General features: G+C 42.9%; 5 protein-coding genes across 9 annotated transcripts; 3 read left to right on the top strand and 2 right to left on the bottom strand.

Moving 5' to 3' along the window:
- The first annotated feature begins 57369 nt into the window (after positions 1-57369).
- Positions 57370-768132, top strand: EPHA6 (EPH receptor A6). Its single transcript, XM_084843399.1, has 18 exons — positions 57370-57475; positions 96834-96898; positions 241315-241978; positions 424200-424355; positions 431880-432215; positions 545760-545884; positions 566968-567130; positions 585831-585939; positions 590548-590618; positions 592673-592798; positions 599512-599697; positions 639626-639751; positions 653563-653624; positions 681486-681695; positions 762145-762294; positions 763183-763376; positions 764725-764874; positions 767570-768132. The coding sequence occupies exons 1-18, from the start codon at positions 57370-57372 to the stop codon at positions 767682-767684; spliced, it is 3114 nt and encodes a 1037-aa protein (XP_084699525.1). The 3' UTR covers positions 767685-768132.
- Positions 768133-780757: 12625 nt separating this feature from the next.
- Positions 780758-823661, top strand: ARL6 (ARF like GTPase 6). Of its 4 annotated transcripts, none has more exons than XM_084843403.1 (8): positions 780758-780853; positions 784873-785023; positions 793351-793412; positions 807196-807264; positions 810973-811067; positions 812713-812842; positions 817431-817486; positions 822710-823661. In XM_084843403.1, the coding sequence occupies exons 2-8, from the start codon at positions 784901-784903 to the stop codon at positions 822733-822735; spliced, it is 561 nt and encodes a 186-aa protein (XP_084699529.1). In that variant the 5' UTR covers positions 780758-780853; positions 784873-784900; the 3' UTR covers positions 822736-823661. The 4 variants fall into 4 exon arrangements, with proteins under 4 accessions (XP_084699529.1, XP_084699528.1, XP_084699527.1 ...); XM_084843402.1 differs by lacking the exon at positions 780758-780853 and adding an exon at positions 780878-781222; XM_084843401.1 differs by lacking the exon at positions 780758-780853 and adding an exon at positions 780878-781012.
- A 9750-nt stretch (positions 823662-833411) lies between these two features.
- On the top strand, positions 833412-928690 carry CRYBG3 (crystallin beta-gamma domain containing 3). The gene is made up of 22 exons (XM_084843406.1): positions 833412-833759; positions 852270-852348; positions 857612-858051; positions 875173-880129; positions 881801-881848; positions 882390-882505; positions 884913-885057; positions 890560-890693; positions 891246-891360; positions 895065-895100; positions 896019-896152; positions 898797-898923; positions 907010-907152; positions 908522-908648; positions 910106-910138; positions 912863-912972; positions 914899-915025; positions 919787-919926; positions 923577-923700; positions 923928-924086; positions 925909-926068; positions 927560-928690. Exons 1-22 carry the CDS (start codon positions 833626-833628, stop codon positions 927646-927648), a joined length of 7677 nt encoding a protein of 2558 aa, XP_084699532.1. The 5' UTR covers positions 833412-833625; the 3' UTR covers positions 927649-928690.
- A 1165-nt stretch (positions 928691-929855) lies between these two features.
- On the bottom strand, positions 929856-949467 carry RIOX2 (ribosomal oxygenase 2). Of its 2 annotated transcripts, none has more exons than XM_084843407.1 (10): positions 949421-949467; positions 945366-945798; positions 943033-943152; positions 942621-942749; positions 941403-941506; positions 939073-939175; positions 936784-936949; positions 936251-936339; positions 935688-935792; positions 929856-933337 (listed from the first exon to the last, which is right to left on the bottom strand). In XM_084843407.1, the coding sequence occupies exons 2-10, from the start codon at positions 945792-945794 to the stop codon at positions 933179-933181; spliced, it is 1404 nt and encodes a 467-aa protein (XP_084699533.1). In that variant the 5' UTR covers positions 945795-945798; positions 949421-949467; the 3' UTR covers positions 929856-933178. The 2 variants fall into 2 exon arrangements, with proteins under 2 accessions (XP_084699533.1, XP_084699534.1); XM_084843408.1 differs by lacking the exon at positions 949421-949467 and adding an exon at positions 948655-949110 and having other exon boundaries at positions 931464-933337.
- An 8471-nt stretch (positions 949468-957938) lies between these two features.
- On the bottom strand, positions 957939-1005420 carry GABRR3 (gamma-aminobutyric acid type A receptor subunit rho3). The gene is made up of 9 exons (XM_084841693.1): positions 1005290-1005420; positions 992994-993106; positions 977170-977237; positions 975834-976057; positions 974405-974487; positions 972312-972452; positions 964552-964704; positions 958943-959139; positions 957939-958241 (listed from the first exon to the last, which is right to left on the bottom strand). Exons 1-9 carry the CDS (start codon positions 1005418-1005420, stop codon positions 957939-957941), a joined length of 1413 nt encoding a protein of 470 aa, XP_084697819.1.
- Between the last annotated feature and the right edge of the window lie 13138 nt (positions 1005421-1018558).

Here is a 1018558-nt window from a genome sequence, read left to right on the forward strand (position 1 = left end):
AATACCAGCACTTTTGAGTCGGGCGCAGAAATGGACTGGCAGCCAGTGCAGCTGGAAAAGTACAGGCATAATATGAGCTCGTTGGCCAGTCCCTGTTAACAATCTTGCTGCCCTATTTTGGACCAGCTGAAGTTTCTGGACTGTTTTCAAAGGCAGCCCCACGTATAACGCATTGCAGTAATCCAGACGAGAAGTTATCAGAGCATGGATAACTGTAGCTAGGCTATCTCTGTCCAGATAAGGGCGTAGTTGGTATAGCAGCCTAAGCTGATAAAAAGTGCTCCATGCCACTGAGTTCACCTGTGCCTCAAGTGACAGTTCTGGATCCAAGAGCACCCCCAAACTACGAACCTGATCGTTTAGGGGGAGTGCAACCCCCTCCAGAACAGGTTGAATATCACCTAGCCGGGCAGACAAACCACCCACTAACAGTTGTTGTTGTTCAGTCGTGTCCGACTCTTCGTGACCCCATGGACCTCTCCTTTATTCTGCTTATAATCAAATCAATAGCCCCATTTATTCATTATACATGGGGAGGGGATTTCAGACATAAAAGGGGCAATGGGGCCATGCCATTGGCCCTGCTCACAATGTATCAGGGCAGGGAGCTTCATGTATCAAGGGCAGGACCAGTTCTGGTTCCACAGCTCCTACTATGTGTATCTAAAGCAAATGCAACTTGTAGTGAAGTGGCTTCTAAAAAGAGAACGTATACTAAGATGCTGTGTTCACCTTTGTAAATGAGCTTTAATGCATGAGGCAACCCATATTAAACAATATACGTTATTGTTGTTGTTGTTGTTGTTGTTGTTGTTATTATTATTATTATTATTAACCTTGAGCAACAGCTAGACAAACTTAAGGAGTCTCAATCCAGAGAAGTGCTCATAGAGAGCCCACCCTGTGTGAGCTATGATTGACTCTGTCAGCGGCCAACAGCATGGAACATTGGTGATACATGTATGGCACAGTGGCACACTGCAATTTTACTACAGCTGCTGGGTGCAGCTCAGTCACACACACACACCACAGCAGTCCCTAAGATGCCAGGTAGTATTGACTTGCATAGGAAGTCTGCTTTCCACAGGCAGATGGTCCTGATGAGATAAAGACAAATATGCATGTCCCCTGAAATCAAGAGAACATCAGTCACTTAATTGTGTGTAGAATGCATCCTTCATCTGTAGCCACTTTTTGTTCCATGAAAGGTGCTTAAATGTATTATTTTATTTACAGTTTGCAACGCATTTCAGCAATATGTACCATTTGTTCTATACCCCAAAGAAATTATTAGGCTTACATTTCTTCTAAAATTGCTCAAATCGTCAAGCTCATTTCCTTTGTCGGCTTTAAAAATTTCCCATGTGATGTATGGCTTGATAAGGGCAGTGTACAAGGACTTGTAGCATGCAAGCAATCCACCATCATATTTAGCTTCTATATTAAATAATGGAGTGCTGATTGGTCCCTGGAGTAATTTACACCCATGGATTAAGTGTCAAGATTGAAAAATTGCACTTTAAATCATCTCATAGCTATAGTGAGAAGGTTTAAGCTATAGCTCAGTCATTGCTCTCTTGAACACTATATTTAGTCACCTTGCATGGATTCAATAAACTCAGCCTGGGAACTGATATGTAAATGATCTTTTTTCTCTCATGGGATGGGACTCATAACAAAATGTAGCAACTTTAATATAAAACAGAACTCTGAAACCTGTTCCTTAAGACATTTGAGCACTTCCTCACCTTATTAGCATCTACTCAACAGAATAGTATATGGGCTTTTCTGATGAAAACCAATATAATAAGGATATTATTTGTAACAAATTGCTTTACTGGGCAAAGAAACAAATTGTCTAATAGAGTATCTTTGTCCCGGTCACCTGGCTGAAGTTATTCCTAGCCTAGAATTAACGCCACCATCTAGTATTGGAGAATCATTAGTGCTGTGCTGAAATTTTCTCTGACATTTTTTGTGACCATTCTCATTCAATTTGATAGAAAAGAAATTACTTGTGAAAAGAAATTCAAAGGAGACGAAATTTTGAAGAAATTCTCATGGGTTAGGTTTGGGGTTCTTGTGCTTACTTTACTTATGAAGTGGCCATGGAGCATAATTTACTTATGAGGTGATCAAGGAGTGTACAGAGATTCGTACAATAATCTCTGTGGCAGCCTGTAGCCTACTCAGCATCCTGCACTTCAATTAAAGCCATCATGGGGATCATCATAATTCCTCCCATGGGGCTTTTTCAGTTCAGGAACACCAGGTGGACTGGGAAGCTGCTGAGCAATAGAAAGAGTGTAATAGAGAGAGAAAACACACACAGCACCCTTGGCCACTTCTTAGTCATTAGGTAAAGTCAAAAACCAGAAGAAATTCAAAATTCTGCCTCAGAAAAGTGGAAGCCTCAATATAGTTGATGCTGTTGCCACTTGCAGAAGCAGTGCAATAAACCAAAAGATCCTTCGGAAGAAAGAAAGAACCTGTGCTACAACCCCTGCCAATAGTGAGCTCTATCTGTGAGAAACTGTTGGAGAATTTCTCCTCCCCTAGGAGAAATTTGGCGAAATCATCCCACTGATTTCTCTGCCCACAAATAGGCTGGAGAATCTTGAGAGGCCATTTGCTCACAGCTCTAAGAATCATTCATTTATTGGATGTCTAGGCTCTCCCATTCTTAGTGGTCAAAGTAGTTTAATAGACCTTCATAAAACAGAATTGTATGCTAACATACTCCATCCATTAAAATGTTTATTCTGATCATGAGAAGTTAGTACTCTTCCTAAATGACAAACAGAAAACACATACACACACAACTACAGAGCATCAAAAAGGTAAAATTTAACTTGCGAGTAAGCTATACATTTGTCCTTTTGGTGCTCCATAGCAGCTATAGAAGTCATTTTTTCAAATGTATATATATGGTCGCCTTGTGTGGACTGCAGCCATGGGGGGGGGGGGTTCCAGGGCCCGGGATGAAAATGGCCCCTGGACCTCCTCAAGTTGCCCCATGACTTAGAGGGTATCCAACATGTAATTCTTCTATGGCCTATTCTTCCTTACAAAAAAGTATACATATACATACTTGGATAATAATGTACGTACAAGTTACTGCAGAAGACTTGCAAATATTTATCTCCCTCTGCTAAGATTTCCCTAATAATTAATTTTCCTAATGTTTATTAACAATTTATTTAATTGTCTCATTCAACAGAGTGCAAGCAAGTTTGTTTAATATACTGGATGATGAAACTAAAGTACAAGGTCAGAATCCATTTATTAGAGCTGAAGGATAACTATCTCTTTTATATCATAACAAACAAGCAAACAATGATCATGCAAACCCACTCTGACAGTGCAATCCTAAATAAACTTACTCAGAAGAAAGGCCTTCGGATTTTAATGGGATTGTAAGTGTAGGGTAAGTTAAGTGTGTATAGGATTTCAGTCTAAGTCTAAGATGCTCATGTACCTCAAGGGTTCCACACTATTGCTTTCCTAAATTGAAGGAAATTGAAAGAGCTTCTCCATTCATTGGAGAGGTCCTGATGTGATAGAGGGGAAAACATGGCTATATGTAAGGCCACCTCTGACAGTTCGGCTGGGGGAAGAATTTCTCTACTCCTTTTTTGTAAGGGTTCCTCCCCAAACAAAGAATTCTGATAGGCTGCCATCCTAGTCTAATCCTAGTCTAAATACTAGCCTGTCCATTACTTGGGGACTGCCAAGGACCCTTCCCTTCAGTTCAGCTCTAGAAATATGATGGAACAGGGTAGAACTTAGAATGAACTTTCCCAAAGCTCAGAAGACACAGAACTTGACAAAATCTTGTGAAATATCCTAAGGAAATATCCCGAATACCAATGCAGTCTTAGAATATGGGAACATTTTAGTGAGTAATTCTAGAGATATGCCCTTTCAAAGCAATGCAACCTAATGTAAATATGTAAAAAGAAGCATATTTGAGGAAGAGGAGAGAGGAAGAAAAAAAGAGAGAAAGGAAGGCACCAGATCATACACACAGTATTGCATAGAAAATCAATAAAGTCAATCTCACAAATTGCCTGCTTGAGCAGACTCAGGGGTTACAGAGAATATGAGTTCCTTGCAGGAAAGAGGATCTGAAAGAGAGTATCTTTGGATTCTGGGTTGGATGGTTCCAAGAGATAAAACTGGGGGCAAAGCTTCACATTTTTATTGGAATCTGAAAACACTAAAAGCTGGCGCTTTGACAGAGATAGACTTTGTTTTGTTGAATAGTGAGAGCAGCCCCATCTCTGTTGCCAGTGGCCTAGTTGGCCAATCAAACATCTGCTAAGAAGTTGCTTCTACCTCCCTAACAACTCTTGACTGACATTAAGAAGTGGCCAGTTTTGAGTAGTGGGCAGCAGGGGGAGGGCATAGTTTTATATTGTTTTTATCTTGCCAGTTCTACCCTTAAAGGCAGCCTAAAAATCATTTGTTATATTGTGGTTTTAATGTTCTATATATTTTAAATTGTTTTATTGTGTGTTGTTTGGTTTTAGTTTTTGTGAACCGCCCAGAGAGCTTCGGCTATTGGGCGGTATAGAAATGAAATAAATAAATAAATAAATAAAATTTTAAATAAATAAATATAGGGTTTGTCACACCAGCCCATTCTTAGTGCATAGATATGTAAGGTCCAAATCTGTGGGCATTGTCAATGTCCTGCATGGCAATGATTCACAAATGGTGGGCAGAAATCCTTTGGTTTGTCTCCAGATTGAGATGATGGGGGAAATAAAGTGAAATGTGAGCATTACATGCAGGATATCTGAACAAACAAATAAAAAAGAATTCCTAAACACAAAAACATAGATCCTTTTAGTAAACATTTGCAACCAATAACTGCAGTAACTTCTGTGACACTGAGCTGCCTCTTGATGTCCCCTTCCCTATAGCTGTAGGCATTCTTGGTCAAGGCAACTGTCTGTTTCTCATCAGGCTTTTTGAAGGGTGCATGCATTTTGGGGGCTTCCAACCCCTTACAATGGGAAGCCTTTTGATGTATCCACCTTGTTAGAGCAGATTAAAGCAATTCACCTTTAAGTGGCATTTTTCCAGATTCCTAAAAGGCAATAACTAATATTTTCTTCCATATGCACTTCGCACCTGATTACAGAATTAAGTGGGCAGTTACGCCTACCCCTGCTTTGACCAAGATGAATAAATGTGGAACAGGATCTTTTGTCTGAGATGCACAGAACTTACGCTGCCTCTCCTAACTAACTCCAGATGTTGTGTGTTCCTTGCATGTGGGAGTAATTTATTACAAAGAGTTTAGCATAGGTCAGCAAGCTTTTTTACTTTGTTTTCTTTAGGGCCTACTTTGTTTTCCTTTCTTGTTTCTCCTTGTATTCTTGTAATAAACTTAGTATCTTAATTTTGAAACTGGAGGTGGATTTCTGACCAAACTCAAGGGAGGGGTTGTTTTTCTCTCTTCCTACGTGGCCTAAATGGTTTGGTTACACGCTACCAACTCAAATCAGGAGGAAGAGAGACTAGGACAGGCCAAGGGCACTGTCTAAAGGGAACTCTAGGCTTTTATAGGAGGAAGAGAGACTAGGACAGGCCAAGGGCACTATCTAAAGGGAACTATGGCTTTTATAGCTGAAATATTCAATTTCTCACCCAGTGTTCCCATCTAACATCCCAACACAATGGTGATGATGCTGTATAAGTTCAAAATAACAATATACCTGCTTTGTCATATTACTTTAGCTCAGCCGTCTCTAAACATGGGTCCCCAGATAGTTTTGGTCTGTGGGCCTGAGGGAGATAGGCCTATGGACAGGGTGGGGGCATGGAGGGCACCTTGCCAAGAGCCTCCCCAAACCCTTGCTAGCATAGTCTTTTGGAGCTGGTCTTGCTAGACTAGTCCTCTGGATCTCACTGTTGGTGCTTTAGTTTTAGTTTTAATTGTGAAAACTAAAACTAAAGCACTTTGCAAACTTTGCACTGTGTGGAAGACAATTCCCATTGACCTCCCAAAACATTACTCATCCATCCATACTTTCTTGATACTACCCTATCCCTTCATTAAAAAAAACAATCCTTCTGAAATTTCAGAACCTTACACACTATTTCAACGATGTGTAGTATGTCCTTCCTTTGTCCTCATTAACAGACTCTGTCTCTTTTATTGTTATAAAACCTATAAAGCACTTACATTCACAACAAATATACAACACATGATTCTCAGTGAGAGAAACTATTGAGGCAGAGAGAAGGGCTAGCTACAATGGATCCCCTTGAAAGTAATTGTTCCCATCTGCCTTTCCAACATATGTTCTTGTCAAATTTCAGGTACTGCAATGAAGTAATAACGCTGCGATAACACGAATTCTAAAGAAGACTAGAGAGCTTGTGATATCTTTGTCCAAAAATGGATCTATCAAAATAATCACCTAAAGTATTGCTTTGCCTTTTGCATGAATGCAGATAAGAAAAGAAGAAAAGTAGAGCCATGCTGGATCAGACCAAAGGCCTGTCTAGTCCAGCATTCTCTTCATGCAGCTGCCCGCAGGAAGCCCACAAGTAGCACATGAGTGCACTAGCACCCTCCCATTCATGTTCCCCAGCAACTGGTACACAAAGGCATACTGCCTTTTAAGCTGGACATAATGTATAGCCACATATTCATAGAAATGAAATGAGAGTACATATCCTTAGCTTCACAGGGCATTCTGCATTGAACAAATGATACCTGGGAACTATGTAGTCAAGGCTTTTGGCTAAAGGGTGACATCACTAAGGGCAGATAAAGCCATTTCAGAGTGAAGGCCATGTTTCTTAACTTCTTTTGAGCCATTTCTCAGCAATCCCTGGGGGAAAAAATGGGGGGGGGGGCATGCAGAGGATACTTTTTACCCACTTCAGCTCAGTCCTACTTAACAGCAAATTTTATCTTCATCTCCCAGGATATATGGAAAATAAGCATGAATTTTTTAAAAGATGCATGACCATCCAACTTGTTTAAGGCTTATTGCTTCTGTAGATATTTAATATAATTATGTGTGTCACTGTATTTAGTTCCCATACTTCCTCACAGCTAGATACTTTACCTGAGCATCATATTTCAAGACTGCATTATCTCCTTTGGAAACCATCTCACACAGATAGTTATTGTTTTGTGAATGGAGACATAATATATTCAAATTGCAAATGGTAAGAACAATCACACTAAGGCTCCCATATTAAATGGAATAGAAGTGCTCTTTTCTCTCCAGAATTTGTGAACAATTCTTTCCCTGAAGTATGCAATTCCACATCTTTGTCTTCAGTTAAGCCAGGATACAAATTATGCTCCGTGTTAGTCAAATTCTGTTTCGTATTTAGCTATAATCCCAGCTGAGGGAGAACAGTCATTTAGTTATAATAATGACAGAATATTCATAGTATCAGAAATTAGAAGATATTCAAGAGAAGATATTTGTCTTAATTTAGCAAATATTTGAAAGACACATTAAGGAATTCAAAATATTGCACATTCTCCAAAATGTGCTAAGAGCTAAGAAAGCTAAGAGTTGGTTTACATGTCCACTTTCTCACTTCAAGCTAAGTGTTTATCATCCATTCTGTGGTGAACATTCACTTGCAATTGAAACCCTATATTTGAACAGATTCTGTAATATTTCTCCTTGCCCAGTACTTGCCCCTAAGTTCTAGGGATAGAGCAATTAGTCAGGCTTCCATGTCTGAATAGGTTCTGCTCTCAGATCAGCACTGAGGAGAGACAGGAATAGCTTCTTTTTTTATTAGGAACAATCCATGGAAACATAGCCTTCCAAACTTTTGCCAGCTTCTACACACTCCATCATACAGAGAGAGAGAGAGAGAGAGAGAGAGAGAGGTGGAACAAATGAGCACCACACTCAGTGGGAGTAAACCACACCAGCGAAGTATCAGAGGGGAAATTGGACTGTTCCTTTGTTGTTGTTGTTTATTTGTTCAGTCGCTTCCGACTCTTCATGACTTCATGGACCAGCCCACGTCAGAGCTTCCTATCGGCCGTCACCATCCCCAGCTCCCCCAAGGTCGAGTCTGTCAAATAAGTTGATTTTTTCCAATCTGGTGGCCATTCTTGTGTTTTCCAAATTTGCTGGCATATGGCATGCATCACCTTGACAGTATCATCTTGCAAGATTTTAAACAGTTCAGCTGGGATACCATCGTCTCCTGCTGCCTTGTTATTAGCAATGCTTCTTAAGGCCCATTCAACCTCACTCTTCAGGATGTCTGGCTCTAACTCACTGACCACACCATCAAATCTATCCCCGATATTATTATCCTTCCTATACAGATCTTCCATATATTCTTGCCACCTTTTCTTGATCTCTTCTGCTTCTGTTAGGTCCTTGCCATCTTTGTTTTTGATCATACCCATTTTTGCCTGGAATTTACCTCTGATGTTTCTAATTTTCTGGAAGAGGTCTCTTGTCCTTCCTATTCTGTTATCTTCTTCCACTTCCATGCATTGCTTGTTTAAAAATAATTCCTTATCTCTCCTGGTTAACCTCTGGAATTTTGCATTTAATTGGGCATATCTCCCCCTATCACTGTTGCCTTTTGCTTTCCTTCTTTCTTGGGCTACTTCCAGTGTCTCAGAAGACAGCCATCTCGCCTTCTTGGTTTTCTTTTTGTTTGGGATGTTTTTTGTTGCCGTCTCCTGAACAGTGTTGCAAACTTCTGTCCATAGTTCTTCTGGGACCCTATCAACTAAATCTAGTCCCTTAAATCTATTCTTCACATCCACTGCATATTCATTAGGAATATTAGTGAGCTCATATCTCACTGATCTGGGTCTTCCCTATTCTCTTTAGTCTGATTCTAAATTGTGCAATAAGAAGTTCATGATCTGAACTACAGTCAGCTCCAGGTCTTGTTTTTATCGACTGTATAGATGTCCACCACCTTTGGCTACAAAGGATGTAGTCAATCTGATTTCAGTGTTGACCATCTGGTGAAGTCCATGTATAAAATCATCTTTTAGGTTGATGGAAGAGAGTGTTTGTTATGCACAGTGAGTTGTCTTGACAAAATTCTATCAGCCTATGTCCTGCTTCATTTTGTTCTCCCAGCCCATACTTGCCTGTAATTCCAGGTGTCGTTTGACTACCCACCTTAGCATTCGAATCTCCTGTAATGAAAATAACATCTTTTTTTTGGTGTATTATCCAGTAGGTGCTGCAGATAGAACTGATCTACTTCTCCTTCTTCAGCATCTGTGGTTGGGGTGTATATCTGGATCACTGTGATATTAAATGGCTTACCCTGAATTTGAATTGAGATCATTGTATCATTTTTTGGATTGTATCCAAGCACTGCTTTAGCCACTTTATTATTAATTATGAAGGCTACTCCATTTCTTCTGTGGTCCTCTTGTCCACAGTAGTAGATCTGGTGGTTATCCGATGTGAAGTGGCCCATTCCAGTCCATTTCAGTTCACTGACACCCAAAATGTCTATATTTAATCTTGACATCTCCCCAATAACCACATCCAATTTGCCCTGGCTCATAGATCTTACATTCCAGGTTCCTATGGTGTGTTGATCTTTAGAACATCAGATTCGTTGTTCTCCACCAGCACCATCAGCCGCTATCCATCCTTTCGGCTTTGAGCTCGCTGCGTCATCACATCTGGGGCTAGTTGAACTTATCCTCTGTTCCTTCCCAGTAGCATTTTGACCATCTTCCGACCTGGGAGTCCCATCTTCCAATGGTATACCGATATAGCTCCGGTTGTACTGATCCATTTAGTTTTCATGGCAAGAATACTGGGGTGGGTTGCCATTACCTTCCCCAGGGTTCATATTTAGTCTGACCTCTCTGCCATGACCTTCCTATCTTGGGTGTCCTTTCACAGTTTAGCTCATGGGCATGGCATGGCGTCATTGAGGTGCTCAAGCTCCAGCACCATGACAAGATAACGATCTCCTTTGCTGAAGGAGTTCCATTACTGTTCCATTACAGACCCCTTAAAAAATACATTTAAAGGGGCTGTCATGGAAGCACAGATCTTTCTAAACCTCAGTGTTCAGAGGCAGTAAGCATCTAACTGTTCAAAACTGGATGCTGGACAAGATGGACATTTGGTCTGATACTGCAGGTCCCTTTTCATGTTCTTATATTACTTGAGTGTTGGCTTCACCCAGAATAAGTATATATGCTACCCAACATTTGGTGAGACATGCAGATTGTGTGGTTGGAGAGGGAAACCACACTTACATGCCCTCCCTAGCAATGCAAATTTCCCTGTCTGTGACTTAATTTGTATATGGAGGAAATGCTATTTAAGAAGTTACTCTAGGAAAAGTTCAAACTACATGTGTTTGATTCACTCCATGTTATGATTGTCAGGGGAAAGCTTACAGAGTGCTTTTATGAACGAAACCTGGGCACAAGAAGTGGCGTTACTGTCTACAACTTCAATATGCTTTATATTGAGGAGCAGTGCTGACTCCTGGTTTTTGAGCGCCCTTGGGCAAGGTGCTTCAGTGGGCCCACTCCCTCAGTGAATCTACCTTCTCACCACCATTGTCACTAGCTGCTACTCATCCTCTCCCTCATCATTGCTCATCTACTTGCTTGACAGGAAGACAGCTAATGAACAAGCAAACAGGGCATCTACTGCTGCTCCTCTCTTCACACCATCACAGATGTCTGAGGCCAGAGTAACAGGAGGGTGAACATGCAGGTTGCAATAATGAAGGGGAGGAGAAGTCCCAGGGGACTCTTTTCAATAGACCCCCTACTGGGGTGTAGGCCCTTGGCAGATGCCTGACCATACCAACCCTCAATGGCCCTGTTGAGAAGAATTAACAATTCTATGAGTAAATAGCTTGGACTGCACCTATGTTGATAATACATACTATTGTAAGCTTGGAATACAGAGCTGATGCTCTTTTAGATAACCATATCTGGATGTATCCCCTTCATGGATCACTGCCTTGTTGTGGCGAAGGGGCTTGCGTAACTCAGTGAAGCCATAAGCTATGCTGCGCAGGGCCACCCAAGACGGACAGGTCATGGCGGAGAGTTCTGACAAAATGTGGTCCACTGGAGAAGGAAATGGCAACCCACTCCAGTATTCTTGCCAAGAAAACCCCATGGAGCGTATCACAAGGCTAAAAGATATGACACCGGAAGATGAGCCCCTCAGGTCAGAAGGTGTCCAATATACTACTGGGGAAGAGCAGAGGGAATTTCCAAGTAGTGCCAGAAAGAGTGAAGTGGCTGGGCCAAACCCAAAAGGACACTCAGCTGTGGATGTGTCTGGTGGTGAAAAGAAAGTCCGATGCTGTAAAGAACAATATTGTTTAGGAACCTGGAATGTCAGATCAATGAATCAAGGTAAGCTGGAGGTGGTCAAACATGAGATGGCAAGATTGAACATCGACATCTTGGGAATCAGCGAACTAAAATGGACAAGCATGGGCGAATTTAATTCAGGTGACCATCATATCTACTATTGTGGGCAAGAAGAAATCTAGTAGCACTCATAGTCAACAAAAGGGTGGGAAAAGCAGTACTGGGTTACAATCTCAAAAATGATAGAATGATCTCAGTACAAATCCAAGGAAAACCATTCAACATCACAGTAATTCAAGTCTATGCCCCAACCATTGATGCCGAAGAAGCTGAGGTTGATTGGTTCTATGAAGACCTACAACACCTTCTAGAACTAACACCAAAAAAAGATGTCCTCTTCATCAGAGGGGATTGGAATGCTAAAGTAGGAAGTCAAGAAATCACCAGGATAACAGGCAAGCATGGCCTTGGTGTACAAAATGAAGCAGGACAAAGGCTAATAGAGTTTTGCCAAGAGAACATGCTGATCATAGCAAACACTCTTTTCCAACAGCACAAGAGACGACTCTACACATGGACATCACCAGATGGTCAATATTGAAATCAGATTGATTATGTCCTTTGCAGCCAAAGATGGAGAAGCTCTATAGAGTCAGTAAAAACAAGACCTGGAGCTGACTGTGGCTCAGATCATGAGCTGCTTCTTGCAAAATTTCAGCTTAAATGGAAGAACATAGGGAAAACCACTAAACCATTCAGGTATGACCTCAATCATATCCCTTATGAATATACAGTGGAGGTGACGAATGGATTTCAGGGATTAGACCTGATAGACAGAGTGCCTGAGGAACTATGGACGGAGGTCAGTAACATTTTTCAGGAGACAGCAACTAAATCCATCCCAAAGAAAAAGAAATGCAAGAAAGCAGAGTGGCTGTCTGAGGAGGCTTTACAAGTAGCTGAGGAAAGAAGGGAAGTGAAAAGCAAGGGAGAAAGGGGAAGATATATCCAACTGAATGCAGATTTCCAGAGAACAGCAAGGAGAGAAAAGATTAAGAAGTCCTTCTTAAATGAACAATGCAAAGAAATCGAGAAAAACAACAGAATGGGAAAGACTAGAGATCGCTTCAAGAAAATCAGAGATCCCAAGGGAACGTTTTGTGCAAAGACGGGCATGATAAAGTACAAAGAAGGCAGGGACCTAACAGAAGCAGATGAGATTAAGAAGAGGTGGAAATAATACACAGAAGAACTATACAGGAAAGATCTGAATGTCCCTGATAGCCATGATAGTACGGTCACTGAACTTGAGCTGGACATCCTCAAGAGTGAAGTCAAGTGGGCCTTAGGAAGCATTACTAACAACAAAGCTAGTGGAGATGACAGTATTCCAGCTGAGCTATTTAAGATCCTAAAAGATGATGCTGTTAAAGTGCTGCACTCAATATGCCGACAAATTTGGAACACTCAACAGTGGCCGCAAGACTGGAAAAGGTCAGTTTACATTCCATTTCCAAAGAAGGGCAATGCCAAGGGTGTTCAAACTACCGTACAATTGCGCTCATTTCACATGCCAGCAAGGTGATGCTCAAAATCCTACAAGCTAGGCTACAGCAGCATGTGAACCGAGAACTACCGGAAGTACAAGCGGGGTTTCGAAGAGGCAGAGGCACTAGAGATCAAATCACCAACATTCACTGGATCATGGAGAAAGCAAGAGAATTCCAGAAAAACGTCTATTTCTGCTTCATTAACTACACTAAAGCCTTTGATTGTGTGGATCACAACAAACGCTGGCAAATTCTGAAAGAGATGGGAGTACCAGACCACCTTACCTGTCTCCTGAGAAACCTGTATGAGGGTCAAGAAGCAACAGTAAGAACCAGACATGGAACTACCGATTGGTTCAAAATTGGGAAAGGAGTACGACAAGGCTGCATATTGTCACCCTGCTTATTTAACTTATATGCAGAGTACATCATGAGAAACCCTGGGTTGGATGAATCACAGGTCGGAATTAAGATTGCCAGGAGAATTATCAACAACCTCAGATACGCAGACAATACCACCCTAATGGCAGAAAGCGAAGAGGATCTCAAGAGCCTCTTGTTGAGGGTGAAAGTGGAGAGTGCAAAAGCTGGTTTGAAACTCAACATTAAAAAAACGAAGATCATGGCATCTGGCCCCATCACTTCCTGGCATATAGAAGGGGAAGAAATGGAAGCAGTGACAGATTTTATTTTCTGGGGCTCCAAGATCACCACAGATGGTGACTGTAGCCATGAAATTAAAAGACGCTTGCTCCTTTGGAGGAAAGCTATGGCAAACCTAGACAGCATAGTAAGAAGCAGAGACATCACCTTGCTGACAAAGGTTTGTATAATCAAACCTATGATTTTCCCCGTAGCAACGTATGGCTGTGAGAGCTGGACTATAAGGAAGGCTGAGCACCGAAGAATTGATGCCTTCAAACTGTGGTGCTGGAGAAGATTCTTACGAGTCCCCTGGACTGCAAGGAGGTCAAATCAGTCCATCCTAAAGGAAATCAACCCTGAGTGCTCATTGGAAGGACAGATACTGAAGCTGAAGCGCAAATATTTTTGCCACCTAATGCAAAGGGAAAACTCTCTGGAAAAGACCCTGATGCTGGGAAAGATTGACGGCAAAAGGAGAAGGGGACAGCAGAGGATGAGATGAGATCATGGATATGAACTTGAGCACACTCCGGGAAAGAGCGGAGGACAGGAAGGCCTGGCATGCTATGATTCATGGGGTCACGAGGAGTCGGACATGACTTAACGACTGAACAACAATCTGGATGTATGAATAGGGAGGAGTATGCTTGATTTTAATTAAGGGATGATGACTATGTGAAGGATACTTATCCAAGCATTTTCATCTCATGCTACCTTTCTAACAGTAATGCTCTATGTAACAACATTTACTCCAGTCCAGCTAAGGAGATCTATCTATGCACCTATCACTTATCTAGCAGGATAAGACACTGCATCTGTAAATTAAAGTATACATCCCCATCTATGTTCTGGTGCAACAAATCACACCTAAATACCTTTTTAAAGTGTGGCTAGAGATGGATCAGGCAAGCCTCTTTCAATGCTGATACATTTGTATGACACACACCAAAAATCAAATACATATCAAAGTGCACATCCCCAACTATTTCCTGGTACTATTAGCCAGTAGCTGAAATCAAGTATCTTCAAATGCTGATAAATGTCTATAACCTCCTCCCCCCTCCCCCAAAAGCAAATATATATAATATCCAAGGATGACTATTAATATTTATTTCAATAAGTTATTAACCCAAAATCAAATAAAACCATGCATGAAGATGCAAGTACTGATTCATTTGACAATCTCAGTAGAGCAAAGACAAGCTCTTGGAACCAAATCCCTACTTAATGTAAAGTACAAATATAAATATGAGACTAAATTTGAAAGGTGACTCCTGCTTCATAAGTGCTTCCCCTGTAGCAGCACGAAAGATTAAACTGATCTTACCAAAATGGGCACAGCATTATTTTGTTTGTGCCATTTATTTTCTGTTCCAGGGACTGATTAATACAAAAGGCCATACAGTGCCTGCAGGCGAGTTTTCTTATTAGTGACCATCCATTTCATAATAAGTGAATGAGGGGGTTCTTTGAATGATGGGCAGCAACAGGTATTGTCTGCATCCCAAGGATAAACAGCTGTGCATAGCGGACATCTCTAAGTCAACTTAGGGCTAATTCAAACCAATATTCTTTCCATTATGAAGTAACATTCAGACAGTTGTAACATAGCAGAGATGTGTGTGGATGTGGAACCTTTCTTGTGAGTGTGTTCACCATGTGTCCATTTGCTTTATCATTATGTACAAGGCAAAATGGACTTGGGCAGGGAAAGAGCACATGATGAACAAGAATGGTGACCATGCTGATCCATGACACAAGGATGGATCACCCACCATATTCATGATGGAAGAATGGCAGTGTGAGATGGCCTTCACACTCATGCCTGTTTCAGATATTTATCAGGCCATTAAAAGTTTGCATATGGAGATAAAATAAGGATCTGTGAATTAGCATTTACACTAAAAGGCTCACTCTTGAATCCAGCTCTGCTCCTAAATGGTCAGGTGGCAGTGGTGTCCAGGGGTGCCTTTGACCAGCTTCAGCAGGTGTACCTTCCTGGGGAAGGCAGATCTGGCCACAGTGATGCATGCTTTAATCACCTCATGTTTAGATTGCTGTAACATGCTCTACATGGGGCTGCCCTTGAAAAATTTCAGTTAGTGCAAAATTCAGCAGCCAGATAATTACCCAGCATGCATTGTACAGACCATATAATGCCACTCTTGAAACAGCTGCACTGGCTTCCAGTTTGTTTCTGAGCTCAATTCAAGGTGCTGGTTCTTACCTATAAGGCCCTAAATGGCTTGTGACCAGGCCATCTAAAATACTACCTCCTATCATATGAGCCTGCCTGAAATTTGCATTCATCATCTGAGATCTTTTACATGGCCAGCCTCCCAGAGACATAAGGTTGCTAGGTACTTCAGACAGGGCGTTTTCTGTAGCAGCACCCTTGTTGTATAACAGCACCCCTCCCCAGAGAAGTTAGGCTAGCCTCCTCTTTATTGGCTTTCAGATGGCTGATGAAAACAACCTTGTCCTGCTGAGCTTTTAATAGTTAAGGTCACTCTCTGGTGCTGTCTTCACAAGCGATTTAGTGTAAAGTTAGAGCAATTTGAGGTCCTTCACAAAAGATGATATTGTCACCAATCTGCTGCCAACCAGCCACTTTCCTCTTGAGAAGCCACATTTTCTGAAACTCTTTTTACTCTGACTTTTTTTACTGAAAGCGGCTCCCTGGTGATTTTACCACAATATCCCCCCACACACACATTTACACACACATTAAATCATGGGTGTGCCTCTGTGACCTGGAAGTGATGTGGTCAAGGGGATGGGATGCCCCATTCCCTCTTCTTTCCCCAGTGGAAGTAGTTTTTCCCATTGAGAAAATCCCCAGCAGTGGAGCACGGCAGCGACCCCCTACATTACCACAGTAGTGGGGACACTCATTCACCTTAGCTAGCATGCTTTTAATCTTTAACATATCCCCCATTTCTGTGCATGTTTATTCAGAAGTAAGAAATAAATCTCACTCTCCTGCAGTGAAAGGGTTAAAGCCTAACTTTAGTAACTCACCCTAATATGATCTTTCATTTTGCCAATGCTCTCTTAAATCACTATTGGGATGTTGTGCTTCTTTGATGTTCTGTAGTTTCTCTGTTGTTAAGTAAAGTCCCTTTTCCACTTTATCACAGTAATGATCTTGCAGGTTTACAGGAGCTTGTCATTGTGAGCAGAGAGAAGGAGAAAGGAGGGTTCGGGGGGGGGGTTCGAAGCAATAGGCAAAAATGCACACATGGGGGAAAATGGGGTGGGAGCAATAACTCCGCAGAAGATTCCTGGGATGCAGTGAAATCGGGGCTGGTGGGGGGAGCTCTCAGGAGCCTTCAGATGTTGCAGAACTGGGGATTTTGGTTTCTTCAGGGAAATCTTAACACATGGGGAAATTAGATTCTCTCCATTCATAATGTAGTAGCAGCAGGAAGCCTGGACAGGGGTGGGAAACAAGCCTCTCTCATTGGTTGAGCAGCCCTGGCCAGTTTGATGATGTTCAGTTCTACTCCCTGCTGCACCCCACCCAGAAGTCTGTTCCTTTCAAGTGCTGAAAACCAGTTTTTAAAGGTACACTACACTCAGCTTATCTTATCTTGCTTCATGGACCTGATGGACCAAACCCGATTCCATGAAAATCTGGGTAATACTCCAACCTGCTTCTCATTCCGTTGTCATGAAGATCCACCCCAGATTGTCTTGTTCAGCTTTCTGTAGTTTATGTATTTTATTGTTTTATTTGTGCATCACCCTGAGTGCTCATTGAGCAGAAGGGCGAATCCAAAAATACACTATATGAATAAATCAAATCAAGCCTTGTTTAGAAATATACCAGGTTGGCAAAAGTCCTTGTGTGGTGGAGCAGTAGGCATCTGTGTGTCCAATTTGTGCAGTTTCTTTCCCTCAAAAAGATTGTGTGTGTGAATCATGCATTCCACATCACACATGATGTTGTCTGCATGCAGGATGAGTTCCTACCAGCCTAAACCAGGTTTATAGTATGTTGACAGTACTTCTGTCCTATTGAATGCTGGCATTCTCATTAGGGCAGTCTTTCAGTAAGCTATCTGTATCATTAAATTCCAATGTGAAAAGTACCTGTCAGCACTTCATGTTATTAAATCAGTGGAGCTGAACCTCTTTCAGCGAAATTCAAATTCAGAGAAGTTCTCGGGGCCGCATTCCAGTAGTGGGCAGAACTGAAGGTGAAAGGGGTGGAGCCAAAGACAAAAAATGCAGGCATAGTTTAGCTTAAAGCTCTTACTGTCAGTAACTAAACCTTAGGAGAGACATTTTAGAATGGGGAAAAACAAAACAAGGAAAGCTGGGAAACCACCAAATTATTGGTGATCAGGGGAAAGAAGGTGGGGCCAGGGGAAGGTGGCATAGCCATCTGGGAAATCCCAGGGGGCCTGATTTGAACCCAAGTTGGGCCAGATTTGCTCTGCAGGCCTGAAGTTCAACAACCCTGTATTAAAGTATCAAGTTAGTTTATGTTAACCAGTGGAAGGACTGAGTGTGAAACTCTGGGGTTGTGGACATGGTCTATACCCTCCAGATGTTTTGGACTACAACTCGCATAACCCCTTACCATTGGCCATGCTGGCTAAGGCTGATGGGGGTTGTAGTCCAAAACATCTGGAGGGTGCCAGGTTGCCTACCCCTGGTATAGAGCATGACCTCAGCACCTCCAGTCCAGATAAGTAAAAAGTGGGATTTCTACCCCTTAACACCTGTTTAAACTTTAACCAAAGCCTGTAAGTTCCCTCTTATTTACTAGCTTTGTTCTATTGCATGGAAATATTCCTGTGCTGCAAAATTTATTTGTTCCCTGTTGATTTTTTTTAATAAATTCATATCCACCTCTGGGTATAATATTAAAAAGTCATGAGAAGGGAGTTTCAACTATTTATAGTTGAAGGCAAAAGTACGTAGCATGGGTGTCAGAGTCTGGTGCTCTCGTTCAATGTTTCACCTACCAAGCAAGATGGAATTAAAGTGATCAAGCTCCAAAGGAGTTATTAAGGATGCTGAAATTCACTGTTCCAAAGGCTGCTTTTCATTTCACTTACATTTCCCATAATATGAATTCACTTAAGACTGAGCTGCAAACATATGAACCCTACGCAAGTGTACACTTGCGCTTTCTTACAGTGGTTGATCTGCGACAGTGGAGAAGCTCAAGGGTAATCTCAAAAGTGGGATCTGCCCTTGTTCATATCTTTGCTCTGGGATAACACTGCAATAGCATTTTTGAGAAGCTGCAGAAGCCCATTTTGTCCCTGGCAGAGATAGCCAGCAGCTTAAACCAGGCTTGCCAAATAAATGCCAGCTGCATGGAGGCTCATGATCTTCTCCCACTTTTTGGAGGGGGAAGCTTAATGCAAACCAGGCCTGTGTATGATGGGCTATCAACATGGTGGGCATTGCTCACACTGCAAAATATATCCATGGCAGAGAAGAGGGGCTCACCCTACTCCTCCATCACTGTATTGAACCACCACCACAGTGTAAATCTAGTAACCAGGACTTTGTTATCTGCCCTTTCACATTTTTTATTCCATCCCTATCCTGAAATTTTAGGGCAGTTGATAGTAGATTATCTGTCTGTCTGTCTGTCTGTCTAAACCAGGGATGGGGAGTGTGTAGGCCTCAGTGTTTTTGGACTGTGTTTACCATCATCTGTCACCATGGGCTATGCTGGCTAGGGCTGATGGGAGTAGCAGTCCAACAATATCTGGAGGGCCAGACATTCCCCATGCCTGATCTAAGCTGTTTACTGAGGAAAAACAGCTAGATTAGGGGTAGTCAAAGTCTGAGGCCCGTGGGCACATGTGGAAATTTGAGAAACTATCCTGGGTACAATCCTAAAATGTCTGCCATGGATGGGCATGGCTAGTCACAAAGGACAAGTAGCCTGGCCAGAGGCATTCATGGCAAATTAACATGGCAGTGGCTAGAGGCTTCCATTCCACTTTGAAGCAATCCCAGATGCAGTAAGATAATATACTAAATATAATTAAAATAAAAATATTTTATGTATATTATTATTATAACATGTATATCCCACTGTGTTTTTTTTTTCTGCTTACAAGGAACCAAAGGTGGGTCACATGTTCTTCCTCTCCATTTTATCCTCACAAAAGCCCTGAGGTAGGTTAGGCTGAGAGTCAGAGACTGACTGGCCCAAAGTCAACCAATCAACTTTATGGCTGACTGGGGACTAGAACCTGGATCTCCCAAGTCCCAGTCCAACCCTCTAACCACTACACTACACTGGCTGTACAACTAGGAGGAGAGGGGTGTCTCGGTGGACACCAAGGAAGGTGTCTGTGCACATTGGTACCTCCGGGCACCATATTGCCTACCCATGAGCTAGATGGTCATAATGATACAATTATACTCCTTGGTTTAAGGGGCTGCCTCTTTCTTTCTTTCATTGCAGAATGTAAGGATGTACTTATATGGCAATTTTATGTGCTGTAAATGTGCCCTAATGCTAATCAAAAGTAAGCATCCAGTAAATATATCTCACTAAAATTACATTTTCTGCTACTTGGAAATGGGAAATTAGGAAGTTCCACAGCATCAACATGATCTCCATCAATGGTGCAGACTACTGAAACAGGAGTGGAGCCAGGATATTACCCACAGACCCATGCATGTAGGAGCATCTTCTCTACACCAGTCTAAAATCTTGCATTTAAAATAGGGCTTTCTGCTTCTGTTTTAAATGCAGGATCACAATGGACTCCCTTTACATGTGCATCCTTTCCCCCCTCCCCCTCCCTTTTCCCCATCCTCCACCCCCATCAGAGTCTTCCATATCTTTAACTAATCTAGACTAGCTCCTCTTCTTGCTGCTTTTCCTTTTTCACAACTCAAGCGGAACTCAAGCAGAACTCAAGCATGGTAGTTTGATACCTCATTATCTCCAATCTATTTAACAATGGAATAAAGGTCGTTTAGCGAAAGAGATGCCCTGGAGGTTAATGACATCATCTAAAGGGGCCACAAACTTCCGTGAGTGAGCAATCTCAATAGCAGGATAAAAGCTCGGGGGGGGGGGGGAGCTCTGTGTGAAGAAGTCCTAGATGCATGCAACTCAGAAATATATTTCAAATGCATTCCTGAATTCTTTCAAGGCACCTGAGTGGACAGTACTATAGTATGCAATATAAAAGCACACACAGGAGTCTATGCCCTGGATGCTTGGGCTTCCTTACCCCTTATGGAGCTTTCTTCCTTTGTAGAACCATCCACGTCTGTGTCTTGGAATCTTCTGAAAACCCTGTAAGTGTTTGTTGGGAACTTGTTCTAACAACACTGGAGCTAAAGGGCCAGTGTATTTCTGCATGTATTTCTTCATGGAAAAATTGAGTGTTCAGCACAGGAAATCTTAGGTTGAAGACTCTAGATCCCCAATGCCTGTTTTGCTTGAAGCTCTACTGCAGGGATGGGGAATGTGTGGCCTTCCGGATGTTGTTGGACTACAACTCCCATCATCCCTCACCATTGGCTATGTTGGCTAGTGCTCATGGGAGTTGCAGTCCATCAACATCTGGAGGGCCACATATTCCGCATCCCTGCTCTACAGTTTCAAAGTATTTTCCCCAAGCAGATCTATCCGTATGCCGAAGAGGAATAACGTCATTTAATGTGGATAATAAGAGTAGCATGAATGTGATGTGGTAGAGATAAATGTAAAATAGTGATGAATTCAAATATAGTTCCTCAGCTAATGCTCTGAAATGAACATCACTGCTATTATGGATGTGTGTGTGTGAAAGGCAACAGACTTCGAGATGCAAGAATTTGGTGGTGTAGCTTAAGCCCAAGAATCTAATGCCTGGGATGATGGGGCTGTGCGCATGGAACAGCATTTGCTTTGGGGATGCAAACGCCCATTGCACCAGTCTCTACTTGCTCAGGCCAAGTTCTCCATGCATGGTGCTTCTACTATACCCTGCAAGCATCCCAGGTCCTTAAGAAAGTGGTTGCAGTGACACATGAAGCCTTAATGATGAAGGTCTAGATGCCCCTTATTGGCCCACCACCAAATTCCCTGAGCTGCCACAATTTTAAATATAGTGCACATGGGTCAAGTGATTTATTTCATGACATCTATGTTGGCGTAGTTAAGGGTATATCACCATGTTTATACTGCATGCAAAATATTTGAATTGGTGGTGGCATGAGAAGATGGAGGTGGCAATATGGTGAGGCCCTAGTGGGCATATTAGTAAGGAGCAGTAACTGAGGTGGAAAGGGGACACAGTGGCGCAGCAGCTTAATGACGCTGGAGTCTGCCGGCCAGAAATGGTCGACACTGCAGCGGTTCGAGCCCAGCCCCACGTGACGGAAGTGAGCTCCCATCGTTTCATCCCTAGCTCCTGCCCACCTAGCAGTTCAAAAGCATACCATCTGTGAGTAGATAAATAGGTACCCCCATTACGGTGGGGGGAAACGCTGGCAGCACTCTATGTGGGGAGCAGGAACCGGTGCTGGATCTGCCTGGACACGATCGGCGGATGAGCTGTGGAGAAAAAGCCCGGATGAGCCAACTTCCCTAAGAACGCTGCTTAGGATGGCAGAGAATTCCGCCACGGATCTTGGTGAGGCCGAATGCCACCCCCGAAATCTGTGGCGGAACAGCCTGCCACCCCCCCGCCACCCCCCGCAGATCCCCCCCGGGACGAGACTTACCTGGGGCGGATCTTCCGGGCAGCGGCGGCTCCGGCGGCTCCGGCAGCAAAGACCATTTGCAGTCTTGTCAGGGGTTTTGTTTGTTTTTTTTACAAGATGTGATAGGCTACGTAAAGACTTACGTAGCCTATCACATCTGGCTTTAAAAAAAAAATGCATGCGCAAATGGTGGCAGCTATGGCCGCTGCCATTTGCGTTCCTTATTTTTGGCCATCTTAGTCTACGTAAATATTTACGTAGACTAAGACGGCAAAAATAAGGGGAACGCAAATAGCGTAGCGGACGCTATTTGCTTCCCCCTTATTTTCGCCATCTTAGTCTGCGTAAATATTTACGTAGACTAAGACGGCCAAAAATAAGGAACGCAAATGGCGGCGGCCGTAGCTGCCGCCATTTGCATATGCGCGTGTTTTTGTTTTTGTTTTAAGCCAGACGTGATAGGCTACGTAAGTCTTTATGTAGCCTATCACGGCTGACTACAGGGACGCAAACGGCGATGGCTACGGCTGCCACCATTTGCGTCCCTGCTAGCCAGCGGCCGGATGCCCGGCTGCTGGCGGAGCCAGCCGGCAGCTCCGCGGAATCCCCGCGGAGTGGAGCCGGCTGGCCAGGATTCTGGGGGGAGGGACGGAGCACCTCCCCCCCCCCCAGCGGAACCCGGAGGAGCCAAGTAAGGGGAGTTTCGTGCATCCTGCTGCTAGCCAGCTGATGCAAAGCTAGCTCACCCTCTTGTGGTCCATCAGTGCAACAAAGACTAGCAACTACCTGCACCAGAACATCTACGGTGTAAAAAAAAATGTAGACTCCCTGGCAATGTGTGCCATACGCTAAATAAATAAATACTGAGGTGGAATCTAATAATCCAAGTTTGCTTTTTGAGCAGATTCAGAAGTATTATCTCATTGTATTTAGTGATTGATTTCATTTGATTTTCATTTGATTTGTACACTGCCTGTCTATGGATAAAATAGTAGTCACAGTGGCTTTCATATTCAAAGGACCATGCCGCAGCCCTGCCAGTTTATTGTGTATGAAGGAAGGGTTTAGGCTGTAGTTAGACTGTTTCATTCCATTCCCAGCATATTGAGTTTTGCTATATGCGTAAACTCAGTACAACTTGTACAAGCAATTTTTCCAGCACATGTCCCCTGATATTAATGAAGATCAGAGATTATTTTAAATGTCCCTAATTAACTAGATTTTAAAAATTACATCTGCCAAAGGCAAAAAACTAAAATAAAAAAGTGCTGTCATTGGAGCATCCCTTGTTACATATGCTGGCTACATTTCTCCATAGATCAATAACATGGGGGCAACCTGGAATTTTGATGAAGAACTGAGAACAGAAGAGAAATAAATAGTTACAATATCTGCACTCATCAGATATTTAAAGATGCATACAATTTAAATGTAGATGTGTGAAATGTCACATAATAGTACACCCACCATTTTTCCAAATACTTGTCATATATATATTCTCAGTCCAAGTACAATATATATATATATATTCTCAGTCCAAGTACAAAATATATGTGTTCACACATATGTAAAACACTTTTTGACACATTTCTGACAAACATATTGAGGATAGTATCTTCTTATATAGAATTGGAAACTGAACCGCACACAGGGTTTCAACATGGTCAACGGTTCTTATGATATTAAAAGAGCTGTTGAAAGCATGCATCTTCTTCAATCTCAGTTTGTTGCACACAGAACTAGGACACAAATTCATAATAATACCCTGGTAAAAGGGTTAATTGTCTCTAGGGCCAGTTCATCTTGATGTTGCAGAATCTGGGTTGCAATCCATTCAAGAAGACTTGGGTGTAGGATGTCACTCGTCCAAAGAATGCCAAACTGCATGAGGAATACTCAAAAGGTGGTTTATGTTATTAAAGTCCTGCTAGCATCTAGGCATGCAGGTGAATCTTGCATATGGTTTATTAGCTACATGCAGAAGTCAACTTCATTCCAAGTTAGCTTCCACCCTGCAATAGGTGGCACTATTTTTAAAATTGTCTAATATTCAGTTCTAGGGCTTTTGAGGAACTGGACTGCTATCTGACCTGGATTCACTGTCATATGACATTACCTGGGGTTTTCATAAGAGACATTCTGCTGCTTCTCTCTGACCCATTTGACTGCAAACTCCAATGATCTCTGCCTCCATCCCAGTGTCAGCAACCATGAAAAATAAATAAAAAGAGGGAATTGATGGGCCTTGTTAGATGGTTTCATTGTTAAGAGAAAGAAGATAGAGGTGCAATTTGAGTTGCACCTCTATCTTCTTTCTCTTAACAATGAAACCATCTAAGAAGGCCCAACAATTCCCTCTTTTTATTTATTTTTGGCACATGTGTAGCATTTACAGTACGAAACACATTATAATTCTTCTCTATGAAAATTGTTTAAATGTCTATTTATTAGTTCTGAAACCCACACAAGAGCAATCTGAATATTATCTATCTATATATTTTTAAACACATGTGCACACACACACACACAAATGGACACAAAGATTGGATTCACACAACAAGACAACCCACCATGGTCAGCCAGCCACAGTGGGTTGTCGTGTCATCCGAACCTGGTGCATTCTCTGCAGGGTGGCTTAATTTTCACAAACAAGCCATCCTGAGAACCCATGGCTTGTTATAGGGTTATTCATACCCATGGTGGACTGATATATCATCTGAATGCAGGAGAGCAATTTTATCATGGGTGCTGGGATCGGCTACAGAGCTGCTTGGCTCTGCAGCCAAGAATGGCAAAGAAGCCTGTGCCACTTTTCATAATCTTGCCAGTGCCGCCTCCAGCCTCCTTTGCCAGTGACTGCCCCTCCACCAGTCCCCAAATGGCACTTTGGACTTGAAGTGACCATCACTTGTTTGCCATCTTTAAAAAGAAAAGAAAAAAACAGAACTTTAGGAATATGCAAATAGCACCATTTATTATTTAAAAAAAAAAAAAAATCTGTTCCTTTGCCATTGCATTCCCTGATATGTGTAGTTTTCCCTGGTCAATTTCCTTGTATGTTTCAGCTGTCAAAGGGAGCACCAAAGTGAGAAATGTTGGAGGGGGGGACAATTTCTCACTTGGCAATGTAATCCTCTCACGTTGAAGTCTTGAACTGACACTTCAACATTTCCCCGAGTCTCTAGAAAGTCCAGAAAGGGAAGATATTGTCTCCCCCCACTTTTTGTGGGCCCATTTTGAAGCAGTTACCACAGTAAATGCAACAGTAACTGCTCCAAAAAGTGGCCATGAAAAGGGGGGGGGCACCTGGGATACATGCCAGAGCTGGCTGGAGGACTAAGGGGGAAAACATGGTAAGCCATGGGAGTATTGTGGGTTGTTCTGCAAACAAACAACCCACCAGCTTAGCGTGATGTGCAAACCCATCCATACAGACCTTACCTGCAATGCAGTCTGTGGCATTTCTCAGGGGAAAAAATGCAGTAGATAAGCATCTGATGGCAAAAGTGACTGCAAAACCACATAAGTAACCATATTGCAAAGTAATGCAATATTTTGATCATCACATATATTGTGTCAAGGCCCCTTTCTTTTCAGTGCCCATTTCAATTGTAAACTATCACCATCAACATGTAGGATATGACAAAATCTCTTGGGTATTCATTCTGCCTAGCACCAGAATCTCCCAGATTAAAAAATATACGGCTCATTAAACAGGTGGGGAGGAGTATATTGCCTTAGAAATATTGCAGTCTGTCAGGACTGCCTCATCCCAGAGCAGAAACTTATCTGTAAAACCTGCACACAATTACATTTTAATGATTTTTATCGTGGCTCATTAGGAGAGCAGTCACCACTGAGACTTTAAGAATAATCATGCAGATGGACTGATGATACAGCTACAGCAGATCTTTTGAGAAGATAAGCATTTATTGGCTGGAATAGAACTACAAACCTAGAACTGTTCAATGCAACAAGAAAGAAGAGACACGTTCCTGTGCCAGGGCGTCAGGGTGGGCAGTCTGTAGCAGCCCAACCTGCACTGCACAATAAGTTGAGTCAGACAGAGGAGCCAGGCTAATCAGTAGTTAAGTAGGGTCAGATAAGATCTTATTAGATTCTTGGATCCTGCTGGCCTGAGGGGTGCAATGCACTCGTTGGCCATCATAAGGATGGCACATTGGCACTGCAAAGGAGTAGAAATCAGGACAGCAGTTCCAACTGTCTCCCAGCTGGCCCAGTAAGCTGCCTGAGTTCAGCTGCCAGTCCCCCTAGCTTAAGGCCCCCACCACCTTATAGTTTACAACAGGGGTGTAGAACCTGTTTCAGCTAAAGTGCCCAATTCCATTCCGGAGCTTTGTGGAGGGCACATTCCAGTGTCAGGCAGGGCCAAATACTAAAAACACCAGTATGTCCTTGTAGGTTATAGCCAGGATTTGATTAGAAGTATCCTGGAAGGGCTTGGGCCTATTCAGCCTCTGGAATGTCAGAGTCTGTGTGAGCTTATCTCTGTCAGTGTTCTCAGAGCAGAGCCAGGGGGAGTCACCCAACTCCCTGTCCACTGGCTGATCTGGCCTTGGCAGGCAGGGAGGCTGGAAGCTGTCTGGAAGAACCTGACAGAGGTGGGTGGGGTTTGCAGAAGGGTCACCCAGGTTGAAGCATCACTGCTGAGTGATGAGAGATGCCCTGTTTAGACAGGGGCCTTGCTGAAAGGCTAAAGACCCTTTTCTGTCAAGGGATCCAGAGGGGATGTCTTACAGTCAAGCCCTCTCTTTTAAGCTGATGCAAAACATCTCATCTTCATTGCCCAAAGCCTTCTCTGTTTGGATCCATCATCATCTGGGCTTTGGAGGCACTCTGTACATGGACTGGAACTTTGGATTGTTAAGGACTTGCCATGAAAAGTACTGTGAGGCTTTTCATAGACTTGTTGTGGATTGTGTGTCTGTGTTTGTAGTCAGCTCAGTGTATGGCAGGCTGGGTTTGATCAATGCCTTTTGGACTTCCCTCTGCTAGAACTCATGCAGCGTGGAGTTGCCAATGCGAAAGCGGTGGCTTGGAACTCCTTGTGTGTGTGCGGGTATGCCCTTCCCTTGATCTTGATGAGCCTCGACCATGCAGCCTGTTATCAACGAAAGATTTCAAGTTGATCTAACTCTCAATGGGTGTGGTTTTGTTTGGGCCTTTTCAAGAAGTTATCCCTTGACTGAGAGATTGGTTCATTCAAGGAATCATTCTCTTTCCATGGCTGGGATTGAAACCCTGTGAAAGGATTGCTTGGGTTAGGTACTCAGGAATCCAGAGTCTCTTCCCTTGTGTTCAGAACTCTGGAGAACTGAGAATGACAACGGGGAAACCACATTGATGAGGATCTCAGTCAGGGTAGTAGTGTTAGCTTTGGACTGTTCTGGAATTACATAGACCCTATAGCTACTGAGCATCAGCTATATGATTTCTGAAGAGTGTAACCATTCTGCTTTTGCCGTGGGATTCCCTACAATAAGGAAATCTCACTGATTTAGGTGTCTGGTGTCAGCTTGCCTGAGTGTGTGCGCTGAGGGGATCGGGAGGTCTGACATAGCATATTTTAGCTTAAAGCTCTTACTGCCAGTAACCAAGCTTTAAGAATGGGGAGGGGGGCTGGAAAAAAAAGCTGGGAAGTTGGGAGAAGGCAGTGGGGCCAGGGGAAGGGGATGGGGTCAACTGAGGAATCCTGGAGGGCTGGATTGGGAGACCAGGAAGGCCCGATTTGGCCCCCAAGCCTGAGGTTCTGCATGATATGCTAGTGTGTGTGTGTGTGTGTGTGTGTGTACACCAGTGTAGCTTGGTAGTGAGAGTGACAGACTGGGAGCTGGGAGATCCGGGTTCTAGTCCCCACTTGGCCATGGAAGCTCAGCTCACTGGGTGACTTTGGGCCAGTCACAGACCCTCAGCCCAACCTACCTTACAGGGTTGTTGTTGTGAGGATAAAACAGAAAGGAGGAGGAGGAGGATAATGTAAGCCGCCTTGGGTTCCTTGCAAAAGGAAAAAAGGCCGGATATAAATGCAACAAATAAATAAATAAATAAATAACGCGCGCGCGCATATAAATATGTGTGTATGTTTAGAAAATTTTTGGATTTGCTTGGCAAACACCTTTTAAAGCAATACAGGTATTTCTATTTGCAGTTGCACATTTGATATCAAATGCTCTAACAATAGTTGACAGCTAAATGTGAACTAACTTAACTAAGAAATCTTCTTTATAGCTACTATACTCAGCAGACGAAGTTAAACACTGTAAATCAGTGAAACTGCCAATAAATCCTATGAGCAGATCAGTGAAATTGTATAGGACAGCCTCATTTTAATGGCCTAAAGGAAAGCAAAATATTTAGATAATCCACAGCTGAGATAAAGCGTTTCTTTGAAGATCCATCCATCCATCCAGTCCGCCACAGCAGCAGCAGTTAGGGATGTACGAATCCCTTACCTGGTTCCGGTCGGGGCATCCGCTGGGGGGGAGGTGATCCGTTCCTCCCCCCAGAATTGTCGATGGGGGGGAGGCAATCTGGTCCTCCCCCCCGGAATCCTGCCCGGCCGGCTTCGCTCCACGGCCATGCCGCAGAGCTGCTGGCCAGGCTGATCTGCAGTGAGGCCTCCATCCGCTGCCAGGCTGGTGTGGACTCAAATGGTATCCTGAGTAGGGGACGCCATTTGCGTCCCTACGGTAGCCCGTGATAGGCAACATAAATATTTACGTAGCCTATCACGGCTAAAGCAGGGATGCAAATGGTGGCCACTATGCCATTTGTGCCCCTGCTCTTTGCCGTGATAGGCTATGTAAGTATTTACGTAGCCTATCACAGTAAAGGCAGCCACGCAAATGGAGTCCGTGGCAGAATTCTCTGACATCCCTAGCAGCAGTACATGGATGGACCTTCACAGAGCATCACAGAGCACTCTTACCCCTACTCCCTGTGCTTCTGAACACAGGCACTCAGTACAGTAGCACATCACAGGAAATGGGAGGTTTTAGACCCATCTCCAAATGTAATATCAAAAAGCATGTGGACAGGCATTGAACCTGGGACCTTCTGCATGCACTCTACAGCTGGGTTGTGTCCCTTCCCTTTGTTTAATAATTATAAAATGAAATGATGGAAACTTTTTGATACATACACACACTCACACACACTATATCCTTTCTCTAAGCAGATTTTAACATTTGAATGCATGGTCAGTGTATGAACAAAATTTTAAAAACGTAGTGGGTTGGATCCAGACTTAAACATATTTAGAGTAGACCCATTGAAATTGGTGGGACTAAGTTAGTCATGACTGAACTTGTCTCACTGATTTCAATAGACAGAATCCAACATTGCATGAGTGGACTCACACAACAGGTCTTCTTCATCCCTCTCTCTTCCCTGCTGCAGCCAGGCTCTGCTCCCTGCAGTCTGCTCTAGAGGGTCTTCCAGATCAGATTTTGAGGGGACACAGGGAGTTACAGGGGAAAGGAGGAATTCTGCTGATGGAGGTAGTTATGTCAATGGAAAAACTGCATTGGATTTCACCCATTTGGTCTAATTTCAGCCGGTCTAAGCCTGGACCAAACCCACTGTTTGCCAATTTATTTATTTATTCATGGCATTTATATCCTGTCTTTCATAATATATATCCCAGCATAGTTTTAAAGTATGAACATTTGGCTGAATCTAGACTTAGTCATAATGACAGTAGGGCCATTAAAATCTATTGGACTCATTAACCGTTACCAATTTCATTGGTCTTCTCTAAGTAAAACTACATCTGGATTCAACCCATTGTCAAACATGAACATATTTTATCTACATGAAAGGGAGGGAGAAATCAGTTTACTTAAGAGGACATTTTCATTTTAATATGAAGGGAGCTTTACTCCATATATGCCCCTTTTAGAAAATTAAAATTTGTTTTATATTTCCATGGCACCGTGACTATAATATCAATATTCATCAGGAAGAATCTGCAGCACATTTGGTACATCTGTATCCCCCCACAAAAAGGTCTTTAAACATCCAAGCATTCACTCTTTTCAGCATGACACAGGCACATGTAGCCTACTCTGGATTATGACCAATATATCTGATTACTTACACCAGCTTGCATGGAATTTGTCAGTACATTATAATTTACAATTTCAGAAGTAAATAAATTATTAATGGCATAATGTTCAACTGCTGTAAATAATTTACAACCTGGAAATGGCGCAATAGGCATGCTCTTAGTGGAAAACATAAACTACCGCAGTGTATTTTGAATACTTAATCAGAGTGTACTTAACAAATCAAAGTCCATTATTAAACTGTGCTTATGCATGTTATCCTTCAGCAATTGTGTTTTGGTTTGTAAAGGAAACTGTAGCTTGACACATCAAACGCTTGTTCTTCATTTTGGAAATGCTTATTTTGCACAAACCTAGAATCCATATTCATTTCTTGCATAATGAAAACGATCCTTTTGTAGCTCATTTTAGGCAGTTGAGGTGTTGCAGCACGACAGTTCAAACACCAAGTATGGTTAAGTAAGCTATGATACTCAGACCACTGGTGCATTCAGTCCAGTTCTGTCTTAAATTACTGTAATGACTGGCAATGACTCTCCAAGATTTTTCCCAGTCCTGATATCTTTTTCATTCATTCATTCATTCATTCATTCATTCATTCATTACATTTCTATACCATCCAACAGCCAAAGCTCTCTGAGCAGTTGGCAACATGATAAAATATAATACAAATCCTTTAACACACACAAAAATTAAACAGTTTGAAACAGTTAAAAACAATTAAACATAAAACTACCAAGACTCAATAAAAAACTATTTTTTAAACCTTCATATGCCATCAAATGCCTGGAAGTAGATAGTCTTAAAATGGCAACCAAAAGATAACAATGTTGGCACCAGGTGGACTTCATTGTCTTTTCCTTCTTGTTGCCATCCTCTGAATTTCCCTTGGAGGACGTACTTGAAGGAGTGCCTCAGAAGTTGAATGTATTGTAGAGTACAGGTAGGTTCATACTTTTTAACTAGAGTTACTGGGAACTTACATGCAAAGCCTGTACTCAGCCACTAAACCAGTCTTCCCCAACTTGGTGCTCTCCAGATGTTTTGGATTACAACACCCAGGATCCCTGACCATTGGCCAAGCTGGCTGGAGCTGATGGGAGCTGAAGTCCTGAACATCTGGAGGGCAGCAGGTTGGGGAAGGTAATATTAAGCTTTGTAACTTCCCTTGGCCAGCACTACGCATATAAACAGGTGTGTCACAAGGAGTAAGATAGCAATGTTTACCTGAAATTTTTCATCTTGTTTTCAGGTAAGAAGACTGAAGCCTTTAACATTGCCATTCCTCCCATTATTGAATTTTGAGTTACAATAACAACAACGTAGTGATGTTCTATTTAACTGGAAAAAGTTCAGAGGAGGACAACAAAGATGATCAGGGGACTGGAAACAAAGGCCTACGAGGAGAGACGGAAAGAACTGGGCATGTTTAGCCTTGAGAAGAGAAGACTGAGGGGACATATGATAGCGCTCTTCAAGTACTTGAAAGGTTGTCACAGAGAAGAAGGCCAGGATCTCTTCTTGATCATCCCAGAGTGCAGGACGTGGAATAATGGGCTCAAGTGACAGGAAGCCAGATTCCAGCTGAACATCAGGAAAAACTTCCTGACTGTTAGAGCAATACGACAATGGAACCAATTCCCTAGGGAGGTGGTGGGCTCTCCCACACTGGAGGCATTGAAGATGAAGCTGGACAGCCACTTGGGATGCTTGGACTTGGATTCCTGCATTGAGCAGGGGTTTGGACTAGATGGTCTTATAGGCCCCTTCCAACCGTACTAGTCTATGATTCTATGATTAACAAATGCTAAGTTAACAATACTTTAGTTAAGAGAACAATACTCTACATGACTAGTCAAAAATATCTAAGGCTGCAATCCTATACCCATTTACACAGGAATAATCTCCATTGAATTAAATGGGATTTACTTCTGAGTAGACATGTATAGAATTGCACTGTTAAGTTAGCTACGTTAAGTTATATTGTGAAAATCACCCATTTTATTAGGGAAAAAGCAACCAAAGGTGGGTAATGTCTTTAGTAACCTTACATTCTCAAGAGAGTAACTTCCAAAGCTGGGAAATGGAATTCTGCATGAAGGCATTCTGTGTATGTCTTCTGTAACAAGCTGAAGCCATTCTGAGAACAGTGATTATGATTTCTGCCCACAGGCAGAGATCTTTGAAGTGTGAAGGTGAAGCAAATAAAGAAAGAGTGCAACAATCTAGAAGTCCAAGATTCCATGAACAATTGTACTCTTTGTCCAGTGATTAAAATGTAAGGAGTTCCATACAATTGGTTGGATTTACTGGCTGACAGTGAAATGAAGCTCTGTACATGGTGTTGCAATTTAAAGGGGGACAGATGAAGAGCTTCTTCATTGAAGTCAGGATTTAGCCTTGGTTATGATGAGGTATCCACAGAGATATACATAAGAATTTAATAAATCCAGCCTGAGAAACTAGTATAGCCAGGAGTGGGGGAGAATCATGAATTTGCAGCAACAAAGGGACAAACAAATCACTCTGAGCATTCTGGTGGACTGGGAAAGATTGAAGGCAAAAGGAGAAGGGGGCGGCAGAGGATGAGATGGCTAGATAGCATCACTGATGAAATGAATATGAACTTGAGCACGCTCTGGGAGAGAGCGGAGGACAGGAAGGCCTGGCGTACTATGGTCCATGGGGTCACGAACAGTCGGACACGACTTAACGATGAACAAAAAAATACTGGTGGAGCAGTAGGATATAAGTGATTATATTAAAAATATCAAAATAGAATTTTTTTTACTCAGTTTGGTAGACAGTGGGACTAAATATTTCATGGCAAAATGAAATACCCTGTGAAGAATTTGTACAATGACCATATTCATTAGTGCTATCCCTAACTTAAACTGAATGTATAGCTGGTTTCTTGTTAGCCATTTCTAAAAGTGGCTCTTTATATTTTAATGTGTATATTATAGAACTTAGACCCCACCCTTCACACTGCTACCAACCTGCCAACTCTGCTAGAAAGCAAATAGGGTTCATTGCACTGCTTCATGTTCTTTTTCCATGAAATTTTATTTTATTTTGAAATCAAGTTCTAAAAAAAAAAAAATGAAGGCAACAAAAAATATACATAATATAACAAGATTGCCAAAGAAACAAAGACATTCACTAATTATAATTCTTAGTCTATCACAATATGCTTGTGGAACATCTTCAGTAAAAACACCCTAAGTAGGAGCTAACTAATGAAAGAATGAAAATGCAAGTTATACAGAATACATAAGGGGTGCGTATGTGTGTGTGACTTAGTCAGAAAAAATATAGGCAACTGTATTTGGTTGGAATTTGATCAAAGGTTTCATAGAATTAGAGTTGGAAGGGGCCATTTAGGCCATCGAGGGCTTCAGCATAGGAAATAAATGGAAACCATGGTACCATAATATCTTTCTTAAAATTAGGAATCCTTGGTTGCTGCATTTGCTGAGCAAGTTTAGTCATAGTTTCCCAAATGTTATCAAGTCACTGCTGTTTAGTTGGTTGCTTTGGGGACTTCCAGTTATGTGCTATACATAACTTCGCAACTGTAAACAATTGCTTAAGAAGATCTTTATACCGGAATCCAGGGTCAAATTAAAGGCAAAACTAAGCATTGTGAAAGATGTTCTCAACCCCATGTTTGTGTATGTGCATGTGTGAGACCCTTCAGCAGTTATTAGCAAAAGCTGGAAATGATTGGGGGTGGGAGAAATATCTTTCTAGAACTGGGGCTCATATCACTCCATATGAGCCCCTTTCCTGTGAACTCCCAAACTGCCCTGTGCATCCAACCCTCTCCTGAGCTTCCAAATCACCCCTATATGGCAACCGTGGGCACTGAACTCATGCAGTAGGTGGTGGTAGCTGTTCTACTGGTACACTCTCTGCCTCCCCCCCACACTTCATCCTTCTCTTTTCCCTCCCCGCTCCATTCCTTTGGAGGGTGCTTCCCAGGCTCCCCGTGAACACTGTCCTAGTAGCATTTCATGTGCCGGGGAAGAAGGAGAAAGACTGAGTGAGGGTGGACCTATCCTGCACAACCACAGCAGCAAGGACTATACTGGATGGAAGTGGGAGGAATCAGGCAGGACTGGGAGGCAGGAGTGAGTGAGCTCCTTGAGTTCTACCATTTTCCAGAGGAGCCAGGAAGGTGTGGTCTCCTTTACCATCTTAAAACCTGCTAAAGAGTAATAATATTAACTCATGTTCATTAATGTACAGTAACTGTATTTTTATCACTTTGAGAGCTTATTTGGATGAAAAGTCTATTTAAATAAAAAGCATCTAATACAGGTATTTACATACATATATAATTTGTCAGAGACCTGTTCCTTGGATTTTTAACCAGTGAATCGACCTTCAATGCAGGGCACCAAAATGTGCAGTTCTTGTCACACATATACACACAGTTCCTTCCTACTGGACTGAGGAAGCAAAGCAGTGTATGAGAGGAGGAATTGTGAAGATGCCCCAAAGGCCTCTCACATCCTCAAGAGCAGCCTGGCAAGTGCTCCTCCCTTGCTCGCCCAACATGATCCCTATTATATAAACTGTGATAAATAACATGGCTGCCCCAGAGAAACTCTGTGTGTGTGTGTGTGTGTGTGTGTGTGTGTGTGTGTGTGTGTGTGAGAGAGAGAGAGAGAGAGAGAGAATAATATAGCAAGGCCTCCTCAATCAATCTGGTTGGGGGCCAATTGCCATTTGACTCCCCCTTTCCCAGAATTGTCCCCAGCAGAGGCTTTCCACCTGTAAAAGTGTACCTGGATGTCCTTAATTCTTTTTCCCTCTCCATCCCTTTTTCATGTGGTATTCTGTTTATTAGAGATTGCAAACCATCATTTTAAATTTGAAACCACATTTAAGTTAATTGGCCAAAAAATGGTATATGCATGTAATTCATACAATAACAGTAAAATAAAACAATTGAACAATTAGATCAGAAATGACAGTTTTAAATGGGGAAAATGGTAAATTATACAAGGTAGTCCTTTAAAACCAGGTATGTTAATGCACATACTTTTGCTCTGGGGCATTTGCTTCCCTTGGACATGGTATAGCAAAAACATAAAAGAGTATGTGAAATATGTTATTAACAGCCTTTATGATGCTCATGGTGTTATCCTTTGATTTTATTCTTTGATTATCCTATTGTTATGTGTTTATTTTATGACATTTTGTTATAATCTTTTATCTTTGTTGCCTAATAAACTTATCCTTTCATTTGTTATCCATGCAAATTATTTTTCCTCTCCTTTGTCATTCACAGGTTCTTTAATATATTTTCATTATTAGAGATCTTCCTACTAATTTTAGCAATGTAGCCAAGATGTTTGACATAGTTCTACAATATTAAAAAATACAAAATAATCACAAAGCTGAACTGTATAAATATGCAAATACACATTCAGTATAATAACATAAGTGATCTTACAGCAGCATACAGTTAAATAGGTACATACATTAAAGAGTACTCAACTGTCCTTTAAAGTTCTTTTTTTCTATGAAATTTACAAGCCTAGATATAGAAATGAACCATTTGTCTATTGTCTCTTGATAATAATGTCTTTGCTGCATGTGTCTTTCTGAGGCCCATGTAAGAAACTCTTACAAGTCCCTCTAGTGGAATCCTGTATGAAACTGGTGTAGTTCTGTTTCACACTCTCGAGTTCCAGATTGCTAAAATGTATTCGTCACAGCACTGGCAAAAATATACATATTCATATTACAAGAAAACCTCACTAATTTTTGATACCAAATGTTACAACATAGATAGCTCTTGTCTGCCGACAACGGCGTACATTCAGAACAACAAGACAGACAGGGTGATAAATTTTCTGTTAGAATGTATGTTGTAGAAATCTGCTACTTATAGAGCAAAACAGTTCATAATTTGTATTAAATGTGTGCATTTGTAACCAATTTTAATCTCTCAATACATTCAACAAATGGAGTTCCTAAATTAAAAGTGGGTTAAAACACTTTTGAATAATTATTAAGTTGTATTATTAAGTTGTTTCTATCCTAATATTTAATGAATTTCATACGCTTGGAGATGTACATATTCAAAACCAAACACGTTACAAGTATCTGATTTGCAAAAGTGGGAAATTTATATGCAGAAAAATGTGTATTTTCATCATACCTGGAACTGCACACCTAAAAACAAAGAACAGTTAAATACTACAATTTGTTGTTGTTGGTGGTATTATTATTATTATTATTATTATTATTATTATTATTATTATTATTACATTGTAGCCAATGATGACTTTGCATTAACAGAAAGTGATTTTGCTCATGCAATGTAGGGTACCCAATTTTAGTTTATCCCTCCTACTTATGTATGTGGCACTTTCTCTGCTCCAAGGGGCTTGCAATGTAAAAATGGACACACAGAAACAACTGAGAAAGGGGGAAGAAATGGAGGCAGAGATAAACAGGGGGGAAATTACACATCCTTAGGCATAGTTACAGTAAAGTATTGGGAATTAGGGGCTTGTTCAAAAGGCTCCACAGAAAAGGTAACTTTTGAGGAGATATTTGAAGGGAGGTGGTCTCATAGCATCTTTGAAATGGGAAAAAAATCATTTCCCATTAATCAACTGTGATAAAGATTCCTGTGTACACACATACCATTAACTGGTATGAGAAACAGTGTGTCATAAACATATGGAGCACTTCCCTCAACATTGCTGAGTGTGGCAGAACCCCACAAGCATGCATGGGAGAGACTGCACTGCAGCTACCTAAATGGCTGAATGATATTAAAAGTTGTGAATGATGTGGATTTAAGTAGCCAGTTCCAGTGTATTCCAAATGTATTCCAGGTTTTGTGGCCATTTAAGGATAATGGCTACAAAACCTAGGTTGGGCTCCACTCTGTTGTCCTTCAGCCCGCAGGCAAAGACATTTTTTATTCAGGCAGGCCTTTGGCATATAAGCTGGTCAGTTGATCAAGTGGATTTTAACTGGTTGCTTGCTGTTTATTTATTTTATGTTTTGTATTTTATTGCTAGCCACTTTGAGTGCCATTTTTTGGCAGAAAGGCAGAATAGTAAATAAATAATAAATAAAACCCATATGATACTCTCTTCAAATATCACACTTCCATGTGGACTCTGGCATATTTAGAATCCTTCAAGTTGAATGGTAGGGTAGAATTTTAAAATAAAATAGCATGACTGCAGAAAACAAAGCAAAGCCCTAACACATTAAATATGGAATGGTTACCTAAATGTACAAGAACTCTGACACACATTTTATTGTACCCCTTACCTTGACTCATTATTTTTCTTGCTGTATTTTAAGTCACTGGAGGTCAGAATAATTTCCTAACCTTTGTTGTAAGAGTACTCTACATCCCTAAGGACAGTGATCCTGTGAATATGTTTTAGGCTGATAAAAGTGCCAATATGAAATGCAGTCATAAAGCTGAACATCTGGATAGAATGAAATATACCACACAAATATCAATGGCATTCTTATTTCCATGAAAGACAAATGTAACTGCCTGCAGTGAGGGTATTATTGCAATATTTTGATAAGTTTAGAATAATAGCTAATTTACTTCCAACATGCTTAACCTTTCTGTACAAAAATCACACACATACACACACACACACAATCCACATTTGTTTCATAGGTAGATTTGTAAGCAAGTTTGTGAATGCTACAGATCACACTGTTCTACCTAAGAGAACCAAAAGGGAACAATATTTCCTTCCCAATAAGGCGTCTTATTAGGCTGAAATGTAGCACTTACATGAGATGACTCACTGCTATCTTCAAGATGAGTTCATCAAACATTTGCACGGGAGAACCAAACATTTTTAGCAGAAGGCAAATGAAAGGATGTATTTTCTCATGGGGTTTAGCTGTGGTTATGCTACAAAATTCAATCCATTCAGGGGAAACTGCTGAATCTATATTGCTATGTTGGTCGACTATTGGAAATTGAAAGGATTAACATTTATTTTTAGCCAAATCTATCCCTATGGCTCAGGGCATGTAACAATGCTTCCCTTATCTTATTCCTTCTCAGACCTGTAAAGTAAGTTATTAATTGTGTTTTAGAGGCGAAGAGTTGACACTTAGAGTGAGCATCATGCCGGGGTTATCCAATGAACACTGAGTAGCTTGGAATTGAATCCTAGTCCATAGTAGTACAACCAGCTCTGCCTTCTGGACCACATTAGTGCACTATGGCACAGGAGTATGAATGGTCAGTATTGTTTGCTTGCCCCATTTAGGTAGATAATGTCCTTGTATGACTTTCCAAAGCCTTCTGCACAATCAACATTATTAATAATATACTTTTGACGTTTTCTTCCCCATGTCTGTAATAATAATAATAATAAATTTACTGTAGCTCTAAAAACTATATAACGTTTTTGGAATATTTTTGCATCATCTTCATGTTATAACAAGGCCAAATACTCTCCTCCTCAATTATCTTCTCCATGCTGCCTTGAGATGCTGCTAGCCTAGCCTGTCCCTGGCAGATATTACTATTATGCCTGAAAGAAGTCATAGAATCATAGAATAGTAGGGTTGGAAGGGGCCTACAAGGCCATCGAGTCCAACCCCCTGCTCAATGCAGGAATCCAAGTCAGAGCAACCCTGACAGATGGCTGTCCAGCCTCGTCTTGAACGCCTCCAGTGTGGGAGAGCCCACCACCTCCCTACGTAATTGGTTCCATTCTCGTATTGCTCTCACAGTCAGGAAGTTTTTCCTGATGTTCAGCTGGAATCTGGCTTCCTGTCACTTGAGCCCATTATTCCGTGTCCTGCACTCTGAGATGATCAAGAAGAGATCCTGGCCTTCCTCTCTGTGGCAACCTTGCAAGTACTTGAAGAGCGCGATCATATGTCCCCTCAGTCTTCTCTTCTCAAGGCTAAACATGCCCAGTTCTTTCAGTCTCTCTTCAGCGGGCTTTGTTTCCAGTCCCCTGATCATCTTTGTTGCCCTCCTCTGAACCCTCTCCAGTTTGTCTGCATTCTTCTTAAAGTATGGTGCCCAGAACTGGACACAGTACTCCAGATGAGGCCTAACCAGTGCTGAGTAGAGGGGAACTAGTACTTCATGGGATTTGGAAGCTATGCTTCTATTAATGCAGCCCAAAAGAGCATTTGCCTTTTTTGCAGCCACATCACATGGTTGGCTCATATTCAGTTTGTGATCGACAACAATTCCAAGATCCTTCTCGCTTGAAGTGATGTTGAGCCACGTATCCCCCATCTTGGCTTTAAGTGCATTCCACTATTATTACCATCAACTGGAGTTGAACTACAATTTCTCAGAAGGTATTTTTTTCTGAGAAAAGTTCTGTGATTTAACATTTTCTCACCCCTCCCCCTAGGAAAAAAAGGTCACTTTGCCTCATGTTCTCAGAAAGTTCTCCACCATTTTTTGGTGGTGGTCACCTTCTCTTCCCCACTATGCCCTGGAGTGATACTGGATCTGTAGTATTGTGGAGGGTACAAAATGGTGGCCAGGCTATCAACATAATAAATAGTCTAGATTAACAGATAAGGGGGGAAAACTAATTAGAAGCTAGAATCAGTTGAAATCTCCTCTAACATGACCAATATTTGTTTTATTTATGCCTTTCCCCTTGTCAGTAGACTTTTTAAGGATTGAGAAGCTGGAAAAAATTAATAAATAGCACCCTTGGGTTAAAACTTGTACAATACAGAAGCCAATTTATACCAGTGATTTACAATGCTATCCCATGCATGCATACTTAGTAGTAAGACCCATTGTGTTCAATAGGCCTTACTCCCAGGTAAGTGTGTGTACTTCCTTATCTTGAGTATTGTTATAAGTCAGAGCAACTGTATGGGTTAGGATAATGAAGAGATCAAGATAGGAATGAAGCTTAGTATGCGGTAAGCAAGTCCTCCTGATACCAAAACGCTTGGATGGCTCTTGCCACATGGGTGAAGAAAAGCCAGAAATAATATGTTACTTGAGCAAAAGGTTGTACCCTTTCAATGACTGGCATTCAGAGACACTTATAGAAGCTAATTAAGTCTGGATATCTCATCTGCATGGATTTTAAGGAATTTAAATTTAATATGGATGGCAGAAAACTTTTCAGCTGGGTAAACCACAGTATGTATACATTTGCAGATGTTGTGGTCAGTCATAGCTAGGGGTGTCAGAGAAATCTGCAATAGATTCAAATGAGTTCACATTTCTATGAATCTGACCTGCACAAATTTTTCCAAGTCATGCAGATTCTGTGGACTTGTGTATCAGTTCTTTACTTGCAGGATGGGGGGGGGGAGGCAAATTTTCACTTACACTTATGTGAATTAGCACAACTGTACATTAGTGCTAATGAGCACTAGTGGAAGTGGAACAAAATTCTTGTACATCCCTAGAAAATATTCTGTCAATGAGCAGACAACAGAACAAAAGACACCTAACAATCTGTGAGACACAGACGAAATGAATTTAACAAATTCTGTCCATCCCTAGTCATAGCTTTCACATGAGATTAAATTAGGCAGATATACTAGCATTTAATTCCAGTTCTTTCAGATAAAACATTTAATAATGAATTTTGAATTTTAAAGGGTTTGTTTGAATTGTTTATGCACAACAGAGTTAGGAAAGTCAATTGACAGAAAACATATAGACAGAAAAATGTATTACTTAGGCAGGCAATCCTAAAGGTACTTATTAGGGAGTGCACCCCATTGAACACAATGGGGTTTACATCTAGGTATAAATCTCAGGATTGCAATGTCAATCAAGCATTTTTCACTGTTATTCTTTTCTTTCACTAAAGCAAGCACTTTTAATATCAAATCACACATTTCTTAGACAAAGACAGTGAATTCAAATCTAACTACACAGGATTTTTAATTATTTAATTATCTGCTACTGGGTGATGAACAATTAGAAATGAAAAGTCCTGGAAAACCCATTTGATAAGAAGAGCACAGGTAATTGATTAATAATGTTCAATAGTCTAGTTCAACATAAAATAATGTCCGAGGATAACATAAGGAATGACATAGGCCAACATTTTAAATTCATTTTTATTGTGAAATTTTGACAAAGACGTATGTAATTTGTTTTACATAGGCCAACATAATACAAACTTTATTCTCAGACATTATTTGTGGGGGTTACTTGTGATAAAGCATGGTTAAGATTGCTCTGGCAGAGACTGTCTCCAATCCAAAGTTCAGCTGGTGGATCTTTCATGCACGCACTGTACACTCCACAATCAAAGGCTCCCCTGTTATGTGGGTACCTAAGATATGCAGTAAGATGTGTCAGAATAATTAAGATAAGAATGGTAAAGCAAGATGCCATTAATCTGAGTGACAGCCCTGAATGTCAAAGCCAGAGACTTTGAAGTCAAAGCCAGAGACTGAGGTTCTAGAGGCTCTTCAGTTTCTGTAGTTTTTCAGCTGTGTTAAATAGTACAATTGAGCCTCGTGTGGTGCAGAGTGGTAGGCGGCAGTATTGCAACCAAAACTCTCCCCACGACCTGAGTTCGATCCCAGCAGAAGCTGGGTCTCGGGTAGCTGGCTCAGGTCAACTCAGCCTTCCATCCTTCCAAGGTCAGTAAAATGAGTACCCAGCTTGATAGGGGAAAGGTAGTCACGACTGGGGAAGGCAATGGCAAACCACCCCGCTATAGTCTGCCATGAAAACGCCAGTGAAAGCGGCATCCCTCTAGGGGTCAGCAATGACCCAGTGCATGCACAGGAGGAACCTTTCCTTTCCTATATAGTACATGATCCATGCTAAATGCTAGTGAATGGGATCAGCCATGCATTTAGCAAGTTGCTAGTTTAAATCCTTCTCCACATTGTTCAGATGCTCTACAAACATGGCAGGGATTAGACAGAGAGGCTACCAACTTATATAGAGACTGCAAAGAATCTGTAAGCAAGCCCTCACCCTGGTAACTGCCCAACCTATGATTTGAGACAAACACTGATAAACTCATTAAGCAAAGAAGCATCAAACTCCCTGACAACTGCAACAGAATTTGAAGGTCCCCAAATGAACCATGATTTTATTTCTTTGGTGTCAGAGACATGGTCCACATCAAGAGCTGATGTGGACTTTTCACACATCCTCTGCATTTATATTTTAAAATTGCATGTGTGAGCCCTGAAGGGAGAAGTTTTCTGTTGAGCTACAGGGTGATCCCCCTGCATGGAGAACAGGGGTCATGCTCAGATCTACTACTTAAACTTCTTAGGAATCATGCCCTAAGTAGTAGTAGTTTCTTTCTATGTTTGTTTGTTTATTGATATATCACTGATCATATTAAAAATATATCTGAGCACTTCACAAGGAGCTTAAAATAATTAAAGACATTAAAATACATTGTGGCACACATTTAAATACATAACAATTGCTAAAACCTTTATATAAACCTTATAAAAACATTAAAACCAATACTCACAACACCATAATTAGGAAGGGCCATACTCAATGATAGAGCACACTTTGCACACTTTGCAAGCAAAAGTCTCATGTTCAATCCCAAGCATCTCCACTAGGGCTTAGAAAGACACCTCACCTGAAAATCTGGAGAGCTGTTAACAATTGGTTAGGCAATACTGAGCTAGACTGACAAATAGCTTTGATATATGGTACTGTTCTCCACTATGCTGTAGGCACATACTGAGTCAGAACACTCCTCCATCTAGCCCAGTATTGGCAACACTGACTGACAGCAGCTCTCCAGGGTTTCAGACACTCGTTTCTCCAGCCCTACCTAGAGATGCTGAAGATGAACCTAGGAACATCTGCATGCAAAGCATGTGCTTTACCACTGAGCTATGGTCCTTCTTCCAAGCAGCTTACAGTATGTAAAAAGTTAAGAGCTGTAAGGTTTAATTAAGTGGTGATGTTAATTAATTCAAATTTAATCATGGACTTCTTTTTTTTGAAAAAGCATAGCAGTTAATTAATTCAGAGTTATCAGCTTTGCAGAAAAGTCTCGTTTCATGTTCTAAAAGAACTCCCTGTTGAAAAAAAAGGAACATGAAATTCAAAGGAAGGAAACTCTGTGCATCCCCCTAGACTATCAATGACACTGTAAAGGCACAATCCTATGCATGTTTAGACAGGGAGTGCTGGGAATTGCATGACTTTTTTTCTGTCTAAACTTGTGTAGAATTTACACCGTAAACAAACTAAGCCTCTCTGGGCTCTGCCCATATTAGCAAGCTGATGTGTTTTAAAATCTTGACAAATGTTGTTTTAAGGTTTTAATGTGGTTTTATTCTTGAGCTGTATGTATTTAATGCCTTTATTGTTGTTTTATTTGATTTGTTGTACACCACCTTGGTGATTCTTGTAGAAAGCTGGTATCAAAATTTTAAAATAATGGTAAATTATTGTAAACATGAGAACTGTAAATATTACAAGTATTTGCAATAAATTGCAAATAAAGGAACATTGCCTTCATGCTTGGGCTGAAAATCTTTTTGAAGACTCAGACATCCCAGAAATAGGAGAAGACAAATGGAGGTGTGTCAAGGCATAGACTGCGGCTTTGTTAAGGTTTGGCAATATATACATTTTATTACCTAAATAATTAGTTATTTGATAAAAGCCCAGATGATTAGGGTGCAATCCTATACATGCTTAGACAGGAAAAAAAAGTCTGTCTAAACATGCATAGGATTGAGCCCTTAACTGACTAAGGGCAATCTTGCACATATCTACAGAAAAGTAAGTCTCATTGTTTTCAACACAGTGGGATTTACTTCTGAGAAAACAGGTATAGTATTGCACTGTAAAATACCTTCGGTAAACTGATAGCCCATTAAAAATGGATAAATATTGACCTAACCCTTAATTATCCTCTGCCATCTAATACAAAATACGATGCAGCGGCATGTGGAATATGGTCCATCTCCATCTAGAAAGAGGAACCAAAATGGTCAAGGAATTAGAGCAAATTCCCAAGAAAGAAAGGCTAAAGCATTCAGGGACTTTTTGGTTAGAAGAAGAGAAAAACGTGAACTAACAGGACATTATGACTCATAATTCAGGGCTCATAATGCTCACCTCAAAAAGAGGAAAGCGCTAGGAGCCTCCATATTCTTCCCCAGACTGGATTAAAATCCAAGCCAAAAAAGAAGTCCCCAATACCCCTGTGAGGGGGCTTTTCTGAGCTGTGGGGAACTGGCTGCCATTTGCAGCTTGAGGTCGTCAGAGCTTGCAGACACCCATTTTTACCCGCTGCAAATGTAAGTTCCATAAATCAAATGCCCCAATCTCAGGCTGCAACTAGCAGCCACTTCCCTGTAGCGGGTTGTAGGGAGGTTCTTTGCAGCCTAAAATCATGGGCAGTTGCTCACAGTTGGCTCATAGTTTGAGTCAGCAAAAGGCAGCCCACCCAGCACACCTCAGGGGACTTCTGCAATCCCTGCCTGCAAATAATCACTTTGGGACTGGTGGGAGGGCTGATTACAGGTACTCATATTGGCTCAGAACTAAGCTAAACTATTTCCCTTTGGGGCTTATTTCTTGGATTATTTCAAAGCCAGGCCATTTTGGTGCTAGACCATGTATGTGTGGCGCATTACTAGTCAAGAATATCTAAAGACATGTCTCCTCCCACATGTATCTGCTCGGACCCTTAGGTCATCTTCAAAGGCCCTCCAGGTGCCCCTGCCAAAGGAAGCTAGGTGGGTGACTACAAGAGGGAGAGATGGTGGCACCCCACTTATGGAAGAAACTCCCCAAAGAGGTTCGCCTCGCACCCATGTTATCTTTGTGATCTTATCAGTTCCAGGCAAAGACCTTTCTTTTATCCTAGGCATTTTAGAGACCTAGTTCTAGGTTATTATCACTGTTTTATCGATTCCTGTGCTGTTGATTGTTTTGCATTATATTGTTTTTTTATTCTTATTAATGTTTGTGTTGTATTTTATATTTTTAACTGTGTTTTAAAATGGCATTTTAGTTTTTTGCCTGCTTGTGAGCCACCAGAGATCTTCAGCTATTGGGCAGTCTAAAAATGTAATACATACATACATACATGGCACTGAAACAGCTTCACATGATTCTGGAGAAACATTTTGGAATATGAATCCTGTTAATATAACCTAACTTTTCTCATTGCTTTTTCAATGTAGATGAAAACTGAATAAACTGTCCCCTTACCTGTAGACTTTTCTTGTCCTGTTTATTTCTTTGAGTAGAGTCTTTGCTACTTTTTGCAGATTTCTTGATAAATTCATCCTTGCTAAAGATAAATTATGCATTCAAATTGCAGACAAATGTTAGAGAAGCTTTTTAATGCATCTACTCATACATATTTTTAAAAGCTATTTTAAAAAATATGCTATTTGCAAATTTTATATCTGGATGTAACTATTCCAGTGGGTATATATTCTTAAAAGAATAATTCCCTTGTAAAATCAGGAAATTACTCATGTAACTAACAATGTACATAAGATACAACACTGCCAAGATACATTAAGTGTTTGTTTGTTTGTTTGTTTGTTTGTTTGTTTGTTATAAATCACCATATATAACCCTAGTCTTTTTTCCATCCATGCCTGCTCTCTGGACTGAATATTCATATGGTGAACCTGGTGGAATCCAACAATTTCATTGTGACCACAGATTCTGAGCAAGCAACCTACAATTACAAGTATCCTTCTGACACACCAGACATCACTGATCATTCCTAAGGAGGCACATGATGTGAGTGTTTGGAAACTGTGACCACACAGATACTTCCTTTCCCTCTCCCTCTCCCTCTCCCATCTGTGTAAAATTTCATTTCCCAGGGAGTCCAACAAAATCATTAGTCAGGTTGTGGAAGGCTGCTTTACAAAATAGATATCTGGTTATCTTAATATGGACCGCTGGTTAACTTCTGTGGGTTTTCCCACTGTCTGAAATGCAGTGGGTGGTTACTCCTAAGGTCTACATACCTTTCAACACTAGGTGAAGACTTTAGAATGTTTATTTTCCAAGCCTTTTAATCTGTTTGATCTTTATAAAGTTTTTACACTGCTCTTTATATTTCAGATCCTGCAGCTTTTAGTCTGTTTTAATGCTTTTTTTATTGCAGCTTTTATTTTGTACTGTTAGTCACCCTGGGAATTTCTTTGAAGGGCAGAATGCAAATTACCGTAATGAATGAATGAATGAATATATATATATATATATATATATATATATATATATAATATTGCACCGCACAGAGTTTTGCCAGTGCTGTAGGGTGAGCTTGGTTACTGAGGGCCTGGCTTTTGTGTGCTGTGGTCACAGATTCTTACACAGGATTGTGTATAGTCATAGCAAAAACAATTTTCAGCCTAGATCAGGCATGTACTCTGTGGGGATTGCAGTCGTGCCTTATATTACCCTTGTGTCCTGTGGGAAGAATTGCTTCCTTTTATTGCAAACGATCTCAGCATAGTGCATAGAATCACATGTGTTACATCATGCCGAACAGTAAGATAATTCAGGTACAACAAAAGGGAGAGTCATTGTTCAATTGGAACATTCATTTGTGGCAACAATAACCATGTCTGCTCCTGGGCTTGAAACACCTCCTTCATTATGGTTTAGTTGGATAAGAGCAAAGATATATGTCTTGGTAATAAGTCTGTTTGTTTGCATTTCTTGTTATTTGTACTGTGCTGTGGTTTACAACCTCTGTGTTTTCTCATTTTCATCTGCAAAACGCCTGTACTGAAAGGTGGGAGGTGGGGAAACAATCAGGAAGATTAAAATCCTCTAGTGGGTTCCATATTAGCTCATGACAAACAGTCGGTAGCCAAATGCTTTGATTTGAAAAGCAAAATATATCACACAAACCATTACATTCCCCATTATTTCCTAAAGTGAAGGTATTGTGAAATTCAAGTAGAATATATAGTAACAGTTTCAATTCTTCCTAAATTTTACAGTGCTATCAAGAGAAGGATTGGGGATTTAAAATGAGTTTTTACAGATCATGCATATCTTGCAGCCCCATTCTATGCCTGCTTACTCAATAGTCCTACTGTGTTCAGTGGAGCTAACTCCCAGGTAAGTGTTTATAGCAAAGGGACAAGGGAGGCAGATTTCAGGCTTGCAGGGTCTATTCCTTTTTTTTTTTTTTACTAGAATACTAAGGCCTACCAACCAAAGGCAGAGACAAAATAGTGGCCCCAGGGGTGGAGTCAGCTACATACTGCACCTCATATACTGGGATATGTACATATACATGTGAGTTACCAAAGATCCTAAAACAACATTGTAAAACTAGCCAGCGGAGCTGAATAAAGACCTGGTGCTTCCAGACAAGGCTTTATTTTATTGTGCAATCACAATAATTGTGTTTTTAGATATATGTTGTCTTTGTGAGTACTGTCTAGCTTGCCAAGTTTAAAAACCATTATGTAAATGGGTTTTAAACTTTGTATACTGTATTTTTAATGGTTTTTAATCTTTGTAAACCACCCAGATACCTTCAGCTATGGGGTAGTATAGAAATTAATAAATAAATAAATAATCGCATTGCCTTGTTCATGGAATTTTACAGGGAAACCAGATTATGTTGTCTTCAGTCTGCAAGCCTTCCAGTTTTTCCACCTTTTCCTTATTTTTTCTTATCAGAAAAAAATCCAATCTGTAAAGACAGAATAGTTGCACAATGCCATTTGATCATTAGTGCAAGGAGCCCTCCCTCTGGAAAAACCCCTAGTCAAAAGCAACCAATTAGTATTCTTTTTTCTTTCCTTTTTTACAGATGAGGAACACTAAAGCTGAAATGTAAGCAATTAGCACAAGGACAGTCATTGCAGATTTTTTTTTCCTTGCAATTTTACTTCATTAAGTATTGGGAGTCAGAAATTCTTGGAGATCTACTGAGAATCACCCAGAGATCTACCATAGATCCTGATCTACCTTCTGCCTGCCCCTTTCATTTGTTTAAAGCATTTCTTGGGGTGTTGAAAATGTTATGGTGATCTAAGTTATGGGGTTGTGTATGTGTGTCTTTGTATAGAAGCCTTAATGCAACATCAAATTACATCTGTAAATACCTACGATTGATGTCTTGAAACTAATGTTTCTGCTTACTAAAATCAGATTAATCCAGAATGGGCCCAAATGACAAACTGACTGCAAGCTCCATTAGATACTAGGACTGCAATCCTGTGCCACTCTACCTAAGAGTAATCCCACTGATCTCAATGGAACTTACTTCTAAGTAGGACTGCACTGTAAAGAGACTTATCAGCTTTACAAATCTGACACCATATTTAGACTGTAAGCTCACTGGAGCAGGAATTTGTCTTTTTTCTTATAATTTCTTTTTGGCTTTTGTTACTCTCTATAATGCCATGTACATGAATTGTTGTCATTGTCATCATCAACATATCCTTCAACTTATATGAAGATGAATTAGAGAATGGTATGAGCAGGTGTAAAAGCTGAGTTATGATACTATCATATATTGCAGGTGCCTACTGAAATTAGAAACAATATTTTAAAAAGTCAGATTGTTAGGCTCAAAATGGTGACAATTCACCATTGGAATGCCACTTGAGGTTCATTAACAGAGAATGTATATACACATTTGGCAGGGGAGATAGCTGGTAGTGGGAGACAGTTCCACTTCTGTGGCACTGATTACCCCAAAGCAAAAATACTGGGTTGGATCCCAAGAAGCACGTATTGAAGGAAAAGAACAGCTATTGTAGTTTCACAAATACTTGTGCAAAAGCTTGCAGAAGGGTTTTCACAGTGTAGGTGAGGCATTCAGCAGGGTTCTGTTTGTGCAAAAGGTTGTGCAAATTCTTACACAAGCTATTGCATGGTGGAAAAAGATCTTAGTATTTAGTTTCATTTTTTTTCTGTACAGTGTTGTAGCATGAGGTATAAAAGAGCCATTCCATGAAATTAAAATTCATTCTACATTTGGAAAGGCATGCACCTTGAGATCCAACCAGTTGTGTCCAGTTTTGACTATATGATTAAAATAATAATTTTTAAAGGACAGGACTTAGAGGGAGAGAAGTACAGTAGATGTGGCAGGTATGGTGCAAGAAGCAAAGGAATTAAGACCATGTAATATGCAGAAAGTTAGATGAAGAGGAAAATATTCCTCTGAAAGGAATGTTACAGTGAAGAGAGAAACAACTGGCTGATGAGGGACAAAAACAATGACTTAAAGTTGCAGCTGTGTAAAAAAAATATTCTAACTTTATACACAGTTTGGAAATGAAAGAAGTTACCAGAAAAGCAGTGAAGTTTGCTCTGGCTGTTTTAAAGTCAAAGTTATTAGAATAAAGTATTTTCGCATGGTGCTCAAAAATGTCACAATAGTTAGAAATACAGTATAAAGACCAAATTACTAACTACAGTTATGTTATCTGGTGTGTCAGGAAATATGTGTTCTGGTAACCATCTCATCCATAGCACAGTAGAAGTCAATGAGACTAGATGCAATCTTAGCGTACATACTAGAAAGGAATTGCACTGAATGTGAGTAAAGTTCAGAGTAAATATGCTTAGCATCAGACTGAATAATCTTAGATCTCAAAACCTTAGTTTGACTACATTGTAGATTGACCTGTAAATGTATATATTTTTTCTATAAAGTAGTTCATTGATAACGTATGGTATTCTATATACATTGGGTATTGGGCTGAATGAAGAAATTTCAGTAGAATTAAATATCTATTAATTTATGCTTATAAGTGCGGTTTTTTTAAGAGGGAAGTCTCCACAGCAGACAATAGAGATTTGCAATCTCAGTTCCACCACCAATACTTCGAATGAACAAGAATATATTTTATCAACAATCATAGCAGAAATCTATGTTTATAATCTTATATTTAATATTTAAAGTATTCTCTTTCATTTTGTACTGCTGTGTGTTTTGTTTCACATAACACAAACAAGATATATGACCTTTCTGCCAAATGCTTTTCCCATCCCCAGTGACATATTATTCCTAAAACATGATATTTGTAAATTACTAATATTTTGAACCCTTAACGAAGTAGTAGTAGATACAGTGTTATCGTTAACAAAAATCAAATGGGTAGTAGACTACCCAGTGGGCTTTATTTCTATTTTATGAATGTGAAGGTCTTAGCTAAAGAATCCGCATTCTTCTCTTCTGCAACAATTTTGTAAAGAATCTATTAGATATCATTCACTTTGTATATGAAAAACTGAATGGCACCATTGTCTCAAAATACCTGTGCAAGACCATTTGAAGTGACTTAGGGCACAATCATATTCAGATAGGCGGCCGCCTCCGAACTCAGAGGCAACCGCCTATCCAATGCAGGGCAGGAGAAGCACAGAGGGGATCGTTCTCTCCATGCTCCTCCTGCCCTGCATTTTCAGCTAGACCTCCAATTGCGGCTGTCTAGCCATGGGAGGGCAGAGTGGGGGATGAGGCTGCTGTACAACACATTGGATGTGTCGTACAAGCATTTCCACCCTCCCCGCCCCGGAATGCCCCCTGGAATGCCCATTTTCAGCCGTTCCATGCTCCTTTTGCGAGTGAGGAGCACGGGGCTCTTCCGCACTGCCTTGGAGGCAGCACAGAAGTGGGAGGAGATCAGTTCTCCAAGAACCAACCTTGGAGCATGGGGTCTGAGTTTGGTTCCTGGAAAACCAGATAACCTATCACTGTCTAGCCACTGTCTAGCAGCCAGCCATAGAATTGTTCCCTAATTACTGGAGTAACTTGGAAGCTGGACTAAGATACAGTAGAAACTGGGGAAACTTAATGGGCCTATGAAATGAACAATAGACCTAATTTCTTAATAAACCTACTGCTCTGAATCTTAAAAGTTATCACTGCATTAGATTTAAATAATTTCCTAAACCTAAGGCTACAATTCTAAATCCCATTTAACATAGGATAACATTTTTAACTAACCATGTTAAGGAACAAAACAAAACATTACTACTAAAACTGTTGTTGTTGTTGTTCAGTCGTTCAGTCGTGTCCGACTCTTCGTGACCCCATGGACCATAGCATGCCAGGCCTTCCTGTCCTGCACTCTCTCCTGGAGCGTTGCTCAAGTCCATACTAAAACTGTAATGGTGGCTTAAAATGTCAACCTTACTCCCTTATAAGATTATTATTTTATCCTTGCTCAGTTATTAGATTTTTTGAACTGTTACACACCACTAGCAACTCTTTGACACATTTTTGTTTTTGTTTTTCTAATGTGGAACACACTACTGCTGTGGGTTTCGTGTTTGTTTTTAACAATACACAAATTTTAAACGGGGTTTGGATCACAGTGTCTGTTAATACCAGGGATAGTGTCAAACATTCAAGTAAATGCACTGTGCATTACATCCTGAAAAATGACTTGCAAGAAAACCATACAGAATTTTGATCTGTACAGTATGTTAAAGAATAAAAATAACATGAGTGTGCTCCTTTCCAGATCTAGACAAGATGCTGACAGAAGACTGCAGACAAAGCATGCTTCGCAGATGCCTCCTCTGTAGTTTCTTCACTAATAAATGGTCTATAAGCAGGGCATCATTGTGTGCCAGTCGGCAAATTTTGCTTTATCTGAATTTCTATATATTTAAAAAAGCAGGGGAGAATAGAATAGTTTGATAGTTCCTCTCAGCTCTGACAACAGTTAATTAACATCAAAAGAAAGTTTTTTAAAAAAACTTTTGTATGTGACTGCCAAGAGCAGGTCTGTGTGATTAAAGCTTTCCCTTTGATTGTGCCCTAATGAAATGAAATATTTTGCAGCATGCATTTTAGTTTCCTATAGAACACAACATTCAAATAATATTTAAACTGTTCAGTGACATTTGTTGTTATTGTTGATAACACAGTGTTATGAAGTCTATCCTGATTCTGGAGGTCTCTTCCTTTAAAAAAAAATGTATATAATCCAAAGTAATTCCAAAATTACATTTGGAACTTTCCTACCTGATTTTACATTTTTAACAAAAAGCTGTGCATTCCAATTTTTCTAGTCACTAAAAATACTACATGTGAAATATGGTAGTATAGCTTCCCCACCACCCCCCTATGAAATTCTGAAGATTTTTCAGAATGCTTATGACTTTATAAGATTCATATAATGATTATATTTAACTATAAGACACAAAATAGATTCATATTAATAAAGTAACAGTACAATAGTATTATTGTCAAGAATCACCTTTTTAAAGTTGTGGTCAAAGACAGTTCATCATAAATTAACCAATAAAGCAATATGCATCTAAGTTTCACTGCTAGGTCTTTTCACTGTTCTGTTACATGATTGTTTCCTGTATCTTAGAGAGTTCAAGGTTATTTGGAGTTCAGCCTTTATTCTGCTTGGTAGTGGAAGCATTTTTTTTTTCTGTGATGTTTTCAGTCAGTCATTTCCTCTGTAGCCTATGGCATGGCATGGGAACATAAATATAGAAATAGATAAAAGGTGTCAGCTACAGTTTGGGTTGTTGTTGTTATTAATCCTTCTAAAGGTGTTCTTTTAAAATGTTTGGCTCAGTACACCTAATAATATTCTCAACTTTCTTGATGGGATCCATGTGTCCACTTTGTGGAAGATATACTAGTTATTCTAAATTTTTAATTAGGACTGGTCAAAACATGAAGATAGTAGCAATGAATTTGCAGAACAGGACCCCGAGTCTTTAATTTCAATGCTGGTACGTTTTCCAAGATGTAAGGGGAATGGTCATAAGTCAGTGGTCAAGCACATGCAGCTTTGAATGCAGAAGGTTCCACCCATGTTTGATCCCTGGCATTTGCAATTAAGGTGATCTCAAGTAGCTGGGCTGGGAAAGACTCTGTCAGAGACATTGGGGAGCTTCTGCAATCCAGAGCAAACAACAATACTCTACATGACAAGTGACCTCTTGTTTTGGTTATGGATAAAGAGAAACTCTCTACAGGCATGCCACTGTCCTTGACTTGGTTGGAATACCATCTGCTATCCCGATCTAGACACAGACATTCCATTTCCATTCTCATTTAATTGTATCATTCTCCTCTGAGCTTTCCTTTTCCCTCATTCTCACTGTAATCTATGATGCCCTATTCATTTTACCATTATCCCCTTGTAATTATTAGTTTCCCACTTCATTATATTCATTTCAGATCTCTTCTTGGTTTTAAGCCTTCCTGCCACCAGTGTATAGTTTTTATATAGCACTTATATATGCTCCAAGTGCTTCACCCACATTACCTAAGGAACCTGTACAACAGTATGCCTATATACACCCGTTGCTCAGGAACATAGGCGGGAGAGTGCTGTTGCACTCATGTCCTGCTTGTGAGTTCCCAGTCAACAGCTGGTTGACCACTGTGTGAACAGAATGCTGGACTAGATGGATACTTTGTCTGATCCAGCATGGCTCTTCTTATGTGCTTAACAACCCTGTAAAATGTGCATGCAATATTATCCCCCATATTACAGATTGGGAATAGGTGGGGCTGATGCCACACAAAAAGTTCATGACTGAAATGAAATTTAAACAGAGGCTTCTAGCTCCCAGGCCAAGCTCATATCCACAATATTACACCACTTCATTGGTGACGTACTCCTTACCTGCCTCCCCTTTCGTCTGTAGCAGCAGTGCCAAGTCATCCTAAAGGCCCAGGATACTTGTCATTTGGCTTGAACAGCAATGGGGGTTTAGAAGTCCTTGTTACTTTCGGTGACCATTTAGTTATCTCTAATTTACAGCACAATCTCATACATGTCTACTCAGAACTGAGTTCAGCTGGGCTTACTCCCAAGTAAATTGGCGTAGGATTGCAGCCTTAGTATTTTCTCTGAATGGGTTATATTAGATCTAATTTATAAGGAAGATAAATAGAGCAGCGGGAAAGGATTTCGGTACGGCCTCAAAGGATTTAAAAGGGAAGTGTTTAGACATCAAATACACATCCAGTTATTTATATCTGAAAAGTATTTCTGCTGCTTGAACTTTTAAAAATGATTTTTAAAGCCAAAATAATGCAACCTTCTATATTAGCAGAGTTACAGTTCCATAGGTTAGGTGAGATGTGAAAGCAAATGCTTTTCCTATTCCCCACCCCAACTTTATCCATTTGAAAGAGAAAGAAAGGATTCTGAGGTCAAAATCCCAACTCCAAAACCCCCATCACCTTCTACGAGGCCTTAACCTTGAACATTTTGAGGGCCTAACTAAATGTGATATGCACCACATATTTGAAAAAGGGCACTTAATACTGCTGCTTTAATTCTGAAGGAGAAGAAGCTGATTTGGCAAGAAGAAGAAATCATTCAGTAAATAGCCATTTATCCTCCCCCCTCTTTTTTTTTTCAACAGAAGCTGGAAAAGGACAGGGAGGAGGGCTATCCAGACAGGGAGCCCTCACACACACATGCCCTCCCCGCCCCCGCTGCCCATGGCAGCATTTCTTTGAGCTGTGCCACTTCTAGGGGTGGGCAAGGAAGCATGCAAGAAAGAGAAGGAGGCAACTGCTCCTATTTCCTCCCCCTTGTTCGCCCACTCTGGTCACCACAGCAGGAGGAATTGTGCCAACAGTGCTGCCTAGAGAGAAAGCACTAGTATGCTAAGCAGATACCTCTGCCTGCTCACTTGCACATTCTCTCCCTCCAGGCAGTGCAACATAGAGGGCTGTTCAAAGAAGGAGCAGCCACCTCATCCTCCCACCCATTCACCTGCACGCTGTGCTGAGTGGCAAGGCGCTGGGTATTGGGCCCAACCAGCCCGTCCTCCACAACACCCAGTGAGAAAGGGTGAGTGAGCAGGCAAAAGTGGTGGCTGCGCTTCCTCTAAGGAGCAGCCATCTTTTTCTTGCCAGCTCCTACTGAGTGGCTAAGTCCAATCCCCACCCCACCAAAATTGCAACATTGCCCAAAGAGATGAGATGCACAGGCAGGTAGAGCGTTCCAGAGGGAGAAGGCAAGTGGGCGATTGGATGGAGCTGCTTCCATCACTTGCTCAGCCCTTCCTGTGGAGAGAAGGAAAAGCTGAGCGATTGTGCAAAGGCAGAGGGGGCTCCTGCAAGAAGCTCCTGCTGCCTCCCCTCTCTGGCTCGCCCTTTCTCTGCACTGCAGCAGGGGGGCTTGGGCCCATCATAGCACTGCCTATACAGAGAGCATCAGCAGCTGCCTCTGCCTAATCACTCCTCTTCCCCCCTCCCCCCACGGTGCAGCACCCAGGGCTGGTCAAGGAAGGAGCAGTCACCTCATCTTGCTCACCTGAATCTTCCCTCTGGGCAGCACTGTAGTAGGGACTCTGCCCAGGGAAGCAAATCCTCCCTGTTGTGCCACCCAGAGAGAGGGCGAGCGCGAGGAAGCAGCAGCCTTCGCTTGCCCTCTGCCTCTGCCCACTCGCTCACCCTCTCTTCCTGTGTCAGGTGGAGGGGAGTGAATGAGCAAAAGGTGGCTGCTCCTAGGAAGAGGAGGAACCTCCACCCTTGCCTGCTCTCTCAGTGGGTGCTGTGGACAACTGGACTAGCTGGGCCCACCACCTTGCCACTCAGAGGCAGAGCACAGGGGAGCAAGTGAAAGGATGAGGTGGCTGAGTGGTAGGGGGAAGCATTATTCCACGGGGAAGGAAGCAGCTTGTTTGGGGGAGGGGCGAAAATGCTACAGAGAACAAATTGCCAGCTATGCTGGAAAGGACTGCCAATTTGCCAGTGTCCTTCTAATCTGATGCAATTTCAAAGTTTAGCACAACCAAAGGAGAGGAGAGGGATCTCTCTTTCGGGTGCCTTTTTTTTTTTTTTTGCCTTGTCCACTAACCCCCTCTAGTGCTGAACAGGCTGCATTTGACCTGCAGGCGGCTTGCAGTTTCCAAGCCAGGCGAGCGCCTTCTTCTGCACACGCATCCATTCCATACCTACCGGTCTGTCTCACCTCTTCTCAAGAGAACTGAAGGGGTGACAAGAGTACACACTCTCTCTTTGCTTGCTCGCTTCTCTTCCTTAAGGAAGAGGATTTAAGGATCCAGTATTACTGTGATCCCCCCCCTTTTGGGGGGGGGCGGAGGAACGAAAGAGGAAAGAGGGATTTCTGCAGCAAGCGGTGGCCGCTGCCTGGAATGTTTGCCTGCCCAGAAAAACCTCAGCAGCCCTCCTGCCGGGTCGGACGCCAGGTAGCATCGATCCCTCTTATCTCCACTGCTGAGGGCTGATTTGCTTCAAAAACAACCCTTCTTTGGAAAAGCAAGCGGGAAGGGCGAGAGAGAGAGAGAGAGAGAGAGAGAAGGGAAATCGGCCAGCCCCAAACCGAAGCCGATGGGAAGGCACGGGCGGCGATGTCGCTAGGCTCAAGGAAGAGGACCAGCCCCGCGAAGTCCGATTGGCGACTGCTCGGCGTCGGGGAGCCGCTGTCCCAGGCCAGGGGAGTCCGTCGCCACGGCCGGGAAATCCTCCTCGGCAAGTTTTCTTGACGGCTCGGGGAAGCCGGGGAGCTGTCCAGCATTTCAGCACCTTCCAGCCGCCCGCCGGAGAGGCTGCTTCGGGAGCGAGCTGCCCACGCCGGGGCGGGAGGTCTTCTCTCTGCCGGGCGCTGTCCCCCATGGTCAGACGCGGGGACAGGCAGGCTGCGAGGGGGCGGAGATGCTGCTCCCCCGGCGGCGGCTGCAGTTGTGGGGGGGGCTGCCACCGAACGGACTGCTGATGAAAGGCTGAGAAAGAAGAGAGGCGGACGAAGGCAGCCTGGTGGGCGCCACCAGCCTGGGCAGCCCCCACTCCCCGGACACACACACACACACACACACACACACACAGTGCGCCCGAGCCAGGGAAAGTTTGCCTGCTGAGCTCTTTGCCCTGCTCGCGAGCCTTCCGCCTTCCAGACTCAGCCTTGCTCCTTGGCGTCTGTCGCTGCTGGGGGGAATCTTGCTCTTCTCAGGACGCCCCCCCCCCCGCCCGTGGTGGATGCGATTTCTCCCGCTTTGGCAGCATCTGGCAGCGTGGACCCTCCTTCCCCAGGGGCCTCAGGCACTGCCCATTAGCCTGGAGGAGGAAGAGAAGCTGAAGCCCCCAGCCCCTCCCAGGGGCCAGGACAAGGGGCTCAGGCACCACCAACCATGGGCAGCTGTGAAATGAGGGGCATCCTTTGGAAATTTAGCCTGGTCTTCCCTTTGCTGACTGCAGGCCCTGGGGGCTGCAGCAGTCACGTCTCCAGCAACCAAGGTAAAGGGAAGCTGTTGGGTGGGAAGGGAAAGGGGTGGGCTGTGGGAGAGCATTATTGAATGTGCTGTCAACCTGTCTAGGGCTACAGGGTGGCTGCTGCTGGGAAGGGCAACCCCCATAGGCATGGAATGATCATAGGCATCTTCCTGATGGGCTAACAGAAGCTTTGCTTCTTCTCATCTAGGAGTGTCGATTGACTTGCCCCACTTAGGTGACTGATGGAGGAGAAACATTCTCAGGCATGGAGCAAAGGAAGTCAGGTTCAGGTGGTAATTGCAGGATTCCCCACAGTGGTGGGTCAATTAGTCTAAGGCTAAAGGGTGATTGGAAGCTGCGCTACTGATTAGAAGCCTCAGTGAAACTTTAGAGGCACTCAGCTCTCAATTTACATGAATATCACCATTCTTGTTTTGCTCAGGTGAGAACGGCAAAACAGACCTTGAAAATAGACCGTGAGCTCACAATACTTCTTGATCAAAAGCATTTATTCTTTTTTCTACAGTCTCTCATAGATGGGTGGATGGACTGATTTCTTTAAACTGATTTAAAACATGCACACGTACACACACACACCAAAAGGTACTTAAACCTGAATGGCAGCCTGAAGGCCACTTCCTCTATATTTATGCTCCTTTTTTGTCTTCTTTCTTGCTCATGACCTTACCAAGGAAATGCCCCCTCTGTCACCTTCCTAGCAACAAACTTGGTTTTCACTGCTCTCTTGGTAGTCATGGGGTAGTATTCAAAGGACATGAGCATTGCTTCCCAAGATGCCCAGGGGCATCAGTGGGACTTTTGAGGCCCATCTTGACACTGAAGTTTCTCAGTAAAACAGGCACCCAAAAAGCCACTTAAGAAAACCAGGTGATGCTGTAAAGCAGCCTGTGGTGCTGCATGAAGAGGTGCAGTTGCAAGCAAGACCTCAAACAGCCCCAGTGCATGCACAAAAGATTAGGGTAGGCAAATAGGGGTATTTGGATCCTGGTTTTAGCTTTCTGTGACAAAGGTATCTGTTACAGATGTGGTCATTTGAAAATTAGTATCTTGTTTGCATGCATGTGTGCTTTCACTATTATCATCCTCACCAGCATTATCATTTTATATGACACTTTTACTGTGCAAGGTACATTTACATTCTTTATCTTGCTTGTCCTCACATCAGCACTGCATATAGGTCACCAGTTTTCCCATTTTACAAAAGGGAAAACACTCTGGGTTTCCAAAATAGTTTAGATGGTAGTGTAAAGGTCCAGCTCTGTTGGCTGAGTACTGTAGAAAAGCTTTCAAGTGGATCTTATTCTTCTCAGGAGATGTCTGGGTGAGTCAAAAGCATTATATTCTGCCCTAACAGCATAATTGCTCTAAGAAAAGGTATCATCGGAGCCATTCTGGATCCCACTTTTCTTTCTTTTGGGAGTCTCATGACAAGACAACCAGTCTTGTTACTACTTAGTGATCTGTGGACATTCATACTGACAGGAAAAGCCACAGAATGCCAACAGATGAACTCCTATTGATTTCTGTGAGTACAGAATTCTACCCCTGCAGGAGACGCTGGGCAAAAAAAATAAAAATATTTTGATCCTCAAAGCAAGGTTATATTGGTAAAACCTTCTTACTGGGCGATGTGTGAGACTCCCATAAAGAGACATATATTGTAGGAATCAATCTATACTGCTGTAAGTAAGGCTGAAAGCAGCCTTTTTCTTTTAAGGACTGTTTCCACAGATTTGGAACTGGATAACGCATGTTGCTCTGGACTGAAAAATAGACAACCAAGCTGCAGAAATGTAACATAGTTTTGGATTCAGATATCAATTCTGGCCTTGGATTTTGCTCATATCTATTTCAGTTTTCACACTGAGGATCCAATTTTATAGGCTATTGCAACCCAACATGGAGTGACTGGTGCCACCATTAACAAATAGAATAAGGCTCTTCATGTTTTCATATATGTAGTGAATGTTAAGGCTCATCAGTGTTGCAATGTTAAAATACCATTTCTAAATGCCTCAGTTTATCAAAGTGCTTTTAGAATTGGGACCTTATGCATGATCATTTATGCATGATGAAATTTAGCTGGGTTTTACTAACTATGCTATATTTTAGCTCTCTGTCATCCTCTGTACAGTTAATTCACACCAAAATGTACTGCTATGCCTAGCTTTATTATACAGAAGCACAATGATTGAGGAAATACTACCTAATACTACCTCAAACCTAATTTGAGGGCTCCCACTTTGAGCCCCATGGCACCTAACAATCTAATTACTGTTAGCCTTTCATGCAAAGACTGTCTTACTTCTGTGATTTGTGTGTGCATATATATATATATATATATAGAGAGAGAGAGAGAGAGAGAGAGAAGCAAATTGATGGGGAAACCTATGTGCCATTCAGCATCATGCTAGAGAGAGAGAGACAAAACGTTCCTTATATGCACTATGTATATGGACGGGGGGGGGGGGCGGTGTTCACTATTACAGGGTATATAAAATATATTTAAATTTAAATATATTTAAACTCATGTTGAGATGTCCTTACCACTTTGGACTTTAGCATGACCTCCTTTTAATGCACTTCAAGAACCAAACTGCATGATTTGACCTCTTCCTTATTTGTATTCACCAACATCTTCCTTCCCTCAACCCCCCCCCCAAAAAAACCCTTCTATTTTGACTGAACTATTTTACTTATCTTTGCAATAGGCATGATCTTCTGTTTAAAGTACAATAATAATTCAACATTTAGTACAGAATATATTAGGTAGAACTTTGTATAAGTCAGGTGTCATGTCCCTACTCCTCCTTTTGCTTCACTGCATAAATCAGCATTTATAACATTTTTAACAGAAATAACATTTTCAGAAGATAGAGAAATGTAGTTGAAAAACTAATATCAAGCAGCTTTTGATGAATGCTAGTATCTGCAACTACCTCTAGTTCTTAAATAGCTAGTAGATAGCATTTTATTTTTTTAGCTGACTAAAATTGCAGTTAAAATATAACAACCTCATCTGCTCTTAACTAATGCATGCTATATTGCAAAATGCTCTATAAGGTTAATCATAATCCATCATCTATACAGTGTTTTTTCCCCTAAGAGCTCAAAGCACTTCACATACTTAATCTCCTGGCCTGGTAATATGTTACCAGAGTGGTGTGGTTGCCATTTCTCTTTGACTCAATTCCACATTGCTCTGCTAATATTTGTATACAGGAAAACACATGGGACAGGCTGATGGTGGAGTTGTCCCATATACTAGCACCATTCACTCTAGGTAACGACAATAGTGATGTAGCCAGTATTCATGTCATTGGCCTATCCCAGCAAATTTATTGCATACAGAGCTTAACCAGATTGTTGACTTATGGGATGGAAACACAGAGAAGGAGTAACCAAGTAATCTATGCAACAACCCTGTAATATATGGCAGCAAGCATGTCTGCTTCCATACTATCAAGAATGGGGGAGGCTGTGGGTGAGAGATGGTGCTTTGCCTAAAAAGCCTCCCAGTGAATTCATAGATGAGCTGATATTTGATGTACAGACTTACCAGATCATAGCTCATGCACTTAACCACTGAACTACTTCAACTATTATTAAGATATCTCTTTCTTCATGTATTATGAAGAGAAAGGACTCTAAAGTTCAAAGTAAGTGTGATGCATATCCATCATCATCATCATCATCATCATCATCATTAATGCTTCTTTAAGTCCTGGAAGGCACTTTTCTCTCTTAAGACACCTAAAGTGGTATACAACAGCTAAAAACATATATATATATATATATATATATATATATATATAATAGGTATATATAATTGTGATATAATAACAGCAGCCTTTAAAAAGAAATGATAATTCTCATATGTTATTATATAAAAAGATGTTAAAACACAAAATTATTCAAAGACAAGATACATGGCTTTTTGTGAGGACTATAAAACAAACTTTCGGGGTGAAATGCTTAGAGTGCATACATAGCCCCACAGGTTTTCCAGACTCATTGGCCCAAATTATTGCCTTCTGACATTGTATTCACAATCATTAAAGAAGATTATCATTCCTGCTACACCAGTAATCACACACTAACATGTGTGCATGTATGAGGGAAATCCAATATTTTATCACTCGCTAGTTGCTACCCACATGGACTAAGGCTGAAATCCTAAACATATTTACTAGGGAGTATGCCGCATTAAACACAATGGAGCTTACTTCTGAGAAAACATGCACTGGATTACATTGTAATAGCACAATCCTATATGTGTCTTGTCTACTCAGAATTAAGTGACATTGAGTTCAATTAGGCTTACTCTGAGGTAAGCATGAATAGGATTGCAGCCTAAGAGTCCAAAGGAGCTAGTTTTAGTGGCTGAGGCTGCAATTCTATACTTATCTTGGAATAAGTCTCATTGAATTCAATGAGACTTATCATTAGATATGCAAATAATTGTGATATTAGTCTGAAACTAAATTTAATCATGCTACATGATTTGCAGAATGTCTTCCTGAAGACTGGGACTTGTAATTTTTCTTTCTTTGCTTTGTACAATCCCATCTAGATTGGTGGTACTACATAAAATAATTAAATATTAAATAAATAAATAATTGAAAGTTCTACAATGCCGATGGAAATAAGACAATTTTATGCCGTGTCTTATTTTAGAATTGTTGTCTCCTTTTACACCTTTTTCCCCCACAAACCTTTCAGCACTCTGTGGAATACCAGTCTTGAGCAACAAGGCCATACTTCCATCATCACTATTTAAAAATCTACTCAAACTAGTATTGATCACTAGTATCAAATGGATTAATTCACAACAAAAAATCCCACAGCTCCTACTTTACGAAACAGAAATTTTGCTTTAATAGAATACATCTCTTTCCAAGTAAGTTGAAAAGTAAAACAGGCACGCATAGTCCTGAGGTGGAATAATTGAAATGGGAGTACTGCAAGTGTAAAACCATTGACTGCATAAATACACCTGAATAAGCACCAATTAATTATTTTGAATTGACAGAGGATGAAAAACCAGGTTTTTGTCATCTGTTTCCTCTATAGTCAGCAAAAATATGTCATGGGGACATTTCATAACATTAATTTCACAAATAGATTTGCTTAAGACAGTAAGCAATGGGCTGAATAATTTCCATTTGCTATAATGAAAGTTTGAACTTGGCTTTGCTCTGAATATCCAGTGTCTTTGGCCTCTTTTCTTTCACAGTATTTTGCAAACAGTAATGATTTAATACAGTAATAAAGTAAAAGTTGCACAGGTAAGATCTCTGGCGAAATAAAAATATTGGGTGTGATCCAGAGAAAGAAAAGACTTACATATAGCTCTCGCTTTATCACGCTGAAATCAATGGGACTTTTCCCCCCAAGTAATTTGTGTACTAGCAGAGTGTTAAACTTCTTTAGTTTCAAAGGCATTTAGGCATTCCTGGGTTGTTAATAATATCATTATTGACATCATCATCATATTAATGTGTCTTGATACTGTACAAGTTTATCCTGGATTATACTCATGAAATACGAATAACTCACTCACTGGCATGTAGAAATATGGGGACAAACATAGCTCAGTGGTAGAGTACATGTCTGCATGTAGAACGTCCTAGGTTCAATCCCTGGAATTTTTCTTTTAAAAAGAAACAGGGTTTGGTAGCAGGTGATGGGAAAGATCTCATCCTAAAGAGATTTCATCCTATGATCCCAGAGAACCTCTGCCAGCTAAAGCAGGCAATACTGGGCTAAAAAGACAAATAGTCTGACCTGGTGTAAGACAGCTTCATATGTCAGAAGAAGTTGCATCTATACTTCTTCCTTCTCAAAAAACATAATCCCCCAAAATGTCAAGTAGAATTCTAATGGACTGAATAAAACAAAACAAAACAAAAAAGAGGTTTGTTTGTTTATTTATTTATTTATTTATTTATTTCATTTTAAAACATTTGTATTCATGAGGTAATAGCTCTGTCTTTTCTGCAGTCCTAATAGAACGGAAACTTTAATTCTTTAAATTTACTTCCCGAACTCTTCAATGGGTTTCCCTGCCTTGTAAATCAATGGATGGTGCCTTGTTCCATCTGTGGCAAGGCAAACTGAAACAATAGTATTGACAAAGGAGTGAACTTCTTCATTCATCTTAATTGAGTGGTGACTTCAAAAATAAATTGTGACTGAGGTAAGGGCTGGTCTCCCCTATTGAAAAGATCTGTGGACAGCCCAGATAATTGCTTACAGAGTACTGTGCACGAGCACTGCATCAAAAATCAACTTGAAATCAAGGCCTTCTGGCTGTGTGAGCTCTGCTTGTAAACAGTTTTTTTCCCCAGTTTTGTATTAGTTCTCCACCATTAGTATTGAGCCAATAGCCAAGCCACTGGTGGGGTTAGGTTTTGTTGTTGTTCTTGTTGTTGTAACCAGTGGGTTTTGTTGTTGGCTGCCAAGCTCATAGCAGATCGTTTTTTTCCCTTCTCTATCTCAAGGGAAAGGGCTCAGGTTTCTGCATTCAGACAATCCCAAATGTCACAACTAGAAAACACAAATGGGCATATTAACAGAGCAAACCTATGGCTCCTGGGAGAGCATCCCTAGGACTATAGGATATTGTGCATCCCCCTCCCAAGGCTATAGATACTGATACAGAAGGGGGAATCTGAAATTAGATTGTTCCCCCTCCCCCTTGCCCTGCCCCTCGCAGCCACCATGGAAAGCACCACAGCGGCTGCTCTTCCAAGATCACACAGCATTGGCCTCAGAAGAGCTCAGGGAGAAGGAAAAGGGAGCTGGAGGACAGGGGCAGGACAGGAGTGGACAGGATCTGCAGAGTCAGTCATACAGCCTCTCCATTGCCTGTCCTGCCCACAAAAGGTAGGTCAGCTAGATGAGCTGAGAGGCTCATCTAACTATACACGGAAAGAAAGGGAGGAACTGGAGGCATTTTTGCCTCCATTCTCCTCCCACCCTGCTTGGCTCCTGCTGGTAGGACATAGGATAGGAGCCATCTATTGAGCAGCAATCCCTTAGGATTGCACTCTTAAGAAAATATAAAATATCAAGTTCACTTGCATGCCTTGTCTTCATTATATGTAATTTGTTTATAGGTGGATTTGGGAGTTTCATTTCAGATTTAGAACAGTCTGAGGGAGGAGGGGTGTGATTAGTTTGTTTGTTTTTTAAATGAGGGTAATTAGGGTGGCTGCTTATGAAAGAAGAGGAAATGCATCACTAAAAAAGAGGACAAAAGATGGTATTGATTTTATATATATATATATATATATATATATATATATATATATATTGCATATGCTAATTTATATGTAGAGATGTAAACTTAGAAATAATTACTATAATTTAAACAGAAATTCAATACATCTCACCATACATGGCCACCCTAATGGTACATGAATAGGAGCAGAATGGCAGATGTTGAGGACAAGGCACACTGGGATTGAAACCTCTGCTTATAAAGAAGTCCCAGGGAAAGGATTAGGGAAAAGGAAGGGAAGGGAAGGAAAAGGAGGGAATGGATAAAATTAAGATTTAAATTGGTGTCCTACAGCAGCAGGAAACATAATCACTACCAGGGTATATGGGCAAACTGTTCATGGCTCTCCCCCCCCCCCATATGAATATATCCTCCCCAAGGTGGACCCTGTTTGCAGCCTGAGAAATAGTTGGCAAGCTGGGGGCAGTTTGGCTCAGCTATAAATATTTAAATTAAATCCAAAGATACTGTACTAAATAGATATAAGTACTGGGAAAGTATAAGGGAACAATGGTACCCAATCAGGACCTGTAACTGGGTATTGAAACACACATGGCCATTAGTCATCTGAATCTTAGTTTTGGTTGCTACACAGAGCAAACTCAAATTATTGTCGCTCCTATTGACCCTGGGGTTAAGTACAACAATTTGTTTTCTACCTATCAATGGCATACAAGCTAGGGATTTATGGATAATTGGACCTTTCCCTGAATCTTCCTGTCTTAATTGGTTAGGCTGCTTACTTCTAATCTCACTGCGACTAACAGCTCAGTTTAACAATGCCTAGGTGCAATTGCATTATACCAAATTCAAGATGCTTGTGCTAAAAAATATCAACAAAGTTTAACTTGGCTGTTATTTTTAGTTTCAGCGAATGTCTCTCTATATTCAAATGTTGCCCTATTCAAACTGTTCCTAAATAATTTTTGTTTCAAAAGAGTACCCTGGAGTCTTTGGCAATATTTTCAGTCCCCAATGCATTAATTTTCTCTGTAAACGTCTATCAAAGCCTGTATGGCATAATGCAGAGCTGCAGAGCCTCAGGCCTAGGAGCCAAATTCAGCTTGCCTGGGTTCCCAATATTGCTCTCTGGGGTTCTCCAAATGGTTGCTTCCCCTTCCCATGGCTCTGCCCCCTTTCCCTTGACCACCTATTGCTGATGATTTTCCAGCTTATGTGCAGTTGTTTCCCCATTCTAAAAGTTTGAAATGCCTCTCCTAAGGCTTAGTTATTGGCAGTAAGAGCTTTAAGCTAAAATATGCTGGTATTCTTGGTCCTACCCCTTTTGCCTTCAGCCCAACCCACCACTGGAATGTGCCCCCTGAGCTCTTCTCTGAAATAGAATTCAGCCCTCTGGCTGAAAGACGTCCAGCTAGGGATGGCGGAGAATTCTGCCACAGATTTCAGTGAGGCTGAATGCACTGGCATTTGGCCCCCCGAAACCCATGTCAGAATGGCCTTCCACCCCCCGCCCCCCCCACAGAATCCCCCCCGGGATGAAGCTTACCTAGGGCAGATGTTCCAGTAGTAGCAGCTCCAGTGGTGGCGGCGGCAGCTGGTCTCTTGGCCGGCTGCTGCGGACTCAAATGGCGACCACCATGCCACTTGCGTAGCTGCCTTTGTATTTACATACAATGATAGGCTAAGTATTTACGTAGCCTATCATGGCAAGCAAAAAAACCAAAAAAACTGCGTACGCAAATGGCGGCGGCTACAGTGGCCAACATTTGCATTCCCTTTTTTTCGCTGTTTTAGCCTACGTAAATATTTATGTAAGCTATTACGGCGAAAAAAAGGGGAACGCAAATAGCGTAGTGGGTGCTATTTGCATTCCTTTCCCCCCCCCGTAATAGCTTACATAAATATTTACATAGGCTAAAATGGCGGGGGGGGGAAGGAATGTAAATGGCACCCACTACGCTATTTGCGTTCCCCTTTTTTTCACCGTAATAGCTTACGTAAATATTTACATAGGCTAAAGCAGTGAAAAAAAGGGAACGCAAATGGTGGCCGCCGTAGCCACCGCCATTTGCGTACGCCGTTTTTTTTTTCCCCGGAAGGCTGCCCAGCGGATGTCCAGCTGTGGATGGCCCTGGCCAGTAGCTCTGCGGAGCCGCCACAGAGCGGAGCCGGCCAGGGAGGATTCCGCGGGGAGGGATGGAGCGCCTCCCCCCCACCACGGAAGCCCCACAATGGAACAAGGTAAGGTATTCGTACATCCCTAAGTCCAGCACTCCTAGCACAGTGGATAAAGTGTTGGGCTTGAAGTGCTGGACTTGGTCACAGGTGACCTGGGCTTGAATCTCCCCTTCGGATGTGACATTCACTGGATGGCCTAGGGCCAGTCACCTTCTTTCAGCCTAACCTACTGCACAGAATTGTCGTGAGGATAAAGAGAGTAGCTCCATACATAAGCACCACTCTGAGCCCCATTGAGAAGGGTGGGGTATACACATGAGGAATACTAATGATGTGTTCAGAGCTGTTCCATCGATAAAATTTTGGTAAAATAATGCTCCATTTTATGAAAGCACTGTGGTGTGAGATATTTTTAAGGCAGTGTTTTGACTTGCATGCATGATCTGATTTTTTTTTCTCATGAGCAATAGCATTTGAGAGAGAATCATTATGACTTGATCATGCAGTGTTTCACGTTTAGAACTTTAAAGAAACCATAGATTTGTGCCAGAACATCATGTTTATTGTTCATCAGCATGACGAATCTTGAGTCTATCTCATTTTATGCTTTAAGGGATATTCCCTCTGCACTATAATGGCCTAGGTAGCAAACTTCTGCTGTTAGGGTTACCAACTCCTGCCCCAAAGATGTCTCCTGTTCCATTAACATATGCATGAAGGCAGAATCCTGACAGTTGTTGCATCTTCTGAAGCATTGCTCCATCTGCTTTCCTCCCCACAGGGATTCTGCCACACTGTAATGGGAGAAACCATACCTGCCAACTTCTCTCTCCATGCAGATGTTCCAGGAACAGTGGTTCCCTTAGGTCAGAAGTTTGCAGCCCAAGGCACCCTTAGAGTTCTTACAATGCAGCCATTGTACATTTTATGCCCCAGATAGAAGAATCAGGCAAACTAGCTCTATCAATGAATCTCATATTTAAAATGTGAGTAGTAATGAAAGAGAGATCAGCCACTTCCACCTGCAGCTTGATTCATGCCATATTTCCTGAGATGAAGAAGAGAGAGGCAGAAATTTAAGTTACACTGACTGCATTTGCAGTGCATCTCACCTCCTTTTTCTTTCAACTGAAGCTCTGTTCAGGGATCGTTAGAAAAGGGATTGAAAATAAAACTGTCAATATCATAATGCCTCTATACAAATACCAGAGTTGGCATGACAAAAAGGATATTTCCACCTTTTAAAACTTTTTTTAAAAAATTTCAAAGGAAGCCATGGAGCACATGCAAGTGGGACTGTGGTATGGGGACAGGAGGGTTAATCCCTCCCATGCCATTTATTCAACAAAGGTCCTCCTCTCTGAAGCTGCTAGTTTCCTACCAAGGCAACTAGCAGCTTCAAGGATAGGAAACAGTTTTCCTATGAAGGACCACTGATCCACAGGAAAAGTCAGTCAGGGGGGTTGCAGCCAATGGTAGACGGAGCCAGAGCCAAAACTGGATGGAGTCTGCAGGATTGTAGAGCTCTCTCTGTGTGTACAGCCCCAACCCTCTCTCCTCTCTACCAGTCCATCTCTGTCGGTTGTAGTATAAAATGGGCTGTGTGAAATTAGATGACAGGCTGCAGGTTCCCCACTCTAGTCTAGTTGTTAATTGGGATTATTTAGTAATGGTGCCTCCTCCTGTTAGAAAGGCAATTAGCAGAGAGAAAAAAACAAAAGGTAAAATAGAATGAGCATTTACCAGTCCCACATGCACACAGGGCTATCTTAGGATAAAAAAAGAGACCATACCCTTCTTTAGTGAAGAAAAGGTAAAATGGTTTTACTCACAAAACATTCTTGCATAAAATGCAGGTACAGTGTAGAGCTTCAAAAAAGAGTGTGTTTAGTCCATTTTGTGTTCCATTACACCAGCAGGAGCAAGAGAGCAAACACGTGCTCCCAGCAATGGCAGAAGTCAGAGGGGGCAGGGAGAGGAAGGGGGGAGCGAAAGGAAGAAATCACAGGAAACAGCGCTGTAGGCTATAGAGATCTTAAGGCTGTGACCTAAATTCCTGTGACCTAAGTGCAGCACTGCCCCCTTCCAGTAATTTGCAGATGAGGTTGCAATATTCCCAACAGATGTAGTCTAGATTTTCATTTCATACTTCTGTTGCTTGTGAAAATACTTCCGTAAACCTAGCTCCTGTTGATGATTGCTGTGCTGTATACATAATCTTGTTCCCTCCCGCTTCCTTTTATATATCTGAAAATCTTAAGCAAAGCCATTTAGAGTGCAATCCTATGCAGCTGGGGAATGCTGGGAGTTGTAGGACTTTTTTCTGTCAAAACATGCATAACATTGCACCCTTGATATTTTTGTATCAGAATATTGTTCTTAAATATGCATTTAAATGTATAATTGTGTAGCTTTTATAATGGATTTTACTGTTTCTTTTTAATGTTGTGTACAGTGTACACTGCCCTGGGATGCCTTGTGGATGGATACTGGTATATACCTTTTAGAAATAAAGTAATAAGGACTGAGGAATAGTAAGCAATTTAAAATTATGTACTAAAGAATATGTAACCTGAATCAATGGCTGGATTAATGGCCTCACTACACCTTTGCTGTCCAATTGGGCACTTTAGCACTATGTGTGAAACATCTCATATTAAAGTAGCTACTTTTTGTCTTGCCCTGGGTATCTGTCTTTGTCTCAGGGAGGCTTAGGATGAATCGGTAGAGACTGGCAAAGTGCCTGGTTGCTCTGACTGAACTGAAAAGTCACAGCAGAGAGATAAAATTCATTTTCCATAAGGAATATGCTCCTTTAAAGTAAAATGAAATGAACTACAGCACTCAGACACCACCCCATGCTGATGAGCTTCTTGACAACATACCAATCATGCTTGAAATCAAAGCTTTGAGAAGTGCTTCAAGACAATGTCCACATGCACTGGAAGCAGAGTCTTTCCACAGTATAGCTCTTATGTTATTGTCTGATGGCAATTAATAGTCCAAAACAGCCTAGAGTGAGTAGAGTTTTCATTTCGAAATATAGCTGTAAGATCTGACCATGGCACAGGAAATCTCAGGTGAAACAGACATTAACATAAATTTTCCCCTGCCTGAAACTGACTTTAAGGTGACAGAAAGGTTGTAAAGAAAATTGTCTAGAACACTCCATTAAATTTTACTTAAGAAGTTATTATACACATAAATTCTTCAGAGACAGAGAGGCATGATCCACCATTTTTAATACTCCCGGCCCTCTACAGAAGAATGTCTACAAGTCTGTAAAAATCAATATCATTAAGAAAAAAAGAACTTCCCTCTCAATTAAACCTCTAACCCAATTATTACTCTTGAATTACCTGCAGTAAATTACATTGAATACTTATATATATATAAAAAAAGGACTGTTCCTACTTTGTGAGGAGTTATTCTGATTTTTTTAAATTACGGATCCAGAGTTTTTCCAGGTGACTTTATTTCCCATTTTAATTCAGGTTTGAATTTGCTTTAATTGGGGAAATATACACACCACTGTTTTATTACTACTATGGCCCTTAGGATTCTGTCTTATACCAAGTCAGACTATTTATCAATCTAGCTAGTACTGCCTACTCTGTCTGGCGGTGGCTTTAAGGTAGACGTTTTTCACATTAACTGCTGTGTGATCCTTTTAACAGAGATGCCAGGGACTGAACCTGGAACTTCTGCATGCAAAGCATGTGCATTAAGCCATGGTCTCTCCCCCTTTTAGGGCATAATCTTATGCATGTTTAGACAGAAAAATGCCCTACAACTCCCAGCACTGAGAGAGTACCACTGCTCTTTTGGGGTTGGGGTCAGGCCTGAATGCTGGGAGGACTTGGCTTGTTCCCTCTGCATTGGGGTTTCATTCATTAACCAAACCTATGGGTTGATGCCCTCATAGGACATGAGCATCAATAGCTTATTCAGAGCATCACAGAAGCCTATGTGTTACAAAGAGGGAGGATTCTGGTTTCCTATAATTCCTCCTTTTCATATTGTTGTGACTACTTTAACATACACATTTTTGAAGGTGTCGGGGGGGGGGGGTGGGGGAAAGAAGCCTATTGTCATCACTTTGTGGGAGAAATGAAAAGAGGCCACACTGCATTATCTGCAGCAAAACACAATGTGAAGGTACCACAGGCATATACAAAATATGGGGCATGGTAAAAGGTATACTTACCAAGTACCCTTCAGTCTCAATTCATTTTATGGTTTCTGCACCTAGAAGGGGGGAAGACACGAATAGTAAACAGTACCAGCAGTTCATGCAGTAAGTGATTTGCTGATGCCCTCTGGTTAGAAAGAACCTGTGGCCATCATTTATATCTTCTCACTCTGTGCTGCTACTTCCTTGCTACTCTAGTTGCAGCTTCCTAAATACATATGCTCCAGCTGTCCCTATTTATCGAGGGCAGTTCTTATTTTCTGGTACCTGTCTCTAGCAAAATATTGTTTCTATTTTGCTTTATTTTTCTTTTACAGCTCAGTTTTAGTTGTAAGCAGGCAAATTTAAATGTGCATATATTTTTGAGCTGATTGGCATAGATAATTGAGCAGTGGCCTTTCTTTCTCTCTCTATTTTTTTTTTTTTCCAACTCTGGAAGAGATGACAAACAAACATCATTTGCCCACATTGGGCAGCTGTAGTCATATTCTCTGTTGCAGAAGAAAATAATATATTGGTAGAGCTTAAAGAGGAGAATGACCCTGACATGTTGTGTATGTGTTAGTAGAGGAGGGAGTAAAAGGCCTCCATGTCCATTAAATCAATTTCCTTTGAGAATGTACTCCTTTTCCAAATCTTGCCTCAGTTAGGTTCAAACTGAGGGTCCTTCATCTCAAGCTCCTAGTAGTGAAAATGGTCAGTTAAGTGCCTATAAAGCATAATAATGCTTCAAAGTTGAGAATAATTTTTACATGTATTAGGAAGCCCCCAGCAGTCTCATTAACTGTATTTCAAAATTATTAGAAATGCTCCGTAGGGAGTGGGACTGGCTTTCTGCCATAATTCCCTTGGATAGTACCATTCATACTTGTAATATCTGGTAATGATCTTTGTATCTCATAGTTTAACACTTGCACTGCTATTCTGATTGAAAAGAACCAGGGAGGGAGAGAAAAATTAGATAAATGGACTAATTAATTAATTGATTGATTGTTTTAACACATTTATATACTGCCTTTCTGTAACCAACCAAGGCAGTTTAAAAGAATTCAGACAAGAATAATAGACTAACATAATAAACCATTAAAATAATGTTTAAAACATAGAAATTTAAAAAGCCAAAATAAAAAAGATGCATCGACCCCCTTCGTAAATGCAGAGTTGGACCAGGAACTCCAAAGGAACTGTGTTCCAGAGATTAGGATCAACACAGGAAAATACCTTTTACCTCATACCCAACAACTGGACCTAAGTGAAGGTGTCTTCAAAAGTGCCTCTCCTGGGTCCCACCTAAATGAGGGATTTATTCTGGTTCTACTGCATCTCACAAGCATTTGTAGCACATGACGTTCCCTCCTCTCCGCATCAACGGTGGGGTTTCTTTGCATAAAAACTGCATTTTTGCAAAGTCCTTTTGTGATAGATTTTCTGCTTACTGTGACTTGCCTGCATTTTGGGACTCAATGTGTTGTAAGTTTGCAGTGCTATTCTGGAGGGAGTAGGAGTGGCTTCAGCGCTGTGCAGACTTCAGCTAAGGGTGGGCCAGGCAGGAATGGAAGGAGTTAACCTTTCCTATCAGCTTCACCCTCTGCTGACCACTGGGTTTTTTTGGGGGGGCGGGGGTTAATTTGTACCTGGCAGGATCCTCCCTTTGAATAAGCTTAATGACTGAGACACATTCTTTGTCGTTTTTCTTTGCCCCAAGGAACAGCTAGGTGGCAAGGATAACTGCTCAAAGATAAATCACATTCTCTACAATGAGGCTTACTCCTGAGAAAGTCAGCATGTTGCTTTTGGGATGCCTTAAAAAAAATCCCCATGCACCATCACATAAACTGTGAAGGTTTAATGAATATATATATAAAAAAGGTTGTCCCCAGCTGGAGAGATGTTATTCCTACAATGCTGCTTCTCCCCGTCCCTCCCCCTGCCTTCCTGATTCTCTCCGTTGTCCTCTGTATTTCTCTGCCTCAAGGAAAAACTACCTGAAAATGTGCATATAAACAGCACAGCTCTCTGTGCTGATCTCGGCTATTTTGCGACTGGTGGGGAGGCAGTTGAGGGTGGGGGAGATAGAAGATCTCTTTGCCTTTTCCTGCAGTCTCCTCATTCTCCCCCACCTGCCCCCCCCCATACACACACACACACACACTCACACTGCTCCAAGAGTTTTGGCTGGATGACATTGGCAGCGGCAGCCACTTCCCAGTGCAGGGCTGATCTCTTGGTGATCTCTAGGCTGAGTGGCAGAGGTCAGTAGCAGCAGCAATGTTTTTTAAATAAATCTCCCCAATGTTTGGGGTGACATGTTTTTAAAATCTTGCTCATTCGCTGCTTTGCACTTATGGAGTTCTGAATAACACACACACCACCTCACATGGCTCTGCTCAGCAGAACACACTGAAAATGCCAGATAAAACTGTCTGCTTGAAAGTAAATCACATCGACTTCAGTTGCAGTTATTCAGCACAGGAGGGGAGAGAGGTGTGGGGAACTCGGGATCACTTTGCCTTTTGTTTTCAATCTCCGCTTATCCGCTGCAGCAGACATGTGCTTAAGTTTACTGACTTGTTGATGTTGCAAGACTCCACCCACATATACCGGAACTAATGCTGTTTCTATAGTCTGCCACACAAAAACTGTTCTTTTTCTTTCATATACGCCACTTTAATTGGCTTCATGTGCCCCTGAAAGAACAAACCCGATTTGCTGAAAATGCAGTTTTAAACAGAATCACGTTGGAAAGCATCTCCGTGTAGATGGGACCCTGCTGATCTTAGTAACTGAGCAGATTCATACCGAGATTGGCCAGATAAACTCAGATAGCCAGGTCTCAGGTCACTTAGGGCTTTAAATATTAAAACAACTGCTGCAAAAAAAATATATATATATTTTGAGGCTTTCTTTTTTGGCAGTTCATGGAGGCTGGGGACAAGAATACTCCAATGAAAGAGGCTTGGGAGGGGGAAAATTTTGACAAAATTTCTCATTGGGGAAGATGGACAGGGGTTACGTTTACCTTGAAAGTGTAGAAGGTGACCAAGGGTCTTCCTTCTGTTTTTTTACTCTCAAAATGCCCTGTGCAGGGAGGGAAGCATTTTGTGAAAGTAGGGAGCAGGGGACAGTACAGCACTAGTTAAAACCAACACCTTGAACTGAGCCAGGAAAATCATTGGCAGTCATAACAGATCTTTCAGTATTGGAGTGATGTGAACCTGATACCATGCACGAGTTCACCTAGATACCGCATTTTGACCCAAATGAAGTGTCTGGATGTTCTTTAGGAATAGCCCCATGTAAAGCTCATTGCAATAGTCTAGCCGTAATGTAACCAAGGAATAGATAACTCAACTGTTGCCAGCTCAGATTGGTTCAGGAATGGCTGCATCTGGCACACTAGACATAGTTGTGCAAATGTGTCCTTTGCCACTGATACCACCTGGAGGCCCAGAAAAAGCCAGGATCCAGGATCCCAAGCTACAAACCTGAGCTTTCACAGGGAGGGTAACCCCATCCAAAATAGGTTGAATTGCACTTCCCAAATCAGGCTTTCTACCAACCAATAGCACCTCTGTTTTTCCTAATATTCAGTCTAATTTTATTCACCTTCATCCAGCCCATTATCAAACTTAGACAATGTTCAAGGGTGTTGACTGCTTCCTTAGAGTCAAGTAACAATGACCAATAGAACTGAATGTCATATTGATGGCATCTCACTCTAAAACTCCTGACATCTCCCAGTGGTCATATGTAGATGTAAAATAATAATATAGGGAACAAGACAGAGTCATGTGGGACACTATAGATCAATGGCTGTGGTACCCAACACCACCTTCTGGACGTGACACAACAGGAATTTCCCAAACCTGTTAGGTCAAGAAAAGGTGTCTTTAACAGAAGAATATACATAGAAAGATTTGTCATTAGTATTTGATTCAAAAATTATGATTCTATATTCTATATTTTCATGAGACCATGGTAAGCAACTACCAGTCAGAGTAGAAGACAATGCTAAGCTAGATGGGCAAATAGTCTGACCTGGTATAGGCAGCTTCCTATGTCACCCTTATGTTATTTTGTCATATTTTGACCCCACACACAATCCTTTTTCACAATGCCAGAAACAATTGGTCCAATCCAGAAGTTCAGAGTTTTGCAAGCAGAAGGACTTTCCCATTTACTTCAGTGCTAACGTTAGCTCAGCACCCACATCCTCTTTATGCAGGCCAAGCTGTGGACTTTTAAGTACAGCATTTTCAGATCCAGATGTCACTAAGAATTGTGGCTGTACAACCTTCATTCAGTGAATTTTCATTTAAACTGGCCTCAGCACTCTAAACCATTATCCCATAATCCTAGATCAGCTGTAGAACACTGAGAACTCTTACTTTAGATCCCGAGACAAGCCCTTTTGGGAATGGGAATATGAATGATTACCCAGGTGAGGGGGGGGGGCATTTAGCACAAATGTGCTAGGGGAACCATTCCTTACAACCTTGGCTCTGTACTGCCAGAAGACAGGCTGCTGTCTGGTAGAGCTGGCCCACACTAGCACATTTTAAGAAAAGCACAAGAACATAGTAAGAGTAACTTTAGATTGTTTAAGTCTAGGTAGTGGGGTGCCTTCATATGGTACTCAGAAGCAACAGATATGAGATCAAAACTTTTTCCAGAATTGGAGTGTTATTGAAAAGAACAACAACATGGCAATTTAATAATTAATTGTGAAGGCTGTCACAAAGATGGAAAGGAGAGAGCAGGAAGAGAGAAGTGATGCTGCCACTAACCACAGAAGCTACCTGGTGATTACTTTGGTTTTTGAGAAGGCAGAGGGGATGAGGGAATAGAAGCAAGAATTGAAAAGCTGGAGTCAGAGAAGGGGAAAGAGGGATAAAAAAAATTGTACCTTTCCTTCCTGGTCTGTCTAAAACTCTGGAAGGGGTACAGGGATTGTTAGCATCAGAGTAAATCTGAAATTGCGAACAGAAAAGTAACTGGAAATGACCCTGATGCTGGGAAAGATTGAAGGCAAAAGGAGAAGGGGACAGCAGAGGATGAGATGGCTAGATAGCATCACCGATGCAATGAATATGAACCTGAGCACACTCCAGGAGAGAGCGGAGGACAGGAAGGCCTGGCGTGCTATTGTCCATGGCATGGGGTCACAAAGAGTCAGACATGACTTAATGACTGAACAACAACAACAAAATCTGAAATAAGTAAAAAGAAGAGAATTTCCTTGGTTGCAGCAAGGCTTTACTGGAAGGAACCCACTGAAAAGGGGAGTGCTGAAAAAGAGCACTCAAACCTAGTAGTCCAGGATCAGTCAGGCTGAGTTTGCTCCAAGAAAACTTCTCCTGGAATCATCTGACATTCAAGGTTAGAGAGGTGCAAGAATGGGCACTAAGCTGGGAGTTCCGAAGGCTACTCAAGTATCTGCCAGTGTGACTACTTCTGAAATGGCACTGCTTCTGTGTCCTGGTAGGGTCTCTCCAGGAATGTCCCTGGAATCTAGGGATATAAGGTCAATTGATAAATGAGTAGGATGTTCCTCAAAAGACAATTTCCAGGTGCACAAAAGAAGAAAAATTGTCTTGTTCCTTCTTAACAAAAGAAGGGTGTGTGGGCTTTACATGGAGTTTAAAGGACTTCGAGTAAAATCTCATGGTTCTCTATAGCCATTTGATAGGTGATACAATGTTGCTTTGATAAGACTAACTGGATGAAGATTGAGCATTTAATGATTCAAGAGATCTCAGAATAGTGTACAGAGGGTGCAGAACTCCCTTGTCCATTTCAATAGAGGGTTTTGGCAGTAAATGTTTAAGTGCACTTTGTCCTATTTGCTAGTTTCTTAGTAGTTCACCTTCCCAAACAAAATGTAGTCTTTTCAGCCAAAGTGCACACGAGGGGATCCACAAAATGATGGTAGAATAATGCTCTCTTCAACAAAATGTTTTCCAATCCAAAAGATGAAAGAGGGGCAAATGGATGCAGTATATTGTCAAAATTCTGTAATATTTAACTAATGCATTTATGTATTACTTACTTTCATTTATCACTTTGATGGGTCATGTATCTTACTTGGAAGATGTGCCTCCAGAAAAATAAGCTTATTGAAACTAGTGACACAGATGGATATTTTGCAAGCAAGAAGACAGAATCAATAATAGACTAGCTTTGATTACATGTTGACATTTAGTACGCCATATCCAAGATGTTAAAATTTATTGACAAAAAGAATATCTCCTCCTTAACTACAAAGCTATTTTTATCCTTGGTTCAAATATAGAACATGATTTGTAAAGGTTAAGGTATATGTGATGACAAAACTAGCAAAAAAAGTTAATTTAATTCAGGATGCAACCTGCTGTGGTGATTATATTATAACATGGCATGTCTGATGTGCAACCTTTTGGATACATTTGGGGATGTAACTGAAAATATTGGGTCTGATTCTTCTGTCACAATACTTCTCTGCAGTTCATTTTATTTCAGCAGTATTATTACTAATTGGCACCCATTTTAACCAAATGGAAGAAGCAGCAATCACTTTTCTGTAAATGTTACTATATATTTATATATTTGTGCTAACAAATATATAAATAAATAATAGAACATAGAATCATAGAACAGTAGGGTTGGAAGGGGACTATAAGATCATCGAATCCAACAATACAGTAATTCATAATATTAGTGCTCTTAATTCTAAAAATAGAGCCTCTGTGGCCTAGATCTGCTCAACAGTTGTATCCAATCTATTTTTCATGTTTGCATAGTTCATTTGGCATTTCTTTTGACTGCTTATGGTTAATTCACAAGACTAATTTTTGCACTGACTTTTTGGAATAGCTCAGGTGAAGTCAAGATCCACATGAGTTACTGTGTGGTGATCCTCAGTACCCATTTTAACACGGGCCAACACACATTCAGAAAACATCAATATTCATTATATAAAACTCTTGCTGGCCTATTATTTAAATGTAGGCTGAATGACTCCCAAGACCAGGGTCCCCATCAATCTTTGCTATGAGATGACTATAAAAAGATCCCTTGGTTCCATACTCACAATTACAAACATAGATTATCCCTATTATATATAGGCATCCATCCCTGTGCAACTCTTTAACAGCACAATCATATATTTGTATGTATGTATGTATGTATGTGTGTGTGTGTGGTTTTCCAGCCACGGAGGGCTCTGGGTAAAAAAAAAAAAAAAGAATGCGTACGCAAATGGCGGCGGCTACGTAAATAGCGTAGTGGGCTCTATTTGCGTTCTTTTCTTCATCTTAGTCTATGTAAATATTGACGTAGACTAAGATGAAGAAAAATAAGGAATGCAAATGGTGGCAGCTGTAGCCGCCGCCATTTGCGTACGCATTTTTTTTTTTTTTACCCAGACGTGATAGGCTACGTAAGTCTTTACATAGCCTATCACGTCTATGGGGGAGGGACACAGACTGCAAATGGTGGTGGCGGCGGCTGGTTGGAAGACCAGCCGCCGCCACCGCCGCTGCCGCTGGAGCCGCCGCCGTCCGGAACATCCGACCCAGGTAAGTCTCGTCCCGGGGGGGATCCGCGGGGGGCGGGGGGTGGCAGGCCATTCCGTGATGGATTTCAGGGGGCCGAATGCACTGGCATTCGGCCTCACCGAGATCCGTCATGGAATTCTCTGACATCCCTACATTGGAAGGACAGATACTGAAGCTGAAGCTCAAATATTTTGGCCACCTAATGCGAAGAGAAAACTCCCTAGAAAAGACCCTGATGCTGGGAAAGATCGAAGGCAAAAGGAGAAGGGGACGGCAGAGGATGAGATGGCTAGATAGCATCACCGATGCAATGAATATGAATTTGAGCACACTCCAGGAGAGAGCGGAGGACAGGAAGGCCTGGCGTGCTATGGTCCATGGGGTCACGAAAAGTCGGATGCGACTTAATGACTGAACAACAACAACAACAAAATGTGTTGTCCAAACAATTTTTCAGAAGGAAAAATGACAAATTTTGCATACCAATAATTTTTTTAAGGGTTGCAGTGCTACATAGAGATGCGATATTTCAGACAGTTCATTTATGATGTCAGCTGCTTAGTGCAGCTGAGAACAAGAATGTGGTTGACTTTGCGTGAAGCAGCCGTTGTTGCAGAATCCAGCCAGAATGAAAAGAAAACTAACATTTCAGCATTTTGTTTAATTCTAACAATGACTCATAATTCAATAAGAGTCTAAAAATTTTTGACCCCTACCTTTCAGAGAGGTTATAAAAATGTTTATGAGAAAACAAACATCCATATCGCTTTTAACTCTCTGCTTCGCCCTCCCTCCTGTTCTAAGATTACATCTGCCAAATATTTTAGGACATTTAACATTTTTTTCACCTGAAGAGAATTTGTTTACCAAAATGATTGCCTTTCTTTGTCTCTGTAATTCCTATGAAAAACACATTTTGCTGAAACAGAAATGCTGCAAATACAGAATTTCTAAAGCTCTCCCATCTGTGTTGTTGATGTTGCACGCAGCATATATATTTGGATTTGCCTTCACAGCTCTGCAGCCACACTCCAGAGATTCTTAGTGACATTCCCCTTGCCTCACTGGGTTACATAAGAGGCACTTAAGGCTGAAGTGGCCTTTTGGAGAATTACTTTGAACTAAGTCACTCAAAGTGACATTACTTCTTTTTCAAGAGTAGCGATGCAACACTTCTGCTGCACTCTACCTGCCTAATCATCCTTCCCCCAGACATATTCATTACAGGCCACTGGAAGTCTCAGAAGAACTGCTTTCCTAGGACATATTTGTCACAAAACATTTTCTCACAGAGCATTAGATTTTTGATCAGTCTGTATGAAGCTAATATATGTAAATGCTGAAATATTAGTAATATTATGTTGCTAATAGTAATGTTAACTGATTTGACCCATTTAATGTATAACTAAGGTTTATTTTTTTTTTACTTAGAGCAGAATGCTTCCTTCCCACTGGGGAGAAAGTAGATAGATACCCTGAGGTACTGAGATTAGAGAAGTCACTAAAGATGACCATATAGTCCATCATGGAGTAGACTGCCTGGCTCCTTGAGATCTAAGTGTGATGGTCAATTCAGGTCTGGACAACTTCACTGGATGGGACATACCTTGGAGTCCCCAACAGGATATATCTAGTAAGCTGGAAACAGTGTTTACACTTTGTCTTCTCTGAAAGGTTCTGGATTCACTTAGTTGAACAGATGGACTGTTATTCAGCTGATTAAAGAAACTTAGATGAGGGCCCACACTGTAGTGCACAGCTAAGTTAATTCATTCTTTGTTTGGCTTGTTGTGTTTGACGTCATAGATATGAGTTCATATTGTAATCTACCAATAAGCTCTCCACTGAACTTCAGTAAAGGTTATATTTTTAGACTTCATATATATTATAATTGGTTTTTGTTATATAACATACTGTTTTCTGCCTCAAATCTTTAGGAAGACATTTGATAAATAAAGTGTATGCTTTTACTTTCTAGGAGCTGGCTTCAGGACTCTTTAGTGTTGCTAAATAGTTTGAAAAAACGTTTAAGATTGATTTGAGCTATAGCTACTACCACAACAGTACTGCCCTAATCAGAGTATGCCTTAAGGACTAATTACAGCATCCAGGTCTGCACTACCTATATGAAGTGGTACCAAAAACCAGCACACAGAGCAGTGGAGGGGGCTATTAGCATTGCCAAAGCAGGCTATGAAAGGTAGCTAGATGGATTTAGATGAAAAGCTGATATATTGAAGCAACCAAGAATGATTTTAATTGATTAATTAATTTTTCTTTGGTGAATGGTCAGTTAAATGTTCTGCTGAGTGGAGAGATATTTGGTAGATTAAAATATGAACTCATACCTATGACATCATGATGAAGATGATTATATAGCACCATCAATATGCATGGTCCTTTACACAGTAACAGCAAGAAAACAGATCCCTGCCGCCATTAGAGTTTACAATCTAAAATTCAACACATTGGGGTCAATAGAGGAGGGGAAAGTAAACAGGAAGAATATATGTTCACAGATAATAGCTTTGGAATATACAGTGGAGGTGAGGAATAGATTTCAGGGATTAGACCTGATAGACAGAGTGCCTGAGGAACTATGGACGGAGGTCCGTAACATTGTTCAGGAGGCAGCAACGAAATCCATCCCAAAGAAAAAGAAATGCAAGAAAGCCAAGTGGCTGTCTGATGAGGCTTTACAAGTAGCTCATGAAAGAAGGGAAGCGAAAAGCAAGGGAGAAAGGGGAAGATATACCCAACTGAATGCAGAGTTCCAGAGAATAGCAAGGAGAGACAAGAAGGCCTTCTTAAATGAACAATGCAAAGAAATCGAGGAAAACAACAGAATGGGAAAGACTAGAGATTTCTTCAAGAAAATTGGAGATCTCAAGGGAACGTTTTGTGCAAAGACGAGCATGATAAAGGACAAAGAAGGCAGGGACCTAACAGAAGCAGATGAGATTAAGAAGAGGTGGCAAGAATACACAGAAGAACTATACAGGAAAGATCTGAATGTCCCTGATAGCCATGATAGTGCGGTCACTGAACTTGAGCCGGACATCCTAGACAGTGAAGTCAAGTGGGCCTTAGGAAGCATTAGTAACAACAAAGCTAGCGGAGATGACAGTATTCCAGCCAAGCTAGTTAAAATCCTAAAAGATGATGCTGTTAAAGTGCTGCATTCAATATGCCAACAAATCTGGAACACTCAACAGTGGCCACAAGACTGGAAAAGGTCAGTTTACATTCCAATTCCAAAGAAGGGCAATGCCAAAGAGTGTTCAAACTACAGCACAATTGTGCTCATTTCACATGCCAGCAAGGTGATGCTCAAAATCCTACAAGCTAGGCTTCAGCAGTATGCGAACCGAGAACTACCGGAAGTACAAGCTGGGTTTCGAAGAGGCAGAGGAACTAGAGATCAAATCGCCAACATTCGCTGCATCATGGAGAAAGCAAGAGAATTCCAGAAAATCGTCTATTTCTGCTTCATTGACTACGCTAAAGCCTTTGATTGTGTGGATCACAACAAATGCTGGCAAATTCTTAAAGTGATGGGAGTACCAGACCACCTTACCTGTCTCCTGAGAAACCTGTACGAGGGTCAAGAAGCAACAGTAAGAACCAGAGATGGAACAACCGATTGGTTCAAAATTGGGAAAGGAGTACGACAAGGCTGCATATTGTCACCCTGCTTATTTAACTTATATGCAGAGTACATCATGAGAAATGCCGGGTTGGATGAATCAGAGGTCGGAATTAAGATTGCCGGGAGAATTATCAACAACCTCCGATATGCAGACGATACCACCCTAATGGCAGAAAGCGAAAAGGATCTCAAGAGCCTCTTGTTGAGGGTGAAAGAGGAGAGTGCAAAAGCTGGTTTGAAACTCAACATTAAAAAAAGTAAGATCATGGCATCTGGCCCTATCACTTCCTGGCATATAGAAGGGGAAGAAATGGAAGCAGTGACAGATTTTACTTTCTTGGGCTCCAAGATCACCGCAGACGGTGACTGTAGCCATGAAATTAAAAGACGCTTGCTCCTTGGGAGGAAAGCTATGGCAAACCTAGACAGCATAGTAAGAAGCAGAGACATCACCTTGCCGACAAAGGTCCGTCTAATCAAAGCTATGGTTTTCCCAGTAGTAATGTATGGCTGTGAGAGCTGGACTATAAGGAAGGCTGAGCGCCGAAGAATTGATGCTTTCGAACTGTGGTGCTGGAGAAGACTCTTACGAGTCCCCTGGACTGCAAGGAGGTCCAATCAGTCCATCCTAAAGGAAATAAACCCTGACTGCTCATTGGAAGAACAGATAATGAAGCTGGAGCTCCAATATTTTGGCCACCTAATGCGAAGAGAAAACTCCCTGGAAAAGACCCTGATGCTGGGAAAGACTGAAGGCAAAAGGAGAAGGGGACGGCAGAGGATGAGATGGCTAGATAGCATCACGGATGCAATGAATATGAACTTGAGCATGCTCTGGGAGAGAGCGCAGGACAGGAAGGCCTGGCGTGCTATGGTCCATGGGGTCACGAAGAGTCAGACACGACTGAACGACTGAACAACAACAACCAATACCACTGAGAGCTGGAACAGCATAAGTACTCTGAAGTAGGGGTGAACGAAAGTCACTTACCTTTTCTCGCAGCTTTTTCGCGGTGGGGGGGAACGCTTCGCTGCTCCCCCCGCGAAGTTCAGGCCGGGGGGGGAGGCTTCCCGCCTCGCCCGGCCGAAATTCAGGCCGGGGGGGGAGGCTTCCCACCTCGCCCGGCTGAAATTCAGGCCGGGAAGGAGGCTTCCCGCCTCGCCCGGCCGCGAACACGAAAGTAAAAAAAAAAAAACAAAAAACGTCCCCTGATAGGCTACGTGACGATTCACGTAGCCTATCACGGCTAGATCTGGAAAGTCAGCCGTGATAGGCTACGTGAATCGTCACGTAGCCTATCACGGGTGACTTTAAAAAAAAAAAAAGCGCGTACGCGAATGGCGGCCCCCATAGGGAGCCGCCATTCACGTTCCTTATTTAGTTGCTGTAGTCTACGTCAATGTTTATGTAGACTATGGCGAAAATAAGGGCAACGCAAATAGCGTTGCCCTTATTTTCGCCGTAGTTTATGTAAACATTGACGTAGACTACAGCGACCAAATAAGGAAGGGGAATGGCGGCTTCCTATGGGGGCCGCCATTATCCGTACACACTTTTTTTTTTTTAAGTCACCCGTGATAGGCTATGTGACGATTCACGTAGCCTATCACGGCTGACTTTGCAAATCTTGCCGTGATAGGCGACGTGAATCGTCACGTAGCCTATCAGGGGACTTTTTTTTTTTTTCTTTCATTGCAATGGCGGGGGCGGCAGCCGGTCGAAAGACCGGCTGCCGCTCCCGCCCCACTCGAACACCGGACGAACCGCCAGCCGGACCCGCCACCGGGAGGGACATTCAGGGAAGGTAAGTCCCGTCCCGGGGGGGGCGGGGGGCGGGGGGGCGGAGGATTTCTCCCCAAAACTTGTTCGGGGGGCCGAACACGTTGGCGCTCGGCCCCCCGAAGTTTCGGGGAGAAATTCTCCGCCATCCCTACTCTGAAGTCCCTGGTTTAAAGCTCACTTCATTCATGATTCTACTACCCTCTGCAATGTGACAGCCTTACAGGGTTCCTGTAAAGGTTACAAGATATGTAGTGTCTTAACACTTGAAATATGTTATACAAATATTAAGTATCAATTCTGGTTTCAATGCAGAAACAAGCAATGTAGACCATTTTCTTCTCTTGCAAAATAATGTACCAACTAGCACACAGAGGTTATGTAGATATAAACAGCACAAATGGTCTTTAGTATTGTGCAAACTGTCTATTTAGAAAAGACACATTCCTTTGTTAGTAGAGGAGCATATATTAGAGGTGAAGGCTGATTGCCTTTTTTAACAACAATATGATATCAGTCTGTGCACCAAAGAGAATGAGATTTTCAAGGTTCCCTGTTACTAGTATGTACTTCAGTTTGGCAGCTTGGCCTGGCACCTGTAAAATGCACATGCTGTTAAAGCTTGGCACTTAACATTATAAATTATAAATGAATAGTGAGTGCAGAAAGTGACAGACTGGATCAGCTAAGAGATTATTACAAAACAAAAAAACATCAAATTGCCGGGCTATGCAGGCATTTAATAAAAGGAAATAAGAATCATAAGTAAACCAAGCTATTTCTATGCACCTATTTGTTATTATTGGATTGACAAGGGTAGTTATGATCGTTGACTTTTTATAATATCTTGCAGTAAAAATAGACTAACAATATACACAATTACCTGGGGGTAAATCCCACTGAATTCAATGGGGCTTACCTGTATCATGTAGGATTTCACTGTAAGGCTGTGATCCTTCAATGGAACTTAGGGTGTCTCTGCAATAACCCAAACCCCCACATCCTTACTGTGACTTTCTGCTTTCAGTTTCTTTGTGGGATTAGGATGGGCTCCTTTACACGGCAGACACATGGTTTCAATTGAGGGAGCAACTCCCTCCCTCCCTGGAATGTGTACAAAGGAGTGGGGGTAGGGGGAGTCTTGTTTTCACCGCTTAACTTTGTGCTGTACTGTTTCTTCGCAGCCCCCGGGAAAGCTACAACTTTTTTCTGAGTAGACATAAGATTGTGCTGAAAGTCTGCAATCCTGGGCACACTTACTTGTGGGTAAGCCCCATTGAACTCAATGGGATTTACTTCTGAGTAGAAATAAATTTGTGCTGTAAGTCTGCAACCCTCAGCACACTTACTTGGGAGTAAACCCCACTGAACTTAATGGGATGCTCTGAATCAACAGAGGATCATGATTCTGAGCTTGGTGGGGTGGGGGATCAGATCTTTCTCCCTTCTTTGAAGGGAGGCATTTTGCTCACGCATTTACATGGCAGACACATGGTTTGAATCAAGGAAAGTTGTTCTTCCTTAGTAAGTTCATAGCGCTACACCAGCTTTACCACTGCTGATATGGTGACATTAACTTCTATTACTAGCTTATCTCTGATCTTTTTGAAAGTGGGATAAAGGGGGTAATGTGCAGGAGATGTCCTGGAGGTTGACAACATCATGTAAAGGACCCACAAACTTCCGTGAGGGACCAATTACGAAGGTGCAATAAATCACTCATGGAGACACCCTTAGCCCACATTGAACTAAGTGACTTTCTTTTGAGTAAGCATTCAATGTGCTGGGAATATATATCACTAACCCATTTTTCTTAATTCTGTTATTGGATATATTGAGGAAAATGATATCTTCCTTCATGGAAGTTATTGTGGAATTGTGGAATTCCTTTCGAAGTTTACAGAATGAGGATATTTTCCAGGGGGCGGGGGATTGTATTTTACATCAGTGTTAAGTGACATCCTGCTGACTTAGATTTGACCTCATCTCTCTGCCTGCCTTGCTATCAGTGGCCAGTATATTGCTTCTCTCTGTCATGAACACATTGCTTGTATTAATAGATGAGACAAAGGATTTATACGCTGCATAAACTATTCATTTTAGCTGGTTATATTTGTATTTGGTTCTGAGGTCCTGATCTGGTAGCTTGAATCTCTCCCTCTCTAGGCTGTCACCTCCAGAAGACATTTTCCTTACTACTACTCCTAAGATAAAAGGCCAATCTGCATATAATGATGACAGCCCTGAATCTTTAAACATGGGTCTGCCACAGTCATGTAAAGTGGGAATGAGGGATGTGATTTAAGGTGCAAAATGGACACACGAGCAAAGGGAGCTGAACTGTCTCTGTCCATTTGGTGTTTCCTCTCCTCCAGTAGCTTCTTCCCTGACTCTGAGTCACTTTTCTCCTAGGTGGCATTCCTTCCAGTATCAAAGCCCCACCAGGGAAAAGGTTACCTCAGAGGATGGGCTGCAGTGGTAAAAGTGGCAGGCAAAGGGACTGCTCAGTGCCTCCTGCACACGCATTCTTTCTTGATTTAAAAGGGGGGGCCTTTTAAAGGATCTGCTAGTAACATATAGTTTGGCCCACAGACTATATATGTATCACTATAATCAGATTTAAACAGTTTAAAGTAGGTGTAACGTAGTTCTGTGAGAGACTATACATCTCTAATAGAATTCCAAACACCCCGGACAATTCTCTTCAGTTCAAGGTTCATGAATCTCTAGTAGCAGGCTGATCCATCACCAGGATCAAGGATCAAAAGATGAAATAGGGATGACCAAAGCCTTTGAATGAACAGAGGAAGTAGGTTAGGGCTCCCATGGCTTGACTCTCCAAGATGCTTGGCTTTCCAGGGTTTCCCTCCCCCTGCTTTTTTTTTTTTACCCTGTGTACAGATCAGCAGGGTAGGAAAAAAAGGAGGAATCCAGCAAGCAGGGATCCATGAAAGCATCTCCCCTTTCTTTCAGAGATCAAGGAAAACAGAGCTGCCAATTACCTGGGATTTAGAAGGAGGAGGTAGTGGGTCGCTAGGGTGTGGGGTAGTTATTTTGTTTTTGCTGTCCTCCGGAGCCCCAGACTCTTTTGTGGATGATTGATTGGCATCCATTCAGCTCATTTGTAAATAATGAGCCATTCGTTAAATGGTTTCCTGAGAGACATATGTCATTCTGGTCAGATTTACTTATACTATAGCATCTTTTGTTAGTACTGTCAGACTGAATTCTAAATTAAGTCCCACAGTAGTAATATATCGACTCAATATCTTTCTAATCATGCCTCAGTTATATTTGTGTGTGTCCATTTCTTTTTCAAAAAAAAATGCAAATATATTTTTCCAGGGAGCTCAAAGCATTGTGCATGGTTATTTTCTCCCTTTTCCCCCTCACAACAACCCTGTGAAGTAGGTTACGCTGAAATATATTGATCAATAGGTTACCCAATTAGCTGCTGAATAGGAGTTTGAAAGCAGAACTCCCCAGTCAACGTTCAACATTCTACCAACTATAGCCTCAGTAGGCAACATGGTTCCCACAAGTTGTTTAGAGCTACAAATCCCACAATCCCTGACCATTAGCCATACTGACTGGGGCTGATGGGAGTTATAGTCCAGAACATTTGGAGAGCACCAAATTGCCTACTCCTGCATGTTTACATTGACATTCTTATAACTACTTCTCTATAAAGAGTCACAATAATGTACCTAATAATAATCGGCAGAAGGATGAAATCTGTAGCATTTTCTATGCAAGAAACCTCATAGGCAGACCTGCCCAGAGGGTTTAGACCTGGGGCAGGTGTGCTGTTGGGGGCTCTGTTGCTGCCCCCTACAGGGACCAATATGTATGTAGGGGTCTAGTGAGCAATGTGGCAGAAGTGGAGCAGAGCAGGGGCCAATAGTATGCACAGAAATTGAGGCATCACGCCTTGCTTTGCGGACACCTAGGGGAAATTGCCCCAGTTGTATCCCCCCCAGAAGCCATGCTTATAGGCCCTGTATCATGTTACCTACCCCATAGTGTCTGTGCTTTCAAAAAATACATCACAGGCAGGAATGTAACAGCCATAGCTTTTCCCAGCATAAAATGATAGGAAGACATCGGTGCCAGTCACAAAGGTTTTTATGGCACAGGAGCGCTGGGGGAGGGGGAGTGGCAAAGTATGAAGACTGTCTATAGTTCCATCTTTTGTTGATCAGCCCTGGCCCAATATAGCCTCCGTGCTCCTTAAACTAGAAGAAACTTTGCTGCAGGCCTGTTTTGTTTTTTGTTTGTTTTTTTACAAGCCTATCAAGAAGCTGTATAGAAATTGTCAATAAACCAGTTAAGCTACAAACACTTGTGTAGAACCCTGAATTCCATGCTCAAGGTTCAGCAAGCCACAAACCACATGCCTTTTTCTTGCCTCATCTTCCCAGTGGGAGGAATGCTTTTTTGCTGCAAGCTTGCCTCAAGCGCATGAGGTTATTTAAATGGCAGGCTGGGACCATTTACAGCATAGTGCATCTATTTGTAAGTATACCAGCCTGCCATTTATGGCTTTCTGACTCTGAATATGACTAAATTAAGTGGAGTATGGTAGGGGTGCTCTGGACTTATAGGGGGCACCAGAGATCAGGCCCCAAAGTCTTATGTTTGGTCCTGACCTGGCCAGCACTGTTTTCTTCAGCCTCTGCTACCCAGTGGCTTTGATCCTCCCTTTTTATCTCACTTTCTGCCAACAGTTTGCCGTTTCTGCTCTTCAGGCCATGTGTTAGCATTTTTTACATGGGTTTAGTGCCCCTGCCCCTTTCCTCAATTTTCAGTCAGTTTTCTGTCAGGCCTCCTACTTTTACCTCAGGTTTACAATATCTCTGGTTCGCCTCCTCCCCTCCCCCCTCCCCACATTTTCCTGTATTTACTTTATCAATGAAAATTCTAGAAATAGTGTATAAAGACATAACACAAATAATTAAAAATGTAGTAACAAAATGGCTTTTAAAAGGTCCCTCTTGTCCTCTTCTCATACCTTGCTAGAGCTGTTATAAGATTTTAGCTCTAGCCCAATACCCTCCAACATATTTTTTTTCAGGATACTTTTACCTTGCCTTCCCACTCCAGCAGACCTGCTCAAGGTGTCTTGCAATGTTTAAAGCAATAAAACTGCAATGCAGAAGAATTCTACCAATATAGGATAAACCAAGCCAGAGAAGAACAAAATCACCAACAAATTCCCAAACATATACCATGGTGTCTTAAAAAAGAAATATCAAACAGAAGGCAAGCTTGACTGAGAAAAAAATTATTCATCAACAGTGAAAGACCATATGAGGGAGCAAGGAGCATCTCTTAGGACAGGGAGTTCTGTAGAGAAGTGAATGTCCCTGGTATTTATCAGGGACATTGGAAGGGGTTAAGCTGATTCCTGTCTGAGCACTACTCTGAAAGAACTTCTAGTGGTCCTTAGATAAAAGACCAAGGTGGCCACATGTTATTGGCCAAAGGCTGTGGTAAGCAGATTTTAAGAGGCCTGATGCAGTAGTAGAGATTAGCCTGGAACAACAAGATGACAAAGGCTAAAGGAAGAAGGAAGAACAGCCAGAAGAAGAGAACAAGACTGGCCTTGAGCGGAAGAGAGGCTAGAAGGGGAAGGGCTGGGAGGCAAAAGCTGATGACCAGAAGAGGTGTGCTTAACAAAACAGAGAAGCTTCAGTAAGCAGACAGATGAAAATCTGAATAGCCAGAGTCTTCAGTGTGGTGAAACATCTCTTCAGAAAGACATCTTCATGGAGGCTGAACATCCATCAGGTCAGAGAAGATGAGTGAGGGCTGGACCTGAGAGAAGATTTTAGTCCAGAAAATAATCCTGTTCTGTGAGTGCTAGTTGGGGTCAAGAGAAAGAGAGAGAACATAGGCTCTTGATTTAAATATGTGTCCCCTATATTCATTATACCCTGTGTAAATAAAGAAGAGAATCTGAAGTTATAATATTTATCTGACAACAATATACATCCTGCTATCTTTAGATTAATCCCATGTGTACATATATTAATCTCTATCATAAATATATGGTTTGGGGGGGGTTGTTTAAGCTCTGTCTCAATCAATCTCCTACTACTACAAAACAATTTGAAATCAAAGGAGCATTTATTTTAGGAATGGAGGAAACTGCCTTATACTGAGCCAGATCATTAGTCTATCTAGTCCAGTATAGTTGACAGTGATTGGCAATGGCTCTCCAGGGTTTCAGGTAGGTACTTTTCCTGCCTACCAGGAGATGCCGGGGATCAAACCTGAATCTTCTGCATGCAAAGCCTGTGCTTCTACCACTGAGCTACAGCCCCTTTTAGTACGTGTTGGCACTGGGAGCTTATTAGCAATGTTAAGTTAAAGAAATATATAGTTTTTTGCCACAGTGTAGGTTGGATTAAAGGAAACCCAATCCCAATCCTTCCAGAGCTAAAATCCCAAGAAGCCAACTCCAATGCATGTGTGCACACTACAGTCAGGTCCAGAAATATTGGAACAAGGATAACAGTTTTGGCAGTTGGCCTCTGTACACCACCACATTGAAGTTGAAAGGAAACACACCCAGATGGGAGCGAAGTCAGGACTTTCAGCTGTAATGCAAGGGATTGGACAAAAGTGGGGCACTAACCATTCAGGAAGTACAGCTAGTGGCATACACAAACACCCATCGTTGGTGGCTCATAAGTAATGGAACAAATGGCTGACAAGCAGCTGCATGGCCAGGTGTGACCTGTTTCCTGGGTACCCCATGACCAATCAAGCAGATAACAGGCCTGGAGGTGGTTCTGAGTGTTACATTTGCATTTGGTAGCTGTTCACTGGAACTCCCAACATGAGGTCCAAAGAGGTGTCCATGCGAGTGAAGGAGGCTGTCATTAGGCTGAGGAAACAAAATAAACCCATCAGAGAGATAGCAAAAACATTGGGAGTGGCCAGTACAACAGTTTGGAACATCCTGAAAAAGAAGGAATTAACTGGCAAGCTCAGCAACAGCAAAAGGCCTGGAAGACCATGGAAGATAACTAAAGAGGATGACCGCAGAATTCTGCTCATGGTGAAGAGGAACCCTTTCACAACATCTAGCCAGGTCAAGAACACTCTTGAGGAGGTAGGCATGTCATTGTCAACATCTACAGTCAAGAGACGGCTTTATGAATGTAAATACAGAGGCTTCACAACAAGGTGCAAACCACTGGTAACACTCAAGAACCCAAAGGCCAGATTAGCCTTTGCCAGCAAACACCTATAAAAGCCTGCCCAGTTCTGGAATAAGATTATTTGGACTGATGAAACCAAGATTAGCTTGTACCAGAATGATGGGAAGAGAAAAGTATGGAGAAGGAAAGGAGCAGCTCATGATCCAAAGCATCTGTCAAACATGGTGGAGGCAGTGTTATGGCATGGGCATGTATGGCTGCCGATGGAACCGGGTCACTGGTGTTTATTGATGACCTGACTGCTGATAAAAGCAGCAGGATGAATTCTGAAGTGTAGAGGACGATACTTTCTGCTCAGATTCAGCCGAATGCTGCCAAACTGATAGGACGCCGCTTCATATTGCAGATGGGTAATGACCCCAAACATACAGCAAAAGCTACCCAAGAGTTTCTCCAGGCAAAGAAGTGGGATGTTCTTCAATGGCCAAGTCAGTCACCTGATCTCCACCCAATAGACCATGCTTTTCACTTACTGAAGACAAGACTGAAGGCAGGAAGACCCACAAACAAACAGCAGCTGAAGGCAGCTGCAGTAAATACCTGGCAAAGCACCTCGAGGGAGGAAACTCAGCATTGGGTCATGTGCATGGGTTCCAGACTTCAGGCAGTCATTGACTGCAAAGGATTTTCATCCAGGTATTAAAGGCGATCCTTAAGTTTGAAATGATGTTGGTTTGTTCCATTACTTATGAGCCACCAACGATGGGTGTGTGTGTATGCCACTGGCTGTACTTCCTGAATGGTTAGTGGCCCACTTTTGTCCAATCCCTTGAATTACAGCTGAAAGTCCTGACTTCGCTCCCATCTGGGTGTGTTTCCTTTCAACTTCAATGTGGTGGTGTACAGAGGTCAACTGCCAAAACAGTTATCCTTGTTCCAATATTTCTGGCCCTGACTGTATAAGCAAAATTGTAAAAGGTTCTAGAAAATAGGGACTTCCCATAGTAAATAGGGGGTAGTACTTTCAAACATTAATTTTCACAGAGGAGTTCACTTGTGAACAGTTTGTGTTCCTGTTCTTTATGTCAATATATACATAGAATGTTTGTGAACATTCTAAGCCATTACCTTAGGTAAGTTAGGTTATGCTATTACCACTAATAGGATGCAGAGTCAGCAGTGCCACCACCACCAACACCAAAAAAAACTAGTGCATTACAACATAGTGTGTATAGGCCAGAAGTAAACTTGAAGACCTGTTCTTCCCAGTTGACATCTAGTATAATAACTAATGACGTGTATCCAGACTAAATTACTCATTCTTTACTCCCTTTGAAATCATTGGCTCATCTTAGTCCTAACTAGCTTAGTTTGGGTCCAAGGCATTGTTTGTCTAGAATTCTCTTTTTCTAATTCTCTATAACTAATAATTTTAGTTCTTAGGGCGCAATCCTATGGCCGCTAGTCAGCGGCTAGACGGCCATAGGATAGGTCGGTTCCCAGAGAACCCACCCGCTCCCGTGCCACCTCGTAGGTAGCGCAGATCAGCCCCATGCTCCGTGCTCATAACAGCAGTGTGGAGCAGCGAAAACGTGGTGTTCTCGGGGGCAGGGAAGTCAGAAATGCCGGTACATCAGAAACCACTAGTTCACAGTAAATAGAAGGATCAGGAGTTGACTTTTAATAATTCACAAACTCAGGTACACATGGTCACCTCTGTGGATACGTCTCAAGAAGGTAGCCTAAGGAAAAAAAATAAAAAAATAACCTGCTAAATCCAACACAACATCTTTCTCCTTTGCCTCCTATTCCCTTTTTTTACTATATACAAAATAGGAAGTTTATATCTGCATTTTCAAACCTAAAAGAGGCCAACTCTTCCTCACTCAGTGTTAATGTAAATTTTTAAATCCCATTTATACTTTTTGTTATGCTTATGGATTAGGCTCTTTTGGAAAACAGGCAGCTATTTGGGGCTCCTGAATATATTCTGAATGTACTATTTTCTTCAAGCAGAACAATTTGCACAGCAGTAAAAATTATAGTTAAAAATACTAACCCTGAGTAGGCATCTATTATACCCATTATCCTAAAGATTTCTATGCAAATATTGTCAAAGATTTCTGCATAGCAGGAACATTTTTAAGCCCTTAGAGTTGTTTTAGCCCCTAAGAATGTATAAAAGTGACTATCAAAATGCTATTTAGTGAAAAATGAAATAAAAACGCTGCATTGTTAGGAAGTCCATATTTTCCCCATTTTAATTGCCTAATACAACATGGCAATCAGGCGATAATTTTATTTAGTTGTGCACCTTACTTTATAAAGCTGCATCTTTATTTATAATCAACTATTCTTCAATTGCTGAAGAATAAATTGACACTAAAGAATAAAATGTACATGCAAATTTGGTGAATCACACTTGGCTTCTGCCCAAGCACCTTAGCATCAAAAAGCTGGTCTAGGGGCAAGGACTAGTTTATACACACTGTTTATCACAGCCTGTATATCATTGTGGGTCTGCATTACTTGGAATTAAACTGACATTTTCAGCAACCCTGTTGGTTGTGGTATATACAAACCAGATAATCTTCTCAAGTCTTCTGTGTTTCGAGTGAAACAAAACAAGCATAATTTTCAGCAAGGGTTTACTTGGAGTAATATTTAGCAACTTGCAGGGGGGGGAGGTATATTTCAAGCCATTCCATGTGGTGCATTGCTCATTACTCTTTGTTTCTTAGGATAAGGAATAGGATAGAAGATTAATCACACCAAACCAGTAGTCTAGGATATTCTGTGTGCAAACGGCATCTAGAACTCTATGCTTGGTCCTAACCTACCTACCTACTCTACCCATTCTAAATCCTATTCCCCAAATCCCAGTCACTAGATGTAGCTAGGGATGGGAGAGAATTCTGCCATGGACCCCCATTGGGGCTCATGGTGGAACCAAGCACTCACCTCAGCCTCCCCCGGAATCCATCTGGGTCGGCTCCCTCTGTGGGTTGATCCTGTGGAGACGGCCTCCTGCTCCGCATCGCTGGCAATACGTCCAGCAGCCATTGCCGTGCCATATCGCTGTGCTAAGTCTCTGGATGCAAATGGCATAATGGGCGCCATTTGCAGCTGTAAAGCTGTTAGGTTAGCCTAAATGCAGCCACAAATGGCACCCACTATGCCATTTGCATCCAGAGACAGCACAGCGATATGGCGCGGCAATGGCTGCCGGATGTATTGGCAGCGATGCAGGATCAACGTGGAGCGGAGTCAGCCCGGATGGATTCCAGGGGAGGGACGGATTGCCTCCCCCTGCCTGCGGACCCCCCCCAGCCAGAACGGGGTAAGTGATCCACCCATCCCTAGATGTACCTTCCTCACTCCCTAAGGCCCTATCTGTCAGTTCATTCTTTTTATAACCTCAGAATCTCTCTCTCTCTCACACACACACACACACACACACCCTCCCACCTTTCACCCACTCTCTAACACTCTATTAACCCTATCTTATCTGGGTCACATTTAACACTGCAAACACATATATTAATATGACAGGCATATGTTACACCCACCCATGAGAGTTTCTCGAAAATATTCTTCTTTGAACATTTTTTTCAAAAATAATTTATTTTCTATCAAATTAAATGAGAAATGAGAATGGTTGAAAAAAACGTGGAAGAGATTTTTGGCACAGCTCTAGTCCAGGATGTGTTTTGCCCTCTTACTTGTGGAAGTTAGCTACATCTAGATCATTTGTGTGTTCATAACTCCTTCAAATCCAGTTGTCTTGCCTTACATTTTCCAATCTGAGCTGATACCTTTGTGATTTAGTTCTCTAATTATGGCACTTTTTATTATTCAAACAAATTTTCCCTGAAGAACAAGCAAATCAGAAACTTTCTACAGAAAGTAGACTTTAAGGTCATCTATGCTAATATAAAATTATCATTTCTACTTATAAAAATATTAGGCACATAATACATTATCTACAGAGGCTTAGAGTTTAAAATAAATTGCGGAAGACAAAACTCACTATCCTTGGGTCTTCCAAGATGAAACTTTATTTTTCTCTATAGAGCAATTATTACATACTTTTTCAAAGTACTGTGAAATACAAAAAATGAAATTAATTGCCTTTGCAGTTCAATCCAGTTTGTGCCCCTCTTCATAGTTCATACACATCCATCCATGTGATATTTTAAAAATTCAGTAGAGTTGTCATATGGGTGGGAAACTTTGTGTCTATCAGGTGCAGAACAGATAGGCTACAGTCCTGTATGCACTTACCTGAGAATATGTCCCATTGAATTCAGTGGGGTTGAGTAGACATGAATAGGATTGTGCTGCATGTGAAGTTTTCCCCATTATGCTTCAAAGTTAAGCACCTTTATGTCCTGTTAATTTCAATGGCGGGGTTGAGCTTGTGTTGAATTCTCCTCATCAGTGAGAATTAGCACTGCTTAACCTTGATTTTTTTCTGGGGGATTTATTATAATTAAAGCTGATATATACAACCAGTGTGATCTACAACTGGAGATTTAGGGTGCTTCCAGAAGGCGGGCTCCTAGTTCTACTAATTAGAAGGCATTGTTCAGCTGTTCCAACTTTTTCTCCTTAATGGCTTTTCTGCTGTAAGAAAAAAGATTGAAGAAGTGGTGAGAAAACATTGGAGGGTTATGAGTGGAAGATGATGACATCTGGACCCCTGTAAAATTCTGTGAATGAGGCAAGGCGATAGTGCAATAAAACCATCATCTGAAGCACCATTTTCTTTTTGTTTTTAAAAAATACGCATAATGTATGAATGGGAAGCATAGTAAGTCATGGTATATAATATAATGACAACGTGAAATAATAGTTTCATTAGAGCGCAATAGCAGAAATGCATATAATTAGTACTTCGCATGATAGTGAAAATGAAGATTAAAAGAAAATCAGTATGGTGTGGGAAGGTGTTTTCTTGCACAATAAAATACATTTGCCAGCCTCTTTCTACTTTTAATTTGGTCCAAAATTGCAATCTTATGCAGTCAGAGCTTAGGTGGTAGATAAGTATGTAAAGAGACATAGATGTTTTAAACATTCTTACTGTAGCCAGTCACCTAGCTGAACAGGCAACAGTTCTAACTGTAAAAATGGTTTTCCTATTCCACTGGGTGAATGGCTGCTGTAGAATCTTCTGTTAAATGTTTTAGTATGTGGAGTTCCTTCCAAGATTGCCGTTAGTGGCATGTGTAAGCCATTACTATTTCCTGTTCAAGTTCACATGGGAAGAGCCTGTGAAATGTCTCCTTCCCACACCATTGTCACTCTTCCTTATGTTTCTTCAACCTTACTTTAATAAAGAAATATCATTTCCCTGTTTTACCCCTTTACGATTTAATTTTGACTACAAAACACAGTTGATACATTTTTATTTACTGCTTATATAAAGAGTATGTTTGCTATAAGTGAGTTTGTATCATAGAGATATGTACGTAACAAAGCCTGCTATTATTTACACACACATTATACAGTTAAGTGTAAGAGGCCTTTTCTCGCATCTGTGTAAACTAGGTTTTTCTTTCAAGTAATTTAACAAAAATATCCTAAATTAACTTTCTTTGTATTTCTAGTTGTATTGCTTGATACAACCACTGCAATTGGAGAGCTAGGATGGAAAACCTATCCTCTAAATGGGGTAAGTCAGTCTATATAGATTTTAATTATTTTGCACCTGACAGTTTTAAATAAACTAGGATAAATGAATGGGCAATATCTCAATTTCTGGTCCAGTAAAATAGGAATCAGTGTCCTCAGTTCACATAGAAACTGGGTTTTAGTAAACGTTTCTCAAAATAGGACTGTGAGTAAAAGAATATGAATACAAAAGAGCATCATGTACTAATCATCGTTCAGGATTTCTGTTCTGAATAAATATTCATCATTGAATCTGGTATGAATATCTTCTTGTATCTGGTATCTGGTATGAATATTAGGTATGAATATTTTCTTGTTTTGGAAAACTTGTGAATTTTGCTTTACTATTTAAAAAGTATGTTAATTAAATTGAATCTTACACTTCAAATTATATTTGGTACAAGGTGGATAAAAATGAAGTGTTTTTTTAAAAAAATAAAATTTAGAAGTGATTTTTATTAAACATTTTATTAATAAATTTTTAATTAAAAACAATAAATAAACTGTGAAATTTCTCTCACTGTAAAAATAACATAGTTACAATTAAATCTAATCACAAACATGGATCCACAGGATCCTATAGCTTGCTCTCTGTTGCTGTCCCTGCCCATCACCCATAAGTCAGCTAGATGGGCTATTGCTTCTTTTCTTTTCTTTTTAGGAGGAACAGAAGACAAAATTGCCTCCATCATTCCTCCTGCTCTGTCTGGCTCTTGCCAACAGGGCTTTGGATAGATGGAGGGCTCTGATCTCAGAACCCCCCATTGATCAGGAGGCTCATAAAAATGGCTCTGTCACATTCACACACAATGAATTACCTTCCAGTTGAACATGGGAATTCATTTCAGTGCTTCTTCATAAAAATGGCTCTGCCCAATCTAACTACCAGCTTTTGCTTTTTTGCAAGTTCTGGGCTTTGCCATAGTTCAGTGTCAACGCACGTGTTTTGCATGCAGAAGGTCCCAGGTTCAATCCCCAGTATCTCCCGGTAGTGCTAGAAACGAATCCTTCCTGAAATGTTGGAGAGCTGGTGCCAGGAAGTGTCGACTGTTCTGGATTATGGACCAGTCAGTTAGTTAGGCCCCTTCATGGATCACTGCCTTGTTGTGGCGAAGGGGCTTGCGTAACTCAGTGAAGCCATAAGCTATGCCGTGCAGGGCCACCCAAGACGGACAGGTCATGGCAGAGAGTTCTGACAAAATGTGGTCCACTGGAGAAGGAAATGGCAACCCACTCCAGTATTCTTGCCAAGAAAACCCCATGGAACGTATCACAAGGCTAAAAGAGATGACGCCGGAAGATGAGCCCCTCAGGTCGGAAGGTGTCCAATATGCTACTGGGGAAGAGCAGAGGGTATTTCCAAGTAGCGCCAGAAAGAGTGAAGCGGCTGGGCCAAACCCGAAAGGACACTCAGCTGTGGATGTGTCTGGTGGTGAAAAGAAAGTCCGATGCTGTAAAGAACAATATTGTTTAGGAACCTGGAATGTCAGATCAATGAATCAAGGTAAGCTGGAGGTGGTCAAACATGAGATGGCAAGATTGAACATCGACATCTTGGGAATCAGCGAACTAAAATGGACAGGCATGGGCGAATTTAATTCAGGTGACCATCATATCTACTATTGTGGGCAAGAATCCCTTAGAAGAAATGGAGTAGCACTCATAGTCAACAAAAGGGTGGGAAAAGCAGTCCTGGGGTACAATCTCAAAAACGACAGAATGATCTCAGTACGAATCCAAGGCAAACCATTCAACATCACAGTAATTCAAGTCTATGCCCCAACCACTGAGGCCGAAGAAGCTGAGGTTGATCGGTTCTATGAAGACCTACAACACCTTCTAGAACTAACACCAAAAAAAGATGTCCTCTTCATCATAGGGGATTGGAATGCTAAAGTAGGAAGTCAAGAAATCACCGGGATAACAGGCAGGCATGGCCCTGGTGTACAAAATGAAGCAGGACAAAAGCTAATAGAGTTTTGCCAAGAGAACACGCTGATCATAGCAAACACTCTTTTCCAACAGCACAAGAGGCGACTCTACACATGGACGTCACCAGATGGTCAATATCGAAATCAGATTGATTATGTCCTTTGCAGCCAAAGATGGAGAAGCTCCATACAGTCAGTAAAAACAAGACCTGGAGCTGACTGTGGCTCAGATCATGAGCTGCTTGTTGCAAAATTTCGGCTTAAATTGAAGAACGTCGGGAAAACCACTAAACCATTCAGGTATGACCTAAATCATATCCCTGATGAATATACAGTGGAGGTGAGGAATAGATTTCAGGGATTAGACCTGATAGACAGAGTGCCTGAGGAACTATGGACGGAGGTCCGTAACATTGTTCAGGAGGCAGCAACGAAATCCGTCCCAAAGAAAAAGAAATGCAAGAAAGCCAAGTGGCTGTCTGATGAGGCTTTACAAGTAGCTCACGAAAGAAGGGAAGCGAAAAGCAAGGGAGAAAGGGGAAGATATACCCAACTGAATGCAGAGTTCCAGAGAATAGCAAGGAGAGACAAGAAGGCCTTCTTAAATGAACAATGCAAAGAAATCGAGGAAAACAACAGAATGGGAAAGACTAGAGATCTCTTCAAGAAAATTGGAGATCTCAAGGGAACGTTTTGTGCAAAGACGGGCATGATAAAGGACAAAGAAGGCAGGGACCTAACAGAAGCAGATGAGATTAAGAAGAGGTGGCAAGAATACACAGAAGAACTATACAGGAAAGATCTGAATGTCCCTGATAGCCATGATAGTACGGTCACTGAACTTGAGCCGGACATCCTCGAGAGTGAAGTCAAGTGGGCCTTAGGAAGCATTAGTAACAACAAAGCTAGCGGAGATGACAGTATTCCAGCCGAGCTATTTAAAATCCTAAAACATGATGCTGTTAAAGTGCTGCATTCAATATGCCAACAAATCTGGAACACTCAACAGTGGCCACAAGACTGGAAAAGGTCAGTTTACATTCCAATTCCAAAGAAGGGCAACGCCAAAGAGTGTTCAAACTACCGCACAATTGCGCTCATTTCACATGCCAGCAAGGTGATGCTCAAAATCCTACAAGCTAGGCTTCAGCAGTATGCGAACCGAGAACTACCGGAAGTACAAGCTGGGTTTAGAAGAGGCAGAGGAACTAGAGATCAAATCGCCAACATTCGCTGCATCATGGAGAAAGCAAGAGAATTCCAGAAAAATGTCTATTTCTGCTTCATTGACTACGCTAAAGCCTTTGATTGTGTGGATCACAACAAACTGTGGCAAATTCTTAAAGTGATGGGAGTACCAGACCACCTTACCTGTCTCCTGAGAAACCTGTACGAGGGTCAAGAAGCAACAGTAAGAACCAGACATGGAACAACCGAGTGGTTCAAAATTGGGAAAGGAGTACGACAAGGCTGCATATTGTCACCCTGCTTATTTAACTTATATGCAGAGTACATCATGAGAAATGCCGGGTTGGATGAATCACAGGTCGGAATTAAGATTGCCGGGAGAATTATCAACAACCTCCGATATGCAGACGATACCACCCTAATGGCAGAAAACGAAGAGGATCTCAAGAGCCTCTTGTTGAGGGTGAAAGAGGAGAGTGCAAAAGCTGGTTTGAAACTCAACATTAAAAAAACTAAGATCATGTCATCTGGCCCTATCACTTCCTGGCATATAGAAGGGGAAGAAATGGAAGCAGTGTCAGATTTTACTTTCTTGGGCTCCAAGATCACCGCAGACGGTGACTGTAGCCATGAAATTAAAAGACGCTTGCTCCTTGGGAGGAAAGCTATGGCCAACCTAGACAGCATAGTAAGAAGCAGAGACATCACCTTGCCGACAAAGGTCCGTCTAATCAAAGCTATGATTTTCCCAGTAGTAATGTATGGCTGTGAGAGCTGGACTATAAGGAAGGCTGAGCGCCGAAGAATTGATGCTTTCGAACTGTGGTGCTGGAGAAGACTCTTACGAGTGCCCTGGACTGCAAGGAGGTCAAATCAGTCCATCCTAAAGGAAATCAACCCTGAGTGCTCATTGGAAGGACAGATACTGAAGCTGAAGCTCCAATATTTTGGCCACCTAATGCGAAGAGAAAACTCCCTGGAAAAGACCCTGATGCTGGGAAAGACTGAAGGCAAAAGGAGAAGGGGACGGCAGAGGATGAGATGGCTAGATAGCATCACGGATGCAATGAATATGAACTTGAGCACGCTCCGGGAGAGAGCGCAGGACAGGAAGGCCTGGCGTGCCATGGTCCATGGGGTCACGAAGAGTCGGACACGACTGAATGACTGAACAACAACAACAGTTAGTTAGGACATATAACTATCTCTCCAAAGTCACTTCTTGGTCAGAAAGCTGATGGTTACCAGATGGTGCTTATGTGCAGCATCCAAAAGGTGACTGGATAGATAGTAGAGTCACAGATGGGAGGATAAACATTGCTAGCCCAATTATCTGCACCTGGGTGGATGTGAATAGACACATTGATTTCCAGCAAGAGGTCAGCAAGGCACCGTTTGGTACATGCGATTTGACATTGAGGAGTCCTGCTTGGAAACTAGTCCATGAAAACTCCACCAAACCAGCGCTGTCTGCAGCAGCTCTGAGCTTCAGGAGGGGTGGGAGCTGAGGAGGCTAGCTGATGTTGCCAGGCAGACTTCAGCATTAATGCTGCTTTGGGAAAAAGGCAAGCAAGAGCACGACAGCCTGTAGAGGATGGTGTGTGTGTGTGTGTTTAAAAAAAAAAAAAACTTCTGTTTTCCACTTCTTTTGCCCGGTGAAACAACCCATAAACAACCCATCATTGCAGGTTCAGATGGCATGACAACCCATGGTTTAAGCAACCCAGAGTGCTTGCCCAACAATAACTGTGGGCCCTCTTTCTGGGTAGTTCATGATTTACAAACCATAGTATGTTAGTGAGGCTGGATCTTCTCATCATGACGACCCAGAATTCAACAACCCATACTATGAGTTGTGATATGCCTATGTGGTCCATATAAAAAAGAACAGTCAGATGCAAAGTGGAAAGGAACAGTGGAGTATACTGGAAAGAAAAGGTAAGACATTATAGTACAGACACAGTTTCCAGTTCCTATATTCCTTACGTTTGCCATGGCAAAATTGTCAAGTCTTCTGGGCATAAGAGAGATCCTATTTAGGAATACGCCTTCCTTGATTTTGTAAAATGCTGTATTCAGTTGTAAATGAACATGTTTTGGTGATCAAATTTGCACCATTGTTTAAGAAATACGTAAAGAACTATCACTGGCAAACTTGATTTAAATCAATCCATCCTGATTTGGCATGGTTTAAAATGCATTGTTGTTGTTCAGTCGTTCAGTCATGTCTGACTCTTCATGACCCCATGGACCATAGCACACCAGGCCTTCCTGTCCTGCACTCTCTCCCGGAGTGTGCTCAAGTTCATATTCATTGCATCCGTGATGCTATCTAGCCATCTCATCCTCTGCCGTCCTCTTCTCCTTTTGCCTTCAGTCTTTCCCAGCATCAGGGTCTTTCCAGAGAGTTTTCTCTTCGCATTAGGTGGCCAAAATATTTGAGCTTCAGCTTCAGCATCTGTCCTTCCAATGAGCACTCAGGGTTGATTTCCTTTAGGATGGACTGATTTGACCTCCTTGCAGTCCAGGGGACTTGTAAGAGTCTTCTCCAGCACCACAGTTCAAAAGCATCAATTCTTCGGCGCTCAGCCTTCCTTATAATCCAGCTCTCACAGCCATACATTACTACTGGGAAAACCATAGCTTTGATTAAACGGACCTTTGTCGGCAAGGTGATGTCTCTGCTTCTTACTATGCTGTCTAGGTTTGCCATAGCTTTCCTCCCAAGGAGCAAGCGTCTTTTAATTTCATGGCTACAGTCACCATTTGCGGTGATCTTGGAGCCCAAGAAAGTAAAATCTGTCACTGCTTCCATTTCTTCCCCTTCTATATGCCAGGAAGTGATGGGGCCAGATGCCATGATCTTACTTTTTTTAATGTTGAGTTTCAAACCAGCTTTTGCACTCTCCACTTTCACCCTCAACAAGAGGCTCTTTAGATCCTCTTCGCTTTCTGCCATTAGGGTGGTATCATCTGCATATCGGAGGTTGTTTATAATTCTCCCGGCAATCTAGTAGATAGTAGTAGATATGATGGTCACCTGAATTAAATTCGCCCATGCCTGTCCATTTTAGTTCGCTGATTCCCAAGATGTCGATGTTCAATCTTGCCATCTCATGTTTGACCACCTCTAGCTTACCTTGATTCATTGATCTGACATTCCAGGTTCCTAAACAATATTGTTCTTTACAGCATCGGATTTTCTTTTCACCACCAGACACATCCACAGCCGAGTGTCCTTTCGGCTTTGGTCCAGCCACTTCACTCTTTCTGGCGCTACTTGGAAATACCCTCTGCTCTTCCCCAGTAGTATATTGGACACCTTCCGACCTGAGGGGCTCATCTTCTGGCGTCATCTCTTTTAGCCTTGTGATACGTTCCATGGGGTTTTCTTGGCAAGAATACTGGAGTGGGTTGCCATTTCCTTCTCCAGTGGACCACATTTTGTCAGAACTCTCTGCCATGACTTGTCCGTCTTGGGTGGCCCTGCACGGCATAGCTTATGGCTTCACTGAGTTACGCAAGCCCCTTCGCCACAACAAGGCAGCGATCCATGAAGGGGCATAGTAGGACTATTTCAAAAGTAAGAATAAGAAGAAATGTGTCTGTCTGGTATTAAGAATATGTTACCTAAAATTTTGTTTGTCAAGTTCAGAGGTTCAATATTGCAAGCATTAACCCCAGCTCAATGAGCCATCTGCAGAACAGTGTCCCAACACTAACTATGGAAATCTTGGATCAGCAAATGCAAGCTGTTTCATAGCAAGGGGATAACCCTGGCTGCATTTTCAGTACTCAGCTGTTGGATTCTGGCCATGATGCTATGCAAATATATAATACTGAATATAAGAATTGTTGTTGGGAGTGTTTTGTAAAGTGCCAGCTTATAGAAACTGCTAGTGATTGAGGGATGCTTGCAACTTTTTGTTGTAAGTCACTGTAGCACTTCTATGACTGAAATGAATTATGTGCATGCAATGAACCCACGGAATCATAATATACACTTGTATCAGGCTTGGGAGGAGATCAGTATATAAACATTATGGTTCCAATCCAGAAATATGCTCAGCAAGATCTTCACCTATCACTAAGCACTGAACTTTCTTTTATCAGCAGCAGCCCCATGTCATAACAAAAGCAGCTTCTGCCACTTAGGGCCCCTTCTGACATTACATTACAGGTTTGTGAGCCAGTGATGCATGTGTACTACTCAACATGCTCAGGGAATGCAGAAGCTCAAATTCATGTGAGAATGATGAGAACATGATATGGCTCCTTCCAATTGCATGAATCTTCATAATGAGCAACTCTGGTGTGGAAAGAAGCCACCAGTCACAAACAACTCTTAAGGCACAATCCTATGCATGTTTAGACCAAAAAAAGTCCTACAAGCCCTAGCATTCCCCAGCCAGCAAGACTGGCTGGAGAATGCTGGGAATTGTAGGACTTCTTTTTCTGTCCAAACTTGCATAAGTTTGCTCCCTCCGGGATAGGTGGCTGCCTCTGAACTCAAGAGGCGGCCGCCTATCCAATGCAGGGTAGGAGAAGCATGGAGGGCACCATCCCCTCCATGCTTCAGCCACCCTGCATGTGCAGCTAGATAGCCAATTTCGGCTGTCCAGCCACAGGAAGGTGGAGCAGGGGAAGCAGCTGCCATATGACACGTTGGATGTGTCGTACCAGCATTTCCACCTTCCCTGCCCAGAACGCCCTCCGGAACACCCTGTTTTCACCGGTCCATGCTCCTCTTCCAAGCGCGGAGCACAGGGCCATTCTGTGCTGCCTGCAAGACAGCACGGGAGGGGGGGAAGGTTGATTCTCAGGGAACTGACCTCGGAGCGCGGGATCCGAGGTTGGTTCCCGGAAACCGACATATCCTATGGCCGTCTAGCCACTGACTAGTGGCTATAGGATTGCTTCCTTAATTAATTAAGATTAATTAATTATTTAAGATCTCAGACTTGTAGCATCACCAGAATGGCAAATGGAGGACACATGTATTAGTAACTGCAGCATTGCTAAGGTAAAAAAACAAACAAACACCTCTTTAGAAAGGTGTTGGAAACAGCTTGTGTGGACAAAGAAATCGCTTTTTGAAAAAAAGAAAATTCATAATCCACTGTGCTTGCCTGTGCATAGGGAGATGACAGCACCTCTGACTTCATAATTCAGGTTAGTGCATGTGAGAAGAGACTGAGAGAGCAAAAAAGTTTTTTTCTGTTTTAAGTGTTTACTTCTCAAGTGGCTACACTTCAAAGATCAGGTTATGCCTTCCATTTGGCCAGTTCACTTAACAGCACATTGGAGGAACTTGTATAGTTCAACTTTTAATTAAGATGCTATATATTTAAGCACTTAATCCATTTTATAGATTAAATTCTTATCCTGAGAGCTCTTTAAATTAAGAAGAGTTCTGTTGCCAGTGTATAATTTATTTTTATGTGTTGGTATTGTCTTTTCAGTGCTAAGTATATATGATAAAGCTTGAGATGTTACAGACAAACAGAGGTATGAAGTACAGTCCACTAGAGCTGTGTTGTTGTGCAACTCTCCTTCAATTTAGCGGGGTTTGCGCAGGGCAGCTTCCTGTTGGATTGCAGCCAATGAGTACCAAAAATGTTCCCTGTTACAAAAAACTTTTTGTTTCATACTTTGGTCTATTTTCTTTTAGTAAGAAAGATATATTATCCTTCCTCAGTACTGTAATATATATTTTAAAAGCCTGCCCCCAGGCACTTTAAGCAATATGACATTTCTTAATCAGCCTGTTTCCAAGCTTATGGATTACATTTTTCAGGGGTTTACAAACCTTTTTATTCTCAGACCATATTTCTGGTTTATTAATAGGTAGCATTTACATTTTCTTTTGCAGTTTCCCTATACCTTAGATTTTTAATTCTGAAATATATTTCCCTTGAAAAATATAGGGAAAACAAAATCTAGGTGAACACTGAGGATAAGATGTACTATATTTATTGATTATATTCATCTGTATAATCCTTTTTAAAATCAATAGACTGGTGGCAGGTGGAAGACTGTATTTTTTTACTAGTACAGGGGAGTACAGCATGGATACATCTGGGATAGAAAGGCCTACCAGATAACTACTTCCTAATCACCAAGACACTGGGGTTGCCCACAGATGGCACAACTTGATTTAGCAAACAGAGCATCTTTTCTATTGTCCTTTTTAAAGGCCAGTGGGTTTCAGTAGCATGCCTAATCCACATATGTGGATTGATACAAGTAGTGTAAACTGTGCCAAAATACTGTCAAGCATTTTGAAGCACGTAGAATCTAGAAAGCAATAAAGAAATGCTGTCTTAGGAAACCAACTGTGTTGACCTCTTGCTCTGGAATTTTTGTAACTGCAATAGAAGAGTGCTTCCAGTCTGCCTTCTGGTAGTTTTTCCATTGATCAGATGCAGTTGGATTTATTATTTATTGTTTAAAACATTTGTATCCTACTCCTCCATCCAATATGGATCCAGAGGGTGTTTACAAGAGAGTTAATAACATTAAACTTAATGAAACCACATAAAAAGCAATACACAAAAAATGGCCAGCACATGTTCCTACCAAATAATCCAACGAAATACACAAAATAAATAGCATCAGTATCTCACAGTCAAATGGCCCTTGAAAAGCACCCCCACCATCCTATTTCTTTATTTACAATATTTGCATACCGCTCCATATCTAAAACAGATTTCAGAGTAGTGAACATAAGAGTAATAGTAAAAGAATAAAAAGATTAAAACACCATATTAAAAGTATGCTTTTTAAAAACAGAATGCCAATATAAACCATGGCTAGTCAGTTAAGGAATGCCTCCTGGAATAGTGCTTTTTTCAGGAGACACCAGAAACAACACAGTGTTGGTGCCTGCCTGATCTCCAGGGGCAGGGAGTTCCAAAGAAAGGGGGCCACCACACTGAAGGCTCTTCTCCTGGTGGACTCCAATTGGGCCATAGGTCCATGTGGAACCACCAGAAGCATGCCCTCCTATGACCTCAGTGACTGGGAAGGCTGGTATGGGAGAAGGCACTCTCTCAGGTATCCTGGTCCCAAGTTGTTTAGGGCTTTGTACACTAGAACTAAAACCTTAAACCTGGCCCAGTAGTGAACAGGCATTATACCCTTATGTTTGATAAAGAATTGCATAGCCTTGGTGTCACTATAGAAAATGCCTATCTCATGTGAGGCCCTTCTGCATTTAAAATGGCAGAATGGCATGTATAGATAATCTAAGCATCTGAGTAGTGTTCCATGCTTGATCGGGATATGTGTCTTAATACATGTCTGAAACCTATTTTTCCATGTTCAGAGAATAAGCTTGTCTGAAAGGCAAATGACTCCCAGATTTGGGAGGGGATTATTCTGATGGGGAACTTTTTCCCTCTATGACCCAGGCTGTATTCTCTTGGAGGACAGGTTGCTGTCGGTTAGGTGCAGCTGACTAGAAACTAGAACATTTTACCAAACACACAGCATGGATAACATTACAAACATTGGTCTGGGTAGCAGAGTGCCCTTGTAAGATTCACAGGGAGAAGTAACAGAGACAATGCCAGAGCTTTTCCAGGAAAAGGAATTTTTATTGATAGTTTTTTTAAAAGCCAAATTTTGGAATAAATTACTGAAAGCTTTTCCCAGGAGCAAGGGTGAGAAAGAGAGAGAGAGAAGGCAGTAAGCCCAGAGTGGCTGTGCAGTGGTACTTCAGTGTACGGGATGGGGGGAAGTGAAGCTGGGGGAGCAGGAAAGCTAGAGAAAAAGACAGAGAGAGAGAGAAAGAGAGAGAGATAAGAAATCAGAAGACTGAAGGAAGAACAAAATATTACAATCTTATACCGATAATTGCTTTATTATCTGTTCAAAACAAGGCAAAGGATGAGAGTAATCAGCATCAGGGTAAATCTGAAGGGAGTAGACATTCCAGACCATGGCATGGCTTTACCAAGAAAGGTCATGGTTGCAAGGGTGTAGAAAGCATGCACTCAAACCACGGCTTCTGGGAGTGTACCACTGTAGCTGCCTGGTGGACCATTTTCCAAATGTGTACAAAAGTCAAAAGGTAGAGATGCTGTGGGCATCTTAGCTTGGACCTTCAAGGTAGATAAATGGCCACAGGCAACATGACTATTTACTTCCTTCCATTGGGAGAATTTACCATTTATTCCTACTGTCTCCTTACTCCCAGTAGGGGTGCATATGGTCTCAGCTATGAATACATGTGAACTAAGAAGAAAATGTATCTGTGATTCTTTTTATAATTTTAAGTGAAAATTGTAACACCACTACTGAGCAATATGGGACATCTCAACTACTAAGAGCCAATCTAAACGGAAACAGTTTGTGAAGCGATTTGGGCAAAATCTGCATTTTCAAACAATCGAATTAGCGCTTTCCACGGTATGCGCAGTGCTGTATTCCTCCACTTTTGTAGTGTATACAGGAATTGAAGCCGCATTAGTTGGGGTGGGGTGGGCAAGTCCTGCCACAAGTAGAAATGAATGTCAGCAACTGCATAGGTGTGGGGCAGCCATAGAGGGGAGGATTGACGTGTTCCCTCCTTCACATGTTCAATAAAGCACAATGGAGGACTTGCTTATGAGTAGACATTCATGACAAACCCCACAGACACCCCCCCCCACACACACACACACACATTTATGAGGCAGCAGGCAAGCAGGCAGCCACCATTGCCTGGAGACTGAGCAGAATGAGCAGGAGTGCAAGAGTGCAAGAGGCACTGCGAGCAGAGAGCGCAGACCAAGCGAGGAGGGAGAGTGACTAGCATGTTGTCTTTGATGTATATTAACTGCCCAATCGACAGGCTTCCCACCCCAAACAAACATGGGCTCAATGAAGTGCATCTGAGTAGATGTTCATGAAAATCATCCACCCTGGCAATCACCCTTTCTTAGCTGCACAGCTTCAAATCAACAGGCATCCACCATTTCTCATCTGTGTTCCTAAGTAGATGCACAGTTTCAAAACAGCAGGGCTGGCTTTCCCACCCCTCCCCTCCTCCCAAGTCCAATGACTAAAGTGAGAGACAGTGATGGAGCCAGCATTTCTCAGCTGTGCTCCTTCGTAGCTGCACAGTTTTAAAACAGGAGGGCTGGCAAAGTGGAACTGAAGGTGATGAGTTACTTCCAGGTAGACATGTTTACCCCTGTCCTCTCCCCATGCCCTCCCTGCTACTTTCCCTTCCACCAATCAGTGCTGCTTCCACCAGCCTGCACTGAAGCCAGCTGAGGTCACATGGACTCCCGAACAGTACTCAAGCTCCTGTGACAGGAAAATCCAACATAAAATGAGTTTGAAAAGAAAGAAAAACAGGATTTAGGGCAAGAAATGCTGGGCTAGCTACGAAGAGCAGCCTTCATCATCTGCCACTATCAATTTGGGGGCAGAGTAGAACTGGAGTAAAAGCCCCATGTAGATGGGGCCTAAGAGATCATGCTTTCATTTGTGTTTGAAATCCACTAATATTAATTAATTACTGTAAGTGAGTATGAAGAACAAAAATAGCTCTGTGTAGGTCTTGATGAATAATTGAGCAAAGCATATTCTGTTTCTTTGTAAAACGATGGGTATACTTTCCCGAGAACTGTCAACTGTAGATTATTTATGTTGATAGATAGCAGCTTCTTAAAATGATCCCCAGATGTTCTTTTTATTATTTCTACCTATCAAAAGAAGCTAACAGAATCTCTAAGTTAAGTGACAAATTACTACATCCTCTGTTCTGAGGTGGGGGAAGAGCAAATTGAAGTAGATCCAACTACTTGTTTCTCCCATCTGCTCCAACAGCCAATTCTCTAACACGCGATTCCACACTACATTCGTTGCCTCTTCCTTCCCAAAATCTCAGTTCCCAGAAAGCTGCCCTATTCCCATTTTATCAATTCTGAATAGGTCAGAGTGATAAAACATGTATCCTGTAGTAGTAGATATGGCTTCAGAATTGCTGAGAAGATCTATAAAGGGTTTGTTTTCTGAGCTGTGCTGCTTTCCTTGATGTTTCAAGCCACCGGTTTTCTCATGTTTCAATCATTTGTCATTTTCTCAATATTGTAATTCTGTAAGTAGGGTCCAGACTCAGTATTTCAGAAGAAGCCTAGCAAAGCTATTTGTCATGGGACATACTAAAATCAGAAGAATGTTTCATGAAATGTGCATGCAGAGTGAGAGTTAATGCTGCCAATAAAAAATGACATCTCAGAGCCTTAGGCTGTTTCTACATGAGGCATTTATCGTACACTCATGATTGGTCACTCACGGAAGTTCATGGGTCCTATACATGATGTCATCATTCTCCAGGGCACCTTGTGCTCTTTGCAAGTTTTATTGCAGCTTTTTTCATGATGATGAAAGTCTAGCATTTTCTCTCCTCCTGCTATGAACCACAGTAAATCTAAGGTGTACTTATGAAATGGCACTTTATCACAGCAATACCACAATGCCATCTAGTGGCTTTATAATGAAACATATAGAACTTGCCCAGAAAGAAAAAAGGGGGAGGGGAAACATGTGGAAAGGAGCCGATTGTAATCCTGCAAGGAATCCGGAACCAGAAGCCCTGCTAAAGTTGCAGGATTTTAGCTTAGCCCTCAATCTAAAATCTTGTCTCAATCTTGTTTGTATCTGAAACAAGAAGGATCAGTTTTTATGTTTGATCAGTGAAATAAGGTGCAGTCCGTCATGGCTACTAGTCTTGATGGCTATGTGCTACCTCCAGTACCAGAGGCAGTGAACCTATGTACGCCAGTTGCTGGGGAATATGGGTGGGAGGGTGCTGGTGTGCTCATGTCCTGCTTGTGGGTTCCTGGTCAACAGCTGACTGTCCACTGTGTGAACAGAATGCTGGAGTAGATGGACCCTGATTCAGCATGGCTCTTCTTATGTTTTTATGTAGCTGCAAATTTATTTATGTAATTTTCGGGGGGGGGGCTGAACTCATGAGTTTGTGAACGTTGGACCTCAAAACTCCACCCAATCCACGGAACTCAATCTGAACATCCCTACTTATGATAGACGGTTTACTGCATATGAGTAATATTAACTTACTCAAAATTTACTCATTAATGTACTTATTGCCCAAAGACTTTGCACAAGGGAAGGTGTTACTGCCCAGTGAAAGGTCATGAGTGAGGGGACAAGACAGACTCTTCTTGGGAGGGAGTCCAGTACCCTGGTGCAGCCACTGGGCCTTCTCACTGTTTCCAATCAAGTGTACTACTGGGGAAGTGCAAGAGAGGTTCTGTTGAAGATCTTAATAAACAGGCAGGTTCATATTAAAGGAATAGGAGCCCTGCCAAGAAAAGACAAGAATTGGCAAACTTATTCTCACTGTGGCTTCATCAAAAGTGATGGCTCTTATCTCAGTGGATCAATTTGTAGTCAACATTTTAAAGGCTATCTTTACAAGGAAAAGGGCAACAAACACGATTAGTTTTTAAATGAATGCTGAGTCTGGAATCCACATGATACTATTGTTAAAAGGCAAGTTTCTCATGAATACTCCAGCTCATCAGTAAGTTCTGTGTGCCTTTTTATATGCACACCTGTGTCTAAAATAGCTAATTAGAACACATCTGCACTGAACAGTCTAGTGTGAGCACCCCAGATTGTTTGGCTACAGCAGGACTCCAGAGAACATGTAATCCCAGTGATTGCAGCTATTGTAAATGCTTCCTTGTCAGTTAGCAAGCTTCTGATGAAATTAACCACAGATGTAATTACTTCACTTCAGAAATGTATTCCACTCCCTAGTGAGCTCTTCTAAGGCTCTGAATAATTTCCAGTTGCTGATTTATTTTAAAAAAAAGTTTGAGGAAAGAGTCTTTGGTTCTAAATTTGTCATACTATGCAAACAGTTGTTTAGTATGGTTGATTTTGAGGATTTGGGGGTTTGTTGTTTGCTCCCAGTTGATGTATGACTTTGCTCTTTCCTTTTATAATGATTCACAGTACATTTTTCACTCAGCACTAGAATATTTGTCTCCTCCTAAACCAATTTGATAATATTGTTAGGCTCTCTCACATCTTTCCCCCCCTTTCATTGTTTATCTCATACCTGTCAGCCCACACTAGCAGTTTGTTAGTTATGGTCATTTGTCTTTTTGTAATACAGGTTTGTGGCTTCTCAAGGCTTTTAGGGCCAAACTAAATGTGACTAAACACATCATTATGAAGATTTTTTTGAAGGGGGTGTTAATATAGCAGGCATGGGCATGCTGTGGTCTAATGAAAATCAGGGGGTGCGAGCTGCACCTGATATATTTGTTGTGTTCAATTTTATTGTGTTGACCGCCAGTCATTTGCAAAACAGTGAACCAGTCCATAAGGCTAAAATATATTTGACTAAAATACAGCCACTGGTTACTTCCAGAAATACAACAATCCATAAAATTGAATATTTAAAACCTAAGGCCAAACCATCTTGGCTTGTCTTACATTGAACTAAACAAAATTTGGGAGTTTATATTCAAAGCCCCTTGTCTCACTTTCAGAGCTGAATTAATATATTTTGCCATTCTAAAAGAAGCATAATAATCAAATCCATTTAATAACATAAGCACCTTATCCCTTGATGTTTCCAACCTCTTTTTCTTTAGGAGTGAAAAAATATATTTGAGGCTCAAATCATTGTATTTAGCACACTCTAGCAGAAAGTGAATTCCATCTTCTACTGTCTTGCAATGAAATGGACATAGCCAACATGGCCTGGGCACATAATGAAATCTTCCCTCGATTCCCTCAAGGGAATACAGTTTAGTCAACATTTAGTCATAAGAACCTGTAATGGATAGGGACTTGGGTGTGCCAGATATTGTGCCACCTGATTAAATGTGGCTGACAACCCAGCATATAATTCATTTGATCTAGAATTAGCCACCTTGGCTATGTCCATTTGCCACAATATATCTGCTATCCTCTGCTTTATGAGCAATTTGGCCACATCATAACCCTTTGATAAAAGAAATTCATATGAGAAACCAATCTGGGTCACATACCGGGTTGTACCTGACCACAACCCAGCCCCATAATTCATCTCTTCAAAAGCAGACTGAAGCAATGGTAAAGTTAGCTAGAAAATCAATCTGAACCAGAGGCGAGCTGCTGCCTTCATTACCAGGCCCAAAATGGGTAAAAAAAAAAATTTCAGTTCTTATTATGGCCCTTGGGTGCTTCTTGCAACATTTAGAGCTGTTGTTAAAAACCCATGTTGTACTGACTCCAGCTCAGCCAGATTTGAATTTGCCCATCAGCCCCGTAAAGCATTTGCGGCAGTAGTTTCAAAGTGATCATCCCGTCTAGATGCACTGATAGGGGATAAACTTTGTGGAGGACTTAGCTTATGATGTTGATTTATTAGCCTCCAGAATTTTGTTCTATCCTTAGACTTTAGGGCTGACCCCAGCTCTACCCACTGGGAAAGGAAGTACTCCCCTTTTTTTCTTTTTAATTAAGTTTTAAACAATCAGCATTGCTCAAGATACCAAACTGGAGGGGGGGTAGTTGCACTTCATTTAATCATATGATGAGCTTTGTTTAGTTCTTTCTTTTGTAGCTTACAATCTGAATCAAACCATGGTTTTGAAGAAGTTTTAGAGCCTAATAAATAACAGTCGTGGGGTATGGAATAACAAGGGTTCCAGCTTTGCAGTCATGTTCAGGAATAGGTTGATTTTAGCTTTCCCAATATGACCATCTATTATTAGATCATACAGGTGTCTCTTTTTGTTTTATTGGAAGCAAGTGTTTGTCCTAATTCCTGCTGATCCACATTTCGCCATTGAATCCTTATTCTGGCACATGTAAGTGGGCCTGTGATTCTAGTCCTGGCTTCCCCTCTCCTCATGGATTTATGAATGTCTATTGCTAATCTCACTGGTTGATGGTCCAGCTGTGGATAAGAACCAGCTGATAAGTGCCTGACCTTGTCTAGGAAACCCCCTGAAATCAGAATGTAATTGATCACACTTGCCCCCCAATGATTAAAGAAGGTGAAGTCACCCCCAAGATCTTTAGAAGATAAACCATTTAACAGGATTAAACCTGTCTCCCTTATCAGCATGCAAAAATAATGACCACGACTATTTACTGAGAGGTCTTTGGACTGTCTTGTGGGTAAATCCCAAGTTGGACTCCACTTGTCCAACACTTCTTCATTATTTTGGACCAGATCCCAAGATAATCCAATGCAGGCCTTGAAGTCACCAGCCAAGATGATCATAGATCTGGGAAACTTCCGTTGGATGGCCCCAATTGATTCACCCAGCAATTGCCACATTTGGGCAGAATAATGAGTCAGTATCAAATGTATGCCTCAAAATTGAAGACTAATGGCTCAAAACCACGGGGGGGGGGATAATCAGCTCATCTGAGTGTACCTGAAGGGATGTTGCAATTCTACAAGCAACACCACCCCATAGATGGCCTTTAGAAGTTGGAGCCTTGGCATTTTTGTTATTATATAAAAAAAAATCTAATAATATTTCTTTCAAAAGCCAGGTCTCTTGAAGCAAAATTATCTTAAATTAAGCAAAATTATCTTAAACCTTTTACCAGCTTTGGCTGGTTCACCAACTATGGCCTCTCTTGGACAGGGATAGGTTGGGCACAGTGGTACAGGCATCAGTAACCTCAAGACTAGATTACTGCAACACAGTCTATGTGGGGCTACCCTTAAGGCTGGTCCAGAAGCTGGAGCTAGTGCAGAATGCAGAAGCTCAGCGGTTGTTGGGAGCTGACCCTTTTTAGCATGTAACTCCTTTGCTGAGGGAAGTGCACTGGCTGTCTATTCGCTACCAGACCAGGTTTACGGTATTAGTACTAGTGTACAAAGCCCTAAACAACTTGGGACCAGGATATCTGAGAGAGCACCTTTTTCTTTACCAACCGGCCTGGTGACTGAGGTCATCGGAGGGCTTGCTTCTGGTGGTTCCACACAGACCTATGGCCTGGTTGGAGTCTACCAGGTAAAGAGCTTTCAGCATGGTGACCCCCTTCCTGTGGAATTTCCTGCCTTTGTTTGGAGGTCAGGTAGGCACCAACAATGTGTTGTTTTCGGTGCCTCCTCAAGACATTGCTATTTCAAGAGGCTTTCTCTGAGTGACCAGCTGTGGTTTATTAAGTTCAGAATCTGTTCTTTTAAAATGTTTTAACTGCTTTAATTATGGGGTTTTATTCTTTTACCTTGTTCACCACTCTGAAATCTTTGATGTGAAGCGGTATATAAATATTGTAAATAAATAAATAAAAATAATAAATAAATGAAGTAATTAGCTTGAAAAAAGAAGCTTGTTTGACCATCCCATTATATTCCAAGAAATTAAAGACAGCACCAACAAAGTTAATGAGGCTCTATTTCCTACTTGTCAAGGGGAGGGAATAGGAGTAATTTTGTTGAGTCTAGCATCACAACAAGTGGCCCCATTCATTGGCTGTGGTGTAGGAATGAGGATTTGTGAAGAGGGGGCTTTTTCTGTGGATGCCAAAAAAATTACTTCTGCTGTTATCTCTCTTAGTTTTGGACATATATGTTCAGCAGGCTGAGCATTGCTCTGTGCAGGATTCTCTTTCAACAGAGAGTCATTAGAAAAGTTTGAAATTATAGGGTCACTATTCGGCACTGCCTTAAGAGAACTAGTGGGTACAGGTTCTTTGGTTGGTGATTTACTTTGTCCTGGATCTAGAGTTAAATCAATCAATGGTGCCCCATTAGATAGATCTTATGTTTTTTGAAGCAAAGGTCTAGCTTGGCCCAAAGATGGAAATAAGAGTTGTACTTCCCTTGTTTGGAATACCCATCTGGCTCTGATGTTAAATTTTTGAAGAATACCCTCTGACGCCATTATTTTGCTCACAATCCAAGATGAAGAAAGGGTCAGCATCAATCTTTTCTGGTATTGTAACGTCGGGAGTATCTGAAAGGATTTTAGATCTCCCATTGTTAGGCCCAGCTTCAGCAAATTATTTAAATTTGACAGAATTCTAGATTTCCCTTGCTACCTAGGAAGGGAGGCATTTTGTAAAGGGAAGACATCAAGGGCCACTTGATGCAAAGAGATTACTAGCTTGTAATCTATCAAATCGGCCCTTGAGGCAGTAACGGGCATCACTAGATCCTGGGATGCAGGTCTTCCTTTGCTTAGGATTTGCTCCTGTTCGTTTATGCTCATACGTAGTTCCACATGATTTGAGATTTGCTCAAGCCTAGCTTTCATTTCTGGAATTAATGCAGTTTTTGCTTTAAGTTGATTGAAAGCCTTGAAGACTGCTGCCAGTGTAGAGGACACCAAAGTGCAATGCTCTGCAACTTGCTTAATAGCAAATATCTTGTTTTGCTATGGTATCAGCTGGGAGGGCGTGACAGTTTGGGCTGCTACTTGACCAACTCTATGACCATTTGGACTATCAGGAGGGTCCTCCTGGGTAAGTTATAGTAATTTTGTAATGGGGCGGAGCATAATAAATTCAGATTTCTATTTATGTACCAGTCAATTTTAGACTGTTTGGCTTTTGGAATTAAGGAGGGGGATGAAGGGCACCTTGTTCTTTTTTTTATTTGACCCCTCCATATAAGGCAGTCTGCCTTTTACTTTTCCCCCTTACCATCCCAGAATTGTGATGTGCAAAAGCCCCGGTGCCGTATAAACCCAGGACTGAATGTATAAACACAACTGTGGATTAGAGTATTTTGTACAGTACAATACTAAGATATAAACAGTTTGCACTTAGCCCTAATCCTGACTGCAGAGCTCCCCCCACCCCGAGGCCCTCACAGCTTCTCCTCAGATGGAATTTGCTTGTACCTTATTAGCCAAGTCAGTTGCACAAACACCCAAGCACTACTACTTGTGCAACTTAAATAATTGTCATAGGCACTTGTTAAATCTCTTAAAATAAAATGTCACTTGTAGAGTTTCTTTAAAACAGAAATGCTGGCAGACCAATGCTGAACTCTCAGCTCCACAAAGCAAAGCTGGCCAAATGTCCAAACAAACACTTCTCCAATATGCTGGGGAACCTGTAACCTTCAGTGGAAATAAGAAGCTGTAGACATGACAGGACACAATGTCCCCCAATTCTGACTGACTTGAACCGGTTGCTTGGGAATGAAGTCTTTGGAAATGGCTAAAGTGTCTTCTCTGGATGATTAAACAATACCAAATACTTCCAGGCCTGTCGACCACCTTTAAATCAGTCTGATATTAACCGTGATGGTTAATTGCCTCAATTGCAAAAGGTCTTATCAGTGGGTAAATTCCAAACAACCCAAATTGGGTAGGAAAAACCACAGAGAGGCAAACTCAGCTTTCTTCAGATATCAAAACGACTCGTCTCCGCTGATCCAAGTATTAAAACCAAATGACAAGATAAGCTATTAGTTTACAAATACTCTATATTTTTGAATGATGAATTTCAACTCAAGTCTAGTTTGGCCCTTAGACTATTGCCATTCTGACATACTTTAGCTCCCAAATCGGTGTTGGTTTTGAATATATATTGAAGGACCACTAAACTTAGGCTGATTTTATGGATCTTTTGTCCATTTGAGAAATGATCAAAAACTGTCATCTAAGGCAGCAATCTTGAAACTGGTTCTCAGTTTTCTGAAATCGAAAGGTGTTCTTTCTGTAAAAAGGTGGCCTGTGATTAAAAATAGCAAAAGTCACCATCAGTATTCTTAGACTGGGTTCGCACACCATGCAAACCAACAATGGTTTTTTTTCTGAAACAAACCATTGTTGATGGTTAGTGTGCATCTCAGCCCAAACCATTCTTATCAGGGTGAGTTGTTTGTCTCAAACAACCCACCCTGAGAACCCACGGTCTGCAGTAGGGGTTGTTTTTAACCATGAAGGGTTGGCACAACTGGCAAACCTGCAGGTAAGTGGGTGATTTTAACCCTTTTTCCCCTTACTCCATAGTTTGCCAGTTGTACCATGGGGGGATTTGGCTCCCCACTGCCCCCTAGCACCCCCTCCTTCCCATAAAACAACACAGGGCACTTTAAATCCCAATGCAAGCCTACTCGATCCAAATCCCGATCCAATGCAAATCTTAAGGCTACCCCCCCACTTCCCCCATCGCCCCCCTTTTTCCCACATGGGCCACTTTAAATCCCAGTGCAACAGGACCCATGGTGAGGGGTTGGATTCCCAGACCCCATCCAATTTTTGGCACAGGGCACCTTTAGATTCCAATGCAATCTAATGGGATTTAAAGGTGCCCATTGGATTGTAGGGATGTACGAAAATCACTTACCTTTTGCGGATTATGCTGATGTGGGGGGGGGAGGCATTCTGTCCCTCCCCCGGAATCCTGGACGGGGGGGAGGCACTCCGTTCCTCGCCCCCAGAATCCTCTGTGGCCAGCTGTGCTCCGCGGCAGCTCCGCGGAGCAGCTGGCCATGCCCAGAGAGGCCAGAGCCGTCTGCAGCCGGATTTCCGGCCACGGAGGGCTCTGAGTAAAAAAAAAAAAAAAAAAAGCACACCCACGTATGCAAATGGTGGCGGCCACGGCCACCACCATTTGTGTTCCTTCTTTTTGGCCGTCTTAATCTACGTAAATATTTACGTAGACTATGATGGCGAAAATAAGGGGAATGCAAATAGCGTAGCTGATGCTATTTGCGTTCCCCTTATTTTCACCGTCTTAGTCTATGTAATTATTTATGTAGACTAAGACGGCCCAAAATAAGGAACGCAAATGGTGGTGGCAATAGCCGCCATTTGCATACGCCCTTTTTTTTTTTTTTTTACCCAGACGTTTTAGGCTACGTAAAAACTTACGTAGCCTATAACGTCTGTGTAAAAAAAAAAAACACCTGCAAATGGCGGTGGCGGCAGCCAGTCGGAAGACCAGCCACCGCCGCCGCAGCCGCCGCCGCGGCCGCCGCTGCTCGGAAGATCCACCCCAGGTAAGTCTCATCCTGGGGGGATCCGTGAGGGGGCGGGGGGGTGGCAGGCCATTCTGCCACAGATTCAGGGGGCCGAATGCACTGGCATTTGGCCTCCCCGAGATCGGTGGTGGAATTCTCTGCCATCCCTATTGGATTGCATTGGGATATTCTGGGCTGAAAATCAGGGGTGGAGGCTGGGGCAAAATCCACCCACCCCCACACCAAGGACTGTGTTGCCCCAATGTTTGGTTGCATGAAGTTTCTTTTTCTGTGGTGTTTTACCAATGCACAAGATCCAACAGCCCTGTGAGAAGGATCCTGATTAGTTTTTGTTTTGATGCTGATTTATTGTGATTTTATTGTTGTACTGTAACTTTAAAAGTAAGCCACCATGGAAATGCTCCTTCCTTGTTCTCCTCGAACTCTCAGCGGCTTTTGATACCATTGACCACGGTATCCTCCTGGACCGCCTGGAGGGGTTGGGCATTGGAGACACCGTATTGCAGTGGTTCTGGTCCTTCCTCTTCGGCAGGTACCAGAGGGTAGCACTGGGAGAGGAGGTTTCGGACCCGTGGCCACTCACTTGTGGGGTGCCACAGGGTTCCATCCTCTCCCCGATGCTTTTTAACATCTATGTGAAGCCGCTGGGGGCTGTCATCAGGAGGTTTGGGGTGCAGTGTCATCAATATGCGGATGACACACAGCTCTACCTCTCGTTCAAATCTTCACCAAGGTTGGCCGTAGAATCCCTGTCCAAATGTCTGGAGATGGTGAGTGGCTGGATGGGGAGGAATAAGCTGAAGCTGAACCCTGACAAGACCGAGGTACTTTTGGTGGGAGACAAGAGGAGGCTGGGGGATGTTGACCTAGTGTTGAATGTGGTATGGCTACCCTTGAAAGACCAGGTCCGCAGCCTGGGGGTCATTTTGGACTCCCAGCTGTCCATGGAGGCTCAAGTGTCAGCTGTGAGCCGGACAATGCTGTATCAACTCCATCTGATATGGAGGCTGCACCCCTTCCTTCCCGACCATCTTCTGCCATCGGTAGCACATGCCCTGGTCTCCTCTCGTTTAGACTACTGTAATGCGCTCTACGTGGGGTTACCCTTGAAGACGGTTCGGAAACTGCAGCTGGTACAGAATGCGGCGGCTCGCCTGATTAAAGGCAGCCGCCGGCGAGATCACATCACTCCAGTGCTGAAGGAGTTGCACTGGTTACCAGTTGTTTTCTGGGCCAAATTCAAGGTGTTGCTTTTGACCTTTAAAACCCTATATGGTTCCGGCCCAGCCTATCTTAAGGAGTGCCTCCAGCAACACCAGACAGGCCACTGAACAAGATCAGCCTCGGATGGCCTTCTCTCTGTCCCATCAGCCAGGACAGCTAGACTGGTGGGGACGAGGGAGAGGGCCTTTTCTGTGGTGGCCCCCACTCTGTGGAACTCCCTCCCTAGGGAACTCCACCATGCCCCCTCTTTAATTAGCTTCCGCTGTGCATTAAAAATGTGGTTGTTCAGGCAGGCATTTGGGGTGGGATAGGGTATTTTAGAAAACATTTTTATTGTAGAATTTTATTGTTTTAAACTGTTTTATTATATGCTGTGCATCGCCCAGAGTGGCTGGGTGACTAGCCAGATGGGTGATTAATAAATTTAATAAATAAATAAATAAATAAATAAATATTTGTATCCTGAAAAATGCAATATAAATGATTATAATTAATTAATAATAGAACAGATGTGGGGAAGATGTTCATTCCTGGCAGCATTCCAGCCTTGGGAATGGTTTTACAATGTTTTCAGATCAAGATTAGGCCTGTATCTGAAAACTTGTTGAACTATTCACAAGATCAGGACACACAAAAGATTACTGAAAGCAGTCATCATACTGGGGGGAAGGGCAGATTTGGTGGTGTGAAACCATCTTAAAAATGTAAATATAAGTACTTTTGCATAGTTTTATTGTAGATTAGGGTTAGCTAAAGTGAGGATTTTGCAAGAAAGTGTAAATACATCGTAATCAGAGGTGTGCAATATACTTATATGCATATGTAAAATCACAGAGCTAGAAGATACACTGTGAATTATGTAGGTCAACCCCTTATCTGAAAGTGTGATGTCCTTTGTCTAAAACAGGGATAGGCAACCTTTTCAGGCCCATGGATGCATTTGTCATTTTTTCCAGTACCCGGAGGCACATTTGCCATTTTTTCCCCCAGGAATCTCTCTTTTCTGACCCCCACCCCCTCCATAGATTATCTTTTCTGCCTTCCAACTACTTCCTGCTTCCTTGCTGTGAAGGTAGGGAGAAGTGAGGTTGAGAGAGTGAAGGGTTGGGGGTGAGGAAGGGGATGGGGAGGAGTTAGGAAGGGATCTTGATGGGTTCTGTCAAGGTTTTTGGCAGGCACTGCTATGCCTGCAGGCTCCATGTTGCCAACCCCTGGTCTAAAACATCCCTTTTCTTGAAAACATTAAGAAAAAAAACCCAAAATAATTAATTAAAGGGCATTCCCACCAAATACGCATAAAATTAGCTTTGTCACTTCCGCATCACCAACACTGGTCTTCACAGTGCCCATAAATATGACTCAATCGAATAGGTGTCGGTTTGATACAGTATTTTATATTGATTCTTTTTTCATATTAATACAGTGTCAGGGTAGAAACTGAGCCAATAGAGCCCCAGAGCAATTATGATTCTGAGGAGGAGCAGCAATCCGTGGGAGAGGAGCTCGCTCATCTCTCACAAGCACAGCAGCTGGCAGAGATTCCTCCTGCCAGCATTCCTGGGATAGATAGTGACTCTGGCAGTGGGAGAGCGCTGGACGGGGGCTTGCTGGATGCTCGGCGCAGATGCAGGGAGCGACGACAGATGGAGGGCACCGAAAGGAGGTGTAGCGCTCATTTGGTGCGCAAACAACGGTCACGTCCCGAGGACCCAAGGGAAAGAGGGAGGATCTCTCCCTAGCCCATAAGTTCAGGGTCTTCCCATGATTCTCCTTCAAATGGGGACCAACTGCCTTAACTGGAGCTTAGGCTACTCAGCTATCTTTCCCCAGTGCTGTTCCTTGCTTTGGCACTAGCAACTAGTATTCTGAAAGAGTCATAAAGTAATAAAGGAATAAAGTCTTGGAAATAATTCCTCGTCATCTGTGTCCTGAGTTAGCTATTGGTGGGGACTGCAAGAGGCAGCTAGGGTGCTCCTGACACACAGGGGGAACAAGCCAGACCTTGTAAAAATATTTTCTTCCACATCTGTGATGTAATTGGATGATCAATCGCTTTTTCCCATCTAGTTTTGAAGCTATTACCCTTATTTTCATCTCTATAAGTCTTTGATAACAAGCGTTTCCACTTCTTTTGTTCATAAATTAATTGCTCAAAAGTAGTTAAATCTGAATTCAACACAGTATTACAAATGTTAGAATTTATTTAAGAAACTATTGTATGTGCAATATCAATAATGTTGATGTTGCTATGCATGTTTCTATATCCTGTGACCCTCTAATGGTCTTGCTCAGTTATGTAGATAAACAGATAGATCCCAAACATAAAGAGATGGTTCAGAAGCTATTGGCTGATCCTAGCATTTTGGTTGCCAGAAGCTGGAGGAGTAACATTATCCCCACGTTGAAAGTATGATCATGTAAAGTTTTGAAGGTTGCAGAGATGACTACACTGAGTATGTCCATTTAAGAGATGGTAGACAAAAGACTGTCTCTTTCTCCAATGTCTGGCACCCTTTTATTGTCTTTATGAGGGCTAGATACAACTTGGATATTGACAGATATGTTTTTCCTTGTTATAATCTGATCAAGAGGTGAAGTTTACCCATTTTTGACAAACCATTTAATTGTTTTGCTTTTTTTTACATGTTTAATAACATACTAGCTACCTTTTAGAATATTTTTCAGGAATGTTTAGATAAAGCAGGTGCTTGTTTTTGTGCGAATGTTATATTGTTTATGGTATGTATTATGTTTCCTTATATATATTATAATTAAAAAGAAAAATGTGGGAAAAAGAAAAGTTTAGAAGTGCCTTAAAAAGTCATTCTACATGTGAACCACTCATATCATTCAAATGTTCTTCCCACTGTTAAACTCTTCCCAGTATTTAAAACTTATTATTTCCACTCTCCAGCCCTGCCACCACCTATGGGAACAGCACCCGCACTGGGCATTCCCACCTATGGGCTTTCTTTTTTATAGCAAATGCTTTTATTTATGGGTCTAAGGAACTCTCTGACATTATAACTCAAGAGTTCCACAAGTTGATCTTTTTCTTCTGGGGGTTGGACTCAATGGTCTTATAGGCTCCTTCCAACCCTGCCCTTCTATGATTCTATAATTCTGCCACCAGTTCTGTTAGAATACTTTAAAAGTTCCCAGTACCTGGTATAAGAGGCTTCAGTGTGAGATGGGCATCAATACTAGATACAAGATGAACTATAAAACCAGTAATTTGTTAAGGGGATATTTTGTACATAAGGGATTACTAACATTTACTTTGGGGTTTTCAAAAGGCTTCTTACTGACAATTCTTAAGGACTCAAGATACACTATTGCTATTACAAGCCTCTAAGAACTTCTTTTACCTCAGGGCAAATTCCCTAAATCTTCACCCCAGCCAAAATCATTTACAGCTAGGCCCAGCTTCTGGGTACAGTCTTCCTCTGACACCAAATCTCCTCCTGTTGTATTTCTGGCTGCTTGGACAGTGCCTTTTGTGTAAAAAAAAAAAAAAAGGCCTCCTTGCAAGGCCAGCCCTACCATTAGGCAGGGCGAAACAATCACCTCAGATGGCAGATGCTAGGAGGTGGCAGCAAGGTGGTGAAGGAGAGAGCTATGTGTCTCACGGCCTGCCCTACGTTCCATAAGGTAGCCTGATGTTTTCAGGTTCAATGGGGAATGCTGTTCCATCACCAGTGTTGAAGAAAAAGTCTTAGTCAGCTTTTGTACATGAAATGGGAGATGGTGCCATCTTGTTCTTTGCCTCAGGCAGCAAAATGTCTTGGGCTGGCCCTGCTTCCTCATGTCTAAAATTTTCACACTTAGTAGCTTTTTAAAAAAAGCTTCTGCAATCAGGCAAATCATACACATGTGGTATTCATCCGTTCATGTTACACCTTTGCAAGAGTCCTTCCTGGCCACAAGCTTGGATCCCTAACATGCTCCTATGGCACTCATGTGGGTTGCTAGCTAGTATGCACCAGCAGATAGGTAACCATATCTTCTTATTTGAAGTTGTCCTGATGAGAGGGGCATTCCCAAGAACATACCACCTACATTGCTCTACACAAGATGACTATTTCCCCAAGTGGCTTTATACAATATGCAATGCCTGTATGACACATGCAAGTATCTATTATGCTAAATGTGAGAGTTACCTCTAGTGAGCTTTTTTTTGTTTTTTACATAGGGAGTCCTCTGAGGGATATTCTGCTTAACCTACTGGCTTTATATCTTTTATATTCCTGTTCTATTAACGTGATGTGATACATTAATGTGTTTTCTACTAATGGACACTGTTTCAGCTTGAAAATTGGGCCAGTTGGTAGTCCAATGCATCTAGAAAGCTAAACAATGTTCCTTGCTAATTTTCCAGCAAGATGACCTCTAACTAAGACTTCACCCTGGGATACTGCTATCTCCTTTCTTCCTCAATGACTGCTGCAAAGCATAACATAAAGTACTCAGAAGGAGGTAAAAAAAATCCATGTAGAATCCACACTGCTCATCCAAGAATGTCAGTTCAGTGGTAATATAGTGTTTTTCTTAATAATTATTTATTTATTTTTCATTTCTATACCACCCAATAGCCGAAGCTCTCTGGGTTTCTTTCTTTTTTAAACATTTACTTTTTCTGCAGCTGAATTTTCTAAGTGTACATGAGGGTCTCCTTCCATATCCTTCAGGAATTCTGAATTAAATAAGATTTGTATTCACATCTAAATTGTATGTGGGTGGCAGCAGATGTGAAACCTTACCACAGTCCAGGGGAGCTATTGCCTATGACACTGATTCTGAGTCAGAGGGGGAAGCTGTAGAGCCAGGCTCAGCCATGGGAAACCAAATGCCTACGAATTAAGTTATACCAGGCCTCCCACAGGCTTATGAACCAGGAGGGGATGAGACTCAGTCAGGACGCTGATATGGCCTGTCTTCCACAGCTGGGAGATCTAACCTTGACAGAGGCTCATACTTCTTGACCAGAGACATCTTCCATAGGAACAGGGCAGCAAGGGGAGGACTGTGCAGGAGATGGGGCTTCTGGGGTGTGTCCTAAAAAGTGTCATCAGCTAAAAAGGGTGGAGCAGAAGCAACCAGCAATGGTCAGCACATGTTTGCAAGCTAAGTCTCCCTACCAAGATCAAATGTCTGACAGTGGTCTTTAGCAGCAACTCCCCTATGTTTAAATTAGAGCAACAAGCAATAGAGGTTGCTAGAAGCAATGTCTTTATAACCTAAAAAGCTTCCTGATTTAAATAAAACTATAAACTTATTTAGATTTATTCTATACACTGATTCCAAAGCTGATTAAGTCTTTGGTTATAATATTCATAAACTGATCCTAGTTAAAAACAACAACTATGTTATAATCTGTTATCTACAAACCTTTATTGAAATTATAAAGCCTTATAGATAATTAATTACAAGAATTACTACAATAAACGTTTCACTGAGACTTGTGCCTCTGTATCAGGAAGTCCAGCTCTGACAGCAGAAGTGGATGTTCAGTATCAAATTTTAAAGAAGTTAAAGTGCCAGGCAAGCATCTTTCAAAAGTATGCCAGGAAATCTCTGTCAATTAATACTGAAATCAGTGGGTAATTTCACCTATATGTTTTACCTGTTTAAAAAAAGTACAAAAATTACATTTAAAAGCAGATTTTCATGTTTTTATTTCTGAATACAAGGAGGTACTTGCAGCTAAAGATTTCTTTGACTAATTCAACCCTACTTGTGAAATTTGACTCCTATCCCATTACCTTTTAAAAACCCTTTTTAATATAGTCATTCAACCTTAACAAGACCCTTGCCTGTCTACTCTATTCATTTGAACAGCACACATCTCTTTCACCTTTATTTTTTATCAGCACTCTGCTTCATCTTTCCCTCAGATCTCTACTTAGGTTTCTGCCCACTTTGCCCCCTTGCTTCTTCTCTCTTCCCATTCAGCTTTCTAATCCTCAGCCCTCTTGCTTTACCAGTACCCCTATTTTTGTCCATCTGGTCATAGCACTCTGATGATCCTCACAGCCAAATGAGCAGTTGTTTCCTCACAGAACCATATTTTAATACACATGACTGCTAGTGAAGCATAAGCAAAACTTGTCCCTTTATTTCCATTGAGTGTTCCACTTTGCTGCCCAACACCCTTGGATATTCTTGGAGTATCTGGAATATCTTTGCTGTTCTAAACAATGTCTATGCATGTGGAGTTTTTGGATTCGCATTCCCCTCCCCACTGCCGCCAATGCAGTTGCAGAAACTGGTGTGCATTATAGTGATGGGCCAGCACATGTATGTTGATATTTTACACATGCAAACAGCATGCCCAGTATTTCTGGATGCATCATAGTTTCCATTCTGTTTTGCTCATGCTCAGTGCCCAGCCTGGACTGTGCCAGCCACAGGCTCAAACTGTTTTTACTATTTATGCTATACATTAGGTTTGGCTACTGTATGCCCCAATCAAGCTGTAGCTGCACAGTGTTAGCCAAAATGTGTTGCAATAGCTGCAGATTGGAATTTGAATCCTATTGGGAGAAATGCTGTGCTGATAGACATCCAATCCTGGATGTACATCCTGATGTGCATTCAGGCTATTTTTCTTCCCTCTGTCTAATTTACACAAGAGCTGTTGCTTCTGCCTATTTCTATCCTATTTACTAAGCAACATTTGGGAACTGTCTGCACTAGTAGAACAAGCTTATCCACATCAGACGTCAAACCAGATGGTAGCCTAAAGAGCTTGGGACCAGGTACAATAAGGATTGTGTTCAAGAAAAGTTGGGATGTAGTATCAAGAGATTTTTTTTTCTCATAGCTAGCAGTATTTAAAAAGGCATTTGTCACCAACATTACTTTAAAATATTTTAAAAATCAAAATATAACATCTAGGTTTTAACAGCATCTGATGATGAAAGTACTCTAACAAATGGATAGACAGACAGACATGTGAATGTGAGGGCCTGTGAGGAATTGCAGACCTGGCAAAGAAATGATTAAGAAAGGCTTTCTCCATATATGAATAGCATGCATTTTGGAGCTACATGAGTAAGTTGCCTGCTCACTTAGCCTTGAACCTTGGGGGAGCTGGGGGTGGTGACAGCCGGCAGAAAGCTCTGGCGTGGGCTGGTCCATGAAGTCATGAAGAGTCGGAAGCGACTGAACAAATAAATAACAACAACAACATTGCAACCAGTCCTGGCTTCTGACTCTATTACTTTTTTCTCATAGGGAATAACCTGCATACTTACCATGTACAGGATATGCCCACTCATTCCTTGGATATGTTGGGAATATTGCAACCTCCTCTGCAAGGTACCGGAAGGGGGCAGTGTTGCAGTTACTTAATTCATGAGAAGTTTGACCACAGCTAGCCTTAGGATCTCTATAGTTTACAATGTGGTTTTCTGTGATTACTTCCTTTTTGCTCCTCCCCTTCCTACCCCCTCCCCCGACCTCCACCATTGCTGGGATCACATATGTTTGCTCTCTTGCGGCTGCTGGTGTAATGGAACACAAAATGGACTGAACAAATTCTTTTGAAACTCTATGTTGTACCTGCGTTGTATATGCAAGAATATTTGTGAGTAAAACTATTTTATTGTCTTCACTAAAGAAGGGTGTGGTCTTTATTGTTCTAAGATAGCCTGTGTGTATGTGGGACTGGTAAACACTCATATTGTTTTGCCTTTTTTTCCTCTGCTGATTGCCTTTCTAACAGGAGGCATCATTACTAAATAATCCCATCAAGATACCTTTTTTAGGCCTGTGAACCCTGAAACGTTCTATTCCTATGGGTTTTTTTAAAAAAATGTTTACATAAATAAATTGATTTTTTTTCTAATATTCATCCAGTCAGAAAAGTATAGCCTCTGTGTTTATTTTCACATATAATAGTGAACAAGACAGGTAGTGTAAAAAATAATAAGTCTACCTGAATATTTCAAATCCCGGAAAAGATGGGAAATGAGTTTGCATACTGAACATAAAGCCTGTGTTTATGGAAATTCAAGATGCATTGCAAGTATTTCTGTATGTGTTCTGATATATATTTTAGAGGCCAAGAAAGTACCACTGACAGTAATTTTATTCAGTATCACCTCTTTGAAGCTATCAAGTTGAATAGTTGCATGTCACTGCCGCAGGAATGTTTCAGAAATTGCCAAGTTTCCATAGATATAGTGATGCTCGGGCAAAGTTCAAGCACTTGTCATTAGAGATTCTATTACTTACAAAAAGATTCAAACCCTCCTCCCAGCCAGGACTCTGGCACCTTAAAGTCATTAAACTTAGTACTATACCACTGCATATAACAGGATAGTCTGAAGAACCATCCAGTGGTGGGCTGGAAAAATAAATGGAGATATCTATGATTTTCATTATTTCATCCTTCCTCACAGATAGGTCACTAAGGGTGCAATCCTATGCATGTTTAGACAGAAAAAGGTCCTACAACTCCCAGCATTCCCTAGCCAGCAGTGCTGGCTGGGACATGCTGGGTGTTGTAGGACTTTTTTTCTGTCTGAACATGCATAGGCTTGCACCTTTAGATTTCCATTTTACAAATGGAAAAGTGAGGCAGAGAAAAACCATAACTTGTCCAGTAAATCAATGGCTATATTGGAATTATTTATGGTCAGCAGCCTATCCCAGGTTTGTGATCAGCAGCTTATCAGTTAGGTAGCACTTAGTGTCTGAGAAGTCGCAGTCAGTTAAAAAAATAAAAAAGTTGACTTGTTAGTGTTAGCAGAAGTAACTGCATAAAGCAGACTGAATCTAGAAATGCCCTAACCCCGGCGCCAGCTTGTCTGGCTAAAAGGGGGGCACATTGCGGGCGGGTGAGGTGAGAGGATGTGGCTGCCAGTCATTGGTGCACCCCCAGTGGCACCATCACGCAAGGAAGGGCTGGCAGAGTTGCCTTAAGCTCTGCCCCCCTCCCGTCCTCAGCTCTCTCGCTCACGCAGCTCCCTCCCACCCTCCCTGAAGCAGTGTGGATTTCTTACCAGTTGCCCCTTTGGGAGCCATGTAGGAATTTTTGGCTCACAGTTCAATTGGCCTTCTACTGTGAGTCTTTTTGCCTACTTCACACTGTTATTGGGGTAGGGTGCGTCCCGTAGGTGAATTAGGTACAATCTCATAGGTCACGTTTTAGTTGGCAGCTAGGACGGGCAAAAGCAGAAAGAGATTAGGGATGGTGTGCATGCAGAGGCACTTTATGGTGACAGGTGATGCCTGAGGCCCCCTCGAATGGGTTGTGTGGCTCTGCGGGGGGATAAGGGTTGCCTGGAAGACCAACCCTCCTCACTCACCCAGGTGTTGTGTGGCACCAGGAGGAGGTGACAGGGGAAGGTATACCTAGGGATGTACGAAAGTCACTTACCTTTTCGAAGGGTGACATTCGCAGTGGGGGGGAGGTGCTCCATCCCTCCCCCCAAAATTCTCCCCAGCCAGCTCCGCTCTGCAGCAACTCCGGGGAGCCGCCGACCGGGGGCTGCCTGCAGCCGGACATCTGGCCGCTGGGCTGCACAGGGATGCAAATGGCGGCCGCCGTAGTCGCCGCCATTTGCGCCCCTGTATTTTGCCGCAATAGGCTACGTAATTATCTACATAGCCTATCACGGCTATAATGAAGAAGCAAATGGCAGACGCAGACGCCATTCACAAAGCAGCATGAATGGCAGCAGGTAAGTTGCTTTCGCACGGTGGGGGGGCTGGGGCTTTGTTCCACCATGGATTTCAGGGGGCCGAATGCACTGGCATTCAGCCTCACCAAGATCCATGGTGGAATTCTCTGACGTCCCTAGGTATACCTCCCCCAGAAGGGGCAGTCCGGAGGGATGGTGAGATCCCCGCCACCCCTCAGGCTGGGTGTGTTCTCGCCCAAGAAGTGCCAGCTAATTGCTGACATAGTCAGGTGCCTGTCCTAGGTACCCCTTTGCAGATATTATCAATAAATGTGGCCCAATTTTCAACCCAAACTTTGTTGTCTGAGTCTTCTTTAACCCATATCCACTCACAAAGTTGAAGGGCTTGGCAAACTTCACTGAGTCCTAAACAGATAGTCCCCTGACTAAGAAGCCAGAAGTATAAAACAGCACAGCAAATCAGCCTAGGCTTCTGACAGAATGAAACTACTATTACTATAACTATTACTACTACAGAACACAATGAACATGCTAGTTTTTTTATACTCAAGAAATTCAGGCTGAAAAGAAAACTTATTTGGCTCCACCTGTCTGCTAGGTAACATTCCCCCCTCCCTTTGTGAACTCTGTTTGCACCCAAGGTTCTCTGATGAGTCCGGAGCTGTTAATTAGCTCTGCAACTCTGAATGACCTCTGTCACTGTACCTGCTTTTAAAATTCCAACAACAAATTAAACCTTAGCCTACACCTTTATGTGGTGTGGTTCCCTGCCATCAGTATTCCAGGAGTTCCAAATTGAATCATATGCAGTTGTTTGCAATACTTGCATGCAATGGGAATTAATTAGCTTGAAATGAAGTACTGAACTACATTAAGAACTGTAAAGTCTTACTTAAAGTATGCTAGCTTCTATGGTTTCTGCTTTGCCCCATATTTAAAAATAAAAATTATGCTATGATTTATACTCTTTAATTTAGAAAGGTTAAATTTTGTCTTACTTTGTTGTTGACATTTATATTATCATTCCGTCAGCCTATTACACCATGACCTATTGTAGAGATCAAATTGTAAAACAAAATAATTATCATTTGGTTTCTGATTTTTTAAAAAACCTCTCTCTTTTTTGTATTTTGGGCACCAGGTACTTACGCTTCCTTTAGGGGGGAAAAAAAGGTATACCAGGCAGGCCTAGATCCAGAGAGTACTCTTGTAACTTTGGCTCAGTTCAGTCATCACTCCAGAGCAATGGTTAAGGTTGGCATAATGATTGAATTGACAAACCATGGTTATAGACTTGGTTGCTCCACCTCTGGAGGCCCCTGCATCACAACAATGGCAGTGCTGTAAGTAAATGGAAAATGAAAGCACACAACTCCCTCTAAACCATGGTTTGCCTGATCCTTTGAAAGCTCAGCACATGGTTTGGGTTCTACACTATTCTTACTGTGTGCCATAGCTGGGTGTGATATCTGAATTGAGCCTAAGTTGCATAGAAGAGAGTATACCACAATATATATATTTTCTCATCATTTGCAGCATAGTGATACAGGAAAGCCACATGTGCCAACACATTCTCTCTTTCTATGCAACTTTTAAAGATGTAGAAATCCTTTCAGAGTCTGGATCTAGCAGCTCCAAATAAATATTACATTTTTTTATATATAGGTGACTGTGAATTTTCTTACAATGTTTGTCTGGTGTGACAATTCAGTAATGCATCCTTAAGTGAGACTGCTATCCTGAAAAGTGTTGAAAAACTTTATTACATTTTTCACAACTGGGGTTAAAGATGATCTTACTGTGTAAAACATTGGACTACCTTTACAGAATAACTGAACCAGACAGAAGTTGTGAAAATAATTTCCTTCATGCTAACTGTTCCATGTCAAAAATGCCACATTAATTCAGTCTCAGCTGTGTCTTTTATCATATGCAAATTAATTCCCATATCTTATTTTTCTCTTGTAACTCACCAAGAATCTTGAATGTGGCACCAGGGCCTAGACACCTTCCTCCCCGCACTCCCTTGGGCAAAGGGAGCTCTTGGCCCGATCTCTGTTGTACTGCAGTGCTATTCATGTACTAAACAGAGATGTTGCTACTGCTCTTCAGCCCAGCTGGCCAGGTGACATGAGGAACAAATACAGCTGTATATAATTGTTGCCCCAGGTTCGGTTTTTCAGTCAAAATAATTCATACCTGAGAGATGTTGCTGAGCAGACTCCTCCCACCTTGTCTCCTTATTTGCCTGCTTCAGAACCTGACCCCTGTCACAACTTTAGCGATGTCATCTGGCCCTCTAGCTGGTCTTGGACCCCATGGCCTATTGCTGACCTTAGCTGAGGACTGACACATTTATAAAGCTACTATCTACCTCCTAGTCTCTTATTAGTCTCTTCTCTTAACCTGCAGTCACACAGTGAAAATCCCTTCTGGCTCATTACCTTTGCATGACAGGTGGTTTATGGGGTAATGAAAAATAGCAGCCCATCTAGAACCCGTTTCTCACTGGTGAAACTATTCCCTGGCTGAGACACATCCATCCCATCTCAAGATTCCAGATGAAGGAATGAGATATATGATCTGAATTAATGAATAGAAAATAATGACGTAATGAATATTAAACATCAACTTCATGAATTTCAACAAGTTAATAACACTGCAAATAACAGATGCTTAAAACATAAATACTCTGTCTTGCATAATCTTTTTGAAGCTGCAAATACAATGCAAATTTTATAATTCTCAAGTGTAAATCCTAAAAAATACTTCAAAAGTATTTGCAGCCTCATAAATATACAAAAATGTTAAAAAGAGCACATTATAATCACATAGAAAAATACTGTAGCTATTAATTACTGGTAGAAACATGGATGTATTAAAACAAATTATGTCAGCCAGCTCTACTACCCCTTTTGGGGATCTTACTGAATCAAGAAATGCACCATACAATCATTTTTATCAAATTCACATTTTGACATGATTCTATATTCTCCCTGTTCTGTTTATAGGAGAAGGGTGATGCAAGTCAGGCTAGAGACACTTTTGCTGATCTGACCATGCACATAATCTTCTAAGAGTACAATCCTTTGCCCCTTAGACAGCACCTGAGGGGCCCATAGGATACAGCAGAGCTCCGCCTCCAAGGCCAGGGACAGAGCTCAGACTTTCCTTCCACTGCCCCAAGCCTCACCAAGCCAACCTCAGGAAGAGAGGAAATGGGGGGAGGACCAGTGGGTACGGGAGGCTGTGGATCCACTGGATCCAATGGTTTCTCAGTCCCTGCCCCCACCCCTGTAGAATGAGAGAGTGAGATGAGCTTAGAAGCCCATCTAGTGAAAAATGCTGTATTGGAGAATGAATGGAGAGGCTATAAAAGCCTCTGTTGCACCTCCCATCCTGCTGTCAAGAGCCCAGCAGGGCACAGAATGGACAGAGGCCTCTGATCTGAGAGGCCTCCATCATTTGGGCATCTAGTCCATAGGAGTGTTCTCTACAGCATTTTAAGTAGGGATGTACGAAACCACTTACCTGTTTCGTAAGTGGCATCCGCGGTGGGGGGGGAGGCACTCTGTCGCTCCCCCCGGAATCCTCCCCGGCTGGGTCCGCTCTGCGACAACTGCACAGAGCTGCCGGCTGGGTGCATCCGCAGCTGGACATCCAGCTGCGGCAGGTTTGCGGACGCAAATGGCAGCCAGCGTAGTGGCCGCCATTTGCGTCCCTTCACTGAGCCATGGTAGGCTACATAAATATTTACGTATAATGGCGTCCACTGTGCCATTTGCATCCCCGCTTTTGCTGTGATAGGCTACGTAAATATTTACATAGATTTTCACGGCTCAGCAAAGGGACGCATATGGCGGCTGGTGTAGCAGCCGCCATGTGCGGCCGCAGCCCGGCAACAGCCAGAGCCACCGCCATATCCGGAGCTGCTGCCGCCCCAGCCAGGTATGCTCCATTTCACGGGGCTTTCACGGGGTGGTGGGGAGGGTTGCTCAGTTCCGCCACAGATTCCAGGGGGCCAAATTCACTGGAATTTGGCCTCCCTGGGGTCTGTGGCGGATTTCTCTGACATCCCTAATTTTAAGTTAGCTCTAGGAAGAATCTCAGGTCATGAGAGCTAGGTTTATGAGCCATTGCCTTTAATAGGTTAGATGTCTGACTCTGTAAAGAGTGGCTGGTTTTAATCTAGAGAAATGTGTGTGCGGCAGTACTGTAAAGTGGGTATACATAGTAATTAATAGCTTTGTCTGTACATAAAATACATTTTATGTCACTGAAAACATTCGGATTAGGAAGGGAGACAGCAGGCTTCCAAAGCAATTGATCAGACCTTGGTCCTACTCTGTCTTGAGTAATTTAAATTAAGAATGGAGTATGCACATATGGGGCATTGCTGGGGTGGGTCCAGGGTAGGGATGTACAAACGGTACTTACCTTTCGCGGATTATGTTTATGGTTGGGGAGGAGGAGTTCTGTCCCCCCCCCCCGGAATCCTGGCCGGCCAGCTGTGCTCCGCAGGGATTCTGCGGAGCCGCCGGCCAGCTCCGCCAGCAGCCGGACATCCGGCCGCAGGCTAGCAGGGATGCAAATGGCGGTGGCTGTAGCCGCCACCGTTTGCGACCCTGCAGTCAGCCGTGATAGGCTACGTAAATGTTTACGTAGCCTATCATGTCTGACTTAAAAAAAAATGCGTGTACGCAAATGGCGGCGGCCATGGCCGCCGCCATTTGTGTTCCTTATTTTGGCACATCTTAGTCTACGTAAACACTTACGTAGACTAAGGCAGCAAAAATAAGGGGAACACAAATAGTGTAGACACTACGCTATTTGCGTTCCCCTTATTTTCGCCGTCTTAGTCTACGTAAATGTTTGTCAGGGTGGACACTGAGCCCATAGAATCCCAGAGTAGTTCTGATTCTGAGGAAGAGCAGTTGCTCCTGGGAGAGGAGTGCGCTTCTCTGGGAGAGGAGATTCCTCCCACCAGCATTCCTAGTTTAGTTAGCAGTCCAAGGAGTGACCAAGCACAGATAGCAGACTTGGTGGATGCGCGACGCAGACACAGAGAGCGGCGCCAGATGGAGGGCGTGGAAAGGAGGCGTAATGCCAGGTTGGCGCTCAAACAACGGCTGCGCCCAGAGGCTCCAAGGGAAAAGGGGAGGGACTCTCCCTAGTCCTTAAATTCAGGGGTCCGCCAGTAATTCCCTTTCAAATGGGGACCAACTGTTCCAACTTAGGGCATAGGTACTGTGCTGCTCAGATCTAGTTGCAATCGGTATAGTTGTTAAGTTGTAAAAAAAGAACAAAGCTTTGAAAGGAATTCCTTTGTCTGTGTCTGGACTTGGCTACTGGATTAGACTGAGAGAGGCTTCCAAGGAGCCCTTGACAATGTTTACGTAAACTAATACGTGCCAAAATAAGGAACGCAAGTGGCGGTGGCCGTGGCCGCCGCCATTTGCGTACGCGCGTTTGTTTGTTTTTTTAAAAAAGTCAGCCGTGATAGGCTACGTAAACATTTACGTAGCCTATCACAGTTTTTTTTTTTTAAAACCTAGCCGTGATTTTTTTTTTTTTAAATGATAGCTGTAGCCTATCACGTTTAAAAAAAAAAAAACTGGAAATGGCGGCGGTGGCAGCCGGTCAGAAGACCGGCCGCCGCCGCAGAACCACCGCCGGAACCGGAGCCGCCGCTGCCAGGAAGATCTGCCCAAGGTAAGTCTCGTCCCAGGGGGGGCGGGGGGGCAGGCCGTTCTGCCACCAATTTTGGGGGGCCGAATGCACTGGCATTCGGCCTCCCCGAGATCCATGGCAGAATTTTTGTACATCCCTAGTCCAGGGGCCCAATGCCCGAGTCTTTTGTAGTATGGCCCAATATGAGGGGCTGAGCAACTTACACTACTGCTGATTAGCTGTGAGCACAAATGTACTTCATGCCACCAATCAGCTCCTCTGTGGCAAGGAGCTTGATGGGATGCTGTGTTTTAAGGCAGAAATCCTCTGACAGAGTCATGAACTTCCAATGGGCACTTCCTACAAGTGTGGCCAGCTGGGATGCTGAATTCGATGTGACTTTGCTTTTATATTGATCTTCCTCAACATATGTGTGTATCCTTCCAAAATGCAGTGACATTGGGACCAAGGCCAAAGTCTGTTTTCTACCACCATATTAGAATGTGCCCTCAGCTGTGACCACCCTTCCACAGCTGAGCTGGCATCAATCAGCTGAAGAGTGAGCCGATCTGGAGAGATGCCTAGTCCCTTGGGGAAGTTTGAAAATGGTTTATTGCCAAGTTGGGTGCCACACCACACCTACGTATTTTGTCCAGGTATTTCACTGTAGGGATGTATGAGAATTTTGTTTCAGTTTGCAAATCGTTTGAACATGCCCCATTTGCAATCCCAAACATAAATGGGAAGTTGCTATTTTTTTAAAGAGCGCAAAATTCCTGAACTTGGGATTGCGCTAGAAAAATGTGAATTTTGAAAAATGTGCACTTTAAAATGTGCACTTTAAAAACCCATTTTCACACTTTAGTCAATGGAGGGAAATGCACACTTTTGAAAAATGCAGTTTTCCAGTTCAAATGAAAACAAAAACAGGCCACAAATGAGAATGGAAGCAAGATGAACCGAACTACAAAATGGAGTTCAGAGAATCTTTGTGAACTAGAGCATGCCTTGTTCTCCCATTCCTATTTTCCATTCCTATGCACCAAGAGCTGCACAGTATCTTGTACAAAGCATTACATGAGCATATTCCCTATAGAGGAAATCATTTCCAAGATTTGCATTAATGGCTGAGGATTTCTCAGTTAATTATAACCTAAAAGCACATATCTAGTTTTATTTATCCATAACTCTCAACTTCATCCCTGTTGTGGTCTGTTTCCAATGCCTTTTTTTAATTACTTTTTGTTTTGTTTTGCACAATATGGTCTTACTGTGATTTATATTGTCAAAAAAGGGTAATAAAAAGGAAATCAATGATAACATAATTTATGAGGACAAACAATTCATCTTATTGCACCAGTAGACATGATTGTTTCCCTAATTGTTGAGGAATGTGTTCATATCCATTGCAAGTCATAATAGCTTAAAGGGTTGATGGAGTTCCTTTTTAACTCCAGCATAGCTAAAGTGATTGCTTGGCTCTCTGTTTCATGTGGGATAGCTAAGGGGATTGACTTTAGCTCCCTGATTCTTGCCATGATGATTAAGGGGATTTGCTTAAATACCCCATTTCATGTGGTATAGCTACTGTAAAAGGATTAGCTTTAGATCTCATTTTCATGTGGGATAGCTAAAAGGATTAGCTTTAGCTCCTCATTTCATGCTACAGTAACTAAGGGCATTTACTGGAGCTGCCCATTTAGTTGCACTAAGAGCTCCTTCCTTTTATAACTGCTTTATCTTTTTCTACTAGTATCAGATAAAAACATTAATCTGGCTGTATGTGTATTTTTATTACAGTTAGCACACACTGCATGACACTTTATCTTGTGTTATTTTTTTTCTTAAAGTGACTAACCTAGCACCCTTTCTGTGTACTAACAACGTGGATTTCAAAAAAAGAAGAAGCTTCTGTATAAGTATAGCTGTCCACTTCTCAGCCCTGATTATGCATCCTCCTTTTATACTCTTCTCAGTCTCTCCGTTCAGCATAAGCTCAACTTTTGTCTACTTCTAATGTCTCTTTCTTCCACTTCTACCTTCATGGTATGTACTGTTGTTGTTGTTGTTCGATCATTACGTCGTGTCCGACTCTTCGTGACCCCATGGACCATAGCACGCCAGGCCTTCTTGTCCTGCTCTCTCCCAGAGCACGCTCCCAGAGCGTGCTCAAGTCCATATTCATTGCATCAGTGATGCTATCTAGCCATCTCATCCTCTGCCGTCCCCTTCTCCTTTTGCCTTCAGTCTTTCCCAGCATCAGGGTCTTTTCCAGAGAGTTTTCACTTTGCATTAGGTGGCCAATATATTTGAGCTTCAGCTTCAGTATCTGTCCTTCGAATGAGCACTCAGGGTTGATTTCCTTCAGGACTGACTGACTTGACCTCCTTGCAGTCCAGGGGACTCGTAAGAGCCTTCTCCAGCACCACAGTTCGAAAGCATCAATTCTTCAGCGCTCAGCCTTCCTTATAGTCCAGCTCTCACAGCCATACGTTACTACTGGGAAAACCATAGCTTTGATTAGACGGACCTTTGTCGGCAAGGTGATGTCTCTGCTTCTTACTATGCTGTCTAGGTTTGCCATAGCTTTCCTCCCAAGGAGCAAGTGTCTTTTAATTTCATGGCTACAGTCACCGTCTGTGGTGATCTTGGAGCCCAAGAAAATAAAATCTGTCACTGGCACTGCTTTGCAACTTCTTATATCACTTTATTTCCCTTGCCTTCAGTGTTTATCCCCTACTTATGATTATGCATTGGTGAGTGAGTGTGGTGTAATGGATGAAGAGGTAGGCTCTGAATGTCGAAAACATCCCTGCTCAGCCATGAAGGTCACTGGGTAGCCTGTGGAAAATCATTATCTCTCAGCCTAAATCATTATCTCTCAACCCCTACCTTGTAGGACTGTTGTGAGAATGAAATGAGAGAATCCTAGATATGCTTCCTGTAGTATGGGTGGAATGCAAACGTTATAAAGTAAATAAACCCCCAACCTATGTAGATTTCATGCTGTCTGTAAAGCAAACATGTAAATTCGATACAATGAAACCGAGGAAGCTGCCTTATACCGAGTCAGACCATTGGTCTATGTATCCCAGTATTGTCAACACTGACTAGCAGCAGCTCTCTGGGGTTTCAGGCAGGATTCTTTCCTAGCCCTACCTCTGGAGATGCTGGTGACTGAACCTGTGACCTGCTGCTGTATGCAAAGCATGTGCTCTACCACTGAGCTACAGTTCCTCCCAAGATACTCCATAGATATACAGCTCCTACATTAGACAAGGGGGCAATATAAAATGCTAAGGGGAAAATGTTTGAGAATAGAGGCCTAGCACAGAAAACTGCTGTGAAGATTCCAGAACCATATTTTCACCCAGGCCAACATCTGTCCCAGAATAGAACTACATTTACCTGACAGCCAGACCCATCCCTGTACAAAACTGGGACTGCATTTTCTATTCAGCATGGCTGGACAGGCCACATCTGTGTTCAGTTCTGGGAGCTACACATTAAGAAGGAGGGTTGTGGAGAGAGGAGGGTGAGCAGGATGATGAGGTGTCTGAAAATAGCTGAAAGAGATGGGTAAGTTTAGCCTGGAGAAGAAAAAATTAAGAGGAGATATGATAGCAGTTTTCAAATATCTGAAGGTTTGTCATGCTGAAGATGGAGCAGACTTGTTCTCTGCTGCTCCAGAAGGCAGGACTAGAACCAGTGGGTAGAAATTGAAGGGAAGCAGATTTTTGGATAAACAGGAGATGCTTCCTAATGGTAAGAGGTGTCTAACAGTGGAACAGACTGTCTCGGGGATGGTGGGCTGTCCTTCTCTGGAAGTATTTAAGCAGTGGCTGGACATCATCTGTCAGGGATGTTGTAGTTGAATTCCCTTCCAGATCTATGATTCTACCAGATAGACAGAAACTGTTTTCTTCGTCCTTTTTGTAAAGAGCCTTTCCATTATCAAGCAGGATTCATTCTTAGAAACATGGTTTCTCTTCATTATATATATTAATGCAGGGTCTTCAGACCAGCATTTACCGACTGCACAATGGAAGTAATAGAACAACAGTTAAAGCAACAGTAGCAAACAAGACACAAAACAAAAATCTTCATACATTTATAAGGAGAGCATATATTTCTCACAAGAAATCCATAGCATAGAAATTAACATGACAACACAACTTTTTAGTTCTAGTATATTACAAAGTTGCATTGTCTCTGTATCCAATCTGTTCCCATTGATAATATCTAATTTCTGCAACCATCTGTAGCCATTGTTTGTTTGTCCCTTAACCAAATGCTACAACACAGAGCTGATTCAGCATTTTGCATGCTATTCTATAGTCTGTAATACAAAATGCACGGATGATCTTATCTAGGCTGAAGGTGCTTAGTTAGTATTGGTGGCTGGTTTATGTTTATGTAGAGAAGTCTGTAAGTCATACCTCCCTTCCTGTATGAATGCTGAAGGAAACAGTTTGGTAGTTTGGGATGCAGCCAGCTAAAGAAAAACACAGTGTTTTGTAGGGATGTCAGTGAATTCCACCACGGATCTCGGTGAGGCCAAATGCCAGTGCATTCGGCCCCCCAAAATCTGTGGCGGAATGGCCTGCCACCCCCTGCCACCGTGTGGATCCCCCCCGGGACAAGACTTACCTGGGGCGGATCTTCCGGGCGGCGGCGGCTCTGGCGGCGGCAGTGGGCAGTCTTCTGACCGGCTGCCGCCACCACCATTTCCAGGCTTGTGAGAAAAAAAAAAAGACATGATAGGCTACGTAAAGATTTACGTAGCCTATCATGGCTAGGTTTAAAAAAAAAGAAAAAAAAAAGACGTGATAGGCTATGTAAATCTTTACGTAGCCTACCATGGTTGGGGGTGGGTTAAAAAAAAATGCATACGCAAATGGCGGCAGCCGTAGCCACTGCCATTTGTGTACGCAGTTGTGTTTTGTTTTTGTTTTTTTACCCAGAGCCCTCCGCGGCCGGAAATCCGGCTGCGGACGGCTATGGCCTGGCCGGGCCGGGTCTGGCCGGCTGCTCTGCAGAGCTGCCGTGGAGCACAGCCGGCCGTTCGAGGATTCCGGGGGGAGGAATGGAGCGCTTCCCCCCCTGGCCAGGATTCCGGGGGGAGGGACGGAACGCCTCCCCTCCCCACCATCAACATAATCCATGAAAGATAAGTCACTTTCATACATCCCTAGTGTTTTGTGTGTGTGTTTTGCAGGTAGCTGGCAAGAAGCAAGGGAGGGGCTACTGTTCCATTTGGAGAACTGATGCTTTCCCAGACTAATACTGCCTTCCTTTCTGTGCTCCACTGGTCAGCATACAAAATCTCCCCATAAGGAGAGCTCACCCTGTAGTAGCTGCTGCTCCTGGGAATTCCTACCACTTGGGGAAGTAGGAGGTTCAAAACAGGAGGGGGGGAGTAGGGAGTTCAAAACCCTTACATACCCATTACGTCTCTTTCCTTTGTTCATACCTTCATCCCAGAATAGTTCTGAATGTCAACACTATTAATTACTATCTTATTTTGCACTGACCCAGTTCACACAACACGACAACCCACTGTGGCTTAATTTAGCTGTGGGGACTGTTGTGTCATGCTGGGTGCCTGCAGCCGGCCTTTTTATATGATATCCATGGGTTCTCCTGCTTGCCGTGGTTTGCCATGTCATGCAAATCTGGCATCATGGGTTGTTTGAGGGGGCAGACAACCCTCAAATAACCCTAAAACAAGCTAGGTGTTATTTGAGGGTTGTCTATCCCCTCAAATAACCCATGATGCCGGGTTCACACAACATGGGTTCATACAAAGATATGAGCATCACTGCCACTTGCAAATTCAAAATGGCAACTGGCGCATTCCACTAAGCCCCGTGAAATTAACCCACGGTGGCGTAGCATTACATGCGAACTGGCCATGTTTATACCTTGCACTATGTTAATATATTGGTGCTCACAATATAAAGGCCAATTTGCAACTTAGGGTTCTGAAGGTGAGATGTACAGCCTTGCCCTAAGCTACTTATTGAGTACCCAGCTGAGATAGAACTTGAACCTAGAACCCCCTGGGTCCAATTACAATGTTCTGTTTAAGGGATCACATTATTTTTCTGTTTCCTATAAAAGCAAAGCCAGAAGAAAATTGAGCATGTAACATAACATTTTCAACCCCTAAAATAAGCTTTGAAATGGAAAATTTAAAGATGTTTTGTAATAGAGGCATTAACTTGAAGATATAATACATCCTGAATATTTTATGTTGTCATACATATAGGAGCAAGAAATATACAACAGAGACATTACTGCAATTTCTACAGGGCCTCATAATGTTATCTCTTTGAGAAGTTTTCTTCAAGGATTGCATTAGACTTCATAACTTTTACACTAATTTTCCTGATTTTTGAACTATACCACATAGTGAACATTGACCTGCCAGCCGCCGCATACTCATATAAAATATACATTTTTTTCAAGCCATCTTACTATATGCACCAGTAAATATTAATGACATCAGTGAGACTTATGTATATGTAATTAGGGGCAGGACTGCAACCTTTATGGATAAAATCTAAAAAGCTAAATATAAATATGCATAGTATTCAAAGCAAGCAACACACTATATAATCAAGATGATATGTGAGTTCATGTTGGGCTCTGTACTGGACACTAAATGGGCATTTACGTTCCTACCAATGGCAGTCCTTTTGATGTACTGCTACTAGATAATGTGCCTGTATTAAAATTCAAACTACATTTTATATCCTACAAGTAGGAATATTTAGGGGAAAAAGATATGGCACTTCAGCAAGAGAGCAATAGCTCACTAGTAGAGCACATGCTTTGCATGTATAAAAATTGCTTGTTCAGTCCCTGGCTTCTCCAATAAAAGGAGGGTTCTCAGGAGGCTGGGCTAGAAAATGGTTCTACTCATGACACTGTAGAGCCACTGCCAGTCAGAGTAGATAATACTAGGCAAGATGGACCAAAGGCATTTGTTTATTCCCAGTGAAAATAAACATATGGCTTGACTTCTATCGCATAGTAGTTGCTTTTTAAAACTAAATTGCTTTAGCAACATTTTGGCACTATTTCTTTAAATAAGTACAACATACAAAGACATACAACATACATAAGTACGACATACACATACTGTGCACAATTCTCTTGCCCTCCCTGCGGCAGGGAGGGAATGAAGCCAAGGAGGCTAGATCTTAAAAGCCCTTCTATCCTCTCACCATGTTAGGGTCCAAATCCTGATCAGGGATCCTCGCCTGTTCTAGAGTAAAAATGAAAAAAGACATAACTGCTAGATACGGATTTAAAGTAATGTTGGCCCTGAGGCAGATTGCGTCTGAGAGATTTAGCATTGGCTGAAGCGTAGTGGGGATTCCCCAAAGTGGTCTGAAGTGGAACGGGCTGCTCAGGAAGGTTCTGACCCACTTCAGAGGAACACAGATCTGCTACACCCTCCCCCCATATCCATTTCTCCATAAAACAAAGGCACCAGTTGGTGGGGGTGAAAGGAGGGTCTGCAATTGTGTGACTGAAAGCTCTACCTTCCAGCCAGGGTATAACTTTACCAGGGCTCTCCTTTCATGTCCAGTCACAGTGCTTTTGAGAGGAATGTAGAAGAAATGTATCAGATGCTAATATTTCAGAATTTTCACTGCATTTTGTGACTGTGTGTCTGTGGCAGCAAAGGCAGCAGCAGTGCTTAGAGCTTCCAAGAATGGTTTGACAGCCAGCACTAACTGGAAGATGCCTGTTGTGTGATCCCAGTCAGTGTGTGTATGTAAAGCTCAGGCATACAATACACACAACAAAGAACACAGCAAATTGCTCACAAAAGCAGGGAAGAGAATCTCTTTTAAAAACACCCCAGACTTTAAAGGCTCCCCTTGCTCTATATGATATAGCGTGCACAAGTTCTGTAGTGTACACTTTGATATATTTTTAAAAAATTAAGTGTCCATCCACTCCATCAAGGATGAAGCACTTATTCTGATTTGGATGCTAACTGAGCAGAAAACAAAAAGAAGTCTCAACTTGTTTTTCATTCATCATTACTTCCTAACCCCTGCAACTATCCTTCTGAAATTTTGCAGGTTACTTGCCTAGGAGCACCTCTATGATGTAAGGCTTTTTCATACAAATAGCCTAAAAAGTCATGGGGTAGGGGGGAGTGAATGCTTTTTTTCTCCCCCCAAACTGTACAGATCTCCATGGAAAGGCCTCACTGCTGCACCTATATTAACTTTAGCAAGCCTCATCCCATCAGAAAGGGTAACCATTTCTGCAAATTTCTTCCAGTTCTGCCAAGAAATAAAGTAGTTACAGTCACTCCCATTAAATTAAAAAAAAAACATTTTAAATCCTCAAAATTTAAAGAAGCCCATGCACCTATTTGCCAAGCCCACACTCCTGTTTGACATTTGTCAGGCTGCATACATTCAAAAGGGGCTACTAAGGGCACAATCCTATCAATTGCACCCTCACTGCTAGGAAGCCCCCAAACTCAGAGGCTTCTGAATTTCCTGTGCCCTGCTGGGCTGAAGCCAGCAGGGGAGGAAGAATGGTGGAGGCAGTCTTCATCTCCCCATCCTCCAATCTCCTGTGGTTTCATTAGATGGGCTTTACAGCCTGCTAAGTGAGGGTGCTTTGGAAGGGAAGGGGAGGGGGCTGGAAGAGGCTCAGGATAACTGGCATCCTGGCCTCTCTGATCTCTGCTTCCTGCCCACCAGAACACCCCCTTTCCTAAGTAGGGATAGCACAGGCACCCAATTCAGTCTGGGAATCCAGCAGATCTGCTCCTGCCCACACCCTCGAGCCCCTGCCCCTGCTTGCCCCCTGTCCACAGTCGGCGAATGGCCTACACACTCACCCCAGCAGCCTTGTCGAGCTTTGCAGGCACCATTTTCTGAGAAATAAAATGGCGATCACGAAAATGCACAAATTTGTGCACACTCAAAAATGTGATTTTTTTGTGACTGTGCATATTCGCATATGCGAAAATGAGCATTTTGAAAATGCACACATTTGCACATGCACGAAAATGCATATTTTGCAAAAAATCCACATTTTCACATGCACACTAATGTGTGCCTTTGCAAAAATGCACATTTCACACATGAGAATATGCGCATTTGCAAAAATGTGCATTTTCACACATACAAAAATACGTACATTTTTGCAATCGCCATTTTATTTTTTTTAGAAATGGTGACCGCAGAGATTGACGAGGCCGCTGGAGTGAGTGCAGGCTGCTTGCCAAGAGTAGGAGGGGCTCAAGCATAGTCCAGGGACCAGCGAGCAGGGGCAGGGGCTGGGGCTGGGCAGGAGTCTGGAGAACCCGGACGGGGGTTAGTTCGCACATCCCTATTCCTAAGGTTCCAAGGTCGCTTTTCTGAGCTCGGTGAGGCAGCTGGTGTGGTTCTCTCTGTGCCAGCTGTGATGGGGAGGAGTCTGTGGTCAGAGCTCTGACTTTGCCCTCAGAGGGGTTTTACGAGCCATCCGATAGTCTCTGGGATGCTCTCCCAGGGACTATAGGATTGCTCGCTCAACCTACAATTTCATCCAATCCATACAAAATCTAAAAAATAAAAAAGTTATAGCCATCTGTTCATTTTTGCATAATAAGGAGAGATATGAAGCTTTGGATTTCTGAAGCAAGACTCCACCGCAAACCCTAGATGAAGTGGGTCATGCCCTAAGTGGTCCAAGGTAAAGTGACACACTACCTGGAGCAGGAACTGAACTGAATCTTGTCTTCTGTGAAAACCCCTACATCTTATTCAGTCATTGAGCTTAATCCTTAGATCTTGTTTGAAGAGATTGTAGGCCAGACCATGGGAATAATGGAAAGGTAACTGTCGCCAATTTAGCAGGCAAGTTGTAAGATTGAAAAATGTATTCCTATTCTCTGTTCTGTCCAGCTTAAACATGCAATACCACATCTTGGCATTATGTGGCTTTCCACAATTTCACTCATTTTCCCTGATTTTTTTTTGTGTGTGTGTGTATCACACTCCTTTGTGAACAAAGGCTTTTCCAAAGGCTTCAGTATATATCCCTGTCTTATTTATTTTATTTTTATTTATTTCATTTCTATACCACCAAATAGCTGAAGCTCTCTGGTCTTTGCAGTTTCAAAACCGTGCCTTGAATTAACTAAGGGAATGGTGAAGCCCTTGCAGAAGGGAAAGCTCCATGTATACAGTGGAACTCTTAGATTTTCAAGGAATCATAAGAACATAAGAAGAACCCTGCTGGATCAGATCAAAGGCTTATATCTAGTAGGGATGGCGGAGAATTTCTCCCCGAAACTTCGGGGGGCCGAGCGCCAATGTGTTCGGCCCCCCGAACAAGTTTCGGGGAGAAATTCTCCGCACCCCCCCACACCCCACACACCCCCCCAGGACGGGACTTACCTTTGCCGAATGTCCCTCCCGGCGGTGGGTCCGGCCGGCGGTTCGGCGGGTGTTCGTGCGGGGCGGGAGCGGAAGCCGGTCTTTCGACCGGCTGCCACCACCGCCATTCCAATAAAAGAAAAAAAAACGCCCCCGTGATAGGCTACATGACGATTAATGTAGCCTATCACGGCTAGATTTGCAAAGTCAGCCATGATAGGCTACGTAAATCGTCACGTAGCCTATCACGGCTGACTTTAAAAAAAAAAAAGCACGTACGGATAATGGCGGTCCCCATAGGGAGCCACCATTCCCGTTCCTTATTTGGTCGCTGTAGTCTACGTAAAGATTTACATAGACTATGGCGAAAATAAGGGCAACTCTATTTGCGTTGCCCTTATTTTCGCCATAGTCTACATAAAGATTTATGTAGACTACAGCGACCAAATAAGGAACGCGAATGGCGGCTCCCTATGGGGGCCACCATTAGCGTACGTGCTTTTTTTTTTTTTAAGTCACCCGTGATAGGCTACGTGACGATTAACGTAGCCTATCATGGCTGACTTTGTAGATCTAGCCATGATAGGCTACGTTAATCGTCACGTAGCCTATCACGGGGGCGTTTTTAAAAAAAAAAAAAAAACTTTGGAGTTCGCGGCCGGGCGAGGCGGGAAGCCTCCTCCCTGGCCTGAATTTCGGCCGGGCGAGGCGGGAAGCCTCCCCCCCAGCCTGAATTTCGGCCGGGCAAGGCGGGAAGCCTCCCCCCTGGCCTGAACTTCGCGGGGGGAGCAGCGAAGCGCCTCCCCCCCACCGCGAACAAGCTTCGAGGACAGGTAAGTGACTTTCGTCCACCCCTAATATCTAGTCCAGTATCCTGTTGCTCACAGTAGCTAAGCAGATGCCCATGGGAAATCCATGGGATACCCAGAAGCAACACACACACACACACACACAGAGTGTTGTTTCCTGTCAACTGGTATTCAGAGGCATACTGCCTCCGATCTTGGTGATACCTAGGGATGTACAAAAGTCACTTACCTGTTCGCGTGTTCTGTCCCTCCCCCCGGAATCCTCGCCGGGCGGGAGGCGCTCCGTTCCTCCCCCCCGGAATCCTCCGCGGCTGGCTGTGCTCCGCGGAAGCTCCGCGGAGCAGCCGGCCAGGCCCAGCCAAGCCAGAGCCGTCTGCAGCCAGATTTCTGGCCGCAAAGGGCTCTGGGTAAAAAAAAAAAAACATGTACGTAAATGGCGGCGGCTACGGCCACTGCCATTTGCATTCCTTATTTTTGCGCTCTTAAACTACGTAAATATTTACGTAGTCTATGACGGTGAAAATAAAGGGGAACGCAAATAGCGTAGCGGGCGCTATTTGCGTCCCTTTTTGATTCCCCGTTTTAGCCTATGTAAATATTTACGTAGGCTAAAACAGGGAATCAAAAAGGGACGCAAATAGCACCCGCTACGCTCTTTGCATTTTTTGCTTTGAGCTGCATGGGTGGTAAACCTGTCCTAAAGTGGCAAGGCTAGTCTACATATTCTTTCTCCATATAGAATGGATGCACTACAAGTAGACAAAGAAAATGTGAAGATAATGCAATCCCTTACTTATATTTCTTAGACACTTTGTGCAGATAGCTTGTTTCTGCATCTCTGGATCAAGGTCACTGTTCATAATCACATTAGTTATCCTTGGAGACTGAAACATTAGCTGGATTAGATGGATATTTTTATTAATATCCTTAGTTTGCTTAAAGTAACATTACTAATATGCTGAGTAACATGATATTGGAGATGGAGACCTTATTGATCTTGATATTTTAAATTTCCTTTTAAAGTTAGAAGTAGTATTTTTATAGAACATTAAATATGAAAGCTGACATAATCATCCTACTCAACTGTTCTTTGGGTTTCTTTGGGTCCCCACCTCTCCATCCATTCTATGTAGAACAAAAATCAATGTTAATCTGGGGCTAAATTCTAGTGCTTATTTGTGAAGAATATATAGTTACCATTACACCACATTTTCTATGGGTTTATAAATATAATGTGGGGTCATTGTTAATACCAAACTACAGCCTGATCCAAGATTCTGAAAAGGTCAAAGATTTCCCTGAGAATGAGGGAGAATGACATGTCTCAATAAACACAGGTTCCCAAAACCTGTATTTACCCATTGTTGTTGTTTATTCGTTCAGTCGCTTCCAACTCTTCGTGACTTCATGGACCAGCCCACGCCAGAGCTTCTTGTTGGCCCTCACCACCCCCAGCTCCCCCAAGGTCAAGTCCGTCACCTCCAGAATATCATCCATCCATCTTGCCCTTGGTCGGCCCCTCTTCCTTTTGCCTTCCACTTTCCCTACCATCAGCATCTTCTCCAGGGTATCTGTCTTCTCATTATGTGGCCAAAGTACTTCAGTTTTGCCTTTAATATCCTTCCCTCAAGTGAGCAGTCTGGCTTGATTTCCTGGAGTGTGGACTGGTTTGATCTTCTTGCAGTCCAAGGCACTCTCAGAATTTTCCTCCAGTACCACAGTTCAAAAGCATCTATCTTCCTTCGCTCAGACTTCCTTATGGTCCAGCTCTCACAGCCATAGGATACTATGGGGAATACCATTGCTTGAACTATGCGGACCTTGGTTGTCAGTGTGATGTCTCTGCTCTTAACTATTTTGTCAAGATTTGTCATTGCTGTCTTCCCAAGAAGTAAACGTCTTCTGATTTCCTGGCTGCAGTCAGCGTCTGCAGTAATCTTTGTGCCTAGAAAGACAAAGTCTGTCACTGCCTCCACGTTTTCTCCCTCTATTTGCCAGTTATCAATCGAGCTGGTTGCCATAATTTTTTTTTTGGGGGGGTAGGTTTAACTGCAACCCAGCTTTTGCACTTTCTTCTTTCACCTTTGTCATGAGGTTCCTCAGCTCCTCCTCGTAGGGTTGGCGGAGAATTTCTCCCCGAAACTTCGGGGGGCCGAGCAACAACATGTTCGGCCCTCCGAAGAAGTTTCGGGGAGAAATTCTCCGCACCCCCCCCCGCACCCCGCACCCCCCGGGACGGGACTTACCTTTCCCGAATGTCCCTCCCGGAGGCGGGTCCTGGCGGCGGTTCGTTGGGTCTTCGTCAGGGGCGGGGGCGGAAGCCGATCTTTCGACCGGCTGCCGCCGCCACCATTCAAATAAAAGTTAAAAAAAAAAAACGCCCCCGCGATAGGCTACGTGACGATTAACGTAGCCTATCATGGCTAGATTTGCAAAGTCAGCCATGATAGGCTACGTAAATCGTCACGTAGCCTATCACGGGTGACTTTAAAAAAAAAAAAGTGCGTACGGCTAATGGCGGCCCCCATAGGGAGCCGCCATTCACGTTCCTTATTTGGTCGCTGTAGTCTATGTAAAGATTACGTAGACTACGGCGAAAATAAGGGCAACGCTATTAAATCGTAAATCTTTACGTAGACTACAGCGACCAAATAAGGAACATGAATGGCAGCTCCCTATGGGGGCCGCCATTTGCGTACGCGCTTTTTTTTTTTTTAAAGTCACCCATGATAGGCTACGTGACGATTTACGTAGCCTATCACGGCTGACTTTGCAGATCTAGCCATGACAGGCTACGTTAATCGTCACGTAGCCTATCACAGGGGCGTGGTTTTTTTTAACTTTTTATTTCGCGGCCGGGCGAGGCGAGGCGCCTCCTCCCCGGCCTGAATTTCGGCCGGGCGAGGCGGGAAGCCTCTCCCCCTGGCCTGAACTTCGGGGGGAGAGCAGCGAAGCGCCTCCCCCCCACCGCGAAAAGCTGCGAGTCCAGGTAAGTGGCTTTCGTGCACCCCTACCTCCTCGCTTTCAGCCATCAATGTGGTATCATCTGCATATCTGAGATTGTTAATGTTTCTTCCAGCGATTTTAACTCCAGCCTTGGCTTCATCAAGCCCAGCATGTCGCATGATGTGTTCTGCGTACAGGTTGAATAGGTAGGGTGAGAGTATACAACTCTGCCATATTCCTTTCCCAATCTTAAACCAGTCCGTTGATCCGTGGTCTGTTCTTACCATTGCTACTTGGTCATTATATAGATTCCTCAGGAGGCAGACAAGATGACTTGATATCCCCATACCACCAAGAACTTGCCACAATTTGTTATGATCCACACATTCAAAGGCTTTAGAATAGTCAATAAAACAGAAATAGATGTTTTTCTGAAACTCCCTGGCTTTCTCCATTATCCAGCAGATATTGGCAATTTGGTCTCTAGTTCCTCTGCCTTTTCTAAACCCAGCTTGTACATCTGGCAATTCTGGTTCCATGAATTGCTGGAGTCTACCTTGCAAGATCTTGAGCATTACCTTACTGGCATGTGAAATAAGTGCCACTGTTCGATAGTTTGATCATTCTTTGGTGCTTCCCTTTTTGGTATAAGTTGATTTTTTCCAATCTGTTGGCCATTCTTGTGTTTTCCAAATTTGCTGGCATATGGCATGCATCACCTTGACAGCATCATCTTACAAGATTTTAAACAGTTCAGCTGGGATACCGTCATCTCCTGCTGCCTTAGCAATGCTTCTTAAGGCCCATTCAACCTCACTCTTCAGGATGTCTGGCTCTAGCTCACTGACCACACCATCAAATCTATCCCAGATATTATTATCCTTCCTATAGAGATCTTCTGTATATTCTTGCCACCTTTTCTTGATCTCTTCTGCTTCTGTTAGATCCTTGCCATCTTTGTTTTTGACCATACCCATTTTTGCCTGGAATTTACCTCCGATGTTTCTAATTTTCTGGAAGAGGTCTCTTGTCCTTCCTATTCTATTATCTTCTTCCGCTTCCGCGCATTGCTTGTTTAAAAAAAATTCCTTATCTCTTCTGGCTAACCTCTGGAATTTTGCATTTAATTGGGCATATCTCCCCCTGTCACTGTTGCCTTTTGCTTTCCTTCTTTCTTGGGCTGCTTCCAGTTTCTCAGCAGACAGCCATCTTGCCTTCTTGGTTTTCTTTTTCTTTGGGACGTTTTTGTTGCCGCCTCCTGAACAATGTTGCGAACTTCTGTCCATAGTTCTTCTGGAACCCTATCTACTAAATCTAGTCCCTTAAATCTATTCTTCACCTCCACTGCATATTCATGAGGAATATTAGTGAGCTCATATCTAACTGATCTGTGAGTCTTCCCTATTCCCTTTAGTCTGATTCTAAATTGTGCAGTAAGAAGTTCGTGATCTGAACTACAATCAGCTCCAGGTCTTGTTCTTACTGACTGCATAGATGTCTGCCACCTTTGGCTACAAAGGATGTAGTCAATCTGATTTCGGTGTCGACCGTCTGGTGAAGTCCATGTATAAAGTCATCTCTTAGGTTGTTGGAAGAGAGTGTTTGTTATGCACAGTGAGTTGTCTTGGCAAAATTCTATCAGCCTATGTCCTGCTTCATTTGTTCTCCCAGACCATGCTTGCCTGTAATTCTAGGTGTCATGTGACTACCCACCTTAGCATTCCAGTCTCCTATAATGAAAATAACATCTTTTTTTGGCGTACTATCCAGTAGGTGCTGCAGATCCTCATAGAACTGATCTACTTCTGCTTTTTCAGCATCTGTGTTTGGGGCATATATTTGGATCGCTGTGATGTTAAATGGCTTACCCTGAATTCGAATTGAGATCATTCTGTCATTTTTTGGATTGTATCCAAGCACTGCTTTAGCCATTTTATTATTAATTATGAAGGCTACTCCATTTCTTCTGTGGTCCTTTTGTCCACAGTAGTAGATCTGGTGGTCATCTGATGTGAAGTGGCCCATTCCAGTCCATTTCAGTTCACTGACACCCAAAATGTCTATATTTAATCTTGACATCTCCCCAATAACCACATCCAATTTGCCCTGGCTCATAGATCTTACATTCCAGGTTCCTATGGTGTGTTGATCTTTAGAACATTGGATCCGTGGTTCACCACCAGCACCATCGGCTGCTAGCCGTCCTTTCAGCTTTGAGCTAGCTGCGTCATCACATCTGGGGCTAGTTGAACTTATCCTCTGTTCCTCCCCAGTAGCATTTTGACCATCTTCTGACCTGGGAGTCCCATCTTCCGATGGTATACCAACATATCTCTGGTTGTACTGATCCATTTCGTTTTCATGGCAAGAATACTGGGATGGGTTGCCGTTTCCTTCCCCAGGGATTGTATTTAGTCTGACCTCTCTGCCATGACCTTCCCATCTTGGGTGTCCCTTCACAGTTTAGCTTATGACGTCATTGAGGTGCTCAAGCTCCAGCACCACGACAAGGTAACGATCTCCTTTGCTGAAGGTATTTACCAATATATTCATTATAAGTTATTATAAATATTTATATCCTGCCTTTCCATAAATCATACCTAAGACAGCTAACAACAATAATATAAATATAAAAAGACAATTAAAATAATTAAAAATAGCAAACTATCAAATTCAAAAATAAAAACCAGTAAGCAAGTACAGTTAAAATGTGACAAAAGAGCAGAAAAAATATTAACCATCAACAGTAGTGAGCATAAAGCAAATAGTAGTGAGCATAAAGCAGTAGTGCGCATAAAGCAAATAATCTTACAGGTGAAAGGCCTGTATAAACAGGAAGGTTTTCATACAGTAATGAAAAGCCATCAGTGATGGGGAAAGTCTCAGTTGGGAGAAAATGCCAAAGTCTGGGGTAAGACATGGAAAAGACATTTCTCTTCTCTGTCAAACACAATTCTGAAATTAGGAAAACACATAAGATAGCCTCTTCAGAAGGTCCTAACAATCTGGCAAGTTCATATGGGAATAAGCAGTCATAACCAGCACTTTAAACTGTACCTGAAAAATAAACTGGAAGGTGGTGTAGCTATTTTAAAAAGGAGTAACATCATCTCATTGACTAATCAGCTGTTGTTAAACAGTCTGGCTGTACCAGCTAGGGATGTACAAAATGTACTTACCTTTCCGCGGATTATGTTTATGGTGGGGGGGAGGTGTTCCGTCCCTGCCCCCGGAATCCTTGACAGGGGGAGGCACTCCGTTCCTCCCCCCCCCCGGAATCCTCGATGGCCGGCTGTGCTCCATGGCGGCTCCGCGGAGCAGCTGGCCAGGCCCAGGCCAGAGCCGTCCGCAGCTGGATTTCCAGCCACGGAGGGCTCTGGGTAAAAAAAAAAACCACGTACGCAAATTTGCGTTCCTTATTTTTGGCCGTCTTAGTCTGTGTAAATATTTACGTAGGCTAAAACGGCGAATCAAAAAGGGACGCAAACAGCACCTGCTACGCTATTTGCATTCCCCTTATTTTCACCGTCTTAGTCTACGTAAATATTTACGTAGACTAAGATACCAAAATAAGGAATGCAAATGGTGGTGGCCATAGCCTCCGCCATTTGTGTACACGGGGTTTTGTTTTGTTTTTTACCCAGCCATGATAGGCTACATAAATCTTTACATAGCCTATCACGTCTTGGGGGGGGGAACACCACAAGTCTGCAAATGGCGGCGGCAGCAGCCAGTCGGAAGATCCACCCCAGGTAAGTCTCGTCCCGGGGGGGATCCGCGGGGGGGCTGGGGGGGCAGGCCGTTCTGCCACAGATTTTGGGGGGCCAAATGCACTGGCATTCAGCCTCACCGAGATCCGTGGTGGAATTCTCTGCCATCCCTAGTACCAGCTGAAGTTTCCAAACACTTTTCAGAGGCATCCCCACATAAACGGATAAACTATATTGCAATTGCCCATTCTGGATATAATTAAGGCATGGGTCATCATAGCCAGATCTGATGTCTCTAGGAAGGGCCATAGCTTGTGTGTAACCTAAGCTGGGCAAAGGCACTCCTGGCCACAACTGACACCTGAGCATCCAGATTCAAGGCCAGGTCAAGAATTACCCCCAGACTACAAACAGTTTTCAAGGGGAGTGAAAACCCATTAAAAACAGGCTGGGTTTCCCCAGGCTTTCTACTGACCAGGAGCACTTCTGTCTTGTCTAGATTAAGCTTTGGTATGTTCGCACTCATCCAGCTCATTACCAGCTCCTAGGGATGTCAGAGAATTCCGCCATGGATCTCAGTGAGGCCGAATGCCAGTGCATTCGGCCCCCCAAAATCCGTGGTGGAACGAAGCCCCCCCGCCCCGCGAAATGGGCCTGGAATGGAGCACCTACCTGCTGCCATCCGCGCTGACTTGCAAATGGCAGCCGCGTCTGCGGCGCCATTCGCATCTTCCATATAGCCGTGATTGGGGGGGAGGGAAACGCAAATGGCGGCCACTACACCATTTGCGTTTCTTTTTTTTTCTTTTTTTTCCCGTAAAACAGCAAAAAAAAGGGGACACAATTGGCGGCCGCCATAGCCGCCACCATTTGCGTTCTCTGTTTTTTGGGTTTTTTGCCGTGATACGCTATATAAATATTTACGTAGCCTATCATGGCAAAATACAGGGACGCAAATGGCGGTGCCTATGGCAGCTGCCATTTGCGTCCCTCAGGCTGCCCAGCGGCCAGATGTCCAGCTGCAGGCAGCCCCGGCTGGTGGCTCTGCGGAATCTCCACGGAGCGGAGCCGGACGGAGAGAATTTCAGGGGGAGGGACTGAGCGCCTCCCCCGCACCGCGAATATCACCCTTCAAAAAGGTAAGTGACTTTCATACATCCCTACGCAGCTCCAGACACTGGTTTAGGACTTCAACAGCTTGGAATTGGAATCGGATAGAAAGGAGAGCACTGGGTGTCATCAGCATATTGATGACACTGCACACCAATTCTTTGAATTACCTCCCCTAGTGTTTTCATGAAGGTGTTAAAAAAAGATAGGGGTCAAACTGGAACCCTACAGGACACCATACTCTGACAGCCATGCTGATGAGCAGCAGTCTCCCAGCACCACCTTGTGGAACCAACCACTAAAGAAAGACCAGAACTGCCATAACATGGTGCCCCCAAATCCTAGCCAGGCAGTCTAGATGGATAACATGGTCAATGGTATTAAAAGCCATTAAGTCATCCAGCAGAACCAACAGGAATGCACTCCCCCTGTCCAGATTCCAGTACAGACCTACTAGGGTAACAAGTGCTGTCTCCATTTAGTAACCAGGCCTAAAGCTGGGTTGAAATTAGCCTAAATATTCTTCCCCTGCAATGGCCAGGGCACATTCCCACACTGTATCTCCCCAGAGGAGGTGGTGGTTTCAGGTGGCCCCCACCCCTGCTTGAAGTTGCTATAGGGGTGGTAAGAGCATGAGTGATGGTACTGTTTGAGAGGGGACATTGAGGACAGCCAATAGAAGGAGCAAGGAGTATGAGTTTTGTAAGGATGGGGTGTGTAGGAAGGGGATGGCTATTCATTATATAACAGGCAGGAGGAAATTGTCCCACAAATTGTCCACTTGGCTCCTGACCATTGTTTTGTTTCCCAACCTTGTCATTGCTTTCTACTTAAATCAGTGATCCTGATTTGAGTTCCCAGAGTTGATGAAGGTTTCTGACATTTAGTTCTCTGCTGCTGAATTCTTGGTAGACTGTAGATTATATGAATTGGCACAATATTAAATTTGTAAATGTTGCTGATAGAGCAATATCTGTCTGGAAGAGCACTGGAATTTTGTTATATGTTTGCCAGTTGTGTTATATCTTTTGCCAGCTGTGGGCTGGCAATGGCATGTAGCTCTATAGTGTCAGTATAACATTGTGAGGAAGTTCGGGGAAATATGGACAACGCTGGCAGCCTTAGCTCTTCGTCTGCTTCCCAATACTCTCAGCTTTACTTGTCTTGCCTGCTTGCTAAGTCAAGGCATCACAGCAATGGTCCAGTTAATTAACCTTCAACTAGATGGGTGTCTGATCATAGGGGCATGGGGATGCAACTGCCCCCCCCCCCGGTACCAGTCATGATATCATTCTGAGAGCGGCAACAGCAGATGCTTGTGCTGCACCTGCCCCATCTCCCTCTGCTTTCAGTTTCCAGCTACGCTGGCAAAGCTCAGGAAACGATAGGAGGTCAGTAAATTAAACACAAGAGGGGGGAATGCCCCTGAGTTCACCAGCGTTGTGGGGGCACCTGCCTTGTAGGGCAAAGAGGCAGTACCAGGCAGCAGCAGTCCAGGCTCCTACACATCAAATCCATTCTGAGAGAGGCAAGAGCGCCTTGTGCTGTGCATGCCTGCCTCATTTATCTCTACTCTCCCCTGCAAGGCCCAGACAGGGGAGGTCAGTAAATCAAACCTGATGATGGAGGGGCGGGTGGGATTCCATCAAGCTCAGCTGAGTTGGGCTGCAATGCAAATAGTAGGACCTGGAAGGGGTGGCAAGACCGACTTTCTATTAGGCCCATCCAGGCAGTGCCATGGCCTGTTAGGTTTGGTAGCCTGTGGCAGCCTGTACCTGCCTTGTAAAGCAAGTGGGAGTAGTATGACAGGCTGCCTCGCTGATTATGACTATGCAAATCACTGGCTTCCCATCCTGTTTCACTTAGCATGAGTCCCTGGCTGAGTTCACTTTAATTTAAAGTGAACCAATGAGTTGTTTTCTAGCCCACAGGCTGGGGGAGAACACAGGAATACCCACCAGTTTCTGCTGCTTCCCTCATCCCAGCTTTGCTCGTTTGCCTGCCCCTCCCTTACTGTGCCTGGTTGAGCTGGTGTGAAGTGAACCAAGGCTTGTCTATAGCAGCAGCAACTTGGTTCTTCTTACATGTGTGCTCCCCCAGGTTGTATATATATGGGATTGTGTAGTGCCCCAATGCTGAACATCAATAATCCGTTTCTATAAGGGACACTTGTGTGCCTGCTGGGGGTGAGTTTTGGAGGGCAGGCAACTGTTGCTTTTTACATTGCTTTCCTTCTGAATTTCTGAATCAGACGTTTGGAAGTTCCTACTCAGGAAAAATATCCAAGGAATCCCAAAAGAAGCTAAAATGAATTTCAGTACAATTAGTAAAAGATTTGTTATGTACATGCATTCATACATGAACCTGAATTCATATTGGAACGTTTCTTTACAATTTATGCTGTATCACAGGGAAGATTGCAGTTGTTTTTGGTATCAAGAAAGTTTTTTTTCATGGAAAGTTATGACTCTTCTGTGTTTATACTTTGCACACTGAATTTATTTCCTTTCACCACCATGACTACATTTTCATCTTTTTTCCCTCTCCTTGAGTTGTCTGATGTACTTTTTATTCTGGACAAGTAATTCCTTTCTAAAATTGGCTTCTCTCTCTTGCCTTTCATCTTTTTCTGAACTTGGCAGCTACACTAAGGAGCTTTGATGTCAATACAATTTATCCTCCTAGGAAAGCATAAACTAATTGTTATTTGGCAACTACATTTTCATTGGTTACCTGTTACCTTTGTACTGTTAAGCGGCTGGTGAATTTCTTTATGGGATTTACTTGTATTGTTACTGTATCATTCATTTTTGCATTGCTTACTGCACTTTCTTCTCGTTTTTAATTTATTTGCATTGCATTTGTTTTATTCAAAATCACCTAGTTTTCACCTCTTCCTTCCAGTTTTATCCACACAAATGCAGATAACTGCAACTGAGAAACACTAATGCTTATGGGCAGGTGAACATACTTTATTAATCCAGACAGCTTGCATACACTTCAGGATGCCTACCATACTTTGTCAACCACAATCCCTTTGTTTCTTTTCTTTGCTGCAATCTTTGAATACTAATTATGCTTTTCTACATCCCTTTGAGCTCAACTAGCACAACTAATTCACCTTCTATCCACTGATTGGTTACTCTTGGCACAGTATTGCCTACTTTTGTCTCTTGGTCTTTTCTAACCTCAGATATGAGATATCTTAAGTTATTAGTATGTAACATGGAGCTTAGGGACCCGAGCAAGCTACTCCAATATATGTCTGTAACAAAAACACAATATTCTAACTATAAAATCATATATTTCTGTCTCAGTATCTAAAAAAGAAAATAAAAAAGATTTCATGCCACAATTAAGAAAGAGCAAATTTATTTCAGCCTATGCTTACAGAGTGACAATACAGTGTTGTTATTACTAGCTTCCTATTACTAGCTACCTGTTACTACTTCCCCCTTTTTTGAAATAGCTTAAATGTCTTTTGCTAATTTATGTTAACTGTCTATAGCATATCCCAGCAGAGAGCAAGTGTATTAAAAATACTTCTTTATTGTCTCTATTACTTTCCAGTAACCTAAGTGTAACCACCACTCCAGATCCGGGAAAGACCACTGGATTCTCCACACTAGATGTGTCAAATCCCCTACAATAATTTAGTTAACTGAGTATTCCCTGACCAAAAAAACAGTAAACTGTTAAGACCCCTGACTGCAGGGAGCCTTTTCCTCTTTCAGAGCCAGAAGATTTTCCTTCTTTACTATACTAGACTACACCATTAGTGTGTGCTGCCCTGTTTTCTGTTTTCTCACCCTTACATGAAGTCACACTGGCCATGTCTGATAGAAAAGGACATACAGAGGGGGTGGGGAAGCAAACAGCAGGTAGCAGTACGAAAGCAACTATTGGAAGAAAGGAAAATTCAGCATAAGCTTTGTTTCTTACAGAGCAAGATGTCTTCACAAATCAACACTGCCCTATATAAACTTGCTTCAGGCTAGATCCATTTCCTTTCCGTCAGCAAGGCTGTTGGTGTAAGACAAAACAAGATGAACACAAGTAATGAAAAAAGGTGAAACAATTCAAAAAGTGAAATAGAATAGGTGCGGATGTCATTAAGAACCAAAGGAAAGGTGAGGTTACCTGAGAATATCCTCATATTAGACACTAAACTGACACATAATAGTAAGAGCTGTTCATTATGAAGAAGCTTTATTAAAATATGATTGCTAGGGAAGATTCAGTCAGTGGAAAAAAAAGAATTTGACATGTTGTTTGTGACAGCTCAGCTTGACATTGTAGGAAGAATCAATAAAGAGGCTAGTAAAGACTTGTGTACTGCAATTTACCAGTGGAGAACTTTTATATAATGTAAAGGAAGGAGAAAGAAGCCTTAACAGGAAAAAAAATACTCTTGCCAAAGCAGCAGCAGATAGGGGAAACAATGAAAGCAATAAGCTTTCAAAAGAAAAGGTGAACATTTAAGGTTTTTATTTCAAGAAATATTTCCACCCTTCCCCAAAGTATTACTTGTGACCTCAAAACTGAAATAGGTGAGTCCTTAGGTATAACTGAAGTAGCTCTTCGGATCCTGTTTCAGCCTTCCAGAAAAAAGTTCACAGGAATTACTAGCCTGCGTACCCTCTGCCACTGATAGATAAGTGAATTTTTTAAACCCTTTTTCAGAAATAAATGTTTAATCATAGAATAGTAGGGTTGGAAGGGGCCTACAAGGCCATCGAGTCCAACCGCCTGCTCAGTGCAGGAATCCAAGTCAGAGCATCCCTGACAGATGGCTGTCCAGACTCGTTTTGAATGCCTCCAGTGTGGGAGAGCCCACCACCTCCCTAGGTCATTGGTTCCATTGTCGTATTGCTCTAACAGTCAGGACGTTTTTCCTGATGTTCAGCCGGAATCTGGCTTCCTGTAACTTGAGCCCATTATTCCATGTCCTGCACTCTGGGATGGAGAAGAGATCCTGGCCTTCCTCTCTCTGACAACCTTTCAAGTACTTGAAGAGCACTATCATATCTCCCCTCAGTTTTCTCTTCTCAAGGATAAACATGCCCAGTTCTTTCAGTCTCTCTTCAGAGGGCTTTGTTTCCAGTCCCCTGATCATCTTTGTTGCCCTCCTCTGAACCCTCTCCAGTTTGTCTGCATGCATCTTTCTGAAAGTGCAGTGCCCAGAACTGGACACAGTACCCCAGATGAGGTCTAACCAGTGCTGAGTAGAGGGGAACTAGTACTTCCCAGGATTTGGAAGCTACGCTTCTATTAATGCAGCCCAAAAGAGCATTTTCCTTTTTTGCAGCCACATCACATTGTTGGCTCATATACAGCTGTGATCTACAACAATTCCAAGATTCTTCTCGCTTGTAGTGTGGTTGAGCCATGTATCCCCCACCTTGTCACTGTGCATTGGGTTTCTTTTTCCTAGGTGCAGAACATGGCATTTATCCCTATTCAATTTCATTCTGAGTTTTTTTCTGCCCAGTGCTCCAGTCTATCAAGATCACTTTGAATTTTGTTTCTGTCTTCCAAGATATTAGCTATCCTGCCCAATTTTGTGTCATCTGCAAATCTGATCAGCATTCCCTGCACCTCCTCCTCCAAGTCATTAATAAAAATGCTGAAGAGTATTGGGCCCAGGACTGAGCCCTGCGGTACCCCACTCATTACCTCTCCCCAGTTTGAGAAGATCCCATTGATAAGCACTCTTCGAGTCTGATTCTGTAGTTTCTAATCTCAGATCATTGAAACCATAGCTTTAACAACTCTGCACTTCTGAACCACAAAGAAAACCTAAAGGGAAAAATATTGAGGGACTATAAAAACTTTATGTAACTTTAAAAGGAATATAAAATAATATTTGGGGGGGGGTTCTGTCTAACTGACCAAAACCAAAAATATTGGCACCTACTAACAGCAAAACTGAGCCAGACTTTGCAGGTAGACATCCCATGTCTCTCCACCACCACTCCTATACTTTGAGCTGTGTAGGTTAAAAGAGAGCCCTAAATTTTATTTTTTCTCCCAGGGCTCAATCCAAGAAAATGTTAAATAATAGATGGTCTCTGACCATTAGTGAAATACCTTTCTTTACTCACTGTTTAGCCATAAGCAATCTTGTATAGGGATTAATAAAAAAAAAACTTCATACAAAATTAGTATTCAAGTTATTTTCTTTAAAGGCAGCAGTTTCTGCAGCAAATGAAAACTGCTAATTAGAGTTCACTTCACACCTTTCCTTATGACTCAACCTTGGGAGAAGGAATGTAAATGGAGGAAGATGGGACTCCAATGTCAAAGACCACATTCACAGAGCACAGAAAATCTGCTGACTCTGAATCATTATCTTAATTTATGGAGTCCTTGATAACTTGAGTGCAAATACTGAGTGCAAAAGGATACCAACAGCAGTGTTCTTTTGTAAAACAAAGCAAGAGGCTTCTGGTGCAAACGTTCTGGCTCAGTAATTAATAAAGAGTTCAATCAGCATGGAACTGAACATGTCCAAAGGAATTATTATTATTATTATTATTATTATTATTATTATTATTATTATTTTATTTTTAAAGGACTAGCTAGGAACATGCTGCAAATTAGACGCTCTGGGTCATCACTAAGGATGTATGAGAAATTCATTTCAGTTTGTTTTTTATCAGGATTTTACCCAGTTTGTACCTTCTGAACCAAACACAGACTCGGGCACAATCTGTGGGCAATGTCTGTACATTTCCAAGCTTGCAATGTGATTCATGCTGCCCCCCCCACCCCCACATTCGACAGAGTGTACATTTCAAGAATGCCCACATTTAGGAAATGCACACAATTGATGTGTACATTTGGAAAAATAGACACAGAAATATGCACAGATTTTCCAGTGAAAAGAAAAAAAAGCAGAGCTCGCAATCTGGTACGGATTCGAGTCAGAGTGAGCTTTGAGATGGAATTCAGAGAACTTTGTTGAGCTTGAGTTTTGTTGATTTGCATATCCTTAGTCATCACTAGGGATGGGTGGAAATTTGCTCCATCAAGTTTTTCCCCCTGGATTTACCTACTTCATACCTCACAAATGCAGACCTGAACTTAATTTGCAATCAGAAATCTTACATTTTTGAGCTTGTGGTGCACTCCACAAACAAACAAAAAGGATTCGTTAACATAGGCACATTTGAAAAATGCACAGTGAGAACTGCATACATTTCTAAAATGTGCCACAAACAAGCTTTAGCCCAGGGATCCCCAACATGGTACCTGTGGGTGCCATGGCACCCATGGGGACTGCCAACAATGCCCATCAAGTTCTCCACTCCCTGTCCCTTCAAATATTATTCTTAATTAAAAAACTGAAAATGTTAGTATGCCAGGTTCTTCCTATTCCTGAACCTGCCACTAATCTAGTGTTCAGCAGGCAGGAAGAGAAGGGAAGAGTTGCTTCCTGGCTCTACCCAGTCTTTTTATGTCCACATAGAACTTTCCTGTTTGCTGTGTGTCTCCCTCTCCACTCCCAGCCTCTCGTCTCCAACCCACCTCACAGGGTTGTTGTTGTGAGGATAAAATGGAGAGGAGGAGGATAATGTAAGCCGCCTTGGGTTCCTTGCAAGAGGAAAAAAGGTGGGGTATAAATGCAATAAATAAATAAATAAATTTATCTCCCTTCCCCATCCTTAACCTTCTTTCTCTCCCTAGCCTCCCACTCACCCCTTTATCTTGCTGTTGCTCTTCACGCCTGGCCTCTAGCCCCACTATTTCTCTCCTCACACCTCTTTACCTCACTGTTTCTCCCCATCTTAGCCTCTAGCCTCACTCTTTCTCTCCCCTCTACCCCTTTGTCTTGCTATTTCCCCTTCCCTCCCAGCCTCTAGCCTTGCTATTTCTCCCACCGCCACCTCTTTTGACTAGCCAGGCCCCCATGGCAGCCATTATATGACTAACCACAACCTTCATTGGAGTAATTTTGTGGTGGTGAGAAACAGCAGTTTTTCAAATTCCCAAATGTGCCCACAGGACCAAATAAGCTGAGGGTGCTTTAGTCAGTCAGGGCATGCATTCAGAAATACATACATTTGAAAAACTTGCACAAAGATATATATGAATTTCTGTGCTGGAAAAAAAAAAAACACGCAGCCTGTACAGATCTGGAATGGAATGAGCTTAGCAGTGGAAAAATGAGAACCATAACAAAATGAAGCTTGATAGATCCATCCATTGCAACTGGTTGCCTTGGAGTAATTTGATGTGGCAAAACTGCTCTGCTGGAAGGTCACTATTGTAAGGGTGATTTCACGCAGTTTAATTACCTTTAGAGTTCAAATAAGGAAACATGAGCAGGCAAATGGTTGAAAATGTGTCTTTCTTTGTAAATTGAATTTATTTGTTCATACTAAAGGAAGAAAATAATTGCATCAGAATATATTCATTACAGGGACATTCAGGAAAATCATAGCTGGTAAAGGTGTCAGTGTGGTTCCTAAGGAAGATCAGAACTCGTTCACCTAACAAACTTCAAGACACTGAACTTTTTTTCAAGTGGGAGAATGGACAAGGTTGAAATAATACCAAAAAATCAGATTATGTAAGGCTTGAAATATATTGCTAGATTTTTGCTAATTGTCCCATTACAAGTGGAAACTGGGGGGGGGGGAGGTATCCCTTTCCCCCCAGTTTTTTAAATGAAAAACAGCGTTGTTGTAACCAAAGCTTTCACATTTATTTGAATTTCAGTGAATCCCCTGTTCTGGCTGGTTGACAAGTACTTGGTGAAAGTGCTCTGAGGCTTGTGTGTGTAAACATTGGCAGGAGCCGAGCCAGTGCTGGAAAGTTGGAATAATAGGCAGCATGAGCATATAGCACAGGACAGAAGCAGAATAATTAGTTCCATCTCGACTTAAAGTGCACTCTGATGGAAAAATAGAATTTTCTTTGTGCAGACTTTCTCACTCACTTCAAAGAAGAGGCCAGTTCCCCATGAGCACTCCTCTGTATGCAAGGAGCTACCCCCTCCACTGAAATGAATGAGTAGGAAGCTTTGCATGTGCATTTGACCAGGACAGTATGCTTTTTTAATTTTAGATCAGATGGCATCCTTTCTAAAAAGGTGCTCAAGTTAAAGATCAAAACTTGGATTAGGCTGAGTTAAACATTTTAAAAAATGTGTTGTAGAAAGAGATCATTAATCCTCTGTTTATCTGTACTAAAATCCTCTTGCCCTAAGCACTGGCAATGCTGTTACATTGTTACACAAAGGTTCAGTATTTCTATTGAAAACTGTTTTCTTCCTCTACCATATGATTATGTATGTAACCTACAGATGACTCAGTAAGACATGCCTTTTGAAGTTGACTAGAGACTGAGCAGTGCTCAGTGTGGTTCTGATTTTTGTAGATTAAAGAAATGCTGCTCTCCAGTGACTTTCCAACATACCAAGTTAGAGCTTTTTACTGAAGGGACAAAAAAGACCAGTCAGCATTTCAAGTCCATGAATTTCTATAACTTTCCCTTTTTGCTATCCATGAAGCCCTGTTGTTGTTGTTCAGTTGTTCAGTCGTGTCCGACTCTTCGTGACCCCATGGACCATAGCACGCCAGGCCTTCCTGTCCTGTGCTCTCTCCCGGAGTGTGCTCAAGTTCATATACATTGCATCGGTGATGCTATCTAGCCAGGGAGTGGCATCTATACATGCTCTATATACCATGCTCTGTGGCTGGCCAGATTTCTCACATTTGCCTGCCTCATGCTCAGCATCTCTTGCCTCTCTTCTTCCTGAGAGAGAGAGAGATGCTGACCAGCTGGCAGGCTGGCAAATGCAGGAAAGTTGACCATGGAGAATCATCAGGTGGGGGTGTGGCCTCAAGTGATCTCTGCAGTCTAGATCCTGAGGCTTTGAGTTCCATATCGAGATCATAGTCCAGAGGTTCCCTACCCTGGACCTAGATGTTCCTGCAAAGGCTCTTAGTTGTCTCAGCTGAAGTAAAAGTGTATCCATATATATGGGAACAAATCCATCTTTTTCTATCTTCTCCTATACTGCTATGTGCCATATATTGCTTTTGGTTATACGGATTTTTCCTTAATATAAAATTGCTGATAGTTATTTGCAAATACCAGTGAAGGAATTCTGTTTCCTAATCCACTGAAAATCTGGCTACCAGTTCACATTTCAGTTGCAATTCAATATTACTTCTTTCTTTCTTTAGGAAATGTACATTTTCACACAGTTCAGCTGTTGTGATTGTACTGCATCATCATACTGACATTTCAGAACAGCATGAACTGTTATGCATTTTGACACATGCATGTTGCCACACTGAAGGGTTATCAGTGATTGAATCAGGTGATTTGATGCAAAAGAATCAGGTGATTTGATGCACAGGATCAGGTGATTTGATGCAAAAGAATCAGGTGATTTGATGCAAAAGGATAAATGTATCCCAATACTTAAAATATTGTGAGAATATATCATTCTTCTTCATGTAAGCTAAAAGCATGAGGTATATTTGGCTGTCAATGTTTGGATCATGAATTTAAAATGTCAGAATTACAATATTTTTGTGAATTATAATTTTTGCAATTTTCAGCAGCTGTTAACCATTGCTGATTTTAAAAAGTGAGCTATCATTCGAGCAGATTAATGACTTAGGCTGCAATCTTATTATTTCATGCCTGTTGCTGTTAAGCCTCCAAACTCAGAGGCTTACAAGCATCCAGTGCAGAGCAGGAGGAGTGGTGCTTCTGCTCTGCATTTTAGCTAGATGGGCTTTTTTGCCCATCTAGCTGGTGGGGCATGTTGGATTGGGAGGGAAGGAGGCTGGAAAGGCCTTGAGACAACTCATATTCTGGACTCTTCAGTCCCCTCCCCATGAACTGGAACCCCCCCCCCACTACCCCATCTATGAGGTTGCTTTTCCAACCTTGGAGAGGCAGTCAGCATGGTTCTCCCTGCACCAGCTGTGAGGGGGAGAGGAGCAGATTCCTGGCTCCAAGATTGGAGCGCTGTCTCTGACCTCAGATCTGGGAGAATTTGAGAGATCCAAATTGAATGATACAATGATTTGGGTATTTCAGGATACTAAAATGGTGATCAGCAAGGAGCAACTACAAAAATCAGCTGTTGCCATGACAGAAAGGTGCTTCCACGTGCACCTGAATGAGTGGTGAATGGGTACAAATGGGCTAACTAAAACACACCATGTATTTTACTCATAGTGTTCGTTTCTCAATGAGGGAAAATTGAATCAAGCCAATTCAGATCAATTTTTCATTTATTATTAAACAAATGCACACACACCCTATGGGAAGTCTCATCATAACTAAATCATTGATCTTTAACAGGAGAGGTACCCAGCTGATCAGGTCCCTCCTCCAGGAGGATTTAACCAAAGTTTGGATAGAAAGCAAGATGTCCAGTGAATTTATGTTTTCGGCAGGGTGATTTATGATAATACAGCAGCATCCAGCATGGTGGTGTGTATTATAATGCTTTTTCTTCTTCTCCCCTAGTACTACATGCTTCCTTTCTATGAAGAACATGTACACTGAATAGCATTGAACTGCTATGTGGCATTGAACTGTTCAAGAATCAAATATGTAGCAGTGCCACCATTATAGTTACACCATAATGCCTCCAATATATATAGTGCCTTAACAAAATTAGACTAGCAGATGTAACATATTGTAAGGAAGTTCCTCATCCAGGATCCAGGAAGAAGAAGGCAGTGTATTTTTCCCCCACTTACCCACTGCCACTCCCAAGTAACCAACCAGAGAACAAGTTGCGATATGACAACAGCACAGGACAGCACAGTTGAAACACAAGTCTTGCTATCAGGTTTATGTTATGTGTTCTTAGTTTAGTATCTAGTGCTGTCTCTAAAAGTTTATGAGTAAAACAAGATAATCCTAAACACACTTATTAGGAAGCAAATCCCAGTGAGCTCAATGGGACTGCATAAGCACATTTGTTTGGAAGCATCTAGCTGCAAATCTGGTAAGGTCCAGTCTTTCTGCAACTCTGATGCAGGATTGGATCTTGAATCAGGAAAGGCCTCTATTATCAAGATCCTAGGCATAGGACTGTAGGGCACTATGTGCATTAGAAGAATTACATAAATAATCAATATTTTCATTTCAAGGAGTCCATGCACTTCAGACGTAACTACCCAAGAGGAATAACATTTATTTGTTGACAGCTTGAAACTCTAAGGGAAAAAATGTAAAGAGTTAGTTTGCGATCTACAGAACCACAGCAAAAGCCATCCTTCTAGTGATCAATAGGATAAAAGAAAAAAAGTGTCCACATTTCAAACAATTGTAGTACTCCACGCTGCGTGCACAGTGCTTCTTGTTGGATCTCAGCCATGTCCACTACTGAACAGATGGTTGGTCCTTTCAGTTCTGATAGCACCAATAATTCAGGGCCTGTCTATATGGGAGGTTTTTTCCAATGCTCCTGTGGCTTAAAGTCATTAGGGACATATGATGTCATAGCCAATCTGCAGCCAACTAGCTGCATCCCTCTTGAAAAGCCGCATTTTCTGAAAGTCCTTTTACTCCATGTTTATTACTTAAAGTGGCTCTCAAGCGGTTCCCCTGCAGTATGCCCAGTCCTTCCACATTAAATCCTGGGTGTGTCTCTGTGACATCGCTGTGACCTGGCAGAGTGAGGTGGTCAAGGGGTGGGGCTGATCCTCCCCCCCCAGTCCCTCTTTTTCCCTATTTGCAGTAGGGCTCTTTCACAATAAGTAGCCTCCTTTTCCCATTCATAATATCAGGAACTCTGTTTCAATCACAATAGTGGAGTAGCCAGTTTATATACGTAGTGCACAATACAGAATACACAGAGCAGAAGGAGAAAGGACAGTCAGCCCTATTCTGCAGTGGTGATATACCTGCAACTTTGCAGTCATACAGTATACCTACAACAAAGGAGAAAGGGCAGCCACACAGCAAGGGAGCATGGACAGCCCTGGGAACAAGCTTCCCCAATCATGGAATCATGCTGAGTCATCCCTTCAGAGTAATGCAGCAGTTTGCTTTTTCCATTCACAAATAGCAGCCGCTGATTCATTCATGTCTCCCCTTCAGAATAGTCCCCTGTGTGTGTGATTTTCTTGCATGTTTGTGGGAAGGGGGAGGAGGCTTAGCTCCAGGCGGGGAAGTGGAGGCAACAGCGGCAGTAGTGGCTACTCCAGAGCACTAGCAGAGGGAGGCAATTCCAGCCCTTTCCCTCCATGCAGGACCTAGGCGCCTCCTATCTGCTTGCCTGTCAGTCTATCCCTGGGCTTCAGTATTGCTGGCTCACAGTCAATGGATGCAAGGGGGAGAGGTATGGAGTAAACTATCTGACATTACTCACCTCTTCCATTAAGCTTCCCGGAGCAGTGGAGCATGGAGAAGGGCGGGGAGCAAGCCTCTCTCACTGGCTGAGCAGCTTCTATGAGGTTGATGGCATTCACTTGTACTAGTGGGACTCTGCCCATCCAACTGCAAAGTAAGGCAGAGTAAAGTGCAGTTTGACCTTTGAAAAGTGGGTTTTAAGATTGTGTTTACTCCACATTTTTTGCTTTGTGCACTCCTGACAGGCCAAAGCCAATTTCATGAAAATCTCAGGGATGTACGAAACTCACTTACCTTTTCGCGGAATCTTTCGCGGTGGGGGGGATGGGGGGGAGGCGATCCGGTCCTCCCCCCCAGAATCCTCGACAGCTGGCTCCGCTCTGCGACCAGGCCATGGAGCAGCCAGCCAGGGCCATCTGCAGCCAGATTTCTGGCCACAGACAGGCTGCTGCGGAAGCAAATGGCGGCCGCTGTAGCGGCCGCCATTTGCATCCAGCCAGACAGCCGTGATAGGCTACGTGAGAATTTACGTAGCCTATCATGGCTAACCCTCCCCAAAAAAAACCAGTGTACACAAATGGCGGCGGCTACAGCAGCCACCATTTGCGTTCCCTATTTTTTGCCAATTTATCTTACGTAAATATTTACGTAGGCTAGAATGGCGAAAAATAAAGGGACGCAAATAGTGCCCACTTCGCTATTTGCGTTCCCCTTTTTTCGCCATTTTATCTTACGTAAATATTTACGTAAGATAAATCAGAGAAAAATAGGGAACGCAAATGGTGGCCGCCATAGCTGCCGCCATTTGCGTATGCTGGGGTTTTTTGGGGGGGTAGCCGTGATAGGCTATGTAAATCCTTACGTAGCCTATCATGGCTGCAAGGACAGCAATGGTGGCGGCAGCAGCCCAGCCGCGGCCAGCCAGGAGACCAGCCGCCGCCGGAACCACCGCCGCTGGAACCACTGCTGCTGCCGCATCCGCCGCATCCACCCCAGGTAAGTGCCATCCCAGGGGGAATCCGTGGGGGTGAGCGGGCTGTTCCGCCACAGATTTCAGGGGGCCAAATGCCAGTGCATTCGGCCTCACTGAAATCCATGGCAGAATTCTCTGCCATCCCTAGAAAATCCACATTAAACATGAAAGCGCTTCACATTCATTGCCGTGTAGATCTGGCCCTGGTTAGGCAGAAAGGATTGAGTGGGGACTGATTCCAAGCAGTCAATGCTAGGGATGGATGAAAGTCCCTTACCTGGTCCCACACCTTTTTTCGGTGGGGGGGAGGCACTCTGTTTCTCCCCCCGAAATTCTTGGCGGGTGGGGAGGCGCCCCGTCCCTCCCCGCCAAAATTCTGGCTGGGGGAGAGGCGCTCCATCCCTCCCCGCCGAAATTCTGGCCAGGGGGGAGCGCCCCGCCTCTCCGGCCGCAAAAGAAAAAAGTAAAGTAAAAAAAAAAAAAGTGATAGGCTACGTAAAGATTTACATAGCCTATCACGGCTAGATTTTCAAAGTCAGCCGTGATAGGCTACGTAAATCTTTACGTAGCCTATAACGGCTAACTTTGGAAAAAAAGCGCGTACGCAAATGGCGGCGCCCATGGGCGCCACCATTTGCATTCCTTATTTGGGCACGGGTAGTCTACGTAAAGATTTATGTAGACTACGGCGAAAATAGGGCAACGCTATTTGCGTTGCCCTTATTTTCGCCATAGTCTACGTAAAGATTTACGTAGACTACCCGTGCCCAAATAAGGAACGCAAATGCATTTAAGGAACCCGTGCCCAAATAAGGAACGCATTTGCGTCTGTGCTTTTTTTTTTTTTTTCAAAGTCAGCTTACGTAGCCTATCACGTTTTGGGGGGTTTTTTTTTTACTTTACTTGGAAATGGCGGCGGCGGCAGCCGGTCAGAAGACCGGCTGCAGCCGCCGCTGCCACTGAACCGCCGCCAAACCGCTGCCGAACCACCGCCGAACTGCCACTGGGACCCACCTCTGCAAGGGACATTTGCACGAGGTAAGTCCCATCCCGGGGGGGGCGGGGGGGCATCGGAGAATTGCCCCACCAATTTCAGGGGGACGAATGCTTGGCATTCGGCCTCCCAGAGATTCGTGGAGAAATTCTCCAACATCCCTAAATGCCCAGTTAGTGACCAGCAGTGTCAAACCTGAGAGTCTGACAGATTTAAACATGTGTAAGTATTGTTGAGTCCTAGGGAAGAGTCAAATAAATTAGTAATTAAATGATCTCCTCTTGAAATAAGCATGGCTTAATAAGGCTTAACTTTGGCTGGATTATTTCCCATTTCTTTGGCTGGGAGATTCAACTGCATTCTCAGTCACAACCAACTCCTGTGCACAAGGATGTCTGAATGAACAGCTATGGTTTTAATACATTACTGTGAATGTATTTTACCTCATAGTCTGAAAACAGACTTCTTATAGAACACTTTTAGAGGTGGTGCATGATCTATTGTAGAACAAATGTATAACGCTTATGTTGGGGGGAATGCGCAACACGTAGCTGACAAGGAAGTAAACACCTCCACCTACTGACTAATTAGTATTATTACCATCTAAGTTCCCAGAGGTATTTGGCTGCCACTGTAGGAAACAGAATGCCACATTATTTAATTTTAAAATTCACTTTTTGTTTTTGCATCTCCTCCTTCATTGCTATGAGCCATTTATCTCTGAGATAGACTGGATCCTTTTGGCAAAAGGAATTTTTCCCCTTAGTATCTTTGCACTTAGGATATATATATAGGAAACTAATTTTTCTTGATGACTTTGAATATTTACATTCCAACTAAGAATAACAGATCAATATGAACCTTGTTTAGGCATTCTTTCTACTCACATAAATCATGTGAGGGGAGAGCAGGGACATGCTAGCTAGCTCCGCCCCCTCTGTCACATCCCTGTTACCCTCCATATGCTGGAGGACAACATCTGCAACAAGGATTCCGTTGTACTTGCAAAGGCTCACTGTGCAGTTTAGAACCCTAATCCTGCAATGTTCTAAATTGCACGGAAACCTACATGAGTAGAGCAGGCTCCCTGCAGCAGGCTTTTACCCAACAATGCATGGAGGGAGGTGGGGCAATGACAGAGGGTGGCACTATCTGGCATGTCCCCGCTACAATCACAATAGGAGAAGAATGCCTTAAGCGGGGTATGGAAAGTGCTTACTCTTGTGACTGAACCATTAGTGATTACTTTCTCCAGTTCAAGTTATTGTTGTGATTGGTAATGGTTGTGTTTCCCAACTGGTAACAATAATGAGGTAGAAGCTGTACTTTGGAGTTTTTTTCTTTTTTTCCCCTAAACAAAGCCAAATAAAGAGACCGATAGAGGTATACATACAGAAAGTAATCCATCTCCCCTGGCCATCGTTTGGGTTGCACCTCTCCCTCATACTGTATTTTTACCAGCATGGCCTTGAACATTATCTAACTGCTCTGAATAAATATAATCTGAAGAAAGCTTTTACCTGCCTCAGATTTCAGTTAATGCTCTCCACAGCATTAGATGGAAGACATCACAGTATTCCTTATAATGTGTGTTATTTTTATCTGTAGAAGTGGGGAAAATGAGGTTTTGCGACATTATTTGTCTTGCTGTCCCACCACGGATAATGTGAAATCGGCTGAAAGATCATAAGCATTGGTCAGACTCACAAAACATGGATTTTCTGCTCAATAACAACAACATGGTCAGCCAAAGAGTAGCCACACCTGCACTAGCTTTAGGGATGGGTGAGAAATTAATTTGGCCCACATTTCAGTACAAACGTACCACATTCATACCTCCTGAGCCTAAACACGGCCCAGAATGCAGTTAGAAGTTGAAATTATACTTTTGCAAAGTTTGCGATGCAGTTCATAAAGAACGAACATAAAAAAAAACACGTCTACAAAATATGCGTACATTTGAAAAAGTGCATGCAAAAATGTGGACATTTGAAACAGTATGCACAAAAATATATATCTTCGGGAAAATGTGCACAAAAATGCTTTTTTATTCAATGGAAAAATCACTTGAAAAGCATCAGTACACGTGAAAAAGTGCACACAGAAGTGTGTGCATTTGAAAAAGTGCACACAGAAGTGCCTACATTTGAAAAAACGCATACAGGAATACATATAATTTGAAAAGGCATATGAAAATACATACAAATGGTTGTGCAGCTTTAAAAAAAAAATCACAATCTGATGCAGAACCGGAGCGAATTTAGCAATTGAAAAATGAGAGTCTGAGCTAAATCAAGCTTGATAGATTTGGCCATCCCCAACTAGCTTTACCCAAAGCAAGATAAAACTTGGTGGATATTCATGTCCTTCACTGTTATTTTGATAAACTGTGACAGACTTGTCTTGTCTAGGGATATTAGGGTATAGGATTTTTGTATTTAGCTGTTCATGGATCAGCAGGTAACATATCCAGTGCCATATTCCTGGTAGGGATGGCGGAGAATTTCTCCACGAATCTCTGGGAGGCCGAATGCCAATGCATTTGGCCCCCCGAAATTGGTGGTGAAATTCTCCGACACCCCCCGCCCCCCCCCGGGATGGGACTTACCTCTGTCGAATGTCCCTCTCGGCGGCGGGTCCCGGCGGCGTTTCAGCGGGGGTGGGGGTGGCGGCTGGTCTTCCGACTGGCTGCCACCGCCACCATTACCCCGTAAAGTAAAAAAAAAACAACGTGATAGGCTACGTAACGATTTACGTAGCCTATCATGGCTAGATTTTCAAAGTCAGCCATGATAGGCTACGTAAAGATTTACGTAGCCTATCATGGCTGACTTTGAAAATCTAGCCGTGATAGGCTACGTAAATCGTTACGTAGCCTATCACGTGTGTTTTTTTCAATTTACTTTTTTATTTTGCGGCCAGGGAGACGGGACACTCCCCCCCCCAGCCTGAATTTCGGCCAGGAGGGGTGGGGCGCCTCCCCCCCCGGCCTGAATTTCGGGGGGAGAAACGGAGCGCCTTCCCCCCCACCGAACACAGCTGCGGGACCAGGTAAGGGACTTTCGTCCATCCTTAATTCCTGGTACAAAGTGTCACCAAAGAATCTGAAAGTCTACAACATTCCTGGAATGAACACAGAGAATTTTTAGATACAGGGTTCTGAGAACAGGCATGTGTTTTCATCTTTTACTTCACGATTTTAAGCAGTGAATTCACATTTAATAAAAGAGCATTGAACAAATACAAAAAATGCTTCATTGTTGCAATCAAAACACGTTATAAACACATTTTTAATTTAGTTCTAGGAGCATTGCCTTTTCCAAGATTAAAGCATCCAATAACATTTCTGAGGTGGGAGTAAAACGGAGTTGAGATGTCAATGAGGAATGGTGCCATTGTCCTCTTGAGGAGAAATGTTGTGTCCTGTGTGAACCGATGTTTGGTTCTGAAGTTCCTGTATTTTGCCTCTCATGTTTAAATGATTGTTGAAGAACCTGCTTACATGATTCCACAGAACAAAATTTCTTTTAACAATTAGCAATTTTCTCCCACCGTTCCCAGCTATGATTTGGGGTGATACATTTAAATTAATATCTTGTCAGCTTTTCTGAGTACATTTTCTTAAGTTCCCTAAACAAGATCACAGATGTTTCTTTTTTATAGGTTTATTTTTTCACTATTTCAAATCTTAAATGTTTCTTAGTTCTGTTTCCTTCCCACGATATTTTATGTTGGCCCCATAGGAGCCATCTTCTGCAGACAATTTTTTTTTTATGATGTTTAAACTCTGAGTGATTCAATATTATACTGAATGTTATAATAATGTAATGGGTTTTTTAATCAAGAAAAACAAAATAAAAAGGACTATTAATAGACTGTATTTGAATGTAACGCATTCAGATCAGTTCTGTTCCGATTTGTTTCAGCCATAACAAATTTATACACAATATCAGTGTAGTCAAAAGTAGGGATGGGGGAGCATTTTGTTCAGTTTGCTTTTTGATACAAACTTCCCAAATTTGCACTTCCCAAATCAATGTGCAAAGCAGAATGCACTTATCCTTTGGTATTGGGCTTCCTTAGAAGGGCTTCCTTAGAAACCGCAGGAGTGGACCAGAGAGGAAACTACCTCTCCGAAGTCTTCTCCCAAAGTTGGGAGAAGTTGGGAGTTGGGGGCACCGATCAGCATTGCGGACAGCTTGCTTTGCCATCCCAGCCTGCTGTGCAGCTGAGTGGCACTTTCACCAGCAGCTGTGCTACACTGAAGAACGGGACCACCTCTGTCCTCCCACACGTTATGCTGTGGCTGCAAAAGCTAACAGTCCAGTTAACAGGGGCCCATGGTTCTCAGAATTTTGTGATGCAATCCTCCAAACACAAAATTATGTACAAAAATGTGTATATTAGGGGAAAGTGCACACAAAATGCACATATTTGTGTTTTTAAAAATATCCCCAAAAATTATACAAAAGAAAATTTGGTAAAAATGTATATTAGGCAAAAAATGCATTAAAATGTATATATTACAAGAAATGCATGCAAAAATGCATACAGTTTTTTGTGCTGAGTTTTTTTAAAACACAAACTGATCTGGAAATGGGACATAGCAAAGTATGGAATGGAAAAATAAGAAACTGAGATGGACAGATTCATCTATCCATAGTGAGAACAATGAGATCATATTTCATTCAGTTCATTTTGTGACAAATATTTGCCCCAGAAGTCTTTGCCTCTTGCAAGACTCCTGCACCAACCTCTGTTTCCTCTACTATGGGTATAATAGACATTGAAGTCAGCATACAAAAGTTTTTGTTTTAAAATGTTTTGGTTGTAAAATGTGTTCACCATTTTTAGCAAGTCATACCATATCAACAGAAGATTCACGTGACACTTTCATGCCCTCCAACATTTCACAGATGAAAGCAAGGACATTAACTAGGTGGGACCAAGAGTGGAGTCTGGCAGTCCAAGGGTGGGTCCAGGTATATGACCTGGTGGACAATGGAGTGTCAGGAGACACACAGTAAAGATACAAGAGACAGGGTGCATGATGAACCACTTTGGCAGAGAGTTTGACTTTATAGAAGATATAGGATCTTATCTATATTAAGAATTCCATATTAAGTAACTCTAGGTATGCAAACTAGGATAGACAGGGCCAACTTCTAATTTATTGTGGTTTTGGCAAGGTGGGCCCTTTCCTATGTCAGTGGGTCCCTGGCCACCATTTTAAATTTCCCACAATGCCCCATAGTACCTGACTTACAGCGAGGGTGGTAGGTCTTGCCGGGGTGCTTGAGCTTGAGTATCTGCCAAAGAATCATGATGCCATACCAGGGGAGGATCTTCACAACAGCAGAATGAGAAGCACACTGGAATATTACCTGGATTTTCATGGAATCGGCTTTGGTCCATCAGGTACCCACGAAGCAAGATAAGAGTGTAGTGTACCTTTAAAATCTGGATTTCAGCACTTGAAAGAAGCATATTTCTGGGGGGGGGGAGTAGAACTGAACATCATCAAACTGGCAGGGGCTGCTCAACCAACGAGAGAGGTTTGTTTCCTGCCCCTGTCTAGGCTCCTCACTGCTACTACATTATGAATGGAGAACAACTAATTTCCCCATGTATGCAGATTTCTCTGAAGAGACCAAAATCCCCAGTTTTCCTGTGCAACATCTGAAAGCTCCTGAGAGCTCCCCACACCCCAATTTTGCCACATCCTAGCAATCTGCTGTGGAGTTATTGCTCCCACCCCATTTTTCCCCATGTGTGCACTTTTGCCTATTGCTTAGAAACCCCCCGCAACCCTCCCTTTCTCCTCCTCCCTGCTTGCAATGAGAAGCTCCCGTAAACCCAAAAGACTGTTACTGTGATAAAGTGGTAAAGGGACTTTACGTAACAACAGAGAAACTACCGAATATCAAAGAAGCACAACATCGTAATAGCAATTTCAGAGAACATCAGAGTGTGAAAGAGCACTTTAGGGCAAGTTACTAAAGTTAGCCTTTAACCCTTTCACTGCAGGACAGTGAGATTTATTTCTTACTTCTGAGTAAACATGCACAATAAGGGGGGATATGTTAAAGATTAAAAGCAGGCTAGCTAAGGCGAATGAGTGTCCCCACTACTATGGTAATGTGCGGGGTCGCTGCTGCACTCCTGGGGATTTTCTCAATGGGAAAAATTACTTCCATTGGGGAAAGAAGAGGGAAAGGGGCATCCCACCCCCTTGACCATGTCACTGCCAAGTCACAGAGCCACACCCAGGATTTAATGCAGTGGGCAGGGACATGGCACAGTGTGGTAAAACCGCCAGGGAGCCGCTTTCAGTAAAAAAGTCAGAGTAAAAGGAATTTCAGAAAATGCGGCTTTTCAAGAGGGAAGTGGTTGGTTGGCAGCAGACTGGTGACAACGTCATCTTTCATGAAGGACCTCAAACTGCTCTAATTTTACACTAAATCACTCATGGAAACAGTCCCCAGATGCAAGACTACACCTCATATTCCAGTTTATTCCAGATATCCGTTTTGCAGGATTATTGGTAATGAGGAGCAATACAAGCATTGTGCATCACTAGATCAGCTTTTACTTCTATTCTTGGACAGTATTCATTTAGAATGAAAGTTGTCCTGTGTACTAAAAGAGATTATTTCCTGTATGGGCCAGGCTAATTAATAGGAGCCTGAAATAATTAAGTGTAATCAGTTTACCAAAAGCAAAGGTCTGATATAGGCCTTCAGAGGTAACCTGATGCCTCAGGAAAAGAGCTAGCTGTGGCACATCTACCTGTGCTCCTAAATTCCAAATCCAAGGCATCACCACAGCAACACTTGTGATACTTCACACTAGTGAGCAAAGAAGACAATTTACAGAGTGGCCGTTGTGACTGTGTGAGCCAGTAGCACTAAGAACTTAAAAGGTAGACAGTCTTAATTCTAAACATCTGTCTAGAGAGCAATTTACAAGTGGAGAAAATTAAAGTTACACAGTCAGTATAAATCTAGCAACTTGAATCTTTGGAGGTCTTATTTAAACTTCCTAGAAAGGGATTTAACAAGACCTGATTTATATCATTCCTAGATGTACTCCCAATTTAAATATTAATTGTTGCCCTATTAAAAATGCTTCACAGACATAAATTCAGTGTTCATTAATTCAACTTCTACAACGTTAGAGACTCAATAAAAAGCAGTTGAGATTCAAGGATGTCTCCTGTAATTCAGCTGGAAGAGACTCTATTTCAGAACTCGGGATAGTTCTCTGTCCCTCTTTCTCACCATTACAAGATGGTCTACCAAAATATCCAGAAAGAAAACAAAAACTCTGAAGCAAGGTCTATACTGTAAAAGATTGAAAATCATGTAATACTTTAATAACACACAATTAAATATTAATGCGTCCAGATAGTACCAGATTTTTTCTATAAAAAGCAACCCTTCACTTACTGGCAGAGCCTCTGCATTGCACACAGATGGTCCCAAGTTCAATCCTTGGTATCTCCAGGGCCCCATCTACATGGCACTGCTTTGCCCCCCCCACCCTGTCACAACTGTGTAGCAATGTGGCTTCAAATCACCATCCCCTGCGATTAGGGATGGCGGAGAAATCCGCCATGGACTCCAATGAGGCCGGATTCTAAAGGACCCCATGGAGTCCATGGCAGAACAGACTGCTCCCCACCACCACCCCGCGAACTAAGGTTGGGATGGACCCTACCTGGCGCCAGCCGGTCCGGGTCCGTCCTCTTTGTTCCGCAGCAGCCGCAAATGGCATCCAGCGTAGCAGACGCCATTTGCATCCCTGCCTTTTGCCGTGATTGGCTACATAAACTTTTACGTAGCCAATCACAAAAACAGCAGGGATGCAAATGGCGTCCACTACACCATTTGTGTCCCTGCTCTTTGCCATGATAGGCTACGTAAATATTTACATAGCCAATCACGGCAAAGGGCAGGGATGCAAATGGTGTCCCCTATGCTGGACGCCATTTGCAGCTGCAGCCCAGCAGCGGATGGAAGTCCAGCTGTGGACAGCCCCAGCCAGCAGCTCCACAGACTCACCGCGGAGCGGAACCGGCGGCCAGGGAGGATTCCAGGAGGGGGGACGGATCGCCTCCCCCCCAGTGGACCCTGGAGCAGACTGGTAAGTGGGGTTCATACACCCGTACCTGTGATACACTCGCGATGTACTGTGCACTTCCCTAAGAGACTTCCCGTGCCCTTTTTTTTGCCATTATATTGAAATGCGCAGCTGTGCAGTCCCATGAGTGTGGGAGGTGCGACATTTTAGTGGCTGTTTTATATTTGAGGGGCTCTGCTATGTCTTTCTTACACTGTTTTAGGTAAAAATTGGGTATTTTGTGCTGTAAAATTGCAGTAAAATGACTCCTTGGAACTCCACTTTTTCCGGGTGAAAACCACGGATGGCTGCGAAGTTGTGACTGCATCATCTATCATGAGGGACCTCAACTTGCACCCACCCCAGAGTAAAAGCCTGGTGTAGATGCGGCCCAGGTAGGGTTGGAAAAATTCATGCCTGAAACCCTGGATTGCCACTACCAGTTAGCGTCGACAATACTGGGCTAGATGGACCGATGCTCTGACTCATTATTAAGCAGCTTCTTATGTTCCTTAGGTTTATATATTTATGCCTTGGAAATATTGTTGGATTATGTAGAATTAATCCTGGCACAGAAGAACATTAGTGAGTTCAGACATCATACCAAAATATGGTTTGCACTAATCGTATTTTAAAAACAAACCATGGGTTGAGATTCTGTGCATAGGCAAACCATTATTTAGCTTGTCATGCAAAGTCATGCCTTTCCTTTATCCTATCCATCAGGTAATCTTCCTTCAACCTGAGCCCCCAGATACTATCCCAAACCACTCTGCCTTGCCTGAATGCTGCAAAGTGATTACATCAAGTGTGCTGTCACATTCCCATTGGCAGCTACTCCTAGAAAGTAGGCTAGTGAAAACGTTTGTCCTTAGCAACCTTTGATCTTGGCTTTGCATATAGCAGAGCACATGCTTAGCTCTTAATATTCCAGTACCCGCACTCTCAAAGGATTTCCTGGGCAGAGGATCTGCTATATTCCAGCAGGTCATCTGCCTCCTCCAGCAATATGTCTCCCATGGCAAGAGTGTTGGACTGGGAGTCGGGAGATCCGGGTTCTAGTCCTCACTCGGCCATGGAAGCTCACTGGGTGACTTTGGGCCAGTCACAGACTCTCAGCCCAACCCACCTCACAGGGTTGTTGTTGTGAAAATAAAATGGAGGAGGACTATGTACACTGCCTTGGGTTCCTTAAGGAGGAAGAAAGGTGGGATATAAATGTAAGGAAGAAAGAAAGAAAGAAAGAAAGAAAGAAAGAAAGAAAGAAAGAAAGAAAGCCAGCCAGCCAGCCTGGCCGATGTTGTGCAAAATGCAGCCTGCAGTCATCATGTCAGTAATAATGTTCTCTTCCATGTACAGGAAAGTGCAAAAAGAACTTATTGCAGCTGTTAATCCTGTTGTGTTGTTATTGTTGTTACTGTTAATTTCTTTATTTCCCTGTTCTTGTGTTAGGTATTATCTAGTTCAGTTTTGCTCCTATTCTTAATTTATCATTATCTCATTGGAACATAGAAGCATAGAAGCATAGAATAGTAGGGTTGGAAGGGGCCTACAAGGCCATGGAGTCCAACCCCCTGCTCAGTGCAGGAATCCAAGTCAGAGCATCCCTGACAGACGGCTGTCCAGCCTCATCTTGAACGTCTCCAGTGTGGGAGAGCCCGCCACCTCCCTAGGGAATTGGTTCCATTGTCGTATTGCTCTAACAGTCAGGAAGTTTTTCCTGATGTTCAGCCAGAATCTGGCTTCCTGTCACTTGAGCTCATTATTCCATGACCTGTACTCTGGGATGATCGAGAAGAGATCCTGGCCTTCCTCTCTGTGACAGCCTTTGAAGTACTTGAAGAGCGCTACCATATCTCCTCTCAGTCTTCTCTTCTCAAGGCTAAACATGCCCAGTTCTTTCAGTCTCTCCTCATAGGGCTTTGTTTCCAGTCCCCTGATCATCTTCATCACCCTCCTCTGAACCTTTTCCAGTTTGTCTGCATCCTTCTTAAAGTGAGATGCCCAGAACTGGACACAGTACTCAAGATAAGGTCTAACCAGTACTGACTAGAGGGGAACTAGTACTTCCCAGGATTTGGAAGCTATACTTCTATTAATGCAGCCCAAAAGAGCATATGCCTTTTTTGCAGCCACATCGCATTGTTGGCTCATATTCAGCTTGTGATCTACAACAATTCCAAGATCCTTCTCTCTTGTATTATTGTTGAGCCAAGTATCCCCTACCTTGTCACTGTGCTTTTGGTTTCTTTTTCCTAGGTGCAGAACTTGGCATTTATCCCTATTAAATGTCATTCTGGTTTTTTTTCTGCCAAGCACGCTAGTCTATCAAGATCACTTTGAATTTTGTTTCTGTCTTCCAAGGTGTAGTAAAAATGTAACCTAAAAGCCATTGTATGTGTCTTAAGCAGCACGTAGTATTGTAAGAGCTGTGCATGCCTGAAATGAGCGGACAGTAACCCTAAGATAAGGTTGCTAGGCAAACCGCTGGCAACCAATCAAAAGTAACACGCTGGCTGAGGAATGCAAGCTAAGTGATAAAACTGTAGCGCAGGGGCTGCCCAGGGTCGACTCTGCTTTTGCACGTGAGCTCTTTTGTCAAACTGTTTGCAAACAATAAAATTGAGTTGGACCCAGCCTGAAGTTGACTCTCCTCTTTGGGGCAAATTGGACTAGCCTCCAGGGGACGAAACTAGCATTTTGTGCAACAAAGGTATTAGTGATCCCACCCAATTTTGTGTCATCTGCAAATTTGATCAGCATTCCCTGCACCTCCTCCTCCAAGTCATTAATAAAAACGTTGAATAGCACTGGGCCCAGGACTCAGCCCTGTGGTACCCCGCTCGTTACCTCTCCCCAGCTTGAGAAGATCCCATTGATAAGCACTCTTTGAGTCAGATTCTATAGCCAATTCTGGATCCACCTGATAGTTATTTCATCTAGCCCACTTTTAGCTAGTTTACTAATCAGAATATCATGGGACACTTTGTCGAAAGCTTTGCTGAAGTCGAGGTATATTATGTCCACAGCATTCCCACAGTCCACAAGCAAGGTTACCTGATCAAAAAATGAGATCAGATTAGTCTGGCAGGATTTGTTCCTGTCAGATTTCCCAATACCCCCAGCGCACACGATCTGGCAATCTGACATTGGACACCCAAATCAGTGAGATTTCTTTATTGCAGGGAATCCTGTAGCAAAAGCTTAATGGTTACACTCTTCACAAATCATATAGCTGATGGTCAGTAGCTATAGGATCTATGTAATCCCAGAACAGTCCAAAGCTAAACACTACTACCGTGATCCTCAACATGGTTTCTCCATTGCCATCTCCACGGTTCTGAACACTAGGGAAGGGACTCTGGAATCCTGGGTACCTAACTCAGACAATCCTTTCATGGGGCTCCAACCCTGGACATAGAAAGGGAATGATTCCTGGAATGAACCCATCTGGCAATCAGGGGATAACTTCTTGAAAGGCCTAAACAACCCACACCCATAGAGAATCCAACTTTGAATCTTCTGTTGATAACTCTAGGCTACGTGGTCAGGCCCATCAAGATCAAGGGAAGGGCTTACCCACACATGCAAGGAGTTCCAGGCCACCGTTTTTGCATTGGCAACTCCACGCTGCATGAGTTCTGGCAGAGGGAAGTCCAAAAGTCGATCAAACCCAGCCTGCCATACACTGAGCTGACTACAGACACAGACACACAATCCACAGCAATGAGAGTTCAAGTCTATGAAAAGCCTCACGGTACTTTTCATGGCAAGTCCTTAAATGTGCAGAGTGCCTCCAAAAGCCTAGACGATGATGGATCCAACAGAGTAGGCTTCGAGCAATGAAGACGAGATGTTCCTAGCAAAGGATCTTCAGCTTAAAAGGGAAGACGTGACTATAAGACACCCCCTCCAGATCCCTTGACAGACAATATCAGGATTCCTTTAGCCCCCACTTTATTTCAACGCCAAAAACAAACACAGATGAGAGACTTCAGTCTACAGCTTTTAATCCATTACTTCACAGAGTCATACAGATGCAAATTCTCAGTGACTCTCAGTCTACAAAGGAATGCCTTCAGGGGATTCAAAAGGAAGTTAAGAGAGTTGCCCCCCATTTGAAGAGGAAGGCGGTCTCACTAGCCTAACTTAAGGGGGGGAGAGGTCCCTCTCTCTCATGAGGCTTCTGAGTACAGCTTCTCATGCAAGGCCAATCAGGTAGAATGTCTAAGTTCTGCCCCAGCCTTCTCTCTCTTTGCTCAGCGCCTGGTGTCTATTAGATCAGACTCCCCAAACCCCACCTCCTTCTGTTCACTGTGTCTCACGGGGGGGGGGGTCTAAATATGAACCCTCATCCTCAGCTAGCTGGGTGTTTGTAACCAAGGGATGTCAGAGAATTCCGCCACGGATTCCAGTGAGGCTGGATTCTTTAGAATTGCCCCCCCCCCAGAATCCATGGCGGAACGGCCTCCTGCCCCCTGCCACCCCGCAGAATCCCCCTGGGACGGAACTTACCTGGGGCGGATGCAGCGGCATCCCTCCCTATGTTTTTTCCCCATTATTGTTGGATATAGATATAGATCTTCTAGCTACTCTATTTGTTGTGCTCTAACTAGTTCTCATTATTATTATTTTTAATCTGACATTGTTCCCTGCTGTTTTTTAGCAACACAACCTGACAGAAATTTTATCTCAAACTTTCTAAAGTCAAGTTAACTGCCTGTTTTTAATTGTGAACTGTTCAGAGGATGGCTGAAACAAAGATCCTTTATTGGTGACAATTTGATCCTCTGCTGTTTCATTGATCCTTTTTCTAAATCAAATATATCTAGGAATGGCAGATATTTCTGCCACAGATCACGGTGAGGCCAAATGCCAGTGCATTCGGCCCCCTGAACTCCGTGGCAGAATGGCCTGCCCCCCTGCTCCCCCCCCCACGGATCCTCCCCGGGACGAGACTGACCTGGAGTGGATCTTCCAGGCTCCGGCGGCTCCGGCGGCTCCAGCAGCAGCTCTGGCGGTGGCTTCGGCAGCAGCAGCGGCCAGTCTTCCGACCGGCTGCCACCGCTGCCATTTCCACTCTGGTAAAAGAAAGAAAGAAAGAAAGAAAGAAAGAAAGAAAGAAAGAAAGAAAGAAAGAAAGACGTGATAGGCTACGTAAAGATTTACATAGCCTATCATGACTAGGTTTTTAAAAAAAAACACGACGTGATAGGCTATGTAAATCTTTACGTAGCCTATCATGGCTGGGTGGGTTAAAAAACAAAAAAAACTGTGTACGCAAATGGTGGCGGCTACGGCCGCCGCCATTTGCGTTCCTTATTTTTGCCCTCTTAATCTACATAAATATTTACGTAGACTATGATGGCGAAAATCAAGGGGAATGCAAATAGCATAGTGGGCGCTATTTGCATCCCTTTTTGATTCCCCGTTTTAGCCTACGTAAATATTTATGTAGGCTAAAACGGGGAATCAAAAAGGGACGCAAATAGCGCCCGCTATGCTATTTGCATTCCCCTTGATTTTCGCCATCATAGTCTACGTAAATATTTACGTAGATTGAGAGGGCAAAAATAAGGAACGCAAATGGCGGCGGCCGTAGCTGCCGCCATTTGCGTACGCGGTTTTTCTTGTTTTTTTTTACCCAGAGCCCTCCGTGGCTGGAAATCCGGCTGCGGACAGCTCTGGCCTGGCCGGGCCTGGCTGGCTGCTCCGCGGAGCTGCAGCGGAGCACAGCTGGCCTCGGAGGATTCGGTGGGGAGGAACGGAGCACCTCCCCCCCAGCAAGGATTCCGGGGGGAGGGACAGAGCACCCCACACACACCATCAACATAATCCACGAACAGGTAAGTGACTTTCATACATCCCTAAATATATCCTTGTGTAGCCACATGTAGCCACATGTCGGAATCTTCAAGTAGTGTACATCATCAAATAGTGCCATTCAAAAGAGAGCTGTGGGGAAAAATATGGTAGTTGCTAATCAGCAGCTACCTTCTTTCTCTATAGTTCCCTCAGAACAATGCGACATGATGATGCAGCATCATCAGATGGGAACTATGAGATGGCAGCCACCAAAATGAGCTGCCGCAGGTAACGTCCTTCTTTTATCTCGCTCCCCTCAAACTGGTCAAAAATGCCTCCCCAACCCCCAAAATTGATGTTGCCTGTGAATCAGTCATTGTTGCTAGATCAAGGGTAAACTTTTTTGCTAAGTTTTTTTGTATAATAACCCTGAGCTAAAACCAGATTTCATATAACCAAACATTGGCTGTGGCCACAAATACCTTTTAGACCTCAGTACAGATGGTTACATGGAACTTCTTCACACAGACATGTCCCTAACTTGATTTCTCTACACTTAAATTACTGGCTGCTATTTGTGCAAAAAAACGAGGAAGGCAGAGGGCAAACGTGATTCAACTGAACAACCTCTGGTAGCTGCCACCACCCTCCTCGGGCACCCACCTGAGTTGGAGAGAATTCTCAGGTCTGATTGCCCCTAGATGTAAGGAAACAGAGGCCTAGCTGGTAACTGAGACTTGGTGGGATGACTCCCATGACTGTAATACAGCAATTGAAGGATATCACTTGCTCAAAAAGAACAGGAGGAACAGAAAGGGAGGTGGAGTTGTACTACATGTTAAAAATACATATCTCTGCACAGAAATTCAGGAGGATGAGCTTGGTAGCCCCATCGAGAGCATCTGGGTTAAAATAAATGGAGCAAAGAATAAAAGGAACATGGTGGTTGGAGTCTACTACCAGCCCCTCAATCAAGGAGAAGACGAGGATGAAACTTTTGAAAAGCAAATTGCCAAGGTTTCAAGGAAGCATGATGTAGTAGTAATGGGAGACTTCAATTTCCCTGATATTTGTGGGGAGACAAATTCTGCTAAACATGGCCCCTCCAAGAGATTCCTGACTTGTGTTGCTGATAATTTCTTCCTACAGAAAGTAGAGGAAGGAACTAGAGGATCGGCTATCCTTGACTTGATCCATCCTAACCAACAGAGATGACTTAGTGGATAAAGTAGCAGTTATGGGAACTCTGGGAGAAAGTGACCACATTATACTTGAGTTCTTGGTTCTAAAGGAAGCAAAAACCTAGTGTAGCCAAACCCGTACCCTGGATTTTAGGAATGCCAATTTTAATAAACTCAGAACAATGATAAGTAAAGTCCCATGGAAAGTGACTCTAATGAGAAAAGGAGTCCAACATGGATGGGAGTTTTTAAAAAAGGAAATTCTCAAGGCACAATTACAAACAATTCCAACAAGAAAAAAAGGTGGAAGACAACAGAAGAAGCCAATGTGGCTTCACAAAAAGCTTAGAGATGACCTGAAAACAAAAAAGGACACATACAGGAAGTAGAAGGAAGGCCAAGCAACAAAGGAAGAGTACAGGCAGGTAGCACAGAATTGCAGGGATGCCATCAGAAAGGCTAAAGCTGAGAACGAGCTGAGGTTAGTGAGGGATGCTAAAAGCAACAAAAAGGCTTTCTTCAGCTATATGCATAGTAAAAGACAGAGGAAAGAAATGGTGGTTCAGCTATTAAATAAGGATTGCAAAATGATAACAGATGACAAAGAAAAGGCAGAAGTGCTCAATTCCTACTTTGGCTCTGTCTTCTCCTAAAAAGGGGGTCTATGAGCCCCCTGGCAGAGGCAAAGTAGAGGCTTGCAGCTTGAGATTGATAGGCATATGGTCAAGGAACACCTAATTACTTTGAATTAGTTCAAATCTACAGGGCCAGATGAACTGGCAGAAGAACTCTCAGAACCACTGTCTCTTATCTTTGAGAAATCATGGAGGATGGGTGAAGTGCCAGATGATTGGAGGAGAGCTAATGTTGTCCCTATCTTCAAAAAGGGCAAAAAGGAGGACCCTGGAAACTACAGACCAGACAGTCTGACATCAATCCCTGGGAAAATTCTGGAGCAGATTATAAAGCAATCCATCTGTATGCACCTTGAAAACAATGCAGTGATTACTCGAAGCCAACATGGATTTGCCAAGAACAAATCCTGCCAGACTAATCTGATCTCATTCTTTGATCAAGTAACCTCCCTTGTGGACTGTGGGAATGCTGTGGACATAATGTGCCACGACTTCAGCAAAGTTTTCGACAAAGTGCCCCATGATATCCTGATTAGCAAACTAGCTAAAAATGGGCTAGATGAAACGACTGTCAGGTGGATCCACAGTTGGCTACAGAATTGGACTCAAAGAGTGCTTATCAATGGGATCTTCTCAAACTGGAGTGAAGTCACAAGCAGGGTACTACAGGGCTCAGTCCTGGGCTCAGTGCTCTTCAACATTTCTATTAATGACTTGGAGGAGGAGGTGCAGGGAATGCTAATCAAATTTGCAGATGACACAAAATTGGGTGGGATAGCTAATACCTTGGAAGACAGAAACAAAATTTAAAGTGACCTTGATAGGCTGGAGTGCTGGGCAGAAAACAACAGAATGAAATGTAATAGGGATAAATGCCAAGTTCTGCACCTAGGAAAAAGAAACCCAATGCACAGTGACAAGATGGGAGATATGTGGCTCAACAACACTACAAGCGAGAAGGATCTTGGAATTGTTGTCGATCACAAGCTGAATATGAGCCAACAATGTGATGTGGCTACAAAAAAAGGCAAATGCTCTTTTGGGCTGCATTACTAGAAGCATAGCTTCCAAATCCCAGGAAGTACTAGTTCCCCTCCACTCAGCACTGGTTAGGCCTCATCTGGAGTATTGTGTCCAGTTCTGGGCACCACACTTTAAGAAGGATGCAGACAAACTGGAGAGGGTTCAGAGGAGGGCAACAAAGATGATCAGGGGACTGGAAACAAAGCCCTATGAAGAGAGACTGAAAGAACTGGGCATGTTTAGCCTTGAGAAGAGAAGACTGAGGGGATATATGATAGTGCTCTTCAAGTACTTGAAAGGTTGTCACAGAGAGGAAGGCCAGGATCTCTTCTCGATCATCCCAGCATGTAGGACACAGAATAATGGGCTCAAGTGACAGGAAGCCAGATTCCAGCTGAACATCAGGAAAAGCTTCCTGAGTGTTAGAGCAATACAGCAATGGAACCAATGACCTAGGGAGGTGGTGGGCTCTCCCACACTGGAGGCATTCAAGACGAGGCTGGACAGCCATCTGTCAGGGATGCTCTGACTTGGATTCCTGCACTGAGCAGGGGGTTGGACTCGATGGCCTTGTAGGCCCCTTCCAACCCTACTATTCTATGATGCTACACTAAAGTTAGTAGCACCAACCGCAAAACTACAGTGGATTCAGCACAAGCCCGGCTGGAAGAACTGACACAGTTTTTAAAGTATATAGCTTATTTACAAGGGAGGGAAAAGGGGGTATTAGAAGATTACAGTAACAAGTAAGATACAAAAAAGATCTAATTGTACTTTAACCATTGGAAGCCCATGTACAGACAAAATAAAAATACGCTAACTGGCCCATGCTACTTACTGGTCATAAGGGTCCTCAGTCATAAGCAACACCAAACCTGGAAACCTTCTCCCAAGACAGAATGAGAATAAAGGACACTGGGCAAAAAAATCCTCCCCAGATTTGTACTGTAGGCCTGACTCTGGTGCTCTTACCCCTCCCTTTTGGAAAGGAGGGTCACAGGAAAAGGTGGCGTATTTCACACCAACCCAGCTGTAGGCACTCTACCCCTTCCTTCAGCACAAAGGGGTTTATGGCCTTGAGGTGAGAGATAACTTGCCTGGAGACAGCAAAGCCATATACTTTGAGATAACTCAGGCTCATGCTAGGGATGGGCAAACCACCTGTGTCTGTCCCCACATGCCACTTACTGGACCCCCACCACTTACTCACCCCTGTTCAGCATAATGGGCTAGTCGCCAGAGGATCTGCAAGTGAGCAGTGCGCAGCGTCCCTCCATCCTGTGAGGTGCCATTTTGCATAAAAGTGGTGGCTTGGCTATTTGCATAAATCATTAGACCATTTACGCCTGTAATTTTGTGTAAATGGGGCTATACGGCCGCAATTTTACACAAAAGGTGATTTACATAAATAGCTGAGCTGCCATTTACACAAAATGGTGGCTCATGGACAAGCGGGGATCCCTGCATTTGTCCAACTTGGCACATGCTGAGTCGGGCAAGCATGGGGATCTACAGGATGGGCATATGGGGGTTGCCATCAAGTAATTGCTGAGTTTTGAGCCTCAACCAGACTCCCATAACATCCCTAGCTTATACTCCCCCCAGGTGTCATAAGGTCTACATGCCATCTTCCTCCCTTCTTGGGGCCTCTCGCAAATCAGCAAGCTCTAAACCACACAATATAAAATGAATCTCACAGTAAAAAAACATGGAGTCACTCTGGTTCTTTACAATATGTATCCATGAATGGCCCATTCACACATGCAATTCCAAACTTTGGGGTGAAATTCCATATACACTTATATGGAAGTAGGTCTTATTGAAATCAAGCGTCCTTACTTCTGAGTAAACATCTTTAGATTTTGTTGCTAACGCTGCAGTCAGCAAGTGATTTTCATGTGTGAGACAGCTCATTGCTGTGCTTTTGTGCATAATAGATCCGATTTTATCACAAACTGAACAAAATCAAGCTCCATGACAAAAAATCCAATGCGAACTATTATTTTCCTTTCCTTCTTCTTCCTGCTATGTTAATCATGGATTTCTGTATTGTGTGTGTGTGCACGCACGTGTGTGTGTAAGTCACTTTAAGAGACTACTTACAGTTGGAAACAACACCTACATTTAATTAATAATGTGCATTAAATTTTCTATGTAACCAATTTTGATCTTTGGTGATTTGGTCATCACTTTGAGTCAGTGTGTCTGTTGAGATTAATAAATTTATACTTTTAAATTTAAAATAGAATATTTTTAATATACTGAAAGCATCTACACTTTCTTTGAAAGCTCAAGCATCATGGTTCCTGTGCTGTTTTATAGATTCAAATTACGTTGAATATGTATTACATACAAACACCGTACTGGTAAGCAGCTGATAGTACAGTGATATTTGTGGATAGTTTACAATTCTGGGCAGTATCTAATACTGTCGTTGCACTCCTGCTTGATCTGTTGCACAAGCTGGACCCACCACTCGCATAACAGAAAATTCAAATAGCAACCCTGGAAACGTTTGTTTCTGGATTGGGACAGTTCCGGAATTGAGCATTTCTGGTTGCTTTTTTTCCTTTTTTGTCTAAATATTATATGCAGCAATGGAAGGCCTCTTGTAATGTATACAAATGATTTCAAAACAGGAAGGAACCATGAGTGGAAGGGTCCCCAATCTTTTTGGTCTCGTGGGGCACATTTGGGAATTTGAGATACTGCTGTGGGCAGCACCACAAAATGCCTATTTATTTATTTATTTATTTATTTCTATACCGCCCAATAGCCGAAGCTCTCTGGGCGGTTCACAAAAAAAAAAGTGGATTGCTGCTTTCGCGTCCACCTTTCACATCTGTGGATCTTAGACTGTGTCTTATTCAGCAAAAACTTTTGCTTTATGTTTATTGGACACCACAACATCTCTTTAATAAGGGATTGTCTAATTCAGCTAATTGCTGGCAGTGCAATACAGTTAATGGCCTTTTAAACATATGTCTTGACAATGTCCAGTAGTTGCTTCTTGTTGTGGGGAGGTTATTACACAGAAAAAAATATTGTACTGGAACAGCCTTCAATATTCACTGATGTACACGTTCTTTTAAATGATTTATCTGCTTTGTGGAAATTAACAAATGCACCCTTTTTGACAGCTAAAAGACTGATATTACAACATTGCAAGGATAGACACTCATCTCCTATAATGCAATGGATTGAGGACCTTACAACACTTTCAGTATTTGAAAGGGTGACATAGATATCACCTTCAGATGGATACTTATTTGGATATTTGGTCCACTTTTGTTGCAGCCCATGTATAAATGCTAGAAAGCTGTATGCATTTCATACAAATCCATGTATGTATATTTTTTTTAAAAATGGAAAAAATAATAAAAATAATAAAAATATATGTTTTTGGGTGCCTGTGGGCACCACCTTGGGGACCCATTTGTGGGCACCATTGGAGGTGCCTGCAAGTGTAATGGCACCTGCGGGCACTGCGTTGGGATCCCTAGAATTAATGGAACAGACACACTTTTTTAGGTATATTACCAAACCACAAACTATGGGTTAGATCCAGACATAATCATATTTAGAGTAGACGCATTTAAATCAATGGATCTTAAGTTAGTCATGACTTACTTAATTGCCATTGTTGTCAGTGGGTCGCTTCTAAGTGTGACTATGTCTGGACCAAACCCTATGAATGCCAGGACAGAAGGGGAGGAGTTCAGGACTGACTGTAGCCAGTAAGTGGTACACAAAGGAAAACAAATTTTATCACATATATATTTAGTAAGAAGATTTTGGAAACCCACCTTTGGAAAGGAGCAACTCCCTATTCTTCATAGCCACATCATACCAATTCAGTGATAACCAAAGTGATTACCAACTTTAGCTTGCAGAGAATCTGTTCTGTTCGGGATCTAAAGAACATAGCAGTATGTAATTTTCAGGATCTGTTATAGGACTTATGTGCTAAAGAAACAATCACAATTTTGTGTCCTTTCCACTGCTTTTTGGTTTTAGTAGAATTTTTATCCACAAATTCTTTGTCAATCCTTTGTAAACTGCCCAGAGAGCTTTGGACATTGGGAAGTATGGAAATGTAATAAATAAAAATAGAATAAAAATAAATAAAAACAAAAATTTTCCCTGCAGAAATGTAAAAGCCTATCCTACTTTTTCCTATTGATCCATATTCAATACATTCTAATGTTCCGAGGAGATGGCTATCTGGTAACATTATTGAATGCTACATCTTGGCAGGTAAAGTATTTGATAATAATACCAAACAAGAGTACTGCCCTTTTATGAGGCAAATTTTGTATTTGCAGGACAATTCTCTTGGAGTTCCCTGCCCATGGTCACTAGTATTCCATCAACTTTATCTCAGAGCTAAGATTTAATTCTGTCAGGGTTATAAAAACCCTCCTTTTAGGCTAGACACACCACTTATTTTGCTCCAGTAGTAATATTTTCCTGCCATATTTCAGCATTATTATTGCTCACAGTGCATTATTTCAAAGAATTCTTCCTTTTTTATACACAATTTGTAATGTTGTGTATTACAAATTGAGCAGGGGGTTGGACTCGATGGTCTTGTAGGCCCCTTCCAACCCTACTATTCTATGATTCTATGATTTAAAGTGGTAAATATGAATGTTCCTCCCAAGGACACTTCCATAATGTTGTAGATGTGGAAATACACTTCCCTATGCCGATTGCCGACAATCTTCAGAAAAGCTGCAAGCACTTATAGCTGTTGTACTTCAAGGCTGAATCCTCTACATACATATGTGGGAGGAAAAACCCTTGAGTCAGAGATGTCTGTCTGTCTGCTTGCCAAAATTTAAACAAAAGTAATAACATGAACTAATTAATTTTATGGATTCTACTTTGCAAAAATATATTTGAGTGTATCCACACTATAATTCATGGCAAACATGCATAGAATGGAGTGGGAAGAAGGTAGGTAGACTGGCTCTCACTGCTGGATCTCTTAGCGATTTGAAATAGATCAGCAAGGATTTCTGACTCCTGATTTTTTAACAAAGGCACCAGCAAAATTACTCTCCCCTCCAATTATACTGTTAAAATGAAGAAAACTAGCTGGGTGGCTTTAACCCAGAGTGTATTTTTGGTTCTGGTAATCCAAACAAATTCCTGGGCTTAGAATTCTTAATTCAACATGTATTATTTTGCACTACTCTCCAGTTGGAGGTTCTAGTAAAAACCCAAGTAGATCCTACAAGCCTGAACTCTGTTCACTCCTATTCTATATAATTCTTCATTGCTTTAGCAAAATATCACCTTGGATGTTTTGCCTCCTGAACTCAGCAAGGCTACATTCCAGGTCTATTTGCCTGAGCTAAACTTGTCTCAGTGTGCATGTGAAATGTCTATATGCCACAATAATTATCACTGGTGGGGAGTTCAAACACATCCCTTTAAGGACTAATCTATATTCCTGAAATGTAAGTGGAGTGTTTTTCTCTGATTTTTTTAAAGTCACTTGACTGTGAGATCAGTTGTTCTCATGTCAGAGAGACCCTACCCCACATTTCATATCATGGCAAAGCTAGGTTGGCCACCACTAGGAGCAGGACTTTCTCTGTTTCAGCCCTGATGCTATGGAACTCCCATCAGGGCAGAGGCTCATACCATTCCCTGCTGGCCTTCTGTAGACAGGTAAACACTGATTTCCATTGTCCTTTGAAAACTGAAGTTGACGTGCATCTCTTGCTTTATATCTGACTTACTGTGTTGTTTTTCTTGTTTTCTTTGTTTGATTTTATTGAATTGTTTAATTTTAAATTTCTAAACCGATGATATATTTCATGAACAGCATTATAAAAACATTTTTAAAATTCTCAGTGAAATGCAACAAAATAATATCCCAAAGCAAACAAGTGAATAGCAATAAGATTCATAACATGTTCTTCCCAATCTGGCGATCTCTTATCACGTGGCGTAGAGGTATTGCGTCAAAGGCACAAATTCACTATGTATATCAAAGAGAGAAGACCGGCTGATCTGATCTTTTGTGTGCACCCTGACAAGTGCAATCTCAACATGTGCAAAAAAAAACCCACCCCTACTATTCCTGTCCCCATATGCACAAATCTGTTGCGCTAGCTTCCATAAGAGCAATGTATGAACATTTGCTCCCACATTCAGTTGAATATTACCATTTACATCTGATCTCTGTGCCTTCCTTCTGTAACGTCTGCTTGTAGAGCTTCTTATGGGCCTGTCTAGTTTATAATTTGCCTATCTGAACCAAAAGGCATTGCAGAAATTGGAAAAAAAAATTGTCCTGAAGACAGCTGCCATTCCCTGTGCAGCCATTGGATAGTGTTGCTCCTGAGTCCCTTCTTCAAGAGGCCCAGTCCTAGAGAAGAAGGAGTTCCTGTCACCCAAATCTGACTCTCTCTCTCTCTCTCTCTCTCTCTCTCTCTCTCTCTCTCTCTGGGATTCGCTTGGGCTGCAGCTGGATGAGTGACAAGGGAGCTCTTCTTGGGCTGAGCCTGCTGGGCTTTAAATGCCCGGCAGCAGGGCAGCAGGCTTTACACATCTCACTCCGCTCACCCTCATCTCAGTGCCTTCAGAAGACAGTGCAATCAGAAGACACCTCCCCATTGCTTTGGTAATACAACACCACTGCCCCTGAGCACCGTGCAAGCAACTTTGTTGCAAAAACAATTGCAAATGAGGTGGTGAAGGTGCTGGACCAAGGTCTGGAGGCTCTAATGGACTGGATGAGGGCCAAGAAACTGAAGCTAAATCCTGACAAGATGGAAGCTCTGTGGATTGGTGGTTCCCAAGTCCAGGAAATGTGTAAGCGACCTGTCCTGGATGGGGTTGCACTCCCCCTGAAGGAGCAGGTGTGTAGCTTGGGAGTACTCCTAGATCCATTCCTGTCACTGGAGCCCCAGGTGGACTCCATGGCTTGGAGTACTTGGGGCCAGCTTCTGCTGAGCTACGGCCTTTCCTGGACAGGGATAACCTAGCCACAGTAGTATATGCGCTGGTAACTTCCTGATTAGACTACGAGGCAATGTACATTACAACTTTAAACTGTTTTCAAACCAGTTTATCTAAAGGGATCCTGCAGTTCATGAGGGTAGTGAGAATTCTTCACTAGAGACCCCTGTCACCTGCCCAAGCAGCCCCTCTTCCTAGAGCTACAATTCCCAGAATTCCTGTATTTGGTAGCCGTAATCGTTAAAAACAGGTTTGAGACCAGTTTAAAGTTGTAATGTAGATTGCCCCACGTACAATGCACTTTAGATGGGACTGCCCTTAAAGATGGCTCAGAAGTTACAGCTAGTGCAAAATGCAGCAGCTAGACTGCTGACCAGAACATCTTGTAAAGATCAGATAACACCAGTTTTAAAGGAATTGCACTGGCTGCCAATTAGGGATGGGGGAGAATTTCTCCCCGAAACTTCGGGGGGCCGAGTGCCAACACATTCGGTCCTCCGAAGGTTGTTCGGAGAGAAATTCTCCGCCCCCCCACCCCCCACCCCCCGGGATGGGACTTACCTTTCACGAATGTCCCTCCCGGCGGCGGGTCCCGGCGGCGGTTCAGCAGGTCTTCATCAGGGGTGGGGGCGGCAGCCGGTCTTTCTGAAAGTGTATAATGTTCCCACTTGACTTCCCTAACACAGTTTAAAGAGACCATTTGAAAGTAAACAGGTGTTCTGTTCACCATTAACATTTTTTTGCAGCCTCTCTTGAACTGGAATTTTGGGATTTCACTTTAATGAGTTTGGACATTTCAGTTTATCATACTGTCACAAAGCTAGTCTATCAGATTGAGTAAAGATTTTATTATTACATAAAATTTTTAAATTAAAGATGGCAGATTTGAACTGCCATTTTATGGATCAACTATTTCAAGCTTATTGAATTTAAGTAATAAAGCATTCATACCTAAATAGATTACCATTTCCTTGCATATAAAGAGTCGTGAAAGATATATCGAACTATCCAGTCTTACTCTGAGTATTTTATTGATTCAAAATGGTGTGGTGTTGTATATCTTACTTTAATTTGCTTCTACCTTGTTTTTCCAAATAGACAATAACAGAATGTAAATAGATTTCAACTGTTGTATAATAGGAAACATTTTTATTACAGATTGCAGTTATTGATCAGATACAGTAAAACAATCTGACATATACCTGACGATTACCACAAAACATACACAACTTTTAAAAAAGGTTGCAGGTCATTTTGGTATGATCTTATTAATTTTGTCAAGTATTGACAATAATCATTTTGGGGACACTATATGTGGGCTGTAATCTTTAAATCCACTTGCTTGCTTAGGGCTTCTCCACATGGGGCTTATATCGTGCAATCAAGATTGGTTACTCACGGAAGTTTGCATATCCTTTACATGACATCATTAACCTCTAGGGCCCCTCCCACAGTTTATAACCTTTATCCTGCCTTTGTAAAGCCAGGAGAAAGTCCAATTTTTTTTTCTATGAAGCACTATGAAATGCTTTACTTGCTGGGTGTACTTTCATAATGGCGCTATAACAGCAGCACCATCTAGTGGCTGTAAAATGAAACATATTGCCAAGAAATAAAAACAGCACATGTCAGCCTGTGTAAAGGATCTGATCTTAATCTCACAAAGAATCCAGAAGCAGAAGCCCTGGTAAGGATGTGGGATTTTAGCCTCACGTGGTGAAGCCCCTAGTCTGCTCTGCTGAAATCAATGGAACTTTAATCTGTTTCATATGTTAATGGGGCAGTCACATTCATGATGCAGTGGCATTCTGTCACTGTTGCAGAAAACACTTTTCCCTTTGTGAATTCCATATTATATTGGTAACAAATGCAGTCCTAGATAATGTGGGATACCCAGAACATGAGAATATTTGCCAGTGCTGTACTTCCATCAGGGCCACTGATGTTGGCCTAAACACAAACACATGTGCCCGGCATCTCATATAATCTCTGCATCCATTGCTTGCTAGTATCGCATGGAATCAAGCAAGGAAATGTGTTTAGGTTCAGTGTGTTAATAGTCTAGGGATGACAATCTAGCCCAGAAACCAGTTTCAGCAAGTGCTCAGGCAAAATCCCCCCACCCCAACTTTTGTAAGCCCATTTGCAGGCTGCTAGAGTGTTCAAACTACTGCACAATTGCGCTCATTTCGCATGCCAGCAAAGTGATGCTCAAAATCCTACAAGCTAGGCTTCAGCAGTATGCGAACCGAGAACTACCGGAAGTACAAGCTGGGTTTCGAAGAGGCAGAGGAACTAGAGATCAAATTGCCAACTTTTGCTGGATCATGGAGAAAGCAAGAGAATTCCAGAAAAACGTCTATTTCTGCTTCATTGACTACGCTAAAGCCTTTGATTGTGTGGATCACAACAAACTGTGGCAAATTCTTAAAGTGATGGGAGTACCAGACCACCTTACCTGTCTCCTGAGAAACCTGTACCAGCGTCAAGAAGCAACAGTAAGAACCAGACATGGAACAACCGATTGGTTCAAAATTAGGAAAGGAGTACGACAAGGCTGCATATTGTCACCCTGCTTATTTAACTTATATGCAGAGTACATCATGAGAAACGCTGGGTTGGATGAATCACAGGTCGGAATTAAGATTGCCGGGAGAATTATCAACAACCTCTGATATGCAGACGATACCACCCTAATGGCAGAAAGCGAAGAGGATCTCAAGAGCCTCTTGTTGAGGGTGAAAGAGGAGAGTGCAAAAGCTGGTTTGAAACTCAGCATTAAAAAAACGAAGATCATGGCATCTGGCCCCATCACTTCCTGGCATATAGAAGGGGAAGAAATGGAAGCTGTGTCAGATTTTACTTTCTTGGGCTCCAAGATCACTGCAGACGGTGACTGTAGCCATGAAATTCAAAGACACTTGCTCCTTGGGAGAAAAGCTATGGCAAACCTAGACAGCATAGTAAGAAGCAGAGACATCACCTTGCTGACAAAGATTCGTATAATCAAAGCTATGGTTTTCCCAGTAGTAATGTATGGCTGTGAGAGCTGGACTATAAGGAAGGCTGAGCGCTGAAGAATTGATGCTTTCGAACTGTGGTGCTGGAGAAGACTCTTACGAGTCCCCTGGACTGCAAGGAGGTCCAATCAGTCAATCCTAAAGGAAATCAACCCTGAGTGCTCGTTGGAAGGACAGATACTGAAGCTAAAGCTCAAATATTTTGGCCACCTAATGCGAAGAGAAAACTCTCTGGAAAAGACCCTGATGCTGGGAAAGACTGAAGGCAAAAGGAGAAGGGGACGGCAGAGGATGAGATGGCTAGATAGCATCACCGATGCAATGAATATGAACTTGAGCACGCTCCGGGAGAGAGCGCAGGACAGGAAGGCCTGGCGTGTTATGGTCCATGGGGTCCCGAAGAGTCGGACACGACTGAACGACTGAACAACAACAACAACAAAAGGGAGATATTTCCATTTTCCAGCTATTTTCTCAGAGGGTAAGTGAACATTGATTAATTTTCAGAGGGAGAGGGTCTTACCATAATAAGAGTGTTCCCACCTGTTTCTTCTTTAACAAACTTTCATAAATCTAATATTGCACACATAGTGGCCATAAAGACCCCATCTACGCAATGTTACAGGCGTAAATGGCCCATTGATGCCTGTAATATTGCATAGATGGGGCCTTTACAGCCACTATGTGATCAATATTAGATTTATAGAAGTTCCCAAGGTGCCTTTTTTTCTTTTTTTTTCAAAATGGCAACTGCGGGAATGATGAGCACTCAATTAAGGATGGCTCATGGTAGGTGACAGAGACTTGGCAAGCCTGGGGGGTTGCAAGCCGGGACAGCACCTTGACAGGCACAGCGCAGAGGTGTGAGTGGGGGGAGGGAGTACGTTGGACTTCCGGACTGAGTCGGGTGCCCACACCATTCTTATCAGTGCTACGTCATGATATAGCATTGTACCCAGGGGCATTGTTGGGTGTAAAAAATTGAGTGCCCCACTGGCCTTCTCTTTTTATCATGGTATGCCCCCAGTCCCAAAAATGAATAAATTTTAATACACAATCCCAAAAAGAATTCCCCGTTTCTCCTTCCTTTTCACCCAACCCCAAAAGTTTGCCAGAAAAGTATCCAACAAAAACTTCAGCTCACCTTGTTTTTCAACTAAATAAGTTCAGGGATGGAAGTCTCACTTGCAAAAAGTTCAGTTAGGTCCAATATGGAATGTGCAAAACCTATTCCTTCATTTTTGTAGATATGCATGACTAAGTGTGGCCAGTTACAAAAGACAACAGGGCTCCTTCAATGAAATGACAGTGATTCTCCTTTCTTAAAGAATAAAGAGGTATCAGTTTCAGACAACAAATCCAACCCTGAGATCTTATTATAATAAGATAAAAGGTAGTGTAGACACCTGTGACTAGATGATCTCCATATACACTTCCAAATACATTCATTTATTTATTAACAAGTTTCGTATGCCACGCCTTAATGGAAAGTTCTCTGAGCAGCTTACCGTAAATATAAAAACAAACAGAGGCTAATGGTGCAGGTTTTGTTTCAAATACAGGGGATATTACCTGTTTAAATGCCTATTTTGTTTGGAAGCTGAACAACCCACGATAGTGTGGACATTCCAAAAGATGTCTAGAAGACCTGGATCTAGAGTTGAGTCTATGAGCATAGCCAGCTTGCCTAGGATGTCAGGATACATTGACAGGATTTGCACCATCAGGGAGGGAAAATAAGCCTTCATGCCTTATCTTCCTGCCCCAGGCATGCCAGTCGCAAGCCACCCAATTTCCATAATTACCCTCGCCAGGCATAGGTCGTCATGATGTCCAAACCCAGCAAGGGTGGGTGCTGGGGGGAGGGGTTACAAACCACCCCAGAACCCAGGGCTTGTTCTAGGATTACAGGGTGATTTGTAAACCACCACCACCCACCCACCCTCACTGGGTTCAGAGGTCACAATAACCAACACCCAGCACAGGTAATTGTGCAAATTAGGCAGCTTGCAACCAGCACGCATGGGGTGGGAAAATAAGCCACCATGGCTTATTTTCTGTTTCCAATAATGCAAACCCACCCACAATCTCAGAGCTGGTACAGCCTGCCACCACTTAGACCAAGAGAAGGAGCAGGCATCATATCTGCAGTTAATGCAATGGCAGAAAATCATAGCAACAATTTGCTTCATGTAACCATTTTGTGCTTCGTGTAACCATCATGCAGTTGTGAAATGTGATTTTGCCTAGGTTGCTCAGGTAATGCTATGGTTGAAAGTCTGAGCTTTGTTGTTATTGCCAGTAATTCACTATTCGTGATTATTGCAACTCATGATTATTATATTTATCCAACTATTTTATTTATTTATTTATTTATTTTTAAAACATTTATATCCTGCCCTATATCATGAAGATCTCAGGGCAGCGTACAGATAGAATCAATTTAAACAGTATAAAACAATAAATAATTTCAACAGTTAAAAACATATTAAACCATTAAACAAGCTAATACCAATTAAAATCTAAAACAATAAAACAGTGTGTTACTTTAGCCCTCAAAGACTTTGGTAAAAAGCCATGTTTTTACTTGGCGCTGAAATGAAACCAATGTATACGCCAATCAGGCCTCTAAGGGGAGGGCATTCCACAACCGGGGTGCCACAGCAGAGAAGGCCGTCTCCCACTTCCCACTATAGTGTATGTCTCACACTGGTGGGGCGCGGAGGAGTGCCCCTCCAACAGATCTCAGTCCTTGGGCAGGCATATATAGGGAGAGGCACTCCCTCAAATATCGAAGTCTCAAGCCTTTTAGGGCTTTAAATGTCATCACCAGAATCTTTAAATCTGACCGGAAATGAATTGGCAGCCAGTGCAATTTCTTTAAAACTAGTATTTATCTGATCTTTACTAGATGTTCTGGTCAGCAGTCTAGCTGCTGCATTTTGCACTAGCTGCAACTTCGGAGTTGTCTAAAAGGGCAGCCCCACGTAAAGTGCATTGCAGTAGTTTAATCAGGAAGTTACCAGCACATGTACTACTGTGGCTAGGTTATCCCTGTCCTGGAAAGGCTGTAGCTGGGGCATCAGCAGAAGCTGGCCCCAAGTACTCCAAGTACTGTTATAACTATATGTATGCTAATGGCACCATGTTTATATTAAAAAGCTCTGCAGTCCCACATAACATTTGTGTAGGTTTTTATACCTTACATTGTGGGATATTATTGACCCCAATGACTTATGCACATTACTTGGGATACATAGACATGTATGAAAGGTTACCTCACATATAACCAGTGTTGACTTGCCTTTTCTCTGTGTCACAGGTTGAATATATTTATACACACACCCACACACAACAAAGAATTTGATATTTTCACCTTCTTCTAACCCAGTGACCATTTTTGGACTGTTTTTTCCTTCCCTCTTCCCATGACAGATGTATGGAGTTGACATGTAGTTGCCATTACTTTGGGACCTTTCAGGTCAAACAACAAATCTATATACACAAACTTAAATAATAAAAACTAAAATGTAAATAATATTTCTGAAATCCAGGATATGTACTGCTACTCAGCCTAAATCAAGAGAGGCGTCATCTCCTAATTTTTAAATGCTCCCAAAATAGACTGAATTCTGGCTTAATTTTCCTGTTCAGTTCTCATTGTCCCCAATAGTTTTTTTCATTGGCCAGTTATGAGTATCCACTTGGAAATCTCTCAGACAGGGAACAATTTTTAGTAATGGTCTTATTACTTCTTTTACTTCTGCATTTTTTTCTGTTTGCTTGCAGTTTCCATCCTATCCATCTGATTTTCTTCTTGGGTGGTATGGACAGAGGATTTCACCATGAGATACACAATATAAGTAGTAAAATGCAGTAACTTTACACTGGCTTCAATCAGGATGAGAAAAAGAATGGACAGAAGAGAAGCAGGGCTATTCCATCAGTTCTGCTGAGAGACCAGCTGCCCCCCCCCCCCACGTGCCAACTGTCACCTAGCATCATTCATTCCACCCCTGCACTGTTTCCGTCCTAGCTGGTCATTATAAGAGCTAACTTTAATAACTGGTGCCTGAGTTGGTTTCCTTCTCTTCTCTTCCCTCCCCATTTCTTTTTGCTTGTGTCATATCTTTTACATTGTAAGCCTGAGATCACGGACTGTCTTACTGCTGATATTTGTAAGCCATTCCAGGAGACGTTTGATCTAAAGAGCAGGGTAAAAATGCTTTAAAGAAATAAATTGCATAAGACTAATACTGTTCTGACTATTATTTCATCTTCAAGGTGAAACAATGCCTTAATGCACCATGTAACATATGTGTGTAACGTATGCATGCTAAAGCATAATTCAGTGCGAAATCCAGCAGTACAATCCCCCACCCCATCCCCAACACACAGAGAAAACCCTCAAATACAGTAAAATATCATAACATCATTTTTTAAAAATACTTCCTATCTATTTCCTTTTATGAAACATACCCCCCTTCCTTTATATTACCCAGAGCGGAGTACCCCAAACGATTTTGCTGTACTGTGAATCAAGAAACACAGACTGCCCTTATTGACCACACACAATTTAAAATTCTTGTCTTCACCTTCAAATTGTTTAAACTGTGACCCAGAAAGCATTCTGAATCTCCATCCTTATTGAATTCCTGCTCCCAATTCTGGCTTCCAATGATATGAAACTCAACACTCAGTTTACTTCATTTTTCTACTTTCGTTTTCATGATTTCTTCTACATGCCCATTTATCTAGTGCAGCAGACCTCACAGTTGCTAAACTTTTCTTGCAGGTGTAGCTCAAAGCTATTTCTCACCCTGCATACTTGCGCTGAAATGCTCCTCAGGGTAGAACTGCACTGCACAAGAAATGCAAGGCTACCACTAAAAACTATGTTGAATTTCCACTTCCCCCTCTGTAGCATGTAGTAAAATATATCCTGTATCCTGTTGTTATCATGCTGGGTATATCCCAACCCTGGCTAGCAACAGCCAAGGATGTGGAGCAGGAATAGCAATGTACACAGAGTGTTGATGTCAGGATATAGGATAGAGTTTATAATATATTATGGAGGGAAAGTGGGGAACTTGATACAGGGCTGCCATTTTGGTTACAATTTAGTGGTTTTTGTAATATGTTGTCTTCTGCTTAGCACTGAAAGGTCATATGGGAAGGGTTAGTGCTACCTACGACTTCTTTTGAGAGAGACACTAACCCTCTTTATGAATTATACAACCAACAGAATCAAGTGGTAAAGTTTTTCTTGGATTGTACCACTTCAGATGGGAGGATGCATGTTTGAATGCTGCCCCCCAAAAATCTTGTACATCAAAGTCTAGCACATGGAGAAGGATTTTGTTTAGCCCTCATCTTAAGCTTTTAATGTGGGGTTGTGCAAATATACCATCCTTCTTTCTACAGCCTGAAGCAGTCCAGTCCAGCATAAGCTTTATCACATGATTCTGCTAATTATATTAATTTGATGTACATATGACACATGCAAGCTACAAATGTTATTCTGCGAATACATTTTAAAATATATATGGACTCACTTTATAATTTGAAAAGCTAAGTTATAATTATGAAAATATTTAACATTAAACATAGCAAAATACATTATGCTTCTTTTGATTGGACCTTTCTGTCTACTGATTTGTCTCAACTATGTCCTTCCATATAGCAACTCTCTACATCAGAATTTAAATTACCTAGAGGCCTGAAAGATTCTCCTCATCATTTTCATTCTAAAGTTAAACATACTGCATTTATACTGATGCATACTCTGGATTTGCATTTTTATAGGCAGACTTCTACTAGAGAGTGGTTCAAGACACTGTGCATATAATCTTGAGTGTAAATGTGTGTGGGGGACACACACACACAGTATTCATGTGAAAATTCCTGAGAAGGGAAGCACTGAACAATAAGCAAGAAAAGGTCTAAAACTGGTTTTATTTTATTGCCACTGAGTTAACCTTCAACATGACCTTCAGAGATGATTCTCATGGAGTTCAAAACAAGACTTTATTACCCATGCCAAATAGACTAAAGGTTGTTTTGAGTGTGTGTGTGTTTCATTTTCATACCATGCTAATGATTTTCACCTCAGTGAATTTTAATTAAGGAAAAATAACTACTTGCTTGATAGCTCATCATACTAATGTGTGACTATGTGAAGTCTACTTGTATAGTGGGGTAGGAATTTGGCTATTGTAGAGAAAGAGAGAAGGCTATTTTTGGATGCAAGAAAAGAGCATAGATCATCCACATTCCTTCAGTTAAAATACCATGCAATATTAATGGCACCAGCAAGAAATGTTAACATAAGTTTAGGGAATTAGTTCAAGCTATTGGTTGCAGAAGAGTGCACATGTGAGGAGCAGGAGCAATAGCAAAAGCTTCTTATAGAGGGTGCACAGGTGTCCTGCTCTAAACTGAGTCCTGTTTCTTTGCTAGCCAGTACAGAGACATAAACAACAGAGTGGTCAATTAGACAGGCAAACAGTCAAACATAAGCAAGTAGTCAAATATACGGGGCCAGGCTAAGGCAGCAGTGATCGAAAGAGCAGGCAGAGGTCAAAATGCAGTAAGGCAGTCAAATACATTGCATAGTCCAGCAGCAGAATCAAGTATCATGGAACATCAATCACAGGGTGAGGTCAAGGAACTGGAGCTGCTAGAATGGTGTTGTTCCAACACTGGCTAGACAGACACTTTAACACCAGAGCCTGCTGCTCTACCCAGTGCTCAGCTGCAGTATGTTAGAGCTGTCTGGTCAGAAACCTACTCATGAGGAGCCCCTTTCCTCCCAAGTAGACCTCTGTTGCAGCCTGGCACTTTGTTGAGGTTCCCTGACTTGGGCCTGCCTCCTCTGGTGCTGGTGCTCCCTGGGACTTGGGGGGTGCTCACTCAACCTCCTCCTCTGAGGCAGAGTTCCCTCTTTCTGAGTGGCTGGGACCTCAGCAGCCTCCTCCATGGACTCCGGTCCCTGTTGAGGTGCAGGCCATAGCTAGGGATGTCACAGAATTCCACCACGGATCTCAGTGAGGCCAAATGCCAGTGCATGAAGCTCCCTGAACTCCGTGGTGGAATGGCCTGCCCCCCCTGCCCCCCCCCCCGCAGATCCCCCCCAGGACGAGACTTACTTGGAGCGGATGTTCCGGGCAGCGGCGGCTCCGGCAGCTGGTCTTCCGACCGGCTGCCGCCGCCGCCATTTGCAGTCTTGTCGTTTTTGGGGTTTTTTTACAAGACGTGATAGGCTACGTAAAGATTTGATTCGCCGTTTTAGCCTACGTAAATATTTACGTAGGCTAAAACGGTGAATAAAAAAGGGACGCAAATAGCGCCCACTACGCTATTTGCATTCCCCTTTATTTTCGCTGTCATAGTCTACGTAAATATTTACGTAGACTAAGACGGCCAAAAATAAGGAACGCAAATGGCGGCGGCCATAGCCACCACCATTTACGTATGCAGGTTTTTTGTTGTTGTTTTTTACCCAGAGCCCTCCGCAGTCAGAAATCCGGCTGTGGGCGGCTCTGGCCTAGGCCTGGCCGACTGCTCCATGGAGCTGCCACAGAGCACAGCTGGCCGTGGAGGATTCCGGGCGGGAGGAACGGATCGCCTCCCTCCCCCATCGAGGATTCCAGGGGGAGTGACTGAATGCCTCCCCCTCCACCGTCAACATAATCCGTGGAAAAGTAAGTGACTTTCATACATCCCTAGCCATAGCAGGAACTGGGCATCATCCTCTGTTTGGGCTGCTAACTGTTCCTTCTCAGGGGAGGATTCCAATAAGGACATGACAACAGGCATGATCTCTATTTGAGAATGTGCAGCTAGGATTTAGCCCACAATTAATGAGAACGGAGAGTAGTTTCTAAAATATTTCATGGCATGCTGTGTGTTGGAATCTGGAAAATATACTGGAAATCTTAGTAGTCCATTGAACATTTTTGACCATTTCACACCAGCAGGTATAAATAAACTACATTTGTTTTTGCAAACATGGAAAGAACTGCTTAAAAATGCAACAAAGTGATTCTTTTAGCATATTCATGCTGGTATACTTTCCTGATGTTATTGCATGAAAATATAGATCATTCCATAAAAATGTGTGTTAAAATACAAAAAATATATGAATGCCTGCAGTTATTGATAAGAGAGAACAAATTGACCTATTTTGCTATTATTTTTATCTAATATCTGCTATAACAGGTCTACCAAATGACTGTATCAGCTTTCATTTCACTGCTTGGGGCTTATTTTCCTTGATATCAAAAGCTATAGAACTAGAAGACAGTACTTTGCAAGTGGAGATGGGTCAAAGAAGACGCAGACAACAAGCTTGGGTTGAAAACTGGGCCACATTTATTGAAATATCTGCAAAGGGGTAACTAGGATGGGCATCTAACTGTGTCAGCAGCTAGCTGACACTTCTTGAGCGAAAACACACCCAGCCTGAGGGGTGGCGGTGATCTCGTCATCCCTCCGGACTGCCCCTTCTGGGGGAGGTAGACCTTCCGGTGTCACCCCCAACCTGGTTCCACACAACACCTGGGTGAGTTAGTAGGGTTGGTCTCCCAGGCAACCCTTATCCCCCCACTGAGCTGCACAACCCATTCGGGGGGCCTCAGGCGTCACCTGTCACCATAAGGTGCCTCTGCATGCACACCATCCCTACTCCCTTTCCTGTTTTGCCCGTCCTAGCCTCCAAGTGGAATGTGACCGATGATATATACCATATTCCCTTACAGGACACACCCAACCCACATAACAGTGTGATGTATGCAAAAAAGACCCACAGTCCTAGGCCAATCGAACTGTGAACCAAAAAATTCCTACATGGCTCCCGAAGGGGCAACCGGCAAGAACCCACACTGCTTAGGGGAGGGTGGGAGGGAGCTGCGTTGAGCCAGAGAGCTGAGATAGGGAGGGGGGTCAAGTTTAAGGCAACTCAGCCTGCCCCTCCCTGACTGGTGGTGTGACTGGGGTGCACCAATCAGAGGCCCCTACGTCTTGTCACCCCACCCGCCCACAATGGACCCCCGCTTTCAGCCAGACAAGCTGGCGCCGGGTTAGGGCATTTGCTACTTGAAATTATGTATCTTGATGCCTACATTGATTATACATATGCATAATCTTTAAGTTTTCATATCCCATTTCTTACCAGTGTTATTTTTAACTAATTGGCAGTATGTGCATTATTGGGAAACATTGGCTTTGGTGCAATGGTGGTGTTCCACCAGCAGAAGGGAAACCGCTGGTAGAACAGATTTCCCGTCCCCCATCAGCCACCAACATGCCTGACAAATCCGCTCCAGAGGGTTGGGGGACTTTCCGGAGCAAATATGGTGGACACATGGGGGCTGCAGGGGGAGGAGAGGATGGGAAAGTCCCGTTGCATGATGGGAAATCCCATTGAGTTGGGCTTCTGCTTGCATGTTGGATCCAAGTCCTTGAGATGTTGCAAGACTAGACTAAACCTCTTTCAAGGCTTTTTGATTAAGCACGTTTTACTCATTCAGATATTTCTAAGCTGTTAAGGGCCAAATGAGACATTTAAAGAGATATGAACTTGCCACCACTCTGTTTCTTCTTCCTCTCTTCCCTGTAATGTCAAACACATGATGTGTCAGAGTCACACTGTGCATCTATCTCTATTTCCCCCAACCAATGATGTGAGGTTGAAGCAGGGAGACACACAGAGCTATTTATTTATGTATCTGTTTATACATAAATAAGTGAGTATATTGAGTATATATAAAACTGAACCACCCAATCATCTAACACAACATAAGAAAATGGCAATCATACAAAGTTAGAAGCGGACAAAGCAGCAGATAAAACTTTTAAAAACACAAACATCAGAAGAGAGTACTGTTCATCTTATTCATGTTGCTAGTACATTATATTAATCATCTGGGTGTGGGGCAAATACTATATCTTTCTTTTAAAATTAAGGAGCAACTGTTTTCCATATCATACCATTATTATTGCTTTATCTTCCAAGAGTTTACTGTTCTGCATTCCAAACTCTTGAGGCCAGGCTTGAAGACAGGATCTAATGGTAGGCATATGGAGAATATATTTCCCCATCATATCTGTGCAGTGTGCCCTGGGTTCTAGTGTAGGATACTTACTTTTCCTTTAGCAGACTAAATCAAAATTCATTAAAGACATGACTGGGTTCACATACTAATGGAATTCTGGAAGGCATCTGAATTCTTAATGAAAAATGAAACCTCTAGTATCATCCCTAAAAGGAAAGTTGTAATAAGGTAGAAAATGCTAGTCCCCTTTCCTAGGGCTAATTGAAACCTCTGTGACTTCTTTAAAAATCCTCCTCATCCTGTCCCCTCCATCAAAGTATTGCTTTTACTGGGAAAACATGAAAGAGGTTTTCACACACCCTTGTTGCTACCAAGACCCAGATGTTAATGGGTATTCTCAGTTTGTGAATGCTTTGTATCCTTGTACATGTAGTTTTATTTAACTTCCTTCCCTCACATCATTTTATTTTCTTATCTGCAAAATTAAAGATTTACAAATGTTGGAAGAAAACATTATTTATTCATTTATTATTAACATATATATACTTGCTAAAAAAGCCACCAAGGCAGTGTGAAACAATGTAAAACAATAAAACCCTGCAACAAGAAAAACAAGAACATTAAAAACAGTAAAAGCATTAAAACATTAAAATATCCATATTTTAAAAGGCTAAATTGAAAAAATTTATACCCTTCCAGAAGGCCAAGATAGTGGGGACTAATCATAATTCTGGAGGGAGTGCATTCCATTGTTTTGGAGCAACAGTAGAAAGTCCTTTCATGCATACACTCAACAAATGGGCCTTTGCGGGTAACAGTGCCCACAAAAGGGCATCTCCTGCAGATCTTAATACTTGGACAGGTTCACAGCGAGGCAGATGGTCCCTTTAGATAGCCAGGTCCTAAGCCATTTAGGGTTTTAAAAGATCAACACCTTGAATTGAGCCTGGAAAGCAACTGGCAACCAGTGCAGGCCTTTCAAGATAGGTGTAATATGATCCCATCCCGATAGCATGCACCAGTTAGCAGCCTAGTTGCCACATTTTGCAGCAACTGAAGTCTAGGTGGGAGGATGCTAAAGGCAAAGATATTGAGGTGGATCCAGAATCTGCCTTCTGTGGATAGAAGGGCTCTGCTCACAGAAGATGCCTCCCCTGGTTTTTGGGAATCCCCCAACTTCCTTGCACCACAGCTCACCCCATTCATCAGAGTGCTCTGCTCTTGTGTGCAGCATTTTCAGGGGGCTAGATGGGAGGTTGGATGAACTGTCTTCTTCTGCCAACCCAGTTGCACAAACCTAAATCTGGATCCAACCCATTCTTTAAATACTCCTTTTGCAGATATCTGAAAATGTGAGTATGAGTTGAGGTGGGATGGGATGGTGACTGAATATAAGCATAGGGCATCTTCTCCCATTCTGCCAGCTAGCAACTTTAACCACAGTGGCCTGGACAGAAAAGAAAATAGTCCCTCTCATCACCCCTCACTCTCACAATAAATATTTCTTGTCTAGGTAGATTACAGTTCATGACATAAAATCCTCCATGTGTGGCATAAAGTTGTGGAAGTATGTAAGAATCAATGTAAAACCTCAAGTAAATGTAACATACATAAGCACAATTCCTGATTTCTCCCCACTGTGAACGTTTCCCTTCCAAAGTCTCAGGTGCTAAATGCAAATTAGATTGTTTTACTATTGGCTAGTTTTCTCTGGTTCTCCCGGTAGCCTAAATTTAGAGAAAAGCCAGCTAAAGCTGTAAGTGTAATTTGCAAGGATGGGGGAAGGAGGCTAGGAAGAGTTTTGATAAGGATGTGCTTAATTGAGCCCTACCTCCTCACACTTAACTTATTGATAATCTGGATCAACCAAAGATAGCTTATAAGAAGAAAGGGGGAGTTGTGGAAAAAAAACTTTTATCTGAAGAGTTGTTGGAAAGATAGTAATGGGGGAATCTAGGAGTTGTTTATTGTGAAGAAGGGAACAATATTTGTTACAATTACAATTTGCTGGCAACACAGGTGGGATCAGTATTCATTTTCTAGAAAGAAACTCTACTTCATTCTAAGTACCGAGCTGAGAAGCTGCAGTTGCTTAGAGGCAAGAGAAGGACACTCTGTGTATCAGATTTAATATATATTTAAGTGGAAAACTGCCAAGGAAGTCCAACATAATCACATTTGATTACAAAAAAGGAAATTTCTCCAAAATGGAACTGGTAAAAAGGAAGTTGAAAGGGGGAGTCAAGAGGGTTAAATCCCTTCCAAATGCTCATAGATTACTCAAAACCACAATAACAGAAGCTCACCTAGAACGTATACCACAGGTTAGGAAAGGTAGCACCAAATTAGGGATGTACGAAAGTCACTTACCGTTTTGTGGATCTGCTTCGTGGTGGAGGAAGAGTTGCTCCATCCCTCCCCCCGGAATCCTTGATGAGGGGGGGAGATGCTCCATTCCTCCCCCTGGAATCCTGCCCAGCCGGCTCTGCTCCACGGGGATTCTGCGGAGCCACCGGCTGGCTCCGCCCACAGCCGGACATCCAGCTGCTGGGCAGCAGGGATGCAAATGGCAGCAGCCGTAGCCACCGGCGTTTGCGTCCCTGTACTTAACCGTGATAGGCTATGTAAATATTTAGGTAAGCTAGAACGGCTAAAAATAGCGAACGCAAATGGCGGCCGCCGTAGCCGCCTCCATTTGTGTACGCTGCACCCAGCCACAGCCAGCCAGGATACCAGTGGCCGCCGCCCCCACCGCCGCTGCCCCCGCCGCCACCGCCCCCGCCGCCACCGCACCCACCGCAACTGCCGCATCCGCCGCCGCACCCGCCGCCGCCGCACCTGCCACCCCGCCACCGCACCTCCCGCCGCCACCGCCGCCGCACCTTCCGCTGCCCCCAAACCTTCTGCCACCGCCGCACCTGCTGCCCCGCTGCCACACCTGCCGCCGCCCCCACCGCTGCTGCCACCACCCCTGCCGCCGCCGCACCTGCCGCACCCGCCACTGCATCTGCTGCCACTGCACCTGCCACCTCCACCGCTGCCGCCCCTTCTGCCACTGCCGCACCTGCCGCCCCCGCCACCACTGCACCTTCTGCCGCTCCTGCCACCGCCCCCGCTGCCACCGCACCTTCGTCCACCCCCGCCACCGCACCTTCCGCTGCCCCCGCCACCGCACCTTCAGCCACCACAGCACCTGCTGCCCCCACCGCCGCTGCACCTGCCGCCGCCCCCGCCGCAACTGCCACACCCGCCGCTGCACCTGGCGCCGCCGCCGCAACTGCCGCAACCGCCGCCGCCACACCTTCCACCCCTGCTGCACCTGCCACCCCCACCGCCGCTGCAACTTCCGCCGCCCCCGCCACCACCGCAACTGCCACCGCCGCATCTTCCACCGCCGCCGCCGTACCGCCACTGCTGCATCCGCCGCATCTGCCCCAGGTAAGTGCCGTCCCAGGGGGTTCCACGAGGTGGGCGGGGGGGGCAGGAGGCCATTCTGCCACGGATTCTGGGGGGCCGAATGCCAGTGCATTTGGCCTCACCGGAATCCGTGGCAGAATTCTCCGCCATCCCTATACCAAATGCAGGACGTCACCAGCATGGTTAACAAGCAGTGTCAAGGAAGCTATTAGAGAAAAGAAAGCTTCCTTCAGTAAATGGAAGTCTTGCCCAAGTGAGGAAAACAAAAGGGAGCAACTGCTTGCACAAAAGAGATTTAAGCAGACAGTAGGAGATGCAAAAAAAGCATTTTGAGGAGCATATCGCTAACAGCATCAAGGCCAACAATAAAGATATTGTTTATATATCAGAAGCAGGAAACCAGCTAGGGAGGCAGTTGGACTATTGGACGATAATGGAGTTGAAGGAGTACTAAAGGAGAATAAGGAGATTGCTTAATGAATGCTGAATGAATTCTTTTCATCTGTCTTTGGTGCAGAAGATATAGGACAGATACCTGTGCCTGAACTGATATTTTCAGGAAGAAAGTTAGAGGAACTGAAGCAAATAGTGGTGGCAAAAGATGAAGTTCTTGACTTTATTGACAAATTGAAAGTTAATAAATCACTGGGCCCAGATGGTATCCATCCTAGAGTTCTTAAGGAACTCAAATATGAAATTGCTGATCTACTAACAAAAATATGTAACATGTCCCTAAGATCAGCCTACGTACCACAGGACTGGAGAACTGCCAATGTAACACCAATTTTTAAAAAGGGATCCAGGGGGGAACTGGGAAATTACAGTCCAGTTAGCTTAATTTCTGTCCCAGGTAAATTGGTTGAAAGCATTATTAAATATAAAAGTAGTAAGCATATAGAAGGACAAGCCCTGCTGAAAAAGAATCAACATGGCTTCTGCAAAAGTACATCCTGTCTCACAAACCTTTTAGAGTTCTTTGGGAGTGTCAATAAACATGTGGACAGGGGTGATTCATTGGACATTGTTTACTTGGACTTCCAAAAGGTTTTTGACAAAGTCCCTCACCAAAGATTCCTGAGCAAAATATTATTAAATTAGCAGTCATGGAATAAGAGGACAGGTCCTCTTGTGGATCAGTAACTGGTTAAAGAACAGAAAGCAGAGAGTAGAAATAAATGGTAAATTCTCTCAATGGAGGGATGTAAATAGTGGGGTCCCAAAGGGATCTGTATTGGGACCAATGCTTGTCAACTTATTCATAAATGATCTGGAATTAGGAATGAGCAGTGAAGCAGCCAAGTTGGCTGACAACACCAAATTATTTAGGGTGCTTAAAACAAAACGAGATTGCGAGGAGCTCTAAAAGGATTTCTCCAAACTGGGAGAATGAATGGGCATCAAAATGGCAAATGCAGTTCAATATAGGCAAGTGTAAAGGATGCAGGTTGTGGCAAAAAATCCCAACTTCAAGTATAAGCTGATGTGATCTGAGCTAGCGATGACTGACCAAAAAAGAGGGCTTGGGGGCAGGGGGGGGACAGCTCAATGAACATGTCAACCCAGTTGTGGCAGCTGTAAAAAAGAAGAAGAAAAAAAGGCAAATTCTATGTTAGGTATAATTAGAAAAGGAATTGTAAATAAAACTGCCAAGATCATACTTCCCATATGGTATGACCACACTTAGAATACCATGTACGGTTCTGGTCACTGCATCTAAAAAAGGATATTGCCCCCTGAGAGAGATCAGTTCCAAGGGAAACAGAAGCAGGCTCGTCTAAGAAATCAATTGCTCCTGGTGAAGAAACCTAGTCTCAAAACACGTTGAGCGTTTTTAAAGATCTGCATAATAAACATTTTTATAGTCCACAAGGATTTTAGGTATCTGCACAATAAATAAATTAGTATTGCAGTCCATACTCAGAGGCGCTTTTGGATTTTTTTTTCTTTTTGATGTTTTGTGTGTACAGCGCCTTCCCTCTCAGTGTTCTACTTATTGTGAAAGCAGCCCTACTGTGAATGGGGAAAAAGAGGGAATGGGGGTGGGGAGGAAGTCACTGCCAGGTCACAGAAATAGGCACGCCCAGGATTTAATGCAGTGGGATGGGCACACTGCAGCAGAACCACTTGGAGCCATGTTTAAGGAAAGACAATGCACTAAGATGACTTTCCGAAAATGAGCCCTTTCCAGAGAGAAGCTGCAGGGTTGCTGCAGATTGGCAACAGCATCATCTGTCACGAACAACCCCAGTGTGCTCTCTCTCCGCAATAAATCAGCCATGTAGATTGGGCCCGGGTCTTGCACCTAGGAACTGGACAGGTGCCTAGACGTAGGGATGCTGGAGAAATTCAAGACAGACTAAAATGAGCTTTGATTTCTAAGAATCTGACTTGCAGAATCAGCTGTGGAGCTACCCCCTCAGGCCGCGCGGAGTCCGTGGACTCTTGGATTTTATTTTATTTTTACTTTCCTGAAATTTGTGCATATTTATTCATAGGAAAATACACAAGTTTCTGCTGAGGAGAAGTTGAATGGAATGGGGGACAATACGCTAAATGTTACGTACTGAGGTAAATTATGTAAATTCTTACGAAACCTCTTACATAATTATTTACATATTTTTCTGCATAATGGGGGAAAAATTTGCATCCATCTCTGAGTGGACAATGAAACAAAAGGCACCTGACAATCCACGAAACACAGTCGGAGCAGATTTTACACAGTCCGTACATGCCCCCCTAGACCTACTGAATTTTCAATCAATATTTTAGGGCAAATCTTTCACTGAGTACATTTTCACATAATGAAAGCTAATATTTGTCATATTCATCCATGCTCTTACTTTCATCTTGCTTCCTGGACATGGTAAACATCAGCTGTCACTATGTGAGGATGCATTCAAATGGAATTCAATATGGGTTGGATCAGATGACAACTGAAGGGCCACTATGGGCCATTGTGTAGATGGATGTTTGAGAAAGCTTGCAGTCCCTGCCTTCACTGTCCCCACCCATGAGGAAGGAACATCTACATTATGGTGCATTGGCCTCAGTCCCACCTTTGATTGTCCATAAAAAGCTAGGTATTGCCCACATCAGAGAGCCAGTGTGGTGTAGTGGCTAGAGTGTTGGACTGGGAGCCGGGAGATCCAGGTTCTAGTCCCCACTCAGCCATGGAAGCGCACTGGGTGACTTTGGGCCAGCCACACACTCTCAGCCCAACCTACCTCACAGGGTTGTTGTTGTGAGGATAAAATGGAGAGGAGGAGGATAATGTAAGCCGCCTTGGGTTCCTTGCAAGACGAAAAAAGGCGGGATATAAATGCAATAAATAAATAAATAAATTTTCAAACAAACATGCAAACAAACCAAAAACTTGAATGTGCAGAATATCCTGAATATTAATGCTGCTTTTCTAGGGAAGCCTGAACTAGCTTTCCAGAGGGAGAGCTTTGGGGGAATGCAAGGGCTGGGAGGGATGGTAGAGGTTGCCTCTCTCTCCTTATGAGACCCCAAGCTTGGAGAATTTTGTCAGCAACGCTATGAGCAATAATATACTTTGTAAGAATATTCTCCTTGTTCAAACATTGTTGAGTGCTATTATTTCCCAATATTTGCTGCTACTTCAGTACTATTTCACCTCCTCATTTTCTGGTTACTTCTTTCATCTTCTGGAAATATTCACATGTGTAAACCCAGTTAACCAGGGATCATATAGTAAACAATCAAGATTGTGTCATCACAATCTATGTAGCCAATCAGATTTCATTGTGTGATGATATTACTGTTGAGATTTTTTGACATACCAGGCTGCTCCCAGTAAATTAGTTTTAGGACTCTTTCAGATTGTTTTATAAAGTCAGTGACAGTTATGAAGTTGTCCAGTTTATATTATTCTAGGCTTTAGGACAATGAATATTTGAGCATGTTGTTTATGGTACATTTTTTCTACCAATCAAAGGAATAAAGAATAGTAAGTCTGTGAGCCTATGCATACTTACCTATAAGTTCCATTTAATTCTGTAAAATTTACTTCTGAGTAACATACCTAGAATAGATTTAAGCAAAATTGTTTAGGAAAAAAATTATAAAGAAACTGAAATAGTTTCCCATCACTCAAGAGCCTGGTGCATTGTAAAGAGAAGGATAATTTTCTCTCATGAGAACAGAGCCCACAATTTTATTTGATGAAACATTTTCAGTCATTTATATTAACACAATGTACTGTTACCAAATGCTTCAATTCTCACATATTGGAAGTGCATAGCATATCCGTTTAGTTACAAACTAGATGATAACAGAGTGTGTCTTTACAAGGACCTTTCAATCAAAGATACAATAAAGCATTTGTAGAAAATCTCCAACTGCAAAGGAGAAAGCAAGCAAAACATAATTGGACTTTCAGAGATGATACTAAGACAAAATTGGTCTTATTACAAACCTATATAAATGAAATAAAAGTAAATCCTTATCAAAATAAAGATGTAAAAAACTGTTCTGATGCCCACAATGTAGAGATTACTATTATTTTGCGATAACCGTTTTGCATAATGCTAAACCACTTTCCAGGCTACATATTTTAAATCCTGCTAGTTATATTTATTAGTCTATTTATAAAATACAATTCTCTAAGTGATGTACAAATAAAACAATAAAAATACAATAATTAGTAACAAAATCCAAGTCCAGTATAAAAGAATAAGACAAATGCCAGAGCCAGTAAAAAATAAGTTGATCACATAGAGGAACTAAAGCCAATCCACTAAGGATAAAAACCAGCCAACAACCATCATCAATAGAGACTATGAATAAAATCCATAATCTATGTGAGGGGAGGAATCCAAAATCCACAAAATCCCCATCTTTTGTGGTGTTTGGATGGGTCCTAGTAAACGTATTGTCTGACTGCAAATTCTGGATAGTGGATGTTTTAGTCATGATCCAACTATCTTTGTTTTTTTATGTGCCTTGAAAAATAGCAAAATTAGCCATTCAGGGCAGAAACTACCACCAGAGGAAGTTGATTTCCTATCATCTCAAAGGGGACTTCACAATCTGAGAGTTCCATACCCTCCAACAATGAAATAATACTACACACTTTGGCTTCAGTTGACTTTTTAACCTCCTAATGTACCACTTAAAATTAATCTCCAACTGTGATGCTCTTTTTATTTCTGCTCTCTACCAACTCAGACTACTCAACCAGGGCGAGAGGCACATCTGACATACAGCTGGTCTTTATCTTTTTAGAAATGGGGGTCAGCCTTTGCTTCTTTGTCCCAAAATGCTCGGTGTTATCTGATACTTGCAACACTTATCAGTGCTCATTCAGGCTGCAGTCACCATTTTATCACCATTTTCGAATGGAGTCTATACTGTAGACCTTATGGCCAAAAGATCTGGCCTAATTTTTGAACTTTTCTGTTACTTCCCTTATTGTTACTGTTGTTCAGTCATTAAGTCGTGTCCGACTCTTCATGACCCCATGGACCATAGCATGCCAGGCCTTCCTGTCCTCCGCTCTCTCCTACAGTGTGCTCAAATTCATATTAATTGCATCGGTGATGCTATCTAGCCATCTCATCCTCTGCCGTCCCCTTCTCCTTTTGCCTTCAATCTAGGGATGGCAGAGAATTCCGCCACGGATCTCGGTGAGGCCGAATGCCAGTGCATTCGGCCCCCCGAACTCCGTGGTGGAACGGCCTGCCACCCCCCCGCCACCCCCATGGATCCCCCCCAGGATGAGACTAACCTGGGGCGGATCTTCTGGGCGGCAGCAGCAGCGGCTCCAGTGACAGCTGCGGCGGCGGCAGCAGCTGGTCTTCTGACCGGCTGCCGCCACCGCCATTTGCAGTGTTGGGGGGAAAAAAAAAAGACGTGATAGGCTACATAAAGATTTATGTAGCCTATCATGGCTAGGTTTTTTAAAAAAAAAACGACGTGATAGGCTACGTAAATCTTTACATAGCCTATCATGTCTGACTTTAAAAAAAAAAAATGCACGTACGCAAATGGCGGCGGCTACAGCTGCCACCATTTGTGTTCCTTATTTTGGGCCATCTTAGTCTACGTAAATATTTACGTAGACTAAGACAGCAAAAATAAGGGGGAACGCAAATAGTGTCCGCTACGCTATTTGCATTCCCCTTATTTTCGCCGTCTTACTCTACGTAAATATTTATGTAGACTAAGATGGCCCAAAATAAGGAACGCAAATGGCGGCTGCCATAGCCGCCACCATTTGCGTACGCGCATTTTGTTTTGTTGTTTTTCTTAAAGTCAGACGTGATAGGCTACATAAAGATTTACTTAGCCTATCATGGCTGACTACAGGGACGCAAACGGCGGTGGCTACGGCCGCCACCATTTGCGTCCCTGCTAGCCAGCAGCCGGTTGTCCGGCTGCTGGCAGAGCCGGCCGGCGGCTCTGCGGAATCCCCGCGGAGCAGAGCCGGCCGGCCAGGATTCCGGGGGGAGGGACGGAGCGCCTCCCCCCCCCAGCAGAACCTGGTGGAGCCAGGTAAGGGCAATTTCTTACACCCCTACTTCAATCTTTCCCAGCATCAGGGTCTTTTCCAGGGAGTTTTCTCTTCGCATTAGGTGGCCAAAATATTTGAGCTTCAGTTTCAGTATCTGTACTTCCAATGAGCAGTCAGAGTTGATTTCCTTTAGGATGGACTGATTTGACCTCCTTGCAGTCCAGGAGACTCGTAACAGTCTTCTCCAGCACCACAGTTCAAAAGCATCAATTCTTTGGCACTCAGCCTTCCTTATAGTCCAGCTCTCACAGCCATACGTCGCTACTGGGAAAACCATAGCTTTGATTTTACGAATCTTTGTCTGCAAGGTGATGTCTCTGCTTCTTACTATGCTGTCTAGGTTTGCCATAGCTTTCCTCCCAAGGAGCAAGCATCTTTTAATTTCATGGTTACAGTCACCGTCTGCGGTGATCTTGGAGCCCAAGAAAGTAAAATCTGTCACTGCTTCCATTTCTTCCCCTTCTATATGCCAGGAAGTGATGGGGCCAGATGCCATGATCTTACTTTTTTTAATGTTGAGTTTAAACCAGCTTTTGCACTCTCCACTTTCACCCTCAACAAGAGGCTCTTTAGATCCTCTTCACTTTCTGCCATTAGGGTGGTATCATCTGCATATCTGAGATGATTCTTCCGGCAATCTTAATTCTGACCTGTGATTCATCCAACCCGGTGTTTCTCATGATGTACGCCTCATATAAGTAAAATAAGCAGGGTGACAATATGCAGACTTGTCGTACTCCTTTCCCAATTTGGAACCAATCAGTTGTTCCATGCCCGGTTCTTACTGTTGCTTCTTGTCCCTCATATGGCTCTCTCAGGACACAGGTAAGGTGGTCTGGTATGTATGTATGTATGTATGTATGTATGTATTTATTTCTATACCGCCCAATAGCCGAAGCTCTCTGGGCGGTTCACAAAAATTAAATCCAAGCAACACACAAGAAAACAATTTAAAATATACAGAACATTAAAACCACAATATAACAATACAACCACAATAAAACCTAGCAGCAGTGCAGGAGTTTAAAATACAGATTTAAAACAGCAAAGATAAAAATTTAGAAAGCTAAAATGCTAAAATGCCTGGGAAAATAAAAAGGTCTTCACCTGGCACTGAAAGGAATACAATGTAGGCACCAGGCGAACCTCACTAGGGAGCTCATTCCATAGCCGGGGTGCCACAACAGAAAAAGCCCTCCTCCTAGTAGCCACCCACCTCACTTCCTTTGGCAGGGGCTCACGGAGAAGGGCCACTGATGATGATCTTAAGGTCTGGGCAGCACATATGGGAGGGGGCGATCCTTCAGGTAACCTGGCCCCAAGCCGTTAAGGGCTTTGAATGTTAACACCAGCACTTTGAATCGGGCCCGGAAATGGACTGGCAGCCAGTGCAGCTGGAAAAGTACTGGCGTAATATGAGCTCGCAGGCCAGTCCCTGTTAACAATCTTGCTGCCCTACTTTGGACCAGCTAAAGTTTCCGGACCATTTTCAAAGGCAGCCCCTACTCCGGTAGTTCTCGGTTCACATGCTGCTGAAGCCTAGCTTGTAGAATTTTGACCATAACCTTGCTGGCATGTGAAATGAACCTAATTGTACGGTAGTTTGAACACTCTTTGGCATTGCCCTTCTTTGGAATTGGAATGTAAACTGACCTTTTCCAGTCTTGTGTTGACTGTTCCAAATTTGTTGGCATATTGAGTGCAGCACTTTAACAGCATCCTCTTTTAGGATTTTAAATAGCTCAGCTGGAATACTGTCATCTCTGCTAGCTTTGTTGTTAGTAATGCTTCCTAAGGCCCACTTGACTTCACTCTCGAGGATGTCCGGCTCAAGTTCAGTGTCCGCACTATCATGGCTATCAGGGACATTCAGATCTTTCCTGTATAGTTCTTCTGTGTATTCTTTCCACCTTTTCTTAATCTCATCTGCTTCTGTTAGGTCCCTGCCTTCTTTGTCCTTTATCATGCCCATCTTTGCACAAAATGTTCCCTTGACATCTCCGATTTTCTTGAAAAGATCTCTCGTCTTTCCCATTCTATTGTTTTCCTCGATTTCTTTGTATTGTTCATTTAGGAAGGCCTTCTTGTCTCTCCTTGCTATTCTCTGGAACTCTGCATTCAGTTGGATATATCTTCCCCTTTCTCCCTTGCTTTTCACTTCCCTTGTTTCCTCAGCTACTTGTAAAGCCTCATCGGACAGCCACTTTGCTTTCTTGCAATTCTTTTTCTTTGGGATGGATTTCGTTGCTACCTCCTGAACAATCTTACAGACCTCCGTCCATAGTTCCTCAGGCACTCTGTCTATCAGGTCTAATCCCTGAAATATTCCTCACCTCCACTGTATATTCATAAGGGATATGATTTAGGTCATACCTGAATACTTTAGTGGTTTTCCCTACGTTCTTCAATTTAAGCCAAAATTTTGGAAGAAGCAGCTCATGATCTGAGCCACAGTCAGCTCCAGGTCTTGTTTTTACTGACTGTATGGAGCTTCTCCATCTTTGGCTGCAAAGGACATAATCAATCTGATTTCGATATTGACCATCTGGTGATGTCCATGTGTAGAGTCGCCTCTTGTACTGTTGGAAAAGAGTGTTTGCTATGATCAGCATGTTCTCTTGGCAAAACTCTATTAGCCTTTGTCCTGCTTCATTTTGTACACCAAGGCCATGCTTGCCTGTTATCCCGGTGATTTCTTGACTTCCTACTTTAGCATTCCAATCCCCTATGATGAAGAGGACATCTTTTTTTGGTGTTAGTTCTAGAAGGTGTTGTGGGTCTTCACAGGGATGTACGAAAGTCACTTGCCTTTTCGAAGGGTGACATTCATGGTGGGGGGGCACTCCGTCCCTCCCCCCGAAATTCTCTCCGGCAGGCTCCGCTCCACGGAGATTCCGCAGAGCCGTCGGCCGGGGCCGCCCGCAGCCAGACATCCGGCCACTGGGCAGCCTGCAGAGACGCATCCCTGTATTTTGCTGAGATAGGCTACATAAATATTTACGTAGCCTATCACGGGGGGGGGGACAGTGGACGCAAATGGCGGCTATGGTGGTTCCCTTTTTTGCGTTCCCTTTTTTGCATTCTTTTTTTTTTTTGGCTGTAATAGCCTGCGTAAATATTTTCATAGGCTAAAATGGCAAAAAAAAGGGGGGGGGAATGCAAATGGCTGCCACCATAGCCACCGCCATTTGCATCCGCTGTTGTTGGGTTTTTTTGCCATGATAGGCTATGTAAATATGTAGCCTATCATGGCCTCCGCAGGGACGCAAATGCGTTAGCCGTGATAGGCTACGTAATTATTTACATAGCCTATCATGGCTATAATGAAGAAGCAAATGGTGGCCGCAGATGCGGCTGCCTTTCACAATTCAGTGCGGCCGGCAGCAGGTAAGTGCTCTGTTTCACGCACCTTTCATGGGGGGGGGCGGGGGACTTCGTTCTGCCACAGATTTCAGAGGGCCAAATGCACTGGCATTTGTCCTCCACAGAGATCCATGGCGGAATTCTCTGACATCCCTAGGTCTTTGTAGAACTGATCAACCTCAGCTTCTTCGGCCTCAGTTGTTGGGGCATAGACTTGAATTACTGTGATGTTGAATGGTTTGCCTTGGATTTGTACTAAGATCATTCTATCATTTTTTCGATTGTACCCCAGTACTGCTTTTCCCACCCTTTTGTTGACTACGAGTGCTACTCCATTTCTTCTAAGGGATTCTTGCCCACAATAGTAGATATAATGGTCACCTGAATTAAATTCACCCATGCCTGTCCATATTAGTTCGCTGATTCCCAAGATGTCGATGTTCAATCTTGCCATCTCATGTTTGACCACCTCCAGCTTACCTTGATTCATTGATCTGACATTCCAGGTTCCTAAACAATATTGTTCTTTACAGCATCGGACTTTCTTTTCACCTTCAGACACATCCACAGCTGAGTGTCCTTTCGGCTTTGGCCCAGCCGCTTCACTCTTTCTAGCACTACTTTGACATTCCCTCTGCTCTTCTTCCCCAGTAGTATATCGGACACCTTCCGACCTGAGGGGCTCATCTTCTGGCGTCATATCTTTTTGCCTTGTAATATGTTCCATGGGGTTTTCTTGACAGGAATACTGGAGTGGGTTGCCATTTCCTTCTCCAGTGGTCCACATTTTGTCAGAACTCTTCACCATGACCTGTCCGTCTTGGCTGGCCCTGCACGGCATAGCTTATGGCTTCACTGAGTTACGCAAGCCCCTTCGCCACAACAAAGCAGTGATCCATGAAGGGGTACTTCCCTTAAACCCTGCCTCTTATATCACCTGGCCTGATTAAGAGTTTTGGAGAATTCAAAAGCTTGCCAGTCTTTTGTGGCATTTTGCTACATCCTAATAAAGGAATTGTGTGACTGGATTTTTGATGTTTTCCCTGAATTTTTGATGTTTTACTAATGGACCAGCATGGCTGTTTTTGTTTTTTAATAACAAAATGATATTAACATGATGTTTAAAAAGCCAGGAAGAATAAAAAGTCTTAGCCTGGTGCCAAAAAGACATAAGAGTGGATGCCACGTGACTTTCTTTTGGGAGAGCATTTCATAGATGCAGTTATACTTTTTTTCTTAAAACTTAATAGATTGTATAAGCCCTTTCTCTGCCTTATGTCCCTCCACTTTTATGTCCCTTATGTCCTTATGTTATTGGATTTACATGAGAGTTAGTGTAGTGTAGTGGCTAAAAGAGAGAGCTACAAATTAGGAATTCCTGGTTTGAATGTTATGTTTGCCATGAACTCCTTAAGCAAGCCCTTCTCTCTCAGCCTCAACCACCTTCCCCCATCTGCAGTATGGGGATAATAATTCTGACTTACCTTACAGGGTTGTTGTAAGGATTACAACTAAATGATACATGTGAAGTGCTTTGAGCACTTGAAGGCACTATGCAAGTCTTAAGTATAACTATTAAATAAACATTTAATTATTTCCTAGTTGGCACAATTTGTATTAATATTCTTTATCATAATTAGTCCATTTTTTTCCTCTTCTCTTCAGTTCTGACTAGTAGTAAATGTTAAATAAGAATGTAATGCTGAGTATTTTGTGCTATTGTCACTGCCCATGTAATTAGCTGAAAGGTAAATGAATGGTAGAAATGAATGTAGGCATGTTTGTCTGACTGCACAGTAGCAGGCTGCGGGTTGGATGGGATTGGGGTCAGTTGGAATTGTGAGTTAAGACTTCATAGTGGGAGGGAGGCATGGTTTTAGTGTTCATATAGAACTGTGAAGATGCTAAATATGTCATTCAAGGCATAAGTGATGGAAATTTGATATGTCATTGTGCATGCATGTGACCTTATCCAAGCTACACTTTCCTCATCCTCAGAGCCAAAACGCATAGGCTAAAATCCTACACACACAATTAGGTTGCTTAGGTCAATAAGACATAGTTTAAATGATACTACAATTGGCTCATTCGCATGAATAACTCTCTCCACTTGCAAAAGTGTTATGACAACACATGCACATTTGAAAAATGCATAAAGAACAATGTGTACCTTTCCAAAATGCACACAGACATTCTTTAGCCAATGGGTGCATGTGTCAAAAATGTGTTCACTTAAAAATACCACATTAATGGATACATTATGAAAAATATGTATGATTTTCCATACAGATTTTTTGTTTTTTAAGCACATGCTTGTGCACAAGCAGGATGGAATGAGCTGAGCTTGACCTCAAAAACTCATAATCTCAGCAAGACCAGGATGGGCAAATCCACCCAAAAATATTTAGAACTATGCCCTAAAATCCCAAAACCATTCTTACAGCTGAGGCCTGGTCTTCCTTATTTATACCCAAATATTGGATGCTAGCCCAGATCACTTGGGGCATCTGCATCTCTTGACCTAAGACTGAAAACTGCACGTATCTAAAACCTAAAAAAAAAAAAAAAAGCTCGAGAAAACAGAAAGAGATTAATATTGGCCACATATGTTCTCTATTCATGAATTCATACAATAACAAAGGTAAATATTACTGCAATCCCTGGGTCACAGGTAACACTGGAATACAATGACTTTAATAACCCTGTCATGGGGAGTAAGAGTTGAAGGTTTTAAGGCTATGGTGTTCTGTAGGTTTTAAATCTAGTGTCCTCTCTGGCTTATTATACAAAATTGAGCATCTCATTACTGCTCAATTTCAATCTGAGTCACAGATCTTTAACAAGAAGAGGTAAGAATTACATTATAGATGATTTTATCATGCAGACAAACTATTCACAGAGATTAAAAAAGAAATACTAGCAATTCAAAAAGTGCCCTGAGTGTGGAAATGCCTCTTCAAGCACATTTGACTGTATGGCTATAAAATGTCATTGCTAAAGAATGTCACTAACATTCACATAAACTTTTATTTTAAATCTTCAAAATTGGAAAGTGCAAAGTACCGGAAAAGGCTTCAGTTTTATGCAGTTCATCTGTATAAAGGCAGTGAGCCAAATGAATTGTTGTGGTAAATACACTCTTTTCATACTGATTTTAATAAAGATTATGCAGATAGAAATTATTCTAGGACATAAATAATTCGGATTATATTAGGACTAAACAAAATGACTGGGAATAGGGATGTACGAAAGGTATTAATCAGGTATTAAAGGTATTAATCAGAAGATTATGCTGATGCTGGGGGGGAGGTGTTCCGTCCCTCCCCCCGGAATCCTGGCCGGGGGGGGAGGCTCTCCGTTCCTCCCCCCCGGAATCCTGGCCGGCTGGCTCTGCTCCGCAGGGATTCTGCGGAACCACCGGCCGGCTCCGCCAGCAGCCGGACATCTGGCCGCTGGCTAGCAGGGATGCAAATGGCGGCGGCCATAACCGCCGCCGTTTGCGTCCCTGCAGTCAGCCGTGATAGGCTACATAAATGTTTACATAGCCTATCACGGCTGATTTAAAACAAAAACAAAAAACACACGTACGCAAATGGCGGCGCCCATGAGTTGCAACTGGTAACCAGTGCAACTCCTTCAGCACTGGAGTGATGTGATCTCGCCAGCGGCTGCCTTTAATCAGGCGAGCCGCTGTGTTCTGTACCAGCTGCAGCTTCCGAACCATCTTCAAGGGTAACCCCATGTAGAGCGCATTACAGTAGTCTAAATGAGAGGAGACCAGGGCATGTACAGTACCACCGATGGAAGCAGATGGTCGGGAAGGAAGGGGCACAGCCGCCGTATCAGATGGAGTTGATACAGCACTGTCCGGCTCACAGCTGACACCTGAGCCTCCATGGACAGCTGGGTCCAAAATAGCCCCCAGGCTGCGGACCTGTTCTTTCAAGGGTAGCCGTACCGCATTCAATACCAGGTCAACATCCCCCAGCCTCCTCTTGTCTCCCACCAAAAGTACCTCGGTATTGTCAGGGTTCAGCTTCAGCTTATTCCTCCCCATCCAGCCACTCACCATCTCCAGATATTTGGACAGGGATTCTACGGCCAGCCTTGGTGAAGATTTGAACGAGAGGTAGAGCTGCGTGTCATCCGCATATTGATGACACCGCACCCCAAACCTCCTGATGATAGCCCCCAGCAGCTTCACATAGATATTAAATAGCATCGGGGAGAGGATGGAACCCTGTGGCACCCCACAAGTGAGTGGCCATGAGTCCGAAACCTCCTCTCCCAGTGCTACCCTCTGGTACCTGCCGTAGAGGAAGGACTGGAACCACCGTAATACAGTGTCTCCAATGCCCAACCCCTCCAGGCAGTCCAGGAGGATACCGTGATCAACAGTATAAAAAAAAAGCCGCTGAGAGGTTGAGGAGAACAAGGAAGGAGCATTCACCCCTATCCAGAGCCCTCCTCATATCATCTACCAAGGGGACCAAGGCCGTTTCGGTCCGACGATGTCCAACTGGTCTGTAATTCCGGAGATTTTTCTTTTTGCCTTTTTTGAAGATAGGGACAACATTTGCCCTCCTCCAGTCCTCTGGTACTTTAACAGTTATCCAGGATTTCTCAAAGGGAATATATAAAGGTTCTGAGACTCCATCTGCTAGCTCCTTCAACACCCTAGGATGCAATTCTGGACCTTGGGATTTGAACGATCTCTGTCAACTTCAAGCTGCACTCCTACCAGCATGTGTGCCACATATGTCAGATGGGACACAGATCCTCTTTTGGGAGAAGAATCAATGTGTATGATTGGCTTTGAAGATTTGGGTACTTCAGGAAAGTCAACATGCACTATAAAATCAGCTCTACTAGTACTCGTCTGTGTTTTTCCATTCCTTTCCTCCCAGATACAATCTTGCTGTCATTTATGTACTTGTGTAAATTCTCTAAGTTCTGTAAAACTTAAAAATGGATATTTGGGTGCAAAATGTCTACCCTTGATATTGTTGTGGTCACAAAATGACTTCTATACATAGCCATCCTTGAACTGTGGACGCAACTCTTCATCATAGATAACCACTGGCTCATCCATGCTATTTAAGCAATTAAATCACACCAGTTATTTTTTCTCAGGGGGTTGTGTTTACGTGTTTAAAGTTGCCCAAAATATATGAAACGCCACTCATGCAAACAGCTTACCATGTGGAGCTTTAACTATGTAGTTATCTTTGAACAAGTCATCCACAGAGGTGGCAACATATATGAATCAGCACATTAAAATGGGAAGTGGAATAGAGTGGAAAGTGTTTAATTTACTCCTACACCTTCCTTAACAGTCTATGTCCTGCATCTACAATATCCTTTACAAATGCCAGTTCTTTTTTAATCTTTTTAATCTTTAAAGAAAACAAGTTCCACAACCTCTTAAAGTAACTCGTTCCATTGCTGAATCAGTCTTAAGATTCGAAGGATCTTTATGTATTCTTACTGAAACCCAGGGACCTGCGCTAATATAAACATAGAGGAGGTGTTAATAAATGGAGCATTTCTTTCAAAGTGTTCCACCTTGTTGTGAATCTCTCTCTCTCTACCAACACACGTAAATTCATAAAAATTTCATGCTGTTTAAGTTAAGGACAAAAAAATAGTGCTGACTTCAGCTAAATTTATATACAAGGTTTCCCATGCAGGCCAATAAATGTCAGTTCTGATGTTTCAGCAGAAGCTTCATATCATGTTTAAATAATAGTTCTGACCCTGCCTTTGGGATGCTGCCCCATGCAAAGGAGTGAAAAAATACACTCAAATTAAAATGGCAAGCATTTGCTTCATCAGAATTCTACATGTGTCAGTAATATCACATAGCATTTCTTATCTTCCAGTCTGAAAGAATGGAAGGTTCAATGCCGAGACTCATATTTGTTTATGCAGAAGTTTCAATATGAGGTACACAGCAGAACCATAGAAGCTCATTGAAGAGTTGCTGTGGGTTTAGAGTCCAACTGAACAATGTATTCAGCAGATGGACAAGTCTTATAATACTGTAAAATGGAAGGTGTAAAATGTAAGGTGATTGGCCTCACAAAATACAAGTATAAGAAATGTATTTTGTTCATTACAAAGGCTATAGAAATAACAAACCCTAATTTAATGTTCCAGAAGTATAACCATGTTAGTCTGTTGCAGCAAAAACAGTAACAACTCTTGTGGGATCTTTAAAAAAGTTTATTCTCATGACATAACTAGAGCCCTGTTTAGGCCCTACCCTGCAACTAGAGATGTTGCAGGAATCCAAGAGGGGGGTGGAGTCCAGTGGACTCCCCCTGGCTCGGGCTTCCAGACTCCCACCTGCAGACCGCCGCCACTTACCCACCATGTTCGGCTCCCTGGTAGAGCCAGCAGGTGTAAAAATGGTGGCTTGTTGTTTTACATAAAAGATGTTTTACATAAATAGTGGCTGTAAAGCGTCCATTTACACAAAATTATAGGCATGAATAGACCATTCACGCCTGTAGTCTTGCATAAATGGCTGCTCTATGGCTGCCATTTACGTAAAATGTCTTTTAGTCAAAACAATGAGCCACCTTTTTATGCAAATGGTGACTCACTGAGGAGTTGGGTGGCTGCATGCCACATGCTGGGCAGCCACGTACCAAGTGCCGGGTGCCCACAGATCACACGCCTGCTTGACCAAGGAGCCAAACAGGTGAGTAAGTGGCAAGCGTCCAGTGAGTGGCACGCAGGGGGCAGGCGCAGGCTGGTTCACCCATCCCTACCTGCAACATGTGTATGGCTAAAATGGGGACAGGATGTGTGTGAGCATGCACACCATACCACCAAGCATCCCCATACCCCTGGCCACTTCATAGACCGGGGCACAGAACCTCAGACTTCTAGACCAAAACTAGCTCTTTGGGGTCCCCAGAACATCATGCTACCCTCCCCCAGTCGCACCTCATACCCCTAAACTATCATTTGGTGGTTTCCTGGCTTTTGTACCGTTTTCCCCATTTTAAAAGGCTGAACTGTCTCTCCTAATGCTTGGTTACTTGCAGTAAGAGCTTTAAGCTAAAATGCTGGTATTCTTTGTGTTTGGGCTCTACCTCTTTGCCTTTGGCCACACACCTTTTTGCTTTCAGCCCTGCACACCACTGGAATGTGTCAGAATGTGCCCTGAGAGCTTCTCTGATATAGAAATCTGCCATTAGGCTGAAAGAGTTTCTGTACCCAGGTTATAGACCTTGGAGCATTAAGTGTGAAGATGTGTATAGGGGCTTGTAATGCATTTGGCTGAACAAGTTTACACAGGGTCTGTGATCAGGAACCCTGCCAGGCTCAGGAGCTGTGTATGTACATTCACTCAAACACACTTATAATTTATAAGCCCCTGCATAGATCTTCATGGTTAACAACATACAAAGATAGCCAGGGATGCAGGGGCACTTTGGAGTGGGGTGTACATGCTTGTTCACTCCCTATCCCCACTTCTGATCTATATGTGGTGTAGGCAAACAGCTGCATAGAACTTAGGTTCTGTGGAATATAAGGGGACAGAGGAAAACCTCATTCAGCCATGAAGCTCCTATCTCTCAGGGTAACTACCCCACAGGATAAAATGGGGTGGGGGTGGGGAGAGGGAATTATGTTGCCTTGAACACCTTAGATGAAAGGTAATATCTATAAACAAGCAAAGATTTGTTGTTCATAATGTGATGTTTTAACTGAAAAGCAAAACGAGCACTGAGTATGATATGATATGATATGATATGATATGATATGAGACCTTTCAGAAGTACCATGAATTTGTAACAGGTTGAAGATTACTACCCCAAGGTTTTGAACCAGTCCTTAGGATGCTAAACATTTTCCAATTCCTGTGACAGTGTTGTAATTTTAGTGGATTTCAAGTCACAAATATTGACCTAATGAGTTTCACATTGGTGTAGTATTATGTTTCAGGGCATTCTGGTAAAACTAATTATTCCTTACTGTAACCTTCCTCTCATTAATCCTAATTTTGCTTCTTCAGTTTATACCTTGGTTAGGATTAGCATTTGAAAGGCACCCTGAATTAAAAAAACTACATGTAATGGTCTTGTTTTGTTATTTCTGTCCACAAACTTACTTGTAATATCCCTCTCAAAATAAAAGCATGTATTGTATTGACTTCCAGCTAGACACCACAAATGAAATTCTACAATAAAATTACATGTAGTTCAAAATAAAGGAACTAGGAACTCAGGATCAAAAATTATGTGTTCTCATTCCAAGCGAATGGGACTTGCCAGAGGGACATGCTGCATGGTTTAATCAAGCCACACTAACAGCTAAGGGTAAAATCCTATGGGTTATGTCTTGGGTACTCATAAGTCCCCAAACTCAGAGGCTTACAAGTATCCTGTGTACAGGAGGTGCCTTGTGCCACCCTCTCTGCATTTTAGCTAGACAGGAGATTTTGCACATCTAGCGGAAGCTTCACGGGGCGGGAGGGAATAGGGATGGATGGACTCACTTCCATCCATGCCCCAAGCTGAACCCCCGCCAGCTGCCCACCCGTTTGCTATGTCGTATGAGCCAAGCCACTGGTTTGCAAAAAAAAAATGGCAGCTTGGTTTTTTTTCATAAATGTAACGTTGCATAAATGATGGCCTGTAATATTTCATCAATGCCCCCTTTATAGCCACCATTTATGAAACATTACATTTATGAAAAAACCCAAGCCACCAGTTTTTGGAAAATGGCAGCTTGGCGAATCAGTAGGGACTGCCACACTTGCCTGACTAGGTGGTCCACAGAATGGAGTCCGGGAGGCTGAGTGGTGGGGGGAGTCCACCGGACTCCACCTCCTTACCGCACTTCTGTGACATCTGCAGGAGGGAAGGAGGCTGGGATCGCGATAGCAAAAGGCATTCACCAGCCACCCCAGCCTTCTCCCCTCCCCACCCCCAGGAATTCCCCCTTTCCCCCACCTCCGCACTCCGTTTACCAAGTGCAGAGAGGCAGCCAGCACAGTTCTCTCCACGTCGGCTACAAGGGGGAGGGGGAGGGGAGTCTGATTTCCTGGCTCCAAGTTTGAAGCTCTGTCTTTGAACCCAGAGCCAAGAAACTGAAAAATCTTATGTCTCCCAGATGCTGTCTGGGGGACATAGGATTGTTCCCTCCATGTATTATTCTACAACACTGGAAAGCAAATAAAACCACAAATATACACAATTGGGTTCAGGATATATTGACCTTAGCTACCTATGAAAAGGTATATTTAACCATGTTATTGGAATAAAATACATTTTAGTTAATATGGGGAAGTTTTCTTGAACTATATACAGAATAGTGTGATCCACTGAAAAACCAGTGGAGGCTCTATTGCAGTCAAAAGAAATCAAAGAAGAGGAAAAATAGCTAGTACTGGTGTTTAGAAGCAGATGCACTGGGAAAACTAATAGATGATTTCCGTATATGGTTGTCATGAGCGCCCAATGTAGTCCAGAAGGCCGGCGAAATCCCCCACCCCCAGCCCCCATTTGCCAAACTCGAGGGCACTGATGAGCACTGATGGGCCCAGCTGACAAGTGCCCTGGAGCTCGGCAAGCGGCTGGGAACAGCTTGGACTTGGCTGCCCGGTTGGCTGTCCTTGACAGCCAACCAGGCAGGAGAAAGAGGAGATGATGCCCCATCCACTAGCTGTCCCCTGCTCACAAGCAAGAGATGGCTAGCAGCTGGGATGTGCCCCACCACCACCGCCTCCTGCTGCTGCCCGGTCGGCTGTCCTTGACAGCCGATCAGGCAGGAGGAAGAGGAGGCAGCGCCTCATTGCAGGCACCCTCCCGGACACTCCTCACACTCGCCCAGGCCCCATCCAGCGAGGACCAGCCATCTTGCTGACTTGTTTTTTTATGAAAAAGGAAGCTAAAAGAAACTGTGCATATTTAAGTGCACATTTTTAAAGCTCCTTTTTTTGTTTTTTAAAAAAAGGCATCAAAATGGCGGGCACTCCCCAGACGGGCCCAGGGGAGTGTGGATGGCTTGCAGAGCTCCTGGGGGCTCAAGCACAGGTCAGGGTGGACAAGCAGGGGCAGTGCTTCAGCGGGTGCCCAGAGAACCCGGGAGGGGGTGGGTTCGCACATCCCTACTTCCTTATCTTAATGCATGGGAAAGACAAAATAAAAATCATTTGTAGTGATATATCTGATCATTGCATGCTCTGAATTCCTTGGAAATGTTTTGCTTCAATTGGCCTAAAAAATGGAGGAAAATGTAAAATGTGTTTAGCTGAGGCCTAATTCACATTAGCTTACTGTGTAAGTAGATGCTACGCTATTTGCGTTCCCCTTATTTTCGCCGTCTTAGTCTATGTAAATGTTTATGTAGACTAAGACGTGCCAGAATAAGGAATGCAAATGCCGGCACCCATGGGCAGCGCCATTTGCGTACGTGTGTGGTTTTTTTGTTTTTTTTAATCAGCCATGATAGGTTACGTAAACATTTACGTAGCCTATCACGGCTGACTGCAGGGACGCAAACGGCAGTGGCTACGGCCGCCACCATTTGCATCCCTGCTAGCCAGCGGCTGGATGTCCGGCTGCTGGCGGAGCCGGCCGGCGGCTCCACAGAATCGCTGTGGAGGACAGCCGGACAGCCAGGATTCTGGGGGGGGGGAGGTGCGGAGCGCCTCCCCCCCTGGCAAGGATTCTGGGAGGAGGGACGGAACGCCTCCCCCCAAACCATCAGCATAATCTCCTATTTGATTTGGTGTCAGGACTTCTGGAGATGTTCTCACACTTCCCTTCCGAAGTGGGAGCAATGCATAAAAACCAGGCCTCTGCATTTAATAGGGAACTATGCACTATAATACTATGATCTGAAATAACATATACAACAATTTGTGACATCCTACTGTTGCAAATCTTGCATATCTGTATTGCGCATGAGTGTCAGGAACAGGTAAGCATCACTTTTTGGCAAGGCAGGAATACGAATAGAAACAGGTGAGGAAGCTTTGCACTTCCGTATGCTGGGGCCCGTGTTTTGTGTTATGCCATCTGTGGTACTGCAAATCTCAGTATTATTGTGGTTGAAATTAACTTCATTTCCTGTTTCCTTTGTCTTTCTGGTATGAAAACAGTGGCAGGATATTGATATACATTAAAAAAAATAGGTATCTATCATTTTATAGATATCTTTTGGATTTTAATTCCTGCCTTGAATACAATAGAAATACCACCCCCACAATAGCCATCATTTAAATGCAGAATTCTTACTTTCCTCCTAAAGAAAGGAGATTTACACTATTAACTAAATGGCTAGGAGCACGATTCAGAGTAGGGATGTCAGAGAATTCCGCCATGGACTCCAGTTCTAAAGAATCCGGCCCCCCAGAATCCGTGGCAGAACGACCTCCCCGCCACCCCGCAGAATCCCCCTGGGACGGAGCTTACCTGGGGGGATGCGGCAGCTGTGGCAGCTCTGGCAGCGGCAGCTCTGGCTGGTCTCCCAGCTGGCCACTGCCAGGCTGCTGCGGCTGCAAATGGCGGCTGTCATAGTGGCCGCCATTTGCATGCTAGCAGGCAGCCGTGATTGGCTACGTAAATACTTACGTAGCCTATCACGGGCTACCGTAGAGACACAAATGGCATCCCCTACGCAGGATGCCATTTGCGTCTGCACCAGCCCGGCAGCAGCTGGAGGCCCTGCTATGGATCAGCCCGGCCGGCAGCTCCGCAGCATGGCCGTGGAGCTGACCTGGCCAGGCAGGATTCCAGTGGGGAGGACCAGATCACCTCCCCTCTGGCAAGGATTCCAGGGGGAGGAACAGATCACCTCCCCCCACCCAGCAGATGCCCCGACCGGAACCAGGTAAGGGATTCGTACATCCCTAATTCAGAGCTCTAATTTTTGAAGTTCCAATCAGGATATTGATTCAAAGTGAATATTTAAATAGTTTCATGGAAACTATCATATTAGAAGGATGATAGTTTAACCATTTTTCTTTTTTGAGGAAAAAGAAGCACCTTGTATCTTTTGGTTTTAAAAAGTAATTCACTGCAGCAAGACAATATACTGTGGTTAAACTGCTCAAATCTAAATTATTACTGTCATTGTGTTCTCCTCTACTCTTTGACAAAGTGGGGGGGAAGCCTTTTTAATCAAACGTTTTGTATTAACCACATTTCTGTCACAGATTTTCATCACAATGTGGCTACAATCCTAAGCATAATTTCTTGGTATTCTACTGAACACAGTGGGACTTAATTCCAAATAAGCTTATTTGGGAATGCAGTGGAAGTCCATCCACAACCTGATTAATACCAGAGCATTTCCATTTGTCTTTAAAATGGCCAGAATAAACAGACTGGAAATTGTAGCCTTGGGTAGTATCCAGTTGTGTCCTAAGACTAACACCAATGATGTTGTGCTAGTGTAAACAAATGCTTGCACACGTAACTACTGTTTGCTAGGGCAATGGGAAAAAAGTGGTGATTTGCCACCTAATTTCAGTGGCAACCCACCACTTTTTCCCACTCACCCAGCAAGTGCTAGTTACATTGCACAAGTGTGGGTTTGCACTAGCGAAACATCATTACTGCTATCTCTGGAACACAGTTGAATACTACCCCTTATTCTGAAGAAAAGGTTTCACAGGAATTGTTGCATAGATTCATAGGTTCATGAATTGCCATTGTGCTTTCTGTACCATTTTTAGCAGCTGATTACTTCATATCGGATACACAGGCTTTTGGTGGCTGTAATACATATAATAGGATAACTCTAGGATTCTTCCCACCTCACACATACTCAGCCTTCTATCTGTTTTTTCTGATGGATAGTGGGTTTATATGATAGAGCAAGTACACATCTATTCGCACACCAGCCATGGTGATGCACCCTGCTGTGCCAGTACCATGTCACAGGTTGTTTTGTAATGTCATCATAATACAAGGGAACACCTTTATGGTGGTTAATGAGCCCCTTTCTGAATAGCCCTCTCTCAGAATGGTCCCAGTTTACACAGAAGATTGAACTTTCAAAACAAACCAAAACCACCCTTGAATAAAACTTTTACATCTATTATAATCACAAAGAAATTCATAGGGCTTTTCTTAAAAGGAGCTAATGGCTGTTTAGTCTTCACTAGAGTCTTTTCCATGGTAACCTTCAACAGGCTTCCAATCTCTAATAGAAAATATATAAACAATTACTTAGAATCAAAGAGCTTGAAGGAATGTCAGGGGTCGTCTAGGCAACCACCAGCACTGAAACAGGATTCAGTGTAACTAAACCATCCCTGTGAGAACACTTCCAAGCCTGTCTTTAAAAATCTTTCATATTGGAGATTATATGTTGGCCACATCTGCATATACTCACTGTTTCAAAATACAGGCAAACTGCTAACTTGATCCTTGCCCATCTTGGCTAGGGCTGTACGAATTACTCACCTGTTCTGATGGGGCCATCTGCTGGGGGAGGAAGGCGATCCGTCCCTCCCCCCCGGAATCCTCCCCAGCCAGCTCCGCTCTGCAGCGAGCCCACAGACCCGCCGGCCGGGCCCGCCTGCAGCCGGACTTCTGTCCGCTGCCGGGCTGCAGCCGCAAATGGTGGCCAGCCGTAGCAGCCTCCATTTGCATCCCTGCATTAGCCATGATAGGCTACGTATATATTTACGTAGCCTATCACAGCAAAGAGCAGGGATACAAATGGCGCCCACTATGCCATTTGCATCCCTGCTGTTTTCGTGATAGGCTACGTAAATATATACATAGCCTATCATGGCTAACGCAGGGATGCAAATGGCGTAGCGGCCGCTATTTGCGTCCCTGCTCTTTGCCGTGATAGGCTACATAAATACTTACATAGCCTATCATGGCTAAAGTAGGGAAGCAAATGGCTGCCGCAGACTGGTGCAGCCATTCGCGGCCGCAGACCAGACCAGCAGACAGAGCAGATGGCCGACAAAAGGTAGGGTCTGTCCCGGAGAAATTTCTCGGGGTGCAGGGGGGATTGCTTCATTCTGCCACAGACTCCGTGGGGCCAGATTCTAAAGAATCCAGCCTCATTGGAGTCCATGGCAGAATTAGGGATAGGGGAGAATTTCTCCCCGAAACTTCAGGGGGCCGAGTGCCAACGCATTCGGTCCTCCGAAGGTTCGGGGAGAAATTCTCCCCCCCTGCCCCCCCGCCCCCCCCGGGATGGGACTTACCTTTTACGAATGTCGCTCCCGGCGGCGGGTCCCAGCGGCGGTTCAGCAGGTCTTCGTCAGGGGTGGGGGCGGCAGCCGGTCTTTCGACCGGCTGCCACCGCTGCCATTACAAGAAAAGTAAAAAAAAAAAATGCCCCTGTGATAGGCTACGTAACGATTAACATAGCCTATCATGGCTAGATTTGCAAAGTCAGCCGTGATAGGCTACGTTAATCGTCACATAGCCTATTATGGGGCTTTCTTTTTTCTTTTTTACTTTTCTTTTGAAGTTTGTGGCCAGGGAGACGGGGCGCTTCTCCCCGGCCTGAATTTCGGCTGGGAGAGGCGGGAAGCCTCCCCCCCGGCCTGAATTTTGGCCGGGCGAGGCAGGAAGACACCCCCCCTTGCATGAACTTCGGGGGGAGAAGCAAAGCGCCTCCCCCCCACCGCGAAAAAAGCTGCAGGACAAGGTAAGTCCCTTTCGTACATCCCTAGGCAGCATTCTCTAACATCCCTAATCTTGGCTCATTATGAGCTGCAGGGAGAGACTTAGGGAGGGGATCAAGGTGGTGGTGAATGCCTCCCTCAAGGATGGAGTGATGCCATCAGCCCTCAAGGAGGTGGTCAGAAGACCACTGTTAAAGAAGCCCTCCTTGGATCCCCAAGACTTGAACAACTTCCATCCAGTCTCAAATCTGCCATTTTGGGGCAAGGTGACTGAGCGGGTGGTAGCATTGCAGTTGCAGGCACACATGGAAGAAGCCAGTTATCTGGATCCATTTCAATCAGGCTTCAGGCCTAAGCATGGGACAGAAACGGTCTTGGTCGCCTTGGTGGCTGATATGAGGAGGGTTCTGGATAGGGGCAAATGCTCCTTCCTTGTTCTCTTCAATCTCTCAGCGGCTTTTGATACCATCAACCACATTATCCTCCTGGACCTCCTGGAGGTGTTGGGCATAGGGGACACCATGTTACGGTGGTTCCATTCCTTCCTCTCTGGCAGGTATCAGAGCGTAGCTCTGGGGGAAGTGACTTCAGACCCTTTCCTTTTCATTTGAGGGGTGGCACAGGGTTCTATTCTCTCCGCAATGTTATTTAACATCTATGTGAAGCCACTGGGGGCCATCATCAGGAGGTTTGGGGTGCAGTGTCACCAATATGCAGCTGACCATGCAACTCTACCTCTCATTTAAATCCTCACCAAGGTTGGCTGTAGAAACCCTGTCCAAGTGTCTGGAGTCAGTGAGCGGATGGATGGGAAGGAATAAGCTGAAACTGAACCTCAACAAAACTGAAATACTTTTGGTGGGAGACAAGGGGAGGTTGGGGGAGGTTGACCTGGCGTTGAATGGAGTGCAGCTACCCCTGAAGGACCAGGTCTGCAGCCTGGGGGTCATTTTAGACTCCCAGCTGTCCATGGAGGCTCAGGTGTCAGCCGTGAGCCATGTGGCGCTGTACCAACTCCAGCTGATATGGCGGCAGCACCCCTACCTCCCTAACCATCTGCTTCCATCAGTAGGAGTGCACGAAAGCCATTTACCTGGTCTCGCAGCTTTTCACGGTGGGGGGGAGGCGCTTCGCTGCTCTCCCCCCGAAGTTCAGGCCGGGGGGGGAGGCTTCCCGCCTCACCTGGCCGAAATTCAGGCCGGGGAGGAGGCGCCTCGCCTCGCCCGGCCACGAAAGAAAAAGTTAAAAAAAAAACGCCCCCGTGATAGGCTACGTGACGATTAACGTAGCCTATCACGGCTAGATCTGCAACGTCAGCCGTGATAGGCTACGTAAATTGTCACGTAGCCTATCACGGGTGACTTTGAAAAAAAAAAGCGCGTACGCAAATGGTGGCCCCCATAGGGAGCCGCCATTCACGTTCCTTATTTGGTTGCTGTAGTCTACGTAATCTTTACGTAGACTACAGCGACCAAATAAGGAACGCGAATGGCGGCTCCCTATGGGGGCCGCCATTAGCCGTACGCGCTTTTTTTTTTCGAAGTCACCCGTGATAGGCTACGTGACAATTTACGTAGCCTATCACGGCTGACTTTGCAAATCTAGCCATGATAGGCTACATTAATCGTCACGTACCCTATCACGGGGGCGTTTTGTTTTTTTTTTACTTTTATTGGAATGGCGGCGGCGGCAGCCGGTTAAAAGATCAGCTGCCGCCCCCGCCCCTGACGAAGACCCGATGAACCGCCGCCGGGACCCGCCGCCGGGAGGGACATTCGGGAAAGGTAAGTCCCGTCCTGGGGGGGGGAGGGGGGGAAGAATTTCTCCCCGAAACTTCTTTGGGGGGCCGAACGCATTGGCGCTCGGCCCCCCGAAGTTTCGGGGAGAAATTCTCCGCCAACCCTACCCATCAGTAGTTCATGCCATGGTTTCCTCTCACCTACACTATTGTAATGCACTCTATGTGGGCTTATTCTTGAAGACAGTTTGGAAGTTGCAGCTGGTGCAGAACACAGTGGCCTGCCTGATTAAAGGCAGCCATCAGCGAGACCACATCACCCCAGTGCTGAAGGAGTTGCACTGGTTACCAGTTGTTTTCCGGACCCAGTTCAAGGTTTTGCTATTGACCTTTAAAACCCTATATGGTTCCAGCCCAGTCTATCTTAAGGAGCACCTCCAGTAACACCAGGGATGCTGCTCAATGAGATCAGCCTTGGAAGGCCTTCTGTCTAGGGATGTACAAAATACTCACCTGCCTCCACGCCAGGGCATCTGCGGTGAGAGGGAGGTGCTCCGTCCCTCCCCCTGGAATCCTCCCCAGATGGCTCCGCGGAGCCACCGGGCTGCTGCGGCTGCAAATGGCCGCCGTCATAGCGGCCGCCATTTGCGTCCTTGCAAGCAGCCATGATAGGCTACGTAAGTATTTATGTAGCCTATCACAGCATAGAGAAGGGACGCAAATGGTGGCCACTACGCCATTTGCGCCCCTGTTCTTTGCCGTGATAGGCTATGTAAGTATTTACAAAGCCTATCACAGTAAAGGCAGCAACGCAAATGGCGTAGCGGCCGCCATTTGCTTGGCTGCCTTTACCATGATAGGCTATGTAAATACTTACATAACCTATCTTGGCAAAGAGCAAGAGGGCAAATGGCATAGCGGCTGCCATTTGTGTCCCTGCTCTTTGCCGTGATAGGCTACATAAATGCTTACATAGCCTATCACAGCTGCAAGAATGCAAATGGCGGCTGCAGCAGCCCAGCCGTAGCCGGCTGGGAGACCAGCCGGAGCTGCCGCCGCTACATCTGCCCCAGGTAAGTTCCGTCCCAGGGGGATTCCACGGGGGGCGGGAGGCCATTCTGCCATGGATTCCAGAAGGGCAGATTCTAAAGAATCCGGCCTCACTGGAATCTGTGGCGGAATTCTCTGACATCCCTACTTCTGTCTGTCCCTTCAGCCAGGACAGCTAGGCTGGTGAAGATTAGGGAGAGGGCCTTTTCTGTGGTGGCCCCCACTCTTCAGAATCCCCTCCCTAGTGACTTCCGCCATGCCCCCTCTTTAATGAGCTTCTGGCAGGCTTTGAAAATCTTGCTGTTCAGGTGGGCAATTGTGGTGGGTTAGGGTTTTTTAGAGCAATGTTGTTTTGTTGAGTTGATTATGTAAATTTGTTGTATTTTATGCTGTTATTTGTATTGTATGCTGCCTAGAGAGTCTGGGTAGCCGGCCAGACAGGCAGCAAATAAATCAAATAAATAAAGTGTAAATTCTAAGCTGCTTTATCTCAGTGCTTATAGAAGCAAAACTTGTGTGGGGGTACTTTTGCCTTCAAGCTATGTGTAGACATAGGGTTGGATTCAGACTTAGGGATGGATGGACTCACCCCAGTCTGCCTTGTGCACTGCTTGCCAGGCCCCTGCCGGCCGCCCGGCCACCCCTGTTCACTGTGCCACAAGAGCCACTGGACAGTCCGCAAGTGCCCGGCGAGTGGTGCCCAGCTGCCCATTCGCTCAGCGAGCCACCATTTTGTGTAAAAATGGTGGTTCATTCTTTTACATAAAGGGTCTTTTATGCAAATGGCAGCTGTAAAGCATCCATTTAAGCAAGATTGCAGGAGTAAATGGTCCATTTACTCCTGTAATCTTGTGTAAAAGGCTGCTTTACAGCTGCCATTTGCATAAAAGGCCCATTACATAAAAGAACAAGCCACCATTTTTACACAAAACAGCAGCTCGGAACAGCGGAGACAGCCATGCTTGCCCAACTCGGCGTTCATTGCGTCTGGCAAACATGGTGGTCTGCAGACTGGAGTCTGGGAAGCCAAGGACAGGGGGGAGTCTGCTGGACTCCACCCCCCTCTCAGACTCCTGCAACATTCCTATTCCCACTTAGCCTTACTGACCATCTCTCTGTGAACTTCGAGCTACACTCCTACCTCTTCAGCCTGTTCGTCACATATGCCACAGACAGATCCTCTTTTGGGAGAAGGCTGAACCAAACTAGGAGTTGAGCAGTTTCACGTTTTCTTTGTCACTTGTCAGCATTTTGCCATTTGAACAGCTGGTCTGCCATTACGTCTGTCCTTCTTTTGCTTGGAATATATCTAAAGAAGGTCTTTTTCTTATTCGTAGCATCCCTCACCAATCTCAGCTCATTCTGAGCTTTAGCCTTCCTGACACCATCTCTGCAATTCCAGGCTATCTGCTTGCACATTTTCTTAGTTACCTGTCCCTCCTAGGGATGTTGTGGGAGTCCAAGAAGGGGGTGGAGTCCGACAGACTCCCTCCCGCTTGGCTCCCGGATCCTGTTCGCCAAGCCACCACCATTTGCCAGACCTACTTGCCAAGCACCAACACAGTCTCCATAAGTGCCTGGCAGCCACTCGTCCCTTTAGCAAGCTGCCATCTTGCTTAAAAATGGCAGTTCAGGGTTTTCTGGTGATGTAATGTTATGTAAATGGCAGCTGTAAAGAGGCCATTTATGCAACATTACAGGTGTGAATGGTCCATTTATGCCTCAATGTTGTGTAAATGGCTGCCATTTTCATAACATTACATATCTGGAAAACCCTGTGCTGTCATTTTACACAAAATTGTGGCTCACTATGAGGATGGACGGCCCCACAGAGCTTGCAGGGCACTCCAGCAGCTTGTGTAGTGTGGCAAGCAGGGGTGAGTGGCAGCAGCAGCTCAGCAAGCACCCAGCGGAACCAGATAGAGGTGAGTCTATCTATCCCTAATCCATCCTTCCTCCTCCTATATGTGGCCTTTTTGATTTTCAGATGATCACTAACCCTTTTGTGTAACCACATTGGCTTCTTCAATAGCCTTCAGTTTTTTTCCTCATTGGGATTGTTTTTGATTGCACCTTTCATATGTCCTTTTTTAGGAATTCCAACCCCCTAAACTCCTCTTCCTGTTAGGTTTTCCTACACATTTGACTACTCTCAGCTTTAGTTTTCCTTAAAATCAAGAACTCGAGCATTACATGGTCACTTTCCTCCAATGTTCCTGCTGCTACTTTCACCCCATGAACTAACTCTTCCCTGTTGGTCAGAATTAAGTCAAAGTTGGTTGATCCCCTCGTTCCTTTATCCACCCTCTGAAGGAGAAACTTCTAAACAAGGCAAGTCAGGAAATAAATATTGGTCCTCAAAGATCAAGTATAGGAGTCAAAAGAGACTTTGTAGGGATCATAAAACAAAGTACATGTTCTCTGAACCTGCTCATAATCTTTGTCAACCAAATGATGCATTTTGGTAGCTAATATTAGGCAGACATATTATGAGAATTTCATTAAGCTTTTGTGAAATAGATTCTCTGTTTCATAGAAATATGAATAAATAGCTGCACTTCTAATGACTGTAAACTCCTACTAGCAAAAAGTATTCATTGAATATAACTTGAATAAATTTGGAATACATGAACATATAATTCAAAGAGAGACTAATTTTGAGTATGTTAGCAAAGGGGAAAGCTACATGGAACCCCTATACTAGTTACTTTTAAAGCTTTATTTTGATGTCTGTAGAGTATGCAAATTTGCATGCAAACAACTTTTATTCCATTTTCCTCAGACTGATTCCACGGCAAATATGAAAAGCTGTAAAAGTTAATAATAGATATTATGGAGTTTTATAACAGTAGAGAGAAGAAGTCTGGTAGTTTAAGTGGTATTTATGAACAGATGTTCAGCTTTGTGGTATATCAATCAATATACAGACAGAATGCCACACATCTATTGCCTGTCTCAAAGGCCACATAAAACCGTAATGCCTTTTAGATTACATGCAAAGTGTTAGTGGTTTTCTCCCTATGGTTCAACAACATGTACACATTTGAAGACTTTGTTTTCATACAAGTGGTTAGAGTAAACATAATATGTTCAAGTTTACTGCATCTGTTGTCATCGTCAGTGAATATGTATATAGTAGGTTGTCCCCATTTCCACAAGGGCTAGCATGTAGGCCACCAGCTTTTAAGTAAGAAGAACTAGAAAGGGGTGGGGCTCGGATTAATGGGCCTTTTCATGATCAAGGACTAACGGGATGGTGCTGTGCCCTCCCATATTTAAGTATTGCAGCTTCATAGCTTCAGCACAATTTGCAAAAAACACGGCCATCCTTCTAGGTGGCAGGCCAGTCTGGGCTGAAGCTGATTGCTTAAGTGGGAACTTTTTCCTTCCATCATGATTGGCACTTGGTATGGAAGTTGTACCACACCAATTTCACATGAAAAGCCATTTGCACGAATTGCCCCGATATGAAAAGCATGATCCTGGAAATTAGTATGACAGAGAAAACATAAAAACTAGTAATTTCCCTGGTGTCTTAAATTCTTCAGTATTCACATGAAGGCTATTTCAGACAAATGCCTACCCATGTGAAGCTGAGGTGGTACACAGCTCATATGTGAGGATTGTGCTATCTTATTTCCACAAACATGAATTGACCCCTGCTTACAAATATATGTGTTGAGGTACACTGTGTTAAGATTTGGACTGAAATGGGTTATGAAGACAAGTGAATATTAATACACGTAATCATGTCTGACTCAAAGGCACCCTGAGGAAACACTTCCTTAAAATAAAGTAACAATCATAAGAATGATAGTAGCCTGACTCTTAATTTCTCCCACTGTCTCAAGTCTTGATATTTCTGTTGGTTACCATGCAATTCTAAGATTTTAGATTGATTGATTTATATCAGCCTTCTACAGTGGCAACACTTTCAAGCTATTTTTAATTATAATGTGTACTTATAATCTGTATAAGGATGATATTTTTTCATGAAATGCTTTTTCTTTTCAGTGGGATGCCATAACAGAAATGGATGAATATAATCGCCCCATCCACACTTACCAGGTATGTAATGTTATGGAACCCAACCAAAACAACTGGCTTCGTACAAATTGGATATCCCGTGATGCAGCCCAGAAAATTTATGTGGAAATGAAGTTTACACTGAGGGACTGCAACAGCATTCCATGGGTACTGGGGACATGCAAAGAAACGTTTAACCTCTACTACCTGGAATCAGATGAATCCCATGGAATTAAATTCAAGCCAAACCAGTACAGTAAAATTGATACTATTGCAGCTGATGAGAGTTTTACTCAAATGGATTTGGGTGATCGCATCCTTAAACTGAACACAGAAGTTCGTGAGGTGGGACCAATAAACAGGAAAGGATTTTTTCTTGCTTTTCAAGACATTGGCGCATGCATTGCTTTGGTCTCTGTCCGGGTTTACTACAAAAAGTGTCCTTTCACTGTTCGAAACTTGGCTATGTTTCCTGATACTATTCCAAGGGTTGATTCTTCCTCTTTAGTGGAAGTACGAGGTTCCTGTGTGAAGAGTGCTGAGGAGCGGGACACTCCAAAATTATATTGTGGAGCAGATGGGGATTGGCTTGTGCCTCTAGGACGATGCATCTGCAGTGTTGGATATGAAGAAGTGGAAGGTTCCTGCCATGGTAAGAGAGTTGTTCTTAATTGTTGAGCCTCCATTCAAAAACTTTTTGACTTTTTCAACTTTTGTTTGCTTTTTGTTTAAATGCATGGACTGTAGTCCAGCTTTCATGGAATTTAAGGGCAAAATGTTAATCAATTTTAATAGGAGATGGATTAAGCTCATGGTTTATTGTTGGATGGTTTAAAATCTGGTTTATCGTTGAATATTGCTTAGAATATATTGAAACCATGGCTGTAACTGACAAAGAATGCAGAACACATAAGTTTGGAGGGAAGGGCAGGGAATTTTTTACTTAAAAGTAAATCGTGGATAAAGCAGAATAGTTACTGTCAGTCATGGGGGGGGGGGGAGTTGCTGCAGCAGTACCAAGTAATCAGGAGTGCAATATATGCTGAGTTCAATGGCTGTATGCTTAAAGAATTTGTAATGAATGCATAAGGGAGAAACAATATCATATGAAGGCAATACTTATTCCTTAAAATGATGGATGTTGTGTAAATTGGGAGAAACAGTTGTTGGGCGGGGCAGGAATACCAGTAATTTCACTTGAAAAACTAGCAAATGAATAGATGGTATATCCCAGGTATTTACTAGAAGAAATCCAGTGCAGTATATTTTGTTGATGTGCAGTTTCTCTGGTTCTAGTGGTTGCTGTGACCTCTCACACATAAATGCTCATTGTAAAACCTTACAAAACGATCACTCACTTTGCAAGTTTATGTAGAAAAGATGGAGAATTATATATTAGTGCATTGATGGCATTAATGATGCCTTTGGGTAATGGAGTAAAAGGAAATTTTACTCTACAGGTTAGAGTGGTGAAAGCAAGCAGAGCAAAGGATTTGCATCAGTTTGTATCAAGTTACTCCTCTTTTTGAATGGAGGCTCATTATTGAATGTTGAGGATGAGAGTACCTTTTGTATTTTGTTCACTGAAAATTTGTATTAGTGGATTTTTTTTCAATCATCCAGTGAAGAAGTCAAGTGGAATTACACTGCCTGAAAAGCTACAACATGTGGTAGACCCTGCTACTACCATAGTTTAAGTAAGCCAAGTTATTGTATCTTGTCCTAATGAGTAGTAAGTGTGGAATCCATTGCACAATAGTCCCATTCAGACATTTAGTACCATTTGATTCCCACTGCTTATAGGATAAGAAAAGGGCTTTCTGATAGTTGGCATCTAAACAAATAGATACTCAAGTTTTTAATTCTTATTTATTCTTAATAAATTAGTATGCCACCCTTCAGGATAAATATTGTCAGGGCAGTTTACATCCATAAAACAGAATAAAAACATACAAACAGATGAACTCCCTGACATATCCTCATTAAACTTGGCCTCAAATAGAAGCAAGGTTGGAGAGGCACATAGTCTATATGGCCTCCATCTTTTTAGCCCAATCAGCCACCATCTTTTGACCCAGTATTCAAAAAATAAATAGTAGCAGGAAACAGCTTACGTGGCTTTCACCTACTTAGCAAGGCAACAATGAAGTTATAGAATTCTGGGATTAAAGTAATCATATGAGAAAAATAACGTTCTGTTCTGTTATTAGATTAATATTTTAATCTGGAAATGCAAAAATGTGATTACAGTATTACTTGCTTTTGGCTGAGGAGTTAGCCTATGAATTATGGCCAAAATATATTAATCCTTTCTCATATAGAAAAGGTAGAATTCTAGTGTAATCTTATATATGTCTACTCAGAAGTAAGCCCCATTGAGTTCAATGCAATTTACTCCTAGGTAAGTGTGTATATGACTGCAGCCTTGGCGTTAAACATTCTAAACTTATTTATTAGCTTACTCTCTCTCTCTCTCTCTCTCTCTCTCTCTCGTACTTTTTGACTGTGTGAGTTCAATAAGTGGATCAGGTCTACTGCTGAACAAGCATGTTTATTAAAATATTTTTTATTTAATTGCTTAAGGAGTGGAAAACTAGTGTTTAAACAGATCATTGTTATAAGATTAATGTTTTATTATGTCCCCTGTTTGACCTGCTGTAGGAATAAGTGGTTTTCTAAATTTCATACTTCTGTACATCTTTGAATTACTATTTTAGGACTGTACTGCACTTGCTATGTTTTTAAATTCTGAACAATACATTTGTGTCCATCCATGCATGTATGAATGATTCTAAGGGAAGCTGCAGGATTAAGAGCTCTAAAAACCATGTTCTGTCCACAAACTATTTTATACACTGAACAGTAACAATGAGCAGCTCAAATCTTCTGGTTCAATTGTCACTCTGTATAAATAATCAATTTCTATGCTATACTGCAGTCTGGAAACGCAGTCTAGGAAGGTACGAAAAATATGCTCAGCAGCAGAAGGGCGTAGAATCAGTTACTATATGAGCAATGGTGCAAGAGTGATTAGTTCTTAGGTTAACTGTGGGTTGTTTAACCCAGGATTAACCCATAGTGTCTGGGTTTGCATGTCACGTCATGAATCAACCTCCTCCTATTGGGCCAATTGGAAATTGATTATGCAAAGTGGAGGTATGATTATGCAAAGTGGAAGTGGAATGCACCATGGCAAATTGTGCATTAATTAACATGCAAACCAGCCCAATATTGGTAGGAGCACCTTCTTGATGTTATTGAGAGGTACAGGAAAGAATTCTGCGGCTCTCACACCACTGAAGGGAAAGTTGTCAGGGACCGTAAGACAAATAAGCCCTATTCAGTTGTTCACCCTCCTCCCCATGTGATTACCATCATGGGAGGGGGAGAGTAGAAATGAGCACATGCACCCTTAGTTGACTAGGTTTCCTATGTGATTTACATCCCTGATCTTCCAGAGTTATAAATCACATGTGGAGCCTACTGAAAGAGAAAAGTCTCACCACTGCAGAAGTTCAGCCCCCAACATGCGGAAGACTGCAGGAATGGCAACAGGTACGTGTGGGAGGGGGGGTATCAATGGACTCCTCCCTGCTCTCTCCCTTGCTTGGCAGTAATCATGTGGGGATGGGGGAGAATGCCTGAATATAGATATTGTATCATCAAATATTAAACAAATAATGTTTAATATATACAAATAATGTTTATATAAAACAAATATAAAAAGGGATGGCCATACATTGCGACAAAACTAAGAACAGACCTTGTGAAGATAAGAGCATAAGAAGAGCCATGCTGGATCAGACCAAGGGTCCAGCTGTCAACCAGGAATTCACAAGCAGGGCATGAGCACAACAGCACCCTCTCACCCATGTTCCTCAGCAACTGGTGTACATAGGCTCACTGCCTCTGGTACTGGAGGTAGCACATAGCCATCAAGACTAGTATCCTTTTCTATATAAATAAAATCTCTCCTGAAGTAGTTGGCTTTCTGGTTGTCATGCTTGTTATGATATGGCTGAGCGAAAGAAAGAGGGAATCACTCTTGTCAATATCGCATTATTAGTCCTTACAATCCTGAATGTCACCTGGAAACTACCAAGTATCATACACATTTTATGGTACCATTTCAAAAAGTTTATAGCAGCTGGATAACAAAAACTGAAATCGGACACATCCAGTTGATATATAAATATGTTCGTGTTGGGGGACACTTGCACTGATTTGTTCATCCTATGTGACAGGGTTGCAGAACCACTTTCAGCTAGGGATGTACGAAACACCTACCTGGCTCCGCGCCGGGCAATCCACGGTGGGGGGGAGGCGCTCCGTCCCTCTCCCCGGAATCCTCAATGGGGGGGGAGGCGATCCGGTCCTCCCCCCCCTAGAAGCCTGCCCAGCCGGCTCTGCTCCGCGGCCAAGCCGCAGAGCCGCTGGCCAGCTCCGGCCACCCACAGCCAGACATCCAGCCGCTGGGCAGCTCTGCAGGGGCACAAATGGCGGCTGTCGTAGCCACCGCCATTTGCGTCCCTGTGGAGGCCATGATGGGCTACGTAAGTATTTACTTAGCCTATCACAGTGGGGGGGGAACCCAGCATACGCAAATGGCGGCGGCTACCGCCATTTGCATACGCTGGGTTTTTTTCCCCCTGCTGTGATAGGCTACGTAAATACTTACGTAGCCTATCACGGCCTCCGCAGGGACACAAATGGTGTCCCTGTGTTAGCCGTGATAGGCTACATAAGTATTTACGTAGCCTATCATGGCTATGAAGAGGAGGAAGCAAATGGCGGTTGCAGGACGGCCACCATTCGCAAAGCAGCGTGGACGGGAGCAGGTAAGTGCTCCATTTTGCGTGCCTTTTGTAGGTTGGGGGTGTCAGGGACTTCATCCTGTGCGCCTTTCGTGGGTTGGGGGGGCGGGGGCTTCGTTCCATGATGGATTTCGGGGGGCTGAATGCACTGGCATTCGGCCTCACCGAGATCCGTCACGGCATTCTCTGACATCCCTACTTTCAGCCTAAGGGCTGAATTCCATTTTGGAGAAGTTCTCAGGGGCCACATTCCAGGGGTGGGTGGGGCTGAAAGCAAAATGGGTGAGGCAAAAAATAGCATAGTATTTTAGCTTAAAGATCTTATTGTCAGTAACTAATACTTAGCAGAGGCATCTCAACCTTTTAGAATGGAGAAAAACTGCACATAAACCAGGAGACCACCAACCAATTAGGGGTTGGGGAAAATGTTCTGAAGCCAGGAGAAGGGGATGTGGTCTTGTGGGAAACACCAGAGGGTCGGATGGGACCCCGGGCTGACCAGATTAGGATCCCAGGCCTGAGGTTCTGCACTTCTGCTGTATGAGCATGTCAATATTCTCAAGCCACTTTTTTCTTTTGCACCATTCATGCCAAAATTCTGCTGGAAAAGTGCAATTTTTTCCAGTGAGAGCTTGGTTTTGACAAGGAAGTTGCACACTGTTTTTAAAAGGCTAATGTTGTTAAAATTGTTCCTTACATTTATACTGGGATATACATATCTACTGAGATTTAATATTTTAGATTCTTGTGCTACTACTTACTGCTAGGAATGGGCAAACATCCATTTTTGAGCACGCATTCTCTGAATCCTTCCTTGAAGCTCATTTTGCCTCGTTTGCATTCCTGGACATTTCTTTTTTTGATTGGGGGGAAAATGAGGCTTTGGGGGGGATTTGTGAAAATGCATACTTTCAAAAATGCGCACACATGGACTTTTGAACATGAACACAAGTTCAGAAATTGCAAATCACATTCGGGGTTGAGAGCAGGACATGTTTACATAATTTGCAAACAAGAATGAAATTCTCGTACATTCCCACTTGCTGCACAATATTCATTTTAAAGAATGTAGCATAAGGGATATGCTGAGACAGATATCGTTAACTATGTTGTACTCAGGCTGCTGTGGGATTATAGCCAAAAACAGGGAGACACCAAAAGTAGCTGGAAAGCAACTAAAGTCATAGAAGATCGCACAGATGTCATTTTATTTTGTGCAAATTGCCCAATGTTTCAGAGACTACCTCCTTCTTCAGGGGTTCCCTCCACTAAACAAAACTCCTTATCACAGCACATTCACAAAATGTATCTTGTATCACTTTATTGTTTTTTGGCTGCTGTGGGATTATGTCAGGATAGCTGCAAATACTGGCCAAAATATGTAAATATTTCTGTCTACTATTTCTCCCTAAAAATGATCCAAGATGGACCACACAGTTCAGATAATTGAAAGTGCAAAAATCTCTTCACCTAATATCCCTGCAACACTGGATTCATGATTTTAACTCAGCCTCTAAGTATTCTTGATTTGAACTCAGCCCCTAAGAAACAAAATGATTGATTTAAGGCCCATTTTCTTTGACATAGAAATGACATAGGTGTAATCTCTTAAGTCACTCCATTCCTGTGTCTAAAAGGACACATAGCAACCGGATTCCTAGGAATAGCTCATAGTTGTTCTATCTTTTTGGAAATAGTGATGTAATATTTTCCCCTTTAACATTTTGGACCTCTCAATGAGTTAAAAGAACATTCCTATTTGGCACAATTTGATGCAGGAATTAAGTGATCACTTTTGGAAATCCGTATTACCTATTAAGTCATAGTATCATTTTGAATCAATCTTCTCTAAGTACTTTTTGTGACTAATTGGGTTACTGGTAGCTCAAGGCTGTTATTATGCTTCAATGATAAAATAAATGAATATTAGTGTTAAGCAATTGTTTATGAAGTGCAATCCTGTTCTGCAAATCACTTGTTTTTATGGCAGTTGGAACATATATTTTATTTCATGGGGCTTCTCCACACAGGGCTTTTATCCTGCTATTGAGATTGGTTACTCACAGAAGTTTGCACGTCCTTTACATGACATCATCAACCTGCAGGCCGTCTCCTGCACTAAATGACCTTTATCTCATTTTTAAAAACATCAGAGATAATGAGCTATCAAATTACAGGGCATTGAGTTCCCTCATGAAAAGAGGAAATCCCACATAAGAGGATCCAGACCATACCACCATCTAGTGGCTGTATAATAAAACATGTAAAACAACACAGATAAGGAGGGGAGGGAAGCATGTGTAAAGGGGGTCTGTTGCGATCCTGCATTTAAAACAGAAGCACAAAGCCTTGGTAAAGTTGTGGAATTTTAGCCTGGTGTAGAAATGCTCATGGTCTCAAAAAACTGTGTGCAAATTGCTAAATCAACAAGAGTATTCCTGTGGTAATATACAATGGAAGTTCAAATCCTCTGAATTGGGTTTGGCCATTACATATCATTAGCCATGTTCTACCAAGTAGAATATGCAAAAACAACACAGAGTATTTTAGCACCTTAAAGACAAACACATTTATTATGGTGTTAAAGGGGCATTTTAGTAAAAGTCAGTTTCCAAAAAAAAAAAAAAGGTTCTGCCAGTATAAGCCTCAATAAAAATGCTTATAAAAATGAGACCTGTTGCACTAATATCTTGAACCTTGGCATCCATGATCTACCTGATGAAGTCTACAATTGTGCAAAATTTCAAACCAATCTGATACAAACTGATACAGGTACAGCAAGTTAAAAAATGTTGAAAATTGACACAGTTGTTCAGGACAAAATGGGGCATCTTTGCTGGTCCCAGGCACTCCAGCCTTCCCACCTGGGTTTGGGCCTGAAAGACCAAGAAAATGTGTGGGGTGCATGGAGGAAAAGTTGTAAGCTAAGCAAGCACAATTTGTGAAATTGCACAATGTGATCACTGATCACGGGCACGTCAGTTAAGGCATCGCTCTTAGTTTCTAATTTCCTGGCTTTATGAAACTTGAGCCAACATGAAATAGCCTTAACTCTGGTCCTAAACTGGCAGGGGGGGGGGTGTTAATCATTGAATACACTCTTCCTTCTCAGATGTATAATGTGACAATTATTGATTTACCAATCAGTATCCAAACAGAACTTATCAACAGGATTGCAGGGGCTGGGCAAGGGGCACCATTCCCAGTATGCTTCAGTAAATGTCTTGGATGTTGATAAGAAATTTGGCTCTGGTTTTGGTCCAAAGCACTACTTATATGTTGCAGTTCTTGAGGGTTATTGTATATGTTGCCATTTTCCAAGATTTCCTACTGTTCCCCCAAAATGTACAGAATTTTCAGTGAAGGTTAACATAACCAAGTTTCTGACATTTACTATAACCCATAGTCTTTCCTTACCATAATTTTTCAGGACTGAATTTTAGCCTGTAGTCACAAATGCCATCAGTATAATTACATGCTCTTAGGCAGCAAACCTTAAATGACTTCAGCAAAAGTAGTCCCAGTGAAGTCATATCTCAAAAACTACTCTGTTGGAAATAATGTAATGTGCCATGACTTTATAGGTAATATGGTATAAAGTATTTGAGGGTTTTGGAAGAAAGTTCTTCTCAATAATTAAGCCTCATGACCCTCTTTTTTGGAAATTAAGTCTCAAAGATGCACATTTGATCAGGAGACCCTATTTGTATGGAGATAGATATTGCCTTTCAGTAGGACTGCACATTTTAATCAATAGATTAAGCTTTGGGGGATTAAGCTTTGGAGATGCACGCTTTGGGAGACAGTTTTAATTGGCAAGAGCAAATTTTAATCAGTGGCACTGAGTGTTAAGCCATACTCATTTTTAAAAAAACATGTTTCTGTTCTTGTGTGTTGTTATAATACAGAATGAAAAAGAAAATATTTAAGAAGGCATCTTCCTGTAGTAATGAGTGCTAACTTACGGTTAATAAATAAAAAGCTGTGTAGTACTTCTTTCGGGGAGTTTTTAAAAATATGTCTATATTGAGGTTTGTGTAATATGCAGATATTATGGCCAGATAGTCTCTTCTGGAGGAATTGCCTCTGCTGGGTAAGCTGTAGCTCCTAGGGAGGGTAGGAGAGAGTCTCCTGTCCTCAAGAATAAGGAGGGTTTGTTTCTCTTTTGCTCAGTCACTGCCCCAGCATGTAATATGCTCATTCATTTGTATTTAATCAATCAGTTCTGAAAAGAGAAGTAGTTACTTGAAGATTCTTTAATAGCTGACAACCCCACTTTTCAAAGTGGAAAATACACTCTGAAGATCCTCAGGTGCACTCTTTTATTCCTATGCTTCAGCCGTTAGACAAGCTGAAGATAACATGCAGATTGGCACAATTCATTACCTAAACCTCATACATGCTTTGCCTAATATTTGTGAAATATTTGACTAAATAAAGACATTAAGATTTGTTGTTGTTCAGTCATTAAGACATGTCCCACTCTTTGTGACCCCATGGACCATAGCACGCCAGGCCTTCCTGTCCTCCACTCTCTCCCGGAGTGTGCTCAAGATCATATTCATTGCATCGGTGATGCTATCTAGCCATCTCATCCTCTGCTGTCCCCTTCTCCTTTTGCCTTCAATCTTTCCCAGCATCAGGGTCTTTTCCAGTGACTTTTCTCTTCGCATTAGGTTAGGGATGTCAGAGAATTCCGCAACGTATCTCGGTGAGGCCGATTGCCAGTGCATTCAGCCCCCGAAATCCATCGCAGAACAAAGCCCCCGCCCCCCCAACCCACGAAAGGCATGCGGGATGAGGTCCCTGCCGCCCCCTCCCCACGAAAGGCACGCAAAACGGAGCACTTACCTGCTCCCATCTGCACTGCTTTGTGAATGGTGGCCGTCCTGCGGCCGCCATTCACTTCCTCCTCTTCATAGCCGTGATAGGCTACATAAATACTTACGTAGCCTATCACGGCTAATGCAGAGATGCCATTTGCATCCCTATGGAGGCCGTGATAGACTACGTAAGTATTTATGTAGCCTATTACGGCGGGGGGGGGGGGAACCCAGTGTACGCAAATGGCGGCAGCTACCGCCATTTGCGTACGCTGGGGTTTTTTTCCCCCTGCCATGATAGGCTAGGTAAATATGTACGTAGCCTATCATGGCTCAATACAGGGACGCAAATGGCAGCAGCTACGACATCCCAAATGGAGGGATGGAGCGCCTCCCCCCCACCGCGGATTGCCTGGCGCGGAGCCAGGTAGGTGTTTTGTACATCCCTACATTAGGTGGCCAAAATATTTGAGCTTCAGCTTCAGTATCTGTCCTTCCAATGAGCACTCAGGGTTGATTTCCTTTAGTATTCACTGATTTGACCTCTTTGCAGTCCAGGGGACTCGTAAGAGACTTCTCCAGCACCATAGTTCGAAAGCATCAATTCTTCGGCACTCAGCCTTCCTTATAGTCCAGCTCTCACAGCCATACGTTGCTACTGGGAAAACCATAGCTTTGATTATATGAACCTTTGTCAGCAAGGTGATCTCTCTGCTTCTTACTATGCTGTCTAGGTTTGCCATAGCTTTCCTCCCAAGGAGCAAGCGTCTTTTAATTTCATGGCTACAGACACCGTCTGCAGTGATCTTGGAGCCCAAGAAAATAAAATCTGTCACTGCTTCCATTTCTTCCCCTTCTATATGCCAGGAAGTGATGGGGCCAGATGCCATGATCTTCGTTTTGTTAATGTTGAGTTTCAAACCAGCTTTTGCACTCTCCACTTTCACCCTCAACAAGAGGCTCTTTAGATCCTCTTCGCTTTCTGCCATTAGGGTGGTATCATCTGCATATCTGAGGTTGTTGATAATTCTCCCGGCAATCTTAATTCCGACCTGTGATTCATCCAACCCGGCGTTTCTCATGATGTACTCTGCATATAAGTTAAATAAGCAGAGCGATAATATGCAGCCTTGTCGTACTCCTTTCCCAATTTGGAACCAATTGGTTGTTCCACATCCGGTTCTTACTGTTGCTTCTTGACCCTGGTACAGGTTTCTCAGGAGACAGGTAAGGTGGTCTGGTACTCCCATCTCTTTAAGAATTTGCCACAGTTTGTTGTGATCCGCACAATCAAAGGCTTTAGTGTAGTTAATGAAGCAGAAATACACATTTTTCTGGAATTCTCTTGCTTTCTCCATGATCCAGTGAATGCTGGTGATTTGATCTCTAGTTCCTCTGCCTCTTCGAAACCCAGCTTGTACTTCTGTAGTTCTCAATTAACATACTGCTGAAGCCTAGCTTGTAGGATTTTGAGCATAACCTTGCTGGCATGTGAAATGAGCGCAATTGTATGGTAGTTTGAACACTCTTTGGCATTGCCCTTCTTCAGAATTGGAATGTAAACTGACCTTTTCCAGTCTTATGGCCACTGTTGAGTGTTCCAAATTTGTTGGCATATTGAGTGCAGCACTTTAACATCATCCTCTTTTAGGATTTTAAATAGCTCAGCTGGAAGACTGTCATCTCCGCTAGCTTTGTTGTTAATAATGCTTCCTAAGGCCCACTTGAGGATGTCCGGCTCAAGTTCAGTGTCCGCACTATCATGGCTATCAGGGACATTCAGATCTTTCCTGTATAGTTCTTCTGTGTATTCTTGCCACCTCTTCTTAATCTCATCTGCTTCTGTTAGGTCCCTGTCTTCTTTGCCCTTTATGCCCATCTTTGCACAAAACGTTCCCTTGATATCTCTAATTTTCTTGAAAAGATCTCTAGTCTTTCCCATTCTATTGTTTTCCTCAATTTCTTTGCATTGTTCATTTAAGAAGGCCTTCTTGTTTCTCCTTGCTATTCTCTGGAACTCTGCATTCAGTTGGATATATCTTCCCCTTTCTCCCTTGCTTTTCGCTTCCCTTCTTTCGTCAGCTACTTGTAAAGCCTCATCAGACAGCCACTTTGCTTCCTTGCATTTCTTTTTCTTTGGGATGGATTGAGTTGCTGCCTCCTGAACAATGTTACCGACCTCTGTCCATAGTTCCTCAGGCACTCTGTCTATCAGGTCTAATCCCTGAAATCTATTCCTCACCTCCACTGTATATTCATTAATAATATGATTTAGGTCATACCTGAATGGTTTAGTGGTTTTCCCTACATTCGTCAATTTAAGCCGAAATTTTGCAACAAGAAGCTCATGATCTGAGCCACAGTCAGCGCCAGGTTTTTTTTTTTCCTGACTTTATAGAGCTTCTCCATCTCAGGCTGCAAAGCACATAATCAATCTGATTTCGATATTGACCATCTGGTGATGTCCATGTGTAGAGTTGCCTCTTGTGCTGTTGGAAAAGAGTGTTTGCTATGATCAGCATGTTTTCTTGGCAAAATTCTATTAACCTTTGGCCTGCTTCATTTTGTACACCAAGGCCATGCTTTCCTGTTATCCCGGTGATTTCTTGACTTCCTACTTTAGCATTCCAATCCCATATGATGAAAAGGACATCTTTTTTTGGTGTTAGTTCTAGAAGGTGTTGGAGGTCTTCATAGAACCAATCAACCTCAGCTTCTTCGGCCTCTGTGGTTGGGGCATAGACTTGAATTACTGTGATGTTGAATGGTTTGCCTTGGATTCGTACTGAGATCATTCTATCGTTTTTGAGATTGTACCCCAGTACTGCTTTTCCCACCCTTTTATTGACTATGAGTGCTACTCCATTTCTTCTAAGGGATTCTTGCCCATAGTAGTAGATATGATGGTCACCTGAATTAAATTTGCCCATGCTTGTCCATTTTAGTTCGCTGATTCCCAAGATGTCGATGTTCAGTCTTGCTATCTCATGTTTGACCACCTCCAGCTTACCTTGATTCATTGATCTGACATTCCAGGTTCCTAAACAATATTGTTCTTTACAGCATCGGACTTTCTTTTCACCACCAGACACATCCACAGCTGAGTGTCCTTTCGGCTTTGGCCCAGCCGCTTCACTCTTTCTGGTGCTACTTGGAAATTCCCTCTGCTCTTCCCCAGGAGTATATCAGACACCTTCTGACCTGAGGGGCTCATCTTCCAGCGTCATATCTTTTAGCCTTGTGATACGTTCCATGGGGTTTTCTTGGCAGGAATACTGGAGTGGGTTGCCATTTCCTTCTCCAGTGGACCACATTTTGTCAGAACTCTCCGCCATTACCTGTCTGTCTTGGGTGGCCCTACACGGCATAGCTTATGGCTTCACTGAGTTATGCAAGCCCCTTTGCCACAACAAGGCAGTGATCCTTGAAGGGGCATTAAACTTTATCTAGTCCTAAATGAAATGGAAGCAGCATATTGTAATGATTTTTAGAAATCCATATCTGTATTTGTAAATCTCTGTACAGTAGGAAGCTGTGGTTATTTACTCAGAGGCTTGCATTCTTTACCCCATGATAAAAAGTGTGTTTTCTTCCTGATGTACATGCAACAGGGAGCCACAGCCCATCTTAGTTCCTTGGCAAATGTACTCTGCTGCATTCTTCCAGGAATCATACATTTGCCATGAGGACATACTACAGAATTAGTAATCCATGAAAATGTTCTTTGTCATGTGTATGAAGCATCACTAAGAAGAAACATGATGTACAGAAACACAATAAAATAGAAAAATAGTGAGAGAATGTAATGCATAAATAATGATTTATTTCTGGAAGCAGCTTTAAATTATTTAAAAACGAGCACATCTGCTCCTAAATTCAAGGACGTATGACTATAATAAGACAATTTATAAAGTATCATTAATGCCATAGAAGGATAGTATCTCTATAAAATCCCATAAAATGAAACTCAGACATCTAACTTAATCATCTGTACTTTCCTTGAAGTAGATTATTAGTATATGGCATAGAAAAAGGTCTATTTTCCCTTGGGGTTAATGTTCGAGTATTAAAGCATTATGCAGAGAACTGTGATTTCAAAATTAAATGAAATTTCCTCTTGAGCATAAGTACATAAGAATATCCATGCTGGATCAGATGAAAGGGCCATCTAGTCCAGCATTCTGTTCACACAGTGGCCAGCCAGCTCCCTATGGGAAACCCATAAGCAGGACATGAGTGCAACAGCACCCTCCCACCCAAGTTCCACAAAAGCTGGTGTACGTAGGCACACTGCCTCTGATACTGGAGGTGGCACATAGCCATCAGGACTAGTAGTCACTGATAGCCTTCTCCCCCATGAATTTGTCCAATCCCCTTTTAAAGCCATCCAGATTGGTGGCCATCTTGTGCAAGTGAATTCCATAGTTTTAACTATGTACTGTGTGAAGAAGTACTTTCTTTTATCTGTCCTGAATCTCCCACCAATCAGCTTCATGGAATGACCCCGGGTTCTAGTATTGTGAGAGAGGGAGAAAAATGTCTCCCTATCCACTTTCTCCACACCATGCATTTTGTACACCTCTGTCATGTCTCCTCTTACTTGCTTTTTTCTAAGCTAAACAATCCCAGCTGTTGCATAGCATATCTTAGGAAATGCTTGGGAAAGTGTGATTAAAGCATTTTCAAATGTGCTTCTGGAAAAGTTCATATGATACTTAATATGAGTTAAGTCTCAAGAAGAAGGTATAGTTTACCAAATCCAGTTAATGAATCCTATAACTGTGCCATGATCAATTTTGACATAATTTTTTAAAAAAACAACTTTAACAGGGCACTCCTATGCATGTCTACTCAGAGGTAAGTTCCAGTGAGTTCAAAGTGGGTTACTCCCAGGTAACTGTATAGGATTGCAGTCTAACTGAAATCCTATACATATGTACTCAAAAATAAGACCTATTTATAGCAGTTTATTTACACATGATCATGACATTCCTTATTTTCCTGAACCAATTCTCGGTTGATAGTTTTAGAAGACTTTTCCTGTTTTTTACCATAGTAATTTCTGCACATGCCAAAATATTCACCACCAGCACCTTATTTTCATTCCTTGAATATGTTCTCAAATCATGTAAAATTGCTATCTTTGGTGTATATATGATTACATCTCCTATAATGTTTTGAATTATTTACACAACCCAAACACTTTGTATCATTTTGTAACTTTGTATAAATTCTTGCATCAGCAGACCAAGTACCCAAAGCCAGCTGCTGTGTAGGCACACATGCAAGGGGTGTGTAATAAGAAACCCCTTACTTTTGCTGAAATTTTGGCTGATTGCTATTACACTAGGAACTGTGAAGTCAGCTCCTTTTCTGGCATGTACATAGAATATAGTTAAAGTTTTACCCTTTCTCTTGCTGACATTCTTGTTGATTGCTCTAAATTTTGTAGCAAGTGATTGTGAGCATATCACTCCTCACCACATATTACACTTCCCTTTCATTCAGGCCAGTCTATTCAGCCATTTCAGAATTACACATTAATCGTGAGCTATAGATTTGCAGATTCTCCTGGAGAGAATTTGTAGACCTGTATAAGGTTTCCCACCAAATTCAAAGGGCATCTTGAATCATTCTTCATCTTGTAATAGAAATATAGACTTCATCTCTTCCTTGTAGCCCTAAATAAGCCCAAGTTTTCTGCAGGAGTGATGGTGTTTGTAGAACAATAGACTTTTTGTGCTCTTACATCCAAGTAAATGTTTTCCAGCTACCATGTAAAATTCAAACAATGCAAAATTGAAATTAATGGGACTGACTTCTCAATAATCCCATTTAGGATTAGGCCTGTTGTGCAGCCCCCATGACCCCCTCCCTGTTGCCACCACCACTGAATCCTCCCCCCAGTGATCAGGGTTGCTGCTTTAGCCTCTATTTATGCCTGTAATGTTGCATAAATGGCCCCTTTACAGCTGCCATTTATGCAACATTACTTTTATGGAGAAACCCAACCCACCATTTTTACTCAAAATGGCAAATTGCTAAGGGGACAGCACTCACTGGGTGCTTGCCGAGCCGTCCAGGGGCTCATGCAGTGAGTGGGTGAGGGCAGCAGCAGCAGCAGCTCAGTGAGCTCCCAGCAACCATGGATGAAGGTGAGTCCATCCATCCCTAATTGAAAGCCCTTGGCTAACAGACCACACCATGGTCCCCAGATGAGGGTAAAGATGCTTTAATGAAGTAATTCTCATTTGATACATATTAATCTTTCAGAGCTGAGAACATTGTCTTTAAGGTACCTTCCAACTCTAAAATTGTATGATGTGGAGAGTGTGGGTTGCATACAATGGTGCCCATCTGCCAACAGAACAGCATCTTTCAGTGGAATAAATGTCCCCTCCATCTGCAGCCCCTGCCCCCTCCCCAAATCTGGTCTGGAAGATTATCCCTCTGGAGCAGATTACAGAGGGATACAGGGGCTGCAGGAGGGAAAGGGAAAGTTCTGTTGCACAAGCAGAAGTCTGCTTGCACAACAGATGTCACCCTTTATATTTTAACAGTGGAATACATTAGAAATCCAAAACCATGTTGCAAGAAGCCTTATTCTTTAAATCTCTTACAAGCTTGTCATAACACTGGAGGACATAGTAACAGGGCCAAACTTGTGTTGATGGGACTATGATAACCTAATGAGGCTGATCTTTCAAACTCTAATTTGAAATTGACGTAACCCACAAAGTAAACGTTCCTAGGAGATAAAGGTGGGTATCTGAAACTTAACTTTTGCAGTTTGCGTTCATCAGGATATGCTTTCTAACTGCAGAATAAATTATGTAAAATAAGTCTTCTACCTACCAGTAAAACATCTAACAGAGTTGAAGACTGCACTCGAAATGTCTGTCTTTAAAGAAGTGCTACTTCAAAGGGATAATGATCAAAGTGTGCATAAATTCCCAAAGGACATGAGAATATATGCATAGAAGGATTTACTCCAAATGCCAAGAATGAATGCTTCGTTATTTGGAATCTACTTATTATATAATAGTTGCTGTCTATGTAAAATGTCTTAATTTTGCTTTGACAGCTTGACTGTATTCATACATGTTAAGTATTTCCAAACTGATTTTACATGTATTCATGGACAAGATGAAAGTGTTAATTCTAATTAAAATGATGCACAATCCAATAGCAGTCTTAATAATCTTCAGTTAAAAAAACTTAACCGAAATATTATGATGACCTCTCATGTGGGTCAAAATGTTACGCCCCAATTTTTTTCCATAAGCTACTGTGTTTCTGGGACAATATAATATTTAACAAAAGCTGCTGGATTCTTGAATACATTTTAAGGAGTTGTACCTCAGAAGACATTTGTATTTAGTGCAAAAACATATTGAATATTCAGAATCTTATTCGGGGGTTTAATCCATTCATTTGTGTTTCAGTCTGGCTGGGTGGGTTTACTGGACTAAGTTCTGCACAGGCATTGGGGGCATTTTCTGCACAACATAAACATATAGATTTGTGGTGGCATTGAGAAAATGTCCTGATATGTCCATCAAACAGAACTTCTTTGCCTAACATCTTTGCCCAGGGATGTGAAAATCCCTCCCTAAGACTTTGTGGGTCATGGTTTGTCGTAACTGTATCTTTTGGTTTGATGTTTTTAAAAGTCAAAGTATAGTTATCTAATTGCCTTGAACATCTTTGAATGAGCACATCAGGTGATGTTAACCAGTGGCAGAATGGTAGCATTGGCATCTGTAAGTGCAACATACATGACTAAAGTTGTGATCTGAATTCCCAAGCAATTCTTTAACCATATCCTACACACTTATGCAAAGCAATATATTGAACTAGACCCATAAGTATTTTTAAATAATTAGCAAAATGTCATGTTGTGATAGAAGTATTAGGGAGTGATGTTTTAAAACATAAATTAGTGGATAATCTCTATTGTGTTTATGCAAAACTATATGAAATAAATTATAAAATGTATGTGCACATGATTCAGCAATGTCTCTTGTCACCAAATGTAAAACTATTAGAATGTGTCTTTGGGACTGAATTACGATGTGGGAGGCACTAAGAAAGGATCAGCAGGCAATGTGACCTTGACAATTTCCCATTAGTGTGAGCTGTTGATTTTATACATATGTAGTAGCTATTATACTTGAGCTTTCTGTGCATAAGAATGTGTTCAGTTTAAATAGCCAGTGCATGAAGCAAACCTGTCACAAGGCTTTATAGATGTGTTTTAAACATCAGTTTTATCAGCCATCTGACATTTGCATGTAAATGTATTGCACTGACATTTTAAAATAACTACTTACTTTGCAAGGTGCCTAAATTCCAAAAACCCTTAGCTCAAGTTAGAGTTGAAATACATTCTTTATATACGATTGTTTAAAGTTGTGTGGTATAGCTGAAAGCAGAATAAACTTTAAATCCAGATTTGCTTTTCATATTCTTCAGTATAATAATACATAAAGTCAGTGCAATTTTACTAGATCAGGGAATAATTGCAGAAATGCATGTGCATTTAAATATGAATGTATTTTATTATATACCGGTTATATATACTAGAGGCAACGTGGTGTAATTCTTAGAGTGCAGGACTGGGATTGGGGAGACCCAAGTTCATGTCCCTGCTTGGCAATGAAGCTCACTGGATGACGTTGGGCCAGCCACTGACTCTCAGCCTAACCTACCTCACAGGGTTGTTGTGAGGATAGAGTGGAGAGGAGGAGGCTCGTGTACACCACCTTGGGCTCCTAGGAGGAAAAGTCAGGATATAAATGTAAGTAAGTAAGTAATAAATAAGTAAAATTATGTTAAATATATAATATATTAACCTAGCTTTTCAGTTCTGGCCAGTAAATTAACAGGGAAAACAATCTCTGTGATGGTAAGAGACTGGATTCAAAGGTGCCCTTTCATATGAGGAAAGTAAGTATCTTCCATTCACAGAAGGCTATTTTACCCTTCATGTGCTGCATGAGAAAAGAAAGACTAAATTCTAGGGATGGCAGAGAATTTCTCCCCGAAACTTCGGGGGGCCGACCGCCAACGTGTTCGGCCCCCCAAACAAGTTTCGGGGAGAAATCCTCTGAACCCCCCCCGCACCCCGCACCCCCCCCGGGACGGGACTTACCTTCGCCGAATGTCCCTCCCAGCGGCGGGTCCAGCCGGCGGTTCGGCGGGTGTTCGAGCGGTCTTTTGACCGGCTGCCGCCGCCGCCATTGCAATAAAAGAAAAAAAAAACGCCCCCGTTAGGCTACGTGACGATTCACGTAGCCTATCACGGCTAGATCTGCAAAGTCAGCCATGATAGGCTACGTCAATTGTCACGTAGCCTATCACGGGTGACTTTAAAAAAAAAAAAGCGCGTATGGATAATGGCGGCCCCCATAGGGAGCCGCCATTCCCGTTCCTTATTTGGTCGCTGTAGTCTACGTAAATCTTTACGTAGACTACGGCGAAAATAAGGGCAACGCTATTTGCGTTCCCTTATTTTCGCCGTAGTCTACGTAAACATTTACGTAGACTACAGTGACCAAATAAGGAACGCGAATGGCGGCTCCCCTATGGGGGCCGCCATTTGCGTACGCGCTTTTTTTTTTTTTTTAAGTCACCCATGATAGGCTACGTGATGATTGACGTAGCCTATCACGGCTGACTTTGCAGATCTAGCCGTGATAGGCTACATTAATCATCACGTAGCCTATCAGGGGGCTTTTTTTTTTTTTTAACTTTCGAGTTCGCAGCCGGGCGAGGCGGGAAGCCTCCCCCCCGGCCTGAATTCCGGCCGGGGCGAGGCGGGAAGCCTCCCCCCCCGGCCTGAACTTCGCAGGGGGAGCAGCGAAGCGCCTCCCCCCCACCACGAACATCCTTCGAGGACAGGTAAGGGACTTTCGTCCACCCCTACTAAATTCAAAGAATATTCTTCAGGTTGCTCAAGAGCTTGTGGAACCACTTGCACAACTGGAAGCATAAGAACTGCAATAGAAACTACTGGTATTTGCAGATTAGCCCTAGCAGCTATTTTCTTTCTGCTCAGTTGTTTGGAGCAAAAGCATAGATGAGGCTTCCATTATCAAGCACTCTTGCCCTGCCTGAAGAAGTACAGCAGATAAAGTCTGCAAGAATCATTTTAGAAATGTTTACCCACTTGTCCCTTACACTTCAGTGGTGTGGGTGCTTTGTTTTTTTACAGACATCTTCTTGGTTTATGTGTGCTTGCAGAGTTTGGAGAACTAGCAATAAAATCTTACCTTTTCATAATATTGCAGTATATTGTAAAGGGCCCTAGAACAGGATTCTCAGGCCCATTTTAGATTATATAGTTGTGACATGGCAGCTGTTGGTAAATGGAGACACATGGGAAGCTGTTCATGTGAACTGTCTCCCTATGTGGATATGGTGATTTAAACCTTGCTAATAAAACAACCTAAAAATGTAAGGATTAACAGCCATCATTAAAACCACACATCTATGTTGCTTCACATAAATGGCATCTCATGCAGTAGGGAGCTCATGAGGCTCCTTTTTTTGATGATGATGACGGACTGCTACCACACACACATGCAACATCTAAAGCAAGATTAAGAGATTACAACATGACTGAAGGGATGGGGGAGAGAAGACAGCTAAGCGTGTACAGAGAGAAGATATATTTGGGTCTGTTAAGACTGCTTTTCTTTGTATGCAAATGACAGCTGTAAATGATCTATCAGATTCAAATTTTAAGCAATTATTGGATTAAAATGTAATGCTCATTGTCAATATTTTTTAAAAGACGTTCTGAGTATGTATGCTGAGAAACATTATATAATGCCAGAGTAAGGAGAAAATGATTGAAAAATAATATTCTGCAGCCTCTAACCCATTTTCAGAATAGTCTGAGGTGCCACAGAGTGTGCTGCCATATACACCAATCCAAAGTCCATTCCATAAGAAGCATACTCATGGCCCTCAACTTTCTAATTGACCTTGTATACTTGGAATAAGTTTATTTCCTTATTCAATTTATATCCTACCCAGTTCTATGAGACTGGTTTGTGTTGTTTAAATAACAAGTAGAATTAAAAAAAAATAGCAACACCATTGATATACCATTAAGGGAGCAATCCTATGGCCACTAGACACTGTCTAGAGGGCCATAGGATATGCTCTTTTCTGGGAACTGACCTCAGAGCCCGCATTCTGAGGTCAGTTCCTGGAAAACCGACCTCCCCCAGCTCCGCGCTTCCTCTGAGGCAGCGTGGAGAAGCCCCATCCTCCATGCTCAGAAGAGGAGCACGGAGCGACTGAAAAGGGGCGGGGCTGGGGGGTGTTCTGGGGCAGGGAGAGCAGAGCTGCATGTACAACACATCCAGTGTGTCAAACATGCAGCCTCTCTCCTGGTCCCCACCCTCCACAGCTAGACAGCCAAAAATGGCTGTCTGGTGGAAAATAGCAGGGCAGGAGAGGCACGGAGGGAACGATCCCCCCCCCCGTGCCTCTTCTGCCTTGCTTTGGATAGGTAGTCGCCTCCGAGGCCAGAGGCGGCCACCTATCTAGTTAGCATTGTGCCCTAAGATAATGATGTCATCTTTCCAAGCCATAGGCCTGGATGCAAAGAACCTCATTGGTTCTGTGTGCATAATGGATCTTTGTGCTTTTGATTCTCAAACAGTAAGCCCCCCAATGCACAGCCATCCACATTTTAAACTGAGGAGACTTTCAAAATCAGTTTGTCATTTGCCAAGAAGGTGTGTTGTTCAAAGAAAAGAAACCAAATATTCACTGGGCATGCCAAAACCTTTGGGCAACTTCTTAAGGTGATTATTTGGGCCAAACTAGAGCTGACATTAAATGGGTGTTCACATTAATAAGTATGTTTTCTTTTAAGAATTCAAATATAAACTGTTGTGGGATAGGGGGGATGATAATTATCAGCATCACAGCAGGCAGAGAGGGGTAATTTAACCCTTTCCCCTCCAACTATGGTTCTGACAAAGAACACTCCACTAAAGCTTCTATTTGCATTGGTTTGGATCCAGACTTAGTCATGCTTAGAGAAGACCGATTAAAATTAATAGCACTTATGTTTGTCATGACTCACTTGTGCCATTGATTTCAGTGGGGCTGCTCTAAGACTGATTAAGTCTACTCTGGATCCAACCCACTGAGAAGAAAGTCACATTTAATATAACATTTTATTTGCCCTGACAGTATCGTTGCCCTGCCAACATATGAGAAAAGCACAAAGATGGCTTTAATAAATTTCATAAGCATAATTGTCCCAATTCAGCAAGGGCAAACCATGTGAAGGAATGGGATTCTTCAGCCAGATCTTCTTGTAGATCAAGTATTGCACATGAAACGATGCCGCACAAACTCTGGATTGCCACCCTAGGGCTGTGAAAACAGTGATGTATACTAGTTTAAATCCAGTTGCACATGACTTAACTGGTGGTTGGTCCAGTCAGCTTTGACAGTATTGATTGCTTGTTGGGAAGAGTGGTGCCTGAGTCTAGCCCTCCCCTTTTCCTGTTAGCAGATGACCATCCCTAGCAAGGCTGATCTCATTAACCCTCTGGTTGATGAGTATATACATGTATCTTCATATGCAGCAGTGTGCATACTGCGTGTACTAGTGATGAGTGAATTCCCAGTTCTGAATGGAGTCAATAATAATCACAAGCTTCACTTTCAATACATAATACATATGAGCACTGAAAGTGTGGGAGATTTGTATCCCAAATGGAAATTATGAGTTTTGGCAACAGTGCATTCTAGTGAGTGAAAGGCTATGGAGCAAACTTGCTAATTATTATCTTTGTCAGAAGATTACAGAGGCCAGGATCCTATTGTTATGCGTGCCCAGGGGAGGTTTAAGTGTGTGGTTCTCAAACAGCAGCTCCCAATATTCATAAGGTACTTTTGAAACTGAGGGTGGGGGTGGGATTTGAAGCTGTTTTGTGGTATCACATGAGGGTCTACTGTTCAAAGGTAAAAAAAAAAAAACCCTCAAAAATCTCACTGGGCATTCCAAAGCCCTTGGGAAGACCTAAAGTAGCTCTTTGGATCCTAGCTAGTAGATGCCCAAAATAAAATTTGGCAGTATAAAATTAAAATATGAATGTAGGAAATCATTTATCTCTGTTTCTATGAATAACGGCCAAATAACTAATGTGTTGGCTTAAAAAATGAGGCATCTGAAAGATTTTGTTTTGATGATTATCAGAAATACCCTTGGAAGTCTCCCTCTATCTTCTATAACCTATTTTTTCCTTTGTGTTTAAAACAGAAAATATGTTCCACTGAAAACACAACAACTCCCTCAGGAAAACACTCAAGCAGCAGTCAGTATTCTGTTATTCACCATGTGTCTGCTGTGAGAAATGTTTAATTCCTTTCTCCCTTAGGTAGCAATGGCTTTCTCTCTTCCAAAAGAATGTCTACTGGTCAGTGTATTTCTAATTCTCTCAGAACAGTCATTTGCATATCAAAGGCCTGGTATGAGTAAACATACTTCATAGTTCCATCTGTGATTTCATTCCCCATTGAGACCTAAAATAAGAACAGAATACTAGTGAAAAATGTTTGTCCTTCAAGTCCATACTGTTTTCCTTTTGAATTTTTACAATGAGGTATAGTACATTCATTTGTTGCAAAGACTTGGCAACAGCCTCTGCCACTTAAAACATGTTTAACTAAAACAAGGACTATGGAAAGAATATTTCCTAACAAAAATTAAAAACAACCCCATGGGAGAGAGAAAAATGCTCACTTTGTTTTCTGCCATCACAAAATGTTATATTCATTTATTTTACTTGTAACAACAATGTCATTGGTGAAGAAAAAGAAAGATGCAATTTGATTTTTACTAAACAGTAGTAAACATACCTCAGGATTCCTCATTTAATTTACAGAATGATTCAATGCATTGTTCACACGTAATGACAACCCATCAGTTTAAAAATGGATGGGTTGTCATGCATGAGCTGGAGAGTAAGTATGCTGCCTGCAATGCACCCTCCTCTTCCATATTTACCTAACAACCCCAGATTGGCTCCTTTGTAGGTTGCTGAGTATGACATCAGAACCCAGACCACTGGGTTGTTTAGGGGATAAACAACCCAGCCATTAACCCAACAATAAAACATCAGTTTGAGTTTGGACATCACATGCCACAGACAAAGAAAGGAGTTGATCATGGGTCGTGGAGTAAAAGTAGAAGAGGCAGGTACTCTAAAGGCAGTGTGCCCACTTTCTCCTGCTTGTCCCTGACACTCCATTGGTTTTTAAACCAATGGGTTGTTGTTATGTGTGAACCAAGTCTATGCATGGTTATTCAGAAAAAGTTATGAAGATCTGGTTCACACATACTGCTAAACCATGGTTTATTTAAACCAGGGTTGATTTGATTTAAATCAAATTGATTTAAATCATAATTTAAATCATAATTTAAATTGCTTCTCTGAAGGACCCAATTTTAATGATTTAAATCACAGTGTAAATCACTAGTGAGGAAAATTCTATGTAATCATCATTTTTTAGCAGAAGTACATTATTGTTAAATATAACCTTAATACATATTCAGAGATGTAGGTTTCATTAGAAGTTAGGTACACATTGGAGGATACATGCAACAGAAGTTTCCTCAGGAGTAGGAATGGCGCGAGAGTCTGAGGAGTGGGTGGAGTCCAATGGACTCTCCCCCCCCCCGCTGCCTGACCACCTGGACCCCACCCACTGGGCCTCAGGGAGTTCGCTTGCCCACTTGGAGACCGGCGGGAAGTGCTGCAGGGCCAACTGTTGCCTTACCAAGTTGCCATTGTGCGCAGAAATCGCAGCTTGGTTATTTCCACAAATATAAAGTTGTGTCAATGGCTGCCTTAAAGGGGCAATGACCAAACATTACAGGGGTAAAGCGTAGTTGCTGAGCCATCCCGTAGCTCCTGCGGTTTGGCTCGCATGGGAGAGCGGTGACAGCAGCTTGTCAGTCATCTGATGGGACCAGATGGAGATGAATCTATCCATCCCTACTCAGGAGTCAGGACTACATGAATATGTTCTGTTCACTTTTGCTTTCAGTTTCTATTCCCCTCCCCTATCCCTTATATTTACATCCAGACTCTTCTTCCTTGTTCAGATCTACTCCATCTCCCCAAATTCTCTATTCATTGACCTTCTCTATCTTTGCACTTAGAGGCAAAGCCGAGAGAGAGAGAGAGAGAGAGAGAGAACATGTACTTCTGTACACCACCTGCAGTGCAGAATAGGACTGATCAGGTTATCTCCCATCTCCATAAACTGCTGTTAACATATTTATAGAATATAATTAGAAGCTGCATAATTAGTATTTATGATGATATATTTGACCTCGTCTCTTTTTTTACTAATTGTTTTAAGAAAATTTTGAAATCCGATTTAAATTTTTAAAATCTGGTTTTTTATTTAAGAAAAAAATCATTGATTTTTATCAACCCTGATTTAAACCATGGTTTGTTGCTCTACCTAGAATTTGTCTAGCAGATGTTCAAACAAACCATGGTTTGTTTTCTCAGTCACTGGTTGTTTCCCTTCTCCTTTGCCTACTCCCTCCCTCTATCCCAACTGCCTTTGCAGCACTGCAGTTCTGGCATATAAAGAGGGAGTTTTGACCACTCCCTGCTGCCTCTGTAGCCTGTTCATGGTTAACGGCCCATAGTTAAACCATAATGCAGGGTTCACACATAACGACAATCCACAATTCAACAACAACCCACTGACCTGATTTTCATGTAACCTATGATTTGCTGCAGCATGTGCTAGGCACTTTATGTTGCAGAAATCAGAGTCAGAGAGACCAAGGAGTGAAGGAAAAAGAGTTCTTTATTAACACGCGGGCTTTATGGCTGGGATAACTCCCAAAGTGCCAAAAGCCTCAAATTACATCAGCAAATTGTTTTTATAGATATTGTGACACATAGGAAACAGCTCCTCCTCCCCCTCCCATGTGGGGTTGCTGTTCTCAACATTTCCTCTCCTAACACAATTTGTTTATAACACAGGAAGTGGGTTATAGGGCATGATAAGCAGAGAACATGATACATATCACTATGACCTTAGCCTTGCTGACAAGGTAAGAGATTCCTGTGTCTCGTCAGCTTACAACAATATATTCAAGGGAGAAAGAGCTCAGCAAGAACATGAAGCATGAGTCTGCATGAGGCTACTTAGTCTGACCCTCTAGATTGCTACTACATTTCCCCCCTTACATGCATAATTTCATTACAATTATAGCATTTTGATAGGCATATACTTATGATAGTCTGCAAAGCACCATACAAAGCTTTTTGTGATAGGCATAGACATATCACTTAATTTCTTGTTGGGCCATTAGAGCGTAGAGGGCTGCAGTTTTATTTGCTGAAACATAAAACAGATTGGTTAAACAACGCATAAAACAAGGAATGCAGAGGCATAACAGAACTCCTATGAACAACACTGGTAGAATTAGGATGAACAATGCTTTAAGCCAGCTAAGATTTGGTAGCCAAGAGGTTAACCAGTCTAGCTAATTGTTCTGCCTCAATGTTATGTCAGCCACTATATTATGCAGATTATTGATCTGCATATTTACTGCGTTACTATTATCAGTCAAATTAAAACAACAGAGAGTCTGGTGTACTTCACAGCCCAAATGATGGAGAAGAAAAAGATAATCTATACCGGCCCTATTTTCTAGGATGGCACCTCTCAGGTCACGCAACTCCTTATTTAATAGTGACAATGCTCGTGAGGTGGCATTTATGTTTTTGACTAAAGCGCAGGCTAACTTGTTAATTTCCATACTATCAGCCAGAGCTAAACCTGGAACTCCAATTAAAGATATTGCTAAGGCTCATTTTTCTTTATCAGAATATAAATGTAGGCGGCTATCACAAGTCTCAGTTAAGTGGAGCGCCCTAGTGAGCACCGGTGAATTTTCTCTGGCCATGGGGGAAGGACTGGTACTAGGCGACTAAGGCAGCAGGGTTGGTCATCAGACAAATTGGCTGGAATGAATGACCAGGTACGAGAACCACAGGTCCAAAACCATCCATGGGGCAGAAGTATATGTGCATCATAAAAAGATATATTCTGAATTTCATGACAATGGAAAGGGGGGCCAGGTATAGCTTTACATCTTTTTGAAGATTTAGCACAATTAATCATACAGGCACAAGTGGCATTCATTCCAGCAACTATGGGAGTACGCAGAGTGTAAGGGGTAGGGTTTTCGTAACCGTGCCCCAATTAGAGCTTTGAGAATACGTCATGTTGATATCAATATGACTATACATAGTATCGTTTTTAATTCCTTCAGGGTGTTTGCAGACAGGTATCAGGCAAGAACTAATAAGCCTGTTTGCAGGTATATCTCTTGGCAAACAAAAATGTTCCACTCCCGTGATGTTAGCCAAGTGAAGCCAGTAATTATCTGCAAATCGCTGGGACAGATTTCCCCCTCCAGGGGCAGCCCCCCCTTTAGTACCTGTTATTAAGAAAGCATAGTACAATACTACTGCCACTACAACCCGCATGTTAGGTTTTCTTTGGGATCTGACCATACGCCGGGCAGCTATTACCTGGCAAGCTGCAGTAGGGTCTAGTCCCCTTCTTCAGTGTTCTCCAGTTGCAGGTCTGACCGTACGCTGGGTGGGCGATCTCCGGGGGCGCCCACAGTAGGGTCTAGCCTGAGTTTTCTGACTGTTTCTTTAGAATGACTTTTAAAGGATTTTCAGGATTTTTGACTACAGTCTAACCCCCCCTTTTGCTTTCTTGACTTGTATGTATCCAGGGTTTAATTTCAGCTACTTTCATTGCTGTGGGGGTGGAAAGTATGACAGTTTTTGGTCCTCTCCACCTGGGAGTCAAAGGGTCATTTTTCCACTCTTTAACTCATACTTCATCTCCTGGTTGGAAAGGATGAACTTCTGTGATGGGAATTGGGGGCCTATTTTCTAAGACAAAGCACCACTGGGCTTGAAGATCTTTGCCCAGTGCTTGAACTTCTTGTCTAAGGCTAACATTCACTAGCTCTTGTATAACTCCCTTTAATCCAACTAAAATTTGGGAAGGCCTGCCATACATAAGCTCAAACGGGGACAAACCAGTAGTTTTATGTGGAGTACATCGGATTCTAAACAGAGCTAAGGGCAACATTTCTGTCCATTTTTGCTTAGTTTCTTGACACAGCTTGGCCAAATGGGTTTTAATGGTTCGGTTCATTTTTTCTACTTGTCCAGAACTTTGCGGTCGATAGGCACAATGAAGTTTCCACTGAATTCCCAGCAGGTGGTTGACTTCCTGCAATATCTTGTTAATAAAAGCAGGGCCATTATCAGATCCAATAGATAGAGGCAATCCATGTCTCGGGATAATGTCTCTCATTAGGGCTTTTACAACTTCTCTTGCTTTCTCAGTCCGCGTCGGATAGGCCTCTACCTATCCTGTGTAAGAGCACACAAAAACCAGTGAATGACGATAAAGTCCTGCCCTGGGCATATCAGTAAAATCAACTACTAAAGCTTCAAAAGGTAGGCTACCATGTTGCTGAACTCCTGGCAGAGGTCTTTTTCCTTGCTTTGGGTTATTTTTAGAGCATTCCACACACCGTATGGAAGCTAACTTGGCAAGACTGTGTATTCCATTGATATAAACTTGCTTTTGTAATAACGCTGCCAGAGCACTCTTTCCTAGATGGGTGGCCCTATGGGCTGCTTGCACGACACTCCAGGTTAACCGACATGGTACAAAAAATTCGTCCATCAGGCAGTTCCCACCACCTCTGGGCGGTCTTCTTTGCTCTTAAGGACTCAACAGCCATCTGATCTTCTTCTGAAGTATGCTTTGGGTACACATCTATCAAGTCAACCTGGAACAATGGAGTTGCTAAGATTGTCAATTCTTCTTCTGCCCCATCTGGGTTTCTCCTAAGGGCAGCCTGCTTAGCCACTTGGTCTGCCCATTGGTTTCCCTTAGCGATATCGTCAGTCCCTTTCTGATGTCCTCGACAATGCATCGCTGCTACACGTTTTGGATCCCACACAGCATCTAATAAAGCTGAAATTTCTACCACATTTTTGATACCTTGGCCTGCTGAGTTTACTAACCCCTTCTCACGGTATAGTGCTCCATGGGCATGAAGAGTGGTGAACGCATACTTGGAATCTGTGTAAATGTTGACTGTGAGTCCAGCGGCCAGTGTCAGGGCTCGAATAAGGGCGATCAGCTCCGCCTTTTGAGCTGAGGTCCCTACAGACAGAGGGCTTGCTTCAATGATTTTGTCTTTAGTTACCACTGCGTAACCAGCATATCTTTTTCCATCTCTGATAAAACTACTTCCATCTGTGAAGTAGGTGACATCTGGGTGGGGCCACGGACTATCATGCAGGTCTGGCCGACTAGAATAAACTTCATCCATAGTCTCAATGCAATTATGTTTGGGTTGACCCCCTGATTCTACTGGTAGCAAGGTGGCAGGATTTAAATTAGAAGACACTTCTAACTTAATGCATGGATTTTCACAAAGCATAGCTTGATACTTGGTCATGCGCTCATTGGTGAACCAATAATTTCCCTTGTATTCCATCAACAAAAGTACTGCATGTGGGACCTGCACTATTAGTTCTTGCCCCATTGATAACTTGTCTGCCTCCTTAACCAGGAAGGCTGTTGCTGCAATAGCCTTTAAACATGCCAGCCAGCCTCTGGCTACCGGGTCTAGTTGTTTAGACAGGTATGCTACTGGGCGCTGCCACGATCCGAGCTGCTGTGTCAATACTCCGACTGCCACATTGTCTCATTCGTGAACATACAACAAGAAAGGCTTTGTTACATCAGGGAGCCCTAAAGCTGGCGCTTGGAGCAGCGCCTTTTTAATGTCTACAAAGGCTTTTGCCTGTATCTTGCCCCATTGGAAAGGGGCCATTTCTGGGCCTTTAGTAGCTTCATATAAGGGCTTACTCATCACGGCGAAATTGGGGATCCAGATTCTGCAAAACCCCACAGCTCCAAGGAACTCTCGTACTTGCCTCCTGGTGGTCGGTTCAGGTAGAGCACACACCGTCTCTTTGCGTTCAGGACCCAATTCTCGTTGTCTTTGGGACACTATAAACCCCAGGTATCATACTTGGGTTTTACATAACCGCGCCTTTTTCCGGGACACTTTGTATCCACGATCCCACAAGAGCTGCAACAATTCATGGGTGCCTTGCCTACATTCGGATTCTGATGCCGCCGCAAGCAGCAGATCGTCCACATACTGCAGCAAGACTCTTTTCCCGGGTTCTGAGTGAAAGTCTCGCAGGTCTTGACTTAGGGCAGTACCAAATATAGTGGGCGAGTTTTTAAATCCCTGAGGGAGCCTGGACCACGCCATTTGCATTTTTCTTCCCGTTAATTGGTCTTCCCATTGGAAGGCAAAGATGGCCTGGCTCTTAAGCGCCAGTCGAACACAAAAGAAAGTATCTTTTAAATTTAATGTGGTGAAATGAGTTGCTTCAGACGGAATTAAACCTAGCAGTACATACGGGTTAGGGACCACCGGATGAATTGTTACTGTTGCTTGGTTTACCAGCCTCAGGTCTTGCACCGGGCGATATTTGTCTGTACCAGGTTTCCTGACTGGCAAGAGGGGTTTGTTCTACGGTGACTGGCATTTTCGAAGGATACCATATTCTAATAGGCAGTCTAAGTGCTTTTGAATTCCTTGTATGGCTTGTCGTGGCAGCGGGTACTGCAGCAACTGCACTGGCACTACTCCCGGTTTTAATTCAACCACGACAGATGGTACAGATTTGGCCATTCCTGGCGGGTTATCTTCTACCCACACCCCAGGCACATTGAACGCTTGCCAAGGCTCTTCATCTAATACCGGCATGGTCTAGTGCAATCTCCACTCCTCCTCTTGTGGATATTTAAGAGTTAGAAGCTTTATGCCATTCCTGGCTCCCCGAAAAGTAACAGCAGCTGTCCCGTCATCTTCAAAAGATATTTGGGCTCTTAGTTTTGACAACAAGTCACGCCCCAATAATGGTACTGGACAATCAGGTAGATATAAAAATCGATGTTCTACTATATGGGATCCAAGTTGGCAGGTTTGCCAAAGGTCTTTCTTCTACTATCCCGGTCACTCCCACCACCCGTACTTTTTGATGGGTGAGGGGAGCCACCGGGTAGGTAACTACGGATGCTGCTGCTCCTGTGTCAATCATGAAGTCTATGTTACAGCCCCCCACAGTGGCAGTGACCATGGGCTCCCCGGGGTCGAGATTGAGGGGGCCCAGTCTGTCCTATTCGAGACTTTCAGCTTCAGCCACTCCCATAAAGGGGGGCCCTTCATACATTCCTGCAGACCCCTGCATTTGCCAGTTCGGGTGCCAGCTAAGCTGTCCCCTCCCTCGCCCATTTTGGCCTCTCTGGTTTTCCTCTCTGTATGTCTGATTTATTCCATTTGGGCATTCACACCACCAATGTCCATTTTGTCCACACTGGGCACACTGGTTCTTCCCTAAAACTCTTCTTCCTCTGCCAGATCCTCTCTCATTCCCTCATCCATGTCCTTTTAGCCCTCTGCCTCTTCCTCGTCTCCCGCCTCGCTGCTCCACCAACGCCGCAGTGAGCAATTCTGCCTTTTTAACCATTCTCTTCTCCTTCTTCTTCTCTTCTTCCTGATCCCTATTCACATATACCTTCTGAGCTACTTCCAATAATTCCATTAAATTCTTCCCTGCAAAACCGTCGAGCTTCTGTAGCTTTTTTTGAATGTCTGAATAGCTTTGAGCTACAAAGGTCATATTGACCATCTTTATATTATCTGGGGCCTCTGGGTCGAGGGGGGTATACTGGCGATAGGCATCTAAAAGATGCTCTAAATACGCTCCGGGGGCCTCAGTGGCACCTTGCAGCACTTCAGACACTTTAGTCATTTTGATTGACTTTTTTATACCTGCCCTCATGGCTTCTAACAGCAGGGTTTGATACTGGGTGAGGTGCTGTAGCCCCGCTGGGGTGTTTGGATCCCAGCGAGGGTTTTCTAGGGGCACCCGCTCCCTTATCCATTCGTATACATTTATGTAAGTCTGGAGAGCCCTTTCCAGGGCGATCCGCTCTGCCTGCTGAAGGATTCGGCGCCTCTCTTCAGTGGTAAACAAAGTCAACAGCAACTGCTGGCAATCTTGCCAATTTGGGATATGCGAAGCCATAATACTGGAGCACAATTCTACTAGCTCATGGGGCTTCTCGGTATATGAGGCATAATGGGTTTTCCAATTCAGTAAATCAGAGGTAGTAAAAGGTGCATATGTGTAAGCCTGAATAGGTACATATGGTTTTTCCGCAGTTAGATCTGGATTGGCCACCAACTGGGTTATTTGTCTCAAAGGGAGCAATGTTTGGGCCCCACTGTCAGCGCCTCTCAACCGGTGGGCTACAGGTGGATCTAGAACCTCGTCTTTTCGAGGAGGTTGCATCTTTGGAAGGGCCGGCTTTCCCGCTAGACTCTCTGCCCAGCGTCCAGTTTGGTCCATCCATTCGGCCAACGTTTTATCCACATCTCTCAAAAGCACTGATTGGGGTGATAGAGATGATGAACTAGTAGAAGTACAAGTTTGGGCGGGTGAGATTTGAGAATTAATGACTGTGGCCAACCTCGGCGAGGTACTAATAGGAGTCAATACCGGCAGTGATGGCGTAGCCCAAACCGTGCTAGACTGAGTGATGGTGTTTGCAGGGGGTGATGTAGGTGCAGGTTCAGCAGCTGTCGGTGACAATGGTACTGGTCCGTGTGAAGGCCGTATAAAATAAGGGGGCGGAGACGCCGTTAGCTCTGCTAGATCCTCAGTTGGAGCTTCTAACACTGGCTGCAGTTTCCTAGCTAATTTCTCTTTTCTTAGTACCAAAATTTTGGCCTGAGTCTCCAGGCATTTCTTTAGCCATGGGGGAGAGGTTCGGACCACAGAATCCCATGAGTCAATATAGGGAAACTGATCAGGGTGTCCGGGCTCTCCAATCACGACGGAATATACACGGCTAATTTTTCCAGGCTCTAAAGAACCCTCGCTTGGCTATCCTACACCAAAAGAAGGCCATTCTACCTCACACAATGTTCGCAGTTGCTGGGGGTCCATGGGGGTGTCACCATAGTCTCCAGTAAATCCTTTTTTAAAATTTTTCAACATACATCCCAAGGGGGTGCAAGTCTTTCTTCCCCCACCTCCCATGATCTCCCCTATAAAATGAAGACAGACACAAAAAGGGAAGGGGAGTGGTCAGTGAGTAAGGGCTCTCACTGACTGACACAACAGGAATTTTCACACTACGCACTCTGCTACTGGCCTGGGCACCTGGACGATCACGGTATGTGACAGAAACCGCAGTAGCCACTCACACAATCTTTTATCACTTCAGTTACACATTCCTACCGCCCACTATCCTACTTTTCCACTAGAGCGAAGCAGTTTCCTCAGCGCCTTGCTGAGTACTAGGGCTTGCTCGGGGAGTGATCAAGTCCCCCTTCCACCCCAACTGGCTGGGTTCCCCTTGTATATGTATACTTACAGTCGCCTTTCTCCTAAAGGCGGGGCCCAATTCTACACTTGCCTTTCCCCTGAAGGCAGGGCCCTATTTTTTTCCTCACATACTTGCCTATATCCCATAGGCTGCAATGTGGGCTTCAACTCAATTCAAACGTCAATGTGGGCTGGGCTCAAGTTCCTTCCTCCGCTGTCCAAGGTTCTCTTGATGTTCACAGCCGTTCAGGCAGTGCTGGCACAGGTGGTCTCCCGTTCACCCGACAAAAAGGTCGGTGGCGCCAAGAAAGGGAGACGTGCGCCGAGCTCTCCCTCCTGGCGCGGCGATTAAGAGCAGGCAACTGCCACCTCTCTGTCTCAGAGCCTGCCACATCCGAGTCACGGCACCATTTATGTTGCAGAAATCAGAGTCAGAGAGACCACAGAGTGAAGGAAAAAGAGTTCTTCTTTATTAACGCGCGGGCTTTATGGCTGGGATAACTCCCAAAGTGCCAAAAGCCCCGAATTACATCAGCAAATTGTTTTTATAGATATTGTGACACATAGGAAACGGCTCTTCCTCCCCCTCCCATGTGGGGTTGCTGTTCTCAACATTTCCTCTCCTAACACAATTTGTTTATAACACAGGAAGTGGGTTATAGGGCATGATAAGCAGAGAACATGATACATATCACTATGACCTTAGCCTTGCGGACAAGTTAAGAGATTCCTGCATCTCGTCAGCTTACAACAATATATTCAAGGGAGAAAGAGCTCAGCAAGAACATGAAGCATGAGGCTGCATGAGGCTACGTAGTCTGATCCTCTAGATTGCTACTACAATTCTATGGCCATTTTAAATATTCAACCCCCAAATGGGCCTATCAGGGATTGCTAGATGACATCCAAACCCAGACACTATAGCCTAATTGTGGGTTAAACAACCCACAGTTAACTTACAATTAGTAGTTAGGTTAATTAACCCATGATTAGTTAGATTAATTAATGCATGATTTGCCACCATTATGTGCAAACAGCCCCATACTCGAAACCATACACAGCCTGTATTTTGGGTTGTCGTTATATGCGAACCAGATCACTGTGTTCAGTGGGGCTTACTCTATAAGTGTATTAGGGTGTAATGTGTATTATTAAATACACATTAAATTACAGTATTATGTGTAAGTGTATTATTGGGTGTAATGATGTTATATTGGGGCCCACCTTTAGATGGCTTTGTGTATTAACTTCAGTTGTGAAGACTGGCCAAGTCCAATCGACCACTTGTGTGCTTGACTCTTGCCCTTCATGGCTTATTAAATCAAAGGGGATGTCCGGCTGGGTCCAGGAGGTTATAAATTCCTCCTTGAGAGAGGGAGTGGTACCTGCTGCTTTAAAAGAGGTGGTAATTAGACCACTCCTGAAAAAGTCTAAACTGGACCCAGAGGATGTTAACAATTATAGGCCAGTGGCCAACATCCCCTTCCTGGGCAAGGTGCTTGAGCGAGTGGTTGTAGGACAGCTCCAGGCACTGTTGAATGAAACAGATTATCTAGATCCATTTCAATCGGGCTTCAGGCCTGGTTTTCGAATGGAAACTGCCTTGGTTGACCTGTGGGATGACCTCTGCCAAGAGAGGGACAGGGGAAGTGCGACCCTGTTGATTCTTCTGGACCTCTCAGCGGCTTTCGATACCATCGACCATGGTATCCTTCTGGATAGGTTGTCTGGGTTGGGAGTTGGAGGCACTGCATTACAGTGGTTCCACTCCTACTTGGATGGCCGATTCCAGAAGGTGGTGCTGGGGGATTATTGCTCTGTGCCATGGCAATTTTGCCATGGGGTTCCGCAGGGCTCTACTTTATCCCCTATGCTGTTTAACATCTACATGAAACCGCTGGGGGAGGTTATCCGGAGGTGTGGGCTGAGGTGCCATCAATATGCGGATGACACCCAGCTCTACCTCTCTTTCTCATCAAATCCAGGTGAGGCAGTGGCTGTTCTGAATCAGTGCCTGGGCACGGTAATGGACTGTATGAGGGCCAATAAACTGAAACTCAGTCTAGACAAGACAGAGGTACTGTTAGTGGGTGGTTCGTCTGCCCGGCTAGGTGATATTCAACCTGTTCTGGAGGGGGTTGCACTTAGGGATGTATGAAAGTCACTTACCTGGTCTCGCAGCTTGCTTCGCGGTGGGGGGGAGGTGCTTCGCTTCTCCCCCCGAAGTTCAGGCCGGGGGGGGGAGGCTTCCCGCCTCGCCCGGCTGAAATTCAGGCTGGGGAGAAGCGCCCCGTCTCCCTGGCCATGAACTTCAACAGAAAAGTAAAAAAAAAAAAAAAATGCCCCGTGATAGGCTAGGGATGGGGAAGAATTTCTCCCCGAAACTTCGGGGGGCCGAGCACCAACGCATTCGGTCCTCCGAAGGTTGTTCCGGGAGAAATTCTCCCCCCCCGCCCCCTGCCCCCCCCCCGGGATGGGACTTACCTTTCACGAATGTCCCTCCCGGCGGCAGGTCCCGGCGGCGGTTCGGCAGGTCTTCGTCAGGGGTGGAGGCGGCAGCCGGTCTTTCGACCGGCTGCCACCGCTGCTATTACAAGCAAAGTAAAAAAAAAAAACACCCCTGTGATAGGCTACGTAACGATTAACGTAGCCTGTCACGGCTAGATCTGCAAAGTCAGCCGTGATAGGCTACGTTAATCGTCACGTAGCCTATCACGGGTAACTTTAAAAAAAAAAAAAAGCGCCTACGGCTAATGGCGGCCCCCATAGGGAGCCGCCATTCGCGTTCCTTATTTGGTCCCTGTAGTCTACGTAAAGATTTACGTAGACTACAGCGAAAATAAGGACAACGCAAATAGCGTTGCCCTTATTTTCTCCGTAGTCTATGTAAATATTTACGTAGACTACAGGGACCAAATAAGGAACGCGAATGGCGGCTCCCTATGGGGGCCGCCATTTGCGTACGTGCTTTTTTTTTTTTTTTCAAAGTCACCCATGATAGGCTACGTGACGATTTACGTAGCCTGTCACGGCTGACTTTGCAGATCTAGCCGTGATAGGCTACGTTAATCATTACGTAGCCTATCACAGGGGCGTTTTTTTTTTTTCTTTTGAAGTTCGTGGCCGGGGAGACGGGGTGCTTCTCCCCGGCCTGAATTTCGGCCGGGTGAGACGGGAAGCCTCCCCCCCCGGCCTGAATTTCGGCCAGGCGAAGAGGGAAGCCTCCCCCCCCAGCCTGAACTTCGGGGGAAGCAGCTAAGCGCCTCCCCCCCACCGCGAAGCAAGCTGCGAGACCAGGTAAGTGACTTTCGTGCACCCCTATGATAGGCTACGTGACAATTTACGTAGCCTATTACAGCTAGATCTGCAAAGTCAGCCGTGATAGGCTACGTAAATCGTCACATAGCCTATCACGGGTGACTTAAAAAAAAAAAGTGCGTACGCAAATGGCGGCCCCCATAGGGAGCCGCCATTCGCATTCCTTATTTGGTCGCTGTAGTCTACGTAATCTTTACGTAGACTACAGCGACCAAATAACGAACGCGAATGGCAGCTCCCTATGGGGGCCGCCATTAGCCGTACGCGCTTTTTTTTTTTTTAAGTCACCCGTGATAGGCTACGTGACGATTTACGTAGCCTATCACGGCTGACTTTGCAAATCTAGCCGTGATAGGCTACGTTAATCGTCACGTAGCCTATCACGGGGGCGTTTTTTTTTTTTTTACTTTTCTTGGAATGGCAGCGGCAGCAGCCGGTCGAAAGACCAGCTGCCGCCCCGCCCCTGTCGAAGCCCTGCCGAACCGCCGCTGCTACCCACCACCGGGAGCGGCATTCGGGAAAGGTAAGTCCCATCCCGGGGGAGGTGCGGGGTGCGGGGTGTGTGTGGAGTATTTCTCCCGAAACTACTTCGGGGGGCTGAATACGTTGGCACTCAGCCCCCCAAAGTTTCAGCGAGAAATTCTCTGACACCCCTAACGCCAATACTTTTCCAGCTGCACTGGCTGCCAGTCCATTTCCGGGCCCGATTCAAAGTGCTGGTATTAACATTCAAAGCCCTTAACGGCTTGGGGCCAGGTTATCTGAAGGATCGCCTCCTCCCATACGTGCCTGCCCAGACCTTAAGATCATCGTCAGTGGCCCTCCTCCATGAGCCCCTGCCAAAGAAAGTGAGGCGGGTGGCTACCAGGAGGAGGGCTTTTTCTGCTGTGGCACCCCGGCTCTGGAATGAGCTTCCTAGTGAGGTTCGCCTGGCACCTACATTGTATTCCTTTCGGCGCCAGGTGAAGACCTTTTTATTCTCCCAGGCATTTTAGCATTTTAGCTTTCTGAACTTTTAGCTTTGCTGTTTTAAATCTGTATTTTAAACTTCTGCACTGCTGCTAGGTTTTATTGTGGTTGCATTGTTATATTGTGGCTTTAATGTTCTATATATTTTAAATTGTTTTATTGTGTGCTGTTTGGTTTTAATTTTTGTGAACCACCCAGAGAGCTTCGGCTATTGGGCAGTATAGGAATTAAATAAATAAACAAACAAACAAACACACACACACACACACACAAACATAACTAAAATTTCTCTTCTTCACCCTCCACCATTCCATACTTTGTAACTGCTTCTACATTCCTGACAGAGCAAAAAAACAAAACTGTTTGCCACCCCTGGAGCAAGGCCTGCTTGCCATTGCCCTCATCCCCTGCCATTTTGAGGGGTCATTCAGGGTGGCTCTGGGCTTGGATCCCAAAGTTCAGCCCTTGCTGCCCCACTGCTGCTCTCAGTTGTCCACCTCTTTCACGTAGAACCTATTAGTGGGACAGTGAACTGGATCTCAGGAGCTCTTAGTCTCCTGCTGATTTGGACTATCAATAAAACAAATGCTCCCAGGCTTACCTGTCCCTGCTGTCAGTAAGGCCTCAAGTAGGGGAGAGCAGCAGTAACTGGGGAGCTATTCTGCTCCTGTACTTAACTGTCTCCATCAGCTGAAGCTACATAAACCAGGATTGATGCCAGTGGTGGGCAACAGAAACATCCCTAACCTGCTAGATGTCAATGCTGAGACCACAAGGGGGGAAATGAAAGGGGGAACATCCCATCTCAGGTATACCCCAAACACATCTGATCTCAGCAGGATTTGTCTTGAATTTCTTATCTACTAGGTCAACAAAAAAGTTGGAAGCAGATTTCAAGAGCTGCAAAAACAGCAAGGTTCAAACTGATTTTCAAACCATGCAGGCTTCAGCAGTATCCCTACAGTATTTTCCATAGCATGTAAATTAATTTAGCTCCACTGTTTTCATAAATTTATGTTACTTTTAAGCTAGAGGGCAGTTTGCACAGGAGATAAGACTACAGGGGAAAGTAAGAGAGAGAGTCATTATGAATAGACTTGGGATGTGGCCACACTCCAGAGAGGACTTTGGAAGCTACTAAGCTCACAAATCATCAGAATCCATGGGAAAAAGATGTACTGTGTTCCATGACCTCGTTGCCCTTTAGCAACAGTGTTCCAGAAGGAGACCAGCTGTCACTGGCTGGGTTCCCACTAAACTGCTCAGTAGCAGCTGCAGACAGACAACCAAGGCTTAATGGGGCTTAGTATTAATTCCCATTTTGATATTTTCTAGGCTATCTGTTTTTTCCTAGGATACCATGTACAGATATGCTTAGCCTTCTGAAATGTAATTGCATGGAGCCAACTCCATGTGGCAAGCTGTTCTTTTGAAACAGCTTTACACTAGATTTGTCTACTGGTGGGGGTGGGGAGCTCAGCCTGGGATATCTGTTGGCAGACAAGAGGAGTAAAAGCCAGCTCCCCCACACTGGTCTGGATTTTTAAAACATATCTGTAATTTTTAAAAACATTAATTTTGTGCATGCGCTCCGATACAAAATTTGAAGTGGCTATATCCTGCATCTGGTCATTGTCTGAATCTTTGCCAAGGCGTCCACACTGGAATAGCAGTAGAAACAGCAAGGAGGAGTCTAGTTCACACCCTGGATGCTGACTCACTCACTCAGTGTCACCCTTCCTCATTTCCAGGCATAGTGAGTGACAGTGCTGCAAGTGGGTTAAGAGGGAGGAGGATGGGTGGTGAGTGGCGACTTAGAGCCACACTGCTTGGCTGGCAAACAAGCCAGTGTACTCACCTCAAGGAGGTAAGGAGTTGTGAGCAGGAGCCACTGACTTCAGCAGCAAAAGAATTATGGGCAGGCAGGCAGTGAGTGGCAACAAGGAGCTAGCTGCGGGCGTGTTGTGGGGCCTCTGGTCTAGTCTTTGGCCAGGCTGTTCATAGTGCCGCAGGCCAGCAGCAGAGATGGGTGATAGCAGGTTGGTCAAGTTTGGAGAAAGCATGTGGGAATCAGCAAAACTCAAGCTTGTCGTGGTTCTCCGATTTCTGCTTGAAATGCAGAATGCTTTTCAGGACATGTACACCAATTTACAATCTGATGTTTCAATCTTCAAGGGAGATACCACTTTGCATTGTGTTTTACATTGTGAAAATTTCACAATGTAAAACGTGGGGTTCAGGTAGGACTTACACTTTTTGAAGCACAGAATCTTGCCTGGAATGTGCTTAACTTTAATGCTGATTACTTTGTATTTGTAATATTTTTATGTGGGTCCCTTGTGCATCTATTCATGTGATTGCACATCTCCCTGTTGAACATGCACCATAGCAGACTCCTGGAGAACAGTGGAACAGTTGCTTTATTAAACAGGTAACAAACAGGTCTGGCCCTGAGTATCTCACACATTCAGAACTTAGTAGTGGAGGGGAAGAGCACAAAATTTATTGGTGGAGGGGAAGAGTCCCACCCACTGCATCATAGGAGTGGTGGCTGCAGCCAGTCTCCTTTTAACCCTTTACACACCATATACCATAGACTTCAAGAGAGATGTGGCACTGTGTTGTATTTTGTATTTTCCTCTCTTGCTTTGAAAATAGGCGCAGAAGTTGAGATGGTATTCTAATTTGAAATATAGAATTGTGCCCTGAAACTGTGCACCTAATTTCATTCTGATAACTCAAATGTTCAATAAACATTGCACATTTCAAACAAACTGACAAGCAAATGGAATGGCAACTAGGTCAGTATTTAAATCAAAGGCTGCACTTCACGCAATTGTTTTTTTAAACATCATCACCAATCCTGCAGGGCAATAAAGTTAGTTGCCTGGGCAATTTCATAAAATATTTGTCAAACACATGGATCTTAGAACAGCTGTTAAGGACACAGCCCTATGGGTTGTCCTCCCATGAGACAGAAGCCTCTGAGCTCAGAGGCTTTTGAAAATCCAATGCCCTGCCAGGCTGCTGCTGACAGGGCAGGAGGAGGATGGAATAGTTTTCACCTCCTCCTCCTCCTCCTCCTCCTCCTCAAAAAAAAAATGCCCTCAGCTAGATTCATTCATTCATTCATTCATTCACTCATTCCTTCATTTTATTTCTATACCACCCCATAGCTGAAGCTTTCTGGGCAGTTCACAAAGATTGGGCTTCTTGGCCTGTTTAGCTCACTGGCAGTGGGTAGGGATGTGCAGTTGAGAGGCCCCAGCCAGGATAATTCTGTTTTCAACCTTTCCATTCCCTGCCCACTGTCCTGGTCCTTTTTTGCCCTCCCTAAAGCCATCCAAGGTCACTATTTTGCAACCTTGAAAGCAGGCGCTGAGGTTCTTTCCATGAAGCCTGCAAGGGCTGGGGGGAGGGGATCAGATCTCAGACCTGCCCTCCTACTAAGGTTGTAGGAGTGTCTATGGCCTCAGGAAAGAGACTCTGAAATATCCTATGGCCCCTAGGACACTCTCCCATGACCATAAGATTGCTCTCTAAGTGTCCTAAGAGTATATAATTTCTTTGACAGAGAAATATGAAAAGGGTGCTAGAAGAAGGCCTAGATTTTATAGTACAACAATATAATGCTGTTTTGCATCAGTTCTTAATCTTGTACTGTACTGTAGGTGGCAGCAAAACCAAGATGCATTATGAGAGCACTCTATACATGCCAACAAAATTCACATGTTCCATGGTTTCAAAGACAAAAGCAACTGCTTCCACTTTCTCCAAGTGATTTGGTGTTCCATCTCTATGAGAAATGAAAAATCTTAGGATTAAAAACCCCACTCAAAACTGATGTATCATTCATATAAGAGTCAAGCAATGAAATTATTCAAATACACCATACTACCTTAGGTTAAGTTTATTGCTGCCTAAATGGTTCACCTTGAGGTTAACTCTGGAAGACTATTCAATCGTTCTAGGAAGATGAGGTTGTAGAAGGTCAATAGCTTTATAGAACTGGACTTACCAAAAGGGACACCTGGGCTCTTTGAATTTATTTTTCTACTAGTCATGTCAAAACCAGAATGAATTCTACCGAGACTACCCCTGTTTGTGTATTGATTTAACCAGCAGCTGAAGGCAATAAGAACTGAGAGTTTCTAATTTAACAAGAGGTTTGACTGAGTATAAAGACAAATAATACAAACTGACAGTTGCTAGAGAAATTATAGCTTCCGTGGCATGAAAAAGTCATAAGAACCAAAAGGATAAGTCAGAAACACTGTACTACTGTACTTTAAAAACAATCTAGAATTGTTGTCGGGAAAGAAGAGCGGGGCAAATTTAGACTCCATTGAGCCTAAATAGGTGAAAGGAAAACTGGAGCAGCACTACTTTTTTAAAAAGAGCACACTGGAAATCAAAGACAGTACAAGCTTGTACATATTTGACAAACATGCCCCCTTAGCACTTCTCTACTGGTAGCAAATAATGTAAATTATAGGCACAGCTAGGGATGTTAGAGAATTCTGCCACGGATCCCAGGGAGGCCGAATTCCAGTGAATTCGGCCCCCTGGAATCCGTGGCGGAATGGAGCAACCCGCCCCACCATCCCGCAAAAGCCCAGCAAAACAGAGCTTACCGGACTGCGGCTGCGGCAGCGGCTCCAGCGGCAACAGCTCTGGCAGTGGCGGCTCTGGCAGCTCCAGCCGCTGCTGGGCTCGGCCGCAAATGGCGACCGCTGCACCGGCTGCCATTTGCGTCCCTGGAAAGCCGTGATAGGCTACATAAGTATCTACGTACCCTATCATGGCTCAGGGCAGGGATGCAAATGGCGTAGCCACCGCCATTTGCATCCCTGTCTTTAGCCGTGATAGGCTACATATATATTTACATAGCCTATCACGGAAAAAGACGGGTGCAAATGGCGTAGCGGCTGCCATTTGCGCCCCTGTCTTTTGCCGTGATAGGCTACGTAAATATATACGTAGCCTATCATGGCAATAGGAAGGAACGCAAATGGCAGCTGCCGTAGCCGCCAGCATTTGCGTCCATGTCTTTAGCCATGATAGGCTACGTATATATTTACGTAGCCTATCACGGCTAAAGACACAGACACAAATGGCGGCTTCCGCCACCATTTGGTGCCTGTGCAACCCAGCGGCTGGATGTCCAGCTGCAGGCGGCCCTGGCTGGCAACTCCGCAGAATTGCCACGGAGCAGAGCCGGCCGGGGAGGATTCCGGGGGGAGGGACGGAGTGCCTCTCCCCCTCCAGCGGATGCCGCCACCGGAACAAGGAATTCATACATCCCTAGGCACGGCCCACTTGGAATTTCTCTTGCACAAACCCCAGTGAAATGAATAAGAGCTGTACAAGAGCCAAGAGAGGAAAGAGACAGAGGAGGGGAGAGAAAGAACAGAAAGACGAGACACACAGAGATAGGAGGATACAGAGAAAGGAAGAGACAGAGATAAGGGTAAGCCAAAAGAGGTGTGATGAAAAAGGCAAGGAAGGTGGAGATGCCAACAAACAGAGTGGAAATTAGGGATGTCGGAGAATTTCTCCACGAATGTCCGGGAGGCTGAATGCCAACGCATTCGGGCCCCCGAAATTGGTGGAGAAACGATCCGCCACCCCCCCCCCCGGGATGGGACTTACCTCGTACGAATGTCCCTCGCTGCGGCGGCTCCCAGCAGCGGTTTGGCGGCGTGGCGGTGGCCGGTCTTCCGACCGGCTGCCACCACCACCATTTCCAAGTGAAAAGAACAAACAAACAACAAATGTGATAGGCTACGTAAAGATTTACCTAGCCTATCACAGCTAGATTTTCAAAAAACACCATGATAGGCTACATAAAAGTTTACGTAGCCTATGTATCATGGCTGACTTTGAAAAAAAAAAAAGCACGTATGCAAATGGCGGCGCCCATGGGCGCCGCCATTTGCGTATGCGCTTTTTTTCCCCCCAAAGTCAGCTGTGATAGGCTATGTAAGGATTTACGTAGCCTATCACGGCTGACTGCAGGGACACAAACGGCGGCGGCTACGGCCGCCGCCATTTGCGTCCTGGCAGGAGACGAGATTTGCGGCCAGAGGGATGGGGCGCTCCCCCCCCAGCCAGAATTTCGGTGGGGAGGGATGGGGCGCCTCCCCCCCAGCCAGAATTTCAGCGGGGAGGGACGGGGCGCCTCCCCCCCGGCCAGAATTTTGGGCGGAGAAACAGAGCGCCTCCCTCCTACCGCAAAGCAAGCTTCGGGATCAGGTAAGTGACTTTCATCCATCCCTAGTGGAAATACAGAGCAGGAGACCCTGAAGATCAAGACTATGTGAGAAGAGGTGGTGGGTTTGCTCAGCTGGAACTACCACAAAGAGACTAACGCTGAAGAGGATGATATTGGAACAGAGCAACTGGCAGGGTAAAAGAAAGTATGAAGGCTGGTAACTAGGGATAAATGAATCTGTCAGTTTTGCTATTTCCCACATTCAGTTTTTTTAAAAAATACTTTTTATTCTATTTTTAATCTTTATAAATGAAATAAACAATAGCAACAACCCAAACATTATCTACAGTTTCCAACAATACAGTATTCTTAAGAGGACACAGCAATAACAAGAGAAAGAAGGGCAGGGGGACAAAGAAAAAAGGGGGGAAAAGACAAAGGGGGAAGAAAGCCAAGGGGGAAAAGAAAAAATATAAAAAAGTTACTTCAAGGGATTAAATTTAAACTTCATTACACACAGAATTCAAGTATCATTTTATTTTAAAAAAATTATACCCATATCATTGCCATTATTACACTTCAATACAGCATAGATAATCAACCTTAAATTTCAATATCATATCATCAGTCTTATAACACGGAAGGAAGCATACAATTCATTTCCACTAAGCATATATTGCCCTTCAGTTAATATATAATAACAGAGCTTAAAAATTTAGCCAGTTAAAAATATTACTAATCAAGGTCTTATAGTATGAAAATAATAATAGGGAAAAAAGAAAAGAGAAAAAGAAAAGAAAAGGGTAAAAAATAATAACAAATCACTAATATATTATATATATTTTAAATAATATCATTTCTGGAGATATATATATATATATATATATATATATATATATATGAATGTGTACATATCTATACACACCCAAATAAAAATTTTATATGAAGTATATCATATCTAATATAAAAAAGAAGTAAGAAAAAAACAGGAATATATATAAACCATCCTCCTCATTGGCGTCCTGTCCTGCCCAGCCCTTATAGCCTAAACAAATCCAAAGAGGAATCTTGATTGAAGAATTCTCAGCTCATGAAGCTAGAAAAGATGTCTCCTGCATTTTACTTTGTACGCCAGCTAACCAAGCCTCCGCCAATTTATGATTTAATTTTTTTTTTCATCTGGCCTTCAAAAAGAATACAAAATATAGCAGGATATTTGATATTATATTTGTCTTACATGATTTCTCACCTTGGTAAATCGCCTTCTTTTGTCAGCAATTTCTTTGGTGCAATCTGGAAATAGCATAACTTTATCTTGATTTGGCCCTGAAAAAAGTCCTTTCATTTCTCTAGCCAAACGTAGGATATGATTTTTTGTAGAGACGCTTGCAAATTGGACTATGACAGTTGCAGTCCCATTGGTGCCACAAGCTGCACCTGGAACATGGTATGCATGCTCAATATCCAGTAAATAATCAGCTGGCAGAGCAAGTAGCTCATGCAGAAATTTATCCAGGAATTTAGGCAGGCTTATCCCATCAGGCACAACTTTAATACCCAGGATGTGCAGGTTTGCCCTACGTGAGTATGCCTCCAATTGAGAAATTCTAGCAGACATGACATTATGACCGGCTTGCATTGTAGTTTCTTGCACAGAAATCTGTTCTTGGAGGGCATTAACCTTCAGTTCCATTTTCTGCCAAGAGCTATTAATTAAATCCACAGCCCCTTGAGGGATAGTAATGGAATCTTGGACTGTATCCAGCCTCTTAGCCTGTTCTGCTAGTTGAAAAGACAAAGTTTTTATCAAGGCCAGTACCTCCAGTAAATCTGCAGGGTCTTTAGAAGCCTTTAACAAAGGGGGGGTTGGAGGGGTCAACGATGGTCCAACACACAGTTTTCTTCCTTCCCTTTGATGCTGCCATCCCCCTCTTCCAAAGATAAGGCAGGTAGAAATAGTTAGAAACAGTCACATAAACAGTCACGTAAACAAATTTTGCAGGTCCTCAGATGTTGTTGTTATTTTCCTGGAAACACTTTTTATTCTATTTTATAAATGAAATAAACAATACCAACAACCTAATCAATAATTACAATTTCCCAACAATACAGTATTCTTAAGAGGACACAGCAATAACGGAAAAGAAAGAGAAAACAGAAGAAGGAGAAGGAAGGAAGGAAGGAAGGAAGATGAAAGAAAGAAAGAAAGAAAGAAAGAAAACATGAGAAAAAATATAAAGAATTATTTAAAGAAATCACATTTAAACTCCATTACACAGAAACTTCAAATCCCATTCTGCTTAAAAATTATACCTATAACATTGGCAATATTACAATTCAGTACAGCATAAATAATCAACCTAACGTTTCAATATCATATCATCAGTCTTATAGCAAAGAAGCAGGCCTACAATTCATTTCCAGTAACCATATATTGCCCTTCAGCTAACATATAGTAATAAAGCTTAACAATTTAACCAGCCAAAAATCTTACTAACCAGAAATAATGGTAATAATAATTTTAAAAGGAGATTTAAAAAGATACATAATAATAATAACAAATCACTAATAAATTTTATAATGTTATATAATAATAAAGCTTAAAATCAACCTCACAACAATCACTAATATATTTTGTACTAGATATATAAATGAGTGTATATATTGTACAGTATATCATATCCATTTTAAAAAGGAAGGATTTAAAGAAAAGAGAAAAAGAGAGGGAAAATAAGAGAGGGAAAAAAATCTCTGGCCTAGCCTGTATCTTCCAGACTAAACATAGCCAGTTAGCAAACATGTTTGTAGATTCCAGTTCATCGTGCTAGAAATCTCACGCGATTTTCCATTTAGCCACGCCTCCGCCATTTCATGATTTAGAAACTTCTTCATCTGACCTTCAGAAAAAATGCAAAATGTAGCAGGATATTTTAAGTGATATTGTAAGTTCATTTGTTTTCCATATTTTTCGCCTTGGTAAATTGCCTTCTTTTATCAACAATTTCTTTGATGTAATCCGGAAATAGCATAACTTTATCTTGTTTCCAAAAAAGGTTTCCAGCCTCTCTTGCCAAACTCAGGATATAATTTTTTGTGGAGATTCTTGCAAATTGGACTATAATCATATAGCCAGTCCCTTTGGCATTTGACATACGGAATACCTGCTCAATATGAAATGAATAATCAGATGGCACAGGGAGTATCTCATGCAGGAACTTATCTACAAAAGTAGACAGATGTACATCAGTAGGTCAATATTTAATACCAATAATACGTACATTTGCCCTGTGCGCTAACATCTCCAGTTGAAAAATTCTGACAGAAAAATTGTTGAAAAAAGCTTGTAACGTAGTTTCATTCCCTGCCAGCCGATCTTGCAACTCGTTAACCTTTGCCTCCATTTTTTGCCAAGAAATGTTAATTAAATCCACAGCCCTTTGCAGGGCAGTGATGGAATTTTGGATGGTATCCAGCCTCTTAGCCTGTTCTGCAAATTGCAAGGACAAAGTTTTTATCAAAGCAAGTAACTCCTCTGTATCTCCACTTCTCGAAGCCTTTGCCAAGGGAGGTGTGGGGGGTGAGGTGGGCGGAGATCCTTTTTTTGCCTTAGTGTAGTCATCCTTCTCTTCAAACAAATCTTGCAGGTCCTCAAATATTATTGGTATTTCTTAATCCATTCCTCAGATGTTGTTGGCATTTCTTAATCCAAAAACTACAATGGAGCACGTCAGCCCTAGTTTCTCCTAATTAATTGGGAGGTTCAAACAGCTTTGAGCGATGATTAAAGTCTGGCAGACTAGCCCCGAAGTATAGCTCTCCTGCTACCATGCCGAGAGAGCTGTTCTTCCAAAACTTCATCCAGAGCTGCTCCTGCCTCCCCTTTTAATTCCAGGGGAGAGATAAAAATGTTTTTCAACCTTTTAAAAAGTTGTTTGAGATAGGGTCCCACGGAGACCCCACTGGAAGCTGCAAGGGCAACATTGGCTCCGACCAGAAGTCCCAGATGTTGTTGTTATTTTCAATTCAAAATTACTAACTAAAATTGGTGCCCGTCAGCCCTGAAGTCTCCTTACCATGTAGGAGTTTCCAGAACAACTTTGAGTAGATGACGTTCCGGAAAAACTGACCTTAGAATGCAGCCCTTCTGACACTTTGCGAAAGGAGTTGTCCTTCCAAGATCTTATCCAGATGGTGCTCTAGCTTTCCCTTTTAATTTCAGGGAAAGATGAAAAGGTTTTTCAACCTTTTAAAAGCTGTTGAGGGGGTGACCTGCGGAGAGCGACCTTGCCAGAGCGACATGGCGCCAACTGGATGTTCAAACACAAGTTTTGTTTTTAATATCAATTTTTTCCAGTCTTTTTCAAGTTGCTATGATCTTATTTTAGAACATGAACCAAACAAAATTCTCACCGACCTACACCAGCCAAATTCAATAAGTACAGCTATTCCCAACATGGAAAGGACCGTGTTATATTTGCCTGCCATGTAGCTGTTAAAGATGACAGGCCTGTCAGAAAAAAGAGGTGGCAACTCTAATTCATCACCACAAACATGGTTGAATACACAGAGATTCAAACCCAGACTGTTAAAGGCTAAACACTCAAAGTACTCTGCCTGGATTGGCAAATCACTCAGTTTTGCTTTCTCTCACATTCAGATTTGTTTTGATCTCAACGTTCCATCCTGTTTATGAAGGAATATGAAATATTATCAAAAAATGAACTCAACAAAATTTTCACCCGTCCTTACTGGTAACAAGAGCCCATGGTGAGGCTAGGGGGCACAGGCTGGTATCCCAGGAAGTGTGGTGGGCTTCAACACTTGGGCAAAGACTGCTTTGGGGGAAGAAACAAGAGGAAAAGTGTTCCAAGAAACGTGAAGAGTGCAGGAAGACTGGGCAAGGCAGGGGGGGCTTTCCTGTTTGCACCACTAGGAGCTGGACGCAGGCAAGCCATACTTCTCTGGAAGAGTTTCTTACCCAGTGCTCTGATGTGTTTGTGAATAAAAAGGACTTGGAGCTTATCCTATTCAAATAGGACTCATATAAGTTTGCAGTTGGAGGATAGAGGGGGTCTGCTTTGATACCCAGTCTCCATTCTCCCCATATTTAAAATGAGGCATTAACTACCTTTCTTACAAGACTTTTATAAGGGTTAATAAAGACAATGTAGCACTTTATACATTAAAACTGCCATCGAAGTGATGCTAAGAATGTTTTCCTGTGACATTCCAAAAGCGTTGTGTATAATTAAATTATTACATAATTATATTTAACCCTTATGTGAACCCTTTACCAAACTGTTGTTGCTCACATTAATAAAGCATATGCCTGTAATCCCTAATGCCTTCCGTTACCTCTGAAATGTAGTCTGAAATCCAATCTGTTCATTTTGTCATGTGTCCAATAAACTTGTGGAATATCTTAAGCTTCATCAGCCCTCATCATTCAGTTCTTTCCCCAGTCCAATTAATTAAATTATGGGTACATATATTGCATTTCTCTCATAGATTTGAAAACACCATCATGAGTACTTGTCCTAATTTCATTTATCTGCCTTATTGTTCTTGTTTATTAACTACATTGATTAAAAACTATCTCAAATATTTATCTCAGAATTTATACACTGACTAAATACTGCCACTGTAGTTCTTTAGTAAATCTGGTTTTGCTTGAAATTGAAATGCTTCTCAGCAGGTCCTTTTAATAAGAACCTTGGTGCTAGGTAAAATTATTTCCCTCTGGTTCTCTCAATATAATACTGCTTGACCTTTTATTTTTAATGGTAATTTTTCCCAGCTTTGTGCTTCATGCTTTCTTGAATTTGAATTTGATGTATGATGAGTTTCTGTCTACACTATCTACTGTAGTCTAGTGATTGGTTTTGTTGATTGAGAGGTTTACTGTTAGTATAAAGATACTGGGTTGCTAGTTTCTGTGATGGAAGTTTTCTTTCCTTGCCTAAAGCATTAATTTATTGTGATTGCTCTGTACTGTTGTTATATGCAGCACTGAAATCTGTTTATTATATTCTTGGACTGGGTAACCAATAATCTATGGTTTTGTAAGGGACTATTCTAATTCCCACTAAAATGAAATTATGTCTTTCAGCTAATAACAATTGGAATCTGATTTGGTCTTTGTAAGAATAAATGCGAGCTCATTTTAATCTCCCTATTTTTAGTAAGTAGTAACTTCTAAATGATTGTCTCTAAGACATACATTTTAACTACTTAACAGTTGTACACAGCATATCAACCACCATTCCCTTTATCTGTAACAGAACACGCATATAAATTGTCAGTCACTGGCAGATATTAAAGGATGGACAGAGTGCAAAATTGGAGTCTTACAGTCTCATTTCCATGTCTTTGTCCCATGTGTCCTAAACCACATTTATGGCCTTGAAACACTATCATCCATACCTCATTAAATCAGTCCTCTGATTATGTTATAGCAACAAACACAGATCTATGTAGTATGGTAGTGTAAGGCTTATTACTCAAGATCTACCACATTGATTTTCCTCATGATTGTTTTAAACTGGAATTTGAGTACTGTAGATGAGCAGAAAATTTTGAAAGTTCAAAAAAATATTCAAAGCTTGAGCTCTAATAGCAATTAATTTCTTCCATGCCAAACAGGTCAGGCATCCCCTCTGCCACTGGGATGATGGACAGCCCTGCTCAGCCAGTCAGTGTGGTGCAAAGGCAGGCCCTGGGCTCAGCCTTGTGGTTAAGCTGTCACCACCAGCGGAGAGGGGAAAGGGGATGGAAGTGGCCAATCGGGGGGGCACAAGAGAAGGGGTGGGGCTGCACCACATGCAGATTTTGGAGGGGGGTTCACTACGCATGAGCCACATTTGCCTTATTCATGAGCATCTCTGTGGTGAGGAGACTGAGGGACAAAAAAACTGGGAAAGGAGCAGGACTACTAGCACCCTTGGTGACATGGGCTTTATACTAATAGTCAACAGATTGTAGTCTGACTGACTGTGTAGAGCTTCTCCATCTTGGGCTGCAAAGGACATAATCAATCTGATTTCGATATTGACCATCTGGTGATGTCCATGTGTAGAGTCGCCTCTTGTGCTGTTGGAAAAGAGTGTTCGCTATGATCAGCGTGTTCTCTTGACAAAACTCTATTAGCCTTTGTCCTGCTTCATTTTGTACACCAAGGCCATGCTTGCCTGTTATCCCGGTGATTTCTTGACTTCCTACTTTAGCATTCCAATCCCCTATGATGAAAAGGACATCTTTTTTTGATGTCAGTTCTAGAAGGTGTTGTAGGTCTTCATAGAATTGATCAACCTCAGCTTCTTCGGCATCAGTGGTTGGGGCATAGACTTGAATTACTGTGATGTTGAATGGCTTGCCTTGGATTCATACTGAGATCATTCTGTCATTTTTGAGATTGTACCCCAGTACTGCTTTTCCCACCCTTTTATTGACTATGAGTGCTACTCCATTTCTTCTAAGGGATTCTTGCCCACAGTAGATATGATGGTCACCTGAATTGAATTCGCCCATGCCTGTCCATTTTAGTTCACTGATTCCCAAGTTGTCGATGTTCAATCTTGCCATCTCATGTTTGACCACCTCTAGCTTACCTTGATTCATTGATCTTACATTCCAGGTTCCTAAACAATATTGTTCTTTACAGCATCGGATTTTCTTTTCACCACCAGACACATCCACATCCTTTCGGCTTTGGCCCAACCGCTTCACTCTTTCTGGCACTACTTGGAAATTCCCTCTGCTCTTCCCCAGTAGTATATTGGACACCTTCCAACCTGAGGGGCTCAATTTATTTATTTATTTATTTATTTATTTATTTATTTATTAAATGTCTTAATTGCCCATCTGGCCAGTCACCCAGCCACTCTGGGCAATGTACAACAATAAAACAGTTTACACAATAAAATTCAACATTAAAAACATCACATTTCTAAAATTACCCTAGCCACCTGAAATGCCTGCCTGAACAACCATGTTTTTATTGCATGGCGGAAGCTCATTAAAGAGGGGGCATGGCGGAGTGCCCTAGGGAGGGAGTTCCACAGAGTGCAACTCATCTTCCGGCGTCATATCTTTTAGCCTTGTGATACGTTCCATGGGGTTTTCTTGGCAGGAATACTGGAGTGGGTTGCCATTTCCTTCTCCAGTGGACCACATTTTGTCAGAACTCTCCGCCATGACCTGTCCATCTTGGGTGGCCCTGCACGGTGTAGCTTATGGCTTCACTGAGTTACGCAAGCCCCTTCGCCGCAACAAGACAGTGATCCATGGAGGAGTTCCACAACATTAGAGGCCTCTAATGTTGTGGAAATGGTCCTTTACAGCCACTGTTGTGCACAACAGTGAATATAAGAAAATATAGAGCCCCATCTTGCATAAAAGATGGCAGCTCCCAAGGAGGAGCAGGCAACTGTGGCATACTCCCAGATAGCTCTCCGAGGCCTCCAGAGGCTCCTGTGGGCAAGCAACAGTGGTGGCTGCTCAAGTGCCTGCCGAGCACGGACTTGGATGAGTCTGTCCATCCCTAGTTGGACGGTTCCATTTTTTAACTATTTGGCATGCACTGCAAGGCGACAGCACCCAAGCTACTGTCATTGTTCCATATTCCTTCTATACTTCAGACACACTATGCTTACTCTGAAAGTCTGTGTGTCCATTCATTTAAGTAAAATAAAATCCATTCACTTTCATCTGAAAAGCTCCAAAAGAATGAAACCCAAGAAACCTGCTTTTATCTTCTATAGATGTTGTTGTTGTTGTTGTTGAAAGGATGACATGTAGGAACATATTATCAACCATTTGTAAAAGCCAGATGTGCCCTCTTTTTAAAAGAATCATTACATCTAATTGAATTATCTTATCCAAACATATATTGCTTCTACCACATCATATATATATATATATATATATATATATATATACACACACACACACACACACACACACATATATACATATACACACACACACACACACAGCATAAAATCAGCATCTCGAAGCTGAGGGATATGCATATTTGTATGATCCAAGGGACTATCATATCATATTATGAGGAAGAGACTTAGCATGGGGCAAATGGCATTTATGCCCTGAAATCTAACTCTTAAAAAAAAAAGGCAATGATTGCTCCATAGTTGTTGTCACATTGATTTTATTACTATACTAACTAGGAAATTTCTTACAAGTGGGGCAGATATCTCCTCTTGCAAGGAATGTCATCTATCAAAACTATATCTTGATTGATGTGATCACAGGATTTGACTAACAGCTTAGTGATTGAACATTCTGGGTCATAAAACTGGAGTAACACTGGTGCTATAAATATAAAGTGACGCACCATATAGCTAACATGTTCATGCTTCATGTCTTGGTGATTTAATGCTTGCATATGACCTTGCCTTAGATAAGCTGCTTGCTGAATGCTGAAAAGTATTTAGCAATTTTCATGATGTATGACTTGAACTAGATGAACATGACATTAAGTTGTCATCAGCTTAGCCTTAACTTGTGAAATCTTACAGTCTTTTCCCTCTCATTGGTGGTTGGTTTTGTTTTGTTGTTTTGTTTTGTTTATATATATACCATATATGTGTGTATGTATATCTAAGAGTGAATGAGTGAGCATAGGACTCACCACTAAATAGTGGCTACCGCTATCAATTGTTCCATTCTCTGTCCTCCTCTTGCCACTCAACTCCTGCTTTCCCTGTTCCGATTGGTCCCATACTTCCAGAAAACACTGAATTAAAAACAAAACAAAATGTTGGCAGATTGACCAGCAGTTTCATTTGTAGGGCATATAACTATCCCACCCTTACACAAAGAGGTTTTGTGCAGAATCCTACATAGAAGTTCCACACGGAGTCTATCCAGCAACCCTGAGGCATGACTTCCTACTCAGATAATGAATGACTGAATGGGAAGCTGCTGACCTCCACCCCCACCCCCAGAGAATTTAAGTTGCTTCCTTGAGCATCCTATAGGCAAGTTAACATGGCATTTTCCTGGGAGGGAAAGGCTTTAGGAAGCAATTTTGCAGTCTCACTTTCTTTCGCTTCATCACCGCCACTAAAGTTGCTGCCAGCCTGCCACTTCAGTGAAAACTGGCCTGCAGCTGTAACACCACAAGCAGCAACAGCAGTAGTGGACTGAAGAAATCTGACTAGTTCTACCTTCTCCCTACCATTCTACCATCTCCTAACCACACTACTGCTGATGGTGGTGTTACCACTGCAGGCAGATTTCCACTTTGTAGCTCAGTTCATCTCACTCCTGTTCTCATTTACAAACTGTTTTTCTTTTTATTTGAACGAGAAAAGTACACATTTTCATGTACATTTTTCAAAAGTGTGCACTTTCCCCCATTGACTAAAGAATGAATATGTGTATTTTTAAAAAATGCACATTTGAAAGTGCATAATTTTCAAAATATGCATTTTCGATCCCAATTGCTAGTTTGGGAATTTGTGAACTTTTTTGGAAAAAATATGTTCACATTCAGAATTGCAAGAGCAGCAAGTCTGAATGATCTGTGAACTGAAATGAAATTTTTGTACATCCCTAATTCTGGGAGGGGTTCTATGGCCCAAATGACAAAAGACTTCAACTTCAGACTTTGATGGAGAGAATTCCCTGAGTAAGTTATCCATGGTCCTGCAATTCCAGCCTGATGCTACCTGTTATCAGACAGACCAAGCATCCCCCAAGAGTCCATTGTGCCCCATAGGCTCTCACTTGTGGTGAGGCAAGGACAGGCTCGAAAGAGCCTGCTTCAAAGCAGTAGGGATGGCGGAGAATTTCTCGCCGAAACTTCGAGGGGCCGAGCGCCAACGTGTTTGGCCCCCTGAACAAGTTTCGGGGATAAATCCTCCACACACACCGGCCCCCGCACACCCCCCCGGGACGGGACTTACCTTCGCCGAATGTCCCTCCCGGCGGCGGGTCCGGCCGGCGGTTCGGCAGCTGTTCGTGCAGGGCGAGAGCGGCAGCCGGTCTTTCGACCGGCTGCCGCCACCGCCATTCCAACAAAAGAAAAAGAAAAAAACGCCCCCGTGATAGGCTATGTGAGGATTAACGTAGCCTATCACGGCTAGATTTGCAAAGTCAGCTGTGATAGGCTATGTAAATCGTCACGTAGCCTATCATGGGTGACTTAAAAAAAAAAAAAAAGCGCATACGGATAATGGCGGCCCCCATAGGGAGCCGCCATTCCCGTTCCTTATTTGGTCACTGTAGTCTACGTAAACATTTACGTAGACTACAGCGACCAAATAAGGAACACGAATGGCGGCTCCCTATGGGGTCCGCCATTAGTGTACGCGCTTGTTGTTGTTTTTTTTAAAGTCACCCATGATAGGCTACGTGACGATTAACATAGCCTATCACGGCTGACTTTGCAGATCTAGCCGTGATAGGCTACGTTAATCATCACGTAGCCTATCACAGGGGCGTTTGTTTTTTGTTTTTTAAACTTTCGCGTTCGCGGCCGGGTGAGGCGGGAAGCCTCCTCCCCGGCCTGAATTTCGGCCAGGGTGAGGCGGGAAGCCTCCCCTCCCCGGCCTGAACTTCACGGGGGGAGCAGCAAAGTGCCTCCCCCCCACCGCGAACAAGCTTCGGCGAAAGGTAAGGGACTTTCGTCCACCCCTACAAAGCAGAGCCCAACTTTAAAGTCCCACTCAGTCAGAATCAAATCTGACCACGATAAGAATTGCCAGCTTTCCTGGCTGGCAAATGTTTTGCGTGGTCTGATCAAAAAGCCTTTGCCAGCCAGGTATCATGGTAACTTTGGCAGCCAATACTGACTTTGCTTTGGCTGCTACAGTCCCCACGGGCCTCTTAAAATTGGCCCTATACAATATTATTGTACAGTATATAATTATACAGTATCAGAGGCAGTATGCCTATGTACACCAGTTGCTGGGGATCATGGGCAGGAGGGTGCTGTTGTATTCATGTCGTGCTTGTGGGCTTCTTATCAGCAGCTGGTTGGCCACTGTGTGAACAGAATGCTGGACTAGATGGACCCTTGATCTGATCCAGCATGGCTCTGCTTCGGCTCTTATGTTCTTATACTGTAATAGAGCCACGTTCCCCCATTAATTACATAGGGCCAGTTTTAAGAAGCATGGGGTGGAATATGAGGGCAGGGGGAGGTCAGTCCCTGTGGAGAACTCATGGGAGAGGTCTTCTCCCTCACCCATCAATTTCACCATGCAACATTTTTTTCACCCCAATAGGAACGAATGGCTCCATTAGGTGGGGGAAAGACCTTTGAAATCAGAAGGTAGGGGTACAAGGGTGGTGTCCCTTTGGATGACTGTGGATGGAGCAATTAGTTCATATGGGTGCAGGAAAAAGGAAAAGGCTCCTGAGACTGGATTTTCTCAGAAAAATTACCTGAGTTCTTCCAGACTTTGGAGGGGGAAGAAGCCAAGTAATTTCCAAGTTAATTCAAGGGGAGTTTTGGGAAGCTTGCTCACTTCTAGTGTTTTGCCACTCACGTTGCTATAACTTTAAATTATGTCTCTGTCTGTATATTTCTGGATCCAGATTGCTGGGATACCTTTTCCATTTATTTCATTATCTGTCAGGGCACCTAATGCTGAAATTTCAAATCTTGTGAGAGAAACAAAACTCCTTGCAGCTATATTAATTATAGCATTGCATCCATAACCATAGTTAGAGCCAGATTCCTGAAGTATAATTGCAGAATTTCAAAGTATGTACTGTAGGGCTTGAAGAGCTATGAGTATGAGATGCCTCATGCTGCAACTACTATTTAGCTGCATTGCATGTTCCAGTCCATCACTGAGGTATGATTGCAGACTTGTTATGGTTACTGAAAATGCAAAGCTGTGTATGAAAATATTCCAAATTGAAACAGAGAGGCTTTTCTAAACATAGAAAACCTAAATGTTGCATGATCAATTCCAAATGAGAATGCAAAGGAATTAAATTTTACTATATATTAGATCATATAACAGGGCCTACACAACTTGTGACCCACCAATCCAAATGCAGCCCACCACCCATGTATCATGGCCCACCAAAGTGCTTGACTGCTCTCCTATTTTTCAGTCCCAAGCAAGCAGCAAGTGCAGGTGCTGTAAAGCTACCATAATACACTATATATGACTTGCTGGCTGTTTGACAGTGTGAGATCAGAGCAAAGCTGTTGTTGGATAATAGCAACAACTTTGCAAGCTTCCAGACACTAGGGGGCAATAAAGAACACATTGTATCAATAGCTGCTTGTCTTGTTCACACACCTTCCTCTTCCTCTTTGCCTCTGCAACAAGCAACAGGTGCTCTCTCCCTGAGGGAAGCAAGTAACCGTATCTCATGCTTACTTACACTCACACACCCAGCTTTAGGGGGTGCTTGTATTTAAATAATCTTAGATAGCCTTCTTCAGTGATGTGTATAAAAAGCACTAATACAGTAAGCCGAACTTCTAAACTGGGTCTAGCTTGCCTCTAATACTAAGTCCTGTGTTACCATGCTTTCTTTGTATAAAGCAACTCTGCTGTAAATCACACCAGACTTTCCCACAGATGTAAGGCAATTGTTGAGTGAGAGCCAGGAGCTGGCAAGGGTCAAGTCAAGGGTTAGAGCTGGGAGCCGGAGCCAGAGAATAAGTTCAAAATCAGAATCAGAGAACAAGCCAGAACCAGCAGATACTACCATTGCCCAGGCAAGGTCCCAGTCAGCAAAGGAAGCTTTTGTAGCTCTTATTTGTGAGGATATCCTATGCTTAGCCTGGGTGGACAGAGTCACTTTTCTACCCAGGAACTCTTTGTGGGAGAGTGGAAGAGCCCACAACCTCCCTAGGTAATTGGTTCCATTGTTATATTGCTCTAACTGTCAGGACGTTTCTCCTGATGTTCAGCCGGAATCTGGCTTCATGTAATTTGAGCCCATGATTCCATGTCCTGCACTCTGGGATGATGGAGAAGAGATCCTGGCCTTCCTCTCTCTGACAACCTTTCAAGTACTTGAAGAGCACTATCATATCTGTCAAACTGATGCAGTCCCTGAAGTCCAACAGGAAGCCAGTCCCATTTGGGTAGGGGTGGACGAAAGTCACTTACCTGTCCTCGAAGGACCTTCGCGGTGGGGGGGAGGCGCTTCGCTGCTCCCCCCGCGAAGTTCAGGCCGGGGGGGGTGGCTTCCCGCCTCGGCCCGGCCGCGAACGCGAAAGTTAAAAAAAAAAAAAATGCCCCCTGATAGGCTACGTGACGATTCACGTAGCCTATCACGGCTAGATCTGCAAAGTCAGCCGTGATAGGCTACGTCAATCGTCACGTAGCCTATCATGGGTGACTTAAAAAAAAAAAAAGCACGTACGCTAATGGCGGCCCCCATAGGGAGCCGCCATTCGCGTTCCTTATTTAGTCGCTGTAGTCTACGTAAATGTTTACGTAGACTACGGCGAAAATAAGGGCAACGCAAATAGCGTTGCCCTTATTTTCGCCGTAGTCTACGTAAATCTTTACATAGACTACAGCGACCAAATAAGGAACAGGAATGGCGGCTCCCTATGGGGGCCGCCATTATCCGTACACACTTTTTTCTTTTTTTTTTTTAAAGTCACCCGTGATAGGCTACGTGACGATTGACATAGCCTATCACGGCTGACTTTGCAAATCTAGCCGTGATAGGCTACGTGAATCGTCACGTAGCCTATCAGGGGGCGTTTGTTTTTGTTTTTCTTTCATTGCAATGGCGGCAGGGGCAGCCGGTCGAAAGACCGGCTGCCGCTCCCGCCTCGCTCGAACACCCACCGAACCGCCGGCCAGACCAGCCACTGGGAGGGACATTCGGTGAAGGTAAGTCCCGTCCCGGGGGGGGTGCGGGGGGGTTCGGAGGATTTCTCCCCGAAACTTGTTCGGGGGGCCGAACACATTGGCGCTCGGCCCCCCGAAGTTTCGGGGAGAAATTCTCCGCCAACCCTACATTTGGGCATTCCCACTGGTTGTAGAACTAAGAACCAACAGCTCTTTTGCTCAGCTGTTCTGACTCCTCTGATCTAATGCTGCCAACCTCAAGTGTTCCTAATTCAAGGTGCTTTCTTAATATTAGACTCCCTGTCAGGGATGCTTTGACTTGGATTTTGGGAAATGTGAAATTGAAATTGATCTCCATGTTAAAAAAATAACATATAATCTATGGGCTGGATCTAGATTTACATAGGATCAACTGCAGTGGCAGAAGTGGACTTCCCCATCCTTTCCTCACAGCAGCCCCTCCAGGCCCCTGAAAAAGCTACACAGAGAGTCAAGATTCTTTGCTGAATGAGGTGAGCTGTGATGTGCGTGGTGGAGAGGGATCCTCCCAAATGAGGTGGAGGCACCTTATGTGAGCATAGCCCTTTCTCTTGCAGAAGGTCCTTTCCTCTGGATCCAACCCTATGGAAATTAGTGCAATTTGGATCCAACCCTATGAAAATTAGTGTAAATGTGTGTTAGGTCTCAGAATATTCATTAGAATAATTGAATCTGTATTGGCTTCCCAGTGCCTGCATCCAAGTAGAAAGACTAGGGATGTACGAAATTCACTTAGCTTTTCGAAGGGTGACATTCGTGGTGGGGGGGAGGCGCTCCGTCCCTCACCCCCAAAATTCTGGCCGGCCAGCTCCGCTCCGCAGGGATTCTGTGGAGACACCGGCCAGGACGGCCAGCAGCCGGACATCCGGCCGCTGGCTAGCAGGGACGCAAATGGTGGCGGCTGTAGCCACCGCCGTTTGCGTCCCTGCAGTCAGCTGTGATAGGCTACGTAAATGTTTACGTAGCCTATCACGGCTGATTTAAAAGAAAAAAATGCGCGTACGCAAATGGTGGAGCTCATGGGCGCCACCATTTGTGTTCCTTATTTTGGCACATCTTAGTCTATGTAAACATTTACGTAGACTAAGACAGCGAAAATAAGGGGAACACAAATAGCGTAGCATCTACGCTATTTGCGTTCCCCTTATTTTCGCTGTCTTCTACATAAATGTTTACGTAGATGAAGACGTGCCAAAATAAGGAATGCAAGCCGCCATTTGCATACGCACGTGTTTTTGTTTTAAATCAGCCATGATAGGCTACTTAAACAGTTACGTAGCCTATCACGGTGTTTTTTAAAAATCTAGCCGTGATAGGCTACGTAAATCTTTATGTAGCCTATCACTTTGTTTGTTTGTTTGTTTGTTTTTTTAACTGGAAATGGCGGCGGCGCTGCACCACCACCGGAGCCACCACCACCAGGAAGATCCACCCAAGGTAAGTCCCGTCCCGGGGGGGGGGGGGCAGACCATTTCTCCACCAATTTCGGGGGGCCGAATGTGCTGGCATTCGGCCTCCCCGAGATTCGTGACGAAATTCTCTGACATCCCTAAGAAAGACACTAATTTTGTCACTATTAATGTGTTATAAGATTAATTGCCATGGCCTCAATCCAGCCAAAGATAAATGTATCAAAGTCCTGTTGCCATCAGTGAATCCAGCTGTCAGCGTTTCCCTTATGACCTGGACCCCCTGAGCAACTCCTTAAGGATCTCTTGCCTCCTTAAGAGTCCCACCTTCCTTCTTTTGAACTTCCCCTTCCTAATAATGTGGGGTTTAGGCTGTAGATGTGGGTAGGGCTGGCGGAGAATTTCTCCCCGAAACTTCGGGGGGCCGAGCGCCAACGTGTTCGGCCCCCCGAACAAGTTTCGGGGAGAAATCATCCGAACCCCCCCCCCGCACCCCGCACCCCCCCTGGGATGGGACTTACCTTCGCCGAATGTCCCTCCCGGCAGCGGGTCCGGCCGGCAATTCAGCGGGTGTTCGAGCGGGGCGTGAGCGGCAGCCGGTCTTTCGACCGGCTGCCGCCGCCGCCATTGCAATAAAAGAAAAAAAAATGCCCCCTGATAGGCTATGTGATGATTAACGTAGCCTATCACGGCTAGATTTGCAAAGTCAGCCGTGATAGGCTACGTCAATCGTCACGTAGCCTATCACGGGTGACTTTAAAAAAAAAAAGCGCGTACAGATAATGGCGGCCCCCATAGGGAGCCGCCATTCCCGTTCCTTATTTGGTCGCTGTAGTCTACGTAAATCTTTACGTAGACTACAGTGACCAAATAAGGAACGCGAATGGCGGCTCCCTATGGGGGCTGCCATTAGCGTACGCGCTTTTTTTTTTTTTAAAGTCACCCATGATAGGCTATGTGACGATTGACGTAGCCTATTATGGCTGACTTTGCAAATCTAGCCGTGATAGGCTACGTTAATCATCACGTAGCCTATCAGGGGGCGTTTTTTTAAAAAAAAACTTTCGAGTTCGCGGCCGGGCGAGGCGGGAAGCCTCCTCCCCGGCCTGAATTTCGGCCGGGGCGTGGCGGGAAGCCTCCCCCCCGGCCTGAATTTCGGCCGGGGTGAGGCGGGAAGCCTCCCCCCCAGCCTGAACTTCACGGGGGGAGCAGCGAAGCGCCTCCCCCCCACCGCGAACAAGCTTCGGCGAAAGGTAAGGGACTTTCGTCCACCCCTAGATGTGGGATGATTCACACTCCAGAAACCACGAGTTTAACACAACAGTTTACTGGTAAATTTAAAACAAGCAAATCATAACTAAAGGTGTTTATACAACAGAGCTGAGTGATATAAATGGCATTAAAAGAAAATAAATATTGCAAAACCCAAGTTCCTTTACCCTAGCTGTACTTAGACTCCCTAGGCTGCTTCTTCCTGCTCTCTCCTCAGGCTCTGGTCTCCCCCTCTGCTCTACTGCTCTGGTCTTTCTGAATCTCTCTTTATATACCCTCCTCCCTCAAAACCGAAAGTACTGTTTCAACCCTGAAGAAATTAAACTTAACTGGGGAAATGAGACTACTCCTATCAGGAGTATAGGAGTATCCTACCCCTCCCAACAAAAAATCCCAGGCCACTAAGCTTGACCTTCTTCCCTTTGCCTCTGTAGGCCTCAAACCTTCATGCCAGCTTTTTAAATATGCTGTAACATGTGAAACAGATCTTAGGTACAATTACAGGTACCTGTTTTCATAATCAGTAAACATGTTTTTTTCTAAAATATTTGAAAGTCATGTGTGTGTTAAAACACATATGGAAGCTGCATGTTTTCAGGTATGCACATGCTCTTCAGATGATACAAATGTAGTCAACCTGTAATAGAAACATGTCTTTTTCTGTAATGTTTGAAGTAGCAAACAATCCATAAAGTCATGGGGGGGGGGGGTTTCCATCAGTGATTTACTCTGAGCTAGCTGCGTATTGAGGTTGTTAAGGATACATGACGTTGTGGCCATCCAGCAGCCACCCTGGAGCTTATCAGGAAAACCCCGGATTTCCTGAGACTGCTTAAAGTCCGATTCTTTTCCTTAAGTCGGCTTCTCCCCAGTATAGTTGTTGTATGCCCCAACTCCCACATTTAGGTCAGGTATGCTAGCCTTGCCCAGGGGTGTGCCTTTCACCATGACCATAGTCAAGGGGTGTTTCCTCCCATTGTGCCAAATGAGGCTCGCCTTCTGAACACCCACAGAAATTACAGAGAAGCTCCTCAATTGACACGGCACATTTTAAAGCCCAATTCTTTAAGTGCGATTAAGCATGATCTCAAGGCTCCGATTCATTGCCTTAGGAAGTAACTCCTTCACAGCTTCCTTATAGTTATCCTGCGGGTTACAATGGGGGCTGTTTTCTGTCTTTGTATTTTACTGCTCTCTTTCCCATTACTGTCTCCTCAGAAGTAACTCTCATTGTGGTCAATGAGGTCCTGTGGGTTAAAATGGGGGCTGGTTTCTGTCTTTGTGTTCTTCCCCCGCCCCTTTCCCAGCACAAGCATATGTGAGTCTACTCAGAAGTAACTCCCATTGTGCTCAATGAGGCTTGTTCCTGAAATGCAGGTGCATCTGGTCTTTCAGGGGAAAGGAGAAAGGCAGGGGGGGAGAAGGGGGGAAGCCTCTCCTATTGGTTCTGCAGGCCCTGCCAATCAGATGACATTCACTCCATCCCCCACCCCCACCAGGAAGTATGTTCTGTAAAAAGGTTTTTACTGCTGTGGAGAATCTGCTGGTCGAACCCTGCTCACAGCAAAGCCAACTCCTTTTTAAAAAACACAGTACTCCTCCATTAGCTTCTCCTTCCATTGTCATGGACACATAGCCATGGTGATTTCAATTGGACTTAAGAAAATAGAACTGCCCAGCTTAAATCAGACCAAGTATCAATCTTGCCTGCCATCCTTTTCTCACAGTTGCCCAACCTGATGCCTCTGGGAAACCAACGTAGGACTCTTAAATCACAACTGTAAGCTTTATTTCTTCTCTAATGCAGTTGAATAATTCATTGTTATAATAAATGTTGTGATTCTAACTCAGTAAAAAAAAATAGAGGAAGTCCCCAGATTGTATGTAGTAGCCAGGCATTCTGACCAATGACCACGTAACCTACAAGCTGAATAATTCCTGATAATCAGTAATGAAAAGGGGCTTGGTTTAAGATTTTCATTCACCCATTTTCAGGTTTCAGGATCAATGCCAGGCAGCAAATTTGATTCAGTGGTTTGTTAATAATCATAATTGACCGATTTATCATTTTCATATATCACATCCTTTAATGCAGAAAAATCTATTCAAGTGTAGGAGGATAAAAGACAGGTATGTAAATTTATCAAGGAAATAATAACAGCCAGTAACTTGGTTCCTCACCGTATGTAGCAAAAAGTCCAAAATGTATTGTTTTGACATCTATATCATTGCCAATGACTGTCTTATTAAGAAAAAGTATGGTGATAATTTAGCAAAGAACACAGCATACATAAAAAGAAAATATTCAGCACATTTAATGTTTTGAATGGAAAATAGAGTAATAAAAATTAAATTGAAATTTGCCCTGTCTCCGTAATTGCTGTGCATTGCACAATAATTGATAGCTAAAGTGCTAATCATTTTAAATGTAATTACTTTCAATGATTGTAATTGCCACTCGTATCTTCTGTCCTAATAGAGGCCTTATTCACAAAACTGTTATCTTCCTGTCATATAAAAATGTGAATTGGAAATTTACAACAGTTTATTCAAAATGGACTGCTAGTTCTATTTCATAGAAGCTAGAATAATAGCAAGACAATAAGGGTAACATTTTTATATTGTGCCGTGCCTACAGCTTTGTGCATGCATTGGATACTCACAAATGCCAATTGTACATGATAATTTCTTTAGGGTGAAGGGATAGCTCACTCAGTGCTCAATCCGTTGTTGCATGTTCTCAAAAGAGTTGTATTACAGCAAGTGTTGTGCAGTGGTTAGCATGACAGACTTGGGTAGGGAGAGCTGGGTTCAAATCCCAACTCAGCTATGAAGCTCCTTGACAAACTTGGGTTTGTCATTATCTCTTAGTGTCACCTACTTCACAGGGCAGTTGTTCAGATAAAATTAGGGATGTCAGAGAATTTCTCCATGAATCTCCAGGAGGCCGAATGCCAATTTGGCCCCTCCAAAATTGGTGGAGAAACGGTCTGCCACCCCCCCGCCACCCCCCAGAATGGGACTTACCTTTGTCGAATGTCCCCGGCGCTGGTGGCTCCTGGTGGCGGTGCGGCGGCGGTGCGGCGGCGGCCGGTCTTCCGACCGGCTGCCGCCACCGCCATTTCCAAGTTTTAAAAAAAAAAAAACGTGATAGGCTACGTAAAGATTTACGTAGCCTATCATGGCTAGATTTTCAAAAAACACCGTAATTGGCTACATAAATCCTTACGTAGCGTATCATGGCTGACTTTGGGGGGGGGAGTGCATATGCAAATGGCGGCGCCCATGGGTGCTGCCATTTGCATTCCTTATTTGGGCACGTGTAGTCTACGTAGACATTTAAGTAGACTATGGCGAAAATAAGGGCAACGCTATTTGCGTTGCCTTTATTTTCGCCGTAGTCTACGTAAATGTCTACGTAGACTACATGTGCCCAAATAAGAAACGCAAATGGCGGCGCCCATGGGTGCCACCATTTGTGTACTTGCTTTTTTTTTTCCCCCAAAGTCAGCCGTGATAGGCTACGTAAGGATTTACGTAGCCTACCACAGCTGACTGCAGGGACGCAAACGGCAGCGGCTACGGCCGCCGCCATTTGCGTCCCAGCAGATGACGAGGTTTCATGGCCGGAGGGACAGGGCACCTCCCCCCCAGCCAGAATTTCGGCGGGGAGGGATGGGGCGCCTCCCCCCCGCCAAGAATTTCGGGGGGAGGAATGGAGCGCCTCCCCCCCATCGTGAAGCAAGCTGCGGGACCAGGTAAGGGACTTTTGTCCATCCCTAGATAAAATACAGAAGGGAATCTTGAGCTCTTTTGAGGAAGGGAAGGATAAAATGTACAGTAAATAAAACAGTAGTTAGAGGCTTAGGTAAGAGCAGAGACATCACACTGACAACAAAGGTCCACATAGTTAAAGCAATGGTATTCCCTGTGGTAACCTATGGCTGCGAGAGCTGGACAATAAGGAAGGTTGAGTGAAGGAAGATAGATGCTTTTGAACTGTGGTGTTGGAGGAAAATTCTGAGAGTGCCTTGGACTGCAAGAAGATCAAACCAGTCCATACTCCAGGAAATAAAGCCAGACTGCTCACTTGATCTTAAAGGGAATGATCTTAAAGGCAAAACTGAAGTACTTTGGCCACATCATGAGAAGACAGGATACCCTGGAGAAGATGCTGATGCTAGGGAAAGTGGAAGGCAAAAGGAAGAGGGGCCGACCAAGGGCAAGATGGATGGATGGTATTCTGGAGGTGACGGGCTCAACCTTGGGGGAGCTGGGGATGGTGACGGCTGACAGGAAAGTCTGGTGTGGGCTGGTCCATGAAGTCACAAAGAGTCGGAAGCGACTGAATGAATAAACAACAAAAGAGGCTTATGGTTTTAGTCACAGATTTGGTCAAATTATAAATACATATGTATATAGTTATTGGTGTGGCGACCTGATCCATCACACTGTTACAATTTCAGTACTGGCATTTGCTATGTGTGGGCCTTCCACATGAATCATACTAGCACCCATTCACAACTCTAATCCCTCTAGCACCATCACTTGGATTTCAAACTGTTGGCAGGAGGCTCTTTGATGGAGAAAGATGAGGGAGGCCAGCACAAAGGACATTTTTTTCTGCAAATTTACATTCATCAGTTCAGATGTTGGCAAATTATTCCATAGTCCCAGGGGCATAGCTGAATGGTCCCAGTGACACATCTATGTGGAGGAAGTAATATCTGACCTGACATGTCCATGGATATAGCTGCTTCTTCCTAGCAGCAATTTGTGTGAACAGAGCAGCATATTTGTACAGTTGTGGCCACACTCCTATGTACTGCTAAGGACCATGGCTTTTCACATGGACGTACCAGCAGGTTAGGTGTGACTCTGCCCCCAAGTGCAGAGTACTTTGTTTATAGTGATTTACAGACATCTGAATTGACTTTGTAGCTATTTGCACATTTGTTCTGGATGTCTGACACTTTAATCTGAAATTATTACACCACACATGCAAGTTTAAATCCAACAGAGTTCTTGTATTACTATTCAGCACAACTCTTTTTTGGAAGATTTATAATGGTCTGACATAGTGTGAATTAGCCTAGGGATGTCAGAGAAATCCACAATGGAATGAAATAAGTTCGGATTTCTATGAATCCAACCCGCAGATTCCCCAGCACATTGGCTTTTCCTGAGTGGAATGGATTTCACGGATTTGCAGACTGGTTTTTTACTTTCTTGAATTTTATGCAAATTTAGTCATAGAAAAATATGTCCAATAAAAGAAGCACCAGCCAAAAATGCACATTTTCCCCATAGGCTAAGGCATGAAAATGCACATGGGGGGGGGATTTGTACATTGGGGGGATCTGCACATATTCGCAAGTGTTAATTTGTACAAACGCAAATTTGCGCAAATTCAGGAAATGGGGAAAAATCCAATTCCATCAATGGGCAGACGGTGGAACAAAAGGCACCCAATAATCCACTAAACACAGACAAAATGGAGTTTACAAAATCCGTACATCCCTAGTGTGAATACAGACAGCCAACTTGCCAAGTAGTAAATGTGGGGAAGTCTGCCCATTTTTTAAATGTGTGATAAAAGTGTGGTAAAGTGCAGCAGTATGGGCAGCCATGGCTGGCTTTGCAGTATTTTGTGATTTCTGTTGCTCCATCTTTAGTTACTGACTTGTTCTGTTACTGCGGAGTGATTAAAGACCTATACCACCATGCATTCTAGCAACGCTTTGTCACTACTTACTGTTCAGGGGCACAGGTGAATAATATGTCTCACAGTCTTAAAAGCTGCTTCATACTAATAATAGTATTCATGCAATGTCATTTTAAATGAGGGGAATATAATCTCAGGGATCACTGGGGTCAACTCCCAATGGAGGTTGGTGGCTCTGATTTTGGTGGGGCTGTAAATCTACTCTGGGTTTCAGAGTAGCCAGAACTCTAAAGGAGCTATCCAAGATTCTGAACCTATTTGAAGGGTAGGGTTCAGTACCTTGGATAGCTCCTTTAGAGTTCTGGCTGGTTCTGACTACAACCCAGAATGGTTTCACAGCTCTGCTGAAATTGGAGCCACCAGCCTCCACTGGCAACTCTGTATCATAGGGTTCCATGACCTCACCTACAAACAACTGAAGAAACATTGGGCTGCATCAACCTGCCAGCTTTATTGCACCAAGTTACAGTATCAGATACTGTGGTTACTTCACACCATGACCTTTATGGTCTGGAATTCCTCTGCCCCATTAGTCTCTGGGCCACTTTCCACTAGGGATGGACAGACTCACCTGTGCCTGCCAAGTGCAGGCACTCACCAAGTTTCTGCAGCTGACCTCCCCTGCTCACAAGGCCGCGTGAGGCCTGGAGAGCTTGGCGAGCGGTCCAGGAGTACCCCACAGCCACCCACTCCTTGCTGTAAGCTGCCATTTTTATGCAAGATGGGGGGTCTTGCATAAAATATATTATTATATATTATTATTATATTATTATATATTATTATTAAAATATATTATTATAATATTAAATTATTAAATATAATTTAATATTATAATAATATAATATTAAATTATATATTTAATAAAAATATATTACATATTTTTATATATTTAATGTTGCACAAAATGGCAGCCATACAGGGCTATTTCTGCAACATTAGAGGCATAAAGGGCCCCTTTGCACCTCTAATGTTGAGGGGATGGCCCTGTACAGCTGCCATTTTGCACAACATTAAATATACAAAAATTACAGCGCTCCTGTCTTGTGAAAAATGGAGGCTTGCAGCAAGGAGTGGGCAGCTGCAGGGCACTCCCAGACTGTGTGGTGCTCAGTGAGCATGTACACAAGCACCCATGGCTCAGACAGCAGGGAGTCCACTGGGCTCCTGAACCCAGTTGGGAGCTTGCAACATCCCTATTTTTACTTTATTTCCTCTGTCAAAGGGCTTGCTGTCAGTATTTCAAACTCCTGGACTGGAACCAAGGCCTTCTGCTGAGCCTCTCTCTACCTCTCGCTGCCATCAGAGGCCTGGCTAATTTCTGCCTCCACATCCCTTCATAGGTGGTGCCAAGCCCTAGCTGGAGGCCCTCCTCTTTCCTGCTCCCACTCCACTTCTTCATGTCCTCTTCTTTCTTTATCCATTCTGCCACAAAACATTTCTTTCCCTGAGAAAACCCGACCCATTTAACTCATCACCATCAGTACCCTGGCCCCACCCCTCTTAGCCTTTTCCTTGATTTTAACCCTTCAGATTCGCTTCTCTTTCTAGACTTGCTAGCCCACCATAGCCCTTCCTGCTCTTAGGTCTCTTCCTGTGCCATCTTTCTCTCCACATTCTCCTTCTCAGATTTCTCAGAGGGAGCTTTTAAACATGTTACCTTCCACCTGGAGCCTGAGGTGGTATAGTCCCGGAAAGAAATACCTCTTGGTATTTGGTTTTGACAAATGTAAACTGGCCTGTTAAGTTAGGAAAGGAGGCTTAGAAAAGATCAGATATAAGCAAAAGGAAAATAAATAAAAGGATAAAAATGAACTGCTCTGAAGTAGCAGTAACATACTACTAGTGAGGTTCGCCTGGCACCTACATTGTATTCTGTTCGGCACCAGGTGAAGACCTTTTTATTTTCCCAGGCATTTTAGCATTTTAGCTTTCTAGACTTTAGCTTTGCTGTTTTAAATCTGTATTTTAAATTCCTGCACTGCTGCTAGGTTTTACTGTGGTTGTGTTGTTATATTGTGGTTTTAATGTTCTATATATTTTAAATTGTTTTATTGTGTGCCGTTTGGTTTTAATTTTTGTGAACTGCCCAGAGAGCTTTGGCTATTGGGCAGTTTAGAAATGAAATAAATAAATAAAATAAAATAAAATAAATACTAGTCTTGCCTACTCTGGGGAGATCTTCTCATGCTTACCTAGGTTCCTTAGTCATCAACAGTGTAAGAAACAACTGTATCTAGTCTGTTTCTGTTCATTCAGCTGTGCTATGATGACTGATAATGTCTGAAAAAGTGTTTTTCATACATTTGTTGTTCACTTATTATAGGTTACAGTGAGTAGTTCAAAACCTGCAACTTGAGTAATTCTGGGAATGGATCTGAAAGAATGTCCGGTATAGCCTATTTTTTTAAAGCTCCATTCTTGATGGTTCCTCAGCAACAATATTTGGACATTTTTCTTGACAAGAGATAGATAAAGCCTTCATGATATATTTAGAAAGTTTGAAATTATGATGGGGCCCAGAGTGTGACATTTTGCTCTACATCTGTTTGTTATTAATTTAACTTTGTTCAATAATTTTATCTTTAAAAAGACAGACAAAGAAAAATAAGAAAATGTTGTGGACCAAATTTCAAGAGGGGTAGCCATGTTAGTCAATTGCAAAACACAACAAAGAGGGGTTGTTTGCACAACACAACAGCCCATCATGGGTTATTTAACTCACAGTGAGGCTGCGTCACATCCACGGTGCGTGTGGCTACCATTTTGAATGTGCAACTCCCACTCGGGGTTGTCATGTCATGCAACCCCGGTGAACGTGGGTTATGCAGTGGTTAAACACTCGCATAATCCATGGTCTGTTTTAGGGTTATCCAAGGATTGTTTAACCTTTTCATAGCCCACGCTCGCTGGGTTCACATGACACGACAACCCCTGAGTGGGGGTTGGATATGCAGTTTGGTGCCTATGGCTCATTATGGGTTAAATAACCCATGACAAGCTGTGGCATGTCATCTGAACCCAGTCAGAGTCTTGTGGCACCTTAAACGCTACTGTGATGGAGCAGACAGTATTTATAAAAGTTTAGTGCAGAACAAAAAATTGTTAGCAGCAAATGTGTAGTTTTCGGATTAAGTGAGTGGATATCCATTATTTTCAGGACTGGCATTAAACCCACATTTCCTTAATATCCTTTAGTTTGGGAGAAGTGGGTGGACGAGTTTCACACCTCTTCATTCCTAAACAACCTTTTTGCCAGGGAGAGGGGAGGAAAGAGACTGCAGTTGTTAGACTTCTCCCCAGCCATTTCTGAAGAGACGGTCAATTATTGACTTATAAATGGTTGTGGAACACCTAAAAAAGTTGACCAATCAGAGCAGCAGCTTAAAGGCAGTGGTGGACTGACTGGATCTTCATTCCATGTTGTGTTATCCTGGAGAGAGATATCCTGTCTCTTTCATGAGCTAACCAGCACTAATATATTTGTAATATAAAACCTAGATATTTGTGATCATCACACTTGTCATTTCTTATGATAGGATCACTGGGGAATATTTCTGGCTGCCTGTTTGCATTAGCTACATGGAGTGCTATCTGTGTGACTGTCTTATTTAGAATATTCAGTGTTATATTCATTATAATACTGAATATATTATTATTATAATATATTATTATAATATAACATTATAATATGTTAAAATATTCAGCCCATAGCCTGAGTTGATTCACCTAAAGTGTTCTGAAACAACCCTCTGTGTTCAGCCCCAAGCCTCTCTTGAGCAAATACTACCAATCATATTGAATTGTGCAGTAGCTTTCTGATGTGGACAAACATCCCCCAGCGTCAGGGATCAGGGTTAGATAGCCTAATGCATTTTGCTTTCCTTGTCACCATAAGCAAGATTTTGCACACAGGCTGAGTGCTTACACATTAGCCTTCTACACCGAGGCTCAGGCTACACATCTAAAATCTGAAATCTGAAATATTTACTTTAAATCCTCCAATTCATTTATAGCAAGAGAATAAAATAAAAGAACTATTTAAGTTAAATAATATGTATAATGAAACATAGAAGAAGCCACACATACAGTTACAGATGCTTGGTGGTAAATACAGTGCTAAACAAAGACTGGATTAACAATTGTATCATTTTGCTTCCAGCTTTTATGTTGCTTCCAAAAAGTCCCTAAAGCAGCCATTCTTAGGAACAGTCTTTATTTTCTGGCACCAGCCCTTGGCAGATTTATCTCTTTATTTTGTCTCTGTTTAGCCCTTGGGGAATTTGGGGGATGCATCTTTTAAAAAAAATTAGTAGGTGCAAAGTGCATCAGTGTGGCTACTCCTGGAGTTTTGAGTTGTCTCTTCCTAATCACTAGGTATCTCTGCTTTGGATGCATCTTCACTAATGCATAGGTACGTGAAGCCAGTATTGTTCATTTTGAGCTGTAAAGTATGCAACTGTATTATAGGAGAATCATGAGTTTTCCTCAACCAAAGGAAACACCCATTCTGCCTTTAAGTCATGTGATCAGGCCAAAACTGTTAACTTGGCTAATTCTTTTTTGTTTGTCTAAACACAAAATACTAGTACTGCTGCACTGCTTCCCATCTATTAACAGTGTTGCAGATGTATTTTAATTGCGGATATTCTCTAGGTCCTTAATGACCAGATCCTTAATGAGATCAAGCATTTTATTAAACATTCTTAACTTTAAAAAAAGGAAATTTAATTTATAGCCAAATCTGCTTCAAATGCCAATACAATTATGCATCAGGCAAAGTGTACTATAGCAGGCAGAGAAGAGTCTTCAACAATATTCTTCAGTGTTTAATAGTCATTTGGAGCAAGGTGCTCAGGCACATCCTTGGTGTGAAAATAAGTGTTTTATAAGTGCATGCAACTGCAAGAGGATCCCTGTTTTCATCAGTAGTATATTAGAGGATATATGCAGTAATATGAAATACTTAAGTACTCCCTCAGACTGCAAACTGTTTTTATCTGTCTTAGGGATGGGGACTTGTGTTCCTCCAGATGTTGTTGAACAGCAGAAGTGAGTTTGTGTGGTGGCTGGCATTTGGAAAGCAATTCATTTTCTTCAGTTTTGTGGTCACGTTGTATGAGGGGTTTGGGAGCCATGCCTGTGGTACTGGGCATGCTGCTGGACCTGCCCCTGGAAATCCATGCTTTGGTGTGGATGCCTGCACTGAAGAAGCCTGCACGTAGGTGTCTTCAGTGCAGACATTCACATCAATGATATCTGGGGAAGATCCAGCAGTGTGGCTCTGCTCCCTGGTTATCACATGAAGGGGGCTTTACAATATGTTGTAATATTCTAAAAAACAATATTACAAGATTTTCACTCACCATCACTGGACCATATTTATGGGATCACTTGTCCCATAAATAATTGATAGCATCAGAGATAAATTATAAACACCAGTTCTATACTTAAAGGTAAACGTCAGGCCCAGCTCCCTTGAAACGTCAACAGCTTAGCATAGGTTAAAACAGCAACAAACTCTCTTTGGGCGGATCTACATTGCGCCTGCCATCGCAACGAAGTCGGGGTCCTGTCAGGTTAAACGCACTTGCATTAAAATGTGATTATCCACACTCACCCATTTTCCTTGTTGGGGTTCTTGACCGAATGCGCGACCTTGGTTCACACTTGAGAGCTGCGCTGTTTTCCTGCTCTTAAAGATGGCAGCTCTCATTGGAGGAGCAGAAACTCTCCCTGTTTCTGCTGATTCCCCATCCACTGTCCCTCTCTTCCTCTATCCCTGTGTGTGTGTGTGCAGGGATGGTGCGAGCTTCCTGTTGGGGCTCGAAGCCTAGTGAGAGCTTGTCCCCCGCTGCCACTGCTGTAGCAGGTGGGGGTGGAGGGAAGAAGGAGGCACCTATCCTCTTCTCCCCCCCCCACTGGAGGCCAGGCCAAGAGGCTGGGGCGTGTCCAATGCTCTTTTCCCCACACCAGCCCTTTACAGCCAGCGTGAGGAAGAGGGGCAGCGGCAACAGCACCCAGCAGTTGCATTTTGGGGGGCTGCCCGCTTCTTCAAAGCTTTGAAGAAGACTGTGAGATGACATTGCATAGGTTCCTTAGCACAGGAAGTTCTGTCACCAACCTGCAGAGGGCTGGAGGTGCCGGCCCTTGTCTGATCTGGGAAACTAAGCTGGGTCAGCCCTGGTCAGAATTTTGGATGGGGAACCTCAAGGGAATCAGGCTTCCTGCACTGAGCAGGGGGTTGTTCTCTCCCTTCAAATGACGCTAACTTTTACCTCCTTCTATCCCCTGCTTTGCCTTTTTTAAAAACAAAATTAAGGATCACAACTGAATGCCTGTACACACCCTTTTCCCCCATTCTAGCTTAACTGGTGCAGTAATGTTTTCTCGTAGCCCCAATCCTGAGCACTCACTTCCTTGGGGGTAAGCCACATTGAACTCAATAGAACTTACTACTGAGTAGACATAAGATCACCCTGTAGGTCTGCAAGCCTCGAGTAAGCCCCATTGAGCCCCATAGGGAGCTCTGGAACAAAAGAGGACATTGCTTCTGAGCTTGGTGTGGTGGGGGATCAGAGTTGTCTCCCTTCATTGCAGGGAGGCATTTTACTCTCTGCTCCCTCCGACTGAGAAATGCAGAGGCAGGAGACGCTCAGGTTGGGGGGGGGCTGCTTGCATCTTCGAAGACTGCCCAGTGAAGAAATTTATGCTTGTATGCAGGGAAATCAGGCTGGAGAAAGCCTATTCTTCGAAGATGTGAAGATATGAAAATTCGAAGTTAATGCCTTATTTAAAAAAAAAAAAATCACTTACAGGGTGTACTGATGACACTTTGCCCCAAATCTTCTAGTGACCACTCCCAGTGGCTTCATATAGTTGTTAAACAACACTGGGGACAAAATAGTGTCCTGTGGACAAAATATTGTTGAACTGTGGACACAGTTCAACTGCCAAGGGGCTGAGGCACTGTCACTCAAAGTTATTCTCTGTAACTGACCCCATAAGCAAGATCCAAATTACCATAAACAGTGCCCCCTGGAGATGGTCCAGAAACATACTGTGAACAAAAGCCACTGAGAGATCAAGAAGTAACAGGATCATACTCCCCCTGTCCATCTTATGAAGAAGATAATCCATCAGGGTGACCAAGGCCAATTCTCTTCCCAAATTGGGCCTGAACCCAGACTGGAATGGGTCAAGGTAATCAGTTTCATCCAAGAACACCTGCAGCTAAATGCACCACTCAAGCACCTTGCTAAAAATGGGGTAGTTGTGATCAGATCCCTAAATGCAGGGAGGGTTTTATCAGGAGTGGCTGCATCACCACGCCCTTCAAGGTCACAAAGACCTCTCCATCATGCAGTGATGTGTTCACTAGCCCCTTGGTCCATCCAGTCATCCCACCGCATCAACTAGCTCAAAGAAGCCATGATGGGCAAGGGTCACGAGGCATGTGGACACCTCAGCAAACAGTGAATCAATAGTTGTGTTCAAGTCAGCATGATGGTGGGTGATCTTGTCCAGGGGGTTAGCATTCTAGTGAAATGCTCATGCTTTTGTGACCTCTTGTGAATAATTAGAATTGAAAATTGCCTATGAATATTTATGATGCTGTTAATTAAACAGGTTAATAGTTCTTGTCAAATAATATTCTTATTGATGTTTACAAATCCCAGACATTTTTACCTGAAGCTTTGCCTGTCTTAAACAAAACCACAGCAGTGGACTATTCCAAGGCCTTAACTCTGTCCTAGTTCTCTAAAGATACTATTTTATACTGCAGGCATAAAAAATGGAATGGGGGAATATTGAGAGGTTGTTAGGCAACTGATACAAAATTCAGAAAAAAAGCATGATGACACTGAATAAATCCAGCTGTGCCATGACTTGTATGTGTTATAAAATTGTTGTTCAGTCGTTAAGTCATGTCCGACTCTTTGGGACCCCATGGACCACAGCACTCCAGGCCTTCCTGTCCTCCACTCTCTCCCGGAGTGTGCTCAAGTTCATATTCATTGCATCGGTGATTCTATCTAGCCATCTCATCCTCTGCCGTCCCCTTCTCCTTTTGCCTTCAATCCTTCCAAGCATCAGGGTCTTTTACAGGGAGTTTTCTCTTCACATTTGGTGGCCAAAATATTTGAGCTTCAGCTTCAGCATCTGTCCTTCCAATGAGCACTCAGGGTTGATTTCCTTTAGGATGGACTGATTTGACCTCCTTGCAGTCCAGGGGACTCGTAAGAGTCTTCTCCAGCACCATAGTTCGAAAGCATCAGTTCTTCGGTGCTCAGCCTTCCTTATAGTCCAGCTCTCACAGCCATACATTACTACTGGGAAAACCATAGCTCTGATTATGCGGACTTTTGTCGGCAAGGTTATGTCTCTGCTTCTTACTATGCTGTCTAGGTTTGCCATAGCTTTCCTCCCAAGGAGCAAGCGTCTTTTAATTTCATGGCTACAGTCACCATCTGCAGTGATCTTGGAGCCCAAGAAAATAAAATTTGTCACTGCTTCCATTTCTTCCCCTTCTATATGCCAGGAAGTGATGGGGCCAGATGCCATGATCTTAGTTTTTTTAATGTTGAATTTCAAACCAGCTTTTGCACTCTCCACTTTCACCCTCAACAAGAGGCTCTTTAGATCCTCTTCGCGTTCTGCCATTAGGGTGGTATCATCTGCATATCTGAGGTTGTTGATAATTCTCCTGGCAATCTTAATTCCGACCTGTGATTCCTCCAACCCGGTGTTTCTCATGATGTACTCTGCATATAAGTTAAATGAGCAAGGCAACAATATGCACCCTTGTCGTACTCCTCTCCTATCCCAATTTTGAACCAATCGGTTGTTCCATGTCTGGTGCTTACTGTTGCTTCTTGTCCCTCATACAGGTTTCTCAGGAGACAGGTAAGGTGGTCTGGTACTCCCATCACTTTAAGAATTTGCCACAGTTTGTTGTGATCCACACAATCAAAGGCTTTAGCGAAGTCAATGAAGCAGAAATAGACGTTTTTCTGGAATTCTCTTGCTTTCTTCATGATCCAGCGAATATTGGCGATTTGATCTCTAGTTCCTCTGCCTCTTTGGAACCCAGCTTGTACTTCCGGTAGTTCTCAGTTCACATACTGCTGAAGCGGTGAAGCCTAGCTTGTAGGATTTTGAGCATAACCTTGCTGGCATGTGAAATGAGCGCAATTGTACGGTAGTTTGAACACTCTTTGGCATTGCCCTTCTTTGGAATTGGAATGTAAACTGACCTTTTCCAGTCTTGTGGCCACTGTTGACTGTTCCAAATTTGTTGGCATATTGAGTGCAGCACTTTAAAAGCATCCTCTTTTAGGATTTTAAATAGCTCAGCTGGAATACTGTCATCTCTGCTAGCTTTGTTGTTAGTAATGCTTCCTAAGGCCCACTTGACTTCACTCTCTAGGATGTCCGGCTCAAGTTCAGTGACCGCACTATCATGGCTATCAGTGACATTCAGATCTTTCCTGTATAGTTCTTCTGTGTATTCTTTCCACCTCTTCTTAATCTCATCTGCTTCTGTTAGGTCCCTGCTTTCTTGGTCCTTTATCATGCCCATCTTTGCACAAAATGTTCCCTTGAGATCTCCGATTTTCTTGAAAAGATCTCTAGTCTTTCCCATTCTATTGTTTTCCTCAATTTCTTTGCATTGTTCTTTTAGGAAGGCCTTCTTGTCTCTCCTTGCTATTCTCTGGAACTCTGCATTCAGCTGGATATATCTTCCCCTTTCTCCTTTGCTTTTCACTTCCCTTCTTTCCTCAGCTACTTGTAAAGCCACTTTGCTTTCTTTCATTTCTTTTTCTTTGGGATGGATTGAGTTGCTGCCTCCTGAACAATGTTATGGACCTCCTAGTTCCTCAGGCACTCTGTCTATCAGGTCTAATCCCTTAAATCTATTCATCACCTCCACTGTATATTTTGCACCAAGAAGCTCATGATCTGAGCCACAGTCAGCTCCAGGTCTTGTTTTTACTGACTGTATAGAGCTTCTCCATCTTTGGCTGCAAAGGACATAATCAGTCTGATTTCGATATTGACCATCTGGTGATGTCCATGTGTAGAGTCACCTCTTGTGCTGTTGGAAAAGAGTGTTTGCTATGATCAGCGTGTTCTCTTGACAAAACTCTATTAGCCTTTGTCCTGCTTCATTTTGTACACCAAGGCCAAGCTTGCCTGTTATCCCAGTGGTTTCTTGACTGCCTACTTTAGCATTCCAATCCCCTATGATGAAAAGGACATATTTTTTTGGTGTTAGTTCTAGAAGGTGTTGTAGGTCTTCATAGAACTGATCAACCTCAGCTTCTTCGGCCTCAGTGGTTGGGGCATAGACTTGAATTACTGTGATGTTGAATGGTTTGCCTTGGATTTGTACTGAGATCATTCTGTCATTTTTGAGATTGTACCTCAGTACTGCTTTTCCCACCCTTTTATTGACTATGAGTGCAACTCCATTTCTTCTAAGGGATTCTTGCCCACAGTAGTAGATATAATGGTTACCTGAATTAAATTCGCCCATGCTTGTCCATTTTAGTTCACTGATTCCCAAGATGTTGATATTCAATCTTGCCATCTCATGTTTGACCACCTCCAGCTTACCTTGATTTATTGATCTTACATTCCAGGTTCCTAAACAATATTGTTCTTTACAGCATCAGATTTTCTTTTCACCACAAATACAATAAAAAGTATATTCAAGATAAACAATAAACATCATCAAGGATACTGAAGACAGTTTGTATAAAGAAAAAGAATTAACGATTATAACTTTTCAGCTTTTGAAAGACAAGGCTAAGAAGGATATAAGTAGCATTATACAATTTTCTGAAAATAACAACAAACAGTTATTTTTACCCCTTCTCATTACATGATATATTATTATTAAAATAGTGGATTTTTTTTTTAGTAAGCGACATGTGTTTAAAAGCAGAAAATGAAAGATGCGGTGGCTTACCTTAAGGGGAGAAATTTGGGTATTCCCCCCCTCCTCACCGCCAGAAATGCATATACAGTGGGAGGGAGGAAGAGAATTTAGGGTGCATATGGATGTCTTTTTTGTTTATGAGATTTCATAAAGCACCATATACAGTGATGGTGCTGTGTGTGTGTGCCTGTGTGCATGTGTGTGTGTGTGTGTATATACAGGGTGTTTCAAAAAGATGGACCCGATTTGAAATCGCTATATCTCTGCAACCACGAACCGCCCATGAATGAAACTCTTACCACTTGAAAGGATGGGGCATAGAGTTTCAAATGGTTACCGCTAGATGCCTCTCTCAGTGCACAAACAGCCCCTAGCTTCAGTCATTCGCAAGATGGCGACCCCGCAACACAAGGCGTTCTGCAGTTCAGCAAGACTTAATCCACAGTTGCAGTGCAGCGTGCGTTTCAATGGTGTTTTCGCATTGATCCGCCAATGCCAAAAAGCATTTGTCGTTGGTACCGACAATTTGAGGAGAAACAGGCTGTTTATGTAAGGGGAAGAGCACAGGGCAACCACTCCAGAGGAAAATGTGAGAAGAATTCAAGAGAATTTTCAGCGTAGCCCGCGAATTCAACTATCAACTCGATATTGTCTGTACAGCAGGTGGAGGGCACATAGAGCATTTATAAAATGGTTAGTAAATCTTGATAACTCATTAAACCGTTTGTAATTTTTGGTGTAATTGTAACATGTTGCCATCGTTAAATATACTGCTTTGAAATTGGGTCCATCAGTTTTGAAACACCCTGTATAGTATCAAAATTGGGACAGTATTGATGGCTGTGGGACATAGGGATAGATGGACCACTGATCTAATATGTAATTCTAGTCTTTCTATGTATGTATTTTCCACATCTAGGGATGGGTGAATCCATTTCTAGTCTGTATTATTCACATTTTTTACCCATAACTCTTCCATTTCTGCACTGATCTGGATTTTGCTTAAATTATCTCCAAATATATATTTCAGTAAGCATTTTTTCCTCTCAAAACATATTTTGATACATTTAAACTGCCAAGAGCAGCATCACAACATTCAGAGAAGTGTGAAATGCCATAGAAAGCTACACTTCAATCTCGACATTAGTCCTAGAGATGCTGATCAGTTCATTTTGTATGGGAGCTAATGAATTAATCAACTCCCTAGCCAGAATGGTATGCAGCCGCTCCAGACTTTCAACTTGCAGTTTAACCAAATATTTCCTCACATGAAATAGTGGGGTGCTTAGGATTCTAATAACATAATTAATTCTCTTGATAGGTGCAAATAAATGAGATTTGCACACACATCCCACAAAATCTAAATGCAGCATGTTTTGTGAGGAAGTTTATAATCTGAATTGGATAAATAGCACTTAGCATTTTTAGAAATGAACTGCTGCCAACACTGTACTTGCAGTGTAATATTCTTTGAAGGCATATACACACACACACACACACACACACACATACATATATATATATATATTGCCAAACATAAGTGAAGTACCTACAGTCTTGTATTTTAATAATTTTGTACTTCACTGGATTAAAAGAGGTGTGTTATATCAATAATCAGAATTACTGATGTCTGTCTCGGCCAGATTTTGCTACCATTGGACCAGGAGAGAGAAATGGCAAAAAGAAGTACATTCAAACAAGATGTCTGGCCTGCTAGATTTTACTACCCAAATATCTTATCGTTAAAGATATTAACTACTTTGTTCCCAGACTACCTTGATGAATATTTTCTTAAGTTAGAGGTAGCAATATTTTCACAATCATTATATGATAGCTGCAATAATGTTATCAGCTATAGATATATGATATAGTTCTTACACGAACTATACATAAACCGTGTGGGTGGGGAAAAACTATTACATTATCGTGTGCATTATTTTTGTAAAATCCAGATGCTAGAGTAAATGTATCTCTTCTGAAATGTCTTTCCTTGAAAGGAAGTGTTAGTTTTCCCATCAGCCTTGACTCCTCTGAGAAAACAGCTGTGCTGGTTTAAATGATTCAACTGGCAAGCTGGCACAATTCAGGTTTGAGCACCTGATTTTTTTTTTTTTTAGACAATGTGTCACTAGTCTAGATTTTTGCATTGATTTGTATTATGTCACTGTAGGACATCTTTTAAAATATGGAATCAAAGTTGAATCAGGTTTTCAAAGCCTGCAACACTGGTGTCTGCCCCAATAATGTTCAGTATTAAAAGATGGTTTAGATTATATTTGTCTTTAAACCATCCTAATACATGCCTCTAAACAGGCATGGTTTAGGCGTTTTGATTCTTCAGACGACATGTTTAAATTGTGCCAGGCCCGGTCCAAGGTATCTTGCCACCACCTCAAGTGAGGTGGAAGTGCTGTTGCTGCTGCCCACCTGCCCGCTTCTTCTTGCCACAGCCATTGCCACAGCTGCTAGCGCCCGCCCATCCAACCCGTTTGGCTACCTGGCTGACCGGCTGATCGCTCACTCCCTTGCTTGGCCAGACAGCCCAGCTGGCCGCTTGCTCCTGGCCGCCCAGCTGCTGCTCGTACCTTGTGCCCCAGCCACGAGGTTCCTGCAAGACATTGGCCAAACTCCAACAAGAGGTTAGTCAGCCTCTCATGATAGTTTGGCCAGCCTCTCCCAGGAACCCCATGGCTGGGGTGCAAGGCAGCAGCAGCACCCGGGCAGGCAGGAGCAAGTGGCCAGCTGGACTGGCCGGCTGAGCAAGTGAGGGAGTGCCCAGGTGCTCAGCCAAGTGGGTAGGGTGGGTGGGCCATTGCCGCCCACAGTAAAAAGAAGCGGCAGGCCGCCCTCCTGGCAGGGAAGGAGAGCAGCGCAATTCACCACTCTTCCTGCTCTGCCACCTGATGCAAGCGCATCAGCCTGGCTAATGGTAGGGCCAACCAACCCTGAATGGTGCCTCCTCCATTTCTTGAACTTAATCATGTAGCTTCTGAATCTGCTGCTCTATTCCTTAGGGCTACCAGGTTTCAACCTAGAAAACAACTCTTTACATGTAAATGCATTGATCAAGTGGGAGACAAGGTAACCATGGCTTTCTTCTGTATCATACAAAAGACAAGCTCCAATTTGTATGTGTGAAAATTAGGGATGTACGAACCCCCTACCTGCCAGTCTGGGGGGGGTCTGCAGGGGGGGAGGTGTTCCTCCCCCCGGAATCCTCGCCAGCCAGTTCCACTCCACGGCAACTCCGTGAAGCCACTAGCCAGCTCTGTACAGCAAGCGAAACAGCCACCATTGCCATGCCATATCACTGAGCACTCACTGCAGGAAGGGATCCGGATGCAAATGGTGTCTGCTACGCCATTTGCATCCCTGTTTTTTCACGTGATCAGCTATTCATTTGTATTTACGTAGATATTTGTGTAGCCTATTGTGTGAAAAAACAGGGATGCAAATGGTGTAGTGGACACCATTTGCAGCCATAAAGCTGTTAGATTGACCTAAATGCAGCCATTCACGGCTGCATTTAGCTTAATCTAAGACCTTTACGGCTGCAAATGTCATAGCAGATGCCATTTGCGTCCGGATCCCTTCCTATAGTAATAATATTTTTTTAGGTGTAGAGCACACATTTGGTACATTCTGAGATGTTTGCTTTCAAGTGTGTTCATACTATAGCTGGGTCACAACAGCTTCCCCAACATTACCTGTGAACAGCTATAGCAATTTTTCAGGGGCTCTGCAAACAGGGTGAAGTGTTCATCTTGCTTAGCAACAGCACTCACCACAACTGCCACCACTACACCCACAAGATCCCAGAGTGAAGAAAAAGCCTTCACTCTGATTTGTCCTCAAGAGTCTTCAAATCCCATTGATTTCAAGTGAGTTAGTAAGTGCATGCTTAAATCTTCCTCATTAGAATCAATGGGACAGAAAAGTGTTTAGCCTTGGCTAGATCATGCCTGTAGTAGTCATTTGTTATGAATAGAAACTATTTTATGGAAAGTATATACAATTAGAAAGATAGGAAGAGGAGAAAATGTGCATTGGGGCTGTTTAAATAAGCCACCAAAAGAAAACCCTTTGTTATACATAGTCAGTGACCTGAAACATTAGACTGTTGGTTCCTGGCTTGTTGATATGTTAATGTGAAGTAATTATTCCAGTGAATTGAAGCTGAAAGTCAACATGTATATTCATTAATTCAGTATAAGCACTCTCATTGTTAATCACAGTTGGGAGATCTATTTTCAGCAAGCAGATTGAGAACCTACCCATCATGCTTTGCCAACCATAACATTTGATCACTTTAAATGTTATCTTTAAAAGTCCCAAGGAGGAAATATTTGTGATAATGTTTTTAAGTATTCCATATTGCAAAAAAGGATAAAAAATAATTATATCACATATCTCTTGCTTTCAGTCAAGAATGAATGCCATATTGCATTTATTATAAACTGCAGAGTGTAATTTCAAACCACTGTACCATTTGGGGAATTATACTAAACAGCAGAAGAATTCTCAATTTTGTAATCATAAAACATTACTTTAATTAAACCTTTAATGCATTATGAGTATCTCATTTCAATTTTCCATGGGGAAAGGCTATGATTTCATGGTTCATACATAAACAAAAGTTAATGGGTGTGCTCCTCTGGAAGAGAAGTCTGATAGCATGTATGTACACTTCTCCATTGTGCTATAATAATATGGTGGTCTTGCTGACCACACTGATTTTTGCCATTTTTCCTAAACGTATTTCTCCTACCAATAGGGCAAAAAAATGTACAAAGAAAAGCAAACATTCCTTTTTTCTGAACCTGTGTGGACACAGCCATATATATTATTTTCCTAGCTCAGTATTACCTATAATGTATGTTATTATCAAGTCTTTCTCAAAAGATAACATTCATTAGCATATAATGATGGTTGTTTTTCAGTTAAAATTGAATCACTTGATAATCAACAACTATTGCAAAACAGAACTCTTAAGGTAGAGATTTCCAGTTTACTCTGTCCCGTAGTTTCAAGGATTCACATAACCTCACAGACACTAGTGACTACATTAATTTTGAGTGCTTAATGGCAAGCAAGTTCTGCAAAACAGCAACCAGACGTAGAATCAGATCAATTCCACCACAAATGGACATAGGTATATGTTTGTGTCGGCATGCAAAATGGTCCAGTTTTGTACATGCCCATTGCCTCAGGCAAATAGCTAGCCATGCGCTGGGCACCATGCAAGCGAATTTTAAAGTGGCCACTAAATAACCAGGTATTCTTCTGTTTTTTACTATGTGCACCTTGGACGTATGGAACTGGGATACAGTTAGTTCCAGTTAGAAAATGCTCTCAATTAGCCTTACAGCCACTGTGCATAGCAAAAGTGTATGTGCCATGCCTTCACTTTTGAACTATAGTGCAAGTGTTTATTTCATCCTAAAATCGCAGATGAGAAAGCACGGCAACTTTCAAGACAACATTAGTGCTATCCTTTATAAATAATTGAGTACATGGTTTGTGTCAGGGTTTCAGAACACAAATGATTATTCCATGGAAGCTCCTATATTTTCAGTGCTTATGAGATATAAAAAGCTATCACAACAAACATCCTTAAAATACTTCCTTTTAAAACCAGTTTCATCTTGAATATATCCAAAAGTAGGCTTGTGATTAACTTGCTAATTGAAGTCAATGGGAATTTCCAGCCAAATTCATAATAATAATCAATTTATTTGTATACTGCTTTGAGCATTGTGGTAAATGTGCTATACAAATAAATTGACTATGACTATGAATTTGGCTGGTGGGCCATGTGTGAAGCAACTGTACAGTTACACAAAGATCAGCTGTTCATATTTAGGTGTCTGCTGATGAATTTGCATGTTGATGTAGATGCACACATATTTTCATCATTGGAAGTAACACAGTGTAGGAGTTCTTTATTCCTTTCTATGTCACTTGTACAGTGGAAAATCCAAGTCTTTTAAATATAGTCAGTGCCAAGCTTGCTTTTGCAATACCCAGTGTCACAATAAATCTCGCATACTCTAAATACAGCTTAATTTGTTCTTGGACTTTTAATGTGTAAATTATTCTCCTCTGTGTGTCCATTCTCTGAAGTGCACATTGTTTTCCTATAGCAATTATGCAGAAGACTTATTTCAGTGGGGCTTACATTAACGTAGCACTTTGAGGACTGCCCTGCCCATGACAGTATTTGAAGTATTCTTTTTCTAACCCAACCAAGCCTAATACTTTGGCTTTCAATTACTGAGTATGTAGCTTAATGAATCTTATCTTTCAACGCATGTTAAGCCTGTTCCTTTGCCACCTGCTCCCAGCTGTGTTACCAGATTCCTTTGCTCATCACAGGAATGCTAATGAGGGCATGGGCCAGGGCTTTTGTCAGGCCCTGAGTGGTGAATAAGTATGGTCTAGCTGAAGTAGCACTTCGCTTTACGCTCTGCAGAATAGTTTTCTGCAAACAAACACTACTACTACTAACAACAACAACAACAACAACACATTTCCAATAAAATCTATTTCAAATCCATGACTAAAAGAAAATCTTACCTCCTTTAGCAACTTTGTTTTCCTCTAATACTTTGTTTATTCAAATTCAAAAGAATTTCACACTGGTTGGCCACAGTTTGTGTTCACAAATCTCTTGCATTAAGCCAACCACCTGAAACGCAGGTTGCCTCTTTTGTCCCTCTGGCAATCAGGATTAATGTGCATTAGGATTATATTAAGATCAATTTAGCAACAAAATCCAAATTGTTATGAGGAACTCAAGTGGAAGGCCACCGTATAGCCTGGGTGTGACCTCACAATTAGATTTGTATGGTTCTTTACTGTCTTTGAAAATGTCAAGTCGCTTTTGTACAAGCTTCCTCCCCCTTTTTGAAGCAGTCTTAACTCAAGAACAACCCCCCACCAAATTCAGATATTAGCAGAGAGTGTTGTTGTCTAATTCAGTGCAGCACCCACCCATAGTCTATATCAATGATTTTCACTATTTTTCAAGCAGCTGCCAGTCTGGGTCTAGGCACCGTTGCCAAGACCACTTGGAGGCCCTTCCCTAGACCATGGGGGCCTCTCTTCTTCTCCCCGCCCCCAACTTAGTCAAGTGGTGATGCTCTGCACCAGGTTTGACTGGAGGCCTTTGCGGGCCTTTCCTCCCCATCCCCGCCCCACATGTTGTCCAAGCAAGGCCTCATCAGTCAGTAACCAAGTGACCAGGCAGACAAATTCCAACAGACTCGTTCTTGGTCCTTGGATTGGGATGGATCTTGTTCTCATCACTGAGAGCACTCAGCTCTACATGGTGCTGCAAAATATATCCCAGTGCAGATCCACATTCCTCTTTCTCTTGCCTGCTCATTCAGTTCTCCCTCCAGCTCCAGCACCTGTGCAGTACACCATCGCAGCTCACCAATCATGTTGCTTTTTTCCTCTTGTCTTGAGCTCCTCCCCACCACAGTTAATTGGCTCATTGCCCTAGTGTTCTCTCTTCCAGCCACCTTACAGCTGAGAAGGGGCAGGTCTTCTGAGACCCCCCTGGAAGCCTCTTCTGGTAGCCCAGATCACAGTAGCCAGCCCACTGCTAAAGCAAAAAACAAGGCAAACTTGTTTAGAGCTCCTACTGAGCGCAGTAGTAGAGCTCCTACTGAGATAAGCAGCTGCTACAAAGAGTTTGAGAGGGAAAGGGAGAGGTGGAGAACTGTATTTAAGGTGATTGGGAGCTGCCAGTGGTCCTTGGGCCTTGCAATGAAGAACAGTGTTCTATATGGATCTGCAGTAGTCTACATAGCAGTATAAATTGTGGAAACAGTGTAAGTTACATTGTTCATATGGTGAGGATATGCAGAACCTCTTGCAACAGAGGTCCCACCCTCTCCTCAGCAAGCCAATAAGAGTTGTAGGTGTACTCAAGGGTGGGGGGAGACCGGGAGAGAGTCACACTCTAAAGGCAGAGTGTGTAACAATAGGGTGCTGACTGTCCCTAAATTGTCTTCCAACTCAAATAACCTGGATGGCCCTGGCAACAGACTCCCTGGGTTGAAACTGCTGCTGCTGAATGCCAGGTGAGTGAATGGTAAAACAACTGCTATCTAGGACTTGATCCTGGATGAGTGCACTGACCTGGCCTGTATTACAGAGACCTGGTTGGATGAAGCTGGGGGGTTAACCTCTCTCAGCTCTGCCCCCCAGGGTTCTCAGTCCAGCAGCATGCAAGACCTGGGGGCAGGGGGTGAGGTGGAGTGGCAGTAGTCTATCGCGATTTGATCCCCAAGACCAGGTCCCATATCTTACAGTCTGCTAAGTTTGAGTGTGTGTATTTCATAGAATCATAGAATCATAGAATAGTAGGGTTGGAAGGGGCCTACAAGGCCATCAAGTCCAATCCCCTGCTCAATGCAGGAATCCAAGTCAGAGCATCCCTGACAGATGGCTGTCCAGCCTCGTCTGGAATGCCTCCAGTGTGGAAGAGCCCACCACCTCCCTAGGTAATTGGTTCCACTGTCGTATTGCTCTAACAGTCAGGGGTTTTTCCTGATGTGCAGCCGGAATGTGGCTTCCTGTAACTTGATCCCATTATTCCGTGTCCTGCACTTTGGGATGATTGAGAAGAGATCCTGGCCTTCCTCTCTGTGACAGCCTTTCAAGTACTTGAAGAGCGCTATCATATCTCCCCTCAGTCTTCTCTTCTCAAGGCTAAACATGCCCAGTTCTTTCAGTCTCTCCTCATAGGGCTTTGTTTCCAGTCCCATTTGAAGGTGGGTGCCTGGGATAGAATAGGGTGTTTGTGTTCTATTGGTTTATCGTCCACCCCGCTGCTCAATGGTCTCCCTTCCTTAGCTAGCCGGAGTAGTCTTGGGGTTGGGGTTGGAGACCCCTCGGCTTGTGCTGTAAGATTTCAACATCCATGCTGAGCCTGCTCTGTTGGGAGTGGCACAGGACTTCATGTCCACCATGACAACCATGGGTCTGTCCCAAAAGGTATCTGGCCCCACCCATGCTGCTGGGCACACTCTGGACCTTGTTTTCTGTGCTGGATGGGGTGATAGTGATCTGAGACTGGAGGAACTCTCTATAGTTCCATTGTCATGGACAGATCACTACCTGGTGGGGCTTAGCCTTGCTGGCACTCAGAACTTCTGCACGGGTGGAGGGCCGATTAAGATGGTCCACCCCAGGAGGTTGATGGATCCAAATGGTTTCCTGATGGCTCTTGGGGATTTTCCTGTTGCTTCGGCAGGCAATTCTGTTGAAGTCCTGACTGATCTCTGGAATGGAGAAATGACCAGGGCCATGGACACAATTGCTCCTGAGCGTCCTCTCTCATGAAGTGGAGCCGCACCAGCACCCTGGTTTTTGAGGGAGCTGGCAGCAATGAAACGAGGGAGAAGATGACTAGAGTGACATTGGCAGAAAACTCAGAGTGAACCCAATCAAACACAGGCTAGAGCCTATTTAAATGTCTACTCTGAGGCAATATGGGCCCTATGCTATTTAACATATACATGAAACCATTGGGAGAGTTTGTCTGGAGTTTTGGGTAGGGATGTTAGCAAATTCCACCATGGATCCCAGGGGGGCCGAATCCCAGTGAATTCAGCCCCCCAGAATCTGTGGCAGAACTGAGCAACCTGCCCCACCACCCCGCGAAAGCCCCCCGGAATGGAGCCTACCTGGCGGCGGCTCCAGCTGTGGCTGAGGCTCCAGCGGTGGCTCCAGTGGTGGCAGCTCCAGCTGCTGCCGGGCTGCTGCGGACGCAAATGGCGTCCTGAGTAGGGGACGCCATTTGCGTCCTATGGTAGCCCATGATAGGCTATGTAAATATTTACGTAGCCTATCACGGCTAAAGCAGGGATGCAAATGGCGTTTCCTACGCCATTTGCATTCCCGTTTTCTCCGTGATAGGCTATGTAAATATTTATGTAGCCTATGACAGGTAGGGATGGCAGATAATTCCGCCATGGATCTCAGGGAGGCCAAATGCTAGTGCATTCGGCCCCCCGAAATCTGTGGCGGAACGGCCTCCCCCCCCCCCGCAGATCCCCCCGGGACGAGACTTACCTGGGGCAGATCTTCCGGGCGGCGGCGGCTTCGGCGGCAGCTGGTCTTCCGATCGGCTGCCGCCACCGCCATTTGCAGGTTGTTGTTGTTTTTACACCCACGTGATAGGCTGCGTAAGTTTTTACGTAGCCTAAAACATCTGGGTAAAAAAAAAAAAAGCGTACGCAAATGGCGGCAGCTACGGCCGTAAAAACTTACGTAAAAACTTACGTAAAAACTTACGTAGCCTAAAACGACTGGGTTAAAAAAAAAAAAAAGTGTACGCAAATGGCGGCGGCTACGGCTGCCGCCATTTGCATTCCTTATTTTGGGCTGTCTTAGTCTATGTAAATAATTGCGTAGACTAAGACGGCGAAAATAAGGGGAACGCAGATAGCGTCCACTACGCTATGTGTGTTCCCCTTAATTTCTCCATCTTAGTCTACATAAATATTTACGTAGATTAAGATGTCAAAAATAAGGAACGCAAATGGCAGCGGCCATAGCCGCCATTTGCGTACGCGGTTTTATTTTTTTCCCCCAAAGCCCTCTGCGGCCGGAAATCCGGCTGCAGACAGCTCTGGCCTGGCTGGGCCTGGCCGGCTGCTGAGCCAGCCAAGGAGGATTCCGGGAGGGAGGAACGGAGCGCCTCCCCCCCATCCAGAATTCCGGGGGGAGGGGCGGAGCGCCTCCCCCCCATCCAGGATTCTGGGGGGAGGGATGGAGCACCTCCCCCCCCACCATCAGCATAATCCGCGAACAGGTAAGTGATTTTCGTACATCCCTAATGACAGCTAAAGCGGGAATGCAAATGGCATAGGGGACACCATTTGCATCCCCGCTTTAGCTGTGATAGGCTACGTAAATATTTACGTAGCCTATCACGAGCTACCATAGGGACACAAATGGCGTCCCCTACTCAGGATGCCATTTGCGTAAATATTTACGTAGGCTAAAACGGCGAATCAAAAAGGAATGCAAATAGCGCCCACTATGCTATTTGCGTTCCCCTTTATTTTCGCCATAATAGTCTACGTAAATATTTACATAGACTAAGACGGTGAAAAATAAGGAATGCAAATGGCGGCCGCTGTAGCCGCCGCCATTTGCGTACACTTTTTTTTTTTTTTTAACCCAGACGTGATAGGCTACGCAAGTCTTTACGTAGACTATCATGTCTATGTAAAAAAAAAAAAAGATGAGACTGCAAATGGCGGTGGCGGCAGCTGGTCGGAAGACCAGCCGCCACTGCTGCTGCCGCCGCAGCCACCACTGGAGCCGCCGCCGTCCGGAACATCCACCCCAGGGTCTTGTCCCGGGGGGGATCTGCAGGGGGCCGGCGGGGTGGCAGGCCATTCCGCCACAGATTTTGGGGGGCTGAATGCACTGGCATTCGGCCTCACTGAGATCCTTGGTGGAATTCTCTGACATCCCTAAATAATACTCAAGCCTGAGCCAGGCAACTTCTGGGCATGTATGCACTGCCCAATTTCAGGGGAGATGCACCTGAGTGGGTTCATTTGTCCAGCAGACTGCCATGTCAGATCTACTTTTGAAACACTCTGCTCTTATCAGGGCCAGCCCTACCGGTAGAGTGAGGTCGTTGCCTCGGGCTGCTGTTTTTGAATATCATGAAAGAGCAGCAAATCATTCTTTAATTGATTATTGTTGTATTTTTACACCAGGGAGAAGTGCTTACAGGATTTTCTGCCTAAGCCAAGGTGACAAAATAACAGACATGGAAACAATGAATCTTGATTGGTGGGGTGGGGTGCAATTTGTTGCTCCACTTCAGGCAGCAAAATGTATTGGGCCGGGCCTGACTCTTACAGATGGTTTGCTACGAAGTTTGGGGTTCGGAGATGTACCGTTGTTCAAAAAGCACAAGTTGCATATTGAGCTAATTGTATGATGATGAGAAGGGAAGATTCTGTGTGGACAAGCTTTAATGGTCACTGAACACCAATCCAAGCATGGATAGACTTTTCAATACAACACATGCTGTTTCTCATGTTTAGAAAGTAATTCTTAACTCCTGACTTATATACCTGCCCATCAGCCACACCAGCCCTAGAGCTGGAATACGGCAATTCCCTCCCACTGTGATAAACAGGAAGAAATTCAGAGAAACCCTGCTCTGATGTGGGGAAACAGAACCGCCACCACCCCCGACACTCAGCCCTGTTCGGTATGAGCTGGCAGGGCTCTGAAAGAGGTGGTGAATCTGCCTTGTTACTCCCTTCACCCCCACCCCACCCCACCCCACCCATCTCACTTAAGATTGCTCTGCCAGTTGTTTAGGTGAAGGGCCATAACTCAGTGGGTAGAATACATGCTTTATATGTAGAAACTCTCATGTGTATCGCCAGGTATGGCTGGGACTCCTGTCTGAAACTCTGGAGAGTCACTGACAGAGTACACAATACTAAGTTAGATGGACCAGTGATCTGATTTGGTAAAAGGCAGAGTCATGTGTTCCTGTGTCCTAATGAAATTGTGATGATGTCATCGATCGTAAAGATCTCCATGTTTAAAATACTTCCCAACATTCCATCTTGTCTCTGAACATTCTGTCACACTCTAGCATGACCAAGAAATGGAACCAAGAATGAGGCTATGTGAGGAAGAGCAAGTTTGAGTCTTAGGCTGCAATCCTGATCCTGTACACACTTACTTGGGAGTAAGCCCCATTAAATGCACTCTACGTGGGGTTAGCCTTGAAGATGGTTCGGAAACTGCAGCTGGTACAGAACGCGGCAGCTCGCCTGATTAAAGGCAGCCGCCGGCGAGATCACATCACTCCAGTGCTGAAGGAGTTGCACTGGTTACCAGTTGTTTTCCGGGCCAAATTCAAGGTGTTGGTTTTGACCTTTAAAACCCTATATGGTTCCGGCCCAGCCTATCTTAAGGAGCGCCTCCAGCAACACCAGACAGGCCGCTTAACAAGATCAGCCTCGGATGGCCTTCTCTCTGTCCCATCAACCAGGACAGCTAGACTGGTGGGACGAGGGAGAGGGCCTTCTCTGTGGTGGCCCCCACTCTGTGGAACTCCCTCCCTAGGGAACTCCGTCATGCCCCCTCTTTAATGAGCTTCCGTCGTGCATTAAAAACGTGGTTGTTCAGGCAGGCATTTGGGGTGGGTTAGGGTATTTTTTTTAAAAAAAAAAAATTATGGTAAAATTTTATTGTTTTAAATTGTTTATGGTGGGTTGTACATCGCCCAGAGTGGCTGGGTGACCAGTCAGATGGGCGATTAATAAATTTAATAAATTAATAAATAAATTAAATACAATGGGACTTACTTCTGAATATATATGCATGGGATTGTGCAGTTAATGACTATGGGTGGAGATGGATGGACTCACGAGCACCCAGCTTCCTCGGGTGCTTGCTGAGCCACCACCGCCGCCCGCCCCTGACAACGGTGCTGTGTGAGCTTCTAAACAGCCCGGCAAGTGCTTGAAGAAGCCGCCAGGCCAGCCATCCTCGTAGCAAGCCGCCATTGTGCACAACAGTGGCAGCTCCAGAACTTCCATCATTTTAATGTTGCGTAATTGGTGGCTGCAAAGGCACCATTTACCCAACATTAAACATATGGAAGCTCTGGAGCTGCCATTGTTGCACACAGTGGTGGCTACCACAGTCCCTGTCTGGGAGAAGAAGGGGTTAAGGGTGACTCCTGCCTCCGCCACCTCTCAAAGCTTGCCAGACAGCAGGGGCAGGAGTCACGCCAACCGCTCCACCCCTTGCAAGGAGGGGAGAATCTCTGGTCCTTGCAAGGAGGAGAGAACAAGGGGTGAACTGCAACTCCTGCCTCCACCACTTCTCAAGGTTTGCCAGGCGGCATTAACCCCTTATTCTCCACTCTTTGCAAGGAGGGGATTGCAAGGAGGGGAGAACCAGCTGGACCTGCTCACCAGGTGCAAGGCTGCTCAGTGAGTGGGTCTGGATGTGCATGGAAGCTCAGTGACTCGGTCCAGGGTGTGCGAGCGAGGGGGAGTCCACCGGACTCCACCCCCTTCCCAGACTCTTGCAACATCCCTAACTATGGGTAGTAAGGAATGCAACACTACTGCTACCATAAATTATATTGCACTAGCATAAATGATACCTAGCACAGTGCCAATAGTGCTTGCTGGAGTAACCGGTTTTCCAGGGAAACCCATCGCTCCAGCAAGTGCTATTGGAGTTGTGCTAGAGGTCGTTCACACTAGCGCAATGTAGTTGACATTAGTGGTAGTGTTGCATTGGATACTGCCCTATACTTCCTTTTACAAAGCAATTCTGCATATACTCAACACAGGGAAGAGAGATCAGAATCATACACACATAGGCCCTGACTTCTACACATTGATTCGGTCTTCTGAACAGAGCCTTGTTGTTGTTGTTGTTCAGTCGTTAAGTCATGTCCGACTCTTCGCGACCCCATGGACCATAGCAGGCCAGGCCTTCCTGTCCTGTGCTCTCTCCCGGAGTGTGCTCAAGTCCATATTCATTGCATTAGTGATGCTATCTAGCCATCTCATCCTCTGCTGTCCCCTTCTCCTTTTTCCTTCAGTCTTTCCCAGTATCAGGGTCTTTTCCAGAGAGTTTTCTCTTTGCATTAGGTGGCCAAAATATTTGAGCTTCAGCTTCAGTATCTGTCCTTCCAATAAGCACTCAGGGTTGATTTCCTTTAGGATTGACTGATCTGACCTCCTTGCAGTCCAGGGGACTCGTAAGAGTCTTCTCCAGCACCAAGAATGATGACCCTATAAGAATGATGGCTCTGCAAAAATGGTGGCTCTGGGCCATCCATGTTGCTGTGGTCCAGCAACATGGAAGAATGGAAGATGTACAGTATCTGCCCTTTAGTAAATAGTTTCCTCCCTTCACATACTCATAATGACAGGCATTTTGATAAAAACACCCATAAAAACATCCCACCAATGATGAAGTGTCAAGGTTTACCAAAGTGTTTACTTCGGGCTTGCAACTGTCCATTGTTATGCCAAAGCTTAATACATCCTGATTGAAGTCTGGATTCCAGCTTTTGCATGGCATCAGTAATCATTTTCTCCATCCTAATTAAATCCTCCAATTCATTCCAGTCCAATCCGATATTAATATCCCATGTTGGAAATTCCTCATGATATATCATCGGGCGTCTTTCATAGGCTGGAATACTGAAAACTTGATCACACACAGTAACTTCATTACATCTACAACTTTCAGTTGTCTGCAGTGGAAGTTCCCCAATATACTGTTGGGCACATACCACACACGTGCAACCTTGTCCAATATCATACACATGAGTGTCATTACGGGCTAAATTTTGCCATTCACACACTGTAGAACTATGATTTGCATTACAACCTTCTTCAGACCATGTAAATGTTGGACAAACCCACTGATTCCTTTTCTATTGGTCACAGTGTTCTTCTAATCTAACATATTATTTCCAGTAATCCATCCTGCTACAAAGTGGGGTTTCCACATGGAATTACCTACAATTCTGGGAATTGTTACTGCAGGTAAAACCCATTGTTCCTGGAGTGCTGGTTCAACAATCATATGCATTTGCAATGTTCCCACTAAATATTGCTTATTCCAATAAAATGAATCAATTTTATACCACCCAAGCTTTCTTTTGTTCCATAAGTGTGTATTATCCCAGAACTCCTCAGAAAGTAAACCAATCCCCAAAAGACTTACAGCTTGTTCAACCTTTTCAATTGCATATAATTGTACTGTAGCACATGCCAAAGCTATTCCAGTTTCATTCTCCAATCCTAGAATCTGTGACAGTGAAAAAATCATCTGCTGTCCCAGCAATTGCCATACATACCATTGCACCCGAACTGTTTTTTCCATTTCATCCTGCAAGATTCCAAAATTCTGTGTTAAGGGGTCTGATACTTTCCAAGTCTCCCTCCTAATTTTAATAACTTAGCTTTAACTTCAATATCATTTGAATTTAGGATACCTGCCCCAGTTCCCATACTTCCCAGAATAGTGCCTAATAAATAGGGGTGCACGAAAGCCACTTACCTGGTCTCCCAGCTTTTCGCGGTGGGGGGGAGGCGCTTCGCTGCTCTCCCCCCGAAGTTCAGGCTGGGGGGGAGGCTTCCCGCCTCGCCCGGCCGAAATTCAGGCCGGGGGGGAGGCGCCTCGCCTCACCCGGCCGCGAAATAAAAAGTTAAAAAAAAACACCCCCGTGATAGGCTACGTGACGATTAACGTAGCCTATCACGGCTAGATCTGCAAAGTCAGTCGTGATAGGCTACGTAAATCGTCACGTAGCCTATCACGGGTGACTTAAAAAAAAAAAGCGCGTACGCAAATGGCGGCCCCCATAGGGAGCTGCCATTCGCGTTCCTTATTTGGTCGCTGTAGTCTACATAAATCTTTATGTAGACTACAGCAACCAAATAAGGAACGTGAATGGCGGCTCCCTATGGGGGCCGCCATTAGCCGTACGCGCTTTTTTTTTTTAAGTCACCCGTGATAGGCTACGTGACGATTTACGTAGCCTATCACGGCTGACTTTGCAAATCTAGCCGTGATAGGCTACGTTAATCATCACGTAGCCTATCATGGGGGCGTTGGTTTTTTTTTTTACTTTTATTGGAATGGCGGCGGCAGCCAGTCAAAAGATCGGCTGCTGCCCCCGCCCCTGACGAAGACCCGACGAACCGCCGCCGGGACCCGCCGCCGGGAGGGACATTCGGGAAAGGTAAGTCCCGTCCTGGGGGGGTGCGGGGGCAGGGGGGTGTGGAGAATTTCTCCCCGAAACGTCTTCGGGGGGCCGAACACGTTGGCGCTCGGCCCCCCGAAGTTTCGGGGAGAAATTCTCCGCCAACCCTACTAATAAATCTCGCCTCCTTCTGTGGTGGATCTTGCTTGTAGCTTGATTCCACCGTCCTTTAAATACAGGATCAGCTGAATGTTTGCACTGTGAGCGGGTTTTAGTTACATTCACATTATGGAAATACTATAATACAGTGTCCTGGGAAATTCTAGGGGCTTCCAAAATTCTTTGTTGTAACTCTGCTTTATTAATTTGGGCTATATGAGGAACATGTTTAAATATAGGAGACACTGGAGCCTTAAAATAAAAATATGTCCACATATATGGTACACAGATTGAAAGATTTTGGGGGGTCAGATCTTTACCTTCTAATTTTAACCGAAAATTATCTTTCCCATGAGTGATTATTGTCCATATCATGCTATTATTAACCCACTGTTGTTCAATAGGACTTTTACTGATCCACATTTCTAAGGACTTGTTCCACATTTGTACTGTGAAACCTAATTTGGATGGTAAAATTATACTACCTTTATACAGATTAAATTGGAATGTTATATTACTTTTTTCTCCATTTATGATATGTTTACACCATCTTTTGTCCACCATATTGGATCTGATATCTGCATGGACATTATGGGACTTTGGGTTGTATAGTAGCCCTCTTTCCACTTCCAGGTCAAGTCAGTATGCTTCACTAATATTAGGATAAGCCATGTGATCTGCTGCTTACATACATCATCCTTTTGTGGTTCCAGAAATGGGCTTACATCATCATAATCATATTCAGGTTCAAGATCTGCAGGATCAAGAACATTAATCAAAGGAACACAACACATAAACTGCCATACATCGTTTCATGTTGTCTGGAACTCCATGACTAAACACAAGCTCTCGTGAATAAAACTTTGACATCAAGATTTAGATACCTGCAGCAAAAAACAGAAAAGAAGGAAGAGGGGGAAACAACAAAATATAGGTCTTTACAGACCCCAGTTCCCATATTCCCTTTCAATATGTTAGATAGCCCATGGAAAGATGTCACCCTCATTTATTTCCTCATCTTCAGGAGCTATCAGGTCCCAAAGAGGGCGATCAATGTGAGATGCATACAACTAATTTAATGGAAGGGTTTGTCTTGGTCTCTCACCACGCTGCTGCATGACCTCTCCATATCTGCCGGAGGTATCTCTTAAACTGTTACAGTAGTAATAGTATTCATTCTACCCCCATTCACTCAAATAGACTCCCTCAGGATTTCCCCCATATGATTTCAATTATTTTCTAGGAGTTAACTATACTGTTTCATAGAAATGCACTTATGCATCAGATAGACTAAGCTTGCCATGTTCTCCTAGCCATTTGCTAATCAGACTACCTGCATATTCATTTTATACATTTCCTTATTACCCCTACTTGCCTTATAACAATTCAAGTGGTTGACTTCTTCATTCTTCATTGTTTTAACTGTCTGTTGCTATAATCCAAAAAATGCTGATGAGGAATCTGGCTGACCATCAACTTTACTGCTGGGAAAATGCCACACAGCATGAACCATGGGCAAAACAAACAATGAGCCATTGCTCTAAAGTCAACAATATACACACAATTCATTTCAGTTAGGAGAACAGGCCCTTTATTTCTTTCAGGGGTCCTGTCTCCAGTCTCAAAAGAGAAATGGGGTATTCTTCACCACCATTCCAATCCAAAATCTGGTGTTGCATCTAACAACATGGATCCCTCAAATCTCCCTAACCTGACATCTTAACTCACAAGGGTTTTCTCCCTTGGCCTTTCTAGTTGTCCCACTCCTTTTCCCAATACACTAAATCAGTCAAATGCCACCATACATTCTTCAACAATAACACACTCTTAAAATCAACCTAGTGTCTAAAACAGTCTCAGAACAAACAGGAAACTCACATACCAAATGAATCCAATGGGTTTTCAGGTCTGACTGAGTCTACTCTGAAACACTAAGGAAATATAGTAACAAGCAATAGTATAGCAAAGGGAAATCCATGGCTATATAGCTATCAAAATGCACAGGGACAATCTAACTCATTCTATCCTGTCTATCCAGCAGAGGTGGAATTGTCCACAATTCTAGAGTCTGAAAACATCTGGTTTAGAGTGGTGACCAGCATTGTTACCAACTAATCACCCACTTTAATTCTGTAAGGTCCTTGTCTCTGGCCAAGCTTGCTTTCTTCATTTTCTTCCATTGCCTCATTTGCACACTGTTTCTGCACAAACTTTTTTCCCCCTCTCTTCCTTCACTTGCAGTTGAGTAGTTACTGCAATTCCACATTGGACAACCTTTTCAGTTGCTCTGTCTGGAGAACTATTAACACATACTAAAGCATTAGCTTCTATTTGTTCTGTACCCAAAACCCTGTCTGCTATCTTGGCTGCATATCTAATCCTGCATGTCCAGTCACTGGGGTTGGGTCACTTAACATTACATCTACAAGTTGCTTTCTAACTAAAGAACATTCAGCTCCTGAATCCATTAAATTTGGAAGCAGCTTCTTTTTCTCTGATCCCCCCTGTTTAGCATAGACATCAGGTCTGCCAATATGATAAGGCTGTAGGAGAGCTATTACAGTCCATTTATGCTCACAGGGGCTGCAAGGGATCGGACTTCCCTTTTCCTCATCTTCTTCCCCCATACTAGGATTGCAGCCAGGTGTTGAATCTCAGCTCGCACATCAGTATAAGAGAGAGAAGCTGGTCTTTGTCTACTTAACCCTGCAACTTGTGGGGAATTAGAATGAGGTGATGGAGGTGGCCAAGCTTTCTGGCACTCTCCAGATGCCTCTGAGGGCTGAGACATTTTGTTCTTGTCTCTAGTTAAGCTTGCCAGTTTATCAACTAACTGCTGTAATGGGGCTTTATCTAGTGGTCTCATGTCCACACCTGCCTTTACCAAATGTAGCCAGATTTGAGCTCTCAAACTCAGGCTTTGTCCTTCCCTTCTCCCTTCATTATTTCTGGTTTTCCACTGTTGGGGCCTATCTTGACTTCCCTTAACATCCTGCTCAGTTGGTATATTATCTTCATACCCTGCCCGATTTGAATAAGTCACTACAGCAACTTTCTTATCTTTCCTGACCCTATCTTTTATGCCCAACAACCGTTCTGCTTTTTTGCCTCTTTCCACTAGCTGTTCAAGTGGAACTTGCATTGAGTCATCTGTTCCCATCAAACACCTTATGCCATGCTTCAGTCCTTCAAACCATACCTCTTTATACTTACCTGGTAACATATCAGGCTTCCCTTCTTCATTTAGATCTATATGTTCTGAAACTATGCCTACAACTTGGAATCTTAAACTGATTACCAACATAGGTCAGTATGTACTGGAGTCCAACCCATTCCCTATTTTCCCAATTCTTTCTGGTATCCTCCCATTCTGCCTGCATCACTTTTCCTATACCTGCGGCATAAACTGGAATCATATCTACAATATCCTGCCCATCCAATTGTGTCTGAGACCAAACCATAGCAGCCCATTTATATACATTTCCAGCACCTAAGGGACCAAGCACTTTTGCCAAAGCCTGTTTCTCTGTTTACGTAAAACACCTAGACACTGTCTTAGTGACTTTCCTCCTAATGGGGCTGGAGGGACTTGTACCACAATCTGTGGAGTAATGACTTCTTCCTCAACTGCCTTTTCCACCTCAGTGTCTCCCCCGTCTACCATCTCTGAAGGCGCTAAAGTCTTCCTACATTTTATCTGCTTCCTAAAAGGGGTGGCAGGCTGTGTAGTAATGACAGGTTTCTGCGTGGTAGGCTCTTCCTCATACTTAGTCCCACTACGCAGGATGATATTCACATGCTTGGGATTCCTATTCCCTTCCTTTAATGGTAAGGGAGGAGCAGGCAGCACTACTTTCTCCTGATAACAACTACTCTCCCAGTCCCATTCAAAACATTTAAAATCATCTACAGTAGCATCCAAAGCAGGTCCTCCAACTATGGAACAAATTGTCTTTTGTGCCTGTAAAGCTCCCTTCAGCTTATCTGTCAGAGCTATGCATGATTCTCCTCACACTTCTGTTCAGTCTGCTGTTTCTTCAACTGCTGTGTCACAACCGTAATGGCACCTTCTAGGCCTGCATTCCTTGTACTGAATGCTTCTAGTTTCACTTCCAGCTGATACCAGCTAGACCCCAACAGATCTACCTGTTCCCTCAGTCCCTCTTTCTCTGTGACTAAGTTCAAGTTCTGAATTACTGCTTGCTTTAATTCCCTTTCAAAACGTTCACATTTCAACTGTAATTTCTCATAGTCTCCAGCCTTGCTTATCAAACCTAACCTCGCCTGATCCCATTCCTCAGTTGCCTGTGCTAGTCCAATAGTCATGAGCCAAAGACATGCATTCAGTTCCTTCATACTACCTGGCTTCACCTTTTCCTGCTCCACATACTGGTCAAGCAACTTACACTATCCTCTTCAAATGGCACAGGAAGGGGTGCTTTTCCCCAAGGGTTAGATCCTGTGCTTTCACAAATCTGTACCAATTTAGACTTCACTGCTATTGGAAGATTCATTTTACTAATCAAGAAATCATTCAGAGGAGCTTTAGATTCTTTCCCCATATTCTCTACTTTTTTCTTAGCATGAAACAGCTTTCTCAATTAACCTGGCATTATGCCAAAAACAATTTCTGGGTACCCTCTAGACACAGTAAATATTCAACAACTCTGTCTGTGGAGCGGCTTGGCTTTGCCTGGCTCTGCAGCTCTGGCCCTGGGAATGGCTTCCCTGTCCTTGGAAATACTATGGAAACAGCCTGGTTTCCTGGCCAATGCACCAATGTAAATTCGGTCCTGCTTAACCTGAGAACCTGTACTAAATGGGTCCGAAGCACCCCAGTGGGTAACCAAGCTAATCCCAACAGGCAAACAACACTACAGACAAGATTGTAAATTGAAATCTATTTACGGCTTTATTTCAGAAAAATACAAAATATAAAGAAAGTGGCATGGTGGTTATATGAGCATTAGAAACTTTCTCCATAATTACAGGGAAAGAGAATGCAACAAAAATAGAAGATGAATCAACAGAATTGCAATTGCCAAAGCTGGCATTATGAACTTGGCCAATAAGATAATGGCTTGAGCTTCTAACATTGTTATGACTCTTCCTTCCATCTTTTACTACTTGTTCAAAGCTAAACTAAAACAACCTAAACTAAGTGTTAACCCTCCTGCTACTTCTTACTTGAATATAAAAGCTACACTAAAGCATTATTAACTTCCTCTAGGCATGTGAAGAATAGGGGTAGGAACTAGTGAAAGGAAAACCCAAGACCAGGAAATAATTCCCATCCAAATCCCATCCTCAGAAATAACCTCCAAGTCTCAAGTTTAGAAAGCTAAGTCCCACTACTCAGAACTACTTCTAAGTTCTACTTTCAGAAAAAATTGTAAGTTCCAAAGTCTAAGAGTTGAAAGAGATCCATAGTTACCCAAATCCTTGGGTCTGGTGGCGAAGCAACAGCAGCAGAAACAGCAGTAGTAGGAACAAAAGCAACAGGAACAAGAGCAGCAAGGAGCTCCCATTACCTGGGCTTTCATACCCCTGCTCTGGTCAAGGTGGGACCCAAGGAGCAATGAGACAATAATCTTCCAATCAAAATGGGGTGCACATGGTTAGACCATTTGCTCACCAATCAGAAGCAAAGTGACTCATCTATCTCCCAGCAGAATGAAGACGATCAACCCGGACCGACTGCCGCCAGGTAGGGTCCGTCCCAACCAGCCTTCATGGGGTGGCGGGGGGGAGCAGTCCGTTCCACCGTGGACTCCAGGGGGCTGGATTCTTGGAGTCCATGGTGGATTTCTCCATCCCTAGCACACACATGCACACAATACACACAAAAACATAAATAAAACAACCAGTGATAAATGCATCTAGCTAACCTCATTAGATTGTGCCCCTCTTTTATCCATGTCCTTTATCCAAGCAAATTCTTACTATCATTTGTCCAGCTATCTCAATCAGTTCATCTCCAGCTCCAGGGGGTGTGACTCTTTCTTTCATCTAGGACTCTGGGCTTCTTTCTTTTCTTCCTTCTCTCTCAATCCTGCTTCTCTGACCTTTTGCCTTTCTGCCTAAGCTTTTATCTCTTAAAATTATCTTTTTCCTCCCCAACTCCAACCAGTCAGGAGGGTAGTTCCTTGTTCATTTCTGCACACCAAGTTTTTCTGTCCCAAGTTTAAAACTAAACTTTTGGCCTCTAAACCTTTAACCTTTTGGCTGAAACACACACATACACAAAGATTTAACCCCATAATATTCTAAAATCAGCTAAATACAAAAAGGGAAGGTAGTTCAGTTCCTTTACAGGTAGCCTGCTTTTTAAACTGCATAATAGTGTCATGTGGAAGCAAATCCCTGCCCCCACCCCTCTGCACTTCATTTAGCAGCAGGACTCCCACTGCCCTGTGTTGTTGTAACCATATTTTTAAATTTTATGTTTTATTGTTCCTAAAACTTCAAATATTCTATGAAAGAAATGCAGTTGTTGATAAACCATAGGCATGGATTATATTTAAAAGAGCAGTCTCTTTATATAAATTGATGGATTTTATATGTCATGTGCCTGACAGTAAAAATGAAGCAGCAATTATACTTTCCCTATCATATACATTTCCAGCATTTATTATTAATTTTTCAATGTAAGAGGCATCTTGCTGTATTCCCACTTAAGCTGTTGTTTTCAGCTTTCAGCATAATAAGCTGTATGTGCCATCATAGTTTTAATTTTCATGCCAAGCAGAGAGTGACAGCTGGGAAGCAATATACAAGACATTGTACAAGGCATCATCTATGAAACTGCAAGTAGGGGGAAAATGTTCAAGTTCCCTTTGAAATACTTGAAACAATAATTTTTCTCTTACTGATTTTTCCCATATATTATCCACATATAAGTGCAACAGCAATCATCATCACCATCACCATCACAATGTTCAAACATTTTTCCACACCTATGTAGGAAAAGTGGGATCCAGGATGGAGTCCACTTTCATGGCATCTGTTTAACTCATTGTTATAGAAATTTGACATGGTAGTACAATCTAAAATGAATTTCTCTCCTCCTTATTGAATTCCTACAAGGTATAAAAACATAGAGATTAATCACAACAAATGGCCCTGCTGAACAGCATTGGCTAAAAAAGATGGCTCCGTTGTCCTGGTAGAGATCACAGGAGAGTCTTAGTCCTGAGTCTTTATTTACAAGAGGGTGTAATTATCTGCTTTCTCCACCATCATACATCTTTTTCTCATCCAAAGCTTTCCCATCCAAAGGTTCACCAGCATTCACAGAACTTCATAAAATATATATTTCTATCTTTTCTAGAGAGTATTCCTTCCTTAAAGACCACAAACACTCACTCTAATCAGGATATTGTCTCTGATCACCTCTTTCATGCTATATGCCTGCAGTCTTGATAACCTTCTTAAGTTCAGTTGAAACCATTGGGGCTTAACTGCAGCCTTGTGGTCCCTCATTTGAAGTTGAAAAGTATGGGAACCTCCCTTTTCATTGTCAATCCCAAATATATATGATATAGTGTAATGTTTCCAAATGTAACATGATCCCATGAAGCCAGGTTTTTGATGTTGAAATCCAACCGCTACACCACACTGGGTCACATATGACTTCAGGTATCTATTTTTGCACAGCATTTCCTCACTGTTAGGAGAGAAAGCCCTGCCATTTATCCATATTTACTTGATCTTATACATTGGGGTGAAGGGACAGGTACAACTACACATTTTTAGCACTGAAAATTACAGTGGAGGATATCCACTCCAGAAACCTGTCCCATATTTGGGCTATACCTTCCTTTCACCCATGGGAAAGTATTTAGAAGAACAAGGCAGCCAAAGATTTTTCTGACCTCGGGGTAAGAACCCTTTGTTAAAAGAATAAACATATAAGTCCTCCCCTTCCCAAATAATCAAACAAACTTTAACACTATCTCAAAACTCACCTTTTCTAGGAAGCCTCTAGTCCCAATACCATATTGTGATTAAGCCAAAGTATGCATACTGGAAATAAACACATATTCTTCCCCCTGTTTACCCCTGCCTTCATCCCCCTCCTCTGTTTCCCTGTGTCTATTTTAGATTATAAGGCCCTTAGCATAGCAATCTGACAAACTTGTTGTTTGTAAAGCACCTTGTAGATAGATAGATAGATAGATAGATAGATAGATAGATAGATAGATAGATAGATGAAAGATAATACGAAGATTTGTTTTCATTTCTTTGGTTTCTATCCCAGCTTTCAATCCAAGGCAACTTACATAAAATAATACAATACAATTATATTGGGGCATCTTCTATCCTCTTTCTCCCCCAAACTGTAAGACTTTTCAGTGTCCAAATACAAAGAGCGAGGAGCCAGGTCAAGTGCAGCAGTTGGACCTCAGGTGAGCTGCTGAGAGATGGCAGCTGGATCTTCTGATGCTTGGATTTTCTGTTGCCTGGCTGTGTACTTCTTAATAAATTAGCATCTTTCCCAAAGACTAAGGGTGCAATCCCATCCATATTTAGAAAAAAGCCCTACAACTCCCAGAATTTCCCAGCCAGCATGTCTAAACGTGCATAGGATTGCGCACTAAGAAAATGTAAAACTGACTTTTATACAAATTTTAAAGGAATGTTGGTAACCATACCAAATTATTCATAAGGATAGGTTTGTTCTTGCCTTATGTGTTAGAATGGCTTATATTCTAATAAATATTTCATAACCATTTTGTGTTGCAATATAATATGAATATATAGGCACTGTTATTCCAGAAAGCTGAAGCTCCTTATAGATGATTTTGATTATGCAAAAGACGACAACTTTAATCAGGTTAAAAAAGAAATTGAAATGTGATATATTTTTTAAGTAAGTTGTCTTCTGTCCTGACTTAATCAAGATGATTAGTGAGTACTGAACAGTGATATATGGGACTATGCAGACTGTCCTGCCATACAAAAATGACACAATAGATTTGAGATCTTGCCAACAGACATTTACCTGGGAAGTAAAATATGGGCTGTGGACAAATTTAATCTGAAAAGAAAAGGAACATGTCAAATAACATTGTAGTTGAATTACTTGTATTTTCTTGAGAAACTACTCTTGCAAAAGTTCAACCTATATCTCTTGCACAGTGTGATTTGAAAATGGCCTACATGGAAAGAACTGTGGTATGAGTTCTCTAAAACCTGAGAGAAGGTTTTAATTTGTGTTTCTCAAACAGAAGCCATGTCCCACCTCCATGCAACATGAGAAGCATCTTTTGAAACTCAGAGGAGTTTCGTAAGCAGGTTGATTGATATGGCATTGTGTGGGGAAGGGAGACAAAAATTCCACTGGGCACACTCAAGGACATAAGGTATGCCTTAAGTAGCACTCTGGATCTCACTCAATATGTGTGAGTACTTTAGAGCAGCATGACCTGCATAGGGAAGGGGTCCAGTCATTCCTAAATTTCACTTGTCACATATTTTAAAAGATGCCTATCCCCTCCTTCATATCTATTACATCAATAAGAACCATCTAGTCTGGTGAGACAGCATCTGAACTGTATTTAAGCCAGGCTGCCATAGTCCTTGGAGTACAGCAAGACTACTGCTAGCAGTGAGGGTCAGGTTTTTGTGGATTTTTCTGGCCTGTTAATTTTAATTTTGCTCTGTACTCTCTACCCCCTGGCCAGGGCATCCCCAAATTATCACCCAGAGAGCAGCAAGTGATGTGGCAGCAGGAAACAGGTTTAGCATCATTTAGGATGCAGACAAGCTGGAGAGGGTTCAGAGGAGGGCAACAAAGATGATCAGGGGACTGGAAACAAAGCCCTATGAAGAGAGACTGAAAGAACTGGGCATGTTTAGCCTTGAGAAGAGAAGACTGAGGGGAGATACGATAGCGCTGTTCAAGTACTTGAAAGGTTGTCACAGAGAGGAAGGCCAGGATCTCTTCTTGATCATCCCAGAGTGCAGGATACGGAATAATGGGCTCAAGTTACAGGAAGCCAGATTCCGGCTGAACATCAGGAAAAACTTCCTGACTGTTCGAGCAATACGACAATGGAACCAATTACCTAGGGAGGTGGTGGGCTCTCCCACACTGGAGGCATTCAAGATGAGGCTGGACAGCCATCTTTCAGGGATGCTCAGACTTGGATTCCTGCATTGAGCAGGGGGTTGGACTCGATGGTCCTGTAGGCCCTTCCAACCCTATTGGAATCATATTCTATTATTCATTTTAGCATCCTAAAAAAGGATATTGTAGAACTGGAAAAAAATGCAGAAAAGGGCAATGGAGGGTGCAACTCAAAGGTGGCTGACTATCCAATGCAGGGTGGGCAGAGCGTGGAGGATATCTTCTCCTCTGCACTCCACCCACCCTGCATTTGCAGCTAGATGGCCAATTTTGGCTGTTTAACTGGGGTGCTGCGGGGGAGGGAACGGAGCATAGGAAGCATCAAACTGGCACTTTGGTGGTCCCCTCCCCCAAGAACGCCCCCTTTTCAGCCACCCCATGCTGCTCTTTTGCACGCGGAGTCAGGGATGAACCATGCCACCTATGCAGGGGAGGGGAGTCAGATTTCTTGAAACCGAGCTCTGAGCGCCAGCTCTGTGCTCAGTTCCCATAAACCAAAAAATCCTATGGCCATCTAGACACTGTCTAGCATCCATAAGATTACGCCCTAAAATGATTAAGGGGCTGGAGCATCTCCCCTATGAGGGAAGGTTACAACAGCTGAGATTATTTAGCTTAGAGGATAAGGGGAGACAGATAGAGGTGTACAAAAGTATGCATGGTGTGGAGAATGTGAATAGGGAGACTTTTTTCTCCCTCTCACATAATACGAGAACCCAAGGTCATCCCATGAAGGTGATTGGTAGGAGATTCAGGACAGATAAAAGGAAGTACTTCTTCACACAGTGCTAGTTAAACTCTGTAATTTGCTACCACAAGATGTAGTGGTGGCCACCAACTTGGATGCCTTTAAAAGGGGATTAGACAAATTCCTGGAGAAGTCTATCAATGGCTACTAGTGTGGTGTAGTGGCAAGAGTGTTGGACTAGGAGCTGGGAAATCTGGGTTCTAGTCCCCACTCGGCCATGAAAGCTCACTGGGTGACTTTGGGCCAGTCACAGACTCTCAGCCCAACCCACCTCACAGGGTTGTTGTTGTTAGGATAAAATGGAGAGGAGGAGGATAATGTAAGCCGCCTTGAGTTCCTTGCAAGAGGAAGAAAGGTGGGTTATAAATGCAATAAATAGATAGATAGATAGATAGATAGATAGATAGATAGATAGATAATAGATAGATAGATAGGCTTGAGGGCTATATGCTACCTCCAGTACCTGAGGCGATATTCTTATGTACACCAGTTGCTGGGGAACATGGGAGCGTGCTGTTGCTGGCTGGCCACTGTGTGAACAGAATGCTGGACTAGATGGACACTTGGTTTGATCCAGCAGGGCTCTTCTTATGTTTTTATGTTCATCAGCATGCTAGTGGCCCACCAAGGCTAAAGCTACTTGTTGCAGCATCCTTTCTTCTTAGTTTTAAAAATATATTTTATAGTCATAGGGCTGCTGACTGGGTTTGTACATGGTTGTTCAGTCGTTAAGTCGTGTCCGACTCTTCATGACCCCATGGATCATAGCACGCCAGGCCTTCCTGTCCTCCGCTCTCTCCCGGAGAGTGCTCAAGTTCATATTCATTGCATCGGTGATGCTATCTAGCTATCTCATCCTCTGCCGTCCCCTTCTCCTTTTGCCTTCAATCTTTCCCAGCATCAGGGTCTTTTCCAGTGAGTTTTCTCTTCGCATTAGGTGGCCAAAATATTTGAGCTTCAGTTTTAGTATCTGTCCTTCCAATGAGCACTCAGGGTTGATTTCCTTTAGGATGGACTGATTTGACCTCCTTGCAGTCCAGGGGACTCGTAAGAGTCTTCTCCAGCACCACAGTTCGAAACCATCAATTCTTCGGCGCTCAGCCTTCCTTATAGTCCAGCTCTCACAGCCATATGTTGCTACTGGGAAAACCATAGCTTTGATTAGACGGACCTTTGTCGGCAAGGTGAAGTCTCTGCTTCTTACTATGCTGTCTTGGTTTGCCATAGCTTTCCTCCCAAGGAGCAAGAGTCTTTTAATTTCATGTCTACAGTCACCATCTGCGGTGATCTTGGAGCCCAAGAAAATAAAATCTGTCACTGCTTCCATTTCTTCCCCTTCTATATGCCAGGAAGTGATGGGGCCAGATGCCATGATCTTCATTTTTTTAATGTTGAGTTTCAAACCAGCTTTTGCACTCTCCTGTTTCACCCTCAACAAGAGGCTCTTTAGATCCTCTTCACTTTCTGCCATTAGGGTGGTATCGTCTGTGTATCTGAGGTTGTTCATAATTCTCCCGGCAATCTTAATTCCAACCTGTGATTCATCCCACCCGGTGTTTCTCATGATGTACTCTGCATATAAGTTAAATAAGCAGGGCGACCATATGCAGCCTTGTCGTACTCCTTTCCCAATTTTGAACCAATCGGTTGTTCCATGTCTGGTTCTTACTGTTGCTTCTTGACCCTCGTACAGGTTTCTCAGGAGACAGGTAAGGTGGTCTGGTACTCCCATCTCTTTAACTGGAATGTAAACTGACCTTTTCCAGTCTTGTGGCCACTGCTGAGTGTTCCAAATTTGTTGGCATATTGAGTGCAGCACTTTAACAGCATCATCTTTTAGGATTTTAAATAGCTCAGCTGGAATACTGTCATCTCTGCTAGCTTTGTTGTTAGTAATGCTTCCTAAGGCCCACTTGACTTCACTCTCGAGGATGTCCGGCTCAAGTTCAGTGACCGCACTATCATGGCTATCAGGGACATTCAGATCTTTCCTGTATAGTTCTTCTGTGTATTCTTTCCACCTTTTCTTAATCTCATCTGCTTCTGTTAGGTCCCTGCCTTCTTTGTCCTTTATCATGCCCATCTTTGCACAAAATGTTCCCTTGAGATTGCCAATTTACTTGAAAAGATCTCTAGTCTTTCCCATTCTATTGTTTTACTCAATTTCTTTGCATTGTTCATTTAAGAAGGCCTTCTTGTCTCTCCTTGCTATTCTCTGGAACTCTGCATTCAGTTGGATATATCTTCCCCTTTCTCCCTTGCTTTTTGCTTCCCTTCTTTCGTCAGCTACTTGTAAAGCCTCATCAGACAGCCATTTTGCTTTCTTGCATTTCTTTTTCTTTGGGATGGATTTAGTTGCTGCCTCCTGAACAATGTTACAGACCTCCGTCCTTAGTTCCTCAGGCACTCTTGTCTATCAGGTCTAATCCCTGAAATCTATTCCTCACCTCCACTGTATATTCATAAGGGATATGATTTAGGTCATACCTGAATGGTTTAGTGGTTTTCCCTACGTTCTTCAATTTAAGCCAAAATTTTGCAACAAGAAGCTCATGATCTGAGCCACAGTCAGCTCCAGGTCTTTTTTTACTGACTGTATAGAGCTTCTCCATCTTTGGCTGCAAAGGACATAATCAATCTGATTTCAATATTGACCATCTGACCATCTGGTGATGTCCATGTGTAGAGTCACCTCTTGTGCTGTTGGAAAAGAGTGTTTGCTATGATCAGCGTGTTCTCTTGGCAAAACTATATTAGCCTTTGTCCTGCTTCATTTTGTACACCACGGCCATGCTTGCCTGTTATCCCAGTGATTTCTTGACTTCCTACTTTAGCATTCCAATCCCCTAAGATGAAAAGGTCATCTTTTTTTGGTGTTAGTTCTAGAAGGTGTTGTAGGTCTTCATAGAACCGATCAACCTCAGCTTCTTTGGCCTCAGTGGTTGGGGGCTGGGGCATAGACTTGAATTACTGTGATGTTGAATGGTTTGTCTTGGATTCGTACTGAGATCATTCTATCGTTTTTGAGATTGTACCCCAGTACTGCTTTTCCCCACCCTTTTATTGACTATGAGTGCTACTCCATTTCTTCTAAGGGATTCTTGCCCATAGTAGTAGATATGATGGTCACCTGAATTAAATTCACCCATGCTTGTCCATTTTAGTTTGCTGATTCCCAAGATGTCGATGTTCAATCTTGCCATCTCATGTTTGACCACCTCCAGCTTACCTCGATTCTTTGATCTTACATTCCAGGTTCCTAAACAATATTGTTCTTTACAGCATCGGATTTTCTTTTCACCACCAGACACATCCACAGCTGAGTGTCCTTTTGGCTTTGGCCCAGCCGCTTCACTCTTTCTGGTGCTACTTGGAAATACCCTCTGCTCTTCCCCAGGAGTATATTGGACACCTTCCGGCCTGAGGGGCTCATCTTCCGGCGTCATCTCTTTTAGCCTTGTGATACGTTCCATGGGGTTTTCTTGGCAAGAATACTGGAGTGGGTTGCCATTTCCTTCTCCAGTGGACCACATTTTGTCAGAACTCTCTGCCATGACCTGTCTGGCTTTGGTGGCCCTGCACGGCATAGCTTATGGCTTCACTGAGTTACGTAAGCCCCTTCGCCACAACAAGGCAGTGATCCATGAAGGGGTTGTACATGGCTACAGATGCTCATTTTGTTATTTTTAATTTTAAAATATTTATAAGTTCAAATGGACATTTTATTGTTTTTATATTGTATTTATCATGTTTGTAAATGTGTTTTTTGTTGTACACCACTTTGCTTAATTCCTGTAAGTGGTATAAATGTATTAAATAAAATAAATAAAACTACATTATCCTTTTTTTACAACAACATTTTATTTTTCACCACTCAGGAATTTGGTGGATATAGAGTGGTATATAAATCTTGAAAATAAATAAATAAAATGGTACTTATTCCCAATTAAATGTGTTTATCATCAGGGTAACAGAAGCAAATTCCATTTTATGATGTAATTATAATTTAAGTGAGCTTAAAATCCAAAATTGCACATGATCACAATATTTCTTGTTTTTAGCAATGTTGGCAAACAGTTATATTTTGTTTTGTTATTGTTGTTTGCTCTAACATATCAGGAATGTAAAAGTAGTTATAAAAATGGAATGACAGTGGAGGGGGACAGGAAGAAGTAAAATGTTAGTTGTGTGCTTCACAACTGAAGTGATACACATGGCCATCTAAAGGGCAGCCCCCTGTAAGACCAATAAGGCTGCAGTCCTATACTCACTTACTTGGGAGTTAGCCCCACTGAACTCAATGGGACTTATTTCTGGGTAGACATGTGTAGGATTGCACTGTAAGTCTAGGATCCAAGTTACCTAGTTGCCCTACTGTCTGTAATTATTATGTACTGAGTCTAGATTATTTAATTACAATATTGAATTTATTTTATGTTTATTGAATCATTTGCCTTATTTGAATGTTTTTCTATCTTTTAAATGTTTCTTTTAAAATGTTTCAATTGTTTTAATATGGTATATTATTCTTTTATCTTGTTCACTGCTCCAAAATCTTTGCTGTGGAGCACTATATAAATATTGTAAATTTAAAAAAAAATCTTTTTGTAACAAACTGCTTTTCAAATATGTTGTTGTACTTGGTGTTTATTGTTAGCTGCTTTGGGCACAGTCCACTCTGGGAAAGTGGCATATAAATAAACTTAACTCAAACTAAGAACAGTCCTCTGAAGCTCTGGGCAAAGCCAAACACTTCAACTTTCCTCACAACCCAGGTGTTCCGTGTTGTGGAGCTGGCTTGACTGCCCACTAGGTTGAAGAGGCAGGATGTTGTGCTGTGGTCTGAAGCAGGAGCCCACAGGACTCAGGGCAGCAAGGCAAGCAGATGTTGCAACACCTAGGAGAGCTCCTAGTGAGCGTCTTGTTCTGACAGGGTCTGAGACCAGACTGAAGCATCTTGGGCTCAGGGGTCTCTTGTTCTGCAGTGATGTTCAGACCTGGGTTCTGTGTTTGCATTTTGCTGCCACTGCAGCAGCAATTGTGTTGGAACCCTGGCTACCATTTTGCATCCTTCCCACTGCCCAAGACCTAACCTGCAAATTGACCTTCTTTTTCTAGACAGAGGGGTGAGAAAAAGAAAAACATCTCCCAGAAAATTCTCCAAAAAACAATATTCTGAAAAGTTTCAGCTCAGCTCTATATAACACAAACAGAAAAAAATTATCTTCTGATGTATGTATTAAAGATGGCATCCTTTGTTTAACAACTGGGGAGTAATTAATAGTACTGATATGTTCTAGACTAGATGGATGGGTGGATGTTTAGACAGACAGACAGACAGACAGATATCATAAAATATATGCTTATAAATAATATGTCTTCCACCACAAAATTCTCCATGACAAAGCAGAATAAGAGCTGTCTTGGAAACCCATAAAATAACAAATTGATTTAATCCACTTAACCTTTGAAAATCAATTCAAAGAAGACTTAATATGTCTATCACTTTAATTAAAGTTCTTTTTGGCCCATAAATGATCTATTTGGCACTTCAGTGAAGCCAGCAATTGTTAGGACATAAGGAAGGCCAAATTGTCCTCCCAGAAGACTAGGGTTAATATGCTCTGAGGACAAAACATCTACTGTTTCAGTGGGATTGTATCATGAGAATTTATATTACATTGCTTAATGCACTCCTGGGATATCTGAGTTTCTTAAAAGAATATTACATCTTCTTCTAATCATTAGAGTCTAATATTTAGGTACACAGCATTGCTTCATTATGCAGCAGAAAATGCTTTTCAGTGCTTTTCATCTTGTTTATAAATTAGGAATGGACAGGGACGTGGCCAGGTTTGCTGATGACATCAAATTATTTATGGTGGTTGAAACAAAAAGGACTGTGAAAAGCTCCAAAAGGATCTCTCCAAATTGGGAGAATGGACATCAATATGACAAATACAGTTCAATGTAAGCAAGTGTGAATGATGCACTTTGAGCCCAAAAAATCCCATCTTCATGTATATGCTGGTGGGATCTGAGCTAATGGTGACTGACCAAAAACGAAATCTTGGAGTTGTGATGGACAGCTCAATAAACATATTGACCCAGTGTATGGCTTCTTTGAAAAAGGCAAATTCCATGTTAGGTACAATTCCATATAAAAGGGATTGGACAAATTAAATGGAGAAGAAGAGTATCAATGGCTATATGCTACCTCCAGTATCAGAGGCAGTAAGCCCATGTACACCAGTTGCTGGGGAACATGGGGGGAGGGTGCTGTTGCGCTCATGTCTTTCTTGTGGGTTTCCCATGGCAGATGCTTGGCCACTGTGTGAACAGAATGCTGGACTAGATGTACCTTTGCTCTGATCCAGCAGGCTCTTCTTATGTAAATGTAATCACCATGATTTTAAAATATTTACCAAACAAATTAAGTGGCAGTTTTCAATCATTAGATTATATCAATGTTGAAAATAAGCCCATAACCTTTAGTAGCCCACAAAAGGTTTTACTAGTATACCTGCCTGCCAGCATGGCATGTACGTATATTACTTACATACAACTTATACTTTAAATGTTGTTTCCTGTGATTGTGAGTGATGTAATGTCACCTCTACTATGCACTCTGGAGACTAGAGATCTAAGACATTGTTCAAATACATTCTGGGACCTGTACAGTGTATAATTGGAATCTCAATGTCCCTGATGATTGTGTTTATTCCTCCCTCATCCTGTCACACTGGGAGATGAAGCTTCGGGTGTGAAAAGTGATCTTAATCTACTCACCCCCTTTCACTTTCTTCAACTGCTGCCTCCTGTGTTTCATGGGGGGGGGGCAGCGTACGGTTCCTCACAGTAGCCGCTCCTTGCCATCACCATTTTTTCCTCCTTAGGGCAGGGGTGGTGGTGGTTGTGTACTGAAATAACAGCCAAAAGTGGGGGTGGGAGAAACACTCACAGCTAGTTTTCCACTTCATGAGAACAAGTAGCTAACATGCTGATTCAAACTTGTTATTCAAAGTGCTAAGTGTTAAGAGTGTAAAGATCTTATGTGTTAAGATCTTATGCAGCAGTGTGTCAGACATTAGAACTTCTTGTCCCAGAAGTGGCAGAAAGTTGTGCAGTCCCATGTCTACTCTGGCAGTTTTGTTGATTAATGCTCCACCAAGAAAATCCAAGCTCAATACATCATATAAAAATAAGTTATAACAGATTTGAATATCTTCCCTTCCTAACAGATAGCATAGTCTAATGTTTGGGGGAATTTTTTTTCTATACTCAGAACTTTTAAATGACTGGAGTACTTAAACTCAAGGGTGTATGTACAACTGTTTGGATGCACAAAAATATAGATGAGTTACTACTGTAAAGACTAAGTCGAAGTCACAGATGAGAAAACGGATACCTTATCCTGGAAAATCCTGGCTGACACAGTTGCTTAATACTGTGATTGATAAATGCTACATACTAATCAGAAGACTGAAAACACAGCCATAGGAGGGAGTTTGAAGAGGGGCAGGATTCATGACATAAGCTCCAAATTGCTGAAGTGGTGATCTGATTTTGAAACTAGACAGCAGCTTGCCTCTTTGGCAGTGGGAGTTGAATGTCAGAAATGGCTGAGTCATTAAATCTGTTTTCACCATTTTTAGTTGGCATCTAGTGGATGTCATTCCTGTGTGAATGATTGATATTTGGCTTCCTAAAAATCTTAACAATTACCAGCAAACATGTCTCTGATGTTTCTGACATCTACTATAACACATACTACTGAGCAGAATATGTTGGTGAACAACTATGCATTGGATAGTTATAGATTAGTTTAGATTGCAGGTGGTTTTGTTCTTAAGTATATTTTGGAATAGGAAAATAGACTTTCAGTGTCATCATTTTTTGAGCCACCAGTCTCCTATGGCACATTAAGAGGGAGAAAATGCTTGCTTGGGAAATAACCGTGCTCTCATATAAATGTTTGCATATATAATCTCTTTGAAAGGAGACATTTAGTGCCAACTCTTGAAGCCTAGAGAGGCAGTGCTGCTTTTCATACAGCAGAATTCAGCCTTTGGCCATCTATGCATATTTGAATAACTCCACACAGCAATATATATTTGTAAATTGCAGAACACTTCTGCTTTTGGCAAGTATAAAAAGTCAATTTCCTAAAACCAGATATCATTTGTTTTAATGGGAGGGGCAAACATAACTTTCTATCTTCATAGTTTAATACTTTGCCTAAGGGTAAGTGGTAACATAATACGTATTTTTGCCTCCTGCTGATCCAGTAGGAAAACCCAACCCATGTGTATGTTTGTGGCTCTTGCTTTCATTTCTGCTTCCTGCTGTGGCTACTGTATGACAGTCAAGCTACAGCAGGGGGGCACTAAATAAAAGAAAAACATTGTAGAAAGTGGAAACATTACAGGCTACTCTTGTCATTTTGAATTTGACACATTCTGCAACCTCACAGTCGCTGAGGGGGAAATAGCCTTTTTTTCTGAACTTCCTGATTCTAACTGCAGAGACAGAGAGCAGCAGTCACATTTATTGCCAAGAGATGTAACAAAAAATGTGTTTCCCACTCTGAGGAGCTTGGGGATCTTTTTTTATTTTTAAAGATGTCACGTGGAGCCTAGAAGAGTTGTCACTGATATAAGTAAGATGTGGATTTAGAAGGAATGACCTTCTGACTTGCATTCCCTTGTGACTGTCAAGCAGGAGCGAACTTGTACATTTTACTCGCCAAGTGTAACGGGGGTAAGTCATCTGACCTTCACTTATAAAGTTTTTTTGAAAAAGGGGAATGGAACACTTCTTTAACCTGTGTGGAACTGCAACTCTCATCATCATCATCTGAAGGCCACCAGGCTGGGGAAGACTGCAATAGGATAGTGAGTTCAACTTTTCCCTCTAAGAAAAATGACCTCTCACCACATTGCCTCAAGCTCCCTTTATCTCCCATCCCATCTTACATTCATAGCTCCATAATGGAGTTGCCAAACATGGGGTTGGGACGCATAGTACTAGAGGAACATATTGAAGATATTCTGGGCAACAGTTGGACCTAGAACAGGTTTAATTTTAAGGATCTCCTGTTTGGGTCACATCATGCGCTTGAACAGTCTTATTGTTCAGATATCCCCACTTTTATACAGAAACCATATGTGTATCAGGGTCATTACTATGAGAAAGGATGCAGCTGGTTCGCTCTTTTCCTCTGTGGCCTTTTTCTTCATAATGAGCGGAATGTGGCAGAAATCTTCATCTCACCCCTCAATGAAACTTTGAGGCACAGTTCATTTTTTCCCCTCAAAAAGATATATACAGTATATTTATTTATTTATTCTATCTATGCACAAAACATGAGGCAACAACCTCCTTGAAACTGTGGTGTAACCTGGTTTATCTTGTCTCTTGGTATCCCAGCATCTGTCAGGATTCCTTTAGCCTCCACTTTACTTCTAGCTCAAACATACACAGACAAGAGGCTTCAGTCTACAGCTTTTAATCCATTACTTCACAGGGTCATACAGATACAAATTCTCAGTGACTCTCAGTCTACAAAGGAATGCCTTCGGGGATTCAAAAGGAAGTTACAAGAGTTGCCTGCCATTTGAAGAGGGAGGCGGTCTGACTAGCCTAACTTAAGGGGTGGGAGGTCCCGCTCTTTTCATGAGGCCTCTAAGTGCAGCTTTTCACACAAGGCCAATCAGGTAGACCATCTAAGTTCCACCCCTGCCTTCTCTCTCTTTGATTTGCACCTGCCTTTGGCATCTATTAGGTCATACTCCACAGACCCCACCTCCTCTTGTTCGCTGCCTCTCATAGGGGGCAAGGTTTAAGAGGGACCCTCATCCTCAGCCAGCTGGACATTTGTAACCTGGGAAGCCGGCCTACTCATATCTGGACTAGCCTGGGAAAACACCTCCCCCATATCTGGTGGTTGTCCTTCAGAATCTGAACTGCTATCCCACTCCCTGTGCTCAGAGACACCCCTGACCAGCATCCCCTTTGCTGACTCAGTTACAGCCCAGGAATGAAGCCATGTTTGAGAGGCAATGGTGATGCTTCTGGAATTCCCCTATGGCTGTCAACTGTAATGCATGCTTTGGCAGGGAATCCTGCTGTGTCCTTCCACCCGCCCTCAGGATTATGTCACTGCCTCTATTTTGGCAGTGAGGATCAACGCCGCATAGGACCTCCCCACTATGAGGGATATAGAGTGGTGGCTTAATTTTCCAAGGAATGCTTCAGCCTCTACTGTGCATTTGCATGTGCATTAGTGTGCATGTGCATTTGCATACAGAGAGAGAGAGAGATTAAGTTACATTAGGGAAAATAGCCTCCACCTAAGAATCCAGGAGCACTCTCAAATGGTGGACCTGATTTCTCAAGGGAAGTACAACCCCATCCAAAGCAAGCTCAAACTGTTTTGCTGGATCAACGATCCTAGTAAGAGCATTTCTTAGAGAACCCAAGCCAGTTTACATACTTCTCCTCCATTTTATCCTCACAACAACAACAACCCTGTGAGGTGGGTTGGGCTGAGAGTCTGTGACTGGCCCGAAGTCACCCAGTGAGCTTCCATGGCCAAGGGGGGACTAGAACCTGGATCTCCCGACTCCCAGTCCAACACTCTAGCCACTACACCACACTGGATCTCTTGTCTGGATTAAATTTCAATTTGTTAGTCCACTTCCAGCCCATTACTGGCTTCGTAAGTATTGCCCCTGGGGAAGAGCACTCAGGAAGTCATTCTAGGGTGTTAACAGACTTCTATCAATACTGAGCTGTGTCCTGGCACTTTCTTACAGGCTTCAAGTGCTCCATGGCATGCTTGATGACATTCAGTATTATTAATAATAAAAATGTGGGTGACATTCAGCATTATTGGTAATAAAAGGTTCTCAGGGTAGCTTGAGTTGTTTGCCTCAATCTACATCATCATCATCATTGTTATTATTATTACCTCCATTTCCAAACAATACAGCTTCATATCGCCAGTCAGCCTGAAATAAACGTCTTATTATGCTTCCAGTATGGCTACTTAGTCAATTGAGAGCTTCAGCTATTGAGCAATATAGAAATGTCAATGAATGAATGAATGAATGAATGAATGAATGAATGAGGAGGTATCAAGGAAGGGGTAGCAGAAGCCCACTGTCTCTCGCAAACTGTTGATAGATCCATCTGCCTCTTGATTCATATTGTAGGCATGCTAATATTTGTTTAAGCCCATTGAATGTCTATTAGTTTGAGAATCTGATGATTCACTTAGAATGGGAAATGCTAACATATTATAACAGTAACTTCACATACAGAAGAAGCTTGTATGCTAAATCTGAAGCCCAGGTATCTATCAGGTGCTTTACACTGCCCTATTCTATCATTTCCACTTTGATTTCTTTCCTACTGTGTGCTCCTTTGCCTTCTACTCTTCTCCACTTCAGAACTATTTCGTTTTCACATGGCCAGATTACTGGCACGACAGCAGTTAGCTAAACCACATTATGTAGTCTTAAATGTTATTCTGTCTTCTCTGCTAACATTCACAGATAAGAGTCCTACACAAACATGCACACAGAGGCAAGCTCCCTTCTTCCCACCAGTGTCTCAGCAACTCAGTGATCTGTTCTTGTTCTTATGCTGGCACAGCTACAGATATTTTATAATTCTCACACAGATGGAAATGTGAGCACAGTTGGAATTCCCACCATATTATAATATGTAAAGCGTTAGGAAACTCAACAGAGAGTTAATAGGATAAGCGTGTTCAACACAATGGGGATTTCCTAGATTAATCTACCATTGTGTAGGGATGCTCGAAAGGCACTTACCTTTCGCCGATTATGTTGATGGTGGAGGGGGAGTCCCTCCGTCCCTCCCCCTGGAATCCTGGACAGGGGGGGAGGCACTCCATTCCTCCCCCCCCCGGAATCCTGGCCGGCCAGCTGTGCTCCGCAGGGATTCTGCGGAGCCACCGGCCAGCTCCGCCAGCAGCCGGACATCCGGCTGCTGGCTAGCAGGGACGCAAATGGTGGCGGCCGTAGCCGCTGCCGTTTGCATCCCTTCAGTCAGCCACGATAGGCTACGTAAATGTTTACATAGCCTATCACGGCTGACGTAAAAAAAAAAACAACAACAACGCGCGTACGCAAATGGCGGCGGCCACGGCCACCGCCATTTGCGTTCCTTATTTTGGCACATCTTAGCCTACGTCAAGATTTACGTAGACTAAGATGGAGAAAATAAGGGGAATGCAAATAGCGTAGCGGACACTACGCTATTCCCCTTATTTTCACCATCGTAGTCTACGTAAATCTTGACGTAGACTAAGACATGCCAAAATAAGGAACACAAATGGCGGCGGCCGTGGCTGCCGCCATTTGCGTACGCGCGTTGTTGTTGTTTTTTAAGTCAGCCGTGATAGGCTACGTAAACATTTACATAGCCTATCATGTTTTTTTTTTTTTAAGCCTAGCCATGATAGGCTACATAAATCTTTACGTAGCCTATCACGTGTTTTTGGGGTTTTTTTAACTGGAAATGTCGGCGGCGGCCGGTCGGAAGACCAGCCGCCGCAGCCACCGCCGCCAAACCGCCACCAGAGCCGCCGCCGGAGCCACCGCAGCCAGGAAGATCCGCCCCAGGTAAGTCTTGTCCCGGGGGGGTGGGGGGCATACCGTTCCGCCAACGATTTCGGGGGGCCAAATGTGCTGGCATTTGGCCTCCCCAAGATCCGTGGCGGAATTCTCTGACATCCCTACCATTGTGGGATTTTCATCTGCAACCCTATGTTATAATTAGCAGACATACCATGCCCAAACACATTATGAAGTTTGTGTGTTTGTGTGTGTGTGTATCTCAGCTGCATACCTACATGGCTATTCTAGAGATCTCATTTAGTTTTTTCAAAGAACAATTATTAATTTCTTATTGGTTTAGAAGTTTACAACCCACTATAGAAAAGCATGTTAGAAAAATGTTTGTTCATCTAGTTGTCACAGACCAACAAACACCCTCTGATTTCCTTCAGAACCCAACCCATGGGCTGTTGTTGGGTTATTTGAGGGTTGTTTAACCCTCCAACAAGCCATGCCACCCGGGTTCGGATGACACATCAAGCCGTGCTCAGGAGGTGATTATTCAAATCGTGTGTCACACACCATGATTGTGCAAACCACATTTATTTGCTACAATCTTCACTTTTTCAACCTATATTGGGAGTAATTATTCACTGTCATTTGGTACTGAAAGGAAGCATTAGCAAGTCAGGGACCTAATAAAAGAGTGGGGTTTTTTAAAAAAAAATAATCTTGTCATTAGGTAGTGCTAGACTGTTTGGATATTTAAAAAAAAAATCACTTGTCATTAGAAGAGTCTCATTTTGTTTCTCTTGAAGTAGTGATTCAGAAACAGTAATGGGCTTTGCTGTAATCAGTAGCAGTTTCAACATACATTTTTGTTTCATTGCAGTATAGTAGCTAGAAGTTCTAATATGCTGCTTGGCTTTGTATGACTAGAAATGTCTAGCCAAAGCAGATGAGTGGTTTAACTACTAGACATATCATGAGATTGCTGATGGAATATTATAGCTGTTCTGCTGTCCACTCCTCAAGACAGATAAGGACATACTGAGGAAGAAAAATCAAATAGATCCACGAAATTGATAGCAAGTCTTAAACACATTTCTCATAAGTGTCAGAGGGATCTGTCTTTCCTACATATTGACAATGGCTACTCTCCAACAGAGAGATTTGATTTCAGTGGACTTAACCAAGTTTAACATTGAGTTGGAGTGGCCAGTATATTTAAGTGATGGCATAACTCTGAGACTGTACATTTTTCTGTTAAAGACATCCTGATAACAACATTTCTTTCATCTTTCAGGACTCAGTTGCACTAAAAAAAACTAAACTGATCTGACTGTCATGGCTTTCTGCAGTGAATCTTGGGAACTGGGTGCTAAATGTTCTTTGTTTGAGATTGCCAGGAGGCCATCTTCCAATAACTTTTTGTTATTTCAAAGTGGCTTCATACATGTCTGTAAGCGTCTCTTATGCAATAGGCTACTCTGTGCTATGTTTGATCATTGCACATTTATTTATATGATGTGAAGACTCTGATGACCATGTCCTAAATAAAAAGAAATGGCTTATAAAACTAGGAACCATATTCAGCTTTGTGTTATTAATCAGTATAATGACTAGCCTGTTATGAATAGCCTCATCAAATTTGCATCCTTACTGTTCTGAGGAGCTCTTACAGAGTGCAACTAAATATTTTTCATCATTTCAGAGTGGAAGATATTTACATATTTATCAGATGAGCAGCATAGTAGTCATAGGTTTGACTTTGGGGTACTAAAATCTCCAGATCAGCAAAAGATGTATTTAAGTGTCTGGGCCTGTGCTCTTTTATAGCCACCTAACATCCTAGGTGTTGTCATTTTATATTAGCTTTGCATCATGTAAGTCCACAAGCCTATTAAGCTGGCCTAAGATTCTAGTCAATTTAGCATCTCTTTTATCTCTGCTCATGTTTTCAGTAATGAAAAAGCCTATATAGAATATGAAAAGCCCACATTTTTCTACACAAGCCTTAAAACATATCAAGACTTTCATCTTCAAGAATATGTGTTAATCCTTTTCCCTCTTAAGAGACCCCCCCAACCCCATTATATGCATTTCTTTGGTACTGGGAAAATGCATCCCAGTATCCAAGGGCGTCGTTAAGAGAAGTCCACCTAGGCACAGGCCCCGGATCTTTTGAGCTGTCCTAAATGCCATTTTTTTTTACATATTCCCATTGACTCGCATTGGAAAACAAAAATGGCCATCACTTTTCCAGTTTGTAAGATAAATTCATGAAATGTGGAGGCTTGGAAGCCCCCATGGAGCTGATTGAATTTGCCAAATTCCAGGCAGTTAGGTCCAGTGGCTTTTGTGCTTTGTTGTTGTTTATTCGGTCAGTCGCTTCTGACTCTTGGTGACTTCATAGACCAGCCCATGCCAGAGCTTCCTGTCGGCCGTCGCCACCCCCAGCTCCCCCAAGGTCGAGCCCGTCACCTCCAGAATATCATCCATCCATCTTGTCCTTGGTCGGCCCCTCTTCCTTTTGCCTTCCACTTTCCCTAGCATCAGCATCTTCTCCAGGGTATCCTGTCTTCTCATTATGTGGCCAAGTACTTCAGTTTTGCCTTTAATACCATTCCCTCAAGAGAGCAGTCTGGCTTTATTTCCTGGAGTATGGACTGGTTGGATCTTCTTGCAGTCCAAGGCACTCTCAGAATTTTCCTCCAGCACCACAGTTCAAAAGCATCTATCTTCCTTCGCTCAGACTTCCTTATGGTCCAGCTCTCGCAGCCATAGGTTACTACAGGGAATACCATTGCTTTGACTATGCGGACCTCTGTTGTCAGTGTGATGTCTCTGCTCTTAACTATTTTGTCAAGATTTGTCATTGCTGTCCTCCTAAGAAGTAAACGTCTTCTGATTTCCTGGCTGCAGTCAGCGTCTGCAGTAATCTTTGCGCCTAGAAAGACAAAGTCTGTCACTGCCTCCACGTTTTCTCCCTCTATTTGCCAGTTATCCATCAAGCTGGTTGCCATAATTATGCTTTTTTTGAGGTTTAACTGCAACCCAGCTTTTGCACTTTCTTCTTTCACCTTCGTCATAAGGTTCCTCAGCTCCTCCTCGCTTTCAGCCATCAAAGTGGTATCATCTGCATATCTGAGATTGTTAATGTTTCTTCCAGCGATTTTAACTCCAGCCTTGGCTTCATCAAGCCCAGCATGTCGCATGATGTGTTCTGCGTACAGGTTGAATAGGTAGGGTGAGAGTATACAGCCCTGCTATACTCCTTTCCCAATCTTAAACCAGTCCGTTGTTCCGTGGTCTGTTCTTACCATTGCTACTTGGTCGTTATACAGATTCCTCAGGAGGCAGACAAGATGACTTGGTATCCCCATCCCACCAAGAACTTTCCACAATTTGTTATGATCCACACAGTCAAAGGCTTTAGAATAGTCAATAAAACAGAAATAGATATTTTTCTGAAACTCCCTGGCTTTCTCCATTATCCAGCGGATATTGGCAATTTGGTCTCTAGTTCCTCTGCCATTTCTAAACCCAGCTTGTACATCTGGCAATTCTCGTTCCATGAATTGCTGGAGTCTACCTTGCAAGATCTTGAGCATCACCTTACTGGCATGTGAAATAAATGCCACTGTTTGATAGTTTGAACATTCTTTGGTGCTTCCCTTTTTTGGTATGGGGATATAAGTAGATTTTGTCCAATCTTTTGGCCATTCTTGTGTTTTCCAAATTTGCTGGCATATGGCATGCATCACCTTGACAGCACAGGTAAAGTTTGCTATTTTCAAGAAAATGTGTCAAAGCAAAGACCTATTTTTTTTTGTGCTTCCACATACATGCATGGAATTTGGGGACATGTCAGCCCCCATAGAGTTGACTGAGTCCGCCAAATTTCAGGCAGTTAGGTCCAGTGGCTTTTGTGCTAGTCAGAGGTAAAGTTTGCTGTTTTCAAGGAAATGTGTCAAAGCAAAGAGCTATAATTTCTTTGTTCTTCCACATAAGTGTATGGAGCTGGGAAACCTGGCAGCCCCCATGGAGCTTATGGAACTTGCCAAATTTCAGGCAATTATGTCCAGTGACTTTTGTGGTAGTCACAGTTAGGGATATCAGAGAAATCCACCAAGGACCCCAATGAGGCCGGATTCAATAGAATCCAGCCTCCAGAGTCCATGGCAGAATGGCACAACTCACCTCCGCCTCCCTCTGGAACCGTCTGGGGCTGGATCCTCCTTGCAGAGATTCTGCAGAGCTGCCGGCCAGCTCTGTAGTGCCAGCGATACGGCCGCCATTGTTGTGGCTGAGGGCTCACTCTGGATGCAAATGGCATCCGCTATGCCATTTGCGGCCATAAAGCTCTTTGATTAAGCTAAATGCAACCGTAAATGGCCGCATCCGCCATTCTGTGGCGGAATTCTCTGACATCCCTAGGCTTGCCCTCAAAAAAGTGTGTATACGATTCCAGCACAAGTTACTTTTGCAGGGAGGTTTGCACCTTGATGGTCTGCATGTTTACTCAGAAAGAAATCTTGAGGTGTGAACATAGTACTGAAAGCTTAATACAGTGCCTACCCAATTCCATCTAATGAACTGACTACCCTTTCAGCTCAGTCCTATGCATATTTTGTCATTTGTGGGTTGGGGGGGTGTTGCATGAACTCTAGCTTCAGTAGTGAGGGAAAGGCACTTAGTACATGCTCAGAGTTTCTCCATAAGCCCTAATTTTGAAAACAGACTCATTGGCTGAATCCTGGTGAAGTCTTGGCACAAATGAAGTTATGGGGAGGAAGATACAATGAGAGCTTGTGCATAAGAAGGAGGAGGTAGAGAGGAGTTGCACAAAACAAGACATCTGTTTTTCTGAAGAGTTGCTGCAGGATAGTAGGATGAGGAGAGATGGCTGCATGAAGGGGAACAGAATTGGTAGGGGGAGAACGTAAGTGCTCAGTGGTGAAAGAAAAACATTCTGCATATGCTCAGAGGCACTCTATATTTAAGAACATAAGAAGAGTCATGCTGCATCATGCCAAGGTCCATTTAGTCCAGCATTCTGTTTACACAGTGGCCAACCAGATGCCCATAGGAAACCTACAAGCAGGACATGAGTGCAATAGCACCTTCCCACCCATGTTCCCTTGCTGCTAACATTGGTGAAATGTAAATAAATTATAGTAATTCTAAATTAGAATGCATGTATATCCTTCAGAAACTTTGCAGGTTTCTTGCCTGGGGGACATCTCTAATGACCTGTGCAGTTTCATACAAATTTACCCAAAAACTATTGGGGAAGGTGTGAATGGAAGGGAAAGCAAATCACTCCCTCCCCCAAATTGGAGAACTCCCTTTCCACATGAACTGCTGCACCTATCCTTCTGAAACTTTGCTGGTTTCTTACTTAGGGGCAACTGTAGGATGCCTGTAATTTTCAGAACAATGGTCCACGAGGAACATAGGGAGATAAGTATGTCCTCTTTTGGAGACCTCAAAATGTCAAGGGCACCCTTACATAAAACCCCTTGTGGCTAGCATTCTGAAATTTGGCAGACAGGATCTCCTCTGATGGGGCAATGAATCCTGAAATTTTTATCCAATTATTCCAAGGAATTAAAATGTTATTGGCAGTTCCCTTTAAAAGACAATCAAAATATAAACCCTGCACCTGTTTTTCTGACATGTGGCAGGTGTAATCCCCTTCTAGGGCGCTACTGTGCCTGACATTATCATCCAGTTCTTCTGATCAAGAGAAAAAAGTTACAGGTTTTTTTTTCTAACTTCCCATGGTAGTCAACAGGAAGCATAAAGACTCATTTTTCCAAACATTGACTCAGGTTTGGTGCTGAGCTGAAGTGGTCCGACTACAAATTGGCCAGAGCAGAAGCAGGATGTTTTCCAAAATGCTGAATTGGGGTCTGAGTTGAAGTGTGTGGGGGGGGGGGTCAGGGCACACTTCATATGTCTGTCTGTAATCTATACACACACGCAAGCACAGTGCATGTACACACCACACACACATAGATAGATAGATAGATAGATAGATAGATAGATAGATAGATAGATAGATAGATAGATATTAGATGTATGCTTAGACTTGTATATGCAAATTTGTGTTATGGGCCTGTGCCCCGGATCTTTTAAGAACCTAGCAACGCCCCTGCCTGTATCATTTTAAAAACATTGTACCCTAGAGGCTGTTGCTTGATTTCCTGACCAACCAGGAATTGAATTGTAAGTAATAAAAGTCAGGTACAGTATTAGCCAAATCCCAAAGTAGAAGATACAATCATTATTAATATGGATGTCATTATTCAGCTAGTGACAGTCTGGATTTCAAGACTCTGCAATTTCGCTTTCATGCCGGGGTGGGGTGGGGTGTCAGTGCACACTTCTTATGTGTGTATGTATGTAATCTATACACACATGCAAGCACACTGCATGCACCACACACACACACCACACACACACACATGTATTAGACATGCGCTTAGACTTGTGTGTGTGTGTGTGTGTGTGTGTGTATGTATATATATATACACACAGACACACACACACACATGCAAATTTGGTTATGGGCCTGTGCCCTGGACCTAGCAACGTCCCTGACTGCAAGTAAGGTTTGCTCAACTTTATTTCAGCTGTAGGAGGAGATTCTTGTGAAAAGGGCTCAGTATATAAGATCATAGACCTGAAAGTTTGACAAGATTTTAAGTTGCTATTTACAAAAAAAAGGGGAGGGGGAGAGCCAATCTATAAATGCAGTACTTTGGCCTTAGTCACCTCACGTTTTGATTACCGTAACACATTCTACATTGGGCTACCCTCAAATAATACCTGGAAACTTCAGCTAGTGCAAAACGCAGTGGATTGTTATCAAGCATGTGTTTTACAGAAGTAACACAGTTCTTGAAACAGAACAGCTGCATTGGCTTCCAGTTTGTTTCTAAGCTCAGTTGATTGTTTTGGTTTGTACTTTTACAGCCCTAGATGCTTGGGGCCAGGGTGTCTGAAAGACTTTCTCCTCCTGTTTGAGCCTCTCCAAAATTTGCATTTATCATTTGAGGTCCTGTTACATGCCCCACCTCCTAGAGAAGTGATGTTGGTGGGTACTCAGAACAGGGCCTTTTGTGCGGCAGCACCCCAGTTGTGTGGCAGCTCCCTCCTCACTGAGGTTAGGCTAGCCTCAACTTTATTGCCCTTCAGATCGCTGCTGAAGACAATATTGTTTTGCTGAGCTTGTAATAGTTAATAACTCTGTCTGATTGTATTATTAATCCCTATTTTATTGTTCAAAAAGTTGTTCCTATTTTTATGTATTTTATGTATTTTTATTAATTCTTGTTATTTGTACATCACTTCAAGTGCTCATTGAGTAGTGGAGTGATCCAAAAAATTTCAAAATACAAAAATAATAAATAACACTTTGACAAAGAACAAGTGCGTATTCATGATTTTTTGATGTAATAAGTATATACCCCTCCAAAAGAACCTAGGAAAATTGTTGAAGTTCCTCAGATCCTTGTGCCAGAGTGGTGGCATAGGCCTCAGAAACAGGCCTATATCAGCCACTAACATTTGCATAGAAATGCCACAGCAATAATAGTCAGAAAGGAGCTTGCCTTGTTGGATTTCTTGTTTCCAGAGCAAAATTCTACAACTCTGACAGCTGGCTTTATACTCCCTGCCTTGGCTTCCCTTTCACTCAGGCAAGATTCTGTGCTGACCTTACTGGTTTTCAGCATGCTTCTACTGGCCTTTCCCGGTCCTGCTGCCATCCAACTCTCAAGTAGAATGCCCAGTGAACTGGAGTTATTCTAGCAGTCGCCACTCTTGGAAGATTCCTGGGGGCCGTCTACATGGAACATTTTATCCGATGGTGCTGTGGCATAAAGTCGTTAGGGACACATGACATCATGGCCAATGTGCAGCCACTCTGGAGTTTACCTGTGGGAAAGCCACATTTTTTCAGAATACTTTTACTCAATTGTTTTTCTTTAATTTGGCTCCCCCGCAGTTCAGCTGCTATGTGCCCATCCTTCTGCTTTAAATTCTATATGATCAGGGCATTCCTAGGGGTCTGTCTTTCACCTGGCCTTGCCAGGTAACCTAGGTAACTAAAGTAACTTGCCTGCCTTTTGAGCACATCAAAGCCCTAGAGTGATCTTTCAAGCCTCCAGAATCGCCCTGCACTCTCATTTTGCCAGTGGGAGTAATTAGCCTCCATGATTATGCACTTCTCTAATGTTTATGTTACTTAGCTTCTGTGATGTTGTGTGAAGTCGCTTCTCTGATGTCTCATAACTTTGCTTCTCTGTGATACTTGCAGTAAGGGCTTAAGGGCATAAACCCTTATGCAAATAAAGGCTTTATCACTGTAGCAATCTAGTGAGGCCTCAGGAGCACAGTTGCTTAGAAGCCTGTCATTGCGAGCCGAGAGAAGTGCCCAGAAAAGGAGAAAGGGGGGTTGGAAGCTATAACTCCATGACAGTTTGTTGGAATGGATCAAATTGGGGTGGTGGGCTGCTCTCAGGGAGCCTTCAGATGCTGTACTGGATAACTGGGCTGTTCCTTGTTGTCAGAATTGTAAATTAGTTACTCTCCATTCATTATATTGTAGTACCAGGGGGGAGGCTGGACATGGCCCAGGAAACAAGCCTCTCTCATTGACTGAGCAGCCCCTACTCCCCGCACCCAGCCCAGAAGTATGTTACTTTCAAGCGCTGAGTGACCTGTGAAAAGCAGATTTTTAAGGTATAGTACACTCGGCTTTTCTCACGTCATGTGTCCCTGACAGATGAAAGTTGATTCCAGGAAAATCTGGATAATACTCCAACATGCTTCTCATTACGTTATCATGAAGATCCCTCCCAGGAGTGCCGCTGTATCCCATTAAAAATAAGATATAGGGCAGAATCCAATGCTGTCCATCTGCTAGCAGAGCTGGCTGCCGATTCTGGTCCTCTCCACTGAACTTCCCCTGTCCAAATATGAGTGTTTCCATTCATGTCAGGTTGCCCCTGGAAGTGCTAAATCGGCTGTTGCACAAGCAGCGGGGGCACAAAAGAATCAGTGGGGGCATAAGTGCCCTGTTGGATACTGCCCACAGGTTTATTAAAATTAGGGACGGATGAATCTGTCAATTTCATAGGATCATAGAATCATAGGGTTGGAAGGAGCCTACAAGACCATCGAGTCCAACCCTTTCACTTTCTCCTGCAGTTGAATTTTTTAATCTGAAGTTCTTTCCATCCCATATATGAAGAAATGTGCAAATGTTGGTAAATTCTTATCAAAACTGAACAGAAACAAAATTCTCACCCATTGCAGTGGCAAAATTCAATAGCTACAGCTATTCCCAGCATGAGGAGCATGGGGTTGGACTCAGTGTTCTTATAGGCCCCTTCCAACCCTACTATTCTATGATTCTGTGTTGTTCTTGCCTGCCATATAGCTGTCAAAGATGAGGATTCTCCCAGAAATAAGAGGTGGTAACCCTAATCAGCACTAACATGGCTTAATACATAGGGATCCAAATCCAGACTCTTAAGAGCTCAAAGCATTTCTACACAAGGCTTTTATTGCACACCCATGATTGGTCATTCATGGAAGTTTCCGGGCCCTTTACATGACGACGTCAACATCCAGGGCATCTCCCACGGTTTTTTTACCTTTATCCTGCTTTTTTAAAGTTTGGAGATAATGTATTATTTAAATGTAAATCCACTTTAATGGCTGTGTGAAATTGCTCAGTTCCACTATTACCACAGCACCAGGAGGTAAATATATGGTGGCTCCATATGATAAGCTACTCCATCATGGAAGAAGGGAAGATACTCTGGACTAGTCTTCCCCCCACACACACACACACACACACATGTAAACTACCTTGCAGGATTGTTCTGTAATGGAGAACATCTATGTTGCTCTGAGCTCTTTGGAAGAATGGCAGGATAAATGGCAGGATAAACATGTAATATGGATATGTTGTTACATATTCTGGGTGGTCCTCTCTGCCTGGGTAAATCAGGGTGCCCTCTCTGCTACCTCAATGGAGTCAACAGGATGAGGAGGAAAAGAAAAACCATAGCAAATTCTGACAAAGCATCCCACCCTCACCATTCCCCCCCACCCCACCCACTCTCCACAATTCCTAGACCAAGCAGAGAGAGGCAGCAAATTCAGAGGAGGCAAGGAAGAGGGTGCAGAGAATGTGCAGAGAAAGATAGTCCTGAAAAACAGCCCCTTTCAGCCCATGTAAGGAGCCAATTTAATCCCACAAAGAAGCTGGAAGCAGAAGCCCCAGTAAATTGCAGGATAAAAAGCGTGGTGTGGTGAAGCCCTAAGCAGTCATAGCCCAGGGCCTGAAGAGATAAATCTGTCCATTTCAATTTGTCCCACATTCATTTTTTAAAAAAATCTCAAGTTCTTTCTTTCCAGATATGAAGAAATGTGAGAATTTCAGTAAATTGTTATTAAGAATAATCACCTTCATCCATCCCTAATTAAAATACGCACAGAATTTTGTAGGGAAAATCCTGTTTGATGTCCTGATGTGGGGAGTAATCAAAATCCTGGTTTTGTTACTATGTAATGCTAGTTGGCTGTAAACTAATACTACGCAGGTTGTGTTTCATGTTCAACAGCAATAAGGCATAGTTTAATAATACATTATTGGGTTAAATGTTAAAGGAAGCTGGCCCTGTTGCTGTCTTGGATCTTATGTTGCCGCTCTGCTTTTGAAGCAGTTTCTGTCAGGATCTTTCTTGTCAGCAGTGTGAATTTGTTCAGTTTCTAATGCTTCATATTTCATTAAATTAACCAATCGATGGGTAAAAGAATCAATGGGTTCAGCAGCAGCTGGATTAATCACAGAAGGAAAGGAAAGCTGCCAAACTTCATGCTGCCACTTAAATTGATTCTGCCAGACTTCTCTTGATCAAGAATCTTCAGCTGTGGAGCAAGTGTTCTTATTTTGAAACTGTTTCTGAAATTGGTCCTCTCGTATATTTTTTTTATTTCAGACAATTTCAGACAAGTTTTTTTTTAATATCCCAAAGCAGATCACAAAAGAAAATCATGATTAAACACAATAAAACCATTCAGTAAAACAGTAATAAAACAGTACAATATTGCAGTAAAATAACTAAGGGGACCAGGTGATGCTAGCAGTCGGGAAAATACCCACGGAAACAGATACCTTTTTAGTTGTCAACAAAAACACTCTGCAATAGGAGCCCACCTAAACTAAGATAGAGAGATAATTCCACATGGTGGACGCCAGAGTGGAGAAGGCTGTCCTCCACTCTGTGGCCAAGTGAGCATCCGTAACCAAGTGGCTGTGGTACAATAAGCATGGCCTCCCTCTAACAATGTCGAGATCAGGGCAGCCTATACAGGAGAAGGTCTCTGAGATAACCTGGTCCTGAGGTGTTATAAGGGCCTTATAAACAAAGAATAACACCATAGATATGGCTTGGCAGCTAACTGACAGCCAGCACACAGTTTTAAGCACAGAAGTCATATATACATTAAGGATGTACAAAAGTCACTTACTTTCCGCGGATTCTGTTCATGGGGGGGGGAGGCGCTCCATCCCTCCCCCCGGAATCCTCGACGGGGCTGGAGGCAATCCGGTCCTCCCCCAGGAATCTTCAACGGCCGGCTCTGCTCCGCGGCAGCTCCGCGGAGCAGCTGGCCAGTCCAGGGCCGTCTGCAGCCGGATTTCCGGCCGCGGACTAGCTGGTGCGGACGCAAATGGCGGCCGCCATAGTGGCCGCCATTTGCATCCAGCCAGGGAAACGTGATAGGCTACGTAAGTCTTTACATAGCCTATCACGTCTGGATTTAAAAAAAAACAAACGGCGTACACAAATGGCGGCTGCTACGGCGGCCGCCATTTGCCTTCCTTATTTTTTGCCATTTTAGTCTACGTAAATATTTACGTAGACTATTACAGCGAAAAGAAAAGGGGGAACGCAAATAGCATAGTAGGCGCTATTTGCGTTCCTTTTTTATTCGCCATTTTAGCCTACGTAAATATTTACGTAGGCTAAAACGGCGAATAAAAAAGGAACGTAAATAGTGCCTACTATGCTATTTGCATTCCCCTTTTTTTTCACCATAATAGTCTACGTAAATATTTACGTAGGCTAAAATGGCGAATAAAAAAGGACCGCAAATAGCGCCTACTACGCTATTTGTGTTCCCCTTTTTTTTGCCGTAATACTCTACGTAAATATTTACGTAGACTAAAACGGCAAAAAATAAGGAACGCAAATGGCGGCCGCCATAGCCGCTGCCATTTGCGTACACCGTTGTTGTTTTTTTACCCAGACGTGATAGGCTACATAAGTCTTTACGTAGCCTATCACGTCTGGGTAAAAAAAAAAAAAAAAGACCAGACTGGAAATGGCGGCCGCAGCAGCCGGTCGAAAGACCTGCCACCGCCGCCACTGCCGAAGCTGCTGCTGGAGCCGCCAGTGTCCAGAACATCCGCCCCAGGTAAGTCTTGTCCTGGGGGGGATCCGCAGGGGGGCGGGGGGTGGCAGGCCGTTCTGCCACAGATTTCGGTGGCCAAATGCCAGTGCACTGAAAATCCGTGGCGGAATTCTCCGCCATCCCTAATATACATGGTAGGAAACTCCAGTGAGCGGTAGCTACAGCTTCTGAACTAATCTCAAGCACGGCCCCAAATAAAGCATGTTATAATACATGGATGGAGGAGAAATCCCTATTCTTTAGAATTCTTTAGAATCCGGCCCCCTGGAGTCCGTGGCGGAACAGACTGCTCCCCTCCCTCCACCCCATGAAGTCCAGTCGGGACGGACCCTACCTGGCATCGGCTGGTCCGGGTCTGTCGTCTTCTGTCCACAGCCATCCGTTGCCAGGTTGTGGACTCAAATGGCATCCAGAGTAGCTGACGCCATTTGTGTCCCTGCCCTTGGCCATGATAGGCTACATAAATATTTTATACACCCCTATGATAATAACCCAGAGTATATACCTGTCTCTGTAGGGAAGGTGCAACCCCATCCAGGACAGGCAAAGCTAACTCTGGGACCTGGGAATCACCCACCCACAGAACCACTGCCTTACCACAGTCCAATTTCAGTTGGTTGGCCTTCATCCAACCCACCACTGTATCCAGGCACTAGTCCAAGTTATGCACGGCCACACCAGACTCAGATGTAACAGAGAAATAAAGCTGAAGCTAGGGGTGTCAGAGAATTTTGCCACGAATCTCGGGGAGGCCGAATGCCAGCGCATTCGGCCCCCCAAAATTGGTGGCGAAATGGTCTGCCCCCCCCGCCCCCCTCCTGGGACAGGACTTACCTTGGGCGAATCTTCCTGGTGGTGGCGGCTCCAGCTCCGGGGCGGCCGCGGGGTGGCGGTGGCTGCGGCGGCCAGTCTTCCAACCAGCTGCCGCCACCGCCATTTCCAGTTAAAAAAACAAACAAACAAAAAAAGTGATAGGCTACGTAAATCTTTACATAGCCTATCACGGCTGATTTAAAAGAAAAGAAAAAACCGCACATATGCAAATGGCGGCGCCCATGGGCACCGCCATTTGCGTTCCTTATTTTGGCACGTCTTAGTCTATGTAAACATTTATTACATATGATAAGGGGAAAATAAGGGGAACGCAAATAGTGTAACGTTTACACTATTTGCATTCCCCTTATTTTCGCCGTCTTAGTACATTTGCGTACGCGCGGGTTTTTTTTCTTTTAAATCAGCCATGATAGGCTACGTAAACATTTGCAGGGATGCAAACGGCGGCAGCTATGGCTGCCGCCATTTGCAGAGCCAGCTGGCCAGGATTTGGGGGGGGAGGGATGGAGCGCCTCCCCCTTGGCCAGAATTTGGGGGGGGGGACGGAGTGCCCCCCTGGCCAGAATTTGGGGGGGAGGGACAGAGCGCCTCCCCCCCAGCCAGAATTTCACGGGGAGGGACGGAGCGCCTCCCCCCCACTGCGAATGTCACCCTTCGAAAAGGTAAGTGACTTTCATACATCCCTAGCTGAAGCCACATCACACCAAATCCCCTAATGACCACACATAACCACTTCATATAGGTCTTCTTCACATTAATGGAAAATCCTGCTGCCTTTCTGCTCCCGGATTCACTGCAGGATTAGATTGGCTCCATTACATGGGCAGACACGGGTGGACAACCACATGGTTTGAACTGAAACCCTCCATTTTGGCAGTTTTCCAATGTTTTCCTTTAGACAACGCCATCGAAAGGCTGAAATACAGCACTATGGTGGCATTACAAGCTACCAATTCTGTACTTTAAAAAAAAAGACCTGATTTAGTCCAGTGTTTTTTACGGTGGGAAAAACCTGAAAAAACATGGGAGGGCCCCTGGATGTCAATGACATCATCTAACGGACATGAAATTTCCGTAAGTGGCCAATCACGAGCGTGCGATAAATTGCTGGTGTAGAGAAGCCAACAGATATTAAAAAGCATTGGTGACAGGATAGTGCTCTGTGGGACCCCACAACACAATTGCCAAGGGGCCGAGACACAATCCCCCAAGGCTACTCTCTGGAAACAACCCTGCAAGTAAGAGCAGAACAACTGCAGTAGAAAAGAGGTCTAGGAGAATACCATGATGGATGGTATCATAAGAACATAAGAAGAGCCCTGCTGGATCAGACCAAGGGTCCATCTAGTCCAGCATTCTGCTCACACAGTGGCCAACCAGCTGTCCACCAGGAACCCCAAGCAGGGCATGAGCACAACAGCACCCTCCCACCCATGTTCCCCAGCAACTGGTGTACATAAGAATATAGCTTCAGGTACTGGGGGCAGCATATAGACCCCAAGCCTAGTAGCCATTGATAAACTTCTCCAGGAATTTGTCTAATCCCATTTTAAAGCCATCCAAGTTGGTGGCCATCACGACATCCTGTTGTAGTGAAGTTCATAGTTTAACTAGGCACTGTGTCTCCCTTTCCACATTCTCCACAATATACATAGTTTTGTATGCCTCTGTCATGTCTCCCGCCCCCTTACCCTCCATTTTTCCAAGCTTAACAATCCCAGCTGTTGTAACTTTCTCTCATAGGGGAGAAGCTCCAGCCCCCTGATCATATTAGTTGCCCTTTTCTACACTTTTTCCAGCTCTACAATATCTTTTGATTTATTTATTTATTTATTCATTCATTCCATTTCATTTCTATACTGCCCAATAGCCGAAGCTCCCTGGGCAGTTCACAAAAATTAAAACCAAACAGCACACAATAAAACAATTTAAAATATATAGAACTGACTGCAGTTTTATTCTCAGTTTCCTTTTCTAACTTTGTCTAACATGGAGTTTGCCTTTTTACAGCAATCACACACTGGGTTAACATCTTCATTGAGCTGTCCACCGCAACCCCCAGATCTCTTTCTTGATCAGTCACTGCTAGCTCAGACACCATCAGGCTATACTTGAAGTTGGGATTTTTTGCCCCAATGTGCATCACTTTACACTTGCTTATATTGAACCACATTTGCCATTTAGATGTCCATTCTCCCAGTTTGGAGACAGCCTTTTCAAAGCTTTCTCTCTCTCTCTCTTCACAATCCCTTTTTGTTTTAATCAACCTAAATAATTTAGTGTCATTTGCAAACTTGGCCACTTCACTGCTCACTCCTAATTCCAGATCATTTATGAACAGGCTGAAAAGCATTGGTCCTAAGACAGATCCCTGTGGGACCCCACTAATTATTTCCCTCCATTGGGAGAATTTACCAGTTATTCCTACTCTCTGATTTCTGTTCTTTAACCAACAGTTACTGATCTATAAGAGGACCTGCTCTCTTATTCCATGACTGCTAAGTTTGCTCAGGGGTCTTTGGTGAGGGGCTTTGTCAAAAGCCTTTTGGAAGTTCAAGTAAACAATGTCTACCAGATCACCCCTGTCTATATGTTTATTGACACTCTCAAAGAACTCTAAAAGTTTAGTGATACAGGATTTACCTTTGCAGAAGCCGTGTTGATTCTTTTTCAGCATGGCTTTTTCTTCTATATGCTTACGAATTTTATATTTTAAAATGCCTTCAACCAATTTACCTAGAACAGACATTAAGCTAACCAGCCTGTAATTTCCCGGATCCCCCTGAATCCAGTTTTGAAAATTGGTGTTACATTGGCCATCTTCCAGTACTCTGGTATAGAGGGTCATCTTAGGGACATGATGATGCTTATTTTGGTTAGAAGATCAGCAATTTCATATTTGAGGTTTTAAAGACCTCTAGGATGGATACCATCTGGGCCCAGTGATTTATTTGCTGTCAATTTATCAATAACTTGGACAACTTCATCTTTTGTCACCACTACTTGCCTCAGTTCCTCAGACTCCCTTCCTGAAAACATCAGTTCAGGCACAGGTATCCGTCCTTCTGCAGCAAAGAGGAATGAAAATAATTCATTCAGCTTCTCTGCAATCTCCTTGTCCTGCTTCAGTACTCCTTTAACTCCATTGCCATCCAATGGTCCAACTGCCTCCCTAGCTGGGTTTCTGCTTCTGATGTATATAAATAATTATTTATTGTTGGCCTTGATGTTGTTAGCAATAAGCTCTTCAAAATGCTTTTTCGCATCTCCTATTGTCTGCTTGTATCGCCTTTGTGCAAATTTGTGCTCCCTTTTGTTTTCCTCCCTTGGGCAAGACTTCTGTTTTCTGAAAGAAGCTAGGGATGCACAAAAGTCACTTACCTGGTCTCGCAGCTTGCTTGGCGGTGGGGGGGAGGCGCTTCGCTGCTCCCCCCAAAGTTCAGGCCGGGGGGGGAGGCTTCCCTCCTCACCCAGCCAAAATTCAGGCCGGGGAGAAGCGCCCCGTCTCCCCGGCCGCGAACTTCAAAAGAAAAAAAAAACGCCCCTGTGATAGGCTACGTAACGATTAACATAGCCTATCACGGCTAGATCTGCAAAGTCAGCCATGATAGGCTACGTTAATCATCACGTAGCCTATCACGGGTGACTTTGAAAAAAAAAAAGCACGTACGCAAATGGCGGCCCCCATAGGGAGACGCCATTTGCGTTCCTTATTTGGTCCCTGTTGTCTACGTAAAGATTTACATAGACTACGGCGAAAATAAGGGCAACGCGTTGCCCTTATTTTCGCCGTAGTCTATGTAAATCTTTACGTAGACTACAGGGACCAAATAAGGAACGCAAATGGCGGCTCCCTATGGGGGCCGCCATTAGCCGTACGTGCTTTTTTTTTTCTTTTTCAAAGTCACCCGTGATAGGCTACGTGACGATTAACGTAGCCTATCACGGTTGACTTTGCAGATCTAGCCGTGATAGGCTACGTTAATCGTTACGTAGCCTATCACAGGGGCATTTTTTTTTTTTTTTTACTTTTCTTGTAATGGCGGTGGCAGCCGGTCAAAAGACCGGCTGCCGCCCCCGCCCCTGACGAAGACCTGCCGAACCGCCGCCGGGACCCGCCGCCGGGAGGGACATTCGTGAAAGGTAAGTCCCATCCCAGGGGGGGTGGGGGGGCACGGAGAATTTCTCCCCAAACAACCTTCGGAGGACCGAATGCATTGGCACTCGGCCCCCCGAAGTTTCGGGGAGAAATTCTCCCCCATCCCTAAAAGAAGCTCTCTTTTCTCTAATAGCTCCCTTAACACTGCTCATTAAGCATGCCAGCGACCTCTTGGACTTGGTGCTCCCTTTCCTAACCTGTGCTATACATTTTAGCTGGGCTTCTATTATTGTAGTTTTGAGTAACCTCCAAGCATTTTGAAGGGATTCAATCTGTTTGACTCCCCCTTTTAGCTTACATTTCACCAGTTCCCTCATTTTAGAGAAGTTTCCTCTTTAGAAGTCAAATGTGACCGTGTTGGACTTCCTGGGCAGTTATCCACTTAAATATATACTGAATCTGATAGTACTGTGATCACTGTTTTCAGTTGGTTCAACAACATTTACATCTTGTACCAGGTCCTGGGAGACACCACTTAGGATTAAATCCAAGGTCGCCTCTCCTCTGGTCAGTTCCATGACCAATTGTTCTAGGGCACAATCTTTTAGGGTATCTAATTGAAGTAACCCATTATTACAACACTTCCTTGATTAGAGGCCTCTCTGATTTCGTTTTCCATCTCCAGGTCACTCTGAGCTATATGCTATAGCCCCCTCTGGTCTGGGGGACTATAGCATATTCCTAGCACTAGATTAGTTTTGGATCCTGGTATTGTCACCCACAGTGCTGCTGTGGAACAGCCTACCCCTTTTAGGTGTTCTAGTCTGCTCAACACGATGCCCTCTTTGACACAGAGGGCAACACCTCCCCCAGTATGCTTTTCTCTGTCCTTCCTATAGAGTTTATATCTAGAGATGACCATATCCCACTGGTACTCTCCTCTCCACCAGGTTTCTTTAATGCCCACTATATCCAGGCTTTCCTTTAAAATCAAGCACTCCAACTCTCCCATCTTGGCTCAGAGGCTTCTAGCATTTGCATAGAAACACGTATACACAGTATCCTTCCCCAGATGCCTCTGGCGTGTGCATCTTTTGCTATGGGACATTGGCCCTTTTGATGGGCTATTATGTTCTATCATGCTCCTGGCCTATTTCTTCCCCTTCTACATTTGGTCAATCAAAAATATTTTCATCTTCATCCCCTTGGAATGATTTAACCCAAACCAGATGCTTCCCAGCTCCTGTCGGCTTCCCCCCAGGGTTTAGTTTAAAAGCTGCTCTGCCACCCTTTTTATGTTTAGCACCAGCAGTCTGGTTCCATTTTGGAGTCCATCTCTCTTGTACAGGCCCAGCTTGTCCCAAAACATTCCCCAGTGCCTAACAAATCTGAACCCCTCCTCCCTGCACCACCGTCTCATCCACGCATTGAGACTCCTCAGCTTCACCTGTCTAGCTGGAACAGGTAGCATTTCTGAGAAAACCACCTTGGTGATCCTGGATTTCAACCTCCTACCTAGTCTACCTAACCTAAATGTGCCTTCCAGGACCTCACGACTATGTTTTCCTACATCATTGGTACCAACATGGACCACGACCACTGACTCCACCTCAGCACTATCTAGTAGGCTATCTAGATGGTGCGCAATATCTGCAGCCTTCACATCAGGCAAGCAATTCACCATGCGGTCTACATGCCCATCACAAACCCAGCTATGTGTCTAATGATTGAATCCCAGACTACCACAAGCCCCCCTCCCTCTGGAGGCACATCCTTGGTGCGAGAGGATATTTGTTTGTCTTCCGAGGAATGGGTCCCTTCTAAGGGATCATTTCCCTCTTCCTTCTTCCTCAGAATGATGCCTTCCTTCCCTGAGACCTGCATTCTTCGAGATAGCAGAGGAGCTGTCGCCTTGGGAGTGGGTCATCAACCTTGGCCTCAAGGGAATAGGGGTGGATGAAAGTCCCTTACCTTTCCTCGAAGGACGTTCGCGGTGGGGGGGAGGTGCTTCGCTGCTCCCCCTGCGAAGTTCAGGCCGGGGGGGGAGGCTTCCCGCCTCGCCCCGGCCGAAATTCAGGCCGGGGAGGAGGCTTCCCGCCTGGCCGCGAACGCGAAAGTTTTTTTTAAAAAAAAACAACGCCCCCTGATAGGCTACGTGACGATTCACGTAGCCTATCACGGCTAGATCTGCAAAGTCAGCCGTGATAGGCTACGTCAATCGTCACGTAGCCTATCACGGGTGACTTAAAAAAAAAAAAAAAAGCACGTACGCGAATGGCGGCCCCCATAGGGAGCCGCCATTCGCGTTCCTTATTTAGTCGCTGTAGTCTACGTAAATGTTTACGTAGACTACAGCAACCAAATAAGGAATGGGAATGGCGGCTCCCTATGGGGGCCGCCATTATCCGTACACACTTTTTTTTTTTTTTTTAAGTCACCCGTGATAGGCTACGTGACGATTGATGTAGCCTATCACGGCTGACTTTGCAAATCTAGCCGTGATAGGCTACGTGAATCGTCACGTAGCCTATCAGGGGGCGTTTTTTTTTTTCTTTTATTGCAATGGCGGCAGCGGCAGCCGGTCGAAAGACCGGCTGCCTCTCCCGCCCCGCTCGAACACCCGCCGAACCGCCGGCCGGACCCGCTGCCGGGAGGGACATGCGGCGAAGGTAAGTCCCGTCCTGGGGGGGGTGCGGGGGGTGGGGGGGTTCAGAGGATTTCTCCCCGAAACTTGTTCGGGGGGCCAAACACGTTGGCGCTCAGCCCCCCAAAGTTTCGGGGAGAAATTCTCCGCCAACCCTACAAGGGAACAAACTTATTCCCCACGAGTCAGGAGCTCATTACACTGAGTGCACGCCCAAAGAGCCACTGAGTTATCAAGGAGAACCAAAAGGGTCACAGTCCCCCTGTCCTTCTCCCGTCCCAATAAACATCATCTTTTAGGGCAACCAAGGGTGATCCAAGACTGGAATGGGTCCAGATATCATTTATCCTCTACGAGCATCTGCAGCTGTGCCACTGCCATTCTTTCAAGCACCTTGCCCAAAAAGGGGGTATTTGTAACCAGACAGTAGTAGTAGTAAACCTCTGGGTCCAGGGAGGGCTTTTTCAGGAGTGGTCACACAATTGCCTCTTTAAAGATGGCTGGCACCATGCCCTTGTATAAGTACATGTTAACTACTCCCTGAACCCACCCAGCCCAACCTCCCTGGCTAGTCCTAATAAGCCAAAATGGTCAGGGGTCAAGACGGCTTCTGGTTAGCCACATTACTGCAAGTGTCCTGCCCACATCCTCAGGCCACATCAATGGAAACTGATCTCACAAAACTGGATAAGATGGTGCTTTGGACACCTCATTAGGACCTGTCTCAGTCTTGGTGTTCAGAACGCTACAGAAGCAAGCAATTTTTTCCTCAAACTGCCTGGCAAATTAATCACAGCAGGCCTCTGAGGTTACCAGCATACTATTTGATGGGGCAGATTACACTAAAGCTTGTACCACTTGAAAAAGCTCAGATGGATGGCTACTTGAGGATGCAATGGGGTCAGCAACTTCACCACCACACAGTGGGCATGATTATGTGCTCTCATTTATTTATTTATTTATTCATTCATTCATTCATTCATTGCCCATCTGGCTGGTCACTCAGGCACTCTGGGCAATGTACAACAATACAACAATCAAAAACAGTAAAATTAAGCATTAAAATATCATGTTCTAAAAATTCCCTAACCTGCCCCAAATGCCTGCCTGAACAACCAAGTTTTCAATGCAAGGTGGAAGCTCATTAAAGAAGCTCATGGTGGACTTCTCTAGGGAGAGTTCCACAGAGTGGGGGCCACCACAGAGAAGGCTCTCTCCCCCGTCCTCACCGGCCCAGCTGTCCTGGCTGATGGGACAGAGAGAAGGCCAACCGAGGCTGATCTTGTTGAGAGGCCTGTCTGGTATTGCTGGAGGCATTCCTTGAGATAGGCTGGGCCAGAACCATATAGGATTTTAAAGGTCAAAGCCAACACCTTGAATTTGGCCCAGAAAACAACTGGTAGCCAGTGCAACTCCTTCAGCACCGGATGATGTGATCACGCTGGCGGCTGCCTTTAATCAGGCGAGCCACCGCGTTCTGTACCAGCTTCTTCCAAGTGTGCCCTCAACTGCATCGCCACCACCCGCTCAATCATCTTGCCCCAAAATGGCAGATTCGAAACTGTGCGAAAGTTGTTCAAGACTTAGGGATCCAAGGAGGGCTTCTTTAAGAGCAGTCTTATCACTGCCTCCTTGAGGGCTGATGGCATCACTCCATTGTCAAAGGAGGCATTCACCACCACCCTGATCCCCTCACCCAATCTCTCTCTGCAGCTCATAATGAGCCAAGATGGGCAAGGATCAAGTAAGCAGGTGGTTGGCTTTACAGATGAAAGCACCTTGTCCATTTCATCAGAAGGAAGAAGCTGGAACCAATCCCACAAAATGGTCATCCTTGCAATAGTACACCAAAAGTGCTGTAGCCTTCTTCTAGCCTGTTTCATTTTCTCTTCTAATATATTGTTGATGCTGATGAAGAATTAAGACTATTTACATATGGCTAGTAAACACAATTGGAAGAGCTCCTTCCATCCATGGAAGGGAGTCCGACCAAGCAGATACTTCCACTGGAGAAAGAGAAGAGGAAGGTGATTTTCATTAATTTCCCCTCCCCTCTGCAGCCCATTGTGCCACCTCAGACCTGTTCCAGAGGGTCTCCCAATCCTCTGGACCAAATTTTGGGGGGTGTAAGTAGCTTCAGGGGGAGGGAGAATCAGAAAATTGCCTCCCTCCCTCTTCCACTGGCAGGAATGTCCCATGAATGGCAGTCCATTAAGGGGACATTCCTGCTGACAGAGTATTAGTTAGGATCCAGGCCATGGCTTATAGTTCCAAAGGCCACAAACACATGTTTCCCATAGTTGCCTTTGGAGAGTTAAAGCTTTGTGCGCCTTCAGGCCATGTGTGGAATACTTCCCTCCATATATGTGGCTATGGTAAATATATAGTCTTTAGAATTAGGGTTGTTTTCCATATTACATAGGGAGCTTCTCCACAAGGGGCTTATATCATGCAATCAAGATTTGTTGCTCACGGAACTTTGCAGGTCCTTTACACGATGTCATCAACCTCCAGGGCCCCTCCCACAGTTTATGACTTTTATCCCACTTTTTAAAAGATTGGAGATAACGCAATCAGGGATGTCAATCTGATCTATCAGCTGTGTGTAATGACAGGGCTGCACAATAATCACAGTGCCATCTAGTGGCTGTAAAATGGAACATACAGAAACATATAGAACTTGCAGAGAAAGGAAGTCCTTGATTCAAAGCATGTGTCCTCCCATGTAAAGTAACTGATTTTAATAACGCAAAGAATCCAGAAGCAGAACGCCTCGGTAAGGATGTGGGATTTCAGCCTTGTGTAATGAACCCCTGGAACAACCCTAGGTTTACCACCAAGTGTACATTCTACTGGGACATGTAGCCAGTCCTGTCCTCCCAAGTATAGCTGTATAATATACCCTTTTTTCAGCTGTTATGGTGAACTAAATAAATGACATATGAGGAGCAGCAGCTTTATGGCAAGAAGCTCCTTCCCCAACCAATGGACATATTACACTGAAGCATAGGGAGGAGGATGTCAACGGCAGGGAGAAATGAGAGGGATGCTCCTTATGATTTGTACCCCTTCCCAAGTGCTTTAGGTTAGGACATGGCCCATCATAGTGTACAGTCCACCTTTTCTAATAAGGCATATTACACTGCAGGCCACGACCTCATTCATCAATATTCTGATTCCATAAGCTTATATTTTGTATCTCAGAATGTGTTATAACATGACATCAGTGTGTTTTTGTTGTAGCAGAAAGGACCAAGAAAGAGCCTTGGTTACATTAATACATTCATCTGCTGTAGCTGCCTCTCTGTAATGTCCAGAACTGCTATGTGGCTTTTAACTACAGCCAGGGCCAGAAATATTGGAACAAGGATAACAGTTTTGGCAGTTGGCCTCTGTACACCATCACATTGAAGTTGAAAGGAAACACACCCAGATGGGAGCGAAGTCAGGACTTTCAGCTGTAATTCAAGGCATTTGACAAAAGTGGGGCACTAACCATTCAGGAAGCACAGCCAGTGGCATACACACACACCCATCATTGGTGGCTCATAAGTAATGGAATGAATGGCTGACAAGCAGCTGCATGGCCAGGTGTGGCCTGTTTCCTGGGTACCCCATGACCAATCAAGCAGATAAAAGGCCTGGAGGTGGTTCTGAGTGTTACATTTGCATTTGGTAGCTGTTCACTGGAACTCCCAACATGAGGTCCAAAGAGGTGTCCATGTGAGTGAAGGAGACCATCATTAGGCTGAGAAAATAACATAAACCCATCAGAGAGATAGCAAAAACATTGGGAGTGGCCAACACAACAGTTTGGAACATCCTGAAAAAGAAGGACTTAACTGGCAAGCTCAGCAACAGCAAAAGGCCTGGAAGCCCACGGAAGACAACTAAAGTGGATGACCACAGAATTCTGCTCAAGGTGAAGAGCAACCCTTTCACAACATCAGGCCAGGTCAAGAACACTCTTGAGGAGATAGGCATGTCGTTGTCAACATCTACAGTCAAGAGACGGCATTATGAATGTAAATACAGAGGCTTCACAACAAGGTGCAAACCACTGGTAATGCTCAAGAACAGACAGGCCAGATTAGCCTTTGCCAGCAAACACCTAAAAAAGCCTGCCCAGTTCTGGAATAAGATTCTTTGGACTGATGAAGCCAAGATTAACTTGTATGGAACCGGGTCACTGGTGTTTTTTGATGACCTGACTGCTGATAAAAGCAGCAGGATGAATTCTGAAGTGTATAGGGCTATACTTTCTGCTCAGATTCAGCCAAATGCTGCCAAACTGATAGGACGCCGCTTCATATTGCAGATGGGTAATGACTCAAAACATACAGCAAAAGCTACCCAAAAGTTTCTGAAGGCAAAGAAGTGGGATGTTCTTCAATGGCCAAGTCAGTCACCTGATCTCAACCCAATACAGCATGCTTTGCATTTACTGAAGACAAGACTGAAGGCAGAAAGACTCACAAACAAGCAGCAGCTGAAGGCAGCTGCAGTAAAGGCCTGGCAAAGCATCTCAAGGGAGGAAACTCAGCATTGGGTCATGTCCATGGGTTCCAGACTTCATGCAGTCATTGACTGCAAAGGATTTTCATCCAGGTATTAAAGGTGATCCTTAAGTTTGGAATGATGTTGGTTTGTTCCATTACTTATGAACCACTAATGATGGGGGGGGGGTATGCCACTGGCTGTCCTTCCTGAATGGTTTTTGTTGTTGTTCAGTCGTTAAGTTGTGTCCGACTCTTTGTGACCCCATGGACCATAGCACGCCAGGCCTTCCTGTCCTCCGCTCTCTCCCGGAATGTGCTCAAGTTCATATTCATTGCATCGGTGATGCTATCTAGCCATCTCATCCTCTGCCGTCCCCTTCTCCTTTTGCCTTCAATCTTTCCCAGCATCAGGGTCTTTTCCAGTGACTTTTCTCTTCGCATTAGGTGGCCAAAATATTTGAGATTCAGCTTCAGTATCTGTCCTTCCAATGAGCAGTCAGGGTTGATTTCCTTTACGATTGACTGATTTGACCTCCTTGCAGTCCAGGGGACTCCTAAGAGTCTTCTCCAGCACCACAGTTCGAAGGCATCAATTCTTCAGCACTCAGCCTTCCTTATAGTCCAGCTCTCACAGCCATACGTTGCTTGCTACTGGGAAAACCATAGCTTTGATTATACGTGCCCCACTTTTGTCAAACCCCTTGAATTATAGCTGAAAGTCCTGACTTCGCTCCCATCTGGGTGTGTTTCCTTTCAACTTCAATGTGGTGGTGTACAGAGACCAACTGCCAAAACAGTTATCCTTGTTCCAATATTTCTGGCCCTGACTGTATATCTCACTTCGTGAAGGTATTAAATGTATTTATTCATGTATTTTTAAATTCTCATTCTTATAAGTATTGTAGGATCTACTAAAGTTGATTAAATAACATACAAATTTTCAGAGCACTGAGCATGATTAATGCTGATTATTGAAATTTAAAATTTTATGTGAAATCCAAACAAAGCATTACTCCCATAAACATTAGATCTCTCATGTCTCAGGCAATACTATTTTACATTTTTGTCAATTATAAAGCAATATAACAGAGGTTTTTTGCAGTAAAAATACACAGCCACAGAGAATAATTGGCATTCATCATGGGAGGGATCAAGAAGGCAGAACTGTCTGTAGTTCTGCACAAAGGTGGAAAGATTGCTGTTTTGATTTTGCTTTGTTCTTTCTCATTACTGGCAACAATAAGAACCCTTCTGTGTTACATGCCCAATGGCATCTCAGTGGAATAGAAGATGGCAAGTGAAAAATGGGTCCCAATCAAATAAAGCAACTCCAAATGTGCTTAGTATTAAACTGCTGCTCCGGGAATCCTTTGTCCCTCGAGTTGTTTCTAGGCCTGCCAGTCAGCAGGTTGTAGAGCCCTCTTGAGGGCCCGGTGTCTCTGGTCTGGCAGCAGCAAAGTGAAACTGCTGCCAGATATAATGCCTTAGTGAAGCAGAACTAATTTCATAGTTTATCAGTAACAAAATATAAAGCATCAACCATATTAACAAATGGGCACAGAACCATCCATCAAGAAGTCAGTTCAGGTCCTTGCCTGTTGATAAAGAAATACATTTCACTGCATTGGAAAAAAAATGTTTTGTATTTTATTGGCATGATAGGGAGTCATTGTGACTGAGCTGTTGTTGGATGACAAGGTGATTTGCTCTTTCATTTGAATCCATTCTTGTCAAAGCTTGATATACTGTATATGGGCACAATCCTATACATGTTTAGACAGAGAAAAGGCCTACAACTCCCAGCATGCCCCAGCCAGGTTAGATTGGGAAGCACCTAAGAACAATCTTCAACATATCATTGATTCATGCAACAATGCCCAAAATTCCACAAATATCTGAATACAAACAAACTGCCATCTAATCACCTGCTTTGGCATTTTCCTTGTTTTCATTAATAGTGTGAACAGAGATTTGTGGATGCGATACTACTAACAAAGAAGCAGTGATTTAAGTAGTGTATTTAGCCAGTTAATCAATCAAAAACAATGTCTGCTATCAATCACATTCACCATACCCTAAACATTGGATGTTCCCAAGAGTTCACTTGGTTGTCATAGGAATTCTTAGGATTGGTTAATTTTATTCCATTATTTTTAGTATGTAATTGATTACCTTTTCTGTATATGTGAACAGTTAGCATACTGGGAGTATTGTGGTTATGTACTGGTGAGAATTTATGTGAAGATGAACATGAAAGTCTTACTAATCTCAGGCTACAATCCTTTACAAATGTATTTGAGAATAAGCCACCCTGAGGTCATTGGGACTTGTGTCTTAATAAACATGCATAGGATTGGACTTCAAAGTATGAAAAACATTTTGGTCCATGATTTTAGAGGGTTGGGATCTGCCTTCTGCAAGTGAGGAGGACTATGCTCATGGAAGGTCTCTCCACCCAAATTTGGGGATCCCCTCTCCCCATACCACAGCTCACCCCATTCAGCCAAAGTCTCCTGACTTTCTGTACAGCATTTTCAGGGGGCTGGAGAGGCTGCTGTGGGAAAGAGGGGATGGGGTTGCATAATTCTGGGTCCAACCCATAAACTTTAAGAAATTTCAGGAAAAAGATAATCTCCAAATGCTGCCATCCATCCCTTCTGTTTCAGAAATCTTTAGGTCATGATAACAGACAACTGTAGCAGTAGACAACAGTTGCTTTCTGTCCATGGGTTCTGCTCACACCTTTTAGATCAGCATTTTGTAGGGATGTCAGAGAATTCCACGACGGATCTCGGTGAGGCCGAATGCCAGTGCATTCAGCCCCCCGAAATCCATTGTGGAACGAAGCCCCCACCCCCAACCCATGAAAGGCGTGCAGGATGAAGTCCCCACCGCCCCCACCCCACGAAAGGTACACGAAACGGAGCACTTACCTGCTCCCGTCCGTGCTGCTTTGCGAATGGCGGTCCTGCAGCCGCCATTCGCTTCCTCCTCTTCATAGCTGTGATAGGCTACGTAAATACTTAATGTAGCCTATCACGGCTAACGCAAGGATGCCATTTGCGTCCCTGCAGAGGCCGTGATAGGCTACGTAAGTATTTACGTAGCCTATCATGGCAGGGGGGGGGGAAAACCCAGCGTACGCAAATGGCGGCAGCTACCGCCATTTGCATACACTGGGGTTTTTCCCCCTGCCGTGATAGGCTACGTAAATATTTACATAGCCTATCATGGCTCAGTATAGGGACGCAAATGGCAGCGGCTATGACAGGTGCCATTTGTGTCCCTGCAGGGCTGCCCAGCGGCCAGATGTCCGGCTGCAGGCGGCCGGAGCTGGCCAGTGGCTCTGCGGCTTGGCCTCAGAGCAGAGCCAGCTGGGCAGGATTCCGGGGGGAGGGACGGAGTGCCTCCCCCCCATCACGGATTGCCCGGCATGGAGCCAGGTAGGTGTTTCGTACACCCCTAGCATTTTTCAGATGGCTGTGAGGTATTCATCTCCTCCCCATTTTATCAGCCTACCCAATTCCCCTGTCCACATCTTACATCTTGAGGAGGACCAGGATAAGGCATCAACTACTTTTGTTTTTGTTGGAAGTGGGGTGAAGGGGGGAACCCTGCATGCACCATATTGAGACCAGTAATCATCACATGGCCCAAGAAGGGGTATAAGTCATTGCAGATACAGAGCTTTTCTTCATAAGCCTAACATCCCACACCTTTACCAGGGCTTTCTCTTCTGGATTTTTTGTGGGATTAAGATCAGCTCCTGTACATGGGCAGACTGTGCTTTGATTCAGAGACTTCCTTTGTCTGCAAGTTCTATATGTTTCCTTATACATCCACTAGATGGTGCTGTGGTATGGCAGAACTGTGCAATTACACACAGCCAATATAATGGATCAATGTTCCTTGCTACATTATCTCTGATCTTTAAAAAACTAGGAAAAAGCTCAGTTCGCCCAGGAAACGCCCTGGAGGTTGACAACGTCTTATACAGGACCTGTAAACTTCTATGAGTAACCAATTTTGATAAAAGCCCCATGTGGAGAAGGTCACAGGCTCTATGGAGCAGACTGGAAACAATATGAACATAAGGGTCAGGTTCATGAAAGCATGGCTGTATCAAGGCAATTAATCAAGGGGTGATAGAGCTACATAAGGATTTATTTTGAGTTGGCAATTCAACTGGCATGGCAGGACTGGGGCAGATGCAGGAGTAGCTAGGCTTAGGAAGCAGTGGGGGTATGATTTGGAACAGAAAGCTTGGCATAACAGAAATAGGCTTGTGCCACCAGGTAGAACATGGCTAGGAAGCACAGCAAATATACTCAGTCTGTGGGACATTGGGGCTACAGGCAAGAAGAAGGAATTATATAGAGGCAAAGATAAAATATAGTCTGAGCCTTTCTGCTGTGTAGGCAGTCTTACAAGTTCTAAGATGGGATAATAATGTTTAAAGGTACTGAGCACTACAGTACAAAATTATTTGTGACAGTCTAATTAACATTCTGCTTTTATCTGGAGCAATTTTGTTTCTGACTTTCTGTTTAATATGTGAAAAGTGGCCATTGGCATATTCTAATACATCAAGAGCTTTACACGCCATAAAATCACTTGCAAATGAATTGAACTGGATAATTAATAGAAGTTGTATTTAATATATCTCAGAAGGCTCTACCAACCTACCAAGAAATAACACCTAATGATGTGTTATTTATTAAAACTGACATTTGGTTTATTGATATCGACGACTGATGCTGAATTTTGCTCTCTCAGCTTAAGGGTCTGTACATAGATATTTCTGATGTAAGCAACAAATGCAAGACTGCATGAACACAGGGACTGTAGATTAGGTTCAATAATTGGTCACTGTAGCTGTGCATTCATCATTGCTGATATCTGAGGCTGATATTCATTGCTGATCCACATGCTCAAGTGGAAAAAAATTACATTTATGTCACACTTGATACATTATCAAATAGACTTTTTTTTTCCATTGCAAATGTTTAGGTACAACTCTGTGTACACTTTTCTGTGAGTAAGCCCCATTGAACATAGCAGGATTTTCTTCCAAGTGAGCACACATAGGATTGCACTGTTAACATTAAAAATGGTATATGTGAAGTGGTCCATATTGGGAGCTGTTAGAATGCAATCACCAGCATTTAATTCCATTTGTAATTCTTGATAAAAGCTCTGAAAATGTTGTCTTGAAATTGAAAGTGAGAGTAGAAGTTATTTGGGCATCAGGGAAAACAGGATTGTTTTCCCTGATGCCAAATTTTGTTCCCATCTCTTAAAACATGCAGAAAGGGTATTCTGTAGATTTTTGTTCTCAGGATGGCTACTCAATTGAGGACAGAGTCTTCAGAGATGCAGCCAAAGTGTTCAGGCTATCACTGAACCAGTGCAGTGCCAAGAACCTCTCCAGGTTGGTCTTTGACTATATTATCACATACTGCATTTAGGGAGTGGGGGATTGATGCCATTTAATGAAATGTTCTGTGCCTGCAATGTATACCCAAGGTTTCATTTATCATTTAAGAACCTCAATGTTCTTTTAGTGATGAAGTGAAACAGTGGCCTTTTACTCATCTTTCGATCTTTGACAGTTGTTTAATTTGTTTATCAAAATTACCCTGCTGATGAGATGAGCTAGTGCAATTAAACTATAAGTAGATATGGGAATACAGGTCTATTCTGATACTTTGTATCTAATCCCTTCACAACCAATGTGCATATTCACTTTAAAGCAGATGGTATGAAAAAGGATAGCAAATTGTACCTCTGTGTTTCTACCAATGATTGTTCAGCAAAAATCAGGGGACTAAAATCTTAATATTGCTTGTATTTTAAAGAGGATGCTGTGGAACTTAGAATAAAACATTTGAAAATATATGTGGCCTAAACGTTTTCTTTTGGCATTTAGCCTTTTTACAAGATAGCTTGTGATGTACAGTAGCAATTGCAATATAAACCTTTAAAAAAATTCTCAACATCCGTTATTAATCATTTAAATTAATAGGTATAGCTCACTATTACTATGGGTTTATGAGATGTGTGTGTGTGTGTGTGTGTGTGTGTGTAAGTGGAAGCCATTACTGTCACAGGGCTGAGGTTGTACTTAGATTCAGATGCTTTCAGAAGGCTGTCAATTCTAGATATGCAATCTTGAGGAAAAAAAATAGAATTGTATCTCTTATCCCACCTAGTTGGAATGAGTGAAGCACAGTTCAACAGTTATTCAAATCTTGTAACTTCAGAACTGGATAAAAAGGATAAATGGGAGTTATCATCCTAAAGTTTGTCTTGAACATAAAGGTCTTTTGGGTTTTTTTAATGTGTTTTTAAAAAAGAGAGAGATATAAAGCTAGAAACGATGGCAATCTGGAATGGATGCTGTGTAAAAATAAGAACATAAGAAGAGCCCTACTGGATCAGGCCAAGAGTCCATCTAGTCCAGCATTCTGTTCACACAGTGGCCAACCAGCTGTCGACCAGGAACCCACAAGCAGGGCATAAGCATAACAGCACCCGCCCACCCATGTTCCCCAGCAACTGGTGTACATAGGCTCACTTCCTCTGGTACTGGAGGAAGCACATAGCCATCAAGACTAGTAGCCATTGATAGCCTTTTCCTCCAGGAATTTGTCCAATGCCCTGTTAAAGCCATCCAAGTTTAACTATGCACTGTGTGAAAAAGTACTTCCTTTATCTGTCCTGAATCTCCCCCCAGTCAGCTTCATAGGATGACTCAAGGTTCTAGTATTTTGTCTCCCCATCCACATTTTCCATGATATGCATAATTTTGTACACTTCTATCATATCTCCCCTTACCCTCCTTTTTTCCAAGCTATACAATCCCAGCTGATGTAACTTTCTGTCATAGGGGAGATGCTCCAGCCCCTTGATCATTTTAGTTGCCCTTTTCTGAACTTTTTCTAGCTCTGCAATATCTTTTTTTAGGTGTGGTGACCAGAACTGTACACAGTATTCCAAGTGTGGTCGCACCACAGATTTGTATAAAAGCAGTAAGATATTGGCAGGTTCATTCTCAGTTCCTTTTCTATACCTAACATGGAGTTTGCCTTTTCTACAGTGGCCACACACTGGGTTGACATCTTCATTGAGCTGTCCACCACAACACCAAGATCTCTTTCTTGACCAGTCACTGCTAGCTCAGATCCCATCAGGCTACACTTGAAGTTGGGATTTTTTGCCCTAACATGCATCACTTTACACTTGCTTACACTGAATTGCATTTGCCATTTAGATGCCCATTCTCCCAGTTTGGAGAGATCTTTTTGGAGCTCTGCACAATCCCTTTTTGTTTTAACCACCCTAAATAATGTGATGTCATCCACAAACCTGGCCACCCCACTGCTGACTCCTAATTCCAGATCAATTATGAACAGGTTGAAAAGCATTGGTCCTAAGACAGATCCCTGTGGGACCCACTATTTACTTCCCTCCATTGGGAGAATTTACCATTTATTCCTACTCTCTGATTTCTGTCCTTTAACCAGTTACTGATCCATAAGAGGAGCTGTCTTCTTATTCCATGACTGCTAAGTTTGCTCAGGGGTCTTTGGTGAGGGACTTTGTCAAAAGCCTTTTGGAAGTCCAAGTAAACAACGTCTACCGGATCACCCCATCTACATGTTTATTGACATTCTCAAAGAACTCTAAAACGTTAGTGAGACAGGACTTACCTTTGCAGAAGCCATGTTGATTCTTTTTCAGCAGGGCTTGTCCTTCTATATGCTTTCTAATTTTATCTTTAATAATGCTTTCAACCAATTTACCTGGAACAGACGTTAAGCTAATTGGCCTGTAATTTCCCAGATCCCCCTGGATCTCTGTTTAAAAATTGGTGTTACATTCGCCATTTTCCAGTCCTCTGGTACCAAGGTGACATTAGGGACATATTGCATATTTTGGTTAGAAGATCAGCAATTTCATATTTGAGGTTTTAAAGACCTCTAGGATGGATACCATCTGGGACCAGTGATTTATTCACTTTCAATTTGTCAATAAGGTTGAAAAATCTTTTCAAAAGTTGGGGTTCTATAAAGTTTTACAGTATTTGAATTTGCTACCCACAGTGAGCACAGCAGCAGATTTCACAGTTTGGTAGCCTGGGGCAATCAGTTAGGTGCTACTCAGATTACAGAACTAAGATGATGTCACTAGATAATTAATATAATGACACTGTTTAAACTTTGGTTGTTTTTTGTATTTGCAGTGCAAACAACAATTAAACTACTGCTTTAGATTTAGAACAATATTTCTGCTAAACCTGACAAATGTAGAAGATTATTTTTGATTAAGAATTCCAATTGTTGTGATATTAATCAAGTCATATTGTTGACTATTAAAACCAGATTCTTAAAATTGGTGTCCTTTAATTCAGAAGAAATTAGGTTCCTATATTCCTTTTTTATGTTGTGGACAAAAGGAGTAGATTGGTGGGTGCTTCAGCCTCATGTAACAGGGACAAGAAAACTAATTTTGCCATAGCAAAAATATCAGAGCTGAGAAATTAACATTAAAAATCTAATGAATAAATCTAACAGAAGGATAACTAGCACTGAAAGTATTTAGGCCATTTGTAGACCCTACTTACATTTCATGAGCTATCAGATTCTTTGTGAATTTCTTATCCCAGGCCAAACTCTAGGATGATGGATGATAATATAAATTTGTGTTTCCCTTCTCCTCCCTGTCCCATTTAAACAGAATAGTTTAAACCATTACATTATTTATACCAGATCAGGGAGTGTTGCAGGAGAAAGATCAGAATGGGAGAGAAACCAAAATTGATTGCACCAATTCTCCAACCATTTTTAGACTTAAAGTAATGGGAAGGGATTAGCATTACCCACTGCTATCATTACAGCTAGTTCCACCAGGCAGAAGCTTTAGATTATGTAGCAGGGGAAGAGCACCTGGAGAGAAAAGCAGCCATTGCCTAGCATTCATTGTGGTTCCTGTTAATGGATTCCTGTTTTATTTATTTCACTGTGTGTGTGGTTGTTTGTAATTATATTTAGGCTGCCTTTAATGGTAGAACCCTCTGAAGGTGGCATAGCAGATGTCTTCCTGTTGAAAACAGTATTACAAAAGGAGGGGATGAATAGAACTGATGCTTCAGATCCCAAGACAAGACCAGATCCCAAGAATCCAGATCAACATAAAAATGTGCATGACTAGATAAGGGGATTTTATTTGAAAACAATGCATGCTAATCTTGGCATGAGTTCAGTTACCATCTAGAATTGATGCCGCAAATCCATAATGTAATACACAAGATTAAAGCCTTAATAGCAATAGAAGCATCTCTGTTAGGCATGTTTGTACAGACCCTGTTTGCACGTAGCCTGCATAGAAGGGCATTGTGGGTTGAGGCTTTACGGCAGGCTGTGTGTCTGTGTGGATAACATCATCAGACTCTGGCCATGCTCTTACCCAGCTCTTCCTACTTGAGGAGTGGGTTTGTTTCAAGTCAATGATAACATCCTTACCTCTTTGAATCCACAGTTCTCAGCACCAACAGTAACCTATTTCACAGCAATCCCACACTTGCTGGTTAGAAAATGTATTAATTAAAATGTATTAATTTTAAAAAAAGGTAAGGAGGAACATGTTGGTGGGTGCCAAGAAAGGTGTCCAGGGGTGCATTGGTACCTATGGGCACCTCATTGTCAACCCCTGGTTTAGAGGGAGAACTAACAAAAATGTTTAATAGTCTTCTCCCTACCTTACTATAATAAAGAGGTCTATGTTTTGTACTATTGTTGCGAAATGGCTAAAAAGAAAACAAAGTGACTAAACATAAGTAACAAAGTTAACTATAAATTCCTGGAAATACTCCCCTTCTATACTGGGTTTATTGGCTACCCCTCTGGAAATATCCAGCATGCATAGTCTATTCAGAGCTTGATTCCTAAATTCAATATAAGATTCAGTTCTACCAGAATAATTTCTGTTCTTGTTCTGTTTGCCTTTTATGCTCCAGAATTTGCTCATCACTAATGTCCCTTGAACAGCAGGAACTTGTTTGGAACGCATCCTTATATCTTGTACATTACCGTACTAGACAATGAAATATTTAATTTACTCTATCACTTGGTAAGACATGATATAAGAGTAATGGGTACATCTAAGTGGGGGTCACATTATGTGCTAGCAATTTACAAATTTAATCAAGCACTGATTAGTAATCTGGCTATTAATATATCAAGTAAAATGTTTTACTGGTGTTCTTCCTGTGTTCTAGCAAGGATTTATATTAAAATGCCTCCATAGTCACAAATCTCCAGCTTATATCCACCTTGCACAACAAAGTGATATCATGAAAGAAACATAAATCCTGCTTAGATCTTTTTAAAATTAAGTTCTCAAGAGCTTGTTTTTAAGTGAACACACATTCAGGATTTGTTCCTCTGCTACTAATTTTGGTACATTTCAGTGGAACCTTAGGTTATTGAAGGAATATTTTGGTCTTCTGGAAAACTAATGACACATGTTCATCACAAAAAGAATCATTTAAATGTGTTCAGGAAAATTACATGACTGCAGGGGAAAGTGGGATAAATTAAGATAATTGGGCCATGAGTCTTCCATGTTAGCCTGTTATGGGGGATGGAATATCAATGCATATGAGCTGAAACCATGTACTTCTGAGCTGGGAATGATTTTATCCAGACTTAACTCTGTAGTTTTCAAAAGGATCCCAGTTGAGAGCATACTGATACTGAATGGCTTCCATCCAATAAGAACACATGAGATTATTGCCACTCCTAAAATATTTCCTGGTGCATGCACAGTACTTCTCCCAAACATTTTTTTGTTTCATTTGCAATTTGAGTCAATTCCAGATTAGCAAGGAAAAAGCAATTCCTAGCATTGTCATTAAGTGTTATACCAACTAGTCCTCCTTGGACTTTCAGCTTTCTGTTTTGATGCTCAAGTGCTTCATCAGCTCCAAGAGCACAGAATGGCACACTTCTGTTAACTACTCACCACTTCCCTTCCATGAAATGTTCCCAAATGTCTGGATCGGTTAACTTCAGGTTATCCATTTGGGAAAGGTACAAAGTAATCATCCGTGTCTATTAAATACAAAGTATTACTTGTTAAATTCATGAAGGGAGGTCAAGCCTAGCATCCAGTTTGGCCACCCTTCATGGGGGCAAGGGAGGAATTTTTTCCAGGTTACTCAGATTGGCCAAGTGTGACTTGTATTTTTTCCTCCCTTAGGAGGACCAGTCATGGGGTACAGGGTGGCTCTGGTTGTTCCTGCACTGGGCAGGGGGTTGAATTAGAAGGCCTACAAGGTCCCTTCCAACTCTATGTTTCTATGATTCCATATTAATAGTTCACTATATAGTACTGTATGTACTTGCAACAGAAAACAGACATTTAATTTGCGGGTAGAGGGTTACTCCTAGAAAAATATTGGTAATAAGTGTGAATCCTCCACATTGCTGCCTCTCCTGCCCAGCCGCCCTGGAGGCAGACAGACCCAGGAGAACTCACCTGAGGTTGCCTGGGAGGACATGCCAGAGAGGCAGGAAGTGGCAGGGAAGAACCCAGAAGTGGCTGGTAAAGGTTGGAAGACGCAGGACTACTGAGATGGAGGCCAGAGCAGCCAAATGGGGAGTGGATCATAGAGAAACAGGGCAAGGGGGCCGGAATGGGGAAACATATGGAAGGGGATAGATGGCCAGTGAGGACAGATTCCCTGTGCTTATGAGACCAGGAGGTCTGAGTGAGTGAGAACCAGAGGAGGAAGGCAAGGCTGACTGGTAACCCCTGCCCCTCTAGTAATGAGACCATGGGTGGGCCTAGAGCTGAGCGGAGAGCTGACACAAAAGCAGGGGCACCCAGGGTCATCTGAAGATCCAACTTCCAAGCATCCACAATAACAATTTTTGTAGAACATTTTATGAGGAACAATTTTGATAATAGTCCATCTTGTCATAGGAGCAACGATTAACAAGATAAACGGGAAAAACCGTTTTAGGTGGTGGCCATTTTGTTTTCACCCTGTAACTCGTAACTGAAGAGGTTCTGAGTCTATCACCATTCAGAACTTTATTCCCCATGCTCTAATGAGAAGATTGGTACCTCACTCATACTTATATCATCAAGGAACCCACAGATTGACATTTGACAACAGACTAACTCCTTTAACTCCATCATCATCCAGTGGTCCAACTGCCTCCCTAGCTGCTTTCCTGCTTTTGATATATTTAAAGAATTCTTTATTGTTGGCCTTGTTGTTAGTGCTCCTTGCTCCTCAAAATGCTTTTTTGCATCTCTTATCGTTTGCTTGCATCTCCTTTGTGCAAGCTTGTGCTCCCTTTTGTTTTCCTCATTTGGGCAAGATTTCCATTCTCTAAAGGAAACCCTCTTCTCTTTAATAACTTCCTTGACACTGTTTGTTAACCATGTTGGTGAAATCTTGGACCTGGTACTACCTTTCCTAAACTGTGGTATACATTTTAGCTGAGCTTCTATTATTGTGGTTTTGAGTAATCGCCAAACATTTGGAAGGGATTTAACCCTCTTGACTCCCCCTTTCAACTTCCTTTTCACTAGTTCCCTCATTTTGAAGAAGTTTCCTCTTTTGCATCAAATGTGATTGTGTTGGACTTCCTTGGTGATTTTCCACTTAAATATATATTAAATATATATATTAAATATGATAGCACTGTGGTCACTGTTTCCATTTGGTTCAACAACATTTACGTCTCATAGTAGGTCCTGGGCAACACCACTCAGGATTAAATCCAAGGTTGCCTCCACTCTGGTTGGTTCCATGACCCACTGTTCTAGAGCACATTTAGGGCACTGATAAGTTTCACCTCTTTATTGTGACTGGAACATGCATTGATCCAGTCAATCTGGTGGTAGTCACCCATTATGACAATACTCCCTTGTTTGGAGGCCTCCAATTCTTGGGGTTCCCCCAACCTCTGCCACTGAATAATTTCCCCCCAAGAAATATGGTGCTTCCTCCTGAACCCCCTCCCAATCAGTGGTGGAGACAGGGCTCACAGGGACGCAGCCCTGGCACTTTTTCATTAGCAGGGATTCTGATGTCATCTGCCACCCTGCTCAGAATTCCCTGTTCCCTCTGAGCTTAGCTGCGATCCTCACTTTAGCTGTGGGAGGAATGAATTTTCCAAGCAACAATATATTGTTCCATGTTGGAATGCAAAGTATTTGGGATGACTTGGTCTGGAATGGGCAATTAAGACCCATTTGCTTTACCAAACATGTGCTCCTGGTAGAGATGAAAACTCCTAGAACCGTTGATATGGATTGACACAGCTGCCTGAAGTTTTGGGACTGCAGTTGGAGACTGTCACAATGAGCTCCTGCATTTCCAAATGTACCACTACACCACTGTGTGTGTGTGTGTGCACGCGTGTGTGTGTGTGTGTAGTTCAATCCAGCTGGGGGTGTGGGCGTTTCTGTTGGAGGGTGAGGGGGGAAATATAATGAAGGCACTTAGGGAAGGCTAATGGGTAATGTTGGGGTGCTAAGGGAGTGTGCAAGGGGGCTGTTTAAATGAGAAGCGATCTGTCCGTAAGGGCTGAGTTGAGAGGGTGAAGTTTCCAGAGAGTATCATATTTTGAAAACCTAAAATGTTCGTGAGTGAGTGAGTGAGTGAGTGAAAAAGATTTTAACACCCCTGCATTTTTTCTCAGACATCCAGTTGAAATTCCACTGCCTTACTCTCAGCTGCACTGTTTTTTGGATCCCAGTTGAAGGCTGTATATTTTACAAGGTTGTATGATCTTAGAAGGGGGCATGGCTGTGAGGAGCGTGGCTGTCACTTTCTCGAAGGGACCTTGCTCTTCTGAATTTGCCACTACACTAGTGCTCCCAACCCTCTCTGAAAGAGAAGCAAAGTTACTAGAAGCTTGCTGATACTGTTTATAGTAACAAGAAATGATAGAATGGAAGAAAGAAAGGACAAATGAGAAAGTGACATAAGACCCAATCCTAAACATGTTTGTCAATAGTAATTCCTCTAACTCAATTAAATAGAACTTATCCATAGTAAGTATGCACAGGATTGCAACGTTATATGATCCAATTCACCATTTTGTGTCCCACTGAAATCAAGAGAATTCAGCGTGCTTTATGCTGGATTGCACCTCTTCTATCAATTGGCAACTATGTGTATTTCATAAGGGGGGAAAGTTCCACTTTCTTGTATTCCTGAGCAATTTTGAAAGATTACTTTGTCGAATGTAAGGGGCACAAAGTCATGGTGTACAGTAAATAACTAGAATCCAGTTTGGCATTTTCTCTGACCTTTTCTATGACAAATCTGTCCTAGACTCTTTTAAGGAATCTAATTGCATCTCAACCATCTTTTTTTTTTTATCCAGCATACAACGATTGAGCATATCACAGTGACCAAAAATGAAAAATAAATGTACTATTTCTAAAAGATAATTTCATTGTAAGAAGAGAACGATAAGATCCAGGAAACCCAGAAAAGTTGAGATTCAGGGTAGTTTTTTTAATTAAAAAATGGTGTATGGTGTTCAAAACACTTCTAAAAGGATGCAATCTGATCAATTTTCCCTCTTCCCTCCCCATTTTTCTCTCTTACCTTCCCATTCCCTTTTCCTTCTGTGTCGTGTCTTTTTAAATTGTTAACCTGCAGGCAGGGACTGTCTTGTTTAATTGATTATATGTAAGCCACTCTAGGAAACTTTTTGGCTGAGAAGTTGCACAAAAATACTTCAAATAAATATAAATAAACTCTCCAAGCACTTCCCTTATAGGTTCCATTTATTTCAATGAAAGAAATTTGAAGAATCATGCTTAATTCTCATATTGCAATCAGTATGTTTTAACAGTGGCCACCCAGTGCAGTCTATGACATTACCTGGGCAATATAATAAGTTACCTGATGTTGTGGTCATTCTTAAATGACCACAAAATAGTACAAAGATTGTGTAATAGTTTATGTAAATTTGGTGTAAAATGGTCAAAATTGATCATAGATTGAGCTTGCTCATTATGGGAACAAGTATGCAACAATGAGCAGTGAAATCTTACTGACCTTTGAATTGTGGTCCATATAACTAATTAGATGAACAGGCACTCTTCTACTGAATTCCAGGAAAGTAAAACCAAAAGGAAAATGTCCCAAAGCATAAACTGACAAAGGATTTAATGGCCGGGTTGTTTCTTTCCCAGTCTCCTGCTACTTCCCACACTTGGCTAGCTCCCTTGATACGTTACATTTTTTCAGGTGGTGAGACATAATTGATGTTAGGTGATTAGATTAGATTTGATGTTAAAGGGCCAAATATATAAAATACAGCTTCCAGTAAGAGACGTACATAGCTGTGGAAAACTTGATATGATCAGATATAATCTCTTGAGTTATCTCCAATAAACAGCCACCTGAGGGTGGTTCCTGAGTACTTCTGACTAGGGATGGGGGAGAATTTCTCCCCGAAACTTCGGGGGGCCGAGTGCCAACGTATTCGGCCCCCTGAAGTAGTTTCGGGGAGAAATTCTCCGCACTGCCCCGCCCCCCGCACCCCCCCGGGATGGGACTTACCTTTCCCGAATGTCGCTCCCGGTGGCGGGTCGCAGCGGCGGTTCGGCAGGGCTTCGACAGGGGCAGGGGCGGCAGCCGGTCTTTTGACCGGCTGCCGCCACCGCCATTCCAAGAAAAGTAAAAAAAAAAAAAAACGCCCCCGTGATAGGCTACGTGATGATTAACATAGCCTATCACGGCTAGATTTGCAAAGTCAGCCGTGACAGGCTACGTAAATCATCACGTAGCCTATCACGGGTGACTTAAAAAAAAAAAAAGCGCGTACGCTAATGGCGGCCCCCATAGGGAGACGCCATTCGCGTTCCTTATTTGGTCGCTGTAGTCTACGTAAAGATTACGTAGACTACGGCGAAAATAAGGGCAACGCTATTTGCGTACGCGCTTTTTTTTTTTTAAGTCACCCGTGATAGGCTACGTGATGATTTACGTAGCCTATCATGGCTGACTTTGCAGATCTAGCCGTGATAGGCTACGTAAATCGTCACGTAGCCTATCATGGGGGCGTTTTGTTTGTTTTTTTAACTTTTTATTTCGCGGCCGGGTGAGGTGAGGTGCCTCCTCCCCGGCCTGAATTTCGGCCGGGCGAGGCAGGAAGCCTCCCCCCCGGCCTGAATTTCGCCGGGCGAGGAGGGAAGCCTCCCTCCCCCGGCCTGAACTTCGGGGGGAGCAGTGAAGCACCTCCCCCCCACCGTGAAGCAAGCTGCGAGACCAGGTAAGTGACTTTCATGCACCCCTACTTCTGACAAGCAGTAAAATTAAATCACATTTTTCTATATGCATAGGCTAGATCTGATGTCTTAAAAGGGGAGTGGGAGTTTGGGTGATAGGAATTGCTAGGGACTACAGCAAGGGTCCCTAACCTTTTTGGGCTGGCGAGCACATTTGGAATTTTAAATGAATGCTGTGGATGTTTTCACAAAATGGCTGCCATGGGGGGGCTTGCCAATTCACAAAATGGCTGCCATGAAAATCAGGAGGACAAGGAGTCTGGCAGGCACCAAGAGAGGGTTCTCCATACAGGAGACACCAGTAGTACAGAAATAGTTTAGTATAAACTGGTATTAACTACAAATCCCATTCTTGGTAAACCTCCATAAACAAACTGTGTTGGTTACTTTGAATCATACTCTACTGCCAAAGATTATGTAGGCTCTTAATGCTGTGTTAAACAAGGATACAACTTTACTGTAATTAATTCTTAGAGAATGTGGTTCAAAAGCAGTCAGAGGGAGCCTAGATTACTAGGCAGGCCTCCTTTGTCTAGGGATGTACGAAAGTGACTTACATTTCGCGGATTATGTTGATGGTGGGGGGGGCATTCCGTCCCTCCCCCCGGAATCCTCGAACGGCCGGCTGTGCTCCACGGCAGCTCTGCGGAGCAGCCGGCCAGGCCCGGCCAGGCCAGAGCCGTCTGCAGCCGGATTTCCGGCCACGGAGGGCTCTGGGTAAAAAAACAAAACAAAAAACACACACACTCTGAGGTGCCCCAGTTAGACAGCCAAAATCGGCTGTCTAGCCACAAATGCAGGGTGCGTGGAGTGCAGAGGGGAAACAATTAGGGTGCAATCCCACTCGGAGGTGGCCGACTATCCAATGCAGGGCAGGTGGAGCAGAGAAAGGATCATCTGCACTCTGCCCATCCTGCATCCTGTGTGTGCCTCAGGTTTGCAACATGGAAAGTAACCATATCTGCAGCCTGCCTGAGATAGCCTTGGAATCCTATAATGGATACTCAAAGCTAGAAACTGTGCATGATATGAAATGAGCCTGACAGGAGCCTCCACAGGAGATCCACAGCATTGACAGTGAATGGAGTCTTCTTCATTTACCCTCCAGCACCTTCATTTCTACAGACCTAGGTAATGAAGTGTCCCAGTGGCCTGGCAATGTACAGCTGATGAAAATTATATTATCCCATACCTTTATGTGATAAATCTGCTCTGCTAACTTCAGAGTCAGGATTGGCTTTCCCACCCTTTTTGCAGGTGGCTAGGCACTCAGTCCTCTTCAGAGGATTGACTCAGTTGGCTGAAGCTTATAGTTAGCTAGGTGCCAATCTCCAGAAAGAATTGATTGTGTTTTACAGAAGTTATTTTTTTTCCCTTCAATTAAATGCTTTAGTGTAAAAATGGTTATTCATGTATTTATTGTTGGCGGGGGTGGGAGGGGTACCCAGAATTTTTGCCATTACATAATCATCAGTAATAACCATCTCTGTGGCCATGAGGAACATACATGTATTGTTTGGAAAATAAAAGCAGGAATTCTCAGGATTGTAATAAAACTAAGAAAATTCTACAAAATAACCTTGGTGGTATGGGGAACATATGTGGCCCATGCACTGTATATTGCTTATCAAGTTTATAACAAGATTTCTGTTTTCACATGCTTTTACACTTAGGGCCGATCTACATTGTGCCCGCCATCGCAATGAATTCAGTGTCCCATCGGGTTAAATGCTCTCGCATTACAACGTGATTATTCACACTCACCAATTTCCCTGTTGCAGTGCTTCATCGAATGTGCGAGCTCGGTTCACACTCGAGCGCTGTGCTGTTTTCCTACTGTTTTCCTGCACGTGCTTGTCTGATCTCGGATGCTAAGCGGGGTTAGTTGGATGGGCAACCACCTGGGAATCAGGCTTCCTTCACTGAGCAGGGGGTTGTTCTATCCCTTCAAATGAGACTAAGTTTTACCCCCTCCTATCCCCGCTCCTGATGGGGTTTTTTTAATTAAGGCGTTATCCTCGCAGAATTGGGGCTTCTCCGCAATGTTTTTTTTTCCTAATTCAGCCATGATCTTGGAAGCTTCAAAGTTGTGAAGCCTGAATTAGGAAAAAAAAACATCACGGAGAAGCCCCAATTCTGCGACGATAATGCCTTAATGTAAAAAAAAAAAAACATCCGGAGCAGGGGATAGGAAGGGGTAAAACTTAGTCTCATTTGACAGGATAGAACAATGCCCTGCTCAGTGCATCCAACTACTGACCGGGGCCGACCCTGCTTAGCTTCTGAGATCAGACAAGCATGCGCACATCCAGCCCTTTGCTTGTTGCTGAGGAAACAGGGGCTGCTGAGGAAGCTATGCGATCAGTAGCCGGAAGAAGACATGGGGTCATTGAGAGCTGTGATTGGACGGGAGGGAAATACAAAAAGGTTCCTCCTGTGCAAGCACCGTGTCATTACTGACCCCTAGAGGGATGCCGCTTGCACTGGCGTTTTCATGGCAGACTATAGCGGGGTGGTTTGCCATTGCCTTCCCCAGTCGTGACTACCTTTCCCCCAGCAAGCTGGGTACTCATTTTACCAACATTGGAATGATGGAGGGCTGAGACGACCTGAGCCAGCTACCTCTGACACCCAGCTTCTTCTGGGATTGAACTCAGGTCATGGGGAGAGTTTCGGTTGCAATACTGCTGCCCACCACTCTGCGCCACTCGAGGCTCTGGGGAAGTACAAACACTGCCGTATATGGACAGGCAGGGGAGGGGACTACAACCGGATATGGTAGCAAAGGTGGAAAATCAGAGCACATTAAGGGGAAATACCAGGATATTAGGGTATTGAAAGTGGAAGCACGGAAGTGGGAAATTCTGGTTCCAATTCAAGGCGGGTACTACGTAGTGTGTTATTTTCATTACAGGAGACTGGAATCTGGAATGCTAAGGTGGGTAGTCAAACGGCACCTGGAATTACAGGCAAGCATGGTCTGGGAGAACAAAATGAAGCAGGACATAGGCTGATAGAATTTTGCCAAGACAACTCACTGTGCATAACAAACGCTCTCTTCCAACAACCTAAGAGACGACTTTATACATGGACTTCACCAGGCGGTCGACACCGAAATCAGATTGACTACATCCTTTGTAGCCAAAGGTGGTGGACATCGATGCAGTTGGTAAAAACAAGACCTGGAGCTGATTGTAGTTCAGATCACGAACTTCTTATTGCACAATTTCGAATCAGACTAAAGAGAATAGGGAAGACCCACAGATCAGTGAGATATGAGCTCACTAATATTCCTCATGAATATGCAGTGGAGGTGAAGAATAGATTTAAGGGACTAGATTTAGTAGATAGGGTCCCGGAAGAACTGTGGACAGAAGTTCGCAACATTGTTCAGGAGGCAGCAACAAAAAACATCCCAAAGCAAAAGAAAACCAAGAAGGCAAGATGGCTGTCTGCTGAGACACTGGAAGCAGCCCAAGAAAGAAGGAAAGCAAAAGGCAACAGTGATAGGGGGAGATATGCCCAATTAAATGCAAAATTCCAGAGGTTAGCCAGAAGAGATAAGGAATTATTTTTAAACAAGCAATGTGCAGAAGTGGAAGAAGATAATAGAATAGGAAGGACAAGATACCTCTTCCAGAAAATTAGAAACATCGGAGGTAAATTCCAGGCAAAAATGGGTATGATCAAAAACAAAGATGGCAAGGACCTAACAGAAGCAGAAAAGATCAAGAAAAGGTGGCAAGAATATACAGAAGATCTGTATAGGAAGGATAATAATATCGGGGATAGATTTGACAGTGTGGTCAGTGAGCTAGAGCCAGACATCCTGAAGAGTGAGGTTGAATGGGCCTTAAGAAGCATTGCTAATAACAAGGCAGCAGGAGACGACGGTATCCCAGCTGAACTGTTTAAAATCTTGCAAGATGATGCTATCAAGGTGATGCACGCCATATGCCAGCAAATTTGGAAAACACAAGAATGGCCAACAGATTGGAAAAAAACAACTTATATCCCCATACCAAAAAAGGGAGGCACCAAAGAATGATCAAACTATCGAACAGTGGCACTTATTTCACATGCCAGTAAGGTAATGCTCAAGATCTTGCAAGGTAGACTCCAGCAATTCATGGAATGAGAATTGCCAGATGTACAAGCTGGGTTTCGAAAAGGCAGAAGAACTAGAGACCAAATTGCCAATATCCGCTGGATCATGGAGAAAGCCAGGGAGTTTCAGAAAAATATCTATTTCTGTTTTATTGACTATTCTAAAGCCTTTGACTGTGTGGATCATAACAAATTGTGAAAAGTTTTTGGTGGGATGGGGATACCAAGTCATCTTGTCTGCTTCCTGAGGAATCTGTATAACGACCAAGTAGCAACGGTAAGAACAGACCACGGAACAACAGACTGGTTTAAGATTGAGAAAGGAGTACGGCAGGGCTGTATACTCTCACCCTACCTATTCAACCTGTACGCAGAACACATCATGCGATGTGCTGGGCTTGATGAAGCCAAGGCTGGAGTTAAAATCACTGGAAGAAACAATAACAATCTCAGATATGCAGATGATACCACTTTGATGGCTGAAAGCGAGGAGGAGCTGAGGAACCTTATGACGAAGGTGAAAGAAGAAAGTGCAAAAGCTGGGTTGCAGTTAAACCTCAAAAAAAGCATGATTATGGCAACCAGCTTGATTGATAACTGGCAAATAGAGGGAGAAAATGTGGAGGCAGTGACAGACTTTGTCTTTCTAGGCACAAAGATTACTGCAGACACTGACTGCAGCCAGGAAATGAGAAGACGTTTCCTTCTTGGGAGGACAGCAATGACAAATCTTGACAAAATAGTTAAGAGCAGAGACATCACACTGACAACAAAGGTCCGCATAGTTAAAGCAATGGTATTCCCTGTAGTAACCTATGGCTGTGAGAGCTGGACCATAAGGAAGGCTGAGTGAAGAAAGATAGATGCTTTTGAACTGCGGTGCTGGAGGAAAATTCTGAGAGTGCCTTGGACTGCAAGAAGATCCAACCAGTCCATACTCCAGGAAATCAAGCCAGACTGCTCACTTGAGGGAATGATGTTAAAGGCAAAACTGAAGTACTTTGGCCACTTAATGAGAAGACAGGATACCCTGGAGCTGATGCTAGGGAAAGTGGAAGGCAAAAGGAAGAGGATGGATGATATTCTGGAGGTGATGGACTCGACCTTGGGGGAGCTGGGGGTGCCGACGGCCAACAGGAAGCTCTGGTGTGGGCTGGTCCATGAAGTCACGAAGAGTTGGAAGCGACTGACCGAATAAACAACAACAACTACTACGTAGTGTAAAGGGCGGGTGGTTAAACCCCATTAGAAGCGAAAAAAGGCAGTAAGTGTAGATCCAGCCTTAGATATGAAGTAAAGAAATCTGTAAATATTGTCCAAATGCAAACTGATTTGGATGAATGGAAGTGATAATTAAAATCATGAATCCAAAGTTGTTGGTGAAGAGTCTAGGGATGGACGAAAGTCACTTACCTGATCCTGAAGCTTGCTTCGCGGTGGGGGGAAGGCGCCCCATCCCTCCACGCCGAAATTCTGGCCGGGGGGGAGCGCCCCACCTCTCCGGCCGCAAAAGTCCTTCTCCTGCCAGGACGCAAATGGCGGCGGCCATAGCCACCGCCATTTGCGTCTCTGGCCTGCAGTCATCCGTGCTAGGCTACATAAATCTTTACGTAGCCTATCATGGCTGACTTTGAAAAAAAAAGTGTGTAAAGTGTGTAAAAAAAAAATATCATTGCCCTTATTTTCGCCGTAGTCTACGTAAATATTTATGTAGACTACCCATGCCAAAATAAGGAACGCAAATGGCGGCACCCATTGGCGCCACCATTTGCGTACGCGCTTTTTTTTTTTCAAAGTCAGCCGTGATAGGCTACGTAAAGATTTACGTAGCCTATCACGGTGTTTTTTGAAAATCTAGCCGTGATAGGCTACGTAAATCTTTACGTGGCCTATCACGTTTGTTTTTTGTTTTGTTTTTTACTTGGAAATGGTGGCGGCGGCCGCCGGTCGGAAGACCGGCCACCGCCACCAAACTGCCGCTGAACCGCTGCCGGGAGCCGCCGGCAGCCACCGCTGCCAGGGACATTCGCCCAAGGTAAGTCCCATCCCGGGGGGGGGCAGGGGGGGCAGACGGTTTCTCCACCAATTTTGGGGGGCCGAATGCATTGGCATTCGGCCTCCCAGAGATTCATGGAGAAATTCTCCGACATCCCTAAGGAAAGACTGATCCTTTGAAACATAGGACACTCATAATCTTCCCTGATCATCTCCCTTTGTCTCATACATGAGAAAGTTCCATGATTACTCAGTCTGGTGCAATCCCATCAGTTTAAGTTGTACTTTAGTCACATGCTAAATACACATAAACATCCAATACTGTTGTGTGCCATGCCTTTGCCTATGCTCTGGGCACTAATTAATGGGCAATTAGCGCATTTCAACTAGGGGTGCACGAAAGCCACTTACCTGGTCTCGCAGCTTGCTTCGCGGTGGGGGGGAGGCGCTTCACTGCTCCCCCCGAAGTTCAGGCTGGGGGGGGAGGCTTCCCACCTCGCCCGGCCGAAATTCAGGCTGGGGAGGAGGCGTCTCGCCTCGCCCGGCCGCAAAATAAAAAGTTAAAAAAAAAATGCCCCCGTGATAGGCTACATGACGATTAACGTAGCCTATTACGGCTAGATCTGCAAAGTCAGATCTAGTTAATCGTCATGTAGCCTATCACGGGGGCATTTTTTTTTTTTTACTTTTATTGGAATGGTGGCGGCGGCAGCCGGTCGAAAGATCAGCTGCCGCCTCTGCCCCTGTCGAAGACCTGACGAACCACCGCCAGGACCCGCCGCTGGGAGGGACATTCGAAAAAGGTAAGTCCCGTCCCGGGGGGGGGCGGGGGGGCGGAGAATTTCTCCCCGAAACTACTTCGGGGGGCCGTGTGCCAACGTGTTCGGCCCCCCGAAGTAGTTTCGGGGAGAAATTCTCCCCCATCCCTAATTTCAACCAGGAGTTTCTGGTGAGAGATTTGTTGGGGACTTTGTTGGGGGAGCTGGGTTGATGCTGATGCATGTGTAGTTCTGTTTGCCAACATGTTTCCTAATGTTCCCCTATAATACTTTCTCAATCTCTATACTGGTGAGAAACATTTACAGAGGCACCATAAGTCTCTAGTGTTCTGTAGGGATGTCAGAGGATTTCACCACAAATCTTGGGGAGGCCGAATGCCAGCACATTCGGACCACCGAAATCGGTGGCGGAATGGTCTGCCACCCCCCCGCCACCCCCCTGCCCCGGGATGGGACTTACCTTGGGCAAATCTTCCTGGCGGTGGTGGCAGTTCAGTGGCGGCAGCAGTGGCGGCGACCGGTCTTCCAACCAGCTGCTGCCGCCACCGCCATTTCCAGTAAAAAAAAAAAAGTGATAGGCTACGTGAAGATTTACGTAGCCTATCACGGCTAGATTTTTAAAAAACACTGTTCCGTCCCTCCCCCCCCCCGAATCCTGGCCGGCCGGCTCCGCAAATGGCGGCAGCCATAGCCGCCGCCGTTTGCGTCCCTGCAGTCAGCCGTGATAGGCTACGTAAAAGTTTACGTAGCCTATCACGGCTGAGTTAAAAGGAAAAAAAGCGCGTACGCAAATTGTGGCACCCATGGGCACCTCCATTTGCGTTCCTTATTTTGACACATCTAGGTGGCTTAGTGGTTAAGATGCTGAACTGCAGACTGGAAGGTCGGCAGGTCAGCAGTTCGAGACCCGAATGCTGTGTGACAGAGTGAGCTCCCATCTTCAGTCCCAGCTTCTGTCAACCTAGCAGTTCGAAAGCAAGAAATTGCAAGTAGATAAATAGGTACCGCTTTGGTGGGAAAGGTAACAGCGTTCCGTGCACCTTGGTGTTCAGTCATGCCGGCCACATGACCACGGAAGTGTCTTCGGACAGCGCTGGCTCTTCGGCTTAGAAACGGGGATGAGCACCGCACCCTAGAGTCGGACACGACTGGTTGGGGACACCTTTACCTTTACCTTTTTAGTCTACGTAAACATTTACGTAGACTAAGACGGTGAAAATAAGGGGAACGCAAATAGCGTAGACACTATTATTTTCGCTGTCTTAGTCTACGTAGATGTTTACGTAGACTAAGACATGTCAAAATAAGGAACGCAAATGGCGGCACCCATGGGCACCGCCATTTGCATACACGCGTTGTTGTTTTTTCTTTTAAATCAGCTGTGATAGGCTACGTAAACTTTTACATAGCCTATCACGGCTGACTGCAGGGACGCAAATGGCGGCGGCTATGGCTGCCACCATTTGCGGAGCCGGCCGGCCAGGATTCGGGGGGGGAGGGACGGAGCGCCTCCCTCCCGGCCAGAATTTCAGGGGGGAGGGACGGAGTGCCTCCCCCCCGGCCAGAATTTCTGGGGGAGGGACAGAGCACCTCCCCCCCACCGTGAATGTCACCCTTCGAAAAGGTAAGTGACTTTCGTACATCCCTAGTGTTCTGTTTACAAAATGAGACAATGCTTTCGAAGGCTGCAACTTTCCGTTGCTCAGGAAAGGGAGAGCCTGAAAACATATGTTTAATTCTCTTACCACAAAGCCTTAAGATTTCTGTTTCACTTAACATTCACTTTAAACGTAAGGTGGAATACATAAAATGTATTCATTTGAAATATACAATAGGCTGTCTATGATCAGTGATTTTCCACTTTATTGCATAAATTATCTCTCCTTTATTCCCCCTGCTGATGAACGTTTTAAACAAACTTTTAAAAGACTTGGTAGCAATTATGGTCCTGGTAAAATATTGAAGGAAACCCTTACATCTGCATACATTTCATCTGAAGGTGAAATTCTGCTATTAAAAACTGCTACTACACATGGGCACTGAGATGCTTATTTCAGATTCTAATTGCATATTCATTGGCCTGTAAAAAGAACTTGCTTATTTCTTTTCATCTGGAAATCAGCACTCTGCACAGTTCAGTTATTCTGAGCCTATGATTGTTTGGACTTTCTCAGCATGTTATCATATTATATCTATAATAACAAAGCACTGATTTTTATTTTAATGTATCCAGTAACCGTGATGGTCTCATTTTATGTTTGGCCTTGGGCATTTGCAATAGTGTTGTAAAATTAACTATAAAGCTTCTGTACCTTGCATAAGGGCATAACTGGATTATTAGCTATATTTACTCAGAGTGACTTAAGAAGAGTGACTTAAGAAGAGTTGGGAAGAAAAATTATCTTATTCTCAAAAACATGCTATTTACATTATATTTTCCTACCTCGCTGATTATCTGTAAGTTCAGGTCCTGGAATATACAGTATACAACGTATTTGTATATATTCAACACATGAAGCGGGGCATACCCTTGATTTGGTCTTTGCTCTGAGCTGTGAGATGAGTAGTCTGAAAACTGGGAGGGTCAAAGTAACAGTCTATTGCTCTAACAGTCAGGAAGTTTTTCCTGATGTTCAGCCGGAATCTGGCTTCCTGTCACTTGAGCCCATTATTCCGTGTCCTGCACTCTGGGATGATCGAGAAGAGATCCTGGCCTTCCTCTCTGTGACAACATTTTGAGTACTTGAAGAGCTTGAGTACATATCTCCCCTCAGTCTTCTCTTCAGGCTAAACATGTCCAATTCTTTCAGTCTCTCCCCACAGGGCTTTGTTTCCAGTCCCCTGATCATCTTTGTTGCCCTCCTCTGAACCCTCTCCAGCTTGTCTGCATCCTTCTTAAAGTGCAGTTCCCAGAACTAGACACAATATTTCAGATGAGGCCTAACCAGTGTCGAGTAGAGGGGAACTTGTACTTCCCGGGATTTGGAAGCTATGCTTCTATTAATGCAGCCCAAAAGAGCATTTGCCTTTTTTGCAGCCACATCACATTGTTGGCTCATATTCAGCTTGTGATCTACAACAATTCCAAGATCCTTCTCGCTTGTAGTGTTGTTGAGCCAAGTATCCATCTTGTAACTGTGCATTTGGTTTCTTTTTCCTAGGTGCAGAACTTGACATTTATCCCTATTAAATTTCATTCTGTTGTTTTTTGCCCAGTGCTCCAGTCTATCAAGATCACTTTGAATTTTGTTTCTGTCTTCCAGGGTATTAGCTATCCGGCCCAATTTTGTGTCATCTGCAGATCTGATAAGCATTCCCTGCACCTCCTCCTCCAAGTCATTAATAAAAATGTTGAAGAGCACTGGGCCCAGGACTGAGCCCTGCGGTACCCCACTTGTTACCTCTCCCCAGTTTGAGAAGATCCCATTGATAAGTACTGTTTGAGTCCAATTCTGTAGCCAAATGTGGATCCACCTGATTGTTGTTTCTTCTAACCCACTTTGAGCTAGTTTGCTCATCAGGATATCATGGGACACTTTGCTGAAAGTTTTGCTGAAGTCAAAGTTTATTATGTCCACAGCATTCCCACAGTCCACAAGGGAGGTTACTTGATCAAAAAATGAGATCAGATTAGTCTGGCAGGATTTGTTCTTGACAAATTCATGTTGGCGTCAAGTAATCACTGCATTGTTTTCCAGGTGCTTACAGATGGATTGTTTTATCATCTGCTCCAGAATTTTCCCAGGGATTGATGTCAGACTGACTGGTCTGTAGTTCCCAGGGTCCTCCTTTTTACTCTTTTTGAAGAAAGGGACAACATTAGCCCTCCACCAGTCATCTGGCACTTCACCCATCCTCCATAATTGCTCAAAGATAATAGACAGCTGATCTGAGAGCTCTTCTGCCAGTTCCTTTATTACTCTAGGGTGCAGTTTATCTGGCCCTGGAGATTTGAACTCATTCAAAGTAATTAGGTGTTCCTTGACCACATGCCTATTGATCTCAAGCTGCAATCCTGCTCCTTCAGTCTGTACTTTGCCTTTGCCAGGGGGGTCATAGACCCTCTTTTGGGAGAGGACTGAGCCAAAGTAGGAATTGAGCACCTCTGCCTTTTCTTTGTCATCTGTTATCATTTTGCCATCCTTATTTAATAGCTGAACCACCATTTCTTTCCTCTGTCTTTTACTATGCACATAGCTGAAGAAAGCCTTTTTGTTTCTTTTAGCTAGGGATGTACTAAAGTCACTTACCTTTCCGCGGATTATGTTGATGGTGGGGGGGGAGGCGTTCCATCCCTCACCCGGAATCCTCGACGGGCGGGAGGCGATCCGTTCCTCCCACCCAGAATCCTCCACAGCCAGCTGTGCTCCGCGGCAGCTCCGCAGAGCAGCCGGCCAAGCCCAGCCAGGTCAGAGCTGTCCGCAGCCGGATTTCTGGCCGCGGAGGGCTATGGGGGGGGGGAAACCCGCATACGCAAATGCGTTCCTTATTTTTGGCCGTCTTAATCTACATAAATCTTTACGTAGACTATGACGGCGAAAATAAAGGGGAACGCAAATAGCGTAGCGGGCGCTATTTGCATCCCTTTTTGATTCACCATTTTAGCCTATGTAAATATTTACTTAGGCTAAAACGGCGAATCAAAAAGGGATGCAAATAGCGCCCGCTACGCTATTTGCATTCCCCTTTATTTTCGCCTTCATAGTCTACGTAAATATTTACATAGACTAAGACGGCCAAAAATTTTCAAGGGCTCCTTGGAGGGCTCTCAGTCTAATCCAGTAGCCAAGTCCAGACACAGACAAAGAGACTCTTTTCAAAGCTTTATTCTTCTTTTACAACTTAACAGCTCTATAGGTAGCAACTAGATCTGAGCAGCAGCATCCGTATGCCCTAAGTTAGAACAGTTGGTCCCCGTTTGAAAAGCAATTACTGGCAGACCCCTGAATATAAGGACTAGGGAGAATCCCTCCCCTTTTCCCTTGGATCCTCTGGGTGCAACCGTTCTTTGAGTGCCAACTGGGCGCTACGCTTCCTTTCCGCGCTCTCCATTTGGCGCCGCTCTCTGCATCTGCGCCGCGCATCCAACCAGTCTGCTATCGGTGCTGGGTCACTCCCTGGACTGCTTTCTAATCTAGGAATGTGGGTGGGAGGAATCTCCGTCAGCTGCGGGCCCTGGGAAAAAGGGGCGTGCTCCTCTCCCAGGAGCGACTGCTCTTCCTCCGAATCAGAACTACTCTGGGATTCTATGGGTTCAGTGTCCACCCTGACATCATCCCCACTCCCATGAGGCCCCCCCTCCTGCTCCTCCCCTGGGGCCCCAGGCTTGTAGGGGTACAGCTGGTGGAAGCGCCGCAGCAGCAACGGAGCATGCACATTTTCTGCGGGTTCCCAGGATCGCTCATCAGGCCTGTACCCCTTCCAGTCAACCAGATATTGCAAGCGGCCACGAGAAAGGCAGGAGTCCAGAATCTCCGCAATCTCAAACTCCTCCTCCCCCTCCACCAGCACTGGTGGTAGGGGGGAGCCGACTGAGCGATGAGGATCGCCAGAAACCAGGGGGGACAGCAAGGACCGGTGAAAAACAGGATGGATCTTCATGGAGGGGGGAGAGCCAGGCGAAAAGCAACAGGGTTAATCTGGGCCGTAACCTGGAAAGGCCCCATGCGGCGAGGCGTGAGCTTCCGTGCGGGTGAGTGAGAGGGGAGGTATTGGGTGGACAACCAAACCCAGTCCCCCGGTTGCAGAGACGGACCCGGCTGGCGCCGCCGGTCTGCCAAGGCCTTGTAGGCTGTCTTGGCTTGCTCGAGGGAATCCCGTAAGAGGTGGTGTACTGCTCGCAACTCCTCTAAAAAGTCCTGGGCCGCTGGCACCGAAGAGGGAGCTAGGGTGGACAGGAAGGCCTTGGGGTGGTAACCAAAATTGGCAAAAAATGGAGTTTGGTGGGTGGAAGCATGACAGGCATTGTTATAAGCAAATTCTGTGAGAGGCAGCAAGGAAACCCAGTCATCTTGCTGGTAATTGACATAACAGCGCAGATATTGTTCCAGAGTAGCATTGGTGCACTCGGTCTGACCGTCCGTCTGTGGATGGTGGGCGGAGGAAAGACTGAGTGTCACATGGAGCAATGCCAGTAGCTCCCTCCAGAAATGGGCAGTGAATTGGGCCCCCCTATTGGAAACAAGGCCCTCGGGCCATCCGTGGAGGCAGAAAACATGCGTCATGAACAGCTCCGCCATCTCCCTGGCTGTGGGCAACCCCGAGCAGGGGATGAAATGGGCCATCTTAGAAAACAAATCCACCACCACCAGAACAGTGGTCTTACCATGTGAGCAAGGCAAGTCAGTGATGAAGTCAAGGGAGAGCAGCTTCCAAGGTCCTGAGGGGGTAGGTAGGGGGTGAAACAAGCCTGTGGGCTTGCCTGAGGGGGCCTTCGCTCACTGGCAGGTTGGGCAGGAGGCGACATAGGACTTGACATCCTGACACACACGAGGCCACCAAAAATCCCTAGTCACTCCATGCAGGGTCTTGGCGATGCCAAAATGCCCCGCTGTGGGGGAATCGTGGCACTGATGGAGGACCCTCTCGCGGAGGGGTCTAGAAGGCACATAGACCCGGCCGGAATGGTAAAGCAGGCCACCTCGCAAAGAAAAGGGGGTAGAGTGGGGGGGGCAGAGGCTAGCCCCAATTCATGCACCTTTGTGTGAACAAAATCATCCTGAGCCTGTGCAGAGTGAAGGAGCTCTTCCCAAGAGTGAGGCACTGCAGCTGCTGCCAGGCCTTGGGGGGGAAGCCGGTCGGTCTCCTTCTTGTCAAACACATGCCGAAAAGCTGCATACTTCTCTGGAGGATGATGGTAGCTGAAGGACTGCCAGAAGCAGAGAAGGAGGGGGGGAAAGGGTGAAAGCCTGGGCAGGGACTGGTGCCTCCTCCATGAGGCAATGCTCCCGGCAGTAGGGAGATGCAAACTCCATTTCCCGAAACCCCCAAGAAATCTGAGGGTTGTGCTTAGAGAGCCAGGAAAAACCCAGCACAACTGGATATAAGGGAACCTTGGCTAAGTGAAATTGAATCTGCTCAATGTGTGACTGGGCGTGTAGAGTGATTGGAACTGTAATATGGGTCACCTCGCCCGAAGAGAGAGGACGCCCATCAATGGTCTGCACTGCGAAGGGGGCAGGAAGGGGCAGGGTAGGAATCCCATGTAAGAGGGTGAAGGTCTCATCCATGAAACTGGTCGTAGCCCCCGAGTCCACTAAAGCTAGTGCCTCCACCCCACTCCGCTGTGGGGAGAGGAGGTGAACATGCAACCGCAGATGGGAGGGTGGGGGGGTTGGGGAAGGCACCCAGCCAGTGGGGAGCTGACCCCCACACTGGAGGCCCTCAACAAGCTTGGGGGGCAGTCTAGTCAAGCCTGGGGACGAGGAGGAAGAGGAGGAGGAGGAGGCAGCAGAGCCGTGGATTTAACTGGGCAGGTCTTGGCGAAATGTTCCAGACTTCCACATCGAAAACATCGGCGCTCAACTCGCCGGCGCTGAAGCTCCTGTGGTGGCAGTGAGGCTCGGGTAGCCCCCAGCTGCATCGGGGTCTCCTCCACCCCCAGCACCGGAGCAGGGGGTGGGGAAGGAGGCAGGAAACGTGGCGGAATGGGAGGAGGGAAATCCCGGTTCCCGGCGCCCCGCCGGGTCTGGCAGCGCCCCTCCAGTCAACTATCTATCTGAAGGCAGGTCTGGATGAGCTCCTCCAAAGTAGGCGGGCAGGGCGTGCGCACCAACTCATCTAAGATCTCGTCGTTCAAACCATCCAAAAACTGAGCCACTAGCGCGGCATCATTCCATTGTAAATCCTGCATCAGCAAGCGAAATGTTGTCGCGTAGCTGAAAACTGAGTCCTTGCCCTGCCGGAGGCAGCGAATCTCCTGAGAAGCCATCTGCGTGCACAGGGGTCACTGAAAAAACGTGCCATGGCTGTCATGAAACCTTGATAGTCCCCGAGCAGGGTGTCATTAGCGAGAAGAAGTCCCGAAGCCCATTTAGCTGCCATGCCCGACAGCAGGCTAACGACGAAACCCACACGAACCTGTTCCGTCTGGAAATCCTCAGGTCGAAGACGCATGTACAGCTCTGACTGGGCCCTGAAAATCTGAAAAAGTCCTCTCTCACCAGAAAACTTCTCTGGCAACGCCACCGGGCACTTGCGGCGTGGGGGAATCGGAGGTGGGGGGGGGTTGAAACGTTGCCTGTAGATACTGCACGGCAGCCGTCAGTTGAGCCATCTGATCACGGAGCATCTGGTTTTCTTGCACCAGAGCTTGCACCGTTGGGTTCCCAGCACCCTCCATAAGGCAGTAGGAGAAAAGAGGGAGAGAGGAGAGAGAAAAAGAGGAACGGGGAGCAAGCTGTCAAGGGCTCCTTGGAGGGCTCTCAGTCTAATCCAGTAGCCAAGTCCAGACACAGACAAAGAGACTCTTTTCAAAGCTTTATTCTTCTTTTACAACTTAACAGCTGTACAGGTAGCAACTAGATCTGAGCAGCAGCATCCGTATGCCCTAAGTTAGACCAGCTGATCCCCGTTTGAAAAGCAATTACTGGCAGACCCCTGAATATAAGGACTAGGGAGAATCCCTCCCCTTTCCCCTTGGATCCTCTGAGCGCAACCGTTCTTTGAGCGCCAACCGGGCGCTACGCCTCCTTTCCGCGCTCTCCATTTGGCGCCGCTCTCTGCATCTGCGCCGCGCATCCAACCAGTCTGCTATCGGTGCTGGGTCACTCCCTGGACTGCTTTCTAATCTAGGAATGTGGGTGGGAGGAATCTCCGTCAGCTGCGGGCCCTGGGAAAAGGGGCGTGCTCCTCTCCCAGGAGCGACTGCTCTTCATCCGAATCAGAACTACTCTGGGATTCTATGGGCTCAGTGTCCACCCTGACAAAAATAAGGAACGCAAATGGCGGCGGCCATAGCCACCGCCATTTGTGTACGTGGGGTTTGTTTGTTTGTTTAACCCAGCCATGATAGGCTACATAAATATTTACGTAGCCTATCACATCGTTTTTGGGTTGTTGTTTTTAAACCCAGCCATGATAGGCTACGTAAATCTTTACGTAGCCTTTCACGTCATTTTGGGGTTTTTTTTACACAAGACTGAAAATGGCGGCGACGGCAGCCAGTTGGAAGACCAGCTGCCACAGTCGCCACCGCCGAAGCCGCCACTGGAGCCGCCGCCACCCGGAAGATCTGCCCCAGGTAAGTCTCGTCCCGGCGGGGATCCGCGGAGGGGATCTGCGGGGGGCGGGGGGGCAGGCCATTCCACCACGGAGTTCGGGGGGCCGAATGCACTGGCATTCGGCCTCACCGAGATCCATGGCGGAATTCTCTGCCATCCCTACTTTTAGCATCCCTCGCTAACCTCAGCTCGTTCTCAGCTTTAGCCTTCCTGATGCCATCCCTGCAATTCTGTGCTACCTGCCTGTACTCTTCCTTTGTTGCTTGTCCTTCCTTCCACTTCCTATATGTGTCCTTTTTTGTTTTCAGGTTATCTCTAAGCTTTTTGTGAAGCTACATTGGCTTCTTCTGTTGCCTTCCACCTTTTTTTCTTGTTGGAATTGTTTGTAATTGTGTCTTGAGGATTTCCTTTTTTAAAAACTCCCACCCATCTTGGGCTCCTTTTCCCATTAGAGTCACTTGCCATGGGACCTTACTGATCATTGTTCTGGGTTTATGAAAATCCGCTTTCCTAAAATCCAGGGTATGGGATTGGCTAAACTCAGCTTTTGCTTCCTTTAGAACCATGAACTCAAGTATAACATAGTCGCTTTCCCCCAGAGTTCCTGTAACTGCTACTTTAACCACTAAGTCATCTCTGTTGGTTAGGATAGGGATGGCGGAGAATTTGTCCCCGAAACTTCGGGGGGCCGAGCGCCAACGTGTTCGGCCCCCCGAACAAGTTTCGGGGAGAAATTCTCCGCACCCCCCCGCCCCCCGCACCCCCTCCAGGACAGGACTTACCTTTCCCGAATGTCCCTCCCGGCGGCGGGTCTGGCCGGCGGTTCGGCGGGTGTTCGTCCAGGGCGGGAGCGGCAGCCGGTCTTTCGACCGGCTGCCGCCGCCGCCATTCCAATCAAAGAAAAAAAAACAAAAACGCCCCCGTGATAGGCTACGTGACGATTAACGTAGCCTATCACAGCTAGATTTGCAAAGTCAGCCGTGATAGGCTTCGTAAATCGTCACGTAGCCTATCACGGGTGACTTTAAAAAAAAAAAGCGCGTACGCAAATGGCGGCCCCCATAGGGAGCCGCCATTTGCGTTCCTTATTTGGTCGCTGTAGTCTACGTAAAGATTTACGTAGACTACGGCAAAAATAAGGGCAACGCTATTTGCGTTGCCCTTATTTTCGCCATAGTCTACGTAAATCTTTACGTAGACTACAGTGACCAAATAAGGAACGCGAATGGCGGCTCCCTATGGGGGCCGCCATTTGTGTACGCGCTTTTTTTTTTTTAAAGTCACCCGTGATAGGCTACGTGACGATTAACGTAGCCTATCACGGCTGACTTTGCAGATCTAGCCGTGATAGGCTACGTTAATCGTCACGTAGCCTATCACGGGGGCGTTTTTTTAAAAAAAAAAAAACTTTTGAGTTCGCGGCTGGGCGAGGCGGGAAGCCTCCCCCCCCCCGGCCTGAACTTCGCAGGGGGAGCAGCGAAGCGCCTCCCCCCCACCGTGAAAAGCTTCGAGGACAGGTAAGTGACTTTCGTCCACCCCTAGTTTAGGATCAAGTCAAGGATAGCCAATTCTCTAGTTCCTTCCTCTACTTTCTGTAGGAGGAAGTGATCTGCCACACATGTCAGGAATTTCCTGGAGGGGCCATGTTTTGCAGGATTTGTCTCCCAACAAATATCGGGGAAATTGATGTCTCCCATTACTACTACACCATGCTTCCTTGAAACATTGGCTATTTGCTTTTCAAAAGTTTCAACCTCATCTTCTCCTTGATTGGGTGGCCGGTAGTAGGCTCCGACCACCAGGTTCCTTTTATTCTTTGCTCCATTTATTTTAGCCCAGATGCTCTCGATGGGGCTACCAAGCTCCTCCTCCTGTATTTCTGTGCAGAGATATGTATTTTTCACATATAGTGCAACCCCACCTCCCTTTTTGTTCCTCCTGTTCTTTTTGAACAAGTTATATCCTTCAATTGCTATATTCCAGTCATGAGAGTCATCCCACCAAGTCTCAGTTACACCTATCAAGTCATAATTTCCCTCCTGTATTACGAGTTCAAGTTCATTCTGTTTGTTTCCTGTACTCTGGGAATTAATATATAGACATCGAAGACCATGTGCTTCATGGTCTGGCTTTCTTCCTACATGTTTGTGAAGACTATTATTGGGTGCTATTAGAGCTGTTTTCTCTGTTGCAGTGCATGAGCCTTCCTCCATTGTTACCCCCAACTTTACATCTCCCTTCCCCATAGGATTCAGTTTAAAGCCCTCCTGATGAAGTTCTTCATGCTGTAGCCAAACACATTCTTCCCAGCCTTTGTGAGGTGCAACCCGTCCCTTGCCAACAGTCCATCTTCCAGGGTGATCAGCCAGATGGGTGATTAATAAATTTAATAAATAAATAAATAAATAAATATAGCCCATGGTCCCAGAATCCAAATCTCTCTCCTTGGCACCACCTTCGTAGCCAGTCATTCACCCAGAGTATTTTTCTTTCCCTTTCTATCCCTCTTCTAACTACTGGAAGGATGGATGAGAAAACTCTCTAGGCCCCAAAGTTCTTGAGTTTCCTTCCCAAAGCTTCAAAGTCTGACATGATGTCTTTGTAGCTCCGCTTGGCGGTATCATTTGTTCCTTCATGGATGAGAAGAAAGGGATACCTGTCCGTGGGCTTTATGAGTGCAGGCAACCCTTCAGTCATGTCTCTAATCCATCCTCCCAGGAGACAGCATACCTGGCGAGTCCATGGGTCTTCGCGACATACTTGGCTTTCAATCCCACACAGCAAGGAGTCTCTCACTTCTACTACACTTCTCTTCTTGTCGTTGTAGGCCTTGGTTTCATTGCCTTTGCTTGACTGACATTTAGCCTCTCACGCGGGCTCCCCTGTAATTCTTCCTCTGCAGGCTGTCCTCCAGTCTCATCCTCAAGAATCTGAAAATGGTTCCATAGCTCCACTGCCTCCACTGGTGCAGAGTGGCGTCTAGTTCTTCTGCTCCTAACTGTCACCCTTTTCCAAGGAGTATCCTCTACTTCATTTTTCCTCATCTCAGTAGTTTCCCCTTCTGCCTCAGCTTGTTGTTGCTCTTCTAACTCCTGTACTTCACTTTGCTGCTGTAGTTCCACCATTCTGTCCAAGAACTCTTTGTGTTCTCTTATTCCCTGGAGGGTTAACACTCACCGCTCCAGTCCACTTACTTTTTCTTCCAGCAGTGTGATCAACTTGCACTTGTTGCAGGTGTAGGCCATGTTGTTCTCAGGCAAGAAAACAAACATTGCACAGACACTGCAGGTCACCACCACTGGAGAGTCTTGTCCTTCCATAGTCTCTTTTCCCTTTTTGTGTCTAGCTTTCTGGTTGTTCTAGAGTAGCCTGGTCCTCTACTCACTCTTTGCCTTTGTGTCCTTTGTCTCCTCTGCAACTGCAACTCCCCTGGGCAATTCCTGTTTGCTCCCCCTCTTCACTCACTCTGATTGCTTGCTCTCTGGGAGCTTTCTTGCTTCTGTAGTCCCTAGACCAGCTGGGGCAGCTTCCTCTGCTCTGCTCTGCTCTGCTCTGCTCTGCTCTGCTCAGCTGGGAAGTGGGAAACAGACTGAAGCTTCCTGCCCACACAGCTGCAGGGAGTACTCAGGCCACACACACCCCAATTCAGTTGGAGCTCTCAGGAGCACCTGGTGAGCTCACAGCCACTCAGCAGGAAAAGGACAGCCCTCTGGGCTTCCTCCAGCTTCCTCCAGCCCACTTACCTCTTTGCCTTTGTCTCCTCTGCAACTGCAACTCCCCTGGACAACTCCTGTTTGCTCCCCCTGTTAGCTCACTCTGTTGTTACTGCAGCGCCAGTTGAGGTGCCTGATGCCACCATCTGCCTGATTCTGTGGGATCAGTTTCCATTGCTGCAGCCTGAAGACGTGGACAAAGTGTTTGCAGCAGTGCCACTGGCCACATGACCTTTTGATCCTTGCCTTCCTGGCTAATAAGAACTAGCTGAGGATGTATGACTGGGTGGGTCCAGAGAGTGGTAAATGCATCTTCGCATGAAGGGGTTGATCCTGCTGTCCTTAAGGAGGCAGTAGTATCACCACTCCTGAAGAAACTTACTCTGGACCCAATGGTATTTGACAACTACTGCCCAGTCAGAAATATCCCTTTCTTAGGGAAGGTATCTGAGAGGGTCATGGCGGAATAACTGCAGGCACCCATCGAGTATACTGATTATCTATACTCATTCCAGTCTGGGTTTCGACCTGGTTACGAGACCAAATCAGCCTTGGTTGCCCTGCTGGATAACCTTTATTGCGAGAGGGACAGGGGGACTGCAACCCTGTTAATTCTGCTCAATCTCTCATTGGCTTTTGATACCACTGACTGTGCTATCCCCCTGGATCTGTGGGCTAGGCATTGGAGGCACTGTGTTACAGCAGTTTTGGTCTTTCCTGAGGGATCAATTTCTGAGAGTAACATTGGGAGACCATTCCTTGGCTCTTTAGAAATTGAGATATGGGGTTCCACAGGGTACTATTTTGTCCACAGTGTTGTTTAACATCTATATGAAGCCACTGGGAGTGGTCGTTAGGGGATTTGGAGCCAAGTGCTATCAGTATGCTGATGACATGCATCTCTATCTCCCTGTGACATCTGAATCAGGTGAGGCTGTGCAAGTCCTGGCTCAATGCCTAGCCTCAGTGATAGGCTGGATGACAGCTAATGAACTCAGACACCCTGTGGGTGAGTGGTTCCCAAGTCTGGGAGTTTGGCTCATTGCCTCTTCTGGATGGGGTTGCACTCCCTTTGAAAGATCAGGTTCATAGTCTGGGGGTACTCCTAGATCTATTACTGTCACTGGAGGCCCAAGAGTGCCGCTCTTGGCACACGGCAAGCTCTACATGGCAGCTCAGAGTGCCTTTTATTAGCTTCGACTGGTTCGCCAGCTATGGACTCTCCTGGACAGGGATAGCTTGGCCACAGTGGTACAGGCACTAGTAATCTCAAGACTGAATTACTGCAATGCCCTCTATGTGGGCCTGCCCTTAAGGATGGTATGAAAGCTGGAGCTAGTGCAGAATGCAGCAGCTCAGCTGTTGTCAGGAGCTGCAGCATTCCATCATGTAACTCCTTTGCTGAGGGAACTGCACTGGCTGCACATTCGCTTCTTGGTCAGGTTTAAGGTTTTGCTACTAGTGCATAAAGCCCTAAACAACCTGGGACCAGGATACTTGAGAAAGCACCTTCTCCCTCATCCACCCGCCCTGTCACTGAGGTCATCAAATGGGATGCTCCTGGTGGTTCCGCATGGACCTATGGCCCAATTGGAGTCTAGCTAGAGAAGAGCCTTCAGTCTAATTCTCCCTTTCTTTGGAACTTCCTGGCTCTGGAGGTGGCGGGCACCAACACAGTGACGTTTTTCCGTGACTGCTGAAGACATCTTTATTTCAAGAAGCCTTCCTTGATTGACCAGCCATGTTTTTTATTGATATTCTGTTTTTTAAAATGTTATTATTATTTATTACATTTCTATACCTCCCCATGGCTGAAGCTCTTTGGGAGGTTTACAGAAATTAATAAGTTGTTTTATTTGTATATCTTTTAATATGGTGTTTTTATTTTTTATGTTTTATTGTTTGCCACTTCAGAATCTGTTTAGATCATTAGATGTGGAGCAGTATATAAATGATGTAAATAAAATAAATTAATTAATAAACTTGTAACACTTGAATTATAACAATTATTGCCTGATTGCAAATATTCCTTTCTTGGGCAAGGTGCTCAACTGGGTAGTGGCTGTACAATTCCAGTCTCCATTAGATGACATTAATCATTTGAATCTATGTTGATCTGATTTCTGACCTGTTTCCAGCACAGAAGCTGCATTGACCACCCTGAGGGATGACTTGTGCAAGGAGTACAGGAGGAGTGTGACTCTGCTAATACTTTTCAACCTCTTGATGGTTTTCAATACTATTCGATCATAGTATCCTTCTTGATGGGCTGTCTGGGTTAGGGATTGGGGATTACTGTACTTCAGTGGTTCTGCTCTTACTTAGATAAAAAAAAAGGTAAAGGTGTTCCCAACCAGTCGTGTCCGACTCTAGGGTGCGGTGCTCATCCCCGTTTCTAAGCCAAAGAGCCAGCGCTGTCCGAAGACGCTTCCGTGGTCATGTGGCCGGCATGACTGAACACCGAGATGCACGGAACGCTGTTACCTTTCCCGCCAAAGCAGTACCTATTTATCTACTTGCAATTTCTTGCTTTCGAACTGCTAGGTTGGCAGGAGCTGGGACTGAAGACGGGAGCTCACTCGGTCACGCGGCACTCGGGTCTCGAACTGCTGTCCTGCCGACCTTCCGGTCTGCAGTTCATAGCTGCTTCTAAAAGGTGGGGCTGGGGATTTACTGCTTACAGGGATCCCATGGGGTTCCATGTCGTCTCCCATGCTCTTTTACATCTACATGAAACTCTTGAACTAGGTCATCATAAATAGTCTGATGACATCTAGCTCTGTTTATCCTTTTCATCAGATTCAGGTGAGGCAGGGGCAGTACTGAATCAGTGTCTGGAAGTAGTAATGGGCTGAATGGGGGCTAATAAACTGAAGCTCAATCCAGACAAGATGGAGGTCATGTTGGTAGGTGGTTTGTTTGACAAGGGAGTTGGGTTTCAACCTGTTCTACTGGTTACACCCCTGAGTTGTGGGCATTGTACTGCAGTCTTAATGAACTGACCATCCCATTCTGCTCCACTTACTTGGCTATCCTTTTAGCCCAATCCTATTGTTACTTTTTCCCCTTTTTGTATGAACTCTCACTTTAGTGGTGAATGAAATGCACTTGGTATGTGCTCAGAGGTACTTTGTTCATAACTTAGTCCTAGTATTGAAAACAGATTCCTTGGTAGAATCCTGGTGAAGTGTTGGCACAAATTAAGTTATTTAAGGAGTGGGAGACAACAAGAGCTTGCCCATAACTTGGAAGAAGTAGGGTAGAGTTGAAAAGAACACAACATGTGGGTGTGCATGTACAAATTGTTGTCATGGTCCTGTGCCTCGAATCTTTTAAGTACCTAGCAATGCCCCTGCTCTATGGTTCTGTTGCTTTTTGGTTTATTGTCTCTGTTTTTTTAATTGTATGCCATCCTAATAGACCTGTTACTGAAGGGTGGCTTATAATTGATTAAAGAAATGATGCATGCTGAAAATAATGTATACTAAACATAACTGTGGAATACACAATACACAAAGAAGCAAGTATATATTTTGTGCATTACATTTTCATGACTACCTAGAAATGATAATCACTTACAAATGTAATCCCCTGACTCAAAATTGTGACATATATTGTTTCCCATCCCCATCTGTTCACCCATTCCAAGGTCAGTTCTCAGTGGATGAGCAAAGTCTACCTAGCTTCCATTCATTCCTATGGGAAAAAGCAAAGGACATGGACAACGCTCTTGTGAGGCCTGCCTGGTTCCATTCTTGTCAGCTATTGAGAATCAAACCTGCACCTGTCTGTATAAACTCAGTTTGGGTTCTGTTTCTAGGTTACACTAGAGTGTGACAGAGCACTGAAAGAACTGGGCAGAATGTTGGAAACTGGTTTTTACATATAGATAGACAGATAAACTTAATCAACTGTTCTTCTGTTTTTACAGCTTGCAGGTCAGGATTCTATAAAGCATTTGCTGGGAATATAAAGTGTTCCAAGTGCCCTCCACACAGTCAAACCTTTGTGGAAGCAACATCTGTGTGTCAGTGTGAAAAAGGTTACTTTCGAGCTGAGAAGGATCCACCAACTATGGCATGTACCCGTAAGTTTGATTCATACTGGTGTTTGAAATTCTTCCCTTGCCCCTCTCATTATCTAAAAGGATAAAAATAGAACTTCTTTTATATTCCTCTTTCAAAAGCTAAAAGTATGAGAGCATGTTTTTGTTAATCAAGAATGCAAATCAGGTTTTCACTTATTCCCAGTACTCCTTTAAATAAGTGAAAAACGTTCCTCAATCTTTATTTAATTTAATCCACAAAAAGTGCATTAAACAACAACACAGTACTAGAAAGCATTGCAACAACTCTGTTATTAACAGAATGTCCACACATTTCAAATCTTGGTACCAGTATTTATAATATATAGAATATAGTTTGGGACAAGATATGCATTGAGATTACTTGATATGCCAAAACTGATATTTCCCTCCTTTCCTCGGGCTTGAACAGAACATTATAACTATCCAACAAATACCTTCCTCACACACTGGATAAAAAATTAAGTGTCCCAAAGCGGGGGGGTGGGGGGGAGAAGGATATAATCAGTCATTCACAGGCATATTTGAAACCTCTAGCATGTATATCCTAATTGCTTTTTTCCTAGTTATCCAATAAATGGTGGGATGCACAAATTGCAGCCACAAATTTAAAAAAAAAAACCCAATGGATCCACATATTAGCTCAACTCACTACTGAACGAGTCAGCACCAGCTGGGGAAAATGGACAAAATCCTCAAGGCTGAGCTGTAAAACATCTGTCATCCTTCATCCCCACAAACGGAATACTCCGCCATCCCTATGAACTGCATTTGCTCCTCACAATCCGGTTTTGTTTTAATCACCCTAAATAATTTGGTGTCATCAGCCAACTTGGCTACTTCACTGCTGACTCATAATTCAAGATCATTTATGAATAAGTTGAAAAGCATTGGTCCCAATCCAGGTCCCTGTGGGACCCCACTGTTTAGATCCCTCCATTGAGAGAATTTACCACTTATTCCTACTCTCTGCTTTCTGTTCTTTAACCAGTTACTGATCCACAAGAGTACCTGTCCTCTTATTCCGTGACTGCTAAGTTTGCTCAGGAGTCTTTAGTGAGGGACTTTGTCAAAAGCCTTTTTGGAAGTCCAAGTAAACAGTGCCCCCTGGATCACCCCTGTCCATTTGTTTATTGACACTTTCAAGACTTAATACATGACTTGGGAAGTCACTTGAATGCTGCAACCAAAGACTACTTGTCCTGCAGGTTTTGCAACAAGAGCAATTTAGATAGGGATGCTGGAGGAATCCATTTGTGGGGTGGAGCTTGATGAGCTTTTGTTGTCTCGGCCTCCCAGATTTTGGTCCATTTTCTGCTAACTGGCCTGACTCGGTCTGCAGCAAGTCTGGCCAGTTAGCAATTCTCCATGTTTTTTAATTTGTGCAAATTTCAGCCACAATTTGCTGAATCTCTATCTGCACAAACTGCAGCCTGGCAAAAACAAAATACGGAAAAAGTCACCAGAGTTCGGGAGAAAACCACAGTTCAGCTTGCCAAGCAGGCAGCAGAAGTCCATCAAGCCCCCAAAGGGCCAAATTTCCAAGTGATAGACATCCCTAAATTTCGGTGATCTTATACTATGGCTTGGGACTATATCCCCTGCCCACTCTGACCCCAAGCTCCATCTAAGAATATACCCTGTATTTGATAAACAGCATGCCGTCTGTGGTGTTTAGTAGGATATTGAGTGGTTTTCATCAACACGTGGCTGTGGTACTTGCAAGGATGCATAATAGGATTTTCCTCATTCCACTCCATTAGTCTTCCTCTGAAGTGCTTTGTCATTTATTCCATTCTTCCCACTTCTCATTTAACTAATTTTCTTAAATCCTTTCTGAAATTGGACCATGCATTGTTTCTATAGGGCAGAACAGTATTCCCCTTCCCACCTTTGCCAGACCTTGGTCCCCCAGCAGAGGTGGGAGAATTTCTGGCAGGGGGACAGTTCAAAGTTGCATGACTTTCGGGTGGGGGTGGCACCTACAATTCTATGAGGTGGTGAGGGTAGTTTTCTTTCCCCCCTTTTAACTGAAAAAAAAAAAGTTGCTGCTCAAAGTTGTGTCTCAGCAACCCAGCTGCTGAATCCAGCTGCTGTCTGAGAGCTCTGTAAATAGGACCAGAATGCCACTGGGAACAACACTACATGATGACGTAGTGTCATTCCCAGGGGTATTCTGTGGGCAGAAGATGGCATACATGATACTGCAGTGTCATTCCCAGGGGAGTTCTAGCCCCATTTTTAAAGCACTCAGCAGCCAGGCTGCCAAGCCACCATTTGGAGAAGCAGCTTAGCTTTGTTAAAGTTAAAGGGGAGGAAAAGGCAAACAACCCTTGCCACCTCACAGAATTATAAGCTAGTATCCCACCCACCCAAATGTTCATGTCCTCACTCCCCCACCCTCATGAAAGTATGAAAAAGTTGGGCCAAATGTTCAGCCCAGCCCTACCCTTCAGTTCCTTCTACAGTGGCCACATATGAATTGTCAAAAAAGAGGAAATGCATCAGCAAAGAGGCCCAAAGAACATAGCAATTTGCACAAAATGTGCATGTATGTTGTATGTATAGATGCAACTTTAGAAATAATAATTATAATTTCAATAGAAATACACTGTGTGGAATACTATGACCACATGACCTGTGTGCCTGCATGTTCAGTCTTTTGTTCAGGTGCTAGCTGTTGATTGGCAACAATTCTTATGGTTCTGTATCGTTAAACTGGAATTGGTCAGGCCAGCCATTCAAATAGAGGATGCCTTCAGATGGAGGACAGTCCTCTGGCAGCCCTTTAAACAGAGAACTATCCTTGGTAAAAGAGGACACATGGCCATCCTAGTTCCTTCAGTTCATTTACATCTTTTCCCCCTCTGCATTATTGATACATATGTGTATATTGATAAAAACAGTGCAAAGAAGGATATTGATGGGATTGTATATGTTATGGTCAGATCAAGATTGCTTCTTTGTTGCTTCTTTGCAGTGATTTATCACTGCACATCAATGTGTAGACTGGAGAGACATAAATGAAATTAAGAAGTCCTAATAGATTGCTTCCACTTTGAAAACAAGACTAAGTCATTTGGAGCACCAACATCTGGGGACAAATTCAGATGAGGAGAATTTCAGATGTGTCCCCACCTGCAAGACAAAAGTAAAGACATCATTATGTTGCTCCTGGATCCAGGAATGAAAACATAGCTTGGTTTAAATAAGCCCACAACTTTATAAATGTGTTATGTGCAATGAATGCCATATTTACCTTCCCAATCTCTTCCTCTATTTGAGTACACCTTAGGTGAAAGAGAGAGCAGATCTTGTCTCTTTTCAATGGGACACCCCACCCTGGCTAAGATCCTCAAACACTCATACACATTGCCATGTCCAGTCACAATCCATCTCAAGGGATTGCCAAGGAGAGCCTGCCACTGATACAAAGCCCTCCGCACAATCCAATAAGACTTGGGAATCTGGCAGGCCCCGAGGAGATTCCTGCTCAAGTTGTCCTCACAATGGGAAGCCATGTCATGGCTTATCAGCATAAGGGCCCCCTATTCACATGCCTCGGGATATTCATTATGATCCCAGACTTTCTTCCTCAACTCTTCCACATTAGGGGCCAACTATTGTGAGTTAGAATCCCAAGAATATACTGCACTGCAACCTGCAATTAAACTTAGGGGTACCCCAGTCTCACAATACAGAATAGGCAAAATGAAAATAACTCCTCAACCACGTTCAATTCAGGTAAGCTAACAGAAACATCCTGCTCAGCCTCAAAGCAACACGCTAATTTAATAGTGCTATAATCTGAGGAGGATGGGTTGTCATGTTTCCATGAGATGGTGGCCACAGTGACAACATTATTATTTCAGTATTATTGTTATTATTTTTGTTATTGTTGTGCACTTAAAAAAAGACTAAGACTGCAATCCTATGGGATGTGCCCTGGCTACTCAGCCTCTGAGCCTGGCACCTCCTGCTCTGCATTTTAGCTAGATGGGCGATTTTGCCCACCTAGCAGAGGCTTCAGAGAAGGACAGGGAAGAAGGCTGGGGACAGCTGAGGATACCTCATAACCCCATGTCCCCAGTTTCCTCCCCTCCCCATCCCCGGAATGCCTCCTTTTCCCCATCTCCACGCTCCATTTTATGAGCATGGAGAGGTAGCTGCAGTGGTTCTCTCCATGCCAGCTACGGGGGGGGGGGCGCAGTTTCTTGGCTCCCAGCTTGGAGCCCTGTCTACGGCCTCAGAGCCAGCAAACCGAACAATCCTATTTCCCCCCAGACACTGTCTAGGGAACATAGGATGGATTGTTCCCTTACATAGTCAACTACTTTACAAACTGTATCTGAACTGCCTGTTGGGTGTCAGTGCATAATCTCACACCTTTGGAAAGACAACTGCAGAGGTAAGATGTTTGAGGGTTTAAGTAACTTGCCTGTGGACATGAGGTATTGATCAAACTTATGCTTCTCCAGCACTATCCCATCACAGCAAGCCATTTTTTTAAAATTCAAATGAGCTTCAAAAGGAGTGTAAGCTATAGCATGGGAATCTGAGGTTCAGAAATCAACATCATAAATTCCTTGAGTATACCAGGGTCCTTGGATGTGTCCAATATAGCTCTCTGGATCCTGGACAGTACATAATGCTTTTCAATAAAAGAAATTATTCAGGTGTTAGTCTAATTATTAGACCCTTACTGCAGAAAACTGGAATAGTAGTCGAAATGCATTAATCATTTCAAATCATTGCTGTACTTCCTTACCTAAACAAAATATATAGCGTAAGGAAATTCTTGAGTGTATTGCTCACAGATGTCTGCAAAAAGGTTGTGGCTGCTGCCAGGTTTTTTTTTCCAATGTGACATATAATCTATGTATAATTTATATGTGATAACAAAGCAATCAGGCCACATTCATAAAAAATCCCAATGACACATAATTTAGCAGAATCTGAGGATTAGAATTAATTGTCTCTCTTTGTTCCAAGTTCTAAATCTTAGTAAATGATTCACTGCATGTCATTACAGCTTAATATTTGCATGAAATCACAGTTTAGATGGCATAATTTAATGGCAATTAAAAACCTATTTAGTCGTCATGCAAATTGGCATGAGGGCCCTTGAGTACGAAGGGTGTCTATTTCTTCAGTTTCTGCAGGCAGACCTTTATAAACTTTTAAACACCCCTACCACAATTGATAACAATTTTCCTGTTCATAGCATTATGAATGCACAATAAATCATAATTTTGTTATAAATAAAGTCCCAAGTCCTCTGAACATCTCCTTGCTGCAAAGAATATTAACAATCATTAGCAAATTGCAAAAGAAAATAATAACTGGAGCATCATTTTTCTCTTCAGATACCATCTATGTAGGAATATACATCTACAAACTAGGGGTGGACGAAAGTCACTTGCCTGTCGTCGAAGGCCGTTCGCGGTGGGGGGGAGGCACTTTGCTGCTCCCCCTGTGAAGTTCAGGCCGGGGGGGAGGCTTCCCGCCTCGCCCGGCCGAAATTCAGGCCGGGGGGGAGGCTTCCCGCCTCGCCCGGCCGAAATTCGGGCCAGGGAGGAGGCGCCTCACCTTGCCCGGCCACGAACGCGAAAGTAAAAAAAAAAAACGCCCCCTGATAGGCTATGTGACGATTCACGTAGCCTATCACGGCTAGATTTGCAAAGTCAGCCGTGATAGGCTACGTGAATCGTCACATAGCCTATCACGGGTGACTTAAAAAAAAAAAAAGCGCGTACGCGAATGGCGGCCCCCATAGGGAGCCGCCATTCGCGTTCCTTATTTAGTCGCTGTAGTCTACGTAAATGTGTACGTAGACTACGGCGAAAATAAGGGCAACGCTATTTGCGTTGCCCTTGTTTTCGCCGTAGTCTACGTAAACATTTACGTAGACTACAGCGACCAAATAAGGAACGGGAATGGCGGCTCCCTATGGGGGCCGCCATTATCCGTACACTCTTTTTTTTTTTTTTTTAAGTCACCCATGATAGGCTACATGACGATTCACGTAGCCTATCACGGCTGACTTTGCAAATCTAGCCGTGATAGGCTACGTGAATCGTCACGTAGCCTATCAGGGGGCGTGTTTTTTTTTCTTCTTTCATTGCAATGGCGGCGGCGGCAGCCGGTCGAAAGACCGGCTGCCGCTCCCGCCTCGCTCGAACACCCGCCAAACCGCCGGCCGGACCAGCCACCGGGAGGGACATTCGGTGAAGGTAAGTCCCGTCCCGGGGGGGGGCGGGGGGCGGGGGGGTGCGGAGGATTTCTCCCCGAAACTTGTTCGGGGGGCCGAACACGTTGGCGCTCGGCCCCCCGAAGTTTCGGGGAGAAATTCTCCGCCATCTCTACTACAAACTAACTAAATAAATAAGGATAGTATAAAGCCATGTTGTCACTACTTGAAGTTAGTATAATTTTGACCTTCTCACTCAAGTCCTGTAATGCTTTAAAATGAAGGCTGATTCACACAATACATTCTTTATTCATGGAAGCAGTCCTGCCCGTAGCGAGGTACATGTGTACAGTAGCAAAAAATAATTGCACTGATCAGCTAAAGATACTACGTGTGAGGTAACAACCTCCCTTGTATGTATCCCTAGCTTTTGGGGAACTGGTTGTGCAACTAGGATCTGCACATGGTCCCTTCTCCAATCCAAAGCCCTTTTTTAAAAAGCTAAGATCCTGGAGATTGGTTAAGCAGGAGGATCTGGGCTAGATTAAGTTCCCTGATTTCCCTTCCCCTATACAACAGATTGTTTACATTTTTCATTAAAAAATTAAGCTTTAAAAAAAGTTCTCTGTTTACACAGCCACATCTGCTCCATGCTTACTCCATGGAATTAGAAGAAAGTGACAATTGGGCAATCATGGATAAAGTTATGGGTGAGAATTGTATTGTATTGTGTAACTTGGCCTCGAAGGTTTAAAGCCTTCTATCTTTTTGTCACAATCCAGATCCTAAATCCAGTTCTTCTTCTTTAGTGCGTGCAAGTTTTGTACTTTATAGCAGTTACAAATCTCGCTTCATCAGGTATCCAAATCTTTCAAGCCCCATGCTGGTTGATTCTGTCTTGAGTTCTGGTCTTTATCATGAATAAAACCTTCCAACCCTATGGAATTAATCTATGAATTAATCTACCTTTGTTTCCTGGCTTTCTGTCTTTGTGTCTGACTTGTTCTGATCTTGTCCTGAGTTCCTATACAACATTTGACATGAACTATCTTTCTCTCTATATGGTTCCATGTTGGGCAAAAAGGGGAAAGGGGAAATATTTCCCATTGTTCTAAATTGTTTAATTATATTCTAAGTTACATGTCTGGCACATTTACAGTACAATCCTGTGAATGTCTACTCAGAAGTAAGCCCCATTGAGTTAATCAGAACCTATTCCTAGGTGAGTGTGTATAAGCTTGGAGCCTTAATTTGTTTCTATAAATCAAGAAAGAGTGCTTTGTGGATTTTTTAAAATATTATGAGCTAGCTCATAGAAACTATTTTCCTTTTCTTAGGGCCTCCTTCTGCTCCAAGGAATGTTATTTTTAACATAAATGAAACAGCTCTCATGTTGGAATGGAGCCCACCAAGTGACACAGGAGGGAGAAAAGACCTCACCTATAGTGTAATTTGCAAGAAATGTGGTTCTGATGCCACCCAGTGTGAGATATGTGGGGGAGGAATCCGATTCGTTCCAAGACATAGTGGGCTAATCAATTCCTCAGTGACTGTGCTTGATTTTATATCCCATGTGAACTACACTTTTGAAATAGAAGCCATGAATGGAGTCTCCGAATTAAGTTTTTCACCCAAGCAGTTCACAGCTATCACAATTACCACAGACCAAGATGGTAAGTGTGTTATTTATGTATTGATTAAAGCTTAAGCAATCAAATATAATTAATAGTATATTTTGTAAGTTATTGAAAGTAGATATAAGGACATCACTCTTATATAAGCACTATTTGCTCTTCCATGTACTATTTTAAAAAAAAATGATTTCAGGAAAAACTGGCAAGACTTCACAGACAGTGTTTCTTAAAACCAGATAATTCAAGTGCAAAGGTCTTACATTAACTGAAATTAATACAAAGTTGACATATATGCTTAATTTTCTTTAAGTATGCCTGAAGTACTATATATGTTTTCCTATTTTCCCTTGTGGAATTATTACTAAAGAACACAATCCACTGAGGTTTTCTTCTGTGCAAACTCCATTCAATTCAATAGTACTCATGCCAGAGTAGCACTTGGTTTATTTCTCCTTAAGTACGCCACTGCCACCCTGTTGGAGTAAATGGTAACATTTCCATTGATTTCAGTAACTTAAGACAGTGACCAGAGTCTCCATCCTTATGTATATAAGAAATGTACTTCAGATATTTATAACAATAATATATAGATAATTGATACATGTCCTATGAATTTAATTTCACAAAATATACCATTCTAGCTGTTTTGGTAGTTACAAATTTAAGGCCCTCCTTAAGCTGAGCAGATTATAATATTTTTACCAAAGTGTTGATGATATTAGTAATATAATTCTCAGAAGTATTCAAAAGTACATACTAGATGCTGCACCAGTTCCTGTACAGATGGTGTAATATTTTGCACAACTATGTGTGGGTGTAAGTTGTTTCTTGTTATGGTGTTCCTAAAATACTATAGCATTTTCGGTATGAAAAGCCATGTAGAATTTGTGAAATTGTGATTAATCTCTGTGATCATTTTTATGTGAGAACATTGCCAAAACGTTGCCTACATGAATTTAAGAGGCTGTTGACCTAATTGAGCAAGCAAGGTCTGGCACAGAAGCAATTTACTTCATGTGTACTAATATGCCTGTGGATATGCATCCCCACGCACGTGTTTCTCACCTGGGCCCTATTAAACAAAACGGATGCACTTTTAATACAGATGGGGATGTACATCTATATCAGGGTCCACAAGTTAAGTGTGTGACTAGTTCCCTGCAACTAGGGTTGGATCAGAGCTAGGAATGTCAGAGAATTCCGCCTCGGACTGAAATGGGATCGAATTCCCTTCAATCTGTGCAACAGAATCCTCTGCGGAACGGCACAACAAGGTCCTGCGGAGCCAACAGTCATGTGGCGCTTTTTTTGTCATCCGCACAGAGTCGCGAAATTTTCGTAAATAAAAATGCAAGTGGTATATTTCGATAATAAATACGTAAGTTCTTTTAAAAAAAATGAATTGTGCTCACTGCCTTGTTTGCGGGTGTTCTTTTTCAGTTGAAATCCTCTGTCTCCATTTACTTTCAGCCAAAACACTTCCTCCTCCTCAGGCCTTCCCAAAACTAGGGATGTCAGAGAATTTCGCCACGAATCTCGGGGAGGCCGAATGCCAGCACATTCGGCCCCCCGAAATTGGTGGCGAAATGGTCTGCCACCCCCCCACCCCCCCGGGACGGGACTTACCTTGGGCGAATCTTCCTGGCGGCAGTGGCTCTGGTGGTGGTTTGGTGGCGGTGGTGGCGGCGGCCGGTCTTCCAACCGGCTGCCGCCGCCATTTCCAGTAAATAAAAAAAAAACGTGATAGGCTATGTAAAGATTTACATAGCCTATCACAGCTAGATTTTTTAAAAATACCGTGATAGGCTACGTAAATATTTACGTAGCCTATCACGGCTGATTTAAAAGAGGAAAAAAAATGCACGTACACAAATGGCAGCGCCCATGGGCGCCGCCATTTGCGTTCCTTATTTTGGCACGTCTAGTCTACGTAAACATTTACGTAGACGATGGTGAAAATAAGGGGAACACATGTTTTTTGTTTTTGTTTTTTTTTAATCAGCCATGATAGGCTACGTAAACATTTACGTAGCCTATCACGGCTGACTGCAGGGACGCAAACGGCGGCGGCTACAGCTGCCGCCATTTGCGGACCCGGCCGGCCAGGATTTGGGGGGAGAGGGACGGAGCGCCTCCCCCCCAGCCAGAATTTCGGGGGGAGGGACGGAGCGCCTCCCCCACCACCGCGAATCAAATTTCATTCAAGGTAAGTGACTTTCGTACATCCCTACCCAAAACAAGGCTGCCCTAGGTGTGCCTGAGCAATGCACTCTTTGTTTAAAGCAACACTGTTGAAAGAAAGAAAGAAAGAAAGAAAGAAAGAAAGAAAGAAAGAAAGAACCTTTTAAAATGACCTTGCCGGTCTGGAGCCCTGCACAAGTATTATTCCCCCTGCTAGGCTTTCTATTTCCACATCCAGCCTTGTTGGTGACATGGTGATTCTAAAATGGAGAGGAGAACCAACTCTGTGCATGTCTACTCAGAAGTAAGTCTTACTGAGTTCAATGTGACTTCCTCCTACTCATGTCAGCACCCCACTTGCCCCCAGCTCAGCTTTGTATTTCCACATCCAGCTCATTAGCAAACGTCCTGTTAGTTATCTCACTGGGTGACTTTGGGCTGGACTCTAACCACTACCCCACACTTCTGTTATGAAACTCATGAAGAAAAAGAGAAAGTATAATGGAAAGTTCTTTCTGAAGCAGTCACACTTCACTTGTACAAATGCAGCATGAAGAGAAAGATCAGCAACCTTCTCTTTGTTTGAATAAAAAGCACACTCTGCACATGCTCAGGGAATGGACAAAATGAGGAATAAACATACCAGGGAATATGAAGAACTATATTCTTCCATTATGTGTGTGGGGGGGGATCTCCCTCAATCCAGCTATTCCCTGGGGGGGGGGAACCCATTCACCGAAGGGTCTTCTGAGATAACTAACAGGAGGTCTGATAATGAACTGGATGTGGAAATACAAAGCTGAACAGAGAGTAGAACCAACTCTGTGCATGTCTACTCAGAAGTAAGCCTTACTGAGTTCAATGCAAGTTACTCCTACACATGTCAGCACCCCACTTGCCTCCAGCTCAGCTTTGTATTTCCACATCCAGCTCATTATCAAACCTCCTGTTAGTTATCTCAGAAGACCCTTGGGTGAATGGGGGGGGTCCAGGGAACAGCTGGATGGAGGGAGATTTTACACACACACACACACACAAAAGAAGAATTTTGTGCTAAAGCTAAATCTGGATTTTTTATGCCACTGTCTCTGTTTGTCACTAAAATTCAGAAGCAAACCTGCTTTTAATGTCGCTGCCACCGAAATTTGGTGGCACACAGCAGCTGCAGGGGTAAAGCCCCTGGGGGGTTCCAGGGAGTTGAAATTGGCCCATGGAGCCCCCGAAGTTGCCCACCCCTGTTTATAGTATCCTGAGGGAAAGGTGGGAAATTGGGGCCAGAAGCTGTATGTTTCAGGCATGCTCCCCTCAACAGTAAATATCCTCTGCCATCCCAGGATGCTATAATCTCAGTTTCTCACTCTATATATCCAAATTACCAATAATTTGGGAGACAAATCATAACGGTAAGTGAAATTAACAATAGTGCAATCCCACAGGGATCTGTATAGGACCAATGCTGTTCAACCTCTTCATGATCTGGACTTAGGAGTAAGCAGTAAAGTGGCCAAGTTTGCCAATGACATGACATTATCTAGGGTGGTAAACAAAAAGGGATTGTGAAGAGCTCCAAAAGGCTCTCTCCAAACTAGGAGAATGGGCATCTAAATGGCAAATATGGTTCAATGTAAGCAAATGTAAAGTGATGCGCATTGGGGCAAAAAATCCTAGGGATTTATGAAATTGACTCACTGTTTCGTCCAGGGTCATTAGTGGGGGGGAGGCGCTCCGTTCCTCCCCCCGAAATTCTCCCTGGCCGGCTCCACTCCACAGCAACTCCGCGGAGCCACCGGCCGAGGCCGCCTGCAGCTGGACATCTGGCCGCTGGGCTGCGCATGGACACAAATGGCAGCTGCCGTAGCTGCCGCCATTTGTGTCCCTGTCTTTTGCCATGATAGGCTACGTATATATTTACGTAGTCTATCACAGCCTCCACAGTGACGCAAATGGCGGCCGCCATTCGAGGAGCATTGGAACGGCCGACAAGGGTAGGCTCTGTTCCAGGCCCATTTTGCGGGGTGGTCAGGCGGGTGGCTTCATTCTGCCATGGATTCCGGGGGGCCAAATGCGCTGGCATTGGGCCTCCCTGGAATCGGTGGCGAAATTCTCCAACATCCCTAAAAAATCCCAACTTCAAATGTAGCCTGATGGGATCTGAGCTAGCGGTGACTGAGCAGGAAAGAGATATTGGGGTTTCGGTGGACAGCTCAATGAAGATGTCAACCCAGTGTGCAGCTGCTGCAAAAAAGGCAAACTTCATGTTAGGCATAATTAGAAAAGGAACTGAGAATAAAACTGCCGATATCATACTGCCCTTACACAAATCTATGGTGCGACCACACTTGGAATACTGTGTACAGTCATGGTCGCCACATCTAAAAAAAGATATTGTAGAGCTGGAAAAAGTGCAGAAAGGGGCAACTAAAATTATCAAGGGACTGGAGCATCTCCCCTATGAGACAAGGTTACAACAGCTGGGATTGTTTTGCTTTGAAAAAAGGAGGGTAAGGGGATACATGATAGAGGTGTACAAAGTTATGCATGGTATGGAGAATGTGGATAGGGAGACAGTTTTTCTCCCTCTCTCAAAATACTAGAACCTGGGGTCATCCTATGAAGTTGATTGGAGGGAGATTCAAGACAGGAAGGACTTCTTCACACAATGCCTAGTTAAACTATGGAATTCACTACCACAGGATGTAGTGATGGCCACCAGTTTGGATGGCTTTAAAAGGCGGTTAGACAAATTCCTGGAGGAAAAGGCTATCAATGGCTACTAGTTCTGATGGCTATGTGCTACCTTCAGTACCAGAGGCAGTGAGCCTATGTACATCATTTGCTGGGGAACATGGGTGGGAGGATGCTGTTGCAACTCGTGTCCTGCTTGTGGGTTCCTGGTTGACCACTGGGTGAACAGAATGCTGGACTACATGGACCCTTGGTCTGATCCAGCATGGCTCTTCTTATGTGCTTCTGAGTTTACATGAGCCTCCTTCTTTAATATATTTCCCTATTGCCCTGCTATGCCAGCTGCTCTTGGTGGGAAGGGGTTCTATGGTAGGGATGTATGAAAGTCACTTACCTGGTCTCGCAGCTTTTTTCGCAGTGGGGGCGAGGCGCTTCGCTTCTCCCCCCGAAGTTCAGGCCAGGGGGGGGGGAGGCTTCCCGCCTCGCCCGGCCGAAATTCAGGCCGGGGAGAAGCGCCCCGTCTCCCTGTCCGCGAACTTCAAAAGAAAAGTTTTTTTTTAAAAAAAGCCCCGTGATAGGCTACGTAAATTGTTACGTAGCCTATCATGGCTAGATTTGCAAAGTCAGCCATGATAGGCTACGTTAATCGTCACATAGCCTATCACGGGTGACTTTGGGGGGGAAAAAAAGCACGTACACAAATGGTGGCCCCCATAGGGAGCCGCCATTCGCGTTCCTTATTTGGTCCCTGTAGTCTACATGAAGATTTACGTAGACTACGGCGAAAATAAGGGCAACGCTATTTGCTATTTGCGTTGCCCTTATTTTCGCCGTAGTCTACGTAAATCTTTACGTAGACTACAGGAACCAAATAAGGAACGCAAATGGCGGCTCCCTATGGGGGCCGCCATTAGCCGTACACGCTTTTTTTTTTTTTAAGTCACCCGTGATAGGCTACGTGACAATTAATGTAGCCTATCACAGCTGGCTTTGCAAATCTAGCCGTGATAGGCTACGTTAATCGTTACGTAGCCTATCACAGGGGCGTTGTTTTTTTTTTAACTTTTCTTGTAATGGCGGCGGCGGCAGCTGGTCAAAAGACCGGCTGCCACCCCCACCCCTGACGAAGACCTGCCGAACCACCGCCGGGACCCGCCGCCGGGAGGGACATTCGTGAAAGGTAAGTCCCATCCCGGGGGGGGGGGGCGGAGAATTTCTCCCTGAACAACCTTCGGAGGACCAAATGCGTTGGCGCTCGGCCCCCCGAAGTTTCGGGGAGAAATTCTCCCCCATCCCTATTCTATGGACATTTATTTTGTCCTCCAAGCCCTAATTTCAACTGTACTTTAATTTACTCCCACGCCTTGTCCTCTACCTTGTGTTTCTCCAGATTTCCGGGAAAATACCTGTTGTAGCCCACGGTTTTAGATTGTCTCCTGTACTTCCTATATAATTTCTATCAACAGCCCAAAAAATCCATTAATCTTCTCTACCAGGACACTGGCATACTTTTCACTGATCTTTTAACTATATTGTCTTCAGTGGTTCATCTTCTGCAAACTAACAAAAAAGTGTGCTACCTTCACAAATGTGTTTTCTGGAGGCTTGCCATTTCATTTATCACCATATGTTTTTCTGCAAAACTCTCTCTTTATGTCCAAATAAATTGACTGAGACTCTAAAAGTGATCTTTAAGTTCTCTGAAGCTTTTACCAGTAACATTTTAGTAGTCTAAAAATTATTGTGGGGAATGCAACCAATGTACACACTTGAGTTTTGCTGTCAAGCTATCATAGATTACGAAGGTATAGGCCTTTCCCTGCTTGGATAAACTACAGTGAAACTGACATGGTTATACAAAAAAACAGACAGTAGTAAAAGAACACATATAATTTATATATATATAAATATAATCTGCTGACTTTAAAAAAGATACATCTCATGCCATCTCTGACCATGCACATTTACACGAAATTCCTAAGCATTTGTGTCAGCTTTAGGGATGTACGAAAGTCACTTACCTGGTCCCGCAGCTTGCTTCGCGGTGAGGGGAGGCGCTTTGGTTCTCCCCCCGAAGTTCAGGCCGGGGGGGAGGCGCCCCGCCTAGCCCGGCTGAAATTCAGGCCGGGGAGAAGGTGACCTGCCTCGCCCGGCCGAAATTCAGGCCAGGGAGAAGCGCCCCGTCTCCCCGGCCACGAAATAAAAAAGCGAATTAAAAAAAAAACACGTGTGATAGGCTACGTAACGATTTACGTAGCCTATCACGGCTAGATTTCCAAAGTCAGCCGGGATAGGCTACGTAAATCGTTATGTACCCTATCACGGGTGACTTTGAAAAAAAAAAAGCGCGTACGCAAATGGCGGCGCCCATGGGCGCCGCCATTTGCGTTCCTTATTTGGGCCCGGGTAGTCTACGTAAAGATTTACATAGACTACAGCAAAAATAAGGGCAATGCTATTATTGCTATTTGCGTTGCCCTTATTTTCGCTGTAGTCTACGTAAATCTTTACGTAGACTACCCGGGCCCAAATAAGGAACGCAGATGGCGGCGCCCATGGGCGCCACCATTTGCGTACGCGCTTTTTTTTTTTTTCAAAGTCACCCATGATAGGCTCCATAACCATTTACGTAGCCTATCATGGCTGACTTTGGAAATCTAGCCATGATAGGCTACGTAAATAGTTACGTAGCCTATCACGGGTGTGTTGTTGTTTTTTTTAATTCACTTTGTAAAGGTGGCGGTGGCAGCCAGTCGGAAGACTGGCCACCACCACTGCTGCCGCCGAACCGCCGCCGAACCGCCACCGGGACCCGCTGCCGAGAGGGACATTCGAGGGAGGTAAGTCCCATCCCGGGGGGGCGGAGAATTTCACCGCCAATTTCGGGGGGCTGAATGCATTGGCATTCGGCCTCCCCAAGATTCATGGAGAAATTCTCCGCCATCCCTAGTCAGCTTATATTTCGTCGCTGTTGCTATCATAAACTGCGGTAAAGGAATGAAGAGATATTGGTACTTTGGTTAAGTTTAGGGATTTTTGGAACTTTGGTTTGGTCAAGGAACTTTGGAACTATGTCTGTTAATGTGAGTTGATCCTAAAGCAGGGGAGAGGAACCTTTTTCGGCCCGAAGGCTGAATTGGCTCTGAACTAGCATGCCAGGGACCATATGTCAGCAGTGTGCAGGGCCACATCACAAAATGAATGGGGTAACACCATTGCTGCTATATGGGTCCCCAACATGCTTGCCCAGACCCACTCATATTTATTTATTTATTTATTTATTTATTTATTTATTTATTTATTTATTTTTATACCGCCCAATAGCCGAAGCTCTCTCATATACTCACTCTGTTTCCTACCCCTGGCCTACACTCCCTGGCAGTAGCTCTCTGGAATTTCATTCCCAGCTTTGCCAGAAGATGCCTACCCCCACCACAACCCCACTAGAAGATAGTTTGGAATGAGGAAGCCTCCAGGCCTCTTTGTGAAATATTATTGGAAGTGAAACAGGGCTTGAGTTCAGAATGGGACCAAGCTTAAATTAGTAGATTTGAATGACATCCAAATTGATCCAAATTAGCTCAGATGAGATAACTATATTCTGCCTCAAGCCAGACAGAGTTTGACTGTCATTAGAGATAGTAACTTTCAAATTACCATGTTAAGTAACTATGGGCCAATCTACATTGCATCTGCTAGCGCATCGAATTCGGTAGACTGGTGAGGTAAATGCCATCACATTAAAACATGATTATCCACACTCACCCTGTTTCCACGTTGCAGTACTTCATCAAATGCACAAGCATGGTTCACACTTGAGCACTGTGTTGTTTTCTTGCTCTTAAAGATGGCAGCTGTCATTGGAGGAGCAGAAACTCTTCCTGTTTCTGCTGATTCCCCACCCAGGGATTCTGCTGAGTCCCTCTCTTCCTCTATCCCTGTGCGTGTAGGGATTGCATGTGCATCCTGTTGGGGCTCAAAGCCCTGCGAGAATTTACCACCCCACCCCACCCTTGCACACCAGTTCCCTCAGCAAGAAGAGGGGAAGAAGGCAGCACCTTTCATCCTCCCCCCATCATTGCTACAGTGGCAGTGGTGCAGGAGAGGCTGGTTGTTTTCTGCATGTTTTCCTGGCCTTAGGGGAAATGACCAGCTTGTCCCTTGCCACCGCCACTGTAGCAGGTGGGGGTGGAGGGAAGAAGGAGGCACCTATCCTCTTTCCCCCCCCACCTGCTGGAGGCCAGGGTGAGAGCCTGGGTGGTGTCTGCTGATGCTCTTTTCCCCACACCAGCACTTGACAGCTGGCATGAGGAAGAGGGGCAGCAGCATCCAACACTCGCATTGGGGGGGGCTGCTAGCTTCTTTGAAGCTTCACATCTTCGAAGACCGTCCCGTGTTTGTCCCCTGCTCCTGAGATGACATTAAAATTGTCCATGGACATTTTTATCGATGTTAACCCGTGGACACTGAGGGCTGTCTGCCTGGATATGTGTGTGTGTGTTTTTCCGTGCAGTAAGCATGGATGGGACTGTGAAAACATTTACACTTCCTGGGAGAAGCTACAGTTCTTTGAAGATTTGCTTCTTCGAAGATTTGCTTCTTTGAAGATTTGAAGATAACGCCTTAATTTTTTTTTTTAAGCCAAAGCGGGGATACAGGGGGGTAAAACTTAGTCTCATTTGAAGGGATAGAACAACCCCCTGCTCAGTGCAGGAAGCCTGATTCCCAAGCAGTCTCCCATCGAAGTACTGACCAGGACCGACCCTGCTGAGCTTCTGAGATCAGACAAGTGCACACACATCCAGCCCTTTGCTTGTTGCTGAGGAAACATGGAGTTCTGAGGAACCTATGCAAACAGTAGCCAGAAGACGACATGGGGCCATCGAGAGCTGTGACTGGACAAGAGGGAAATACAAACACCGCCGTATATGGACAGGCATGGGAGGGGACTACGACCAGATACAGTAACGAATGCAGAAAATCAGAGCACATTAAGGAGAAATACCAGGATATCAGGGTATTGGAAGTGGTAGCATGGAAGCGGGGAATTCCGGTTCCAATTTGAGGCCAGTGCTGCGTAGTGTGAAAGACAGGCGGTGAAACCTCATTGGAAGCGAAAAAAAGTAAGTGTAGATTGGCCCTATGAAAAATCTAGATATAATTATTTTTTCATTCTGTTCAATATCATGTCCATCTTCTGCCCCTGGGATCGAGTGAGCTGTGTATCTATATAAAATGTAACAATTAATATGTGGAGAATTTATTGAGCATTGTATAGAATTCATATATCTATAAAATGAAAACATAGGTCTGGTTTTCTGGTTTTTGCAATTTGGTCCAGCTTTGTATAGAAATCTTTGTTAAGTTGATACACTGAATCTCATGAAGCTGTTGAAACTGTTCTGCACCTTGAGTGTTTTTCTACCTCAGGAATGACCCACCTTGTGTTATATATTCCCACCATGGCAAACCACCAAATTAAAGTAATCAGGTTCACTTCATTTAGTTGGAATCTTTATAACTGACTGATACAGTTAGAAGAGCCATTACTGAATGATCTAGCCTCAGTTCAGTACAAGATATTCCCAAGAAAAGATTGTGACTTCAATGCTATAATTAGAAACCTTTGCCACAATACTTAATTGACTGTCTGATGAAATTCTTCAGTCACATTAGCAGCCTTCTGTTTTCTGAGTTTACCTAAACATTTCTGAAAGGGATTTCAATTAAAACACGATCTCTGGTGTTCTGACTCATGACAAGTAAACTGAAGGCTTCTTTCCCATTCCTAGCAAGAGGAATTAGTTTGGTCTGAAGCAGTAAAAGAAGACATTAATCATGGCTAGTCAGTCCGGAAAAAAAATTGTGCATGTAGGTATCATGACTTTCACACAAACCTTTAGGGAGCATGTTCAAAGTGAAGGACATGGTAAATTACAAACCAATTCTGCTGACGTTTGCTGTGGGGTCTTTAAAGCAATTATGCCCATAACAGGTTGCTTCAATTCATTTGCTTCTTAAAATGTAGTTCCTTCATTATGCTTCATAACCCCTTCTCCCTCTATGAATATGTGTCCCTTCAATATAGATTTGCCTATAGGCTTTTGGCCCTGTGACCGATTTCATTTATGCACTGTGATGGCATTAAGTTGTGCTTGTTAGAATAGTGTTGAAAACAGATTTAAAATTACCTAAATGTAAAATTTGCAGCCTTTAGAAATCTATTTGTTTTACAGCTGGGCTGCCTTCAAAATAGTACTTCTAATAACATATGCTCACCTACTCCTGACCAGATTTATAATGAAGACTGCTCATCTTCCAGCTCCAGTTTTAGATTACATTTTTTAATATGCTTTCACCCCTAAGTAAAATTCAAGCCTTCCTCCTGGGAAACAATAACAGAAAGAGATGGTTCCTGTGAAAATATTAACTTAATTTGGGAAATATACAGTTAAACGTTCCATTTTGAAAAGTGTACATCATGCTTTTGAGAACGTTAAGCACAAGTATACCTTCATCTTTTCGCCCAGTACAGACAGTATGCCAAACAGTTATGGGATGGTAAACAGTATCAAAATTTCAGAAGGCTTGTCAAACAGGTATTAAAGCATAATTGATTGCTTTGCTTACCTTGGGGTAGTGCTGTTTAATGGTAACTGTTGACTGGGGGATTGTTTATACCAGGAGTAGGCAGAAGGCAGATTGGAATCTACTGGTAGATGTCTGGATGATTTCCGGTAGATTGGCAAGAGTTTCTGATCCTCAGTAGTTTAACAAATAGTGAATAAAATTGAAAGTTTTTTTTTAAAAAAAAAATCTCTGCCATATCTGGCCTTGTGCAAAATGCAGCAGTTTGGTTGCTAACTGGTCCATGGTTTTGGGACTATATTACACATGTCTTGAAAGACCTGCACTTGTTGCCAATTACTTGTTGGGCTCAATTCAGGGTGTTGGTTTTAACATTCTAAGGCCCTAAACAGCTTAGGACCTGGCTATCTAAGGGACTGCTTGTCTTGTTATGAACTTGCTCAGTTATTAAAATCTGCAGGAGAAGCCCTCTTGAGGACACCATTACCTGCAGAGGCCTGTTTGTCAGGCTTTCATGAAAGGGCTTTCTGCTGTGCAGCGCCCAAACTGTGGAATGCACCCTGTCAAGAACTATGATCGACTCCCAGTGTCTTGGCTTTTAGAAAGGGTGTGAAAACACAACTTTTTAATTTAGCCTTTTAAATTATGTAGTTGTTTTAAAAGTTCTAATGTTTTATTGTTTTAATGTCCTTATTTTTTATTGTTTTAAGGTCTTATCATTTTAAATTGCTGTGCACCACCTTGGTGGCTTTTAAACAAATAAGGCAGTGCATAAATGTTGAATGATGATGAGAATTATAACTGTGTGAATCACTTACCTCTTAGCCTCAGGCCTCAGTGTTCCTCACCTGTAAAATGGGAGTATTAATTGGTTGCCTTTGACCAGGTCTTTGTGCAGTTCTACTGGCCTTTTAGTGAATTTTTGTGTTAGAATCCCTGATCTATAGTAACGCAGCTGTGGATTTGTATTTGTACATACAGTATATGGCTCATACAGTGCAGTAGGTAATTGACTTCACTACCCCCCCCCCTTAAAGTTTAAGGGATTAACCTTAAAGTTTTGTCTAACCATTCTCCTTCTTCCTGTCCTCAGAGCAATCTCAATTATACTGTATTTTCATTCCCTTTATATAAGTTGAAAACCACAGCCTTTAAAGATGTATTAATACCATTCAGTTCACTGATTACTGAAATAACAAAAATCCTACTTGCAAAGTTGTATAGTTGATTACCATGGCCTTTGCCAACTATGCAGTCTAACTGTAAAACCATAGGGAAACCATTCTGTATGTACTAGAATACATAAAGAAAGCTATCAGAATTGTTTTTATTATTCCATTTTATTGGCATGTCAATTGTTTTGTTGTATAAAGTAGCACTCCACGAATATACACCTGCTGAGATTCCCGCACATCTCCTCCATTATAGTTTTTTTTAAACTGAGGTTTTCTGGATTATTTATTTAAAGTATCTCTAAACTGCCCTTCCTCCAAATTGATTCCAGCACTGTGTACAAATGGCATAAAAAAATTCTATAGCAAATACAGTACAATAAAAAACAACCTTCACACAAACAATGAATGTAGAGGCAATGAAAATATAAAGCAGACAGAGGCTATATGACCATTTAAAATGCCATCCTCAAATGTAACCTTTTAAGGCACAACTTCTAAACCATGACCCTGATAGACAGATCCTTGCACAGAGCAATGGGCCGCGTGCATACTGCTGTTTAAAAGCACGTTCATGCAAACATGGCTAGGGTTTTCTGCTGTCAATTTTTTTCATGTCCACATATCTAGATAGTGCTTGTTCTCTTTAAAGACAAAATGAATGAAAGTGTGGAGAAGTTGTAATCAAGGTCCAAGGAAACATGAGATTTTGACTAAAATTGGAAACTTAAGGTAAGCACTAGGCTTGAATTCGGGCAGGTGGGTTAACTGAACAGTAGCACGCTGTTGCAAGGTATTATCAAAAGTTCTGCCATTGTGCTTCTGGCTGGCAGGAGGATAGAAAAGAATTAGGATATTATGAGATCTAAAGAAGATCTCATAATTGTACACTTATATGTACAATTAAACTATATTTAATCTCTGGTTCTGCTGAACAAATGGTGACCTGTTATGCAATTGAGGGATCTGAAATGTGATCACATACAGTACTAACAAGCAGTGCTGACAGTTTCTAATTTGAATGTTTACTATTGGAAATAAACTATTTTCTTGTATGTATCCAAGTCAGTCAGGAAAAAGAGTGATCAAGATGACTAGTTCATGTGTATATGCACTCTTCTTTCATTTTTCAAAATCAGATTGATTCACTTATATTAATTAATGCTGACTTTCTGCTAAAGTTGAAGAACAATAAAAAGCTGAATTAATATTCTAAAAAAAGAAAGACAATAGTTGGTCCAGTATTTCAGCATTATATTGACTCATAGAAATAAATCACTGTGTAGAACATTCTTCCTGAATATTTCTTAATACACAGTCCATAGTACTGTTTATGTTTGATTAGTATAAATTAATCTATACTGTCATTGCCATATTTCAGGCTGCTATTTTTATAACATAGTACCCATGCCTTTAATAGCTGCAACATAATATGACATTTAGTACATGTGGCTTGTTCAGTGCTGTGGTGATAGAGATCATATGAAGCAGCTGTATATAACCACATCTCTTCTGAGATGAGGTATTGGCAACTCTGATGGATAACTATGAAAAGGGTGACCCATGTGCAGAAACAGTTCTGTTCGCAGACAATCTTACTGAATGTCATCTACACATGCTATCTGGATATTGCACATATTCCCCTGTTAGAAAAAGTTCTTGCTTCTGGTCAAATGAGAGGCCAGGCAGGCAACAGTGGAGCCAACAAAGTTTTATTGATCATTTTGCAAAACGGGTACAGAGCAGTCTGGACACAGGGCGTGGCATGCCCAACCCTTTTATACCCACCCATAATGGCTCAGTACTTTTCCATCAGCTCTCTACGCATACTCTCGGCTTAAGCTGACTCATTGGTCACGTGGCATGCCTACGTATCCGAGTCACTAGCTACTTATGGCATCCTTTTTATCTAACACTCCCCCCTTTAAGGCTTTACTCATGTTTCACAGTTTGGTTTTGGTGGTCCGAGTGCTTATCTGGTTGTTTCGGCTGTGTCGTATCCCAGCTGCGCACACGAAACAATCAGATTTGTTCAAGGATTTGGCGGTGTACTTTACCCACTCTAACCATACATTGTCAGTATCTCTGGTCATTTGAACCCCAAGCCAGACTTTCCAGGGGCGATCTTCTATCTCTGGGACCTTTATTAGGGGCGGCGGACATGGGGCTTTTGTGGCTAACCTGGCTTGCTGCACAACTTGCTTGATGGTCTGATGGACCCGCGGCGAACTCCACTTATCTAATCCCCACTGCCCTCCCTTGTTGAGGCAAACTTTGGCCCCTAGTGATAATTGGCTTTTCTGACCACCAGTGTAATCGGTGTAGGGTTTGGTCAATTGTACCTCAAAAACCTTTTTTCCTAAGCTTCATGATAGACTTCATGAATTTATAGTATTCTGTCCCTAGAGAAGTTCTGAAGACTATTTTTCCCCCTTCTTGGCAACAAGATTGCTTTGATCCCATTACTTCATTGGTAAGCAATGCTAGGACCCACAGCCGCCCCACAACACCCCCCCCCATGAATCTCAGGCTCAGCTGAGTCAGACCTTGGCTTTCCCCAAGTGTTGGAATTTGTAAATTACAGGTGATTGTGGCTCCTGGGTGGTCTCTTCGCCTGTGTCCCTGGCAGCTTCCAGGTGAGTGCCAGGGAGCAGAGGGCTGTTGTTTCTGCCTGTGTCCCCCTGTTCCTTCCGGGTAACAGGAGGAGACAGGGGCCTCCAGAAAGGTTTTATCTGACTGCAGTGGGTCCACTTACTTGATCCTACAAGTTTTACACATGAGTGACTAGTAGGTCCCACTAAGTAAGACCCTTCCCACCCCTCCTTTAGAGCTTCTTTATTCCACTTTTTCAGCAGCACCTCATCCCCTGGTTGGAATCGGTGGATTGGTGCATTGAACGGTAGCCTCTGGAACAGCACAGAGTAAGCTCGTAGCTGCGAGAGAACAGACTGCAGAGTAGTTAATTGCCCCCTCAACATCTGATCCCCTAGTTCCCATTTAACCTCTTCCCTTCTCCCGCAATGCACCCAGGGGAGAAACCCAAACATTAATTCAAAGGGAGAAAGTTTTATCCCCTTTCTGGGCATTCTTCGAACTTTTGTCAGGGCGACGGGCAGGGCTTCAACCCACGTGAGCTTAACTCCTCTCTGGAGCTTAGTTAAAGTATCTTTGAGGCTATGGTTGGCCCTTTCAACTTGGCCACTCACTTGGGGTCTCCGGGGCAATGGAGATGCCAATCTATCCCCAAGGCTTGGGCCAGTCCTTGGGTAATGGTGGAAGTGAAGTGCGAACCCTGGTCTGACTCAGTAGTTTCGGGCAAAGAAAACCGTGGTATTACCTCCTGCAATAATTTGGAGACTACAGTTTTTGCCTGGCAATTTTTACATGGGAATGCCTCTATCCATCCTGACATTTGACACACAATGACAAGCAGATATATGTAACCCCTGCAAGGTGGCATTTCAGCAAAATCAATCTGGACCCTTTGGAAGGGATAATATGCCCAAGGCCTCCCCGCTTTGGGCGGAGGAGGCGGTTTTGCAGGGTTAGTTTTCTGGCAGATTTTACAAGTTGATGCTAGCCGATGGGCGCGGACTGTCAAACCTGGGGAAACAAACAGTCTTTTACAGTACTCAATCATGGCTGAGGCTCCTGGATGTCCGAGGGAGTGATGCACCTGCTCCAAGACGGCCTTCTGCAGGGTCTGTAGTAGGAGTAACCTTTCATCTGTCATCTGGATCCATCCATCGGCCCGAGGATGTACTCCATGTTCTCACGCCATCTGCAGCTCAGAGGAGGAATATGTAGGTGGGTCCTCCTGCCCCGGTAGGACTAGAAACACCCCTTGAGCTCCCTCTCGGGTTGCTCTCTTCGCCGCCTCATCTGCTTTTTGATTACCCCTCCTCCATTTGTCCTCTTTCTCTTTTCCGTGGGCTCGGATGTGGATGACGGCTACTTGCAGGGGCAGTTGAAGTGCATCAAGGAGATCTACTATTAGGCCCCTGTTGGCCACCAGGGACCCATTGGCCATGAGGAAGCCTCTTTCCTTCCATAACTGCCCATGGACGTGTACAACAGCAAAAGTGTTTTTGCTATCAGTGTAGATATTAACTCGCTTTCCTTTTCCAGCTTGAAGCGCTCTCGTTAGGGCCACCAATTCGGCGGATTGGGCGGAGAAATGTGGCAGTAGCAGTTCTTCATGTATGCTCTTGTCTTGAGTGACGACTGCCGCCCCTGTGTACCACTTTCCGTCTAGCATGTAACTGGACCCGTCAGCAAACAAATCCTCAGCCCCTTCAATTGGCTCTTCCTCTAGGTCAGGTCGGCCTTTTGTATCTAAGTCCAGTATCTCGAGGCAATCATGATTGGGTGGTCCGGGCTTATTTGGGCCCTGGAGTATTGGTAGTAGTGCAGCGATGTTAAAGCTGGAACAAGCCTTAAAAGTGAGGTTCTCACTCAGGAGTAGGCTTATCTCATATCTGGAGTGCCTGGCAGGGTTGAGGAATTTGCTTCCTCCTCTGGATCCCAGGATCTGTGGCACACCGTGGGGGACCCAAATTTCAGTGAGTCCTCCCATCGTCATCTTCTCTGCCTCTGTGTTGATCAAGGCTGTGGCTGCCACAGCTCTAAGGCAGCTTGGCCAGCCCCTTGCTACAACGTCCAGGACCTTGGAATAGTATCCCATGGGCCTCCAGGCCAGCCCTTTCTTCTGTCAGAGAACCCCTGAAGCTATCCCCTTATTTTCATGTACATAGAGACTAAAGGGTCGGTTGGGGTTCAGTATAGCCAGAGCGGGTGGATTTACAAGGGCAGCTTTGAGACTGAGAAAAGCCTTATTCATCTCTTTGGCCCATCTCCACTCCTTTAGTTTGTCTTTTTGCAGCGCCTCATATAATGGTCGTGCTATTTCTCCATACTCTGTGATCCATAATTGACAGAACCCAGTCAGTCCCAAGTAGGCCCATAGTTCACGAGGAGAGGAGGGAACGGGGCAAGTGCAGATAACCTCGACCCTGTCTTGGATCAAGCTTCGTGTTCCCTTCATTAGTTGATATCCGAGAAACTTCACGACTTGCTGGACTAGCTGCGCTTTGTCTCTGGACACCTTGTAGCCCCCTTCGGCCAGATGATTTAGAAGGGAGATCGACCCTTCTAAACATTCATCCTTGGTATGGGATGAAATCAGGAGGTCATCACAATACTGCAAGAGATTTATCTCAGGGTATTGGTGGACCCATGGCCCTGAATCTTTCTGAAGCTGTAGGCCAAAGACGACAGGCGATAGGTTAAGTCCCTGGGGAATCACTGTCCATGTTAATTGAACTTTCGCCTCATCTTTTGGGTCCTCCCACTGGAAGGCAAATAACGGCCTCAAGTCTGGATGTAGTGGGATACTGAAGAAAGCATCCTTCAGGTCTGTGATGGTAAACCACTCATGGCTTTCTGGAATTTTTGTCAAGAGAGTGTGTGGGTTTGGCACCACAGTATAGGGGGCTTCTATCTGCTGGTTAAGGAGGCAGAGGTCTTGCACCAGTCGATATCCTTTCTCTTCCCCTTTGGGTACAGCGAGGATGGGGGTGTTGTAAGGGGACATTATCTCGATTAGGCGTCCCTCTTTTTGCAGTCTTGATATTACTGGCTGTAGTCCCATTTTTCCCTGTTGCGAGAGGGGGTACTGCTTCACATGAACTGGCCTGGCTCCTGGTTTAAGAGGTACTCTGTAGGGTACGGCTGTCTTGGCGCAGGCCACCCCTCCTTTTCCAGCCCAAACCAGGGATTAACTCAGTTTTCTATCTGTTTCCATTCTTCCCTCTCCTCTGCATGGGGTTCTGGCATGGCGTTTAAGAGTGCCATCTGATAATTACTACTTTGCTGTTTGGGGAGCCGCACCTCCATTTTTCCATCTGGGGTAAATGCAATTTCAAGTTGGAGTTTAGCCAATAGGTCCCTCCCTAATAATGCCACCGGACAAGAGGGGGTGCAGATAAACACATGCTCTAAATGGGTGTTTCCAACCTTAGTGAGGAGTGGTCGGGACAAGGGCACCCGGGCGGCTCTCCCTTCAACGCCCATTATGGTGGTAGTCTCTCCTGTTCCTCCTGGTGGCCGAGTAAGAGGAAGGATGGACAGGGCAGCCCCCGTGTCTATGAGGGCATCGTAAGGACAGCCCCCAACCTTAATTTTGACCATGGGGTCCCTTCTAGCCTCTGTTATGGCCAGGAGGGGACCGGGCCCTGGTCCGTCCTAGTCTTCCCTAACATGGAGGACTCCTTGGGCTCCTCCCTCAGCATCATCCCTCTCTTTTCATTTTAACACTTCACATTCACGTTTCCAATGTCCAGTTTTCTTGCAGAAGACACACTGGTCCTTCCCGAGGGGAGGGCCCTTTCTTCTTCCTTTCCCTCTCCTCTCCTCCCCTCCTCTTTCTTCTCTTCTTCCCCTTTAAACACAGCTGCAATAAGCTTTGCCTGCTGCTTTTCGCACACTTTCTCTTCTTCTTCTTCTTCTTCATGTCTCTCATATACCTTTTGGGCCACTTCCACTAACACCCCCAGGTCCGCTGCCAGCCCTCCTTCGACTTTTTGCAATTTCTTTCTAATGTCTTGACAACTATTACCCACAAACTGAGTCGTGAGAATTCTCAAATTATTGGGGTCACTCAGGTCGATGTCTGTATATTTCCCAAAGGCTTCCCTCAATCTCTGAAGGAAGGCTGCAGGCGATTCATTCTTATCTTGTTTTAATGTTAAAACCTTTTGTAAATTGGGGGCCTTTCGCGCAGCCTGTCTCATGCCCGCTAAAATGAGCCGAAAGTACTCGGTGTGCTGGTGCCTTTGTGCAGCGGTGGTTACTCCCCAATCGGGCCGTCCTAGAGGCAACACTGCTACTATTTCATCTTCAGTCGCTTGGGGGCGTTCCTCCCTAAGCTTGGCACGCACCCCGGCAAGAATAGTGGGTTTCTGGCTGAGAAAACAAGTATTCAATAACATTTGAGTATCGTCCCAGGTGGGGTTGTGAGTGAGTCTCACATTTTCCATTAAAGATAGGAGCGGTCCGGGATCCTCATCAAAAGGGGGATTGAATTGTTTCCAGTTGTACAAGTCAGATGTCATAAAAGGGACATATATGAACATAGTCCCTTGGGGATGTTGAGCAGTGGGATCCAGGACCTCTCTTATGGGGAGCGTCCGCTTGGTTGGTGCTTGGGAATCCTTCCACAAATTATAGGTGGAACCTCCCTTTTCCCCTCTACTCTCTGGGCTATCCGCCTTTTGTAAGATGGTTCCCACTTCTTCCCCCACTGTCTTTAGGGCTCTCTCAAGTACCTCCACACACTGTTGGAGGTGATGACGGTCTTCCATCACGAGATCACGGTCTCCTACCTCTTTACTGAGCAAGTTTTCCGCCGAGGGGGGAGGGGGGTCAACCAGGCAGGGTCGCGTGATGCCAGACACGGCTGTTCCATAGGGCGGGGGAACTAATGGATCCTCCGGCGCTGTGGGTAGGGTGGCCGGTGGCTTTTGTTTTCGGATAAGTCTAGTAGTTATTACGGGGAGGACCAGAGATGTGCATTTTATCACCCAAGTCGCCGGTTTTTCTTCTAAGGGCACATTCGTTGCCCAAGAGTCAATGTAGGGGAACTGGTCCCAACTTCCCCTTTGGGTAACTATCACACGCACAGCGGATACAATTTTTGGGTTGAAGGACCCCTCGGGCAGCCACCGCAGTTCCAATACTGGCCACTCCCGGGTTCAAAGAAGGACGAGACCGTCCTTCGTCATTTTTGTTCCATAATCTTGCTTAAACTTATTCCAGTTGCGCAAACAACATCCTAAGGGTGTCTGAGACTTTTCTTCAGGCCTAGAGTGGGATCCGCCCATGACAGCAGTGGTTTCAGCCAACAATTTGTATGCTTCGCCCTCCTCTGACCCAGCCCGTCGCCAGGGTAGGGAAATGCAGATCGGGGCTCCTCACTCACTTCGCCCTGAGATGTCTCACACAAATCTCGACACACACACCACTGTCCCGCAAATTCCCCGAATGTAAGTTGTCACTTACATAGACGCTAAGTAGATGCTACGCTATTTGCATTCCCCTTATTTTCGCCATCTTAGTCTACGTAAATGTTTATGTAGACTAAGACGTGTCAAAATAAGGAACGCAAATGGCGGTGCCCATGGGCGCAGCCATTTGCGTACGTGCGTTTTTTTCTTTTCTTTTAAATCAGCCGTGATAGGCTACGTAAACATTTACGTAGCCTATCACAGCTGACTGCAGGGACGCAAATGGCGGCAGCTATGGCCGCCGCCATTTGCAGACCCAGCCAGCCAGGATTCGGGGGGGAGGGATGGAGCATTCAATTACGAATCAATTTCGTAAAAAGGTAAGTGACTTTCGTACATCCCTACTAGCTACTTATGGCGTCCTTTTTATCTAACACCCCTGATCAAGAGGTCTGAGTTTATTCCCTATGAATAAATGTAATCCAAAATGGATTAATGGGACAGCCATCAAGTTTTAATTATAACATTGGGAGACCATGAGTGCCTGCATTCAGGGACTTTTGGACAACATGGCATTAAATTTTCTCATTTTTAAATTTTGATACTGATTTTGATATTCTAAAAATGTTTTATGTAGAACATACGTTTTATGTTTGATTATATCATGTAGAATCTCTTTAGAAGTTATGTTTTTGTTATTCATCATTTTGATTAAGATGTTTTATATTGTCTCCAAATCTATTGTGATTCGTACTTTTTGCTCCCTAGTTCATTCGTATTGGGGTTGGGGCTGGACCACTTCATACTTCATATACACTGAAATATGCCTATTCCCATTACAGTTAAATTCTTTCTGTTCACCCATAAGTCATCCCCCGCCCAACCTCAAATTACAAATTTATATTATAAATGTTATTGTTCAAACAAGTCATGAAGAATCAGTGCAGTTTTAAGGGATTGATCATAACTTGATTGTTTACATTCAAAAGAAAAATCCAGTACCATCCAGAGTTAGGCATTTGTACTTCATTTGTACTCAGTGATTGAGGAAAATAAACTAACATTGCCCTCTTTAATTGCAGAAGTAGAACAAAAGCATTGTGCCAATATCGCAGAAATTTTCTTTGTTTAGGAAAAAGCTGTGAGAAAATCATTCTGCTTCCCCTATAAATATATTAACTGATACTTAATTTTCTCTTGATATCTTACCATTATTCATATGTTTGATGGCATGATGTTCTTCTGGCAGAACATCAGGTATCTCCAAGGTGGGGTGTGTTTTTTTTAGTGTGTTTCATATTGTGCCAGGCTTTTTTGAAGACTAGCATAAAATTATGACTTCTTAAACAATAGGAATCTGGGTTATAATAATTGTTCACTGATATACTATGACATTTTAAATCATTTTAAGAGGACAGTGTTCATAATTATTTCCCTTAACAAAACAGCATTAAATTTGGTTTCAGAATTGTTTATGCATCCATTTACTTTCAAAAGGGGACAAAAGGGACAAAATGGGATCATGAAGAGAGGCCAAGTTCCCTGCTTACCGGGGGAGCCATGACTTGTGTGGGCACCCAGGCTGGCAGCAAAGGGAGGAAAGGCTGGCGAGGAGTGGCTGCTCAGCTGCAATATCAGCACCTTTCCAGGGAGAGGCCTGCTGAGCCAATCGGTGCTCCGATGGGTTTGATGGGGGTGGGCCAAAGGGGTGGGCCGTCCAGAGTAAGATCTCTGTGAGATCCTTTTTATGTTCAGCATGTGCAGTCCCCCTTCCCTGGCTCTCAGGTCCAAGTAAACTTCCAAAAGCTGCCACACAGGCACTAAAAGGCTCTTAAGAAAGGCCCTCATTTCTTCACAAGGCATGAGCTCCCACTACCCAAGCCCCTCGGATCTGCCCAAAAGGCACCCACTATCCAAGCCCCTTGGATCTGCCATGTGGGGAAAGCAATCCACCTGGGTGCTGCTGCCACTAGACCTGAGACCCAGACCCTTCCTTCCCCCACATGCTCCAAACCACCACTCAGTGATCTAGTGGCTCCTCTTGTTGGTAGCCAGAAAGAAATTATTGCCCGCTGTAGCAAGCAAGCACCCAAGAAAGGAGCCATATAAACTGACATTGCAGTACTCTCAACACCCCTCCATACCCTCTCCTATGAACTCTTACTGGGGGGTGGGAGGGCTGGCTTCATGCATATGCTTAGCAACAAGAAGGCTACTTTCACCTACAGTGCAGGGGTGGGGGTAAGACTGCAGGAAGCACCCAGGCTTTGCCACAATGTGACACAATCCTCCACACACATGTCTGGGGAATATACAAAAACGGGGGCATTCAAAATCAAAGTGGGGGGTGGGGGAGAAGAATAAAGGCAACAGGGTTGATGTGGTAGGTCCCAAGCCCAACCCTGCCCACCCACCCCTCACAAATGTGTAGGTATATGTAAAAATAGGCATAATTAGAAAAGGAAAATTAACCTAGTAATCCTGTAAGCATTTTTACAAGGCTACATTGAAGAGAAAACACATGAGTCACAGAAGTCATTGGATTCCATAGTCAATTATAAAAGTCATTCTTGTTTGGTCACCCTGGGAGTGTCTCCATGAGTGATTTACTCCAAACTGGCTACATTTGGAGGTTGTTAGGGAGACATGACATCCACCCCGGAGCTTATCAGGGGAGAAAAAGATTTCCTGAGACCGCTTAAAGTCCGATTCTTTTCCTTAAGACAGGTTCTACCCGGTATAGTTGCTGTGTGCCCAAACCCCCGCATTTACTTCAGATATGCTAGCCCTGCCCAGGGGTGTGCCTTTCACTGTGACCCCCAGTCAAGGGGTGTTTCCTGTGTGTTTTCCATCCCTGCACAAACCAATTAGTGTCTACTCAGAAGTAACTCCCATTGTGGTCAATGAGGATTCTCCTCTGAATGCCCACATCAGAATTTACAGAAATCCCCTTCAATTGAAATGGCGCAGTTTAAATCCCAAATGCCCTAAGTGCTGTAAAGTGCAATCTCGAGGCTCCAATTCTCCATTGTTCAGTTTATTGCCTTAGGAAGTAACTACTTCACACATTCGTTATAGAGATCCTGGGCAGCATCAAGTTATAAAGGGGGCTGGTTTTCCATCCCTGTGTTCTCCCCACCCCCCATCTTTGCCAGCACAAGCATATGTGCGTCTACTCAGAAGTAACTCCCATTGTGCTCAATGAGGAGCTTCTCCCCTGAATGCCCACATCAGAATTTACAGAGATCCCCCTCAACTGAAATGGCACAGTTTAAAGCCCAATTCCCTAAGTGCTGTAAAGCATGATCGCGAGGCTTGGGTTCTCATTTTTTTGGCTTATTGCCTTAGGAAGTAACTACTTCGACCCTTTGTTATAGAGATCCTGTGCAGCAACAGGTTACAATGGGGGCTGATTTCCTGTCTTTGTGTTTACTGCTCTTTCCCACAACAAACCCATTAGTGTCTCCTCAGAAATAACTCCCATTCTGCTGAATGAGGCTTGCCCTCTGAATGCCCACATCAGAATTTACAGAGATCCCCCTGAATTGAATACAGCATTTAAAGCACTGATTCCCTGAAACCTGTAAAGCGCTGAACTGAACCTGAATTCTCCATGGCTTGATTTATTGCCTTAGGAAGTAACTACTTCACACCTTCGTTACAGAGCTCTTGTGGTTAGAAAGGGAGCCGGTTTCCCATCCCTGTGTCCCCCACCCCTTTCCCAGAACAAGCATGTGTGTGTCTGTTTGTAAATAACTCCCATTGTGCTCAATGAGGCTTGCTCCTGAAATGCAGGTGCATTTGGCGTTTCAGGGGAAAAGAGAAAGGGGGGAAGGGGGAAGCTTCTCTAATTGGTTGAGCAGCTCCTGCCAGTCAGATGACATTCACTCCAAACCCTACCCCCACCAGGAAGTATGTTCTGTGAAGTGATTTTTACTGTTGCAGAGTATTTGCTCATGGAGCCCTGCATGGACCAAAGCGCAACAAAGCTGATTGCTTTTAAAAATCCTGTACTACTCGTTCACTTCTCCTTCTGTTGTCATGGAGACACGGCCTCTGTTTCACAGTCTCAGATTACATTCATGTCTCAGACTCCAGTTTATAACATATTATATACTTTTTGTAATATCTTGCCTGATAAAGAGATCTGGAGATTTCAAAAGCTTGCACATTTTTTGTGATCTCTGAGTTGGCCTAATAGAATTTGGAATTGTTCTTATGGCCAATATGGCTGCCTATTATTATTATTATTATTAAGACCTGATAAATCTGTTGCTCAAATGCATGCAGATTGTGGCTTCTCACAGATTGACTACCTGCCTGCATTCTACTAACATTCTAATCCTATATATTTATACCTGAAGTAAGTCCCACTGTGCTCAATGAGACTTACTCCCTGGTAAGTCTGTTTAGGATTGGAGCCTAAAATGCCTGCCTCTGTGCCTACAAGTGCAACATACAGATGCAACCTACGCAAGCAAACTGCAGCAACTAACAGGTGATTCAAGTAAGTGAACTAAATTATCTATTAATTTTCATACTCCTTTGCTGTTGTTGGGAAATTACATTACTTTCCTTGCTAAATCTTCTTACCCTGCTGCTAGGAATTACTTCTTTAGTTAAATGATCTATTTCATTAACACTCCATACATTCTTTTTGAAAAATCGTGACCTAATAGAAATAAGCTCCTCTGTGGAAGGAAGTCAGTTGGCAGAGTTTTACCATGCATCTCTTTTGATTAACCATAATCTGCCCTAGGCTTCTTGTTTCAATACACACCCAGAGTCTACTTTAATGCCCTATCTAGGCCCACCCTGAAGTGGCTTATTGCTGTAATAAAAATTTGTTTCAGAGGGAAAGAAATTGTTTGGAAAACTAAACTTCAGGCCACTGGGATTTAACTACAGTACATACCATTATAAAACTGTTTTTCATTGTATATTTTCTCTTTGAGTTATTAAAGGATCTATAACTGTCATAGCTTTTAAGGCCTAAAATCATTGGCATGAGAGTGTAAATGACAAGTGATTAATTGAGGCTGCTGCTGGCAACATCAGACAAACACCATGACTATGGTACTAACCATCAGTGCATGCTTTATTTCAAATTAAGTGTGACAAATTAGTTAATTGCTAGCTTGGAATAAATACTGGGCTGCTGATTGGAAAAGGCATCATGAAGCTACTGTTTACTTTTGCACCAACAAAATGCCTGACATATTGGAAAAAATGGAAGATCACTGGTAAAAATGATAGTAATTGATGTGGCAGGCATATGCTAATTGTTCGTGATCATAGATATGCCTGCAAAGGTGACTTCCCTTTAAAAATATAGTTGCCAACCTAAAAAATAAGCAAATTGGAAGAAGCATTAGAGTTCTTATACCTAGGTTGTGCAAGTTATAGAGACAAACAGTACATATCTCTGTCTTTATTACTGACTAAATATTAGTTACTGTCAACTGCTCTTGAGGCAGGAAGTGCCAAGATGAACAATTGTTCTTTAAGGGATTGTGACCTTAAAGACCAAAAGATGTTGTCAATTACATGTCTCCTCAAGTACTTTCTCATTCATTTTACTTTTTATTCACTAGGCTCTTAGGTAAAAGGAAGCTCTATAGCAGGGCTGTCCAACATGTAGCTATGTATTCTCAGTCAGGAATGTTTCATCATTTAATATTCTCTGGGAACACTGTTGGAAATTTTTAACACTTTAACTATGCCATTGTTTAGATATATACCCACTAAAGCTGCAATCCTGTACACAGTTACCTGGGAGTAAGTTTCATTGAACTCAGTGGAGCTAACATCTGAGTATATACACATAGGATTGCACTGAAAAGCATGCATGTAGGTATGAGTATGTAGAGTTCTAACAATACTTTATTATTTAAAAAAAATAGTTTGGATCTGGTCTGGATGCTGTCAGGCTATAGTCAAACAATGAACTCTAAAAAAAAAAAAAAAAAGGAGGAAGGTGAAAAGTCTTTATGACCTATGATGCTGTAAGAATAATTATTTTCCACCCCATCCCCCACGAATGCTAAAGTAGCCATCTGTGTCAGGTCAAAGTCTATACAGGCAAAGATGCTTGACACTGTTATCTTCCCTTCCATCCCTGTATGGAGTTGAAATGGCCAGGTAGAATTCTTTTTATAACAATTACACCAAAGTTCTGCACCCATTCTCCATGGCTCTCCTTTATCCATCTCCAAATGGTTTGTCTAATTAGCTCACAGATCTAATTTTTTGCTGCTATGAGAAGAATGGGTCTGTTGTTGTCCCTGTTAGGGTCATGGGTATAATGCCCATTAACTATAAAGAAAAAGCTTCTGATTCATCTGCATTATGTTTAGTTTCCATTTCATTTTGCTTCATATCTTGCAGTTGCCATGCTTTTCCATAGTGTTCTAATGACAGGGATCGTTGTCCTGGATCAAGAATTATCCTCTCTTGTCTACAGGCCACAGGGTAGGTTATCCTGAGTCCATGACTGCACATGGTAAAGGTAAAATCCTACTGCAGTCCTGGAATTCCAGGAAGTGGGCTAGCAGCCACTACTCTGGACTTCTGTAGGCTTTTACAAGGCCCACTGGATGGTAGCTTGTGTTCAGGAGGTTTGGTGGCAGGTTTTGGCAGTAAACAATGGTGCCCTTGCAGCCAGCAGAAAAGAGATGCAATCTTCCATGGAGGTTCAGAATGACTTTGCTTTTCACTGTTGCAATCCTGCTCTGCCTCAAGTAGTTGACTCTAGCAGGGATTATTAATTCAGAGAAAATAGGGAAGGGATGACAGGACAATCCTGGACATGGCTACTCATAAGTAAGGAGCACTGACTTCAATTAACCATACTCAAAGTAAGCATGTATAGGATTGCAGCCTAAGCGGCTAAGGGACTGAATGTTCACAATGGCCCTTTCTTTACCATTTTTGCCAGGTTTGCATAAGGACTCAGATTAAAATGCTAATGCTCCTCCTTTGTGCTGGGGGAAGAGTGCCCAAGGGTCTGCAGTGTTGTGTCCCTAAGAAAGGGGATGGGGTTGTCCCACAACAATAGCTTTATCTACCCTTAAAATGCAGCTAATATACTTATTTCTAGGGGTTAAACTGTAGGTATTGTTTACTGCCTTCAAACTGCAGGGTGTCTGTTATTCACAGCTCTTTTTGCATTTTGATTGATATTATCAGTAGCTTTACATTTCTATTATATTTGCTCAAAAGATGCTTGCCATTTTTCCAATATATTTGTTTAATATACTGCATATATTTTGAGATTGTCTCTAATTTGGTCATAACCATTTTCTGAAATTACATATTACATGACAGCATTGCTGACCAGAAGCTGATCTTTTTAGGTATACAGATCTTTTTAAAACTGCATTTTTATAACCATGTGCAAAGAGCCATATCAGTTAACAAAATACGTTCTTTGTGCATGAATTACAGCCTTGTCTTTTAACAAAGACGTTGCTTCAGGGTTTTGGTCCATATAGAAAACTGATGAGTATTAGTGTTTTTGAAATAAATAACTTAGAGGTTATGTTTTGCTTTAAAGTTGTGTTCAAAGTGCAACTTGGTGCAAAAATCCAATCCATGCTGAGTTGAGCAGATATTTTCAGCAGCCACACAACCAGCACAGAGTTCAACTGAAGCTAAAAACAACATCATCATCATCAACAACAACAACAACAGTGTGAGTCGTGCAGGCTCAGAGGTTCACGCAGACAGCTGCTAAAACAAGCATTTGAATTTGTGTCTCAGGAAAGATACCGCCTGTTCTCCCCAGATCATTTTGAACAATCTTACACGGTGGGTCCCAGTTCTGGTGAAATTGTTCACCTACATAAATGCTTTTTGCAAGAGCCCCAAGTGATGAGCATTTTTTTAAGTGATAAATCTGAGTTCAGGAAGTATTGCCCAATTAGTCTGTTAAATATTGTTTCTAAATTGAACTCTTGCTTTTTAGTGAACAAGCTAGAAGAATGGGCTAAATATATTATCATGTTGGAGGGACAAGCTGGGTTTAGAAAGAGCAGGAGTACAGCTGACTAGTGCTTTCTACTCAATCATCTGGTTTAGGGGATGTTTCCACCAGCAATTTACTCCGAGCTGGCTGCGTGTTGAGGTTGTTAGGGATACATAACTTATCAGGGAAAAAACGGATTTCCAGAGACTGCTTAAAGTCCAATTCTTTTCCTTAAGTCGGGTTCTCCCCGGTATAGTTGTTGTATGCCCCAACCCCCATATTTAGCTCAGGTATACTAGCCCTAGGTGTGACTTTCACCATGCCCCGGTCAAGGGGTGTTTCCTCCCATTGTTCTGAATGAGGCTTGCCCTCTCAATGACCACAGAAATAACAGAGAAGCCCCTCAATTGACACGGCACATTTTAAAGCCCAGTGCCTTATAAGTGCGATCTCGAGGCTCTGATTAATTGCCTTAGGAAGTAACTACTTCACAGCTTCCTTATAGAGATCCTGTGCATTAAAATGCGGGCTGGTTTCTGTCACTTTCCCACAACAAACCCATTAGTGTCTCTTCAGAAGTAACTCTCATTGCGGTCAATGAGGCTTGCCTTTGAATGCCCCCATCAGAATTTACAGAGATTCCCCCTCAATTGAAATGGCAAATGTTAAAGCCCAAGTCCTTAAATGCAATTAAGCATGATCTCGAGGCTTTGATTCATTGCCTTACGAAGTATGTACATCACAGCTTCATTATAGATATCCTGAGGGTTACAATGAGGGCTAGTTTCTGTCTCTGTATTTACTGCTCTCTTTCCCACAACAAACCCATTACTGTCTCATCAGAAGTAACTCCTATTGTGGTCAATGAGGACCTGTGGGTTAAAATGGGGGCTGGTTTCCATCTTTGTGTTCTCCCCCACCCTTTCCCAGAACAAGCATATGTGTGCCTGCTCAATGAGGCTTGCTTCTGAAATGCAGGTGCATCTGGGCTTTCAGGGGAAAGGAGAAAGGGGAGGAGAGGGGGGAAAGTCTATTTTATTGGTTGAGCAGCCCCTGATAGTCAGATGACGTTCACCCCCACCCCCACCAGGAAGTATGTTCTGTGAAATGATTTTTAGTAGTCTGCTCATGGAACCCAGCTCACAGCAAAGCTGATTCCTTTTTAAAAAATCTGGTACTCCTCCATTAGCTTCTCCTTCCATTACCATGGAAACGCAGCCTTACAAACAAATAGGGATGGCAGAGAATTCCGCCATGGATCACGGTGAGGCTGAATGCCAGTGCATTCGGCCCCCCGAACTCCGTGGCGGAACGGCCTGCCACCCCCCGCCCCCCCGCGGATCCCCCCTGGGACGAGACTCACCTGGGGCAGATCTTCCAGGCGGTGGCGGCTCCAGCAGCAGTGGCGGCAGTGGCCGGTCTTCCAACCGGCTGCTGCCACCAGCATTTCCACTCTTGTGAAAGAAAGAAAGAAAGAAAGAAAGAAAGAAAGAAAGAAAGAAAGAAAGATGTGATAGGCTACGTAAAGATTTACGTAGCCTATCATGACTACGTTTTTAAAAAAAAACACAACGTGATAGGCTACATAAATCTTTATGTAGCCTATCATGGCTGAGCGGGTTAAAAAAAACAAACAAACCGCGTACGCAAATGGCGGCTACAGCCGCCATTTGTGTTCCTTATTTTTGCCCTCTTAATCTACGTAAATATTTACGTAGACTATGACGGCGACAATCAAGGGGAACGTAAATAGCGTAGCAGGCGCTATTTGCGTCCCTTTTTGATTCCCCGTTTTAGCCTACGTAAATATTTATGTAGATTAAGACGGCAAAAATAAGGAACGCAAATGGCGGCAGCCGTAGCCGCTGCCTTTTGTGTACGTGGTTTTTTGAGGGGGGGTTACCCAGAGCCCTCCACGGCCAGAAATCCGGCTGCGGATGGCTCTGGCCTGGCCGGCTGCTCCACGGAGAATTCCGGGGGGGAGGAAAGGAGCACCTCCCCCCCGGCGAGGATTCTGGGGGGAGGGACGGAATGCCCCCCCCCCATCAACATAATCCGCGAACAGGTAAGTGACTTTCGTACATCCCTACACAAATTAAAGGGTTGGAACCAGACTTAGTCATACATAGGCCCATTTTGCATGGCACAATAACCTGGAGGGTTTTTTTTTTTTAACTTCTTGGTTATTGTGATTGCAGCAATGTGCTGATGTACACTGCCTGATCACTTTTCTGACAAGCCAAAGAAATAATCCAACAAAAAACTTGGAGGGAAAAGCCAAAGTTCCTGGTTCGCAATGTCACAGTAAGCAAACCAGAGATCGAAGGTCCATGGTTTGTTTAGCCACTTGCACTTACAGCATGCTGCCACGTTCACAATAACTTGTTAGAATTCCAGTGTCAACACATGTTTGTTTATTCTGAAAAGAAAAGTATATACCGAAACATCTACCAGAATCAGAATTGGCCATAAAATACAACTTTCTGGGATAGTCCCTGTCATGAATGGTGTGGAAAAAAAATTGCCTGCTGACACTATTTCCTTTTAATTTATTAATTATCTGGTGCCATATTTTCAAAAATGGCTAATTTCTCATTTTTAGTTATATCCCACAGGCTGTGCACAAGCAGCATAGTTTTTTATCAGCTTCCCAAGGAGAGTTGAGACAGTTGCTAAGGAATTTCAGGATGGTTTGCAAAATATAGCAGTTCTGGTTAATCATGCTAACATCAATGTGGTTTTCAGTAATCTTTGCACTCTACACAATAACTTTTCAATGGCCAGGTGATTGAATATGTCTGTAATTTCAATTACTTGGGTTACAGTTATCAGGAAAAAAAGGGGAATTGGAATTGTCAGCTTGCTGTACCAAAGTTTAAAAGACTCGAACTCCTCACAGGTAGTCTTGAGCTTCATAAGAAGGAATGGGGGAGGTTTCCCATGTTCGTAGGGTACTTTCAGCAAAGATTCTTCCACAACAAATATATCGGATGGCTAAGAACACATGGAGACAGAGCAACCTGAAGTTCTGCAAAACATGTTTGCCATATATCTGCTTAAGTAGGAGGATTCCAGCAGAATATCAAAGCAGTAGATTTTTATGTCTGTCGAATTGTGTATGTGCTATGGTAAACTTTTCTAAATGGATGAGAATAGACTCCCAAGGAAACGTTTTCTGGCACAAGTTAAAAATGTAGCCAAGATTACCTGGACTTCTGTGAAAACCATGTGTGCAGATTTAATATTAACATGCATATGTTAAACCATTGGAACATGGACCAGATAGAAACGTAAAAGAACAGGCTGAAGGAATTCTTATCTCCATTCCTGTGCTATATGAAAACTTATCTCTTGAAACTATTCAAATGAATTAATGTCAATTCACTTCGGAAGGCTTTTTTATCTTGAGATTGCAAATATGCACTCTCAGCAGTAGGAGGGACATAATCTAACCTGTTAGGCAAAAAACAAAAACCTGTGTATCTGTGGGCTCAGTGGCTTGATATTTGTCACTATCTGTTGTGCCATCTATAATGACCAAGGGGAAAGATACATATTTAGCTGATTTGGCTGTTGTTGATGATCTTTTAAAAATTGTTCATCCGATCACAATAACTTTGATATTTATAGAGTTGTACCATTTTCTGTGATGACTCAGAAATTAAGAATGCATTTTATACCAAATAATGTAGTTAACTGTAATTACCTTTAAGCTTTTCTTATACTGTCAGATCTGGAAGATATAAGTTATAAATAATAATCAGTTCTAATACTCGTCTGGTTTTATTCTAATATATGAATAGAGTTTTGTTCTGACCAAGTTGGTCAAACAATAGACTTTATCACAAGGACATTTTCATACATGTGGCCTGCCATCCATGTATTGAAATTTGCTATGTGCTTGATTAATCCTGTTTTCCTACCTCTTTTAGTTTTATAATTACTCAATTGCTCAATGAAACCTTAACTCTAAATTTATGTCTAAAGATACTGCTCAGATTCTGGATAAATGATGTAAATGAACTGATTCTCAATGAACAGAGCCATTCATTCATAAGAGAATAAATGTTAAAAAATGTGGATTTGAAATTTCAAGCATGTAGCTCAATTGCATATTTTAAATTTATTTTATTACAATTATTTATATTCCCCTTAAAGAATAAAATCCTCCCAAAGTGGCTTACAAGTAAAAGAACAATACAGTAATAAAAACCATTATAAAACAATATTTAAAATAACAACTCATAAGGATTCATTCCAAAGGACAGTTGATGGAAGAAAGCAAAGAAGGCATTTACAAGTGCATTCACATCTTAATGGAAATAGTGTGCTCTATATTCTTTTAGATATCCTTTGCTTTTATATAGGGCCCATTCACACATAATGGTGGGAAATCATGGGTTAATTAACCCATGATTTACCATGGGGCATGCTGGGCACATGCCTTCACCATTTTTGCATATGCAACCTCTGATTGCACCGATTTGAGGTTGCTACTTGACATCCAAACCCAGACACTATAGATTGATCATGGGTTAAGCAACCCATAATTAACCTAACAACTAATTGTAGGCTAACTGTGGATTGTTTAACCTAGGATTAACCTATAGTGTCCAAGTTCGGATGTCATGTAGCAACCTCTGATCAGCCTGATCAGAGGTTGCATATACAAAATGGTGGCGGAACATGCTGGACACATGCAATGGCAAATCATGAGTTAATTAACCCACAATCTTCTGTTATTACATGCAAACTGGGTCAATGTATTGACTCCCCCTAAAATCTGCCCCTGCACTGCAATTGTCAATTGCAATTGGCTCCAATGGGGACTTTTTTACTACTGGAAACTGCCATGCAGGGGTGCAATTTGAGGGAGAAGGGTTTGCAGCTGGGAAGGGAAGACTTAAACCTCTCGTCTCTGTGTCCTGCGGTCCCAGCATAGCTGGGGGACTGACAACATTTTTGAGTAAGAGAAAACTAGAAATCTGCATGGTATATATTGAATGTTATGTGGAGGCTGATCCTTCATTGTATGATTCTGTGTGCTTCACATAAACAGTGTTTGACTGCTGCTGTAATTTTCATTCTGATGTTTTGGGAACAGATCTGTTTCATTTGTTTGTTTGTTTTTTTGTTTGTTATAACATTTCTATACCGCCCAATAGCTGAAACTCTCTAGGTGGTTTATAACTATTAAGGCAGTTCACAACAATTAGTAAAGCAAACCCTTGGATCAAGGAAATGTTGTACAGGGGAAGATGGAAATTCACATGTAAGATCACAGTAGGAAGAATGAGCTAGTAGTGAGGTACATGGGAGACAATTACCTAGCTTCCTGCCATCTTTCATAATGACTGTAAACTAGGGATGTGTTAGAAATTAGTTTCAGTTGATTTCAGACCAGAGTTTATCCAGTTTGCAGCTCCCGAACGCAAACACAATCTGCAGTCAAGGTCTACGTATTTTAAGGATGTAAACCACTTACCTGTTTTGTAAGTGGCATCTGCGGTGGGGGGGGAGGCGCTCCATCCCTCCCCCCGAAATCCTCCCCGGCCGGCTCCGCTCCGCGGCAACTCCACAGAGCCACTGGCTGGGTGCATCTGCAGCAGGGCATCCAGCTGCAGCAGGTTGTTGTTGTTGTTCTGCGGACGCAAATGGTGGCCAGCATAGCAGCTGCCATTTGCATCCCTGTCTTTTGCCGTGATAGGCTACATAAATACTTACGTAGCCTATCACACCATTCAAAGGAAGGCGAATGGCGGCTGCAGACACAGCCACCATTCGCGGAGCACTGGACAACCAACACCAGGTAGGCTCCATTCTGGGCCCATTTCACGGGGTGGCGGGGGGGTTGCTTCATTCCGCCATGGATTCTGGGGGGCCGAATTCACTGGAATTCGGCCTCCCTGGAATCCGTGGCGGAATTCTCTAACATCCCTAATATATTTCCAAGTTTGCAATGCGATTTGCAGACAAAAGAAAAGTGCATTTGAAAAGTATAGAATCATAGAATAGTAGGGTTGGAAGGGGCCTACAAGGCCATCAAGTCCAACCCCCTGCTCAATGCAGGAATCCAAGTCAGAGCATCCCTGACAAATAGCTGTCCAGCCTCGTCTTGAAGGCCTCCAGTGTGGGAGAGCCCACCACCTCCCCAGGTAATTGGTTCCATTGTCGTATTGCTCTAACAGTCAGGAAGTTTTTCCTGATGTTCAGCCGGAATCTGGCTTCCTGTCACTTGAGCCCATTATTCCGTGTCCTGCACTCTGGGATGATCAAGAAGAGATCCTGGCCTTCCTCTCTGCGACAACCTTTCAAGTACTTGAAGAGCGCTATCGTATCTCCCCTCAGTCTTCTCTTCTCAAGGCTAAACATGCCCAGTTCTTTCAGTCTCTCTTCAGAGGGCTTTGTTTCCAGTCCCCTGATCATCTTTGTTGCCCTCCTCTGAACCCTCTCCAGTTTGTCTGCATCCTTCTTAAAGTGTGGTGCCCAGAACTGGACACAGTACTCCAGATAAGGCCTAACCAGTGCTGAGTAGAGGGGAACTAGTACTTCCCTGGATTTGGAAGCTATGCTTCTATTAATGCAGTCCAAAAGAGCATTTGTCTTTTTTGCAGCCACATCACATTGTTGGCTCATATTCAGCTTGTGATCGACAACAATTCCAAGATCCTTCTCGCTTGTAGTGTGGTTGAGCCACGTATCCCCCATCTTGTAACTGTGCATTTGGTTTCTTTTTCCTAGGTGCAGAACTTGGCATTTATCCCTATTCAATGTCATTCTGTTGTTTTCTGCCCAGCGCTCCAGTCTATCCAGATCACTTTGAATTTTGTTTCTGTCTTCCAAAGTATTAGCTATCCCACCCAATTTTGTGTCATCTGCAAATTTGATCAGCATTCCCTGCACCTCCTCCTCCAAGTCATTAATAAAAATGTTGAAGAGCACTGGGCCCAGGACTGAGCCCTGCGGTGCCCACTCGTTACCTCTCCCCAGTTTGAGAAGGTCCCATTGATAAGCACTCTTTGAGTCCAATTCTGTAGCCAACTGTGGATCCACCGGATCGTTGTTTCATCTATCCCACTTTGAGCTAGTTTGCTCATCAGGATATCATGGGGCACTTTGCTGAAAGCTTTGCTGAAGTCAAGGTATATGATGTCTACAGCATTCCCACAGTCTACAAGGGAGGTTACTTGATCAAAAAATGAGATCAGGTTTGTCTGGCAGGACTTGTTTTTGACAACTCCATGTTGGCTTCGAGTAATCACTGCATTGTTGTCAAGGTGCTTCCAGATGGATTCTTTTATCATCTGCTCCAGAAATTTCCCAGGGATTGATGTCAGACTGACTGGTCTGTAGTTCCCAGGTTCCTCCTTTTTACCCCTTTTGAAGATAGGGACAACGTTAGCCCTCCTCCAGTCATCTGGCACTTCCCCCGTCCTCCATGATTTCTCAAAGAGAATAGACAGCGGTTCTGAGAGTTCTTCTGACAGTTCCTTTATGACTCTAGGATAAAGTTCATTTGGTCTGGAGATTTGAACTCATTCAAAGTAATTAGGTGTTCCTTGACCATATGCCTATCGATCTCAAGCTGCAATCCTGCCCCTTCAGCCTGTACTTCGCCTTTGCCAGGGGGGTCATAGACCCTCTTTTGGGAGAAGACTGAGCCAAAGTAGGAATTGAGCACCTCTGCCTTTTCTTTGTCATCTGTTATCGTTTTGCCATCCTTATTTAATAGCTGAACCACCATTTCTTTCCTCTGCCTTTTACTATGCACGTAGCTGAAGAAAGCCTTTTTGTTGTTTTTAGCATCCCTTATTAACCTCAGCTCATTCTCAGCTTTAGCCTTCCTGACGCCATCCCTGCAATTCTGTGCTATCTGCCTGTACTAAAGAACTAAAGTACACAAGAAAAAGTGTATACATTTTGAAAGATGCACAGAACCACGCTTTAATAAATGGGAGAAAAGTGCATACTTTAAAATATGCACACAATTTATACATACATACATTTGGAAAAATGTGCATTGAAAAACACACAAATGTTTGTGTGAACAACAACAAAAACTGATATGGACCTGAGTTGGGATGAGCAGCAAGGTGGAAACTGGAGAACCTTGACAAGATCAAGTTTTACAGATTTTCACATCCCTACTATGACCATGAGCCTTTCAGTGTGTGGTAGGCTGGCTGTCATTCAGAGGATATTATTGTTGTTGTTCAGTCGTTCAGTCATGTCCTACTCTTCGTGACACCATGGACCATAACACGCCAGGCCTTCCTGTCCTGCGCTCTCTCCTGGAGTGTGCTCAAGTTCATATTCATTGCATCGGTGATGCTATCTAACCATCTCATCCTCTGCCGTCCCCTTTTCCTTTTGCCTTCAGTCTTTCCCAACATCAGGGTCTTTTCCAGAGAGTTTTCTCTTTGCATTAGGTGGCCAAAATATTTGAGCTTCAGCTTCAGTATCTGTCTTTCCAATGAGCACTCAGGGTTGATTTCCTTTAGGATTGACTGATTTGACCTCCTTGCTGTCCAGGGGACCTGTAAGAGTCTTATCTAGCACCACAGTTCGAAAGCATTGATTCTTCGGCGCTCAGCCTTCCATATAGTCCAGCTCTCACAGCCATACATTACTACTGGGAAAACCATCGCTTTGATTAGACGGACCTTTGTCGGCAAGGTGATGTCTCTGCTTCTTACTACGCTGTCTAGGTTTGCCATAGTTTTCCTCCCAAGAAGCAAGCATCTTTTAATTTCATGGCTACAGTCACCGTCTGCGGTGATCTTGGAGCCCAAGAAAGTAAAATCTGTCACTGCTTCCATTTCTTCCCCTTCCATATGCCAGGAAGTGATGGGGCCAGATGCCATGATCTTCATTTTTTTAATGTTGAGTCTCAAACCAGCTTTTGCACTCTCCTCTTTCACCCTCAACAAGAGGCTCTTTAGATCCTCTTCGCTTTCTGCCATTAGGGTGGTATCGTCTGCATATCGGAGGTTGCTGATAATTCTCCCGGCAATCTTAATTCCGACCTGTGATTCATCCAACCTGGCGTTTCTCATGATGTACTCTGCATATAAGTTAAATAAGCAGGGTGACAATATGCAGCCTTGTCGTACTCCTTTCCCAATTTTGAACCACTCAGTTGTTCCATGACTGGTTCTTACTGTTGCTTCTTGACCCTCGTACAGGTTTCTCAGGAGACAGATAAGGTGGTCTGGTACTCCCATCACTTTAAGAATTTGCCACAGTTTGTTGTGATCCACACAATCAAAGGCTTTAGCGTAGTCAATGAAGCAGAAATAGACGTTTTTCTGGAATTCTCTTGCTTTCTCCATGATCCAGCGAATGTTGGCAATTTGATCTCTAGTTCCTCTGCCTCTTCGAAACCCAGCTTGTACTTCCGGTAGTTCTTGGTTCGCATACTGCTGAAGCCTAGCTTGTAGGATTTTGAGCATCACCTTGCTGGCATGTGAAATGAGCGCAATTGTGTGGTAGTTTGAACACTCTTTGGCGTTGCCCTTCTTTGGAATTGGAATGTAAACTGAACTTTTCCAGTCTTGCGGCCATTGTTGAGTGTTCCAAATTTGTTGGCATATTGAGTGCAGCACTTTAACAGCATCATCTTTTAGGATCTTAAATAGCTCAGCTGGAATACTGTCATCTCCGCTAGCTTTGTTGTTAGTAATGCTTCCTAAGGCCCACTTGACTTCACTCTCGAGGATGTCCGGCTCAAGTTCAGTGACCACACTATCGTGGCTATCAGGGACATTCAGATCTTTCCTGTATACTTCTTCTGTGTATTCTTTCCACCTCTTCTTAATCTCATCTGCTTCTGTTAGGTCCCTGCCTTCTTGGTCCTTTATCATGCCCGTCTTTGCACAAAACGTTCTGAGATCTCCAATTTTCTTGAAGAGATCTCTAGTCTTTCCCATTCTGTTGTTTTCCTCGATTTCTTTGCATTGTTCATTTAAGAAGGCCTTCTTGTCTCTCCTTGCTATTCTCTGGAACTCTGCATTCAGTTGGGTATATCTTCCCCTTTCTCCCTTGCTTTTCGCTTCCCTTCTTTCCTCAGCTACTTGTAAAGCCTCATCAGACAGCCACTTGGCTTTCTTGCATTTCTTTTTCTTTGGGATGGATTTCGTTGCTGCCTCCTGAACAATGTTATGGACCTCTGTCCATAGTTCCTCAGGCATTCTGTCTATCAGGTCTAATCCCTTAAATCTATTCCTCACCTCCACTGTATATTCATAAGGGATATGATTGAGGTCATACCTGAATGGTTTAGTGGTTTTCCCTATGTTCTTCAATTTAAGCCGAAATTTTGCAACAAGAAGCTCATGATCTGAGCCACAGTCAGCTCCAGGTCTTGTTTTGACTAACTGTATAGAGCTTCTCCATCTTTGGCTGCAAAGGACATAATCAATCTGATTTCAGTATTGACCATCTGGTGATGTCCATGTGTAGAGTCGTCTCATGTGCTGTTGGAAAAGAGTGTTTGCTATGATCAGCATGTTCTCTTGGCAAAACTCTATTAGCTTTTGTCCTGCTTCATTTTGTACACCAAGGCCATGCCTGCCTGTTATCCCGGTGATTTCTTGACTTCCTACTTTAGCATTCCAATCCCCTATGATGAAGAGGACATCTTTTTTTGGTGTTAGTTCTAGAAGGTGTTGTAGGTCTTCATAGAACCGATCAACCTCAGCTTCTTCGGCCTCAGTGGTTGGGGCATAGACTTGAATTACTGTGATGTTGAATGGTTTGCCTTGGATTCGTACTGAGATCATTCTATCGTTTTTGAGATTGTACCCCAGTACTGCTTTTCCCCACCCTTTTGTTGACTATGAGTGCTACTCCATTTCTTCTAAGGGATTCTTGCCCACAGTAGTAGATATGATGGTCACCTGAATTAAATTCGCCCATGCCTGTCCATTTTAGTTCGCTGATTCCCAAGATGTCGATGTTCAATCTTGCCATCTCATGTTTGACCACCTCCAGCTTACCTTGATTCATTGATCTTACATTCCAGGTTCCAGGATACATTCCAGGATATTATATACCCTGTACAAAGAATGGAATAAAAAAATGAACTGTCCACACATGCATACAAATAGGCAGAGCCTGACCAAGTTCTAAAGCAACCCCCTTGGCAGTAATCAGATAAAATAAAAACTATTTTATAGGATGAGAAGTGAGGCATTTATTTACCTGAATTGTAGAAGGTATTGTGGGATCTGTTCAGGGTTTTTTCAGTAAAGCCCTTACTGAGACAATTTAATGACACACTTTCAAGCTAAAATACTTGTCCACATCAATTTTTCATATGCAACTTCATATCTCTGAGCAAAGTGAAATGAAAAACTGCTGATTCTGTTCATTATGTCGCTTTTTATTTAACACATTTTGGAGTGGGTTTATTGTTTGCTTTGAATACATTCACTACATAACTAAACTCTGATCTAAATAATAAAAAGGAAAATGTTACTTAACAAACTTTCCTCTGCTTAATTTATCTTTGTGAAATGTTAATGCTCTTTCAAAGGGACAAATCCTTAATTTAAAATTAACCAATTCAATAACACTTTCAAAGCAATAATAAACAAATAATTTCCCATCTATTAAACTATTTTTCCTCTCTTTTCAAAGTATATTTAGTAGCATTGCTACACATTTGAATATATTCTTAATAGGCAGCTGTGCGATTTCCCAGATCTTGGGTATTGCTTTGAAAACAGGTATCTCCACTATTTCAAGTGAAGATTTAAGATTTATCTTGTCTTCCACAGGATTTGCATTTCCATTAAGGTTTAATGGGTAATTGAGCCCTACTTGGAGAGAAAGAGATATGGGAAGAATGGTATGCAGGACAACAGGCTTGTTGGATGGAGTTCAACCTTCCATACTTTGCTGAGTGTGGTAAATAATTTCAGCCATTCCAGCATCTTCAGATTTTCACAGCTGAACTAGTTAGTGTAGAGGCCTATGGAAGTTGGAGGTGGAAGTGGTCCCCTATGCTGGACAGCCCAAGAACTGAAGGAGAAAAGCACAGCATCACTTTTGCAATGCTGCTTTGAGAGCATTCTGTTCTTGCCTTTTTCTCGTTATCCCTTTTTGTCCACCAGGGCAGCCCTCCCCTGCATTCATAGAAGTTATTTCCTCCTAGATCATGGGGCTGGTCCAAGATAATTTGCCACCTTAGGGAAGTGTCATCACTTTGCATTGCAAAAGCAGCAGCAACTCAATGTGATTGTAATAGGGTTATCAGCACCTACTGTAGGGAGACAAATTTTAACCAAGAAAGAAAAGATTAAGGTATGCAAACAACTAGGAAATGGGCAATAACAACATGCTCCCTACCTCAGAGGATCAGAATGGTCTAGGAAGCAAAAAAAGAGCACCTTTTCCTCAACACAGGTAAATGTTAAGAATTTACAGACAGACTAACGCGCAACTGCAGCAGCAACAATGGCAGCCTCAACAGACAAGCACAGAGAGCTCCACCAACAGCTCTGCTTAGTTGCTGTCTGTGATAGAAGGGAGGGATGTGCAAGCCAGTGAGCTCACTCTGCTCTTCCACTCCCTTTCCCTCCCAGTAGTGCAGTCAGAACAATGACTGACCCTGGAAAGTTGCAGCACTGGTGGCAGCATTGCCAGCTGGTCTGGGCCCTGCTTCAGTCCAACACAGAGAAAGCCAACTGAAGCAGGGCCCAGGCTGGTTCCAGCCACTGCCGCTTTTCAGGCTCCATTGCCATTGCTTCACACACAGCTTTTTTTTTTAGTGGCTGGCTGGCTGGCTGGCAAGGGGCACACTCGCACTCCTGCTCCCTGCAATCTGCCACCTGAGGCGAGTGGTTCACTTTGCTTCAAGGTAAGGTCAGCCCTGCCAGAGGATGTTCTGCGGGGGGGGGGGCACAGTTCTTTTCTGCTTCCAGACCACCTAGAGTTTTTGATGTGCTAACCCTTCACACGATGTGTTAATAAGTATTCTTTCAAGTACTACAAATATTCTTTCTACCTTTCTATTCACATTGCGATGTCAAGTAAGCAAAGTACGTCAGGTGAAAAAGCATCTAAACTACAAATCCAAACTGATTTGACTGTCGCGGCTTTCCTACAAGGAACTGTGGGGACTGTAGTTTTACAAATAGGCTATTGATGTTGGGCAGAGCAATCCTAAAGCAGGTAGGCAAGGAATTAAGTGGTGGATTGTCCATCACTTTTAAAGCCTACTGGCTTGTGCAAACCACAGTGTGGATGGGGTAGGGGAACTTGCCCTTTCTTCCCCTCTGGTTTTTTCCCCTTGGTTGGTTTCAAAAGAGAAAAATTCCTATGCCAGTTGCAGACCACTGGGGAATTAAATGCCCCTTAATTTCCCCCTCCCCTCTGGAATGCCCCTTTTTGAGGCCTACCACCAAGCAGAAGCATCACCAACAGTAGATCTATGACCATGGAATTTTCCTTGGGTGTAATGGGGACCATTAGAGCAGATGTGCCTCTCCATCAGCAGATCTCCTGTCTGCCAGCAGAGACATTTCATTCCCAGCCATAGATCTGGGGGTTATGGTGGCTCTGTTAGGTTGTTTTATACATGAGGCTTAAAAATTGCCTTGGAGCCTGTGACAAACCAATATGTCTGCACTTCCAACCCTGTGAGATAGGACAAGCTGCAAGACACCCTTTTGTCTATATTTCTCAGAGGAAGGCTGCCACCACCAACATATAACTCTTATTGAATGTTAATATTTAATAATTCATAACCTGGATAGGTGGGAATCCAGGCTTATGGCTTTTATATATGAAGAAAAATAGGCTCCTTGTCCAGAGCTTTTTAAAAAGTCCTTAAAACCCAGCTTGCCTTATTTGCCAAGCAGACCAGTGCATGGGTACGACCACCTCCAGGCTAGGCTAAGAATGAAATCAACTCCATGTTCCAATTGAGTATATTTGTTAAAGAACCAAGCAGAGAGGAGTTCAGAAATATTCAGTTGCTTTTTAAAGTAAGAGGAATATATAGACCTGGTTCAGAAGATAGCATACCCCAGGGTCTGTTTTAGGGTTATGCGAGGATTATTTAACCTTCAAATAACCCCTGCCACTCAGATTCAGATGATATGACAAGCCACAGCAACCCCCAGCCAGGGCTTATTCATAATGGCAGCCAGCATGTCCCACAGCTCCTCGTGGATAAATTACCCCATGATGAGCTGTGGTGTTGTGCAAGCTGGCCCATAATTAGCTATATAAAACTTATCAGGATCCTAAGAATAATTTACCACAGCAGCTTACAGCGTAAGGACCTTGGGACTCTGTAGCATGGCTTAAGCCAGTCTTGCCTCTTTGCCAGCCACACGAAGGCAAAGAAAGATCACAAAGGCAAAGGCATTTCAGTGGGGGCTGGGCAGCTCCCACAGAGGGAAATTCAAACTGATAAATTAATAACCTAGGAGGACCTGGTCCTGCATCATCCCAGTGATTTCTGTACAGATAAGTCATACTGTGGGGATATTGTTGTCTCTACATGTCTTGGCATGTCCTTTGTTTAAAGACATTTCTGAAAAGGAGGGGGAAGGTCTGGTTCATCACAGGGATCTGTCTGCACATCAAACTAACTACGGGTCAAACAAACCATAGTTAGCTGTGACTGTGCCAAAGCGAGAGCTCTTCCCGCACTCTGGTCACTTCACCCAGCTTTGTAAATGAGCAAACCTGGAACTGTGGCTTGTTTGTGGTTAAACAACAACTCAGAGTTTTAACCCAACAGTCTGTTACTCACTCTTCCTGCACATTTGCTCCTGCACATCGCTCGCTCGCTCGCTCCCTGGCAATTCACGGGTTGAACAACCCGTAAATTGCCATTACGTGCAAATCACGTTGGAGACTTTCTTGCACTATTTGTGTCAATGCCTCATGTAGAAAACAAAACAGTGGAGAGATATTTGTAATAACAAGTATTCTGCCCAATGTCCACGCTTAAACCCAGCTGAAGCAAGGCATACTTTAAGCTTCAAGTGTGAACTTTTAATTGGAATGTACAGGCAAAGTGAACTGACCCCTCTCCCTTTCTCTGCTTTACATCCCCGCAGTGCATCAGTCCAAGCACTTTTCTCCCAGCTGAGCTCATTTCCAGTTTTGGAGCTAGTCTGGAGAAAAAGCATGGGCAACTGACCTTGTGAAGGGGGACCAGGGATCTCACCCACACACTCCTTTTGACCCCCTAGCTATATACAACAAATATATCTATCATCACATTATATCTAGTTTATGTACCAAACATTATTACTTGTAAATTCAGGTTTTGTAATATAAAACCAGTAGGATCTTTTATAAAGTACTGAATAACAATGTTCAAGTTTTATGCCCTTCCCTCCAGCACTTTCTTCAAATTTGCTATAGTATGTGTGGGTATGTGTTGTGTATTGTTGACAGGCTTGATTCAGTCCCAAGCGTATTAAAATATCGATATCCATTTTTATGAATCTTTCAATGCATTTTAGACAGAAAAACTACAATATTAGGCCTTTGTCTGTTTTACCTTTCTAGGTGTGTTTTATTACATGGTGCACATGCAGCTGAATCTATATTAAAAATCTTATTGACATGGAATTGCTGTGTCAATTATGTTCTGTGCAGGGCGTTCACATGCTTTCCCCTAAATTTAATACCATGTAATATCTTTTCGGATGCCTTTGCTGAGGCTTTGAACGAGATTTGTCAAGGATTTCTTTTACTTTAAATTTTGAAATATCGATAGCATCGGAGGTGCCAATGCATTGTATGGTGAATTGCTAGTGTTTAAAGGAACAGAGCCAAGAGATGGATTTTGACTTTGGCAGCACATGTATAGCACCTTTGAAAGCCAGATGTTAATAGAGGTGTGTGGATTACTCACTGCATCCCGGTCCCGGGCTTTCGCGGTGGGGGGAGGCGATCCGTCCCTCCCCCCGGAATCCTCCCCAGCTGGCTCCACTCTGCGACGAGTCCGTGGAGCCGCCAGCCGGGGCTGCCCGCAGCCGGACCTCCGTCTGCTGCCAGGCCGCGGCCGCAAATGGCGGCCACCATAGCGGCTGCCATTTGTGTCCCTGCATTAGCTGTGATAGGCTACATATATATTACGTAGCCTATCACAGCAAAGAGCAGGGATGCAAATGGCGGCCGCTACTCCATTTGCGTCCCTGCCTTTTGCCGTGATAGGCTACGTAAATATATACGTAGCCTATCACGGCTAACGCAGGGACGCAAATGGCATAGTGTCCCTGCGTTAGCCGTGATAGTAAATACTTACATAGCCTATCTCGGCTAAAGTAGGGAGGGAAATGGCGGCCGCAGACTGGGGCAGCCATTCACGGCCGCATACAAGGGCAGCGGATGGCCGACAAAAGGTAGGGTCCATCCCGGGGAAATTTCACGGGGTGGCAGGGGGGATTGCTCCGTTCCGCCACAGCCTCCGGGAGGGGTGGATTCTAAAGAATTCGGCCTCACTGGAGTCCGTGGTGGAATTCTCTAACATCCCTAGATGCTGATCATGTACAGTATTGTATAGTCAGTAAAACAACTTTGACTTGACCATGTAGGAGTAACTGAAACTCCTATATTCATATATCTGAGGGTACTCAATAGATCTATTCCAACCCCACGCACTATGATCATATATCAATCAGATTAATACCCATTCTTTTGTGTTTCATCATACGCTTCTACACATTGGATCATGGTTGGGAGTATAGGGTAGTTTTCTAATTAAAACCACACTTGTCTCAATGGAAGTCATAAATGGGCTGAAGCTGAATGAAACATGGGGACACTTACAGTAAGTCCAATACTGTCATAAATAAGCATAAGAAAGAACATAAGAAGAGCCATGCTGGATCAGGGCAAGGGTCCATCTAGTCCAGCATTCTGCTCTCACAGTGGCCAACCAGCTGTCAACCAGGAACCCACAAGCAGGGCAAGACCACCACAGCACCCTCCCACTCATGTTCCCCAGCAACTGGTGCATAGGCTCGTTACCTCTGGTACTGGAGGTAGCACATAGCCATCAAGACTAGTAGCCATTGATAGCCTTTTCCTCCAGGAATTTGTCTAACTCTCTTTTAAAGCCATCCAAGATCACTACATCTTGTGGTAGCAAATTCCATAGTTTATGCGCTATGTGAAGAAGTACTTCCTTTTATCTGTCCTGAATCTCCCACCAATCAGCTTCATAGGATGACTCCGGGTTCTAGTATTTTGAGAGAGAGAGAAAAATGTCTCTCCATCCACATTCTCCACACCATGCATACTTTAATACATCTCTATCATGTCTCCCCTTACCCTCCTTTTTTCCAAGCTTAACAATCCCAGCTGTTGTAACCTTGTCTCATAGGGGAGATGCTCCAGTCCCTTGATCATTTTAGTTGCCCCTTTCTGCACCTTTTCCAGCTCCACAATATCTTTTTTTAGGTGTGGTGACCAGAACTGTACGCAGTATTCCAAGTATGGTCATACCATAGATTTGAACAGGGGAAGTATGATGTTGGCAGTTTTATTCTCAATCCTTTTTCTAATTATGCCTAACATGGAGTTTGCCTTTTTTTTTTTTTTTTTACAGAGGCTGCAAACTGGGTTGACATCTTCATTGAGCTGTCCACCACAACCCCAAGTTCTCTTTCTCGGTCAGTCACTGCTAGCTCAGATCCCACCAGGCTATACTCGAAGTTGGGTTTTTTTGCCCCAACGTGCATTACTTTACACTTGCTTACACTGAACTTCATTTGCCATTTAGATGCCCATTCTCCCAGTTTGGAGAGAGCCTTTTGGAGCTCTTCACAATCCCTTTTTGTTTTAACTACCCTAAATAATTTGGTGTCATCTGCAAAGTTGGCCACTTCACTGCTCACTTCTGCTCACCCCACTATTTACTTCCCTCCATTGGGAGAATTTACCACTTATTCCTACTCTCTGCTTTCTGTTCTTTAACCAGTTACTAATCCATAAGAGGACTTGTCTTCTTATTCCATGACTGCTAAGTTTGCTCAGGAGTCTTTGGTGAGGGACTTTGTCAAAAGCCTTTTGAAAGTCCAAGTAAATAATGTCTACCAGATCACCCCTGTCTACATGTTTATTGACACTCTCAAAGAACTCTAAAAGTTTAGTGAGACAGGACTTACCTTTGCAGAAGCTGTGTTGATTCTGTTTAGCAGGGCTTGTCCTTCTATATGCTTTCTAATTTTATCTTTAATAATGCCTTCAACCAATTTACCCGGAACAGACATTAAGCTAACCAGCCTGTAATTTCCTGGATCCTCCCTGGATCCCTTTTGAAAATTGGTGTCACATTGGCCATCTTCCAGTCCTCTGGTGTAGAGGCTGATCTCAGGGATATGTTGCATATTTTGCTTAGAAGATCAGCAATTTCATATTTGAGTTCTTTGAGAACTCTAGGATGCATATCATCTGGGCCCAGTGATTTACTTCCTCTCAATTTGTCAATAAGGTTGAGAACGTCATCTTTTGTCACCACTATTTGCCTCAGTTCCCCAGACTCCCTTCCTGAAAACATCAGTTCAAGCACAGGTATCTGTCCAATATCTTCTGCAGTGAAGATGGATGAAAAGAATTCATTCAGCTTCTCTGCAATCTCCTTGTCCTCCTTCAGAACTCCTTTAACTCCATTGTCATCCAGTGGTCCAACTGCCTCCCTAGCTGGTTTTTTGCTTCTGATGTATTTAAAGAACTCTTTATTGTTGACCTTGATGTTGTTAGCAATATGCTCTTCAAAATGCATTTTTGCATCTCTTATTGTCTGCTTGCATTGTCTTTATGCAAACTTGTGCTCCCTTTTGCTTTCCTCACTTGGGCAAGACTTCCATTTTCTGAAAGAAGCTCTCTTTTCTCTAATAGCTCCTTTAACACTGCTCATTAACCATGCCAGCGACCTCTTGGACTTGGTGCTACCTTTCCTAACCTATGATATACATTTTAGCTGGGCTTCTATTATTGTGGTTTGGAGTAATCCCCAAGCATTTTGAAGGGATTTAATCCTTTTGACTCCCCCTTTTAGCTTCTGTTTCACCAGTTCCCTCATTTTAGAGAAATTTCCTCTTTTGAAGTCAGATGTGACTGTGTTGGACTTCCTGGGCAATGTTTCACTTAAATATATATTAAATCTAATAGCACTGTGATCGCTGTTTCCAAACTGGTTCAACAACACTTACATCTCATACCAGGTGTTTAGACACCACTTAAGATAAAATCCAAGGTCGCCTCCCCTCTGGTCAGTTCCATGACCAACTGTTCTATGCACAGTCATTCAGGGCATTGAAAAATTTAACCTCTTTGTCATGGCTGGAACTTGCATTTTATGTGGGGGTAATTGAAGTTGCCTATTATTACAACACTTGTTTGGAGGCCTCCCTGATTTCGTTTTCCATCTCAAGGTCACTCTGAGCATTCTGGGCTGGGGAACGATAGCATGTTCCTAGCACTAAATTAGTTTTGGAGCCTGGTATTGTCACCCACAGAGCTTCTGTGGAAGAGCCAACCCCTTTTAGGTGTTATAGTCCGCTCAACACTATGCCCTCTTTGACGTACAGGGCAACACATCCCCCAGTACACCCTTCCCTGTCCTTTCTATAGAGTTTATATCCAGAGATGACCTTATCCCACTGGTTCTCTTTGCTCTACCAGGTTTCTGTAATGCCCACTATATCCAGGTTTTCCTTTAAAATCAATTACTCCAACTGTCCCATTTTGGCATGGAGGCTTCTAGTATTTGCAAAGAAACACCTATACATGGTATCCTTCCCCAGATGCCTCTGGCATGTGCATCTTTTGCTATAGGACATTGGCCCCTTTGATTGGCTATTATGTTCTACCATGTACTCCTGGCCTTTTTCCTCCCCTTCTACATTTGAGCAATCAAAAACATTTTCAACTTCATCCCTTTGGGATTATTTAACTCAAACCAGATGCTTTCCAGCTCCTGTCAGCTTTCCCCAGGGATTAGTTTAAAAGCTGCTCTGCCACCTTTTTAATGTTTAGAGCCAGCAGTCTGGTTCCATTTTGGTTCAAGTGGAGTCTGTCCCTCTTGTGCAGGCCTGGCTTGTCTCAAATGTTTTCCAGTGCCTAACAAATCTGAACCCCTTCTCCCTGCACCACCGTCTCATCCACGCATTGAGGCGCCTCAGCTTCACCTGTCTAGCTGGCCCTGCCCTTGGAACAAGTAGCATTTCTGAGAAAACCACCTTGGTGGTCCTGGATTTCAACCTCCTATCTAGCATCCTAAATTTGTTTTCCAGGACCTCACGACTACATTTCCCCACATCGTTGGTACCAATATGGACCACGACCACTGACTCCACCCCAGCACTATCTACTAGGCTATCTAGATGGTGCTAATATCCGCAACCTTCATACCAGGCAGGCAATTCACCATGTGGTCTACATGCCCATCTCAAACCCAGCTGTCTATGTGTCTAATGATCAAATCTCCCACTACCACAAGCCCCCCCTGCCCCTGGAGGTACATCTTCAGTGCAAGAGGATATTTGTTCATCTTCTGAGGAATAAGTCCCTCCCAAGGGGTCATTTCCCTCTTCCTCAGAATGATGCCTTCCTTTCCTGAGATCCGCATTCTCCATGACAGCAGAGGAGCTGTCACCCTGGGAGTGGGACACAGCTAATGGATCCCTGAAGGTCTAATCCACCAACCTCTCTTAGCTTCTCCAGGTCAGCAACCTTGGCCTCAAGGGAATGCACTTGTTCCGTGAAAGCCAGGAGCTTATTACACTGAGCACGCACCCACGACTTCCATCCAGCAGGTAGATAGTCATACATGTGGCACTCAGTGAAATACACTGGATAGCCTCCTCCGCACTGCTGGCTTTCTATCTTCATAACTGTTTTTTGGGGCAGGGGCGGTTCCCTGGAAAACTTAGTTGTCTGCTACAAGAAGGTGGGGAAATTTATCTAGTGAGTACAGAGTAGGAACGGAGAGTTCACTTCTCTGGCTTCTTCACCCTGTTGCTAAACTTGCACAGTTTTTATCTCACTTGTTTGCTGACACTTCATCACTGGGGCTCCTCGTGCTTTTATTTTCAATTCCTTTTCTAATTATACCTAACATGGAATTTGCCTTTTTCACAGCATTTGCACACTAAGTTGACATTTTCATCGAGCTGTCCACCATAACTCAAAGAACTCTTTCTTGGTGAGTCACCAGTAACTCAGATCCCATCAGCATATACGTGAAGTTGGGATTTTTTGCCTGAACATACATCACTTTACACTTGTTTACACTGAGCCCCATTTTCCATTTTGATGCCCATTCTCCTAGTTTGGAGAGAGCCTTTTGGAGCTCTTCACAGTCCTTTTTTGTTTTAACAACCCTAAATAATTTGGTGTCATCAGCCAACTTCACTGCTCGCTCCTAATTCCAGATCATTTATGAACAAGTTGAAAAGCACTGGTCCCAATACAGAACCTTGTGGGACTCCACATCACTCAATTGGGTAATTTACTTTTATTCCTATTCTCTGTTTTCTCTTCTTTAACCAGTTACTGATCCATAAGAGGACCTCTCCTCTTATTCCATGACTGCTTAAGTTTGCTCAGGAGTGTTTCATGAGGGTCTCTATGAAAGGTCCTTTTGGAAGTCCAAGTAAACAGTGAAGTCCAACCATAATGTAGGGAGCTGCCAGAATAATATACTGGGGTGCTTCAATTAATATTATTATTATTATTATTATTATTATTATTATTACATTTTTATACCGCCCCATAGTCGAAGCTCTCTGGGTGGTTTACAAAGGTTAAAAACACTAAAAATACAATATGCAAAATTTAAAAACTTAAGAAACATACAACAGACAGTATACACAAAGACAACATATATCTAAAAACTTTGAGCAATCAGCCAAACCATAAAACTAATCCAGGATGAGGCTTTATCATGCAGTCACCTCACTCACAGAATTTAATGGCAGGTCCAGATGATGTTATCTTCCACTTGTCACCCTCCTATGTTTTCCCATGCTTTTTATCCTCTTTTCTTTCCTCAAAATATCTGTTAAGGAGGAAAAGATGGAATTGCTGCAAAATGTCTAGAAGCTGTCTGCCTTGAAACACCCAGTCTAAGAATGAACACAGACATTTTTGTTGGTTCAGAACTAACTCCAGAGTTTTGAATGGGGCCCTCTTCAGCTTGTAGCTTTGAATAGGCATTTAGGGATGTGCGAACCCACCTCCATCCAGTTCCTCCAGGTGCCCGCCCAGGCCCTGCCCTCACTTGCTGGTCCTCAGACTGCAATTGAGTCCCTCCCATGTTCAGTGAGTGTCCCACACTCACCTGGTGGCCTCATCGAGGCCCATGGTTGTCATTTTTTGAAAAATAATGGTGATCGCAAAAATGCTCATATTTGCATATGTGTGAATATGTGCATTTGCATTTTTAAAAAATGGTGACCAAGGAGCTCAAAGAGGCTGCCAGGGTGAGTGTGGGCTACTTGCCAAGCATGAGTAGGGGGCAAGTGGGGGCTGGGGCTCAGCGAACAGGGCTCAGGTGTGCAGGCAGGTGGGGTTCCCTGGATGGAATCGGGCACCCATGCCATCCCTAGAAGCATTGGGCTTCAGTTCAGATCCAAAGCACAGCCTCGCATCAGATCATTTTCTGAAGCTTTGGATGTTCCCCCCATTGTCTATAAAGGCATGGGTCAACTTTACATGGGTGAATTCACAGGATGATTCCTCTAGCAATATGGCAAGGCTCAACATTTTGCAGCTCTTCAGTCTGTGCTGGCATTCATTTTTAAGCTGAACATTTCATATGAAAATGCAGTACTATTTAGAGGAGATAATATTGGTGACATAGAGTCACATAGATATCTACAAGAGTCTTGTTTCCCAGTATTCCAGCAAGCAATTTCAGTCAACAAACCCTTATGATGACAAATCAGAACATTTAAAATCAGTATGTGTCAAAGAAATTACTCAATAGATTTGCTATTTAAAGAAATTGAAGGCAGTACCAATATTTAGACCCTATTTTTATGGATTTCTAACTGTTGACAAAAATTTCTCATCCTGGCCAAATGAAGGCTTGACATTTTCAACAATTATGTAACCTTTTAGTGTCAATCATTAGCTAAACAAAGGTTGGCACTTAGTGACTGATCTTTTACAGAAGCAAACATCGACTAATGCAAAAACCTAATGTTCATGTTCTTTTTGCTTTATTTGGAAAGCAGAATGGTTTCCTTTAATACAAATAGAATAGAAAATATATAAAGAGAGGCTACTTCTATTGACGAAATTCATCAAATTTTCTACCTCAGGTTACACTTATTTGACTACTTTTATTTAACTTATATTTAACCTTGTCTTCTATAGTTTAAGAAACCCTGGGTATTCTGTGCTGTAGAGTCAATTTAAAAGATAATGACAAGGGATGGGGCCCAGTGACTACTTGTGGTGTGTTATATACAGCCAATACTGGCAGTCAGTCACAGAAGTCACCAAACCGGCCTCTGCTTAACCTCCTTATCCTGTGATAGGATATCACAGAACTGTGATATGACAGAATTCTATATGACAGAATTAATACTGTTTCTCAAAATCCATGGCACATTTTTTTCAGGCTCTTGGAAAGAAGAGGTCATTTGCAACCTCCTTTTGTTGAATTAGCTATCCTTTGCTCATAAACTGGCAAATTCTGAATTCATTCTCCTTCAGCCATGAAAGTGGTAGCACATACAGTTTATTTTCTATGGGTTACTTGTGACAATATGAGGAAGAAATGACAGGGCTTTCCTTTTGAACATGGTAAGAGTGTGGAATGCAGATTTTATAAAACACTATTAAAGACACAGCGAACTCTTTCATTTCAGCAGGACATAAGCACAGGCACCCCCCAAGATGCAGAAATCTTATAGTCCAATGGTTATTCCAAGACACGGTCCCAAACCTTGGGATTCAAGGCATTCATTAGTTCAGTAGGAGCCCAAGTGAAGGAGTGTCTGGTACCAGTGTTGTTCTATCCCAATCCTCTTTTACCTCTACACCTGCTTTTATGTGGGGTGGGGCAACTAAAGTTCTTGTTAATCCAGCCCTATGGGAAATCTTAGAGAACTCCATCTAAGTGGAGTTTTTCCTCTTGCCTCATCCATCTATGTTGTCTAGGTGGTAACCTTGACCCTGCCCCTCCCTGGTCTTCCTCTTGACCACTTATCAAGGAATGTTTCTCAGACTGCGACTACTCAGGCGCTCCTTCCCAAGCTAGTTCTGGCTCTATCGGGAAAGGGATAGCTGCCTCCCCCTGACTGCATTATACTGAGAAACCAGACAGGGACAAATTCCCATCACCCTGACCAGGCCCCAACCCAGATTCTTCTTTCTCTGAATCAGATTCTTCCTCTGAGACTGCAGCATCAGGGGAAGGCATGACATGAGGAAAAGTTGAAGTTGGGTATGTTTAGCTGGTGAAGAGACAACTGAGAGGTAATATGATTGCCACCTTCAAATATCAAGGGTTGTTATATAGACAATGGATCAAAGTTGTTTTCTGTTGCTCCAGAGGGTAGGATCCAAACTAGTAGGTTCAAATCACAATAAGTAAACATCAGGAAGAACTTCCTGATAGTACAAGCTGCTTGGCAATGAAACATACTGCGTCAGGTGGTGGACTTCCTTTTGTTAGAGGCGTTGAAGCAGAGGCTGGACCACCACTTATCAAGAATGATTTTAGTAGTGGATTTCCTGCATCAACAGGAGGTTGGACTAGATTATCTTTGAGGTTCCTTGCAATACGAGATTTTTCCAAGATTTTTTAATCAAATGACAGCTCTTCTGATTTAGTTTTTGCAGTGCAATCCTATACATGTCTATTCAAAAATATGTACCATTGGGTTCAATAGGTCTTGGTCCAGGTAAGTGATATAGACCTTTCGAGGATTATGCTGATGGTGCGGGGGGAGGCATTCCATCCCTCCCCCCCGGAATCCTTGCCGGGGGGGAGGCACTCCGTTCCTCCCTCCCCCGGAATCCTGGCTGGCTGGCTGTGCTCCACAGCGATTCTGCGGAGCCACCGGCCGGCTCTGCCAGCAGCCAGACATCCGACTGCTGGCTAGCAGGGACGCAAATGGCGGCGGCTGTAGCCGCCACCGTTTGCGTCCCTGCAGTCAGCCGTGATAGGCTGTGTAAATGTTTACGTAGCCTATCACGGCTGATTAAAAAAAAAAATGCGCGTATGCAAATAGCGGCGCCCATGGGCGCCGCCATTTGTGTTCCTTATTTTGGCACGTCTTAGTCTACGTAAACATTTACGTAGACTAAGATGGCAAAAATAAGGGGAACACAAATAGCATAGACGCTGCGCTATTTGCGTTGCCCTTATTTTCGCCATAATCTACGTCAATCTTTACGTAGACTACAGGGACCAAATAAGGAATGCAAATGGCGGCTCCCTATGGGGGCCGCCATTTGCGTATGCGCTTTTTTTTTTTCAAAGTCACCCGTGATAGGCTACGTGACGATTAACGTAGCCTATCACGGCTGACTTTGCAAATCTAGCCGTGATAGGCCACATTAATCATTACGTAGCCTATCACGGGGGTGGTTTTTTTTTTTTTTTTCGCGGCCGGGTAGACGGGGCACTTCTACCTGGCCTGACTTTCGCCGGCAAGGGATGGGGCGCCTCCTGCCTGGCCTGAATTTCGGCCGGACGAGGCGGGAAGTCTCCCCCCGCTCGCATGAACTTTGGGGGGAGAAGTGAAGCGCCTCCCCCCCACCGCGAAAAAAGCTGCGGGACAAGGTAAGTTCCTTTCGTACGTCCCTACAATGAAACCTTCTGACATGTAAAATTGATAGCATAACCACTAGGGATAGCGGAGAATTCCGCCACGGATCTCAGTGAGACCGAATGCCAGTGCATTCAGCCCCCTGAAATCCGTGGTGGAACGAAGCCCCCCCCGCCCCATCACCCCGCTAAAGGCACGCGAAACGGAGCACCTACCTGGTGCCATTCACTTCACGATTTTTCCCGTGAAAGGCTACGTAAATACTTATGTAACCTATCACAGCTAACGCAGGGACGCCATTTGCATCCCTGTGGAGGCCATGATAGTCTATGTAAATATTTACGTAGTCTATCACAGAGAAAAAAGGGGACGCAAATGGCGGTGGCTATGGCAGCTGCCATTTGCGTCCCTGCGCAGCCCAGCAGAGGCCGGATGTTGCTGCAGGCGGCCCTGGCCGGCCAGCAGCTCTGCAGAGTCACCGCGGAGCGGAGCTGGCCAGCGAGGATTTCGGGGGGTGGGACAGAGTGCCTCCCCCCCACCGCAGATGTCACGAAACGAAACAGGTGAGTCGTTTCATACATCCCTAATAACCACTTGTCCCAACAAGCAGGATGGTAATATGTTACAATTTCTGTTTTTATATAATAAATATAAGTGGATTAATCCAACAAAAAGCTGCAAGGCTATATCATACTTCAGCAGTTTATTTCTTAGAGGAAATCTAAAAGCTAACAGTGCAGATGATGGAACCTGTTGGACTTATAAGTGTACATACTTTTGCATCTTCTCTTCCATAAAATAGCCTGAAATGCCTTAAAATCTGAGAGTTGTAAAAGCCCCAGCAAAACTGCTGTAATTTACAGTTTCAGGGTGCTTTACAAAAAAATATGTGTGGTTTTTGCAGAAAGATACCACAGAGACATCTTAAACTGTCTTGAGGTTCATTTGCCTGGTAATGTCTTCTGCTCTGAGCTTGATCGAGGATGTAACTTTCTTTGTTAATGACACACTCAGGCCTAGTTCTGAGAATCCTCTTGAGTTCAAGTAATGGCAAATGTATAAGTCACAATTGGCTTTTGTCTCTGGAATTTAGCAAGTTGTTCCTCAAGGCATAATATTGGCAACTTATTTGAATTCTGCTTAGTTCCTGGTAGTAGCAGCTAATGGTGAAACATTGTGTTTTAATCTTGATACAAAATCTGTGTTCTTTAACCTAAGCAATACAGTATACGTTGATTGTAGTCTCCTGTATACTTTCCTAACTCAGTTAATTCTCAATGATCCACTCTTGTAGAAGATTCCATATAATGATAAGAATAATCATGGAGAGTATCCCTATCTGCTTAGGTTGTTGTAGTTGTGGTTATTGATTTGTACACCATACAAAGCTATAGAAGTATTCCATCACCATTTAAATTTCAGAGGTTTGTTCATATTTGTTTGTGCCTTTTACATTTATATCCCACCTTTCCTCTAAGAAGAACCTCATGTGGCGCAGAGTGGTAGGCGGCAGTACTGCAGCTGCAATTTTCCCCACGACCTGAGTTTGATCCCAGGGGAAGCTGGGTCCCAGGTAGCCGGCTCAGGTCGACTCAGCCTTCCATCCTTCCGAGGTCGGTAAAATGAGTACCCAGCTTGCTGGCGGAAAGGTAGTCACGACTGGGGAAGGCAATGGCAAACCACCCCGCTATAGTCTGCCATGAAAACGCCAGCGAAAGCAGCGTCCTTCTAGGGGTCAGTAATGACTCGGTGCTTGCACAGGAGGAACCTTTCCTTTCCTTTTCCTCTAAGAAGGTCAGTGTGCTATATATGGTCCCCCCCCCCTGCATTTTATACTCACAACAACCCTATGAGCTAGGTTAGGCTGCAAATCAGTGACTTGCCCAAGGTCACCCAATTAAGTTCATGGCTAAATGAGAATTGGAATCCAGGTCTCCCCACTCCTAGTCTAATACTTAACTATTACTCCACACTGGCACATATGTATATAAATATTGCAAATTCTATTGTTTCAGTTAAATAATTTTAATTTAGAAGGCTCATAATTCTTTCCTGTTGTTTTATTGCTATTTTATTGTGTTTATGTTTTTATCGCTTTTAATGTTTTATGTATTTTATTCTGTAAGCCACCTTGGCAGGGCTTCTGCCCTGAAAGGTGGCCCAAAAATATTTTAAATAAATAAATAAAATAAAAATGTGTTCAACAGAATTTTGAGTAACATCTAAGCAAAAAAAAAATCTGTGGCTATCTGTAGCTATGTATTGACCCTCTAGTTGTGATATACAACCTCATCTACGAATAACTACATTGGTAGAAGAATTCCCATTTTTATTTGAATGGAAACAAATATGTGTATGTAAGGCCTTTGAATCAGAAGCGTTCAGAAAAGCCAGATACACACCTAGGCCATTTCACTTCAGTTAAACAGTGTTGCAGATACTGGAATATGCACCAAGCTGGGACAGTGAATTCTGGAAATAAATCAAGCTGGGGCAGGGCTGCCTCCAATTGGCCACGCAGACCCTAAGGCTGCAATCCTACAAAAAGTAACCTGGCAGTAAGATTTCATTTGGAATGGAATTAGCACAGAGAAATTGCTTAGATTTGAATGTTTTCAATAGATTAATGAACTAAATATTTTTGCCATATCTGACTTGCTCATTAATTTACAGCATAAAGGGTGACATGGTAAGTAAAATATTGCACACCTGTCTTTTGTTTAGCAGGTTCTGCTTAAAGGATAAAATATCATTTGCATTTTCTCCCCATTAACAAGCCAATTCCTTTGGTGACAAATGAAACCTGCAATACAATAAAATTTACATGAAACAAGCTGTCATGATATGAGGGCTATGTGGTTGGAATGGTGCCAGTCAATAATAGATTGCATACCTTTGGTTAATTTATTAGCCACCTGTTCCTGAATTCCATTACAGCAGCACATTAAGAACCTATCTTGAGAGTAACATTTGGAGTTTTAGACCTTTGGGGTATCTTTTCTTAATAACAATAGCAATCAGAGAGGTGAATTTAAAGAATACCACAGTATACATGGAGGAGCAGGAAAAACAAAATTCCAAGGTTCAACCTTTTTATTTAATATCAAGGAATTCCCTTAATTAATTTGGCTTTCTTTTTCCTTTGAAATTAATAGACTTTCCTGAGGATTATAACATGGTTTTTCATTCGAGTAAAGAGGAAAGTGTTATGAAATAATAATTTGAAACCTATCTACACTAATTGTAATTATTTTTGTGAAGCCAATAAAGAGAATGTGTTGAATTATGAAAATATCGGTTCCTCAAATAACACAAAGGCTTTCCAAAGAATGAAGGCAGTGGACTTTTCTGTGTTGTGCACCTGGATCAGTTTGTTGTTTTTTAAAAAAAAAAAATGTATAGCTTGGTTCCTATAAAGCACCTCACAAAAAATTTTGTACGTGCAAACAATGATAAATCCCAGAAATTAGTGGCACTTTTATATGAAATCCGCAATCATTAAAATTAATGGAAGATTTTGCATTAATTTAAAGAGTAGACAGATTCTACTCAATGAGATTGGGAACATATTTATAAAAGATTTTCCCTGAGTTGAACAGTCAATGTATGCAGTCATTATCGTGTGGCGCAAGCATCTAATTGGGTCCATGCAGTGTATGAAAGGAACAAACCAGACATGCAGACTTAAGTGGGTTATTCAGTTGGCCACAACTTCATTGATTTTTCCTGAATAGGATTGGTTGAGGCATAGGGCATGGTTCTTGTCATCAGACAGCCTGCCTGCTGTCCAGTTCCCCTTCCTGGCCCACCTACCAAAACTAGTGGTGGTGGATGGCAGGATCAGGGACTCACCATGGCGCAGACCACTAACATGAACTGCCCAAATAACCAGAGACTAACTGGCCCCAATAACCAGAGACTAACTTCTGTCCACTGGTGTAGTATAAAGACGGGTGTGGCTGCTAAACCCATTAATAATTACTCTGTTCTGACACTTGCATCTGACCCATTGACAATCAATACATCAAACCAGGGTGTCTCTGCTCTGCCCTCTTGGGCTGATACTGCAAGTTGAAATACACCCCTAAACAATTCTCCTCCCCTCATGCTTGGTTCCCATGAAATATTTCTTAGGTGATAACTCAGAAATCAGCTCAAGACTGAAAATGCAACTGGTTGATAAGGTACTGACTGTTTTGGATTTTACCCCCTCCTTTCACCTGTAATTAGCTGAGAAATTGAAGAGTGATACACTCTCATGGCAGCCACCTTCCCAAAGCTGTGTTGAATTCTACACTATGCTTATTACAAGCTGAAGCAGACTTTGGTTCAGAGGCAAAAAGGCCCACTAGCCAGGGCAAAATTCCGACAATTATATTGGCATTTTCCTTTACTCAATAAAACCAACATTTCTGAGTAAACAAAATGAAAAATTATCTTCCTGCAGAAATGCACAGTGGACCAGTTTTGAACTGCTGTATATCTACAAGTTTGCTACTATTAATTGGGCTACACATATGCAAATGAGATTGTTTCTACTTTTATTTAATACTCTGTTCTCCTTAAGATGAAATATAATAATTAATTGCTTTTAGCCTCAAAATCCTAACTTTGCTATTTCCAATGGGAGATTTTTTCCTAAAACTAATTGCTGCACAGGAGGGGGCAATTTTTATTGAAATTGCAGCTGGGGAGGGAAGGCTTAAACCTCTCCTACCTACATGCAGTGGTGCCAATGACTATCCCCCCTCCACAGCTGGTATTTAATTTTTAAAAAACCAATGACAGCGTACAGCAAACTGTGTAGTTACGCCCCCCCAGTCTATGATCTATGGGGAAAGGCCTACTTATGGTGAAACCATGCTTGAAACCATTTAAAAAGTCCTCAGCCGGTTTTAATCTGTCACTGTTATATGAAGACAAGACCAATTTGAAAAATGAATGTTTTCCTATTTCAAAATGTAAACCAGTTTCTCAGATGTAAACCAACTTCGATATGCTATGCAATATTCTCTCAGGCATTCCATCCCCTTCCTCCTATTCCCTTACAACTGAGCAGTAGGATACCAAAATTACATAATTAGTGTCAAGTTTAATAATAAGGCACTTTTGAAGTCCACAAGGAAGGAACTCTATTAAAAATGGAAATTGACAAATGACATCAGACATGTTTGTTTAAAGGTGTTTTCAGCAACTTGTTTGACTTTCTTTTAATGTAGTCCTGTGAGTTATGGATTAATCTAGTTAATGAAGGGAATTGATCAACTACCAAACAGGAGATGAAAGTTGACTGGTTGCAGCTATTCTCATGCTGCTGAAATATCCATGTTCAAGCATTAAAAAGGGTGTGACTAGCTCAAACACAGCCAAATATTTTAAAGACACTAGTCAAAGAGCTATTAGTAATAGAAAGTGTGTTACCAAACACACTTTCTTTTAATGAGTGATTCATATAGTTCAGACTGCTACAATTGTTTCCATTGTTTAAATGCTGCCTAAACCTTAGACAGAATGTCCCCATGGCATTATATTATATGCAGTTTAGCATACTAAAATGTGCAAATTATTCCAATCATAGAATGTTAGTTTTTAGGTGTAGAATTTGGAGGGGGGTTTTAATGGAACCATTCACCTGAGGTTATATCTGCATTATTATCATAAACCAATTTAAAATAAGGTCACAGCTTTCATCAAATAATTATCTGAATGATAGCTTTCAGTGTGCCAAAAATTCTCAACTTGAGTTCCCCAGAGATGCCCTCAGAAAACAATTCTCAGGCAACAGAGATATGGGAGGAGCATTAAAAAAATATTTAAAATCTTTTGGCTGCCTTTCCAAAAGCGCCCCAAATGGTTTGCAAACAATAAAAAATACAATACAAAAACAGAATATCAACCCAAAATGAGCTCAAACAAGAATGTTTTATAAACACTACAAAATGCAGAGACAAACAGCTCCTTACCTTGATAATAAAGGCATTTCCAAGCCAAGAGCTATAATAGTAATGGCCTTACTCCTAGTTGCTATTCAGTCTCCTCTATTTACATTGTTGTTTGTACAGTGATAACCTATGGTTATAGGCAATAAATTTGATTTGACTTAACTTGCTGTTGCAGTTTTAACAGTCAACAGTACAATCCTATTAATGTCTACTCAGAAATCATTTCTATTGAGTTCAGGGGGCTTTACTCAGTGTACGTGTATATAGAATTACAGTGTAAACCATTCTATTTCTGGTTTAACTCTGTTGTACCAATGAGGCTGGGGCTGGTCTTAGGGGTGGGTTTGTTGGGCAGACACGTGGGGCACCGAGCTGGGGGGGCACTAATTTTTGCTGAGGGGAGTGCCAACCTCAGCTGAGGGGAGCACCAACCTGAGCTCAGTTGCTGTGTTTTTAGTGTACTCTCTGCAGTGAGCTAGGATGGCAAAAAGCAAGTATCTGTAACCTTTCTTTCAAGGTTTTAGAGGTTGTCTGGGTACTAACTACAAAAATTATCTTCCTTCAATTAGCTTTAAAGTATGTTTCTTTTTCAATTTCCTCTTTGATGTAATTTGCGCTAGGTAAAATCAGTGAGCTAGCTTTACTTTGAGGTAACGTTACCAAGCACTTACACTTCAAATACTGTAAACACTATAAGCACTATATAAATAATAATAAAATAAACCCGTAAGCTGTAAGAGGTCAACTGGATACCTTTTTATTTATAACTTTTCTTTATTATTTTTAAAGATAAAAATAATGGATATACTAAAATAAAGAATGCTTACCAAAAGGTAGAAACTGCTGCACAAGAAATATTATAAGTACAACCTGTGATAGTTCTGCTGTGTTGCATAGTGCACTACCTAGGGATGTACGGAAGTCACTTACCTTTTTGCAGATTCTGTTCATGGGGGGGGAGGCGTTCCGTCCCTCCCCCCGGAATCCTCAATGGGAGGGAGGTGATCCGGTCCTCCCCCCCGGAATCCTCAACGGCCGGCTGTGCTCCGCGGCGGCTCTGCAGAGCAGCCAGCCAGGCCCAGGCCAGGGCCGTCCGCAGCCGGATTTCCGGCCGCAGAGGGCTCTGAGTAAAAAAAAAACTGTGTACACAAATGGCGGCAGCTACGGCATTTGCGTTCCTTATTTTTCGCCGTCTTAGTCTACGTAAATATTTATGTAGACTAAGACGAAGAAAAGAAGGAACGCAAATAGCGTAGTGAGTGCTATTTGCGTTCCCCTTTCTTGTCTTCGTTTTAGTCTATGTAAATATTTACATAGACTAAGAGGGTGAAAAGGAACGCAAATGGCAGCGGACGTAGCCGCCACCATTTGCGTACGCGTTTGTTTGTTTTTTACCCAGACGTGATAGGCTACGTAAGTCTTTACGTAGCCTATCACGTCTAGGGGGGGGGGGGACACAGACTGCAAATGGCAGTGGTGGCAGCCAGTCGGAAGACCAGCTGCCGCCGCCACCGAAGCCGCCACTGGAGCCGCCGCCGTCCGAAACTTCCGCCCCAGGTAAGTCTCGTCCCGGGGGGGGGTCCACGGGGGGCAGGGGGGTGGCAGGCCGTTCCGCGATGGATTTGGGGGGGCCGAATGCACTGGCATTTGGTCTCACCGAGATCCGTCGCAGAATTCTCTGACATCCCTAGCGCTGCCACTGTTCAGAATGTGGCTATTCAAACCTTGGATTGTCCAAACTGTAGCGCAGTGGCTGATAGATCAAGGTTTTCAGCAATGTCGTTCTCGGTGGACATCACACATGCACCAGGTCCCATAAATCCTCTTGGTGGCCCTGCAAAACTGACTGGGGGTGGGCATCAAAGGCACTCCTTGCCCAGAGTATTTATCCTAGGGCCGGTCCTGAATGAGGCCTTAGTTTCACTTACTCCTACAGCCAAATCCTGTTTGTTGTGGTTTAAATTCAGATATCTTGGTCCATATATTTGGAGACTACTAATCCAAGAATACTGTGTTTCCTGTCCCTGCACAAACCAATTAGTGTCTCCTCAGAAGTAACTCCTATTGTGCTGAATGAGGCTTGCCCTCTGAATGCCCACAGCTCAACTTACTGAGGTCCCCCTCAATTGACATGACACAGTTTAAAGCCCAATTCCCTAAGTACAAAGTGTGATCTTGAGACTCCAATTCTCCTTTGTTTGGTTTATTGCCTCAGGAAGAAACTACTTCTACCCTTTGTTGTAGAGATCCTGCAGGTTCAAATGGGAGCTGGTTTCCGTCCTTGTGTTTACTGCTCTCTTTCCCACAACAAACCCATTAGTGTCTCCTCAGATGTAGCTCCCCTTGTGGTCAATGAGGCTTGCCCTCTGCCCACATCAGAACTTACAGAGATCCCCTTCAATTGACATGGCACAGTTTAAAGCCCAATTCTCTAAGTGCAGTAAAGTGCAATCTCGAGGCTCCGATTCTCCTTCCTAAGGCAATAAACCTTCATTATAGAGATCCTGCAGGTTCAAATAGGGGCTGGTTTCTCATCTTTGTGTTCTCCCTACTCTCTTTCCCAGCACAAGCATATGTGTGCCTACTTGGAAGTAACTCCCATTGTGCTCAATGAGGCGTGCTCCTGAAATGCAGGTGCATCTGGACTTTCAGGGGAAAGGGGGGGAGGGTAAAGCCTCTCTTATTGTTTGAGCAGCCCCTGCCAGTCAGATGACATTCACTCCAACTCCCAACCCCACCAGGAAGTATGTTCTGTGAAGCGATTTTTACTGTTGCGGAGAACCTGCTTGTGGAGCCCTGCATAGACCAAAGTGCAACAAAGCTGATTCCTTTTTAAAAAATCCAGGTACTCCTCCATTCACTTCTCCTTCCATTGTCGTGGAAACATGGTCCTGCTGATGTGGAGGACTTTCTCTAAATTCTAGAATGTGAGGAAAACTTGCAACCTAAGAACTGATGAAAGCCAAACAGAAGACTGGATCCTTCTGTACTTATAACAGCTTGGGGCCCTATATAAGCCAAGGAGCAACTCCTTTCCTTTATACTGTCACAGCCCTTACAGTCAACTGGGAATGCCTTTTTGTGACCAAACTGTATCTGTGCACCAAAGTCAAACATTGAAAACATGTAGAGGACCATTCCCACTTGCTACCCCACACCTGTGAAACTCTATATTCCTAGAGGTCCATTTAAGCCCGAGTCTGAATCCTTTCTAGAAGAGCATCTTTTGGCCGACATTTTATAGATATCTTCTTTTTATTATCGCGTAGCATTTTTAATTGCATGCTGCCTTGAATATTTTATAGAAAGGTAGGATATAAATGTCCAAAAGAAACAAACAAGACAAGCTAAGCAGGCATAAGTCTTAGGGCTCCGCAAGGGCTTTGCTGAGGTTCCCTTTTTTAGCAGAAATGTTTGCTTCCACCTAACAGTAGCAGAGACAGACTTTTCAGCAGCCTGAAGAGTTTTTTCACCCTTCCAACCCTCTGTATTTTAATCTTTTCACTCTTTGGCATTGATAGCAGATGCTGAGCCCTCATCTCAGTAACTCTCTGGCCACCATTTTGGTTTCCCCACAATGCACCATCCCCCCCTCAATGCACTGGGAATTCCAGATGTTTTAAAAAGAAATATCAGAAGGAAAGAAAGGAGGGCCCAGGGCAGCCATCCGTGGTGGGTTCCAAGGGATGCTGGAGCCCTTAGCACTGACAGTGCTCACAATATGAAATACTTTGGATACTTGGCAAAAAAAATAAATCTGTATAGTCAGGGGATATGTAACAGCTTTGGCTTGTCAGTCTAAGAAGTTCAAAGTTTGCAGCTGTTTATTTTGATATGATGCTAGTCAATACTGCAGTCATAACACTTCATCCTGGAAGTAAGCACATCAATATGTTTCCAAAACCCATTTTCTGTGTGAACACAGCTACAGTGCCATCACCAACGGTTTCCCATTGAATTGGAAGCATCTAAAATGTACTAACCACACTGAAATATGCTACTGATAAGAACAAGGGCTGGGAAGAATGTGTTTGGCCACAGCCTGAAGAACTTCATCAGGAGGGCTTTAAACTGAATCTTATGGGAGGGGAGCCGTAAAGTTGGGGGTAACAATGGCTGAAAGCTCATGCACCACAACGGACACAACAACAGCTCTAATAGCACCCAATAATAGGCTTCAAAAACATGAGGAAGAAAGCCAGACTATAAAGCCCATGGTCTTCAATGTTTATATACTAACACCCAGAGTATGGGAAACAAACAGAACAAACTTGAACTTTTAATACAGGAGGGAAATTATGACTTGATAGGTGTAACTGAAACTTGGTGGGATGACCCCTATGACTGGGATACAGCAATTGAAGGATATAACTTTTTCAGAAAGAACAGAAGGAACAGAAAGGGAGGTGGAGTTGCACTATATGTTAAAAATACATATTTCTTGTTATCTCTTGATATTTGTTGGGAGACAAATTCTGCAAGAAATTCCTGACTTGTGTTGCTGATAACTTCCTCCTACAGAAAGTGGAGGAAGGAACTAGAAGATTGGCTATCCTTGACTTGATCCTAACCAACAGAGATGACTTGGTGGATAAAGTAGCAGTTACAGGAACTCTGGGGGAAAGTGACCATGTTATACTTGAGTTCTTGGTTCTAAAAGAAGCAAAAGCCAAGTGCAGCCAAACGCGTACCCTGGATTTTAGGAAAGCCAATTTTAATCAACACAGAACAATGATAAGTAAGGTCCCATGGCATGAGAAAAGGAGCCCAAGATGGGTGGGAGTTTTTTAAAAAGGAAATTCTCAAGGCACAATTACAAACAATTACAACAAGAAAAAAAGGTGGAATACAACAGAAGAAGCCAATGCGGCTTCACAAAAAGCTTAGAGATGACCTGAAAACAAAAAAGGACACATACAGGAAGTGGAAGGAAGGACAAGCAACAAAGGAAGATTAGCACAGAATTGCAGGGATGGCATCAGGAAGGCTAAAGCTGAGAATGAGCTGAGGTTAGCGAGGGATGCTAAAAGCAACAAAAAGGCTTTCTTCAGCTACGTGCATAGTAAAAGACAGAGGAAAGAAAACGGCAGAGGAAAGAAAAAGTGGTTCAGCTATTAAATAAGGATGACAAAATGATAACAGATGACAAAGAAAAGGCAGAAGTGCTCAATTCCTACTTTGGCTCAGTCTTCTCCCAAAAGAGGGTCTATGACCCCCCTGGCAAAAGCGAAGTACAGGTTGAAGGGGCAGGATTGCAGCTTGAAATTGATAGGCATATGGTCAAGGAACACCTAGTTACTCTGAATGAGTTCAAATCTCCAGGGCCAGATGAACGGCATCCCAGAATAATAAAGGAACTGGCAAAAGAGCTCTCAGAACCACTGTCTATTATCTTTGAGAAACCATGGAGGATGGCTGAAGTAGCAGATGACTGGAGGAGGGCTAATGTTGTCCCTGTCTTCAAAAAGGGCAAAAAGGAGGACCCTGGGAACTACAGACCAGTCAGTCTGACATCAATCCCTAGGAAAATTCTGGAGCAGGTTATAAATCAATCCATCTGTATGCACCTTGAAAACAATGGAGTGATTATTTGAAGCCAACATGGATTTGTCAAGAACAAATGCTGCCAGACTAATCTGACCTCATTCTTTGTGGACTGTGGGAATGCTGTGGTCATAATATATCTCAACTTCAGCAAAGCTTTTGACAAAGTGCCCCATGATATCCTGATTAGCAAACTAGCTAAAGACTTTGTATTTCTAGGTGCAAAGATTACTGCAGATGCTGACTGCAGCCAGGAAATCAGAAGACTTCTTGGGAGGAGAGCAATGACAAATCTTGATAAAATAGTTAAGGGCAGAGACATCACACTGACAACAAAGGTCCGCATAGTTAAAGCTATGGTATTCCCCGTAGTATCCTATGGCTGCTAGAGCTGAACCATAAGGAAGGCTGAGCAAAGGAAGATAGATGCTTTTGAACTGTGGTGTTGGAGGAAAATTCTGAGAGTGCCTTGGACTGCAAGAAGATCAAACCAGTCCATACTCCAGGAAATCAAGCCAGACTGCTCACTTGAGGGAATGATATTAAAGGCAAAACTGAAGTACTTTGGCCACATAATGAGAAGACAGGATACCCTGGAGAAGATGCTGATGCTAGGGAAAGTGGAAAGCAAAAGAAAGGGCAAGATGGATGGATGATATTCTGGAGGTGACGGACTCGACCTTGGGGGAGCTGGGGGTGGCGATGGCCGACAGGAAGCTCTGGTGTGGGCTGGTCCATGAAGTCACGAAGAGTTGGAAGCGACTGAACGAATACACAACAAACAAACTAGCTAAAATGGGCTAGATGAAACAACTATCATGTGGATCCACAGTTGGCTACAGAATCGGACTCAAAGAGTGCTTATCAATGGGATCTTCACAAAATGGGGAGAGGTAATGAGCAGGGTACCACAGGGCTCAGTCCTGGGCCCAGTGCTCTTCAACATTTTTATTAATGACTTGGAGGAGGAGGTGCAGGGAATGCTGATCAAATTTGCAGATGACACAAGATTGGGCAGGATAGCTAATACCTTGGAAGACAGAAACAAAATTCAAAGTGATCTTTATAGACTGGAGTGCTGGGCAGAAAACAACAGAATGACTTTTAATAGGGATAAATGCCAAGTTCTGCACCTAGGAAAAAGAAATCAAATGCACAGTTACAAGATGGATACTTGGCTCAACAACACTACAAGCGAGAAGGATCTCGGAATTGTTGTAGATCACAAGCTGAATATGAGCCAACAATGTGATGTGGCTGCAAAAAAAGTCAAATGCTCTTTTGGGCTGCATTAATAGAAGCATAGCTTCCAAATCCCGAGAAGTACTAGCTCCCCTCTACACAGCACTGGTTAGGCCCCATCTGGAGTACTGTGTCCAGTTCTGGGCACCACACTTTAAGAAGAATGCAGACAAGCTGAAGAGGGTTCAGAGGAGGGCAACAAAGGTGATCAGGGGACTGGAAACAAAGCCCTGTGGGGAGAGACTGAAAGAACTGGGCATGTTTAGCCTTGAGAAAAGAAGACTGAGGGGAGATATGATAGCGCTCTTCAAGTACTTGAAAGGTTGTCACAGAGAGGAAGGCCAGGATCTCTTCTCGATCATCCCAGAGTGCAGGAAACGGAATCATGTGCTCAAGTGACAGGAAGCCAGATTCCAGCTGAACATCAGGAAAAACATCCTGACTGATTGTTAGAGCAATACGACAGTGGAACCAATGACCTAGGGAGATGGTGAGCTCTCCCACACTGGAGGCATTCAAGATGAAGCTGGACAGCCATCTGTCAGGGATGGTTTGACTTAGATTCCTGCATTGGGCAGGGGGTTGGACTGGATGGCCTTCCAACCCCAGTATTCTATGATTCTATGCTTTTGCTCTGAATAAGCCCACTTTGTCTCATTATTCAGGCTTTGTAATGAGGCCGTGAATGGGCCTATTGGACAAGCTATTATCCTATCTAAGGGTGGTGAGATTACTGGTTGAAGAACTGGAACATTTCCAGAAAAATCATTGAACTTGAAAGTTGCTACTGATACAATGAATCAGTACTGTGGGGAAAGATGCTTCTCAGTTTTTGGTTTAATTAAAAGGTCCACACAGGATTTGCATATTTCTTGCTCAGGACCATTGAAATAAATCACAAGTATTTGCTAATCATACATGCTTCATACAAGCTGACATACATAACTTTGATATATAACCTAAGTGTTTAATTTCTGCTGACTGCATCTTATGCTGCTCTTTTAAATTGTGTTTAATGGTTTTTGTTTTATATTTGTGTATACTGTAATTTTAATTCCTTGTAAGCTGCCCTGGAAATATGCTGAAGGGCAACACATAATTATCTAAAATTACTTAAAACATAGTTTGGCCCTTTTTCAGGGATAGGTGTGATGCAAAATCCATTTATGATACATCTCTCTTAACCTTATATGAGGTGCCCAGGAAAGGGGGAACAAAATAATATGTAATGAGTATTCAAATTACATGCCTGGTAGAAGACAATGGCATAGCAATTTTAGGAGAACTCTCACCACATGCCTCCATACAGGGACTGAGGAAAGGCATATCTTGGATTTCCATGAGTCCCAAAGTGGCTTTTTCCTACTTGTTCTAATTTGTGTTTCTACATATTCAGTCTGATGCATAATTTCTTGAAAAAGCGAAAGCTTAGAAGGGAGCCTATGTTTATACAACTGTTTATTCTAGCTTCTGAGTAGATGTATTTATAGACACAGGTTGGGAATGATTTTTTTCAACAAGGAAAACCAATTACCTACATGAAAAATGGAGATTTATCAATGTACTGTTCTCAATTGTTTTTAAAAGAAATAAACATGTTTTCAGTAAATGCATTTTTACATTTTCCAACAAAACCCATTGTTAAATTTTCTCCTGTGGGTCTCTAAAGAGACTGCTGTCATTTTATAAAAGTGAATTCTACTGTACCATCAGAAAGTTCTTCCTAGTCCAGGGATAGGGAACTTTTGGCCTATGGGCCAAATGTGGCCCATGGAGCTTCTCTATCCAGCCCACCAACTCTTTTGACAGGCCCCACCCCTTCCCCCAAAGCCCCACCCACATTGATTTCCCCCCAGGTCAGAGCTGCAGAAAGGCCTTGGTTGGGTCGAAATCCCCTCATAATTTGAACATTTTGGTTTGGGCCCTACCCTCCGGAGCAACAGGAAATGAAATTACTCCATCAACTGTGGTAGCCCTTCAAATATTTGAAGATGGCTGTCTTAATCACTTCTTCTCCAGGCTAAACATCCTAACTATGCTTACTTGGGACATTTAACTCTGATACTGAACTTCTGTGGGACTTACTTCCAAGAAAACACATAGGATCAGCCTATAAGTATGCTTACCTTTATGATCTAGAGAGAAAGCATTAGGGAACCCAGAATATATTGGTATCTTTTTAGTGACCTTTAGTTGGCCACACTCTTGACATCTCTTCTACTGCAAAGCTTTCCATACTGTACTCCATGTCTGTACTTCTGATAGAAGCCTCCATAAAGGCTTACATGTTCCACTGGAATGCCCTATAATAATTATGTTTGGAAGAACAGAGGACAAAATTACTCTTTGCAGTTTTGCCTGTTCTCATTTTCTTGGGTTAAGTGTTGTCCAAAAGCATTTTTGTGGCTTTGCAAACCTTTATGTCTGCCCTGTTCTATGCTAGAAGAATACATCTCTCCCGTGTTCTTATAATTGCCTGAATTCTGATGTTTGTGTAAAGCTGAGAGAAGTGAATGATGCCTGATCACCACAGTGTGTAGTTTTCATAGTTCCTTATATTTGCTTTACACCCCGGAGCCTAATTCCTGCCTTACAATTGTTCTGAGAAAATCAATTTGCATTCACATCTCAGTTTATTTGCTAATGGCATTTTTGAAATTTTTGTCTGTGAATCAATTGCCACAGCAAAAGCTGAAGTATTCTTAAAGAAAGTATTGAACTATGCGCTCTTCGAAGATTATAAATGTTACCTCACTTTGAATTTTATTGACCATGTTCAGCTGAATAAAAATCTCACCAGGTCTGGAAGAGATGCAGTCTATCTGTCATATCGCAAGTACCCTAGTTGGCTCAGGCATTAATGACAGAATTGACACAGACTGGAATGGCTCGACACTATGATTGTGCTGGAGCTGGAGCAGGCGGCTGAATGAAAGACTTCATTTTGAAAGCTGGATGAGTTTCTGCTAGCTGTAAGTAATGCCCCCAAATGAAGACAGCTTCTGGTGTGAAGTTCATCCTATTTTTCACAGTCCCACCACCACTTTCCTGATAAAGGAAACATGTTTTGTAAAAAACAAAAATGGACTTTCAGTACCCACTTCAGGTTTTCTACTCCTAAAATATTTGTGGATACATTATTTTAATTCACCATCTCTTTCGACCTTGCAAAGGAGTGTTTTGTACTCATTGTGAGATTCTTACTAACTTTACAGAATTCCCTAGCATATAAGATGGATAATATTGTAGGCAGGGATGTACGAAAGTCACTTACCTTTTCGCAGATGTGATTTGTGGGGGGGGGGTGCTCTGTCCCTCCCCCCGGAATCCTCCCTGGCCGGCTCCGCTCCGTGGCAGCTCCGTGGAGCCGCCGGCCAGGGCCATCTGCAGCCGGAGTTCTGGCCACGGACGGGCTGCTGCGGATGCAAATGGCGGCCACCGTAGCAGCCGCCATTTGCATCCTGCAAAGCTGCCGTGATAGGCTACGTAAGTATTTATGTAGTCTATCACGGCAAGCCAAAAAAAAACACCAGCATACGCAAATAGTGGTGGCTATGGCGGCCGCAGGGCGGCCGCCATTCTCAAGTCAGCATGGATGGCAGCAGGTAAGTGCTCCATTTCACGCACCTTTCCATTTCGCGCACCTTTTGGGGGGGCAGGGGCTTCGTTCCGCCACGGGTTTCGGGGGGCCTCACCGAGATGGGGGGTGGGATTCTCTGACATCCCCAATTGTGGGTCCATAATTCCGTGCTCTAGTTGTAAAAGTACTGTTCATTCTCTTCCTTGGTACAGTGTATTAATGACAAAATCATTGAGAACAGTAACAGGAGTTGATTGAATCTGTCTTTCTTCACAGTTCACTGAAAATTGACTATTCTAAGTGTCCATCTAAGTGTCTAAGCTAAGTGTCTAAGCATAATTTGCTTATTTCTTCAGCCTTGAAACTCCAGTATGAAAAAGTTGGTGCTACTGGGCTCTATTAAAATTCAGTTGTAACTAAAAATGGGTGAACTCCCCGGCGTCCTCTTGCGAGCCGCTCGCCAGATTCCTGCCTCTTGCCCAACCCTGGCGGGGCAAGCCACCAGATGGTCTGCAGGTTCCCGGTGAGAGCTTGCAGTTTCCTGCTTTTCTGTGAGCCCCCATTTTGCCCAAGATTGCGGGCAAGCTGTTTACAGAAATCGTGATTTTGCACAAAGTGACGGCTGTAAATAGGGCAAGTTGCACAAAATTGCGAGTATAAATGGTCTTATTAGATTTAGATCACAATTAGATCATGATTTCCATAAATAGCTTACCCATGATCTTGCACAAAATGGCAGCTCGTAGAAGAGCAGGAAACCATGAGCTTGCCCAACTGAGTAAGTGCCGAGTTGGGCAAGCTCAGGGATGTATGAGCTGGCATCCAGGAGGCCACGGTGGCGAAAGCTCACTGAGCTCAACCCCCAAAACGGGTTCCTCCAATATCCTGGGTTGTAACATTACATCTACAAAATGGCAATAATAGGTCATGATCTGGCTGTTTATTGTGCACCCCTGCGAGGTATTGATTTCACAGGCGCTTTTTGCAAGCCTGAAGTTCAGAAGTGTTGTTTTTTTTATGGTTAGTAAATCTAAGCTCACCAATTCTGACATGAACTGAGGCCTGGTTGTAGTAATCCTGTATCTTGACTGTACTTCTTCAGACAGACTACAGGTAAGCTCTTGTAGCAGCCATATTAAGGGGGGAATGTAGCAGCCATATCAGGGGTCAGACTAAGTAGCCTCATGCAGTCTCATGCTTCATGTTCTTGCTGAGCTCTTTCTCCCTTGAATATATTGTTGTAAGCTGACAAGACACAGGAATTCCTTATCTTGTCAAAGGTCATACAATTGTATAAAGAACCTCTTTTTCCTTCACTCCGTGGTCTCTCTGACTCTGGGTTCTGCAACACTCTCACATGACAAAACATCTCTGGACATAGAAAATTAGGTGCAAGGAGAAAGATCCTAACCTTCTCCTTGACATGCTACTTTTCTATATTGTTTTGAGAATTATTTTGTAGTGAGAAGCATTTAATTATGTGACCTTCACCCCTTACTGTCTGAAGTGATACAGCTTAGACGCAGTTTTAAATTCCTGAGGGATAGGAAATGCATCCCTGTTGCATAGGCAATTATATCAATGCTCTGTCCTCATTCAGTACAAATGTTCTGTTCAGTACAGACCTGGATCAGGGTGAGGGAGCACTCGCTCATTTCTTTTGGTAGCAGTGATGAATTCCTTCTTCTCCATGGCACTCTTATCTCTGAGAATCATTTTGTTCCCTTTTAGAAATGGGTGCAAAACTTTAATGAAATAGGAGAAATGTTTGGCAGGAATGTTTGGAAAATGCCTCCCCCAAATTTCAGCACATACTATATTGAATGGCAGTCATATACTTTAGCATTCATACTGTACAGTTGTGAAGACCTAGATGTGAAATTGGCAACAGTCAATAAAGTAATTATTTGGAAGCTTTAAAGCTCCATGAAGCTTGCTCCCTCCCCCCATGACAGCTTTGCAGCGCTCCAAAAATACAGCATAATAAATAAATAACATCTGTCAATAGGCTGTTCAATCTAAACAAAATAATATTTGAAGCACATTTTGTATATTACACATTTAAAAACTATTTCCATTTAGAAGACATGGTGCAGAGACTTGTAGCGTGAGATGACCTCACATAGCTTTGTCTCTATACCTATTGATTCCCCCACCCCTTCATTTTGACATTTCACATGATTTAATTTAAGATTTATCAGTTTGGAAATGTCAAGGTTAAGGCTTGGTTCTCATTGTTTGGAAAGAGTAATGTTTGAAATCATTTACTTATCTTTTTGAAACAGTAGGCAGGATGCATTGGTGCTGAACTGAGCCCTGAGTCAATAGACTGTTTTTTTAGGTTCTTTGAATTTTCCAATATGTCATTTTTTAAAAAGAGAAAAGTTAATTGACTCAATTTTGGAGATATCAGGAACATCCCAAATAGATTTTTGCATCTCAGCATATTCAAACAACAAAACAACTTTTTGCAAGGAGCCCTTTATCCTGCATCACGACTGTGAGCAAGCTGGTGGGTGTGAATACATCATATCCAGAAGTCAATGAGAGATATAATGGATTTGAACTCTTATTTTCTCAGCCCAGTTGATAAGCTTCTATTCTCTTCAGGTGGAAAAAAGTGTTACAGGAAGAGCAGATGTTTGGGTTGTTTTTTTTAATACACTAGGCAGTGTACACTAGATAGTGATTTGCCTAAGGCTGCTCAGTGAACTTCATAGCTGAGTGATGATTTGAATCTGGATTTCAGATCTTCAAGATCAATCCTCTAGCCACTGACCCTGAGGTCTGATTTAGATGTGACAAGGCTATATGGAAAACATTTCCCTATGCAGGTGTTCCACATCACTGCCACCTCATTTAAAGGTATTTACTTACTTCATGTGACAGGCAATCAGTAACAAGATATTCAGGGGTAATATAGTTTAGAGGGGAAGAAGAAGGAACACAATTATCCACAGTGTTCAGCAAACATGTTTGTGGGATCCTGGAAAACACAGTGATTGGCTTTGTCTCACATTTTGTACAAAAAGTCTGGAGTGCTAAAAGCACTCCCTCCCCACTATCCCTTTGTGTACCATGAAACAGCAAAGCACTCAATCCACATTCTTTATGTCGCGAATGCCCAACTGGGTCTTGAAGTCCGTCACCTGCCTGCAACCCCCGGACCCTGCCAGCTGAGCCCCTGCCTTCACTCACCCCCACTCACGCCCTCCCAGACTCACCCCGATCCGTCCAGTGAGCACTTGCCATTTTGCTGCCTCTTTTTTTTTTACAGAAAAAAGGAGCTTAAAATGCACATATTTAAATATGCACAGTTTGGGGCAGGGAAAGCTCAATATGCACAATATTAGAGGCATTATGCACACTTTTTAAGCTCCCTTTTTCCGTTTAAAAAAAAAAAGTGGTGGGCGCTCACCGGACAGGTCGGGGTGAATGCGGGCAACTCGCCAAGCTCGCAAATGCATGATAGTGACCTAGTGACATTGAAAAACCCCTTGTAGGTGTGATTTATTTTACTTCTTCCTTTCTGGATGGGTGGTTTCTTTCATGTCTCTATGCCTGTATCACGTATTTGCTCTATCACACTAGTGCTCTATGGCGCAGTAGCGTGATAGACTGATGGAGTACTTGCGTGATGGAGCAAATGCTTGATAGAGGCATAGAGACATGAAAGAAATCACCCATTCAGAAAGGAAGGTTTAAAAATCACACCTACAAAGGGGTTTTTAATACCACTAGGTCACTATCACACATTTGTCTAACAACAGCTATGCCCCCATCTCTCACTATGTCACTATTGCGCATTAGCGCTACTGCACGATAGTGACAAAGTGAGAAGTGGTTTTAGAGGGGGAGAAATAAAAAAAAACAATTCACAGAATCAGGCATAACTTGGGGAAGGGGTCTCTTCAGGAGTAATTCCCATTGTGCTCAATGAGGCTAAGCTTTCATCCATCGCTTTACAGGAGTATCAGGGGAAGGAAAAAGGAGCGCCTGAAAGGGGGGGGGCTTTCTTATTGGTTGAACAAGCCCTACCAGTCTAATTATGTTTACTCCAATCCCCCCACCCCACCTGGAAGTATATTCTGTAAAGTGATTTATACTGGAGTGATGCACTTGGTCATGGAACCCTGCACGGACCAAAGCGCACCAAAGCCAATTCCTTGAAAAAATCCAGGTAAGCCTCCCTTCACTTCTCCTTTTGTTGTCGAGGAGAGAAGGTTCAGGTCTGTATCTCAGATCCAACAGCTTTGTTTTCAAGCTGCGGCACCTAGGGATGTTAGAGAATTCTGCCACGAACTCCAGTGAGGCTGGATTCTTTAGAATCCGGCCCCCTGGGGTTCATGGCAGAAAGGAGCAATCCCCACCACCACCCCAAGGAATCCCCCCAGGACAGAGCCTACCTTTGTCGGCTGTCTGCTGCCCTGCGAATGGCTGCCCTGGTCTGCGGCCGCCATTTCCTCTGTACTTTAGCCGTGATAGGCTACGTAAGTATTTACGTAGCCTGTCACGGCTAACGCAGGGATGCCATTTGCGTCCCTACCTTTTGCCGTGATAGGCTACATAAATATATACATCGCCTATCATGGCTAACGCAGGGACACTACGCCATTTGTGGCCGCAGCGCAGCAGCGGACGGAAGTCTGGCTGCAGGTGGCCCTGGCTGGCGTCTCTGCGGGCTCCCCGCGGAGTGGAGCTGGCCGGGGAGCATTCCGGGGGAGAGGGGCGGATCACTTCTCCCCTCAGCAGACGGCCCCAGCGGAATGGGGTAAGTAATCCGTACGCCCCTAGCTGCGCCCCATGTAATGATTTTCTGACAGGTTAGTCAATCCAAGGGAGGAAAACGTGTGTGGGGGGGAGCTTGATATCACCCATGTATCTTGCATTGCTTACTCCTTTTAAGTCCAAAAGACTCATGTGACTTGAGGAATGGAATTCTGCTGTGGAACCTGTGGGTAGAATTTGGTGGATGTCACTCTAAATGGCAAGCCATATGTGAAAGAGCTCCCTGTGTTCCCAATTGTGACAACTATTGCTATAATTGTAACAATATAAACCACACTACAAAACAGTTCTTTTGGAGGGGTGAGGAGGGGATTGCATCAGTGCATCTGAAGTCACAGCTTCTTTACAGGGATCATTGCCCATGCAATTGTAATTTCAAGTGCATACTTCATGGCAAGTTTCATGTATGAATCAGCTCTGCTTAAAATTAAACCCTGAAGATTTAGTTTTCAGTTGCTATGCAGTTTGCTTCAAACATTCATCATCTACCTGAGATTTTCCATTCTTCCTTCAAATGAATTTCCACAAATCTGGAGTGTGGTGTTTTTCTAATTCTGAAAATGCGTCCTTTCAAATGATAGTGGAAGATGCTGTGTAACTGACTCATAATATCTCATGGTGATATATTTAAATATCGACCTTTGCAAGAATATTTTAACTACTTATTCTACCTCCATTTAGAATATTTTTTGTTGATTTTTTTTTCTCTTAGTAAATCTGCCAAAGGATTTAACAGGACTCTGATTAGGCTAGCCAAGTTTTCCACTTTAAAAGAAAACCCTATAAATATTTACAAATCCTTGAGGGATAGCCATGTTAGTCTGTTGAAGCAAAGCAACAAGAGTCTTGTGGCACCTTAAAGACTAACAGATTTATTATGGCATAAGATTTCATGGATTAGAGCCTACTTCATGCTGTTGACTGAGTGGGCTGTAGTCCACAAAAGCTTATGCCACAATACATCTGTTGTTCTGTTAATGGGTTCTATTAATCATAGAGGACCTGGGCAGTGATAATGTCATTGTTTTACTAAATGGGCCTTTGTGAAAGTCATCTAACTGCACAGTATGTTTTAAGTTTTAAGTTGACTAGCTAGCAGACGTCTGATTATTTCTTATTTATATGTTATTAATACCTTTAATACTTAAAAATGTCAGTGCAAAATGAAGACTGAAGGATAATATGAAAGGTGATCAGTAACTGATGGGAATAAGGTAACCATTCTCTACCTCACTGTTAATCTGTTATGTCGGAATGTTTTATCATTTTAACAATTGTTTTCGAGCATGTAGTGCTTGTGAAAGCTACAGTTTAACAGAAACTGTCATTAATCATAAGACTGTGACACAGCCATCAGCAATCCAGGTAGTTTGCGCAGTGTCTAATCAAGGTGTTTCTGCCCTGAGCTTGGGGAGGGGAATCTCCTCAAGTAGAAAGGAGTTCTTTCACTTCATCCTGTCCACTTCTTACCACTTGATAAGAATATTAAAACACTATTTATAAAGATGTTGGTAACCATAAATGAGGAATGGAAGTGAGACTTCCAATGTATTTCAGTTCTGTGTTCTTTGCTATTTGTTTGATTGTTATTCAGGACCTGATCTTTCCTTGAACTTGATGGGACCAATAATCAACTGATGCTGTGTGCCTGTTTTTGTTCAGTCTCCCACCAACTCTATACCCTAGTTCACCTACACAGAAATACAACTAAGGAGTGGGCCTTTTCAGTGGTGGCACGCTAGCTGTGGAATGCCCTCCCCAGAGAGCCTCACCTGGCACCTACATTGTGGTCTTTTCAGTGCCAGGTGAAGACCTTTTTATTTTCCAGGCTTTTTAGTTCTTCAATTTTAAAAATTATGTTAGTGCATTTTTAGATCGTTGAACTCCTGCTGGCTTTTATCTTGGTCCCATGTGGTTTTTATATTATGTTTATATTATGTTACTGTATTTTATGGTTTAAAGTTTTGTTTTGTGAACCACCCAGAGAACTTGAGCTAATCGGCAGTATAGAAATGTAATAATTAAATAACAAATAATTTAACTTTCTTTCAATACCTGATAATGCTTGTTCACTGAACTACAGCTTCAGCCTTTACTCATCTCACAACACAGATTCATAGAATATATACACACAGTAACAACAGTCCTGTTCAGAGCTTGATTAACTTCAAAACTGAACAGGTTTGGTAGGTGCCATAATACCTTATTTATTTATTTATTTATTTAAATTTATTAGTCACCTCACAACACATTTTTCTCAGTGTGACTTACATAAATACAGATTAAGCACATTAAAATTGAATAAAACCCCGTAGATAAGATCAACATCAAAAGCTGCACAAAAATCCATTTAGAACCAGCAGAGACTAAAACATAACTAGCAGCAACCACTGAAAGATGTAAAAAGTTTCACAGAGATAAAAACATTTTAAGATACAAATTGAGCAAGAAGAATGTACAACAATTTTAAAAGTCTTTGAGAGTGAAAAGGTATTTGCCTGGTGCCCAAAAGACAGGGTAAGGTGTCAGATGGCCCTCTCTGTGGAGGTCACTCTATAACTAGGAACCTACCACTGAAAAGGCCTGTTCACAAGTAGCCCCTCGCTGCACCTCATTATGTGAAGGTATTTGGAGCAGAGCCTCTGATGATCTCAGAGCATGAGTAGCAGTATATGGTAAGAGGCGGTCCTTCACATAGTGTGGCCTCAACTTGTAAAGGCCTTTATTGGTTAAAACCAGCACTTTGAATTGGGCCCAGAAATGAACTGGGAGCCAGATGGTACTATACTGGTGTAAGATTACTGTAATGCCTGGTTCCTGGTTTGCAAAACACCAGTTATTACATCATTTCAAAGAAATACACAGTTCATTTATACCATTGGTGTACTGCTGATAGACAAATATATTTGATGTCGCAACAACTGTTAATCTGGTACTGAAAGGGGTTAACAAAGAGTAAAGATGGCTGATTTAATCTGGGAGAGGCCTACAAGAGCCCCTAGAAGACTCATAACCAGCTTTATATTCCAGACTCTTGACCCCTGGGTGAGAAGACCGTGAAGTTTGATTCTATACTAAATGATGTTATCTCACTAACTGAGACTCTGAGATTTTTCAGGACTGTCTTTGAAGAAGGGGGGGGGAATGCAGCTGTCTTTACAAGCGGCTTCACAGAGCTTGCTCAAGGCCATGACGTCCTGGCAGAGTGTCTAAATGAGATGAACAACAGAACTGAGCATGCTCAGATGTCTACTGAGAGGAGGAAAAGTACTGTTTTGACTTCTCGTGGTGTACACCTGCTGATAACAGAATGTTCCTACTTGATGCTAGTTGGGCGGGGAAGTGTAGCCCTGAGCACGAGCAACAACTAGGAGGAGGTGTTTGGGTGGATATGACCAAAAATGGCCAAAGATGATGAGGAGTTCAAAGAAGATATACCAAAGAGCAATGCATCAATCAAGATAGCATGCCCAGATGGTAGACTTTGGGTCATATGCTGGAACATTTCAAGGTACCCCATTTGTAATGGTGCCAGACACATCCCCCAGACACATGAAATTATGGGAGATAGATGGGACACCTAGTTTCTGATTGGTAAGCAAATGCTCTAACCATGTGCACCCCATTTTCTACTGGAGGCTGATTGTCTCATTGCTCCTTAGTAGGGATGGCGGAGAATTCTGCCACGGATTTCAGTGAGACCGAATGCACTGGCATTCGGCTCCCTGAAACCTGTGGTGGAACGGCCTCCCACCCCCCCCACCACCACCCTGCAGAATCCCCCCGGGACGAAGCTTACCTGGGGCGGCAGCGGCGGCTGGTCTCTCAGCCGGCTGCTGCGGCCACCATTTGCGTCCTGCCAGGCTGCCGTGACAGGCTACGTAAGTATTTACGTAGCCTATCACGGCAAAGAGCAGGGACGCAAACGGCGGCCGCTGCGCCGTTTGCGCTGCTGCTCTTTCCATAATAGGCTATATAAGTATTTATGTAGCCTATCACGGTAAAGGCAGCCACGCAAATGGCGTAGCAGCCATCCTTTGCATCCCTGCTCTTTGCTGTGATAGGTTCTGTAAATACTTACGTAGCCTATCACAGCAGCCTGGCAGGACGCAAATGGCGGCTGCTATGACGGCCGCAGCAGCCCGGCTGCGGACGGAATTCTGGATGCGGCAGCTCCATGGAGCCACCGCAGAGCCACCGTGGAGCGGAGCTGGCCAGGGAGGATTCCAGGGGGAGGGACGGAGCGCCTCCCCCCCACCGCAGATCCCCCACTGCAGAGCCAGGTAAGGGATTCGTACATCCCTACTCCTTAGGCCCCACCTTTGACCAGAGCAGGGGTATAAAAGCCCAGGGAATGGGAGCTCCAGGGTGGTGCTTTTTGTTCCTGCTGCTGCTCCACTTCCCTCTTTCTGCTGTGCCACCAGACCCATGGATTTAGGTAACTATGGACCTCTTTAGACTCTTAGACTTTGGAACTTAGAATGATTTCTGAGTTTGGGACTTGGAGTGTTTTCTGGGTTTGGGACCTGGAGTGTTTTCTGGGTTTGGGACTTGGAGGTTATATCTGAGGAGGGGATTTGGAATCCCATCTTCAGAGGTGACAACTGGAATTATTCCCAAGTCTTGAGTTTTCTATGCACTTCAACTCCTTCCTCTATTCTTCCTATGCCTAGAGGAACTTATTAATGCTTCAGCATAAGTTTTGTATTCAAGTAAGAAGCAGGAAGAGGCCATGGGAGGGTTAACACATAGGTTGAATTGTTTTCGTTTAGCTTTGAACCTCAAGTAGTAAACAGGAATAAGTTGGAAAGAGGAGTCATAACAATGTTAGAAGCTCAAGCCATTATCTTATTGGCCAAGTTCATAGTACCAGCTTTGGCAATTGCAATTCTTTTGATGTATCTTCTGTTTATGTTGCATTCCCTTTCCCTGTAATTGGAGAGACAGTTTCTAACGCTCATATAACTACCATGCCATTTTCGTTGTTTTGTATTTTCCCCTGACTTTTCTGCAATAAAGCCATAAATATGGTTTCAAGTTACAATCTCGTCTGTGGTGATGTTCTGTGGTGATGTTTACCTGTTGTGAATAGCCTGGTTACCCACTGGGGTGCTTCAGACCCATTTGGTGCAGGTTCTGAGGTTAAATGGGACTGAATTTACATTGGTGCATTGGCCGGGAAACCAGGCTGTTCCCATGGTATTTTCAAGGACAGAACTGGCAGAGCCGGGCAAAGCCAAGCCACTCTGCAGACGTAGTTGTTGAATGTTTACCGTGTCTAGAGATTGATCCCACGATTGTCTCCAGAATGCTGGGTTTATTGAAAAGGTTGTTTCATTCTAAGAAATTGACATCAGAGAATATGGGAAAGGACTCCAAAGTCCCTCTGACTGATGTCTTAATTGGTAAAAAGAAGCTTCCAATAGCAGTAAAGTCCAAATTGGTACAGATTTGTGAACATACAGGATCTAACCCTTGGGGAAAAGCACCCCTTCCTGTGCCATTTGAAGAGGATAGTTTGAATAAGTTGCTTGACCAGTATGTGGAGGAGGAAAAGGTGAAGCCAGGTAGTATGAAGGAAGTGAATGCATGTCTTTGGCTTATGACTATTGGATTGGCACAGGCGACTGAGGAACGGGATCAGGCAAGGCTAGCTCCTGCAGTGAGCAGGGGGTTGGACTCGATGGCCTTGTAGGCCCCTTCCAACCCTACTATTCTATGATTCTATGATTCTAGCTTTGATAAGCAAGGCAGGAGACTACGAGAAATTGCAGTTGAAGTGTGAATGTTTTGAGAGGGAATTAAAGTAAGCAGTATTTACAACAGCCTTGTGCATCTGTCACATTTTGACATTAATTGAGCTAATGGTGACATGCTGCAAGTGTAAGAGTGTGTGTGTGTGTGTGTGTGTATGCATGTATGCATGAGTACAATTTAGCAGGTTTCTGATGTTTTAATTACAGGACCATAATTCGGGAATGAAGAAAGTCATAGTAGCAGGCTGTTTTCTGAACTGAAACATTCAGGTTCCTTGATACTGCAAAACTAGTAGACATGAAAACCTAAAAAAGAGTCTCTATCATAAACCATTTCTGACCTCTAAATATATATGTATATTTACATATTATTATTTCTTAGCAGATAAACAGAAAAGCTGTTCTGAATCCATGCAAAAATACTTTATAACCCTTTTGGCAGCCAACTCTGCTGTTAATATGATCTCAATCAGTGTTCATACAATTTGGCTAGCTAAATCCTATTTAAAATGGCAATAGGTTTCTTGTAAATTTAGGCAACCGGTTTTAATTGGGCGATGTTAACCACAAGAAGAGAAAGACAGCCTCTGGGGCAAAATTGAAAGATGAGATGTCAGTGAAAGAGCTCTATCCTGGCATAGACCATAGTTTCTCCTCGAGGGTAGTAATTTGAAGTAATGAGTAGTCCTTGTTGAATGACCTTCTACATCTGTTGCACTGCCTATCCAATCTGTAACTCACTTTCAATCAATTGCATTTTCAGTACAATTAACTGTGCCATCAAAAGACCCTGAAAATGAACAGCACACTTTCTGCATATGTTCATAGCTATTTAGCCCAGGACTGTGAGGATGGCACAAGTCCATTCAAAACCTTCTGCTTTTGCCAAAGTGCAATTTGTTGATTGAAGAATGCACATTGATATAGTTGGAAAAGGATAGCATGGTTTTCTTGGTATTCCACTGTAGTTCACAGAAAATGATTAGAGATTAGAGTCAACTTGCTGCTGGAGTGCCACCTGGACTATGCATGGAGGAGGAACTAAAAGTCTCCTTTGCCACAAGCAATTGTCAGTTCTCGAACATCATGTTAAAGAATAAATCTGCTATCCTGCTGGCTACAAAGAGAGATGACTGCTTTGTTGACCCCAACATTTTATTTTTCATTTTCACTTATTTTGTTTTCATACTTCTTTTGCAGGGGTCCAGGCTTTTCATTTCCTTGTATTTTGTTTTTGAAGCTGGTTATAAAAACGTTGATGTTCCTACTGTAAAATTGTACATCTATTAATCAAAGGTAGTCAATGTGCTTGGATTTGTAGTGAATTTTTAATATGAATCTGAAATCAAAGATTATGGACCTTAGGCTGAAGTAGTAGGTTTGTCAAGCAGCTACAAAAACCAACCACAGGCTTTCCACAATGAAAGCAAGATTATCATGACAGCAGTTAAAGGTCTGTGAAAACATATAGACATGGAGGGAGCAATCCTATGGCCCTTAGACAGCATCTGGGAGGCCATAAGGTTTTTCAGATTCCCAGCACTGAGGTCATAGACAGCTACAGCCTCATTGGTGCTCCCTGCCCCTCCTCCTTGCAGCTGGTGTGGAGAAAACCATGTCATCTGCCTCTACGAGCTTGCAAACGCGAGCTCAGGAGGAGGGAAAGGAGGAGTGCTAGGGGACGGAAAGGGGAGGGGATGGTTTACACTGTTGTCACAGTAACTGACTGTCATACAGTTGGGACAAAAAGCATTCTACACATCCACAAACACTTTCATAATTATTGTTTGACGTGTTTCAGGGGATTGGAAAAAGCTTAAGTGACCCTAGCTTCATTCCAGGAAAGTTTTGGCTCTTTCTTTCCCCAGAGTTCTGTCTTTAATTCACATGAAATTAGGGATGTCAGTGTTGTAAATTACTTGATGTGAACATTAAGCGGCAGCTAGCATTAGTCATTAAATAGTCCAAGGTCAAGAAGCCAAGAGTATCAGTCCAAAGCCAAGGAAAATAAAACCAGATGAAGGAACACACTGAAGAATAGTTGGAGTCATTCTGGGTTCGAGTATACTCAGAGCTAGTAGACATGAAAACCTAAAAAAGAATCTCTGTCATAAACCATTTCTAACCTCTAAATATATATGTATATTTACATATTATTATTTCTTGGCAGATAAACAGAAAAGCTGTTCTGAATACATGCAAAAATACTCTCTCTTTTTTTGGATCCAGGAGCTGGCAGGAATGTTTTCTGCTATGGATGAGCATCAGCAATTGCTTCCAGCACCTGAACTGGGTTTTAGGCTTGTCTTTTATGCAAAGGCTGATTGATAAGTGAGGCCAGCTGAGTCGAGCTGCAGATGCTCTGTTCCATCTTCCACCAGCTGGCCCGACTCTGTGCACAATGAGTCGAGCCAGCTAGAGGAGTTTCCATAATTTGTTTTTGCACAAAAAATTGTGCAAATTACAACTGTAAATTGCACAAATTTGCATAAGTTGTGCAAATTACAGCCACAATTTACACAAAGTATGCAAATTTGCACAATTTACAGCCAAAATTCACACAAATTATGCAAATCTGTGCAATTTGTGGCCATATTGTGCAAATCTCTATTTGCGCAAATTACAGCTGAGACCAAAAAAGGATTAAAAGTCCCCGTAATTTGGGAAACTGCATGGCTCCACTCGCAAAAGCAAGCAAAGTTGGGTGTGTGCCACAGAAGCCCAAAAAGTAAGCCCAAAAAGGGCCGGATTTCCTGGCGACAGACATCCCTACATGAAATAGAAGAGAGAAATGTAAAGTAAAGAAGCTGTTACAGTGGGGCACCAGTCTTTGGCCCTTCCAAAATTTTTCTTTGGGAAAGAAAAGGAAGGGAAGAATATTCATGGGAGGCAAAGGTCTGCAAATGAGAGGAGGAAATATTTTCCCCCAATTAAGAAAACAACTAACATGCATTATGTAGCACATGCAGAGATTTCAGGGACAATGACACCTATTAGAAGACAAAAAAAACTGGATGAAAATGTGAGAATTGAAGTATTTTAAGTTTGGTATAATTTGCATCCTTCTCCCTACCACATTTGGTTTTTGTATTATATTCACATGTATACATTTTTTTCTCTGTGTTTATGTGTGTATATATAAAATAAATCAAAGAAATGGAAGTGAGAAGGAAAAGTGAACCTCAAAACCAAAAAGTGCTTGCTTTGTGGTCAACACAGATGCAAATTTATCATGTTTCTGGTCAGAAAAATTGAGAAAATAGCTAAAGTATAACTGAAGCTTCTATAGATTCAAGACTACAGAAGACATTGTCCCATTCTAGGCAGTGGCCCAGGCCTGTCTAAGGCATGGCCTGTCTGCTGGGCACATAGTTGGGGGGATGCAGGAGTTTTTGGGCCCACCATGGCATAAGCTGCTCTTGTGGACCCTTCCTGTCCCTGGATGTGTGGCCAGCTTGCCTGTCCCAACATGGGCAGGGCCTAGCAGCAACATCCCCCAAGATTAAGGGGATCCCCATGTGGAGAAATAGAGAGCCCACTCCCACTTCCCTTAAAATGAATCCAGCCAAATGCCTCCAGTGCTTACACCCAAAGTTGTGACAACAAACAATATACCTGTCAGAATTGATTCTGGGTGCAGGGAGATAGTTAGCAGCTCAGATTCAGAAGAGGAGCCGCCAGAACTGGGGGAGGCATTTTCACAAGCCAGTTCAGATATGGGTAGGCATGCTACCCGTCAACCAATGACTGACATCTGTCCACAACAAGAACAAATTGCTTCAGGGAGTGATGTGTAGAGGAAGACATCTCCAGCACTGAAGAACTCACAAGCCTGGGCCAGAATTTATAGCCAACTAGTGGACCAGAATGAGAAAGTTCTCACTCCAGTCTTCGCCAAGGCATTCCGATTGGCTCCCTGGGACCACTCCCTGGCTAGCTGCCCCTGCACACTGTGGTGCTACATCGAGCCATCACAGCCACCGCTGCTCCTGCCACCCAGCTTCCCAGTCACCTGTCCCATAAATTCGTGCTCCTGCAAAGCCTGGGAGCCCATGCTTATAGGCAGCAGTAGGATACGTATGTACACATGCTGCTGCGTGTGAAGCTCTCCACCATCATTTTGGATTGTGCTGATCCCCAGTATGAAGCAGGTACCCTTTCAATCAGTCTTCCACTTCCCAAACAAGTAACTGGTATTGTCAAAGTTGAACCAATCTTCTGTCAAGCAATTCATGTGTGGTGTGAAAGCAGACATGCACGCCACCAGGAAGTAGATGTGGCCTTCTCCACACTTGCTAGGTAAGCACCTATTTCTTTTTACACTATTGTCTCTCTCCCTACAGTGCAACAGGACTGTCCAGGAGAGAAAACTACTCCCCCCTCACCAATATGAGACAATTTGAGCCTTTGCATGGTGGGGACCTCAGAAGCATGCACACCTTCCCTACATTCATTCATTCATTCATTCATTCACAAAATTTGTATACCACTCTACATCTAAACAGATTCCGTTGTTCACCAGATTCCGGTGAACAACAGATAAAATGAAAAAAAATATAAAAAGAAGAATGAAACATGATACTAAAATTATTCTTTAAAAAATGGAGTGCCAATAAAACCGAGGCTGGTGAACCAAGGAAGACTTTCTGGAAAACAATGCAGTGTTGGTACCTGCCTGACCTCCAGAGGCAAGGAGTTCCATAGGAAGGGAGCCACCACAGTGAAGGCTCTTCTCTGGGTGGATTCCTGTCAGGGCATTGGTCCATATGGAACCACCAGGAGCATGCCCTCTGATGATCTCAGTGATCAGGCAGATTGATTAGGGAGAAGGCACGCTCTCAGGTGTCCTGAATGGTATGTATGATATCTTGTGTGAATCAGAGTAGCGCACATACAAATATATGCACAATTTACCCAATCTACTCGATCTTTCCACTCCATTTGGGAGGGAGAAGAATCTACACATAATTTCTCTGGCCAAACAAGATGCTATTAATGTGCTGCTTGGCATGCACTCTCCTGAGGCCCAGCCAGCCCTCACCATGCAAATGTTTAAGTGTCAGTAAGAACTTAACACATTTTTGGACCAGATATAGAAGAAAGAAGGGTTCCCTTCCCTGGATGAATTTCTTCTCTCAGTTCATAACCTCATAATCATCCATTCTAAAAAGTAGGGCTGTGCATTTGCTTCAGACAAAGCCCAAACTGAATCTGCCTGTTTTGGAGAGATTCAGATGCAGGAGTTTGGCAATGCTTGTGTTGACCTCAAGCGGTCTGGGATGAGAGGCAGAGGTAACAGTGGGATGATCTGTTCTTCTCACCACAAACAACCTGAACCTATATGCCTGAAACTTGGCAGGCTTCATCCATTCAGAAGGGAGTAATATGCCTGCACATTTCATCCAATTCTGCTCATAAATAAGAGTTAAAGGAGGTTCCCTTTAAAAAAGCCTCAAAGGCTGTCATTGCACAACAACTCATGCACTTATCTACCTGAAATTTAGCTGGCTTCATTCTCTCAGAATGGGCTGCTATGCCTGCAAATTTCATCAAATTCTGCGAGGAAATAAAAGTTACAGGCATTCCCTTTTTAAAAAACTTCAGATTTCATCCAGTTCTGACAATACATAATAAAGCTCTAGCCACTTGTTGATTCCCCCATTATATCAGTGGGGAGACATCCAAGGAGCTTTGCGTTTTCTGAATCTGAGGTGGAACAGGTGTTTCCCAAAGTGGTCTAAGGTGAATTGGACTCTTATCCAAACCATTGAAGCAATATCCTAAGCAAAAAAAATTCTATGCACATACCTACTATTTTTATTTATTTTTTATTATTAAATTTATTAATCGCCCATCTGGCTGGTCACCCAGCCACTCTGGGCGATGTACAACATACAATAAAAACAGTTTAAAACAATAAAATTCTACAGTGAAAACATTTTCTAAAATACCCTTACCCACCCGAAATGCCTGCCTGAACAACAACATTTTTAATGCATGATGGAAGCTCATTAAAGAGGGGGCATGACGGAGTTCCCTAGGGAGGGAGTTCCACAGAGTGGGGGCCACCACAGAAAAGGCCCTCTCCCTCATCCCCACCAGTCTAGCTGTCCTGGCTGATGGGACAGAGAGAAGGCCATCCAAGGCTGATCTTGTTAAGCAGCGTGTCTGGTGCTGCTGGAGGCGCTCCTTAAGATAGGCTGGGCCGGAACCATATAGGGTTTTAAAGGTCAGGATGTACTAACAACCACCCAAGCTTGAGTCTTGTCATGTGTATTGGAGCTCTAATAACTGGTGGAGCCCTGTATACTGTGTATCCTGCTCTTCATAGTCCTAATATCTGTTGGGACAAAAAGAACAACCCAGATCCTTGGAACACCCTGGGATCTAATGACCACTACAGCAAGCTAAACATGGATGGTGCAAACTACTCAAGAAGCCTTTTCAAGCTGCACAGAGTAAAAGTCTTTCATTTTTTCAGAAGCTGTCCAGACAACTAATATTCTTAATAATATAGGAAATACTACATTGTGTTGTACATATCATTTAAATCATGTTTTGGAAGATAGCTTGTTGAGACTTAATAAGAAAAATCTGAAGCTTGAAATCTTGTAGTAGTAGTAGTAGTAGTAAATGCATTTTCAAATCTGGTGTCCAAAATCCACAACAGTAGGTCATAATTTCCATTCTTTTTAATGGAGCTGCTTTTGTTTTAAAGTACCCTTAATGACACTACTTTATTGTGAAAGTGTTGTTGTTTATTTTGAAAAGCATCAATGATTTTGTAATTTTCATATAGTTCAGTGCTTTAGTAAACTTAAAATAATCCTACTGTGTCAATCATTCCCAAATTAGGTAAAATTTTAGTGATATTTAGTTATTTTCTAAAATAATTTTTATCCCTGGAGTGTGTTTGGATAATCCTTGTTTTATGTGGTACAGAATGTAAGTGGTGAATCAAGGTTTCATGATTTACTTGCCACTTCAGTGCAAGATTTATTAAGTAATAAGTCTGTTCATAGGAACAGAATGACTTGCTAGCCATTTTTAATTCAGTAAAATGGTAGCTGTTTTGCTGGTGATGATACTTCAGGTGCCATTGGGTACATTAAAAATAAGTCACCATAAGGCATATAGAACATAATTTTAAAAACAATAGTTCAACCATTCTACAAATTTAGGAGTACATTAATCTCTGAAAGTTAATTTCCGGCATATGCTTTGGGATGTTGTCATATGATAATGTATGTCATTTTTTTCTAGCTATGGACTATAATCAAAATTACATTGAGGGAATATAATTTAAAAAAGGAAGGCCTACAACTGGCTAGAAATACAGGATGATTTAAAATATATGTAATAAAAAGAAGATACTGTACTGTCAGTACTTCAGTTGCCTGTGAAGGGTCTAAGTAGTTTTTTAATGATACTTCGTAAAAAAAAAAAAAAAGGTATTAAGGAAGGAGGTTTTAATGCCTAAGCGATGCCATGCATTATTTGTGATTGCTGTTTCCTCTAACTAAAATCAGTCAGTCAAGTGAGCAACATAACACATTAAGTAGTGATACCTGAGTCTCAGGTCAGCTAAAGCTACATCTATCATCCTTTTGAGTGTGATCTGTGCATTGGGTTCTGTGACCACACCTTCAGAACCTTCTAGAGCAGCGTGTGGGAGATCACTCACCCTGCCTCAGAGCACGTGTGAAGGTCTCCTTCTCCAAGGGATGGAGTGTGAACACTTTCTTTCTATCCTAAACTCTAGAATAGCCTTCTCCAACCTGGCATCCTCCCAATAGTTTGGATGACAGCTCCCAGAATTCCTGACTATTGGCCATGCTAGCTGGGGTTGTTTGGAGGGAGTCCAAAACATGGGGATGATATCAGGTTGGAGAAAGCTGTTCTAGAGTTTAGGCTAGGGAGAAAGTGTTCATACTCCTTCCCTTGGAGAAGGAGACCCTCACACGTGCTCTGAGGCAGGGCAAGTGATTTTGCACACCATTCTGATCACAGAGAAAGCAGCATCTATGAGAACTGTCTTAACCTAGAATGCATTAGAACATCATTTTTCTACCAGTTTTATCTCTCCTTTTCTTATTTTCTATCATTATATCTGTTGTTTTTTAAATAAAGGCTCCCTGTGGCCTAGATGCCTGTGGTGCAGTGAGGTCCCCTTCATAAACTGCCAGCAAAGCCCCCATATTCGATGACTATTAGCTTTGTCTCCTTTGCTTGGGCAAGGGGTGTAATTTTTATTTATTCATTTATTTAAAAGATTTCTGGAATAACCAATTGAGGCAGTTTACACATTTAAAAAAAAATCGCAAACATATAAAAACATAGTAAAATCTGTAAAACCACCTTTAAAACCACAACAATTTAAAAAGCCAAATAAAAAAGATGAGTATTGACCCACTTCAAAAATGCAGAGAGAATGGGGATCCGTCATAACTCCACAGGGAGTGGGTTCCAGAATCTGGGAGCAACACAGGAGAAAGCCCTTTCCCACATGCCTGACAAGTGGGCCTCTGTAAACAAGGATGTCGAGTATTGCACCCACTGCCACAAATGCCCTGATGTAAGTGCTCTACCTGCCTCTGTGCCTTACTGTAGGAACAAATCCTGCAGGCTACTTACCCTATTATGTCTTCTCCTGGGCAACAACCGCAAAGCCTCATGGCTAGCTTCATTGCCATCTGTAACTCCCTTCTTGATGTGAATGCCTGAATGACTTGCAAAGGTTCTGTACTCAGGGAAAGGCCAAGGATCAACTCAACCACCTTATTATGGATTATAACAATGTACATCCAAAAGTACATTGGTGGATACCAAGGCATCACACTTCTGCTTTCCACAACCATTAAACTACAGATTGTTACATCAAAATTGGCTCAGTTTTTTCAAGATTCAGGAAGATACAAGAAGATATTTCCTTCCATTATTGATAATGCAGAAAAGAAGGTTGTTATAATTTTAGTATGCACTTTCCTGTACTATTGCTTTTGACTGTAGTCACAAACACAAAGCAAATAATACATTTAAAAGAAACCCAAAAAAGTTGATTTTGATCTTGAATATGTGATACATGAATTTTCTCTGCCAGACAGTTGATGCGGCAAGGAAAAAGTGCTCAGTAAAAAGGAAACAAACCCAATTAAGAGTTATAGAATAAAGGGCAGGCTACTACACTAAATGATTCCAGAGGGAGTGTAAGTCAGGAAAATGATCATTTGCCTGAAATAAGAGTCTACCTAAAATATTTCCTGCCTTGTTCTGATGGGACCATTTGTAAGCAAGCATTGTTATCTATTTGTTCCTATGATTCTGTGCTAATTATGCCATCAGCAAGATGCTGAGTGTTTCCAAATGTGGCTGTAGCCACTGGTAACTAATAGCCAGGCTCTGATATATTTATTATTTAACATAAGCTAAATATCCAGCATCAAGATGCTAACATATACTAAATCTGTTCATTAAGCATATCCATTAGTTGCAAAGCTATGCCTTCACTGGATACAGGAAACTTATTCTTCTATCTGGTCATTATCAGAGCTATCACTTCAGAAATGCATGTAGTATTTATCCATGTGAAATTCATTAGCATTCATTAGTCACCAGGAGACAAACCTTTGACTAAAATTCTCTAATAGCTATTCAGTTTCTAATCATGAACACTGGGCAAGAAAATGCTTTTCAATTAACAAACCAGCCTTTTCCTAAGTTGTTGCCTGTCTTCATTCCGCCAAATGTATATAACATATGGGAGACTGAGAAAAAGAACTTTAAAATAAATATATGGGGTGGGATAATGTTTGACAAACTTATTTGATCTGATGTGTGCAACTGTATGCATTTATGCATATGAGCAAGCCATTTTAAGTTAATTTGGCATTACCCAATTAATTATTCAGTAGATTTAGGATGCAATCCTATGCATGTTCAGACAGAAAAATATCCTACAACACCCATGCCCCAGCCAGCATAGCTGGCTGGCAGGTTGCTGGGAGTTGTAGGACTTTTTTCTGTCTAAACATGCATAGGATTGTGCCCTTACTTGCTTTTAACATATCAGAATTTTGACTGCTGTAAATGAAACTTAGGGATAAATCTTTTTCTCAGTTACTGTTATTACACTGTAACTAAATCACTGTCTTTCAGTGACTGAATTTACAAAATCACATCCAGAATCTATATCTATAATATGCACTTTGAAAAAATCATAAATATTTATGGATGACGTGATAACAGTCTGAGTGATCTGTGCATAGAACAGGTTTCCAGGTGAATTCAGACTGTTATCATAAAGCATCTGGGTTGTCATGCAATGGATGCCAACCAAATGTACTATACGAGCAGATGGTTGTGGCTGTTCACAAGGACAGCACTGTCAATATGTTGGTCCACTACACCTAACAGTGATCAGAGCTGGCAGTGCAGGTGAGGGAATTTCTGTGTGTGCAGCTTCATCCTGAGTGTGTAATCCCATTAGTGCTTTGGATCCTGTTCTATTGCCCCTGCTACAATGTCAAGTTTCTTAGGCTGGCTTGTTTTCTTCCTCAACTTGTTTCCCAACATGTCCTGATGCAACTGACTGAGATATATAGGAACTGAATTTGATGGTTTCACAAGGGTCAGACCAAACTACACCTTCAAAAATATCACACTGTATAATCCTTCATGAACAACAATATCACTGCAGCCTACTGGTGAAGGATTTCATGGCTGAGCCCAGAGCAACAGAGAAAGACAGCCAGGACATCATACTGGGCAGGTGAGCCAACTTACCATCTCTCAGCCCCTGCCCTAGACAGCTTTCTGGGCTGTTTTTGCTGCTTTCTCCTATGAGGAAAGCAACCATTGCTGGCCAGAGCTGAAGCAAAGAAAAACTCTCACAGGCTGATTGCTAATCTGAGCCAGCTGTGTTTGTCTTCTGGGAAGGCTGTTATCTAACAGGACCTGACATGGGGCTATTTAGCCCAGAGCAATAGGAAAGACAGCTGGGACATCATACCTGCAGGTGACCAAACCTAGGCCCTGCCCTAGATGGCCAGCAGGACAGATTGGGGGTTCTTTTGGTGCACCGCTCAACCCACTGCCCAACGGTCTCCTTACATGAGCTGATGGAGGTGGCCTCAGGTGTGTTCTTGAGGTCCCCTAGACTATTGGTTCTGGAGGATGTCAATTTTCATGGCAAGGACACCTTGTCCAAGGCAGCTCAGGATTTCATGGTCTTCTTGACAACCATGGGATTGTCCCAACATGCCATTGGCCCAACACATGTAGTGGGACACACTCTAGACTTGATTTTTTCAGCTGGACATAGAGATGGTGATCAAAAGGTGGGGGACCTTGAATCTGTCCCTTTGTCTTGGTCAGATCATCACCTGCTGAGGTTTAGACTTAGGACAGTTTTTCCCCTCTGCAAGGGTGGGGTACCTATTAAGATGGTCCACCCCCTAGAGGCTAATGGATCTGAATGGTTTTCAGAGGGCTCTGGGGGTGGGGTGGGGTGGGGTGGGGTGGGGGTCTGGCTGATATGGCTGGCTCTTCTGTCAAAACCCTGTTTGATCTGTGCAATGCAGAAATGAGCCAGTGGTTGATACAATTGTCCTGAGCTCCCTCTCCAGAGTACAGCTTGTATGGCTCCATGGTGTACTCCAGAGCTGAGAGCCATGAAGGAAAATAGTACAATGGCTTGAGTACAGATGGAGAAAAACTCCTAGTGGATGCAATCGAACACTGGTGTGCGCCAATGGTCACATATATTCAGGGGCAGTGAGGGTGGCAAGTGGCTGTCTGATGAGGCTTTACAAGTAGCTCACGAAAGAAGGGAAGCAAAAAGCAAGGGAGAAAGGGGAAGATATACCCAACTGAATGCAGAGTTCCAGAGAATAGCAAGGAGAGACAAGAAGGCCGCCTTAAATGAACAATGCAAAGAAATCGAGGAAAACAACAGAATGGGAAAGACTAGAGATCTCTTCAAGAAAATTGGAGATCTCAAGGGAACGTTTTGTGCAAAGACGGGCATGATAAAGGACAAAGAAGGCAGGGACCTAACAGAAGCAGATGAGATTAAGAAGAGGTGGCAAGAATACACAGAAGAACTATACAGGAAAGATCTGAATGTACCTGATAGCCATGATAGTGCGGTCACTGAACTTGAGCCGGACATCCTCGAGAGTGAAGTCAAGCGGGCCTTAGGAAGCATTAGTAACAACAAAGCTAGTGGAGATGACAGTATTCCAGCCGAGCTATTTAAAATCCTAAAAGATGATGCTGTTAAAGTGCTGCATTCAATATGCCAACAAATCTGGAACACTCAACAGTGGCCACAAGACTGGAAAAGGTCAGTTTACATTCCAATTCCAAAGAAGGGCAACGCCAAAGAGTGTTCAAACTACCGCACCATTGCGCTCATTTCACATGCCAGCAAGGTGATGCTCAAAATCCTACAAGCTAGGCTTCAGCAGTATGCGAACCGAGAACTACCGGAAGTACAAGCTGGGTTTAGAAGAGGCAGAGGAACCAGAGATCAAATCGCCAACATTCGCTGCATCATGGAGAAAGCAAGAGAATTCCAGAAAAACGTCTATTTCTGCTTCATTGACTACGCTAAAGCCTTTGATTGTGTGGATCACTACAAACTGTGGCAAATTCTTAAAGTGATGGGAGTACCAGACCACCTTACCTGTCTCCTGAGAAACCTGTACGAGGGTCAATAAGCAACAGTAAGAACCAGACATGGAACAACCGATTGGTTCAAAATTGGGAAAGGAGTACGACAAGGCTGCATATTGTCACCCTGCTTATTTAACTTATATGCAGAGTACATCATGAGAAATGCCGGGTTGGATGAATCAGAGGTCGGAATTAAGATTGCCGGGAGAATTATCAACAACCTCCGATATGCAGACGATACCACCCTAATGGCAGAAAGCGAAGAGGATCTCAAGAGCCTCTTGTTGAGGGTGAAAGAGGAGAGTGCAAAAGCTGGTTTGAAACTCAACATTAAAAAAACTAAGATCATGTCATCTGGCCCTATCACTTCCTGGCATATAGAAGGGGAAGAAATGGAAGCAGTGACAGATTTTACTTTCTTGGGCTCCAAGATCACCGCAGATGGTGACTGTAGCCATGAAATTAAAAGACGCTTGCTCCTTGGGAGGAAAGCTATGGCCAACCTAGACAGCATAGTAAGAAGCAGAGACATCACCTTGCCGACAAAGGTCCGTCTAATCAAAGCTATGGTTTTCCCAGTAGTAATGTATGGCTGTGAGAGCTGGACTATAAGGAAGGCTGAGCGCCGAAGAATTGATGCTTTCGAACTGTGGTGCTGGAGAAGACTCTTACGAGTCCCCTGGACTGCAAGGAGGTCAAATCAGTCCATCCTAAAGGAAATCAACCCTGAGTGCTCATTGGAAGGACAGATAATGAAGCTGAAGCTCCAATATTTTGGCCACCTAATGCGAAGAGAAAACTCCCTGGAAAAGACCCTGATGCTGGGAAAGACTGAAGGCAAAAGGAGAAGGGGACGGCAGAGGATGAGATGGCTAGATAGCATCACGGATGCAATGAGTATGAACTTGAGCACGCTCCGGGAAAGAGCGCAGGACAGGAAGGCCTGGCGTGCTATGGTCCATGGGGTCACGAAGAGTCGGACACGACTGAACGACTGAACAACAACGAGGGTGGCAAAGAAACAATGTTTTGCTGCCTGTGTGGAATCCTCTGTGTGCCACCTAGCGCAGCTTTTCAGAGTCATCCAGGGCTTATTACATGCTGGCCATAAAGACTCTGTGGATCGATCTGAGGCCCAGTATGATATACTTGCTAGGCATTTACAAGACAAAATCTTTTGCATCCACTGGGACTTAGTGTACAGTGTTACAGCAGGTAAATCAGGTGAGGTATCCACAGCACAGCCATGTCCAGTTTTCTCAGATGTGTTTCAGTTGGTACAGCTTGAGGACGTTTGCAAGGTGCTTGGACAGGTTCATGCACTTCCATATTGGATCCTTTCCCTCTTGGCTTATAATAACTGTTGGGGGAGGGGGACAGCCAGCAGTGCCAGAGGATCAATGCCTCTTTGAAAGAAGAAGTGGTGAGACCACTCCTGAAGAACCCTCCCTGGACCCAGGAAATCTCAATAACTTTGGGCCGGTGGCAAATGTTCCTTTCCTGGGCAAGGTTCTTGAGCAGGTGGTTATCAACCAGTTCCTGATGGTCTTGGATGAGACCAATTACCTGGATCCATTTCAGTCGGGGTTCAGGCCAGGTTTTGGCACAGAAACAGCTTGGTCACCTTGTAAGATGGCCTATCAGGAAAAAGATGGGGGACTTTGTTGATTCTCCTTGATCTCTTTGTGGCTTTCAGTACCATCAACCATAGTATCCTTCTGGGACAATAGTCTGAGCTGGGAGTGTGAGGTACTGCATTGCAGAGGCTTAGCTCCTACTTAGAAGTAGGGATGGCGGAGAATTTTGCCCCGAAACTTCGGGGGGCCGAGCGCCAACGTGTTCGGCCCCCCGAACAAGTTTCGGGGAGAAATCCTCCGAACCCCCCCCCGAACCCGCACCCCCCCCCCGGGACGGGACTTACCTTCACCGAATGTCCCTCCCGGTGGCGGGTCCGGCCGGCGGTTCGGCGGGTGTTCGAGCGGGGCGGGAGCGGCAGCCGGTCTTTCGACCGGCTGCCGCCCCCGCCATTGCAATGAAAGAAAGAAAAAAACGCCCCCTGATAGGCTACGTGACGATTCACGTAGCCTATCACGGCTAGATTTGCAAAGTCACCCGTGATCGGCTACGTCAATCGTCACGTAGCCTATCACAGGTGACTTAAAAAAAAAAAGCGCGTACGGATAATGGCGGCCCCCATAGGGAGCCGCCATTCCTGTTCCTTATTTGGTCGCTGTAGTCTACGTAAATGTTTACGTAGACTACGGCGAAAATAAGGGCAACGCAAATAGCGTTGCCCTTATTTTCGCCGTAGTCTACGTAAACATTTACGTAGACTACGGCGACTAAATAAGGAATGCGAATGGCGGCTCCCTATGGGGGCCGCCATTAGCGTACGCGCTTTTTTTTTTTTTTAAGTCACCCGTGATAGGCTACGTGACGATTGACGTAGCCTATCATGGCTGACTTTGCAGATCTAGCCATGATAGGCTACGTGAATCGTCACGTAGCCTATCAGGGGGCGTGTGTTTTTTTTTGTAAAACTTGCACGTTCGCGGCCGGGCGAGGCGGGAAGCCTCCCCCCCGGCCTGAATTTCGGCCGGGACGAGGCGGGAAGCCTCCCCCCCCGGCCTGAACTTCGCAGGGGGAGCAGCGAAGCGCCTCCCCCCCACCGCGAACGTCCTTCGACGACAGGTAAGGGACTTTCGTCCACCCCTACTTAGAAGGTTGGCTCCAGATGGTGGTGCCCCATGGATTCTCCAGTCTGGGGTTCTGCAGGGGTCAGTTTTAACATCTACATGAAACTGTTGAATGCGGTCATCCAGAGTTTTGAAGTGTGTTGTCATCAAAATGCTGATGACACACAACTCTATTTCTCCTTTTCATCTTCATCAGGTGAGACTGGATCTCCTAGATCCCTGCCTGGCTGCAACAACTGACTGGATGAGGACTAATAGACTGAAGCTCAATCCAGACAAGACCGAGATGCTGTTATTGGTTCTTACCAAATGGAACGTGCTCAACCTATTCTGCACTGGGGTTGCGCTCTTGTGAAGAAGCAGATTCATAGCTTTGGGGTTCTCCTGGAGCCGTCACTTCAGGTTTAGGTGGCCTCACTGGCATGGCCTTCTACCAACTTTGGTTGGTGGCCCAGCTACACCCCTATCTGGACAGGGATAACCTGGCTTCAGTCTTCTATGCTTTGGTAACCTCCATATTAGATTACTGCAATGCACTCTATGTGGGGTTGCCTTTGAATACTGTTTAGAAGCTGCAGCTTGTACAAAATGTGGCAGCCAGATTGATAACAGGGACTAGAAAGTCTGAACATATAACACCTATTCTGGCCTGCTTACACTGGCTGCCTGTATGTTTCTGAGCCCGATTCAAGGTGCTGGTTTTGACCTATAAAGCTTTGCACAGCTTGGGACAGCATTACCTGATGGAGCCCCTCTGCCAGCATGAACCTACCTGTATGCTATGCTCATCATCTAAGACCCTCCTCCAGGTGCCTCCTCCAAGGGATGCTCATGAGGTGGCACCAAGGAAGAGGGCCTTTTCAGTGGTGGCCCCCTGATTATGGAATGATCTGCCCAGTGAGGTCTGCCTGGCGGCAACACAGTCAACTTTTTGATGGCAGGTTAAGAGCTTCCTCTATTCTCAGGCATTTGGCAGCATATGATAAGATTTTAAATTGTGTCCTAAGATTTCTTATTGTTATTAAAATCATTTATATAATCTCTGTGTGTGTGTGTTTGTGTGTGTAGTCTGTTTATATGTCTGTATGTAAATAGCTTTTATATTATGTACAATATTGTCTTTTAAAGATTTTTAATCTTTGTAAACTGCCCGGAGAGCTTTGGCTATTGGACATTATGAATATTCCTTTCAGAGTTGGACAGCAGAAAGCTAAGACAGAGCACAGGAACATACGAAGCTGCCTTATACTGAATAAGATCATTGGTCCATCTAGCCTAGTATCGTTAACACTGATTGGCAGCAGCTCTCCAGGGTTTCGGGAAGGCATTTTTTCAGCCTTACCTGGAGATGCCAGGGATTGAACTTGGGATCTTCTGCATGCAAAGCATGTGCTCTACCATGGAGTCATGGTCCTTCCCCTTTGAGTACTTGCAAGATAAGGAGCCAGTATTGCTAGAGAGCTACATTGATCCAAGGTTTATCTTGAGATATGTGTCTGAAGGGAGCAGGATGTGGGAAGCAGAGAGACAGGCTGGAATCTGATTCAAAGAACTAGTGAGCCAGCTAGCCAATACCTGAAGTATATTGGATAACAGTCCAGTCCTGACTTGGAAGCATCCGTAGCTTATTCTAGTCATGGGGAACCAATGTGGCCATCTAGGGGTGTAACCCTTTTTGCTTTCCATTCTCCATTCTTGTGGCATGTAGACTGGAGTGGAAAGTTCTGAGTTCAACTCTCTGCTGTTTGTGACAGCTGCTCCACATCAAAAACTTCCTGCCTTTGAAAACCTAGCATGTCAGGCCTGGCTTTCACCAGAATGTGCCCTTTTTCTGTGCATACGAAGTTTGGCGAAGCATTAAAACCTGCAGTCTAAAGTAGTATACCCAAGGATGGAAGGGCTGTACTGCATATTTCTGAATGTGTAATTCCACCCTCAAGGGGGAGAATTTCATTGTCCTTTTCTCCAGCTTTTACATTTCCTATCAACAGGATTTTCCTGATGCTAGGAAATTCAAATTTCCAGTGGTAAGAAAGTATACCAAAATGGTATGTCCTCCACATCCAGCATTATACTATGACAAGCCAGGAACACTGTTGCTATGGTATTTTTTAAATAAATAGACATTTTAATTATTTATTCTAGAGTGTGATATGCATCCAATTAAAGTATGAACAATACCATGGATTGTCATCTTTTGGCTTGGTTGAGAAAACTGTGTGTACTCACACAAGTGTAGGGACCATTCATTTTTCTGTGAAATGTGTACAGGGATCAGCTCCTTCGATTGAAATGAACAGGGAAAATATTACAGGCAGAGTGTGCATTGGAGCTCCTGTGCCTTGCAACATGGCATGTGTGTATATATACAACAGTGCCCCAGTATATTGACTTCCCTTGCTAAGAATGTTTGTTGTTGTTGTTGTTGTTGTTGTTTTAAAAAAATCATATTATTTTTCCTTGCAGACTTTTCAAAATAACAAATGAAATAAATAGTTTTGCAGTGGTGCACTGAAATAGCATTTTTCTCAGTTCAAGACTGTGAATTACCTTAGACTCTTATTTATTGCTATATATGAAATAACATTATACTTACTGTCAAACTTCATAGACATTGTAATCCAGTTATAGAAATCAAGGTTAAGGCATTTTGTATAAAAATAATACTATTTTCTGGCAGCAGTGAAAGTACACATTTTTGCTGGTAACCGCACTTCCAAACTTGGTGTGCACAAATATATGGAATGTATAATATATTTTATAATTAATAACATTTGGTAATATGTATTTATGCCAATAATTTACCTTTACTCTTCCATACGTAGTTATAAAGGGAACGAGTTCTCCCTCTCTCTCTTATGAAAAAAACTATTTTAGTGTTATATTTTTAAAAAATGATTGTAGAAATAAATAATCAAGAACTTCCTATCTGTGAATAAAGTAGGGATGTCAGAGAATTTCGCCACGAATCTCGGGGAGGCCGAATGCCAGCGCATTCGGCCCCCCGAAATCGGTGGCAAAACGGTCTGCCCCCCCGCCCCCCCCAGGACGGGACTTAGCTTGGGCGAATCTCCTTGGTGGCGGCGGCAGTGGCGGCGGCAGTGCAGCGGCTGCGGCGGCCGGTCTTCCGACCGGCTACCGCCGCCACCATTTCCAGTAAAAAAAACACAAACAAAAAAAGTGATAGGCTACGTAAAGATTTACGTAGTTTTATGTAAACAACCCGCGCGTACGCAAATGGCGGTTCCCATGGGCACCGCCATTTGCGTTGCTTATTTTGGCACGTCTAGTCTACGTAAACATTTACGTAGACTACGGCAAAAATAAGAGGAATGCAAATAGCGTAGTGTCTACGCTATTTGCGTTCCCCTTATTTTCGCCGTAGTCTACATCAATGTTTACGTAGACTAGACGTGCCAAAATAAGGAACGCAAATGGCGGCGCCCATGGGCGCCGCCATTTGCATATGTGCAGGTTTTTTTGTTTTTTTTACTCAGCCGTGATAGGCTACGTAAACATTTACGTAGCCTATTACGGCTGACTGCAGGGATGCAAACGGCGGCCATTTGCAGACCCGGCCGGCCAGGATTCGCAGCAGGAGGGACGGGGCGCCTCCCGCCCAGCCAGAATTTCGGGGAAGAGGGATGGGGCACCTCCCCCCCCTGGCCAGAATTTTGGGGGGGAGGGACGGGGCACCTCCCCCCCCAGCCAGAATTTCAGGGGGAGGGACGGGGCACCTCCCCCCCACCTCAAATCACATTTCGTCAAAAGTTAAGTGACTTTCGTACATCCCTAGAATAAAGCCATTTTTTTAAAAAAAAAAAATGTTTACTACCCACAAAACACCCAAACCTTTTTTCTCACTGCATGGTGACATCAAAAATCTGGCTTGCCAAAAACCATGTTAGAAAGGTGGACATGGAACTCATAGCACTTCAGAATTGCTTCAGAAAAACCACTTCTACTTCAATCACATCCTGCAACAATTGCAAAAGTATAACTATGGCAGAAACTGCTCCCTCGTCCCATTTTTCTTCTCTTTAAAAAATGTGTTTAGATTTATTTATTTTTTTAGAAATGTTTATATTTCAGGCCCTAAGGAACTCCCTGCCACTATAGTTCCACAAATTGACCCTTTTCTGCTGCCACCAATTTTCTTGGAATACTTTAAAACGTCCTAGTAGCTTGATACAAGAGGCTTAGGTGTGAGATGGGCACTGGAGTAGAGACAATATGAACTATTATACAGCTTTGTTAAGGGATTTATATACACAAGGGGTAGAGTGTTATTCAGATTATAGGATGGTAATGCTGGACGGCACAATCCCACCCCTCCCCGCCCCCAGGAATGCCCCCTTTTGCTCCGCTCTGCACTGCTCTTACAAGCATGGAGCCTGGGGACAATCCGTGCCGCCTATGAGGGGGCAGGGGTGGGGAGGCAGTTCTCCAGGAACTGACCAATCCTATGGCCATCTAGCTGCTATCTAGTGGCCATAGGATTGCACCTATGTACTTAAATTACCTATCTTTGGTTACTGCACCTAATAAGAGAGTCTTCCCTGCTAACAAGCTCAATAGCTTTTCCTCCCACAGATCGAATTTCCCTAACTACCAGTAAATCCAGCCCCCTGTCATCCACTCTCTAACCCTCTCTAACAGATTTCTGCTGTTCGGCAATCATGTCCCCCATTGAACCTCTAACTGCCAGTCATCTTTATTGATCCACCTCACCAATTAAAAAAACACACTACCTTATCCCTCTGATAAGCTGAGAACAAGCTGAGGTTAGCGAGGAATACTAAAAGCAACAAAAAGGCTTTCTTCAGATACATACATAGTAAAAGACAAAGGAAAGAAATGGTTCGCCTGGCACCTACATTGTATTCCTTTCGACGCCAGGTGAAGACCTTTTTATTTTCCCAGACATTTAGCATTTTAGCTTTCTAGACTTTTAGCTTTGCTGTTTAAATCTGTATTTTAAATTCCTGCACTTAGGTTTTATTGTGGTTGTATTGTTATATTGTGGTTTCAATGTTCTATATATTTTAAATTGTTTTATTGTGTGCCATCAGACAGTACTTTCAAATTTTAAAGAAGGGAAGGGGATCAATAATTAAAAGGAGGCTAGTGGTGGCAACCCCACTGCAAATGTTATTGTATTTAAATAATGTTTAAATAAGTCGTGTCACCTTTGTGAGACTATAATGTATCTGAGTAGGCCAGCTTTGTTACTGTGTATGGGTCTTAGTTGTGGTTGCCTTGGTTAGTGGCTCATGAAGGGAGGCTTTAGGCTTGTTAAAATGTCTAGAGTGATTTATTTTATTTATTTATTTCATTTCTATACCACCCAATAGCCGAAGCTCTCTGGGTGGTTCACCAAAATTAAAACCAAAAGGCAAAAAGAACAGAAGGAACAGAAAGGGATGTGGAGTTGCACTATATGTTAAAAATACATATTTCTGCACAGAAATACAGGAGGATGAGCTTGGTAGCCCCATCGAGAGCATCTGGGTTAAAACAAATGGAGCAAAGAATGAAAGGAACATGGTGGTTGAAGTCTACTACCAGCCACACAAGCAAGGAGAAGATGAGGATTAATCTTTTGAAAAGCAAATTGCCAAGGTTTCAAGGAAGCATGATGTAGTAGTAATGGGGGACTTCAATTTCCCCAATATTTGTTGGGAGACAAATTCTGCAAAACATGGCCCCTCCAGGAAATTCCTGACTTGTGTTGCTGATAACTTCCTCCTGCAGAAAGTAGGAGAGGGAACTAGAGGATCGGCTATCCTTGACTTGATCCTAACCAACAGAGATGACTTGGTGCATAAAGTAGCAGTTACAGGAACTCTGGGGGAAAGTGACCATGTTATACTTGAGTTCTTGGTTCTAAAAGAAGCAAAAGCCAAGTGCAGCCAAATGCGTACCCTGGATTTTAGGAAAGCTGATTTTAATAAATGCAGAACAATGATAAATAAGGTCCTATGGCAAGTAACTCTAATGAGAAAAGGAGCCCAAGATGGGTGGGAGGTTTTTAAAAAGGAAATTCTAAAGGCACAACTGCAAACAATTCCAACAAGAAAAAAAAGGTGGAAGACACAGAAGAAACCAATGTGGCTTCACAAAAAGCTTAGAGATGACCTGAAAACAAAAAAGGACACATATAGGAAGTGGAAGGAAGGCCAAGCTGCAAAGGAACAGTACAGGCAGGTAGCACAGAATTGCATGGATGACTTCAGGAAGGCTAAAGCTGAGAACAAGCTGAGGGTAGTGAGGAGTGCTAAAAGCAACAAAAAGGCTTTCTTCAGATACGTGCATAGTAAAAGGCGGAGGAAAAAAATGGTGGTTGAACTATTAAATAAGGATGGCAAAATGATAACAGATGACAAAGAAAAGGCAGAAGTGCTCAATTCCTTCTTCGGCTCAGTCTTTTCCCGAAATAGGGTCTATGACCCCCCCTGGCAAAGGCAAAGTACAGGCTGAAGGGGCAGGATTACAGCTTGAGATTGATAGTCAAGGAACACCTAATTACTTTAAATGAGTTCAAATCATCACCAGGGCCAGATGAACTGCATCCTAGAGTAATAAAGGAACTGGCAGAAGAACTCTCAGAACCACTGTCTATTCTCTTTGAGAAATCATGGAGGACAGATGAAGTGCCAGATGACTGGAGGAGGGCTAATGTTGTCCCTATCTTCAAAAAGGGTAAAAAGGAGGACCCTGGGAACTACAGACCAGTCAGTCTGACATCAATCCCTGGGAAAATTCTGGAGCAGATCATAAAGCAATCCACCTTGAAAACAATGCAGTGATTACTCGAAGCCAACATGGATTTGTCAAGAACAAATCCTGCCAGACTAATCTGATCTCATTCTTTGATCAGGTAACCTTCCTTGTGGACTGTGGGAATGCTGTGGACATAATATACCTCAACTTCAGCAAAGCTTTCGACAAAGTGCTCCATGATATCCTGATTAGCAAACTAGCTAAAAGTGGGCTAGATGAAACAACGATCTGGTGAATCCACAGTTAGCTACAGAATTGGACTCAAAAAGTGCTTATCAATGGGATCTTCTCAAAGTGGGGAGAAGTGACGAGCAGGATACCGCAGGGCACAGTCCTGGGCCCAGTGCTTTTCAACGTTTTTGTTAATGACTTGGAGGAGGAGGTGCAGGGAATGCTGATCAAATTTGCAGATGACACAAAATTGAATGGGATAGCTAATGCCCTGGAAGACAGAAACAAAATTCAAAGTGATCTTGATAATCCAGAGCACTGGGCAGAAAACAAACAGAATGACATTTAATAGGGATAAATGCCAAGTTCTGCACCTAGGAAAAAGAAGCCAAATGCACAGTTACAAGATGGGTGATACTTGGCTCAACAGTACTACAAGCGAGAAGAATCTTGGAATTGTTGCAGATCACAAGCTGAATATGAGCCAACAATGTGATGTGGCTGCAAAAAAGGCAAATGCTCTTTTGGGCTACATTAGTAGAAGTATAGCTTCCAAATCACATGAAATACTAGCTCCCCTCTAATCAGCACTGGTTAGGCCTCATCTGGAGTACTGTGTCCAGTTCTGGGCACCACACTTTAATAAGGAAGCAGAGAAACTGGAGAGGGTTCAGACAAGGGCAACGAAGATGATCAGGGGACTGGAAACAAAGCCCTATGAACAGAGACTGAAAGAACTGGGCATGTTTAGCCTTGAGAAGAGAAGACTGAGGGGAGATATGATAGTGCTCTCCAAGTTCTTGAAAGGTTGTCGCAGAGAGGAAGGCCAGGATCTCTTCTCCATCATCCCAGAGTGCAGGACATGGAATAATGGGCTCAAGTGACAGGAGGCCAGAATCCAGCTGAACATCAGGAGAAACGTCCTGATGGTTAGAGCAATACAACAGTGGAATCAATTACCTAGGGAGGTGGTGGGCTCTCCCACACTGGAGGCATTCAAGATGAAGCTGGACAGCCATCTGTCAGGGATGCTTTGACTTAGATTCCTGCATTGAGCAGGGGGTTGGACTGGATGGCCTTATAGGCCCCTTCCAGCCCCAGTATTCTATGATTCTATGATTTTGCTCTGAATAAGCCCACTTTGCCTTGTTATTCGGGCTTCATAATGAGGCAGTGCACAGCCCTATTAGACAAGCTATTAACCGTACTATTCTATGATTCTATGATTCTGTGGCATGCCATAACAAACATAATTCTCAGCACAAAGCCACATGAGAAAAATTAATTCACTGAACCCACACTTACTCCCCATAACATTGATTATCAACTCATACAATTACTGAGTGATGGTGGGAGTGTTTTTAGTTTTAATTCCAAATTGCCTGTGGCGAATGTATGTCATATGCCATGGCTGTGGTTGGATGACTTTTGAAAGGTTTCTGTTGGCATCACTAATTGTATCTTGGTCTGTGGTGAATCCCATAGACAGTCTGTTCACTGCAAGCAACATTTTCAAAAAAATCCATACCAGAAAAAGTAGTGGACTATATAGTGGGTGCAAGAAATGGGCCCTGAGACTGAATCCATTCATCCTCCCAAAATCTCAATAAGAAATGTTCTGAAAGATAATATAAAAAGCAGTGCAGTATAAAAGCAAGCAAAACTGTCAGTACTGAGGTCATGCAGAAGTTTGAAAACACTCATAAAGTATGATAGAGTTCAAGTCATAGACTCTAAATTTCAGTGGCACTTCACAGGGGAAGCAATTTTGCTGAAGTAGTATATGGAAGGACTTTATTTTCCTTTCCTGGCATTGCCATGGTGGACATACTTCTGCTCAGAAACAGAAGTAAGGCTGATGTGTATGATACTCCAGAAGGCCTAGGAAAGTTCAAGCAATTCTTCAAGCATTTGAAAAACAGCAGCAGTGGAAAGGTATAAGTGAAGTGTCAAAATGGGCCCAGGAATGGGAGGGTGAGCTGTACTAGCTAATTGGGCTGAAGTGGTCTGGATTCTGTAAGGGGTGCTTCTTGAAATATATTTTGTTCTGAGGTACACATGCATAGGAAAATAGGAAGCTGTCTGACACTGAGTCAGGCCATGGATCTAGCTCCCTCAGCATTACTGACTGGCAGAGGTTCTCCAGGATTTTAGAGAGTAATCTTTCCCAGACTTACCTGGAGATGCCAGGGATTGAAGCTGGGACCTTTACTACTACTGAGCTATCCTAGCCGGGACAAGATAAGATAACTGTATGTGACAACAGTGAGTATGAATAATTCTGGCTCCAGGTTTTGGGGGACCCTTCAGCAAGACACCTTCAATGGGCCCCTCCTCAGTGAATCTATCTCCTCACCACCATTGTCATCAGCTGCTATTGCTCTTCCACCTCTTTCTCATCATTGCTACCACTTACTTGCTTGGCAGACAGAGATAGGGATGCTGAAGAAATCTGCTGCGGACTCCAATGAAGCCAAATTTCCAAGAATCCGACCGCAGAGTCCCTTACCCTTACCTGAGCATCCTTGGATTTTGTGCAGGGTGGCTCTCCATCTTTCTAAAAGGTGCAATAGGCTAATGGCAGCTGCTATTAACCTACTGTGGGTAAATTATGGCTGTAATTTGCGTATTTTATGCCATTGGTGGCTGTAAAGCACTTACCTCTACCTAAACTGCGGTGTAAACTGCACCTTTTAGAAAGAAAGCCTCCCCATAAACTCCAGCGAAGGCTCAAAGGATCCAGGGAATCCGTGGCACCCAAGCAACCTGGATTTCCCTGCAGCAGACTCCCTCCCCCTCCCCCGGACCAGATATTGGGAGTTTGCCCATCCCTAAGCAGACAGCCAGTGAGCAAGTAGGCAGTGGCAACTACTGCTCCTCCCTCTCACCACCACCATTGTCTGGGCCAGAGTGAGTCAGGTGAACAAGCAGATTGCAATCGGAAACAGGAGAAAGTCCAGGGCACTCTTGCCCGTAGGCCCCCTGCTGAGATGTGGGCCTTTGGCAGGTGCCTAACCATGCCAGCCCTTGATGCCAGCCCTGCATATGAATCTTTTCTTCTCAGAATGGTCAGTGGCTTATACTTGTCACCTTGCACAAGGTCTTAAGCCACACTGGCTTGTTTACATCGGTGGTGCGTGTTTGAATTGGTGGTGAGTGTTGGGTGCCATTAGCTGAATTACCCAGCTAGGTGCAGCTTGTCATGTCATCTGAACCCAGGTGACATGGCTTGTTTGATGGGGAAACAACCCTCAAATAACCCATTGCCGTCAATTTAAACAAGCCTCTGGTGGCTTGTTTGGATCATGCAAACCACGTCACTGCGTTTTGAATAAATCTCATGCCTTGTAACAAGGTCAAATACGCTTGCTTCCACATTAATCCAGATCAATTATCTTCTCCCAAATTCCATACGCTTAATCACTAATATGAACTTTAATTCTCACTCTACCCATAATAATGTATTTAAAGATATAGAGAAATCCCCATTTACTGTTCTAATAATTCATCTGTGAATGAAAAACTAAATGTGTTAGGGAGTAACTAATGTTAGGTACGTGATCTTGGTTACATAACCTCAATCAGCAAACAGGTCCTGTCTAGTGAACTACACCCTGCAGTGCTGACAGTAATATTTTAAGCAGAGCTACTACAATCATACTGCAGAGATCTAGAGAGATAGGTGAAGCTTGAGACAATGGTACTTTTAAAAAGGGAGACATGGAACACCTGGAAGATCATATGCATATTAATTCCTTTATCCAGCAACTTGCAATGATGTCAGCAAAAACCATGCCAGAGTTCTTCCACCCTGCATCTCCTTAGCTGACCACTTTTCCAGCTGCAGAGATTCCAACACAGTTTCCAGATCCACTGGCGTGCAGTTCTTCTCGACCTCTGGGCATGCTCCCAGTCCACTCAGGACCACCGATTGCTTTGCGACAGGACCCCACAGCTCCAACCATGGACAGCCCAGGAGTCGGTTTTGCATACTGACAACTGCATCCGCCTTCCCTGTGAATCTGAACATATCAGTTCTCTTGGCACCCTGCTCGCTGCGCCAATTGTATGCCCTGGCTGTGGGCTGCTAAGGTTTGGAGGTGCCGAGACAGTGATAAGGCAGATCCAGGTTTGCTTACAAGGAGTCTTTATTGAGTACTTACAGCACACAGGCGTACCCAATGCTTGGATCAGACAGCTTCTCTGAACCCAGAGCCAAGGGGTAAGATGGGTTTTATACCATACATGTTAGCAGTGAGGCAGCATGACAGCAGCAAGCGTTAATTAGCGTTCATCTGCAATTTTCCCAGCATAGGTTAACAGCACTTGTTCAGAGGGAAAGCAATCAGAACTTTCCCAGCACAGCCACCTGTAAACACAGCCTAACACAGCCTCACTTTTCAGGCACTTCCTAGGCCCTGATAAGATAAATGGTAGCTCGTTAGTATGGAATGTGCTGAGGTGGCAATATTGACCTTTGACTCATCTTACCAATCAAGAGGCCTACTAGCAGGAAAACTGCAGCTGATGGACAAAAGTCAGAGAGCATTATGGATCTCTAAGCCCCTCTAAAACTACAGACCCAGGGCCAATACATTCCACCCTCAGATGATCAAAGGATGATTGAGTCTGCGCATCACAATCTCTTCTTACCCAGAGGGCCAGATCTTCTTTGCCCTGTCATTTGATCACCAGGGGATTGATAACTATTTTACGGTGTATTTTAAAATATTACAGCCATATGAGCAAGCACACAAGGCTATAAAACTACCTATGACAGTCACGGTTATGGCAACAACTTACTTCTACCACCCCCCCACCCCGATTTCTTGAAACCAGTCTGAAATCGGTTTGAAGAGTGAATCCTCTTCTAGGTGATGTATTTTCTCACTTTGCACATACAAAACTCTTACACTGTGATTTATCACTCTGCTTGTCAGGAATGCACATGCAGCATTCTTGCTTCAACATGGCACAAATACTGCCTTGGGCCACTGTAATCATACCTTAGGCTAGGCGGTTCTGCAAAACAGCAGCTCTCATGCTTGGCAATTTCTATCCCAATGGCTTCAAGTGCCTCAGCAGTGTTGTTCAATACCGTTTCCATTGCCCTTCCAAAGATATTCACTTTGTACATTATGGTAGCCACCCCACCCCCAGGGAACAAACTTCAAGAATAATCAGCCACACTGAAGATGTCTTATTGCCATCTCACTTTCCAGGCCCCGTAATTCCCTGCTGCAGGGCTCTCTAAGGTATTCACAAATCTGTAGGGACCCCATAACAGTCCCAGGGAGCACCTCCCAATCCACCCTGGGGGCAACCATGGCTATGTTTTTTCTCTACAGATCTAATAACTATCATTAGGGGCAGCCCAGTTAATGCCAGAGCACTCTTTCCAATTTATGCATACCCATCCTTGAGTGTTCTCACTAGGGCATGAATGTATGGTCTGACACCCCCTACTGAACCCTACTTGTCGTTGAAAGTGTGGTGCTACCCTATTGTGTCTCACTTGTTCCCAACACACTAATGGCCATGGTGGGGCATACACCTTTAATGGGGTAAGCCATCCTATCCCATCGGGTAATTGCTCAAACCCCTCTCTGATCCTCATGGATTTGTTTGCCTTCTGCATATTTACTCTGACGGCTTTGCCCAGGGTGGTACAGACATCAAACCATTGGAAACCACACTCAGTATCATTCAGAGTTGTAACTGACATTAAAGACCTTGCAGGTATCACATAGTATTTAAGAAATCATAAAACGCACACAACAAACTTTCATTGAAATCTAACACCATGACTGGAAAACACTTCTTGCATGGTGAGGCAAATCTAGCAATCATACTGCTCCTCCAGGCTATATGGTTAGAGCCCATCAAGATCAAGGGAAGGGCATACTCACACACGCAAGGAGTTCTAGGCCACTGCTTTCATATCAGCAACTCCACAACTTCCAAGTTCTGGCAGAGGGAAGTCCAAAAGTCATAAATCAAACTCAGCCTGCCGTACACTGAGCTGACTACAAACACAGACACACAATCCACAGCAATGAGAGTTCAAGTCTATGAAAAGCCTCACAGTACTTTTCATGGCAAGTCTTTAACAATCCAAAGTTCCAGTCCATGTGCAGAGTGCCTTTCAAAAGCCCAGACAATGATGGATCCAAACAGAGGAGGCTTCGGGCAATGAAGACAGGATGTTCCCAGCAAAGGCTCCCTGCCTCTGCATCAGTTCAAAATGGGAAGGTGTGACCCTTCCAGATCCCCTGACAGACAAGGGCCTTTAGCTGTTCAGCAAGGCTTCTGTCTAAACAGGGTGGCGCTGCTCAGCCCTCTAGCAGTGACACTTCAACCTGGGTGACCCTTCCACAAATCTCACCCTCTGTCAGGCTCTTACAGACATCTTCTAGCCTTCCTGCCCACCAAGGCTAGACTAGCGGTGGACAGGGAGTTGGATTACTCCCCCTGGCTCCGCTCTGAGAACACTGACAGAGATAAGCTCACACAGACTCTGGGCTGATCTACACTTATGGGTTTTTTCGCTTCCAATGGGGTTTCACCGACCATCTTTCACACTATGCAGTACCCGTCTTGAATTGGAACCGGAATTTCCTGCTTCTGTGCTCCCACTTTCAGTACCCTGATATCCCAGTATTTCCCCTTAACGTGCTCTGATTTTCCACCTTTGCTGCCATATCGGGTCGTAGTCCCCTGCCCTGCCTGTCCATATGTGGTGGTGTTTGTATTTCCCTCCTGTCCAATCACAGCTCTCAACGGCCCCATGTCATCTTCCAGCTACTGATTGCATAGCTTCCTCAGCACTCAATGTTTCCTCAGCAACAAGCAAAGGGCTGGATGTGCGCGCGCTTGTCTGATCTTGGAAGCTAAGCAGGGTTGGCCCCAGTCAGTAGTTGGATGGGTGACCACCTGGCAATCAGGTTTCCTGTGTTGAGCAGAGGGTTCTATCCCTTCAAATGAGACTAAGTTTTACCCCCTCCTATTCTCCGCTTTGGATTTAAAAAAAAAAAAAAAAAGGCGTTATCTTCAAAGAATCGTGGCTTCTCCGCAATTTTTTTTCTAATTCAGGCATGATCTTTGAAGATTTGAAGATTTGAAGCTTCAAATCTTCAAGGATTCAAAAATTCAAAGATCATGCCTGAATTAGAAGGGGGGAAATCGCGGAGAAGCCACGATTCTTCAAAGATAATGGCTTAATTTTAAAAAAATGGCCAGGCTGCCTTGCAACATCTCTCTAATTAACATCTTCAGAGCTTGTTCTTTCCCCAGCTTGTCCTTGAGCTTTTCTGCTTTCTCTTTCCATTCCAACTCCTTCTGCCCGACAGCTTGCAACGCTGTCAGCAAAAGCCATGCCACAGTTCTTGCACCCTGTGCCTCCTTAGCTGACCACTTTTCCAGCTGCAGAGATTCCAACGCAGTTTCCAGAGCCACTGGCGTGCAGTCCTTCTCGACCTCTGGGCATGCTCCCAGTCCACTCAGGACTCCCGATTGCTTTGTGACCGGACCCCACAGCTCCAACTGCGGACAGCCCAGGAGTTGGTTTTGCATGCTGACAACCGCATCCGCCTTCCCTGTGAATCTGAACATATCAGTTCTCTTGGCACCCTGCTCGCTGCGACAATTGTATGCCCTGGCTAGCAGAAAAACTGCAGCTGATGGACTAAAGTCAGAGAGCATTATGGATCTCTAAGCCCCTCTAAAACTACAGGCCCAGGGCCAATACACCCTGTGACAGAAAAATAGTGAAATCATCATCTTTATCCTCCTCCTCCTTTATTTATGAAGCATTTAAAGTTACTAAGGCTTCTACCCTAAGTACAATGCCCTAGACTTAGTAGGTTCTAGAGTAAGTTCCATTGAACAAATTGTTCAATTTTAAAAAGTGATAGTTTAGGATTGGAAATCAGGATAGGGGGAAGGAATGGTATGTAGGGGAAGTTTTCAGTTAAGTTGAAAACAACCTAAACCTTTTGTTTATGCACCCATTTAGCAGTGGTGCATGGGGAAACTCTTACAGCATATTACAAGGGGGGATGTCATAAGGGTTCAAGCTTATGAGAGCCAGTGTGGTGTAGTGGCTAGAGTGTTGGACTGGGAGCTGGGAGATCCAGGTTCTAGTCCCTACTCAGCCATGGAAGCTCACTGGGTGACTTTGGGCCAGTCACAGACTCTCAGCCCAACCTACATCACAGGGTTGTTGTTGTGAGGCTAAAATGGAAGGATTATGTAAGCCGCCTTGGGTTCCTGAAAGAGGAAAAAAGGTGGGATAGAAATGTAATAAAATAAATAAATAATGTATGACTGGAAAAAAGAACATCTTTCAATAAATGTAAAAAAATTGAAGAACCCCAGCAGACTTATAATTAAAATATTTTAAGTAGCTAGTTTGGGCATTTGTAGGGAAGAGTGAGGGGATTAAAAGTTTAACTTTGTGGAAATTCTTTTAGATTTTTCTGTACTGGCAGAGGGACTGGTCGTGGAGGTGCCAGGGGAAAAAAAAGTTTCTTGGATAATAGGACTGCTTGTGTTTATGTTTGCTATGTGTGCTGATAAGTGCCTGTCCAACCTATACATTTGTAAAGGATCAGATACTGTAGTTTTCCACTGCTTTTACTCCTTTAAAGATTGCTCTGAACTTCCCACCACTTGGGGAAGGCGGAGCAGGAAAAATCACTCACCATATCTCACTCACTTCCTTGACAGGGTAATTGGTTTGATGGATAAAGGGAATGCAGTGTATATAATGTGACTTTGGCAAGGCCTTTGACAATTCCAGATGGCATTCTCAAAAGTAATTGGAGAATTGTGAGTTGGCAGATGGCTACAGCAAGGTAACAAATTTCAGAGGGGTAGTCGTGTTAGTTTGTTGCAGCCAAAACAGCAAAGAGATTTGTGGCACCTTAAAGACTAAGACATTATTGGGGTATAAGCAAGAGCCCATTTAATCAGACGCACAAAGCATTATCCTCACATGGCTCACATATATATATATATACACACACACACACACACACACACACACGGATTGCAATCATGTATGGTGACAGACATGCAACATAGTTTATAAACAAGCAACTACTTTTTTGTTAAAGATTTGCTAATATGGCACTAAAATTCAATGGCTGATTTATTTATTTATTTATACATTTATATATGTGGAGAGATTTGAACACACTCAACAAGCAGTATATAACTGCAAAGTGGTTTTTGTCATCAATGCCTTTCCACTATGAATAGTTTCTGGGTAAAATAACAATATTACTAAGTAACATTTCAGAAATGGGACACATGAATAAATGCTGAAAGGGTTTCATTAATTGAGTAATATGAAATTTGCATGATGGTTAAGAATCACTTGGTGTTTAACTCATTTAATGTTTAAGGTATAGTTTTTCACGTACAGGATCTCCAATGTACCCGTAGAGCTTCCCTTTCCACTCATTCTAATGGAAGAAAGTGTTCTGTGTGTCCTTTCCTTTATACTTGCTTCCTCAACTGGAATGAATCCATTAGGCAACTTGTAGATACAAGACATCAATATAAGTTTGGATCTCTAGTTCAGGGTGCTTTTCTCTTCATATGAACCTTGGGTCGTTTTCCACATCTCCTATACCAATCCTAGTATTTTTTTAATATGCTGTTGGTGACATTTTAAATGGTTCTAAAGCATGAAGAAATGTAACTTACTCCAGTGTTTGACAAAGTTCCAGAAGGGCTGGAAGGAATCTATTATTTTTCAATGCAATAATTTAACTGCAAAATGAAGTATAATGAGCTTACTTGGGGCACTGAAATAATCAGACACAGTAATGTGTACAGTACACTAACACCTGTTGGGGAGTATGCATTTCTGGAGTTGATCCAATTTTAACAATAAACTTATGAACGTGTAGAACTATCTCCATGTTCTAGTCTCTTCAAACTGCTAATATGATCTATTGATCATGTTCTTCGGACATCATCCTTATTATATTCTAAATATGTTGCATTGTCTTTAACCTGTAGTTATCCTTTTCCTTTTCAGCACCCTCCTTGATAGCTATGGTCAGGAAGGACTGGGCTTCCCAAAACAGCATTGCCCTCTCATGGCAAGAGCCTGATTTTCCTAATGGAGCCATTCTGGACTACGAGATCAAGTACTATGAGAAAGTAGGTCTTGACTAAAATGAAATAAAACCCTCAAAGCATAATATTATAAGATTTCCCCTTTTTTGTACATCAATTTACAGCATACAGCATAGGCATTCATTTCGTATTCCTCCTAAAATAATGGGCCTTTTAATGTGCTAGGGCCCATTTACATGGCCACTCTCCTGACAGTTGGCTTATTATCTTTTCAGCCTGGATTTTGCACATTGTGTACCAATTTGTGTACAAATTGCACTTATATTGTGGTTGGTGATAAAACAGCAGACATTCATCATGGGTAGTGGTCTGTGTCTGCTCAGGTGTGATCTAAATTTTTGGAGAAATCTTCAAATGATTATTTCACCATAGGCCTACCATAGGTAGGATGGGGAGGGGGGATTAGCAGCCTACCAGGGTCTCCTTGGACTGGAATCTGAATATGTTCTGGAGGCTGTGACACACTGAAGAACCATGAGGATTGAGCTTTGTATCACTCTCTCTTAGTTCTAAGGCTGCGGACTGTCAATGGTTTCCCCCTTGAAGATGGTATAACAGAGCCTTGAAGATGGTGCAGTAGACACATTATTGCCTATGATGCATACAATTATCCTACCAGTACCTCTGGTAAAAATATTTTGGATATTTTTGTATCGTTTCAAATATCTGCAAAAACCATTTAACCAGAATCCAATAGTAGGGCAAAGGAAGTATGTGTGTGTACACCAAGAACAATCATACCCCTATTGTGCACACTCCGGGAGAGAGCGGAGGACAGGAAGGCCTGGCGTGCTATGGTCCATGGGGTCATGAAGAGTCGGACACGACTTAACGACTGAACAACTCTTGTGTAAAAAGAAGAGGAAGAAGAATCACAAACAAACAGTTGTACACCAACATACACTGATACAGTGCACAACATTGGCTGATTGATTGATTGATTGATTGATTGATTGATTTCTATACCACCCAATAGCCGAAGCTCTCTTAGATCTTAAGATAGGAAAGAAAAGAGGAGGAAAGTTTCCCATCCCTTTCTTCTCCCTGCAACTGCCTGCAATACCTGATAAGTTGCCCTGGAGGTCAGGTGACCTCCTGAAGAATGTGGTATGGGGGGCTACTGCAGGAGGGCAGAATCGCCTAAAATCATGTTTTGATTCTAAGATGTTAACTTATGGAATGTCACAGAAGGAGGAGTTCTTGTCCCCTCTTCCTCCTAACAAACTGTCAACAGTCCATCCCACATTCTTCAGGAGGGCCCCCATTGTTTCGGTGGTCACATGTGGCTGCAGGGGTAGAAGGGGACAGGAAACTCTCCTTCCATGAACTTCAGATCCAAGCTACTGAGTTTTTTTTTACTCAAAAGCATTGTTGACTCAAAATCATAGTGTATAGAATATCTTTGTTTTTTGTAGGCCTTACTAATGATTTTAAATTGTCCTTTCTCCTTGCTCTTGTCAGAGCGGTTGAGTTAACAGCCTGTTATTATGTATTCCTTACTGAGCTGTTAATAGCTTTATAGTCTTTTGCAGGAATTCACCTGCTGCTCATAAAAACATTTATGTTATAGTAGATATTTGACTCAGTTGATACATCTTGTATTTGCAGTGACCTTGTACAAACTGTACTTGTCTTCATAACAGACCTAGGTTTAAAAGATTTCTAAGTAAAATTACCATGCCTTTTGTCAAAGGCAGGTATGACACCTGTTGAAGCATGTTATATCAAATTAGCAGTAGTGCCCTTATAATTGAGGAGATACTTTCATGTAAATATATGATTCCATAACCATCTGAACATTTATTTGCTACACCACCAAAGTCTGCTGGCTTCTAAAGATGTTACAGGTGCATATACAGGGAGTATTTGGGAGTATTTTCCAGTAATGAGAAATTATTGGAAATATCTACTATTCCCTGACTGTTGTGCTTATATGTGTTATAAGAAGATTAGAAAAATGGAAACAGAGGCTTTAATACAAAGAACCATGTGTGGAACGAGCAAATATATTAATGCTGTTTGATGAACTGTTGTGCAAATGAGATCAAGGCCTCTCTAAGTCAGGGGTTGCATTAGGAAATGACAAACACGGCAAATAAGGAAGATACATGCTATAGCATATACATTTGCATGGGCTATGCAAAGATATTGAGAGAGAAAGAGCTTGTGAAAAGTGTTGTGTAAACAGAACAACTTCTCTGGATTTGGGTTCACTTTCTCACATAGTACTCTTTTACTAGTGGAAGGGCAGGTTTTTTCCCCCATGATGGAGTTGTATTACTGAAAATTTGATCTTGGGATGATTTGGTGGATAGATCTTAAAGTGGTTTCAGACATTACACAAATGTGGAGAGAGCAAGTGTGCATTCCTCTCTCTTTCTCTTTTCAGGCTTTCCTGTAATCTCTAAAGTGGAAACTCATGCATCTCACCTATGGTGAAATGTGGGAACTCCATATGCATATGAAGCTGACACATCCATCTGTGGGAGAGATATACAATGTAATGCAGGAAACACAGAAAGAAAAGAACAGGTCACTCATATTCCCTCCCAGCCCCCTAGTTTTATGTAGGGATGTCAGACAATTCCACCACGGATCTCAGGGAGGCCGAATGCCAGTGCATTCGGCCCCCCGAAATCGGTGGCGGAACAGCCTGCCACCCCCTCGCCCCCCTCCCGGGACGAGACTTACCTGGGGCGGATCTTCCGGGCGGCAGCAGCTCCAGCGGCGGCTCCAGCGGCGGTTCCAGCGGCGGCTCCGGCAGCGGTGGCTCCAGTGGCGGCTCCGGCAGCGGCGGCTGTGGCGGCTGCGGCGGCTGTGGCGGCTGTGGCGGCTGCGGCAGCCGGTCTTCCGACCGGCCGCCGCCTCCGCCATTTCCAGTTAAAAAAAAAAAAGACATGATAGGCTACGTAAAGATTTACGTAGCCTATCATGGCTAGGTTTAAAAAAAAAACGTGATAGGCTACGTAAATGTTTACGTAGCCTATCACGTCTGACTTAAAAAAAAAAACGCATGTACGCAAATGCCGGCAGCTACGGCCGCCACCATTTGCGTTCCTTATTTTGGCATGTCCGCTACGCTATTTGCGTTCCCCTTATTTTCGCCGTCTTAGTCTACATAAATCTTGACGTAGACTAAGACGTGCCAAAATAAGGAACACAAATGGCGGCGGCCGTGGCCGCCGCCATTTGCATACGCGCATTGTTGTTGTTGTTTTTTAAGTCAGACGTGATAGGCTACGTAAACATTTACGTAGACTATCACAGCTGACTGCAGGGATGCAAACAGCGGCCGCTACGGCCGCCATTTGTGTCCCTGCTAGCCAGCGGCCGGATGTCCTGCTGCTGGCAGAGCCGGCTGGTGGCTCCGCAGAATCCCTGTGGAGCAGAGCCAGCCGGCGAGGATTCCGGGGGGAGGGACGGAATGCCTCCCCCCCCCCACCAACATAATCCGCAAACAGGTAAGTGACTTTCATACATCCCTAGTTTTATGTAATGTCTGAAGTTGCTATATTTCAGTTCAAGGATACCACATGCACCCCATTCAAACTTCTAGTGACCTGCTTGTGATTTGACTCTTCACATTTGGTGAACACCTAACTGGTCTTCAGTCAATTTAATAAGAGTAATAGAATTGCTGAGATAAAATTGAAGTGATCAGATGTAAGATGGAAAATAACCTTTTTCATACTAGCTCCAAAGCTATATTAGAAAGAGCTCCCCAGGAGGGTTGGATCAATTCATATCCCTTTAATTTGTTACAGCTGTTGTTGTTTTAAGTGTACGGCCCTCCTTTGGGAGATTAGCTTATTGGAAATTGTTCTGCTTTAATCACATTATCTTGAAACTGTTTTAATTCTTTATTGAATCCCCATGCTTTTAATTGATGTCTTAATGTATATTATTTATAATATAAATTTATGTATATTATTTATACTGTTTTGTAATAACAGAAAAAAACCACAAGCTCTAATTAGTAGATTAATCAATGAGTAAAGCTGTCAGGGTGGAAACTGAACCCATAGAGCCCCAGAGCAGTTCTGATTCTGAGGAAGAACAGCAATCCGTGGGAGAGGAGCTCGCTCATCTCTCACAAGCACAGCAGCTGGCAGAGATTCCTCCTGCCAGCATTTCTGGGAGAGATAGTGACCCTGGCAGTGAGAGAGTGTTGGAGGGGGGCTTGCTGAACGCTCGGTACAGACGCAGGGAGCAATGACAGATGGAGGGCGCCAAAAGGAGGCGCTCCCCTCGTTTGGCGCTAAAACAACGGTCACATCCCGAGGACCCAAGGGAAAGAGAGAGGATCTCTCTATAGCCCATAAGTTCAGAGTCTTCCCACGGTTCTCCTTCAAACAGGGACCAATTGCCTTACCTGGAGCTTAGGCTACTCCGCTATCTTTCCCCAGTGCTGTTCCTTGCTAGTGATTAGTATCTGTAAGAGTCATAAAGTAATAATGGAATAAAGCCTTGGAAAGAATCCTTGTCGTCTGTGTCCTGAGTTGGCTATTGGAGGGGACTGCAAGAGGCAGCTAGGGCGCTCCTGGCAAAAGCAATCCTAATTGGGGCGGCAGTGGGGGGGGGGGTACATGGCAGTTTGTCTGCCACTTTTCAAGCCCTGCTGGCTTGCTGGAGGCAGGTCAGGAGGTGGGGGAGTTTGCAAGTTTTTTAACTGATAGATTTTTAGAATATTTTCCCTCCCACTGAAATCAATAGGAGGAAAATGGACTATGTCAGCTTCAGGCTGATATAACTAAGGGACCCTATAAAGGGAGCAAAGGGGCTTTGGATCTGATGGATCCAAAGCTGCCCCTAACACACCTTTGTACTGCCCTAAATCAGCCCATACTATTAGCTGGAATACCACCAGCAGTACTCCTACACCCATGCAGCTTTTGAGGGGGGCACTTCCAGCTCATCCTGTCCCCCCTCAACTGGCTTTAGGATTGAGGGGGTTAGAATTGCTCCCTAGAGCTTTAGCTGGCTAAGTGGTGGAACTAAATTTTAACTGATGAAGCTAAAATTTAAGGACATATTTGGGCTGGTTGTGGTGTGCAACTGTAAAAGAGAATGGGAAAAATTATGAGAAAGAGCCTTTTCTTCTTTTGAAGGGTAACTTTTGATTATTAAATTGTAAGTAATCTTCCTTCAATATTTCAAAGTTCTATTTATTTATTTTAACCATTTTACCCCACTCTTCAGCTGAAAAGGGCCATTGGATCAGTATACAAAGATCGACAGACCCTGCCTCAGGCTTACAATCTAGAAGACATAACACAAAAGTAAAAAGAATTGAGAGCAAGAAGTTAAAAAGCAAACTCAGGCACTAGTTCTTAGTTATAAAGTTCAATAAATAGTAATCTGCAGGTTATAGAGCTGGATCTATAATGGAATGGCTGTTGTTTCCTCTCACTTGGATTGCATCAATGACGGCAGTTGGAATTAGGAGGAAAGGAGTTCTCAGCTAGAGCTGTATCCAGGCATGATGAAAGGTGCCTGCCATACATGCATTATCTCTCTCTCTCTCTCTCTCTCACACACACACACACACACACACACAGAGAGAGAGAGAGAGAGAGAGAGAGACATTGTTATGCAGTTGGCAGAGTCACAGTGGTATTATATAGCCAATGCTGCAAACATGACTCTGTATGATAAAGATAAAGGCACCGTGGATGCCAAATGATGGATACAATTCATCCCCATGTGGACTCGGCTGCATGATAAAAGAAGAGTCGATATATGGCTAAGTGGAGCCTCCTTCCTTCTCAGCTGGCTCTTTTCTCTTAGGGTTCAAGCAACCTGTGGGCTGGGACACCAGAGGAGTGAGCAGTGGTTGGATGAGTGTAAGGAAATGTACATGGGCCTCCTGTTCTCTGTAATGGACAGTGTGTGCCAATGCATGAAGGCCCAAGCACAGTCTTTGGTCTTACAGAAGTGTAACGCACTTACCATGTAACCATGGTTCAGCATTACAAGCCACCGTGAGCCTGAGGCTCACATCTCTTTCCCCCTTCTCCTTTGGTGCAGTCCTTGAAAAAGATGCATGTTATATGATCTTCTTTTTCTTTTAAATTCAGTGGAGCTTAGTTTACCTCACTTCCTTGTTTTCTGTCTTTTTGTCATCACATTTTCAAACTCATCTTTGCAATTATGGAGCCCTGCTGCTCAATCTGGCTGTACTGAAAAAGTTATAGCAGGTGCAGCATCTTGTATAAGGGAAATGTGGTAGGGATCTCCAGCTGTGCCTAAACTGCTGCTAAAATACAAGAGACTTCTGGTAAAGAATTTCTTGCTGGCACTAAAACAACAAAAAGGGGAAAGACTCTTCACTGTTTTTTCTGCAGCACACTACCATCTGGAAATCTCTGGCACAAGATTGCACTAGCATTAGAAAGCCAGTTTCTCACATGGACTGCTAGCGGCCCCTTCCTACCTGAAAAGTCCTTTGGATGATGCTCCTCTTCTGCATAAGCAAGTCTCCACATTATTAATGTACTTATGCCTGGTGGAGGGATCACACACACGTTTGTGGCACTAGATTCCATACAATTATCCTTGGCAAAACACAGACATGCCTGTACTTTCATGGAAATAAGTTTATGCAAACTAGAGTAAACACATAGAATCATAGGGTTGGAAGGGGCCTACAAGACCATCAAGTCCAACCCCCTGCTCAATGCAGGAAGCCTGATTCCCAGGCAGTCTCCCATCCAAGTACTAACCAGGGCTGGCCGTGGCCCGTGCTTAGCTTCCAAGTTCAGACGAGATTAGGCACATCTAGCCCATGAATACATTGCAGCAGTTTATACATTGTAAACAACTGATGGACCATATCTGCCCACCTCTTTTTTTCCTTCAAGGGAATCCATATAAGTATGTATGTATGTATTTATTTTATATCCCTCCTTTCCACCAAAGAATGGTGCTCAGGGCAGTTATAACCTAAGGTAATACAAAGAGTGCTGTACTGCTACCAAAGGAGACAAAAGTACTACTTATGCAGCCTGCCGAAGAAAGCCTTATGTTGTTCATGGTAGGCTACTTTTTGTGGGCATATTAATTAATTATGCTAATTTAATTTAATTAATTATGCTACATTGTGGTTCTCCCAGCCTAAGATACAGTTCCTGCCATACTGCAAAACCTTTCAATTTTAAAGTCCTTAGAAATTATCTCCAGTCACTTAACTGTGGGGACATTCAGTACATCACTGGTCCTAGATAATTTACTGGGAAAGGTATACCAGCACTGCATTGCAGAAGGGATTTAAAGTACTAGTGTCATATAAATAAAGGTTTGTATATAGGTGGTTCAATTCAGACCACTGGGATTTAAATCCAGTGAAGAAATATGAGCCCAAATTTATAAGATCCCAAAGATTACACTGATAATGAAGGTGAATGCTCTGAAATCAATATTTGTGGTAGTTCAAACATGTTGTAGAATGAGATTATCATTATCTTGAGCATTGCTTTATCTCCTTTTCTTCATTTTAGTTGGGATTAATGGCATGACTTGTATTATTTTGTGCCAGTTTTATAAACATACACAATATAGTATTTGACATATTGATTCTGAATCTTTCATGTAGGAAAACAGGCATTACTGGAGCATTATATGGCATCTGGAAAAGTAGCAATCAATACTTGAGCTATTTCAGTATTTTCAAGCATAGACTTTCCACCTTGACTAACTCCATTTGCAATCTGTTCCAAGGCTGATTTAAGGCATGAGCCTAACTTTTCAGTGTTATTGAACCTTGTAGATTAGATCTACTTTGTCTTTGAGCTTCTGGTTCCACCCCCTCTTAGAAATAATTGGTAAACTTTTAATAATTGTTATCATGGTTATCATATATCACCCATTCAGCTAGACATAATGAAGAGCCCATAAGCACCATCTGCAGTCTCCTGTCGGCAGATTTCTTGGTTTCTGTCTGCTCACCATCTCCATTCATCTCATTTTTGGTTCTTTTTTCTTCTGGTACATAATCCCATTAAAGTGATATTTCATTGGAATTGACCTTGCTCAATTATTTATGTGTATTTTTGTCCCTCATCCTCTAAGCAGTTTTGCTAAGGCACTGGCTGGAAATCAAATTATAAACTTCCATAGGGCAAAATGCATATTGAGTATTTCAAAGTGGTTTCAAATAGCAAAACTTGTTTTCCAGATTAAAGACAAGTGTAAGGGCAAAAAATGTGATAAACACATGATTGCCTAACCCCATCTTTGCTATGGAAAACTATTGCAAGCAATTTCAATTAATGTACTTGATGATCGTATTACCATAGCCATACCGGTCAGATTAGAATGGCTGCCTTGCCTATGAAAGGTAATATTCAGTCAGAGACAAATAACAATTAGCTATTGTTGAATATCCATAAGGTTAAACAATTCCTTGTGGACAGACAACATTGCAACTAATCACATAACCTGAACATGCAAACATCCAGTCATAGATGTGATAACTGTAGTGATTAATGTTTTGTGTCAGGAGCGCCCTAGCTGCCTCTTGCAGTCCCCTCCAATAGCCAACTCAGGACACAGACAACGAGGATTCTTTCCAAGGCTTTATTCCTTTATTACTTTATCACTCTTTCAGATACTAATCACTAGCAACTAAGCAAGGAGCAGCACTGGGGAAAGATAGCAGAGTAGCCTAAGCTCCAAGTAAGGCAATTGGTCCCCGTTTGAAGGGGAACCATGGGAAGACCCTGAACTTATAGGCTAGGGAGAGATCCTCCCTCTTTCTCTTGGGTCCTCGGGATGCGACCATTGTCTGAGCGCCAAACAAGTGGAACGCCTCCTTTCAGCGCCCTCCATCTGGCGCCGCTCCCTGCGTCTGTGCCGAGTGTCCAGCAAGGCCCCCTCCCCCGCTCTCTCACTGCCAGGGTCTCTATCTCTCTCAGGAATGCAGGCAGGAGGAATCTCTCCCTGCCGCTGTGCCTGTGAGCGATGAGCGAGCTCCTCTCCCACAGGTTGTTGCTCTTCCTCAGAATCAGAACTGCTCTGGGGCTCTATGGGCTCAGTTTCCACCCTGACATTTTGCGTTCTTCATTGTGTTATCCTATATGCTAATAGTTAACTCATTTTCCTCATCTTCATGTAACCAAAATGTTACCACCCAAACACTGAAGGGAGATAACAGCAGGCTTGGGAAAGCCCAAGGTTTGCAGAAGTACAAAAAAGCATATGGAAAAAAAATAAAGAGGTAAACCCCCTCAAAAAGCCCAATGAGGACAAGCATGCTCTGTGGTCTCAGAATGCTGACTGACTGTTGAGAGCAGGGTGAGAGGGACACAGAAAACAGGTGGGGTGGGAGTTGAATGGAATATTCTGGAAGAGAGCAAGTCTTGTTTGCTGGAACCCTGAACAGGAGTTATCTGCACTTCAAAATTTTGTTGCAGGTCCCATTTGTTTACAATGTACATCAGTATGAGTTTTTTGCCACTCCAATTCCAATAATGAATAGAAAATGATCTCTACCAAATGGCTTTGTTTGTTTGTTTATTTATTTATTTCCCCTCTCTTCCTCCCCTCCCTCTCTCTCTTCCTTGCATTGAGTAGTTTGCTCCTGTGCCATGTTGCTTGATTTCTCTGTATTCATTCCTTACACTCTTCTTTGTCATTACTGTTCTCATTTTACTTTGATTTTCTCAGATAGTGACGAACAGCAAGAATTGTCAGTTACAGCAGCTAAATGGTCTTTCCCACTATTTATTACATTTTTAAACCACCCAGTAACTAAAGTTCTTTGGGCAGAGTACAAATTTAAAATTTAAAATGTAAAATACAATAAACAATAAATATATAAATAAAGCAACAATAAATAAATAAATAAATGATAATAAAACAAGTCAGATAAAAACAGCCACAGCACATGATAAAACCAAAAATAAAACCAGCAAAGGGTTAGAATAGTTCAAAGGTCTAAAAGCACTAAAAACAGATCTACTTCAAGGTCTCAATGCATCACACATATGGGCTCTACGCCTCCGCAGAGCCTTGATTCAGGTAACTTCTATAGCTGAGGAATTTTGACGGGAATCCTTCCCCCACCATCCCAGTGCACATGTCCCTAGTTCCTGCTTATTCCCTCAGTTCTCTTTCGACCATCATTGTGTGTCCCTTGTTAGGAAGACTTATCTTTCTTTGAGACACCGGGAAGGGTGTTTCTTGCTATTGCTGAGGTTTTATTCTTTTTTCTTTTTCTCTCAGCTTCTTCAGTCTTTTCAGTGTTATCCTTATTATTTTATTTTTGCAGCTATTGCGATCGCCCTCAGGGACATATGGCCCTCCAGGTGCCCTTCCGAAAGTGCACCCACTGCAGGGCAAAGTTGCCTCCCTTGGATGACCACTCTCTCTGCCTCTTTTGCTTAGGAGAAGGGCACATTGTGGAGACTTGTTCTCACAGTAAAACCTTTTTCAAAACAGGTGGAAAAAAATCACTCAGATCGTCTGAAAGACACTCTCTGGAAAAGGGCTTTGGAGTCCATTGAGCAGCCTAAGAAAATGGCGGACACGCTCTCTCACAAGCAGTCTACTACATGTGAGCCTCTTCCAGCACTGAGGCCACCATCGCCTCAACATCATAATCTGCCAAGTTCCCAAGTCCCCCCACCCCGGGCAAGTCTTTTATGTTTATGCTGGAGAACAAACTCACCAAAAAGGCAAACGTTTTTGAACAGACTAGTCTCTCTTCTTCTAATGATCCAAAGAAGAAGAAGAAGAAGAAGAAGAAGAAGAAGAAGAAGAAGAAGAAGAAGAAGAAGAAGAAGAAGAAGAAGCAGCAGCAGCCTCCAAAAAGGCTCATGACTCTTCTTGGGACTGATCATCAAGCATTGCTGCTCCTCCTTTGCCTCATACTGATCCAGTCCAAGAGTCACCATGCCCTTCTGTACTGAAGGTCTCTCAAGATCGACACCAGCCCTCGACACTGGCCTTGTCTTCCTCTCTTCCACAGGTGCATGGAGGATGCCGTATATTCATCCATACCGATGAGGGTGCCTGTTCCTCCACAGCTGCTGGCTTCACACATCCAGATGGTGAATCTTGTCCCTGATACTGGGATTTTGCCAACATCATCTACCTCTGAGGGGGAGATTAGAGATCCACTGGTTTTCCATCTAGACCATTACATCCTTATGATACCGGATATTCGGGACCGAGTTGAGATAGATGCCATTGTTCACCAGAATCCGTCTACCGCCTTGCATCTTCCATGAGAGGTTCTGCTTGTTCGTTTTATGACTGCAGTCATCGCAAGGATTGATCATGGTCTCCTTTTTCTGAAAGGGGTAGACATCCAATCTTGAAACTCAACAGGTCACCTCCACAATCCAAGATCCTGTCTTTGATGCAGTGAATGCAGCATCCTTCAAACCTGTGGCAATTCCTCTATTTCCAGGTTTAGAGGAAACCACCAAACAATCTTGGAAAGCCCCTTCTACAGTGCTATCAATATCAAAGCGCTTAGACGGCATGCACCATCTGCATGACACCAATTCTGAGTACCTATTCAAACATCTGAAGCAGTCTCGTAAGGTGCATTCCTTCCCAACAGATAAGGAAGGTAGACGCTTAGATTTAATTGGCAGGAGAATATATTCCTGCACATCAATGGGCCTGGAGATTGCTAGTGATGTCAGGCTACTAGTTCGTTCTTTGGGACAAAGTTGGGTAACTTCTCAACCTTCTCCCTGATGACAAAAAGGAGCTGGGGTGCCTTTTCAATCTGAGGTTCTCAAGCTGTCCAGGCAGCAGATTAATACATCACATCATCAAGTAGATTGTAATTCGAAGGTTTTAGTGAGTTCAGTCACCTTGCATCGCCACACTTGGTTGAGGTTGGCTAGGCTTCCACAGGAAACTAGAGCCCATATTAACGACCTGCCATTTGACAGGCAAGGTCTGTTTAATGTTAAGATTGATGATGCCTTAGACTCGGTACAGAAGGCCAATATCACTGCACGCTGCATGGGCTTCTTACTGCAGTAGCCATCCTGACAATGCCATTGGTTCCAATCTTCTACCACTCAATATCAGACTTACTGGCCAGCATCAACTCAACAACATCAGCAGCAACAATTTCAAGCAGGTGGGTCTAGGAAGTCTTTCCCATTGCTGAATTTTCGCAATTACTGCAGGAAACCAGACAATAGGAGCAAACAGTGCCTTTGACTTACCTCCTGCCATCCATCGTCATTTATTGACTCAAATGCCCCTTTTTGGGACGTGCCTCTCCACATAACATCCAGCTTGGAGCAATGTCACATTGGATTCCCAGGTCTTCGCCATAGTCCATAGGAGCTACCAGATCGAATTCAATACTCTCCCTCCTCTTGGTACCATGCAGGTGACTGCTCCATCTCCAGTCCTCCATGCCAAGTCCAGAAACTCCTTGAGAAAGGAGCAATCTGACATGTTCCCGTCTTCTGCATGGTTTTTACTTGAGGTATTTCATGGTACCAAAGAAGGATGGAGGGCATTGGCCAGTCATGGACCTTTGACAACTGAACTGGTTCATTTCACCCAGGAAGTGCCGTACGGTGTACCTGGCATCTATTCTCCCTCTCCTCTCATGAGGAGATTGGTTCACGTCTATCGACCTCAAAGAGACCCATCAACACTACCTGTGCTTTGCCATTGGTACTGACACCTTCCAGTTCCAGGTACTGCCCTTCAGTCTTGCCACCACCCCAAGGATATTCACCAAATGCATGGCGGTGGTGTGTTTCCATCTGCGACTGCAAAAAGTCTATCCGTACATTGACAACTGGCTACTGGTAGCATCAACAAGGACTCAAGTCCTTCGTTCGATAGGGGTGACTTGCAATCTCCTGCAAGAGTTGGGACGTTATATCAGTGCTGACAGGTCTCACTTTCTGCCAACACAGAGCATAACGTTCTTAGGGGCACTGTTGGACTCTCAACTTGGCTGGGCTTTCCTACCTGACACCAGGGTGGAAGTGCTGTCATTGTTGGCAGTAGACTTGCTCACAAGCAACTCCACTATGGCGGACAAGATCCAACACCCACTGGGTTTCACGGCGGCAACAATGGTGGTTATACAACATGCTTGATTCTGGATGAGAGGCCTTCAGAACTGGTTCATCCACTGTTTCAGTACAGACCTCAATGCCCAGTGAGTAGGGATGTCAGAGAATTCCGCGACGGATCTCGGTGAGGCCGAATGCCAGTGCATTCAGCCCCCCGAAATCCGTCGCGGAATAAAGCCCCGCCCCCCCAACCCACGAAAGGCACACAGGACCAAGTCCCCTCCGCCCCCACCCCATGAAAGGCGTGCGAAACGGAGCACTTACCTGCTCCCGTCCACGCTGCTTTGCGAATGGCGGCCGTCCTGGCCGCCATTCGCTTCCTCCTCTTCCTAGCCATGATAGGCTATGTAAATACTTACGTAGCCTATCACGGCTAACGCAGGGACGCCATTTACGTCCCTGCGGAGGCCGTGATAGGCTACGTATTTACATAGCCTATCACGGCAGCGGGGGGGAAACCCCAGCGTACGCAAATGGTGGCGGCTACTGCCATTTGCGTACGCTGGGTTTTTTTCCCCCTGCCATGATAGGCTACGTAAGCATTTACGTAGCCTATCACGGCAGGGGGGGGAAACCCCAGCGTACGCAAATGGCGGCGGCTACCGCCATTTGCATACGCTGGGGTTTTTTTTCCCCTGCCATGATAGGCTACGTAAGCATTTATGTAGCCTATCACGGCTCAATACAAGGACGCAAATGGCGGCGGCTATGACAGCCGCCATTTGCGTCCCTGTAGGGCTGCCCAGTGGCCGGATGTCCAGCTGCGGGCGGCCGGAGCCAGCCGGCAGCTCCACGGCTTGGCCGCGGAGCGGAGCCAGCCAGGCAGGATTCCGGGGGCAGGGACGGAGCACTTCACCCCCCCATTGAGGATTCCGGGGGGAGGGATGGAGCACCTCCCCCCTACCGCGGATGCCCCTGCGTGGAGCCAGGTAACAGATTTGTACATCCCTCCCAGTGAGTCAGGCTTGTTTTTTCCTCTAAACAGAAGGACTCTCTTCAATGGTGGCCAGTACCAAATATTCTCATCTGTGGCATGCCATTCCTTCAGCCCTCCCCATCCCTAGTGGTGACTACAGATGCATCACTCTCAGGATGGGGAGCTCGCTGTCAGGGTCTCACAGTGCATGGATCATAGTTGACCAGCGAAGCCATTCACCATATCAATGTCCTGGAACTAAGGGCAGTGGAAAAGGCACTTGGTGCATTCAAACTGGACCTGGTGGGCAGACTGGTCCAGGTGACTTTGGACAACACCACTGTCATTGTGTACTTGAACAAGCAGGGAGGTACCAAGTTGCTTCCACTTTTTGCCCTTACACTCCAGATTTTCAATTGGTGCATACCCCATCAAATCGGGGTATGCACCAATCCACATCACTAGTGTTGACAATGTGCTGGCAGACCAGGTCAGTCAGACAGAGGACAGTCTGACCTCCCATGAATGGGAACTGGACTGTCCTCAACAACCTTTTCCAAAACTAGGGAAGACCAGAGATCAATCTTTTTGCCACACTGGAGAATGCAGTGTGCCCAACTTTCGGCAGCAGAGCAGGCCAAGGCCATGAATTGACAGGCAATGCCTTTGTGTTTCAATGTACAGGGGCACTATTTTACCTTTTTCCTCCCTTTCCATTGATAACCAGAGTCCTGGTGAAGATTGCGGTGGATGGCACTGAGTGTATCCTCATCATGCTATACTGGCCATGCCAGCCTGGCTTCGCCCTGTTACTTCGAATGGCAAAAGGTCAGTATTGATGGCTTCCACAACACCTGCCCCTTCTCACCAGGGGGAGGGGCTGGATCAGACACCTCGATCGATGAACTCTCCGCATGACAGCATGGAGGATCAGGTGACAGACACCACTGTAGTTCCGGCTGGGGTTCAATGGATCTTCGATGCTGCACATAAACCTTCTATGCAGATTTCCTACCCCAGGAAATGGACTGCTTTTTCTGATTTTGCTCGTAAGCAAGGTTTTCACCTGCATCAGTGTTCCTTACACCAAATTCTCCAGTTTCTTTGATCCCTTTTTGAGAAAGGACTCAAATTGTCATCTCTTAGGGTTTACCTTTCCACTGTTTCTGCTTTTCATCCTCCTGTTGAGGGATTTTCATTGTTCTCGCATCCAACAGTGAAAAGGTTTTTAAAAGGGATAAGTAACCTAACACCGCCAGTCTGCTCTACGGTACTGAGCTGGAGCCTTTCTGTGGTGCTTAAGGCATTTTTATTGAAGGCTTTTGAACTGCTGCTGACTACAGACTACTCGTGGGAAGTAGCATTTCTGGTGGCCATTACATCTGCACGCCATGCTAGTGAGCTCTGTGCACTCAGAGTAGACTACTAGCCTCATCTCATCTTTCATGGAGATAAAGTGGTGCTCAGACTAGGGATGTCTGGATTTTGTGAAATCTGTCCCGTGTGTGTTTTGTGGATTGTGCAGTGTCATTTGTTCCACTGTCCATTCACAGACTGATTTTTTTAAAAAAAATTCGTTATGCAGAAGAATAATTCCATAAGAGGGTTCACAACAATTTATGTAATTTATGTTAGCATGTAACGTTTAGTGTATTATCCCCCATTCCATTCAACTTTTTCCCACATATATTTTCCGGTTTCAGCAGAAACTTGCATAAATTTTGGGAAACTAAAAAAAAAAAATACAATCCACAAGTCCACATACTCCACACAGCCGGAGGAGGTCCACAGCAGTTTCTACAGATTGGATTCTTAGAAATCTGAACTCGTTTTAGCCTGTCTCACATTTCTCCACCATCCCTAACTCAGACCTGACCTCGCCTTTTACGTAAAGTTGTGTCTGAGTTTCATTTAAATCAGGACCTGCGTTCTTTGCTTCTCTTTCTACACCTTTGGAATCAACTATGCGTATGCTTAGATGTTTGATACACTTTGGCTTTTTATAAATCGAGGACTGAACAATTTAGACTGTCACCCTGTCTCTTTGTACATTACAGAGGCAAAAGAAAAGGCCAGCCTCTTTCAATTCAGTGCTTCACCTCCTGGGTCATGAAAACTATCAAGCTATTGTATGAGCTGGCTGGACTCAAACTGTTTGCCCCAGACTGAGCTCATTCTACTCATGTGGTAGTGACATCACTTGGGTTCAACAGGGAGGTTGCCAGCCCTGAACTGTGCTATGCTGCAACCTGGTCAACACAGTCTACTTTTGTGAAACACTATAGACTGACTGTCAGGGCTAGAGCTGACTATGCTTTTGGTTGTGCTGTCATCTCATCTGTTTTGTAACTGGACACCAACCCTCCTCCATATAAGTTAGCTTGCTATTTGCCCATATGTGTGATGCATAGAGACCACAAAGAAGAAAGACAGGTTGCTACCTGTAACTATAGTTCTTTGAGTGGTCATCTATGCATTCACACAACCCACCTGCCGTCCACTCTTCAGTGTCATACTCAAGTTTGATGTCATACTGGAGGTATTCATTTGTAAAATTTTCTCTCAGTTACGAGGCCACAATGTCAGTCTCAAGGAACTGAGGGAATAAGTGGGAACCTGCTAGGGACATGCACAGTGGAGGGAGGGTTTCCACCCAAATTCCTCATCTAAGGAATTTCTAAAATTGAGGCTGTGTGCAGGTGGAGAGCCCATATGTGTGAATGCATAGATGACCACTCAAAGAACTACAGTTACAGGTAGCAACCTGTCTTTCCTAAAATGCCTTGCAAACAAGAAGTTCTTCACCTGGTGCCATAAAGACCATAATGTAGGCACCAGGCAAGCCTCTTGGGAAGGGCATTCCATAAACAGGGCACCACCACTAAAAAGGCCCTCTTTCTTGTAGCCACCTGCCTCGCCTCATTGGAGGGGGCACCTGAAGAAGGGCCTCCGATAATGACTTTATGGGTCCAGGTGGGTAAATATGGAAGCAGATGCCATTTAGGGCTTTAAAGGATAAAACCAGCACTTTGAATTGGGCTCAGAAATGGACTGGCAGCCGGTGCGGATGGCAAAGTCCTGGCAAAATGTGACTGAACAATCCCCAATAACAATTTAGTCACCCTGTTTGGGATTAGCTGAAGTTTCTGGACTATTTTCAAAGGCAGCCCCATGTACATGTATTGCAGTAATCCAAATGGGAAGTTGCAAGACTATGACTAATTGTCACAAGGCTACCTCTGTCTGGGTAGGGTCATGGCTGATAGTGATAAAAGGTGCTCCAACCCACCAAGGCCACCTATACCTCTAGTGACACTGATAGACTTGAGTACACCTAAGGTATGTACTTGTTCCTTTAGGGAGACTGAAGCCCAGAACATGGTAAACACCATTCAGACAGACAGACAAACCACCCACAAATGGTATCTTCATCCTGTCTGGATAGTTTTTCGAACCTCATCCAGTCCGTTACCTTGCCCAAGTAAAGGTTCAAAACATTCCGCTGCCTCACCTGCATTAGATGAAAAGGATAGAGCTCAGTGTCCGCATATTGATGACATGTCAGCCCATATCCCTGGATAACCTCCCAAGAGTTTCATGTAGATGTTGGAAAGCATGGGGGATAGAATAGAGCTCTGTAGAACCCTATAGCATGACTGGCAAAGGCAGAGCAATAATCCCCCAGCACCACCTTCTGGAATCAACCATCCAAGTAGGATTGAAACCACTGCAATACAGTGCCTCCACATTCCAACTCAGACAGCCTATCCAGACTCAGACAGCCTATCTATGGTCAATGATATCGAAAGCCACTGAGAGGTCTAAGAGAACCGACTGAGTTGCACTCCCCCTGTCCTTCCTTTGGAAAAAGGAATCTCACAGGGTGACCAAGGACATTTCTGTTCCAAAACCATTCCTGAAGCCAGACCGAAATGGATCCAGAAAATCAGTTTCCAGAAAATGAGTTTCATCCAAGAGTGCCTGGAGTTGATCAATGAGCACTTTCTCGAGCACCTTGCCCAGGACGGGGATGTTGGCAACTGGCCTATAATTGGTATCAAGAGTGGTTTCAGTTGATTAGCTTTCTTCAGGAGTGAACTTGACCAAGCACCTTGTCTGCATCCTCAGGAACCAACAACTGAAATTCATCCAGAATAATTGGACCAGAAGGTAATCTGGACACCTACACTACTGGAATTGCATTAACTATGAAGTCCAAGTCATGACAGATGTGAACAACTTTACCTTCAAAGTGTCTCACAAACTTGTCACAGCATGCCACTGAGATGCAACCAACTCTCTCTCTCTCTTTCTCTCTCTCTCTGGACCAGACTGTAAAAGGCCCCTCACCATCCAGAAAAGCTCCACTGCACAACTCTGTGAAGATGCAATGGAGGTGGGAAACAAATCCCTTCCTCGGTTGTTGTAATTTTTCTGTCTGTTTTTTCCAAGTTATATGGACATACAGTACTTAAATCTTCCAGGCAACCCCTTGTAACTGGACCACAATCGTTGTTATGTCTGAAGCCTTTAAATATTTTGATTTCTCTCTGTTTTCTAAAATCTCAAATATGCTTTCTTTTCTGTCTATGCTGGCTTATTAAAATATATAGTTTATTTTACTTAGCTCTAAATAAGAGTCAGTGGATTGTCCCTAAGACATGGTGACTCTCTGATGCACTTTGCATCACACAAACCTAATCCCAGAGCCCAATTAATTTAAGTCATCCTTGACCACCTGGTGTATTCCAGATGTTTTGGACTACTACTGGGACCCATGCTGGCTGGGGTTGATGGGAATTGAAGTCGAAAACTTCTGGAGGGCAACAGTTTGGGTAAGGTTCATTTTAGTGTTTCTGTTACAGCCAAATTGAGAAAATTACCTTTATTATTAATGAGGAAGGAGAAAGGAATTTATTATCTCTAAATTATAGATTAAAAAAATGAATACATTGTTGTGCTTCTCTTAGAATAGATGCACTGGAAACAAACCGCTTTTTGTCCAATGCATAGTTATGTAGCAGTGATCCATATCTAGCTGCCTTACATCTTGGATCTGAATCCTTAAGTCTGCCTGCAAGATGTTGTAGCAAGCCACAATTAGTACTTAAAATCTAGCAATTTCTTGTAGATTTTTGTTAGTTACATTGTCTTTGAAATTAAATGTTGGAGCTGGTGTCAAGGTGCGAATAGGCATTTTGCTGGGTTTCAGGAGAGGAAATGGTGTTTGAGCCATGGCATCTCCCACTGCGAATATGCATGAATTTTAACAGATTGCCATAATCTTTACAATTGCTGAGTGGGCAAAATTTAATTGGCTTTTAGAGAATATCATCTTATAATATTCTGTTTGTTGTTTGTGTCCTTTGTATACTCCATTTATATATACATAAATATTTTATATTTTCCTTGTTCAGTTTACATGTTGATTACTATTGCAAAATGTAATAATATGCTGGAGACTTCATTAAAAAATAAATAGCAACCTGAAGACACCCCATAGAACAGTTTTGCAAATTGTCTACTCTGTTTTGAATTATGAGCATCACAGATCATTTATTTATTTTTTCCACTAGTGCTTCATTTTCCCTGAACACCACAACTTAATCATATAGCAATTGTTACATTCATTTTATGCTGTTGAGATAGCGCTAATGCGCTGTTCCTCCCAAGCAGTGTTAAAAACTTTGCTGTACCATAAATCACTTCACTTCAGTTGCATTAGATTAGAGAGAGTTGGGCCAACTGTATTTACAATACACTGCTTCATAATAAAGATATACTATCCAAAAGCTTCAATCCTGCTAATGCAATAGAATTCCTTTGTTCTTTTCCCCCCTCTAACATGCCCTCAGTGAATCTTATTTTCTCCAAGTTAGCAGGCTGAGTATACCTTCTGATAACTTAATACACCACATTTTTGAACATTGTTTTATGTTATTATAGATTCATATGGTGCCCTGTGGGTGCCAGTTATATATTGTGCAGATTCTTATGGACAATCCTGTTCTAGCCTGAATTATAGACAAGAGAATTGGTTATCATGTTAAAGGTAATCTTAAGGGAAGGCAGAAAAATATGAAAGAACAATGAGTTTAGAGATGGCAGTTAACTAGTGAACTTAAGAAATATGCTTCTTGTTTGTTATTAAGCATGTGATTCCCCACCCACCCCCGCCCCAACTGGTCATCTCTCAAAGCCTTACCAAAGGCAGTTATTTTATATGAAACAAAGAAGACACTCTGGCCACAATCAACACTGAGTTAGGCACACTTAAGGCTCTCAGTTTCAATGTACTGAAGCATGCCTAACTTGTGTTGCATTGTGGCCTGTGGGTAAAAAAAAAGTATCTGAAGAATAACATGATGATTCTTTTTTTTTCTTTTTACAAAAGATATTATCCTAATAGTGCTGCGCTGCTGAGATCCCTACTGATATTGCTAGCAGTGGAGGATATGGAGTAGCTGTTAGGGCCACTTCATACATGACATTTTCCTAGACAGGTATAGAAGAATGCCCATGTGCACTACAATGGGTGAAGATCATGCACACAGCTGTTTTTTCTCCCAAATTTATTAGTGTAGGACATTTTGTAAAACTGCAATAATAAAAAACAGATATTAAAAATAAATTTCCAAACCAATGAGACAGACTGTTTCAGATTTGACAGTTAATTTTCTTTTTCTTTTACCCACAGGTCTACCCACGGATAGCGCCGGCATTTTGGCACTACCTGCGGGTAGAAGTGAGTAGCAGGCATTTGAATACTCCCACATCTATGCATTATGCTTTCTTAGTACTTATTAAAATCCTAATTTGTCCATTATTCAGAGTATACAGCTGCTATTTTAGCTGCCATTTTCTTTGGATGTAGTGTTGTACTAATTTCATATTATTTTGATTCCAGTGTAATTGCTAACCCAATTCACAAGGACACAGTTCTCATATGAAACATAACAAAACATTTCTTAAACATTATCTAAGTCTAGGTTGTGCCATACATCATGGTGATAACTTTCACCCCTATAATGAACACACTTCAACATTCATAAGAAATTCAGTTTTGAAAGATGGTTATGTAGCATGTACTACTCCACTTGACATCATTTCCCACTTCTTTTGTTCCTCAGGAGCACGAGCAGCTCAGCTATTCTTCCACAAGGTCGAAAGCTCCAAGTGTTATCGTCACAGGCCTCAAACCAGCCACCAAGTACATATTTCATATCAGAGTCAGGACTGCAACAGGATACAGTGGCTATAGCCAGAAGTTTGAATTTGAAACTGGAGATGAAAGTAAGTTTTAATCAAAGACACAAAATGGAGGCATGCATGACTGAAGTAGCATCTCTAGGCCTTACGCATCTAGACACTGGGAATATTAGATCTAAATTCCATTATTTGCACAAACTCTGTATTGAGGTTTTTAATGCACTTTAAGCAATGTAAATTGCTTATAAACAAACCCTGATCTCATAATATCCTTGTACCTTCCTGAGAGTTTTTTGCCTTCAACTTTTATTTTTGGTTCATAAGTTTTAGGAATTGGCCAGTCATGGCAAATTATCTATGCTATTCTCCAAAGGAGTCTAAAGTTTTATACTCTTGTAGGAATGTAGGCACATCCTTTTGCTCATCCAAAAGGGGTCAAGCCTTTGCAAATCAGATCAAATGCTTGTAAAGCTTTTGTGAGGTTTTGAACACTCATGAAAGGCTCGGGGGACATTCACGAAGTGCCTGCTGCTGCCATTGCCTCCCCTTTCCCTTGACCCTGCCCCCATGGACTTACCTTGGAGCAGAGCATGGGAAGGCGGGGGTGGTGGACATCCCCATGCCCTGAAAGATTGTCTTTTCTTGCTGGGGATGGGACTGAGAATACTAGTCCCAGATCACTGGAGAAAGTGATGCTATGCTCACTATTATTCTTCAGGAGCTGCGGCACAGAAAGCACATGCAGTATTAATACAAAACAAACACTATATGTCAGGGATAGGCAGTGAATGGATTAATGCCCACAAGTGCATGTTGTGTGGGCAATCACAACTTGTGAGGCGTTCATGAAATACAATTGCCCACTGTTGCTGCATGTTCTTAGAACATCCTAGAAACTCATAGTATTTCACCTAATAATAATGTGATGGAAACCAATGTGTATGTTTTATAGACTCATATAATATACAGTATGAAAGGACCTAACCAATTACTTATATAAATAAAGTCATGTCCTAAGGCAGACTGCCTTTTACCTGAAGTATACACAACAGGGGCCTAACAAGCCTTTCCTCAAAAATATTTTCTTGAAAGAAGATCCCAGTCGAAAAATGTCTCACATATAAAGGTGGAAAACAGATCTGAGAACAGTTCAATATAAGGACTAGGTTACATATTACAACTCCAACATGTAAGGCATCTTAAATAGCCTACACGTCATAGGTGCTCCACTCAGACGACTTGTGTAGAGACAATCCCTGTCCTGCAGTCAGTTTCCATGCCACCTTCATCAGCCACTAAGAAGATATCAAACTTGACATGGACATTCCACACACCATGGGGGGGCAACCCATGTAACAAGTCATTCCATACATGATGGCAGCTGTATGCAGCAGTCAGCATGGTGATTCACCTAAGAAACTCCAGGTCATGCATCACCACATAATATTTTCAAGGCTGAGTATGTAGATAACTTACACACATGTAAGCAACTGAGATTAGTTTCTTCCTTTTAATGTAAATCACCTTAGAAACATATCTACAACCCATTCATTGGAATTCTGTCAATTTAGTTTGCAAAAATGTTGAAGCAAGCCATATAGAAATTAATGAGATGTACTTCTAAGTATATGTATGTTAAGATTAGGACAACCATTGCCTTGATTCACTGTTAATGGTCCTGCATTCAAAATCAAAATCTTTTTTTTTTTAAGTTAAGTTCAGATGGACACTGATATTATTAAGCTATAAGTAAGAACTTTCTAAGAAGTATAGTTTTCTGCTTGCTTATTTCCTTAAGAGTTATAAGAGATTTTCATATAATGACAAGCTATCCAAAATACAGACCAAAAACAACAACCCTGTGTGATTGAGAAATTTGCTTACAACTCATTTGTATTTGAGATATAAGAGGAGAATTATAGACCTAAAAAGAAAAGATAGCAAAAAAACCCATTAATTAAAAAGTATATAAGGTGCATGTGAGTTTCCTTAATGAATAAAGAACTGATGATGCATTTATCTAAGCCATAAGCTCAATCAAGGGATGTAATTGAATGTGGAGTTTTGGCCTGAAGTGACAATGGAAAGTTTTAGCTTTCCTTTCATTTTGTTCATTAAGCAGTTTTAGTAGAACCATACTGTAGAACAGCCAAAAATAATAGTGTATTTAAACTTTGGGCTTTAAAAACATTGTCAATGCATCTAGGTATTACAGACTCTCAGGGTTTTACTCATATTGGATTGCAAATTGAAACAGAGTGGTTTATAACCATTTAAAGTGGTTATAAGAGCATAAGAATTGCCTTGCTTCATTAGACAACAGCCCAACTAGTCCAGTTGTCTCTCTGCAACAGTGACAACTGGAGGTGCGTTTTATAAGCCATGCCTGAAGGAGACTGACAAATGCTGGGAACAGAAAGCTATCAGATTTATGTGCAGGAAAATTACATGTACACCACATCACTGTAGATGGTTCCTGCAGTAAAAATAATGACTGTCTAGGAATCTGTTATTTCTATAAGGTTTGAATAGTTTTCACATCATTGTAAGTGTGAGACCTGACTCGCTCTATCAACGCAGGGCTCAAACTGTGCTGACCATGCGTGATCAATACTCAGTAGTTCTCTCTGATAGGGAATCTATCAGACCAAGTAGATGAAGAACATAATCTGTGGTAGACGAAGGCCTCCTTCACACTGAGATTTTATCCTGCGATTGAGATTGCTCCTTCACGGAAGTTCGTAGGCTCTTTACATGACGCCGTGACCCTGCCATGACCCTCCAGGGCATCTCCCGTACTAAATGCCCTTTGTTCCATTTTTAAATAGATCGCAGATAACAAGCTATCAAATTACCCCATTGTGTTCTGCTTCAGTTTCCTCCATGAAAAGAGTTAAAGCAGCAAGAAGAGGAGCAAGATCAGTGAAAGAAAATGGAAGACTCAGATACAGGGGGAAGGAGAGGGGGGAAAGAAAGCCAGTTAAGGAAGTCAGTTGTGATCCTGCATTTAAAACAGAAGCTCAGAAAGCCCTATTTTAAATGCAGGATTTTAGGCTGGTGTAGAGATGCCCAGAGAACATAATCTGTAATACACAGTGCAATCCTATGCATGATTACTCAGAAGCACCACTATGTTCAGTAGGGTTTACACCCAGATAAGTAGGGTTGCCACCTGTGCACACTTACAAAAGAGTAAGTCCCACTGAATGCAGTAGGACTTACTCCAAAGTAAACATGAATAGGATTGGATTGTTAGTTACTTGCCTCTCTTGCAAAAGGATCTTTTTTTCTTCCCTGCATCAATGAGAACCAGTAGTTCATAATAATTCTGCAAAAGAGGAGAGCTATGACCACTTACTTCCTAAAGAAAGATTAGTTTTACACTTTATGACTAAAAATCATTAAAACATTAGTATAATCTATACAACAAAGCAGTATACAAAGTAGAATATATTTATTTATGCTCTGGAAAAGGTTCTTTACTATTTTCTAAAGGTTCCTTGCCCTTTAGTGAGTTACTTCTGTGATATGCTTTCCCCATTTTGCTGGATGGAATGCAATCTGTGCTGCTTCAATTATTTAGGATGAAATTAGATACATCGTTACGAGGAGCAGCAGCAGGAATTTTTGGAATGGTTATTAATGGTGGTGCGTGAAGCAGAAAGAGGACTGTCTGACCCTGCAGGAGTAATAAAAAAAGTTAATTAATCAAAGAGGATGTAGTTTTTTAATATTATGTGGCTAGTCAAGAGATGTAGTAGTGCATAAAATATCTTCTGAAAATGCCCCTAAACAATAACTGGTTTACTAGGCTGATAGGATGTGGCCCCCAATAAAGTCTGATTTTACTCAACTTGCGAGATGTCTACCAAATAATGGGAATGTGTATGGAAATGTGGCTTTAACCAGGAGGATAGGAAAGCACCCTAATTGCCCCTCCTAATTAAATTTAGACCATGTTTCTTTCCCATGACTCATTTTTCCTCCCTGTCTCCATTCCTTGGTAGACCTAATTCTACTCCTCTTTCTCCTGCCATTCCATTGTGTTTCCTGACTAACAACACTTCCAAAATTCTCCTAATTTAAATCCCTTCCCAAATTTTGGAATTCCAAATTTTCTGGTCTTGTTTCCAAAGTGGAATGGATGCCTAAGAAATCCTTTTTCTCTGTTTTTAGTTGCTGTAGCTTTCAATCCCTTCAGTTCACCCATGTCTTTTCCCTCTCCTATACTACCAATATGTACATATGCATTGATAAAACACTGGGGGTGCGGGGAAGCAAGCTTGATGTGATTGCAGGTACAGTTGTATCAATATTCTCTTTGAACAAGAGCCCTTCTCTGAGTGCATCAGTGGTGGTCCCCCAGTTGTGGAACAATCCATAGGTAGGCATGCCTGGTGCCTACAGTGACATCTCTTTGGGGCCAGGCAAAGACCTTTTTGTTCACCTGGGCCTTTTAACACCTTCTGACATTTTAAAGTATTTTTAAGATTATGTACCTAAGTTTTATTTTTATAATTGATATTGACTATTACTCACTCAGACAGTGACTGATTATTCGATTTTTACCACCATGGGATTATTATAGCCCTCTTTATATATTTGTATATTTGTGCTGATGTATTTGATTTGATATTTTCATGTATTCTTTTGTTTGCATTTTAAGTCTTGTTGATTAAATTGCACATCTCTTAGGACTAAGTCAACAGGCAACTAATAAATATAAATAATAAATGTGTGCATCAGTAAAACACTGCACAGAGAGAATCTTAATGCATGTATGATTACATCAAGATTGTTTTTTGTGGCGCTTTATCAATGCACACATGTGCATCACTCAAGAGGGAGGGGAAGGCAAATGAATTGAAGGAACTGTAAGCCACATCAAGCTGCACATGCTCCAATCCCTTATTTATTGTAGGAATTGCCCCAGTTAAGCCAGAGAGTGAAAAACAGCACAGAGTAAATTTCGGGAACAATAATGGATCCAAATGGAGGATTCCTGGTAGTAGCTGTGCTGATTTGTTACTCACCACTCTATATGCCTTTATTCATTCTTTGCTTCCAGGCCTGTTAAGCATAGCAGACTTTCCCTATCCCTCAGTGTTTTTGTTGTTAGGCATGAAAATATGCCTGAGATGAGGATGGGGACTTGAGTTGTCACAAAAGCACTGATGAGTAACTAAAACTGTTTGTATGAAATTCCTGAAGATTAAGGAGGTTCTCTTCCAGATGAAAGGTTACAGGTTCCCTGAACACAGTTTATTACCTTTGCCGCCCTCTCCACTTCCTTAGCGTAACTCTCCTGCCATGCCAGGAAAGAGTTTCAAGACAAAAAGGCAGATACACTTTCACAGATTTAGAACACAATAGCTCTCTCATTTGCATGTAGACTTATGAAGGAATAAACCCAACAGACAACAGAAATGAGCCCTTTTCTAGAATCCAGCCAAACCTTACCCGTACAGTCTTCTCTATTCTCATAACTCTTTGTACTCTCCTCTTCTCACACCAACACTTTTCATCAACGTTTTCCCTGTTAATAATAATAATATAGTTCTTGAGATTACCTTGATTGGTTCTCAGAAGACCATAGCAGAGTGTTACACAAAAAAAGATTTTTGAAATCCAGACTTTACCCATGTCTCACTAGGCAGACTGATGTCTGTAATATCCTGTTATAAGTGAAACAATGGAAAAGGGAGTAACCCATTGTGGCCAAATAAATGAATTATATTCATACTCTTAGTGACATGTTGAGTAAAGTGCATAAGGCAATATGAATGTTTATTTGGAAGTCCCACTGAATGTAATGGAATGTACTCCCCAGTAGCTATGCTTAAGACTGCATCTTTAGTGTTCAGTTAGTAACCATATGATACAGTATTGAAATATATTGTATTCAGGTTATTTCATTGCCTTGGAAAAAGAGTTGTAAATAATCTCTACAACGTTTATATCAGCAAAAAATAGAAAAAGCATCACTGAGCACAACTACCAGCAGTAGCATCTTTGGGAGAGAATATATAAGATCTGTGAGAAGAAAGATGGTTATGAATACATAATGTAAAGCTGAAGGTGGCATGATTTTAAATGTCTTCTACTCTACCAGACATCTCACTGAACAACAGCAATGCAGTTTCCATTCAGTTACTTCATGAACTCTTCTCCCTGATTCAGCTAGTGGTGGTCGTACATGTGCAGCAACAGGCTTTTGTTTTCATATCTCTAGCCTGACAGGGAATTTAGCAGACAAACAGATGCTGTGCAGTTCCATTTCCTGTGCCAGCTGCCAAAGCTGTTTGCATGGAGCTCTCTTCAACAAGCAGCAATTGCATATATCATTTGTTTGGCACAAGGAGGGGCTGGATCTATTCCCCCTCCGCTTTCCTTCCCTGTCCAGCTGCTGATCAGTGCAATTGCTGCTAAGAGGCAATTCCTGCCCTCTTCAGCAGATCTGCAGGTGCAAACAGATCACGCTAATGAGATATGCAGCTCTCTGAGGTTATAGTGCCTGACACTAGATTCAAACTCACGGGCCCCAGTCTTATAAAGCCTCCATTGCACTTACTTATTCGGTTGAGCTTTTCCTCTTATTGTTGTATTGTGCAAGTAAGCATCCGCTACGCTATTTGCGTTCCCCTTATTTTCGCCGTCTTAGTCTACGTAAATGTTTACGTAGACTAAGACATGCCAAAATAAGGAACGCAAATGGCGGCGGCCATGGCCGCCACCATTTGCGTACGTGCGTTGTTGTTGTTTTTAAGTCAGCCATGATAAGCTACGTAAACGTTTACATAACCTATCACGGCTGACTGCAGGGACGCAAACGGCAGCGGCTATGGCCGCCGCCATTTGCGTCCCTGCTAGCCAGCGGCCGGATTTCCGGCTGCTGGCAGAGCCGGCCGGCGGCTCCGCAGAATCCCTGCGGAGCACAGCCGGCCGACCAGGATTCCGGGGAGGGAGGAACGGAGCGCCTCCCCTCCCACTGAGGATTCCGGGGGAGGGACGGAACGCCTCCCCCCCACCATAAACATAATCCGCAAAAGGTAAGTGCCTTTCGTACATCCCTACCGAAAGCCCATATACTAGAAAACTACAGTGTTCTCTGATCATGTAGGGCAGCAGTGGGCAACTTTATAGTCTGGGGGGCATTTTTGTCATCCCCTCCCCACATTCCCCCCACAGGCCACACTCCACAGGACACTGCACACTTTGTGGGCTGCCCGCAAATAGAATTGCAGTTTTGCCAATGAAATTTGGCAGAAAACAGCTACAGTGTGCTACCATGACCAAATTTGGCTAGAGCTGAAGCTAAATATGGTACTTTTAGCTCTCTGTAGCATGAAAGCCACCCTTTTCTTTAAAAAAGCAATGTTGTTGCTGCTGCTGCTGATGATGATGATGATGAATTCGGCAGCACAGCAGAGACTACGTATTGCCCACCCAATGTAGGGACATGAAAGCTGTTGGTATGGGGAAAAATGGAATATAGGTAATTGCTATGAGGTATTCATTGCTTACTATACTAGCATTTTGAATCTCTGCTTGCAAATTCTTTTAATGTTTCCCTCTCACGAATTTCCTGTTACATATATTAAAGATTGTCCATATATTCAACAGGATTTTATATCTAAAATGAGAATTAAATGTTACTAAATTAGATCTTTGGCACACACTTTTGAAAACATTTTTGTTTCTGTTGTTTTTAATGTCCTTTGCATCTATCTTTGTTGACAGTTAATTCCTGTCCATTAGAGCTCCAGTCCAGTCCCTACAGTTTGTAGCTATATGTCTTTCAGCTGCTCCCTTTTATCTGTTCAGCTGTCTTTCTGTCACTTTCCTATCTTTCACTCTGCTGGAGGGTCTGCGGGCTGATAGATGTCAAATTGCAATAACTAAATGTAGCTAACAGACAAAATTGAACTGGTAATAGGGTGCCAGCTCACAGATGGCTGAATGTTCACCCTGTTAAAGAAAAATCCTTGCATCCTTTAAATTATGTTCAAGTCACATTTTTTCATGCTGTACAGTGAAAGTAGGAAAAATCCTAAATTCTTGAAAAGGACTGCTGCCTCCTGCTTGCATGTGGACTGATGTGCATGGCAGCTCAGTATCAGTTCTAATGTATATTTTCTCTCGGCTGGAGAGAAAATATACATCATGTACATGATGTCTTCAAAATTTCAGTCTGAGGTTCAATATGAAATGAAGCCTAGTCATTCTGCTGGGTTTACTAGGATAGTGTTACAAGAATATTTTTTGTAGTTTAGATACAGCAAGTGTCCAGCTTGCAGGGAGGGTCTACCACTATAAGGCACTATGAGGTCCAGATTACAGGGTGTTCACTATGGATCTGGTTCACTCCAAGGATTTGGGGCAAGTCAAGTTCAACTGGAATCAATTTTCCCAAAGAGGCAGGAACAGGAATAAAACAGTACTATGGAGAGCTCCAAGTGATGCTGGGTCTGGAAGCCAGACAATCTTGCTTGTTATATTGCTCCAACAAGCAACAGGTTGTGACTAACCCTTAAGTATGGTTTTGGCTTCATTTAGGCTGGTTAGCCTTACCTTCCTGTTGACTGAGGCCTTCTTCCTTAAATGGGGCTAGTCTGTACTCTGTTTCAGCAACCTTGGATGGCAATGACAGAAGTGTCTGTGGCAAAGTCGTGTCTTTGTGGATAGAGTCCTCAGAATCTGAGGATGGTAATGCAACCTCCTCTGGACACAGGGGACCTGGTCCCTTGGGCCTTCATCAAGAACTAGGTCCTAGGGAGATGGAAATCTCATGACACCTTTCTGTCACTGAGCCCTCTCCCTGATCTGTTAACTCAGGAGCCTCATCCTTTGAGGATGAGGGGCCAGGATCCTGGAACCTGACACCAACCCACTAAGCCAAACCAGCTCATCACCCCTGTACTATGTCTGTAAGTTGTCAGGGACTTTCAGTTCTGGGGACTCCAGCAATGGGGACTTTAGCACTTCACTCTCTGCACCACTCTGGCACATTGCAGAACGAACTGCTAGTTTTCTCTCTATTGTGCTGCAGCACCATCACTGTAGAAAGCATTGGGTGGCTCTGCAGTTACCAACTCAGCAGGGTACAGGTGACACAAGGGGCTGGTAGGGTTTAACCTGGTCCTATAAAGCTCTAGACTGTGGCCTGGCTCCTCAGGATAGCTGCTTTTGGACTATCCATCTCCGCTCATCTACGTGACTGGTAGCTTGTCTCCAAACCACCAGCCCTTTCAGTGGTCATGTTTTGCAATCCTGGGCAGGGAGCAAAACCAAAAGTTTTATTGAGGGTGTAATGGGTCACCATACATGATGGCTTGTCTCCATTTGGTTTAGTGGGCCACTGGTTGCTACAGGCCCAGGATAGAGTGCCGATGTCATATTAATTCTACAAAAGAGAAGACTTGGTATAGAGAGATATGGTCTTTATATTATTATATCAATGTGTTAGTCAAAATGTGTGTGGTTTTGTTTTTGTTTTTAAAGGTGAGCTTCCTTCAAGCTCTGCTTGTGGGTCTGCTTCCTGGAGGTATTTGTTTGGCCATTATGGGAAACAGAATGCTGGACTGGGATGGATTTTCGTTCTTATCCAGCAGGGCTCCTCTTATGTTCAGACTCCATACATTTGTTTCTCTATGGATTAGAACAATGGAGAGGAAGCCCCTAGTCCACTCTCACACACACATTTTTCAGAGGACCAGCTTTCGGAGGATGAGCTTTGAATGCTAGTTCTAACCTTTTCATTGTAGTTTTTCTACCTAGGCCAATAAAAGATATCAACACCTACTCTAATTTTTCACAGAGAATAAAGACAAATTTATTATACAAATTCATGATGGCAGTTTACTAGGGGCAAACAGGGACTTAAGTGGTACCCTAAGAACTGCCTTCTGCCACACAAACCTTACAGGACACTAAAAGGCCTTGGAGATCTTTTTCCGAGGTATCCTGCCTTCTGAAGCAAGGCAGGTGATGACTAAGGAAAGCCCTTTTCATTGTTTGGTGACCTGGTTATAAGAGGTTTACCTGGCATCAACCATGCTGTCTTTTTCACATGAGGTGAAGGTCTTTTTTATTTTCCCACACCTCTTAGTGTCATAATTAGGTCTTTTAATCTGGAGCTAGAGATGGATGAGATTTTTGTTTTGTTCATGTTTAGATAAAAACTTACCAGAATTTACAAATTTATTCATAAATGGGATGGGAAAGAACTTGAGATTTTTAAAAAATTGAATGTGGGTGAAAGCTAAACTGACAGATTCATCCATTCCTATCTGGAGCTGTATTTGTTTATATTTTGAGTGTGCTACTGCTGTTTTTTAAAAATTGTGTTTTTCTGCATTATGTTTTTAGATTTGTCTTAATTGTGAGCTGCTTAGAAAGTCTTTGTATGAATAGAGTGGGATATAAATATCTGCAATTAATTAATGTTAGCCCAGACAGAAAATGGAAGTAATGCTGTATATGTCATCCCACATTGGGATTCCTCTCCATCCTGGCCTACTTGTAGTCCCTTCATTCTTGGTATGATTGTAGTTTAGAGTTCAATTCACAGATATATGCATGTGTGTTTTAATTAGAAAAGAAACTCCCATTTCAGTTAAGCTCTAGCAGACTCCTAATGATTGAGATGCGTATGAACTTGCCTGGAAGCTCATGTGGTCCATCTGTCCAGTCTTCAACCTCAGGATGCAGTCCTGTTTAGTCCTTGTGAGAACTCTTTGTACAAGTAGAAAACTAAAAATATTGAAGTCAATATCACAATGTCACAAATTACAAATATTCCTGTCAATGTTACCCTTGACAACCTGCAACAAAATTCTGCTATGCATTTAATTAAATGTATTTATTTATTTGTAAAGTTTTATTTATTTTTAGGCCACCTTTAAGGGTAAAACCCTCTCAATACAAGATAAAAATCATGCAAAACAAATACAATAATATTAAATAACTACATACTAATTAAAAGTTTAATAAAAACAAAGGTTACTGATACAAAAAACACAATAAAATAGAAGTTACCTAGAACCAGCAGCCCAAGAATTTATGGAAAGGCCAGCAAAAACAGGTGGGTTTTCAGAGCTTCCTTGAAGAACTGTAAAGAAGGGGCCAGATGAAGCCCTAATAGAAGCTGGAAAGAGTCCTACCTGAAACACTTGGACAGCCACAGCCAGTCAGTATAGAAAATACTGAGCTAGATGGACTATCTGACTCAGTATAAAGCAGTTTCCTATGTTCCTATGCTCCAAGCAGTTTGTCCAGATCCTCAAGCTGTACAAGCTGAAAGATATCCTTGATAACATGACTAGACCGCTCTCTGGTCACATCCAGCTCTGACTCTGCTAAAACAATGACATCTAAATTGGCATAGGTACAAGTTACTTTATCTGCAAAATAAAATTGATCATAGCAGCCAAGTTGTTGTTTTCCAGGGCCTATTCCAAGAAGGCCCTGCACCACCTAAAAAGCTTTGTTGGGTGACACTGAGTAGATGCAATGGTGGCAGAGAAATACAGTCTTTTTGCTGCCATCACCACCACAGAACAAGATTTAAGATGGGTTCCTAACTCATTATGAGTCTTTCACCATTTCCACACTTTAGTACCGGCCATGTAGCTTCATTGCCTTCAGCAATGAAGCCAAGGTTCATTGTATACCAAGGTCCTGATGTAGCTCTACAACTAGGCTGGGGCCATTTAGGAGATCATATCAAGAGCCTGAGTCATTTCCTCATTCCAAGTGGGGACCAGAGCCTTGGCAGGACCAGAGCCTTGCCAGGAACACTGGTTAAGCTTGCAGGAAAATACCCAAGAGACCTCAGAAAACCATCCAGCCTCCTGGGGTCAACCTTCAGATTCAGTCCATCAACCCAGTGGATAGGCACCTTGAAAGTAAAAACTGATCAGGTAGTGTCTGTGGCGATGGAATAATTAATGTCTCCTCCACCAACAGATTATTATCTCCTAATCCAGTACAGAAAATCGAATCTAAGGTATGTCCTTCCACATGTGTTGGGCCAGATATTAATGGAGACAGGCCATAGTTCTCTGAGCTGCCCCTGTCAAGGCAGCCTCAACATGAATATTAAAGTCCCCCAAGACCACCAACCTTGGGATCCTCAACACCACACTCAAGACCACCTCCATTAGCTCAGGCAGGCAGACTGTCAGCGTGATGATCAGTGCATGAGCAGAATCTCAATCCTATCTTGAGATCCTAATACCAGCCGGCCTCAGTTTGCTCCAAGTCTCTCAGCCATGAAAAGGCCCTGTCACTAGCTGCTTGCCTCTGGCTAGAAACCCCAAGTTGACAGCCCTTGTGTTTTTGCTCTTTTGCTCACTCCTCCAGGGACAGCAAACACATTGTCAAGCACCAGGTGAAAATACTCTCCCCCAATCTGCAGCCCCCCTTCTCAGTCTCCGGCAAGCTGTGAGGCTTAAGTTACCTAGGAGAAGAACTATAAAGCAGTCATCTCTGCAGAAAATAAATGCTCAGGCAGTAAGGTTCTATGTCGTTCACATGATAAGTAGTTTGCATTAAATATTATTAGAAAAAGGTGTCTTGCTTAGGTCATCTTAAGTACCAGAATCACAAACCAGAAATCAACTAAGGACTTGCATGTGCTTTGCAAAAGTTCCAGCTTTTATTTTCATGGAGCACCAGAGCGCCCCCTTCCCCTCCTCATGCCCTGTATAAATGGCTTTTGAAGATGCCCAATGTTTCTTAAACAGGCCAGTCTGCTGGTGGTCTAGTAGGATGCTGTATCAGAAACAGAAGCTGACAGTTCTGCTGGGCACCTGGAGCTAATTGACTTGCATATCATTTTCTTTCTGTACCTGTTGCTCTTCTTGTGCTGAGGGCTGCAGCTTCTACTTTTCTATAGATGGTGGCGATATGGAGTTATCATCATCATCATCTTATTGCTTTAAAACATTTTTTGCTTTACTGACCTCTGAAGCAGCTACTGGTAATTCAAAGATATTTGGACTGCATTCCTGAGAACTTTATTATTACATGCAAAGTTACTTGGGTTGGATCATATTTTACTTTGTTGAATTTTTCCAAGGAATTGGGATACTAAAGAACATGATGTGAACTGTAAAATTCATTGCTTCAATGTAACTAGCTATTTGTTATTTGGGAGATTAGTTATTTAGTATTTGATAACAGGCTTCAGCTCCTCACTTGTTGTGCAGTGCCTCTATCTACATGCTTGACTTGTCTGTGAACAATTTATGATGAAGAACGTAAAATGCACTATTTGTCATTTACTGACATCACATATCAAGAAACTAATGCCAGACCTACAATGATAGTTTGCATTGCAAAGTGGAGATGAATTACTACTGCTTTTATTTGCATTTACAACTCTTTCTAACAAGCCTGTACTCTTCGTTTCTAAAATCATAATTTGATCCTGCTAAATTCAGTGGAAATTTTAAACTGAAGCCACGATTATTGGAACACTTACTCTCTGTAGAGATGGTGTTGCAGTTAGCAATAAGAATGCAACCAAACTACCTCTATTTGTACCAGAACAGCACACACACACACACACACACACACACAAGAGCATCTGATGCCAAATGATTTCCCTCACTTGCTTTGAAAAACTTTTACATATTCCCTTACCACAATTTTTGGCATCATAGATGAGCAGAGTCCCTCCCATAACCCTTAGGACACCATACTAAGGACCATTGCCAATCTGGCTCCCTGCACCACCAAAACATACCCTGCTCAAGGCTCTTCAAAGTGTTTGCATTTTTCTCCTAGCAACAACACAGCAGCTACCTTCTGCTGACTTGAGGCAGGCTGGACCTCCAGTGTTAAAACAAGGGAAGTGGTATATACCAGGGGTAGGCCATGGTATATACCATTTCTGACCATTGGTCATGCTGACAGGGGCTTCTGGGAGTGGAAATCCAAACATCTGGAGATCTACCTTCTGCTCACCCTGGTATACACAATTCTGAGCATTATAGCATTTTTAACATTATATATTTTATAACTTAGTTCTAGGCTATGAGCTTTATTATTCTCTCTTGGGACAGTGTTTCTTATTTTTCTTTCTATCTATCTATGCATTTGGAGCATTTATGCCCCACCTTTCCACCTCAAAAAAATAGAGGCACTAAAGGCAATTTACAATAAATAAACCAATACAATGAATAATATTAAGCAAAAAAATACACACAAATCATAGAGTTGGTAGGCCACCTAGTCCAACCCCCTGCTTGTTGTAGGAAATCCAGAGCTAGAGCATCCCCAATAGACACTGTTCAGCCTCTTCTTGAAGATCTCCAGTGAGGGAGAGCCTGACAACCTCTAGGTAATTGGTTCCATTGTCTTAATTGATCTTACTGTCAAGAAGTTTTTCCTAATATTCTATTTATCCTCTTAATTAGGAGAGCAACTTCCTTATGAGTAAAGATTACAATGTTTGGGACTTTTTAGTTTAGAAAAAAGGTGAGGAGAGGGGGCATAAAAGAGATGTATAAAATAATTCATGGTATGGAGAAATCTGGGGTCAACCAATGAAACTGAATGGTGGAGATTCCAGTCAGATAAAAGGAACTTCTTCACACAACACATACAGTCAGGGCCAGAAATATTGGAACAAGGATAACTGTTTTGGCAGTTGGCCTCTGTACACCACCACACTGAAGTTGAAAGGAAGCACACCCTGATGGGAGTGAAGTCAGGACTTTCAGCTGTAATTCAAGGGGTTTGACAAAAGTGGGGCACTAACCACTCAGGAAGGACAGCCAGTGGCATACACACACACCCATCATTGGTGGCTCATAAGTAATGGAACGAATGGCTGACAAGCAGCTGCATGGCCAGGTGTGGCCTGTTTCCTGGGTACCCCATGACCAATCAAGCAGATAAAAGGCCTGGAGGTGGTTCTGAAGGTTACATTTGCATTTGGTAGCTGTTCACTGGAACTCCCAACATGATGTCCAAAGAGGTGTCCATGCGAGTGAAGGAGGCCATCATTAGGCTGAGGAAACAACATAAACCCATCAGAGGGATAGCAAAAACAGTGGGAGTGGCCAACACAACAGTTTGGAACATCCTGGAAAAGAAGGAATTAACTGGCAAGCTCAGCAACAGCAAAAGGCCTGGAAGACCACGTAACACAACTAAAGTGGATGACTGCAGACTTCTGCTCATGGTGAAGAGGAACCCTTTCACAACACCTAGCCAGGTCACTCTTGCGGAGGTAGGCATGTCGCTGTCAACATGTACAGTCAAGAGACGGCTATATGAATGTAAATACAGAGGCTTCACAACAAGGTGCAAACCACCGGTAACGCTCAAGAACAGACAGGCCAGATTAGCCTTTGCCAGCAAACACCTAAAAAAGCCTGCCCAGTGCTGGAATGAGATTCTTTGGCTGATGAGACCAAGATTAACTTGTACTAGAACGATGGGAAGAGAAAAGTATGGAGAAGGAAAGGAACAGCTCACAATCCAAAGTGTACCACATCATCTGTCAAACATAGTGGAGGCAGTGCTATGGCATGAGCATGTATGGCTGCCAATGGAACTGGGTCACTGGTGTTTATTGATGACCTGACCGCAGGTGTGGGAACCCCCCTTACCTTGGGTTCACGGGGGGAGGCAGTCCGCGGGGGGGAGGCAATCCTCCCCCCTCCCCGGAATCCTGGCTGGCTCCACTCCAAATCCGCGGAGCTGCCAGCCAGCTCCGGCCGCTGGCAGACTTCCGGCCACTGGGATGGAAATGGCATCTGCATGAACGCCATTTGCATCCCTGTTCTTCAAGTAATTGGCTACATACGTACGTAGCCAATTACTTTAAGAACAGGGATGCAAATGGCGTCCGCGCGGACGCCATTTCCGTCCCAGCGGCCGGAAGTCTGCCAGCGGCCGGAGCCATCACGCAGCTCCACAGACTCGGAGCAGAGCCAGCCAGGGCCCGCGAGGATTCCCGGGGGGGGGATCACCTCCCCCCCCAAGGACCCAAGGTAAGGGGGGTTCCCACACCCCTGCTGCAGCCCAGTCCCTAACAGGCCACGGCCCGGTACCAGTCCATGGCCCGGGGGTTGGGGACCCCTGCTTTAGATGATGTCTCCCGCCATTTCCCCCAGCCTATCCTGTGTTTTCCCCAAACACAAAAAAGTAGTATGTTTTCCAGACCACGGAACAGAAGCTCCATGTGAAATTCTCCAATAGCGTGAAGAAACTGCTGTGTCTAGGCAGCTGTGGGCATTTGTTTTCAGTTGTTGGGGGAGCGGTCAGGATGACAAAGGCATTCAGGATGGGCTGTGGCCGTGTCGCACCCAGGAGATCCTGAGCAAGAATCCTCTTGGCAAGGAGGGAAGAACAGGCAGGAGGCACCTGCTGTCAAGACTGCATGGCCTGCATCCTTTCATGAAAGGAGACCAAGCAGATTTGACAGGCACAAGGGCAGGAGTCTCCCACCAACTGCACTCTCCCTTCCTTGCAAGGGTGGGAGGGTGCACAGTTGGAGGGAGAGTTCTGCCTCCAACTGCCTTCAACTGGACTGCCTCCTTCACGGGCTCCTAAGTAAACAGCAGAGACCTTGAGGACATGAAAGGAATCACTGCAAAACCAGTGAGGGGTGGGGGGAAGAAGGGGACTCTCTGTGTGTCACTCACAAACCAACCACCAGTAATGTCTGAGGGGGGAGAACGAGGCAGGAACCAGGGAAGAATTTTCACTATGGCCCCAGTACATGTAATGCATCATAGCAGAAAAGAAGCAGTCTTTCTGAGCAGCTTCCCATCCCCCGTGAAAAGGTAAAACATGGAACACGGCGAAATGGGGACACCTGGATAAAGGAGCACAACCCAATCCCACAATGAAACTGAAAGAGGGAAGCACTGGGATTGTTGCAGATTTCTGCCCCGTGTGATGGAGCCTTTGGTCTGATCTAACATGGCTCTTTTTATTCTTAAACATATTAGATCTAGTTAGCCTGCCCTCTGTGGCAGCAGATGGCAAATCTTTGCCCTCTTCTATGTAACAGCTTTTCAGGTATTTCAAGAGCACAATCATATTCCCACCAGTCTTCTCTTCTCCAGGTTGAACATAACCAGTTCCTTCAACAATTCCTCAAGAGACTTGCTTTCCATACTATTCACCATTTTTTTTATGGTGAACAGTATAGATACTATTCATATCTTTTTAAAAATGCAGTGCCCAGAACTTGATGCAGTACTCCAGACTAAACATAAAAAGTATAACTTCAGCAGATGTAAATGAAATTAAAACTAGAAAGAGCCAAGACTGAGACAAAGAAATCCAAAGCAAGAAATAAATTAAATTATTGCTGGAAAAGAAATGTTTTCAGGCTGGAGCAGAACACCAATAAAGTGTGGGCAAGCTGAATCTCCCAGGCAGGCAGGCAGTTCCACTTTCTGGTTGCCACAGCAAAAAAAAAAAAAACACTCCTCTTTCCCAAACTCCACCAAATTAGCCTTGCATTCTGCTATCATATTTTTGTCATCATTATAAATCAGTAGCACTATGCAGGCATTCAGCCAGCACACATGAAGGCTAAAACAGCTTCCATAAGTGACCAGCCACAGTCTTTATTGGCATTCTGTTTTTAAAAGGAATAATTTTCATATGGTGTTTTATTCTTTTTTTATCTTTGTACTATTTTATCTCTTATTGTTCACCGCTCCAGAATTTGTTTAGATGTGGAGTGGTATATAAATGTTGTAAATAAATAAATAGGTGGTGAGGATGTGCACACAAGTGTGCACATGATCCCCCCCATCCCTGTTCCTGGGCATGCAGGCACCTGTAAATATCTTTATGTATTCACCACTAAGGACTGCAAGGGGTATGTAAACCCATGTAAACCATGCTGAATGCGTGAAGATCTACAGAGGAGCCAGGCATATAGGAATGTTGAGGGTGGGGCTTGTGTCTACGCCCTCACCCCTATCATACTTTTACCCTTGTGTGTGCAGGTTTAACATCTACATAATTGTAGTGAGACAGTAGTTCAAGTGAACAGACTTGAACAAAGCTCATTGAATCATGTGTTCTTTGTGAAATTTGCATTTCTGGATTGTTGTGAGGATAAAAAGTGCACCAAAATGCTGTAGAAGTGATAAATGATATAGATACTGTATAAACCTTATAAGTCAAGGGTGGGCAACATGTGGCCCACGGGCTTTATGCAGGTCCCCCATGGCTGCTTTTGTGGGCCCTGATGTTCCCCTGCTCCTGCCACCACCAAAATCACACCATTGGCAAAAATCAAAGCAATTTTGCAGGGAAACAAGGTGTGCCTTGTTTGCAAGCAGAATCACACCGCTTTTTCAATTTTGCTTGAAAACAAGGTGCATGCTCCCCACGCGCTTTGTTTCCCTATGAAACTGCCTCAACTTTGACTGCTGCTGTAGCAAATTCACCGGAGCCACAGTGCAGCCCCTGGTGGGTTCTGGGGGTGGCAATGCAGCCCTCCAACCCCTGGAAGTTGCACACCCCTGGAGAAAGTGGCACAGTTACATTTATTTGTTCCTATATTGCTGTCAGGAGTCAGACAAAAAACCAAACAACCCACAAGTTTTGTCCTGCCCTCAGCATCATGTCACCACCATTTTACTCCAGAAGCAAATTTTATTTTTCTGTTTTTGCTGAAACACCAATAAAATCAAAGCAAATGTCATTACTAATAACTGATGCATTTGGCTGGTAGAGTAATGTAATTTCTTCTAAATAAAACCATTACTCAGACATTTACTTCTCTGTGTTTCTGTTTCAGCTTCAGATATAGCAGCAGAACAGGGGCAGATTCTGGTCATTGCCACGGCTGCTGTTGGAGGATTTACTCTCCTAGTCATTCTCACTCTGTTCTTCCTCATCACTGGAAGGTAACATTGACATGGTAACTCTTTTTGTGCAGAGCGCTATCCATGTGCAGTTAGGTTATTTTAGATTCTAGACTTAATGGTTTTCAGGGAGGTTCCACTTTAGATGGCAATGTATATTACTTTGCCATTCCTGTACTTGTACATGTATTCATGTACTTCAAAATGTAGTCAACCAGCTGTGTTTGGGGGCCCTCATACACATTCTGGACCTGAACGTCTGCTCCAAAGTCACCACTGTCCCTGTTTGACATTACATGGCAGCAAATCTGGATGGTTTGGAGGGGAGTTATATATGAATGAGATGTAAGTTACTGTTGGCTGCCTCTATACCCCTCCATAACTCGTAAACATTTCCAGACTTTTCCTTAGCTTACCAGTGCTCCAGCACCAGTAGCTTCTGCTCCTGCTCCAAGTTGGCTCTGACTGTGTGGCTGAGCAGAGTTATTAGTATGTCTCGCAATTCTGAATCCATTGGGAGGGATGAACCTCCCCCACCCGCTTCTTTCTAAGAAAAAAAATGTGTAAATTTGGTGGGAAATGCAAATATATACAACACTTGCCTTATCAAACTTAAACTTACTTTATTACTTAAAGAACATGAAATGTATAGTTTATAACAGGAGGGCAACATGCAACCCTTGATGGCTGTTTGTGCGCCACTCTCCCCCGTATTCGTGTTCCTACTGCTGCTGCGATAGCAGCCAAAATATGAAGGATTCTGCTGAGAAACAGGGCAGCAGAAAAACCGGTTTCTCTGCGGAATTGGGCTCTGAACAGCCCACCAAAGAGCTGTTTGTTGGGCTGTCGGGAGCATGGTTGAGCTGGGAAACACGGTGGATACTCCCTGAGTCCCAGAACAATTGCCAATTCTGCAGAAAAAATGGGCAAACAAGGATGGGGGCAGCCCCACACACCATGTTTCTCTGCAGAATCATGGGCTTTCAGGCATGTGATTGTAATGGGAAACAGGGCATGCACGACCCGCACACCGTTACTCGTCATAATTACTGGGATTTTGGTGGTATGTTTGGCAGCAGCAGCAGCAACCTCAGTGGCAGCAGGGTGCAGCCCCAGAAGTGTTCCATGGGGGCAATGCAGCCCCCCCCGGCCCCAACAAGTTGCCTTCCTCTGTTTTATAACTTAGCACTTTAAAATGTTACTGCTTGGTTATATTTATGAAATGTTTAAATAAATGCCTACATATTCAAATATTATAAACATATCCAGTGCAAGAGAAGGTCTACCAGCTGTTGCACTCTAAGGTATATAAGTATGTATATCTTAACTTTAAGTATATCTTAATTTTATTCCAGCTAGGATGGTAGGAAAAGAAATAAAATGACCACTGAAAGTTGAAATTGTAGTAGACAATGTTTTATTATCAGGTCTTAGAAACAACATGTAAGCCTAAGCATTATCAAGCAGAAACAGAAGGAACTTATTATTTTTTCTAGAGAAAGGGGTCAGAAAAGAAACACTTCTATAATGTAATTAAGGAGTGCCAATAACTATGGATATTAGTATATCATCCTGATACTCAAGAAGGCTGCAGTCCTGTGTACATAAACTCAGTGGGATTCACTTGCTTCTTAAGAAACATGCACAGGAGCAGGTCGCAAGAGTCACAGTAACTGTAGAGAAAATTAGCTATCTGGAATCTATATTTATTTATATGATTTATATCCTACTGTATCCTAGTAATACTCAAATGCAATAATCAGTCACAGACCTTTAAAAGAAATGATTTTGTGCAGTAAGAAATGGCATTCTGAATGCCTCTCACTTTGGGGAGAAGAGAGAGAAACAGCTTTGGATTCCGTTTTATTTTCATTAAATGTATTAGGTAACATTATAGCAGCTTTTTCATGTATCCATGCTGAATGGACTCTTTCAATTACATTAGATATAATTTCATTTCCTGAAGTTACTTAAACACCAGGATAAAGAGACAAGGCAAGACAATTCAGAATGAATAGAATACCCAATTTATTATAGGATTTGAAGCAAATTTCAAAATGCAAGATTGCACTGGTATCCTACAGATGTGTTCTGCTTCACTATTTAGAATTAGCAATTTGATGTACTGTTGAATCACAAGAAAGCTGATGAGACTATTCATACTGAAGGGTTGTGAAGAGATAAGCATCTGCGTCTGTACTTCAGTGAATGGTTGTCTGCTAACAGCAAATTCCTGGGCTCAGAATTTTAAAATTTTAAGTGCATTGTTTTTGCACCTGGCTCAGTTGGGTGGATCTCAGGGTTCTAGTAAAAAGCCAAAGTAGACACCGCAAGCCTAAAGACTTCCTAGAAGGCACAATAGCAAAGTGGCAGTGAACCTAGAGGCAAAGGTGGCTGTAAGAAGGGGACTGAGTAGATTCTGTGAGTGAGAATTGGGAACTGGACAAAGGAAAGGTAGAGGTAACCTTGGTGGCAAATGAGAAGAGAAGATGGGAGTAGAGAAAGGAAGTGACCAATAAAAAAGCTCATAGAAGATTAAGAAGAGTCAGTGTGTTGTTGGCTGGAAATTGACACATTAATACTGAGCGAACAGTGGTCAAGGAGGCCAGGGCTGCAATCCTATACACATTCACATGGGAGCAAATTCTACCATACCATACTGTATTCTGAGTAGACATATATAGCATTACATTGTAAAAAAAAAAATGTAATAGAGTGGGTTGAAAAGCAGAGATCTGAGTATTGTTCTCAATGTTGCAACGCACCTTGAGAAACTGAAAAGGCAGAATATAAATGTTATAAATAAATTAATGAAAATCTCATATATGATCTAGGGACAAGAGTGGAGTGAGTGCCATTGGTAGGAATAAAGTGGGCAGATAAAACATTGTAGTTTTGGATGCTCAGAGACTGTGGGCTAGAGATCTAAGATGGCATAAGGTTGCCAAGTCTAGATCTTAGGAGAGCTCTTCTATCTTTAGGAAGATGTCAGCTGTGGCTTTTTGTGTTCTCACCACAGCAGTTTTCTGGGAACCCTAAGGAGCCAATGAGGCAATGGACGGGGTGATCCAAATTTCACATATTGATGTTCTTTGGCAGCAGGCTACTAAACCTAGATCAAAAGATCTGCTTTGGCTCACATATGTAGCTTCTTCCACTAGCCTAATGGATTTTTCTGCCTTATTTCTTTGAACATCACCTCCCCCGCCCTCCAGCCATATCAAAAAGTGCTTTTGTAGCTGCACTCCATTTCAAAAGCAGTTTGACAGGGATGGTATTTGAGATAAGTAATAACACTCTGGGGGTCACGAAACTAGTTTCATGTTTCTTTGGAACCTTGCCTAAGTATTTGTTTGTCCCAAACAAATATATACTAATATGGAGTATGCACATGTTCAGTATGGTCAATAATACAAAGGAAAACACACTAGAGATTGCACATGGCTTGCTCAGAAAAGGGGTATATTCCTGATTTTGAAAGTGCAACAATAGCATGCCTCTTTTTGGGCATATAGGATTTTAAACATCGCTCCTTATTGAATACAAGCAAAATGCCTGTTATAATGATAGGCAAGTTGTGTGGACAGCCAGTGTAGTGCAAGGTCACCTGTGGAGGAGTGCACTGCCTTTATGTGTGCACTGTGCACCATAACGTTTTGTATCCCACTTTAGGATCCCTGTCAGTGGGATTCCTGTCAGTCACAGAGTATCAGGTATTATGGACAGATTTTGTCCTTACGGCATCAATGTCTTCATGTGTAGTTCTTCACTTTTCCCCAAAGGGGAATCCATTCACTTACATGGGAGAAAATAAAGGTGTACTTAGGGATGGGAGAGTGGTGAGGCCAGCCTTGCCCTTGGTGATTCCAGCTTTGTGGAGATTTAGCCCCTCTCACCTGTATCCCATATTGCCACCTAGCCCCATCCTAAGTTCCATTTCTTGGTCATGCTAGAGTATAATACCAGCATGATAAACCCATAGTTCACCAGCTTTTTTATACTGATAGATATTTTCACAACCATGAGGAAAGTGTAGTGTTTCCATTGTAGATGTGATTTAAAAAAAAAAAAAAATTGAGGCGTACTGTATCTGCTTTGATACTCAAGCCCCCTTCAGGTGCTCGATATTGGATGTGTGAAGGGGCTTGCAAAAACATGCTAGCTAGTCTACCCCCAGTCGCCAACACACATGCACTCCCAACAACATGTGACTGGCATCAGTCTAAAGGGGGCCCATACCTGTAGAAGGAGCCCTCTCTGTATACATCCATACTTGTGTAGGTGCCCTTTGGACTGACTCTAATCATGTGGAATTGACTCCAATCATATTGGACTAACTCCAGTCACATTGGGATGTGGCCAAGATGCACATTGATATCTATAGGGCTTAGTTAGCCATCACAGTCTTGGAAGCCGCTTCACACATTCAGTTCCCATCAGTGCCCAATAACTGAAGAGGATTTCAGAGTAGCTCATTTTATTACTGGTCATATCAGCTGCTTTTTAAAATTTGCTGTTTTCTAGCTGCCCTTTTCAATTAAATATAGCTTTTGTAAGTTTAGATCTTGAAACAAAAACAATCAGCATGTACATTCAACATCATTCATTCTGTGGCATTTAAAAAAGTGGAATTGTGTTCATTTCTTAAAGGTGCCAGTGGTATATAAAGGCAAAAATGAAGTCTGAAGAAAAACGAAGAGCTCATTTGCAAAATGGACATTGTAAGCAAAGCTATCTGTGATGTTTCATATTTAAATGAAGACTGACTGCTATATTTTCACCTCTTATATCTAGCTGATAAGCTCCCAGGGCTCATCTTATAAATATATACACCTTGATCCTAATTAATGTGGGACTTTGATGCATGCTTAGAGTTCCACATGAACATGAGCAGTTGCATTCACTTCAAAGTTGAGGGAAGCTCCATGATCTCCACATAACTTTCCACAACATTGAAGTGACTGGTACAACCCCTGCTCAGATAAGGTCTGTATGTATAAGTAAATAAACATGTCAGAGCCTCCAATATGCCCCCAAACCAAAGTGAATCAAAGAGCTAATAGCTTTCATTGGTGGCGGGGAGGGGTGAGAGAGAGGTTTTGCATCTATTCCAAAGAGCTTGTCTTAGGAGGAAAGAGTTCCTGTCAACTTTGTATACTTCAAAATAAATACTTTTCATCAGCATTGAAGATGTTTTTGTGAATTCCCACCTGCTCCTTGTTCTGTGATTTTCTCTGAACTTTCTGCCTGCTGGGAACCATATCACCCTTGTTTTCTAAAAATTAATGTTTATGCTTTTACTTGCAATTTCTTTCTCATTTCCAGCATTTCAGTAGTGGAATTCTTTTCACAAGGAAACAGCAGTCAGTTCTTCCACACATTTAAAACATATCAGTGTAGCCTGGGCTGAGAGTTCAACATATGAGTTAATTTATCATTCTCCCTAATAGCTAGCTTGATGGCCCCATACCAACCAGTAGGACAGTGAGATGTGGCCACTCAGAGACAAGGTAGGAGTTTCTGTATACCCCAGAATGGGTGGTAGAGGGGACTCACCAGGTAAGGAGAACTTTAGTTTATAAAACAAATAAAAGACACACACACACACACACACACACACACAAAAACTATCTCAGCAAGGGCTGCATATGCACAAAGTCCTCTTACATAACATTGGAAACCATTAAAAGTCTTGACAGGCTACAGAAAACCAAGGCTGCTGAAGAACCACCTTGTCCTCAGGGTAGGAGAGAAGACAGAAACAGCTTGGTGATCTGCACACCATCCAGCTCTTGGTGATTTGAGCTGAAGTATACCCACCCCCTCCCAACCTTCCACTACAGGGCCACTTAACAAACATCTTGCCCATCTACCACCACAGGCTATTGACTGAAGAAGTATCTTGCCCCAAGGGATGGAGAGTGAAGACACATAACCTGATAAAAGAGATCAGGTTATGTGATCTCTTTTCATGCTGGCTAAATACTCGCCAGCATTAAAATTGCTGGTGAGTATTAAGCCATCACTTAGCCTGTGACAAGCATGGAAAGCAGCTACAGCAAATACACTTTTAAAGTCCAAGGTGTTTTGTTTTGTTTTTTTTACTGTATATCACTTTAAGACACTTTATAAGTGGATATACAATTTACAAATAAATAAATAAATAAATAAATAATGTTCCACCACTCCCTTCAACAAAGAAAATGAAAAAAGATACTATCTCAGACAGCATGAGGAAGCTGTATGATCTATTGCTTTAGATCAGATATATAGATTTCAGAAGCCAACCCCCTTCCCCACTCTAATGCTCAAGTTGGAGGCTGGTTGCACAGCCTGTTCCAAAACTCATCTCCATGGTTTAGCACTATAGCGCCCAAGTTCACAATTTGCTTTAAACCCTCCCTCCCTATGCTGTACTGCTTGGATTGGAGAAACTCATGCAGTCCTCCTACCACCACCATTTCCCTCCCCCCAACAATTGCTTTGGAGAAGAAGAGAGGCTAACCTCCTTCCACAAGTTCTTACGGAGTCCATTATATATGTTGTCACAATATTTGAAGTAAATTCCTTTTTTGTAAGAAGGCCCATGAACATTAGTTGGACAACGAGTATTCTTAGAATTATATCGGGTGGCAGAATCTGGCAACATATTTCACATTATGATTATGTAGTAGCATTTCTTAATGATCCCATTGATTTGATTTGATTTTTCCAGGGTAGTTGTTGCTTGAATCATTTCTGTCTAATGCAGAAAATTATCTTTCTGTTTTTACAGTGCGATTCCCAGGAACCAAAACATACATTGATCCAGACACGTATGAAGACCCATCACTCGCTGTTCATGAGTTTGCTAAAGAAATAGACCCATCACGAATTCGTATTGAGAGAGTTATTGGGGCAGGTAAAAATTAATCACACTTTCCTTGCAAGTATGACTAATAAGTTCCCTTTAAAAAAAATTTTTAACTGGATTATCGCCATCAAAACCTGTATGGAAGCCTAATGCAGAATATAGCTTTCTAATAGCCGAAAGTACTTCAAAGTATCACTCAGTCAGTCTTCATGCACATGTTGATAGGTACATGGCTTAACTGATGGGTGAATGTCTAAGTGAACAAAATAGGTTCCAGCTCTCATCCAGAACCTGGCCATACCTGAACAGCTTCTGTTGCTAGCTATGGCTGATACTGATAGAGCCCTAAGGAAACACGGAGTATTCCTTCCTTTCCATCATCAGTAAGAGTTGTCCTATGTGTTCATGTGGAATTGTCCCACTTAGATCACTGTTTCTGATGCTATGTAAGCATGGCTGTCCCTACCTGGTTTTCCAAGAGAAATTTTATAGAATGTTGAAGTATTTTTCATTTATTTATAGAAGGATTTATATTCTTCTATAAATAAGAATATAAAGCCCTAAAAAGGCATTAAATGTAATCTTATTCTTATTTGGATTATTTACAAAACACTAATTGATTATAAGAACAGAGCTGGGTCTAGAATAAAACTATACAAGCTTGAAAGAGATAATTTGCCCAGATACAAAATTGGAATAGAATTTATTGAAATGCAAAATTATTCTTACAGAACAATCCTCTATACATGTTTATCAGAAGTAAGTCTCATTATGTTCAATGGGGCTTACTCTCAGGAAAATGGATATAGGATTCCAGCCGTTTTTCTTTCATTCTTTGTTTTATGGTTTGCTAGTACACAGTATATGAATACTGCTGGACAAATTACAAATGTTCTTTTTATTTTATTTTATTTATTTATTTGTTTGTTTATTAAATTTACTAATCGCCCATCTGGCTGGTCACCCAGCCACTCTGGGCGATGTACAAAATGTATAATAAAACAGTTTAAAACAATAAAATTCTACAGTAAAAACACCATATTTCTAAAAATACCCTAACCCACCCCAAATGCCTGCCTGAACAACCACGTTTTTAATGCGTGACGGAAGCTCATTAAAGATGGGGCATGGCGGAGTTCCCTAGGGAGGGAGTTCCACAGAGCAGGGGCCACCGCAGAGAAGGCCCTCTCCCTCATCCCCAGCAGACTAGCTGTCCTGGCTAATGAGACAGAGAGAACATATCTTCTTAAGATGCTTCTGTTATTGTTGTTGTTACTAATAAAAGCTGAGAACCGTGAAATCTTGTGGAATTTGGGGGGAGGGAGACTTCTCCCATAAATTCAAGAACAATATTACTAGTTCACCAGGGAAAAGCTACTGGAGTGGTCCACCCTTCCTCATCTTCTCTTCCCTTTGACTGCCAGGTCAGTCATGCCTCATATATATTCAAATAAAAGTAATTACATCAAGAACAGCATAAATTGATCTCTAGGACATCTAAGGAAGCTACTGCTGAGTTATTAGTCCTGGAATTTTATATGGATCTAGAATGCAATGAAGGTCCAGAATAGAATGCAGAACTATCAGCACGACATGCTATTTCCTGTCACTGGTCTACATTTATTTTCTATGTAAAATAATATAAAACGCAATGGGGGGAAACCCATTTAACTCATAGAAATCATACTAAATCTGTCTTTCTGTTTATATGTTATACTGTTTTACTGAAATGAGTTATTTAATTAGATAACCAAGAACTGGAAAATTAGACCAGTTCTTCATTTCTTTGTATTTGTTAAATTATGCATATTCTGTTAGGATATTTCTTACCTTATACCTTGCGATCATAACAAATTACGTTTTGCACTCTAATGAGTACTCTCTGGACTATAAAAAATGTGTGTAGATAAAAAGTCAAAGCTAAAGTTATGTGGGGGTGTCTCCACAAGTGATTTACTGTGAGTTTGCTGCCTTTGGAGGTCATTCGGGGCACATGACATCGTGGCCATCTTGCAGCTATCCCGGACATTTTCACAGAAGAACCGGTTTTTCTGAGACTACTTTTAGTCCAATTGTTTTCTTTAATTCAGCTTCTCTGCGCTTCTGTTGCAGTGTGTATCAACCCTCTGTATTTACTTCTGCATGATAGCCCTGCCCAGGGGTGTGTCTTTCACCTGGCCATGACCTCACTGAGCCCGGTGAAGGGGTGTTCCGCCAATGTTTCCCCTCCCTGTGTTTCCCCGATGTTTCTTCCATTTTGGAGCTGGCCATTCAGGAGTTCTGAGCTACCTCAGAATGGTATTTACTTCACCTTCCCTACCACTAACCTCTTGCGGCCATCCCCCCGAAAAGTATAGGTGTGCTCTGCTCCGCAGCCTCTACCTTTTAAGAAAATCCCCTTAAAAGCGCAACGTCAAAAAAATAGCGCATTGCCGTTCCATCGTGAACCCAAAGTAAGCACTCCAGTTTAACCAACTGCAGCCGCCTGTGGGGGGAGTGAAGTAATTTACAAGTGGGGTATGGGGTGGGTAGAAATATGGGGTGGGTAGAGTAAAAAAAGGTGGGGAGACCAATGAGTGAGGCTTGTTTCCCACTCATGTCCAGGCTCCTGGCTGCTACTACATTATGAATGGAATGTATGAATGGAACGTTACTGCGATAAAGCGATAAAGAGAAGATGGGATTTTACATAATAGCTGAGAACCTATAGAACATCAAAGAACCCCTCATATTACCACAGTAGTGGAGTCACTCAATCATTTTAAGTTAGCCTGGTTTCAATCTTTAACATTCCCCCCCACACACACACTTCTGTGCATGTTTACACAGAAGTACTGAGCAGGGGGTTGGACTCGATGGCCTTGTAGGCCCCTTCCAACCCTACTATTCTATGATTCTATAAGTAAGAAATAAATCTCACTCCTCTGCAGTGAAAGGGTTAAAGGCTAACTGTAATAACTTGCCCCTGAAGCACTCTTTTGCTTCTCTGATGATCTTTTAGATCACAATTGCAACCTTGTTGCTTCTTTGATGTTCTGCAAACCTAGACAGCATAGTAAGAAGCAGAGACATCACCTTGCCGACAAAGGTTCATATAATCAAAGCTATGGTTTTCCCAGTAGTAATGTATGGCTGCGAGAGCTGGCCTATAAGGAAGGCTGAGCACCGAAGAATTGATGCTTTCCAACTGTGGTGCTGGAGAAGACTCTTACTAGTCCCCTGGACTGCAAGGAGGTCAAATCAGTCAGTCCTAAAGGAAATCAACCCTGACTGCTCACTGGAAGGACAGATACTGAAGCTGAAGCTCAAATATTTTGGCCACCTAATGCAAAGAGAAAACTCCCTGGAAAAGACCCTGATGCTGGGAAAGATTGAAGGCAAAAGGAGAAGGGGATGGCAGAGGATGAGATGGCTAGATAGCATCACCGATGCAATGAATATGGACTTGAGCACACTCTGGGAGACAGCATAGGACAGGAAGACCTGGTCCATGGGGTCACAAAGAGTCGGACACGACTTAACGACTGAACAACAACAAGTTTCTCTGTTATGTAAAATGATCTTGCCTTTTCATTGAGAGCAAGGGGAAGGAGAAAGGGAGAAAGAGGGGTTGGAAGCAGTAGGCAAAAGTGGACGCATGGGGAAATATGGGGTGGGGAGCAGTAACTCCATAGCAGATTTCTGGGATGCTGTGAAATTGGAATGGGGGGAACTAGAAACAGGGAACATTTCAACCCTGTGCATCTATACTCAGAAGTAAGCCCATTGCATTCAATGAGGCTTCCTCCCATGTAAGTGGATTTAGAATTGCAGCCAGCATCTCCCAGAAGAGTTCTGAGAAACAAAAATAGGAACATATGATGGTGCTGGTGGTGGTGGTGGTGGCGGTGGTGGTGATGATGATGATTACCACCATGACCTACCCACATGATGGTGGGTAGGCGGTACTGGGCATTAAACTGATCCAAAAGAAATGGACCATGTAATTATGCAGACAACAGTAAAAAAAAATAAGGCAAGGATCTGTGGTCACTATCTCTACTTTTATATTACCATTTCTAAAAAATGAATACAGTTTGTATAGTACTAAGCAGTTACTTATTATTGCCTGCCTCTAGTAGATTCAAAGAGATTATTCTCAAAGAAGAAACTCTTGCTCAAGGGATCAACAGAGTATTTTATTTTCTGTACCCATTATGTGCCACAAGACACATTCCTATGGTGAAGTTTTATTCATACGTACATTTCTCAGAACAACTTGTTTTTAGCAAAGGGGATTAATAATTACACTTTAGGACAAAATGTCTGCTACCAGAGATGTTATTTACCACAGGAATTAATATAGTGTATTTTATAGCTGCATCAGCTAAATATGCAGCTGATAATGTGAAACCATTTGCTCCTTCTGGACAGGGAAGATTGATTAAAGCAGAGGTAACAGCAGGGAGAAAACTCACAATGAAAAATAAATCTTGATGAGTCACTCTTGAGAAATGTCAGGATTATCTTCTATATTCTACAAGGCACAACAAAATTAGTAGACATTAAAAGGTAGTTAAGCATCAGCAATGGCTGTGGGTGAAATCAGATATATAAGTTGGTGCTTGGGCAGTTTTCTTGTGCCTGTAATACTTGTCCTACATTTAATAACTGTAATGATTCTGAGAGGTTAGATAACAACACATTCCGGACTGCTAAGTTTTTGAAAGCTCTCGTTATGTCTGTCATAGCGCACATGCACCCTGCTTGAGATATTTAATAATTCTTTGCATAGATCAAACATGCATGTCTCCCAATAACCTTGCTGTGATCCTTACATTCTCTCCTCTTCCCAGCCTGTTTGAAGTGCAGAGTCAGAGCCCTGCACTGAATAGGGGAAAGCACATGGAATATTTATGATTTTCTTTTCCACTGTACACAAGAAGTGGGGAACAGAGGAGCAGCCACTGAGCAGTGGAACTTCTCACTTTGTTAAGGCTTGAAGATTACCTGATCTCCAGCAACCCTTACTCAGTTGCTGTGAATATTGGTCCTGTTAAAGATTTCTTTAGCCTTAGATTCAGATGAAGAGTGAGCTCATTGTTATTCTTCCCCCACTCCACACCTCCATAAAGAAATGCCTCAATACAGATTTCCAGCATGGATTTTTGGGATTAGATAGAACTATTTCATTCAACTCTGCAGACTAGAATGCAGTAGTACCACTTTGAAAATTGAAATATGATAAATTCCTGCATCACTTTAGAGTGTTTCTTTGGCTGTTCTTGCATGTTGAGCATGCATAACGAATAAGTTGCCACCGGAGCTCTGCCAGGCTCCATCACTGCAAGCTTTTAAGAAGGCCTTAAAAACATTATTTTACTGTGGCCTTCTCTTGATAAGTTTGCTGTTTTTATTGATGTTTTTGCTGTTTTTACTGTGTTTTATTGCTTTTTAAGACCATATTGGTTTTTATTATGTGTTTTATTATTGTATGCTGCCTTAGGAGCACTTTTGCCCTGAAAGGCGGAGAGGAAACATTTGAAATAACATTACATAAAATGTGAGATCTTTTTGCTGCCAAGAAAGCTAAGTTCTGATGCTCATTAATCAAACTGAAGTGGACATAGGTTGAATGGATCCACCCTAATTTGCACTTGTTGTGAAATATTCTGGTAAATGCATCAATACTCACCCCGATCATTTTTTTAATGGCCAAGACTTACTACAGCCTAGATCCACTCAAATGGTATCTTAAACAAATTTGTTTATTTTATTTATTTGTTTTAGTTAATTAATTTCTTAACCACCTTTCAAGACCATAACCTTCCTAAGGCAGCTTACAGCATAAAAACAATATAAACATATCAATAAAATCACATTAAATATCAACAATTTTAAATAAAATAAGTTTCAATAAAACAAGACAAACATATTAATATAATCATATGAATATGAACAATTTTAAATAAAATAAGTTTCAATAAAACAAGACAAACATATTCACAAATATGAACAATTTTAAATACAGCCAGTTTCAATAAAATACAATTTCTAAATATCCATCAGCAGTGAATAACATAAATGTTTTCAGTTAAAAGCCAGGGAGAATAGATGAGTTAAAAAAAAAAGCCCTTTTAAAAGCAGCCACAAGATGCTGCTTTTGGCCCACAAGATGGGCCAGCCATATCTCCCTTGGGAAGGAATTCCAATATTCCATAGGATAGGAGCCACCACTAAAAAGCCACCCACCAACCTCACTGATCTTGGTGGCATTCATTTCATCGTATCTCTAACAATGGATGCACATATTTATGAATTAGAACAGAGGAAAACATTACTGTATTTGGGTCAGTGCTTGAAGTGGAAAAAGTGAGATAGTTTCATTTCTAGTTAGGCCAGAATCAGTTATGTCCATTAAAAAGACATGAGATGGCTTTAGCTTCTCAGAGGATGTGGGATGTAATTCCTCCTGATACTACTATAGTTTGAGCACTGCTTTTGGTGGTAAATGTGTGACTTGGCCTCTTCCTGTGTTAAACTTTGTAACCAACTCAATTCACTAATCAGGAGTCTTTGTCCATATGTGTCCCGTAATTTATAATTACAGATTTATTTATTTTTTTACACACTTGCACATATTCCATGTGTTAGTGAGATCAAGGACTCCTTTGGCCAGAAATTTGTACCCATTCAGGCATTAAATAATGAAATAACTACAATGAAATCTGCTGTAAAAACTTTAGATTAACAGTCTAACAAGCTGTTTTTTTTAACTTAAGGTGAATTTGGAGAAGTGTGCAGTGGTCGCCTAAAAACGCCTGGGAAAAGGGAGATTCCTGTGGCCATAAAAACTTTGAAAGGAGGATATGTGGACAGACAGAGACGGGATTTCCTACGCGAAGCTAGTATCATGGGACAGTTTGATCACCCAAATATTATCCGCCTTGAAGGAGTTGTTACAAAAAGTAAGTTGCTTAAGACATTTTAATTGTTTGCTATATTGCTGAATTCTTGCTGCACTTATCACAATCCATCAAGGGCAGTCCATGTGCAGGCGCAAGTTTCCACATCTGGATGTGCTGTTTAGTAAGGAACAGAACATACAAAAGTGTGCTTTATGTAGTTCTGGTTACTGCATTGGAACGACATTCACATTGCTAAACATCTATTTGTCAGGTGTGCATTCTCAGATCTCTCACTCACAGCCACTATCTTTCACTCGGTGGAATTATGTTTATTTTGGTTATGATTTCACCTATTCAGCATCTATATCATAGGTAAAAATAATGAGTAGCCAGTGTATTTTTTGCAATATTTTCCATAAGATCTTCAAGTAGAGATAAATACTATTATTTTACATGAATTCAATGGAATTCATGCAGCATCTTCATTTATAATATCTATTCTGTTTAACACAAAAGGCAAAAATTACTAGGGATGAAACAGATATCAGTGATTTTCATTTGGGTGGCAAATTTCATATTCATAGTAATAGAAAAGTGCAATTGACTGCTACAGAATTATGGAACTGGAAAACAAAAGAATCATGAAGCTTGATTTACTCCAGATATTTTGTAATTAAGCCAATTGCACAGAATGAGTAAGGTTGTCCTAGAGTAGAGGTGGGCAACTTCGAGAGGTCCGGGGGCCATTTTCACCCCTCAGACCACCGCCTATGTGGGCTGCACACAGAGCCAAAAGTGGACATTCTTATTCTGTGTCATTCCTATTCTCTCTCGCTCTCTCTGCCATCCCTTTTCTCTTTCTCTCTTTCTGTTACAACCGTTTTCTCTCTCTTTCTTTCTACCACCCCTTTCTCTACCATCCAGTGGGCTGCCAAGGGAGGAACAGTTCACTCTTCCAGAGGTTTCAACTGATCATTTCCAGAAGACTTTTGAAATCAGGCCCTGGGCCACCTGCAATTAGGCTGAGGGCTACACCCTAAGGCTGCTAGTTGCCCACAACTGCCATTTAGCCTGGTGTTCATGAACAGTTTGCAAGCTGGTCAGATCAGATATTTAAATGGATGACAGTATGAACATTAGCTTAGCACCATGGACAACAGGGGTCAACTGGCCTATTGTGCATTAGATATGATCTATATTAATATGCAAAATAATGCAGAAAATCCCGTCCTAGTGAAAATTGCACGTCATCTTTTGCAATGCTCTCTCAGCAAGGTGAAAATATTCACTCAGATAATTGGGAGGTTCTGTATACACCCAAACCTATCTTTCTGCAATTTCTGTTCCTTTTAAACTACTGCCTTTTAGGAGACTTCCCTAGTACTGAAACAAAAAAGCAGACAGCTGTTTAAGCCATATGATAAATTATACACATATGGGGATTGACGACGACTGTTAAATGGTAGTTATTAATGTAATTCTAAATCTTATACAGTGGGCATAATGTTTTCAAGACAAATTCTTGCTATCACCACTTCATCTGGTTTGATTATTTTTAATACTTCTTTATGTTCATTACTATTTTAGAAGTTTTTAGGAATTCTGAAAAGTGTTGACAGTATGAGAAAAGTATGTCCTGATACCATTGCAGTATGATTAAGCTGTTCATTTTTTAACTTTTCTTTTTTATTATTGATCATGAGCTGCTTCTTGCAAAATTTCGGCTTAAATTGAAGAACGTAGGGAAAACCACTAAACCGTTCAGGTATGACCTAAATCATATCCCTGATGAATATACAGTGGAGGTGAGGAACAGATTTCAGGGATTAGACCTGATAGACAGAGTGCCTGAGGAACTATGGACGGAGGTCCGTAACATTGTTCAGGAGGCAGCAACTCAATCCATCCCAAAGAAAAAGAAATGCAAGAAAGCAAAGTGGCTGTCTGATGAGGCTTTACAAGTAGCTCACGAAAGAAGGGCAGCGAAAAGCAAGGGAGAAAGGGGAAGATATACCCAACTGAATGCAGAGTTCCAGAGAATAGCAAGGAGAGACAAGAAGGCCTTCTTAAATGAACAATGCAAAGAAATCGAGGAAAACAACAGAATGGGAAAGACTAGAGATCTCTTCAAGAAAATTGGAGATCTCAAGGGAACGTTTTGTGCAAAGACGGGCATGATAAAGGACAAAGAAGGCAGGGACCTAACAGAAGCAGATGAGATTAAGAAGAGGTGGCAAGAATACACAGAAGAACTATACAGGAAAGATCTGAATGTCCCTGATAGCCATGATAGTGCGGTCACTGAACTTGAGCTGAACATCCTTGAGAGTGAAGTCAAGTGGGCCTTAGGAAGCATTAGTAACAACAAAGCTAGCGGAGATGACAGTCTTCCAGCTGAGCTATTTAAAATCCTAAAAGATGATGCTGTTAAAGTGCTGCATTCAATATGCCAACAAATCTGGAACACTCAACAGTGGCCACAAGACTGGAAAAGGTCAGTTTACATTCCAATTCCAAAGAAGGGCAACGCCAAAGAGTGTTCAAACTACCGCACAATTGCGCTCATTTCACATGCCAGCAAGGTGATGCTCAAAATCCTACAAGCTAGGCTTCAGCAGTATGCGAACCGAGAACTACCGGAAGTACAAGCTGGGTATAGAAGAGGCAGAGGAACTAGAGATCAAATCGCCAACATTCGCTGCATCATGGAGAAAGCAAGAGAATTCCAGAAAAACATCTATTTCTGCTTCATTGACTACGCTAAAGCCTTTGATTGTGTGGATCACAACAAACTGTGGCAAATTCTTAAAGTGATGGGAGTACCAGACCACCTTACCTGTCTCCTGAGAAACCTGTACGAGGGTCAAGAAGCAACAGTAAGAACCAGAGCTGGAACAACCGATTGGTTCAAAATTGGGAAAGGAGTACGACAAGGCTGCATATTGTCACCCTGCTTATTTAACTTATATGCAGAGTACATCATGAGAAACGCCGGGTTGGATGAATCAGAGGTCGGAATTAAGATTGCTGGGAGAATTATCAACAACCTCCGATATGCAGACGATACCACCCTAATGGCAGAAAGCGAAGAGGATCTCAAGAGCCTCTTGTTGAGGGTGAAAGAGGAGAGTGCAAAAGCTGGTTTGAAACTCAACATTAAAAAAACGAAGATCATGGCATCTGGCCCTATCACTTCCTGGCATATAGAAGGGGAAGAAATGGAAGCAGTGACAGATTTTACTTTCTTGGGCTCCAAGATCACCGCAGACGGTGACTGTAGCCATGAAATTAAAAGATGCTTGCTCCTTGGGAGGAAAGCTATGGCCAACCTAGACAGCATAGTAAGAAGCAGAGACATCACCTTGCCGACAAAGGTCCGTCTATTCAAAGCTATGGTTTTCCCAGTAGTAATGTATGGTTGTGAGAGCTGGACTATAAGGAAGGCTGAGCGCCGAAGAATTGATGCTTTCGAACTGTGGTGCTAGAGAAGACTCTTACGAGTCCCCTGGACTGCGAGGAGGTCAAATCAGTCCATCCTAAAGGAAATCAACCCTGACTGCTCATTGGAAGGACAGATACTGAAGCTGAAGCTCCAATATTTTGGCCACCTAATGCGAAGAGAAAACTCCCTGGAAAAGACCCTGATGCTGGGAAAGACTGAAGGCAAAAGGAGAAGGGGACGGCAGAGGATGAGATGGCTAGATAGCATCACGGATGCAATGAATATGAACTTGAGCACGCTCCGGGAGAGAGCGCAGGACAGGAAGGCCTGGCGTGCTATGGTCCATGGGGTCACGAAGAGTCGGACACGACTGAACGGCTGAACAACAACAACATAAAATACAAAGCAATATTACCATAAAACAACATAAGATGACAAAAACAGAAACACAGAAAAACATAGCGTAATGAGAGATAATATATAATAGCATGAATAGTAGTGTGATGGTACTAATAGTAATGTGATGATTTGTAATTACTTGTCTCAGAATATGACCTACTGCTCATAATGCCTACTGGCATTACTAAGTGACTGTATTTTCTCCAGCACAAATCATTATCTGAGCTAGTGTATCCCCTCCCTCCCTCTGTTATGCCTTGATTGCTGCAACAGCAGTGTCTTAGGTGCCAGGCCTTCTGGTATATGTAGTTTTCCCATGGCACCTTGATTTCTTAGTATGGATGTCAGGTACCTGGAAACTACATGTCCCAGAGCTTGTTGCATACTCAGCAGAATCCCTGACTTAAAGCGCATTGGGACATATGATTTCAAGAACGGCTGACAACCACATTAAGGATGTAGACACCCTGGGAAAATTACAGTTTGCAGGGTCCCTGGTGCCTGGGACACTGCCACTGTAGAATTCAATGGAGGCCTCACAGAAAAGCCACTGAGAGCCTGACAGGATACAGATGTCAGAATTGAGCTTGGGGAATAAACAAGCTTTTTCTGATTGTTTGGTAATAGCTTTGATAGCCAAGTCCAATTCCAAATTGAGCCAAAGGGTGTTCAAATTAAGACTTCAACTACTAAATAAATAGAACATGTTAAATTGCAACCCAGTGGAATTGCTCAAAGGGAGATACACTTTTAGTGGTTTTAAAATGACAAATATTGTTATGATGCTTACATACTAATAATCTAGCTAGTAAGCTATCTGAAAACAAGTGACTCAGAATAGTGTTCTGTTGTGACTAGTACACTTCTCTAGACACAGTTGTTACAGCCTATAAGTAAGTGAGTCAGTCTTTCTCACCCTTGTACCAAATATTACAGTGGAAGTAACTGAGGAATGTTGTGTAACATGAACGCATGCTCTTGAGAATCTGAAGGAAGACCAATGCTTTCTTCTTTTAGTAGTCAGAATCTGGTAGTGACTTCAAATACTTTTCAGTTGGCCCTGTTCTGAACAAATATTCTACAACAGCATCTTGAACCACTGCTTGGTCTAGCAATAGACTATTCTGATCAAACTTCCTACACTGTACTAAAATTCAGTGGAGCCTTTTCAGTTTCCTCAGAGGGAAGGAGTGCAGGCATTTTATCATACTATCGTATTTATTTATTTATTTCTGCATTTATATCCCGCCTTTATTCCTCTTGCAAGGAACCCAAGGCGGCTTACATTATCCTCCTCCTCTCCATTGTATCCTCACAACAACAACCCTGTGAGGTAGGTTGGGCTGAGAGTCTGTGAATGGCCCAAAGTCACCCAGTGAGCTTCCATGGCCAAGTGGCGACTAGAACCTGGATCTCCCGGCTCCCAGTCCATCACTCTCACCACTACACTACACTGGTTCTCAACCATCTTGGGAAAATCTGTTTACACATTTACATATTATAAATAGAAAACAGCCATTAGTATGAGCAAGGCTAGTTCCAAGGCAGAATCAGTACAGCCAGTAACCTCAAAGACCCCCTCAGGCTGCTTTTCCCTGGCCTCTGCTTCTATGTCTCAAGAGAGCCAAATTTCATATCCTTCCTCAGGGCTCTCTCTGCAGCTCATGGCTTGTTTGTTTCTTATCCCAATATGTCTAGCCTGCCAAATGAGTTTAACAGTCCATAACATTAATGAAATGTCAATTTAATGCATTTAAATTGCTCCCATTCATAAGTGGAATGTCCAGAAAAAAAGTAATTCTCTATGTCATTATTGTCTTTAGAACATTTGCCTATGGGTAAAAGTGTTTTCTGTGTACCTTTTACATGACCATATTTCAGGAGTAAAGAAATAACAACATGTCTTTGAAAATATTGAGAGAATGGAGGTCTTCTGTCTTGTACCCTAGCTACTGCTACTAGACCATCCTTAGAACATCCTTAATATAGAATATAACCTGATCTCGGAAGCTAAGCAGAGTCAGCTCTTGTTAGTATTTGGATGGGGAACTGCCTGGGAATCAGGCTTCCTGCACTGGGCAGGGGGTTGGACTCAATGGTCTTGTAGGCCCCTTCCAACCCCTATGATTCTATGACATCTATGAAGATATTAATAATAGTGGCTAGAGTGTAATTCTACCTATACATTTTCAGCTTTTCAGAATTGCATAATTAATTGGGTTTCCTGATTTTCAGCTTTTCAGAATTGCATAATTAATTGGCTTTCCTGATTTTTTAAAACATACTTTGCAACCACAGTATTGTATAGAGCATATTGCTTGTTGTAATGCTAATATTTTGCATCTACAAACCATTCTCTTTCTGCTGCTAGCTTGGCTGCATCCTAAAAAGCTATTACATTTTGTAAGGGCAAATTCCATCTGTGTGTGTGTGTGTGTGTGTGTGTAATACTATTTCATTTCCGGCATGTTACCGCAATAGGGAATGAAAAACAAAATATTACATGGCCTTTCCTAAGTGGTAGCTTTTGTTTGGTGTAAGTTATCTCAAAAAGGGACTGTAAGTGAGTTGTTTGTTTTATGGAAATGTGTTTAATTTGAATAGATTAATAAAAAGGCAGATAATTGATGAACAGAAAACTTTTTAATGGTCCCTTGGTCCTAAAATGTAAAGCTTCACTTTGAAAACTGATTAAAGTAGTTCAATTTGGATCTATGGGAATACTGTAGATGAGCAGTTTCTGAGTTACAACACAGCATCCTTTGCTATGGGATAATTATCAGATAGAATCTGACGCTGAACTCACTAAGACATACACCACTATAAGTGGTTAATGAATCACTGTCTGACAATGAAAAACAGAGTTGATCTACAGTGCTTAGGCACACACTTTCCCCTCTGCTAGCCATTAGTTATTAAGCTGTAGCTATTGCCAGTATATATTGTTTCAGTTAGTAGGAAATGTGATCCATCACAATGTTTTTATCTATTGACCTAAAAAAACTCACCAAAATACTTGATTGCAATACATTTTAAAGTTCTATCCAATCAGTAATTATTGGTGAATGAAACAATAAGAGCTTCCATACAGTAGTTTATTTTTGTTTTTCGTAATATCAGAAAAGCAAGCATTAGCACTAATGTACAATTCAATTACGGAACCTAAGATTCTGTAAGTAGAACTCTGTTCACAGATAATCTCACTGGTGGAAGTGGGAGGGACTATTTTCTCCATTATCCCTTTCCTCCTGTGCCCTCCAAATATCAGCTCAAGAGGATGGAGGGACACACTGGAACAGCACTGGAGTTGATACTGGGAGCTGCAGAGAGAATCAACAAAAATAGCTCCCTCCCACCCCCTCACTTGCACCAGCAGTAACTTCTGCTGGATTAGAGTCACACAGCCTATGTGATCTGCTAAGTGAAGGATCCTACATTTCACTGGGCAGTATCCTATACTGCTGCTGCACTCCCACTGCTTCTTTTGCACCAACAAGACCCACCATAAGTGCAACAGGAAGCTAGTGTTTCCTAAAGCAACCCTGGTAATTAGTGGAAATGCTCATTTCTGGAATAGGACAAGTCAGTGGAGCTCCCTTCTGTGACCTCCACTAACCTCCCCTGTTCCAGAAATGAACATTTTGGCTCATTTCTGTTTGCTTAAGGATCCATCAGCTTATTGCTGCACTAGCAATGGGTCCTGCTAGTGTACAAGCAGCGTTGGATAGTAATATTCTCTCGGAATGATTCTTCTAGATTTCACTATTTCTTCTTCTTTGAAAAGAAATATCATAGGTTTGATCTAGAACAACACTTTTCCTGAGATCCATCAGAGACCTCCACTTAAGCAAGGTGGAAGACAATTTTTAATAATTCTCCTGCACTTCTATGACACTTTACCTAACCCTCTAGAGTAGCTTTTCAGGGGGTGCAAGGAGCTGCAGGTGAAGGGGAATTGGCAAAAATGGTCTCCCTCACTTCCAGGAGCATGAGTGTTCCCTACGTAGAACTCTACAAACACATCTCTGGATCTAGCTCCTTGTCATTTCTATTTTCCTATCTTCTTAGAGGAATGGTGGACAACTTCGGGTGGTCCAGAGACCAATTTCCAGCCCCTGGATTCCCCTGGAGAATGCACTCCTGCCACTGCACCACCCATAGTGGCAAAAAACCAGCAGTGCCACTAAAATTTGGTGGCAAACTGCTACAAAGACTCAAAAGGGCCACATTAAGCTTGAAAACAAGCTAAATTTGGCACTTTTGTATATACATAGGACTTCACCATCAAATGTCAGTGGCAAACTGCTGATTTTATTGCCACTGCATCGCCAAATTTCAGCAGTGTGGGGATGGCAGGAGGGGTGGCAGGAGCTGCATCCAAGACCGGGGGCGGGGGGGGGGATGTTGCCCAACCTGTCTTAGAGTATCCTCAGACACGGAGCATTTCAACCATTCTGTTTCACTGCAGAATGCTATGAGTGGTCCTCTCATCTAGCTCAGCTTGTTGTTCTATAATGCTGCAGCTGAAGATTCAGAAGTATTTCCATTTACTTTTGAGTCCAACATCTGCAGAATAATTGCTTCTTGGAATGCAGCTTTAAATTTAGACTTACTTATATGTATGTTGTGGTAACCTTGGTTATGCCATTTACGCAAAGGTTGTGCCCTGCTATTCACACAACAGCTATTCAATAAAAGAACAAAAGCAAGACTTCACTCACACTGGTTTTGCTTTAGAAACAATATTGATTTTGTGTGGTTTAGTTAAAAGAAAAAGATTCATTTGTTTTATTTAAAATCCACTGACTAATATGCATGTTGAAAGTGGTAGAGGTAGGAAACCTGTTTTATTTTTTTGGTTGAGGTCAGTCTGCTTTAGTGATTGCTTTCTTCTTGCATTTTGAAGTGTATCTTCATGTGCCAATTTTGGATTTCATACTAAGCTTGGTTGGGTGAATTTAAAACAATCTGGAATGGCAACCTTTCCAAAATGAATGCGCAAGAATGTGCAATTCGATCAGGTGTTGACAAACCAGCATATGAACTCCTGGGCATCAGGCATTAATTTGACTTCCAAATTGCATGAGATGCTGAAGTTATATGAGCCCTGGAAAATCCTCATTCAATATAATCTTTGCAACTGACTTTCTTTTTGCTCAGGGTGGAGTCTAAATCATTAGGAGGTATTTGCAAAGCAATAGGCTCTTAAAAATCACAGTTTTCAAAATTAAAAAGGTTATTCAGACCTGACTATATGGATTATTTTTTTAAAAAATGATATTCGTTATTACAACAGGATAAGTACCACTCTCCATAAAGATTAATATCTATCAACCCAGGCCAGGTCTTTAGAAGAAAACTCGAGGAATATTACACACATAGTCTTGTATTTCTGGCAGTATGTGATATGCTGTTACAGTAGTGGGTACAAGTTTGTGTGGAACTATGAAGCTGAGAAAGTATCTTTCCTCAGTCAAATGTTGTACTGTTATAATTTTTCAGCTCATTGATAGAAGAATTGTTTTAAATGTTTGACTTAGCCATCTGTAGTACAATGGAATCCTCGGTGTTTTTGAGCACAGATCCTTGTTAAGGTACTTTTTATTCTTTGGGTCTTTAGAAAGTCCATAGGCCAGTACATCTTGCTTGGCATAGGATGAAAGCAAAGCAACAGCACGATAACTGCTGATTTTAACTGCTGATTTTTCCTCATTGCAAATGTGCCAGCCACTGACATCATACTTTTGGAGAGTGTGTGTGTGTTTTAACTTGAGACAGAACATTCTGCTTTAACATTTGAGTTCCTAGGATAATGCATCTTTCCTTCAGCTGGTAAACCAGGTGTGGACTACCTGTGGCCCTCAGCCTAATTGCATATAGCCCTAGGCACAATTTCAAAAGCCCATTGCAAGCCATTAGTTCAGACTTCTGGCATGAGTGATCTGTCTCTCCCCTTGCAGCTTGCTAAAGAGGGAAAGGGGGGAGGAGAGAGATGGAGGTGGCAGAGAGAGAGAGAAAGAGAAATCCTTAGCTTTTGTCCAGCCACTGCTGGATTTGGCTCCGCCCACTGCCAGCACTCAGCCCCCTCCAGATGACCCCTTAGTGAAGGTGGCTTTAGACAGAGAAGTTTCCCCTCCCCTGTTGCAAACAGACTGGGACCATTACTGCAATGCCAGAAAGAACTGGTGGCCATACTAAATGTGACATGGGAGATGTATCATTTCCCCCCCTCCTCTAGTGCTTGTAGTAGTTTTTTTTTGGTGGGGATAGATTGGGGAAAGGGTTCAGCAGCCTTTCTCTTCGCACTGCTGCTCTGATCCAGTTCTGAGCAGGGGCACAGCTGCTTTTAGGTAAAAACAAAAACATTAGTGGATCCGTTCATGGAGCAAAACCAGGCAGAAGCCCCATACCGCACTGGTAGATCATGAAGACGGAAGCTCAATGCCATGGGATGGAAAATCTACTCAGTGGCCATCCTGGCAGTGTGTGTATCTAACTATTAAGCTTGCATGGCTATCAACAATTTGTTCTGGAGAAACTGCCTCTTTCTTTGACCACTTACAAATGCAATATGGCCATGATTTTCCAGGCCAAGGCCCACTGCTTCACTGGACAGCAAATTAACACTGCAAACCATATGGCAGACTGTGATTTTAAAGCTACTGTGGTACAATATCCCTGTCTTGCAACACCTGGCTCTGCTTAGCTGATCTGACACAAGAGGCATGGTCCAGGATTGAGGACCTGCTCTTTGACGGAGAAGCACTCTTTAGCTCTGCAACCCATGACACCCTGAACCATGTCCAGAATATGAAAATCATAGCCTGCAAGATAGGCACTAGTGCTCAGGCCCCTCATTATTCAATGCCCAGTACTTCCACCTCTGGCTGGCAATCCTTGAGACTTGGAGCCCACTTGTCCTGGCCTTCATTTCACACCTCAGTCCTGACCAAGAGGTCCTTTCAGCAGCAAAAGTACCATGCCTCATCCAGACATAAACTGTCCAATCCTTCCAAGCAGTGTCTTTGACTCTCATTGCCGCTATTCCCGTATCCCTAGGGGGGGCCCATTTGGCAACAAACTCCTACCCTTCGCCACCAAATGGGAATACATTATGACAGATACCTGCATCCTCACTATAGTATGATGGGGCTATGCCATAGAACTGCCCAGAAAGCTTCGGCTATTGGGTGGTATAGAAATGAAATGAAATAGAGAGCTCCATCACAAGAGGCAAAAATTGCACCCCCCTACTGAGTTTTCTTCTGGTGGTATCGTTCCAGAATTACAGTCAGGGCCAGAAATATTGGAACAAGGATAACTGTTTTGGCAGTTGGCCTCTGTACACCACCACACTGAAGTTGAAAGGAAACACACCCAGTTGGGAGCGAAGTCGGGACTTTCAGCTGTAATTCAAGGGGTTTGACAAAAGTGGGACACTAACCATTCAGGAAGGACAGCCAGTGGCATACACACACACCCATCATTGGTGGCTCATAAGTAATGGAACGAATGGCTGACAAGCAGCTGCATGGCCAGGTGTGGCCTGTTTCCTGGGTACCCCATGACCAATCAAGCAGATAAAAGGCCTGGAGGTGGTTCTGAAGGTTACATTTGCATTTGGTAGCTGTTCACTGGAACTCCCAACATGCGGTCCAAAGAGGTGTCCATGCGAGTGAAGGAGGCCATCATTAGGCTGAGGAAACAACATAAACCCATCAGAGGGATAGCAAAAACAGTGGGAGTGGCCAACACAACAATTTGGAACATCCTGGAAAAGAAGGAATTAACTGGCAAGCTCAGCAACAGCAAAAGGCCTGGAAGACCACGTAACACAACTAAAGTGGATGACTGCAGACTTCTGCTCATGGTGAAGAGGAACCCTTTCACAACACCTAGCCAGGTCAAGAACACTCTTGCGGAGGTAGGCATGTCATTGTCAACATCTACAGTCAAGAGACGGCTTTATGAATGTAAATACAGAGGCTTCACAACAAGGTGCAAACCACCGGTAACGCTCAAGTACAGACAGGCCAGATTAGCCTTTGCCAGCAAACACCTAAAAAAGCCTGCCCAGTGCTGGAATAAGATTCTTTGGCTGATGAGACCAAGATTAACTTGTACCAGAACGATGGGAAGAGAAAAGTATGGAGAAGGAAAGGAACAGCTCATGATCCAAAGCATACCACAACATCTGTCAAACATGGTGGAGGCAGTGTTATGGCATGGGCATGTATGGCTGCCAATGGAACCGGGTCACTGGTGTTTACTGATGACCTGACTGCTGATAAAAAAAGCAGCAAGATGAATTCTGAAGTGCATAGGGCTATTCTTTCTGCTCAGATTCAGCCGAATGCTGCCAAACTGATAGGACGCCACTTCATATTGCAGATGGATAATGACCCAAAACATACAGTAAAAGCTACCCAAGAGTTTTTCAAGGCAAAGAAGTGGGATGTTCTTCAATGGCCAAGTCAGTCACCTGATCTCAACCCAATAGAGCATGCTTTTCACTTACTGAAGACAAGACTGAAGGCAGAAAGGCCCACAAACAAGCAGCAGCTGAAGGCAGCTGCAGTAAAGGCCTGGCAAAGCATCTCGAGGGAGGAAACTCAGCATTGGGTCATGTGCATGGGTTCCAGACTTCAGGCAGTCATTGACTGCAAAGGATATTCATCCAGGTATTAAAGGCGATCCTTAAGTTTGAAATGATGTTGGTTTGTTCCATTACTTATGAGCCACCAATGACGGGTGTGTGTGTATGCCACTGGCTGTACTTCCTGAATGGTTAGTGCCCCACTTTTGTCAAACCCCTTGAATTACAGCTGAAAGTCCTGACTTCGCTCCCATCTGGGTGTTTCCTTTCAACGTCAGTGTGGTGGTGTACAGAGGCCAACTGCCAAAACAGTTATCCAATATTTCTGGCCCTGACTGTACAACGGGCACAATAATATGCCTCCCCCTTTCCTCTCCCCTTGTTTTTTTTGGCTCTTTCCTTTGTGGGGGGAAGTTCCATATGTTCTATTTACATGGCCAGCAGATGGCAATGCAACATTGCAGCAATATCGTGCTCGTACGCTTCCTTCACATGCTCTATCATAATGGCATATATTTGTTACTACATTTTCAGCAAGTTAAATTATTGTGGAATAAATCCAAAATACAGCAGGAGAGGCAACAGAGGATGACGATGTTATGAAAAGAACCTGCAAACTTCAGTGAGTAACCGAACTTGATTCCAGTACAAATGCTCCATGTGAAGGAAGCCAGAGTTCCAATCCCTTTGTCCTGTGGGAGTTTTTTTGCACCATGTGCCCTCCCACTGTCCTACAGGAGGAAATAACTACCCTTCTGGCAAAAGAGGCTATATTGCCAGTGCAGTCTTTCCAAAGGTATACCGGTTTCTTTTTCTATTATTTTACAGTGCCCAAGAAAGATGACAGACTAAGACCAATCCTCACTCTTGAGGGTGTAAGCAAGTTCATCCATCCAAAGAAGTTTCACATGACCTCACTTTCCTCTGTTCTTCCCCTGCTCCATCAGGGGGATTGGTTTGCCAGCATTGATCTGTGAGAGGTGTACGTCCATATTTCGATCTGCTCTGCCTAATGTTGTTTCCTGCACTTCACTTTGGGCTGAGAGCTGTTCCAGTACTGCATCCTTCACTTTGGGCTCCTTACTGCCCCAAGGGTTTGCAGTAAATGCATGGTGGTGGCGGCAGGACAGCTGACACTGGAAGGCAACACTATTTTTCCATGCATAGACAATTGGCTCCTGGTCGCCCATTCTCATTATGTACTGTGCCACAATGTGCACACCACCCTCACCTTATTAGAGAATTTTGGCCTCTAAGTGAACAAGGGCAAATCACATCTTTGTCCTTCCCAACATCTGTAATGCATTGGTGCCTGTCTGGACTCTATTGCAGGGTTAGCTTGCCTTCCCCCAGACCAGGCAGATGCAATAGCAAGGCTTGCCTACCAGGTTTGGTCTCAGCCCACATCACAGGCCAGGCATCTGCAGAAGGCTCATAGGCCTTACAGCAGTCACCACAATAATCACCCCCTTCTCTTCTCTCAGAATGCATCTGCTCCAAACATGATTCCTCATGGTCTTTTCTCCAGAGTAGGCCACCAATGATCTCCTGCTATGTCCACCTGCCCAGGTCAACCAGTCTGTCCTGTGGCGGTTGTCTGGAGTCAACCTAATGTTTTTTCATCAGCCTCATCCTTCCAGACCAGTTACAATGGATACTGCACTCATGGGATGGGGTGTGCATTGTGGACCTCTCTGTATCCACAATAGTCTAAGGAGGAATGGCAGTTCATATTGATGGGTTGGAGCTTGTGATCACAAATACATTTTGGGCATTTGAGGTTGCTCTACAGGGTTGCATGATTCAGGTAGCTATGGACAATACCACTGTGGTCTGTCTGAACAAGCTGGGGGTGGGTACACATTCCAAAAGCACGCTCCATCTGACCTTGCAACTGTGGGATCGGTGCATAGACCACAACATCTTCCTCACTGCAGTCCACTTGGCAGGCAACCGAAATACAGTTGCAGATGGTCTCAGTCAAACCTCAGGGGCATCTCATGATTGGAGAGTCTCTCTTCTTGTGCTTAGGGATGGCGGAGAATTCCGCCACGGATTCCAGTGAGGCCGGATTCTTTAGAATCAGGTCCCCCGGAATCCATGGCGTAATGGCCTCCTGCCCCCCTGGGAATCCCCCCGGGACGGCACTTACCTGGGGCCAATTCGGCAGCGGCTCCAGCAGTGGCAGCTCTGGCAGCGGCTGGTCTCCTGGCCGGCCACAGCAGGGCTGCTGTCGCCGCCATTGCCGTCTTTGGACCGTGATAGGCTACATAAGAATTTACGTAGCCTATCACGGCTAACCTGGAAAAAAAAAATACACGCAGCATACGCAAATGGCAGCGGCTACGGCGGCCGCCATTTACGTTCCCTATTTTTTGCCGATTTATCTTACGTAAATATTTACGTAAGCTAGAACGGCAAAAAATAAAGGAACGCAAATAGCGTCCACTACGCTATTTGTGTTCCCCTTTTTTTCGCCGTTTTATCTTACGTAAATATTTACATAAGATAAATCGGCAAAAAATAGGGAACGCAAATGGCGGCCGCTGTAGCCGCTGCCATTTGCGTTAGGGATGTACGAAAGGGACTTACCTTGTCCCGCAGCTTTTTTCGCGGTGGGGGGGAGGCGCTTCGCTTCTCCCCCCGAAGTTCATGCGAGGGGGGGGAGGCTTCCCGCCTCGCCCGGCCGAAATTCAGTCCGGGCAGGAGGCGCCCTATCCCTCGCCGGCGAACGTCAGGCCGGGTAGAAGCACCCCATCTACCCGGCCGCGAAAAAACAAAAACAAAAAACCACCCCCGTGATAGGCTACGGGATGATTAACGTAGCCTATCACGGCTGACTTTGCAAATCTAGCCGTGATAGGCCACGTTAATCGTTACGTAGCCTATCACGGGGGTGGTTTTGTTTTTTTTTAACTTTCCTTGTAATGGCGGCGGCAGCAGCCGGTTGAAAGACTGGCTGCCGCCCCGCCCCTGACGAAGACCCGACGAACCGCCGCTGGGACCCGCCGCCGGGAGGGACATTCGTGAAAGGTAAGTCCCATCTCGGGGGGGGCGGGGGGGCGGAGAATTTCACCGCCAATTTCGGGGGGCCAAATGCGTTGGCGCTCGGCCCCCTGAAGTTTCAGGGAGAAATTCTCCCCCATCCCTAATTTGCGTACGCTGCATGGTTGTTGTTGTTTTCCAGGTTAGCCGTGATAGACTTCGTAAATTCTTACGTAGCCTATCACGGTTGTCTGGCTGGACGCAAATGGCCAGCTGGACGCAGAGCGGAGCCGGCTGTTGAGGATTCTGGGGGGGAGGACCGGATCGCCTCCTCCCCCGTTGAGGATTCCGCGAGGAGGGATGGAGCAAAGGTAAGTGAGTTTTGTACATCCCTACTTGTGCTACAAGCCATCGTCAGGGCACCTTGGTTGTCAACATGTTTGCCACAGAGGTAGGGATGTACGAAAGTCACTTACCTTTGACAAATTTGCTTCACGGTGGGGGGGAGGCACACCGTCCCTCCCCCAAAAATTCTGGCCGGGGGGGGAGGCATCCCGTCCCTCCCCCCCAAAATTCTGGCCAGGGGAGAGGCGCCCCGTCCGTCCCGCTGCGAATCCCGGCCGGCCGGTAACGCAATTGGCGGCGGCCGTAGCCGCCGCCGTTTGCGTCCCTGCAGTCAGCCGTGATAGGCTAGGTAAACATTTACGTAGCCTATCACGGCTGAGTGAAAAAAACAACAACAACCGTGCGTACGCAAATGGCGGCGCCCATGGGCGCCGCCATTTGTGTTCCTTATTTTGGCACGTGTAGTCTACGTAAACATTTACGTAGACTACGGCAAAAATAAGGGGAACGCAAATAGCGTAGCGTCTATGCTATTTGCGTTCTTATTTTCACCGTCTTAGTTTATGTAAATGTTTACGTAGACTACATGTGCCAAAATAAGGAACGCAAATGGCGGCGCCCATGGGCGCCACCATTTACGTACGCACGGTTGTTTTGTTTTGTTTTTCACTCAGCCGTGATAGGCTATGTAAACATTTACGTAGCCTATCATAGTATTTTTTGAAAATCTAGCTGTGATAGGCTGCGTAAATCTTTACATAGCCTATCACGTTTTTTTGTTTTTGTTTTTACTGGAAATGGCGGCTGTGGCAGCCAGTCGGAAGACCAGCCGCCGCAGCCACCGCCGCTGAACCACCGCCGCAGCCGCCACCGCCAGGGAGATTCGCCAAAGGTAAGTCCCATCCCGGGGGGGGACAGACCGTTTCGCCACTGATTTCAGGGGGCCGAATGCGCTGGCATTCGGCTTCCCCAAGATTCATGGCGAAATTCTCTGACATCCCTACACAGAGGAGAACACTCAGTGTTCTCAGTTCTGCAGTAGAGGGGGCGCCTCTCCATCCTTGGTGGGCAACATGTTTCTGCACGAGTTGGGTGGCACGCTGCTTTATGCATTCCCTCCATTTCTACTGATTACGAGAGAAATGGCCAAACTGACAATTTGAGGCTGACAGTCCTAATCACCCCATGGTGGCCGTGCTAGCCATGGTTTGCCACCTTATTGGCAATGTCTAGGAGACAGATCCCCAGGCTTCCCTGTTTCGGAGATTCCTAACCCAAATCCGCGGGCGTGGCACCTGGACTGACTGTGTGGTAAATCCTCTGTGTTACTGCATCTTACTGGAGATATGCCAGATTCTAGAAGTGGCTTGCTAGCTAGCCACACAATGTTCATACAAGGCTAAATGGGCCAAGTTTGCCACCTTTCTTGACACTAAAGTGCTCTACTTGTCTGATAGTAATATTGAACATATCCTTGAATTTTTACTTCTGCTGAAGCACCAAGGCCTGGCTCTTTCCTCCCATAAGGTCTTTCTGGTTGCCATATCAGCCTTGCATGATCCTGTGGAGGGGTCATCATTGTTTTCCCACTCAGATGTGAAACAGTTCGTGAAGGGCCTTTGCAACCTGTACCTGCCAGTTTCCCCACCAATTCTAGCTTGAAGCCTTTTGGTGGTAGTGTCTCAACTCATGTCTAAGCCCTTTGAACCTTTAACCACCTGTGACATTCATCCCCTAACCATAAAGACAGCAGTTACATCCACCCAGTGAGCAACTGAGCTTTGTGCTCTTCAGCATGGTACACTCTACATGATATTCCACAAGGACAAGATGGTGATGAGCCAAATGCTGCTTTCCTTCCTAAAGTTGTTTTCTCTTTTCATCTTGGGCAAGATATTATTTTGTCTATGTTTATGCAGGATCCTTCCTCACTGACAGAGGTTGCACTGCATTCTTTGGACATTCATCATGCTTTGGCATTCTACTTGGGCAGGATCACAGTTTTTGTGGCCCTACAGGGCTGGTCATGGCCAACCAGTTTCCCCACCACATTTCAAAAAAATAGGCCTCTTCTACCATAACCCTCATCTATCAGCTCGCACAGCTTCCACTCCCTGCAGGGGTCCACAGCCATTCTACAGGAGCTGTTCTGCCCCAATTGGGTGTTATTTGTTATGTTGCTCCCTAGGGCTTGCAATGATAATTGCTCTGGTTCTCCCTCGATTTATCTATTAGCAACTGATCAGGCCTTGATGCCATGCATTGATTAGTTGCCCCCCCTAGAAAGAAACTCAATCAGATTCCCAGTAGCTCTTGCTCAGTCTGGAAGAAACCACCATGAGACCTAATTCTCTGCTGCTGCCTTGGATAGCAACCTGAAGGCCTGGCCTTGCATTGTCTTTTCATCTCATCAATCCATTTCATCATATCATCCATCATCTTTCTACTGCTAAGTATTGATCTTATAGTTATCAGTTCTTTACTGTTTATGTTGTGTTAATAAAGTTGAAGATTTGAGTTATACAGAAGTGGATTAGATGTGAGTTTAAGTGCCTGGATAGACACACAGCCCAACGTGTGTTGAAGCCAGAATACGAGCCATGGCAACTTCTTCTGCCTTACCTTGAGCTGTAGTTTTGCTGGGTTGTGACATAGTCTCAGCCTTCCATGTTCATCTGACATTATGACAGGCTTGATACCTGAGCATTTTTATACATGGTTATATTACATCTGTAACAGGGGTCCTCTGAATTACTTTTGCTTAAAAAATTTTTAATGTTCTATATATGGTTTTAATGTTCTATATATTTTAAATTGTTTTATTGTGTGTTGTTTGGTTTTAGTTTTTGTGAACCGCCCAGAGAGCTTCGGCTATTGGGCGGTATAGAAATGAAATAAATAAATAAATAAATAATTAATTAAATAGTCTAAAAAGTAAAACATCTTGGATTGAGATATCGATGCAGTTATTAACCTTTTCTTTTCTGGCAAGGTGGCTGACCATTTTATTGCTTTAAGACATCCCAAACACATATCAAAAAGTAGGACTTGCAATCTCTATGAAACTATGTGTGATCTGGGTTGAAAAGAGATATGATGAATTTCCATTTCTCAATTGTTAACATTTCCACTGCAGTGTGCCCTGTCATGGTATACAGCCTGTTTTTCCCATTCATAATAGCGCAGTAGCGCTGTTTTAGGCATTCACAATAGCGAAGTAGCTGCTTTATCCATTCAGTTTGTAGCCTGGTTTTCCCATTCAGTGCAGTATCGGTTAATCTTTCACAATATTCCAATGGTGAATGAGAGGGGAGAGGTGTGGGATAAACTACAGGAGCTTAATTCAGCGCTTCCAGTAAACTTCCCTGAGCAGGGGAGCATGAACAGGATGGGGAACAAGCCTCTGTCATTTGCTGAGCAGAACCTACGGTGTTGGTCTACCCACCCAACCCCGAAGTATGCAATTTCAAGTGCTGTGTGACCCATAAAGCAGGTTTTTAGGTAATGTGTACTTCGCTGTTCTTGTTTTGTGTGCCCCTGATGGACCAAAGAGATTTAATGAAAATCCAGATATAAGCAGAAAGTGCTTCTCATTCCATTTCCATGTAGATGGAGCCCCTGTCACATATCTGTACTGCCCTTTAGTGACAGTGTAGCTAGGATTGCAGTAAATATGTTTCTTTTGGTTTGAGGCTTTATTGTTTATGTTTAACCCTTGTTTTTTTCTATAAATTGTGTTCCTTGGGCTTATGAATAAAGCAAACCCACTGGTTATTTAGTGAAACCCCTGATATCCCTCCTTAATACCTTCCCAACAGTTTTCCTCCATAAGGCAGGGCAGGGCAGGGGGAAGAACAGAGGCATTTTCATCTCCTGTTTCTCCAATAAAGCATTCTGAGCTAGATGGGCCTCTGAGACACCTAACTCACCTACTTGGCTGGGGGAAGGAACAGGAGCCAAGAAGTTTGTGGATCAAGCAGATCCGTGGCCTCTCCTCTCTTGTCACTACACACTGGCCCACCCCTTCCCCCACCCCATCCTCTTCCGAGGTCATGACATGAAAGAAGAGCTTTCTGCGGCAGCTGGGGGAGAAGATTTACAATCAAATCTCTTCCGCAGTTGGAGCTCTGGCTCTAACTGTGGAGGAGGAGATCTGCAGCATCCTATAGACCCTCAGACACTTTTTAGCCGCCATAGTATTACTCTCCAATTTACATTAACACATTTACATTGAAGTCAATACTTACGGGCTACATTATAAAATAAGTTGTTCTTGGATTTCCAGCTTGAATTGTCACTTTCTACAACATGCTTTTTTGAATATACAGATTCAGTGTCAGTGGACTGTACAAATATTTTATCAAAATAATTATTTTTTTCTGCCATTAGCATTTTTACAGTGATAACAACTTATACATAGGGCTTCTCCACACCAGGCTTTTTATTCCGCAACTTTACCAGGGCTTTTTGGTTCTGTATTCTTTGCGGAATTAAGATTGCCCCTTTTCACGCACTTCCATTTTTTCCTGGGGAGTTCCTTTATCTGCAAGCTCTATATGTTTCATTATTCAGCTACTAGATTATGCTGTGTTATAGCACCACCTCCTCTTTTCATGGAGAAAATCAACTCTTGAAATAGCTCATTATCCACAATCTTTAAAAACCCAGGATAAAGGTCAGAAAGCATGGCAGAGTTCCTGGAGCTTGATGTCGTCATGTAAAGGACCCACAAACTTCCAAGAATAACCAATCTCAATCGCAGGATAAAAGCTCTGTATGGAGAAGCCCATAGTGCTTCTTCCTAAACATTTGACCAGCCAGAAATTGTATCTGGCTGCAACACTGGCATAACATAACTGCAATACAAGCATTCAAAATGCTTTGCTTGTGCAGGTGACAGTACAGGTAAGCACTTATTTGCTCAGCAAGCAGATCTTGGGGTTTTGTACTATTGTCAGCATTATGCAAATTTCAGTGGGTTATATTATATTTAGTATTAACTAGGGCAGCTAGAAACTAAAATTCATTCACTTGTATTGTGGGAGACTATTTATGCTTTTTAAAATCTTAATTATATTACAAGTGTTTATTTTATTATGTATGTATTTATTTATTTACAATATTTATATACTGCTCCACATCAAAAATTTTGGAGCAGTGAACAACAAGATAAAAGAATAAAACCCATAATTAAAACAGTTAAGACACTTTAAAAGAACAGATTCTGGACTTAATAAACCACAGCTGGTCACTCAGGGAAGACCTGTCGAAATAGCAATGTCTTCAGGAGGTGCGGAAAACACAACATTGGCACCTGCCTGACCTCCAAAGGCAAGGAATTCCACAGGAAGGGGGCCATCACACTGAAAACTCTTTTCCTGGTGGACTCCAACCAGGCCACAGGTCCATGTGGAACCACCAGGAGCAAGCCCTCCGATGACCTCAGTGACTGGGCAGGTTGGTAAAGAAGAAGGTACTCTCTTACACTAGTACTAATACCTTAAACCTGGCCCAGTAGCAAATAGTGTTTATATTAAACCAAGAAAACAAGAATATAGAAGATTCTAGAATGGACAATGCAAGTTTGGGGCACTGGAACAGCCGGGTGGGAGCTGCATAGTTCCCTGAAACGCAGTTATATATGCATCTGAACACTGTTGTTTGGAGGGCTGGGAATAGCAGCAGCAAGCCTCCAACTTGTGCCCTCCTCCCTTCCCCTGCACGTAACAGGAGATTAGAACCTTCTAGTTCTGATTTGCTGCAAATCATGGTTTGCCATTTCAGCCAAATGTGGCAAGCTTTGATTTGCACAAACCATAGTTTGCCCTCAAGCCAGGATCTCAAACTAGAATCAGACCTCCTAGGACAAAACCATCAAAGCTCAGATATTAAAATTTAATAGTGATCCTGAGCTGACATCACTGTGTGGATTCCTGTCTGATCTACACCTGTTGCATAGTGGCTAGAGTGTTGGACTCAGTCGGGAGGTCCAGGTTCTAGTCCCCACTCAGCCATGGAAGCTCACTGGGTGACTTTGGGCCAGTCACAGACTCTCAGCCCAACCTTCCTCACAAGGTGGTTGTTGTGAGGATAAAATGGAGAGGAGGAGAATAACGTACGCTACCTTGGGTTCCTTAAGGAGGAAAAAAGGTGGGATAGAAATGTAACAAATAAATAAAATAAAATCTACCAGAGATCCTGGTTCCCAAATTAACCAGTTCCTTGTTCCCATGGGATATTTCCTAACACCGAGCATGTGGTAGTAGCATCCTGTTAGCCCACAGCAATTTCAGGGATGGGAAAACAGCATGGGTGAAATGGTTAATCCCTCTTCCCCAGTGTTGTCAGCTCAGATTCCCAACCCCAAATCTCTCCTTGCTGCAGCTACTATTCATCCTTTAAAAACAAATATGGACATCTCATTCTTCAATTTCCAATGTCACATCTAATTGGCCTTGAGTGTTTTGCTATTCATCCTTCAGCTAGCTGGTAAGACCTGTTCCTGATTTTCTTGACATTACAGAGATACTTTCATGGCTGTACATTCACAGCGAAGACATTGAACTATCAAATTCCATTTTAAGATTTCACAAATGTCATTTTGACAAATACCAGTTATTGCAGAGCTTGCAAGGTAAATCACAGAACATGAACTTGCCTGAACACACCAAGTAGAATGGTCTACATTATAGACCATACTTCCTACTGGGTTGGATCCAGACATAGTAATACTTAGCGTAGACCCTTTGAAATGAATGAGACTTAAGTTAGTCATGACATGGACATGACTAATTTAAGACCTAGTGATTTCAGTGAGTCTGCTCTAAATATGACTAGGTCTGGATCCAAACGTATTTCATTGTGTTGGTATTCTTACTAATATGGAGAATGTAAACTTTTTATACAGTAATAAACTCCACATTTTTACAAAATCTAAAAAATGAGATACCACTCTACAGATGCAGCCAGGTGCAATTGTACAGTAATTGTTTTTATACCAGAAAATCATACTTGTAATTTACTCTGAGGAATCCATTAATGAGGTCATTATCAACAATGCACGCTGCTGCCAAAAAAATTGCTTAAATGATAGTCATGAATCTTTTTAACAGCATTACTTGATCCTTAGAATTGAATGTGCCTGACTCCCACTTGCTCTTCTCATTATGGACTGGCAAGGCTGAGCAAGATTTAACTGCAGAACACTGCAATAACATTATCTAGGCTGTATCATTAGATACACCCAAGATAATACATAAACAGTTATTGAGGATGGTTCTACCTCCTTAGAGTAAATTTGTTATATGTGATGCTGAAAAATTGTATTAAATGCTTAATAATAGGAGTGAGCTAGTAGCTACTCACATACACTGTAAAGCTGGTATGCTCAGGTGAATTGCAGTGTTCATACAAAGGATACCATGGACTTAGTACTACGGATTTAGGACAATTTCACACAACATTTCTGCTTGTGATCTTGTGAACCTCAATTGCAGAGTTTAGGCCGGTTACTCTGTCTCTTAGCTATATTAAAGAAAATAAAATTAACACCAGTCTACATATTCCATAGAAAAATCAAATGTGTAATATGTTCATGCAGTGAATGGAAATTAATTCCTCCTTGCCAATCCCCAATTGCTCTGACTGACCAGGTGTCTCAGGATTGGGCCCCAACAGTTCTTGTTCATTATTTGGAGCTTCCCTGCAGACACAGGGTTGGATTCAGACCAAGTTAGTTGCACTTGTCATGACTAACATAAATCCCATTGATTTCAGTGGGATTTATCAGTGGGATTTATTCAGTGTGCTATCTTGGTATAGATTCACTCTACAATTTACGAATGGTGGCCATATTTTATTTCTCACTTTGGATACAATCCTGTGCTTTACTCTCATGGATAGCATTCCAGGGGTGGGGGGGCGCTATTTCAGACATGTATGAGACATGTATGAATCCTGACTTGGATTCCTCAATTGAGCAGGGAGTTGGCCTCGATGGCTTTGTAGGCCCCTTCCAACCCTACTGTTCTATGATTATATGAGCATTCTTCTGGAGCTTTTTTCAGTTGTTGCTTTATATATGGATTTTTTGGATACACAAAGTGACTGGACATTACCCCTCTTTACTGAAATGGCACCGTGCTTACTCTTAAAATGGCACTGGGCTGACTTTTAAGTCCCAAGAAGATTGCTGAGATTTACATGTAACGTATGACAAGATTGTAGCCTTGAGCAATGTAATTCTCTAGTCTATACTCCAGAGAATTTCCAATTCTTGCCAATTTTGTATCATATGACCAATGTATTGTCTGCTGAGTAGAATAAACATTCATGGTGAGTCCTGCCATTCTTTCTCTGTGCGGCAGCTTTTCTGGATGGTTTCCAAGGTTTCTGTTATGCATAAATGCTGCTGCTGCTGCTGCTTCTGCTGCTGTTGTTAACTCAAATATTCATACTCTGCCTTTCCACTTCAGATCAAAGATCTGAAGTTAACAGTTTTAAAAGAAATACAAACAATAGCAAAAAGGAGCACAAAGTAGCAAGTAAAAAATAACAAAGAAAACTTAGCCAAAGACTCAAGAAAAAGAAATATATCAAACATTGCGCAGGCCAAAGACCTGCTAGAACCAGAAGGATTTCAAAAGGCAACAAAATACAATGAAGGAGGGTTCCTGATTGATCTCCTGGGACAGGGAGTTCCATAGCATATGCACAGCAACAGAGAAGGTGCTTTCATATATTCTCAGATGGTGACAGGACCTGCAAGAGCACTTCATCAGCTGATCTGTGTGTGTTCACAGGCAGGCACACGTTGGAGGTGATTGTCATTTAAGTATTTTGGTTTTAAGCCATTTAGGCTTTAAAGGAAATCACCAGCACTTTAAACTGAGCCCAGAAACAAACTAGAAGCCTATGAAACTGACATGAAAGAGGAGTCATGTGCGCCTGGAAAACTGGTTCTGGGTAAAACATCACTCATAGCATTTTGAACCAACTGACATTTCCAAACACTTGTCAAAAGCAGCCCCATGTAGACAGCATTGCAGTAATCCAACATTGATATAAAGAAAGTATCTATGACCATAACAATGTATGACCAGTTTCTGCAGAAATGGTATAATTGCTGTACCAGCATAAATTGAGCAAAAGCACTCCTAGCCACAGCCACCATCTGGGAATCCAGGAACCCTCCCAAACTACAAACCTGATCGTTCAAGAGGAAAGCAAACCCATACATAACAAGCAGGATCCCTTTCCCTAATATTCTATTTTAAAAAAGAAACTACAAAAATAAAAGCCGGATGCCTGTAGGTAATGTTTGGCTAGATCTCCTCTGATACTTCAGGGACCTTTGGAGATTAAAGGTGCAATCCTATGCTGCTGGCTGGGGAATGCTGGGATTAGTAGGCCTTTTCTCTGTCTAAACATGCATAGGATTGCGCTCTTAAAGGATATTCTGAGCTTCTATTATCTGCTCTAGCAAGTTCATTGCTATCAGCTGTCATAAATGACATATATGCATTTCTTATGCCAATGTCAATTCCCAGTCATAAAACTTTGATTGCAGTTGTTTTCTCTGCAGGCAATGAGATCAGGTGCAGCGCTGGACCAGTACTGAAATAGGAAATATACAGCATTTCTAGAGGAAAACCAGGACACTAAAAATAATTATGGGGATGCAAAATTTAAGGGTAGATGCTCACAAAGGCTGTGTGGCAGCTGCTATTGTGCTAATTTCAACCCACCTTGTTGCATGTGGAGGCAGTCATGCGCAGCCCAGTGGTGTGCACAGAGCTCAGCACATTTTTGCATGTCACCCTAAGAACATAAGAGCCATGCTCAAGTCAGAACAAAGGCCTTTCTAGACCATCTCTTACCACAGTGGCCAACCAGATGCCGATGGGAAGCCCACAGCAGGATGAATGCAATAGCACCCTCCCACTTGTGTTCCCCAACACCTGGTATTCAGAGGCGCACTGTCTCTGATACTGGAGATAATATATAGCGATGACTGGAGCTCTTGATAGCCTTCTCCTCCATGAATTTGTCTAACCTCTTTTAAAGCCATCCGAGTTGGTGGCCATCACTACATTTTGTGGTAGTGCCTTCCATAACTAAGTATTTCCTTTTATCTGTCCTGAATCTCCCACCAATCAGCTTCATGGGATGACCTCAGGTTCTAGTGTTTTTAGAGGAAGCAAAGCCTCTCCCTACCAGCTTTCTCCACACCATGGATAATTTTATACACTGCTCTCATGTCCCTCCCCCCTTATCTTTTTTCTAAACCAAATAATCCCAGTTGTTGGAAACCTTCCTCATCGCGGAGTTGCTCCAACACATTGATCGTTTTGGCTGCCCTTTTCTGCACCTTTTCCAGCTCTACAATATCCTTTGTGAGATGCAGTGACTAGAACTAAACATAGTATTCCAAGTGTGGTCACACCATAGATTTGTATAAGGCATTATGACATTGGCAATTTTATTTTCGATTCCTTTCCTAATGATCCCCACATGGAATTTGCCTTTTTCACAGCAGCTGTCTACATTGCATATTCCACCTCTTGGGCAGTGTTTATTCAAACATAAATTTTAAAACATTTAATTGCTGGCATCTGACACTGCTTTGTACAATATATTAGATTAATGTTATGTATTCGTGCTATAACGGAAGGCAGCCCAATCTCAGCAGGGCACCTCAGGGGTGGTTCAAGAGAGCTCTAAGAAAAGGATTTTGGCTTGTCTGTTGGCCTTTTTAGATTTATTTACTTATTTAAGGCATTTATACCCCACATTTCAGTTAAAAAGGCTTACAGAGCAGCTTACAGATTAATAAATACCAAACAGTCCCGGCCCTCAGGCTTACAGTCTAAAAAGGCGTGACACAAAAGGAAAAGGAAAACAAGAAAATGCAGTCACCAATTCCTAATGTTATCAGGTTCTTAAAATGACAACTGTAATGCAGCCAGAGATTACTGGTATTCCTATCATGACCTGGGGCCAATGTACACAGTCGATTTAATGTGGTGGTAGACCACATTGGGGTCTTTTGCGACAGATGATGTTGTCACCAATTCAGCACCATTCCACAGCATCTGTCCCAAAAATGCGCATTTTCGGAAAGCCCAAAATAATTCTGTTGTTTTTCTTAAATACAGCTCCAGAGCGATTCTGCAGCAGTGTGCTCCGTCCCCCCACATTAAATCCTGGGTGTGCCTCTGTGACCTGCAAGCAACATGGTCAAGGGATGAGGCTGGCCTTCCCCCCCTTTCCTCTTTTCCCCCATTTGCAGTAGAGCTGCTTTCAGAATAAGTAGCCTCCTTTTCCCATTCATAATAGCAGCAGCACTGTTTCATTCACAATAGTTCAGTTCAATTTTATTGCATTGACAACAAGTCATTTGCAAAACAGCAAACCAGTCCATAAAACTAAAACATATATGACTAAAACACAACCACTGGTTACACCCAAGAAAACAACAACCCTTAAAATTTAATATTTAAAACTTAAGGCTAAACCATCTTGGCTTTTCTTACATTGAACTAAACAAAATTTGGGGGTTTGAATTCAAAGCCCCTTGACTCACTTGCAAAGGAGAAATAATATATTTCACCATTCTAAAAGCAGCATAATAATCTGATCCATTTCATAACATAAGCACCTTTTCCCTTGATGTTTCCAACTTCTTCAGGAATGGGAAAATATATTTGAGTCTCAACTCAACGTATTTAGCACACTCTAGCAGAAAGTGAATTCGATCTTGTACTGTCTTGTAACCGAACGGACATAGCAAACATGATCTGTGCACATTATGAAATCTTCCCTCTACTTCCCTCAAGGAAATACAGTTCAAATGGCATTTAGTCATAAGAACCCGTAATAGATAGGGACTTGGATATGCCAGATATTGTGCCACCTGATTAAATTTAGCTGGCAACCCAGCATATAATTCATTTGATTCTACAATTAGCCACCTTGGCTGTTTCTGTTTGCCACAGTGTATCTGCTATCCTCTGTTATATGAGCAATTTGGCCAGATCATAACCCTTTGATAAAATAAATTAATACGAGAAAGCAATCTGGGTCACATACTCTATTCACAATAGTGGAGTAGCCTGTTTATATATAGTGCACAACAAAGAATACACAGAGCTGAAGGAGAAAGGGCAGCCAGTAGCAGGAGCCTGCAGCTGTGATATTTCGCAGTCATCTTACTGCGATACACCTACAACTTTGCCGTGGCGCGATACACATACACCTAAGGAATATTCAGAAAGGAAGGAGAAAGGTAGGCCAGTACAGCAAGAGAGCATGGACAAGGATGGGAACAAACCTCCCCTATCAAGGAATCTCACTGGGTCGCCCTTTCAGAGTAACATAGCAGTTTGCTTTTTTCACTCATAGATAGCAGCTGCTGATTCATTCATGTCTCCTCTTCAGAATAGTTCCCTCTGTGTGTGTGTGTGTGTGTGTGTGATTTTGCTGACTCCAGAGCACTAGCAGAGGGAGGCAATTCCAGCCCTTTCCCTCCATGCAGGACCTAGGCATCTCCTGTCTACCTGCCCGTTGGTCTGTCCCTGGGCTTCAATATTGCTGGCTCACAGTCTGTGGTAGGGTAAAATATCCAACATTACTAATCTCATCCATTAAACTTCCCTGAGCAGCAGAGCATGGAGAGGAGCATGAGCAAACCTCTCTCATTGGCTGAGCAGCATCTATGGGATGATGACATTCACTTCTACTAGTGGGACTCTGCCCATCCAACGGCAGAGTAAGGCTATTTGCGTTGCCCTTATTTTCGCCGTAGTCTATGTAAACATTTACGTAGACTACAGCGACCAAATAAGGAACGGGAATGGCGGCTCCCTATGGGGGCCGCCATTATCCGTACGCGCTTTTTTTTTTTTTAAGTCACCCGTGATTCTGCCTGCTTTATGCTTTTCCTAATCTAAATATGAACAGGCTATTGTTAAATTCATTTGTGTGTAATGTGTAGTTTGGGCTTGAGTTTCTTTGAGATATATAATAATAAAGGCCTTGTGTTTGCAAAATCAGATGTTTGTTTCTTCAAAGTATTTATGTATCATACTGAAAGAGATGACTCAAGCATACATTGTGCAAAAGAATGTCGTTTGGGCAAGGAAGATCAGTGATACATCATTTATTTATATCTTTCTATAGGTTTACATAGTCAACCTTAGTTTTTGTTGTGCCTAAGTAAACTTAGAAGGTTATAAATGAACCGTGTTTTATCTGAATTTTCTTCCTGGGATTTTTCTGCATTTCTGTTAATCACTACAAAATTACATCCCATGAAGATTAAGGAACCTGTTTATTTCCGGATTATAATGAGAGGCAGGTGTTGTCTGTCTCGGAGGAGCAAGCACGCAGTTCCTTCTGAAAATAATGGAAGTGTGAGGCAGAATTAGCAAAACGCATTATTAAGCTTCCTAGCAAGGCACTTCTTCATATTTGTAGAGGTTCCCCCTTCCCCCATCCCAATAGGAGCTCAAGTATATGGCAGCTGAAAATATACCTCTGGAACTAGTGCTTCCTAAAGTAATTATGTGCAGTAATTTTAGGTGAATTTCTCAATTTATTTGAAAAAAACATAAGGCTGATACATAGGGTTCCTGCTGATATTTCTAAACACTGAAAGCAGCCACAGAAACTTCAGCCAGAAGCACACTTCAAAGTACAGTAAAATTTGAAATGGATGGTATTCTTTTCATAAAAGTTTGTTTTTATTTCTTCATTGGTGTTCAAAATTCATTCCATCATAGTTCCGACTGAGGGTTCACTTGTGATGTTTTCATAGCTGTGAAAGCCATGTAAAATATCTCTTGACAGATAACATTAATGAAAGGAGAAACAACCCAGTTTGTTATCTCTTAATGTTTAATGGTTTTTACATACACTGATCCATTAACATTATAGATATTTTTATATCCATACACATCCAATGGTACGCACCCTCCTTTCTCAGTCCCTGTTTGCTTTCTCATCAGAACCCTAGGTATGAAAATTAACCGTATGATCCTGTGCATGTTTATTCAGAAATATGTCCCACTGTGTCTAATGGGACTTACTCTTTTGTATTATTAGAGGCACAGTAGTGCCACCAATAGATAAGGTGATCAGTCAGAAAAGGATTCCACCATGTTAAATTAAAATCGGGGGGGGGGTATTCTAACTTTAATAAAATTGAAAGGGTTTCACCAATCTTCCTAAAAATCACACGTGCTGGATAGAAATGTCTATTTTACATAACCAGAAAATTTCAGGAGGATTGGTTAAAGATTGATGGAGATAGGGCAGTTAACAGAAATAAATAAATACATACATACATACATACATACTCGGTCACGTAGTTTTGGCACTGAAAACATGTGTCAGCAACTTCTTGTGCCCATCATTTGCCAAAAGCCTGGAGGCCAAATATCAAAACCATATATGTTTTCCTATTCCGTTTCTACTGTAGTTGGTGGAATTGAATTTCTTTTTAAAAAAATTCAATTTACTTACTTTTTGAATAATTTTTATTGGTAGAATGAATCCCTATGAGATTTCATAAGGCAGCACTCGAAATGTGGGGGGCAGGGGAGATAACTGCTGTGCAGCAGCAACTAATTGAGTGTCTGGGACCTCTGTGTGTCTGTACACAGACAAGCAGTCCCCTCAGCGTGACTGGACCCCCGTTTCTGTTTACTGGTCTGCACTCCCAGCCATTCCCCTTCTTCCTCTGCTCCCCCCTGTCCCCTTAATCGTTTGTGTTACTACTAAGGGCACAATCTTTAGACAGAGAAAAGGCCTACAGCTCCCTGCATTCTCTGTCTAAACATACATAGGATTGTGCTCTAAGTTCCCTTTTTGAATTCAAGTGCTAGGAACAGAGGGCTTAGAAGGAAGCTATGGAATGGAATGGGAGTGAAACTTTGCTTCCTAAGCAGGCCTGGCTTTCCTTGAAGGCAGAAAGTTTTGCTGCCTGGAGTTTGAGACGCAGGCAATCGTGGGGACAAAGCTGTGGTCAAGCCATGGAACAATGGAGCAGTATGAGAAAAGGTTACATTTGTTACTCCCTGCAGCTAGCAGCTCCAGGAGTCCAGAGTGTTCCCATGTACCCTGATCAGGCCTAGAGTAAGATCAGCTGCCTAAAACAATAAGAAACTGTCCTGCAGGTTTCTGCCCCCCCCCCCTCAATGTCATTCAGAAACAATTCAGAACCAAATTTTCAAGTTTGCAACTACAGAAAAGAGCCAATCAAACGGCAGAAAGTTGAGGACTGTCAGGGGTTTAAAGAAAACAGCACCCTGTAAAAAGGCAAGAACCACATTTGTTCCAACCGGGCTTGCTTGATTTTTACCTTTTGCCTAACTCTGAACTTTATTAGCAGATTTTGATTTGTTTTGAGAGCTTTTTTGGTTCTTTACTCCCTTCTGGGAGAAGAGTCCTCTTTTCTCTTTTTCCCCTTTTTTCTCCTTTGGTTTTGAGACTATTTGGGGTTATCTTTCCCCAAACCCATTTCTCTGAGCCAGGCACCTGACGCCTGAGTAGCTTGGTGTAGTTTTTGCCTGCTATTTTATTTCGCTCACTCGTGAAGCATGGGCTTCACAACATTTTTCAATTCAAAATATTGTCTTCACTCTCTACTTGGATTAATTTTCCCTACCTGGACTTTTCTGAGTTCTACATTCTGGATTCTAGGAGAGATGTCTTTCAACCTTCTTGTGGGTCCAAGAAAGCCTGGTCTTCAGATCTCTGCTTGGGATAGGTAGCTATACATTCCTTTTAATTCACCACCACCACCACTCCTCACTCGCTTCCTTTTCTCTAAAAGTTTGGACCATACTGCTATATAGCTGAAAGCTTGACACACTGCATTTAACTAGTTTGGATTGGTGGAAGTTTAAGTACAGCTAATTGAAACGGCTGCTGGGCCTAGTGACATTGTTTGGGGCCTACTAACATTGGGCCTACTAACATCCTTTTTTTCAATAGGCCACAGCAAGAGTTAAACTGTAGTGTATTTTGCATAGTGTACACATGTATTTTCTTTGTAATCATTGCATGTTTCACATTTTACTTCTGTATGTGATGTTCTTCTGCATTTATCGTATTTATGAACAAGTTGAAAAGCATTGGTCCCAATACAGATCCCTACTATCTAAAAAACTATGTAAAAGTTCAATATGTTTGAAAATATACCTTAAAACCTAAGCAGGAAAACAGTGAATACCCTTTTAAGTTGTTAAACAAATGAAATCATGCCATACGAGAAGTGTTAAGATAGGAATGGTTTATAAAGAAAAATGCAGAAGAACATACATACAGAAGTAAAATGTGAAACATGCAATGATTACAAAGAAAATACATATCTACACGATGCACAATACGCTACAGCTTAACTCTTGTTGTGGCCTATTGAAAAGAAAGAATGTTAGTAGGCCCCAAACAATGTCAGTAGGCCCAGCAGCAGTTTCAGTTATACTTAGCCATACTTGCACTTCCACCAATCCAAACTAGTTAAATGCAGTGTTTCAAGCTTTCAGCTATATAGCGGTACAGTCCAAACTTTTAGAGAAAAGGAAGTGAGTGAGGAGTGGTGGTGGTGGTGGTGGATTACACAGGATTCTTTGTACAACAGAATCAGAAGTATATATCATGCACTCAGAAATTTTCATTAATTTTTATAACAGAAGCTTCCATACTGCCCGTCACTTTTTCAAAACCACATTTGAGTGAGAGAGATTGAAATTGTATGCAGGCCTATTTATTTATTTATTTATTTATTGCATTTTATTCTGCCTTTTAGCTCAGAACTCTCTCACAGTGATGTACAAGATAGGAAATAAGGCATCCCCTGTCCACACAGGCTTACATTCTAAAAGATGTGACACAAAAAGAAGGGGATTGGAAGGGAGGAGGAAACATAGAGCCAAGATGGAGAAGCCATGTGGTGTAGCTGTTTCTACATTACACATTGCATGGTGCATACAAGAACACAGTGCAAAAGGAGGATCATCAAATCAAACATTCCATAAAGGCTTTGGACGAGTCAAGTTTACAACCCAACAAATCACATACACGTTGAACCCAAATAAACAGTAAGTGAAGACAATTCCTTCCTGCAGGCTTACAATCTAAAAAAACGAACAAACATGACACATAAGAAAAAAAGAATTGGGAAGGATTAGGGGAAAAAATAGGATGTAATCCTAGGCACGTTCAGGCAGAAATAAGTTATACAACTCCCAGCATTCCTCAGCCAGCCTTTCAGTAGGAATGGTGCTGCTTCTCCCTCTCATCTCCCTCAGAACAACCTCCTGGAATGGAATTTTTAGACCGCCTTTAAGGGTAGAACTTATGAGGGTAGAATTTACAAGATAAACAGCACAAAAGTGTACAAATTGACATTTTTTTAAAAAAATAACCATTTTATTTTTGAAATGGATTATCTTTTTCTATAAGAAAATGGTGCTGATTCTGAAGTAAATGTGTTCAGCATCAGGACAGCAGAAGCAAGCTCCATTTTATTTCTGCAGTCATAGTTGTGATATAATTTAATTGAGCTTAAAGTATAAAACTACACATGCTCAGAGTACTATTATTTTTTAATCAGGGTTGGCAAACAATTCTACACCATGGATTGGTGAGGCAGGGTTGTGAACCTGTTCCTATATTCCAAAGGCTGCTTTTTTGTGTGATTTAGAGAATATAATGTGTTATTTTAATTATCATCATTCATGTTATAGTTTGGGCTGTTTTGTGTATGTGTGTGAAAAGAGCCAGTGTGGTATAGTGGTTTGAGTGCTGGACTGGGACTTGGGAAACCCAGGTTCTAGTCCCCACTCTGCCATGGAAGCTCACTGGGTGACTTTGGGCCATTCACAGACTCTCAGCCCAACCTACCCCACAGGGTTGTTGTGAGGATAAAATGGAGAGGAGGAGAAGGAGGATTATGTATGCTGCTTTGGGTTACTTGGAGGAAAAAAGATGGGATATAAATGCAATACATACATACATACATACATAAAGGGGGGTGCAAAAGGTTCCTGCTGGCTTCCAAGGGATATAATCATCCTTACCATCATTGCATACAAAGGGATGTCTATACTTTCTCCTGAGCAGTCCAGTCCTTACTTCTTACAAGTAAGATATGCATAATCTGGAAGTTTGTACGGTGCTGCTTCTGAGTAGGCCTGCTCTGGTAGATGCTTTGCAATGGATTTTTTGATGCTTTTAGAACGTAAGCATGGACGTTGGGAGGCTTTCAGAACCTATTTCTATGTTCCAAAGGCTGCTTTTCTGTGTGGCTCTGAGAGTATCACATCTTATTTTAATTATTATCATTGTTATTGTGGCTATGTGGATTCTCTGCTCCCATTCATCATCTTAAAGTCACCTGATTCTCTGTGAAATGAAGGTTATTGCTGAAACAGGAGAATGTAGGTGTAAAGGAGTATTTTTATGTGGTTATATGATCCCCCCCCTTTTGCATGTTGTGCGCCTCAGTTTTGTGCCTTATCTGACATGCCCCGTGATCAGTCATGATGTTCTGCAATGTCACAAATTGTGGTTGCTTACATCTTACCCTCCATGCACCCACACTTTTCCTGGGTCTTTCAGTCCCCAATCCAGATTGGGAGGATGGAGTGCCTGGGACCAGCAAAGATGCTCCACATTGTCCTGGTCCTGTATTGCCTTATGAAGCATCTCAGCCTTACTGTATTGCTAGAGGAATCCTACTGTGAGGTGACCCATGCATCACTGAGGTTGCTTACACCAGTAACTTGCAGGATGGGTTGAACAGTGAGAGGGAGCTCTCTTCTTGTACCTCTCACCATCTTTATATTACTTTTGTGTGTCACTACAAGGTAAGCCTGTATTACATTGTAATTCAAGTTTTTATTCGTTTTTTGTATTGCACCAACAGGAATGAGACAAAAAAAATCATTCAACACCACACTGAGATTTCCAGCAGCAGGCATGCTGTAAGATTTTTGGGGTTTCTTTCTAATACAAGATATTTGGTTGTGACAGAATAGGTTTAGAGCTTGAAAAGGAAAATATTCATTCTCTACCATATTGATATTTCCACTAGCATGCATACTGTAGGACCTACCCATAGTTGCTTTGAATCTTGAAATGCTTGGTGAAGATAAAACAATGTGGTGGTATGGTGTTGTAGATTAAAACAAGTGATTAGTGGAAGGCTTAAACACCCTCTTCCAGCACACTACTTTGCTTCAGACAGCATCTTCCCAATATCACTTCACCCCTGAAAAGATGTAGGGGTTCAGGTTTGTGAGTTCAGTTGTCTAACTTCATATTCTATTTAAGTGTCTGTAAGTACCTTTTAGTAGGGAGAAGGCACTGCTCTAACAACATACTTCAATTTAATAAATGTAGCAATCAATTTCTGCTCAAAATCATTATGTTCCCCACCTACACACTACCAAGTTCCACTTTTTCTTGGTGCCTCCTAATGATCTTTGAAACAATTTCCCCTACCCCACACCCCAACCTGCTTTGACATTTCTCACCATTACTGTCAACATCATCAGTCATACTGTTGCTAGGAAATACAGCTACATGTACAACACACCATTATTAGCAGTAATACTGCTCTCAGCCCAGGTATGTTAAAGGAGACACCCATCTCTCACTATAAACTCACCCAGTAAAGACATTGGTCAACTCACAGAATAAAGGTGTGAATCACCTCACAGTAGGTTTCCTCTAGCAAGGAGGATGCTTCATAAGGCAATTTGTGACATTACACAACATCATGACTGATCACGGGGCACGTCAGATAAGGCATCAGCCTTAGCTTCCAATTTCCTGGCTTTGTGGAGTTTGGACCAATATGAGTTAGCCTTATCTTCTGGTCTTTTAAACCAGCAGGTTTTTTGATGATTGAATATATGTTTAGAATTCCAAACTAATAGTCTTGACTAGGGATGTCAGAGAATTCCGCCACGGATCTCGGGAAGGCCGAATGCCAGCGCATTCGGCCCCCCGAAATCGGTGGCGGAACGGTCTGCCCCCCCGCCCCCCCCAGGACGAAACTTACCTGGGGCGGATCTTCCTGGCAGCGGCTCCGGCGGCGGTTTGGCGGCTGTGGCGGCTGGTCTTCCGACTGGCTGCCGCCATCACCATTTCCAGTTAAACAAAAAACAAAAAAAGACATGATAGGCTACGTAAAGATTTACGTAGACTATCACGGCTAAGTTTAAAAAAAAAACGTGATAGGCTACGTAAATGTTTACGTAGCCTATCACAGCTGACTTAAAAAAAAAAAACAACAACACGCGTACGCAAATAATAAAAAAGTATGCAAAATAGCGTCCGCTACGCTATTTGCGTTCCCCTTATTTTCGCCATCTTAGTCTACGTAAATCTTGACGTAGACTAAGATGTGCCAAAATAAGGAACGCAAATGCCAAAATAAGGAACCATTTGCGTACACACGTTTTTGGGTGTCTTTTTTAAGTCAGCCATGATAGGCTACGTAAACATTTACGTAGCCTATCACAGCTGACTGCATGGACGCAAACGGCAGCGGCTACGGCCGCCGCCATGTGCGTCCCTGCTAGCCAGCAGCTGGATGTCCGGCTGCTGGCAGAGCCGGCCAGCGGCTCCACAGAATCCCTGCAGAGCACGGCCGGCCGGCCATGATTCCGGGGGGGGGGAGGAACGGAGCGCCTCCCCCCCCGTCCAGGATTCCGGGGGGAGGGACGGAGCGCCTCCCCCCCCATCAACATAATCCGCGAAAGTAAGTGACTTTCGTACATCCCTGGTCTTGACACAAACTTGCCACTAGTATAGCAATGAAGTTTGAGCAAAACTGGCACCAAATTTCTTCATATGTTTCATTCCTCTCCCATTTATTGTAACCTATATTTCTTTTAGCAGCTTGTTGTGCCAAGTCCCCAAGCACAAATGCCTATGTGAGGATTCTTACATTCCCATGCCTGTAAAATTAGCTGTTTAACAATGAAAAAACCCACACCTTATAACCAAAAGATATTTGTAGCAGATGGTTCCCTGAAACACAGGAAAATGCCTTATACTGAGTTAAATACAATATCATGCTAGTGGAAGTCTATGACTGACTGACTATGACTATGCTTTTCATAATTACCCTCGCTGGCCATGGGTTGTCGTGACATCTAAATACAACAGACTGTGGGTTCTAGGTGGTTTGTTAACCACCCCAGCCACCCACACTCGCCAGGTGCAGATGTCACAACAATCCATGCCTGGCCAGTGTAATTAGGGAAATCAGACGGCACATGAGGGGCAGTTAACAAGCCACCATGGCTTGTTAACAACCCTCGTGTCTGTGAACTGGCAAAGTTAGTGCAGCAGGACTTTCTCCCCCTCTCCTTCCCTCCTATAGCTTGAAAATCTTCTGCAGAGGGTTTCCCAGCTCAGGAGCAAATTTAGATAGCTTATATGGGGCTGCTGGGAGAAGAGCAAACTGCCCCCTGCCAGTTCCACTGATATAAGCAGTTCCATCAGCAGAATGACAGCATTGGATCCAACCCACTAGTCTCATCTAACTCAGTATTGTCTTCACTGACTGGCAGCAGTTCTCTAGGATTACAGTAGGGGGTCTTTTCCAGCCCTACATGGAGATGGCAGGGATGACCTGGGACCTTTCGCATGGAACGCATGTGCTCTAACACTGAGCGACAGCACAGTCACTGCATGGGTAAATGAAAAACCATACATATTATTTCACACTAGGCTTACAATTTTATTTTATGCTAGAGAGTGCTTAAAATATGGAGGGAAGTGGGTGGGGGGAATGAAATTCACAAACCCCTAGCTCCTTCCAATTTTAGCCAAATCGTTACCCTACTTTAATCTCCTAACAATGGTAGCCAAGAGGGCATCACAATGGTAGCGTAAAGGAGACAGCCACCCATAGAATTTGAAGGAACATGTATGATGGCAATGAACTATGTTGCTTCTGGTGATGTGGGAGGGGCAATATGCATTTACACACACACACACACACACACACACACACAGATTAATGCTTTGGCGGGGGGGGGCTCTCCCAAACCTTCCTCTTACTCACCCCATGCCTTCCTGTTTTTACCATAGTTTCCACCTCCTTTGCTAGGAAAATGGAATATTGCAAAAAGTGCCAAATGTCTGTGGGGAAAGGGTGGATTGAGCAAAGAACCAGGGGAAGAAGGAGGATAAAGGTGTGAAGTGAAGAGGGCTGGGTAAGGCTCTCTCTTCACCAATACTCTAATTTGTGAAATTTCACGGACTCACCTAATATTCAACACCATACATCCTCCAGTTGTCAAGCTGGAGAATCTCTTCCTTCCCAGAGCATTGTAGTCCAACCAGGGGTGTTGCTAGGCCAGGCCGATAGGGTCCTGGTCCTGAATCAGGATTTCCCAGCATCCTGAGTGTCCATTGGTGCCGATGGAAGGGTTTTTCATTGCCATGTGGAGAGAGGGGTGTTTGGGACTGGGGGGAAACCACAGCTAAAGAGGAAAGGTTTTACCATCCCCTTCTTACATGCTGCAAACCCCACTTGTATGGCATTAAGCTTAGGACAAAACTTTCAGTTCAGGCCAATGGAAGTTATTTTCTAAACCTTAGTTGCTATACAGTGGTGGTGATTTTCAGGGAAGCAAAGCTGGGGATGGAAGGGCTGCATATGCTGCAATCTCCCTTGAACAGTGTTTGACGATTAAATTGTATGGCAATTAAACCTTGCAGCTATTCTTTTTTGTGCATTTTTCACAGCCATTGCAAATTAATTGTAATTGAAGATTAACTAATTATTTAGGATGATGTATAAGTGGACTGCAAATTAATTGAAGAATTTATTTTATTTGAGCTGATTTGGAAGCAAAATTAATTTGTATATATATTCTAGTAATTATTGCTAAGTTTGTGTATATAGATATGAATTAGCATATGCAAATTTATGGAGATTTGTGTCCTGTGGGCCTGTGCCATGAACCTTTAAAGTGACTAGCAATGGCTCTGAGTCCAGTATACACTGAACTGATTGGGGGGGGGTGTATAAGTTGCTGGAGGTTATCAAGAAGGAGCTCAACACTTCTTTAAACACAGACTGATTATGTTGCTAAACTTTATTTCCATGCCTCCTATTCTATTTTCCCTATTAATAGTCTGTGTTATATTATGCACATTAAGGGCCTCCAGCTGCACATAGAGACAGTTGGTGCTAACTGCTATTTTTAATGTGTTCAGGCATAGAATTCCTGCATTTTGCTAGATTCAACATATTCCTTGTGCTGCAACAGAGGTGGGGTGTGGATCTTAGAGAAGCATGTTCTGATAGTTTTTCATTTTGTGTATTAATAATATTGTTGTCATCATTATTGTGTTCTACGCACTTTGGAAAGATTAAATCTGACACCCACAGGTTTACAATGTAAAAACTAGCATCACTAATCAATCAATGGGTTGAAATTTGATATTTCAGTTTGGTCACCAAAGGCCCTGGAAGAATATTGTTTTAAACAGGAAAATATACTTCCACAGATAGTTGTAATTTCTCATAGATCTTAGGACCTTTACAAAAATCCCAAAAATATAATCAATTTTCTCAAAGTAATGGGGAGGTATTACCTTGTTCAGACAATACAAGATACATATTAAGCAAAGGAGGACATTAATTTTAATAGTGTTTATTCTTCTGTTATAAATACAGAGCCCTGCCATCTAACCACATTTACCACTTCCTTAAGAAGGATCATGCCAATATTTATGTAATAAAAAACTTAGAATTTAGTTTATTTTATACCCCAAGGGTTATTCCCCAAAGTTATCAGTTGGATGTTATTATACATTTTTCAAAATAGGTCATTGCCAAAATAATACTGTTAAGGGAGACTGCTGGCAAGTTTCATGCCATTAACATCTGAACAGGCCTAATATGTTGAGCTGATTAAAAATTTCCAAATCTCACATTTTTCTCACCTGAAATGTTTGCCATTGTGTCATCATAAAACCTAATCCATGGATAACATTTCTATGTTTGGCCTGCATGAGATGACTTTTTGGCTACAAAAGCTTACTAATTTTTTTTTGCCTGACCACAGTTGGTTACAAATTAACATTTAACAATATCTTTGTGGGCTCTCTCTTTGAAACCAACAGCTTCTACTCAGCAACTAAAATAACTGCCTGTTTCATTAATGACAATTTTTATCTTTTATAAGGATCCTTCCCGACCATTGGGGTGCAGTCTCTTTGCCCAAGATTCCTGAGGGAAGGATTTTTAAATAACATTCCAGCCCCACATCCTCTGTCAGGGGGCGGATCTTTACCCCCCAGGATTTGCTCTGGTAGGTATTCCATGTGAAAATTCATAGCACCAGTTGTTAGGAAGTTTTGGTTCTTGGGGCCAAAATAAGGAATACAGTGCATTTCTATATAAATACAGTATATTTATATACACTGCTGCACCAATACTTGCCATGTCACTCTTGTTTCAGATCAGACAAATAGAAATTGAGAACTTTATATTAACGTGAACAAAAGCCTTCATTTATCAGAAATGCAGCAAAACCCAAATCACTTTAACAGAATGAAAGAGAACATTTTTTGGTATTTTTAAAATCAGTGATTCTGATACAGTAAAAAGGGATAGTGGCCAGAAAACTAGATACATGCCTGAATATAATATAGCATTGTGCAGTCATAGGTTATACAGAGTACCTAGGATTTTCACTAGAATGTGAAAAATAGTCATGTAAAAATTTGTTTGGAATCTACTACATTTCATACAGCGAAGAGGTCTGTGCCCAAGTTAAGAAAAATGGGCAGAGCCCTTCAAATAGTACATATTAATTTACATGAGAAAAAGTATAGCTTTACTTTCTAATAGAATGGTATTAAAAGGAAGCCAGATTTCCAAATGCACCTGAGAGCTCATTATTCTTCTGTAATATAAATGGATTATTCTTATACAGTATAAATTGACAATTAAGAATAGATTGAATTAACGAATACTTGCTGGAAAAATATTCAGTGACTACCATAAGGGAGCAATTATTCATTCTGAAATTCAAGAACAATATGCAGCATTCCAATACAAAAATTTTTAGCCTTTTAAAGATTCTTTTAAAATCAAATCTGTTTATCCTCACTTTAAAATACTCTGATATGCATTCTAACTGAAACATCATTCATTCTTTCCCATTGGTCATGTTTACATAATAAAAATTTAGAATACAGCATTGTGTGTTTTATTAATAAATGTGCATTTCCTGGAACATCCAGATGAAATGTTTCTTTTAGTTGCTTCATTTGTAAGCATAAGCTAAACTGTAAGCTAATGAACTATTTTAAATTAGACACCTTCATACTGAATCATCAAGAGCAATCCATGCACACAGCCACAGGGCCACACACGTGTGTTGTTTAACTAAATCTGAGCCTGCATGTGCAAATAAGTGCTGTAAGGGAAAGGAGACTGCCTCACCTGACACCCTTGGCTGCATGGGGTGCTCCTGAACTAGAGCATGCTTCCTGGCAAAGAATAACCAGCACTGTCTGCTCTGATAGTGTTGACAACCTGTTCATCTGACTTAAAGCACTTCCTGCCTTTCTTACCCCTGAAAAGATTGTCACTGTTTACTGAGACAACATCAGTCTGCTCAGATGTCTGCTAATGGTGCCATGCTGGCAGGAAATAACCCTTTCCTGCTTTCCATTTTCCAAGACCATTAGAATGAATAACTGAAGCCATGTTTAGCCAGAGGCTGGAATTACATTATACAGGAATCTCTAGAATGTTATTCTGGTTAAGGAATTCCCCTTTATTTTCCTGCAATAGCATGGAAGCAATTAAGAAAAGAGGTTCAAGTGTGAGACTGGAGCATATATTAAGTTGTATCCAGACTTAGTCATACCTAGAGAAGACCCATTGAAATCAGTGGGCTTGTTCATCATGAGTAACACAAGGGCTACATCCAACATCATGCAAGCAGACCTCCACTTGCACAATGGGACTTACCCTTCCTCTCTAACTCCTGCGCTCCACACACCCTGCCATCTGCTCCGGAGGGTCCTCCAAGCTTCCCGAGCAGATTTGGTAGGTGCGCCCAGGGCCACAGGTAGAGGGGGAATCTATTCTGCCAGCAGTGTCCATTCCACTGGCAGGTGGATACCATTAACTCCGATCCTAAATCCCTAAATAGGTAAGGGTGAAGCAAGATAAGGGCCAATAGGAATGCTTGTATCCTGGAGGCACATCGTCTGTAAGGAAAAGGCAGAGGCCAAGGAAGCCATTTTCCTGCCCATCTCACCAAAAGACATTGCTCTTTCTATGCTCCTCCAAACCAATAAGTAGTGAAAATATAGCTGAGTTTTGAGTGGGAGTGGAAATGACCCCCATCCAGTTTTGAAATAATGAGTTTTTTATGATCAGTGGTTCATAAATAAGTTTGGCCTATTCTGAGCTGTCGTTCCCATTCTCAAGAACTTCTCGTAGCAGCAAAGGAAGCATATCAGGGAGGGCTGCTTCTTGGTCTTCATTGGGTCTGAAAACCTTATGAACAAGAAGTTCCCAGTAGTACAAAGACCTTTGGAAACCATAATTTTTTAGGGCTTTTGGGTTCCTAGTAAATACCTGGAAGCCCCAGCAAACTACATTTGAAATAGAGCAGATTTTTCTAAGATATCAAGGAACCCTTGGAAAAAGTCTGAGTTTTTCTGTTAAGTTTTTGAACAAGCTTGGAAAGAATGAACTCATTCAGAATCAAGATCAGAGGTGTTTGCCTATCTCTAAATAAGCAGCCATACTGCAGAATGTTTGTGTAAACTGCAAACTGGAAGCCCATATAAAATGGAATCGTAATATCACCTAGCCTTTATATAGCACATTTAATGTGTTGCAAGCACATGACATGTATTGTCTAAGGGCAGAACAAAATGGAGTTGGGGGCATTTTGTTGATCTAGGGTGTGAAATTATTTGCCCGTTTCAGGAGAAGCTAATTAGTTAGTGATCTTTCTTTCTGTTTTTGCTGCTGGAACTGGAGTTCCTTTCATAGCGTCCTCGTGACTTGGGGGGGTGGGCAGGGAGATCGCAGACAAAACAAAGCTAAAGAAAAAAAAAGACTGCTACCACTACTACCCATTAAGCCTCCAAAGCGTACTAATAATTGGGGCTCCCCTCAAGTTTCCCTGTACCAGTTCTTCCCCATGAATTTCCTGCTACAGACAATGTTAATAATCCTTGTTCAATAATCCTTAATTTCAACAACTCTGTAGATCAGTATTATTATCTCTGTAGTACATATTGTTGGACAGGGGGCTGAGACCGAGAAATAGTGAATTATCCAAGACCACATATTGAATTATTGGCTAAAGCAAATGTTAAATTGGAGAATAGCTGGCTGGCTCACACTGACTGAATGCAGATGACTTACTACATGGAAAATGTGGGGAAGTTTGCTTATTTCTTTAATGTGTGCTAAAGTTCTATGGTACAAATAACTATGCTTTGTTTTGTACTATTCTGTGGCTGTTGTTTCTCTATCCCTAGTTCCAAGTTTGATTATTTTTATTGACTAATTTCTATACTGCTTCAACAGTTTTTCAGGGCAGTTTACAAATAAAATACAAAAATATAACACTACAGAATAACTATACAGTCTTGTTTGTTCTATTGCTATGGAGTGAATATGTTAGTTTCATGTATCCCTCCATACATTGCTGCAATGTTTTGTCAGTATCTTCTGGTTTTTCATTTATAGAAGGAAGATGGTTTATTCTGTTCTTGCCATGTTAACAGTTAACTCATAGCAGTAATCACATTGTTTGCATTGGTTTCCGAATATATAATGCTTCAATAAAAGATTTCCTTTTTAAACCTTCTCAAACTGGGGAGAGGTAACGAGTGGGCACCGCAGGGCTCAGTCCTGGGCCCAGTGCTCTTCAACATTTTTATTAATGACTTGGAGGAGGAGCTGCCGGGAATGCTGATCAGATTTGCAGATGACACAAAATTGGGAGGGATAGCTAATACTTTGGAAGACAGAAACAAAATTCAAAGTGATCTTGATAGACTGGAGCGCTGGGCAGAAAACAACAGAATGACATTTAATAGGGAGGAATGCCAAGTTCTGCACCTAGGAAAAAGAAACCAAATGCACAGTTACAAGATGGGGGATACGTGGCTCAACAACACTACAAGCGAGAAGGATCTTGGAATTGTTGTCGATCACAAGCTGAATATGAGCCAACAATGTGATGTGGCTGCAAAAAAGGCCAATGCTCTTTTGGGCTGCATTCATAGAAGCATAGCTTCCAAATCCCAGGAAGTACTAGTTCCCCTCTACTCAGCACTGGTTAGGCCTCATCTGGAGTACTGTGACCACTTCTCGGCACCACACTTTAAGAAGGATGCAGACAAACTGGAGAGGGTTCAGAGGAGGGCAACAAAGATGATCAGGGGACTGGAAACAAAGCCCTATGAAGAGAGACTGAAAGAACTGGGCATGTTTAGCCTTGAGGAGAGAAGACTTAGGGGAGATTTGATAGCACTCTTCAAGTACTTGAAAGGTTGTCAGAGAAAGGAAGGCCAGGATCTCTTCAATCATCCCAGAGTGCAGGACACGGAATAATGGGCTCAAGTTAGAGGAAGCCAGATTCCGGCTGAAGATCAGGAGAAACCTCCTGACTGTTAGAGCAATACGACAATGGAACCAATTACCTAGGGAGGTAGTGGGCTCTCCCACATTGGAGGCGTTCAAGACGAGGCTGGACAGCCATCTGTCAGGGATGCTGTGACTTGGATTCCTGCATTGAGCAGGGGGTTGGACTCGATGGCCTTGTAGGCCCCTTCCAACTAGGGATGGACGAAAGTCCCTTACCTGTTCTCGAAGCTTGCTTCACGGTGGGGGGGAGACGCTTCGGTTCTCCCCCCGAAGTTCAGGCGGGGGGGAGGCGCCCCGCCTCGCCCGGCCGAAATTCAGGCCGGGGGGGAGGCGCCCCATCCCTCGCCGGCGAAATTCAGGCCGGGTAGGAGCACCCCGTCTACCCGTCCGCGAAAAAAAAAGTAAAACACACACACACCCGTGATAGGCTACGTAACGATCTACATAGCCTATCACGGCTAGATTTCCAAAGTCAGCCGTGATAGGCTATGTAAATCGTCACGTAGCCTATCACGGGTGACTTTGAAAAAAAAAAAAGCGCATACGCAAATGGCGGCTCCCATGGGGACCGCCATTTACATTCCTTATTTTGACACGTCTAATCTACGTAAAGATTTACATAGGCTACGGCGAAAATAAGGGCAACGCAAATAGCGTTCCCTTATTTTCGCCGTAGTTTATGATTCTAAGGTTTTTTAAACTGGGTCTTTAAATCTTTTGTAATAGTGTTGCCTGTAAAAAAAGGGAGGTTAGATAAATAGATAAATTTTATTATGATCATAACACAAGGTTGAAACAAGATCCCATTGTGCATAGCTGAAATCATCTATGTCTGGCTCTGTACATGTGGGAGGAAGTAGATTTTTCCTTGTTTGTCTCTTTTTAAACAAAAAAAACTTGATAGTTGTAAGAAGATCCCCGCCACATGCTGCCTGCCCTGCATTGAATAGTCAGTGACCTCTGAGTTCGGAGGCGGCTGACTATCCCCATAGGATTGCGCCCTTAAAGATGTAGCGTTGTATTCAATGTTAGCTGTACTTAGAACAGATGCATTGAAATGAATGGGTCTTAAGTTAGCCATGACTTACATAAGTCCCATTCATTTCAATGGGTCTACTCTAAGTAGGACTAACATTGGATACAATTCATAACAAGCACTTGTCATTGGTTATTTTACTCTAATGTAAACCCAGAGGGCTTATCTGGATCGAAATCCTAGCATGGGGAGATGGGGGCTATAACCCTCTTCCCCCCTACCCCACTGTGGGTCTGATCCACATTGGAGACCCCATGCCTTCAATTTATATTGCAAAATAGTGGTCCATATTTTTCAGTAAAAATCTCAGGTGCAGGGCCCCTCAATTTGGATTGAGCTCTTAGTGGATGGAAAGGGTTAAAGCCCCCTACACTCTCTCTCTCTCTCTCTCTCTCTCTCTCTCTCTCTCTCGGGCCCTGGTCTGGATTTATGGCCCCTGCAGTTACATGACAGTAAAATGAACAAAAGACATAACTGCTTGCTGTGCCTTTAACATAATGTCTGCTTTGGCCCTTAGGGCATAAATCAGCAAGAATTAAGACACTTGAGTTAAGTCTCTTTAATTTAAGTGGGAGAGCAAAGCACATGTTTAACTCTCTCCCACTGAAATCAATTTGATTTCTGAATGCTTAATTTTGGCTGGATTATGCTTATGCAGTACAATCCCATGCATGTTTATTCAGAAGGAAGTCCCACTGTACTTGTTCAATGGCGCTCACTCCTTACTAATCATGTTTAAGATTGCAGCCTAAATTTCAAGTGCAAACAAGAATACACATCCAAGCTGAAAACTAAGTGAAGATTGTATTACATGTATAAAGGTTTAAATAACATATAGCTCTGCTATTCAGTTGTTAGCTGTCTAGTCTGAATCACACAATACAAGGAATGTAAACCAGTCTTCTGGTAAGAGAGCCAATAGGTTATATTGTTAACAGTGACATTATTACTAGAAGCAGTCTCATGCTTCTTGATTCTTTTAAGAAAATGAAGAGTATATCCAGGTGCATTATTTACTGGATATTGGATGGGCTACAGCAGGCTGTGTGTCTATAAGGTCCTTGAGGGCAATCATCAGACAGGGTTTATTACCATTATCCTGCCCATTGTTCAGATAGTTATCTGCACTGGCATTGCCCTGCAGTTTACAGCTGTATCCCAGCTCATGTCTTTGGCCAAGTGCAGTTAGAAAGAAATATAAATGAGGCAACAGGAGTACAAACAGGCTAGACAAGAGAAGAAACTGTAACATGCTGAGCTAGAGAGGAAGCACAGAAATAGGACACTATTAAAGGCATCCTGATTGGCTCTGACCTTCATACTGTTAGTCCACATTCCCAGCTTGAAAGGTTGCTACTTAAGACTAATTATTAACTCCCTGTTTTGTTGTGTGAGCTCCTGGTTCATGCAACTTTCATTTGCATCCAATGCTTCCTACAGTCTTGGCTTCTTTCTTCATATGAGTGGATTTTGCAGAAAAAATATAGCCTTATAAAAAGTAGAGATGCTTTCCATCTATGTGAGTTTGGAATTCCTCCCCCTGCCCTTTTTTTTTTTCTCCCTAGTAACCCTAGAATCCTGGAATAGTAGGCTGGAAGGGGCCTATAACTCCATTGAGTGCAACCCCCTGCTCAATGCACGAATCCAAGTCAGAGCATCCCTGACAGATGGCTGTCCAGCCTTGTCTTGAATGCCTCCAGCGTGGGAGAGCCCACTACCTCCCTAGGTAATTGGTTCCATTGTCATATTCCTCTCACAGTGAGGAAGTTTTTCCTGATGTTCAGCCGGAATCTGGCTTCCTCTAACTTGAGCCCGTTATTCCGTGTCCTGCATTCTGGGATGATCGAGAAGAGATCCTCTCTGTGGCAACCTTTCAAGTACTTGAAGAGCACTATCATATCTCCCCTCAGTCTTTTCTTCTCAAGGCTAAACATGCCCAGTTCTTTCAGTCTCTCTTCATAGGGCTTTGTTTTCAGTCCCCTGATCATCTTTGTTGCCCTCCTCTGAACCCTCTCCAGCTTGTCTGCATCCTTCTTAAAGTGTGGTGCCCAAAACTGGACACAGTACTGCAGATGAGGCCTAACCAGTGCTGAGTAGAGGGGAACTAGTACTTCCTGGGATCTGGAAGCTATGCTTCTATGAATGCATCCCAAAATAGCATTTGCCTTTTTTGCAGCCACATCACATTGTTGGCTCATATTCAGCTTGTGATCTACAACAGTTCCCAGATCCTTCTTGCTTGTAGTGTTGTTGAGCCATGTATCCCCCATCTTGTAACTGTGCGCTTGGTTTCTTTTTCCAGCACTGGATTCTTTTTTCTAACCTCCAATGAGCAGAGGACCAGGCACAGGCTACTCTAGAACGATCAGAAAGCTAGACACAAAAAGAGAATAGAGGCTATGGAAGGAAAAGACTCTCCAGCAGTGGTGACCTGCAGGGTGTATACAATGTTTGATTTCTTGCCTGAGAACATCATGGCCTACACATGCAACAAGTACAAGTTGATCACATTGCTGGAAGAAAAAGTAAGAGGACTGGAGCGGCAACTGTCGACCCTCCATGGAATAAGAGAAAACAAAGAGCTCTTGCACAGAATGGTGGAACTACAGCAGCAAAGTGAAGAACAGAAGCTTGAAGAGCAACAGCAAGCTGAGGCAGAAGAGGGAGGGGAGGAAAAATGCAGTAGAGGATAGTCCTTGGAAAATGGTGACAGGACCAGAAGAACTAGACGCCACTCTGCACCAGTGGAAGCAGTGGAGCTATGGAACCATTTCCAGGTACTTGAGGATGAGACTGGAGGACAGCCTGCAGAGGAAGAATTTCAGGGGGATCTGCATGAGAGTGAGCAAGAGGCTGAAGGTCAGTCAAGCAGTGGCAATGAGACCAAGACCTACAACAACAAGAAGAGAAGAGTAGTAGTAGTAGTAGACTCCTTGCTGCGTGGGATCAAAACCCAAGTATGTCGTGAAGACCCAAAGACACCCTCTCAGGATGTCTTCATTCATAAGGCTGCATATCATCTTCACTCACAGGTTTTTTTTATATGCGCTAGGCTCTTTCTGAATCCCTTTGCAATGCTTCAACCTTTCTGTTTTTGTGGTTCTCTGCAAAATATTTTTATCAAGAAAACTAGTGGATCTTACGCGTTTTTAAATAATAGCAAATCCAATACAAAACAAAACACCTTCCATCAAGTAATAACATGGCTTTCTCATATTGATTTTCAAGATAATAATACGATTTCTTCACTCATTCATGGAACAAGCAGAGGGGGAAATGGAATTGTCGCAGCTGTCCCTGCCATCCACTGTGAATAGAGCCTATGCACATACAACTGTGCATGTAATAACTGTCTGCGCAATCAGGAATACTTGATGGGGTGCTGGGGGTCCAGCACCTGCTCAAGGATGCCAATTGCTGACGCTGGCCCTGCTCTACACAAAGCAAGATTGGGTATCTTGTTTGACCACAGTCCCTATGCACTTATTTACCATCCACAGAACTGCAGTCAGAAGAACAGTATGTTCTTTTTTATAACCACTGATGACTAATACACACATTTCGAGCTAACTCTTTGCTTGTTTGTTTCTTTGTATATTTAAAACATTTAATTGAAGGGAGTACTGAAATATTTCTGGGGTAGTTTACAATAGCTCCTAAATCACAATAAAGGCGCAATAATCAATAAAGAGTTGACAACAGTAAAAGGCAGTGCTAGAAATAATCACAAAAAAGCAAATGATACTCCAATGGTAGTTCTTCTGTTGTTATATATGTGAATAAAGCAACCCCATGGCTGCGGCTGATCACCTGGATTTTTCTCACCCAATCCACACTCTCTTGGGAAGGAGGGTGCCAATCAGTTTGGAATAACCCATGTGACTGGCCTGTGTGGCTGCAGTATTCACACACAAAGCTCAGTCACATGGGCTGCCGCCATTAGTACACAACTTCTAAGTGTGTGTGTGTGTGTGTGTGTGTGAAAGAGAGAGAGAGAGAAGGGGGACAACAAGCATCTTGGATGTTTAGCCAAACTGTGGCCAGAGGCATAATGTATGTCATAATTAATGACCTTGGCTTTTTGCAATACTATGGTTACATTTAGCTTCTTCATTATCAGTGAGGTCTTGCTGAAGAATTAGGAAAGTTCATCACATTACTAGTAACTGAAGTGGCAAGCCATCTGTCTAGGTTCCTAGGAACAATTTCATGATACATAAGGTGGCTGAGAGGCACTTCACACACATCTCAAATATACCCACTGCAAAATACCCTTGATTTCATTACGATTAAACCCCTCTCTCCTGAAGAGTGCAGAGCAGTTTACATATACGTAACTCCTGAGCTGTAGCCTATTCAGAATGCTTACAGAGGCAAACCTGTTTAGCTGCAGCCCTAAAACTACATTATGAGCATCTCTACACCAGCTTAAAATCCTGCATTTAAAACAGGGCTTTCGGCTTCCATTTTAAATGCAGGACCATGACTCCCTTTTTCACGTGCTTCCTTTTCCCCCTCCCCTTTCCCCCTCCTTCTTCCCATATCTGAGTCTTCCATACCTTTCATTGATCTTGCTCCTCTTCTTGCTGCTTTTCCTCTTTTCACAGAGGGAACTCAAGCATAACACAACGCGATAATTTGATAGCTCATTATCTGCGATCTATATAAAAATGGAACAAATGTTATTTAGTGACAGAGACGCCTTGGAGGTTCACAGCATCATCTAAAGAGCCGGCAAACTTCCATGATTGAGGTATCTCAGTAGCAGGATAAAAGCTCTGTGTGAAGGAGCCCTATGTGCCTTCGGACCATTCTTAGGGCCATGTGTGAATTTATTACACATGACAGTATATATGCTACGCAGATACAATTTGCTGTATGGAAATGATATTCCTCTATGGAAGTTTAGGGAATTCATCATGTGAGAAGTCCATGAGAAGCAATCTAGAAAAATATTCCCTCCTCCTTCAGTAAATAATCTGGAAAGGAAGAGACAGACGGATTAAAATGAATATATTGTTTTATACCTGTAGCTCAGATAAAATACTAAAATCTTGTTTTGTATTCACTGTGAAGGATTGGAGCCTGGGACTCAGTGAATTACAGGAAACTTCATAGCAGTGGTTCTCAACCTTGCATCCCCAGGTGTTGTCGGAGTACAACTACCATAATCCTAAACCACCACAGCCAGTGATCAGGGATGATGGGAGTTGGGTCTGAACCCCCAAAGTTGGGAATGGACACCCAAGGTTGGGAACCATTGCTATGTACAGTGGGTTGGATCCAGGATCTGTGTTCCATGGGCAGAAGAGTTCTGCTCATGAAAGATGCCTCTGCCTGATTTTCAGGGATTTCCCCCCCCCCCCGTCCACCTGCACCACAGCTCACTTCATTCAGCAGGGTCCCCCAGCTCTCTGTATAGCATTTTCAGGGGGCTGGAGAGACTACTGTGGGGAGGAGGAAGCAGAGAAGTCCACTAGTACCGGCCCAGTTACATGCATTTCAGTCTGGATCCAGTGAGCGCCATTTTGGCCAGAAAGGCAAGATATACACATAATTAATAAATGTAAATAAAATCCATCCCAACAGGCACCAAGAATCCTTTTCATGCTCAGTGAGGAAGGGAGAATTTCAAAAGAGAATCAATGTATTGTAATAGGGTGTCTGACAAAGTCTCTAGAATCATGTGTTTGAATTCCCACCCAACCATGGAACCACAAGACTATTGTGAGGATAAAAGTGGTGGAGGCAATACACCACCCTGAATTTCTTGGAGGAAAAGTGGAATAAAAATGAAAAAAAAATCAACATCATTTATAGGCAAGTAGTAACAGGCATTGTGATTTATTTAGGGGGCCTGGTGGCCCCTAGATAAATCAGTCACCTTGTCCACTGAATCCAGGCTTCTCCTAATACTCCCCAAATTAATCTGCTGCTGATATGCAGAGGACAGAATTCTCCTCTTTATATACTTGACGGTGTACTTCATAGGCAGCTCATGGGGTGAGATCCACCTGGACCAAACTCGGGTAGTTAAGACAGTAAAATATATATGTATGGTAAATAACATTCAGAACAGTATAACAAGTAGTCATCTGATAAATAATAATATTCAAATAACCTAATATTTCCGATCTCACTCTTCTCACCCACTCTCTGTCTCTGATCCTACTCGCTGACTGACTTTCTGAAATGTAACTAATTCCACCCATCATTCCATTCTGATGCCTCCTGTCAATCATTCTGCCACTTATTCTTCTGTTACAGGCCTTACTATATTGGTTAAACAAAGCCTGGCTTTTGGCTCTTGCTTGGGCAGTCATTCAAGAATTTTTGTCTGTCCCCAAACAAAATGGAAGAATGTTTAGCAAAAGGAAATTGATAAAAGTATAATAATGCCATTTTGCAAGGCTCTGACAGAGTCACATCGTGAATATTGTGTGCAATTCCAGTTATGCTGTTTAAATATATGTTGCCAGAAACAATGAAAAACAGTAACAAGCAAAATGTAGACAAGATTGCATTCCCACAAAATGTGTTTGTTGTTTTATTATATTTTTTCCAGTCTTGCATGCAAGATGATTCATTACAGTAGTTCTGTATATATTATTCACTCCTTTGTATTATTAGCATCACCTAAATAACATCTGATGGGATGCCCTGATTAGCATGTAAATTGAACCATTTCTCCTAGGTAGTTTTTCGGAGTGATGGTTTATTCCTGAACACAAACAGGAAAAAGCTTGTCAAGTAAATACAGGAAGTAAAATTAGTACCAGAATAACTTGGATGTATTTGTCACAAACACTGAATGTTTGTTTGTTTTATTTGTATCCTGTCTTTCTACCAAAAAATAGCACTCGGTTATATATCCTATCTAAAAGGAAAGGGTCATTGCTCAGGGGTATACTACATACTTGGCATGCAGAAGTTCTCAGGTTCAATCCCCGACATCTACACATAGGGCTGGAAAAGAATAATCCTTAAAATAGCTGCGGAATTTACTCAGTAGAAACATAAATACTACTTAGGTCTGGTTGACATATGCATGCTCATCATTTGAGGTTTCATCCCTGGAGAGTTGACATGGGGTAATATGGAAGCTCTCTCTGCAGTTATTAATTTGTGATGGCTAATACATCTATACAACTAAGAACTTCATACAACAGCCAATGAGAGATGCATGCGTGTGCGAACTGGTCCTTAGCCAATAAAGAATAAAGATGTTTGCTGAATCTTAAATACAATGCTATTGAATTCAAATTTGACTGTTCTTTGTGTTGAGCAGATGCTGAGCCGAAACGATTTGGGGCCATATTATTCGAAAGACTGCCTTCAAATACAAAACTGCCCATGCTTTAAGATCAGTGTTGGAGGCCCTACTGAGTGTCCTGATTTTAAGATCACTTAGACTGGTGGGCATTAGGGGCACTCCTAAATGATGGAATTGCGTCCCAATGTATGTTGTGTTGGCCTCCTCAGTTGTACCATTTGAAAAAAGCCTTTGAAAACCCACATTTTCAAATGGCTTTTAATTGATGTATTTTATTGGTCATGCTGCTGTTCTGCTGCTGTTTTATTCTGGTGGCTCTGAGAATGTTTTCTATCCTGACTGAATTATATTTTAATGTATTGATGGCTTGTTGTATTTTTAAAATTTTTGAAGTTTTATTATAATATACTGTTGTGTTTTTATACTTGTAGTTTGTTCACAGCCTTAGATGGACTTGATCCAGAAAGGTGGCTTATAAATATTTAAATAAAATTAATGAAAGAAAGAATAAATATGCTGTGCTTTGAATCCAGGCTGCATTTTGTTTAATAACTGAAAGCACTAATATATGGTAGTCATGAAGGTCAACAAATCCTATAAAAAAATAGATTGTGGAATATACCGCAATATGACAAGGGTAGTCCCAATCTAGGGGGCCTTGAGCACCACAATGGGAGGATCTTCCCACTAAAAAGATATTTGTTATTGTTATCGTCACTTCTGGGAAAAGGGCACCTCAAAATAAGTCCTCTCTGGACAAGATATCAGCACTAACAGAGCTGATAGTGCCAACTGTTTGGTCCTCAGTACTGGCATAGTGCAGGCACACTCGTAATCTCATCATGCAACCCTGGGTACACATGTAACATCCCTCCAGCACTCTTTTGAGTATACACACTCTATCCACATAGAATAGTGCGAACTGTAAATATTAATTTACAATGGAAACCATTTAAATAAAAAAGCAAAACAAAGTAATGCCTTCAGTTAATCCACCGACATGACCGAAGAAAATACAGCTTAGAAATAATAGAACAATGAGGAATGTTTTTGCTACAGAGAGGAGGATTGGAAAATGAGCAACATATTTTACTAATGCAAATAATCTTTCCCCAACAGCTGGAAATATAACAATCCCTTAATATGCCTATAATCCTAACACATTCCTTTGCTGTCTTTGCAGGCAGACCAGTAATGATTGTGGTTGAATACATGGAGAATGGATCCCTTGACTCCTTTCTACGGGTGAGGTGTCATTTTCTCAGGACATTTGAATAAGAAAGCATTCTAAGTAAAGATTTGAAATAATTTATCATAAATTAATTTTTACATAATGTTATTCATGGATTTTTATTTGAAGAGAAGCATTTTCCCCAGGGTACATTTCTTAGGTACAGTAATACATTAGAGTGTAGCCTGGGGAAAAAAGAAGATTTAAACTTAAGAATATAATTGATTTCTTCTACAAGTTCAGTTCCCATATTTAGTAAAATATATTTCAAATAGTGTTATTATAAATTGAAATGCAAGTGCCTTGCCATATGGTAGCTGTTCATTTTGCTCAGTCATATAGAAATATTTTCTTTGAGGTTTTTTGCTTAGGGAAGTATGGCACAGGTTCAGTAATTGATTTATGACTACTTGCATTTAAACAAATTGAATTAGAAACTATTGAGGTGGCTTGAGAATAATCTTATTCCACTTAAGGTCCATTGTTCAATCTTTGTAAATGAGCGTAGAAAGTATGGACAGCAAATGTTTATATTAATACCAGATATGCCCCCTTACACTGTAAATAATGAATCCCCCAGTCTTTCAGATGTGCATAGCTAATGCAGAGAGCAGTTTACTGACATAGCTACAGTGGTGTCAAATGGGAGGCAAGCGAGAGGCATTTGTCCTGCCATTGGGCAGCATCCAGTAGGGACTTGTGCGCATAGCTGGCCCCACTGGCATTTTAATACCCATTCCCCAGTGTGGAGACATCCTTTTGGAACCCTTTACTGCCCTTTTAGTTCTAACCATCCTAAATAATTTGGTGTCATCAGTAAATTTGGCCACGTCATTGCTCACCCCTAACTCCTTTTATGAACAAATGAAAAACACCAGACCAAGTCCAGATTCTGAGAAGACCCTGTCTCTTGTGCCCATCAGTCTGATGGACCTTACTAATAGGCCCAAGAGCAGGACCTCTGTGGCCAACCTTAAGGTTTGGAAAGGCCACTTTCAAACCTGGAAAATCAGGCATGAGTAGAAAGGGCTCCTCACTGCAGACATTTACCTCCAACTTGTGGGGAGCAGCCAGAACAATGACAGAAGGGGTGGAGCTAGTGTGCTCTTCCCCTCTCTACCTCATTGTATGAATAATTTGGGTATGGTTTTCGCTTTCATTATATCTGCTTCCAAAATATGGCATTTTATTTGTATAAGCAAAAGAGTAGGGTCATGAGAGTGGTACAATAATACATAATATTTCAGTTATATTCATTATTTCCCTCAGTTATATGCTAATATATACACTACTTTTTCTTGTGTCAGTTATGGTTTATCAGCTCAAATGTCTCTTGATATGGTTTTTAAGATTATATTAGGTATCTGAAAGAAATGTAGACATTTTCATCTCAGTAGAATGAATAATTACCAAAGCAAAAGACTACAAGTGACAGATTTAAAAAGAAATCATTCCTCTTCTTCTTCTTTTTTAAAGTTATTTCCTATAAGTTACTTCAAGAGTAAACTTTGAAATGCCTTTGTGAGAGTACAAAAAAGTACTTTGTGAGTTTATCTGTAAACCATAATAAAATGTTACGTTTAAAAGAGGTTTTATTTAGTGATCTCAAAGGAGTTCACAAAGTCAGCATTTCTTCATATGTAATAATGCCTTTTTATAGCTTTGAGCACTTTTATAGAAATATATAAAAGGTAAAGCCAAAAGATAAAAATCCAAAATGTAAAGAATATATTCTTCAACATTTCAAGCTTCTATGCTATCTTTCCAAAATGTCTAGAAACAAATCAATGGTTTGTTCATCAAAAATTTATGACCCTAATTGGATTACCTGAAAGAAAACATATTTCGAGGTGATTATCCAATAACTTTGGATATGGAAAATGTTACACCTATTCCCATTTAAATCAGAAAGATATCAGATTTTGTTAACTTTTTTCCAGCAGCTACAGCTTGAGGCTTGAAATTTCAGTAAAGATCAAATCCTCATTTCATTTAGAGGTGAAGAAATAATACTGTTATACATTGATCCTAAGATTTGTTGTGCCACACACAAGATAGCCTAAGCAGCAGAAGTATCGCAGAATAGGTATGGAGGTAGGGCGGAAGGGGAAAAGAACATTTTGAAGAGACAACCTGTGTATCACATATTAAATCTTCCCAGACAAAAGTATCCCTATCTTTCACATTTTTGCTCTGATCCTAAATATATTTACTCATAAGTAACATTTACTCAAATATTATTAATTTCAAGAATATTTACTTCCACGTGAGTATGTTTAAGATTGTAACCTTACTTAAAATTCAAACTTAAGAGTCTATTTTTTTAAAAGTTGTAGTCTGTTGTTGTTGTTCAGTCATTCAGTCATGTCCGACTCTTCGTGACCCCATGGACCATAGCATGCCAGGCCTTCCTGTCCTGCGCTCTCTCCCGTAGTGTGCTCAAGTCCATATTCATTGCATCAGTGATGCTATCTTAGGTACTGCTAAAAAGTGTCTTTTTCTGAATAGAGAACAATAATGAGAAAACTGTCTTGCAGAAGTGTGTCTTGTGCAGGTGAAAAGGCTTGCCTTTAGCTACTGGGGATGCAGTTATGGAATGCTTCATATGTTGAATTCCTGATTAGTATATATGCATTTTATATCAGTTGGTTTTTTTAAAAATCCATCATATCTTTAGGGTGCTTATAATTTCTTTATGTATCATGTTAAAAGTTTTCTACCCTTCCTTTCCACCAAATGCTCTCCAAATGTTATCCAAATACAGATTATGTGCAAGTGTGAAAGCAATACAAGAATAACTTACCAAAACCAAATTTAAACAAGGCAAACAAGAATCAAAGAAAAAAAAGTAAGTTAGACAAGAAAGCAGCTAGACAAACAGTAGCTAAAACTGGTAAAACCAGTTCCCTGTTATACCAAATCACAGGTCTCCGTTTGCCACTATCAGTTTACAAACTGTGTCAGAGCCACCCAGGCCTCAGCTAGGGCTGCTTGAGAAAGTCAATTGTTGTGAATTATAATATGAACTGACCTGATCTGCATCTCCCTGACTGATATGCAAATTGCAACTTAGTTATGTTATTCATTTATTTTAAAACTTTTATATACCACCTCATCTCTGTAGAATTCTAGGCATTTCACAAATAAATAAGTTAACAATTAAAAACATCCCAACATAACATAAAACACAAGAAAAGCAGCAGAAAGACAAAGTGCACAGCAGTCAAAAATATTTAGAATATTAAAAAGCAGGGACAGATTAAAAAAGGAAGTTAAAATTACCCCCTTCGCCAACTTCCGGAAGGTTGTTATTGAGGAACTGAGACAGGCATTCATTGAAAGGGAGTTCCAGCCTCCAAAGAGGCCCTTACCCTAATGCCAACTATATAAGAGGACCTCCAAAAATAGTCTCAGTAGGTAGGCAGATTCGTATAGAAGAAGGCAATCCTTCAAATATTCTGGTCCTAAACATTCAGGACTTTAATGGTTATTCACTAGATTTCACACTTCCTGAATGTTCCAATTCCTGAATATTCCAATGTAGTTCTTGGCTCAAATAATATATTAAAATGTGTATTTTGAGAGAAAATACATTTAAGACTATGTATTTTGAGAAAAATGCATTTCAAAATATATTTAAATATGTACAGTCAGGGCCAGAAATATTGGAACAAGGATAACTGTTTTGGCAGTTGGCCTCTGTACACCACCACATTGAAGTTGAAAGGAAACACACCCAGTTGGGAGTGAAGTCAGGACTTTCAGCTATAATTCAAGGGGCTTGACAAAAGTGGGGCACTAACCATTCAGGAAGTACAGCCAGTGGCATACACATACCCATCGTTGGTGGCTCATAAGTAATGGAACGAATGGCTGACAAGCAGCTGCACGGCCAGGTGTGGCCTGTTTCCTGGGTACTCCATGACCAATCAAGCAGATAAAAGGCCTGGAGGTGGTTCTGAAGGTTACATTTGCAGATGGTAGCTGTTCACTGGAACTCCCAACATGATGTCCAAAGAGGTGTCCATGCGAGTGAAGGAGGCCACCATTAGGCTGAGGAAACAAAATAAATATAGCAAAAACAGTGGGAGTGGCCAACACAACAGTTTGGAACATCTTGGAAAAGAAGGAATTAACTGGCAAACTCAGCAACAGCAAAAGTCCTGGAAGACCACGGAAGACAACTAAAGTGGATGACTGCGAATACTGCTCATGGTGAAGAGGAACCCTTTCACAACATCTAGCCAGGTTAAGAACACTCTTGAGGAGGTAGGCATGTCATTGTCAACATCTACAGTCAAGAGACGGCTTTATGAATGTAAATACAGAGGCTTCACAACAAGGTGCAAACCACCGGTAACTAGGGATGTACGAAAGTCACTTACCTTTTCGCAGGGGTGCTTCGCGATGGGGGGGAGGCGCTTCACTTCTCCCCCCGAAGTTCAGGCGAGGGGGGGAGGCATCCCGCCTCGCCCAGCCGAAATTCAGGCCGGGGAGAAGCGCCCCATCTCCCCGGCCGCGAAACAAAAAGTAAAAAAAACAACAACAACGTGATAGGCTATGTAATGATTAACGTAGCCTATCACGGCTAGATTTCCAAAGTCAGCCGTGATAGGCTACATTAATCGTTACGTAGCCTATCACGGGTGACTTTGGGAAAAAAAACACGTACGTAAATGGCGGCGCCCTATGGGCACCGCCATTTGCGTTCCTCATTTGGGCCCGGTAGTCTACGTAAAAATTTACGTAGACTACGGCGTAAGTGTAAAGTGTAAGTTTTTTACACTTTACTTTGTAATGGCAGCGGCGGCAGCCGGTCAGAAGACTGGCTGCCGCCCCTGCCCCCGACAAAAAGGCCGACAAACTGCCGCCGGGACCCGCTGCCGGGAGGGACATTCGCCAAAGGTAAGTCCCATCCCGGGCGGGGGGCGGGGCAGAGGAGAATTTCACCACCAATTTCGGGGGGCCGAATGCGTTGGCGCTCGGCCCCCCGAAGATTCGGGGAGAAATTCTCCGCCATCCCTACCGGTAATGCTCAACAACAGACGGGCCAGATTAGCTTTTGCCAGCAAACACCTAAAAAAGCCTGCCCAGTTCTGGAATAAGATTCTTTAGACTGATGAAACGAAGATTAACTTGTACCAGAATGATGGGAAGGGAAAAGTATGGAGAAGGAAAGGAACAGCTCATGATCCAAAGCATGCCACATCATCTGTCAAACTTGGTGGAGGCAGTGTTATGGCATGGGCATGTATGGCCACCAATGGAACCGGGTCACTGGTGTTTATTGATGACCTGACTGCTGATAAAAGCAGCAGGATGAATTCTGAAGTGTATAGGGCTATACTTTCTGCTCAGATTCAGCCGAATGCTGCCAAACTGATAGGACGCCGCTTCATATTGCAGATGGATAATGACCCAAAACATACAGCAAAAGCTACCCAAGAGTTTCTCCAGGCAAAGAAGTGGGATGTTCTTCAATGGACAAGTCAGTCACCTGATCTCCACCCAATAGAGCATGCTTTTCACTTACTAAAGACAAGACTGAAGGCAGAAAGGCCCACAAACAAGCAGCAGCTGAAGGCAGCTGCAGTAAAGGCCTGGCAAAGCATCTTGAGGGAGGAAACTCAGCATTGGGTCATGTGCATGGGTTCCAGACTTCAGGCAGTCATTGACTGCAAAGGATTTTCATCCAGGTATTAAAGGCGATCCTTAAGTTTGAAATGATATTAGTTTGTTCCATTACTTATGAGCCACCAACGATGGGGGGGGGGGGTTGTATGCCACTAGCTGTACTTCTTGAATGGTTACGCTCCACTTTTGTCAAACCCCTTGAATTACAGCTGAAAGTCCTGACTTTGCTCCCATCTGGATGTGTTTCCTTTCAACTTCGATGTGGCGGTGTACAGAGGCCAACTGCCAAAAAAGTTATCCTTGTTCCAATATTTCTGGCCCTGACTGTACATAAATGTAGGGTTTTGTGCAATTAAAAAAATGAATTTGGGAAACAGGATGGAATGGATTTATTGGTGAATACACTTGAAAGTGATGTAGACTGGAAATAGCCTAATTTATCCATCCCTAGGTACAACCCAAGTCCATTATTTTAATATTGGTCATTGGAGTACATTCATATATCTTCACATTCATTTATAATATATCATATGCAGTAACACATTTAGCAATGTATGTTATTTGTTTTTCCAATTCTGAATCAATTTCCATTTTTCTATAAATTGGTTATTTTTATTTATTTATTTACAGGATATACTGTTCGATATCTGACATGTATCTCCCTTCAGGGAATCAGCCCTTCAGGAACAAAGACAGGGCTTTCTGCTTCCGTTTTAAATCCAGGATCACATCGACTCCCTTTACATGTGCTTCCTTTCTCCCCTCCCCTTTCCCCCTCCCCCATAGCTGAGTCTTCCATTATCTTTCACTGATCTCGCTCCTTGCCGCTTTTCCTCTTTCCACAGAGGGAACTCATGGGGAACACAACGGGGTAATTTGATAGCTCATTATCTGCAATCTATTGAAAAATGGATCAAAGCTCAAAGGTCATTTAGTGCAGGAGACACCCTGGAGGGTCACGGCATGTAAAGAGCCCACAAACTTCTGTAAGGGAGCAATCTCAATCACAGGATAGAAGTTCCATGTGAAGAAAGCCTTAGTCTGAAAGTGCTGGTCCAGAAACCAGCATGATTTCCAAACTAACAGGAGCACAGCACAGCGTGGGTAACATTAGGAGCTTAGTTTGCACAGTGGAACATCTTTGTAGGATTCCCAGGAGGAAAACAGAGCTGATATTTGACAACCCAGAAAAGGAGTATTTATTCAGAGGTAACCTCATGACGAAGGTGAAAGAAGAAAGTGCAAAAGCTGGGTTGCAGTTAAACCTCAAAAAAAACCAAGATTATGGCAACCAGCTTGATGGATAACTGGCAAATAGAGGGAGAAAACATGGAGGCAGTGACAGACTTTGTCTTTCTAGGCGCAAAGATTAATGCAGATGCTGACTGCAGCCAGGAAATCAGAAGATGTTTACTTCTTGGGAAGACAGCAATGACAAATCTTGATAAAATAGTGAAGAGCAGAGACATCACACTGACAACAAAGGTCCGCATAGTTAAAGCAATGGTATTCCCCATAGTAACCTATGGCTGCGAGAGCTGGACCGTAAGGAAGGCTGAGCAAAGGAAGATAGATGCTTTTGAACTGTGGTGCTGGAGGAAAATTCTGAGAGTGCCTTGGACTGCGAGAAGATCAAACCAGTCCATACTCCAGGAAATAAAGCCAGACTGCTCACTTGAGGGAATGATATTAAAGGCAAAACTGAAGTACTTTGGCCACACAGGATATCCTGGAGAAGATGCTGATGCTAGGGAAAGTGGAAGGCAAAAGGAAAAGGGGCCGACCAAGGGCAAGATGGATGGATGATATTCTGGAGGTGACAGATTTGACCTTGGGGGAGCTGGGGGTTGCGACGGCCGACAGGAAGCTCTGGTGTGGGCTGGTCCATGAAGTCACGAAGAGTCAGAAGCGACTGAACGAATAAACAACAACAACATTATTACATTTAAATAAATGAAGCTTCTCCCGGCTGGGAGAGAAGGAGAAACAGGGAAGCTTCAGCGAGCCAGAATCTGTGTGGCAGTATCCAGGCAGAGAGAGAAAGAGAATAGCAGAGTGAGGTGGAGCAGGAAGTGGGGAGAAAGGGAAAGAGTTGAGAGATCAGGCAGGGAGAGGGAAGGAAGAAAGAGCAAGAAATGTTACCTCTCCTTAAATCTGCTGAGACACATGGAAAGAGGGACAGATTCTCAGTGGCAGGACAAATCCAAAAGGAGGGAGAGCAGGTGTTCCCAGGCCATGGCAGAGCTTTTACCAGACAGGGCTGAGGGATGCAGCAGTGCAATAATGGTACTAGACCAGAGAACTCAAGAGAAAGCAGTGGACAATGTGGATCAGTCTCCAAAAAGCAGACTTAGATTGGGCATAAGAAAAGACTGGTTTATAAACTAACGAAGTCTAGAGTGTGTCTTGAAAGTAGGGGTGTACGAAAATCACTTACCTTTTGCGGATTATGCTGATGGTGGGGGGGGAGGCGTTCCATCCCTCCCCCCGGAATCCTGGACGGGGGGGAGGTGCTCCGTTTCTCCCCCCGGAATCCTCCGCGGCCGGCTGTTCTCCGCGGCAGCTCCACGGAGCAGCCGGCCAGGCCCAGCCAGGTCAGAGCCGTCCACAGCTGGATTTCCGGCCGCGGAGGGCTCTGGGTAAAAAAAAACAAAAAAAACCCGCGTACGCAAATGGCAGCAGCTATGGCTACTGCCATTTGCATTCCTTCTTTTTGGCCGTCTTAATCTACATAAATATTTACGTAGACTATGACGGCGAAAACAAGGGGAACGCAAATAGCGTAGCAGACGCTATTTGCGTTCCCCTTATTTTCGCCGTCTTAGTCTACGTAATTATTTACGTAGACTAAGACGGCCCAAAATAAGGAACACAAATGGCGGCGGCCGTAGCCGCCGCCATTTGTGTACGCCTTTTTTTTTTTTTTTACCCAGATGTTTTAGGCTACGTAAAAATTTACGTAGCCTATCACGTCTGTGTAAAAAAAACAAAAAACAAAACTGCAAATGGCGGCGGCCAGTCGGAAGACCAGCCGCTGCAGCAGCCGCCGCCACCCAGAAGATCCGCCCCAGGTAAGTCTCGTCCCGGGGGGATCTGCGGGTGGGGCGGGGGGGCAGGCCGTTCTGCCACAGATTTCGGGGGGCTGAATGCACTGGCATTCGGCCTCCCCGAGATCCGTGGCAGAATTCTCTGCCATCCCTACTTGAAAGGGGCTTTCTGAAGGAACAAGAAAGATGTTCAGACTACTTTCTGAAAAGAGGGACACTAAATGCAAGATGGGTACATTCTGTGCTAGGTGGACTGGAAAGAAAGCAGAGCTCCTAGTATTGTCAGTTTGTGGCCAGTTGTTGTCCTGGTTGCATTACGAGTTTTGGCTTTTGTGAATCCAAGAATTCCATAGCCTGAGCACTAAGGGTTAGGGCACTCTCTTATCCAGGTCAATTGGGGTGGTGACTCATCCTGCAATCACAACCTGTCTTTAGCTGCTAAACCTTAGGCAGTTACAGATAAGATGGAAACTGGAAGACAAAATGGAAGTGTGGGAACAAAATGGAGTCAAGCTGGAAATCTAGTTTATCAAGAACTATGTATTCATGTATTCCATTTTCTCATTCTTCTGTGGCCAGTACATTCTCTGAGACATGGTATTTAGCATAAAGGATATTTGCTATACAGATCATATAAGAAATCAACTCTTGATAATTTGTAGTTAAGTTTTTTGTATGGATTAGTGTTTAACCAATATTTCTGAACTGGACTGATTTTTAAAGGGGCATTGCATTCCTATCTGACATGAGTTATGTTAGCAGGCATTTTATCTCAAGATATCAATCTGAGGAATCTATATTACATGTTTGGGTAAAATAACAGACTGTTGTTGAAAGTACTCCTTTTATTGCAGAGATGTACTCCAAAGCTTAATATTGTTAAGGCACCATTAAGTGTTTTGTTTCATTCCTGTGGTGCGTTAACAACTGCAAAGTCAAAAACCAAAGCTTATTACCAAACTTGAATTCCTAAAGGCAAGTCCAAGACGAGGAAAGGAAGTGAAAACTGTTCTTCTGCAGGGAAGAAATGTCAAGATATATTGCTCTTCGATGAAACAGCCATTATATAATTCCCAGTACAGCCTTGCCATTAACCTCATCCTTCCTGTCAGCTAGAGGTTAGATGCTGTAGTGGAAGCCCCTGTTTAAATAATGTTGGGAAAGGAGAAGAGAGTACCATAAAATGATGCCATAAAGTGTGTGCTATAAATCTATCTACTACATCCTCTCTAGTCAGAGCTCATTTTGGGTGGGGGAGAGCCACATGACACTGCCAAGTTGAATGGCCCCCATCTTTATTTGTCTGCTACAAGAAATGCTAAAAATAAGTGCTTTCTCTCCTTCTCTCTCTCCTCATGCAACATACACATATGCCATGTTTCCTCCCCATGCATTATGAGCAGCCTTTGTAACAAAATAGTAGAATGCTGTCCTCCCCATTTTTATTTACTTCTTTTATTCTGTTCTTAGGTACTTTTGAAAACATTCTCTTTTTAAATTTGAAGAGAACCATCACATAGTTTTCTACTTTGTTTTACAATCTATCCTAAAGATCAAAGTAACAGATAACATTTTCCCATTTCAAATTATAGACAGAGAGCAATATCAAATGTCATTCTGCAAACTCAAATAGCATTAGCGGAGCTCCACTGAATCTTTCTGTTGTGCTACAGGTTGTGCATTTTTCATGATTTTTCTGGTTCAGTCCATGGAGGCAGATGTGCTCAGTGATATGATGGTGTTTTGGAGTATGTTTCTTGTAAAAATCATGAGGATCCCTGGGGATCCTTGCCTTGGATCCCTGCTTTTGCACTGTGGCTGCACCCATGAGTAGTGCATGTGTGATTTTTCTGGTTCAGTCCGTGGAGGCAGAAGTGCTGTGTGATTGGATGGTGGTTTGGGGGGGGGGGGTCTTCCAGCAGCGTGGCACACACACACACACCGCTCACTAGCTGTCTCTTCCTCGCAAGCAGGAGATGGCTAGTGGCGGGGGGCATGCGCTGCACCTCCTACTCCTCCTACCTGGTCGGATGTCAAGGACAGCCAACCATCAGCGCAGAGCACACTCCTGCTACTCGCTAGCTGTCTCCTCCTCATGACTAGGAGATGGCTAGCAGTCCTTGACAGCCGAGCAGGCAGGAGGAGGCGTGGGGCTGAGAGGTATAGCTCTTTGCTTTGAGAGTTTTTGTGGAAAAAATCAAATTTCAGCTGCACCTAGCACAAAACGTACTGGGCCAAACTGTCTGACATATTCCAACATGTAGCAACATGAAGTATATGGTGAGTACATACAGGTGCTTCCATTTTGATCTAATAGCCTGTGATGGTACAAAGCAGTACATGGTGACTTGTGCTGAGTGATGCTATCAAGTATTAACTGTAATTACAGTGTATTCAACAACTGGTTCGCATGATCAAACAACCCACTGTGGCATATTTAAGCCACGGTGGGCTGTGGCATGTGCCAGTGCATGCCAGGCAGGATTTACATATTCAAGCCATGACTTTTCATGTCATGCAAACCCCGGGGGCATAGGTTGTTTAACCATCGCATAACTCACGGCCCCTGGGTTCACACATGACAAATATGAAAATGCAAGTAGCACACAAATGAAAGCTGGTCTAGGTATATTAATGTAATAATGTAACAATATTGAAACACACAATCTTTTATAATTTTTGCTAATTTATCTTTTAGTGAAAATGATTAGTGCTTAAACAGAAATAATATGAATGTGAAAAACAATGTAAATATAATATACATGTAACAGAAAACTTAAACATCTGTATCAAAAAAGTATATTCAAAAAGTCTTTCTGAAAATCTTTTTCCAAAGGTCTTTTCTGAAGGCCTTCTGAAAATCTTTATCCAAGAGTCATTCACTGAACTTTTTACAGGAAGCCGGTGTGATCCTGTTTCACATATATATAGCTTCTTCAGATTGAACAATTGTAAATATCACAAATATCAAGTCTATGAGTGAATTTCTTTACATGAATATACCAACATTCGTTATAAATCACTGTTATAATTACACATATAAAAGAATTGTTTCCAATGAGCACTAAAATTATTTAAGAATTGTTACAATAACATTTGCAAAAAAAATTTGCAAAAACATTTTCAAATGTTTAAGCACTAATCATTTTCACTAAAAGATAAATTAGCAAAAATTATAAATGACTGTGTGTTTCAATACTGTTGCATTATTAGATTAATATACCTAGACCAGTTTTCAGTCGTGTGCTAATTGCATTTTCATATTTGGTTCTCCACAACTGCGGCCCTATTTTTTGTTCTATAGCATTCATCACTTATGACAAGCCACAGCCAGGTGTTGAATATTTAAAATAGCCACCAGCATGCACCACAGCCCATCATGGTTTAAATAAACCATGGTGGGCTGTTCGATCGTGTGAACCGGCCCCTCCTCTGAACTCAATACGAGATTCTCAAGACTCCACAGCAACTTCACATGGTAGTCTCTGGTACAATCAAAACCATGCATTTGTCTGTACTCATTCACCCCTGAGATTATATTGTAACATGGCATAAATTATATACCATGGCACAACTTGTTACCCATCACATCAGATGCAGCCCACCCACCATGTACTATAGTCAGGTGTTTGACAATCACTCCTGTTCTTGCAGTCCCACACGGGAAGCTAAACCAGGAGGCTTTAGGGACTACCATACATGATTGGTGGACTGCATTTTGCTTTGTGGATCACAAGCTGTTCAGGCAGGCCTAATTTAGATGCTCTATAGAGGAGATCTGAATGTTCTGGAAAGAGAACAATCTCTATTGCAGTTGTATTGAACAAAGTATTGATTTATCTTTCCTTTAATGGCCAATCCAGGCTGGAGCCCTGATTGAATCAGTGGAGTCTGGAAATCACACTATTAAGGAAAGGGTATTTGTTAAAAAAGAAAAAAAACCTCACAGAAAAACCTTTATTCCAGTAAAGCATTTCACGGGCTCCTCTTCATCTATTTCAGCATAGGGAGTTTGTCCTACTGTTGTTCCATCAGTCTTTCTTTAATTCCAATCTAACACTTTCCTTATGGATTCTGGGAGTCAAGATGCTGTTGTGAGGGTCAACAACACTTTTCTTTGTTCTTTCTACATAAGTAGCTCTTAACCGTGCTATGTTCTAGTCCAGGGATGGGGAAATTCCAACCTGTGGGCCAAAACCTTTCCTGGCAGCTTTGCTCTGTGCGGTCTTGCCCAGTTAGGGAAAGACCATGCACAGCAAAGCCGGGTCCCTGACTGAAGCACCAGCTGGAGGAGATTCAGCAGTGCTTCAGTCGGTGACTAAATGATGTCAGGGGAATGTCCCAGCCCTTGACACCTTCCAGCCCATGGAGGGCTCAGTGGAGAGGGTATCATCCAGGCTCCCCCAATTACAGTTCCCCACTCATTCTGCGCTTTGATTGGTTTGAAGCGCTGCACAATCCTAAAACCCAACGTGAGGGAAACATGAGTATTTATTTATTTATTTATTGCATTTATATCCCGCCTTTTTTCCTCTTGCAAGGAACCCAAGGCGGCTTACATTCTCCTCCTCCTCTCCGTTTTATCCTTGCAACAACAACCCTGTGAGGTAGGTTGGGCTGAGAGTGTGTGACTGGCCCAAAGTCACCCAGTGAATCTTTACGTAGACTACCCGGGACCAAATAAGGAACGCAAATGGCGGCGCCCATGGGCGCCGCCATTTGTGTACGCACTTTTTTTTTTTTTCAAAGTCACCCGTGATAGGCTACGTAACGATTTACGTAGCCTATCACGGCTGACTTTGGAAATCTAGCCGTGATAGGCTACGTTAATCGTTACGTAGCCTATCACGGGTGTTTGTGTTTTTTTTTACATTTTCTTTTGTATTTCACGGCCGGGGAGACGGGGCGCTTCTCCCCGGCCTGAATTTCGGCCAGGCGAGGCAGGGCGCCTCCCCCCCCGGCCTGAACTTCGGGGGGAGAACCGAAGCGCCTCCCCCCCACCGCAAAGCAAGCTGCGGGACCAGGTAACTGACTTTCGTACATCACTATGTGTAATGATGGCAAAGCACTATTATCACAGTGCCATCTAGTGGCTATAAAATGAAATGTATAGAAACATATAGAACTTGCCGAGGAAGGACGTTCCTCGATTCAAACCATGTGTCCACCAGTGTAAAGGAACCGGTCATAATCCCACAAAGAATCCAGAAGCAGAAGCCCCGGTAACATTGCAGGGGGGAAAGCCCTATGTGGAGAAGCCCGTAGTTTACGCCAGTAAGGTGAAACAATAACTGATTTTATTTCTTGGTTCTTCATACAGAACTCAGTATGGCATCCACCTTAGAACCACACCCAAATGCACATGCTGAGTTCCACCTTCTCTAAAGGCATTATCCTATGCATGTTTTAACAGAAAAATGGCCTGGCTAGGGAATGCTGGTAGTTTTAGGGCTTTTTTTCTGTCTAATTATACATAGGATTGTACCTTAAAGAAAGAAATTTGCCTTTTGGCCACTTGTTGGCAACAACAACATAAACATAACTTGCAGCTCTCACATGGTACAGGTTGTGCAAGAAGTTCCCATACTACTGTTGTACTTTGAAAACCCAGTCTTAGAGCTGTTCTGTACAACATGCAGAATGATGTGATAGAGAATTATGGACTACATCACTTCAATCTGCAGGTGGGACATCACATGTCTGAATGCTCACTCACATAAAAAGCTCTTGTCCCTACACATAGTAAAGTAGCATATTAAGCAGAGAGAACACTAAACCTTTTTCCTTAATGTGCAAGTTTCTGCCTGCAAAGAGGTTTTAATATGGAGGAGCATTTTTTAAGAAGTCCCATCTGCTTCCTGAAGTGGTACAGACCTTAATTCTACCACTTTGTCATGCATAATGTGTAGCATGGCTCTTAGAATAAATGATGCAGTCATAAAAACATGTTAAATTACCATTCCAAATCAAATACATGAAGTCAGCTAGGTATTTTTGTGTTGAAAAACAGGTTGGTGCAGGTATAGTATAATTTGAAGAAAAAAGATTCATATGTTTGTATTATTGTATAAATTGTTAGGCACACACATCCCTATTCCCCATTCGCTTAGTTCTGTCCCCATAGTTAGAGGCACTGCATACATAAAGCAAAGTACAAGTCTGCAGAAACGTGAATGCTATTGACGTCTGATTTTCCATAATTAAAATTTGCAGTGGGACTTGCAGATTTCATTCAGATTCTGTTTCTCTGTGTAAAATAGTTCTTCACTGGAACACGCTGAGAACAACACTATGATGCAGAAGGAAAAGTTTCTACTGGAGAAGCCTGATTTGTTGCCCAAAATAGTTCTGTAACTGGACTGGAATATTTTTTGAGTCAGGTTTTGCAAACGGTATCAGATGTTGAATATAAAACAATTTCTTTCATGCACACTAGATGAGCAGCATAAATGTGCAACCAGCCAGGCATTAGATATACCTGTGGTTGTCAAGGATAGTTTATTTGGCAAAGCTATTAAAGGCTGTTTAGAATTTGATGGAACAGTGCTCTGGATAAATTCACTGTGGTATGAATTGTTGCCAAGGCTGATAAACACCCTCAGCAGCCAACCAGGAATTGTATCAAAAGTGCTTCTCTTGTTAACCCCTGAGAGTCAAAAATGAAGCCCGAGAAAACAACCTCATGTCACTGAAATGCTTGATAAAGACAATTTTGTATCTTTCCTCTTGGGACAAATTAATAACACAAGAAAGGAGAGAAAATTGCCAGAGGACGTCTGTATATCAAAAAGTTTATCCATTCTGAGTTTATTTGCATAGGGATTCAAGTATCTTAACAAAAGCAATAAACCTACCACAAAATGAGCTGTAATAGGATCACAGCTTAAATGAATTGATAAATGAGGGATATCTGGATACAACAGAGCCATCGGGGAATCAAGGCCTGTGGTTGAGGCCTGATAGGTTGTGGCTGCTATATTTTTCAAGCGATTCTTACAGTGCAATCCTTTTTATTTATTTTAGTCACCCAGCCACTCTGGGCAATGTACAATGGTACAATTTAAAACAGTAAAATTATACATTAAAACATTATTTAAAAATACCCTAACCCATGCCAAATGCCTGCCTGAATAGTTTTCAGTGCGTGGCGGAAGCTCATTAAAGAGGGGGCATGGTGGAGTTCCCTAGGGAGGGAGTTCCACAGAGTGGGGGCCACCACAGAGAAGGCCCTCTCCCTCGTCCTCACCGGCCTAACTGTCCCGGCTGATGGGACAGAGAGAAGGCCATCCGAGGCTGATCTTGTTAAGCGGCCTGTCTGGTGTTGCTGGAGGTGCTCCTTGAGATAGGCTGAGCTGGAACCACATAGGGTTTTAATGGTCAAAACCAACACCTTGAATTTGGCCTGGAAAACAACTGGTAACCAGTGCAACTCCATCAGCACCGGAGTGATGTGATCACGCCGGCGGCTGCCTTTAATCAGGCGAGCCGCCGCGTTCTGCACCGGCTGCGGCTTCCGAACCGTCTTCAAGGGTAACCCCATGTAGAGCGCATTACAGTAGTCTAGACGAGAGGAGACCAGGGCATGTACTACCAATGGGAGCAGATGGTTGGGAAGGTAGGGGTGCAGCTGCCATATCAGATGGAGTTGGTACAACGCTGTCCGATTCACGGCTGACACCTGAGCCTCCAAGGATAGCTGGGGGTCTAAAATTACCCCCAGGCTGCAGACCTGGTCTTTCAAGGGTAGCCATACCCCATTCAACACCAGGTCAACATCCCCCAGCCTACTCTTGTCTCCCACCAGAAGTACCTCGGTCCTGTCAGGGTTCAGCTTCAGCTTATTCCTCCCCATCCAGCCACTCCCCATCTTCAGACATTTAGACAGGGATTCCACGGCCAACCCTGGTGAAGATTTGAACAAGAGGTAGAGCTGTATGTCATCCGCATATTGATGACACCGCACCCCAAACCTCCTGATGCTAGCCCCCAGCGGCTTCACATAGATGTTAAATAGCATCAGGGAGAGGATGGAACCCTGTGGCACCCCACAAGTGAGTGGCCACAGGTCTGACACCTCTCCCAGTGCTACCCTCTGGTACCTGCCGGAGAGGAAGGACCAGAACCACCGTAATACGATGTCTCCAATGCCCATCCTCTCCAGGCCAAGAGGATACCGTGGTCAACAGTATCAAAAGCCGCTGAGAGGTCGAGGAGAACAAGGAAGGAGCATTCGCCCCTATCCAGAACCCTCCTCATATCATCCATCAAGGCGACCAAGGCCGTTTCTGTCCCATGCCCAGGCCTCAAGCCCGATTGAAATGGATCTAGATATGCAATCCTGTGCATGTCTGCTCAGAAGTAACTGCAATTAAGTTCAATGGGATTTACTCCCAGGTAAGTGTGTATAAGACTGCAGCCTAAATTGTAGGGATGTCAGAGAATTTCGCCATGAATCTTGGGGAGGCCGAATGCCAGCGCATTCGGCCCCCCGAAATCGGTGGCGAAACGGTCTGCCCCCCCCGCCCCCCTCAGGACGGGACTTACCTTGGGCGAATCTTCCTGGCGGCGGCGGCTGTCGCCACCATTTCCAGTAAAAAAAAACGTGATAGGCTACGTAAAGATTTACGTAGCCTATCACGGCTAGATTTTTAAAAAATACCGTGATAGGCTACGTAAATGTTTACGTAGCCTATCATGGCTGATTTAAAAGGAAAAAAAAATACGCATACGCGAATGGCGGCGCCCATGGGCGCTGCCTTTTGCGTTCCTTATTTTGACACGTCTTAGTCTACAAAAACATTTACGTAGACTAAGACGTGTCAAAATAAGGAATGCAAATGGTGGCGCCCATGGGCGCCGCCATTCGCGTATGTGTATTTTTTTTTCCTTTTAAATCAGCCATGATAGGCTACGTAAACATTTACGTAGCCTATCATGGCTGACTGCAGGGACGCAAACAGCGGCGGCTACGGCCGCCGCCATTTGCGGACCCCGCTGGCCAGGATTCGGGGTGGAGGGACAGAGCGCCTCCCCCCCGGCCACAATTTCGGGGGGGAGGGATGGAGCGCCTCCCCCCCTGGCCAGAATTTCGGGGGGGGGCGGGACGGAGCGCCTCCCTCCCACCTCGAATCAATTTCGTTAAAAGGTAAGGGACTTTCATACATCCCTACTAAATTGTGGAAATCATGGCTGCATGTATGCTATATGCCCAGAAGTGCACATGGTGTGTGAGTGTAGAACAGGCACTGGGTACTGAATCTAGTTTTCTGAAAACCTCCTCTTTCTTTTCTTGCCTGACACCCAGACTGCTATCTTTTTGGTACCAGGCTAAGTCTTTCCTATTCTCTCAGGCCTTTTAAGGGTGCAATCCTACGCATGTTTAGACAGGAAAAGCCCTACAATTCCCAGCATGCCCCAGCCAGCCATGGTGTCTAAACATGCACAGAATTCCACTCTAAATATTTGAAAGTCTTTTAAAATATTTTAGTGTATGTGTGTTTTATTATCCTAGTCCTTGGAATAAGTGGTTTTATCACTTATGCCCGATATTGTATTTTATGCTGTGTTGGCACATTTATTAGTTTAATATGGTTGATTTTACTGTGATTTTATTTGTAGCATTGTTGTTGTTGTTGTTGTAAAATACCTAGAGAAACTTATTTAAGAGAAATTTAATAAATTCAATAAATAAATAACTTCTTTTCTTTAACAAGGTTCTAGCCCTTATGGCTCCAAAGATAATGCTTGAAAGTATGAGGGTAATGCCTGCTCAAATCTTGGAACCCTCAAGCTGAGTAAGCATTCCAGAGTTTGGGGCATCATGGCTTTGTTTCCTGTGTATCTCTTTCTATCTTCACATGATTTGCAAAAGGCAGAATAAATTATGCAAAATGGTAAATGGAAGATGACATATGCCAAATAAGAATAATTTTGAAAATATGTATGATTTTCTTGGTGCTAAATCCTCTCTCTCTCTCTCTCTCTCTCTCACACACACACACACACACACACACACACAGAGAGAGAGAGAGAGATTACATAATATGGTAAAGAGTACACACCGCTATGGCTGCAGTGCAGGCCCAGAATTGCCATGTAGATAATATTGGGAAAGGTGTTAAAATTAATGCTAGAATGGAGCCCTGCTGGAAAACATTGTTCTGTGGCCTTCTGAATTTCCTTTGAATTGTATTTGTAACTGATACACCTTCAGCAATAATTCCACAGCCCAGGTAGTTGTCTTCTTTGCCAATTTGACTAAGAATACAGAACCCTTTCTTTATCTCTTCTGGGTCATCTCTTGATTGCAGTTACTAGAGCTTATTCAAATGTTAACACTAGTTGTTTTTTTTAATTAACTGGGAGGTTCTTTATAGGTACAGCTTAGGACCAAACTATATGTTAAAGGCAAATGCATTTTAACTGTAGCCAATGGCCCTTATTTGAACAAAAGGCCATCTTTGTTTAAGTGAGAGTAGGTGACTGAGGACTCCTTCACATGGAACTTTTATCCTGCTATTGAGATTGCTCACTCACTCACGGAAGTGTGCGGGTCCTTAGAGGACATCGTTAACCTCCAGGGCATCTCCTGTACTAAATGTCCTTTATTCCGTTTTTAAATAGATTGGAGATGGTGAGCTATCAAATTACTCTGCTTGTGTTCCACTTGAGTTCCCTCTGTGAAAAGAGGAAAAGTGGCAAGAAGAGGAGCGAGATCAATGAAACATATGGAAGACTCCAATAAGGGGGAGAAGGAGGGGGAAAGGGGAGGGGGAAAAGGAAGTACATGTAAAGGGAGTCGTTGTGATCCTGCATTTAAAGCGGAAGCAGAAAGCCCCATTTTAAATGCAGGATTTTAGGCTGGTGTAGAGATGCTCTGAGAGTGGAGAGCTGGTGCAGGTGCCTAATCACTTTTATTCCTGTTCCAAATCCCCCCTCCAAGTGACTCTTCTCCCCCTACCCCATTGGTTTCAAATGCAGAAATTAGCAGTGTCTCAGATTTCAGCAAAACTGCTGCCACATTCAAATGATAAAAAGTCAAGAGGCCACATTCATACCTGGTAAAAAGACAAAAGGCCATATTTGTACCTGAGGGCTGGAGTGTTGAACCTCAGGCCTGTGGGCTAAATTCAACGTGACTGAGGTCCCAGCCTGACCCCCTGAGTTCCCAGATGGCCATACCCCTTCTGCTGGCCCCACGCCTTTCCCCCAACCACCAATCATCAGGTGGTTTGCCAGCATTTGTGCAGCTTTTCCCATTCTCTCCTACAGCTTAATTACTGGCAGCAACAGCTTTAAGCTAAAGCACACTGGTATTTTTTATATTTTGGCCCCAGCCCTTTAGCCTTTGGCCCGCTCCCCATGGAATATGATGCCCAAGAGCTTCTCCAAAATTGAATTCAGCCCTCAGGCTGAAAGAGGCTTGACATCCCTGTGGCAGGGACTCAATAGCTGATACTAATTTGATGTATCACTTCAGGAACCTTGGGTGTAAAAATCAGACAAGACAAAACAAATATGGCGCCTGGGAAAACAACACCATTTAAAGATAATGAAGGAATAAAGGTAGCACAAAAATCAGTGTTGAGAACTTTGAGGCATAAGTAATGAACAAGAAATCTGGACAATGAAGGACAAGAAAAGGGAATCAGTTATGATTGTGGGTGTAACACAACATGATGTAGAAAGCCAAGTGTGGGAGGAACAAACACAGCACTTAGAAAATGAACATATGGAGTAAGGACGGTAGGATAAAATTATATACTATATTTATAGGCAAGTGTGAAATGCTGAAGCACTTGAAGATGTAGGAAAGGATTTTTCAAATTTAATGCAATAGTAGTAACAATGACGACAAACGTTTGCCACAAAAAGACCACCTGAAGTGGCAAAAAACAGTTTCTAATAACCTAAAAAGATACATTACTAACTTCTGGATAATTCAGTATTATTAAGAAAACACTGAGGAGCAGTTTACATTTTCTAAAGTAGTAGTGGGACACAGATACTTAGAATCCCTCCCTTTGACCTCTAGAAAGCTACTCTATCCTAAAAATCTTGACCCCTGGATACAGAAATAACTGGGGGGGGGGTCCACCAGTGATTTACTCCAAGCTGGTTGCGTGTTGAGGTCGTTAGGGATAGATGACATTGTGGCCATCCAGCAGCCACCCTGGAGCTTATCAGGGAAAAACCAGATTTCCTGAGACCGCTTAAAGTCCAATTCTTTTGCTCAAGACAGGTTCTCCTGGGTACAATTGCTGTGTCCCCCAACCCCCACATTGACCTTGGGTATGCTAGCCCTGCCTAGGGATGTGCCTTTCACTGTGACCCCGGTCAAGGGCTGTTTCCTCCCATTATGCTGAATGAGGCTTGCCCTCTGAATGCCCACAGAACTTACAGAGAACCCCCTCAATTGATAAGGCACAGCGTGATCTCGAGGCTCCGATTCTCCTTTGTTTGGTTTATCGCCTTAGGAAGAAACTTCGACCCTTCGTTATAGATATCCTATGGGTTAAAATGGGGGCTGGTTTCCATCTTTGTGTTTACTGCACAAGCATATTTGTGTCTCCTCAGAAGTAACTCCCATTGTGGTCAGTGAGGCTTGCTCCTGAAATGCAGGTGCATCTGGACTTTCAGGGGAAGGGAGAAAGGGAGGGAGAGGGGGAAGCCTCTCTTATTGGTTGAGCAGCCCCTGCCAGTCAGATGATGTTCACTCCAAACCCCCCCCCCTCACCAGGAAGTATGTTCTGTGAAGTGATTTTTACTGCTCCCGAGAACCTGCTTGTGGAGTCCTGGTCACAGCAAAGCCGATTCCTTCTAAAAAAATCCAGTACTCCTCCATTAGCTTCTCCTTCCATTGTCAGTGCCCATCTCACACCTAAGCCTCTTATACCAGGGTACTATGAGGTTATAGTGACAGAGAGTTCCTTAGGCTCTCTATATAAGCATTTGCTAAAAATAAGAAACCGCATAGGTGGGATTGCCCAGGGAAGGAGCAGTTTCCCCATAGGAGGTGGCACCGCTGGAGAGAGAATCCCCCATGATGTGTTCTGCAACCCACCACCCTCAAATGCTTGGTTAGTTGGTTGAGTTGTGAAACAGAGCCTTCTATAGCATTGCCCAGGCTGTCAAACTCCCTGCTATACAGCTCTGATGGGCCCCCTACCTTTCAAACTTTTGGCAAACTGTAAAGACCTTGTTATTTTACTTTCTTTTGAATTTTTTGTCTCACATATCAGTCAAGCTATGGATGTTTTATTCCTTTCTGGGTTTGATTTTTTTAAAATGGGTTTTATTTTAAGCTGCTTTGAGGGTTCTACTTAGGCCCAAAAAGCAGCATATTAATGATCTTATTAATTACATAAATAAATTATTAAATAAATAAATAAAGCATTTCACCCAGGTCCTTGACTATTTTCTCATACAGTGCAGCTCACCTAATAAATACTGCAAAAGAAAAAAGATGTACACTCCATTTTTATTGGTCCTATCCACAAATTGGTGTGGATTGGTTTCCTTTTTGCTTGCTGGTAAATATGTCCAGGAACTCTACAGACAGCAGTAAGCTTCCTGCATTAGATATCTTTTAAAATACAATCATATCCATGTTGTATTTTTAACTAACAATGTAAAATTCCAGTACTTGGACTAGGGATGGCGGAGAAATCCGCCACGGACTCCAGTGAGGCCGGATTCTTTAGAATCTGGCCCTCCAGAGTCTGTGGCAGAACAGACTGCTCCCCCCTGCCACCCCGCGAAGCCCGGTCAGGACGGACCCTACCTGGCGCCGGCTGGTCCGGGTCCATCGTCTTCGTTCCGCAGCCATCCGCTGCCGGGCTGCGGATGCAAATGGCGTCCACTGTAGTGGACGCCATTTGCATCCCTGCCCTTGGCCGTGATAGGCTACGTAAATATTTACGTAGCCTATCACGGCCAAGGGCAGGGATGCAAATGGTGCAGTGGACACCATTTGCGTCCCTGCTCTTTTTGTGATTGGCTATGTAAATATTTACGTAGCCTACCACGGCCAAGGGCAGGGATGCAAATGGCGTCCACTATGTCGGATGCCATTTGCATGGCAGCGGACAGAAGTCCGGCTGTGGATGGGCCTGGCCGGCGGCTCCATGGACTCACTGCGGAGCACAGCCAGTTGGGGAGGATTCCGGGGGGAGGGACGGATCGCCTCCCCCCCTGTGGACCCCTTCAGCGGACTGGTAAGTGGGTTTTGTATACCCCTAACTTGGACTTCTTGGAGTTAAGCTCTACTACCTTGTCAGCTTCCTAGCAAAAACAAAAAAAAAAAGGAACGGGAAATCCATTGACTTCTGAATATATTTTGGCCATGAAACGGGGAGAAATTAGGAGAGAAGGGTCAGAAAATATAAATGTACTTGAGTGTTGTATAAAAGCAGTCCTATTGACTGGCTAAATATAAACATAATGCTGTTTTAAACCATGCTAAGTAATTAATTTGAACTGCTTGATATTGACATGTCTGAAACTGTCGTTAGGAAGCCAACAGTAAGATCTGAGGTTTTATTCCTTGTTCCAGCAGAAGAAAAGTACCTACTGTGAAATTGCTGTTTAAACTGTCTGTGTTCATGAACCTTCATACTGTGCACCACTTTAGCTTCACTTGCCAATATATCTTAAGTGGGAAGGGGAAGTGTTCCATCTGCTGTGTATATTACATAAAGCTCGGAAAGTGTATTTCTCTCTTTTCCTTATTGATTTGTGCAGTTATCATCAAAGTATTTATGAATCAACTGTCTTTTCATTAATGACATTATTTTCAAAATATGCGCTTTAACTTGTAGCGCTATCCTAGGAATGTTTACTCAGAAGAAAGTGTCACTGTGTCTCATTTACTCCCTAGCAGGTATGCTTAGGGCAGCACTGTAAGAACTACTTCTCAAAGATAATTGGTTGTATCCAGTTGGTGACCCTTCACCGATGGAAGGCTCTGATCCAGCAGAGGATTCCATTAAGGAACAGGGAGGAAGGAGACTTTGGCCTATCTCCCCTCTCCCCTGCAATGCAGTCCTCTGTACTACCTCCCACACTATTCAGAAGAGTCCCCAACCCTCTGGAGCATGGAGGACTACAGGGAGGAGGGGGAATTGCTGAAGATTGCTTCACTCCCTGTTCCCCAGATGGTAGCCTCCACTGAATCAAAGAGCTTTCTGTCAGGGTGTCTCTGCACCTGCAATTTATCCCACAGTCATGATTGACTAGTCATGGATGTTTGCGGGTCCATTACACAACGCCGTCATCCTCCAGTGATTTTCCCGCCATTGCCCCCAGCCTATTCCGTGTTTTCCCCAAGTGCAAATAACATCGTATTTTTCCAGCCCACAGAACAGGGGTGCCATGACCTCCCCATGAAAGTCTCTAATAGTGTGAAGAAACCACTGTTTCTGGGCAGCTGTGGGCATTTGTTTTTGGTTGTTGGGGACACGGTCAGGATGTTGAAGGCATTGCAGATGGGCTGCAGGGCATGTCGCACCCAGGAAATCCTGAGGAAGGCAGCTTGGGAGGGGCATGGGGCATCTCCAAGGAATCGTTTTCCTGCACAAGATCTAGGAGGAGCTGAACGTCCTCTGAGTGCCAGTAGGCACCGTGCTGCTGTGCCGCCGTCATGGCAGGCACCTGCAAGGAAACAAGAAAGAGGGAGGGACACCCAGACAACCTGACACAACGACACAGGGGAATTTGTAGCACCACCAAATGGAATCAGGTGGAAACGGCAGCATCCCAGCCTGCCGGGTCACCACCATGCTGTGACTGCCTGAGCGCCAAGTAAATGGCAGAGATCTTGAGCACATGAAAGAAATCTAGCAATTCACTGGAAAACCACTGTGGGGTGGTGGTGGAGGGGACTCTCCACATGTCACTCATGAGCCAACCACCAGTAATGTCTGCGTGAAGGGAAAGGAGCAGGAACTAGGGAGGAATTTTCGTTATGGCCTCAGAACATGTAATGAATCATAATGGAAAAAGAATGGTCTTTCTGAGCAGCTTCCCACCCCCATGAAAAGGTAAAACACAAAATGTGGCAAGATGGGGACACCTGTATAAAGGAGCATGACCAATCCCACAATAAAACTGAATAAGGGAAGCCCTGGGATTGTTGTGGATTCCTGCCTCCGTGTGATGGAGCCCTCAGCAGAGAGGCACCAACTGGATACAACCAATTTTGTCCAGTTGGATACAGCCCAACATTTTGGGCTTGCTTAAACATTTTTAAAGTCATGATTTAATTTCAGATACTGTTGAAGGTAGTTCTTGAGCAAATACTCTCTATCCAAAAATGAGTTAGTAATATAAATAGCTAATAACCCTTTTTTTTCTTGTTTGGGTTATCTTTCCAACATTATATCCATGGAGACATCCTGGATAGGTAATCTTGGAGAAGAGTATATCTATTATTTAGGATCTCCCCCTCCCCCTCTAATTTCCTCAGTATTCATCTTTAATTAAAAGATTGTTGTCACAGGTTTGGAGAAGAGATAACTTCCAATTTAGAACACATCATTTTCATTCATGTGTTACCATAGTCTCATTTGACAGACGCAGTATTATTCACAAGAGCTTATTTGTATAACAGAGTTTAAATATCTATAATATTATTGCTTTAGTACTGGTTGCTAGAAATTGAGCTGTAAATATTGTGGATTGATCCACTGTCTGCTCAGAAGTGAGTAGTACATACGCTGGACTATGGCTCGGGGAGAATCACAGCTTGGGACAAGGGTCCTTGAAGACCTGTCTCCATATGTACCTACCCGTATATTCAGCAGAGGGCTTCCTGCAGATGCACCCACCATCTGAGGTGAGGTGGGTGGCTACCAGAGAGAGGGCCTTTTCTATGGTGGCACCTCCATATGTGGGACATTTTTCCCAGAGAGGTTTGGCTGTCACCTGCCTTATTGTCATTTTGCTGCCAGGCAAAGACTTTTTTTTTATTTTCCTGAGCTTTTTAGATGCAATTTTAATCCTGCTGACAGTTTTATACTGTTTTTAAGATTTTGTAGGTTTTTGGTTTTTGGTTTTTGTATTTTAATTGTTCTATTCTATTCTGGGGATATAACTGAAGGGAGAGGCTGTAGCTCAGTGGTAGAGCACATACTTTCCATGCAGGTCCCAGGTTCAATCTCCTGCTTGGGGGGATCTTCAAGAGAATGGAATGAGAAGGCACATTGGAGTATTACCTGGATTTTCATGGAATCGTCTTTGGTCCATCAGGGACACACAAAGCAAGAAAAGCTGAGTGTACAGTACCTTTAAAATCCAGTTTTCAGGGGTCATACAGCGCTTGACAGGAACATACTCCTGGGTGGGGTGGGGGGAGTAGAACTGAACATCATCAGACTGGCAGAGGCTGCTCAATCAATGAGAGAGGCTTGTTTGCCCCCCCCCACCCAGCTCCCCCTTGTTATTCTGAATGGAGAGCAACTAATTCACAATCCTGAAGGCTCCCCCCAGCTACTACCTTATCTCCCTACCCGCTTTTCCCCAAGGTGTGCACTTTTGCCTTTAGAAGCCAAAGTCCCTGATTCTGGAGTACAGAATCTGAAGGCTTCCCATGAAAGCAGCCCAGGCACTCAATTTTGCCCCATTCCAGCACGCTGCCAGGGAATTATTGCTTCCAACCCCCTTTTCTGCCCCCCTTCTCCCTGCTAGCAATGAGATGAGAGAAGCTCCTGTGATCTCAAATGATTGCTACTGTGACTTTACATAACAACAGAGAAACTACAGAACATCAAAGAAGCACAGCATCAAGATACCGATTTCACAGAGAAGCGAAAAAGCACTTTAGGACAAGTTACTGAAGTTAGCCTTTAACCCCTTAACCACTTTAATGCTTTAGCGATTTGCCATGACTCCCTATGCATTGAGATCTGTTAACGATTCACTGCAGGGTAGGGGTGTATGGATTGTACTCACCCTCGTCCGCTGCGGGGTCCACGGGGGTGGGGGAGGCGATCCAGTCCTCCCCCGGAATCCTCCCTGTCCAGCTCCGCTCCATGGCGAGTCCGTGGAGCCACTGTCCGGGCCCGTCCGCAGCCAGACTTCTGGCCGCTGCCACGCAAATGGCATCCAGCATAGCGGACGCCGTTTGCGTCCCTGCTCTTTGCCGTGATAGGCTACGTAAAGATTTATGTAGCCTATCACGGCAAAAGGCAGGGATGCAAATGGCATCCGCTACGCCGGATGCCATTTGCGTCCGAAGACAGGCAGCAGCGGATGGGACAGGCAGCAGCAGACGGCTGGTGGCAGGTAGGATTTGGCTGGCACGGATTCCCCCAGGTGGTGGAGGTGAGTCTCTTGTTCCGCCGCAGACTCTGGGGGGCCGGATTCTTAAAATCCGGCCTCATTGGAGTCCGTGGTGGAATTCTCCGCCAGCCCTACTGCAGGGGAGCAAGATTTCTTTCTTACTTCTGAGTAAACATGCACAGAAGGGGAATCCTTTACAGAGAGTTCCAGCCAGCATTGGACTATGTTAAAGATTCACTATGGGGGAGTGAGATTTATTTCTTACTTACAGGTAACACGCGCAGATTTATTTATTTTTTCTGAGTAAACATGAACAGAAGGGGAGGATATGGTGAAAAAAACTACTTTGGGGAAACAAGAGGGAATGGGGCATCCCACCCCCTTGACCATGTCACTGCCAGGTCACAGAGGCACGCCCAGGATGTAATGGGGGGCGGGGACATGGCCCACTGTGGTAAAACTGCCAGGGAGCCACTTTCACTAAAAAAGTCAAAGAAGTTTAAGAAAATGCAGCTTTTCAAGAGGAAAGCAGCTGGTTGGCAGCAGATTGGTGACAACGTCATCTGTTGCAAATGAGCTCAGACTGCTCTAACTTCGTGGTAAATTGCTGGTGAAGACAGACCCCAGGTCAGGCTAGGAAACAATCCTGCCTGAAACCCTGGAGAGTTGCTGCCCATCAGTGTTGACAACACTGGGCTAGATGGACCAAGACTAGATGAATGTTTTGCTTCTGAGTTAGTGCTCTAAACCTATTCCAAATGTTACCATCTACCACTGGGTTTGTAGAAACCTTGAAGAAGCTAATTTACTTTTGAGGTTATAGTTTTGCAATGTAAATTGAAGAAATTTGAGTTAGATGAGAAAAAATTTGAAGATGAAAATGTTTTTGAAGCTGACACTTTCCCTTCCTTGCAGAAGCACGATGGCCACTTCACAGTCATCCAGCTGGTTGGCATGCTACGTGGAATTGCTTCTGGCATGAAATACCTCTCAGATATGGGCTATGTACATCGAGACTTGGCAGCTCGGAATATTTTGGTCAACAGTAATCTCATGTGCAAAGTCTCTGATTTTGGATTATCGCGGGTATTAGAGGATGACCCTGAAGCAGCTTATACAACAAGTGTAAGTTTCTTTTTTCTAATACAAAAAGATTATTTCTCCTTATTTTCTTTTTACATTAATTTTTGCCTAATTTTCTGCTGTTTGGACTGGATGCTTCTTATATTAGCCATCTTTGTGACTTGGATATCTTGGCTGTTTCAAATGTCATCCCTCTTTATCATGAAGCTCCATTCAAAGAAGCCCTTGTTTTGTTTTATCATCTAGGGAGCTTTTTCACTCTTTTCATTTTCTAGGGCCACAGTTCCCCAGTAACCTGATTTTATTTGTACGCACATGGGAATTTTATTTTTGAACTGAATAAACCTACAGTCTTTAATATCAAGACTATTATTGTTTCATGTCCCACAGTCAGTATAATAACAAAATAGTATTGTATTTCCTTTCTTAGGCATGATTAGTTTTGTTTCAGAGGGATTTTAAATCTGGAAAAAGAGAATTACCTGAGCATGATGTTGCTAACTCAAACTTTTCCTTCAACTCACCTTGATTCTGTTTGAATAACTTAAGTGATAATATTTTATTCATTTCTTATTAGAAGGCACACAGCATTGTAGAAAACTGATCTTGGCCACAGATGCACAAAAATGGAAACTCACTTTAGCATTACCTAAAGCCCTGCAACTAGATTTATAACAAATATTTAATTTCAGAACTACTCTGTATATGGAAATTCCATTTGCATCATTAGAACTGTTGCATAGAGAATAGCAAAGTCTCATAAAGTCTTTAAAAGTATTTCTTTGACTTGGTATTATACATACATAAGCCTTCCTAATTTCATTGAGATAAACAGTTCAGGAGTGCAGATAATTGCCTTAATTCAATGAGTTTGTGTGTACATCTGGGCTTCCTCACAACTCTTCCACCTGCAAGGGCTTTCCTATACATTTCAGTGGCGGAGGCAGATCTGCACGCCTATTCCATTGTGCACTCAGATCTGATTCCTCAGGGCTAAACTACATACTACTTTAAATACATAGCATGCAGTATTCAACCCTCAGCTTTTTTTTTACCCTGATGTAAGCATGTGAGGACCCAATCCAGATTGGGACCATGGCGCGCGGGTAGGGAAGGATTAAACTTCCCCACCCAGCCACTTTCCCACCCTAAATTCACCGCCCATGCAGGTTAAAAAAAAGAAAAAAAAACTCAATTAGTGTCAGTTGAGGTATTTTTTTAGCCAGGGTGTGTGTGTGAATTTAGAGGGGAGACTGGCTGGGTAGGAAGGTGTAAACCTCCCCTCTCTATATGCAGTAATCCCAATCCAGATTGGCCCTCCTTGAGTTTATATTGAGGTAAAAAAAACCTGAGGATCAACTGCATGCTACATATTTAACGTAGTGTATAGTTTAGCCCTCAGTTGAAATGAATGGGAGAAACTATTGCCTAAGAGTTCTGTGTCACACTGGGGCATACATCTCTGGATCAGGATGAAAATGTTTAGTATTTTTAATGATTAAATCATGGTTATGACTCCTAAATATCCAAATACTCTCTTTACATATTAATTTTATCCATTATAGGCTTTCAGGACAACGTTAAAAGGAACTTTATTTTCTGTATTAGCTGTTTTTTGTCATCAGATTGCCTACAAATATGATGATAGACATTCCTGAGACTTAAGTTCAACCTTTTTTTTGTTTTCAGTTTTCACAAAGGTACAGTACACTTTCTATTCAAAGGAGAGGAATGTCTAAAGTGCTTTCACACATTCGAGGAGGCACTGAAACAGGAAGTCCACACTTCCTGTTTTCATGCTTGTATGTTCGAAAAGGTAGTTTGTATATGGAGATGTAAGTAGCTACTCTCTATGGAGAACGCAAACTTCCTCTTCAAATGTAATAGCAGACATGCGATATACAGGCTGTTCACACAACATGCTAACTCACACTCAGTGGTTGAGTGTGGGTTGTTTTGAACTGTGAGGTGTTCGTTGAACTGTGGGTTACCATGTTGTCTGAACGCAGCCAGGGTGGCTTGTTAACCATGAGGTGTGGCTTACTTTCTTGAACAAGCCACCTTGAGAACCCATGGTTTATTGTTCAGGGTGGTTAACAAGCCACACTGCATGGTTAACAAGCCACCCTGGCTTCATTCAGACAATACGATAACTCACCCTGAGGAAAATGTGCTGCGTTCAGACAACATGCTAACCCACAGTTCAGAACAACCCACACTCAACCACTGAGTGTGGGTTAGTGTGTTGTGTGAACAGCCCCATAATGTAACTCATGTTCCCAGTTCCAGAACTTCTTGAAATATGCAAAGTGCTATAAAATTATCAAAATGTATATCTCATCCAAGTTTGCCCAAGCTGTCCAGTTTAGAATTACAAGACTTCTATATTTTATATGAGTGTCACATACATAATAGAAATCATTATGGTCAGGGAGAGATTTCAGAATAAGCAAAGGAATTCTACATAACCCTATTGCTGGAAGGCTTTGCAATTCTGACAGTAACACTTCATCCAGTTTTCAGTTCCCATTTGATCTGGAGTTTGTTGGTAAGAAGGGGGGGGGTCTGCAGTTTTAAACCCCATTAATACCCACAGCAGCAGATAGGATCAGGCATGTAGGATCGAGCATGCGTGACCTAGACCCAGCATAACAGAACTGCGGTCTGTGGTGGGCAGGCTTGACAACAGCAGATTCATACAAGCTGCAAATGGGAGGTATTGAGACAGTGGCAGCAGCCTATGCCTGAGTGTGGGATTGGCAATACAGTTGCATAAAGTAAAACATATGTACATTCCCAAAAGGCATTCTAATTTCAGAATTGCTAAAGTAATTGGATTATAATTTAAGAAATATGCATTGTTACATGTCAAATTATCAATGTGCTAATTTAACAATGTGCTAACTTTGGAAGGGGGTGTATTATGACCTAACATGTGTGTTTTTAAAGTCAAGATTAGCCATTTAGAGAACATTTTTAGTAAATGGCATCTACTTTTCAAAAGTCCAGTAATATGTAATGCCACAAGCTTGAAGGGGGGGGGGGGGAGTTGATCAGCCACATCTGCTCAAAGCTTTTGCAGCAATAAGAAATTCTTCATGGAAAACTATATGAAATACGGTTGACTATTTTGTTTAGGATAAAGCTGGTTATCTTCTTAAGTTCTTCATTCTTAATTCTTTTTCCTTTCATTCTCTTTAATTTCCATCCTTACGGCTTTCAGGAACTGGAGAGCTGCTGCCAGGCAGTGTAGATAGTACTGAGCTAGATGGACCAATGATCTCACTCAGTGGGCCAGTTCTCATGATCGAATAGCCCACCGTGACTTATTTAAGCTATAGTGGGGCTGTGGCATGTGCCGGTGGCCATTTTGAATATTCACCGCCTGGGCACAGCTTGTGTCATGTGAACCTGAATGGTGGGGGTTGTGCGTGGGTTAAACAACTCTTGCATAGCCCATAGCATGTTTAACCCTCGCACAACTCCTGCTGCCCAGGTTCACATGACATGAGAAGCTGCAGCCAGATGGTGAATATTCAATCCCACTCGGCATGCACCAGCACGTATCGCAGCCCACCGTGGCATAAACAAGCCACAGTGGGTTATTTTGATAGCTTCCTAAGTTTCCCATGAAGCTGAAGCTAAGTGGGTGTGGACCTGATCAGTCTCTTGGATAGGAAACCAATAGGAACCCTGTGTAAAAGCAGAATATATATAATAAATACATTTTTTAAAGAACAAGGGAAATATTTGTGAGCTTATGAGATTATTTAGACTACTGTGCTTTGTGGTATATATTTCAGACATTTCTCACTTAATGCTGCTCACATACACATTCTCACAAAGGCAAACATAACCAGCCATAGACGTCATCCACAAAAGCCAATGGAGAATAGAATTAGGGAGGCTATAATATATACTAATATACTTATATATTATATAAGTTATATATTATAGTTAATATAGAACTATATACTAATGCCCAGGGTATGGGAAACAAACAGAACGAACGTGAACTCTTAATACAAGAGGGAAATTATGACCTGATAGGTATAACTGAGACTTGGTGGGATGACTCTCAAGACTGGAATACAGCAATTGAAGGATATAACTTGTTCAAAAAGAACAGGAGGAACAGAAAGGGAGGTGGGGTTGCACTGTATGTGAAAAATACATCTCTGCACAGAAATACAGGAGGAGGAGCTTGGTAGCCCCATCGAGAGCATCTGGGTTGAAATAAATGGAGCAAAGAATAAAAGGAACATGGTGGTCGGAGTCTACTACCGGCCACCCAATCAAGGAGAAGACAAGGATGAAACTTTTGAAAAGCAAATAGCCAATGTTTTAAGGAAGCATGATGTAGTAGTAATGGGGGACTTCAATTTCCCCGATATTTGTTGGGAGACAAATTCTGCAAAACATGGCCCCTCCAGGAAATTCCTGACTTGTGTGGCGGATAACTTCCTCCTACAGAAAGTAGAGGAAGGAACTAGAGGATCGGCTATCCTTGACTTGATCCTAAGCAACAGAGATGACTTAGTGGATAAAGTAGCAGTTACAGGAACTCTGGAGGAAAGCGATTATGTTGTACTTCAGTTCTTGGTTCTAAGGGAAGCAAAAGCCGAGTGTAGTCAAACGCGTACTCTGGATTTTAGGAAAGCTGATTTTAATAAACTCAGAACAATGATCAGTAAGGTCCCATGGCAAGCGATGCAAGCGAGAAAAGGAGTCCAAGATGGGTGGGAGCTTTTAAAAAAGGAAATTCTCAAGGCACAATCACAAGCAATTCCAACAAGAAGAAAAGGTGGAAGACAACAGAAGAAGCCAATGTGGCTTCACAAAAAGCTTAGGGATGACCTGAAAACAAAAAAGGACACATATAGGAAGTGGAATGAAGGCCAAGTAACAAAGGAAGAGTACAGGCAGATAGCACAGAATTGCAGGGATGGCGTCAGGAAGGCTAAAGCTGAGAATGAGCTGAGGTTAGCAAGGGATGTTAAAAACAACAAAAAGGCTTTCTTCAGCTACGTGCATACTAAAAGGCAGAGGAAAGAAATGGTGGTTCAGCTATTAAATAAGGATGGCAAAACGATAACAGATGACAAGAAAAGGCAGAGGTGCTCAATTCCTACTTTGGCTCAGTCTTCTCCCAAAAGAGGGTCTATGATCCCCCTGGCAAAGGCGAAGTACAGGCTGAAGGGGCAGGATTGCAGCTTGAGATCGATAGGCATGTGGTCAAGGAACACCTCATTACTTTGAATGAGTTCAAATCTCTAGGGCCAGATGAACTGCATCCTAGAGTCATAAAGGAACTGGCAGAAGAACTCTCAGAACCGCTGTCTATTCTCTTTGAGAAATCATGGAGGACGGGGGAAGTGCCAGATGACTGGAGGAGGGATAACGTTGTCCCTATCTTCAAAAAGGGTAAAAAGGAGGAACCTGGGAACTACAGACCAGTCAGTCTGACATCAATCCCTGGGAAAATTCTGGAGCAGATGATAAAGCAATCCATCTGGAAGCACCTTGAAAACAATGCCGTGATTACTCGAAGCCAACATGGAGTTGTCAAAAACAAGTCCTGCCAGACAAATCTGATCTCATTTTTTGATCAAGTAACCTCCCTTGTAGACTGTGGGAATGCTGTAGACATCATATACCTCGACTTCAGCAAAGCTTTCGACAAAGTGCCCCATGATATCCTGATGAGCAAACTAGCTCAAAGTGGGCTGGATGAAACAACGATCTGGTGGATCCACAGTTGGCTACAGAATCGGACTCAAAGAGTGCTTATCAATGGGACCTTCTCAAACTGGGGAGAGGTAACGAGTGGGGTACCGCAGGGCTCAGTCCTGGGCCCAGTGCTCTTCAACATTTTTATTAATGACTTGGAGGAGGAGGTGCAGGGAATGCTGATCAAATTTGCAGATGACACAAAATTGGGAGGGATAGCTAATACTTTGGAAGACAGAAACAAAATTCAAAGTGATCTGGATAGACTGGAGCGCTGGGCAGAAAACAACAGAATGACATTTAATAGGGACAAATGCCAAGTTCTGCACCTAGGAAAAAGAAACCAAATGCACAGTTACAAGATGGGGGATACGTGGCTCAACCACACTACAAGCGAGAAGGATCTTGGAATTGTTGTCGATCACAAGCTGAATATGAGCCAACAATGTGATGTGGCTGCAAAAAAGGCAAATGCTCTTTGGGGCTGCATTCATAGATGCATCGCTTCCAAATCCTGGGAAATACTAGTTCCCCTCTACTCAGCACTGGTTAGGCCTCATCTGCAGTACTGTGTCCAGTTCTGGGCACCACACTTTAAGAAGGATGCAGACAAACTGGAGAGGGTTCAGAGGAGGGCAACAAAGATGATCAAGGGACTGGAAACAAAGCCCTATGAAGAGAGACTGAAAGAACTGGGCATGTTTAGCCTTGAGAAGAGAAGACTGAGGGGAGATATGATAGCACTCTTCAAGTACTTGAAAGGTTGTGACAGAGAAGAAGGCCAGGATCTCTTCTTGATCATCCCAGAGTGCAGGACACGGAATAATGGGCTGAAGTTAGAGGAAGCCAGATTCCGGCTGAACATCAGGAAAAACTTCCTGACTGTAAGAGCAATACGACAATGGAACCAATTACCTGGGGAGGTGGTGGACTCTCCCACACTGGAGGCGTTCAAGACGAGGCTGGACAGCCATTTGTCAGGGATGCTCTGACTTGGATTCCTGCATTGAGCAGGGGGTTGGACTCGATGGCCTTGTAGGCCCCTTCCAACCCTACTATTCTATGATTCTATGATTCTAGGCAACCAGGGGAGAAAGTTTTGTAGTAATAGGTGACTTCAATTACGCTCACAAAGATAAATGCATATTTTGGTCATGACAAAAGTCTAGCAGATGTTCAAAATGACTGTCCTGTAGAGCAGTTCTTCATGGAACTGATCAGATGGGAGGCAACCCTGGATTTAATCCTAACTGCAAGACATAGTGCAAGATGTAAATGTTGCTGAACTGATTGGAAACAGTGACCACACTGATAGATTTCTAATAAAATCCCTGCATAGCATCCACAGGTTCTGCATGCTTCATAGAGCCTGTTGATACGCTATAAGAAATACAAATAGGTGCTCACACAAATTGTGTAATCACAATTGAGCAGTGTAACAATAACATTAGAAGCAAATGGCGGCTCCTCCTGTATTAAAAAAAAAAAAGTCCCAAGATCACATAAACTGTAATATATTCTTCTTATCTGGGAATTTAATGTAGCTCCAACTGCCTTTTCACTCCACTGAGTGGACAATTACTTCTTCTAGATTGGGAGCCAAATGATGCAAGGTTTGTCAAGTAGTCTGCCCTTGTGCGGCTGATTTTTGTTCAAGCAAATAGCCGGTGCGGGGGGGGGGGTGAGCTGGATTGGGACTGTGGTGTGTGGGGAGGGGACTTTAACCATTTGCTCTGTTATGATCCCAGTCAGAATCGCTCCCTGCCGTGTTTGCTATACACAATGGGAGTAAAGTTGCCATTGGCCTTTATAAATACTGTTAATAAATAAACAATTACTAAATAAGGGAATATTTTAAATACTTCAAATACTATTGTGTTGTTTTCTGCTGTAGTTTTCATGTTTTATGTTATGTTGTGAACTAGAAGGCTATCTTTAACAGTTAAATTATTGACTTTGTTGTAAACCACCTTGAACCCCTTGGAGATAAGGCAGCATATAAGTGTTTTAAAATAAATAAATAAATAATAAACTTTTCCTTCTGCCTATTTATCCTGTTACTTAAAAACTAGAAAATGTCCCTGTGTCTGAGACTGAGTTCTGTGGAAATAAGAGATAATTCTCTGCCTGATGTCACTGAAGGCAAGACTTGTAGCAACCTATAATTTTAAAACAAAAAAGGAAAGAATTACGAGCTAGTAACATCTTACCTGTGGCATTTGTGTGTCAGTAATGGATAAGGAAACATCCAAGATAACAGGAGGGACTGTTTTTTGCCATCAAAACACTATTTTAGTGTATACTGAGAGTTGCCAGGACAACAGCTACAAACACAATGACATATCTACTTTATGAGCAGGAAGAAGCTGTTATCCATATAAAGAGAGTATAAGCTCTTGAACCCTTCATAGTTTATCAAAATTCCTGCATTCTAAAAAGCAGATTAATTTTCTTTGTCATAGTGTTTGATCCGTCCACAAAGAAGATGATGAATAAGAGCTGATTCACATAGTCACCAAATTTGGTGTTCTCTATGGGCAATGGGATAACAAACATTTGTTTAACTTCTGTTAATTTAATTTATATACCACTTCTTATACAGAAGTGGTATAGAAGCATCTAGGTGTGCCTCCTGCTGAACATATGACATAACATGATTTTATTATTTATTTATTTTGGGGAACAATCCGGAGTAAACCTATCAGTAGCAATGGGTAAATATATCAAGCTCAGTTTCACTCAGATCTTTGTTTTTCCAATGCTACATTTGTTCTATCCCGATTCTCCATTGGATTGTAATCTTTTTTTTTTTTAGTCTGCATGAAAAAAAATCACCCCCCAAAAATACACATTTTGTACACATTTTTTCAATGCGCTTTTTTGTACCAACTTTTTCAAATGTACGCATTTTTTCAAGCATTTTTCCCATTGAATAAAGCAAATTTGTGCACATTTTTTTAAATCTACACTTTTTTGTATGCATTTTTTGGTGGTCAACTGCATACCAACTTTGGAAATCTACAGATTTCAAAGGCAAATTGCATTCTGGTTCATGTTTATGTTTGGGAAGTGCAAATTTGTTAAATTTGCATTGAAATATGAACCAAACTCCCCTTCATGGATCACTGCCTTGTTGTGGCGAAGGGGCTTGCGTAACTCAGTGAAGCCATAAGCTATGCCGTGCAGGGCCACCCAAGACGGACAGGTCATGGCAGAGAGTTCTGACAAAATGTGGTCCACTGGAGAAGGAAATAGCAACCCACTCCAGTATTCTTGCCAAGAAAACCCCATGGAACGTATCACAAGGCTAAAAGAGATGACGCCGGAAGATGAGCCCCTCAGGTCGGAAGGTGTCCAATATGCTACTGGGGAAGAGCAGAGGGTATTTCCAAGTAGCGCCAGAAAGAGTGAAGCGGCTGGGCCAAACCCGAAAGGACACTCAGCTGTGGATGTGTCTGGCGGTGAAAAGAAAATCCGATTCTGTAAAGAACAATACTGTTTAGGAACCTGGAATGTCAGATCAATGAATCAAGGTAAGTTGGAGGTGGTCAAACATGAGATGGCAAGATTGAACATCGACATCTTGGGAATCAGCGAACTAAAATGGACAGGCATGGGCGAATTTAATTCAGGTGACCATCATATCTACTATTGTGGGCAAGAATCCCTTAGAAGAAATGGAGTAGCACTCATAGTCAACAAAAGGGTGGGAAAAGCAGTACTGGGGTACAATCTTAAAAATGATAGAATGATCTCAGTACGAATCCAAGGCAAACCATTCAACATCACAGTAATTCAAGTCTATGCCCCAACCACTGAGGCCGAAGAAGCTGAGGTTGATCGGTTCTATGAAGACCTACAACACCTTCTAGAACTAACACCAAAAAAAGATGTCCTCTTCATCATAGGGGATTGCAATGCTAAAGTAGGAAGTCAAGAAATCACCGGGATAACAGGCAGGCATGGCCTTGGTGTACAAAATGAAGCAGGACAAAAGCTAATAGAGTTTTGCCAAGAGAACATGCTGATCATAGCAAACACTCTTTTCCAATAGCACAAGAGGCGACTCTACACATGGACGTCACCAGATGGTCAATATCGAAATCAGGTTGATTATGTCCTTTGCAGCCAAAGATGGAGAAGCTCCATACAGTCAGTAAAAACAAGACCTGGAGCTGACTGTGGCTCAGATCATGAGCTGCTTCTTGCAAAATTTCGGCTTAAATTGAAGAACGTCGGGAAAACCACTAAACCGTTCAGGTATGACCTAAATCATATCCCTGATGAATATACAGTGGAGGTGAGGAATAGATTTCAGGGATTAGACCTGATAGACAGAGTGCCTGAGGAACTATGGACGGAGGTCCGTAACATTGTTCAGGAGGCAGCAACGAAATCCGTCCCAAAGAAAAAGAAATGCAAGAAAGCCAAGTGGCTGTCTGATGAGGCTTTACAAGTAGCTCACGAAAGAAGGGAAGCAAAAAGCAAGGGAGAAAGGGGAAGATATACCCAACTGAATGCAGAGTTCCAGAGAATACCAAGGAGAGACAAGAAGGCCTTCTTAAATGAACAATGCAAAGAAATCGAGGAAAACAACAGAATGGGAAAGACTAGAGATCTCTTCAAGAAAACTGGAGATCTCAAGGGAACGTTTTGTGCAAAGACGGGCATGATCAAGGACAAAGAAGGCAGGGACCTAACAGAAGCAGATGAGATTAAGAAGAGGTGGAAAGAATACACAGAAGAACTATACAGGAAAGATCTGAATGTCCCTGATAGCCATGATAGTGCGGTCACTGAACTTGAGCCGGACATCCTAGAGAGTGAAGTCAAGTGGGCCTTAGGAAGCATTAGTAACAACAAAGCTAGTGGAGATGACAGTATTCCAGCCGAGCTATTTAAAATCCTAAAAGATGATGCTGTTAAAGTGCTGCATTCAATATGTCAACAAATCTGGAACACTCAACAGTGGCCACAAGACTGGAAAAGGTCAGTTTACATTCCAATTCCAAAGAAGGGCAACGCCAAAGAGTGTTCAGACTACCGCACAATTGCGCTCATTTCACATGCCAGCAAGGTGATGCTCAAAATCCTACAAGCTAGGCTTCAGCAGTATGCGAACCGAGAACTACCAGAAGTACAAGCTGGGTTTCGAAGAGGCAGAGGAACTAGAGATCAAATCGCCAACATTCGCTGCATCATGGAGAAAGCAAGAGAATTCCAGAAAAACGTCTATTTCTGCTTCATTGACTACGCTAAAGCCTTTGATTGTGTGGATCACAACAAACTGTGGCAAATTCTGAAAGTGATGGGAGTACCAGACCACCTTACCTGTCTCCTGAGAAACCTGTACGAGGGTCAAGAAGCAACAGTAAGGACCAGAGATGGAACAACCGATTGGTTCAAAATTGGGAAAGGAGTACAACAAGGCTGCATATTGTCACCCTGCTTATTTAACTTATATGCAGAGTACATCATGAGAAATGCCGGGTTGGATGAATCAGAGGTCGGAATTAAGATTGCCGGGAGAATTATCAACAACCTCCGATATGCAGACGATACCACCCTAATGGCAGAAAGCGAAGAGGATCTCAAGAGCCTCTTGTTGAAGGTGAAAGAGGAGAGCGCAAAAGCTGGTTTGAAACTCAACATTAAAAAAACTAAGATCATGGCATCTGGCCCCATCACTTCATGGCATATAGAAGGGGAAGAAATGGAAGCAGTGACAGATTTTACTTTCTTGGGCTCCAAGATCACCGCAGATGGTGACTGTAGCCATGAAATTAAAAGACGCTTGCTCCTTGGGAGGAAAGCTATGGCCAACCTAGACAGCATAGTAAGAAGCAGAGACATCACCTTGCCGACAAAGGTCCGTCTAATCAAAGCTATGGTTTTCCCAGTAGTAATGTATGGCTGTGAGAGCTGGACTATAAGGAAGGCTGAGCGCTGAAGAATTGATGCTTTCGAACTGTGGTGCTGGAGAAGACTCTTACGAGTCCCCTGGACTGCAAGGAGGTCAAATCAGTCCATCCTAAAGGAAATCAACCCTGACTGCTCATTGGAAGGACAGATACTGAAGCTGAAGCTCCAATATTTTGGCCACCTAATGCAAAGAGAAAACTCCCTGGAAAAGACCCTGATGCTGGGAAAGACTGAAGGCAAAAGGAGAAGGGGACGGCAGAGGATGAGATGGCTAGATAGCATCACTGATGCAATGAATATGAACTTGAGCACGCTCCGGGAAAGAGCGCAGGACAGGAAGGCCTGGCGTGCTATGGTCCATGGGGTCACGAAGAGTCGGACACGACTGAACGACTGAACAACAACAACAATGAACCAAACTAATTTCTCGCCCATCCCTGCTTGTAAGTAAGCCAGCTTGTAAGCTGACTGGGGAATGCTGAGAATTGTAGGCCTTTTCTCTGTCTAAACATGCATAGGATTGCGCCCTAAATTACTAAAGTACCTCCACATGGATATTTACCCAAGTACATCATTATGTGGAGTAAAAATCACTGCTTATGTGAATAAACCAACCCACACCCAACAGTATGTCAAAGAAATACAGAAACCAGTAGGGAAGCATTTTAATTTCTCTAGAGATTGACTGGACTAGGTATATATAGCTTTGTATGACAAATTATGCCAGAATATTTGTGGCGATGCATATCAGAGTGCATATTCAATTGAAACTAAGTTCAATTCAGGCTCCACGTTTGGATGCACATTGTTTCAACCCGTGGTTCCTGATCCAGTAAATGATACCTGAAATTATGATTTGTGGAATAAATGCAAATAAATAATGTGCACAAAATTAAAAAATAGACTAAGCATGGTGGTCACATGGAAATGAAAGTAAATTGGACATCAGAGGAATTTTAACCTTTTATAAACAAAAACAGTAGCAGGGCAATTACTCTTGCTATTCAGATTTATAGAGCAAAACTAGGGTCTATATTTTTTATGGAGCTGAATTATGAGATATGGATATATTAGTGCATAATGTAGAAAAAGTCAATATTGATGTTGTTATCATTGCAAAATTCTGCCCCAAGAGCCAAGATACATGCACAGATACTGCTTACTGAATATTGTCACTAGAGCCCAATTGGGGAAAATTAATAATTGTTTAAAAATTACAACTAACTTAGCAAGCAGCTGGGCAAAGATATGTTTGTTGGATACCAATTAATTGGCCAAAATCTGAATCACTGAATAAAATTGGGCTAAACAAGGTCTTGTGGAGATTATTGAGAGTGACATTACTCCCACACATAGAAATAAATGAAAGGTTTATTGATATTAGTATGCAAAATGATTTATCACTTATAAATGTGTCATTACATCCTTTGTGTTAAAGTAAAATACTTCATTTTTTTTACTCTGCGATGTTACCTCATAGCTGACTTCCATTATAAATTAACAGAAATTATTATTACATTTTTCTGTTGTACCCAGGTGACCATATTATCTGATCATGAAGGCCTTCTCTGCTGTGGCACCCTGGTTGTGGAATGCCCTCCCCTTGGAGGCCCAATTGGTGCAGATGTTGGTTTCATTTCGGCGCCAAGTTAAAGCATGGCTTTTCACCAAAGCCTTTGAGGGCTAATTAAATTCCCTAAAGTTGCACACTGTTTTAACTGTTCTGTTGTTTTAGATTTTTTAATTGGTTTTAGCTTGTTTAATGGTTTAATATGCTTTTAGCTGTGTAAGTTATTTATTGTTTTATACTATTTAAATTTAATTTATCTGTACACCACCCTGAGATCTTAATGATATAGGGTGAGATAGAAATGTTTTAAATAAATAAATAAGTATTAGGAACTCTAAGCAAATCAGAATGCTGTCAGGTGATCTCTCCCTCTCCTCCCTGCAGCCAACTGTGCCCTCCAAAAATCTGCTCCAGAAGATTTGGGAACCATACTGGAGACTGCACGGTGAAGGGGCAATCAAGTACCCCACCCCTTCTGCTAGATCCAAGCCCAACAGCACCTTTGAATCCCACCATTACATATGGAAGTAATGATTACTGCCATACAAAATGCCCTTTTTATATAAGGCACTTAGAAACAATGGCTTGCTCCATTTATTAAACAATTAAATGTGTTCAGAAGAGGAAGAGAATTACATAGATTTACCTGGCTTTCATTTTTGATGATTGATTGATTGATAATATCTGCCTATCTCCAAGGTTGAGTTCCCAACCTTGGAGAGCAGCTGGCGGGGTTCTTTCCACACCAGCTGCAAGGTGGAGGGGGATCAGAGCTCTGATTCCTCCCTCCAAGGTTGGAGCACTGTCTCCGACCTTGAATTGGGGGATCTGAAATATCCTGTGGACCTTAAGATGCTGTCTAGGGCCCATAGGATTGCTCCTTCCATTTAAGGGTGTACAAAACCTGCATCCACAGGGGGTCCGCCGGGGGGGAGGCGATCCATTCCTCCCCCCGGAATCCTCGACGGGGGGGGAGGCAATCCTTTCCTCCCCCCCGGAATCCTCCCCAGCCAGCTCCACTCTGTGGCGAGTCTGCAGAGCCGCCAGCCGGGGCCGCCTGTTGCAGCCTGACTTCTGGCCGCGGCCAGGCTGTGGCCGCAAATGACGTCCCACGTAGGGGACGCCATTTGTGTCCCTGCTTTGCCGTGATAGGCTATGTAAGGATTTACGTAGCCTATCATGGCAAAAAGGGCGGCATGCAAATGGCGTAGCAGATGCCATTTGCATGCCTCCCTTTGGCCGTGATACGCTATGTAAAGATTTACTTGTCATGAAAAGAGTGGCAATGCAAATGGCGTAGCTGATGCCATTTGCATCCCTGCTCTTTGCTGTGATAGGCTACGTAAATCTTTACGTAGCCTATCATGGCCAAAGGGAGGCACGCCAATGGCGTACGCTACGCAGGACGCCATTCGCGGCCGCAACCTGGACGGCAGCCAGCAGCGGCCGGATCTGGACCCGCCGGAGGCAGGTAGGATCCAGTCCGCGCAGACTTCGCGAGGTGGTGGTGGGGATTGCTCCGTTCCACCACGGACTCCGGGGGGCAGGATTCCAAAGAATCCAGCCTCACTGGACTCTGTGGCGGAATTCTCCTCCATCCCTACTTCCATTACTTAGAGTAGAGTCCTTGGAAACAATGGGATTTGCATTAGTCATGACTTAATTAAAGCCCATTTATTTTAATGGGTCTACCCTAAGTATGATGAAGTCTGGATCCAATCCATTGTGTTTTATATGTGCATGTTCTGTGATTGGTATTTGGACAAACCTGTAAAAAGGAAAGAAATAAAGAACATTTTCTACTAATTTGAATGGGAGTTGTCTGAGGTTAGCTGAACTCAGTGTTTTTTCTATTGTTTACTTTTTGAAATGAGATCACAAAAACTAAATTGCTTATTAGCCTTTGCTAGAATTTTCAGGTGCCTCTTAGACTACCCTTTCAAAGAGTGGACTGATTTCAGACCTCTAATTATCATCAAATCACTCTTTGACTAAATACTAGATATAATACCCTCATGACAAATATTAGCACATTTCCAAAGGAGTACAGGATACATTAATCAGTTCATGAAAATGTGCTTAGGTAATTCTAGCACTAGGATTTATATAGTTTGGTTTCCTTATGGCTTTTTCATACCAGTAAATGCAGGAATTAGTAAATGCAGTTTTAGATGCTAAATATAACTAGGGGCAGTATCCGACAATGTCATTCCACAAACTCAAATAGCACTACCAGAGCTCCACCAAAACTTTCCATTGTACAATGTGGAAAGTGCAACAGGTTGCACAACAGGTTGCACAAGAGTAATACACAAACAGTTGCACAACAGGTTGTGTAATCATAATGCCCAATGGGCTGTGCAATGTCTTGCACAACCACGCTTGTGCAAATATAACATTGGTTGGATTCTCCCCTTGAGCATAGTTTAGAACCTAGTTTCCAGTAGTGCAACATAATTTGTGCTAACAGAATGACACAGTCGGATACTGCCCAGAGTTTTCCTTTGCATTGTAATGCAATTGTTAGACAATAGTTTTTTAGCAGATACTTGACGGTAGTGATGTTCAGAATTTTGCCATGGATTTTACTGCAATAATATGATTTGGCACATTTTCTTGCCCAGTGGATTATGGATCCATATATTTACCAAATGGTAACTTATCAGTGTGCATAGAATCACTTGGTAAGCTTGCTGTAGGACAGATACAGATGCCCACTTTCTCCTTAGGAATTGTTATCAAGTTATTGCTACTTAAATTAAACTGTGTGGGAAGAGAGACTGCTGTCCAATCAGGGCTGAGCATTTCCATTTGCTCTGCCCCACCCCTACTACTTTCCTTAGGAGACTTTATCAAAAAGTTGCTTTCTTGAATATGGCTGCCTTTGGGAGGCTGCCAAAGTGACACCATCAAAATTGGTGTAACCCTTTCAGGAGACTTTTCAGTTGGACCTGAGATCTAGAAACGCTGTTCAGAGGAGACAGTTCCCCACTGAGTCATTCTGAGGGGGTTTATTTCAGCTGATTTATAATAATAATTTATAGGCCAGCCTAAACCAATAAGGAGATGTTTGGGTCCTTTGGACTATCCCAAACCAAGAGCTGATAAGGTGGGATCAGACTGTTTTAGTATTTTATATTTTTAGTATAAATGATTTCATCAGTGGAGCCTCTATTTAACTTGATTTGTCATTTGTCCTAAAGGAACAATGGATCTTACTACAGCATTAGCAAAAGATAATAATGCTGAGTTGAACTCTCCATCTGTTTTAGAACATAAATTTTCCTTACCGCTTTGCATGATGTTACAGATCATCAAGCTATCCTGGGTAAGAGAACTCATTCTAGGATAGTATGGTTGTCTTTATGAGCTGATCTGTATTATCCTGCCTGGTAGTGAGAAAAATCAGATATCTAGGGAAGCAGAGAAATGGTAAGGGCTTTCTCACCACTTAGAAGGTCAATCCAGGTCACTAGCTTACCCATGGAGCAAGTTACATGCAGACAATAGTAGGTTACTACCAGTGGTGTAGTGGAGGCAGGGCTTGCAGGGATGCAGCCCTGGCACTTTTTCATTAGCAGGGCCTCTGATGTCATCTAACACCCTGCTCAGAATTCCCTGTTCCCTCTGAGCTTAGCTGCAATCCTCACTTTAGCTGTGGGAGGAATGAATTTTCCAAGCAACAATATATTGTTCCTTGTTGAAATGCAAAGTATTTGGGATTACTTGGTCTGGAATGGGCAATTAAGACATATTCGCTTTACCAAAGACGTGCTCCTGGTGGAGATGAAAACTCCTAGAACTGGTTTGTTGATATGGATCGACAGCTGCCTGAAATGTTTGGATTGCCCTTGGAGACAGTCACAATGAGCTCCTGCATTTCCAAATGTACCACTACACCAGTGTGTGTGTGTGTGTGTGTGTGTGTGTGTAGTTCAATCCAGCTGGGTGTGTAGACGTTTCTGTTGAAGTGGGAGGGGGAAGATATAATGAAGGCGCTTAGGGAAGGCTAATGCATAATGTTGGGGCACTAAGGGAGTGTGCAAGGGGGCTGTTTAAATGAGACGAGATCTGTCCATGAGGGCTGAGTTGAGAGGGTGAAGCTTCCATAGAGTATCGTATTTTGAAAACCTAAGATGTTTGTGTGTGAGTGAGTGAGTGAAAAAGATTTTAACACCCCTGCATTTTTTCTCAGACTTCCAATTGAAATACCACTGCCTTGCTCTCAGCTGCACTGTTTTTGGATCCCAGTTGAAGGCTGTATATCTTACAAGGTTGTATAATCTTAGAAGGGGTGTGGCTGTGAGGGGGCGTGGCTATGACTGTTACAAAGGGACCCTGCACTTCTGAATTTGCCACTTCACTACTGGTTTGTTGTTGTTGTTGTTCAGTCATTCAGTCGTGTCCGACTCTTCGTGACCCCATGGACCATAGCACGCCAGGCCTTCCTGTCCTGCGCTCTCTCCCGGAGCGTGCTCAAGTTCATATTCATTGCATCCGTGATGCTATCTAGCCATCTCATCCTCTGCCGTCCCCTTCTCCTTTTGCCTTCAGTCTTTCCCACCATCAGGGTCTTTTCCAGGGAGTTTTCTCTTCGCATTAGGTGGCCAAAATATTGGAGCTTCAGCTTCATTATCTGTCCTTCCAATGAGCACTCAGGGTTGATTTCCTTTAGGATGGACTGATTTGACCTCCTTGCAGTCCAGGGGACTCGTAAGAGTCTTCTCCAGCACCACAGTTCAAAAGCATCAATTCTTCGGCGCTCAGCCTTCCTTATAGTCCAGCTCTCACAGCCATACATTACTACTGGGAAAACCATAGCTTTGATTAGACGGACCTTTGTCGGCAAGGTGATGTCTCTGCTTCTTACTATGCTGTCTAGGTTGGCCATAGCTTTCCTACCCAGGAGCAAGCGTCTTTTAATTTCATGGCTACAGTCACCGTCTGCGGTGATCTTGGAGCCCAAGAAAGTAAAATCTGTCACTGCTTCCATTTCTTCCCCTTCTATATGCCAGGAAGTAATGGGGCCAGATGCCATGATCTTAGTTTTTTTAATGTTGAGTTTCAAACCAGCTTTTGCGCTCTCCTCTTTCACCCTCAACAAGAGGCTCTTGAGATCCTCTTCGCTTTCTGCCATTAGGGTGGTATCGTCTGCATATCGGAGGTTGTTGATAATTCTCCCAGCAATCTTAATTCCGACCTCTGATTCATCCAACCCGGCATTTCTCATGATGTACTCTGCATATAAGTTAAATAAGCAGGGTGACAATATGCAGCCTTGTCGTACTCCTTTCCCAATTTGGAACCAATCGGTTGTTCCATGTCTGGTTCTTACTGTTGCTTCTTGACCCTTGTACAGGTTTCTCAGGAGACAGGTAAGGTGGTCTGGTACTCCCATCACTTTCAGAATTTGCCACAGTTTGTTGTGATCCACACAATCAAAGGCTTTAGCGTAGTCAATGAAGCAGAAATAGACATTTTTCTGGAATTCTCTTGCTTTCTCCATGATGCAGCGAATGTTGGCGATTTGATCTCTAGTTCCTCTGCCTCTTCTATACCCAGCTTGTACTTCCGGTAGTTCTCGGTTCGCATACTGCTGAAGCCTAGCTTGTAGGATTTTGAGCATCACCTTGCTGGCATGTGAAATGAGCGCAATTGTGCGGTAGTTTGAACACTCTTTGGCGTTGCCCTTCTTTGGAATTGGAATGTAAACTGACCTTTTCCAGTCTTGTGGCCACTGTTGAGTGTTCCAGATTTGTTGACATATTGAATGCAGCACTTTAACAGCATCATCTTTTAGGATTTTAAATAGTTCGGCTGGAATACTGTCATCTCCGCTAGCTTTGTTGTTACTAATGCTTCCTAAGGCCCACTTGACTTCACTCTCTAGGATGTCCGGCTCAAGTTCAGTTCACTACTGGTTACTACATGATAAATGATTGTCTGTATTTGCCAAAATTTTCTTCCATTGTAGAATGTTATGCTATTTGGGGAGGCAAAATTATTTCAATGTATTTAAAGCAAGGGAGGAAGGATGGTATAAAGAGTAGAGCCTGAAACTCACATTCTTACATTTTCTGTGATTTCAGATGAAAATATTAACCATCTCTGGCTTTCATATTTTTCACAAGACTAACTTAGGGTGAAGGCAGATACTGTATTTATTGTTCCAGTCATTGTGGTAATTAGAAGACAGGTATGCATTCTGCCCCCTTCATGGATCACTGCCTTGTTGTGGCGAAGGGGCTTGCGTAACTCAATGAAGCCATAAGCTATGCCGTGCAGGGCCACCCAAGATGGACAGGTCATGGCAGAGAGTTCTGACAAAATGTGGTCCACTGGAGAAGGAAATGGCAACCCACTCCAGTATTCTTGCCAAGAAAACCCCATGGAATGTATCACAAGGCTAAAAGAGATGACGCCGGAAGATGAGCCCCTCAGGTCGGAAGGTGTCCAATATGCTACTGGGGAAGAGCAGAGGGTATTTCCAAGTAGCGCCAGAAAGAGTGAAGCGGCTGGGCCAAACCCGAAAGGACACTCAGCTGTGGATGTGTCTGGTGGTGAAAAGAAAATCCGATGCTATAAAGAACAATATTGTTTAGGAACCTGGAATGTCAGATCAATGAATCAAGGTAAGCTGGAGGTGGTCAAACATGAGATGGCAAGATTGAACATTGACATCTTGGGAATCAGCGAACTAAAATGGACAGGCATGGGCGAATTTAATTCAGGTGACTATCATATCTACTATTGTGGGCAAGAATCCCTTAGAAGAAATGGAGTAGCACTCATAGTCAACAAAAGGGTGGGAAAAGCAGTACTGGGGTACAATCTTAAAAATGATAGAATGATCTCAGTACGAATCCAAGGCAAATCATTCAACATCACAGTAATTCAAGTCTATGCCCCAACCACTGAGGCCGAAGAAGCTGAGGTTGATCGGTTCTATGAAGACCTACAACACCTTCTCGAACTAACACCAAAAAAAGATGTCCTCTTCATCATAGGGGATTGGAATGCTAAAGTAGGAAGTCAAGAAATCACCGGGATAACAGGCAGGCATGGTCTTGGTGTACAAAATGAAGCAGGACAAAAGCTAATAGAGTTTTGCCAAGAGAACATGCTGATCATAGCAAACACTCTTTTCCAACAGCACAAGAGGCGACTCTACACATGGACATCACCAGATGGTCAATATCGAAATCAGATTGATGATGTCCTTTGCAGCCAAAGATGGAGAAGCTCCATACAGTCAGTAAAAACAAGACCTGGAGCTGACTGTGGCTCAGATCATGAGCTGCTTCTTGCAAAATTTTGGCTTAAATTGAAGAACGTCGGGAAAACCACTAAACCGTTCAGGTATGACCTAAATCATATCCCTGATGAATATACAGTGGAGGTGAGGAATAGATTTCAGGGATTAGACCTGATAGACAGAGTGCCTGAGGAACTATGGACGGAGGTCCGTAACATTGTTCAGGAGGCAGCAACGAAATCCATCCCAAAGACAAAGAAATGCAAGAAAGCAAAGTGGCTGTCTGATGAGGCTTTACAAGTAGCTCACGAAAGAAGGGAAGCAAAAAACAAGGGAGAAAGGGGAAGATATACCCAACTGAATGCAGAGTTCCAGAGAATAGCAAGGAGAGACAAGAAGGCCTTCTTAAACGAACAATGCAAAGAAATCGAGGAAAACAACAGAATGGGAAAGACTAGAGATCTCTTCAAGAAAATTGGAGATCTCAAGGGAACGTTTTGTGCAAAGTCGGGCATGATCAAGGACAAAGAAGGTAGGGACCTAACAGAAGCAGATGAGATTAAGAAGAGGTGGCAAGAATACACAGAAGAACTATACAGGAAAGATCTGAATGTCCCTGATAGCCATGATAGTGCGGTCACTGAACTTGAGCCGGACATCCTAGAGAGTGAAGTCAAGTGGGCCTTAGGAAGCATTAGTAACAACAAAGCTAGCGGAGATGACAGTATTCCAGCCGAGCTATTTAAAATCCTAAAAGATGATGCTGTTAAAGTGCTGCATTCAATATGCCAACAAATCTGGAACACTCAACAGTGGCCACAAGACTGGAAAAGGTCAGTTTACATTCCAATTCCAAAGAAGGGCAACGCCAAAGAGTGTTCAAACTACCGCACCATTGCGCTCATTTCACATGCCAGCAAGGTGATGCTCAAAATCCTACAAGCTAGGCTTCAGCAGTATGCGAACCGAGAACTACCGGAAGTACAAGCTGGGTTTCGAAGAGGCAGAGGAACTAGAGATCAAATCGCCAACATTCGCTGCATCATGGAGAAAGCAAGAGAATTCCAGGAAAACGTCTATTTCTGCTTCATTGACTACGCTAAAGCCTTTGATTGTGTGGATCACAACAAACTCTGGCAAATTCTGAAAGTGATGGGAGTACCAGACCACCTTACCTGTCTCCTGAGAAACCTGTACAAGGGTCAAGAAGCAACAGTAAGAACCAGACATGGAACAACCGATTGGTTCAAAATTGGGAAAGGAGTAAGACAAGGCTGCATATTGTCACCCTGCTTATTTAACTTATATGCACAGTACATCATGAGAAATGCCGGGTTGGATGAATCAGAGGTCGGAATTAAGATTGCTGGGAGAATTATCAACAGCCTCCGATATGCAGACGATACCACCCTAATGGCAGAAAGCGAAGAGGATCTCAAGAGCCTCTTGTTGAGGGTGAAAGAGGAGAGTGCAAAAGCTGGTTTGAAACTCAACATTAAAAAAACTGAGATCATGGCATCTGGCCCCATCACTTCCTGGCATATAGAAGGGGAAGAAATGGAAGCAGTGACAGATTTTACTTTCTTGGGCTCCAAGATCACCGCAGACGGTGACTGTAGCCATGAAATTAAAAGACGCTTGCTCCTTGGGAGGAAAGCTATGGCCAACCTAGACAGCATAGTCAGAAGCAGAGACATCACCTTGCCGACAAAGGTCCGTCTAATCAAAGCTATGGTTTTCCCAGTAGTAATGTATGGCTGTGAGAGCTGGACTATAAGGAAGGCTGAGCACCGAAGAATTGATGCTTTCGAACTGTGGTGCTGGAGAAGACTCTTACGAGTCCCCTGGACTGCAAGGAGGTCAAATCAGTCCATCCTAAAGGAAATCAACCCTGAGTGCTCATTGGAAGGACAGATAATGAAGCTGAAGCGCCAATATTTTGGCCACCTAATGCGAAGAGAAAACTCCCTGGAAAAGACCCTGATGCTGGGAAAGACTGAAGGCAAAAGGAGAAGGGGACGGCAGAGGATGAGATGGCTAGATAGCATCACGGATGCAATGAATATGAACTTGAGCACGCTCCGGGAGAGAGCGCAGGACAGGAAGGCCTGGCGTGCTATGGTCCATGGGGTCACAAAGAGTCGGACACGACTGAACAACTGAACAACAACAATGCATTCTGCATGTGGTAGACATGGTTTGAACACACATCCTCTGCCCTGAACACAAATACAGCAAATGTGTATTGAAACCACATCCACTTTAGAAAGAATGTCTTCACACTTGTTAAGGATTTACTCATTTAGCCCTTATTTAAGCAATATTGTCATCTTCCTTTTTTTTTTTGTAGTCAGCATAACCATGTACAACTCACATGCGTGCTTGATCATTTTTGAGATTTTTCTGTCCCTTAAAAGCCTACACATGCCATATTTCCAAACCAACAGGAACTAGTCTGGTAAAAGGTATTCCTTTGTGTATTTTGTACATCTTCCAACAATTGAGAAACAGTAACATTCATTATTTCAGTGAAATGAATTAATTTTGATCATTCAGTTAAACTCTCTAAGGAAGGGGTCCCCAACGTTTTTTGGACCCGTGGGCACATTTGGGAATTTGAGACCATGCTGTGGGCACCACCACAAAATGCCTAATCAGTGGATCGCCACTTTGGCGTCTACCTGTCATATCTATGGAACTTAGGTCGCATCTTATTCAGCAAAAACTTTTGTTTCATGTCTGATGGACACTGCAACGTCTCTTTAATAAGGAATTGTCTAATTTGGTTAATTGTTGGTGGTGCAATATAGCTAATGCTTCTTTTAAACATATGTTTTGGCAATGTCTAGTAGTTGCTTCTTTTTGTGAGGAGGTTATTATACAGATAAATTTTGTACTGGACCTGTCTTTAATATTCACTTATGTATACGCTCTTTTAACTATTTACCTGCTTCATGGAAATTAACAAATGGTCAACATAAATGGATTTTCTGCACCCTCTTGACAGCTAAAAGACTGATATTATAACATTGGAAGGGTAAACACTCACCTCCTATAATGCAATGGATTGAAGACCTTACAACGCTTTCAATATTTGAACAGGTGGCATATAGATGCCACCTTCAAATGAATACTTATTTGAATATTTGGTCCACTTTTGTTGAAACCCATGTATAATTTCTAGAAAGTTGTATGCATTTCACACAAATCCATGTATGCATATTTTTAAAAGGGAGAGGAAATTAAAAAAAAATCTTTTTGAGGTGCCACAGGCACCACATTGGGTACCCATTCACAGGCACCACTGAAGATTGTGGGTGCCGCATTGGGGACCCCTGGTGTAAGTGATCTCTGACTCTTCCATTAAGTCCTGAGATGAAATCGTATTATTATTCATTAAAAATGTAAGGTTATCTATAACACTAAAAGGTGCTTATTGTTGCTCTAATGGCTTTTGGGGGGTGGCGGGGGGTCTGTTAGAGCTTTGAAACACAATGGGTTAGACCTAGGCTAAGTTAGATGCAGTTAGGTCCCATTGAAATTAGTGTGAAAAAGGTGGTGAGGACTAACTTAAGTGCCGTAGATTTTAGCAGGACCTTAGTGTAACTAGCTTATTCCAGATCCAACCCAACAGGTGACTAAAAATATTGTGGCCATAGTCCAATGCAGAATTTAAATCAGTGGGCTTAAGCATTCTTGTCACTGTGTCGAATTGTGGCCTGCAGGTTTAGTTTAATTTGATTCAGATAAATCGGTCCCAAATATCACAGATTTGACTTTGTAGATATTGAAATAACATTTGCACTGGTTCTGCAGAAAACTAAATATTTTGAACTAAATATTTTTGCCACTGAATGTTGTCTCTTTGTATTTTCAATGTACTTAGGATAGGATAGCATAGGAATGGATGTCATTCATTGCCTTTGACTGCCCCACTGTGGCTGCACTGAAATTGTATTAAAACATATAACATTTGGCTGTCTTCTGACATTGTGGAAAACTACAGTGTTCCTAGTCCCTTTTGGAAAATGTAGAACTTGCATCCTACTACGTAGATTAGGTATACAGCTACAGATATATATCAGGGAATACAATACAGTAACAATCAAGCTTAATTGTCTGTTACTGTGCTATGCTGCATTTTAGCTTTCAAAGAAAAATTAAGACAAACTTGCACTTGCACTTTTCAAAATCATCAGTTTCTTCTTTTTTGTTTTATTTTGTTAAACTTGTTCCTTACATATTTGATGAGCTGATTGGCTATTGTATTGGGAGTAATCTTTTTCATACAATTACCTTCTCATTCTCTGGGACACAATTATTATTGAAATCAGCTTAAATTAAAGACAGAATCAGTGGGCTAGTTTGCTAGGCACTACTATTTGTCCAAAATAGCTTTCCTTTCCAGATTGCATTAAATGAGCACCTTTATTTCAAATCAGATAAATAAATGGGTGAACTTTGGAACTTTAAATACCCTCGACTGACCTAGCCTTTAAATTCTTCTGTTAATAGATCTTTCTTTGGAATGAATGTACTTGGAAAATGGCGGGGGGGGGGGGGAGAGAGGACTACTTTTAATTGGAGCATGTTCATACTTCCTGAAGAACTTGTCAAGAGCTCATCTTTTCAGCCTTGTTTTCAGAGCTTTATCATCTATGTATCTGCTATCTGCCGCTTTACACCGGAAGAATGGACACCAAAATGGCAAACACAGTTCAGTGTAAGCAAGTGTAAAGTGATGCACCTTGTGGCAAAAAAAAATCCCAATTACATGCTGATGGGATCTGAGCTAATGGCAGCTGACCAAGAAAGAGATTTTGGGGTAGTGGTGGACTGCTCGATGAAAATGTTGACCCAGTGTGTGGCTGCTGTGCAAAAGGCGAATGCCATGTTAGGTATATTAGAACAGGAACTGAAACTAAGGCTGCCAAGATCATACTTCCCTTGTACATTTATCTATGATGCAACCACACTTAGAATACTGTGTACAGTTCTGGTCACTGTACCTAAAAAAGGATATTGTAGAGTTCAAAAAAGTGCAGAAAAGGGCAACTAAAATGATGAAGGGGCTGGAGCAACTTCCCTATGAGGAAAGGTTACAGCTGCTGGGACTGTTTCACTTTGAAAAGAGGTGAGTGAGAGGAGTCATGATAGAAGTGCACAAAATTAAGCATGGTGTGGGGAAAGTGGTGCACGAAATTGTTATCTCTCATAATATTGGAGCCCAGGGTCATTCCATGAAGCTGATAGCTGATTGTTGGGAGATTCAGGATAGATAAAAGGAAGCACTTCTTCATACAGAGCATTGTTAAACTATGGAATTCACTTCCATAAGATGTAGTGATGGCCACCAATTTGGATGGCTTTAAAAGGGGATTGGGCAAATTCATGTAGTATAAGGCTATCAGTGGCTACTAGTCCTGAAGGCTATATGCTACCTCCAGTATCCAAGGCAGTATGCCTATGTACACCAGTTGCTGTGGAACATGGGTGGGAGGTGTGGCATTCATGTCCTGCTTGTGGGCTTCCCACAGACAGCTGGCTGGCCTCTGTGTGAACAGAATGCTGGACTAGATGGACCTTAGTCTGATCCAGGACAGCTCTTATGTAACATTTATGTATTTTTCCCCATTACTCCTCCTTTTGTGACACAACTGCCTTAGTGTGTTTCTCCTTCAATTACTTATTTTGAACAGATTCCTGTTTGATTTCAATTTACTTGCATTTTTACAGATAAGAGAGGCTCAGAGGAACCGCCTCATGCATTAAAAGAAAACACAAGGGGGTTGTGGAGGGTAGACCCATGCCCTCTGCCAGTCACAAATTTGTCAATCATGAGAAGGGCCCATATGCACATAGAGCTCCTCTATGTGTGTGTGTGTGTCAGGGCGGGGGGATCCCGATTGGCCCAGGATCCTATGGGAGCTCTACATTTGTATGCTGATATGTGTGTAGTCTTTTCATGGTTACCAAACACATGGCCAGCAGGGGCCCATGCACCCCCTTCACATGTGGTTTTAATCTATGACGGGAATTATCTGAACCTCCCTAGAAACACTAAAACAATCATTCAGTCTCCTCCATTGTTACTAAATTGTTGCTAAAGGTGGATTTGGGGGTGGGTTAGGGTATTTTAGAAAATGTTTTTATTGTAGAATTTTATTGTTTTAAACTGTTTTTATTGTATGTTGTACATCGCCCAGAGTGGCTGGGTGACCAGCCAGATGGGCGATTAATAAATTTAATAATAAATAAATAAATAAATAAATAAAGGAAGGCTGGGTATTCTCGAGATCATGTATCATGGCAAAGGGCTGAGTTATTCGGAATGTTGCTCCCTTTCAGTTATGATTCTGTAGTCAAATTGAAACCTTATGGCCCACTCAAAGAGACAACAAAATTTTATGACAGTGAGTCAATTGTAACATTTGTAATCTGTTTACCATGTGCCTTTTTCCTCTCATCAGGTTGCCATCTTTCTCTGAACAGAAGAACATTTATTGCCAGAGAAAGAAATAGGGATACCGGGGGCACTCCACTACTGTATTTGATCTTCTCTCTAGAATACCTACACACACACACACACACACTCACACAGTCACTTCTCCTCCTCCTATCCCTCAAAAGCTTCTTTTTGAATGCTTCAGATCTTCTCCTCAAAGCCACTTCACAGTTTTAAGTGGCAGTCACACTCCAGTAGCATTTTCTCCCCTAAAGGCACAATCCTATGCATGTTTTAGACAGAAAAAAAGCCCTACAATTCCCAGCATTCCCCAGCCAGCAATGCTGGGAGTTGTAGCACTTTCTTTCTGTCTAAACATGCATCACATTGCACCCTAAATGTATCAAAGGGTGAAGAGCTCTATTGCTTTCTGTTTTCAGGGCCAGTCTCTTCACAAAGAGATCTCCCTCTAGTGGCTATCTGTGGTGTTGATAATAGCTTGATAATGTAGGCCCCACCTACATTATCAACATAGCTTGATACATAGCTTGATAATGTAGGCCCCACCTACACGGGGCTTTTACTCCGGTTCTAGTCCACCCCCAAATCGATAGTGTCAGATGATGCATGCTGCTGTCTGTAGCTAGCCTGGCATTTCTTGCCCTAAATCCATTGGGGGGGGGGGGTTAACTCATTTTGTGATGGATTTTCCCATTACAGCAGCTTCAGTGCAGTGTGGGAATCTATGTGACCTCAGCTGGCTTCAGCACAGGCTGGTGGAAGTAGTGCTAATTGGCAGAAGGGAAAGTAGCGCAGGGCGGGGGCGTGGGGAGAGGAGAGGGGTAAACGTGTCTACCTGAAAGTAACTCACTGCCTTCAGTTCCACTTTGCTGAGTACTGGCACAGCCCTGCTGCTTTGAAACTGTGCTGTTGTGAACATGGGCTCAGTCTCTGCCACTCACTTTAAATAGTCACTGAGCTTGGGAGTGGAGACGGGAGCCAGCCATGCTGTTTTGAAACTGTGCAGCTGTGAAGAAGCACAGCTGAGAAACGGTGGATCCCTGTTGATTCAAAGCTGTGCAGCTAAGAAAGGGTGGATGCCAAAGTGGATGATTTTCATGAACATATACTCAGAAGCACTTCATTGATCCCATGTTTGGGGGGGGGGGGAGCCTGTTGATTGGACAGTTAATATACATCAAAAACAACCTGCTAGTCACTCTCCATCCTCACTAGCTCCGTGCTCTCTGCTCTCAGCACCTCTTGCACTTCCACTCTGCTCAGTCTCCGGGCAGTGGCAACTACCTGCTTGCCTGCCCACCTCATAAATGTGTTTGCACATGTGGGATTTGTCATGAACGTCTACTCGTAAGCAAGTCCTCCATTGCACTTCATTGAACACGTGAGGGAGGGGGAGCAAGCCTCTGCTCATTAGCTGCCTTGCAGCTATGCAATTGCTGATGTTCATTTCTACTTGTGGTGGGACTCACCCACATCACCCCAACTAATGCGGTGTCAGTTCCCGTATACACTGCAAAAGCGGAGTAATACAGCGCTGCGTGTACCGTGGAAAGAGCTATTTTGATTCTGTGAAAATGTGGATTTTGCCCAAATTGCTTCACAAAGTGTTTCCATTTAGATTGGCCCCTATATTAAGTAAGAGAGAGAGAGTGGCGGTTTAGATGATACTTGACTGAGCTGATCCAGCCCATTGTGTGGAGCCGAAGTGGAACCATCCCCAACCATGGATGCAGGGACAGTCTATCCAAATATGGCCATACAGCATGTGCGTAGACCAAAATTGTGTGGGTTTGCAGTTGATTCCCAGGTAAAATCTGTGTGAATCTCACCTACATGTAAGATTTTCGGATGGTTGCCTCTTCTTCCAACTTTTTTCCTTCTTTGTTCTTTTCTGTTCCTTTTCTTTTTATGTTGCCTTTAGGCCTAATTTTGTCTTTTGTTTGGTGCCTATTTTTATGTGCCTTATATGTTGTTAAGTCAAATGCTTTCCTTCACCGCCCTATCTGATATACAGCACTCTCTATAAATGAAATGTAAATTTCACTATATATAAATAAAATGTAAAATTAGATTAGATCAGGAAAAAAGTTTGGATGTTTCATTATTCCTAAAATTGTTACAGTTATTAGTGTTGATTTTTGTATAACTCCAGTGTAAGTGATTACCAAAAGCAGGTCTAATAGCTTGATTATTTTGTAGTGTGGAGTGGTAATACTTGAATATAAATTAGCTTTCATTTAAGAAAACATAAACATTCAGTAACATTCAAGCACTGCTGAAAGGAGCTGGAAAATAATGCATTAGCAACATGGGTTCAAAGACAAAGCATGCAATCCTGCATGCAGACTGCTTAAATCACACAGAAATCAATAGGATATAAGCAGCTATCCCAGCCAAAGAAATTAAAATAATGAGTATGAAAATGAATTGCATTTAAAATCTGCCTGCAGATATGCACATTGAATTTGTGCTCTCTTCTAAGGGAACAAGTTCCTTCCTACATACACCAATTTAAGGTATATACATTAGCATCCAGTTATGTTTGCTTCATTTTTATTAGCACTCAGATACTTAGTAGAGATCTGTCGAACACACATTCCCAAGGTAGTTGTTTAACAACAAGTTTCATCTAGGGTTGCCAGTCCTTGAAATGAAAATCCTTATTCCTGGGCAAGGCCTTCTGGAGCAGGGGGCAAAGTCCAGCAATTTTTTTATGGAGAGGGGCACCCCAAAGTTTCCAGTGGATGTCTCTGTGTGGGGCAAGTCTGTATGCAAAGCCCAGCAAAAAAAGCTATGTTACGTGATGTGCTCTAGTTAGACCTATGTACAACCTTGCATATATTCTAATGAGACTCACACACCCGCTTATAAGGAATCTTTAGACATTGGCAATAGAGCTTCAATGGGTAAGAGGGTGATTCCCACCGAAAGAGATTCACGCTCAGACACTGTTGGAGAGTGTGGGGGAAACAAAAGGAGTGAGCATAACACCACCATGGCACATTTATCGGGGTTTACAAAGATTCAAATGCGCAAGCTAGTTTTGGGGGAATTAGCTGAGCAAATGGATTTAACACTTAAGACCAATTGGGGAAGTTCCAGCCTTCACCAAGTTATGCTTTGGTGGGGAAATTAGCTGCATTCTTGGTGAACCTAAGCTCCAGGCCTTAAAGTAGTTTTCAAGACTGTGGGAAGGAGTCTTCCTGAGGCTTGAAGTGCGTGCACACACACATGCACACACGGGGGGGGAGGGGGGAGGCTACAATTTTTAGAAAGAACCGCTAAAAGCAATATACCTTTCCTTGGGCTGAAGCCCTTTCCTGTAGACAGGAACTAGCACACGTTGCCTTTCCTGGTCTCAGGTAGGGATGTTAGAGAATTCCGCCATGGATCCCAGCGGGGCCGAATTCCAGTGAATTCGACCCCCCGGAATCCGTGGTGGAATGGAGCCCCCCACCCCACCACCCTGCGGAAGCTCCACGAAACGGAGCCTCTCTGGTGGCGGCAGCTCCGGCTGCCGCCGGGCTGCTGCGACCGCAAATGGCGGCCATTGTAGCGGCCGCCATTTGCATCCCTGCTTTAGCCATGATAGGCTACGTAAATATTTACGTAGCCTATCACGGGCCGGCGTAGGGACACAAATGGCGTCCCCTACACAGGACGCCATTTGTGTCTGCAGCAGCCCGGCAGCAGCTGGAGGCCCCGCTGCGGGTTGGCCTGGTCGGCAGCTCGGCAGCCTGGCCGCAGAGCAGAGCCAGCCGGCAGGATTCCGGGGGGAGGAACAGATCGCCTCCTCCCACCTGCAGAACCCGGCAGAGCCAGGTAAGCGGGGTTTCGTACACCCCTAGTCTCAGGTGAAGAGGAAGGAAAGCAGAGAGCTTTGACCAGGGGAGGCAAAGCACCCATTGTTGACATCTTGCTCTGGCAAGCAAGGAGCTTAGTGATTTCAGCGATTTACGCATGGAGCCTGTCCTCTGGGAAGAGAGACTCTGAGTGATTTCAGCAGCAGTGTGGCACCATACTCCTGGAGGCGTGAGGCACCTAGTGATTTCAGTAGCATGGCCCCCTACCTCTGGGACGAGGGGGACTCGAGACTGCCCCAACCTGAGGCTTCTTATACAGTTCAGGGAAGGGCAGTGACATCACAACTCTGATGAGCCAGACACTGCTCATAGGCACTGGAAATGGTGCTGCTTGCTATGGGAGAAAGACTGAGTTGGCGTTCCATCCCGTATAACAAAAGAGGGTGCTTGGGGATGATGGGTGTATTTGCCAAAAACAAAAGTCCTACTTACTATCTTTTATTCACTTAACAAAATATGACTTTGCATCTTAATGACTGTCTTAAAGACAGGTGTCAAGGCTGGAGTTCAACAATAGGAGCGTATTGCAGGTGGCTGATTAGGTAACTTACCAGATATCACTCTTGCTATCCAGCACATTCATGTTTTGCTGAATTTTAACCCCCACCTTTGCCTTTGGGGAATGCATTTTAAGCAGTCCATTAGAAACTGAATTGCTTGATCTAGTCTTGCATGTTGCTCTCAGCCTCATTCCTGTACCTTTCTCCCACCATTGCTGAGGCTGCGGATGAGGATGCCTGGCTTTTTGGCTGTGTCTCAAAATGGAGTCAGTACTGCTCATTCAAAAGAGAGCTACTTCGTAACAGCTACCTATTCACAAAAGACATACAACTTAAAAAACAAACAAATAAGGGATGGAAAAAATGTCCCTTGCTTTTCTGGAAACTGAAGCAAAACATGATCATCTTCGTTGTTGTTCAGTCATTCAGTCGTGTCCGACTCTTCGTGACCCCATGGACCATAGCACACCAGGCCTTCCTGTCCTGCACTCTCTCCTGGAGCGTGCTCAAGTTCATATTCATTGCATCGGTGATGCTATCTAGCCATCTCATCCTCTGCCGTCCCCTTCTCCTTTTCCCTTCAGTCTTTCCCAGCATCAGGGTCTTTTCCAGAGAGTTTTCTCTTCGCATTAGGTGGCCAAAATATCTGAGCTTCAGATTCAGTATCTGTCCTTCCAACGAGCACTCAGGGTTGATTTCCTTTAGGATTGACTGATTGGACCTCCTTGCAGTCCAGGGGACTCGTAAGAGTCTTCTCCAGCACCACAGTTCGAAAGCATCAATTCTTCGGCGCTCAGCCTTCCATATAGTCCAGCTCTCACAGCCATACATTACTACTGGGAAAACCATAGCTTTGATTAGACGGACCTTTGTCGGCAAGGTGATGTCTCTGCTTCTTACTATGCTGTCTAGGTTGGCCATAGCTTTCCTCCCAAGCGTCTTTTAATTTCATGGCTACAATCACCATCTGCGGTGATCTTGGAGCCCAAGAAAATAAAATCTGTCACTGCTTCCATTTCTTCCCCTTCTATACGCCAGGAAGTGATGGGGCCAGATGCCATGATCTCAGTTTTTTTAATGTTGAGTTTCAAACCAGCTTTTGCACTCTCCTCTTTCACCCTCAACAAGAGGCTCTTTAGATCCTCTTCGCTTTCTTCCATTAGGGTGGTATCATCTGCATATCGGAGGTTGTTGATAATTCTCCCGGCAATCTTAATTCCGACCTGTGATTCATCCAACCCGGCGTTTCTCATGATGTACTCTGCATAAAAGTTAAATAAGCAGGGTGACAATATGCAGCCTTGTCGTACTCCTTACCCAATTTTGAACCAATCGGTTGTTCCATGTCTGGTTCTTACTGTTGCTTCTTGACCCTCGTACAGGTTTCTCAGGAGACAGGTAAGGTGGTCTGGTACTCCCATCACTTTCAGAATTTGCCACAGTTTGTTGTGATCCACACAATCAAAGGCTTTAGCGTAGTCAATGAAGCAGAAATAGACGTTTTTCTGGAATTCTCTTGCTTTCTCCATGATCCAGCGAATGTTGGCGATTTGATCTCTAGTTCCTCTGCCTCTTCGAAACCCAGCTTGTACTTCCGGTAGTTCTCGGTTCGCATACTGCTGAAGCCTAGCTTGTAGGATTTTGAGCATCACTTTGCTGGCATGTGAAATGAGCGCAATTGTGCGGTAGTTTGAACACTCTTTGGCGTTGCCCTTCTTTGGAATTGGAATGTAAACTGACCTTTTCCAGTCTTGCGGCCACTGTTGAGTGTTCCAAATTTGTTGGCATATTGAGTGCAGCACTTTAACAGCATCATCTTTTAGGATTTTAAATAGCTCAGCTGGAATACTGTCATCTCCACTAGCTTTGTTGTTACTAATGCTTCCTAAGGCCCACTTGACTTCACTCTCTAGGATGTCCGGCTCAAGTTCAGTGACCGCACTATCATGGCTATCAGGGACATTCAGATCTTTCCTGTATAGTTCTTCTGTGTATTCTTTCCACCTCTTCTTAATCTCATCTGCTTCTGTTATGTCCCTGCCTTCTTTGTCCTTTATCATGCCCGGCTTTGCACAAAACGTTCCCTTGAGATCTCCGATTTTCTTGAAGAGATCTCTAGTCTTTCCCATTCTGTTGTTTTCCTCGATTTCTTTGCATTGTTCGTTTAAGAAGGCCTTCTTGTCTCTCCTTGCTATTCTCTGGAACTCTGCATTCGGTTGGATATATCTTCCCCTTTCTCCCTTGCTTTTCGCTTCCCTTCTTTCCTCAGCTACTTGTAAAGCCTCCTCAGACAGCCACTTGGTTTTCTTGCATTTCTTTTTCTTTGGGATGGATTGAGTTGCTGCCTCCTGAACAATGTTACAGACCTCCGTCCATAGTTCCTCAGGCACTCTGTCTATCAGGTCTAATCCCTGAAATCTATTCCTCACCTCCACTGTATATTCATAAGGGAGATGATTTAGGTCATACCTGAATGGTTTAGTGGTTTTCCCTACATTCTTCAATTTCAGCTGAAATTTTGCAATAAGCAGCTCATGATCTGAGCCACAGTCAGCTCCAGGTCTTGTTTTTACTGACTGTATAGAGCTTCTCCATCTTTGGCTGCAAAGGACATCATCAATCTGATTTCGATATTGACCATCTGGTGATGTCCATGTGTAGAGTCGCCTCTTGTGCTGTTGGAAAAGAGTGTTTGCTATGATCAGCGTGTTCTCTTGGCAAAACTCTATTAGCCTTTGTCCTGCTTCATTTTGTACACCAAGGCCATGCTTGCCTGTTATCCCGGTGAATTCTTGACTTCCCACTTTAGCATTCCAATCCCCTATGATGAAAAGGACATCTTTTTTTGGTGTTAGTTCTAGAAGGTGTTGTAGGTCTTCATAGAACCGATCAACCTCAGCTTCTTCGGCCTCAGTGGTTGGGGCATAGACTTGAATTACTGTGATGTTGAATGGTTTGCCTTGGATTTGTACTGAGATCATTCTGTCATTTTTGAGATTGTACCCCAGTACTGCTTTTCCCACCCTTTTGTTGACTATGAGTGCTACTCCATTTCTTCTAAGGGATTCTTGCCCACAGTAATAGATATGATGCTCACCTGAATTAAATTCGCCCATGCCTGTCCATTTTAGTTCACTGATTCCCAAGATGTCGATGTTCAATCTTGCCATCTCATGTTTGACCACCTCCAGCTTACCTTGATTCATTGATCTGACATTCCAGGTTCCTAAACAATATTGTTCTTTACAGCATCGGACTTTCTTTTCACCACCAGACACATCCACAGCTGAGTGTCCTTTCGGCTTTGGCCCAGCCACTTCACTCTTTCTGGCGCTACTTGGAAATACCCTCTGCTCTTCCCCAGTAGTATATTGGACACCTTCCGACCTGAGGGGCTCATCTTCCGGCGTCATCTCTTTTAGCCTTGTGATACGTTCCATGCGGTTTTCTTGGCAAGAATACTGGAGTGGGTTGCCATTTCCTTCTCCAGTGGACCACATTTTGTCAGAACTCTCCGCCATGACCTGTCCGTCTTGGTTAGCCCTGCACGGCATAGCTTATGGCTTCACTGAGTTACGCAAGCCCCTTCGCCACAACAAGGCAGTGATCCATGAAGGGGATGATCATCTTAGGCAGCTGTATTTTTTACTGGTTAATTGAAAACCCTAGTTTGTTCCAGTGGTTTCAACAAGCTTGATTTCTTGCAGTTTCTTTCACACATGGAGGTTGCAGAATCCATCACATATTGGTTGCCTTCAGGCAATTTGGTTCACAAGCGATCTATGGTGACTAGTTGTATGATTCCATCTCATATATACAGAAGACTTCACTGATTATTTTGCTTATTTATTGGAGGGAGACTGAATGTTAACCCTTTTGCAGATGTAAATAGATCAAAGCCTTTGCCCAGTTTAAAACATCACATTAGGATTTTATTAGATTATAATAATCTACTCCAATTTTCTAATACAAGGGATGAAGAATTCATCATGATCAAATTAATGTAATACCTTTCAGACTACTGGGTTGTCTCTAAATAAACTTCCCAAACCATAATATAAGATACTGCCTTCCTCATTTTAATTTGAATCTGTTTTCGCCCCAACCCCACGTGCCGTGTGTGTGTGTGTGTGTGTAACTTTGGCTTTAGCTAATGGATCACACTGTGCCTTGCTTTCATAAAATTGTGTTCTTTCAAAATACATTACTCTTTCTAAGGAAAACATATTTAGTGAGAATAGCACTATGAATGTTGGCTGTAATTATGTATATATCATATATACATTGGTTTTATTTTGTAACTTTTAATTTGTTTTATATTTTATATTATTTTATGTTTATGTATTTTATGGTTTCAAGCTTTGTTCTGTGAACCTCCCAGAGAGCTTCAGCTATTGGGTGGTATAGAAATGCAGTAGCTAAATAAATATTTTATTTACCTACTACCTCTGCTTAATAAGGTGAACTCAGTCTTTAATATCTTCAGATTAAGAATAATGTGCCACCATCATAGTGAATAGGAAAGCAAATTAAATTATGCTTATAATAGGTAAGTAAGGTAAGGTGTCCCCAACCAGTTGTGTCCGACTCTAGGGTGCGATGCTCATCCCCGTTTCTAAGCCGAAGAGCCAGCGCTGTCCGAAGACCCTTCCGTGTCCATGTGGCCGGCATGACTGAACACCGAGGTGCACGGAACGCTGTTACCTTTCCCGCCGAGGCGGTACCTATTTATCTACTTGCAATTTCTTGCTTTCGAACTGCTAGGTTGGCAGAAGCTGGGACTGAAGACGGAAGCTCACTCCGTCACGCAGCACTCGGGTCTCGAACTGCTGACCTGCCGACCTTCCAGTCTGCAGTTCAGCGTCTTAACCACTAAGCCACTGCGGCTTAATAATATAATAGCAGTGGCTAAAACATAGAAAATGCCTCACTGTGTAATACCATTACCAAAAATAGCTAACATAATAGAAAAGAAGAGTGAAATCTTATCCTTGTGTTAATCCTAAATTATTCAATAAAAGTAATGGATGCTGTGCATACAAAGTTCCTTTTTAAAGCCGTTTCTAAATGGGTGCTACCAAAACTATGACTCAAGGAAGAATCCTTCTCATAAAGTATTTAAAAGGCTTGCTGATTGCTCCTTGAAATAAATATTTGGAATCCATTAAGTTAATACATGGGCTTTGTTTTAAAAAAGAAAAAAGAAAAACAGATTACTTTCCTGCTGATTGTACATTTCAGCCACCATTAGAGAGAGAGAAAATTAACATATTTCTCATGCACTAAAAAGAAAATAGGTTGTTTTGCTTGTATTTTGATAAGTAGAATAATTTACTATGTATTTATAATGGTACGATTACATAGTTGTATGTACATCATGGGAAAATAAATCCGGTTTAATATGCATGTCTAAACTTTCAGTAATTTCAGTGAGACCATTAGTGCCTATAATAATAGGATGTTATCCCACACATGCTTGTATGGGGAAAAGTGTTGTTGGTTGAATTATCAATTACTCTGTTGTTAGCATGTGGGGGATTGCAGTCTTAAGATCAAAGGACTTTGAAAGCAACTAATGATTTTTACAAAGTGGCCTAAATTTTTAGAACAAATTCTGAAAAAAGGGGCATATGTCTAAAGCTGAGGCCCAGTCACACAACCCATGGCAGTTTAGCTAGATCATGCTGACCTTTAGTCATTCTGCCATGGGCTGAGGTAGTTGTATTGTGCAACAAATTCCTCAGCTTACTGACAAGCTTCTACAAGTTTCCTCTATAAGGTTGCCCTTGATTGATACCACATAGCTTATGCTGGCACAGCAAATTTAGAAAGTAATCCTGGGCATCTGTTCTGATGTGAACACCTTTAAATTTTACCTTGTCTGTCACTATTTTTTGTACAACATTTTGGGAGGGTATAACCCTAAAAAGCAAATTAAAAATACAATAAATAAACAAAACAGGTGAGCATCTATCTATCTATCTATCTATCTGAGCCTTCCATTGCAGAAGCCATTTTGAAAGAAAATTCCTTGAATGATGCATCACAGTAAACTGCAATCTGATGTACGCTTACATGGGAGTAAGGCCCATTCAGCTCAGTGGGACTTACTTCTGAGTAGACCTACATAGGACTGCTCAGTAAGATGATACACAAAAGTTCTTGTAAATGGAAAAAAAATATTCTTTCCTTAGTAGTTTTACCTTTCCCTGTAAAAACAGGCCACAAAATTATAGAATTGGTATGCTAGCTATCTTGGTATATTCAGCCATAGAATTAGCAGCTATGCTGGTGTCTTTTAGGTGTCAGGCAAAGATCTTTTTTTTCCCCCAGGCTTTTAACTTCTGATGTATATTTCCTCCCTTCCCAACCCTTGCTGTGATAGTTTCACTGTGTTTTGCTGTTATAGTTTTTATTGGTTATTATAAACTGCCCCAGACATTTTGAATTGAAGGGCAGTATAAAAATAAATAACATGTTGGTTGGGGTGGGGGGAGATTCCCTCCCTTTTTATTAGTTGAGGCTTTTGCTTATGTTTCTAGTTGTATAAATATAATGAGATTAAGTTTCTAGAATGGTTTCCACTTCCATGGTTTACATCTGCTAGTGTGCTCCATATTATTGCCTTGTGGATAGGTTTTGAACTTTTGTTAAGGCATTTTATGGTGAATCTTGTCGTGGTCAGCAGCGAGGTTGGAATTTCAAGGACCACATCAACACGGACTGCACTCACAAAGCTTTATTCAAGACAGAGGAAAGAATGCTTCAGTGGGTCACTCAAGCACCGGAGAGACCCAGAGCACAGTTTTCAGCCTTCTCTTATACACAGCAACAAACAACTTATGCAAACCACATTCCTCCATGCTCCCTCCTCCTTTAATTGCTATTCATGATTGTGGTTTCTCATACAGAGCAGGTAACGTGTTACATCTTTTGCTTAAAGCCTGGTGTAGACTGATAAAGGTTACGCCAACTAGCAGAAAGATACTAGCTTACAAGTTGTGCAGGAATCTAACATAAACCACACACCTTATTCTGTTTTTCTAACTTCGCACAACGCTAAGCTTTTTCTAGAGGTATATGTGTTGAGCTTGCTTACTCTGAAATGGCTACACAACATAAAATGATATTAGTTAGGTCATTGGCCCACTAGATTTTCTTTTACAATCTTATAAAGCACAAACGGGCTCCTTGCTTTATATTCTTATATTCTTATTTGACTTCTTTCTCTCTATCACACCATTATCACACTGTGCCCCATATCTTATTTTTGGATTAAACTGTCTTGAGACATGATCTCTGAATTTTTCTTCTAGTTAGACTGTGTAGTTGTTAGCTGTTTAACAATTATAGGGCATTTTCCTTTACTCATTTTGGATAAGAGGGAACCAATTAGTACTACAACTGAGATGAGACAAATCTCAAGGTAAAAATGGTTTATCACCCTTTTATCATTCCATGATTTTGAAATATGGATGTTGCAAGCCATGCTGATGCATGGTTTTTCCTCATTAGATAATTTGCATTGTTCATCTAATACCATGTCAGGTCTGGGGCCTAGCAATGTGACAAGCTGCAGGTGGGATCCGATTCTAACACAAGTAAGAGCATAAGAAGTGCCGTGCTGGATCAGACCAAGATCCATCTAGTCATAAGAACATCATAAGAGCCATGCTGGATCAGACCAAGGGTCCATCTAGTCCAGCATTCTGCTCACACAGTGGCCAACCAGCTGTCAACCAGAAACCCACAAGCAGGACACGACTGCAACAGCACCCTCCCACCAGAGCTGTCACCCTGGGAGTGGGTCCCTGAAGATCTTATCCACCTACCTCTCTGTCTCTCCAGGTCAGCAACCTTGGCCTCAAGGGAACGAACTTGTTCCCTGAGACCCAGGAGCTCATTACACCAAGCACACACCCATGACTTCTGTCCAGCAGGTAGATAGTCATACATGTGGCACTCAGTGCAATACACTGGATAACCCCCACCCCCTGTTAGCTGTCTACCTTCATAACTGCTTTATTTTTTTAATTTGGGTGTGTTTTCCCTGGAAGGCTTAGTTGTTTACTACAAGAAGGTGGGGAAATTATGTATAGTTACAGTCACTTGCTATGAGTAGGGAGAGAAGAGTTCACCGCCCTGGCTTCCTCACCCTATTGCTAAACTCGCACAGTGGCTTAACCCACTTGTTTGGTGATGCTTTGTCCCTGGGGCTGAGATATTTCATCACTGGGATTCCTTGCTCTTGGAGCGGTGGCTCCCTCACAAGTGTGCCTCCTTATATAGATAGGCCCAACTGTTGCTGCAGTGAATCTGATTGGAGGGCCTCATTTGAAAAGCAAGGGAGGCTGTGTGTAAACTCCTGATCAACACTGGCTTTCAGTAGCTGGGAATGTAGGTTAGTTGGCCCCCTCAAGGAACACTGATTCCTATTTAGGAAGGAGGACTATTAACAATAGTGAATGAGAGACCTATTGAGGGGGATCCTCTATTCACTGGGTCATTGGAGGGGAGTGATTTGGGATAGGTGATTTGGGAAGGCCGTGGCTTGCAAAGTCTGGATCCTTTTTCTGTGTGGTTTTTAAAACTTAAATAATATGCTGAACCCTTAAACTTGCTTTCTTTAATGAACTGCTGTTTAAGGCTAAAAGCCTGAGCCTAAACTGAGACCAATCTGAAGCTAGCTTGCACTTTTTCCTGCTTTAAGCAGACTCTTCAACCACTTCGTTTTAAAAACTTAACTGATATGCTGAACTCTTGAATTTGCTTAATTTAATTAACTGCTCTTTAAGGCTAAAGCCTGAGCCTAAACTGACCGCAGTCTGAATCTACCCTGCACTTTTTCCTGCTTTAAGCAGATTCGTATTCTCCCTTCCTAAGTTTGGAGCTAGTTTAAAATATGGAGCTGAGGTTCTTTTCAACTACGCAGGGGTCTTTGTTAATGCAAGGCTGCAAGGCCTGTAAGTTCTTGCTGGATTCTCCCCTGATATTTAACTCTTTCTTGCAAGTTTGTAAGGGGTTATCCCGCTGGGATTTAGCTGTGCCCTTGCCTTGGCATCAGCTGCTGTTTTAAATGATTACCTGAGGTACTTTAAGTAGTTTCACTTACCTTTCCCTTGCACAGTTGCTTAACCCGCTTGTTTGCTCTGACGCTTTGTCCCTGGAGCTCCTCGTTCTCAGGGAGCTGTTCTGTTCAAACAATGTTTAACAGTTTTAGGTGCAATGACCAGAACTGTACTGAGTATTTCAAGTGTGGTCGCATCATAGATTTGTTAAGGGGAGTATGATCTTTGCAGTTTTATTTTTGATTCCTTTGCTAATTATATCTAACATGGAATTTACCTTTTTCACAGCAGCTGCACTCTGAGCTGACATTTTCATCAAGCTGCCATCCACAACCAAAAGATCTTAATTTTATTTATTTATTTCAAGTATTTTTATGCCACATCTTGGCCAAAAAGCCTCCCAATCAGCATACATATAATCAGTTAAACAAGACAGCCTCTGCCCACAGGCTTACAATCTAAAAAGATACTTTTTTTCTGTCACATCATCGTGTATTCTGTGTCCCATGTCTCATTCTTCTATTAAACTATCTTGAGACATGCTCAGACTGAGGAATGAGTTTGGAAGGAAAAATTTGATATGTCCTGGTCTGTTGTCTATCAGTTTAGCTGCTTCCTAATAAGGGAATCTCCATCAATACTTTTATTTATTTATTTATTTTATTACATTTCTATACTGCCCAAAAGCCAAAGCTCTCTGAGCAGTTTACAAAGATTAAAAACATTAAAAAATACAGTATACAGAGATTAAAAGCCATTTGCATAAAAAACACACAACAGACAATATACACAAAAGAACATATATCTAAAACAACTTCAGACAAGTAATCTCAAGCAAACAACATAACCATAAGACAATCCAGGATCGATTAAAACTTATCATATGCTGCCAAATGCCTGGGAGGAGAGAAAGGTCTTAACCTGGAGCCAAAATGATAACAATGTTGGCACCAGGTGGGCCTCATCGGGGAGATCATTCCATAATTGAGGGGCCGCCGCCAAGAAGGCCCTCTCCCTTGTTGCTGTCTTCTGAGCTTCAGTCGGAGTAGGCAGTCAGAGGAGGACCTTAGATGTTGAGCATAGTGTACAGGTAGGTTTGTGTTGGGAGAGGCGCTTTGTCAGGTACTGTGGTCCCAAGCCATGTAAGGCTTTATAGGTTAAAACCAGCACCTTGAATCAGGTTCAGAAACATACAGGCAGCCAGTGCAAGTAGGCTAGAGTCCGTCTTATATGTGCAGACCGTCTTGTCACCGTTATCAATCTGGCCGCCGCATTTTGCATGAGCTGCAGCTCCTGAATCATCATCAAAGGAAGCCCCACATAGAGTGCACTGCAGTAATCTAACTTGGAGATTACCAGAGCATAGACAACTGAAGACAGGTTATCCCTGTCCAGATAGGGGCGTAGGTTCCAGTAACCCTTTCTTGTTCGAGCCCCCAATCCTACAACAAAGTTTCTGTTTATTTTATTTATAAAACATTTCTGTTCTGCCCTTCAGCTCTAGAAAGAGCTCCCAAAGAGGTCTCCAACAATAAAATACCAATACAATTACATTCAAAGCAAAATAAAACAGAAAAAAACATGTCTAGGTAGATGAAGTCACATTAAAAGTCTGGCAGAACAAAAAAGACCTGCCTAGTTGACAACGAAGAAGGGACTGTATATCCTCCCTTATAAGTAATTCCACAATCATGATGCTGCCACCAAAACGTTCCTGTTCTACAGCCCCACCAATCACACATCCTTTGATGGCAGAATGCAGAGAGGGCCTGCAAAGATGAGCACAATTGATGGGCATACATCAAACACACACACACCCAAATACTTAAGGAATAGTACAAAGGTTTTGAGATACCTCTTTACGCACCAGTGGATGCATGTTAACTGTAGGGCTAACCCAAATTACCATCCCCAAATTCATAACACCATTCACAGGGGGTGAATTGTGGAAGGGCATTTTGCAGCTTTTCAGGAGTGGAGGATGAAAATTAACTAAGGGTGCAGTCCTATGGCTGCTAGTCCATGGCTAGACGGCCATAGGATACGTTGGTTTCTGGGAACTGACCTTCCCTCCTCCCACGCTGCCTCGTACCCTGCAGAGAACAGCCCTGCACTCAGAAGAGGAGTGCAGAGTAGCAAAAACGGGGCGTTCCTGGGGGCGTTCCAGGGCGGGAAGGCAGAAATGCCAGTACGACACATCCAACGTGTTGTCTGGCCGCTGCTTCCCCCGCTCTACCTTCCGGCAGCTAGACAGCCAAAATCGTCTGTCTAGCCGTAAATGCTAGCAGCCGATGGTGCTGGTGGTGAACGACGAATCCGATGTTGTAAAGATCAACACACCATAGGAACCTGGAATGTAAGATCTATGAGCCAGGGCAAATTGGATGTGGTTATTGGGGATTAAATATAGATATTTTGGGTGTCAGTGAACTGGAATGGACTGGAATGGGCCACTTCACATCAAATGACCACCAGATCTACTACTGTGGACAAGAGGACCACAGAAGAAATGGAGGAGCCTTCATAATTAATAATAAAGTGGCTAAAGCAGTGCTTGGATACAATCCAAAAAATGACAGAATGATCTCAATTCGAATTTAGGGTAAGCCATTTAACATCACAGTGATCCAAATATACGCCCCAACCACAGATGTGGAAGAAGCAGAAGTAGATCAGTTCTATGAGGATCTGCAGCACCTACTGGATAGTACGCCAAAAAAAGAAGTTATTTTCATTACAGGAGACTGGAATGCTAAGGTGGATAGTCAAACGATACCTGGAATTACAGGCAAGCATGGTCTGGAGAACAAAATGAAGCAGGACATAGGCTGATAGAATTTTGCCAAGACAACTCACTGTGCATAACAAACATTCTCTTCCAACAACCTAAGAGACGATTTTATACATGGACTTCACCAGACGGTCGACACCGAAATCAGATTGACTACATCCTTTGTAGCCAAAGATGGTGGACATCTATGCAGTTGGTAAAAACAAGACCTGGAGCTGATTGTAGTTCAGATCATGAACTTCTTATTGCACAATTTAGAATCAGACTAAAGAGAATAGGGAAGACCCACGGTTCAGTTAGATATGAGCTCACTAATATTCCTCATGAATATGCAGTGGAGGTGAAGAATAGATTTAAGGGACTAGATTTAATAGATAGGGTTCCGGAAGAACTATGGACAGAAGTTCGCAACATTGTTCAGGAGGCGGCAACAAAAAATATCCCAAAGAAAAAGAAAACCAAGAAGGCAAGATGGCTGTCTGCTGAGAAGCAGCCCAAGAAAGAAGGAAAGCAAAAGGCAACAGTGATAGGGGGAGATATGCCCAATTAAATGCAAAATTCCAGAGGTTTAGGGATGTACGAAATGTACTTACCTTTCCGCGGATTATGTTGATGGGGGGGGGAGGTGTTCCATCCCTCCCCCTGGAATCCTCGATGGGGGGGAGGCGCTCCGTTCCACCCCCCCGGAATCTTCGATGGCTGGCTGTGCTCCGCGGCGGCTCCGCAGAGCAGCCAGCCAGGCACAGGCCAGAGCCGTCCGCAGCCGGATTTCCGGCCGCAGAGGGCTCTGGGTAAAAAAAACACAAAACAAAACACGTATGCAAATGGCGGCGGCTACGGCCGCCGCCATTTGCGTTCCTTATTTTTGGCCATCTTAGTCTACGTAAATATTTACATAGACTATGATGGCGAAAATAAAGGGGAACGCCAATAGCGTAGCGGGCACTATTTGCGTCCCTTTTTGATTCGCCGTTTTAGCCTACGTAAATATTTACGTAGGCTAAAACAGCGAATCAAAAAGGGACGCTAATAGCGCCCGCTATGCTATTTGCGTTCCCCTTATTTTCACCATCTTAGTCTACGTAAATATTTATGTAGACTAAGACACCAAAAATAAGGAACGCAAATGGCGGTGGCCATAGCCGCCGCCATTTGCATACATGGGTTTTTTGTTTTGTTTTTTACCCAGCTATGATAGGGTATGATTTTTTTTTTACCCAGCCATCACGTCTTGGGGGAAAAAAAACCCACAAGTCTGCAAATGGCGGCGGCAGCCAGTCGGAAGACCAGCCGCCGGAGCCGCCACCACTGCCCAGAAGATCCGCCCCAGGTAAGTCTCGTCCCGGGGGGGGATCCGCAGGGGGGTGGGGGGTGGCAGGCCGTACAGCCACAGATTTCGGGGGGCCAAATGCACTGGCATTCGGCCTCACTGAGATCCGAGGCAGAATTCTCTGCCATCCCTACAGAGGTTAGCCAGAAGATATAAGGAATTATTTTTAAACAAGCAATGCACAGAAGCAGAAGAAGATAATAGAACAGGAAGGACAAGAGACCTCTTCCAGAAAATTAAAAACATCAGAGGTAAATTCCAGGCAAAAATGGGTATGATCAAAAACAAAGATGGCAAGGACCTAACAGAAGCAGAAGAGATCAAGAAAAGGTGGCAAGAATATACGGAAGATTTGTATAGGAAGGATAATAATATCGGGGATAGATTTGACGGTGTGGTCAGAGCCTAGAGCCAGACACCCTGAAGAGTGAGGTTGAATGGGCCTTAAGAAGCATTGCTAATAACAAGGCAGCAGGAGATAATGATATCCCAGCTGAACTGTTTAAAATCTTGCAAGATGATGCTGTCAAGGTGATGCATGCCATATGACAGCAAATTTGGAAAACACAAGAATGGCCAACAGATTGGAAAAAATCAACTTATATCCCCATACCAAAAAAGGGAAGCACCAAAGAATGTTCAAACTATCGAACAGTGACACTTATTTCACAAGCCAGTAAGGTAATGCTCAAGATCTTGCAAGGTAGACTCCAGATTGAGATAGACTCCAAGGTAGAGACCAAATTGCCAATATCTGCTGGATAATGGAGAAAGCCAGGGAGTTTCAGAAAAACATCTCTTTCTGTTTTATTGACTATTCTAAAGCCTTTGACTGTGTGGATCATAACAAATTGTGGCAAGTTCTTGGTGGTATGGGGATACCAAGTCATCTTGTCTGCCTCCTGAGGAATCTGTATAACGACCAAGTAGCAACAGTAAGAACAGACCACGGATCAACAGACTGGTTTAAGATTGGGAAAGGAGGATGCCAGGGTTGTATACTCTCACCCTACCTATTCAACCTGTACGCAGAACACATCATGCGATGTGCTGGGCTTGTTGAAGTCAAGGCTGGTGTTAAAATCGCTGGAAGAAACATTAACAATCTCATATATGCAGATGATACCACTTTGATGGCTGAAAGCGAGGAGGAGCTGAGGAACCTTATGATGAAGGTGAAAGAAGAAAGTGCAAAAGCTGGGTTGCAGTTAAACCTCAAAAAAACCAAGATTATGGCAACCAGCTTGATGGATAACTGGCAAATAGAGGGAGAAAACATGGAGGCAGTGACAGACTTTGTCTTTCTAGGCGCAAAGATTACTGCAGATGCTGACTGCAGCTAGGAAATCAGAAGACGTTTACTTCTTGGGAGGAGAGCAATGACAAATCTTGATAAAATAGTGAAGAGCAGAGACATCACACTAACAACAAAGGTCCACGTAGTTAAAGCACTGGTATTCCCCGTAGTAACCAAGGCTGCGGGAGCTGGACCATAAGGAAGGCTGAGCGAAGGAAGATAGATGCTTTTGAACTGTGGTGCTGGAGGAAAATTCTGAGAGTGCCTTGCTGCAAGAAGATCCAACCAGCCCATACTCCAGGAAATAAAGCCAGACTGCTCACTTGAGGGAATGATATTAAAGGCAAAACTGAACTACTTTGGCCACATAATGAGAAGACAGGATACCCTGGAGAAGATGCTGATGCTAGGGAAAGTGGAAGGCAAAAGGAAAAGGGGCCGACCAAGGGCAAGATGGATGGATGATATTCTGGAGGTGACAGACTTAACCTTGGGGGAGCTGGGGGTGGTGACGGCCGACAGGAAGCTCTGGCTTGGGCTAGTCCATGAAGTCACGAAGAGTCAGAAGCGACTGACCGAATAAACAACAAGCTGTAAATGCAGAGCAGCCAAAGCGTGGAGGGGACAATCCTGTCCGTGCTTCTCCTGCCCTGCATTGGATAGGCGGTCGCCTCCAAGTTCGGAGGCGGCCGTCTATACTGGTAGGATTGCACCCTAATTGTTTTTTGGGGGGGAGGGAAGGCTGTGCTTGGTGTATTTTTTTAACTTTACATAGCATGGCAAAGTGACACCTTCCTATCCCCCCACTTCTTTGTTCATGAAGGAGAAATTCTGTACGGTTACTATTCTGATGGCTGGTTGGCCAGATGCTCTGGAAGGAAACCAGCAGGCAGGGAATCAGCATGCACTGCTAGCTGGCTAAGTAGCTAACAGTGGGCTTTTCTACACTAGGCATTTACCGTGTGCTCATCATTCTCTACTGACAGTTGTTTATGGGTTCTTTAGAAGATGACGTGACCCTCCAGTTTCGCTTCTGTATCTAAAAGCATTTTTGGCAAGATTTTTTAGAGCAAGAAAAACATGGTATTTAATCGTAAAAGCCAAAGAATCCACTTTTTTCACTTGTGTATTTGTGCTGTTCCACTATACCACAGTGCCACCTAGGGTTATGTAGCAGAAAAGCAGGAAAGGAAACACTCATCATGTAGCACTTGGATCTCAATTCTGTGATGAAACCAAAAGTAGATACAGCAGATTAACAGCCTCATTTAGAAAAGCTCAATATATCACTTGGCCCACCTTCCATGGACAAGGAAGGGGGAGTATGAAGGAGTGGCTTAGCCATATCAAATAAGTTTTTTTAATGGTCTGGCTTTTCGCCCTCCAAATTAATTTCTGCCACCCCAAAAAAATCAGGGACAGATTTGTCATACAGCCTCCTCCATGCCAATAAAATTGCGTAAGAGCCCTAACGTTAGGTAATGAGTACAGAAGTTGACCCCAGTATTTTGTGGCTCTGGGAATTGCTGTTTAAAAACATGAACACCTGAATTATTTTTTTCCTTTTTTTATAATACTTTTGATTCTATTTTTATCTTTATAAATGAAATAAAGAACACCAACAACATAATCATCTTCTACAGTTTTCAGCATTACATTATTCTTAAGAGGACCCATCAGTAATAAAAGAGAGAGGAAAAAAAGAGAGAAGGAAAAGAGAAAATATAAAAAGGAGAGAGAAGGACAAAGGGGAAAGAAAACAAAAACAACAAAAACAAAGAAAAACAAAGCAGAATATAAACAAAAGATTACATAATAAGCTTAAATTTAAACTCCATTACACATAAACTTCAAATATCAGTCTACTTACAAATTATACCTATAATATTACCAATCTTACCAATCAATACAGCATAAGTAATCAATTTCAATATTGTATCTTGTCTTCAGGCTTATAACAAGGAAGCAAGCTTACAATTCATTTCCATTGGCCATATAATGCCCTTTAGGTACTATATAATAATAAAGCTTAAAATCAACCAGCCAGAAATATTACTAATCCTATTATCATAATATTGATAATATTAATATTAATAATAATAATAATTAAAAAGAAAAGAAAGGGGTTATAAAAGATAAAAAATAGAACAATCACTGATGTATTTTGTACTATCTATATTTTAGATAGTATCATTTCTAAATATATAAATGAGTGTGCACATTTCTATACACCCTCACACAGGAGATTTAAATACCGTATATCATATCCATTTTAAGAAAGAAAAAAAATAATGAAAGAAAAAGGATGGATATATATATAAACAGGAATCTCTGGCCTAGCCTGGATCTTACAGACTAAACACAGACAATTGACAAAACATGTTTATAAATTCCAGTTCATGGGGTTGGAACAGAAGTCTCGTGTGTTTTTCCGATTTGCCACGCCTCCGCCATTTCGTGATTTAGAAACATCTTCATCTGACCTTCAGAAAAGCCCCTACAAGGGGCTGTGGACTTAATTAACACTTCTTGGCAAAAGATGGAGGCAAGGGTTAACGAGCTGCAAGATCGAGTGGTAGCGCAGGAGATTGCATTGCAAGCTTTTTACAACAATTTGTGTGTTAGAATCTCCCAACTGGAGGCTTTCACACACAGAGCAAATGTGTGTATTATTGGTATCAAAGATCTACCTACTGATGTAAATTTGTTTACTTTTGTAGATAAGTTCCTGCATGAGATACTTTCTTTGTCATCTGATTATTTACTTGACATTGAACATACATTCCATGTGCCAAATGCTAAAGGAACTAATTATACAATTATAGTTCAATTTGCAAGAATCTCCACAAAAAATCATATCCCGCATTTGGCAAGAGAGGGGGGAAATCTTTTGGGGGGATCAAAAGGAGATAGAGTTATGTTATTTCCGGATTACACCAAAGAAGTTGCTGATAAAAGAAGGCAATTTACCAAGGCAAGAAACCTGGCAAGACAAATGAACTTACAGTATCATTTAAAAACATCTGAATTATTTTAAGTCACTGATTAAAATAACTTCAGCAGATGTTACAGTTGCTTTAAATATCTTATAGACAAGTTTTTAAAAATGTAACTGTATACAGTTTTGTACATCTGATGGAAAATGAGTAGAGTCTGCAGTGCAAAGGCATGACTATACCTGTGACTATCATATTTAAAACTATTCAGACATAATTATTTTCAACTAATACCTTTACCTTATGTGACACAGGAAAATAGGAAGCTGCCTTTATATTGAGTAAGACCATGTGTTCATCTATCTCTTGAAGAAAACTTAAACATGCATTAAATAAGGAAATTACATAATAAAATTATTGTGGTCTGTTTAAAGTACTCTAAGATTCCTGCATTCTATTCTCTGTCTGCCATAGAATGGAAAAGATAACATAGGACAAGAGATTACGCAAAACAATGCAGCCATTTTTCTAGTGCAACCTGCTGTGCAACTGGTTTAACATTACACTTGCACAATCAGTTGTGCAAGGGGTTGTATAACCGATTGCATAATGGGTTGCACAAGTGGAATGTGCAGTTGCTTGTGCAACGAAAAGATTCAGTGGAGCTCTGCTAGTGCTGTTTGAGTTTGCAGAATGGCACCGTTGGATACTGCTTATAATTTTTAACAAGGATTGATACAAAAGATACAGATAAGACATATGTTTATAGAGAAAAGCAGCTGGGCAAGGGGATGGTTTTCAACAGAGAAATTGGTGTGTGTGTGTGTGTGTGTGTGTGTGTGTGAGAGAGAGAGAGAGAGAGAGAGAGAGAGAGAGAGAGAGTATGAGTATTAAGCAGGCCTGTTCCCCACAATCCCCATTTTTCTATTCAGACAGTTTTTGTATATTAAAAAATATTGGAGGCAAAGATATATACAACTGGGTGTCACCTCTAGTTTTGGCTTTAGAACCTGTAATCAGAGGTATTGAGCTATTTTCAGATGGCATTATAAATAACAATTATTTTACTCAATCCCATTTCTCTATGGTATTTTAAAACAATTAATGACTATAATTATTAGGATACCACTTCATTGATCAAAGCAGAAAGGATTGCCTTTAACCTACCCAATACTACTGGCTCTGTGTTGTAGCTCTGTTCCTTGTATGAAAAGAAACCAGACTACAAATCAATGCCTTATATGATGAACTTAGGAACTGCCTAAAGGGATTGTGATGATAATGGTGATTATAATGATTATACACTATGCACTGGAAAGGTTTCTTAATCGTGAGACTGAGTTTGGCTGGGGAGAGCATTTCAGGCATACTGTTTCCAGTTCTGACATTGTTTCACTTGTTTAGCTCCTGTGAGTCATTTAAGAGGGACAGTAGGCATTCAGTACTCCTGAAAGTTATCTGAATGTCAAACACAAACATTTCACTGGCTTGTCAGTATCTGATTTGCCACTATTTTCTCCAAGTTCTTCTTTTTGTGGAATTATTTTTAATAATAACAATATTATTATAATTATTATTATTACCACCAAACATTGATATTGTCACAACACTGTGCTAGGTACATAAAGCAGAACTGAAATTATTCCTGTGCAGTTGGTTTTCAATGTAAGTACTGTCAGAAAATAACAACAGAGAGGCAGAGTCTGATGGAACAGAAAGAATGGCTGCCGTTAGAGAGTTAACTATAGCAGACAGCACCAAACAGGTGAATCTGCGATGATCCAGGAAAGGCTTTGTAGACTTGGGTGTAGGGTTTAAAGAAGGCAAACGGTTTTTCAGGTGTATGTGCTGTCATAGAAGAAGGCATAGTACACATAGACTTCTTCTATGTACTGTCATAGAAGAAGGCTGGTAGCCAGGAAACAAAGGTGAGTAGCAGCAGGTCAGCTCCTTTAGAAGAGGAAGAAAGAAAAGAATAAAGGGAATGTTGTGAACAGCATCCCCCCCCCACACACACACACACACACACAGTCTGCTGCAAATGTTCGCTCAAGGGAGAGGCACTCTTCACAATGCATCTCAGCATCAGTCAGCATTTATCCTGCATGTCCATGTTGTTGTTTTTTCATGCAAAGTTGTCTGTCTCATTAAGGAGGTACAAAAGCCCTTTGCAAGCATTTACATGAGGATCTACTTCCATACAGCCCAAAGAGTGTAGGTCCAAGCTATATGATCTGTGCATCTTATTTTTGTGGAATATATCAGTTGTGTTGAGCTTTACACATGTAGGAACACATGCAAATGTAAAATCCTGTTACCAGTTTTCCTTAGGAACATGTGTGCAAACTACTTCTCTGAATTCAGGGAATAAGCCCTTCTGGAGCAGGAATGCTTGAGGGAATTAGCTTAAATGTGGTGCAAGGGAAACTGCTTCCCAATGCGACGCTGGCTTTATGCTGCCAGAGGACAGTCTGCTGTTGGTCCAGTAGAACAGGCCAAAACTACCACACTAACCGAAATACACAGAGTCAAGCATGGGTAATGTTTTGGTCATTTAGGCTGGGCGATGGAGTGCCCTCATAAGAGAGTCATGGAGACAAAATCAGAACTTTTAAGAAAAGATAACAACATTTTAATTATGTAGTTAACTATGGAAGGCTTCCCAGAAAGAGCAGGGTTATGAGATGAGTGGCATGGCTGGGCAATGTGGCCATGAACTTCTGAGGGGGGGGGGGATGAATTTGCAGTAAGATTCAGAAAAGATAGGAGGACAGAGAGAGAGAGAGAGAGAATATTACCAGTCCTTCTGTCAACCTGAAAAAGGGGTGATGATTCGGTGGGTGCGAGATGGACACCAGCCAAGAGGTCAAACTTTGCCAATAACACTAAGTACACATGTGGGATTTCAAATAGCAGGATAGGCAAAGATCATTTGTCAATACCCTGGAGAACCAGTGCCTGTAATTATAGGAATACTGAACTAGACAGACTAGTCTGACTGTCTGGTTCAGTATAAGGCAGCTCATGCCCTAATTTTGTCTGTGAATTTGTTTAAGTAGAAACTTAACCTAGATGCATCACAATCCACATCCCATCTACTTCATAATCCTATTGCAAGGTTACCCCATTCCTGCCCCTTTCAGCAAACAGAATCAAATGATGGATCCAAATTATCAGGGGTATATGAGTATATAGATGCCATTGCAGAAATTCATTTATTTTTTAAAAAGTCAAAACGCAGTTATACACTTCTGGGCAGAGGAAGCATTTATGTGCAGGAAAAAAAGATTCATTGCCTGGTAGTGAGGAAGAAATGGAATGAAAAGTGACAAGAGGGCAGGTCTAGGTACACTCTAATGACAAATGAATGAAGAGATGTAGAATTTGTGAAGAATATACTAAGAATAGTAAGCTTTATAAAGCACACTGAAGATTAAAAGTGCCAAGGGCTTTAATTGGGGGAAATTAATTCTATACCTTAAGGAGTTTCAATATATTGTTTTTGTAATTAGAGATAGTTATGGAAAATAATATGTAAAATAGTAATGTCACAAATGTTTTTGTTCCTTAGGGGAGAAATCTTTCTGTCAACTTTCTCTGTGAGGTTTCTTTTAATTGCAAGGACATTTTGAGAATAATATAAAAACAGGCTTGTTTTTTTCTGACTCAGGGTTTCTTACAGTACTTTTGGGATGAAAACAATGAATCTCAAGAAGGCAACTTCAGTCTACAGCTCTTTAACAGACTGTTGAGCAAATATCCAGTGTCCTCATTTCTTATGATTATAGTCAGCCAGAGCTCCCTCCTGTTTCAGAGAAGTGCCCAGAAATATCACATACTGTTAAAAGTCTTGAATGATTTATGAGATAAGAGGTCTTCAGAAGTGCAAGACTGCAAGCTTGCAATTGATTTTTCTTTGCAATGCTGTGTTTGTTTACATTGACCCTCATTTAAGATTTGGTAAAATAACTGATATACTGGCCAGAATGTGCTTTTCAATCATTTTTATACTTGACAATGAATTTGCACGTCATGCTAAGCCACCCTGAGAATAAGCCACTGTGGGTTGATTGTTGGCTTGCTAACCTGACAGGTGATTGGGCGCTCTGTGGCTTGCTGTGGCTTATTTCCCTCCTCAGTCCTCCCACCAGCTCCTGGCATGTATCTGAGGCATCTTTGCAGCAGAACTCCTCGTTTCCTCAGTCCTTACATCACCACCCTTTCTGCAATTGGTCCTCTGGGGTTGCCGGCTCCCAAGGGAAACTCCTTCTCACCCCGGCACCAGATCACCAAGTGGAATTAATTTTCTAAGCCCTTATGAATGCAAGAACACATTCGCATTTTTAAAATTTCTTTTCTTGCGGAAGAGGAGCTGTCCCTATTTAGCAAGCATATGAATATCCCTGTCATGTCAATATCCTAGTCAATTTCATCCCCCCCCCCTTCTGCACTTCTCTTGCTAGAAGTCACCTTTTTTATTTAAAAAAAGGGGGGGCTGCTTCACCTACTCCCAAAGTAAGCATTTCTGCCCCCAAAGCAGCTGTGGGCTGCTTTTGTCTCTCCTCCCCCCCACCGTACTTGTCACTTCCCTCCACAGGTGACCATTGTTCGTTGTCAAATATACATGTGGGTTAAAGAGCAGTGAAGTGGATAGGTAAACATATGCAAATTTCAAAGTGAACATATGCAAATGTCAAGGCAGAGAAATAAAGCTGAAGGGGAAATTACACAAAATACATGGCAGAGCACTGAATGGGATCAATAAATATACACAAATTTCATGGCAGAGCAGTAAAGCTGAGGCGGAAATTGCGCAAATTTCATAGTGGCAGACTTTTCCATCTATGCACTTATGCAAGACCAAAAATAAACTGGCAAAACACATTTGGGACACTCCCCAGTGTCCTTTCTTCTTGATTTTTAGGAGCATGGGGCAGAGGGCACTGACAAGGGATGGGGAGAATGGCAGCGGTGGCGCTAGTGAAATTGTGAGGAGCGGCAGGGCAGCTCTCTAGTCATTCCCAGCAACACATGAATGATGAAGTTGCCCTGCTGTGTTCGGATGTCATAAAAAGCTACCCTGAAAACAAGCCACACTGAACAACCCAACAACAACAAGCCATGGATTCTCAGGGCGGCTTGTCGGTGAAAAATAAGCCACCCTGTGGAAACTGCACTGGGTTCAGATGTCACTACAACTCACCATGGGTGATCACCCATGGTGGGTTGTAGTGTCATGCGAATCAGTTCAATATCTGAATACTCAAAGTCAGAGGCATGGTTCAGATACTTCTACATGAACCTGCCTGCCTGCTGCAGTCATTATGAGGTTCAGAGGGTAGAAATATGAGATAAGACTTTTTGTCAGTGACAGACAGATTTAACCATATGATTTCAGTTTTGCATCACATGAACATAAATTCAGGTGGAGAAATTATCCATTTATGCCAACCCCCTATTTCCTCAATTTTTTTCATGGATTTTGAGGGGAGGCATGGAGTCTTCAAACCCGCAGCCCTAAAAGAACATGGTTGAAGAAGAAACTGGCCTACTACAGAAGAGCTTAAGTTGGGAAAGTTTGTCAGCCTCAGTGTAAGAAAATTATTCAGTCCATGAACTAGCCCCCCCAAGCCGATCAAATAGAAATTCTCTGCCTAAATAAGCAAGACCATATGTAAGGTATCCCCTGGCCTGTGCAACAGTGGATGGGGGTGGGGGAGGGACTGTTGACAGCACACAGCTTTCTCTTCAGCCATGTTCTTATATAACTGCCTAGGGGAGTGTACAGCTCTTTAAGCTGTGGTTATATTTACTTGTGTCCTTTTATTTATTTAGAAGATTTATAGCCTGCCTTCTGGGTACCAAGGCGGCTTACATCATAGATTTTTAAAAATTACAGATTACAAAAGAAATCACAATCATGTCACAATAAAATATGAAGGAACCATTTTGTAGTCCCAGGGTGCAAACGTAAAACAATCCAAATGCCTGGCAAAATAAAAATGGCCATTTGCCAAGAGCTTTCCAAGAGTAGACCATTCCACATCGTTGGTCCCCTCAAGCAGTTGTCCCTCTGAAGAAAATTGGCATGACAAGGAGCAAGGACTCTGGTTATGATCATAAAGAGTAGGCAAACTCATGTGAGAGAAGACCGTACTTCCCAAACCATTTCAGATTCTCATGGGGACTTTATCATTCCAAGTACTAAGAAACAGGTCCACATGAAACAGCCTCAGAATTTTCAGGGTATTGTTGTTTACATACGTTGTATATTTCATTAAGGCAGCTTTCAATAAGAAAATCAATGTGCACAAAATGTCAGCTCAGACCTAGTCAAACAGATTTCCCCCCAAAATTGCAATTACTATCAATGTCACCCACATAGATGCACAGATGTGGAAACTATACATGATGTACCTTGTCTAATGTACTACATGCTGTGCTGCTCGGTTCAAAAGCAGTGGTACTGACAAAAGTCATGCAAAGAGAGCCAAGTAGTTCAGTGCCTATTGTTCACTTGTTGCATGAAATCATCAAGCAGCTTTGTGGTTTTAGAGAAGTTTACACCTTGAATATGAAGAAGGATATGGTTCTCTCACAAAAATGCATACTGTGCACACTCTAATTCTAGGCAAATGATCCTCATCCTCACAGAGGGCCTTTATATAATTGATTCCAAGAACAGGAAATATATTACAAAAATCAACAGACGGGCAGAACAATTGATTTGATAAGCTTTAACATATGGTCTGCCTTCTAAACCACGAAGGCAATGTGTGGAAATCCTTGGCTAATTGATGGAAAGAGACCTATTCATACTTATGCAGAGACCTTGGATAGTCCAGGAAAATAAGTGTTGAACTTGAGCCTGAAAAACATGGGTTTAAAATCCTGGTGAGCTATAAATATGGACAAGTGTATCTTCAGCTTCAGGTTCCCCATCTGTAAAATGGGAATATTAAGGTTGTCACAGAGATAATGAGCCTGTTCACATAACATGACAGCCCACCATGGCTTAATTTACCCACAGGGGCTATCATGTCATGCCAGTTTTGAAAAGCGGCATTTTATCAATTGTTGTAATAATATTTCTGGGTCGGGGGGAACAGATTTAGAAACAGGTTTAGCAATCAACTGTAAGAGCAATTAGGCCACATATATAATACAACAACAAAAACCCACATTGTTTAGACTGTTTCCTTAGCAATAAAGTAATTTATGTGAGCTCATCTGAGTCCTCTGGCAATGCAGTTTCCATCCTTCTTACTTTCAGCTCAGCTTCTTTTGTTTCTGGAGTCTGTCTTTGCAACACTATATCCTGGCTTCTTTTTTTCTGATTTCTAGTTCTTGAACTGATTGCCTGATTGCTTGCCAGCTTCATTTATACACACTGTTCAACTCCTCCTCCCAGCAACTTAGCCAATCAGAAGAGTGGTAGATTTTTCTAGTTCCCAAAGTAAGTTGCAACTAAGGAGTGCAATTGCCCTGTTATTTCTGAGGTATGCATCACACACCTTGACTCTAGAATCTCTATTTTGGCTAAGCAAAGGTTGAGGATTAACCAGGGCAAAAGAGCTATTTACACTTGCTGACCTCTAAACTACTTAAATAATCAAAAGCTACCCCTTGGTATGCACGGAATAGGGTCTCTAGAGCTTGTAAATCTCTCTCTGATTGCTGAGTCACTATTCTAATCAAGCTACCCAAAATAAATTCTAAATTGGTTAGTCCAGAGCCCTGGCAGGAAAAATACTTCATTCATGAAGTACCACCCACACAACCACCACCACCACTGATAAACACATTAGAAATCATTAACAGTCATTAAGGATAGGAACCTCCACCCAATGTTTACATACAACACCTATGGTAACCTAGAATCCCTATACCATTTTCCATAAGGAACTCTTTATGCACCAATGGCAAGAGTTCAATATTGTAGATTCCTTTTGATCCCCTTTGTTTTTGGAATAACCCACACACTCTTCAGCTAAGGTTTTAAAACAGATTTTCTTCCCAGAAGGAGAGAGTTGGGATTTGGCAAGCTTCAAACACCCTTCTACCTACAGTTAGCTCTGCTCCGTTTCCCTCTTACCCACTCCCTGCAGTTTCTTTCCTCACATCCATGTTTGTTATTTTATTATAAGTTTAGTCAGGCCTCCTAGGGAACACACAACCTTGTGCTTCCCTTTCAAGCTTTCCAGGGCAAAAAAGGGCCCTTAGGATTTGCAAAAGTCAAAGAGGCCTCCAAAGGCCTCACTAGCCCCAGTTCCCCATGTTGGAGTAAACGTGTGACTGGGGACATGTGGTAACAAACTAGTTTCTCCCCTCCCCCTTTAGATATCAGTTTCCTGGGGTGTTTCCACCAGTGATTTACTCTGAGCTGGCTATGTGTTGAGGGCGTTAGGGATAGATGACGTCGTGGCCATCCAGCAGCCACCCCAGAGCTTATCAGGGAAAAGCCAATTTCCTGAGACTGCTTAAAGTCCAATTATTTTCCTCAAGTCAGCTTCTCCCAGGTATAGTTGCTGTGTCCCGCAACCCCCACATTGACCTCAGGTATGCTAGCCGTGCCCAAGGGTGTGCCTTTCACTGTAACCCCAGTCAAGAGGTGTTTCCTCCCATTGTGCTGAATGAGGCTTGCCCTCTGAATGCCCACAGAACTTACAGAGAACCCCCTCAATTGATAAGGCACAGCATGATCTCGAGGCTCCGATTCTCCTTTGTTTGGTTTATTGCCTTAGGAAGAAACTTCAACCCTTCGTTATAGAGATCCTGCAGATTAAAATGGGGGCTGGTTTCCATCTTTGTGTTTACTGCTCTTTTTCCCAGCACAAGCATGTGTATCTACTCGGAAGTAACTCCTATTGTGGTCAATGAGACTTGCTCCTGAAATGCAGGTGCATCTGGACTTTCAGGGGAAAGGAGAAAGGGGGGAGAGGAGGGGAGGGGAGGGGAGGCCTCTTTTATTGGTTGAGCAGCCCCTGCCAGTCAGATGACGTTCATTCCAGCCCCCACCCCCACCAGGAAGTATGTTCTGTGAAGTGATTTTTACTGCTCCGGAGAACCTGCTCATGGAGCCCTGCATGAACCACATCGCAGCAAAGCTGATTCCTTTTTTTTAAAATCCAGTACTCCACCATTAGCTTCTCCTTCCATTGTCATGGAAACAGGGCCCTGGGCAGACTCATATGTTGTACCTTCAATGATCTTTTGAAACCCCTGGCAAGAACTCCCTTTGAACTCTAAATAACCAAATGTCTATGCAGAAAGCAACCATTTTACATCAAAGAACAAATGCCAAATGGCTGAACAACTTCATTCCTTCACAGCACCTAAAATACTGTTTGGATCCTGGGCTAAAAATGTTCAGGAAGAACAAGCTTTGTATTCCCATGCATCTCACTCAATATTAATCAGTCTTTTCATACTTCATTCTAGAGTTGCCTTTACTAGGCAACAATACTTTATTTTAATTTACTTGAGGTGACATTTCAGCTACAAATCTCCAAGTTTTCTTCTTTGACAGCCAAATCTGAAGTGTGTGAGCTTTCTTGGTTTGTAATGAATGTCTATAAATTCTCTTTGTTTTACATTTTCTCTATTGTCTACACGTGTTTGCATGCCATATGCAGGCATTATAGAAACAGGCTTCTTATTCATCTAGCAAATTACATCCTGGCATCCCAAAAATTCTTTATTCAATGCCTTTTTAATATAGCCAATGCATTGGCGGAGATTACTGAAGTAAGGAGAAATTGAGAACATATGCTTATTTTATAGTACACAGAAGGGGCTCCTCACAGCAATTGTACTTGGACTATTAGGCAGAATGTCCATATAATCCCATCATTGACAATTGCCAGTACCCCAGGACAACAGTCAAACCAATTTGGATATAATTTAGCCAGATGGATGCATTTTATTTATATGAGGCCTGAATGCTAGGAGCAGTGTTCCGTAATAAAATCGATTAGGATAGGTTTCTCCTTGTGAACCTGTACCTAAAATGAAGTGCTTATGTTAATGTAACCGCTGTATTGGTGAGAACATGGGAGGTGGTTTTCTCAGTAATAGCTCCACTCCGCTGGAATGAGCTTCCATCAGGAGTTCATCGGGCCCCTTCTTTGCTGGTATTCAGGAAAGCTCTGAAGTCCTGCCTGTTTTTGTTGCCCTTCTAGAAAAAATTCTGGGCTACTGGTTTTATTATAAGCACCAGTTCTATTGAATTTTATTGTTCTGTATTGTCTGTTTTTATCTAGTATTTCTTTTTAATCTTGTACACCACCTTGGTAGGGGTCCACTCTTAAGGGTGGCCTAAAAATAATTTTAAATAAATTAGAATAAAAAATGTGAGTAAGGTACATTAGCAAAACATTTCTCCATATACCTCCAGTATTTGGAGACCTGCCATCTGCTAATAATCATGATGCCTTAGATCTCTTCTTCCAGTATAAATCTTCTACTGTCACCATTATTGCCATTTGTTGTATCCCTACCATAGCTACTCTGCAGACCTGCCAGCTCCCAAAGTCACCTTCTGTTGACCTGTAATGGCCATTTGAATCACTGAGCATATTCAGTAATATTATCAGATATGCTGGTTGTTGCCGCTGGATAGCTAGCAGGATATCTGTGGTATCAGCTGCAGATATGGGCCCGTGGGCAAAAATCAAACAGGATCAGCCCACATGTTTCTCTTTCACATGTTATAAAGTTTGCAGGTGTCCATCTGTACAGTTAAAACTAAAAATCAAAATGTCACAAATAGTAATTAAATTGTTGATATTATTTGTTATTTATTAAAATAATGGAGGGATCAATCCTATAGCCGCCAGACAGCAGCTAGATGGCCATAGGATATCTGGTGTTCCAGGAACTGACCTCCCCCCACTGCCGTGCTGCCTCGGAGGCAGTGCAGAACAGCCCCGTCCTCCACGCTCTCAAGAGGAGCACAGAGAGGCCAAAAAGGGGTGTTCTGGGGGGGGTTTCCAGGGCGGGGAGGACACATCCAACGTGTCGTACACCAGCCTCCTCCCCTGCTCAGCCCTCCCACGGCTAGACAGCCTCAATCAGCTGTCTAGCTGAAAATGCAGGGCAGAAGAAGCGCAGAGGGAACGATCCCCTCCAAGCTTCTGCCCTGCTTTGGATAGGCGGTCGCCGCCGAGTTCGGAGGCAGCCGCCTATCTGAATAGGGTTGCGCCCTAAAAATCTAAAATATATATTTTTAAAAAATTATAAATCATACATTCTGTCTATTAACTGCCCAAGATGATGTACAAAAAAAAATTGAGTAAAACTTCTCAAAAGCCCAAGACACAGGAGCAAAGAAATAAAATAAGCAACCCCCCCCCCCCGTCTCGGATGCAATAAAATTTGACAGTGACATTAACATTGAAATTAAAGAGTGACAAACTGTTATGTAGTATTAAAAGCCAGACAGAACAGAACAGTCTTTACTGCCTGTCTAACACAAAATAAGAAAGGAGCCAATGTCACCTCTCTCAAGAGGAAGTTCCGACACTTTGTTTCAAGATTTGTATTGAAGAGCACACTATTTGTAAAATTCCTGCTCAAAATAATTCTGTAATAAAACATTTCCACAGCTGGTTGTACACTGAAGCCTCATATAAAATAACTTCGTAAATGCTAGTTGAATCATAACATTTGCATTTTCAGGCATTCTTCACATACAAGAAAATAATGACAAATGAACCAAAAGGAATGTTTGAATCTGAGTATACTGTAGTCTTCTGTTATGACTACAGAAGATCCATGAGCCAAGCATGCTGTTCAAACCATATAATGAATCCCTGCCTCTGTATTCATATTAACACTAGTTAATAGGATAAAATGCACAAGAGTAACTTCAAGGTGAAGACCTCTTACAGGATCACTTTAATTCAGTTGCTTACTAAAGTGTAAACTTTGCTGAAAGAGCTGGTAGACAATTTGAAAGTGATGCTAGAGTAATTCATCTTGGTAGCAAGAGCAGCACTGCATTAGTGTCATTTTTTTAACTACTGTCATGATGTAACACAGTTTCCCAGCTATTACTAATAAAAGAAAAGCATGCTTCTGAAATGTAATTTTCAGGCGATGTCAGGTTTGCCACAACTTCAATTAAATCATCGACAGGAAGATATTAGCCCCTTTCCCCCTTGTTATATTTAATTCTTTAACAGTACAATCCCATACATGTCTACTCAGACGGAAGTCCCATTGGATGCAATTAGATTTATTCCCAGGTGGGTAGTTATAGGATTGTAGCTTCAATGTTTGCATTATCCAGGCTTGCAATTGGGTGAGAGCTCCATTACTGGCAGAGCACATACCCATAAAGCAGTGTGATAGGTAGAGCCAGGACAAGAATGTATTGAAGTTGTTCCAGACTTCAGATAACCCTCGTTATAAGAAAGCAGATTATAAGCAGCTTTCAGTATGCACAAAGTACAAGATTAGGATGGCGCTACCATTAAATAAATGTTTAATAAAATTAGATAAAACAACAAATCTGTAATACAAAGAATAAAAATAGTTATAAGAATTTAATTGTATAACAAACCATATAAAATTGTACCAAAACAAAAAAAAATGACAGTCCAAAACCATATTTAACATTCCTGATTTGAATTAATCATATAGTTATACTAATACACATCAACCTGTCCCAGACACGTTTCAACCCCAAGGGTCCTAGTCAGTGGGATTAAAGGACACTCAGCTGTGGATGTGTCTGGTGGTGAAAAGAAAATCCGATGCTGTAAAGAACAATATTGTTTAGGAACCTGGAATGTCAGATCAATGAATCAAGGTAAGCCGGAGGTGGTCAAACATGAGATGGCAAGATTGAACATCGACATCTTGGGAATCAGCGAACTAAAATGGACAGGCATGGGTGAATTTAATTCAGGTGACCATCATATCTACTACTGTGGGCAAGAATCCCTTAGAAGAAATGGAGTAGCACTCATAGTCAACAAAAGGGTGGGAAAAGCAGTACTGGGGTACAATCTTAAAAACGATAGAATGATCTCAGTACGAATCCAAGGCAAACCATTCAACATCACAGTAATTCAAGTCTATGCCCCAACCACTGAGGCCGAAGAAGCTGAGGTTGATCAGTTCTATGAAGACATACAACACCTTCTCGAACTAACACCAAAAAAAGATGTCCTCTTCATCATAGGGGATTGGAATGCTAAAGTAGGAAGTCAAGAAATCACCGGGATAACAGGCAGGCATGGCCTTGGTGTACAAAATGAAGCAGGACAAAAGCTAATAGAGTTTTGCCAAGAGAACATGCTGATCATAGCAAACACTCTTTTCCAACAGCACAAGAGGCGACTCTACACATGGACGTCACCAGATGGTCAATATCGAAATCAGATTGATTATGTCCTTTGCAGCCAAAGATGGAGAAGCTCCATACAGTCAGTAAAAACAAGACCTGGAGCTGACTGTGGCTCAGATCATGAGCTGCTTCTTGCAAAATTTCGGCTTAAATTGAAGAACGTCGGGAAAACCACTAAACCGTTCAGGTATGACCTAAATCATATCCCTGATGAATATACAGTGGAGGTGAGGAATAGATTTCAGGGATTAGACCTGATAGACAGAGTGCCTGAGGAACTATGGACGGAGGTCCGTAACGTTGTTCAGGAGGCAGCAACGAAATCCATCCCAAAGAAAAAGAAATGCAAGAAAGCAAAGTGGCTGTCTGATGAGGCTTTACAAGTAGCTCACGAAAGAAGGGAAGCGAAAAGCAAGGGAGAAAGGGGAAGATATATCCAACTGAATGCAGAGTTCCAGAGAATAACAAGGAGAGACAAGAAGGCCTTCTTAAATGAACAATGCAAAGAAATCGAGGAAAACAACAGAATGGGAAAGACTAGAGATCTCTTCAAGAAAATTGGAGATCTCAAGGGAACGTTTTGTGCAAAGACGGGCATGATCAAGGACAAAGAAGGCAGGGACCTAACAGAAGCAGATGAGATTAAGAAGAGGTGGCAAGAATACACAGAAGAACTATACAGGAAAGATCTGAATGTCCCTGATAGCCATGATAGTGCGGTCACTGAACTTGAGCCGGACATCCTAGAGAGTGAAGTCAAGTGGGCCTTAGGAAGCATTAGTAACAACAAAGCTAGCGGACATGACAGTATTCCAGCCGAGCTATTTAAAATCCTAAAAGATGATGCTGTTAAAGTGCTGCATTCAATATGCCAACAAATCTGGAACACTCAACAGTGGCCACAAGACTGGAAAAGGTCAGTTTACATTCCAATTCCAAAGAAGGGCAACGCCAAGGAGTGTTCAAACTACCGCACCATTGCGCTCATTTCACATGCCAGCAAGGTGATGCTCAAAATCCTACAAGCTAGGCTTCAGCAGTATGTGAACCGAGAACTACTGGAAGTACAAGCTGGGTTTCGAAGAGGCAGAGGAACTAGAGATCAAATTGTCAACATTCGCTGGATCATGGAGAAAGCAAGAGAATTCCAGAAAAACGTCTATTTCTGCTTCATTGACTACGCTAAAGCCTTTGATTGTGTGGATCACAACAAACTGTGGCAAATTCTGAAAGAGATGAGAGTACCAGACCACCTTACCTGTCTCCTGAGAAACCTGTAAGAGGGTCAAGAAGCAACAGTAAGAACCGGACATGGAACAACCAATTGGTTCAAAATTGGGAAAGGAGTACGACAAGGCTGCATATTGTTGCCCTGCTTATTCAATTTATATGCAGAGTATATCATGAGAAACGCCAGGTTGGATGAATCACAGGTCGGAATTAAGATTGCCAGGAGAATTATCAACAACCTCAGATACGCAGACGATACCACCCTAATGGCAGAAAGCGAAGAGGATCTAAAGAGCCTCTTGTTGAGGGTGAAAGTGGAGAGTGCAAAAGCTGATTTGAAACGCAATATTAAAAAAACTAAGATCATGGCATCTAGCCCCATCACTTCCTGGCATATAGATGGGGAAGAAATGGAAGCAGTGACAGATTTTACTTTCTTGGGCTCCAAGATCACCGCAGATGGTGATTGTAGCCATGAAATTATAAAACACTTGCTCCTTGGGAGGAAAGCTATGGCACACCTAGACAGCATAGTAAGAAGCAGAGACATCACCTTGCCAACAAAGGTTCGTATAATCAAAGCTATGGTTTTTGCCAGTAGCGATGTATGGCTGTGAGAGCTGGACTATAAGGAAGGCTGAGCACCGAAGAACTGATGCTTTCGAACTGTGGTGCTGGAGAAGACTCTTACGAGTCCCCTGGACTGCAAGGAGGTCAAATCAGTCCATCCTAAAGGAAATCAACCCTGACTGCTCATTGGAAGGACAGATACTGAAGCTGAAGCTCAAATATTTTGGCCATCGAATGGGAAGAGAAAAGTCACTGGAAAAGACCCTGATGCTGCCTGGGAAAGATTGAAGGGAAAAGGAGAAGGGGACGGCAGAGGATGAGATGGCTAGATAGCATCACCGATGCAATGAATATGGACTTGAGCACACTCCGGGAGTGAGCGCAGGACAGGAAGACCTGGCGTGCTATGGTCCAGGGGGCCACGAAGAGTCGGACATGACTGAACGACTGATCAACAACTACAAGCCTCCCTTACCTAGACTTCTTTATCTAAAACTACCAATGCACCCCCTTTATCTGCTGACTTAAAGATAACATTTTGGCATTTTTGCAGATTTTTTAATTCCAAATTTCTTCTTTGGTCAGGTTATGCCATGGGAAAACTGGAGTTTTTTCTATTTGTTGTACTTTCTTTAGTACCAAATCCTCAAATACCTGTACCCTTGGATTTTTTAAAACTAGATTGAATGTGGATTTGAATGTAAATGGCAATATAGACTGTCATCATCGTCCCCCCCCCCCCGGTTTCTTTAAATAAATCAGCCAGTCTTACCTTCCTGAATAGTTGCTGAAGTTCTACCATTAAAGTAAGGGAATTGTTTCTAAGAGTTGGGACAAAGGAGAGTCCTTTCTGTAGTACCTTTCATTCAACTGTACTTAAGGGCTTGTTGGATAAATTTACCACTGGTAAGATTTTAGAATGTTCCTTCTGAATGTATGTGTTAAATATGCTCCGTCTGTCTTTTGCGGATTGTCAGGAGCCTTTTGTTCCGTCATCCACTCACAGACAGATGCGAAATATTTTTTTTTTTGTCATGCAGAAAAATACACAAATAATTACGTAAGAGGTTTCATAACAGTTTACATAATTTACCTTAGTATGTAACATTTAGCATATTGTCCACCATTCCACTCAACTTTTCCTCCGTGGAAACTTGCATATGTTCCTATGAATAAATATGCATAAATTTCAGGAAAGTTTTAAAAAAAATCTAAAAGTCCATAGACTCTGCACAGCCTGAGCATGTTACTCTGCAGCTGATTCTGCAGGTCAGATTCTTAGAAATCTGAGCTCATTTTAATCTGTTTCGAATTTCTCCAGTATCCCTAGGCTACACTGATCCTGTTCACAACAAAGAGGCCACTGAGGATGTGTGAGTGATTATGGGATCTTTGTTCCACACTTCCAAGTATCAGGAATTTGCAGTGTTTGGGCCATATCTACATTGCAAGTAGAGGTTCTTTCCCACTTCACTATGCTTATGCTTGTTAGCAAAAATAACAATAAACATTAGAAGTATTAGCTTTGGTTACACTGGCACAGTGCTGTTGGGGCAGAAAGTGCTAGATGACTCTTCTATGTGATTGTAGAGAGCTGGACTCTTAGAATCAGAAAAATGTTGCATTATCTGTGTTTTATTTCCATCACTTCTTTATGACAATGTGCCCTGTGGGTTTTTGTCTTAAAAGTTTCATTTCAATACATGGTCCTGCTGAAACAATATGTCACTCTGCTTGAGTGATCTGGCACACACTTACTCATTAGATAAAGGGTTTGTGGCAGCACACAGTGGCATCTTGTCTCTGAGCTGCAATTCAGAAGGCAGCAGATGAAAACAGGCTACATCATAAGCATTTGAATAGTTCCATTACTGCTGTGGTATAACAGGAAAGCAAAATTAGCATTCCCCCAAGCTCATTATAAATTTAAGAAATGAGGTAAAAATGCAGCATGGTTTCAAATGAGAAAAAAATGCTTGCTCATGTAAAATCTTACTTGATGAGGATGGTGACAGTTTTGATCGATCTGCTATAGGAATTACATATTGATAACAATGGATATTTATTTTAATTTGGTGATGGAGCACATTGTATACAACAGAGTTTAATAAATATTTTTCATTATAACAACATCATCAGAAAGAGATGCCCAGCAGGGCTAGAGGGTTTTTTATTACTTTCATTGAGCACTGGAAATATTATTTTAGCTGTTCAGAAGCAAATGCGTCCTTCTATTATTCATGAATAGATATTGCTTAGTCTCAGCCTTTCACTTAGCTCTGTAGAAAGTGTAAAAAGATTTTTTGCATGAAAATATACTTTACAAAAGTAATTAAGTAATGAAATTTCCCATTCCTGTGCATATAATGGCTTTCACAACAAGAGTATTGCCTATATGAATATTAACAATGCAATTTCCCTTAGCCATTAGGAGCAACATAAGAGATTGTCTTAAGTCACAATGACTGTGCATGCCATCTACAGAAGAGATGTACCTCTATGAATGTTGTTGATTCTGTTTTGCCATTCCCATTTTGTGGGAAATTATTCAGGAACAGTATACTCAATAAGGGGGATAACAATCTAGGCACACGTTCCTTAAAAAATCAAGTAGATCACTTTCTAGGATTCTGAAAAGGAGTTTAAACATGCCCTTAAACAGGGTCAGCAAGGTATATGTAAAGCAGAAACATTGGTGGGTGGGGAAGAATCCATGCATAGGAAAGAAAGAGGATTCTTGAAGAATAGTTGTACATTACATCTTCACTGCCCCTATTATTATTATTTTGTTGGTGACAGTGTTTAGAATGTCAAAAATAACTCTTTCACCCCTTAAGAGACACTCTCTCACTTCAATTTTTTACACTGATCAGTGGGGGTATTAAAGACAGAACTGATCTGAAAACAAGGATACAAGAGTCCCTGAATAATTTAAGAACTCATGACACACACACGTGCTTGGCAAAGACACACATAAGCACACACACACATCATTTCTGGATCATAGAATCATAGAATAGTAGGGTTGGAAGGGGCCTACAAGACCATCGAGTCCAACCCCCTGCTCAATGCAGGAATCCAAGTCAGAGTATACCCGACAGATGGCTATCCAGCCTCATCTTGAATGCCTCCAGTGTGGGAGAGCCCACCACCTCCCTACGTAATTGGTTCTATTGTCGTATTGCTCTTACAGTCAGGAAAGTTTTCCTGATGTTCAGCCAGAATCTAACCCATTATTGAGTTGAACCCATTATTCCATGTCCTGCATTCTGGGATAATCGAGAAGAGATCCTGGCCTTCCTCTCTGTGATAACCTTTCAAGTACTTGAAGAGCGCTATCAGATCTCCCCTCAGTCTTCTCTTCTCAAGGCTAAACATGCCCAGTTCTTTCAGTCTCTCTTCATATGGCTTTGTTTCCAGTCCCCTGATCATCCTTGTTGCCCTCCTGTGAACCCTCTCCAGCTTGTCTGCATCCTTCTTAAAGTGTGGTGCCCAGAACTGGACACAGTACTCCAGATGAGGCCTAACCAGTGCTGAGTAGAGGGGAACTAGTATTTCCCAGGATTTGGAAGCTATGCTTCTATTAATGCAGCCCAAAAGAACATTTGCCTTTTTTGCAGCCACATCACATTGTTGGCTCATATTCAGCTTGTGATCTACAACAGTTCCAAGATCCTTCTCGCTTGTAGTGTTGTTGAGCCACGTATCCCCCATCTTGTCACTGTGCATTAGGTTTCTTTTTCCTAGGTGCAGAACTTGGCATTTATCCCTATTAAATTTCATTCTGTTATTTTCTGCCCAGCACTCCAGTCTATAAAAATCACTTTGAATTTTGTTTCTGTCTTCCAAAGTATTAGCTATCCCACCCAACTTTGTGTCATCTGCAAATCTGATCAGCATTCCCTGTACCTCCTCCTTCAAATTATTAATAAAATTGTTGAAGAGCACTGGACCCAGGACTGAGCCCTGCGGTACCCCACTCATTACCTCTCCCCAGTTTGAGAAGATCCCATTGATAGGCACTCTTTGAGTCCAGTTCTGTAGCCAACTGTGGATCCACCGGATCGTTGTTTCATCTAGCCCACTTTGAGCTAATTTGCTCATCAGGATATCATGGGGCACTTTGTTGAAAGCTTTGCTGAAGTCAAGGTATATGATGTCCACAGCATTCCCACGGTCCGCAAGGGAGGTTACCTGATCAAAAAATAAGATCAGATGCATCTGGCAGGATTTCGTCTTGACAAATCTGTATTGGCTTCAAGTAATCACTGCATTGTTTTCAAGGTGCTTACAGATGGAATGCTTTATCATCTGCTCCAGAATTTTCCCAGGGATTGATGTCAGACTGACTGGTCTGAAGTTCCCCGTCCTCCATGATTTCTCAAAGAGAATAGACAGTGGTTCTGAGAGTTCTTCTGCCAGTTCCTTTATTACTCTAGGATGCAGCTCATCTGGCCTTGGAGATTTGAACTTATTCAAAGTAATTAGGTGTTCCTTGACCATATGCCTATCTATCTCAAGCTGCAATCCTGCTCCTTCAGCCTGAACTTCACCTTTGCCAGGGGGGTCATAGACCCTCTTTTGGTTGGGAGAAGACTGAGCCAATCTAGCAGTTGAGCACTTCTGCCTTTTCTTTGTCATCTGTTATCATTTTGCCATCCTTATTTAATAGCTGAACCACCATTTCTTTCCTCTGTCTTTTACTATGTACGTAGCTGAAGAAAGCCTTTGTGTTGCTTTTAGCATCCCTCGCTAGGGGTGCACGAAAGTCACTTACCTGGCCTCGCAGCTTGCTTCGCGGTGGGGGGGAGGCGCTTCGCTGCTCCCCCCGAAGTTCAGGCCGGGGGGGGAGGCTTCCCTCCTCGCCCGGCCGAAATTCAGGCCGGGGGGGAGGCTTCCTGCCTCACCCGGCCGAAATTCAGGCCGGGGAGGAGGCGCCTCGCCTCGCCCGGCCGCAAAATAAAAAGTTTTTTTAAAAAAACACCCCCATGACAGGCTACGTGACGATTTACGTAGCCTATCACGGCTAGATCTGCAAATTCAGCTGTGATAGGCTATGTTAATCATCATGTAGCCTATCACGGGTGACTTTAAAAAAATTTTTAAAAAGCGCATACACAAATGGTCGCTGTAGTCTACGTAAATCTTTACGTAGACTACAGCGACCAAATAAGGAACGCGAATAGCGTTGCCCTTATTTTCGCCATAGTCTACGTAATCTTTACGTAGACTACAGCGACCAAATAAGGAACGCAAATGGCGGCTCCCTATGGGGGCCGCCATTAGCCGTACACGCTTTTTTTTTTTTTAAGTCACCCGTGATAGGCTACGTGATGATTTACGTAGCCTATCATGGCTGACTTTGCAAATCTAGCCATGATAGGTTACGTTAATCGTCATGTAGCCTATCACGGGGGCTTTTTTTTTTTTACTTTTATTGGAATGGCGGCGGCAGCCGGTCGAAAGACTGGCTGCCGCCCCTGCCCCTGTCGAAGACCTGCCAAACCGCCGCCGGGACCCGCCGCCGGGAGGGACATTCGTGAAAGGTAAGTCCCATCCCGGGGGGGGGGGCGGAGAATTTCTCCCCGAAACTACTTCAGGGGGCCGAATACGTTGGCACTCGGCCCCCCGAAGTTTCGGGGAGAAATTCTCCCCCATCCCTAACCTCAGCTCCTTCTCAGCTTGTACTCTTCCTTTGCTGCTTGGCCTTCCTTCCACTTCCTATATGTGTACCTTTTTTGTTTTCAGGTCATCTCTAAGCTTTTTGTGAAGCCACATTGGCTTCTTCTGTTGTCTTCCACTTTTTCTTCTTGTTGGAATTGTTTGTAATTGTACCTTGAGAATTTCCTTTTTAAAAAACTCCCACCTATCTTGGACTCCTTTTCTTGTTAGAGTAGCTTGCCATGGGACCTTACTTATCATTGTTCTGAGTTTATTAAAATCAGCTTTCCTAAAATCCAGGGTACGGGTTTGGCTACACTCGGTTTTTGCTACCTTAGAACCATGAACTCAAGTATAACATGGTCGCTTTCCCCCAGAGTTCATGTAACTGCTACTTTATCCACCAAGTCATCTCTGTTGGTTAGGATCAAGTCAAGGATAGCCAGTCCTCTAGTTCCTTCCTCTACTTTCTGTAGGAGGAAGTGATCTGCCACACAAGTAAAGAATTTCCTGGAGGGGCCATGTTTTGCAGAATTTGTCTCCCAACAAATATCGGGGAAATTGAAGTCCCCCATTACTACTACATCATGCTTCCTTGAAACATTGGCTATTTGCTTTTCAAAAGTTTCATCCTCGTCTTCTCCTTGATTGGGTGGCCGGTAGTACACTCGGACCACCATGTTCCTTTTATTCTTTGCTCCATTTATTTTAACCCAGATGCTCTCGATGGGGCTACCAAGTTCATCCTCCTGTATTTCTGTGCAGAGATATGCATTTTAACATATAGTGCAACCCCACCTCCCTTTCTGTTCCTCCTGTTCTTTTTGAACAAGTTATATCCTTCAATTGCTGTATTCCAGTCATGAGAGTCATCCCCAAAAGTCTCAGTTATACCTATCAAGTCATAATTTCCCTCCTGTATTAAGAGTTCAAGTTCATTCTGTTTGTTTCCTATTCTCTGGGCATTACTTTATAGACATCGAAGACCATGTTCTTTATGGTCTGGCTTTCTTCCTACATGTGTCTGAAGACTATTATTGGGCGCTATTAGAGCTGTTCTCTCCGTTGCGGTGCCTGAGCCTTCATCCATTGTTACCCCCAACTTTACATCTTCCTTCCCCATAGGATTCAGTTTAAAGCCCTCCTGATGAAGTTCTTCATGCTGTGGCCAAACACATTCTTCCCAGGATTTGTGAGGTGCAACCCGTCCCTTGCCAACAGCCCATCTTCCAGGAAGTATAGCCTGTGGTCCCAGAATCTAGGGGTGGACGAAAGTCACTTACCTTTTCTCGCAGCTTGTTCACGGTGGGGGGGAGCGCTTCGCTGCTCCCCCCGCGAAGTTCAGGCTGGGGGGGGAGGCTTCCTGCCTCGCCCGGCCAAAATTCAGGCCGGGGGGGAGGCTTCCCGCCTCGCCCGGCCAAAATTCAGGCCGGGGAGGAGGCTTCCCGCCTCGCCCGGCCGCGAACACGAAAGTAAAAAAAAAAAAAAAAAAGTCCCCTGATAGGCTACGTGACGATTCACGTAGCCTATCATGGCTAGATCTGGAAAGTGAGCCGTGATAGGCTACGTGAATCGTCACGTAGCCTATCACGGGTGACTTTAAAAAAAAAAAAAGCGTACGCGAATGGCGGCCCCCATAGGGAGCCGCCATTCGCGTTCCTTATTTAGTTGCTGTAGTCAAATAGCGTTGCCCTTATTTTCGCCGTAGTCTACGTAAAGATTTACGTAGACTACAGCGACCAAATAAGGAACGGGAATGGCGGCTCCCTATGGGGGCCGCCATTATCCATACACACTTTTTTTTTTTTTTTTAAGTCACCCGTGATAGGCTACGTGACGATTCACGTAGCCTATCACGGCTCACTTTGCAAATCTAGCCGTGATAGGCTACATGAATCGTCACGTAGCCTATCAGGGGACGTTTTTTTTTTTTTTCTTTGATTGCAATGGCGGGGGCGGCAGCCCGTCGAAAGACCGGCTGCCGCTCCCGCCCCGCTCGAACACCGGACGAACCGCCAGCCGGACCCGCCGCCGGGAGGGACATTCAGGGAAGGTAAGTCCCATCCCGGGGGGGGCAGGGGGCGGGGGGGTGCGGAGGATTTCTCCCCGAAACTTGTTTGGGGGGCCGAACACATTGGCGCTCGGCCCCCCGAAGTTTCAGGGAGAAATTCTCCGCCATCCCTACCAGAATCCAAATCTCTCTCGTCGGCACCACCTTCATAGCTAGTCATTCACTCTGAGTGTTTTTCTTTCCCTTTCTATCCCTCTTCTAACTACTGAAAGGATGGATGAGAAAACTATCTGGGCCCCAAAGTTCCTGAGTTTCCTTCCCAAAGCTTCAAAGTCTGATGTGATTTCTTCGTAGCTCCTCTTGGCTGTATCATTTGTTCCCACATGGATGAGAAGAAAGGGATACCTGTCCGTGGGCTTTATGAGTACAGGCAACCCTTCAGTCACCTCTCTAATCTGTCTTCCCAGGAGACAGCATACCGGGTGAGTCCACGGGTCTTCGCAACATACTTGGCTTTCAATCCCACACAGCAAGGAGTCTCCCACTACTACTGCTCTTCTCTTCTTGCTGTTGTAGGCCTTGGTTTCATTGCCTCTGCTTGACTGACCTTCAGCCTCTTGCTCATTCTCATGCAGGTTCCCCTGAAATTCTTCCTCTGCAGGCTGTCCTCCAGTCTCATCCTCAAGTACCTGGAAACGATTCCCTAGTTCCACTGCCTCCACTGGTGCTGATTGTCTTCTAGTTCTTCTGCTCCTAACTGTCACCCTTTTCCAAGGAGTATCCTCTACTTCATTTTCTTCACCTCAGCAGTTTCCTCTTCTGCCTCAGCTTGCTGTTGCTCTTCTAAGTCCTGTTCTTCACTTTGCTGCTGTAGTTCCACTGTTCTGTCCAAGAACTCTTCGTGTTCTCTTATTCCCTGGAGGGTCGACACTCGCCGCTCCAGTCCTCTTACTTTTTCTTCCAGCAGTGTGATCAACTTGCACTTGTTGCACATGTAGGCCATGTTGTTCTCAGGCAAGAAAACAAACATGGCACACACCTTGCAGGTCACTACCACTGGAAAGACGTCCTTCCATAGTCTCTTTTCCCTTTTTGTGTCTAGATTTCTGGTTGTTCTACAGAAGCCTGTACCTGGTACTCTACTCACTACAGGTTAAAGAAAGAGTCCCACTGGTATGGAAGTGTGTGTAAAAAGACAATTTTTTTTTTAAATGAAAAAAAAGTTTAAATAAATAATGTTAGGGGCCTCCCCCTTGACCTCCCCTGCCGAACCCCCTGGCCAAGTCCTGTTAATTCCCCCTGTTCGCTCGCTCTGATCGCTCGCTCTCTGGGAGCTTGCTTGCTTTTGTAGTCCCTAGACCAGCTGGAGCAGCTTCCTCTGCTCTGCTCTGCTTAGCTGGGAGGCGGGAAACAGACTGAAGCTTCCTGCCCACACAGCTGCTGGGAGTACTCAGGCCACACCCCCCCAATTCAGTTGGAGCTCTCAGGAGCACCTGGTGAGCTCACAGCCACTCAGCAGGAAAAGGTTAGCCCTCTGGGCTTCCTCCAGCTTCCTCCAGCCCTCTTCCCTCTTTGCCTTTGTCTCCTTTGTCTCTTCTGCAACTGCAACTCCCCTGGCCAACTCCTATTTGCTCCCCCTGTTTGCTTGCTCTGATTGCTCGCTCTCTGGGAGCTTGCTTGCTTCTGTAGTCCCTAGACCAGCTGGAGCAGCTTCCTCTGCTCTGCTCAGCTGGGAGGCGGGAAACAGGATGTGACTCCATAAGCAAACAAACATTTGAACTCTATATAGAAGTGTCACAGACTGAATCTCTTGTATTTCATGGTCCTACTATCTACAGAAGCCTTCCCCAACCTGGTGCCCTCCAGATGTGTTGGACTATGACTCCCAGCATCCCCCAGTGAGCCATGCTGGCTGGGGATGCTGGGGGTTGTAGTCCAACACATCTGGAGGGCGCCAGGTTGGGGAAGCCTGGTCTACAGTTTATTTTTTCTCTAGGTATGTGTGTTTGAGAGAGAAAGAGGATAACACTTCATGCATCTGTAGTCCATAACAAATCTCTTAGTCTTTAACATGCCACAAGATGGTTGCTGTGGTGGTGGTGGTTGTATAAACAAAAGTATAAATTGTATCTTGGATATTCAAAGCTGGTAGGAATTCATGATTATAAAAAAACATACAGTAATACAAGACAGAAAACAATAAAGTATGGCTAAAATACCCTTAGATCCAGCCTGCTATGCTAGTACTAGAGACCTTAATGTATGTCATAGGTGGTGTGAGAAGGACTCACCTTGGCATGGGCCCCAGATCTTCTGAACTGTGCCCTGGATCTTTATAGCTGCCCCAGTTGCCATCATCTGCCTTAATACAAGCCTGCTTGTACTGAGCCCTCTACTAGGTTACTAGGAGACCTTTCACTAGGAGTTACTAGGAGACCTTTCACTCCCTTAGCAGAATAATAGGGAGTGTAGCATGAAGGCACCAGCCTTTTAAAGTAGAGGGGAGACTGCCACCTTTCCTTCCACAGTCTGCTCATTATTTTCATTAAGTCCAGAGTTCAAAATTGCCTAACAGTACCACTGTCACCCAGCTTTCTTGGAGTGTGCCTGACTCTGCAGAGACCTGGACAAGAGAAACAGCAGGCAAATTGGCTGCTCACATATGAAATGGAGTGCCAGAGGCCTTCCTCATCTGTTGCTTCCTCCAACCTGTGGTTCTTTCCACACCACCTAAGAGCAGGAGAGGAGTGGAGTACAGATTCCTGGATCCAAGGTTAGAGTGCTGTCTCCGATCTCAGGTCCAGGAATCCAAAGTATCCTATGGCCCTCCAAACACTGTCTAGGGGCTATAAGATTTTTCCCTTAAAGACTCTCAGATTTACTGTGATTACATATAATATGCCTTTCTGGATTAGAGTCTACTGTACAGAATTTTATTTTGAAAAATGTTGCTTTTCATGTAACTGGAGAAAAATGGCACTTGCTGAAATAAAGGGAGCCCTGATGATCTCTGTTGCATCTAATCCCCCTGGACTAGCTGGGGTTTTGCCCATATGTGTTTCCCCTCCTGCTGCCTCCCTTGAATTTTTCTGCCCAAGGTTTTTTTTCTGAAATCAAATGCCCTCCTCCCTCCTGTCTATTTGACAAATAGGGGTGACCTTAGGAGACAGAATCCTTTAAAGACACACACACACACACACATTAGAGCCTGAGGCAAATGCCTCAGGCAGCTGATTTGGGATGTCATGAAAAAGCAGCAAATTATTCATTATTTAATTTATTAATTATTATTGTATTTTCATTGCCAGGGAAAGGTGTGTGTAAGATTTTCTGTCTCAGGGGCCAAAGCAACTTGACTGTCTTTGAGTACTACTATGCACCTTTACTGGGCTGGGCAGGGGGAAGATTTACTGCTCTGCCTCAGGCAGCAAAATGTCTTGAGGACCAGCCCTGGACATAGCTATAGAGACCTGTGAGGTGGGAAAAGTTAGCTGAGATGGTACAGGAAATTATGTGGGGTAGGGAAACAACTAGGGGTACAGAGAGATCTGTGGATGGGGAAGCATGGTTAGGATTGTATCAAAATTAGCTGTGTAATCCTAAACTTTACTCAGAAGTAAGTCATACTGCATTCAATAGGATTTACTCCCAGGTAAGTGACTGTAGGATTGGCGTCTTAGACCTTAGTAAATGTGCTCAGAGCTGCAGCTTGCCTTATCCACCCTGAAGATAGTTCCAATATCTAGATCTAGAGAGAAACCTGGGGATTGATAACTCTGGTAATTTAAAAAACAAAAACCCCAAAACAAAGGTAGCCATGCTGGCCCATGAGAAATAAAAATCCAAAATCCACAGTTGGGCAATACCTTTATTAGGAATTTAGATGGTCCTAATAAAGGTATCCAACTATGCATTTTGGTACTTTAAAAGTTGCATGATGATGAGGTTGCTAGAAACTTAATATTTCAACGTTTGATGTAGATTTTAGGATTTAAAGAAGTTAGAACCCAAGAATTGTTTAAAAAAAAAAAGTGTTCTAGAACCCCAGAAACTACCAGAATAAAGTATTTGAAATAAAATGAGGAGTCATCTTTGGCGGCAGCCCTCTCTGCCTCCTCACCTGGTCCAGGGACAGCAAAGCAACATCCTCCAGTCCTAAGGTCTCTGTCTAGTGCTGTTGTACTTGTTGGTGATGGAGTGGGGGAGAGAGTGAGAACTTACTCAGAAGTAAATCCCATTGTGTTAAATAGGTGAACGTTTGCCTAGGAATTGTGAACATTTGCCGCCTAAGAGCATGGGTCATTATAGTCTACAATACATTCCCTCACTTTCCCTTGCCAGTGTGCCATGTTCAGTTTGCAACTAATCAGTAAATATTTAAGGTGCCCTACAGCTCTTTGCTGGTCCCAGGCACTCCATCCTCCCCATCTGGATTTGGTTTTGAAAGACTAAGGAAGGGTGTGGGTGCATGGAGGGTAAGTTTTAACCCAAGCACAATTTGGGACATTAAAGAGGTCTGTCCTAAAAGAAAGCAAGAGGTTAATTAGCTTGCCTTCTATAAAATTTAAATTATAGTAATTATTTCTAATTATGCACATATATTCACACATGTAAATCAGCATATGCAAATTTATGCATTTTTTTGTCCTATGGACCTGAGCCCCAGAACTTTTAGGTACCTAGCATTGTCCTAAAAGTCTTCCCCTATACTGTGCTCATAGCAATCCTGTTCCTGTACTGAGTAACCACTATTTTCTCTCACCCAAGTTAGAGGGCTTAAACACTGCCATACTCTAGCAAAGGTTTTAATAATATTACATATTACGCCAGTACTTTTCCAGCTGCACTGGAAAAGTCCATTTCCGGGCCCGATTCAAAGTGCTGGTGTTAACATTCAAAGCCCTTAACGGCTTGGGGCCAGGTTACCTGAAGGATCGCCTCCTCCCATATGTGCCTGCCCGGACCTTAAGGTCATCATCAGAGGCCCTTCTCCGTGAGCCCCTGCCAAAGGAAGTGAGGCAGGTGGCTACTAGGAGGAGGGCTTTTTCTGTTGTGGCACCCCGGCTCTGGAATGAGCTCCCTAGTGAGGTTCGCCTGGCGCCTACATTGTACTCCTTTCGGCGCCAGGTGAAGACCTTTTTATTTTCCCAGGCATTTTAGCTTTCTAAATTTTTATCTTTGCTGTTTTAAATCTGTATTTTAAACTCCTGTACTGCTGCTAGGTTTTATTGTGGTTGTATTGTTATATTGTGGTTTTAATGTTCTATATATTTTAAATTGTTTTATTGTGTGTTGTTTGGTTTTAGTTTTTGTGAACCGCCCAGAGAGCTTCGGCTATTGGGCGGTATAGAAATGAAATAAATAAATAAATAATAACATTCTTGTAAGACCATACAGCCAGCCAGATTTTCCTTCCAGTTTTACCAGTGTTGGCAGAATGGTGAAGGATCAATGCGTAAAATATAAATGTTTATGAACATGAGAGTAATTCACAATGTTATTTAAATTAACTTACTTACTTATTTATTTATTGCATTTATACCCCGCCTTTTTTCCTCTTGCAAGGAACCCAAGGCGGCTTACATTATCCTCCTCCTCTCTATTTTATCCTCACAACAACAACCCTGTGAGGTGGGTTGAGCTGAGAGTCTGTGACTGGCCCAAAGTCACCCAATGAGCTTCCATGGCCGTGTGGGGACTAGAACCTGGATCTCCCAACTCCTAGCCCAACACTTCCAAAATCGCAGATCATTGAACACATAAACTGGATTCGGCTGACATGGGTTTGAACGATGGTTTGTTTTTTGGAGTAACCCATGATGGGTTAGCATGTTGTCTGTGAGCTGGTTTTCCCACCCACGGTGGGTTATTTCCCCCAAATAAGCCACCCTGGGAACCCAAAGGTCTGCAGTAAGGGTTATTTTACCCATGATGGGTTGGTGTGTTGTCTGCCAGCCCATTGTGGGTAAAGGGCATCGGGCAGCAAGCCACTTGGTAAAAGCGGCAGAAACCCCTGCCACTCTTTCCCAGTGGCTCGTGATCGCCATTTGCGATGTGGCCAAGCCGCTGCCTATACCCCTTTCTCCTTGTCAGTGACATCCCCTCCAATGGTGCCCAAATAGCACATTGGAGGGACTGTCTTTCACCCCCTCCTATTCCCCCTTCCCTTCTTTGATCACGACTGGGGTCAGATCCCTTTTTTAAAATGTCCTGGTCCGGTTTTAGCTCAAAAATGGGCCGGGAAACATTTCCCGCACTTCCTATAATCGGGAATGTGTGCAAATGGGCGCACTTTTTATTTTTTAGAGGTGCCCCGTGCGGAAAATCGGGGGGGGCGAATCCAAGCCCCTCCAACGACTGTGTTGCCCCCAACAGTCCTTGGGGGTGGCTTGGATTTGGCCGAGCCATCCCCAATATTCCGCACGGCGCACTTTGAAAATCCAATGGAAGCTTATGGAGATCGTTGCCCATAGGCTTCCACTGGATTTTCAAACCGCCCCTCCCGAAAATCGGGTGAGGCGGGGGGAACCCAACTCCCCGCCATGAGTCCTTGGGGAAACAAGGCCTAGTGGGTGGTGAGATTCCCCCTCTTATCCGGTTTTCGAGAGGAGCACTATTCTTTTATTATTTCCCCAGCCCCATTTTGCGCAAAATGGGGCTGCGGAATTTTTTGAAAGGCGAAAATGGAGGGTCAAAGCTCCCCACCAAGGGCTGTGGGGGCAACACCATCCTGGGGGGGCTTAGATTTCTCCCCCTCAACCCCAATTTTCTGCACGGAGCACCTTTAAATCCCCATGCAAGGCAATGGGATTTAAAGCATCCCCTGTGCAAAAGACAAACTTCTTTTAGGCCCGGAGGGGTTGCCGGGGCAGGGAGTAGTGGGCCATGTGGGAGATTCCCCCAAGGCCCCACCCCGACATGACTGGGAAACCCGCAGAGAAGTGGGTGGTTTTAAAGGGGGGGGGACAGCGTTAAAGTTACCTACTTCCCTGCGTGTTTCCCATTCATGCCGGTGTATGGGCCCCGGAGGGGGTCCCCCACGGAGCTCCCGACTCCCCTCAGCACCCCCCTCCTTGCCATAAAAAAGAATTTTTTGTTTTTCACATGGCATGCTTTAAATCCCCATGGAAGCCAATGGAGATCACCTCCATTGACTTACATTGGGATTTAAAGAGACAAATGGGGGCTCTTTTTATTTATGTTTTCGTTCGATTTCCCAGTGCTGCATATGTACACAGCAGCAGAAAACTGAAGGATACCAGCTTGCCCCCCGCCCCCCCGCATCCTTGCACATTGCCCAGACAGTCAGGGGTGCGGGAGGGGAGAGCCGATATGCAGCCCGGTAACCTCTGCCTTTGCTTTGCTGCTGTCAGTTTTGACAGCTGTCAAAACCAAGGCAGAGACAGCCATCCCTATGGGGAGGTGGGAAAGCGCCCTGTTTCTACTGAAGAGGCAGGGGGCCCAGCCCAGGGAAGGGTGGGAGGGGGTGCCTGCACCCCTCCCAGTCCTGGGCACCCCTGCTTCTTCAGAAGAAACGGGGCACTATAACGTGTTGTTTCCCAGGTTGGGGAAGACCCTTCCCCTTTAAAGGTCAAGTCGCGGGAAGATCATTCCCCCATCCTGAGAAACAACCCACAGTTTTATGAGTTGGAGGAGGAAGCGGGGGGGGGGAGTGCCTGCCCAGGTGTAGGACTTCCCTGCCACCTTTAGATTCTAATGCAATCCAATGGGCACCTTTAAATCCCATTGGATTGCATTGGAATCTAAAGGTGCCCCATGCCGAAAATTGGGGGTCAAGGGCAAAACCCACCCCCACCCCCTGCCAAGGACTCTTGTGGGTTCCCCATGTGGACTGAAGAACTGAGGGGGAGGGAGGGGGCCGATCGGGCAAACAAGCCATCCATGGTGGGTTGTTTGCCCAATTGTGTGGTGGGTAAACAACCCACCCTGTTGTAAACAACCCACCCTGCATGGCTAGTGGCTAGTCACCTGCCATGGGTTAATGTGACATGTGAACAGCCCCACAGTGTCCACATTTAACAAAGAGTCCTCTGGCAACTTGACAGGCTAGTAAATTTATGGTGCCATAAGCTTTAATGTGCCAGAGATCACTTTGTCAGTTGTATGGACTCTGTCCCAAGAAATCTTATGCCACAGTAAATCTGTTAATTTTAAAATGCCACAAAACTCTCTTTTTTGTTTCAACAGGGAAATATAGCTACCTCTCTGCAGTGACCAAACTGCTCTTCTGTGATTGTAGCATTTATATATATGTATGTATGTATGTGTATATGTATATGTATATATATATATATGTATGTGTGTGTGTGTGTATGTATGTATCTATATATGTGTGTATGTGTATATGTGTGTATATATATATATATATATGTGTGTGTGTGTGTGTGTGTGTATGTATATACACACACACACACACATATGGGATAGATGTATACTGTACATATTAATTTCAATGGGATTTCCTCTTGTGTGTGCAGAAACACAGCTTGCTTATAACCTATCAAGGAAATATTAAAAATGAATGCTTAATAATGATAGATGTTGAGGTAATAATTTCCACCCCGTTCAATCTGCTTTGTGTGCTTTGTTTAGCACTCTTCTCATTGTGTTTGATGAGCTTTCAGATGTGGCTTGAAAGTTATTAAAGATGTCACAAGAACTGTCTGATTAATTATATGAATGTTAAAGAACAGAAAATGTCTCAAATGTCTAAGATGCTTTGGGTTCTCAATTACTACTATTGTAGCAGTATTAGAAAATACAATTACTGGGGAAAGTTGGTGTTTTTGTTAATGGCTAAATATATTATCCTTTTATGATATATACTCCATTTGTCATGTTTTTATACTATTCAGTGGACAGAAGAATACTAGATTTCAGATCTACATATTGAGGATTTTTCATCATGTTTTCCAGGGTGGAAAAATTCCCATAAGATGGACAGCTCCCGAAGCTATAGCTTACAGGAAGTTCTCTTCAGCAAGTGATGCCTGGAGTTATGGGATTGTCATGTGGGAAGTGATGTCATATGGAGAAAGACCATACTGGGAAATGTCTAACCAGGATGTAAGTATTTCCAGATTACTATTTCCCGGTTGTACTTACTCCATTGCTTATTAAACTGAACACATTCTAGGCAAGGCCTTTAGTGTGCCTAACTTGGAATAACCCTGTTATTGTGAATGGGACTGTCAGTTCCAGTGACAGTTATTGAGCACACTTAACTCTGTGTTGAACTCTGGCCATTATATCTGATTGTGCAAGCAAGCATTTCCAGAACACTCAGAATGGAAAGGTAGCTGATTTGTGTGGGAAAATGGAAAGGCATGCAGCAAAAAGTAAAGCATATTAGAGGCAGATCCCACGTTATCCAATGCCTTGGCCCAGTTTGCACAATGAAACAACCCACGGTTTGTTAACCATGGGTTGTTTTGGAGTGCAGGAGAGTGAGCAAGTTTGCTGGCTGCTGACTGCTTGCCTGCTTCTGGTGCGCTAAACAACCCAGGGATGCTCCGTCCATGGGTTGTTCTTTGTGATGTCCAAACCTGGAACTTTTGTGGGAGAAACAACCCAGAGTTATAACCCAAGAACAACCCATGCTTAGGCTCTGATATTAAGGATGAGTGCTTGGAAATAAGCTCCACTGAAACCAAGCAATCATTTTAGGACTGAGGCATAATTCTTGTTTTTAATGTTGATCTGTATTAGTAATCTATTTTAGTATTATTTAGCATTCAGGACAGCTTGCAGTCATATCATCACCTGTTGAGGTAGCTTGTTTATTGCTTCAACTTTATACATGGAAAACTGTGAAATCAGAACCTATCGTAGACCATTTAGTAAGTCTGTGTTGTGCTCCCATTTTATTTTAGGTTTTAGTCTGGGATATTAGTTTGCATGTGGAAATGTAAAGCAACGTCACCTTGCCTCATTTCGTCTTCCTCTTCTGTTTAGGTCATTCTGTCTATAGAAGAAGGTTACAGGCTTCCAGCTCCTATGGGCTGCCCAGCTTCTCTCCATCAACTAATGCTTCATTGCTGGCAAAAGGAGAGAAACCACCGTCCAAAGTTCACTGACATTGTTAGCTTCCTGGACAAATTGATACGCAACCCCAGCTCTCTTCATACACTAGTGGAGGATGTACTTGTGTAAGATCCACCTCAGTGTGCTCTTTCCCCACTGCATGACAGCCACCAGGCAGCACCATGTTAATTGCTAAATATTACAAAATGAGGTTTTATCTGTATGAAACTGGACAATTTTCCTAGCTTTATTCACCTTCATGCCTGATGTTCTGACTTTCCCTTCTCCATTTTGCCTTGTACCTGATGCATGAAGGCCACTTCAGATGATAAAAAAATACTTTTATGTGATGGGCTTTGATTGTTTCTGGAGACACATTCACATGGAGAACAGTAATCTAGAATGTACTGTCACTATCGATACAGCCGCAACTACCTGAAAGCAATTTCTTCAATTACAGCAACTGGAGAATATGCTACTGTGATTATGGAAGTTGCCATCAGAAATTTCCTCAAGTTAATATAGAGAATTTAGCTAAAACAGATGCAGCAAAGGTTACCTTTTCATTATGTATTTGTTCATTGCTGAAGTATATCTCTTATGTGATGTCTAAAATCTAGTATTGCATCTAGATTCTAGGTGCTCACAGATATATGCGCACAATATTTTGGGGGGAAAGAGACAAAATAGCAAGTCAACAGTATCCAAATGAATCTTCTTTTAGTTACCCTCTAGAAGGGATGGACAAATCAGTCAGTTTCCTGTCCATGTCTCTTTTGCATGTTTCCCCTCCAAGTCTGTTCTATCCCTTTTCCACATTAACCTGAAATGTTTAAAAATCTGCATGAAAATAAGAATTTATATAAACATTTTAAAATGTTTTTTCTCACGTTATACACATTTTTAAACATATTATTTTACATTTTGGAGCGGAAAACTATGTCAGAACATTTGGAAAGTGCAAACGTTGGTGGATAACTAAGTTCTGATCCACACATTAGTCTGGGCTCTGCGGATCAGGTCAGTTAATAGTAAGATTCGCAAATGTCAAATTACTCAAGCATCCTTATGCCCTAATTGCTATTGAAACGGTGTTATTCTTTTTATCCTAAGAAAATTGTAGTGTTCTATAATAGTAGCAAGCATTTGGCCTGTAATAAAGCAGAGTTCTATTGAAGTTACATGCACATAGTTGCGTAGAGAGTTACAAACTGGGAGCAGTCCAGTTCTGAATTAATAACATAGAAAAAGCTTTTGCTTTATTCTAGTACGCTTAACAAAATTAAACGGGGGGGGGGGACTTTAGTTAGAATATGACTGTGTTCTTAGATTAGAAACTGAACTTCACTGCTTCGGTCATCTGATTAGTATAACTTCCAAATAAGGTGTCAGAAAACAAAAATTAATATACTGGAGTAAGTTCTTCTTCTCCCTGTGTTCATGTGATTTTTGTATTCACATTTGTTTCTTTAGAATGCCAGATTCACCTGGTGAAGTTCCAGAATACCCTTTCTTTGTATCAGTCAGTGATTGGCTGGACTCAATAAAAATGGGCCAATACAAAACAAACTTCATGGCAGCAGGGTATACAACTATGGATCTTGTTTCAAGAATGAGTATTGAGTAAGTAGTCTATTTACAATAGGGTCCCCAGTCTTGTTAGTCCAGTGGGCACATTTGGAATTCTGAGAAAATGTCTAGGGTGCCACCACAAAATGGCTGCCCTGGGTGGAGTGCCCATGTCTGCTGTGGTTGGCATGGCCAGTCATAAAATGCTCATTTCACAGAAAGGCAAACTGATGAGGCTAAAAGACAAGTAACTGAATAGAAGGCAAAGGTGAGGTCTGAACCCCAGAACACAAAACCACTCCTTTGAACCCACAGGTCTCTCTGTCTCTTTCACAATCACCCCACAGTCCTACCGGTCAAGATCCACTCATCCCAGTCATTCATTTCTCTCTCTTTTTCAGAATCATGCCACCACTACCCCAGCCCAACACACATACTCTCTCTCTTCTTTCATTCATTCATTCATTCATTTTATTTAATACATTTATATCCTGCCTTTTAAGGTATATTTTATTTATTTATTTATTACATTTATATCCCGCCTTTTTTCCTCTTTCAGGAACCCAAGGCGGCGTACATAATCCTTTCATTTTAGCCTCACAACAACAACCCTGTGAATTAAATAATTCATAACAATTTATAAAAAAATTATTTTAATTTATTAAAATATAATAAGTCAAACTAAAAACACACAATCACAGGAAAATTAAATAGCAGCAGCCACCAATAACATTAAAACAGCACTCAGCATAATAACCAGAGATCAGAAAATACAGCAACGCCTAATAACAGCAGCCCAAATAAAATCTTCAAAGTTATGAAAGTTTTCATTGCCCGCTTAAAGGCCTATAATGACAGTGCTTGTCAAATCCGAATTGGAACAGAGTTCCACAAATGTGGGCCTACTGCTGAAAAAGCCCTCTCCCTTGTACCTGCTAGCATTATTGCTCACGCAGGTAGGCACACAAACCAGCCCTCAGAAGCTAATCTCAATGTGGAGGGAGGATGATATGGGTGAAGGTGGTCTGGTCCCAAACTATTTAGAGATTTAAAAGGCAATATCAGCACTTTAAATTGGGCCTACAGTGTAACTGGTATAATTAAAATCTCTCTCTCATTCACTCTCTCTCTCTCTCTCTCTCTCTCTCACACACACACACACACACACACACCACACACAATCCACCTCCCACTTTCTCCTCCACACTCCCCTGGTTGTGTTACCCTGCTGGCCTCCCCAGCTCTTTTCATTCCTCCTTGCTGCCCCCTCAGCAATCCCCCTGGTCACTCCTGGCTGCCCCACTCCCAGTCCCTCAGGTTACCCTCTGCTGCCCTCCCCAATCCTGTAAGCTTACTGGAAGCAGCCTTTTCCTTTGCTTTCTTTCATTCTTGCACATTAAAGTGAGTTTTGGCCAGTAGCTGTAAAGCAATATAATTTCCCCTAGATCCCCCATTCTATCCCTTTCCTTTCAGAAGAATGGGCCTATGGAGGGCCCAGAAGCATTATGAGGGAGATAAGGAGAGTGGGGTGGCTCCTCTCCTTTGAAATCAGAAACATTTCTTAAGACTTCGGTTCTAAGAAGGCTTCAGGCTCTTGTGGCCAGAAGCAGCAGGCATACACTATTATTTCTCAGCCAATAAAGCTGAGTTGTAGCTGCAGCAGCCACAGTGCTCTTTACTCACCCCAAGCAATGAGGCAAGTGTTTAATTAGATGTATGGTCTAGACTAGCGGTCCCCAACCTTTTTGGCACCAGGGACCAGTTTCGTGGAAGACAATTCTTCCACGGACTTGGGGGGGGATGGTTTTGCTGGTGGACTTCCCGCCGCTGGGATGCAAATGGCGTCCGCATAGCGGACGTCATTTGCGTCCCTGTTCTTTGCAGTAATAGGCTATGTAAAGATTTACATAACCTATTACTTGAAGAACAGGGACGCAAATGGCATCTGCTGTGCAGACGCCATTTGCATCCCAGTGGCCAGAAGTCCGCCAGCGGCCGGAGCCGGCCAGCAGCTCTGCGGACTCACCATGGAGCGGAGCCAGCCGGGGCCGGTGAGGATTCCGGGGGGGAGGGACGGATCGCCTCCCTGCCCCTGCAGACCCCCGCGGACCCAAGGTAAGGGGGTTTTGCACACCCCTACTATGGCCCGGTTCCTAACACGCCACGGACCGGTACTGGTCCGCAGCCTGGGGGTTGGGGACCCCTGGTCTAGACAACTCTTTACACAATCAATGGTTTGTCCAGTTTTTATGCAACTTGGAATTGCAGACACAGTTCATAAATATACACTTTGCAGATCTTAGTCAAATCATGTGACTATTGAGCTGAATTCTCTGTTGTTTTCCTCATTCTTTTCCGTTTCTCAGTTTGAGTTGGATAAAACACTAGATATCCGCTAATGAAATGGGAACCACTAGCGGAACAGATTTCCCTTCCCCTGTACAGTCCCTGTGTGCCCCCCCCCCCAAATCTGCTCTGGAGGGTTGGGGAACCTTCTGGAGCAGATTGGGGGGGGCGAGTCTACACAAGGGAGGAGAGGACAGAGATGTCCCATTGCGCCAACAGATGTCACAACTGTTGGATCCAACCCTTGGAGACACCCCTCCATTCTTAATAATTTCAGGCATCACACAAAATATCTACTGGATTTTAAGGCTAAGGCTGACGAACATTGTGAAACAATTTGAATGCTATTTTTTTTTCTCTACCTGCTTCTGCCACAATTTCTAAACTTGTCTTTGTCTTACAGTGACATTAGAAGAATTGGTGTTGTACTTATTGGACACCAGAGACGAATAGTGAGCAGTTTACAGACTTTGCGATTACATATGATGCACATACAAGAGAAAGGATTTCATGTATGAAAGTTCTAGAAGCGACTGTGTTTTGTGCCTCAGCATTTCTAAAATGGAAGATTCTCTCATTCTTTCTTTCTGGTCTTTCCAGCTTCAAGAACTGCGACTTCCTATTCATACTATAAACACATAATGTTTATGTTAATACTTCCAACTTGGAATTTTTGATCACACTGCATAGTTCCTTCCTCTATTAACTGCCAATAACATCCTGGCCCACTGCAAGACTGTTGCTACACAATGGTGAATAGCTCAGCATGGATGTATAACTTTGTATTACAGTAAAAATATCTGGAAAACTTTCATGGACTTCTTTGAAAGTTAAAGCCTTCACGGCTAGGAGTGGCTACCTTCTTGATGTATTAGAGTTTGATGGTAGATTACAAAAAAAAAAAAGTAATTGACATTTATTTTCATGTTTTGTGACCATTTAGCTTCCAGTATAAAATGTGCAATCAAGAAAAAGAATTTGACATATTTATTTTATTGTTAACTAAATCCCAGATGTATGGGCCGTATTGTTACGTTTCCTTTGTAATGGTTGAATTGCTGGAATGCTTGTATGGAAGTTGTAAGACTTCTTGGCCAAAGTGAGCAATGACAACTTATAGTGAATACTTGTGTGTGTGGATAGGTGGAAGTGGATGACTGGGAAAGATGATAAGTTATCACATTTTTGTGATGCCAAATGTTTTTGTTTGGCGATCAGGTTTCTCTACCGTATAAAGTTTCGAGTAACTTGAACAATTCATTTAATTACTGGCTAGTTTAACTGTTACTAATTTTTTAATCTTCTTTGTATTCCTCAGAACTATCCCCGGAAATATTGTTTTAAGCAACATACAATGCACGATAATTGTCCGCTGTTCTGCACAATGCAGTTACGCAGACTTTATAATTATTCATTTATACTTATACTGGAAAACCATAAGCATTTGCTATGTGTGCATAAGGACAGTCTTCTTTAACTATAGCAGTTTTATTGTGGCGTACTTATCTTCTGTGGGCCAGCCAATTTGTTTTATTTGGGAAAAAATTAAAAAGGCATTTTCCAAATATAATTTCATGGAAAATGTCGGTTTTACTACAATATTTTTCTGTCCTGAGGATATTTTCAGTTTTCCCTGCTTTGTCAAGATTTCTAATCAGTACAAGTAGAAGAGCAATCTGGTGACTGTATTACTTTCAAGTAGGATCATGTTATTATTCATTAATAGCCAATGGCCACAAATTAATCAGTACAACTTGGAAAAATGTGACCCAAGCTAGTGAGAGACAAAATAACAGGGCCAAAAAATGTTGTTCATTTGAGAAGTAAACCAGGTTGATATACAGAAATTGGCAAAATTGATCAGATGATGCTCCTTAACAGCCATCTTAACTGATACATAGATAAGTTAGTCTTTCCAGTTATAACCTTTAATAGCCATATAATATACCTGAAAGAAAATGCTCTACAAAACCGTTGGGCTACATTATCCAAACTCTGCATGGGATATATGATGTTGTGTACCAGAAATGAGCACACCTGCATGCTCTGAAAGCCATGCACAATTACACATATGTCACTTGTAGAGACAGCACAATGCATTTATACAGTTATGTGAAGCAACACTACACTTGAGCATTTCTGATTTACACTTAAATAATAGATACGGCAGCACCTAAGCAAGGGAGATTTAGGATGTATCAACCATGCAAGAGTTTCACAATTGCCACTTACAGTTTAAACTGTAAACTTTAATAGAAAAGGGTAACTTCTGTGTGTGTTTGTGTGTCACACAGACACACAGGAAGATGATCCCAGAAGGCTGGTCCTTTTGCCGAGTAAACAGTTCTACTTGGCTTTCCATGCAATTGCTATTTTTTGTTTGTATAACTGAATTTCAGTGTAACTTGGCTGTAAATCAGACTCCTTTTTTTCTTTAACTCCTTAAGCTCTTTTAGGGGGAAAAACAGGTTTTCTAAAGATATGAAATGGAATCGATGAGAATGTTTTTTACTCCCCATGCATTGAATAGATGCTAATATTTTGAGTATCCTTTTGAAAGTTTGACATTCAATCCAACAGATTTAAGCTAACTTCATGCATGCAAGCACTCCCATGCAGTGTGTCAGGTCTTGTTTGTGGGACTGGAAGAAATCTTATTTGCTTCATGTATTTTAAAATTATTTATGAAACATTTTCATTTTAATATTTGCGGGGTGCTCTTTATCTGTTATGGGAAAGCAGCCATACAAATCGTAAATTTTTTAAAGTTCAGCCTCATGTATACAAGAACTATTTCCTTTTCTGTTTGGCTTTTCTACTTGCCTGCCATCATTTGCCCATCCTTATGCCAGTCTAACAGGTTTGCCAAAAATCTTTTAAAGCTCTGTTGAAAATTGGGACTGCGGATTAGTTCAAACAGACAAGAAGCCATGTGCTGGCCACTTTTAAAGTCAACTATGGAGAGGTGTTTCTTTGACATGTGCTACTAGTGTGCAGCTGCTCACCACACAGATCCACCATGACACAACAACGCTTTTTAAGGTTTGTAATTGTGTGGTGACCTTCCACGGAGGAAGCAGCTGTACATGAGTTACTGGCTAGGTGGAGCAGTCTCCACATGGCTGGTTTTAAAATGGCCATCAAGTGGCTATTTAAGGAAATCTCTTTTTAGATCCTTCTTTAAAAAGTAGATACCTGTAAACATGATGCTCTTAAAATAGGACTTTTTTGCAATGGAAGTCTTGGATATATCTGAAATGGCACCCCTACCAAATACATAGCCATTTCTGTATTTAGCTGGTCGTGCTTGGCATTTAAAGGGAACTTGTACAGATGTGCCACGCAACAACAGCCTCCCCTTTTCCCCTGCACATCAGAAGTAGCACCACCTGAATGCAGACATGGCTGTATATTTAGCTGGGTAGCACATCTTTGGCAACATCTGAAACTGCTGGGCAGAATGTCCTTACTTTCAAGTAAATGTGTTTTAAGACTGAGGTGCATATATATTAATAAGGGACTAGAAACTCATTATTTATCAAATGGCTATCTGCAAATCACTCAGCTTTTATTAAAACTGTATGGACAAGCCCTTCCTTAAATGTACACATCTGTACCTTTCCATTCATATGGCTGAAAAGATGCATGTTGTGTATTCATCAATCCAGTTACAGTATATGAATAATTTATTACCGGATTTATCACTCTATGAAAATATATATTTTCAATAGAAAATGATAGGAAAAAAATCACAGTATAAACATTTATTAAATATATTTTTATAATAATAAGCATCTGAGGAAAGGATTGAATACTTTTAGTAACTTACCTTGGTTAAAAATCTTCTCCTGAATTTTGTTGCTGTCTATGAATGGATTTGTTTTTCCCCTTTGTTTTACATTTCTTAATAATCTTAAAATATGATTCCCAGGTTTTAGAAGCTGCATTTTGGGCGGGTGTTCTGTATATTTGTTTTGTGATGAAAAGACCATTCTATAACTACAAAGTATAAATGCAAATTATGTGCACATTTCCACAAAATTATATATGTGGATCTTAAACATTGTAAAACTGTCTCCCCCTTCCACGCAAACAGGTTCACTGTTTATTCAGCTATAAACTAAGATTTTCCACTTATTTAGTATTAAATAGATATACCAGTGTTTCCTGGAATATATAGATCCAAAAGATTAGTCAATAACTCTTGTTAAAAATACATGGAAAATGGGAATATGACAGATATTTTTAAAAATTGGAATAAATTGTGAGAATAGAACATTGTATTTAATTCCTCATGATGGGCTGGAGCATGATGACTTAAAGTCATGATGCATCAGCCACTAAGCCAGATTCCTTGCCCTAATCAAATCCCTGTGTGTATTCTAATGTGTTCATGGAGCTCCTGCAGGAGCAGGTTTCTATATTACAATCATTTCAATTTATTTTTTGTACACAGAGCCTCCACCCTTGTTGAAGGGAACGGAGAGAATCGTTAGTGGGAGCTGAAGCTAGATGTCTACACCAGTAAGAAATCATTGGGTTAGGGAGACTGCACAAAGGACAAAGTATAAAGCATAGAAATTATTGTATGCTTTATTCTCCTTTAACTGGGAAATGCATAGTTTGTTGTTGTTCAGTCGTTCAGTCGTGTCCGACTCTTCGTGACCCCATGGACCATAGCACGCCAGGCCTTCCTGTCCTGCGCTCTCTCCCGGAGCGTGCTCAAGTTCATGCATAGTTACTCCTGATTTAAAACCCTTTAGTACTATTCTGTGTGTGGGGGGGGGGACTTAATCTGAAGCAAAAATTATCCTTAAAGTCCTTTTTAAACCAACAACCATGGTGTAACATTTTCTCCACTCTCTCTTAGAAGGTTACCAAAATATTTGAAAATATGGGACAAGATCCTTCTCAGTGTGGAGTCACAATAGGGCTTAACAGAGTTCTGGTGCATCCCCACCAAACACACATACAGACAGTATGACAGATACATATACATCTGCAATTTTCTATCCAGTCTTCCCTCTCCACATGATCAAACTTGGGTAACTTCATTTAGCGAGGCTGGCAGCTAATGGGATTAAGAGAGGCATGCAGTTCATTTCCTTTTCTTGACTGCCCTGGTGTACTGTCTACATGCATGCACCCTGGTAGCAGGAGGACATTGGGTCCCTCTAGAGCCCTATCCTTTCATGCATGGTTACTGCACCTACACTGGGAAGGACTGTGTCCATACTTTCCATAGTGGTTGAATATAAAGGCCACAGTTAACGTGTCCTTCAGCCCATTGATTTCACTGGTCTTAAACAGGCTTAAATTTGTTTTAGGAGAGGGATTATTGTTCAGTTGTAAACTTCGTGCATTGCATGGAGATGGTCCCAGCTTCAGTCCCTGGAATCTCCAGTAAAAAGGATCAGCAGATCAGGTGAACAGCTCTGCCTGAGACCCTGGAGAGCCACTGCCAATCAGAATAAACAGTACTGGGGCATAAAGGCCCATTATGGAGAAAGTCAACAGGGAGACATTTTTCTTACTCTCTCATAATACTAGAACCTGGGGTCATCCCATGAAGCTGAGCAGTGGGAGATTCAGGAAAGATAAAAGAAAGTACTTCTTAACAGAGTACTTCCTTTTATCAGTCCTGAATTCTATAAACTGTGGAATTCGCTATCACAAGTTGTAGTGATGGCCACCAACTTAGGGCTGGCTTTAAAAGAGGATCAGACAAATGCATTGAGGATAATGTTATCAATAGCTACTAATCACGATGGCTGTATATTATCTCCAGTGTCAGTATGCCTCTGTATGTCTGTTGCTGGGAAACACAAGTGGGAGGGTGTGACTGCACTTGAGTCTTCTTTGTGGGCATCCTACAGGCATCGGGTTGGCCACTGTGGGAACAGAACGCTGGACTAGATGGACCTTTGGTTTGATTCAGCATGGCTCTTCTTATGTTTAGTACAAATAGTATACAAACTGGTATAAGGCAGCTTCCTAAAGATTGTGGCTCTTCCAAGCAGCGGCAATATGGAGATGTGAACATTTTTTCTTTTGTGACCGAAGTTCTTCCCAGTTCTACCATTTATAGTCCCATCTGGGGTCACATGCCATGTTACGTTTAGCATAAGTACTGAAAGTCATGCCTCATATCCAGTTGCAATAGAAGATGTGTAGAGCACGTATAAGAAGAGCTAGACCCCCACCTCCATAGATACATATACACCATGTAGTCTTTAAAAGTTTCCCGCTGCTATAAAAATGATAAAGTGCTCTCTATTTTGTACACAGGTATATAAATCAAGTTTAGCTGTGGTAACTTAAGTATTGGTTGCATTTTGCTGAAACTCCGCATCTGATTTCTGCAAAGTGTTGTAGAATTGGCAAGCTCTGACTCCCACAAGAGAATTGCACAGCCACCCCACCCCACAAGGAGAAACTCAGTCAAGGTGAATGCAGGCTTCTCTTTTATCATAATGGGGCTGTGTTTTGCTCTGATACCCAGATATATTCTCTCTTCCACCTTCCATTGCACCCTTTTATGCACATGGAATCAGATCAAAATGGATGATTAAAATGTGAAAACCTTGCTGGATCAGGGTGAATGGATTTAGGAGCACGTTCCTACATTGGGTAATTCAAACAATTCTTAAATAGGTGGTTCATGTCTTTAAGGCAGCAATGGGCAATGTCAAAGCATCCAGGAGCCAATTTCCATCCATTGGGGACACACATGCACTCCTGCTGCCGAAATCGCCACTGCTGCACTGGTGAATTGCCACCAGATTTCAGTGGTGCAGTCGCAAAAAGCAACATTTCTGCTTTAAAGCAGAGTGCTCAGTGAATGTGCACCTTGCTTTAAAGGCAAATTGCCATTATAATAAAGCAGATACACACTGCGTGCCTCGTTTCAAAGGGAAAATGTATTTTTTGCTGCCGAAATTTGGCAGCACAGCTGCATGGGGGGGGTGTTGGGGACCACAAAACAGGCCATGGGAGCCACATGCAGCCCATGGGCCACATGTTGCCCACCCCTGGTTTAAGGCAATGATCCGAAATGCTTATTCCACAGCAGCTCTGGAAAATTCCTATGTCTCAATAAAACTTCAGGCTAACTCACATGTGTATCTTCAGGATCACTTATTATTTTGATTAACATTAACAATCTGCCTTGTTATCTTAAAATGCAACCTCAAGATTGTTTTTTTAAAGAAAAAAAGGGAACAAACCTCATGTACTGACCGGCCACCCAATATTGGCTCTCCTCCTTTTTTTCAGTTGCTGAATCATACTAACTACATTAAAAGAACCTTAAAACTGGATACCTTCCACTATAATTTCATTTTGAGCAATATGTGCAAGTGCTACTGAGCTGTTATTGAATCTTGAATAGGTGAGACCCACATGAGAAAGTATCTAAAGAGCAAAACAGGCAATAAGAGCAGCAAAATATAGCAGTTTATTTTATAGTATTCTTAGATGCTGAAAAAGCACAGATCCTTTTTGTTTTGAAACAGACATAGAACAAGATGCATAACTGATATTTCGATGTAACATAATACCCAAATAAAAACCAAAAGCTGATCCCAGTTGAATGTGCAACTCTAATAAATACTGGTGTCAGAAGCAAACACAACACCTCTCAGGATCATTCCTATAAGCCACACAATATTCCAATAAAATAATAAACTCTTATAGATTTGACTCTATAGTGACTAAATTGTAATGACTTTTAGTTTAAAAAACACAAAAACTATTATTAGTCCGATGCTTTGCCTGATTCTCTCTCTCTGACCTGGTTTGACTATCAAATTAAGCTACCATGGCTTACTTAAATCACAGCACGTGGGTAATTGGGGGGATGTTCCCTCCTCCTGTCACTCAGGTTCATCTTATATCAGCGGTCCCCAACCTTTTTTGCACCAGGGACCGGTCTCGTGGAAGACAATTTTTCCATGGACCGGGGGGGGGGGGGGGTCGAAAAAGATTTACGTAGCCTATTACTTGAAGAACAGGGACGCAAATGGCGTCCGCTATGTGGTCGCCATTTGCGTCCCAGTGGCCGGAAGTCCACCAGCAGCCAGAGCCAGACGGCAGCTCCACGGACTCGTCACAGAGCAGAGCTGGCTGGGGCCGGCGAGGATTCCGGGGGGGAGGGAGGGATTGCCTCCCCCCCGCCCCACGGACCCAAGGTAAGGGGGTTTCGCACACCCCTTCGCGGCCCGGTTTCTAACAGGCCACGGACCGGTACCGGTCCGCAGACTGGATGTTGGGGTCCCCTGTCTTATATTACAAGTTGTGCCCAGGTGATTATGGAAATCGCATCCAGCACACACTGTGATTTAAATAGGCCACTTTGGCTTATTTTGATCATATGAACCAGCCTTCTCTCTCTTCCTCACACAAAAAGAAAACAACAACTTTGGGTAGTGCCCATTTTGTTAGTCCTGCATAGAGTAGGCCCATTGAAATGAGTGGGACTAACTGTAGTCACATTCATTTCAATCTGTCTACTCTAGGTAGGGCCAACATTGGATACTACCCTTTCTATTTAGGAAATGCGATTGTCGTTCTCAAAAAAATGATTCCAGTGTTAACACTGCTATAGCTCTCTTTCTAGTTGTATTGGTTTGCTTTCTTGGTTGAGCCTCTGTCAGTAATTGAAACTTTAAAAGCACTGTATGATTTTTGTCTTTACTATGATTACTATGCTAGAACAGTCTGCTTTATGGCACAGCCACAGAATGTGTTGAATAATCTATTTGACTGACACTTTAAACAATAATTAAAACAGCCATGTCCAAACACAAGGCACGTGTCTGTTAAACTGCAGAGCAATCTTGTGGAGGGGGAGGGAGAATCCATGGCACACAATCCACGGCTTCTCTGCCTGCTTGCACCAGCCAGGGCAGAAGGTGGAGGCCCCTGGATTTTCCCGTGTCTTCCCCCACCCCCCATTCTGCCTTTTTAAAATATTCCCTCCCATTGATACTAATGGGAGGGGAAATAAGAATGTCAGCTCCAGGCCTGGCATCCGTTTTTACTCTTGTTAGGTGTGTGACCTGTGGATCCAAGGACTCCCTCTATCAACCCCAACACACCCCTTTCCCACCACCACCACAGCACCAACAGCAGAGAAAAAAATCACAAGCCCCATGGAGGTTTCTGGAGCTGCCTCTGATAGGGTCTGCAATATCCTAAGGGCTCTGGGGCACCCTCCTAGTGTCCAGAGGATTGCAGCTTAAACCTAAAATACAAACTATGTAAGCCATCAGTGGCCTCAGCACATACCTATCCTTCCATATCTAAATCATTTTGAAAACAACCTTTCTTAGCCCCTTTAGCCAACAGCAACTGCTGTTGCTTCCTTTACCTTAAAGGCAGGATATAAATATAAGATACAAATTAATATCTGCATCAATTCACAGTGGCAAAAAAGGAACAGCTTCACCCTGATCTAGCAATTTGCTCTGGGTTGAAGAGCTCTAAGCTCCTCATTTGGAAGAGCTTTACACACATTACAAAAGAGGAAGCCAACCCATGCAGAGCTTCCCAGGACTAATACCTGCTGAATGGAATGTGGATATCTCCCACACGCACACACATCCATCCATGACATGTCCATATGGATCTCTAAACCTAAAGCTATGCCCATCCCTGTTTATGAATATTTATGAATATTTATACATTTGTGTCTTACTACCAACTACAAATTAGAGCTACCATGTTTGAAGAGGCAGGCTTGTTGTCCATTTTTGTATCTTAAGATATTTCTCTAGGGGCTGCCCCATTGATTACAGTTATCTTCTTCTAAGATATATTTTCCATTTACATTTCGTTTGCATTTCCCTTTTTTTATTACATTGTAATAAGGCAGAAATAACTTCTCAAAAGATAGCCTAACTTATTGATCTGCAATCCCAAGGGGAAATACAGTCATTTTCCAACCTTAAATTAGAAATGAAGTAATCCACATTTGAGAGGTGTTATTATTTTCCTCATTTGAAATCTTCTACTATGATAATATGATGCTCCATGTAAATTTTCATGTGCTGGCATGCCTATAAGTTAGTAGTGTAATAAAATGCTCAGCTCTCATAACTAGGGCATTTTAAGGTGAAATGCATTCATATGCCATCTATTTGCAGAAAGAATATGGGGTTTGGCAAAGCTACATGCTGAGCAACATAATAAGATATTTGTACAAAGTACAAGTTACTGATGATTATTGTATTTTATTTTTCTATGATTTCCTAAGAGGCATTATCAGGTCTTACAGATGGAGTAAGCCTGTTTACTAAGATATTTATTAGCAAATAAAAGTACAGTACTGGTGGTTATGTCTGAGTTGACTTTTTTTTTTTTTTTACTGTGTCACCTAAATCTTGCAAAGGATGATATGCATATGGTAAGAAAAGTTTGCATGGGCCATGAAGAAACTAGTTATTTTTATTAAATCACACTTACATTAAGGCCAATAGGAACCAAAATAACCCCAAGCTGCAACTTTTTAGGACCAGATGCCAAAGCAAGTTTTCAGTAACAGTACATGTATCTTTTTTTTCTCTTTAAAACCGGTCATGCTGGATAAAAGGAGAGCCATAGGCCCTCCTCCCCTATGATCCCCTTCTGTCTCACACCACAACAGGTGAGAGAATGTGAACAGTAAGGTCAGTAGTGCTAGCTGCCTGTTGCCCTTGTAGGGCTGGTTTAAAGGAGAATAAGCAGTGTTTCAACTTTTATCTTGTAAAATACAGGCGAGAACCTCCATTTTTCTCTAACTCCTTTTAAGAAAATGGAAGAAAAGTTGTAAATGTAGCAGAGACTAAGGCTGCAATCCTAACCATTCTCATTAGGAAATATGTTACAGTGAAGCTTTGTGAGGCTTCCTTCCAACTAAATCTGTTCCAAATGTAACTTTAAAATTCACATACCGGCTAATTATAATCTTGCTGGATTGACAGAACAGCTGCCATAAGCAAGTTAAAGAGCAACTGTTTTCTGAGCCAGAACCTTAACAGAATCTTAACAGTCTGCTTTAGCATCTTGGGTCCAGGAGTTATTATGAGATTGCACCTGTTTGCTAGTAGCGTTAATTCTGTGCTTCTACTGCCTCTAGAAAAACGGAACTCCAGGTACCATTCAATGTTAGTCCTATGCAGAGCAGACCCATTGAAATGGATGGGACTTAAGTTAGTCAAGACTTACTTGTCCCATTCATTTCAATAGGTCTATTCTACATAGGACTAACACTGGATACTACCCACCCTCCCCATTTCCAAGCCTGAAGATCATTCAAACATGTACTAGAAGACAACATTTCATAGTCTGTCTGGCATTCCCTAATATATTTACATTCCAATATATTTACATTCCAATATATTTACAGTCCTCTATAGATTTAATGTGAGCTCCCTAGAATCAGAGCAGACAGTTCACATTCGTTTTAGTGGAAATACAAAGATGACCACATGGTGGCGTGCTTCCGATCATAGTTGTTTTAAAAACTGCCTATATACAAATGCACACACACGCGCGCACACACACACGCCTTCTGTTGAGACTCCCCCGAGATTTCCTTACAGAGAGCAAGGTCCCCTGGATTCTTGTACAGATAGGCAGCACTAAGAACAGTGTAAAATTAATAAGAAATGTCAAGGGGAACTGTGGAAACAAAAAGAGAACAGGGAAGAAGCCAGGCACTGTTGGACTGGGTGGAGTTTCTATGAATTGTTGAAAAAATATTGAGAGAAATTATATTACAGCAGTACATTACAAAATTGCAAATACACTAGTATTGCAGAGGAGCAGATAGAAAAAGGGATGCAAAATCATACATAAATTCATACACAGGTGTACACATCACTCGTATTTCCTCTGAAGAGTGACTCTTTGATGTTTGTGCTACAACACAATAACGTAGCTGCCCCTCTGGAAACTGGGCTAACGGTGAATGCCATTTTTTGTCTCCCCAGGGCTGAAGTGAGAGCTACTCCATAGAAATCAATTGTGAAATAAATCACTTTAGCATAGGTGTGACAAGGCAGTGTTTCCCCCCACCAAGAAGGTAGCAGCAAAGACAAGAGTACCTGCTCTTTTTTAATATTTTAAATAAGGTCTCATTTAGTGTCGATTTTAAAGAAACATTTTTAAAATGGTCATACCAATGCCAATACAGTCCATTACTCCAATATTGCATGCTGTGGGGTGGGGTGGAGAGAAGGCTGTGACTCGGGGAGTGACTTATGGCAGCCCTGCAACGTTTTTGTTGTTGCTGTTCAGTCGTTCAGTCGTGTCCGACTCTTCGTGACCCCATGGACCATAGCATGCCAGGCCTTCCTGTCCTGCGCTCTCTCCCGGAGCGTGCTCAAGTTCATATTCATTGCATCGGTGATGCTATCTAGCCATCTCATCCTCTGTCGTCCCCTTCTCCTTTTGCCTTCAGTCTTTCCCAGCATCAGGGTCTTTTCCAGAGAGTTTTCTCTTCGCATTAGGTGGCCAAAATATTTGAGCTTCAGCTTCAGCATCTGTCCTTCCAATGAGCACTCAGGGTTGATTTCCTTTAGGATGGACTGATCTGACCTCCTTGCAGTCCAGGGGACTCGTAAGAGTCTTCTCCAGCACCACAGTTCAAAAGCATCAATTCTTCAGCGCTCAGCCTTCCTTATAGTCCAGCTCTCACAGCCATACATTACTACTGGGAAAACCATAGCTTTGATTAGACGGACCTTTGTCGGCAAGGTGATGTCTCTGCTTCTTACTATGCTATCTAGGTTGGCCATAGCTTTCCTCCCAAGGAGCAAGCGTCTTTTAATTTCATGGCTACAGTCACCGTCTGCAGTGATCTTGGAGCCCAAGAAAGTAAAATCTGTCACTGCTTCCATTTCTTCCCTTCTATATGCCAGGAAGTGATGGGGCCAGATGACATGATCTTAGTTTTTTTAATGTTGAGTTTCAAACCAGCTTTTGCACTCTCCACTTTCACCCTGCAACGTAGCCCATTGTTAATGCTGGTGGTTAGTGGTACTGCTGCAACTGATTTGGATTTTCAAGCCAACCCCGTCCCCTTACAAATCACCCCTCAGGTTGCAGCAAAGGCTAGGGCGCAATCCTATGCCGGTTCAGACGGAAAATAGTCCTACAACTCCTAGCATTCCCCGGCCAGCATATCTGAGTTGTAGTTTTTTCTGTCTAAACCTGCATAGGATTGCGCCCTTCCTCTGCTTATATTTTCCCCTCCAGCCCAAGCCTCGTTCTCCCTTGACTTGCATGCAGGGGTGTTTTAAAAAACGCGTTTAAAAAAAAAAAAAATTCACATGAACTAAGCCTCAAGTCAGAAAAAGCTACGTATCTTTGCTGCTGCCTTTCGCCGACAAAGCAAAGGACACGATTCATTCCACCCCTTCACCGCTACACTGAAATCCTGGATTTCTCCATTGTTCAGCGTTGGCAGCTCCCACTTCCACATTGGTGGAAGGAAAAAAAAAAAGTTTTCTTCTGGTCTGAGGGAACTGAGAGCTGCTCAGAATTTGCGAGTCCGCCTACGGTCGCTGTCCCACGCTATGCTCTCAGCAACCGCGATCCCTTCCGGTGCAGGACCATAAAAAAAAACCCCACCGACAAAAAGGAGGAGAGGAACAGCCATTTTTCCCACGGAGGGCGTGGCTTAGAGGGCGATTCCGTCTCCTAGGTTACAACGCAGGCGTGGGGGGGAGAACGGAACGGAACGGAACGGGGCGGGGCGGGGCGGGGCGGATTGTTCTTTCGAGGCCTGTCTGGCGGCTGCCCCTACGTTTTCCTTCGTGAGGAAGCCTGGCGGCGCTTTCTCCCCCAGGAGAGGTGATGGGAAGTAAGGGGAGCATGCGCGGGCTTCGAAAGCCGTCCCCTCAGGGGCGAGCCCGGGCCGGTGCTGGGGCTGCGTGGTTCTCTGCCAGCCTTGGCGTCTAGCGATTATGATTCGGGTTTATCTTGCTTTTCCTCTTCCGAGCCCAGAGCAGCGTGTGTGGCGCTCTCCCCCCCCCCCCCGCGTTCCATTTTATCCTCACAACAACCCAGTGAGGTAGGTTAGGCCAGGCTAAGAGAGAATGTGTGAATGGCCGGCCCAGGCTTACCCAAAAAGCTTCAGGACTGAGGGATTTTTGAACCCGGGTGTCTGTCACTCTGGCCAATACATCAGCCTGGCTCTTTGTATCTGAAAAAAATCTGGTACCCTGGTGGAGCTAGGAGGGCAAGAAGCCCAGAAAGCCTCTTTGTGAAACGGGCTGGAGGAGGGTCTACAGGGAAGCAGCTGTTGTAGCTGCTAGGCTGTTACCACCACATCTCTTGATTTTGGTCCTGGCTCTTCTGTTTCCCTCAGTTGAGTAGCTGTGTAGGCAGCTTCTGAGGGGCGGAGGGACATAACCTTGCAGGCTCGCATGTAGCGCCAGCAAATGAAATGGTGCATAGGTAGCAGAAGAGCAAAACCTGGAGCTTTACAATCTAATCCTATTCATGTTTACCTGGAAGTCGCTACCACTGAGAGAAGTGGAGCTTAACCTCAGCCAGTTTAGTCTAGGATTGCAGGCTAAGGCTGTAATCTTATACACACTGACATGGGAATAATTCCCAGTGAATTAAATCTTTGTAGATATAGACATACTTGGGACTGCAGGTTTAGGATGATGCAAGGACTGCTCAAGTTTTCTCACTACGTGAAAATGCTGTTGCTGGCTTCTACATGGATAATTCTGGCTAGGGAATCAAATAGCTGTAATGTTGTCCAGGGAATCTTATTTGTACTTGTGTTCCTTCATAGAAACTGCTCAGAAAAACACTTATGCTTCAGAGTTGAGTCTGCAGCATTAATGTTTTTCTGAGTGTTACTAAGGAAATAAACTTCCCTTGGTAAACGTGTTTTTTTTTTAATGTTGGGGAGTACTAATTTGAGCACCTGTCTGTTTTTGCAGTTTTCCTGTTCGGTTGCCAACCCAGCATGTATGCATTAATATGTCTGCTTGCCTCATCTGTCTCCTGGCTTCCTCTAGTGTATATTGGTGCTTCCAATACTCCCAAGTAGGGATGGCGGAGAATTTGGCACAGATTTCAGTGAGGCTGAATACACTGGCATTCGGCCCCCCAAAACCCGCGGCGGAACAGCCTCCCACCCCCCGCCACTCTGCAGAATCCCCTCGGAACTAAACTTACCTGGGGCTGCGGTGGCGGCTGGTCTTTCGGCTGGCTGCTGCAGCCGCCATTTGCGTCCTGCCAAGCTGCTGTGATAGGCTACGTAAGTATTTACGTAGCCTATCACGGAAAGAGCAGCAGCGCAAACGGCGTAGTGGCTGCCATTTGCGTCCCTGCTCTTTGCCGTGATAGGCTACGGAAATACTTACGTAGCCTATCACGGCAGCCTGGCCACGGCCAGAACTCTGGCTGCGGATGGCCCTGGCTGGCGGCTCTCTGGAGCCGCTGCGGAGCTGGCCAGGGAGGATTCCGGGAGGAGGGACGGAATGCCTCCCCCCCCCCACTGCGAATCACACCTGCAAAAAGGTAAGTTACTTTCGTACATCCCTACTCCCAAGGTGCAGTTAACACATTGCTGCTTTACTGCTGTTTCTCTTGCAGTAAAGCATATTAAAACTTTCCATTATTTTTGCAGAGGAAAATGCATTTTTAAAAGTAAGGGGTTGAAGAAGGGTTTCTCAGAATGCTAGTGAGGAAGGCAAATTAGAATTGGCCCCTGTTTTTTCTAGCTGGGTAGTTGTGTCTTTAATAATGGTGTACTAGGCAGAAATTGCTCTACTGAAACTTTGTGCACCCTTGCATTTCCTTGCTGGTAAACAGTACTTCTGTTTGAATTTCTTCCCAGCCATGCAGTTGTTAAAGGTACACTGGATCCTGCTTTATGTGAGAATAGTGCCAGGTGCCACTTCTGCAAGTTCTCCCAGCATGCCCCAGCATGGCTGGCTAGGGCATGCTGGGAGTTGTAGGCCTTTTCTCTGTCTAAATATGCACAGGATTGTGCCCTTAGTTTTCCAAAGATAGATGCTGGGCTAAGTTGCCGCCTCCTCTCATTTTGGTTTCCTCCGCTGTGGTACGTAGGGTAACTGCTGTAGGATATCTGTACATAATATGTGTGCCCAGTAGCATTGTAGATGTGTCTCCCCTTTTTAAAAAGGCTGTCTAAGAAAATACCTGATCAAAATCTGCCCTTAACGGTGCCTAAAATATGTCATACGAGGCAACTACCTCATCTTTCCTTTTGGTGAAACTACCTCTGTAAAAAATATAGTGAAATAATTAACTTCAAAATCGGGTTCCCTGTACTTCAGAAAACACTTCTACGTTTAGATGTCGCCAATTATTAGAATATTTGGGCTAAGTTCTGCATGCAGACTTTTGCTCTCTTGGTGAATGTTTCCCTTCCTCCCAGACTCCCCCCCCCCCCCCGCACGCATTTCAAATCTACTCTGGAGGGAACTACTCTGGGACTCACCATGGGGGGCTGCAGGGGAGAGGAGACATTCAATCTTCCTGTAGTACCCATTCTGCTGGTGGAAGGACACGATTAAAAACCCTGTTTTTTTAATTGAAACACCCGCGCAAACTATTAATGTTTTTGGAGTGTCAGAATTCAGTACATGCCTACAAAGTTGTAGGACCCAATTCCCAGGTCAGAGGTGGACAGTACCATACACCAATATAGATACAATTGGCAGGTAAACTGTAGTGCTGCTGTGAGAATGTGATCTACAGACCACATTTAGGGAGGAGCTGTAGCTCAGAGGTATAGCACATGCTTGCATACATAAAGTTCCAAGTTCAGTCCCTGGCATTACCAGGTACGGCTGGAAAATCCTGCCTGAAACCCTGGAGAACCATTTCGAGTCAGTGTTGACAATGCTAGCTAGATGGGCCCATGGTCCGACACAGTATAAGGCAGCATGCTGTGTTTCTGTACCATGGCTGCTCAGCTGTAGCCCAGCACATTTGGAGACGCAGTTTTTATAGGGCTACATCATGAAATATTGGTATTGGCCTGGATGATGTAAGATAATTGATAGCTCAGACATCTTTTAGTAGTGAGTGCTAGTTTCTGAGCATTATGTAGTAAGTTCTATGCAACCTGGCTCACTTGCTTGAGATAACTGAATTTTTTAAAAAAGAGAAATAAACATTCAGGCACTTCTGGTGTGGTTCTCTGCTTGTATGTGATGTGTGTTAAATTGTAAGGTTGTAAAGTGGTTCTGTTCATAGACGGTTCCACCCCAGGGGTTGACTAAGATGTTCTTAGGTGAAGTTTTCTAGCCATAGCTGGGGAAGCAAATGTTCTTAGGATCTTCATTCTATATTTTGAGTAAGTTTCCCCATTAGTTATCTTTTCAGTAACTAATTACAACCTGTTACTGCATTAGAAATAATTTATTTTCCTGCAAATAAATTCACTAACCTGGTTGCACCATATGCTATGAATTGTGATATCACAGTTATCCATTGACTTACAGGTATTGTGCTTTAAGCAGGGTGATACGTAGACCGACTGCTTTGACAAGAACACTCTTCCCAAATAATCAGCTTATCTTCTAGTTACTTATATTAATTGACCTGCTCTGACACTGTAACTGTTTTCTCTCAGGATGTTTTTATCTTAAACATCCAAGGACCTTTGCCTTTATGTTTACCTACTATAATTGCAACTATTTTAAATAGGCATATTCTTGACTAACACAGGTGTTGACTTTGCCATTCGATCAAAATTATGGGATTATTTGACAAGCTAGCAGGCTGGCTTGGCTTGAAGAAAAAAGAAGTTCATGTTTTGTGCCTTGGGTTGGACAATAGTGGCAAAACAACAATTATCAACAAGCTGAAACCATCTAATGTAAGTAGTATTTTAGTTAGAATGTTATAACATGCTAATTAATGCTGGTTTGACAATTATTGAAAAACTGATGCTTATCAGTGGATGTATTTGTGGAAAGATGGAATAAATTGGTTGCACATACAAATACTAATGTTCAGGACAATGATCATCTATATACACTATTTTCTCTTTTGGAAGGAGTAGATCAGTTTATTTTAATATCTGATACGTGTTACAATTCTAAAAAAGCAGATACTAATGGGAGTCGTCTTATTATGTTCCCACTCTGTATGATTTGCAACCCAAATAGCTTCTAGTATTCAACGGTGTTCACTCCCTAGTAAGGGAGTAAACCCTCCTTACTCCCTCCTTACACTACAATCCTAGTTAGGATTGCGGTGTAGCCGTCCAATGAAGTAAAACATAGTTTCTGTATCACTTTAATACAGAATAGCATAGCACACCTCAAAAAGGGTATTCAAGGAACATATGAAATACTACTTAGCTTTTTCTCATTGGATAAATTAGACACAGATTAAAAGCAAACTAATTAATACCTAATATGAAGTATGCGTAGTATAGTCTAAAACAAAGATTTATTGCTGCTTACTTTTGGTTTTGCTGAGGCCTGTTAGGGCGCAATCCTATGGCTGCTAGTGAGAGGCTAGATGGCCACAGGCTAGGTCGGTTCCTGGGAACCGACCTTGGAACCCACACTCCAAGGTTGGTTCCCTGAGAACCGACCTCCACCCACTCCCACGCTGCCTTGTAGGCGGTGCAGAACAGCCCCATGCTTGGAAGAGGACTGTGGAGTGGCGAAAACGGGACGTGCCAGGGCGGGGAGGGCGGAAGTGCCATTCTGACGCTTCCTATGCGTTGTCTGGCATCTGCCCCCCAACTTCCTGTGGCTAGACAGCTGAAATCGGCTCTCTAGCTGTGAATGAAGGGCAGCTGAAGCACGGAGGGAAGGACCCCCTCCGCACTGCTCCTGCCCTGCATTGGATAGGCGGTTGCGTCCGAGTACTTTGAACTAGTACTATAAGGTCATATTTATTTTTTGCTAACCCACAAACACAAAGTACTTAATCTTATAAAGGGTCATATGCTGAGCTCTGTGTACAGTGCAGGGCTTCCTAGTTCTCCTTCCAAAAGCAGTTCCTATCCCCTGTACCACCAAACAAATATGAAATTTGGGAGAATTCTAGGAGTGGCATCTGGTACAGCTCGAGGAACCGTGTTAGTAGGGGCAGTAAAACAAACAAACAAGGAACTTCTGGTTCATGGAAATGTTTTACATGTTTAAGAAGATGTGTGATTGCATCATTTGTTAAAGATCTTCTGAAGACATAAAATATATACCCAGTGCCAAGTCATGATGCATCAACTCTGCCAATCTACCAGTAGGTGATCTAGACAATCCCCATTTCTAAATATAGGTTGACTTGTTAAAGAAGATATTTTCTAGCTACGCGAAAACATATTACAGTGTGTGTGTGTGTGTGTGTGTGTGAGAGAGAGAGAGAGAGAGAGAGAATTGCAAAAATATGAACCAACCACCCCAGAAAAGACGTAGGGTAGATGTGACCCTCAATGTTTCACTGTCTCTCAATCCAGTCATTCAACTAGGCATGAGTAAAATACAAACATGATAGATACTATATACTTGACTACTCTTTAATTGGTATGCCTTTTATACTTTGCATTTTTAAAAAATTGCAAGCTCCTGTATAATCCGTACATTGCCTGAATAGGCATTAGTCCTATACTTTTATTTTCTGTGACCAACAGAGAAATGGTGTACTGAAGTAAATACATAGGATTAAAACCAGATCTAATGCTGTTGGAAGTGGATTTCCCTGCCCCTTCCCAACATCAGCCATCCACCCCCATGCTACACAGAGGGTTGGGGACCCTGTTGAATGGGGTGAGCTGTAGTGTGAGGGAAATTCTGCAAAATGGTGCAGAGGATCCATAAGCGGATCCCTTCCATCCATGGAAGTCAGATCCTGTATCAAACCCTTAATGCATAGCCTGAATACTGTAAAATTTCTAGAAATTTTGAGGCCGCAGAAAAAAAAATGTTTCAGGAAAAAATGGAAGTATTGGAAAAATTGAAAGATAACCAATACTTATTTTTTTTTAGTGCTCTTTACAGATCTAAAGTCACTTTGTTGCTTTAAGACAGCCTTCTCCCAACCCAGTGTCCTCCAGATATTTTGGACTTCAGCTCCCATCAGCTTCAGGCAGCATGGCCAATGGTCAGGGATGCTGGGCAGTGTAGTCCAAAACATCTGGAGGACACCAGGCTGGGGAGGGCTGCTTTAGGAACATAAAGCAGCCTTTCTGTTCCTAAAGTTATTTTATGTATAATTTGCTCATAGAATTATTATATTTTAAAACTTTTAAAAGTAAAATCAGTTAGTACATTTGTAATTATTGTCTGAATAGATTAGAACTACATTAAATGACTGCTACAACATCAGAAATGCAGGACTCTATAGAACAAAACCCAAGTTGTCAAGCATGCACAGCGCTGACTCTACTCACATGTTGGGAAACTGAGCATAAATGTCTATCAGTAAAATATACTTTAGATCAGTAATTTTAATAAGGAATCAGAGAACTAACTATGCTTGGAATCTTACACATAGGATTAAAAAAAAATTTCCCCATGGCTTCATTATTTCCAGACATTTTATATCTCTAGTCTTTCTTTAAAAGTGTTCTTATTACATAGTTTTTAGAAATCATTTTGGGGGGAGTAAAGGCTGGGTCCCCTTCATGGATCACTGCCTTGTTGTGGCGAAGGGGCTTGTGTAACTCAGTGAAGCCATAAGCTATGCTGTGCAGGGCCACCCAAGACGGACAGGTCATGGTGGAGAGTTCTGACAAAATGTGGTCCACTGGAGAAGGAAATGGCAACCCACTCCAGTATTCTTGCCAAGAAAACCCCATGGAACGTAACACAAGGCTAAAAGAGATGACACCGGAAGATGAGCCCCTCAGGTCGGAAGGTGTCCAATATACTACTGGGGAAGAGCAGAGGGTATTTCCAAGTAGCGCCAGAAAGAGTGAAGCGGCTGGGCCAAAGCCGAAAGGACACTCAGCTCTGGATGTGTCTGGCGGTGAAAAGAAAATCTGATGCTGTAAAGAACAATATTGTTTAGGAACCTGGAATGTCAGATCAATGACTCAAGGTAAGTTGGAGGTGGTCAAACATGAGATGGCAAGATTGAACATCGACATCTTGGGAATCAGAGAACTAAAATGGACAGGCATGGGCGAATTTAATTCAGGTGACCATCATATCTACTACTGTGGGCAAGAATCCCTGAGAAGAAATGGAGTAGCACTCATAGTCAACAAAAGGGTGGGAAAAGCAGTACTGGGGTACAATCTTAAAAACGATAGAATGATCTCAGTACGAATCCAAGGCAAACCATTCACCATCACAGTAATTCAAGTCTGTGCCCCAACCACTGATGCCGAAGAAGCTGAGGTTGATCGGTTCTATGAAGACCTACAACACCTTCTAGAACTAACACCAAAAAAAGATGTCCTCTTCATCATAGGGGATTGGAATGCTAAAGTAGGAAGTCAAGAAATCACTGGGATAACAGGCAAGCATGGCCTTGGTGTACAAAATGAAGCAGGACAAAGGCTAATAGAGTTTTGCCAAGAGAACACGCTGATCATAGCAAACACTCTTTTCCAACAGCACAGGAGACGACTCTACACATGGACATCACCAGATGGTCAATATCGAAATCAGATTGATTATGTCCTTTGCAGGCAAAGATGGAGAAGCTCTATACAGTCAGTAAAAACAAGACCTGGAGCTGACTGTGGCTCAGATCATGAGCTTCTTGTTGCAAAATTTCGGCTTAAATTGAAGAACGTAGGGAAAACCACTAAACCACTCAGGTATGACCTAAATCATATCCCTTATGAATACACAGTGGAGGTGAGGAATAGATTTCAGGGATTAGACCTGATAGACAGAGTGCCTGAGGAACTATGGACGGAGGTCCGTAACATGGTTCAGGAGGCAGCAACTCAATCCATCCCAAAGAAAAAGAAATGCAAGAAAGCCAAGTGGCTGTCTGATGAGGCTTTACAAGTAGCTGAGGAAAGAAGGGAAGCGAAAAGCAAGGGAGAAAGGGGAAGATATATCCAACTAAATGCAGAGTTCCAGAGAATAGCAAGGAGAGACAAGAAGGTCTTCTTAAATGAACAATGCAAAGAAATCGAGGAAAACAACAGAATGGGAAAGACTAGAGATCTCTTCAAGAAAATCGGAGATCTCAAGGGAACGTTTTGTGCAAAGACTGGCATGATAAAGGACAAAGAAGGCAGGGACCTAGCAGAAGCAGATGAGATTAAGAAGAGGTGGAAAGAATACACAGAAGAACTATACAGGAAAGATCTGAATGTCCCTGATAGCCATGATAGTGCGGTCACTGAACTTGAGCCGGACATCCTCGAGAGTGAAGTCAAGTGGGCCTTAGGAAGCATTACTAACAACAAAGCTCGCGGAGATGACAGTATTCCAGCTTAGCTATTTAAAATCCTAAAAGATGATGCTGTTAAAGTGTTGCATTCAATATGCCAACAAATTTGGAACACTCAACAATGGCCGCAAGACTGGAAAAGGTCAGTTTACATTCCAATTCCAAAGAAGGGCAACGCCAAAGAGTGGTCAAACTACCGCACAATTGCGCTCATTTCACATGCCAGCAAGGTGATGCTCAAAATCCTACAAGCTAGGCTTCAGCAGTACGTGAACCAAGAACTACCAGAAGTACAAGCTGGGTTTCGAAGAGGCAGAGGAACTAGAGATCAAATTGCCAACATTCACTGGATCATGGGGAAAGCAAGAGAATTCCAGAAAAGCATCTATTTCTACTTCATTGACTATGCTAAATCCTTTGATTGTGTGGATCACAACAAACTGTGGCAAATTCTGAAAGAGATGGGAGTACCAGACCACCTTACCTGTCTCCTGAGAAACCTGTACGAGGGTCAAGAGGCAACAATAAGAACCAGACATGGAACAACCTCTTGGTTCAAAATTGGGAAAGGAGTACGACAAGGCTGCATATTGTCACCCTGCTTATTTAACTTATATGTAGAGTACATCATGAGAAATGCCGGGTTGGATGAATCAGAGGTCGGAATTAAGATTGCTGGGAGAATTATCAACAACCTCCGATATGCAGACGATACCACCCTAATGGCAGAAAGCGAAGAGGATCTCAAGAGCCTCTTGTTGAGGGTGAAAGAGGAGAGTGCAAAAGCTGGTTTGAAACGCAACATTAAAAAAACTAAGATCATGGCATCTGGCCCCATCACTTCCTGGCATATAGAAGGGGAAGAAATGGAAGCAGTGACAGATTTTACTTTCTTGGGCTCCAAGATCACCGCAGACGGTGACTGTAGCCATGAAATTAAAAGACGCTTGCTCCTTGGGAGGAAAGCTATGGCCAACCTAGACAGCATAGTAAGAAGCAGAGACATCACCTTGCCGACAAAGGTCCGTCTAATCAAAGCTATGGTTTTCCCAGTAGTAATGTATGGCTGTGAGAGCTGGACTATAAGGAAGGCTGAGCGCCAAAGAATTGATGCTTTTGAACTGTGGTGCTGGAGAAGACTCTTACGAGTCCCCTGGACTGCAAGGAGGTCCAGTCAGTCAATCCTAAAGGAAATCAACCCTGAGTGCTCATTGGAAGGACAGATACTGAAGCTGAAGCTCAAATATTTTGGCCACCTAACGCGAAGAGAAAACTCTCTGGAAAAGACCCTGATGCTGGGAAAGACTGAAGGCAAAAGGTGAAGGGGACGATAGAGGATGAGATGGCTAGATAGCATCACCGATGCAATGAATATGAACTTGAGCACACTCCGGGAGACAGCGCAGGACACGAAGGCCTGGCGTGCTATGGTCCATGGGGTCACGAAGAGTCGGACACGACTGAACAACAACAACAAAAGGCTGGGTAACAATATATAAAGACTTTGTCTGAAATTCTAAAAGAAAATATTTCATAATCCAAAGCTGTTCAGTTTTCCAGCTTTTCAGAAAAAAACAAACGGTCCTTGGGAAAAAACATTTTTTTCTGAATTTTTCTGTTTTTTTCCTGGGCCTTCACATCTCTGCTGCTACCTAGCATTTATATTGTATTTCATATGCTATATATACATATATATGCTTCGCGTACTTTATCTCAGTAATCCTGTGCTCATCACCTGCGCTATCCAGAAGTGCTCATAACAGTTGCATAATCACATGAAGAACAACAGTGACATTAGCAGTGATACCACATGCTGCAGGATGGATTGATTTTACCCAGCAATCACTTTGCTGTTAGGATGCTGAAGAAATGTAATTTCTCTGTAGTACAGTCTTCCCCAGTGTAGTTCCAAAACATCCAGGGGGTACCACAACTACCATCATCCATTACCACTGGCTGGGACTGATCTGAGTTGTAGTTCAAAACATCTGGAGGGCACCATGTTGAGGAATGCTGCTGTAGCAGCAGTACATCATAGACAGAAAATATCTGTATCTTGTCCACCAGGACCACATAGTGTGTAATATAATCAAATATAATGCTGCTAGTGATTGTAAGGTTCACAGTAAATTATGATAACAACAAATGTACATACACATCACTTTGTCTCTGAATGATAATACTTCACAATAGTACAAACGCTCATGCGATAGTAAATTCAGTAGATAACAATAGTTTCTTCTGAGGAAGTGTAGAAACGACACTACGTTCCGGAGTTGTCGTCAACTCATTCACCCAAGATATTCTGGGTTGGCTCATCTGTATTATGTTTTGTATCAAAGGGATATGTATCTAATCCATTAGTGTAGGAGTGTTTTTCTATTGTTAAAAATTACCATTCAGAGACAGAGTGATGTGTGTATACATGAATCCATTAATACACAAGAGTGTTCACGATTGTTAAATACCACCATGCAGAGATAGTTTGCTGTATATATACATACACTTGTTGATTTATTCACCGTAGACAATCTGGGTTGGCTCATCAGCATTATGATCTGTTGAAAAGGGATGTATCTACTGAATTTACTAATGTATGAGCATTTGTACTATTGTTAAATATTATCATTCAGAGACAAAGTGATGTGTATGTACACTTGTTATCATAATTTATTGTGAACCTTACAATCACTAGCAGCACTATATTTGATTATATTACTCACTTTGTGGTCCCATTGACCTGATTAATGTTTGCAGCTGAAGGTTCCTCTCCTTTTGTTTTGTATCTCGTCCACCACCATCCTTCCACCACAACAAAATGGCAATAATAGCATGGTCATTACTCAAAATGTGAAAGCCGTAATGCCAATGAGTGAGGTAAACCTAAATATGATTTAGGAAACAGACTGTTGGAAATGTTAGTGCAGAGCTTCCATTGTGCAAAGTAAGAATCTGAGAGAAGCAAACTTAAAATAGAAAACATTTCCCTTTAATTCACAAATACTTCTTTTTTTCTCTTAATTGCATGTCATGCAGTTTTGGAGTATCATTATATAATAAAATTTGAAGTATATAATGTTCCTTGGATCAGGAGGAAATGTCAGGATTCCTGATTTTAAGGCAGGATTCCTGCCTTTGAAAACGGTCCGGAAACTTCAGCTGGTCCAAAATAGGGCAGCAAGATTGTTAACAGGGACTGGCCTGCGAGCTCATATTATGCCAGTACTTTTCCAGCTGCACTGGCTGCCAGTCCATTTCCGGGCCCGATTCAAAGTGCTGGTGTTAACATTCAAAGCCCTTAACGGCTTGGGGCCAGGTTACCTGAAGGATCGCCTCCTCCCATATGTGCCTGCCCGGACCTTAAGATCATCCTCAGCGGCCCTTCTCCGTGAGCCCCTGCCAAAGGAAGTAAGGCGGGTGGCTACTAGGAGGAGGGCTTTTTCTGTTGTGGCACCCCGGCTCTGGAATGAGCTCCCTAGTGAGGTTCGCCTGGCGCCTACATTGTACTCCTTTCGGCGCCAGGTGAAGACCTTTTTATTTTCCCAGGCATTTTAGCTTTCTAAATTTTTATCTTTGCTGTTTTAAATCTGTATTTTAAACTCCTGTACTGCTGCTAAGTTTTATTGTGGTTGTATTGTTATATTGTGGTTTTAATGTTCTATATATTTTAAATTGTTTTATTGTGTGTTGTTTGGTTTTAGTTTTTGTGAACCGCCCAGAGAGCTTCGGCTATTGGGCAGTATAGAAATGAAATGAATGAATGAATGAATGAATAAATTTAAGTATTAAACCTGGACATGAATGTATTTTTAAGACAAATTTTCTCTTATAAAGGCTCAAACTCAAGATATTGTTCCGACAATAGGATTCAGTATAGAAAAATTCAAGACATCAAGGTAAGACTCTTATATTTGATGTATTAGTGGGTTGTATTAGCTATAACATTTGACTTGCCATATTTCCATCTCCAGCTGCATGTAGTTATTTCTTCGTTATGAGAAGCCTGATGTGAAGGGGTCACAAGTTGCAAAGTCTTGAAACTCTTATAGAAGTAGTATGCTAAGTAACCTGAAAAGGAATCATAGAATCATAGAATAGTAGGGTTGGAAGAGGCCTAATGAGACCATCGACTCCAAACCCCTGCTCAATACAAGAATCCAAGTCAGAGCATCCCTGACAGATGGCTGCCCAGCCTCATTTTGAATGCCTCCAGTGTGAGAGAGCCCACTACATCCCTAGGTAATTGGTTCCATTGTCGTATTGCTCTAACAGTCAGGAAGTTTTTCCTGATGTTCAGCCAGAACCTGGCTTCCTGTAACTTGAGCCCATTATTCCGTGTCCTGTACTCTGGAATGATCGAGAACTGATCCTGGCCTTCCTCTCTCTGACAACCATTCAAATACTTGAAGAGCGCTATCATATCTCCCCTCAGTCTTCTCAAGGCTAAACATACCCAGTTCTTTCAGTCTCTCTTCAGAGGGCTTTGTTTCCAGTCCACTGATCATCTTCATTGCCCTCCTGTGAACCCTCTCCAGCTTGTCTGCATCCTTCTTAAAGTGCGGTGCCCAGAACTGGACACATTACTCCAGATGAGGCCTAACCAGTGCTGAATAGAGGGGAACTAGTACTTCCCGGGATTTGGAAGCGATGCTTCTATGAATGCTGCCCAAAAGAGCATTTGCCTTTTTTGCAGCCACATCACATTGTTGGCTCATATTCAGCTTGTGATCGACAACAATTCTAAGATCCTTCTCGCTTGTAGTGTTGTTGAGCCAAGTATCCCCCATCTTGTAACTGTGCATTTGGTTTCTTTTTCCTAGGTGCAGAACTTGGCATTTCTCCCTATTAAATTTCATTCTGTTGTTTTCTGCCCAGCACTCCAGCCTATCAAGATCACTTTGCATTTTATTTATTTATTAAATTTATTAATTGCCCAAGTGGCCGGTCACCCGACCACTCTGGGTGATGTACAACAATAAAAACAGTTTACACAATAAAATTCAACATTAAAAATATCACATTTCTAAAATTACCCTAGCCCACCCCAAATGCCCGCCTGAACAACCATGTTTTTAATGCATGGCGGAAGCTCATTAAAGAGGGGGCATGGCGGAGTTCCCTAGGGAAGGAGTTCCACAGAGTGTGGGCCACCACAAAGAAGGCCCTCTCCCTCGTCTTCACCAGCCTAGCTGTCCTGGCTGATGGGACAGAGAGAAGGCCATCCGAGGCTGATCTTGTTGAGCAGCCTATCTGGTGTTGCTGGAGGCGCTCCTTGAGATAGGCTGGGCGGGAGCCGTATAGGGTTTTAAAGGTCAAAACCAACACCTTGAATTTGGCCTGGAAAACAACTGGTAGCCCGTTTAGCTCCTTCAGCACTGGAGTGATGTGATCTCGCTGGCGGCTGCCTTTAATCAGGCAAGCTGCTGTGTACCAGCTGCAGCTTCCGAACTGTCTTCAAGGGTAACCCCACGTATAGCGCATTAGAGTAGTCTAAACGAGAGGAGACCAGGGCATGTACTACCAATGGGAGCAGATGGTCGGGAAGGTAGGGGCGCAGCCACCGTATCAGATGGAGTTGGTATAGCGCTGTCTGGCTCACAGCTGACACCTGAGCCTCCATGGACAGCTGGGAGTCTAAGATGACCCCCAAGCTGCGGACCTGGTCTTTCAAGGGTAACCGTACCCCATTCAACACCAGGTCAACATCCCCCAACCTCCTCTTGTCTCCCACCAAAAGTACCTCGGTCTTGTCAAGGTTCAGCTTCAGCTTATTCCTCCTCATCCAGCCACTCACCGTCTCCAGACATTTGGACAGGGATTCTACAGCCAACCTTGGTGAAGATCTGAACGAGAGGTAGAGCTGCGTGTCATCTGCATATTGATGACACCGCACCCCAAACCTCCTGATGATAGCCCCCAGCGGCTTCACATAGATGTTAAATAGCATCGGGGAGAGGATGGAACCCTGTGGCACCCCACAAGTGAGTGGCCACGGGTCCAAAACCTCCTCTCCCAGTGCTGCCCTCTGGTACCTGCTGGAGAGGAAGGACCGGAACCACCGCAATACAGTGTCTCCAATGCCCAACCCCTCCAGGCGGTCCAGGAGGATACTGTGGTCAATGGTGTCAAAAGCCGCTGAGAGGTCGAGGAGAACAAGGAAGGAGCATTCGCCCCTATCCAGAGCCCTCCTCATATCATCCATCAAGGCGACCAAGGCCGTTTCTGTCCCATGCCCAGGCCTGAAGCCCGAGTGAAATGGATCTAGATAATCAGCTTCTTCCAAGTGTGCCTTCAACTGCATCGCCACCACCCGCTCAATCACCTTGCCCAAAAAAGGCAGATTCGAGAGTGGGCGAAAGTTGTTCAGAACTTGGGGATCCAAGGAGGGCTTTTTTAAAAGCGGTCTTATCACTGCCTCCTTGAGGGCTGATGGCATCACTCCCTCCTCAAGGGAGGCGTTCACCACCGCCTTGATCCCCTCACCTAGCCTCTCTCTGCAGCTCATAATGAGCCAAGATGGGCAAGGATCAAGTAAGCAGGTGGTCAGCCTTACAAATGAAAGCACCTTGTCCACTTCATCAGAATGAAGAAGCTGGAACTGATCCCACAAAACCAGTGTGCCACAGACCGCCTCCTGCTCACTAACTGTATCCACAGCGCACGGAATAACACTCCTAATCCGATCAATTTTATCTGCAAAGTGCCTTGCCAAGGCCTCACAGGAGGCCTTAGAATGCTCCAGTGGTTCAGGAGCCACAAGACCGACCAGGCTCCAGACCACTTGGAACAGCGTCCTGGGACAGCACTCTGCAGACGCGATAGAGGCAACATAAAATTCCTTTTTTGCTGCCTTCACTACCACGTGATAGGCTGAAGATACAGCTCTAGCCCGTGTCTGATCGCCTTTGGAGAGAGACTTCCGCCACCGGCGCTCTAGCCATCTCACCTCCAGTTTCAGAGCTCGTAACTGCGGATTGAACCATGGTGCAGTCTGAGCCCTGTTCATGGGGAGAAGGCGTTTCAGACCCACCTGATCTAATGCCCCAGCGATTGCGGCATTCCAGCCACCCACCAGGGTCTCAACCGAGTGGCCGTTGGCGTGTTCCAGAGAATCCCCAAGTGCGTTCAGGAATCCATTCGGATCCATAAGATGCCTGGGGCGGACCATTTTAATGGGTTCTCCACCCCTTCGGAGGGCTTGTGGAACCGAGAAGTCCAACGTCACCAGATAGTGATCTGACCATGACAAGGGGGTGGTGGATATACCCCCAACTTCCAGATCACTCCCCGCTTCTCCAGAAACAAACACAAGGTCTAGTGCATGACCGGCTACATGCGTGGGCCCAGCTGGAATATGGTGCAGCTCCCAGGAAGCCATGGTCTCCATGAAGTCCCGAGGTGCCCCTGTGAGGATGGCCCCCGAAAGTACATTGAAGTCCCCCAACACCAACAAGTTAGAGGACTGCACATGCACATCAGAGACCACCTCAAGCACCTCAGTCAGGGAGTCAGTCGTGCAGCGGGGTGGACGGTACACGAACAGAATCCCCAGACTGCCCTTCAGGCCCAACCTCCAGTACATGCACTCAGCAACCTTGGTCTCCTGGAGAGAGGATCTGGTGAAGACCAAGGACTCTCAATAGATAACAGCCACTCCCCTTCCCCGATCCCCAGTCCTCGGCTGCTGTGCATACGAAAATCTGGCTGGACACATGGCGCAAGAGTTGGAGCAGCAGCCTCGGCCAGCCAGGTCTCCATAATACATGCCAGGTCTGCACCCTCATCCAGGATCATGTCATGGATGAGGGAGGTTTTCTAGGTAACAGACCTGGCATTGCAGAGCAGCAAACAAAGGCCAGAAGATGGCGTCATGCCTCCCCCAGCCATCCTTTGGCTCTGGACAGGCCCGGAGCAGGGGACAGATACTACACATCTCTCCCTTGTTCCCCTTACATGGCATGGCCTGCCCCTAGCGCTCCGCCAGCACCTGCCGCCCAGCCTCGGTATGTTCTGGCCCCCAACACTCCCCCCACTGCCTCCATCAGGTGGACACATGCCCCTTTGCTTCCGCCTATTAGGCAACCTACCCACCACTAAAAACACAACAGACTCCCCCCCAAATTTAAAAACAATTTAAAATCCCCTTTAAAAATACTGCCAGGCAGGCGTCCATGGTGATGATGGTGGCGGCGGCGGCGGCAGGCACAGCAGCAGCAGGTATGCCTCTTCCCCGGTGGTGGTGGTGGCTTCTCCTGCAGACCCTGGCTCTCCCAGGCCACCTCAGCCAGCCAGCTTATGTAGCCCCTCCAGGAAACAAAATTTTATTTCTGTCTTCCAAAGTATTAGCTGTCCCGCCCAATTTTGTGTCATCTGCAAATTTGATCAGCATTCCCTGCACCTCCTCCTCCAAGTCATCAATAAAAATCTTGAAGAGCACTGGGCCCAGGACTGAGGCCTGCAGTACCCTGCTTGTCACTTCTCCCCAGTTTGAGAAGATCCCACTGATAAGCACTCTTTGAGTCTGATTCTGTAGCCAACTGTGGATCCACTTTGAGCTAGTTTGCTCATCAGGATATCATGGGGCACTTTGTCAAAAGCTTTGCTGAAGTCGAGTTATATTATGTCCACAGCATTCCAAAGGTCCACAAGGGAGGTTACCTTATCAAAAAATGAGATCAGATTTGTCTGGCAGGATTTGTTCTTGACAAATCCATGTTGGCTTCGAGTAATCACTGCATTGTTTTCAAGGTGCTTCCAGATGGAGTGCTTTATGATCTGCTCCAGAATTTTCCCAGGGATTGATGTCAGAATGACTGGTCTGTAGTTCCCAGGTTCCTCCTTTTTATCCTTTTTGAAGATATGGACAACATTAGCCCTCCTCCAGTCATCTAGCACTTCTCCCGTCCTCCATGATTTCTCAAAGATAATAGACAGTGGTTCTGAGAGCTCTTCTGCCAGTTCCTTTATTACTCTAGGATGCAGCTCATCTGGCCCTGGAGATTTGAACTCATTCAAAGTAATTAGGTGTTCCTTGACCATATGCCTATCTATCTCAAGCTGCAATCCTGCCCCTTCAGCCTGTACTTCGCCTTTGCCAGGGGGCTCATAGACCCTCTTTTGGGAGAAGACAGAGCCAAAGTAGGAATTGAGCACTTCTGCCTTTTCTTTGTCATCATTTTGCCATCCTTATTTAATAGCTGAACCACCATTTCTTTCCTCTGTCTTTTACTATGCATGTAGCTGAAGAAAGCCTTTTTGTTGCTTTTAGCATCCCTCGCTAACCTCAGCTCCTTCTCAGCTTTAGCCTTCCTGATGCCATCCCTGCATTCTGTGCTACCTGCCTGTACTTTTCCTTTGTAGCTTGGCCTTCCTTCCACTTCCTGTATGTGTCCTTTTTTGTTTTTCGGTCATCTCTAAGCTTGTTGTGAAGCCACATTAGCTTCTTCTGTTGTCTTCCGCCTTTCTGTTGTTGTTGGAATTGTTTGTAGTTGTGCCTTGAGAATTTCCTTTTTTAAAAACTCCCACCCAGCTTGGACTCCTTTTCTGGTTAGAGTCACTTGCCATGGGACCTTACTTCCCATTGTTCTGATAAATTCTATTAACATTGGCTTTCGTAAAATCCAGGGTACGCATTTGGCTACACTCGGCTTTTACTTCCTTTAGGACCCAGAACTCAAGTATAACATGGTCGCTCTCCCCCAGAGTTCCTGTAACTGTTACTTTACCCATTATGTCATCTCTGTTGGTTAGGATCAAGTCAGGGATAGCCAATCCTCTAGTTCCTTCCTCTACTTTCTGTAGGAGGAATTTACCTGAAACACAAGTCAGGAATCTCTTGGAGGAGCCATGTTTTGCAGAATTTGTCTCCCAACAAATATCGGGGAATTGAAGTCCCCCATTACTACTACATCATGCTTCCTTGAAACATTGGCTATTTCCTTTTCAAAAGTTTCATCCTTGTCTTCTTCTTGATTGTAGTACACTCGGACCACCATGTTCCTTTTATTCTTTTGCTCCATTTATTTTAACCCAGATAGTCTTGATGGGCTACCAAGCTCATCCTCCTGTATTTCTGTGCAGAGATATGTATTTTTCACATACAGTGCAACCCCACCTCCCTTTCTGTTCCTCCTGTTCTTTTTGAACAAGTTATATCCTTCCATTGCTGTATTCCAGTCATGAGAGTCATCCCACCAAGTCTCAGTTATACCTATCAAGTCATAATTTCCCTCCGGTATTAAGAGTTCAAGTTCGTTCTGTTTGTTTCCCATACTCTGGGCATTAGTATATAGACATCGAAGACCATGTGCTTCATGGTCTGGCTTTCTTCCTACATGTGTCTGAAGACTATTATTGGGTGCTATTAGAGCTGTTCTCTCCGTTGCAGTGCATGAGCCTACGTCCATTGTTACCCCCCCCTTTACATCTCCCTTCCCTGTAGGATACAGTTTAAAGCCCTTCTGATGAAGTTTTTCATGCTGTGGCCAAACACATTCTTCCCAGCCTTTCTGAGGTGCAACCCATCCCTCGCCAACAGTCCATCTTCCAGGAAGTATAGCCCATGGTCCCAGAATCCAAATCTCTCTTGTCAGCACCACCTTCATAGCCAGTCATTCACCCAGAGTACTTTTCTTTCCCTTTCTATCCCTCTTCTAACTACTGAAAGGATGGATGAGAAAGCTGTCTGGGCCCAAAAATTCCTGAGTTTCCTTCCCAAAACTTCAAAGTCTGAAGTGATTTCTTCGTAGCTCCTCTTGGCGGTATCATTTGTTCCCACATGGATGAGAAGGATACCTGTCAGTGGGTTTTATGAGTGCAGACAACCCTTCAGTCATCTCTCTAATCCGTCCTCCCAGGAGACAGCATACCTGGCAAGTCCCACGGGTCTTTGCGACATACTTAGGTTTCGATACCACGCAGCAAGGAGTCTCCTACTACTACTACTCTTCTCTTCTTGCAGTTGCAGGCCTTGGTTTCATTGCCTCTGCTTGACTGACCTTCAGCCTCTTGCTCACTCTCATGCAGGTTCCCCTGAAATTCTTCCTCTGCAGGCTGTCCTCCAGTCTCATCCTCAATGGTTCCATAGCTCCACTGCCTCCACTGGTGCAGAGTGGCTTCTAGTTCTTCTGTTCCTAACTGTCACCCTTTTCCAAGGAGTATACTCTACTCCATTTTTCCTCACCTCAGCATTTTCCTCTTCTGCCACAGCTTGCTGTTGCTGTTCAAGCTTTTGTTCTTCACTTTGCTGCTGTAGTTCCACCATTCTGCCTAGGAACTCTTCGTGTTCTCTTATTCCCTGGAGGGTCAACACTCGCCACTCTAGTCCTCTTACCTTTTCTTCCAGCAGCGTGATCAGCTTGCACTTGTGGCACGTGTAGGCCATGTTGTTCTCAGGCAAGAAAACAAACACTGCACACACCTTACAGGTCACCACCACTGGAGAGTCTTGTCCTTCCATAGTCTCTTTTCCCTTTTTTTGTGTCTAGCTTTCTGATTGTTCTAGAGTAGCCTGTGCTTGGTCCTCTGCTCACTCATGTTAAAAACAGAGTCACACTGATGTGGAAGTGTGCGTTACAAGAAGAATATTTTTTCTAAAAAAATGTTTTATACAAATAAAATAAAAAATGTTAGGGGCCTCCCCCTTGACCTCCCCTGGCCAACTCCTGTTTGTTCTCCTGACCGCTTGCTCTCTGGGAGCTTGCTTGCTTCTATAGTCCCTAGACCAGCTGGAGCAGCTTCCTCTGCTCTGCTCAGCTAGGAGGCGGAAAACGGACTGAAACTTCCTGCCCACACAGCTGCTGGGAGTATCAGGCCACACCCCCTCAATTCAGTGAAATGATCTCAAATCTTGTTTTACTCTAGTGAAATCATAGAATAGTAGGGTCGGAAGGGGCCTACAAGGCCATTGAGTCCAACCCCCTGCTCAATGCAGGAATCCAAGTCAGAGCATCCCTGACAGATGGCTGTCCAGCCTCGTCTTGAATGCCTCCAGTGTGGGAGAGCCCACTACCTCCCTAGGGAATTGGTTCCATTTTCGTATTGCTCTAACAGTCAGAACATTTCTCCTGATCTTCAGCTGGAATCTGGCTTCCTGTAACTTGAGCCCATTATTCCGTGTCCTGCACTCTGGGATGATCGAGAAGAGATCCTGGCCTTCCTCTCTCTGACAACCTTTCAAGTACTTGAAGAGCGCTATCAGATCTCCCCTCAGTCTTCTCTTCTCAAGGCTAAACATGCCCAGTTCTTTCAGTCTCTCTTCATAGGGCTTTGTTTCCAGTCCCCTGATCATCTTTGTTGCCCTCCTCTGAACCCTCTCCAGTTTGTCGGCATCCTCCTTAAAGTGTGGTGCCCAGAACTGGACACAGTACTCCAGATGAGGCCTAACCAGTGCTGAGTAGAGGGGAACTAGTACTTCCCGGGATTTGGAAGCTGTGCTTCTATTAACGCAGCCCAAAATAGCATTTGCCTTTCTTGCAGCCACATCATATTGTTGGCTCATATTTAGCTTGTGATCGACAACAATTCCAAGATCCTTCTCGCTTGTAGTGTTGTTGAGCCACGTATCCCCCATCTTGTAACTGTGCATTTGGTTTCTTTTTCGTAGGTGCAGAACTTGGCATTTATCCCTGTTAAATGTCATTCTGTTGTTTTTCTGCCCAGCACTCCAGTCTATCAAGATCACTCTGAATTTTGTTTCTGTCTTCCAAAATATTAGCTATCCCGCCCAATTTGGTGTCATCTGCAAATTTGATGAGCGTTCCCTGCACCTCCTCCTCCAAGTCATTAATACAAATGGTGAAGAGCACTGGGCCCAGGTCTGAGCCTTGTGGTACCCCACTCATTACCTCGCCCCAGTTTGAGAAGGTCCCATTGATAAGCACTCTTTGAGTCCAATTCTTTAGCCAATTGTGGATCCACCAGATCGTTGTTTCATCTAGCCCACTTTGAGCTAGTTTGCTCATCAGGATATCATGGGGCAATTTGTCAAAAGCTTTGCTGAAGTCGAGGTATATGATGTCTACAGCATTCCCACGGTCCACAAGGGAGGTTACTTGATCAAAAAATGAGATCAGGTTTGTCTGGCAGGATTTGTTCTTGACAAATCCATGTTGGCTTCGAGTAATCACTGCATTGTTTTCAAGGTGCTTCCAGATGGATTGCTTTATCATCTGCTCCAGAATTTTCCCAGGGATTGATGTCAGACTGACTGTTCTGTAGTTCCCAGGTTCCTCCTTTTTACCCTTTTTTGAAGATAGGGACCACATTAGCCCTCCTCCAGTCATCTGGCACTTCACCTGTCCTCCATGATTTCTCAAAGAGAATAGACAGCGAGAGTTCTTCTGCCAGTTCCTTTATTACTCTAGGATGCAGCTCATCTGGCCCTGGAGATTTGAACTCATATAAAGTAATTAGGTGTTCCTTGACCATATGCCTATCTATCTCAAGTCCTGCCCCTTCAGCTTGTACTTCGCCTTTGCCGGGGGCTCATAGACCCTCTTTTGGGAGAAGACAGAGCCAAAGTAGGAATTGAGCACTTCTGCCTTTTCCTTGTCATCTGACAAAGAAATGATCTGTTATCATTTTGCCATCCTTATTTAATAGCTGAACCACCATTTCTATCCTCTGCCTTTTACTATGCACATAGCTGAAGAAAGCCGTTTTGTTGATTTTAGCATCCCTCGCTAACCTCAGCTCGTTCTCAGCTTTAGCCTTCCTGACTTCATCCCTGCAATTCTGTGCTACCTGCCTGTACTCTTCCTTTGTTGCTTGGCCTTCTTTCCACTTCCTATATGTGTCCTTTTTTGTTTTCAGGTCATCTCTCAGCTTTTTGTGAAGCCACATTGGCTTCTTCTGTTGTCTTCCAGCTTTTCTTCTTGTTGGAATTGTTTGTAATTGTGCCTTGAGAATTTCCTTTTTGAAACGCTCCCACCCATCTTGGACTCCTTTTCTCGTTAGAGTTGCTTGCCATGGGACCTTACTGATCATTGTTCTGAGTTTATTAAAATCAGCTTTCCTAAAATCCAGGGTACGCGTTTGACTACACTCGGCTTTTGCTTCCCTTAGAACCAAGAACTGAAGTACAACATGGTCGCTTTCCCCCAGAGTTCCTGTAACTGCTACTTTATCCACTAAGTCCTCTCTGTTGGTTAGGATCAAGTCAAGGATAGCCGATCCTCTAGTTCCTTCCTCTACATCTGTAGGAGGAAGTGATCTGCCACACAAGTCAGGAATTTCCTGGAGGGGCCATGCTTTGCAGAATTTGTTTCCCAACCAATATCGGGGAAATTGAAGTCCCCCATTACTACTACATCACGCTTCTTTAAAACATTGGCTATTTGCTTTTCAAAAGTTTCATCCTTGTCTTCTCCTTGATTGGGTGGTAGACTCCGACCACCATGTTCCTTTTATTCTTTGCTCCATTTATTTTGATCCAGATGCTCTCGATGGGGCTACCAAGCTCCTCCTCCTGTATTTCTGTGCAGAGATATGTATTTTTCACATACAGTGCAACCCCACCTCCCTTTCTGTTCCTCCTGTTCTTTTTGAACAAGTTATATCCTTCAATTGCTGTTTTCCAGTCATGAGAGTCATCCCACCAAGTTTCAGTTACACCTATCAAGTCATAATTTCCCTCCGGTATTAAGAGTTCAAGTTCGTTCTGTTTGTTTCCCATACTCTGGGCGTTAGTATAGACATCGAAGACCATGTGCTTCATGGTCTGGCTTTCTTCCTACATGTGTCTGAAGACTATTATTCGGCACTATTAGAGCTGTTCTCTCCGTTGCAGTGCATGAGCCTACGTCCATTGTTACCCCCAACTTTGCATCTCCTTTCCCCGTAGGATTCAGTTTAAAGCCGTCCTAATGAAGTTCATGCTGTGGGCAAACACATTCTTCCCAGCCTTTGTGAGGTGCAACCCGTCCCTTGCCAACAGCCCATCTTCCAGGAAGTATAGCCCGTGGTCCCAGAATCCAAATCTCTCTTGTCGGCACCACCTTCGTAGCCAGTCATTCACCCGGAGTATTTTTCGTTCCCTTTCTATCTCTTCTAACTACTGGAAGGATGGATGAGAAAACTATCTGGGCCCCAAAGTTCCTGAGTTTCCTTCCCAAAGCTTCAAAGTCTGATGTGATTTCTTCGTAGCTCCGTTTGGCTGTATCATTTGTTCCCACGTGGGTGAGAAGAAAGGGATACCTGTCAGTGGGTTTTATGAGTGCAGGCAACCTTTCAGTCACATCTCTAATCCGTCCTCCCGAGAGACAACATTCCCGGGCGAGTCCACAGGTCTTCGCGACATACGTGGGTCTCGATCCCACGCAGCAAGGAGTCTCCCACTACTACCACTCTTCTTGTTGTTGTAGACCTGGGTTTCATTGCCTCTGTTTGACTGACCTTCAGCCTCTTGCTCGCTTTCATGCAGGTTCCCCTGTGATTCTTCCTCTGCAGGCTGTCTTCCAATCTCATCTTCGAGTACCTGGAATCAGTTCCACAGCTCCACTGCTTCCACTGGTGCAGAGTGGCGTCTAGTTCTTCTTCTCCTAACTGTCACCCTTTTCCAAGGACTATCCTCTACTCCATTTTTCTTCACCTCAGCATTTCCCACTTCTGCCTCATCTTGCTGTTCCTCTTCAAGCTTCTAGTCTTCACTTCGCTGCTTCCCCCATTCTGTCCAAGAACTGTTCGTGTTCTCTTATTCCCCGGAGGGTCGACAGTCACTGCTCCAATCCATTTACTTTTTCTTCCAGCAGCATGATCAACTTGCACTTGTTGCAGGTGTAGGCCATGTTGTTCTCAGGCAAGAAAACAAACAGTGCACATACCTTGCAGGTCACTGTTGCCATTTAATTCCTTTTTAGTTGTTATCAAATTAAGTGGTAGACTGTCTTTCTAAAATCACTTAACAGAAAATATTGTCCAGGATCCAAGCTGCATTGTGGAGTTTTTCCTTTGAACACGCCCCATACCATACCAAAAATGCTTTTGAAAGCATAGGGGTGTTCTTCAAGAAACGCAAGCTCAGCGCTTCATTATATATTTCTTTGGATCTGGGCTGTTGTTACAGCTATGTGAACTTCAAAGTGACCTCAGCCTGAAAATCTGTAGTTCAGGAAGGACTGTGCAAAGTTAAACTAGAGTTCTGCATTGGGTCAAAGTATGGGAAGGTTGTGAACTGCCTAGAGAGCTTTGGCTATGGGGTGGTATAGAATGTTTGGGCTTCATGGTAAATTATTATTATTGATAATAATATCCCACATTTTTCCCAATACTTGGACTCAAGGCGGCTTTACAACATTAAAAACTTGTAAGATAAAATATATAAATAGAAATATACAAAAGTTAAATATATAATTAAATCATCAGTAATATTAAAATTGTATACAATTTTAGAATGTTAAAAAGCCAACAATATAAACAATAGTATCAATCCATCATATTCTCACAGGTCCAGGCTATCTATCCCCAAAGGCCTCCTGGAACAAAAAAGTAATAAATAAAATAAAGGGAAGATAGCATATTTCACAATGTCTATTGCAAAATTTGGGTTAGAGAATTTAGATCTCTGGCTAGGGATAAATCACTGGAGGCTGCAAAGAAGATAAGAAGACATGTCTTCTCAAATGTTCAGGCAAGTGGGTATAGGACTGCAGCCTAAGAGGATCAACTGTTATACTGGCATTAGAGGAATTGTCAGGAGGAACAGAAGGAGAGGCAGTGGAATACTTGGGAGAGTACTATGATTAGTGTGTACTGATTGCCGTGTCCTGATACCCTTACCCAAAAGCACATGTTTGGGCTTAATGGTAAGCCATATTTTTTCTGAATTCTGAGTTACTATAAATGAGCTGACATCAACAGGAGCAGCTAAACAAGCCAGAGACTCTCGGTCTGTGGTTTGCTTAGCACAGCTTTCCCCAACCTGGTGCCTGCCAGAAGTCTTGGACTTCAACTCCTATAAGCCCCAGCCAGCATGGACAATGGTCACAAATGCTGGGAATTGTCTAAATCATCTAGAGGGCACTAGGTTGAAGAAGACTGGTTAGCATGATGTCTAAACCAGCCAAAGGCAAGCCTTGGCAGATGACTCTGGCTTGTTAGGAGAGCAACAAGCCAGAGTTTTCATGTTTGGACATCATGCTAAACAAACCATGAATGGAGAGTCCCTGTCTTGTTGAACTGGTCCTGCTGGCAGGAGGAGCCAAGCATGAGCAGTTGAGTAGTAAGCACTAGCATACTTGCTCTTTCAAGGTAAGCCAAAATGTTTTTTTTTTTTTTTTAAACGTATGGCTTACCATGACGTCCAAACTGGGCCACTAAGTTCACTGGGACTTACTTCCTAGTCAATATGCTTTCAGAAAATTAAGACTAAAGTCAGTTTTGTTATAAATATTATTTGTCAAGTAGCTGGTTTTGATTTTTATAGTGCAATCCTATGCATGCTTATTCAAAAGTCCTGCTGTGTTCAGTGGGGTTTACTCACTAGTAAGCATGAATAGGATTGCAGAACCACTTTAAAATATAACTCAAATTAACTGGTATGCTATCAAACATTTCATGAGATATGCAGTCTAGTACATAGGTGCAGGTGTTATTGTGCTCAGTGGACATTGTAACTGTATATAGGATTGCAGTCTTAAATGTGTTTCAGTTTTAATTTTATTTTTTACTGTTCCTTTATAGTTTGTCATTCACTGTGTTTGATATGTCGGGTCAAGGTAGATACAGAAACCTCTGGGAACACTACTACAAGTAAGTAGTATTTTATTGTAAGACTGATGTTTGCAATATTTGAACATTTCAGGAAGTAAAAGCCTCTGATACTGTCTGTATGAAATGCATGAAGATGACTTGGTTAGAGCAGTTACAAAGTAAAATGATTGTGATGATGCTATTTGACTATTATAACTTTCCTAGGCCTCAAACAAGAAGAAAGGCTAAGGAATATTTCTAAGTAATTATTTTGGAGTTATCCAGTGTTTATAATGTGAAAGTAACTGTTCCTGTATGGAGTCATTAAATCTTTGTAATAGCCATGCATGCTTCAGGGGCAGAGGGGAGTGGAAAGGAGTACAACATAGGTGCCAGGTGAACCTCCCTAGGGAGCTTGTTCCACAGCCGGGGTACCACAGCAGAAAAGGCTCTCTTCCTGGTAGCCACCCACCACGCTTGCTTTGGCAGGGGCAGAGAAGGACCCCTAAAGATGATCTTAGGGTCCAGGCAGGTGCAAATTATTAATGTATCAGTCAAAGGTGCCATTTTAGACCATTGTGGTTTCAAAATTTTATAAAAAGATGGAGAACACTGCTGTCTTAAAACTCATTGCATTTGGAAATGGTCTAGAACATGAAGAGGGCTGTTTCCTTCTTGTTTTATAGAATGAGATAAGGTAAAATTTTATAAGATACTGGCACTTCCAACACAACTATTGGAGGATTACCTTTTTTTTCCAGTTAAGTTAATGAGACTTGTATTCTGGTTCCTTTCCCATAAATTAAAGCTGATTTAAAATGACACTGTTTAGAATTTCTGGATTAGTTTTTATTATTTACTTGCCTGGGCTTGGCCAAATCAGTTGTGTGCCTGGCCCCACAGATAAGTGGGCTGCTGTACTGCTTCCTTCATCTGAGCAACAGTTTTGTATGATAAACTTCTGCATATTTGAACAGAGGGAAATATCCATTATAAGATCACTGACATTAGAAGTTGCTGGTGGACCTGAAGTGACGATTCTGAAGCTGGGATGGAGCTCTGCTCCATTAGTTTCAGTAATTCTGCTATAAACTATAGACCTTTTGGGGTACAAGTAGCTTTGTGGCCTTGTTCCACTACTTCCCCTGTGTGTGGACACTGCATCTAAGTGTGGCTGTTCACATAACATAGCAGCCCACTGTGGGGCTGCGGCACATGCAGGACATCTGTGGCCACCATTTTCTGTAAGCAAACCGTGCTCAGGGGTTTTCGTGCCCTGTGAACCCAGCGAGCATGGGTTATGCAAGGGTAAACAACCCTTGTATAACCCATGGTCTGTTTCACAGTTATGTGAGGGTTGCTTAACCCTTGCATAACCCATGCTTGCCGGGTTCACGTGACATGACAACCTCAAGTGGGGGTTACATATGCAGCATGGCGCCTGCAGACAAGTCGCAGCATGTCAGCAGAACCTGGTCAGTATCTGCTGCATGCAGTTCACAGATTCCACTCCTTGCTTTACCCCAGCCTGTTCCTGCTTTGGTCCCTTTCCCTGTTTCCTGAGCCCTGCTACCTGCTGCTCTCTCTCCCCACATACTTTAATTTGCCAATACTGTCTTTTGAATTGGTTCAGCTTGAGTATTGACTTAAGATCTTTTCTTGCTCTTTGGTCAGATACTTTGGCCTAACCTTTTCTATGGAAATGCACCTGTGTAAAGATCTGGATAAACCTCCCCACCTGAGAGGCTCTGACCCTTCAGAGGAGTATGGGTCCTCTCCACTGCATGGCAGTCTAATACTTCTGCTCCATAATGGTTTCTAATAGGATACCTTTGTATCTGATTCACTTTGTAATTAAAGCAATCGTTCAAATTAAATAAGCCACTGGTTAAGTGGCTTTCCAAAGATTTGCATTTGTGGACCAGGTTTAAGATCTCCTCATTTGGGGAGATTGCTTTTTAAAAAATGTTTGTTTTTCCTATAATATTTTTTTTCATATCCTCACTGTACCAATAAATATAAGTTTGGTTATTTTATGTTAGTGGGAAAAACGATTCAATAATTTTGCTGCAAGAAATAAGAAATTGACAGCAATTACAGTATACAAGGAGTGATGATGGAGTAGAACTTATAGATTTAATTTTTTGTTACTATTCTGTTCATTTGGTAGGATTGTCTGTTTGAATTAAATATGGGCAAAAAAGGAGTTGATTCAAATTGGAACAGCAATGATCAAACCCTTTAAAATATCTTTATATCTAAAATAGCTGGTCTAATGAAATTGTAGTTGCATAATGCATGTCTGGAATAAATTAAAGGCCAAATTAAGCTGCGGGACATTAGCTTCTTATGTCAAGAGATAAGTTATGTATGAGCACCTGTGGGCTCTGTGGGATAATTTTGATCTGACATTCAAGACTTTTTCTGCTTGAATGGTTATATGAAATATTATGATCAGATTTGTGGGAGTGAACTTTGCCCCCCTTTCCTAATTTATTTATAAATTAGCAATTGAATGTTACATCAAACTTAAATCATTATCCCAATTCAAACAATGGTTGGATAAAGTGCTAAGGGGTTACGGTCTAAGTGTGTGATATTTTGTTCCATATTGGTTCTTTTGAAGAGAACCCTTATATTACAACTTGGGAGAAAGATAATTTCATTCCTAAAAAATATACATCGGACAGTCTTGCTGTGGTTGAAGATACTTTGCTATGGAGGATGAATGAATAAAGCCTGCCCACTTTGACATACACAAGCATCCTTAAGTCTTATACTCAACTGAGGACAAATGACAGCCACTTTTGAAGTGCTTCAAAAGTGGTGACAGTATTTCTTGCCATGTGCCTTTCATCTACACCTTATAAAGTTGTTTTGTTTTAAAATTATAGTTAACATCTGATGCAGACAGCTGATTTTTGAAATTTGAAAGATGTTCACATTTTTGTCTCTTTTTAGGATATAAAAGCTTGGATGCAGAGTTGTGTAAGCAGAGCCCTGCTTGCACAAAGTGCCCCTGCCCGATTTTGACCAATTTCCCCTCCCGTTGCAGCCCCCTGCACAATATCCCACATCTTTCCTAAAATGTCCTCCACTTTTCTGCTGTGGCTTTGGGGCGCAAGAGGCTGCAGTGGGGCAAAGGGGTAGAAAAACTCCATTGTGCAAGCAGAGTTGCACTCATGCAATTTTAGATCCAAGCCAATAACTTTATTATTTTGTAAGCTATGTTGTCCAAGATGTACTATCATTATCTATTGTACTCAAGCAATTTCAGCAAAGCTTTCCCTAACTTAATAGTTTTGCAGCTTTTTACATTTGTCTTACAATTGTAGAATTAATTGGTTGGTTAATGGAGTGCAAGAAATGCACTGACTCCATCAGAAGTGGGCGCCTGTTCTGTTATTGTTTGAAGATAGTTCAGAGCCACCTGAAAAAGCTGATTGTACATAAGAAACTTGAGAGGGAGGGTAGGAAATACTGTTTCGGATCTTGAATATTTGGTTGGCCAGATCTCCTGGAGAGCTCTGTTTGGAAACAATATAGATTATTGACTATTATGTTAGAAAGAATATGTTCATATATTTGGGAAAACACTATGCCTATTTTGAAAATAGCCTGAGTTCCAGGGTAAGTAAATAAGAACTATTTCTTAAGAGTCTAGCTTCTAGTTAGAACAATAACACAGGACACATTGGAGTAGGATTCAGTTACTCAAGGGTTTAGAGTCTGTAATTTGCTTCTCTGCTTTCTATATTTATTGTACAGAGATTGCCAGGCCATTATTTTTGTCATTGATAGCAGTGACAAACTAAGAATGGTTGTGGCCAAAGAAGAGCTTGACACTCTCATGAATCATCCAGGTGAGAACACCCTTTATCATTCATTCAGTCCTATTCCTATTGCCTGCCTTCAGCATAAAACAACTATCTTTTTGGTAATTCTGTATTTATATAGACATTTTCATTTGCTTTCCTCTGCCCATAACCCCAGTAGGTAGAAAGTAGAATAAAGATTTCATATATCAGTGCCAATATATTTTTGCTGTTAATTGGAATACTACTATAAAACTGATTTAATTCAAGAGATAATTTAGGCATACATTTAAAAACTCAGAAATTAATTGAACTTGCATTGAAATCAGTGAAAATTGTGGAAACCTTGACTGAATGACTTTGAATAATCAGTAGGCTCAAATATAGCAAGAGATAATTCTTGTTGTAATTGCTACTTACACTATGACTTTTGACCCTTACAATCAAGAATCACTACCCCCCAACAACAACACCCCAGTCTATTGAAAACCATAATTTTTTTGTAGCAAAAATAGTGATGATTTTGCCTTGGAAATTTTGACATGGATTCTGACCAGAAAAGGGCATTCGTTAGAAGTCTTCTAAATGACCTGTGGAGCAGCTTGTGGGCAGTTCAACAAAAGATTTTGCCACACGAACAAGGCAAACACTGTAACTCCATTCACACAGAGAAAGGGGAGGCAGGGCCACATCTCTAGCATGACTTCCAAACTTGCATGGCTCCTTGGCTATGCATTATTGCAGGGGGAAAGTCTGCTCACATAGACCTCTTCCTGCAAAGCCTTTGCAGACATTCTGGAACACTGGTCATGCTATGGCTATTTCTGTCCCATTTCCATCCCTTCCCATAAGTGGGATAATGCTGGCATGGGGAGTTATCATGTTGGTAGCCCCGTTCGCTTTATCTTCAGGTCCTTATGTTGCTGAAATAGAGTGGGAAGAAGCCACACTGCAGCACCCACACTGCAGAGTTCAGATTGGAATTGGCCCTTAGATGTATTGAATCTTTTAACTCTGATTTAATTTATGCCAGGGCTCAGCCCCAGAATCTGTTTTTGGTACCAGGACTGAGTCTTGGATTATGTGATGTAATAGTCATAATAATAAGTGTCTCTATTCATGCACTTTTCCCTCACCACTGAGCAATGGTAGCTACCCACACATTGAGAACTCAGGAAAAGGGACTATGCGGATAAGTGGCATGGTTCCCAGGCAGGCTTAGCATCTCTCACTCTCTTTTATTTTAAACCCTGCTTTTAGCAATTGCCAAATCTCCTCTGTAACTAGTTTATTTTGATCTGTTCATGTATCTTATTTTACTCAGATTGCATATAAATGTGTCAATAGACTTTGAGTCCCTGCATTATCTCCTGTAGTTCCTGTGGTTAACTTTGAAAGAAGTGTTGCTTAACAAGGCCTTTGAACACAATGGATATGATGGTGCATAGGGGATTTTGCTTCCATTATAAACAGTTTGCATCTTCAGCCTTAGACTTATGTATGAAATTGGGGAGGGTTACTTCGAGAACTCTACTGAAACATGCACCTAAGGCTCCATGGCCCAGGAGTGTGCAGCTTAGTAGGATATAACAGATGACAATGACAGGTGAGCAATGTCTGTATCCCTTTTCCTTCTCCAAATTTGTTTCCTATACTTTGCGACAGGGTTAATAAAATATTATGTTACTCCTAGATCTTAAGCATCGACGAATACCAATTTTGTTTTTTGCAAATAAGATGGACCTAAGGGGTGCTGTGTCATCTGTAAAAGTCTCTCACTTATTGACCTTGGAGAACATCAAAGATAAGCCATGGCATATCTGGTAAAGTTCTATTACATTCATTTTGTATTTACATTGGTTTGGATTTTTTAAAATTACTAATTTCTGTAGTATTAACTAATTTGATTTTCAAATAAGAATATGTTGGATAACTGATGATAGCATGTAATCATAAGAATGAAGTATACTCTGTTGAGGAAATGCTGTGGTAATCTGTGCAAAACTAATGCCAAAAGCAAACTGTAGGCAGTTTCACGTGTTTTTGCAAGACAGTGGAATGATGGTAGCTTTTTGTATGAGATTTCAAAAACGATAGCTGTATTTAAAAAGCCCAGCTCAATTGCTGTGTACATGAAAAATCATACCTCTCTTAGCACAATAACACAGCAATCTTATGGTTCCTGGAGAGCACCCCAGGGACCATAAGATTTCTTATATTCCCCCTCCCAAAGCCATAGACACTGCTATGACTTTGGGAGGGGACTATACAGTCCGATCCCTCCCTACGCCCCCACCCAACCACCCTGGAAAGAACTACAGCATCTGCTTTCTGAGATTGCAAAAGTGGCCTTGGAGGACCATGTAGGGGTCAAAAAGAGGGCATTCTGGTGGGGAGGAAAGGGGCAAGGGGAGGCCTGAATATGAGAAATCTTATGTGCTGTCTAGCCCCAACCCTGCACCCACCAATGTGGCTCCTCTAGGTGCGCTTAAAGGCTCATCTAAGGGAAGAATTTAAAAAGGAGGACGAAGAGGTGGAAATCACATCCGTCGCTCCTCCTGCCATGCTGGCAGGGCATATGCAACAGCCTTTGAGATTTGAGGCTTCTGTCTAGTGGGTTTTGACCTGATAGGGTTGCGTCCTAATATATTCTATTCTTGGAAGCTGTAGGTTTTGAAATCTGTCATTTGAAATCTGCAACTTGTAGGTCAACACATTTGGAGGGGCACAGTTCCCATCATACCTCACCTTTGGCTATGTTGGCCAGAGCTGATGGGAGCCATGTACATTAAAATAACTGGAGAGCCGTAAGTTGTCCACCTCTGCCCTAGAGAGATATAATTAGGTGTGTTATTTTACTTGTATTTAGTAAATAACATAGCAAAAAAAAGTACTCCAACTTATTTTTTGTCCCAACACACCACAAGTATTTGACCTGAAATATTTGAGAGGGGTAGGAAATTAAAGCACAGTTAATGTGATTTAAATATTATATATTATGTAGAATTTTTTATTGGGATACTTGAACAAATGTAAAGACAATAGCATGTGCTTCCCTTACATTGTTTACATTTAAGGAGAAACAAACCAAAGGTACTGAAAATTGTTGGCACACTAATAAATTTTGGCAACCCAAATAACTGCATGATATGCTGACAACCACTCATCTATTTCAACAGAATTCAACCCTCTTTCACTGAGGTTATTGGAGTGCCTTTAGTTTCACTGTCACTACTTGTTGATTCCATTTCACACTGAGACATATATGTATTTCAGTGACATACATACTCGCTAGGGATAATCACCTAAAAGCATTAATTACAAGTTTGAAACTGCCAAACTTGCCTAATACTGTATTTGCAGTTGGCATCCATTCATCGTTACTAATGAACTTATGAAATGGAAAAAAAATCCATGGAAAAATAAAGCACTGGGGAAAAAAATCCCTGGAACCATTTTACTCCATATTACTAGTATGCAGAAACCATAGCAGGTGATTCATATGGTGCAAATAAATAGGACTTATAGGCCAGAAATAATACAGATATTTAGCATTTATATAGATCTTTGTAAGTGTTCGAAGCATTTCACATGCATTATTAATAGGGATGTACGAACGTCACTTACCTGGTCTCGCAGCTTGCTTCACGGTGGGGGGGAGGCACTTCGGTTCTCCCCCCGAAGTTCAGGCCGGGGGGGGAGGCACCCCGCCTCACCTGGCCGAAATTCAGGCTGGGGGGGAGGCGCCCCGCCTCACCCGGCCGAAATTCAGGCCGGGGAGAAGCGCCCCGTCTCCCCGGCCGCGAACTACGAAAGTAAAAAAAAAAAAAAAAACGTGATAGGCTGCGTAATGATTTACGCAGCCTACCACGGCTAGATCTGCAAAGTCAGCCGTGATAGGCTACGTTAATTGTTACGTAACCTATCACGGGGTTGTTGTTGTTTTTACTTCAGCTGTAATGGTGTTGAATGGGGTACGGCTACCCTTGAAAGACCAGGTCTGCAGCCTGGGGGTCATTTTGGACTCCCAGCTGTCCATGGAGGCTCAGGTGTCAGCTGTGAGCCGGACAGCGCTGTATCAACTCCATCTGATACGGCGGCTGCGCCCCTTCCTTCCCGACCATCTGCTCCCATCGGTAGTACATGCCCTGGTCTCCTCTCGTTTGGACTACTGTAATGCGCTCTACGTGGGGTTACCCTTGAAGACGGTTCGGAAACTGCAGCTGGTACAGAACGCGGCGGCTCGCCTGATTAAAGGCAGCCGCCGGCGAGATCACATCACTCCAGTGCTGAAGGAGTTGCACTGGTTACCAGTTGTTTTCCGGGCCAAATTCAAGGTGTTGGTTTTGACCTTTAAAACCCTATATGGTTCCGGCGCAGCCTATCTTAAGGAGCGCCTCCAGCAACACCAGACAGGCCGCTTAACAAGATCAGCCTCGGATGGCCTTCTCTCTGTCCCATCAGCCAGGACAGCTAGACTGGTGGGGACGAGGGAGAGGGCCTTCTCTGTGGTGGCCCCCACTCTGTGGAACTCCCTCCCTAGGGAACTCCGTCATGCCCCCTCTTTAATGAGCTTCCGTCGTGCATTAAAAACATGGTTGTTCAGGCAGGCATTTGGGGTGGGCTAGGGTATTTAAAAAAAAAAAATTATGGTAAAATTTTATTGTTTTAAATTGTTTTATGGTGGGTTGTACATCGCCCAGAGTGGCTGGGTGACCAGTCAGATGGGCGATTAATAAATTTAATAAATAAATAAATAAAATAATGGCGGCGGCCGGTCAAAAGACCGGCTGCCACCCCCGCCGAACCGCCGCCGGGACCTGCCGCCGGGGGGGACATTCGGCTACGGTAAGTCCCATCCTGGGGGGGTGGCGGAGAATTTCACCGCCGATTTCGGGGGGCCGAACGCGTTGGCGCTCAGCCTCCTGAAGATTCGGGGAGAAATTCTCCGCCATCCCTAATTATTAGCGATCCTTTCAACAATAGAAAGTTATTTCTTCAAGTTGGTAAGTGTGCAACAGTTCAAGTCCTGTGAGGCTTGTGCAAGTTGAACAACAGACATTGGTCCCTCCCACCCCACCCGACATATTTAGTGATAGACCCTTTATCTTCTTTGTGGCTGCTGAACCTGTTACTGGTGCTTAGTGTCTTCTCATTAACTAAAAGGATTAGACGTTCTCATTTAGTCAGAGGGAAGAGGTAGACAAGGTAAAAATCTCATTCCTGTTAAGCACCTGCCCTAGAAGAGAGCCTATATGACGTTCCACATATCTGAGCATACGCACATATGTTGAAGCACCTTGTCTTGAACTACTTTGTTGGTGCACGTGTACAAGGTTCTGTCAGAAAGCTCAAATGGGGGCGGGGGGACACAACAGGCTTGGATTGCTCTCTCAGATCCATCACCTCTAAGAAATCCACCCAAACGCCTGTTCACTTAGGAATCACAGGAGAGGATGTCACAAGAAAAATGGTTGGGCATTAGAGCTTCAGTGCGTTTTATAAACAATATATATCCTTCATCTCATACCTATCATCAGCATAATTCTGAGTCAAAGCACTAACAAACAAGTCAACTGAACCAACAGGTCACTAAGCTCAGGCCTAAGGTTGGTTCTGTACCACTTGCTCAGCCACACTGATACCCAAGAGCTGAATTTAAAAACATATTGGCAAATAAGAATATTATGCCCACAAGGCAAACATGAAACTTACTGGGCAAAACTTGTGGCAAACATGAAACTTATTGGGCAAAAGTTGTGGCCTAGAAAAGGAGATGTCGGGGAAGCACAGAAAATCAGAGCAGGATCAGTTGAAGCTTAGGACAAGAGCAGGAAAAAAGAGGTGGCTTAAAGAAGAGGCAGATGAGTCTGAGACAGAGGTGGGGAACAGCATGGGTCAAAGGAGAAAAAAGGAAAGGTAACATCAGCATAGAAAGAGGAATAGAAGTTGGATTTGGTATAGCTACTTCTTTACAAGTATGGCCTTTCTTTATAGCCCAGTTTTGTTGTATGTTCCCACCATTTAGTGGGCATCTTCCCAGTTCTTTTATAACTCTTTTTGGAGATTCTTCTGATGCCAGAACTGGACATTCCCAAATTTCCCTGCTGCACTTTACGTCCTTGACTGTCCCTTATGGGATGGGGAGAAACTGAACATGATAATAATATTTTGTCTCATTTTGTTTTACTACAGTTACTGGTAAAAGCAATAAAGGAGACACAGGGTTGCTGTTTTTGGCAGCAGCTCCACATGTCTCATATCATCTAGTTCTGATCTTAGCGTACTAACAAGAAACTTTGAATATTGTGATCCATGTGTATGATTTAAACTTGACTAATTGTTGAAAATATATTCACTTTTGTCGATGGTTTTTATATGCTGTTAAAGTAACTTCTCTGTTCGCTGTAGTCCTAGTGATGCTCTTAAAGGAGAAGGATTGCAAGAAGGTGTAGACTGGCTTCAAGGTATGTTTCATCATATGTTGCCTTAGTTGCTTGCTTCCCTTTTCCATTAACAATTTGTTTTTATTTTAAAATCTTTTCCACCATTTCATTTTGCTTTTTCCCTACCTATTTCTGCTCTCAGATCAAATTACACAGTAAGTATTCTTAATGAACTCAGTTATTTGGACCATTATTCCTTATGCTTTATCTTCAAGCGAAGATATATCCCTTTAAAACTCCCATTTTAAATTAAGCAGATATACAGGCAAATATATACAGTAATGAAGACAGGATACATATTTAGAAATAGTGCTTGTGGTCTGAGAACAATGCTTATGGTATGGAATATATGATTCACTTATTCATGCTCTCAGTAGTAATCTTAGTATGCTTCAGTCTTCCCTATGAGTTCTTTCATATAATATCAAAGATTTTTTTAAAAGCTGAGCTGAAGGTGAGTAAATATGGAAAATTCTATGTAGAGTAGGCCAGAGAATTCTTATATAAGAACATAGGAGCCATGCTGGATCAGACCAAGGGTCCATCTAATCCAGCATTCTGTTCACATAGTGGCTAACGAGCTGTCGACTGGGAACCCACAAGTGCAACAGCACTCTCCTGCCCATGTTCCCCAGCAGGTGGTGTACATAGGCATACTGCCTCTGATACTGGAGGTAGCCCATAGCCATCAGGACTAATATTTATTCAGTTCATTTCTATACCGCCCAACAGCTGAAGCTGTCTGGGCGGTTCACAAAAATCAAAACCAAAGAGTACACAATAAAACAATACAAAATATATAAAACATTAAAACCACAGTAAACAATACAACCAGAATAAAACCTAGCAGCAGTGCACTGATTTAAAATACAGATTTAAAACAGTAAAGCTAAAAGTCTAAAGAGCTAAAATGCCTGGGAAATAAAAAGGTCTTCACTTGGCACCAAAAATGAATACAATGTAGGTGCCAGGCAAACCTCACTAGGGAGCTCATTTCACAGCTGAGTTGCTGCCTAAGCTGATAAAAAGTGCTCCATGCCACTGAGTTCACCAGTGCCTCAAGTGACAGTTCTGGGTTCAAGAGCACCCCCAAACTACGAACATGATCCTTTAGGGGGAGTGCAACCCTCTCCAGAACAGGTTGAATACCTAGCCGGGCAGATGAACCACCCACTAACAGTACGCCCGTCTTGTCTGGATTGAGTTTCAGTTTATTGGCCCTCATCCAGTCCATTACCGTGCCCAGGCCCTGATTCAGAATAGCCACTGCTTCACCTGGGTTTGAGCTGGGTGTCATCCACATATTGATGGCACCTCAGCCCACACCTCTGGATAACCTCCCCCAGCAGTTTCATGTAGATGTTAAACAGCATGGGGGATAAAATAGAGCCCTGTGGAACCCTATGGCATAATTGCCATGGCACAGAGCAATAATCCCCCAGCACCACCTTCTGGAGTCGGCCATCTAAGTAGGAGTGGAACCACTGCAGTACAGTACCTCCAACTCCCAACCCAGACAACCTATCCAGAAGGATACCATGGTCGATGGTATCGAAAGCCACTGAGAGGTCCCAGAGAATCAACAGGGTCGCACTCCCCCTGTCCCTCTCCCGGCAGAGGTTATCCCACAGGGCGACCAAGGCAGTTTCCATTCCAAAACCAGGCTTGAAGCCCGATTGAAAATGGATCTAGATAATCCGTCTCATTCAAGACTGCCTGGAGCTGTCCTGCAACCACCTGCTCAAGCACCTTGCCCAAGAAGGGGATATTGGCCGTTGGCCTATAATTGTTAACATCCTCCGGGTCCAGGTTAGGCTTTTTCAGGAGTGGTCTGATTACCGCCTCTTTTAAAGCAGCCAGCACCACTCCCTCTCTCAAGGAGGAATTTACAACCTCCTAGACCCAGCCGAACGTCCTTCCTTATTTGATTAATAAGCCATGAAGGGCAAGGGTCAAGCACACAAGTGGTCGTTCGGACTTGGCCAAGCACCTTGTCCACATCCTGAGGCCTCAATAACTGAAGCTTATCCAATAGAACTGGACCAGATGGTGCTCTGAATGCCTCTACCAATGGAACTGCATTAATCGTGGTGTCCAACTCATGGCGAATCTGAGCGACTTTATCTTCAAAGTGCCGTGCAAACTCGTCACAGTGTGCAACTGAGGGTTCCACGTTCTCTCTCCCTGGCCCAGAATGTAACAAGCCATAAACCACTCAGAAAAGCTCCGCCAGACGACACTGAGAAGATGCAATGCTGGTGGAAAAGAACTGTCTCTTTGCCACCCTCACCACCACAGAGTAGGCTCAATAGTGAGCTCTTACCTGTGTTTGGTCAGACTCAGCTCGAGTTTCCTTCACCTGCGTTCTAGCCATCTCCCGTCTTGCTTCATTGCCCTCAGCTCTGGTGTATACCAAGGAGTTGGCCAAGCTTTGCTCAGAGGGAGAGAACGCTTGGGTGCGATCGTGCCAACCGCCCGAGTCATCTCTGCATTCCACAGAGCGACCTGGGCTTTGACAGGAGCACCAGCCATACCAGCAGGAAAATCCCCCAGAGCCCTCTGGAATCCATCGGAATCCATTAGCCTCCACAGGCAGACCATTTTAATAGGTCCCCCACCCTTGCAGAGTGGGAAGGCTGCCAAGAGTCTAAACCTCAGCAGGAAGTGATCTGGCCATGACAAAGGGACAGATGTTAATTCCTCCACTTTCAGATCACCATCCTCCTGCTCAGTCGAGAAAACCAGATCAAGCATGTGTCCTTTTACATACATTGGGCCGTTGATAGCCCTCTCCAGGAATTTTTCGAACCCCCTTTTAATGCCATCCAAATTGGTGGCCATCACTACATCCTGTGGTAGCAAATTCCATAGTTTAAGTATGTGCTCTGTGCAGAAGTACTTCATTTTATTTGTCCTGAATCTTCCACTAATCAGCTTCATGGGATGACCCTGGGTTCTCGTATTATGAGAGAGGGAGAAAAATGTCTCCCTATCCACATTCTCCACACCGTGCTTACTTTTGTGCACCTCTATCATGTCTCCACTAACAATCCTTTTTTCCAAGCTAAACAATCCCAGCTGTTGTAACCTTCCTTCATAGGCAAGATGCTTCAGTGTCTTGATCATTTTAGTTGCCCTTTTCTACACTTTTTCCAGCTCTATAATATCGTTTTTTTAGATGTGGTGACCAGAACTGTACACAGTATTCTAAGTGTGGTCGCACCATAGATTTATATAAAGGCAGTATGATATTGGCAGTTTTATTCTCAATTTCTTTTCTAATTAAACCTAACATGGAGTTTGCCTTTTTTACAGCAGCTGCACACTGGGTTGACATTTTCATCGAGGTGTCCACCACAACCCAAGATATCTTTCTTGGTTGGCCACCTCTAGCTCAGTTCCCATCAGGTTATACTTGAAGTTGGGATTTTTTTGCCTCAATCTTGAAATTATTGGACATTTTCTAAGTTTTCTGTTATACACTGAATAGCATTTTAAATTGCAGTTTTGGGGGCCTGATCTCAGCTGAATGAATCTTGACTTCTTTTACATTTAAGAATAGAGTACAGCATATAAGTGCCACAGATTGTTGTTATCCATGTTGAACCTTTGGTGCAGGATGCACTGTAACCTTCATAAACAATGACTGTCATCTACAATTTTGGTGGTCTTGATAGGGGTGCAGGCTCCCTTCAAAATTTGTATGATTAGAATTTATTATATGGCTAATAAATTAATTTAAATAACTGACCTTTATTTTCATTGCAACAACCAGTTTTGGAATAGAAAAATCTAGTAGCAAATATTTTACATAGTTACACATGACCAGCGTTTTAGCTTGGCTTTTATAAACACTGTTCTAAACTGTTAGCCTCAGTTGAGTATTTTATTTAAAAGACACCACTAGATGTCAGCAGAGACTGAAAGTTGAAAGGCAAAAAAAACCTTGGTGAGGTGCTATTTATGATATGGGTTACACAATGATCCAAGGTTAAACTTTACTGCTGGTCCATAAAAATCTTGGAATAGAATCCTCAGAGTGCATCAATAAACTCCAGGCTTCAGGCAAAATTTGAGGTTACAGTAGCTGAAACTTCAATTTACAAAAGCTCTCAAATTTCTACAGGAAATCCACAGCTTTGATTTGGAAACCCACATACACCAGACTTGTGTGCACCAGTGCATTTTTTAGAAGTTTTACTTTTGTCACCTCCCAATTTGCCTCCAAACTACTTTTTAACTTGCCAAATTTTAAAAAGCAGTATGGGAATTTGTTGCATGTACAGGAAACACAGGACAAAGTTGTTTGCCTGTACTGAAGACAATTGCCTCTTTGACTTGTAAATTTCCAAACTGCTTTTGTAATTCAGTTCCTTAAATATTTTCAGCAGAACGGAGTCATCTTCAGAGGAGTAACTTCTAAAGAAAGGAGTTGGGTTACAAAGGGTTTCAGGGCTGGGGAAGAGGAGATACAATAAATACATAGGGGCAGTATCCTATCTTGCCCACGTCTCAGTGGGACCCACCACCAGCACTACAGGGAGTAAGTGCTTGTTAAAGGAACTGGAAACAGGCAGAAACACTCATTTCCTGAAAGGGGCAGGTCAGTGGAACTCACAGAAGGGAGCTCCATTGACCTGTTGCGACACAGAAAACAAGCATTTCTGCTCATTTCAGGGCTTGTGCTACAAAGCACTCATTCCCTGTTGCACTAGCCATGGCTCCAGCCAGCACAACAGAAAGAGCAGGATTACAGTGGGAGTATAGGCTACTGCCCATAGTAATATATTTTTTATTTTAATTCAAGTAGTCTCCCCACTGAATACTAAAATGGAAAAACAAGATGCCTCAATTCAGTCATAGGATTTGGCAATTGAGAGCACCCCCATAGGCTCACATGCTCCCTTCTCCTCCACTTCCTAGATTTCATCAACTATAGTTTGCTGCAGCTTCCAATCTGAGCACCATAGCAAACTGTGGGTAGCAAAAACCAGGAAGTGGAGGAGGGGAGCACACAAGCCTGCAGATATATATTCCTGATCACCAAACCATGGGTGGTATAATGTCTAAATTGATCCCAGTTATGGCAACATTTTTGTGAAGGAATTATAGTTCCTGTATAAATGTAGGCACATATTACCATTTGGCTCTATACAGTTGTTCTTTATAAAAATAATGCTGGAATTCTTTAGATAATATAATTTAATAAACAATTGTAATGTGCATTTTGTTTGTTTTATCTAGATCAGATCCAAGTAATGAAGACATGAAAAACTAATGAGCGATGAAAATTCCATAAAGGTCATTTGTAGATGTACATAAAGAGTCTTGAAAATAAAGATGATTTTAGGTCTGTTTCCTTCTTCTGGCTTTTATAAAAGCCCATAAAAGGTAGAACGTTCCTTGTAAGAAAACTTCGTAGCTCATATGCACATTTGTGATACTGACCAAAAATTAAGATGTGGTCAGATAGAACATTAAAGTAACTGTATACAATCTAAAAAATCTGTTTGTTTTTTTTTGAGTTACAGGCCCAAGAAGAGACTTATAACTTATAACTGCAACAATATGGCTTCCTGAGAGCTTTTCATTGTGTCTCCTGTTGTAAAATGCACATTTGGCTAAACCATGATATAGTGAGGTATGCACCAGAAAGGAGCTACCATGAGCCTTGAGTTCGCATGCTCTCTCCTCCCCTCTCCAACTTTAGCAGCTTTTCCTGAATCTTGGCAAACTCTGGTCATTTTCAGAACAAACCAATTTCAAACCATGGTTTTTAACCAGAGTTTGTTACAAGCCACAATCCCTGATCCGGGCAACACAACAAGCTGAGACTCAGAAAGCAAAACTAAAAGCTGCGAAAATCACCCTTCCTGTCATGTGGGGAGAAAAGTGTGCACGCCCAAGGCTCACACTCTCCTTTATGATGCTGCATGTCTTGCTAGACCATGATTTAGCATGACATGTGAACTTGCCCATTGAATGGACCTTTACCAGAATGTAATAGTTTTATCTTGCACAAAAACAGCAATATCATTTTATTTTTCCATACTATCTTTTAATTACATGTGCATTGTGTTTTTATAAGCAACTGTGGATATATGTGAATAATTTGCTGTTGATATGTGCTGATTATATTGTGTTATGTAACAGCTGAAACAATATTGATAAATAAAATACATTATATTATTATTTTATTGGATTGCGTTTGCTTTAAGATGACATGTGGAATAGCATCCAAGAGATAAATTAGTCTGAAGTGTTATATTTAGTTGACTTTAAACTGCCTTTTTGTTGTATAAAACTTTGCATGCTATACATTTTCTGCTAATTATGCTTTCATTAGTATACTATTTCATATTAGTACAGAATCTGTACTTCTCAACATTTACATTAATCTAGGCTTAACCAAGACAACCTATTGAGCAGTGCATACGTGAGGTTTCATAGAAGTGGTACCAATGTGAAATTGTCTGTGCTGCCTATGTTGATGTATGAGTTGTATCCCCTTCTCGTAACTGGTACTGTGCTATGCTTAGCTATTGGATTAGTCGCAATCATGTTCTCCCAATTTTAGTCAATGGGCTGTATATAACATACGATGTTGTGTTTTCTGCACCAACATTTCACCAGTGCAAAGGGCACAGGATGCCAACTAAGGCTGAATCTACACACAGCAGTTACACTGTTATCATACTGTTCACATAACTATTGGTACACATGACACCGATAGTTATGATAACGGTATAACTGCTATGTGTAGATCCAGCCTAAGCTAATCACACCCCTTCTACTCCACTGCCATTCTTCCTTCTCTACTTTGAGCCTTGAACTATGCAAGTATGTCAGCGCAACTGTACAGGACAGGAGTATGATGTAAATGCCTTCTCTGATGGAACACAACTTCTGTTAGCTGGGCATCAGCACAAGTGAACATGGTTGCCACCTTATCATACTTGAACGTGTCTCAGGATAGGTTTGTGCTGCTAAGTGTTTACAGTAACCAGGACACTGATTGTCTTTCCTTGTGGAGAATAGCATTTAATCCTTTTAGAAGTCATGTTTTTCACTTCATGGGAGAACCTTTCTTTAAAAAAGCAATTTCCATCTCTTCTACAGACACTAAGGCATTTGATAAAAATTGCAGGAGACGTATGCCTCTCAAACTCTTTTGATCTGTGGAAACAGGGTACTGATGGTTAGAAGACAGAAGGGAATTATTGGGAAGGTGAGCCAGCACAGCTCTGTTACGAAAGGCTCTGTATGCAACTATCTATACATGAGCACCAAAGTGTGCAACACACATGTACTTTGGCATGGAACTGTAACCTTACAGATAATTATTGGACTTCAGTAGCCCAGGGAGCCAATATGCAGGGACCACAAAAAGGAATGGGGATTCTCATCTAATTCTGTTTCTAAATATGTGTTGCTCTGAGAAGGCCAAGTACAACATACTGTGTTTTCCAAAGGACAAAGAGGGCTGGGTCAACTAGTCACATAGGCCATTTTGAAGCATCATAAAACCCAGACTTCACAACCTGTCTGCCCTTCAGCTGAATGTTCACCTTGCCTTTTCCAGTGTTAGAGCTGGGTTCAAGATATCTTTATGTAGTTTGTACTGTACTGGAAACCTAACTTAAGTTTTGCTGTACAGGGTGTGGGATCAAGCAGAAATTAGGCTACTATAAACTATATTTTTAATCCTCTCAGTAACCTGGGCAGATTACAAACAGTTAAAAGACTAAAATGCCACAAAAAGTGAAATATCAAATACTTTGCAAACTACAATACAGCAGATAAAATGGGAATCAATAAAACAGCCATAAAAATCTAGAACTAGGTCTTTAAAATGCCTGAGAGAAAAGAAAGGGCTTTGCCTGGTGCTGAAAAGCCAACAACTTTGGGTGGCAAGTGAAATTCTTTACGGAGGTCATACCATAAGTGGGGTGCCACCACTGAGAAGGCCCTCTCTCCTGGAGCTACCCGGCTAGCATTCTTCAGCAGGGGCACCTGGAGGAGGGCCTCCAAAAATGACGTATGGGTCTGAGCAGGTACATACAGCAGAAGATATTCCTTTAGATACTCTGGTTTCAAACCATTTAGGGCATTAAAGGCCAACACTTTGAATTGGCCTTAGAAATGGACTAGAAACCAGCGTAGCTGATAAAGCACTGGCATCACATGAACATTCGGCCAGTCCCAGTTAGTAATCTAGCAGCTCTGTTTTGAACTAAATGAAGTTTCTGACCATCTGCAAGGATAACCTTGCATACAACACATTGCAGTAATCCAACTGGGAGGTTACCCAAGCATGGATAACCATTGCCAGACTATCACTATCCAGATAGGGTTGCAGCTGGTGTAGCGACCGAAGCTGATAAAAGGCGCTTTTGGCCACCAAGGCTACCTGGGCCTCAAGTGACAGTGATGGATCCAGGAGCACTCCCAAGCGACACACCTGATCTTTCAGGGGGAGTGTAACCCCCTCCAGGACAAGTTGAACACCACTCAACTGGGTAGATGAACCAGCTGCTAACACTACCACCATCTTGTCTGGTTTCAGCTTCAGTTTGTTGGCCCTCATCCAATCCATTCCCCTGCTTAGGCACCAATTCAGGACATCCAGTGCCTCACCTTGGTTTGAAGAAAAGGAGAGGTAGACCTGGGTGTTATTGGCATATTGATGGCACCTTAGTCCACATCCCTGAATTACCTCCCCTGGTCATTTCATATAGATATTAAATAGCATGGGGGATAAATTTGACGCTTGTGGAAGCCTGTGATGTAACTGCCATGGAACAGAGCATTAATCCCCAGCACCACTTTCTGGAAGTGACCATCCACGTATTTATTTTATTACATTTCTATACTGCCAATAGTCAAAAGCTCTCTGGGCAGTTCACAAAAATTAAAATAACAAAATACAGCATAAGACGGGCATGATCAAGGACAAAGAAGGCAGGGACCTAACAGAAGCAGATGAGATTAAGAAGAGGTGGCTAGAATACACAGAAGAACTATATAGGAAAGATCTGAATGTCCCTGATAGCCATGATAGTGCGGTCACTGAACTTGAGCCGGACATCCTAGAGAGTGAAGTCAAGTGGGCCTTAGGAAGCATTAGTAACAACAAAGCTAGCGGAGATGACAGTATTCCAGCCGAGCTATTTAAAATCCTAAAAGGTGATGCTGTTAAAGTGCTGCATTCAATATGCCAACAAATCTGGAACACTCAACAGTGGCCACAAGACTGGAAAAGGTCAGTTTACATTCCAATTCCAAAGAAGGGCAACGCCAAAGAGTGGTCAAACTACCGCACAATTGCGCTCATTTCACATGCCAGCAAGGTGATGCTCAAAATCCTACAAGCTAGGCTTCAGCAGTATGCGAACCGAGAACTACCGGAAGTACAAGCTGGGTTTAGAAGAGGCAGAGGAACTAGAGATCAAATCGCCAACATTCGCTGCATCATGGAGAAAGCAAGAGAATTCCAGAAAAACGTCTATTTCTGCTTCATTGACTACGCTAAAGCCTTTGATTGTGTGGATCACAACAAACTGTGGCAAATTCTGAAAGTGATGGGAGTACCAGACCACCTTACCCGTCTCCTGAGAAACCTGTACGAGGGTCAAGAAGCAACAGTAAGAACCAGACATGGAACAACCAATTGGTTCAAAATTGGGAAAGGAGTACGACAAGGCTGCATATTGTCACCCTGCTTATTTAACTTATATGCAGAGTACATCATGAGAAATGCCGGGTTGGATGAATCAGAGGTCGGAATTAAGATTGCCGAGAGAATTATCAACAACCTCCGATATGCAGACGATACCACCCTAATGGCAGAAAGCGAAGAGGATCTCAAGAGCCTCTTGTTGAGGGTGAAAGAGGAGAGTGCAAAAGCTAGTTTGAAACTCAACATTAAAAAAACGAAGATCATGGCATCTGGCCCCATCACTTCCTGGCATATAGAAGGGGAAGAAATGGAAGCAGTGACAGATTTTACTTTCTTGGGCTCCAAGATCACCACAGACGGTGACTGTAGCCATGAAATTAAAAGACGCTTGCTCCTTGGGAGGAAAGCTATGGCAAACCTAGACAGCATAGTAAGAAGCAGAGACATCACCTTGCCGACAAAGGTCCGTCTAATCAAAGCTATGGTTTTCCCAGTAGTAATGTATGGCTGTGAGAGCTGGACTATAAGGAAGGCTGAGCGCCGAAGAATTGATGCTTTCGAACTGTGGTGCTGGAGAAGACTCTTACGAGTGCCCTGGACTGCAAGGAGGTCAAATCAGTCCATCCTAAAGGAAATCAACCCTGACTGCTCATTGGAAGGACAGATAATGAAGCTGAAGCTCCAATATTTTGGCCACCTAATGCGAAGAGAAAACTCCCTGGAAAAGACCCTGATGGTGGGAAAGACTGAAGGCAAAAGGAGAAGGGGACGGCAGAGGATGAGATGGCTAGATAGCATCACGGATGCAATGAATATGAACTTGAGCACGCTCCGGGAGAGAGCGCAGGACAGGAAGGCCTGGCGTGCTATGGTCCATGGGGTCACGAAGAGTCGGACACGACTGAACGACTGAACAACAACAACAACAGCATAAGTAGGAATAGAACCACAATGCCCCCAACTCCCAGTCTAGACAGCCACTCCAGAAGTGGATACCATGCCATGGTATCAAAAGGCACTGAGGGTCCAAGAGAACTAACAGGGTTGCACACCCTCTGTCTCTCTCTTGGCAAAGGTCATCCCATAGGGCAACCAAGGCAGTTTCTATCCCAAAGCCAGGCCTAAAGCTAGATTGAAATGGATCTAGGAAATCATTTTCATCCAAGAATTAATCAGCAACCATGCGCTTGAGCACCTTGCCCAAGAAGGGGATGTTAGCAATCGACCTATAGTTCTCCACTTCTGGGTCCAGGTTAGGATTCTTCAGGAGTGGCATGATAACTCTATCTTTTAAGGAGGCTGGCACTGCCCCCTCTCTCAAGGAGGAATTTACAACCTCCCTGACCCAACTAGCCATTCCCTCCTTATTAAATGTAATAAACCAAGATGGGCAAAGGTCAAACACACAAGTGGGCAGTTGACCTCATCCAAGGACCTAAACTATCCCTGTTTGCAGTACAGTCCTAAGAATGTTTATTTAACAGTAAGGTCCTTTTATCCTGATCCAATAGGGATGCATGCATAAAACACATTTTTGCCAGTCACCTGTTTTGTGAGGAAGAGGGAATCCAGGGACTGCACCTAGCTTTCCCCCCCAAAACAATTGCTTGGGTTTTAGCTTTTAAGACTCCATGTGCACGGGATATAGCTAGATGAGGAGATACATCCATGCAGATAGTGCAGTTCTACACATCTACTCAGAAGTAAGTTACATTGAGTTAAACTGGGCTTACTCCCAGGTAAATGGGTATAAGATTGCAGCCTAAGGATATACTCACAGAAACCTGCTTCCACATGCTAGAGCCTCTGGACAGGGGCATCTGAGTTCAGTGGGATTTACTTCCAACTAAGTGTGTAAGCGTAGCTTCTAAGTAGTATTTTTTATTTCAAACTTTTAGTGGACCAAAAGGGATTTTTGATATTAGAATTCTAGCTCTCTATGATTATTTATTTCATTTCATTATCGCCCAATAGCTGAAGCTCTTTGCATATTTTAATTCAAAACTGGGTAAAGGGAAAATTAAAATGCATTTTGTCAGAAACCCATTTTAAAAATGCAATGTATTCTTATTCAGCTTTGGGCAAAAAAATGTAATAAAACATTTCAAAGGGCTCATGTGAGATGAAAATTAACACAAAAACAAAAAATACAATCACTTAATTCCACCATCTGTTCACACTGAAAGAGCAATCAGCCAGGAGGTTCCCTATGTGTGCAAACCATTCTAATCTGAATGGCAGCAGAAAATAACAGCTTGTCATGTAAGTTCAATGTTCTTTGTCATTGGAGTGACTCTAGTGAAAACTTTAGCAAAATGAGCTGAGCTGCTTTAAAGTATAAGATACATACGCTTTGTGTTTAGTATTGCTTTTACAGACATGCCGGCTGCCTTGGGCTATATGTTACATAATATTCTCTACACATGACAACAAGGTTTCATTACCATCTGCTCGATTTTGCATGAATTTCCACGGTCCATAATGTGGACAGCTGTGTTCAGAGGCCATTGCCACCTGCCAAATGATAAATATCCTCTAATGTGGAAAATACAAATGGTTGGTTAACACCATGTGACAAATATTTGCCCCCGAATCTTTGCATCTTGCAAGACTCCTGTACCAACCTGCATAATAGGCTACCTTGCAAATATTTATCCAAAATAAGAGTTACTGGTCTACCATATTTCTCTCATAAGTTTATCTCGCTTATATGTTTATAACTTTTATAAAGAAACAAATTATATATTAAGATATACTCCTGTATTAAGTTTTAATCAGTTTGATTCTAACACAGGCATTCTAATAGAAGCTTTTTTGCTGACATGCTGTGACTTTTCATTGGCCTAGGAACCTGCCATGGGAAAGATAAAATTTTCCTAGCTCAACTCAGGAAAGGCCAGCAGGTGTTTCAGATAAGAAAGTTGGGGAAAGGAAGGATAACTGCTTACTGGAATTTTGTTCACATGTCCTGTGTATGACGCGAATTACATGAAATATTGTTAGAAGTAAATACGACTAAGAAACACTTCAAATGTTAAATAGTGGCTTAGTGGTTAAGACGCTGAACTGCAGACTGGAAGGTCGGCAGGACAGCAGTTAGAGACCCGAGTGCTGTGTGATGGAGTGAGCTCCCGTCTTCAGTCCCAGCTTCTGCCAACCTAGCAGTTCGAAAGCAAGAAATTGCAAGTAGATAAATAGGTACCGCCTCGGTGGGAAAGGTAACAGCGTTCCGTGCACCTCGGTGTTCAGTCATGCCGGCCACATGACCACGGAAGCATCTTCGGACGGCACTGGCTCTTCGGCTTAGAAACGGGGATGAGCACCGCACCCTAGAGTCAGACACGACTGGTTGGGGACACCTTTACCTTTACTTTTTAAACTTATGAAAGAGTTAAGGGATGCATGTCTCAGTCCTGCTGACAAAACTATGAAGTAAATTTATTACTCCAAATCATAGTTGGGAATTTTGGAAAAAATAACAACTCAGGGTTAGAGTGTGCTGCTTTGAAATTCCATCTTTTGTGTCCTTTGTAAAACATCACATAAGCAGCACAAAGAGAAATTATTTAAATATGAGAGGCAAAATACAGGGAATTCTGAACCAAACATTGGATCTCACAGGATGCAACATTTGTCCTCAGGAGGCCAGTGGCACTGGTCCTCATTAACTTCTCTGCTCCATTTTTATTACAAGCTCAGAAATGTTATTGGGTAAGAAAGTTTAATCTTTACAATAAATGGCAATGCTCCTTGAACTAAAGTTAGAATGTTTGTAAAATGTGTCTTGTTTGTAACAACAAATGTGCATTTTTATGTTCTGTGCTCTCATATACTTGAAGGCTTCCGATATTCCTGTGCCCTGCTGGGCTGAAGCCAGCAGGGTGGGAGGAGTGGCAGATTCTCCCAGTTCTCAGTCTTCAGCGATTTCACTAGATGGGCTTTTCAGCCTATCTAGTGAGCGCACTTTGGAGGGGGAGGAAAGGAGGCTGGAGGAGGCCCAGCATATCTCACATCCTGGCCTCTCCAGTCTCCTCCGCTCTCTGCCCACCGCAACACCCCCTTTCTTCCTCTGTCCAGGTCACTTTTCTGACCTTGGACGGCAGATGGCACAGTTCTTTCTGGGTTGGCTGCAAGGGGGTGGGGGAGAGGGTTTGGATCTCCAAGTTCCCCTTCCGAGGTCGGAACACTGTCTATGATATCAGTTTTTTTCGAGCAATCCTATGGTCCCTGGGATGGTCTCACAGGGACCACAGAATTGTTGTCTAAATAAAGAAAAAACATACCTGATCTCAGAGTCCTCTGTTTATAAACTCGTGTGTGTTAATACCAGGAATTGCATAAACTTAGAATGTCCTTTCTTACACGTTGTTCTGAATATGGTATGGGATACATTACTTGGTGATCCATGATCTAGCGAAATACAGAAATCCCATATCATAAAATCCTTAAGGCAAGGACAAATCTGTCACAACCAAAATTTATATTGCCACATCTGCCTTTGTCATGTCTTTTGGTGACTATCTGATGACTATTTGATGATTCCTGAATTGCCCCTATTTAGTTTAGAATGTTTTCATGCTCCCTCATCTTTTGCATATAACCTTGGCCTTTGAGTAGAATCCTAACTTGTGTGCTTCAAAAGCAGCGCTGCTGTTCCAATGCTTGTTAATATTATTTGTTTGTTTTTAAAACTGGTAAGAGGAAAACCACTGTCCAGTCCCAAAGGGGGTTTTCTGTGCAAAATATTTCTGCATGAGCAATTGGAATCGGATTGCTTGTTACTTTGTTCCTGAGCTAGCAGCGAGATTACTGGCACATGTTGCCTTAAAATGGCCCTTCTAAATAATGTAGCAGAAAACTTAGCAGAATTTGGACCCAGCAACATCCTCTGACTTACTGTACTAGTGTTTACCTTGAAGGATTTAAGTTTGTTCATACTGACATAAAATACTTTGTTGTGTCTCTGCAGCTTAAGAATTTGGAAGCAAATAATCAGTTAGACAGTTTTAGTTGTAAAAGGATACTAAAAAGCAGAACCTCAATTTGTACTGACAGTGAGTTAGAAAATGGCAATTAATGCTTTTCAAAGCTCCATTTATCACCAAGGATAAATCTTGGTGCCAGCCCCATTCATAAGCAGTTTGGAGCTTGCCCAATATGGGCATGATCAGCCCACTGATTTTAATGGGAAAAAGTTAAAACACTTCCTCCCACTGATGGGGTTTGGATCATGCCCTTTGTTCTCACTAACACAACACTTCAGGATTGTCAAGAGCACACTCCTCTTGAGTGCTTTATGTTGCTGCTGGTAAAACAAAAACAGACTGTAATCCTATGTCTATGCAGAAGTCCCACTGAGTTCAACAGGGCTTCATCCCACATTAGGTGTGCATAGGATTGGCTCACTCTCAAGTAAATGTGTATAGGTTTGCAACCTACAGCTGCAGTCCTATGCACCCCTAAGTTGGGAGTAAGCCCCACCGAACTTACAAGCAAACCTGCCTAAGATCAGGCTGCCTCAAAGGTGTCCTGACATATGCTTTCGTGGACATTGGAGTGTTCAAGTTCCCAAAAGCTTGTATCAACATAAATCTATTAGGGCATAATCCTATACATATTTAGACAGAAATAAGCTCTAGTTGTAGGCTTTTTTTGGGGGGGGGATCTAAACTTGCATAGGGTTATGCCTTTATTCTTTAAAAGGACAATCCTATGCATGTCTACTCAGAAATAAGTGCCTTTGAGTTCAATGGGGTTTACTCCCAGGTAAGTGGGTATACGCTTGCAGCTTAAAGTGCAACGAGACTCTTTGTTGTTCACCTCTGTGGTTGTTTTGCTACAACAGACTACAAGAGGGAAATCCGGGGTGGGCGGTGGGGTGCCTTTAAACACATTGGCCTGGCGGGTTAAACAGGAGGCGCCGGGCGGTCCCCCGCGTCGTCCCGGGGCGAAGAGGAGTTGTTTCCCCTTCCACGCTACCGTCGAGGCAGCCACGCGCCTACTGGCGGCGATGGTTCATCTTCTGAGGAAAGGCAAAAACTCGACCGACCTGAAGTTCTTGGCGGCACCGAGCGAGCGAAGGAGGGAAGAAGGGGCGTGCACACGGCGCCCAACCCTTGGCCAAGGCGCGCGGGAGCTCACCGCGCTCCGGCTGCCTTGGGGAGGGCGGGCGCGCTGCGCAACAAGGGGCAGTGCTGGTCGCGGCCGTGGCTCCTCCTCGTGGGCCGGGCGGCTGAGGAAGCCGTGCAACCGCCCCCGCCTCCACAGCGGGAGGAGGGGGAGGCATAACCAGCGGCTGGCCACTCAGGCGCTTCCCTTTGCCCGAGTCCCGCTGGAGCAATGGGCTAGAAACTTGGGAAGGGGCTTCTTCTGCCGTCCCAGCGAGCGTGGGAGAGGGCCGCCGCTCGCCGAGGCTGCCTGCCTCTCCGCCCAAGCCGTGAGGGAGGGAGGCAGCCCGGGTCTCCTCCTCTCACCGCCGGAGATGTCCGGCGGGAGTAGCCGGAGGAGAACCGGCTCCTCTTGGCACAGCAGCTTCTCCCGACTTTTTACCAAGAGCCCCTCCAAGGAGCAGGAGGAGGGGGCCCAAGCAGCCTCTCAGCGGCAGTGCGGACGCAGGTAGGGACAGGGCGCAAGCAAGGCCGGCGACTCGCGCGTGCCTTCTTGGCTGAAGGGGCTTCCATTCGCCCTGGCTCGGGTGCCTCGGTCCCTTCTTTGAGGCTCCCCCCGCGTTCCTCCTCCCGGCCTTGCCCTGTTGTTTCAGTACTTCTCTGTCGCCGCGCTTTCTCTGCTTCGCTTCCCATCTCTTTACGGTCTATCATGCGAAGCAGATGTCCAGTTTTGGGGCAGGCTGCGGAAGCCCCCTCAGCGGCTAAGGGCAGCCACAGCAGAACTGCTTCCACGCTGTTTGTGGAGGACGCTTTTCAATAGGTGGTGGGTATGTGAGAGAGACTGACGGGATTCTACCTGGGTCAGACAAGTCTGGTGGATTGTTAACTTCGTAGCTCTTCCTCCTCCTCCCATTTCCCACTCTCCCGCCCAAGAAAACAAAATCGCACCAGACTAATTTTGATGTCAAGCACTTTCTTATACGTGAAAGCAGAGCTTTTGCCAGAGCCCCTCTAGAGTAGTGTGGAGGCAGTTAAAGAAATACATATATTAACACTACATGTTAAAACGGCCCTTGCAAGATGTCACTTGCAAGAAGTAAGAGAATGGGTGACAGTTCCGCTAACAAAAGACTCCCCTGGAGAGCATGGCAGGTCAGATGATGGCTTCTATATCAGTATATTTTATTGTGAACAGGCTTGGCATATATTTTTTGATGACCAGTATGCAAATGTTCTAAATAAATAAATAAATATAATGTTGGAGTAGTTGATAATAAATACTTCTCTGGCATTAAGAATTCTGCAGTGGTTGATGTTCCTTATGAACATTTTAAAAGTGTACATTCTTATAAATATGCTCTCTTCTCTGCCCCCCCCTTGCAATTTGGAGAAAAGAAGCTCAGTTAAGAACATCACTTTCAGCAATGTAACTGCATTCTGTTAGGATATGACTCTCCTTGAAACTTCTGTCTTGAAACTTCTTGAAACTTGAGTAATTCTGTCCATGTCTACTCAGAGGTAAGAGGTAAGTGGGACTTAAGTTAGTAAGGGCGCAAGCCAAAGGCTGTCTAGCCGCAAATGCAGGGTGGCCAGAGCACGGAGGAGAAGATCCTCTCCGTGCTCTGCCCACCCTGCATTGGATAGTCAGCTGCCTCCAAGTTCAGAGACAGCTGACTATCTCCATAAGATTACACCCTAAGTGTAGGATTGCAGCCCTACTCATGGACCTGTAGAGGTTCTCTTAAGAACTCATTAGTTATTTTTGTGCCACTTTATATTCACAGTTCAGTGTCTGAATTAGCCCCATTACAGATCTCCTAGACAAACCCACAGAATACCATACATTGAAATGGTAAATACTAACTAGTGAAAATTAGCTGCAAGTCTCAGATTTTGCAAACAACAAAAATTTCTTATACTTCATTTTCAGTGCTCTATATTTGTGGTGAGAGCTTCTCTATGGTGCTTTATCTGGTCAATAGGAAACTCCATATCTCAAAGTGTGTTCTTTAATATACTATTCTGGATCTTAGCTAAAACATAATTAGAATCTAGTGTTGGTTAAAACGAAGGAATAATCCTTTCACAAAACTGTATTTTAATTTCTGGCTCTGGCCACTACTGTTCAGGAAACTGTAGGCAATGAACAATTTGACATCTTGTTTTGGTTTTTGTTGAACAATGAGCATCATTAAGGTATGACAAATAATAATTTGGAAGATTTCCTAGATCAGCGGTCTCCAAACTTTTTTGATCGCACACCCCTATCAGTGAAAAAATTTTGAGCACACACCCCCAATATATGTATATTTAATTTATAAATTATATACATGTACTAATGTAGTAATATATTATGTACATTATAAAACATACACAATAAATAAATAAATTAAAATTAAACAGGATGAGATAAAGATGAAATAGAATAAAATAAAATAAACTATTTTAAAAATATTGTTTATTAATGGTACAAAACCTCTTTTTGCTCTCACTTTAAAAAATATTAATAATAATATTTTTAGTGAGAGCAATGTGATTGAACATGCTTCATTATTTTTGAAAATCTTGGTTTAACACTTTCTGATACAGCGATTGAAAGGTCTGGTTCTACGTTCAGTTCGTTTTAAGCCACCTGTCCATTTTGTGAGGGATAGTTTAGTTAAAACTAGAAAATCTGTAAATCCACGAGGGCACTACTGTCAACTTGCAAGGAGGGGCCGCTAAGGATGATCTTAAGGTCCGGGCAGGCATATATGGGAGGAGGCGATCCTTCAGATAACCTGGCCCCAAGCCGTTAAGGGCTTTGAATGTTAATACCAGCACTTTGAATTGGGTCCGGAAATGGACTGGCAGCCAGTGCAGCTGGAAAAGTACTGGCGTAATATGAGTTTGCAGGCCGGTCCCTGTTAACAATTTTGTTGCCCTATTTTGGACCAGCTGAAGTTTCTGGACCGTTTTCAAAGGCAGCCCCACGTATAACGCGTTGCAGTAATCCAGACGAGAAGTTATCAGAGCATGGATAACTGTAGCTTGGCTATCTCTGTCCGGATAAGGGCGTAGTTGGTATACCAGCCTCATTAATAATGATGAATGGATGCCATTGCAAATATAGTATTAGGCAAACTTGGCTGTTTCAAAGTTATAATTAATGTTTTTCAGGTGATTATCCCTAGCAAGTATGTGAGAGTTACTATGTCACAGTGTAAAATGGAACTAATAAGTAGTGACCTTGAGACTGAAGGTGCCCCAACAACCAGGGGCGTTGCTAGGTTCTTAAAAGATCCAGGGCACAGGCCCACAACACAAATTTGAATATATATATATATAATATATCCAAGTCTAAGCACACTTCGAATAAATACATACATACATACACACACACACACACTCACACACGCGTGCACATGTGGGGGGTATGCATGTGTTGTGCTTGCGTGAGTGTATAGATTTACATGCATACATACATACATACGAAGTGTGCACTGACCCCCCCACGTCACTTCAACTCAGGTCTTTTGGAAAACATCCCGCTTCTGCTTGGGCCAATTTGTAGAAGAACTACTTCAGCTCGGTACCAAACCTGAGTCAAGGTTTGGGAAAATGAGTCTTTATGCTTCCTGTTGACTACCATGGGAAATTAGGGGTGGGGGAACTAACTTTTTTCTCTTGCTCAGAACTGGATGCTAATTTCAGGCATAGTAGCCTCCTAGAAGGGGATTACACCTGCCCAGTGCCAGCAAAATAGGTGCAGGGTTTATATTTTGGTTTTCTTTTAAAGGGAACTGCCAGTAACATTTTAATTACTTGGAAAAATTGGATACACATTTAAGGATTCATTGCCCCATCAGAGGAGACCATGTCTGCCAAATTTCAGAATGATAGCCACAAGAGTTTCTGTTCAAGGGCTATGACATTTTGAGGTTTCCAAAAGAGGACATACTTATCTCCTTGTTTTCCTTGACAACAATTGTTCTGAAAATTACAGACAGCCTACAGTTGTCCCTAAGTAAGAAACCCACAAAGTTTCAGAAGGATAAGTGCAGCAGTTCAAGTGGAAGGGGAGTTCTCCAATTTGGGGGAAGGAACGATTTGCTTTCCCTTCCCTTCCCCCCTTCCCCAATACAGGTTTCTTGCAAAGTTTCTGAAGGATATACATGCATGCAATTTAGAATTATTAAAATTTATTTACATTTCACCAATATTAGCAGCAGGGGATCATGGGTGGGAAGGTACTATTGCACTCATGTCTTGCTTGTGGGTTTCCTGTGTGCATCTGATTGGCCACTGTGTGAACAGAATGCTGGACTAGATGGACCTTGGTCTGATGCAGCATAGCTCTCCTTATGTTCTTAAATAGAGAGTGCCTCTGAGCATATGCAGAATGCTTTTCTTTCACCACTGAGCACTTACATTCTCCCCCTACCAATTCTCTTCCCCTCCATGCAACCATGTCTCCTCATCCTACCATCCTCCCGCAACTCTTCATAAAAACAGATGTCTTGTTTTGTGCAACTCTCCTCCACTACCTTCTTGTTATGCACAAGCTCTCATTCTATCTTCCTCCCCATAACTTCATTTGTGCCAAGACAAATAGATTCAGCCAATGAGTCTGTTTTCAAAACTAGGGCTAAGTTATGGAGAAACTCTGAGCACGTACTAAGTGCCTTTCCATCAATACTGAATCTAGAGTTCATGCAACCCCCCCCCCCAACCCACAAATGACAAAACATGCATAGGACTGAGCTGAAAGGGTAGTCAGTTCATTAGATGGAATTGGGTAGGCACTGTATTAAGCCTGCAGTACCATGCTCACAACTCCAGACTTATTTCTGAGTAAACATGCAAAACATCAAGGTGCAAACCTCCCTGCAAAAGTAACTTGTGATGGAATCCTGTGCACAGTTTCTGAGGGTAAGCTCATTAATCATAATGGGGCTTCTGAGTAGGCATACATAGGATTGTATAAATGAGCAGTATTTATCTCCTTTCCACTTAAAAAACAAACCCAAACTTCCTATTTTTATTAAAGCTTTCTGTTCATAGGAACATAGGAAGATGCCTTATGCTGAGTCACACTCTGGGTCCATCTTGCCCAGAATTGTTGACACTGACTGGCAGCAGCAGCTCTCCAAACTTTCAAGCAGGATTCTTTTGTAGCCCTACCTGGAGATGCTGGGGATTGAACCTGGGACCTTCTGCATGCCAAGCATGTGCTCTGCCACTGAGCTGCAGCCCTTCCTATTGCTGGATTATGGCAACTGACAAACAAAACTGCCCCAGATTTGTTTCTCTGCAACCATGTGAACCCACTTTTCTCAAAGACGTGAGTGAGAAGGAGAAAACCCAACCCTCTTGTCTGTTTGTATAAAGTCAAATACAGTTCAAAACGTCTCTTGGCCACCAAAGAGAATTCTTTTATTTATCTATTGAATTTCTTAATCGCCCATCTGGCTGGTCACCCAGCCACTCTTCAAGAATTATCTTTAAGAATTGCCCAAGATATGCTCTGGGTGGAGTAAAGGAGAGAGAGACAGAGAGAGAGAGAGACAGAGACAAAGAAAGAAAGAAAGAAAGAAAGAAAGAAAGAAAGAAAGAACAGGATCGGGGAGGGAAGAAGAAGAATGGTGATTGGAAATGCGGGGCAGGGGGGTGTAGAGGGGATTCCCTAAGCCAAGTGGCTCCTTTCAGAGAGGTAATACATTAGAGGAATTTAGGAGGCCGTGGAGGGTTTGTAAGGATTGCAAGTACTTAAATTAACTTTATGAGGTGAGATGGCTAAGGGCTTTTTCTAGCTTTTTGTAAAACTGTCGAACCTATTTAAAAGCCTCAGCAGTTCCATGATCATGACGCCACATAGTCCTAACCCTCTTTTTGGAATAATTTGAGTCCTACAGCTATTGAGGAGTCCTACAGCTATTGAGGAGAAATTAAAGTGGAGGGGGAGAAATAAGTTTGTGGAGGCCGATTGGATCCTTTGCTGTACTGAAGCTATTAAATTTCTGCAGAATCCAAAGGTTCCAATTTGGGGCAGTAAAATCAGATCAGATCCTGTGTGAAATACCAGTATTTCACATGGAGCTCTTTCTTCCCTTCCTTCTCCCTCTTCAAAATGTCATTGCAAGCAAGCTCCCAACAGTGGGCATGTAAGAGCAGAAAAGTAAGGGGAGAGAGGTTTTTTGCACCTCAAAAAACCAAACAAACCCTACACCAGAGATTAGGGATAGTGACATCCTAATGGTCACCTTAAACACTTTCTGATTAGGATCTCTAATCCCCTATGTGGCTTGACAGTTTTTACTTTTTGTTTTAGTCTTTGAGAAAAGGAAATTTTACACATGGCTAGCACAAAAACCACTGGACCTCACTGCCGGAAATTGGGCAGGTTCAATCCGCTCCATGGGGCTACCAACTCTCCAAATTTCATGTATTTATTATACCAACTAAAAATGTTACGTCCATTTCTGTTTTCCAATGCAAGTCATTGGGAAAATGTACAAACAAACAAACAAACAATTAGGACAACTCAAAAAGATCCAGGGCACAGCTCAAAAAAGATCCGGGGCCTGTGCCCAGGTGGACCTCTCTTAGTGATGCCCCTGCCAATAACCTCAATGAGAAAAAATGAATTCTGATGAAACAAATGAGTGGTTATCAACATATCATGCACAATTTGCTACAGTGTATTAGGGCACAATCCTATGGGGATAGTCAGCCACCTCCAAACTCAGAGGCGGCCGACTATCCAATGCAGGGCAGGTGGAGTATGGAGGGTATCCTCTCCTCTGCACTCCAGCCACCCTGCATTTGCAGCTAGAAGGCCAATTTTGGCTGTCTAGCCAGGACACATGCACCAAGGCATTGGATTTTCTGAAATAATGCATAGAACAAAGCCTGCTTGCTAAGATTTTGTCAGTTTACTATAATTGGAAAATATTTCTGAATTTTTAAAATAGAAGCAAAATGCTGAATATTTGTACAAGGAAGCTTGTTTTGAATTGCACTGGGCACAGGTCAAATTTAAATGAATTGTAAAGCATTGTATTCTGCAGACACAGAACACAGACCATTGGTTGCACTTTATTGCATGTGACTAGGCCCCAGATAGGAATATCTAGACACATCTCTCAGTTTCATTGTAGACTGGATGCACATCAGAATGGGCATGTTTCTTGAATATATGTGTCATTCCCCATGTTGGGGAATGGGGTGAATATTTATATTGCTATGAGGGACAAGTAGTCGGACACTTTGCTGCATATGATTACCATGTAATGGAGAGGGTTAGATGGTTTGAGCATTTCTTACTTTGATTTTCATTGAGAAAATGCAGTCTAGTATGCAGGGTTAGAGTGACACAGTGAAAACCAATGAATGCTGAACTCCCCCCTCCCCCAAGTCCATGGTTTACTGAAGAAAGTGTTAAGACAATATGTGCAGTGTTAATGAGCCCTTTGCAGTCTTGTGAGTGTCATTTGATTCAGATTATGGTAACAGATTTCACTGCGTGGCAACTTTGGATGTGGCAAACAGATGTCACATATTTGAGCTATGCTGTTATGTTTGTAGGGTATGGCTGATGTGGATTGATTAAGTGGTTATGATCAAACGTTCATACAGCAATACTATTTCTAAAACTGAATCTTATAAACTGCATATGCATTTAACAACAGGTGCATTAGGATAGTTTTCGAAAGACTAGTTATAATTTTTAAATATCTCTGTTTTAGCTTTGGCTTTCAGTTCACCATTATGCTCTAATCAGCTTTCTTCATTAATGGGCTGATTTTATCTTAAGCTTTTATCCACACTTAAATGGCCACATTAATATTTTGTTGATGAATGTGTTATTTTCCCCTTTGTCTATTTTTGATTGTAAGCAGGTTCCGTCCCCAGAGATTTTTCCCCCATTAAACTCTTTAATTTGCAATGTACATTGATGTACTATATAAAATAATAATGGTTCAGCCGCATCCACAGAGTAGAATAAATGTCCAGTTTTACTGAGTATCATCTGAAATGTGTTTTCATTTAAAAGCATGTTTCTTTAGTCCAGAAATCCTCAACCTAGTGAACTGCAGGTATGTTGAATCACAACTCCCATCCCCCCCAGCAAGCATGGATATTATGGAAGTTGTAATCCAACACATTTTGAGATCACCAGGGTGGGGAAGTCTGCTCTAGTCCATGGCTGCAGATACAGGAATGTATATGTTGGTCTATGTGTGGTTGAAGTTGAACTATATACGTTAGGCAATGGATAATCCAATAGTGAGATGAAGTAGCAGTCCGTGGAGTCAGCAAGCAAAACTATGGTTGCTGCTGCTGTGTTCTAGGATATTTTGCAGCATAGCAGCAAAAGGTCTGCAATGGAGAGTATTACTCTTTGCTGGTTTTGTGAAGGCAAGCTGGCAGAAGGACCTAGGAGCTGTGAGGTTGCTCAGCCTCCAGAGATCCCAAAGCCCAGTAGGCAAGGCCTCTGTGCCTGGATTTTCCAAGAAAGGGCAAGCAAAGCTGTACAGGATGTTTATTACTGTTAAGGGGAAGTGGGAGGAAGTTCCTGACTTCCTCCACCCAAACATCTCTGACCCTCTTTCTTTGAAGCTGGCCCATAACTACCATGTTTATACTCGCTTCACCTGCTGGATGGCTGTTCAGATATTCTAAGACTAATACAGATGCTCTCAACATTGGACATTTCAGGGATTTTGGTGGCAGGTAGTGGGAGCCTGATTTGGCCCCTATTAATTTGGGTAAGGTTTGGAGGGTGGAGATCCTCTCTTGCCTCACCTCTACCCCAAATTGCTATCCTGGTTATCCATACAGATGGACCAAAGTTACAAAAGGTCATCTTCCATAAATCACCTTGTGCTTTTTAGGAAAGGCAACAGGTAAATGCTATGAATAAATACATTGCTTGGCTTATCACCTTGAAATTATGAGGCTGAGTCTTGTACAGGACAGAGCACAACTGTAGAACTTCCTGTGACTGTTGGGAACAAGAAGTTATAGTTTCTTGCAATCCTAACATGTTTAGTAGAGATGTGAAGGCCTGGAAAAAACTGGAAAAATTCTGAAAAAAAACCAGTTTATTTCTGTTTTTTTCCAGGGACCATTTTTGTGTTTTTTTTCTGAAAAATTGAACAGCTTTGGATTATGAAATATTTTCTTTTAGACTTTAAGATAATTGTTATCAAGCCTCCCCCCCCCCCAATGATTGCTAAGAAATATGTAATAAGAAGACTTTTATAGAAAGACTAGAGGAGCAAAACGTTTGTAAATAATGAAGTCATAGGGAAAATGTTTTTTTAATCCTCTCTTTAAGATTCTCAGCATAGTTATTTCTTCAATTTCTTATTAAAATTATTGATCCAATATATCTATTGATATATATCGATAGACATTTTGGGATGCTCCAAGTCATGTTCAGTTTCCCAACATGTGAATAGAGTCACCATATCATAATGTGGAAGAAAATATAAATTCTTGACAGTTTGGATTTTGTTCTAGAGTCCTGTGTTTCTGGCCTTATCTTCCTCTGCCTCCAGTTCTTCCTGCTTCTTCTGGGTTCACTGAATTCACATTTTAAAGTTTTCAAATATAATGATAGTTTTACGAGCAAACCATGTTATACATAATATAACTTTAGGAACATAGAATTACACCTTTAATAACTTTGATTTGATTTTCTTTTAAATGCATTTTAGGGTTTACTTTTGCCTTTATCTTATAGCAGAGATTAATGTTTAAAATTGCTACTGCATATGTTTCTCTATGAACTTCACTTTAATAAATTAGCTTTCAACATCAGAAAAATTTCAGACACTTTAAACAATTACATAATCTTGGTTTAAACTTCTGGAGCTATAGACACATGCAAACATGGGTCAGTATTTGCTGGATATTAAGGTCAGCATTTTGCTTTCAGATACTTAACAAGTTATTGCTATTTTCTGTATGATGTAATTGTTTAAACCTCATCAAAGCTGGATACCCCCAAATGTGTTATTACAAAGTGCCACACTTCGGTACCAGCAAGATGCTTTTCAAATTAGAAATAATGCTGTAAATTTCATCAGACCTATTTGTCTACTGCATAGTTTGTATTACCATTAGTTGCTATGCTTGGCAGATGCAAAAAGAAAAATCTCAGTGTAATCTACTATAATCCTGGTGCTCAATATTGAACCGCAGATCTGTGCAAAAAATATATTTTAAAATATACTGTTGTTCATATATACTGCAGTTGTTCGCTTTGAATAATGTCGGTCAACAATATTGATTTTTAGGGTTAGAACTGAAATTCGGAGATAAATTTTTTAGCAGTTCAGATAAGAATCCTTGCATTATAGGAAAATGGTTATGTTCTGAGTAGGTGTGAGGTTCATGGGTTTTTTCTCTTTCAATAAGAGAATTCAGTAACCCTAGCAATGGTTAACTTTAATCAAGCGTTGTGATAATGCAGTCATAAAAGTACAGATGGTTTTGTATGGATTTATGTAATCTTTTACGATGAGTACCTTCACAATGAGTACCTCTGTCTTGCCCGGATTATGCAACTTCAGTTGTTTCCCTGAGCCGTTCCATTTTGGTTTTCAGTTGTTTCCCTGAGCCATTCCATTTTATGCAACTTCAGTTGTTTCCCTGAGCCGTTCCATTTTGGTTTTCAGTTGTTTCCCTGAGCCGTTCCATTTTATGCAACTTCAGTTGTTTCCCTGAGCCGTTCCATTTTATGCAACTTCAGTTGTTTCCCTGAGCCGTTCCATTTTATGCAACTTCAGTTGTTTCCCTGAGCCGTTCCATTTTATGCAACTTCAGTTGTTTCCCTGAGCCGTTCCATTTTATGCAACTTCAGTTGTTTCCCTGAGCCGTTCCATTTTATGCAACTTCAGTTGTTTCCCTGAGCCGTTCCATTTTATGCAACTTCAGTTGTTTCCCTGAGCCGTTCCATTTTATGCAACTTCAGTTGTTTCCCTGAGCCGTTCCATTTTATGCAACTTCAGTTGTTTCCCTGAGCCGTTCCATTCTGGTTTTCTGTCCAGGCAGCTCAGAAGTTAAATGTAAATAAACAGCATGGATTGATCAAGAAGAATATGGCATTTAATTTTTTTTTCTAGATTGATTCTCTATCAGAGAATACCAACTTCTTAAACTGATGACAGAGTGTATGCTTTGGTTCCCAGGTGCTTGTGTGACAGTATATGAAGCAGAAATGGGCTGCTGATGTTGGACAAATTACATAGCAAATATTTATTTATTATATTTCTAAACCGCCCCGTAACCGAAGCTCTCTGGGCGGTTTACAAAATTTGAAACGTTAAAATACAATATATAAAGTTTGAAAACCATTTTCATAAAAACGTATGGACAATATATACAAACATATAATTAAAAACAACTTTGAACTAAAAACAATTTGTAAAGAATCCAACAATAAAACACAGCTTAAAGCAACACTGCTTAAACAGTATACAAAAGTCAGCAAAAGGAACAAGAGTTCTAAAAGGGGAAGGCCTGTTGGAATAATAACGTCTTTAATCCCTGCTTAAAAACCTTCAACAAGGTCAGCAGGCACATTTCAACCAGCAGGTCATTCCACAATTGAGGGGCAGCAAAGGAAAAGGCCCAGGAAAAGGCCAATCTCACATTAGGCAGCTGCAGCAGATAGCCCTCAGAGGACCTTAGGTAGCGGTCTGGGACGCAGGGGAGAAGCCACTCCCTAAGGTACCTTGGACCTAGTTCATGTAAGGCTTTAATGGTAAGAACCAGCACTTCATATTTTGCTCGGAAACAAATTGGCAGCTGGTGTAAAGTTTTTAAAACTGGTGTAATGTAGTCTCCATGGTATGTCCCAGAGACCAACCTGGATGCCATATTTTGTACCAGTTGAAGTTTCCAAACTAAATATAAAGGCAGCTCCAAGTACAGCACATTGCAGAAATCAAGCTGAGAGGTTACCAGCGTTTGCACCACCGTTACCAGGTCCACATGTTCCAGGAATGGGCATAGCTGGTGTATCAGCCAAAGTTGATAACAGGAACTTCTCACCGTTGCCTCCACCTGGGGTGCCAGGAGCAGGGTTGGGTCAAGAAGCACCCCCAAGCTATGAACTTGCTCCTTCAGGGGGAGTGCAACCCATTCCAGAACTGGTTGACATACCTCAATACCTGAATTAGGACCCTTCACGATGAGCACCTCTGTCTTGCCTGGATTCATTTTCAGCTTGAACTCCCTCATCCAGCCCATTACCGACTTCAGGCAGTCATTCAGAGGAGTCATAACTTCCTTGGATAAAGATGTTAAGGAGAAATAGATTTGGGTGTCATCAGCATACCGATAACAGTCAGTCCCAAACCTCCTGATGATCTCTCTGAGCGGTTTCATGTAGATACTGAACAGCGTCAGGGATAGAATGGAGCCCTGAGGGGCTCCACATAATAGTTCCTTTTTCAAGGAACAGCTGTCCCTGAGTGACACCATCTGGAGCCGTCCTGGGAGAAAGGAGTGCAGAGCAGTGCCCCCAACTCCCTCAGGGGATCCAGAAGGATACCATGGTCAATGGTATCAGCTACCACTGAGAGATCCAAAAGAATCAACAGGGATGTACCCCCCCTATCAATTCTTGGTGAAGATCATCCACCAAGGCGACCATGATAGTCTCAACTCCATATCCCGCTCTGAAGCAGGTTTGAAATGGGTCCATGAATGTTATAGATACACCAATGTTAATCATTCTTGATAAACTACCATAGTCTGCAAGATTGTGTGTGTGTGTGTGTGTGAGTGAGAGAGAGAGAGAGAGAGAAATAAGGCTATCAATGGCTACTAATCCTGATAGTTATATTCTACCTCCAGTATCAGAGACAGTGTACCTATGTACACCAGTTGCTGGGGAACATGGGTGGGAGGGTGCTGTTGCACTCAGGTCCTGCTTGTGGATTTACCATGGGCAGCTGGCTGGCCACTATGGGAACAGAATGTTGGACTAGATGGGCCCTTAGTCTGATCCAGCATGGCTCCTCTTATGTTCTTAATATGTGCCCAAGAGAGTCCATGCATACATGCATGTCTTTTTTTTCATGTTGTTGAAAAATGTTGAATTCACTGCACGGCAAACAAGCAGACCAAAAAGTTTCTGTTCTCCAATGCTATAGACTAGTTATCATGTACTGATGTCTATTGGAATGAAGCATTTATACACTGGGATTTTTATTGCAATAGAAAAACACTGCTTTCTTCAAATGACCATAGTTTACCGTCTTCTAATATAGAATTGCTATTGCTGTTCCAGCTATGTAGTGGCTTTTCCTTTCCATGAGTTAATATAGAGCTACTTCATTAACACACTTCACTTTTGTAGCTCTCTTTATTCAATGACTAAATGAATACTCACCTCAGTGAAATGAAGTCCAAATTTTTCCAGAATGCCTTGTGAAATAACTTGTGGGATTGGTGGAAATAAAGAATGTTGTAATGCCTGAGCATGAATCCCAAAAAAGAAACATCGAGAGATAAAATTCAAGTCTAAAATATATTTGTGTAAAAAAGAGAGGGGGGGGACTTAGAGATCAAAGGTAGCAATGGAAGAACCATTTCATACAGTTAGTTACCTTAATTCTTAAGGGCCTAAAGAATTCCCTAGAATTACAGGGTTGTATCCAACCAATGTTTATGACCCAAATCCTGCTGTTAATGCAAGGGTCTTTGATCCAGTAGAAGCTCCTGCAAATGGAAGGGTGATTTTTGCTAGTTTTCTCTGCCCCCTGCAGATCTGCTGGGTCATCTTTCACACTATTCTGACGGTCCCCCAATTTTCAGGGGCTGCAGGGGTATTGAAGAAAATCACTTCCCCCATTTCCACTTGCAAGAGCCTCTGCTGGATTGTGAATGGGACAGAAAAGCAACAACAATGCAATTAATATCGTGAAGCTCAGCAGCTTAACTGCACAAGTATGGTCACTTGCCCTGTTACCCTCAATATTAATTAATCTTTATCCTTTGAATATTTGAACTTCTGAAATGTTCTTAAAGTTAGAGAACTTCACAGTGCTCTGGGAAGTTGTTTACTGAAGAACTATATATATATATATATATATATATATAACATTTATTCAAAACATTCCAGTGTGTGAATGTACCTGAATTAGAGGCATTTTCCATAGTACCTGCCAAAGTACGTGCATCCTTAATTTCATAATTTCATGTATGCTTGAGCTGGCATATACGTATCTTTTCTGCACAAACTTCTTTCATTCGAACGTCTATCAACCTCTTTTCCTTCCCTATTGTACTTATCACATTGCTTAACTTAGGACACTTGACACCTATATTCTGGACAGTTCCTAGCAGAGCTAAAACTGTATTGTTCTCCTAAATCAATCTTCAATTGACATTGTCCTGAACAGTCTTGAAATGTCCAAACCTTGTCTCTAGAATCCTTATCTTTCTGCCTTACTTCTCCCATAACCAGCCAGTTCTGTTGCCAAAACTGTCACATTTCTGTTTCCCTGCCGATGCTCTATTTCCTTCTAAGTTCTAAGCACTGGTGTCTAATGCTGCAAACAAACTTTTGTGTACATAATGTGGGTGGGGTGGTTCAGTAAAGGAAGCGAGGGGATGGGCTTTTTCTTTACACATCCGAAGGATTGTTAAAAAGAACAAAGACAGGGAAATGCACTTGGTCAAATGCTTGGACAGGCCTTGAAGATTTAATTGTGTACTTGTGTATATGTTTTACAGAAAAATTTAGAAATTATTTTTCGATTATGTGATTGAACTGAGATGTTTCATCAGGTTGCCATCGAGTCTGTGATAATAGTTTGTGTATTCTTAAATTAATCTCACTTTTTCTAAATCTAAATCCTTGCATTAAGAATTTAAGTTTTTAAAACGTCGGTTTGTATTTCTTGCATTTCAGCCAAACTATTTCAGAGTATTTCTGGTTAGCTAGTTTGGCTTCATGAAAATTATGTGAATGGTGTATTAATAAGCATGATATTGCAATAATGTAGCCTTTAGTTGGCGACCTCTGATGGAGAAAATGGATATTCACAGTAGTAGTAATATTTTGATCTTTCTGTTCGGTTATCTTGGTAATGGTTAATGGACTGCAGGTGGAAGGTGGCTGCTCATTTGCAAAGAAGAATGAGTAGAGAGGTGGTGCTCAACCTTTCCCCTGACTTCCAATTTCCCCCCGCAGCCCTCCCCCTATCCCCAGCTTTTTCTCCCCAAGCAGAGCTTATTTCTGATCTTGGAGCTGGCTGGAGAAAAATGAGGGGGGGGAATCTAGAGGAGGAGATGACAGGTGAGAATCAGCAAATGAATGAAAAGTTAAGCACTCCCTGGATGGCCATGTGCCCTATGAGTAATGCCCCTTTTGAAGGGCTGTGAAAGGAGAATCCTTTATTTGAAAGTGTCCTCTGTTGGAAGGGCTGTCCAGTCCAGTTTAAAGGCAGAGAACCATAGGAAGCGAGGAGAGCAAGGGCCTTATTGTCCATCAAGAGTTAGCGCCTGGACAGCAGACTGAGCAGGCACACAGGTCACCTGGTTTCAGCGTTCCCCATTGTGGCGACATGTATTTCTTTTTCTAAATTTGCATCTTCATGAGCTGATACGAATTTTTATGAAACTCTGTGTCCTCTTTTGTTCATGAGTTTCCTCTTTTTTTGCGATGCATAAGTGGCCAGCCTAAGCACTCCTCTCCCACCTTTTATTCTTCTTTGCAGACATGTCTCTCTCCTTTGCATTAGTATTACATGCAGAAACTTGTAGTTGCTCCTCAAAAAGCTTATCTGAGCCTATCTGCTGGTTAGATTTGTTGGACCAGTGTTTTTCAGGCATCATGAAATCCTGCCTCTCTCCAAACTCAGTTTTCCTTCATGCATCTGAAATCCTTCATTTGGTATATTCACTTCTTATGCCCACTGGTGCACGACCTTTTTTCCTCTTGCCCCACATATAGCTCTGAAGCTGCTACAAAACCTCCTCTTTCTGTGCCAGTCATTTCCCCAGTGGTAACTAGGCATGCAGCAGTACTTTCAGGTGCTCCCCTTCAGTATTCCCAGTGGAACTGTAATCCTTCCTTTGAAAGACCAGGGGCCTTGACTGTTTATAGGCATATTACCTATAAGAAATTATTTGCAGCCTACTTCCCCACTCCCACCTATAGTCAGTCCCAGGTTTTAATAACTAAATTAAGAAGTGTGGAGATAAATGCTTTTTACTCTTAAAAAATACAGTTTTAGAGGCTGACGTCAACTTTGTCAGATGCATGTGAGATTTATTCAGTTACCACAGAACCTATGATGGAGCTCACTTCTCCCCTAACGATCTTCTGAAGGAGACACTTCTCACATTTGAAAAAACATTGTCCTAGAGAATGAAACACACTAGGAGACATGAAGTCTTGTCCTGGCTCCTCCCTGACTCTGAATATTTGGGGAAGGCATTTAAAGCTTTGTGCTTCATTGTATTAACATCTGGAAAAATCAAAATTTCATCTGCTGGGCCAGAAAAATTAGGAGATTTGGTGAGTGAATTTAGTAACTCTAATGGACCCAGAAATTTATGTTAGTTTCTTAACGATGTCTGGTGACTCATCACCGGAGGGAGAGCACAGGTGACTCTCTTAAATCTTTGTCAACATTGGGCTCCGTGCTAATTTAGACTGAAGATAATTCTAATGGTTCTTTTGGAATTATTATGAGCATTATTTGGCCACATTCATTTTGATTCCATGCCATACTAGGTTGAAAGAATGATTCTACTTATTTTCAGTGTGGCTTTAGTTAAATGATTGATGAATACTTTTACAAAATTATGGAAATATGCATAGTGGTTTTGTGTCTGACATATAGTCCTCTATGTGGAAATCTTTTCTAGGCATCTATGTGAGTCGGAAGTGACTGACCGAATAAACAACAAACATGTTTAGGTCAGGCAAGAATATGTCATGCTCATGTTTTACAACATTTATGCATATATCAGTCTGTCATCATGGTAGTGAGGGAAAACTAAGGACTGGCATACTAAATTTTAAAGTTAATAATGTTGGAATAGGCATGGAAATAGTTTATACATGACTTTACAGAAAAGGTGTTAATGCCAATATTTTCAGTAAGAAATTGAGGCTCTGTAATTACAAGTTTATGGATGTGTTTTATCTTGCAGTAGTGCTAATTTTTGTTCCTGGCAGTGTGTTGTATTTTTTGTACAGTTCCTTATGACAGAGTTTATGAAACTGGAATGCATTTACAGTGTATCACATTAGCTGTCCTCTGGTTTTAACATTGTAGATGAAGGCTTTGTAGCTATCCTCTAAGAACAAAACAAATCCTTACTATCCTGATTTTCTCCTTCAGAAATACTAAAATACATTCCAGTATTTGCAGCTGTTATGCATGTGGAACATTCTGTGATAGAATGTGGAACATTCTGTGACAGTGAACTGATTTTTTTTTCTGTACTGAAAGTGATAATCTAGGTCTCCTAGAGTCTGTGTAGCAATAGCTTGTCTGTTCTCCAGTCCTAAATATAATTTTGGTGTCAACAACTGTGGGCTTATTGTTTTCTCCTCTGGAAAGTAGCTTCACCTCACTGGAAAAAGTACAATTTGGGAATAAACAATATGATAACTATTTTTCTTCCTACAAAGAGAGATGCTGGATTTAAAACAGTTTATTTACTTACTGTGTAAGTTATCTAATAACACACTCAGGAACTTGAAAACATAATGACCAAAATCCAGCATACCATTATGTGCATTTAAATCACAATTTATTTCAGTAGGATTTAAGCGCACTTGACAGCTCTTGATTGCATCTAGTATAGATTACAGCCCAGTTCTCAAAAGTGTTTTTCTAGTGCATGTCCCAGTCATGAAAATAGGAATTGTTTGGGCATAGGTATTAGATATGAGTTACAAAAGAGTGGGAAATGCAGAACTCATTCAACAACATTCCCAGGTAGTATGTTGATTTGCTATTTAGCCTCCAGCTCTGCATTTTAGCTAGACTGGTGTTTTCGCCCATCTAGCAGAGGCTTCAGGGAGGGGGAGGGAAGGAGGCTGGAGATAATTCAAATCCCCACGTCCCCAGTCTCCACCCCTTCCTGAGCACTGACACGCCCCCTTTCACCCCTCTACGAGCTTGATTGTGCAAGCTCATACAATCAGCCAGCGTGGTTCTCTCTGTGCCAGCTGGGAGGGGGCTAGGAGCTCAGTTTCCTGGCTCTGAGGTTGGAGTGCTGTCTCTGACATCAGATCCAGGAATCCAAAGTATCCTGTGTCCCCCAGACGCTGTCTAGGGGCCATAGGATTGCTCTCCCCAAAACCTAGCAGAGATAATGCCATAATGCTGGGGCACGAAAACGTCTTATATGGCTATACAAGACATATGTATGTACGTATAGACATATATGTCTATGTAAGTAGACTAACTGGTATTTGAATATTATCTTTAAATTTAATACATAGTAAAATAATTGGCTTATGGCATCCAAATGTTTTCAGTTTCTCTCTTCCATTTTATCATTAAATTACTGTGAAACCCATGTTTAAATTGTAATGTGATGATTCTACATGTGGCTTTATCATGTGTAAGCAAGTGTATATGCACCGAAATGCCGGCTGCTCTATTTACATATACACATCTGCAGAAACAGTTTCTGTAGGTAAGTTTGTTAACATGTGAAACGACCTTATGTTGAATAGACAGAGTGAAGACAGGAATTGGCAAAACATTTCTGAGTGCTCACTAGTTGAGGAAGGTTCAGACAGGAAGGAGAAGCACTGGTAATTCAGGAAAGGCTTTACTAAAGAAATTCGTTTGTAGGAAGGTTCTGAAGATGAAGAAAGTGCTTTCACTAAGATGGGAAGCTGTCTATACAGAGGGAGTAGCATGATCACAGAAACAAGACAATAAAGTAAAGAGACCTCATCACTCTGCCTGTTGTTGGAAATGCGTCAGATAAACTCAGGCTTTTAAAGTAGCTAAATTTCTCTCTCTTTCTTTCTCTCTCTCAGCATTGAAACTAAGGAAAATGAAACTACAAGTGTTACATATCAGAGAAAGGAAAGCAACCCTCTCCCGGAGCTGTTAAAGGTCTGATTTTTATTTTCTATTTTTAAAGGAGACTGGATTAGTTGATTTTTTATTACTAAGTTACTAAGCACTTAGGATGCAACTTTTTTTGGTCTAAACATGCATAGGATTTTGCCCTCACTATCTGAAGTATGGTACAGGAGAAGGAAACTGTATAAATGCATGTGTATGAGTTAGTAAATACACAGGAGTGCCTTTTTCAAAGATAAACAGTGAGCCTGTTTATCCTAGAAAATGATAGATCATTGTGGAAAAGCACAAAGTTAGAAATCAGCCATTTAAAAAGGGAGGCCAGGTGGGAGCTGACTGGCTATGAAGAAGGACATAAGCAGAGAATCCAGGTTATATTAAAGTGTCTCTGTGTCCAAGGGTGTGACGTTTATTGTTGCATGTACTAGGCCCAATGAGAATATTACATGCATAACTGCTTGATCCCTCAACTCACTGACTGGGTTCAATAGCCCATACTCAGGATTGAGTATGGGTTGAACCATGGGTTGTTATGTAATGTGAATCCAGCCATGCTAGTTAGTTAACCACGAACAACCCACGGGTTGTTCGTGTCTAACAAAAGGTTGGACCATGTTTCAACAACAACCCACATTTCAACAACAACTCACACTCAGCCCATACTACACCTTGGGTATGGGTGTTTTGTTGTGTGAACCCAACCATTCTAACAAGTGTTTATGGCTTTGCCTTCATCCATGGATCTGAAAATAAATGAGAGTGACTGACTTAGAATAAGTAAAATCATATCTTTCCACAGAGTTTATTGGATCAGCTAGTTCTATGATGATGCAACTATTCAAACTTGCATTGTTTTTCAGGCATAGGTGTTCATAGGACTGCACCCTTACTTTACCTATGTGGATTGCTGGCAGCCTCTGAACTTGGAGGCTGCTGAATATCCAGTGCAGGGTGGGAGGACAGTGGAGGCGATCTTTGTCTCGGCACTCCAGCTGCCCTGCATTTCTGCTAGAGGGGTGATTTTGTCCATCAAGCAGTAGCGCTTCAGAAGGGGAAGGGTAGAGGCTGGGGCGGCCGTAGAATCCATCATATTGCAGCCAACCTGGTCTTCTCCCCTCCCCACCCCCAAGAACTCCCCCGTTTCCCTGGCTCTATGCTCTCTTTCCTAGCACGGAGAGGTAGCCGGCATGGAAAATGAACTATCCTACGCTCCCCCAGATGCTGGAGGATGGGGGGAGGGCATAGGGTCGTTCCCTAAATCTTCAGATTTCATGAGTCAAATATATCAAGTTTAAATCCACCAACTGTAAAATTAAATGCTTTACAATTAAAAGGCATAGATGTTTTACAGTTAAATATTTTTAAATTAAATTACAAGTTTTTTGCAATTAAGGGAGCAATCCTATCTAGATAGGCGGCCGTCTCCAAACTTGTAGGCGACAGCCTATCCAAACCAGGGCAGGAGAAGCATGGAAGGGATCGTTCCCTCCGTGCTTCTCCTGCCCTGCTTTTTTAACGAAGCAGCCGATTGCGGCTGTCTAGCTGCAGGAGCACAGAGAGGGGGAAAGGGCTGCTGTACGACACATAGGATGTGTCGTACAGGCAATTATGCTCTCCCCACCCCAGAATGCCCCTAGCCATACCCCTTTTCAGCCGCTTCACACTCCTCTTGCGAGAGCGGAGCATGGAGCTGTTCCACACTGCCTAGGAGGCAGCGCAGAAGTGGGGGGAGGTCGGTTCTCCAGGAACCAACCTCAGAGCGCTGGCTCTGAGGTCAATTCCCGGAAACCAACATATCCTATGGCCATCTAGCCGCTGTCTAGTGGCCATAGGATTGCTCCCTAAATGGATTTAAGTCAAGTATGTTCCAAGCACATACATGATTAGGATTAGATGTGCGAGCAGCTGTGCCAGTGCAGGATGTGTGTGTGTGTGTGTGTGTGTGTGTGTCAAAGAAACAATAAATTCACAAAGGAGGAGCAGTTAGCATGCTGATATGCACAGCTGCAGTACTAGAGTAGCATGGATCAATGTTACCACAGTAGCATCCTGTATGAGGCATGGGGCAGGTTTATCCTGCTATTCTGCCTCTCGGTTTAAATATCTTTGTATAGCAGGTTATTCATTCCTACGAAGTGTGTTTGTGCTGATAGATTTGGTTCATTGGTGGTTGAAATGCAGTTAGGATTATGTGTCAACCACAGTCCAACATGTCCCATCTCTGTCCATTTCTCTGTCATGTTACAATTTTATATGACATCTTTTTTGGTGAGAGGCTTGTATACATATTTAGTAAGCTAACTGTAACTATAATAACATGCTAGCTATTGTAGTGGCGAGTGCTTTAAATCAGGTAATCACTACAGGAAATCACTACATTCCCTCTTAATTTAGGTGAGGGCAGAAATACAAGTTGGCCCACTAGGAAATCAGGAACTAATTCTAAATATTCTGAAACCTCAAGGCAGAAATTACTGAACAGTGTATTCATGAATCTTTGTTTTGCAATTTTACGTAGCAGTCACTTCCTTCAGCTTTACTGAAAATAAAACAAAGCAATACTGTTGTTCATTGATAGACAAATGGAATGGCCATACTATAAATCTTCATTCTTTAAAGATATTTTCAAACTGATTATTTTCACAGAGATTAAGGATTAAGGTTGTAGCACCTCTCATGTAATACATTAGCTGCCACTCAAGTATAAATATTTCACTTGCTAAGCGAAAGTCTTCTCAGTCCAGCTGACTTTCAGCTTGACACTCCCCACTTAGCTATTTTAAAATAGTGCTCAATATACCTGTTTCAACTCTATTTCTTCAACTAGAAACAGGTCTGAGGAGTTAGTGAAATACAGCCAACATATACAGTCAGGGCCAGAAATATTGGAACAAGGGTAACTGTTTTGGCAGTTGGCCTCTGTACACCACCACATTGAAGTTGAAAGGAAACACACCCAGATGGGAGCAAGTCAAGACTTCCAGCTATAATTCAAGGCGTTTGACCAAAGTGGGGCACTAACCATTCAGGAAGGACAGCCAGTGGCGTACACACACACCCATCGTTGGTGGCTCATAAGTAATGGAACAAACAAACATCATTTCAAACTTAAGGATCACCTTTAATACCTGGATGAAAATCCTTTGCAGTCAGTGACTGCCTGAAGTCTGGAACTCATGGACATGACCAAATGCTGAGTTTCCTCCCTCAAGATGCTTTGCCAGGCCTTTACTGCAGCTGCCTTCAGCTGCTGCTTGTTTGTGGGTCTTTCTGCCTTCAGTCTTGTCTTCAGTAAGTGAGAAGCATGCTCTATTGGGTTGAGATCAGGTGACTGTCTTGGCCATTGAAGAACATCCCACTTCTTTGCCTTCAGGAACTCTTGGGTAGCTTTTGCTGTCCATTTTGGATCATCATCCATCTGCAATATGAAGCGGCATCCTATCAGTTTGGCAGCATTCGGCTGAATCTGAGCAGAAAGTATAGCCCTATACACTTCAGAATTCATCTTGCTGCTTTTATCAGCGGTCAGGTCATCAATAAACACCAGTGACCTGGTTCCATTGGCAGCCATACATGCCCATGCCATAACACTGCCTCCACCATGTTTGACAGATGTTGTGGTATGCTTTGGATCATGAGCTGTTCCTTTCCGTCTCCATACTTTTCTCTTCCCATCATTCTGGTACAAGTTAATCTGGGTTTCATCAGTCCAAAGAATCTTCTTCCAGAACTGGGCAGGCTTTTTTAGGTGTTTGCTGGGAAAGGCTAATCTAGCCTTTCAGTTCTTGAGCGTTACCAGTGGTTTGCACCTTGTTGTGAAGCCTCTGTATTTACATTCATAAAGCTGCCTCTTGACTGTAGATGTTGACAATGACATGCCTACCTCCTCAAGAGCGTTCTTGACCTGGCTAGATGTTGTGAAAGGGTTGCTCTTCACCATGAGCAGAATTCTGCGGTCATCCACTTTAGTTGTCTTCCGTGGTCTGTCAGGCCTTTTGCTGTTGCTGAGCTTGCCAGTTAATTCCTTCTTTTTCAGGATATTCCAAACTGTTGTATTGGCCACTCCCAATGTTTTTGCTATCTCTCTGATGGGTGTATGTTGTTTCCTCAGCCTAATGATGGCCTCCTTCACTCGCATGGACACCTCTTTGGACCTCATGTTGGGAGTTCCAGTGAACAGCTACCAAATGCAAATGTAACCTTCAGAACCACCTCCAGACCTTTTATCTGCTGGATTGGTCATGGGGTACCCAGGAAACAGGCCACACCTGGCCATGCAGCTGCTTGTCAGCCATTCGTTCCATTACATATGAGCCACCAACGATGGGTGTATGTGTATGCCACTGGCTATCCTTCCTGGATGGTTAGTGCCCCACTTTTGTCCAACCCCTTGAATTATAGCTGAAAGTCCTGACTTCGCTCCCATCTGGGTGTGTTTCCTTTCAACTTCAATGTGGTGGTGTACAGAGGCCAACTGCCAAAACAGTTATCCTTGTTCCAATATTTCTGGCCCTGATTGTATATGTAATAGTAAGCTGCTGAACAATAGAAATTCATACAATAGTGTAAATATACTATTTATATATTCAGTCCAGAGTGTACTGACTTTTCTTTCTGTAGAGTTCTGAAATGCATAGCTTGAATTATTTTAAATATTAGCATAATACAACACGTCCATCTTAAAGTCACCAAATAAAGACTTATAGTATGTACATTTTAAAGGTTGGCTCTAAAGATTCATGTGCTGAAAAAACAACTGCTAGTGCTCTTTTATCGCTTATGCTACACAAGAGCTTCCACAAAGGTTTATGCAGTGCAATCTTTTTTTCTTTTCTTTTTTCCAAAAGCAGCCTTCAAGGCATCTTTTCCTATAAGCCTTCTGTAAAGGAACTAATTTCCACCACTGATAGAAGCAGAAAGCAGTCTAGTCACTGTGACTCATGTTACAGGGCATCAGCCAAAACACTAGCATTAAAAACAGTGTGTACTGTATATGGATGCATTCCAGTGCACTTCTAAGACAACCAGTGTGTTTAAGTAGATAGAGTGTTGGACCTGGATTGGAGAGACCCAGGTTCAAAACCATGGTCAGCCATGAAACTAACTGGGTAACCTTGGGTCAGTCACCATCATCTCAGCCTAATCTACCTCCAGGTTGTTGGAAGGATAAAATGAGGAAAATCCAATGTATTGGGAAAATCCCTGAGCTTCTTGGAAGAAAGACAGGGTATGAATTCCTTCATACTTTCCCTCTCATCATCATTAATAAAATTATCTGTTCCTTTCCTTATAGATTTCAATCTGTGAAAATAAAAACTTCTCTACAGAAGAGCTGAGCAGGTCTACCACTCAGGAGGAATTAAAGAAAACTAGTAGCCTTCCTAGTTTGGCTCAAGAAGGCAAAACTGCCAGTACTGACAGACAGACCAAAGAAGGATTTTTCCAATATCTTGGGAATTTATTTGGTATTGCTTCAAAATCATCCTTCACAGATGCTGAACGATCCACCCTTGGAGATAGACACAACAAAACTGGAAAGGACTTTGCAAGTCCAGCTAGCCATCAGGAAAGTGGACATACAGAGCATCACAAACCAGAAATATTTGTCATTTCAGCTTCTGGAAGTGAGCAGGGAGCATCAAACAAAGATGAAGACATTAACTTTGTTAAAAATACCAGTTCTGGCTCACAGGATTTACAGAAAGCACAGGAGCAATCTGCTGAAGCATCCAAGTAAGTTCCAGTATGATGTCTAAAAATTAACTTTTCTTTTGTGCCTACAGAATCTCAAGAAAAAATTCTGTTCAGTGATAAATGTGTGAAGAAATCTTTGGGAAAATGTATTTTCATTCCTGAAGAATGCTGACAAGTCAAAACAGTTTGGGAGGGCTGTAGTAATGTTGAGTCTTAATTATATGTTGGTAGCCATCACAGGAACTTAAGGCACTTCTTAGTTTCTGTTTTAGAAGCTGCAAGGAAAACAAACCATGATAATTGAATTAAAATCAAGTGGCATTACTCAAACATTTAATGATTTAAAAATAACAGATATTTATGTTGTGCTTGTTGAATTGAATCCCAATTTTTTATTGTTTTTACAACTGCCCTTGAAATGAGTCAGGAGTACCAAACTCTGGAAGGGGCATTTACCCAAATACCAGGGCAGGATGAAAAGAATGTGCAAGAGCCTGGGTGGGTATGGGGGTGGGGGCAAAAACAAAACAATATATTTTCTCTTGGGGTTTTTTTTGCCAGTAATGTTAAGAACTTGTTAGTATCATATTTTCCCACTTGTTCTTTAAATAGTGTTCCAGGACTTTCAGAATTTTCCTTCTGCTTTTGACTTGATTACTAGTATTTTCCTTATTCTCCAGTCTTGGAGATTGTTCTGCAAAGCCTAAAGAAGGATGTTAAAGTATAACTGTGAGGCGTGAGAGGAATAAAAAGCCAAGAATTTTATATGGAGAATATTAAAATGTCCCATATTATTAGGGAACATCAAAACATTCCAACAATAGAAAATGACTTTGGAGGGGGTGAGGGTGTTCCATTGATTTTGAGGCAACTGTAACAATGTCTGTATGCATATATGTAAAGTTGTTGTTGTTGTTCAGTCGTTAAGTCGTGTCCGACTCTTCGTGACCCCATGGACCATAGCACGCCAGGCCTTCTTGTCCTCCGCTCTCTCCCGGAGTGTGCTCAAGTCCATATTCATTGCATCGGTGATGCTATCTAGCCATCTCATCCTCTGCCGTCCCCTTCTCCTTTTGTCTTCAGTCTTTCCCAGCATCAGGGTCTTTTCTCTTCGCATTAGGGATGTATGAAAGTCACTTACCTGGTCTCGCAGCTTGCTTCACGGTGTGGGGGAGGTGCTTCGCTTCTCCCCCTGAAGTTCAGGCCAGAAGTGATGGGGCCAGATGCCATGATCTTAGTTTTTTTAATGTTGAGTTTCAAACCAGCTTTTGCACTCTCCTCTTTCACCCTCAACAAGAGGCTCTTTAGATCCTCTTCTCTTTCTGCCATTAGGGTGGTATCATCTGCATATCTGAGGTTGTTGATAATTCTCCTGGCAATCTTAATTCCGACCTGTGATTCATCCAACCTGGCGTTTCTCATGATGTACTCTGCATATAAGTTAAATAAGCAGGGCAACAGTATGCAGCCTTGTTGTACTCCTTTCCCAATTTTGAACCAATCGGTTGTTCCATGTCTGGTTCTTACTGTTGCTTCTTGACCCTCATAAAGGTTTCTCAGGAGACAGGTAAGGTGGTCTGGTATCCGCATCTCTTTAAGAATTTGCCACAGTTTGTTGTGATCCACACAATCAAAGGCTTTAGCATAGTCAATGAAGCAGAAATAGACGTTTTTCTGGAATTCTCTTGCTTTATCCATGATCCAGCGAATGTTGGCGATTTGATCTCTAGTTCCTCTGCCTCTTCGAAACCCCGCTTGTACTTCCGGTAGTTCTCGATTCACATACTGCTGAAGCCTAGCTTGTAGGATTTTGAGCATCACCTTGCTGGTATGTGAAATGAGCGCAATTGTGCGGTAGTTTGAACACTCTTTGGCGTTGCCCTTCTTTGGAATTGGAATGTAAAATGACCTTTTCCAGTCTTGTGGCCACTGTTGGGAGTTACAAATTTGTTGGCATATTGAGTGCAGCACTTTAATAGCATCATCTTTTAGGATCTTAAATAGCTCAGCTGGAATACTGTCATCTCTGCTAGCTTTGTTGTTGGTAATGCTTTCTAAGGCCCACTTGACTTCACTCTCGAGGATGTCCGGCTCAAGTTCAGTGACCACACTATCATGGCTATCAAGGACATTCAGATCTTTCCTGTATAGTTCTTCTGTGTACTCTTTCCACCTCTACTTAATCTTATCTGCTTCTGTTAGGTCTCTGCCTTCTTTGTCCTTTATCATGCCCGTCGTTGCACAAAACGTTCCCTTGAGATCTCTGATTTTCTTGAAGAGATCTCTAGTCTTTCCCATTCTGTTGTTTTCCTCGATTTCTTTGCATTGTTCATTTAAGAAGGCCTTCTTGTCTCTCCTTGCTATTCTCAGGAACTCTGCATTCAGTTGGGTATATCTTCCCTTTTCTCCCTTGCTTTTCGCTTCCCTTTTTTCTTCAGCTACTTGTAAAGCCTCATCAGACAGCCACTTTGTTTTCTTGCATTTCTTTTTCTTTGGGATGGATTTCGTTGCTGCCTCCTGAACCATGTTACGGACCTCTGTCCATAGTTCCTCAGGCACTCTGTCTATCAGGTCTAATCCCTGAAATCTATTCCTCACCTCCACTGTATATTCATAAGGGAGATGATTTAGGTCATACCTGAATGGTTTAGTGGTTTTCCCGACGTTCTTCAATATAAGATGAAATTATGCAATAAGAAGCTCATGATCTGAGCCACAGTCAGCTCCAGGTCTTGTTTTTACTGACTGTGTAGAGCTTCTCCATCTTTGGCTGCAAAGGACATAATCCATCTGATTTCGATATTGACCATCTGGTGATGTCCATGTGTAGGGTCGCCTCTTGTGCTGTTGGAAAAGAGTGTTTGCTATGATCAGCGTGTTCTCTTGGCAAAACTCTATTAGCCTTTGTCCTGCTTCATTTTGTACACCAAGGCCATGCTTGCCTGTTATCCCGGTGATTTCTTGACTTCCTGCTTTAGCATTCCAATCCCCTATGATGAAAAGGACATCTTTTTTTGGTGTTAGTTCTAGAAGGTGTTGTAGGTCTTCATAGAACCCATCAACCTCAGCTTCTTCGGCCTCAGTGGTTGGGGCATAGGCATGAATTACTGTGATGTTGAATGGTTTGCCTTGGATTCATACTGAGATCATTCTGTCATTTTTGAGATTGTACCCCAGTACTGCTTTTCCCACCCTTTTGTTGACTATGAGTGCTACTCCATTTCTTCTAAGGGATTCTTGCCCACAGTAGTAGATATGATGGTCACCTGAATTAAATTCGCCCATGCTTGTCCATTTTAGTTCACTGATTCCCAAGATGTCGATGTTCAATCTTGCCATCTCATGTTTGACCACCTCCAGCTTACCTTGATTCATTGATCTTACATTCCAGGTTCCTAAACAATATTGTTCTTTACAGCATCGGACTTTCTTTTCACCACCAGACACATCCACAGCTGAGTGTCCTTTCGGCTTTGGCCCAGCCGCTTCACTCTTTCTGGCTCTACTTGGAAATTCCCCCTGCTCTTCCCTAGTAGTATATTGGACACCTTCCGACCTGAGGGGCTCATCTTCCAGCATCATGGAATGGGTTGCCATTTCCTTCTCCAGTGGACCACATTTTGTCAGAACTCTCTGCCATGACCTGTCTGTCTTGGGTGGCCCTGCATGGCATAGCTTATGGCTTCACTGAGTTACGCATGCCCCTTCACCACAACAAGGCAGTGATCCATGAAGGGGTATATGTAAAGTGACTAGGTATAAATCTGGATGTGTCTGTATGAAATATAGCTTTAAATATTGCTTGATAAAGTATATGTTTCTATAGCTAGAAATCTTTTGTGGTGATAGTTCTGTTTCATATCACCATGAATTCCAATGTCCTATGCAATGCTTTTAGAACTTTTCCTGCTGCCAGTTTTTACTCTGATTTTATTCTGTTTTAAACTTTTAAAGGTTTTATATTATGTTTTGTCATATTGTATTTTAGGGTTTTAATTTCTGTGAAGCGCCCAGAGAGCTTTGGCTATTGGGTGGTATAGAAATGTAATAATTAAATAAGCAAGAAATGCTACAGGTAAAGGACAAGTAGAAAATATGCAAATGCATACACAGTTCTGATTCATGATTGTTAGTTTAAAAAATTCAGAATAAGAACTTTTCAGACCAAATTAAACTTGTCCACCAAACGTAATTTGAAATCTGCCATGTTCATAAAATCTTGATATATAGAGTTGCTTTCTTTTTCTGAACATTTTTAGCCGTGTTTGTTGGGTTTTGCTACCACTTTTTCCAAACAAGCTCTATAACTATGCAGGCTATATATCTTTAATTGTAGATGAAAGCTTGGAATCTCCAGATTGTAACAGTGACATCTAGAACTAATATTGCCACCTCTGGCACTGTACATGTATTGTATATTTTTGGATATTGAACCATGTTGATTTAACATTAGAGTGCTGGGCTTGGAGATGAAAAACCCAGTTTCAAATCCCCGCTATGAAGCCCACTAAGTGGCCTTGGGCAAATCACTATCTGTAAGACTAATCAATTTCACAAGTTTTGGCTGACCCTGATGTAACAGTTGATTTTTCAGCATCCCAGATCACATGGAGAGCCCCCATGGATAGAGGAGGCTCTCCTCTTCACGAAGTCACCTTCCATGGTAGAGGGTAATGAAGAAGGGCAGGGCTAGCATGCTCCCCCTCCTCGCATGCTTATTATACCGACTATCAAGAATGCCTGTATATGGCTAATGTGTTTTATGTAACTGTTTTCTTCCCTACTCATGTAATTGTGAAATATGGTGATTGTGCATTAGCTGCTGTTGTAGCCGGCTCCAGATTTTTGTGGGTCTTTAGGCAGGACACCCTGAGTGGGCCACTTCCTTCAGTGAATCTATCTTCTCACTGCCATTGTCACCAGGTATTGCTCCTCATCCACTTTCTCACCATTGGAAGTATGCAGTGGCATCTACTGCTACTTCTTCTCACCATCACTGTTGTTTGGGATAGAACAAAAGGCAGGTGAACAAGCAAGTTGCAATGGCGAAGAGGAGGAGCAAGCTCTTCTCAATGGGCAGCTGCTGGGCTGTGGGCCATCAGCAGTCGCCCAACCATGCCTGCCTTTGACACTAGCCCTGAGCATATGCTATGATTGCAAGTTTGTATTTTAAAGTAAGTTGTAATCTGCTTTGTGAGGATTTATGTTAATGTTTTAATGTTGCAATAGCTTTTTTTAATGATGGGGTCAATTAGACACCACTCACCATTCTTTTAGGTCAGGGGTGCAGAACTCTTTTGGTCCGTTGCAGGCTGGACAATGTCAGGGGGCATGACCTCACACCTGACATCACCGCCTGTCTTTTCTTCATGCTAGAATGAGGCAAAGAACTGTGTCTACTCCCAGCATGGAGAAAGAGACCCAGGCCACCCCACACCCCGCTGCTTTGTCCAGTCTATGATCGGAGAAAGCAGTGGGGAAGAGGTGTGGTGGGACTCTCCCATGCAGGGAAGAGTGGCTGCTCTCCCCGGCATGGACAAGTCACATAGCACCAGCTACCCTCTCTAATGTCAAATAAGAGATAGCAGCAGGGATGAGGGGCCGTGGGTATTGGGACTGGATCACTCCAGAGAGAGCAGCCACTCGTCCCCATGTGGGCAGGTCCCAGTGCCCAGGCCGCCTTGCATCCCCACTGCTATCTCTGATCTGTGATTAAAGAGAACAGCAGGGGCTGTTATTTCCAATCCCAAATCAGAAATAGTAGTGGGGGATGTCCTTCAAGGGGATTCTTCCAGGGTGCGGGGCTTGGAGGCTAAGCCCCGCCCCTGGAGGAACCCCAAGTGTCTCTATGGGCTAGGCCAGAGGTTCTGCTGTCCTGTTGTAGGTGCTGTGTATTTTGGGAGATATTGTTGACCCCACAACTTCTTTGCAACTATATTGTTTTACTGGTAAAGGAAAATTCTCAGTCGGCACATATGCATATATTTTTACATTCAAATGGTATCATACTTAAGACCTTCCTGAAGGTGTTTATTTTTATGGCTTGCTTGAGGTACACTTGACCCCAAAACCGAATTGATGCAATAATTCTATCAACAGAGGGTTAGAAGGCTAGAAAAAGAAAGAAGACAGTGTGTAAGTGCTAGGTGAGCCTCAGTGGGGAGAGAATTCCATAAGGGGCACCAAGAAGACCCTCTGTCGAGTCATCACCCACCTCCCCTCAAATGGCAGGGCACCTGGGAGAAGGGTCTCTGAAGGTGATGTCACTAATGAGTAGGTTGATGTGAGAGTAGAAGTTCCTTTGGGTACCCAGGTCCCAAGCCATGTGGGGCTTAAAGGTAAGCACCATTACTTTTGAATTGTGCTTGGAAACAGACAATGTGGGTAGGTGTGGCTCAGTGGTAGAGCACATGCTTTGCATACAGAAGGTCCCAAGTTCAGTCCCCGGTATCACCGGGTAGGGCAAGGAAAGAATCCTGCCTGAAACCCTGGAGAGCTGCTGCCAGTCAGTGCTGACAATACTGGGCTAAGATGGACCAGTGGTTCGACTCAGTATAAGGCAGCTTCCTGTGTTTCTATATCCCTTACTGGTGAGGTGTGTTTCCAACACCATGTCTCAGCGAATACTGTAGCAGCTGCATTCTGAACTAACTTCTCCACATATAACAGATTTCTATATTCTAACCTGGAGTTTATTAGAGGATCGAAAACGTGGTCAAGAAATCCCTGTCCAGGTGGAGCTGGAGCTAGTGCACCAGCCTCAACTGATGAAAGTCACTCAGTGCCACTGACCTTACTTGGGTCTACAGTGACAAAACTGGATCTGTGAGCACTCTCAGGGCTTTGAACTTGATCCTTTAGCATAAATACAGCCCCTTCTGGGACCGACAAAGTAATTCCCATTGGTATTACTTTCTGTTCCCCACATCGTTTACCAGGCCTGAGCCTTGGCAGCCAAGACAGAACTCATTTGGTCATGGGCTGTTGTTTTTTTCTGTTGTGTGCCTCATAAATAAATGCAGTTGAATGTACCTTGATTCTCATTCATAAACAGTAAGAAGAGACAAAAAACAAACCCTGATAGAAGACTAGTTTTAGGCTCTATTTTAGACTGTGAGATCCCTGAGCTATTGGATGTGATTTTCTACAATCTGAAAGTTTGATATCAGTCTGCATACCTTCACAAGAACAAGATTCGTTTAGCTTAAGGAACTAAAAAAGCTACTCAGTTTCATAGAGCAGCGTAGCTGCAACACTGTAATCATTGGCTTACAGTGGCATCCCTTGCCCTTTGGATGGGGAAAACTGTGTAGTTTGCTCATGTTGTAGCAACAGTTAGAATGCTAGTGTTTAATGTAGTGCACTACATGGCCGGTACAGCAGTTCATAGAATTAGACTGTTAAGTTTTTCTGTCTGTTATGTTGATATATTCATTTCCAGGGCAAGAATATGGCGTTGAATCCAGAGTGTGTACCCTACAATTTGCTCCAGAAACATCTTCAGCGTGCAAGGGTTCTTTGGCAGATAATACAGAAAGGATTCCTAAAAAGTAGAAGGTTCTCGAAAACTACTGTTGTAACAGATAGAATGTGGGATAGAAATTGTAAGTTCTCTCATGAATTTTCTAATGCCTTGCTTTAGACAAAAGTGTTTGCTTTGTAAGCAAAACTTTGTCAAGAGAGTTTTTCGTAGGTAGAGAAATTGGATCATTGTTTTTTTTCTATTTAGCCCATCTCTTGGAAATATAATACTTCTGTCTTGCCATGCCCTATATAGCTAAATATAGTTAAAACTGCAATTCTGATCATTTGAATAAATAGTTTAGGACACAAGCACTGATTGCATATAACTGCCAAGAATGAAAACTAGTTTGGCAACCTCACATGCCACATTAGTGTGGGATTTATGACTGATTTTCATGCCACATTGATGACTGTATAGCCCAAGTTAGTTTGTATTTATTCTGAAAGTTCACATAGCACTCCTGTCAGTGTTGTGATGTAAGGAAATGTTCTGCAAATGTAAATTAAATCCTTTCACTGCATTCTAGCAAATTGAGGGAGTGGAGATCAGTTAACTACAAAGATAGATGAAAATAGCCCAGACATTCTTATATGAGAATGAGGGAAAGAGAGATGGGGAGGGTGGATAAAACAGGACAGGGTGGGGGAAGAGAAGAAGGGGAAGTGGGATATTGAGATATGTACCTGTGCTCTTTTGGGGCGGGCAGGAACAACACCAAAGTTAAGAGGTACAATTCCAATAGAGCTAAAACTCTATTATAAGTTATAAATCTCAAAACATTTGGGATTTAGGCAACTGCCTTATACCAAAACAGACCACTTCTCCATCTAGCTCAGTGTTATGTACTCTGACTGGGAGTGGTTCTTCAAAGTTTCAGACAGAAGTACGTGGAGATTCCAGGGATTGAACCTGTATCTTCTGTGTGCAAAGCACGTGCTCTACCACTGAGCTACAGCCCATCCTTCCATTTTACTTACTGTGTTGCATGTTGACTATAGCTTTTCAGCAAGATCTCAGTCTCATTCTGTTAGTTGCCCTCCCTATGGGCAGTTCCTAGGGAAGGTAAGAACTCGTTGGCATCCTGGCTTACATTCCAGTTTTGCGGCAAGAATACCAGGAGTAGGCAGGCATGGTGATGTTTGGGTTACATTTTACAGCACTGTATTTTTTGTTTGTTTTTGTTTTACTTTTGGGAATCTTAAAGAATGGAACAAATCTGCGCTTTTATGCAGGTGTGACGTTAGGCTTGGGTGAAGGGTGAGAGACACATGAACTGGTGGCAGTATTTTTGCATTAGTTAATTCGGGGTGGGGGCTGGGGGTTGCTCCAGCTTTAGTTATTTGTATTAAATTCCTGTCCAGTTTTTCAGTTCTCTAGACATCCTTAACGCAGCTACGTTTCTGTAGTTGGGAACAATCACTGCGGAGAATGTCTCAAAAACCTGTGATCTAGAACTGATGAAAGCAAAGCTATTACGAAAATAGGCATTCATAATAGAAAGGTTCAAATATTTGTTTCTACTAGCCTTTCCTAATTTCTTGGCATTGTGTATATAGTTAAACTGAATGCTAAAATATTAAGGTTTAGACTATATATCATCAGTTATATTATACAGTTTAGGCTATATATCATCAGGGTTGGATAGCATAACAAAAACAACTCATAGAAGCATAAACCTACACAAAATTTGATGTTTGTGTGTGTGTTTTTATAATTTAGAAGATATTCTCTAGCTAATGGCACATTTATTTAACGTTTATGTCCTTGAAACAATATTTTTCAACGGGACTAGGAAATCAAACTACTGTGTGACCTATGCAATCTGAGGTTAATTTTGCAGTGTGTAGGAGAACGTGCTGTTAGAAAAGATTTAATTTTCCAGGCCTTGAGCCAAGGAAGGTGGAATTCATGAGTTCGGCTTGCAGCATGTTTACAGGGGACAAAGGATGTAGGCCACAATATCCCTCGCGCAAATCCAGCTGGCTGGTTCACAGAAGCAGTTATCCCTGGCAAATGTTTAACACTTTTATTAGGCATTGTGAGTACAATGGCTTATTGCCTGAAAGGTTGGGTGGTAGCGGTAGTATTTAGGGGAACACTTCTCATAGTATAATTCTTAGAAGGTGAGTAAATACAATGGGTTCCCACCAAGCAAAGTTTAGTACTATTTCATTTTCTGAATGTTTAAAGATCTGAGTGTATTTCATCACAATCTGAGATTTAAAAAAAAAAAAAGCCAGTTTCTGGTCAAATGTTTTCGTTAAGTATTTATTATAAATAGGAGATATAAATTAACAATCCTGAAATATAACATGTGTCTTGTAATACCTCAATTCTAGCAACCTGAGAGGAGTTTTGGGTGTTGTTATATGTTGTAGGGATGAGAAAATATGAGTGAATTGTGCAGTGCTTTGTAATGTAAGTAATGTTTGAAATGGAACTTATGTACTGTATCTCTCCTCCTCAAGCTCCGTGATGCAATGTACATGTTCCCAACACAAAGACTGCTTTGGCCATGTTGCCGCAGGAGGAGATACATGAGTTCTGCTTAAACACTACCAAAAAAGTAAGGGAAAAGAAAGTGTAATTGGCTTGCACTTCCTGTAATTAAAAAGTATGGGAAGCAGGAAGTGCAAGTCAACCATACGTCTTGTGCCCTGAACATATAGTAATATCTGAAGCTGCTCTCAGAAAATACTGGGTAATAAACCAAAATGAGAAATTTGAAATAGCTTGCACATCCCCCTGCAATAATAAAAACCAGGAATAAAAATGTGTAAGATTAAAAAATCATGTTTGGTATTTATGAGTCTAGTTTAAGTTTAGAAGTCCAGTTACCATGCTATTTGCCAATAAATAATACCAGCTTTATTTATCTATTATATTTTTAGTCTGCCCAATAACAAAAATTATCTGGGTGGATTACATGAAAATAAAACACTGTAGACAGTAAGCATTAAGAAACATTCACCATGAAGGATTTTTTTAAAAAAGAATTAACTTATATATTGTTACTTTTATCCCACTGATCAACATGCTATAAAGGAAATCTTGTGATTTCTTCTTCTTCAGCTGTTATATACCAGCAGCTATTCCACCTGGCTCCTGCAGAGTGCGAGATGGCTCCGCTGAGAGACCAGCTCCCTGAACTGTTGCCATTCAAACTTGATCATTATAAGAAAAACTATAAACATTTAAAAACTGGTGCCTGATTTGCTTGTTTTCCTTGACCCTCCCCATCCGTTTTTCCTTTTGCATCTTGTCTCTTAGATCATAAGCCTGCAGACAGGCATTGTCTTTTTAATCTGTGTACAGTGCTTAGTAAATATTAGGTGCATTATAAAATCATCATCGTCACAAAATATGACAGTGATTAGTTTTAAAAAGACAAAGAACTATTTGGTTCCATTATAACTGAAGATCATGGGATCCAGCCCATTAACTTAGGGTTGGATCCAGGACTGTCTGTCTGCAAGAGTAATGGAAACCACTGGTGAAACCTGCCCCCAACAGCTCCCAAGTCTGTTCTGGAGGGTTGGGGGACACTCAGGAACAGATTTGGGGAGCATGCAGGGGGGCTGGAGCGGGGAGGAGAGCAAGGGGAAGTCCCGTTGCATGAGCTGAAATCTGCTTGCACGATATTAGACTTAACCCTGAATTTCTAACCTCAAGGTTATACAAAAGACATACTTATACAAAATGCGTTTATCTGTGTCCGTGTTGTTATTCACATACATACACACCCACTGATCTAGCTATGGGCTGTATGTGGAAGCAGACTTTTGAGCGTGTGTCTTCAGTTGGATAAGTTGCTGTGTGCCCATTCTCCTCCCTGGTCCAATAACTGAGGCTGTCCATGTGGAGACCTGAAAAAGCTAAAACCCACCAATCAGTTGCTCTGGACTAGAGTAGAAGAGTAAGCCTGGATTCCTCTAAACATCTAATTGGCAAGATACTGGCTTTTTTCAAAAGCTTCTCTGCATGCTCTGTTAGACCAGTGCCTTAAAAGTCCAGGTCTTTGGCATACTTTTATCTAGTGAGATGCTTCGTCACAGAAATGAATTATTGCATGGCTGCATTTCAAAATATTACATTGGGCCATGATCCAGGGAAATATGTTCTGCTTGCAGAAATAGGTTTTCACGCATGGAACAGCTATTTTCATCCAGGAATGCAGTTTGCGCAATAAGGTGCGTAAGACTAATGCATCATTGCATAGAGATGGATGACCGGTTTATTTTGTGTGTGTAGTCTCCTGGATCATCAGCTATGTTGTAGTTCTGAGAATCTAGTATATTGAGAGTACTAGAATGTTCTGAAGGTATGTCAACTATGCCTTCAAACTGAGAAATTGTGCCTTCTGTCTTGAGAAGTAAAGAATTGTATTTGAACAGTATATACTCAATAAACCACATGTTTATAGTATTACTCAGTTCAGTTTGTTCAGTCGTGTCCGACTCTTCGTGACCCCATGGACCATAGCACGCCAGGCCTTCCTGTCCTGCGCTCTCTCCCGGAGCGTGCTCAAGTCCATATTCATTGCATCGGTGATGCTATCTAGCCATCTCACCCTCTGCCGTCCCCTTCTCCTTTTGTCTTCAGTCTTTCCCAGCATCAGGGTCTTTTCCAGAGAGTTTTCTCTTCGCATTAGGTGGCCAAAATATTTGAGCTTCAGTATCTGTCCTTCCAATGAGCACTCAGGATTGATTTCCTTTAGGATTGACTGATCTGACCTCCTTGCAGTCCAGGGGACTCCTAAGAGTCTTCTCCAGCACCACAGTTCGAAAGCATCAATTCTTTGGTGCTCAGCCTTCCTTATAGTCCAGCTCTCACAGCCATACATTACTACTGGGAAAACCATAGCTTTGATTAGACGGACCTTTGTCGGCAAGGTGAAGTCTCTGTTTTTTACTGTGCTGTCTAGATTTGCCATAGCTTTCCTCCCAAGGAGCAAGTGTCTTTTAATTTCATGGCTACAGTCACTGTCTGCGGTGATCTTGGAGGCCAAGAAAATAAAATCTGTCACTGCTTCCATTTCTTCCCCTTCCATATGCCAGGAAGTGATGGGGCCAGATGCCATGATCTTCGTTTTTTTAATGTTGAGTTTCAAACCAGCTTTTGCACTCTCCACTGTCACCCTCAACAAGAGGCTCTTTAGATCCTCTTCACTTTCTGCCATTAGGGTGGTATCATCTGCGTATCTGAGGTTGTTGATAATTCTCCCAGCAATCTTAATTCTGACCTGTGATTCATCCAACCCAGCATTTCTCATGATGTACTCTGCATATAAGTTAAATAAGCAGGGCGACAATATATAGCCTTGTCGTACTCCTTTCCCAATTTTGAACCAATCGGTTGTTCCATGTCTGGTTCTTACTGTTGCTTCTTGACCCTCGTACAGGTTTCTCAGGAGACAGGTAAGGTGGTCTGGTACTCCCATCACTTTAAGAATTTGCCACAGTTTGTTGTGATCCACACAATCAAAGGCTTTAGCGTAGTCAATGAAGCAGAAATTATTATTGCCATTTTGATGACACCAATTCTTTAGTGCGTGTTGGTAAGGTCAATTAACAATAACTGGATGTAGGCTTTCATAAAAAATACTCAGCAATAGTACTTGTACTATGTTATGAGATATCTGAGTCAGACTATGTGGGCAGAACTTTCTTTCATGATCAGGACTTTCTGTATCATGTTGATTGCATCATCTAGGGCTAAAATAGTGTGGCTTATGTTCTTGATGCAACCCTTCCCATGCCACAGCTCCCAAACACCCTGCTACTCAAGTCAAACAGAATTAGTCAATCTGAATTTTAGTTGTGTAAATCCTTTCTTGATATCTCAGAACAGTTTCTTCTTTTATTAAAGTAAATAATATATTTGAGAGATGGGACACCAGGGAAGGCAACATTGCCAGTATAAAATTTACTATGTTTTTTTTCTTCTCTGTGTACACAGATGATGTATGCCTACATACCTAGGCATGTATATACTTCCCCATCCAAATTCCACACCTCTCCCTTCCTTCCACTTTCAGCAGCAGCAGGAGCTGCTACTGGAAAAAGGGGGGAAGCCGTCCTTACTTACTATGGATCTTTCACCTTCTCCAGTTCCTTCCAGTCCCCTTCAGTCAGACAGGGTCTTCTCATGTTTCTACAGAACCCCCTGCCTGATCGATGCACGGATGTGTGATTAAGCCAGACCAAAAGCAATAGGAAGCTAAATAGAGAGCATAGGGCCAGGTAGAGAAAGAAGGATTCTTTTGGCCCATAGGCCTGAGCCTTCCTTCTTCTGCTTTAAAGATTTCTATGTTCAGGGACAATTTTAGTAGAGACTATAAACCAGCAACTGTAGTCTATGATTACAAAGCTGTATCTTCAGTAGAAGGCTATCCTTTCCTCTCTGGTATATCTGCCAGTAGTATTGGTGAGTAAGCAAACTGTCGGGAACGCCCTAGCGGCCTCTTTCAGTAGACTCCAATAGCCAATTCAAGACACAGATGAAAGGATTCTTTTCAAGGCTTTAATCCTTTTACAACTTAATGACTCTTTCAGATGCTAATTACCAGTGACTGAGCAAGGAACAGCAGAGTAGCTTATGCTCCGAGTAGGCAGTTGATCCCCGTTTGAAGGAGAGTCACTTGAAGACCCTGAACTTATGGGCTAGGGAGAGATCCTCCCTTTTTCCCTTGGGTCCACGGGAGGTGGCCGTTGCTTGCGCGCCAAACAGGCGTTATGCCTCCTTTCTGCACCCTCCATCGCCCATCGCTCCTTGCGTCTGCGTCGAGCGTCTAGCAAGCCCCGTTCCCACACTTTCTCACTGCTAGGATCACTATCTATCTCAGGAATGCCGGCAGGAGGAATCTCTGCCAGCTGCTGTGCCTGTGAGGGATGAGCTGGCTCCTCTCCCACGGATTGCTGATTTCTCCTCAGAATCAGAACTGCTCTGGTGTTCTATCGGCTCAGTTTCCACCCTGACACAAACAAGTAAATGAGCATGGATACTTATCTGTACTTCGCTCTAAAAAGATGCTGAGAAATAAAACCAGCATAGAGATACTTGGCTTACCATAGTTTTGCTCTTGTCTTAATGCAAGCAGAGAGAGAAAAAATCAGGAGTTTCAGCAGTTTCAGTTTAACTACACTGAGTACTGCTGATTTAAGAGGGACACCCATAATTTGATAGGTTATAATAAAAAGAAAACCGAGATTAGAATGAGCTAAACTTTCTCTGGTGATGGTGTTTCATATATTTTTCATGCACCTTAAAATAATAATATATTATTGGTTGTGAACTGAATCATTAATGTAAAAGTACCTGGGAACATAGCAGCAAAAAGCTCAATACTTTATTTCCATACATGTCATTTTATGGGCATTAATCTCCCTCAAATGTTAGTTTTTGGGTAATTGTGTTATGGCCCACACAGGGATCACGAAATGTTACCCATAGAATTTTTAATGTCCAAGCAGCTCTTAAGTGAGTAGACAGATGGAGCTGTTGGAATATATAATTTGCTTTCTTTTTCTCCAGAGACTTAGAATGGCACCTGAATAATAAACAGATAATCTGTCCCTGATGCATCTGTAAAACTCCCATTAGCATTAACTAGGCTTTTAAATTGTGTGTGCAAGGAGAATTTATCATATTTATTTCATATTCTTTTGGTCTAGAACATGTTTAGTCTATCAGGTAGATCCACAGTTGGCTACAGAATCGGACTCAAAGAGTGCTTATCATTGGGATCTTCTCAAACTGGGGAGAGGTAACGAGCGGGGTACCACAGGGCTCAGTCCTGGGCCCAGTGCTCTTCAACATTTTTATTAATGACTTGGATGAGGAGGTGCAGGGAATGCTGATCAAATTTGCAGATGACACAAAATTGGGCGGGATAGCTAATACCCTGGAAGACAGAAACAGAATTCAAAGTGATCTTGATAGGCTGGAGTGCTGGGCAGAAAACAACAGAATGAAATGTAATAGGGATAAATGCCAAGTTCTGCACCTAGGAAAAAGAAACCAAATGCACATTTACAAGATGGGCAATACTTGGCTCAACAATACTACAAGCGAGAAGGATCTTGGAATTGTTGTTGATCACAAGCTGAATATGAGCCAACAATGTGATGTGGCTGCAAAAAAGGCCAATGCTCTTTTGGGCTGCATTAATAGAAGCATAGCTTCCAAATCCTGGGAAGTACTAGTTCCCCTCTACTCAGCACTGGTTAGGCCTTATCTTGAGTACTGTGACCACTTCTCGGCACCACACTTTAAGAAGGATGCAGACAAACTGGAGAGGGTTCAGAGGACGGCAACAAATATGATCAGGGGACTGGAAACAAAGCCCTCTGAAGAGAGACTGAAAGAACTGGGCATGTTTAGCCTTGAGGAGAGAAGACTGAGGGGAGATATGATAGCGCTCTTCAAGTACTTGGAAGGTTGTCAGAGAGAGGAAGGCCAGGATCTCTTCTCGATCATCCCAGAATGCAGGACACGGAATAATGGGCTCAAGTTACAGGAAGCCAGATTCCGGCTGAACATCAGGAAAAACTCCCTGACTGTTAGAGCAATACGACAATGGAACCACTTACCTAGGGAAGTGGTGGGCTGTCCCACACTGGAGGCATTCAAGATGAGGCTGGACAGCCATCTGTCAGGGATGCTTTGACTTCGATTCCTGCATTGAGAAGGGTGTTGGACTTCATGGTGTTATAGGCCCCTTCCAACCCTACTATTCTATGATTCTGTTATATCCAAGCAGCAATATTTTTCAATGGAGGCAGCTTTTGCGTTCAAATGAAATCATAGAATGATATGTTAGAGTGATGAGATGCTGAGTGGTATACATGCATGTATAAATTAATCCTCAGTGAAATGGGTGAAATAAGATTCTGAAGCAATGGTAAAGGATCCTTATTTGCAGATAAACAGTCAACATAGCCTTCTAATTAAAAATGTCCGTGTACCATAAATACATGTATAAACAACACACTGTATCTTGCATTGGACCAGATCCTTGTATTCGAAGGAAGGATTCTTCAAACTGTACCTGACACCTGTTGGCAGTGTGTTATTTTAAACCACCACATGAATAATTGCAGTAACATGGAGACTGAATTTTCTGGCATCGTATTTTTACAAATGGTGATTGTGAAGATTATGTGGATTGTTTTAAAGTCTAAAGCAGTAAAACACATAAAGTGAATTGCCTTTCTCTACAAACCTCATCCATGTGTATCCATCACGGGAGCGAGATTGCATACGTATTCGATAAAGATAGATTTACACAGGATTCCTGCTTCTGGCAGAGGCTTGTATTTGATGACCAAGGTCTCCTCAGTTGTACTATAATTAGTAAGTAGATGACTACCAAAGAAATCTCCCACTAATTACATCTGTGATGGCATAGCCTATAATGGACTCTGAGTATATTAAGTAGCGGGTGGTGTAGTAAATGAGTGAGTTATACTACTTTAGATTTTTTTTTAGTATAAAAAAGGAGACCAGTGCCTGTTGTATCAACTAATTTATCTGTGCCTGTTTTAACATTGTTAGTTTAAAATTGCATGTTATATGGTTGATTGTGCCTAGGAATGTTTGCTAATGTGCCAATAATTATATTTCTGTTGTTCCAGAAAAACAGAATGTGAGCTGGGTGCACCCGCAGTTACTTATGCAACCTATCGAGGCTCTGCTAGAATTAAGCAGTTGCTGAAGAAACAAGCAGAATTGGAGCAAGAAAAGGAAACCCCCACCAGCATTAAAAGTTCTGACAAAACCAAAGAAAATCAGATCATCAATCTTTCAAACTCAGAAACGACCACAACAAAAATAGGATCCTCCTTAAAGAAGAATTCAAAACCTGAGACTAAAGATGACAAAAAGGATTTACAAGCAAACATATTTTTGGCAGAAATGGACCTGGAAAAAAATACTCAGGGTGTCTTGGATAGTAGTGAACACAACGACCTGATGAACAAAATTACGTTGTTGACAGAAATGGAAACTATCAAAAATTGCACTGAAGAACTAGTTTCTGTGAAATGTTCATTGGATTCCAGCACACCAGAATTTAGTAGGAACATTTTGTTGGAGCCAATATTGTTGCCAAAGGAAGCCAGTCCTAGTTGCCATAATATAGATCCTGTTAAAATGTGTTCAGAAAATAGCAGATTGGTTGAAAAGAGAGAGGAGGTGTTAGGGGAAATACAAATGCAGCTTCAGTCAAACAATGCTACTGTTGTTGGCGTTCAAAAAGGAATGCATTCTTGTATTTTTTCTTATACAGAAACAAAAGAGACAATGCAAAATGCGTTTTCATCTCATTCCAAAGTAGACTCAACTGATAATGAGCAACAGTTGCTAGAAGATCAATGTTCCTGTAATAGTTGGACTGAGGATCAGTTCAAATTAAAATCGGCTAACCAGACATTGTATTTGAATAGGGCAATTAGTAGAGGGGAGGCAGTTAGCAGCGTGGTAAATAGAAACGAAGGTTCACACGCAAATGCGGTAACTGAACAGAAGGAACAAAGCCTGCAAACTGTTTCCCCAAATGCACACTTGCCTCTCCATGAACAAAGCGTTAGAGAAGAGTTGGTGTTAGTTTTGCAGGATGCAGACTGCAACAAGCCCGATAAATTGATTGCAGGAACTGATCTACCTACTTTAGCCCAACCCACAGAAATGGTTAAAGATGTAGACATACTTAGCAAGAGCGGTCCAGAGAGTGAAGAAGCCACTGAGTCAGTGACAGTTAGAGGTATACGAAACAATCCTAAATTCTCCATGATTTCTGAGACTGAAACTAATAATTTTGCCACACATATGCCTGCTGTGGAATTTGACCATGTTGGAATGACAAATGTTTTACCTAATGCTACAGAGGTAAGCAATACCAACACCTCTCTGTTAGCTGTTGAATATGAAAATGTGGAGTCCCATGTGCCATGTACTTCCTTAGAAATGGAAGATGTCAGCATTGCCAAAGCTATGGCACCTGTGGATGATACACCACAAAGTCTTGAGGCTAAACATGACAGCTGCCATCATCTTGCCAAGGAAGGTAAGAATGAAACTCTGATCAAAACATCAAACAGTTTAGATGTTTCCCTTCCTCCCTTTGAAGACAAAATCAAGCCCCTTGAATTGGAAAAAACAAGGTTTATAAACAACACAGGATCCGCTACCATGGCCAAACCTGTTCCTTCACCTCTTAAAATAACAGAAGTTGTTCCTTTTAAGAGCCCAGTTATAGCTGCAAGAAAAAATGATCTGTTAGTTTGTGAAATGAGAAATCATTGTGAAGCTAAGATAGCTCCTCCTGCTATTGAAACTAAAGATGTCTTCACGGTGTCTCCTTCTAAAGACAGGTGCTTGCCAAAAGGCTCTCCTCTGGTTGTGAAATCAGAAAAGAATAGTTCTTCACCAGTTCTTTCTCCTCCTTTATTACCTGCTTTGATCAGCAATTCTTTCATATCTGAAGATAGCATCATCTGTTTGGGCACTACGTCTAAACCTGTGCCTAATTCTGAAGATCAGTGTTTGCTGGAGGCTTCATGTTCTTTGTCAGATAAACAGGAAAATACTAATCAATTTGTGAGAGTCCCAGCTGTAGTTGATTCTACAGAGGCTAGCTATAGCAAAATGTGTTGTTCTTTCTCAACATGTGAAAACACGCAAGTTATCACAAAGTCAGGACGACCTTGGAGCCCTCATTTTGCTGCTGGAACTAGGGATACAGATCAAATTTCTGATGCCTTTCTGGAATCTGAAAACATCCTTAAAACTAAGATTAGCTCTGATGCTGCTGAAATAGCTGATACTAGGAGAAAGATTTTGCCATGCTCTGAAGAATTAAAGGATATGACCGGATCTTGTTCAGTAGACCCAAGGTCCATACTAGTAAAAGAAGACCTTCTTGTTCTTGAACATTTGTACACTTGCAAGCCTGCCTCTCCTCCTCCTTTCTTTAAAGACATCACAAAACTTTGTTCTCCAGCCTGTGAAACAATAGATGTTAATTTTGTCCAAGAAAACAACTCCATTCCTATTAATTCTGAAGAAGAAAGGGGCAAAGTGTCACCTAAACATAAATTAAATTGTCTAACCTCTGAATCAACATCTGAACCCACTTACCCAGACCCATTATTGGCCTCAATTGCCTATGATGTGGAAGCTATAGAACCTGTAAAGATGTTATTAGGAATGTCTTTCACTACACAGCAGAGCAAAGAGGTGCACAGAACTCCTTCAGGGCAACTAAATCTTCACTACCTTGCTGCTGCTTCTGTAAATAACCCTGCTGAAGAGGATGATCAAGCAGTTACTGCTTTGTTTACAAAATCGAGCAGCCGGTTTTTTGAGGAACCATTGAAAGATGTTGAAACAGGAAAACAAGTACAAATTAAATCCCAGGACTTAACTGTTTTGTTTAAAAAGGCTGATGAAATAGTTGATGCAGTTCTGCATTTAGCCATAGAAGAAATAAGATCAAAGCAAGCAGCTGGCGTCTGCCAGACTAATGACATTAAGGACAATTTATTAGGGCCCAGCCTTCAAAAAGATCAGAAAACTAGAAAAATGCTGTCAGAATCAAAAGAAATCCAGTCAAGGAACTCATCATTAAAACAATTTAATGATATCAGAAAGATTTCTGGAGTTAAAGGGGAAGACTCACTTGGCACGGATATTCAAGATGAAAAGATACCATTTGACCATACTAATAAAATTGACCTACATAGTTCAATAGCACTAAAAGCAAAAGAAATAATTGATGATGTTATTAATGCAGCCAAACAAAAACTGACATATAATCAGCATGACGACCATTTGAGCAAGGGTATTTCTCAAAATATAAACCTTCATTCTAAGACTGAAGCATTAGAGAGACTTACCACTGATACTGAATTAAGAACTAAAGTTCCCCAAATAATGGAAGAGCCCTTGAATTTAGGTCCAATATACCCAGAAGCAATACACAAGATAATCAGTGAGGGTGAAGTAGCAAGCTCCTCAGCACTTTTGTATATTAATACTAAAGAAGACAGCAAAGAGGTGATGGCTGGAGAAATGGTACCAAATAATGCATTTTTATGTCAAAAAATTGGAGATGAATGGGCTGATCCCACAGCTGCACTAGAATCCAGTCCTGCAGAAATAGGAAATGGCAAAAAAAGTAAAGATGTTAATTGCACTACACACATGACAGATGCTGGTGAGAACACTAGTAACTTGACAGCTGACAGTAGGTCTAAGTGTTCCTTAAATGCAATAAACGAAGAGACTATTATGACTGAAGAGCAGTTGCCATCATGTCCATTTGTGCCATTGAATGTGCTAACCTTTAACTCAAATGATGATACATATACCTGCGTTTCTAGAAAATTCAAAGGTGAATGTGGACCCTTGGGTCCACTTGAAAGCAACCTAAGGAAAGATTTGCCTAAATCTATTTCTAAAGAAGGTGAAGCTGCTGCAGTTGTAAGAGAGGAATCACTTAAAAAATATTATGAAATAGACAGTAACAGGGGCTACGGAAATATGAAGAAAGGTCGCACAGTGCCACAGGATAAAAATAGGTTCGGTACCCAGTTCACTCCATTGGAATCGTCTGTAATTAATAGCTCAGTAAAGGTTGGCTTGAACTTGGATTTTGCCCATGAGGAAAAAGCAATAATTGGGCCAGGTTTAACTATGCCTAATGTGCTTAAGGAATATTATCTGGATGCTGCTGCTTCTGGAGATGGTGCTTTTTCTCCATCAGAGGAGTGGAAAGGTAGTTCTTCCTTCACTATTTTGTATGAAGGTGCTCTTCAAGATGAAAGCTGTTGTTTCTCAAAAGAAGAACCAGAGCATCCCTTACCCTTTTCTGATTTCTCCCTGGATAATAATCGGCATCTTCTGATGTCTGCAACAGCAAAAGGCAAACTTGAGTCTGCCCACCGTTATGAAGAAAGTGACCAGTTGAATAAGATGCTGGACAACACTTGTTCAGAATCATTCTTGACAGTGGAGGCAAAGCGATGCAGGGTTTACCCCTTCTCTTTGTCTCCTATATATGAAGATGACAGTTCTCAAGAGGATTTGCTATCCACTGATATCTCACCAGGAAGTCCTAGTGAAAAATCAAGAGACAAACCATCCTTATCTGTCTTATCGCTTCTGCAGTCAGTGTCTGAACGGTTACAATCTAGTAACCAGTACAACAAAGAAGAGGAAGAGGAGCTTTGTGAAGAAAACAAACAGGATGAAAACGAAGCCTATATATCCAGCCACTGGCCAAACAACTCAAGAACTGCCAAACCAGAGAACATTCATGAGAGGAATTTTTCTTCCAGGCACTCAGATTTTCTTTCTAGGGAAGCACTTAGCACAGAAGAGGCCGTATCTTTTAGTTCAACATATTCAGCTCAGCTTTTACAAAAATCTGATCCTGTCATAAAGTCTTTTTCCAAGAGTGCATACTATGAACGTTTTCAGAGTTCAAGAAGTTACTCAGGTGAGAAGGGAACCAGATTTGGAAGCATTTTGTTGCCAAAGGATCAGCAGCCTGAAAGTAATGATTTGCAAAAACTGGCAACATTTCAAGCGGTAAGGTGCTTTTCATTATTTATATGTGCTTAATGAACCTGTTGGGGATATACTAGCTGTGTAATTGGGCTGAGGTAATAGAATGTACACGCATGTTTGGTCTGAACACATTGTGGAGACAGGGCATTTCCTTCTATCAGCAGAATATTATCTCTGGTAAGAAAGAGAAATGTGGTTATGTTATGTTCATTCACAAGTTAGAATGTGAGCATTTATATCCTTCCAATTCACAACCTTGAACTAAGGGTGCAGACAACCTTAGTATACTAGACAGTTGAAATTAAAGAAGACATATTTCATTTCACAGAAAAGCAACATGAAGAACACTCATCTTTTTCCTGCCTTTTTTCTCCCACCATATATGGTGGTGAATACATGTATGAAATTTCATGTATGACTCTTGGAAGAAGGGTAACAATATCCTTGGTAGCTAAAGAACTACCATCTTCTTGCTCAAAGAGAGGAAATGAATTTGTACCAGGCAATCTGAATACTGCAGTATTTCTTGCAATGGTGTTAGGCATATGGAAATGTGGGCATGCATGCCCATATGTGCAGCTCCAAAGAAAATGAGAGCTCCTGTGCCCTTCCACTGAATAACATGAGGAGAGTGTTACCACAAACAGCTGCAGGTCCTACTCACAGGAATCGTAAATCTGATGTTGTTTCATTAGTCTTGGCTCAAGACACCTTTATGACAATTTTTAATGAGGTCTCAAAGTTTGTTCTTTCATAGAGCCAGTTTGCACTATCAGACTAAGCCACATGGCTTATTTAAGTCATGGCATGTGCAGGGTGTAGTTTCCATAATCACTACCTGGGCACAGCTTGTCGTATCATCCAGACCTGGCCAGCATGGCTTGTTGGAGATCGAAACAACCCTGTACAGCCTGTGTCTTTGATTAAAGCTTTCAGATCAGGTGTTTATTGAACGAATATACCAATCTTCTATTTAAAGCACTTTTAATATAATCCAAGCTTAGTTTATCAGTAGTGATCTTCACCATTAATGAAAAGTATTCATGTTTAATTACGGTAGTTAAAAGAAAATCTCAATCATAAAATATACTTGCCTGATTATTAACATGATAATAAAAGCTGGAGTTTCTGGAGTTTATACTCACTTGCAGGGCCAGGGTCAAGGGTACGCATGGTTGGGCATCTGCCAAGGGCTCACACTCCAACAGGGGCCTACTGATGGCCCCCTGGAGGTACTCCTCTTCATTACTGCAACCTGCTTGTTGACCCTTCTCTCGCTGTCTTCTTGCTCACTTTCAAGACAAGTGCTAGCAATGATCAGAGAGAGGATGAGGAGCAAGAGCAGCTGGTGACAATGGCCATGAGAAGGTAGACTTACTAAAGGAGGGCCCCTGAAAAACCTGGAGACACCACTACTCACTTGGATGTACTTCTTCCAAGCTCCTGTACACATTTACTGTACCGTCATCAAGTAGTCAGGGAAGTTGGATTGCACACCTCCCTATTAGTGATTCCGATGTGGGCATGACGCATGAAATGAAAAAATGATTGTCCCACTGGCATACCACTTCTTCTGAGACACCCATTCAATAGGCCTTGAGGAATGTTTCCCTAAAGGCATACTGCTTTAAATATCTCCTTTTGGTTTCTTGTAGCACTGAAATAACTATTTCCTCTTCGTTATAATTACAGTGTCCTGTTGACAGGGTAACACTGAAATGCAATCCAAGACCAGGAAAAGTGAGTGTGACCTTTTCATTTTATAAACTGAATACAAAGTATTGACTATTTTGTCATAAACATTTGCAGGAAGTGAGAAAGTTTTGAGTGAAGCCATTGAGTATGGAAAAAATAATGTTCTACATTTGCTGGGTGTGTGTGTGTAATTAATATAGCTGGCTGCTAGAGCAAACAGCTAATCAAGATATTTATTAGTTTAGGGGCAAATTGTGCTCCACCTTACACTGTCCCATTTAAATTATTGTCATTACACCTGTGTAAATGGTCTGCTGATGTCCCTTTTGAATTCGTTTTGGTTTAGGCTCTAATCCTATGTATACTTACTTGGGAGCAAGACCAATGAAGTAAACATTTACATTTATTTGTTTATACCCTACCCTTCTGCTGGTTACCAATTGAATAAACATGACAAGAATCTTAAGCCTTTACTTAACTAAGGACACTGAGCAGAATACATGTAAAAAGGATTGTATAGTTCAAATAAGAAACATAGAAACTGAGTGTGCTACACTTTGCTTAACACTATTGCATGTTGTTTCAGATGGTTATTTGTGATGTTCATGGCAGCACAAATAAACATGAAATTTATCATGATGTGGTGGATGCTACAGCCTGGGTGTTTTCAAAAGAAGCATGGATCAACATTGTTAGAGGATGGTAAGAAATGTGTACTTTATAGGTGAAGTCCTCTATAAATGGCTGTTATTTTTGACCCTGACTTTAATAAAGATACTATTTTATTTGACATGCAGAAAAGTAACAACATCTATACATATAAAGATCTACTTAATTCTAATCAGTTTTGATCATATGATGAGACGAATCAGTTAAAACACTTGCTGTTTTCCATGGTTTGAATATTTGCACTTTTGTGAAAATTTTAGAAAAGCCAAAGCACAAGATTATCAATTAAAGGAATGTACACTTTTTGAAAAGCATATTTGTCTGGAATTAAAAAAATATATGTTTAATCTAAACTGAACAAAATACTGTTTAATTTCCATAGTGAAGCAGAGAAAGTGAAAAAAAAAGTTAATTTAGGGACAGCACTTGAGAGAACCCATCACATTTTATGTGCGTGAATATATAGAAATTTGCGGGGGGGGGGGGAATTGTTCTGGATTAATGTGCAGAAATAGTGGTTTAAGCTAATGTCCAGATTATATATCAATTGACTAATTGATATAGCCAAATTATATATAACACCTATGCAGTATCATAAAATAAATGCATAAAATAAGTACATTGCCAATACTTTCTGTTCATTGTCAGAAGTCTCATTATTTTCATGTTTGGTATTATGTAAGTTTCCTAAGCAATATTGGTAGCAGATGAGAGCAACAATAGAAAATATAAGCTGGGAGAGACTAACACTGGACCCCTTGTTTATGTTAACTGTTACTAAAAAAAAAAAAAAAACACTTGTATGTCAGAGGGAAATGATTTCTGATATGATTATAGTTGCAAGGCTATGTTATCCTAAACTTTGGAAAACAATGTCTATTTCTACTATTGCTGAATGGGAAGCTAAATTGCATGAATGTGCCACAGCAGTAAAACTAATCACCTGTATTAGGCTAAAAGAAGGAAGACAAACTGACAACAGACTTCTTCAAAACTGGATATCTTTTATAGACATTTGGCAAAGTAAGGTGTATTCTTCAAAAGACATAAATCATTTGTTTAGCAAATGAAGAAGACCTGCGGCTCAGTAGCAGAGCATAAGTTCTGCATGTGGAAGGTCCTGGGGTATCTTCAGGTAGGACTGGGAAAGACCCCTGTCTGAAAACATGGAAAACTGCTGCCAGGCCACTGTAGACAATACTGAGCTAGATTAACCAGCGGTCTGCTTCGGTATAAGGCAACCTCCTGTGTTCTTAACATTTTGTAATTTTGATATTTTCTGGTAATTGAATCCTAAAATTCAAATGATGTTATTTTTATATGAACAATGAGATAAAATCTAAATTCAAAAAAGAAAAAAAAGTGTACTTGCCTTATCAGCATGACTTGTTGACCTTTACTGAACACCGTTGCACTGAGATCTCTAAGTGGAGGAGTTAAAAATAGGGCACAGCACAAACATGGCAAATGTGTTGCTCTGCTTAATGCTGCCACTCTTAAATGAGAAGGAAGCTTGGAAATTTAGAGAAAGCCTTTGATTGCATTTTTGGAACCTGATGTATGACCCTTCTTAGTATCAAGGTTAGACCATTTAAGACTGAATGTAAATATACTAAGACAAGTAATATTTGTAACTTAGCCCCTTTAAGGGCTTTTCTGGGTTATCATTTAGTTTTGTGCTAACAATGCAGTAATTGTTCAGGTATTGGGGAGGATTCATGTGTTCCTCTAAAGTGTTCCTTTGATGAAGAAATTGTATTTCCCAGCACACACAGCACAATTCATTGCTGAAAAAACAAGATTTTTCTTCTACCTAGGATCTATTGTGATTTAGAGAATTCTGTGAAATGTGTTTACACGGGTGCTATGGATACCTTTTGGATACTGCCTATGACATGAATGGTGACAAGTAACCACACCAAAAGGTCATGTACCACTTTATAAACTCTGATGTTGCCTTGAGTGCCATTTTCTTGGTAGAAAGCTGGGGTACAAATCAAATCAATAAATATTTAAACTTAATTTACTCATTTTAGTAGTGGAGGCTACTAAAGACTGAGTACTCACTACTGTATCCGTTCATACACATACCCCTCATAATGACAAGTATTTTGCTAATATATATTATATACATGCAGTTGTACCTGTAGCTTATACTATGTCCAGAAATTAAATTGGAGGATCACATCTCTTTCCCATGAAAATACCTAACTTACAAAGATTAGCCTGTGTGTGCACACACCCATTCTGCATGCTTGTGTTTCTGTGTGTGTGTGTTTGTGTGTGTGTGTGTGTGTGTGTGTGTGTGAGAGAGAGAGAGAGAGAGAGAGAGAGCACTAATTGTTATAACACGAGCAGTGACTTTCTACTCATATTGGTGTTATCTTAGCTATCTTTCAGGCAGCGTATTTATAGTGATTTGTTTATATTATTAAAACAGCTGGGTTTTATATGAGAAACCAGGATTCCAAGGTCAGAAATATGTTGTAGAAGAAGGAGAGAAGATGCTGAATGATATCTGGAATCCTCCGAGTGAGAAACATCAAGGAAACTTCACAGTTGGTTCAATCAAACAAATAGTGAAGGTGAGCGCTTTGCTTTTAATTGTGAAAAGCAGACACTACAGAGAATGACCACAGATGCATCTATATGCTTCTCTCTTTTTTCACTTCCCTCACTGCTGTATTTTGGCAGCAAACCATCAAATTTTGGATTTTATTGGGGGAGGGGGGAAATGGCTCCTGGACCTTCTGCAATTTCTCATCCCTGTGCTATAGTTTCCTAGCTAATGGAACTTTACAGAAGCTTCAAAGCTTCAGATATTTTCTCACCTTTTCTATACTACTTCTATATTACTGTTCCTATTGCTGTATCTCAAAGTTCTCTTTCGGTCTTTCCCACATTGGGACTTTGCCAATCTGCTTTCTCTTTAAAGCAGACATTTTGTTGTGCTTATTCTCATAACAGTCATATCTGCCAGTTCTTCCAAAATAAGCATGTAAATTAGTGACATGCTTGAGGTTAAGGCTAATCAAACATTTAATCACAACTTAAGTCTGTTATTAGATAATCAAAGAGAGAACAAGATAGAATGCTATACCAGTATGTGCAGAAGACATGGTTCATGAGAACATACATTATCTTGTATAGTGAAAATACTGCAGAAAATGAGGTGTAAAATCAGACAAATCAAATCAAAGGGAGCTAATTGAAAATCATATGCATATAATATAAGAATTTCAGGGGATCAGGATTTAATTTGAACCAGTTAAATTCTAAAGCCTGTCTTAATTACAAAGACTTAGCCCCTATAGCATATAAATTGGTATAATATTTAAATAATGTTGGATTAGGGTTATCGCCAAGTAGAAAGGTCACGGAGAACCTCCTAGAAACTCTCTCACATTTCTAGCATATTTTTATGCGGCATATGAAGCAAAGGTACCAATCCTACTGGTTAGTCCCTGTTCAGGGAGCTTAGTATATTCTCCAAGAAGTTTGATATGACAGTCCTTTTCACAACAAGAAAAATGCAAACACCTGTTTTGGAACAACCAGGCTTTGCTACAGTTCAGCTCAGAATCTATTTCAAAAGATTCTGCCCAGGCTCTGGACATCTTGCAGAGGGCTTGAGAGGGTGTAACAAAAGTTCAAAACAGACACAATAAAAACAAAATACAAACTAAAGTTTCCACACATACACATCCTTACACCTTCTTGTCCCTGTTGAATATTAGCCCAAAGAGAGAAGTTTTCCTTTCATCTGTTCCAGAAAAGTATTCAGTTTTGAACTTTAATGGACCTCTAGACAAAAAGCTGTGGATGTGTCTGGTGGTGAAAAGAAAATCTGATGCTGTAAAGAACAATATTGTTTAGGAACCTGGAATGTCAGATCAATGAATCAAGGTAAGCTGGAGGTGGTCAAACATGAGATGGCAAGATTGAACATCGACATCTTGGGAATCAGTGAACTAAAATGGACAGGCATGGGCAAATTTAATTCAGGTGACCATTATATCTACTACTGTGGGCAAGAATTCTTAGAAGAAATGGAGTAGCACTCATAGTCAACAAAAGGGTGGGAAAAGCAGTACTGGGGTACAATCTCAAAAACGATAGAATGACCTCAGTACGAATCCAAGGCAAACCATTCAACATCACAGTAATTCAAGTCTATGCCCCAACGACTGAGGCTGAAGAAGCTGAGGTTGATCGGTTCTATGAAGACCTACAACACTTTCTAGAACTAACACCAAAAAAAGAGGTCCTCTTCATCATAGGGGATTGGAATGCTGAAGTAGGAAGTCAAGAAATCACCGGGATAACAGGCAAGCATGGCCTCAGTGTACAAAATGAAGCAGGACAAAGGCTAATAGTTTTGCCAAGAGAACACACTGATCATAGCAAACACTCTTTTCCAACAGCACAAGAGGCGACTCTACACATGGACATCACCAGATGGTCAATATCGAAATCAGATTGATTATGTCCTTTGCAGCCCAAGATGGAGAAGCTCTATACAGTCAGTAAAAACAAGACCTGGAGCTGACTGTGGCTCAGATCATGAGCTTCTTATTGAAAAATTTCGTCTTAAATTGAAGAACGTAGGGAAAACCACTAAACCATTCAGGTATGACCTAAATCATCTCCCTTATGAATATACAGTGGAGGTGAGGAATAGATTTCAGGGATTAGACCTGATAGACAGAGTGCCTGAGGAACTATGGACGGAGGTCCGTAACACTGTTCAGGAGGCAGCAACTAAATCCATCCCAAAGAAAAAGAAATGCAAGAAAGCCAAGTGGCTGTCTGGTGAGGCTTTACAAGTAGCTGAGGAAAGAAGGGAAGCGAAAAGCAAGGGAGAAAGGGGAAGATATATCCAACTGAATGCAGAGTTCCAGAGAATAGCACGGAGAGACAAGAAAGCCTTCTTAAATGAACAATGCAAAGAAATCGAGGAAAACAGTAGAATGGGAAAGACGAGAGATCTTTTCAAGAAAATCGGAGATCTCAAGGGAACGTTTTGTGCAAAGATGGGCATGATAAAGGACAAAGAAGGCAGGGACCTAACAGAAGCAGATGAGATTAAGAAGAGGTGGAAAGAATACACAGAAGAACTAAACAGGGAAGTTCTTAATGTCCCTGATTGCCATGATAGTGCGGCCACTGAACTTGAGCTGGACATCTTAGAGAGTGAAGTCAAGTGGGCCTTAGGAAGCATTACTAACAACAAAGCTAGTGGAGATGACAGTATTCCAGCTGAGCTATTTAAAATCCTAAAAGATGATGCTGTTAAAGTGCTGCACTCAATATGCCAACAAATTTGGAACACCCAACATTGGCCACAAGACTGGAAAAGGTCAGTTTACATTCCAGTTCCAAGGAAGGGCAATGCCAAAGGGTGTTCAAACTACCATACAATTGCGCTCATTTCACATGCCAGCAAGGTGATGCTCAAAATCCTACAAGCTAGGCTTCAGCAGTATGTGAACCGAGAACTACCGGAAGTACAAGCGGGGTTCTGAAGAGGCAGAGGAACTAGAGATCCAATCGCCAACATTCGCTGCATCATGGAGAAAGCAAGAGAATTCCAGAAAAACGTCTATTTCTGCTTCATTGACTATGCTAAAGATTGTGTGGATCACAACAAACTGTGGCAAATTCTGAAAGAGATGGGAGTACCAGGCCGTCTTACCTGTCTCCTGAGAAATCTGTACGAGGGTCAAGAAGCAACAGTAAGTACCGGACATGGAACAACCGATTGGTTCCAAATTGGGAAAGGCGTACGACAAGGCTGTATGTTGTCGCCCTGCTTATTTAATTTATATGCAGAATACATCATGAGAAATGCCAGATTGGATGAATCACAGGTCGGAATTAAGATTGCTGGGAGAATTATCAACAACCTCAGATACGCAGATGATACCACCCTAATGGCAGAATGCGAAGAGGATCTAAAGAGCCTCTTGTTGAGGGTGAAAGAGGAGAGTGCAAAAGCTGGTTTGAAACTCAACATTAAAAAAACGAAGATCATGGCATCTGGCCCCATCACTTCCTGGCTTATAGAAGGGGAAGAAATGGAAGCAGTGACAGATTTTATTTTCTTGGGCTCCAAGATCACCGCAGATGGTGACTGTGGCCATGAAATTAAAAGACGCTTGCTCCTTGGGAGGAAAGCTATGGCAAACCAAGACAGCATAGTAAGAAGCAGAGACATCACCTTGCTGACAAAGGTTCGTATAATCAAAGCTATGGTTTTCCCAGTAGCAACGTATGGCTGTGAGAGCTGGACTATAAGGAAGGCTGAGCGCCGTAGAATCGATGCTTTCGAACTGTGGTGCTGGAGAAGATTCCCCTGGACTACAAGGAGGTCAAATCAGTCAATCCTAAAGGAAATCAACCCTGACTGCTCATTGGAAGGACAGATACTGAAGCTGAAGCTCAAATATTTTGGCCACCTAATGCGAAGAGAAAACTCCCTGGAAAAGACCCTGATGCTGGGAAAGATTGAAGGCAAAAGGAGAAGGGGACGGCAGAGCATGAGATGGCTAGATAGCATCACTGATGCAATGAATATGAACTTGAGCACCCTCTGGGAGAGAGCAGAGGACAGGAAGGCCTCGCCTGCTATGGTCCGTGGGGTCACAAAGAGTCAGACACGACTGAACAACAACAACAACAGATAAAAAGAGTTCCAGTCAAAAGGAGCTCCAGGCTCCAGAACTGCCATTTTCTGTGCCTGAAATTAGTGCAGCGGTGATGTGGTTAAAAAGGTGCTCTTGACTGTTTTCCTGAGCTTGTTGATATCTTTAGATAAGAGTGTCTGTGACCATCTTCAGAGCACCTTTCCTTTATCCACAGCAAGTCCATATGCATCTGGGTCGAAGGCAACCACTTATAGCTATTAAAGAAGATAACCAAAATTTAGTTCATTTGTTGATGTTCGACCACAGAAATGTATATGTTTGATGGTTGACCACAAAGGCTAAACACCTTGCTTTATTTAAAGTGGTGCTGCACTAACTATATGTACTGAATATAGGATGAATTGGTCCTTGAAGTGTGAGACAGGCTCTTAGCATTTTTGCCCGGGAGGAACTTTGAAGTCCCACATGGATTTCACCATAGACAGAATGAATTGACAACTACGTATAACCAATACTCAGTGCTTTGGGCAGGAAAAATGAGGGGTAGATTAAGTGATTCAGCAATCTCCTGATACTTACTAGCAGGTTTGGTCCGTTTTTAGGGGCACCTAAGCACAGTTGCTTAGCTTTACTAGTTCTGAAGATAAAAAGAACAGATACCTTAGACTGTATTGGAGATTACAGAGCATTTCTTTAGGTTTACATGTTCAGAATAAAAAAAAGTTTTAGGATGAAAATCCCAGAGTAAGATTGAGATCATACCGATTTATACATAAATGCTTATTTAAGATGGGTGAAAATCTTTTTTAAAAATGGGTCGTATTTTTAACTTTCAGAGGACAGCCATGTCAATTTGCAGCAGAAACAATGGAGAGTCTTGTAGCACCTTAAAGACTAACAAATTTATTATGACATAAGCTTTCATGGACTAGAGTCCATCATGTAGCTGATAAAGTGGACACTAGTCCACAAAAGCTTATACTGTAACGTATTTGTGAGGCTTAATATTTTTATTTTTAAAAATTCTTATTTATTTTTAATAAAACCAATGGGAGATGAGATACTGGGTTTAGGATATCCAGTCCCATTTTAAGCTGATGTATGGATACCTTCTATATTTGTAAAAGCAAATGTATTTTAAAAAGAAAACCAAGCTATTATATTTCTAGTGAATTTTCTTGCTTCTGGTGTGTGAAGGGTATGCATTGTGCTAAGTTGTATGCTGTCCTGCTGCTGCTATATGGGTTTTGTGTTAGAATGTGCAATTTTAAAAGCCATTTTAATGCTATTTCTATTTATTTTTTCTCTTTTATATGATGATGTTATCTGTCGAGAGCCCTCTGTTGAAGCCATATTTTATGGGTATAAATAAATACTGTTTCCCAGATATGCACAGCTCTTACAGTCTGGTTTGTTTTTACTATCTGATTTGCTTCACAGGATTGCAGTGTTCCTGAGATTGAACTTCGCCCACAAGGTGGCACAGATAATTTTCCTATCTGCATTCAGAGTGCAATTTCTGATCTGGAAGAACTAGAAGTAAAAAACATTGCCCTTTCTGTGAAAGCAGGAGTGTGAGTACAAGGTTTATTTTATTTATATCAATGTATGAGCTGGTGAAATGATGTGGCAAGTAAAATGTCAGCTGGCAATGGTTGCTGACTGTATAAGGCTAAAAGAGGATATAAGAGTGTGCAATTTTTATCATGCAGTATGGGTAATGATTGCGCTAATACTACTGCATGGGGACTCATAAATTTATTTTAAATTTCAATTTAACAGGAGCTGTAAAATAGCCGAATCATATACAGAGCCATGGGATGAATATCTTTTTAAAGGGCCAACACTACGATGTTGTTGTTTTTTAATGCTGGTAGTTGAACTAGGACTATGGCTATTATCCATGATAGCCAAATGAAATCCATACTCTGGGGCAATATACCTTCTGAATACCAAATGCTGGGGTTAAACAACAGGAGAGAGTTGTTTTCCTTCATGCCTGTCTTGTGGGTGTCCCAAAGGCAGTATAGATAGCCCAGCTAGATTAGATCGAAAATCCATTTTTATGAATGAAACTGCACATGAATTAGCACTTTTAATCAGCCACTTTGTCTTCACTCTAATAGATGGCTTGCCTATTCAGATGTTAATTACAAAGGAGAGGTAATGATTCTGGAAGAAGATCACAGCCCATGTGAAACTTCAGCAGCTGATATAAAATCTCTTTATCCATTGAAAATGGTGAGGAAGTAAGAATAGCCTTTCAGTCAATTTTGAACTAATCTACAATTTTAAACTCTTTCTGCAATGTTAAATCTACATCTGAATCTATTCCATGCCTGAACATGCACATTGAGATTATCCAGAGCAAAGGTCTGCATCAGTACACCATATTATGTGTCCCAAAATAAGCAGTGGAATTAAAAGTTTGGTCAAGAACCTGTCTCTGTTAGAACAAACATCCGGTGACTTGACTTAAGGGGAAATGTTTGCCTGAAGCTCTGGAAATGTTCTGAACTGATTAGAAGGGATTTATAAAATCATAATTTAGAGATTTTGTTAAAAGGAGAAAATGCAGATCTGCACTATAAAGTATCATAATAGAAGCTGCCTATTTTTGCCTTTGTTGGAGTATTATGGTAGGTGAAGGAGTTGAGTATAATATGTCTATTTTTAACATTCCCACAAGAAGTGGCTTTGCTGTGGTACAAATAGAGTTAGATATCTACCAGTTTATTTCATATTTAATAGAAATCTAGTTCCTTAGATGCTTTATGAACATTTTTGCCACTGTCATCTGTCTCTCCCCAAATCATTGCTGGATAAAAATCTTCAGGCATTGGAAATGTTGCCGTCCATTACTTAGTTAAATATGTTGGAGATTTCCTAATCCTTCTAGAGCGATCAAGTAACAATAAATGTGTTGCTTATTTTGGGATCAATCTTTAGTGCAATTTTAAAAGCCACTTGGGTGGTATGAATCATAGAATAGTAGGGTTGGAAGGCCATCGAGTACAACCCCCTGCTCAATGCAGGAATCAGTGGGGGGGGGGGAGAGATTTTATCCACTCCTAACATTTTTTGTTTGTTTTTATATAAATAAATTTAGCTGTTGGGGAATAAATGAATGTATTCAGTTATTAAGCTTATCAAGCTTTATAAATGACACTTATAGTTGGACACAGACCAGGGCCTGTTCACACATCACGCTAACCCATGGTGGGTGATAAGCTATGCAGAGTAGGTTGTTTTGCAGACAATCTGCTCTGCTCGCGTCAGACGATCAGGCAAACAAGCTGTGCAGCATGGTTTATTTCCCCCATCCCTCCTCATGTAGTCTTCCTGCCCGGCCAGCCATGTATCCCAGCTTCCTTGCAGTGGAAGCCACATCTTGCTGTCCCTCACACTGCCTTTCCAAACCTTTGCAGAGTCCCCTATCTCCATGTGCAACAAAAAGGGGGGCCCCTCCAACTCCTTGAAATTCTGTAGGATGGGGATGAAATGTAATAAACAGGTTCTTTATGTGATGCCACCACACGCAGTATCAGATAAATGTGTGGCTTTGCTTTTTCATAGAAAAGTGAGGATTTTACCACAGGTGAAACAAACTGTCTGCTTCTCTTCCTGCTCCTACCCCATCTTCCCCAGTCCTTATTCCTTACCCACTGCCCCAGTTTCCAAACCTTTGCCGATTCCCCGCTCACCAGCAGCAAACCAACAGCAGAATAAAAATAAACTCTTTATTGGTATACAAAGCAGCTTATCTGACTTGCTTATTTGGCTTGCTTAATACCAGGCTTGCTTAAGTGCTTACTGCCTTGAATCTAACCGTGGGAGCATTCTACCAAAAAGGATGTGGGAGGCCTCCAACTTCTTGAAACTTTGCAGAAATTGGACAAAATTTAATATAAAGGTTCCCCTTCTGGGGAGCTGCCAGATAGTTGTGAGACTTTGCTTTTCATGGAAAAGTGAGGATTTAACCACAGGTGAAGCCATTTGGGAAATGCCCGGTTGGGGGAGTGGGGGCAGAGTGGAGAGATGATTTGAAGTTGGAGACATAGCTGAATGTGGCAGGAAAGCAAGTTTTTCTCAGAGACTGCTCGAAAGGAGCAGAGCGGTGGCAGCGTTTTCGGCTGCTCTTACTGAGTGGCTCTTAAGGAATCGCCGTAACCCACGATGGTGTGCCAGATGACACACTAACTCACCATAGGTTAAAAAAGACTGGGTTTTCAGGGTGGATTGTTTGAGGGAAACAAGTCACCGTGGGTGAAAAAAACAGCTCACAGATGACACTCTAACCCATCATGGGTTGTTCCAGAAAACAACCCATCATGGGTTAGCATGCCATGCAAACCCAGTCGAGAACTGCAGAGGCTATCATTCATTAATTGTATGTATGTATGTATGTATGTATGTATGTATTTATTTGGGGAGCGATCCTATGGCCTGTAGACAGCATCTAAGGGGCAATAGGATATTTTGGATTCCCCAATCCAAGGTCAGAGACAGGACTCCAACCTCTGAGGGAGGAATCGGAGCTCCACCTGCTCCCCCTCGCAGCCAATGCAGAAAGAACTGCACCAGCTGCTCTCCAAGGTCGGGAACCCAACCTCAGAGAAGGGGAGAAGGGGGCATTTCGGTGAGCAGGAAGGGGAAGAGACTGGAGGGGCCAGGATATGAGTTATCCTGAGGCTTCTCCAACCTCCTTCCCTCCTCCTCCAAAGTGCCCCAGCTAGATGGGCAAAAAAGCTCGTCTGGCGAAAAATGCAGGGCGGGAGGACAGGGAAGCGAAGTTTGCCTCTGCTGCTCCTCATGCCTTGCCTAGGATGATCATAAGCCTCCAAGTTCAGGGGCTTATGATCATCGAGGGCGCAACCCATAAGATGGCGCCCTTAAAGATGTATATGCCACCCTTCAGCAATGCTTCCAGGATGGTTTACAATTGCACTTATTAACAGTTGCATAGAATTAATGGAAGTGGAAACATGCATTCAGATTTCTTGCTGAATGCTGATCAAATTTGCAGATGACACCAAATTGGGCAGGATAGCTAATACTTTGGAAGACAGAAACAAAATTCAAAGTGATCTTGATAGACTGGAGCGCTGGGCAGAAAACAACAGAATGACATTTAATAGAGAGAAATGGCAAGTTCTGCACCTAGGAAAAAGAAACCAAATGCACAGTGACAAGATGGGGGATACGTGGCTCAACAACACTACAAGCGAGAAGGATCTTGGAATTGTTGTCCATCACAAGCTGAATATGAGCCAACAATGTGATGTGGCTGCAAAAAAGGCAAAGGCTCTTTGGGCTGCATTAATAGAAGCATAGCTTCCAAATCCCGGGAAGTACTAGTTCCCCTCTACTCAGCACCGGTTAGGCCCCATCTGGAGTACTGTGTCCAGTTCTGGGCACCACACTTTAAGAAGGATGCAGACAAACTGGAGAGGGTTCAGAGGAGGGCAACAAAGATGATCAGGGGACTGGAAACAAAGCCCTATGAGGAGAGACTGAAAGAACTGGGCATGTTTAGCCTTGAGAAGAGAAGGCTGAGGGGAGATATGATAGCGCTCTTCGGGTACTCAAAAGGTTGTCACAGAGAGGAAGGCCAGGATCTCTTCTCGATCATCCCAGAGTGCAGGACACAGAATAATGGGCTCAAGTTAAAGGAAGCCAGATTCCGGCTGAAGATTAGGAGAAACTTCCTGACTGTTAGAGCAATATGACAATGGAACCAATTCCCTAGGGAGGTGGTGGGCTCTCCCACACTGGAGGCGTTCAAGATGAGGCTGGACAGCCATCTGTCAGGGATGCTCTGACTTGGATTCCTGCATTGAGCAGGGGGTTGGACTTGATGGCCTTGTAGGCCACTTCCAACCCTACTATTCTATGATTCTATGATTCATTTACTTCATAATTTGTTGTTTTATTGTACACTTTAGGGTGGCCTAAAGGTGCAGATGCCTATGAATATTAAGGTAAGTATGGAGCATGTTAACAATAAATTAATTTATTAGGTAGTCCGGCATCTTGAAGGCTTGATTTCAAAACTTGGAAAGCAAAGCGCTCTCTCGCTCTCTCTCCCTCTCCCCCTCTCTCCCCTTTTCCCTTTATATTTTTCTTAGAAGATGCTAACTATGAGGATACACAGTAGGCAGTGTTGTGCCTGAAGCAGTCTTCCCTTCCTATCCCCATCTCTTCCTTTAAATCTCTCCTCAAGTCTTTAGGAAAATACTTCCTGAAGTACACAATAGCAGAAAATACAGAAAACTTGAGTCTGTCATTTATCCTAACACTAATTGCTGTTCCTTTCATAAAATCATAGGTTTGGATCCTGAATTGCCCTTCAACAATCAGACAGGTTTCTTGCATTCTCAAAAGGGACTGCAATTTAGTAGAGGCTCCCATTGGAGGAAGGGGGGATTCACCATTTCCCTCTTCCCCCTGCATCATGCCTAACACTATTCTGGAGGGCCCTCCCAGCTCTCCAGAGCAGATCTTCTGAGGGCACAGGGGGCTGCAGAGAAGGGGAAATTGCCTACCCCACTCCCTCCCGTGGGAGTGTTCTGTGAATGGAATTCTAATTACGGGAACTCTGGATTCAAGCTGTAGAGCTGGAACAGATCACTTGGTATTCATCTGGATCCTTTGCCCAAAGAGGGGCCCCACCACCCACAAGCTCCCCTCATACTGACACTTCAGACTGCTCTGTTCCAGTAGCAATAGGAAGCAGGTGTATCGTGATATATTCACTTTGGGTGAAAAAAGCATTGATTGAAATGGGAAGCAAGACATGCACTACAGGGGGATTTTTTTTTAAACTCGCAGAATATCCATTGTGTAGAAGTAGGATTTAGAAATGTTTTTTAAAGGACCAACTATCCCACACTGTGCAGATATTGATATATGGGAGACCACACTTTGGAGGATGGTGTAAAGAGCTTTCTGAAAATATTGATTGTGTTCCAATGTGCTTCGAAAATGCTGATGATTTCCAGGGCATCGGATCAATACGTGTCATTGGTGGAATGTAAGTATGATTTAGCTTCTCTCTTAAATTTCATTCCAAAGGTTCTCTTGGGCCTACTACAGTCTCAAAAGCCCCTCATCCAGTCTATTATTCTAATGGCATGGGAAATCCTGCTTTGAAACACCTTACAGTAATCACTAACAAATGAGATTTCTATTGAAGCTGATGTCATCACCTATTTCCATGTATTCATTTATTTAATTTTTCACTAAAAAGAAGAAAAAACTTCAAGGGCTGTTTACAACAATGCTTAAAACGTTAAATTCAAACACTTCAATTGTTTTAAAACAGCAGAGCACCAAAACAGTGTAGTGCTACAACATACAATGCCGGGATAAACAAAAAGATATTTACCTAGTCCCCCCAAAATAGTTCATCTGGGATTAAATCTAATGGTGTTTTTAGACACCAAGTGAAGTCCTTTTAATTTGTCCAGGCATATGTGGGGAAGGAGAAGGAGTGAGGGAGCAGGCAAAGGGAACATCAGGGCCTGCTCCAGTCGGACTGCCCCTCCTTTGGGAGATGGGAGGGGGGAACAGGGCCATCCCACCAGCCCTGCTGACAATCTGCCTAATTCTTTTTTCTCCCCTCCCCATTGCCTTTTTCTTGTGTGTCGTGTCTTTTTTAGATTGTAAGCCTGCGGGCAAGGACTGTCTTCTTTGTTCATTGATTGTAAGCCGCTCCGGGAGCCTTTTTTGGCTGCGGAGTGGGATAAAAATGCAATAAATAAATTAATTAAATTACTTACATTGTAGCACCACATGGTTTTTCCGCTTTATTTTCCGTGTGGCTGATTGCAGTCAACAATCTTTGAAACTATTGCAGTTTCTAAGGAGGTAGCCCAACATGCAAAACATTACAGTAACCTAATTGGTGTGTTATTGGTGGATTGATAACCATTTCCAGGCTATCCCTGTAGCCAGGAGGGATTGCAGCTTAGTGTTATAGATGCCACTTGTCAAGTCAGGGCAAGGTCTAAAAGTCACCATCTGACCGGAGATCTGATCTTTAGGGAGCAATGCAGCCCTATCTATAGCAGGTTGAACAACACCTTCCAGGACAGATGAACCACTCACTGTTTTACTTTTTAAACATATATTTTGTCTTTCTGTGGTCAGCACCCAAAGCAGCTTCCAACAATACAAAAAACAAAACAAAACTCGTAATATTAAAATAAAAACCAAAAAGATCAACAAGCAGATAAAAGCAGTCCAGTAACAGCAGAACAATAAAACAGAGCATCAAACACCTATAGCCGATATAAAAGCTCTGCAAGGCAACAGAACAAGAGTACCCAACTCACAGGCCAAAGGCTTGTTTAAATAAAAAGGTCTGCCTCAAAGGGAGGGAATTCTAGAGCCTGGGTGCAGCCACTGAAAAGGCAATCCCTTGAGCCCCCATCAGACATGCCTCCAGTGCTGGCAGGACCAGGAAAAGGCCCGCTCTAGAAGATCATTGAACCTGGGTAGGTTCATGCTAACTCTACCTTCACCTTCTCTGAATTAAGTTTTTGGAGGGAGTGTATAGGCTGCTGGCCCAAGATAGACTGGTGGCAAGTTTTCAACAGTTTTGTGGTTAAAGGCTATGACTAAAATTCCTTTCACAGCTTTAAATTCTACACTTAATAAAATGGTTTGAATCAGGCATAGCTTTCTGTTAAATATTTCTTGGCTTTCTACATACCTCCACAAATATTGAACCCACAGGAAAACGACACCAATTCATAATAAAAATTATGAACTGTGAGTTTGGCCAAACCCAAATAGTAATTCCCTTATTTGTGCTGGTTTGTGTTTTTATATTTAAATAACTTCCACTGTTGAGCTAATTTCAAACAAATGTTGCTGACAGTAAAATCCATTTTCCCATGAAATTATATCCCTAATAGAATGAGTGCATTAATAATGAATACCAGAAATACTCCTTTTAATCAAAGGGATGCTTCCATAACTTTTAGCCAGTATTATATTACCTGTATAAACTTTGTTTATAGTTGAAGTTAACAGAGATAAATGTTTGCACATCTTTTCACTGGCTATTCATGCAGAGATAGCCCCAGAATAGTCTTACTTGGTGTCCACAAACCTTGTCTTTGTTTGGGGACATGGAGTGCTAGAATGTTCCGAAAGTTAGCGAAGAGGGCAGTACAGTTGCCACCATGTCATTCTTATCATAAATTTATTCTTATCCACCCCCAAAATTGGACTGGACCACCAGAGCAAATTGGGCTGGCAGGACCACCTGAACTTGCAGCGTGCCTTACATCCCATAAGGAAAGACAGAGACATGAAACTCAAGAAAGTTAGGAATAGTTTATTGCTGGCTTATGATCCTCGCTCGTTTGGGAGGAACAAGCCAGGATCCCATGTTTGGATGTCACGATAAACTGTCACTTCCTACTTTGTTTTACCTGCTCTCATAAAGGGAGGAGCAAAGTGGGAGTAAACAGCCTGCATTCACCAGCATCCTGTTCATTCACAGTAAGCTAGGATAAGCCAGGAATCCCGGCTACTATACATATTGGAATATCATATGGATGAATATCCAAGTATGATATGTAATGACTGTTGGTATATGTAACATTCATTTATAACTACTGCAAAAGGAATTCATAATTTTTCCTTATGTGTTATGACTACTACAGATGGGTTGGTTATGAAAAGGAACGATATAAAGGTCAGCAGTATCTGTTAGAGGAGGGAGAATATAAAGACTGGCAATCGTGGGGTGGAGTGAGCAGTGTCCTGTTGTCTCTTCGATTCTTGCAAGCTGTAAGTACTTCTTTTGGTCTGCAAGATTATTTCTTCCTTCAACTTTTTTATTTTTCCATTTCATTGGAAGTGAACGTGGATGAGTAAGTAAGGAGAGATATTATAGTTCGCAATTCAGTTCGATTCTGGGGTAGAAAAAGTTGCTTATTCTGAATTCCGCTGTTATGTCATTGCAAAACTCATCCTTTTTTCCTTTGCACTTCTCATTCATTCTTGATCACAGCCACCATGCTGAGACATCACAGATACATCTGATTAACGTGTTCATGAAAAGCAGAATGCTTGCATTCATTTCTATGGAGCTTCCATATGAGAAGTTCACCTCACTTCCCACCACATAATATAAAAAGAGAAAAATGGCCTGCTACATGGTTTTTGCTCAAGAAAAAACAGGAATAGTAATTTCTTCTGTAGTAAATTTTCTATATCCTTTGTAGGAATTGTGTTTCTGTTTAGTTATTTGATGTTGTAGCATCTTAACCATTTCAAAACAGATTTTCAAGGGCCCAAAGATCTCTTAGGGTGAGGAGGCGACCGCCTATCCAAAGCAAGGCAGGAGAGGCACGGGGGGGGGGGGATTGTTCCCTCTGCACCTCTCCTGCCTTGCACTTTTTCACTAGACAGCCGTTTTCAGCTGTCTAGCAACAGGGTGGGGGACAACCAGGAGAGGAGGCTGCCGTATGACACATTGGATGTGTCATACATGCAGCTCTGCTCTCCCAGCCCCTGAACGCCCCTTTTCAGTCACTCCATGCTCCTCTTCCAAGCATGGAGGACAGGGCTTCTCCACACTGCCACTGAGGCAGCGCAGACGGGGGGAGAGGTCAGTTTTCCAGGAACCAACCTCGGAGTGCGGGCAGTGTCTAGTGGCCATAGGATTGCTCCCTTAGTGTGCAATCCTTTGCATGTTTCCACACACAAAAAGTCCTACAACTCCCAGGATTTCCCAGCCAGCAATGTTTTCCTGTCTCAACATGCAAAGGGTTGCACCCTTAGAGTGCAATCCTAACCCCCCTCAAACAGCTGTCCAAGGCTGATGCAAAGTAAGTTTTATATAGAAGGTCTCCTAAGTGGCATTATAGTTGTGCAAATTGTTTACATCTAGAACTGAAATACCCAGGGCCAGCCCTAGGATAAGTACTGGGCAAGAAGTGCCATTGATGACCCCTCCTCCCGTGGTCAGCTTTGTAGGTTCATCCAGAGGGTTTATGGGGCCTGCTGGAGGTGTGATGTTGGGGGCCCTGCTTCTGCCCCTTAAAGGACCCATGCACATGTATACAAAGCTGGGGGCTACATAAGGGAATGCCATTGCTCAAAACCTTGCTCTCTTGGCCACTGTACTACAGTTTCCACAAGCCAAAGCTTGAAAAGCCACATTCTGAGCAGTGACAGTGCACTATGCAACACAGCAGAACTTTTACAGATTTTAATTTTAATATTTTGTTTTGTTTTGTAGCAGTTCTTATCTTTTGGTAAGCTTTCTTTAGTTTAGAATATCCATTTTTATCTTTAAAAATAATAAAGAAAACTAAATAAAAAAGGCATCCAGCTAACCGCTTACGGCTTTATTTTATTATTATTTATACAGTCCTTATAGTATTTACAGTATTTGAAGTGCTAAGTGCTCAGTAATGTTGCCTCAACATAAAGCTGTGTTTCAGTGATTTTTACCTAGTGCAAATGACATCAAAGGGGAAATTGAAAAAGAGACATGTTGTTCAGTCGTGTCCGACTCTTCGTGACCCCATGGACCATAGCACGCCAGGCCTTCCTGTGCTGCGCTCTCTCCCAGACAGTGCTCAAGTTCATATTCATTGCATCAGTGATGCTATCTAGCCATCTCATCCTCTGCCGTCCCCTTCTCCTTTTGTCTTCAGTCTTGTGCAGCATCAGGGTCTTTTCCAGAGAGTTTTCTCTTCGCATTAGGTGGCCAAAATATTTGAGCTGCAGCTTCAGTATCTGTCCTTCCAATGAGCACTCGGGGTTGATTTCCTTTAGGACTGACTGATTTGACCTCCTTGCAGTCCAGGGGACTCGTAAGAGTCTTCCGCAGCACCACAGTTCGAAACCATCAATTCTTCAGAGCTCAGCCTTCCTTATAGTCCAGCTCTCACAGCCATACGTTGCTACTATGGAAAATCATAGCTTTCATTACATGGACCTTTGTCGGCAAGGTGATGTCTCTGCTTCTTACTATGTTGTCTAGGTTTGCCATAGCTTTCCTCCCAAGAAGCAAGCGTCTTTTAATTTCATGGCTACAGTCACCGTCTGCGGTGATCTTGGAGCCCAAGAAAATAAAATCTGTCACTGCTTCCATTTCTTCCCCATCTATATGCCAGGAAGTGATGGGGCCAGATGCCATGATCTTCATTTTTTTAATGTTGAGTTTCAAACCAGCTTTTGCACTCTCCACTTTCACCCTCAACAAGAGGCTCTTTAGATCCTCTTTGCGTTCTGCCATTAGGGTGGTATCGTCTGCGTATCTGAGGTTGTTGATAATTCTCCCAGCAATCTTAATTCCGACCTGTGATTCATCCAACCCGGCGTTTCTCATGATGTACTCTGCATATAAGTTAAATAAGCAGGACGACAATATGCAGCCTTGTCGTACTCCTTTCCCAATTTTGAACCAATCGGTTGTTCCATGTCTGGTTCTTACTGTTGCTTCTTGTCCCTCGTACAGGTTTCTCAGGAGACAGGTAAGGTGGTCTGGTACTCCCACCTCTTTCAGAATTTGCCACAGTTTGTTGTGATCCACACAATCAAAAGCTTTAGCGTAGTCAATGAAGCAGAAATAGACATTTTTCTGGCATTCTCTTGCTTTCTCCATGATCCAGCGAATGTTGGCGATTTGATCTCTAGTTCCTCTGCCTCTTTGAAACCCCGCTTGTACTTCCGGTAGTTCTCAGTTCACATACTGCTGAAGCCTAGCTTCAGCATCACCTTGCTGGCATGTGAAATGAGCGCAATTGTATGGTAGTTTGAACACTCTTTGGCGTTGCCCTTCTTTGGAATTGGAGTGTAAACTGACCTTTTCCAGTCCTGTGGCCACTGTTGAGTGTTCCAAATTTGTTGGCATATTGAGTGCAGCACTTTAACAGCATCATCTTTTAGGATTTTAAGTAGCTCAGCTGGAATACTGTCATCTCCGCTAGCTTTGTTGTTACTAATGCTTCCTAAGGCCCACTTGACTTCACTCTCGAGGATGTCCGGCTCAAGTTCAGTGACTGCACTATCATGGCTATCAGGGACATTCAGATCTTTCCTGTATAGTTCTTCTGTGTATTCTTTCCACCTCTTCTTAATCTCATCTGCTTCTGTTAGGTCCCTGCCTTCTTTGTCCTTTATCATGCCCGTTTTTGCACAAAACGTTCCCTTGAGATCTCCGATTTTCTTGAAGAGATCTCTAGTCTTTCCCATTCTGTTGTTTTCTTCGATTTCTTTGCATTGTTCATTTAAAAAGGCCTTCTTGTCTCTCCTTGCTATTCTCTGGAACTCTGCATTCAGTTGGATATATCTTTCCCTTTCTCCCTTGCTTTTCGCTTCCCTTCTTTCCTCAGCTACTTGTAAAGCCTCATCAGACAGCCACTTTGCTTTCTTGCATTTCTTTTTCTTTGGGATGGATTTAGTTGCTGCCCCCTAAACAATGTTACGAACCTCTGTCCATAGTTCCTCAGGTACTCTGTCTATCAGGTCTAATCCCTGAAATCTATTCCTCACCTCCACTGTATATTCATAAGGGAGATGATTTAGGTCATACCTGAATGGTTTAGTGGTTTTCCCTACATTCTTCAATTTAAGACGAAATTTTGCAACAAGAAGCTCATGATCTGAGCCACTGTCAGCTCCAGGTCTTGTTTTTACTGACTGGATAGAGCTTCTCCATCTTGGGCTGCAAAGGACATAATCAATCTGATTTCGATATTGACCATCTGGTGATGTCCATGTGTAGAGTTGCCTCTTGTGCTGTTGGAAAAGAGTGTTTGCTATGATCAGTGTGTTCTCTTGGCAAAACTCTATTAGCCTATGTCCTGCTTCATTTTGTACACCAAGGCCATGCTCATCTGTTATCCTGGTTATTTCTTGACTTCCTACTTTAGCATTCCAATCCCCTAAGATGAAGAGGACATCTTTTTTTGGTGTTAGTTGTAGAAGGTGTTGTAGGTTTTCATAGAACCGAACAACTTTACCTTCTTCAACATCAGTGGTTGGGGCATAGACTTGAATTACTGTGATGTTGAATGGTTTGCCTTGGATTCGTACTGAGATCATTCTGTCGTTTTTGAGATTGTACCCCAGTACTGCTTTTCCCACCGTTTTGTTGACTATGAGTGCTACTCCATTTCTTCTAAGGGATTCTTGCCCACAGTAGTAGATATGATGGTCACCTGAATTAAATTCGCCCATGCTTGTCCATTTTAGTTCACTGATTCCCAAGATGTCGATGTTCAATCTTGCCATCTCATGTTTGACCACCTCCAGCTTACCTTGATTCATTGATCTAACATTTCAGGTTCCTAAACAATATTGTTCTTTACAGCATCGGATTTTCTTTTCACCACCAGACACATCCACAGCTGAGTGTCCTTTCGGCTTTGGCCCAGCCGCTTCACTCTTTCTGGCGCTACTTGGAAATACCCTCTGCTCTTCCCCAGTAGTATATTGGACACCTTCCGACCTGAGGGGCTCATCTTCTGGCATCATATCTTTTAGCCTTGTGGTACGTTCCATGGGGTTTTCTTGGCAAGAATACTGGAGTGGGTTGCCATTTCCTTCTCCAGTGGACCACATTTTGTCAGAACTTTCTGCCATGACCTGTCCGTCTTGGGTGGCCCTGCACAGCATAGCTTATGGTTTCACTGAGTTATGCAAGCCTCTTCGCCACAACAAGGCAGTGATCCATGAAGGGGGAAAAAGACATACTTCAAAGCTAATTGAAAGAAAATCATTTTTGTAGTTAGTACCCAGACAATACTGTACAATTGCACTCATTTCACATGCCAGCAAGGTTATGCTCAAAATCCTACAAGCTAGGTTTCAGCAGTATGTGAACCGAGAACTACCGGAAGTACAAGCTGGTTTCCAAAGAGGCAGAGGAACTAGAGATCAAATCGCCAACATTCGCTGCATCATGGAGAAAGCAAGAGAATTCCAGAAAAACGTCCATTTCTGCTTCATTGACTACGCTAAAGCCTTTCATTGTGTGGATCACAACAAACTGTGAAATTCTTAAAGAGATGGGAATAGCAGACCACCTTACCTGTCTCCTGAGAAACCTGTACAAGCGTCAAGAAGCAAGAGTAAGAACTGGACATGGAACAACCGATTGGTTCAAAATTGGGAAAGGAGTACGACAAGGCTGCATATTGTCGCCCTGCTTATTTAACTTATGTGCAGAGTACATCATGAGAAACGCCGGGTTGGATGAATCATAGGTCAGAATTAAGATTGCTGGGAGAATTATCAACAACCTCAGATACGCAGACGATACCATGGCAGAAAGTGAAGAGGATCTAAAGAGCCTCTTGTTGAGGGTGAAAGTGGAGAGTGCAAAAGCTGGTTTAAAACTCAACATTAAAAAAACGAAGATCATGGCATCTGGCCCCATCACTTCCTGGCATATAGAAGGGGAAGAAATGGAAGCAGTGACAGATTTTATTTTCTTGGGCTCCAAGATCACCACAGATGGTGACTGTAGCCATGAAATTAAAAGACGCTTGCTCCTTGGGAGGAAAGCTATGGCGAACCTAGACAGAATAGTAAGAAGACATCACCTTACCAACAAAGGTCTGCATAATCAATGTTATGATTTTCCCAGTAGCAACATATGGCTGTGAGAGCTGGACTATAAGGAAGGCTGAGCGCCGAAGAATTGATGCTTTCGAACTGTGGTGCTGGAGAAGACTCTTACGAGTCCCCTGGACTGCAAGGAGGTCAAATCAGTCCATCCTAAAGGAAATCAACCCTGACTTCTCATTGGAAGGACAGATACTGAAGCTGAAGCTCAAATATTTTGGCCACCAAATGCGAAGAGAAAAGTTACTGGAAAAGTCACTGATGCTGGGAAAGACTGAAGGCAAAAGGAGTAGTAGATAGCATCACCGATGCAATGAATTTGAACTTGAGCACACTCCGGGAGAGAGCAGAGGACAGTAAGGCCTGGCATGCTATGGTCCATGGGGTCACGAAGAGTCGGACACAACGACTGAACAACAACAACCCAGACAAACTGTAGAACCTTGAAAAAAAGGTTACAGGGGCTTGCTTTTTGCCACCCTAGCTCACTGCACACAGTACATTAAAAAAAGCACACCCACTGAGCTCTGTTGCCCCCCCCTCCCAGCTCAGCTGGGCACCCCCATCTGCTCAGCGCCCTGGGAGACCAGCTAGCTCACCCACCTCTAAGGCTGGCCTTGGAAGTACCTGTTGGTCATCCCATGGGTTTTTACAGAACCTTGTGGTCAGGCAAGTTGATCTATAGATCGATTTAAAAAACAATAATAAAAGGGTGTTTTTGTCTTACACCACAAACAAGCAAAGGATGTGTCAATCTCTTTGAAGTAATGTAAAACTTAAACATTTCTGTAAATATCTCTAGCAAAGCATTTGTTGAGTGGTATTTTTTAAATACAGGCTTGTGGTATTGCAAGGACATGCTTGGACATCTGGTCCAGAGATGCAGGCAACTGCATATGTATTAGTAATGCCAAGAATAAGTGAAATGCACATCTCAATGTGAGGCCCATCTCATTTATGAATGAATTCTTTTACTTTCAATAGGATACACATTCAGATTCACATTTTTTACTTTACTTTCAATAGGATACACATTCAGATGCACATTTGAATTCACATTCCCATCCATATTTGGATGTGCATCCCAACATACATCCTGTTGAAAGCCTTGCAGTGTAGATTATGCATTTGGATGTGCATTCAGATGCATATCTTACTTACACTCACTGATTCTGATACATGTGTGGGAGCCTCCTTCTGTACGCAGCTCTACTTCCCTGAATCAGGGTGTAGGACTTCTTTATCACCTTTCTGTGCAATGGAAAACTAATAAAATTTAAAGTGGAAAAGTGTGAGTGTGTTGTTAGCAGAAATGAAAGTACTTACTCTAGAAATGAGTTTCTGAATATCCTGGCTGCTGTGTCAGCAGCCACCCCAGGAAAACCAGAGTCTAATGCATGGCATATTCCCAAGAGAAAATAGTTATTTGTGCTGTGCATGGCTCTTTTTTTGAGGCAGTTTGACATACCAATTTTTCTTGCCAAGCATGAAAAGATATGAGTTCATAGGCTAAACCTGACCTATTAAAGATTTCTCAGATGTCTGAATTAAACACCTGTGTTGCAAGGCTGTTAATGCCATTCTTTTTCTACAATGATAAAATAAGGCTGAAATCCCATCAACACTTATTTGTGCATAGATCCATAACATTAAGTGGAAATTTAGCAAGTATGCAGTTTTGGAACTGTGCCTTAAACTTTTAATATTTATTTTCTATCAATAGTCTTATAATTGTGACTGCTAGATTCAAACAAAGCAAAAGGAATACAACTTGAGGATAAAGTTGATGTCTCTCTAGCACTGACAACATTTTTGTAGATATTGAAATATTTTGTAGATATTCTAGGAACAGGACAAACTTGCAATCAGCATCAGAGCTTTTGTATAAAGACTATGTCAAAAATGTCAGTGATGTCAAAAAGAATCAAGGACATATATTGTGTGTAGAGAAACAGCATTGTCAAGGTTTTATTACTCAGCAACATAACTCAGTCCTTGCATGTTAGCTTTGGATAGGTGTGGGGTTGTTAGTTAAAATTAACAGAACTACATGGATGTTGAGCAAGTTAAAAGAAACTCTATGGGTCAAGAGTTGAGTCAAAACTGTCCAGATAAACTAATGAAAGAATCCACTTTAATCCAAAACCAAGTCAGCTCTACATGTATATGCAATATTTTGAGAATTCTGCTGGTACACGAGTAAGTAATAGCATTATGTTGTATGTAGAGAGGGGTTGGGGTGAGATAAACTTGTATCGAATGCTCCCTAATTTTCAGTTTTAAATTCCAGGATTTTATGGAGTCTGAAGTAACACTTTTTGAAACTGATGAGGAAAATGGAAAGTTGTTGAACATTGTCAATCAAGAAATTCCTGATTTGGAACAGGCTGGGTTTGGCCTAGTAACAAGATCAGTTAACGTGAAGAGTGGAGTGTAAGTTATATTTCAGATCTTTCTGCAGCATGAAATAATTAACTTTTCTTGGGTTCTATATCTTTGTTTTACTTTTCAGCCATACTGTGCTTAACTTTCTAGAGAAGCTTTGTGAATAGTTTAGTTATAACTGATATGTGATTGCATATAGTGACTAAGAATGAGCTTCTCAGCTTCGACCATGGCTGCACTAGAACTGGCTTGTAAAAATGCAAAAAGTAAAAAATAAATTTTGACATGGAGAGTATGGGCAGTATTCAACAGGGCTGCTGTACTTCCATTGGTTGTGTTGTGGCAGCAGGAGCAACTGCTTCTGCAACATGGATTAACAATTCCATGCATTTTGGCTGTCATGCAAGTAGTTCCCGCTGGTGCACAGGCACAAGAGGATATAGTTCTAAATGAAGAAACTGATCCTTAGTCTTAAACCTACAAAATCAGTTGACTCAAGAAACTAGATTTTTCTCTCTTGTTATAAGAATAGCAACTACAGTCCAATCCACCAAAACATGTAGCAACATATTATTCATTGTATTAGGCTACAAGCCCCAAGTCTGTAAGTGGGGGCTTTATTTTGTCTCTGCAGAAGAACTCAGTATCGGGAAGTCGGGGTCAGATAAATTGTGACCACAGAAATTACACTGAAGTGTTTGTAAAATGATTGCTAGACAGAATATAATTTCATGTGTGGAAACTGAAAGACCAGTCCTATGCTCTGGAAACTGAAAGACCAGTCCTATGCTCTGGAAACTGAAAGACCAGTCCTATGCTCTGGAAACTGAAAGACCAGTCCTATGCTCTGATATGAGTCCTTGCTCTGGTGCTGTGAACTTCCATGCCTGCTACCTCAGCACATGAAGAAACCCCTTATACAGCACAGAAACACCACACATAGAATTTACTTTGGGTATGGAGCCAAAAGTTGCAGTGGGTTAGTTTCTCCTTCTCCCTTAAAGATATATCAAGGCCCATGAAACAGGCTTGATGTCAATACAGTATTGTGTCAGCTTGGAATGATAAGCAAAGGGATGTAATTTCCTTTGGCTTTTATAGACAGAGTGGGATAAGCTGTAATGTTGAATAACAACAGACAATTTTCATGCCTGTTTTAAATCCATACTTGGTGAATGGATGAAGAATTTAATGTACTTCTGGACCAGAAGTGAGCAGCTTGTTTTGGCCTACACCTCCCATCAGCCCTCACTCTAGCCTAACCTGACTAGGGCTGATAGGAGTTGTGGGCCAAAGCATCTGAAGGGGCACAAGTTGCCCTCCCCTGTTCTAGAGCATTGTTGCATTCCTTGAATATATTTGACTTAGCTGTCTTCTGAATCTGTGCCTCAGGATTTCTCTTGTGTGTCCCATCTAGGTGGGTTGCCTATCAGCAGAGGTACTTCTGTGGAGAACAATATATATTGGAGAAAGGAAAATATAAATGTTTTTTTGACTGGGGAGGATCTAGTGAAATTATCATGTCAATCCGTCCCATTAAGTTGGTGAGTTTTAATTGGTGGGAAATGGTATACTGTCAGTTAAACATTATTTTATGGTGATAATGTATGTAAACCAGTAGAAGAGCAGTTTCTTAAAACTTTCATATCATAACCTAAACCAACAGTATTAAGACTGTCCCATGCAAACAGTGTAATGGAAGTCCTTCTACCATGTATAGAACTCTGGCTTCCTGTCATTTAGAAATTTGTTTAGTTTTCCTGTTTTAGGATTTTTGTTTTTGTTGCATTGTGTCTGAGGAACCATCAAAGTGAAGAAGTAACTAGATTTAGTATGATAACATGGGGATATTTTAAAGAGAATAGAGAATGCATTTGTTTGGTCCAAACGTCGTAACAAAGCAAAACAAAAATTAAATATACAATATACAAAATTTAATACTCATTGATTATTAAAACAGCCCCCTAAGGGCACACAAAGCCAGCTTCATATGTCAGTGTATCTATTTTGTTGTCATATTTATTGCTGTTGGCCTCATGAAAATCCATGTTGTTGTTGTTTCACCCAAAGAAAACCATTTGAGCAGTAAACTGTTCAAAGTACCTGTGATTTATTTCCTTCTATATGGGGCATCTCATCATCCAGATGCCTGCTACCTTGCACCAAACAGAACAGATTGGAAGGGGGCAGCTTTGTCTGCTTTTCTCCCCTGTGTGTCTTTTTTGTTGACTGCAGTGGGAGGAAATTGAGTATGCCAGTGTCAGCATACTCTTTCAGATGATTTGGGGCATGTCTGGAGAATGAAGAAGCTGGGGATGTATGAGAATTTCATTCCTATTCAGAGATTACGCAAACGTGTCCTGTTCGCAACCCCGAATGTGAACATGAGTAGGAATACCATGCTCGGGAAATGTTTGCGATTTCCCAAACTAGTGTTCATGTTTGAAAGTGTGCACTTGTGGAAGTGTGCACATCTGAAAACATGCACATGCACAAATGTGCATTTCCCCCCAAAATCCATATTTTCGTGCTTTTGCCTATGAGGGGAAATGTGAATTTTTCAGTTGGGGAAAAATGTGCACTTTTAAAAATGTGCATTTTCCCCTGATTAAAAACCATTTGCATTCGGGAACACGAATAATACAAACTGAGCTTTGAGGAGGAATACAAGAGAATTTCAGTGAACTCAAACATTGCATGTTCGCCCACCTTTAGAAGAAGCTTTGGATCCTGCAGATCCGTAGCCTCCTCCGACATACCTCCGGAACACCCTGTTCCTGGTCCATCCATGTGTGGAGAACCTCCAGTAGGTTAGCAACCCCGGCAGAGCTTTCTGCCATCGCGCCAGGGAGCGCTCCAACTGCAGACCTCCCCCTTTGACTGCAGAGATGGAGGTCTGTAGTACCTTATGGCCCCTCAGCTGCCCTTTCCAGGAACTTAGGATTACTCCTTAATAATGTACTCATATTTGTATTATGGATGTAACTTCTCCTTTTTTCAGGAGCCACTAGGAAATCATGAACCCATACACTGGGTAAGTTCTTGAAAGAACGTAATTTCTAACATCAAATTCTCCCCCCAAAATGTATATTCTTTTGTTTTCTTTTAATTGCTATATGACATTTTCTAAGTTTAACACTGTGGCCTGATATCCCACTAAAACGAGGTGTGCTTTCAATGGGCTTGACTAGTCTTGACTAACTATAGCTGAATTCGGGCCTAGGCATTTGTAAACAGATTGGTCATTCTTCTTCTTGTGGGATATTGCCTGTACGTTGTCATTTTCTTTTTCGCTTTGATGTCTTAATCTGTTTTTAAAATCACACTGGAAGGGTTTTGCTCCCAAAATACCTTTCTTTTAAATATTGCATCATACATTGGTTTCCTGCATGATTATATGTTAAACATATGTTAAACATTCATATTTACAAAAGTGAATCATAAGGTTAGGGTGGAGCATAAGCATGAATGAGGACAAAAGTAAGAGTAACAAAGTTAATCATATGCTTCAGAGACGTTATGCAACAGAGCTTTGCTTCATTAGTATAAGGTTTCACTGTTGTATTGTTTTTACAACGGCGTCCTTTAGTATCCACCTTAAGAATGAATTATTTCTCTAATATACCTGTATATAATCTTCTATAAATTGAGAAGCACTCCTCACTTTCACATACTCTTTCAGAATATCTCAGTTCATTTACTTGTAGTTTTGCCTTCCCTTGTTCCTTAATTTATTTATCATTTCCTGTAACCATCTAATAAGATGATACTTTAGCTTTCTTTTAAAGAAACACAAATTAAGTGCTATTATGGATAATAGTCCAATAGGGTTTTCCGTTCTGTTCATTTTTTTAAATTTCTTTTTACTAACTAAGCAGTTAAGCTAAATAGACTCTTTTGAAGGAGAAAAACTCAGATGACTTCTTTTCATCTGGATAAGATTTCCATTGCTTCTAGGCATTTGTTATATAAACTGACACAATGCATAGCATACATATTGTATTGTTTAGGCCATCTTAGATTCTACTCTTCACTTCTAAGCAAGACCTTCAAGAAATATTTTCTATCTAAAGACATAATTGGTGTATTATTCTAGTCTTAACTATATTGATTTCCTACATACCTATTCATTTGTCATTTTAGACAGATATAAAAGCTTGTTACATGTCATGTAAATTTTTATATGGGATCACTGATGCAAATCTCAACTTTTACTGGTGCTAACTTAGGTATAAGTTATAATTTAGGTATAAATAGATTAGTTTTCTTTGTAGTTTTCAACTAGCTATGATAAGCACTTTTATCCCCCAAACACCTCGTTATGAAGTGACCCTTAATAATGTCACATTTGTATAGCCCAGTTTTGCATTAGTAGCATTAATTTAGACTGTGTAAGTATTTTAAAGCACCCAGGCAAGCATGTCAGTCAGAAAACCAAGTTAAATCAAACCCCCCAAAATATCTTGGTGCTACTAGGTGAGTTAGAAATGTTTTAAAAATAAATAAAATACAGTATTTTTTGTTTTAAAAAAGTACAGAATTCAAAAGTACAGAAGTCAAAACATGATAGCAAAGCAATCATGCTGAGGTTCAGGTTAGTGTTTGTGGCAGAGGAAACACCGCTTCCAGGCCTTCCTCTGAGAGGAAAATTCACTATGAAAGGGCTGGCTTAGTTTGTTTTCCTGTTTTGGGGGAATACCAGGGAATTCCCTACCACTATTAGAACCCCAACAGTGGCAGAGTGATGGCAACAGCGGTTTCTGCCACTGGACTTCTTCCAAATGTGGATTTTACTCTCCACTGTGGAGAGAGAGGTCCACAATATCCTATGACTCCTGGGATGCCCTCCCAGAGACCATAGGATTGCACCGTAACCCCAATAAGAAACTAATCTTGGGTTTCTTTGTGCAAGGGATTTATGTTGCCTTTTCCTAAATCCTGGACATATTTCTCACCACCTTCTAAATCCCCTGGTAGTTTTTCCAGTTACTCTTGCTCCACTTACTTGATTTTACTTCTATACTGTTCAATAGCTGAAGCTCCATTGCTCCTAAGAATAGGTAACAATAACTTTATCTTCATAGAATCATAGGGTTGGAAGGGGCTTATAAGACTATCGAGTCCAACCCCATTGTTGTATCCATACCAAGTTAAGCTAGTTATATACTGATATCCCAAACTGCTTGCTCTCTAGGAAGCTGACTTGAACATGTGTGCTATTTTTTTTATTTTATTTTTTTTGCTATAGTATCTATTGAGTTCTCTCCCAGTTGACCAGCATTTTCTAGTCTACCCCACTGGAGCATTTCTGTGGGGAAAGTCCTCCATATTCTCTCAGCTTTCATGCCAAACCAGATGCCATATACTGTGCAAGCAATTAGGCAGTTTGCTAAAAAATAAAAAATAAAAAAAAATCATTTTTTACTAAATCATTCCCAAGGCCTCTACACCTTAATTTTATTTCGTTAGTAATAATATATTGCCTTGCGTGCAATGGGATCCCACTTAATGGAAAGAAAAGAAATTGACACCCTGACAACTAACATGTCAGCCATTTCATTCTTGTTATCAGCACTCTTAGCAGAATTATACAATCAGTTACAAACGATACACAGTAAATATTATGTTTTAAATACCACTTTTCTCTTTAAACTTTGAAATGATAGAGCAGTGTTTCCCTGTGACAAAAAAATACTTATTATAATATATACATATGGTTTCCATGCATTTATTTTTTCAAACTGTTGCTTCTTTTTAGATTAAAGCTTTCAGTAACACACATTTCCAGGGATCATGTGTAGATATTACAACAGATGTTGTAGACTTTGCTTCGTTCACACCTTGTTCTTTTAAAGTTCTACGGGGATGGTAAGTTGATTTGTTCATGATCATTTTAAAAGCAGCTTGAAAAACCATTTTAATCTATTTTATTTACTGCCATCAGAGTTTTACATCATATTTGTTTTTAAATTGCTTTGAAAATTGTCTCCGTTTTAAGATGGAAATGGCTGTTAACCTCCTTGTGGAAACCTTACACAATTGCTATAGCCTGCAGTCAGTTTTGTGCCATGTTTTAGAAATGAACTTTGTATAAGCCTCCGATTTGTGACCAATGCTACGAAGGTAATGCAGTTTGCATCATAATCAGGCTTGGGGCCATTACAAAACATGGTTGGGCAAATGCCAGGGCCTGTGGGCCTCAGCAGGGCACACTGCTAGTGCTGCTTGCCTGTGCACTCGGCTGGGTGGACTCTTCTTTAAAAAACAATGTTCTCCCTTGCCACTCCACTCATCACTGAAATTAATGCTGAGCAGCTGCAGCAAGGGAGTGACAAAGGGTGGACGCTTGAGATTTCCTTTGGCCAACACGATGGCCTTAGTGAACTGTGCCTGCTTGCCCAAGGAACAGAGTCTGATGGCCGTTCAGTGTCAGGGCCAGATCTATGACAGTTGCAAAGAGATTACACCCAAGTAAGAACTGGTGGCCTGCTGTGGCAATTTTGGCTTGCAGTTCCTGAGCATCCCAATCATCCTGAAGGGAACTGTGCAAGAGAATCAAATCCAGTAGCACAGTTTAGGTCAGTTTGGAACCTTCCTGGTGCTATAGGAGGAGGAGATGGAGGTGTCATCTTGATTTGGGCTGCAGTCTTCAGCATACTTACTAAAGAATAAGCCCCCACTGAGAATAGTGGGATTTACTTCAGAGTAAACTTGTTTAGGGTTGCGTTATTGGGATTCCTCCAGTGGAGCATCCAAGCTTGGCTTTTAAGTGGATGACCACTCCTGTGCCAGCTTTAACTGATCATAGCAAAAGCCCCCCAGTACCTTAAGACTACTAATAGCCTGGTCTTTTTAATTTGAATAACAACAGACACAACCTGACCCAGTTTTCCTTCTCTTTCCATTAACTGGAGAATTTAAGAACTAAACTACATGATTTGTTAAATAGGTAGTGTGCTGCCTATGATTTTTTTACTTAGGAGGATTATGTATGCCACCTTGGGTTCCTTAAAGAGGGGGAAAAGGCGGGATATAAATGTAATAAATAAATACAAGTAAGTTTACAAGGTCCTGATCTGGACTGGGACCACCGCATGCAGGTAGGGGAGGCTTTAAACCTTTCCCTCTCAGCTGCTTCTTTTCCTAAATTCCCCCTAAATTCCCCTAAACTCCAGAGGGGACTAAAAAAGGGGGAGGGAGTCTCCATGGGTACCAAACTCACCTGCCAAACTTGAATGCATTTATAGCACAGGTGAGGGCTGGCTGGCATAGTCTATGTCAGGTAGGTCTGCCTAAGGTCTTGCAGATAACAGTGCAATCCTACATACACTTACCTACCTGTGAGTAAGCACCATTGAACATAGTGAGGCTTCTGAGTAAACATGCATAGGATTGACCTGCTAGTTTCTAGAGCAATGCTGCATCCAGAGGCATTGAGGGGATTAGAATAGTATCTCCCCCACTTGAAGCTGCAAGGTGCTCCTCTCCGTGGTAGCTGTGCTGCAACTACTTGTTCTACCCCATCTCCTAATAAGTCTACCAGGAGCAGGGCAATCTGAGGAGGACCACCAAGGGCAGTTTGTCCAGGGGGCCTAGAAGCCAGGAGCTAGCCCTGATCATAATGCCTTTATTTTCCATATCTACACCACCTAACTGTTTGTATTTAGTTGTAATGCCTCAAAATGAAACCAATATTTGTTTATGGCTTTGTCTTCTATAAAGATTTTATTTGGGGGGGGGGACCCATAATAACCTATTGCGATAATTAACTTTTCCTTGGGTTTATCCTTTCAGCTGGTTGCTACATTACCAGGAGAAAACTGCTTATGATCACTGTGTCTTGGAAGAAGATCTCTACACTGACCTTGCCTCCTGTGGCTGTCCAGCAGCAGCAGTCAAGTCCCTCAAGCCTGTTAAATATGTAAGGATGTTATTAAAATGTCTGTTTCCATAGCAAGCCATATCCAGGAGAAGCCTATTAAATTCCAGAAACGTATATTCAGAAAAAATAGCACCTAGCAGAAAAATTGTCATTTTGGTTCTCAGATTTTTGATCATGTGCACGGACGTTAGAGAGAACCTAGATTTGTCTGTCTTTCAAATCGTTGCCTAAAAAGTAATCCAAAGCATCCACAGAGCTTGGCACAATAGAAATCTTGGACTTGGAAAAGCATCAGTATGTAGCCACGCTAACCAGGCAAAGCTCATAAAGCAGCTACCTCCATTAAGAGCCTGACCCGTGGCATTTTCACTTGATGTTTTTATAGCATGAAGAAATGCTGAACAGTGGAGGGACATGGATGGATTCCAGTTCTAACCCGAACTGGGCAGCTTAGCTGTATAAACACTTCGTGAGAATTGCCTGTATTTTAAGCAGTCAATGGTTAAAAATCAAGGATATTAAACATTGTATGGAGCACTATATGACCTGTTTGCACAACACACCAGGGCTCACTGTGGGTTATTTAAGCCACAGTGAGCCATGGCACATGCCAGGCATAATTTGAATATGCAACCCTCAATTGGGGGTTGTCATGTTGTGTGAACCCAGCCACTGGGGGTTATGCGAGGGGTAAACAACAACCTTGCAACAAGCTGAGGGTTATTTGAGGGTTGTTTAACACTCACATAACCCCCGATGGTAAGGTTCAGACAACATCGCATAACCCTCCGATCGGAGGTTGTATATTTAAAATGGCTGCTGGCACACACCACTGCTCATTGGGAATTAAATGACCCGCGATGGGCTGTTGTATCATGCAAACAGGTTTGGCTGAAATAGTGGTTGACCTAGGCTCTATTCCTCATCTGACTCTGTGGCTAGAGGCTTTACAAAGCAACAACTTATACTTGCTGATCCCCTATGTAGGATTGAGGGGAGCAGAGTAGATGGGCAAAACAGAAATCCCACACGTAACTATTTCCTCTCCCTCCTGTGGAATACTTAAAAATGCAGTAGCGGAAACCTCTGTTTTGGGTTTCGTGGAAACCCTGCGCAACGTGGACTCAATAGCCCTTCTCGGTGGGCTTTCCTGGAGTTGACAGCAGGGCAAGCAGTAGAGATGGCACTGAAAGGCACAACTGTAGTGAGGGAGCCAGCATTTTAATCCCCTCAATGCAGCACTGCTAGGTCAGAGACATTGTCCAACTATGCCATATGCCTGCCTCCATTTCATACCTCTGTCAGAAAAAAATGCAAATGTGAATGACTGACGGGTAGTTGCAAAAGGGGTTAAGTGAGCTCTATGTGAACTTTTATTGCATCCCTTCTCTGATTTTATTTATGGCATGCCATTCACATTGTCAGGTTGCATCTTTGTCGTGCTTCATATGGAGCTGTAGCTAGTGCATGCAAGAAGCAAGTATCTAGAGCAGGGGTGGGCAACGTGTGGCCCTCCATATGTTTTGTCCTACAACTCTAATAATCCCCCGCTATTGGCTATGCTGGTAAGAGTTGTAAGCCAAAATATCTGGAGGGCCACAAGTTGCGCACCCCTGATCTAGTGGAATATTTATCTGGTTTAAAACAAGTTATCCTCAACCTGCGGTTTGTTTTGATTCAACATGTGTCTTAAGGGCTTCTTTATACGGAAAGATTGCCAGATTTTTCTGACTGTCAGATAGAAACAATATTACAGGTTACCAAGTGATTCATCACAACAAGAACAACTAAAGGTTGTGATTCAGCAGTAGATGTGGCATGCAAGGTTAAAGGTCAAGTTCTCATGACATACTAGTCAAGTTGAATGTTGTACTGAATGGTAGCCAATACAAAGTGGGTAATAGTAAACATATTTCAGGCTTACTCCTTCCCTGAATGATACGCGATAACTGACTGGAACAGTTTAAGACCTTTCGGTGAAGGGATAACTGAAGTGTTGATACATGCTGCAGTGCAAGTATGGTAGCTTTGGTTGATAGCTCTTCATAACAGCAATTCATTAACAGTTTGTATTAAGCACAAACTGAGAAACTGTTTTCATTTCTGTTCAGCATTGTACTAGATTAGCATTACTGTCTCCTGAGTGCTTCAAAATGCTTTGAAACAGTTTTATAGCTTTCACAGATGAATAGGCTCGTTTTTCTCATCTTGGCACCTGCCTATTCATAGCTGCCTATTTGCTTTGGGAGCACACGAGAGAAAGAGAAAGACTCGTTACTTTTAAAGAATCATTCTCTCACGGTCTCCATTCCTCCTGTGCCCTGGAGTGCAGATAAGGAGTGTATATAAGCCTGTTTCCTCTAAGGTGCCTCATGTTTACTTTGCTGTGTCATTTGACTCTTGTTAAATTCACAGTGCAAGAATCTAGTTAATTCGAAATTTAATGGAATATCTAATAACTGCCAGGGAGACTGGCAATGTGCTACTTTTATGGCAGGAAATATAGATCTCTCCACAAGGATGAACCTCTCCAGATTTTACTTCTAAATAACATTCAGTTCATCCGTATGGTATATTTACTGTTCTAGTTTTTGGTAACACTGTTAGATGTTGATCCAAACACACAAAAACACAGTAATGTGTTTATCTGAAATATATCTCTGTGCCTAGTAGCTTTGAGCCTATGTTTATATAAACTTCTGTAATGCTCGTTTTTAAGTAACTGCCAACCAAGATGGCTCTTTTGCACCTGAGTCTAAATCAGAAATACATGATTTTGAGCAAGTGCAACAAAATTGCTCTCAAACAGCCCAGTTCATGATCAGTTCAGCTTAAATATTTAAAAGAGGGATGGGTGCCACCTCCCGCTCCTCCCTAAAATGTTTTAATGAAAAAATGGTGCCCAGAGTGACTACAGTGCACCAAAAGCTAAATTTGGCCCTTTTGGCCGCTCGGTAGCAAACAGACCGGAAGGTCGGCAGGACAGCAGTTCGAGACCCAAGTGCTGCGTGACGGAGTGAGCTCCCGTCTTCAGTCCCAGCTTATGCCAACCTAGCAGTTCGAAAGCAAGAAATTGCAGGTAGATAAATAGGTACCGCTTCAGCGGGAAAGGTAACAGCATTCCGTGCACCTCGGTGTTCAGTCATGCCGGCCACATGACCATGGAAGCGACTTCGGACAGCGCTGGCTCTTCAGCTTAGAAATGGAGATGAGCACCACCCCCTAGAGTCGGACACAACTGGTTGGGGACACCTTTACCTTTTAGCATTCTGTAGTGGCTGTCACTGAATTTCAGTAGCAAACTAATTTTTATTTTGCTTTTTAAAAAAAATGGGGGAGGCACTCTGCAAACTGTGAAATTTTAAAGACTACTATGTACCGTTAAGTGTAAAGGGAATGAAAGTGGCTTTAGTCTTTATAGCATTGTTGGTCTGGAAGCGTTTTAAAAGTAATGTTGCTAAGCCCTTGCAAATAAGCCAGAGTTTAATCGTACTTAATCAATCCCTGATATTTGCTGATTAAACAATTATCAGGAATCCTCCTTTGACCTGCTGCTTCATTAGTTAATTCTTGTCAATACAATTAACCTTTCTTTGGTTTGCATTGTCTGTTGTGGTCCTCCAGATGTTGTTGGGCTCTAACTCTCTTCAACTGTCACCAGCTGTCAGGAGTGATGGGATCTGTAGTTCAACAACGTCTGGAGAGCCACAGGTTCCCCACCGCCAGTCTGTGGGATCAGACTTAACTTGTGGGGGGTCACTGCCTTTCTATAAAGGCTACAGCTGATGAGGAATTTCAAATAATGAAAATATGCACAAAATAACATAACAAAACATGCAAAATTAAGCTTAAATATTCATATCCAAGTTCTGTAAGTACTGACATCACACAAGGAGATTTTCTTGGGATTTGGTTTTTTATGTGATGCAGATGCTTTGTAATACAAGAGTTCACATTAAAGCAATTCATCAATGCTTCATTATTTTTGAGATTGAAAATACTTTTACAGAAGAAGGTGACCATACTTGTGCCCTTCCTAAATTCCTTTCTGAAAGGAAACTGAGTATCATCAATAGGAAAAAGAAATGTCACCTGAAGTTGTCAAATTCCTAAGTGGATTTGATTATGGATATCCTTGCTTCCAAGTTCTCCACTGATTTGAAGATTTTGTTTAGCAGTCAGAATCCTTGGTGACCCTGTCCTTGTATATCTCACCTTTTGAGTTTGTGCCCCCCCCCTGTAATTGCCCTCTACAGGGAATCAAGGTCCTCTAGACTGTACTGTCTGCCCATGTATTTTGCAGCACAGTCCTATGCATGCTTACTCAGGACAGGAGTAAGTTCTGTTCAATGGGGCTTACTCCCAGGTTAGTGTGCATAGGACTGTAGCCACAATGTTCTTTGTACTTGGCTAGGTTTATTTTTCAACCTCTGTGATACCAATTCATCTGTACTGAGCTACGATGTTGAGAGATGTTCTGATAAGAGAACACCTCTGGATTCTGAAGATGAACTGTTCTTTCATTTGCTTATTTTAAACTTTCACATTTTTTGAAATCCTACTTCTACTAGTCTTAAAAGTATCTAGTGTCCATGCTTAAGCATGGTTACCACTAACTTTGGTCTATTGGTTAAGATTCCAGATGTGCAGTGAACCCTGTCTCTGGAGGGAATTGTCTCCTGTGCAACTGCAGTGAGACATGGTTGTCATCTTTCAAGCACACTGGCCGGAGAGAAGGGGAAACTACTTTAATAATGTTTTTGTCAGTGTAGATATTACGAACCATTGTCTTTCTTGTAGGTTTTTGCTGAGCCTTTCATCAGCCTTTTTGCTATGGAGGATTGTGAAGGCAGAGAGCTGCACTTCCAAGAAGCTGTCAGTTCAATTCTGAATAAGGACCTTCACTTTCTTACCCATTCTGTATGGGTGAGAAGCGGACTGTAAGTATGATGACATCTCTTTACAGAATAAAGTAACATCTTGAGAATGGTGTTACTCTGTTATCCTGCAGTGAGCAAACTTTTGATGCTTGCTGCCTTGTTTGCATTCCTTATTTTTATTAATTTATTATTATTTATTAAATTTCTTAGACCCCTTTCTCAGAAAAAAACCTCAAGGCATCTACAACAAAAGTAAAAATATACAAAAATTTATACAATTTAAAACAACTAAAACCAATTAAGAATAAAATACCACAGTCCAATAAAACAGGCAAATTAAGAAGCCCACCATATGCCATCAGATGCTGGGCATAGGTCCTTTACTTGGGACAAAGGGCAATAATCTCCCCAAATAGTCCCAAACAATGACAGTGATAGGATTCATGCAATACAATAACCCACACTCAAGGCTGAATATGGGTTGAAAACATGGGTTGTCGTTGAAACGTGGGTTGTTGTGTTGTCTGAATCTAGCCGTGCTAACAAAACATGGTTTGTTGACTATGAACAACCCATGAAGAGAACTCATGGTTTGTTGTTGGGTTGTAAACTGTGGGTTGTTCATAGTTAACAAACCATGGTTTGTTATCGCAATTGGGTTCAGACAACACAACAACCCATGGTTCAACGAAAAACCCCGCTCAACCCATACTCAACTTTGTTATTGTGTTGTGTGAGCCCAGTCAGTGGATGGTATTAGATCATATTGGGAGACATTTTAGTACTTCCAACTTCTAAGAGAGGCACAACCTTCGTAGACTTTGTTTCTATTGGTAGGCGATGTCTACAGGGTTCAGTACATAGCAGTATGTCCCATAACAAAATGAAAATTTTGGGTGAGTGAAGAAGCTAAAATATAATGAGCAAATCTGTACACATGAGATAAGAATTGTAAGAGAAATTTGTATGTGAACCTACTTTCTAGTGAGGTGGAAACTAATGGTTTCGCTTTAGTGTGTGTGTAGGGGTGGGGGAGTGCTAAGAGATAATATTTGTGACTATCTTTTAAATAATAGCTTGAATTAAGCAAGAATCTAGGTGTGGGAGAAGAAAAGTGAAATGCTCCTAGAAGCATGAGGCGCTATAGAAAAGTACCTGTTTGGGATGTGCACTGGATTTGTCCAAAGCCCAGAACTGGGCCCTTCTGAACCATTTCTGGTGCTTCCCAAGGCAAAGTGGGGTCCCTTCTGAAGTGAACAGAATCAGAGCTGGACCCTGAGTTGAGGCTTTGTTCACAATTTGGCTTCAGAAAGGCAGACAGGGTGTGTCCCAAATAGCATCCTTTGCTTTCTTTCTCTAAATGGGAGGGAGGGAAGGAGTTGAGTTATTGACATGACCACCTTCTAATCATAGGGTACATTTTACCAGGGGCTTTCCAATCACTGTCCTTTGGGGAGGGCAAGGATGGGACTGTGAGATAGCCATTCTTTCAACACCACCAAGTTTCACTATGAAAAGGGCCTTGAAGTGGTTTTCAGTCATCATAACTCCCCAACCCTTCTGAAATTTCTTGCCTGGAGACATCTTTATGATGTATGCTGTTTTCATATGAAAAAATATGGGGGGAGGGAAGGGGAAACAGATCACTCACCCCTCACCCCAATTTGAGGATTTCCCTTCCACAGAAATAGCTGCACATATCCTTCCGAACCCTGGCAGTTTTCTTACTTAGGACCACCTCCATGCTGTCTGTCATTTTCAGAAGAATGGTCCACAAGGAACATAGGGGAATAAGCATGTCCTTTTTTGGATAACCTCAAAATGTCAATCTGCTGTTACACAGAAATCCCTGCACCTGTTTATCTGAAATTTGGCACCAGCTCAATCCCCTCAAATGGGGCAACTCTCTGCAAATTTCATCCAATTCTGCACCTATTTTTCTGCAATTTGGCCATTGTGATCCCCTCCTAAGGGGTTACCATGCCTACAAATCTCATCCACTTCTGATACTGAGAAAAAAAAATCTATAGGTGCTATTTAACATGGTAGTCAGTGGGAGGCATGAAGCCTTGAGTGTTTGAATCTCAGCTCTGGTTTTGTACCTGAGTCTAAGTGGAAGGGTTCTGAATCACTCTGAGCAGAATCAGGCCATATTCTGAAGCACAGAATTGAGGCGCTAGTCAAATCTTGTGGTCAATGCACAACTCTAGTACATCTCAATACATATATTGAGAATAAAGCTTGTAACATACCAAGTACTGGAAGGCTATGGAGATGTTGCCCAAGGCCAGGGATAGGGAACTTTTCAATTACAATGCAAAATATCAATTTCAGATCAGGCTGATCAGTTGCAACATGTTTTCTTCTTTTTAGTTTCCACTAGAAGAAAAATAATGTTGTTACAAAATACCATTTAAATCAAAGTTTTGTACTGTAAACCTACAATAATCTTGTGCTATTTTATTTTAGAAAAAGGTAGCTTGACCAATACTATTTAAAAACTATTAATAATCTGATATCCTTTTGAATAATTTTTGTATTGTCCATATCAGTTATGATGCCTATTTTATAGCCTTTGATTATAGTCATAGCAATATTTCTGTGAGAAGGAACTCCATGCCACTACATTCACCCAATTTGGGACACACAAAAAATAATATGTATGTGTGTGTATATGTGTACTGCAAGTAAATGAAATGTGTGAGTCCTGCAGAACCACATTTTGAAATAACAGAAGTTCACATTAGTGGAATTGTTAACATGTTGCATGCAAGATAGAACAAGCAAAACATGCAGGAATAAATTGCAGTCTTAGATCAAAGTATCTGACTTGCAAAACAGGAAGTGCCCGATCTTATTTTAGGAAAGGTTTGGAAGAAAAGCATTGAGAACCTACAATACAGTGAAGTTCATGCTTGCAACAGATATAGATTCTAAATGTAGTGCCTGTGATGCAAAAAAAAAAAAAAAAGCTTTAGAAAGCAGTAACATAAACCAGAACTTATGCATTCTTACTGTGCCTTGAAAGTGTTCTTCTAAGTTAACAGATATAGGCTACAATACAAAAAACAGCATGCCTACATCATGGCTCAAACAAGGTGTGCATTCTGACTCACACAAGAGATTTTTAAAGTAAATGGTGATTGTTAGGAAGGGGAACCTCATGTTTCAAGAAACAAAAGTCTGGTGGACATATGCAAGGCTTTGGGCACATCTAAACAGCTTATCACTTAGAATTCTCTGTGGAATTTTCTATGGAGTCAGGTTAAAACTGAAAAAACATTACTCCAAATTTAAGTTCTTTGTATTTCCTTTGCCCATTCTCTCTCTCTCTTTCTGTGTGTGTGTGTGCGCGCGCGCGTGCCCAGTTGTTCAAATAACCAAAATCCTGTCTGAATGGGAAGGTGATGTTCCTGTGTTCTTCATGAACCTTTGACATAGTCTTTTGTTTGTTTCATTATTGGTGAAATTGGCATAGGTTGTCTTCCCCTAAATAGGCTAATCTAGTAGAAATGTCTTGGTCTGATTTTGTGCATGTCTGTTGGGAAGTAAGTCCCACAAGTGTGCATAGGATTACAGCCGTGGTGGCTTATATCTTGGCATTTAGTATAATGCAGTCATGGAAAATGTAAAAGATTTACCTAGTTCTTATTTTGTAAAGTTGGAATGATAGTATTAATATATTTAATTTGAATCCCATTTTGAACCAGATGGATTGCATATGAAGGATGCAATTTCTTAGGGAAGCAATTTCTCCTTGAACCCAGCAAGATTTCAAACTGGACTCATTTTAGTGGCTGGAAAGTAATTGGCTCCCTTCGTCCTGTAAAGCAGGTACTGTAGCAAAACTCTCCTTAAAATAGTTTCTGTATCTTCTAGGGGAATACATATTTCGCATAGCAACCTTCAGATTGTGGAAATGCCCTTCTATTGTGCCTCAATCACACAAGTGTTGTTTTGTGTGCTATCAAAGGGAAAAAGTTATATTTATTTGTGTGGATTTATCATAAGGGTTTATGCTTCTTCATGAAGTATGAGATGATTGCTGTTTTCTCTTTTAGCCAGCAGTATACTTCAGAATAAAAAACAAATCCCAAGACAAATACCTGACAGTGGCTGGGAATCTAATGGATGCAAGAGCTACATCAGTATGTCTTTCCCCATTAAATGGCAAGAATACTCAGATCTGGAGCTACAGTTATGGTCTCATCAAGTCCAAGGTACCCTCCTTGCTGTTGAAATTGCAATGCTATATTCCACCTCTGCCTTGTCAGGTTAAAATTTGTCACTGTTTCTGTTGTGCAATTAGGGACCAAGATGACATAATTTGCAGCAGATAAACTTTAGGTGGGAAGAAGGTGCTTAACCCGTCCCCTGCCTATCCTTTTCTACCAGCTTGCTTCCTACCCAGCCCAGGTTTCCATTGCATGCGCAAGTTCATTTTCCAGTCTCTACAAATAAACTGCAAACTCTAGACTGAAAATAGGTCATGTATTTCAAAAGTAAATTAAACACACTTTGTGTCACTTAAATAGAGATTGTTTGTTTGTATTTATAACAGCCTTCATAAGAGAACACTTTCTTTTACTTCTGTATCTTTTTCATGTTCAGATGCATTCGCTTTGAATGTGGTACATTCACTTGCATGAATGTCTCCCTCTGATAAAACTTCTCTGAAATGTTACTGTAGTGTGTTTTGCATCACAGGAGTGTGCTAATTTGTATCAGACTTCTCAGGCGATCTCTGTCATGCATCAGCAAGAAAGAAAACAAAGCCAATTTAATTACTCTGCAACCCTTGGCGCTTCTATGCTCCTTTAAGGCATCATCTTGGCTGCTCCTTAGATGCATGTGTGGATAGACAAACTGTGCAAGAAGTGATAAGCTGCTGTTACATAGTAAATGCCTTCACCTTCCCTGTATTCAGGAAATACCTAGAAACTGGTCCTATTGTGCATATTCTCTGAGAGGCCAACAGTTCCACTGGCATCCAAGGTAAACCTAGTAAATTATAGAGTGAGCTCTTTTTAACACTGAGAGCCTTTCTACACAAGGCTTTTATTGTGCGCTCATGATTGCTCACTCATGGTAGTTTGCAGGTCCTTTACACGATGTTGTCATGGTCCAGGGCCTCTTCCATGCTTTGCAACCATTATTACAGGTTGTTTTCTTAATGTGGAAAGTCTGGTATTATTTAGAAATGGCGGAATGAGAGTCCATATAATTGTACAATTCTGCTATACCACAGCACCATCAAGTGGTTGTATAATGAAACGTATAGAAAGGCAGATGAAGAAAAACCCTGGGAAAAAAACAGATCTAAAGGAGCCGATCTTAATCATGCAAAGAATCTGGAAGCAGAATGAAAATCTCAAGGATGCATTTAGCCTCTCTGAATCAGCTATTATCTTAGACATTTTTTGTAACTGATGTGAAAAGTCAAAAGGTAGTATCCAACACTGGGCCTGTTTGGACCATAGCAACGGGGAAAGAAGCCATAATGGTTTCTCCCCTGCCCCCACTCGTCGTGGGTTGACTCTGTGAATGGAAGCCACTTCTGTTTACAGAGCAGCAACCTTGAATACCACCCAAGATTATTCCCCTTGCTGTAGACTCAGAGTTCAGTTGGGCACTGAAAGCAAGAAAAAAGGTGCCTTCAGAGATATGCTACTAGAAGCAAGTGCCTCATTTTGCTTTATGGTAAGGCCAAAACTGCCTTGATACAACTGGTCAGGCATAGACCTCTGTCTATAGAGCATAACCACACCCAACAATGGATTTTGGGCCTGTAATACAGTGATGTTTATTTTTACTCTTCAGGTAAAATACTGTGTTTTTAAACTGAGTAGTAAGAAGAGTGATATCCTGTACTCAGTAAATCACTTGTATATGTTGGTGGTATGATGGATGCAAGCTTCTCACAGCTTACTTGGAGGCGATATATTCTGTACTTTTCTGTTGGCATGCATATCACTGCCAAAAATATATAAATATATGCTTCAAGGCAATGAGCACATTTTATTTTCCCCTCTGCACATCTAGGTGAATGATGCTTGCCTTGATGTTATTGGAGGCAGAGACGTACCTGGAGCCAAAGTAGCATTGTGGGCAGAGCATGGGAAGGCAAGACAGAAGTGGACGCTCAACAAGGATGGGACCATCGGCTCATACCTCGGTGATCAGCTTGTTCTTGATATCAAAGGTACTAACACACATCCGGTTGGTTTAGGCTATTACTTTACGTACCCTGCTTTGTCGGTATAAAAATATGAGTCTTCACATAGTTGTGTTTCACTCCCTTTCTAAAACTCTTAAGCTAGTCAGGTCAGCTTGCCGAGATAATTTAGGAAGTGCACGTGTCTGTGAGAACACGGGGTAATACTAAAGTCCACTAGGTCCACTTGCTGGCTAAGCATTGGAATATTGGCCCTTATCTTGCCAGTTGTGTGGGCAGCTACAATAATATCACTTTGCTGTGCAAAGGGTGAATAGATCAACCTGTGTATTCATGTTGTCAAGATAATTGCATCTTTTGAACTCATTAATGTATAAAATTATCCACACACACACACACACACACACACACGTTGATCTATTCAACCTGATGCTTGGGTTGGCTTATTAATGTCATGCCCTGTTGAGAGTGATATGTATTTATTCAATTGACTATGTATGACCGTCTGCAAGTTTGTCAAATATTAATATTTAGAGACAGTGTGATGTGCATGTAAACTTCTGGTTAGCCAACATTTTTTGTGAATTTCGCTATCATATTTTGATTCTTAAAACATTTTTAGCATTGTAATTGAACATATTACATTTCTTCCGGTCCATTTGATCTGGTTAGAGATTCTACTGAGGGTTCCCCTCCCTGTTTTGTTTTATACACAATGATAACATTTCCTTATGATTCCTTCCATTTTGGGAAAGAGGCGCCAAGATTGTTCCTGGATAATGCCTTTTGCTACAATGAAGATTCTCTGAAATGCTGTCTCTAGAGAAAACTAGCTCTACCCAAATCAGTGGTTTTTGTATCTGTCAGTATTACAAATTGCCATGAGCGCATTAGGATCTCTAGTTTAGGAATACAATTACTGGTGCTTACTAACAAGGTTAGGACTGCTGTGGAGTCCTGAGACATCCAGGTGTATCTGCAGCTGCAAGATAACCATCAATTTCCTAATCCTGTCCATAAAGGAAGCTTTAGAGTAGGTAGCAGCCGTTTGCATACTGGGAAGTTATCCTATATGACTTGGACAAGCAAAGAGAAAAAATATAAAGCCAAGACAAGAAGGGACATTTAGGGTGCAGTCATTTGCATGTTTAAACAGAAAATGTCCTACAATTCCCAGCATGGCTAGCTGGAGGGATGCTGGGAGTAGTAGGACTTTTTTTCTGTCTAAACATGCTTAGGATTGCACCTTTAAGCCATAAAGTTCTTCCCTGGCCTACTGACCCTTATTGTGGGACATCCTGAGTACCTTCCTATTCCTGAAATACATTGTGTGGGACCAGTTAGTTCCGGATCTCAAATAGGTCACCTGCTTGCTTTCGATATAACTGAAAAGAAGGTCTTACAAAAAATAGTTTTTAAAAATTTTTAAGGTGTGGCATTTCAGAAGCATAGCACAAATAAAAGACAATATGTACTTAAAAGGAGTCTGCATTAATCTTTCTCAAACTTCTATTTTAGGGGGATATTATTATGACAGGAACCACATCATTGTAAATGAACTTGACACCAGTGAATGCACTCAGATATGGGACTTTGAAATATTGTGAGTATGTGTCACCACTATAAAGACATTTAGAAATATGGACCAACATGGGCTAAAAACACTGTTGAACAAACTACTGAAGTCACAGAGCACTGGTGCATGTTGTAGACTCTGCCAACAGGAAATTTTAAAAATGTAAAATGTTTTTTAAGTCTTTAAAGACACAATCTTATGCATGTTTAGACATGGCTGGCTGGGGAATGCTGGGAGTTGTAGGACTTCCTTCTATCGAAACATGCATAGGATTGCGCCCTAAATTGGCTATGAAAAGCTAACTATATTGTCTAGTTTACAGCTGTGAACAAATGTACTACATTAGGGGAATGGTGTATACAGCAGAGAGCCCTATTAAGCAATAACCAATACCAGATGTTACAGTGGTGACTATACAGACTTTCTGTACTTATTAATTTTGTGTTCCTGTAAAAAATTCTAGTTCTTTAACCCTTTACCTCATTATATAAGAGCTAGTGAGGACAACTTGCAAAAAATTGAGATGAAATGTGTCTCCTGTCATCTTTTTAAGCTGTAAGTAGATGAATCTTGGTTATTGCACTATTTTGTCTTATCTAAATATCTCACACTTTTAGAAAACTCTAAGTGTTCTTTTGCCTCTGAGGCAGTGCAGAAGTGGGGGGAGGTTGGTTCTCCAGAAACCAACCTCGGAGCGTGGGCTCCAAAGTCAGTTCCTGGAAAACACCATATCCTATGGCCATCTCGTGGCCATAGGATTGCTCCCTTAATGCTGTAAACACAAGCCAGGGTCCAACAAGTTAGACAGGCAATTCATTATTGGATCTCCCATCATTTATTTTACTTAAAAGTAGCCCAAACTGGATAGGAACAGCGGTGCTGAGATATATGTGTTTAATTCTCCCCCCAGTGCTGTTTTTCCAGTGTAAGTGACTCTCACATAGACAACACCACTGTCTGTTTCACAGGAGCTGGGATGGGGGATTTAAATCATGAAAAGACATGAGGTGAAAGGATTAGAAGCCCAGACCTGCAGGGCTGCTGCTCCCATCCAGTTCAGAGGGCGCCACAGTTGCTTTTCAGTGAAAAATATGATGGGAGATCTGATGACAGATTTCCCATGTATTGTGTATTTTGGCCCTCAGTGAACATGGAGCATTTCTCATATGATGACTGCAGCTGTCATTTGGGTGTATAAAACTGTTATTTACAGTAGATCACTGTGTAAAACCAGGAGGTGAAAGGTCTACTCCCTGTGGCCACAATGCAGCCAAAGCTAGATTTAAGTATTGACTAGTTCCCTAAGCTCCAATCCTATACCCACTTACCTCAAAGTAAGCCCTATTAAACTCAGTGAGATTTCTGAGTAGACGTGGACAGGCTTGTACTGTTGGTGATTAACTTTGGTTAGATTGTGCCACGTATTTAACAAATGCTCCTCCCTAAGGAAGTTATTAAAGTCAGAGCACTAAAACCAGTCAGATAAACTTACTATATACCCATACCTCATCATATAGTTCAGCCACCAGAGAACGAATCAGCACAAGGCATACAGCTGCCTCATGTTGATTTGTTCTCTAGCTTCTTAGAAAGTTGTATCAGAACTATCTGTCCAGTTTTTTCCTATGCAGTTTTTTAAAAATAGTCTTTACATATGAGCTTTCAAAAGAATATGGAAAAGCTGTTCATACCTTCTAATGTAAAGGCATAAGAAAACTCCAGTAGAAATAAAATTCAGACTTCGGTCCCCTATCCACCTTCAAAAGAACATTTCCACATTCCATCATTCCACCAACAGGCATTGTTTTACATAACTGTGGTTTAAAGCACAAGTCCACAGTGTAATGCTAAAGGTGTGGAACTTACAGCTTGTTCACGCTAGTCACACGTGGAAACAGCCAGGTCTGCTTGTGTGGAGTTTTTTTTTAATCAATATTTTGCTGATTGGCTTCTTTGGTGTGGGGCAATGGGGACTGAATTTTGTGTAATGCTTAATAGTTTGTGAAGGGCTTCGTTCAGGAGTTACATTGGAAAGGAGAACCGCATGCTCAGGACCTGTTTGCATATGTGGTTCTCTAGCCAGGTGGGCATTTGCGCACAAAAACTAAATCCTGCATCGCCCCAAGCTGGATCAGCGCACTTGTGTTCAGTATTATTAAAAGTATGTGGTTTCAGTGTATCTTAAATGTATTTTTGGAAATAAATGAAATCAAAAAAATTAGCTAAAACCAAAAGGTGCACAATTACGTTTCTCATCTTTTTTACAACTGCACACATTACCACCAGGACGAAGCAAATACTTTTTTTAAAAGCTCTATTTTTTTATGAAGATACGGCATTATTAATATATTAAGAAAATCTACCTAAGGGTTTAAATCACAACTCAGCTGCATTGTGCCAGCAACCACAAAACAGAAAGCCCCAGACACACACAGGTTCTGGAGATACAGAGCTCCACAGGCCATGCAACTACTGTCACTGGCTGGAACTGTTGCAACAGCTGCTGACTTGAAACAGACCACCCTGAGCCACAAGCTGTTGCAATATCTCCTCCCCCAATAAAAGCAGCTCTGCGGTCCCCAGATCCTAAAGTAGGAGTGGGGAATGTGTTAGACTGCAGCTCCCATCATCCTTCACCACTGGCTACGACTGATGGGAATTGCAGTCCAAATTCAGCAGGGCCACACCTTCACTGCCCCATCCTAAAATAAGCCTAGATTTCATATAGAGCAGGGGGGTGGGGGTGAGGTGCAGTATTTCACAGGTGGTGAATGTCACCCTAATAGCACTTTAGATTGTAAAATAAATCATGTATTTACTTTTTGCATTTGTATTATTTTTATGTATCTAGGATTTCTGAATGTATTTTCAACTGAAACATTTATTTTCTGTATGTTACTATATCAAACAACTCTTAAATACATTTAATAATATACCTTTTTAAAAACTTTGTGCTTTTGAGCCTATGTAAAATCCTGTCAAGATGATCTCATCTGGTGTATCAGTGTTAGGTAACTAAGGGTGCAATCCTATGCATGTTTAGACAGAAAAAAGCCCTGCAACTCCCAGCATTACCCAGCCAGCAATGCTGGGAGTTGTAGGACTTTTTTCTGTCTAAACATGTATGGGATTTGCACCCTACGGTTGAAATCCTATACCTACTTACCTGAGATTAAACACCACTGAAATCAACAGGACTTACATTTGAGTAGACATGCTTAGGCTTGCAGTGCATGGCTATAATCCTAAACACACTTACTCAGTTCAGTAAACCCAATTAAACACAGTGGGATTTACTTCTGAGAAAACATGCACAGGATTCCTCTAAGCACAGCAGATTTTTAGGACATGATCTAGTCTTACCACAGACATAACTCGCATGTATGAAAAGTTCTCATAGACTTAATAGAGCCCTGTTTGCCCTTTTCTTTACCCATGCACTGGATGGGGCAATGGCCTATAATGGGGAAAAACTATCAAGCCTTTCCATGCACTCAGTGCAAGTTACTGATGGTCTGAAGCGCTAGTAACTTCAGTTGGACAGAGGGAGGGTCAGCAGGCAAAACAGGGCTTTAATGAAGCCATGGGGATATTTCCATGGACAAGCCCTGTATCCTGATTGGGAATCTATGTTTGTCTATTATATTAGCGTTTCAGAGAAAAGATTTTATCTCGTCAATTTTGTATTGTCTCAAACCCAATATTCTTTTTAAAATAATGCATCAAAGGCTTTTTAAAAAAAACAACAGTAGCTCCTAAAGATCAGAATGTCAGTTACCACATTTTGACTAAAAGTGACCTTATATATAGTGTATATAGATGACACTGCTCTGTGCCACTGAATTAAAATTAAAATTCTATCAGTATTTGTCTTTTATTTATATAATATGTTGTGTTGTTTTGTTTACCAAGTGTCAAACCAGCCACTTATTACAAACATGATCTACAAAGTGAGGAGGAAAAAGGAAGCGGTCAGGTGTCCTGGGACTGTAGTCCAAAATACAGAGTTGTAAGACTCAAGAGCATTGTGTAAACAAGCCTTTTTAAAATGAAGGAGCAGTCAAACACACACTTCTAGCCACCCAACATTTTGATGTGTAAGAGATTCTTCCCATGAAGCTAGGAATACATTAATGAAGCAATTGTGGGTGGGGCTATTTACGTGGGTTGTTCCCTGGCTGGAAAAGAGGGCAAATTTTAAGGTGGGAAAGAACTACCGTTTTCGTTCTCTCCCCTATGATGTAGGTTCAGATCACAGGGGGAAAACGGATATGCTGCTGCTGGTGTACATGAAGGGGATGTTACACATGCAACAAAATATTTGCTTCATATAGGAAGATCCTCATTTAGTGTGATACAAGACCTTTATCATATATTTGATATTTTAAGCCTCTCTCTCTATCTATCTATCTTCTATAGTAACTCCACATTACTTCTGCATCACTTGGCACGGACTGTTGGAAGGTACACAACCAACAAACACACCCACAAAATTAACTTTCAACTTATGCAGCAGACCATAATAATATCCTCTGAGGTCTATTAATGTTTTACACTGGGGAGATCACCAAAGTGGGAGAAAGCACAACACTTTGGATTGGATCCAGGATCTGCTTTCTGCAAGAGTAAGAGCGCTGCTCACAGAAAGTACCTCCACCTGATATTTGGGGATCCCGCTGCCCCTAGTTCACCCCAGTCAGCAGCATTTCCTAACTGTGTAGCATTTTCAGGGGGCTGGATCGAGCAGGGGACTCCACTTCCATCAGCACAGTTGATCCAGCGTAAATCTGCATCCAGCCCTTCATTCCTAGAATGTAAGTGCACAGATCTTATGTAAAATAATTTCTAAGGTAATTAAATGAAAAGCAAATTTACCTAAAAATATAAGAAAAGTTGTGGAGTCTGCTTTGTGCTTCTAGCAATGCTTCATACAACCCTAATTAGAGAACACACCCCATTTGCGTCTTTGGCGAGATATCAATGGTGGTGGTGGTATAGTAGGTTGGTTATTTTTGCCCCAAGAACTAGCACTTACTTAATAATCAAAATCAATTGTACTAAAAAGTGCTGATCCTTTTAGCTTCACAAGCCACTGCAATTTAGGATATCACTTTCAGTATGACAAGAGCAAGCCTCCTTAAGTATACAGAAGTTGGTATCACTGATACCAGGCAAAGCACATCCACTCAAGTCCAGCAGCTTTATATCCTTCTTCTATGTGTTCTCATTTTGCATTTCAAGAAATCAAGCAGTACCCTTCTCATTTTTAGATGCATGTGTTTTTATGGGTCAGTCTAGTAAACAGGTCCTGAGAATATTTTGAATTTTGGAACAATGAAATATCTTTCACAATTTTAATACAAGTACATGAACTATGTAAGAAACGTATTTCTGTGCATGAGATAACATTTTGCTCTTTCTGCGTAGATGCAGACTTTTAACTTTGGCTGATGCATGCCTTAAGTCCCTTCTGTCTCAATACAGATTTATGTGCATGCTTGACTCTTCCACTAAAATCTAGGTCACATGTAAGACTGCTTAATTTTGGCTGGATGGTGCCTTTAGATTACTTCAATGAGGCATTCGCTCCACAACGATACCACCAAGTTCTCTTTTTCTGCTTCTGAAGTAAGATTCAGTGCCTCAACACAGACAGTATCAGAGTTCCAAATTTGCTTCAGCGCATCCATATGTGAGAGAGGAAATCGTAACCCATGAGTCTTTATGAAAGAAAAAAAAAACAAATTAGAGAGACCAGATTGAACTACATTAGACACCTCTTACAAAGCACCTTATGCATGCCAATATGTACCTTGGCCCACTAACAACTGGTCTTATGCAGATGAACACTGTTCTTCACAAAAACCTTGTTACAAGTGTTTATACACAACTGTTTGTTAGCCTAAGGTGTTTTCCAGCCAAGCAAAGGCTCCTGCATAATAGCTTCACAAGATATCACAGTGATAGCTTGTGAAGGTCAGGGTAACTGTTTTGTCATTACAGGAGAGCCATGTGCCATCCTGATGTGGGAAACTACAAACTAACAGCAACCTGACAAAGTGACCACATGTGCTATCTCCACAGTGTGCATCAGCAGTATGAAAGTGCCTGCTTGTGTGCATGTTCTCTGTGTGAAAGCCGAGGACACTGTCATTTTGTGTATATGTAAACTCCAAGGATATACTATAGGATCGGAGCCCCATAGCCCTTGAATCTAGAAACCATTTATTACATGGATTACTATAAATACTTACCTGCCCTCTTTGGGGAAATAAGGGTACTTTACAGGAATTCCTAAATACGTTCTTATAGAGCAGTCAGCATAATCAGTTTGCTTTTAGTAAGCATCCTGCTTATACATATGAGATAGTTGTCTTCTATTAATCTACTAACAGTGCAATCCTAAGCATGCATACTTGGAAGGAAGTCCCATTGAACTCAATGGAACTTACTTCTAAATAGACTTTATAGGATTGTGCTCTTACAGTGTAATCCTACCAAGTCTGAACAGAGATCCAAAGGCTGCCTCATCCAAAGTCTCATGCAGGGTAGAAATGAAAGAGGAGTGGCATTTGTGGTACTGTATCCCTCTCTGCCCATGTTTTTTCCCCTACAATTTCCCTCCCACTGAAGCTAATGGGAAGGAAGGAATCTACACCAGCTCCAGGGCTGATGTAGATCAACTGCTGCTTTGAAACATATCTCAGGATCTTGTGGATCTACAATTTGCATCCTTAATGTAATGCTTTCACTGCCAGTGCATGCAAAACTTTGTACAACTGAGAATATTACTAGCATAACCTTAGATGTACAACTAATTCAGAAAAGCATTTAGCTATGCTTGCAGAGAACATGCATGAAACACATGGTGGAGTATAGGACCAAGTGATGGCTAGTTAATATATATTCAACACATTTGTAGGAAGTTATTTATCCTGATGTTTTAGTTATTCTGATTCACTTTGCATTCCCATTTCTAAAAACAAGTAGGGTATAAAAAATAAATTTTAATAACTAGCAGAGGTGAAGCAAGTTTTACAACTCAACTATAGAGCTTTAAATTGTTTCGATTCACATTAGCTCAACTCTAGAGCATACCACAGACAATGCCTCTATGTTCAAAGTGAATACACAATTCACAGCCCACAGCATGAGACAACATTCCTACTCTTAAGCATGTAGGAGAAAGGCTGCAGTTTTATAAGAGTGCATTAACTGAAAAGCAATTCTCTGCTTAGCTCATATTATTCTATTCACTATATTTTTATCCTGCCTAATGCCCAAGAAGCATGGGGCGGCATATGAGGTTTCCAGCTATGAGAGGGCGACTGGGCCAAGGTCATGCAAAATGCTTCATGGCTGAGTGGGGATTGAATTCAGGACTTACCAGTCCTAATCCAACACTAAAATGAAGAATCGCTGTGTAGTGGTCATCAAAATCATGTTTCATGATCAGCAGTAACCAAGTTTACAGAGAAAATCCCTTTAGCTTATGCTGAAACACAGCAAACTGGTTTTTGTATTGTTTGTATCCTCTGTTTATCTTCTGTTATAAACATTAACTTTTTCTCTAAAGTGGTTGGCAAGTGTTCCAGATTTCTGACCTACACCCCAGGGGGAGGGATTTCTCTCCCCATCTGGCCTAACCACTCTGTGGCAACTACCAAAATTATTCAGTCTAGGCTTTGAATGGAGAATTGCTTTGTCAAGGGAGCTGGGGAAAGTATCAGCTTCAGTCACAACTGCAAAAGCCAGGAAACCACCAAGCAATCAGCGCGGGCGGGGGGCCTTCCAGGGAACCCGGACTGAGATCTCAGGTGGGCAAGCTTTGGCTCACAGGCCTGAGGTTCAACACCCCAAGACTAGAAGGATCCTTGGGTCTGATTCAGCAGGGTGCCATGTTTCTCAAGAATGAAAGCAGCTTCTTGGGAGAGATGAAGAAGGTGGCAGCATGGCAGAAAAATGAACATACTGCTGACCAGCATACAGACAAAAGAGAGATCCAGACAGTAATCAAGATCTGAAAATAAGGAGGAATAATAGAGCTAATGAATAGAATACAAGACTAACCTCCACCGTTTCTTCCTCATTCATAATCTCATCCCCCATCATATGGGTTTGCCTTTTGTTCTTTAAAGAGTGATACACAAAAACCATTTCTTTAAGCGAATCATCCTGAAAAACAAGAGAGAAACACTGCTGCGCATTACCAAGCAAGCAACATGAAAGCACTTCAGCACAAAAGTCATCCCTCATCCTTCATAGTTAGAAGCTTCACTGTTTATTCCTTTTAAGGGTAGTTAATTATGTTAAGTATTTTTCTTACCAAAATTACTTCATGAAATTCCTGAGCTAAGGCCAGAATATGCTTATACACACACAAATATACGCATACATATGCATATACATACATACATACATACATACATATTATCAAGTATAGGTTTTAAAGTCCTGCAAAACATTAAGATCTTCCCTTTTCAGAACAGAGCAACAGTATCTCTATAATGACAAATCCCAATCACGTGCTATGGGATGCAACTAAGCAGTCTAAAAATAGCATACAGCCAATGTAATGACACAGAAAGCCCCAATGAAAAGCAAGTATCTGCAGACACTTCCTCTGTACTCACCAAAAGGTCTTGTTCTGGTTCCACTGTAATTACTGTATAATCTTTAAACCGTAACCTGATTGTGCTGCCCACTTTTGGTAGTGCTCCAACTAAACAAGGAAGAACAGCCACATTACTTTGCTGCTTATCCCTCTCAACTAAGACCTGATATAGATATTACTGCAGCTAGCCAATTCCTATAAAATTCCTAGGAATTCCTTACTCAAATGGTCTACTTGTATGAAGAATGTTAATGTCTGAAGTAGAGTCTCACAGAAGATCACCAGAACTATTTTTTTTAAATCATGGAAGAAGCTGCTGAAATCATCCATGTGTCCCCCTTCAGTTGTTAATTGAAATTTGAAAAAAAGAAAACAGGAGACTCTTCAGAAACTCAATACCTGCCTTGGTCCTTTGAAACAGTCCACACATTAACTCAACTATGGCAAGCCGCTTTTGTGTGATTGATAAATTATTCTATTGCTTCATCTATAGTACAGGCTGTCTCCCCACTCTTTATGAACAACACACACACAGTAAATTTAAAATGTCACCTGGAGCCAGAGAGTCAAAGCTAGTCCCCCAGAAAGGAGGTAATCTGTTCATAATAAAATCTTTTTTCATGTCGGATGACCTCAGTTCTCTGCCATTATCCAGACGGTCAGCAAGGCATCTCAGGAAGCCACTTAATTGCCTGGATGAATCAGACAAATCTACCTTCTAAATAAAGAGAACAAGAAGAATTTATACTATCAATTGGAAACAAAATCTTAATTTACTAGAGAAAGTGGTCTAAAATTCTCCAGGCATCATAGATACCAGCTCCCAAGCTACTGTACTGGGAGAAAATTGTTAAGGGTGGTTATTTCTGGAATAAGCAGGAGGGTTTTTTTTTTTTAACTCTTCTTCACATGGTTCCTTATTTATAAGCCTTTAATATTTTTCACCCTCGTGGTAATAAATATCTATGTGTAATCTGAAGCCTAGGAAATTAGCTCTCTTTATTACAAGACCTCTACCAAATGCTGCAGGGCCCTTTGCAAGTCTTACTTTGCCTACCTTTAATGTAAGGCATCAGAGTTCACATAATCTCCCATCATTATTTCAAAACAAAAAGCCTATACTTTCTCTCAGGACTTTGGCTTCTTTCTAAAATAGCTCTTGTTGTTTTATGATTCTGTCATGTAGAGCTCAGGCAAGAAAACAACATTGTCACATAACTGAAATGTGGGAGAACATCAAGATTTAGCAGTATACTGGTTTCACTCACAGGGCAGTTAAAAAGTTGGATAAGTTGATTTTTCCCTTGGATCAACTAGTGGCTGCTGATGAAAGTCATTATTTGCGTGCCAAATACGACTAGCCTGCTACGGCTGAATGGCAATACTTGCAATTGCAACATTTGTTAGAATCTAGGTTTGGCCCTGCCACTTTTACAGCTTCAGAGTCTCATTTGCTATTCGAAGCACTTATTGAGGCCAATCAGTCATATAGATCCACAATCCATGTTTCTAAATACGTATTATTGGTGAATAAATATGATCCACAGGATCTTAAGCAGGGATGGAATAAGGAACTGGATTGTCCCATTTTGCTTCATCAATGGATAGCCACTTTAGTGTATGTATCTGAAGTGTCTATGGATCTCAGGTTATGCCTTACTCAGCAAAAACTCTTCTTCTATGTCTATTGGACACCACAATGTCTCTTTAATAAGGTTTTAAGTTGGCTAATTGCTGGAAGTGTAACACAGCTAATGCCTCTGTTAACCATATGCTTTGGCAATGCCCAATAGTTGCCTCTTTGGGGAGTTGCCTCTTTTTTTAGCTTATTATACAGATAATCCTTGTATTGGAACACTCTTTAATATTTACTAATGTAAATGTCTGCTTAAATTATCTACCTGCTTCCTGAAAGTTAATGCATGGTCAGAGCAAATGGATTCGACAGCTAAAAGACTGATATAACAACATTGGAAGGATAAATGCTCATCTCCTATCATGCAATTGATTGAGGACCTAACAATGCTTTCAACATTTGAATGGGTGGTGGTATGTAGACACCACTTGTGAATGGATACATATATGGATATTTGGTCTCCTTTAGTTGAAACTTATGTATCATTCTTAGAAAGCCATATTTACATTCATATATACGTATATATATATATATACACACACACACACACACACACACTTCATGTGCATACTTTGAAACGGATATATTCACATTTATGTAGCTACATTTTTTCTTTTCCTGTTTTTTGTTTAAATTTCACAGTAATTTTTTTTAAAGAAGAACCACACAGTGGGACCCATTCACACAACATGCTCACCCACACTCAGTGGTTGAGTGTGGGTTGTTTGTTGAATCATGGGTTATCATGTCTGAATGCAGCCAGGGTGGCTTGTTAACCACGCAGTGTGGCTTATTTTTCTCAAACAAGCCACCTTAAGAACCTATGCTTTGTTGTTGAGTTATTCATTGTGGTTAACAAGCCACACAGCAGGGTTACCAAGCTACTCTGGCTGTGTTCAGACAACATGATAAACCACCCTGTGGAAAACGTGCTATATTCAGGCAACACACTCACAGTTCAGCCAAAAAAAAATCCTTCAAAACAACCCACACTCAACTACTGAGTGTGGGTTAGCGTTTTGCCTGAACAGCCCCAGTGTGCAAGACCTGCTACTAAGAGACAAGGCTGTCATCTCTTCTCCCCACAAAACAACACATTTTGGAACCCCTAATGAAGATCATGGGAATTACTCTATCCTTAAAATGGAGACCAGCAACTTTTCTTCTTGGAGCACTGGTTTTTTCCTTTAGCCGTGCAACTTTACCATCAATAACTGTCTTGGAATGCTCTTCCTAAACTCAACATCTTCTTTTGCTGTATCCAAAACAACCTCAGGAACCACATCCAGCAAGAAATCTCTCCAAGAGCTGGCATACAGAGGACAAAACAAAACCATTAATGACAAGGAAGCCAATCCAGAGCAACATTTCTTGTTGAAGAGAAAGAACACGTAAAAGCTGCCTTTGAGCGGCAGGCCAAGTGCCCATCAAGAGCAACATCCTGTCCAACAGTGTCAAATCCAGATTGATTTAAACTAAGAAAGCTTTTAAACAGAACAAGCATCCATGTATGTTGGGAGTAGGCAAGGTGGTGTTCTTAAGTACTAGCATGCCCTTGGGCACCTGCCAAGATGTCCTACCCTTCCTACTTTAAAAAAATAAATTTTCTTACTGGCAGCTGGGATCACTTCAAAGCAAGTGAGGACCTCCAGCCACTGCTATCTTAATTTTCCATTAATCCCTCTGGGCCACATGTGAGGCTCAGAGACATCCTTAATAAATGAAGGTGACGGGCAGCTAAAGCCTGATGCTTTCCTCTGCAGCATGCCCAGCTGCAGAAGAAGGAGCTCCTGACAATTCTGTCCGGGGGGGGGGAGAGCTAAAGAGAGTATCATATGCAGACCATGCTGCATACAGAGTCAGAGAGAGAGAGAGAGAGAATGGCTGGAGGCGAGATAGCACTCTTTGTGTGCATGCATGCACGCACATGAGAGTGTGTGTGTGAGAGAGAAAGAGAGTGTGTGTATTGCGGGGGGGGGGGGGATCCAGAGTGAGAGAGAAAAAGATAGGGGAGAATGTGCTCAGGGAGAAAAGTTTACCTTCTGTGAGACAGGTTTCTGTTGGAGCTCAAAATTGTGGGTTCAAAGGAGTTGTGTATTGTGGTGGGGCTCAGAACCTACCTCTGCCTTGTACTCGGTATTTTGGGCAGATAACTTGTCCGCTGTGACTAGCCACACCTCCCATGGTAGCCATTTTGTTGTGGTGCCCAGGACAGTTTCTCAGCTGGCCAAATGTACCAACAGGCCCCAGAAAATTGCCTGCCCTGATGTATGTACTCATGGCCTACATGATCACTATATATACCTTAATGTTTCAGGGAATCAGACAGCATATGTATGCCCAGAGTTTCACTAATAACTGGCAAAAAAGAAACAAACACATTCAAGAAAGAAAAAGAAATGAAAACAGAACATCTTAAAAGTACAAAATAAATAAACAGTCAGCCAAAGAGAAATCTAAGACGAGGTCCCAGAAATCAGACAAAAAAGGAAGTCTTTACAACTGTTCGTAAACAAAAGCACGGAGAAACAATTTCCCAAGTCTAAAGGGAGGTCATACAATAGCTTCAGGGCTATGGCTGGAAAAGGCTCTCCTAGCAACACATATTCATATTGCAAACATCAGTACAGCTGACAAAGCAAAAGCTACACATTTCTACCTCCTGACATTTAACAAGGATCAGGCTGCAGCATTTTGTACTAACTGCAGCTTCAAAGTCATCTTCAAGGCCAGACACATGTAGAACACATTGCATACTCAAGACTGGAAGTTACAAAATCATGGATCAATATGACACAATTCTGGTTCTCCAAGATGGGGAGTAGCCTACACAGCAAGTATTCGATAAGGAGAGCTTCTACAGACCACAGCAACCCATTCATGAAAAAGCTAGGCAAAGCCAAAAATGCCACCATGGCTGCAGATCTGCATTAATGGACTAACAATTACTGTACTGATCATCAGTGTACTTCACCCTGCTAAGGCTTGAAGCGCAACGTGGGAACTGCTCTCTGCCTATTCATCTAAGCTAGGATTGGGCAACTTGTGACCCTCCAAATGTTTTGGCCTACTCCTTTCGGTGCCAGGTGAAGACCTTTCTATTTTCCCAGCATTTTAGCATTCTAGTCTTTTAGCTCTGCTCTTTTAAATTCCTATTTTAAATCTCTGCATTGCTGCTAGATTATATTCTAGATGTACTTTTATATTGTAGTTTTAAGCTTTCATATTTTATATTGTTTTATGCTGTACCTTGGGGTTTTAATTTTTGTGAACTGCCCAGAGAGCTTTGGCGATTGGGCAGTATAGAAATGAAATAAATAAATAAAATAAATACAACTCCCATCAACTCCCTAACCAGCATAGCCAACAGTGATGATGGAGTTGTAGGGCAAAACATGTAGAGAGCAACAAGTTGCCAACTCCCCATCTAAGCTCATACTTACATGGTTTCACTCAAAGCAAAACATTTTAGCTTGCAGATTCATTCACCTCAAAATCACTGGCAACACAACTATACTAAACACAAGGTGCTTACTTGTTCTGATAGGTACTGATGGTCACATGGGTAGAATGAGATACCCCAGGAGGTGTGTCAGCTTGATGAATGGTACCTCTTGGAAAATATAACAAGTCTCCTGGCTGGAAGGAAGTGTTGGCAAGACCGTTAAAAATAATTGAAACTGCTTGGGGCTATGCTAGTGTCCTTGCAAAATAAAGAAACATTACTCAGAATGTTCCCAATTTCATCCAGAGCTCTTTCGTAATGGAAGCAATGCCACCCAAAATCCTACAGTTTATATCTAGTTTATACTCCCCTATGAAGGAACGTTACAACAGCTGGGATTGTTTAGCTTGGAAAAAGGTGAGTAAGGAGAGACATGATAGAGGTGTACAAAATTATGCATGATGTGGAGAATGTGGGTAGGGAGACATTTTTCTCCCTCTCATAATACTAGAATCCAAGGTCATCCCATAAAGCTGATTGGTGGGATATTCAAGACAGATAAAAGGAAGGAGTTCTTCACACAGCACACAGTTAAACTATGGAATTCAACTACCACAAGGCAGAGTGATAGCCTCCAATTTGGATGGCTTTAAAAGGGGGTTAAATAACTACCTGGAGGAGAAGGCTATCAATGACTTCTAAGCCTGATGGCTATATGCTACCTCCAGTATCAGAGGCAGTATGCCTATGTACACCAGTTTCTGGAGAACATGGGAGGGAGGGTGCTGTTGCATTCATGTCCGGCTTGCGGATTTCCCGTGGGCAGCTGGTTAGCCACCGTGTGAACGGACTAGATGGACCCTTGGTCTGATCCAGCATGGCTCTTCTTATGTTCTTATATAAAATATCTTATGCCACCTTTCTACTTCTACTACCCACACAAAAAATAAGATTCAAGTGGCTTACGAAGTCATTAAATACTGTAATACAGTATCAATAAAAACAGCCAAAGGAGAAGATATAAACGACACAGCAGCACAGCATTAAACAATGTAGAAATTTCAAGCACTCCCTTTCATCCTAATATAGAAAAATCCTGCAGGAACTTGGTAAAAGTGGCTGAAAGTAGATGCACAGGGAGATAAGCCCTGCCAAGCAAGGTGGGCTAATCCCTCTTTTTAACATCTAGAGGGGATGGGAAGCCTCGCCACCAGCACTGAGCTAACTACGTCAAAGTCTACAGAATCTATCCTTCCCTATGTGGCTTAGACATCGTGGACTGAAGACAGGTACATCCAGCACCAGTACCTTTAGTAAAAAGTCATGTGTCGGACTCCCAATTTTCTCCTCTGGCTCAGCATTGTATTCCTGAGCGAGATGTACGGTAGGCTGGTAGAGCCGCCAGTGCTTCTCTCCTTCAAGCTGTAAGATGAACACCTGCAAGGACCACAAGTCAATGAGCATCAAAATACCCCACAGTTCTTTTACCAAATGCCACTAAGAATAAACGTTTGGTGCAAGCCAGCTCTTCATTTATCTTTGTAACATATACAGCCTTGTAACACTGAAAGTAGTGGGTTGTATTTTGAAACAAAATTCAGCTGTATATGCACACACAACATCCATTACATGGACCCATATGACTTCCACAAAGTCACTTTATTCTACCCTTGAAAGCACCTGTGACCAGGAAAATCACAGTTCACTGTAGGGCTCTTACCTCAACATCATCGTAGTGCGGAGGCAGGCCTTGGGACCCTGGGGGAGTAATGTAAATATTTGATCCAACCAATGACCCAAAGTAGCATTCCAACTTCTCCTGGATCCTCCAGAGCTCATCCTTTAAAAAAAAAAGGGGGGGGAGAAGGGACAGAGAAAAAGTTAGCACTGCCAAGGCAATGGCACTTTCTTCTCCCAGCCCCTTTACCTCTCATGCTTGCATTCTATAATTCCAAATACATCTATCACTCTAAAGAGGATGTCCAAACGACCTGCATGAAAAAAATCAAACAGCAAATAGTGCAACACACCTCAAGGGCAAGAGTGCCTGCTGCCATACTCATACATACAGTTGCTGCATTTTCTGAAAATATGTCTGGAAGCCAGACCAAAAGGCAGAAAACAGAAATCCGAGGGGTCAAATTTTGTTCCTTTCTTCCTACCACCAGCTATCCAGCATAACTGGTTATAAGATGACTAGCAATACGAATCTCTCTCTTGCCATTTCAAGTAGGCAACAATATAAAGCCAGGTCCTATACTGCTGGGGTGGGCAACCTGCAGCCCTCCACCTAATTTCATGCAGGTGGAGCAAGCCCAGGGGGAAAAGGGAAGGACAAGGTGGAAAAAATGCAGTGGAGGCAGAATCTGAAATAGAGCAAGGGAAGGGGGAAGTCCTTTGCAAGTGATCAGTTCAGAGCTCTGGCAAGAGAGATCTGTTCCTCCCCCAGCAGCCTGCTGGGCAGAGAGAAAGAGAGACAAAAAGAGTAGATGTGGGGGAAGGGTTGGCAGAAAGAGAACAGGGGTAGCAGAGAAAATGGAGAGAAAAGGGGCAGCCCCACCCACGTTAGGCCCCAGCCCTACCCACTATCAGCATGCTGCCCTCAGCAGAAAAAAGGATCCTCACCCTTGCTATACTTCATGGTGTTCCTGGGGCACTGCATCCAGCCAATCATGAGTCCATTTTGTGTTCTCTTCCAATCGAATTATTTTGATTGCACTGGATCCAAAGTATGCTCACTCAATATGGGCTTCCCCACTCCCTCCTCCCCACTGTGGCCCCCCTCATGCCCCCACAAGCCTCTCCTGAGGTCCAGGGAAGGCACGGGGTGTGGAGGACTACAATGGGAGAGGAAGATCAGCGAAAATCAGGCAGAGGCAACCTCTGCATACAGCCAATTAGCTGCAGTGATTTCTTCTAAAGTGAAATGGAATGGAGTATCCTGAAAGAGGGCTGGCTGGAACATGGTCAGGGACCCTCTACGCTACAACATTGCGCTGAAGGTCTCACTTGTTGAACTGTAATCTTATTATCATAGCTATATGAACTCTCCTGGAAACAACTTGTGGATTCATACAGAAGAGGATCAGTACTAATTTCGGAAGTTCATTATAGTAACAAGGAATGGGTGTCAATTGCAAATACAATATTAGACAAGTTTGGCAGTTTCAAAGTTGTAGATGAGTGGTTGACAACATATCATGCACAATTCTTTGGAATGCTAAAATGTAACAAATGTGTCAACACTTTTCTGTACCTTTTTTTAGATTTAAGAAAAAAACAATGTAAGGGAAGTACATGATATTGTCTTTAAATTTTTACAGTATTCTAATAAAAGTTTCTACACAATAAAACATTTAAATCTCATTAAGCGTGCTTCAATTTTTCCCCTCAGTTATATCAGGTCAAATGCTTGGGGGTGTATTCGGACAAAAAAGTAACATGGGGTACTGTTTAAAGCTTTGTTGTACAAGTAAAATAAACATGCTAAATCAGATTGCTCTCTAGGAGAAGGGAAGGCAATGTGGCACCCTTGGGCACCTATACACCCCCGACACCTTTCTTGACATCTGCCAAGATGCCCTACCCTTCCCACTTTTTGCCTACCTTTGCTCTAGGGCATCAGAAAATTTTACAATACAAACTGAAGATTTTCTGTTACAAATTACTCCATGAAGATTTGCATAAGAAAATTTTCACTTCAAACTTTTCCAAAAAAACCCACATCACTACCCCAGTTAAATGATTTCAAGTCAAGATCCTAATTCCCATGCTGTCAATACAGAAGTAACTGTGTATCAAGTAAGACTGATATACAAAATTATAATTAAAAACCTGAGCAATCTATGATGTTCCACTCAGTTTAGAAGCACCCCTGAGCACTTTTCAATCCAGTCTGGCAACAGCTGTATGCAGCGCTAAACCCAGGCAAAGGACGGGTACACACAATTCTACGGTCTGCTCCCTAAATCCTTGTTAATTGTATGTCCAGGTAAATCTAAGATTATACAATTGCAAAAGCAACCACAAATGACAGGGACTGCTGAATCTTACCTTAAATCTCTGGGGCTGGTGAAACTGTATTGTAGCTTTTTTCTGATCAAAGTCTTTCTTCAGTTGTACATAGCTGACTTTGCCATCTTTGTTAAAAACCATTTTTTTCCCATTCATGCATCTGCAAACATTAATGTCCCTTCCATAATATAAACCCTGTTGGACTATGTCTTTCAAGTCAGTTAACTGAAAGAGAGACTGATGGTACAAGGCCACAGAGGGGTCGTCTCTCTGAAGCAGCAGTGGCTTCTGCTCCCAGTATTCCCTGAAAAATTCATCTTGTTTGATAGGAGAGATCAAACACTCAAATAAGCTCTCTGGCCTGTCACAATGCCAAAGCAAAGGACAGGTTGCTTCCACTTTTGCTTGTTTGCTTGGTGGATGTTGTGCCTTCTCTGTTCCAACCAGTCTTCCTCCTTTCTTGGGCATGATCCTGCATAAGTAACAAAGAAATTAACAGTATGATCCTGTGCCTGTTTACCCAAAGCAAGTCCCACTAAATTCAATCTGGATTTACTTCTAAGTGGGCAGAGGACTGCAACCCATTTTAGGAGTGTCCCATTGGATTCAGTAGGACTTACTTCCGTGTAAACCTGCTTAGGATCAGGCTGCATGACCACCAAAAGGAACAAGCTAAGGCTGTCTTCCTGGGCACAATTTCAAGGCAGTTCATTCCCACAGAACTCAGTGCGACTTACAAGTAAACATGCACTGGATCAGACAGCACAGCTGCAATCCTGAGCACAAGGCTTCTAGAACAACATCCGACTGGAATTAATGGGATATCAAAAACGTATCATTAAGACTGAAGTGACTGAACTTATCACGTTATAAGTTAAGACAAAATTACCTCATCTGAGGTAATTAAATATGAGAGGGAGGACAGGTAACAGGAAAATCTGTGAAGAATGTACTCCCTTCCAATCATTCTCCACAGAAGAAAAAGGTATGCAAATGATTACCAAGACCCTGACTGATGTATATGCAGGTCTGAATTAGCCTTGATAAGTTTACTGCTGTATGAGCTCCTGCCTTTTCAGTACTTTTTCCTGCTACCGACTCATAGCTTCTTTACTAGGTTTGAGAGACAGGATTTATACAAAAACTGAACTGCATCTCAGCAGGGTCACCTCAGCTTTTCAAGCCTCCATTATCAGATTGCATGCATTTTAGTTTTAAGACAAAGCTTTTAAAAGGCTGCTCTGTCTGGCTCCCTGGGATCCCATGACATTTTCTGTGACAACGGTAATTGCCTGGTGTCCTCAATCCACCTTCCCATTCTCTGGGAGACAACTACCTGCCTGTTACCAGCGGTTTCAGCTTTAAAAGTGCCAGAGAAACACATCATGTAAAACACTTTGAGATTTAATAAAAATACACACACACCAAAATAAGATGCTCAAAGATATTATGTGCATGTTGCCATCCTGCCATTTAACAACTTGTGCAGCCTTTGGACAAGGAAGATAATTCATAAAACATAAGTTCCCTTCCCTGTCTGCTGCATTTTAAACTAAATATTTTAATGGGTACCGCTTTATGCCCCCCCTCCCCTGTGTTTAAACCTACTTAAAAGCTGCAGGAAAACTGCTAATAGGAACAGGCAGATGCAAATGTGAAATGGTGGGGAAGAGAAAAAGAGAAAAAGCATGTTCCACACACACGTGAGAGCTGCCAGACCAAAACACTGAAAAGGTAAAGATAAGTATCACAGATCTGCAGTCTTTTGAAATTGGGTGTTTTGAAACAAGCCACACTCTTTGTTGTCTAAGAAAAGCAGAGTTTTGAAACGGGCCTTTCCAAAAGCATGTAATTCTTAGCATTTGTGTGGCACTTTAGAGTGTTCAAAGCACTTTAGGGCACAATCGCATATGCATGTTTAGACAGAAACAATTCCTACAACTGTAGGTCCTACAATTGTAGGCCTTGTTTCTATCTAAACATGTATAGGATTGCACCCTTATTTATTTAGTACATTTATATCTCACCCTTTTTCCATCATGGAACTCAAAACGATATATATATATAGATTCCCAGGCAGTCTCCCATCCACACACTGATCAAGCTTGGTGCAAGGCGCTCAGCCTTCTGACTATACACTTTGTACACATGATCTCAACAGTCTTTACAACCCTGCAAAGCACGTTACTGACCCATATTGCAGATGGGAGACCATGCTTGCCGAAGGCCACATAGCGAGCGCCAGGTTGAACTGAGATTTGAAGCTGGGCACTGTGGTACACAAAACCTGCACCCTCAATTCTGTAACAACAGTGCATTCTCCATGGAAATCCAAATAAATGCTCATAATCTAGTGAACAGGCTGCAGTCATTTCTAATGAAACAAGAGGCGAGGACAACTCTTGATAATAACAGCTTAAACCTACTTAGTTACAGCAAGAAGATCACCCTTCAGACTGTACACTTTGTGTACATGACCACAACCATCTTTATAGCAACCCTGCAAGGCAAGATTCCCTCCCACACAGCAGACCCTCTTGCCCACATGGGGTAAAATCCAACTTAAGTCCTACTTGGAGTAGACCCACTGAAATTAATGGGGCTTAAATTTGTCATGACTAACTTAAGCCTCCTTATAGTCCAGCTCTCACAGCCATACATTACTACTGGGAAAACCATAGCTTTGATTAGACGGACCTTTGTCGGCAAGGTGATGTCTCTGCTTCTTACTATGCTGTCTAGGTTGGCCTATAAGGAAGGCTGAGCGCCGAAGAATTGATGCTTTCGAACTGTGGTGCTGGAGAAGACTCTTACGAGTCCCCTGGACTGCAAGGAGGTCAAATCAGTCCATCCTAAAGGAAATCAACCCTGACTGCTCATTGGAAGGACAGATAATGAAGCTGAAGCTCCAATATTTTGGCCACCTAATGCGAAGAGAAAACTCCCTGGAAAAGACCCTGATGCTGGGAAAGACTGAAGGCAAAAGGAGAAGGGGACGGCAGAGGATGAGATGGCTAGATAGCATCACGGATGCAATGAATATGAACTTGAGCACGCTCCGGGAGAGAGCGCAGGACAGGAAGGCCTGGCGTGCTATGGTCCATGGGGTCACGAAGAGTCGGACACGACTGAACGACTGAACAACAACTTAAGCCTCATTCATTTCAGTAGGTCTACTCGAAGTACGCCTTATTTTTACCCATGGCCTGCGGAAAGCCTTCCTCCCCAAAATCAAAGGGTTTTCTGGTCTGCCTCCCACTCTCTCTTTACCCCATACAAGCGAACGCGGACCGCACAAGAGCAGCGAAAAGTATTCCCCGCCCTGTACCGTGTTCCGAAGATAACGCCCGGCTACCGGCACTTATCGGCAGCACTCGGAACCCGAGCCGGGGGCAAGGGCCACCCCTCAAAACAAGTAGCACTCTGGGAAGCCCAACCATTCCCACTTCAAGAAGCCGAAGGAGGCGCCACAAAAACAGGCTTCCTCCAGCGAACGGAGAGGGTGGCGCCGAAGAGAAAGCGGGAGCCGGCGGAGCGGGGCTGGAGCGCCCATCATTTTTTCTGGCCAGGGACGGGGCTCGGCGAGAACGTCCTCGATTTGCAGCACGTCGGGAGACGGGCGAAGAATGTTGCAAGGGGAAGGGGCTGAAGCAGCGCTAGCCGCGGCACATCTATCCGGGCGGGCTGAAGAGGCCACGTTGCCCTGGTGTTGCGCTAAAGAGCGCGCCGCTCGGGGAGCCGCCCAGCCCAGGAAGCGCCAGGATGGCTGGCGGCGCTTCTCCGTGAAGGGAGCAAGAGGCGGCGGGGCCATTTCTAAGGGAAGGCCGGGGGTGGGGTGGGGGGCGACGCGACGCAGGGCAGCCTTCCCTGAGCTGGTGCCCTCCAGATGCACTGGACTGCAACTGCCATCATTCCCAGCCATCAGTCCCGGGAGTTGCAGTCGCACATATCTGGAGGGCACCAGCTTGGGGAAGGCAGACATGGGGAGGGGGGGCGCTTGCTACGCCACTAATTCCCAGGAGAGGCCCGGGCGTTCGGGGGGAAGCCGAGCAGACAGCTCCCGCCGCTGCTCCTCGCCCGCGCTTTACACCGACCTGCCTAAGCTTCAGCGCTCCCTCGGCGCTGGGAACGACACGTGGGCGGGCGCAAAGGCTGCCCCTCCGCGCGTTTCCTGTAGGGGGGCGGGATGGAGGAGGGTCTGGCGCGCCCCTTCCTCCTCCTCGCCTGTTGACTGGGACTTGTTGCCTTTGCCCGCCTACTAAATAGGCTCGGCCGGGCAGTAGCTTGGCGGCAACTGGGAGAAGCGCTTGTGGCAGAGCCGGCGCTTCGCCTACGGAAGTTGCGTGACGCACAGAATGGCAGCAGATGTATCCTAGACTTGCCTCCCCTCGGCCAGCCTAAAAGTTCGGGGGCGGGGGGAGTAGGGGGGCAGTTGGTCTGTTTTGCAGGCCTTTTAAAGACAAAATCGTAAATAGTTTAGTTACTTGGTTGTAAAAAAAAAAATGGGGCAGAGCCCCCCCCCCCCCCCGCTACAGGCCTGCCTCCCCTTCCGGCTGGGAAATCCTGGGCCTGTTGAATTTCTACCTGATGCAAAAAGGGAGAGCTTTGCAAAGTGGGGTTGGGGAGGTAGCCCTAGCCCAAAGAGAAGGAAGGGGGAATGTTTCCATCCAACTGAATGAATGTTTCCATGTAATTTAAAAATTACAAAGCACTTCAAATAAGACCTTTTCTTGCAGCTCACCCAGCCGGTTTCCACTCTGGTCTCTCCTCATCATTCCCCACTCCAAACCAGCAGGATGATTACAGGTTTTGCGGGGTACAAAACACCTGCAAAAACAACAAAAAACGCTTTCCACTCCCAGCCTACACTAACGTTATATAGATGGGACAGTGCACCACAGGATTGTATTCATTTCAGTGGATCCCATTCATTTCAGCCATTACGTTAAAGAGGACTAATATTAGATGCAACCCATTGTCATGGGGCAAGGGACTTGCAGAAGCATCACCCAAAGGCTAAAACAGGTGGTCATCTTGTGACCCTCCAGACATTTTGGCTTACAACTCATTCATCATCCTTCACCATTGGTTATGCTGGCTAAAGCTGATGGGAGTTGTAGGCCAAAACAACTGGAGGGCCTGAAGTTACCCATCCCAGGGCTAAAAAGTGCAATTGGCACTTTGCACAAGAAGAACCACATTGCAATCAAAATTATACAGTTATGAGTTGATATGGTTGTCCAAGGCATCCCTTTAACTTTTGGCACAACTTGGAGGCTTTTTGAATTTGACAAGAGAAAGTAGCTTTACATTTTGATTCAGGCTTCCCCAACCTAGTGCCCTCCAGATGTGTTGGACTACACAGCTGGTTGTGGGATTTGTACACCTACACATCTGGAAGGGACCAGGTTGGGGAAGGTTGTTTTGACTGAAGAAGCATTGTTGCTGGTGGCGGACTGCTCTGCTTAGATACTGTTTTGGGGCTAGGACAGTAACATCACTGCCTCTAAAGAGCACTGCTTTTGCTCTTTGCTCAAACCAGGCCCTTAGATGGAAATTTGGGTTGGGCAGGACTAATGGTAGAGGGGGAATATAAATTAACACAAAACAGAAACCCCTAAACATAGGTAGTCTAACATGTATACACTGAAGTTAATAAAATCATTTACAGTTTTGGAGTGAGTGTATATGTGCAAATCTGGGTATTTTGCCTTCTTACAGAATACAGCACATGCATAGGCTATGAAAATTTAAAACTTCTTGGTAAGTAGTATTAAAAGATGTCTATAGTAAAACTGCTCATCTTGAGTTAGCTATTGTGATGGCCATCCTGGGCTCCTTGCGAGGAAGGATGGGATATAAATGAAATCACCTCTATCCTAGCTGCACAGGACCCTCAGAACTGACTTCCAAACTTAATCAACCCCTAATTGAAAGAACCATTGGAAAACGTACTAAAACCAAATTAATACAAATGTTATTTTTTTAGCAGAGAAGAACCTCTCAAAATATGATACTGAGAATGAAGTTTTCAACTGGAGCCAGAAGGATGACTTGAAATGTCTGTAAAAGTCAGTGACAACGTTGCAAGGCATATCTTTTGTCAGGGAAATTCCTATGGAATCCCTATAATAGGTATAAATAGATATAGACACCTCTGGTAGGGAAGAGCCATTTTGGCAAAGGCATACTACCATCCCCAAACCAAGAATGGCACACTACCACCTCCAAACTAAGAACGATAGTTAAGATATGTGTGACAGAAATAATAGAGACTGCAGTAATTGAGTGGGACAGAGAAAGGAGGAGAGAGTACCTTTGAGCTATGGAAAGCATCCTTTGGGAGCTCCTTCTGGAGATCTGATGTAGGAAGATGGATTTTGCTGTTGCAGTGTTTAAGCTGTCTTTACCTATGCTCAGTCTGTATATTTGTAAATAAACTCAAATATTAAAATGCTGTAAGTCTCTAGTAATCTCTTCATTCAAAGGAAATCAAACCCAGGTAAACATTCATACCTGAAACTTCTCACCACTTGTGTGAGGTGTGTGTAACAACATCTTTTCAACCTGCAAGACTAGGCAAGTACCCTTTTCTAAACTGGAAAAGCAGTTCCTCTTACCATCACAGAAGAGAAAATACACACCCCAGTTTATCCCTTCTGGTAAAAAAAATATTTTAACCCAATACTGGCATGTAATTTTGATAATTTTATCAACAGGTATTTTCATATTCCATATCAAATAGCAAAATTAAACAATCTTAACATCACACTACAAACCATTTTCTGTAGAGTAGTTCCATTACAATGACTGATGAAATGGGCATGCTCCTGTGTTTGTGATATGGCAATTACAACCAAGAATAAGTAGGGCAGTCACAATTTGTTAGGGGAAATGTTATAATCTTAAAAAAAAAAAAACAACCTTACATGAGTTCCTTGCCTCCAAAGCAAGCTCAAGCACAATTCTGGCATGGCATTCTAAGAGGTATAGAAAATGTCAGAGATCCACCATTACTTAAATGTACAGGAAAAAAGTGCAAAAGCGGGAAAGCACCCAAAATAGATCTACAAATGGAAGACAAAAGTCCAAAGATGTTAGAACAAAGATTTTAGTTGTTAAAAAAAAAAAGCCTAACGCGTTTCGGCCTATTTTTATTTTAAGGCCTTCTTCAAGGGGTTATAAAATTGTCTGCAGAAATTCTTGTAATAATGCCTCCTACTAGTCACCAGTGAAGTAGTAGGAGACATTATTTAATAGGAGACATTATTACAGGTTCTGCAGATGTTTTTATAACACTTTGAAGAATGCTTTAAAAGAAAAATAGGTCAAACTGCATTGGGCTTTTTTTTACATATAGAATCTTTGTTCCAGCGTCTTGAGACTCTTCCATTCATGCGTAAATGTACAAAGCAAAAGTTTTTCTTCAGTACTTTATATTTGGGGTTCACATGCTCTGGAACATATTTACCATCCTGTTCTTGACCAATACCTTGTCCCTTCAAGACTGTTTCCCACTTAAATGTGGGTGAGTGCAGCTTCTACATTACCTTTTTAAAGGTAAGGACTTAGAGACTATCAATCCATCTTGTGGAATGTAGCAAAATGGGAGTGTGTCCAGGTTCGAGGACTGGACATGTATGTACATGTAATTACCTGAAAGATCTTTCTCCGGTGAAAAAACAGCTGGGGGATGATCTGAAATAAAAATAGAGGAAAAAAGCAGCCACCCTATCTCACCCCTGGTGTTCTTCCATTCGAAGTCACAGCTTTTCAAGACTAGTTTAGTCCAGATAAAAATATGTGCAACATGCAGAGTTTGGGTGCAGTCCTATGCAAATGTGCCTGGGAGTATGTCCCACCAAAACTCCTGGGGCTCTTCTTTTGTGTTTTTAGTAAATCTGCATAGGATTGGACTACAAAGTTATTTGTTATGGCTTCCAGCAATTTTTACAGACATTGCGTTAATTGAAATTGGTTTGCATTAATTAAATGCACTGGGAAGATTAGCATTAGCAAGAAATTGCAAGTAGATAAATAGGTACCGCCTCGGCGGGAAAGGTAACAGCGTTCCGTGCACCTCGATGTTCAGTCATGCCGGCCACATGACCACGGAAGCGTCTTCGGACAGCACTGGCTCTTCGGCTTAGAAACGGGGATGAGCACCGCACCCTAGAGTCGGACACGACTGGTTGGGGACACCTTTACCTTTTTATGTTGGTTACCATTTCAGAGATTATTTCCAACAGAGTTTGTTTCCTATTATAACTCTTAGTGGACATGAGCCTAAATTTCTTCCTGGGCAAGGTGCTTGACCAGGTGGTTGTAGGACAGCTCCAGGCACTGTTGAATGAAACAGATTATCTAGATCCATTTCAATTGGGCTTCAGGCCTGGTTTTGGAATGGAAACTGCCTTGGTCGACCTGTGGGATGACCTCTGCCGGGAGGGGGACATGGGGAGTGCAACCCTGTTGATTCTCCTGGACCTCTCAGCGGCTTTTGATACCATCGACCATGGTATCCTTCTGGATAGGTTGTCTGGGTTGGGAGTTGGAGGCACTGAACTGCAGTGGTTCTGCTCCTACTTGGATGGCCGATTCCAGAAGGTGGTGCTGGGGGATTATTGCTCTGTGCCATGGTAATTGTGCCATGGGGTTCCACAGGGCTCTATTTTATCCCCTATGCTGTTTAACATGTACATGAAACTGCTGGGGGAGGTTATCCAGAGGTGTGGGCTGAGGTGCCATCAATATGTGGATGGTACCCAGCTCTACCTGTCTTTCTCCTCAAACCCAGGTGAGGCAGTGGCTGTTCTGAATCAGTGCCTGGGCACGATAATGGACTGGATGAGGGCCAATAAACTGAAAATCCAGACAAGACAGAGGTACTGTTAGTGGGTGGTTCATCTGCCCTGCTAGGTGATATTCAACCTGTTCTGGAGAGGGTTGCACTCCCCCTAAAGGATCACATTCATAGTTTGGGGGTGCTCTTGGATCCAGAACTGTCACTTGAGGCACAGGTGAACTCAGTGGCACGGAGCACTTTTTATCAGCTTAGGCTGGTATACCAACTACGCCCTTATCTGGACAGAGATAGCCTAGCTACAGTTATCCATGCTCTGATAACTTCTCGTCTGGATTACTGCAATGCATTATACGTGGGGCTGCCTTTGAAAACGGTCCGGAAACTTCAGCTGGTCCAAAATAAGGCAGTAAGTTTGTTAACAGGGACTGGCCAGCGAGCTCAGGTTATCTGAAGGATCGCCTCCTCCCATATGTGCCTGCCCGGACCTTAAGATCATCCTCAGCAGCCCTTCTCCATGAGCCCCTGCCAAAGGAAGTGAGGCGGGTGGCTACTAGGAGGAGGGCTTTTTCTGCTGTGGCACCCCGGCTCTGGGATGAGCTCCCTGGTGAGGTTCGCCTGGCACCTACATTGTATTCCTTTCGGCGCCAGGTGAAGACTTTTTTATTTTCCCAGGCATTTTAGCATTTTAGCTTTCTAGACTTTTAGCTTTGCTGTTTTAAATCTGTATTTTAAACTCCTGCACTGCTGCTAGGTTTTATTGTGGTTGTATTGTTATATTGTGGTTTTAATGTTCTATATATTTTAAATTGTTTTATTGTGTGCCATTGCTTTTAATTTTTGTGAACCGCCCACAGAGCTTCGGCTATTGGGCGGTATAGAAATGAAATAAATAAATAAATAAATATTTAAAACTACTGCTCTATGTTCATTCCAGAATGTGCATCTTCAGATGACTTGATACAGAATACCAGAATCTGGCCTAAATTTTGTATCTCTGCTGATGTATCATAGGCCAGGATCAAACCAAGATTCCCCATGGTTTTAAAAAGTATTAATAGGAATGGGAAGGGGGCGTGATTTGGACAGGGCCATGCCTCTGGGGTGGGAGGGATTAATCTTTCCCCTCCCCTGTTGCCGTTTTCCTGTCCTGAACTGCCCCATACAGGTGCCTGTAAATCTTTGGCCTCTACAGGCCAAATAGCAACTCTGAGAAGGCACTCCAGATCAGGAAAGCATAGTGGAAAGGGCTAACCCTCTTCCTTAGCACTGCGGCCCTGATCTGAATTATAATTAAAACTACAACAGAGGTTCATGGTTAGGATCTCCACCAGCATGTCTGATTTGGCTCCTAGTCAGCTTCCCTCCTGAATGCAGAGTTCCAGAGAACAGCAAGGAGAGACAAGAAGGCTTTCTTAAATGAACAATGCAAATAAATCAAATAAAACAACAGAATGGGAAAGACGAGAGATCTCTTCAAGAAAATCGGAGATCTCAAGGGAACGTTTTGTGCAAAGACGTGCATGATAAAGGCCAAAGAAGGCAGGGACCTAACAGAAGCAGATGAGATTAAGAAGAGGTGGAAAGAATACACAGAAGAACTATACAGGAAAGTTCTTAATGTCCATGATAGCGCGGTCACTGAACTTGAGCCGGACATCCTCGAGAGTGAAGTCAAGTGGGCCTTAGGAAGCATTACTAACAACAAAGCTAGCGGAGATGACAGTATTCCAGCTGAGCTACTTAAAATCCTAGCAGATGTTGCTGTTAAAGTGCTGCACTCAATATGCCAACAAATTTGGAACACTCAACAGTGGCCACAAGACTGGAAAAGGTCAGTTTACATTCCAATTCCAAAGAAGGGCAACACCAAAGAGTGTTCAAACTACCGTACAATTGTGCTCATTTCACATGCCAGCAAGGTTATGCTCAAAATCCTACAAGCTAGGCTTCAGCAGTATGCGAACCAAGAACTACCGGAAGTACAAGCTAGGTTTCGAAGAGGCAGAGGAACTAGAGATCAAATCGCCAACATTTGCTGTATCATGGAGAAAGCAAGAAAATTCCAGAAAAACGTCTATTTCTGCTTCATTGACTACGCTAAAGCCTTTGATTGTGTGGATCACAACAAACTCTGGCAAATTCTGAAAGAGATGGGGGTAACAGACCACCTTACCTGTCTCCTGAGAAACCTGTACGAGGGTCAAGAAGCAACAGTAAGAACCGGACATGGAACAACCGATTGGTTCCAAATTGGGAAAGGAGTACGACAAGGCTGCATATTGTCGCCCTGCTTATTTAACTTAAATGCAGAGTACATCATGAGAAACGCCGGGTTGGATGAATCACAGGTCAGAATTAAGACTGCCGGGAGAATTATCAACAACCTCAGATACGCAGATGATACCACCCTAATGGCAGAAAGCAAAGAGGATCTAAAGAGCCTCTTGTTGAGGGTGAATGTGGAGAATGCAAAAGCTGGTTTGAAACTCAACATTAAAAAAACTAAGATCATGGCATCTGGCCCCATCACTTCCTGGCATATGGAAGGGGAAGAAATGGAAGCAGTGACAGATTTTATTTTCTTGGGCTCCAAGATCACCGCAGATGGTGACTGTAGCCATGAAATTAAAAGACTCTTGCTCCTTGGGAGGAAAGCTATGGCAAATCTAGACAGCATAGTAAGAAGCAGAGACATCACCTTCCCGACAAAGGTCCGTCTAATCAAAGCTATGGTTTTCCCATGAGTAACGTATGGCTGTGAGAGCTGGACTATAAGGAAGGCTGAGCACCGAAGAATTGATGCTTTCGAACTGTGGTGCTGGAGAAGACTCTTACGAGTGCCCTGGACTGCAAGGAGGTCAAATCAGACCATCCTAAAGGAAATCAACCCTGAGTGCTCATTGGAAGGACAGATGCTGAAGCTAAAGCTCAAATATTTTGGCCACCTAATGCGAAAAGAAAACACTCTGGAAAAGACTCTGATGCTGGGAAGGACTGAAGGCAAAAGGAGAAGGGGACGGCAGAGGATGAGATGGCTAGATAGCATCACTGATGCAATGAATATGGACTTGAGCACCCTCCTGGAGAGAGCGCAGGACAGAAAGGCCTGGCGTGCTATGGTCCATGGGGTCACGAAGAGTCGGACATGACTGAACAAATGAACAACAACAACAACAGCATCCCTCCTAATTAGCCAGTCTTTAATCCACTTGACAAGCAGAATTCCCTCCTTGGCAATAATCCAAGGACAAAGGCTTATCATACATATAAATATATGAAATACTCCAGGAGTGCAATAAGAGTAAGTGGAGAATCATTTGGAGAGAGAGAAAAAACATGTTTTTATCACACTAGTCTGGATCCTTGATTTGGGATTGTGGGGGGAGGCATAAGCAGAGGAGAGAGGATAAGCTACTGCATGGTTTAAGTTAATATATGGTCACTCTTGGAAATTTTAAATTTGTTCTTCAAACTATTCAGAAGCATTGTGGAAAACCCCATAACTGCCAATCTTATGTATTATACAACAAAGTAGAGATCTTATAGTGTTGCCTTACAAACCAGTTAATCCACCTATCATCATTTAGAAATAAAATCATAGGTAACGTAAGAAACCCAGAACTACTGGGTCTTTCTTTTCAGTTAACTGGTTTAATAGTCAGGGAGAAAAAAATACCCATTTGTTTGTTACCAGAATCTCTTCTTCAAACTCTCAATCATCTCTCATATCCATTATGGCTCGTGTAATTTAGCAGTGCATACCCTTCTGGTGTGCTCAAATGAAAAATATATCAATTATAGTTCATTCATATATACAAACCCCAGTAAAAAAAGTTGAATACGATATATGCAGTAGGAAATATAATCCTGGAATATGTGTCAATGACATGATTGTTCTGCAAAATTATCCTTCCCACATTCTCTCTTAAGGATCTCTTCCTCTTTATGCGAGTTGCATCTAGATTGGTGATACTGGGCGCTCGCCCTCGTGTTGAACTCTCTTCGGAATGGACTGAAAAGGTGGTCAGGTCAACCTCCGTGTCAGTGTCGTGATAACAGCCATCAAAAGCCATTGCTTGCACTGCATCAATGTTGTACAATCCAGCAGCCTAGAAGCAAAAGAGACTGTTACTGGTTGAAAAAGACAGTGCCCTTCCTCATATTGTGTCCTGAAGCTTCTTGACTTCTTGAATCTTGACAGGACTGCCTACTTTATGGGCCCAATTTTTACAGCTATACTATCCAGCCATTCTCAGCTGTGGCCCCTTAGCATCTTCATGTTTTGGTGCCTCTTAGCAAACCCAGTTTCCTATAGGCTCCCAATAATAGCCCATGGGAGATTGTTGGGTTAACTCTGGGTTATTTAACCCCTAAACAACCCAGAGTTCTGGGTTTAAACATCACAATAAACAATAGATGTTCCTGGGTTGTTGGGTGAAAGCGGAAGCAATGAGTGTGGGAGGCAGCATGCTCACTCACTGTCCCTGAGCCCTGACCATTCCTGGGTTAAACAACCCAGGAATTGTCATGATGTCATTTAGTCCTTTTTTTAGAGAAGGTGGGGTAAGGATTACTAGCATAAGGGGTTTTATTTTAAATTATAATTTTTTGCCAATTTTTCAATGAACATTATTAACAGAATATAGCTACAGATATTTTAATTTTTGAGCTGAAAACAGTAAAGAAAAGGCTTGCATTTATTTTTATTGTATCGTTGTTATCATTGTTACCATTTTCCCCTGTCTTTTTAATTAAAATAGCTTTTTTAATGTAAAAAGAAAAAGAAAAAAAAGAACACACAAATGAATACCTTCCCCCTCTTTTTCAGCTGTTTTCGTTCTTCCACTGTGGTGAGATAATTTACAGCTGCATATTCAATGACAGACAGGAAGACAAACAGAAAACTGATCCATAAGTATACATCCACAGCTTTTATGTAAGACACCTGAGGCATTGAGGCACTTACTCCTGTGATTATGGTTGACATTGTCAGCACAGTAGTTATACCTATGAAGACAGAGGGGAAAGGTAAAGAAAATATCAGCTTGCTCTTGCACTTTGCTAAAATATGCACTGGGTGTGTGCAAACGGCTAGTGCCCTCTGTCTGTCCTTCCACAGTCAGAAAATATAGAATGTATCATGACAAATAACTGAATTGCACACCCTGGATTTGTGATATTGCTGCCCAATTTCAGCCAATGTCCAAGGTTCAGCAGCAACACCAAGTTTGTAGAACCACTGACTTCCCCCCAAGCGTTTATTGCTATTCTGAAAATGTTGGGGCTGCAGCTGAGCTGGCCAGAGGATTAGCTCCATCTTTCTCCTTGGAAAGTGTTCCTTAGCGACATTTTTCTCAGTGAATCAGCATGAAGAGTCAAGGAACTCTTGACATTCCAGTGGAGGACCATGTTTGCAGCCAAGCTTAGAGAGAAATGTCATGTGAACATCGTACTAGGAGGGCTGGGCCAAGACATTTTGCTGCCTAAGGCAAAGGATAAGATTCACACACACACACACAAACACCCATCATCCACCACTCCACCACAGAAGCTGACCAGACTAGCCGCTGAATCTTACTTCAACACTGGTGATGAGACAGCATTCGCCATCTTACCTGCGGGCAAGCAGGCCAGCTTAGGGGGTGCAGGGCAGACTGCCTAGAACACACAGCTTTGTCCTCCAATGGAGGGAAATGGACAGGGGCTGCTATTGCCATCTGAGGCAAATATCTCACTCTGCCAAATGGAAGGGCTGGCCCTGTATAGTAGCTTACATTTTTAAAGTTTCTTATCAGTCTTCTTGTTACCACCTTTTGGAATACAGTATCTCAACTATCTGGTAGGGACCTTCATGGTATCTCATATGAAGCTTGCTTTACTTTAAGACCTATTTAAGATAATTAATGTTAGTTTTCCACTTTAAAAGCATGGGTCTTTAATGGATATTTTAACAAACTCCATAGGCTGGGGTTTTTTTTAACCTACAACTCTCAAGGGTATCCCTTAAGTAAGAGGTAACCACATATTCAGCTTCTGGGAACATTGCTCTGTTAGCTATGAAGAGTAATGGGAAATCAACCATTCACTTTTAAATCCTGATTCTAGGAGCAGCTATGTTGAAACAGTAGTTCACAGGATAGTGTATTTATATCCATTAGACCATGCTTTTTAACCTTAGCCATATTGATCCTTGAGGTGGGGGAAGGGTAGAAAGGTACAGTTCTTCTGTACTGGTACAATGAATAATTTAAGGAAAAAAACATGTATTATTTGTTGGCTTCACAAAATGTCTCCTTGTATCTTAAACGGATCTTTAAAAAAAGAAATGCTGACTTTCATATGATGTACTAGTGAGCTGTCCACCAAGCTTACTAGTGAGCTTGGTATGTGGAGTGGCGGGGACAGGACTCTTCACACCCACTCACACACACACACACACACACACACACACACACATTTATTTTAGAAACCTAGTTCTAGATTTGTATGACTGTTTTTATATACCTCTATCTATTCCTGTGCTGTTTGTCGTTTTGTATTGTATTTTATTCTTTTAAATATTTGCATTGTGTTTTATGTTTTTAACTGTCCGTATTGCATTGTATTCTTTTAACTGTTTGCAATCTGCATAGAGAATGCTTGTTATTGGGCGGAAAAAAATATAATAAGAAAAAACTTTCCCAGATGAAAATCTCTACCCCCTCTCTTGATGCTCCTATTTCCCTCAGAGGGCAAACAGCAACTTCAGGAGGATTATTTTTGTCTGGAAATGGTGCAGGGGGAAATGAGGGGAAACCCCTATTATCCCTGACCAGTGGCCATGCTGGTTGGGGCTGATGGGTGGATGGAATCACATCTGGAGGACTAAAGGTTCCCTACCCCTGCTCCAACCATCCCAAAGAGTAAATAGTTGCTCATTTTTTAAGTGGCAGGAAATCAACCACCAAAAATGTACATTGGTTGCTGACATTTGCCCTGAACTCCTGAATCCTAGACTTAAGGGTTAAACAGGTGTTCACCTGCAACACAAGTGCAGCTAAAGTGAGGACCAGATGTGAGCAAGTACGCAAGCCGCACCCCAAACATCCCCATGCCCATGGCTGCATTACAGATCTTCATACATTGAGCACAAAGAACTGAATGGGGGTTCAGGGGTTGGAATGATGTTCAGCTGAATGCACTTATAAAACCCTAGTATTCAGAACTTCATCCTCAACATGTGAAGATAAAACAGCTAGGGCATATGGAGATTAGGGAGTGGGGCTTGTGTGCTCACTCACATCCCACCCCCATTTTAACTGTACTGATGTTGCAGAGAACACTTGCATATGGCTTTAAATAATGTTGTATAGCATGTGTCGAAGGCAAAAGGAGAAGGGGACGGCAGAGGATGAGATGGCTAGATAGCATCACGGATGCAATGAATATGAACTTGAGCACACTCCGGGAGAGAGCGCAGGACAGGAAGGCCTGGCGTGCTATGGTCCATGGGGTCACGAAGAGTCGGACACGACTGAACGACTGAACAAATAGCATGTGTCACTATGGATGGGGGCTGGCTTGGAAACCCTCCTATCCAACTACAGCAAAAGATCTGTAGTTGAATAGGAGATCTGGTCGTGCCAACTCTTCCTACTCACACAAGGATGACCACCTCTGATCATCCTTCCTTCCAGTCACACTATTGAAAGTTCCAACTTAAATTAGAACTAGCTAGCAAGTACATTCTGTAGTTGCCTAGCAATCCCAACCATGCTTTTCTTTATTCTAGGGGTTCGCAATGTGACACCTGTGGGCACCTCCAAAGGCACCCATGAAGGGGTGCTCAACATGGCACCCACAGGCACCCGCAAAAGTTTTGTTCTTCCCTCACTTTTTAATATATGCACATGGATTTATATATATCCATAGCAATAAATACATGCATAACTTTCTAGCAATGATACATAGGCTTCTACAAGAGCGGATCAAATATCCAAATAAGTATCCATTTGAAGGTGCCATCTATATGCCACCCTTTCAAATATTGAAAGCACTGTAAGGTCCTCAATGCATTGTATTATAGGAGGTGAGTATTTATCCTTCCAATGCTATAATATCAACCTTTTAGGTACCAAAAGGGCACAGAGGTATGGTAATGCAAAACAAGTTGGTAAATATCAAAACATATGAATGTGCAATGGTATCTTCTTAGCTAACTTTGGTCCAAACGACACATAATGTTAATCATGTGGTTTACCCTTCAGTGCAGGATTTTTCTTTCAGAAATAGCCAGCATACAACAACCCTGACATGGGCAGTAGGGGGTTTAGCCCTTTGCCCCCTCTCATGTGGGGAAAAGCTCCCATTGAAGGAAATGCGAGTTTCCCCCACTCCCATCAGAATTGCAGGCATGGGCCCCCTGATTTTGATCAGGACCACAGTGGGGGTTACAGGGCTAAAGCACCTCCCGCTGTCCTCCACACTAGGGTCTGATCTGAATCACACACCTACGAACAGGCTTATTTCTGAAATAAAACCTGCACTCAAGGGTAAATCACATTATTAATATCACATGTCATTTGGCCTTCAATTTAGAAAGGCAGCACTGATGTCTGCAGGGCCATTCCAGGACAGATTTTTTTTTTTTAAAGTGGGCAGTGTCCACAAGGATTTATGCCAGAATAAATCTGTTAGGGCAGTGTCCAGCTGTGTCATTCTGTTAATGCAAATGATGTTGCACTAGCAAAAACCAGGTTCTGAACCATGCGCAAGAGAAGAAGCCAACTAAAGTTATGCTTTCACGAGCAGTTGCAAATTATGCATGTGCAACCGGTTGCACAACTGCTTCCTCCTGTTGTGCAACCTGAAAGGCAACCATGGTGCATTCTGCTTGAACAACCGATTGTGCAACCAGCTGTGCATCCTGTTGTGTTAGTTGCACAACTGCTTTGTACCCATTGTGCAACCCACTGTGCATTCTGCTTCTGCAACCTGTTGTGCAACCAGTTGCACAAGCATAATGGGCAACTGCTTGTGCAACAACAAAATTCAGTGGAGCTCTGCTAGTGCTATTTGAGTGTACAGAATGACATTGTTGGATACTGTCATTACTCTTTAATGTACCACAAGGCCTTTCATGTTTTTGAGGCAACATACTAAGATGGCTACTCATCTGGAAATTGTTACAGTAGTAGAGTGGATTTAGGTTCGCACTGACTGTGTATATACTTTAGTAACTTGCCCTAAAGCGGGGTCTTTCGGCTTGCTCTCTTAAATGTTGTGCTTCTTTGATGTTCCGTAGTTTCTCTGTTATGTAAAGTCCCTTCTCTGCTTTTTCACTTTATCTTATTGCAGTACTCCTAGCTTCTCATTGTGAGCAGGGATCACACATAGGGAAAATTAGTTGCTCTCCATTCATAATAATGTAGTAAGGGGGTGGGGAGCCTGGACAAGGGGGGAAACAAGCCTCTCTGATAGGTTGAACAACCCCTGCCAGGTTGATGACATTCAGTTCTACTCCCCCCACCCCACCCAGACATATGTTCCTTTCAAGCACTGTGTGACCCCTGAAAACCAGATTTTAAAGGTATGGTACACTCAGCTTATCTTGCTTGGTGTGTCCCTGATGGACCAAAGCTGATTCCATGAAAATCCGGGTAATATTCCAACACGCTTCTTATTCCATTGTCATGAAGATCGCCCCCAAGTCTGACCAATCCAGGGGCTCTTTTCTACCTGTCCATTTCAGGGGCTGATTTTTCACACTGCTGTTCCCTTCTGCCATTAGAGAAGACTTCAAGGCTTGAGCACGTGCAGATGCAGTTAGCTTACCAAGCTGGATCTCAGTCTCCAGCCATGAGATTCCCAGTTGCTGGCACCTGACAATACATACTGATGCGTGTGGTCACACATATCAATGCATGATACCAGCTCATACGTGCAGAAACAATTTGTGGTTTTATATGTAGTAAGTGCCTATTTGACTCTTATATGTAGTAGAGAACTATTTTCTACTGCTCTGCTGTCACTTGTGACTAAGCTAATAAAATCAGGTTTATTGGCAAGACTAGCCACTGTTTCCATGCAGGGAAAAGGTGACTTCACAAGAAATAATTTCTTGTGACAGATGATTTCACAAGAAATGTTGAGTTAATTAACCCTACAGACTGTTCCTCACCTTCCTTCCTCTCATACTACTGCCTCTCATGGCTCTTTGTGATTAACAAACAACTTGTGGTGCAACATGAACAGGCAAAGAGGAGTGAAATTCCTTGTACCACTAATGAAATAAGTATTAAACAACTTAGGAAAAGTTGAATAATGATGATATACTTATCTACACACATGCATCTTCTGTAAGCAAGCTATAATGCAGTACAACCAAGTTACTACCATGCTTTCCTCACCATAGCAAAATATCTTCAGATGAAGGCTTACCAAGTGATACTCTTGCAGGAACAGCTCTTCGGTCAATCCAAAATGAAACCCATGACAGCATCACCATCAGCATAGATGGGAAATAGGATTGTAGAACAAAAAAGAAAATATGCCTCCTCAGGGCAAAGTTTATGAAAAGTCGATTGTACCAACCTGTTGAAAAATGTAAACATGTTCATTAACATCCAACTTATGTTCTCCTTCCTCTTAACTGTGCTTTACTAACAAACACACTCTTCCCATGCCCTTTCCTTAAATATCCTTCTATAGTGACAAACATATAATCCTAAAGTGCTTTTCAACAGGAATCAGATGAAAACCCTCTGTATTTGGGATTACATTCAAATGTTGCCGTTTCACTCCACCTACACCTACTTCCCTTTACTTAAAGTCCTATCAAGACCTCACTTAACTTTAATACACCGTGGCTGGGTTCCAATGAGTTGTTTAGGAATGCCAAGTCTTGCTCATATCCAGTGGAATTTTTGACTCATTCCATCTTTAGTCTAGCACTACAAGCTGCTTCTGAAACTGCCCTCAGTTTGTCATAGAAGTTGGGGGTGGGGTGCTGTTGGACAAATCCATGTCCAAAGATCTCTTGGGCTTACTGCATTATGTTCATGGTTCTTTGGACCACAGCCTGTGTATGCACATGTAACAATATTATTGAGCATAGAAGGGAAAACTATAGAAGAACAATGCTGTATATATGCAAAGTATTACAGGCACTGCCATCTGTGATTTGTCATACATGCATGGCCTCTTTCAACTTATCAGCATCCCTTGACCAGTATCGATAAGAGTTGAAGGGAATGAGTGACATTAGTGAGACTCTGACAACACAGAAACCAGCCAACAGAATAGGATGCGTAAATCTTGTATACCATGTGCTCATTAACAAAATTCTTCCACCTCTAAAATGCAGCATCACAGTAACAAAGAAGAGCAAGGAAATCGCTAAACGATAAGAAGTAAGGAAAAGCTAATCCAATACAGGCTAAACACAATTATACAGAATTATAATTAACCCACAATGAACTTGACCACGACATGCACAATTACCACTCACATTCTTGTGAAAAGGCTTCAAGGATATTTCATAATCATACATTCTCGGGTTATATTTGCTGTTGTTGTTTCTTCACTACCTACACTGTTTTGCTGTTAAACTAAGCATTTGATTACTGGATGGATTAGCCAGCACCACGTAAAGGGGACAGTGCCACCTAGTGAATTACCAGCACAATTCTGCAGCAACACCATTGAGGTAAAGGAAGAACAACATATCTGCAAAAATTTGAACTTAGTTTTATAGTAAAAACCACATCACGTTATACTGCGATGAAAATTCTACTTTCATCATCTTGTCTAAAGTTATATATCTCCCACATAATTTCATCCTAGAAAACACTATTATTAACCTTTCTAAAAAATTTACTCACTCATATCTGCTAGCTTTCACGGCAAATACACTTACAGTTCAATCCTATAAATGTCTACTCAGACATAAATCCCATCAAATTCTATGGGGCTAACTGCCAAGTAAGAAGGCTTAGGATCTCAGCCTTGATAGTTTTCTTTTCTGATAGCAATTCAGATCACAAATATTGTCAACTAACGTCCATTGTTGCAAAAACAGTCATGTTATCAATCAGAACCATTTCTCTCTTACTGCAGCTATGATAGCAAAAAGTACATTTCTAATTAATTGTATCCGAGAGTTTCAAGACACATTTTTGCAAATAAATATTGTAAGTCAATCTATCTACCTGGCAGGGCTTAAAGGATTTTTAAGGCATGTTATAGATTTAACTCCCTTCATGGATCACTGCCTTGTTGTAGCGAAGGGGCTTGCGTAACTCAGTGAAGCCATAAGCTATGCCTTGCAGGGCCACCCAAGACGGACAGGTCATGGCAGAGAGTTCTGACAAAATGTGGTCCACTGGAGAAGGAAATGGCAACCCACTCCAGTATTCTTGCCAAGACAACCCCATGGAACATAACACAAGGCTAAAAGATATGATGCCGGAAGATGAGCCCCTCAGGTCGGAAGGTGTCCAATATACTACTGGGGAAGAGCAGAGCAAATTTCCAAGTAGTGCCAGAAAGAGTGAAGTGGCTGGGCCAAAGCCGAAAGGACACTCAGCTCTGGATGTGTCTGGTGGTGAAAAGAAAGTCCGATGCTGTAAAGAACAATATTGTTTAGGAACCTGGAATGTAAGATCAATGAATCAAGGTAAGCTGGAGGTGGTCAAACATGAGATGGCAAGATTGAACATGGACATCTTGGGAATCAGCGAACTAAAATGGACAAGCATGGGCGAATTTTATTCAGGTGACCATCATATCTACTACTGTGGGCAAGAATCCCTTAGAACAAATGGAGTAGCACTCATAGTCAATAAAAGGGTGGGAAAAGCAGTACTGGGGAACAATCTCAAAAACGATAGAATGATCTCAGTACGAATCCAAGGCAAACCATTCAACATCACAGTAATTCAAGTCTATGCCCCAACCACTGAGGCCGAAGAAGATGAGGTTGATCGGTTCTATGAGGACCTACAACACCTTCTATAACTAACACCAAAAAAAGATGTCCTTTTCATCATAGGGGATAGGAATGCTAAAGTAGGAAGTCAAGAAATAACCAGGATAACAGGCAAGCATGGCCTTGGTGTACAAAATGAAGCAGGACAAAAGCTAATAGAGTTTTGCCAAGAGAACACGCTGATCATAGCAAATACTCTTTTCCAACAGCACAAGAGGCAACTCTACACATGGACATCACCAGATGGTCAATACTGAAATCAGATTGATTATGTCCTTTGCAGCCAAAGATGGAGAAGCTCTATACAGTCAGTAAAAACAAGACCTGGAGCTGACTGTGGCTCAGATAATGAGCTTCTTATTGAAAAATTTCGGCTTAAATTGAAGAACATAGGGAATATCACTAAACCATTCAGGTATGACCTAAATCATCTCCCTTATGAATATACAGTGGAGGTGAGGAATAGATTTCAGGGATTAGACCTGATAGACAGAGTGCCTGAGGAACTATGGACGGAGGTCCGTAACATTGTTCAGGAGGCAGCAACTCAATCCATCCCAAAGAAAAAGAAATGCAAGAAAGCCAAGTGGCTGCCAGATGAGGCTTTACAAGTAGCTGAGGAAAGAAGGGAAGCGAAAAGCAAGGGAGAAAGGGGAAGATATATCCAACCGAATGCAGAGTTCCAGAGAATAGCAAGGAGAGACAAGAAGGCCTTCTTAAATGAACAATGCAAAGAAATCGAGGAAAACAATAGAATGGGAAAGACGAGAGATCTTTTCAAGAAAATCGGAGATATCAAGGGAACGTTTTGTGCAAAGATGGGCATGATAAAGGACAAAGAAGGCAGGGACCTAACAGAAGCAGATGAGATTAAGAAGAGGTGGAAAGAATACACAGAAGAACTATACAGGAAAGTTCTTAATGTCTGTGATAGCCATGATAGTGTGGTTACTGAACTTGAGCCAGACATCCTAGAGAGTGAAGTCAAGTGGGCCTTAGGAAGCATTACTAACAACAAAGCTAGTGGAGATTACAGTATTCCAGGTGAGCTACTTAAAATCCTAGCAGATGATGCTGTTAAAGTGCTGCACTCAATATGCCAACAAATTTGGAACACTCAACAGTGGCCACAAGACTGGAAAAGGTCAGTTTACATTCCAATTCCAAAGAAGGGCAATGCCAAAGGGTGTTCAAACTACCGTACAATTGCGCTCATTTCACATGCCAGCAAGGTTATGCTCAAAATCCTACAAGCTAGGCTTCAGCAGCATGTGAACCGAGAACTACCGGAAGTACAAGCTGGGTTTCGAAGAGGCAGAGGAACTAGAGATCAAATCGCCAACATTCACTGGATCATGGAGAAAGCAAGAGAATTCCAGAAAAATGTCTATTTCTGCTTCATTGACTATGCTAAAGCCTATGCCGCTTTTTAAGTTCAGCTAGTACAAAGTCTTTGATTGTGTGGATCACAACAAACTATGGCAAATTCTTAAAGAGGTGGGAGTACCAGACCACCTTACCTGTCTCCTGAGAAACCTGTATGAGGGTCAAGAAGCAACAGTAAGAACCGGACATGGAACAACCGATTGGTTCAAAATTGGGGAAGGAGTATGACAAGGCTGTATATTATTTCCCTGCTTATTTAACTTATATGCAGAGTACATCATGAGAAACGCCAGGTTGGATGAATCACAGGTCGGAATTAAGATTGCCGGGAGAATTATCAACAACCTCAGATACACAGATGATACCACCCTAATGGCAGAAAGCAAAGAAGATCTAAAGAGCCTCTTGTTGAGGGTGAAAGTGGAGAGTGCAAAAGCTGGTTTGAAACTCAACATTAAAAAAATGAAGATCATGGCATCTGGCCCCATCACTTCCTGGCATATAGATGGGGAAGAAATGGAAGCAGTGACAGATTTTATTTTCTTGGGCTCCACAATCACCGCAGACAGTGACTGTAGCCATGAAATTAAAAGACACTTGCTCCTTGGGAGGAAAGCTATGGCACACCTAGACAGCATAGTAAGAAGCAGAGACTTCACCTTGCCAACAAAGTTTCATATAATCAAAGCCATGGTTTTCCCAGTAGCAACGTATGGCTGTGAGAGCTGGACTATAGGGAAGGCTGAATGCTGAAGAATTGATGCTTTCGAATTGTGGTGCTGGAGAAGACTCTTACAAGTCCCCTGGACTGCAAGGAGGTCAAATCAGTCAGTCCTAAAGGAAATCAACCCTGAGTGCTCATTGGAAGGACAGATACTGAAGGTGAAGCTCAAATATTTTGGCCACCTAATGCGAAGAGAAAAGTCACTGGAAAAGACCCTGATGCTGGGAAAGATTGAAGGCAAAAGGAGAAAGGGACAGCAGAGGATGAGATGGCTAGATGGGATCACCGATGCAATGAATATGGACTTGAGCACACTCCGTGAGAGAGCAGAGGACAGGAAGGCCTGGCATGCTATGGTCCATGGGGTCATGAAGAGTCGGACATGACTTAATGACTGAACAACAACAACATAGATTTAACCATACTTAGCATGCAATGTCTCTGATCCGCTAATCAGCCATGGTAACTAAACAGGCATAGATTCATAAAAATGATTTGATTTGCAGTTATGTCCACAAACAGCAAGCCCTACAAAGCAAGACTTGCCTTTGAGTCAGGGCTCACAGGAGTCCACGATGGAACCATCTTTCAGTGCCAGGGGTTCACAGTGGTGCAGCTAGGGCTAGGTGAAAGTCCAGGGTCTCGCAGCCCAGAAAGTACCCAGATTATCACCCAGAGATCAACAGTTGATGGGGGCCATGGCAAACCAGCCTAGCATCAGCACCTGGGCCAGTATGGGGCTGGCACTGCTTGCCCCGACATCCTATTTTTAAGTTGTTTTCTAGTCAGGGACAACCAGCCAGGCATGAACATAACATGTACAGATGCTTATTTTATTACTTTTATTTTAAATATATATTATCCTTTTCTACAGTTGAATAGTGCTTATTCAATGTATTTAGCATCAGGGCAACAGAAGCAAACTTTGTTTTATTCCTGTAGTCATGATAGTGCTGTTTTAAGCAAGTTTAAAATGTGACACTGCACATGCTCAGAGTATTTCTCTCTCTTTTTTAAAATCAAGGTTGGCAAGCAGATTTTCCCTCTCCAACTTTTCAGGAATGTAGAAGTACCTGGGGGGGGTTGCGGGGGGGTGGGGGGGAAAATGTTTTGTGTTTCTCAGTCCACTGTATGGCAAATCTCTTTTGAAACAGAGGGGAGTTTCACAAATAGTTTGTGATATGGAATGGGGTCAGTTATTGAAAGGAAAAAAGGAGGAAAAAATTCCACTGGCCTGGGGCACACATAAAATAACTCTTCTGATTCCATCTTTTATATATAATAAAGTTCTAAAATTGGTGGAGCAATTAGTTCCAGACTAATATATTTGTTATTGATCTTATGCTCCTTTTTCCAGTGTAATTTACTGTGATACAGAGACATTAAAATTAAAATTACTTCCAGGCCCTTTAAGAGTTCCCTTCTAATTTTCCATATCCTAGGAAGCTGCCTTATACTGAGTCAGAACATTGATCCATCTAGCTCAGTATTGTTGACACTGATTGGCAGCGGCTCTCCAGGAGTTTCTCCAACCCTTCCTGGAGATTTGGAGGATCGAACCTGGGACCTTCTGCATGCAAAGCATGTGCTCTCCCACTGAGCTACAGCCCATCCTCCTCCATATATATGTTCTATATATGTATTACTGAGGGACATAGCTCAGTGGTAGAGGACATGCTTTGCATGGTAAAAATGCCACATTCAGTCCCCAGCATTTCCAGGTAGGACTGGGAAAGACCCCTGCTTGAAGCCTTGGATAGCTGCTGCCAGTCAGTGTTGACAATAATGGGCTAGATGGATCCAGGGTTTCATTTGCAATGAAGATGATCAGGGGAATGGAAACAAAGCCCTATGAGGAGAGACTGAAAGAACTGGGCATGTTTAGACTTGAGAAGACTGAGGGGAGATATAATAGCGCTCTTCAAGGACTTGAAAGGTTGCCACAGAGAGGAAGGCCAGCATTTCTTCTCGATCATCCCAGAGTGCAGTCTGTGCAGGACATGGAATCATGGGCTCAAGTGACAGGAAGCCAGATTTCAGCTGAACATCAGGAAAAACTTCCTGACTGTTAGAGCAATATGACAATGGAACCAATTCCCTAGGGAGGTGGTGGGCTCTCCCACACTGGGGGCATTCAAGATTAAATTGGACAGCCATCTGTCAGGGATGCTTTGACTTGGATTCCTGCATTGAGAAGGGAGTTGGACTCTATGGTCTTGTAGGCCCCTTCCAACCCTACTATTCTATATGTCCACACATGCTTTGTACAAATAGTTGCATCATTTTATAGAGAGACAGAATTGTGATGTGAACTTCTAGTGAAGATAAATAGCTATTGTTTTATATTATAGGTAGCTGAGATTAATCACCATTTGGGAAACTGGCCTAAATAACTGCGGAATTGCATGTTACACACAAATGTGTCCAACAATGCAGGATATTTGTTTCTATTAGGGAAAAACAGCTTCAGAAGAAGGCAATTTGGAGAGCATTTAACTTTTCCCCAGCTGTTCTCTTTTCTAGTGCAACTCCTGCCATTCTCAAGCTGCTTTTGCCCCTGGAGGTTCCAGACATCTCTGAAAAAGCAGGTTGTGGGTGGATGGGGAACAATTTGCATTTAAAAAGCACAGGCAGAGGAAGGGTTATGCTAACAACCGTGATCACCTGATTAATGTAATAGGAACATAAGAAGCTGTCTTATACCGAGTCGGACCCTCCGTCCATCTAGTCCAGTATTGTTGACAATGACTGGCAGTGACTCTCCAGGGTTTCAGGCAGGAGTTTTTCCAGCCCTATCTAGAGATATTTGTTCACCCAGGCAAGCACTTAGGGACAGTTGTGTCCACCCATATAAACAAGAAACATACAACTTGAAATGGCATGAGGTCTTATATATATTTATAAAATACATGCATTTCATATAAAAACTAATAAGAAAATGTGGAAACCAAAGTCTAAATACATTCCCCTGTGCAGGGGAGGGGGGATCTCTTTTGAACTGATTTCCTTCATAACAGTCATATTACTGACTGCTGTTATTAGCTAAGCTCAAAATAAATCTAGAGAAGATAAGAACATCTGTCTGTCAATCAGGTGCCATACCTGTACTGCTGTAAAATGCTAGTCCACTGGAAGCACTGAATTCTTCAGTGAAGAACTGGGAAAGAGAAATGTGCTCATCCATGCTGAGTGATTCGTTGCCATGCTTCCAATACAGCATCAAGTCTTCTTCATTGTAGGCATCTATGAGAGGAGTTTTTAAAAATTAACAGACTATCGCCTGCCTGTGACACTTCTTGGTGGTAAAGGCATACACCCTCTTTAACCCATGTTACATTAGATATCATTTGAAGACACTAGATGCTGAACTGGGGATGGCTTGGCTGCTGGACCAGTCGACAAATGAAGCTGGCAATAATGGACCAGAGACTGTACTCTGACAGGGGCAGAGGAATTATCGCCACATCCCAAGGTGGCTTACAGCAATAAAATCCCATGTAATAAGTAAGTCTTGAGGGTATTCCTAAATGCTACCAATGATGGGGTCTGATGGACCCCCAATAACAATCTATTTGAGAGGTGTGGGGCCACTGCAGAAAAGGTGTTCTCTCATGTACTTGCCAACCTATCTGCCCTCAAGGGTGTCCAAGTGAGAAGGACCTATTAAAATGTGGGCAGGCACTTGGCTGGTTTTAAGCTATCCAAAGCAAGTCAGGCTTCCTGGCTCTGCTCTGATAAAAGCGTCTCACTGAAGGATTTTTTTTTTTTTACTTAAAATACTGGATCTGAAGAAGGCTCTGTTAACTGCACAGAGTTCCTGCAGTCAGAAACCCTGATAAGGCAGGGTTCACAAGCGAAGGAACTGTATGTGTTCAGCTGAACGTGCTTACAGATCCCACTTCAGGGTTTTGCACTCAATGTGTGGAAGTCTAACTGGGGAACCAGGCGTGTGGGGATGAGGCTTATGCATGCACCCATGTCTTCCTACCCACTTCAGCCCTACACATGAGCAGATGAATACCTGCAGAGGGCTACAGTTGCATGATATTTTGCTATGCAGATATATACATATAGAGTCAGAAATAATTACTATAATTTAAATAGAAATACAATACATATCACCATACTGTGGAAAACTGACCAGGTGACCTCTCTGCCTGCTCAGTCTGCTGTCAATCAGCTAGCTGCGGACAGGGAACTTCAAGGCTCTGCTCTCCATTCTTATGGTTCTTTGACTTTAAATCAGACTTGGACTGGGCAGCCCATCACATAGAGGACACCTTCAAATAGAGGACTGACAGCTCTTCAAACGGAGGGCTGTCCTCTGTAAGGTAGGACAGGGTGGGAAGAAAGTAAATCTCCAGTTGTCACGCATGCCTGATCATTTGCCATCCTGGCAGGGGCTTCTAAAAGTTGAAATCCAAAACAACTGGAGATCTGCCTTCTCCTGAAGTAGTCCACTGGATGGACTGACACCTAGCCATTCTAGCCCGAAAGTTGCCGCCAGAGCGCCAACTAAGCTCTTTGACTCTCCAGTCTGATCTTGTCTGTTTCTCCCAGCTGCAACTACCAAAATTACAGGCTGAGCTCCACCACATCGCCAGGAGGAAGACAAAAGGATGTGTCATCTTCCATTCAATTAGAGGCATGTCTGACAAGAACTGACCAATCATATTCATTCGGTAGGAGGGGTGAGATGCTTCTCATCCAGATATCTGCTTAACAGTAGTAGTGGCCAGGGGGAGGTTTGACCAACTTTAATCAGTTAACCCTTTCCTTGTTACAATCACAGAATCACAGAGTTGAAAGGAATTCCAAGAGATCATCCAGACCAATCCCAATCTCACTAAAACTTTAATAAATGTCAACAACCCCGTTCTCAGGCAGGACCAGTAAAACTCTATGACATCTATTGCATACAAGTTATGCAAAATCATACCAAAGGGAAATGACAGAGCTTTTCAACATATTTTTCTCTCTTCTTAAGAAGGGGGAGACACTCAGGCTCCTTTTATAAATATCCATAGCTTTTAGGAGGCCAGTTCCCAAGGGTATTTGGAGATCCCAATGTTTTCAAGAGGCTAAATGCTGGTTCACACACCTTCAAAAACATATAGGTAAGGCTATCTTGTATCACTCCTACTTTAAAATATGCATATGGAGAATATATAATACCGTAGCAGAGCCAGACTTACAGCTTTCCAACTCTAGGGAGCAGTTCTGAGTGTCAAGTGGAAACCTACTGAAGTCCATGAAGCACATGGCGGAAACTGTTATCCTGTCAGAAAGGCAATGGGTGGGGGAAGGATAAACTTTAATTAACATAATAAAATGTTCTGCTATGCATGAGAGTCTTAAGGACAATGAATGAGAGATTGCAATTTGGTTCCCACATTTTTTCTTTCCTTATGAACCTGTGTCATAATGGCTTTTATCTCTCTCTTTTTTATTAATCAAGAGAAGAAGAATATATCAAAAATAAATTCATGGGGGAGCCCATAACTTTAATAAAGATAGGGGAAAGTATCCCATGCCAAAAACCAGCAGAAGGCCACCCACTGCCAAGGACACTGTTGCCCCAAGGGTCCTTGGTGGGGTGGGGGGGCATCCCCTTAAGCTTTTTTTTGATAGGGCACCCTTTCCCCCACTGCTCTTAAAGCCCATAGAGCAATATTACTCCACTGACTTAAACAGAAGTGAGGGAAAGGGTGGCTTGCAGGCGCACTGAAGGATCTTGGAGGGCACTGAATTGCTTACCCCTGCACTAGACTATAACAGCTCTTACCACACATATTGGTATAAACTCATTACGACAGGAACAAAAATTAGAATCAGAAAATAATAACTCAACAGAGTACAACAAGCATGTTAACTCTCAACAGCTTTGAAGGATTAAATGGCCTGGGATTTTTTTTTAATTATTTTGCCTGGTACTGAAATTACATCACAGTGGGCACTAGGCAAGGCTCTCAAGGGAGGGCATCCCACTGAAAAGGATCTCTCTTGGGCCATCACCCACCTTATCTCAGAGATGGGGGGATTCAAAGAGGCAATGATCTCAGTGCAGGCCTGATTCAATGTATCTTGTTGCCTGAGGTAAAGGAGAAGACAGCAACCTATCCCATTCCACATGCAGAATCTGACTGAACTGGCAGTTGAATCTTACTCCAACACTGGCAATGGGACAGCCTCTTCCACCTCATCTGAGGAAAGCAGGCTAGTTTAGAGGGAGCAGGGTGACTGCTGCCACCCTCACCCCACTAGTATCTGAGACTTGAGGCAGCCGCCTCACTCTGCCTAATGGAAGGGCTGGCCCTGTCTCAGTGACTGCATGGACTGACACAGGAGATGACAGAAGTAGCTGACATAGTGCAACAAAAGCTGATCTATGCTGAGTTCAGCAACATCACTTTTGAGACTGTGACCACAAGGCTGAAAGTCAGCATAAGGCTGGTAGAAAAACTGTGACTGCCATAGGCTGTAAGGGTCACATGAATAGATCCTCAATGCCTGTAATTTTTGTAAAGCTCATAATACGTAGCTACATCACAATGAGCTATTGTATCCCACGGGCATTCCTCCCATTTTCGTGTTTGCTCTCCTGCGAGTGGACACTGTGCTTACCGTAAGCTGAAGAGCACATTGCCATCTGGGTAGACACGTAACATAACATTCTCCATAGTCGTGTCATGGATGAAAGATCTTTTAGAGTGAACAAAAAATATATCAGGTACCCAGATCTTTTTTATTAGTCTTCCATCAAAGGTCATGCTTCTGTTTCTGGTACTAGGAAATGAGAGTCTCTCATCTTTCCAGTAATGTCTGAGGTATAAAGTCATTGTGAAGTCCTTTATTTAAAGGAAATATAAAGGAAATTAAGAAGATTTTTAAAAATATCACCAGGCATGAATTCATCAGTTTAATAATGCCACCTGTAGATTACTACAGCTAAAGACATTTTTTTAGCAGGTTTTGCTCTCTAGTTTTGCTCTCTGCAGAGTCCTGCATCATGGATAGAACGTAGTTTTTGTGGTACTGGCTGCGCAGTATACAATAAAAGCACATAATAAATCAATAGCAAACTCAGGTGGTTGAATGCTGACAGCATTGGAGCCAAAATGAACCAGTGAGAAACAACAGGGAGGTTATCAGCAAGCTTGGGTGAACCCTGAAGTATACAGAAGGAGAAAACATTTTTAAAATTCCAAATGCAGCAAAAACAAACATTCAGATCAAGAAAAACAGAAAAGTAGATGCAGGCGAGTGAATAGGCCTGTTTGAGCTCCTAACAGCTTATGCTATTCTGGACGAGAGCATGGCTGGCTGGAATCCTGAAGGGAAATTCCTCTTAGTGGGTGAGGATAAACCGCAGCATTTCCCTTCTGAAAGCCAACTTGAGTGGCCTGTGCTGGTCACTCATGCAGAAAAGAGAGGAATTCCAAGGTAGATCAAATTCAAACTGAAGCCTATCATATAAGGAGCCTAAACACACAAAAGGAGATTGAAGAGGATTGCACATGCATGCTGCCCTCATGAATCCACAGTTAGAAGCCTTCCTATGCTTGCCATTTTCCTAGTTCCACCAGTGCTACATGTAGCAGAGTAAAACCATCATGGTGACTAGTATCTCCCATGCTGCCTCATGCAACAGCACAATGCTATTTACTGGCAAAGGCACAGTGAATTCGGGTAACAAAGTCTGAATAATGTGGGGAACGACCATAGACATGCAGACCTTGCTAAGGAGTTTTAGGGCACAATCCTGGCAGGCTAGTTATAGGACTTTTTTCTGTCTAAACATGTCTAGGATTGTGCCCTTATACTATTTTAATTATACACCAATACTCAAAGAGCAGGGTATTAGTTCTAAAATCTATATGTCTCCACTCCTGACATGCGATTCCTAATTTCAATTGCACTTCTGGATACTACTGCTGTCATGATATGATGAAAAGCTTACCATGTCAACTTCTGAAATGCTGTCAATACTTTCAACTTGCACATCAATACCCACTGGTATTGGTGATCCTTTAAAAATAAAAATGGAAAAAACATATATGAAGGTTAACAGTACCCTTTTAAAAAATTAAGACAAAACGAATCCAGCCATGGAACTGAGGTACGTGGATTTCTTGGAACCATCTTAAATGGTTTAAAATGTGTGTATCTTACGAAGCCCCCTTACAGCAGGATTCAGTCACTACATGGTATGTGCAAACTTGGGTGGCCATATGGCCTATTTTAGAGAGGGCAGACCTCTATTTGAAGGCTTGTCTAGTCCAAGCGTAGTTTAAAGCTAAAGAACATGTAGGAAGAAAGCCAGGCTATGAAGCACATGGTCTTCAATGTCTATATACTAATGCCCCGAGTATAGGAAACAAACAGAACGAACTTGAACTCTTAATACAAGATGTAAATTATGACTTGATAGGTGTAACTGAGACTTGGTAGGATGACTCTCATGACTGGAATACAGCAATGGAAGGATATAACTTGTTCAAAAAGAACAGGAGGAACAGAAAGGGAGGTGGGGTTGCACTGTATGTGAAAAATACATATCTCTGCACAGAAATACAGGAGGATGAGCTTGGTAGCCCCAACGAGAGCAACTGGATCAAAATAAATGGAGCAAAGAATAAAAAGAACCTGGTGGTCGGAGTCTACTACTGGCCACCCAATCAAGGAGAAGACGAGGATGAAACTTTTGAAAAGCAAATAGCCAATGTTTTAAGGAAGCATGATGTAGTAGTACTGGGGGACTTCAATTTCCCTGATATTTGTTGGGAGACAAATTCTGCAAAACATGGCCCCTCCAGGAAATTCCTGACTTGTGTGGCGGATAACTTCCTCCTACAGAAAGTAGAGGAAGGAACTAGAGGATTGGCTATCCTTGACTTGATCCTAACCAACAGAGATGACTTAGTGGGTAAAGTAGCAGTTACAGGAACTCTGGGGGAAAGCGACCATGTTATACTTGAGTTCTTGGTTCTAAGGGAAGCAAAAGCTGAGTGTAGTCAAAACACGTACCCTGGATTTTAGGAAAGCTGATTTTAATAAACTCAGAACAATGATAAGTAAGGTCCCATGGCAAGCGACTCTAACGAAAAAAGGAGTCCAAGATGGGTGGAAGTTTTTTAAAAAGGAAATTCTCAAGGCACAATTACAAACAATTCCAACAAGAAGAAAAGGTGGAAGACAACAGAAGAAGCCAATGTGGCTTCACAAAAAGCGTAGAGATGACCTGAAAACAAAAAAGGACACATATAGGAAGTGGAAAGAAGGCCAAGCAACAAAGAAAGAGTACAGGCAGGTAGCACAGAATTGCAGGGATAGAGTCAGGAAGGCTAAAGCTGAGAATGAGCTGTGGTTAGTGAGGGATGCTAAAAGCAACAAAAAGGCTTTCTTCAGCTACGTGCATAGTAAAAGGCAGAGGAAAGAAATGGTTGTTCAGCTATTAAATAAGGATGGCAAAATGATAACAGATGACAAAGAAAAGGCAGAGGTGCTCAATTCCTACTTTGGCTCAGTCTTCTCCCAAAAGAGGGTCTATGACCCCCCTGGCAAAGGCGAAGTACAGGCTGAAGGGGCAGGATTGCAGCTTGAGATTGATAGGCATGTGGTCAAGGAACACCTAATTACTTTGAATGAGTTCAAATCTCCAGGGCCAGATGAATTGCACCCTAGAGTAAAAAGGAACTGGCAGAAGAACTCTCAGAACCGCTGTCTATTCTCTTTGAGAAATCATGGAGGATGAGTGAAGTGCCACATGACTGGAGGAGGGCTAATGTTGTCCCTATCTTCAAAAAGGGTAAAAAGGAGGAACCTGGGAACTACAGACTAGTCAGTCTGACATCAATCCCTGGGAAAATTCTGGAGCAGATTATAAAGCAATCCATCTGTAAGCACCTTGAAAACAATGCTGTCAGGGTGGAAACTGAGCCCATAGTGCCCCAGAGCAGTTCTGATTCTGAGGAAGAGCAACAGCCAGTGGGAGAGGAGCTTGCACAGGCACAGCGGCAGGGAGAGATTCCTCCTGCCTGCATTCCTGAGAGAGACAGTGACCCTGGCAGCAAGAGAGCAGGGGATGGGGTTTTGCTGGATGCTCAGCGCAGACGCAGGGAGCGGCGCCAGATGGAGAGCGCCGAGAGGAGGCACTCTGCTCGCTTGGCGCTAAAACGATGGTTGCGTCCCAGGGACCCAAGGGTAAGAGGGAGGACCTCTCCATAGCCCATAAGTTCAGAGTCTTCCTGCCCTCCTCCTTCCAACGGGGACCAACTGCCTTACCTGGAGCTTAGGCTACTCTGCTAACTACCCCAGTGCAGTTCCTTGCTTAGTCGCTGGTGATTAGCATCTGAAAGAGTCATTAAGTTGTAAAAGGAATAAAGCCTTGGAAAGAATTCTTTTTGTCTGTGTCTTGAGTTGGCTATTGCAGGGGACTGTAAGAGGCTGCTAGGGCAGTCCTGACAGCTTGGTCCCTGTTCCTCTTTTTTTTTTCTCTGCTCCTACTGCCTCTGGATGGTGCAATGGACCCGGCGGTGCAAGCTCTCGCACAAGGGAACCAGGCTCTTTGTGCTCAAGTTGCCCAACTGACAACTGCCGTGCATGCTTTGCAAGCTGCTGCTCAACCCCCACCACCCCCCATTCCACCCTGCTGCAAATGCCCGGTGGCTCTGCCAGAGAAATTTTCTGGTGTGAAAGGACTTTTTCAGATTTTCCGTGCCCAATCGGAGCTGTACATGCGCCTTCGACCTGAGGATTTCCTAATAGAACAGGTTGGTGTGGGCTTTATCATTAACGTTTTCAGCCGTGGCAGCTAAATGGGCTTCGGGGCTTCTTCTCGCTAATGACCTCCTGCTAGGGGACTATCAAGGTTTCATGACAGCGATGGCCAGATTTTTCGGTGACCCCCTGTGCACGCAGACGGCTTCTCAGGAGATTTGCTGCCTCAGGCAGGGCAAGGACTCAGTTTCCAGCTACGCGACCACCTTTCGCTTGCTGATGCAGGATTTACAGTGGAATGATGCCAAGCTGGTGGCTCAGTTTTTGGAGAGTTTGAACGACGAGATCTTGGATGATTTGGCATGCACGCCTAGCCTGCCTACTTTGGAGGATCTCATCCAGACCTGCCTCCAGATAGATAGTCGGCTGAAGGGGCGCTGGCATAACCGGCGAGGCGCCGGGGGCTGAGATTTCCCTCCCCCCATTCCCTCATGTTTCCTGCCCCCTCCCCCACCCCCTGCCCCTGTGGTGGGGGCGGAGGAGACCCCTATGCAGCTGGGAGCTACCTGAGCCCCACTGTCACTGGAGAAACTAGAGCAGCGGCACACAGAGCGCCGATGTTTTCGGTGCAGAAGGCTGGGACATTTCGCCAAAACCTGCCATGCCAGGCCGGCAGCCCCACTGCCTCCTCCTCTCCTTCCTCCTCCTCCTCCTCCTTGTCCCCAGGCCTGACTAGGCTGCCCCCCAATCCTGTTGGGGGTCTCCAGTGTGGGGGTCAGCTCCCCACCTGGCGGGTGCCTTCTGCAACCCCCCTCCCATCTGCTATTGCATGTTCACCTCCGCTCCTCCCAGTGGGGTGGGGTGGAGGCCCTGGCTTTAGTGGACTCTAGGGCTATGACCAGTTTCATGGATGAAACATTCGCTCACCTCCACAATATTCCTACCCTGCCTCTTCCTGCCCCCTTGGCAGTGGAGACCATCGATGGGCGTCCTCTTTCTTCGGGCGTGGTGACCTGGATTACAGCTCTGCTCACTCTGCACACCCAGTCCCACGTTGAGCAGATTCAGTTTCACTTGGCCAAGGTTCCCCAATACCCAATCGTGCTGGGTGTTTCCTGGCTCTCTAAGCATGATCCTCAGATTTCTTGGGGGCTTCAGCAAGTGGAGTTCTTGTCTCCCTACTGCCGGCAGCATTGCCTCCCAACCCAGGCACCGGTCCCAGCCCAGGCCTTAACCCTTTCCTCCCCCTCCTCGTCTGCTTCTGGCAGTTCTTCAGCTACCGTGATCCTCCCAGAGAAGTATGAGGCTTTTCGGGATGTTTTCAACAAGAAGGAGGCTGACCAGCTCCCCCCTCACTGCCCTTTTGACTGTGCCATTAACTTCATTCCTGTGGCTACCATCCCCGCTGGCCAGCTGTATTCGATGTCGGAGCCAGAACTTCGAGCTCTGCGGGAGTTTTTGGACACAACCCTCAGACATGGCTTCATTTGCCCCTCCTCCTCCCCCGCCTGCGCCCCTACCATGTTTGTTCGCAAAAAGACGGGAGAACTCCACCCAGTGTATGACTTCAGAGTGCTGAATTTGGTCTCGATCCCTGACAAGTACCCCTCCCCCTCATACTGGAGTTGCTGGAGCGCCTGGGGCGAGCCAAGTTTTTCACCAAGTTGGACCTGCGTGGCGCCTACAATCTGATTCACATCCGGGAGGGGGATGAGTGGAAGACCTGTTTCGGCACCCGGTACAGAGCATATGAATGCCTAGTGATGCCGTTTGGGCTCACCTGCGCCCCCCCCCCCATTTTCGCATTTTATGAATGCCATCTTCCGGGACTATTTGGACACTTTCCTCATTGTTTATCTCAATGATTTACTTATATTTTCTGAGGATCCCCATGACCATCAGCACCATGTCTCCGCCGTCCTCCAGCGCCTCCGTGAGCACCATCTTTATGCCGAGCTGGAAAAATGTGCGTTTGACCTAACATCTTTGGACTATCTCGGCTACATTATCTCAGCTGAGGGTATCAGGATAGATCCTGCAAAAGTCCAGGCTGTTCTCTCCTGGCAGGCTCCATCCACCAAGAAGGACTTGCAACGTTTTCTGGGCTTTGCAAATTTCTACAGAAAGTTCCTGCCCAGCTTTGCTTGGCTGACATCTCCTCTCACGGACCTCCTTAAGGGCAGGAAATCTCCTTTTCATTGGACGGCATCTGCCCAACAGGCTTTCGAGGAACTTAAGAAGCTTTTAAGTTCTGGGCCGATCCTGTTACATCCCGACCCGAGGAGGCCTTCTGTAGTGCAAACTGATGCCTCTGACTTTGTGGTGGGGGCTGTGCTTTTTCAGCCAGATCGGGCAGGTGGCGGGTTGCAACCCTGCGCCTACCACTCCAGGAAGCTGAACATGTCTGAGAGGAATTATACTATCTGGGAGAAGAAACTGTTGGCCATCAAGTCCACTTTGGAGTCCCGGCATCATCTTCTGGAAGGGGCATAGTACCCAGTCGAAGTCAGAACCAACCATTGCAACCTGGAACATCTTCAGACAGCCCATGCCTTAAACCAGCGGCAGATTAGGTGGTCACTTTTTTTCCCCTGGTTCCACCTTAAGATTTGCCATGTGAAAGCCTCCGACAACCTACACGCAGATACTCTTTCTCGTAAGCCGGACCTCCAGCCAGGGGATGAGGAGAGTCCCTCCCCCTCTCCGATTCTCCCCCCCCCAGTCTGGTGGCAGCTGTGGTGCCTCACTCTTGGGAGGAGCTCCTTCGCTCTGAGCAGGCTCGCTTTTGTCCGCACAAAGGTGGGGGAATTGGGGCTAGCCTCTGCCCCCCCCCCAGTCTACTCCCTTCTCTCTGCGACATGGCCTGCTTTACCATTCTGGCCGGGTCTATGTGCCTTCTAGACCCCTCCACGAGAAAGTCCTCCATCAGTGCCATGACTCCCCCACCGCTGGGCATTTTGGCTTCGCTAAGACCCTGCACAGAGTGACTTGGGATTTTTGGTGGCCTCATGTGTGTCGGGACATCAAGACCTATGTCACCTCCTGCCCAACCTGCCAGTGGGTGAAAGACCCCTCAGGCAAGCCCACAAAAGACCCCCTGCCTACCCCCTCAGGTCCTTGGAAACTGCTCTCCCTTGACTTCATCACTGACTTGCCTCGCTCAGACAGTAAGACCACTATTCTGGGGGTGTTGGATTTGTTTTCTAAGATGGCCTATTTCATCCCCTGCTGTGGTCTGCCCACAGCCAGGGAGACGTCGGAGCTCTTTTTGGCGCATGTTTTCCGGCTCCACAGATGGCCCTAGGGTCTCATTTCAGATAGGGGGGCCTAATTCACTGCCCATTTCTGGAGGGAGCTATTTGGGCTGTCACGCTCTGTCTTTCTTCCGCCCACCATCCCCAGACGGACAGTCAGACCAAGCGCACCAATGTGACTCTGGAGCAATATTTGTGCTGTTATGTCAATTACCAACAAGATGACTGGTTTTCCTTGCTGCCTCTAGCAGAATTTGCTTATAACAATGCCTCCATGCTTCCACCCGCCAAACTCCATTTTTTGCCAAATTTGGTTACCACCCCAGGGCTTTCCCATCCACCCTAGCTCCCTCTTTGGTGCCTGCGGCCCAGGAGTTTTTAGAGGAGTTGCAAGTGGTACACCACCTCTTACGGGACTCCCTCAAGCAAGCCTTGACAGCCTACAAGGCCTCTGCAGACCAGCGGCGCCAGCCAGGTCCATCTCTGCAACTGGGGCACTGGGTTTGGTTGTCCACCCAATACCTCCCCTCTCACTCACCCGCAAAGAAGCTTGCGCCTCGTTGTACGGGGCCTTTCCAGATTACAGCCCAGATTAACCCTGTTGCTTTTTGTCTGGCTCTCCCCCCCTCCATGAAGATCCATCCTGTTTTTCATCGGTCCTTGCTGTCCCCCCTTATTTCTGGCAACCCTCATCGCTCAGCCAGTGCTGATGGAAGGGGAGGAGGAGCTTGAATTTGCGGACATCCTGGACTCACGCCTTTCTCGCAGCCGCCTGCAATATCTGGTGGACTGGAAGGGGTACGGGCCAGATGAGCGCTCCTGGGAACCCGCTGAAAATGTGCATGCTCCATTGCTGCTGAGGCATTTCCACCAGCTGTACCCCCACAGACCCAAGGCCCCAGGGGAGGAGCACGAGGGGGGGCCTCATGGGAGCGGGGATGATGTCAGGGTGGAAACTGAGCCCATAGAGCCCCAGAGCAGTTCTGATTCTGAGGAAGAGCAACAATCCATGGGAGAGGAGCTCGCTCATCTCTCACAGGCACAGCGGCAGGAAGAGATTCCTCCTGCCTGCATTCCTGAGAGAGATAGTGACCCTGGCAGTGAGAGAGTGGGGGAGGGGGCCTTGCTGGACACTCGGCGCAGACGCAGGGAGCAGCGCCAGATAGAGGGCACCGAGAGGAGGCGTTCTGCTCACTTGGCGCTAAAACTACAGTTGCGTCCCGAGGACCCAAGGGTAAGAGGGAGGACCTCTCCATAGCCCATAAGTTCAGAGTCTTCCCGCCCTCCTCCTTCAAACAGGAACCGACTGCCTTACCTGGAGCTTAGGCTACTCTGCTAACTACCCCAGTGCAGTTCCTTGCTTAGTCGCTGGTGATTAGCATCTGAAAGAGTCATTAAGTTGTAAAAGGAATAAAGCCTTGGAAAGAATCCTTTTCATTTGTCTCTTGAGTTGGCTATTGGAGGGGACTGTAAGAGACAGCTAGGGCGCTCCTGACAAATGCAATGATTACTCGAAGCCAACATGGATTTGTCAAGAACAAATCCTGCCAGATGAATCTGATCTCAGTTTTTGATCAAGTAACCTCCCTTGTGGACTGTGGGAATGCTGTAAACATAATATACCTCGACTTCAGCAAAGCTTTCAACAAAGTGCCCCATGATATCCTGATGAGCAAACTGGCTCACAGTGGGCTAGATGAAACAACGATCCGGTGGATCCACAGTTGGCTACAGAATCAGACTCAAGGAGTGCTTCTCAATGGGACCTTCTCAAGCTGGGGAGAGGTAACAAGCGGGGCACTGCAGGGCTCAGTCCTGGGCCCAGTGCTCTTCAACATTTTTATTAATGACTTGGTGGAGGAGGCGCAGGGAATGCTGATCAAATTTGCAGATGACACAAAATTGGGCGGGACAGCTAATACTTTGGAAGACAGAAACAAAATTCAAAGTGATCTTGATAGACTGGAGCGCTGGGCAGAAAACAACAGAATGAAATTTAATAGGGAGAAATGCCAAGTTCTGCACCTAGGAAAAAGAAACCAAATGCACAGTTACAAGATGGGGGATACGTGGCTCAACAACACTACAAGCGAGAAGGATCTTGGAATTGTTGTCAATCACAAGCTGAATATGAGCCAACAATGTGATGTGGCTGCAAGAAAGGCAAATGCTCTTTTGGGCTGCATTAATAGAAGCATCGCTTCCAAATCCCGGGAAGTACTAGTTCCCCTCTACACAGCACTGGTTAGGCCTCATCTGGAGTACTGTGTCTAGTTCTGGGCACCACACTTTAAGAAGGATGCAGACAAACTGGAGAGGGTTCAGAGGAGGGCAACAAAGATGATCAGGGGACTGGAAATAAAGCCTTATGAAGAGAGACTGAAAGAACTGGGCATGTTTAGCCTTGAGAAGAGAAGACCGAGGGGAGATATGATAGCGCTCTTCAAGTAATTGAAAGGTTGTCACAGAGAGGAAGGCCAGGATCTCTTCTCGATCATCCCAGAGTGCAGGACATGGAATAATGGGCTCAAGTTACAGATTCCGGCTGAAGATCAGGAGAAACTTCCTGACTGTTAGAGCAATACGACAATGGAACCAATTCCCTAGGGAGGTGGCGGGCTCTCCCACACTGGAGGCATTCAAGACGAGGCTGGACAGCCATCTGTCGGGGATGCTCTGACTTGGATTCCTGCATTGAGCAGGGGGTTGGACTCGATGGTCTTGTAGGCCCCTTCCAACACTACTATTCTATGATTCTATGAACCATAAGAAGGGAGAGCTGCAGGGGCTTTGAAGTTGCCCATCCACAGTTAGCACTTGGACATCAAGTTGAGCAGATACACAGGTCACCTGGTCACAGTCTTCTCCACTATAGTTTGAGCAATTGTATTTCTATTTAAATTGATTATTTCTAAACTTGGATCTATACATATAAATTAGAATATGCAATTTCTATGCAAATCTCTGTCCTCTTTTTTGGCAATGGACTTCCTCTTTTGGAATTATACCTTAAGTGTCCACCCTAGTGGAAACTCATGTCATAGTAGCCTAACAAGACCAGACCTAACCAAAACAGGAGATATTGGTTAGATGTTACAATAATGAATAAACGGCAAGGGGGGCAGTTTATAACATGTACACCCCTTTGCTGGCAGGAGTTTTAAACTGGTGAGTTTAAAATTTAAAACTTTTTAAATTTTAATAAAAACTATTATTAGTTTTAATTAGTGAACTTTTAATAAAAATTATTTGATATATTTTTATATTGTTTTAAGTAGCAGTTTTTAACAATAATTAAGACATTTTTAAACATAATATTGTTTGTATATTCACAGGTCTCAATACTGCAGTGGCCTATACTGATAATTGTGAAGACCTACAACACCTTCTAGAACTAACACCAAAAAAAGATGACCTTTTCATCATAGGGGATTGGAATGCTAAAGTAGGAAGTCAAGAAATCACTGGGATAACAGGCAAGCATGGCCTTGGTGTACAAAATGAAGCAGGACAAAGGCTAATAGAGTTTTGCCAAGAAAACACACTGATCATAGCAAACACTCTTTTCCAACAGCACAAGAGGCAACTCTACACATGGACATCACCAGATGGTCAGTATCGAAATCAGATTGATTATGTCCTTTGCAGCCAAAGATGGAGAAGCTCTATACAGTTAGTAAAAACAAGACCTGGAGCTGACTGTGGCTCAGATCATAAGCTTCTTATTGAAAAATTTTGGCTTAAATTGAAGAACATAGGGAAAACCACTAAATCATAAAGGTATGACCTAAATCATATCCCTTATGAATATACAGTGGAGGTGAGGAATAGATTTCAGGGATTAGACCTGATAGACAGAGTGCCTGAGGAACTATGGATGGAGGTCCGTAACATGGTTCAGGAGGCAGCAACTCAATCCATCCCAAAGAAAAAGAAATGCAAGAAAGCCAAGTGGCTGTCTGATGAGGCTTTACAAGTAGCTGAGGAAAGAAGGGAAGCGAAAAGCAAGGGAGAAAGGGGAAGATATATCCAACTGAATGCAGAGTTCCAGAGAATAGCAAGGAGAGACAAGAAGGCCTTCTTAAATGAACAATGCAAAGAAATCGAGGAAAACAATAGAATGGGAAAGACTAGAGATCTTTTCAAGAAAATCGGAGATATCAAGGGAACGTTTTGTGCAAAGATGGGCATGATAAAGGACAAAGAAGGCAGGGACCTAACAGAAGCAGATGAGATTAAGAAGAGGTGGAAAGAATACACAGAAGAACTATACAGGAAAGATCTTAATGTCCCTGATAGCCATGATAGTGCGGTCACTGAACTTGAGCCGGACATCCTCGAGAGTGAAGTCAAGTGGGCCTTAGGAAGCATTACTAACAACAAAGCTAGTGGAGATGACAGTATTCCAGCTGAGCTATTTAAAATCCTAAAAGATGATGCTGTTAAAGTGCTGCACTCAATATGCCAACAAATTTGGAACACTCAACAGTGGCCACAAGACTGGAAAAGGTCATTTTATATTCCAATTCCAAAGAAGGGCAATGCCAAAGAGTGTTCAAACTACCGTACAATTGCGCTCATTTCACATGCCAGCAAGGTTATGCTCAAAATCCTACAAGCTAGGCTTCAGCAGTATGTGAACCGAGAACTACCGGAAGTACAAGCTGGGTTTCGAAGAGGCAGAGGAACTAGAGATCAAATCGCCAACATTCGCTGAATCATGGAGAAAGCAAGAGAATTCCAGAAAAACGTCTATTTCTGCTTCATTGACTATGCTAAAGCCTTTGATTGTGTGGATCACAACAAACTGTGGCAAATTCTTAAAGAGGTGGGAGTACCAGACCACCTTACCTGTCTCCTGAGAAACCTGTACGAGGGTCAAGAAGCAACAGTAAGAACCAGACATGGAACAACCGATTGGTTCAAAATTGGGAAAGGAGTACGACAAGGCTGTATATTGTCGCCCTTCTTATTTAACTTATATGCAGAGTACATCATGAGAAACGCCAGCTTGGATGAATCACAGGTCGGAATTAAGATTGCCGGGAGAATTATCAACAACCTCAGATACGCAGACGATACCACCCTAATGGCAAAAAGCGAAGAGGATCTAAAGAGCCTCTTGCTGAGGTTGAAAGTGGAGAGTGCAAAAGCTGATTTGAAACTCAACATTAAAAAACCTAAGATCATGGCATCTGGCCCCATCACTTCCTGGCATATAGAAGGGGAAGAAATGGAAGCAGTGACAGATTTTATTTTCTTGGGTTCCAAGATCACCGCAGACAGTGACTGTAGTCATGAAATTAAAAGACGCTTGCTCCTTGGGAGGAAAGCTATGGCAAACCTAGACAGCATAGTAAGAAGCAGAGACATCTCCTTGCCGACAAAGGTCCGTCTAATCAAAGCTATGGTTTTCCCAGTAGTAATGTATGGCTGTGAGAGCTGGACTATAAGGAAGGCTGAGCGCCGAAGAATTGATGCTTTCGAACTGTGGTGCTGGAGAAGACTCTTACGAGTCCCCTGGACTGCAAGGAGGTCCAGTCAGTCCATCCTAAAGGAAATCAACCCTGAGTGCTCATTGGAAGGACAGATATTGAAGCTGAAGCTCAAATAACAGATTTTTATGTTTATCTGTTAGTCCCAATAAACAAGTTTCTGACTTTAATTCTATAGTAGTCTTTAATATTCTTTGAGCTAAAGACTATATTCGTTTCCAAAATGTTTTAGCTTTTTTACAAGTCCACCATAAATTATAAAACGTTCCCTCTTGATCTTCACATTTCCAGCATTTTCCAGAAACACCTTTATACATTTTAGACCATTTAAAAGGTGACATATACCATCTATACATCATCTTATAAAAATTGTATTTAAGACTTGTACATAAAGTAAATTTTAAATCTTTTCCCCACATACTTTCCCACTCTTCCATTGATATATTATGACCAACATTTTGTGCCCATTTTATCATTCAATCTTTTACTTGTTCATCCTCTGTCTCATACCTTAACAGTAATTTATACAGTTTAGCAATAACATGTTCATCATTTGTACACAGTGCTGTTTCAAACTCAGATTCTGTTTGTTCAAATCTACCATGTTTCTCATCTATTTTAAACCTTTCTTTAATTTGCAAATATGAAAACTACTGACATACACGACCTTCTTCCAATAAGTTTTCCCTTGATTTTAACTAATATTCCACCATCTTCAATTTAGTTTTATAGTGCTGCTGGAGAATTGAATCGCTTGTAGTTTTCTTTACAAAATGGACAATAATATCTCTGGATAGACCTTTTGTTTTTGCATATCTCGAATTCAGTCTATAAGCTCGATCTATTTCCATTTCCACGATTTTCTCTTCTTTACTCAAAAAGGCTGCTACAGTCTTTACCAATTCCATTCTGAGGTCAGGTTCTGTACTGCCATAACTTTCTGCGACTCCTCTAAAACGTAATGAGCATTCCTTGTCTTTAAGCTCAAACCAAGCTAAGGAATCCTGCTCACGTTCTAACTCCGTAGTTAAAGTTTCTGCATTATTTTTCAGTACTTCCACTCTTTTTGTCATTATTTTAAATTCTTCTGTTCTTTGATTTAATGCATCATCTAATTTCTTAAATTCTTGTCTCAGTTCTTCCTTCGTGTCTTTAATCTCCTCCTTTACTTCCAATACTTGTCTTTCCATCCATTTTTCTATACGTTGTTCAAAGGTGCCCATCCTTTGTTCTATACGTTGTTCAAAAGTGCCCATCCTTTGTTCTTTGCGTAGTTCAAAAGCCTCCATCTTTTTGCTTATAGCATCTATAATATTCTGTGTTTGTTCATCCAAGGCCATCTTTTGTATATCTTGCTTCTGCTCAGGTACCTCTTCCTTGCTTATAGATGTTGCTTTCACCGATAATTTCGTAGCTCCCATCAGCCTCTTTTAAGGAGCCTTTCCTGGATTTAGTATTTCTACTTAGCTGTTCTGTAGGCATCTCCCAGGTATTCACTCTGCTATGAGTTGTTCTGATATCCTTTGCTGGTTTATCCAAATGCATAGCACTCATTCAATTATCTTCTTCATTATTTCCTTTATAAATTAATCTATCTGGATATCCAGTAAGTTATTGATCCTCCAATGCCAAAAGAGATCTCTCTCAGTATCAAAAGGAGAAAAAGAGATAAAAATAAAAAAGAACATGAAAAGAAGAGATTTTTCATAAGCTGCTGATTTTTTAACATCCAACTGGTGTCAGCAATACTCCTTCTTTACTCAAGGTGTCAGCAATACTCCTTCTTTACTCAATCAGCCCACAAGTTGATCTTGTGTCTAGCCTATTCCAGGCTTTCTGCCAAAGATTTATTTATTTTGACTTCCTCGCTTTCTCAAGGTCATGCAGAAGATAAAAGCAACTGGACAAAAACATAGCTTTCAGACATATAAATTCAAACATTAAAACCTTCAAACAATGATTTAAAGAAATAGAAAGTTAATTAGACTGTAATACTTATTCAAAAATGCAAACAGTCTTAGTATTCTTTCTTTTTTCTTCTTTTGAAAGGACCTCTTGAACTAAATTCACTTCGTAAAAGTCTGCAACTCCTTGATTTTAATTCAGGTTAGATTTATACAACTGCCATACTTTCACTTTTTGCTGTGCGACTGGTGCTTGCTGGTAGCTTAAATTTCCAAATGGTATCTAAGATTGGAGCACGCCTGTCCTTATATTCTCTTAATTCATTAGGAGTTTCAAAACAGCGTTTCAGTAAGTGTTTATCTCCGGCAACTGACCTTAGTTTTGAGCCCCTTTGCATCCTCTGCAAAGGCAGCTGTTCTTCTAAGATTTCATCGGGATGGTATTGCAGGCCTCCCCTTATTTTCCGGGGGGGGGGGGATGGTTTCTCAACCTTTTCACAGCTGTTTGAAAGAAGCGACCTGCGGAGCCTCACAAGTCACTGCCAGGACGACATGGCTCCTTACCAGAAGTCCCCTGCAAACATCTTTCCTGACACATCAGGGCACACACACATTTGTGTGGATGACATGCCAGCATGTTTAAACACTAGTGTATAATGTGTGTGAAGAAATGCTGTGTATATAAATAACTCTTGGTGTTCTGTAATGTTTAAATACTCTGTGTAACCTCTGTGTGGCAATAATGTATCTGAATAGGCCTGAGGCCCAGCTTTGCTACCGTATGGAGCCTTAAACATTTGTGGTTGCCTTGCTTACAGTGGCTTATTAAGTGAGGCTCTAGACATTTAAAAATGTTTTAAGGGGAGAAATTACCTTTGTTTTGATTGGTCTAGGAAACATCAAACTGTGACTGGCTGGGGGTTCTAGGTGGGCAGAAAAGAACAGTTGGAAAATGGACTTGACAATTAGTGTGAACAGTTATTTGGTGGAAGGAGTGAATGTCTGTTGGCATGTGGGGTGTGACAGGTGGACTAGGGAAAAGCTGAGGAGAAAGGGGATAGCGGAGGCCTGAGTATTACACTGTTTCTTCTCTGTGTGATAACCATGCATTGCTGGTGACAATCAGGAGTAGGGAGCAGGTGACTGTATTATGTCAGGAGGCTACCCTAAGATCTTACCGGAAGAAGGTTACACAAGCAGGCATTAAAAACCAGATAAACTGTCCAAGCAGCCTGTAGTACAACAAAAAGAGCTTTGGTGTCAGAGAAATACTGTACCCAAGAGCTAGACCTGGCTTGTGGGTGAATTTGGCTGGGATGGAGGTTTAGGGAATTTGGTCTGAGGTAGAAAAACAAAAAAACCCACAAAAAAATGTCATTAAGAGGCCTGTATTAGCAACAGTGTCTCTTGAGTCCTTAAGAAGTGTCAGTAAGCAGTCTTTTAAAAACTCCAAAGTAAATATTCCCTTATGTGTAAAATATCCCTTTAATAAACCAACTTGTTTAGTGTTGATGCCCATCTCATGCCTAAGCTTCTTATACCAAGCTATTAGGAGGGTTTAAAGTATTCTAAGACAATTGGTTGCAGCAGAAAAGGGTCAGCTTGTGGAACTCTGCTTGAAATTTTAGAATTTGCTAGAAAAATAAGAATCACCACAAGTGGTGGCATCACTGTGAACATTCCCCATAATGTGCCTGGCGACTTTGATAACTCTTGGACTTTGTCCCTTGTTTAAAGACATGAGTACATCATCTACAGTTTACATGTTTGCTACAGGAAACACTGATATAGCCACAACATTTGTGTCTGCCATGAAAACTAGAGCAGCTCTCAGTAATAATAACAGAGGACCATAAAACAACTGACCAAACAGCACCAATAGCTAAGATCCAAGGAAATATTTTAGATTCATTCTCTCGTGCCAATTTGAAATAATCAAGAATGGATAACTCCCTTAGAGTGCAATCCTATGCATATTTAAACAGAAATATGACTGGGGCACACTAGGAGTTTTAGGACTTTTTCTGTCTAAACATGCATACGATTGTCCCCTTAAAGGCCTCCAAACAAATCTGCTCCATTCCAATAATTTGCTAATTCCTACTTTCAGTAGGTAAGTTAATACAGGCTTCAAAGAGAATTCTATCTGTGACAGTAAAAATAAAATAAAATGCAGCTGAAAATGAATAATTCAGAGCATTCTTTTGGAATATTTGCTGGTCCTAGAAATTAAATGTCAAAAAGTGTGTTTTGTCCGATGTTGTTTCCAGTTTTTAATTCTCAGAGGAAGAGGAGACATCATTAAACATGCCATTCCATTTGTAAATGACCTCATTGGCCCCAGCCTGAGAAATTTACTTCATAAAATGAGATAATAAAATGGTATAGAAAAGCAAATACAGCTGCTCTTACCTCCAAAGCCAGGTCTCATTGCAAAATCATGATCCTCTATGTGGAGAAGTTGTTCAGATTTCACAGGCCATACTTTAGTGCTGTCTAGTTTTCTCAATCTAATTTCTCGTTTGCTGCATTAAAAAGAAATAATTACATTTTATCCCAGTGTATATACCCTGTCACACATTACTAGAGGTCTCTCAGGGTGGCAAATTTTTTATACACACATACACACACACATGCACAATTAAATTTAAGTTAAGAGTACTCAGAGCGAATCACTAACAACAGAACAATAAGTCAGAGTACACCCTACTAAACCACAGAACAAAACACAGCTGTTAACATGCAATATTTCTTTTTCTTTTTTTAATCTATTTTTTCTTTTATTGTTATAAATTAAATAAACACTACCAACAATATAATCAGAATCTTCTGTTTCCAACAATACAGTATTCTAAAAAAAGGAAAAAAGGGAGGATAGCAAAAGAAGGAAGAGAAAGAAAGAAAAAAGAAAAAAAGGAATTATATTAAACTACAATAAAAACAAACCAAATATCCAGATAGCCTTATGGCACAGAAATAGAAGCAAAGAATCCATTTCTATTGGCCATAAATTACTATTCAATTAGCACATATTAATAAACATTAAAGGTTTAGCCAACAAGGAATAGTAGTAATAATAATCCCATAATGGTACTAATACTAATAATACTAAAAAAGGGGGGAGGGGAAGAAGTTTAAGAAAAGGATAAAAACAGGAACAAGTCATCTGTATATTTTAAGTAATATCATATCTAAAGATATATTTATATGTGTATATACACATACACACACAAATATGCACTTTATTGCAATACAACATAAAAAAGGATGAGAAAGGAAAAAAATGCAAACATTTATTTTGGCATATTGCCCAGAAATCTTATCGGCTAAAACCCAAACAACACTTCAAAAGAACAGTAAAAATGGCTAAGTACTCCGGAGTCTGAGAGAGTTGGTTCCCTTAATTTAGTTTTAATACCAATTAAAAATGCTTCTGCAGCATCAGGATCCAAAAATCTTTTAATCTGGCCTTCAGAAAGAATACAAAAAGTAGCCAGATATTTAATATGATACTGCAGGTTAATTTGCTTTGCTAAACTTCTTGCCTTGATAAATTGCCTTCTTCTGTCAGCGTTTTCTTTAGTATAATCATGCAAGAGCATAATCTTGTCATTTGCTGGTCCCCACTGGAGCTCACCTCGTTCTCTTGCCAGAAGCATAAGGTAATTTTTTGTGGAGACTTGTGACAATTGAACAATAACAGTCCCAAAAGTCCCTTTAGTGCCATGTATTGAACCAGGAACATGATATGCATGCTCAATATGAAGTAAAAAATCAGATGGTAAAGCAAATAGCTCATGTAAAAGTTTATCCATAAATTCAGCCAAACCTGTATCTGTAGCCACATCTTTAATACCAAGGATACGTAGATTCGCTCTGCATGTGAAGGCCTCCAGTTGAGAGATTCAAGCAGACAAAACATTGTGAGACACTTTTATAGCCATTTCAACCCGATCTTTACGTTCATTAACCTCCACTTCCATCTTTTGAAAAGAGACATTAATTAAATCCACAGCCCCCTGAAGGGCAGTAATTGAGTCCTGAATTGTTTCAAGTTTCTTTGTATGCTCTGTTAGCTGAGAAGACATCATTTTTATCAGAGCAAGCAACTCCTCTCCATCTCCAGCATTTCTAAAAACCTTTGCTGAAGGAGCAATTGGGGGGGAGAGAAGGCTCCCCGCCTTTCCTTTTTTCCTTTGGTACTGCCATCCTCCACCATCCTGCCATCTTACACGATCAGTCTGTATACACAGCTGTAATATTACAGAATATTACAGTCCCAGCCAACAACAGTCGGGAATGCTGGGAGTTGTAGTCCAAAACATCTGGAGGGCACCAGATTGGGGGAGGCTGCGTTACAGCCTTCTGCTACTCAGGATCGCTGTTCCAAGAGGATTTCTCTTTGTTTTCAGAGCCAAGTGAGAAGGAGCTGTCCAGCTCTGCCACACTTCCCTTGTGCAGAATGTCATACTAGCTGTTACAGGAGGCAGAGTTTGCATCAGAACAGCACATGGGCATCTGCAGGAAGGGGCAAGAGGATGCAGTTGTCCCACGCATGCACGCACAAGCCATCATCTCCATTTCCCCGGCTTTCTTTATTTTTAACAAAACAAGATTCTAGCCCTTATAGAACCTGAGATATGAGGCAAAATGTGCAGCCACTATTCTGTCTATTTGTTTTGTGAGAAGCTAGCCTGCTCCCACCTTTCAGTGTTTTTAGCCAATGAATGAACTCATAGAAATAGTTAACACACCCACCATCTGGGTGTGTTAAGCCTTTTACCCTGTTAATAAATAATTGCATCCTCATAAAAAACAATGTAGAAATCCAGGAGTTTAGTGTAGCCGGGTTTGGGCAGTAGTGCATCTACCCAAAAACAAAAGCAGCAAAAACAGAAGTTCATGATCTTTCTAACTCAGTGTCAGGGTTGCCTCGGAGCGCAGGGAGTGACAGAGTAGTTCAGATTCTGAAGAAGAACCGCAAGACATGGGGGAGGAAGTTTCCCAGGCTTGTCCAGACATGGTTAGGCAGACTCCTCAGGTTTCAAAGGCTCAGCTGGATGGAGAGGGCCCCTCTTCACACATACCCTGTGAGAGATAGCGAACAGGGAGAGGCGGGGCTTGGAGAGCCTGAATTCTTAGATGCCAGGCACAGATGCAGAGCCAAGAGAGAGATGGCTGGGGCAGAGCTTAGATGGTCTGCCTGATTGGTCCGGCGTGAACAGCTGTGCTTAGAGGCCTCATGAGAGAGAGGGAGATCTCCCCCACCCCACCCCTTAAGTTAGAATAGTGAGCCCGCCTTTCTTCAAATGGTGGGCAACTTTCGTAGCTATCTTTTGATCCCTCTGAAGGCATTTCCTTTGTAGACTGAGAGTCACTGAGAATTTGCATCTATATGACCCATTGAAGTAATGGATTAAAAACCGTAGATTGAAATCTTTTGTCTGTGTGTGATTTGGCATTTGAAGTTCAGCAGGGGCAAAAGGAATCCTGACACTCAGGCCTTGTTAATAATCCCCCCCAAAGTTTATAAACATTATAATAATTACCATGGCAATGCATGCAGATAACATTTATCATTATTATACCCATATTACAGGAGGCAGGGCTGTAGCTGAGAAAGTGTGGATTACACCAATCCTTTAAAGTAGCCCAATGTTGTCATTCACATTTGGGGTAGTGGGGAAGAGTGGTATAAGATAACTGTGCGGTGTAGTCCAGTGTTGCTCTCCAGTCTCCTGGTGTGTTGGTGTTTTAAGGAAATGCAGATGGGGCTGTGAAGTTGCTTGTTGCATCAGGGTAATTTTTTAAGGGCCTGAGGGGGTCGTTTGTGTGTATATAGCTTTATGATAATCTGGCATTTTCACTCTTGCAGAAGGCCCAAGTGAAACCTCTCCCCAACTCTCTCTTAGTGCAGGCCTTGGAGCTGAGACAGTGTGCCATGCAGCTCCTCAGAAGTGAGTGTTTTCTTATGTATTGCAGTAATAAACCTATTGGGAAGGTGATTGTGTGAATCTGAATCTATTGTGTCTTGCCCACAGAACAAAGCCTAGGACTGGACTACAATCTCAGCAGGTCACATACACCACCATATGAACCATGCCCTTCATGCCTATAGTGGCCCTTAGGCCAATGGCCATTACAAGGGTAAAAGGAGTCAGGGAAAGAATTGAAGGTTTCAGCTGAGGGTGGAATGACATTGTTCAGACACCAAGTCTACCTGTTGAGAAACAACAGAAAGGTAGACCTGGTATACAAAATTCTCAGAGGCCAGGTCTACCTATCTTGGTAGACATGGTGCCCGGACCTTGTCACTGTTCAGTCACCAGATCTCCCAGAAATGGTGGATCTGTTCTCTGATGCTATCAGGGCTTTTTAAAAATGTGTAACCATACACAAAATGTGCAGTTACAGGAAGAATATGTAAGTCCAAAAGAATAGTGCTGCAGTTCAAAAATCAAGCCATGCAAAAGTTGTATATTAACTGGTGCAAAGAGTGGTTAATAACAATGTGAAAAGTTAAGTGATAAGTCAAGGCTCCTGTAGAACCCTCAACCCTGATTAAGCATACCCATTTCTCCTCCCACTACTAAAGACTCTCCCCCTAGACTTGACTGCTACTCTCTAGAGCTACCTTCCCCAACCTGGTGCCCTCCAGATGTTTCAGTCTTGAACTCCCATCAGCCCCAGCTGCATGGCCAGTAGTAAGGAATGTTGAGAGTTGTAGTCCAAAGCACCTGGAGGGCACCAGGTTGGGAAGGCTGTTCTAGAGAGCATTCGCCAATGTTCCCAAGATGAAGGAAATAATTCCAGGCAAGTCATGTGAAGTTGTCAAATGTAATGATAAGGGCAGTGATGCCATAATCTAATATGATAAGACAGCTGTACTGTGTTTGTGCATTTGGGTTTTTTCCTCTTGTTCCTAAGTGTTTTCTTTTATCCGTCATTCCAAATAAAGTTATGTTGGAGTTCTTGAATATAACACATTACTGCTGTTCAATTCCCAGGATCTTCTACTACTCTGTGTAGGCTTCTAAACATCATAGACTATTATGCTAAGCAATAAAGCACACACAGAAGGAAAGTGCACAGCTGTGTTGTAGCAGTGCGTGCTGTATGCGCAAACTACAATCAGCAATTGCTCTGTCCTGGAGCTTCCCCATCCCCACCCCTGGAAAAAATTCTGTAGACACCAATGCAACAGCAGTAGGGGAATATAGGTGCAGGGGATCCATGATGGAAGCACATTTACTAAACCCATGTCATAGAATCATAGAAAGTAGGGTTGGAAGGGGCCTACAAGGCCATCGAGTCCAACCCCCATGTCCTTGTGATTAGACTTACTGAGCAATGGTGCTTAGGATTACAGGCTAAGCTTTGAGGAAATCTCTTAGGGAACATAGGAAGCTGCCTTATACCAAGTCAGGTTCTTTGTTCACCTAGGCTAGTAGTATTATCTACCCTGATTGTGTCACCGGTTCTCCAAGGTCTCAGGCACATAACTTGCTACCACTCTTCTAACTGGGGATGGTGAGGATTGAACCTGGGACCTTGTGCATGCAGAGATGTGCTCTGTTGATTGAACTATGGTCCCTCCAAAGTACTCTTCATACCCAGAGTCTTTCCTCACAGTCATGCAAAGCCAAAGACAGTTTTTTGCCTTCATTCTACACCCCCCAAATGTTCCTTTTATCATATCCAGCCTGCGTGTGATAGATTCTGGAGGACAGTAAAATAGCTTTGCTTTTATGTCAGAAGCACTTTTGAACATATGCCCCTGACAACCACATTCCACACATTTACAACAACAATGGGTGGGTGGAGTGACTGAAGAAAAGTATTTTTTCTTGCAGCAAAATATTGTGGTTTGAGTACAACTGGGGTGGGGAACCTACAACATGAGGACGACATGTGGCCCTCGGCCTGATGTCATGCAGCTCACAGCATTATCCACTTCTCTGGATGCTGCAGGCCCACTCTTGCTTTCCAGATCACCCCTGTGGGAATCAGTTCCTCTTCCACTGTGTGTTTGTGTGTGCACGTGTGTACATGTACAAGAGGTAGAGGAGTGATGAGATGGCACAGGGAAAGAGTTGTGCAGTCTTGCTCTCCTTTTGGCTCTGGGTCTGCCTACCTTCACCTCTGGTGCCACTCACCATTGACTGCATACCCAAATGGACTTTTCCCAAGGGCCAATAGCCCTTCATAGGTAAAAGATAATCCAGCCTTGGAGTACAGGTAATCCCCTGCAACATAAGTGCTCCCTTTAGGGAAGACCAGGGCTAGCACATGGTTTCTTACTGCCTTAGAGCAGGGGTGGGGAAGAAGGTTTATCGTGATCTACTGGTAGATCTCCTGGTGATTTGAACTACACTGGCAAGCGTTTCTTACTTCTCCATTGTTTAACAACAGCAACAACAAAATCACAGAGAGAGAGAGAGAGAGAGAGAAATTATACAGCTGAAATGAAAAAGCTGAAAAGTGATGATAAGCAGGAGTGGATTTTTGTGTGGAAGGACTGTGAGCTCAGTTTAGTTCTGCTACTCAGAATAACTCCTGGGCTCAGAATTCTTTAATTTGGCATGTATGTCTTTTGCATCGGGCTTGGTGGATCTCAGGGTTCTAGTAAAAAAACAAGTAGATCCTGCAAGCATGAAGTCTGCCCACCCCTGCCACAGGCAATTTAAAATCTATTCCCACCCCCACCCTTCTCACACATAGCATAAGAATAGCACATTAAAAGTCAATATATGATATTCTCATATTCATTTTTAATGTTTTCTTCACTTCCTTCCCCTTTATGCTCTGGGCAACGAATGGAGATCAGAAGCATCTCAGTCATGCCCCCTGGCATGCAAGTGGTATCATCTAACCCAGCCTTCCCCAACTTTTGATGCCCTCCTGTTGTGTTGGAGTACAACTCACCTCCGGCCAGCAGTCCAACACATCTGGAGAGTACAAGCTTGGGGAAGGCTGATCTAATCAATGGGGTACTAAGCAGCCTGTGTGTGACTTCTCCAAAAGGGCTGTCAGGTGCCCTTTTCTGAAGACACTTCCCATAGCCAAACAGATGCTCTGGAATTTTGGTTTTCTAGTTTGCCTCAGTGGTTGGGCCAGCTCTAGGGAAGACCTCTGGATCTCCCATACCAAATAACTAACAACTGGATATCAATGTAAGTCTGGAAAAGCCCTTGGAGTTTGATCAGTATGTTCTTATTTCTACCTCCATTATCCAAGGAAGTCCAGGAAGTATATTGTCTGGTTCTTGCATATATATTCTATTAATTTACTTAGAGCTCAGTCTGGAGTCGTACCTAGAGTTCTGTGCCCTTAGCATATAGTAATCCTGTCACTTGGATTCTATATCTGAAATCTCCAATGCTAGCTGTGTCACATGAGAGCTTTTTAGAATCACATACTCAACCATAAAAGGACATTCCTGGTCAAACATAACTGAATGTTAATATAATGAGTACTTAGAAACTGTTTTCTTTATTATGGCTTCAACTTACTCTGCAAATCCAGAGTTAAGCCGAGTATGGCTTATGTAACTGGAACTGCTGTGGCTCTTTTAGAGCAAATTATGAATGGTCTGAGCATTTACCACTAAACATCCAAGCAAGTGGTGAGTTATCCCTGACAGACAATGAGCTCCATGGACATCACCATAATGCCTGCAGCCTTACTAGAAATTAACATTTTGGTTTTAAATCCACTGCTGTATCTGAAATTAAGATTATTAATTAGGATCTTGGTAATAAGATGACTTCACTCATACTATCATAAATTATGAGTAAAATCCAGACAATAGTAGTAGTTCTTGCATGTAACTGAAATCAATTGAATTTGAGTGGTTGATTTTGTATTTAAATCCTACTGATTTCAACTATCTTTCTATCCATGGAACCATTTATTTTTAAGGATTGGTATGAGGAGGAGGATGGAAGATGTGGCAGCATTTGTCAACTGAGAAATATATATGTAAGGAACGACATTATGGTCATGGCTCTCAAGTTCATTCTCATATTCAAACAAATGTAGCCATGTTGGCCCATTAGGAAAATTCCAAAATCTTTATTAAGGCACTATGGATTCTCATATAAGTTTTCAGTTCTCATTCTTGAGGAAGGTACCCCATGTAATTTTAAATTGGCAAAAAGGAATAAGGGGGAAAAACTAGCCCCAGCCTCTGATTGTTTAGGAAATCTGATAGTGGCCTACCCTTGCTCTAAAGGAAATTCCACTCATGTTTTTCTCTTATCAAGGAGCTAACAAGGAGCTGACCAGTTGAAATAAACCAGTCTAACAACTTTAAATAAGTTGTACTGGTTTGTATATTTGTAGATATGTACTATGACAGACTTCCCCAACCTGCTGCCCTCCATATGTGTTGGACTACAACTCCCATTATTGCTAGTCAGCATGGCCACTGGGGAAGGCTGTATGATGAGAAGAACCAAGCCTTGTCCCAGGTAATGCTGGGCCAAAAGTTCATGACTTGAAATTTGGGAGGCTGGGAGTAAAGGAGGGGGGTGAAAGGAAGGTGATTTTGAGAGAAGCAAATACTTGAACAAGTGGGGGGGGGCTTTTTGTTTAGTGGTGGCAGTGATCTTTTTTAATGTGTTTCCTGGCGGCCCCCTTAACTTGAATTTAATAGTGGCAGTGGAGTGGCTACCTCTCCTGTCTGCTGCTCCCCCTACCCCACTCCATGCCTCTTGAAACAATACTAGATAGTGACAAAGCACTGTTCTGTGGTGGCTTCTGGGGGGACATTTTGTCTCCATTGACAGGTGTGTGTGTGTGTGTGTGTGTGTGTGTGTGATGGCAGCTAATTATAGGTGGCTGCTGAAAGTAGTTCTGCTGCCACTATCAAAAACAAGTTAAAGAAAGAAAAAACATGTTTTAAAAAGAGAGAGAGAAGAGAAAAATCACAGATGCTGACACCACAAAACAGTAAGCTCCCCAAATTTTTTGCAAGCTTTCCCCCCACCTCCCAAAAAACTCACTGAAATCCCCCCCTTCTCCACATGCAAATGTGGCAATGAATTGCGGGGAGGGGGATCTGTGCTCAGCACTACTAGTCCCGGGCCCCATATCTGTATGCTCCAAACCAGGGTTTTACAAGTATATAGAAGGCATTTGGGGGTACTTACAAAATGTACCATGCAAATGATATCAGCATTCATATTTCAATGGCCAAACAACAAGATTTAGAAGCAATGCAAATATATTGAAACATGAAAGGAACAAACAAATGTTCAGATTATTAATGAGTCTCATACAAAGTGCATTCTATGCTGTGTATAGTACTAGGGTAGCCATGGTTCCTACTTTACAGGAGGACAGTCCTCTCTTAGAAGGGCCGTCCAGTCCAAACCCAGTTTAAAGAGGAAGAACCATAAGAAATGAGAGCAGGGCCTTGAAGTTGCCCATCGACAGCACCCTGAACAGCATACTGAGCAACGCACACAGATTGTCATTCTGCCCCACTGTGGTAAGATGTATTATATTTCAATTTAAATTATAGTAATTATTTCTAAATGTGCATCTATAGATTTAAATTAGAATATGCTATTTTTTGTTGATGCATTTCCTTTGGGGGGCGATGTGCAACTGGTCAGCCTATATTATATATGGATGAAGATGGAACCCTGTAAAAAACATGGATGAAAGTATCATGCTTGAATCAGCTGGACAGATCACACAATCAATTGAGTTCTCCAAAAGCACAGACTGGACTGAAAACTCAAGGCAGAAATGTTTTTTAAAATGAAAATCCATTTTCTTTATTCACCAGCGCCACTTACATCAGTGGTCAGGGAGAGAAGCTGTAGACTAGCACAGTATTGGCAAGAATGCTATAATACTGCAGAAGTGAAAAGTCAACTATCCCTCCTTATCAGAGGCGTTGTTGATTTGATCTTAAAGTTTTATGACTGCTTCATGTTTTTCATTACCATTGTAGTGTCACCGATTCTTATCACATGTTTATATTCATCAGGATTTGCCTGAAGTTGTTTGATGCAGTGTAATGGTATTAAATAATTTTTTAATGATGGCTCAAGATCATGGTGCTGCCCACCAAGGGGATGTCCATAATACGGACTTGACAGGAGTGCTTTTGTATGCTGATTCAGGAGTGATTCTTGCAGCTCACATGGGACCCCTCTACTGGCCTTCCAGCATGAGAAAAAGTAGTCAGCCAGGGTGATGCAGTCCACATGGTGCAACAATGCACAAAATGCCAATGACTAGAAGCTCCAGTTCAGAAATAGTGATGACCATTTTTCTCAGCTGCTTTTACCACTCACATGTGACAGGAGGAATGGCATAATATAGCTATTATGTTTTTTACTGTCTACAGTAATGTGATAGCTAGATTATGCCATTCCTCCTCAGATTCATTACTGGGTTCTCACTAACGTATTGCTCTGAGCCATGGAAGCAGAAGTCCATAGGCTTCATATAATGTGACCAAGTTGCTAATGGAGGACAATGAACTGTTGGCTGTTCTAAGCATTTGGAATGTGAGTCATCCTCATGTGCCAGGATGACCATTTTGGAATTTGACTTTTATAAAATGCACGAATCTTCTCACTGCTAAAGGAGGGGGAAGAGTGAGTCTGATTTTAAACAGCCACATGCTCAGTATATAGGAACATAGGAAGCTACCTTATACCAGGATAGATTATTTGTCCAAATAACTATTGCCTACTCTGACTGGAAGTTGCTCTCCAGGGTAAAAATCTCTCTTGTCACCTGCTACCCTACCCTTTTAATTAGAGATTGCATTTAGACTTTTTAATTAAGGATTGAATTTAGACCTTCTGCATGCAAAGCAGGTGCCCTACAATCCCTCCCCATGAAGTGCTATAGCTCTCACCTGGGGTTGTTTCACCCATTCCAGGAAGTTCACTAAATGCTAACAGTTCGCCTTATTTCAAGAGATTCCAGCTATATAAAATAAACATCACCAACTCCACAAAATGCCATGGAACAAATGCAAATTCCACTACATTTCCAAACCTTCCAGGGATTTCTATTTTGGCATATGGCTAACAACACTCCATAATGCATGGCTTTAGGAATAACAGCCATGCTGATGTCAACAGTATGTTCACCAAAGGTAAGATGTAGGTATGAGTCCCACATCCAATAATTATGGTTATTGGAAAGACATCCCTAAAACCCACACACATAAGGGTTGTATCCAACTGTGTCCAATAATTATCCCACCTACTCCCTATTTGCTTTTTTTTTAACTGCATGGTAAATGCAAAGATGCATTTAACAGCATGTCTAGCTTGGCCCAAAGTTAAGATTGGATTCAAATGTGTGTGTGTTTTTACTCTGTTGGTATATGCAACACGGGTGGAATACAATGCTGCAATTCACAGTACTTTGTGTGCCTACTTGGAGATCAGTCCCAGTGACCTTACATCTGAGTAAACATAGGGTAGGCCCTAATGCTTCAATTCTAAGCACATTTAATGGAGATAAATCGTACTGAAATCAAAAAGGCTTACTCAAAGTAAGGGCTGCAAGAGGTTTGAGTATGCACCCATAGAAGTGCTATAAGTGCTTATTTTATCACAGCATCTTATATTTACTTGTGTGTTCAATGGGGCTTACTCACTAGTAATGAAAGTGCGCTTAGGGTTGCAGCCTTACAGTGGAATCTTATGCATATTTAGTCAGAAGTAAGCCCTGCTGAGTTCAATGGGCTTATTCTCAGGTAAGTAGCGATAGGAACCTACTGGAACCTACTCCTGAAAGTTGGCCGCTCTCATTGGATTGTGGGTGACAAGTACAATCTATGGGGAATATGTCCTTCAAAAGCTCCAGACTTGAATCTTGTATACTTCCTTACCACATTTTGGTAGAGCTAGCTAGAAGACATTTCCAGGGGATGGTGTCCTAACACAGCAATGTACATTGTTAATCCCACTAAGAAATTGACTAGAAATGGAATAAAATGCATTAACTAGTTTAAAAGCTGAGATTTAGAGAGGCTGATAAAATAATTCCACAAATTTAAAGCACACTGAACTATATTCCAAAGGCAAACCTTCTGTAGCCTGATTAAAATCAGATTTGAACCCAATAAAAATAAAAACCTAATTATACTTTCCCCTTCTAGTTCTTTACATATATATTGATATTTAATGTAATGGAAAAAAATCTATACCATTGGCTTACAAAAGAGTATCTCACGGAGAAGAAGTTAAGCTTTACAACAGATATTTTAGCATTTTAGCAGTTTACATCTTTGCTCTCATTCATTATATTTTAACTGCTTATATTTATTGTATATTGACAGTGCAATCTTGTACATGTCTATTCAGAAGTAAATCCCATTGTGTTCAGAGGGAGCTACTTCCAGGTAAGTGGGTATAAAATCATTGCCTGCTCATATGAACGGATCACGAAATCCATATATCTATAACATACATAAGAAATATAGGAAAAGTTACTGGCTTAAGTTCTATTATTCCTTTTGCTGATTTTTTGGTGATGTGAAAGTATTTGGTCCCCACCCTGTCCAAATGCTCTATTGCCTGCGTTGTTCTATTGCTGACAGTGGATGAACACATGAAAACAGCCCTTTAGGTCAAACCAGGAGTAAGTCATCTTTGGGATGGCAACAGACACACAGAATGTATATAAACAGAACAGTAGTCATGATGCCCAGTGACCATCTTGCTCACCTGTTATGTCTTACCATGAATGACCTTTGAGGATGATGGTGGTGGTAATTATGGTGATGATCACTGTTACTGGTTAAAAAAGAGGTTGGCCAAATACAGTTGAAGAGCAACAATTTAATTGCAAGGACCATGTCTTCCAATCACTAGAATAAAACCTTTTGAATCAGCCCACATTAGTCGCCTTTCTTTCTGGAGCTCCGATTATTGAGAAACATCATTCAGTGAAGAGGATGAAAATAGTAAGAGGCACTGCAAACTACAACATGGAAAAGCATCCACGTGTTCATTCTTCTTTGACGTCTTCTCTTATTCCTGCAGTTTTATAATTCCTTAAAATCCACATCATATGGTTTTGCTGTCCAGATGCTTCAGTTTTAGCTTTAAAAATCTATTAAGCAAAACAGTGTATTTGGCTTATTCCTGTTTCCATCCATTCTTTCTCCATGTCTGGGTGTATTCCTAGCCCAGTGGTTTAACACCAGCTCAGTGTACTCTTCGATGAAGCTGTTGCACAGACAAAAGCATGATGTCAAACATTTAATCCCCTTAATCCCACACAACACCATGTTTTTTTAAAAAAATCATTACCCTATGAAAATCTGTGATTAATGAGAAACAGTCAGGAAATTAAGTAGCAATTTTGCTTCAGAGAATGTGAAAATTATTCCCAACTGCTTTATGGGTTAACTAGCATCTATCCTGACTAGAAAAACTAGCTGGTGCCAATGTGTTTGGCATTTCACATGACACTTGGAAATATTAAGGAGGTCAACTCTTCTGAAAAATATGTAAGATAGAGCTGCTGATAAGATCTAAAGATGATTGGTACTGAAAACAGTAATTCTGGTTTGCATCACAGAGGAAAATTGCAGCTTTGGATTAAATGGGAAGATGTTTATGACATATTTTAGGGGGAAGTTGCTGTCTTCAGTGATAGTGGACTTTATCCAAAGCAAGCTTTCATTTAATCAAGACGTCCCAACATTTTTAGTGTACATCCTTTACATACATGTGTACATTGTTGTTGTTGTTGTTCAGTCGTTCAGTCGTGTCCGACTCTTCGTGACCCCATGGACCATAGCACGCCAGGCCTTCCTGTCCTGCGCTCTCTCCCGGAGCGTGCTCAAGTCCATATTCATTGCATCCGTGATGCTATCTAGACATCTCATCCTCTGCCGTCCCCTTCTCCTTTGGCCTTCAGTCTTTCCCAGCATCAGGGTCTTTTCCAACATCCTTTAAATTATACAACCCAGTAGAATGTGTGAGGAGCCAAAGCTCAGTACACACTGCACATGCAGAAGATCCTAGTTTCAGTCTTGGTATTTCCAATACTCATCATCTCCAATTTGGGTAACAGGGTTAGATAGGACCCTCTGCATGAAACTTTAGAGAGGTGCTACCGATCAGAAGAGACAATATGGGCTGGATAGACCAGTGGCCTGATTCGTGACGGCTTCATGTGTTCAGCAGCATCTGCTGTCAGTACATTTTTCTTGTTCATTGAGATTGATGTTTGGTTCTGAATACAGGCAGAGCTTGAAATGTTAATTTCTCAATTTTAAACTTGAATATATTAGCCCCTTAGTTACATGCTTCATTTCCTCAATTGAAATCCCTATCAAAAACTTCAGAATTTTTCAGACTACAAAAAACTGGACCTAAGTCAGTTGGTATCAGGTATCCAAATGATTTTCCTTCCTTTAGTGCATCCGGTGCTGGAAAATAAATTTGTCCCCCAGCAGGTGCCTGCACTGCAATAATGAATCTACTATGGATAGTGTTCATGGGAGTGTCACAAGCACCTAATGGATGGTGCCCATCACATCATAATGACAAGTTCCTACCATGACGGCAAGAATTGTTTTCAGGCAGGGTTAACTACAAGTACAGGATGCATATATGCATTAGTGTGAGCCAATCTTCTAAGGAAAAAGTAGGTAAAGTTTCCTTTTCCTCCCATTACCTCAGAAATATTCCTTTGTTCTGGCTAGGAAGTTTATCAGGCATTTATGGCAACTCAGACTTTAGGCTCTCAACTGATGCTTCTGTCAGCTGTGCTAATATATTTGTGAGACATACACAAAAGTCAGAATTTGCTTCTCCTGGTAATGAAACAAATAGAAATGGTACCCACTAATTTGCATAGAAACAGAAGTAATATGGAGACATTTCAGGCAAAGTTTGACTCCGTCTAAGAGTTGATTCACACAATACATTTTGGTTTTCTTCCTCAGTTGTGTAAGCCCACTCTTTTTGGAGCATGTGCTCATATGGATAAAGAAACATGAGCTGAGTGATTACAGATATTGTTGTTGTTCAGTCGTTAAGTCATGTCCGACTCTTCGTGACCCCATGGACCATGGCACGCCAGGCCTTCCTGTCCTGCAACAAATCACAGTAGTCCATTTTCCTAGCCATCGTGATCTGCTGCTGCTCAGCTTATGACTGCCCAGTTCACTTTACATTTGTCTGTGTAAGGTAGTACCCAAAAAAGATTGCAAGTGCTTGTGTGGAGAAAAACAAAGCAAAATACATTGTGTGAACCAGCCTTCCACTTTGATAATCCCAGAGGTTTAAGTTAAACATCACTTTGACAAAGACTCCTATAGTATCAACTGATCGTCAAGAGATCTTCAATTTTAATCAGTTAGAAACCAAGCACGGCCATCAACCACAGGCTGATTCTGAGTTATTTGTCTTTTTCTTTGGAGAGAAAATGGTACCATAGTATTATATATTATTATAATTTGCCATTAAAAAACTGGTTGATCTTCCTGTTGTAATAATTCCTAAAAGATATTTTATGTTCTGACAAATAAAAGCAAGTTAGTAGACAATGCTTATAATGGGTTAGTCATTCGTGGATCTTTTTTTCCTCCTGAATTACAAACAATTAAAAATGAAATCTGCCTTTGTTCTGCCATTACAATATTTTCTTAACTTTATCCCTTTATTTTTTACCCATGCAAAGCTCATAATGCTTAGCTTTTAAAGATGATATAATAAACTGTGGCAGTCCTAGAAATGGAAATAATAGATCAAAACATCTGCACTCCTGCTTTGAGGTGGGGGCTGGAACAGAGAGAGAGATTCATTCTACAAATATATCCTAAATTTAATTTGTGGTTTTCCCCATTCCTTGCATGTGGGGCAGGTGAACAATTTAAAAGCAAGCAGATATACAAAATAACCATTTAAACCAGATTGAAATGAAGAGGTATGCTAAAATCCCACTCTCAGCTTGAGTCTGAACACCAAAAACTACTCCAGAAAAAACACTCTTGAGCCTAGACATGAGCAGAACCATAGGATTCGGCTCTAGTTTGGTTAAACTAGATTCTTTTTTGGATTCCTATTTGCCACTGAACATCAGGGACTATTTCCCGAAACTGCTTGGGATTTATCAGTTTGCATTCTGAATTCTGTTGAGATCTCTCCAGAACCTGATAGATGGCTGGTGATGAATGTGGAGAATCCAATCTTTGTAGAACCGGTGCAAAGCTGGTGCCTACTCAGAACCCTGATACGACACAAGGTGTGGATTGATTCTGGCCTTGGACATCTGCTAGTATGTCAAATGGTGCTCAGCCACTGCGGGATTGTGGGAAAATTCTAAGAAAGGGAAGTAAGCAGAGGGCACTTATTCCCCTTTCCCTCATCTGCCCCTCCATCCCCTCGTTGTTTCACATATGTGTCTGTTACTTTTTTTCTCACAGAAAGAGATACATCATTTTCCTGTTTGTTTTGGTTTTGATTTGGCATCAAGACTATTTGATTTAAAAATGAAAACAGATGGTTATTTACCATTTTGTTCAGTCGTTCAGTCGTGTCCGGGCCTTTAAAAAAAGGGTCCCAAACATAGCATATCCTACATATCCATGCAGATATTCCTGCTAAACAAAATTCTGTGTCTTCCTTTCCTTTTAGCTCATTAAGGGCATAATACTATGCACATTTAGACAGCCAGCTGGGGCATGCTAGGAGCTGTCGGACTTTTTCTGTCTAAGCATGCATGGGATTGCACCCTAAATGCATTGTCTAAAAGCAGGCTTCCCCAATCTGGTGGCCTCCAGGTGTTTTGGACTAATTCCCATGAACCCTGACCATTGGCTGGGGGACAATGGGAATTGTAGACCAAAATTGGAGAAGGATATCTTAAAATTTCTGCTATGAGGGGACAAGCAAAGGTTTAACTAAAATATATTCTTCTCCTGAACTGCATAGAAAGCAGTTCAACCTGTGGAATCAGCTTCTCTTTTCCCTAAGAACCAGCCTCCTTGCCTCAATTTGACTTAACTTGTCAGATAAAGAGATTACCCTTATTTGTTACATATTTCAATCTTATCCTATAATCCTATAATCATAGAATAGTAGGGTTGGAAGGGGCCTACAAGGCCATCAAGTCCAACCCCCTGCTCAATGCAGGAATCCAAGTCAGAGCATCCCTGACAGATGGCTGTCCAGCCTCGTCTTGAACGCCTCCAGTGTGGGAGAGCCCACCACCTCCCTAGGTAATTGGTTCCATTGTCGTATTGCTCTAACAGTCAGGGAGTTTTTCCTGATGTTCAGCCGGAATCTGGCTTCCTGTAACTTGAGCCCATTATTCCGTGTCCTGCACTCTGGGATGATCAAGAAGAGATCCTGGCCTCCCTCTCTGTGACAACCTTTCAAGTACTTGAAGAGTGCTATCATATTTCCCCTCAGTCTTCTCTTCTCAAGGCTAAACATGCCCAGTTCTTTCAGTCTCTCTTCATAGGGCTTTGTTTCCAGGCCCCTGATCATCTTTGTTGCCCGGCTCTGAACCCTCTCCAGTTTGTCTGCATCCTTCTTAAAATGTGGTGCCCAGAACTAGACACAGTACTCCAGATGAGGCCTAACCAGTGCTGAGTAGAGGGGAACTAGTACTTCCTGGGATTTGGAAGCTATACTTCTATTAATGCAGCCCAAAATAACATTTACCTTTTTTGCAGCCACATCACACGGTTGGCTCATATTCAGCTTGTGATCGACAACAATTCCAAGATCCTTCTCGCTTGTAGTATTGTTGAGACATGTATCCCCCATCTTGTCACTGTGAATTAGTTTTTTTCCCCCTAGGTGCAGAACTTGGCATTTCTCCCTATTAAATATCATTCTGTTGTTTACTGCCCAGTGCTCCAGTCTATCAAGATCACTTTGAATTTTGTTTCTGTCTTCCAAAGTATTAGCTATCCCGCCCAATTTTGTGTCATCTGCAAATTTGATCAGCATTCCCTGCACCTCCTCCTCCAAGTCATTAATAAAAATGTTGAAGAGCACTGGGCCCAGGACTGAGCCCTGCATTACCCCACAATCCCATGCTGCACATAATAGGCCATTATATCACTCACAGAGTTCCATTTATTTATAAAGCACCATCCATGTACATGCCACTTTACAAGTTCCAGGTTTGATGGTCCCTACCACCAAGCGGCTTACAGTGTAAACAAAGGTAATAGTAGGAGCCTGGGGGAAGGAGGACCAGCCAGCAGCTGCACCAGGCAGACCCTGAGCCTGCTTCTGCCCCCGCCAAACAGGTACTTAAGGCGGGGCTGCCAGAGGCAGCACCTTGGCATGCGCCTCGGCGTCGCACCAAGTGCGACGCTAAGTGCACACTTAGCATCGCACTTGGAGTCGCATGGAACAGGACCTGAAGACCCACCCACTTGCCTCTCCAGAGACACCAGCAGCCACAGATACCAGCAGCAAATAGCAGCAGCAGAGGGCAGCAGCTCTAAAGACGAGGGAGAAAGGGGCAAACGTGGACTTTATCTGCTCCTTTTTAGCTGCTGTTCTCATTTATCTCTTTTATCTTGTATATTCTTTTACACTGTTGAACATTTTTATATCCTAACATTTTAATATGTGCCTGGGAGGACTATTGAGCAACTCAGGGGGTCGGGGAGGTGCCACTATAACTGTGGTCACGGGCAGGGGGAGGTATGGCATTGGGGGATTAACAGGCCAGCTGAGGAGAAGAGGGGCTAGACACCTTACAGCTGTCCCCTCTTCTGGTTCTTCCCCCAACCTGATGGTTCCTGGCAGCCTTACCAGTCTGCCCTCGGGTTTGGTGGTGCTGCTGCTGAATGCCAGGTCGGCCCAAAATAAAATCTCCCTCATCTATGATTTGGTTGTGGATGAGGGGGCTGACCTGGTATGTATTACTGAGACCTGGGTGGGGGAACTGGGAGGGGTCACTCTCTCCCAGCTGTGCCCCCGTGGGTACTCGGTGCAGCACCAATACTGACTTGAGGGTCAGGGAGGGGGGGTTGCCATGGTCTATAGGAATTCAATCTCCCTCCCCATGCTTCCTGCTCATTCGAGTGCAGATCTTGAGTGCTTTACCTTGTGTTGGGTACCAGGGACAGATTAGGGATTCTGTTGGTGTACCGCCCACCCCACTGCCCATCAGACTCCCTGCCTGAGCTGATGGAGGTGGTCTCGGACTTGGTGTTGAGGACCCCCAGGATGATGGTCCTGGAGGATCTCAACTTCCATGCCGAGGCCGCTGTATCCGGGGCGGGTCAGGACTTCATGGCCGCCATGACAACCATGGGGCTGTCCCAACATGTCATCGGCCCAACGCATATAAAGGGACACACGCTTGATCTGGTTTTCTCGACTGGGCAGGAGGATGGTGATCTGAAAGTGGAGGAATTAACATCTGTCCCTTTGTAATGGTCAGATCACTTCCTACTGAGGTTTAGACTCCTGGCAGCCTTCCCCCTCTGCAAGGGTGGGACCTATTAAAATGGTCTGCCCCTGGAGATTAATGGATTCTGATGGATTCCAGAGAGCTCTGGGGGATTTTCCTGCTGGTATGGCTGGTGCTCCTGTCAAAGCCCAGGTCACCCTGTGGAATGCAGAGATGACTCGGGCGGTTGACATGATCGCGCCCAAGCGCCCTCTCCCTCTGAGCAAAGCCCAGCCAGCTCCTTGGTATACACCTGAGCTGCGGGCAATGAAGCAAGAGGGGAGACGACTAGAACGCAGGTGGAGGAAAATTCGTGCTGAGTCTGACCGAACACAGGTAAGAGCCCACTATCAAGCCTACTCTGTGGCAGTGAGGGTGGCAAAGAGACAGTTCTTTTCCACCAGCATTGCATCTTCTCAGTGTCGTCCAGCGGAGATTTTCCAAGTGGTTCACGGCCTGTTACATTCTGGGCCAGGGCGAGAGACGGTGGAACCCTCGGTGGCATGCTGTGATGAGTTTGCACGGCACTTTGGAGATAAAGTTGCTCAGATTCGTCATGAATTGGACACCACCATTAATGCAGTTCCATTGGTAGAGGCATTCAGAGCACCGTCTGGACTAGTTTTATTGGATGAGTTTCAGTTACTGAGGCCTGAGGATGCGGACAAGGTGCTTGGCCAAGTCCGATCGACCACTTGTGTGCTTGACCCTTGCCCTTCATGGCTTATTAAATCAAACAAGGAGGGGATGTCTGGCTGGGTCCAGGAGGTTGTAAATTCCTCCTTGAGAGAGGGAGTGGTGTCTGCCACTTTAAAAGAGGCGGTAATTAGACCACTCCTGAAAAGGCCTCAACTGGACCCAGAGGATGTTAATAATTATAGGCCAGTGGCCAACATCCCCTTCCTGGGCAAGGTGCTTGAGCGGGTGGTTGTAGGACAGCTCCAGGCACTGTTGAATGAAACGGATTATCTAGATCCATTTCAATCGGGCTTCAGGCCTGGTTTTGAAACGGAAACTGCCTTGGTCGCCCTGTGGGATGACCTCTGCCGGGAGGGGGACAGGGGGAGTGCGACCCTGTTGACTCTTCTGGACCTCTCAGCAGCTTTCAATACCATTAACCATGGTATCCTTCTGGATAGGTTGTCTGAGTTAGGAGTTGGAGGCACTGTACTACAGTGGTTCCGCTCCTACTTGGATGGCCGATTCCAGAAGGTGGTGCTGGGGATTATTGTTCTGTGCCATGGTAATTGTGCCGTGGGGTTCCACAGGGCTCTATTTTATCCCCTATGCTGTTTAACATCTACATGAAACCGCTGGGGGAGGTTATCCAGAGGTGTGGGCTGAGGTGCCATCAATATGCAGATGACACCCAACTCTACCTCTCTTTCTCATCAAACCCAGGTGAGGCAGTGGCTGTTTTGAATCAGTGCCTGGGCACGGTAATGGACTGGATGAGGGCCAATAAACTGAAACTCAGTCCAGACAAGACGGAGGTACTGTTAGTGGGGGGTTCGTCTGCCCGGCTAGGTGATATTCCACCTGTTCTGGAGGGGGTTGCACTCCCCCTAAAGGATCAGGCTCGTAGTTTGGGGGTGCTCTTGGATCCAGAACTGTCACTTGAGGCACAGGTGAACTCAGTGGCATGGAGCACTTTTTATCAGCTTAGGCTGGTATACCAACTACGCCCTTATCTGGACAGAGATAGCCTAGCTACAGTTATCCATGTTCTGATAACTTCTCGTCTGGATTACTGCAATGCGTTATACGTGGGGCTGCCTTTGAAAACGGTCCGGAAACTTCAGCTGGTCCAAAATAGGGCCGCAAGATTTTTAACAGGGACTGGCCTACGAGCTCATATTACGCCAGTACTTTTCCAGCTGCACTGGCTGCCAGTCCATTTCCGGGCCTGATACAAAGTGCTGGTGTTAACATTCAAAGCCCTTAACGGCTTGGGGGCAGGTTATCTGAAGGATTGCCTCCTCCCATATGTGCCTGCCCAGACCTTAAGATCATCGTCAGCGGCCCTTCTCTGTGAGCCCTTGCCAAAGGAAGTGAGGTGGATGGCTATTAGGAGGAGGGCTTTTTCTGCTGTGGCACCCCGGCTCTGGAATGAGCTCCCTGGTGAGGTTCGCCTGGCACCTACATTGTATTCCTTTCAGCGCCAGGTGAAGACCTTTTTATTTTCCCAGGCATTTTAGCTTTCTAAAACTTTGTTTTGCTGTTTTAAATTTGTATTTTAAACTCCTGCACTGCTGCTAGGTTTTATTGTGGTTGTATTGTTATATTGTGGTTTTAATGTGCTATATATTTTAAATTGTTTTATTGTGTGCTGTTTGGTTTTAATTTTTGTGAACCGCCCAGAGAGCTTCGGCTATTGGGCGGTATAGAAATGAAATGAATGAATGAATGAATGAATGAATAGTAGGGAATGCCATGGATACATGGATTTCAGGGTTCTGGATATCCTAATCATAGCAAACTCATTGTCTGAATGTGGAACCTTCTGTAGTCAAAAGAGCACCATCCACGCAGAAGAGGGAGGTATCACATAATCTTGGTGTTCTTGGTGTTTTAGTAGAAAACAAATAGAAATATGCCAGTGTCCTTTACCCCCAACAAGCTGATTTGAGCTTTAGACACTTGTGAGCGCGCACACACATGCACAGTGGTGCAGTAGGTCTGGATCTTTGGAGCTGAAGTCCAAGGCCCTGGAGCCCACCCCAGCCTCTACAGAAATGGCTAGCCAGAGAGCAGCAGGTGATGGGGGCCATGACAAACAGCTGACACCACTTGCTACAGAATCCTTCCTTTCTTATTTCTAAAAACATTTTATAACTGAGAGCTGGCCAGCTGGGCATATACATGGCTACAGGACTATATTATTTTTACTTTAAATATATATTACTGTTTTCTACAGTTAAATGATACTTATTTCCAAATAACTGTGTTTAGCATCAGGGCAACAGAAGCAAATATTTCATTCCTGTAGCCATATTGGTGCTGTGATTTAAAATGCAAAATTGCATGTGCTCAAAAATATTTATTTTTTACATTTATCAGGGTTGATAAACAGGTGTGTGTGTTTTGCTTTAGGACATCAGGAAATGTAGAAGCAAATGTCAAGTATGGGATGGCAGGGGAAGATAAATATTTATTGCATGTTTCATAACTGAAGTAATATACATGGTTATCAACCCCCTCGCCACCCTGGAGACCATTACATCCGGAGTCTGAAATTACCTAGTTGCATGATTGCACAAGAACCCCCCTTTTATTCTGAATTTTAAGATCTGGAATAATTATTATGCCTTCATTCAGTCACTTGGACAGACACATCACCAATCAACACAAACACAGCGGGTTTATTCCCTTCCTGTCATCCTTTAGTACTACTTTTTTGAGCCTTATATGCCTGCTGTATGGTGTGTGTATTAAGGGAGTAATGTAATTTGAAGAGTAAAAAATGAGCTTGTGAAAGAAAAACTATTTCATACAGACAACTTGCAATAGAAGCCATGAGGCAGCAATACAGAGGAAGAGAAAATGTCTCCCCTCATTCTAAGCATGTGGTTTGTCTTGTACACAATATATTGTCACAGCTGTTCTTAAGTAGGCTGAAATCTCTCAGAGCTGCCAGGATTTTTAAATCTTGCCTCCATAGAACTTTCTCTGAGTCAAAATTTCTCCTGGCTACAATTGTAACCTGAGTAATGCAGCAGGCTCCTAGTATCTAGCTGAATGGGTATAAGTGCGACTGGGACACAGACAGTGCTCCAACTTAATATACTATGTGTGTGCTAATGTCTTGCTACAAGAGATGTTAGCACTGAGGAGCTTAATAAAAGCTTTCCCTGAGCAATGCCCAAAACAAGTTAACAGCCGATTCCCACTATTAGAAGAAAAAAATACACACACAAGGAAACATACAATAAATTACAAATTATGTACACTATTGTCCAATAATCATCTTCCAAGTATAGTAGGCATTGTATGCTGAGTATACAAGGGACAACTATTCCATGCATGCAACAAGTCCCTACAGGATACAGCTATGCACAAAATCCAAGAGCTGTTCCATAGCTCTACCTTCCATGCATGGAAACTTACATGGGATTTTACTCCCATTGTGTAATAAAGGGATCACATGCAGATTCACCGTGAACCTGCTGGTTCATTTCTGAATGCACAAGCAATCCTGAGATTTTGGTGTTAGGTAGGTCATAGAGGTGCTCAGGGTTCTCTGTATTGTCAATTGGCAGGGTGTTGATTGCACTAAGGCACAGAGGAAATTAACCTAGCACGTCTGAGAATTCTATGGTCTGGAGTATTCAGGTATCAGATTCTTTCTCCATTTCTGTGAAGAGTAGTTCTAAATCAAGCCCTATTCTGAGACTCAAGTTGCTAGCCTGACAGAAACAGAGATATGAAGGCAAAATTAAAGCAAGCTGACAACACTCTTAAAAGATGACAATGACATTTCTATTATCAACTATCAGGGTCTTTGGGTAAGATCAATGCAAAGTCAGATCCAAGCTCATTGATGACATTCTCCAAAACTGGAGATTAGAACATGCCTAGCTCCTAGGACAACTATTCGGTAGGGGGCTGTCTTGAGTCTGGAACACTTGTGGAGCAAGGAAGGGCAAAAGGCAGCATAATGCTGCTGAAGTGCTGTTCCCAACCCAGCGTATCTTTTGTAATTGCATCACACTATGAGATTGCATCAGAGATAGGACAAAGGGCAGAATAATGGCTTCTCTTATGCCTCTTTTTAAGTTCAGCTAGTTCAAAGTACTAGTAACATGGAGAAGACTCTTACGAGTCCCCTGGACTGCAAGGAGGTCAAATCAGTCAATCCTAAAGGAAATCAACCCTGAGTGCTCATTGGAAGGACAGATACTGAAGCTGAAGCTCAAATATTTTGGCCACCTAATGCGAAGAGAAAACTCCCTGGAAAAGACCCTGATGCTGGGAAAGATTGAAGGCAAAAGGAGAAGGGGGAGGCAGCGGATGAGATGGCTAGATAGCATCACCGATGCAATGAATATGAACCTGAGGACACTCCGGGAGAGAGCGGAGGACAGGACGGCCTGGCGTGCTATGGTCCATGGGGTCACGAAGGGTCGTGATGAAGCATCTCAGCTCTGGGCACAAAGCATCAGCAAACAAGTGAGTTAAGCAACTGTGTGAGTTGAGCAACAGGGTGAGGAAGCCAGGGATGTGAACTCTTCCCTCCCTACTCACAGTGTTGCTGTTGTTCAGTCGTTAAGTCATGTCCGACTCTTCATGATCCCATGGACCATAGCACACCAGGCCTTCCTGTCCTGCGCTCTCTCCCGGAGTGTGCTCAAATTCATATTAATTGCATCGGTGATGCTATCTAGCCATCTCATCCTCTGCCGTCCCCTTCTCCTTTTGCCTTCAATCTTTCCCAGCATCAGGGTAATTTCCAGGGAGTTTTCTCTTCGCATTAGGTGGCCAAAATATTTGAGCTTCAGCTTCAGTATCTGTCCTTCCAATGAGCAGTCAGGGTTGATTTCCTTTAGGATTGACTGATTTGACCTCCTTGCTGTCCAGGGGACTCGTAAGAGTCTTCTCCAGCACCACAGTTTGAAGGCATCAATTCTTCGGTGCTCGTCCTTCCTTATAGTCCAGCTCTCACAGCCGTATGTTGCTACTGGGAAAACCATAGCTTTGATTATACGAATCTCTGTCGGCAAGGTGATGTCTCTGCTTCTTACTATGCTGTCTAGGTTTGCCATAGCTTTCTTCCCAAGGAGCAAGCGTCTTTTAATTTCATGGCTACAGTCACCGTCTGCGGTGATCTTGGAGCCCAAGAAAATAAAATCTGTCACTGCTTCCATTTCTTCCCCTTTTTTATGCCAGGAAGTGATGGGGCCAGATGCCATGATCTTAGTTTTTTTAATGTTGAGTTTCAAACCAGCTTTTGCACTCTCCTCTTTCACCCTCAACAAGAGGTTCTTTAGATCCTCTTCGCTCTCTGCCATTAGGGTGGTATCGTCTGCGTATCTGAGGTTGTTGATAATTCTCCTGGCAATCTTAATTCCGACCTGTGATTCATCCAACTCGGCGTTTCTCATGATGTACTCTGCATATAAATTAAATAAGCAGGGCGACAATATACAGCCTTGTCATACTCCTTTCCCAATTTTGAACCACTCGGTTGTTCCCTGTCCAGTTCTTACTGTTGCTTCTTGTCCCTCGTAAGTAACTGTAAATTGTTGTTGTTGTTCAGTCGTGTCCGACTCTTCGTGACCCCATGGACCATAGTACGCCAGGCCTTCCTGTCCTCTGCTCTCTCTCGGAGTGTGCTCAAGTCCATATTCATTGCATCGGTGATGCTATCTAGCCATCTCATCCTCTGCCGTCCCCTTCTCCTTTTGCCTTCAATCTTTCCCAGCATCAGGGTCTTTTCCAGGGAGTTTTCTCTTCGCATTAGGTGGCCAAAATATTTGAGCTTCAGTATCTGTCCTTCCAATGAGCACTCAGGGTTGATTTCCTTTAGGATTGACTGATTTGACCTCCTTGCAGTCCAG

This window comes from Heloderma suspectum, chromosome 3 (genome assembly GCF_057233095.1).
Source record: "Heloderma suspectum isolate Gila_16-S chromosome 3, 16-S_ref, whole genome shotgun sequence".
NCBI lineage: Eukaryota > Metazoa > Chordata > Lepidosauria > Squamata > Helodermatidae > Heloderma > Heloderma suspectum.

Excerpts from the sequence above, each read along its gene's own strand:
- EPHA6 (XM_084843399.1), top strand. The coding sequence starts at position 57,370 with ATGGGCAGCTGTGAAATGAGGGGCATCCTTTGGAAATTTAGCCTGGTC. Across the intron at positions 585,940-590,547 it reads TTCTTCCTCATCACTGGAAG|GTGCCAGTGGTATATAAAGG; the intron begins GTAACATTGACA and ends CATTTCTTAAAG. Across the intron at positions 653,625-681,485 it reads CCCTTGACTCCTTTCTACGG|AAGCACGATGGCCACTTCAC; the intron begins GTGAGGTGTCAT and ends CCTTCCTTGCAG.
- ARL6 (XM_084843403.1), top strand. The coding sequence starts at position 784,901 with ATGGGATTATTTGACAAGCTAGCAGGCTGGCTTGGCTTGAAGAAAAAA. Across the intron at positions 793,413-807,195 it reads GAAAAATTCAAGACATCAAG|TTTGTCATTCACTGTGTTTG; the intron begins GTAAGACTCTTA and ends GTTCCTTTATAG. Across the intron at positions 807,265-810,972 it reads CTCTGGGAACACTACTACAA|AGATTGCCAGGCCATTATTT; the intron begins GTAAGTAGTATT and ends TTTATTGTACAG.
- CRYBG3 (XM_084843406.1), top strand. The coding sequence starts at position 833,626 with ATGTCCGGCGGGAGTAGCCGGAGGAGAACCGGCTCCTCTTGGCACAGC. Across the intron at positions 891,361-895,064 it reads CTCTTTATCCATTGAAAATG|GGTGGCCTAAAGGTGCAGAT; the intron begins GTGAGGAAGTAA and ends TGTACACTTTAG. Across the intron at positions 898,924-907,009 it reads CTCTTCGATTCTTGCAAGCT|GATTTTATGGAGTCTGAAGT; the intron begins GTAAGTACTTCT and ends TTTAAATTCCAG.
- RIOX2 (XM_084843407.1), bottom strand. The coding sequence starts at position 945,794 with ATGCCCAAGAAAGGAGGAAGACTGGTTGGAACAGAGAAGGCACAACAT. Across the intron at positions 936,340-936,783 it reads CTTTGACTCTCTGGCTCCAG|TTGGAGCACTACCAAAAGTG; the intron begins GTGACATTTTAA and ends TTCCTTGTTTAG. Across the intron at positions 935,793-936,250 it reads AACCAGAACAAGACCTTTTG|GATGATTCGCTTAAAGAAAT; the intron begins GTGAGTACAGAG and ends CTTGTTTTTCAG.
- GABRR3 (XM_084841693.1), bottom strand. The coding sequence starts at position 1,005,420 with ATGGTCCTTGCAATTAAATTGTTGCTCTTCAACTGTATTTGGCCAACC. Across the intron at positions 977,238-992,993 it reads AATGAGACCTGGCTTTGGAG|GATCACCAATACCAGTGGGT; the intron begins GTAAGAGCAGCT and ends TTATTTTTAAAG. Across the intron at positions 974,488-975,833 it reads AATGTGCTCTTCAGCTTACG|GATAACAGTTTCCGCCATGT; the intron begins GTAAGCACAGTG and ends CCTTTCTGACAG.